General features: G+C 37.1%; 1 protein-coding gene and 6 long non-coding RNA genes across 23 annotated transcripts; 5 read left to right on the plus strand and 2 right to left on the minus strand.

Annotated features, from left to right (window-relative positions):
- Positions 1 to 104513: 104513 nt before the first annotated feature.
- LOC311443516 lies at positions 104514 to 109238 on the plus strand. 2 transcript variants are annotated; one of them, XR_014697305.1, is made up of 4 exons: positions 104514 to 104794; positions 106622 to 106721; positions 108301 to 108342; positions 108476 to 109238. It is a non-coding gene; the product is annotated as an uncharacterized lncRNA (long non-coding RNA). The 2 variants fall into 2 exon arrangements; XR_014697306.1 differs by having other exon boundaries at positions 108480 to 109238.
- A 36631-nt stretch (positions 109239 to 145869) lies between these two features.
- LOC311443519 lies at positions 145870 to 173970 on the plus strand. The gene is made up of 3 exons (XR_014697309.1): positions 145870 to 145995; positions 169964 to 170088; positions 173756 to 173970. It is a non-coding gene; the product is annotated as an uncharacterized lncRNA (long non-coding RNA).
- A 32242-nt stretch (positions 173971 to 206212) lies between these two features.
- LOC311443518 lies at positions 206213 to 218510 on the plus strand. The gene is made up of 5 exons (XR_014697308.1): positions 206213 to 206263; positions 214844 to 215030; positions 217168 to 217294; positions 217855 to 217917; positions 218160 to 218510. It is a non-coding gene; the product is annotated as an uncharacterized lncRNA (long non-coding RNA).
- A 7376-nt stretch (positions 218511 to 225886) lies between these two features.
- Positions 225887 to 344109, plus strand: LOC311443514. Of its 7 annotated transcripts, XR_014697299.1 has the most exons (24): positions 225887 to 226467; positions 237352 to 237547; positions 239819 to 239943; positions 246283 to 246462; positions 253138 to 253267; positions 258948 to 259135; positions 262335 to 262470; positions 262560 to 262751; positions 263550 to 263671; positions 267844 to 267938; positions 271234 to 271392; positions 272139 to 272406; positions 278732 to 278850; positions 280114 to 280175; positions 283823 to 284016; positions 285778 to 285883; positions 287853 to 287904; positions 289043 to 289151; positions 294428 to 294524; positions 309604 to 309732; positions 310299 to 310542; positions 314664 to 314748; positions 324960 to 325102; positions 343926 to 344109. It is a non-coding gene; the product is annotated as an uncharacterized lncRNA (long non-coding RNA). The 7 variants fall into 7 exon arrangements; XR_014697297.1 differs by having other exon boundaries at positions 271974 to 272406; positions 309604 to 310542; XR_014697298.1 differs by having other exon boundaries at positions 309604 to 310542.
- On the minus strand, positions 334893 to 799652 carry CDH11 (cadherin 11). Of its 10 annotated transcripts, XM_084533753.1 has the most exons (19): positions 699616 to 699634; positions 607380 to 607494; positions 578162 to 578262; positions 416914 to 417064; positions 390041 to 390091; positions 387434 to 387526; positions 376424 to 376557; positions 376111 to 376241; positions 355158 to 355552; positions 353545 to 353839; positions 352652 to 352771; positions 352011 to 352178; positions 348889 to 349076; positions 347167 to 347420; positions 346019 to 346155; positions 345684 to 345805; positions 344759 to 344876; positions 338840 to 339091; positions 334893 to 337801 (listed from the first exon to the last, which is right to left on the minus strand). In XM_084533753.1, the coding sequence occupies exons 9-19, from the start codon at positions 355383 to 355385 to the stop codon at positions 337305 to 337307; spliced, it is 2379 nt and encodes a 792-aa protein (XP_084389879.1). In that variant the 5' UTR covers positions 355386 to 355552; positions 376111 to 376241; positions 376424 to 376557; positions 387434 to 387526; positions 390041 to 390091; positions 416914 to 417064; positions 578162 to 578262; positions 607380 to 607494; positions 699616 to 699634; the 3' UTR covers positions 334893 to 337304. The 10 variants fall into 10 exon arrangements, with proteins under 10 accessions (XP_084389879.1, XP_084389878.1, XP_084389883.1 ...); XM_084533752.1 differs by lacking the exon at positions 390041 to 390091; XM_084533757.1 differs by lacking the exon at positions 376424 to 376557.
- LOC311443520 lies at positions 500306 to 502666 on the plus strand. The gene is made up of 3 exons (XR_014697310.1): positions 500306 to 500405; positions 501086 to 501218; positions 502463 to 502666. It is a non-coding gene; the product is annotated as an uncharacterized lncRNA (long non-coding RNA).
- A 6067-nt stretch (positions 799653 to 805719) lies between the features above and the next one.
- LOC311443515 lies at positions 805720 to 847777 on the minus strand. Its single transcript, XR_014697304.1, has 3 exons — positions 847712 to 847777; positions 819367 to 819488; positions 805720 to 807445 (listed from the first exon to the last, which is right to left on the minus strand). It is a non-coding gene; the product is annotated as an uncharacterized lncRNA (long non-coding RNA).
- Between the last annotated feature and the right edge of the window lie 82714 nt (positions 847778 to 930491).

Consider the following 930491-nt stretch of genomic DNA (forward strand, 5'->3'; position numbering starts at 1 on the left):
CTCAAGGTAGAATATAGAAAACTGAACACTGCTACTGTTTAGCCACCTGCTTAGCTTCTAGTAGGTTTATTGGGAAATTTGCACAGGTGGAGAAAAGATCTGACTTCAAATGTGTTGTAGGATACTATAATACCCCTGGTGAAAATAATATTGTGGTAATATATTTTAATGTGTTTTCCCATTATTGTTATATAGCTCTACAGTGAGCTGGATTTCTATTTGGGAAACAAAATGCCTATGCTACTACATTACTGGTGGTTAACCATTAACATTGATAACACAGTTGAACAATGCAAATTTAGTTTATTAAAAGATCAAAGGCAGTATAATATTGGCTAGAATAATCTGTTGTTTTCTATAGTCTATCTTCTGTGTTCCTTTTTTCTTTTTTTCAATGAAATTGATTCTATGAAATAAAGACATTTTCTGTGTACTGTACCAAACCAAATCATATTATGGAAGGCAGAACACAGTTAAATGAAAGTTAAAATAGTCTCAAATGATAAAGAAATGTTTGGATATGAAAAATTTCATGAAATATTGTAAAATAGAAGTTCAGTTGAATTTGCAGAGACGTAGATTCTAGGAGAATGGGGATGGGAAGTAGGGGGGCACATGGAACTCCAGTTGGCAGCATTTTAACAAGTAAAATTATGTTGGAACCAATCAGAATAATGGAACAAACAAAGGGTTGATGGGCAGGTCTCTACTTTGTGATCTTCCATGTACTGTGGCCTTGTTTTATCCTGAGGTTCTGCTGCTGGGAGCTCCTCACTCACAATGACCTCTTTGGAAATGAGCTCTTTTAGAGCACTGATGAGGCCTGTGTGTGGTGTGTGAGCAGCGCGTTGGAAAGCTCTGGGGTTTTGACATGTTGCCAAAATCAAGCTTTATAATTGAAATCACTGATGGGAAATCATGATTCTCTGTAGTTTATATTGTTGCGAGGACATTTGTTGTCGACGGAAGGAAGACACAGACGCTCAATATGAGTGATCAGTGAACTTCGATTTATTGGATAGCTCAGTCGTCTTTTATCTAATTCAATATAATTAGCTCATACATATTGCAAAAGCTAAGCTCATGATTGGTTAGTGCATTTCTCTATTCTATCAGCTAGTTTCCCACCAAAGTAACACAGTTAGTACTTTCCCAGCATACCAACAGATATCATGTTCTTGTACCTGAAACCTCCCTGAAACCTCCCTAAAACCTCCCAGAAACCTCCCAGATTTTACGTACTTTCTCAGACTCATATGAGCTGCGTTCGATACTTTGTTAGCTCGCGACCTCCTAGTTGCTCAACATTCACATGACCTACTTCACTTAACCATTCCTCCACAATTCCCCCGTTTTTATTTTGGGCTATAAACACCTTCTCTGTGAGTTGTTCTAGTTTCCTAGATAAGCAGCTAAAGACTACCCGTGCAGCAATTATAATCAATATAATTATAAGCAAAAGGCGAAGTCCCTCCTTGATTAAGTAAAAAACCCATCCCCCTACATTTCCAAAGACAGATTTAAGCCAATCATCAAACCAATTATTTTGTATCGTAATTTTTTGTGTATGATCCCTTAACCATTTCAATTGATTTTGAATTGATTGCCCATGATCAGAGAGATTAAAGCAACACATTCCTTCTACATCTTCACACCCATGTCCTTGAGCTAATAACAAGAAATCAATAGCGGCCCTATTTTGTAATACAGCATGTCTTATGCTCTCCATATCTTGCGACATTTCAGAAAGAACTTGTGTTGTTACATTTGATTGTTTAACAGCCCAACAAGCAAGCTTATTAATGTTAGTCAAAGCGTGTGCAGTTCCCACACCAGGCACTAAAGAAGCAAAGAATCTTTCTGCTGGACCCCACAGTTCTACAGCATCATTACAGTCAGAACCCAAAGTCTTTAGATCTCGTTTAACTCTTTTGCTCTCTGTCGAGTTCTTCCACGAGTGCAAATCTGGAACGAAAAGTGTGAGTCGTCCTAGGTAACACGGACCCCCAAAAGCACTAGCTGGTATCCCTTGCCATGCACGGTCCCCACAGATTAAAAACATACCAGGTGGTAAAGCTTTGGCCTGACTTTGAAACCAGATTGAATTGGTATCACCTATTCCATACGCCCCAAATGGTACACTAATATTCCCGGTGTTGTTCCATCCACAGTAATGTCCTATGATTTCAGCCTGTACTATGGCAATAAATGAGCTCTCACTAACACAGTACACAGCACACTCACACCCAGAGCACACTTGCACACCCAGAGCACACTTGCACACTCAGAGCACAATTGTACACTCAGAGCACAATTGTACACTCAGAGGCCTCTGGCACATCTCACTCTCAATCATACCACAACCTCAATCATACCACAAGAATATAATTTAGAATGATAAGCAAACAATACGTGCGGCCAATATAATTTAGAATCATAACCAAACAAACAAGTATTGTCTCTCATTGTGTTCCTCCTGAAGTGACTTGCAACACTTTGTTTTAAAACTTTACCCTTACACAAATACTTTCAACACAAAATACCTGGACATTTAAGAATAACACATACAATTATTAACACTCCAGTTAGTATCCCTTTTTCATTGCAAGGTAAACCTCTTATAAAAAGAATGCCAGAGAGAAGCAGCACAGCCGCCGCTGCTTCCATGGTTACGTCAGACAGGCTGCAGGGTCCTGATGTCCGTCCCTCTGCTCTGTGCCGACTCGCCACACGGTGAGGGTCGGCTGCCGTTCGATTCCGCGGAACTCCGAGTGCAGCGCTGCTCGTGGCGGTGACTGAGGGGGGGGGAGGCTCCCATTGCCCCGTAGCCCCCTGAGGCAGCGTTATCGTTCTCACTGAAGGCAGCAGTGGGCAATCCCCAGCTCCAGCACTTCCCGGCAATCCCAGTCGCTCTGTAGCGGTAGCAGTAACTCTCTGCTCAGCCTGATGTATAACTAAGGCGTTAGTGACTGCTCTCCAAGGCTTCAATAATTTTTTAGCAGCCTTATTTTCATCAAACAATTTGTCCCCAAATTTACGCCACTCTGTTTGTTCAAAAACTGTATCAGGATTGATAAAACAACCCTTAGCTACCCCATATGCTAATAATCCTGGTAAATCCTTTTTGCAGTCTATAAGCTGCATGCTCCGCTTTTCTAAAAAGCATTTGAGCAAATCATACGCCGCTTGTCTCTCCATACCTTTATATACGTCGGTACCGTTGCAGCCTTTGCAAAGACCTCGGCGGCGCTTTCCGGCGGGACCCTCTATGGGCTCGTCCCGGGTGCGAGGACTCTCTTTCCGAGCTGCAGGTGCGGGGATTTCAAGTTTTCGTCCCTTTCACCTTTCAGGTCTCGGGTGCGGAGATTCAACAATTTTTAATCCTTTTCACCTCCTGAGCTGCGTTGCAGGACCGGTCCTTGTATTCCGTCCAACCGTGGCTCGCAGGTTCACCGCCAGCGGGGTCCCTGTTCGGGCGCCATTTGTTGCGAGGACATTTGTTGTCGACGGAAGGAAGACACAGACGCTCAATATGAGTGATCAGTGAACTTCGATTTATTGGATAGCTCAGTCGTCTTTTATCTAATTCAATATAATTAGCTCATACATATTGCAAAAGCTAAGCTCATGATTGGTTAGTGCATTTCTCTATTCTATCAGCTAGTTTCCCACCAAAGTAACACAGTTAGTACTTTCCCAGCATACCAACAGATATCATGTTCTTGTACCTGAAACCTCCCTGAAACCTCCCTAAAACCTCCCAGAAACCTCCCAGATTTTACGTACTTTCTCAGACTCATATGAGCTGCGTTCGATACTTTGTTAGCTCGCGACCTCCTAGTTGCTCAACATTCACATGACCTACTTCACTTAACCATTCCTCCACATTATATCTGACAAATCTAAATGGCATTTCATGGGACCAGCAAGAATACATCTGTTCAGTGACCCCCAAACTGCCTTTAAGCCAAATTCCAAAGCTATGTTGGAAACATGGAGTTTTAAAAATCCTAACATGTCAAATCAAGACCAAAAACAATGTGAAATATTAATTTGCTTTCATATGAGTTGCTACTAGGTCTTTGATTCCCACTTTATCTTCATTCTTGTCAGCACATCTGCTATTTTAAGCATCATAGGACAGATCAGTATTGAGAAAAAAACTTTGTGTATTGGAGATGTGTGGTGGTTTTTGTTTGTTTGTTTTGGGGGGTGTGGAATCTTTCTGTTGTATTTCAGGATAGCTGGAGGAAACCCCAGGTCAGAAACGGTGATTTGCAAGCAAGTGCAGAGATGAGTGAAAAAGATGATAAATGCTTTGTTCCTGCCAGGTTTGATGGTAGGACAATGGCCACACAGCAGCAGTGTGAAAGAGAAGGAAGATTAGTGACCAGGCAGACTATTGTATTTGCCTTGGAAGATGAGATACCTGCTGATGAAGTGGAAAAGGGGAGGTCAGGAGAGCTGCTGAAAGAAAGGTTTGAAAATCATGAGGGCAGGACTTAAGCATAACTCTGGAGACCATATTCATCTTCACATGGTTATTTATGAACTCAACAGAGAAGGAAAATTAAATCAATGAAGCAAACAATATGATTCTTGACAATTTTACCTGAGAAATTCTGGGGAGGGGAGAAAGCATCAAAACTGAGCCAAAATCCAGTTGTGTGGGAGAGAAAGGGATGAATCAGATGGCATAGTCTCAGGTGTCAAACTTCAGTGATAATGACAAACAATGATAATGGTACAGTATGAGAGGGAGGAGAAGCTTTGTATTGTTCTGGAATTCACTTCTGTTCATGTTTCAAGTTTATGACAAGATGCACAAGGGCAGCGTACAATATATCTGTACAAATAACCATAATCTTACATCTCTTTCTGCTGTTCATGTATTAATATTTCTCTTATCAAAGCAGTAGAGATATTCTTTCTCTTGAAACCAATATAAGCTTTAATAAGATTGATCTCTGATTAGCAAAAAAAAACCACAAGTCTCATAAATCAATACTACAGGTCCAATCTAGCAGGTTTCATTAGAAATCAATAGGGTTACTGTTTACTTTATAAAAACAACAACAAAAACTGAATGTTCTTGCTTATATAAAATCTTTCATGTTAAAAAGTTTCATGAAAACAGTTGCTTTTATATTAATCAGAAGAAAAATGTAAAAAAGAAAAAAAAAAAAGATTGATTTATTCAGAAGATAAACATATTTCTCTAAAACAAACTCCTTTGAATTTCTCTCAAACTTTTAGTTCAACCTTTGATAGCTACTGTCAATCAACATCCACCATATTGTAGCCAGCCTAGCTGGCAAGCAGTTGTGCTTGCATCTGACACAGATGCTATCCACTTCTATTTGGCTTATGTGAAAGGAATACATTAGACATCTGCTACAACATTTGATTGAAAGCAGTGTTAAACTGCTTTAAAAATATGCTGAAAGCTTTGGTAACATTCTAGGAAGTTAAACTTAGGTCCTCATTGTTCTTACTTTCCTGAATATATTATTAAACAAACCGATTCAGCATAGAAATTTTTTAAAATCTTGAAAAAATTATGTGCTTTATTATTCACTATTGACTAACTAAAGTTTAAATAGTGACTGCATGGTGTAAAATTTCCTTCCTTCCTTCCTTCCTTCCTTAGTTCTTCCTTCTTCTTCTTCTTCTTTCATTCATTTGTTGTCCTCTCATTCTCATTTTTCTCTCAATCTCTTTTTCTCTCTTTCTTTTTCTCATTTTCTTGTTCTCTCTTTCTTTTCTTAAGAGACTCAGTTTAAGCCTTTCACCAGAATTCACTAGTAACACTTTTCTTGGTAAATAAAAGATAGTCAGAGTTAGTTATGTTAGTCTAAGTATGCTAAATGCATAATCCTGTATTTTTCCAGTGATTTCATTTATGATCACTTTTAATCACTGTAAATATTCAGGTGACTTAGTGCATTTACAATCCAGCATATTGGAAGGAACCTGACAGTCCAACCTGACAATTAGTTAGGTTGAAGGAATCGACAGACTTTCACACTGTTAGGGAACATAGACAGTACATAAATCAGAAACTTCAGATGAAAGATTGGCCAGTTTTTAAAGATGACTTTTAGTAATATATTTAGTATAAAAGACCTTTTTGACATCTCAGAAGATAGTTTATTGTTTTCAAGAATTCTAAATGGAAGAAATGAAAGCTAAGATGGGTCCATCATATTTTGAAGAGGTGTTGGAGCTTGCTGCTAGTGTTCTCTGTAGGGGAAGAAAAGTATGAGAAATTTATAGACATGACATACAAAATATTTCTTAGCTTGAATCTGGTCTTTTGATTAATGTAGTCTTTGCAATACTTGCTTTGCACTTAACAAATTCACGTATCCTAACGTATCCTTCTACGTGCCACTATCATGATGCTATTCTATCTGCATACACTGCCTCTGTTTGAATAAGAAGCCTATTTTTATCACCTGCTCTTTTAAACTGTCATAGTCCCAGCAGATTGTCCTGACAGTAACTTCATCTTTTCTTGTTCACTTTTAACTTAGAGAGACAATGCTCTTTCTTCAATTACACAGTCCTCACAGATCATTATGGAATATAGGTGGCCTACAAACACTGAAGCAAGAGGTATTTAGTGCAGTCTTACTTAAATTGTTGTCATAGTTACACAACTACAAAGCAGTTTTGAAAATACTTTGTAAGGAATATTTGCCTTTATGGTTGACTCTCCGTGTGGGTTTTATGTGACTCAAATGTACTGGGGTTTGGGCAGGAGTGATGAGCCCAGAGGTGTGTGTGTTCATTCAGCATGTGAGGTATTAGACTTTTGGCCTGTGCCCAATGGGTTATGTAAGGGTTAGGAAGATATTCATGATATTTTATTGACTAGTAGTTGATGTGCTCCTGGTAGAGAATGGGGGAATGTGTGACTAGGTTCGTTTTGGAATGATTTTTCTTTTTAATTAAAGTGGCAGTAAGTGTTCTTAAACATGCAGTGTTTTCTTTCCTTTATGCAAAAACCTAATTATATACTTCTAGTGAGGATGTTGAGTGAAGAGTACTGAGATAAAATTAAAATAAAATAAAATAAAATAAAATAAAATAAAATAAAATAAAATAAAATAAAATAAAATAAAATAAAATAAAATAAATAAATCTTCAACCTTTAATATTCCATTTCAGTTTGAATCTACAACAAAATATAAATCTTTAAGAGTACATCCAAAAACAACATCAAATAAATATCTGGATACTGCTTAATCTCTCTTCAAACCCTTCATCTGCTGTAGCTATGGACATCACAGAATCACAGAATCACAGAATCACAGAATTTCTAGGTTGGAAGAGACCTCAAGGTCATCGAGTCCAACCTCCAACCTAACGCTAACAGCCCTCCACTAAACCATATCCCTAAGCTCTACATCTAAACGTCTTTTGAAGACTTCCAAGGATGGTGACTCCACCACTTCCCTGGGCAGCCTGTTCCAGTGCCTCACAACCCTTTCAGTGAAGAAGTTCTTCCTAACATCTAGCCTAAAACTCCCCTGGCTCAACTTAAACCCATTCCCCCTCGTCCTGTCACCAGGCACGTGGGAGAACAGGCCAACCCCCACCTCGCTACAGCCTCCCTTGAGGTACCTAAAAAGAGCGATAAGGTCGCCCCTGAGCCTCCTCTTCTCCAGGCTGAACAAGCCCAGCTCCCTCAGCCGCTCCTCGTAGGACTTGTTCTCCAGGCCCCTCACCAGCTTCGTCGCCCTTCTCTGCACCCGCTCAAGCACCTCGATGTCCTTCTTGTAGCGAGGGGCCCAAAACTGAACACAGTACTCGAGGTGCGGCCTCACCAGAGCTGAGTACAGGGGGACGATCACCTCCCTAGCCCTGCTGGTCACGCTGTTCCTAATACAAGCCAGGATGCCGTTGGCCTTCTTGGCCACCTGAGCACACTGCTGGCTCATATTCAGCCGACTGTCCACCATCACTCCCAGGTCCTTCTCTGCCTGGCAGCTTTCCAACCATTCCTCTCCCAGCCTGTAGCTCTGCTTGACATGTTGATACCTGATTCTTGCCCCAGCCCTACTAGGGCACAATTAACATAAATTGTTCAAAAAAAAAAAAAAAAAAACACACCAAATTACAGTGCACTGAATATAGTGTTTGTTCAGCAGTTTAGCCAGTGAAAGAATATTCCTGACTGGAAGTGGAGGGAAACAGAAATAGTGTGCCAAAATAAGGTTATAAAATATGCCATCTTTCATTGACTTGTACTAAAGGTTTTCTCTCCACAAGAGTGAATTGGTTTGAAGCAGTGTTTATGAATATTTGAAGTAATAGTGTATTATTTATATATTAAAACACAGTCCAAATTGTTAAAACAAACAAACAAACAAAAAACTTCCCTATGTTTTCAGGTACCTCCTTAGTGTTTTTTATATTTCAAACAGAATATAATGAAAACATTGGCTTCAAATGAATTTGACTAATCATCTTACTGTATTATTACATTATTTCTTTCTTTTGTAAAATTATCAAATGTTTTATGGAGCATAATAAAATATTACTCTGTACAAAATGAAATATAATATTGCTCTCTACTTAAAGCATTTCTGAAAACTGGACAAGACTCAAACTTTCTGGTATATATGTTTTTACATTAGCAATAGTAACATGGCATTTTGTATTTATAACACTGCAATATGATATACCTAAAAAGTATTGCATATGAGTATATACACACAGGGAACAGGGAAGCTGATTCCATCATATTCTCTTATTTTGGTTCTAGTTTATACATATACAGTGTCATTTTAAAGGCTGCTAAAATAAGAGCCCCAAGTTTTGTATTTTTTTATATAATTCTTTCCTGTATAATACTTTCTTGTATCCCCATTTTTAATGTGTGCTGAGGGATAAAATTAACCAATCATATTGTCCAATTCTGAAGCCATTAAAATGAAATAATAGATATCAATTTAGGCTAGCTGAAGAATTGACAAAGTACCTTCTGTTGTGTATATCTCAGTTAAATTGGGAAGTGATTAAAAACAACAAAAAAAACAAAAAAAACAAAAAAAAAAAAAAAAAAAAAACATAAAAGCACTGAAGCCAAGTGACCCTTTATAGAAATGGCCCCACCCACCCCACTTCAGTCAAGGGATGTTATTGAGGTTTGGCATAAAATGAGAACTGTTTAAAAAAAACCTCTCTCAATTTCATAAATCTCTATAAAATGAAAGCATAACATTAGTTGTGAGAAAAAGCAAAGCTCTTTCAGGATTCTTTACATTACAGAGACTTTTAGAGGAAGGTAAAAAAAAAAATATATATATATATATATATATATATATTTATATATATGAACCTATATGAACCTGTTTTCCAGGTCATAACACAAGTCAGACTGTTGGCCAACTCAAGACCAGTTCCTGAAACAGTGTCAGAGCAGTGTCAGATCAAGAGGGAGGTAAGGAAATACATGTATAGTTTACTTGATGAACAGGTGACTTCTACCTAGGTTAAAATTATGTAGCTGACCTCTGTGCATGTATCACTTTCATTTATAAATTTCTGGCAAATCAAATGATAATAAATTTGCATCTAGTCTGCCAAATACTCCTGACTAAGATATTATACTTATTACCATTTCTGAACCTGTTCCTTCTTTTTTATTTTTTTTTCCTTTTTTTTTTTTTTCAGGGAAAGACATAGTAGAGATAAAAATTTTGTACAGCTTCTACTCTAAAGGAATATGAAAAAATGTTTTAAAAGTTGTTTATTATATTTAATGGGACTGAGAATTCCGGAGAAATTATTAACGGTACTAGTGTATTGAGCTCAGGTTGACCTAAGAACCTCAGAAGGCATTTGGAACTTGAAAGAAAGGCTGACCATGTCTAAATAAGGAAGAATTTGCATGAGAGGAAAGACTCTTAGAATATGTCAATGTTACTTGCCCTTTCAACAAACATTTATAAAATCATATCACACATTTAGTTTGATAATTGGTGTCAGTGCAGAAAAACAGACTCTTCCATACAGTAGCTTTTGTGCCCCCTTTTCCAGTCCCGTTCTTTCTTTACACTTATCTTTGAGGAATCTTTTTGGTGATTTGTTATCCTATCTTTTCTTTGGTGCCAAGGACTGTCAAAAATGCTTTTGACTGTTTCAACGTCACTTAACTAAATTGCCTTTACTCAGCCTATGGGTTTGGAACTAGTATAATCAAGAGGCTTGGTTGTCCCTGAAGTTGCTGTAAGCAAAGTTAATGGTATCACAGTTTGTTTCCTCTTCCTGTTATATTTCTTCTGTATTTAGCATCTTGTGTAAGATACATTGCAGAATTATAAAGCTTATCTTTTGTCCCTGTGGTTCAAGATGGTCCATTTGAATTTAGAGTACGTGCAATATACATAGTTCAGGAAAAAAGGTTTACTGGTATATGGGTAGTATGTGAAGGCAAACCTTATCTTAATTAACATACACTTATAAGATGCTGTATGAGAAGAAAAGATATTTGTAAAGTTACCAGTTCTGATTTTGTAGATAAATTAGAAGAGTGACCTTCTCTTGCCATTAAAATCAGTCATAAAAAAGCTATATTTTAAATGCAGTGCATATTATCCTTTATTAAATATTTGACAGAGACCATGTATTTACTTTTACTATTCTGTTTAACAGTGCTGAGTTATAGGTCAATGTGAAGATTTCCAAGGACAGGGAGACTGTAACTGTTGTTACAGCTGTCTGTTTTAGAGCTTTTTTCCAAGTAGATTATTATTATTTTCAGGAGCATTATTTTTTCTTACCTTGAAGTTTTAATGCTTCTGCTAATCTGTCCCTTTTTGATTTGAAAACCTCTGAGCTGTCCAACAGATGAGACATTTCTGTCAGAATAAACCATTAGAGATTGGCAGCTCATTTCAGTACTCCAAAGTGTGTAGACAGAGTCCTTATTTAGGAGGACAGTTAGTATGAAAAGTTAGTATCTCTTGAAAGCAGAAGTCACACATGTTTAGCTTGAAGTGTGAACTTAAATATACATGATTCTGAAGACAAAACAGTGCCTGGAAACAGAGGAATTGTGCCACTAGGAGATAAAGGCTACATTTTGAGATTGTTTTAATACGACTATTTAAAAAAAATAATAATAATAAATAAAAAAGGCACTAAAATGAAGAGGGGATGTGCAGAAATAGTTAGACATTGCAACTCAGCAAATGTATGATAGGAGGGTTTAAGAAAAATCCTCTGCAAATGGAAATCAGATCTAGTAGAGCATATTAAGAAGAAACAATTTTTACCACCATAGTTAAAAAGCTTGGAATTAGGAAGACCCTCATGGAATTATTTCAGCGAAGTAGTTAATAAGAAATTAAGTATTTCAGACACATGCAGTCTGTGAGAGAGCTGCTGGGTCACTGGGCCTACCAAAGAGTGAAAGGAGCACTTAAGGTGAATAAGGTTTATGCTGAAAAGCTAAGTGATTTGTAACTCTTTTCAAAAAACATAAATTAAAATGTCAGAGGAGGTACTTGAAAAACATTTAGCAGAAATAGAAGAGGTCCAGAGAAGGGTGACTACATAATTACAGACCTGGAATGACTTTGTAAGAGGATAGATTTGGAATGATTACAACCTTTGTGGAGTAAAAAGGAATGAAATAGGACATAAGAAGCATGACAAAATGAATATATATATATTTTTTATTACTCTTACTACTGAGTGTATACTCTTTCATCAAAACATATATTCTGTGGAAGTCACTGCCACAGCTGTAGAATACTCTGGACGTATGATATAATGGCAGTGTTTGTAGTAGATAGAGTCATGGAGAGTTGTACAGTCAAACATAAGGCAGAAACACATCAGTCAGAATAAAGATAAAACCTATACAATGTGGTTTACTTTCAGAGTTTTTAGAAGGTTTCCTGAAACATCTACAAACCTGGATGGAGGAATATGATTCTATGATTATATGAATAGATTAGAAGCAAAACTAGTTCCAACCAATGTGCAAGTTTCCTAAGGGAACCCATAACTCAACATACAAAAAGCTGGCAATTCTATTTCACTTCAGAAAATCACTTTAAGAATGTATATACAATGTAGTTTGTTAATGTTTTCATACACTGGCTTTATAACGTTTTACTATGCACTACCCGTCTGATGCAGTTTTCTACCAAACAACAAAATGAAATGCATACTTCAGCTTTATATACATATTACTTTGCATATCAGTTTATATATATATATGTACACTCACACGTTATTTAAGAAATAGTTGTCATCTGTATGGCCTAGTCTTTACTTTTCTGCTGTTGATTTCCAGTTTGTAGCCGAGTTTCATTAACTCATTTTGCATTCTATTGAAGCCTGAATTCTAGAGGCCAATGCTTGCCTCTTCTATGGAGTACTAGCTAAAATTGATGCAGAAATCTAATCACTTTTGTGAAAAGTCACTCCATGGGAACTTACAGGACTGTAAAATATGGTATACAGAAGCAGTGTGACTCTGCAGAATCTTGTATTTAGAGGAGAAAATACTAATACCTTGATGTTTTTACCTTCTTCAGACATGATTAAATTATTTATGTAAATTTTACCTTGTAGAAATCAAAATATCGTGAAGGCATTCACATAGATTTAGTCCATAAATAGGGCTTTTCCAATCTAGCTTGTGCTCTATAAACCTTTTAGTGTCCTGGTGCAAACAGATTTTGACGATGCAATTAAAGTAAATTATTTATTTTTCTTTAGAGCAAATTGCCTATCATCTATATCCAATATACTTTCTTAATCGATACTTTGGGTAAAATTGCAAATGAAATATAACTAAAATTGAGGAACAGATAAGTAGCTGTTTGGTCAAATGAATTAATTAAAGCACTGCATCTCTGCATTTTAATACAGACAGTTAACTTGCAATAACCTTGATCCTCTTCAGGTCTGCATCCCATGGGAGCCTGAACCCTTATTTATCTCTGGGTATACTTTCTTTACTTTCTGCATGTTATTTATAAGTGCTGTCCTCTTAAGATGGAGCAGTGGGTTGTTTGGTGATATAAATGTGCAATTACAATAATTAGTTTAGTCCTGAGCTGGTGATATGGTTCACTTGATTCACTTGGTGCAGAGGAAGATGTACGTTACAATAAACATTTGCTGTATTCTTTTCTGATATCATGATAAATCAAATAGGAAAGCAGAACAAATGCTAACTGCTCAGAATGTCCTCTCTGCCTGTTTTGAGCATCTGTTTTCACCTTTGAAATTAATATCTCTCCAGATAATTGGGCCAGGATACTTCCCGGTCTTGGTTTTCACTTCAGTACTTTGCATGAACAGTTGTTTGACCAAATAAGATACTAAGACCATAATTGGTTAAAAACAAATAAAAAAAAATGTCTAATGTATCCTTTCTTGATATATTAAAACACTATTGTGTAGCTACAGCACCAGCTATTTTTTGAAGTTATTTTCTTGCCATACATTTTTCTTTTATTACTTAATTCTTTTTTTTTTACTTCTTGCTAATCTTTGTTTCTTTTACCTGATGGGATCTTTTTGTTGTTTCTTCTTTTGGCTTCAGATATGCATTAAACAGCTTGCTTTTTTTTTTTTTTTTTTTTTTTTTTAGTATTGTTTTGAGTAGTTTTAGCACTACTTAAATTCAGCAGGTAGTGTTGTTTGTTTTCTACTTAGTGTTTTGTTTTCTACTTTCTATTTGACATGCTAGCTATTTTTGTCCTTCCTTGCACATAATATGTGTACAGCTTAGTTAATATCTACTTAGCTTTGAATTATTGGAGTCTTAATTGTAAGTATTTTTTTCCAGTTTTATTTAATCTGGCACACAAGGCATTCTTTGCATGCCTTGTAAATGCCTATTATTACAAAAATCAGGCCTAGCTATTAAACAGCTTCTCATAATACAAGAGAAGAAAGGAGACAGCAAATGGTGTAATTCCAGAGGACTCAAAGGAAACACGGCATCGGCATGTCCTGATTTAGCCGATCACTAGTTCAGATAAAGAAATCTGCTTCCTGAAAGACACATCATATTCACTCTGCTTCCCCTTTATTCCTAAACTCATGCACTGTATCCCAGGCTGACTTAGAATCATAGAATCATTAAGGTTGGAAAAGACCTCCAAGATTATCTAGCCCAACTGTCCCCCTAACACCAATATTACCCACTAAACCATGTCCCTAAGTACCACATCCAACCTTTAAACACCTACAGGGACAGTGACTCCACCACCTCCCTAGGCAACCCTAATGTCTAAACAGTCTGACCTAAAGAATCCCGTTTGCTGTGATTTGTCCTTAGCTCTTTTGTTCTGCTTTCACTTTTTTTCTTTTTTCTTTTCTTTTCTTTTCTTTTCTTTTCTTTTCTTTTCTTTTCTTTTCTTTTCTTTTCTTTTCTTTTCTTTTCTTTTCGTTTCGTTTCGTTTCGTTTCGTTTCGTTTCGTTTCGTTTCGTTTCGTTTCGTTTCGTTTCGTTTCGTTTCGTTTCGTTTCGTTTCAACTTGATTACCACTTTGTGTTCTAGTGCTGGTTGTAGTTCTAGTTGTGGTTGTCATCAGTTGGATTGTCTTTGAAGTATCTAAAATACGTATTGTGAACCATGACATGTTCCATATTCTACTAATACAGTATAGAATAAAAAATTAACACACAATGAATGAAAGGAAAATTACATGTTTTGTATGGTTAATAAGCTAAGTATAAAAGCATCCTTACTAAGGACATTGCATTCATTGAGGTAGCAACTAAAAATATTCTGAAGAGGCATGAGCTTATTAATCAAGCAAATATGATTAATCAGCACATAGAAATTTGCTAAATCAAGTAATTATTCTAAATATATATATTATGTTGTAAAAAAATATTAAATAAAAATATATTTATGTTTTAATTTGAGTGTAGATATTTCAGCATCTACCATACTACTAATTCTGGGACATAAATAATCTCAACATAACAAAATGCATTGCAACATCCTTTAGGTGCTCCAGTTTCCATATAGTTTGTGCTTTTCAGTCAAGGGCATAACTTTGTTGCTGGGGGAATTCATGGTGTATGGAGAAAACAGTGATAGATGTATGATTGACTGATTATAAGCATCCCTGAATCAAAGGAACCTTTCCTCTGTGCTTCAGTGAAGTAAGGACCTGCTAAGATTTTAAGTATCTTAGTAATGCTCTGTCAATAGATGTGATGATTTTAGTCCTGTTTTCCATAAGAATGAGTATCTGAACGTGAGCTAAATTTTATCTGTAGCTGTATTTGAATGCTTTCATTAGACTGAGTCAGGAAGATCTGAGATGTAATGTATTAATAAAATAAGATGTTTTCTTTAATAAAATGCCTATTGAAGACTAAATATGTAGAGACATACAAAGACAAAATTTACTCCCAAGGAAGGAAAAACCTTATTTACCTTATTGGCAAATAGGAAATATACATTTGAAATATAAGAAATATATTTATCAGTAAGAAAGAAAAAAAAAAAAAAGTTATAAAATTACTTTGATTCTAGTTAAATATATACATAATGTAGTTATCTAGAGATGCCACTAAGCTGAGACTGGTTCACATTTTTAACACTTAGGCAACAGAGATACAAAGCTGACTAACACTGGTCAATGAATGCAGCTTGTAGAAAGTGAATGCATCGGATGCTGTATTTCCAAAAGTGGTACACAGATAATTATGATAATAATGTAGTTAATGACTTAATTCTACCAGTTTAAAGTGCAGATCTCCAAAGTATGTTTAATCAGGTGAGTTTCTTCATCTCAGAATCCTCAACAAAGAATTGCAGCAGAGAGAAAAGTTTGGAAACTAGAGTCAATTGACAGACAGGTACAGGAGAGATAAATGATTCTTGGTGGCCTTTGTTCTGATTTCCATAGTCCTCTTTCACACACCTTATTGTGCATTCCTAAGATGTTCTAGACATAAATCTTCAACACAGCAAATCTTGGCTTTCCAATGGATAAACAGCATTTTTTTTCTCATCAATTACTACTTACATTATCTTTTTTAATTTTCAACAGATACAGTTTATCTAAGTTTGCTTTATCTGGAAATTACTTAAAAAATTCTCTTGGCTAATCATTTTATAGTTGCTGTTTAATTAGTTTTCATCTGTACAGAGGAAATAGTATTACTTACAGTGTAAGTCACTCTAAGTAAAATTTAGAAAACAAGAGTGTAAGCTTGCAGTATATGTCAAGGTTAGAAAAATTAGAAAATATAATAAATTAGAAAATTTACCACTGAAGAAACTTAAACAGTCTTCCAATGTGCTAATACATACTTACTCACTGGGTTTCTTTACATGCCACTTTCACTTTTTGGTGAATAAAAGACTTCTTAACATACAAAGTTTCAGAATTATTTTCTAGATTCCAATATAGTGTTAACTAGTGGGCTTGTATGAAATACTGAATTTATTGCATTATTTTCATCTTCAGAAGTTGCATTTGGATGCAATTGGGATGATTTGGACCACATCATCCACCTGCTATTTATTAATTATTGTTTGGATGACTGATTTTTTGGTAACACCAAAGGTGTAGCTCTTCAATTCTGGCAGCATCCACAGAATGGTGTCACTGTAATGGGTTTTTGGACAACGTAATCTGCTCTACAGTCATACAGCAATGGTCCGTGCCTTGAGCAATATAGTACATGTACCTAATCCAAGTGCTTCTTGGATAGAAGCATAGTGGAAGTCATATTTGGTTCATGAGATCTAAATAAGTTAATGTAATGCATTTTAGATAACTGCAATTATTAGCTTTTTCCTTTCTTACAGTTACTTTTTGTCAAAAACACATTTCCAATCAGGGATTTTTGTGTCCACATGGTAATAAAACATGGTTGTTCAAGATGAATGGTAACTTTGCCTTAAAAATGAAAGTAAGTATTAACAGAAATATGGAAATCTCTGGACTGCAACAAATGTACTCATTCCTAATCTAAGCTTCCCTTGTCTATAAAATACACCCACATACTAGAAAACATTCATGAAGTGAGAGCTGGAAGGCATCTATAATAATACATATCAGTTGTAAAATGCACTGCAGAGTGAATGCTGTACCCAGCTTTAGCTGCTATCTGAAAGCATTAAGCCTAGCCATAATCTGCATGCTGATGCCAAAGAAATCAGAGAACAACATTTCTCTAAGTCCATTTACAAAATCTGTCATATTAGCTGCTATAAAGATGCTTCAGGTTTTCCCCCTGCAGAACAAACTTGATGTGTACAGCATTTATAGGGAAGTGAGCACTTTTTTCCCTCTTGATTCTCCATAAGGGTTCATAACACATTACATATGTGAATGTAAGCGATGGTCGAAGTTTAAGTGGAGTGCTCTTGAGTAACAATCAGAATTGCTTTTTAGGGTGTATCCAAAGCACACTGGCTCTTAGGGATATTCTCTTCAGCTTCTGGTTGTTTTGTTTTCATCTGCAGTTCTTTTAAAAGTAGCAGAGATGAGTAAGTGGCAATGTGCTACTCGCAGATTAAAAAAATAAAGAAAGAAAAAAAGAAAAGAAAACAACCTGAAGTATTACGTAAGCTAGGAGTGGCACAGCACTTTCTGGCCATTGCTGTTGGAAGTTGATTTTTCCACTATAACATACTGATGCACTTTGCTAATGGGGCTTTGGCAAATTAAGTGCAGAAACACACAATTGAATAAAAAGATACTTACCTTACTCACATATGTTTCTTAGTGATGACAAGTGGTTTTAAGATGGAGATTCATGTCAGGTGCCCACTAAAGAGTTAAGAAACACTACCTTCTCAATATTATGAAATTAAACCATCTGTTCTGCTTAGAAAGTCCGTAAAAGAACTTTTGCTATCTAAACCCAGCATCTGTTGAAATCATACTGTATGTATATAGTTAAATCCAGGGGTTACGAGCGACAGTAGCTGCTCTTTCAGGACATAAATAGATAACAGTTGCTAAGATACCATATGGATTATGGAGCGTGGAAGGGTCTCTCCTACATACTTCCTCTGGCTTTGGTACAGAGATGTAAATTTCACTCATAGTGGAAGGACTGAATAAATCCTTCCTTGATAAATCCTTGCCTAAAATCGGGCCTTTTTGTTTTGTCAAATTCTCTCTCCTGAAGTTCATGTTGCTTGTCTTCTGTATTAGAATATGTCTTTTGTCACTTTCCATCTCCCAATGCAATTGGATTTTCTGTTTGTTACCATGCTCTTTTTCCCCTCTTCCTCTCAGCTTCAGGTTTCTTTTCACTTATTGTACCTGGAATGCATAGATCTGTAGGAGATGAACCATCTAGAAGTGGCATTGTGTTTTTGTTTTAATTTTTATTTTTTAAACTTTCAGTAGCATGTCTTTCTGTAATTTGTGCCACAGTGTTCTGTTCCCAAGGTGTAATTAAGAGCAACACTTCCCCACGTCCTACACATGCTCTCATATTTTCTTCTGACAATTTTGGGAGGTACAATAGCTCTGTTCTCAGGTGCTCTGCCCTCTGAGTGGCTGGTAAAAGGAGATCCCATGAGGCTTGGCTGTTGGAGTGAGAGGAATATCTTAGTATCTTGCTCAGCAGAAAGGGGAGAAAATAGGATCTTTTTTCAGATCTCTCTCTCTGAAGTCACAGTTATTTGGAACCATGTAACCATCACATGTTGGGGAAAAAAAAACCTCAATTTTTACTTCTGACAAAAAATATCTCCCTACTTCAGTGATAATCATTACTAATTAGTTACATATTCCTTTTTCATTTTTTAAGTGGGAAAAAATAAGTCAGATTTACCGCTAACATGAGCGAATTACTTGGACTTTTTGTGCTTAAATGTAAATCTAGTCTTCCTTGCCGGGAACTGGTAGATTAACTTGACCTTGTATCTTGTAGTATGCATTAGTGAATGGCTATTTTGGCCATTTGGTAATCAGTAATGAAAAAAAGGTCAGATTATTCTTGTTCTTCTCTACTTGAAGTTTTTCCAAATAAGAACTTTCCAGAGAAAGAACTGTTTGGTCATAATCTACATTAAAAGTTATGAATATGTGGGTGAGAGAAAGTATGCAAAAGACATTCTTAAAATTCCTTATCACAGTGGTACATCATGCCCAGTTGCTTTCATCAAAATAACATAATCAGCACACTCATCTGAGTAAATACCGACTGTCACAAACTTTCTGTGAAGAAAGTCTTCACTGTGGTGTATTAATTGTCAGGCTCAGTATGAATTCACTGTTCATTTTGGTTTATAATGATTTATGTGCTTCTAATATATAATATATATATTTATAGATTATATATACTATATTAAAATATATTTCAAAACTGTGTTTCAAAAATGTATTTCAAACCTATATTTCAAATGTGCTGAAAAAGGAAAAGTAACAATGTAGTACGATAATGCTGAATCAACTTCTTAGTTCAGCTACTGTTGATATTTCACTGTTGTGAATGATTAATTTTTTTTAAGAATCAGAAACCAGTGGAACTAGCCTTGCCCTCATCTTTTATATTACATGTTAAATAACCTTTTTGAGGATATTTTGTTGGCTAATGTGGCTTCAAGCTAAATGCTTGCATGATGCAAGGTCATCAGTGAGTCATAAGTTAGTGATGCTAGGTATGGAAGTAAAAAAATAATAATAATAATCAACTTCATTTTTTAATGTATTTTTATTTTATTTTTACTACTTTATTTGCTTTTAGTTCCCTAAAGCATTATCTAAGAAGCTTTCATTACTTTCTTCCCCCTTTCTTCTAAAGGAAATGGCCAAAATACTCAGGATGTAGGTTGATCTGGTGTTTTAAATACAGCATTGTGCAAGTTGATATTTTTAATAGGTCGTGATTTATTACTATACTAAAGTAACTTTTCATGATCATGGAAAATGGCTAATTTGTGGTGAAATGGGATCATGGCAAATGGTTTGAATCATCCTAGATTATTCAGACACTGATGTACTTTTAAATCTTAAACAAAAAAAAGGAATAAGGAAAAACTTCATTCCAGTTAAGGTGATTATTAATTTGTAGAACTGAACATTAAAGTTCACTTCAAAAGATATTCTAACATGTTTAATTACAATTCAATTACATTTTCTTAAAGCTCTAATTAGCTTGAATTAAATTAAACATAGATGTTTTTAAGGAAATACAAAGCTCAAATTAAACCTAGCATTAACTAAAACAGCTTAGAAATCTAAATTTAAAAGTTTTGGGGTGAAGTGAATGTATAACCAGGGTCACACAGAGAATACTTTCAGTGTGTGACTGTGAAATTGTAGTTTATCTGCAATGTATTTGCAATATAATTTCCAAAGCTCGCACTTACAATCTCAATAGAGATTGTGGTTGTTAGTGACAGGCACATGCCCTAGATAATTATTTGATTAAAAAAGCCTCTGAAAACCTGAAGCAGTCTCACTAACAAGTGGAGCTTGTCTGAATTATTTTCCTTACTCTAAGTCTGAAGAAAACTCTACCATGCAAGAAAGGAAATTTTAAATAAAGAATAGTCTTTGCACCTAAGGAAAAACTTTCAGGTGAAAATAAATTTTGTAATTTAAGTGATACATTCTTTAGATCTTTTTATCAGTTTGAAACATTTTTCAGTGAAATTAAAACTCCATTTTGTCATTTTTTTTTATTATGACAAAACCAATAATAATAATAATAATAAAACAAACTGTGCTTGGTATTACAGTTAAAGGCATAGTTAGAGACACCAAGCATTTTTTTTAATAGTAATTAAAACATTTGACATTTTGGTTGTAGCACTGGTATTTGTAACTTTTGGAAACAAATGCATTTAAGGCTGTTTTCAAAAGAGAAGGGGATTTGGTCATCTCATTTATGCACTGGCCCATCTGTTCAGAAAAGTACTGTTAAAATGAGATATTTCCTTCCCTGTAATTACTGAATAGGTGCCTGATGATCATGTTCCCCAAGACAATGTCCCCTCACTTTTCTGAGTACTATAGGATGCATTTCACTGAAGGAACTTCACCCTCAGACAAAAGTAGATAAAGCAAACAGTAGAACTAAAGCTCTTGGAAGTAGTGCTACAGTTTTTCAAACTAAGGGGAAATGGCAGCAAGAATAGGGAGAGATGTGCTCCCATACTGCAAGTTTTATCATCAACATGAGTTTTCTATACAATAAATAAGCCTAAAATTCCAGTTGTGTGGCTCTGCCTTATGGTTTTTTATTAACTACTAACTAGATACATGTAGATTCTTGGATTCTTGCACATGAGTAGTAAGCGAAAAATTTTGCTAATGTCTTCAAAGAACATCCATTCATAATTACTGATAGAAGTTGAGGATGGATTACTAAATTAGGTCAACAAAGCTATTAGGGAAAAAAAAAAAAAAAAAAAAAAAAAGGCGACACTAACTATTGGAATGGACCTCAGTCACTTGTGTGATTTTGGCCTTTCTGACTTTCTGTGCCCTCATTCCTCCTGCAGTGTTTTGTTATTTCAGATTTGTTAAGATTAGTGCATGTTAATCCTTACATTTTTGGGTATCTTCACAAGTCTGAGAATATGTTTCTAATCCTTATCTTCTCTAGAAGTATTTGATTATTAAAGTGCTTATTTCAGCAAGACAGTAAAGAGGTGCATTACATTTTGATCATTTATATTTTGCTCATTGTTGAAATAGATACTGACAGTTAATTTTCATATTTAACATGGAATGATAGTCTTAATTATTTTTCCAGCCACCAAAACTATTTCTATAGCACCTGAAGACAGATTATTTAATTCTTCTGATACATCTACTAGTAACGTCAACAACATTGGCAAGTGTGCTAGTTCAAGGGAGAATTAACATCATCTTTGCTTGTCACCTTTTAATTGATACTTTTATGTAATTGTTTTTCTTTCCAGATCAGTTTAAAATACTGATGCTTGAAAATTTTGATTTCTTGGTATATATATATTTTTATATCAAAACCTTTGGAGTCGAATTTGGAGTCAAAACTTAATACGTCACTCAGAAATATCAACAAACTCTGTATTAGTTTAGTTCAGGCACAGAATTGTGTAGCGTAGCAATGGAAAAGACGTTTTAGGTAAGGTAACCTTGTCACTTCCCCTGACAGGGCAGAATGATTATTTACAGCCTAGCTAAGCATTTCCCTGTTTTTTTTTTTTTTATTATTATTATTATTTTTTTAATCTCCTGTAACACTACATTGCTCTTAGTGTGTATTTGTAAGTCTCTCTTCCCCCTCTCCCCCTTCTCCATTGCTCCATTCCTCAGATTTTTATTTTGAAGCTAATAACCTGAAACACCTCTCTGAGTCTTTAATTCCTACCTCAAATATCTTCAGTGTGAATGTTTCCTTATTTTTTTTTTCAAGGTTTCCTACCTGTACTAAACTAAGGAGCAGTTTAAAGGTATAAAAACAAGAGGCAAGGAAATATTAAATTGAACTGATGTTATTTCAACATCGTTTAGTTCATATTCTGTACAGTTTAACTCCATCAGAAATTCAAACTAGTGGTTATCAAATACAATGCATGTCACAAGACTAATTGTTCATTCATTAAAAGTTGGAACTGTTCTGTTAGTTCTTACTAAGCACATTTGAAATTTGAATAACATGCAAAGTACTGTAGTCTTAAAACTCAGTTTGGAATGTTGAAAATGATTTCAATAGCTGAAGCTGTTTATTTTTGAGCACTTTAGTATCAAAGAGTGACTTATATGACAAAGCTTGCAATGCTTTGTCATATTCACAATCCAAACAGCTTTTCCCCAGATCATTTATTCTTAATAAATGCATATTGCATATTTCCAGGAAACACGAAAAGTTTATTTTGGTTTAGAAGAGGAATTTGATGAATTTATAGGAAGCGCAGAGACACATCAAATCAATCACCTGCAGAACTAAAACTTGTTCCATATTGTGCATGCAGATTAAAATGCTGAATTTAGACAGTTGTGCCCCTGGAAATCTAGCTTGAGTGGTTTAAGAAATTAACTTGCATCAGTACTATCACATTATTCAAAAAAAAAAAAAAAAAAAAAAAAAAAAAAAAGGGTAATGAAATTAAAAAAAAAAAAGTAATGAAATGAAAATTCTCAGATAATCTATTTTTTTTTTTACTGTTTTTGTATGTTGAAGAAGAGAAATCAGCTTGCAATAGGCATGTGTAAAATGAATAGAATATTATCTTTCCACTGGAGAAGTGTTTGGATTATTTTTTTAATTCTTCAGGTTTGATTTTACAGCATTATGTTAACATAATGTTAATAGAAATAGCAGAAAGAAAAACAGTACAGCAAGACGAACCATTTACAGTAACTTTATCATCCCAACAAGAAGCTGTAGTTCAAATCTCATTTAGAGTGAAATGTGAGGAGTTTAAATCTGTCCTTAATCATGGATTTGACTTGCTATGAAGAGGGTGAAATCTGTAAAGGACAGAGAGGATGAGTGTATTTGTTGACTTGATTCATATACTGTTTCACTTTCAAGTCTTTAAGTTCAGCAAAGATAATTAGATTTATTAACTATTTAAAAAAATTAAGCCATTTAATGATATTCAGCAGCCTTATAGGGTATAAAATAGCTTAGCTCTCCAAATAGCTTTTGCTGCTAAGTTCCAGTAAAATTCTGAAGGTTAATATCTTTGGTCACCTTACAAAGTGGAAAAGCAGGGAAACCAGATGATTTGTGCAAGATCACCTGCTTATGTCTGACTTCAGGGACATTGACACTGTCTAGCCTATTTTTACTTTGTCTTTTTATGTCTGTGATTATAAAGAGGAAAAGGCTTGGTGTACAAGCTTGAGATGACAGCTAAAAGCAATCACATTCTGCTAGTGTCTTTTCTTGTCCTTAAGCTTTGTTTTGAATTAGGCAGTGCATGTAATATATCAGAAATTAGAAATCGGACACAGCAGTGAAACAGAACATTCTGGGACAGTACTAGCAGCACAGCTTGCTTTTATATATTTTTTTCCCATTTTTTTGGCAAACTTTCAATTTGTCTTTAAAGCCCTGAAAGCCAGGTTTCTGAGCCAAGAAGGAGGACTTGCAGATTGCATGAAATACATCCCAAACTTATGATTTCACCACCTGAGACAAGGTGTGTTGAAGTTGAATAAAATTAGAGCTAAAGAAAATAGCTAATTTTGTAACTGTCATCTTATTCAGATGGAAAAATTGTGTGGAAATAATTTTGAGAGTAAAAAATACCTCTTGTTGCTAAAGACAGCATACTTGCTTTTATATGGAAACAGGCTACTGCACAAGCTCTTATGGTTACTGAGACCATGGCAAAGGACTAGAAATAAAACAAGTTGTAGAAACCCCATTCTTGGAAGGCATTGAAGGTGGCCCTGATTTAAGCATTACTAGCTGGTTTCAGCAGGAAGGTTACACTAGACCTCTCTAGAGATCCCTTCCAATACGTTCTGTGATTCTGTCAAAACTTCAGCAAAACAGATTCCAATGCAAAAGAGAAGCTGTTGAATTAAAATGCAACCAGTGTCCTCTTACTGAGGTGTCACACTTTGCTAAGGCCATAACTGTACAGAAATATTAGAAATTCAAATCTGTGCGTGCAAAGCTAGAGTGAGAAAACTTTTTTGCAAGTAATTCACCTGCTTAAATGTAAGAAAGCAGCAGTATCCAAAAACTGAGAAAGAACATGAAAAGAATGAACTAAGAATCCTGTTCATATAGGAAGAAAAATGAAAAACAATTCAGAAGCTTTTGTGAAGGGGGAAAAACAAACAAACAAACAAACAAACAAAAACTTAGAAGAGGCACCATTTAGCCTGTTAGGATGCTTGTAGTTACAGTACTAGCTCTACCCATTTCTCCTCCCAGAATTCAGAAACATCTGAACTATTATTTAATGTATAGATCAGTTAAAAAACAAACAAACAAACAAACAAACAAAAACAAACAACAAAAGCCCTTAAAGTACCTTAAAGTGTATTTTTATTATCAAATAAAAGGGCCTGAGTCTACACTGAGTAACTGGTTTTCTGTCTTATCTGTTCATAAGAATGTATTTGAAAATTGTATGAGTGTTAAGGATGCTTCAGTAAACCTTGGTTTTAAAGAATAATGGAATTACATTTGATGGTTGTGTGGTTCTGTTTTTGTTGTTGTTTGTTTGTTTTGTATTTTTTTTAACCATGCTTTGTTTCTGATGATTTAGCAAATTCTGTCCAACTGCTACATCTGCAAATGCAATGACTTGAACAACATAAAGCCTTTTCTTTCTGTGTTTTTCACAGGTAGAAAAGTTTTGTTTCTTTTGTTTTCCTTCTTTGTTTGCTTTGAAGATGACACTACAAATAACATGACAAAGCAATACAATTCCAGGCAATATAATGTTGTCTAATTTAAGTTCAACACACCTACGCATACATGTCTAGCTGTATGAGTTTTATTCATAAATTGTTCTTTTTATTCTATATACATTTACCAAGGAAGCATTTACTTAAATCTTAAAAGACCAGACATTTGAAGCTATTACTCTTGAAGGACTATCGTGTCTTTGTGTGTTACAAAGTACACAAATAATGCTGATATTTTTCATGTCAACTTCTACACTGTTAAACCCTCTTTTTTTTTTTTTTCCTGTGATCTAGGATTTCAGCCAATTTTCGAGATTTTGAGATTAACATCCTCCAATATGTTTAGATGTCATGATCATAAATCATAAAAAAGCCCATGTTATCCTCCTGTTTAAGAATTCCAGAAGTGAAAAACATTAGTTTTATTAAATAATGAAACATAACAATTTTTATAGGGCATAAGCGTAAAAAGCTTTCTCATAAACATGCAAAAAAAAACACTTGATTTTTTTTTTTTTTTGTCTCACTTGAAAAGGCTGTAAAGCAGATAAATTAGTCTTAAATGCATTAGATGAAGTGGAATTGTCAACAGACTTACATTGTCTCCGTCATTCTCCTAAGTGATTTTTGTTTGTTTGTTTTTTAGTATACCAGGACATCCTTATTGGTCACTTCATCATCCAAACATTTTTTTCCACTCTTTTAGAACCATGGGATAGTAAAAATAAAATCTGGCAACACTTGGAGAGATCATTAGGTTCCTTCCGTTGCTGAAGAGTAATATTAGTAGCTATGGCAGATTTTTATTTCACAAAAAAAAATAAAAATACATATTGCTTTTAAGAAATTGCATGTTAAAAAAAAAAAAAAAAAAAAAAAAAAAAAAAAAAAGCTTCACTATTGAAGACTCAACACAGTTATATAAGAACAATACCCATATTCAGCTATTCAGATTTTTATGATTTTTTCCCTTCTAAGGTATAGATTTATTCTCCCTTATTGTAATTTATGAACATTAATATTTAAAACTGTGTGAACCCAAAACTCAGGTTTTTACTATCATTTTTTGCAGCTGTTTCCTACATATTTCAAGGTTTTCTTAAAGTCTGATTTCAGTAATTTGTTTCTCTGGATTAACAGATGTACTATTTCAATCTTTCCCAAGATTAATAAATTATTATTTTCTAGACCTCCAGTCATTCTTATTGTCTCCTTTAGATTCTTTCCAGTTGATTAACTACTCTTTTTCACTGGATGTCAAGAATGCTGGATAAAGTAGGAGGATTGCTTCAAATGAGTTGCATAAAATGTTACTGATCTAGTAATTATGGGATAATGTTGATTCTGATTTAGTTTCTTGATTGCTGTAATCCCAGATTTTATTCAATGCCGCTCAGACATTTGTTCCTGATACTCCATATAGCTGATTATTTTACCTAAATCCAGTACTTCACACTTTTCTATGTAATATTGCACCTTACAGGTTTGTGTATTTCTTCAATTTATCAAGATCATCTCATCTTGCCCTCTGAAATGTTTTCCTTCCTATGTCATCTTTTCACATTTTAGGAGTGAATAGTGTATTATTTTTGTTATACTCTTTTCAAGCTCCATGTATCCTTCATTCCGGTGTTTCCAAGTGCTCTTGAAAGTGTGTCCACTACAAGAAGTCACTTGCTAGAGAACTATTCCTTATTTGACAAATGCTCCTACAATTTTGTAATCCTCCATTGATGCGTAGGTGGTGTTTTGCACAGTGGATTCTCTAATGTAGCTTCAAGTAATTGGTAGTCTGTTTCTTTACCAACCAATTTTGGCTCTTCTGTATTCATTAAATTACTCAAAAGTTTTCAGCATTGTGTTTTCAGTGTGAGCACAGTTTCATAAGCTTCAGTCAGCCTTTAACTCTACCACTGGTTTAGCATCTTGCAGAAACATAATTCCTAAAGTATTTTATGATTAATCAGCAAAGTCATAAGGTTCTTTTTTTATGTTTCTAGTGTCAGGTCCTAAAAACTTTCTAGGAAATGTTCCAGTTCTATTCTACATTCTCCATATAAAACAAACAAAACAAACAAACAAACCTAAACTGATGGTTTAGATATGACAAATGAAAATATGTTCCTACATGTGTAAGTACAGCTAAGAATCTTTGTAAGAATCCAGGATAGAATGAAGCTATAAAGAAACAATAGTGTATAAACTCTCACGTTGAATTCTGGTTTATTATGATGACAGTTTTCACTTCTATTCAATTTATTTTGTCACTTATTCATGTGTTAAGCATAATGTTACCTCGAATTTATGAAAATCAAAACAGCTCTCCAGTTAAAATGGACAAAATCTTCTGTTGCGGTAACACATCCAAAAGAGAAAATTATTGCCACTGACACGCTGAATGGGATACGTACTCTTGGGTGGCAGGGGTTGGAGCACACTGAAACAAAGGAGCCGTGCATTAAAAGCTATGTAATACCTCAAGCTCTCCATCTGAGGTTACAAATGAAGCCAAGCTGGGTGAGAGAAACTGCTTTATTTCAGAGGTTCCACAAGACCTTAATGAATCATTGCTGGCCCAACTGCTCAGTCAGCAAGATTGACTATCCACGGATGTTGTTAGGAGTTTTTTTAGATTAGTCAAGAAATTCTATGTTTTGCTGGCTGCCTCATAAAATGGTTAGGGCACCGTCTTTTAAAATGAAATTTTAATATTGACTGCTTGTTTTCTTGTAAGTGGTTACTCATCACCTTAAAGTCCATTGAACTGTCAGATTTTTAGAGTCTGTCCAGACTACAGAGCAAATATTGATCAGGAAAATTGTAGGTATTTTGCTACCAAGACAGTTTAATGGTCATCTGCTTATCTTCTCTTGACTGGAGTAAATTGTAGAGGGCAGTCAGAGACCTATAGATGTCTATGCAGAGTTATTTCCTTATTTTTTGTTAAAATAAGAGGCTTTTTAAAGGACAGTTTGCATGGTCACGCCTGAGAATATTTCATGCTATCCTTGGTAACCTGAGGATAAACCGTAGGTGGGTTGTGTTCTATTAACATTGAAATAAATTTTCAGTTCTCCTGAAGTTTGTAGTATGGAGCTGTATCATACTGCAGATATTCAGGTGGTGTGCTAATTGTTTGGATTAAAATATGTGATGTTCTTTAGGTTTTTAGAATGAGGTGAAACTGGGAAAACTCTCTAAAAGGCAATACTATAGAGGTACAGGAAAGGAGAATACTTTCTTACAGGGAAGAAAAATGCATAGAAATAGACAATAATGGAGCAAGACACAAAACAGTTTAACAACCGTGCAGCTATGGGACGCTGCAGACAAGTGATGTGGGGCAGTGAGGGTGGACATGGCCAAAAGATGATTGTAGGGTGAGGGAGGGTCTGGACTTTGTTTAACCACATTTTACTTCTAGAAATTCAACCATACTTACCAATTCCTGTCTCTGAGCTGTAAGGAGCACAAATGCCACCTGATGAGGAACAGTTAAACCCCTCCTGCAGTTGGTGCTCCACCCAGAGTTGTACACTCAATTTTCCCCTCTCCAAAATCCACAAGGTTACTCAATATTTAAAACCATGTGTATATATAATGACTAGCAGTTGCTTCTCTGCTTTTTGGGGGGAATTAAAAATCCCAGTACCAGACTCCTGCTCAGATCTGAGGCCTGTGTGGCTTCTTATGCTCCCTCACCTTACCTTTCTGCACGTCACTTTTCCTAGATTCATGATCTAGTGCTAGATCGAGTATTTACATAAACATGCCTTAGGCACAATCCCTGACTAAAGGGCCACATAAACCAACAAGACACTGGAAAAGAAGTGTAGGCAATGATTGCTGTGTTTGTGTGTCTTTTATGCTCCCTTAGTCAGCAGCTGGTATGAAGGAAGGTGGCTCTTTCCTGAGGGAAATACTGAGGGCAAGCTGGGGCCTACACGCAGCCTGGAGTGGGGCAAGTGCAAAATGTATGTGTGGGGGGGGGGGGGGGCGGGGGGGAACAGAGTACATGTAAGATGAGCTTTCCCTGGGCACTTGGAAATATTTTCTGCTAACGGAGGAAATCCCTGAGTTACCAGTGTATCCACAGACTGAGCTGCGGGGGCACAGAGTAGAGCTGTAAATAGCCTTCTAGCTGCACTTCCTGAGTTTTCTCTCTGGATGCTCTAGTATATGCCGCCATTTAGCCAGACTTTGTGGAGTTGTAAAGCCTCTTTGTGGGTATGTGTGGAGGGGGGTTGCAGTGTGAAGTGTGGGTGGCCTCCTGTCAGTGGTGGGCCTCCAGGTCCTGTCACAAGCCCCATTACCCAGAGGCGCAGGCAGATGCTGCTAGCTTTTTCAACTTCTCCTTCCGATGTCTTGAGTTTGTTTAAATTAGGACTGTCTGTCACCTGGCCTGGTTCAAATCATAGTTTAGTTCAAAGAATTAACAATTACAGAAAGATGATGAACCATGAGAAATTGTTACCCTTCTAAATATTAAGACCATTGTCTGCATTAGTGTTTTATCTGCAGGTGAGGTGATTTTTCTGCCCTTCTGATAACTTTGGATGGCTTCTGAAGTCCTAGGTTACTAAATAAACTTCTGTTTTCAGTTCTTTTCATGCTGTTGAAGTAGTGCTGGAGTGGAAGCAGGGCTCCCCTCTAATACAGATAGGTTCCTGCCCCGTATCAGCTTCAGTGTTGATGCCTCTGACATGATCTAGCTGAAACCCTGGCCTAGTGCTTACAGATAAGCCTGCTGTCACCAAAGAGTGGTTCTTGTCTGCTAAAATAGATTTTATTTTTATTACCATTAAGACTAATTTGTGGAGGTCTTGTTTCTTCCTGAAACATGAATGTAATTACTTGCAGAGGTGAAAGTGAGGCAGTACAGCCGTCATGTTTTACAATCCCCTGATAGCAACAGGGAGGCCTCTCATGTTGGCACATGAGGTACTGGTATGTGTTGTTGATGCTTCATGCCTCTGAGTCTGTGGAAAGCATTGGACAGCAGTGAAAGAGGTGTTAAACACATCTAAATGTTAAACTTTCAAGAACTTAATGTTATCAGGTCATGGTTTTAAAACTCTCTCGCACTCATCCTCTGGGGCAATTTAGCTCAACTGACCTTTGTATTCTTGTAAAAGCAGCCATTTTGGTCAAACAAGAGGCCTGTTCCATCATTTGCCTAAATGAATATTCATGAAGCCAAGGCTGCAATCCTGACTACGTTCTGGTTAAAAAATGAGTAGAAAACTTACTGAGTTGCTGTGCAGTTGTGTTTACACCGAGCAACTTTTTCTTAATACAGTTAATCTTGCTCCATAAGGCATTCTCTCAGCTGTCTGTAATGCAGCTGAAAACTCCTTTCTGTGAACTGTATTCATGTTTTCTTCTTTAAAGGTCCACCCTTACAGGAAAACTAGAATTAAATACTACAGTAAAATCTTAAAGGGCTCTTCACTGAATGAAAATGTGCTAGCATATTGAACAAATGACAGGAATTAATACAGGTTACCACAGATTTTGTCTTGTTAAAAAATACTGGCATAAAAGCACCAAATAAGGTCTGGTTTAAATCAGATTTTTTAACTGTAGTTTCACAGTGATTAACATCTAGAAATAAATTCCTTTGAAGACTGTTTCTCTGAAAATGCACAATAGCATGTTTAGTAAAAAGTACTGCAGGTGTATTTTTGGTTTTGAAAACATATTAGCTATCTAGTGTAAATACGTAAAACTGAAATTCTTGATTTTTTTTTCCAAATGATTACTTTCTGATTAAACAGTGGTAACATGTTATTTAATAATGAGCTTTAAAAATTATAACTAGAGCAGTTACTGTTTTAAATCCAGTTAAACTTAGCCCATCCTACTTATTACTTGTCAAAAGATAAGGATCGGACAATTCACTAGTAGAATAAAATGCTTGTTAGTGCCTGGATGCCTTTGAAGAAGATGAAATATAAAATAACATGAAAAAGTGAAGCTGTTCTCTGCTTTTCTCTTCCTCCCTTTGACCTCTAGAGGTAACAGACATTTTCACTAACATTTGTAGGACTCTTATTCTGCATAGCCAAACTGAAGCTGAATTAGTACTTGTTTCAGTGGGTCTAGCAATAGGGCATTGACCCATTGGGCTAGGAGTTGAGCAACAGCTTTGTGCTCTTCACAAAAATGGTGGCAGCAAAAAATTGGAGTAGAGTTAGGAAATAATGGGAAGGGATGTGGTAAATATGTGTTTGTAAATGACTTGTAGCATACATTTCTTAAGGAAACTATGTTTGCTGCACCAGGTGGTTTTTGTCCTTGTAACTTCATTCCTGAGACATTGAAGCTAGGGAGGAAAAAAGATTTCACTGTAATAACTGTATTTGAGAATCCTACTGCACAAATAGGGAGTTGTGGGAGTTTATCATCATAAATTCTGTCCCTCTTTTGGAGTTCATCTGAAACCATAATCTAAAAACAAGTCAATGGAAATAAGCAGAGGAGAAAATTTGCTGTTGCACTTGTATAAGTGAGGTCCCTAATATCAACCAAAAGTCGTTAGCTGTGCAGATCACAGAAATCACTACAGATCCATTATTATAGTTTTAGCATGACAGAAGTATACTGACGTCCTAAATGCAGCATCAAATACTTACTGCCATTGCTACTAGGCAACGAAATACTATCCCCCGTGAAGGCATTTAGAAGCTGTTGTAATTGGCATCTTTAACCTCAAAGCATCAGGGTATAAAATGAAACACAGGTCTCCGAAATGAAAAGCTTTCTAATATTTCCTAATGCTTGTGTAGTTGTGCTACAGAAAATGGATTGAATGTTGATACCACCTAGTAATGTCAAAGCACACTTGAGTATATCCAAGAATATACAAAGAGTATATCTGAAAAAAAAAAAAAAAAAGGCTAAGGAAGAGAACAGTCATTAGGAGGCAGTCCTATTTATTTATCTTCCCTGTGTCTTCTAGCATAAAGGAACATGAGTGAACTGTTATCTGGAGTGAATACAGAAAGCTGTGAGTCTGCTTTGAAAGTACTGCTCACTCAGACGGTAAATACTGTTTTAAATTTTGCTTAAGAGTATTTAAGTAATGTTATGAGTTTTAGATTCACCAAGGCTTTTATGTACATATGTACAGTATAAATGCTTTAATCTAGATCTTGCAAAGAAAAAAAGAAAGAAAAAAAAAAAAAAAAAAGAAAACCAACCCTGAGGCTAATATTTCGGTAAAGTATGTCTGGTTTCTGTGTGGCCCTGTATGCTTTTTAATTGACCCATTAATTACCTTCACCTCATGGAGTTTATGTACTGCTGCCTCTCTCTCATGCTCATCTGGTGGCACTGATTCTTCCTTTCCTATGGAGTGGAGATAAGAATATCCTGATGATTCCTGTTCTCAGAACAACATGTGGACTGCAAATGAAGGCTTCTGTTCATTTTCAGATTTTTATTTTTCTTGCCAATTATTTTTGCTTCAAAGATTATTAAAATACAGAATAGTAATTCTAGTTTAGGTATCACATATTATGCTGGGAACAGAGATCTGAAATTGCAGAAGGGTTTGTTCCTATAGCAGATCAGTAACAGAAATAAGATAAATGTTGCTGAAAACAGAATGATGTCTGAGCTGTAATTATGTAGAATAGCAAAGCTACTCTGTGCATTCCAGAAGAAATTAGGTACTTTTATTTGCTTAACTAAAGTGTTAGGTAATATGCAAGCTTGTAAAATATGTTAATGTACTGAAAAGTGGAGGTTAAAACTTAAGGGATGACTATTGTGGCCATATTTTGGGAAGACGTGAGTGCTTTCCATCTACCAACAAGCTATGGTTTCCACAGAAAGGAAGCCTGTGTACATGGTTTGGAGGGAGCCTTCTTAGTTTCTAGTGCGGTCTTTGGAGATGTTTCCGGAGATATGCAATGACATGCACCTTCCTGCAACCTTCAAGGCCAGAAAGACTGGAAAGTTGAAGAGTTGGAATTAGTGAATGAGCTTTTACACCAAGTATCAAAACTTCCTTTTTCCTACTGTATTCTTGCATGGTCAGAGGTAAATCATATTATGCTACCGGGTGGATCATTCTGTCTGCAACCTGTTATTTTATTCAGTTTCATCTTAAGTCAAATTAAATTCACATTTAAATCCACACTTTCTGTTGTGTTCTGCAGTTAAGGTTGTGGGTGTTGTTTCTTCTTAACTGTTACACTTTTTGGAGAATAGAGAAAAGACAATGAAGTATCAGGATATATCTGGGCTAGCCATATATCTCTGGTCTTCTAGGTACTTTTTAAAAAATGTTTAGAAGCACGGAAGTGCAGGTGGATGAAATAGTCCCCTTTATGTCTTAATTTAGCTGTGACCTGACCCTTAACATCCTCTGTGTATCATAATCAACAAGGTTGACAAAGAATAGACAGTAGAAAAATTGTGTCATTGGGCTTTATCTGTTCTATAAAAAGCATCTCTGGTTACAAACAAACAAAAAAAAAATTCCATAGATAAAAGGATAAAAGTGGGTTTAAAGGCAGGTCTGAAGAAGTGAGAATTCGGTCTATAATTGGGAAAGTTATAGCAGAGTAGCTGAAAGTAAATAAAAATAAATAAATTTTAGATATGAATAATACTGAAGGAGTAGAAAAGGAATTACTTAAAACAGAAGCTAGCATAAAGATCTATTTGCAGTTCAAGTACATATAACAGATAATCACGGGTTAACAGGAGCATTGGTTTAGTTCTGTTTTCTCTGTGAATGAACATTTTCTATCAAAAATTAATATAATAAAATACTCCCAAGGAGGATCACTGTTTTTTCCTGTTTTGGAGAAACTCAGTGAACTAACACCAAAACAGTGTCTGAGTTTAATAAATTTATTTACAATTTATTTTTTTAACACAGTGTTTCATCACAGTACTAACATATTATTTGATTTCCCTTCCTGCTGCTGTATGTATAATTGGATGAATAGTGGGGTTATGTATTCAGTGGTTATAGAAAGATTTCTGCAAGATGACTTAAATTCTCAGGAGAGTGAGAGAATGACAAAGATATAAAACGATATTTATTTGAATGATAAATCTTGCTACGGTAGGTTTAAACAGCGCTTAGAGCCAGCACAAACAAGCATGTTCTGTGAATTCCTTTTAAATTGAACAGTATGTTCTTGCAGCCTTCATTGTAGAATTTCTTCCTAAATTACCAGTAATTTTCTCTGCTCTCAGAGTGCTGTATAATCATACATGGTCAAAACATTGTAGTGGAAAGCCTAATAGAAAATGAATTCAACATAACCGTGTCTCCATGAGACCAACACCATAGCAGGGAATTGGGAATGAAAATGGTGAATTTGAGATAGTATTTTGCTGATTTTGGAAGAAGGGAAGTGGCTTACAGTGAACTGAATGGTTTAATGTTTTGAAGGTACCTACCTTTGCCGTAGAGATTAACATCTTAATTTTGTGGCCATCTTCTTATTCGTGTAATATGAAAAGCCAGTTCTGAATAAAGAATGAATTCACATCATCAGGAGACATGTATGCGTGTGTGTGGTGGTGGAGGTGAATTTGCATATAACTTCTGCAGCACTGTCTCCATTTTAAACAGATGATTTCCTAAATAGAAATAGTTCCTGATCAGAAAGCTTCTTTGTAATATATTTGCTGGCTATGAAATGAAAAGGTCATCTCTAAGTCTCTCTTTTGCAATCATCATTATATCTGAGAGAGAGAAAAACATTTATGTATGTTTCTGAGGTTTTTGCTGACCCAAAAAACGGCTAGATTATAACAAGCGATATCTGGAAAAATCACCTATAACAAACCCATAATCTATCAGCATGGCTTTTTTTTTTTTTTTTGTCACATTTCATTTCAAAGGACATCTACTGTGTGTAGAGCCTTCTAATATAGATTTCTTACATAGCTATCACATTTTGTTTTTTTTTCAAATCTAGAATGTCTGAGCTTTAAATATTTTTAATGTAATATTCCTGTTGTGACTTAGTTTTGTTTATAACAGCTGTATTTGAAATGTTTGTCTCATTATACTTTGAGTCTGAAACTTGAAGATATTAATGATTGTTAGTGAGACTAAACAAAAGAAATTGTCTGCAATGATGCTGCAATAGACTCATTTTAGGATGCTTAATTTTCAGTTAAAGACCTGTATCTTCAGCATGTTGAAGGTGATCTAATTAGGGGAACTTTGGCTTTAAGCAGGCTTTGTATTTCATTAAAGGATAAACTGCATTATCCAAGCATTATTTCACCAAATAAGGAGATTAAGGTAACATAGTTAGAAGTAACTCTTTGTTAATTGGGTGTGCTGTTGTTCTCTTAGATGAATCATAAGCTACTGAGGAAAAATCAGAAAATATTTTGCTTTATTAAAATATTAGAAGCTAATATATTCTGCAACTTGGCTGCAGATTCAAACAAGTCCTTCAGAAATCAATGTTTTTTCCTTCTGACTTGTCAAGGTGTCATTAACATGAGAGCAATGATAGCCATGTTGAAGAATATTTTGAGTGCTTTTAGCCAGATAAAAATTCAGTCATTCATATTTTGGTATCCTCTGTGTTTTCCTCTGTCTTTTAATTAAACAGAAAGTCTTGTGCTTTTCTAAAAAACTTTTTTTCTAGAAAAGAAAAAGAAAAAGGAAAACTTTTTTCTAAACTTTTAAATTGTAAAGTTTCAAAGAAAAAAGTAGACGTTTAGATGAGTGAGATTTAAAAAAGGTTTAATAAGCATCTGGTGAGTTATGATTCTACTGGAAAAGTTTTTACTACAGATGTGGAAAATGATACAACGTCTCACAATCTATGAACACAAAGCTGACATAAGTCATCATTGGAAGGATTTCTTTCCTGTACATTCAGTTTGTGTGTGTCTATGACCTGCCAGTTTATCTCTAATCATAAATCCTGGTGCATTTTCACATTTTCTTTGCTTCCCCTAAATAAATCTCCATTAAGTATCTTTATTTCCATTTTAGGCTGATGCACATTATACAGAGCATGTCAGGAGATGTCTCAGATTGCATCACATATTTTGTATATGAATGCTTAACCCTGTCTAGTTCTAAAGTTAGGTCCTAAACATTTAAATTAGTGACATAAGCTCTTTAATGAATTTTCTCCCATTTCAGTGTTGAAGTATGTCCCTAATGTGAAGTTAAATATGGTCTAAACTAGTCTTTAATAAAATAAGGTGCTTTTAAAAATAATTTTTCCAAGTTTTTAGTAAATGTTCTTTCATAATCTCAGGTTCTACAGAGAACAGAAAGTTTATTGACATTCAGGACGTATTTCAGTGAAGTTTTTCAGATAATATATACAAGTTTAGTTTAGAGAAATAAATTAGAAACTCAGAAAGACTTTGCAACCTTTCAAGGTCATTTGTCAATCCTTAGCTTCAACTAATCTTTATTTTGTTTATTTATGCAATTCCTGAGGTTTTAAGTATTTGCAAGTATTCTTTGTCAGGCAGGCATGTACCATACAGTGCCTAAGTGCTAATATGCCTGGTGTGACCATAACAGTGTTAAAGAGAAGCATATTAGAAAGGGCAAATATTGAAGCATTCAAGGTATAAAGCTTGAGAGAATTTATTGGAATAAGTGGGAAGAATATTTTGTATGCAAGGGAAACTTTGAAAATAATTGAGCTTTTTGACCTTGAAAGTAGTCCTGCATGAGGCTGAATTCTTGTATAGATGATATAAAAATAGGAGCATCCAAATATAATACCTACTAGACTGTCTTTTCAAGGAGTAACAAGTAAAGATTTAGGAGATTAATTGTCCTGTCATCTTCTAAAATAATTGATAATTCATGATCTTACATAAAACTCATATGGAAACGGATTAAGATTTGCTCTTGAATGAAGTAAAAGGTTCCTTTTGAACAACTGAAATATTAGTAGTTTTTTCATCTTTTTTAGATAGCATCTAGTTAGTGAGTGGAAAAATAGTAGACTGAATATTTACTGTTCTAACACATTTTAATTGAAGTTGCATCAAACCTGAATATGCTGTATTATTAGTGTTATTTAAATATATGTGACAGTATTTGAATTAGCAGTAGTTCATTTTTTCTACTGACATGTCCTATCTTTGTGACTGATAGTGTATGGAAAATGTTTTAGTATCATTATAGTTTACAGAGATAGGTGTATCTTAAAAATTATTAAAACAGAATTTTCATTGCAGACGTTTTGAAATTACTGTAAAGCAGGACTTTAGGCACAGAATGATGGTATGAAATATGTATCAGAGCTCTTTCATATGCTTTAAGTGTTGACTTTTCTTCCTAAAAAAAACCCACTCACACTGTTCATATTCCAGCATGAAACCACCAGTCTCTAGAGATGCTGGCATTCCAGCACTTGTTGCATTTCTTCCTGATATTGTGTATTGCTCATTTCAAAGCCTGATTTGCTTTTTGTCCACATTTTTGCTGTTCAGCTTTGTTCACTTTTGATGCCAAGTGCTTTTTTTGTGTCTTGTACAAACACCTAACACTGCAGACACAACGTGTAGATTGATACTGATTTGTACAGTGCAATTAGCTATGTAAGAGATGATATGAACGTGAAGCTAAGATTCTCTTTTAATTTTCAATTATGTTAAAAGGTTTACCTGACCCAGACAATTTTTTTTGAAGAGTCAAATAAATTAAAATCAATAGGTATGTGAGAAAAAGCGTCTCCAAAGCACTAACAGTGAGAAAAGTTAAAATATCTCCTAGTAATGAGGAAGGTGATGTAGAATTATATTGATCTTGATTAAGTTTATAAATTTGTGGTGAGAGTTACAGAAATTAGGACCATTATCAAAATGACCCAAACTCTAGGAAAAGAAGTAAAAGATAGAACCATCACTCATCTTTAATAGCAGACAGACAGAAAGACAACAACTTGAGTTTCATTTCCATTAAGCCATACTTCTTTTGAATTTTATTGTAAGCTTTGATATTTTAGCTTCCAATTTATGCCTACAATCTGCAAAATAGTATTGGTTAGTGCTTTTATTAGACTGACTGAGGTGAAACGGTTATTAGTACACTCAAAAGTTCTCTGTAGTGAAGGTAATTCCTAAAATATGTGGACAAAAAAGTTAAAGTACACCGGTCACAATGCTGACAAGGGGCTATCTTCTCAGCTTGATTTTTCTCTTCCATTTTATTAAAGCTATTTCTGAATTACTGCTAGTAAGTTGCTGCTCTGAGCCCACAAAATCTTTCAATAGCTAGTATAAAAAACATTTTTAATAGTTAATGAGCCAGGCTCATGCCATCTTGTTTCTGTATGTACAAAGTTTATTAATATCAGTCATTAGTATTAGTCACTTTTCTGATCATTTCAGATATATAACCTTTATACTGTGGCAATATAATATCTATGTATATCTGCTTATATGAAAGTTTTCTATTTTTTTCTTTGGTGTATAGACATTTAATTAAATTAATATTTAAGAAAGTAGGTTCAGGGTACTAACTCAAAGCATGAATATCACAGAATCACATATAGGTAGTAACAGCATAATTACTTGCTAATTGGTATGTGATTACGTTTACATTTGCCATCACAACTATAAAATTTAATTGCATCTCAAAATAAGGGTGCTACTCCATCATGTTACCTTCTGCTTAACTGAATGGAAAATAAAACTATTTAATTACTTTGAAATATCATCTTCAGATTGTAGACATTTAGGACAGTGGGTTTCTTTGTGTGTGTGTGTGTTTTTTTTTGTTTGTTTGTTTTTTTCCTTGAGGAGGGATTTTATTTTTTTTTAATGGCAAATTATGGAGAAACTATTTCATTCAAAACTAAGTTTGAAGAAAAACCTTAGACTATTGAGAGTCTGAAATTAAGCTCCTAATTGCAGGATATTTCTGAACTCTTTATTGTATACCATCAGACTATTAAGGGTAATATCTTTTACATAATGATAGCAATTTAGTGAACATTTATCATTGAATATTTCAACTTACAATGCTTTAAGCTATACTACTAGTCCAATTTTAGAATCTAAAGATGGTACTTCATAGCCCTAGAGAAACCATTTAAGTTAACCTAAAGGCATAAGGAGGCATAACCTCCTTGGGGAGGTTGCAAAGTGTACATTAAGCATTTTCTGCCTGGGTCCCACTTGTGTTCTCCACCCAAAGAAGCAAGTTGGAAAGGCAGATGATTCTCTAAGGAGATGCCCTCATGCCCCAAAGCTAACCTTCATAGTTGCTTTCAGCTGTAGACTCAAGACTAATGGACATTTGAATTCCAAATACCATCAGGGAATACCTGTTTTGCAAAAATGTAGACAGTAATTTGTACAGTTTATAAGGCTGAAGCTTGGAAATTTTGAAAGCTCTTGAATGCCCGCATGTGGAAATGTTTTTTTTTTCAACACTGAGCTGTGAGAGACATTCAATTGGCACTTAGAAAACTCCTTAAAGTAAAGGCCTAGTCTCAAAAAAAAAAAAAAAAAAAAAAAAAAAAAAAAAAAAAAGTTGATTTGTATTATTATGGTATGTTAAAATGTAAAAATAAGTAACTTGATTTTCATTTTACTTCATTTTACTAAACCCAGTATATAGACTGCCAAGCTAAAACTAGATAACAGATCCTAGAAAAAGCAAAAATGGATTGGGAATAGAGGAGTAACATCTGCTAGATCCAGGAAATTTTGAAGAGGCATGGAATCAGTGCTACTGTTTTACTAATCTTTTAGTCTCCATGATTTGAAGCAAATATGAAAAGAAGAGAAACTTTTACTTTTTCACATATTTAAAATAAGGCACTTACGTCCTGGTACCTGCTTCATTCACCTTCTATTTGAGAATAGGTTTGCTAGAGGGTGTTATGTATTTGATTAATCTTGGTAACTGAAGAAGCATGAAAGAATTAGTACCATGTGTCCTCTTACTTCTGCTTCATCCTTTAGCTCATAAATTATACTTGCAGTACAGTATGTCTGCCATATTGAAACTTGGTGTTTATACAAACTTTATAAATTCTTAGGAATTTCTAAATTGCTCAAAAAAACAGTTCTTTTTATACGTATGTAGTTAAACAACAAACAAATAATTTGTTACAGTTTAAAATATATTCAAAAACTCATTGCCATTAATCTGGATCAGCTTTCATTTAAACAGGATGTGTTACAAGATTTATTTATTTATTGATGTAAAGCTCTTGGCTTGATCAGCCGTAGCAGTGCTTATAAGATATATTGGTTATTTTCGTCTGAGATACCAGGAAGCAATTGTATTTTTCCATCCCAGTGTATTATAGAGAGACATACATCTCATCGTAAAAATCTCCTTCCACTGAAATGAAGGCAGAATAATTTGATGGGTATTGCTGCAAGATATTGAACTGATAACAAAGGCTAACCATATGCTCAATGGTGCTTAAAAAAGGCACAAACTCATTAGTATTTTTGCTGTTGCTGCTGCCAGCGTTGTCAACAAAAATATTATTTCTGTAAATAGTTGCCCTTTTTGTGTACTCTAGTGGCCTGGGAATCAAGTGTGTACAGAAGGATAAAAGAAATGCTAGAAGGGTAGAAACTTATACTAAAGAACTTGAAACAACAGGAGATGCTGAGGTCTTCCAAAGTCTGGACTCCATCCACAAGTGTATGATGTTCCACTGTGGTATCATTACTTTCAATTGCAAACAAGTATTGTAAACAGGTTGATGCACTGCAAACCCCACTGCTGTCAGCATACATTCCAATACAAGATCACTAAACTGTTTGCTCTATCTTCCTAAGTCATTCCCTCTTTCAATTAAATTTACCCTAATTTCTGTCTCCACTGCATCTCTGCATTCATTCAAGGCTCTTCAGACACTTTATTCTTCATTATCTGTAAACACATGGAGACAATTTTTCTCTCTCCCTGTCCCCAACCAGATAAATTGTGTCACGTTGCAAGGTTGCAGCTTCTTTTTATTCTGAGGTAGTTTATGAAAAAGTTGGCTTTATTTTTTACTCATGTTTCCAACAGAAGTTCTCCACATTTAATTTTGATTAAAAGCAATTGAGACATTAGGCTCTAGTATGTCAATTTTTATCACAGTGCATTTTACTGCCCATCTGGGCTCTAAACATGAGTTAAGACCTTGAAATACGTGTAGTGAAACATATATAAAACCTTAATGTCCACTATGAAGTCCTACCCATGTGCAAAAAAGTTACTTTCTAAATCTGATGGTTAATTCAAGCCTAACTGTAGATTTTTTATTTTTATTTATTTATTTATTTTAAAAGATAATAGCTTTGGAAGTTTTCAGCCTTCTTCCGTTTCTGAATCTGTTTCTGAAACACATATTTCTCTCTCATCTGTTCTGACTCACCTCTTTCCAGTCCCTAATGGCTTCCCCCTGACTGCCCTTGAGTTATAGACCATTTCTGAAATACTGTATGACAGCACTTTCTTGCAGTGTTTTCAAAAAAGAAAAATTGGCTGTTTATCTCTCAAAGTCCTGAAAAAGAACTTTTGCTCTTAGCATTTTCACAAGGTAGAAGGGCAAGGTTGGATTCTCATTCCCCAATATCAGATGGGAAGACGGCATAGGGAAAAGTAATATAGATAACTCTTTAATCAAGGTCCCGGTCTTGTAAAACACTAATCTTTTCTTAAGGATACTAAGTATTCTCAGTTCCCACAGAAGGTAGTGTAAATCATGAACACTCCGTGGTATCTTGAAGATCTGAAATTTAATGGTGTTTAGTCCGAACTGGGACAAATATACTGAGCCACATCATATAGAAATCAACACAGCAGGAGGTAGGCAATCTAACTTGGTCCCTTACACTAATAATTATTCACCTTCCACATTTCTTATATGAACAATCATCAGCAGTAGATCTTGTGTATTTTTACTGCTAATTTGCAGAGCCTTTAATAACCTCCATTCTTGTTTGTGAATGGAAATAATTGATTCAGTGCAACCAAATCACTTTTGATCTCTAGATAAGCTAAATATGATGATCTATATAAGTCTACCACTGTGATAAATATTGAACATATACATTTTACTGACTTTGGCACTTGATTTTTTTAATATATATATTAGATTAATATATTAAATTAAATTAATATATTAAATACATTAAATTATTAAATACATTACATTATTTTAATATATATTAGATTTTTAAAAAATATGGACATTAAAAATTGAAATACTATTGTAAGAACAGCTTTGGCAGTGTTATCCTAAATACTTCACCTATGCTTCCTGAATATTTCTGTTTCAAAAAAAAAAAAAAAAAAAAGATTTTGATTTTGTTTATATGTTGAGCCACAGTAATATTATTTAGGAGGTAGTCCTGATCTGCTCTCAGTTCCTCTCAGTCTTGTCTTTCATGTACCATTTGTAGTAAAAATGTAAGGGGAAATCCTTATTTCTTAAACATCTTACTGGGAGGATTGTTCAGAAATATTGTCCCTGAAGGAGGGCACTCAAAATATATGCAAAAAGTCTGCTTTCCTGGTGTTTCTTCTACATGTGCTTTTTAGGATTCCTAGATTATAATTCTGATAACCAACATTTTTCATCATAGGATATTTTGCATGTGGCTAGTGCTAAAACTCACACTCTAGGATTCTGCTAGCCCTGGAATATAATATAATACAAATAGTGGTTTTTTTGAGTTAGCCTTGCCTTCCATGTTATGGCTTTCAATTGCAGTATAGTAAAATTTAGGAGATCTATATTAATTTTATGTAATGGAATGACCCGTAAAGGGATTATCTCTTCCATTCTTCTCTTGAAATTTGACATCACTGGATTACCATAGCCTGTTGGGGGGAAGACATTTCAGAATGAATCATCCAAAGTTTAGACTACTTTAGGTGTTTTATTGTATCCTTTCTCTTGTTTCCTCCCAATTAATTATTTTTTTTCATTAGCAAGTCCTTGACTGAACCATTACAAGCAGAAGAGATGAATGGGCATGTAAATAATGGAGTGATATATACAGAGTGGGTACAGGTGGATTGTTCATAGCAGTTAGTTCTGTTTAATGATGCTCAAGGCAATTCAATGACACAGAAGAAAGCCAGATCCCTTCCTTCGGCTGAACAAAAACAAATACTTTTTTTTTAATATTGATAAAGCACCATGTGTGGTATTTTATCAGTAGTTTCTCATCCCTTCAGCCAAATGCCATAGGCTAGTTCTGTCTGGTGACTGATTCTCTGTATCTCTCAGCTCCTTCTTAAGAAGTTATTAATCAGAGTGGAGAAGGGCAAGCTGTAGTTTACAGAATGAGAGTTAAAGTGGTAAAAGTAAGCTTGGTTAAGGAGAAAAAAAGAATGTGAAGAGGATGAGAAAGCCAATACTTTAGCACCTCCTTGTCAGTGATTCCAAAAAAACTTTGCAGAATCTCATGGTGCTCTGCAAGTTGCATGCTAGAAAACGAAGCGACAGAGAAGAGAATCTTTGGGTATTGGCTAATAATGAAGACTCTACCCAGTCTAAGGCAGAGTCAAAACTAGTTGCTCAATCAGAAAAGTCTGCCAGCACTACTTCTGTGTTTTAATCTATCATTTCTGTATTATCTTTGTACACGAAGATCAACTGAGAAAATAGGTGAGAAAGGGAAGTTGTGAAAAAAGTATGAAATTTAAGCTGAAATCTACTACCTTTTTGTGAGCTGTAAGCTCCTCTTACGTGGCACTGGCAAAAGCAGAGGTCTCTTGCTGCCTTGTATTAAATGTTAAGACAGAACAAATACCACCATCTCATGTACTAATTTCTGTTACAGAGATCCAAGTGATTAAGCCTGCCATTTGAGTTAAGCCAAGTAAAAGTGCATCACTTATGAGGGTGATACATTAACAAAAAAAGTAAGCCTGGATTCTGTCAGCATTCTAGGCTTCCTGTAAGGTTCTACACAAAGTGCTCCTTGTCTTACTGTTCTTTGCTGTAGCACCCAAAGTTTCTAAAGGAGAGAATATAATTTTCTTCAGTAACAAAACACAAGTTTTCTTCAGGAGCTTTGGCTGAAAAAGCACTGCAGTTTTGGGCCTTAGAAAAATTAAGTAATAACTACAAGAGTCATGTCTAACAATGAAAAGACAGGAATATGGAGTAGCTATGCTTCCAGATTATATGAATATCTTTTACTTTTGGTGACCTAGTAAAAATGGAAAACCAGCATTTATAAAATCTAAAATTAAATTTTGAGGACAATATGAAAGTGTTTTCTAAAAGAAAGATACAGATGTGCCTTCCACATACAGTGGAAGACCGTGAGAATATCTTTCCACTGTCTTTGCTTCTCAACATGATATAACTTCATATTTCAGAAGTAAATATTAAAAAAAAAAAAAAAAAAAAAAAAAAAGATATATTGAAGTCTTAGAAATTTTGTTTGGTTTACACCTTCAACAAAAGATTCTTCATCTTTGAGGAGATGCCCATATTTGTTGATTAATTGCTGACCAGATGATTTCTTGCCCTCAAATGTATTACTGGTACTTCATCTGCAACTTGCTGTTTAAGCTTCTATTAAATATTTGAAATGCATCACAAACAACCATAGCCAATGCTTATGCATACATTTTCCAAAATATATCTTTAAGATACTGTATAGTAAATTTAAAGTGGAACAGTAACCATAAAAACTGCATTCTAGTCTGAGTGTGCAGTTGGGTATTTATGACTAAAGCTGTTACTTCTTTAATGCTTGATGTTTATGCTTGGATATGGGAAAAAATAAATAAAAAGGCACCCAGACTATTTGTAATTAATCTAAACATTTCATTTTAGGACTATTATAGCCACTATGTGTATAACGATTATTGTTGATTGAAAAATTCCATAAAAGTATGAATACCTTTGAAATTAATGAATGAACTGGAATAAAATTATTGCTATTTTTATTTCAGTATTCTTGCTACAATCTCAAGTGGGTACTGGCACAGGGGAATACACCTTAACAAAGTGTTTTATGAAGCTTTATTTAAAATACTAGAGAAACAGCTTCTAAATGAAAGCATGTCTATGGACATGCAATCTCTTAGCAGTTACTCTGGACTTTTTTTATAATATTGTCCCTTTAACTCCTTAGATGAGAACCCAACTGCCAAACTATTGTCATAAACCTTTTTCATACCCTAATAAAAGCTTTGTAGATCTAGAAAGAGTGAGTTTCTACCAGGACTATGTTTTTCTTGGTGGAAGGGGAAGGCTGTAGAATTTTTTTAGTTCTTACTTTGTCAAACTCAACAAGCTAAAGAAGGCAAATACAAAGGTAAAGTGACTGAATATAAATTATGAATACACAGATATCAGTGTATTTTTTTCCATTCTGTGGCTTTGTATTTCTTCCATACTGTCAATGTGTCAATGTGTGTCAAAGGTAGTTTATCTTGAAACATAGAATCACTGAATCATTAAGGTTGGAAAAGACTTTCAAGATCATCTGGTCCAAACATCGCCCTACTGCCAATGTCACTCACTAAACCGTGTCTGTAAGCACCAGGTCCAGCCTTTCCTTAAACATCCCCAGGGATGGTGATGCCACCACCTCCCTGGGCAACCCATTCCTGACTACTCTTTCTGAGAAGAAAATTCTCCTAATTTCCAACCTAAACCTCCCTTGGCATAACTTGAGGCCGTTTCCACTAGTTCTATCAGTAGTTAACTGTGAGAAGAGGCCAACCCTCAGCTTCCCACACCTTCCTTTCAGGTTGTTGTAGAGAGCAATAAAGTCTCCCCTGAGCTTCCTCTTCTCCAGACTCAACAACCCCAGTTCCCTCAGTCACTCGTTGTATGACTTGTGTTCCAGGACCTTTTTAACAATGTAATGACAACAGAGATGTCAATGTAGAAAAGAAAAATAGTGCAATTAACTGATATTTGAAAATGTTCAGCTGTTATTGTAAGTTAATTGTATAATAAAATAAAAAATTCTTATCATAGCATAATAACCTAGGAAAGTAATAATCTTTTTTTATTTCTCAACACCATTTCATTAATATACCCTAAAAGCATTTATATCATCATTATTAACTAATCATAAATAATTTTATTTTTTCACTAAACAAATATTAGTTGATTTGAACTTTATTTACTGAAAATAGACCAATGGTATTTTATTTTACTCTATTCTTATGACAACTTTCTTTGAACACTTAGGTGTGTGTTGCCCTTGAAGGTAAACGAATTTCTCACATGGTCTTTCTGACTTAGACATTAGTGTTGCCTGGATACAGCTGGTGCTATTCAAATAGCCTGCTGCAATGCTGTCAGCATAGCCATTTTGTTACATTGATTTATAAGTGCATTATCTATAAAAGCGGCTCAGCCTTCTACATGAACAAAAGATAGGAGCCAATAGAATGTAATTTAGTTAGCTTTTTAGAAGTGTTGTTTTCCCAATGTCTTACAGAAAAGGCAGATAGATATGTTAGAGGAAATGAAGGGTGAATACTAGCAGTATGTACCTTTTAACATTAATGCCCTAGAAGGCATCTTTCAGTATCATTCACCAATTTAAATTCTATAAGTTACAAAATTAAAAATACCAATGGTAATTATCAAATGAGCTTAGAGATGTTGGTATGTTACAGCTAGCATTTTTGCAACACTTCTATAAATTTTCCTAGTCCCTTTTGATATATACTATATTTTTAATCTTTAACGTGATAACACCCTGAGAGCTTTGGAGTTCTACACTCATAGTGCACTCTGCTGTAATAAACTACATCACAAGGACCCAGATTGTCTTTATAGACCGGTTTAATATCTCTGTGAGAGCTGAGAATTGTAACCTTATAAAAAAAAATAATAATTTCATATGTACAAAATATGACTTTTTCAGTTGTTCCACAGTTCAGCTTCTGTACTATAAGGAAAAGTAACCCTCTTAGTAGCGTCACTCTCAGAAATACCAATGAAAGGCTATGTCTGGGGGAACACCTAGAGGAGGAAATGGTGTCATAAGCTGAGCATGCTGCAGGCCTCTGCAGTGAAAAATAAGTCGAAAGTTATAGCGGGAGTCACAGCAAACCTTTCAGCAGTACATAAGAGCTGCACTATACAGTGTTAACCTGGATATTATTAACATATGAAAGACCCTGTTGAAAAGAATTATTGGAGCTGAGAAGCAGATTTTTATAAATGTTGGTGTTTCATGAGTTGTTCTCTGAAGCATCTTGCACTCATCATTGTTTGAGGCAGGATTTTAAAAATACCTTAGTCTGCTTTATAATAGCCTGAATGTAATTAATAATTTACGATTGGATTTCTTAACACAGTGCACACTGTGTTCCATTGCAAATACATCATTATTTACATACCCGACAATAAGCGATTGTAGACCAGGGATGTGGCGTTTAAGCAGACTTGCAGGTATCATAATAGTCAGTTACCACTAGGAATCATTAAGGTATCTCTGAAGTTGTTTTCTGTTCAGGTAAAGAAGATGCTAGCTCTCTACCTAGCCAGCACTTGGTGAGCACATTGGTGATTTTGGATCAGCTCTTCCCCCGGTTTGTACTGAAGAACTGAGGTGCTGAGATCCAGTTGATTCTATAAAATTTTTAAACTGTAATTTTACCAAGAGTTTTTCTTCAATTAAAGAAACTATTTCCTTAATTTATTAAGGGAATAGGCCTTTTAGGGGCAGGTCCTGTTAACAAGTGCTAAGAATCTAGTGTTCACTGGTGTTTCTTGAAATGGCAGCTAGGTATCTGGAACCTTTCTTCAAAAAGAGAAGATTATTCATAATAAGGGTGACTGCTAGCAAAATGGATGAAATTTCAGAGAAGAAGCCTTCCTGCTGGAATATAATTAGAGGTTACTTGAAGAGAGAGCAGGTTAACGCTACTTATTTTATTGAATAGTAGGGACACCTACTACTTAGCAGATGCATGCAGTTTTCCCAACACAGCATCTAATAATGCATCCCACGTTAAGAAAATGGAGATTGTCTGTTCTCATATTGGTCTGGCAAGCTGGCTTCCATTTAGTCATTGTAGCTGACCAGAATAGAACACAGCTGTTCTATGTAGCACAAGAAGATTGGATACAAATGCACATAGTGTATATGTCTTTATTTTAGCATAACATACCACATTTTGTAACTACGTACACTAAATTCTGCACTAAAACCTACTGTACTTGAAAAACAAGCCAGATTTAAATCCTCCATAAACCTCTGCAGGTGAGCAATATGGGGCAGGGGCTTTATTTGTGTTCTGTGTGCTCAGTTCATAGCACAGTGGGACCTTCAACTCCCAGATTGATCATCTAGGTGCTATTTCAATAAAAAAGTAATAATGATAATAATAAAATTAACAGTTATAGTTAGCTGTGACAAGCTGAGTATTTTTTTTCATCTCCAGCTGGTAGGAAATTGCAGTACATATTTTTCTCCAGACACAGTCTTCTACTTAGGCTTTCCATTATGTAGTAAAATATCCCTTCATTTTCTTGCTCACTTTGTCTGTTCATCTGCTTCAATGACCTTACAGATCTGAAACCTTGTAAAGTAGTGAACTAACACTGACAGACATAGGAGGTCAGACACATGTATTTGCTGTAATGAGTGATACTTATATGCTTACATTAGCATCAGTGTTACTTCCAGACTGTTAGATAAACAGGTATCAAGGCTGAGTTTGCAATCATTATTGGAACTGTCTGCATGTCTCTCCTTCTGGCTTTATCACTGCAGAAAATTCAAACAATGTTTACGTTTTTTAAAGTCTGAGTCTTAGATGACAATAAAGCAGGAATTCTCTAGACTTCTTGCTATGATTAAAATGCTTACTTGTCTGACTCCTGATGAGACATGTTGCTGCACAACCACTGTACCAAGTGCTCTGGCTCACAGACTAAGCTGTTATGTATGCTACTGCATGTTCATTTTAGAAAAATGATAGAAACGATATTTTGAGAATTTTATTTTAGCACTCAGACAAGAGGCCAATATTGGCCATCAGCTATAAAGACATATCAAAGGAGGAGCAACTCCTGAGAACTTTAGAAAAGCCATGCCAACAGAGATTAGCAACAATTTATGAAGGAAAGACTACAAGACATGGAACAAGTAATAAATTGTTCATTACTGTTGTATACCACTCAGATTCTAAACATTGGCAACTAAGGGATGTAGCTTGGGTTACATGTGAACCATCATTGTGTATATATATATATACATATATTTATTTATATATATATATATATATATATATTATCTAACACCTTCTTCCATTCATTTATATTGGTTTCTGTGGCTTCTTGTGCCATGATACTCCAGAGCTATATATACTTGACAAAACAACCAAAAAAAAACCAACAAAACAAACAAAAAACCAAACCTCACTTTAAAAAAAATATACTTACTAATTCTATTGTCTGATTTCTAGTTCATATGTTGTAAGAAATATTAAGTAATCTTGAGACTTTTACATATGTTTTATTGACTGTTGTATCCTCTTTCAGTCATTTATTTTCTGAACTGAAGAGGCTTAGTACAACTCTTGTTATGAAATCTTGTATGAAAGCCATACTATAGTAATTATGATTCTTGTCATCATTCTTTGTGTCATGTCTAGTTCTATCATATCCTTTTATGAGTTGGCATGAACTTATTTTTGTGTAGTTTTCAAATCTGATTTTACCATTTTGTAATGTAGAGTTCCACAGATCTGAAGGGGAATAGAATGCCCCCCGTATAGTGTATAAGCTTTCTTGAATGGCACTGACCACTGAAGTGGCATTTTCAGAGAATATCTGTGATTCAAAATCACCTTCCTTTGTATTTATGAGAAATTTACAAGGTATCAGAATGTTAACTTACTCAAGATTATTCCCATGTGTGTTTAATTTTGTCTTCCATTTACATGTCATTCTGTACTGTACATTTTTTCTTCATTGTTCTTTGCAATTAGATTTTGTATTGTTGAATCTATTTTTATCACCCGAAAACACTGTCACCTCACTATTCCTTCCCATGTAATTTCTGAACTTCTATGAAGATTTTCTGGTAATACTCTTTCTTATTCAAAAACGTTAACTTGATGTGGTTTGATAATTCTTCATACTTTAGGACTAAATTTCTCATAAAAATAAATATTAGAATTAGAAATGTGGAATGTAGAAAGGACACTTGAGATAGTAATTCTGAATAAAATGGCACATCTACAGTCAGAAAATTTATAGAAGGAAGGATTTTGACTAAGTTGGTTGCAAAGCAGTCAGTAAAATAATCTTCCATTCAGTGCAAGTTATAGTTTACTGATTACATATAGGGGGATGATTTACTCTGATTTTTCCAAGTCTTCTTTATCTCTTCATCTTGTAGACACTGGAGAAAAAGAAAAAAAAAAAAAAAAAGGCATGACTAGCACACTGTAAGAATAGAAAACAAGGAACATTGTAATTCAAAAATAAAGAAAATAACGTAAAGGTGAGCATAACAAAGCTGCAGTGTATTTTTCTACAGTTAAATGTGAAAAGTTAGCAACAGTTATGTTGCTGTGATGTCCAAGTCAAGATGTAGTCACAAGAAATCAACACTGCAGTTTACTTCAATGAGTTTCCTAGACATATATAGTAATTAAAAACCAAAAACTGTCTCTACCTCCTATATACACCAGTATTTTACTTTATGTTCTCCAGAAATTAAAACAATAATAATAATAAAATAATAAATAAATCTGTATCTGTTAGAGATTTAGTATCTTAATGGTTAATAAGGATACGCTGTAAAATCCAATAGTATCACAATACTATATATTTTCAGAAATATTTACCTCCATGCCAGTAGTGGTAAAAGTAACCATTATAAATGTAGACAATCTGCTTCAGTGTTACCTTAATCCCACTCTGTACCTTTTGTTTTATGTCCTATTTAAACTACATCTAGCATTGTTTCTTCCACAGTCTGAATTCACATTGATAAATCAGAGTGCCTTCTTTCCTTTAAACTTGTGATTCACACAAGTCATTTACCCAACTTAATTACAGGCTTTAGTTGCTTTTTGTGTTCTCTTCTGGCTGTAGTTTAACAGATTCCCACCCCACTCTGCTCATCACTGCACTTCTGTCTGAGGATAGTGGTGTCTTAAATATGGTGTCTGAGCTGCTTTGTGGTCACTCATATTCATATTGGACTTAACAGGCTAAGTTGATTAAAACAGTGTGTCAAGGAGTGATTAAGCAAGGAGTTCAGCTGCCAGAACTGTGAATACACTAAATTCCAGCAGGGAGACTGCAACAAGTAGCTGGGGACAATAACCTCTTCAGTAACATATCTGCAGCCAAAAAAAGGCAGATGTCTCCAACCTAATTCACTCCAAAATCTCCCTTGGTCTATAATAAGTAGTTAAGATATACTTGCTTTTCCTCTGGCCTCTCAGCTTGAACTGAGGTTTCACAAAATACCTGAGTCGCTATCAAGTGTTTTGTTTTGTTGGTGGTGGATTTTTTTTTCAGAACAGTCACTCACATCCTTCCCTGTATCTGGTCTGCTTTTCAGAATCACCTCATTTCACAGTTCTTAATTAGTTGCAAAGCCCTACCACTGTGCGACCTAACCTTCTCGCTTATGTTGCTTTCTTCTCCAGACAACACGTAACAACGGCTCTAATCCCATCTGTGAGCTACCGTCATTTGTGATTTCTTACAGCACCGTGGTTTTTTTTTTTTTTTTTTTTTCCACACTTTGGAGAGAGGTGTTAATTTGTAAATAAAATATATATATATATAAATAAATAAACAGTGAAAGCAACAGGGAGAAGCCAGTGCCAACTATAAAGAAGATCAGGGAATTAGAGAACCAGCTCATCTTGCTGCAGTGCTTGTTGGCTGCATTGATTCGTTGATTGATTCAGTTAGTAGCTCTGACTCCAGAGTCACGTATTACTAACTGGGTTCTTTTAATGTTTTCACTTGGACTGTCCGTGTTTCTTGTTACCAAGTTCATCGATATTACATTACTTGAGGAGGAGGCAGAAATATGGTGTTTTAAGTCATCGTGACCATCTTTGATGAGATCAGCTGAGATCCATTTTACTTGCAACCTCATTTTTGATTGTGAAGTTGGCTAGATGAGAAAAAAAACTCAGTTTTTCTCTTCCTCATTTGATTCTCTGGAGTCTTACAGTTTTGCTGAAACCTCCTTAGCCCAGTTCATCTAACCAATCCAAAAATTGTTTGCAAATCTAACTAATTTTAGGGATTTTGCAGTTTTGAGCAGATCTAGGAGTAGCTAATGTTAGGAAAAGGTCTAATTAACCCAACATAAAGATCACTGTATTGAATTTGATTAATAAAACAAGTGATACCATAGTGTGTGACCCAAAATGCTTTATTAATCCATAATAAATAATCTATTCATAATCCATCACATTCTTGTGTTGTTGCAGGCAGCCTGAGACTGAGGTATGTGTCCATAAGTGAATAATCGAAAGAAGGGTATATAGGAAGTTTAGGAAATTGTGCACATTAAAAACCTAATAGTCCTCCTGACCCTAATAGAAATGCCTAGCTACCTACATTTAGAATTCTACTGTGTTTTGTTTTGTTTTGTTTTTCTCAGTTTATTTTTACTTTCTTGGTATTTAATGTCCTTGATAGCATTTTAACTGAAACATTACATTGGGTTATATCATCTGTGAATAAAGACAGATAGATTTTTTTTTCAAAAAATACATACTTTGTGCTCTTTGTAGCATACTGGTTTTAAACAATAGCTTCACCCATGACAAGGGAAGTACGATGCAGCAGAATGAGTTAAAATCTGAGTTTTGTTCTTACTTCTGTCCCAGATTGCTCAACAGTCATGAAAATCTCCACTTCTCTGTCTGAGCTTTACCATTAACAACACTGTGATTCTGATATTTGTATTCTTTGAAGTGTTTTGAGAACTTCTGTTTAAATGTACTGTGTAAGAGATGCATGTTACCGTCACTATTCTGATTTGACAAATATTCCTTGATGTTGCATATTTAGTTTTATATCCAGAGAGAACAGATTGTTGATTGATTCTGGTGGACTTGGAATTTCTGTTGTTTATGAGATGCGCTCCATGCACCAGAACATTTACTACCTTGTCACAAATGCATCTGTATTGCTGTCTTTTGCTCTTCAAGAAAGAGCAAAAAAAAAAAAAAAAAAAAAAAAAAAAAAAAAGATGCAATTGTGATTGCATTGTCAGGTTGTCAGGTCTCCTGTTATCCTTAAATTCTGTTGGGTTATGTCTGCTTCAGCTGATATATGCCTCAGTGTATGGTGTTCCCATTTTGTAGTCTAATCCTCTATATTTATGCTATGTATTATTTTGTTAATTCTACTAGTAGGTAAAATAGTTAGGATGACCAATGCAGCATTGAAAACTGTTACATTGATATAAGAAAGACATGGACCTATTAAAGCGAGTTCAGAGGAGGGCCACAAGGACCTGGGCTGAGAGATTTGGGGTTGTTCAGCCTGAAGAGCAGGCTCTGGGAGACCTTATAGTGGCTTTCCAGTATCTATGATTTCATTTGCTAGTTTGTTTTATTATTACTGTTACCAACATTGAAAGGAACAGTTAAGACATTATGGGTCATAATGGCATAAATGCAGCAGTAAGAATTTTTATCATATTATCCTTTGACCATTTTATTTGAGTACATAGGTCTTTAACAAATACAGAGCATATAGTATCAGAAGAAAAAAAAAAAAAAACATCTCTAAGCACAGCAGAATGAAAACTTGTTTAAAGACTTCAAGATTCCATTTTCTGGAGTAATTTTATCCGGAAATTAAAAAGAAAACAGATAAAAAAAACCCTCTTGCCAATAGCTAGACAAGCTGGAAATGGAGGATTTAATGAAATAAAAGTAATAATTCTAGATCTGTATTACATACAATTTTAATAAAAGACCATGTTATGGAGAGCCTGAGGCTGCAGCACAGCAGGGGTCTAAGTTTTATATATAAAGAACCCATGTAGTTCTGCAAGACAGGCTGGCTAGTAAAACTGATTCTGATCTCCGCTAAAAGCTTTTTACATTGCACTGTTGTAGTTGTAAGGGGACATAATTACATTTGCATGTATTGTAAGACATCTTTTTCTGAGAACACTTGCTATATATTTATATTTTCATGGAACATAAAGTCCCACCAATATTTCACACAAGTGAGAGGACAGAACAAGAAAAGAAATGCCAAACATTTAAAAAACATTCTCTTTATATAATCAATTTACAGTCCAAATGTGTGCACACATTTTTGCATACAGCTACAGCTCTATCTGTTTGACATGAGAAAGTTCAGCAGCTTTTGATGAATTTTAGTACTTGTGGAAAAAAGCAGAATGTTGCAGAGGCACAATGGGCCTTCTCCATTACAGAACACACTTCAGTATAGAATAAAAAAAAAAAGGTTCCAAAGCCTTAAAAATAACTTTAACTTTCTACATGTATTTGTGAGTTTATTTCCATTTTTAAATATAATTCATAAAATAGAATAGGAAATGTCAGTTCTTCAGTATGTTTAAATTACATGTCACATTTTGCCACACAGGTCTCCTTGATATCCCACTGTGGCTTAAAAGCAGTCTATTACCAAAAAGGAAATCTCTCTAGTCAATATTTTATCTTATTATAAAGATCTTCTGTCTCTTCTGGGTTTACTGAAACTGAAATATGTTTCAGGAATCTTGTTAGACAGAAGTATTATTATTTTACAAAGTTTTATTACTTTGTAAATCAAGATTCAATACACTTGCTTTTCAAATAAATTTTGTAATGTGTATATATGTTCAGAATACCAATAAGATGTGTAAAAATCACAAATCACTTTAAGCAATAAATGGCTTAATTCAGAAAATCGTTTTTCAGAACTGTTTTTAAAATCAACTATTGGCACACTGATTTCCTGCGATACCTGCATATTGACCTATATCTACATATACATGTATATCATACATATCTTTAGTTTCAAGGAAATATTTTTCCCCTTTTCTTTCCCATTTTCAGAAACTATCTCTAATAACAATGTTTTCAACAGTTATATTGCAAATGGTTTACTTGTAATACTTCCTGTATTTTCATTGGTTAGATGTGCAAAAAGTCAGAAAGTCAACTTTATTTACTCTACAAGCTATCCTGCTCTATCACCTTGAGTGATCTAATCTCCCAAGGCAACAATTGGCAAAGAAACACTTTTTCTTCAGAGGGCTTGTTACTCCTACATTAATGATTTCTTAACTCCTTGAAGCTTTTCTGAATATATATGACTTTAAATGTTTGTATGGAATGATTAGGCACGTTCTATATTCATACAAGTGAACAAAATTTGTTAAATTTTATAATATTGAAAAACAGTATAGGAAAATGGGAAAACTTACATCATCAATTAATACTTTTGTCTGAAAAGCCAGAAATATTGTAATTTTTTATGGCAGAGAGTGTGTGATACAAATGAATGAATTGAAATGCACCTTGCAGTCAAAGCTGCCACCAGCTCATTGGAGCAGGTCTTCATTAAAGGTGCCTGGTGTTATCAAAGATATCACTGTATTCATTTGCGTTATGACTTCTAAAAGACCGAGCTAAACATTTAAATATGTCATAACACTTTCAATCTGAAGAATGTATGAAATTAGATCAGGCATATCTGCACTAATGAATTCTACCCCAAAAATTTAGTATTTCCCCAAATAGGGGATTATATATACTGCATCTGGTGTGATGGCAAGAAAAGTTTCAACCTGATGCATAAGCTGTCCTGAAGAATGAGACCGACTTTTGAAAGCCTAAGATGCTGAAAGTAAGTGTATGGTTCATATACTTGAGTAGAGCATTCTTTTTAAAACTTACTGCTGATTGAAGAAGCTTTAATCCTTCTGACTGTGCAGTATCTTGACAAATGAATCTTTTTAATGCTGAATGCCAAGAATAAATTGTTAATGAGACAACAATGGCACTACTTACGTGACTGCTTAAAAAGAAATTTCGGAGAGAAATGTGTGCTGAAGATTCCAGCTTTAGTGCCTGGCTCCCATGAGATAAGAAATCTTCTCTGTTGCCATGTATTTCTTCTGACTACTAGCCTCTAAATGATTTAAACCAGAAGCAGTGATGTTTCTGAAGGGACGCTGTGTACCCTCTTGAATTACACTGAGCAGATGTATGAAAAAAAGGAAGAGTTGCAGTGCTGCAATTTACTAAAACTTAGATCCCTCCTTGTAAATGTTGCTTGCACTACTTTCCACCAGAAAATGAATTAACATGCCCTGCAGTATTAGTCTTACTAAAGCATGTTTATTCAATAATAATCATCAGATTAATAATGTTTTCATTTCTTTCACTTTTTTTATTGCTACAACGCAGGTTATATAATTCATTAGTCATTATTCTGTGTTAGAAAATATGTATAGGTTTGATTTACATAGTCTTTAAGCTGTCATTCTCTGAACTAATTTGTAAAATGAAATAAAATAAAGGTAGAGATGACATTTACAGTTGATTTATAAAATGTAGTAGATTTATAGCTTTGATGAAATCCACTTTGAATAAATGTGATCTTGCACCTACTATGAATGTGGATTTTGCATGAAATACCAAGTGGTAAATTATTCTGTATACCCTGGGCTTTACTATTCAACATAATGATGGCCTTTAAAAAGTAGAACAAGTCAGTAGCCTAAGTAGCAGGGGATCTGCAAAAAGAAATGAAACATAGTTGAGATGACAAATTTTACTTTGGTAGCAGAATATTAGGTATGCTCATGACGAAGAGTGCAACAAGCATTCAGGCTATGCTGTGTGTTTTGGTGAGGTACCTAGCGGTCTTCTGCTATAGGGCAGGATAGCATCTCCTTTCAATGAATTCTCACAGGCTCTGCATGCATTTCATGTACCATTTTTACATGCTTTTTTAACACATCACTGGCCTGAATCAACATTTTTAGGAGTTGTAGTAAAACCAGATATACAGCATAACTGAGAAAATTTTGACTGCACTGTGCATCCAGTGAGTACAAAATATGAAACTTTCTCATGTAGTCAGTTACTATTTGTGCGAAGCACACGTTTAATCCTACAGTCAGGGTTCTCTTAGGACACTGTCTCTCTAACTTTCTCTTGAAAAAGATTTTAAGATTTTGAGCCTTTTACCTTCTCACAGGACTCTGTGGATGATAATGCCTGTGAGCTGCAGGAAACTATCTGCTCTACACAATAAAAAAAAAAAAAATGAATATGACTATTAATCCAGATGTCTGTGTCTACATCCCATCCCTTTCAGCCCTCCAAATTTGACTGTGCAATTGCAGGGCTGAAACCATTATAAGACTCCATTATAAGACATAGTTTAGGTCTTCCATCTAAAGTGAAAAAGGGAGTCCTTTGGCAAAGAAGGGGAAATTATGCCATACTTCAGCCTCCATGCCTTGCTTTTGCTTAATATCTTTTTATGAAGGGCTATGAAAGACTTTCAAAAATACATGCAATTTACTTGAGCTATGTTTTCAAGTACCTAGCTTAAAATTTTGCTTGACAGTTTGAAATATGTTTATATGTATGTTAAAAATCTAGGAGGAAATTACAGAAGATAAGTAAGTGTTAATTTGCTTGAAGGCACTGTAATTTAAATTATTCTTCCTAAAAGAAAGGTAATAAAATTCTATTGTCACAGTAATCTGATGGGAATAAAGGTGGCTGTGACACATTTATTGCCTCTAAAATGACCTTTGTGTCAAACCTTGCACATTGATTAATTTTTATACGCAATAATTTGGTTTTGTTTACTAGTTTACCCAAGAGCTCCACTTATGCTATGTCACTCATTTTCTGTTCTGTTAAGTTAAACTGACAACCGAAGAGTTATTTAAGTTCTGTGTGGTTTTTACCTTTTGAACATAAATATAAAGCAAAACCTGGCAGACTTAAAAAGCTGTGGTAGCAGATGGACTTATCAACATCCCTTTGCCTTTTTTTTCATTTGAACTGTGGCAACAACCATCTAAATTGAGGCTAATTATATACAATATTTCTACATAATTATGTGCTAAAGATTTCTAGTGCCAGAGTCTGTGCAGTTTTGTATGGTTGTCTATAATTTCTTGGTTAAGAGAGTAATTTATTCGCAATGCTAATTGACGATGAACAGATTATTAAAGTTGGATTGTCTGACACTTCTTTTTGTATTCTCTTTCATTTTAAGTAAGATTGGAGCAATTCTAAATAGGAAGCTGGTGCCAGCATTATGAAAGGACGGTGTGTAAAACTGCAGACCTTTTCATACAGTGTTGACTGATAACCCCTGATAAAATTAGAACAGTGCCATAAACATTTTAGTATGCATCATAAAGTTTTTCCATGTATAGCACTAGCCACATGGTATAGCTAGTTTAAGGCTGTAGTTTCAAAAGCAGTCATCAGAAATTATCTTGAATAATAAGTTCTAAGTGTTTTAAAAGATAAAACTAATGAAAGCTACAATGTTATCCATTTATATCTGTTAAGAAATTCTGTTAAGATTTTCTGTGACTTGACCTTTATTTTATGACAAGATATCTGAAAGGTTGATTTGTATGAGTCATAGCTGTAATTATGATGGCGTATGAAAAAAGGGAAGTTAATGGGTTTTCAGACCTATTTTGTTTAAAAAAATAAGGAATTAAGAATACTTTAAAGAACCTTTATACTTCACTATCTAAAACATTTCTTACCAGGTCAGCCACTCTATCAATCTATAGTTTAAAAAGAATGGAAAAATAAAAGCACTATAAAATGTAACTTTCATGAGTATACTGCAAGAATAAGACTCAAGCTCCAACTCAACATGTGTAATTATTTAGGAATATAGTGGAGATCTATAATAACCATATGAATTAAGCATGTTTAGTGTGAAATGTACATACATACATTACTGCTAAAAAAGTTGACATTAATGGGATTTCTGGTTGCCTATTAAAAATTGGCCTGCATTATTCTAATCCTAAAGTACAAAGACCCTTATTCAGTATTTTTGCATGGTATATGATTCCAAGTGTTTGATGGATGAAAGAGCTCTGTTATTATTTATACTATGTTCTTTTCCTCTTGAGAATTCTGGTTTGGATTTTCAAAGGAACCTAAATAAGCTACTCTTTCTTCCACTAAAAGCTTAAGGATTTTATTATTATTTACACTAAAAGACTACAGACTGTCCTTGCAGTAGAAAGGAACATTAATTTATATGTGAATCTTACCCAATAGGTTTTTTATCCTTGTGTTATTTAGGTTCCTTTGAAAAGTCAGCCTAATGCAAGCAATCTTCTTTACACAAAGAGAATTCCCATTAAAGAAGGCAAGGCTGCTGAAATAAACCAGGTCTATTCATGTAGAATCAGATTCTATCTGCCCCTCTAGATTTATAATTTTAGCTCTTGCCTTTGAGGACTAAATGTCTTGCTCTCCTCATTTTCTTCTCAATATACTTAACAGTTAAGCTGGGTTGTTTTGGATTCAAGTACAAAGGAGAAAAGTTGATTTACAGATGAATCAGGATGGTTCTTACCCTCTATTATTGGTAGAAGTCCTTTTGTTTAGTTACATTTATAAGAAAGTTGCAGTTCATTTTCCCATGAACCCCTCCCATTCACTGCAGTCCTGAGATGTGTGGTAGGTCTAATGTCATTCTCACTGTACTTCTATAATCCAGTTATTATGGCTTAGATTCATAATGATGTATGTGGCTTAATAATTCTGAATGTACTAACTCGATTACATTCAGTGAAGAAATTGCTAAAGCAAAGAAAACGTAGGGCAAACATGTTAAAGTGTTACGGTTTGCTTGGCAGCTTGTGAATACTAAAGGACATTTTAAAAAAGAAAAGTAATTAGTTGCATATGTACTAATACAGGCTAAGCAAATTGTCATTAGTAATAGTGGTTTTATTTATGTCAGGATTCCTAAAAGTTTGAAAGCAAGTGTTTGCATTAAGGATATATTTCTGAATAAGAAATTCGGACAATTAATTTCTTAAAGGATTTTTGGATCCTTTTGGGATGACCATATATGTGTGGGGGTATTTACTTTTGTTCATTTTTCAGGAGCCCTGATGTTTAGAGAACTCCTATTATCTATTCATGCTTTGGCTCTGTTTCAGTTTAAACAAGACCAAGAGTTGCAGCAGTGGTTTTTTTATTTTCTAAAATGATTTTGTGAAGTAAATCACTCAAGGCTTGAGGTTTTTTTATACTGTTTTTCATCCCTTAGGGAACCTTTCATACACACTTTATAACTTCCTGAAAATAGGCAGATTATGCACAGAATAAATAGCAGACAGCTGTGAGCTATGAGTCTATAATGCCAGCGAAGGGATTTGGTGATCTCATAAAACAGAAAAGCAAAGTTTGAACGTCTTGAACACTATTCAGACCCTCAAAATGGAATGAGTATTCCATAATGCAACTCAATTTTTATTTGGTATAACATATGGATCTGAGTAAATGATTAATACTGACAGGATGGAGCCCTGTGATCTTACAACACCTCCCATATCATCTTTAGGCTAGTAGCACTAATATTTCCTTTCTATTTTCCCCTTCATTCTCCCTCCTCTTTCACTTGCTCTTCACACTATAGTACTGCTCTCTCATACAGTCTGTAATTTGTTTCCTTCAGATAAATTTCATGTACTGATGCTGACCTGGAGCCAAAACGCCTAACCATACCTATATTAATAGTGCAGGAATAATTTGAATTTCTCCACAAGGTACTTGCCAACAGTCTGGGTTCTAAGGGGGCATGATGCTTACAGATTGAATGCCTCTAGCTTGATCTGAACAAGTGATATAGCTGTATTAATAAACTCTCATGGGATCCAAAGTGCTTTAGAGCATGGTACAGAGATGCCTTCATAGTAATGCTAGACCTAGCTGGTGACAGCTTGCAGTTATTAGCACCAGCTTAGCCCCGTGATGTGGACTAATGCTGGAACCAGAGTTAGTCACATTTTTCTGCTATGCTTCCAACTATCTATAATAGTCAGTCCAATTTTTGGAGTATCAGAGTGTCCTAAGTGTCACTTAAGCAACAAAAATGTTGGAGACACTGTTTCTCAAAAAAGATGCAAAACTAAGCCCTGCCGTGTGTTACATAGTAGTTATAATAAGTCTAGAAATGATAAAAGCTATGTCATGCTGCAGTAATATTTCATTTCCCAAATGTAAATTATTTTACTCTGAATTTCTGTTTGTACCTTCATGTTGTAAACATTTGGGAATGTTAAGAGTTATTGAACAGTTAATAGGTACCATGGAAATGAAGAGACTTATTAGTCTTTTGGAAAAGCTAATAAAGATTTAGATAATAAAAGGCATAAATAAATATTGAATTGTAATTCCCATCAGTTGCAATTCAGACAGGTAGTTACTTGATATGATGTTAAGTAGTGTCTTGGCTGTAATTTGTTATATTGGGTGAGATATTTGATTAGAATTATTTTATGCTTGTAAAACTAAACTGGCTTCTGACTGTGAGAACATATTCACAGAAATGCTGCAACAGTACTTGTCGCTCCAGGTGGGTGCCCCACTTTTCCCTTTCTCCAGTGCCATCACGAATTTCTCTGAATTCTGGTGAATTTTCGCTGACTTCAGCTGGAATTCAAAGACATTTTAAAAATAAAATATTATATTACCTTGTGCATCTAAGTAAATTTATTCTTATTATGGATATGATCTGGAATATCCAGCTGACCTAAACAAAGCCGTATAGGCTTAACTTCAGGCAGAATTATGTTTTCAGGGGAGAACTCAGTAACCTACGGTATTTTTTATGAATCTCAAATTTCAATATAATATGCTACTTTAGGGTAACATTTCATTAGCATTTACAGGTTTTCTATCAAATATTTGCAGTATTGTTTCTCACACAAGAAAATGAACTCCAATCCACTCTTTTGTCTGCTGGTCTCTTGGAAAAAAGACAATTGCTTATTGAACCATTATAGAAAAAAATTGTCTTCTGACAGCTATACAGGGAAATCATGTTCTGCTCTTAAGCCAGTTATAAGTAGTACCAGTTGGAGATTTTCCAATGGAACAGTTTTTTTCATCCCAAAATGCTGATTCTTTGAAACACTTCTGAGTATACATGTTGAATTTGACAAGCAGAATAACAAAGTGCTAGAATCGTGCTTGTCAGGCACGTTTCAGTCAACTGTCTAGTTTATTCAGTAACACTAGTGAGTCTGTGTAAAGTCATGAAACTATTGAGAATTTTCTTAATTTCAGATAATGGCCAACAGATTCCCAGGAGCATATTCTCATTAAAAACTTTTTTGTTTTTGTTTTCTCTCATCATTGCTAAAACAAAACACTGTAGAATTTCATTTTGGCAGTTTAGAGTGATTAGGAGTGATTTCTTTTTATATTTCCATACCCCCAAAAAAACATCACTGAGCAAAAATGTCTTTTCTTGGAAGATGTTTTCATCAATCATGTTACTTTTGAAACTAAATTTATTATGCTTCATCCTTTGAAAAAGATATAATAATCTCCCTAATCCTCTCAAAGAAAACAAGAGTAAGACTGAATTAAAACTAACTTTTACTTTGGAGTTCTTTTTTTGGTCAGGGTATTCTGTGTATCATCTTGTGCTGATGACAACACCAATCACAGTGTTCTCCCAGGTGTCACAAGCTGCTGACCATAACGTGAGTTTCAGAGACCATCATGGTCTTTAGGTTATTAGGTGGATGTTGTACAGATCACAGATGTAGGCATTATGCCTTCAACTTCATTAGCAGAACATGGAAAAGGAGAAGGCTTTAAAAAATTAGTTTATACAAATGGAGATCTAATTCATAAACAGTGTCTTCCACATTCCTATGGCTCAGGTCCAGCGAAGTCAGTGATAGCAACACTCATTCACAGTGAAATAACTTCAGGTTTGCCAGTGAAGGGTAATTCATCAAAATTTTGTTTAGGAAAGGCTTCTTTCATTGTAGGAGATTGAGTTGAGCTCATCCTATAGAACATGTGATTCTGAATCTAGGAACTATTTCTGGATGGGAAGGTGGAAGATCCTTCCAACTTGTTAAGAGTATAGAAAACATTGAGCTACATTAGTTAGACTGTGCCCACATAGAAAATATGAAATTATGATAATCTTCCAGTTACAGTGTATAAAATTATATACTATTTGAGAAACATTGCATTCTCAGCAGGGATTTTAGCAAGTTGGTGGCCAAAAGCTATCTTAATGAGACAGCTTGCTTGAAAAATACGGTAAAAATGGCAAGGGAAATAAATGAACAATTAAGCAAAATGAAACTTGGATGAAAGCATAAAATGAACTTGCACAAGCTGTATCCTGAAGACATTGTTAAACCCCATTTTAAGGGCATGAAGTCAAGAGAATTATAGTTTCTCACAGAACTCTTAGCTGTGTCCTTTTTAGCATCTGTTACCAGGCATTAAAAAACATAGTACACCATGCAAGTTAATTAGATTACCCATAAAATGTTTTGGCACAATTGAGTTATGAGAAGTCTTGATTGAAAAAGAAACATAACAAAATCTACTGCTTAGCTTCACTCTATTCTTTTTCACAAATACAACAGAGCCATCACAGAATGAGGTTCTTGTGTTCTATTAAAACTGTATACAACTTTTGGGCGTATTAAAGAAAAACCATCTGGGCAAGAAATTTGAAACTTAGTAACTGGATTTTGTCTAGGTCAGAATTATGCCTGAACTATGCCTGTTTCTTGCATATATGTATTTTGCATGAGAGAAAGCAGATTAGTTCTGTGGTGGAACTTCTTTATCTTATAATTGTTAAAAATTCATCAGCAAATACACTGCTCAGAACATTAATGTTAAATCTTAAGGCTTTGGAATAACAAACAAAAAAAATTTAAGCTCTACCAGAGGTATTTTTTTGCCTCCCAGTATAATAGTACCATCTTCACTTTTAAGAACACTTGTACCCATGTGTGTATGTATGGAAATTTTCCTTACATAAATTCCACTATGTTCAGGGGCAGATCCAGCATTTCTGCTGATTTCAGTGGATTTCATTTGTCAAGTAATAGCTATTGGCATTGCTTGTTGCATGTAGTAATGATGTCGGTGAGTGAGATGGCAAGTTGGTGTTATATACATAATTGTTTCTATCATTTACATAAAATTCTGTATCAAAATTTGAGTGCATGGTAACACCTTCATTAGACGGGGTGGACCAAAAAATAATGATATAATGTGAAAACAGCTGAGCAGGAAGATATCTTCATTGCAAATTCCTATTGCAAAAAAAAAGTATAAAACATGATTACAAAAATAGAGACTTCAGACACCAAGCCTTCATGACTTCAAAGTATGCTAAAGAAGTGGCAGAGAAAGAAAATATGTATGGTGGTACTCTGAAAATGTTACAAATTAGGACATGCACTGAACCTAAGGAAGATCTGACTGAAGAGCTGTCCTGTTTATAAGTAATGTTACAACACAGAGACATACTTGTACCAGATCTGAATTCTTCCTGCTCTTTCATCATAAAGCAGCAGAATTCTCCGGGCACATGAATTTTATGGTCAGAGATCTTTGATCTGATGAGTACAACATACTAGATGCTAATATTTGAAAAACCCTCTGTATCAGGGAAGTCTGCCAGTAATGAGTTACAGCATAGAATCATAGTAATAGCAGGCATAAAATTTTTTAGTATACCAGTGGAACAGTATGAAATACAGCATACAAATAGGTTTGAAATGGTGGGGTGACAGGTTCCCCATCTGACTTATCTGAACCTGCTCATAGACAAAAATGGCACGCAAAAATTAGAAGTGACTTGTACATTAATATAAGTAACTGGACAACAGAACGTTATTCTGCTTTCTGACAATCTCAGTTGCTGCTTTTTAAACACAGAAAGCCTTTTCCTGCCATCAAAGAAGTTACATTTGTTTTGCAATATCGAGCTGTTTCATAGCACGTTTGATGGCTGCAAGAGAAAGAATATAGAAAAATGAATGAAAGAATAGGAAAACCAGCTACTGAAAAGAGAAATCACAATTAGGGGTAAGTTGGGGGGGGTGGAGGGAGAAATCACACCTTTATGTATCAGTAACGTCTTGCTAAAACCTTGCATTTAAAGAGTTATTTCTTCTTTTAAAGTGCTGTAAATTCAAAGGTGGATGTATTTTTCTAGCCTCTGTATTGCAGTTGGAGAAATTAAAAATCCAAGAAAGATTTCAGTCGCAGTCTTCAAAATGTAGTGAATATGTTTTTTGTTGTTGCTGTTTTTTGTCTGTTTGTTTTTAACTTAGTTTTTGATGTTCCCTGAAGGAATGTTTGATTTCTGTGAGGAGTTTAGATACCAGATTTCAGTTCATAGTGGAGTATGTTTGTTACTTAGTTTCAAAATCCTGGCTATTGTTTAGTGCATCTAAAGGCTTTCCTCAGTATGAGAACGGAAAGCACTCTCAAACAAATGACCCCCAAAAATTGTAGTGTTAAATTTGCTTTGCAGAATTAAATTTGCTATTGCAGAGTTAGTGGACAAAGGGAATTGTAGGGTCTGAATTCATTCTCTAACTCTGCTGTGGTCTGGGAGAGGAGTTTGTACATTCAAAAGTGAAACTTCACATTCTGTTACACTATAGAGAATTACAAACATTAAGATAAAAGGTAAAATCTTCCTTCAAGTCCAATGTGAATCTGTACAGCATATCTATTACATATTCTGTACGTGTCCCAAATACAGAGTTCTTTTCGGAGAAGAGATACAGCTTGGACTTTAAAACTGGAACAAGTACTCATTTGGGACTTACAGAGATATGGAGCAGTAGCTTACTTGAGACACCAGTGGAAGTTCCTTGTTTGAAAAAGCTCAGACTACATGGACACAAATACGTGTTCTGGAGTCAAATCTGAGTGACTGTAAAACCTAGAGAAAACAGTCTTAGGTGATGAAGTGTTTGCTCGGTTTTAAAGATTGACTTAAGCTTGTTTCAGAAACTGTCACCACTTTGACATGTGGTTCTCAGTTTTCATTGAATCATGCATTCTGTTTACAAATATTTATATTTTGATTTTTAATACAGCATTTTGTGAAACCACTGATCTAGGTAACAGAATAGTTGGATAAGTAAGGTTTTTAGCATAATTATTTTGAAATGAATTGCTCAGTGTTAAAAATACATTAAGACAAAAGTCTGAACATGGGATTTATCAATGACTTAATGCATTAATAGTTTGCATTAATGTCATGTCACTTGTGTGTGAAAAACAAAACAAAACAAAAAAACACCTAATTACTAGGACGTAGGGCCTTAGAGTACTACATTCCATAGGTCTTATTAGTTCATCATACACTTTTTCAGAATCTGAATCCTCAATAGCTAACAAAAAAAAAAAAAAAAAAAAAAAAAGGTTAATAAGAAGCACTAGAACTGATAAGGCACTGATATAAAATGCATTATTCAGCTTCACTGTGGATGTGCAATTGAGGGGTAGATGGGCATCTGGTAATGTATTTCTCCACCGTGAGGACCCAGAAATAGAGTCTCATCATTCTCATAGCCAGATTATCTTTAGTGCAATGTATTCACATAATGAATTAAATACATTAGATGCAGCATAAGAATAGCCCTTAAATTTGCTCATCTCAAGTTGAATCTTTTGAATTATTTGTTATTCTCAGTGATACTTTTGTGTCAAAATCTATCAATTTTTTATAATTTCAGGTACATCTATGGTTTGACCTTCAGTACTAGAATGCCTTTGAATATCAGAGTTATAATGCATGTGGCATCATAAAATAAGTGATATTAAATCAAAAAGAGCAGTGCACAATGAAATATATCTCAAATTCCTGAGGGCTATTTATTTAATTATGCATTTTGCTAATGACTTGAAAACAAGTCTGTATCTTTAAAAACCCATCCCAAAACGGCTGAGGTAAATGGTGGTAAGATAGCGATTTTTCATGGGTTTAATTTCGTTAGACAAAAATATATTTCCTTTACACATAGAGTAAGAATGAGAGCAGTTTTGTTTTTAGTAGGTCAGTGATATTAGAATGAAATGCAAATGCACAACTAAACTACATAACACAAATCCTGCTGTTTACTCTCTTGGGCATTACTCTGTGTTTGGTATAATGTTTTTATAACATTTTATGAAGTTTTCCAATTAAATATTAATGTAACTTCTTCAAAGAGAAACAAAGATTTATAACCCTGAAGTGAAAGAGAGTGGATGAGGGAAATGATAGAGCAGTTGGGCAGGAGAATTCTGCATCACTTCTGAACACTCTTTTTAATTTCTTTGAGAGGCTGTACATACCATATAAAACAAAATATGTATATGTATAAGCCATGCTCTAATTGCATGTGGTTCATGATCATATGTGGTAAACTGAGATCTTTCCACTCTTGCAACAAACCGTGTGCTTAATCACTGTTTTATTTTTAAACAATTCAAGATTCCTTTTGATTTCTTACGTTTTAAATATCTTAAGCATTTAGAAAAAAAAAAATGAACAAATAAACTAGAATCTAAAGTTAAGGCAACTAATATATTTTAGTATTTTAAAATTCAATTGAACTTATAATAAATAATTTACTTAAGCAGTGCAAAAAGGAAGTGATAACCACTCTTGCCTTTTGGCAAGAATGGGTATGTGGTATGCCTGATTCATCAGCACTAGACAGCAGTAACTCATGTATATGGAACAGCCTGTAACGTTTTTCAGTTTACTTGAGGGAATGAAAAATGTTTAAGATTCTGCATACTCCCAGATATTCTTCAAGGTTACCAGAAGGTATAAAGACATGTTCTGAACCTCAGGTCAAATTCATAGGAAAAAAAAATGCAGAGAGAAAGATATACTGCGTAAAGTTCTCATGTATTCCTTTGCAAAGAGAGGAAGAGCAGCATTCTGTGATTGTGTCAATGTGCACTTAAATATTTTGCTTTTTCTGCCCTCTTAAATATATCTAGCTAGGAACAATATGTCAGGACAACAAAAGAATTAATCAGCAGAACTGTTGGTTAAGATGCAGCAGTATGAAAAAAGCCTCATCACTGTAGGTCAGACTGAGACATGTGAGACATTCCATGTAGGGAAGTCATAGAGGCTTTGCTAATGAGCAGCACTTCTGTTTGTCATCTTGGTTTTCTTAACATTAATCATTGCTATCTATGTATGCAGAGTTCTGATATTCCACATTTCTTCTGTCAGACACAGGAATGAACACATAAGTAAAATTCTCTTCATTCATAACTATGCATTGCCTGCTCCACCTTCAGGGTAGCAGGTTAAGGGTGAACCCTTGCCTGTCTTGTATCTCTGCAATGATGGTTTACATTGACTTGTTTGATGTTGATCTAGACAGGAATGAGAAGTGGTATTTGCTCCTCAAGGTGTATTACCACAGTGGGATAGAACTAGAACTGATCTAGCACACAACCATCAAATGCATTTAAATGGGCAATTGCTTGTGCCTGAATCAGCCCATTCCCAGAACTTGTAAGAAGAACATAACTATTTCTCCATCCAGTGATTTTTCTATATAGTCTTTAACAATATAGGAAAAGCAAAACTATTAAAGACTTATTAAAGATAAGTCATCATAAAATGGGAAAGTGTTTAAGATAGTGCTTGCCTCAGAACAGAACGACAGGAAGAAAAAGAGCTAGCAATCTGGCAGCTAGTGAAACAAGCAGCAGCAGTTTCTGACACAGTAGAAAAAAAAAAAAAAAATCACTCCTCTGCATTTGCTGAAAAATGTCAGAGAAGCATCAGCCACACCACATGTTAGGGAGTCATGCCCAGATCCAGTCCAAGGCTTGGAATGGAAACAAGATTGCTTCCAGGGATGAAGAGATGGTTCGCTTGTTAGTATCTCTTTAACATTATGACCTTTATCAACAAAGTCCATTATTGTAAAGGTTATTTTTGCTTCTATAGAGGGGGGAAAAATTGGTTGAGCGGCATTGCTGACAGCAAGACTGTCATTTTAAAAATTAGGTTATAATGAATATGAGTTTCAGAAGAAGACTGCAGAGTAGGTCCCATCTGCTTCCCTCTGGACTGCAGCATGAAAGGGAACAGATGGACATGAATTATGCCAAAAATGTCTGGGAGAGGCTAGACAGCTCCATAGTCTTATTCCATGTTATCATCAGCCACTTCTAAGATCCTATTTCCAATATACATCTTACAGTGCACTGCTGCCATTAGGGAAGTGAGGGTAGGGTGGATATGACTGGAAGGAGAAAGAACATAGAATAAATCATCCTACAAATATTCTGTAACATAATAGCTCAGGCTTTTATAAATTGGTGTTAGTTTTTTTACTAATTCCAGTTTTCCCTCTTGTCTTGTCCTCATGCTCACTTGAACCTTCTGAATAGTTATGAGAAAGTCATACCATTTTTTCCTGCATAGCTATGTAAAAGGTAGGTGCTCTGGAATAAAATGTTAACCTGCAAAATCAATTTAATCATGATGTGCCGTCAGGTTAAGATTTTATACTCCCAGACATCTTCTTATGCAAGGCTTTATTATATGCAGTTCTGGAATTGAGTACAATTGCATTGAAAATGGCAAACTTGCAAAGATGTCCCCTCTTAAAAGCCCTTGAAGCACAATTTAATTGCTTGCCAGCCCTGACACAGACAGTCTTAGAAAGTTTACTTATTGTTTCGTTTGTGTTTCTCTAATTAAAAATCATGCTTAGATATTGTGCTTTACATACGTTCAAAAGCTTTATTAGTAAAAGGGATTGTATAGTACTTTACAACACACTACATATATTGGTGTAGTGTAATATTATCGAATATCTATGCCTGAAGTTTAGCCATTGAAATGTAGTTCTGAGCTCTCATTAGAACTCTGCTTCAATTTAAATCTACTTTTCTTTATGGATGATGATTGCTAATGTATTTGAGCTCAGAGAATTTGGGTTTTCTTAACAACTATGGTGATTGCCAGCTATTCCTTTAGGTGTCAGAGGCAGCTTTCCACAGTGGTCACACCTTCTTTTTGAAACCAGGCACTTACTTTTTTGTAATATCATATTATTGTCCATAATATACAAAGAGCAACTCATGCAATCAATTGTTATTATTTTAATGTAACTTTTTCTGTATTTTAAAAACACCACTCTCAGAAATTTCTTGTATCTCTAGTTCTTTTCTGGTTATAAGCATAGCTTTGTGTTAGATTGTTTAGTACCGGTAAGCCTGGCACAATGCTGTTCAGGCTGGGCTTTTTTACCATGTTCTTTGATGTTTGTACTCCAGTTACTGTTTCACTCAATACTTGATTTGAAACTAGCAATTTACACTGCTGGTACTCCTGATTGCAGAGGGAGCAAACTCCTTTTTAGCCACTGCAAACCATGCCTGACATATTAAAAGCTATTCCAGGGCTTCTAAGTATGCTTTTTTCCTTCTGTGTTTGCTTTCTTTTTATCTTTTTATTCAGAATTTCATGGTAGGACTATTTCTCTACATGGTAAAAGACCATCATGACTGTTGCAAAAGAGTAGGAAAATGCCCTCTATCTTCCATTTTGGAAAATAAAAAGACAGTCCTGTCTTTTGACAGAAGTTATGGGTACATACTGTATCAGTAAAACAATATTTTGAGCAGTAATTTATTTGTGAAAAAAGGAGAGAAATTATTGTCGATGTTTCATGTAATGCCCTATTGGACGTTTCACTGTCCATGCTTCCAAAAGCCCATTATAATCTCAGGTGTCTTAGAGAAAGCAAAACTGGAGTTGGGACAGAAGTCTTTAAACACTTAACAAGAAAGGTCTGTGTTCTACATTTCTATATTTGCATATATGAGAAGTAGTTTACTTTCTGAAGAGATCAGTGTTGTATCAGTACACCTTACTATTTGGAAAAAATGTAGGACTATTTTCTAGGAACCAATGGGCAACTACAATCATTAATCAGTGTTTTTGCTCCTTGTCTTCTTTGTGTTGTAAAGTCAATGTTTTACACTTTGGCTGCCTCAAGGTCTACATATACTTCAGGGCTTCATTGAACTAGCAGTACACTAGTGTAAAAAAAAAATAATAATAACCCATTTGGGCTTTTGCCATGAAAAATGTGAAGTCAGTCTTTGAACGTTGACTAAAATCTCATTACTTTGGTGGCAAATGAGGCATGAAACATATTGTCAAAAATATGGAGCCCAAAATATAGTGGCACTAAATATTTTATCTTCATGGAATGTACTACAAAAGGTTTGAACTCTAAATCAGCCAGTGCACTTAGGCACACAGCATCATTCATCAAATGCGAAGTCTTCGTTGCAAAATTTGTCCATAATGGCAGCTTTAATGAAGTTCCATAATTTCTCTCAACCTCAGAAAACTATTATTTCAGCTCTATGAAGGCATAAATCTACCACCAACACTTCAACCCTGGCCTTGCTCAAGGCTTAGGCTATTGATTTTATGGTGAAAATTTCATGGTAATCTTTCATGTTCTTCTCATTGCTGTCTAAATGTTAGATGTGTAATATCAACTTGCTGTTCACAGACATGGGTGATTGGAGGAAAGTGCAATTCCAGAACTGGAACCAAAAAGACTATCTTTGTTATTTGAGACTTCAAAACATGTCAGGAAAAGCTTTCTGAAGTATTCCTGAAGTATCTGCACGTGTGTTCTCTTTCATCTCCATAGCAGAACAGCATTATTTCACTACATGGCTCACCTAACTTAACAGGACAGTTGTATTTATTATGTCAAATATCTGAGAGCTGTGAATCTGGGAAACTTGTAGCATTGGTAGTCAGAGAATGAGATGGCCAACTGATCAATACAAACAATAGTAAAAGAATCATTATCCATGGACAGTGCACTTTGAAGAATAATAGTTGATTTACACAAAGCACCCCTCATCTCTGTAGATAAGTGATAAGGCTTATTTCAGTCATACACATGCAATTGTCAACATACAGCACTTCACAAAAATTTTAGCATCTCACAAGCGTAGTATTGATTTTTCTAAAAAAATTTTTTCACTCTATTGAAATTAGCTATGCTGTAACATGGGAACCAGAAATCAATGTAAAATATGTATGCTTTGGAGAGGGGAAAAATGACATTCTGAACTTCCTGAATGATAATGAATGTACAACACGTAAAGCCATTTTGCTGTCATGATAAGGAAATAATCTCTTTAACTGTCTTGAAATATATGCTTTGCTATTTCTCTGTGCTGTTTGTACTCTTCATGCTGTATAGATAGTTGTCTTCAAACATCATGCATTAAATTTTAAGGGGAAATAGTCCAGATGTCAGGCAAAGTGCTTGCAGACAGCAGAGTGATTTACTAGAAACACAGAATCAACTGCAGATGAATGGAATAAGGGGATTTCAACATAAATAGCAAGTTGCAACTCTGAAGAATGTTTTGTAGGAAAAATTATGAACTTTGGCAGCTGTACACAATGGTTATGGTAAAAGACTTGTTTAATAGTCAAAATAGTTTTAAAAGTTCAATTTATACTTCAATTTATGCTTCATGTCCCATAATTTAAGCAGTACTTAATTAAAAAAAAAAAAAAAATCTGCTTCCATTTTGAATATGGACCAATCTGCAAGCTGTAAATTAGATTAAGCAAGTCATCACAATCTAAGAACAGAACTTGTATTATTTGTGAAACTATAGATTTGTAATGCAATTTGTTATGCTTTTTAAGAACTGGTGTCATCAGAGTGCTAGATTTTTTCCATTTCTCCTTATTTTTGTAAAGACTCAGGATTATCACTTAGTCCATGCCTGTTCTACCAAACAATTGCATATATTCTATAAGAATATACCTCATAAGAGTACCTCATAAGGAGCAGTATTGTTGGGAGTTATTACATTCATTTTCAGAATTGATCATGAAGAAGTCTGCCAAATCTAGCACTTCTTATGTTAGATCACTGGCTAATGGATTTGGTTTCTCCTGCTGTTTTAAGCATTATCACAGAATCATGGAACCATTAAGGCTGGAAAAGGCCCCCAAGATCATCTGGTCCAAACATTGCCCAACTGCCAATGTCACTCACTAAACCATGTCTGTAAGCACCTGGTCCAACCTTTCCTTAAACATCCCCAGGGGTGGTGATGTCACCACCTCCCTGGGCAACTCATTCCAATGCCTGACTACTCTTTCTGAGAAGATATGTCTTGCAATTTCCAATGTAAAGCTCCCCTGGCTCAACTTGAGGCCATTTCCTCTAGTCCTATCACTAGTTATCTGCAAGAAGAGGCTAAACCCCAGCTCCCCACACCTTCCTGTCAGGTAGCTGCAGAGAGCAAAAAGGTCTCCCCTGAGCCTCCTCTCCTCCAGACTCAACAACCCCAGTTCCCTCAGTCATTCATCGTAGGACTTGTGTTCCATACCCTTCACCAGCTTCATAGCCCCTCTCTGGAAACGCCCCAGGGCCTCGACTAATGCATGCTGTCTTCCGCACAGGCAGCAGGCAAACCCCGTTGGTCTTGGAGGTGTGAGGAATAGAAAGAAGTTAGTTTTAGACACAGTTTTCTCACAATCATTTAAAATGTTCCATGTCTACTACCAGAGCACACATAAAATGGCCAATGGCCTGAGAAGGTTGGAAAGGCATAAATGGTGTTGTTGACCCTTCTCCATCCTTCATACCTTCTGTTACCTCTTAGACTGTAAAAGCCCTCAAGAATTAAAATTCCTTTTCTGACATTGGTAGTCTCTGTACTTTACATGTTCACCTCTGCAATAACAATTATTTATTAACTTAAAGCTCAAATCACTGGAAACAAGTTTGTTTGTTTGTTTTGTGTGTGTGTGTTACTGTGGTTTTGTTTTTTTCCTCTCTGCCTTTTTCAAATTCTGAAAAAGTACTTACAATACTTTACCAGGAAATGCATTATTTTGAACTCTGAACAGTTAATTATGAACGTCTGAAAAAATGTACAGGATGAAAGAATTTATGACACAAATAACCTGCTACAAGTCATAGATCAACTTTTGACAAACAGTAACACCTTGTTAAGCCCTAATGTAGCACCAGTTAAATTAGACATCTCAGTAAATGTTAAATGTGCTCAGTTTTCAAACAGCTTACAGTCAGGTCTATTTTTCAGACTAAAACTTTTCAAATATATTTTTCTCTTCCAAGCAATCTAAAGTAACAGTGTAAGGCACATGAATATAAATATTGTATTTAATTATAAGCATAGGCAAGGATATTTGTGTGTATAAGCATAGGCAAGGATCTTTGTGTGATACAAACTTTAACTCTTTTTTAATTTGCTATTATCTCTGCCTAATTAATATAATAAAAAGGTTGTTGCATAAATCACCGTGTGACCCCAGTGCAGTCTTGCTAATATCCCTATATCCAATAGATCTTGTTCTGTAATTCCCCTGGAAGAAGTGGGGCATGTCAGATAAATTAAATGAAAAGAACAGATGTAGATTAAGAGTGATGTAAATTTCAAGCCTGCACTTTTAATTTCACTAAATATTATTTTCCATCTTCATGATCACATTACACTGAAATGTTGGAACTTCAATTTCCTCTACTATTTCATTTAATAAAACCTTTGTCTCATCTGAGTTCTTGAAGAGATGTTAGCTTTAAATCACATTGACTTCACCCTATCCAATTTACATATGCTGAAGAAATAAAAGTCTTTTCAAGAGTTGCCATGGGGCTTCAGAAGCCTCAAAGGAGTATTAAGACCTTGAGTTTAATGTGAACTGCCTCCAACACAAAACACAAATCTTCCCAACAGAATACTAATGGTTTAGTGTACAGTTACATTTTCTGTGCAAGTTTGTAACGTAAATAAACAGTCCACATATAGGGAAAAAAAATAACTAAATTATGTCTGAATGTTTGAATTTAGAAGTATGCCAGCTGGAAATAAAAAATGCTTTCTATAGGCCTGTATTACATAAGAAGTATTATGTGGCTTGACAGATGTACAAAATAGAATACAGGATAGATTAAAGGGGGAATTCAGAGCGGCTCCATTTTTTCTCTAAGGATTGTATACCTGCAGAATAGCATTAGGAGTTTCTCAAAGTCACTGTAAATATATATATAAGACATCTTGCCTTAGATCTATATAAACAAGAATGCTTCCACACTGGATTTACTTTGTTTTACTTGCATGAAAATTTTATATTTATTTTGATTTTTTGAAATCACAGCCTGTTTTTAAAGATCAACAGACTTCACAGCATGGAATAACAAAGTGGGGAAATGTTTTCCTAATATGACCTCAATCTCATCCCTATAATGGATTTCTCATTATAATAATTATATCCCATTAAAATGTCAGAACTGGTTTAAAAGATATCTAAGAAGACATGTCTGTTTGAGCAAACTAGCAGGCAGAAACCTTGATGTTAATTTACTTGGCATCATTAAGGGAAATGGAGAAGTACAGTATATAAAATGAGAATCCTTGTGTGATACAAAATGCAAGCAGATTGACTATATATAGTATTAACACTTAAATAATTGGTCAGTCCTAAGTAATTTGGGAACATTTCCATTACACAAAGAGAAGGTTTGTTTCAAGTGGGGAGCGGGGTGAATGATTCAGACTGAATACTATACGTGACAAATCTAGCCCTGTTTTCTGCTGAGGAATTATCAGCAAGCGGGCAGACTTATATTCATTTGTTTGGGTGAGATTACAAACCCCTGCCTCTTGCTGAGTCCTGTTCCTGGGGTAGTGCTACCTCCAAGAGCAGTTGTTCAGTGTGCATGGGAGCTGCTGAGTTTCACCCTTTGTGAAGAAAGTGTCTGAACTTTTTGGGCCAGAGTCTGACAACCTCTTCACACAAAGAATCAGCTTCTGCCACAAATGATTCCTGTTGTTTCAGTTCAGTAAGCTCATCCTCGTCTGTCTCTTTATTTAGAATGATTTCCATTCCTTGGGTGTTCATGAACAGGGCACTGTGACAGAGTTTCCTGCCCTTTGTTACCCGTTATGTTTTGTGTGCAGTCAGACCCTGATGCAGCAAGTGATCTCAGGATGAAGTGAAAGAAACCCCATAAACTGAATCAGGCACATGAATTTTGCTTTGTTGAATTAGAGCAAAGAACGCTTTTTGACATTTCACTTTCATTACTAATGCTGCTTTATTCTTCACTCAGGTGTTCTTTGGTATAATGTCCTTCAGAGATATAAAGCATTTATAAACACTAAATCAAAGCAAACTGCAATAAACAGAAAGTATAGATTTGTACATGCAGGGATCATCAACAAGACTTTTAATGTGTATGTTAGCTGGTTATATATAAAATTCAAACCCACTTATATAAATTTTTTGTGGTAATATTATAAATAATGGTAGGATGAACAGAGATGAAAACAGTACAATTTCCTATCAATGTCATTCTGGATTCTACATGTATTTTATTAAAAAAATATTCATCCTTACTTGCAACTTAGAGTTCTCACAAAATATCACTACTTCCTATGTATGTGCTATGCAAAGGAAAGTAATTTTAGTTTTAAAATAAATTGCACACAAGATGACTTCCAAAGATTAATTGGTAATAAAGTCAGAACTCATACTTTTATACAGGCAAACATACCATTGACTTAAAGTGAATTTCCCTGAATGAATGGCATGTTGAAACTGCTGGAAGGAAGCCATGCTACAAAGAACTGAATTGAATGGGGTCAGAAACAGTCCCAGAAAGCCCTATTAAGCTTGGAAAACACCCTACTGAATTTCTTGCCAAATGCAGTATTTGCTATCACGTTATATAAAGAGTAGCCTGCTCTCCTTCAGAACTGGCCTATTAGTATTTGCCAGTCTGCAGGGTGCAGACAGTGTAAACAGCATCCTTGATCCATCCATCTTGCACAGGCAAGTCCTGTCCAGGTTGTCCCAGTATTCTGACCATGCTTGATGCTGTTGATGTACACAAAGTGCTCTTTACTGGACCACAGACTTCACTACCAATGTTTTCATCTTGACATACATCTAATACTTTTATGATGGCTTTGGCATTGTACAGTGGTGCATTGTAGGGTGGTAAGTGTGTTTACTGCATTTCATGATGCTGGAAATGTTTTGCCTTCTTAAAATGTTAGATCAAGTTAATAGGCCAAACCTTAGTAAGTAAGGCTAATTACCTTGGTAATTTAGATTGTCCTTGAAAAGGATTGTCAAAAACTAGTTTATTTATGTTACCAGATTAAGGATCCATTTCTATGTCAGATGTTTCAGCTACTGGGAAGTAATCTTTCTCCTGATAAGCACAGAGAGCTGGACACATTTGTTTCTCATTCCTCTGCATATGCTTAAATGAACTTTGAAATTACTCTCAATGAATGGCTTGAATTTGAGATTTTTAACTTAATGTTAAATGTTCTTGTTAATTTTTCAGTTGTGATTGCTAGTTTTTCTAATTAGCTTCAGTTCTGTTCTCTAAAAGATTTGGTTGTTACACCTAAATGGACAACCAATAGGTGGTGACAGCAGTACACTTCTTGATTTAACCTAGTTATGCACAGCTTAGCAGCCTAGGCTTTCTTTTAATGGTATAATTTCTTACAGTGTAAATCTTAGTGATAATAAAATATATTTGCTTTTAAAATTCAGAGGTACTTACATTGGTACAAGTCTGGAATGGCTCAGAATCTATGGTAGTACACATAAAAAATTAGCACAGGAGACTAGAATAATGACAAAAGATTTAAAAGTCTGAAAATAATTATTAGAGAACAAAATCTAGAAAACAAAAGAGACAGTAGCACAACTTTTAAATCAATCATTTTTCCAGCTCAAGATTCTGCATATGCAAAACTCGGATTGGTACTTTTAAATTTACCCATACAAATAAGAAGACACTTCTCTCTATTTAATTAGGAGAATACTGTTGTGAAGCAATGCAATGAAGGTCTGACCATTCACCCTATACGGACTTAGATATATAAATCTTTTGTGAAAATTAAAGATTCATTCTATGTTTAAGATATAATTTAGATCTATGATACTTTACAGGCAGTGTATACTACAACAGTTAACCCCAGCTACTTACCATTTGCCTTACCCAGAGTTAGAATTTTCTCTTAATTTGAGAAATATAACATGATAAAATTGACATGATAAAATCAGTAGTTTCCTTTTCATGTTGGAATCTTTATCTAGAGGTTTGTTAACTAATGAAAAAATTCTGACCTCAGATGAAGTTTGTGGGAATTTTTGCCATGTACTTTAATGACATGCAGTACTAAATTCTTCATTAATAATTCACAGTAGGTCATTTTTCACTACTCAAGTCATTTTTACAGCTCTTTGCTAAGAAGCAAGAGTAACTGTCAAAAAAATGTTTGTATTTTGAAGTGTCAAATTTTAGTTACTTCCATACTTCAGAAGTGGGAAATGTTTTACTGATATACACTCTCAATCCTTTTTTTTTTTTTTTTTTTTCATTTTGAAAATATATAAACACTTTTTTACTGTGAGGGTAACAGAGCACTGGAAGAGGTTGCCCAGAGAGTCTGTGGAGTCTCCCCCGGGGATGTTCAAAACCTACCTGGATCCTGTGCATCAAGCTCTAGGTGATTCTGCTTGGCTAAGGGGTTGGACAAGATGCTCTCCAGAGATCCCTTCTAACCTCAGCCATTCTGTAATTCTGTGAAATGTACATTTTCATGATCATCATGAAATATACAATTTATCACAATCTATAGTGCTGCATGGTTTATTTGAAAATATGAAGAAGTTAAGAGACTCCAGTGATGTCCCATTACTCTGTTTTGCAGAACTCTGCTTACCAGAGAAGAGTAAACACATTTCTCATACTCTAGAGAAGCACATCAAAAATCACAAATAGACATTGTATCTATAGGATGAACACAAGTGTTAACATGGAGCTCTACTTCTCTGTTTGGTCAAAAGGAGCAGCTTCACAGACCTAATGACTCAAACAGAAGAAAAAAAGACAAGGCCATACATAATGCTAAATGCCAAACATCAATCCAGGATTTCAGCAGATAAGAAGCAACATTTCAACTGCTGTAAAATGATTCTGAATACTTATTAAGATTGGAATTAAGCTATGAGATGTGGTATATTACATTTTAACAAGAACTGTGATATTTTAGCTGCTATCATACTGAGGTGTACAGTTATACTGATACAGGAAGAGCATCAAAAACTTTTCCATCAAGGACTGGCACTGGTTAGTCTCAAAATTTCCAGCCTGCATGAAATGAAGTATTTGTTTTGCATCATTTAAAATATTTCATTCCAACTTCAACTTTTTGTATTACAATCAAACTGTTGCATTACAACAAGCCTTATCAAGACACCTAATGCAATTGTTTTCCAAGAAATTTGATTGAATTGATATATTCCTGGAATACTCTGAAAGAGCATGCTCTCCTTTTTATTTTTTTTCTTCAATTTTACATGTTCTAGCTGATTACTTGCTAGAACACAGACTGAATATAGAATAGTTCACTGGGAGCAATGGTTAAAAGCGGAGATGAGAAAAAACAATCTTCCACTGGGGAAAAAAAAAAAAAAAAAAAAAAAAAAAAGGAGCAAAAGAGATACATGAGAAGAAGCCAAGAAACCATATATAAGGATTTTGGAGCTGTTATTAGTAGAATTTCCTGAAATGCATATACTACTCCATTTTGTCATAATTTTCCTGTTCTTGTTTAGATCTGGAGGTTGAAACATACACAGTGGAAATATGTTCCAAGAGGTGTCTCTTTACTGTAATATAAAAGATTTCTTGCTTATGCTTCAAATACAATCTTCTAAGTATCTTTCTCTTTTATCCCAAAGGATGCAATATCTGCCCTTCCGTGTTCAGTATACATAGATCAAAACGTACAATACTATGATATTGATAAATATGAAGAGCCTCCTGTTTATAAGCCACAAATGCAACCTCAATTGTACAATTGAAGCAACACTGCAATTAACGCTGCAGTGCTTCAAGGTTTAGCATGGGTACTTGCCAGATGTTGCTTCTTAATATATTACTGGAGTGTTATTCCTGCTGGCCAGTACATTGTTAATACATCTTGTGAGCAATAATCCCGCCGGCCATTACTGTTTTAATGCATCACTTAGTGTCATTCACTTGATTCATTAAAATAGCAGCAACTACCAGGAACACATTAAAAAGCTTTGAAGTCTGTATGTTTTATTCCAAACAACAGCCCATTTCTTAAAAGAATGATTTGGAGGGAATGGAAGAAAAAGAATATTTTATGAATAAGACTGGATGAACCTAATCCAATACCTGTTGAATGATTTGGAGTCCTTTGACTGACATTAGTAGACATTGAAATTGGATTACATGTATTTATTAAAAGATGTCACAATATTATTTTCGTTAGCCTTTGGAAGACATGTTAAGTGCTAGGGAATGCTGGAAACTGTGATTCTTTTATTTTTAATGAGATAGCAAGAAATTAAGGCTAAAATAGCACCAAAAAAAAAAAAAAAAAAAAAAAAAGTAAGTCAGGTGCTTCTTTATAAATATGTATGGCTGCATAAAGATACACACTTCTATCAATTGCATCTGGATACCTATGTGAGAAAAATTTTGTACACAAAGCTTGCATTCTAAATTGGCAGAAGCATAATCCTTCCGGATTTTATTTTGTTTTTGTGGAATTTTGGGGGCAAATGTATTTTTCAGTAAAATTATTATAAATTGCATGTGTTTATTATCAGTAGGATACTTTGACAAATGAAAAGTCCAAAATTTTAGACAATACTGTTTTTTAAAGATCAATAGCCTATTAATCACATCAGAGCAATTCTCTCAAGTATTCAATTCAATGAGGAGTAGATTATTACAGGCAGATGTAGTAAATTATAGTATGAAATTACATTACAACAGTACCAGGACTGTAAGAATGTTTTGTTTTGGTTTGTTTTTTTTCTTGTTTGTTGGATTGCTTTCACACATGCATGGTTTTCCTGTTATGTGGACGTAGATTTTGGTCTCTGAATCATTTATATTTGTAGATAATCTTACTGTAAAATCTTGCTTAGAAACTGTTAGATATTGGAAGACAGGGGTCTCTGAAGTAACCTGGAGCAAATAGAGTCTCCTTACCTAATGAGTTTAAAACTGGTGTAGTAACATACAAATACAGTGTAAACACAGTTTGGATTAAGAAAATGGGAGTCAACCAGTGCTTGCTAAGGACATTTAAAATAATATTACTTTCAGGAAAAAAGGAGTTGGATAAGATTGTAATTAAAGTTGAACTATCAGAAAACTATACAAACTTGCAAAGGTCAAAATGACTTTTACGAGACCAATGTGTTTTATTGATAGAATCTTTTAGAGATTTCTTAGGTATAAAATTGATTCAGGATCTTAATGTCGTAGCTTAGAAGAAGCCTTCCCAGGAAGGAACTGTGAAAAGGAAAGTAATGAGACTCTACCAGGGATTGATATATTATAAATCATTATGTCTTAACCATGTCTCAGGCAGTGCTTTCCTAACTTTTGAAAATTGTGATTGACTGAAGTGATAGTTAATGTTCCTGCTGCTGACTGAGCATTTAGGAAGCTCATATATAACCTTAAGAGCGAGATTGCACTTTTAAGGCTCTACTCTTCACTGTGCTGATCTCAAGGGAATTTCTGGGTGAGGCTCTGCTTTGTGGGCTTTGCTCAGACATTAACAGGAATATGGTCTTTGCAACCTTAGGTTGCATAGTTGGCATGCTCTCTTTCTCTATTTGTAGACTGATCCATAAGGGGTATCTAAGCTGTCATTTGATCTACTGCCACCTTTCACTTTTCTGAGGAGTGAATTTTACCATCTGGACAAGAATGTGCTGGGACTGCATTTATGCAGAGAGAGAAGAGGATATGGGAAACAGAAGGTCTCTGTGCTCTTTCTGTTCTTGCACATGCACATGTAGGCCAGTGATAGTCTCTCCTTTAACATCAATAATCCAAATAACTGCAATTCTCTCCATGCTCTCACAGAGTTTTTCATATGTAAGGGAAGTAACTGTATCTATAAAGCTGTTGAATAAAAATACAAATAAAGAACTAGTCTGTGCTCAGACTGCATGCATTCACCTGAAATCCTCAGACAGCAAGAGGCTGAATTTTTACAATAATAAACAAGCAAATTGTGTAAGCATTAACTCTGCAGGGAAGAAAACATATGTGAAGTATATTAATAAATGCTGCTAGGACATACTTTTTGAGATATGTTGTCTTCTTCCTGATAGATGCCAGAACTGCTCAGCTTTTTGTTGTGTATTCTCATGCATATATGAAAGTGAATGAGAATTTTCTCATGAGGTAACAAAATATTTGTATTTATACCTTTCATTTTGGGAAACACATTGCCTCCAAATATTAATACATAAGCCTGACAAGTGGTCTTGTTGGTCATGTAGTATAGGTTTTCAAATGACCTGAAGCAGAGAAAGGATGTCCAGTGCAGGGGAGGGGGGGTGGGGGTGAATGGAAATCAATGAATTTAACCTTTCTCCAATAATTTTATTTAAAGAGCAGACATACAATTAGAAATCCTTGAGATTGCATCAAGAATTAGGAAAATGAAGGGATTAGTCATCACCAATAGTTAATTTATCAAATAAATACGGTAGGCAAAGAGCTTAAAATGATACCTGCTACTTACTGAACATATACCTGTAATTTACCCAGTCAGTGAAAGGACTGGGCTAAATAATCTCCAATAGTGATGTATTTCTGTGAGGTGGTAATTCTAAAACACGTAAATATGAAAATGTGAGGTGTCATTCTTTTCATAAGTAAAGTATCTCTGATATCTTGATATAAATACGGATATGTAATGAAAATAGTGCATTTATTGGTCTAGACTGTCTCTTCTCTGTTAACAATTGTGTAAGTTCACCTCTAAAAAACTGCATTACCCTGGTAGCCATTTCTCTGTCTAATGGAAGCATGAGGCAAGACTCAGTTGAGATGGATTGAGTCAAGTGTGTTGAGAGGCTGAGCAAAATTACCCATAACCCAGGAGTCGCTTGTTGGTAATTTTTATGATTCCTAGGAAAATGTGGAAGTGGTGACAAATTGTCTGGCCTTCATGTAGGCTGGAGCAAATATTTAATTTTTAGAATATGGAAAAAAAAATTCTTTTGATCTCAAGGTGTCACTGGTGGTAGCAGATGTCAACAAAGATGTTCCCTGTGGTGAAAAAATAAATTTTAAAAATCGGTCAAATAATTTTTATCTACCTTCATAATTCCAGTGAAACAGAAGCTGTGCTAGAAAATAAGCTTCCTGCATGGCTATGGGTGAACAGGGAGGTCTAAAGCATCTCTGCAGAAAGCAGAGACGCTCTGAAGCCTTAAAGTCTTAAGACTTTCCTCTCAGTCTTACTGCTGACCTTCTCACCACCTTTTCATGAGCAACACCAGCTGCCAATACCATATTTCTCTCTGAACACAGCTAGCCCTCTCCCTAGAGATACATCCTCCAGAAGGATGAGTTCAGAATGATGGACCTCTTTGTGACAGGAAGTGGATGATTCCAGATCTGACCTCCTAATTTTGAGACTGGCACACAGTTCCTCACTAAATCAAAGGATTTTGTTATTCTTTGTTTGTGGATGATAGGAACTTCATGTTCAGTGGACACAACCTGTGGTTTGTTAAGAATATATATGTGTATCATACTGTGTTTTTCCTGCTTTACATTTTAATACCATATCAAGTGTGTAAGTATATACATATCAATATAAAACCTTCCTGTCTAAATATGACTGCATGATTAATGGCTGAAAATAATCTACTGACTAGACAGTGCCTCTCCTATATATTCTAGCTCTGATAATAAATTACTGTTAACATTTTTGCCAAACCAAAATGTGTATTTAAGCCAATGAAGCAGCTCCTGTTAGTGTCCTTTTCTCTTTAACAACAACAACAATTATTGCAATATATTCATCATATACATTCTGCCAATGTATTCTAACAAGGCTAACTGCAAACAGGTCTGATTCCAAAGACCCTTCTAATAAGTAATAAGTTTTGCACCAAGGTGTTTTAGGTTGGATATTAGGAAGAACTTCTTTACTGAGATGGTTGTTAGGCATTGGAATGGGCTGCCCAGGGACCATCCCTGCTCCATCCCTGGAGGTCTTTAAAAGACGTTTAGATGTTGAACTTAGTGATATGGTTTAGTGGAGGACTTGTTAGTGGTAGGTCAGAAGTTGGACTCAATGATCTTGAGGTCTCTTCCAACCTAGACAATTCTGTGATTCTGTAATCCCATTCAGTTCCTTCTGCATAAATGGTATATATTTGATGTATGACCATTTCCATCGACAGTAGTTTTCTGTATCTTCATGTGTTTGGTCACATGAAAATATGCAATATGTTTTAACAATAAATAATTATGTTCTACATAAATACAACTGCCTTTATTATTTTTTTTTTTCCCTGCTGGGATGACAAAAATCTTGTGTACCTCATTAATATGCAGAAAAGACAAACAATGAGTTTTCTCTTTAAAATTAGTAGCGCTACTTCTTTTGTCAAAGTCTCAATTTTATTTCTAGTTCTTAGAACCTGAAGCCGTATAGCCATGGTTCATCATGATCTTATCACTGTATTTTGCAAATATGCAAAATCTTTGATAAACCAGTCAACAATGTACCACTACAGATTTATTTTGCTCTGAACAGTATGTTAGAAACTATTAATTCTTTTTACCTGATTTTTTTAATTAGCCATTTAATTTATGGCTAAGCATATTTTAAGGAAATACAATCTATGGATAACAAGAATGTGATGATTCCTTATCTGAAAAACATTCTAGTTGGTTGGTAATAAATCTTTATTTTCTTACATGTTTATTTAATGTGGATTAATGGTTTATGTCTGACTGAGCTTCACAGACTATTAAAATAAATTTAGTTATAGAAAAACAAGAATTCTACACATTTCTTTTAAACTAGTATGTAAGTTAGAGTAATAGATTCAGGAATGTGTGTTTATAGGATAAGAGAAATAAGTCAATGTGTTTTCTTAAATAGATTCTTATGCACTGTTACATTGCAGAGCCTATTGAGATATTATACCATATATATCATAAAAAGAATATGATGTCTGTAGTATTTATATAGTATGTTTAGTATTTTACAATTCAGTATGCCTATATGATAAGCTAAGAATACTGGTCTGTACAACAAGGTAAAACATTTTACTGAGATTCAGTTTATAAAATCCAAGGGGACACTTATGAATTAACATTTTAAATGAACCCATAAATTGGTTTAGCAAAAATGCTATGGTAATTTATTACCAAAGGTAGACTGTACATGGCATGCACAGTCATAAGGGTAAATAATTCTGTGCTTTCAATCACACAATGTTACTTAAACAGCAGGGTTAAACAATAATGTTTGTTATGATTATGTTTTCATTAACCACCCACTGATAGCCCCAGATGGTTGTTTTTTTTACAAAATCTGAGTCACTACTGTCTGCAGAGATCTGTTGACAAGTGACTAAACCTTTACTTTAGGTATGCCATAAGTACCCATTTTCCCTTGGCAACCATAACCTCTTCATTCTGATGATGTTCTTAATATTTTAATACTCCAGATTTTCACGATCCTGAATTTTTATAGAGATGCTTTATAATGGAAAAATCATGGTGATTTACTTGGTGAGTAAATACTAACCAGAACAGCAAGCTACATAACAAACCTCTAACTTCGTGGTTGGTGGTACTAATTTTAAACCTATTCCACATCATAATAACAGAAAAAGGCTTCTGTAGAACTCAGATTTTAGATTTGCATACCAGCCATTTTACATTCAAAAGAACTGTGAATTCAAAGGACTTTAGCACATGCTTTGCAGCATCACTGCCAAAACCCCCATAACTGTGGATATTTGCTTTTGCAAATTTATGATTTGTGACTCCTTTCTCTTAAGGGCTCAGAATTTCTGAGTTTAAATTAGTTTTGTGTGCAGATGGGTCTCCATACACTCTTGGTATTGTGTGATCGTCATGGTTCACCCAACAGTTCCGCCAGTAGATTTTAAGACTGAAATTCTATATCTGCTACTGGGAGACCTGCTTATAAAAAATCTTGTTTCTCTCAGGTCATCTTCTCCTGAACTCCAAGAAAAAATAAATATTAACTTATTTTAAAATATATCACATGCACAGAGTTGAATAGCTAATTATCATTTTTTTCAGGTGAAGGATAATGTGTAATAAACCAAATTATGCTTATCAAACAACATGTACATTTTCAAAGGCAATGCTGGAGCTTTTTTTTTTTTTAAGCAGTAATATATCTTATGCTTACTGCACTGCAAGGTTGAAGGTCAGTCAGTTTATTAACCCCGAATGACTTTGTAACCATAAAGCGTATTAGAATTATTAATTAATATTGCTATATTACAGTGTGCTCAGTCCTCTTATGTGATTCTAACCTTTGTCATTCCTACTCCTCTGCAGCCCAGTGAGGCTCTTTATGGTAGTTTACAAACCCACATCCCAATAAATAATTAACAAGTACTCAATTTGATTTGCTTTTAAAGAGACGACATTGGGAATGAGTGTGTTGTAAATAGGAATTTCTACATTTGTTTTTTGACTTTAATATGGACTTACCAACTGCCTTCTTTCCTTTTGTTCATCTGTACAGTACAGATGGTAACAGGCCCGTTTTTCAGAGATGTTTCAATGGCCAATTAATTACAATCCTTTGACTGTAAGCTGCTCTATCATTAGTCTCTGGATAAATACTTCACCTGCTGAGTAAAGTACCTGGCATTCTTAGAAGTAGGTGACAGTGGCATCAAAATATTACCTGTAAGAATTATAGTATTTTATCAATTGTCATGCCACTGATACTGTGCATAAATTCTTCCACTGAGGAAAATTACAGTCAGTGATCCCATAAAATTGAAATGCTCTACAACTGTCAGAGGATACCTAAGAACCAATGAATCACTAACAAGTTAAACTAAAGAATTTGTAGTATGCAATGACAGCATTTAAGTCATCTTTCTTAAGTTATGGAGTGTATTCACGCCTCACCTCTAGCGAGTGGAAAGGTAGGTTTGGTAAGATTTTTTGGACTATACGTAGTTTTCATATTTTTAATTCTACTTGTTCCACACCATAATATTTATGTTGTTTGATACCTACAACTGGGGAGATACTATGATAACAAAGTCTAGTAACTTGATACTATTGTTTTACACTTTCATATTGCATCATTTGTTCACATTGCTGCCAATAAAAATATAATTGACAGAAGTTTCACTTTTATGCCTGAGTTTTCTCACATTAGTTATTTAGGCCTGGTAAGCGTTGGTTAATGTTCTGAGGATTACTGCTGTAGTTCATTACTAAGGAAAGTGGTTTGTCATTCCTCCGTTGAACACTTCATCCTAACAAACTATGATATCTAAATAGTATTTTAGTGAGTCTCAGCTGTATGAACCAGGGTTCTTTGTCAGGCAGAGGCCTGATAGGATTTGCTCCTTTGCTCTTCTTCTGGAAAGGTAACTTGCCAAAAGCCTGGTATTTAAAGTTGCCCTTAGTTAAAATTCCAAGACCATAGAAGAGATTAAAATACCTTGGGAAATTCTAGATAAAAGAGAAGAAACAAAATAAAAAATAAAAATAGAAAATAAACCTCAGCCTTGTCCAAAGTTGTTCCAGTCTTATTGAACATAGTCTGGCAGCTTGGACTGGGAGAAGGGGTTGCTGAATTACTCAAACTCCAGACAGCTTTCCCGATGACTTGAGGAATGATTCTTCCTTTTCATCTCTTTTAAAGGTTGGCTTTATTTCTGTTCCTTGAGATACATGAGCTCTTCACTTTACTTTTGAAGACTGATTCATCCTCATAGCTAAAGTCACAAGAGAGACAGCCTTTCTCCTTGCTTTCTAAATACATTTTTTCTCCCCCAAAACAAACATATACAGCAAATAAATAAATAAAATAAATGTTTGTCATTTATCTTTTAGATATAAGTGTAGACTGTCATCATGAACATCTTTCTTTCTTGTTCTTGATTTGGCGAACGAGTATGTTCAGGTTTACCAAAGAAAAGTAGTATGTTTGTTTTCAAGAGTTCTTTGTTCTTTATACAGTGTTTTTGTTATAATCTGGTTTCATGTTTTTATTTTGGATTTCATCATTCTCTAGTTGTATTGACTTCTGTTGTTATTTAACTGTTTATTGTTTATATTAAAAATAATGTACTTGATACTATTCCTATTATTTTAATTGTTTTCCTTTCCTATTTTTACCTTTACTGCAGTGGATTCTTGACCGAAATTACTGTTTTTTATAAATAAAACATTTTTGGACATCCACATTTTGATAAATTGCCAATCATAATTTTCTTTTTTTGTGATTATGTTTATCCCTGTTGTCAGTCTTGCCTGTAATTTTCCTTTGTTTTCTCTCATCAGAGGTTTCTACCATGCAGTCAGATTTAGAGCAGCTCAAATTTCTTTTGATTAATTCTCATATCTTATTGTCTGAAATATCCTGTTTGAAATATTTGGGCTCCCTGAAGATGTGTGTTTTTTTTCCTCATAAGCATACTGGAGTTTGCTATTCAATTAGTTACTGTTTCACCTTACTAACAGTCACCACACTTCAGTGATGTTGTGTTTAAGTGATCAGCTATTTTGGTGCTGTTTGCAGAAGAATTGTAAGGTCATTTGAGTAACTACAAAAATAACTTTCTGATTTGTTGTCCTTAATAACAGTTTTTAATAATTCATGTATTTGTTACACTCTTATTTGTTTTTAAATTTCAAATTGATCTAGGAAATTAATAGTAATATTAGAACAGCCACTACTACTAAATTTCTGTGCTTGTTGTGTTGCCTTGCATAGTTGAATGTAGAGGGGATGTATAATACAGCAGATAATCTTTATGTGGTCTAAGGTCAGTAATTAATCTTAATTTAAATTTTGTCACTATTGCTGTGACATGTAAACTGTGCAACCTGAAGTCTTAATAAAAGTCAGTAAAAAAAAAATACTACATTTCAACAATACACACTAAATCAATGCTATTGATTAGATTATTTGCTAATTAGCTTTTGCAATTTCCATTGGTTATATTTCATAAAAGAGAAACAGTTACAAACAGTATTGCTTTTAAGATGCTTCTCATTGCTAAATTAATATAAGCTCAAGACAGAAAAGTTTTTGAAACGTTATTTTAGCCACTTGTAAGAGCACAAAACTAATTGGTTTTTGCTAATATCAGGGGATTTATTATCACTAGAAATTTCCCTTTTCTTTTTCTGCAATTTTCTTTTTACTCTGTTCCTAATAATTATACCAATGCTGCGCAAGAAGCAGTATCATGTGGTATGGTTTTTACAACAGCTTAGCAGCTGCTGAATTGAAGCTCTCTGAAGGATTTTCGTGCTCAAATCTACAGCCTGTAAACCTTGCCTGATTTTACCTTAAGTTACCTTGACTAGGATTCAGACAGCATTTAACTTTTCTATGAAATAATTTTTAATGTCATTCTAACTGTGACTGTGGATGTCTCCCCAGTTGATAGAGGTAATTCTGTAGCATGATGTGCAGGTAATACCCAAGCAATTCTGGAAAACCCAGTTGAAAGAAAATGAGATCCTGTAAGAACAGAGGCATAGGCCTACATGTATGATTTGTATGATTATCAGTGGTAAAGGTAAATAATTTTATTAATATAATATCACTTCTTATAATAATCTGAAAACTTCAAAGTAAGAAGATTATTTTTAAAAATAGCTAAGAAGTTGCTTACTGACAGAGCTGATGTTTTTCTGAGTCACTGATACAAGAAACCAAGAAGCACATCTCAAGCGTGTGAGGACGTGTAGTGTATATATATATATATGTCGCCCTACTTTGCTGCTTTTGTCTTCACCCAATTGCTAGACGAATGTCTTTAATGTGATGTGCAGTCCTCTGTTCTTAACTCAGTATGCTCCAGTCGTGGCTTTCAGATTTCTTCGCTAGCAAAGGCCAATGCCTAACCCAGTAATTCTTTCCCAAGAGAAAATGATGTTCATATGCTAGCTCTCTCACATACTGGATCTTACCTGGAATAGACACAGAAAACGTTTCACCTAAGAGCTTTTCTCCTCTTTTGTTACCTGGTATACAAAAGTGTAGAATAACCAACTGGTGGAAAGTAATATAAGCATTAAGAATAACCAGGTAACTGAGAACAAGGAATGACCACCTCATAAAAAATAACAGTCCAGATTCGTAAAAACCCTTTGAGTTTACACCTGAGGTTTTTGCTATGTAAATATGGGGGGGGGGGGGAGGAGGTTATTACTATTTTTTTATTTTATTACTTTTGACTTGGCAAGAGGCACATCTCTCTTCTTTCCAGAGTTGCTTGGTCATAATCAGGAACTGAAAAAATCTCCAGCTCCAGTATCATCTTTCATTACTGTTGCCTTCTTTTCTGTTGTTCATAGTCCTTCTGCAAGTTGCACAATACTGTGTTGCTAAAAGATGTTTGTTCTTTAATAACTACCAGAGTTGGCAATACTGTGGTGGATAGACAAGATCTTTGTTCAGTAGATGCGATCCTAAAAGCATTAAAAATACAATAAGAAAATACATGCCATTTTTGGTAGCTCAATACTTCCTCTCAGTACTAGCTACAAGCTAGAAGGGTGAAGGAATTGAAATGAAAAGAATAGCATGATTATAGAGGAGCATGGTTCTGTTCTCCTTAGGTGATGGCTGTGGTTATTTAGTAAAAATATGAAAAGGCAAAGGACAGCAATACAAAGATGATACATACACAGATAATATTTCTTATGATGACTTTGAATTCAGTTAATTGAGGCAATTTAATCCACCTTTTGTTATGATTGTGGACCATAGCAGGGACTCTGATACTTTTCTGGAGATTACCAGAGCTCAGATGTTTTTAGTCCTCAAGATTAACACATAAACTTTAAGTTGATTCGTTTTTCAATTTACAGTATTATGTTATAATCTAAATTCCAGTGGTCTTAAGAGAAGAAAAGAGAAGTTTGTGGGAAACATAGTATTCAATTTAAAAATAAAGTCAAAAAAAAAAAAAAAAAAAAAAAAAAAGTTTTTTTCTCAAGGTAATTCAGCATAAAATGCAATAAAATGACTATGGTAGATAGCAACAGAAATCTTTTTCCATTAGAAACTGCCCTGTTGATATTTTTATATATATATTATATATATATACAATGTATATATTTTCCCATTTTAATACAGTGCATATCTGCACATCATATATAATCATAAATTACATCAATATTGTTGGGATTTTTTGGTATTTTTAATTCATTAATCACAAGTCTCTTTGTAAAGATTTTAATTCTGTTTTATTTCCTAGATCAGAGTTGCTACAAGTGAGGCAGGTTTTACACTCAAATAGAAGGGATTAGCCCTTAGCGTACAAATTAGAAGACCAGCTGTTCACAGTATCCTTTGATTTTCCAGGTGGATTGATCAGGTACTAGTTAGAATTGTATCAGCAAATGGTAGTTTTTTGCTCTGAGACTAGAGTTTCTATCATGTTTTTCTAGTGGTTGTGTTGCATCTCTTGTGTTGATCTCTGCAGTGAGATAAAAGTTGTAAAAAGATAAACAATAGTATTTTTAAATGAAATTGCAGTTCACTGTGAATTTTTAAAATGAAATTTTATCAAAGTTAAAAATAGAAAATAATATTTCTTCTTCTGATTTTTCATACCAGAAGTTTCATACAGATGGGCATTTCTAATTCTGAGCAAAATCAACTTTTGAAATGTTAAAATGTTCAGAAAAATTGAAATATTGAGTTTTAACTAATTTAGTTCTTGGGTTCCCATCCCTCAAACTGTAAACAATTTTGGAAACTGATGTGAGAAATGTGTTTTCTTATTCTTCCTTTCACTTAGGTCTATTTCATTTTCAAGACATTTGCTTTTGACATCTTAATGATACACAGGATGAAATCAAGGCTTCTGGGTTTTGGGGAAAAAAAAAAAAAAAAAGACAACAGGCTAGGTGAAAAGGACAAAAAGTGTATTCATGTCTTCATGCCTAAACAAATGAGTTTTGAATATTAGTGTGGTTTTTAAACATTAATGTCATAGTTCCTGTCTCTGTGGGGATGAGATGAGGGGTACCATTATTGCATCTCTTTTATATTTTGGGTTTACTTAGCTTGTGGATGATGATTATCAATAATAGCAAATGCTTTACTGTTGTGAGCTATATTGGTCTCTTGGCAACTTCCTGGATGAGTGATAGTCAGAGCAACAACACCAGGCTGGATCAGGACATGTTTTTGATGGTGCTTCATGGTGCATCACGTGAAGGAAGAGTCACCTTCCCTGCTCTTCCATTTACTGAAACCTTCCTTGAGGACTGCCTGTTAAGGACAAGGCATTTTTCTATTTTTTTTCCCTCTTCCTGAAAAGTATGGGGGACAATGTGGACATGGTATTGTTAGTCAAGCAAAACTTTCTATATCCTGCAGATTAATATAAGTGAATAAAGTATGTGCAAGGATGCATCTTTGTATGCATTTAATGTTACAGCCTAAGCACCTCCCACCACCAAGAAGATGGTTAAGTGTTTTGCTGAATCAGTGCCCTCTTTGAGAAAAAGAGGAGTGAATATGTGTGAGTGTTTGGCAATGAGACACAGAGAATTTTTAAAAAAAAAGTTTCTCACCAAACTCTGTCTTGACTGTATTAACATAAAATCTTTTATCCTTGTGTTCTACACTGTTATAGTCATAAACTACTGACACCCACCTAGATACTGTCCTTTGACCTGCACATTTGTGACTCTTCTTCTAAATAAAGCTTACCACTCTTTGGGTAAATTGCCAATGAATCTAAATCTGTCCATGTGAGAAACTTTTTCCTTCTAACTCTTTTATAGCGTAGTATAATACATGCTGAACTGTAACAGTTTATCAAAGAGCAAAGATGTCATGAGGTTGTATATTGATTGACAGACAGGAGTTAGGTTAATTTACTGTAACCTTCCTTAAAAAGTTTTTCTGGGTAACTAAAAGCCATTATCGCGCAACTGACCTTTGCCAACAAAATATTAATCTTTCACCAACTCTGTTTTGTTAGTGCATGTATATCAAACCAACTGTTCTCAGAAATGTCAGCAATCTAAAATAAGCATTCAACATGCTGCACATCAGAAACACTACCAAGTGACAAGAGGAGTGTCTTACTGAAGATGCAAAAAAACAAAAGGTTGAAGAAGCTTCCATATGGAGGCAAATTTAATGAGTATCTATAGAGTTTTCCCTCTGCATTTACCAGTTTATTATTCCCAGGTATCCGGTTAATTAAATAGTTCTTACATAAAATCAATAATTAGTTACTACCAAGACAGATGAGGTATTTCAGTATGAGTTATAGCATTTATAGGCTGGTTTTACTGAGCATCCCATGTTCCAGCAGAATAAATTAAAAGGGGAATTAAGATGTGTGTTTTGAGCAAAACCAGGGTGGTTCTGTTTGGTGTATTTTGCCATCTTTGAGTTGGGTGCCAGAAGGGGATTTAAGCATGAACATCTTAAATCACTGTAGCAAAAATGTCAGAGCTCAATAGCTCATATTCCTCAACTGATAATTGGGAAAAAAAAAAAAAAAAAAAAAAAAAAAAAGGTCACATAACAGAAGGAGAACAGAGGCGAGAAATTATGTGTGATTATTAGTATAGCAAACCTGGATTTTATTCTGGAAGGCTGATTTTAGTAAACATACATTAAGCATTAGTCACATGCTCAGTATAGCTATCTATATTGAATCAAGTTGACATAGAGCCTATGGCTCTATTCCTTAAACCTCTCTGAAAAAGATGATGAAAAAACCTCTCAAAGATGACTTAATTGTTGAATGGAATCTTCTCAACTAACAGTCCTTATAGCTTAATTGCCTCAATACAACCCTCAGAAGAGTATGAAATAAAGCTTATCTATTGTGGGAAAAACTAATAAAGTCCCAAGATTAAAATTTTTGTTACCACGAAAAAAATCTGCAGATTAATATATATATATATTTATATAAGGGGCTTAAATTCAGAAACACGTTTGTTTTAACAGCTAGTTTACAAGTACGGTTAACTTCCTTTGCTGTGCATGTGCATAACTAACATCAGCTTGGCAGGTAGGAGCTACACACCACCTTGCATAGTTCAGATAGAAATTTGGCTCTTGATATCTATAAGCCATTATTACTCGTGAACCACTTACCTCCATAAAATAAATAAATATATAAAAGGTGTCTTGCATACAAACTTAAGACATTGCTGCCAGCTATGCAGAGTGTTGTCTGAAGGAAAAAGTCTGTTTTAAAATCATGAAATATACAGTTATTAGGAACATCTTGACATCAAGACCAGTAGAGAGAGATCTTTTGATCCAGGATCAGCAGACTAGATTTAAAACCACATTAAACTTTTATTGTAACATATCCATATTGGAATATATCAAATAGAATGCTCTATGAGTCACTTCAGAAAAGCCAGAATGTATGAAAATGTCATGACTTGCTATTATTTCAAATTTACAAGAAGCTGCTCGGGAAGTGTCACTGTGTACTTTTTATTGTAGGATTTCATGTTTTTGATTTGTTTTGAGTGTGTTTTCCTTTTTATTTTTCTTCCACAATTGCGTTACTTCTGTTTATGAAAAGAAAGAAAAAAAAAAAAAAAAAAAAAAAAAAAAGGATGTGCAGGCAAGGGGGTTATTTCTTCCTTCCAGGAGCACTTGCTGTAGCAAAGGCTGTACAGATCACACTACGGGGCTGGGGCACTGCCATGAGAAAACAAGGAACTGCAGAGGAGGTGAAAAGATTTTCCTGAGGGGAACCAGATGAAACTGCACAAACTTTGCTTTTGTTCTTAGTCTTTGAGTGGAACAAAATGAAGGCTACAAATGAAAGCCTGCAAGCTCACAATAGATAGGGAAGATTGGTGTATGAAAGCCTTTTATTCTTTTTGATATCTCTGGTTGCTCTTGTGTTTTTATTATAATAAAAAGCTAAAGGGTTTATTTTTTTTTTTAGTTAAAGACTCAGAATATTGATTCATCTTTGGTGTAGTAATGATGGAAGTTCTAGATAGTTTCACCTCAAAACTCTGGCCAATTCGGTGTCTTGTCACCAGTGAATACAAAGTCATGCTACACAGTGGCCACAAAGCAAGATTTTTTTTCTGTAAAAGAGGTATCTGGAAAGTTAAGAGGAACAGTTTGAAAGATTATCCTTGAAAGTGAGTTTTCACTGAAAGATAAAACAGATCTGACTATTAATTAATAAGTGTAGCCTATATGTGAAGAAAGTGAAAATAGTTCCAGTGCTCATACATCTAGCTGCACTTTTCATTCCAGTGAGCTACTTCTCATCATGGTCTCTCATCATTCTTATACTTCTGGAATGAAAGGGATTGAAACTAAAAAAAGTAAAGTAACATTTGGGGAAAAGGTTTTATAAGTAGGTGAGCAAGAATGCTAAACTTCATTTTAAAAAATTATTGCATAGCACTTTCACCTGAGTCTGGGGACAACAGGAATGCCTATTACAGAAGCTGGAAGGAACACAACCAAGAAACACATAAAAACCTTGGACAAAACTGCAGGCAAAGAAAGATGATCGTGAATTTCCATAGGTAGTTCCACTCCCCCATTCCTTACTTCTTACTTAAAGAAAACCAAATGAAATTACAAAACAATACTAAATTTGCTGTAGAATTCCAACATTGAGTTGGCATTGTATACATACATATATATATATATATATATATATATATATATTTTTTTTTTTTTTCCCTCAGTGTATTTCTTGCTGTTATAAAAGGGAAAGCTTTGTGCTGGTGAAAAGCTATGGTTAGATTTCAAAGTTGGTGATTTTTACCTGGGCAACCTTAATCATACTTTCACGCGTTTTATTTTATGTTTGGAACAAAATAAGATGCTTAAAAACATAAATGAAAAGACAGAAATGAGCTAATGTTTCTTTAGATTTAAATCAAATTAACTGTCTAAGAACTCCAAGGGTAGATTGGATGGTCTGTCTCTCCTCAGAGAAGCACATGAGCCTTCTCTTTTGGTAATCCAATGCTTTGTATAAGGGAAGAACACTGGAAATGTTCCAAACATCCCAACGAAAGGATTTCAGTTCCACGTTGCATGTCCTGTGCATCGTTCCTCCAGTCTTTTTTCTTTCTTTCTTTCTTCAGGATACTCCTACGTTTCCTCTTATTTCTGTCATTTAATCCTCGTACCTATTAGGAGGCTACTTTCACCTTCTCCTCTTTATTCCCTATGTGAGGACTTGGGAATTGCCAAAAGCATTCTAGGGAGAAAAAATATATTGTACAACATTAGAGATTTCTCTTTTTGGAGAGCTAGTTTCTTAGCAGAGTTGATAATCTTAAATTGAGCACTATGTGAGGACAAATCCAAGATGTATTTAATTTATTTGAGTATATTACATGATGGAAAATGTTGCAACTGTCTGTGTTAGTGTGTTAATGTAAAGATGGATTTATTTAATGAGTTAAATTCATCTAAACATTTTGTATCCTGTTTGTTCTAATATAATTATTATGATAATTTTTGTATGCTTTGCATACAAAAGTATGTACTGAGTACATCCTAAAATGCTAATGACCGCTGTGTCAGCTTTTTATTAAACAGGAAATAAACATGTAAAATCCTGCTACAGCAGCTAATTAGTTTGCTATGCATATCAAAGAAAGTGAGATTGTTTCCTTGTTTTATAATTGAATGTATTTGTATTATTTGCCAAGCTACCATTTCTTGAATAAAGCTCATGACTGGTTGGGGAAAAGAGAGAGACTGCAGTTTTATTAGAAAGACTAGCATCTTTATAATATATTATATTAATATGTTATGTTAATGTGTAATCATTAATATCTTGTCAATACTGGGAAATGTTGTTCAGAGTCTTTCTGTTTACTTTGAATTCTGGTCCTACATCTTTGTTCCAGTTGATGGTTTTGTGATGCATATACTCCTTTTTTTCTAAGTCAAGATGTTTTTTTAAAGACACACTTTGCCCTTGTCCACTCTTTGTACCCTGCTGTTGCCCTGAGATCACCTCTCAATCCACTTACAAATCTGTGAAAGCTTTAAGCTTTATTGTCTTTTAAGCCTTGACATCCTGCAGTTCAAAATCAATTTACTGTCGCTAGATAGAGTTGATAAAATACTACATTTAGTTATTGATGACATCTTATCATTATGTTAGGTGAAATGAAAGACTGATTCACTACTGTATGTCAGATATTGCACAAAAGTTAAGTGACTGGCAGACACTTTACCCGGATCTGAGATATTACCAATTACCCTCATCTTTTTGGTTATACAGGGCAATGGCTGTAAATTTTAAAATCTCCAAAGGGTGATCAGAAACAACCACAGAGTACTTTAAGTGATACATGAATAATCCTAAAGTTGGGATGAGGAGGAGGTAATGAGCTCATTTGGGTTGAAATAAGCTTATTACTATGTCAGTTTGTGACAGTCTCTGACACAATACTTGCCAACAAATAATTTCTGGCTGCCCACCTGCATAGACTTTAAGCAAAGCCCGACTCTAAACGTGGGCTGAGTGACAGCCATTTTCACCTGCATCCATAACTATACATAGTAGTAATCAGGAACAAGCAAAATCTACAGCAGTGCATTAAAAAAAAAAAAAAAAATCCTAAAATATATAAAACCTGAGTGAGATTTTTATAAGAAGAAATGCAGGATGGAATGAAATTGAAGAAGTTGGGGGGGAACAAGGGCTGAAATGTAGTGAAAGAAAAAAAAATAATTAAGAAAAGGGAAGGAGTACAAAATTGAAGCAGTCCACAGCAGTGAGATCAATACTGAAAGCTGTGATTCATTCAAAAACATTCATGATAATAACATGTAAAAGTTATTGTTTTGTCCACAAACCACAAAATCCTCAGAAGAGTGATTTAACTATGACCACTGTATTATGATTACGTCTATGTGTATTTTCAGCAACACTAATAGCATGAGAATATCAAAGTTCAGGTCCTGTGTTTCAATATATGTATTCAAGCAAAGTACATTTTCATAATTCATCTAAAGTTTACTACACAGATGATTTGGTTCTCTGGTATTCAGGATACTGGGAACCTGTGCTGCAGTTCTATTTCTATCCAGGGTCAAAAGTGTTTATCATAATAAATCTAGCAGCATTCATTCATTTGTCAGATGAATTTTGTCATGATCAAACAAACCCATGAGCACTATCTCTATTTGAAAATTTTCCAATATCAAAATATGTCAGTATATAGCATTTTCTACTATTTCCCAACAGTGACACAAAGATAAAAATTAAATTATTCAAACAGCTGACACAAGAGTGTACTAGTGAGGACTATCAAACCAGGCTTCTAAGAAACCTCAGGGAGCAATGATCATGAAAGAAAGAATGAAAGCAAGACTGAAGACACCAAACAGCTTGATCAATCAGTTTTTTACAGATTGTTTACTATCAGTCATTAGATCACATCACTGATTCATAAGCTGTAGCAGAGACCTTACCTTCCTTACATTTTGTTAAATATAGTTTATTATCATTCCATGGACATCAATTTCAAGGATAGTAAATGTTACCCAACTAAACTGGATAAGTTCAATGTTTTCGTAACATGTTACATATTACATGAATCATCAATTTTCACCTGTTACTAACAGCATTTACATTACCATCTGCTTCCAGGATCACGAAATGTGTTTTGTCCTATACATGGTAATTTCATTCTCATCTCTAACAACTAATGAAAAGCAGAAAAACAAACAAAATTGGTATTTGTTTCAAAGCTCTTTGTTCTTGCTTTGCTTATCATATGTTCTTTGTATGTGCAAAATCTCTGTTGACCACAACAGTTATTTAACCATATGCTAAATGGAATTTAGAGTGTGAAATTATTTCTGGATTTTGGCTGTTCAGTGAGCCTATATTATTAGAATAAATAGCTATATCCATCAGTTCATAGGTCCTAAAAAATGAGCTGGTATCTGCAAATGTGGCTCAGTAAATATAAAGTTTCTCTATCATCAGCCATGAGAAAATAATCCTCAAAGGAATAGAATTAACGTTTTCCAGTGGATCTTTGCAGCTCATTGAGTTGAATGACAGAGACCGTCCATTGGAGAAAGCAAAACAGAAAATGAATTAAAAAAAAAAATCAGCCCAAGAATGATTTATATAAAATAATCATATTATAAATATGATTATTCTTTTACCATGACCCCTTTAAAGGTATCACGTACAGTTAAATTAAGAGAAATATTACATTGTCATAGGGTCAAAATGATAAAGAAATAATATACTTGTTGAATTTAAAACCTTACTGGTGTTTTGATTATGAGAATAGCATGATAGTGATATAATAGAACACTCGTGCCCTGTACCAGAACCTCCTGCTGTTAATTCTTTCTTTCCATTCATCACCAATCCCCGCTGGAATTATAGGCCAATTAGTGAAAGCAATAACAGATATATGAATTTTTGACTGCATTGGATGCTTCAAATTAAAAATAATAATAATAATAAACTGTGGCAGAAATATACATAAAAGGCTATGGGGCAATATTACAGTAACTGTTCAGATTACATTGTATATTAAGTGTACGGTGAAAATATCTAGCAACTCTCAAGGTCAATAGCTTCATTATTTAGAAGGCCATCCTTTATGCTTGGGTAGTGCTAAGGAATTTCTCAGTGGAGTCATTGGAAATTTTTCCATTGATGTTTATAGGAGGTCAATGGAGTCAATGTTATTTAGCGACAACTACTGGAATCTAGTGCTTATCAAATGTAATTTTTAGGAAAATACCAGTTTATGGGTTGGGATTTTGCAAGCATAAGTAATCATGGAACAAACTACTGCTCCTGGGACATAAATGCAGTCATCAGCATTCTGTACCCTTCTCTGTGTCTATGCTCTGCATTGAGCATAAAGGATTATGATTCTCATTCTTTCTCTCCCTCTCCCTCTTAAAATATTCTGGTTTGAAAATACTTTTTTTTTTTTTCTTGATATTTTCAGTGACACTCTATTGATTCACAGAGGCATGAATACTGTTTTTTTTCACCTAATACACAATGTGAGAAAGCTTAGCTTAAAGCACCTTCATTTTAGCATGCATGCATAGGTGTTCTTCAGTAGGATTGTGAGAGGAACAGCAGTTAAATTAGAGGAAAATCAAGTTAAAATATTCTGTCATGTGTCATAATTTACAGTGTAAATCTGAAGTGAACTAACCAGTATCCAAAGTTCTCAACGTCTATATTGTTTTCTCACTCTTTGCCTTTTTACTAAAAGCTGCATAGACATTTACAGCTCTGAAGATAAGTACCTCTTAGAAAGATTTAACAGTATTATTATAGCCTCATTATTTATTTAAATCATTAACTTATGCTTTATGTAAATATTTTTATTGTTGCTTTTCACTTTGCAGATATATTTTAAATTTTCTTGCATAAAATCTAAGCTCAAGCACATCTGCAGTCTGCAATGGCATGAGCAAGAGAACATAGACAATTTTAATGAATGGTGCATGCTAACATACTGGAGAAACTCATGTAGCTTGTTGTAGATACTGCTCATTGACACAAATACATATGTTTACGTTCTTACATTTTCATTTGCTGAAATGGATAGTAAAGTGAAATATTTGTTATAGGTGCAGCTCTAGCCATGATACAGGAAGCCAGTTCATATTGATGACCCACTGAAATCAGCAATGGGTCATTGGGATGCTCCTGCTGTGGTAACTGATTGCCAAATCTGAGACTGAAAACTGAAAGTAAAAAAAGGATTTAAAGGTAGGATTTTCTTATAAGCTTTAATTTATTTACTTATTACAATGCAGAGAGAAATAACTTTTTTGCATGTGACACATTCAGATTAATTAGAATTTTGAGTATCATCTTTTACATTTTTCACCAATTTATTTTGTGACTCAGCAGTATCTGCCTAGACTGGGAGCCAGACTCATAAATCAGTTGTTTTAAACATATAAATAAATAAATAAATACATACATACATACATATAAATAGATAGATAGATAGATAGTTCAATCGATCAATCTCCAACACTGAAATCTCTGAGAAAACAGTAGAGGGGAGTAGTTATATATTTTTATTTACAGTATGTGACAGTTTTTATACATCAACAATTAGAAAAGGTTGTTTTGTTGTTGTTGTTGTTGTTGTTGTTTTTAGCTATTACCTATATTCTCTTCCACATATAATATAGAGGGTTTTTTCCATGCAATTCATTTTTTAAATACTTTTATGCTAAACACTGTTATTAATGTTAAACAGAAAATGAACAATTAATAATGACTATGATGAATTTAAGTTTTGTAGTACATTGTTTAAAAGAAACTCATTAAATTAAGAAGGACTTGGCCCCAGACCCAATTATGAAAGATGTGCTACTGATTTTAGTAAAAGCCAAGACACTCAACAAATCACAGGAGTTCTTTGCATATTTCTGGACACACATTCTAGCAATAAAACACAAGAAAACCTATCTGGACTTAGACTTTTTTACTTTCAGTCTGGGCACTTAAGTTTTGGCACTTAATTCTCCTGGTCCTATCCTCGTGTCATTCCAAACAAGAGTTAAGCACTGTAATAGTATCCAGCATGGCCATCAATGGTAGATAGGCAGTCTTAATAACTGAAGTGATGACAAAGACATTGCTTTTTTTTTTTTCTTTTTTTCTTTTTTTTTCTCAATGAGTGCTAAATTCACTGAATGGATTTGAGTGTCACTTGACCATGTAAAAATACTCTCTGGCCTCTGCCAAATTATTATATTTCCAGCTGACAAGGAAGGAAGAACATAAAACAGACCTTCAAAACTACAAAAAAAAAAAAAAAAAAAAAAAAAAAAAAAAAAAAAGAGAGAGAGAGAGAGAGAAACTAAATATATAATTATGGTCCTCTTTTATTTACAGGTTTCTTAAATCTTGGACTGAACATTGCCTGGCATTTTAATACACCCTAAATATAATGCACAGGGTGCCGTAAATAGCATATTAAATATTCCTTTAATAGATTGGAGCTAGAGTGGTTAGAAGTAGGAAATCTCAAACCTTCTTTTATCATGTCCTACATTCCCCTTAGCTGTGTTTCTGTATTTTGGGAGAGCAAAAAGAAAATAAAAAAAAAACAAACAAACAAACAAACAAACAAAACTTCTAATTTTTTATTAGCTTTGGATTCAGGAAAAAAAAAAAAAAAAAAGAAGAATCAAAATAAAATCTCACTTTAAAGTGAGTTTAGCATCCTAACTTGGAGCAAATACTTGTACGTAACACAGTAGGAAGTCTGAGCAGATGAAGCCAGAATATCTGCATCCTTCATCTTTGCTTAAGGTTAGCCTGTTACATTTACTATTCTGTAATATGCCAAATATAAAACTTTTTATTATACTTCTATTGAAATTTCTGGATGTCCTCATAAAAGTCTAAATGTTAAAGGAACAATATTAATAAGTCATTGAGTTCTTTTTGCGTTCACACATATTTCTTGGCAGTAAAAGAATATTACATTGCACCAGCTGTGCAGAACAGAATTTTGATTCTTGTTCTGGGTCAGTTAAAATGTGCATATAACAAAATTTGAGTCTGGCATCTGATGCTAGAACTTAAGTCTTATTATATGCCGAATAGACTTTGAAGTTTTTTGTTTGTTTGTTTTTTAATCTACGACCCTCATTTAGCAAACACAGGGAGACTTCAAATAAAAAGCTGGTCATCTGATTCTCTCTTTCATCTGAATTATATGAAATGATACAGTAATCATATATTCAGATGAACTAATTTTATACAGACAATGTTACTATCATAAAACTTGGTTCATCTATATTTGTCCAATTTCACAGCATGGCTTCCTCACTGGTGAGCTTGCTATTGCTTTTGGGGAGGGTTTTTTTTTTGTGAATTCATAACTAATCTCAACAGTTATCTGGACCTGTATCCATTTTTACTGCGATATACTTTCATTGGGATTACATTTCAGACTGTCATTTTGCATGGCTTTTTTATCATACACAGTAAATATTTGACTGGTATGTCCCTTTTATCAACCTTAAAATGAAATGGCATTTTAAGTGTATATCCTTCAAGGAGGAAGCTTCCTATGAGTAAAACTTCTTTTTACTAAGTTTCATCATTTTAAGGGTTCTGTCCAAATTGTTGTCCCTAAAATTCCTAATAAAGACTTCAGTTCATCTAAGCATATATGAACAATCCCAGTGATCACACTTACACCAAGAGAACTTTCAGTCATGTATTTCAGCAGATTGAAACCAGTGTTGATTTTCTCTGTTTAACTGCTTTGCTGACGCAGGGTTGTAATATCTTAAAATTGCTCAAATCCTTGCTCTCTATGAATGTGATTTCCCTGAATCTAAAATATAACTTTTATTTGCTAGCTCAAGCATTCGTACATAAAATCAGTTCAAGTGCTTTATGTTCAGAATATTTTTCCAGATACGGTTTGGGGGTGTCTGTCATCTAATGTGCCTTAAAAAAAAAAATAAAAATTAAATTGATTCTTTTAAACAATTGCTAATGAAAGTAGGTAAAAGACATGACCATTCATATGGCCTTAAATGTATTATTCTCACATCTTAACAAGGGAATTCTTATGTTGTGGCAATCAAAACATTCTTCATATGCAAATTAATGATTTTTTCCCCTGTTCTTGTGGGAGGCAAGATCATCTCGCTTTCCAATTTAATATTTTAATTATTTCATTTGTATTTATCTTTAAATAGACCTATTCTTGATAACCATAAACCTACATTCTTTATTCATGTCAGTAAATTAAATTCTACAGTGCTTTTTCCTTCATACCTTCTTGTTTATCTTACCCAGTCTTTGTATTTATCAAAACTATACCTTCATTTTTAAAAGTTATGTTGCATGTCTAAAATAGCAAAAACTTTTATGTGCATTTACATATAAACTACTAATAGAGAGTTTTAAAATGGTGAGAATTTAGGTGTTTAAAAATCGTTGAAAGCTGTATTGCCTCTCTTCATCTTTAAGAATGTAAACAACTGGTAATTCTGCCTGTCCGCCATTTGCACAAGCAGGCCACCTTCACTAGAAGTGAGCAGAGCTGCCAGCACCTTTGCAACTAAACTACTGTCCCTTTGTTAAGTTATACTAATGGCAAAAAAGGCTAGAAGTCATTACTTTGTCTTGGTTAGTGTTTATCATTGGGGAATATATGTTGGGCACCCCAGTGCAGTTTTGTTAGTGAGGGCTGTGGAGTGGCCTCTGTGAGGAGACCAGCGGCTGCTTTGTGCTGGATACAGCCGGTTCCAGCCGGTTCCCCAACTGACACAGACGCCACAGCTGAGGCCACCAGCCAAACCGTGAAAACATTTAAGAAGGTGAAAATGTTTCCCAGGTACTGAGGAAAAAAAAGTGAGAAACAGTCAGTCCTGTGAGCACCAAGGGCAGAGGGAGAGGACAGGGAGGAGGTGCTCGGGCCTAGATTCCCATGGGCTCATGATATTTGCCTCACCCATGACTCTGAAAATTAGTATTGTTTTTTCTAGATACAGCCTCCCTTTTGAAATAATTTCCACAGATTGTTTATGTGTTTTAGACATGTTAGTGAGTGATTTTAAGGCTATTTTATTACAAGAGGCTCTGAATCAAATTCCTTAAATATCATACTGATAATTTATCCCTTGCCATTTTGTACGGTGATTATTTGAACATGAAATCTTAAGGAGCTCATGGTAGAAAAGAAGAACAGAGAGTTTTTTTCTTAAATATCCTTATTTGTCAAGTAAGGTTATTCAGCTGGTAGGCCTTTTAGTCATATTTAATGACAGTAATGTTCATCACTTTATGTTAATCAGATTAGATAGGTGTGGTGATGAGTGGAGATCTGAATATAATCAAAATGGATGAACTGCTGTACTTAATGACAAATATGTGCAGAGACAATAGGGAAAACAAAATGTGCTATGAACAAAAAGTTCTGTAAGTTAAATATTAGCAGAAAGGAAAGCCTCATTTTGACCATTTAAGCAGTTTTCTTGAGCTTGTTTTTGAAGATTATATGATACAGACTGTCCAACATAGTGGTGATTTTCAGAGTAGGGTGTCTAAATTAGTATACCTGTACATTTTCCAGTACTACTATAAAGAATCTGTGTGAATATATCTCTTCCATGTAGGCTGGTAAATGTTTAAGTCAATATTGTTTCTAATGTGTAAGACTATGAGGTTGTTGAGCATTCACGCTTCTGGTGAGTGTTCCTGTAACTGCTTCTCATAGCTAAAAGGTTTGGTGCCTGCATAGCTGGACTAGTCACTGATCCTTGTTATTTTTTCTGAAGTGGCTCAGTGTCACAATGCCCAACAAAACAGACCTTGACTTACACAATGAGCTCAACAAAAATCACAGCTGTGGAACACTTGCACCTTTTGCCTCTTTGGAGGAAATGCATATGTTTGGGAATCATGGAAAATAATCCACAATCAACTGATTTCAAAGTAGGTACAGTAGCCACATCATAGTTATAAACACTAGTTGGGGAGGACAAAGAAGCTGCAGCAGCAAGACTGAGTAGTTTTGATTTTCCTATCTGGCACTCACGCAGTCCTCTTTACCTGCTAGTATGCTGTTTTAAATCCCTTGTTACATCTCCTATGAAAGATCCAAAATAACTAACTCCAGGCTATGTGTTTCATTCTCTAGAATTACCAGTTTCTATGGGTCTAGTCTCTTGTTTAATGCTGATCTCCTCCTCAGAACTCTCTGTAGGATTTCAGGACTCTGTACATTACTAGTCAGTCTTTTTTCCAGGCAAAATACTAATATCTTCATTATCTGCTTAGTTTGTAACATTTCTTGATTCATAAAATGTTACTGAATTGTGATAATTTACAGGCATATATCTAAGTAATTGTATCTTTGAACTAAAAAGTTAGAAGTAGAACATACATGTGCATACCTCAGCTGGAGAAATTAACTCATAGGACATAACAAAGATTTTGTCTTGTGAGTTAGAAATGTTTTTCAGAATATATGCTTACAGTTATTATAAAGTGTGCATATCTCTGACACTAGGTAAATTAAGGTAATTATTCTTTCAGTTGTCAATAGTACTGGGAGAGTGCTGATCTACATTGTTTTCTATTCAGCGTTGGTGCTATTATAGTGATCATGGCTTTAAACATTAGTCAGGGAGGGCAAACAATAACAATATCATTTTCACAGCAACGTGTCTGCAGAGCTTGGAAAATATAGTGTGGAAATGGACGTCAGCATAGATAAACTCCATGGCTGCTGATTTTGCTTCACTTCAGTATATTTGAAGGTAATATTTTCTGACATTTATTATATCAGTAGACAGGAAAGGTGGCAGAGACTGATTGATTGAAGAACAAAATTTTGACCATTCTCAGTGACTCTTAAATGAGAAAAGTCCCTGTTTGGAATACACACTGCTTGCCCATTGTGGAAGCCATAGAAAAGAGGTAATTAAATCCAACTCTAGAGAAGAGGTAGAAGTAGAAGAGTGCTTACATTCTCTGCAGCATTTAAACAGGATTTCAGCTCCTGTACTTCCTGGAGCCAAGAGGAATGTCATCTGCCTACTACTGCTGTGTGGAATTCAAGAAAGGTTGTCAGATGCATTGTAAGGTCATCTCCGAATAGGCATAGAACCTTCCTTCACTGTGAAGTGGACAGCTGCATGGGGATTTATTTTTGAAGAATGTAGAATTTTTTTTTAGCATAGCCAGTACTGGGAATATTTATCACATACAGCAAGAAAGGGATGCAAAAAGTTCTACCTTTGTGGTTCCCTCCTCTTCCTTTTTATTTTTAAGGGAAAGTCTTGGTAAGTAATCATTCCAAACTTGCCAGGGGCCATAATGCGTTCATCTAAAGTATTAGAAAAACATGCATATAAGTAGATTAAAATCAGATACCAAGATAGGCTGAAATTGGATGGCTGCAGTTGTTCCCAGCCCAGCTGCCTGCCTTACTCTCCTGAAGAATGACCAGTTTCCGTCATCATATGGGTGTGAGATTATTTAGCATGGATTTTAGTATTTCATGTTTAAAAGGTAAGTAGAAAGGAGTGTTACAGTTACCATTTCAGAATTTGTCAGTGTCAGTATACCTTTTAGTTTGGGGTTATAACGTTAAGGGAGGAAAAAGATGGGAAAAATTTTGGGTTTCTTCGAGTCCTGTTGCTGTCCCCAGTGAGCAGAGCTCAGGGCCTGCCCCTCCGCTTCCATCATGAGTAAGCTGCAGGCCACCATGAGGCCTCCCCTCAAGTCTCCTGTGCTCTGGACTGAACAAACCAAGGGACCTCAGAGGTGGGAAGACATTCCATATGTGCAAGATTTCTCAGGAAAAACAAGCAACCATATCATAATTTCAGTTTGTTATTTGAGGAAACAGAGGCCGTATTTGTTCCCCAGTGATGAATAATGAATAAAAAATGCACACAGGTGTTTTTCAAAGACTGGTTCAGGAACAGGAAGGGAGGATCCTTTCAAATAAGCTGGTAGTTACTGTTCTACTTACATCCATTATGAGAATATTTGTAAAGATGCTTGTTTCACAGGAGTGTTTTCTGGGGCCTTCCTTAATTGTGTACAAGAAAGGTTCACAGGGTATTTCCCAGGGGTGTCTAGTATCCTGCACAAGGAGGATAGAGAGTAAAACAAATTCACTTCTGCAAATGAGGGAAAGATGGGTGAATTGTGCACTCTCTGTGCTGAATCACTTCGCTGGCAGTCATTATTTATCAGCAACATAAAGGTATACAATTAGCAAATGACCACTTTGTTCACTGGAATGCTAGAAGCTAGTATTTAAGATAGCTTCAATTACATAAAGCTAGCAAAAGTTTGTATTACCAATAACTTTTTTTTTTCTTTCAGACTGAGTGACTGAGTGTGAAAAAGCTAGTTGAAGTTTTCTAGGTAATTACTAGTAATTACCTAGTAATTACTAGGTAAATTGTAATTGATATTTATTTATTTATTTATTTATTTAGTAAGACTGTTATTAGGCATAACAATATTTACTCCTACTATACTATTTTATTTTTTCAAGAAAGCTCAGGCAGCCTAATGAAGAAAGCATTTCGTTTTCAACATGATTTTCCCAGTTTGTTAACTAACACGGAGTAAAAAGTAAGCCATGATTGACTTTGAAGGAGTTCAACTTTCACTTGTAAGTAGTTCACAAAATTCTATATCAGTAAATACTTGTCATTGCTCAGGTAAGATTTTGCTAGAGTAAAAGCAAATATTTTTATTCATGTGAACATCTACTAACAGACTGTGGTGATTTGTTAAAGTCAAGTAAGCAAAAGGAACACCTGGAGGAAGACAGTAATGAGGTTTGCATAGAAAACAAATATGATCTAGTTTTTGTCCCTCATATAGTCCTGCATCTGTGCTTCTTTCTTTTATTGAATGCTTTGTATTTTCTGGATGAGTTATTACCCCTGTAATTGATAGGCCAGTTAGTTGCCAATAATCTTGGAACTAACTAGTTGCATTAGGTTGCGGCTGTTGTGTTTGGCCAAAGATGCTGATGTTTGTTCCAGGAGGGCTTTCTATTACTCTAAGGGAAAATGGCAGATACACAACTCCTTTTTATTTATTTATTGTTGTTATTTTTTGGCAAGGCATAAAGGTGTATGGATAGAGGAGGCAGTGAAAACTTTCTTTGAAAAGATTAAAAAAACAAATATTTGCTTCATGTTTCTTACACTTAAAAACAAAAACAAAAACAAACAAAAAAAACACTCTTATACTTACCTCATTATTGAATTTACATATCAACCAATAAAGGGGGAATGTATCAGAAATTGTTTGACTGTGCTGTAGTACGTTCTTATTTTCATCCTTGTTATTTGTGTTGGCTTTTTGGTTGGCTTTTTTCCATGACTATATTCTTGCAGTAGATATAGGCTTGTAAACTGCTTTAATCTTCCCTTCAGGAATAATTTAATCTTGGGGAATATGTTCTCTAACATCTTTCATGACTTTTTAATGTTCTTGGTCAGCCCATGAAATAGAGTTGGCATTTAGAAGATCTTTAAGTTGTTAATTATTGTGTTTCCAGTTCCTCTGTGAATGTAATTTGTATAATATATCACATACCATAAAAAACGCAGAAAACTTATTGTCAAATTAGAACTTTTAATATACCAGTAAATTTTGATGACAATGTTGTAAAAAGAAAAACTTTCCTTTGCAATAGCTTTTCACGTGTGCCTTACTGAGCTGCTTATGGTACAGCTTCAAAAAGAGTAATGCTATGTATCAGCTATAAGTAGCCTAGACTAATCCTTAATAAAGCCTTAATAAAGTGTTCTTTGAGCTACTGTATCTTGACTGTTTGTAATCATGTTCTGTGCACAAAAAAGTAAAAAACATTCAAAATACTTATGACAATATGCTATATTCCTGGACATTCAAACAGTATCACAGCCTGGGGAATGCTGATTGGTTTTGTTCTTTGTGGGTTTTGTTTGTTTGTTTTTAGTTTTTAGGCTTTGTTTTTATTTTTCTAATTAAGAAACATTATCTTTCAGATTTAGTATTGTTTTTTACAGTTACAATATTAATTAGTCTGTCACTGGCAAAAAAAAAAAAAAAAAAAAAAAAAGAGCTTAAATACTATAATGTATACGTGTAATCAAAAGGAATAGGCATACCTACAGATGTGCTCTGTCGTATGGCTATATAGTACTTCAGTCTTCAAATAGTTATGGATCCAATACCTTTCTTTGAAAGGTGAAAGCTATTGATCTGGATCACAGGAAGATTTTGATTTTTGAAACTGGAGTAATCTTGTGTAACTGAAGATGTTCATAAAGCAGCTGTCACTTGAGAAATAGATGTCATTTGAACTAGTCCTTTAGGCTGCCTTTATAGTTGAAAAGTAGGGACTCTTTGTCTTACCCTAAGATACTCACTTCAGGATGACATGAATCATGCTGTAGAAGGTACCTATTTTTCTTCAACTCTACAGCAGTTGAGAAGACTAGCAGAGCTATAGGTGTGTATATCTTGACAGTTAAATCCCAGCTGTAGTGTTTTGGTAGTTTGTAGAACTCAACTTTTCTATTTTACCTGCCTGTGAAATTGGTTTCGTGTGAAGACTAAAATCTCTCAGAAAATAAAGTTATCTCGTTTTTCTAGTCCAGAGTTACCCCAGCCCTCTAGCAGCCTGATCTGTCTGTGGTCCAATAGGAGCACAGAAGGAGCAGAACTGGGAATATGCTATTTCAGAAAGGAAACTAGCTTTCTTGTGGTTGTATTGATCACAGTTGCAAAATATCAGCTCACTGAAGAGGTTTTGCAGGAATGGGAGGGCAAGTTACAACTCAAGTAAAAGAATAGGAGACATAGACCTGAAGAGTTACATCCAGTTATAATGAGCCTAGGAAACTCAATGGAAGAACTATGTCTGAACCTGCATATGTAGAGTAGAATTAAAGAATGAAATGGCTAATGTCTGCTCATGATTTTACATCCTCAAAGCGCTCATTGGGGTGTTCAACCCTCGTCTAAAAATGACTGTAGCGGCTCTGTTTCACAACCTTGGATTATCTGAGTAGCACTAAGGCACTGTAATTGCAACTCTTTAAATTTTCAACACCATGATTTGTTTTAGTTAGGGTTCTCTTTTGAGTACTAAAGTCTTGCATATACATTTTTAATTTCAATTGCTTCATTGAATTGTATTATATACCTACTAAAAATGCAATATAACAAATTATCACAGTTTTGTGCATCAGTTACAGATGCACAAAATATAATTACACATTACCTAGCATTTTCTTTTGCTATAAAATTACTGAACTTGGAGAAAAGTGTTAACAGCAACAGAAAGAAATTTTATGGGGATTTTAACTTTCTGTGTACGTTTTATTTGTTTCTAATAGCTGTAAGTTAATTGCTATTAAATACTGATGTTATAATACTGAGTTTTAGCTTGGAATACATATAAAATAATTTATCCTTAGATGGAGCTCCGATATTTGTACTCAGAGTAATAGTAAACAATGCGTTTCGCAGTGGAAGAGAGGTTAAAATTTGTACAGAATTGTAAGGTTTAAAACCTCTTCCAAAATATTTTCTGTTACAAACATTGGTCTTCAGCCCAAGTCAAGCATTAGGTAGTTGTTATTGCAGACTGGTTTTAGAAAACAAACTACACAGTTTTGGTTTATACAGGATATGCAGCACATGTCTTTGAAACACGTATTTTCATTTCATCTTGGATATAATACCAGAACTACAAGATGAGCTTGATCCAACATGTTAACTCTTTAAATAGCCAAAGAAGAGATGCAAATTAAAATATAACTTTAATGTAAGTAATTTATTAATTTACAATTGCAGATTGTTTGTAGCAGTATAAAAATAAAGACTGTTCAGGTTATGCATTTAATATATACTGCCTGATATTTAACACATTTTATTCTTAAATTTAGGAATTCCGACCTCATCTTGGGAGTAAGACAATGCAGGTGTTTTTCTTCTATTTTTATATGTGAAATAAACAGCAGCACTTGAATATGAAGAGATCTAAAATTTATTTCAAATGTAGCCATATGCAGCTTCAAGTAATTTTTTTTTTTTTTAATCCTAGATCTGGTCAATAATAAATGAGTTTAAGAATTTAAATCAAGACACAGTGGGTTTCTCATGGTACATTATTGATAAAGCACATTTATTGTAACAACATTTTCCAAGGGAAAATACATTATTTGCTGGTGATGTTATTGTAAACTCTTATATAAGGCTCTATTAAGCTTTTCAAAATATTTTTTGTACATTGGAGGAAGTTTTATAAACAGCCTCTAAAATAATTAGATGATATAATGTAACTCATTACCTTAATGAATAGAATATTATTCTTAGAGTAGGTATTCAAATTCACTTTTCTATATTGCTCAAAAATATGTGATGATAATTATGTATTTTGGAATATTACAAATATTTCAATTACATTTTAGAAAATTTAGAAAAATTTCCTTCTTTTCTAATAGCTTATTGAAAATATATATACAGGCAATAAGAACTGCTAGCTAGAAAAACATAAAGGAATTTATTGTAATTTCCCAACATTCCACCACAATTTATAATTCTGAGATATTTTAATCTATTGGGATGGGATTGTTCTGCATTGCTCAGGTCACCTTGTCTTCTGATTTCTACTACTATTGAAATTCAAAAGTAGTTTCAAAACTCCACCCTAGATGTATGAATATTAGCAGATGTATGTTCTTGTGGGGATCCCATATTCTTATAACCTGTACCACTTCTATTTCAAAATATTACAGTCCATCTGCTCACTTGCAGATAATTTCCACTTGTAATTTGTCCAAGGGAATGTGTTAATACATATTTCATGAATAGTGTAATAATCTTGATCTACCCATGCTGCTTGAGCTTTGACAAGGATGGTGTGACCTTGAGTTTAGAGGATAGTGCCAAAAACTGAAGTGGTACCGTCAAAGCAAGTACTTCTAAGAAGATAGTTCAGGCTAGCACCAAAAACTAAAGTGGTACCATCTAAGCAAGTAAATACATCTAAGTACTAAGTAGTGCGCAAATGCTCTCTTGGATGTTTTAACCTTTTCATCCTGAAGCACTTTTTGCTTAAGAATATATATGTGTGTGTGTGTGTATGTATTTAAGTATACACACAAATGTTTTGGGGGACATACAGTTCAGTACACAGTCTTTCAGGAAGGAAGTATTCAGGTTTACTAAGTTTCAACAAAATGCTACTCTAGGAGTAGTTATTCACTGTTAACAGTGTGTTTTATAATTTATATTGGCTTGCATAATGCTGACAATCTAAGCTCTTAACTGAGGGTACAGTTTAAAACTGGAAGTTCATATCTTTGGGAAAAAATCAGGAACACGATGCAAATATATTAATTTGAATGTACCTGTTTCTTGAAGATTGTTATGTGAACTGGAAAAGTCTATAATTAGAAAATAAGAAAAGGATGAACCAAAACATGTTTGCTCCCCTTAACCAGTCTGAAATCAAGGAAGACAACTAGCGTTTCACACCCAGTTCAGGAAAAAAAAAAAAATATATATATATATATATACATATATATATATATTTAATTATGTAATGACAGGCTGTGAAAATTGGGAATCACAATTCTGATTCTGCATAAATTTATGTAAATGAGAAGGCCAAAGACCTGAAGAAAATCATGCAAAACGGTATTTGTGGATATAGGGTTTTTTTAATAGGCCTTTATTTTCTGCATTTGTGGATAAGCAATTAATCTTTTAAATGCCAAGCTTGTTTGGTTGCGCAGCATGATAACTTGTTGCATACATTTTTGCTGTGTGGCAACTGATTGGCTTATACCTGTGCATGCAGAGAGCTAGAGAAAATCTGAAGATCGGGTGAGCAGGTGGCTCCACTGAGGGCTCCAATAATGCTGTCATGATTGAAACCAGTTGGATTGTTTTGCCATCCAGATTTTTTTCCATGCCTTTTTTGTTTGTTTTTCCCTATGGCTTGGATTTTTATACTTATCTGATACTATAAAATGAACTTAAAAAAAAAATAATAATTCATTTTGCTGTTATTGTTCTATTAATCAGTCCAGTAATCTGATGCTTCATATGCAGGTCTGGAGTAACATGGAGTAAGAAAAACCACAGGATCTCACTTATTGGCATTAGAATATTTAAACATTGACAGTAATTTCAGTGTACTTGAAATAACATTCCTCGCTTGTTAATTTTAACTGGAGCTTTGTTTAACAACTTGTTTATACTGATGGATGTTTTAATTCGTTATGGCTGTATATGTGAGGAATGTGGCTAGCAAGAAGAAGAAACATTTTCAGTATTAATCATTTTTCTCAGTATTGGTCAAAATCACAAGTGTTTTCAAATGTCATGTTTATAAGTTATGAACTTATATTTAAAATCCTCTTACTTATATACATGCAACCTTACTGAAGTAAATGGGAACGTTTCTGACTAGCTGGTACTACAGCAGTAGGTGCATTTCCTATCTAAATAGATAAATCTGTGGTTGTTAATATCAAATCATATGTAATTATATTTACAGGGATAATAGGACATGGATGGATAGCTACTAGAGCCTAACAAGTGCGTTAGATTTCAGCATGCTCGGTGATGGTTGCCATGTTAATTAACAACATTAGAAAGGGAATTTTTTGCTACATAGGAAGTCTTCCTGACATGAAGAAGGAAGTTGATTTCAGCCCTGCATTATTAATCAGATCTGCCTACAGCTAAGAAAGTGTCACCTGTGTATATTTTGCTTTCTGCTGTGTGTTGTTGATGAAGATACTGACATACAAAACAGAAGTAATTGGATTTGTGCTAGAAGGCAACGGCAAAAGTAAAAAGCAGTGAATTGGAATGTGCTTTGTGACTGACCTTTGTGAAGAATGCCTTAGGCACCTCCATGTGGTGGCTGTCATTATTAATGGTGACTATAGATTCAAGTTTGTTTAAACAGTCATACACATGAATTGTTTTTGCATGCATCTTATCTGCAATAGATCATACACACAATCTTTGCATGATGGCACGGAGCAATAGCCTGCAGGTTTAGAGAATTATCCAAGGGACCTTTGGCCTCTGTATTCATCATTGCTGTTAGATTTCTTGGAGGTAGAAAATAAAAAAACCAACTTCTTAATGTACTATCCCATGAGTAAGCAATGAACAAGATTAAGACTTGCCACATGAGAAGAATGCACATGAAGAGTGCACTAGATTTTAGCTATTTCTTAGGTTTTGTTTGGGATTGTTCCATAACAAAATGAAGCTGGCCTAGGAACTGCCTTCCCTGGGAGATGGTCCATGGACAACTCACAGTCTGTATTGCTTTCATAAACCTAGTACAGTTTAAATAAAATAGACCTTAAGATTTTGAATAACAACTAAAACTAGAGTTTATGGTAACATCTGCTGTAGTAAAAGTGTGGGAAAATACATTCATATCCATCTTACTGCATCAAGTACCAAATAAATCAGAATAAGATTATTATAACCTTATATTAGATCTAAAGGTTTCTGCTGTGAAGAGAAACTTCTTTTCCTTGATTCAGCTCCTACTTACAGTTCACAGAAACCTCCAAGAACTCTTGTACTCAAGCTGTTCTCAGGTTGTTTCCAAGAGTACATGAGTATCTGAGGGGAAAAAAAAAGAATCTAATCTTTCAGTGAATAAATTTAGTTTTGCATGGAATATCATTGTAAGGCCATTGGTTTTTGTAATGTCTTTGTCAGCCAAAATTGTGATAGTGTCTTATAAGCATATTAATTTTTTATTATTTTTTTTATGAGAGAAGGGTGGAGTAGCAAATTCAAGGAAACTTCTGCACCAAAGAAATTGAATGTTTTAGTGGGATAAGCAGTCCTGAAAAAATTAAAATGAACAGATTTTCTGTATACTTATCATCTTGCAATAAGAATGGATGATAAGTGACAATCAGGATGGGGGGCACTTGTTTGCTGTTTTGATTAAGAAGAAAAAAACTTAAATTATATGGTCAAAACTTTTACTAGTCATTTATGTCCAAACATTTGAGCATCATGTTCTGAGCTCACTGGGAAACGTGAGTGTAAAGGTGATTCGGTACTTAGAAAACCCATGATGTGCCTGGTGCTGTGTAGGAAGTCTGTGTTTACTTCCACTTTCTTTAGAAGTTCAGACAAATATTTATTGTATAGAATTCCTTCTGTGTTCTTACAGTTCTGACAAGAGTAGTATTGTTGAAATGAATTTCATCACAGATAGCATTATTTCTGCCAAAACACAGAAATTGTGATTTAGGCAAGGCCTTCTCTTGCTTTACAATATTAGGTAATATAATAGATCTTTTCAAGTAAAAATGAAGCATTGACTAGACAAGTATATGTTTGGGCATGGAAGGTCACACTATGGAAAGAAATTTATAAGAATAACTTTTCTTATGAGTAGGAACTTGAAGAAAATGGGGGTGTGGGGGAGAGGAAGAATACATAAACACATATAGCCATGTGCACAGTAAAACACATCATTTTGTAGGTGCCTAAAGACAAATCCCAACAGGAAAAGTTGCAGGCTCTCTTTCTTAAAAACCAAACATCATTGAATAAGTGGACTGGTCTATTAGTGTGATATAGTTGCCCAGACCTCAGTGAGATGAGTCAGCTTTTCAGCAAACAGAAGAAGAATGAGAGAAAGGATATTATTTACTGGTGAAAGCAATGCCTGTTGGTTTAGACAGATAAACAAAAGTTAGAAGGACTGCTAATAACCAAAGGAGCAAATGTAATTTAGGCTTTGGGGAAATAAATAAATAAATGAATAATAGATCAGGAAATTGTTTTAAAAGTAAATCTGGTAACAGAATATCTAAGTAGTTTAAACTGTTTAACTCTCAGAAGTGCAGAATAGAAGTCTAATCTCTTTCTCTGGCTGCCACAGTTGAAGATTTATAAGATTTTGCATAAACCTTTTCTGAGTCTCTAAATGCATCTCCATTAGTCAAGGCTATAACATTTGCGGCAGGAGAAAAGTAAATCTCTTTAACAAAGTTTACCAAACTGGGGGCAATGGTTGGTATCTTGCAGGATGTAGTTGTCAGAACAGTGCTTAGAGGCTAAGAGTTGATTTGATCTCCCTCCCTCCCTCTCTTTCTCAGCAGCTATGCTTATAGTAAATATTTGCATTGAAAATTATGAGTTGCATATACTTCAATGTGATACATGCTGTTAAATCTAATAAGTGTAACTTTACTGGGTAGTTTTAAGAGAGAATAGTAAATGAGATTTAAAAAAAAAAAATAAAAATCTGTTCTAGAAATTTTATATTTCTTCTTCAGGTTATTAAAAAAGCAACAGGCACTGAAAGTGAAGTAAGCATTGCATATATTTTTCAGTGCATCAGATAATTCAGACTAAGGTACTATTAAACCTTATTTGTGGTTTTTAGAGTGTTATTATTATCATTTTTCAACTTTTCCTTCACTCTTATATTCTGGGAGAGCTTCTACATATGCACACAACAATTTGCAGCATTATTTCATACATCTCTTTGAATTTATTCACAAAATGAAGTACAGACAGTCATTTGTGAGAATAAAAATGATTGCTATAAAAATGTTGTAGTTCTTTCTGTGCTTATGCCAAAGAAGCTGTTTAGTGTGCTTTTAAAGTAGAATTTGTTTAGCAAGTAAAAATTATTCTAATTTATTTCTTTATTTATTTTTTATAATGCCAATATTAGCATGTTTTGCATGTGCTATGACAGAACTATAGGCAACCATAATAATGTTTCTTTTGGGCTTAGCTTTTGTTTTTACATTGACAATTTTTAGCTGTGGAACCAATACACTTCTAGTGTTCCTGTAGCTTTGTTAAGTAGGTGCAATGCCCAATGGGTACTGAAATGAAGTAATCAATAATAATAGAGACATTCCTCTTTTTTTTTTTTTTGTCACAGCTTACATTTCTCATTAGTATTCTACTAGTAGTTCTGTGAATGATTCCAGCTCCACATCCAAATTCCAATCATTCTTTATGGTTAATTTTGAATAATCTGACAGGTAAATTTCACTTATATAACTTGTAGTGAGAAAATAGAGGAATTCTTCCATCTATAAATCAATTCTATAGAGAATGACCCAGTAATTTTACTTGTCTAATATTAGAGATCCAGTAGATTCTTGTAAATTCAAGTTTGTTTGTTTGTTTTCAGTCGGTGAAAAGTTCAGTTTCACTACTTGTTCAGAGGAGCAACCATTTCTACTGATGTTGTACAAAAAATGTGTGTGACCATAGTCATGCTTAACTTATTTATTTTGTTAGGTAACACCATAATGTACTTAATAAGTAAAGCTAAGTCAAGCATTTCTATATACATCATTGGTCTTTTTATTTCCTATAGGAAAAGGGAAAACTTTCTAGCAAGTGTTCTTAAAAGAGAAACTTAGCACTTTCTTGGTGACGTGTATGGCTTATTTTGAATAACGTGGTAGTCTGTTTATTTGTAAACCTGCTGCAAACATTTTTTAAAGAAAATTGTGGATATTCAAATATTTTGATATATTCATGGCAGTTTTCATCTCCATAGCTAACAAAGTATGCAATGATCCATGATATTTTTACCATAGGTCTACACATGCCTATTTAGTTGCTTTTATTTTATTGCACTGTCAGACTTCTTTTCTGTATCTTGGTCATCAGGGACTTTCTTGAGAAACATGAAACTTATGAAGGCAGCATTTAATTCAAAATTTAACTGTGACTGAAATACCCGAGTAACTAAAAGATGATATTTGATTATAGCTTGTCATAATGGCTTTTGACTGCTGCTTTTTGTTGTCTTAAACGTTTTGTTTTGCAAAGAAGCAAGCTTCTTTGGATGGATACAGATTTTGTGCAGAAGAGTCAAAGGAACTTCAAACCCAGCTAGAACCTGTGTCTTACTACATTATATTTAAGGCTACATTTAGATGTTTATAGATGTTTATATTTATTATCATCTGTATACTGTCAAATTCAGAAATAATTCTGGATTTTCAGGAGAGAGAAATACAGGAATGTAGATAGTCTTATTTTTGCTAGTATTTTTGCTACCTTTTGGAAAGTAGAATAGGTGAGACTTTAGAATGAGACACTGAGTCAAACTGTTTTGAAAGGGCACAGTATGTTTAAGATTAATTTACATTTAATTTATGTTTATTTGCAGATAACCCCATGTACAAAAATAAGGGAATGAAGGTATAAGGTTGTTGGAATATTTTTTCTGCAGATTCTTTAAATACAGATTTTCTTGTATTTCTTATTTTCCACTAATAAAGGAATAAAACTCCTCCTCCAGGAAAAACATTTTAGATCTGACAAGAGCTCATTCTTTCTTTTTTTCTTGTTCTCCCTATTTTGACTTAATACTTTTTTTTTTTTTTAGCTACCAAATTCAGCTTCAGATCATTTGCTGTGCTGCTTACATCCCCTCATAATTGTTCCTGTGTAGATTCTTATTGTCTAGGCTTGGATTTAGAAGAGAAACCTAAATAAAAGAACTTTGGATGGAAAAAGGTCTTTACTAGTCAAACTATGTGCTTTGACAGGAAGGAGACCTAATACTTTTTTCCTTGGTTTGACTTACACTTCTAAGTATTCCTTATTCCACAGAATAAATCAAGGATGGAACAGTGCTACAACAGCTTTTCTTTAGCAGTTGTTTCTCACACATTTAACCCAAAAGTTCATCTGAACAGTTTTTTCAAAGGCTTATCCATCAGCACAACAGTAATAGATAACTTCAAGGTTAAAACAAGGAGGAAGTCTTTTGTTTTAAATTTTAATATTCATCAAAGTGGAGAACTAATGACAGTGAAGACATATATAATGCAGAGAGAAATTGGAAAAGCTTCCTTGCACATATCCATTAATGCACTACTTTATGGCTGTGGAAGAAATTTGTCACAGAAACATTTGTAAAGAGGCAAAAATCTTCACCATTCTTTTATTCTTGTTTCAAATACAGTGGCTCTCTATCTCAATAAATAATCACCCCTGGCAGTTTTTTATAGTGTGGATCAATGTGATTAACACATTACTAGTCTTAGAATGATTACAAATATCACAGAGTGAATACTGCAAGATACTATTTTTTACATGTCTATTCAGAATGTCCAAGGAATTTCTTTGGCTGTTCTTAAAATTCATTTGCATTGGGCTTATGTAGACTTTTGAGCAAGCAAGGATACAGGCCAAGAATGATTGCATGAATAGCAATTTTAGGTAAGCACTGAGAATGGAAATGAAAAGTGAATTTTAAGTTGTAATGAAGAGAGGGGAAAATCAGATATCCTCAGTAGAAACAAGATTATAATTGAAAAAGAGATAGAAATATAATATGAACTAATGCTTAATCAAATAAGCTTACATTTGTAATGTCAGATGTCAAATTCATAAAAAGGACTCTGTAAGGGAAGACCACAAATTGTAAAACATATAGAGAGAAAAATTAGAGAAGTGCTCTAGTCATGAGTATTCTTCTAGTGTGGTGAAATTTGTCACGTAGACTTTCTTTAATTTATTTAGGAATACTTATGAGAGAAGGAAACAGTAAAGACAAATGTTTGTAGACTTGTGTGCATTCAAAACAACCTTTTGGGGAGTAAGTACTCAAGTTAATTTTCTACTTACATTCACTCATATTTGTTTTGTGCTTGGTTTTTGCCAAATACCATAAATTCTCTGTTTCTGGAGACAAAAAATAAAATCATACCTCAGGTATTTGAAGATTATTTTTTTTAATCGGTCATACCTTTAGCATGGTATGATTCCATCAGTATGGAATGATAGCTTTGAGCTGGCTCCATTCAAGAATAGGAAGTCAATCTGAGTGATATTCATTAGGCTTTCAATTTGGACTTGAAGCCAAATTTACAGGATTGTAGCTTGGGTACTTGTATGTGTCACCTTGTCAGAAAATAAAAGCAATATAATCATGAAAAGTATAAATGAGAGGCTCATGCTATTTAAATGATCACATTTATCCTGTTAGCTATGTCATTTTTCTAATCAATTTACTAAATATAGAAGGTTAAGAATTTTTGAATGAGGATCTTCTTTACCTAACCATAATGAAAATGAGGCTTCCACAGTATGTGCGTTTGTATAAAAGTAGGAGCCAGTTAACTGTCTGTAAGTGACAGTGTCTCTTTTTCATTTAATTCTGCTACGTGATTGCAACACTAACTGTTTACCTTAAAATTAAAAATAATCTTGGCCTCAGGTAAGGCTAAACAAGCAGTTTATTGCTAGTCTCTGTAACTGTCTGTACTGTATGTTCTATGTAACTGTAATGTTCTATGAACTTCTTTATGGAATTTGTCTAACACTAAGAGTTGCCACAGAGTTGAGCATCATCTAAATAATAGATTTATTAATATGAAAGCAGAGGAAAAGTCATTTTGCCCAAACTCATTAGTGAATTCTAGCTGCAAAGGCCATCTAAACAGATCATTAATCATAGAATCACAGAATGGTTTTGGATGGAAGGGACTTTAAAGACCACCTGCCACAGGCTGGGACACCTTGCATTAATTAGAACAGGTTGCTCAAAGCTCCATCCAACCTGGCCTTGAACACTTCCAGGGATGGGGCATCCATAACTTCTCTGGACAACCTCTTCCAGTGCTTCATCACCTTCTGAATAAAGAATTTATTACAAATATCCGATCTAAATCTACCCTTTTTTGGTTTAAGACCATTCTCCTCTGTCTTGTCACTACACTCCCTGAGAGAGTTCATCCCCAGCTTTCCTATAGGCTCCCTCTAGGTACTGGAAGGTCTCCCCAGAGCCTTTTCTTCTCCATGCTGAAAAACCCCAACTCCCTCAGCCTTTCTTCATAGGAGAGGTGCTCTAGCCCCCTAATCATCTTCATGACCCTTTTCTGGATTCATTCTAAACTACATTTCTTAATCTTCCACCATCTTCTAAAACTCCCAAACTGTAAAAGTCTTCAAGAAATTAATTTAGACACGATACACTACAGATATACGAATCCCTAAAGATAAAGAGGATGTCAAATAAAAATGGAGGAACTGAATATTATGCAACTTTAAGTGTTGATCTGTACAAAAATCATCTAGCGGAGGGATCTGTTATCATTTCATAAATGGGTTTAATTGAGTCACAAAGTTGCAGACCTACAGTAAGGTAGCAAAGAATATGAGGACAGAAACAATTCAGTGTTCAAAATTATTTTTAAGACTTTTTATTAAACTGTATTTTATCTTATGAGCTAGAATTGAAAGCAAAGTGTTTCTGCAACACTGTTTTTTATAGATAAAATCTGTGGTATCTATTCGTCTATACACATGCCTATGTATATTATTTTTATTTATATCATTATATAAATATAAGATGACAGATTCACTTGAAGTACATTAAGTTTATAGCATTTCACATTCTCATTACAATCACTGTCAAAATAATAGGTTCACATTTCTGTTATTTTCTCATTACAACCTTCAGTGAGATATTGGAATTTTAAAGCCTCGTATATTCAAAGAATTAAGAGAGTATACAATATTGTTGTGACCTTTTCAATATTCTATAAATGGATTACTGAAAATTTTACTTTTCTTCTTTGTTTACTGCTCTTCTCTTCTTTGCTAATTTTGTGGGAGAGGGTTGAAATGGATGACCTTTTCAGTATTTCATGTCTTTATTGGCTACAAGATGGACCAAACTTGCACTGTACTGTACATTTAACAACACAGTTGTTATATCCTTTCATTAAGTCATATAATGTATATACTTTTTGCAGTTATATGAAACTGAAGTAATATCAGAGGCATTCATAGAATGCTATTTTCTTTCAAAAATGTTTCCACCACTGGTGAAATGAAGATCTGTAATACATAATTTTCAAGTCTAACTTTCTGACATTGTAGGTGTTTATGTATGTTTCTGATCAAACCTGTTCTATGTTCTATGGTTGTGTGTGTATTACTTCTGGATACTACTTTCATTTAGTCATTTACTAGTCTACTAGTCTTTTTTTTTTTTTTTTTTTTAAATAATGCTAAAATGAGAATACATATCTTTTATTCAGCAAGGCAGTACTGAGAATAGAAGGGTGATATTTTCTGTTTCAATAATCTTTTAGCGTTAGTGGCTTGGAAACATTTCTGTAAATGTTAAAGGTCTGTTAGCCTTACATCTCTGGAAGAATTGCAGTTAATCTGGTGTGGGTTTTGTTGTTGTTTTTTATTCTAGTGCTGTGCTCGCTAACTGCTACTTCAGCCCAAACTATTTTTTTCAATGCAAAAAGGAGGAGTGAGAAGGGTATTCAGGAGTAGGATACTTTCAGAAAAGGGGCAGAGGGGAGGACTTATAATGTATGCCTAGTCTTAAAAGGAAGCAAGGAAGATTTCAGTCTAAATTTACATTAGTGATGAGAAACTAAGTATGCTTTGTGAACTGCTGCTTTTGGTTACCTTTTGTGGTGTCATGGTCTTTTATATAAATATAATGAGTGTAAAGAAATGAGGTATTAATGATATTGGTGTGTTTCACTACCCCCAAAATAAGGCTTATCTTATTTCTGAATTATTCCTGGTTTGTAATGCTTGAATACTGGTTAAATAAATAAATAAATAGAGATAGTTGACAGTCCAATCCAATTCGGAGGCATTGAAGCATTACTCAAGTAATAGACATGAGACATGGAGACACTAAGGATTTGTCTTACACTTTGGATTCTTTCTTACTTTATGTGCTAATTATGGCATAGAACCAATAATTTAAAATAATTTTACCACACTAATGCCAGAAGGGGCCTGGCATGCCATCAAGGTGAATTTGGTACAGCAGCATGGATGCTATTGAGAAAAGTGGAAAAAACAAAGACTGACACAGCAATGCACTGCCTTTTTTTCTAATGTCTGAGAATAATCCCAGATTTGCTGAAATTAATTACATATATGGCTACTGTGTTTAGTTACTAGAAGCAAGAATAATTATAACAAGCCATGCTGCCAAGCCTGGTTGTTATCAATGTCATTCTAAAATTTTAGCATTTTAGACATGATTTTTAAATGAATTCTACATAGTCCTTAACAATTAAAAAGAGATTTTCCTTATATATAATATATAATTAATATTTATTTTTAATTTTATTATATATAATTAAAGAACCCAGGGTAGGGTAACATGTTTGCTTCTTGAAACCTGTTCTTGCCAGTTGTAGTCTGTGAGATACAACCTTGCACTCAGTAGCTGTATCATTCTTAGAGCTGCCATCAATGCAACTGCTATGTGAAATACCTCATGATCTTTCTGCCACCCATCCAGATAGTGTGAGCTTCCAAAGCTGCTTCAGACACCATTTATGCATACTCAGGGCAGCATTAGCAGACTTTGTGTGTGCAAAATGGTAAATTGGATATTTAGAATGGGCAGCAGTTCTGGGAATTCATCAAGATGACAGATTCTGTTATCTTTCCTGCTGCCAATGGTGAAAACTGTATTTAAACTTTTGAAAACCATTCTCTGGAGCCAAACTTAGGAGTTCCTTTTTGTTAGAACTTTGATACATTTATTTCCAGGCATCACCTGGAATACACACACATGTACACTACAAAAAGTTAAACAGATTCCACATTTTAATACTGATTTTAAAAGACTGTAATTTCATGCATATTCTTAGTGATTTTTTGAGGGCTTAATTGCTATGTCGTGGTAATGCTTATCAGAAAGCACTGAAAAGCTTTAATTACTTTGTACTTCGGTTAGTTATGAATGTATGCAAAATTTAACTATTTCCCCAGAAGCAAATAAAGTCCACATTTATTATGTTACATAAAAGTTATGGAATGATTTAGAATAATTAAGCTAAGGGCTGCCTTACTTGGGATTTAACTCATCTAAATGATGCATAAAATTAATCTTAGAAAATTATTTCACATTAAACTACTATGTGGAAAAGAACCATTAGAATCTTCTCAGAAAGTCTCACTATAGCAAATTCATCTTATGGCAGTAAATTGCAGGTATATTATGTAAAGCAACAGAATAGTAGTGGTCTTAGTTTTTCAAATAAATCCAATCAAATAAAACCGTCAGTGAAAAGAAAGATGGGTTAAGTGTAAAAAGTCAGAATTTAAAAGCACTAAACCAGAATAGCAAAGGAAATATTAGGCAACTTGAATAGAAAGCAGGGAAAATAGAAAGATGCAGGTAATAATAAGAAAAAATAAAAATAAAATAAACACAGCATATTCTCAATACTGCCCTTGATGCATTTACAATCGGGGTTTATTACTACAATAATGTTCAATATCTATTGCCTATTAAAAGCAACTTACATTCCTTCTGACCTGTGTTAGTCGATCCTCACCATTGACTAATGAGGATCAAAAACTGCCTACTTCTCTGAAGGGAATTGAATTACTATCATTGATGAGAATTGCTTCTGTGAGTGAGGTGAGATCAGAGGAATTATTCTATGTGACGAAGCCATGTTAGGAATTCCAGGGTTTACTACTTAAAACAAAGCCACAGTCTAAACATTATGAACAGTTTTATGGATAAGAACATGGAAGATGAAGACTAAATGACAAACATACTGAAAGTTGTCACAGTTGTTAATATTTTATAGAGCCCCAGAAGTGTGATTGCTCCAAAGAATTGATAGGTTTTCTATTCATTACGACTAGATTTTTATTCCTTTTTTTTTTTTTCTTTTTTTTCTAAAGGTAGGTTTATGTGAGGAATGCTGAAACAACTGCAGTTTTCAGTCTAAAATACAGCTCAGAATTATAAAGTATTTGGGGAGACGATGCAAAGAAAAAAAAAAAAGATAGGGGGTGGGGAAGGGAGGCATGAAAAAGCAGAACAGCTGTGCTTGTGAGGGTTGGTCTTTCTGACACTATTTGACAGTTTCTTCAAGGATAAGAAAACAGTTTCTAACCTAAATTGGACACTCTTTTAATTAGCAGATGGAATGAGCCTTGCAATCCGTGAAACAGCTTCCTATAAATCACAAATGTGTATAGATGCAAAATTTCCATCTAACACATTCCTAGTCACTCTAATGCCAAGGTAAGTCAATCAAGTTATAATTGGCTCTAATTAACTTGGCACTCCCACAAGCTGCTTCATTCTTCACCTGAAGCTGGAGTTTCATTCTTGCCTTTGAAAATGCTAAAGAGAGAATTTGCTAGTAGTCTTGACAGAAGAAAGATTGTCTGACAGTATAAAACATAGGAAACAATTGACTAAATCAGAACAAATCTGCATATTTAAATGATCAAGATAGACTATGCAGGACTCACCACTGAACTGAGGGTGACAAAGCTCTGATGTTTCAGAAACTAGCAGCTGAAGGTTTGATAAACTACATAAAGCAAAAGGATCCTAAATATATGCAATTCCATGGTCACAGGAGAGCACTTGCCATCTATTCTTGGCTAAGTACCCTTCTCTTTATGTGGGTGTTGTATCTGCTGTGAGTGATCAACAGGGAGTGCTCTTCCTTTTACTTTCTCAGTGTGTTTGCTTTGTCTGTACAAGAGGAAAATTAAAATTTAAAAAAAAAAAAAAAAAAAGAAAGAAAGAAAAGAGTGAATTTAGGCTAACCCATTTTTTTTGTTTGTTTAAAAATGCAAGGAAAAGCTGTATATGTTGTATCATGTCAGAACTACATTGCGTTAGGAACACAAAAAAGGCTTCTTGGGCATCCAAGATAATTCAAAGATGATGCTTAAGATTTAGATGAGGTTAAGTTCTGCTGTTCTCTGCTATCTGAAAGACAGTACTTTCTTATAATCTCTCATTATCTTCCTGAATAAATTTTTCTGTATTTGCCATGACTCCCTTGGTGTAAAAGAAGAGACAAAATCCATTCCACTGTACAAAGGATAAGCTTAGTCATCATTTCTACATAAGGGAAAATGATGCCTGCTATCCTTCCAGTGAAGTCAAAATTCAGATTTCACTGTCCTTTTTAGTAAAGTAGATGAGTCATCTTCATTTCTGTTAAAATATAAACTACAGCTTGTTAAGCCCAGGCCCTATATATACATCTTTCCTTGATGACAAATAGAGAAAGTTTGGATTTTAAGAAAACTTCAGTTCCAGAGTTGTGCTTTCAGAAATACCTGATTGTATCCCACAGTAACAGTTTTTGAAGGCTTGGGAAATCCTAAACTTTTTTTTTTTTTTTTTTTTTTTTTTTTTTTTTTTTTTTAAGCCCAAGTGATGTCTGGCCAACTCTGGCAACTTGTTCTATCATATGCTGTAAATTTTAATTTCAGAAAATTCAGAGATTTTAATGGAGGAAATCTTTAGGGACATAATGTGTCCTTAGTTCATATCAATGAGAATGATGTATGAAAAAAGGCAAATATTAGTATACTTAACTGTTATGATTTTTTCTAAGTTCATTACTATTTATAAGTAAACAATATTGCAAGCTAACATTATTTATTTAACGAAAGCTTTACAAGAAAAATGTATAAGTCTTTACTGTAACAGCTATATATTGGCAGTAAGGAAAGCTCTGCTTTCTCAGCTGGATACTGGTAATTAATATCTTGCTGTCTAATTAGATTCTTTCCTACTCATTTGAATGTTGATTTCTGAAGCACACGTTCATGTTGCCAGCATGCTCTGTGTTCTAGTAGAACAGAACATCTGGCTGCCCACCAAGTAATGTAATATACGAAGGCAGGCCTTTCTAAGGAGATCTATTTGGTTTGTTATGAACAGAAACTCTTTGAGATGCAAACATTAAATAGAAATGGTATATCATTACCTTCAATACGCAAAGAGATCAAGGTTGCTGTCTGAAAGTTCTGTAGACCTTAGTGGTGCAAAGGCTTATTCTAGCATTTTATTTTAATTGTAATGATGTTAAACTTACATTTTCTGTGGAACTTTAGAGCAAAGCACAGTTCTATTTTGATCTGAGTAATTGGGCTATCTATATAACCAAATGAAAATTCCTAAGAACACATAGCAAAAAATAATGCTTTGTTGGAATATAATTAATTTCAAGAAGAAATTCTCTTAAGGAGCAGATATAAGCCTTACCGTAACTCAAAGAATTAAGTTGGATGCATAAGAGGAAAAGGTATCTACAGGACATAAAAGTATTGTGATTCTTTAGAAACTAGTAGTTTATGTTTCTTCTTGCACTTAGCTGCTACCAGTCTGCAGGATAGCTGTGTCTCAGCACACCAAAGCTCACATGGCCATCTGTCCTTAGACTATGCAGGAGCAGAGAGACAGCCAAAGAAATTTGCCTCATTTCCTGAAGCACCAACACTGGTAATCAGTTCTACCAACCATTCTCTTTATTTTTTCCCCCATTTAGTATATCTATCTTTAATGGAATGGATATTGTTTGAAGACAACCAGTTAATCTGTGTAAATTATTCTCAGTTGTGAGGTGTATGGGCATAATTGCTGGTTTTCAAGGATTTCAGTGGTTTTGAGTATTGCTCATCTAGGTATTTGGGAAGGGAAGCAAGCAATCGGTCCCTTAAAGATCATGAAATTAATTTCAGTGATGCCAAGATAATCTCCTATGTTATATTCTGTCCAGTTTGAGAGGCCAGTAAAGGAAATTTTCAGTCTGATCTAAAGGTGCAGGTTTGTTCCGTAAAAAAGCTTCATCCTCAAGACTGAGGAACTGATCTTAGATGAAGCTTGACAACCCTTCTGAGGATAACGTGCAGACCACGAAAGTGCACTGTACTAAAATTTATTAAAACTACATTTTTTTTAAGAGAAATTGTCCAGTTCACAAAATGCTGTTGTAAATATCACTTTACATAAGCACATTAACGATCAAATATTAGATTACCCTTTTGTGATATTTTCTCAGCTTTAATTTTTATTTAATTGAAACAATATTAGTAGTGCTGTAACATTTAGAAGAATGGCTGTTGTAAGGTCAGGTGCTGTTTATCCAAAAGTACATATTTGTCCAGCAAGCTAATATTTTTAAGACATTGTAATATTAGCTGTATTATATAAATTTTCCCAGAGATTGTCTGGGGTGGGCCTGTAAGGTTTTAAAAAATATTGCAAAGAATGATTACAAATAATTTTTTTTTTTTAATGTAATGGAATTTGCACTGCCATAACATTCACTGATACAGTTTTGTCAGCTTTCTATTTGGAAGACAAGACTTAAACAATATTTCATGTGAACTTAGCTGTTCTGTAAATGTTTTGTGTATCATTTTTCTTTTCCTCATCAAATGGGCAATTCTTATGTAGTTACTGACTTTCCTTGCTTTCTCTTCTGACTGCAGACTGGATGGTCTAGGTGAGACAAAACCAAGAAGTGCTCAGAGTTAATTTCAAAATAACAGTCATTCTGAATACTATTGTCTATAATGATGTAGAATGCAGTGATGATGAAGTATTTCATATGAATCCTCCACATGTAAGAACATGTTGTAACATAAGATAAATACATCAAAGCTGCATTGCATATTTATACCTTACATTTTTTGTACAAAGGATAGACTTCATAAGTGTCACCTTTTTGGCAAACTTACAAAATGAAAAATGGGGCTAGGATGAGTAAGGTAGATAAGCATCCTCAGCTTCGTAAAATCTGCCAAATGAGAAGAATTAGTCAGTGGTCCTCCTGGATCTCCAGCTTGTTATAAAGCTCCTTGTTGAGCTCTTAGGGGATGCTTTCTTTCCTGTCACACTGAAAACACTGTGAAAAATTATTTTTTAATGAAATACTTTTGTACAAAATTATCATAGTTGCAAAAGGATTTATTAGGTTATTTTGATTTTATCTTGACAGTAGATTATTCTTTCTAATTTGTCATCTAGTATAGCCCATTAATCTTCTCATTTTTCTAATCTTTTATTTTAATGTCATATTTTTCAAATCATGTTTATTTTTTCTGTTGTCTATAAACCATTTTTCTCAGACACCTATAAAGAGTATTATGTGATATCAAGGCAGAAGCTATTCTTTATGAATGAACGTAGTAAGATTGATGTAAATCTGGAAGACCCCCTCAGCATTATTTCCATTGTTTGTAATATTAAGGGAACTTTGACCATCTTGTCTTCCCTTTCTTCATCTGGTGCAGGAATACAAAGCATCTTCTGCCCATACAGTGATTCAGAAATTTATTGTTGATATAAACAACTTCTGAGATCCTTTTCTAAATACTCCATCTGAGCTATTATACTAAAACCAGAGGTGGTTCTCTTTTTACAGCCTTCTTAATTAAAACTATTCAATGGAAGTCCTGTAGTAAACATCATGGTGGATTTTCTTCCCTTCCTTAGACTTTCCCTATTCTATGGAATAGTGCCTGGATCACATACGCGTTAATCTATCAAAGTGTATACATCTCACTTTACCTAAGACAGCCCTGAGATTAATCTTGGAGACTTCCACTTACACATTATCTTTGGCTGTAGTGTTATATATAAGGGTGCAATTCACATCAACTGTGGTGCCATTGTGTGGTGAAACTTTCTTTGCATCTTGTTCAGTTCCTCCAAAATGGCTTCTCAGTTGCTTCTCACTTGAAGTCCTTTCATACCATCTCATGCCATCTCTTTTCCTCCTTAATGCAATTTTTTTTTTTTTAGTTCACATAACAGTAGGAATGGATCAGATAGATTTCCTTTCAATATGTATGCAGGAACATGTCTGTATACATCTGTACATGTAATTTTACTGTTTAATCCTTTGTATTATGAAAGGAAAAGCCTACTGCTTTCAAAAGCCTTGTAGAATTATATCAATCCAGTTAAAGCATTGAATTTATCAGACTTCAAGCAGTCCTTTCAGAATACTTTTTATTCCATTTTGTCTCTTCAATTATTCATGAAATCTTGTAGATATGACTTTGCTAGAGCTCCATTAGCTGTTAAGTTGGCTGCTTTTGGTCCCTCCTCCTTGTGGGATATTTTGCTGTGGGATTCCAGTAGAGAATCTATGATAAATGTAGCTTTTAGAAGGACTGTCTTACATATATTTTTCCTTGATTTTAAATAATTCATTTCAAAGTAGATTGGTCTCCTGAGTAAAATGTACATACTTCCTTCAGTACTAGATATTTCTGCTTCCTGCTGAAATGAGCTATTGCATTTTCTTTTAAGTATGTACCAATAATTTTAGTAGAATTAGCTCCTACAGGCACATGCTTAACATATCATAATAACATTTCCTATTCCTCTCAATTCATTTATGCAAAATGAGATGGAGGAGTTTATTTATTTATTTATTTATTTATTTTTACTTCTTTACTCTGCCCACAAGATTATTTATCCCAAGATAAGTTTTAAAGACTGGGAGAAACATGGAAACAACCATTCGTTTATCTTCTATGTAATGCTCCTCTGAAATGATTAATTTCTCTTGAAGTCGGAGTACTTTGAATCTAAGCAACCATTGAGATTTATTTGAAACTTTGATATTGTAATCAAAATTCTCCTCTGAAGGCTGATTTTTCTGATTATAAAATTTCTGCATTGTACTGATTCTTGTAAGACCAAGAAAACCTTGAACTGTGAGATCTGTTTTTATGTTGAAAGGTACTTATTATGTTGTAAGTAATTGTTGAAGACACATTTGTAAATGTTGTTACAACTAAAGGAAATAAAACTTTTTTTTCCCTAGAGGGCAGTTCTTAATTTCTTCTTATCTACAATGGAAAGTATTGATAGACAGTAATGATGAGTAGATACAATCTTCATAACTGATCATCCTAAATATCATGGAAACTGGCAGGATCTAAATGAGTAAGATGGAACCAAGAGGAGACTGTAGAGACCAGGAGACTGGTGTTTAGGGAGTGGAAGGCATAGCTAGTGAAATTCAAGATGTTTCATTGAAATACTAACCAAAAATCATTTGTTATTGAGGTCAAAATTATTTCATCTGACTCTTTAGAATCTGGTTTGTTGGTGAAGGTTATTTTACTTAAGGGTCTTCTCAGGTTTTCATAAAAAAAATGTGGTCTACCAAAAGTTATCTCACACTGAACTTCGAAAGCAGCTTTTTTTGTTTAACATCGAATAGTAGACATTGCAGTAGGAAGAGTTTGTAGAGTTTTATCTCAAAATTTGCAGTACTGCTGAAATAATTAGAAGCAAAATAAGGTCAGATGAAACCTGGTATGGAAAACCATATCTGACCTGGAAGTCCCTCAGTTGAAAGAGGCTGGAGTACACAAAAATGCTAGGGAAGGCATTTCATAAGCATTTCCTGTTCTCATACTCATATTCCCTAGGCACTACTTTTTGGGTATTTTCAGATAAATGGTTCTGTCTCATTCAGTTGGCTGCTCTTATGAATATACTGAAATTTGTCTGGTGCAGTTAAAAAAATAAATAAATTTAATTGTATATCTCTAGACTTAGTAAATTACAAGTCTGTCTTACATCTTCTTGAAATCTATTACTCCATAACCTTTGACTGGAAGCAGCCTCTTGAACAAAACTGAAACTGCAGCAAATCATCTTAAAATTTGAGGTTGAAAGAGAAAGAAAACATGATATTTCGTTGAAAATCATAATGACTGTAATAATCTCCACTCTAATTCCTGTCCCCAAGCCAATAATTATAAGAGAAAGACACTAGTGTTCTATAACTCAGTGTCTTCAACTGTCTGTTTTGATGTAGCAATAAAGCTTTCAAAAGCACTAAAACCAATGCAGTGCAAAAGTAGCTGATTAAGGTTACTGTTAGGGTTAACAACAAAGCCAGGGAGAGAAGAGATCATTTCTGAATTTTTAACAAATAAAGAAGTGATTAAGACTATTTTTCTGCATAGTAAAGCTAAATTTGTCTATAACTACATGCCCAGCTGTGATCAGGGTCTGGCTTATTCCAGATTTGGTGAGTAATAACTTGTAGTAATTTTTTTAAATTCAGATAGAATCTTTTACAGTTGAAGACATTTTCTTCTTTTTGCCTTTAAAATATGAACATAGGAAAGGTATCTATGGAAAAAGATAATATCTACCATTAACAACACAAGGTTTTGGAAATCTTATGAACCTGTGCATGAAAATCTTATGAAATCTTCTGTCTTTTTACTGATGTAATAGGGGCAGATATATGGATATCCCAGTCTTATGTCTCTTTGTTTTCTGGGTCTGCACAAAATTCATGTTCATTGTGCTAAAAATACAATGGGTTCAGTGTATTCAGCCAGCACAGAGCTTTAGCAAACTCTGCACCTGGCAAGTCTCTCCACACCAGCACATAGCATTTCCTGTTCATTTTAGTGGGTAATCCACAAAGTGCTGGGGAGTCTGGTCCCTCTGGTTTACACTCATCTAGTTAAGGGGGATAGAAGGACAGAGGTTTCCCAAAGGTCAGTTCAGAAAGACTGATAGGTTCACTAGAAACTCAGACTGGCAAACTGACTCTGATAACACCAAATGTCTTGCTGTGTGAAATTATGTCATCGAATGTGTGTGAACTTCAAATCACACATTCATATGTGGTATTAAGATTAGTTGGATAATGCATCCTCCTCTATATGAATAAATGTACTGAAAGATGGTTCTTCTCATGCTTTTGACTGGGATAATTTTCTTGATAGAGGCTCATATGATGCTGTGTTTTGGATTTCTGATGAAAATAGCGATGATAATACACTGGTGTTTTTATTTGTTGCTGAGTAGTGCTTACACAGAGTCAAGCGCTGTTCCGTGCTCCAGAGTAAAAGCTGGGGTAAAGAAGGAGAAGGGAGGGACATTTGGAGTGATGGTGTCTATCTTCCCAAGATACCATTATGTATGATGAGCCCTGCTTTACTGGACATGACCAAACACCTGCCTGCTGATGGGAAGCAGCAAATTAATTCCTTGATTTGATTTCCTTGTGCACACAGCTTTTGCTTACCTAGTAAGCTGTCTTTATCTCAACCCATGAATTCTCACACTTTTACCTTTCCTATTCTCACCCACATCCCACCTGGGGAGAGCAAGTCAGTGGCTGGGAAGTGCTGAGCTACCACATTTTATAAATCTTTTTTTTTTTTTTTTTTTTCCAGAACTGACCAGCACTGGTCTCTTACATCATCGTATATTGTTCTTATCTCAGGAAGGTATGCATTATGCTATTGTACTAACAGTATGTATAGATAAAATAAAAAATAATCTGTCTTTGCTTGAGCAAGCATTTGACAAACTAACGTGTTGCAAAGCCCATCTCATCTCTGAAGAAAGTTGTAAAGGCTTTTCTGCGAGTAATTCTACACTGTAAGGAAGTGATTAAGGGTACAATGGATTTTTTTTTTTTTTTTTCTGTCAGGTTTCAGTTGTTACCTCTGTTTGCCTGTCTTTTTAATCCTTTACATTTCTTCCTTCGTTTAGCATGTGAGTTTGTGTGGGAGGAGATATGTTAGTCAGGGAGTTATATCCATGCCTGTTAAGAACAGATTTCACTCAAAATAAATAAAATCAGGTCTCATTGCAGTAGCTGAACTAGAAGAGGTCACTTTCATTTCTGACGTTTATGATTCCATGGCTGTAGCCTTTAATTTGCATGCATTTTATACATCTTTTACATCAGAAGAGGGACCCTATATTTTGGAGTGATAATGCAAAATTTGTTGATGCTTGTAGTTACTTTACCTGTGTTAATAAATACCAGTAACTTAAAATGTTTTGAGGTTACTTATTAACTGGCTAATAATAACACAGAAATTTCCAGGTACCAGTTTGCTGAGTGTTATTTTGATGTAAAAAGTGACATGTGGGAGGATTTCATCTGGTTTTGCTTCTTTTTACTTTTTATTTCAGTGAGATTCAAGCAATAATCATCATTATTGTTGTCATTTGGGTATTTTTAAGAACATGCAATGGCAAATTTATTGATAGAAATAATATGCATACTTGCATAGGTTACATTTTTCAGGGTTAGATTATGAGCCAGTTAGTCCATATAAATCTGTTGTTTTTGTAACATGTACCTTAATCCTTACTGACATGGAAGAAATTAGAATATGGATTTGTTTGTAGTATCTGGGAAATCAAGAACTGGTAATACCTCAATAGAAATGAAAAGATAACAGCATTAACCCCATCTTGAAGGTCACTAGTGTAATTTTTCTCAGAATCTGTGCTATGAGGTATATGTTCAGTTAACGGGGTAAGTGCATACAATCTCCATTAAAACTAAACAGCATTCATTCTTACTGTTAGTGATGTTTTTTTAGTTCATTACTTCTGCATTTCATGGAGTCCTGTTATTTTGCTATTCTTACTCCTTTGCCATGTGTGTATGTATAGGTATGTGTATATATGTATATAAAATACATATGCATAACAGCAATATTCTTGCTGGTAGGGACCAGCTCCTTTTACTAATAGGAAGATATTAAAGGTGAAACTAACACAATGATAATTTACTAGGATGGTTTAAGTGTATAGGCAGGATAAGATTTACAAGCAATTCTAATATTTAGCTGATACAGTTGGTAAAATAACAGAGCGATTGTTTTCAATTTCTATTTAGCTTTGAAATGCTGTTTCCATTTTTGAAGACTATAGCATGTTTTGCTTAATGGTTTATTATGTTTTTGTTGTTTTTTGTTTTTTCTTTTGTAAGGTGTTATGTATCAGTTTGTTCATTTTCGTAATAAATTATATAATAAACTAATTTTCATTTATAAAGAGATTGTGGCTGAGAAGCATGGATGAAGGCAACTTTTTGTCTTCAGAGGAGATTAATCCCTTATTTTTACCTTGCAATTAAGGTAAAAAGTAGTCTTTTTCCTCATTGGCTGTAGTAAGATTTAGGAAAATGTATTCATCTTGCATATAGCTGTGCAAGGTGCTGAGCTTCTGTGGCTTCTTAGAGAAAGGACAGACCTCATTTCAGTGGGTGAGACAGAGATTTCATTCCATGTCTGCTGCTTAACAGTATCTACCTGGTTTTCCTCTGTAGTCAGTGCTGAGTAATTTATGATAGTTTATTCCCTTGGTGAAAGCAGGATAGCTTACCTCCTGTGTTTAACACTCTTCTCACGTACCAGGAACATGCTTGTAAGACTGTGACATGTTCTCCAGCAGAGCTGGAGAAAGCCCCTCTGGCTTCTCCTGGTCCATCTCTTGACCCTTTAAATCACTTCTGCTTCCAGGTACCTTGATGTTTGCCTTTATCTTCCCCTTAGCTCCCTCCTGTGCTGCACAAAATTCCTTTTGGAGTTCTTGCAGGTAATTATTGATCATGTCTTTTCCTCCAAGGTGGTAAATTTAAGAAGCTGTAGGGAGAAACAAAGTACACTTTGTGTGTACAAGACTTAGGAAGTTCTATTAGTTTTTGTTTTTCTGTGAATGCTTCATAGCACAGAGCACTGAGCAAACATGTCCCTTAAGAGAACATACACAAATTAATTGTGTGGTTGCAGTGAACAGAAGAGATTTGCTGGGTCTGTTTTACTTATCACAGTTATTTACCCTATGGGACATAAGTATGGGTCTCATGCTTTAGTATATGTGGTTTAGGCATGTAAAAGTAACTTCCTAAATTTTGAAGATGTATTGTGGAACCGAAGCAATGCTTTGTAGCGTGTCGCTATTTTGCCAAGTATTTTAGTGGAATTTATCTTAGAAACTACGGTTGTAATTATCAAAATACTTGGGATAATAATTAATTTAATATATAGTAATTTCCCAAGATGAAAGATTTCATCCCCGCTTTCCTTTCCACTCACCACCAATTTTTTCAGTCATTTAGCGGGAAACACCAAGGTACGTAGGGTTGTTCTCCTGTTCAGGTCTGCATACTGTATTTTTTTTATTATTTTCTTTACTTTTTTTTTTCTTTTGCTTGCCTGGATGCTATGTCTGACCAGTCCAATCTACTGTGGGTAGCTATGCTTCTTCAGAAAGGGTATGCAGATCAATTAACGTATCAGTCAGCTGCTAGTGGTATCTATACACCTTCTAATGCAAAAATAGTATTAAGAATAGTAATGAAGATGAATTTCTTTAGTATTAAATTGCTCAGTTTTCAATTTTTCAAGTCTGAATATGCCATAACGTATCTGTTAAAAATAAATAAATAAATAAATAAACCTTCATCTGCACAGAAGTGTTAACTGCTAGTTGTTATAACATCTTATTATTTAAAATCTCCATTTTCTCAATGAAAAAGGAAAGAAAACTTCCACTTACCAGGCAGATATCTTCAACCACCTCCTTCTCTTTTTCTTCAAAGTTTCTTATTAAAAGCTTTCTTCATGTGTGAGGTAATTATGTGTATTGGATGGGAGGAAGACTCTGACAGTAAATATTTTAGTTGTTTGCTGGCCCAACGGTGAAGAAAATGAATGGGAAGAGCCCACAGAGCTGTGGAATGATGTCTAGGGCTGGTTGCCTCCTTTGCAGTTTGTCAGACTGTCCCAAAGTCTGACACAGGGGATCACAGGCAGTACTGCAAAACACTGGCAGTGTCTTAATCTGCATCATCGCAGCACTCAGGTCAAGCTCTGAGACTAGCTGATTTTTGTGTTATTGCTTTAGGTTCCTTTCATAGGAAGAAAGTTGAAAAAAACTCTATTCTCCCTTCTCCCCTTTCCTCTTTTCCTAGTACATGAACACAATGTCAAATATCCTTCTGTTTTATCCTTCAACGCAGGTAGTGACAAACTAGAGCCTTTTTAACTAGAACACAAAATAAATAAATATTCTGCACGTCTGACAGTGTTCTTCAAGTGGTTTCCTCATAATTTTTTTCTAATAAATTAATATTGATATATGTGCCTATGAGAGTCCATGCACTCAATTGATAAGTTACCAGCATATGTTTAATAGTCAGTGACTTGTGTGATATATTTAGGGTATTAGCTGCATTATGACAACTCTCTAGATGTCTTTTTGCTAGTACTGAGACAGCAATGGAACAACGGAACTTTTACTTCCATGTAAACATTTCAAGGAACACTGATGTAAAACTTAAATAATGTTAAAACATAGTGGAAGGAATATTTTAAGTTTATTGAGTACTGACTAACTTTTTCTTAATTCCAAGCATTTTTATTTAATGGTAAAAGGGAACAGCTCTGTGTGCACTTTTCTTCAGGTAGCAAAATTCAGAGCAAATTTTGGACATAAATCTTTGTTGATTTTAATGTACCCTAGTATTTTGGTGCATATTCTGTGTATTTAACGTTATTGTTTTTAGGAAAGTACTAGGCATATTTTCAGTAACATGAGATTACTGTGAGTAATTATGAGAAAATAGAAAACATATTTTGATTAAATTTACTCACAACCTTTTTTTCTTAAAAGCCACTAAAGTAGAAGAAATCTTTTTACAGCTTATCTTTATGATACTCTACAGTCACTCTTCTGTTTATAAGGTAGTTTTTTCACAGACCCTTTTTCAGACTATTTCAGATAAACAAGTAAATATTTTATAGAAAACACGATTTTCACTAAACAGCCATATTTGTTTGAAATACAATACAGAAAAATGTTGTAGAGAGGAAAATTAGAAAAGAGAGATTCCAAAGGGTATGTGTGGATATGCACTGTACAAATTTATAACAAAACCATGTACATTTTAAGAGCTGACTCATGTCTACATGATACTAAGCTAAATTACCTGGAGTTTAGTAGCTTGAACATTTAATTCAATAAAATAAATAATGAAAAATTATGTTTTCCAAGCAGACTAAATATGAAAAAAAACGTTTCTTACATTTTAATAAAGAGTAAGGCAAGTTTATAATAACATAATAATGCAGGAATACATTATGATTAATAAAACAAATACTTTATTATTAACAAAAAACATTTGCATAGGTACTGAGACTCTCTCATATGGACTCTGAGAGAAAATTTGTTTACATAATTAAAAAAACAAGAAATGTACATGTGCTAACCTATCTTCTGTCTCTTGTGAATGTGCATCTTTAATTTCCTCCTCTTTCCTCTCTGCCTATCACTTTTTTAATAAGCACTGGTCATTGTGCCTTAGCAGAATTCAATAGTGTCTGTGTGCATGAGGCATAAAGTTGAATACTCTTATTGAATTTGGCATGTGTGAGATGCATTCCAAGGAAATTCAAGAAATATGTCAGGATTGCCTTACAGGCAATCAGGATTGTCTGGATTGTCAGGATTGTCTTATTCTCAGGATAGCTTTTCTCTCTCCCTTGCACCAGCTCGAACACTTGAGCTATCATGACAGGTCAAGGAGGTGAAAAACAAATCACTTTTTTTTCTGATTTTGTTGTGAAAGGGATCAGTGTCCTGAGTCAGCTTAGGAGCACTTAGTGTTATAAATCCTTTCATAGACATGGGACCAAGGCATTTCAACCATGTACAGAAGATATACAGAACTTGAGAATTTACAAACAGCTGAAGTACAAAACAATGAAATGAATATTTCTCAGTTTGCTGAATGACAGATGAGCTTTGATAAGGTTCATCTAATCAAGTTTCTGAGTATGGTACGCCATGAAAGCAAATTAATGCAGAATACCTGCCACTAAATTATTGTCTAAATTTCTCAACTATTTGTTTTGGTTTTATCATTTACCTTATTTTTTTCTCTTTCTCTTTCTCTTTCTCTTTCTCTTTCTCTTTCTCTTTCTCTTTCTCTTTCTCTTTCTCTTTCTCTTTCTCTTTCTCTTTCTCTTTCTCTTTCTCTTTCTCTTTCTCTTTCTCTTTCTCTTTCTCTTTCTCTTTCTCTTTCTCTTTCTCTTTCTCTTTCTCTTTCTCTTTCTCTTTCTCTTTCTCTTTCTTCCTGAAAAAACATCTCTCTTCTCCATCTTTATTAAAAACATTAATATTAAACCTGAGCTCAGAAATGTATTGACAGAGAAATGTAGCTCATTTCCAGTTTCCTCTGTAATGCAGCATTAAATTTTTATTTAGTCTTTTCTTTACTCAAAATATGTTACAAAGCATGCAGTATGCATATGCTTTTGAGGCATTTGTTTAAATTATAAGGAGTACTTTGGAATTCCTCCAGGGGAAAAAAAAAAAAAAAAAAAAAAGCATTATAAACCTTACAACTGTGTTATAATTGTAATGTTTATCTATACTGAATTAATCAAATACATCAACCAATGTAATAAGTACTCTTCTTAAGATTAGCATTCCACAGTAGATATGTAATTACTACATGAAGCATTAATCTTATTAATTGCACAGGTGTATGTATATATAGATTTTTATGTACATCCATCTCTCTATATATAAATTGTATGTGTTTATTAGTTTACAAGTTTGCTTGAGCTTCATATATCAGCAATGATGACATGCATGATATCCTCTGGAGAGCTAATAAAGGGTAGAGATTCAGGAGTGGATACTCTGGAAAAACAACATTGGTCTAGCAGGTTTCCTATCTGTATGCTCTGGAATGGTGTTATATGAGTATGCAACTGGTCCAAAACCTTTTGATTATACTATCCAAAGCAATTCCTAGTTTTTTCTCTCACAGATGAGTATTCAAATTAACTGAATGTCCCTGTAATAACTCCATTTTACTGCAATGTATCTGCAAGCAATCAAAGCTTCACACCTTGGGACTTGAACAGATGCCCTTGCCTGCCTCTAGGAGTTGTTATTAATATCAGGAATGGTTCAATATACCCAGCTTATAGCTAGATGAAATACACTATTCAGGCCCATTCTTACATGAGCTGTGTATGCCTAAGCTTAACTCATATATAAAAATCAGAATAAATTTTATATTGAACAAATCACACTGATGCCTTTCAATTCACCACCAGCAGCACCTCCCCCTCTCCCTCCTCACCCACCCCCCCATCCCCCCCAATAAATAAATAAATTGTTTTCTACATATTTTTTTAGTCAACAGCAGGGTGATTGTTCAGTAAATAGCAGCTTGGCAGTTTATGCTCTCATTCTTTTATGTGCATATACCCATGAAGATTCTTTTCTAAAAAGGCTCACATTTTCCAAAAGGCATGGTCCAGCAAGGTTGATTGATCAACCTTGATAAATCCATCTCAGTGAGTGTCTAAAATTTTAATACAGTAGTTCATAATGTTCTCAGAATGAAACTAAGAAATAGAAAATAGTGCTCATGGCACAAATCTTCAGCAGGCCTTTCATCTTTTCGAACAATTTTTTTGTAATCTCCTACCGCATTCTGCTCAGCTTCCAAGCATTTGGAGTCCTACTGAAGTAAGTATTGAACTATTTTAGACCCTGCAAAGTTCCATCAATGAAAAATGTCTATGACTGGAATCTCTGATTATCTTTCTTCCTTAGTCTTAGCTTCCCATAAATCTATATAATGCAAACTATTTTTAAGCCAACCTGAATATAGCTAACAGTTCTTTATCTGAAGTAGAATCTTGTAGCATTTCTTCCAATTCACCTTTTAATGTTCCCTCTGTGACAACAAATAAGTGGTAATAACCATGAAAACTATATCCAGACTGTAAGAAACAATGCATGTTGTCCTCACATATGTGGTGCCCTGCTTCTGTTCATACAGGAGGTGCAGAAGTATGCATGTCTCATGGAAGAACTAGGATTCATACTTACTCTGTATATGTCTAAATAGAATACTCTGTAGTCTTGAAGCTTTGAAGCTTAAAGCTTGACTTTAGCAGCCTTAAAAAATCTTATGGATTTTTTGTTACTAAAAAAAAAAAAAAAAGAGAGAGAGAGAGAAAAAGTTGCTGTCAGACTGAGATCTAGTGTGCCAAGTTTCAACCTGAAGTAAAATTTTAGATTTCAGTTACAAGTACATAATCCAACTAAAATTTTAACCTGGAATTGTCTCATAATATAATAAGGGAGGGTGGGTGGGGGGGAGGAGGGGAGGAGGGAGGAACAAACAAACGAAAAACACTTAGTATCTTAGCCATAGATAGAGACAGTTTTCTTAAGGTAAGTTTAAAGACTGGCCTTATTTTTGTGCTGCTATATACTTTTCCCTGAAGAAACAGTAATTGTGCCCTAAGGTCAAACAGGTGCAGCACAGATCTATACTCAGTGTGTGCATTTATCTCTCAGACTCTCTCTTCTATTAAATATTTCAGTTCTATCAGATTTGGGGGGTTTATACTAATAATAGGAGCTATTTCCTATGTTTTTAGTTTAGGGAAAGTCTTGTAATAATCCTAGTATTTATGAGAAATGTGAGAAGTAAATGCTGGTTGTGTAAGTATTTTTAGCTTCTGGCTCATTCAGAAGGAGCACTTAATTTTCTCAGTGTGTTATCATTACCCTCAATGAATTGTATGGCTTTGTGGAGAGATGAGAGAAGTCATTACACCAGAATGATTTTGAATCATTGAAACTTTATAGACCATTCCCTCTGCCTTCATCCTCCTTTATAGTATGCAGACAGACAGGGCCACCATAGCACTTAATGGTACAGGTAATACTGTTCCAAGCACTGTAGAAACAAAGTCCAGTCATCTTGATTATGCTTGATGTACTCTTCTGAAATGGTTACCATTGATAATTGGACAAATGGTAAATAGTATTAAAATTGAGGATTATTTGTCCACAGAACTATGAGATCCATGTTCATAGTTCTTAGTAAGGTGGTAAGACTGTGGTGAATGAGGGATTTCAGAATAACTATTAGTTAACTCATAGGATAATTTAGAATAACTCGTAGTTCTATACAGTGTTACTGAGCCAGTAGTGAAAATCGAATTTTTAGGTGTTATCCTAACAAGGGGCAGCTCTTGCACTAAGACTAGCGGGGTAGGTCCCCACTAGCATTGTTTTACTCATGAGCTTTATGCCTTGCACACTGTACAGGGACAGTACATATGCTACCTGCAATCCTGGCACCATTGCACACAAGATGAAGAGCATTAACCTGGAAGTCAATGGATTTTGTGCCTGTGAATTAGTCCTTAGTAAAAACATTAATATTGCCTTTAATTCTAACTACTGGGGGAAGAGAATTTAAATATCAGGTCAACTTGTACTGACTTTCAGCTGACATTGAGCTACTTCTGTAAATCTTATGTATTTTCCCGAAAAGGTTTAGCCCAAGATCAAATTGTTTCTTAATGTGACAAAATTGGTTGCTCTGTTCACCATGTAGCAGCGTAGTCATCTCTGAAGGATTCCAGTGCGCTTCTTGTTGAACTAGAAGGCAAAACTCTTATGATGACTGTGGGAGTAGATACATACCCACAGTCTCTATCTGCAATAAACGTTCCTTGGCATTGGAGAACCTTGACCTAACTGATTTCTGTGGCTCCAAAATACTTAGAGAACTGAAATTCATTTTGAGCAGTACTTCTAATGGTTTGCTATTAATTGAAGTCCATTATTTGATCAAAAACTGAGTAGTTTGGGGGTCAAATAATTCTAATCAGCTCATGCAAAATGAGACTGTGAGAATAATATGTTTTCGTAACTTTGAACTGTACTTGGTAATTCTGAAATTCTGGAGGACCAAATGGCTTATGCGATTGGCAAGGAAAAAATATATATAACATTTCTTTTTCTGTTAGTGCTAAAGATGTGGCTCAAAAAAAAAGCTTTTATTGGTCCAAAAGGTCTTCCCTGTCATCATAGTTGATGGATTATCATCACTGTAAGAGAATTATCTTAGTCCTGTTCCTCCGAAGTCAGTGTTTAAATCACAAAAATATGTAGCTTGAGGCACCTGGCACAATTTCTGGTTGTTTATTTGGGGAAGATGGGGAACTGAATTGGCAAAGAAAGAAACCAAGATCAGCTCCATCTCCATTGTCATGGTATGAAGGATATGGGCACATCTGAGTAAGCTGGCACTGCTCTATTCCATGTTAGTGTCCTACAGGTTAAAAATTGCAGGTCTGTAGCTTTTTCCAAGTAATGAATTCAAGATATTTTGGATATGTGTCTGCCCTAGAGAAAGAGAAGATTGTGTTTATCTCAAATTTCAAGAGATAAGGGAAAAGGCGACACAGTAGTTTGGATTCTCAAAACTGCTGAGTGCCTAACTTTAATTAATTAACTCGAAGTTAGGCAGTTGAATATCACTGGCTTGATCATTGCAAAAAAAAAAAAAAAAAAAAAAAAGGCTCTTCGTAGATCTGTGAATGGTTCTCTTGTGCTTTCTTTTTAAGAGTGTCTTCCATTTTAGCTAAACAACCATGAAGTCTTACTTCCTGCAAGTAACAAGAATAATTTAAAATAGGCTCTAACAGAGCAAAAATAATTCAGTTAGATATACTGGAAATTAAGAAAATACGGAAAAAATACAATTCAGGGATAAAAAAGCTGCATTCCAATTAGCGTAGACTTGCAATTAATAAGCCAACATAAGGGAGTATGAGACATTTTTATGTACAGGCATGTTGCATTGCAAATAAATTAGTGTATAAAAATAAATGGGAAAATAGGAAGAACTTGTATATGCATAGAAAAACATAATTTGAGTGATAATTATTATATGAATGTACCATGTTTTGCCAAACTTGAGCAGGGTATTTTTTTGAAGGTCAACTGGCCTTGTTAGTATTCTGAACACAATACACCTTGCTTTAATAGGTCTAAGCACACTTAACAAATGTGAGCATACATAAAATATTTTAACAAACAGACCATAGGAGCAACTTTTTAGTTGCTTTCTTTCACAAGGTTCGTATTATGTGTTCAGTACTCTGCAGATAGCTCTGAAGAATGTAGACAACTTTAATCCAAAAAGTGGGAGACAGACTAGAGGGGAAATTAAATTGTAAGACTGTTTTAAAACCATCTTATTTTGAAATATTGGGGCAAATTTTTCCTTCATGTTTTCTTCTGCACATTGAAGTAAAGAGAGTCTTCTGTGTTTTCTGAATCTGTCTTGCTGAAAGAAAGATTTAAGCTTATGACTAGTAGTTTTATTTATTATTTTTCATCTTTTTCTTCTTTCACATAAGCTGCTTTCTTTTGAAAAGCCTTAGATTGTTTGCCATACACTTTTGTGAACTGTTCCTATGCCTTTTACCAAATACTGGGATGTTGATTAATGGATTGAACTTCTTCCATTGAATTCAAAACTTACTGGAAATAGAAGATGAAAAGGACAGTTTTACACAAATTAATTCCAGAATGATTATCGATTAGAAATGTTCTTCACTACTTGCTTCATCATTTTATATTCATAATAAGTTGGTTATTCTTGTTCTAGAAAAATAAATATCCATGTTCACAGTTTTGCTAAATGTAACACAGATTTTAACTGTCCTAAGACAATGTTTTCATAGTCATTCCATTATCTATGTAAATTTTTCATATTGAAAACTAATAATACTTATTTACATTAGAAATATTAGTCACTAATTTGATAATGCTTGATAACAAAAGTTACTCTAGATGATAATCATTTTGTTTGCTTCTATTAGCAAATACTGAATGCCATTAGGAGAACCCAAAGCACGACTATAAAAATCCTTTTATATGCTTCCTGTACTGAAGAGGTGTTGTCCCACTAAAAATAGACCTTTGTGTCACTGTAAAAAGTTATGGACTTTGTCTTCTTTGTACATTCAAATTTAATTATTTCAATTATTTGTATATATAATTATTTGTGTATATATATATATAAGCCACTTCTGAGAACTTTGTTCTGTATGCAAACCCTCCATTAAAATCCTTAAAATTAAAAATTGAAATCCTTTTAGCATTGTCACTCTTTAGGAGAGTATGGTAGCCTCAACAAAAAATCAATAACTTTCTGTGAGGCATTGTGGTCAAATAGACTTCCATAGGTCCACTGAACAATGATTTTTACAGATTTTAGGGCTTAGGCAAGATGCAAAATTGGCACATCCAGAAATCACACTGTTTTCTGAAGCTTTTATTGTTTTAAGCACGGACTAACAACAATTCTGTAAGTGTCTGTAAGGTTTGTTAAACCAAAATTTACATTTAGAAGTAATAAATTGCTGACCATAAAATGTCTTGGCATAATATTTATAGATGCTCATTTTTTTCAGACATCATCGCAGTTTCTTAGGAGAAGGTACTGAGCTGTGGAAAACTCTGAGAATTTTCAGTTCTGTTGATCTCGATGTCGTCTTCCATATCTTGTCCTTGCCTAAGAGGCTTGCAGCATGTTCCAGAGCGCATCTGAATCCCAGGTAATTAGTTTATTGCTCCTTGAAAATCTTGGATATTTCCATGTCATTCCTACTTTTCATCAGGATAAAACTGACTTTAAACTTTTCTTTTCAAAGAAAGAGAAAACTTTGGTTTCAATATTTCCCTGCTTTCAGCTCTGCATAATTTAGAAATAGGATAAGTATCCTCCAATGGTGAATACCATATCGGCTATTTGCATATCCCTTTCTTTTCTTTTTTTTGTTCTTTATTGCACCACAGTTAGTCAAATCGTCAGTTTCTGTGAAATCCTGTAGTAAAAAATAAGTTTTACTCTCCCTTTCTTGCTTTTCAATTTTGCAAGGCAGTAGGAAACTGGCAAGTGTACTGGGATTTTTTAAATAAGTTGCACGTATCAAACATTTTACTGTTTTGACATGTGCTGATATTGTCCGCATATATTTTTAATGACAAGTTATGTCAAGCTGCATCTGCTTTAATCTCATGTATTTTGGCAGTTCCTTAACTGGATGACTCTTACTACACCAGGTTGTTATAAAAGCAATTCCTTTCATTTTCTTCTTTAACTGACAAAAACATAAGGGTCTTTACATTTTTAATGACAAACAGGGTTTCTGTATTCAGAAAAAAGAAAAAGAAAGCTTTTTGAAAAAATCAGTGCAGTACACATTTGTATGCTCCTTCTGTCATAACTAAAGAAAAACTGTACAGACAAGGACATGAGTGTAGTTCCTTCAAGGTTTTCTACCCATCACTTGCTTTTGAAAATCTTATCACAATAAACTTGCATGTACTTGACATTAATGGGTGTTCCTCCATGGAAGGAATATCCCTTTACATAAAAGGGATTCTTCCAAATCAAATGAAAAATATATGATCTGAGAAAGAGGTAAATATCAACTAGGAAATGTGCTGTGCTTGTTGCCTCCTGTAAAGGGGGTGAAAACTGACTCTACAGTGCATCTTGATTATTACCCCAAAGAAAAGTTTAAAGTGTACAGAAGGAAGGCTGGATAAATTCTGCAAATCACTGTTCTAAAAGGTTCTTTCTAGATACAGCTTCTTTCCTATATTAATAAGGAAACACAAATTTAAGTCTGTGGTACTTGTTAAAGATAATTAAAGTTTGTTTTCTTTTTGCAAGGCATAATACATGTAGCTTGCATGGAAAATAATCTCAATATAGATTATAGTAATGAACTCAAACTATTGAATCTAACTTTTTTTTTTTTTTTTAGTAAAAAGGTGATGTAAAATGTTTTTTGAATAAAAGGGAATTATTCTAATTTCTGAAAATAAATCCTGTGAAATATGTTCTTTCAATATTTATTACTATGACAGGTTTCACATTCTTTTCATTTGGAAAATTCTTCACTATATATTTTTGTTGAATAATAAAGACTTTTTTGTTTTGTTTTGTTGTGTTTTTTTTTATATAATTTTGATTTTTAGAATATTTTAAGGAAGTAGACATTTGCATTTCTTTAACTTTTTAAATGAGATTGTGAGAGGAGAAGCTAAATCATATTACTCTTTCAACCCTTCCACTGCCAGACTACTGTACTGAAATATTTACTAGCAAGATCTCTCACTTTCTAAAACATTTTTAGCATTGGAAGCAAAAAAAAAAATATATATATATATATAATATATATATATATATATATATATGGATTCATGTATGTGGCAGTCATAATCTCTAGTCATGCAGATAAGCATGTTTCTCCCAAAATGCTTTCTGAATGCACTGATGAACAGAGTTGTATTTCTTCAGTAAGTTACTTTCCTCAGTGCTAAACTATTCTTGACCTCAAATGTAGTCTAATTGAATGCACCAAGCTTGAGTGATTTTTTTTGAACTTGCTCCAGTCCCTGCTGAATTTGACAAGAGGCTGTCCCATCTGCAGACCCAATAATGACATTTTCTTTAATTAGTCCTACACTGTAAAAAAGGATACATCTTATACACCACCTTTGCAGATCATACCCAGCCTTTTGTTGAGGTCATATTAGCCTCTGCTTCTGGGAAAAAAATAATAATAATAATAATAACATGTTATAACTTATTCCTTAGCTATCTGTCTTGTCTGTTTGCCTAAATAAGTAAAAATAGAATTATTTGCTTCTTTCATATTTTAGGTACTTGGTATCTGTAACAGCAGCAATTAGGTAGCAATTATGGCTACTGCCATAAGCATCAGGTAGATGCTGGAATAATTAATTGACTATTATCTCACAGCTGTTATTCAGAGTGACTGCATCCCACATGTAGAAACGGTGTGTTGTTTCCCAGTACGTCCAGAAGCTCCTGGATCCAAAAATCATTGTTCATTGGAATACAAGCATTGTTCAGACGCACATTTCTTGGCTGTTAAAGAGCACAGAAGGGGTATTGGCTATGTCTTTCAGGCATTCTGTGCCAGCTCAGAATCTCCACCTACTTGTGCACTTGTGCATCTCAAGGGGATTGGCTGCTACCCAGAGGCGAACACAATATTGTGTCCATGCATCCAAGCTTTTAGATTTTAGGCCTTACTTCTTGCTCCTGGAAACTGGATAAAAAACAGAATTAAAACTTTTCTGTTTTCCTCATTACAGGCTGGCATGCACCTGAATGCAAATAGCTGATTGTCCTGTTTTGGGGAACTTTGATTTTATTTTATGTCCTCCTATTCTCACAACACCAGTAGCTCTGCAAGCTGATATTTTCATCCTGTAATGTTGTCTCCTCTACTCATCCCTGCGTGCCACTCACTGGCCAAGATAAGTGCAGAATATCTGTTGAAGATTAAGTGTCTGTTCCATTCTGAAATCCCTAAATGTCCCCATAGAAAGAGTGGGGCTCTGATCATCCACCAACCAATGAGTGGCATTAAGGCTGCTCATTCATTCAGTTAACTTTGTACTTCTAACTAATAATTGATTCCAAAGAAGATAAGAACTGCCTGAATGAGATATATACTACTTTTGGTTATAGAAAGGGGATTGGACTAGGGGTCCGTATGTATTCCACATGGACCTTAAAGGTTTTTGTGGTACTCTGTAGCCTGGCAGCCCACTCAAGTGACAGTCTTCCTAACAGTTTGGCTGTTTAAGCTGCAAATTTTCCTTTTGTGTGGCATTTGGTTGCCAATCATTCAACTATGTCTATTTTCAAGAAGAGTAATGTTGGATATTTTATAATATTAACTTTTTTATTTTAAATAAATTTTATAATATTAACATGCTATTTTTAAAACCAAAGACTAAGATAAAGAAGTAACAGCAATTACATTATTTACTAAGTAACTAGACAGCTACTTGTATTATTGTAACTAGTGTGAAGTCAAAAGACAAACAGGTCAGTTTGTTCCCTTTGCCTCTGCTATGTAAAACATGTAATTGCAAACCACCCAGTTCTAGACACAGCCTTCAGTTTCTGTCATCTCTTATTCATTTTTCTATAATAATTTCCCTAATATAGTATTTTTGTATGTGTTATAAATGTCTGTGTAGGGCTTCTCATCTTGCTGTTGGTGCTGAGCTCTTTGTTGTGAGTTGTGATAACCCATATTAATCTGTCTTAAAAACTAACTATAGCAGTCAATCAAATTTACCATCTGCCCATCTGGGAATGTCCATGTCAATTCATGGTTCAGCTTCAGCTGAGTCTGGTTATTATTATAAATTGCTCTTTGTAATCTTTTCTCACTTTCATCTCATACCAGTCCATGCTTAACTTCCATATTCCCGTTCTCCATACAGTGACAACATTCCTTGCCTTCATTAAATTAGTGTCTCCTCTGAATGCTGAATTCAGTGCTTTGTAAATAACTGCCAATGAGTTAGTTCCTTTTTTTGTATCTCCTGATGCCTTAGTGCAAGGATAATCTTAGATTTTTGCAAACCAAAAGAGACTGCACGTAAGTGAACCATAATGTATAAAATCTATCTCATAGTTCTTATCCTCCTCTTAATAGACAGGAAAATGCAATATGCTCCACTAATGTCGTATTAATTGCAACAGAACATCATATCATTACTGATTTTACAATGATGCAAGTAAATATATCAAAATACTGCTTTTGTTAGCATTGTAATTTATTTTAAACACATTTCTTTTGAAAGGAATTGCATGAGAAATCACAGATATTTTAGTATACAAGGTTGCAGCCTTGTAAGGAGGTGCAGTAGTTCACACAGGTTTAATCTAATGTAGTATAATATACATATTTTATATATATTTATATAGTCCTGAGAGTATGTTGAGATCTGAACAGAAATCTGATCATGACACCAGACCGTTTCCCAAGAAGCTTTAGATTCAGGTTGTAGTGAAGACACTGTCAATTTGGTATGTTAGTTACATATATAAAAATCAATGCTGTAGACAAACTGTTTTTTCCTCTCTCTCCAGAGACTAGGGATGAAAATATAAAGATTGTGAGAGTTCACCCCCTCCTTTCCCCTTTCCTTTTGGGGAAAAAAAATATATATATAAATTTTCCAGCTGATCTTTTATACTGTGATATGTAGCCTCAGCTATGTCAAATAATATAGAGTTGCATGATGTAATTATGTGACTTGCATTGAGTTATGTCAATATGACATACCAGACAGGCAACCTGGTTTAAAAGACCTTCTTTCCTGAAAACTGCAGATAGTTTTCTGAGAGTAGAAAGCAGTTGGTAATGGCTGCCCCAGGTAACAGCATAAGGCCTGACATTCTTCAGTATATTTATTATTGATTTGGTGCATGGGTTGGTGAATGCTGTTGATAACAGAAAATTACTTAGGTTAAAGAAAACCTCACATAAGAGTAACATTTCTTGAAGGACCAAGTCAAACTGGATGACTGAATGGTGGTGATGAGATGTTGATAAAGTTAAATGTATAACCGTAATACTTTAACATAGAAGGTAAATATTCTCTTCCAATATGGTTTAACTTTCTAGTACACTGCTGGGTTCAGAATTTGATAAAATTGCTGTGATCTTACTAAAAATGTATCTACATTTCCATATAAATCACACTTCTGCTACTGCTGAAGTTGATGAATTCTCAATAATGGCTCAAAACTAAAAAGAACCAGAAATATTGTTAATAAAAATAGTAGGTGATGCTGAGCATCTTCTAGGAAGCTTTTTGATTTTTCCAGTTGATGTGATTTTGCTATGCAGTTCCCTGTCGCTTGCTTCCATGTCATGTGTTAGCCTCAAAAAGGCTTCCTACTCTGCTGCTGTGTTGTCATTATTGCAGAAGACGAAAGTATTGAGCTCAGACAAGGGGAAAACTAGCAGAAAATGATAGAGATTTTTAACCTACAGTCCACATTTTCATCTTCAACATCTTTTAGAACTTTTAAAGTATGTATAGTGAAAACTTATGCATGGTCTCTAGTAAATGGTTGAGAGAAATTTATTATAAAGAAACCTCAGTGTAGTCTTCCAACAATTTCATGCAAACCAATGATTGTCTTCAGAGTTTATATTCATGGTCATTGATGTGCCTGCAAATGATTGTCAAGGCTGTGCAAATTAAGCACATAAATGTGGCTTATTCTGTGTTTAGTTCTATTAACATTTTTGTGTTGATTGTTAACATAATTTGTTACACAAGAATGAAGATTTGTTGTATTTGATCGTCTCTTTGATTTAGAAATAAAACAAGCAGAAATAATGCTATCCATATACTGTTAACAATGAATAGGACATCACTGATGGCAATGTATTAAGTGATTATACTAAGGAAGCTCAAAATACTATGTACATTAATCTTAAGTTTGTATTTCGGACTGAAATGAAACAAAATGGAGTAAAAGGATTGTTGAATTTCATCTGATCTTATTATAGTAGAAGGTGAGACAAATCAATGTAACAAAGATGTAGAAAGGAAATGGAAAGTGTTGAAAGATAAATGAAGGTATTTCATCTAGCAGTGAATATACGATGACCAAAAAAAATGATCCAATGTAGATGAAAAATAAAGGGTCAGAAAGAGACATCTATAAGGTGTAAAATATCCAGACCAAAGGAGAAGTAGAAAGGTTAAAGAATAAAGACAAATAAGTGTAAAAATACCTGGTAAGAAATACAAAGGTGAAAAATAAAAAGAAAAAGGCTGGAGGTTAGGATAAATAATATATGTTTGAAGTGCCTAAAGGAACAAGATGATGTTGAAGGAGACTGTAAGTAACTGTGAAAATAGTTGAGAAATGCATTTTATGAACATATGACATAAAAAAAATCATACATAAACCAAAATACACTAATAATTTAAAAATCAAGCCTGGGTTTATAACTGAATATGTGCAAATAGGAAAAAATTCATATTTGGCTTTTTTTCTCTAATTTTTTTTCTAATTTTTTTTCAGTCTTTAAGTTCTTCCAGCTGTTAAGGTGGCTGGCATGAGATCTGATTTTTTTAATTCATCCATTCAGCAGAATGACATTCCCAAGAAGAACGAATTGGAACACAGCAGGAATGATCAGGGGTGATGCAGTTGGCAAGTCATTTTGTTTGTTTTATCATTTGCAATGGGTGATTAGTATCAGATGTAAGAAGAAATAACTGCTGAATCAACAAAGATGTAATCAGATTCTTATTTGTAGAACAATTTGTAGTGGGTAAAGGGGTTGCCAGCTTTAATCTTGGCTGTGTTTTAAAGTTCAACTGTTTTGTTTCCCTCTGAAATGGATTAGAGGTGCTCATACGGGTAGCTACCATGCCAGCACCAGGAGACGAGCTTTGTGGCTTTAACTGCTCCAGCTTTTTTTGAAAGCACATCTGACTGTTTTGTACAAAGGTTCAAAAGACATAATTAAGGTATTAAAACATCTGAGGATAACCACAAAGGAGGCAATTTCATATAGAAAGTATTTTAAGTATTTTCTCTTTTTCCTTATTGTTTTGTTCTATCCTTTTAGTGACATGTTGTAAAGTATTTGGAAAATGAATCAGCAAAGTACACTCATTTATTTTTAAATGTGCAGTCAGCTATTTTTTCAGTATTTTTTAATATTTTAAAATATTTGTTAATATTTTTTCAGATTTCAGTAATTCAGGCAACATATGATATTAAGTCACACCTTACAAAATAGTCAGGATAGATTTTCAAAGACAAATAGCTATAAAGCAAAGGTGCGATCCACTCAGTTAAGGCTGGATGTGTGACAGAGAACAGAAATTTCAGTAGAATATATGTATGGGGAAAGTGAGAGAGAGATTTTCAACCCTCAAATTCCACAGATTTAAGCAAACTGCTTGAAATTTCTATATACGACTTTCTCAGAGTTTGTTACTAAACAAAAATATAAATAGTGCTTAGACTGTAAATGCAAGGAACTTTACTTGTTAGGTGCAACTTAATAGTGACTTAGCAACTTAATAGTAATCTAATGTGACATTATATGATAGCTATGAAAAAATCTGTGCTGCATTTTTTGTTTAAATGTTTTATTTACTGCTTTTTTGCAAAAAACATTGATGTAATCCAGGTTGCCAGAATGCTTCCACATTTCTACCTAGTTACTGTGAGTTGTTTGAATTGGAAAAAGAAAAATAGGAGGGAGAATAATATCTTGCAGTACTGAGAATCCTTTTACAGACTGTTTATGATCCATGCCAAAAAAAAAAAAAAAAAAAAAAAAAAAAATAACAGTTCTATTTAATGAAGTTTTACTTTATAATTCATAAATATTTTTTTATGATTTGAGTGGCATAATATGATGGAGAGCTGGAAAAATGGCTAAGATTCCCCATTTGTTACCATGAATGAACATGTTATATTAATAGTTTTTAAGATAAGTGGGCGTTGTTTATTTCTTAAGCCAAGTAGTCTGAAAGCACCAGATTCCCCACTGTAGGCTTTATGGCATGAGATAAAATAAATTAAGGACAGCTTTCATTTGGGGATTTAAGGAATCTTGGGAATCTTTGGTTTTGATTGCTCCTATTTGTTCTTATTAATTAAATTTCACTAGATGGCACTGAACACAACTTTTTTTGCCTCATGCAAATTTTCTGCCTCTGAGATGTTTCAGGATCTCAGACATCTATTTAAAGTCTATGAAAATATATAGTTTATAATAATAATACTGTCATTTTTAGAGAGGCAAGTTTGCATCTTTAAGAGAAGAGAAATGAAGGTTCTTGTAATTCCTTTTTTTTTTTCCCCTTTGTTTTTAACTGCTTAATTTATATGGAACCATCTTTATGCTAAAATAGGCAAAACCATGCAAACCCGTGAGAAAGTATGTTCTTGGAGTTTTCATAGTCTTTGCACTTCATACTGCTTTTCTAGATTTTGATCAAGCTGAGAGTTACTAGATTTTCGTCCTTGTAGCTATAAACCATGTTTCAGACCTTACTCAGAGATAAAGTACTTGATTTCACAAACTGTGGGTTTCATGCTTTGCAGCCTCTACTTGCACAGACTGGCTTTGGCATGATGCATCTTCTAACAAGATGCTGAAAAAAAGACCCTTACAAGGGTGGGGGGGGGGGGGGGAAGTAAATTGCTTCTTTTGTAACTTATAATTGCAGATATGGGTACTTAGATTTTCTAAATCCAATTAGCTAACTTAGAAAATTCAAGTACTTGAGGAGCTGAAATGAGATGTCTGTATCATGTTATGATTATTGCCTAGAAGAAATCACACTAACCTTTCATTTTCCATATAATTATCTTCTTTTAGAATTCACTATAATTGGCAAGAAAACAAGCAGAACGTACCAAAAGTACCATACCTGTACAAGCAGAGAGTTTGTCTTGGTAAGCCAAGACTGCATGCTACTGATGTATGTCTTCCCAGCAACCTATCCAAAACTTTTCTCACCTTTTCTATACATAAACACAAATTTTAAATTTCACTAACTATCCAGTGGGGTGCTTGGAAGCTATATGTACAGCTATGACTTCTGATCTGGGTAGGTTGCTTGAAATTAAAGGAAGCAGATAGGTCATCAACTAGGAGCTTGGTGCTTTCACTATAAAGATACTTATCCCATTGTTCCCCAAGAAGTTAAAAACAACTGATCTTTGACTTCAATTTACTTGGGAGCTATGCCTTCCATAAATGTCAATTGAAAAGATTGAAGAATTAATAGACATAAGAAAAACAACCTCTATTTGCTAGAAGTCTATTCTAACTGAAATAGTGTTGTTAACAGTTTAACTTAAACTTCATCTGCTTATGCCACATCTTATCAGTGAAAGAAAGAATTTTTAGCCATCTCACTTGGGCATGTTTCATTAACAGAATACTCAAAACCCTGTTTAAGTAGAAATCAATACAGATTATGATATTGGATTCATTTGATATAAAATTATATATAAATTGCAGAGGGAATCGGGTCTTCCATTTGAGATAAGGAAAAAAAAAAGAAAACATGACTTTTTGCTCTAGTAAAAGGTAGGCACATTGTTCTGATATTCACAGTTGCTTGATGCATTAGTAGCTTGTTTTGCTTTGAAATCAAATTAATTGTCCTGTGCTATCCCTGTTATATGATCACCAGATAAGTCAGTTTGTTTTGATTACCACTCTGAAGGTAATTAAAAAATAATCATTGTGTCACAAACATAAGTACCCAATCCAGCTGAGTAAGAAGCATAGGAACACATTGAATGATATCTATGTACTTCTGTATCAACATCTGCCAGAGTCCTGCCCTCACCCCATATTTTTTCTGAGCCTCTTAGGTTCTTTTGGTATCCTTAATACAACAGAACTGGGAGTGTGGTGTAGAAAAATAGTAAGAAGTTTCCAGTTCTTTGTAGCTATGAATTTCCACATTTCTTATGTAAGTGTCATAACATACCCAAAATATTTTACAGCTAATATATCAGCTCTATATATCTAGCTCTAATGTATCAGCATCATAATGCCTGCTTTGGGTAGTGGTAACAAAATGCAAAGGACAAGATGACCCCCCCCACTCCCCCCCAAAAAAAAAATAAAAATAGGCAACAGCCAAATAATTCTCTCTTTTCTATCCTGCAAGTGGAATGAACACCTCTAGAAAGTCAGTGAGGACTTTTCCTTATTTTGAAGTATTGCAGAACTACATAGTGTACAGCAAATAAATACATCTCACAGACACTTCCAGCTGACAGTGGTTAGTGATTTGAAAAGACATGGCTAAAGCTCTCTGTGCAACCAGATAAGCTCATTTGACTATGGTGGCATTTTTCCCAATTCCCTGATTAGGTCATTGTTTAATCTACTTTGTGGTATTTTACTGTAACTCCAGCTATAAAATCTGCTGGGAGTGGGCAGTTGTTTGAGCACATGCTGTCCATTGAAAGTCCTTTACAGGCCACTGAAATACAAACTCTAATATGCCTAGATTATTCTCACACACCAAATTTAATTAGGTGATCCGAAGAAAATAATGGAATTACATTATAAAATACAAGTAGATAAATCATTAGTGACCATATGCTGTAGGGAATTGTCCTAAATGGACTGAGAAACCATAGCTGAATAAATTTATTTTTCATTCTTACAAAGAATGACACCGTGTCTCTGAGAGAGTTAAAAACTAAGCGATTAAATAATAATGGAACGTCAAGGAAAGGGGGAAAAGGGAACATTACTGACATAAGGAAGTACTAATTCCACCTCAGCCTGAAATTATCATTCATTCTACACTTTTGAACAGTGAAATTTTAGGGATAAATTGTAAATCTTTAGGGATAAATTGTAAATCTAAGACCTTTCAAATATATCCAGAGGTTGGAAAGCAACTAACAATTACCAGGTGCACAAATTTCCTTGGTTTCTTCTTTTTTCTTTTTCTGTTGTAATACTGTGTAATACACAGAGTATCCTATTTATCTTTGCTTGTGAATATACAGGGGTTGCAAAGCTTATTACATTTGCAAGAGTGCCTTCAGAAATATGACATGGTTTAAATTAACTCTTGATATGAAGGTTTAGTGAAAGAACTGTGTTCTTTTTATTTCAAACTGGACCACTGTTTGTACTACTATTATCACCTGTTAGATGTATTCTTTCCGTCCCTGTATTTCATTACACAGCGACAGAGAAAATCCCGTGTAATTTTAATATGTACTTTTAGTACTTTTAAAACTTCTGTATTTACATGTAGAATGCTTACCAACTAACTCTGTTATGCTAGTTTGTGTTGTCAACGCAAATTTTAGGAAATGTTTTGTCATCTACTTCCAGTGACTTCCTATTACCTCCTGAAACAATTAAGATAGTCTGTTACCCACAACCCCAGTAAAAGTATTAGAATATTTCAAGTCTTTGAATAGTCAAGTAACTTACTAATATGTTTCAGAGAATGCTGTTAGATGAATTATAAGAAATTGGACATATTGCTTTCAGTGACTGGCTCAGAAGGACATTGAGATATAGGCTGACTAAAACAGAAGTTCAAGGAGTTTGTTTCTAAACCACTGTGGGTGTCCACCACTGTAGTTATGCATTTAGAAACTGACTGAATTTTTAAGTTCAACCACCAAATAATTAGTTTGCAAACCTTTCCATCATTTTTTATGTAACAGACAGAATCTGTTTCCAGGGTAGGTTTATAAATATTCTGACAGGGAAGAGATTGGATCCTTTCATCCAGACATAAAAGTAGTAACCATATTCTCTGTTCTTCCCCATATTGTGAGCAAGTGGGTCCTTTCCTGGAGAAAAGACAACTAGTTTACAACCTACCCATTGCTCTCCAGAGGCCATACAGGACACAGGAAAATAGTATCAGTGAAGGTAGCTGCTGCCCTGTCACCAATAAAAATGCTGAGAAGAGGAGTACCAAAGCTTAGAGTCTGTGAAAAATATTCTGGAGATTAAATATTTCTTTGATGTACCTGGCTTCAGGAGCATCCCATGGTCTAGCCGAAGACATAAATCATATAGCTCTAACAAAGTCAAAGATGCAAACTTAACTGCACTGAAAAGGATTCTCTGTCTGATTTAAAGGAATAATATTTAGTGTGGGATTTGAGGAGCAAATTCTAGAGAAAAAAAAAAGAAAAAAAAAATGAAGAACTAAAAAAGAAAGCAGGGCTACAGAAAGCTACCTCCAGATTTCAAACCTAATAAGACTTCAAACATAATAATAAACTTTTGTTTCCTAGGCCAGCAGCATGATTTTGCTAGAGTGCTTTGACACAAGTTTTGTGCAAAGTGTTTTAACACAAGTTTTCTTTAGTAAATGGAAGGTTAATACACCCTCATTCAGACAATCAGTCTTCTAAAACCGAAGTTTCATAAGATTTTCAGTGAAAAATGGAGTTTAAATACGCAATGCTGATATTGACAGCATTGCTGTAAATCGGGGGTGAGAAATGCCTCTGCTTTCCAATAAGCTACACACATTTGGTACCCATCACATTTACAGAAGTATTAGGACTTAATGCTAGTGATGTTTGTGCTGCATGTGAGAGGGATGCTGGTAGAGATGTGGCAAGCTCCAAGAAAATTCTTAACCAAAAATTTTTCTGGTCTGTCTTATTCTCAAGTAAGTCTTTCAGCACACAGAATCATACTGGTATGACTCTTCTAAAATGGATTAAAATACATATCTAAACTGCTTCTGCCAAATTCAGCATACTCCTTGTTCTTGCTCCACTGACCAATCCAATTAAACAAAAGATAGAAGTTTTCATATTGGATCAACAAAAGATAGAAGTTTTCATATTGGATCTGACATGCTCTATGTCTGATTACAGAAATGTTAGCACCTAAGTGGGAGTCTGGAGACAGTATTATTTTTTCTAGAACTGAACTGTAATATGTAGTGTTAACCAGATTGTGACCCACAGAGCAGATGCAATCACCATTTATGCTGATGGAAGCTGCATGATCTAGAAAAAGTCACAAATAACTCTGATTTCATTTGAAATATCACAAGTTGGCAGAGCTGCTTTGCTAATTACTGGTCCATAACTTTGTTGCTCTGGCAGGTTCAAGAGGTGCCAGCACTGGAGAATTCACTCTAGGAAGATTTTCATTGGATAAATTTGATTTGGAAACAGGTTATTATGATTAAATAATGGATAAATATTTGCTCCTACTTACTGAAATGCATTAATGTGTAATCTGGCTTTATTTAATTCATTTATGTCAGAAAATTGATAAATGGTATTTTAGCTACTTTTGGATGCCTGTGAGTGTAAAATTTTGTCCCTTATGAACTCTAAATACAGTGGAACATAATTTTTCATATGATTTCAATGAAATGAACATTTACACCTCTATAGCTTTGCAATATTGTAATATTTAATTAAATGACCGTGGAGTTACATGCATTGTCTATAAAAGCTGAACGTAAACTAGTAACAGAAAGCTACTGGCCCACTGGATGCATTTTCATGTCTGAGGAATACATAAAAGGATCACAGCTTTGCCACAATGCATATTATACTTGAGTCTTATAAGACATCTGACTCAGACCCCCAGGCCTAAAAGGATTAAATTTGTCTCTTTTTTTTGTAGTACTTATAGTACATAAAGAAAAGCTCTTAAGTGTTGTAGCTAGCTGTAGTTCTCTGATTCTGAACCTAGTTTTGAATCCAGCCTACACAGTGCTCCAAAACAGACTAATTTATAAATATTTGCATAAGGAAGAGCAACATTGAACACTCTCTACCTGGTCAGTACTGAAGTAAGGGAGAGATGCTACAACTCTTTTAGTCTCCCCAGAAAATAAAGAAACTTGTTATCTTCTACATTTCTGAGTAAATTTGTAGGATTATTGAACATTGAGGTGACACCAAAGGTGCTCTCCTTTCTTCTGTCTTGCTCTCCACTTTTCTTTTTCTGTATCTGCTGTCCCTTTGAATTGGAAATCATAAATGTATTTTCCCTTTCAGGGTTGTTTTGTAGTTTTTGAAATGTAAGAGAAAAGCAGTAATTGTTTCTGAGTTTCTGAGGACAGTTGTAGACTAGCAGCTTTTCCATAATTCTGGTGATAGTTGAGGACCAGACTTAATGACTCTGTGCAGTTTCATGATCCCTTGGATCGGTTTACTAGAGGTCCTAGAGGTCATTATTACAATGTCCTGTCCTCTTTTTATTATTTTTTTTTCCCTCCATCTAATGCTTCCAAGTTTGTTTGTTTTTTCTCCCTTGTAGGAACCTGTCTAAAATTTGTGTTATGTTCCTTTCCCTAGCAGCTGGGACACAGCAAACATAACCTTTTCTACCTCATGCCCATTAACTTCAGTAGCCAGCTAAAGTTTCTGTGTAGAGGTGTCTTTTGTCAGTCCTATTTTGTGTGGCTTGCAGTTGAGGAAGGAGAAAATTTCCAAAGCAAAATAAACTGAAGGAAGATTACAACCATACATCATTAAAGTTGTCTTCTATCTTCCCTGTGTAACAATCTATTAGAGTAGTTACTAATATCTTTCTCTATACAGTGAAAGATGGGGAAACAGTGACTTGTGCAGCTAACAGTGCTGCAGGTATGTTATTGCCAGCAGTGCAAAAGTTGATCTTTGTCAATATGGAAAAAAAATAATAATCATCAACCTGATTTTTACAGGAAATTTGAACCTGTGAATTTCCATACATCCTAAATTAATTCTGGATTTGATTTTAAATCCTTCATACCATCACAGGAACAGACTCTACTTGCAGTTTCAAAATTACAAAAGGACTAACTGCAGTAAACAACCTTGATATTTTCTCTCTCTCTCTCTCTGTACAACCTTCTAATGACTGTCATTGCTTTAGCTTCAAGAGGTTGTGTGATCTAATTAGGGCAAATTGAATAAGACTGCTTTTATGCTAACGCGTGAGAAAGTTAATTGAAATCAATCCATGTTCAGTGAAAATGCTGGAGACATCACTGATAATTTAAAGCAATTAAAAGATGTTGTCCTGAAGCAAGGCAGAAACATTAAGTCTAAGAGCCTGTTAAAAGAAAACTACCTAAAATATTTAAATGATATTATTCAGTTAAGATGGACTGGGGATAGCTGAAGCAATTAGAAATCATAAAGCATAAAATCAGTCACATGTAATCTTCTTTGAGCTAGCTTAAGCCATTTGTTTTTTTGTAAAATAATAGATCTTTTTAAAAATCCCATTTGTGACATTTTGTGAACAAACGTGTACTAATGATATGAGGCAGTAGGCTTGCAAATCTCCAGTTTTCATTTATGGGCCATTGTGCTTTAAGAAAATAGTAGGTATAGAATTTAAATTCAAATGTATTTTCAAATGTATTTGGATATATCTTTATATTACTTGTTCATAGTACACAAAACTTCATATTCAATGGATGTGAATGTTATAGCTTTTATGAAATTTCTAAACAAAACAGCATAAAGAAGATAAGGGTTTTCACTTCTTATGTCACCATCTCAATCAGTGTACCCATGCAAATCGCTCAGGAGATCAGAATTCAGAGCTTCACAATTCTGCAACATCTTTATTTAGAAGTTTCTTCTACCAGAAGTAATAAGATATAGGATAAAGAATAAAATCCAAAAACACATTTGGAGTATCTGCAAAAGTTAATCTACTTTTTATTTAGCCCCTTGAGCAGACATGATGGACTTGATTGTATTGCCTGCCAGCTCTAGCAGGACTTGTGATGTTCGCTGAGAAAGTTAACTGCAATCACACATGCTGGTAATACTGAACAGACGTGAAATTGTATTAAAGATTAGTTCTATAATATATAATAACCTATACCATAGATGCAGGCTGAAGACAGATAAAATTAATCTGCCAAATACAAGTAGTTATCTTTTATGACCTGTCACAGCTTGTACTTGCATATTTTTTTTTTAATAAATATTTATCTTGACCATTCTTAGCCATGGTTAAACATATGGAGGTTCAAAACAACAGCAGATTATTATATTTTTAATTAAAACAAAATAAAATTAAAAAGGAGGTCCAGCAAGACTATAATTGTGATCACAGCTTTCTTTACTTCTTGTATCAAAAAGGGATCTTCAAATAAGTATTTAAGCTCACTTTTACTTGTTAGAAGTGTGTTCCATTCCCAGTCCCTGATTATCCATCCCTGGTTCAGTTTTTTGTCCTGGTTCCTTAGTACAATTTATAGCATGTCCAGTGGTATTGATCATCTGAACCATGGGCTACATGTCATGTGATGTGTTGCAGTTTTCCTCCCATGGAGGGCATGGTGCATACCTGGCTTTCATCCACACATGCAGAGTAGGCATGGCTAACACACAGCAGAGGTAAGGGTGGATGCTGGAAGCATAGTGCTGGATGCACTATGGTCTTTTGCATAGTGCACCTACAGGCAGTGTGGAAAGACCCCACACATTCATGTGTTTGGATCCCTCAGCATTGGATGAGAACATAATATCTAAAAGATTTTACATTCTTGCTGTGAAATACAGTCTTGGGGTATATATCAGATAATTTCTATTAAATGTGTCAGCTGTGTTTGCATTTGTATTTCTTCTCTTCATGTATACAATTGTTGGGCTGAAATAAATAAGGCCTGTATTTCTACTGCTGGTACTACTGGTGAGCTGCTTTTTTTCCATGAAGTGTTGGCTTCATCTTGTAATCTTGTGAAAGTTAAGAAACTTGAGTTGAAGTATTTTTTTGCCCCTCCCCACCTTTAATAGAGAGTATATTCTCATTCTTTTAACTGCAGAAAATAAGGTTAAACAAACAAACAATTAGTCCCTGAATATTTGGTTCATTCAGGAATTATGAGTCATTATTGAGACTAAGCATCTGATATTTTATGCCTTAATTATAAAACTTTTCATTCTCTGATATTATTTCTGGGGGGGGGAAAATATAAAAAAAAAAAAAAAAAGAACCAACTCTACCCACAAAAAAATACAAATCTCTGGAATTCTGTGCCTATAGCATCTTTTAAAATTCCTGTGTTTTTAAATTTGTACCTCTTTCTAGCTTCAGAAACAAACAAAAATCTGTTTCTAGTCCTAATCTGAGCATAGAAACTTAAACTAAACCAGCATTCTATAAGAGGATTATCTCTGTTCTCTGGACAGAATATACTTTATGAGTTTTGAACAGTATTCAGTTAAGTATCAGTTTAGCTGAACTGGTTTTCCCTTGTCCCTTCCTCTTAGTTATATATATCACCTCTAATAACTTTAGCTTTTATGCACTTGCACATTATGCTACAAACTCACTTTGAAAATGCCATGCCTTATTTCCTCTGCAAGATGTTTAATCAAAAATGACCCACAATTTCAAGCATGAATGCCTAACATCTCGTTATTAACCACTACGTGGGATATTTTAAAACGTTCTAACCTCATCTGGGATGTGGTTACAGAATCCAGGAGGCTACCAGTATTTTACAGTTTAGGTAACCTAACTCTTCTTAACATTTGGTATGAAACAGTATGGCGAAAGATATCCTGGTCTAAATATTTACTGTAGGAACACACCTTTGTTGTACTCTAAGAAAAGCACCAAAAGAAACAACAAGAATTTGTTTATTTAAATTTCCATGGCCAGGATATCTTGTTTGATTGGAATAAGTTTAAGTTTTTACATACTGTGAGTAGATTTTTATATAGAGCAAGATTTTTGCTCTTGATGCGACTTTGATCTAATTTGAAAACTCAAGAAATCAAGAGCCTGCCCAAAGAAGGTCTGGCTTAATTCATTTTCCCTACTTCTTTGACTTCTCAAGGGTTTCACTACAATTACACTTACCAGTTAGTTCTTGAAAATTTCAGACACCTTTCATCACAGACCTTTCACTTCAATTTGAAGAGTACAGTAAGCTCTTGGCAAAATGATACTGTAACGATTGCCTTTTAATTTGTGTAATGTGAACCAAATACAAATATCCAGAGCCAGCCTTTGTAGTCTTGTGTGTTTAGCAAGTCTTACTAGTATGGGAAGAACAACTCTTATTTTTTTAATTTTTTTATTTTAAATAAATTATTTCTTTAATGGAGTAATGCTTGAAAAATTACTAAGGAGAAGCAATGATTGGGGCTAGACAGGTTTTTTTTGCTTTTTTTTTTTTCTCTCTTCTCCCTATAAATCAAAATTTTCAAAGTTATTTAGAGATTGTTTTTCTTTTTGAAAGACTATGCTTTTAAGATTTTTTTTCTAAGAATGTAGATTATAACTCAGTGCTAGAATAATAGAAATTGTATGCAGACTATAAAACTAGTTTTATCTTAGGGTGCCTATGTCTTTGACTCAGTAACAGCAGGAGTCCTACCAGTTACAGGACAACCTGTTGATGTGAATGTGTGAGTGTAAGGGCATGGACATGTTAAACCACTTCTCTAGTTCAGTAACAGTGGTGGCATTTCTGAAGTTTTTTTCAGGAATGGTTAGGCATGAAATGCATCTGGCTTAGATGCTTTGGAAGTTATAAAAATACAGCTGAAACTTCCTTTTCATGATAGCATGAGTTGAGCTGATAAAATGGTGGAAAAGTGTGATGAATTTGGTTTTACTTTTCTTCTGGATGAGGGAATGGGGAATATTGTACAGATAAAATATAAAGCAACAAAATGCAGGATCATTCCTGCCAGCTACAATTTTTTTTTACTCTGTTCTTTAGTACTGGGGTTTTGTAATACTGCTAGCTAACTAATTAAGGCTTCAGTATACAGCGTTCTGCCATGGAAATAATCATGCACATCTGAAGGTCATACTAAATTATGTGGCTCTTAGGTACATAATGTCAAATTCTAACAATGCTATTTCAAGATAATGATATTGTTTAAAAATTGGAATGCACTTACTATGGGAAATAAGAATTTATTCCTGCATGGTAAAAGCAGGTTTCTTTTAAGAAGGTCATTTTTGTTTGTTTCTCTACAGAGACCCTCACTTGCAGAAAAAGTACAGTTGGCTCTCTGAAACTTTGTCATTTATGAGTTGCAAAGTGGGATAGTTTGGTAATATACAGCCTGCAGTGCTCAAATTAAAAAATATATATATAATAAAAAATCTTGTGTGGCTATTGGTTACAGTGCTCTTGCAGCACTTCATCACTACATTTAACGCATCTATACAGCTTTGACATGCAGTGTAAAGCTGCTTGGATGAAATTCAGCTGAGTCATAGCTAAAGTTCATATGATATTTTTGTCTGTACTGGATATTCTTATCTGCACCATTATGCTAAATGGACTACAGAAAGATCTACTGCTGGTATCAGAGTCTTCTTTTCCTTACCTTCTTTTTGTTCTTTAAAAAATATGGTACACGTTTGTGTATTTTGGGCATTTTGCAATGCTTACTGCATTTTAAATGTTACAGTTTCTCTTTCACTCATTTTCAATTGAGCGGATATCACTTCATTATATTGTCCCTACTCTTACTATGTGTGTGAATGTTTTCTTTGTTTTTGTTTTTGTTTTTAATCTCCTGGATCGTATAATTTAAATAATACTGAAAAAAAAATGTTGCTGCACACAGCCTTTGGGATTAAAACTAACTCTACAGCCATCAACACAAATCCCAAGAGAACAGCCTTCATACTTGGTGCTCCATCTATGATCTGTCCCGTGGGCATGCCTCGGGGAATTCTGAGGTCAGCTCTCTTAGGACTATAGGTAGAAAATTGTGCGTCTACATACAGGTTGAGGGAAAATATTAAATACAATGTCCTTATCCATTGTAATCTGATGTCATTTCAGAAGCCAAATCTCTAATTCTTTTACACCGTGTGCTGAATATTTTTGTTCCTGTTAAAAACAATAATATTGTCTTCCTCTTCATAAATATAGTGATTTGAGATTTTTTATGTTTCATCCATTGCTGAAATAGAGACAAAATATTTCCAGTAAGTGTTTTCAGATTGGACATGAATTTGAGCTATGATTTGTGTTTTTGGGGAATTTAGAATACTATTTTTCTTCCAAACTGTATGATGATATGTGGAAAAACTTTTTAAGTAGAATCACAGATGTTTTTAACCTAAATATTATATTATTTTTTAGATTACTAATAAGAACAAAAAGTATATTTGCTGACTACATTTTTTTTTCTATTGCATTTCACTTTACTTTAAATATCACTTCTGTTTGCACTATACTGTTTGTTTTCCTAATGAGTTTTCATGGAGTTTGTCTCTCACCAGCTTTTTTTTTTTTTTTTTTCCTGTGAGATTTAAACAAAGTAAAACCACTTCCTGTGTACATGTTTAAAGGAAAAGCTTCATAAAAGTAATATTGGCATTTATGGTATATGCTAAATCCATCTTTTTTAAGTTTTTGCTGAAAAATCAGAGAATCAAAGAATATCCCGAGTTGGAAGGGACCCATGAGGATCATCAAGTCCGACTCCTGGCACCACACAGGTCTACCCAAAAGTTTAGACCATGTGACTAAGTGCGTAGTCAAATCACTTTTTAAATTCAGACAGGCTTGGTGCAGTGACTAAGTCCCTGGGGAGCCTGCTCCAGTGTGCAACCTATGATACCAATGAACAAAATGATAGCGAATTCAATTATAACATTAGTCAGGTGCTTATGTTTTGCTCATCAAAGTGCTTTCCATGAAAACAAAGCCACATGGAACCAGAATCACCATGGCTGTTTGACTTCTGTTATCTCAAATATCTACCTATTTAAATAAAGTTGCAAGACAGTGCTTGGTTGTGGGAGATAATAACATTAAAAAAATATATATCTTGAAACATTGCTTTAGACAGATTTTTAAATTTAGTCTTTTTTTACTTGACATAAATTCTAGTTGACTTAAATATGCTGCTTTGCACACCGGGCTGTGTGTGAGCGTTCTGAAGTATAACTGACTGATTGATGCCTATGTAGCTTTGGCATATCATGCATAGCCATTCAGTCCCTCTTGGACTGACACAATAATGCCACTTTATATATACAATTAGCTTGCTCTTTTCTCCTGGGATCAAAGTGTTATAGTGCTTCTAAGCATCGTGATTTGTTTTTATGTTATAAAGTTCAATTGGTCTTCACTTGTTGCTAGTTCATGGAGTGTGACCTATACTTTATTTAGAGTTGTCTTCTCACAGTGCTTCAGTAATCACATAAATGAAAGTGAAATATGTTCTGATTTCTTCTGGAGCCTATTAATGAAGAAAATTATTGTATTTTCTTGTGGAATCTTTATGTAACGTACATTCAAATCTGTTACACACCGGTAAAGAGCCTGAAAAGCAGGTGGCATCTTTCATGTGAAAAGTTCCAGCAGTTTGTTCTTGCTTTCTAAAGGGAAAAAATCTAAAGTCATTCTACTCTAGATTAACAAAAGGCCTTTTGCTATCAGTTTGTGTTGCTTTAGAGTTTATTCCTAACAAGCTTTTGTCCTTGCAGTGTATAGTTACTAGCTGTCAGAAACCATTTATGTAGCTTGTGAATTTAATCAATTCAGCGTGTCTGCTGAAAGTAATAAAACATCATTGAAATTCTGTTTTAAGGAACTTAATACACTAACTGCTTCCCATGTAACTACAGACAGCTAAACTGTGAGATATGGACACTATATTGCTAAGCTTTCAAAAAAAAATTGCACTGATATCCTTCGTTGCACTTTAACTTATAGATTAATAGACCTTTAAATTTGAAACCAGCTCATCACCTTGTATTAAATGAAACAAGGCTATTTTGGACTGCTTGTAATAAAGGGTCAAGATATTCTTAAAGGTAGATAAATTCTGGCTGGAACAGAAGAAAATTTCAAAACTTATATTCATGGAAGCCACAAGGTCTCCATCTCTAGGATTTCCTGTTCTATTTATCTCTTGGGCAGCACAGTTTACATACGGATACTTCGTGGTGGTTCTGGTACGCCATAATCTTCCTTTTTAAATTTATGCAGGTGCTAAATCTGAACCTTGCCATAGGCAACCTAGAGGAGTGTCTCAGCTTGTAGATCACTGATCTTGAAAAAACATAAAAAAAAAAAAAAAAAAAAAAAAAAAAAAAAAAAAAGCACATTTCCTTATTATGTTTGGTTTGTTCTTGTTGTTGTTATCACTTTATTAGTTGCATTGTACAGCTCACATCATGACATAATTAGCAAATTCAGTGACCTAAAGAGATGTCAGCTCATTTGTTCATGTACTGGTAGATATGAGTGTTTCTACTCAACAGCCTTAATCGTACAGGCTGGAAATGCCAGAAGGGAAATTCTGGTAAACTCAAAGGCAAGAGGAAATTGTGAATGACCTTATCTTAAAGCTCACATCAGATTTGGAAGAATACCTCCAAAAAACAATGATAGTTAACAAGCATTTGATTCTGAAAAACAGAGATAAAACAAACAAATAAAATCTGGGAGGAGGTACTGACCAAATACCAACAGCATGCCTGTAACATAAGTACTGACTAAAGACCATAACATAAAAAGCTTGCAGGATTTTTTTTTTATGATGGTTTTCCAGTCATTGGTTGAAATTACTTTGGACTGTATAAGGACATAGTTAAAGACGTGTGAGAAGTCATTGTGGCAGCGTCCAGCAAAGGATGCTGACCTTGACACCAATACACACTTTTTAAATGTCAAGAGCATCAGTAGGAATTGAAGTAGAGGCTGAAATACAAAAGGAATGCAAATGTGGGCAATGGAAAGCTATCTGCTTCAAAGTGCAAGTGGCAATCAATAACTTCTTAACTAGGCAAAAGAGAGAAAATAACTCCACATGGTGTTTTGTCAGAGGCTGGAAGACCTAAGGCACTTTCAGAAAGTGAAAACAGTTGCACTCACAGTATGCAGAGATTTGCTAATAATGAGGCAGGGCATTTAAAACCTCTCTGATATGAATTTCTGAAGAACCGAGAATAAAGAAACATTGGAGATGGAACTCAGAGATCACCTTCATCAGCCTTCATCTCTGACTACCTGGAGTGCAAGTTCAGAATAATAGCAGAACCTCTTAGTCTGATTTCAAGACTCTTAGACAAGCACCTTAGGGATAGTGCCTGGGATGGAAAAAGAAGCCACGCAGAGTAAGCCAAAAAGGAATGCTGAGCAAATGCACTTGCCTCAGCCAGATAGATATCCAAATTGATGGCTTTAGCTTTTTGTTTGCTTGTTTGTTTGTTTTGTTGTGGGTTGGTTTTTTTTTTGTTGTTTGCTTGTTTTCCTCAGCTCTTTCAAAGTATGTTGGGAAAAGAAGTCAGATAACATGAACTCATGCCATGAATATTAAGCAGATATATAGGTATACTTGGTCATGTCTCTGTGAGCAATAGACAAAGAGCTTGACTGAAGTATGATCTCAGTAATAGGCAAATTAATTAATCTGTAAAATGGACGTGGACCAAGAAGTGTACGAAAAATTCTAGAACTACCTAGCTCAACATTTCCTTTGTTTGAACGCATCTATCCACACTTGCTTAGTTCAGTCCATAGTTTTGGAATATTTCTGTATTCAGTGTTGATTCTTGGATCCAGAAGATACTTGGGTGTGTGGTTTAATGCTTTCTAGTATACATTAGTTTTTTGTAGGCCTTATGCTATCTCTGAGGTGCAGTGTTTAGATATACTGAAGCTATCAGTGCTTAAAAATCATAGAAACAATAATAATAGTATTTCTGACTTTTCACTAGTAGACTATCACAAGTAGGCCTGTCTGAAATTTTAGGGATTAACTACTATCAAGGTTGCAATCCATTTTATGTTGGTCTGACATAGTGGTCACTCAAAACAGCTGTAAGGCTTATTTATTCCAAAGCCGGAGCTTTTTAGTATTTTCACCAAGACAGTGGATCACATCAGGACTACGTGAGGATATAGTCCTTATATAAGGACTATATAAGGATATAAGGACTGTTGCAAATCACTTTTTTCTAATTTCTATTCTTTTTTGTTTTTGCTTTATTTAACATAAGTATACTGAAATATGTACATCAGGAAAAAAATTAAAAAAAGATTCCTCCTACATTTTGGGATTAGATTAGGTATTCCTCCTAATGAAAGGATGAGAGAATAAACCGCTCTGGTGTGCTATTTAAGAGAAGACAGTCAGACATGACATTGAGGAAATCAGTATAAAAATGGTTTCATATGGGATGGTACTGTTTTACTTTCTTTGTGTTCCAGAGTTTAAAGGAAAGAAAGAACAAAAAGAAAACAGAACTGGAAGGGGATCGATGCCATTTCACAAGATAGGATCAAACTATTGCTGCAGAAAGCTGGAAGAAGCTTGCAGATCGTCTGAATCTTGAGTAAGTTGAAATGCATAGATAAAAAGTAGTATTGCCCATGGTCTTAGAAGTTAGTGAGGCTGCAGTTCTCTTGAGTTCTCAGCTTGAAGCCTTTCACTAAAACATTTAGAAAGCAACATAAAACAAGTAAACAAAAGAAATTGATTTTTTTTTTTCTGCACACAAATGCTGGGTTTAAAGTAAGTCTAACTATAATAACTTCTGAGTATATTGCCTATAACTTAGCCCACCATCTTGATCTTTTGTCTTCATATATGATGTACATCATGTACAGACATTTTCAAGAGGATAGTTTTATGTTTGCGTTTTTTTTTTTTTAGCTCTAATATACATTGCTTTTTATCCAGCTTTATATTTGACTCACCTAGACATTCATATAGATGTAAGAATGTGCTAATTTTTAAGACACCTCATTTAGCTTCATGTTGTGATAATTCATACTGAAATATCAATGGTACTAATAGGTAGGAGACTTCCAACTGAATTCTTTATGAACTTTGCCTGACCTATATAGTGTCTTAGCTTTTCCCTCCGGCTGACATTATGCATGGCTGGATTAGATAACATCACCACACATTGTGATGTTATCCTTGCTTTGTAGCAGAGTGGCAACAGAATTGTTCATATTACTTTTTGACTTGGGAATTTTGTATGTGTGTGTTTTTGTGCCTCTCACATAGAAAAGCGTTGATTAAAGTTGCAGCATTTTGTTTCTTTCAAAAATAGCTCGCTAGATGAAGTAGCCAGTTCCAAATACTGAGGAATAAATTAGGAATGTCCCTCAGACAGTAAAATAGCCTAATTAAATCAAGCTAAACAACATTTAATTAGACTCGTATCTCAAATGAAGGTAAGGGAGGTAATGATATGACTGATTCCTTTCAGGGTAGACTGTGATATCATAGCTGTAAGTTTGAGAATTTTTAACTGTCATATTTTCAAGCCCCTGGAAACATAGTCCACTTTAGAGAGGCCTTGATGTGGGAAGCATAAAAATCAAATGTACTGAGATAATGAGTAGTTTAGGATGCACTTATTCTCCCATCCTAATCTTCATAGATGCAGCTTTAGAATCTTTCTCTTTGCTGCCCAATGCGTTGTTTTCAGGAGTCATTGCTGCCAAACATTTTCTAATATAGCTAAATGAACAGCTCCAAATGATTTATATTTCACGGTGAGTGTTGGGAAAGAGAAAACTCCATGAAAGAGATGAGGACATAATGATATCCGTTTAGACTTCTGAATAAATGAACCAGATTTTGAAGAAGTTACAGTGCCAACTTTCCTCAGCACCAGCTTCTCTTAGTTCTCAAATAGTATTACTGGATAGCTTCATTATATTTTGGATAGGAACCAAAATGACAATATTATTTTCTAAAATAATCTCTCAGGAAAAGGTAGACAAAACACTGTGGAGATTTTGACATGAAAAGAAAACAGAAAGTAAATATTCTAATAGAAATATCTGACAGGCAGTACAGTTTTCAGACATCTTAAATTTGCTGATTATTGTCTCTAAATTCAATCAAAGTGCCAGGTCAGTGCTAATGTTGTTCAAAAATATTCCTCAGAAATTGTTTATTAAAGTTTTATCTCTAATATACCTCCAATTCAACAGCATGAGGAGCTGAATATAGGGCATTTCAATCTGTGTACAACCATAAAATACCAAGAATTTTGAAAGCAGTAATGAAACACCCAACATATTAAATGATCTTGAAGAATTATTATAGCTATTTTATATTTTATCAGGTTTTAATAGCTAAGCAAAGCATTATCTTGTGCAATTGCACACACTGGAATTACATTCGTAAGTGTTTTGTGAGAAACGATGTGATATTGTGGGGAGTAATATAAAATAGATCTGTTTACTTTTTATTTAAATTTGATACCAAACCTCTATGGACAATGTAGTCTTTTTAATTTGAGGTAATACTTGTGTAGTGTAACTCCAAACATACTTTTCTCTGTGAAAGCAGTTACTATAGCAAGGAGTTCCATTATACAGGTTCCATTATACTGCACAGTATAGCCCCAGAGAAAAATGTATCTATATTCAGAGGAATGTGTATCCCTCTGCATAAAAAAGAAAGAGTTTGGATGAACAAGGTAGCCCCAGAATTGAGGATAGATTATACTTTTGTCAGCCCTCTTCTGTGGTTCTTGTTGTTCCCTTCCACTCTTCACGAGTTGGTTTTAGACTAGGAATATTCTAATTTTTCTCACTGTGTGCTGAGGCCAGTGACCTCTGATCTTCTGCTTGGTTGCTGTTGCTTCCTGTCATAGATTTTAAGAGAGATTGCTGCTTTACATTTAACTTTCACTCTCTGGCTGCCTGGTAATGTAGGACTGATCAAGTCATCCCAGAAGACTGGGCAAGATAAATTAGATGCTTAATTTGCACATCAGGAACTGCAGACAGACTAATTTTAAAAGGACATTTTGATAAAGTAAAATAGTACTGTGCACATATTAGTAATTGCCGGTTCCAAAAAATTATTAATGATAGATGAGCTCTGGGCTTTGAATCTTTGCTTAAATTAATGCTTGAAGGGAATGAAATATAGACAACAAAAGTTGCTAGAAAACTTATCATATAATTTTCAACATTAAAACATTTGTAATTTTTATTATTTTTCTGTCACTATCCATAATCTTAACTGCACTATATAAAAACAAATATAAAATAATGTATATGGTACAGATAGTCACATTGTGAACATTCCTCCCCAAACTAGAAGAATATATTTAGAAATCTGAAAACAGAAGTAATATTTGTAAGCTATATAGACTACAAAGGGACTTCATCTCTAAATGAAGTGTTGGCAACTCAGTCCAGTGTGTACCTCTTCCACTGGTCACTGTTAGGACTCCAAAGGCCATTCTTTAACTTATCTTCTGCATTAATCAAATCCCTTCTGCCTTTACATTTGCACAGCTGTACTTTGTAGGGCTTGGAGGGGGTTGTTTTGGTCTAAGGGAATATGGTACATAGCATGGATAATAACAAAACATGTTATCTTGGTAATGATAACCCAACTGTATGTACTAGATTCATAAACCCAGACTGAAATTAAAGCCTACATCTGTCCTTCATATGCAATTAGTTGTTTATATCTGATGACATGCATTCTCCTCTTGGTTTTCATCCTCAGTCATGTACTTTTTACTTGTCTATTTATAAGCTAAATAAGCATGAAAATGGTAGTAATTAATTCAACCAGGCATTGAGATTGAGGTGTTTAAGTGTTGTTTTGGCATTCACCATTTGAACTGGCAGTTGCGTATGGGTTTTCTGGTAGACCTCTGGCATAATACAGGTACCCTGCCATTATTTAGCTACTTATTGCCCCCACTGTCATGCTCCATCATAGCTTCAGTGCACAATACGAAAACAAGGCTTCACATATGTCACCTCTCTCTAAGATTTTTCAGCCTGCTTTACTGTAACACTTCCCAGTACAGCCTGAATGCAGTTGTGCTTAGAGAAGGATATTTGGTGTGACTTTTTGTTCTTGCATTTGGTCTCCTTGATGCACCAAAGTCTTTCTCCCTCTTGATAGACAGATTTTATCTTTCCACATTTCTCCTGAGCAAGCAGAAAACAAAGCAGAACATTAAAAATCTGTGTATTATGCAGGTATTTTCATTGTCTATTGTATTTCAGTTTATCCTCTCCCATATGTAAATACAAAAGGATCAAGGCTGCTTTCTGCAGATCTGCCATCAGACTCTGCTACCAACCACTGCTCCCAAGTTTTTCAAAGACTGTTGCCAAACAGAAAAATGGACTCTGTATGTGTCTGTATCCATGAATGAAATTCAGCTGAGTCTGTTCAGCTCCTCCAATAATCCTTAGGAGAAGTGCTCTTGGACATAGTTTTTTAATGGACGGATTTCTATTTTTTTCTAGATTTTTCTGTTTGCACATTCCATTATACACAACTAAAGACTAAACTTCTGTGTGTACTTATCATCTGATATTTTAATATCAATGGAGATGATAGCCTACCAAACTTTTGCTTACTTTGCATTTTACTTTATTTGTACACATTTCCCATTTATTCATTCTGTTATGAATACAGAAATGTGTGTGTGTGTTTGTAGTGGTGTTACTGGTTTCAAAAACTTCTCAAAACTACCCTGAGAACTCTTTAAACCAGTTTCTTAAGTGGTGTCTCTTGAAATGCTGAGGACGTAAAATATTGGCCATCTACACAGTTGTTGTGCACATTCTTTTCTCTGTTTCACAAACAAACTGTTTTTATGCTTTGCATCTCATTTACACATTGCTGAGAAATGTAACTTGCAAAGGGCAAAGAGTTAGCTGGGGAGCCTACTTCAGAACATTTGCATATTACATGTGTCAGTTTGAATGAATATAAATACATGTGTGATTTTTCAAATAAAGTAATAAAAGTTTGAAAAGAGTAATATGAAAGTAAGTAATTTAAAAGTTTGAACTCATTATATAACTTTCATTTCATAACAAATAATCCTCTATAATTATTCCACTTTGTGTATCACTCAGATACTTCTAGATTTGCACCAGAATTGTGGGCACAAACAAGAACAGCAAAAGCTAGATCCACCCATTAATCCTGTAGAACTTCATGAAAAATGGTGTTTGGACTAGAAAAATTCAACTATATAAGGTTGCTCATTTATATATATTGGTAGCATGTGGCTTCCAGGCATATGCCTTTTTGCCAGTGTTATGATCATGCAGGCTGACTGTGCTGAGCCACTGACTTGCACAAATCCCCAGATGAAATGTGTCCTGGGAAAGAGTGTAAGTTTGAGGAGTCAGCTGGGGTGGAAACAAAGGCCAGTGCCAGCACAAAACCCCTGTATACACCATTAAAACTGTTGCCATTTGAATCTACTTTTTAGCATCTGACTGGGTCCAGTAAGAAATGCTGGTTTTGAAACTAACATTGTCCCAATGTCCCTCTTGATGTCACTCACATCCTGATAGCAAAGCTTAGATAATCACAATTTAGTGGTTTTTGTTTGTTTGTTTGCTTTTCCTCTTGGTTTGCCCTGTCATTTTTTAACTCCCTGATAGTGGTCCTTGATTAATGCTGATATCCAGGGGTAACATTTGTTTCCGTCTTGGACAGAAAGAAGATTCATTTTTACAAGAGACAGTGTCTGTTTGCATCTCCCTTAAATGTAAGAAGGTGCTATAGATATTTCATTACCCTAAGGTAATATCTATAAAGATAAGATATTTCATTACCTTAGGGTAATGAAATATCTATATATATCTTTATATAATGATTGCTCTTGGGCAGAAGCCATTTAAAAATCCCACTGCATACATATGATGTTTAGTATAATAAATGAGGACAAATGCAAAAGAATTGCAATAAATAAACTAAACACAGGAGAATACTGGATTCAGCATATAATTAATAGAAGTACAGTTGCTTACTTATAAATGCTTTGTTCTTTTTACAAATATCTTTGGTGCAAGTTTCTCTCGAAGACTGCAGTCTTCCTAAATTTTCAAATTACCTTTTCTCACTTGGATTTGTGCTATAATTAAATGAATACTTTTATTTCAATAATATTTTAAACTTTATAGCTTCTAAGAACAACAGAACAACTGTAAGAGTTTGTCTGAACATCTTTTTCTAGGACATGTTAGATGAACTGTCAAAATAATGTTTGGAGTCTGCAAGAATTAAACCTCTCCATCATCTCCTTCATCTTTAGTCGTTGTTTATATGATCAACTTCTTCGTATTGTTTATTTTTTGTTTTTCTGTTTTGGTGGTGGTGTTTTTTTGTTGTTGTTTGTTTGTTTTTTTGTTCTCCTCCCTCTCCCCCCCCCCCCTTTGTGCTGAATATTCAGCTCTACACATTATTTTTCACAAATTTCCTACACTTTCAGTCTCCCCCTCTGGTAATCTCTGGCTTAAGGTGGTAAATAGTCAACAGTGAAAGGAGAGAAGCATGTCAGTGAGGAGACAGCACATTGCAAATTAATGTAAATCTTATGGTTTCTCAGCAGTCTTTGAATTTTAGTACTTTTGAATTTACTTGTATCCACAGTTACTCTGACATTCCTTGGAACATGTAATGCAGTGCATTGTTTATGTATTTTTAGACATAATGTCTCTGAGTAGATTCCATGTGACTACACCACTTCAGGTGAAAATATCAGCATTTGCTGGGAGAATGATTTGAGTCATGTATTTTTACAGGATTTACAAATGAAGAAATATTGAAGCTGTAAAATAATTATGTATTCAATTAAGACTGGTTCCATTTTTAAAGTTGTATATGATCTTCAGAATAACAGCCCCTTTGTTGTGGATCAAAACTTTTTTTCCTGGGGAAAAAAAAATAAAAAACATTCGTAGCTCTAAGAACTACACACCTAATTTAAATTCTTTGCTTTTCTGGTCAATGAGATCCGGGTGAAACAGCACATCCCTTGTAAGAGAAAGAAAAAGAAAGAAAAAGCAAAATCCTATTTCTTGCTGCTTTATCGTTATTTCAGAAAGTCATGTCATCATTAAGTATGGTCTACTGGACAGGAGAATATCCAGAATATCCCAGTATTAATCAGTAAACTTGAAGTTGCTGATCCTTTGTGTTTTATTTGGTCATTTCTAAACTAAGGAATATGATTTTGCTATAGCTGATGTTCAATAGAAAATCCAGCCTTAACTAATCAGGATTAGATTTTTAAATTAGCTCAGTACTCACTAGCTTGTGTTTTGTCCATTCTAACAGGAGAAGTTTGATAGTTCTCACGTACAGTTGTTCCTACTAACAACCACGGCAATAGGTTTATGATATTTTTCAGAGAGGATGGGGAAAATTGGCCACTTTTGACATCTTCTTACAGTGTTTTTAAGATCTAGAACACTTTTCAAGATCTCTGTACCAATGCTTCTATAAAAATGTCCTTATATGTCCATCTTCAGAACATAATACCGTCACTGACAGCAGTTTCAGGACCATTCCTTAATCTGTCATAACCAGAAGGGTGGCTACCCTGTGGAAAGACACTGCCAGTTTATTAATCAGCTTGCATTATAAATGTTGCTTCCTACAAGGGCTCATATTATTTTTAACCAATTGTTAACGTTTTATACTTGACTGGTTAGTTACTAAGAAAATGTACTTGATAAGCAGGAAGCTGTCCATTGTGCAAATTTTACAGGGCCCTTCTCATTAAAAGCCACATCTAAAGCGCATTGAAGTTAATAGGGAGCCCATTAGGTTTTCATCAGACCTTAAAGAAAAAAAAAAGAAAAAGGTTTGGCTTTCTACAGAGGTAAATTAATTGAGGGAGGGAAGAAGATGCATAGATCCAATAAACAAAGTGACTTGTGGTGTTTGTCTGCTGAGGTCAATGGCATTGCATGTGTGCTCAACTTAATCCTTGAATTTTAAGTGCAAGAACATTGCAATGCGATGCAATGAGATATTTTGAGCTTTTAACTACAAAAGAGAACATGTTTATTTAGCGTGTTTGTCCAGGGTTTTGCTGAGGCCAGTCTGCAGAGCGTCATTAATAAACTGGCCTCAAGATGGTTTACCCAGAAAATGGGGATTGTCTAGAAATGCGGAAGCTGACTCGTATACTGGTTGCTGGCACTAGAGGCAATGACTGGGGGGAGCAGAAAAATTCAGGGAGACTGGGCTGCCTCAGCTATTCATTGATCTGTATGGGCCCCTTGGGGCCCAACTTTCAGTAGCTGGCATGAGGAAAAGCCTGTGCTGCCAGTATGTTCTATCTTATGCTGCAAGAGAGCAAGCTCCAGTGTGTATAACTGCAAAATTTCTGTAAAAGTAAGGTACACGTTTAGCATAAAATAATATCTGGACTGGGAGTGAAGCAGAGAATATCATTTCAAATATGGAAATTGAGAGACCCCCCCATACCCATTAGCCAGATTTAAAAAATATATATTGTAATTTTTATTTCAGAAAAACAAAAAAATCAGTTTAAAGTGATCAGTGAAGGCGCACAGTACTCTTAGCTCCCACTGAAGTAAGGATTCTTTCATGAAAAATGGTTATTAGGACTTCCAGTTATTCCTAAGGAAGATCTGCATGCATCAGTGAAGTAGGCTTTTTAAATCTGACTTTTCATTTTAGAGTTTTTGGTTTCAGTGTTCACAGCCCATCAAACCAGAAGGCTAAGTTTTGGCTTCCTTTGAGCAAGAGAAGGGGACAGTTCATCTCTCGGCAAGAACTCCACTCAGGAAACCAAATTGCTTTGGCAGCCCTTTGTAGAGAGGAATGAGCCAGATGTCTACATCCAGTGAAGGTAGTATGTGGAACGTGTTTGGGAGGAGCTTTAAAGAGCATTTAGGAATATTGAGAGTCTCAACAGGAGTCTAACAGGACCTAATTACTTCTAAAATTAGTACTGTTCAGGTTCTGATCAGTGCTAGGACTGCAAGGGACTTTTCTAAGATGCTGAAGTATATGGTCCCCAGAAATCAACCTAAGCAGTGGGGTCCCTGCACCCAATAGACCCTGCAAGAAATGGAAAAAAAAAATCAAGTGTGCTATAAAACAAACATTCAGCCCCCTTAAGGAAACTAGAGCATACCACAGGCCTATTCCCCAAATTGCAAATTGAAAGCTGGCTGGATGAGGATCATTACTTCCTCCCCCAGTAAAGAAAACCAATTTGTCACATTTGAATGATTTACAGTGCAGTACTTCCCACATGTCAATATTTGTAAGCAGCATTTTAAAGCAAAACTGAAAAGCCCAGAAGTTCAGTAGCTGAACAAATTTCTCATGTTCATTCATTTACAAAGAATAAACAAAAAAATCATTTCAAAATTTGTATGGTATGGGAAATAAGGGTTAAGTAGGCAGTAAGTGAAAGCAAGCTACAGCCTCCAGCAAATTTGTAATTAGGTAAGTTACAAAAACTTCAATAATGAAAGGTATAATAGAAATTCTGTCAGGTCCTGTACTGCAGAGAGCTTGTGCGCATCATTGTAATAAATTAACAGAGATCTATTTGATTTTTTTCTTTTTTTTTCTAAAAGTGAGAAGCCCCAAGAGTTTTGCATTACTTCATTTAGTGCTTGGTGAGGCTGTTTATATAAGACATTCCCCTACATTTTAAATCACTTATTGCTGCTTTGGCAGTGTCTGTTAGATTCCATTAGATTCATTAGCTCTTCTAAAGAGCATTGCTCTGTGGAAATAGCTGAAACAGCTGCCCTGTGTAATTTTGTTATTGCTTTAATTTACTCAGAATTCTGTTTTAACACTCCAGCTGTCAAATATAAAGAGGAAAAAACAATCAATATAAAAGCCTTTTCTACCTTAGTATTCTTACGTATACAGTTTGTGGGAAGTGTAAGAAAATAAGCAAATGTAGCTTTTTGTTGTTTTCCAAGTGATTTCTTGGAGCTGTTGGAAGTGTAGTGCTTCTTAAAATGCAGTCTTTGGAACAGTACTCTGTGGGCTGAGTTCTCTTCTGCCAAACTACTCTCACACGGTGAAACATCTGTCAGTCTCCAAGTGAAGCTGCATTCTGTCCAGTACCACTTGTTCACTCTTAAGTTTTGGCCAAATAGTGGTCACAAGATCTCAACATGTGCTGCACAAGATTCTTTAAAGCTTTTTAAAGCAGACACATGGGGTATGGTTTCATTGGTCATCTTGGTGAGGCTTCAGAAATATTGCTGAAAATGGGTTAACCCATTTTGTAAATTTCCTTTGATATCTTAACAAAATGCTTCATGTGTAAAAATATGTGTTCTTTTTGCTTACAAGAATACAGATTTCTGTGAGTGCTTACTTTTTATAACTCCAACCAGACCATCTATAGAGAAAATGCAGGAAATGTCCTGTTGTTGTTGAATGCTGATTAGAACTACAAAGTTACAGTACAGGTTATACCAATGACATCTAGTCTGGCAGCAATTCAGACTCTGTATTTCTCATAGAAGCTATGTGATGCTGATTGAATAATATCAACCTTAAATTTGGCTCCTTGTTACAGATAACTTAAAAATACAGCTACAAAAAGACTAAATCCACATCAGAACAGACAATTAGTTTCTTGTCTGTTAAAGAAACAAAACAAAACAAAACAAACAAACTAGCAAAAAAAAAACAGTCAAAATACAGATTTATCTTGCACCTTGTTTCTGCTCCAAAATAAAATTTTTTGCTGAAATGAGGCAATCATCTTTAAGGGAATTTTAAGATGAGTCTTGCTCTATTCCAGGCTTCTGCCTGAAATCTAGGCAAGTAAGCTCTAGCAGTTCAGGGGTGCATTAACTTTCTCCCCAAACTATTTTAAATAGGCTACTAGTAGGAGTCACTGGGGAAGTGAATCCAGAGAATATCTTCAGACAATTAGAACGGTCTGTGGGTAGTTTCTGGAGAGAACATGTGCCTGGTCTTTTTATAAGCTTTACAAGATTATTTAAGGTAAATTGAATATTGGAAACCAATCAGACAGATGTTTCACTTCCAGAGATATCTGGGACAGGTAGTGAGACTTCATGAGACTGACAGTGAGATTATTTTCTTTTATAAATATTTCTTGTCCTGGAATGAAGCATGGAAAAAAAAAATCATGCTGCATGATCTGCATAAATGGAAGAATCTGATTATGTATTTGGAAATTTAAATCTCTTTCAGTGAAACATCTCTAGATGATCTTGTTAAATTGTGCTGCTGTTTGTCCAGCTGCTGAAGATGATTACTGACAGTTAATTGACTAGAGTACATGGAGTGGCTGTATTTTAGAGAAAAAGCAAGCACTGCACAGGAACTGTTGCTTCCTCCGCCTCCTCCACGCCTCTCTACCTTTATGTGTTCCTTTTTTTTCTTCTTTCCTTTTCATGTTTTCAGTGCTCATGCTGTGCTGAATGCTGGTAAGGCAATACTTGATCCAAAAACAAGTGGCCACTTGGTATTTCTTAGAACTTCGAAACATTTCACTTTGGAATACCAGAAATGTATTTGTAGCACTATTCTGTTTCCCTGGTGGGCTTTCAGAATTTTGCAGTCTATCTGGATGTCCTTATCTGTCTCATAGCCTTTTTTCTCATCTGAGTAACAAAATTGGCAATATTGTGCTATGTGATTATATTTATAACATAAATGTTCAAAACCTAAGGTTTTGAAATGAACTGCCCTGGAAAATAAGCACAATACATGTCTACATTAAATGGAACAAAATGATAGATACAACCACTTCATGAATAATCATCTAAAGGTTTGTAACTCTCAAAACACATCAGGGAGTTGTTTGGTTCATATCAAAGCTATATATTAAAGCCTGCACCTGTATTTATTTTGTGTATTTCATAGTGGCATTTTGTTGGTCTCTTCGTGCTGGATGTGACAGTGAATACAAGTGGGCAGCTTCTGATCTATTCGTTGGTATAGCACTCCAGGATCTGGTCCAGTGACTATATTTTCTCTTTTTCCTCTTTTTGTTTTATATTGGAATTTCTTTGTGAATATCTCCACATGCAGTGAGTCATTTTTATTCAGCTCTTTTCTGTCAGCTCTTATCATTTGCTTGTAAAGATATGAGATTATTAATCAATGCTTCTGATGTACCATACTATCTGTGAATATTATTTAGATAGATAACGTGAAAGTGAAAATACCTCTATGAAGTTTGACTATTGATAAAGGAATTCTGAAGTTATGTTAGTGTAAAACTTGAAAGCAAATTACTAAAGTCAAAGCAGTAGTTCAGCATGAAAATTAATACCAAATTCTGAGACGCATTGTGACTGGAGGACAGTAAGTCCAAGTCTAGGCTATTCCGCAGTAAGGAAGAAACAAAATGCCTTGATTTATTAGGCTTTTCAGAATCTCTTACAAAGACAGACCCAGTTATTTTGATATTGTGCATGGCAAATTTCCATAGACTTTTGTGAAAACAGAATTGCTTTCTTTCCAGGAGGCAGACTACCTTGTACTTTCTTGAACAAAGTTACCACTTCAAGCACAACCAGCCAGTTGTTGTGCTTAAAGTTGCTGTCAGTCAGTAATTAAACTGAAAATTCTGGAATGCTGATCTAAAAAGATATTGAAAAGCTCCTATAATAGAAGATATTGGTCTTCCCTTGGAGGGCCTAACTTCCTAATACCATTATCCCTATTACCTGAGTTTCAGTCTATCCATTTTCTGCTTATTTCTTCAAAATTAATTCATGGCCTTTTCAGAATCATTCATGTGTTTTCACATCCCAAGGCCAGTGAATTAAGAATGCTTCTGTTGTGCTTCCTTCTGAATAAACAAAAATTTTCCAAATTATTAAGTTGACTTTAAAAGCTTTTTCTGATATTACAGTGATGCAGCTTACAGGATACACAGAGAGACATTTTACTTCACATCATTAAGAAGTCCTCAAATGTTAAACTTTATATTTCTACTGTCAGCCACAAATGTTTATTTACATCTTCCTCAATAGCTGTCATGTTAGTGACACCCATTTCTTCCTTTTTTCTTTAATTACCTTTCAACATATAGTCTTGAAGATTAAAGGCCACATGCCTTCTTTCAAAGGTCATGCTTAACTGGCAGAGATGTTCATTACAATTTTCTGAAAGTCAACTCACTTGTCTTAGTAGATGAGTAAGTTGTCATAACATAAGTATGCAACACATCTGTAACTAGTATATTTTGTAATTTTCTGCTCTGCAAGTTTCCAGACGTTATCTTTTAATATTACTTTATAGTCAGAAGACTCAATGGGTTCAGAATTAAGGTTAAGGTATTTTTAGCTTGAATAATTCAGAAATTACTAAATTACTATGAACGTAACTCAAGTACATGCATGGATATAAAACTTTTTTTTTTTTTTTATCCTGTTCAGTTGGTTTTAAACAGACTAAATCAAGGCTCTCAGTCTCTGGCTCAAGGCAAAGCCTAGTTTAAGATTCTCTGTTTTGTTGGGTATATAATATTTTTTCCCATGTTGTTTTTTTTATCTCTGTTACTTGCTAACAGCTAAATAAGCAGGCAATGATGCAAAACAAAAGCATGCCACTGAGAATTAACTGCATATGCTATAACATTGTCCAGTCTTTGCTATTAGGATAAACAATTAGAAAATCATGTGGCAGTCTAAATACCGATTTAACCGGTTTCCTCTGAATTGCTGTTGCTGATAATCTCAGTATTCTTTGCAGCATTAGTTAATCACATCCCTTGTTTGCAATAAACTCCTCTAAGATTGTCAAGGGACAAAATGAGTATGGAAATTTAAGATATTTAACACTGTAAGGGTTCACTGGTCTGAATGAGTTAGAGAATTTGGAGAGAGTTAATTATCAATTTATACTTGCTGCAAGCTCATCTATTCCTAGCTCTGTGGGATTCATGAAGTGTTGATCATGGTTTCTTGTCACCATTATACCAACTGGGGGAAAAAAAATAAAACCAGAGAGTTGGTTTTACACATGATGGACTGTGATTGACATTTAGAATCTCCAGGCTTATCATGTTTAGAAAGGAACTCTAAAAAGGAATGCTATCATACCATTGAAGTTGAGTATTAAAAACCTAACAATGCTTTCTTGCGTGATTGGCATATCTTTTAGGTAACAGTGAGGAAATGTATGTTTAAGTAAATTTTTAACTCTTAGAACAACCCTCAGTAGCAATCCATATACATTTTGTTGAAGTTGCGTTGGTTATTTTTAATTAAGTACTAACAGACAATTTGTTGACCTTTTAGGGTCACTGATGTATACCACTCAGGCTGTAAATTTCATTTATATGATGTATTACAATGGTATAATCAAAATTGAAATTGTATATGAATATGTAATTTTTCATAAGCTGAAATAGGGCACTACATTTAAAATTTTATATTGAACTACATTTTGTTAACTTGAATTTCATTTTCAGAACCTTAACTTCATGCATTTTCATGTGGAAATATCATGGGATAGTCTAATTGTACTTTCTGAATCTTGGTGGTTTTAATAATTTATGATCTTCTGGCTTTTTCTTTGAATATTGGTTTAACAAACCCTACATATTTGGGAAGTTTCCATTGTGAAGACAGTGTAAAATTCTTTTCCTAATGTCTCTTGTATGCTATGCTTAATGTCTGCTGCTTCTGGCAGTGAAAAGTATTAAGTATTTTGCAAAAAAAGTATGCCATAGTTTTATGGACTTTTTAGTTTGATCATAAAGGTTCAGATATTATCCAGTCTATGCCATTCAAGCAGTAACTTTAAAATCTGTGTGATAGACTATAATATTGATAATAGTCTCTGTCCTATTAAGAATTTCATTGGGAAGTGCACTGGGATGTGTATATAGGTATATATATACAGACATAATTATTTTATAAAACTGCTTACCAGATGATGTGAATATTTATTCTCTTGTGACTATAGCCAGACATAAACAACAAAAAAAAAAATTACAGAAAAAGGAAGTCCTGAAAATTCAATATTCAAAATACTTGCAATAATTTTATTAATAATCTTTGGGCTAAGAGTCTATACTTTACTACTACTCATCTGTCTGTATGGGAAGCACACTGATGCTTATTTTGTTAAGAATGTTGGTTATGATTTAAACAATTTCTAAAATATTTTGACAGTTTAAATGGGGGCATATGTTTTCATAGCTTTTTTTCTGGATACAGCTGGAAATGGCTTGACAGAGATATTTTACTTCTGTCTTTGCTTAAAATACAGGAATTAGATTTAATTCTTTAGATGGGTTCTTCATAGAGGGTATCACAACTGAGTCCCCTTAAAGATTTAAAACAAACAAACAAAAAAATGTGTTTGATAAGTTAAGCTTCCATTTTTTTGAATTTACAAAAGCTGTAAGACTGATTCTTACAGCATACTTTCAAATGGCTTTTCTGTATGTCAGATGTTCTATTAAATGCTTGATTTGCACAATTATTTTTTCCCAAATGACTTCAGAATTATATAATATAATAATAAACACTAATTCTGATGTTAAATGGTCTCAAACCTGAAAAAATGAAATTCCCCTTGCTCACAAGTATCAAGTAGCATTGTAAGCTACTTTTTTGTTATGCTTCCATAAGAAATGCTGTTATTAAAAAAATAAATAGAAACTTCTGACTTCTGGTTTTGTATGTTTATTGAGGCAAAATGTTCATGTTGTCCAGTTTTTGTACAATAATATATTCATTTCACTTCTGTGATGAAAGAAACGTACATTTAAAATAATCTATTCTGAATCCATTTTCAAGCTGAATGGAATGGAGGGGGAAAAATAAACTGTCAATTTCAAATGTGTCTTATCCTCAATTCATAATAGAATAGGCCTTATTAACCTGTTAGTTTTGTCTGTTCATTTGCTGATAAATAGAAAAAAAAATAAAAAGAAAAAAAAAAAAAGTGTATTTTAGACAAAGAATAGAGAGCCTTCCAAAGATATCCACGAATGTGAATATTTTAGAAGTGTTTGAAGTCCAATTCAGTTCCGCATTGACAGAGTGGTGTATTTTGGAAGGAACATGGCTCCAAAATCACTTCAGAAACATTGTTCAGCTATATTTGCTTTCCAAATACTTGATGACCACCCACATGATATATAATAATCATGCTGTTGTTTGACTTGGAAGAGGAAATATCCTGCCTCCTGGAAACACCTCTTCAGTGGCCAACAGTAATGGCATTGCAGCTGCTTCTCAGACATGTTCAAAGTCCCAAAGACAATTTTCTGGCAGCTTCCTTTAAAAGATATTGCTGTTCTAGGATTCTAGGTATTTGTTAAATAGATCAAAGGAAGGCAATAACCACTTATTAATTATGAGGACATAAGAAATATATGGAGGAAAGTTAGAGATGTGGTTTCTATGTAGCATTTATTCCCAACAATGCAGGAGTTTGAAAAACTAAACTACTTAATGCATAAAAAGTGCTCTAAAAGAAGCACAAATTAATAATTTGGACATATGGTCCTTCTCTTATGCTGAATTCCACTGCTACTCCACAGGCTGTGAGAGATTACTTTGCTGTGGTTATCTCTGGAAAACTTCATAATTTCTTTCCACAGGTTAATGTTTTGGTATATTTATCTTATAGCTCTTGTTCTTAGTAGTAAAAAAATCTATCAGAAATGATGATGGCATAATGATCATTGACAGTGCATTTTCTGCCATGAATATCTAGCTCTTAAAATCTGAAAAAAATATATATATTTTGTTATATTATCCATGGCATTTTAGATGGAAATGACTAAGATCTGTGAACATGGGATATATTTCACTTCTGCCTCACTGCCAATTATCATCATTACATTTATGCTTGTTTTGTTTCTGACTTTTTTTCTTGCTGTTCTGAATGGCTACCGTCATTTGTATGAACTTGAAACCAGTCAACATTTTTTGTCAATCCAACTTGTTTCTTTTCAGTAATCTATTAGATCAATGCTTTGAACTGTTTTGTTGTTGTTTTTTGTTGTTTTTTTTGTTTGTTTTCTTTTACATGCTATATTTATGTGTGTATGTGTTGTTTTTTTCTGAAGCAATTTGAATATTGCACATGAATGGGATTTGGATATTGTACATATTTTTTGAGTTAAGCATTCTCAAAATTGAATAGAATTGTTTTTTTATTGGAAAGATTGAGTTTTAGAGAAAAAAAAAAATGAATGTTTCTTTTTGATATACCTAAAAGATGTGTGGAGGGCAGCTTACCAGAGGACTGTAACTATTTTTGAATAATGATATTTTGGGGGAAAATATCAAGTCTGAAGAAGATAAACCACAAACTAGTTGTCAATTTACATAATCTGAGTGATGCACAGAAGAAAATACACATAGAAACACACAGATGACTATTTTGTAGATTTTTATTTCATCTTTTTAAAGGCAATCTCTTAAATTAGTATTTGAAATATTCATATGATGCTATATATTCTGAATATTCAAGATACTCAAATAGCCCATTCACACATTATTGTGTTTTGTAGTTCATTGAATGTCAGTACTTTGGCATAGAAAATACAGTTCTCATAAAAATTTTGATAGATGCCAGTGGAAAGAAAAAAAAAAAAGACAATTGATACTGAAAGCTGAAGTTTTATTATATGTGACTGTGAAGGAGATTTAAAAGGTAGGTATCAGAAACTTTTTGAACTCTACAAGAAAGATTGTAATTGTGCCTGATTCATTATTCATCAAAGAATCCATGTGAAAAACATTATTGAAGGTAAGTGCATCTAGTCTATAAAAAGTTAAGAATAAAACAGCCATTCTGATAGCTATTGGATAATCTATTACACACCTATATTTATCTGTTCAGACTCTTGATCTTATTTTTCATTTCCAATACACTGTTCTTCAAAGAATCATGAAGTTTCCTCAGGACATTGCAAGATGATGCCTGTAAGACATCATCTTAATTGTTGATGTCTTGATTGTTGAAAATTGTTGATAAATCTAAATCAAATTGTTGAAAATACTGATAAATCTAAACAAATATTTTTAAAAGGCAGTGCAATTGGGAATAGAGAGTAGTTAAATGTTACAGTGATTGCACAGCTAATACTATTCTCATAACACTATGACTGAATATAGATCTTTACCTCCAGTTTATGGTGTTTTCTGTCTTGTGTGTGATAGCACTCAAGGCAGTGAGGGTGAATTGATCATTCCTTTCACAGTGGGTCAAGACACAGATAGGAAGCACCTTGAGTCCCATCTCATAAAGCTTTCATTCACAAATGCTTGGCAGTTGATGATTTATCCAATAAATCAGATCAGATACTTTCATATTACTGTGTGACTAAGTCTTTTGTAATCCATGTGTCATGCTGCTCTTTAATCAGAGCTAATCTGCAATTTTGTATATTTCTAGTTGGATCTGATTTATTTTTTCTGTTATATTTCAATAATTTTTCATTAATTACATAAGGTGGGAAAAATATAGAAAAGGAAGATTTTATACTAGCTAAAGCACAAACCTCTTTGACGGTGTAGAGTCAGGAGATGTAGCAGGATAATGGACAAATGAAATAAGTGTGTGACTAGGTGAAGAACGGCTAATGTGTAATTTATTATTGTTCATAAGGTCAGTTTGCTATGCTGTCTCATGCAATGTTCCCAAATCTGAAAATGTATTGTTGGTAGAGAAGAATTCAAGCTGCCGTGCTTGGATCTAGTTTTTCAAAACCTTATAGTTTGAACTGAACATATCTGGGTTGACCTATGCGAGGAACTAAAGGCACCCACAAAGATAAAAACTTGAAATTCTTGTAGATTCTTGAAATTCTTGTATCTTGTAGATTCACTGATGAAGATAGAATTTAGGTCTGAGATCTATCTTTAGGACATTGTCAGACATGATCTGCTGTTCAAAATTCACTTCCAGGTTACAGAAACCTTCATGAATTATTCTAGAAAAATTGTGTGCTATGTTAGAAATCTGTTAAAAGTAATTCATTAATTTTCACGTGTTTTAAAATCATATGCAAGTCAACCATATAGATAATAATATAAATACTTAATTAGATTTAAACTGTTTCAAGAAAGAGGTCATAAATTAGAAATTATGAAGAGAAATAACACGTATTCTTTAGATAACACTCTTTTTTTCTTGGCAGAAAATTCAACAATTGCAGTCAGCCAAGGGGAGGAAAGCAGACTAAAAAAGGTTGAAAATGCACAAGGTGACATCCAACAAGATGAATTAAAGAAAAAATTTAAAAAAAATATATCAAAATATGCCTTCTTTGATGGTTAGACTGGTATACACAGTACACTGTGTGTTAACCACACAGTTTCTTTTGTTTGTATCATACAGAGCCATGAAAGCCAATTTACTTTTTAAACTAGATCAATTTTCATTCGTAAATGAGATGAGGTAGGGTCACTCATCAGTAAACCTCTGTCAAACAATCTTTTTTTAGAACGTCCAGCTCTGCTCTTTAATGGCACCATTTTGAATTAGACCTTAATGTTATGTCACTTTAAATTAGCAGCTTTAGTTCGAACATAGCCATAAAGAACATTATCCAGCCAGGGTAAACAGTTTTCTATCAAAACAAATCAGTCTAGGTTAGAAATAGCAATGTCACTGACACTTCTGTCTCTTGGTTTTCATTGTTTTACTGGCTAGATCTTTTTCAACTAGGCAAAAGCATTGTTTTAAGCAAAAAGTATGTCTTAATGTTACAAAACTATTGTTATCTATTTAACGCAATATATGCAGAACTGTAAAAACATTGACTTGTTTTGCTTAGCATAATTTTTTTTTCTGTTTTATCCCATCAGTTCAGACTTCTCATAAACCAGGTCTATGCTGTTCCCCTGCCATCAGTGGCTGTTATAATGCTGTGGTCAGTAACCCTAGCCTGAGATAGTACACTCCTTTTTGCCCCAGTGTCATTCAGCTCATCAAGTCACCCTGGGTTCTGACAGGCAGCTCAGTAACACTGTGCCAGATGCCATGTGAGTCACTGAGGCTTTCTTAATGTTGTTGCAGTAAACCTGGTGACATCTTTCTCTTGCCCAAATAGCATCTCTATTTATTTTCAGAGACATCCTAAGATGAATGTGTGTGTACACACATAATCAGATATTGATTTCTGTGCAAAATGTTTGTAATTTACTCATGGGAGAAATAATTTAAAGCAGTTTTCATGGGGATAGTTAATTCTAAGGGATGAGTTATTGGTTTTGGAATTCTGTATCTTTATGTAGTGAAATCCAACTGAGAATGGTAGTGGGTGAGTTATTTGCCAGATGGCAAAATTTCTCAGCCTACTCAAAGATGATTGTTTATGTGCACTTCGTACTACATACTGCAGGAAAAATAATCTGTAGAACCTGCAGTTGGCAACCAGCAGTCAAGGAAAAAATCAGTTGAATTGTCTTTTGTCCCTCTAAACAGTCCCCAGTAAAATGAACAGAGCCTCTCTGACCTGTCTGTTAAACAAATAAGGGTTGCAATCAATGGAAATTAAATGAATGTAATTTTGGACTGAATGTCTATTCCTTAATAAGGCGGAACTATATGGAATAGTGTTGGAATTAAAAATCTGTAGAAGATCTGGTCTGTCCTAAGAAAACAAAATCAATGTGAAAATCTAGTTCTTGACTTTATAATTACCAATTATGGTACTGCCTTGCAGAAGAAGAATGAGCCAGCTGTTACAGCACTAGTCCAGAGCTTCATAGCTCAAATCACTCTGTGCTTTATCACTGACTTGTGAATTGAAAAAATCAGTGACACAAATTGCAGGGGAAGATGTGAACTTGTCAGTTTTTAAATGAAATTATTTTAAACTTTTCCTCCATTTACTTTTGAGCTTTGTGGAAGATATAATAGAAGTTTAAGGAAAAAAAAAAATAGAATGAAAAAATAGGGAAGACAACAAGAAGCAGCAGAAATTGTGTCCATATCTTGGAACTGGTAACAGATCTGGAAGCATGGGGAACTGCAGTGCAGATGCTTACATTATCTGTACAAAGATCAGCTCACACATACAAACAAGGTATTACAGTTGTAGAATACTGTTCTGCTGAGAAACACAACAAGAGTAATTGTATATCAATTCTGACTCTCCTATACTTTCTCCTAGACCTAAGCAAGTAAGAAAAAACACACTGTTCTGTGAAATACTGGGTTCATTTTCAGATTTTCCCACTATCCTGGGGACATCCCAGTGTGCTCCCTTCAGCCCTGTACCTCCTCCTGTCCTCCTGAATTCTCCTATGATTCACTAATTCAATAGATTAAATCCTGCAAGACAGGAGTATTTTATGATTTCTGAAACTGTAATTTATTGTGGCCACATTCAGCAACTCTAATAGTAGGTCTGTTATCATTAAATTTTTGGAATTTGTAAATACTTTCAGAATCTGATCTAAATAAACCTTCAAATGGAAGCATGGTAAAGTCAGAGCCAAAACTGACTTTACTCAGTAATTTTACTCATTACTGATGAAATCCATAATAACCTATTGATTTAACTATGATTGCATTGTGTAACATTGAATTTGGAACAAGTTGTTTGTGATGGGAAACTGAGTCAGCCAGAGCTTTGTGGTGCTTATAAATTGACCTTCTGCCACAGTAAGAACAACTTTTAAAAGAATGAGAGAGAGAGAGAGTAGTAGGTTTAATGACAATATAAGTTTAATTGACTGCAATTGAGAGAAAGCTCAGCATTAATATGTAAGAGACTACAAACAAAATGTTTTTTTAAAAAAAAACAAACAAATACAAAAAGCACACACTCACAAAACAAACAAAAACATTGAATGTGTCCCTTTGCATCTAGCAGGTTGGGACAAGTCATGAAAACTCAGCAGTTTTCTATGCTACAGCAAGCTTGGTCCTACCTACTCTTAAAGATCTCTAAAATACATTTTTTACACAATTAATTTATCAAATGGTTGAAGAAAATAGACCTTCTTTTTACTATCTGATTTTAATAAAAATGATTCCTCTTGAGGTTTGCAATGATAGTCAGGTGAAAAAGAATAGTATTTAATGCATCCTGGAGAGTTTAGAAAAAAGAGAGATACATCACTAAAGTCTGGAAGACTTTCCAGCGATACAAAAAAGATACCACCTTACTTGTCACTGTTTCTAATTAACAACAACCTAACCATCACTGTTTCTAATTAACAGAGGAAAATATAGCACAAAACAGTACAAATAGCAGATGGTTATAAAATGGCATAAAGAAAACATGAGCAGCATGAGACCTGATTTTTCAATAATTCTAATTATACTAAAGACATTGGACAGCAATGCTTTTCTGTTAGTAGAACTGAAGTGACAAATGATGGAGTGAAAAAGAGGAAAAGTTAGAAAAGTCTTTTTACCAATGAACTTTGTGTGCAATATCTTAACATTTTGGAGATCAGATGAATGTTTTTATTAAGGACCTGGGAAGGCTTTAGAGCAATGTTTCTTGCAAGTTTAATATCTCTTGCTATCTTGAATGTTACATTTATATTGGTGCTATGTTTTGCTGTTCTAAACTTAAAAATAGCAATCATTTGAAATGTTAGAAATTGATTAGTCTCTCTCTTTACATTTATTTAATGTATTCGACGTCTGGTATTCATATACTATGGAAAAAAAAATTACTTTTCAACTGCTGTGACTTTTATAATTTTCGCATATATAAGATCCAAGATTCATATTTTTCAGACTACATGGTAAAATGGAAATACAAACTTTGAGAACACATTGGAAACAAGATACCAGCATCTGACACCTTATCCCCAATCTGTGATTTATATGACAAATGTCAACATAAAATAATAGGAAGAATTGTAAGAAACTTTAAGTGATGGAGTTTCATGTGTTTGCAAAGTCTGTTTTCTATAGTAAAGCTGATAATCTGACCATGAATTCTGCTTGGTCAGATGGTTTTAATAGATCAGTCTAATAGCTATTTTTGATGGCTGATATTAAAGCAGTTGGTGGTGTCAGTGCTGTTTTGTGTCATGTAAAACGTTGTTCTAACACTCCAGATGTTGGAAAAAAATCAAAGGATTGGATGGGCATGGGGTTGCTCTAGTTTTTTCAGAGGCTTTTTTGTCATGTTATTAGATCCACAGTAATCTGTTGTCAGAGCAGGTATGTCCATGATTTTATATGCTACATCACTGTTGTGTGTTTATTGCTCCTGTACTCAGAAAAGACATTTTAAAATATATTTTTTTCATAGTTAGAATTACTCTGTGATAATTTGATATGAAGTACTAAAATGCAGCTCCTTTTATGGAAGAACTGATTTTTTGTGTCAGTCTGTGTGCTTTTATTGTTGGACTACTTTCGATTTCTCTTCCTCTGTCTGTACAAACACATATGGAATTCTCAGTAAAAATTCCTTAACATGAAAATAATTATTAGATATTAAATGCAGTAATGCAGTAATGTTTCTTTCAAGGAATCTTGAAAGAAACGTAACTTCTGTTTCTTGAAAGGATAGCAGAAGTTCTCAAGCAAGTAGTTTTTTCTTCTTCTACCCATTAGGGGTGTTTTGTCATAAGAAGTCTGATCAATATTAGACAAATTACAAGAAGAACAGGCTCACACAGATATGCCATATTCATATGGAAATACAAAGTATTTCTGCAGCTTTCCCAAGTTCCAACATGCTTTTAAATAACTCATTTGAGTTATCCCAACACCACCAGCTGCGAGAACAGAACAGATTTTATTCTTCTTGGTGTGTCTTGAACTGGCTTATCTTTGCCTTTAAAACTGTCAAAATATTTTGACAGATGCGGAATCGAGTTCCAGATGTTTCATCATTTTATAGGAGAAAATTACCAGGTTTTTTATTGTCGGAGAAGGTCCATTTCTTCTCTTTCAGTTAAATAATCTTTGCTGCAGTAGATGGAGAAACGTGCTCATTTTTTATTAATTTCAGAGGAAGCTATATTCTGTTTCATATTTACAAGTTCAGGATCTTTCCTAAGTCAGAAAAAATAACTGCTTCCTTTTTTTGTACCATTTCATAAGTATTAATCTAAGCAAACTTCTGTCGATGTGGTTTCTTTCTGCAGTAAGAGACTGTATTCAGGACAGTTCAGTTGCAATTCAAAACAAGAATGGTTGTTTTAAACTGCCTGTTGTCAGGCAATAGAACCTATCAGCAAGAAAACATTGTTGAGCCTGAAAGCAATACACCTGGCTGTGTTTCTCTTCCCATACAATGTTATTACTTTGCACATGATTTCCAGCACAGCCACTGAGGAAAGTATATGAAAAAGCCAGTGAAAAGATGCAATAGTTACTGGTATTATTATTAAGACCAAATCACAGATTTATTAAAAGGCAATTGTATATTAGAGTTGAAGAAAAGGAGTATGGGTGTTGCAATACATGTAATGACATTAATAAGAATGTCTTTAAGGCAAGTCATACAATACAAGATCTTCACATGCATAAATTCATGGGCTTCTTTTATTTTCATCATCTGTTTTAAGCAGGAAAAAAAGAATTCAAATCACCTTAAGTAGAAAGGAAAACAGCAGAGTCAATTAAGAGCCAGTCTAACTATCTCATAAATGGCAATTGCAAACCATAAAGCAAATCAAATTAACTTTTTAAAATGATGAAAGCAGATTATGAACATTATAGTTCATAATTCTCAAGCATGTACTGGGAAGCAACATTAGGTAAGCAGTAGGACAAATTTATGAGCATTTTCTAGGTAGTATGTACCATCATTAACATGATTTTAAAAAGCCTGTGAGCCAACATGTGTTTTTATTATCTCAGTATATGTAGGTTGTGCTTCCCATTAAAACCACAGCAACCCTAGAAAGTGTCATGGTAGCACTGTAAAGGCCACCCTTCATGTAGGCATACTTGTGATTTTGTATTTCCCACCCAGAGTATGTTCACTGCTTCCCAGTGAGTATCAATTGTGTTACATCTAGAAGGCAATCGTAGAATGTCACTGTTTAAGGAAGTCATTTATTTCTAGTTACCCAAGTACTAATGCTATTTGAGAAGCTTAAAAGGTTATACAAAAAGTGTATAATAATTATTTTTAGGAGTATGATTATTATTGGAGTCTGTTATCAGACTGTTTGAAGAGAACTCATTTTGAAAAGAGTTGTCGTAATGTAATCTAAATATTTTCTAAACAAGCTAATTATCATAAGTATATTAAATATACTATATATTTGGTCTCAATCAGGTTTTTCTACCATTTTCTCTATTTGTAAATTGATGACTAGTGGCATTTTCCATAAAATATAGAAAATTGCCCAAACTAATAATGTTACCCATCAGGTACACCCACTCCCTTGATCTCTTTTCTACACCTTCTAAATGTAGAGAAGTTTGATAGTTTGTACCCCTGCACAGTTATCTGTCTTTCTCTCCAAATGCTACAGTACTGGCCCTATAAAGAATGGTAACTTTTTTAATGTGCAATATGTTGAGTAGGTGTTTTGCTGCAGTACTAGCATATTAAACAGCACAGTTCCATTTAAAATAATTAGGATTAATTTTCTCTACCTCTCATGAAAACAAAAAGAAAATTTCTATTACCTGTACAGTGCCAGCTTAAGTATGATAGACGAAAGTCATTACAGTTAATTTAATTTAAACAAATATTAGCCAAGCTTTGCCAATGTGACAAGTGGCTTTCTGTTCACTATTTTTGTGAGTTCAAGTCAAAACACATCTTTCTCCTTAGAAAGAGCTCAGCACTTCTTAAAATGGATGATATATGTAGTAAGAGCATTTATCATCGTGAAAAACCTTGATCTGAGAAATTTACAGATAGTCTTTGAGAGCCGTGCAAGCCAAATCCTAGCCAAAATAAGACAGGTTTTGAAAATGAATGCTGATATTTTTCAGGTATACCTAAGCTATTTATAACAAATGAGATGATTATCTAAGAATTCTATGTAAGAAAATGAATTGTTGAGTTCAGAATTTAATGAAGCTCCATTGAAATAGAAGTATTGAAATAAAGATTGAAGATTTTGATTCTTGTTTAACAGCGATCTATATAGTTCTTACATTGGTTTCCTAATGTAATACACTTGGAATTAAAAAAAAAAAAAAAAAAAAAAAAAACCTTTTGAAAATAAGTTAGGAAGTAGTTGGAGACTTGAATGTATGCATCAATCTTTTAAAACTTCGGAGGTCACTTCTTTCCTTGCCCTTTAAAGTAGGAAAACCTTCTGAAAATCTAAGAAATAGTATGTTGTGGTCAGAGGAGCTGATTAAATAAATATCCATTTACTCTCCCAAGCCATAAGAAAAGAATCTTTGATCTTTTCTGACTCGTTAATAAAAACTTCCTGGCCCCTGATTTGACATCTGGCCACTGATTTTGAAAGCTACCCAAATCTTAATTTTAAAGGACTAGCGGCAATATTTAGTGCCCATGAGCCCAGATTTGCTGTAAATTTCCAAGTAGCACAAAGTGCAAAACATGAACAAGAAATGACAGTATAAATAGATTAGCTAAAAGTGCAAGCTAGACTAATTAATTAATAAACTGGCAGCTTAAAGTTTGAGATTTCAATTACAAAGGTGAGAGAGAAAAGAAATGCTCTCTTTTCCCCATTGTTGTACTAGAGTAGTATCCATTCTACATCAACAACTAAAAATCATTCTTAAATGGAAAAGCTCATCTTTTCATAATTTACATACGGCACTGCTGTGTGTTGTTAAATCTATTAGACTCCCCAATGCCAATTATTTTTTGTGATTTCCTGAATAAAATAGTGTCCCTGAAGCTTGATTTTATTTTATTTTTAGTTATTCTCAGCATTAGGGTTGTTGGGACTGGTGACACTCCCTATGGCTACGTTCCTGGAGAGCAGCCAGCATTAGCTGCACTCGGTCTTCTCACAGTCCACATCTCCCCTTCACCTCCCACCATCCTGTCATTCCTCATTGCAACAACAGAAACAAATCTCCTGTCTGTCACCAACTTCTAGTTTGTCTCCTAATGGTGTTTCTTTTTTGCTGCTCTTGTCTCCTTTCCTGCTGTTTCCTTTATCATTTCCAACTCATTTCTATTCTGCCCTAACTTATTATACTGTTATGTCAGGAGACATAAGATGGCCCTGTTACTCCTAGTTCTACAAGTATTTCTCCATGTTCAGGTGAGATTTGATTTTTCCCAGAAAGGTTGAAATGCATTGTTAGTCTTCTAATTCAGTAGTCACTGGAGAGACACTGAGGTGACTATGCAGAGAATTTTCCTTCAGCTTAATCTCTCTTATTGGAATCAGTTCTTGGAGGAAGAATCAATTCTTACTGAGAATTAGGCTTTTATTGATGCAGAATGAGATTTTGGGGGTGGAAGGAGCAAGGCAGGTATCTGCTGTGAATGATTTATTTATATTCTAGGCTTGATGTATATTTGTAAATACAACAAGCCATTTTTGCCTTGGCTGTCTACTTTTGCCATCTGAGCTTGTGATATATGTACTACATGTGTGCATCTAAAACGTGTCATTTCTGCTTGGTTGTCACAGAAGCTGAATCAATGCACAAAATCCAACAGATGATGCAGCTCCTACAGAAGCAGAAGTTGTTGGGATAATGCTCTTAATTGCTGATCTGTGTGTTGCTTAAACCAGAACTGCCTATTCTGCAGTCCTGCCAAGGAAAGAGGTAGCATCAGCGATGGTATTGTAACTACCATCCTAAAACACACTTGGCAATTATAGAAGCTTATGTTAGAGGATGTATAAATAACCGCCATACGTGTACCGTTAGTACACATATTCTTGTGCTTGTTGCTTATTTGTTGACATAGACACATCTATATTATGTGTTCATTACTACTGCTAAGCTCTACATTCTAAAAGGACAGTTTTCAAAGACTGTGTGTCCTGTTCTTGATTTAGGTAGATGTTAGTAAGAAGGCAATAAGGCAGGTGTATCTTTCAAATATCTGGTGCCATCTGTCCAGTGCAGTTCTCCAACAACACCCCCAGGGGCAAAACATTTTGTAAAAGAGAGGTTTCATACAAAGAAATCACTCAATGAGCAGAATTTACATCTTGTCTTTCCTGGGGAAAAAAAAAAAAAAAAAAAAGTTTTATGTCTATTTTTCAGCCCTCAGCTGCTGTATAGTACTGACTAATACTCAAGGTCAACAACTTTGGATTCAGGATGTTTATCTGATCTTGTGCCAGTCTTCAGTTCTACTACTCTTCTAGAGCTATTGATATTATGATATGACAGCCTTTGTCAGATTTTCTATGTAGACTGTGTTTAAAAAAAAAAAAAAAGAAAAGAAAGAAAAGAAAAGTAAATGTATGTAAAATCTTCCCTCTAGAAGACCTAATCCTGGTGGCAGCTCAAACATTGCTGGGAATCTCAGCAGGCAGGTACAGTACATTGGCCTTTGTGCTGTCATGTGCCTGATATTATTGTCTCTTCTTAGTGCAAGATAAGTGTTTCTACGGGCAGGACTTTACTGAGATGACCCTCAGGAAAGTTGGGGGGGAGGGGGGGCATGGGCACTTCCACTTCCAGTGAAAGAGCCTGACCTGAACTTGAAGCCAAGCAAATGTAGGTGAACCCATTCTCTAGTTTTGCCTTCTTTCATGCTTTCATCCCGTCATGTATAGTTATCTATGATCTGTAGTCATTTAGACTCATCTATGCTGTGTGCCTGTGACTGTGGACCTGAACTTGCACTTCAGCACAAAGTAACATGAGAAAGCAAATTTACTCTTTCACTTGAAGCAAGCTTCAGACCACACTAGGGAGGAAAATCTGTGATGCAAATGGGTTGAGCATTGGCCATCTGATGTTCCCATATCGTGCCCTTGCAGCACCTCCCCCAGAAGGTTTCACAGTGCTTTGGAGACAGAAAACTGAAAGAAGCCTTTTTAACACTAAGTATTGGAAGTTCTGCATCAAAACAAATAAACTTAACTCAGTCAATTTTGTGGGATTTAAGTACAGTAGAAAACTGTTCTCGGTCCCATCATAAGGTCCCATTTTTTTAATTCTGCACAATGCCCTGTACACCTGAAATCAATGTCGTCTTCTGTTGTCTAGCATTTTTCTCTCCTTTTGGAGAGTGATATAAATATTAATAGCTGTAACCATGGATATTCTTTTTTATCTGACATTGCACAAAAGAAGAAAGCTTCTCCAGATCAAATTGACTATTGATCTTGATGTGTCTATTTCTGCAACTACTGTCACCATAATTTCAACCCTGTAACTAAATTATATATATATATTTATTTATATATATATATATATATATATATATATATATATATGAAGCAAGGTAATGTTATTCAAACTCAAGAACAAGAAAAATGCGATTTAAAAAAAATAATAATAATAAACTTTTTTTTTTTTTAATATTATGTAGCAAGGGTTAACCAGAAGGCAAAAATGTTACTACAGGGTAAAAATCATTGTTGAAGTAGTGTCAACCGTTGAATTTATTAAAGTGAAAAATCTATTTACTGTGAGAGGAATGATAGTTCTGTTGGAAACAGAAGCATTAAATGAACAGACGTGAAATGGGAAAATGGTTTGGAAATGAGCACAGGCTTGCACAAGGCCTTACTTTGGTTATTTGCTCTCTACATCCACCATGTATAGTGATTATGCTTTGTTTAATAACAAAGACAAACTGTATTTTAGCACAGCTGTTCTCTTACTTTCATTTTTCTGCAAATAAAGCCATTTAGCAGGTTTTTTCTTGCCACCAGCTCTTCTGGTAAGAAGAAATGATTGCCCCCATACCTTCTCTTTCTTTTCATTCCAAGTCATAATGATCTCTCCTGGATGCTGAATGGATAAAAGCTGGAAGAGAATATTTTTAATGTAACTCTGATTGACCTTTATATTCACCACACTGTCTGGCTTTAATTCTTCTTAGAATTGCATTAACATTTGGTGAATGCATATACAATTATATTTGTATACACAGAATGCTTTGCTATGAACGCTGGTCTTCAATAGAAATGTAACGTTTTTATGCCAGCCATGAGGATTGCAAATCTCTGATTATGGGATTACATTTTCTGCAATCAGGAGTGTTTTGTGACAGAATATTTTTAGTTTCCTTGCATGTTTTGTCTCTTTGCTCTTCATCTGTGAATATGTTCCTTCTCTAAATTTCCTTCTTCACTAGATTTGCAGCACAAAGAATTTATGAATGGGTGAGACATCCATTCATTTCTTTTAGCTGTGTGCATTCAGACTCTGTGGCTCTTCTCGTCCTTTGTAAGAAGAGATTCATTTTCCACTATTGTGAAAATGGAATTAATTCTTGGATTTACGATTTTTAAGCATTTGTTGTTTGAGAGCATAAGCACATAAAACAGTTGTTATGCAAACCGAGTGCATCTGGCTGAATCTTTTTCTTGTAGAAGGACTTCTTCATAAAGTTCTCCCTTTGTTGTTTAGAGACATAACAAAAATTGGGCAGGATTTAATTTTCCAGCAACATAAACAGTTTTAGTTTCAATAATTTTATATTCTTATCCTAAGTTTAAATGGGCAAAAAAAAAGGAGAAAGAAATATAGCACTTCGGGAGGAAGGGACTGACAGAGTGTGGAAACTTTGAACAGGATACTAAGATGTCTGGGTTCAGCCTGTGGCATGTCATTAAGTCATATACTGAATAAATACAGCAGGTTTAGAACTCATGCATTGGCTGAGCTTCATAATTAAGTGCACAGTTTTCTGACACTGTCTCATGAAAGGCATGACAGACCCACAAAGTAATACTGGGCACCTGGAGTGCCTCTGATGCTAGCTGTGGGCTTTGTGTTGCTTTTCTTTTTGAGGTTGTTTGCTTTTCCTGGTAGGAAAATTAACATGAATTTAGTGCTGAAAGGGGAAGTCAGAAACCTGACAAATATTGTTAATAGCTGGATAATGGTTCACTGCAAGTACAGAAAATAGGAGGAAGTAAAAAACAAACAGATAAAACCACCACCAAAACATACAAATATCTTCTTGTTCATAGAGGTCTTTTATCCTAAATAAACAAGGTAAAACATGGATACAGCCCAACCAAGAAGGCCTTGGAGGTGAAAGAGATCTCTTTCTTCTGTAAATTGTCTCACAGAACTGTACATTTTTAGAGAGCACCTGCATCTTTTTCTTCAGCACTCAAAATCTGCTCATGTGACATCTTTGGTTTCCAACATGGCAGCTGGCAGTAATTAGGGAACTTGCAGCTCAGACCTGGTTTATGCTTTAACTGCTGATGGTGTTTGCCCTTCTCAGGCAGGGAATTTGCTCAATGATCATAATCACTTCTGAAATTTTGTTTCTGTTCTTTGAACTCTGAATCCTAACTCCAGCCTCAAGCCCACATGGATTCACAACATGTTCTTTGTAAACAGAAAGTTTGACCTTTATCCTGACCCCAGTCTTAGCTCACCTGTCACTTGAATGAATATATAGATGTTCTCTTATCCTCACACCTCCACATTTGATTTCCCGTGTTTTGCATGTGGTTTTCTGGTGTGCTGGTGCTCATGCGGTTCATTCTTGACCTGTGATGCCACATCTGTTCTCAGCCACCCTGCCTGGTGTTTATGACCACTGTGATGGTAGGTTGATGCCTTGAACTGTCAGGTCACCTGGGTGAGAGACAGGGAGAGATACTTGGATGTACCTGAGATTTTGATCAGACACAGTAACTCCCTGTCTTCTTGTGTTTCCATTTCTAAAAGGAAAATACTTTAAAAGGTGGATTTTTATTTATTTATTTATTTATTTATTTATAAAAAATATATATATTATATACATATAATATAATATTTATTTATTTATTTATTTATTTATTTATTTATTTTTTCACTTAGTCATTACCCAAACAAATGTTCTACTGGAAATGGAAATAGAACAAAGAGGCAACATCTTTGCCAGAAATCTGGTGTGGAGGCAGCAACTGTGACTGCTCTGCAGCACATCCCACATGCTAATTACTGTAATGTTGGTCAAAGTGATGATAGATATTAGGCAAGGTCCAGACAGCATGTAAAAAAAAAAACTATTTTTCACCATTATTTTTCAATATACATTTTTTTTTATGAGTATCTATCATCTTTCCTCATTCTGTTTTGTTAAGGACTTCTGATGAGTTAGTATCTAAGCATCTCAAGAACTAGCGACTGTCTGGTTTTTATTTATTTTCAGGTGGGTTATGGCTTGAATGAGAAAGCTGTATAGTATCAAGGTAGTTTTTGCTGCTTATGAGGGCAGCTCATGTCAATATCCTTATTGCTGGGGTTATTAGAATAAACCTGTCACTATTAAATTTTCTGGTTGAACTGCAGTAAATTAACTATTTTAAAATTATCTCCTAAACGGTACTTTTAACTAAGATTTCCTGGACTTATTCTTCTGAAGAATACCCTTGTTCATATGTGTGTGTGTATATATATATATATATATATATATTCAAGTACCATTATTCAAACGTGAATTATTTAAATGGAGAGAAGTTTTAATATTTAAATCATACAGAAGAAAATATTAATAGGCAGCAGACCTGAAAGATTCAAAACTGTAATACTGACCTCTAGTGACTATAGATCTAAGCAAGTCTTCCAGAACAAGCTTTAATTTGCTGTAAACCTAGTATATTATAGAAATTTAGAATGGTATTATATTATTTATGAGAGAGATTTTTGCTTTGCTGCCTTTTTCATGAAATTCATGATTTGTAGCTAAAACTGGTACCTGGTTAAATGTTCATTTCTTAATAATCCTTTAACATATTTTAATACCTTTATTCTACTGTGAAAGTAATTAAATCTTATTTGAAGCACATCTGAACTTCTTTGCTGTGTGTTTTCTGGCACATAGAACAGAAAATGAGAATACCTCCAAATGACTTTACACTTCATCTCAGACTCTTTATAAGGATTTAATTTTACAGAATGTTATCTCCTGTGATCTTAGTCCTCCAGTAGCTTTTACTGGAAAACTTCTCATGTAACTTTTTAAAATTTATTTTGGGGATAATATTCATAAAAAAAATAAAAAAATAAAAAAATAAAAAATAAAATATTGTCCTTTTAATATCATCATTAAATCACACTGCTGGCACTACATTGGTTTTGAATGATACTGCCTTGAACAGAGTGGACACTCAGAGCACCTAATGCTTAGTCGTAGTGTAATCATAGACAACTTTTACACCTAGCACTGGATGTCAGATATAAATTTAATTTGACTCCCACTATCTATGCGCATAGTGTAAAGTGTCATTTATTACGTAATCATCTTCTAAGTTTTCCGGTATTCTTCCTTTTGCTTACTGCAAAAACTTTACTTACTTAACAGTTAGCTGTATATTTCTTTTTACTGGTATGCACTGAAAGCATCTTTTTGTTGTTGCTAAATATGCAACTGCTGATCTTGTTTATCACACACCATTTGAACTCCACACTGAACACAGTGATTAATTTCCTCTTTAGCATCTTTGTGTCACAACATTTTTGTTGTAACATTTGTAAAGTATTTTGCAGCAGAAGGTAAAACTGATAGCTGCAAGAATTAGTTGTGGAGATTGCAGAATAGGTTTAGAAAACATTGCATTTAGTAAATTTGGACTTTTTTTTTTTTTTTCTTAATCTGCCTACTGGCTCCATAGAGTTTAGTATTTTTGCTTCCAGGCTCCTCTTTGAAATTTAATTTCAACACCTCCAAAATTTCAGAAAACAGGATTTGAAGAGTCAGAGCATGAACAAAAATATCAGATACATTTAACAGATATTCATTATCAATTTATGAATCCTGGCACAACTTCAGTGTTTCTCTTTTATATCTAGCAAACTGCAGCAGAAATAAATAATCTTGAGCATGCAGTATTTTCAGTTGAGACTTGAGATACTCAGAAATTTTTTTCAAATACTTCAGCAATTTTTTACTATTTAGTGAGTTCAAAACATGGTTCTCATTAACCTGAGCAGCAGTTTGTTCATTTCTAGAGTTCATAAGGAAAAAATGCACAGACATCTTTGCTGCTCACATAAAATAATATTGAGGGGGAACCACACATGTGGCTGTATTATAACTGTACACCAAGAAACACCACTCCAAAAGATCAGGCTAACTTCTAGATGTTCTTGTTCAATGGTTGGAAATAGGTCTCCAGATTAATATATATATGGCTACAATTGTACTTTTTTTAGAGTCCTTCTAGACCTTGAAATTAAGGACTGAACCATTCTGCTGATAAAAATTTGGTATTGCATTTATATTGTGTGTATACATACATATATATTTTCCATATATATATATATATATATATACATGTTTCAAAGAGATGCACAAATAATAGTTGTCTTTAAGCTATGTGAGACCATTTTTCTTAGAATTAATATGGCCCAAAAAGGAATAATGACAAGAGAGTTGTCAATTGGAGAGTAACCAGGAGAAAACAATGTGAAAAATTAGAGATTTAAGACATGAACTGTGAGGAAAGCTTCTGAGAACTGGGGGGTGCTTAGTCTAGAGAAATGTAATGAGATAAGTAATTCTGACCTTCAGGCACATAAAGAGGTGCTGCAAGAGGTGTATATGATACAGAGGAAGAGGCACAAACTGAACAAATGAAAAATTAGGTTTGGACACTAAGATAAAATTTTCAGTATTAAGGATAAGTTCTTGGTAAATTAGCATGAAGAGTAAAATGTATTGCCTGGCACACTGACATAGGCAGATCTCCTCCCTAGTCTGTGGCAGGTGTAGAATATGGTCAGCATTACACATTGGCTTTTGCCAATGCAATGTTGTAAATTTCTAGTCCTGAAGCATCCTAAAATGTTATTTTTAAAAATTGTATTTATTCAAGAGTGGACAGCCTCTCATTGTCAACTTCAGTATATCATACCATCATATCTGTATTTTCCTCTCTGTATACAGGGATATGCATGTCTGTGTAATTTTTCCAATGGATAGATAACACATAGATAATATATGTTTGATTTGCTAATGATGATTTTCTAATCATCAGCTGATAAAATATAACCATTTGTCTTAAATTCAATGTTAACTGGTTGGGAGGTTTGGATGTGGTTGTTTAGATGCTTTAGATGCTTTCTTACTGATTTCCTACGTAAGGGACAACAGTAGAACAAAGATACAAACAAAAAGTCAATCATTTTTCTTGGTTCATGGCAATTCAGCTCAGACTCTATCTCCAGAGTTAGACCTTCTGATACAAAATGAAAATTTCTACTCTGTCCACAGAGTTGAGCATTGGTTGTGTTCTGCGAGTTCATCAGTTGCTGCCCCTAACGGGTTTAGGAACTAGGAATGTTTGCTAAGGCCTTGACTGTTTGGTTTACTGCTCTAAATGACATTGATTTTTCTGCAGGATGAAATAAGTCAATTGTTAGTGGTTAAAGATAGAATACACTATAGGCAAAAGTTATTTCATTCTGAGTTTTCAGAGAAATTTTTAGAGCAAGTCAGTATCAAGAATTGGATTTTTATGGCTTCAGGAAAATATGTATTTTAAATGTTGCTCGATGATTTTTCAATGATTACAGAGAAATTTATATTAACAGGCAACATACAAAACAAAGTATCTGAGTCATATTGTGGTCTATAATAAAATAAAACATACCTTTCTTTAAAGCCAAGTGGGCTTTAAATGTCTCTGAAACTACTGATTGAAAAGGCTGATTTAGTCATGCTATAGCAACATTACACAAGCAGTGTTACGAAAGCAATAGCAACTTTTAAAGAGGAAAAGAAATACAAATGCTCTTTAAACCTCATCTCCACCAAGAGAAGTTGAAGTAAAATATAATCCAAATGAAAGGTCTAAACTTAACATTTGTCGTTTTTGGAATAATTCAGTCAGATTTGGAAGATTACGTCATCATATATGTACTTTGTCCTAGTTCTCTAGAGCCAAGAACACAAAGTCTAATATTCAAAGCTCATGAGCTAAGCAGAAAAGAAGCAAAGGAAAATAAGGTGCTTTGTTTCATTTCTCCTCCTGATATAGAAAGTAGGAAAAGCAACTGAATGTATTACTATAAAACAAAAAAGTGAATGTTTGATTTAGATAGTATTTAAATGAAATATCTTAGATTTTTTTTTTCTGTTTCAAAGAAATAATTCAACAGAATTATACAGGGAGACTAAAATATGACTAGTCAGAAAGAAATAGTGTCAGACCACCATAGAAATAAAAATAATAAAATGAAACAAAAATCAGTGAGAAATGTAAGTGAGCAATGTCTATTTGATTTAAAGGAGATGCTACAGGCTACAATATGTGGCCAAAGATTATGATATCTTTGTTCTGTAGTTAATGACATAATTTTCTGAGAAAAGATTGCTCTAATTCTGATATAACCTCATGTCATACAGTTAGGTGGATATACAGCTCCTATTGTGCAGGATGTTTTGTGTTTTTTGTTTCTTTGCTTTATGTTGTTACATGTGTTATGAATAGATTTATTCCTTATTAACCAATTTTCTTTTCAGTCTGGAGGAGATATAGTTTGAAAAATATTTTCAATGAGTCATTTAGATTTAATTTCACTGAGAATTTGAACCATTAGTATATATGCAATATTGCTCCAGGATTTGTTGTTTCTTTCATGTTTGGTTTGACCAATCTGATATTTTTCTTGTTTGCTGAATAGCAGAATTGCCCTTAATGAGTTTTTCTGGTCTTCCTGTCCCTAGATGTTGAAAACTCCAGAGAAAGACTGATTCATGATGATTTCAGTGCCTGGTAGGACAGACATTTTTATTTATTTACTGGTAGATTCTGTATGATTACGTCATTGCTAAATGGAGGCCAGATTATTTGGTCAGTCATGCATGAAAAGAGAAGTTTTTTTTGATTTAATATTTTGGTTAGGGATTATTTTGCAGAGGAAGTTCTTTTGATTGCATGGTAAAGTGTTTTATATCATGGTCTTTGAGGTTACATAGCAGAATTTACTATAATCAGCAAAGTCTTTTTTTTTTCTTCCAATTGGAAAATTATAGTAAAAGCAAGATGGTATTTTCCAAAGGGTAAATCTTTAACAGAAAGTACACTGCTACTTTGGAGAAAAGATATGGAAAAGCATATCTGTTTGAACTTTCTTGAATATATTGAACATTTAAGATTTTCAAAAGCTTAAATCTCAGTTAGTGAACATAATTTTCAATAGTGCTCTAGATCACCCAACCTTTACTGCTGACAAGAATCCTGAAAATTATTTGTAGATTTGTCGTGCAGGCTGTGGAGCCCCGCTGTAAGGTGCTGTGCTCTCACCTTCACCCAAAAATGGTGGTGGCTGAGAGTATGTATTTTAGTGGAATAAATTTTGATCAGTATTTTACTCTTATTTGATTTTGATAGCATTTCTGTGATTTTTCTAGGGGAATAAGATTTAGTATTACTGGTTTATGTCCATAATCCTATTATTGCTATCATAAACCATTAATAAAGCCTTTTTTTTTTGGAATTGTACTAGCAAAAAATATGTGAGAAAGAAGGCTAAAGAAACAAATGAATTGAGTAATTAAAGTGAGTTTCTGAGAATAAAATAACTGTATCATCGTGGAATCCTCAAATAAAGTCTTATCAAAAGTTTTATGGACAAAGTAGATATTAACTGACATTTAGTTCCCAGGCTTTGTTTTTATAACTTCTAACACTAAACCCCATCAAAATTGTAATACAAATTATTAAAGTGTTCCAAGAAATTGAGTTGTAATTATCTAAATTACAGAAACAAACCTACTGTAAAGTATTGTCCTCTGTGCATGCTTTTTTTTTTTTTTTAATAGCATTCTTCCAAAGCACTAGCAAGTGTCACTGCTGATAATAGCACTCCTTCCTACCCCCACACACTCTTTTTTCCCCACTTTTTGCATCTACTCAATCTCTTGAGACAACAGAACTTTGGGGACAATGCAGTTTGGTGCTTCAGACTTGGAAAACTGCACTGGTGGATTTTTATCACTCTTCAATACTATTTACATTATGAATTTAGTAATATAATTCTCAGGGTACATTATAGGTGGTGAAGCTAAGCTTACCAGCTTACAGACTCTGAGGCAGATAATTACACACTGTAAGGCAGAAGCATCTCCTCTTTGGAGAGTGCCAGAGTACCTCTATCACGCAGAGAGGCAAAGAACAAATCCTTCGTGTTCTGCATGTCCTGAATTTGCGGGTAATTGATACAGGTTTATCACTTACTGGTAGAACCTATTTAGAGATCACAACCTCCCTAGACTGGAGTTGAAAAGTACACCATGTTGCTCTCCATTTTAAAATAATAATAATAATAATACTCTTTCTATAAGGTGACATATAGCTCCTGGTGCAAATACATAGATTGGACTGTGGAGGCAGGATCTGGACTACTAAGAAGATACTGTGCAATGATTATTTCAAACTCTGCTTTGCCTGTCTCCATTAGTTTTTTATTTTTCTGCTGCCTGTTAAAGGAAAGCCAGATCTGAAGGTTATATTCACTTACCCAAATGTCAAGTTCTGTGTGAACAACTCAGCTGACATTTTTCTCTATGCTTGGTAAAGAATGATCCGAATGTCTGACAGTAGTGCTATACCAACTGTATCCCACTAGCCATGTTCAGACATGAAAGCTCGATTTGGTCATTGTCTCAGAAAGTTGATAAAGACCTGAAACTGGAAAATGTTAACATAATAGCTTGACATTTTAGTGTGTGTGTGTTTTTTTCTTTTTGTTTTTTTTGTGTTTTTTTTTTCTGTTTGGCCTGGATTGGAAGTGATTTCATGGATTTAAACTAAGGAAAATACACTATTTCTGAAAGATTTAATAGACTACTGCCAATTCAGCCTTTTCTTGCACACTCATCTTTTAGCACTATATAAAGATCCCTATTGACAAGAATTATTGCTTCCAAAAAGTGAGAGGTGATTCTTTCTTTAATGCTCAGAAATTTATGGTGTATCAGATTTCCAAAATGACACAAGTCAGTAGTATCTAATCAGAGAGCTAATCAGCAGCATATAACATTTATATCCAAACATGTAAACTCAAGGCAGAACAGTTGTTAAAACCTATCTCTTTTTTATGTGCATTACTTCACTTCAAGTATTTGATGCTTTGTTGAAAGGAAATTTCTTGGCTAGATGCACCATGTTGCAACTATTATCTTAGGCAGACACCAACAAATACCTCCAAATAATGATATCAGTGGCCTGAAATATGTCAGCTGTCTAGGGAGGCACCTTCAGCTCCCAAGAGATTAATAGAATTTGTGCTGAACTGGAATCATGCTCTGGATCCAAGCCAGATCTGTGGGCATGCACTCCAGAAAAAGTCAGGTGTGTCGGTTTCTCTTGCTCCAACTGGACTAAATGGGGGGGAACACTGAGTGTCTTAATGACTCACTGGCCTAGGACAATGCTGTTACTGGCTGGAATAATAAATAAAAAGGAGTGCAGAAGACAGGAAGGAGACTCATTTCACATGTGGTGCTTTAAAATATAATCAGGGTGTTTCTCTCTCTATTGCAGAGTGTATGCCAGACCAGCACAGATGACGTGTTGTATTTTGTTTAATAGTATATGGACTGAAACTCTTGCCTAGTTAAGGAGCCCTAGAGATTATGCTTCATTTTGTCCCTTCTGTATGGGACTGTATGCCAATTCTCAATCCGATAACAAAACAAAATATTTAAAATGTTTTAAGTTAACTTTTTCACCATTTTCCTCCCAATTTTTTGCAATTCTTTTAGGTTTACTTTAGTTTGTTTTAAAGAAGAAAGTTTTATCCAAAGCATTGAAAAATGTCCTGGAAAAATAAGAAGCTGGTAAACAGAAATCAAGACCAAATGCTGCTTAGCCAAACTCTCATAACAAACTAAGCACTACCTGGGAGAAGTAACGCAACAACACGTCACTCACATTCTTTCTCTCTGAGCTTTATTACTCCTTGACATACCTTGAATGTGCTCTCAGCTTTGTGTGTGGATGCTTTCATATTAGTGGTAAAAGTAGAAGCCAATGACTCTCTGCCTGTCACTCACAGACCATGATAAAATATCACATCATCCCTGGCATGCTGTGCTCCTCTGAGATCTTCCCTTCCTGAGTGAGTGAGGAATAAGGAGCTGCCATTAGCATTTCCATCATTGCTTGTCTTACCCAGGTAGACAAAGCAGCTGGCACCAACTTGAGCTTTTCCGGGCCTTCTTTTTAAATGCTATGGCAGCAAGAAAACATTAGAAATATTGTCAATTACAAGCAATACAGAGTCTTATTGGAGAAGAAAAAAGTTGTTAATGTTACTTTGAATGGAACTGGTCTGTGATGCTGTTGCACGATAGATGACTGGATGAACTGGAGCTCAGGAACCAATTTATTTTAGAGCTCAGAAAAACAAGTCTATAAGAAAAGTTGTTGAATAGAGGTCCGCAGTAAAAAAAAAAAAAAAAAAAAAAAAAAAAAAAAGTAGAAATATTGTGTTCCTCCTATTAACCACTAAAATTGCACTTGGAACAGATTTTGACACTGAATTGAAAGCAGAAATGTGGACAAAACAGTTCTAAATCTTGTTGTTGTTGTTTATGTTTTTTACTGGAAACCTTTAAAGAAAAAAATCCTAGCTTTTTTTTTTTTCTCCATTTGTGAGGCTCACAGGGGAAATCACATCACCCAAGCCATAGGAAGACATGTATTGCTGGGATATGTGAGAGGATATTCAAATCATGACTTTGACAAAACTGATAGTTTAGCAACCTTTTTTTGACATGATCATATTTTGCTGTTTAAAACCTGCTTGTACGTAATTAGATACTCAATTCATATGATTGACAATAGTTATTTGCTTACTTTAAAAAATAAGCAAATAGTTTGACAAGACAAGAAAGGAATGAAACTAATACTTTGTGTCAGTGTTCATGAAAAACAGGCTGTAAACATATAAAGTGTTCAGACAGCTAATATCTATCTGATATATCAACTGAGACTTTTCATTGCAAGTACTATATTTCTGTGCTTCTATTCAGAAATTACCCACATACAATTCAATTTTTGAGTCTTATTTCTTCAGTGAATATTTTAAAGATATGTAACCATACTTTTTACATTTCTGAAAGATTGTTTCTAGCAGTTCCTCTGATTTTCCATGTTTGGTATTTCTTGTTCTTTCTGTAATTTTTGTCCATGCTGTTGAATACTGTTTGCACTTTTCTGTAGCACATGTTAACTATAACTATATATATAATGGTTATTAAATTTATAACTATATATAATAACTATATATTTAAATTTAATATATGGGATACATTTCATGCAGGAAACCCATACAAAATTCAGGGATCAATGCATATGCCTTATCATAGGTTATACATTGGATATCCCATTGATCTGAAACATCAACAAGGATCTGGCATGTATGATGCAGAACTTGTAGAAGATTCATGCCATTTTGGATCAACAGCTTTAGTCTAGGGATATGTCAGGGCATCTGAAATGGCTATCAGCACCTATGTTTAGGGCATTAAACTCAGCCTTGGAGTTTTTCTGAAAGGAAAATGTAAGTGCAAAGGTATGCTTCACTGAACATCACAATGTACAGCAACAGACTTGTATTGTCTCTTAACCAATATAGCACAATTCCTGTTTTGCTCAAGAATTTAAACTATTGAAGAAAAAAAAAAAAAAAAAGCATCAAAACTGTAGTAAAGCCCATTCCTATTGTCCATGCTTTCTTTTCTGCAGATAATTTCACATGTTTATATTAACAGGAATTCATGCCACCATTCTTCTCCAATGTCTTTTGTAGAATTGTATTTTACCCTATTTATTTTATTTTATTTTTTGTATTTTGTGTGCAACCTTGCATTTTTAAAACCCTTGTTTTGGGCTTGAACTGCAGGTTTGACTCAGCCAGTTAAAATGCTCTGCTTAAAATACAAAGAGTACATGAAAGCACAAGTACTTAATTAGGTTGCATTTTTATGAGAAAAGTTCAAGGGATGCATAGCTAAAAGTTTTGTAGACATTAGAAATGGAACAGCACACTTCCTACAGTATGAACAGCCTTTTTTGTACTTATGCTGCTTCAGCACTTTTTGATTAGCTGGTTTAATTTTGCCAACTAAATCTCAACCCTCCAGCTTGCTCTCTGTAGCCACAGGCAGGATCTGATCCGAAACCTTTTTTCTGTCTTTCACTCCAAAACCAGGCAGCTAAAATGCTATTAGAATCTGGTGCCAAAGTCAGGTTACGGAAATTGCTCTCTAATCCACATAATGTTTTAATATACTAGATAAAATAAGAACTAAATGTATTTTCAACAGTTTAGCAGTGATACATGTCTGGAGAGTGAGTATCTTAAAGTTGAAGAGACACCTCCAAGAGAGCTCTTGGGTTTGCTCCCTGCTGAGCTGAGATTCTACTGAGGTTTAGCAGTTTTTGAAGACTCTTTTCATTTCACAGGCATTAGGCTGTATATGTCATGGTAGGCAATATTCCCTTACAGTTCTGAGTGTGCTATAGTATTGCACAGGGGATTAAATTTCTTATTTTCTTTTCTAAAGGATGCAGGTGGATTGCATCATATAGGTACTTTCTCTGGTTTATTATTATTTATATATGGAAAGGTATTTAATATGAAAGAAGGCTATTTAATAGCAATCTAAATAAATGTTGTACTATTTTCAGCATGCATAGTATTACAAGTACTTCACTACGTATTTATTTATTTATTTGCATAAAAACTGTTTCTCAAAATTAGAAAATAAGTTTTCATTCACCTCATACTGAACTAAATATAATTGGTGTCTAAAATACCCAGAGTAAATATTTTAAGTGGGTATATCTTATCTGCTGGCATGTAACACTGCCACTATCTTCACCCTTAGGACTGGGATTTCTATACTGTGTTATATGATAGTGAAGCCTGATACTGTGTTTTGCATAAGAATATGTGGATAAGAGAACAAATTCCCATTGATTTTGAATTGCCTCTGTGATAAAACAGAGAAGTTACAAAAGTTTTTCCTTCAAGAAGGGATATGCTTGCCATCATTTTTCACTATAATTGTGCTTGAAAAATTGCTTTTGTGCTTGTTCTATCTAAGGTGTTTATAATTAATATTCCATAATGTGTAGGAAACCAAAATACCTTTGCTAACAGCTGGATAGTGTGTACCTGAATTTCTGCCATCTGGTCCTACAGTCTTAGGTAATACAGTGGGCTGAACTTACCATAAACTCAATATTCAACTGAAATTAGAGGAAGTAGCAGAGAGGATGAGTGGAAGAGAGAAGGGGGAAAAAAAAAAAATATATATATATATATATATGTATATATATATATATATACAAATAGCAATGTAATTTTATCATTAGCTATTAGTTTAAAATACTTTTCCAAATTTCTGAATACATTAGTTATGTCACGTTTAGTATTAAATAATAATAATAATAATATGTTAATAGATTCAAATGTTAATCAATACTCTATCTTTAGTCCTTTGCCGTTTCCACCCTAGTCACTGAAAATGTGCAAGAACCCTTACCCGTACATCCCCACCTCAGCTTTTATCTAACATGTTTCTGTTGCCTAGATACAACTGGAACACGTGAAAGAATGCTACAGAACTGCTGTCAAGATGGCCATTTTATTACAGTGATTTATAAATGGATTATCTGTGAAAATGGCTCAGCCTTTTATGCAAGCACCCTACAGAGACAGACATAACTCTAATTGGCTGGTCTCAACAACAGGTCTTGCTTTCCTGTAATTTTACAGCAGTAGGCAGATGCTTTACTGCAAATGACAGCAATCTAACCAGGAAGAATTAGCCAATTTCTAGTAGTGTTAACCTCCAAGTGTATTCATGCATTTTTTCCTGTCCTTTGTCTCAGATTCCTTTGTGGTATCCAACCACCCTCAACCCAGAACCATATTTTCTTCCAAATTCTCTTTAACAAGAGGAAGCAATGAGGACCAACAAATAGCCAAGGCAGAAAGAAATTGTTGCAACTGAAAACCATGGGCCAGATCTTTTCTTTCTGCCTTGCAAAACAAATAGTATATTGAAGTCAAAGTTCAGATGGGTCAACATTTGTATTGCAAGCTGTTGCTTGCCTCATAGCACATGTTAGTGTGACTTTTAAATTATTAATCTCTTTTGCAATGCTCAGCCCTTTCTGCAAATTAAAGGAAATCAGCTCAAAACAGTGTGATAAATACTCTCACTTAAATAATTTTTATTTTCTGATTTTTTCCTATAACTGTTTTGTGAGAAATGCAACCAATCTGTTAGACAGCAGAATGAACAGATTAATTCTTCGGATAAAGGATTCTGAAAATTCTCTAGCAGAAAGGAAAAGGCAGTCTTACAGCAAGGAGTGTGTCCATTTTCTTTCTTTCCAGCAAACTCACTGAATAAAAAGTTGATGAAGAAACATTTTCTGATTATAAATGTAGATATGAGGCCACTAATATGACATTTTCCACCACAGATTGAAATTACTATCTATCAAAAGGAAAACAGGATCTAGTGGTTGCAAGTGTCAAAAAGCATGTTTTCTGTTTTTATTTTCTGGCATTCAAGATCTAGGATTATAACAGTTATTTTCTTAGCAGCTTACAGAATTTATGGATTGTAACAATTATAGTGTTAAAAAGCACATCTCCAGATAGCAAAATGCATGTTTTTCTAGTTCTTATATTTAATCTTTGGAAGGGTTTGCAAAAGCTGAAGTTCTTGCAGAACTTGATTTTCATATAAAGAACAGTTATGATAGTGCATTGAGCCCCTTTGTTTATCTGTAACAGCAAAACACAGCATAAGAACACAGGTACAAATAGTAAAAAGTAAATGTCAGACATTAAAATTCTTTAAAAGCTACCACTGAGTAATGTAAGAAAAATATAAATTCTATTGTTATTCTAAAATAAAAAATAAAAAAGCAGCATTTTTAAAATACTTTAGACAAAGAAATGTCTTACTAAAAAATATATTACATCACAGCCTGTTTAAAAAAAAAGTTTAGTCTTGCAGTGTTTTGTTCTAATTCTCACAGCAAAGTAGACTGCACCATTCTAGACTTGCTTTGTATAATTGTGCAGAAAGATTATTTAAGCATTAGGAACTTTAATTATGCAGAAGCTTTACTGAGGGATTTTAAATAAAAGATTTGTGCATATCATATTATAATGAGCAAAGTAAACATGTTTCTTATGGTGTATAAAAAAATACTGAGGACAGGAAAATTTAATCAATATGACAATTTGATCAATCATAACTACACAGTGACCTCTTTTTTTTTCTTCTTCTTCTTTTTTTTTTTCTTTTTTCTCCTTAGATATGTTGGAACAAGAATTTTTAAAATTCTTTTAGCTCCATGTAGGTTTTCAGTCTGTTACAGAGGTTGTCATCTATGTTGTACTGCCTGAGTCTGGGAGTCTGGAGTCCTGAATACAATAGGAATGCTGTGGCAGATCAGTGACCACATCTGTTTCAGCCTGATTCTCCATGGCTTGCACCCCAAGGTAATGTGCCAGCTGTTCTGTTCAAACAGGTGAGACACGTTTGTCAGCAGTTTAAATTTTTTTTTGTTTTTTTTTTTAAAGAAAAGAGCAAGACAAAGTTCTTGAATCTCACCTCTTCTGGAAAAGTTTCGTAAAGGCAGAACCTCGTATGCATCCCATAGGAGTTTTCAGAAAGCCACACCTCTTAAGGTCCTAGCTAAGGCAAGGATTACAAGGATTATTATGGATCACAGATCTGACAAAACTGTACTGCTTATTTTCGTTTTGGGGATCACCATAAAAATGTGATTGTGACTGGAAACAGTCTAGAATCAGATAATCCAAGGCATCAGAGACAAAGAGAGTGTCAACTGTAAACACCTCATAGTTCACATAGCATTCCTGTTAAGCCCCTCTCCTTTGAAGTTTATACATAGAGAGTATCATGCATGTGCTTTAAACCTAATTCAGCAAAGTATTTTTAAATGTTTCTGCACATCTACTTATGGTTTTGTTATACTGAAGTATTATGTGTGAAATCCTGTCTTGATTACTTTGGAGAAAAAAAAAACACATTGTTTTTAATTAGTCTGGGTGTTTAACCATACCTACTAAATGGTGAGAGTTTAAACATACAACTCTACTTTTTGCATATGCCCATCTGAAACTTAATTCTATGTATGTCAAGAATGATTCATTCATATGAATAACCTTAATGAGTTTGTAAGCAACACTCAGTTTAAAATTTTAACCTGTATATTCTAAAAATAAAAATACAATATATGACGTGTGAAGGAGATGTTGTATTATAATCAAACATTTGTTTATACATTGCAATTTAATAAGCACTGACACAATTTGCCATAATGACTTCCAGAGGGTAGTGCTGTGCCACAAATCCATTAATTCTGCAGGAGGAGCAAAGGAGGCACATTGATTTCTTTGTATGCCATGATTATAGCCTAGGAAACTATTTTTGACTAAACTATTAATTAAGTTGTTTCATTTTCATCATTTACAAAGAACAACCCCAGTACTATAGTGTGTTCCTGCTTCTTACAAAACAGTGGGAAAAAAATGCACAGCATTCCCATTTAAGTTATGGGTGATAGACTCACCAAATAAACACACTTCCAGTTTTCCTTCTTCATATTCTCTTTGTTATAAAACTGTATTTTACTGACTGCAAAAGTCAAAGGGAAAAAAAAATATATGTATATATATATATATATGAGGACAGATGATTAGCAGGAAAAGCAGTGAATTAAATCAAAAAGTACTTCAATCATAGCTCTGGCCTAAATTGGAATGAAACACCCTAATTACAAAGAAACACTCTTTTTGCTAAGTGTAGGTTAGTACTGAGTTTTATTTCCAAGCAGAGCTACTCAGAGAAAAATATAAAATGGTGAAATAATAGTAATTTCAGGAGGAAAAGTCTGCTTCTAGTTAGTATCTTGGCTATTTACATAAGCTCTGTCCAAGGGAGGATTAGGAGTAGTCATTCTGTGTTTCTGATTTCTTTTTCTTTTTATTTAGTTTTCCAGTTACTGGAATAACTTGGCAAATAAAACACATGTGTAACATGAGAGTGACTTTTGTCAAGTAATTTATTTTAATATGGGCAAAGATGAGCAGCATTTCTTAACAAATAGCATTTTGACTTTTGTGTGCTGCTGTTACAGAGCACAGTTACTGCAGAAAATTATGGGCTCTGTTAGTCGATTTTCAAAATGACTGTTTTTATTACCCTCATGGATTATAATTTATGGATTAAGCTTAATTACACATAAAGACTTGAATCTCAAGTATCTAATCATTATATTTCAACAACACTAAATATTATAGTTGAAAGCTGAATACCTTTCCTTGAAAACACTATTATTAAGCTATAAGTATCATCATTTCAGCATTTTAGGATTATTTTTTGTCTTTTTAGACTCTATCATAAGAATAGAATCAGTTACGGGCCCTAAATGTGTAAAGGTATATCTATTTTGGGGTAATACTTCACTCCGGTTTGTAGAAGCCTATAGGCACAGCATTGACGAGGTTTGCTACCTCTACCCTAGGTACTAACCTTAGTAGGTACTTACCTTCTTAGTGATTTGTATATCACAGGGAACTCCTTCCAGGACCATTTTCTTTTCTTTTCCAGGAAAATGCTGGTATTGGAAAATTCCTTGTCATCTGCTGACACTGTGAAATATACAAGAGCTGATGGTTGTTTCCTCAGCCGTCATGACCGAGGGCTGAGGGACAGAGGTCAAGCTTGCTCTGGGCATGTAAGTACTTACCTAGTCTTTCTTCTGGGATTACAAATAAGTGGTCAACCTTTCCATAGCTACTGCTGTTCCATATGCCACTGAGCAGTTCATCTCTCACTTCTTTGGAAGTACTTCTTTTTCTTAAGTAATAGAACAAACTATAAAAGAAGTGAATTAGTATAATGCAAATGTAGAAGAAAAAAAAAAAAAAGGCTTCTGGAATAAATATGGCAGTAAACTTTTTTAACAATCATAAGCCTGGTTAACAAAAGAAAAACTATCACATTGTGTCATATTTCCAAAGCATTTTAAAGTGAATCACATCAAAATATAGTCATTACAAAGTGATTTCATGACAGAACCTTAAGGGAAAAGGTTTCTCTTCATGATGTAATTAAATAGCTAATCATTTGCCACTGCAAAATGTATCCAAATTTTATTTCTGTGGCTTTTGCTTTGTTTACAAAAGTGACTTTCTGTTCTTTCCCTCCAAAGAATATAACATTTAGTTTAAAACTAATCTGCCCAATGTACACTAATATTACAGTAGTATCATTTTTCTTTTTTTGCTTTCTCAGGATCTGCTATTTGATGGTTTGCTACACATTAGAACAGAATAACCATATGCCAAACAAATCCAGGTAGGTCTCTGCATTTAATACAATTTGTTTAAGAAAATAAAGTAGATTTAGATCTTTTTTAAAAAGATCAGTCTTAGACAGAGGACTCTTCCCCACTGCCATACTGTGCAAGTGCTTCAACTTGAGGCAGGCATTAGCATATTGGACTCCTTCTGTCACCTTCGACAATTTCACCTCAGGAAAGAGCAAGAGGAATCAGTGGCAGGTTTGGGTTATGATGCTGTTTTTTTTTCTTTTTTCAGTAGTTGATCTACCTCACCTCAGAATTACAGTCTAGCAGCCTTTTTGCTACTGCAGGATTAAAGGCCAATGACAACGTCTTTCATATTTTCATCTCTCCTTCTGAATGAGCATGTTTTAGGTGGTAAGAGCTTGTTGTGCTGAAGATCATACGTGTGTTAGAAGGCTTTTAGGAGGTTTTGTGACTTGCAGTGTGTTTTCAGAAGAGAAACAGAGGTCTGGACCACTTTGTTATAACTAATGCATGTTGCATGATCCCCTCTGTAGAATGTCTCTGACTGCAGTGTCATTTCTTACATAGACAAACATAGGAAGTGTTCTTTAAAATCCCTGTTCAAGCTTTTGTCCACATACATGGATGTTCCTGTGCATGAACATATACGTTTTGACTACTTTCACAAATGGTAGCAGAGGTATAATTGCCCTTGCTCAGTTTGGCTGTCCTCCAAAATGATGCAGAAAGTCACTTCTCCAAATTGTCCTTAACTGAACTATAAAAATATGTCCTGGAACTGGCTGTATAGGACCCATATGTATAGTTTGGCATATATTATTAGTTTTCTGCAGAGGGAGTATATTTCTGCATGTTTGTGGGAGGCATGCACAGGAAGCCATATGAAGAGTTATATTTCTAAGTGTGGGATTACATTTTTGAAAGGAAAACAGCGTGTATGACCAGAATTTGTTTCTACACTTTTGTAAATGACGTAATATTAATGTATACTCTAGACATCAGTGACATATGATCTCAGACAATCTCTGAAAGGGGACATGGGGGAATTACTGATTAGAGAAGCTTGTTTATCTGGGTAGGGATCAAAGGGGCAAAATGTAGTCCATAGCACTCACCATTTTTTAATTATAAACTCCAATTAAGTGATGCAGAATAATCTTCAGCATTCCATCTGGCAGCTACGAGGAGAGAGCTAGAATAGCAGTTAACAACATTAATCAAGGCTTGAAGTAGACAGGTTCAAGTACTGCAGGCTTTGTTTAAAAAAATTAGTAGGGGACAGGCTTAGCCTTTGAATAATGTTCCAAAAACAGTGCATACAGCGCAAGAGCGTGCAACATTAACCCTTTATCCTTTCTTTAACCTTTTGAGTGCTGACATTTTCAGATGGCCAGCATACTGTCATTCACTACTATTTGCTCCTGTCATAAATGGTGTTAATACTGAAGCTTGGGAAACACAGTATTATCACATGTTGTTGAAACACCCACCTCATGCCAAACACTAAGGGCCACTTAAGAAAAAATCCATGAATGTTGTCCACATGTTAAAATGGTTTCAAAAAAAAAAAAACTTACTTCTTTTCAATTATTTTAACAATTGATACTGTAAATCACCAAGCTATTTTTACATGTGATATGCTATATTGGAGACTATACAATATGTATCATTTTCCTTTGTTTCTGTTCAAAAGACAAATAGAAAAATATTTATATTGCCAATGAAAAAAACGTTAACACACTATATATATGGTATGTTCACATATAGAGACACATACATTTATATGTGTACATAGTCAATAGGCATATTGACTACAAGCATAATAATTGGCATAATTAGCATTTAATGCAGAGGAAAATCCTTGCTATCACTGTGCAAGAAGGACTGTATGCTGTTGTCATGGTCTGTGGTCAGTCTTTACCAGTACAAAAGAAACCCCACTACTATTCTGACCTGGCAACACAGAACAGTCATAATAATAGGATAAGTTTACTGAAAGCATTTTTCTAAAGCTTACAAGTAGAGCTACAAAAGGCATTTGTTAGCAACTATCTTGAAAGCTGTAGCATCAATGTATCAGAAATTTTCTATGAATTTGAGTCAATTTTAAGAAATTGTCCCAGTAAAAAGGTCTCCAAAAATCTAAATATATTATGGAATTTTTAATTAGCTTCAAGTTTCACAGATTTAAAAATAATAATTAATAATAATTATAATAATAATAACAACGAAATCAGATGCCTTGACTACTTAGTTCAGTTTAAATATCCAATATTGTTTGGTTATTTTTCTTTCCAACTTAGCATAGAGCTGATGGGAAAAAAATAAAAAAGTGTTTGCACAATTATTTTTAGATAATTTTTAGTTTATACTACAAGTAATTGAAGGATTTTTTTCATCAGAATCTTTGATTGCAAGAAAGGATGAAGGCACAAATCATTGAAGAAAACAGTCAAAAAATATACTGCATTACTTTTATATCTATCTTTAGATATATCTATCTATCCACTGTTGCTTTTGTATGTCCTAGTTCTAACATACACTTTAAATGACTATAGCTAGCATTGGCTTGAATCCTCAGAAATAGAGTTAATGATTTCTGTAAGAACACATATTTCCAAGAAATGCTGAGAAGAAAATCAAATATGTAATAGATATTTGAGTGGATAAACTTTATTGTCACTACAGACTTAATAAGATGTAAAAAATTTGATTTGTGTCACATTAAACCTTTTGAAAGTTTATCCATTTGGAAGCTACGCTAAACATACTTCATACAAATTTCTATCGGAATTTAGTGCAAGAGATTCCCCAGATACAGCGGAAAACAGTACCACGTCCCTTTGGAGGGACTATTTCTTTATTTTTTTGTGACTCCTGCTCTTCTGTAGATGTTTTGGTAAAATCAGATTACTTTCATCTGAATGGCTTATAGATTGAAAGCATTTTGGCCTAGGCCAAACAGCAAGCTTGATCTGAGATTTTTTGAAGTATCTCAAGATTGTCAAAAAACAGCTTTTAGAGGGATACTTAAAAGTGCCAAATGCCTGCCTAGTAAACATCTGAATTAAAGTTATGAATTAAGGCATTGAAAAAATCATTTGAGAAAATTACTTTTTCTGCATTGCTTCCCAGTGTTTGCCTAACCTCTTTGCAGAGTTTTCAACTATGTGTATGACCTCTGCTTTACGGAATATAGTTTCAACATACATGAGTAAAACACAGCCCAAGAGTTGCAGACACATTTTTATCAAAATGCAGTCTGTCTCATCTCTGAAAGTGATGGACTGACAACACAAAGGTATGTGCTTAACTTAAAATTAATTCCCAGAGATCTGTTTCACTATTCTCTTATGCTCGCTGAGAAGTTAGGATTCAATAGGTAGTAGGTAGTAGCTAGAAGTAGGTATTCAATAGTTTTTGCTGTAATGGACAATAACAGGTATTTAAATATCACAGTAAAATATCTAAACTATTTTGGATACGTTATACAAACTATTTGGATACGTTATACAGACAATTTCTATGTTCTGTGCGGGCACATTGGTTAAGACTGGTAAAAGGTATTTGCAGAAGACAGAGAATTGTAAAAAATAAGCTTGAGGTTATTGTCTTATTTGGGCTTCTGAAATAGGAGAATAATTGGATTCATTTAAGCACTGTTAATGCAATGATATAAATTTAATGCTATGTAGTACGTGTTTCTGCAGTTTCTAAAAAAAATAAATACAAAAATAATCTAGCCGTAACTGATTTTCTACTACTACAAAAGAGAGTAAAGGAATAAGACCATTTGGACTTACCGAAATCAATGCAACATATCTGTTGATACTGAAGATTAGGGTCAATAGCGCATTACCTCAAACATCTGGATTTTTGAGAATTGTATGGACTAAAAATAAATAATATTAAGCCCCTGAGGAAATTCCCAGGCAATTAAGGGGATAACTTGATGCCAGAAAAGTATGAAAGTTCAGCTGAGGGTGAAATGTTTCTCTTCAATTCCCTGCTTTCTTCTGACTTTTGGTAAGTGAAATCTTTCATTATTTAAAAACTAAAATAGACAGAAAAAACAGCTCCAGTATTATTGTATTAGGTTTAATGTATATTATATTCCCAAACTACGTATAAGCTTTTGAGTCATTACGATTTTATGAAGTTTGAGTAATTCTTATGACATGGTATAAAGTTAGGCTTTAATTTTTCTAATGAAATACAATCAATGCATTATTCAAAATTATCAGAATGAAATTATGTTTACCGACAGGGTTTCCTTCATTGTTCCTGGTTTCCATTGACCACAGCTAGGCCATGGCAGTAAATCATGCCCGTGCTGAGAAAAAGTATTTGGAGCCTTAGCAGGGTTCATGTTATTTACTCATCTGAGTTGGAAAAAAGCAAAGACACCCATTCTGAGGGAACAGTACAAGCCAGATCCTAATTTTAAAAAGTTCCATCTCAGACGGTAAAAATTTTTGTCCAAGTAACATAACGAGAATAATTTTCAGCACTTTGGGTGAAATTAGGTTTTATAACAGATACATAGATACTGTGAAAGCTAGTCTTATTAGACTGCTATGCCCATTCAGAGGTCACCCTTCTGGTGGTGGGCCATCCACAGGCTGAATCAGCTACAGCTGTACAGGTTTCTGCTTTAACACTTTAATTTCAATTGCCATTGCTGACAAACCAATCTTCTCTTTCAAGTAAACTTAAGTGCAAGTAACCGCTTTCCAAAGATAAAACAGACATTCGAGAAGGAGTGTAGTTTATCTGTGGAAGCACACTTCACTGGTCGTGCGGTACTGGAAGATTTCAGCCCTCCTGGATGACTGCTGTCACCTTCACTAGCACTCAGTTCAATTCCAAAATAAATAAGCGGGGAAGAAAAACGGTTCCAACAGTCATTTTTGGAACTGAATCAAAATAAAAATATGAACTGTGATAGGAAATATATATATATATATATATATATATATATATATATATATATATATATATCCTAAGAAAAACAGCACAATATCTCAGAAATATATAAATAAATAAGAGTTCCTCTACAGTTTGTTTTAAACATTTTTCTACCACCAAATTCTCTAAAGATCAGCAGCAATTCAGTAATTGTTTTTACTTTTACTTTCTTACTTGCCTGGACACACAGGCCAAATCTTTTTATGAGATAGCCATTCAGATGTAACTGTTCCTCATTAAACAATATGGTCATCTGCTTGGGATTACATGCATAAGGCAACAATGTGATTTAACTGAAGGAAGTCAGCTGCCCTGTCTTAGCAACAGAATTCTTAATTTGATGCTTACATGGGGTTTTTCATTAAATTCATTAATCTTCAATAATGTCTCTGTAAAAGAGACAGATAATCCTTAATGAAAAGGTCTTTTCTTAGGATCAGTTAGTTTAAAGGTATTGAGTTTGCATTAAAACAAAGCATGTTTTGAATTACTGTTATCTTCTGATTTGATTTCCCTTTTTTTGTTTGTTTCCCAGGTTAAACTTCACTTTTGCATGCTCTTTACTCCAAATATACATAAGATATTAGTTTAACTTCTTGACATATAGACTTGGTCTCTTCATATTGCTGGAATATTCACTTTACTATGCAGGAGAGAAATAAGCAGGTTCGAATGTGTCCCTTTGACACCAATGCAAAAGCATGCATAGGATGGTTCATCTAAATAGAAGAATTTTAATACATTTCACATAATTAAATTGCTATCCTATAGTTTTTAAATTTATTCTTCTGGATTAGTTGGTTGATATTCTAATTGTTAGTATCACATTCATACTTGTTACTACACGAAAGCTAAATGCCCAGCATAGTATCAAAAACAAATGTGGATGACAACATAGAAAAGGTTTCTGTAGAGCCAGTTGGAGTAGTTCTGTACAGGATCAAGATGGAAACACAGCAAGTAATTTAAATAACTAGACTGATATAGGTTGTATTTTTTCCTCAAGTACTAATGTTGCAATTGTGTGATGAAGACCACAGCAATCAATTCCTGTCAGTAAAATTTAGCTTAATGTTTATCATGGTCAATCCAATAAAATTGCTGTAGATACTTACAATTGAATGTGAGGTTTACAAAATTATTAAAATTATTGGATATGATCCTGTTTTCACTGTAAGGAATAATACCCTAAGGATTTCAGTAAGATAAAATTTACTCATTCTGGAACCAGGCGTATCTTTTGATTAGTTGTCATTCTATCTAAACTGGAGTTAAATAAAATTTAAGATGAAAAATACGTAAAGAAACATGGGGGCATGACTCTATGAAGTTGCTGTAGCTCTTATTGAGTGTAAATACAGTAATTTTCTCTTTTTGTATTGAACCAATATGAGTTTTTGGCTGAATAAACAAATATTGATTCAGCAGTTGCAAAGGAATTTAAGCCCCAGATCACAGTCATAATTTCACTTTTACTTTATATCCATGGATCTATTTCTGATAGATAGTGGAAAAGTCAATTCTTTGATTTAATGTGGTTAGAGTGAATCCTGGGAGAGAGTAATTTGTCTCCAATTTTTCTGCTAAGCAAAGTTTCGTGAAAGAAATGCTAGTTTGTTGAGTCTATTTTCTTCAAAGTACAAACATGATGAAGTACAAACAAAAATGACAAACCTTTACCAAATTATTGCAGATTTCCAAAGCAACTCTATTAAGCTACAGCTATTTAAAAAGTATATGTATATATGTATGTATACGTGCCTATCTCTGCATGTAAGGGTATGTCTCCTTGATTTAATGACTCACTCTCTGCACTCTCTCTAACTCTTCCTGTCAGTGTCTCATCGTTATGCTGAAGATATGTCTGTATTTCTTAAGTTTCTTCCTTCTAGACTGGATGAAAACTAAGATCTAAGGGAAATTAAGATGCAACTTCCTTAACATTTGCTAGTTTAAAATATTTAATAGTAGTTTAAATTAATTGTTTTTGTTTTACTTTACTTTGTGGGTGTTTGTTTGTTTGTTTGTTTTTCCACAAAACGAACATCTGGGAGATGGCAGGGTAGCAGCTAAGCAGCTTTTAAGTAGCAGAGTCCTCAGCCAAGAGGCAATATTGATGGTGAGAGCTATTACTCCATTTTATTTGCAAAGCCAAGCAGGTGAGATCTGACAGACTAGAAGTGATCACATAGTCAAGTAACAGTTGAGAGATGACAATTAGCAGGTAAGTACTAGACTGTTTTTCAGCAAATCCTAATATTCTTCTACCATGGTGCTGGTGTATGCATGAATGACTTCAATGACTACAGCACCATACCAAGCAGCCCAAGCAAATTTAGCTTGCTAATATGTGAAATACTTTGCATTGAGATTAAATGAAAAATAAATTATCAGTACTCTCAACACAGATAGATGGGAAATACTAGGGGGTTAAAAATATGTTCAGTTACTATCCAAAAGATTTGTTTAATTGTATGTTCCTTTAAGGAAATCATCTTACTTGCAAGTGAAACCGAGAAACTACTAAGCTGCCAGTAAAACAGACTCTATAGAAAGACACAGTCATTTAGTACTACACCAAGAATTAACTCAGTTCCATCACCTTAATGCATGTTTCTATTTATTATTTCATTTCTCATCTCCCTACTAAATTTCAGTGTGACCTTTAATGTTCACAGTGTAACTGTGTTATAGGAATCTATACAGAATTAAATAAAATTCTTACCATGAAACAGCAGACTTGCCTACTTAGGAGATGGAGCATTTCTTAGCAAACAGCTAGTCCATAACTAAATTTTGTCCTCAAAATCCTAATATCTTAAAATTACTCTTTAAATATAAACAAATATTTGCAAGGCAGAAATGCCTTACACTTCTGTATTTATATGAAAGTGAATAATGTAGTACAGCCTACTGAAAAGCCAATGTATTTCTTACATATAAATGTTTCAACTATGGAGTAATAAAAACTACATTTAAAATTAGAAATAAATGAAGTTTTAAACTTCAAATATATAGAATGCTCTACCAACTTCTGAAAGAAATTTAGTAGAAATTCTTATGGAGATGGAAAGAAAGAAAATTAAATATAAATTGATACTAGATAACTATTTGAGGGAATGAAAAAGCTGACAAACCATGTGCTTCTTGGTATATAATTACATAAAATGCTCCAGTCTAAGACTAAGGGCAGTGTTAAGGAGATTAACACTGTTCACCTAAAATGTTCAAATGTTCACCTGAAATGTTCACCTAAATGTTCAAATTTCAACAGTTACAAAAAATTTAAATTCATGGTTTTGGCTATAAATGATAAAGACTTGATACAAGGATAGCAGCTGTCTGAATTTGGCAGTAAATGTTCTTCCATTTTCAACATGAATACTGTCTAATGTTAGATAATGCTACAGCACTCAACCCTAATTTCCACACAGTATTAAATATAGATTTATGTGTAGACTGAGAAAGGATGGATTTTGTCTACCTGAAAATGAAGCCAGCATAACTCACTGTGGAGTCTGATCTGTGTCCTAGGTCACTCCATCTGTGTTGCTCAGGCTCAGACTTGGCTGTATGAGAAACCCACCTTTCTGAACAAGCTGCACAAGGTAAATCACAGCTTGGATGTTTTCTATCATTCTGGTTTGTTTGTGGCTAAAATTAATAATCTGACTTTGCAGTGTCAAATGTACCTTAGACATGCTGTGGATGTATAGATCATACTGAGATTATGAAGAGGTGAGAAATTCTGCCTATTTTGGCAGAGTAAGAAGTTAAAAGTTTGTCAAAGACCAAATATAGGTCAAAATCACATGTGCTTTTTGTATGATTCAGTAATAATTCAAACTTTTAATCTTCTGAGAAAAGTTGTTATGTGTACATCTAAAGCATAAATGACTATGAAGCAACAGGGGGTGAGTTCTTTTTTCCAATAGAAGAAAAGCTCTTGCAGGAAAATGCTTAATATACACCAGTCAATAAAAATATATAACTAATTTCTTTATTGAAGAACATCACGGCAATAATCACAGTAATTTCTTTTCCTGTGCCATAATTACTTTTTTAATTAAATGTTCCTATGTGACGATTAGGGTTGATCAAAAGGAACTCTTCCAATTTCAACTTTTTGGAATGAGAAGACCACCTGTAGTTTTTTTGCTGTTTCATAAGAACAGAAGAACTTTATGAAAGTTTAATTTTTAGCATTAATATACCAAAGGCTATGGGCACCCTCTCCCACTAAATCATAATGATTTAGTGAAGTACTCCAAAACAGAAATCAGTTTCTGATTCTGTGTTCATGTGTATTAAATGTGTATCTGAAAGTGGAGGGAAATTGAAGAATATGTCATTCCTAAACTTCCGGTTGAGCACCTGGCACTAAAACTCATGTGGATCAACATTTCTCATATCTTTAAGCAGGTCTTTACCAATTTTTGCAATCAAATAAAAATTTGATGATTATTTTTTTAATATCATCTCATGCTGTTATCCTGTAATGACTGTTATAATGTATTATCTGAACAAGCCAGTGAAGAGAATGGAAGTATATGAAATAGAAAAATGGAGAGCGATCAGAGAGAGACTAAAGAGTTCTCTGGAACTCAATGACAGTAATTTACAAGAAGCTATCACTTATATCTGCAAAGCAGGGTCACCATGAGTAGTGCTTGTACACAACAGAACATAATTTGACAGTTCCAACAGAAGTTCAAATGTAATAGTGTCTTTGATGTTTTTTGTAACTCTGAAAGAAAAACACTTGTATATGGCTGCTATTTTGTCCTACAATATTCTCATAGGTGGTGTGATAAAACTGTTCAAGATATAAAACATGAATGATGCTATTTATAAAGGTTTTTTTTTCCATTGCCTGAGAAGGCTGGTGAAATGAAGATACGCATGCCCACCTCATTAAGAAACATCTGGAGAAAGGGCATAATACTTCAGTTGCCACTTGTGAGTAAAGGCAGATGCACTCCCTGTTTCACAATCTCCTGCTCCTCTCTGCCCACAAGACCCAGACCATATGCTAAGTAACAATCACCATTTCAAATAAATAGCCAAGGAAGGAAAATATCTATCAAAATATCCTGCAACAGCTGCCTGCACAAAGGTTACGTTTCCAATGATTACATTATGCTCACAGACATAGAGATAAAAACACATGGTGTCAGAATACATTGAAATCACTTTGTACATGTGTACCATACACCATGCAGAAAACACTTTGCAAACATGTCTCTGGAAGTGTATAAGACACAATAATAAAAACTTATTTAAAAGATGTGTTTGATGCAAAACTTCTGACCATCAGCATCTGGTCCATCTGTCAGCCATATACTTAAAACCCTTTATACTTAAAACAGCCTGTGGGTTTGCTTACTTTTTTAGTGTATGCATGGCATGAATGGAAGCTCTGTTCATTTGGTTCTTCCAATACTTTTCATATTTCATGAGCTCATTTGCTTAACCCTTTCCTTAATCCTAAAGTATCTCGGCTGGTTTCCAGAGAACTAAATTTAAAAAGTTAGGAATCTACTGGACTGCATTCAAAATATTTTTAAGGTTAAAAGGTGCACTTTATTACAGCAGTAAATAACATGTAAATAATTTAAAAATATTAATTTCTTGTATCACAATTGGAGCAGCAGTAAGTGTATATTATTTTGCAAGAGAGAAAAGAAAATATTTATATTTATCTGTAAGGTGCCATGAATTCTTTGAATCTCAGAGATTTTAAAAGTCTGTAGGACTCAGTGAGTGGGAATACTATATCTGATAGTTTTGCTTTACTTTACATGAAATAAACCTACAAAAGGAAAACAGTTATCAAATAGTGATAAGTAAACAACACATTCAGCTAGTTCTAAAAATAGAAGTTAGCACTGTTGATCCAGAATATCTCATTTCCTTTAACATTATGATATCATTGAGTTCAGCTATAAAGGAAAGTTTGCATGGCATTATGTTGTTCTAAAATAAGCCACTTTGAGCTGGATGCATGGACAAAAATTAGACACATCCCGGCATTTGCTCACTGTATTGAGCACATCTTTATTCACTGTTCACATCAGGTATTTAAGGGGTACCTGGGAGGACTTCTGAATGTGCTGGTGAGTTAAAACTATCTTCAGAAACTGTGATTCAGTAACACTAGGTAGCTTGTTTCATCCTCCTTTGTTTCATCCCCCTTATGTTTTGAGCCCCAAAAGTTACTAGTATGTGGGGGAGTAGGGAGCAGCGCTGGGCCACTCTCTGGTCCATGGGCAGGTGTGTAGAAAGGAGGGTTTTTCTGGAATCAGGAATCAATCAATCCTCAGTTTTTCATTTAATTTGGAGTAGGGTTACTATAGGGTCCGTATATCGGCAGCTGTGACGAGAAAGGTGTCCAGCTAAGCATCCCTTTGAGAAGGGCTGTCCTGTGGCTGAATAGCTGCTGCTTTAGGTCCAGTAAAGTATATGAAACATATCTAATTATAAACAGATAAGCAGCATCACTCATGGTTAATATTAAGCTCATTCTTAAGTGAATTACTAAATCGCAGTCTTTACTCTGAAAAGCAGAAGTCATTAATGAAAGTTTCATAGATGTCTACTGCAAACAACAGCATTTTGTTACCCATTCACTATAGCTGACTTTGACTTTTTATTATGAAGCCTCTATATTTTCAGGAAATGAATAAAGAAGTGAAAAAATTGAAAGCTACCTTTAGGTACCTTTTTATTATTTGCCTCACATATAAATAGAATCTAATCAAGAGATTGTTAAATCACAGAAAAGCAGGTTTCTAGGTATACCCAGTTCTATAAATGATAACAATTAGTTTACAAATAGGATCTAGGGAGCTAATTACAAGAATGATTAGCACATACAATGATTAGCATGATAAATTATTTGGTGATAGAAATATTTTAACTAGCCCAACGTACAACAGGAGAATTCCACAGCCATTTTAGAAAACTAGCATGAGAGAGAACACTGTTCAATGAACAACATATGGTAGAGCATCTAAACTTTCTGCTTTCAGCTGTAGCATAGGTATAAAAACTAGACCTCTTCTTAGTTAAGAAATATCTATTCTTGGTGTGTATGTGGTTGTTTTCTTTTCCCAGCTAAAATCAAATAGTAACCATAAGGATTTTTGTATTCCAACTATAAGAGGCAAATATAGTCACTTTTCTATGACCCGGACTTATTCTTTATATAATTTATTTGAACTCCACTTGATCTTCTACAAAGGTAGTATTAATAATTAATATTATCTATATTATCGTAGCATCTAGACTCCAAGTCATGAATCAGAGTCCCATTTGTGCCATGTATGGGATATGCATCCCATATTACAAGTATCTCCACTTGCAATTATGCGAGTGCTCTCATACTTGAACACGTAGATAGGAAAAATAAGATAAAGTTGTAAGACATAATTTTTTTCAACAATGATCTAATTCCTTTCCTCAAAAGAACCAGAAACAATAAGCCAACATAATGGATGTCTGAAGTTCTCCTTCAGAGATTAGCTTTATTCATATGGAAGTAAAAAATATTTGTTAATAACTGCCTTCTCATGATGGAGTTTTTCTCATGAGGAGGTGCATGTGTGACTTTGCTGGCCAGCTGATGCCATCTGCTGGGGCCTGTCTAAAGAACTGAAGTGACTTACATTGTTTACAATTTCTCAATGGTAACTATCTTAAAGCTAGTTCTGATTAAGACCTTTTTTTTTTTTTTTTTTTTTTTTTGTCTGATTCTCGATTTCTAGGGCAATGAGGTCATGTATAGCAAGACAATAGTCTTAATCATGATATTAGGTTGGTTGGCTTTGTTTTTTGGTGCTGCACTGTTCATTTAGTCAATTTTCAGGTTCCTGAAAATTGCAGGCATCATGAGCAGGATCCAAACTCTGTGAATACAAGGTTTAGGTACTGAACATACTCAAAAACCTTGATTTAAAAGAGCATTAACCCATACTTTCAGTTTTAAACATGTGATTTCTATTTGTTGCAATCCACAAAGTGCTTCATGCATATCAGTATGTTAATTTGCTCAATTGGTATACCAGGTATAACAGAAGAAAGGCGAAACTGCCCACATGAGTTGCTGAACTTGCTTCTGAGTGTCAAGTTAAGTAAATACTTAACTTTAGTAAAGTAAAAGCTTTGGATTTTGTTTAAAAGTGTTGAGCTATCAGAAGGAAGCACCTGCAAACTAGTGGTTTGGATGAGAAGGATCTTCATTTTCACCAAAGTTGGAGAAATTGAGGTTCCACAAGTAACCTATGGGGAAAGGAAGTATGAGGAATGAGTTTGAAAGTGATCAGAGATTCCCATAAGGGCTACAGTAGAGATCCCTTCTGTTGGATGGGTGCGGTGATTCTTTTTCCTCCTTTCAGTTATTTTCTTTCCTAAACTAATTTGACCAATACTCTAGCATAAAGGCTTCTTAGAAAAACAGAAAATAAGGAAGTGAGGAAGGATGCAAATTTTTCTCAACAAAGTTTAGCAATTTCTAAAACAGGTGTGGCATTGCTTTGGATGCAGTATGAAAGAATTGCATAGACTATAGGGGAAAAAAAAAAAAAGGAAAAAAGTTTTTGCTAACATTGATACTTTTTCATTGTGACAACTTTTGTTAATCATACCACTTAATAAATTAGAACTTTTATGTATTATTTGTACAGATAGAGGAGACAGAATAGTTGTAAAAATTTATTTTAAATGTATTCATTCATTTATTTAACAAGGGTCTTCATGTACCAATGAGACAGGGAATTACTACAGATGGAGCTAATGTAACATAGAGATCCAAGAGACAACACTGCTAATAGTCTACAGTGTGAACTGAAATTTTTCAAATGCTGGCTGGTGGGCCTAAGGGCTGCTACCAGTACAGGAGCCACGTTGTGTATTCGGGACAGATGGAGAGAATAACAGTCTACTTAAAAGAGTTAGCCTGTTTTTGCTGTTGTTTAAACAAGGATCTGATCCTTTAAAAAATTCTATACACATGATTTCTTTCAGATATTTGCCTTAAATTAGCCCTGACTAAATCTGATGAGGCAATTGGAAACCCATGATCCCTAGCTGAACCCTGTCCTCTTTGATAGCCTGCACTGATTAAAATTACTTAGATTAGCGCAATTTGCTGAAACACTACCAGGGCGAAATTCCTATAATGACTGCAACAAGAGACTCTTGCATATGCTATATTGAAACCCTATTATTATTATTAGATCCAAACCCATCAAGTTAATGATAAATCTGGATTGTCCTGAATTCTACATGACGCAATAGCAGTGTACTTTAAATGCCACTAAGGGAAAGAAGGAACAATCACTGTGTGATTACTAATTCTTCTTTTCAGACATATTATGATTTTGGTCCTAAACTTTCTGACCACCAATTAATTCCTAGTATCTATTACTGTTTGCCTTATTCATGGATTGTGATGAAATGACAAAGGCCTTTTGTATTATTACAGAAATATCATTTGTAAAATTGTATTTGTCACACACAAACTCTGTTACTGAAGTTTATTTTAAAGTATATGTGTTTAATGTATGAAGTTTGCTGGTGACATTGCCTTTGAAATTTCATTGAAAAATATATATATATATATATATCTGGCTGCCTTGAACCGAAAGAAGCAAGTAACAAGTAGTAGTGTTTGTTGTCTACCAAAATTAGTATAGCTCTGATTGCTCTAATTCTTTAGCCTGATCAGAGAAAACAATAGGATTGTGCATATGTTCTTTCAGGTATTTAATTAATAGGTCTGTGTTGTGCTGTGCTATGTCAGTATTTTAGTAATATTTGTAGTAATATTTCATTCTTGTTCTTTAGTCTTACATCTCTACAAATTTGTCATGCTACTGTGTATGACATTTTGTAACTAGGGCACATGGGTATTCCAACCATGGAGTTTGGGAAAACATATTCCCTTCATTAATTGAAAAGAAGTAAGGCACAGACTTGCAAATGTTTCCATAAAATTTATTTTCCCTGTCTCTATCACAATCCAGCAAGTCACCAAGGCATATGAGAGTTTGAGTATTTGTTTTAGTGCTTTCCCATTGTGAGTGCATGAGACACATTTCTTCAGTCTGTAGTTATTCTAATTTATCAGTAACCAATTTTAATTGCTCCATAGGAATATAAAAGTTTCAAATGTTTTCTGATAAAAGAGAAGATTACAGGACATCATTAATTGCATATTATCATATTTGCTCTGAGATACACAGTAACATGTAGATAAAGCAAGAAGATTTAGTTTTAATGCTGATACAATATGTGATTTGGGTTTGCAGAAAATTATAGTTAGTTAACTATAAATTTCAAGAGAAAAATCAGATTTCTTCTGCTTCTTAGTAAAGGATGGCTGGTGGCATCAGAATGTAAGCATAGAGCAGCCACCAAGAATTTCATATACTAACAAAGCAAGACAGTTTCCAGTTGTGTGTCGATATCTTGGTTCTTTAGGCAGCAGGAGAAGAGTTACTGCTATGCAGCAATAAAAGAAGCAGCAGGTTTGCTTCTAGCCAATAGATAAAGTTAAAAAAAAAAAAAAAAAAAAAAAAAAAAAAAAAAAAAGATAGGTAAAAAGGAAGTTATGTTTGGATTTATAATAAAATCCTGGTGTAGAAAGGACATAATAGATTTCAACATAAAGCTACCAAACGGGTAAGAATGAACTTACTGCTTAGGCTTATAATCAAATGACAGCTATCTTAATTGGCAATATACCAAACTGCACAAGATGTGCAACTTCAAAGTCTGAGAAATGAGGAAAAATAAATAGTCAAGAGGAAATCATAAATTTTATGATGTGAGTAAAATAGATCCAGAATTTCCATTAATTAGAGATAAGTTTAATTGCTTCAAGATGCTTGACTGGCCAATTTCCACATAGCAACTCATTTCTTACCTATTTCACTGTACTTATGATCCTGTTATTAATGGTTTAACATAGTTTTAACATACCATAACAATTTTTTAAATAACTGTGTTTTTTCTTTTTTAATGAAAAGCTGACTGATTTCAGTTTACCCTTATAGGTAAACTGAAGTGTTGTTTATCACAACCAAATAATCAAACCACTCCAAGATGAAATGACCTCCTCTGAACTGTGTGGTTAAAAGGAATTGCTGAAATGTGGCATGTATTAAGTCCTTACAGCATTTAACTCCTCTGTTTCTTCCTGTGGCTATGTAGTTGTTTTTATTTCATGCAGTAGTACTAGGGACTCAAATAGGAGACAGAGACCTACTGTGATAAATGCTTTGCAAATACAAAGCTTGAGATAGCATGTTTCCTGCCATCAGGACCAGATGTCCTGGTTCTCAAAGTGACCAAAGACATAGAAAGGAGTGATATTGGTCCCATAATGATATTGTGCCAAGGATGGTGAGGTAGGGCTGGATTCAGACTTGGTCATGGTCCAAAGCAAAAGGCATTCTCCACCCAATGAGTACCCACAGAATATAGCCAACATCATTTCTCCTTGCATTTTCTGCTTGTGCTTCTGTAAGTTATTTCCAGCCTACACACTTGCAGACCCTTGCTCTGCTTAAATTGTCAGTAGGACTAAGCCTCTGGTTATGCTACACTTCTCCCGCGTACTTTGCTCTTTAGAGCAGGAGTAAATGGCCAACTCACACTTGCACAGGCCTCAGTTTGTGTATAGGCTTTTAGTTTACTACTGCACTGAAACAGTTTGCCTGCACTGTCTGGTTTATTCAGTGTTCAGAGAAGAAAGTTAGACACTTTCAGGGAGTCATTTACCTATAGGTATTACAGGAGGTCCGATCTCATTTCATGACGTAAATCTGGACCAATATTCAAATATATTACATGAAATTTGCATAGATATGTAACTGGGTGTGTTTGTTCCACAGTATCATTGTTTTATCCCTATTCTTAACTACATTATTTTCCAAAATGATACATAGTATAATAATAATAGTCATTCTGACCTTGATGTAACCTCTAATTGTTCTGCAAAAACTAAACTGTTAAAACTAAACCAAAGAAAGTTCTGCACTGTTACAACTGTAAAGCAGCTGAAGCAGAATAACTACATGTAGCCCTTGGTCAAGCTTAGCTACAGCACACCATACCAGCCCAGAACAGATCATATTGTCCTCCCATTCATCTTGATCTCTTGGGGTTATACTGCATAGATTTCTAAATGTACAAGAAACAACCTGAGGCTTAGAGGAAAGAAGAAAGCATAAGTAAGCACCGAGGTGATGGATTTCAAGCAGAACAACTGTTTTGCATAGCTGGTTAGTGAACTTGGCTGATCTTATTTGATAAAAGGTTACAGGTTAATAAGATGAAAACAAGCCATTCCAGGATATACCTTAAACTGCCCCATTTTTAATTTAAAGATTCACATGGTAAAATAAGCACTTAAAAGAGTAATATAATTTCGAATAAGTACAATGCTAAAGGGCATGTTTCTGCATGACTTCCTTTAATAACTACAGTCTGCAGCCTAATTCAGCCTTTCAGATTATTGCAGTGTGAGCACTTTCATTTTTTTTATAGTCATATAGTGTGTGTTATTTTATTCTTGCTATAGTAAAAACATGATTTTTTTGTTGACTTTTTAAATGGTGATCACGTAATTGGAAACAGATGCTAATGTAAGAGGAGGAACATTTTAATTAATACACTTAAGTTGGAAAATATCAGATACCTGAAGAACTGAAGCAGTTTTAAAACAAAGGGTACTTTGTTGTCCATTGTTTAGAATACAGATCACTTTACTGTAATATAACTAATCAAAAGTTAATGAGGCCATTGGAAGGTTTGTGTAATTTAGTTTGTACATAAGATGTCTAACACTGAAAAGAAGAAACAAGTTAAATAAGCTTCAGTTATGATGTTATTTTTTTACCTGAAAATAGTATTGTCTACCTTATTTACCCCTCATTAAAAAGTTTATTATACCCCATATATATTTTTGAGGCACACTTATTTAGTATTGTACGCTATTATATGCTAAGTTAGTATTTCAGTAAGATTCCCTCAGAAAAGTAAAGTGAATATTTTTAGGAATCCTCAGATGTCGATGTGGACTTCACCCAGGAGCATGTACTGTTGGTATGTTTGCAAGAGTAGCCATCTGGGAATCTCTGTTCTTGAAATATGCTTGAGATTCTTGACCATGAGCTGTGGTCAGCATCCGGAATAAAGTTATGAAGGTTTGGTGATCCAGTGGAGTGGGATTCATGTGGCATGAACCTCGCTCTTGCATTCCAAATTATTTAACTTTAAATATTTTTTTTCTTTCTAGGAGAAAAAAAAAAAAAAAAAAAAGATTGTTATTGTTTTGAATTGTTTTCACCTTGTATGAACTTTCATAAAGCTCATATTTTTGTCTGATTTTTTTTAATATTTCTTTTCCACTCTGAACTTATAGAAATAACAACAATATTTTGGTTTAATGTCAGCATTGTATTTACTTCATAAATTATTCCATTAGGCACACCTTTGAAGTGATAACTGAATACTAGTAAAAAGTCTAAAAGTGCAGGACATTTTTATGAAAACCTGGACTTAAATGCAAATAAAGCAACACGTGAAACACTTGTCCAATACCAGAGAGCATTTGCTGACATGGGCACACCTCTGTTTAATTTTATTTGAAATAATGTGGTGTGATTGACAACCTTTGATTAAAAGAAGCAACACTAGAATTGAATGTCTATCTTCTAGCACCACAGGTCAACCCTCAAGAGTAATGTAGTATCTGCTGCAAAAATTGGAGAAATCCATTACATATGACCACTTTCAGTGTATATTTGAGGCAAAATTTCTAGCTACAGTTTTTGCAATTGTCAGCATTTCCCATACATTGTGATCAACTCCACGGTTTTACAGTGTCATGCTGGGGGAGCCTGAATTCACATGGGTCAGTTTTTGAGTGTAAGGATAATGGGCAAGATTCAGATACTTTTGCTTTATCCCAAGATGTAATCTCTAAAAAGTATGCTCTCCATAAAGATATGAAAATGCACAAATGTCATTGTGTGCAATTTTTCCCACGTATGTGTGAAAGGGCGAAATCATCTCTCTCCATGGTGGACTACATTTAAGTAGATGCACCAGCTCCACAGTCACTCCCCTAACCTGAGGAAGGCTGGAGACAAATGAAGGGCCTAGTATAGGATCTCTGTTTGGGAATGAGTGGGCCTAGACATGGCTACATGTTTTGGAATATTTACCACTCTTGTGCTTTGCTCCCTAAATACAACTTAAGGAAAAATTATGCAACTCATAGTTTTCTGCCCCAAAACTGCAGAATGAGTTTTGCACACAGAGCTGGATTTTGGCCCAAAATGAGACATTTTGTGACATATAGCATGACTCCCATTTTCTGTTTGGGGGCTTTGAGCATATCCAAACTCATTCAGTGTTAGCAGTTCTCAGAAAAGCAAGAAACAAAAACACCTGCAGTAAATTGCTGTTTATTCTCCTTTCAGATGTCACACCAGAGAAACTGCAGCTCTTGTGACCTCAATACAAAGTAGTAGGAAACCTCAGTGTTGCTTCTGAACAAAAATTTCATCCTTGACTAAGACATGCCAAATGAGGACGTGAAGCTATGGTGTGTTTCGTAGTTACCAGTATCAAATCACTTACAGGTCAAAGTCTATAGCATCATCAGCATAACAAAAGGTAAATTATTATGCATTGCATATTTTGCAATAATATATATTCCTGTTACTATATACTTGTCGCTGTTACTACATTATTATTCTATGCTTCTCTACAAGTAAATTAAGACAACTCCCTGGAGAGGCAATATTCTCTGCTGGCTTGACCATAGCCAGGACAGTCCTATTCACTCCTGCTCTATGAGCTGATAGATAACATATTTGCACTATGTCATGTCACTGTTCCTACTCACTAGTAGGAAAAGAGAAGGAACAACCTTGGTCTAGAGAAAGGCATCTGAATTGTCCTTATGACACTCCAGATAAATTTCATATTCTGTTTTTTCGTAAGTATGTCAGAGTTTTGTTTGGTTTGTTGGCTGGGTAAGAGATGTTAAAAAAGTGAGAACTATTGGTTATATATATCTGGAGCAGGGATAAGCATTTTGTAACAGTTTTAGCCCTTGCAGTGGTGTTCTTGTAGAGAAGAGCTTTGACTTTTGGAATTAAATAGATATTTTACAAGAAAATGTAAAGCATAAAACTGCACACTGCAGAGTAACTAATGTTACTTCTAATATATTTAAATTTTTGTCTAGCATATTCTGAGTTTATATCTAGATGATGTGTGAAGTCAATTGACATGACATAAAGTATATTAAAGTCACTGTAATGATGCCTGGGACACTTTTTTTCTTTTCTATACACTTTTGAATAATACCCAGGCCACAAAAGACTATGGCATAAATTGTCTAGGAAATGCTTTCTTTTTTTTTTTTTTAATTAATGTGCTCTTGTTATTTGAACTGCTATTCAAGCTGTTTTAATTGCTTTTGAAATTTATAGCATGCATTTAAAAGGCTTTTTTTTTTTTTTGTATTTTTCTGTGGATAGCAGGCTGTACAAAATTATTTCTAATATATTGGTAGAGATTGCACTGATTATCTCTGTACATGATTAGGAATAAAAGAAGTATGAATTGTATGTTTGTGGGAAAAAGTAAATGTTTTATATAAGAAGAACAGACAAAGCAGAAAAAAAGATAAGTGTATAATTATGTTTTTGTTAAGAGGCCATTTCAAAAGGATCTAGTAGATCATAAATGAAATTAATTCATCCAAAGATTCTTTTGGGAAGAATTAAAGAAGAGAAGAGAAGGGAGGGAAAGTGTCATTCACATTTTGTATCAAGGTGAGAAAGAGACATTTTTTCCAACAAATTCCAAACAGTTTGAGATCTGAGAAAAAATAAAGTGCTTTTTGATCTTTGGAATCAAACAGATACATCTCAGCAAAATAGCAGGTAAGCCTGTAACTGCAGAACAGTTATTTTATCTGTTTATTTCCTGTCTCAGCTTCACTGAGGTATAAATTCACATTGTTATGTGGACTCAGAGTAAGATGGGGAAGTAGTATTTCAACTCTGTTTAGCATTAATGAGCCCAAACCGAAGTAATTTGTCCCATCTGAGGCACAGCACTTCAAGAAGGACACATTTGCGCCATTTGAAGAAAGCCCCTAAGACAGCTTCAAAAGATATCAGAGCATACCTTTTGAATAAAAAATAAATGAATTAATGTTGCTTAGCCTCAGGGAAAGAAGACCAAAACCAGGACAGTTTTAGTTTTATTATTCAAAAACTGTTATTGTAAAAGAGAGGGTATATGTTACTCCATTATGTCCATCACGGAGAGGATAAGAATAATGGTATTAACAAGCTAGGCTTAGGTTAGACATAATGAGAAAAAATACTCTAATGGCTGGGTAGGATATCACTGGAATAGAATGCCTCAGGACGTTACAGTCTCCAAATTTAGGAATAGTTAAGAGCAGGGTTGACAAATAGCTACTGGGAATGACATAATTGTGGTTTATTTTGGGGGTTAGAAAAGGATTAGCGTATGTCTTGAGGTCCTTTCCAGACTCTTTTTTTTTAATTCTATGAATTCTCATTTTGGTCCCAGCACTACATGTCTCTCTTGACTGCAGAACTCAAAATGCATTTTAGAGAAAGGAGGGATGAAATGGGAGCCCAGCTTTATTTTATTTGTTATATCCACCAATATTACAGGTCACATTTTCAAGTCTGCTGTCTGAGTTGACACCAGGTGAGCTTCAGTTTTTTGTAATGACAATTGACTGAATTACTGTTATTATTATCACAGAAGAGGAATTCAGCTATTCTGTGGTCCAGTTGCAATGTACTTTGTAACCTCTTAGGCTGTTTAGGTGAAGGTCTGTACGAACAAATAACCAGAGAGTGCTCTTTAAATATTATGATCTTCTATTTACAGGTTAGCCAAGTCTTTCATGAACATATTATCAAGTTCATATTTCACAAATTCTCAAGAGATGTGGGAAAGGCTCACACAGAATGAGGCAATTTGCTCACTGAGACTGAAATACCACTGCAGCTGAGGTAATGTGACAATTCCTTGTTTGGACAAAAAGTATCTACTTGTTCATGATGTAATGAAAAATAACATATTCTGTCATTCAAAACCCTAAACACAATCCAGCTGAGAATTTTGGCAAATTTGGAATGTTTTCCTATGACATCATATGTTTTTTGAAAATATCTGCCATGTAACTGTATCACACCTAGTCCCAGGCAGAACGGAATCACATTTTATTAATATATATTTTAAAATGCCTTCTAATAGTACTGAAGTGTTTTAATACCATTTGTCATGGACTGAAGAAGCAGCTCCTTATTTTTCACTATGGTGTATGGAAAACTATGGTGTGCAGTTTCTGAAAGAGGAAGCGTCATACTGAATTTTAGAACTCCTCACATCCTTCTGCTGTTAGTATTTGCATTGCCTGAAAATGAAGGCTTCAGTGACAATATAATGATTTGGCAAACTATCTCAGCATACCTGAATTAAAATGTTGTAAGAACAGCTCTTGGCAACTCTGTTGAACTATCATAAAGAATTAAATGGCTACAGATATTTTGGTACAGTTCTATATATAGCAGGTGTTTGCATTTGAAAAATGACTTGAACAAAAACACATTTCTCATGCAAGGGAAATTTGTTGAATCAGTTTACTTGGTATGACTTTTGAGCAGCCAATGGGGATATTTGGGTGATGGTTTTTCAGAGGCCTAATAAAATAAAATAAATTGTATGAATTTTACATCAACCAGCACTGATATGTGCTGTGGATATGTCAGTGTTGCTCTATGTTGACAGTTGAGTGCAGCATCGTCCAACATCCTCCCTTCATTGGGTGACTAGTGTCCCTAGCATTTGACATGGCAGATCATTATGTAAATATTGATTCCCTGCATGCGTGAATTTATTTATTTATTTATTTATTTATTTATAACTAAGGACATGTATTTTTCCAGTTAATATTAATTTGGGTGCCCAAGAAGAGAGGTGTGGAAAATATGCTTAGAACAATTAATCTGATTCAAGAATTGAGAAAGAGAGCAGAGAGAAAAATCCATAGCTGAGTATCTGTGCAGCCAGAGCAATAGTCTCCACACCCAGCATTACAAAAGCATTGTAAACTCTTATCTACTGCTGTACCTGTTGCAAAATGAAAACTGATGGAGAGGGTCATGAAATTTCTACTAGTTTTAGATTTATAGCACACTTGACAATAAAAGATGCTGGTTGTAGTATTTATTCTTTTTAACGAGATAGTAGTCAGACCATGAAAGACTCTGTTTGATTTTACTTTCTGTTCTGCAGCATTCAGCTCTTCAGTTTTGCTGCCCATGTGGGCAGAGAAATCACAGTAAATGACTGCTTATTTCACTAATATTTTGAGATTACAGTTGTGTGAGCCTGCCTTATTAAACTGGCATGTTGTTTTTCATCAATTTGTTGGACAAATTGGTTTATAGTTAAAATGTGCAATATGCTAAGCAAAGATTTAAATATTCAACTAGGGTTCTTGTAGTAATTATGGGCATTCAGATTTCTAGTTTAGAAGGTCATCACCATAAATAAATAATTGAAATAGACATTTATTTTTTTGCTTTTAATTCAGAGAATTTAGGGGTGGAGGTATTGCCATTGTATGTATTAATCTAATAATCTGAATTTATAGCTATATACAAATTTTGAAGAACAATCAAAACCTTCTGCCTTTGTGATGCAGAGAAGGAAATATTTGAAGCTTAATGTTACTCAAGAAGTATTGGGTTTTAATTAATAACAGTGTGAACATTTATTCAGATAAGAATGCTACTTTTTCTAATGAAATAAATAAATTAAACTGCATTATGTGAATAATCACAAAGACTTCCTCCTGGACTATGCAAGATAAATATTCATTAAGCAAGATCAACAGTTGCAAGCAGAAGATAAGCATTATCAATATGGAAGGTTCTTTGTGAGAAAGAAGGGTTGTATTGATGGCTTGATGTGACAACTTATAGCACAGTCCTACTGTAAGGAATGACTCTGTAGCAGATTAGCTCCCCAGGTGGATTCAGTTGTATTTGCTTTCATTTGTCATGAAGCTAAACAATTGTTATTTGCTGCTGTTAATCGTGCAAAAGCCAGACAGCTCTGGTAGATGGACAAGGGGTACTTTTCTGACTCATATTATTAATGGAATCACTAATGAAGTTCCACTTGGAGAACTGTTTTGTGCCCACTCTTATCCCAGTGCAAATCCTTGTCAGTAGAGTTGCAGCGACATGATTGACAATGTTTGTGGATGACTGTGGGATTATTTGGAAATAGCTCAAGCAAAATTTGCCAAGGAAGCACCAAGAAGTAGAGTTACTTCTGAGTTACACCTACAGAACTAGAAGAAGAGTTTAGACGTGGATCTGAATCTTGGATTATAAACTCTTCCCCTTACACACACACACACCCACACCCACCCACCCACCCCTTTAGTTAAACTGCTGGTTGAATCTTAAAGGGAATAATCCTCCCCTGAGATAGAGCCTTCTATAGATGAAATAGTATTAAACTGGCTACAGTTCACACAGGTCTTACTTGCATGCAGCCTTGGAGCAGATTACATGCCTGCAAGGGCACAGCAGATGGAAACGGTTGTGTATAAGTACTTTTTGCATTCTCTTTATTTCTATTTAGTGTTTATTTTTAAAATATTCTGGTTTTCTTATTTTTATTGAACAGCATTTGGGAGTAAAATCTTTCTACTTGCTTTGGGGAGGAGTGAGTCAGATTAGGTCTATAATATCTTTTTCAGTGCTCTAGTGACTCAGATCCCATGATGGTGGCTGAGATGTATTATTTTCATCTTTGATATTAAACTTTAATTTTTTACTGTTTGGGACATGTTTATATTGCCAAATTAGAATTAAAATAAGAACAGCATTATAGTGTAAAGTAATTTATTTTAGAGTGGTTGCAATAAAACTCAAATCTGGGGTCTCCAACAAATGCAATTTAGAAATTAGTTTTATGTACATGTATGTCACATCAGTTCCCAGGTTTGTCATTTACATGCCAAAAATTATTGTGTACATGCACCAGGTTTAACCTGAATCTATGGTTGCTTTTACCATCAGTTGTTCTTGTAGTCTTTTAAGTGATTTTCCTTACTTTAAATTCCTTAATTTAGCCTACTTTTCTAGAAGACCTGAAAAGTGTGTAAAACAGCAATCAAAACTCCCCATAGTGGAATTCTGATGAACATTCCCTGTTTTCAGATGATATTAATGTTTATGAAACCAGATTTTCCTAAAAAGCATAATAACTTCAAAGTTTCATGAGGTTGGTCTGTTGGAAACAGTTGCATGGTCTTCAAGAATAAATCTGTAGGACTCAGCAGGAAAAGAAAACACACAAAAAAATGGTAAAGATGAGTAACAAAAAAGTAACCAAACCCCAATAGATCATTATTTAATATAAGATCAAGATAAAAACAAAGAAAGATCAAAATCTAAATTATGTACTTAAAAGAAGTTTAAATAGATTTAGTTATAGAATTATTTCTTCTTGAGTTGGGGAAACAGAGTGATAGAATTATAAAGGAAAGGAATGATGTAAATGAAAACTTTACAAAGACCTTGTAAAAGTTTTCCAAGGTTAAGACAAAAATATTTTTAATTAATATATAATTTAATTTATTTGTATTTGTGTTAAATATCAGATGAGAATGATTACATATGTTTGAAATTCACAAAATGTGTCATAAGAGTTGCTACATATAACTAAAAACATATTTTTAAAGATGCTAGAATAAAAGGAAATGAAATAAAGATACTTTTTAGGATCAGGCACAAATAAATCAAGGACTGAGTTTGGGGATTTTGCAGTTTACTTTGTTGTTGTTACATTGAATAACTGTCCCCATTTTGTAATTAAGCTCCATTTACCTTGAAGACAATTTCTCCTGAAGGGAAGGAAAGATGGAATTTCTTCTAAAAGATTACATCTAGTGGCTTCTGGTTAAAGAAAAATAAAAATAATTATAAATAAATAAATAAATAAACAGTGCCAAAGGCTAAAAGACTTCATTGAAATTCTAAAGAAGAAATCTGCAAAAGCTTGGTGCTTCAGGCTTGTTATCAGGTACCTGCATTTGGGCGACCTGACACTCTATAATTGAAATTCATTACTCGACCTTTAGTCTATAAAAATGGTATGCTGTCATTAGCACTGCCTGCCTGCTATATTCTCTTGTCGCTCCTTAGGCCAGCTTAAACTATCTTGGATGAAATAGCCTATTTCATGTGAGACCCCTGAGTTTGCTGCTGTTCAAAGGTGATTGTGATGTTTAGCAATGCACTGAAGTATAATATAATGGAATGGCAATGAAAGCAGGAAAATAAGTTTCCTTCATTTTTCCTTTATAATTTTGGAATGTTTTTTCATGTTTGTTAGTAGGAATCCCGTGTCATTGCTAATATTTTTAACATTAAATTTTAATTTAACCTTCTAAAGTGCCTTCTAGTACCTTTTAACCTTCTAATCACTTAAAGTAGTTTTCTCCCCCACCTCCCAATCCTGCAGCAATGAGATGGAAGGAGTGTAATTCTTGTCAACTCCTGTACTAAAAACAGGAGCAAAGGTACTGTCCACTTACCATATTCAGATGAATCAGCACATCTGTCTAAACTGGATATTGGATTAAGGATTTCTCCTAAAATCTGGACAAAATTAAACCTGCATTGAGACAATGCTCTTTCACTTGCTTCCTTATTGTCTCTGCCCCATTCTCTTTATCTGGAGAGGAAAAATTTAGTAATTCTGCAGAACCTCTTAACTGAGATTAAAGAAGGCATGAACTGTTTATGGCAGAAAGCATAGTGGGAGGATTTCCAATGCATATATATTCTCTTCAGATTTATTGAGATCATAGAAATTTAAAAGAGTAACACAAATAAATAAAAGACTTCTACAGTGCACATATTAGATTTTCATCCTTAAGTTTAACTCTGACTGGATCTGGCTGAGACCCTAAATTTAAGGCTGTTTTAAGGTCCATTTTGAAAGAGATGTTTGCAGAAATCGGCAGAAATTTGAAAGAATAGCCAACTTCCTACAAGATTTCTGCCATTCAATTTGGGTGATGTATTACAAGATCAACTGCTTACTAACTTCATTTTTCCATTATTTGCAGCAGGAAATGTTATTATATATGGATTTAAGTAATGTGATTACCAGTGAGTGGTAATTTTGAAGTGTCTGTATGAGAACTGCTTGAGGAATTATTGCACTACTGAAATCAAACCGTGATTCAGATTTAAACTTAATCTTACCCTAAGCTATCCTGAATATTATCAACACCTTTCCATCCCTTTGGAAAATAAATGGAGAGGAACAATACATAAAGTAATAGTATGTCCCCTATGTTAAATTTCCTGACAAGCTAAAAGAAGTGATTTTTTTTTTTTTAATATAATGAGAAAAGAAGGATTCAAACGTTTTCATGCATTTTTAAGAAATAGTATTTAAAAAGGCTATTGATCAAATTCAGGAACTATTGGTGTAATGGTCAGATTTTAGTTAATTTCCTGAATAACATGTAACTGGGGACCTACTCTGATGAACATATATCAGCTTGGTATTTCCTCTGTCCATCGTCTGAGTGGTATGGCATCCTGTTGTCTTCTGAACTGCTGCTGTTCTGAGATGATTGATTGAGCTGATGGTTTTAATGTTTTTTCTATGGTAAACATATCAGTTCACTTTTGGTTGCTGTGCTGGTGATTTGTTCCAGTTAACTGTGCTCTCTAAGAGTTGATAAATGACATTTTATTTAGGGTTCAGTTGAGAAATTCACCCAAAAGCTCAGAGTGAGTTAATCTAAAAGAACAGCCAACCCCCAGCAAGGCAAACTGATGCACTCTAGGTCTTTCACTGACAGGCAGCAGTTTCCAGACCACCGATCACTGTGATCATTGTTTGTTTTCTCTTCTTTGTGTTTTGGGTTTTCCCTGTTTTATTTCCTCAGTCACTCCTACAATATCCGAATCTGCCATCCTCTCTCTGTTACTATGGGTTTGCATTGCCTTAGGTGAGATTTGTGTCATGTCCACGAGACCTCCTTTTTCTTCATTTTCTACATCTGCTTGTGGTTCTGGGGTTATACCTGAGTCTCTCCACCTCCTCCTTCCTGAATCCCTGACCACAGTGCACAAACGCCCTGCAGTAGGGCATTCAAGGACTCTGTGTCCCTGCTGATCACTAGCACTGGGATAAGGCGACTAATAGTAAGAAGGTGTTATGAACTTTAAGTATTGAGTCTTCATTTCAGCCCCCAAGTGAAACAAATGTTATGCTTGCCTTCATTTATCCCTGTTGTCTGATTTCAGATTAGGCCAAGAAATAATTCCCCAAGGATCAAAGTCCATGGTGTCAGCTATTCCTCTTTCAGAGAATTTTGAAACTCAGCCTTGCAGAAGATGAACTCCTTCCTTCAAAAATTCCTCAGGTTGCTGTTGCTCACTACATTATTAGAAGTGGTCATTAAAATAAGCGTCTTAGGAGGAAAGGTCTGTAGTGGTTTTTTGTTTTATTTCTGTGAAAAATTTTCTTAGCCATAGATTTTTGCTATATTTCCAGTTGACAGTAGAAAACTTCCATAACATCTGCATCAACACAGAAATGTCTCAAAACTAGTCACTTTAACTTTCAGTAGATTTTATTTCAAATATAGAACAAATTGACAGAGCCAACATTTCTGCAGTCATGTCTTTCTGAATAGAAACTTGAAAACTTTTGGTTTTGTTGATGCTTTTTACAAGGTAAAAAAAAAAAAAAAATCTTTTCTGTTCAGCTGACAAGCTTTGGAACATAATATTGTTGTGTTAATGTTTCAGGTTTCCTGTTAATGTGCATATATTTTAGTAGCAGAGTGATAATTGCTGGGTAGGCTTGCTTCAGAATCACATCTGGGGCCCTTGAACACTGAACACTGCCTGGTGATAAATGTTAGATGATAACAAGAGCAGATAACTGAGTTTATAAATATGCTGCTGTACAATGTATCTGTACAATATATTGCCTTTTTTTTAAAAAAAAATATATTTAGAAAGGTAGTGATTGAAATTATAAACACATTTAAGATACTTGCCTGTTTGGGGTTTGTTTGTTTGTTTTTTAATTCTATAGCTCAAAAATATTTTTGAAAGAACATAAAACTCCTTTTTTCTGTGTGTGAGCATGGGAATATATTTGCTTTATCTAAGAGTCTTAACATTAAACTGTTTACTTCAACAGTTTTGTCTTGACCTGCAGGGAAGTAAAGAGAAAAACCCTGATTTATATTGTTCCAGAGGGATCTTTGAGGGTTGTTAGTTTGGGTAGGTTGGGATTTATTTTTATTTTTTTTTTCTTTTTTGTTAAATATAACAGTTTTGTCACAATACAAGACTTTGATTTGCTACTAGCTGGAATCCCTTTATAAACTTTAAAGGTCCTACATAAATGATGTTAAAGCTTGCTGATGAAAAATGATTTGGACTTTTTATGAGATGGGAATGGATGTGATAGTTTTTTCTGTGATTTCTAAGCTGAGAACACTTGGGTTTGATCTTAGCTCAGAGATAATTTGGGTGGAGCAGATTATCATTTGCTGTCATTTGGGATGGGAAGAACTGCAGTTCAGGTGACACTCTTGAAGAATCTGCCACAATCTGTTAAATCCTGAGTGATTCCTGGAAAAAAAAAAAAAAAAAAAAATCCAAAATTGGTGTAGTCTTTGAATGGGTAGGATGAGCAAGGCAGTCTTTAAAAACCAGAACCTTTCCTTTCTGTCCTTCAGTATTCATTCTATATGTGGGGTAGCATGACTAATCTCATGGGTGAGATCATTAAAAATTGTAATTTTACATATTGCATGAAAAAGAGCATTGAAAAACCAGTGCCAGAAGTTTCAAAAATGTAAAAAATACTAAAGAATATGATCTGATATATATCTATAATGAGACAGGTGTTATTCCTACCATGTAAATCTGCATAGGAAGTACATAGTCCATAATGCTGAAGGAAGGGAGACAGGGTTGAAATCTGCTGTTAGATTACAAAATTTAATACTAAATGGCATATTTTTAAATAGTAACAGTTCCTGTGTTATCTTGGGCATCCATTTACTTCTATTGGCAGTCAAAGTCCTGAGGGTGAGCTTTTAATTTAATGCTTTACATTAAAGAACTATTCTCGTATAGTACATTTGCCTTCTAGCCTCTGCAAATAAATAACAAGTATGCCATACATCATGGTCAAGTGAGTTCCACTGCCAAATGGATAAAACCGCCTCAACCATTTTTTGTAGTACTGGAATAGGAAACATTTATTACATCCATTATAGACAGCAAAGTGATTTAAGAGGCAAAGAGGTGTCATTTATATAATGTTACAATTCTTCTTAACTCTGAGGAATAAAATAAGCAAGGATCCAAACAGGCTCTACATCTATACTGCTACCCACAGAGCTGAACATTGCTATAAACCTAGATGGTCATCTGAAGCTGGATTTTACAGCCAGACATTTCTACAGTTATCTTGTTGCCTGACTTCAATATCCTCAAACTCTATGCTGTTTGAAGCATGATTAGAGATACAATTTCTTGTCCTGCACCTTCCTTCCATTAGAAATTAGAAAACCCTTGACAGTTACAGAAAACTTTTCACTGTATCACTGCAAAATTGTTTGTTTCAGAAACAATAATACTGATACCTGGCCACAGCTGCTTCAGTGAGCATTTATTGTTGTATAACATGCATTGTTGTATTTATGTTGATGCTAGAGAATATTCCCTAATGTGTAACCAAGATGTATTACTAATGGTGTTCACTTTCCTGTTGTCATAGCACCAGTGTGATCTACTCTTTGAACTGGACTCTGCAGAGAGAAAGCCCCAGATCTTTAACTTAAAAATAAAATAAAATAAAAATAAAATAAAATAAAATAAAATAAAATAAAATAAAATAAAATAAACAAGGGAAGTGAATGTTCCAAATGGTAGAGCATGTTCTGATAAGCACATGGGAGAACAGGTTTAGAAGGAGTCTGGAGCTGAGATTAGACTAGAACAGAGATTATACCAAAAAGAACGTGAAATAATTGCTACGGGCATTGATGTGTTTTCTGAATGCACTCATGCATCATCAGAGTTATATGAAAATTGTTCAAGTTGCATGTCTTGCTGACGTTTGGTAGAAATGACCAAGTGATGTGGGGGTGTTACATCTGTTCGTGGTTAAGGATGGCCTGAAGAAGTACATTTTTACTTAATTTCTTGAAGCTGTTTAGACTGATAGCTGCTTCTTCACAACCCACGTTAAAGTCAGAAATCTTACCGTGAAGTGCTTCATGTTTTTTAATGTTGTTGAGTTTTCACTTTGAATTTCACTGCAGGCTTGGAAAATTGCATCCAGTTCTTTGTGTTCTCAGTACAGGGGCCTGTTAAGTCCCTGAACACCAGAAACTTGCTGAATTTCCCTGGGGCTGGTGGTCTTATTACTCGCTATTGCTCATATTAAGGCTCCTGGGAAGCATTTAATTTTTTTTAGCCCTTAAAACTTTCAGAGCTTTGTACTATTATGAAAGGTTTAACTGAACTAAAGTTGTTAGGATAGGGCTTAATTTTGCAAACTTCATCTTTACTGCCTCGTGAGGCTACCTGTGTTTGCCCTTTCATGCATAAAAGTTGAGAGTCTGACATATACACCTGCCAAGACTCCACTATTTCAAATCTGGGGGAAAAGAAGTACCGCATCAGTATGTAAATCAATGTGTCAAAATATTCAGATGTGTCAGTCAACACCTCTCCCTCCTCACATGTTGCATTATCCCTTCCCAGGCTCCTTTCAAAGGATCCCAGAACCTCCTGCTTTAACCACACCCTCTGGGATGGTTGTGGTGCAATTCTCAGCAGTAACTGCCCCACGGTTTGTCCTGTAACCTGAGCAGAAATCTTTTGCTCCTATGGATGCTTTCCTGGTTAGGGAGGAGATTGTTTCCCATTGCCAAGTGGGCCTCTTATCCTCAGTTTGTAGATCTACAGATCTACTTTATAAATCTACTGAGTCTATATTGTGAGGGGTTGGATTGGGTTTAATCCCCCTTGACCTTCTCAATAGCAGCAGAGGTGTCTGTGCAGTAGCACAGGGCCTGCAGCATGAACAGACAATGCTCACAAGACATTGCTGCATGGCCAGAGTTGTTCTAGAGGTACTTTACAAAAAAATGTCCGTATACAATGGAGAATCTAGGCTATCTGGTGGACTCTGCATGCATCGGTAGCAGTGCCAAGGTGTAAATCGGAAGTCTGATGACTTGATAGTCATCAGTGAAAACTCAGGCTCTAAACAGAATTGTGTGCTTCTGTTTGTTCATGTATGCAGAACTTTAATTCAGAGTGTACCTATTCTGACACCAAGTTTTAGTGTAATCTATATAACGCATCTGTCGCACCAGAAGTCTGTTTTCTTACATTGATTTGTAATGTAGATTAATGAAGTTCTCAGTATAGATTTGTCTGTTATGCATCTTTACCTTTTTCCTATAGTAACAGAAATCTATCCCATAATTCCAGCTCAGAGAAGCTGACAAAACTTAGAAAAGCTAACTTTCTGAGTGCTGTACTTGCCGAGCATTCCTCCCTTCCAAGACCAAACTCAAGAACAACAACAACTGAAAAAAAAATATATGCCAGAAGAGTAACTATGAAATGAATCCTTTTTTACTGTACAAAAATTGCAGGAATAGATAGCATTTCTCATTTGATTGTGATCTCTAATCATTCAGTGGATTTGCTTGTCATACAAATGCCCTTGTAACTAATGCTTTAACCTTAGCAGGACTTTCATAAATACTCCCAGTAAAAAACGCAATGGATCAGGTTAATGACTAGTAGAAATCACTTTTAGTTTTCAAAACTACATGTACATAAGTATTCTGATAACTTGTCCCATGTGTGTAGGCCTGCTCTTTTCAATCACAATTTTAATTCAAGAATTCATGTTTAAAAAATTGGGTCCAGGAGGTCTCCAAATTATGAAGTGGGCAATGCTCATTAGATCATCTGCCTTCCTGTGAATGTTAACCCTCCCTTTCTTGTACCTTTGCTGTGTTGTTTGTTCTTTGTTGGTTTGTACGTTTGTTTTTTTATCAACTTCAAAATACGAAAAACAGCTCTCTTTCAAAGCTGTTTCATATCTAAATGCTTTCTTCTTTGTAAGCTTTTCTTTATTTATATTGAAAGCAGTGTGACTAATTTAGAGGTTCCTGGTTGATACAGACAGGGGAAATCATGGATCAGCCATGATTGCTGAAGACAAATTCAGGGTGTTGCTGTGGAACCTGCAGACACCGTTTGCACACATCAGCCCACTGGGTGCTGCTCTTGTCAGTACCTGCAGCGCCCTCAGGCTTCATCTCTCTGAAGCCTGTAATACACTGAGATGAATTTTAGCATGTGGCTGGCAGAGTTAGGATTTCGTACTGTTGTTGTATAAGTGTGCTATCTTGAAGGCACAGATCTGTCTGCTCCAGTGTGTTGTCTTCAGCTTACAATTCTTTAAAAATAATATTTTGGTTTTGTGGAAATCAGTAGAAAACTGTTCAGTTTTCATTCAGGACATTGTACAGGCCTTGTACTAAAAGAGTAACAAATGTAAGTTTTGATAGTTACGTGTTTGATCTGGGGTACTGAAATCATTATTTGCCACCAAAGAATTGAATTCTGCCATTCATTTAGGTAAAATATTGTTCTTCTGGTGTATTCTGAAGCTATTGATAATCTGTTTGTAAATGTCAGAAGAAAAGCTATCCAAAATATAGCCTATTCTAAGCATAGCTGATGCAGCTTGCTAATACCTTTTTTCAGTAATTGTCATTGCAGCATGGAAGTTTCTTAAGAACTAAAATAACTGTGTCTAGTGGTTGCTTTTTAGGTAATACCCGTTTACCTAATATCAGTAATATCCTTTCCCATTTACAATTATTATCTCAAAGACTGATATTTGGGAAGTTGAATTGTTACATGTTTTTTGCTTTGCAAGGACTGGAGGTAGTCAAACATTTTGCCAGGTTTATAGCAGATAAAAGGAACTACCTTTTCCACAGCATGTTGCAGAATTTATTGTCACAAGAGACCGGAGACTGAAAGCATAAATGGGTTCCAAAAAGGGTTTAGCTAAATTTGTTGGTTACTACTAAACCTGGTGATCTACTAGCAAGTGTCAGCACAAGAAGTTCTTAAACTTGTCATCAGAGTTGAGGAATATGCTATGGAAGGACTGGATTCTTGGGGTGCTAAGCTGGAATTCATCTTCTTTTATGCAGATATTCCATAAATGGGTCTCTTACAGTGGGTTTTACTTGTGTGTCATGAACTGAGTAAAATTCTCTGTGTGACAGTACTGTGACGCTAGCAGTAAACCCCATTCCTAAGGTAGCCAGCCCCATGGCAAGTGAAACAATATAATCTTCCAAAGCAGCTTGACAACTGCTTTGACAAGTTTGAGCAGTTTATTTCTTTATGAGTAATGGTTGAGACTGCATCATATGGACAGTTGTCTCCCATATGAAGTGACTCTTGTTTGTGTACAGTCAAAACATGAGAGCTAAAGGTCAAAGGATAAATATTAATTACTATGGCACATTTTTGAAAATTGAATCAATATCTTGTTTGATCAACAGCAATTGTATTCATTGGAGAGCAGGGAGACTTCACACTGTACATAGGATAGCTGCTGGTGGTGGTAAAAAAAAAAAAAAATGCATTTTGATTACTTTTAGGGCTTTAAATTCTGCCCTAACAGGATTTCTAGGCTGAAAAGGAGAAGAAAGCCCATGCTTTTGGTAACCCCAAGAGAAAGGAGTTTGTTAAATCACAGCAACCACTAGGGAGAGGCTGTCTCCTGGGGGACTGACACTGTCCTAGTCCTTCCTAAGCAGTGAGTAGGGGTTGATTGGACTCAATGAAGATAACTCTGGTCTCTGTATAGAACTAAAGTAAACTATTAACAATTTTTAATCGAATGGCAAACCAGTACCATATTAGCTAATAAATTCCCCAAGAATTTAGGGAATTTAATCCATTAATCTTAAATTTCTGCACAGACAGGAAGTCATTGAGATAACGAGTCACCTGAGGCAGTAAGATTCAGTAGAAATCAAACAGCTAATTTTTGTCTGTGCTTGTGAATATTTCTTTTAGGAATCTGCACTCTTTCTCGTGAGAGAAGTCTTATTATTACCTTCTGCACTCCTTTCATGCCAGAATGCTTGAGGAACCACATCTAGGGCTGAGACTGTGCTCTTGCAGGCATTTGTATCTTTTTTTGATGGTGAGTAATTCATGAAGGACATTTCCTAATCCAGACATGTCAAACCATGGGACTAAGTTTTCACCACCTGCTTTAACATATAAAATCTGCAATTATTTGAAGTGTGTTGATGTGCACATTTGTAAAACATGGACTTGGAGCATATTTTAATTAATACTTCATTCAGCGGATTTTTTTACCCAATATATTTTTTTGTTGTTAATTTTATGGTGTTTCTTTTTTATCTACTTCCATTATTGGTTTTCCCACTGGAAGAAACACCCATCTCTTCTCATTTTTTTCCAGTCTACTCTTCAAATAATTGTACCAAATGCAACTTCTTTTTCTCTTGCCCTATTTGGTTTTTGAATTTTCAGGTGTGTACACAACAGCTTACAATCAAATGACTATAAAACGGTGTAGCAGAATGTGCATGTGTGTGTGTGTGTGGTGGGGTGATGTGGTGGAATTCAGGTATACCAGCAGGGAAAAATCAATGTTTATCATGATCTTTTCTCAGTGTGAAATGAACTGAGAAAGGATGTTATGTAGCATGAAATCACGTAGAATGACCTTGAAAGAATTTAGAAGGCAATCATGAGTGCTCTGTCTGAGCTTGCAGATTTATTATAGCACAAAGATGCTCTGAGTTCACCTATTATACTACTAAGCAAACAGAGGATTCATAATGGACATCTGTGTGATTAAAAGCTCAATCCCCAGAGAGTGCTGAACACCTCATAATTTATAAATAGAAAAACCATAACTGAGATGTTAAAGACATTCCTCATGCTTGGAATTAATTACATATTAGGGGAATTTAGAATGTGGTCTCAGTGATGTAGGGAATAATTAAACCCTTGTTAAATCTGTTGTATGTTCTTACTTTTACTTTCTGCATCTGAGTGTTTGTATCTGAATATTTTGGAAACTTTATTTAAGTTCTTATAAGCTGGCTGTGCTCCCAATGATAGTACAGAGCAGTATGTAGTATTCCACTCCATTCTGGAACATTTTCAGACTCCTCAAAAAACTGAAATTGACAGATGTTGCCTGATGGTTTTAAAATGTCTGAATATGCTATAAACAATACTTTCACATTTGAAGAACTAGAAAATCTATTCTCACTCTTGTCATTAGTTTCAAAATAATTCACTAATAATTTGCTTTAGAAGTGCTTCTGCTTCTCAAGGTTCATTCCCGTCACCTAATTTTTAAAAATATTTTTATTAATTTGTGTCAATCTGATGATTTTCAGCTGTCATCATGTTCTGATCTCCTTACGTGGTCTACTCTGGAATTCTTGAATGTTAATTTTTGATCTGCTTCTTAATGTTCTGTACTTATAAAAATCATTTGCTCAATGGACAAACAGTGTGACAGCTGATGCACTGGTTTCCAATATTTTCATAGTGCTCATAGATGGTAATTAACCCACATCTGTCTCAAGCAATGCTAATACTATCATTTAGCATTTTTATCTGTATCTTCATGACCAAAAACTGCTGCAAAATGCAATTCTTTCGACATCATTCACCATTGACTATCAGGTATCACAAACTATTGTAAGTGTTGGAACAGTTTTATAGATAGCTATTTCTTTTCAGAATAAACTTATTAGAAATATTTTGTGTATTTGCAAAACCTTTTGATATCTATAAAAAGCTCTTTCAAAGTGCACCCTTAAATTTGCAGTATTAAGAAGATCTACTTGCAGTGGTAAAGCTTAATTGCATATAGATTCTTTTTTTTTTTTGTGTCAGCTGTAATGATGTTATATGCGTACATTAGAGAAAGTGCATTATTTTCTATTGAACTGTGTGAGTCATAGAATAGGTTTCTCTCTTTTCTCACTAAAGAAAATTTTTACTAATTTTCTTAGGCAACATTGTAGCATTAAGGCTTTGAAAAAAATTTAGCTTTGAACTTTTTTTGTATATTGAGAAAATTAAAAATAAGTGTTTCATTTTTTAAGCTGTGTGCTTTACCCGCAAGTTCATTGCAGAAAAGTGGAAGAATAAAATACCATTCCTTTCACCTGTCAGAGCTGAACATTCTTTGGCTGTTCTTTGTAGTAGGAGGAAAAAATTGTCTCCTACATTTATCTGTAGGATGACAATCTTTTTGGATTTTTTTTTTAAGAGGCCAGATTGAGTCATCCAGACCACATTTTCAGTCACCTACCTTGATGTACTGCATCTAAAAATACTTTGGGAAGTAGTCTGAAGTGGTAGGGATCAAAATTATTGGACTTTTTGAAAATTTGTGCCTAAACACCCACTACAGCGTGTAAGAAGGATCATTCACAGCACTGGCTCACAGAGAGTGTATAAACTGCAGATGACTTAACTGTGTGCTCAGAGTATGGAGTTCTGGTATACAAGGAGAAGCCCCTGAACAAGATTCTCAAGCCATTGCTTTCCTTATAATTGGATTAACTATGGAACCATTACATTTCAGGACTAAATGCAGATCTCTTTTTCTTCTGTGGTGACACACTGTAATTCACACCTGTGTCTGGCTCCATATTTTCTTCTTTTCATTCTGGCTGTTTGGCATAGCAGAATTATGACGTTTCCATTATATTGTCTGTCTTCCACAGCCCCATGATTTCAGTTTAAGTGATTTAGTTTTATATGTCATAGAGATACAGCACTACACAGCTTTTATGCAGATGGAATTTGCTTTACCCATAAGCATCTCTGGTGAAAATTCTTCATAACTTACACATTTCAATTAATGTTTCTGATTACGGATCATAAGAATGTAAAAAGTTTTATATTCTGAACTTGACTGTAATAGCCAACAAGTAATCCTACTTACAGCTCCATTATATTTTTAAAAATTACCTGCCCTCTGTTGTGACACAACTCCCACAGCACAGCAGCATAGACATATAAATAACTATCTTCTAAACTTTCTATCGATGAATATTGTTTTCTGTCATCACAATTGCACCATGAAATATGAAAGTTCAATTTCCTCTTCATTTCCTTTTAATAAAACTTCTGTTCATTTCATTTTTGAGAAGAGATTGGATCTAAATTACTTTGACTTCTTCTGGCCTAACTTTGGTGAATGTTACGAGTGAGAATCTGAAGCCCTTTTAAAACCTAGCAAGGAGATTAAGGGCTGCATTCTGGGGATGGGGGGGTGAAGGGGGTAGGGAGAGCTGCTTACATTCTCATCTCTCTTTCAATACAAGTCTTTTGCATTTAGAAATGACAGTATTGATTCCAGCACTTTGTTACAAGAAGCATAAATATTGTGCCCACAGCTGTAGCTGCTCTTTAAAACTTAACATTTCCAAACAGGAATTTCTTGTTCGAATAGTAGGCAAGGGAGATAGCTGCAGAGGTAAATTTGCCAGATTATTTTTCAGCAAAAGCCATTATACTTTATGGTACTGATGCAGCCTTCCCAAATTTCCATAGATAGCATTCAAAGGGATGGAAACTGCATGACTTTTACCTACCAGTGGCCTGTTAATGATCAAGTTAATGGAATTAAACCAAGGGAAAAAGTAAATTGGCTATGGCAAATGCCAGTTTCACAGGCTGGCTCTCTATGAAAGTTGTATCTTATTTTTTCTGCCCATTTTCTTGGATATAGCATGGATGCTTCTCCTAAAATACAGCCATGCCTGAGAATGTTCAGTTTATATATTAATAGTTTAGGATTGTGGGTCATTGACTCTGTCCACTGAAGTTAGAGCTTTCTGGGCTCGATAACATGTAACAAAACAGCTTAGAAGACTAGCCATTCTCATGACACTGAATGCTTCTTATTGCTCTCTTACAGTAAAGCGCACGCTGAATCCTGTTGAATTTATAGACTTTCTGCTTAAACCTCTCTGACAAAAGCACAGTAATTCTGATTTTTTTTCAAAAATGTGTTGCAACTGTTGGAGGCATAAATAGTAGCAGTTATTTCAGTGTACCTAATTTCATGCACATATGCATCTGAATTAGTGACAGAATACATATACTCAGATTTTTTTTTCACTCTTTTTTGTGAGATGAAAAAACAGTGTGATGCAGGTACTAAATTTCCCAGCCATTCTAGAAGCAATCTTTCATCAATTGGGATGGAATGGTAGGGCTGAAAATGTTTGTCTCTTCGTAATTACTCTTTGGGCAAATCACAGTTTGTAGGATGAATAAACCCAGGCAGAAGTGGTTTTGAATGTACAGAAGTTCAGTATCTGCAGAGACAGTTTTCATGCATGCATCAAGGAGTTTTGTCACTGGAGACCACAGATGCTTTTGAATTGTTTCAGAATGTGAAGCTAAGACTGGTATTTTGTAGATTAACCTACCTTGTGTGTCAATGAGACTGCATCTGAAAGTGATACCAAAAATTATTGCCCACAGCCAATCCATCTACATTTACAATGGTGCACTGCATTACATGTTTAGAATTACGTGTTTGGAATTAATATTCCAACATAGAGATGTGAACACAAGTTTTTGACAGACATTGTTTCCCATTTCCTCCATTACATTGATAATGAGTTTGGATTCTGAAGAATTCATGTAAGACAATATGTTGTCTCCACAACGATGTAATTATAGCTATGTTAAACTATTCAAACAACTCTCTTGTGCACATGAAATCAAACAAGTTTGGAACAATATTTCATCTAACTTCCAGTGTGTAATTGAGAAATGTGCTCTTAATTTCCTTTGTTTTTTGTTGGGAAAATATTGGAAAAAAAAAATCTTCAGACATTCTTAGGTTGGGTGGGGGAAAACAGAAAAGAATCAGGACCTCAGACCTCAATTTCACTTATTATAATAAATCAATTTCATACTAATTTGTGTTTAATCTCCATTGGAAATTTATATTATCCAATCAAGTCCCTCAGGGGAGATCAAGTGTCACATAAAAATTCAACAGGAAATTCATGGAATAAATCAGTAAAAGTACGACACATACATGGAGATTTTAAACCCATCTAAATTCTATTAGAAACCTCTAAATCCTATTTTAGACAGAACAAGAAGGAAGCTTGGGAACTGTAACATCCTTAAGAGGCCCCTCAAAGTGCTAACATACTAATATTTAATCATTTTTAGTCTTTATATATCCAAATTAAGGAATGTAATTGGAGCGAGTATAGCTTTCATCTTATACATTTTCTTCTGACAAGTAGTATTTTATAGAAACAACACTATATCATCATAATCTTCAAATATTTAGCTGATTAAAAATGTATTCTGTACATTGTATGTGACCTTTTAACCTGTTGAATTAAAATTTCTAGTATATGTGACAGGAGATGAGCTTACGTGATTTACAGTGGATCTAGACCTTATTTCTAGAGATATGAGTATGTGTGTATGTCCCCTTTGGAAAAAAGGGAAGCATCAGGAGCATTTTTTCATAAAAAGGAGGAATAAGCAGATAAATGAAAACAGAAAAAACAAAAGCCACCTTCAAGATTAATTAATAAATTCAAGATAATAGGTTCTAAATTTTCTACCTGGAAATGAGAAAAATATGTGGAGTAAAAGTGGATTGTTTCCTCTTCAGTGGTAGTCAAAAAGATAACAGAGCATTAAAAAAAAATTAGGTCTGGTAGGTTTATAAAATCAAGAGTTTATGAAGAAGCAGTAAGAATTTCCAGTTCCAGGGGAAAATTGCTCTGAAGTCATTTGCTGTCCTAACTGCTGCTTTTTTTCTTCTTGACTTCTTGGAGGTTTCTTAAGTGGTGGAAGAAGTATGAAACAAAAGACGGGAGCTTGGAATATTTTTTTAATATTAACAAGTAATGCTCGAAAAACTGGAATGAAAAAATAGCCTTTTGGGACATCTGAGGCTCTGTGTGTGCTCCACATCTGCACTCTTGGGTTGAGACATCCTACATCTTCAACCAATATCTCTGTGGTTAGTATACATGGTAAAGCTGTTCTTCAAAAGTTCAACTGTGGTATAGAAAGAAGATAGAAAAATAAACCAGAAAATCATTTTATCAAACTAATTGCATTTACAAAGGTCCTGTCTTAAAACATCATTTAAATATATATATATAAAATATACATATATGTATATATATAATACATGTTATTATATAGTACTATATTATATATTATACATATTATATACATACATATAATAGGTCAGGTAGTTGGACTTGATGATATTTGAGGGTTCCTTACAGCTGAACTATTCTATTTATACCCCGGAGTTTGAAAAATCAACTTGCAAGTGAGTTTCATTCTCACTTTGGAAGAAGTTGTTACACGGAAGGCTCATTATAACTGACACATTGCTGTTGCCTACATTTCTCTGTCGTTTCCTCAAAATATGAATCACACCTAATCAGAACAGTCATGTGTTTTTTATTACCTTTGGATTGTTTTAGGGAAAGCAACAGATGGTGGTATTTGAGTTGTCCGGATATAGAAAACATGGGCTTGCACCCAACTTGCAGTCTGTCTTTGTATCTTGCTTGCCTTTTTACAGACATAATTCAAAATAATTAGGCAAGCATTTAAGATCCTGCTTAAGTACAAAAGTGGATCAATAATATATGCTTGAAATTAATCATCTGGTTAGTGGCTTTCTGAAGTCAATAATCATATGGATAAGCCCCTACACTTTTGACAGAAGATAAAACTCAATCTACTGCATCTATGTAAATCCTTGTGCACTTAGCACCAGACAGGACTAACACTTTGCATATTTAAGAGAAGAAACTTAAGCTTTTGATAGTTCTACCCCGAGGAAACGAGAGCTGTCTAATTCTCATTTATACACTTTACATTTCCTTTTTTCTCTCTTATTGCTCTTAGTTCCTCCTAAAATAGTTGCATTTTCCAGGAAAGAAAAAAACAGATATTCTTGCTTGTGGAGTAGGAAAATCCGTGCTGAATCAAGTATTCTTATTTTTGGGGAAGCTGCTTTTCTTGTCTGGTTCAGGGTGATTGCATTAATCAAATCTGTTATACAGCAAATGGGTGTAGAGACATGTAGAAATTAAATCTAAATTCTAGTTTATTTTTATGTAGATGAATTGGAACAAGACAAAATTAGGAATGAATGCAAATTAATACTTCCTTTGCTATTGTATTATCTTTTTTTAACAAACTGAGTTGACAGATCAGAATAGTACAATTCAGATTTATTTACACTCTGCTCATTTTTAACTTGGCGATAGAATAAATACAATAAGAGGAGCAAGTTCGTATAAACTACAATTTGAAACACTTATAATATAGCTCCTTTTTTCTTATCTCATGCTGTGAATGAAAGTCTGCCAACAGTGATAAGAAAGCTCTGTTCATCTGAATCTGTTAACACAGTGTTTTAAAAAAAGTATAGCAGCAGCTATACTGTCTGAATTATAGAGTCTAAAGAGTTTTGGTTCAGCACTGATTATATTTCATAAAAATAATCTGTAATGGAGTTCAAGCATTAATAAGATATTCATCCATTAATAAAAATATTTTTTAACTTAGGGGAAAAAAAGGATTTTGTATTTGCTGTGTACTACATTTGTACACTCCAGATTCAGACCATATCATACTTAAAGTAGAGTATGTATCACATTATGCACATAAACACATATGCACCTTAGCAATAAATTAATGACCCTAAGGCTGTCAGGCAGTAATAAATATAGAGTAGATGCTTATGATCAAGAACACATTTTATTAGAACCCAAGAAATGCTATTTGACTCTGACAGAGAACATGTTAAATGGCAATTTTCTTTTTTGTTTGAAAAAAACTTGTTTGTTATTATCACCAAAAATTGACTAATTTGGGATTGACTTTTTTTATTATTATTATTATTCCATTTGATAAGAATAGTAAACCTAAATTTTAAGTCTTTATGCTTCAAGATGATTCTAGATGATTCTGTTGTGCTTGGAGAATACTGTGGAGTGTTATGGTGTACTGGTTATTTCTACAGCTTTATTGTCTGAGAGCCCTTGTTTTGTGCAAGGCTACCAGTGGAGCATATGTTTATTAATATGATGCATTAAGCAAACTAGAGCAGTGATCAAAACTGCTCTTTGTTTGTTTGTTTGAATTACAAGGATTGTAGATGAACATTCTTTTAATTTGCAACAGATGTGCTTACTCTTTTAGAATCATTAACAGGCAGTCTGCTGTAAAATACTTGATCAGTCGGATCTTTTTCTATAGCCATTTGTTTTCTCCAGTGTTAACAATATAACAAAATCACTATGGCATTCCTACAGTGTAGTTTTCTTTTCAGTCATTGGACTGCATACATGTTGAAAAATACATTGCTGAATTTTTATGTGCTTTTAAAGAATGCTTTAAATGACTTTAGCCCCAAATTTGATTAGTTGGTATGACCTTTTTATATATGCAAAAATAGGCTCATAGCTAGAAAATAATTCCTATAATTCCTCCACACTTCCTCTTTTTGTAAACCATAGCCCCTATTTAAGCACATACCTTCAACACAAGAGACAACAAATCATGTGTTACATGAATGAATTCCTATCACCAGAAATTCACTGTGATTTTATGTATGTAAAAATGTTTGATCTTCCTGTATTCATTTTCATTTTGAAAACCATATTCTTGCAGGAGACTCTGTAAATGAGAAAATTTCTAAAATAATCAGCTTGATGTCTTAAAACGTTCTCTCAAGTAGACTACCTTATTTACTTATTAACATGAACCTTAACGTTTCTTTAAGGTCAAGAGACATTTTGTAGACTTTGAGTCCTGAGCTGGAAGAAATTAAAAGGAAAAAAAAAAAAAAAAAACTTTTGCAGCAAAACTACTTTAACATTGGCCATCTTTTCCTCTAAGAAAGCAAGGCAAAATTCCATCGTTCCAACTGTTTTCAAACTGATTCATTAGAAGGACATGCTTTAATTAATTTTAAAAATTTATTCCTTATTTGTTTGGCTATTAAATCCTGGATATTCTGACGTGTGTTGGAAAATGCCCACTTAAAGCTAAAATTAGTTTGAGTTACTCTTTGTTCCATCTGTGTTATGTTTTACTGCCAGAATGGGGGGAAAAAAAGAGGTAGAAGGTTAGGTAGTAGAAGTTCTTATGAAAAGCACTAATTATTAACCGTAGTGGTACGTCAACAGGATGTTCGGCTGCTACTGAGAAGAATTGAATGTTTGGAAAGAACCTCAATCCACCTGTTGTCAGAAACTGCATTATCTGACAGCCTCCTGACTGATCCAAGCTGCGTTGTTCACGTGTCAAGTTGGTAATCGCTATGTAAGCACCTCAGCAGAGTGAAGTCAGTCTTCCTTCAAATATTTATTTAATTGTGCTGCATTCTGAGAGCTTTTTTGTATGTTCTGCAGGTAGAGCTCTGACTAGTGATCACCACTGGGAGTAGAGGTCTTGACATGGCTTATTCTTTGAACTTCTTGAAAGTGGCTATGCAACCTTAGGTGTCCTACAAACCATAGCAAAGCACATGCTGACCTGTGCTTGTTTGCAAGGCCAGGCTGTTGGCAGCACTGTCAGAGCGGCTCTTCTACGCATTCTGCACTGTGAGCGGACATATCCTCTATGTACCCTACAGTCTGGATGTGCTTTCTGGACATAGAACGTAGTCCATGAACTTGGTCCATAGAACTTGGCATGCCACAGCATGTCAATTTTTTTTTTTCAACGACAAAAAAAAAAGGAAGAATAAAACAAAGTTTTTATTTGCTTTTCATAGGTATAGCTCATAAGCTTACATGCAAATCAGAATTAATTTTCTCTTACACCCTGTAGCAAATATACCTAACTAATGCTATTCTTCTCTAACACAGTTTCCAATGTAAGGTGGAATTTGCTTTGCAAAATATAGGGTAATACATTTATATGTCATGTTAGCATTCTTGAAGTTTGAGTTCAACTATTATTATTTTCAGTCTTAATGGTTTTAGTATTATTCCTTGGATTTTGATTTGTTCTTGTTAATTATTAGTTTTGATTTAATATAGTTGGAGGTCCAGCACAGTCCCAGATGTAGAGGGCTATATGCAGTTATGTTATTGTTGGTTATTGTTGATGTATTTAACAAGTCTGACCTAAATAAAATCGCCAGCTCCTCTCTGTGAAATATCTTGAAATCTTTTTCATACCATGTAAATTTGGTTGACTGAAGAACACTTTAGACAAAGTTGTTTGCAGGTAGTCTTAATTGTATTTTCCACAACATTGCATTATGTTTCATTTGGGGGCAGTAGGAAGAGATGGTACTAAAGTTATCCATACTTCGCTTCTTCCTTCAGAATGCTGTGCTAGATATGAAGTTTACAGTTTTTTGTGTCTTTTTGTTGTTTTTCTGCTGTTCACAGGAGTAAGAAAAAGGTTTTGGAAGAACTGGAGGGCTGCTGGTGATAGAGCTCTGGCTGGAACTACATTCCCAGGAAGCTGCAGGGGAGATTTGTCGGGAAAAGATTTTCCTCATTCCAGAAAGGTCAGGATAACTAAGTTGCCACAAGGCATCTACCTGTGCTTTTACCATAAACATGAGTATTTTATGATGGTTTTAATCTATAAAATTGCCTAGGTTTCACTGACTCAGGAAAGAAGCAAGACAATCAGCATATTAAAGCAGTTTTTTTGCTTTGTTAATTCCTATACATTCCTGATAACAGCATTTGTCACAGAAATTGGCAGCATTTCAACATTGACTTTGCAGCTCTTGACAAATACATTCATATTTAAAGTGTTCATTATATACAGCAATTGAAGTATTTTCTTTTTATTTGGGAATAAAGCAGGAAAGCATCCTGCCTTGCTTTTCTTGGCTTGGGACCACAAAGATGCTGTAAAAGCTACTCTGAGGATTGCTCTTTTTTTTTTTTTTTTTTCCAATTTACATCAATGAGTATAATTGGAGAAAACAGGTTAAAGATAAATTTAGCATTCTCAAGGAAATGATTATGTTAAGCCTCTCTAGAAAATGTATTACTTTGTTTGCTCTCATTTTAGATGAATATAACAGCATATTAAATACATTATTCATACACATTCTTAGTGCACATGAAATTTATGTTTCTCCATTACATTGCATTCTGCTTCATTTTTTTTACCCAAGTCTCTGCTATAAAGGTATACTTAATTTCTAACATTGGTAATTTCAGTTGGTGTGATAATCTATTGCATTGTATCATAAAATTTCTATGATCTCTGATGCCTATTAAATATGAACCTGAGTGAATGAAGAATAGCTCTCAGATGATATCATTATCAAGGTACTTACCAGCTGTACTAATATAAAATGTAACATATTCATTGTGGAAAATGTCAAACAAATAACAGTGTTCTGGAAAACTTTTTAACTATTTCTGATTGTTGTAAAGAACTATGACTAAGTGTAGGACTGATGTATACAGTGGCATGAAAATGTTAGAAGGGTCAGTATCGCTTTTTTCTAGAGAGTCATATTATACCACCATGCCTAAATGGTTCTTTCAAAAAGATATATTTCTCCCTATGAAACTTTCCATATGGAGTTAAAAAAAATAAAATTTAAAATAAAATTAAAAAACACTTTTGACATTTGTCTTAAGAGAGCTGGTCAGAACTCCTCTTTTTATGTCCATTGTTGTCAGAATAATATTTTAATAAGAATTTCTTTTAGAATCCCTAAATAATTCCAGTTAATTTCAGTGACAAATTAAGAAAGCATTCTTAAAATGTTGAAAAAATACTGAAAAATATATATCTCAAAGATTGTTTCATAGCAAACACAAAGAAAATGTATTTTTTTATTTAGAAAACTAGATTTAGGCACTAAAAATTGCACAGATTTTTTTTTTCAAAAACAATTAAAAACCCTAATATCTGGTGTCTATGATGCTATCAGCATGTGATATAAAATGTTATATGAATGCATTTTCTCTACATACATGTATTGCATTTACATTGGATTGATGCATATGTTAGGGCTGGATCAATTCTTTTTTTCTAAACATCAGAACTCCCTGCAGAATGCAAAAATCCTTTACTTCAACTAAACTTTTTCTTCAGTAGTCCCACAACTGTAGATTATTATTTTGATAGTATTTTTAATTTCATTCAGTTTCTTCACTTTATGGGTGTAATAATATGGTGAATAAGGCATTTGAGTGTGACCTTAATCTAGTTCATGACTGAACTAGTCTGGCACTGGAAATGTCAGATTAATACAACTCTCCCCTGCAATCACCATCCCTATTTACAGATTTTGTTTAAAGTATAAACCCATTAATTAGTACAACTTACTCAAATTAGTGTCAACACTGTAAGTAACTTTCTAGAAAGAAATCTGTGAGTAAATATATAAAATACAAATATCAGGAAATATTTTGATCTGGAATTTATATTTTCATTTGGGCACTTAGTGTCTCAGCAGTCAATGTGATCTTGTTTCTCTGTGAGTACTGAGCTTGCTCAGCTGCTGCAAAAGGTTGAGGTATCAGAATATACATGGAAGTGCTTACTTTTTATGATGAAAATATTGTCTCTTGGAATCATATAGATGTTAATTATAGTTCACTATGTCACGGTCAACAAATATTGCTGCTGTCATAACCTAGAAATTCTTCACAAGTACTGGGAAATAGGAAGGGAAAAGAGAAATGTGAGTACATTTAGTTTTTACCCACACTATTTGTGTATTTTTGTCGTCTCCTGGTGGTAGGCTCCTGTGCATGAACAGTAGTTGTTACCCTTCCAAGTGCAGCAGTGGTGGTGTCTGGCAATGCAGGAAAGCAATTCGGGGTGCCACGGGGATCTGTGTCTGCCCCACTTTCCTATGACTTTCTTACGACTTTCTTACGGCTGTGTTGTGGGCACCAGAAAAAGAAAAAGCTGATCTGCATAAAAGAAAGCCCTCATTAAAATAGGGTGGGGAAGATTAAAAAAAAAAAAAAAAAAAAAAAAAAAAAAAAAAAAATCTTGAACACATGTGCATGCATATTTGTTGAAATATCTTTCTTTTGAGCTCATTCCAGAGGTTATGTTGTACACATTTTTTCAACTGGATATCGTTCACAAAAAAAATGTCTTCAATTAGTGGTGGTGCAGTGTCTGCTTGTTTTCAGAACAAAAATATTCTCTCTGTTTACACCATAGCTCCCTCAGTGCTGCAGCCCAGTAACACCTACATGCCCCAGCTGAGATCACAGTCTCTTCGTGCTAAACAATGTAAAACCTCTCTGTTTAAAAAATAAAAATTAAAATTGCAAGTCGCTAAAGATTTACAAACAAGATCCTCGGGACAGGCATAAAAAGTCAGAAGGGTATGAAATCATTTTCCAGATGCCACCTGCAGGGGTAGGACAGCTGCAGAGCTCCAGCCCCCTTCTCCCCATGCCAGCCAAGCAGCCTCCAGACTACACTGCCACTTGAGTGTTTCCCTCTGAACAGCAATTGGAAATTGAGAGAACTGTATGCATATACAAAGAGTCAGACTGTACAAGGGGTTATGAGACGGGTTTCTTGCTTTGTTTTAATATCAGATTATAGAAACTAAAAATGTCAAGGAAAAGAATTTGAGGGGAAGTGAATGAAAATAGCAGGAGATCAGAAAGAGAAACTGTTGGACAAGTAAGACACAGTGGAAGGAAATGAAAAGAGGCCTGGAAAATATCTGTACAGTCAGCCCCTGTTTCCAGTGCTCATGCGGGAGTTGAGATTAAAATGCCTAAAACAGAAACAGAATTTTCAGTTTATGATATAGAAAACCACAGGCTGGAGCAATCAGACCAGAACACATCTTTTGTAAGTTAAATTCAAGGCATAGCTCCAGAGCATTCCAGGATAGCCTGTATATTTCTATAACAGTAACAGATTTTTAATAGCTCTTTTGTCAATGCATGAGGGATTGAAGGAATAGGGTTGCAACCAAATCCTTTTTTAAAAGATTCTTAGCAAGCCAGGAAAAGAGTCTTAGAAGGCTTAACTCCTTGGTAGTTCAGATGCTACGTTAGATAAATAGAGGATGAGCTCACCAAGAATCTAGATATACAGAGCATATGTTAATAAAATCTATCATGAAATTCTGCCAAATGTAATTTGGGTGTATTAGAAAGACTACTGAAATTGTAGGACAATGCCAAGCCTAAGGGTTCTTACCTGCCAAAGATTGTATGGGAGGAGGCATTCATCACTGTTGCTTAACTGACCAATGAGAAGGTTGAAAATTGTGGTCAAAAGCTGTCTAAAAATGTTTAGATATATAACATAAAACACAATTCTGCATGCTTGAAACATGTACAAAAAATAAGTAAAATAATAAAAGAAATATAACAGCTTGTAAAGCTATATAATACAGCTTAACACAGATGGCAAAAATCATCTTAAGACAGAAAGAATTCTTAAGGTATTTGTGTTTGCACTTGAGACTATCTGTGAAAAGAGCTAAAAAGTTTACCTGATGAGGTCTTTCTATACATCTCAAGATTAGACACAGAAATTAGACTACCATTAAAATCCTTATGAAGTACGTGAATCTCTAAAGCCCAATTTGGTAAAACCTTGATTTCTTTCTAATGATTCTTATATTAAATGACACAGCCACTGCTTGCCAGGGATCAGTATGAGGAAATGACATTTATTTTTCTGTTGACATAATGAGGATTTGTTTGATCTCTTCTCCAGACATATGACTACTGGACTTGCACGTGAAGTCTTCAAAGAGATTACTCTTAAAAATAAAGGCAGGAGATCATAGGCCAAGTATTTTGAAAATCCAGGTGAGTGACTAGGTATCTGAGGGTAAAAGTAAAAAAGCATAGTTTCAGGCATTTATTCTCACAACAGCTATGTCCTGCACTGAGATTTTTTTGGGTTTTGTTTTCTGTAAGTCTGTGTTTTCTAATATTGATCAACAAGTAGATTCCTGTTTTATCCTGTTTGAATTCAGAAGGGTCATACGTAGGGTAAAATTAAGATACCACTACCTGCTTATCCTTTTAATGTGTTTAAAGTATCCATATGTAAAAAGCAAAACTCTCCTCTATGTACTGACAATACATTTAGGTTAATGTATTCACATCTTAACTTGTAGCCAGATTGGCTGTTTTAAATGATTAAATGTTAAATCTGATATTTACTCTTGGACTGTGCAAAAGTCAAAGGGAACAATTTGTCAGCTCATTCCTATTTTGCTTCTGAAGCCAGTTAACTAATCAGTCTAACAGAACAAGAAGTAAGATAAATGTAGGCCATTCTGTTATGTAGAAAAGTGTACATGAAGATAAATTTTTCACATTTTGCTTCATTTCATCTGCAGTTATCACTGTCATAATTGCTTCTGAACGCTCAAGGTGCTCTTCATATTGCTTCTATGATATGAATGGTTTAAGCTATTTTGGTAGTCTAGTATCTTGCACCACTAAAATTGTCTTTATTCTTTATTTCTGTATTGTATTTTAGTAAAAAAATCCTCAGCCTTTTTACAGCAAAATGAATTTCCTAAACAAACAATAAAGGGTCAAGAGATATGCAAACTAACAGCTTCTGCTGCAAACAAGCTGGCATAAAAGAAATCCTGGGCAAATAAAATCTTGCTACCATTGGTAATATAGTTCCCATTACTTTGTATCAAATAATAATAGTATTAAAAAGTGATAATCTAGGTTCAAACAGCTTGCAGTAATTTCTTTTCCTGCCATGGTTTCTGTTGATAAAGAACTGTTGACTGAGTAACAGTCATCCCCTTTGCTTCGTTGAAAATGTGCAAGAGGGCTGCCATCATTTCTGGTTTGTGAAAGTAATCAGGTATTTCTCATTGCAACTTCATGAACTAAATCATTATATGAAATACTCTCAAAACTATAAACTACTGTATTAAGAATATGAAGAATATGTCCCATTATTTTAAAAATGGAGTAAAGAAAAGTCAGTGTAAAATAGGATCTTGACTGTTTTCATATTGCTGCATCATAGTACATGTCTTTATTGAGAACTCTTCAAAGCTTAAGGAAAATGCCAGGACTTTAAAAAGTCTTCCTCTCTGTTAACACAGTGTGTTTTTCTGACTGAATTAATTATAATGGCATAGTTAGCCACATACGTAGAATTCTCATCAGGGTTTGTAATCTGATTCTATGCAGTGTGATTTTATGATGGATAAGCATCTGAACAAATAAGAAGACCCAAGGTAGCTATATTAAAAATGCTGTAAAAGGTGTATTAGTTTTCTCAGCTAGATTTCTGCAGTGGCAGACTGAGAGATTCTTAAATAGGCACATTCATTTTGGCACCCTGTGCACTTTAAAAGGAATCTGATTATTAAAAAAAAAAAAAAAAATCCATTTTATGCCAAAGTAGTACAGGAGTGGGACTGGATTTCTTTCTTTTACAATTTGTCAGAAATTTATTGCATTGAATTTTCAGGTAGGCCAGCTGCTGTAAAAAACATAGCTGAACAATAAGCTCAGAAAGGTAAATGCATATATGATATTCTTAAAATACTACTGCAAACTGGGTTTAGTTCAGAATTTCCAAACCCACGTCATTTTAGGTTTTTAAGGCCCTGCAGGCCTTTTTAAAAATCCCTATGAGTTTAAACCAATATATTCTGCTGGCAGTAGAGTTCATGCTATTAGCCAAAAATGTGTCGGTCATCAAATATTTTATAGCCACATAATGAATTTCATTAATCATTTATTTTAAATATAAGATTTTTTTCTTAAATAAAAAATTCAGTTCAATTACCAAGTTTCATTCCTTCTTTCATACAGTGAATTTCAGCTTTCTCTCAAGTGTTATCTTTTTCCAGGTCCAACTTGGATTCTGCCATTGCATCCTTTCTACTTCTATAGTTACAATATCCAGTCAAGTCATAAAAGTATTCTTCTGGAAATTTTGACATGATAGGGAGAGTAATTTTTATGGAAAATATTCCGTGATTTACAGTTGTTACTCCTGGGCATTCACATTCTCTACTACATTACTGCAAGTATCTCCAGAGACGTCTGATGGAAGGTCATTATTGATGAAGTATTCATGGAGTCCAGATACCAGAAACTGGTCTAGTGAATTGTCATTTGTTGCCCAAGTTTGATAAACATCATAATGTATGTGAATGCACAGAGACTGAGCTAACTCTTCCATACCACACTGCTTTGTCCACGAAAAGAACTGTTACAGTAATTGTGGTATATACGTATGTAATACTTCTAAGAAAATGAAAAAATATATTTTAAAAATATATTTAATGTATATTTTATATTTATATATATTTATATTTATATATAATATATTTTATATTTAAGGGGGGGGGGGGGCGGGGAGGGAGGGAATTTGCTTTATTTAGAAGTAGCAAGGTGCAGGCCAATACGGCCTGCTTTTCATTTCCCAGGAAATATGTTCCTTTTCAAATAAGTTACATTTCTCTTTTGTGTCCTTTAGCCTACCCCAAGTGGCTTGCAGTATTTATCAACTTTAATCAACATGACTGACAGGAAATCTGATAATAGAGAATAGCTGTCTCCGCTGCTGGGGCAAAATCTTTTGAAATGTCAGTAGTGAATACACTGTATTTACATTTCTTTGGGACTTTCACTCTTAAAAGATTTTCATCTTTTACACCAGAGGGATGAAAGTAAAGGTTATTTAACTATACATCAGAAATTTTATCTGATGACAGTGTGACAAAATATTCCTGCTTTCAGAAGTGCAGAATGCATGCCTCTCATCTCTAGTGTTGTTTCAGTGGTGCAGCAAGTTCATAACTACCATAATAATATCCCAAGCTGTTCATCATCCAATTAATGCCGGTCCTGGAACTTTTTTTTTTTTTTTTTTTTTTTTGGAAAACATTTGGCAAGAATATATTCCAACCTAGCAGATCCTATTTGGTTTCAGTCTGTGAAGTTTAAAGTTTCAGGGAACTGCAAGAATCAATGAATTCTCATTAGGTCCATAGCTAGCACAGTCAAACTGGCATTGTGGTTCCTCTCCTTCATGTCTTCTGCTCTGAGTGTGAGGGTGCTAAACTTAGGGTTCGTGGTTCAGCTAATTGTTGCAGTCACTCTGTTGTAGGAATCTCCTTTTCCTGTGCACTGCCCCAAGGCAGAGCTCTGGATGCACCCAATTTTATGCTTGACAGCACGTTCCACAACTGCTTGGACTGGGAAAGCTGAACTGCCAAATGCAAGAACTTCTGATTTCATCATGTTAAAGAAATGAGAAGAGTACCAAGTGAGTGTTCACCAAATAAGATCGATTTCTGTTATTTTCTACCTACATACATTTTCATTGAATTAAGCCTCCTGTTAGACATTAAGAAATACTACATTCACAGCTGTAATTGCACTAACAAGGTCTTAAAAAAAGAAGAGCCCTCATAAAGAAAAACTGAAACCAAGAGGAATAGCTGGAAGTAGATGGTTTCTCAGTGTGGGATTTCCTAATCTCTGTAGAAGTCCTGTTTGACAACTCCGTTATCATATAGAGCTGATTCCTTGTGGAATCATGTCATAATTCAGAAGCTGTTTTCATTTTAAACTACAAAATATAGTTCTTGTTCCTTGTGGCTACAATTTTTTAGGGTATCAATTAATGAATCTAAAAATTATTTTGGAAAAATTCTGTTAAAAGATTTTTAAAAAACCATGAAAGTTTACATTTTGATGTTGAAAATGCCCTTTAGAAAATAAAAAGTTGAGAATTTTCCACAATATTTCTCAAATGTAAAGTTCATTTTTTCTGACTTGCTTTGAGCTTCAAACTTGGTAACTTTTTTTTTTTTTTTTTTTTTTTTTTTTTTTTTTTTTTTTAAGAAAAATCACTTTAAATTTAACAGGAGAAGAATTAAGCTGCAGAGATTCCATCAAGGCAAACCCACTTTTATGAACATGGAACAGCTAGAAGAAACACCACAGTATACTTATGTCTCAGCAATAATGCATTTAGTTTTTCCCCTTTTCCTCTATCCAATATATTAGTTTCAGATGGATGTCCTATGCCCAGTACTATGCCCAGAAGCAAAGTTTCCAAGGCTGACACATTCATTCTGCTGCCAATCTGATCAGTGCCTGGAGAGGTCTGGCACAGGAGACATGAAGCATCCTTCAGGCGCTGCTGGGAATGTTCCACCAGGGCCATGAGATGGTTGAGAGCTGGCCGTGGGTGCAGGGGACCTGCATGGAGGGACCCCCAGTCATCTGGTGAGTGATGGCTACTGTGAGAGCTCAGGCTGTAGTGGAAACCAAGGTAAGGAATACGCTTTCATCAAAAGCACTTCTCCAGGTTTGTTGTGACAAATGCCTCTGTAACTTTTTAGTATCACGAGTCTGTCTCTTACTTCCTTATATACCCTAATACCTTCACTTTCTTTAAGATAAACTGCATCACTTCAGCAGTTATGTGAAAAGCCCCCCACCTCCAGGTTCTGCTCTGCCTCTTAAAATTGATTGAGCTGCTTATGGAGAGAAACCAGGCCCTTGCACATGAAGTAATAAGAGATGATTCATTAGGGAAATTAAATGAACATGGATTTGCAGCTTGGCAAGAAAAGGCTGTGGCCCCCTCAGCTGCTCTGCGTGAAGCAATCTGGAGTCTTGTGGTGGAGCAGAATTGCTGCCCAGGTTTTGTAAACCAGCAACAAGATTTAACTTCTCCAGAGCTTCTGCACATAGCCAACTCTATTCTGTTTAGTTTATACCAGTGCTTCCATTTTCCACCTCAGCATGCATGTTGTTCAAAAGAAAAAAAGAAGAAAAAAAATGCATATAAGGATGTAATTTTCAAGAATCTTTTTATTATTAAGCAGGCTGTGCACTGACAGCATTCAAACTAGAGCATTCAGGTATGCTGCGATCATTGCATTTTCATGTGTCACTCATACCTCTGAAAGCTCCCACCATCTAGAAGTACCAGTACTCCAAAATAAGCTCCTTGATGACCTCCATATGATAAAAGGCAGAAGGGGGCTGTTACTATAATATAGAAAATTGGAAGCAAAGAGGCAGGCCCTTGCTGATACCTACATGAATGTGTAACCTGTGCTGCTGCTGAATCGTGTTTTACTGATAACCCAGGGATTAGACACACGACAATCCAGTAAATATGGAATGCTGCCAAGTTGCTAGAGTGAGTTATCTAACTGAAGTTGTATGCGCTTTCTCACTGTACAGTCAAAACTGCTCATGTTTGCAGCCCTGATACCTTTCTTTTAGTCCTGCAGCCTGTATAAGTGCATGCAGCATGGATTTATATGTAATAGCTTTTAAGATATCCTTTATTTAATTGGGGTTGTTTGCATTGTGAAAGTAATGGACCTAGTGAGGACCCAGGTAGCAGGAGTCAAAGGCAGAGGCTGTCCCCTTGCTCCAGCCTGGCAGGGAAGAGGCATGTCTGCCATGCACCAAGCAGCGCAGCAGCAAGCCACCTTGGGCTTCCCTGCTGTGCCCAAAAGAAAGTGCTGGCTGTGCTTTCTGGTGTGGACAACATCCTTCTGCAGTGCTGCCAGTGCATGGTGGGGACACAGCTGGGTCTGTGTGTCACCTGTGCATCACACTGGTTCTCACCAGGACTAACAAACTGGGGGTAAACTCCCCTTAGAACCAAACTTTGGTGTCAAGAATAATCCTTATTAGAGTGCTCCTCCATTTTGCTTGTCTGACGTGCAGGTGCACAGGAAAGCTCATAAACAAGCCAGTGTGTGTTGACTGATTGGAAGTTTCTGTGCTGAAAAGGCTGTGTAGCCCAATGCATGGTTTGTTCTTACAAACAGACTATGCAAATTAAAGGAAATCTCTAAGGCCTGTATGTTTCCAGATTATGAGTAGTACAGGGATCTCTCACAAGGAATCTAACACACACACACACAAAATGGAGAATGAAGGAAATTGGCTGGTGAGGTAATTGAGCACACAGGAAGACATCCCATGGCAGCAGAGTGCTGCTTATTGGTGATTGTGACTATCAAGACACTCAGCAGAGTACACCAAATGGAAGAAGTAAGGCTTAAAAATTCTTTGTGGAAACTGCAAGTCTGATCCTTTACAGGTATCAGCTCACAGAGAAAGGCATATTATTGCTTTCAGTGGTAACTCCCACATTAGAAGGCAGAATTAAGAACATCGATGCAGAAAAGAGACTATTCTGATCTGAATAATAAAAAATCAAGTTAGTTTGAAACAAGTGTTTTGATGTATTTTGAGAGGTGCACTGGAAATATATTTACTTAACATAGATTGCATATTTGGAAGTACCAGAGAAATTCACAAAGATTGTGCTGAAACATGTCACAATGAGGCAAATGACAGCATCTTTTCACCGACTCACTACGTATCACCTAGGGAAGAATGTTTTATTTAAGTAGCAGCAATCCAGGGGATGCTGATGACCGAAAAAAAAAAAAAAAAGAAAAGAAAAATGTACTGAGGAAGCAGGAGACAAAAAAAAAAAAGTTAACAAATGTGCTTGAAGGATGAAGATTACAAAGACTGTGCTTCTGCATATGTTAACCATGTCTGCTTAGCAAAAAGAATCCTCTGAACTCTTCTCCCAGGAGGTTAAGTGATGTGCCCAGGCCAAAAGGCACCCCACGTATGGCTTAAGATACTGCTTTCTGTGACTGCTGGCTTCCAGCTTCCTCCTGGAGAATGCCCGTATATGTTCAGGTGATGAAAGAGAGAGCAATCTGGTGCTTATTTTAAAATAGATTTTAGAAGTGTTTAGTCTGCAAATACAGCAAGCATTCTCTTACAGAAAGTCATATGAGGTCCCTAGGAAGTATTTTTGATTGAAGGAGCAAATCTTATAAATAAAAAATAGTTCAGGAAGGAGTTAAAAGGAATGTCAGAAAGCACAGCATTAGGGCCAGTTTTGTTTACTTTATAATTTACTGACCTAAATTTGCCAATGACATAGAAATGGAGACGGAGGATAAAGTAAATACAGAGGAACAGAGCAAATAAATTCAAAATGATCTGGATAGATTCAGCTTAGAGGCTGGATAAGTAGCTTATTCAGCTCAGTTGTACAGAAGTGTGAAGTAATAAGATTAAGAACTAAAAATAATCAAAGAGGATAGAAAAGAGAAAATACAACAAACATCGCAATCCCAGAAGCAGAGCAGAGGAAATCCTTTTCCCTGTTTACGAGGGAGAAGCCGTACCTTGGGGCCATGCAGCCCCACGCAGCAGGAACACCTGCAGCGCTGCACGCCGCGGGGCTGGTGGTTGGGGAGCATTGGGGCCATGGGCAGGGCTGGGCTCAGAGGGGAAACAAGTGCACGGGGAGCAGATTTCTTGCATTTGGTTGCTTCATATGTATATGGCAATAATACCAGTCGGTGGGCTGGGGCTCACCAGGAGGCACACTTGGAACAGCTCTGGCAGTTCCTGCCCCAGATTGCTTTCTGTTGTTGTAGTGGTTTTATTCTCTTTCAGTTCAAATTTCTGGTGTGTTTTTTATCTCCACTCTGTATTTTGGTGCCCAGAACACTATAGTCAGTGTAGTCCCAGCCAAAGCTTACGAGCTTGGTATTAACCAGATTTGTGGTAATTGACCATGTCGCCTTAGAAAATAAATAATAATGATAATGATAATAATAATAATAATATCTTATTATTAAAATTAAAACTTGAGAACAACGCTGAACAAATTTATTTTTAAATTCAGACAACTTGACTTTATCATCATATAGTTAGGAATTTAAAACAATACAACTATAAATAGTTTCTACTCAAGGACAGCACAATGTTAGACATCTTTTCCTAAATCACAAATGATCCTCGACCAAATAATTAAAGACACCATTCTTCTATTCAAAACCACTACTTTTTCTTTAGGAGAAACGGATATTGGTTCTTTTATTGTTTTGGAGAAATTATACTGAGTATTCTCTGTCTAAAGCAGCAAAACAACTCCATAATTGGATTTGTTCAGAGTAATGATAACAAGATTTAAAACACAGTTTCAACACAGGGAAACTTAGTGTAAAAAGACTATTCTATGTTTTCAGCTGTCAACTAAAAGTATATTGAATTTTGCAGATCAAATTCAAATAAAAGTGTTGAGATTAAAAGTGATAAAGCAGCAACAGTGAGATCAGAATCCCTCCAAAAATTAGATTAAATCCTCCTCAGGACCATAAAAAACTTATTATCTTGACATGACTAGATCAATCATTGCAAGACAATTATCTTAACAAGTTGCTCTGATACAGGAATTTCAGACTATATTTTTTCTTCTACTTGGTATGAAAATAGACAGTGTATGGTCCTGGCATTCCTGAGCAGAAACTGAGACAGACATGTCTTGGCTCTCCTGGTGACAAGCAAGCCATAAAGTCTATCTGTAAACATCAATAAAGTCCTCCTTTAAGCAACAAAAGCTTACATTATATTGAACTGTGAAATAAAACAGCATTAAATCTTGTCATTATATAGTTTATTGACTTTAGTATCAACTTAACACTGTTTTTACCTCCTCACTTCTTTAAATCCAAAGTTGTTCTTATGGCAAAAGTACTTTGTTGTGCTTCTGCTATACCTATTATCAGAAAGCTTCTGTGTCTTATCTGGAAGTTCATGCTCATACCATACCTCTAAGGATGACCAGTACTGTACATGTAGAACTGAAAAATGATGTGAGATTGATCACAAAATAAATCGGAGCCAGAGCTAACAAGAGGGGTTCCCAAACTTTTTAGCCTTGCTACTACTGGTAGAAACAGGACATCAGACTGGCCAAGAATATCCATACTCAAAGAGTAAATGCTCACTGCTGATTGAATGGATTTTTTGAGCTTATAAGGACCTAATTGTTCCATATTTTTAATTTGGAAATTCATTTGCTTACATAATTTTATTGTCTCTACTAGATTGTGAAGTGTATTTTCTCCACATTTCATTACTGTGCAATAGTTCTGTGAGCATCTGTTGCTCCTTTGGGGTGGAACTGACCTGGCCTTGAATTAAAAAGTGGCTCACTGCCTATACATGTAGGTTTAATTCCAAGGCAAATCAATGGGGTTCTGTGTTGAAGAAAGGGACAAACATGAGCTTTTGTTTCAGATCTCAAAATACCCTTGGTGCAATCTTAAAAGGTGAGTGCTTCAAATTCTTTCCAAATAAAATCATTTGTATTTTGCACCTTATGAAAGGGATATTAAATCAAGATATTTTTTTCCTTTTTTTTTTTTTTTTTTCTTTTTTGGTTTGTTTTATAAATTATTTCCTAGTGAATGCACTTCCAGTGCTGAGAGCATCTTAAAAATGATGTTGTAGTATGAAACCAGTACAGATGATGTTTGTAAGTACTTCTTATAATATAGAAGCTAATTATGACTCTAAGTGAATAAAACTATCCCTTTGCACAATAAATTAGTTACCTATAGGATAACACTAAGGCAAAGAAGCAATTTCATTACAGCTACAGCATAATACAAATGAAGCCCAGGTAGTTTTTAATGAAAACATTTTTTTTATCAAATATCATATAATTTGGGATACTGTCATATGTAATTAAGATGTTTTCATCTGAGAGACTTCATAATATGAAGTTATACAGTCCTAAAAAATTGGATTTTAGTTAATTTGAACTACTTAACAATGGTGGTACAAGAAGCAATTCTGAAATAAATGGTTTCATAGACCCATGAAGGACAGCCTGTATCAGATAGCCTTACATAAATAATAAGTATAACATTCCATACTGGTTTAATTCCCACACAGTTTTTCAAGTTTTATTAACCCAGACAACTCATAATAATTATGATAAACAGACATTGTCGTCAGAAATCAGCAGAAATTTGATAAGATTAAGTACAGTGCAATACATCTTCCTTGCTCACAGAGTCTGTATTATAAATTACTCCTAGGCTTCAGAATGAGCCACTGTATAATTGAGCAAACCAGATCAATTTTTAAGGATGCTTATTTAAATGCAAAACAGACTTTTTGAGAATGGTAAACTTGATTAAAATCCCTCTTTAAGTGCAAATCACAAACAACAATATCTAGTACTCACAGGCCATAAGCATCCTATTAATAATACAATTTATTGTTCAGATATAATTGTAAGGTCTTAACGACATGGCAGCTGTAATCTACTTTAAAAATTAGAAACGATGAACTCCAGTCTTCTAATGTGGCTGAAACACACAAAACAACTGAGTAACTTGCATTTGGTTACTGAAATACATTGCAGCAGATTAAATAATCAGGCTTTGGGTGTTTGTCACACATCATTTTCTCCACCTTTATTGTGTTGTTCCATAAATTATACTTCCTCTGCTATTGCGTAGATATTGAAACCAGATCCAGAAAAGACTGAACTGGAATTTAGCTATGTCAGCCCTTAATACTTTTAATATTGGTTTAAAGTAGGAGGGAGGGCAATTTTTGTTTATTTTTTTTATAAGTACAGTCGTGCTTTTGCACAGCAAGAGCATTACAGACTTGAGAAGTGTGGACACATATAATTGGATATAAATAGGACAATGCCTATCCCATCTTTTAAACAACACTGAATTAAAAAGATAAAAAATAAAAAAGCATCCACAATCTGTTTTCTTTTATCACAGTACCAAACCCCACCAAACACAAGTTTCTGCTCAGAAAACTTTCCACCAAAACCTGGGGGTGAAGGAAGAGACATTTGGATCTTTGGAAAAATATTAAACTTCAGTGAGAAATAAGCACTGTAAGTGGAACATTTATTTCTTGAATAACGTCTGTTGCTGCAATGTTAATAACCCTTTTTATGACTGATAAACTGCTTATTAGCAGTTCTGTGGTTGTGTAGCTGAATCATGAAAGAATGAGCTTTGAGTTAAACATTTTAATGTAGCTTACATTTCTGCACATGTAAAATTAGGTTTGAGAGTTGACGTTTTCACTCAGAGTTCATTTAGTCTGCACGCAAAATAGGACTGTGTGTTTTAAATGTTTCTGTGGTTCTAGAGTCTGTTTTACCAAAAGTAAATGTATTTCAAGAAATAGGACTGAGCCCAACTCACTGTGCTCTGTGACAGACGTCCAGCTGCAGCAGCTCCCAGCTCCATACCAGGCTGCTGCGGTGTGTGCCTAGTGCTGCTGCAGGGCTGGCTGCAGGCTGGCATGTGCCGTTCCGCTCCTTCCCTGCGAAGGAGGCTGACCCAGCTCTAGCAAAAATAGAAAATCAGGCGTTGGCTGTTCAGAGAAAGTAGATTGACAAATTCTGTCTGCAGCTCTGTTATGGGATTGCTAACCTTGCCTAGGGGATGGGACATTGTGAGGAATGGGTAATAATTTAGTAAATATTAGTAACTATTTAGCCTTGTGGTTAAATGATCTTAAATCACTGTACTTGAGCACACAAAATCTTTTCTTTTGTTCTGGAAACACAGCCTTTGACTTACATCCCCCTATTCCTCACTGTCTCTGGCAGCTCCCCTTGCCACATGTCCTGTTTTATTCTGTGTAGCAATGGATGACAATGGTGGCAATTGGTCATTTATTAGCTTTATTAGTAAAGGTTACGTATACAAATTGTGGGTCAAACACTGCTGAAGAGGCAAGAGTCTACATTTTAAAACACAAGTCATTAAGCTCTCTGCTTCATATTTTGCTTCCACAGTCCATGTATTTTCATATATTAAAGCTGATCACTGCAAAGAAATGTTGGGTAGCTCAGTTATTAATCGGTAAATCAATTCTATCCACATCACAATGTTGCTGCATCACCAGGAATCCTGTCGAGTGTCTCCCTGGAAATGCATGTCTCTGAAAATGCTCTAAATGGCATGCTGATTCCTATCTTAGAGAAATGGGAATCGGAGAGTGCTATCATGCAGTAGCATTCCTCAAAAGCCTGTCATACGAGGCTATCTAGTTGTCCATGTTTTTCTAAGTATGATGTGTCTGTATGTATGCATGTGCACATACAATACACACTATTTTCTGTGTTTTTGTCGATGTTCTTCAGAGTACGTGTTCACCCTGAAGGAAAGGCTGCCATTTGAAAATGCTCTGAAGAATCATTTTGCTGTAAGTGTTTGCTGAATCAATGAATCATTTTGTTTTACAGTAGCACCTAAAATGTGTTTGGCAACATCCAATAAATCCTGGTGTTTGCAGTCTAGAAATAAAAGGAGAGAAGCAGAATAAAATGTCACCTATATTTCAATGTTCTTAGGTTAGCTATAGTGGAAAGAAACTTAGAGGAACAGAAAGTTAACCAATTTCATGCAGCTGGCTCAGTGTACCAAGAACTTACACAAAATTAAAAATAAAAAGAGGGGAGCTGGTAGCAGACCTGTTTTTGAAATTAGAAGAGGCAGATAATGTAAGTAGCAAGGTGAAAATTTATGAAAAGAGCAAAGGAAAGAACTGTAATTTTGGCTTTGATAAGGTAGAATGGAGATATATAGCAGCTGGAGTGACACACTCAAGATAATGTGAAATTTAGCAACCATGTTTCTTCTAGGAGACAAAGATTAATGCAAGTATGCTGGAAAGGGTAGAGAAAGTAAAATTAAAGCATTCAATATATGAGATCCCTGATGAAAGATTTTGGTTAAAAGTACATTAAAAGTAAATTTAATTTCATGCAGATCATAGGATTGCTTTCTAATTTAGAAAGTAACAGCATTGCATACTCAAGTGTATAGTCCACTTCTCTAAGACTGTAAGCTGTTATTAACAGAACAAGTAATTAAATATTTAGATTAGTGCCAGACAGGGATTACAACAGGAAACTTAAAACTAGGACTAGTTTTGACAGTTAAGTGAAAGTTTATTCATCTTTCAGTGAACTTGAGTATGACATCAGATTCTAATATGGTTGGTCTCATGCAAGGTTCAAGGTGTAAACCAAAGTAAGTAATAATATCACTCAACGTACTAAAATGCAATGAAAGTTTGCACCAGGCCATGAAACCACAGAGAAAAGCAAAGCCAGAAAATTCTTCCTTATATGCTTGCAGATAATTTCTAGTGTATGTGTGTTTTATATAACAAATACTTTATTCTGACTCTCACTAACATGATTATCTATCATAGTTTATATTAACCCAGACTTGCCAAGGAATTTTTGGCTATGGTTGCTTAGGATGTTACATTTTTGATTTTAACCTGTTTACTTTAAAATGTCCTTTAAACCATTCACAATATGCAAAATGTGAATATTAAAATATAATGTAAAGAAAAAAATTCTTTCACTAGTTTAGTGAGAAATACTCATTCCAAAAACTTGTTCTTAACTTGTTCCAGAGCAAAAATAAATATATTTTTGCATTTTTTGATGAATCCAATTTTGAAGGAAATGCAACATCAAAAGCTATTTGTAGGTAATATTCCCCATTAAGCTTCTTCTAAGGACAGAGACACGAAAATTCAAAATTAATGCTGAAAAAAGTGTAAAGAAAGAATGAGATGTCAGATTTAATTTAGATTTTCAGGCTATTCTTTGAATTGCAACTCTAATGTAATAGCTCGCATATGAATATATGGCATATATTTCATTCCTTTTGTAATGTTCCATTACAGCACGTAGTTAATTCAGTTATAAAATTCTCTAAGAATCGCATATACATATATTTAGTATTGGTTAAGTATATACTGAGTTTACATAGGTTTACAAATTACAGGTTTAAATGCATTTTTTAGTATATGATTGATATGTATTAGCTATTCCTTTTGATGATTTATAAGCATAACTTTAAAGAGGGTATTTGCCTAGTGCACAGTATATTAAATAACAGGTTATGTAAAGTAAATATTTAGGTTTACTAATTTAAAGCAGTGTGGTTTTGCTCCATATATTTTTATTCTAAAAGTACTGTTAAAATTAGAAGGATTATGTACTCCATTCTCACTGTTTAATAGTTCACAAGTAGTAGATTGAATATTACCATGTATGAGAGAGATTGCAGACCTCTTTTATTGATCTGCTCTCAAAACACACATTGAACGAGTGTGACACAATGAAACAGATCCATTCTCTTCCTGTGTTAGGCAGGGACATGACTTTACGAGATCCTTTTCTACCTTGCCAGCACATGGGATGGAGATACCTCTAGAAATGAAACCTGCTTTAACACACAATTCTAAATTTTGCTTAGGAGAAATATTGGCCATTTGGACAGCATATGAAATATAGGCTTTGTGGATGTGATGGCTCTTCTTCACACCTGGCATGTGATTATCACTGCAGACAAACATACCTTAACTGGTGAAAGCATTCTAGGGCTTACAGGTGGACATGAGTATCAGTCTGACTGGCGGAGCACCCAAACCCTGAATCTGCACTCTTAGGTAAAGAATCGTGGTTCCTGAGGAAGACTCCATTTTTGGTAGGCAGTGTTCATTCACTGCTGGGGTTTCGCTTGCTGGGTTGGTGGCCATGCACTCTACAGACAGTGCTCTGGCAAGTCTCTCCTCCATGCTGGGAGCAGGCGGCATCTGGGCACGAAGGATGTCAGTGCTGCATGGCCCTGTCCCCACATTGCTGGTCCCACCCCACCAGGTCCAGCTCAAGCATCCCCACAGGGTGGCCATCCTGGGGGGGGGGGTCACCAGAGAGTGTACTCAGCCCCAGTCTTGCTTATCTCAATAACCATGCTCTTTGTTGTGGCTTTTTTAGGTTAATAAAAATGAGAATAAAATACAAACTGCCATTTAGAAGAGGGTTCTTGCTGAGTGTCACATCGCCATTTATAAGAACTGAGGCTTTCTCGTCATACTGTTGACAACTGTGAGGCTTGCTGTGGATGATAAAATTTCTAACACTTAATTTGGCTTTAAAGGAAAAAGTTGAGGCCTCATTAAATCATATGGAAAATATAAAAGAAAAACTGAAGGGAGAAGAAAGGCCAGTGACATGGAAATGTGATATCCACAAAAAAGTGCCTAATTACAAGCAGGTTACCCATAGAAATGGCCAAGCTAGACAACTACATATTGTTGGGGTTGTCTGGGGGCTATGCTGGCAACAACTATGTTTGAAGAAGGGCAGTAGTAGGTCTTCTGTTAGCATCCTCTTACTTTAGTGAGATCAGCTATTTTGCTGGTTTTATCCCTGGAAGTCTTCAAAAGACGCTTAGATGTACAGCTTAGGGATATGGTTTAGTGGAGGGCTGTTAGCGTTAGGTTGGAGGTTGGACTCGATGACCTTGAGGTCTCTTCCAACCTAGAAAATTCTGTGATTCTGTGATTCTGTCTACACCTCCATATTTATTTTATTTTATTTTATTTTATTTTATTTTATTTTTGGAAGTGAACATTATCTATACATTTCCCTTTCCATTTTATATAGGAATTTAAGTGGATAAGCATTTGTGGGCTCCTGAAACCCTGATATTTCTAGAGGTTGACTTTCTTTGGTGTTTGGAGTGTGATATAAGAGTCCAACCTTATCTATCAGGGTCTTACGTTGACAGAGCCCAGAAATACTGACAAGAGGCACCTAAATAAATGTAGAAAGTAGATCAAGATATCAGTGAAATGGCAAAATACTTATTTAAAAGCCCACTGGCAAGCTTTTGGGTTGGTGATCTCAGGCAAAACAGAACACAGATGAGTGGATACTCCCATTTTCACACTCCTTTTACATTAGCCCCATAACAATGTCAGTGGATTTGCTTCTCATTTATTTAGCAAAATAACTGATTATTTCACTTTATGTTTCTCTATAGACCCTTACAACAAAGACATCAGAACTGCAACCCAAGGAAAAGCAAACGCAGAGCAGGCATCTGCCCAGGAGTCCTCACTGGGCGGGATCCCCAGCAGCTAGATGCCATTAGAGCCTCTACTCCAGCAGTCACTTTATTAATTGATGTTGGTTTTCCTGTGCAGCATGCACAGATGGCACAAAAGTTGGGGAACGGTAATTATTGGAATAAACCGACCAAATTCATTCTTAACTGAATTTCAGAGCATCCTTATTTTTCTTGTAGCTTATGGAATGTATCAATAATGTATTAATACAGCCATCCATAAAATCCTGCTGTTTGCTTTCCATAAAACAGCAGTGTAGTAAAGAGAGCACTGAAGATGTGGTGGTATTATCTTTATCAGTCTCTAACAATCTGTGCTGCAAGGAGCGTGTTCCATCTTACTGTAATTATTCTAGAACATGCACCTATGCATAAAATGGTGGTATTGGTGCTACTTGCATATATTACCTTAAGTGATTAATTAACCTTATTTCCTTGTTTTTTGGAGTATTGGCAAACTGCATAATAGCACTGGTAATGTAGCGCTTGATCCCACTTCTGCTTAACTTAGTGTCCTCTAGTTTTTGAACATTGCTGAAAGTGTAGAAATACAATTCCTAATCATTCACTTAGCAAGTAGACGTTTAATTAATAGTCTTTATATTTATCAATGTCACTAATCGTGTATTCGATGTCAAATACTCTTCTGTATAATAATTTTGCAAATTACATGAAAACTGTTGAAAATTAAAAATACATCTGTTAAGGTGCTGCTTGAAAATGAGCAAAAGAGAAATCAGCTCCTCCCCCTTCATTGGCGGACACCTAGTTTAATGTACTCACATTATAAGTGTTTTAGGAACTTATTTTTGTTTCAATTACCTTGCATGCCATGAACAAACCATCGTCTATACCACCACAGTGAGTTGGTTTTCCAGTGCATTGCCCAAATCTCAGTCTATTTTGACAGAATTGTGTGCATTTGGGATGGTGCCATAAGGTTGTTTTTACTTCTTTTTAAGCTCAGTGTTGATGATCTGGAAAACTTGTTAGTGTTTACATCATAAGTTGCTCTCTTGCATGTCACATAATTGCTATTAATTGCATTTTTGCAGTAGCTAGTGGGAAAAATACGTGAAAGAGACTAATAAGAACATGGGTACAATGTATATTAATTATAATTTTAATTATTTACTTTTTCAGGTGAGTTTTCTCTTGTATCCTAGAAAGGTAGTAGCTACTTAAAACTAGACTTCTGGTTTATCCTGGTAGTTATAGCCAATTCATGCCTATTAACCATGTGTTATTCCTAACTTTGGAGATTTATATTTTTCTTGTAGGCTTTAATTAGTTTGTAGAATTTTAATGAAAAGTCATTGAAACTCAACTCTATACATAACTGTTATCAACCACCTTATTTTTTAAACAAGCAACTGTTAGTAAATCCTAGAATCCCTACAATAGATGAGATTTGCCTCCTATTAGATACACAGATGTTCCAAGTATTTTAGGAGAAAATAAAAAGCCACTGACTAATCGTTCAAAAGAATGGACTTTGATCTTTTATGCTTTTATCTTATCTGAATACTGGTGAGTATACCAAATCAGATTAAAGGAGGAATGTTGGTCTCTTATCCCTTAGACTTGGTGAAATCTGGGCTTATCTGCTGAGAGTCAGCTATATTTGTGCTTCAAAATCCAAACATCTGTTTTCAGGCAGTGTTTTCTTTTTTTATTAACCTCCATCTCAGCCCAGCATCTGTGCAGTAATTCTGTATCACAATTGCAAAGATTTTAAACATACAACAAATGACAGAGATCAATCTAATAGCAAGGTTATATGGTCACATCTGAATATGGAGGGGAATAACAGACAAAGCAAGAACAGCTTAGTGTGAAATTCAGTTCTGTTCCCTTTTATTTCCCCGCAGGCTCTTTCATTTTTAGTGGAGACATGTCCTTCTGACATCTTCATGAGAAATTGTGGATGCAACTTCATGGTACCACAGACATTCAAGCATTTTTACTTTAAAAACAGTAAGTCATACTAATTCAGGTGAATTAAATGATAAAGAGAGTATTATACTATGGTATCCCACAGGGACATGTACTATCCGTAAAAACAATCTTAATTTTTGTGATTATGTAATACTTATTTCTGAAAGAGAAGACAGAGGTGTCAAAAACCTAAACCAAAGTAGACAATGTTGTTTAATGGCCATTGAAGCCAAAGTAAACATTATAATTATATCCTTTATGGCAGTAACACATAGAATAAGTGCTTGCTTTGTTTATTTATTATTTTGCTCAAAAATTTTACCTTGTATTTCTGCAGATTATCAGTAATGATTAATGATTACATTTTTTTAAAGATTTTTTTCTACAAGTTAAAATAACAAACACATTTACAAGCTCTTCTGTCTTAATATTTTTTAAAAACTATTAAAAATAAAAAGGATATATGCAAAACTATCTGCTTTAATTGCTTGTAGTGTTCAGTATGCCCTTTGTGCATTTTCCAATTGCTACACTGTTAGTAAAGTTAGGGTCACTGTTGTGAGGCTGTAGAAATAATGTTTTAAATGGCTTCACAATATGATGCTGGTATTTTCAGTGTGGGGTTCTAGTTCATGGGAAACATAAGTATTTTTTCAAAACCTCAGATGTTTCAAAACATCACTATGCTTACAGGCAGATCCCTATTTAGGCAACCAGTGTAAATGGTCTGTACGTTGAAAAGTTAATCTTGAAAAACTCCATGAATTTAGGTGTCCCACCTTATGGTGCTGGGTATTATTGATTCAGATTAATAACAATTTACACATCAGGCAGGAAAGACAGTGCCTTCCAGTTACGATCAAATACTTAGTTATTAAAAAATGCCGTGAATCATTCTGAGAACAAAATAAGACAGTTTATTTGTGGAGAAAAAAATTATATCCCAGCAAATATATTCTTTGACTAATAAGATATTCTTTGACTGAATGCTTTCTGTAGTGATTAGCAATATTCTTCATGAAAAGGTATAAATTTTCTTCCAGTCTTGAAATACTATTCCTGGACATTTTATTTATTATCTGAGTATATTGGAAAAAAAAACAACCCACAAGTAAACAGAGCAAAATCGTAAGTATTTATTTTAGCTGAGAAAAAACAACAACAACAACAAAACTCCTTAACTGTTTTCTTGTGTATGTTGCTTTCTTTTTTTTTTTCTTTTTTTTTTTATTTATTATTATTATTCATTGATTTGTGTGTACTAGACCAGAAAATCTCAAACTGATGTCTCTTGGTGACTCACGGCCATTTAAGTTATTGAATGTTATTGGTCAGTTCCCTTGTTTCAAGGTATTAAATCAAAGTAAGGCTGTGGGGCATTCCTGTTCTTTTGGATTGTGCATAAATAAAGAACATACAATACATTTTATACTCTGTACCTATACTGTGCTAACATGCAAAATACTGTCGAATTTGTTGATGCATTTTGAAATAATGTAATTAAAGCAAAACATCCTAATATAAAATATATATATTTAAAAATCATTCAGTCACATAGAGATATTTACCCAGGTTTTTATTCATTTGATGGGGTTTAACAAACAACCTGAAAGTGTCATGAGACCCTGTTAGCAGTATCAGTGCTGTTCCCTGTCCATCACTGGCAGCAGGACTTCAAAACACTTGCAGTGGGATCAGGGTGATTTTCAGATGCTCAGGTGTCACCTGTGAACTGGTAATGGACGTGCCTAAATTCTTAACTGCTTTAAAGGATGCTCCTTATCTCTAAAAGTGCTTGAACAATGCAAGCAGAAATGGCTACTGTGATCGCTGCAGCTCTAGACAGCTTTCTACTGCAATTTTCAAAATTGTTTAAGTAGGAAAGGCTTCATTTTTAATGAACGTCTTGTCAGACAATACACCTGGATGAAGGCAATGTTTTGAGGCACATGATTTTTTGAGGAAAGCAATTGTGACAAAGCTATCTAAAAAGTATTTCTCTCCTCAGCCTCTCCTCTGCACCAGGAGCTCTGGGAATCCCTCACTTGATGTATTTGCAGGTACTGTGTTTCTATAGCTCAGACCAAACCAGTCCAAACAAGCTGTCTCTGGTTCCTATAGGGAATGCAGACTTTCTTATTGCTTCATTTGGGGGATGGACGTGGCAGTGTTGCCTCCGCTGCTATCACTGATCCTCTTTGAAGAGGATTTATTTTGGTTGTTTGTGCCAGTAGGCATGAAAACACTTCACTACGAAGTAGCGAAGGGTAATCTTTACAAAAGATACGTGATTGCTTATCCAGCAGATACAAACACCTATGTGCCAGATCTCCACAGCTGCGGTCAAGATGGACTGAAGTGCTGCTTGTCGTGCACAGCATGCCATATGACAGGGATTTTCTCAAAGGGAAGGAAAAGATTAAAAAAAAAAAAAAAAAAGTATCTGCTTTTTTCCTTTGCATTTTACATAATTTTTATTTACTTGCTTTTCATTAGTTTGCTCCCATCCTACTGAGCATGGGTGACATAACGAGATGTGTCACTCCACCCAGCACTTCAGTATTATTTTTGGTCCATAGTAGAATGAATTTCTCTTGTATTTCAGCTAGCACAGATATAACAAGCACCAGCACATGAAGTCCATGTCTGCAAGTCTTCACTTGAATTTATGAAAAATAGTCAACAATATAATCTTGGCCTCTTTGGACAGCAAAATTTCACCTCAGTGATAATAAGTTACCATAAAATGACTTCTCAGCCATTCAATAAGATTAACGTAAAGGCAGAATGAGTTCTTTACTTCTAAAATTCCAACAATGCATTCATTTTGAGTGGTATTAGAATGGAGCTGTGTACCTTTCCTTTTCATGCCTATTTAAATAAATACCTGAAGAAAAGTCGAGCATTTGAATTGACATATGTGGGTGGAAGGTTTATGGAATGTTTTCACTTGTTTAGATCCTTAGTGTGATTTCAAAAGTATTCCAATAATTTCTGTGGTGTTTAACTAGGGGTGCTTCTGGCAAACTAATACCCATTGCACACAGCACTTCAACCTTCAGGCAGCAGCAGTGTTTAGCAGTGTTTTATGGGTAATTTCTTACTTCTACCTGCTGTTATCAAAACGATCCATTTCTTTAAAGCTGAAGCCATGTCAGATGGTATTGTGTTCACACACCGTTATTTTGTCGTGCTCAGTGACAAGTCCCACCGGTGGAAGATGATGGCCGTGCTGTACTGAAGGCCCCCGCTGCATTTCTAACCACAAGTGAAACTGCACATAGGCTGGTGGCTGTTCTGTCTGCAGGTACGTACAGAGCAGCTCTGAAAAAGCATAGCATATTTGCCAAGCTGAACCTGATGACAGAGTAATGTTGCTTAACTTGCAAGAGAAAGTGCTTTTTGACATTTTTATGCCATATGAGACCTGAAGTCACTGGAACAACTTGCACCATATGTTAATTCTTGTTACATAAGGGTAGAAGAGTATTAAACCCAAAAGCATGTTTGCTGTCCTCACACATAGTTGTAACTGCACGTTGTTCTGGAACTGGAGAAGCAGATAGGGGAGCTGAAGTCTATGGTACCTGTCTAAACCAGCAACCACTGAGCATCCTTGTATAAAGGTGACCAGTGCATAGGACATGTGCACCTTGAAAGAGTGTGAGGAGCCACAAGTTTGATTACAGGTCCCAAACAGAGCACCTCAGGCTGAGCAGTCCGTGGCTGCCTGCAGAACATTGCTGCACTCTCCTCACAGCAGTGGGAGCAGAACAGCACCTGATCTGTATGCTCACGTAACAGTACAGAAAACTGTAGCTCAAATACAAGCATCATTATTCTTGGCAAGGCCAGGAAGGGGACCAGTAAAACCGCTGTATTGGACTTTCGGAGGGCTGACTTTGAGCTGCTCAGGACACTAGTTGGTGGAGTCCCTTGGGAGGCGGTTCTGAAGGGCAGAGGGGTCCAGGAAGGCTGGGCGCTCTTCAAGAGGGAAGTCTTAATGGCGCAGGAACGGTCTGTCCCCATGTGCCCAAAGACGAGCTGGCGGGGAAGAAGACCGGCCTGGCTCAACAGAGAATTGTGGCTTGATCTTAGGAGGAAAAAGAGGGTTTATAAGCTTTGGAAAAGTGGGCAGGCCACTAAGGAGGACTTTAAAGAAGTAGCGAGGCTGTGCAGGGACAAAATTAGGAAGGCCAAAGCTCATCTGGAGCTCAATCTGGCTACTGCCGTTAAAGATAACAAAAAACGTTTCTATAAATACATCAACACAAAAAGGAGGACTAAGGAGAATCTCCATCCTTTACTGGATGCGGGGGGAAACTTAGTTACAAGAGATGAGGAAAAGGCGGAGGTGCTCAATGCCTTCTTTGCCTCAGTCTTTAGCGGCAATACCGGATGTTCTCTGGATACTCAGTACCCTGAGCTGGTGGAAGGGGATGGGGAGCAGGATGTGGCCCTCATTATCCATGAAGAACTGGTTGGTGACCTGCTACGGCACTTAGATGTGCACAAGTCGATGGGGCCGGATGGGATCCACCCAAGGGTACTGAGGGAACTGGCAGAGGAGCTGGCCAAGCCACTGTCCATCATTTATAAGCAGTCCTGGCTATCGGGGGAGGTCCCAATCGACTGGCGGCTAGCAAACGTGACGCCCATCTACAAGAAGGGCCGGAGGGCAGACCCGGGAAACTACAGGCCTGTCAGTTTGACCTCAGTGCCAGGAAAGCTCATGGAGCAGATCCTCCTGAGAGTCATCATGCAGCACTTGCAGGGGAAGCAGGCGATCAGGCCCAGTCAGCATGGCTTTATGAAAGGCAGGTCATGCCTGACGAACCTGATCTCCTTCTATGACAGAGTGACGCGCTGGGTGGATGAGGGAAAGGCTGTGGATGTGGTCTACCTTGACTTCAGCAAGGCTTTTGACACCGTCTCCCACAGCATTCTCCTCAAGAAACTGGCTGCTCTTGGCTTGGACTGGCGCACGCTTCGTTGGGTTAGAAACTGGCTGGATAGCCGGGCCCAAAGAGTTGTGGTGAATGGAGTCAAGTCCAGTTGGAGGCCAGTCACTAGTGGCGTCCCCCAGGGCTCGGTGCTGGGGCCGGTCCTCTTTAATATCTTCATCGATGATCTGGACGAGGGCATCGAGTGCACCCTCAGTAAGTTCGCAGATGACACCAAGTTAGGTGCGTGTGTCGATCTGCTCGAGGGTAGGAAAGCTCTGCAGGAGGATCTGGATAGGCTGCACCGATGGGCTGAGGTCAACTGCATGAAGTTCAACAAGGCCAAGTGCTGGGTCCTGCACCTGGGGCGCAATAACCCCAAGCAGAGCTACAGGCTGGGAGAGGAATGGTTGGAGAGCTGCCAGGCAGAGAAGGACCTGGGAGTGATGGTGGATAGTCGGCTGAATATGAGCCAGCAGTGTGCTCAGGTGGCCAAGAAGGCCAACGGCATCCTGGCTTGTATCAGGAACGGTGTGACCAGCAGAGCTAGGGAGGTGATCGTCCCCCTGTACTCAGCTCTGGTGAGGCCACACCTCGAGTACTGTGTTCAGTTTTGGGCCCCTCGCTACAAGAAGGACATCGAGGTGCTTGAGCGGGTGCAGAGAAGGGCGACAAAGCTGGTGAGGGGCCTGGAGAACAAGTCCTACGAGGAGCGGCTGAGGGAGCTGGGCTTGTTCAGCCTGGAGAAGAGGAGGCTCAGGGGCGACCTTATCGCTCTCTATAGGTACCTCAAGGGAGGCTGTAGCGAGGTGGGGGTTGGCCTGTTCTCCCACGTGCCTGGTGACAGGACGAGGGGGAATGGGCGTAAGTTGAGCCAGGGAAGTTTTAGGTTAGATGTTAGGAAGAACTTCTTCACTGAAAGGGTTGTGAGGCACTGGAACAGGCTGCCCAGGGAAGTGGTGGAGTCACCATCCCTGGAGGTCTTTAAAAGACGTTTAGATGTAGAGCTTAGGGAAATGGTTTAGTGGGGACTGTTAGCGTTAGGTCAGAGGTTGGACTCGATGACCTTGAGGTCTCTTCCAACCTAGAAAATTCTGTGATTCTGTGATTCTGTGATCATTGCATATGTGCACAAAATTTCATTCCTTATATTTAGGAGAAGATCATGTTTTCAAGGATGTAGATTAATGGTTTGACTACAGACCATTTATATTAACACCATCCCTGGCACACACCTCTCATTCCCTTTGTTGTCCTCTGCCCCTCCAAGCAAACACACAGATTACTATTTTTTCAACAATTACATGATTTGCAAATTGAAGTCAAATCTCCAAAAGGTTTGGCAATAGCAAAAACTGTCTTCAGACTATTCAGCAGAAGTACAATGAAGCAATATTCAAAACCAGCTTATGTAATGGCCAGTCTGTGCTTTGTTTGCTTGTTTCTCTCTTCAGACTAGTGGCATTATTTATAAAAGGACAGAAAGATTTGCCCCCAGTGCCATAAAACTTTAATCCACTGCATAAAAGAAACAAAATAATAAAGACAATTGGAAATGTTAAGAGAAATAATGAAAGGAGGAGTTTTTATATTTTAATATGAAAATCACACAAGAGACAGTTTTTCTGCTGCACATTATCTACAGTAGCTTTCATTACTGATATCCAACATCCAATTTGTCATCTCTAATCAGGCATCTTTATTTTATATTTTTTGCATGCTCAGGAACCTTTCCAATTACTCTCACTAGATGAAGAATTTCATGCACTTTAAGACACTTTTCTTATGTGGAGAAGAACAACTTCTCAAACAAGTTTTCCAAAATTATGAAAGCCTCCTGATAGCAGTAATTTTTAAAAAATGACAGTCTAGGTGGAATATTCTTGTCTTTTTTCTTTTCTCTTTAGTCATGTGTTACTTAATGTCTTTTTATTATATTAGAATATTTCATTTCGGAAACTAGCTGCACGTGAAATCCTAGGCTTCTCAAGCTACTTTTACCATTTGGATTCAAAGTGAAGCAATTTTTACTGCATTGTTTCTCCTTTGTTATCTTGTCTTTCCATCAGATTCTCCATTAGCTCAATTATAGGACTGCTACAATTTTTACTGCTACTATTATGTATGCACTATTAAATCATTTGCTATTCTCCAAAACATATTTGTGTATAAAGGTCTAATTCTGAAAGGTTGAAAACTCATCTCAGCATTATCACACTGGTAATCAAAGAAGTAATTGCGCAAAATAATGCAGAATAAGATGCACAGTAATTCAGCTTTAGGGATGCAATCTATTTGTGGTTGTAAAAGATAATATTTGTTTATATGGTTGGTTATTTTTCTTCCTGTGATTACCTTGAGATTTTCAATGTGGAAATAAAGAGAACTTGTAGCATAATGAGATACTGCTGTAAAATTCACATCATATTGGACATCAGGTAATTTAATTGATATGTTTTAATAAATTGTACCTTGGCCAAGTGATGAATATTTGCGCTGTGTGCCAATGAGCTTGATGGAGTCTGTTGGTCAGTCCACAGGGTAGCAGCCAATGAATAACTGCCGCAAATGTCTCCCTAAGCAGAGCAAGCTGGTCCTGGTGCAGGTTCAGCAAACCATGCTTTTCCCCTTGCCGCAGCACTCACCATTTGCAGATGGGTGTGAGGAATCAAAGGAGATTTGAATTGCCTCAGCTTAACCTTTTCTCTCCCATCTGTTACAATTCAGAGTATTCATAGTCATAGTGTTTACCGCTAAAATCTGTCAGGTGTTTCACGCTTTGCAAAAAGCTCTGTACAAACAACTGGGTATGTCATTATCACACAAATATTAATTGCTCTGTTGCGGTACAGACAGACTTATTGATATTTTGGCTCTTCCAATGAAAGACATGAAGTGGGTGGAATTAACTGTTTGTAAGCAGGAAAGCTCCCTATGGGGACAAAATTTCTTAGAGAACTAAGAACCTACTAAACCTGTTTGGGTCAAACTGATACAGGGAAAGAGTGATTCCAGTTATACTCTCTAAGGGAAATTTAATAAATTTTCATCCTACTATGCCTGCACAGTGTATGAATCATTGTAATATTGGGCATGTTGAGGTTGTGGATTTGCAGGATTTAGCCAATTTTCATTGAATAGTTCTTTCATGAATTTACTTATTCTTTTTCAGTTCACAGGTCTTCAGAGTAAGACTCAGCTTACCACATGGAGCAGAAAGCTAATGCTTAGATTTCATTCATGCACTTAAAGTAAAAAAATGTTTACCCTGCATGTTCATACCCCTGTCAGCTTTGAGAGCAGCAAAGAGCAAAAGTTGTAGTTCATTAGCTCATACCTTGTAGCATTATGAAAATTAAAGAACTAACTTCAATAGAATGTAGACATTGTCCCTTACATAGATATAATGTATTGCGTAATACTAAGCTGTTAAATGTAATTCAAGATAATATATCTTTAGCTGTAAGAGGTTGTTTAGACTTGTTATATCATAACAAACAAACAAGGGAACTCTGTCAACCAGTGTATAATGGTTTAACAGCTTATATAAGTTCTAATTATATCATCAAGTAAAACAATACTGTTATAGTTTTTATACATGGAAAAGCAAACATTTGTTCTTTCTTCTGTATGCTTGCAGAGCAATGTGCCCCAACCACTCAGATGCATGTTATTTGAGAAACTGTTGAACCCTAAATTTGCAAGATACTTACATGTTGAAATTGCATCATTTTAAGGTAGGCGAACATGGCTTCCTTAGAGAAATTCTTTTAATTCCATTGCAGAATGAGACACTTTGCAATTTAGCTCTTGTGTTTATAAAAGGCAGAGACAAGTTTTTTCATATGTAAAGATTATAAAACATGCTTGAATTCTGTTCTTGGATATCTATACATTTTTTATTTCTTTTGGTGAACATAATGTGGAAGGTGTATAAATGGTGCATGAGTCTCCAGGAAATGCACTGAAGTCATTTGGGCTCTGTTTCATGAGATTAGTTTAGTCTAATCTCTCTGTTTTACAAAAAACAAGTTGTCTATGGAAGACTTAGGCATGAGGGTCAGTCAAAAATGAATGATTGGAAATAATTGCATGGATGATAATGTATTTGGTAGGATAAAATGTAAATGTAGTTTGTGTACTTACAAAACTGCAGATGTTGCTGCCTCGTATTGCCTGCTCTTGAATCCACACTTCAAGGATGAAATCTGTCCTTTTTTGCCATTGATTTTGGTGGTCTCATAGTTTCTCCAAAGATGAATAGTGTTGGTACAATATGCTGATGTTAAACACTAGTGTCATCACTAAGAGGGTTTGCTCATAAAGGTCAAATAAAAATATGTCAACCCTCTTTGATTAATAATCCATGCTGTTAGTAGATATTGATTACATTTAAGAGCCTGTGGTTAAGAGGCAATTTAAATTATCTTCAAGCAACATTACAGAAAATAAGAAATCAGATTCATTTCAAGGTAGATGCTAACAGGTAACATTGTTGTAAAACCCTAGTCTGAGGAAGGGGAGATAGTTAGAGGAGATTTACCCATTTTGTATAGGCTGACTGCAAGCACTGGTGGAAGAATCATAAAAAAATAATGACCAACCATCTTAATAATACAAAAATAATGACCAACCGTCTTACTCCACCTGTGGTAACAATTATGACAATATGAATATCCAGGAATATTTTGAGCCTTAGTTCAGATCAGAGTGTGGCCCTCAGGTTTTGATATCTGAATGAATAAGTACTCTTGCTTCAAGTACTGTAAGGAAAAAAAAAAAAAACAACAACAAACACACACACAAAACAACAAACAGTAATCCCACACCACCCTATCAAATGCTTTTTCAAAGTTTTTTTTAGGCAAATGTTCTTGAAACAAAAACAAAACAAAACAAACAAACAACAAAAAACATGCTTATTACGCATTTAGGTCCTAAGTATGGTAATAGGTATTTCTCATTCTGCTGTTTATGGACAATAATGATTTGCACTCAACAAATTTTGTGTCACTCATTTAACTGTATCAGTTTCAAAGTTTGTATATAAAAGTTCTTTTGTATAAGATTTGCAGATATATAGCAGATATTGTATAGCACAATTGAGCAGGGAGATCATGGATTTTTGACTGTTTACAAAAGGCAAAGCCGTGCTGTTAAATCAGTTATAAACTATTACCTCCCCATTCTAACCATTTCTATTTGCAATTCCTTGCTAGTAAGTATGTAACTCAAAGGAAAAGCTATAACTGCCCAGATTGCATAGTGGGAAAGTCTTACACACTTTTTAACATTTATTTAATTAACAATTTAACAATAATTTAATTAACATTAGTTGCATAGAGTCATATAAAGTCATCTGCTGTTCTGTCAATGTAGAGAGTTTTGCTGTTTCTGCATAGATGTATATAGCATGTTAAGCTTACAATTGTCTTTTAATGAAGGTGTGAATTTTTCAATGTCTATTTCTATTGCAAATCAAATATTGACTGTGTTACTAGAATTTTTGAAAGCAAATCCAGGTAGTTTTTCCCTTTTTAACCTCATTGTCATATTTCACAATGATAGGATGGATGTATTAGTTCCTGTAATTGGTAATTAAATCCGAGTATGTCAGCAGAGGGACTAAAATGAGTTTAAGAGTATTTGATTTGTTATAGGTTTCTGTGGGTTTTGCTTGTTTTTGTTGATTTTGTTTGTTTGTTGGCTGTTTTGTTTGTTTGTTTTTTGTTAAGCAGGGCTAAAAGTGATCTCAGGCAATAAAACAGCATCGCCTGAGAGTAGCTTTTTGTGTATCTTACTGGAAAGGACAGCTGTCGTGGGAGGTGTATAATCAACCCTGGGAAATCTTGACATACCTTTCAAATAAGCAAGTGTAATATTTGTATGGGTATATTTGAAGACAGATAAGCAGAGAGCTGACATAATTGGATTTGAAAGTTTTCAGAATGTAGACTGAGGATCAGATGCTAAATTTCCAAATTTTACTTATAAAATAAGGCATGTATGTTGGGAAGATGTTAAAAAACAAAGGGAAAAAAAAAAAAAAAAAAAAAACTTACTGGGGAAGAAGAATGAAGCTGTTAAAGGGGAAGTGTAGTCTGTGAACACCACATGTCTGCAGACCATCAACAGACATGCACAGATGATCTGAAATGTGTCACATTCATATGCATATATCACGTCTCATATATGCATGGTATTCTATGGTAGTATATTATATGGTAGCATTGGTTTTGACTATTAAGCAAATAAATGGGGGGTGGAGGGGAGCTATGACAGTACAGTGGTCCTTGTGGTCATAATCAGCTTATTTCTCTAGCTTGAGTTCACCTATTACAAGAGAGTAATTTACATGAGCAGAAGTAGAAAGCTATTGTGCTTCTCTCAGTCTACAACTGAGTGTGGCTGCTACAATTCGTTGCTTTACTTCTGATATTTTGGAGATATGAATACTTTTAAGTAGATGACACTTCTCTAGTATTTTAAGATACCAGATAGTACTGGAGAAAAGGAAATCACACTTTGCATCTTAATTTGATAATAAATGTTCTATCTCACTAAGAGTACTTCCATGACCAAAATCATGCCCTGTAAACTGATTTTATAGATGTAATTTTATTGCAAAAAGCACTATGAAAGCTTCTCAGTGCTATGTAGTTTATTCTTTCACAATAACAATTGAATTCCTATTTACTTTTGTTAAATACCTCAACCAGTAACCATCACACACAAAAAGTTCTCTAATAAAATTTGGGCAACTGTTGAATTCATCTTTGGATTTAACTTGTTTTATAAATTAAATACAAATTTGTCAACATACAAGCTAAACAAAAGAATGTATATAAAATTTGGCCCTGCTGCAGCTGAATATTATTTTTAGAAATGAAAAATAGGGCATTGGTTTGAAAACCAGCAACCAGCAGCTTTTGGAAAGTGTTTTAATTGCAAATAACAAATGGCAGACAGTTTGAAAGTACAGTCACATTCTTATGCCTTCATAAAAAGAGTATAAACTCATGAATTACTTTGTGTTTAATCTCTTAAATATTTCCTGTATCCAGCTAAAAAGACAGTGATTCATGGTGATAATATGATAAGACATTCAATTTCTATTAATTACTTGAACTGTTTTGTGTATTTGTCTCATGAATTAAGCATTTTTTACTCAGATTCTGATTATTTGATCTACCTTTCATTATTAATGTACCATCCAATCAGTCTCTCTCAAAAAAGCAAGACTGATAAACATTTAACATTGAGGAGGTGTATTTATTTATGATTTTTTTAGCATAGAGATAATGAAAGTTCTGACAAATTTCATGTTTCATTGACAAGTTACTTTGAATTTTGAAGATACAAGTATTTAAAACAACAATTTAATCCAAACTGTTTTGGCATGCCAAAGCAAAATGAATCATGCATAAGTATTAATAATGTTTGTAATCTGTCAGTTCTGCTCCGTCTGTTGCTCCACTGATTTAAGTTGGGATAGATTTGATTTGTTTTAATTTTTAAGTATTTCCTTTGCAGTAATGGATCATATCCACATGTACTGATACCTATTCGCTTGCTGTGATCAAAGGTGATTCATAGCACATGACATAATAAAGTCTTGCAGTGATATTTACCTAAGGATACCTTAATAGAGGGTGGTAGATTTTCTTTTTTATATCCATTAACAGAAAAGGCTGCAAATGTGGTATGCAGATTTAACATAAGTAGTAAATCAGATTTTTTTTCCCATGCTGTACTTCTACCTAATTTATTTCCTGATCAAGAGATGATGGTGATGATTTTCTCAACAGATATAGTGTGTTCATAAAATACTATCCCATAATCACACTGCAAAAATATGTGTAAATGTCAACAACATTATGAATGCTCTGACTAATAGAGACCAGATGAATTCCACTGGGAAGAGTTGAAAATGAACCTTCATTTATTATTATTACATTTTATTATTATTATTTTATTTTATTGCATGTAAGTCATTTAAGACAATAATTTAGAAGTTTCTCACAAAATATCACTCCACTTGAGACAACTCACACAAGAAAACATCTCACACAAGAAAAATAACCTTGAAAAGCAGTAGATGACAAGACAACTGGAATTTGACTGAATCATTTAGAAGAGCTAGGTAGCCATTTTGAGATGTCTGATCTTGCAGAATTTTGCAGTATACCAGAAGTTGTATTGTTTCACCAGGCACCGTTATGAATATTAAGCTTCAGAAATTTATTGTGATCATTAGGCCAAGGTTTATTGTTTGTTTTGGGGGGATATTTTCGGAATATGACCATAGCGATTCTTAGGAAACTTGTTCTGTTACCTTATTAGCCACCTATAATCGCTTACACACTCCTATTTTCACCCCTCAGTCTAATATTTGCACAAATGTTAGGACCCAAAGGGGTCCTCTCTTGTGCTCTTCCTCGAGGCTCTGTGCAGAACAGATGCCACCTCTGGCACAAGGGCTGGGGGATGGGAAAGAAGCACTCACACAACCCTTGAGAACTGGCAGCAGAGTGGTTTACTGCTGGTCTTGCAGGTAAGCCTGGGGATGTTTATGGTGTTTGTGGGCTCCAAGCTAATGCTTGGGATGAAGCCCACGTGATGACGAGTAGGGGGCTGGCCAGGCACTCCTGCAACACTGTTTTTGTGCTCAGATAACAGAGAGCAAAGATGCACCGCGGTAGTCCCAGGTCTGTTCTGGCCAAGATGGATTCACTTCCATCAGTTCCTCCACACCTTGTGGTAGATCCACCTCCATGGGCTCCTCAGGGTTGGGCAGAAGGCTAAGCCAGTCCTTACCTGGGACTACCCAAATGGGATGCCTTCTCATTTTAAAGAGGTTTTAAAAGGAATCATTGCAGTATTGAAAAAGTAGGATTATCTGATGATAAATATTTTACATCTCAAAGTACAAACACAAAGATGAAATTCAACTGCTAAGTAACAACCACTAACCTCTAAATCTGCAAAACCTTGTTGATACCAATGTGAAGGACAGGATATTATGCTTCAGCTTAAGTAGTTTTTTTCATGTTATTTGTCTTTTTAGCAAGATGTGTGCTATGAATTCTGCCTAGAGAGTGCACTTTTGGGAGTAGAAGTATCCCATCTGCAGACAAATGCTGATATATCATGTAGATGAATGCTTGTGAAAGTATACTTAAAAGTATATGATGTGAATTTGTTAAATTTAGTTTGTCTCTAGACATGCTATAATACTCTAATAACTGTAAATTATAACATTAGATTGTGGAATAGCCTTTGCTATTAATTTCCAAACTTTCTTCCACAATAGTTTTTTGCTTTGCTATTTTACACTATCCCTCTTCAAATAGTGTAGAATTTTCCCAGATTCTAAATTCTAATTTGTCTTCTTCTCATGTCACCTTCTGTATCAAGTTTTTCAATTTATGTTAAGCACAAAGGTGACAGCAGCTGCAATGTAAATGTCCTAAGTCTTCTTGTCTGAAGACAGTCTGCTAGCAATGTTTAAGGATGACGGTGTTTCATTACATGCCCTTTGAAGCAGCAGAGGTACCACAGAATGGCTGTTACTGAATTTTTTCCTTGATTATTATTTCTACTGCCAGGCTTTTAAACCATACAATATCAGCTTTCTTTTGACTTTGCTTCTTAGTTCCTTCTATGGTAAAGCTTAATACAGTGAACATATGGAGCAGCTGAAAGGCTGCCAAATGTTTAAATGACAAGGTTATAAATATAGAGACAGCATGTTTTTTTTTTTCCCCCTTAATGTATAGTCCTGTTGGTTTGAGCCAAAGCAGACAATAAATCAGAATGTATAACTTGTTTTGCCATTAACTTTATAGATTTATAACACATACTTTAGTACCTTAGTCTAATAGAATGAAACAATCTCACGGAGTTTATGGTACTGTGGGGGAATGCTCAACCACAGCATGGAGGAGACCTGTAATATTCCATTAAAAAGTCTGTTTTACGAAAAGTTCCCAACGAAAGTCACTTAGGTCTAGGGACCCCCCTTCTTCCTCCTGCTTTGATCCTCAGCCATTGGGGTGGCTTCATTCACCTGCTCCTCTGGATGTAGAAGAGGCGCTTTGCCTTTTTTTCTGCAAGTTAGAAAGATGCTCCGTGCACCTGGAAATAGACTTCTTCTCTGCAGCTGTACTCGCTTCTGAGCTGCCAATCCTTCCTTGCTCTCATCTGGTCTTCTCTTGCAGCTACTGTTATTTTCCCATAGCAAGCAAGGAGCCATGACTAATGTCCATTACATTGCTTGGATGCTCAAGTGTTTTGTTTTGGTTGGAACTATATAGTTGTTTGTGTGAGTGCTGGGGAAAGCAAGGCAGCACAAGGTACCTTGCATGGGGAGGAAGAGGGAAAGTGTTTATGAAAACTGTTTTTCTTGTGAAGGTAATTCCAGCATGAGTTATTTAAAATTTAGAAAGCAAAATCTTCTGCATTCTAAGATCCTGTATACATCATCTGCACCTTTGCTTTCTTAATGTACCATGTTATTTTTTGTCATCCAGATTTTGTGGTTATGTTTAATTAGAAACTTGGTGATGTGAAGCTCTTGTATTTTATCAGCAGGATGCATTAGAAGTACGAAAAGTTTAGTGTTTCTGTTTTCTACTAGCAGTAAATGTTTTTCTCAGCCATCCACTACGAGAAGTGAGCTAGTCTACACCAGAAATACAGCTATGACAGAATCAGCACTCCTAAAAATAATAATTTGGATTATTTGCAAACAGATGGCTAGAAACACAAACACTTTATCTTACAATCATCACTTATCCCTTTGGCTGCCAATACTCCACTGCACATGTCTTTGTTGCTCTATGCTAATAATATCAATTGAAAGGACTTGGAATGTCAGCCCCTACCTGCTGCACTCAGGAAGCAAAGTGCCAGCTGGACTATTCGAGGAAAAAAGAATAGCTTTGTGGTTAAAGCATTTGGTTTAGACTCCAGAGATTTGTGTTTGAACCGAGGTTCTGCCATAATTTCCTTTGTGACCTTGAACAAATAACACCCTCCTTGTCTCAGCTGCCCATCTGTTAACAGAGGAATGGTAATTATGATGGTAATGAATTTTGCTTTGTAACAGTTCTTAAGGTTGTAGCCCCTTCATCAAAAGTGTAGCTCAAACCCTAGTCCTGAAGACAGATTCCATCTGAGAACTGGTAGCAGAGGATGAGGCGGTTTCTGTGGTGTCATCCTCTCAGTTACACTGATCGCTAAGTAATGGCAGTAATACAGTAACCTTAAGACTGAGTTCATTTTTCAGAAGCCTCAAACTGGGTATTTCTGCTCTGCCTCTTGTAATGGCCCTTGTACCTCTGCTGCTCTCTGGAGACCCACCTCCATTTGCTTCAGTAGGTCCGTCCCAACCCAGGCTTGGATATTTCTCTTGCAGATCAAGCACTCCATTCTCTCTTTCCTCTGGCCTTTCTTTACTTTCTGTGTGTTTGCAAAGATTGCCTATTTCTGTAGCAGCAACAGTGTACATCACCAAATTAATGTTTCTTAGCCATTTAATGCATCTGAGTGCTTTGGTGTGATGTACAGTCTTTGTTACAGCAAGAGTTGTGTCATGCAATCAGGACATCTTCCATTTATGTATCTAAGTGACTAAAGAACTGTTCTGAGCTAGGTGTTTGCCTGCAGGATTTTAAATAGACTGGAGTTCAATTGGGCTTTGGTTCACAAGTTGGTTAGCACTTCAGGGGAAGCTGTCTGCATGTGTTTGCATCTCCTGAGTTTTGCTTAGAGTTTCAGATTCAACCAAAATTGAAAGCTCAAAGGAGAACCCAGCTTGAACTGCCAGCACAGTCTGACTTGGGATTGGAACTATGCAAAACCTCTATATTTAGTTTGGTTTCAAATAGCTACCATAAATCCTTATGCAGATCCCAGGAGGTGCTTTAAAGTTCACTCAGCACATACCCCAAAAGTACCTTTGAAATATTTGGTAATTTCAGAGTTTTCTGTACTGTCTGCCAGGATTTTAGGTTTATAAGAAAATCTGATATAGGCATTTTTTCCTTTCTTTTTCTCTCTCAAATATTGTACTAAAGCAATACACAAAAAGCAAAGGATGAACATGGCTTGCATCTTTCTTTTAAAGCCATATGTGGAGTGAAACCCTGAGATACTACTTCCCCACTTTCTATTCCTCCTCATGTAACATTTCTCATTGATTCCAGCAATATTTTAAGTAATAACTGACTCTGATCCTGGCATGTAGTCCTTTGGAAGCTTTTGTCTGGAGCTCTTTACAGAAAAGTATCACAAAATAGACTGTGATGTGAATTACCATGGAATGTTTTTCTTGAGCTGGGCTTACCACATACAGAGCTATAGCAAGGCACATACATTACTAAAAATAATAGCCTAAAACTATGCCAGTGTCATTTGTTCATTATTAAGTCTATTACCTCTGAAATGAGGCTGCAGTACGCAGTCCTTTCTTGTTCTGTGCAGAGCAGTTTATTAATGGTCCCTTTGTTTAAGAGGGATGACACAGAGAGCTGAGCGGAAGACTTGAAGCTGCTCAGCAGCTATGAAGCAGCTACTAGGTACTGCTTAATATCCTAAATGACTCCATGCCCATAAATCAGCCAGCTATAAATTATATTTAATGCTGAAAAATAACCACCAACCAAACAGATCTTTAACCTGTAAATGTTAATTCTGTTTGTTAATACTTAGTGGCTCCAGCAGTGCTCTGGGGCTACACAAGTTATTATTCATTCTGGCTCCAGTCCAGCCCTTTTCAGAAAAGCCTCTCCAAGATCTTCTCAGAGCGGGAGCTGCTGTGAGGCACCCACCACTGAGCAGAAGCACAAGCACTGCGGGTCAAAAACCCAGTTCGTATCTCTACTGCTCAAGACGCTGTGCTGTAGAAGTCCTGCAAGTTGTGTGAGCAGGGTAGTTCAAATAATAGGAGTATCAAGTGGAGGCTGAATCAGAGTTGAGCCTCTGCTGGAGCTGCTGGCTGTCAGACAACTTTGCAGGTGCTTGGCCCTGAGATACACTGGCTACACCGCTGGGGCACCAGGGGCCGGTGCAGGTGACACCATGCTGAGCCCCTGTGTGCTCCATCACCTGCCCCCAGTGCAAAGTGGGGCCAGGGCTGAGCACCAGGGAAGGGACTGGGAGGAGCACGGCTGCAGGTGTGGGTGCCCTGAAGTAGCAGGCAGGATGTGATTTCGGACTGAAAGGCTGATAGCAGAAGGTTTCTTCTCTTCTTTCCCTGTTTTATTTAATCCCAGCTGTGGTTTTGGCTTTCTGGGGAAGGGGTAACTTTCCTTTATATGAACAACATGATTTTACCTACTCTAGACTGGAAGCAAGAGAGGACTGTGGCCTGCAGGATGGAGATGAGGGATGGGAGGAGAACATCCCTTTCCAACAGTCCCTCCTTACTGTCCTGGATTGGTGATGTACAAATTGTTCTGCAAATCAAATCCTATATATTTGATGCTCATTCAAATGCTTTATTTTTATTTAAGGCTGTGAGAGTTGAAGTTTCAAAACCTTCAAGCACGTATCATGAGGTGTCTATTTGCCTTTAAAAGTTTACTACTGATTTCCTTAATCTGTGTTGTTCACAATATTTTCAGTTCTAAATCTTCTGCTACCACTCTCCTTGAATAAAACTAATTCTCGCTGTGAACCCTGGTTTCATTTGGTCTTTCTAGGCAATATAAAAACCAAGGAGTGTATAATGAAAAATAATTTTGTACATCAGTAAACTGGCTGGCCATTAAATTTATTTTGCAGGTGATTATATTTTATTATTTTGCCCCTGCATTTCACTAAGCATAAATGTTTGGAAAATAAGTTAGTTAAAAGATGGTGAAAATCTGTTAGAACAGGCAGTGAACTTTGTAACTAAATATTTTATCCACATTTGAAAATTTTGAAAAAGCATAGTTAATACTGCATGTATGTGTGTGAGCACATATCTGTGTGCTCCTTATTCTGATGCTGGTAAAGGTACCACTCTCTTGACAAAACAGACTTTTTCCTATTTCTCCACTAACAAGTCCAAACTATAAAGCTGAAGTTTGCCACTTACTTAGCTGTAAACTTTATTAGCTATACTCTGTGAATGAATTGTCTAGTTTTATCTGTGACAAAAATTAACGCTATATATGCGGTAGAGGAAGAATTTTGTGATAGCTGAAGCTTTTACATTAAATGAGAATCATAAATACCATTACATTTCATTATGTAATATAAAAGGACGTTAAAGTAAAATATTAGTCTCGATGTAAATGTCTGTCCAGCAACAAGGGGAACACATTCATATTTCTCTTTTCTAAAAATATACCTGTTCAAAACATAACACAGTCAAATGAATAATGTAGAAACTGGGCAGACAATAAAATATAAGTAGGAAACAAATGTTAACATTCTACTTATCAACCTCTTACAAGCAGAAGAGAGCATGTAGAATGGTAATTAACACCCACTCATCACATTCTTCTAGAAGATTAAAGAACAGGTCCTAGCCTCAGTACTTACCTCTGCAAATATAATCTCATCAATTAATCTAATTCAGAAGAGAATGGGTTTTGATTTTAGCTCACTTAGCCAGGTTTTTTTCTCATTAGACTGTTTTTCTCTTTTACCACACAAGAATCCATATCGCACTTTGAGGTGAAAATTCCTTGACCTTTAAATTCACTCAGTTAAGTCTCTATAAAAATAGATGAGATATCACAGATGTAGGAATTATAAGAACAGGGTGTATGATGTATGATAAAGCTGATTTTAAGCTCCTGCAGAAATGTATTAATTGCATATAAAAATCTAACCAGGGAAGCAGAGCTTTCCATTTTGGCCCAGAGTGCCATATATCTACATTGCTACTAGTGCTACCATTAGACCAGTAGCTGTTTTCATTGAGAGACCATAACTTGATCTCTTCCTTCTAATGGCAATGTCATGCAACATTGCTTTTAATTCAAATCACTAAAATATATATATTTAATTCATTTTTCAAAATGTGTAAGTTACCTACTAGCATGATTGGTTGCCTAATTTATGAGACATTACTTTCACAACTGGCAGATAAGTATAGATAAAAGTTTTGTCTATATACATGTATATATGAAAGAATTTTTTTTAGCTATTAAGAATATGAATTTTTAAAAAATCCTAAAGAATATGCTTTATTAATACCAAAAATCTTTTTTTGTTTGTTTGTTTGTTTTTGTTGTTGTTTTCCAAGCGTATTTCATTTATAGACTTCAGGCTTGGTGATTTCTGCTACGCTCTGAGACTTTATAAACATAACTGGTTTTATTAGCTGGCAAATCACAGTCCGTTAATACACAGTTCATTTACATCTGGCGACACGTATCCCTGCAAGAATCCTCTCAGTCATGAGCATTTTCGTGGTGTTATCATGCAAGTATTTCCGTGCAGTATCTTGCTAAGAATTTAGCAGATGTAGATATTGTGGTTTTCTTTTTGAATATTTTATGTATGGAGCTGAAATCTGACTTCCAGTGGAGTCTCACAGTAAAAACATCTTAGTAAATCTATTTTGAACTGGAATTGCTGGTTCTTGGCTAGCAGGTATTAGTTGAGAATTGGTAGAAGCACAAGTAACAAGACAGTGAAGGTGATCATTAATGATATTATATATATTTGCTGGAGCAAAAATGAAAATTTCCATTTCCACACCATTAGGAACCTGAAGAAGTATAAAAATGCATTTTGCAATCTTCACTTAGATAAATGATTGCTGCTCTCAAACACTTGAATAGTTATAACAAATGATTACTGGATAGATTCCAGTGTTGGACCATAGCTTCCGGAAAACTGTGATATTTAAATACATAAACACAGATCATAATTGAAGCCATTCTCTATATCCCTTCCACAATTCCTGATAGAAGAGATTCAGTTGAAAATGACTGGAAAATGTAAAATGGAGCTGATACCAAGGTTCCTAATCTCTCTGTTCTGTTAAATTTATAGATGTGCTCAAGTTGATTTATTATTTAAATTTCTTTTCCTAAAAGCAACTGTATCACGGAGCACATGAAATGTAGTCCAAGGTAAATTAAAGTACTTAAACTCAGTAGTTATCATCTGATTATAACTAAGTACATTAGACAGCTCAGTATCCTTGCAAACACTTAATATATTAAGATGATCAGTCATCAGCACAGTTCTCTTCATCTTGCTGCTATTATGAATCACTTTTATAAGAAAATGAGCTCTTGATTTCTATCCAGGTACAGAGAGGAAAAAAAAAAAAAAAAAGAATTGTCAGTGAACTTACTGAATCAGTGGTTATTTCTACAACGTGCAACCTCCTAGAAGCACCTCGCTTCCTATGCTTTCCCATACTGTACATTAAACACTGCTATTGTTATTTAGCACCCAAGCATCTGTATTGCAGAAAACTGCAAAGAGAAAATAGCAAAAATATTATAACAATAAAGCACGGCTTCAGAAACTATAGTTGGAACAGATTTTCTGATTTCGCTCAAGTATGTTTTATACCCACTGAACTTTTCAAAAGGTGGGAGAGCATGCTGGGAACTTCTAGTTTGCTGCTGCAGTTCATACTGTTAGTTGTCAATATAGAAGTATATGTTCTAGAATATAAGAAAAGATACATTTATCAGGGCTCTTTCCTTATCTCCATCAGCTTGATTTTTAGCAACTGAAGAACAGACCTTCTTCTTGGTCTACATTTATTTGAGGAAAAGCACATGCATCATAAATGCTTAAAATAATGTTATAATGAACTGGAAAATTAAAAATGGGAGAGTAGAGACTTGAAGGGCTTGCAATTGAATCTGGCTTCTGAAAAGAATACTTAACATTACAAACAGTATGGGATTCCAGCTTTCTTGGAAGCAACAGAAAAATTACAAAATTGTTGTTTAGCATATAAAAACATGCTATGACATTTGTATTACTTGCCTGAAAATTGCAGTGTACTGTAAACCACTAGATGTGGAAGCTGCGATGAACTGTGTTGATGACACATTAGTTCCAGGTGGAGCTCCAACCTGCTCTGAACTCAGAGTTCTGTTTGCATCGTAGCATCGTAGCATACAGCATATATATGGTTGAAATGAATGTGTTCTTTGTTCAGATAAAGATTATCTTCCATGTTTTCTCAGGGGTTAAGTACAGATTGGGGCATTGAAAGAAAAAGTTTTTTGTTCTTGCACAGCACATTTTTACAGAGTCATAGTAATTGACTGCATTGCTTTCATGTTGTTAAAGTGGTACAATAACAGCCCATACAGCATGAATGAGTTCCCAGATCAGCAAAATACTTGCATTTTTGTTAAACATTAACTACACAAATAATCCCATCTCTAATCATAACATACAAAACCGTACCGAATTACGGCCAAAACCGTCCTCCAATAAAGAAAAATTAAGCTTTGGTGGTGGCTGTTCCTTGTCAGAAATGAGTGACGTGATTACTTCGTGTTAAGAATTAAGGTCATGTTCTACCCATAGCTTATCATGTAGGGGAAAAAAAATGCTTTCTCTCAAAATGGTTTTGAATAACATTTCTATTGTGGGATAGATACATACATGTAGAATACTTCTAGTAGATAGTGTTCTAGAAAGTATGAGGTGATGTATATTTAATTCATCATTTGCACTTTTTTATTTTTTATTTAATAGTCTAATTTTTCTGTTGTTATGCTCAATTTTAAAAATGAAGTTCAATAGCAAATGTATTTTTTTAATTATTTAATAATTGTTTTAGCTCATGGACAGGAGTCGTTGGCTGTGAAGCAGAAAAGACTGTACTGTGTGTCAAGAACAGAATTCCAGTTTTATACAACCTTTTTTATTGTTAGTTAATCAGAGATAAACTTGACTGATCTACATTCTGATATTACAAAAAATATGTATTGCCTTCTTTTTGCCTCTAAGAAAAGACTCAATAAAAGCCATCAGAAAACCTCAAAAAGTAAGTCAGGTTTGCAAGACACAACAGTATATTTACAAGTATGTTATCCATAATTTAAACTTGTCAAAACAGATGAAGGATGTATGTTTTTTTTTGCATTCTCCTTATGTTTTGCATTTGCTAATTGACCGCCAGTCTGTCAAACATCAGTATGAATTAGAACATATTTACATTTCTGAAGGAAAGTTGCCTCAAACTTTCAAGGTCCCAAGATCTTTAGAAATTATTAATTTGTCAGTGTTAACTTATGCTGAATAGCACACTAATAGAATAAAATGCTCATTGTTTTTCAATAACTACAATAGTGTTCATTGCTGCTTTCCTGATGGCTGGAAGCACCTGCAAACAGACAAAAGTGTTTAATTCCTCTTATGTTTTAGAATGCTTCCAGAAAAAGTTCTCTGTGTGCTGCTGTTGAGCTCTCCATCTCTTTTGAGCAAATTCCAATGAAAGCGCTTTGTTAAAGTAATTTCAAGGGGGATATTTTGTAGTTCTTCCATACATAAAAATTATCTTCCCTAAATCAAAGGTATTTGTTCTGTCTGTCAAATCCATAGGTGCAGCACATACTATTGAGAAATCCTCAATTCAGGCTATGAAAGGAATGAGGGGAAACATTGAAAGTGGTGTGTTTTGGTATTATTTTCCAGGAATAAAGAGTATGTGAATGAAATTCCTGCTCCCAGATCTTTACTGATGCCTGATCCAAATGGACAGCACAGCTGGGAATTATCATGGTTCTCTTTGCGTTTCTGCCATGCCCTGTACTATACATTGTGTTCCTATTTCTGTTTTGAAGTCAATAAAAAATGTTTTTAACCGCTATTTCTTTTATATTATTACAGGAGAGGAGAATCATTGTAATAAAAATCTCAGTCAATTTTCACCAGTGAAGACTGAGTCAATCTTCACCACCTTTTCACCAGTGAAGACTACAGAAAACCAGAGTGTCGTGGGGACACTATGTTTTTGGTGTATGTGTTTCCTCCTTCTGCTCACATTGGAGTAAGACGCAGTAACAGGCAAGGAAAAGGGATTAAAATTTCTCCCTTTGACTTTTAGGTACTTGACCAATAGTGGTTTAGCATAAAGAGCTTAAAGTCATTAGAGCTACAAAGGTACTCAGCTTCTTTCTGTCTCTCACATTTCAAGTATGCTCTGAGCATTTCCAGGCTATGGAAACCATTCTGTTTTACTACCAAGCAGACAACATACCCGAGCAGACAACAAGGCCCACTTTTATTTTCCCCCCCAAAGCTAAGCAGTGAGCATTTACCTGACAAGGCTCACCAGTAATCCATGGTGGGGATGCGCAGTGGTTCCTCAGTGAGAAACAACCAACCTTTACTCCCCTGTCCCAGGGGCAGAAGGATAAGAGACACGGGGCCTGGAAGAGCAGCGTCAGCCCATCGATCATGATGGCGAGGGCAGAGCAACGTGCATGCCCTTTCTCACAGCCATGCTTCTCTTTTCTCCCAGGGAGCACCTCTGTGTCCCGGTCAGGCAGATCTCTTGTAATTTACAGATCCTTCTGTCCTAGGTTTGACCCTTTCTTTGAATGGTTGCAAGATGAACATTAATTGCCCAAATGACTACAAGCTAAGAACATCAGATGAATTTAAGCAGTCAGCCATCCGACAAAGAGATTTTCATCAATATTCACAGTACTTAAGAGTGCAACAGAGCAGATATGCAAAGTGATACTGATCTTATTCTGGCAGTTGAGCACACACACTTTCAAGGAAGAGCGGATTCGTCACACCAGCCATGCTTTCTGTCGCAGGGTAAGGATGTACATGCTGATATATGGCATAACCTTTGTAATGGTGCAAACAGTTGCTAAATATAATTTTGTATGGGAAGTTGAAAGACTATAATGCCATTTGCTTACCTTGTTGATTGGAGATAAAATTTAAAGAACAAAATATTTTCAAAGCTGGTCCAGAATACTGGTATTTTTGCTTGTTGACTGTCATTTTGAAGGAATGTATTTTGCATGTAAGACTTGCTCAGTAAAAGAATAAAAAGAAAAAAAAAAGAGAAAGAGAGAACGAGAGAGAGAGAGATGCATAAAACAAGGACAAAGGCTTTACTATTGCATAATATTCTTTTAACCCTCAGACTTGGAGGTATCTTCTTCAAAGAAGTCAGTCTTCTTGTACATGCCACAGGTGAACATATCTCATTAAGTATCTGTTGCTTTGCAAGTCATCAGAAAGAGTAATCAGGAGAGTGGTAGTTGCTGGGGGTCTTTTTTCCCCCACATTTAAAAAAAAAAAAAAATTAAATTCCTTTTGCATTTGAATTGCTTTATATTTGGACCTAGCTGCAAAGGCAACACCATTTCTGTTAAGAAAGAAGCACAGTTTTCCAGATTCTTTAATGTTCCTTGGGTGGATTGCTCAAAGATGTAACACATTTAGTGATGTTCTCAAGTGAGCCTTCAGCAGATTTGAACCTTTTAAGGGTTCACCCTCATCTAGTTAAAAATTAGTGTTTGAATATCTATCAGTATGCAAAACATTCATTTGCTACTAGAGTTAGAGTTCCTTATTATACCAGGAAGAATTTGAGTTTTAATTAGCATTTCCTCTGGTGTACTAAACCCACTGAGATTACTACACTTAGTAAAATTTAATTAACTTGACAAAAGATCCTAATTGTTTTCATGCCACTAGTCCTTAGTGGGACTAAAAATAATACTCTTCAAATTAAGTGTCTACAACCAACCTGCCTTTTGGTTGCCCTATATACATAAAATTGGTTGGCCTACATATTGTAGTTGGTAGAAAGTCTTGCCAACCATGGAATCAAGGTTATTTGCTTAAAGATGGAATACTTTTATTGCAGTGGATAAAGATAAAAGCTTATTAGTCAAGAGGCCTCAGTTAACATTAATTATTCCCACCATCTTATTAAGTTTTGCAAATAGGAGGTTTATTGATTTATGAAGGTGCACAGAATAATCAACAAGATTCATTTAAATCAATTTAATAATATAATATTGGCAAGAGGAAAGAAAGATAAATGTATCAATAAGGTAACTATGAGAAACAATATATGTCTGTATCAGGTGTAGCATGCCTAGGAGAAATTTGGAATTAAAATGAAAATACTTGCAGTCCAAGACTCTTCTTGCAGCTTTACTTCTTTTTCAAACAGAGCTGCTCACATGGTACCAAGCCATAGTACACTTTGAGACACTCATAGAATCATAGAACATCCCAGAATTGGAAGGGAACAATAAGGATCATCGAGTCCAACTCCTGGCACCACACAGGTCTACCCAAAAATTCAGACCACATGACTAAGTGCACAGTCCAAATGCTTTTAAAATTCCGACAGGCTTGGTGCTGTGACTGCTTCCCTGGGGAGCCTGTTCCAGTGCACGACAACCCTCTCTGTTGTCAGAGAACAACAGATCTAGCAGGGCAACTTTCCTAGTTGGCACCCACAGCAACTGCAACAAGAAGTTATCATCAAGATGCTTTAGGAACTTCCTGTATCTGCTCATGTTGGCCGTGTGGTAATCCCAGTTGACATCTGGCAAGTTGAAGTCCCATAAGGACAAGGACAGTTGATCTCAAGGTATCAACATTTGTCACAGTTTCCCATAGGATTCTACTGGACAATATGTCCAGCATACAGCTAAACAAAACCATCATACCATAGGTGAGCAATTGCCTAACAGGCAGGGCTCAAGGAGTTGTGGTAAATGGGGCCACATCAAGATGGCGGACAGTCACTACTGGGGTCCCCGAAAGCTCCATTTTAGGGCCCATCCTCTTCAATGTTTTTATAAACGATTTGGATGTAGGACTAGGAGGTGTTTTCAGCAAATTTGCTGATGACAGTGAACTTGGAGGAGTTGCTGACTCTGAGGGTGGAAAGGCTTTGACTTTTGAGGGTGGATGCCCTTGACTTGGGCCTCCGTCCAAAGATCAGGACAGCTGCATCTTTCACCGAGACCTCTGGCTGAGTAGCCACACTGGTGACTGTAGCTGGAGAGGTCTCAAGAGATGCGGAAGCCATGTTTTTCTGCCTGGTGGACACTATGACCGGGCTCTTCACGAGCAGCTCACAACCACCGTTGGGAAAGTTGGGGAGGAGCGGTGAGGGGCCCTCCCGGTTCGCTCTGCCCGCGCGAAGTGCTGCGCCCCTCCCTGTTCGCCCGCCCTGCTCGCACGCGCTCGTGGTCGCTCGCGCTCCCTAGGGGCTGCCTTTGAACGGCCGGCGGAGCGGGCGCTGCTGGCTCCCCCCGCGCCTCGTCAGCCTCCCTCAGGAGCTGGCGGGCCCTGGCGGCTCCCTCGGCTGCCTCGCGTGGCCTCGGTGAGAGAAAAAGAAGCCCTGCCCGCCTCCATCCCCCGCTCTGCTGCACAATGCGCCAGCCCCGGAGCCGATCGCCTCGGCGAATACTTTTACTCATCTTGAAAGAAATGAGAGCGTGGAAGGCATGAGAAAGCAGACAGTTTGAAGAGTACAGGGGACAGAGTTCAGCCCACGAGGTTCGTTATGGCAGTTTTTAGGCAGAACACAAGTACTGAAGTCCAGAGGATCCTTTGGCTCTGGAAGACTGAGTAAGAGATTTTAAGGAGAAGAGATTAAAGAAAAATATCTTAGATATTCTGTGAAGATTATGGTTTCATCGTGCATCTTTGCATTATAGTTATCAGATAAATTTGTCTAATTTTAATCTCCAAAATAAAAGGAATAGATCAGTTTACAATAATATGAAATCAAATCAATCACCTGTTATTCCTATATTGAGCTTTGTTGAGAATGAATATCCCTGATGTGCTCAGAAATTGCTAGTAATTCAAATATAGTTTTGGCAACGTAATCCCTTGCGTTTCTTCTTTTTTGAAGAAAGGATGTCTTTGGAAAGGTTGAAACTCCATTCCTTCCATAATACAATGCCATTCAGACTAAGGTTTTACTATAGAGAATGCAAGAGAATATTAGCTATGCGTTAATATGCGTCAGGAGGGGGTTCTTCACAGAGAGGGTGGTTGCACACTGGAACAGGCTCCCCAGGGAAGTGGTCACTGCACCTAGCCTGTCTGAATTTAAGAAGAGATTGGACTGTGCACTTAGTCACATGGTCTGAACTTTTGGGTAGACCTGTGTGGTGTCAAGAGTTGGACTTGATGATCCTTAAGGGTCCCTTCCAACTCAGGATATTCTATGATTCTATGATTCTATGATTCTATGATTAAGACCTTATATTACTGGGAGGGGGGAAAAAAGACTGTAAATCAGTCTGCATCTAAAGTCTTCAGCTTCTTTTTCTGCCTAAACATCTGTCTGCTTTATAACATTTGAATACTAAGAAGATTATCTTGGCTGATGATCCAGCCAGAGTGCTGTTAAACACCTCTTTTCTGCTTTCCTTGCCAAGTTCCTCCTTTGTTTCTTTCCCTCTCAATTTAAAACACAAATTGCTCTTACAGGCCTCAGCCTTTCATCAGAAATTATTAATGCCAGCTCAAGATACCCATCTATTCCAGTTATTAAAAATTTCTGAATGTAAATAAACACAAAATATTTTTAATGAGCATTGATAGGTTTTGGCCTAATAAATAAATTTATGATAAAGCTTTCACTCAAAAACACAATGTGTACATGTGTGTCTGATTTATAGAAACATAGAATAATTTAGACAGGCTCCCATTATTTTTTCTTTGCAGATGTAAAATAGCTAAACGTGAAGAATCATCAAAGTTTTAAATTTATTACATAGAAGTCAAAGAAAGCTGGGTTAAAAGGGATACTACAGTTATAGTCCACAAAAGAATCATTACAGAAGACTTCATGCAGTTGGGAGAAATTATCAGATGTTAATTACAATGGTGTTCCTCAAAAAAAAAAAAATTATAATTGATGCATTCTTTGTTTTAATATGCAGGGTTTGCCATTTGAAGACTTTCATATGGAATGGGAATGTTGCTTGATATATGCCAGTAACTCCAGTGAGAAGCACAATATTAAAGGTATATTAAGTTGAACATAACTGCCAACACAGCATATTTGTTAAGAAAGTGGTATCACAAAGGTTTGTGTTGGATAATAAAGGAAAGAAGAAAAATTCTATATGTATATGTACACGTGTGAGGTATATATGCATATTTACATAAGGAATTGTGATCATGGAAAAAGACAGGTCTTCCTTGGACCTTTACTTCCTATAATAGTTGTTACTTCTCAGCCTTAAACAAGCCTTCCCATCGTAATCAAAATATTATGATACAAATTCACATTTATAGGAAAATGGAAATACTGTTCATCTTTGTTCCTGTTGATAATGTATTTAGAATATTAAGTCTTAAGTAAACTGTGGCACCCCTTCCCACCTCTGCCTTTGATTTTGTTTTGCTTGTATGGCTAATGAATCATTGGAAACGTTAGTTAAAACATAGGAACTTTATCTCTCTGATTTAAGAAGCTGTGAATAGCAGCTTGGAATACTCTAGTATGCTTATCATCACTTACTAGAATGCATTGGCTTCTAAAAAGAGTATTTTCAGCAGTTTTTCATGACCTGACCTACCGTTCACCTCAAGTATTTAGGTACTTAATATCTGTAATGAAAAAGAGGGTATTTTATAAAACAATTAATTATGATCCAGTTTTCTGATCCAGCATTTTCACACACCTTTGGAGTTTTACATTATACCATAACAATTTATGCATTTAGAAAATTAAAGCATAATTGAAAATTATAGTGTGTAAAAGCGGTTCTGATTAACATAATGTACAGGCATGTAATAGGAATGTTAAAGACATAAGAAAGAAGAGAAAGTATTTTAAGCCTCTGAAGTTTAACGTGTCTCTATCCAGAATGCTAACCATCAATAATCTAGTAATTTGTGGGAATGCTGAAAATGTTTACAAAATTGTCTCCTAATTATCTTCCACAGAGAACACTGATCATTTCATTTGGATCTAGTCTTGTTCTAATAGTCTATCTTTAATTATGTAGACATATTTATTTTTAAATGGTGTATTTTTTATATATTTTTTAAATTACTTGAAAATTTTAAATGAAAAATTGGTCCTTAAAGTAAAAACTAGTAGATTCAGAATGGCCTTTATGAAGGCCTTAATCCTTTGAAAAGTGAATGCATGCTCAATTTTAAATGAGTCTGATATTCTTAAGTATACTACATATATACTTTTTTTATATATACTACATATATACTACAATATACTTTTCTGTGGCAAATTTAATATTTGACTTGGTCTGACTCAAACAAAAGGATAATTTATCATGGAGTAAGTTATCACTTTATCCTTTTTTGTTTGTTTGTTTTCATGAGGGATATGTCTAGTACAGTTCTACTAAATAATGCAGAAGAGAACATTGCTAGAAAAATCTGAGGTATTGGTTTGGTTTGGATTTTAGGGAGGTAAACAGAAATATTGGTGGGATGAATCTCTGATATTTGTCCATGAAAGACTTTGTATAAGATATTCATAACCACTTTTAAATGTCAGTATCATAAATATTCATCTCCTGTTCCTTCAAATAAAAGCATTTTCAAGAAAAACCTTGAGAGGGTGAGGCCTTAGCAAGAGTTAACATGTCTCTGAAGCTATTCTGAGCTATGTAACTTTTTAAAAAAAGACTAAATATGGAACTAATACTAAAAAATATGGACTAATATTAAAAAAAGAGTAAATATGGAATTTATGTTCCCATGAAGAGCAAACTGGGCCTACTCTCCTTGTTACAATATTGTTATGTTTACCATGCTGTCTATCTGTCTACATGAAAAACAGACTTCTCCAGTGGAATGCTGAAGTTAAAAGATGAGCTCACCAAAATAAGAAAAACACAGATAATGCTCCACTTTACTTGTCACGATTTAAGCTGATCCTACCATTTGCTGTTCCTTAAAAGATACTGACTTCACAACAAGTTCTTGTTGATGCCAGATGGGTAGATCTTTCCCCATAGATAAGCACGCACTGGAACTTCTGCCAAAATAATGTCCGGAATGCTGGAAAAGGGGAGCCTTACAGTAACCAGGTATGAAAACGATCAGGCACTGCAGGGCTGTAGGACATGGAAAACTCACTCAGAACTGCAAAACTACTTCTTGGCTATGAAGAAAGACTGTTAAAATTATTTTATAAACAGATCAAATGTTGTGGAGGGAATTGTAATTTGAATCAAAATAGAAGATAGTGTGCTATGTTCAAAGCAATGATGAGCTTAGCTGAGGAAGCCTGAGTTTATGGCTTTCTTTTCCTCATTATCAGAGATCCCAGAAGGCCCTGGGATGTTGTGATGCCTCAGTACAAACTCTGGTATTTTGTTTCCTGGGTTCACTTAGTGACAGATCAAGGAAGTGTGAGCAAGAAAATTAATGGTACTTATGGAAGCAACTAGTTTATACATTTGATATCTCGCATCTAAATTCATAATTCTAAGTGAAACTAGCCTTTCAGAACAGTTGCCTAGAACATTTATGTAGGGCATAGGCTTCATGCTGGCCTGCAGAGAAGAAAATTGTTACATTCAGTAGTGTTTCTTTGTTTGGCTTATGTAGATCACGTAGCTAAATGCTTTGTATTTTTAGCTGATGAGAAAATACTTTCTCAGTACAATGTGGGTTAGAAAAATCTGTTCTATCAGGAAAAAAGGGTTATGATGACCCATTAAGGAAACTGCTTAAACCCAGCAGTTTCATTTAAACATGTCTTGTTTCTTTAGTTTGTTAATCCCAAACAAGCCCTAGACATTTTTGAACTATGCAACTAATCCTGAGAAAGCTCACGCATGCAAATTGTTGCTTAGAATGGGAATAAAAGATTATGCTGTCAGGTTTTATATCTAGGACATGTAGGACTTCACTTTTTAAATTATAGAAATGTCACTACTCTTCTGCAGTAATGAAGCATACTTTAACCTTGCATAAGTACTGCTTTACTATCATTAAGGTAAATAGAATGAATAATAATAGTGTTATTTGGCCTGGATAAGATGGAAGGCAGGATCTGTAGAAAATGCAGTGCATAAAAACTGAAATTGGCTTGCTTGTTTAAAAACTCTTCAAATGTGTTAGCATCCCAAATGCCATGAAGATCCCATGGGATTTTTTTTAAAAGGTATGAGTCTAAATCTTTCTCCAGCACGTTGTACATTCACACGAGTAGAGGCTGCCTGCTGATGGAAGAGAGCAGGATTGATTTGCTGCTAGAGGTTTCTTTCTCCATTTCTTCTTGCTCTCTATATATAGGTCTCCCAGCCACAAGCTACCAGACGTGGTGGGTACTTACATTCCTTGGGGGAAGAGGAGGAGAGAGTGAGATCATAGGCCTAGATGATATGGCTATAGTAAATTATTCATTATTGTGGTATATATATATATATATATATATCTATATATATGGAATCTGCCTTAAGTGGTACTTCAGCATCATGAAACATGGCAAGTTGTTTCCCTGTTTCTAATAGTCAAATAGACAAAAAGCTTTAGACATCTTGTTTCTTTATTTCACCTTTTTTGTGTTTATACCCCTTTTTTAACTTTATGAACGTGCACCTTATATGAAACAAAAGCAATGTTTTCATATGACAAAGCAATGAAGATGGAATTTACAGAAGGACAGAACTATTCGTCCAAAACACTATGTAAAAAGCATCTTGCATCACATTACTCCTCTCATATAGATTTAAAATATGTATTTCAAAACTTTCCCAGGATCCTAACCCATAAATATTTAATTCTGAGTATTATCATCAATCAGATTAGACAATCTATGAAAGATATTGGTGGTAAAAGCTTCTTGTGCATTTTGCTCTAGACCTCCAAAAGCACTCCAGGTTCACAGAGAGCTTCTAAGGAGTTGATGGCAGAGGGGGGCCACTGATTAATGGCTCCCTGGGACGCTCTGACACCTCTGCCTGGATCAGAGAGATAAGAGGCAGCCAGAGTCTGCCAGAGAGCTGTGCTTTATACAAGTGAGGCAAAGGTTAACAACACTGACGAATTCCTTCAAGAAACGTGAGATACACAGCTTCCTCTGGGGCAGGATAATGGCCTGCAAAGGGGAGTAATAGAGTGAAGGATCGTTTTGTAGTACTCAAGAAAAAAAAAACAAGAGACAAGACAGAAGATGTTAAAGGGTTAGAATAAAAGCAAGAATAAGAATTCATAGCGAAATGAACCTTAAGTTATGTCAAGCTTCTTCTTTTTTTTTTTTTTTCTTTTTTAGTATAGCTTAATTTATCATCTGTAACCGAGAGCTTTTGTCAAGAGGGTCTTGTTTATTCGTTCTTTCACATCATACTTTGCCTTGCTAAATAAAGTGCATTTCTCCGTGGTAGGAGGACTAACACCAACAAACCTAACAGTACCGTCCATACTTAGTTAAAACAATGTTCACACTATAGTGGTGTAAGGAAAATTCAGATAGATTGGCTAAAGGGATATTTGGTTATTTGTGATAATTGGTACAAAACATATATGGTAGAAAGGCAGTTTCCATAGCCCAAGAATATTGCTAGTAGTTCTTACGTGTAAAATACAGTGGGACACAGGAACTTGCAATGGTCAGTAATCTACTTACCCTTTTGGAAGTGTCCAAAATCACATGCTTCACAAGAAAATGGAAAAAAACATTACAGGTTAATTTTATTTCTCCCCAGTCTGTGCTTGAATTCATGGTACAAAACAAATAAATAAGCAGTCTTTTTATAGTCAGTTTCCACTTGAAGTTACTGGAATATTTTTACTTGAATAAAATGTCATCACACAGGTTGCATTCCTGACCAAGCAGAGAGCCTTGTTATTTACAGATCTAACTATTGGTAAATGCCGTGCATAGAAATAAAGGTGGCTTTAAACTTTGCAAATGTCGTTTGGAAAAAAAAAAAAAAAGGCGTAAGACAGCCTTGGGAGAATTCTGTAAACAGGGTTTGATCCAGAGAACCTGGGAATCATTGGAGGGAAAAAAAATAAATTGGCTTTAATGAGCTTTAACTTCGTTTTCAAAGTAGTAAATTTTGACACATTTGGGATTAGTTTGCATTAGCACAAATGAGCCAGGAGCACAATTCTTTGGAATGGGAATTATTTGAAAATGATTGCAAACTGACATCACTGAGTGAGCTTCAGGACTCCCTTTTCAGTGGCAAAGGCAAGGGGCGAAGGTCCATCAGTGCATGACTTGTTTGGAGCATGAACATTACAGCATCTCCTAGATGTGGGTGGGCACAGCCTGGAAATAGTTACCAGAAGCTCCTGACTCCGTGGGTGTTCTGTTATGCAGTGTGCAAACAGTTTCTGCTGGTGGCCTTGGAGAGCTGCAGGTGGAAAAGACTAAATGTCAGATATATACCCCTTAGCACAGGGGTATGTACAAAAGTAAAAATCACTTACGGGAGCTCAAGAAAAAGTGTTTATTTGGACCAAGAATGAGGATTTAGAAAAAATCCTCAAAGAACTTTTATAGGAAGAGACACTTGGAGACGTGTTTTGAGACTATAAGGATATATCTTTTGGTTATGTCAAGTGCATTACCCATGAGATCACACGTAACCCACATGTGTTGTGCTCGATTTCAAAATGCAATGGGAGAGCAACAAAAAATAAACTTGGAGAACAAGACAGTTTCACCCAGAGTTGGTCTTTCAACATAAATTGTGGATTAGTAAATATCAATTTACAGAGACAAATCTTTGTTGCTTGAAGCAACAAACATAAAAATACTGCATTCTTTCGCTAACAGAAAATTAAGTTGTTTATTTAACACTATTGTCACTAACATAAACAAAATGTGGCACAACTGCAAAGAATTGTAGTTCATGTTGCACTTGCTTTCTTTGCTACAATGGCTCTGAGAAGCATCACTGTAATCAGCTATTCCAAAAGCACAAGATTTTAAAGAGGTATTTAAGACAAGGGTGTTTTTTTTTTGGTTTTGTGTTGTTTTGTTTTGTTTGGCAAATGAGTATGAATTTTGCTGCTTATTTAAAAACAAAACCAACAAAAAACAAAAAACTAGATGCCTTGCACAAGTGAAAGGCACCACCTACAGCCTGAGAAATAACGCTTGTAATTCTTTAAGTTTTGAGACACAGACCTAGAAGATGTTCAACATCCCTTTCTTACAGCCTTATGCCTTTAATGTCAAGGTTGTTACAACTGCAAAGCAAATCTGTGAGGGGAGTTTTGAGAGTTTAAAACTCTTAAAAGTGCAGTCTCACTAGGGAGAGAGGTTTGGAAATAAAGGGATAAGCTAATTATTTATAATTAGGTCAGACTGGGTAGGCTGATTGCCATAATTAACACTGCCTAATGACTGTCCTAAGGGATTTTTACTTGGATCTACCAGGTGAAATCTGGTAAGAACGGATATCTATTCTGCTCTGCCGGTGCGAGAGCACTTGGAGCTCCGGCTGAGGCAGCCGGGAGAGCAGGGACGTGCGTGGGAGGCTGGGAGCGTGGCGGGCTCAGCGCCATGCGGGCTGGGAGCTGCAGGGAAATGTAGGTTAGTGTGCTGGAAGGCTGCGCCGGCCGCATTACGGCGAGCGCTCCTGGGAGGGAAGTGTGTGTGTGGGCTGGGGAAACACTCCCGAGGTAGCGGTGAGGGAGCTGGGTGATGCTTATAAGTAGTTAGAGATCTGCACATCAAATGTCAAAGCTGCATCAAAGCTGCAGCATTCTTAATTGGAAAGGAATCTCTGGAAAATAAGGAAGGAGGATTCATGTGGCTCAAATACCTACGGGGACTTCTTGCAGACTGTTAACCAGAGGTACACAGACTGTGCACACAAATATTTCACATAGCAATCATGAGTCATGACGACTTCCCTTCCTATAGTGTCTTGCACCATTAGCTCAGACAAGGTCCTGTGGGATCCCATGCTGAGTCTGCTAGAGGTGGTGCCTGACTGCATAGCGGTCTCCTACAGCTCAGTGTTCTCCTACCTGCCCTTGTCTCCCTGAAGGAACATTTCCTTCCTTCAGACTAGTTGCTCTCTCTGACCTTAGTCTTCTCTACATCATATATAAAATGAAGCTGAATGACAGCCAAGTGAGTGGGTGCAAGAAATAACACACAGCATTAGGCCATTGAAAAGAACTCAGTAGCTCTCTAGGAAAGAACAGCATGCACATCTGGCACAAGCAAAAGTCCTGCCACGGCCCTCACGCACCTTTCCACCTGGGTGTTCTAGATTTCTGCCTACAGCCACGTCTTGGCCTTTGCAAGCAACACTATGACAATAGTCCTCATTGGTACAGCGGGGAATGCTAGCTCAAAGGCTTTGTTGACCAAAGGGTAGCTGCTTGATGAGGAGTAGAAGATGTAAAAACCACTGACACAAACCATTTAGTAGACAATAGGAGACAATGGCAGTGCCTCCATAGTGAAAGGGATGGAGTGGGCTGATTGGTGTTTCCCACCATTTAATACCGCATGTAGCTTAATAAAAAATGCTTTTTCGGCTCCACAGACCTAAAGCTCAAATACTTTTAAGACTTCCAGGTCTTTCATAGTATTCAGCGTTACGGACAGGACAAATATACACAACGGTTTTTCTCTGATTTAAGCAATATCAATGCCTCTCTACTGCATCTTTGGAAATCTGACTGTGGTTTTCAATCTCAAAGTTACAGTGGTTGTCTGAGGTAACAAAATGGTGTGGCTGAAAGATCTGCAAGACCCACAACCAACTAGATGCAGAACCAAAAGGCTAGAACTTTGTTAAAAATGCAGGCACTTGACACTGATGTGCATTTTCAAATCACATATTGCTTTCATTGAAATATTCATGCCCAAGAAAAACTAACACAAAACTTTATAAATATCAAAACATTTCATGTTGACAGGTCTTAAACACATCTCTGTTTTTGATTTGCATTAGTTTTCATTTGGAAGTTTCTCTCAAGTTTATGTAAACTTTCCCTCTGAACCACACAAAAGACTCCTTAAAATACTGAAATGCAAAATGAAGTGTTCATTTCAGATCAAAGTAAATGCTCAGATTTCCTGTTAAGCTCCCAGTCCATTCCTATTCCCTCCAAACCGTCTAAAAACATTGTTCTGATAAATCTGCCTTTTTTTTTTCCAATTCCAAAAGGAACCAGTCAACCAATTATTTCTGAGGTGATTTGAACAGTGAGCCAATGCAGCCCTATGTCATGGTGCTGTGGTTTGATATGGGCACCTAAGACAAGAACAACTTTTTTGAATGTTGTCCATACCGCATCCTTCGCAGCTCCAGTTAGGCACTCAGAAGGGCTTTTTGTCCTTGGCGCTCTGATGGTTGCTCGCCCCATGTTACTGCCAGTGTCTCAGCCATACATTTTTTCAAAGCCCCATGGGACTGGTCTCAATTAGTCCCTTTTTGCCTTCTGCCTGTGTTAAACATTCCCGTTCCCGTTTCCTTCTTGCAAGGGAGGACTGTTGGGGCGCAGAATTTTAATTACTGTGCTAGAGATGACGTTACCATTGACCCAATGGAAAACAATACAGTGTTGTCTTACCATCACAGAGCGTTTTAAAGAGGACCATTGTAACTGCGATTCACAGGTACAGCTGTCAGCCTGGAAATCCCACGCTGACACCAAGGGGTATGTAGCAGCCACTGGAGAAACTGTGAACTAAATGAATGAGTTCTATTGAAACTGGTGCTAAAAGAAAAGACTCATGCACTCTTAACCGGCACAAGATTGTTCATTATAAAAAAATAGTACCTCCACATTTTAAACTAATGATGACTTTTAGGCATGGTGTAATTATAGCACCAGTGGGAACCCATATGTCACTGAGTGCTCAAATGTAAAGGTTGTGCCTACAAAATGAAGCCATATATTCCCATTAATTGAAGCAGTTGATTTCCAGTTACACAATATTAGTTTTAATGGTGAGACTATTAGAAAGACTATGAATTTCTTTTTGCTATTGATCTGTAGTGTTAAGGTGGCACACTTTTAACTGACCAAATTTGGTGAGAGGGTAACATTCATGCCAGCAGAGTTATATATATGGGTGACTCTTACAGTTGCCATCCGTAAGTTAACATTAGAATAACCTTGATGGAATGGTAGTTTTGTCCTGTCAGCGCAGCCTGCGCAGCTAGAGGATAAAGGATTAGCAAAAGAAATTTTGATGAGGGTATTTACTACTAATGACTGACTTCAGAATTGCCTTTTATCTACAGCTTTTCAAAGAACTTTCCATTCATTAAGCCTTTGCAGAATTGGTAAAAGATACAGAAATGCAGATATCTTTGTGCTAAAACAGGCAGTATTACTTTGACAGTGAAGGGCAGCAGTATACACTAAACATTATGTAAAATAGGAATTGCACAATTTTACAGTGATGCTATCTCTTTGTTAATTAGAGTTTGACCAGGACAGGGGAATGGTCCTTCTCCTAAGAAAAATGATGTAGAATAATCAGGAAATAGTGCTCAGGGTTTCTGTTTTATATTATAGCAGAAAGACAGATGCAATTTATGCAGTGATATAAAAAAATTAAATAAACTTAAGAACATAAATGACACCTGTTTTCTTATTGTAATGAAATCTGATTCCCAAAGTGCCAACCCCAAGAGATAAAAAGCAGCATGTCAGGCCTTCTGAAGTGATGAGCTGAAAACACTGAGATTTTAAAAAATAATAAATGCTGGGCCTTTTTTTTTAAGCATTTTGTCAGATTTCCGTTCCTCTGCAACCAAAAGGAATAGAAATCAGAGAGGGGTGGGGGAAGGAGGGGTAGAGAGAAAAAAATAAAAACAAGCTGCATCTATTGAGATGTCCAGTCTAGCGACAGGCTGGAGAGATGGGTATTTGAAGATTGTTACAATGGGGTGATGGTAAAGCAATGCGCTGTTTTTGGTATTATTCTTTCTTTTTAAAACTACAGTAGTTACTGCTATTTAAATAATCAGCTAAGATTTAGTGTGTAAATTTCTGGTTGCTCAAAGTGCCATAGAGTTCAACAGTTGCTATAGGAGCAATGTTTAAAGGATATCAATACAATTAGTAAGTCCTACAAAAACACGTAATTTAATAGCATATAACTGAAGGCTGCCAAAATATACAGTAATCTGTTGGAAATCCAAAGTTATATGCACATGTGTCAGTGTGAGTCAATGATATGTACATTAAAAAGAAGTAGAAACATTTTTGCTTGGAAATTCATCGTGCAACAAGCCTCACAGTATCTCTGAATATTTTTAAAGGGTAAGATGTAAAAGACAACAGACAGGATCACTTTCAGAATCAGCCATGAACTGGTCAAAGGGATACAGGATTTTCGTTTTGCGTCTGTGAGAGCACATCCCTGCAGTGATCAGAAGATTCAGTAAGAATGGGCGTCATCACAGTGAGTAAAACATTGCATCTAATTTGGGCAGCTTCCAGAAAATTTTGTTATTTAGTTCATTTTCTTATTGCTTTATCATTTCAGCTCATTAAACCAGCCAGAAATTAAATGAATGTCAAAAAAATAAAAATAAAAATAAAAATCTGCCACTTAAAAGGCACAGAAGGTTGGATGAGCACAAGAGATGGTACAAGGAGACTGGGGGGCGAACAGCAGGCATGCACTGGAAGGCTTTTAGCAGCTCCCCCAGAACTACCCCAGTGGTTTCTAGAAGGAACCTATGGAAATCTGTTCTTTCATTTTGGGTGGGTGTGAAAACCCCTACTAATTTAGTGTAATGGCCTAGCCATGTCAATTATTATTATAATAAGGTTGTAATAAGAACATAAATGAAGTCTGTTCTAGGTAACATTGCTTGGCAGTGCATAGGAGGTCTTTTTTGTTGCTGTTTCACAGCGCTGTAAAGCTGTAAATTTGTTGATTAAGGAATCACTCTTTAAACAAGAACATGCACTCTTGCTCCCTGGTAGCGTGCGGCAAGCTAGATTTCAGTTTGCAGTGGTCATGCTGGTTAAAATACTTCCATTCTGCAGTGTTAATCTATTCTTTAATAGCCTGGCTCTGGCCATTGAAATTCACTGTAGGATTTTTTTCCACCCAGTTTGATTCACAGCATTTTCAATTATTTAGATAGGAAACAAACAAACAAGCAAACAAAAAATTGCTTAGTTCCACAAGAAGAAGGAAACTTTAAAATAGGTTCATGGAGCACAGCTTCGCTTAAAGGGAGAATCTTGGGAAATGCTTTGAAAAAAGGGCACTTCAGATTTAGGGTTCTTTTGAAGCCTGTACTAGGCACCAACACAACTTTGAAGTCTCTTAAATGCTTCCTTTATATGCTATTGGCACACAGCTCAGTTAAAACACTCAGCTAATTTTTAATCAGAGATATGAAAAAGCATATAATAAGCATGTGGATTTCTCTTATAAGGCTTGTTGGCTATGGAAGTGCTGCTGAAATGGGCAGCTACATTTCTATCACTTGATGTGACTGTCGTAACCACATGGCCACAAACGGTGTGGGTCTTCAGCTGACAGCTGACATCTCTATAGAACATCTGTTAAGAGAATAATGTATTTCCACAGACCTCCTCCCCAGAAAGTAAGAATAAAACGGTATCACAAAGCAATTTCATTATTTTATCTTTACTGACAGAAGAATAAAAAAAAAAAGAAAGAAGTTTAAAAAATGTTTCCAGCAAAACTAGTTCCAGTGTTTTGGTCAGTAGAGGGAAAACAAATACTCAGACAACTGGAAATGGTTGTTGACTAAGTGGACATGAGGAAAACGTGATTGTAACTAATTTACTTTGAGTGTGACACGTATTGTCACTGTTCCCTGACTTCTGAAACTGAGCAACGCAGGTTTGTAAAATGTCTGTGATTTCTTGACATGAGAAAACTTGCTTAAACTCCTTTAAAATAAACAGAAATGTTATTGTGTTGGATAATACTGAGCCCACTCCCATCCTGTTTTAACTCTCATTGTAGCCAACTCTGTGCTCACAGTCATCTGTGGGGGCTGATGCAGAGTCTGGGCAGGGTATGGGGAGGACGGGCGCATTTGTTGCCCAGACTCTTTAAAGAATTTAGCTGCCAAGTACTAACAGGTCTTTTCTGAGCATCTGCAAACTGAGACTTTTTTTTCCCCCTCTGAAGCTTATATGTTTTCTACATTTGGATGGGTTTTCTCAGGGAGAGCTAAGTGTAAATCAGTGACGACATGGTTATCCTCCTGCCAGGTTCCACATCCCTGCTCCAAATCATAGCCATGCTGAAACTTCATAACAAAAGCTGTTGTCAGTATTCTTTTAATCTTGGCTCTGAATTTTCACTGAAACTTTTCAACTCTGCTCCTTTGAAAACTTAACATTTTTGAAAGCACTAACCCAGGGGAAAAAAAAAAAAAAAAGGATGTGTGTGAGTGTGTTTGTGTTTTGGAGGTGGATATCACAGTGTGTAGTTGTGGTGCTGTCTACAGTGTTATTTCGTTAGGACAGTTCAACAGGGTTTTCAAAGGTGTCTTACGCCAATGCAAATGTTTGAAAAATAATTAAACTACTAAATCTTTTTTTAAAAACGCCTATTTATTGTGTAAGCTTTTGACATATGGACTTAAATATCAGTTTCAAAGTCTTCTATTTCACCTATCTCATTACAGAAGTATATGTGACAGTTATAAGAATATAAGGGTTATGTAAAATTGCATCCACTATTTATGTATTATTGTATCCAACACATATGTCCTTTCCATATGGGATGTTCTCACTGTACAGAACATGGTCGGTTCCAAGTATAACTCAACAGAAGCATTCAACCTTTGATTTTAAAACTGTTATCATCTCCACTTCAACAACCCACGTTGAAAGGAAATTCCAGATTGTGGGGGGGAAATGGCTGCCAATCTGAATAAGGAGGAACATCGTCAGATGGCAGGGAAGTATTTGTACTAGTTGTATTAACAGAAGCAGTGACCTTTACACACTCCAAAACAAGCCATATGGGCCTTGGATCACAGCAACCGTTTGTCAAGCAAAACTCCTGAATCATTTCAAGCAGTGTTCAAACACATAAGAAGCCTGAACACAAAATGCTCTTCTAAATGTATTTCTGAAAGAGGGAGTTGCACCAGATTTTTAGGTAACAGCCATTTAAACCTTCAAATCCTAGGACAAATTTTTTGGCATAAATGTTGGCCCATCCATTGTTTGGGATGGAAAGCAGATGGGCTGCATTTTAGAGTTGCAGTAAGACTCCAAATTCAATTCTGTGGCTTGCTCTTAGGAGAGTTAATGAAAGTTGAATAATATGTACTGGCAGCCCCTAAAACCTTCTGTGTTTTCCTTTTTCTTTTCTTTGGCAGGATGAGACTATTCTGCATTAAATTTGCATATGGCCATCTTTTCCCCTAGCATAACTGTAGTGATTCTTCTGGCCTTTTTGTTGATCAGTGTGGTCCCTAAACTTCACAGACTTTTCCCTCATTGCTCAGGCAATCTCAGTGCTCCTTAAACCTCCTACAAGGGAACCAGGAGGACCTGCAGAAGTGAGCAATGATTTAGTATTTAGCCTGTTAATTCATCAAACAGGTGAGTGTGATATTACGCTCCTCCATGACAACAGTGATCTTTAACTGAAATAAATTAAATCTGTACCGTAAATTTTCTTAATGGAAAGTAATACACTGAGTGCTGGATGCTGGTGGCAAAGGTATTAATGGAGTACACAGGGTGGCAAGCAGAATACATTTTAAATGTAATCTGAAGAAGATCAAGCAAGAAAATAGCATCTTTCAGGAAAATAAATAAAAATTTAGAGAGAGAGAGGCCAAATTGTGCATCTTTCTAGTGAGTAGCATGAATAGAGTGTGTGTGTGTGGGGGGGGGGGGGTCTCTGTGTGTGTTGGGGGTGAGACGTATGCAGAACTGCCTGGAGATCTCAAATAGCTGAGGTGTTCATTTGTCAGAAAGTCAAGTCTAATAACACAACTCAAACAATAAAGTCTTCTGAGTTTAAATAATTTCAGGGTTCAAAAATGACAGACAATGACTAATACTGTTGTTTCTGAGAAAGATATAGAAACTCTTTGGCAGATAAATAACTGAATTTGGCCCACTAAGTTCAACAATCTTTTACCTGCTGGACACCCCACTTCAATGCTATTCAGCTGTGAATGAGAAAGCTTTCATGATCTGAGCGCTTAAAGGATGTATGATGCTTTATAGCAGTGCTCTGCTCTGCCCCCCCACAGCTGTGACAGCAGAGGCGTATTAACCCACAGGGCTGACCTGACCACAACACAACTGGAAAGGAGCCCGGCAGAGAGCCAAGGAACATTTTCTGGGGGTCCATCACTATTTCTAAAGATGAGTAGGATTATGAGAGAAAGGGATTCTAAAAGCTGCAAGGTTATATTTGAAGTCAGCAATGGTCTAGATCCTTCAAAATGTCACACTGCCAGGTCTCCTGAATGGGGGCCTTCAATCTGCTGCACCTCAGAACAGCTGTTTGTTTTTTTTTTCAATAGCACAGCTGATGCAAATAGCACAGGTGATACAAAGCAAACCTTTTCCCCACTTTGCCTTGTCTCCCATGCCTGTGCTTTGGTGTCGGGTCTCTGTCATGGCAAAGTGGTGGCTGGAGAATGGAGACCAAGGAGAGCATTGAGAACTGAGCCCCTTTTGTACCTTCATTCATGCTCAGATTAGCTTCATTGTCTTGTAGGCTTCTTTTTCACTTCATATATCACTGCATACCAATCAGCCACAAAATGGTCTGAATCTTTTTTTCCTCCTGCTCTTCGCTATAACACCTTTCAAGACAAATAGTGAAGTAGGGGTTCCCTGCTACCTTGGCTTCAGCACCTCTTCTGCTGCCTCTCCTTTACGTGCATGCTGCCTTCATAGAAATGCTTCTCATCTGCTTCTTGATTCCCAGAACTGAAACAAGGCCTGGGGATTGGGGGTGTTGTGTTTTTTTTTGATGCAGTTGGTCACAGCACATTGCTAATGTGGCAGCTCCAGCTCTGCCCTTGGCACAGCCACACTGCCCCAAGATGGTGCTGCCCGAAGCATCAGTCCCACGTGGGTGCCCTGTGCCAGGGGGAGCCCTGAATCGCTCATCCGTCAGTGAATATTGCAGTTTGTGATGCCCAGGAATATCTCATAAATTTTGCCCTTAGACTCTGCAGCCAACACAAATTGGTAGCAAAGAATGATAAAGCCTGAGGCTTATGAGGAAGGTCACAAGAAAGGACATACTCTGGGCTATAGGAGACAGATTATTACAGTAACCTTCTTGCTGCCAAATAAACAGAACAGCTGACTGTTGCTGAAATTTGGTTCACCTTTTGTACGTGCAATGGGAAGGGGCCACTTCTGCAATGAATCGCTGTCATGTTGCTTCACGCACTGAGCTGGGAGGGTTAGTTTAGGTTCTGAACTTTATAGGTGCACTGGGAGTCTAATGCTCTTTTATTAGTCCAACTCCGTATTGACCTCTATGCAAAAAAAAGCAGGGACTTTCACATTACCTCATAATCCACCAAGGGCAAATAAACATTCAGAAATTCTAGCCTTTCTTTTTCCCAAGTCTCATTAAAACTGTGGTCTCTGTTATTATCATGCAGACATTTTGCACTAGTTTTTTTTATTACAGTCGAGTACAGATGCCTTCTTTATTCTGAAGCACTGTTAATAGCAAAGATTGCTTGCAAAAGTTTCTGATTATCTGCTATGGCTGAGAGCAGTTTACCAGCAATAGTCTCCTTGGAATATGCAGGGTTATGCACAGCTTTTAATTCTTTAAAGAGTTTGGTGATAAGTAGCTTGTTTATACTGTGATCTCACTTGAAAAGCAGCCAGAAGAATTCTGACTGTGCTCATCCACTTCTTTCACCACGGAGCAGCTGGTCCTGAATCACAAACATGAGACAGGTAACGCAAAAGCAATGCCACATATTTATTAGACTTACCCTGTTAGTACCTGGAGGTTTTACTATGCACCATTAAGCACATCAAAAAATGCCTCATATGTGATCTCTAGGTGCTGGTGTGCACGTGTGTTCAGGAAGATGGCTTCTGACCTTGTGTCTCTGCACTTGGATCAAGTTTGATTTTGCAAGTGTGATGGGAAAGGTGAAGGGGGGAACAAGATAGAAATACATCACCTGTTTTGATTTACGTGTTTGAGTAGCTCAATAGTAGGTGCTGACCTGGCTGGCAATTTACAGTATCTCTCAATACAATGAATTCCTGTAGCTTTCTTCTTGCTTTTTCAAAATGTTTTAAAGTACTATGGCTTTATTTATTTCCCTCTTCTATTTTTTCCTCCTTACTACAGTTGCATATTGTTACTTACATGAATGAAACATGCAATCAGTTCTCTTTGGGTGGCCATGACAAAGAAATATGCCATTTTATCAGTTCTTAGTGAGATGCTTAGGTGTTATTGGAGGAATTTTTCTCCATGAAAGGAGTTTTACATGACACCGGGCACTTCAGAGTAGAGTCTGCAGTGCAGTAGCAGTATGTGTAGGCACATAAAGTGCTCATATTCTTTCATTTAACGATGTTCCAACACAGTGTGAGATATTAGCTTCCAGTAGTGAGGGAGCACTTAGATTACAGTAGTGTTACCTCATTATACTTACTATTATGAGTGCTACCATTTATTCACAGTAGTAAACATTGTCCTAAATAGTAAGCATATACAAGATCTAGGCTTTAGAAAATAATACCACAATTATGAGCACTGAACAATTTTGAGAGATTGTGGTTAGTGAAAAACGTTTGCTGGATCATTGTGTAAAGCCACAGAAATAGGCAGTGCTCGGTTGACAGAAACATTTCCCTTTGAAATGTATTTTTTTCCACATAAAATTCAGAAAGAAATTAAATGTCCGAAATTAAATATGACTCATTAGTGACCAAAGCTGCAGAACCTAGGGCAGTCAGCCATTCTGTCTTTACCTCTTCTGAGACTGTTAGCAAGGGTGATTGATAGATGGTTGGATGCTGATGGTTTTTGAAGTGTAGAGTTCTGCTAAATCTGTGAACAAGATATGTCAAACTTCTCGTAATTTTTAAGAGATTTTTGCCAGTCCCCCCAAATGGCTACACTCTTTCTTTCACTGTTCCACTACACTGGGGCCACAAAACATGAAAGAGAGAAAATTACGTTGTATGACTTTTTATAGTTTAATGCATCCACATTTCCATTTTAGAAAGCAAAGAACATAAACAACAGTTTTGCTTATATGTCTGGATAATGTGCAACAGCTCCATAATCAATAATAGAAAATGTTACTGAAAGGCCCAATAGACCTCAAAGAGATAATGTGAATCGGCCATTAACAGTAAGTCATTATAGAACTTATTAAGTGAAGCCTTGGGGCTGTCATAGAGCCTAAAGGTTGACATAAATTTTTCATACACATTGAACTTTGCTAAATGTGCTTGCATTTGATTAATGATGACTTTCTTCAGTACACTAATAAGAAGGAAAATACGAGCTTGGGCGGCAACAGGGAGAGAGCAGCCTCCTGGAAGGAAGGCTGTCTTCAGCAGTAGGGGGGGCAGAGGGGCTTCTAAAGCCATCCTGCCAAGTACAAGTGAGTTTATTACTCCCTGAAAAATTGCTCCTTAGCCCCCCCCCCCCCCCCCCCGATAGGGTACTCAGCACAGCACAGGGACATAGACAGACAGCTTTGCAGTAGTGGAAGAGAATGTTTCATGGCTTTAAAGTAACCCCACCCCCCCAGCCCCATTAGAACCTACATGTACCTCAAAGAACAGTACAGCAGCACTTCATATCTAAAAAGAAGCTCTGTGAGGTGACTGGTATATCTGCAAGGCCTACTAGAGCGGTGAGTTAAGGAGTCATGGAATAACATGAAGTTTAGAAAAGAAGCCACAAACAGTAACAACAAAAGAAGGCCTTCACTTGCAGAAAAGCCTGAGCAACAGCATGTGGATTTGGTCAGTTGAAATAAATATGTTTTTTGCTTGTTGACCACCCCATAATCAAACACCTCTAGACAAGAGGGCTAGGATTTTATTCAGAACTACAAGAGATGTTTTTCAAATGACAATGAATCTCACTTGAGAGGAGGTCCCAGTTGGTTAAAATTGTTCTTGTGACTTCAGTGTTCAATCACACCAGCTCAAACAGTCAAGGATTTTAAACAGCTTTTCCTATCAAATACTGAGATTAATATTAAGTAATGGCAGGCTTGGGCACTACCAGAGCCTGTTGTGCTCTACAAGCTGCACAAAAGTCTACAAAACATCTCCCAGAGCAGGCCCAGAAGCCATTTTGTTCCCTGTGTCAGACTAAGACACCAAGAAGTCCAGCACTGTTGGCTGTTACATGGCCTTTGAGCTGGATCGCCACCAGGAGCCTGGGCACACAACAGAGGTGGCAGGTTTGAAAATCTGCTGAGCAGCCACATACCAGACATTTGAATGAGTTAGGTACAAAATATGTTCTATCCCATTGCCAGCCAGGCTTAAATCAAATTGTCTCGGGTAGTTCCTTGTTTGATTTGAAGCTGAACTCTGTGGTACTTGAATTTTTCCAGGTGGGGCTAGGCAGAACTGGTCAATGCTCCATCTTAGCCCAAATTAATGAAAATAGTAGCAAAGCTCCAGAGAGCTAACTCTAGATATCTAACTAATGTTATCAAGCTCACTTATTTCCTTACACAAGCTATTTATTTATTTATTTATTTATTAATACGGAATGTGATTCTGATGCTGACTGTTCATCTCTGACTACTGTACCCTGTACCTCTGTACTTCAATCACTCACCACAGTGGAAAACTACATAGGGTCTGATTTTTATTTTATTTTTAGATTATTTTTTAAGATTTATTTTTATATTTTTATTTGCTACAGTTTTCAATAAAAAACACATAATTTTGAGAATTCTGATGGAATAAGGACATAAGACATAAAAGAATTCCAAGCTTTTGGGACCCAGAAAACTAAGGCTGCCTTTTTGTGAGCCTGATTTAAATTCCCATTCTTCAGTTTTCCTGTAGGCTTACTGGCAGCAATGCGTAAGATTCAGCATTCTATTTCGTCAGTCAACAGAGTGGAATAAAGAAACATGTAAGTTATTTAAAAGCTTTTCTCATCTGTGGTCATATCAGTTTCTGAGGCATGATTTTGCACAAGATCATGTAAATGTTGGTGGCAAGATTGTACCCCTTGACATGGTATCAAAAGCTACTTGACAAGCAAGAACATGACAGAGGCAATCTAAAAAACCCCAAACAAACCCTCCTCTCCCATATCAGTGTAGGTTTTGAGAGTTCCCTTAGCAACCAGCACTGAACCTGCATACCTAATTGCTTCTTGCTAGTGATGAGAGAAATTGTGTACATTTGTACTGTGGATATATGAGAGATAGGGGACGCGTCAGCCTTGCTCAGATGCAAGTTTTCCTGGTGACAAGCAGCTAGAAAAGGAGGGGACTGTTTTTGCCAATGGGAGCACATACATCTACGTAATGTACTCCATTCGCAAAATAAACATTACTCTTGGTTAACATCTTGATGTCTGTAACTGATGGAATCAGAAGGAATTTTGTTGTTCCCCCTACTCTTCCATCTCAAAATGATGATCCTTAAGCAGGATGTCTGAGAGGGAAAATATGGCCAAAACATTATCTGGATTTGGTAGTGTCCCTTAACTTACCTGCCGCACAGTTGTGCTGATCCTATTAATTACTGTTTGCCTTCAAACCCACTGGAGTTACAGTGAATCTCTCTGTGGCCTTCCATGGATGTGAGGCTTCAGTCCTTCCCTGAGCTCAGGCAGACAGTGAGAGAGATTACCTTAAAGTAGCTCCTGCAAGTAAATCCCTTCCCAGGTCGCTCAGATCCTTGGGAGCACTGCTGCAAACTACAGCCCCAGCCTACAGTCTTCTCTAATTTCTGTTGGGGACTAACCCAGCACTGCTGTGCTGGGCTGATTTTTGCACTCAAATTATAAGCCTGAGACTCCAGCAACCACTGCTGTGAAGTTTAACACAAATAAATGCCCTGTCGTTCTGCCAAAACACACTGTTCATTGGGGTACTGCAGATGATACGTAATGAGTATAATTCCCAGCATTTCAGAGGTAGTGTTGGCTGAGATTAGCAAGACTAACTTAATAAAGCACTATCATAATTGCATATTCACTGGGAAAGGGAAAAATAATCAAATGAAAAAGGACAAAACCAGCAGGGAAAGAAAATTTATTTCCAAGCATCTACGAGAGTGCTACAAACAATAGAGACTAAAACTCAAAGCATTTAAAACTATTAAAAATGTAGTTGACAATGTCCTTCTTAAAAATCAAACATAAAAATGTAGAAAATGCAGTTATTAATTCTAAAACTTGCTCAATAGTGAAACAAAACCAGATAGCATCAATGAGGATGGAGTCCTACAGATGACTTTTTTTTTTTTTAACTTTATTTCCATTTGTTAATTTGTAAATTGATACTCATTTCATTTTTTAATGTTTACTTAAATTTATAATGGAGAAATGTGCAAATCTAGCAAAATATTCTTTGGATTATAAACAGAGAAAAAGATCAACAACCAAAGAAATTTGAACCGAGTTAATAATAAACTATAGAATTATATAGAATGCATACAGCTATAATAAAGTGAAATATTACAATAAACATTGTAGAGCAAATCTGCTGATTTAGCAAACTTTGCCTTATAAAACATAGGGATATAATGGGACAAGTGAATATGTTATGATTATAGAGCTGAAACATCATTCATAATTTTAATGAATTAAATTTTAATCTAACTACACATATGGGGGTCTTCAGAAAAGCAATACACCAACAAATCAGATTTCCTCTCAGATCAAGCAGTTTGGTACTTGACTGCAAATGAAGGACAGGGTCTGTAAAATGAACAGTAGAAAAATGTATATCGCTTCTATTTATTGCCTCTTCCCATATTGCAGCTGCTGATCTCTGACCCTAAACAGCAAACTATATTAAATTTAGCACAACTACAGCTGTACACAGATGCTGAAAATGTTGATGCACGGAACATATTCCAATCCCTTGCTCATTCTGAACTAATATAAAAAAAGTTATAGATCATTTTTCGATTAAAAACATACATTACAAAGAACAACTCTGAAAGCACTCTGTATTTCTGTCATCACAAATTAAAATGTCTTCCTATCAGTGGATGATGCTATTCTAATGCAGTAAACAAAAACAAAAAAATCAAAATAAAAGTAAGTGCCAGAATCTTAATTAATACTCAGGTAAGGTAATTGTCAGGTAGAACAGTCTTTAGGGAAATTATAGCTAAATTGGGTCAGATTTAAGTCTCTAAAACCCGCAGAAGCTTAGCACAGGTATGGAAATCACAAGCCTGGAGTAAACTGTAAACACAGAGTGCTCCTGTCCACTTATAAAGTCATTTCTGAAACCTCTGGAATTCCTAAGATATAAGATAAATGCATATTACATGGGACATATTTAAAAGTATTACACTTAATTTAATCCAGAAAACATAGTCATATTATATGATGATTATTACTGTGTTCTGGGAGCAGCCACAAGCTGTATATAGAGAGGGTACAAAATGTTCACCAGACGTTACATTTTTTTTTAATCTAAAAAACATTTGTAAAATGTACTTGATTTTTAAATAATCACTTAACAAGGCAACAAACCAACTACAAACACATAATAAATAAGGCTATTAAAAGGTCACAACTGTAGTAAATTAGTCAGAACTATAAATGGGACATTAGAAACACTATGTTTTTCCTTATATGCTTAATAACCAGAACAAGAATTAAAAAAGAATCAGTTTATTTCAAAGTCTGCTTCTTATATTGAAGCACATATTAAAGCAACAGTACAATGTTCATAAAATATAAGTGTGATGCTGTAACATTTCTTACATGTCAGAATACTGATATTTGTATGTATACTAAAATAAGAATTTTAAAATTGTACAAATAGATACATTAAAAATGACATAGAAATAGGGCGCCTCCCACTGCAACAAGACAGAGTTTTTATATCTGGCACGTATTAGTTCAAGATGAAAGTATAAGCAAAAAGATTTACAAGAATCAGCAGTAACAAGTTTGATGCTCAAGAGACATAATAATTGTACATTGTACTGTACATACATCATATGGGTTTAAGCTGGCTGAATATTATATATTTCAAGTTTAAAAATGCACTACCATATAGAGTGTCCATAGTTTAAGGCGAAATTACAGCTCAGAACTGTTATCTTTTCTAATTTGTGGAAGCTTCTTTGACATAAAAGATTTAGATGTTCATAACACATAAAAGATTTCCCTTATTTGTAGGTTCACTTTTAGCATTTTCCTTCATTTAAATATTTTGTATTTCTTAAGTGGGTATTTTTCCTCTAGTGAAGTTGGCAGCCAACTTCTATATTTGCCTTTTGCAGGAAAAGGTACTTCACAGTATTTACCACTTTTATGTCCTTTTTTATCAAAGGAATCCTTTCTGTCAAACTTACATGTTTAAATGAGACTTTTCTTGATTTTTAAAAAAATACCTGCTTAAATTTCTTCTGGATTCTTCAGAACATCAGACACAGTTCTTAAGGCCAAATCTTAAACTTTATTGTTAAGAATCATCATCAAAAGTGTCTTTGGAGCCATACAAGTCTGCAAGTTTCTTAAATCGAGGTCCCCAGTTTTGTAGATAGTCGTAGTCCAAATCAGAATCTGTTGTCGCTGACTCTAACGAGCTAAGTGAACCAGCCACTGAGCCTCTTCCTTCATAGCCGTAGATCTGAATAGAGTCATACGGAGGAGCAGTTGGATCATTATCAGCTTCTTGTATTCTTGTGTTGATGAAATCATCAACATCAACACTATTGGGAGCTGGTCGAAGCCCTGGTCTTGGCATATACTGATACTCAGGTTTTATGTCTTTACGAGGAATAAATCCATTGATGCCATCAGGGTTCTGCAAAGTAGCTATGTCAAAAGCTTCAGTATCTTCTTCTCCTCCACCTTCATCATCATAAGTAATAATGTTCTCCCGGACATCTTCTTCTTCAAAAACAATCAGAGGTTCTTTTTTCTGCCTTTTCAGTGTTACAAACAACACTACAATGACTATAGGGAGGGGCGGGGGGAAAAAAAAGCAAGTTAGTCTGTACCTCAAACAGTAGCTGCTTTATAAATAAGATTATTGCCTTCACTGAAATCTCAGCTTTTAAGCAGCAGTTCAGCATGTATTTTTGCTAACATCTGCATTTTTAGAATATCCAGCTAAGCAAAAGCTACGATGTTTGTCCACACGAATTGAGCATTCTGATTTGAGGGTTTCTCATTGGGCTGAAATCCACTGCTCATACTAATTGATCATTAATGCAAGACTTTAATTCAGGAAAAGCATTTGTGGGTCTCTAATGCAGCAGCACTGCCTGAGCTGCCCAATCACATCTCTGCCTGCAGCAAAACAAGGATCAATCTTTACTGTCCCCTGTATGCCCAAAGCTGAACTCTAATTCCATGTTCTGGGCATTTCCATGACAATGGAATTTTTCTGAAGTAACAGATGAAAATACGTGCCTTTGTTGACGTGTTCCTTCTCACTGCAGATTTCTTTAAATTACTTAAAAATACATAATAAAATACTATAAATTACTATGGACAAATTAAAACATTTTATGTAAATATTTTCAAATCATCAGGAAAAGCTTTATAGTGCTTTCTTAAAAGCAGGTCTTCTGAGCCCTTCATTTGTCTTCAACACAAGAGAAGTTAGAGGGAAATAGCTGGCAGGAGCCATTAATCCTGGCTGACCTCAATAAGGAACCTGTCATCCAGGGAAGATCACAAAACTTAAAACTGTATGTCGTGACCTCCTTTAAACAGTGTCCCTGATTAACTGATATTAGGCCACAAAAGGACATTCTCTGAGCACACACAGACAAATTCTCTGGTGCTTTCTATTGCAGTTATCATATATTGTGTTTCAGCCTGCCAGATTAGTGCCACCTGTAAAAATAAATGCTAAGAAATTAAGATTGACTTCTCCATCTTGGAGCCAACGTTTTTTTTTTGCTTTTGGTGTTTTTGTGTTTTTGTTTTGTTTTGTTTTTTAATACAAACAAGTATAGAAGAAAAGTAAGTATAGAACTTTTTTACCTAACAAAATCACAATGCAAGCGAGAATGGCGATTAAAGCTCCCGTGCTCAATCCAGCATTGAGGATGTAGGCTTCGGCATTACAGGAGAGCAAGGAGCCATTGCTGTCGCAGCCGCAGACTCGAATGGTGAGGGTGTTGGTGCTGCTCATAGGGGGGAGTCCACCATCACTTATTACAATGGGAAGAAGGTATAAATCTTGCTTTTGGCGACTAAATCCTTCACGTCTAACAAGAACACTTGCTGTGTTATCTGTTTAAAGAAGGGAGATGGTCATTATCATTTTTTCCTCAAAGTTTTCATCTTAGCAAATATGGAAAAAATATATTTTGCCACAGTGGCCCTGATTATTATTTTTTTTTTTTATTTTTTTAACATTTTAGAATGTAAAAACAACATGAACAAAGTATCACCTTCCTAATGACCCCAAAGCAATTACAGTATTTTGTTTCATCCATACCCCCCCAATTTTAAGGGTGATGAGGGTAACACAAGGAACACAAAAACTGTCTCTCTTGGTTAGTACTTTTTAACATGTATTGTTCTCTTTTCAAAGTATCTTAGCATCCTTCATGTGCAAGTTCACCAATTACTTAAACACCAAAAGGGAATATGCTAACAGTAAACAAAGCAGTGATTATACGACTCATAATGTTTATGTTTATTATAAAACAGACATCATATAAACACTTGAATATTAGATATACCAGCTAAGGCAATGTAACACATTAACCATAAATACTAAACAGTGCATATGTCACCGAAATCCTACCCTGCAAACCGTTATCACGGAAAATGACAATATTTTTTGCACCCCAGCAACTTTCTGGGAAAGTCACAATACTTCAACAACCGTTAGAATAACTGGGCCTTGGTATTGCTTGGTATAAGCAATTTTGAAAATTAAAGCCTGTAGCATAGGGGAAGAAAATGAATCCCCCTATTGACCTATTGCTCTTGGTGTCAGACCTGCAGGAATGGAAAACACCGACATGGCCGGTGTGAATGAGACTCCCACCAAAACACAAATCCAACACTTACTGTGTATTAGCAGATCAGAGCCTCAATGTTCATCTCTTTCAGTAAGATGCACTGAAGCAAGCAGCATTTTGGCAAAACCAGTTTTTCACCCAAACTCCTCCAAACCAGAATTCAGACAGCTCGATCATACATGCACAGGCTGTCGGGACACATTATGAATTATGTGGCCATGTACTGAGTTATGGTGCCTGTCTAACACCATTTCCATTTGTTATCACTGAGCAGTTGCCTGCCTTGGGCTTCCTGGTCCAGGGCATCAAAACCAAGCATCCATCTCAGCACAGAAAGCTGTTTTGGATAGTCCTGGGGCAAAAGCATTTGAAAGGGAAGTGTGTGACGTGAAACACTGGGATGAGATGGCTAGGGCTTCCTGCTCCCAACCTTGACAGACAAAGACAAGGAAGCATGAACAGCATTGCTTTATTTGTGCTTCTTGTTTCTCAGTTCTCAGACTGAATCAAAGTTTATAAAATTGTAAACATCCCGAAGTAAGTAAAACAAAACAACCACATCTGTCGTTTTCAGACCTTCAAAAACTAGTTTATGACGAGAATTTAATTCACACAACCTTTTCTGTTTTAAGAAAGTTCTTTGCTTTTCACTATATAATGAAAAGAAAAAAAGAGAATAGAATGGCCCTTTTATCTACTAACAGAGGGCTATTCTCTTCCATTTTATTGCTGCCTTGGGGTACTGCAAAAGATTAATCATTTTCCTGTTGAAGAGTCAGCATAAATTCAAGAATTTAATAATGCAAACCATAAAACCTCTTTTAATGATCTAATCATTTTCCATGAAAATCTGTGAATAAATTATACCAAAAGTGAAGTGCTCTTGCCTTAATCACCCTTGCAGACAGTACCCCTGATGTAGGAGAAGGTCTGAAACAGTCCCCAGACTTGATGGACACAGATCAATTTATGGGATGAGAAGGATGCTTGTACTAGGGTCCTGTTTATTGAGACTCTCCACACTAGAAAATTTTGCAGATCACACCAGAATAGGATGAATTTTTTTAGGACTGTCTTAGATACATTTGATACATGCAGAATTAATTCACCTCCCAATATCACTTCTGTTTTTTCTATGTGCCCTTTGTCTCCTTTCAAAGTCATTCTACCCCTCTAAATGTTTACATGCAACATTTCCTGAGCTAGGTTTTCTGGCACAATTTTTTGAAAGGATTTTAGTGTTTATCTGATAGTCTTATTTTTGGACTGTAAGTTAATGGGCTCATGATAATTTTATATAAATAGAAGTGTAATATCTGATACCTATTAACCTAACAACAAACACCTGAACAAACATACATTGATACAGCATCAAATTAATCCAAAGGGTTTTCTAAAATGCATTTAATAATTCATTTCATCAACCTGAGAACAAAGATCTGCTCTATTAAATTAGAGTGCAGCAGGACAGACAACTCTTGTGCCAAAATATATGAACATCACTAGAGGACTGAGATACAACTGCCGAGAGACTGTAAAGGCAAACTGGAAGGAAATATAAGCCATATCAAGTATTAGTATATTTAGTTTCTTGGTTACACATTTTTTATATCATATTGCATGTTTCCTGAATTTTGGTAAATATTATTAATAGCTTAAATAGTATTCCTACTAGAAATAAGAAAAGGATGGAAAATTACTCAGTTATTATACAGTGTGGCCAATTATGTTATACTAAAGCTGAATGTGATCCAATGGGTCATTTATCTGGTTTAAGTTGAGGTGATTTCTAAGTTAATATATACATATATTTTTAAAAGTAAAATCCAATCAATATTCCTGGCTAAAAATTAAAAAGGACTAACACGTCATTTAATTTCTTTTCTGTGTATGTTCACTTCTCACATTTAGAAAGAACATAATATCCACAAGAGAAAATAAAACTCTTTTACCTAGATAAAAGATAACATATAATCCTAGCTAATATTCTCATCCTTGCTTTTTCATCATTTTCAAGTCCCAGGAGTATAACTATAATCCAGGTATAATGGCATATTTTTTTTTAAGTCAAGAAACAGAAGTTAAATGTCAATACCAACTTAAAACTATTACTTAACACGTATGGGAACTACTTGACTGGCAGTCTTGAAGAACACAAAGACAGAAAGAAGAAAATATCTGTCTCAACACCATCCAGAAAATACACATGCTCTCATTTTTCCAGCTATTATTGTCACTGATTTTAGTGGACTCATGAACTTAATTTCAGTCTTCATAGAGCTCTGTCTTGCATATTTGAAAACATCACTACACCTCACTTTTGCCAGTGTGGTATGATGCATCCTTGTGCAGCATGCAAAAGCGAGGTGGTTGCAATACTTCCAGCAGTATTGGCTTTGTGCCTGGCCTCCACACAAGGTGAGCCCAAGTAAAGGGCGTTTCAGTTTAGGACAGACAGGGCAGGATTTAAAGCAGGAAATCCATCTGCTAAAAATCCATCTCTCTGTGGTGAAGTGCTATGAGCCTCCGCTGCTCTTTTGAAGCTCTGACTTCAATAGGAGTAAAATTGAACAGAGCCTGGGCAAACACAGTGCTGTTTACTTATGTGGTATAATGTAAGTAAACAGCGCAAAAGTAATTCGGTGTTTTATCACAGCATGTGATAAGCCATTATCTCATGCTTTCTACTGAAGATAGTCTCAGCTGAAAAACTTGGTAACACAGTAGGCTATTAATAGGATGTAGAATGTGATTACTTTTTTGGATTACTGCAATATGTGATTACTTTTAGGAGTTGGTAGAAAGAAACTCTATTAAATGATAATTATAGGACTGTATTCACTTTAAAGTTTTGTAATAGACCCAAACATTGGAGTTTTCATTAACTGTTCTCCACAGTTAATAAAGCCATTTTTCTCTGAAACTAGTAATTCCCTCTGAAAGCAGTGGCATGGTATATAGACTGCTCAGATTTACAAATGAAAAAGAAACTTTAAATGATCATGTAAATTATTTGACTTGCCAACGATAGCACACTGTTTCTGAGAAGTTCTTTATATGGAAGTAAACAGAATTTTAACTCTCTACAATATCATAACTTTTTTTTTTTTAAATGAAACAACACAGAAATAGTTAAATTAGCAACATGACTGCAGTAAGGATTGTACAAAAATGATAGAAAAAACAGGATGTAAACGGATGGATTGCACTACACTATTTATTTTCTAAACAAAAATTTGTACAGGAAGATTCAACCCTTAAATACTGACTTGTTGAAATAACCTTTTCAGATATCTAGGTCCAGTCACTACATTTGATGGACATCATCATTTCTATCACTAAACAGTTTTATCTGGGCTTTGTCATGAGAGAGAGAAAGAGAGAAAGAGAGAAAGATAGAAAGAGAGAGAGAAAGAGAGAATCTGCTGAATATGGAAATGAAAGATTAATCGAATTGGCTGGAGTCAGGCACCATAAGACCATTTGCCGGCAACTGTATCAAAGCATCTCAATTCTGATTTACACATTCTCTGTTAGATTATACAATCTAATCCATTTTCAATTTAGTATGTTGACCAGAAAATATCTTGTAAGGAGAAATTTGACCTCAGGGTCTCAAGCAAAGAATTCATTTCTATTTACTTCTCTCTAAAATACATTCATCAAATTTTCAAAAATGGTGTTTTTCTTACTTCAAAGAGAATAAATATACTCTCTCCACTGGATCCTCTATGAATTGCTTATGTATGTACAAGTGTCAAGTACTAGGCAACAATATTACTTTGATCCTTCAAGAATTATGGAACTTTTGTTTAGGAATTCTGATGATAATTGCCCTCACTTCAGATGTTGATGGCGATAGAAAGCATACCACAACTTAACATTTGAGAGAAAAAAAGTTGTTACTGAAATTATGTATCTGGATTATGTTGCCTTTTGTACTTCTGTCAATCTACAATAAATCATTATTTAAACCAGTTCAACTGAGTTCTACATTTCAGAAAACAGTTGTTTCCTTCACACATTAAAGCTTGCTATTTAAAACCAGTTCTTTAGAAGCTGAAACTGTATTTTTTTTTTTTTTCCCTGTACAGGAAAACAACAAATGAACATTGAACATAAATGCCATACTGATTATCACTAAATAAACAGAATAAATATTTATAATGGCTGAATCTGTATTCCTCCCCCCGCCCCACCCGATTCCTCAACATTTGGTAAGTCAGGTTCAATGATGTTATAATGTTAGAATATCTAATAAATTTTAGCTTTCATCTATGCTTGTTTGTTTTGTTACTAAAATTTCTTACCTCTTATGATGCTCATTCTGACTGCAAGACTGTATTGTATTTCATTAAGAGAAAATTGGCAAAGGGACCGGGATACCCATACACTGCGATATACCCGCCCTGGATTTCTGTTTCACAACAGAAATTTCCTACAAAGGTTTAGTTTCACAGTGACTTCTTTCCACTAGGACCCTAGTCCATGTCTCCTGACATCCAAAAACCAGCAAACAGATTTACGTAAAAAATACAAGCAACATAATAATTTATCCTTCCCTCACTAATTTTAGATTAGGAAGTAGTTTTGTTTAAATCAAGGAGACCTGCTAATTAAATTTACTGAACATTTTTCTCAATGTTTTTTATCCTCTTCCTGGGTGATAAAATGGCAGTGGATTTTCATGTAGGGTATTATGTAATTTTAAATATGTATTCAAGAAAATAAGGTTAATAAGCATTACACTACTCCAAGAACATTCCTGTATTTCAGCTGCATTTTTTCTGCCTTCCTCCCCTAAATCTCTAGAAAACAGGCACTCTGTCAAAATTAATGAAAATGCTGTTGCATGACATTAAGTTGGCCATTAGTTTTCTTTTGTCATTTCTTTGGACACTATTATAGAGGGAACCTTCATACAAACCTCTGTTGTCTCTGAGTGTAAAATTTGGATTATGAATAATTTCAGGTGGTAAACTGAAGATAAATCTTGGTCCATTGGCCGAGTCATCCTTGTCATCAGCACTAATTGTAATAAATTGCTGTAAAAGAAAAGTAGTTTGTAAGCAAACAGCTCCTTCTCTGGATACATCACATATAGACAGCATTCTGAGAAATCATTCGAATACAAAGAATTACAAAGTCAGAGGAAATAGCTGAAAACACCAATATATCTCAACAAATGTATGCAATTATAAACATATTGCAGACTCAAAGCTAGAAAGGCAATCTTTATTTTACATTTAATCAACACAGGATTATAGGTGTAAAAGTATAGATACACCTAGATATACATTCTTATATACAGACCTGTGCTAATGATAACTTAGTAGGCTAAATAACATTTTGCAGAAAATTCAGCAGCTCACAATGTCTCTTCCAAACTGCTACACCAAATCAAAAAGTGCAGGTAGTGTATAGTGCTTTATTTCCACCTGATGCTCTCCCTTTTCCTCGCAGATTGTTCAGGGATAAATCTGTAAACTACACCATACAAGCACTGTACTGTCGTTCTTCTTGTAAGATGCTGAATATTTCTTAATATCCAAACCAAGCTCACAACTGAGAAAGTTGTTCCCAACCAGCTCTGTTGCCCATGTACTGGTGGGTACTTACAGCCAACATCATTCATATTCAATACACAAAGCACTCTATTGCTATCTGTTGATAGCAATACAAAATAAAACCACAGGAAAAGTACACACAGGATGAGTGCTTTAGTCATTTTGTACAAAATTTTAAAATAAATGTTCAGTTGCTGCAATTTATTCAAGCTTTCAACACAGAACTGGGCTAACAACCTACAGTAAGAAATTCAAATGTGGTGAAGGTGGAGCACACAGGCTTACCTGATTGCTTCGAGCATTCTCACAGACAAACGCTTCATAGGCTGCCGCAAATTTGGGGGCATTGTCATTGACATCAACAACCTTAATTGCAACCGGAACTTTGGCTTCCTGGTGTTGTTTGTCTATGGTGTAAACAAAACCAGAATGAAATGGAAGCAGGAGGATCCCTCAAAACTAACAAAATCATAGCAAAAACTGTATTAATTGTATGCAAGTGAGAAAGAAATAGGCTAAGGTATTTCTGTTAGGATTTACTGCAACATACCAATTTGAGTCAATTGGAAGACAACAGAATTTATAAAATTGATAACAAAATAATTCAGTGAAATACTTACGAACTTCAACTGCAAAGACAGAGATATTATGCCAAGCAATTTCTTCCCTATCCAAAGCTTTTATTGTCTTGATGTTGCCATCATCTGCATTAATAGTAAAATATCTTTCAAGGTCAGTGTGACGATCAATTGAATACCTAAAGATTGAAAGTCGGTAATTAGGTAAAAAAAGATTTAGCAGTTTCATGTATCCTTTTTTTTTTTTTAAAAAAAAAACATTATGATTTTTAAATAACTGTAAGCAGTACCCTTAATATTATTTTGAATGTAATGATAAATGGTTCTTTTAAAAGGATGTTCACTAGGTTCAATTCTACATTTAGAAAAAATATTGTCAGGATGCTAGTAGTAAGTGAAAATTGTTGTTCTTTGAAGTCTCTATATTAAAACCCCCTGATTTTTTTTTTTTTTTACATTCTTCTCTTACAAAATACGATTACAATATCTACAGATATATTTATGTTTTTATCTGTTTCATATTAATGACAAAGATCTTTAAAGTCTTCTGATCTTTGGATTATTCAAAATGTTAGTCGATCATACTAGCTTATTAAATATTATCTATTACCTACACATGTCCACAGTTTTATGCACCTCTGATTTTCATCTTTACCATGCAATTCTCCAAAATGTTAACTATACCCATAAAATGGTGTTTTATAATTTAAGTTACACTGTGAACATGACAAAAAAAAAAGTACCCTAATAGAAGACTATCCAATATAACTGCAGAAAGTAGGTGTGTATACGTGGTTTTCAGTAGAAATTAATGCTTTGCATTTATCTATAATAGTCTGTAAGGCACTGTACGGACTCCTATCTTTTGAGAAAAAGATGCTGTGATAATAAAATAAGATATTTTTAAGAAGGATAAGATATAGAATAGAATCTAATTCAGATGTCCTCAGGTATATTTTAGGTAGACACAGCTGTGGTACACTTACAGGACTTTCTGATACAGACTTTGAGAAAAGAGTACCTTATGGAATAAGGCATAAAAGCAATGCTGTATGGTTACACTTAGTAATATTCTATGTAAATTAGGAATCTTACTGTCTGAGGTCTATTATGCTATCTTAATAATTTGTATAACAATACTAAAAGCTTACCATGCTTACAAAGAAACAGCCTGCTCTAATGAAGCATACCTTATAGCACTGTTTGCAGCATCAGGGTCTTTGGCATGTACTTTTCCAACCACAGTGCCAGATGCTGCATTTTCTTGTACTTCAAAAATATAACTTGGTTTTAAAAATACAGGTGGTTCATCAGCATCTTCCACTGTAATCTTCACTGTTACTGTGTCCTTGAATGGTCCATTGCTGATGAACTTCGGATCGATATGTACGTTGGCTGCCTCTACCTTCAGACTGTAGGACTTTTTGGTTTCAAAATCTAAGAGCTGTGAGAAACAAGAAAATAACGTATTCATTCAACAGAGTTAGCAAAACTAGTGTAAAAGCAGTCAACAGTCTCCTAGTATTCAATAACATAAAACAAATGTGAGCATATTTGTCAACAAGCTTGGACTGAAATGTGTGTATTTAAAAACAAAAAGACTGAAATAGAAGGAGCTACATTCTATGTATGGAGCAGCATAAGAAGGCACTCAAAATATCAAGACAAGTCTTTGTCTTGCTCTTTGCTTCCTGCATCTCTCAGGAAATCATCTTTACTGGGGAAATTACCCTGTCCTTTGTGCAGCCTTCCATATAGCACGGAAGAGGAATGGATAGGAAAGGGGTCAGCCTTGGACTATCCATATCTCTTTAGAGATATGGATATGGACAAAGTGAAGTTAATTTTTTTGAAGTAGTAGAGGAAATACAAAGATGGCTTGCAGTTCTTTGATTTCTGTAGTTCTTTCCATCCCTAGATCTCATGTCACTTTACAAAGTGGAGGTGAAATAATGCCAGCTAGGTCCTTTAGAGAGCCTGATCCAAGACACAGCATATCTGCATTGTCATCAACGTGAAATGGCTGCAGTGTTGCAGCATTGGTCACCTCAAAATGATCGTGCCTCTAAATACCTGAGAAACAGGTGCCAACCACAATTCACAAAGTAGGCTAACAACATAAAGTGAATGCAGGCAGTGACAGTATGCCCACATTTTAAAATGCACATGACCTACATTCCCACTTCTAGAACAAGTACAGTAATTGAACCACAGGATAATTTTGATTAGAGGAGATCTTTGGGTCTCCTCCAGAGAGACTGCCCCAATTTACAGAGCAGGGCTAACTTATAAGTTAGGTTGCCCTGGCCTTCTGGTTTGACTTTTGAATATCTCCAAAGGAGATGAATAAAAAGATATGAAGGGCAAAATAATAATGCTTAAATAATATTATATGATTTCTAAATTATAATTTAATAACACTTTTAAAAATCATATTGATGTATGAAATCACCTTAGTGTTTCTGCTGCTTTTGGCATAGCCTGTGACTCCTTCAGAACAGTATTTTGGACAATGCACAGCTGAGGAATTCAAACTATAGGGCATGAGGCTGTTCAGACTGAACATAAAGCAACAGTGAATGTCTGCTACTTATCAGCACTAGGCAAAACTTCATTAACAATGAAGCTGATGGCATTGTATTTTACCGTGACTTTTTATTATGAATTCATTTAGTTTGTGCAATTAATCCACTGTACAGTTTTTATGTAACTCTTCTTGGTTATTTTCTTCCATTCCAATTCAGCTAATGGGGAAATGGAATATTAAGAGTTAATCACAGCTTTAGAAACAAATTAAGTGAAATTGCATTTACTGATATTTTAGCTTAGGTGATAACCCATTACTACCACATACTCTGTCAGAAACAAAGAATACTGCACTTTGGTAGGTTTGAAAGGACAGTACTACTCACCTTCTTAAGCTTTACAACACCTTCCTGAGTCTCATAGTCTGTTGTAATTTCAAACATATCCACTCCATCTCCATCAATGATGCTGTAAGCTACTAAGCCATTTTCTCCAATGTCCGGATCTTTGGCCTTCACCCTTCCTACTTCCTCTCCAGGAACAGCTGCTTCTGACACTGACATCTGGTACACACCTGGCAGGAAAAAAAAAAAAAAAAAAAAAAAAAAAAGACATTTGCCTTAAGTATGCAGTCTGCTCTCCAGTTGTAAATTTACTCATTTAACTTATAAATTCCAACTAACCACAGTAATTTTTTACACTTTGAAATTCCCTGAGGGAATGTTATGGTATAAAGAGCTCTGAGAAGGCATATGTGAAATCTTAAAACACATTGCTAATCTATATAAAATTACCTCTTCATTGATGTTTTACATAACATCTGTATACCTATCTGTTCTGGGAGGGGTTAAAAAGACAGTTGATTAGTCAGAATAAAGAAATTGTTGTGACATCATCAAGGTTATAATTCATATCAAAGGTGTTACTAAAAAAAATGAAGGAAAATTTTTTCATACAACTCACAGTATGACATTCAATTCTATAGTTGTGAAGTGTTTCTGCCAATTTATTCAGTAGCTACAAATTACATAATATGAATTGGATAGACCTGACTGCTGTACTGCCTAAAGAATAAAACTGCTGCTTTATATGACTTTAATTTGGAGTATGAATGCATTGTTGTAGTGATTATAACAGTTCCCCACAACAGAGAATACATATATATACCAATTTGTGTAGGATTCCATACTTAAAAAGGCTTTACCTCATCAAACTTAAAAGGGAAAACCATCCCCACACATCCCATAGTTGTGGTGCCACACATTTCTCTTTGTGTATTAAGGACACTAGAGGAGACCAATACTCTTTCTGGATAAATCTCTTACCAGCAGTTGTCCTTTAGGGACCATTGCTTCCTGGAGCTTCCCAACCTACCACAGCATTCACATAACATAACCTGGTTCTAAACCTACAAATCTATGTCAGCATTTTCTGCCATTTCATCAGTATTAGTACAAACACCAAAACAGCACGAGAAAATAAAATAATCTGATTTATCCTCCTCTCCATAATTGTTCTTTGTTGCTACAGTAGCACTCTAGGAACATCCGGAGACTTACACCAGTCAGGTCTTGGCTCATTACCCATAAAAACAATTGGCACATGTCATGGAAATAGGCCATTAACTCCTGTCACAAAGAATCCAAAATTTAAGCACATAACTCATTAAGGGTTTGAGCAATGAACAAAACAAAAAGAAAAAAAAAAAAAGTAAAAAATTTGCATTTGGCTATTCATATAAACCGGTCAAACCCTGGTTTTGTTACAAAGCACTCCCAAATAAGGTTTTAAAATTAGGGGCAAATGATTAAGTCAAATAACTGATAGCTCACATTTCTGAACACTGATTTAAATATTCTCCCAAAACAGATTTCTTGTTTTTTAAACTCGGTAAAATGACTAGAATTTGCTGAGAAAAATAAGAAAAATACATAATTTGATGGGGTTACTGAGCAAAAATACCATGTAGCGGGGTCCCAGGTTATGACTGGATTAAAAAGATATGGTTGTGAAATGTGTAGAACCTGACTTTTTTTTTTTTTTTTTTTTTTTTTTTAAGGATTTAACACTTTTCTGTTAGAACGGTAGAAAACGCTAACAGATTTTTACATTTACGGACTGGCTATGTCATTTAAGCTCTGGCTTGAGGGTCCAGGAAATTGCAGCATGGGCAGAGAGCCATGTTCACATCCAGGATGCATCAGTGTTGTACGGATGCTCAGAGGGGAAGTAGGGTGGGGTAGGATGGTGCATATGCTGCACTCCAAAACAATCCCATGCAGAGATGAGATGTAGGACAGCTGTGTGGGTCCATTAATATACTTCCCCCAACTGGGAAGACTGAATCTGTTAATGTCATCCCTGACTAATTTTGTACATGAAAAATAAATAGCAAAGGTATTGAAATAGACTTATTTGACCACCAGCAATGTACGTCAACCATCAATTCCAACATGTAATTGTACCAAATTGGTTTTATTGCCATGATAAATATAAAGCATAAGGAACTTCCAGTCATAACTTTTATACTTACTGACATGCATCATTCCCTGAGAGTGTTTAGAGAAGTAAAGGATGAAGCATCAACACTGAAAATGAAAGGCTACGTGTAATTAAAAAATGATGCTCATTCAAGGGTCTGTTAAAGACCCGAAAGGACATAATCAGGAGGTGTTACGCTGTACAACACTTCTGTCAAGGGCCCAAAAAGCAAGACTCTTGGACATAATGTAAGAACTTATGTAAGAACATAAAGTAGATCTCCTTTCCTTTGTTCATCTTCATCAATAAACAAAACGGATTACTGAAAGGCTTGAGGTTAGGCCACTTGGAGACTTCTTTCAAACATGGGTAACCTTTACTGCTTTCTGCTGCACACACACTATAAGAATACAATTTACTGGATCTCTCTCCACAACAGAAGAATCTGTTCCTATATAAAACTTGTGGGAATTTTGGTTTAACCTCCTCCTATTTCCCCACAAAAATTACTTAATATTCTCATGGTCTGAGCAGAGAAGTAAACACACTTTGATTTTTAAATGTCTTTTACATCCACACTGTAATTATGAAAATGGGAAAGGCAGTAAACCAGCTTAGCCCAGAACTGCTGCAGAGGAGGTACGTCTTCTAGTACAGAGTTGCTTGAACTGTCCCAGAAAATGAGACTTCTTTTTCCATTAACAGAGAAGTCCACACTATGTCTCCCTGATCACATCACAGGTATATTTCTAATATAACATGGTCCAATAGTGTTAAAAATGAAGTATAGAGTTAGGAATCTTTGAAATCCAATTTTAACATTAAAAAATGGCTCATTGCAACACAAAGTAAATCACCCAGATACTGAAGTTCTATATGTTATTAGCAAAAATGTGTAAATAATATTTGTCTATTCCTATGTGTGCTGTGATAATCCATCAGTTACTGATTTTTGAAGTTTTGAATGTCTGATGCTATGCAAATATGGGTATTAGTAATATATGTTATTAAGGACTCTGTTACTTACTTTGTGGGAACTTTGGTGGATTGTCATTGACATCTGTAAGTGTAATTGTCACTTTGGTTGTCCCTGAGAGGCCTCCCATGTGTCCTCCCATATCTTTTGCCTGTATTACAACATGATACTCTTCCTTAGCTTCTCTGTCCATATTTGGAAGGGCAGTTCGAATAATTCCTATAAATACAAAGAAAATATGTCACATATGAATTTTCACATGTTCACATCATGAAAAACAGGACAGTGTTTTTTTAACATGCATTAAAATGCAGAAATATTTGCAATAATGTTCCAGATTATCTTTCCTCTATGCTGTGCATGACACTATGCAAGCAAACTAGCCCAGATATTTAGAATAGTTGAGCAAAGAGCTGCACCAGAAAATTACAGTTCAGCACAGAAACTGTTATTTCTATCATACCATATCATACCACAAAAGATAGAAACGTCTTTCTAGTGTAGTGTACCAAGAAGTTCTACCAAATGCCAGGGGAACAACCTGCTAAGCAGCTTAGCTACCATCAAGAGAGAACAAAGGAAGCTTTGCTCAAACACACCAGCACATGTACTGCCTTGGTCAATACATTTAATTCTTCATTTTAATGGATTCCAGTTATGAGGTCCTACTCAAATAAACTGGTCAATAATACCTGTTTGAGCTTCCACCGAGAAGTACGGCTGACCTTCAAGAATACTGTAAACCAGTTTGGCACTGTTCCCATACGTAGGATCATCAGCATCGGAAGCTGTTACCTGAATAACAGATGTACCTAAAGATGGAAAGCAAAGACAGAGGAAATACAAACAGAAGCAAATGTGTCTGTAAGAACCAAGGAGAGATACTTTCAGTACGGCTACATCTTTTTTTTTTTTTTTTTTCCAGGTTTGGTAAATGAAAAAATTCATTTAGCAATTTATACATGACAGAATAAATTTACACAATCCACAAAGATTTGTCACCAAATGTGATGTGGATTAATGTTCTAAACACTGAAGGTATAAAAGTCAGCAGTCACTCTGTATCATTATGCTTTTTTTTTTTTTCCCCTCAACAGTGTATAGCACTATATTCCTTTTGTCATTAGACAGCCAAACAAGTTTTCTTTTTACATTTTCCTCAAAAAGTGTCAGAGAAATCATTGCTGTAGAAATCTCTGTGATAGACACAAGCTCAAACAAGACATAAAAATGGAATAAATAGCGTGGCAATAACTCCCTAGCTTTACTACACAGCTCAGCCAAAGGAATGATCTTGATGTTTACCCCAGAGGATTCACACTCCATAAATTCTAGGGGACCCTCATGCTCCTTCCTAGGAGGAAACAGATGTGTTCTAGGAGCAATCTAAAGACACCTCAACCATGACAGTAGCTGAACAAGTTTTGATTTGGTCAGCAAATTAGATAAATTGACTGAGTCACTGACTGAGCTTGAAGTAAAATTTACCTCCCAAAATTCTAGAGGAATTATGTTAAGCCAAGAAGTACTGACAATGCAACATCCTCAAAAAACAGGGACTAAAAGTGCATTTATGAGTACTCACCTACATTTGATCTCTCTGGCACATTGGCATGGTAGTTCTCATGAAGGAACTCAGGTGGGTTGTCATTTATATCTTGAACTTTAACAATAAATTCAGAGGGTGGTTCCAAAGGTCTATTAGTGTTCCTGTCTACAGCTTGTGCCGTGAGAGTGTACTGAGCTCTCTCCTCCCGGTCCAGTGTCTTTGTTGCATGGATGTTCCCTGATTTGTCATCAATAACAAAAATGATGCCTGCTCCTTCACCTGAGAGAATGTATTTAATGTTTCCATCTCCAGAATCAATATCTGAGTGAAGCTACAAAAAGAGAAACAAATATACTTTCACAAGATAGCATAAATATTATGTGTTTACAAAAAAAAAAAAAAAAAAAAGGAAAAAAACCCATGAAATAAGTATAATTTCACAGTTTTCTAAAATCTTGTCTTACACTAGGCAATGATCCATACACGAGCCCATGTTATGAACATCTGCCCTGCATTTAGACACTGCCTGCATAGAGTTGCATGCTACCACACAGAGTGCAACTGAGACTCGAGCTTTGAGATTTAAGGAAGAAAATACGTGAGAAGATAGTCATAACAGGATCCTTATTTAAATGAAGTTAGAATAAAGAGCTTTACAGAGTTTTTACAAAGATTTTGTACCTTTCACACTAATCAGATTCTGCAAAATGTAGAATTCTGTGTAAAAAAAGTTAATTGACAGATGGGATGTAACAAATGAGCCAATTGCTGATTGACAACAAGCTTTTAATTGCAACTTATTTGTTACAAAAAACGTAACAAGTCCTTACTGAATTATCTTACTTTCACAATTGTACACTTCAGTTTGATGAATGAGGGAAATATTGAGCCAAATTATGGATTTATTGATTTTATGTTTACATCTACAAATTGTATGCTTTTAACCATCTTTCAAACAAGAATACCCAGAATGGTGTTTGGTGTCACCGACCCAGTTCTCCATTCTTCATGTTGGCATTAAGTCAGCACAGTTCAGCTGACTTGTTATAAACTGGTAAATATGCCTTTAAAAAAAAATAAAATAAATATATATATACACATACACACACACACACACAGGTAATCAGTTACTGTTAGATAGTAACAGAAAAAAAGACCAGTCCAGGATGTGTGTATATACATAAGCACACACAGATATATATCTTCTACTATATATATACCTACCCCTTGTATACTTAATTTTACTGATAACTTCAAAATGAAAGGATGAAGAGATATCTTTTGAGCTGTACACTTTTACTGAGCTGCTGGGTTAGACATTACACTTTTAATTACTCATTTTAAAGAGAATGATACTAGATATTCTTGGGACATACTGTTGTTCAAGTCATTGCTATGGTCTTAAATGACAGCTATATACATTCATTCAAACACTGCTGAGGTCAACAAAAAAAAACTTGTATTCACTTAGGTAGTTTTTGATTAGCTCCTTAATTGAACTACAATAACGTGATTAATTTTAGGTAAATAATTAGCTGCTGAAGAAAGAGCTAATGCAACAGAAAAGCAATGGCAGGAAAAAGAACAACTCACAAAATAATAATATTAATTAATGATTATTAATCAGTGAATGAAAAACAAATTCTTACCCTTCCCACTAGTACAGGATCTGGTCCCGTGTACTCTTCTATAACAAAGAACTGATTCCACACCCAGCCTCTTTTTGAACGATGAAGAATCTGTCCTTCTTTTCCTTTTTCATGGTGACCATGAAGTGATGGCCTTGTGTGGTTCAGTTTTTCTGTAGTTATGGCATGGCTGTAATACAGCATGCCCAGGCAGATAAGAGCGGCATGTAAACAATTGTCCTCCTTCATTTTTGGTTATTTTGTAGGCACAGGAGTATTCGAGAATCTACCCCTTCCACCTTGGAAGTCAAAAAGTTTGGGCCACGTAAGAGTTTCAGATAAAATGTTCTGCACATAGGTTGCAACCACACATTGAATGCATCACTTTAATGCTCTGCAGCTTCCCAACTTAATTCCTGAAAGAAAGTAAAATGGACAAAGATGTCAATTCTTTTATGTCTCTGGGGTGCAAAATTTCTTTATCAAGCAAAACAGAATCAGAACTAACTCAGACCGTTTTGAGATAATAAGATTAAAATATAAAAATGATTATGAAATGATTATGAATACGAAGTAACAAGCATAGTTGGTGCTTTGGTACATGTAACTACCGCCTTACAAAATCCTTGGACTTGCTGGTTAGGGCACTCATTTGAAAGTTGAATTATATTCCCTCATGATCCTTCCAAATGGACTTAGCCCAAGATGTGAGATGACTGTAGAAATACCTAATTTATATCTAAGCCTTCTTAGGAGCTTAGATATAAGCCTTAGATATAAGCCGTTAAGCCATAGGTTTAGATATAAGACAGATACCAAGATACTTGCTTATCAAGAGTGGAATATTTCTACACATGCCTGCAAAAAGGCCTTGGATTGACCAATAGATTTTCATGCCAAAAATAAATGCCTGGGGGTTTCAAGGCAGGAGCAGTGGCTGACCGGACTCTGAGGACCTAAATTTTGGACTTAGGTCCTTGAAGTAGCCTTTCCACTCCCCCTGAGGATCAAGTCATCAAATCAAAGAAGCAGCACTGATTGCCAGTTCTTCTGTCTTTGTTCTGGTGATGATAAATGCCATAAACTAACACAAACATATTTAGATACTTTTGATAACATAGCAATTGATGTGGCTATTTACTTCTGTTTTCCCTGTGGCATAAATGACCAGAATTACATGGATTGCTTATTTTCTAATATTTCTAATAATACTAGGTCAGAATTAATATTTGAAGTAGCAATTGAGTAATAGAGTGAAATCTGAACTAATGTCTACAACTCCATCAGTTAACAGTCTATCTTAAAGGCCACTTTGACTTATCACTTGGGTTTCCAACATCAATACTTCAATCTTCACAGAGTAGCTAATTTTTACTAGGTCCCTAGGGTGTTTTGTTTCATTTTTCAGTGTAATTCATTTTATTCTTCTGCCACACACTAATAAAATACTCAATGTTATATTCATACAGGCATATGTATAAATTGCTACCATCTTCTTTAAAACAGAATCATTTTTCATGAGAAATAAGAAGGTACTTGTAGCACAGAAAATGTGAATATAGGGAAAAAGCTTCAACCTACATCACTACCTATAACTCCAGCAACAAATAAACATCTCACTAGTAACCAGCCCACTCATCTTGGGAAGTCTTTCTTAAATCCTGAGCAGTCACGTCTTCCCATCCACGTTCCTTTGCATAGCTATGTAACAACACACTTATTTATAAAACTCTGTATCTCTGTGTTGAGTGTAATTCCTAAATAAGGAAGGAAATATTTGTTCTTCATTTCCTCAAAAAAGCTGCTTTTTTTTTTTTTTGAAAACTGAAATAACTTCATTTATAACACCATAATGACTCCAGTATAGTGAATTAAATCAAAGTTCCACATTTAAATACAAACATAATCTGGCACGAAGTGAGGAATTTCTACATTCTCTTTTCTTAAGCATATTACAGCATTTGGTGTATCCATTTTCATTTTTTACTACTGCTACACGATGCCACATTACAGATGACTCATAACAGCATGGGAGATATGAAAACGAAAATGATCTATTATTTTGGTCAGAAAAATGCTCTCAAACTTCAGTTATTCTGATACATTTGTGTGTGAACTGTGGAGCATTAGGCCTGTATTTTTAAAGCTTATTTTATATCTCTATTTTGTTGAGAGGTAAAAATCAGGTAGGACTTAAAGGACTTGAAAAATGTTATTTAACCTGTTTTAGAAGTGGCTTAAGTATGATAAGTCTTTCAACACTAATTATTGCAATAGCTTTTGATGATAAGAAGATCTAAAAGGAAAGGACATAGGTTTTTTTTTTTTTTCAGTTTTAAATAGAAAAAAAATCAATTTGAAACCCCTAGTATGCAGTATTTACTTACCAAGCTTCCCTACCATTTAACTATCTATTAACCCAAGGGTCTTTTTAAATACAATCCATCAAATTCTGTACTCATCCCACAGATATAAAATCAGCTCTTCTGTCTTGTTTAGGAAACACCTCTGGGTTTACATCATTGTGGTAGGCAAAATATGACCCCACAGCTCTGTTAACTCTTTTGGGTAGTCTGTCTACAGAAATTTAGTGGTGTAACTAAATTATAAATAATAAAAAAGTTACATCACTAAAAATATGTATATATAATTTACATAATACCAGTTCAGTCTGCTTCAAAATTGCATTCAGTTAATCAACGATAGTGCTGCTTCAGAGGTGGTTTGCAAGGGGCTGTCCTTTCAGCCAAATAGCCTTCAGTGCCATGTCCAGCATAGCTAATTATGCTGGACAAGTATACTAGCATGGTATTTGTGCGCAGCAATTACTAGTGGGGTTGTTAAACAGGGTCTTCATGCTCCAAACAGAAGTGAAATAGAAAGACATGCCTAGACAGCTGTGCATTTTATAACCTGCTGCTAAAAAATGTTAAGTAAACTCCTTACATTACTAGATTTTGGATGTGTTTGAAAATTAAACTCTCTGATAATTACTCTTCATTAACATCCCATAATGATCTCAACAATGAAAATAAGTAAACAAATATGACCATTATTCCCAAACTTCTCAATACTGTTATGTAAATCAGTAAACACTTTATAAAGATGCTTAATAATAATGGAAGAGCCAAGCTGACACATACCCTGGTTATTATCAGCTATTCAAGTATGAAGTGCTGGAAACAAAACATTAATCACACATCCATGCTTAATTTACCAATGAGGATTTAAAACAAAAATTGCTTGCTACCTTTTGTTTTTATTCTCTACATAAACATATATAGAGAGGGAGCAATAATGCTACATGTCTTCAGGTTATATCTCATCCTATGAACACTATTTGGGAAAAAAAAAAAATCACTATAGCTCTTATATGGTAATTGCTTCTATTTTGAGTTACATTGTGAAAGGACTCCATGCTAGTAATACCAACCTGGCTCTTAAGTATGTGATCTGCTGCTAGCTAGATAGGTGAGAGCTGCAGGCTGGAAGGTCTGCCCAGCCTCCGCGTGCCCCCCTCTCCTTCACCCTGCCTGCAGTTCATTCTCTCTGTTCCCTTACATAGAGGCTGCCACAGTGGTAAGCCCTATGGCTCCTATCGTCATTAGAAAAGTTAATAATATAAAGCAATATAAAGTTCCACTGAAGTCTGTGAAATAATTAAATTCCTAACAGCTACAGCTTGGCTTTCTGCAAGGTACATTCTTCCTAAAAGGCAAGGTGCACAAGATGCTCTTTAGCTATAGTTAAAATAAACTGCATTAAGAATGAAGTGGTATTATTAAAAAAAAGAAGTCTCTCTTTTTTTTTTTTTTTTCTTTTCTAAAACAATCTACTTGAGGCCTTTCAGATATTTTAATCTGCTGCTGAAAGCTAACAGTTCCCCCCACCCCTTTTTTTTTTTTCAAGCAGAAAATATAGAAGAACAGCTACACAATTTATAAAGCTTTTCCTTTTCTCCCATGGACAGCGCTGAGGGACAAATACCTCATCATCCTCTAAGCATGGAATACAGATCTGAGGCCAGCACTTGCAGCAGCTAGCTGGAATGCTGCTCTGCTCACAGTCCACACACTCTCTGTAGGTAGTGTTTCTTTTCAGACACCGCAAAACATTACACATAGAGGGAACTGTCACAACTATTTGCTGTGACTGTTTCTACACTTTTTTTTAAGTCATAATCTGAGAGAGATCCTCAACATCAGTGTTATTTCTGCACATAGATTTTATTCCTCAGCTACAGCAAACAGAATCTGGGTGGGCATTTTACCAAATTGCAACATCCTGATGTTTTTTCCATTGTTGCTTAGAATTACACAACATGTAATTTTGAAATCCTAGGTTTTCCTTAGAAATCTGTAAAAATCCAGCCCTGCTTCCCACTTCCTTAAGTGGAAGAATGGATACCAGGCTTGAACTAAGAAACACCTTTTCACAAAAGGAGAAATTCCATCAACAGATTTCAATCACATACAAACAAACATTCACAATTTTGGTACCAAATAACAGCTCTATCAGAGTAAAGGAAAAACCATGCAGCACACAAGATTAAATCACATCAGTGGCATACATGGATGCAATGGGACTCCAAAATGCTCCCATGTAAGTTATCAGTTGATGTATGTATGACTGAGATTTTTTAAAACAATATCTAGTCCGCACTCTGAATACCATCATGCATAGGGGGATGTCAAAATGTTTGCATGGAAATAGAGAATTTCTCCCTAAATAGTTGTGAGAAGAAGCTGTCAGGGCACTTCTAGCTATGTGGATAATAGGTCTATGTTTTTTAGTTACAGTTGTTACTTATTTTTGGAAATGCAAAGCTAACAAATTTCAATTTTATCATAAGCAAAGTCTGTTCTGCTACCACTAGAAAATACAAACCACCACCATTCCTAATGGAAATACGCTATGCAACTAATTAAGAACTCATCCATCAACAACCTGAAAAATAATAAAATTATGTCCACAGACTACAGCACAGCATAGAGACGGAGTATTGGCGGCTCCAGCATGCATCGGCTCCACTGCCCTTCTGCATCCTCGCACTGAGACTGCAAAATGCAGAGGGACATCAGAGAGGTGGTGTCACTCTAACAGGCTAATCTGAAAAGTCAGTCTGCTCGACAAAACTTCACACGTAAATTTGAATGACTGCTTATAGATGACTAACAGACAAAAATAAAGAGCCAGCAATGATTATTTTAATGACAAGACCAGTCGCGGAAATGAAGTCTAGCCAATTTTAAATTTCTTTCATTATATTTATAGCAAAAATAATCCCAAACATTCATGCTGACTTCCTGTGTGCTATTAAATGACCATATGCCAAATTATAATAGACTAAACAATTTTTTCTGATTTGTCTAGGCTACAACTTCTGGATGATACATTAAAACAGCAATTGTTCTCAGGAATACACTTGGCAGAAAGCAGTCAAGAGCTCAGTGTAGCAATATAATAACAGATGATTATATTCTGAAATGTTTTGCAAGAGCGTCAAGTAAATATAGCAAACTCCCAGTCCAAATGAGATTTTAGCTGTAATTAGAATTAGCTGAAAAGATGAAAACTTACTTTACAATAATTTTATTGTCAGGTGAAAAAAATGAATAGTTTTTTAATGACAGCATAAATATCGGATCCTAGTAGCTCTGGAGGTCAGAACGCCCAAGCTCTGGGCAGAAGGATGCAGCACCCACACAGCTGGAGGAGGCCCTGCAGCCCACAGCAGGGAGGGACCTGTTGAGGCCAGGCAGTTCCCCAGCTCCTCAGGAACCTCTTGTCCATGCAGGCAGGTGTTGCAAAGCCAGCCTCGATATTTCTCTCCTTTAGGGTCAGGGCCATTCTGAACAGGCTTGGGGCTCATAATCTGTGGCTTAACTTAAATGGTTTGTTATTTCTTCCTTGAATACTACAATCAGGGTCGTGAAAATGAACAGTTCCTATGGAAAGAAGGTAGGAAAGATTTCCAGATCAAATAATCAGTTAAGTCCCACTGAGCTCATACTGGTTAATCTTTAGGGCGCATCCTGAATTTAACTGCTTTGTGAGTTTTTAATAAAACACATGAACTAAGGGATGTGGACTAGTTCAGTGTACATCTGTCCCATACTGATGTGCATTTGTAAATGTATGCGTAGCAGTGTGAATACAGGATTTAGACATGCCATGTATTTTTATCACCTTGTAGAAATGCTCTATTCTAATAACTGATGCCCAAATATTTTCAAGAAATTCGCGTAATTAATATGAAAATATTTTTGAGTGAAGCTAATTCTTGCTGCAGAAAGCTATTCAGCCCTAACCAGTAAGTTTCACGTATCTTTATAACCTAATCTTTGGTTTCAGTTCAATTTTTCCCCTTTTAACAGAACTTTGTTTTCCTCCTTGACTCATTTCAAGAAAATAGCATCTAAACATTTAAAAGTATCCTGGTCCCTTTTGATTATGAAACAAGATAAAATACTTAGCATTTTGTATGTTATTTTTTTCTATTTTAAAAGTAACTTCCATGTTCGACTTAGTTCTATCAATTACTTTCTGATTTTAAACTGCACTGCAGTATAAGATCAATCTCTGAGTATGTTTTTTAGCTTAGATAGACTCATTGCAAACAATTCTTGTGGAAGAGAAGGCATATCTCATTTTATTTACTTGAGATAGTGTTTCACAAAGTATCAGATCTGCTATACAGCCTATCCAGCTTGCATGACACACATGGAAAAAACAGTTCCAAGAACAAGTCCTTCAGTCCTGAAAATTGCCAGAGATTCTAGGTACCCTGAATCTGGACAAGATTAGAATTAAAATTAGAATTACTCTATTTTCACACTGTAAATAGAGTATGCCTGGTTTTTCCTTCCCAGAGCTACCTATATGATGTGCAGAACTGAGAAAGGTGCAACACTGGCACCTCATCATTTCAGCATTCCCAAGGTGTACTTCAAATGGAATGAGCTGAATTAGAGGACAAGACAATATTGGCTTTTTTTTTTTTTTTTTTTTTTAATCTTTCAGCTGCACTACAGTAGTGAAGGGCTTTGTGCATGTTATTCCAATCAAAAAATCATCCGATCAGGAGATGGATTTTCACTTTCTCCAGTGAACCCCTTCTCCCACAGCAGCATCAGGACATAGAGCTCTATTCATATACCAGTAGAGTTCCTTCCCAAAGTGCCAGAATTGTGGCTCTTTCTCATCACATACAAAATAGGAAAATGAAAAACTAAAAGACTCCAAACCCAGCAAACTGACTTTATGAATATGACAAATCCCATGAGACTAGTCATGTATATAATTATCTACTGGCAGTCAAGCATTAAAGGACAATATCCAGTAGTCTAATGTAAAACATTTTGTTTAAATGACAAGAGCTCTGATCTCTGATACAGGAAAAGATTTTCACGCTGTATATGTAACCAGTAAATCTCATTTTTCCCAATGTTTAATTCTAAAACAGACCACCAGCAACTAACTCCCTGTGAGCCCTTCGGAAGCACTGAATCTCTCTTCTTGGTGAAGCATATTTCAGGTCTCACTGGAGCAAACAGCAAATAGCCCTCATCTGAATGCCAATTGATATCAAGTCTTTTGTGTCACTGTGTCAGGCTTTTGAGACAAAAGTAGTCCATAACAGGATTTTTTTTTTTTATCTTTAAAGATATTTGGGAAAACAATTCTGGTAGTTATTCCACTAAATGAGAGCCTCCACCCACCCCCAACACACACTCTTCATATTCCACTGTCTTGCATGGGAGTATGGTGCAATTATAAAGGATTATAACCCAAAGTTGCAGTTTTGCAGAGTTACATGTGTATATATCTAAGTTTATACATCATGTGCAAACAGATGAAACTTCTAGGGGTATCCTGCTATAGCAAGACTCTAGGCCATGGTAAGATTTGTATGTACTAAGTATATAAATAAAATCTTAACAGAACTGGTGATGTTCATCTTTAGCAATAAAAGTTACCTTCAGAAATGCATAGTAAGCTTTGTAGAATCCTATTCTGAGTTCTGTAGAATCCTGTGCATAGAAATCTTAATCCTTTGCAATTTTAAATTATATTTTATAGCACTGTATTGGATTACTGAGATGTTTAAAGCCAATAATCCCCAGCTGCTCCAAAGAATAGTTTCTGAAATGTAGCTATATTTTCCTGTAGCAGCTTTGAGATTCAGTGTTAGGAAGCCATAGACAAAGAACCATAAAATGATGGTTCTTTGAAAATAAAAGTCATTTTGCAAGAAAGAGGAAGAAAAATAACTTCTTTATGTTGTGATATATCCTTCAGTATTCACCTCTGAAACCATCATGGAAGGAAAGTATTTTCACCAGACTTTGATTTAATTTGTACTCATTCAAGAAGAGTGAAATTGCCATTTGGTGTTGCTCATACAAAGCAGTAGAAAGTAGGAAGACAACTTAGTACATTATGAAGTGAATGACATAGAAATAAGCCTGAGAGAGTGATATTAAAAGGCTTGGGAAATGAAAAATGGCTGTAAACAGAGTTTTACATTTACTTGCTGCCCCAGGGAGATCCACTTAAGATAAATGTGACAGAGGCTGTCTGTTTTTAAGCATAAACTCTACAGGAAAACAACTAGCATAAGAAAGGTAGTCTTATTAAAGAACATGGTGATTGATAGAGTCATTTGAAGTAATGACTAAGCTCTTCGTAGAGTTTATTTTAAATAGTAATTGCATTCTCGCGCATCTCAGACAAACTGGAATTCTTATAATTTCTTGTAAACTCAAAGCTGAATATAGCTGCAGCCTATGCCCATGCTAGTTTTAATGTATTTTCCTATTATGTAAGTGGTTATAAATGACACCTCAAGGAGGAAGTAAGTGGCATCTAAAGTCAACTTTCTTCCAACTACTAATACAGTGCTCACATGCTAAGACAACCCTGAATATTTATTTTTCTCTAAGAATTTATAATTAACACTTGTGCTGTGACTGAGGGTCTTTTTGGTTTATGACAAAAATGAGACAGAAAGTCAAGATTAAGGAATGATAACTGAGAACCTAGCAAAAACTAACGACTACAGGCAGGCCTATTCAGCTACCAAACCAAGCCAGAACAAATTCCAGCAAATGATCAATTTCTGTTCTGATCTACAACCTCTTGCTGAAGGGCAAACATCCTCCACGCAATCAGAAATCTAAACTGAATCTGCTGTATTGTACTTACAGCTTCAGCAGTGCTGTTGAAATGCCAGACAATTATAGCATCTTGCGTGGTCTTTATATAACCAACATCAATACGTAACTCTAAGGAGCACAAAAGCTATGGAACGTCTTTCTCTACAATGCATTTTATAGTGCCAAAGCTTTTGGGTTATTCTGGTTGAAGTCCTACTATGTAGTGAAAACAAGTTACCCAATGCAGATATTGCATAGTTTTTGCGTACCCCATGCACAGCATGTGTAATACATTTACCTATATATAGAAGTACCTTAGAATGAGGTTTCCCATACAGTTTTTTTTTTTTTCCTCTCCAGAACAACAATTTAAATTTAAAAATATTTTTCTTCAAATAAAGTGATTCCAGTTTATCGTAGAAATAATTATTTCTGCAAAACATCTGAGTAGGGAATGCACTGCTAAATCTATAATCAATTTCTTCACTGCACAGAGCCTTCCTCTACAAAATGTTTTGCCACTTTGAATATAATTCTACTAGACTACTTGATCCCCTGGTCCCCTTCCATTTGATCTCCCTCAAGTAGGAAGGTTTCTGACAGAAGATCGCACTTCAGAAGCACATGCAAACCACCTTGAAAAGACAGCAGTTTGTTTAAGTCTAGCAACCATTGTGATTCTCATTTAGAGAGGCTCACATAATTAGATTCTCTGTAACACTTATCTTTATAAAACTTGACAAGTTAGTGAATTACCAAGAATCTCTTTCATTTTCAAATACATTTGACAGAGAAAGAAAGGTGAGAGCTAAATTTCTAATCAAATTCCCCTCCTTTTCTCAGCTTTCCTGGAGCTGCAGAGGGATGAGTTCAGATCCTTCAGCCATGCACATGTAAGGTTCTTTCTGATTGCTTGCTTAACTGTTCGAGTTGAGTGCAAATTTCCTCCGTAAAGAGCATAAAAGCCACTTTGAGATATTTTGAATGAACAATTGAATCAATAATTAATTTTTTCATAGGCAGATACTGTCTGTGGAGAGACTATTTTGGCTCAACAGCATGAGGCAATAACAACAGAATACTCAAACCCATTCCTAACGCAGTGTCAATAGCTCTAATAAAAGACACCATCACTGTTTAGGTACCTAATGGGAGGCTAAAGCAGACAAGATCAAAACTGCATATTTAACTGATTACTTAAAATCCATTAAATCACAAGATTATAATTCAAACAATATTTTCATGAGTATTTCCTGGGATGTCTTGTTGTAAGTAGTCACCGTAGAATTTTTGCACTTTAAAAAAACAAACAAACACATGCACAAACAAACAATGCCTTCATTAGATATAACCTTCCCTTTGGCTCCCTGTGCGGTGTGATCTGCTCTGAGCACAAATCAGAGGAGCCATTTGTATATTCACTGTTCTAAGTGATGTGATCCAAAGCTATGAGGACTAAAACATAATTCCCAGTATTATGATAAAAATAAAATAAAATTTGTAAAGGGCAATGAGGTGCTGAGGCGCTGCAATTAGACACTAAGCATATAAATAGATGCTAAGCAAAAAAAGGCTTGCCAGCTTGCAATTAAAATTCGTTTTTCATGCAAGTGATACATGTGCAAAAAAGAGCAAATGATTTTGCATGAACATAATTCATTCCAAGTCAAACCTGTTCAATTTTATATTTCTAACCGATCATACGGAACACTAACAAATCCCAGAGAGTATGGATTGGCCTATTTCTGACCTGTAATTACAGGTGATTGTGACAAACCACTTCATTGCTTTCTTCTGATAAACACCATTAACAAGAGCTGGGAAACAGTGGCTTCCTGCAGTTGGAACGATGCTTGGGGCCTACGCGATAACGCAGAAGAGGCAAGCTTCAAATATCTTGAACCTATAGCTGTTCTTGCATAAAACCACTAGCTGCAGAAGCTGATTTTCCACAGAAAGCTGATCATGGGAAACTGGCAAAAAATGTGCATTTGTTTAATTAGATTAGTGTTATTCATTGCTGAAGCTACGAATCAGCTAGGTTAGATATATTCTGAAAGCACATTACTTGAATATGAAATACTCTACTTTTTTTTTTTTTTTTTTTTTGTCAAATGCACATCTTGACCTTAACAGAGCAATAATCAGGATTTGTGGCATATATTTACAGCTTAGATCAACATTCTTAGATCACTAATGTCCTTGTTAAGCAACAGGACAGTAGGAAAGTACTTGTATGTAAATAAACACATGGCCGGTCAAGTAAAGCTTTAGATTCTGGATCAGTAACAGATAGCTTTCTCTCTAATGGAGACCAGTGATGTGTGACTTAAAAATGAGCTTGAGGAAAAGAAACGGGAAAACAACCTGACACTTGGTAGAATTGCTGGATTGAAAGCAGCATAATTTTGGGATGTAATGACCTTAGTATTAGGCAACTACACATGAAAGAATTCATATTCATGGAAGAAAAATAGAGGCCAATAATAACAACAAAAAGAATTAACATACATGTATACATAAAAAAAAAAAAAAAAAAAAAAAGACTGAAAGCTTCAGTCAAAAGGATAGAATTACACATTTCTTTTCACATTAAGTATACGCTAATGTTCAGCATATTTTGTACCAAAACGTTCTTTTCAAAAAGTTGCCGGGGTGATATCACTATTTCAATCCAACCAATTTCCTTTGAAGTCTCCCATAATGGCAATTAAATAAATTGCTCTTGTAGTACTTATGTTTTTTCTGGAAAGGGAACAGTTAGGGTAAAGAGAGATGAGAGAGTCTGTCACCAAACATAATCTTTCTAACTACATTTGTACATTTATGGGAAAAGTGATGGAATACTTACAAACTCCAGACCTTTCTAGTTTTTTTTTTTTTGTTTGTTTGTTTGTTTTGTTTTGTTTTGTTTTTTTTTTTTTAAAGGAACCGTCTACCTGACAGTTGAAATAAGAAACAAACTAAAATGACTGCTGACAGTCCTGGGAGCGTATATAGAAAGCAAATGGAAGTTATGAGTCAATAGAAAGCTTTTAAAGACCATATGTGTTAAGCCCAAGAGAGAGAGTGTGAACTAGAAGCCCAAATTACTGTCTTAGAAGCAAGTGGACAAGATGAAGGTGACTGAAAGCCTAAGAGTAATGGGTAAGTGTATAGTATAAAATGGCATTCTCCATGCAAGCACAAATACATCATGTTTGTAAGAGCATGAGGCCTTGGAGGCCAGGTTACTATAACTCCATTAAGAAAGTTCCTGCATGGCAATTCACCAGTTCAAACATCTCTAACCTCTGTGAATTTTATCTTATTAGACAGAGAGAAATGAGGCTTTCACGGTTCCAGTGAATTTCCAAATGCATAACAACTCCATTTCATCTGTACTTTTCCTCTTGTTTACAAGTCAGGTTAAAATTGTTAGTTACAGCATTCTGAGTGTGCCATGAATTGAGTTTTGTTTGTTTTTCCTCAGTTAAGTTTCTTACAATTTTTGGTAAAGGGTCTCCTATGTAGAAATCGGCCATATGCCTGCCAAGCAACCTGTGGCATCCACTGATTTAACCATCAGAACAGACTGATGTAACCTCTGCCTTGTTCTCTGCTCTAGTCTGGTATCTCAGCCTTCATAGAATCTGAATACAATACTGGTGCTTGCTGGTTTTGCTTGCATTACAGAGAATCTGCAGTTTTTCCTATAAAAGCCTACATAAAACCCATTCAGTGGATATTTGCTTTTCTTAGCATGTAGTGCTGAACACTTCTATCTTTCTTTTTCCTTTAAATCTCTTTGGTAAATAATGTAAGGTTGAATAAGACTAGCCCACATGGATCAGTATTTGAATTTCTTTATGGTGTTTTTACAATATCACATCCCAGGATGGTGATTTGGTGCTCTTCTACAATGCTAACCCTGTATTTTCTTGCCATATCAAAGAACAAAAGACAATACTTTGAACCCAAAAACTCAAAAGAGGGAGCAAAAAGGAAAAGGAATGATTTGGTACCATTTGTCCTTCACCTACAGCCAAAAATAGTTTCCTGGAAATACAGTGGTCAGAGAGAATAAAGCACCAGACAGGCACCAGCTGGAGAAACTGGATTTGGGGACTCATCCAAGAGCTGGGAACATCTTTCTGAACAGACACTCATATTTCTTGTTCAAATGCAATGGCTGTCAGGGTAAACATTGCCTCAAAAAAAATTAACGTGTTCTTTTAAAGCTATTTCTGCAAATGATGTGGACCCCTTCTGCTTTAAGCTTTAGTAAGTGCTCAGATATAGACCCAAGGAATGATAAATGTGTACTATAAGCAGGGAAGATTCATTATTAAGGTCATATGCAGGCGCTTCTATATTATTTGAAAACAAAGCTATAACTAAACCTAACACATGCTAACATGAATGACTATGTAAAAAATGAAACTAATATATTTTCTGAATGCCTATTTAATAGAGGGGTTTAATTAAATAGTGTAAAAATAATTTTCCATGTGTACCATGAGCTTGTTAAATTTTCAGAACCTTGTAAGCCAGTGAACGTGGTGTTAGCATTGCTTGCAATGTGACAAAGACTGTGTGAAGCTGACAGCACAGGCCTCAGGACTTGTAGGCTTCATCTGGATTTGTTCTGGCCTGCATGGGACTTGGTTTTGTTTAGCTTGCTTGGATATAATGGTTTATCTGAGGACCACCTGACTATTGCCTCATTTGTTCGTTTTTGTTTGTTTGTTTGTTTTGCTTAGTTTTGGATGACTGTGTGATGTAATACCGATGCTGTATGTATATTTTTGTAATTAATACATAACAATAACAAGTAGCTAATTTGTATAGAATGAACTACCTACGACCCTCAAATAAAATGCAGCATAGAGTCACACATGGGATGATATGAGGAGGCTCTGAAGTCCAGGTACAACATGTTAGTGAAGACCCCAGGCTGCTCACTAGGGGTCTGCTACTGGCCACTGAAATAATTTAACCTTGGAAGCTGCCCAAAAGCTATTTTAGGGATAACACAGGGAGCACATAACACAAGACAATATTTGATATACATGTAACACATCATTCACAATAGAACTGGATGCAATATGGAACCAGAGAGCCATGAAAAAAAAAGAAAGAGCAACGTGTAGAGATGTGGAGTGTGTCAGCAAACATAAAAATGACTCCAGGTGGACTCTAGAGTGAGGAAGAGGAAGGAGCCATCATCATACTGCTCTGGGATGCAAGGGCCCTCTGTCCAGCCCAGGCTGAGGACAACTGCCTGAGAGGCAGCTGGCAGCCAGAGTGACACCAGAGGAAGGGTAGATGCTAGGAAGCTTATGTGTATCACTTAACTGTACATAATATTGGACTAATGATTCCTTGTTTAGACTGTGGAGACTTCAAGGATAACAACACATTCTTGGCTTCACATTTAAGTTTTGTTCCTTTGGCCTAAATGAACCACACAAGCATAATAAACTGATGGAGGAATCAAGCAACCTAGTCTGTAACCTGGATGCAGCACACTGCTAACTGCTCACAAAGTAGTTCGCTTGAACAAAAGACAGTATCATCAACTCTATGTGAGCTCACATTAAAGAAAATGGAGCCCATGCTGACAGGAATTAACAGGATGTGGGGAGTAAAAGTTTAACCCAGATAATGACTGGGCCAGCAGAGCACTAACCTCTGTTCAGGAGAGTTGGTTCTGACAGTTTTTAAAAGAACCATTACCATTCCATTCCTTGCTGAGAAGCTTCCCCACTTAAATATTTAACTTATCCTTATATTTGTTAAGCAAAAGCACTTTTAAGCAAATCAAATTGCTGCAGATCTACAAGGAGAAAAAAGGTCATTCCATTTTATGCAAGGTTTCTTGAAAACACAGCTATTGTATTGTACTGTTTATCCTGCAAGCAGCAGAGTAGCAGTAGGCACCGGGTCACTAGCTTTACTGTGAACCAGCACAACACAGTCTTTTCTGAACTTTCCTTGGAGTGAATCACTGTGATTCACCGAAAAGCTGCTCCCTGTGATGAGGCTGTTCTCTCCTGTGTCTTATGCAAGGCAGAGAGGGAGAGAAGACAAAAGCAGTACCTTTGGACATGCAAACAGAAGAACATAATAATGAAGTTTGCAATTAGTATTCGGTCTTGTAATGAAAAGCTCACTAGTGAGTGCTAAATGTCTGTGCAAGCACACACTGCAGCTCATGCATGCTGCCTACAGTGAAAGTTTGAGAACAGCTCTGGAGGTCTAGGGAGAATCTCTTGGTTGGCCAGTTATTTTTGCTTCATTGCTGCAGCTCAGATCAGAAAATGTAGCTTATAGCATGAAACTATGCCAAGATAGCCAGGAGGCCTGTGACCAGCAACCAGACTTTTGAGATTACGTAATTTGTTTTTCTATTTTGAGGGGAGAGAAGGGAGGATGGGAGGCCAAATACCCAAGTTTCTCTTGTAATAATAAGTATAAGCTTGTGAAAGTCCAATGAGATCAGATCCCAGAACCATCGCTTTTCAGTATTTTAGGCTGTTGTTTGTAAAAGGAGATTGTGTTCATAAACTGAACCAGAGAATACCCTAGAGGGTCAGTCCTGTGTTTGATTCCAAACATTATATTGGCTCAGGCTTCCCGTTTTATGGCCTCCCTGTTATCCTGCTGAATTCATTAGAAGGTTGTGGCTACTGGCCAAAAGAAATGGTTAATCCATCCCAGACCCTACATTGTTTGAAATATCTTCTAAGGCAGGAATTTATAGCATTGCTATAATAAAACTCAGATTTCAACATTAAAGTACAAGCTTGTGGTACTTGCCACGCATACCAGAATTATACAGAAAATCTGAACCATGAAACTCTGAGGAAATTAGGAAAATATGCAGTAACATCTAGAAAGAGGCCATTAACATTTAGTTATAAGTTTAAGCAAGAGCTAAATCACAGATGATGCTATACAGGTAGCTACACTGAATCTAAAGAAATGCCACTGAAATATAAGTCTTTTGGTTTTGCCACATAGCGATTTTGGATAGCAATTTTAGACTGGTCTGGGGCACTTACTACCTTAGACAAGAAAAGATGGGAAAGAGTCCTGATTGTGCCCTCACTTGGCCCCTCTGTGCCACTTCTCAGCTCCGAGAAGGTTTGTTTTTTCTTTGATGCATCTGCTTAGTGTGTTCTTGTCTATTCTCTTTCATAATATGTTTGTTATTATGCATTCAAAGAATAATGAAATATGTGCTTTCTATCCCAAAAGAGTGCATATTAATCTTACAGGAATTACAAAGTATTGCTTTTATGGACAAGAAACTGTATTGCTTTTTCCTGTGAAGGAACAGAAGTGTAGACTTAGCCTAAAACCTTGGAACAAACCTTCATTTATGAGACAAGGGAATCATTTTTATTCCACTGCATGAATTCAGTGGGCTGCCACAGGCCAGTCATAATCTGTTATTGTTTCCCTGCAACCTTGTACTATTAATTTTTCTTTTTAATGAACTGTCCAGTCTAGTTTAGCTATGGGAACTATGATGGAGCTGCAATATAAATGGTTTATGCCATGCCTTTGTCAAAAGGCTTTCCCCTAAAGCACTAGAATATAATTGAAAAGCCATTTTAAAACAAAGTAACTGAATGGTTGCAAATGCAGGTTGTCAGGAATAAAGTGGGAAAATCCTATGCATTATATTAGATTTTACCAATCACAACTTGTGTGACTTTATTAGTGTTTATGCAAATTAGTAAAGCCACATAAATTGTATGTTTGCATGGTTATATTAGAAAGTACTCCTGAAAGATACTGAAGCTATTTTTAAGAACTTTTTCTTCAACAGTAACTACCACTGTAGCAATTGGTTTGATTAAATGTCTCAAAATAATTAAATACACTACATTTTGTTTTGCTTTGTGGCATAAAAAAATACGTCCACGTTTGAGACAGTAAATGAGCTTCTGAGTAGCACTGAAGACAGTTTTTGTTACATATGAAACCTTGAATGGCTACGTGCACAGTACTCTTTTTATATATATGTATGTGCGAGATAATTTTTTCTTTTGCTTAGATTTTCTAGTCCTCTGTGTGTATTTTTGTATTGTTATTATGATTATGAAAGACCAAAGAGAGGAACTATAGAGCATTTATAATTAAAGATGACATCAATTTTCTCAATAAACATGCAATGAGTTCATTACATCAGTGATTTGAAGATCAAAATTGTTTCTGAAAAATGTTAATTTAATTTTTGGTTCCCACCTTTAAAATAACTATGGAAATTTTGTCAGAAATTAATTATATAGGAACACATATTGCCCAACTAATATCAAAATACTTGAAGTTGTTTTGACTCATGGGAACTTGGGGTTTTGGTGATTTTTTTAGCCAAGGTATGAACCTTTCCAATGTCTTTTTCTTCTCTTATGGTCAGTCCCCGCCGTTTATATAGTGCAGTCATTCCTTTGCTTAGTAAACCTCTTGCCTCCAGGGAGCCTCCAGAGTTTCCTGTGACATAGCCCAGCCGAGGTGCTTGAGCATACAGGGTTGAGCACACTGTAGCCCAAATAAGGCTGGAATTTCCCAGAAGGCTGGGAAAAGGCAGAGCTAAGTGTTTGACAACTCATTTCTTTTCAGCATTAGAGCAGAAACAAAATTTTTGTCAATAAGACCTGAGCTTCAGTTGTTTTAGAAGCCTTGATGATTTATGACAAAATAATGATTTCTCTTGTATCTGTTTGACCAGAATATACCTCTTATACCATTCTAACAATATTTCCAAAAGTTCTTGGAAATAAGCTCAAGCAAGCCTTCAGGAGCACCAGTAAAGCAGAAGTAACAAATTCAGACTCCAGCTCATTAAGCTGAACATGTGCAATGAGACTGACACAAGCAAATTGTACTTGACATTTCACTCTCTGGCCACAGATGTACTTTGGACCACCACCCCACTAAAATCAAAAACTTTGCACTTGTCTAAGAGCCTATGCCATTTAGACTACCAATATCCACCTACAACGTATGCAATAAGCTAATCCCGCACATATGCTGTTTGTTCTGTGTTGTAGTTTTGTGGGTTGAAGTTGAGATTTCAAAAATTTAGGGCTTAAAACCTATATAAATGGCTACTTGTTCAGAACTGAAGTGAGATGTAACAGACTACAGCAGGCAACTGGAGATGTAACACTTTCTGTTCAGATATGTAGGCCTCATTAAACATGCTAGCATTGTAATAAGACGGTGATTCTATGCAACTGAAAACTAATCTCCTTTCCACATGGCATTTGTGCAGAAACAAAGCAACACAGCAATTTCCTTTCAGTATCTACCCTGTATGCCAGGAACACTGTATTTTTCCTATTACAGGCTAGGTTTACTATGTGACAATTAAAAACAAATATTAAAAAGGGTATTATATATGAAAGAGGCAATTTATACAACACTGAATTTGTATATCCAGCGAGTGAACCTAGGTTTCTCATCCTGTATGAGATAGACTTTTAATTATGGCAGTATTCTTTTTTGGGGTCTTATAAATTGACCCCCATAGATTAAGCATTCATATATAATTGTTTTTCAGAGTAATGTAATTGCAAGAAACTCAATCAAGCCTGCTCTCACTCCCTTCAGAACTTCAGTACATAGACCCCATGCAGCACAGAGAGGAAATCCCTAGTCAGGATAATCCCACTTAAGGAAACTACTGGTCATCTTTGGTGTGACCTAGTAGCCAAGCCTACACCATAGCTCCAGAAGAGCTCAATTGTGTCTTTCTGTCTGTGCTGTTCCTCTTTGTTCCATTAACAATAGTTAAACATGAATATTTACTTTGTCAACTGTTTGATTATCTGGATACTGCAACAGGAAATTTGCATTCCTGAACAGGCACAGCTGGAAACAATTTAAGGAAGAAAGATCCTTCAAAAGAAGATAAGAGAATTTAAGAAGCATATGGATGCCCAGGTTTACATGATAATCAACGAAAGCATGCTTGTTCCTCCTCTTTTGTAAGGAGCCACTTCACACTATAACCAGAGAGAACATCCTACAGTCACTCTGCAGGAAGCTTGCTTTCAGAAATGATTTGCTTAAACTCTGAAATGTAAAAAGGTCTTCCAAATTAGATACAGCAGTTTCTCACATAAGACAGTAAAAAATAAAACAATTTAAAAAATCTTGAGTAGAGATCCAGTCTGCTAAATTCATACTGAGAGTGAGGAGATTTTGTTTAAGGTTATTCATCCAGTCATTTAATTTGTTAAAATTAAATCTGTTTGGAAGTATAGCTCTGAAGTCAAGAACAAGAAGAGTAGAACAAACCCTAAGCCAAACCACTAAGGCAGATATAAGTGCCTGAAGAGGCAAACTGAAACAGTTCAATGAGAAACTACAAGAAGATCCACATAAGAGTGCATGGACAGGAGCCTCAATGAAACTGAAAGCACAACTACTTTAAGGTATTTTTGCTACGTCTTTTTGATGCCCATATGTGACTTGAAACCTAGTCAGGAAGTCTTTGGTCAAACTGAACTATCTTTAATTTCATTCAATTGAAAAGCTGCATGTGAAAAAGAACAGAGCATTGCTTGCAAAATTTGGACCTTGTGTTCAGTGAATGACAGGATATGAATCTCATATGCTGAGCTATTCCTAATGAAGAAGCAAAGGAGCTCACAGATTTCCCAACTAAATTAAATTGAATGCTGTTGATATCACTGTCAAATACACCCTGTTTCATCTTCACAGTAATTGCTGCAGCCTACCTTAACAAGTTGGTAGAGACCATATACGTATATCCTATATAGCTGCTCACAAGGATGCTGTCCCATTTGGCTTCTAGAATTAAGATTATCACCATTTAAGGACATTTCCACTGAAATGAAGCATCTGTCAAGAGTGCACTGAACATGAAAACTGTGAATGAGTCAGCTAGACAAAGAGCTTTAATATCCTGGCTTTGCTCTCTTTATCCAAGGCAATTCAGATGGGATCTTACTTTTGACCATAAAAATTATAATATTTATGTATTTGTTATCTAATACATTTAATGTATTTCCCTGTTAGGTTAAATTAAAAAAGGCATGAATACTTCTGTAGATGGACAATTCTGATATCTGAGGAATCACTGGTTGAAGCAACCGTAACAACTGAAAGTCTCAGAGGGTATGAAAAATTAAAAGCAGCAGAGCAGCAGATATACCTATTTTTAGGTATAGGGTTTCCCATATTGCCCTACTTCCACACTTTCTACAGCCGCCTTCTCTGAAACCCAAGAGTCACCACTGCAATTTTTTTTCTAACCCAAGTCTGAGCATTTCCTTTCATCTCAGAAGTATTGCACAAAATATTAAAGAAGTAAACCAAATGTTGTCTTAATTACTCACTCATGGAGGTGCAGAGTAAGAAAAGTATGAATCTTTTTGACTGATGAAATCAAGTTGCAAGCCTACGTGTTAGAAAATTAGTTACATTTCTGCTTTTCAATGATACATTGCTGTGAGTTTTCAAGAGGTTCTCTGATGTTTTAAACAAGGAATTAGTGTGATTCAAGAATGTACCATTCCAAACCATGCTTTACACACATAGCACGACAGACACTGTCCTACAGCACCAGCTGTCCTGAGCTCAAGACCAATAATAAACTGTATGAAATTGCATGAGATAAACTCGCTAATGGCTCACAAGAGAGACATTAGTCATTGCAGAAATTTTCCCCTATATTGCACAGATATTGGAGATACTGTAGGAACATTGAACATGGAGATACTGTAGGAACAGGAGATGGCTAAACGGAGATGACTTGTTACTCAGAAGATCATACAGTTGGATGTACTACTTACCTTCACCCACTGGAAACTTGTTGCCAATTTATGTAGCATATTCCGCACATTTGAAATGTCACTTAATGACACTGTGACAGCAATGCAGAAGCAAGCTTTCTACTGCCTCTTATCCAGTACTTCAGCTCTGGCTGCAAAGAACGAAAAACTTCATTTGAAATCCAATGCAGTGTCAGTACCATATTAAAAGAAAATTCAAGTCTAGCCTATAAACTATCACAGTAGCCCAAAGAGAGTTTAAAGACTAGCAATTAAATAATACTTACATGCCAAAAACAGAATTAATAAATAGCTTTTACCTTAACAGACTTACTATTGCAAGAATGTTCCCATAACTAAAATGCTGGAGGCCATCTCAATATTCCTTCACATCTTTTTTGTTATCTCCTGAAAAAACAGATTTCTATGGAAAATCTGTTCTGGGAACATTATCCAATACAAGACACACTGCAGGGAAAAAAAAGAGTAACAGCTGCAGATACCATTAGCCAACACAACGTGCTTTGAACATTTCTAAGTGCTCTAAAGGCATACTAGAAAATTAGTATTTTTACCATTATGACAGAGAAGGGAGTAGATTATTTTAGTAAGTGGAACCACCACTACATTAGAGAATATGTATCTGGGATTAGACATGTGAAAAAGAAAATGAGTAAGAGGTGCTTCTGTAAGAAGTTCATCTGTGGTTATTTCAGTGGTCAAATTGTTTGGTAAATGGGATAGTGCACTGTGACATTCCGTATAAAGGGCACAGAAACAAAAATAAACCAGCTAAGTCACTTCTTATGAGTTGAGGTAAGTCTTCTTGCATTTAAACAAAGAGGTTAAGAGTGCTCAAGTTTGAGGGGAGCATGCACTCCTTCATCATTCTAAGTATTTCTGACAATGTTTTCACACAAGTAAAAAAACTACAGCTGATGTGACTGAATGTCAGAGAAACGCTCAGAATTATCTACTGTTATGCACTGTATTTCTGATTCTACTTTATACCTCAATAGACTCTTAAAGGTGTACTGAATGAATCCTATGACTAGGCTTCATTTTAGCCAAGGAAATCAGGCTAGGTTACCCAGGACTTTCAAACTTCCTAATTGGTATTTTTAAAAGGAAGAATTACTGCACAATAGCCTCCACAATTTGTGTTGTTACCACTTAAAAATATACATATGTACATCCAAATCAGTAATTTTTTTTTCGGTATCAGACTATTATAGCTGCCTCATCTATATTGATCCTCCATTCTATACTGCCTTTCTACCCCCATTAAAGCAATCATGATTTACTGGCACAAAAGTAGTTCAGCAGTACAGGGTAAATTCCAAAGTTGCTAGCAAAAGCATTCAGGAGAAATGGATAGGCATTGTCTGAGTATTAGATTTTCAATATTGCAATATTTCACACTTAATCCACCAAAGGAAGACATAAAACCACATGGAAGACATAAAACCACATTGCCAGTTGTGTCTGAAGATATGTTAACTCACTGTTTTAAAAATGTCATACATGTTCATCGAAAAACACATTCCTAGATAGTGAATTTTACTGATAAGCTCAAAGAAATATGGAATGTTCTCTGTGATGACAGTCCCTAATACACAAAGCACTTGGTTTATTAAAATACTCTACATATGCAACATATTTATGCAATTTGCTATGATGTGCATATGGCATCTTAAATATGTTAATTCTGGAAGCAAATTCTTTTTTTTTTTTTTTTTTTTTTCCAATAAAGAACCCTTTTGAACTAATTCACAATTCATCTGAAGGAACGAAAAGAAAGACTACAACTGAATAAACTTCATTTTGATATTTCGCTCAATATCTTTACAGATGACTTCTTTGCAGATGACTTTGCAGTTCAAGGATTCTTTTTGCCCAAGATAATTGAAGTTGCTTAGATATGTATTTCTCAAAATATCCTCTTACACATACCCATGGTCTAATTTTTTTTTCAAGATTTGCTTTTGCTTTTAGAAGCAGCAAATATAGTTGGTAATAGATACTACCACTCTTCAGTATGTCTGTAGTATCTAAAGCTACACTATTAAGCTTTATCCTGTACGTTTACCTGACCACCAGACAGTGAAGTGCCCACATAAATAATAATTTAACTGTCAAATAAAGGCTCCATTTTCCTGCTACACTGCATTTAAACAGACATCAGAGGTTACAAATCAATATTTTTTGTAGTACTAATCATTAGTTGAAGCAAATAAATCTTCATATTAACATCAGGCAAAGAGAGAGAAACTCCTGCAGATATCAATTTTCATGAAAACCATGATTTAAGACTGCTGAATGATTCCATTATTAATACAGCACAAGAAATAGCTTAGCTGGTTAATTCTGATACATAGATACTAGATAATATCCCTTTTACTGTACATTGTTTTTCTTATTTTATGTTATAGCCACAATAACACTAACTACATAACCTTTAAAAAGGGGAGAAAAGGAAAACAACTGCTGTATTTACAGAAGACTGTTTCAAAGGCCAATTATAATTATAAGAAAACTCAAAAAAAAAAAAAAAGGAAAAAAAAAGAGCCATTAAACAGTTCTAATGCTCCAAATAGACTTGACACAGTGGCACTTCAAATCAAATCTTCTAAGAAGATTTTTTTTAATGTAAAATAAGCCATGTCTTCGGAGTCAGTTTATACAAAGTGACAACTTGAACAATTTTTGAAATGTTGCTAGTTAAGAGGGGAAAAAAAAGCCAACCAACCCCATTGTCACTATGGTAATTATTTCACAATGCCTGATGTTAAATGGGCAGTCCTGTGGCCTAAGAAGCAGCTGAATCCTGCATTGTCCTTGCATGATAAAAAGATTTGAGAGCCTGAAAAGCAGAGGAATGGAATCTCACAGCTTCTTAGACTTTGCACTGAAAGGGCCATTGTAACATCATCATAAATCCTGGGCTCCCCAGGCACTTGACAACTAAAGCAGTGGACAATAGAATTCTTGTGTTGAACAAAACACTCCTTGTCTGCCAAAGGGCTTATCTGCTTCATTTACAAATGTCTTTCATTGTACCAAAATAATTCCCTATTAGAAAAACTATTAGGAACAGAACTAAATAAATATTCACAGCTTTGTGGTCTGTTTGGCAAAATGAATGAACTAATACAATCAAGGAGCATGCAAAATATGAGATTTAAATCAAGGAAACCCTAAACAACCTCAGACCTCTCTTTATTTTCCTCTCTTCGTTTTCCCTCTTCCCGATTGCATGGAATTACACTGAATACATATTTGTCTCTATAAAAAGGACTTGGGCTATATCACACAAGAGAAGAAAAATTTTAGAAATCTGCAAAGATCTTGGGTTGGAGTAAAATTGTGTCCAATGTGCTTTTAAAGTTAAGTATTTCCAGATGAGCAATTACAGAAATAAACTTGGGGACATATCTGAGAGTTCACTGAAATAGAGGCAAAATACTTAGAATAATAAAAAGATTAAAGCTGTGGGTTTATAACTACATATGCTTAGGTGCTGAGAGATACAAGGGGCTCAGATTCTGAAACAAAATTGCGGCCACATTACTGCAACTTCTTTTTGCATGAAGCTCAATGAAAATTCTGGCAGTCAACATAAAAGTGAGTGAGAGAGAACAAAATATTCTAGAAATACATATTTGCAACTTTAAAAAGTGTTTCTAACATATTCAGAATTCCATTGCAGTGGATTTTTACATAAACAGTTATTTGATTACAACTCACTAGAAAAGTGCTTATGGAACAACAATTTCCACCCTGCACAATTATTAAGACAAAAACCTACCAATCTGAACTGTTCCTCAAACAATCAACACTGACCATATCCAAAGCAATAAAGTAATCTGTATGGCTAAATCAAAACACAGAGCAGTTGAAACTTCTTGACTGAAATGCTGATCATAAGTTATTATTCAAATCCAAAACAGAAAAAAATGCTTTTACACAGCTCAGGCAAATGGCTGAATATTTTGTTTGTTTGTTTGTTTTACTGTACCTAATAATTACTTGCCTAGCAGACATACAAGTATTTCTAACCTGCATATTAAACAGATATTCAAGTGGGAAAATGAAATATTCAGAATGTATACAATGAAAAACATCAATACTGTTAAAAATACAAGAAAGATTCCAACAGTACGGAAAATAAAAATAAAATAGATTTAAGCTCTCAACCACAAGATGACAGATTTAGGAATACGTGAGCTTTCCATGGTTCTAACATGAATTTGCAGTGCCACACACCACTTAACCTTCAAGACATTTCTAAAAGCACACTGTAAAAGATTTCACCTATGAAAAAAGTAGTTATCAGTACAAAGATCAGAGGAAAGAGGCCTGAATTCAGACCTCCCACATGCCAGCTGAGTATCTCTACTGTTTGGGCTCAGAGCTTCACCATTTTGCCTCTCACATCTCACGCTCTCTCCTCAGTGACTATATCAGATATAGATACCTGTATCTTTAGAACAGTGAGGTTCTGTTTTAACAAAGAATTTAAACCTAACTTCTCATATGCTATTTATTGATTTTCACTGTTGTAAGCTACGCATCACCAGAACTACCCCCCCACTGCCCTGAAGATGCATCACCTGTATAAATATAGTTTGCATAAAGTTATTCTGATCACATGTCAATTCACAATTCTGGAATATGTATTTTAATTTTTCATTTTTAAACAAAATATGTTTCCTGCCAGCTCTTCAGTTCATTCCAGCTCCTACTACATGATACACAGCCACACTGCACTGTGCTATCGCCAGCAGTCTTTGCTTCAGTCTCTTAGTGCAAAACCAGCATTTAGCCCTGCTAGTGAATATATATAAAATATATATACACACATACAAACACACGTGCCTTGACTAGGGAGGAAGTGTCCTTGGCTATGTATAAATTGTTCCTGCAAGCTATTATTTTAGCATCTAAATAAGCTTATGCTCAGATTCTCCCGGAAGGTGATTCAATCTTTTTTCCATTTACTACGGGCAGCTAAGTTTGGTAATGTGAATCCCTATGTGCAACAACCAACACAGCATCCTAGAATACTTCAGGTGGAAAGGGACCTCTGGAGGTCATCTGGTCCAACTCCAGCACTGAAAGCAGTGTTAATTTCAAAGTTACTTTAGATAATTAAAGCTGTCAGTTCATCAGTGTTAATAGCTGCCATTTGCAGCACAACCAAGTGCACTCCATGTGGACATGAATGCTCCAAGGACTTACCATCATAGGCTGAAAGACAGACAAATAAAAAGTCATAGAGTAAAGAAAAGCACCGAATCTAGAAGAATAAAAAGACAATTGTGTATAGTTTGCCTTATAAATATACATACGCATACAATTTCAGGGCCTACAGGCAGGTAAGCACCAATGCCTGACTGACCACGTTTCAGGGTCTATGGGATGTTGGTACAGCTCTGTGTGTGCTCCTAAGCACCCAGAGCCCCCTGTGCCGGGCATCAGCGATGGAGGAGCACACATTTCCTCTCTTACTGGCTTCCTACACCACAACACTTGAACTCTTTAGTTTGTTTCAATTACCTCCTGGTTCTGAGGTGAGAAATTGTTAATACTCACATTTTACAGTATTGAGTTGAGTCCCAGAGATGTTAAGTGTTCAACGCATGATTTGGGTAAGAAGCCTGTCATAAAATGAGGGTTGAAAACATATTTTGTTAACCAAACAGTTGCGCCATCTCCTCTCTCCTCCAGAAGGAAAGAAGGCCCTTACCATGCAGCAGGGACACCTTGTGGTAATGCAGGACATGTGAGGAAAGGACAAACCTCGAGAGCTGCAGAGAAGGCTCCACACAAACAAAGCTCAGTTCAAAGCCAGTAAACAGCCTATTTCTCTTTCTTATGAACCACACCGATTTTATATTCAATTCTCTAGCAAAATATTTTCCCCTGGTGTTCCCTTGCCTGCACCATTGAGCGCAGGCCGACGAAGTTCAGCAGGGTGCCAGGAGCAGGCCGGCCTGCAGGCCGAGGGAAAAGCTGTCCTGAATCCTGTCAGAACTGAAGGCCACAAACGATGGCTGAAATTAGCAAACTAAAAGACAGAAGAGCTGCATGCTCTCATAAGAGACAAAAATACATATTATTGCTTTTCTGAATACTAACAGGCTGCAGACTGAAGCCCAAATCCTGTGTGCCCAAAGCCAAATTAAATAGCAGTAAAAGCAACATTTCACATGGGCTCACAATGAACAAATTAACCCCAATCTAAAAGCTCTTCACAGACCCCATGCACACCCAGGCCCTGTGCTCACCTAATACAATACAACTTCATCAGTTCCTCTCCCGCTTTTGGGTCACAAGTGCCTGAAGGCAGGTGATAGGCCCTTAAGGATAAAGTCTGTATTAATTAGCTTCATGCTGCTCCAGTCCCGTCCTACCCAGGTACTAAGAATACAAGCCGATTGGGAGGCCTGAAGGCAGGTATGTTCTGTCATTTTAAATATCATAAATCAAGCCCTATATTTCCATGTTTCCAACTTCTCTGAATTTCTTCTAAAAATTGAATTTGGAAGAAGAGAATCCACAGCAAGTAGATACATAGTTTTTATCCACACATGCCTATACAGATATACACATAAATAAATCTTAATAAAAACATTTCTTACATCCTCCTCATGCATAAACAAATATTCCTGTGTACCACACTGTGTATGATTTTAATTTCTTGGATTTGGGAAAAAAAGAAAAAGAAAAAAGCACAAGACCTTATATTTGCTGTCTACTAGATTAATTTAAGGATATATTCTTAAAACACCACCATTAAAATGCTCATATATATTCCCTCTTGAACAAGCATATACATTAACAGCCTACAAAACCAGTTACTACCACTGCAAAAAAAAAAAACAAAAAAAAAAAAAAAAAATTGCTCTAAAACCACCTAAGTCATTCTGGAACTAATCTTCCCCCAACAATAGATGTCAGTGCCTACTGGAGTGGGATCCTGTTGTCATGGAAAAATTCTTACGGCAAATTTTCACTACAGATTTTTTGTTTGTTTGTTTCCTCCCATTGGCACATTCACTGGTGTTTTTCTTCCACTACACGCAAATGGCCAGATCCTTCTATAGTAATCAATAGCAAGGCTATAGCATGGGCCATCTTCATAAGCAATTGGTGCTCACTTTATCGCATCTTTCCCCGCTGCCAATTTCAGTAGACTGATTTCTATTTCTTTCCTTTGGCTTTCTTCTGCTCTCTTTTATCAACCTCTTCTAGTGACCTGAAAAGAAAACCTAAAAATCGAGAGCCACTGAAGTATATGCTGAATGCTCCCATTAGTCAAGCTGTAGGGGACACTCAGCACAGGAAAAAAAAAAAATTCAACTAACCTTTCAAAAAAATCTTTATATAAATGTTCAACAAATGTTCCTGCTGGTTCCAGTTCCACTGGAGACACCTGAGAAAAAATAGTTCTGGGACATCAGAGATAACATAAAGGAGAATAGCTCAGAATTCGTCCAAGAGACTCAAGAGAGACACAGTTCTTTGGTCTTAGGGACCATTTTTTTCCTACCTTCTCCCTTTTATTAATAAATAAAGAAAAGAGGAGTTGTTTAAGTCACCACAGAGATCTGACATTTTTGAATATCTGTGTGCCTCATTCAACTCACTGAATACCTCTGTCATCACAGAGTGATACATGATTCATTCTGGGAAGCCTATTGCAAACCCAGCAATAACTCTTCAAACATTTTCAAAGATTTTTAAAAAAGTTTAATTCAGTCTTATTTCTGGACTGAATACACCTCTATTTCCCCTCCCCCCCCATCCTCTTCCCAAACCCCCACTCATCATAGCTTGTCTAAATCTAGGGAGGATGGAGTGAGGGGAAAATGGATAGTAAACTTATTTTAGGTCAACCAAAAGGCATTCACTCTCTTTCCTACTCTTCTTTTCCTCATTTCCTTTTGTACTTTCTCAAAGGACATTACACAGTTGGCTTCTCAATCAATGACAAGGCAATGTCAAACACATTAATTTGTCCATGAAACATTCTTTAAGGGTTGACAAAAGAAAGCTTAAAAAACAAAAAAGACAAAGCTAAACTTAATGATTCTGCGAACAAGCTTCTTTAAATGGTGCATTTCAATTTTCAGTACCGAACAATACTGAACAACCAATATTTTGATACTATTCCCAAAAGCATATAACTTTCAAGAAATGGTAAGTAAAGATACAGTGAGGTATCAATGGGTAAGCACGGAATTCGGAATACAAGCAAGCATTAAGAGAGTTCCATGATGCTTGGTGCACACATTCTGCTCACAACTAATGCAGCTTTACAAAATTGCAGCAATGTTTATGGCAAAGATGATATGTTTTTCCACTGCCTATTATTTTGGGATATTACAGTTCAGAAATTACGATATACTAGTATTTTTCATGCAGTTATTTTGTCTATATTTGGTAACATGCCTATACTGTATTCTGGAGTTGAAATATAAATGCAGATCTGTTTCAGTTGCATCATGTAATGAAGTGCTCACAACACTGAAGTTCACAGTCAAAATTAACCAGAATATTTGACAATATTAATATTTAAGATTTGTCTGCTCTTCATTATGCCTCCCAAATACCACAGAGCTGTTAGTTTTCTGTTGTGTAATTATTACAAGCTATGAGCAAGTGCATTATGAGGTTTCTTCAGAACAATTATTGTGAAATAGAAATATGCATAACTAAATAATAACAGAGCAATTGCTCTCCATATTCAGGAGAAACTGCATGATTAGGAAAGAATTCCTACTGATGTCTATGGAAGTTTTGCCTGATGAATACAGTCCAGTAAAGTAGTAAACTCAGACTAATGAGGGAAGATACACTTAAGAAACAAAGGGTTGATAAAAAGCAGACAAATGAACAACAACAAAAAAAAACACTAGTTGGCTCAAAGCTGAGACACTACATGCACTGTTTTAAATAATGGGAAGTGCTGATCTCTTCTCCCTGGTAACCAATGATACAACATGAGGGAGTGGCACAAAGCTGCAACAGGGGAGAGATTCAGGCGAGGTATCAGGAAAAATGTCTTCACTGTGAGAGTGGCCAAATACTGCAACAGGCTTCCAAGAGATATGGTTGATGTCCCATGGCTGTCAGCGTTCAGGAGGCATTTGGATAATGCCCTCAACAACACGTTTTAACATTTGGTTAGCCCTGGAGTGGTCAGGCAGTTGGATTTAATGGTATTTGTAGGTCTCTTCCAACTGAACCATTCTGTTCTATTCTATTCCTCAGAAACGCACCGACTCTCTAAATTTCAGTTGTTTTCTTTTGGGACTGAGCCAGGAGTGCCCAACGTTAACATAGCCAGACAACATGGAAGACTGTACATGGAAACAACCTAATGCCTAATAAAAGTCAAAGATAACTTTACAATAACAAAAGAAGTCTGTTTGTTAACTGTGCAGAAATGAGGCTTCTCAGCAAATGAATGGAAAGGTCTCTTTGCCAAAAGATTAACTAAAAAAATGTAAGTGGAATAATTTTCATACAGCAGTAACATTTTTCCTTTTCAACTGAATTGGACAGGGACAGAAGAATATTCCAGGCCATAACTTAAGTCTCCTGGGTGGCCTTGGGCAGATTTGCTGGGAGTATCTACACAGTATATTGCTGGCAGATGTGAGTTCCTCTGCCCAAGTTCCAAGCTGAGTTGAATGTGAATAAATGTGGTCAGCACAGCACTGAGCCCAACCCACTAAGTCCTTCTGTGAGGCGAGGCATATGAGCTTGTGATCAGACCTGCTAATTCAGATTTGGCACCATGATAAACATGTTTGCGTAGCTCCAGTGGGCTGAGATTCCATCTGCCAACAATAGACTTTGTCAACATGCCCTCTGCTCCTCAGCTCTATCACTAAACTGGAGATAATAATTAACGTCTGAATCTGGAAACTATATTGTGAAGGTAAGTTACTCACACATTGATCGTTAAGATGCTTTAAAAGCAGAATCATATACCTGCATAATTATCAGTTAAGGTAAACCTTTTTCCCTGTGCATGCTGCAGAACTGAGCCAAAATAAAGCTGTATACATACTTTATGTTCAATTTGGTGAGCTCTCAATTTGTAAAGTATTAATAAATATACTCATGTCTTCATATTACCCTCAGGTTAATGAGATGTATAAGTATTTGACAACTCAACATATCTAAAGAAACTTGTTATTTTGTTTTCAGAGGTGTCAACCTTAGTGAGTTTTATTAAATATGTCACCTAATAGCTTTACCTAAGAGTGTGGACAACTTTGCTTCAACAAGTTGCTGATTCTCCAGTCAATATTCACAGCAATTCTAATTATAAAGTAGTCCTTTTTAACAGATAGCATTCTGCATGCTAAATTGTGGCTGAACACTTCAGAATACTCTTTTGAGAAGTTTCAAATGACAACAATAAACTTCCTTACTCCCTTTTTAAAAAGAAATCTAGTGATTTATTCTGACCATCTCAGACAAAATGTCCAGTGTTTTCACATTATTGTTTACTTATTACTGTAACTGTAGCACACAGAGAAAAGGAGAGGATGAGGAGAAATAGAAGCAAACCACAGAAACTCCACTAAATGTTGGATTTTTCCTTTTATATTTGTGTTTTATTCATGTGCTCTTTTTATGCTTTTAGTTTTCAGGGCACAAGAACCTCACAGGCCACATTTGAGAAAATAAACCTCAACAACCCCCTACATCAATACAGTATAATTTTATAAGTGGTTATATAAATTATCTTCCAAAAACTTTGTGAAGAAATATCTTGTGGTATTGAGAAATACACAATGCTGCAACTCTAAAGGTCAAGATTTCATGGTTTAAAACACTACACATCCATAAGTATGGTACAGTAGACCAAATAAAAATGACCCAAAGTTGCAACTTTCAGAAACAAAACCTGTGCTGTGTTGAATTTATAAATTTAGATGACAGCAGGGAAAACCACATACCTACACAGCATGAGGGCAAAACACCACAAAGCACCACACGCTGCTCTGCCCTTCTCTAGGTATACAATAATCAGCCATTTACCCAAGCCTGGTGCAAGCACAGCCTTTTCAGCCTCTGGAAACACATAAACCTGGAAAGCTGTTCTTTATGTTATACAGATGTTATTAAGTGCCTTAGGAACAGGAAACCGAATTGTATATTATCAGAAATATGAAACAGACAGCTGGAAGTGAAGTGGTTGAGCTGTACATTTTCCCTACAGATTTCTTTGTGCCTGAGTTTCCAGTATTGAAGTTGCCTCATTCCAGCACAGAAAGATCTCAATTAATTAAAAATAATAACTGCAGGAAAGGTTACTTACAGAGAAGAAAATAATTCCAAAGCTTCCAATAAATTCAGGAGCATAACTTCAACTGAAAGTCTTAATTTCATATATCATTAAATCACATTGATTCTGAAAAAAAAACAAACTTGTGATGCTGGGCACTTAAATATTCTCCTCCATAACAGCAAACTCAAACCTCAGAGTTAAATATAATAAACCTGCATGTGCAATGAAACTTCAGTGCAACTGTTCAGTGCCTTTCATCAAATGTCATTTATTTGAATTTCCAAAATCAGAGCCAGTATTTGGTTTGTGCTCTAGAGAGCATATTTTCCCTGAATCTATCCAGGTAGGGAAGTGATTGCTACATGAGCTCTTGTACATACACAAGAAACAGTCGCCTAAAGTTACTGGCCAAACTCAGAAGCAATCTCAAGGGCCATATTCTGCATTGCCCCGTACCTGCATTTGCCAATCTGACACCTGGAAATGGACATGCCTGCTATCCCACAGCCCTGTAGGGGCAAACACGACCCCAGGCTTGCTAAACCCAGTTCTGAGTAGAACAAAGCAACTTGTGAAACAGGAAGACAAGTATAGCTGTCTTGGAAAATAAAAAAAAAAAAGAAAAAAAAAGGAGCCTTAAGAATGAAGCCAGCAAGCTCTGAAGAGCCAGCAGGCTCCCATGTTAGCCATATGCCTTCATATGTCTGTTCTGTGGGAGTGTTACAGCTCCTGCTGTTCCATTCTTCACTTTTTAAAGAAAATGTTACAAGGCCACGAGGACTCACAAACATTTGTTGACATTTCTTCTGGGTCAGCCTTAGGAGGCCTGCAAGAATTTAAACATATGGCAGTATTTAGTTGCATGAGGGAATGGGCTGTTTCAGAGAAAAGCAGTCTTTGGTTGCAAAACAGTTTAAGCCACCATAAAGTGTTGTGTTTTTTTTTTTGGCCAAAATCCAACCTTTTCTCATTATATTTTTACATTATATTTTTTAAAGCAACAGCAGCTTTTCAGCTGAGCTGGTATAGTGAAATATTTCACAACGTTTTCTGCTGTCCTCCACACAGGCAGTATCTTGATCTGGGGTTCCAGATCAGACAGACTTGATGTATGTTTAGACTTGGACAGGGGAAAAAGTGTTTGACTGACCATGGAAATGAAGGCTATTTTCCAAGCTAGTCAAGAGACACAGAACCATGACCATTTTGAAACACAAGATTATTTGAATTGGGTTCTCAGCATGGTTCAGCATCAGTACTTATGCATTTGCAAAGCAGAACAGATTTACAAGGCTTTATCTTGTTATTCAGATGACATTGTTCTAAGTCAGTTGTTAGTAAGTCTACGATAGCTCACTTGTTGCATTCTTTATATAACACTGTATAACACATCGCACACAGGGATCTGAGCTGAGCTTTGTCTCAAACCATAAATAAAGGGCAGCACAATGATAAGCTTACCCAGTAGCAGACCAGAAGCACTCCTGACACAGCCCTACTGACCAAGCTGCAGCACCAGGTGTATAGCACAGCAACACACCTCACAAGCAGAGGAGAAAGCCATGAGCAGACTGGTTTTCCTTCAGCACTTTTTCCCTCAATATCACAGCACACGAAAAGGAGCTGCTGCCACTCTTTCCATTTGCATGAAATTAAATAGGCCACAACCATGCTTATCAATGGTATAGCACTGTACTTAAAATGAGTAATTTCAGCAGTTGAAATGAAAGGTCTTGCATGGAAAAGCAGGGTGCAAGAGACATTCTCTTTTCCAAACCATACAACGGACATGGTTTTTAAAACGTAGATCTGAGCAAGAAATGCTTTTCCTAAAACATTCTGTTAGCATGTCACGTTAGATGTTAACACAGATGAACCAGAAGTCAAATATAAGCCCCTAGCCCTTGGAGCCCTTTGAGGGCGTCAGGAGCACCCTCATGTGTCCCTGCAGCCCTTCTCTGGTTTGAACAACACTTTGAAGCCTAAAAAAGAAGCCAGGTTTATTTTGGTGAAAACAAGTACAATAAATTCATTGAAGAATGACTGCAATAGATAAAGAAATGTTTTTGAAACTATAATGGAAAAGTGAAGTTATCTATTTTTAACAAGTGAATTGCACAAATAAATAAAACAAATCTGGATGAGGAAGTTTAAAAGCTGTATCTAATATGCTTTCTATATGCGCTGTCTTGGTAGGTTACTAGCTGCCAGCAGGCATTGTTGGTTGCATTATCTATGTTGTTAGCCAGAAGAATGAAAGTTACTCATGTGTTATTTTAATACAATCACAGAATGGAAAAGCAGCAAACTCTCTGAAATTTCCAATAAGTCAGAAGACAAAACTTTTGTCATTACAAAACTGAGATCTACTCTTTCTGTAATCAAACCAGAAACACGCACAGACAGTGTGTGGACATATAAATGATTTAAGTAAAATTTCAAGGTCAAGTTACTTTTATCTAACTGCCACACTCTCAGCAAAACTATCATTCAAACTTTGTTAGGGTTATAATTTTTTGAAAAGTGGTCTTTGCAGTCTTTTAGAACCACAGCACATTGCATATCAAAATTTTACAATTTAAAAAAATATATAATTGCTTCCATTAATGTGGTATTTTCTGAAAGCTACCAACTTACATTAATCTTTCATCCAAGATTACATTTTCTTCCAAACTGTTCAGTCATAAACTGCAAGAGACAAACTGAGTTTTAGAATACAGTGTTCAGCCATGATCACAGGCAGGCGAACAAAAATTACTATGAATAAGAACTAGTAACTTCAGAGGAAACAGTAAATTGAACAAATACTGGTTGTTATCATCAGGTAACAAATCTGATGGCTTTGGAATAGGCAGGTCTTGCTGACTTGTGCTCAAGAGCAGAATTTGGCCATGATGGAAGGACCTGAATGTAAAGAAGACAAGTTGCCCAGTAAGAGGAAAGTAATGTCCTCAGTGGAAACCAGCTGCAAATACTTTACTCAAATGCCCAGTTGATGCAGTTTATTAAAATTAACAGTTGAAAACAGTCTAACACAGTAGTGTCCAACCTGGTAGCTGAATTCAAAGCTTAAGAACATGTAAGCCAGATGGATCAAAAGATATATCAGCAGCACAGGAAAAATAACAATACAATGAATAAAAGGGACCGTATGAGTCACTGAAATGTCAGTGATAAAATGTCATCAGGGAGCTGAAGCTATCAGCTTGTAACAATAACTAAGAGGTTAAAAATAAGTTTTATGGATTCAAAGAGTGGCAGGAAGATTTAACTGCAAACTTTTCATTGCCTTCAGTGGCAGGGCTGCAAAGCAATTAAAGCAGGGAATTGGAATGAAATTTTTGTACAAGCACCTGGCATTAAAGTCACCTTCCTGCCAACATTATGATAGAAAGCAAAACACACAGGTCCATTTTTAACTTTAAGACAAACAATGGATTCTTGAGCCTACAAATCAAAGCCTTTTTTCAAGGAAATAATGTAAAAAAAATAAATAAGATGGGTTCAGTACTGGTTCTGTACAAAACATATATAAATACGAAAAATAACAATGTCTGGTATGAAACTGCAAGACTACTGAGTTGAGGAATCCTTTAGGAGTAACAAATTCTTGTAGGATCGCAGCGGTATGCTCAGGGTTTTCTCACACATTCAGGCTGAGAGCAGCGTGCAGTGCAATGCCCAGGTGGGCAGGCTGCTGAGGGTGCTTCAGGGAGCCAGGGAAGCTGCCCTGCACTGGCACAACTGCATGCCCCACGCTGTACTGCAGAACCAGTGCTATTTATCACAGGTTTCACTACGCAAGTCTTTGTCTTACAAAGATCAGCAGTTGTGCCCTTGCACTCCCTTGATACAGTTCTAGCTATCAGCTATATTGAGGAGAATTTAATTCCAACAATCTGAAATCAGCAAAGAGTTTGTGTCTGTATTTAGCTACTTACCACTAGCTATTCATTCTTATTTTACGTGATAAGAAATTTGAAGACACTCTGATACACCCATAAGCAATTATAAAAGCTATGCAAATATTGCCAATGTATCTATAAATATTCATTTCATATTAAATCTTTTTGATCAGTTTCATGCGCTTTCAGATTCTGTTTCTGCAAATATTTCCCTGAATTCGGATAATCAAGCATGTTTGCTGAAACAGCATATTTTAAGTAACTATTCACAGCAGACTTTCAACTTGTAATTGCTAATATTCATGTCAGAAACCTAATTCAAAGAACTACACTTATCCATTTAGGGAACTGAAGTTTATCATATTGCTTGTATATCCTATCAATACAGCTCAAAATGCATCAAATGTGTCACAGAATTTATCAGAATAAAATACGATCCTGATAAAAATACATGTTAGGGGCATTGTGCAAGCAGTATACTGAGATGAGGAAAGCTAGTGATATACGTGTTTCTTGAATATTTTACTGAAATTAACTCATTTTCAATGAATGTATTAGAATATGACTATCACAAGGGGAAGAGTGAGAAGACCCTTATTTAATGAATTATTTGCAACAAATTAAATATCCTTGTGAAAAAAAATACTTTAAAATCTCTACTATATATACACAAAAATTTTCTGTATTAAATGATTTCATAATACCTCATTAATAGATACAATTCTAGAACAAGCAGATGAAAATTAAGTTGATGTGGTTTAATATTATTCTCTTTAGGCCTGATGTAATCCATCTGAAATGAATGGAAGCCAGTAAAATAAATGTTCTTGGCAGCTACTTGCTTGTGCCTTACCATATTATCCATTCTTTTGATGAAATCAGTATTTATTAATGATTTTTTTTTTCACTTTTAAAGCACTGCAACTGTTTCTGAAAGCCACCAAAAGCATACTGTCTTCTGCACAAACATGAAGACAAAAACTTGAAGATCAATTTAAACTCATAACACATAGCCACATTTTCAGCTCCTGCAGTTCTGTATTATTATTTGGTCAATATTTGTATTCCTCTACCAGCTCAGCCTGAGATAGTGCTTCAACTACTTGTAGCAACTCTCATCCAGCAAAGCTACCTCTTTGGCAGGGTTTGCTCTTTTAACACACTCCTCTCAGCTGAACGTGCTCCCATACACTATCATTGTTAACGAGACCATGCCCAATCCCAAATCCCAGAAACAGTTGTACTGTATCAATTCACATTTTTCATTTGTATGAAGGGCTATGAAATATAAAAAGGCCTGGCTAATTCCAGATTATTGTAAAGCTTCTCTAGCTGTTATTTTTCATTTTAACTATTCATAATTAACATCCCAAGATTTTTTAAAGGAAGACTCTCAGTGGCACGATGTGTGCTTACTTCAGCTTCAACTTTTCCTACCATGGCTGATGTACATTGTGAGCCAGATACCACAGAGATATGTAGCTACTGAGAAGTGTCATAATTAAAAATACAAAGCTCGAACACATATGAGATTAAGTGTTACATCCATTTGCTTAATTTTAATTTATAATTAGAAATTATGAGGAAAGGACAATACATTATCATGATTCAATGGCAAATTAGGAGCATCTGTTAGGATAACTGTAATAACCACAGTTAGAATTTCCTATTATCTACGTCCAGTTGAATGCCCAACACTTCTGGATATTGTCAAATCTAAAACAAACTGTAGCCCAATTTTCAGCAATAATTAGCTACAATTAGCAACCTGGTGGCTGCCTCAATCAAAAACATCACAAGCGGGGCTTAGTAGTTCCCACCACTTGGGCTGAAGTACAGATTTGATCAAGATAATTTTCCGGTTATATTAGGTCTAATAAAATATATTGGTTCAAGCAACTCCTATTTTTATTATCCAACAGTATAAATGTCTTTGTTTCACTGAAACAAAAAAACATGATGGAAACTATTCCAAAGACATCTGCTCTCTTCCCAAAGCTCAGTCCCATGAAATTAGGGAAAAGCAGAGAAGCCAAGCACAAGTTCAACTCACCACTAGAATTTTTAAAATATCAAGCAATTCTGACATATTACTAGTACTGCTCTCCGATCCTGGCAAGATATCAGCAGATCGGCGATGCCCGTATTCTTATTTGGAACGATTTGTCTTCCTTCATGACTATTTATTACAACCCCAAATAAATTGGATATAGTTCAAGCCTAATTTCTTCCTAGTCTTGGGAAGGAAGACCTCCAATTCACTAAATAGATATTAACCTTTTCTACTGTCTTGCATAAAGTGCCAGCATGTGTTCAGTAATAACTTCAGTTCAGATTATCCTCAGGTAATTTTTGGCTTGTGATAAAACACCTTGTAACCTTTGTGTTTAACAAGAGCTAAGGATTAACCAGGCTCAGTTGAAAGGAAGATGAGGCTGACTGTATCTCTGAGAGGGACACAACCTTTTCTACATAGCCCAAATGCCATTACTAGCATATCTTCAGTTCAGTTGCTGTGCCAATGTCATTCTCCTTTCATTCTAAACTGAGCTAGATTTATGTGCTTAAAAAGTTGCATATTCTTTTAATTTGTCAAGTTTTTAAATCTTGAATATCTCTCCACCACCTGAATTGCTCACTTTCTTCCTGTTTTGGCCCAACTCACCTTCTTATCCTTAGCTACCGAATACCAACAACATATTTTTCTTAGTTCATAGTTTGTTTGTTTGTTTGTTTTTTCCCCCCAGGTAGGAAAGGTGACCAAAAAAAAATAAAATAAAATTCAAAGCATTCTATTAAACACAGAGGAGTAGCAAAAACATGGAACACATATAACTCAGTCAGGACTCTCACATATACACAAAGAAGAAACCACATCTGCACCTTATTTTCATTAAATCTGACTTCTGGGGAAAGAAGAACAAAGGAGTACGAACAGGAATTCATGCTAAAGGATAATACTAATGGAAGGAATTTGTTCTGTTTGTCAAGCACATTCCTTGACCCGCAGACAAAGGAAAGATTCAGCATCAGCTGATTCTCACCCTCTGTATTTCATTTTGATTTGTACAGTGCCAAATCCCTGTAATATAAACTCACAGATGCATTGCACATCAACCAATAATGGTGAGGAGGAAATAAACCCACAAAGGTTTCCATAGAGAGGAATGATCCTGATATTTGCATCTCACGTCATTTGCATCTTCTCTCTACTTGAACATCTTCCTCAGCATCTCATTTCTCCTTGGTAGCTCCCACACATCTTAAGACAACTCTAACCCGGGATGGCTCTGACCTAAAGAAACACCAGCCAGCTGATTTTGAAAGCACAAGAACTTGGCACCGATAGTTTCTCAGTTATCTGGAATAACGAAGTGCTTTTTGCACAGCAGCAAAATGCAAGAATGCCATGTGTACTGCAGTAATACTAGCTTTCTTGGTGGGCAAGAAGCAACAGAGCTGTACTAATTTAACGGTTTTGTCCTCATGTAACTGCTATTGACGTATCCAAACTGATCTGTAACAAAGAGATTTGAGAGCTTTTTTCCTTTGGTTTCTGTCCTACCTCTCCCTAAACAACCATACCTGCAAGTACAGACTAAGAGAGAAAAACAAAGAAACAAGAAACACCCCAGGTCTGGTGTAGATATTTTTTGTACCTAAAAGCTTATATACAGAAGACTGAAAAACAGCTTAACCACAAGCACTGATAATTGAATCCTACTGCATATGAATAACATGTATGTTCCACCAGCAACGTGTGACATTTCCTAGTTAAGAAGTGCTTCATTTTGATAACAATGTCAGTGTGCATACACAGCAATAACTCCTTCCTCATGTTCTAAACTCCAGGCTGCTGTTGGCCGTATTCAGCCTATGTTTCATCCACAGGTTTTGGGTTTCCTACACAAAGCTTTTATATAACATTTAAGAAAATTCTTCAGACGTTTTAAATTACTTAGACAAAAAATTATTCCTGGTTTGACAGTACGACCTATAGCCCTAAAGGATCTTGTTTTTTAAAACCATGTGCAAACATATTATAAGAGATGGGCAGAGCCATCTGGGGAGGTATAAAGAGATGAATGACCTGGATAAATACCATAAAACAAGTCATTAAAACGATCCACAATGGTAAGAGAAGAACCCACATTTTAAATAAGATTCCTCTAGATTAGAAAATGTGATATTAACCCATGTACTCTATTAATCTTTTTTGTGGGTTTTTATGGGATGTAAAATCCCTTTTCATTGATACCTTCTTGTGTTGGTGATTAGTGTTTCTTTAAAAAATAAGACATAAAAAAAAAAAAAAAAAACTTTAAGAAACAGCAGGAACTTTAGAGATGTCTAAGTTAGTAATGTTGGACTTCCTCTGGCACCCTGAAAACGTGCATTCAGTCTATGTCAGCCAGGGACGTATGGTTTCACTCACAATGGTGTAAGATAAAAACCTGAGAATAGAAATATTTCAGCTGGCAAAGAGGAGTCATTTCTGCTATATGAGTTTTATTCATGAACTGATAAAAGTACTCCTTTGCCAACACATGCTGTGCCTGAAATAAGGATTGTTATTGATATAGATGTCCTAGAATAACTATATTATCAAACACTTTCTACTGCAGAACAAGCCCAAAACCATACCCTCTTTGCTAGGATTTTTCTCTTTAAATTTCTGAACTGAAAAAAAGAAAAAAAAAGAAAAAAAAAAGAAAAACTTAATTTTAGAGTAAAAGGTTTGGAGATATTTAAAGGGTTATAAGGGTTATACATAAAGTTATTTCTTTAAAATATAACATCTTTTACTTTTGAAGCAAATTTATTTTTCTGCTATTGTTCCAGTCTCAAACTAGACACAAATACTAAAGAAATAATTTCAGACCTCTTACCTGTAAAGGCCATTCCTATTCTCTGAATCCATCAGTCAAATCTAGTGGATTTTTCCTAATACTCAGCATGCTAAACAGAAACAGCTACTGCCAATGTTAAATGAAACAGAAAACTCTCCCACTACACACACAGTGCCACGCTCTCCAGAACAGCCCCGATCTGAGGAAAGCCGTACAAGCAGTGATAACGCATTCTGTAGCAGAGACCAGATAAAGCCCTCATTGTAAAGCTGAGCACGATGTGTGGTTGTCTTTGTAGAAGCACCATGGTCTGAAAGCCACTCAGAGAGCTCAGGGGCAGAGTGATAGGTGGGAAAAGACTTGCTGGGCCTCCTAGCCCACTGGCTGCTGCAGCATCACCTGCATCACATTAAGCACCATCAGCCTCTTCAGAGCTGAGCCCTCACCAAGTCCAGCTTTTGGAGCAGTGTCCCCAGTTAAAACATCCATCCCTGGAGCTCTGCAAGGCTGTAGGGGTACAGCCCTGAGCAACCTTGTGTGATCCTGCAGCTGACTCACTTCAAGCAAGAGGCTGGACTAGTATGACTTCCTGACATCTCTTCCACCCTGCATGATGAACTGATCTGTGACACTTACCCATAAAACACATCTGATGTATCGAACCATTATTACCTCTAGAGTATAAATTAAACTGTAGCACTTGCATTTAAAATATAAAAGTGTGCATACATACATATGTCTGTATACAATTACAAATCCCATTCCAACTCCAGGATTTAGACAATATTGCACTTCTCAAAAAAATATCAAAAGAGAAAAATGTGTGTCTGTAAACATCCATACATTCTGTCCTACACAGAAACAAGAGGCAGACAAGAAACAAATCTGGAAACTAGTCTCAATCAAGTCTAACTGATGTGATGTGGGAGCCAGCAATTCATCTCAAGTTCAATCTTCCATCTTATCAAAGTAAACATTTGACTTTGAAAACTCTTACATGACTCATTTGTTAAGAACACTAAGAGATCGAATTAATTTTCCTCTGAATTAAAAAAAATAGATTTTTTTTTTTCTTCAAGGAAAGTATTTTAAATCAGAGCAAGTGTGTTGCTTTATGATTTTCTCTGTTTTAGAATCTGAGAAAGAACTTCCAAGTAGTGAATGCCCTTACTTTTCTGCATGAAGAAGTTCAACTACTAGGTCTATGACTGAAGTAGATGGTTTGCTAACATTATTCTCAAAGAAACTGGAGATAATAAAAACAGTTCAAGAATAAGAAAAAATCTATTGGAAATCTATAGCATAATAGATGGGGAAAATATTTGGAAGAAATTATTAGACTGTATTGATTTAATGTTCTTTCTTTTGAAAGCCTTAACAGTTCCTTGGGAGACTATTACAGCCACAGCTATCTGAATTTTGTTTTGTTCTGTGGCGTCCTCATCACGTTCTTGAGGAATGGTTTGCCACAGAAACAAAATATTTACATTACCTCTATTTTAAATGTGAGGAAAAATAATCAGAAAGGCATTAGTAGTATTGAACTTAAACAATAAGCTGGAAAGCAGCAAGTAACATACAGGGAACACCTTGGGATCTAATAGACTTCAAACAGTTTTCACATTTTTTTTTCCAATGGTAAAGGCAAGACTAAGAATTTCAAGAGGTTGATTAATCAAATGTACACCCGTAGGCTTTCTCAGGCTCTATGAGACTATAACAAATATGTAATATCTAATCTGAAAAAGCACGCGAGTCATTTTATACAGAAAAATAGAGCTCATCTTTAATGACCTGAAGGACATCAAATAAACCGGAATCTGAGTGGACTTAAATTCCACTTTCTATTTCCTTATTTAAAATATCTCTTATATAAAATATCTCTTATATAAAAGATTCTTTCCAGAATCTTTTAAGAACAGCTTTGGTATTCTCCGACTAGAAGATCCCCACTCCAACAGTTTTTCTTCCAAACTGACTTTAGAAGCAACAACTCACCCAAGGATGCTACTGGGGGGAAGTTATTTAAAGACTGCAGTTCAGAAGAACCAGACAGATTTAGTGGGTTCAGTCCAGGTTTAGGTAATCAAAGCCTGTACAGCTGAATGAGTTGGAAGGACTTTAGTAGCTTTATCTTGATCATTCAACAGGAGAAACTCTTCTGACAACCACTTAGGCTCAGTGCCATGTAAATAGTCTGGCATAAGTAATTCAATCCTCTTCACTCCACTTCCTTGCAGTAATCTATGGCCTCTTCAAAAAACTTATAACAATGTTTGCTTCTGAGGATAAGATGCATATTGTGTACCTGGTTTAGCATCCTCCATATCATTTAATACTCCCCAAAATTTGAAGTACGTAATAATGATTGAAGTAAGTGGAATCACAGATTAAAATACTACTACTACTACTACTACTACTACTACTACTACTACTAAGATCCCCGCAATAAATGTGCTCTAAGCTTGAACTGAGTTTTGGAAATCCACTGTACGTGGCACTTTGAATACTTAGACCTGACCTATTAAAATTCAACAGTAAAAATCCTACTGAGTTCAAGGAGTTCAAGAACGTGGAAAGGAAGTCTGTGGTACAAGTATATTTAAAAATGAGCAATAGAGACAAAAGCTAAAAGAAAAGTCCAGACACTAAAAAGATGAAAGGCTAAGCAATATGGGGGTGAAAAGTCAAGAATAAGAATCCATTATCTCTGTCTTTAATGCAAGAGGAATAAAAAGAAATTTTATTTGACAGAGTGCATATGGAACAAAGAAGATCTATGTTCTTCCCAGATCTGGCACTGCTTACTCTATCTTTTATTTCAGTTCTCACAATGGAGCCCATAAACATAGCTTGCTGCAGAATAAAACTTAACATGAAACAGAAATTTTAAGTACACCACCTCCATGATCTTTCCCTTTGCCTATATTTAAACATGTTCATCTATCCTGAAAATTACTGTCCCCTTCCTCATATGTACAGAGATTCCTTTGATACTCAGCTTCAATCCAGAATACATAAAGTTGCTTATCATCTCCGATCACAATGCTATACCCTGCCCAGAATTCACTGATAGCACTTCAGGAAAGAGAAACCAAGACACTGATGTCAGTAATACGTCAGTAAGTAACGTGTGTTAGTCACATCTGGAGTCAAGGTTCCCTTTCCCCAAAACCACTGAGAAATCAGAGCTTCACCAATCAATTATTTGGAAATTTCTCGAAGGAGCAGTGATGCATGTCCTGTATTCAGTGACATAAAGCAAAGCGGAGAGATAATTATCCTGTAAGCACAGAGTCAGTGCAGTGTGAAAAAGGTGCCAAAAATTCCAGTGCTGTCATTAACTGCTGCTGGCTGCTTGTCATCTAAGAGTGGAGGACAGCCCATCATCCTGTGCTGGTAGATGGGGAGATGAGAACATACCTGTACACAGTAGGATATTTATAAAATCTAATCATGCTGGAAAAAAAAATAATAAAATACAGGAGCTGCCTCACAAAGACTTGTAGCACTTATTTCCATTACATGACATTTCATTTTTCCTCTGGAGCCTGCAATGTCATCTTGCTGATCTCTTCCTGATTTAAAACCAACTTCCCAAAAACCTATTAAATACTGAATTTTTCTATAGCACCTGAACTGAAGCAGGATCAAAGAAGGGAAGAACCACTAAATTCCACTAAATTAGTGGAATATTTTGTCTACTTGCAGTCGATCTATTTCCTCTGAAGGCTGTCAACATCAGTATTTCTAACGTTTTTAGAAGTACTAAGAAACAAATTGCCCCTATGCAAAGTGGGTTTGACTGCTAAATAAGAAAGAAGAGAAGCACACAGCCAGACCTTGGTCACTGACTCTGGTCACCTCAGACAGGCAAAGCAGAAATACTTTAGAAAGGCGCACAAAGCAAAATCACATGTAATGCAGCAGATAGGCTGTAACACATATGATAGCAATCTGAGACATGTAACACAGAACTCAAATTTTTAAGTACAATGTGCCCCAAGCCAAGAGCTTGAGAAATCAGGTTTTGCTACTTGTGTTGGTACTGGAAAAAGAACATGTTTGTTACATAAAACCCACAGCTGATACTCTAAAATTCCACGTTACAGATATAGGAAAATAAAGATTGAAAACCAATCCTGGTGAGTCTGATTTGATTGTCTACATCCTGCCCAAACCGCAGCATCTCAGAGAAAGGTGAACCATAGCTGGTTGCCAGCTATCCCTCAGGAGTTTGTAAGGGAAGTGCCTTCTCCTCGCTGTTGGCAGGTTAAATACAGCAATCTTAGGCATTTCTCTAATTGGAATACCTATAGCCTTTTCAAACAGAGCCGAGTTATTGAGTTAATAGGGAATTTGTAACTTTGTTTACAGAAAAAGGTATTCCTTTCTTTTTTTTTTTTTTTTTTTTTGTAGCATCATAGCATTACAATGAATATCTTAATCTATTTCAACTGAAGAATATACATTTTATCCTGTTTTACTCACTGACCAAGTTCTCTACCCAATTCAAGAGACATTTGCTAAACTTCTAAAACAATTTAATTTTATGTGATTTCTCTTTCATCTTTTGAATCAAGTTGTAAAACACATTTTTCTTATTCATAAAAAGTGTCACAAACACAGATTCCAGCTGAAGTCTGATCTACATGACAGCTGCTGAAGCCACACACATAGAAAAACTATATATCAAATTGAATGAAACAGGATATAAATGATAGCACCCTCAGCAGTAGGTGCACTGCTGAACATTGTTCCAGCAGAACTGGTTAAGATATATTGCTTTGACTATTGTATTTTATTCTCATGGCAAGAGCAGATTGAGTGCACTTCTGTTTATACTTCAGCAGCAGGCCGTCTTCTCCTAGAAAGCTCACAGCAACAGGACTAAGCCAACTCTGAGGTGTTATTGCACACAGTGAAACTTCCCAAACCAAACTTGGTAGTTTAATTCATCTGTGTTAGACGTAAACAGAGCTTCACTTGGCTCAGTTAACCTCCAGGTGCAATTCCACAGAGAGGGCACATCCTCACCTGGTATGAACTGCCACTGCACCTAGCTTTTTATATATTTCCATCTTTTCCCTTTACTTCTTGGGCTTTGGAGAACACCCGTTCTCACTTACACAGAAAGGCAGGCTCCCCCCAGATGGCTGGGAGGAGCTCGCTTGCTGGACAGGAACAAAGAGGAGCTTTGGTGACATTTCCAACTGGCATTTTTTCAGCTGATGCTTAATCAACAGCAAGATGTGCTGACGCTTGGAAACATCAGTGTCCAAAACCAGGTGCAGTTCAAACGAGATTTTGATTTGACAGAAATATTCTGCAAAGCTCAGCTCTCACACACTGTGCGTAGAAAGGAAGTCATTTTAAAACTGCAGCGCATTCCCTTGCCCCCTCCTCTACAGCCCGTGTAAGCAGAATGGGTCCACTATATGAATATGAATACTGAGCACATACGTTGTTTATCTCTGAGAATATGACTGGGCAAACAGACAACTGTTCTTACATTACTCGCCCTTGCTACATGCCTCTAGCTGTAAAACCTCCGATTTGATAGCTCCTTGCAGAATTTTAAACAGAATATTCAATGGATATGAAGAAATGGTAGGAAAAAATGCAAAGAAGAAAAAAATGGAAAGAAGGCAAAGCTGTCATTGTCAGCGGAGCTTGACAGGAGAATGAGATGGTAATTTTCAAGGACTGTGCAGCACATACAGTAACTTCTGTTGAAAAACTGAAAGAAAAAAAAAAAAGTGGCCAGTGTTATAGCTTCATAATCACTTTAATGGACCCTTTTATTGGTGAGTTCAGTTGCTAAATGAGTCTCCCCCTTCCTTGGATTTCCTCCCTCTCTCAAAGGTTAACTGACTTTACATTTGTTCGTACACCTTTCTAAATCTACTGAGCTTTACTTGACTGTCTACGTATTAATCTTACAACTTCAGTAACAGTAATGTGAAGTTATTTATAGTATTCAGTCTCATTTTAATGTATGGAGTAGTTTCATCTACATTGGCATCACACTGTTTAGACGTATATTGGCATGTGTTGGATGTTAACAGCTACTATATATAACAAAGTTTAACTCCAGTCTCCTACAGAGATTGAAACTTTCACAAAAGTCGGATTTGTGTCTGTTCCTACACTTACATAACATGAAAATGCAAGTCATCATGCATGTAATACACCCACTTACACTTAGCTTGGCTTAGCATAGACTAAAAGACAATTCACATACAATACACTATGACAATCTTAAACTCTGAACGTCAGATTAAGGATTTAACCATGTTTAAATAAAAATGTTTGTATGAATGTTTCAGTAAAAGACTGAAACAGCTGTCCATACAGCTTCTTACTGGCATGAGTGTTGATATCTAAATATATTCTGCACTTCTGCTATTTGATCAAAGGTAGGTAAGTCTTGCATGACTTGAATTTTTGTACATGCTGGAACATGGAGCATATTTGTTTATACTGTTTCATTATATCATAGCATGGTATAATAAAAATAAATGTATATTCTTGCATTTTAGTCTTGAACATCCTTACTTGGGCAGTAAAAGGGACAAGGGAGCTGTCCGGCACGTGCCATTTATACAAATCTCAGCTAATTGAAAGACCTAAATGACAACTCTTATGCTATGCCTGGATTTGTGACACTCCTTAGAGGAACCTGTGTATCTAAAGCAATGGATGCATTACATTCCTCATTTAATTAGTATTTTCAGCTGCTACAGATGTTACCAAAATCCTCTATTTTTTTCCCTCTATTTACTAAAATATGGTGACCTTCTGTCAAAAATATCTTGTTAAGCAGTTTTATTTTCATAAAACAAAGGTTCACCTTAGCAAGCAGCAGTCAACAATGGAGGTTTATGCTTGCTGCATCTTAATTTCTTAATTGCTTTTTAGTCCCTACCTTAGTTTTGAAAAATTTCAAATCTCAGATTCTATATAAAAACTGTCAATAGACAAACTGAAAGGTATCTTTCCGTTCATATGGAAATGTTTACCTCCAGTATACAACAACAGAACATGCTGCAGTGGGTTTAGAGCAGCATTCTCCTGAAATCAGGACGCACAGTCCAGTCGTCAATGTCTTGCCTTAGCACTTCAGTATGACATTTTATCTACTTATTTGTTTCTATAAGGATCCTTCTCTCTAATAAATGTTCTATGGAACTCCAAGTCTTTTTTAATTGCATTAGCAGGTTTATAGAAAATAAGTTATAACCAAAATTGCAAAGGTGGGGGTGGGGAAAGGAAGAATATTTCAGCAAGATGCAGCCTATTATGTAAATTTGTCACCACATGCCATACATAATGAATAAACCTTGTGCTCTTAACACTTTGATTATAGACTATACAGACAATGCAAATTAAAATTCCTGCTGCTCTATAAATGCAATGAGAGGAAATTATGTAAATTTTAACACATTAGATTGATTTGGTTGAAATGAAACCTGTTCCACTTGATGTTTTAGGGGAAGAGCCACAATTACAATGATTGAGAAAGTGCAGTGTTAATGAAGTGTGTTATTGCTAATCAATTCCTCCTCCTCTGGTAATGGCACAGGCATGTGCACTGTCACTACATCATTCACAGGCAAATGTAACCACTCACACCACAATATAGTTTACATGGCAGAAATTAAAGCTTCCACAAACTCATGCATGCAGTCCTGCTTAGGAACAAAGATTTTGCAGTAGGACTATGATAGACATTCAAGAAGGGTGCATGTGCACATGTGTATATATATATATATATATATATCTGTGCGCATGCGTATACAAAGGTAACACTTTGGCAATACTGCCTGGTTGACTATATTACTGCCTTGAATGCTACCGTAGATTTGTTGTGATACCAACCAAGTAACTTCACTTTGAGCTAACTAATCACCTTTCTATTGGCTGATCTCCTGAAAAATATGGAATGAGACTATCACATGTTAATAATTTGAACATATTTAGTTAATTGACATGAAAAGGAAGGTCTTTCAAGGTTAAAAGAAAGTTTTCCATTCAAGTTGAAGAAACTAAAAATCAGCCTGTTCGCAAAAGTTTCACAGAAACAAGGTAATTCTCCCAGCAACAGAATCACTTGGGAAGTTTGGTAGGAATTTGGAATGTCTTTAGGACTGAGCACTTCATTCTGCAATCTTATTGTAAGGAACTGCAGTGCATGCAGCTGATAGAGCTGTTCTACAGCGTGCCAGTATGCGAAGTAGATTACAACACCTTCACACTAAATTGAGGAGCATGTCACTCCAAGCATCATGTCACCAGTTAAACAAAATACTCTGTGGAGCTCTTCACCAGCATGGCAACAACATAAAGAATATGGCATAAGTTAAACTGTCTTAATTATTTAGTGAGGTAATTAGATTGTTTAAAATAATTTTGCATTTTGCCTTCCTTTTGCTCAACAAAAACCTCCATGGCATTTTTTAAAAGATGCATTTTCCTTTGCAAAAGGATCCACAGTATTAGAAATCTGAGGCACTTCTTATTTCATGGGTAAATATGAGAAGGTGGGATGCATCAACCCATTTTATTTTCTTTCTATTTATATAACTTGCTTATCATTCTCGGAAACATTTGTCACCACATGTAGTGACTGCATTTGTTTCCTGTCTCTACTGACTTGTCTCCCACTACTTTATTTCTGCTCCCTGCTAAGATATAAGGAAGTACTCTGCACAAAGACATCTCACTAGCTTCAAGAGCAGTTTGACATACAGCACTGTTGCAGGTCATGAATATACACACACAGAATCAGGAAAACACAAGCAATGAGAGAGCTTTTATGCAGAAATGATATAGCAGATAAACATACAATTCGAACACCGAGACTGGCACTTACCATGACATATTAGTATGTTATGTTTTGTCCACGAACATGGAAAAAAGAGGGATGCGACCCAGCTGTGAAAGAAAGTCTGGCCAAGGAAAAGACGAAAGTGCAAGCATAAAAATAAAAGGAAAAAAAAAAAAAAAAAAAAAAAAAAAAAAAACACACACAAAGGAATCTTTCCAAGAAATAAAGACACATTTGTTTTTGCAGGCTGAGAATCTGTTCCTGTATCGGTGTGCACATCTCTGCTATGTTTAGCATTTTAAAAATGCCAACTAATTTTTGCCCCATTAATCCTGAACCAACACAACTGCCATCAATGATGAGAAGCACAGGGAGTGCATGGGATTGAGTCCTGCTCCTTCAGACCATAGACATCTGTTGCCACCCTAAAATCCTTCTGCCTTTTGGCTGGGAGTGCTGGAGGAACCAGCTAAGAACTCCCCTCTGCATTAGGGTGCACGGTTTACAGTACATTGTGCCAACTTGAATCTCAAAGCATGATGTGGTCAAGGAGCCACTTAGAGCTTGGTAAACAGAGATTTGCAAAACAAAACATGGAAAGTCATCTAAAATTGAAAAAGAGGAAAAAGAATATCAACTAAGTGAGCTTACAGAAATAGAGCTAAGCATTTCAGCTTGCAAGTTTCAGTACAGATATTTAGTTATATAAAATAAACAAAAAGAATTGCAATGGTAAATATCTCACCCCACAGGAATCAGCTTAATTTTCAGCTCACAAAGCTCCTACAAAACTGAAGCTCTCCACGCTAGCTTTTGCTTGAGTTCTTTGACTTCAGATTGCTTTGTTTATAGGAAAAAACTCTCTTTGATGTTGGAATATTAGAAGGAGTGAAACAATAAATTTCCCATATTCTAATATCCAGACATCCTGAGCTTGTTCAAGGACCCCTTGATTCATGAAGGCAAATAATTAAATTACCTAAGCTTTGATCAAGGAGTTACTGCAGTCCCTTTTTGATGTAGAACGTGGCTGTTTGAAGCTCCAGACAGATAACTAGCCCATATGTTGTTTAACCCTTTTGCTACTAGTAGCAGGTTTTCGCAATGTTTTGGCACTTCACAGTGAACACCACAATATCATTTGGAAATGCTGCTCCAATAGAAAATAATGAATATTGAATCCAATAGGATCTTCATGGAACATTTATTGAAAGGCTAGAACTCCCCCTCTGAAATAAGCTGCGAATATTTTTCAGCCAAGTTAATTTACCTTACTATTACACTTTGGAGGCTGCTCTTCAGAGGGCATATCACTAAGAACTTCTAAAAAACTTCTGAGAACAAGGGGTTTTGCCTTTGTAATATAAGAGTTTTCATCACACTCAGTGCTTTCCAAATATTTCCCCCAAAAGGAGCATGAGTGGGCACACAATCATCTAGCCAGGTGAAAGAACCCTCCTAAAATAGGAAAAACAAATACATAAATTTAAGGTTTTCATTTTTTCCCACCCTCAAATGCAAGCAAGTGGATGAAGTCACCTTTGCCACTAACAAGCAAAAGTCCTGTAAAACTGAAGAGAAACTAGAAACAAGTCCTGATGCTGTCCTCTCAGCTGATTTGTATTTTTGAATGTGATTACTGAGCTAGAAAGAATTCCTCTCCATACATGAGGAATTATGCTCCTCTTCATTCATTCCAGGATTCTTCTGGGACATGGGGAGGTTACTAAAATGGTGTAATTAGAAGGCATAATTAATGTATAGGGATCGCTTAGTCAGTTCCCTATACAGTTTCAACAACATATATACACCTAATTTTAGCAACAGTTCCATGAATTTTATGGAAGTGACTTCACCAGACTGCTGAGAATCATGGAAGAACTGTTTTGCAATAGGACTTTTTCTGTTGTAGTTCATGGCAGAAAGGTGTCTGTCCTTCAAGGCACAGCTGTGAAAAGCATTCCCGTCATTCAGACTGACATCTCAATTCATAAGGATACGGGATTAAGGAGGCATAATGAATATGCCTGGTCTGCTAAAGATAACAGACACATTATTTTGGGGCATGAGGATGTAGACAGAAATTCACGTCTTTACATTTAAAACACTTGGTATGTTATTTAAAACTTGGTATGTTTCTAATTTGTTGGAAAATAAAGCTTGGGGGCTTTTATAAAGCCCAAAGTGGAGATGTGTATAATCAACTAGTATATATGAGAAAGAAAGTTGTGTGTATAAAAATTCATCTTTTTTTTTTTCTTTCCCCTCCCCCCCCCCCCATTAAGTCACTAGAACAGCTTCATATCTGACTTAAAATACTCCTTGTTACATTATGGAAAAGCATGAAAAGGAGGAGCTGCTGATCTCCAATTCAAGAAACAATTAGCATTCATTAACTCAAAGTAATAAAGTGCCTGAGGCATTTATGGGTTAAATATCATCTACTTTTAACCACATGGAAATAGTTAAAACACAAGCTTTTCTGCTGTTTACTTTGAATGATTTCATTTCTAGTAAAAATGGATTTAATTTCCAGATGGGGTATACCTTTGGGCAACAATGTTCTTTTCTTTTCCAGCAGACAAAATGAACAACACCAGAAAAGTCTTTTGTACACATTATTAATTTCATTTACATTGCTTTATTTTCATAATAAAGTTCACGGTATCAATGGCCCGTTTGTCTTTTTTTTTTTTTTTTTTTTTTTAAAGTCCAATTTTTGTAAGGTCTCCCATTATATAGATAGCTTTCAAGAAATAACTTGCCAGTCTTTTATTTCTGCAAGGAAACATCATGAAGTCTAAGTTGTTCCACAGACTGTATATAGCGACCGTCAGAAACAGGACTTAATGGCAGTGAGAACAAAATAGAGATTTGTACCCAGCTCATCAAAATCTGATACACATAGACAATCTGGTTCAAGTCTGCTGCAGAGGATGGCCTACAGAATCTTATGAAGGCAGCAATTACAGCTAGCATACTTTCTGACCTCCTGCTAAACATAAAAGAAGCCAAGGTCATGACAACAAGCAACTGTCAAATCTTGGTAAGTATCAGAGCTGGCACTTTCTCTATAGACTTGATTATTTCAGCCAAACTCATTCCTTGTTCAATTTGATTGGATAATTAAACCAATATTAGCACAATTTCTTACATATGATGGTGTATAGATGGCATTTCTACCACAGTTATGATTAAAAACTGCCTTAGCCATGGAATCCACACCTCCATGCAAGTTCTGCTTAAAATTTAGTAAATGTAATAAACAAAACTAACTTAAATTTCCGTATGAATGTCATTGTTCAATAGCAATGTCAATTGAATAACCTCACGGCTTCCAATACAGTTTCTCTGCTTTATTTTAGGATGACCAGACAAAATTTCAACCAGCAAAGTATAAATGCCAAATATATAGTTTAACTACGTCTGGTCATAGAAGTAATTTTTGAAAGTCTGCTAACAATGAAATTCTGAGGATATTAAATAAAGAGGGCATTTCCATTGCTTTCTCCATGTATTAATACATACTGAAGGGTACAGTAAGGTACCCTCAATGTCAACTCAATGTCATTCAAAATGAATTATAAGATTATAATTTTATAGTTTTACTTCTGATTTGCAGTAAGTGCTTTGATTTCTTTTAAAGACTAGGCCAGCAGCCATCCATTAGGTTGTGACACTGTAGAATCATAGCACATCACTGTACCATGGGGTAAATCTTTGTGTTTCCTTTTTCAATGGAGTTCATTATGTCCTAGTTACACACAATACCTGCATATATAGATAAATGCTCTAATGAGGCTGGTTGGCATTTTCTTTTTTGTAAGGTTGTTTTAATACCACTCAAACAGCACCAATACCACCTCAGACTTTAGTTGGCAATGAAGTAAATATATGGGAAGCCACTGAACATACCAAGAATTTATTATCTAATTGCTCCCAGTAGTTCAGCATTATACCTGCATACAGTTTAAAAAAAAAAAAAAGTAATGTGTGCAGAATGTAACTGGACAATAGCATCTACAAGACCATAGTGAAGGGTTTTATTACATTGCAGACTAGGAATGGGAGGTCCTCATTTAATTCAGGTAGAAGTTACAGTCAAAGGAGAAGGTAAGTGTTGGATTATCTTGACTCACTCAATCAGAGCGGGTCAAATCTTCACATTTGAGGATAAGGAGGGTAGTTGAGTGAAGGTGAAAAATGGGGGAAAAAAAGAACACAAGAAAAGCAGAGTCCACTATACCTAATAAAATGGAAGTGATGGGAGAGCGGGGCAAAGCTGGCGTTGAAAAGTGGGAAACTTTGAAGGTGAGAAGTTCACAGAGTATTAGATTGCATACTGTAAAGGGGGAACGGAAGCTAATAAAATGAGGCATGAGAAATATCATCTAAACATAAACAAAATCAATGAACTCAAGGAGATGATGCAGGAACCTGAGAAACCAGGAACTATGAAATGCCTAGGAGCACAGGTTCAATCTTACCAAGGTCATATAGACATTAACCTTAAAGACTGTGCATGTTTTATTTTAATCCAGATCATGCAGATGCCCTAGTTCGCTATGAGGTCTCCAAATCAACCTTGCACAGATGAACGGAATGTGAACTGCAGTAGAGAATTGGAAACGTAACTGAGGAAGGGACCATCTGAAACTAGCTTCAATACAAGTATATGGCAAAAGACTGCACCATGGAAAATCACATAGAGGAGCATCAAATTTAATATTTGGAACTTGACGACATTTTTACAGTTTATGAACTTTTTTTTTCATATCAATATTGAGAAATCCACAATTTTAAGGACAGAAAGAACTTTAATGACCATCCTAAGTGTGCCCTCCAGTTACTCATCTTGCTACCTAATCAGCCCTTTTGTATGTAAATGCATAAATTGTTTGTATGTAAATGCCAATGCCTGCTACATTTCATTCTTGCTTTAGAAAAAGAAATGCTATGTAAATTACAACCATGCTAAAAAGAATCAAAATGCATACTAATCAGCCATATTCTCTGAGATATACTGGCTATAACTGGAATAGGAACAAATAAAATGGCAACAATCAGCGATGGACAAAGTCTTCTATTTGAATCTGGGCCCCAAATAAAATTATTTGCAACTGCTTTTCAAAATTTTGGAACCTTTTACGTCTGGGAGAAATTGGATTCAAAACTGTGAATGAACGGTAACTTTCACTAACGTGAAATGTTAAAGAACTTCACTGAAATTTCAATTGCAAGCAAACATGCTGAAAGAATGGGAAGGAGAAGCTATCTTTAAAAATATCTGATCGCCGTACACATTGGGTAAAAGTTTGAGCAATTCTTCAGTGACATCAGAGTGGTCATCTGTGTAGTTAGTGATGGTTGGATGCAATATAAAACTGCAAGTTCTGATCACTGTGCTGCACCTTCTGAACTAACCAGGCAGCACTCAACTGTGTTAATATTGGTCATTCCTCAGAGAAAGCCTACAGGCATTTCTGCTCTGACTAGAAAGTAACCTGGACAATGCATTGAAATCTTATCTTGACTGTTAATCTAAAATGAACTGAGTAATACTTAGAGACAGCTAACTACAGTCAATATATGGTTGAGTCTGCTGAAAGGAAAGGCTACTTGTCGGAATCACTGCTCTGAAAAGTACAATATTTTATCTTAAAATGTCAAGTGTGTTTTCTAATGCTAATGAGACCAGTTGCCTTTTTATTGGTTAAATTTGAAGTCCTACACTTACTTCAAGATTTATCTCAGATAAAATTATTAATTTCAAGAATTAGATATAAACTTTCTGAGTGTCATAACTTGTTTTTTTTTTAACCTGTTTCCTTGATTAGAATTCTCTAATAACCCACAAAAATAATTTAAAATATGTAGATGTGAAATGAAAATGGATGTGCATAAAGTGCATGTAAGTTGCAGATATGTACACAAGGGTATGCAACTATGTAGCTCAAAAAAGGATCCAACGATCCTTCTCTGAGAGCTGGTACAGTTACAAGATACCCTGCTCTATACTTAAATTTTTGTTTCTAGTATTCCAATATGAAATGCTGGGCAACTTTGCACAAACTCTGTTTTTTTTTGTTTGCTTTACAATGTCTACATACAAAAGAAAAAAAGGTTAGTTGATAAAAGATGAAAAGAGTCACACAGTTATTCATTCAGCTGCCAAGATCTTTGAGATAATTACTTTAAATCAAGAAGGGACAGACCATTTAAATTTATGACTCAATGCCGACACATGCATGTATTAATAAAACAGTTAGCATTAATGGAAATAGGGTTTAGTCTCCTGATTCAAATAGAGCTATCATTTCTGGTTTATACTGAACTAATGACTTATCTTTGGCAGAATGATATGTATGCATGTATTTAACTATTTAACTTAACCACTGAGACCAATTAATATGTTTCTGAAGTTTTATTTTATTTTAAAATATATATCAGCAGCCTCACTGGGATAAAAATTATGTTGAACCAGAGTTTCTATGGCATCAGTTTAACCTTAAATGTAATGGAATATCTGATGATAACACTGTATAAAATGAAGAATACTAAAACACAGTGCAGAAGAAAGAGCTCTTCAATGTGACTGACATTAAAGAACTTTTTTAGCCTACCAAGCTAGCATAGGCTCTGTATGATTAGGAACTCGTGTGACAAAGAACAGGAGCTGCGAGTGAGTACACCATAAATTTAATTTCTACCCCACTTGCTAGTGTGAAGATAGAAGTGAGGAACAAAGCTGTGCACAACCATCTAAGCCAGGCTGTTTTCAAGCTATGGAGTAGTAATGATGCATGCTGGTAGGGCACGAAAGCTTGCACTAGTAGCCCTGTACAAACCTGGAATGTGAGGGACCTAGATTCTTGGAGCCATCAAGCTCACCATGAAAATTCTGTGACTTGTGTTTTAAAGGGTTATTGAATGTAATTCTTTCTGCTCATCACTCTGGTCTTCGCGTATATGGGCTTGTGTCTCCATGCAATCATTGGGAGTTCAGTGGAAAGTCTCACACCATACCAATACACTTAAATAAAAGATTGCGTGTAATTACTGTCTAGATAGGCATTTCCTACCACTCATATTCATGTATCAAAGTTCTGTTTGACTTTGCCTACTTCAAGACTTCATGATCCACAATTGTATTTTATGTCAGTTTGCCTATAATGTGGCTACTGTCTATCTGTTGATGAACTATTAAAACATTGTTATAATAACAAATTATACTTGGAAACCTATTGCAGCTTTGTTCACCAATCACTCTGGAAAAACCTGGCTCCTCTTTTACATTCAGTTACTTAGTCCTTTTCTTTTAATCCATTTACATTGATTTCTGCTACTCCAACTCTGCCTGCCATTGCATTACAATTAACAATTCTGATGAACCCTTGCTGATTCAGAAGGGAGAGGGCTCTTACTCATTGCCAGACTTCGGTGAAAAAAAGCACAAAACCCTCTTAGAATTTGCTTAAGCCAGCACTTTAAAATTGAAGAACTAAATTATGGTGCATGGAGCCAACAGAGCTCAGTGGGACTGGGATGTCTGAAAGCCACCACACCACCCAAGCAGTTATGGAAGAAGGCCTTCTGCCTTTGTCAAGCAAAATTAGCCCTAACATCTCCTTCCCCAAGGGCACTGCTCAGCAGCAGGGGCTGGCTGCTCCAGATATTCGTCTCTGAATTCCTGCTGGTCTGTGAGGCACTGCTAATGTTCCAGCGATGCGTAATGTTCTGCGGAGGGCCTCAGACATGACTAGCAGCTCTGACTTTTCCACCCACCTTGAGAGCATCTAACAGAATAAAGGATGCTCCCTGCCTCGGAGCACAGCAGAGGACGGGCAGCTAACGGGTCTCAGGCTGCTCTTCACACCACAGTGCTCCTCAGCAAAGTGGTGCTCATTTCCAGTGCTGTAGTTACTAACTCTCTCACCAAGAGTTGCTACTGTAAAATAATTCTTAACTAATATCTAAAATCAGGTGACTGACAGAAAACAGTACAATTAAGGCAACATCTTCCACAATTTTGGCATCAAAATCATGGATAATGATTTCTATTAGACACATTAGCTTCTTTGGTGCCATATCTGTCCAAGTGGATACAATATACTGTAAAACTCTGCCTGCACCCTGTCACGAGTAGGTTATATTTCGTGTACACAGGAATTTGAGTGGTCTGAGTCAAACCCTAGCCTCCTGCCTGATGTGGATGTCTAGGGAAGAATGTGAGTGCAGGAGAGGTGGAAATGAGGCTCTGTTTGACCAGCAGTCACTTAAAATCTACACTGTTATGTACGTCCTTTCTGGTCAGCATGTGCAATGATGGGCTGTAACAATTTCTTTCCTATTCCGAGGTGCTAGAAGATAGTGGGAAATGACTTGGGCTAACGTCCTGCAGTTTGTCTGTTGGGAGCTCTTAGGTAAGATTTTACCTAGGTAAAATTAGGCCACTTTGGCCTCACGTGCCCTTCTATTCAGGATGTCTATATAGGATATCTCAAGCCCCGACAACATTGTTGAAAGCAAAAATTATTGCTTCACCGTATCATTTTTCCCACCTTAAACTCCTCTCGGCATAGCGGGAGCTGCCATCCCCTTTGAGAGAGGCAGCGAGGGGCGGCGAACCCCTCAACAGCCGCGGAGGGGAGCGCGGCCGCTTGCCTCACGCCGAGCCGCCGCCCCCGGGGCCGCGCCTCAGTCCCCGCCGCCGCCAGGCCGCACCCCGGCCCCGCCGCTCAGCGCGCCCCGGAAGGCGGCGGCGAGGCAGCGAAGAGCGGCAGCGCCCCCTGGCGCCCGCCAGGCCCCGCCGCCGAGCCCCGGCCGCGGCCGGAGCCCCCCCGGGTGCCGTGAGGGGCGGTGAGGGGCGAGCGGGCCGGGCACGGCGCGGGGCCGGCCTCCCTCCTGCGCTTCGGCACCCGGAACGCGACGCAGGGCGGCAGCTTCTCCTCACGGACCGTGAAGGAGTATTCCACAATGATCCTTAACCGATAAGGGATAAAGTTTAAAAAATAAAAAATAAAATAACGAAAACCACAACTATGTGACAAAATTACAAGACTTAAGCGTAAACTAAGTCCTCTTGATTCCCATGGACAGAGAACTCCATGGCCATCTCTCCTCTCCTCCCTCTGCTTCCCTAAGCTGGGCCCTAAATTGGGCCCAGCAAAGGGACCGGAAAACTGAAGTGCTGTTTTAAAACAAATGGGTACAGCACAGCAAATTGTAGACAGGTTTTTAGCTTAAAATGCTCATGGGCACTCAGGCACTAAAAAAAAAAAAAAAAAAAAAAAAAAAAAAAAAAAAAAAAAGTAGAAAGTATGTTCCTATGTTCCTAAACTGTTTCAAATTAATTGATTCCAGATGAGACCTCTGTTTCGCTAAACGTCCAGCCCACAAAATGGATTCAAAGTCATTTCAGGGGGCTCACCAAGAAAGGGGAGGCACTACTTTTAAGTTTGGAGTTGCTTTAAATTTCTGTGGCATCTGTGCTGGAAATAACTTCTGAGATTATTGTGGAAATCTCAGCAATAAAAATATTTACCTTATATGTGCTTTCTTTAGTTACAGCATTTGCAGAAAACAACAAAAAAAAATAATCTCAAACTACTGCAACTCTGAACTTGACGTATGTTTCTTACGCTAAATTGAATTAAGTATGTCAAATTTTGTCAAAATGGCGTATTAATTGAAGTTGAAATCATATGATATAATTTAAAGCATTTGATCAGATGAATCACAAAACGGTTCAAATCTTTGTAGTTTCCCCACATTGGTATGCAAAAGAAAATTTAATTTGATTGTTCTGTGTCTCGGTCATCCATTTCCATACATATTTCCTTCTGAAACTGTGCTGATGAATCGCAATGACTTATCTCATCTCTTGATATACTCTATTGTAACAGCTTCTCTGGTAATGAAGTAATCTACTTTTTAGTGATTTTTTTGGATGGACAACACTTGAAATTTTAGCAAAGTTGAAGCTGGTGTAGAGTGGTCTATAAATAGCACATTCTGCCCATGATCATTCCCTGATGTTCTAGTGCAAGGCTGAGGTTTAAAAAAAAAAAAGAAAAAAAAATCCATTTCAGGGCCTAAGAACAAGAATCTGCAGGAGGAAAGGTGCCATTTAGTTAGCATTCTTAAAGAATTTCCAGTTCTTTTACTGAAGATCTAGTTCTTTGTTCAGTAACTTTTTTTTTTTCTTTTCTGTTCTGCAAGAGGAAGAACTGCTTTAGAAGTACAGTCACAAACTTGTTTCCTATAGCGTAGTAGACTAAGAAATATGCTAGAAAAACGTTGTGTGTTAAGGCATGAAGCCCCAAACTAGACCTTCTGCTCTCCATCTCCCTACTGTTCTCACTGTGTATCTCCCAACAACATGATTTGCACTGCTCTGCTATGAAAATGCTGCTTATAAGCAAGCATCTGCAATTCTACTTCCATGTACCTCTATATCTCTCCTTATAAAATCATCCAACGGATTGAGTACAGTCATCGATTTGCGTTTCAAATCTCAGTGGAGAGAACTGAGGCAGATGTCAGATTAATTATTGCAGAACTTCCATATTGAAAGCAAATTCATTTATTGATATAGGGTAGCCAGCATAGAAAAAGGGAACAAAGTCTCTACCTGGAGAAATCACACAGACTTTGGAAACACTGAAGCAAGCGTAAGAGCAAGGGAAGGGGAAAAAAGACAGACGCTCAGTAATGTCTGAGTGTTTGCTTCCCTGCTTCTGGATCTGTTAGTGCTTTCCTCACTCAACAGTTTCATTATGAAAGAGTTAAAAAATATTTAATTTCTTAATAGAGTCTGCACAGTCTGTATCACCATCACAGATGAACAGGAAGAAAGTCTTTCCCAGGGAGTTACTACTCACTGGAATGTGAAAAAGAAATGAGCATTCTGCTTATAAAAGGCCAATTTCTGAATTAGTGACCTCATTTGCTAAAGAGGTTCCTTTGTCACAGATATCTTAGTAGGTAAATACTGTGTTACACAGCCACACTGTCCTTTGTAGCAATGGTACAAAGAAGATCTCCTAGCATATACCGGTTCTCTGCTCAGCAAATGAATATTTAAAAGAGTAGACAATAAAGGGGGACTTCTATAGAAGGTAGAGGCATTTGTATCATGATGTCAGATTGCTATATGTGCTCCCCAGGGACTGCACAGGAAGCACTTTTATTCTAAAACTTAATGGTATTTATGGGGACCCGCAGCCCGATCTATTTTACCTCTCCTGGGGATGTGCTTAAGCACGTATCACCCAAGAGCCTAATGCTTTTTGGACTAGCCTGAATTAGAGACAGATACCATTTTGGTACCTTGTGAATAGTAATGCATTTGAAAGCCAGCAAGCAAATTAAAAAAAAAAAAAAAAAAAAAAAAAAAAAAAAAAAAAAAGATATAAATCAAAGTCTTTCCCTCTTTTATTCCGGATAGAGTACCCTTCATTTCATGCACTCATAATTTCTGCATATCCATTTCATGCCTGGGAGCTACACTGTGAGTAAAAGATTTTCAGTTCGGAGCTTTCAATATCAGCTTATCCGGAGGAACATTTTAAAACGGGCAAACGCTCGCCCTCCCCCTCCCCGCCCCCGGGGGCAAGATGTGAAAATAAAATAAAATAAAATAAAAAATAAAAATAAAAGCCCAACACAACCCAAACCCGAACCCCCAAAGAACCCCAACGTTTGCCTCCCCTCTCCGAGGCCGTCGTGCCCCTCGGGCACCCGCCGGGCTGGCTCCGAGCGCGGCCGGGGGCTGGGGGCGCACCTGCCTGCCCCTTCCCCTGCCCCTGCCCCAGCCCCGCCGCCAAGTTTCGGATGCACGGACAGACAGACGGACAGACAGACAGACGGCCAGCCGCGCAGCCCCCGGCGGCTCCTCCTGCCCCGGCCCCGGCCGCCGCTCACCTGCGCGTCCAGCGGGGCCGGCCGCTGCCCGGGGCCGCTCGGGCGGAGGGCGAGGAGACAAGTCCCATTCACAAGTCGGCGCTGGGCAGACGCGGCGGCATCTTCAGCCTATTACACTCCACTGGCAGCGGCTGCTGAATGAGGCTCCGAGCTAGCGGCAGGAATTAGAAAGAGGGAGGGAGGGAGGGGAAAGGGGAGAGGGAGGGAGAGGGAGCAAGGGGGAGTGAAGCAAGATTAGAGGAAGGGAAAAGCTGGAGGCTGTTGCTTCTTCTCGATTTTCTTCTCCCTCCCCCTCGCCCCCGGAGGAACGCGAACCCCCCGAGCCCGCCCTCCCGCGGGGCGCCGCGTCCCGGCGGGGCGCAGCGGGGGCTGCAGGGGCCGGGCGGGGGGCGCCGAGCCCCGGGCGCTCTTTTTCCCTCCATCCCCGTCCCCACGGCGTCCCCACCCCACGGCTCGGCTCCCCTCGGACACGCAGGCACCCACGCACGTCCACGGGGGACGGGGCCGCCCGCGGTGCTGTGCCAAGGGGGCTGCGGGGAGATGCCCCGGCCCGGCCCTGTCACCGCTCCTCTGCAGGCAGCCCGGGACCACCCCACGGCGGTGGGGTCGCTGTGGGTGGGCCTGAGCCCACAGCAGAGACCAGGGCACGGCTGGGTTTACGCAGCGCTACAGGGCTCTGGTGCCCGTGGGGCTCCCCACAGCCACCCCAATACGCAGACAGAGAAGTCATCTCAGGTGGACAAGCAGCAGGAGCATTTTGTGCTGAATGCGGTTGTGTCGCCTGTCATAACCAGGCATTTCTCTGAAGGGGAAAAAAAAGTTTCCCAAGCATTTCTAGATTTGGAGGATCTTGCTCTGTGTAGCCCACAGCCCGCTGGGCTGCCCTCGAGGCACGGGGCTGACCTCCTCCTCACACACCAGGCCCCACGGCTGCGGCTGCCTCTCACTCCGGCTTCCTCACCTCAAGGACAAGCCCCAGGCACGGTCCCCAAGCACATCCTCTCGGATGGAAGGGAGCTGTGGTGGGCAAACCGCACAAACCCAGCGGCAGCACACTGTGCCCTCCTGCCCTGGCCACACCAGCACGTCAGCCTGCCAAGCCGCACTTAGCCCTCAGCTCCCCCATGGTGGCTGAGGCGTCTCGCCGTACTGGGTACCATCAGCAGAGCAGGGCGGGGAGGGATGCACGGCACAGCCCCTCCAGAATCAGGATGGAAACATCTAGGTACATCTTTGTGAGGATCAGCTGGCCATCCTCAGGCAACCCACCCGTCCGTTCATCCCCCACGCCACAAGGCAGCACTCACGCTGCTCTGCGATCACACCGCGCCTCGGCCCTGAAGAACAAGGCTTTTATATTCTGTGGTTAATTAGCTCTGCCAATAACTCCAGGCAAAGAAAAAAAAAAAAAAAAAAAAAAAAAAAAGAAGAAAAACTGGCACAAAAGCTACCACTGTACAAACAAAGAATTTGGAAGGAGGGAGGCTGATAAACAATGCAAGGAGGCTGGGGCACACCGAACTTAGCCCAGCGAGCAGCGAGCCCTGCCTGGTGTCAGCCCCAGGGAAAGAGCCGCAACCTCCTCCTGCCTGCAGAGCTGGGGGGCTAAGGATTCAAGCTTCAGTTTGCTTTAGAGAGATGCCAGGAGTTCACAATTCAACCCACAGAGGCACCAGGGCCTGCCTTTACTGAGAGGTGGGAGGGCAGGAGGGCTCTGAGGCAGCATGAGGTGCCCAGGCAGCGCCCCACAACCAGGCCCTGGGGCCCGAGCATCTGAGCGCAGTGCCCGCAAGGCGTGAGGAAAGCAGCTGCTGCTGCAGAGAATTTGGAGCTTGGGACAGACAGGGGAAAACAGGGAACATACCAGAAATACCCTGGGCTGAGCTGAAAGTGTGAGGTAACCAGACAGCTAATTAATTGGTACTGAAATACTAAAGGCTTTATTTGGACAGGAAAGCGGCTGTGGTGGTAGGAGAACTAGTTTTAGGGAAGAAGTGGTTTTTGATAGGAAATTTGAAGAGTAATAAATTGCTATCAAGAAATAAAACATGAAAAAAAGAGCATTTGAGAATGTATTTGAGGAACAGTAGCTGAGGAAGGAGGGTAATACACATTAATTTGGAACAGTTCTATCTAGAAATTGTTTTTGGAGAGAAAATATGAGAGGAAAGGAAATGTCTCAAAATAGTTTCATATAGTTCCAGCCCAAACCTATTGACTTTAATGGGTCATCAGTCTCCTGTGATGATAATATGAGAATTACCATTTGTTTTCTTTACGGATACACTGCAGCGAGTACTGCTTAGCACAGCTCTGCTGCTGGGCTGCCAAAATCACCACCTAACTAAAGCCCAGGGCTGGGCAGCTGGCTGAAGAATTTTTCCCTTTTTCCTTTTTCTTACTGGCTTTAGCAGCACAGTGGAGGGGATGACTTTTGTAATTCCCTTTTTTAAACTGCTGAGATCAGGTTTTTTTTTTGGATATAAAGGAAATGTGAAAGCAATTTCAATCTAATTAAGCATATACAATAGGTACCCATAATATTCTCTAGTCAAAGACCGTATTGATCTATAATGAAAGGTTTCATTAATTCCATTTGAGGAGGCTTGTTAACAAATGAGTGTAGTAACATCTGATCTGATGAGTGGCTTGAGTTTCCTCCCTTCCTTCTGCACTAAAATCTTAGCGTAAAGCTAATCAGATTAGCTATTTTTTTCTTTTATTGTCCATCTTCCTATAGGATCTAGAGATGGAAGGTCCTGTCTGCAAACAAAATTAAAACAAAACTCCAACTGAAAGCTATGCTTGCATCTCTGTGCTAAGGCCCAAGTCTGATTACATTAATAATCAGTGTGGAATTCATTTGACCTAACTTAAGCCATTTTAAAGTTAAGTATCTAATAGGCTATCTATACTAACATTTAATGAAAAGAAGTCCCTCTGGGAAGGACCGCTAGCTGGAGATACCACTCTCTATTTACTGAAGGTTCTGAAGACTAGCTGGGACTGGAAACCTACCTACAACCATCTAAAGTAAGATGAGATGAGTCCTATTTATTTATTTTATTAGATACAGAAAATAAGAAATGGTCAAACAAAAATCAGTGTGTAGTGCTGATAAATGAGGACATGTGGCATGTTCCCTTTACTAGAGACTATATTCAGGCAGTTCAAAACAACTCTATCATCATTTCAGCAGAACTTCTGCACAGAGTCCTTGCGCAAGACATGACAGTGGTTCACATCAAGAGAAACATGCAGGGAGGAAGGGTACCCCAAACATCTGCAGAGCTACTCAGCTGAACTTCTAGCAGCTCAGCGCTCACGTGTGCGCTCACAACATGTTAGATGGAGATCTTCACAGACTGCCCCAGTCATACCTTGCCATATCTACCATACACAAAGTCGAGGAAAACAGGATAAACTATTGCAAAGTTCTGCCTTTGCAGACTCTCTCTCCTGGCTGGGGACGCTTCACCTATGAAGCCTTAGGGTAGTTACTACCTTTACTAATGGCATGTTGCAGCCACTGTAAATTCCACATGGACAGTATCAGATTAACCCCAGATTAAAGTGAGAAAGCTTTCTAAATATGGTTGCCACCTCCCTTTAGAAAATGCTAGATGCAAAACAAAAAAGCAGGCCTCAGCTCTCCAGCTGCCATGGAAGTCACAGCTGCTTGAAACCTGGTGGCAACATGGAATCAATGTCAGACATAAATAAAGGAAGTTTATACATATTTTAAACAGTATTTATTTTTGCATATCCATGTATTTAGGTTAAGAACATCTGTGATAACAAATCTATGAAACCTAAAAAAAGGTTTCTTTATCTACTGTGGGCTTACAAAGTTTGAAGTTTGTTAAAATTCTGCTCATTGCTCGATAAGTTAACCCATTTATCATTTGAAAATAAGCCAGCTGATTTGTTTTCAAAGCATCTGAAGGGGTACATGCACTTCTGCTAATTGAATCATTGTTCTAGGAAACATCGCAGCTGAGTTCATGAAATACACATAAGCAGGTGTATCATAAGTTTAAGACTGGATATTTGTACCTGTATGAAAAAGCTTGAACTGTGAACTTCAAACACTGACCTCTGATGAACCTTCCACAGTTCCAAACACTGTATCAACGTCTCATTTACTCAATACCTTGCACACACCTACACAATAAATGTGAAAGAAGACTCCCTTTCCATGTTTTGACCCTGTTTTCTCTAGGCCTTACAGGTCCTTTACCTATATGGCTTCCAAGAGACTCCCTCCCTTCTCTACCTTTAACAGACCTGTAATTTCCTTCACTTTTCTTCTCACCTGGAAAGTATTAGAGATTTAAAAGGCATATTGCTAGCAGCAGGAACTGAGAGTTTAAGAAGAAACAAGAGAGACAGTGAAAGAGAAGGATAGAAGAGAGTCACAATAAAAGATACTCCATAGACTGAACAAAGTTTTTGTTCCAAATGCCCTTCAAGTTCAGTGTCATTTTACTAATAAAACAAAGCCAAATTTGCTTCCTATGTGAAAATGCAAAAGGCAAGCAGGACTGAAGGAGAAAGGGAAAAAAAATTTCTAATGACCTCCAAAAAAGGAAAACTAATGAAAGCCACAGTACCAGCACAGTGAGAACACAAGCGTGCAAAATGAGCGCAACTTAACAGAAGTTTGCATCTTGGGGTGAGGAAACAAAGCTTTTGTTCAATGTAGAACAGACAGTTCAAAACAGCCATTATCTAAAGCTTCTCCCCCACACCTTTTTTTTTTTCCCCCAATAACAAATGTCTTACTTGTGGAAATACTTGAGAACAAAGGCAAAAACATCATGAAAAAATGTTCTAACACAAAATACCAGATACATAAGTTATCTCCACAAAGTTAATAATATACCAGTGTGTTACTTGAAGCACTAAAACCTGGAGATAAAAGGAAATTTTGAAGTGGGAAGAAGCTGAACTATAGAAATACTACAGTCTTATAAATAGTGCTATATATATATATATATATATATATATTCCAGATGTGCAACTGGACCTTCCTCCAAATGCACGAGCTGTACAGACAAATAACCAGCTTGAATCACCTGTTCGAAGTGGTGCCCGGGGCAGCACTCTCAAGAGCAGAATCATCCAGATTTGGGGTTTGGTTATATCCTCTTCCTGTCCAATGCACAAAAAAAACCTTCATTCCTACACCAGAGAAAAACAAAGCTCTTCCCATTAAACTGCTGTTGAAGCCCAGCCTGATGTCATTCAACATTTTAACTCATCTTCATAATGAAGATGAAAATTGTCATCTTCAGTCAAACCCAAGTGGGCAGACATGGGCCACAGGGTAAGAACCTGCCAATCTAGCAAGACAACACAACTGAGTCCAAAATTGTTCAAGCTGCAGTAGGAAAGTCTATTTTTCTCCAGTGTTCAGAGACCTTTTAAGGCTAGGTTTGTTTTTATTTGATTTTTGATGAGGGGAGCTCCTTATTTTATAAAATCTAAGGAAATGGTTTGGCATGTACTGAGCATAGACAATTAGACATTTCTGTCACTGTCTGAGCTTTGGGACCATCTTACGCTGATACAGGATCCTTCAGGATCTTTCGGGGCTATTTTACTCAATTTTAAAAACTGCTGTGATAGGGATGCAGCAGCATTCTGGCCATCATCCCATCTCCTCAGCTCTGTTGTGATGTACTGAAGACCGGGTGGGAATGGATGAGTCAGCTGTTATCTTGAGAATGGGTCTCTCAAGCTTCGGAAATCTCCAGAGGCACCTAAGACAGCCTTTTTTGGGTTACAGAGTCGACCCAATCAAGGATCAAGCCTCAGATGTGTTGTTTTTACAATACTGAAATACATTTTCAAAGAATAGTATTCGTAAAGGCATTAAATGAAAAAATGCTGCATGCATGCTGACCAACGTAGATTTGCAACTATAGACTATTTATAGTTCCAAATCAGCATCGAAAAATTACCGCACAAAAGAATTCAGGAGGGGAGAAAAAGGCCTTAAATGGTAATTCAGACAGACCTCATAAACATTTAAATTTGTCATTGTATTTTCCCAATAGGTTTTCAGAAATATGGATCAGAAAACTGATTTTTTCATTTAGAAAAGGTATTATTTAGTTAGGAACTTGAAGCTCATTTATTTCTGACACTGCACACTAAAAGAGAAAAATGCATTTATATGTGTATATATATATACACACACACCTGTGTGCATGGCACTGTCCACATTGATTGCCAAACAGGATGAGGCCTATAAATAAATTCCTCTAATTTATTCAATTTCTAGTTTTAATGGAGAAAATAGCTTATATAATGCATTAGAAAATAAGTTTGAAAAAAAAATCACTACATCTTACTAGAGAGCATGCACAGCTTGAACACACATCGCTTGATAGTAAAATATAGCATAGCTAAATTGGTCATAATTGCATCTTTTAATTCAATTTCTGGTTATCACTTACTTTGTACAAGATGTGCTGTACGATTAATGATTACCCTTCTTCCAAAACATAAGTAAAAATACAGTCTTCACAATTTTGTGTTTTCTTTCCGTTTTCCTATTTTGTCTAAACAATACACATTTGTGAGAATATACTTCTGCTCTGCTATGAATACTTTTTCCATGTATATTGGATATATCTAACATCAGTTTGCAAATAGTCCAGACTGTGTCCAAGAAGATTTAAGAGAGAATGATGTTCCTGTAATCTCAGCTGCTAACCCTTCTGTACTGACGAACACCAAGCAGTCATGCTTATCTAGCACAAAGATCTTTCTTCATTTAATGCCCGCAGCTTGAGATAGTCAATCTTGCCCAGCATGTGCCTCAAGTATTTCAGATTTTTATTTGTGATTTTTGTGTATGTCCCCTTGCTATTCCAGGTTCTCTGAGTCAGTAGCTACTTATCTATCCATACAAGGCCATAATCAAAGGCATTTTTACACCAGTATATGAATGACCATGTTGCATAGATCCAGGAGATCAATCACTATCACGACTGCAAGAGTTCAGCAAACAATTATAAATTGAGCTGTTGTATACAGGCTAGCAAAATAATGACAAAATGATAAACCTTTAGCCATAAATTCTACTTTAAGCCATATACAACACTGAACCAAGTGATATGCTATCACTGCATTAAAATCTATCTGCTACTGAAAAAAGTAGTGTCATTTCTCTCTAATGAGCTGAAGTGAGTAAAAATGTTATAAAAAGAAATATAGATTTGCTTGACTATTTAAAGTCCACAAGATTATAATTCTTTAATATTGCTTTTATCAGAAGATAAAAATATAACTAGACTTAACAGTTTGTCAGATGAGTCATAACTAAAAACATCAGATGATTCACACAATAATCAATCACAAAACAGGAAAACAATCTTGGTTATTAAACTTGATGAAAAATGAAATGGCACTGCTTTACTATAAACCTGCCATGTGGTTTAAAATTTCATTGATCGCTAAGTGCAAGAGCATACTTTTTTTTTTTTTTTTAACATCCTATGTATAATAAGCTACCATTTTGCTTGAATTCAGATAATTATTTAAAGAGTCTAGTAATATTTTCTCTAAATTTCCCATAAAAAAACAATACTGCACAGCATTTTAGTTCCACGTACAAGTAGGTCAAAGGGTTATAAATCACACAGTGAGAGGTGATAAGAGGCATGAAATTGAAAAATGACAGGTTTTACTTGAGGAAGCTCAGATATACATTTATCTTTAACTAGTGTCTAGATAAATGACCTAACAAACTTCTAAAAAAAAAAAAAAAAAAAGGTTTCCTTTAGACATCTATTAGAAATCAGTACAAACGTTCAGGTTCTGCATGTGGAAGAGCATGAGAAGGGAAGTCTCAACAGGGCATGTCCAATTACTGCAGAAGTTGTGGAAGGCTCTGCATTGACTTTGGTGAGCTTTGGATTAGGCCCACTAGCTTCACAGCATCCACACATGGGACTGAACTAAATGAGCTGCTTTCATGCTTTCAGCAACCAGCAAGTGCTCGTGAGAAGACGTGGTGGCCAGTCAGCCTTCACCTGCCCATCTCAACTCATCTCACATGTCCACTGTGCATCTACACAGTCCAACAGCCACTACAAACATACCACCACTGTTATAGGGATGAGGTCACAGCAAAGGTCATATAAACTAGTGTAAACAATCCTTGTCTTGCTTACATTTTGGATTTCAGTTTCATTTTTGACATTTCCCTAGTTAAAAAATAAGATCTCTGTTCCTGATGTATTCTATAATGACATTACAGATATTGTAATGTAATGACATTATACATATTGTATTCTCCAAAGAGAAATATGGCTTTTTATAATGCATTTTTGTTGCTTGGTCATTTGATGCTTCTAGTTATTTGTTTTGTATGTTTGGTGATGGTTTTTAGTTTTTGAGAAAAAAATAACACAAATCTTTTGTTGATTCAATAGCTGAGATGCCTTACTGTTTACCTTCCATTTTTCAAAATCAGAAGGTAGATTAACACAGATGCTTAAAACATCAAACAATGTCAAGTTTTTCCCAGTGAAATATCATGGTTGCTAACAAATCATGGAAAACATGTTCAAACTACTGCCACACCGTCAAATACAACTAGAAGACATATTCCATAGACATATCCCATCTGAAAATTCAATACATCATCCCATTAATTTAATCAACAAAGGAAGAAAAACTGCCTAATTGGAAAAGAAACTAATGCAAATTTCCCTGTGGACTAGGCCTCTTCAGCCCACATTCATGTTCAGGCTATCCAACACAAAGAAATGCTTCACATAAGCATTTCATACAATTTAACACATCTGAGTAGCTCATTCCTAGGAGTATCAGAGAAAATTACAGATGTTCTGGATCTGCAGAGCCCTTAATCCATGGAAAATGATTTCATTTCCATGAGACACACCTAGAGAAAGCCTCATCTTTCTCCATTTTCCACTGCTGTAGTCTAGGAATGTGCAAGTAGCCCTCACTAAACTGTTTAGCATCTAGATGAACTCATTTCCATGGAAAGCAGTACCTGCAAGCCTCTTCAGTGCAGTAACCTTCACCAGGTTCTCTGTAGGTGCTTTCGGCTTTTAGGGATGTATCTATTATTGTGACTCTCCCTAGCGTTTCTAAGCACCTTCTTGGAAAGTGGTTGTTTTCTCTAGCATTTCAGAAAAAAAGTGAATAACCTCCCCCATTTCTGCCTACTGTATATTCCAACACCAGGCACTGAGACCTGTCCTGAATGGACCAACATTAGTCTAAAACAGAAAAAGCATATGCACAAGATGGTAAAATGAGGCAGTTAGTAGATTTCTCAGATTTTAAAATTCAGGCATTACAGAGGAGTCTCTTCTACCCTTCTGTGAGTAGAGTCTTGGACCTGTCTCTTAAAACTTGATTTTTATGGTGCCATAACATAAGGTACTTATACTGTAGGCCTAGATTTTTTTTTTTTTTTTCTTCCAGCTTGACATTGCAATTTGGTATTGTTTTAAAGTTTTAATTAGATTTACTGTTTGTGATAAATCACAGTATTTGCAAATTTTGGTTCAAGAACACCAGAAACAGAGAATTCAAGAACAATTTTGATAAATAATACCCCCATTTCCCTAAGAGTAACTCATGCTCACACATTTAAAAAAAGATTGGGTCCATGATAGCTTTTCAGTTGTAATAATAAAATTGATAGTAGTGATGGCTCGAAATGTAAAGATTGAAAAATATGTCCAAATGATTGAAGTTCCTGAACATACAGAGAAAAGGAGATGTTTTTCTTTTTTCTTTAATAGCTATAATTCAGATAACTGAATTAATGCTGTTCCTTTACTGTTTCTATATATACTTTGTTGAAAAGTTAACAGACAGAGACTCTATAGAAGAATTGCAAAATAAAGAATTGCAAACAGATGAGGTAAAGAAGCTAGAGTATATAATTGATTAATTATTAATGTAATGATTCTTCAGATCAAGCTCAAATAAATCAGACAGACCTTTTTGGCTAGTAAGGATGAAGAAGCAAGACTACACGATTCATAAACTTTTTCACCTGCTATTTCAATGAACTAAAACAAAGATGCTATGCCAGATTCTATTCTCATGCCATGAATCCAAACTAACACCATTAGCTTACTTAGATTTTTACATTGACTTCAGATGAGTTACTCTGAATTTACATCACCATGAGATCAGGATCAAACTGCTGAGGGGATATTAAAAGGAGATTAAACATGATCTTAAACTGTGATATCCCAGGAGATCCAAGGATTTTCAATTTGCAAGATTTTACAACTGTCTGAGAGCTGGATAAATTTCAAATACAGTTGCTGATAAGAGCATTTGCAGCTGCCAAAAGAACCTGTTTTAAGGACCTGAAAGTTGGCAAAGAAACAGAGTATCATGGAAGACAGTAACAGAACACGCACGTCTGCAAGCAAGCAGAAGGGAAATCCATGGGTATTTGTGAGAGTATGTGTATGTAGCTGGATTCATCCGATTGCAGTTACTGGATAGTCTTACGCTATTCTTTTAAATGCTCATCCAGTAAAACTTTGAGCACAGGTTTAAAGCATGGATATATGTATTTTGATATCAAGGCCCACATCCTTCAAAGTGTCAGCTACCTCATTCTTGTTCACAAGATTGACTTGTACTGAGATCAGCTGAGAAGACATTTCAATATCTTGGTCTGAATTATTTTACTTCTTGCTGAACACAGGACTGGTATTCAGCACTTTCACATCTGAATATTGATTCAAATGGTATACAGAAAGTGCCCCATCTCGCTTGCTTTCATTCATTCATTAAACTGTATTCCATACAGAATTTAATGGAAAAGTTATTTTTGTCTTCTGCACTTAGATCTTTGTAGCTGTTATTTGCAGAGTACTCTAAGAGCATCAGTGAGATGAGTGCAACAATCTCATCTGTAATTCTTGAGGCAGAGGAATTCATTTCATCCAAATTTATTTCTCATCTGGCATAAGAGGACACAATATCCATCTTCTGATGCTCTGAAAGTCATAGGCCCAGTTGATAAATTTTCCTGAATAAATGAGAATCCCAAAGAATTGATTAACAAACAGCAAATTCTGTTCTGGTGCTGATCTATGGATAACAGATTTTGATAAGAGGTTCATGCTACATGCCCAATCCATGTGTACAATTTGTGTCCATTCAATTTGTTTATGCCTGCATGTACAAAATGACTAGTCATAACGTTGAGCAGATAAACATATGCTTTCTGAGTACAATTTTGATGGTTATGTATGCAAAAGTATTGAATAAACCCCCCACAAAGTCGACCAACACTTTTTTGTGTGTCTTTAACCTTGAAAATCAAGTACTGTAAATCATTCTCTTCAGGGATGTGCTGCACTATCTGAAGTGTTAAGGTTTTGAAGATACCAAGAGAACAGTTCTAAATAATCTAAACTACATATAGACCTTCTACATTAAACAAGCATTATATCATAGTCTAATTTGAAGATGTCTCCAAATTCTGTTGCCCTTAAATTTGGATGAGAAAAAAAAATCATAAATAAAGTATCTTCTCTAATTAAGAAGTGATTTTTCAGTATTTAGACAATATGAGGCAACAATGCTTGAATTCACATTTCATATAATTATGTAGCAGCTTTTCTGAAATAAAATGCACATACAGAGTAAAGTAGTTTATTTTCTATTGCCCAGAGCAATTACAGACTGAAATCAGACATCAAGGCTGCAGAGACTGCTATAAAAGACCACATAAAGTATTCAAATCTCAATAAAACTTCATTCTCTTGAAACAAAGTTGTCACTAGGAAATATAATACTGGTATTTTTAATTCATTATTTAAAAACAAAAGAAAACAGAAATTATATACCATGTACTGAAACATGTCCCACATGATGCTTCTAAGTAGTCCATTAAATAAGAAATATTTTTGCAGTATAGTATGTGTAGCTTGAAGTTATATCCCTGGTCTATACGCATTTCACCTCTTTGTCCTAAACCAAATAGCCCTCATAGCACTCAATCTCTGCTATTTGAAGATGCCTTGCAGAGCATTTGGCAGTTCAGCTTTTGAAAAAATCCAATTAAAATGCCAATTAACAAAAATAATATTTCTTTTCAGCACAAAGCACTCAGTACTTTGTCTAATTTGGACCTTAATTCACGTCTTTTATTGTTTGTTTGTTTTTCAGTCATCTACAGATTAGAATATGTATTTTGGTAGTTTAAAACAAACAAACAAACAAACAAAAACTATACAAAAAAAAACACCTTCAAGTGAATCCATTAGTCAAAATATTAAATGGAAGTTTCAACAACAAACAGTTGGTAAATTGCCATTAAATCCAGTGTGCAGGTTTGACTGAGAGGAATTAGGGAAGGAAAGCATTTCAGAAAAGAAAAAAAATTGCTTTCATATATTTTAAACAAAATGTGTTATTTCTAACTGAGGAACAAAATGAAACGTAGCTAAAATTAAATTTTCAAATCTAAATGGCTAAAATCTAGATGTAATGCCTTGTTTGAGCAGAATACAGAATTTAGTTCAATTGTAAAAATAATTTGTGAGTTTCATTTCAATGAGAAAAAGTAAGCGCTTAAACTGTTTCATTCAGCCTACGGAATGGAAAAATTAGCTCTCTGCTCAGTCTAAACTTTTTCTGTAAGAACACCAATAAGTGTTTGTATCAAGTAATAAGATAATGACGTGTACAGCAATATTCCACTAATGTTCACTGGTTTGATAATAAAATATTTTCATGACTTTGTTTGTGCTAATGGATGGGTTCTCATGATAATGTATCCAGTATAAATATATTTTTCTTATTTATATATTCCAGAAAGGAAAAAAGCCAGCATATTTTTATCAATCTTCATACATATTAGATCTGTAAGAGCCAATGAAACATGAAAAGTCAGCAGTTAAAATGTGTAAAAACTAACATTTATAATGATCTGAGTCTGAGCACAAACTTCAACCTATTTATGGTGCAGATTACATGACATCTGATGATTGATGGAGACGGTTAAGTGGAGTTCTATTAATAGCAGTGTGATGTTCAAGATAACAAGGTTATCACACCATTATGCATTTTCTGGATGGAATAACAGGTAAGCCTCATTGGCCATCAAAATATTGTATTGTAATCAAAGTCCTTGAAGGCACATATTTGAAAAACTGTGTATCTACATGACAAAGACAGAGAATTGGATATTCCATTGCTATAAATTTTTACATAACTAGAAAACTATGGGCATGGATAAAACAGGAAATATGTGTTATGTTGCTCATGACTACATAGTATAGTTCTTCCATAGAAAACAAAAGCATTTTGTTGTTTTGTAGTCTTCATATGGCATACTCAGAGAAAGAAAAAAAAAACCACTAATAGATTTGGTCTATGCATCAATATACAAGTTTGCCTTAATTAAAGAAAAAGTTATGCAAAACACAGGAAAGCCATTCAATAGGTTGGTGACCTTTGTTCAGTGCTATATGCTCAAACCAGGACAAAAATAGAAGAGCTGATGGTGGAGACTAAGACTGAGGAAAAAACAAACCAAAAAAATAAAAAATAAAAGAATCACCACCTTAATTTTAGTGCATAGAAGTGGCTTCTTTCTAAAGCTGAAGACCTTGTCTCCAAGACAAGGAGTTTTTCCAATGTAGTTTTGGAAATACATTGAAATACTAAGCAGTGGCAAGTGGAAAGAACTAAAAGCAAACCTAATCAGGTATCTAGCCATACTAGCCTACAGAAAGATGATCCACAGCAAGGAAAAGGAAAGAATAACTCATAATCTAAATTAAAATGAAATATTGTCTAAAAATCAATGGACTTGTCAATATAGTAAAAACTTACATACCGCCTTCTCAACAAACAAAATACTGTAACTCCATCAAATATAAATACAAAAATTCTGTCTCCATAACAAAGCAATTATAATGGGATTTGTCATTCATATCCTTTACAAGGGTGTCGTGAGGCATGATTCATTACGCTCGTGAAGCGCTTTGAAATCCTGAGATGAAAGATGACAAAGAAATGCAAAGTATTATCTTCATAATACAAAGTTGTATTATCATTGTCATCAAACAAAGTGCCTTAGGAAAGGGCACTTTTACACATGAATTAATTTGTGATTTTAACAGCTCCTTTTCCAAAGTAAAGCTTCTGTTACTATTAGGTCCAAACCTGGATGCAGGGAGCGAAACTATCAGGACTATATTCTTGCATTCCCAGCCCCAAGATGTCATTACTATAGAGAAATGCATCTAAATTACAGCTTAGCTCAGTGCAGTCACATTCAGTCTATGTCTGTCAATTCAGCATCTACCTCGGTGACCGGCAGCTGCAGCTCAGGAGTACCTCTCCTCCAGGACGCTTGCACATTAACTGTCTCTTTTGAGTTCATGCAAATGCTGTTCCAGATACTACTGCACAGGGAGGGTGCCAAAGTAAAATATAAATACAGATGCATGTAAAGTAAAAGAAAATGACCTTTTGAGAAGAAGGACCCCTTTTTCTTTGCATTTTGACATGTATTTCCCCCAATTCTCCATCCAAGTGATTTTTTTCAAGCAGTTTAAATTCACAAATAGATTGAATCCCACCAACATTTCCTCATTATTAGCTAAAAATTGAAAAAAAAAAAAAAAAATGCAGTTCCAGGCAGTGGCACAGACACGCTTGGAGAGCTACATCACTAAATCATGGGTCTATGAAGTAGGAGAGATTCTGGTTCCCCATGTCAACACCAACTTATCCACAGTGGTACAGCAGCAGCATTGCTACAGGCAACATCCGCACACAAACATATTTGTGGGGAGCACTGCAGATACTCCCCAGCAGTGAGAGTTCTGACAAACCCCTTCACTAGGCAGGTGTGGGGCTGAGTTATGGCTTTCTCCACTGATGTTTCCTACTGATTAAGTATTAATGATTCTTTACAAGGTTCAGCTGTACCACACTGGTATTGTGTTACTTTTACCCGCTTGTCTAAAAGTGAGCAAATGACATAAAGGTTTAAAAGGTTACAATTTTTATTGATCTGAAAACCCTGATCTGACAGGTGGTTTGTTTTGTTTTTCCATAGGCAGTGTTTTTTGCAGCATTTCTCAGCTGAATAACATTGAAATTAAATTCCTGCTTTGGTTCATTAGAATATTCAGCAAGTTAATACATTTATAAATCATAATTAACTACTCCTTTCTGTTTTGCTTCTCCCCTGAACTGCTCTGTATTTGTTTGTTACTGTTTTGGGGACAGAGAGAAAGTATGCATATAAAAGATTTTGGACCTCTCCTGGATAAAAGAAAATTTTCTTTATTGTGTCTGAAATCTTTTGTCCCTGCTTGGGGAGGATCAACCTGCCATTGTTTTTTCTCCATTTAAACCTAAACCAAGCTACTAAATTCAGCTGTGCTGTCCGGTCTTCACATACCAGGCCTGTTGCAACTTATGTCTATGGCTGTTAAATGCTGGTATTAGTTCACAAAATTGTACTGAACTCAATGGAGTTGTGCCAGTTTTCCTATGCAGAATATTCTGCCCATTATTCTGACATCATACAGAAAAGCTGCAGAAAAGCTGTACCAGACTCCTTGTTTTTATCAAGAAACAGTTTATTTAAATCAAGTGTATTGTATTGTACAACACTTTCAAAAAGGCTTAAAAAGCCAAGGGAGTATAAAGAGTAGATTACTGTATTACTTACAACATGGGGGTGGAATAGCTTCATTTTTATGTAAATTCCTCTAAGGAATGATGGGTTCATTTTGCCTTGATAATGTTCAAGGTAACAGTAATTTTTTTTTTTTGGAAACATCACATCAGATATACAGAAAAGATTTCCATTAGAGTACACTGGAAACTAACATGCTTGTTACTTTTAATAGAATAATAAATAGATGAGTTTGGAAGCAGCTTCTTTTCCTGTAGCTTTTTCTGATGGTTTGGAAAGTAATTATCAGCATTCTCAGCTCTTAGCACAGAATAGTTTGGGGGTAATCAAGGGACACACATGCCGTGTATGCAGGCTGAAAAGGAAGTAACATGGCTATTTATCCTGACCCCAAGCAGCCATCAGAGCAAACTGGACATATACGCTCATCATTCCGAGGAATGATTAGCACAGTGCTAATCCCATCTGCTAAATGATGATCACAGCACTAATCCTGCATACTGACAAGTCCAGGATTTTGCTCCGGGGATAGTTCAGTTTCCCATCTTCGTGCCACAGATATACATGCACTTATCACAGTCTGGCCTCAAACTATGTTTATTTACCTAAGTGTCTTGTTGGTCAAAAGCATATGAACAACAGAAGGCAGCAGATATCAAATCGAATAAAATCAAATAGAACAGAATAATTCATTTGGAAGGAGCCTACAAAGATCATTAAGTCCAACTCCTTGACCACTTAAAGGCCAACCAAAAAACTAAACCATATTATAAATGGCATTACACAAATGCATCTTGAACATTGACAGCCACGGAGCATCAACCACCTTGCCAGGAAACCAAGAGACCAGTGCCTCCCTCTCTTCCTCAGGAAGCTATAGAGAGCAATGAAGTCACCTCTTAACCTCCTTTTCTCCAAACTAGACTGTTATCTCCTGTTCTCCAAACTAGATATTTTTTCTACATTTACAGAACAGTATCCAAATAATGCTTTCTAAAATATGATTTCCAAAAGAAAAAAAAAAAACTAAAACCTTGTAAAATCAACCTACTCTCCCTCCTCTACATTCCACCTCCCAGAAGTCAGGAGACCAAACCACTGCCATTTCAGGAAGCTCTGACTGCGTTGTCCATTTCACTAGTGTTTGTAGTTTGCATCTATATTAGCAGTGCAGAAACAGCAGTCCACTAGTTCTTGGTTTACAAATTACCATGTCTTTAAAGAAAGACCACAGAGAACACAGAGAAGTTAACATTGCCTAAAGTACAATTTACTTTCCACAACTTATCTGGATCATTCCCCTGATTCAGGATAAAGTTTCTTTTTTGTATGCTGCTTTTCTTCAAGTCACCACTATATCTATTTGCATCTATGCCATTGGCAAAGAGAAATATTATGTTTCATTATTTATATGGTGATCTCTGTCCCTTTACAGTTCACAGCTGTAGACTATGAAAAAAATAAAGTGTTGATCCTCCAAGAAAACTTGAAGACATGAAAAACTGTCTGGGAAGCCCAATAAAACAATATAAAATGAAGGAAATGAAACTAAAGGTACAGAAAGAAACTACATATTATTGCTTCTGTTCAAAGCACAGACTGCCTGAAAGAATGCAGTATGAATGTAACATTGGAGTGACCTACAAAAATCATAAACACCCGATGTTTGAGTCGCAAGACAGAAAAATCTAGGTAAGACATCAAGTGCAGTATTAAACAGCAAGGATAATAGCTACAAGGCAATGTACAAAGGTGAAAGAAAAGAGATATTACAAAAGTACTAAAATAAAAAGGTGCTAATTGCCATTCAGATTAAAAGTATGCAATTTTTCAAAGCACTGTAGCTAGCTATACTCTATGTCCTTCCCCCCCAAAACAAACAAACAAACAAAAAAAAACACCACCGAATATTCTAAGTTAATTGTTCTGAAGCTCATTGAATTTGGAAAAACAAAACATGAGAAAGTAGTACACTGTCTTTAATCGTTACATCACCCTTTGTAAGTAATGTCTTAGTGAGTAGGTTAACATGATTATTTGTATCATTTAGCACAACCATCTGGATTAGGAGTCCCCAGGCTTACTTCTTTATAATGCTTGTCATAGCTTAGCTTAAACTATCACATAAAAAGAAAAGTTTGCTTTTTAACTAATTCTTATATTTACTGTTAAAATAAACACATCAGAATTTATTTTTTTATTGAATTGTAGGCATCATGTTCACTTAATCAACAGAAATTTGTAGAAAAAGATACCCTCAGCTGTGCAGGTTCCAGTCAAGGAAATATGGAGCATATGGAAGCTTTGGAGCTCTTCCATACACTTACAGCTCTAATTCAGTGGCAGAAATAACTTCTGAGTCTCAAAAAACACTAGATAGAGTTCATTCTTAGTAGGTCCTTGGGGAACATTTTGGGAACATGTCAGACTGCAGTCCTTTCACTATGGAGAAGGAGTGCCTATACCCAGCCACGCTTTTTGGAAGTGTTCATGCATGTCTTCTGACAGGAGAAGTAGCTCTGTCTTCCTCCAATGATTTAAATGTGATAAGATGTCCATTAAGATAATGCTTAAAGCAAAACATTCCAAAAGATCAAGAACAGCTGAATTTGTGTTCGTGTTGTCAATCCTAAATCACAGGCAGATGCTATTTTCTCAAAATAGTATTAAAAATAATATGGTATGAAATGCAGAAATAAGTATGATTTCCTTCTACCATTTTTTCTCAGTAAGTGTTTCAAAGACTTTGGAATAAAAAGTTATTGTTCTGGACTCTCATGCAGTCATCAATAATCCTCTGTTTCTAACCTTCACTATGCTCTCCATTGCACAAAAGTTGGGATACACCTGACTGTTGCCTTTCATGACCTCATCTACAGGAAATTTTCCTCTTTCAGAGATCCTGCAAGAACTTCACCTCACCTTGAAACATCCATCTCATTTCAGTTGAAATATTTATTCCAGCTTTAGGTACTTATCCATGGATAAAAAATTTCTCTTTGTGTTTCCTCAGCACTGTTGGAAGAGGCCATACCAGGACTTGAATTACCCACAATCTAGGGCAACTGGAAAAGCTGAACCACGTTCGGCCCTCCTCCTCTGAATTTTCTTGTATGAAATAACTTTTGTATTAGTATGAGAATAAACATTGCATGCCCCACAAGTCATGATTAAAGCCTTCTATATCATCTTGAGGGTTTGCAGTCATAAAAGTCTTAGCATTTGCAGATTCCCTAGGGCAAGCCAAAGAAATCCTCAAAGTATGGCAGCGCTCAGGGATTTATATGGACTAAAATACCCAACAGAACTCACTAAAACATACAGTGAAGAAATGTTTGTTCTAGACATTCTTATTAAAATCTCCTGTTAGACTAACTCCATCTGTGACCTACTGATATTGACTTGCTCACTACAACGTCGCAGTATCAACTCAGCCAGTCCAAAACCGTCTAGATATTACACATCCTGTACTACTGCTATAGTGAATGGTGCTTGCACCTTGTAAAATTCACTGGGGAAAACAGTAATGGAAATTTGATGAAAAAAAAAAAAAAAAAAAAACCACCACCACACAACAACAACACTGCCTCTATTTGAAAAGCATTTTACTTTTCCTTGAATGGAGAATACAACATAAAAATAAATTGGATTCAGCACTGTAGATGCGGAACTGTCTGGCTGCTAGAACAGAGAAACAGCTATTGAGATAGCAAGAGATAATTATGGATGATGATGGGACATCTTGTAAAGTCTCATGGGGAAAAAAAATAATTGATCCACACTACTGATAATTCCGCTCCATCTTTTTGTCCCTTCCTCCGCTTCTTTTTCTTCTTTCTTTCTTTCTACATTGCTAATACTCTTATTTAACCTTCAGCTAACCGTTAAAGTAACCACTGAATAGCAGTAATAATTGTGTTAAATCAATGTTGTGGTATATAATCTTCTTGCTTTTTGCATTAATGTCAGGCGGTTTTCTTCTTTTTAATGTCACATTCTTAATGTTACCAGTATGGTAGGAATTTATTTTCTATTATTTACAGTGCTTTCAATTGTTACTGCAAATGTATTTATTATTTCCAAATTTTGAAAAATGTTGCCAGGATTGAAACTAGGCTTAATTTCCTCTTCCTGCCAGCGACTTATTTTTGAACTGGGCATAACTCTAGATCTATCCAGATTTCTGCAATTGTTTAGTCCATTGTATCATTAAACATTAAATAAGAATTACTTAAAAGGCCACAGAATTCTGGCTGATAAGGTGACAGGAAGGTACTAAATAATAGTGGTGCTCATGTAGCAAGAAGTGCAAGCATAAAGAAAAAAAACATACCCAGTTTTCAGTTTTGTTGCAATTCTGTATATACTGTTGTATTATCTATTACCAGTGACTTTCATGATTTAGTTCTGCAGAGTATAAATTTCCTCTTAACAGATTTAGTAAGTATTATGGCTTCTAAGTACTAGCAAAAATCTTGTAAAGCATAAAAAATATTAACATTAACATTTAAAATAAATAGTGCATATAAATGAAACTGTGAAATTAAATAATAATATTTCTGCTGGCTCTATACTTTAAGAAAACATTTGAGTTTCACTCTCAGAAACACTGTTAGGAAATTCATTTAATCTGACTATGCACACTGAAAATAGTAAGGACTGTGGAAGACAAGACAACACAAAGACCTGACTTCAAAAATATTATTTTAACCAGATCCTCTGCAAGAAAGCACTAAAACATGCAAGCTAGACTAATTTTAGCATTTTGATTTGTAGCTAGAACTGCACCAACAAACTATTACTTTGTCTCAGTAATGTCACAGCGACAACAGGAATTTTCACTGACAAATGGCGGACATGCGAGACTGAACGTGATTTTTTCAAACAGTATTAAATTCTTCATTGAATAGAGTTAAAGTAAAAGACAGCAAAGTTATCTGGGGAAATCATAAACGTATGTGACACAAAATGTTGAAATCAGACAAATTCGAAATAGGCATATACTTATAATTGATAACTGAGCATAGTAGTAAGTAAGGAGGATGGTGCCTTTGCTTCTTCCCATCTAGATGTTTTTCTTGTTAAAATATTGTTGCTTCATTCACATCGTAGGGCCCAGTACAGTAAAGGAAAAGGGCAAGATTTATTACACACAAAAGGTCAAACTAGATAATCTAATGGTTCCATCCAATCCTTAAATTAAAAACACTTTTTGATTACTTGCTCTCTAAGCTCTATGCACATCCATGTCTTTATAAATGCCTGAACTACACAAGGAATTTCCTTCATACTGCTCCTCTACTTGTAATTGCTATTGTTCTGCACACTGATTTATTTATTTTTAATGGAAAAGAAACAGGATAGCAGAAAAGGTCTAATATATTTTATTTATTTATTAAATACCAGTTACAGAATGAGTCCCCTTATTGCTTATGATTTCAATGCTAATATTCCATACTAATAAAGCATTGTTTGTGTTGAAACAATGACTGTTGCTAAAATAAACGTTTTAGATCACATTTTGTCATGTTTATGAAAAATATACCATTTTGACTTTTTAAATCCCAAATCTATTTTTTCTGAGGAAAAGGATGCATCCAAGATATGCTGTTAGAATGAATCAAACTAGTATTTGAGTGTCGTCTACAGAAATAACTATGAAATGACTTGCCAAAATTAGTTAATATGGCTTAAATGTGAAGGGAAGAAAGAAATTATGTAATTTTGAAAAGGCAAATTAATTTTGAAATATCTAGTGAAATCTGTATGGCAGACAAATACGTTGAATAATTTATAGGTCCCTTCCATCTCAATTTTTATGATGGGAAAAACTACAGAAAGCAGTATGAAAAGGGCAGAATCCCTTGCACAAATACATGAAATAGATATCCTCCAATGCTTTTTGTATGCAATGAAAATTTGTGCTTTTAGAATGTTTTTCAGTTTTTCTTTAGAGGTAAATATCCATCCAAGAACATGTTGAAACTGAAAATGTCAATTTGAGGGTAATAAAAATGTGTTTTTGATTGGAACTGCACATAATGAAGAAAAAATTGTAGTCAAAATAAAGCAAAACCCACATTACTTTCTTGGGTTGAAGAATCAGATACTTTGTTTCCCTTTTTTTTTAACTTATGAATTTGAAAAATGTTTCCTCGTTAGGATATAATCATGAACATGTGGGAGAAAGATCTAAACTGATGATACTCTCAAAAAGCAATGAAAGAAACAGATTTCCAGAGATAAAATTCTGATTTTGTAATACATACACAGAATTGTAACTATGGAGGAGAAAGAAAACATTGCCAAAACCACCTGTAATCAATCCCCTTTAAAAAGCAAATAGAACAGTTCCAAAGTTCCATATTTAACCCCCAAAATATTTGTCACAATCCCACAAGAAAAAAAGAAAAATAAAACTTCTATCTATATCTACCCAGTTACCTAAAGATTTTTTTTAAAAAAATCTGCTTTGAAAAAGAAAAAAATAAAAATCTTTGTTGGATCTATTATTTGTCAGAAGCACAAGGATCTTAAAACATTTTAAAATTTAATTTACATGGTTTTCACTGACCACATATTTTGTTGTTTAATATAAATGTCAGTAATGAGAAATCTCCCAGAGCATACAGACTCAGTCTTTGTGTTTGGTTCAACATCTAAATAATATCTGATATTTTCTAGGAAAGTGTGATTTACTGCAAGTTTCCAAACAAACCTCTACTGACTAAACACAGATGTCATCTCTAGGTGGGATAAATTACCTTCCACTTAGCACCTGAATCCTGAGTGGAGCAGAAGAAATGATACCATGTAAGTAAAAAAGAACACAAGAAACCAGGGACCAGAACTAAAGGATCTCACCACTGCCATTCGCATTCATTTACCAAATAAGGCCACATTTTATTGCCAAATATCAGCTTCTGGTGGTCTGTACTTGTACAGCTCTATCAGCACTACAGCCCGTAAGTATATGCATTACATTACACAGACTCCAGTATTTTTCTTCATGTTCTTGTCTATAACATAATGAAAGTCATATGCTGACCAACCTTCTTTCGCACGTTTATTGGCTATCAGGATAAATAACTCTAGTCTTCCTTCTCTTCATTCTTTCAGAGCAAACATGGGGTTTTAACAACTAAATCAGATTTGATGAACAGGTGGATATTGGATTTTTCACCCTTCAGTTTTGTTGGGAAAATGTATGAGATACAGCACAAAACCACAACCAGGCATCACATAAAATTTAAGAAGAAAACTGGCTTCAAAGCAGTTGATGTTAAGAATAATGATTCTCTGTTTCTCTACTTGTTCCAGATATTTCTGGAAAATTTCTGAACACGGATAAGATTCTGTGATGGTGCAAATGGAAGTCAGCAAACCTGAGCTAGCTTATTCCAGAAGAAGATGTGCCCTCATAAAACAAACTTCAAAAATCATCTAAAAATGAAAACAGTATGAGGATGAACACAATTCCAAATGTAACTTTACTGATTTAAAAACAAACAATAGTTCTGTTAGAAACTGGCAGCATTCCCAATAATAATATTTAAACAAGGAAAGACAGAATACAATATGCACAGGCACACTCCAACTATTTTAAAATGACATATTACTGTATACTTTATGAGAAAAGTTCAACCAGATTTGTCAAATAACTCAAGGTCCAGCTATTCAAATAATCACCACACATAAAAATTGCCTGTTTTTCATGAGTTCACATTCTGTATAGTTACCGAAAAAGAAGCTCTCATTAGAGGGCTGCCATCTTGTATAGGAGCAGGAACATGGAAGTTTTCCTACACTGTATCTTGTGACGAAGGTTTTAAAAAGACCAATACAATGTCCTGTTGTGACCTGCCTTACACGCTGAGCAGGCTGTGGACAAGCTGATTCCTTCTGTCTGCCCATCCTCAGACGTTATGCCCCTCCAGGAGACAATTTTGCCTACCTAGAACAAAACGCCTGCTCTTGTGAGAAGTCTCTGCAAGGCTACTCACAGACCTGGAAACCACAGGAAGCTGCTGAAGGATCGGAGCAGTTTGTCCCAACAAAAACTTTACCAGCACAAGGTCTGCTAGATTTTACTGCTTGACATTGTTTGAGCCCCAACTCACAGCATAATTGGAAATTTTTACGCTGACACATATTTATAGGGTCTGTCTGATACTTCAAGAGGTACAAGAGTTATGGTTCCACACTGGGCTTTTCAAAGATTTCTTTACCATCAAATAACAAAATGAAACCCATCAGTACAGACCCCGTGGATGAGATTAGACATGTTTTTAGGTCGCAAGCTAAAAGCTTACTAATGCTTACAGGCATTCCTTGTCTAGGAATGTTTGTTAATTTGAACTCCCCTCCCTTGCTGTGTTTCTTTAATCTCCCAACCAGCTGTCTCCCATAAAAAGATATTTCTGTTTTTAGTTACAAATCTGTTTAGAGATAAAACTTGCCCATAAATACACAACTGCATCCATGGTCTTTTTTTGCTGACAGTAGAAAATCAACTCCAAATGAAAAATATTAAACTTCATTTAATAGAAAATGCATTCTACTTGCTCAAAGCATGGCACATGTGTATAGATGCTCTGGATTTTAGGTCTAGCACGACACTGTGAAAGAACTGACTGAAACAGACGTTTTTGTCAGCCTTTCAGGTTTAGAGCTCATCAGAATGGGATAAATGAGCTCTCTCAGCTCATGGCAGTGTTTTTACCTACAAAACTCTTGAACAAATTAAATAGACTCAATGTTAACAACAGAAAACTCCTGCAAATCCCACACCTTTTCTAAAAGCAGCAAAACAGCAGGTTATTTCTGACTTGTTTTGCCTTTGCTTGATTTCTAGATTTTAACTAAATAAATTACATTTATTACCTCATTGTATATTCACTGTAGTTGCATCAATCCAGAGTTCAACATTACTGGGAACAACAGTTTCAAGTATCACTAAGGACTACAAGCCAGAACCTCTAATTCAAATACACACACATTTAGATGTTCTTTAAGCATTTTCACTAGAAAGGTTTTAAGAGCTTTTTAATTTCCCTATGCGCAAACTATAGTCCTCTTAAAGTAACTTCAATCTATTTGTATCAGTTTTGGTTTCCACTAAAATGATTATTGGACTTTTTATCAGAGAGAAGTTGAACTATTTCTCCCTCTAAATTCAAGCTAAATGCTGAGGAGCAACAGTTTGCAGATGCTTAATTTTACTGCTGTAGAAAGTAGCATGTCAGTGATATCAAAAGAGCATTCCACAAAATGCTTCTACTCATCATCCTCACGCCTAAAGGAAACACATGCTGCCCCAAGTCTATCATCCCTGCATTTGTCAACTGCTAATTGAGGTTCTGGAAACTCATCTTGCAGCAACACTTCAGAATTTAGCCAAGCATATCTTGTATAGAGACAAAACATATAATTACTCTGGTATTACTCAGTATATCTTCAGTATTAAATGAATACGTCAAATACATTTTTGTTAATATTTACTTTACTCCTGCTGCAGTTCTGCATACAGTTCTGTGGGAAATGGTTTAAAAATATAATTGCCCAAAATATATGAAAATTAAATTCTACTAGTCTCAAAATATCAAGATTTTATGAACAATGTGCCAAAACTGTGTGTTATATCATAGAGTATAAATATTTACAAATGAATTTATGTATCAGTAGTTCAACATTGTGGGATGTATTCATTCTCCCAAGTGAATTCACATCTGAAGAGACTGCAGTCTGTCAGTTAGTTATTCCACGTAGTTATTTTATCTCAACTCCCTTCCATGGGAGGCCCATGCCATTTAGATCCTGAAGTGATAGGTGCCTTATAAATACCAGGGATAGATAAAGGTGACTGGCAGGAGCTAAAAGGAAGCAGCAAACTGCGTCAAAATGAAGAAATACTTCCTTGGGCTTTACCTCAGGAACACACGTTTCAGACACAGAAACTGCCCTTTGCTTCTGCCCATGCTCATTCACCTTGTATATCAGATTTTCTAACACAGCTGTGCTTCCCCATTTGTTTCAGTGTAATGGGGGCACACTTCCAAGGGGCAGAGCCGGGAGTAGGGAATTTACACTCTGAAGCAGATGTACTATTATCTCAACTTGCAAAGTCTGGGACAAACCTTCAGCCCGCTCTTCCCTCAGCCCAACTTCACATAAGCGATGTGATACCCCATGACTCCATCCCCTCAGGAAGCCTTGGAAAATCTCTGGAGATCTATAGGAAGCTAAGCAGAAAATCAGCGCTAACAATTGTTAAAATGGCATGGAAATTGTACTGCCCGTTACCATCCATCGTGCTCATCCTTACACTGGAGCAGATCCATGTAACTCGCAGTTACTGCGCAACCACAGCAAGATTACTGAGTACAGAAGACACTAATTTAAAAAACAAACAAATGACAAAATGAAGACTTATCCAAAACTTATTCTGAAAGTAATGATAATAATAGCAGTTAACAGAATGGAGCTCCTAAGTTCCCCCTCTATAAATTAATTAAAGAACTTGTAACAGGCAGAATAAATATTGCACACAGGCCTGTGTGGCACAGTTGAAAAATGATCTGACAAACATGATACCTCTAGAGGAATGAGCTAGCAGTTAAACAAGACAGGTTAATACCCTGCTTACATCCACAAGACATTCACAATGCTCCCTTGCAACTGCTGTGACTTGAGACTAAAGGCTTTAACCAATAAAAACTATTAAACCTTGGCAATATAACAATGCCAACCACAACAGGCCACGTGACTACGGATCAATAGGTTGTATTTCCTTTAGAAATCATGTCACAGGGTTTTCAGTCCGAAAATATTTTTTTCTTGCCTTAAAAATGCTGAGAGGAATTTTGAAAAAAGGAAAACAAAGACTCCTAACTTGACTCTCTACATTCGAGGAAAACTGAGGCTGAACTTGCCACACGACGCTTTCTACAAAGCCTTGGGAGGGCTTCTGAGCTAACTTCCCAACTTCCCAACCCTGCCTTTTAGTTCCCGAGAATCTGGTTTTCCCTCTCTCCTTTTGTGAAAAATAGCAAAAGGCTGATCCATATTTACTTCTGAAGGCTGTTGCAAAGCTTCATTTTTGAAGTCTGACATAGATAGGAAGATAACACAGATCCCTGGACACTCCAGATTTGTGATTTTCCAGTTCTACAATCCTTCCTGTCCATGTTATTGCTAAAGGCACGAGGGTGTTATATCTACACAGTCAGTGCATTTATCTTAACCAAACACTTGAGGCCAGCTAGGCAATACCACATTTTGTTTCTTTTTGAGAAAGAACAAAAAATGATATAAAACCATGATGAAACCTTAATTCTTAACTGAATGACCTGTATGACATCAAATTACTCTGGTATTTCAATTCCTTGTGCCTTAATGGGATAGCAGCTTTATCTCTCCCAATGTTAAAGGCCTTGGGAAGTCAGATCGGCAATCAAAGAAATAGAAAAAGCAATACGGAACGTATATAAACTGAGCTGAATATCCTCAAATGTTTTCTCAGCATGTTGGCTGTTACAAGATCAGACACCTGGATAGTAAATTACTGGAGTTTGATTTGTGTAACAGGCATTTTGTGTGTGGTTAGCAAATTAGCAGAAACAATCCAAAAATTCCCCATAGTTACAGGCATCCATGTTCTGTTTTTGAAATGTCATTGCAAGTTTACTTGAGAAGGAGCTTTGAAGGGCAGTTTTCCAGAAACAACTTAAATACATTTTCATGGGTCAATTTCTGGAGAATATTATTGTTTCTATGCTGAATTGTTTGACCTTCATGTTATTAAAATCAAAGTCACGCAAAGCCTTTTATATATAAACTGAAATTAGGAAAATGTCACTTCTTACATTGGTAAGAAAGGCTCAGAAGCATGCACACACACATACACACATTCTGCATTTCAACTCCTAGCCAATTTTATATTTCAGTAAATAAAGGAAAAGGGAAGATTTATGGAAGGAATAGTTTCCATTTCTTTCTCCATGATTTGATTTTTCTCCTTGTTATCCACATATCAGAGAGAAATATATTCAAGTAGAGTAACCACAGGAAGAAAGTTAAAACTTTATCAGATGTAGGAACAAATCTTCTGGACCGCCTACCTGTTTTTTGTTGTTGTTGCTTTTTCTCTGTAGATAGTATATGATTTGTTTGGTTATTGGAGCACTCATTTCAGGCAAACAGGGTAAAGTGTAGTGAAGAATTTCTGCTGCTGAGAGAAAGCATTAGGTTGGAAAGAAGACAGATCACAGGAGAGAAAATCCTCCTCCGTGCTACCTTGCCTCCTTTCCTCCTGAAAGATTTTCTTCTTCCTTGTTTCAAAGTCAATAGATGCAAGAACATAATGACCAATTGACCTTAATGAGTAATAAAAGACGTGCACTGCTTTTTCCTGTCACTAATAAGTACCACTAACTCCTCCTCCTTTAGCATCCTTTCACTCCCTCTTCCACTGCTTCTCTTGCAGTGTAACTAAAGGTTGTCTTTATTAAAGACCGTCTCTGCCCATTACTAGTTTGAAAATCATAAGTCAGCAAACATATTAAAAACATTCTAGTGCTACTGCTTGTTCCACAACTGCAATCATGAACAGGTCAAACGAAATGGCATGGAAAAAGAGAGAGAGAGACCAGAAATAATACTGCAGAAGCCAAAGGTGAAGATAGGAAGCTACTTCTTAATGGCACAAATACTTCATAATGGTTATTTTCCCAGAAAAGCTTAATTTTGCACATATGACTCCTTATCATTAATACAAGCCAAATGATGCATAACTATACACCTCAGTCTTTTTTTCCCAAGACATTTTAAGTATTTATTGATTTGTAAAGGCACCATGACTCCACGCTGTACTGACCTTGGCAAGGGCAGGAAGGCAGTAGGATTAACATTTTCACAAAATGACCTCCAATAGCTATAATGAGCATTACATCACGGGTGTTAAACACCTTGGGAGGGCCTGTGCAATACGCCCTCACACTTCCGACTTCGGATCACTCCTGGGGCACAATACCAAGCTCACCAGTCCAGAACCGCAGTGTCCAGAGGAGGAACACAGCGTAGCAGAGAAGGGGAAAGGCAAAGGAAGAAATGTTCCTTCTTAGAAGGAAGTTTTTGTTTCAGTTGGTTAGATTAACGTCTGAAGCTCAGATAAGGGAGTTTAAAAGCACTCAGAATGCAAACACAAACACATTTACAGACTGCAAAATGAGGAGTGAGAAATGCCCAACATTCCTAATGAGTGCTGGTAAGACTTTTGTGCCCTAACCATCGCATACGTTCAGTCAAAAAGTATTTATCGAAAGATTAAAAAGGAGTTTTAAAATAGATTGTTGGCATTAATTCTGTAGCCTAGGCCCATCAGCCCAAGTTCTACAGTGAGTGCCAAGACTGAGGGCTCAGAGGGAGAGAAAAATGGGAACTAATAAATTCAGCTTTGCTTTTGTAAGGCACCCCCTCCCAGCCTCATGCTGATAAAACCTTTATGCCACTCCATCACATATTCTCTCTCTCTCCCTCAATTTTAATTTGAGTTTTCCCACATCATATGTAGCATATGCAGAATACATGATGGTGCTCTGTATAAAGGTTTCATTAGCACTCATTTGGGATGCAGCATAACTCCCTTATGATTTCACAACATGGAAGTGAGGGAGCCATTCCAAATACCTCCTGCTGAAACATTTATAATGCAACAAGCTATCACCCACTTTCTCTTTCACTCCACATCCACCCTCCACCCACACACCCTGCCTACCCCATTACAAGCTCAATTTTGTTTAGTTTCTAAGACCTAAATAAACAGACCATTGCTGTGTACATGTGCATCCAGTTTCTACGTCTTGTATATCATTGTAAAAACTCTTTTTTTGTGGGGTTTGGGTCAAAATAACTACAATGGCTCAACTTGAAAAACACAAAAAAAGAAACAAAAAAAAAATAACATAAACCACATACATCCCTACCTAAATGCCTTTTCATTGTTTGCTTTTTCTATAGTAAAACCAATAAAAGTCATTGCAAGAATTTAGTTAACATGATATCTTCAACACAATGCACATTCTGAAGAATCTGTTGGAAAAATGTAGAAAGAGTTCCAAAAGAGCAGAAAAGCTAACATTTTAGCAAGATGCAGTAGTGTATCTTTATTTTGCTGGCCATGGAAATTGGATTGAAATGTATATTTATTTTAGCTAATCAGTAAGTAAAAGTCCCAGTGTCTTTTATTACACCTGTCATCGTAAAGTTAGGTACTATACTTAGTCTCTAATTGTACTGGAAAAAAAAAAAAAACTATGTTGGTACGAAAAGCTATTAGAGGGAGTACGTAACTTTTGGGTGGAATGCAGTGTTAATGAGAGCTCATTACTTTACTGTAAATTTTGACATGCTGCATGTTTTTCTCACAGTCCCAGCTCCCTAAGCAAAGTAAGTTTTATTTCTCTAAAAAGGTAAAGTAAAAACATGCTTTCCCTCTATCTCCAACATAAAAAGTAGAATAAAAGGATAAATAAGTTAGTCCCCCATTACTTGAAAATACCCTAATTATGTAGGATAAAGCAATTTATGACTTTCAAAGAAGTGCATTTAGCGACATAATGGATATCTGCTGTCTGTCAAAACAGAAAATAGCAGGGAACTGCCTGTCAAGAGAGCGTGGATCTGCCCCTCCCCAGCACTGGGCTGAGATGTTTCTTGCACTGCTTCACCAGCCAATGCCACAGGACTTGTTTGTTCAGTGTTTACTTTTCAGCTTCACCTACTGCAAGAAGCATGAGGCTTTTACTTCTTCTGATTTCCAAACTAACAATGATAAAAGAACGTAAAGTGTTAATATTAGTTTTTAGATGGCTTCTTAATGACATGATTTATAGATGTTATTTGCAATTCTTAGAAAAATGTACACAGACATCTATATGCTCTGAGTAGCTTTTTAGTTACATGTTCCCTAAGAAGATGGGCCTTTCACTGAGATTCATGTTTAAGCTGAAGCATCTCATATAAAATGTGTGCATTTTCCTTACTCTTTTCCATTTTTCCAGTATTAAATAGCAGTGGAACTAACCAGATTAGCTGTTCCATTCAAATGTCTGACCAATTTACCATATAATAAAGCGGTAAAATTGTAGACAGAACAAGAATTGTATCAATATGAAATTTCCTGATCTTTGTTTTTTAGCTTGTTGTAAGCCCTTACAGTAAATATAAATAACAGCAAGAATAGCATCCATTCTAGGACATACGTTTAGATCAGACTCTGTTTATTCCTTCACTTTCAAATGTCCATACTGCTCGCATGGGCAATGCTGCATTCCCACAGATTACAAATAATTATGTTAGACTTTGTAAAAGGATGCACATCCTTTCTGCATCTGCCAGATGACTAAAGGAAATGATCTCATTGTTACAGCTGTAGCATCACAGTGACACAGGCAAGACTATATCAAGCTGTTAAAAATTCTATTCTTCATCTTACGAACAGACAAGAGATGGTGTTTGAACTGAATCCCAACTTACCATGATATTTCTCTGCCTATTGGTATCCTTAAACATATTTTACAGTCTTCTCCACAGTTAATTAAAAGTGATTTAGTCCATTTCTTTTCTCTTTCAATACTCAATTTAAGGCATTCTTTTGTGTGTAACTCCAGCATAAGTTTGTTTTGAAAACTTAAATTCACCACTCTGTACATTCTAAATTTGGTCTAATTACTGTTGATATCTAGTAGATAATTTACGACACCAAGAAATCCCATCACAGGTGCACATGTACTTCTCTGCTGTACAGAGGTGAAAACAACAGCAGAACCAAGAGCTCTGCTGCATTGTCCTGTAAACCAGAAAGGAGACCACACATTTTCCTGGGTCTGTGTTGCTTGGTGTTCAGCCTCTCTGCCTACATCATGCAGTTCATTTATCTAAAGGATATGCAGCTGAGAAAAAGCTTTAAAGCCTAATACAAGAGGAGTCTAACTCTAATTGGTCTTTTCGGACACTATCTAAAACCAAATAAAGAATGGTAATAATAGCAAACTAAAGGATAGCAAAAAATAATAGCAAACTTCTTCCCATCAGCTTTTGCTCCTATTATTTACTTCTTGTGCCCTTCACTGAGACAATCAAGTAATATTTTTGCTAGTAAATCAAAGGTTTGGTTCCTACTGCCTGTCTTTAGGAGGGAAGCTCTCACTGACATTTTCTAAATTAAAATTCCTTCATTTTATGGGATTCAGGTGATGCTTCAACTCAGTGTCACCTCTGGATACAGGGGTTTTCAACTTGTATGTAAGAATTGCTACTCCAACTATGAAAAAGAGATCTCCAAACAAAAATGAACACAACCTCCCATGAAATGCTTTGAATAAATGAGTTTCCAAAACATTAACAAGAACTATCTTGTTAAGTATCGTACAACTTTGAGACGCTCTTTAAAGTGAGTCCACTGGGTCAGCATGGTGGTGTTCCCTTCAGTGACTCTGCAGGCCTGAAGAGGCACCACAAATTTCACCACCTGTGCTCCAAATTCAAGGCACATTCCTGTCCAATATAAACACAGACAGTTTGTATATAAAACAAATCAAATGACAAACCCTACCAAAACAAAATGCTCCACTGCACACACAATTCTCCCTTAGGGAGAGAATCAGAGAACAAAACACGAGACAGATGTAAGTCATGTTGCTTAATGCACTCCTGGAAGGCACTCGTAAAAAGCCTATTTTAAAAACAGAGTAATTTCCTGTTCCTACTCCTTTTTTCTATGCCACAACAATAACAACTCATTTTGAAATTGAGGATAAAGTCTTGCACAATTACACTAGGCTCATCCCATCTCAGGAACATCAGAACCCAATGCATCCTAAAAAGGTTGAAAGAAAAATCAGGTCAGGAAAACCTGAGAAAAGCCAAAAGAGGTAACCAAGGTCTAGGGCAACCAGGAGGAAGCAACCTGAGGCCTCCAACACCTCACACATTATATTTTGTTAAAAGGGCGATAACATAATTTGAAGGAAATGTTTTGATTATGTTTCTGCACAGACATCTAAGTCCTTATTTCCATAGCCTAGCACACAGTTATGTGAATACTAAATATTTTTAGAACAATTCTGATTTTTGATTTCTATTTTTCACAAATGAGCAGAGACGATAACAAAATGAATGACTAATTTGACTTTAAGACCATTGGCTTAAATGATAAAATACTGTGATGTTTGCATTAGGTATAGTTTGACTCCTAGCTAATGTATTTTTAAAATATCTTACATATACCTTGCATAATAATGAAAATTATTCACTACTACTATGTTCACAAATAATTACATTTTATTTTGGGAACAACATAGTTAATCTAAAAGTCCTGGGACTTTTTTAGACTTACAGAAGGACTTATAGCTCTAACTAAGGGCTGAAACTCCCTTCTGCCCCTTCATAACATGTCAGTCTAGAAGTCAGTTTTGAACACGTTTATCTGATGGGATGAAAAACCAGGTGTGGACTACCATATTGAATGACTGTAGTGCAGCACAGTCAGATTCTGCCCTCATTCTTGGCACAATTTAACTTGTATTTAGCTCCCAGTCTCCGCATTAATAATTGAGCCTTCCCATTAAGAGTTTTTAGAGGAACTCCTACATACTGACGCATTACAGATTTTCAGCCTAAAAAAGGGGAGAAAAAAAATCCCTAGAATAAAAACAATATATAAATCGGCAAAGTTTCTGTTGCTAATTTAACTGACATTAAACATTACTGTACGCCAAGCCTCAAAATACTGCCTGCAAACATATGTGATTATTGAAAATATCACATGGGACCCAGCTATGGCAGAGCTCCAGAAGTCAGCATTTGAGTCAGTATGTTTGGGGTGGGGGTGAAAAGTAAAATCAGTCCACGAGGACCCCTTGTATTTTACCAGTACAATTAGCGTGAGCTAATTATCTAGGGAATGGGTTTCATAATCACGGACTCTGATTCAGAAGACCGTGCATTTATTTGAGCTGCGTTAGTCAACACCAGCTACAGAGCACATTAACATGCAGCGTAACATGCAAAATAAACGATGAGTTCTACCAGCACAGCCAGCGTTAAACAAAAAGCGTAAGCTTTGTCTGTACAAAAAGCTTAAAACACACAGTCTTTCCTAATTGGTATTGCATGCAGGCGTGACATTGCGGTAAACTGTTCTTGACTTAGGAATTAAAAGTCTGTTGGCCAGAAATGTGGAAATTTCTTCAACAAAATGCTCTGTTTTTCTAAAAACTTTAAAAGGCTTCCATTTCCTGTAGAGTAGGTCACAGAAATGGGTGTAAAATGTTGATGTGTTTCTGAGAGCATAAATTGACCAAGCTTAGTAAAAGTAAGGTTTTTAACATGCAGATGACTGTTGGGTTGGTATTGTTAGGGCTTTGTCCCAAACATGCTTTTCAACTTTCCTGATGGCTGTCCTCTGTGTAACCTGGTTTTTGTTTTAATCTGTAAAGAAAGAGATGATTTGCAGGTTGCATCCCTTTCTCTCGCATATATATCTATTCTGTTCTCAAAACAAATATATCAAAACTAAACTTCCATATCATAATGTATTAATCAAGTAAATACAATTATTCACACAAGAACTACGGATTTGTAATTAAATATAATCAGTTGGACACTATTAGTTTTTCCACTGGAATGCGTAATATTCTTGGGGTATGGGATTCCAAAGAAAAAAAAATTATTCTAGGATACTTTTGGACTATTTGTTGAGAGCTTGTTAATGTACTTAACCATCCTGTTCTCCTCAGGTCATCAACGTGACTGGATTTCTTCAGCCAGATGTGTCGGCTTCTAGAGAGAAACTTCTCAGGCCAGGGAAATGAGACAGCACGGAGCACAAACTAAAACCACCAGCTCCAGCCAATCCTAATACAAGCTTTCAGCAGAAAACAATCCTAAAAACCCAACATTCTGAATAGAAAACAGAATTGAAATATATATGCACATATATCCTTGGAATGCTTCCAGAAAGACCCCACTTTAATTTCATAGGCACTAGGAAGATTAGTGACACAATGATTGCTTTGGAGAAGGCCTTTGCAATGAGACCTCATTAAAACAGGCAGGCAGAGGCAATTGTCTGTCATTACTATCAGTGATCACTGCACAGCTGAAAGTGTGAGTTACAGCACTATCAAAAAGGTAAAGACGTCCTTAATCTGTCAATTACAATAAAGAAAATCTTTCCAGCTGCAGTTCTCAAAAACTTGTCAGTTGTCTTCCACCTAACGTCTTTTAGATCACATTAGATATCTCCCTAACACACAGACTCTATTAAATAGAGCCCTGTCCCCAATTACAGCAGACCTTTGCAGTTTGCATCCAGTCCACAAAATGACAGACAACCTCAATCCCACTAAAAATCCAAGAGAGTCCAAAATGCTCAACACCTTGCCTAACCAGGCTATCTGTCACCCAAATGACTGCTTACCCGAGGAGCAGCAAAGCGACACGCGGCTGGATAATGTGCACACCTTTCAAAGGCTATTTTAGGCTCACAAAACTCAACTGCCTTAGCAAGCTCTGCCTCTGGGTAATTCAAACCATTTTACCAGGCTGAGGTTTTTATATTGGTTTTATAAACGTCTTAAGGGATAGAAAAATATCTTCCACTAGCTAGAGACTCACTGAATATGCTATGATGGTATATGGTACACTTAGGCCCAGCTTAAAATAAAAGGGCTATAATTGGTCTCTTGTCCATGTCTAAGGTAAAATAGTGTCTAGGTTTCAAAAAAATGCAGAGCTCAAATCATTCACAGTGAATCTGGAAAGTGCTGAACAATTTTGAAAATGAGCCCAAACATTTTTTGCAGCCTACATATGAATAAGAATCTAACCTGAGGCTGCAGTTCTCTGAAAATCCTACTGCCCTATATTTGCTTTTTTACTACTCATACACATACACAAGAAAAAGAGTGTTCTCTTTCTGGTCTCCATCCTGCTCTTTCCTACTTTCCCCTTACTGGAACCTGAATATGAATGAGTCAGCCTCCCCAGGCCATGAAGTTCAGTAACATTCGTAACTATACAAACCGAGTTCCCCCTTTCCTATCTAAAATGGAGGTACAATCATTTTGCAGAAAAAGAGATAATAAATGCACGGCCCTTATATGAAATATCCACATCCAACATTTGTAGCTCAACATTTAATTACTTAATACTCCATTGGGAAACACATCCTATTCTCTGTTATCCCCCTGTCCCCTATGTTTGCTATTTACTGCTAAAATAAAAGATTAATATCTGCAATAAAGAATCAATAATGTTACAGTTATTACATATTTTCATTCTGTATTTAAAGCAACACCATTCACAGAGGAGTCTGAATGGCTGCTTCAAGTCTTCTGAGATGGGAGTTCCAGAAACTTACATTTTCAATTAGTAATTTCAGCTGAAGAGGCACAATAAGAGAACTGTACAGCTTTTTAAGCTTGCCTGACTATAATTACTTTATAATTCTTAGAAATAAAGATTCGTCTACATGGCAGATGAATTTGCAGCATTCTTGTGTTTCAGAATCTGTCAACGTCTTCTGCATAATCTCTTAAGGACTTTTAAATGCACAGCTTGAGGGGGAACAACACAGCTCTCCAAGCTGCCTGTGTACACAGCAGATTCACCTCTACTTTCAAACAAAAGATGAAAAGCAAACTTCACTTTGCAAAGAATAAACCTCTTTGTCTTAGAGCATTTATCAGAAATGTTCTTAGTTATCAATTTCTGCAAAATTTTTCCACAAACACAAGAACAGTTATTCACGTACATTCTCTTAGACAGACAGAATATCATGAACATGTGATAATTACAGTACATTACTGTCAGCAGCGTAGGGCACAGAAGCATTTGGCAATAGGCATGACCTTATCCTTCTAATATTGGTTACACAAGGCACGTTTCTTCACACTAAATCTTGAATTTGCAACGTTATATAACCTCACTCCTTTTATATTTTCTTCAGCATCTGATGTTGCATCTCAAAAGGCCAGCTTTTTATGTTTGCTTACATAAACTTCATGTTCCTATTTAAGCTGAATTAAGGATGCAAGAGATTACGTATGCACCTTCCTGCTTAGAAATACAAAGGTTCTCATTTCCTTCCCAGTGCTGGGGAAAGTATCCAGCAATTCGGTATGGATTGGAAATGACATTGGATTGAAGTGAAAGGGCAGTTTAAATGACAGAATAATTAAACCAAATACTTCATATCTGAAAATGCAGCAACTTAACGCCAAACTGATCAGAATTTGGAAGCTTTGTCCCATAGCAAATGATCATTTTTCAACACCTTCCCAAGAAGGATAAGAAGGTTAAATGTCAAGTAATTACAGGATCAAACATTAATAACAGAATACCAAATCTGTGATGGAAACAGATGATCTGAAAGTCACTAATTTAAAGGGAACTCCCTCGAATGCAGGAGCCTTCATTAGGCCCCAGTTACACACCTCTGAGCATGTTTTTCCCAGCTAGGCTTAATGTATCACCAAGCACCACTGGTAACGAAGTCCGTTAGGCAAATCACGTGAGCGTCATGATCAATTATAAATCTTGAAGCATGAAGAGTATAAAAAGAAAACACAAATGTTGCACAGCCCTTAAGCAAACTTGTAATTGTATGTTTTTTTCACTACAGCTCAAGATATGTATAATTACCTTTAGACATTTCAAAATTTGAAGTGATGAGCATTGCTGAATACAGATTAGCAAGCAAGAATCACTCTCAAAAAAATAAATAAATTAATTCTACCGTTATAATGAAATGCCCCTAATTACAATAAGAACATTATAGATATTATGTTTGGGATATACGTGATTTTAACAAGGGGCAAGTACACGTGTAAATCTCCACTGATTCCCATGGTACTACTTATTTATCAGCTAAATATTTAAGGGTGAAATTATGTGGTTCAAAATTCTAGAGATAAAGATTTTTAAGGTATCTACAAAGAACTGATACCTTGTACATTATACTGTTTAATATAGTTGCTGATCTCTACCAGAGCCTGCAGGCCACAATTAAAAATAATGATCCAATAACTATTGCATTGAAGGCAATAATATGTAAGTCAGATTAAGGTTTAAAATGCCAGGCAGGATTTTGAGGGGGTTTAAAGGGGAGAAGAGGATGGAAAGTTATATAATAACAGCTGATAAAACAATATTAAAGCTGGAGACAAGTGAACTTCACCAAGCTTGGAGTCTGGGTTCAGGCCTGATAAGCATTCAGAAGTCCAGGGGCTTATCTGGGCTTATCAAAAATAGCCACATCCTCTGGGTCTGCAAAACTGAGCTGTACATCTTGCAAGAGATCTCCGTTTCTGGTTGGAAACTCTTCACAGACAGCATATTTTACTGCATTTTAGCATTTTAATTATCACTCTGACTGGGGCTCAGAAGGCATATGAAAGGAAAAGGAAAATGAGCATGTCATTTTTAGAATCTCCATAAAGATTTCTCAAAGTTCAAATTTTCTGAACAGATAAACAAACGCGACAAAAAGCGCACATCTCAATTTTGGAATTGGATCTGAGATGGAATGCAGGTTTTGTTTCCTTGTTTGTTTTTGTAACTCCATTTATTATCCAGCCCCAGTCAAACTAATGAACCACGAAAAAGGATATTAATTTTAGAACTCACCTAGCATTGTTCTGGGATCTGCTGAAAATACCATCAATAATAGAAAATATATCTAGCGTGAAGGCAGCTTGTCAACAAGACGACTGAGTCCTGAACTCTTAAATTGGTTATTTTAGCTCACGTAAGATCTTATTGACATGGATATATCTGAAACAATCCCCTCAGACGTAGTCATGAGGTTTGGCAAGATCTAAAGCCAAGATAAACTATTGAGCCACATATTTCCAAAGGTCAATATTATTTATTTCCTTCAAGAGAGGAGATGGCGATGAGTGCGAACTTGCTGAAATTGGTGTCCAGGATGCATTACACAAGCTATCCAATGAGGTGGCTTTTTATTTAGCACATCAGATATTCCAGTCAGAAAATTTAGTTGCCATTTGTTAATACTCCAGTTTGTTATTGTAAGGGTTTCTCAAGAATGAAGATGAACAGGGTTTCTAAATCATACCACCTGCTTTTTAAGCAGACTGCCTGTGAAAGCCCTCGGATGTTCTGCTCAGACAGACCCACTGCTCTGCCACCCGACCCCTATGATTACGGAGCTGACCTGGCACCCGCTGCCGGCATGGCCTGCCGCAAGGCAGATTTTCTGTCAAGAGACACATGCTGGTATTTCCAGAATATGGAGACCCTCCCCATTGCTGTCAGTGCTTTGGAAGTTCTTCATCAGATCGTGTTGCTGTTTCCTTTCTTCTGAACGCCCTTCTCCAGGCTTTAGTTCAGAGCGAACAATAACGCAAAGCCTCTGTGCACACCTCACCTTTCCCATCTACTGCCTTGTCTCCACAAGAGAAAAGTATAAACCTTGTGGGTTCACAGTGAGATTTCATTTGGCAGCTGCTTCGGTATTCACTGAAGCTAACCAAAAGTTCCCGTTGACCTCAGCACACTGATTTTTTTATTCTTCAATGTGACAAAGTTTTACAGGCAATGTTACCCGACTCTCTCTTTGTGTTATCAGTATTTTTTTTTAAAGACCCAGGGAAGACTGAGGTGTTACCAATAATTAGTGAGTCTGGCATACTTTGTAATCTCTTACACAGCCTGCAATCTACAGATAACACCCAACTGCAAACCTTTGAACATCACCCAGACTTCACCAGCTTTAATCAGCTCCATGCAAATATCTTCAGGTGTCTGAATACGTTGTGCAGACTGGGCAGATCCCAACACTTACAGCACCTACCCCAAGCCTGGGCTGGTGGGAGTCCAGGACAAAGGGCCTAATCCACTCATAGTGTTCCTAACACTGCCATGCATAAATAATTTTCTTACCACCATATACCACCAACTCCTCTTGGAAATACACAGATGAAAAGCAAAAACTAAGGGAATTTTAAAACACACACGAGGATATTTTAAGGACCAGCACTGCCACGAGCGTTTTGGCAGTATCCCAGTGACCAGTCCCCAGGTATAAAACACACACAGCATTTCAGACCCCCTAATTTTGCAGTACCAATTACCACATTCAGGAAGTTCTGACACTGTCACTTTTGAACGCTTTAGAAACCAGTGAACTGTCTCTGCATTCATGTACAGGTGCTTAAATGTTCCTTCTTTCAGCATTTTTCTGCCAATGAACCTTAGCTGGGACTCTGAGGTCACTCTGGCATGCAACGATAATTCACATAAAATTGTCATTACTCATGTGAAGTAAGACAAATTATCGTACAGAACGGTGCTTTTCACAGGAATCTGAAAGACACACAATATGAGTCAAAATGCCCAATTTACGGCTAATTCTATTCAATTTTCAAGACAAACGATATATTAAGCTAAAAAAAAAAAAGTGAATTTTGTGCACTGGATCTATGAAGATTTACAAACATTGTATTGGTATCAGCTGCAGGTTTTTTTTTTTTTTTTCTTTTCTCTCTCTTTTTTATTTTATTTTTTTAAAAGAAAATTCTTACAGTTATGTTAGAGTAACATTAGGCAATTGCTTTTCCAGTCACTGACAAGCGGTGTTTACCCCTGTAGGAGCCAACAGCGGGGGGGAGGGTTTTTTTTTTGTATTTTTTTCTTTACCACACACACATACGCACACATGTGCATACATGTATTATATGTGTATGCACACATTCATGTATGCACATATACTTAAATTTATGAATGCAGAGATTAAAATCTACCCAATGTAAATAAATAATTTCCCTGGACACCCTGAGCACTGAAAAGCAGAAGCTCTCCACTGAACAGCAGCCAGACAGCGCAAGTAGGCACAATAGCAGCTCCCTCACAGTATTCAGGTAAAGGCTGACCTGTAGACTCTCTTCTATATGAGAGGGAGGTAAATCTGCTTCTATGTTAACTTAATCTTTGGCCTTTCTCAAACAGACATTGTGATTGCTTCACTGTGCTGCATTTTTTCCCATTTAATATCTTTGCAGGAAGAATACTGTTCCAGAAGGACGAAGCTGAAACCACCAAATAGATTTCACGCTGGACTGGACCACCGATTAGATGGAAACTCCAGTCCCAGGGGCACAAGTTTAGCGCTTTATTCATTCTTCTATATCTATTATTTATCAGCAAGGAGAGACTGAAGAAGAGATGGAGAGAAAGCAACATCTTGTAGTTTAATGCAAAGTCTTCATCACTCACATATCGGAGTTGAAAATAAGCTGGAACGAGGGAGTGCGACGTGCTCCGTCCTTTCGTTACCACCCTCACTGGACAGCAGCGTGACATCAGGCTGCTTCTGCCTCCAGGGATTACTTAACTGAAGGACCATGAAAAATGAACGAGTCCCTTCTCAGGGGAGCAAGGGTTACAAGGACACAGCCCAGATCCATTGAAAAAAAAGGACTGGCAAAACTGAACTTTAAAAGACCTGTTAGACAGAAAATGAATCTTGTTTTTACTCTGTCTTAACAAAGCTTTTGTGAAAGAGCAAGCAACAGACAAGAACAAACACAACTTTAAAGCAGACATGCTGGAGGAGGCTGAAGAATACAGCCCGTGTACAGAACAGATGACACGTTGCTATCATTAATATTCAAAGCTTTATTAAAGGAGTAAGCCCCCTATAAAAAAATCCAGGGTCCCATTACCTTCATCTATCTCTCCTGCTTGGCAATAGAAACAGATTGAGTGTTATACTAAACGCAAGTGTGAAATTATTTCACTAGCTGGAGTGAAACTTTCTGCAAGTGTTCCCCTGGTAACTAATCAATTGAACTCCCATGATGACCACAAAGTATCCTTCACATATCCAGGATGCTCATGCTCTTTATGAACATCCTGAATTACACATGGAAGCAAATGGAAACACATCACAGTTCTCCAGCTGGTACAGTATATTCACATCAAACTAATACCACCAAACATATTGGCAGCCTTATTTTGCATCAAGTGAACTTCAAGTAGATTTCCATGTAGAGTGCAGGAAGGTAATTGGACTTCTCCCAACTAAGCCACAGATCCATATGCAGTGGCGAAGATTTAATGGAGGAACTTGTAATTACCTAGCTGCATGCAAATTACAGTACTTTTCTCTCCAGGCTACTGTTGCTGGCTATCTAATCTCAGCCACAGGGCAGATCCATAAATTCTGCACTTCCCTGGTTTCTCTGAGAGGCATCTAACCTTTTTTCACTCCCTTAGCATAGATACTCTTCAAGTAAATCTAGCCCAACAGTCAGACTTGTAGAGTTATCACAAACTGTAACACGCAGACTTCTCTGGATGTGATATTAATTCCAGCTCCTACGGAATACCTCATCTCTTCCATCCCCTGAAGAATTTATTACCCTCCCCATCTGGCTCTAGAAACAGAAAGTGAACTGATTCACTTCCAAAAGAGGTTTTCAGCAATTTTTCAGCATCACAAGGAATTGTGAAAACCCAAGTCTTTCTGGATGTGGACCACAGGAATATGAATTTGTTACCCAGAGGAAGGCTGGCATGTTCACTGCCTAACTAAACAGGACCCACTATGTTTATATAGTTTCTACCGAGGTCTGTGGGCATAACAGCAAAAAAAAGGTAGTTTCCATGTTTCGATCCATATTAATCAATACATTTGACATGATGAGACAATTAATGTACCTTACTCTGTTTTTATTCTTGCTATGACTGTGCAGTTACTCTGCATCTTACACTTTCAAAAATCCCTTGGAGATTTTGCTCCTACATATTAATATTAATAGTTGTCTCTATCTCTTCGGATTCAGACTTTAGGATTCTGTCTTTGGAGCACTATCTTCACATGTAAAAGCCCTATTTCTCCAGCTGCATAAGCACATCTACCGCATGTCAGTTCTTCTCAAGCGATTTAATCAAAAGCACCCTAACTTTATCACTTCTGAAAGAATACCCGATTGCCACTTCTTCTGCCTCCTACCTGCAGGCTGCTGCTGTGTCCAAGGTGAAGCAGCATGGCAGAACACCACAGCACAAGAACCCCCCTGGTTCTCAGCAAGAAAACTGCATCCCTCAACCCACACATCATTTGTCTTTCCTTTTTCTGAATCTGGCGGCAGCCATTTAAATCTTCACCTGTAGGTTAACTGGGCCTCAACTGAATGATTCCAGCCTGACCGAGTGTATGATCCCATTCATTGGTTGTATCCTGGGGGCAAACGGCAGCCTGAACCACCACAGAGTCTGGAAAAGGCAAAATGCTTGGGACAGACGGAATGTTTTCCCCCAGTTTTGTAAAAGACAATAATGTTCTCTTCAGAACAGATCCAGAAAATGTATTCCTTCAGCACAGTGACACCAAGCCAACTAACAGGAGCAGTTTAGCACGTAAATATGTGGCTATGAAAGAATACAGCAACTGTCACATACTTGGTCCCCTGGCTTTCAAAAAAATTAAATCACAGTTGTTATTACGAATTGCAGCATTGTATTTACGATGGGATATTGATCTCAATTTTCTCTCCTTCACGTTGAAATAATGTAATTGCTTACTTCACTATGGGAAATCAGGAGACTCTAAATCCTTTTGAGGAATAGCTGTGAAATCTTTGGTTTTACATAGTATTAATCAGGCCTGGAGTGAAGTGACAGAAAACCAATAGTGGTGTTGTAGAGTAAGGTAGGAAAAACTGAAAACCTTATCAGATTGTCTGCTGTAACACTGGCGGTACGTTTGACCCCAGGTTCAGGGCAGGAGCACAGTACCTGGTAGAAAAGCCATGGGGAAGGCACACAAAGCAAATACCATTTCCCATGGGATCCATCTGCCTTCATTGCCTGTGGAAGGGTGGGAGCACAAAATGCTGCCCACAGCATCGCTTGCTTGAAAATGAGCTTTCCTACTCACAGTCTCAAAGGAAGTAGTGCAGAGGGATGGCCACTGCTCTGCCCTCCAGGCAGGTGCCTCACAGCAGCAGAAGGAAGCCTCTCTCTCGAGAAGTGTGGCAAGGTGATGGGATCTTTCACTGAATCACATTCATACCAGTCTGCATGGTCTCAAAGGCTTTGGTCCTATAATGATGGCAGAGACTGTCCCTTGCCTGCCTCGTCATGCTCCATACCTACCCAGCTTCCCAGAGCTCCACAGGCAGCCAAACCTCCAGTTGCATTCTTATCACCTCACCCAGTGAGGCTTTGTTTCAGAAGATAGTAAATGTACCAAATTTATTACTGCCATTAGCATTTTCACATTGCATTAGCAAACAGTGCTTGCAAGGAGCAGAAAAGTACACGGAATTCATTAAACCCTTCTGGGTCTGGAATACAGGGAAGCAGAAATAATTGATCCTGCAAAGAAGGGAGCAGGAGGTGCTACCAGAGACCCACAGAAATCTCAAACAGGGGGAACAGGAGGGCTGAATTTTTCACAGAGGCATTCAGCTGTGTTGAAGATCACAGGTAGCCTTTGAAATTTTCAAACCAGCAACAAAACTCCAAGGAATTTCTTCTTATGATATGTAGCCCATGCAGTAGAGGTTTTTCGTGCCTTTTAACTAGTTTCTGGAGGAAAGAATTAGTATATGTGCTACGATAGTGTGGTAAGAGAGCTGCAGCACCATCAACAGCTGACGCTGCAGAACAGTTTTCATCATTTATTAAAACTGATCTGAAAATCTTTTGAAAGCTTATTCTGTTCTCATAGATCCAGCTGAGAAGATACTTATAATATTCAATATACATGCTCCTTTGGTCAACTTCTTCCCACACATCCTTGGAGCCATTCCTGCTTCTCTTCAGTGTTTACAGTCTTAAGATTTTTTGCAGATTGTTATCACATCTATTAAGATATAGAATACACAGAACTGCAGGCAAGAAAAACACTGAGCTGACCTTACAGGGGCTCCATATGGCCTCTTGAATGACACAGAAACCACACAGAGTCAGGGGAGTCAAGAAGTTAAAGGGAAAGGAGTACAGGGAAACAACAATTTAGATAACTGTGAACTGCATACTGAAAAGAGTCCTGTTAGAGACAGCAAAGGAGTCATTAATTTCATGGGTCTGAGGAAAGAGCAGAGATAACCAGTGGTCAAGTCAAGAAGCAAGGACTAGCACTTATGAATAAGGCATTCAGTTTGCTTCAAACACAGCTGCTGAACAATAGGCCTAGTGGGTAATTTTGCCTTACAGCCTTATTTGCTAACCCACACTAGATTTGCACACCCCAAAATCTCATGCATTTAAAACAAAGGAAAAAAAGAAAAGAGATAACAAAATAAAGAAATAAACCCCATGTAGAACAGAAATTCCGCAATTTCTGTCCTGAGAATGTATGAAAACATTAACGTTTTCCTGTCCTTTCAGTCCTACAAGCACAAATGACAGAGAATGGGCACTCGGTGAAACTCTGAGCACAGCTTCTTCCCTGAAGCATAAAATCATAACAAATAGGGCTGGAAGAACACACTTTACATGTAAGTGAGCTAGTCCATCTCCCTATCCACGGCAGGAGCAACAATCCCTGCATTATTCCTGGCAGACATTCACCTCATCTCTTTCTGAGAGCCACTAGTGATGGAGATTCCCCAGGGCCAAGGCAGCCTAGCCCAGTGGTTCACCCCCTGTGCCATTCAGGTGTCTTTCCTAGCACTGCATCTCGTTCTGTGCTGCAAGTTTATGTCTGTTGCTTCTTTACGTACTCTGGAGCAGAGCAGCTTCCTGTTTTCCTCACTGCAAGCACCTTTTACAAGCATGAGGGCTGTGAATATCCACTGCACAGCCCAGGAGGAGGTATCTGTAACAGTACTGATACCACCTGCTCAGGGACCGTGTGCTTGGGGGCAGGCAGAAAGAAACCTGTTCCAGCAAAACCTCTGCTCCTATTGAATTTTGAATTTTGTATTTTTCCACGCGTGGTGAGATGGCAGGAAATTCCACAGCAGACAAGACTAAGCACTCATCAATTCCCAGACCTCCCAAAACACCAAGAATAAGACTGAACAGAAACCACTTAACGAAGCAATAAGATGGATCATATAAATAGGGGCACCAGTTGTTCCTTTTGTGGATTTTTCCCATGCTGAGAAAATAGAAAAGTGATGTTTGAAACACAAAGTAAGGGGCGGGATTGTTCTTTGGGGAGAAAGGTTTGTTATGTATCTGTAGATATAATGGGCATTCTCCTCAGGATCTGTATACCCTCTGTGAACTACAGGACTCAATATATCAAGTCTGCAGTCTCCAGGCATACAGCTGTCTTGTAATTCCTATGCCAGGGAGTCTGCTAAGAAATCTGACAGTGATTTTAATAAGTAGGTACCAAGTCCTTCAGTAATCTGTTTGTTCCTTCTTACCTTCAGAAGCCTGGGTACATGATGTGGATGTGGGTCAGCCTCTAGCAGGGTTTTCATGTCATTGTGTGCAGCCCTTTCATACAATTTGCTGCATTTCTGCCCCCTATTTAATAACCCATGTAATTAAGAAATGTACAGAAAGAAGAGTCTCCTGGGTTTAGAATTAGTGAGAGCTGACTGCTTTGTTCATCTGAAATCAAGCTAAAAGCAGCTGTTAGGGGAGACCTCCATACAGAAACACTCCAAGGAGCACAGGGTATAATTCTTTAAAACCAAAATCTTGAGAGCCCGGAAAAAAAAAAAAAAAAAAAAAAAAAAAAGAATTTTCATCATGACTAAAATAACAGGCCTTCAAATTCGGTATTGTACCATTACAAGTAGTGAGCTGAACATCAGCACGTTAACTCCCTCGGCACACTTATTCCTTACTGCAAAATCAAATATCTTCCCAAAGAGAGCACAGACACTCGAGTGCAGGATATTCAGTCTACCATCATACTATTACAGTCCAATCAATATTTTAGTAAATAAGCCTAATCCTTAAACACTGCTGAAACACTGCAGGACCGAGGAAGTTTTTCCTCTATCAAGGAAGGACACTTCAATAGCACATTTTTTAAGACTTCTATATTTTTTAAATCACTCTGTTCACTCCTCTTAGTTTCTGCTTTATACCAGGCCACATTTTAACTCATGTTTCCATAAATGAAAGATGGAAAAGTCTTACATTTTAGGGCTGATTCCCACTCACTAGAATGTAGATGATGGCCCCGTTTTCATATCGATCTTGTGTTAAATTGGCTATACAGTGCTTCTGCAAAATCTTACCCATGATTTTCATGCCCACTATAAGCCACAAGGAGTCTTTAGGCCCAGAACAAAGACAATGGAATAAATAAATTGTTTTCTTAAAATATCTCCATCCTTCTGCACCTAAATGTGCTGATAATTTCCAGCCACATTTCCACCTGCAAAGGTTCTTATAATTACCAAGCACATCAGATAGGTTAGGGTTAAGCCCCATTATGGAGTTAGGAGAGGCCCAGCTGTGCAGAGATGACTTGCTCCTCCACTTGGATGATTAAAATCAGAACGAGAGGTGGGACGATCCTCAGTGTATTTGCATTTCATCTCCCTCCTATCTCTTTGAAAAAGCTTCCAACTGTATATTGAAAATAAAATGGTGATGTCAACCACAAACTTTTGAACTGTTTCATCTTCCTCTATCTCTTTAGCCCTGTTCTCTCCTACAATAGATGCACACCATCCTATTTCCCCATAATTTTTTTCCATTTTCACTCTCACCTTCAAATCTTAATCTCTTTCTCCTGCCTGCCAAAAGGTATTACAGCCATACACCTGATCAACAGATCACATGCATTTGTTCATTTTTATTCTACATCTTAGGCTCTTTTTGTGCATTCCATGCTGAGTGACAAAGATTCTCTCTGGCTTGTGCCACCTCACACATGTATGAGCATCTCTCAGCCCCACTGATCTTGACCCCAACAAATCCTCTGCCTTCCACAATGGCATCCTGCCTTTCTGCCTTTTCCCCATTTCATTCAGCTCTCCAACCACATTTTAACCATCCTCTGCCATCGCTTTTGCATCTCTCTAATGTCAGAATCAGTCCTCATAAAAAATGGCAACAGTGGAGTGTGGAATAGAAAGGAACACCCTTGTCTGAAGCTCCTGTTCTGCCATGAAACATAGGGCCCACTCTAGCCAAGGGTGTTACTTTTTCTCTTCCAAACCATGAATGAGGATGGAGGTAGGCACAAAGACTGTACGTGCAGTGATTTGTCTGCACTGGTGTGTGAGTTGCCTGTGTCCCAGATCCCCAGCTGTGCAGATGGGAGGTGGAAGTGTTTTACCAAGCAGAGGATGCTGAACACTCAGGAACCAGGACCTGGAGATCTGAAGTTAAAAGGGGAAAGAAGAAAGCATGGACAAGAAAGAGGAGACAAATAGGCACACATACAAGCTCCTGCTACCAGAAGGCAGTAGGTGGTTCCCAAAGAAGGGCCTGGTGTGGTGCTGTGCTGGAGGGAGCAAAGCAATGAATTTAGCTGGCTCTGATAGCCCCTGGAGCTGCAGGCAGTGTGGGGAGCAAGGAGGCAGAATGACAAAGATGAGCTTCTACAGGTGCTGAGGTGAGTTCATGGAGGGTTGGACTTGTGCCACAGACAAAAGAAACATCTGGGGAGAAGAAAAGCCTCATCCCGTGCATTTGCTACAGACAGTAGTCACTAGTCTGGTACATAGTCTCAGGGTTTTCAGCTTTTAGGGTGTGTGTTCTTAGACTTTGCTCTGTGTCTATACCTCTAAGAGACAGACTTTTATTTCCGAATGTCACCTCCGGGACATGGAGTTTTAAAGAACACACCTTACACTGCAAGCAATAAAAGTCACCAAAGAGAATAGCAAAATCATGAGAGCTGGCAGCAGGCCAGCACCATATGTTGACAGCACTCCAGCAGCAATGCAGAGGAGCTGCTCAGGGAATTTGTCACCGTGCATTCTGCATTACAGTGGCCACAAAGTAGTTTCCTTTGGATTTAAAGGCCACTTTTGTTAACTGTATTAAATACCAGTTTTACGATGCAGAAGTGACAAAACTGACTGGTTTACGAGCTCCCGACAAGAACCGTTGTCTTCCTATGGAATTGTTTTCTTGGCTGCATATCGCTCCTTGATGGCTGATGCAGCAGCCCTCACCAACACTGCCCCCAATCACTTTCAGCGTATCTGAAGATACCGTATAGGTTGCCCTGAATGTCCTCTGCTCTCCAGGGACATCTGAAAAACAATTACTTCAGGAAAGCTTGGGTCATTTTGGCAGCTTCCCAGCCAAGTGTCCAGCCTTAAGTGTTTCACCAGCAGACCTTCCAAAACGTGATCTCTGCCGCTGCATGGGACCTGTCTAAGCAGTAATGCACGCTTCGTCTCTGAGCATGATCCTTACAATAAGCTAAATGGAGGCTTTCACATTTTAGCAAGTTTCTGCAGGTTTCAGCAGTTTCTCTGCTGAAGTTGGCAAGGAATCCCACAGTGTTTGTAAAGTTTCAGTTTTGCTATGAAATGAAAATTGACATTTCAGCACAACACTAAATTTCAACAATTAGGCTTAAATTGAAGTTCTACTGTATTTCCTAGAATCGAGGTTTTCAAAACATAAAGGAAAGCAATATTATGCTAAATACCAACTCTATCCTCTCTCATGCAATAATCAGTTTGTAATCATGCCATTCACTCTAATGGCTTTGCATACATTTCTTGTTAGAATTTGTCACATGAAAGGCTTACACTGGAAACCAAGCAAGTTGGCTATTTCTCTCTGATTCTAAAGGTATTCAGAAATGTTGGTATTAACTGAAATTTAATTTCATGACTTGAGGACCCAGATAATTTCAATACAAGCAACCAGAGTATGAAGTAACAGAAATATAAATGCAACATACACACAAAGCTCACTCTTCAGGTTGCCATGTCAAATGCTTATACGTTACAAAACGCCATTAAGGCCACCATGTAACGTGACCACCTGTTGTGTCTATACATGCGTGTAACACATGAAGATATAATTTACAATTACATGATCTCACAGGATTTTCCCCACAAGACCCGTGGCTACATTGCCTCAGTGCAATAGGCAACACTTAAGGAACAGCCATTCAGCAGTTTGTTTTCTCGTCACTGCTCCATCGTGGCCTAAATCTCAACTGTTGCTCCCCATTTAAACCTCACCCTGCAGACTATTGCTCTTGAGCCTTCACTACAGTCACTACAGTATTTAGCACTCTCAATGGAAACTTTGAGTCTGTGCAGTTAAAACCTGGGAATTAAAAAAAAAAAAAAAAAAAGGCAACAAAAAATAGTTATTAATGGAAAGCTTCAATTTAGTAGCAAATAGTGCTACTGGGGCAACTGCTAAAAAGTTGAATCACATGGATCCATTTTTTTCTTCCCCAGGCACCTCAAAACCTCAGGTAATATACAAAATTTAAAGACAACCAATTTGTACTATGCTGTTACACTGATTAACCCTACACAGATCAGGACAAAAGAAATACTGCTCTATTCTACAAGAACTCATGACCATGCTATCGTGCCTCAAAGAAAACCAGAAATTGCCGTACAAGTATCTGTGCACGCTGAGGAATGCAACAGAGAACAAAAGGCGAGATCCAAGGAGGAGGGGGAGAGGGGATGCAGAGTGTCTGCACATGCTATAAAACACATGGCTTTTACTGCTGAGCAGCTCTGCGTGCCTGTGCTAGGAAGGCTCGGCAGCCCAGGAAAGTCCTTTGGTTTTGCTTATTTTTGCAGGCAGACAAATAAAATGTTCTGTGCAAACTTAACAAGGTAACAGAGAAAAGCAGCTCCCAGAGTACTGTGGTTACTAAACATGCAGATAGCAAATGGCAGCTTCCCCAGCAACTCCTGGTCAAAAACCAAAGCAGTGATATCCCTGTAATGTCTCCATCCCCAGACTGCAGCACTAGTATTGACACTTCACACAGGCAAGCTGTTCTATCCATGCTGCAAAAAATAAATAAATAAAGAAAGAAAGAAGTCAAATTCAACCCTCTCGGAACACAAAGTTTCCTTGTCTAGAAAATGGTGTATTTTACAAGACATGTTGGAGCACTTCTGCTTTATTCTAAGATATATTCCAACCCTCTGCACATCCTTCCTTCAGTCACAGAAAACTTCCAGACTCCCAGAGAGCTTTAGAGTCTGACATGTCAAAATACTCTCCTGTTTGGGTTTCTAGGGGCTGAGGATGATCCTACAGCTTAGACCGTGTACTGATGGCCTTCTAAAGCTTTTTCAATAACTTTGCAGAGCAGAATCAGCTGCAGGAAACCAAGGATAAAAAATGGCATGTCTATTCCATACAAGCACATATACAAATAAATTAATTTGCTCATCTACACGGACAAGGGACCATGTAAAATTTAGCTGCTTACTTATCGCTATTATAAGGGTCAGACTCTTTTAAGAACAACAGTAAAAAACAAACTACAAACAACTTTAAGCACCATGACCACCAATGGGGAATATGCAGAACAGAGAAAAGAAACCACACAAAAGAAACCACAAATTTCGAAGCACAAGAAAGGCTTCTGAAAACACAGATCTTTTGTATAGTTAACAAACATACAGACTTCTGCACGCTTCAGCATAAAACATAAGCCTCTAAAATGCTTTGGAATCTCCTATAGCTATATTTGTCCAAAAGCAATTACTTGCTCCACTTATTGTAAAGGACATTAGTCCATTTGGGAAGAAACATCTGTAGAAGACTATGAGGAGATGCTAATTCCCACGACATTAGGGACAGTGAGAATGTTTTTATGGTAAACCTGGGAAGAACAAGTACAGGTTACTTGCTTCCTGTGCTTACAAGCAGAGAACCTAGCTCCACAGCCAGCAACGATAATGGAAAGGCTGCAGTGCTCACAGCAGCTCTGGATTAGCATTGCCAAAATTCAGAACTTTTCAGGGCCCAGAAACGAGTTGCCTCAGAGGAATCTAGATTCAGACATCTGTATTTGGACAGCTAACGGCCACTGGCAGTTTCATCTAGGTGTGTGGAAACACAAAGAAGAACAGCATGAAAGAGTACCGTGTACAGCCCCCATCCGCTCCTTCTGGATAACAACCTGCTTGGAAGATGCAGGGCTATTGTATTTATTTTTTCTTGCCATATGCCTTGGGGCAAAAGGTGACAGCATCTGTTTCTGTTTAGATTCCACGTTTATTCTGAGGTTTTGGCTCCTTTCTGATCATGATTCACACAGTAGTTATCTGGTATCTTTTCTCTGTGCTGCTACTTATGCGGGCACAGGAAGAGCCTTGCTTTCCTTCAAAAAGTCAGGCAGGCAGCCCCCGCCATGGACTGCCAATCCGCGGCACCTTTCAAGATGTACTTTACACTGGTTAAATAGAAAGAAATATATCAACATCAAATGATGTTGTTGGAAATATGTTCCCTCTTTCATGTTAATGCATTCAAATAATCTAGCATCTGCTCTATAAATACCGCTTCCTCTTTCCACATCATCTCAGCAAAACATCACTATTTCCATGTGAGGATGAACACTACTGCGGGGAACTTTGTAAAAGGGAATTTTCTGCATTACAGGATCCTGTAAAACAAAGGACACTTTATGCTGCAAAGGGCCAGCCAAAGAATAGGTCTGAGGAATTGCATTCCCCTGACCAGCAGATCTAACAAGATGGCACTGTTTGAATGTGGAACCTTTTTCTTCAGCGTTGTGAAGTTCTTACATTTTACCTGTGGAAAGTATGCATCCCTCCGTTGCTCTGAATTCATCTCGCAGTCAGTCTGATGAGCAGCACAGAGAGAAGTCTCAGATGATGCATCAGTTTGCTTTCCTCTCAAACAGATTAAAAGAGCTATAGAGAGGGAGACGCGAGAACAGAGCCTATGGAACAAAGAAGCAAAGGAAAGAAAACACTTCCAGAGCGAAGATTAAGAGAGAAATGTTGCTGTAATGGAAAAATTAGAAATCATAAGGCAGACAAAAAGACAAAGAAAGGAAAGGTCTGCTTCTGCCATCAAGTTGTGACAATATAAACCACACAGACCAGCTGTGACGCACAAAGAAGCTGCAGAGCTAACACGTCAAGGTTCACCCATTGGCAAAAGGCACTTGACTAATATCAGCCTTACTTTGCCTGAATCACTTCCCTTGCAAAGCACACTCATTTCTTCTGATCGTTTAAGTCCTTTTCTCTTCCTGTTGTTAGCTGCCTCTTCTAATAAGCTAGCATTTCATTTCCACAGCAGTCTGGAAATATTTCATTGTACTACGGCATGCTGCTCTAGGAACTAGGAAGACTTGTGCCTTCCTCTTTTTTTTTTTTTTTTCTTTTTACTCATTGAGGAAGGCCCTGAAGCCATGTTCTCATTAAATCTTTATGGCTTTTTAAAATAGGAGGTTATTGTCCCATATACCTCCTTAATTATGCACCAATCAAAAAGTTTCAAAGAACAGCCCTGCCAGTGACAGCCAGGAGACAACCGAAAGGAAAGAGAAGGGCGTAGAAGGAAGAAACCTGCTTATGAACTAGTGCTTAAGTAACACAGGAACCTACATAAGCATGAGGCTGGCTTAAAACAAGGAGGGACTAAAGGCTCCTGGGGGGAAAAGGTTTTAGGCGTCTATTTTTTGTCAAATTATATTCTAGTTTAGAAGACGTGTATGCTGTTATTTATTGCCTCGGATAGGCTTCATGATATTCATAGAACAAACATATTCAAAACAGACTTTGAAAAACTCTTTACCTTCAGGTGCTCATTTTGAGACGCCTGGAGCTGAAGCATCCAACGGGTGTGGCTTCAGACATAAAGCCATTATGTAATAGTAAAAACTAGGTAATATTAAAATCGCAATATAGAAAACTAGCTAAATTCTGCCACATACTACATACATGAATACCTTTGACTTCAGTGATGATTTAAAAAAAAAAAGAGAGAAGAAATTTGTAAAAATAATACTAATAGCATGATGAGGAAAAAATTTGTCTTGTTCTAAATTACATTTGCATTGATTCACACATACGATCTAGAAGCAGGAGCACTGCTTGTCATGAGTTTTCCTAACGAAGCATTTCGGCAAATGGTGGAAATGCCTAGAAGACGAGCTGTTTCTACCACCTTCCACCCCAGCAGCAGCAAACGCTGCTCACAGTCCCCTGCTGCCAGTTCCAGCATCCCGAGCTGACAACTGAGGATATTGTCGCTCCAAGGTCTCAGGCTTGCCTGACAGAGATCAAGAAAAGAACGACACAAACTCATCCAGTCTTAGATCTGATGGGGAACTCATATCAAGAGTACAGTTTAGATTACGCTACTTAACTTGAAGTTTGAAAGAAGGTTTGCATAGGGAAAACTTCCCTTTGTTCTCCCACAAACGTTCGGGCTGCACCACAACACAAGGGGTAACAGCAAGTGAGGTTTGCGAGTAGCTCAGTGGCTACATCCGAACTTGCAAGCTGGGCTGTCCGAACTCAATGCCGAGCTCTTTGAAATATCGAAATATCACTCTTTTTTTTTTTTTTTTTTTTTAAAGCTGTATTTGAATTTTATGAAATTGCACCCTGGGGCATGAAGTAATGATTCTCTGGGGATTAAATGCTTTTCTAAGCCTAGATGATATTAGAAATAAATTAACATAATTACTCAAAGTTACTTTTTCCTCAAACCATTAGCACTGACACTCAAATTAAGATCACTTTTTGTGCATTTTTACCTATTTAAACAATGTCTGGAGGCACTGTAGGAAGGGTTATCACTGACTACAGCAGTGCCGAACACAAACACTTGTGATATTTTCCAGCATGGAAAAGAAGTGTAAATGTGTAGAGCAGCCCTGGAAATGTAATCAAGCACAGCGAGAAGAAGAACTGATCTGTGCTTCAGCTGCTAAGCCAGGCTCTGGCCCTCTCTGTCCACAGACATGCAGCTCCTGCAGCGCTGCAGCGACAGATGTTTGGCACATGTAATCCTTCATCCTTCTAATCCCAGCTGAGGGTTAGAATTGATGGACCCTGAGCACGTATAAAGCACTTGGAGATACGTAAATTCAGGCCTGAATAAACAGTATCGAATAAACATATTAATAACAATATGGGCTTTACAGTAAGATTAGCTGCTGACACAAATAACATTTATTCACACTACAGGGAGCGATTCTGAAGAAATAACATGGAAGTGTACAGACAAATGTTGCTAAATCAAAAAGGCTTTGCACAAAGCAGCAAAAAAGGAAAAATGATATGACAAGGAAACTGATGATGTTTCTTCTTTTTAACTGCATAACAAAAAATTAAAGAGCTGTAGGAGCTACAGGTGCAAAGTAGAAAATGGGGACAATCAAATCAATGTTTCTTTTCAAATGTTCACATGTAACTTTTTCTAATATGAGACCTGAATAGAGAGGTTGACTGTTCTGTTACGCACAATGGCATAGTTCATAGCTAAAATCAGGTACAATTTCCCTTTGTGGCACAGAATTACCTCTTTAGAAATGTCACAGCAGAAATAGAGCATCTACCTTCTATTTTTCTCAATGTGAATCCATCACTTTTACATCTGAACACATGCTTAAAGTGCTCTACAGTTGTTGTCTAATGTCCAACTACACATGGCGGATGCAAAGCCAAGGCCTCAGTTTCAGCTGGAAGAATCAGACCTGATTTTTGTGAAGTTTGTCCCCCAAGAAATAAATTACCCAAAGGGGTCCCAGCAACTAATATCTATTAGAGTGACATGTAATTCATACAGGATGCTGAAACATGGCCTCTGTATGAGATTTCCACTCACAGACTGCAAAGAAAAAATTAGTAATTTATGGGTGGGCTGAAAGAAAGAGCTGGGACATGGTTGGTGTAGCAGGAACATAACGCATGTGATGGATACGGAGGTGCCGACTGGGCAGAAGGGCCTGGTGCACCTGTAGGTTCAGGGAACCATCTCATTTTTTTGCTTGAAGTGAAAGACAGATGGATTACTTTGACTGCGGGGATTAACCATTGTGCAGGTAAGTATTCAGAGACATCAAAACCCTGAAATTCACCTTGAATTGTGAAATGTGTTCTATTACCTCGTTTAGCAGAGTTGAACGCTGCAACAGCACTGACATAAGGCAGCTGGGCATGCTCAGCTAGGAAGGAACACAGGAGGGTAACCATGGAAAGTGTATATGAAGCTGTATGCTCTCTGCACTTTGTGCTTTAACCTCGCATCTGCCATGCAATATATTCTTCAGATGCAAAGGGTACAGCATTCCTTGCATATATAAAAGGACTAGTGTGGGGTTCAGTGGCAGATCTCTGGACAATGCTTTTCAGTATTTTCACCAAGGCACGGTCCAAGTCTGTAGGTGAAGTTTGACTACTGACTCCACAGAAACAACATCTGAAGTTCTTAATTGCTGTATGGTCCTTTCAAACTCACACCGTTTCCAAAATAAATAAAATAAAATAAAATAAAATAAAATAAAATAAAATAAAATAAAATAAAATAAAATAAAATAAAATAAAATAAAATAAAATAAAATAAAATAAAATAAAATAAAATACATAGTACTCAGTCTTTGGCACACCTTATGTTCAGACAAGTCTGGAAGATGAGTGAGAGCAAATAAAACTTCCCAGATTTTACTGAATATTCCATGCATTTAGCACGAAGCAAGGACTTTTTTCCTTCAGTGGTCCCACAAATACTGACAGTGAGCTCTGCTTATTAATGTGGATGGATAACACACAAGCACAGTACAGTGAACTTACGTTCTCTGCCAGATTTAGCCATGAGTCAGTGGGAGTATTCTTACGACCCAGAAAACTGTTTTTATTGGCTTTTTATTTTTTATTTTTTTTTGTCACAGAAATGTATTGTCTCAGACACATAGGACCTAAAATCTGAGTTTCCCTAGATAATTCCAGTCAACTCAACACCGACAACTTCCAAGATGAACCTGCTGACTTTTACAAAGAGCCAGGAGGCAGTGTCCCGCTGTCTGTCCTTATGATGTGGCCGTTGTCTCAGAATCTCATAAAACCTGGGAGACCAGACCTCAGTTCTACCAGAATCCACATTCAGGCTCATTAAATTTGGTCGTGGCACTGACTACCTCTCTGTTGCAAAAATACAGCTATAAAATGGGAGCAGAAGTCCTTTTCCATTTCTCAGGAACACTGTAGGAAGAAGAGGATGTACAGTAAAAGCTTATCAGACTGTCAGCTGCCTGTGATGAAGACTACACATCTTAGATTGAAAAGGTTCTGCTATTTGATTTGATATTTTGATAGATTAGAGATCTAGTACATCCCTAAGAACACACTTCTGGAAAGAAAACAGGAGCACAAAGGATCTGCAGTTACTGAGAGCTGAGGGCAAAAATCACTCTCATCCCACAAACAAAACCCATCTTCCGATTGCAATGGTGTGGCATAACATGCCTCCTGGTTTGACAGTCAGAACTAGGTCCAGCTGAAATCCTCATTATACATAGAGTGAATTTTCCACAAACTGCCAAAATCTGTCAGAACAGAAGAAACACTTTAGCGCACCCACCATAGCTGGGGGAAAAGATAGCGGGCTGCTTCCAGAGGAAAAAAGTTAAAATAGAGTAGTAAAAACTCTGCTGAACCGCAGTTACGGGGGGATTAGGAGAAGTAGATTCTGCTGGAGTATGACCCAGCACCATGATATTTTTCTTGTCAGAAACCATAATGCAAGGAGTGAAGACACCGAGTTCCAGCGATGTAACAAAAATTGATGCAATTTCAGCTGCGCACAGCACTGCACACACCATCTTAGCTGCTATCCATTTCTGTCTCCAAGAACAGTGGTAAAAAAAAAAAAAAAAAAAAAAAAAAAAGAGAGAAGTAAGATTTTCAGATAGTGGGTTTGTGAGATAGGCTAATGAGATTTTTACATACAGCAAAACGATCTGCTCCTACTCGTGATTAAGTCCAAATTGGCACAGAATGGAGCAGGGCAGCACTTGGCTGGGATGCACATAGAGGGGGACTACTTTTGCAGAGGTGTAGGTTTCTGTAATATTTGCATTCCAAATAGGCAACATAACACACTGCTAAATTACTCTTCCCGTGTCCTCCAGGTCCTAACAGAGGCAGTACAACACACATTTAATGGAAAAGAAACTGAGTGCTTTTATGGAAGGTCTCACGGTTCAGATCAGAGAATGGCAACATTCCTTTGATCTGTGGTATGAACCCTTCCAGTTCCCATCACCACTGCTCCCTTGTCAACTCAATGTATGGCGAAATGAGAATTGTAATCCCTAACTAGCTCCGATACTGCTTTCCTTAAGAAGCTAGCTTTTTGTACAGTTTTTTGCTCGCCCTGTACAAAGGTTACGGGCACAGCAGCAACAGCAGCAAAATACAGCCTGCTCTAAATCTGAGATGCCTGATTAGTTTCCAGAGACCTTTGAACACAGAGTTTCCATGGTGTTTTGATTTTTCGCTCTGCAATTTTATTACTAACCTTCCTTTATCATCCAACAAGCTCATGACAATCTCAACTTTAGAAATAAGCAGAACTACAAAACCTCTAAATGAACCTAGCACTTCACATGGCTAGGTTTCAGGTACAATCCTCATGTAAGCACCTAAAAGTGAAACCCAATAGTCTATTTTTCCCCTTATTTGTTAAGCAATAACACTAATGGTTTGATTTTGAAACTCTTATGCATAATAATGAGCTCTTATAAAAAGCCTCATTTTAACTCAAAATAATGCCTGAGCTTACTAACTTCAGAGGAAGAAACAAGGGAAAACTCAGTGGTAATAGGGACAGTGACAGTACGATTTGTACACAATATTGCACTGCTATCAATTTATAATTTCTTTATGAAATCACAAAGAAATATACATTATCTGCCAGAGAAAAGATAAACAAGACAGAGGTGAAAGTGGGAGATCAGAGGTTACTGAGAAAAGATACTTCAAAGAGATGGGTTCCAAGGCAAGCAGGAGACCTGGGCAGGCCGCCTATTGCACAGGGAAAGGCAAAGCAAGCCTGGAACAACACACGTGCTGGCAGGACTTGAGAAAAGAGCTTGAAAATGCTCTGAAGAAATGTCCAACAGTGACCAGAGTTCTACAAGCATGAGGACTACTAAAGCAGTTTCTTCTACATTTAAATAAGCCAGCAGGGCAGGAGAGGGATCTCCCCCTCAGTGATAACTGACATTGGTGGTTATTGCATGGGGAAGAGATGTGGTCTCATACACACATACCTATTGCAAAACTTGGGTTTCAAATCAGGTTCCAGTTTTTACACCTCATTAAAAACTTCTTAATCACAGGAACCTGCACCTTCTTCTTCTTTTGTTAAATTCTGATGGAAACAGTTTTCCACTTGGTTTCTAGTGAACAAATACATGAATATTTTTCATAGCTTTTTTTTTTTTTTTTTTTTTTTTTTAATGAGCAAAGTATGAAAAGTAAAAAATCTATTTTGCTGGAAATTATAGATCTCAATACTTAATGAGGCCAAATGAATTGTACATGTACTATTTCCAGCATTTAACTTATGTCTTTTGAGAGAATTAGAAGATTTCTACTACATTCCAAATTACAGCATTGCAGCCAGCAGTCAATGCTAGTAACTAAAGTCTAATTTCAAGCAGTTGCTTGCTGTTGTCTATGCCTTTAGCCCTCTGACTGCCCCACTCTGCAGCTGTCAGCTCTCCCATCGTGTGTTCAGAATTGGCCATCAATGCACATACCTGTAAATCTTTACCTCTTTATCTAACACACTCAATCAGGAATAGTTGTGTTACTTCAAAAGACAAAACCAGCACAAACACAACTTTTATTTATTTCACTGTAACCCAACTCCCTCTGTTTACAAAACCTCTTTTTTAATTTCCCCACAGAGTAGGCTCATGGCAATATCCTTCTCACAGGCAAAAAAATATTATTGGGCTCAAGACCGTTAACAACTGTTGTATTGCCTTCCAATTTGCTTCAGTGTATTGCTAGAGATGTGATCCTCAACCAGTCTTATATTACTTTTACACCCTGCTTCATGTTGCAAGCCCAGCAAGTTACTTAAATGACTGCCCAACAGGAAATACACTGGCATTCCCATTGGTGAGCGAACAGCCACCTATTTTATTTATTTATTTACATTTTCCTCTAAGCCCATCGCAGTGTTGGTCGATCAGCTCTGATCAATGCGAAGGTGTCAGTTGAGATGTACGCCCTTTGAAAAGCGGCACTTTGGGGCTTAACAATAATCGGGAGGTCTCCAGCCAACACGTTATTGAGCCTGAAAGCATCAGCCTCAGACCAAATCTGTTTGACCCTTTATTCACATCACTGCAGCAGAACCTTAAAGAGCCTTTTGCAGTAGGAATACTCCCAAATATCACAACTCAGCAGATGTACTCCTTGGTAATTTGATTGTAATCTTCAGCTTTCAAGGTTTTCTTGCACCTTTGTTTGCTGAAAGCTAGGCTGTTACAGGGACACTATGGAGACACCCCACAAGAAAACCCACCACCACCACCAAAAAAAAAAAATCAAACAAAAAAACAGAAATCCCATTAAAAGCATCCTCACACAGTCCTTCAAGCACACCTGCAAAACTTTATATCCTTTCTTTTAATTTTCTCTAGAGACTTTAATTAATCACATATCAGGTCATGAGCCTCGAGAACATTTATGAAAAGAAAGTATTTTCCAGGTGCACAGGCTTTTAGCTGCTCTTTTTGCTTTCAGTACATGTCTTTACTAATACTACTTTGCCCTAGAGCAGAACATATTTGATTCTGCTTAGGTGTAAATCTGTCATGTCATAAGCAGACTCATAGCCTTTCTGAATATCGAGGTTTAGAAAACAAGTTTTATAATTTCACTTTTCTATTTCCTTTAAGATGAAATCACAGACATTCATTCAGTACAGTAAGGTCTAAATGATATGAAAACTCAGAAAACAGATAGCAGGTGATTACTGAGAACCTCCGCTAGATACATCCTTTGCATTATCCCTGTACCTGCATAAAAGAGGATTTGGCCACGGTTACACAGAAATTCTGCTCTAAGCAAGCACTAAGTGTAACCCATCTCCAAAAGCATGCAGAGTAAATTAGTCATCTAAAAGCTCACATTTTGGCATGGGGAAAGGTAAAATGTTACACTGATTTCCCAAGTGTCTAAAAACTAGATCAAGTAATACTAAAATGAAATTGTCAAACTAGTAAATGATTTTCACTGAGATAATCTTTATACTTAGGAAATAAATATTGCAGATGATTTCTAGTGCAGTCCAGCTCTGATGCGCAATGCTCCTTTAACAATTGTTCCCTGTTGTCACATACTCTATTCTCACCCTTTCTAAAGCTACTTGCTTGCAATCAGCCCTTAAGGTGATATTCATGAGGGTCTGGAGAAGATTTGAGATGACAAAATTTATGGTGAGTGGACCAATGAATACATGCAGAACGTTTTGCTGCTATCATCTTTATCCTTCCTTGTACGCTCCATCCTATCTTAAATCAAATTTCCAATGACGCTCATCGCAAGTTGTAGGAAGAGCCCACTTTGAAATGCACATTACCTCCCTGCTCTTCTACACTTCATGATAATCTGCTCCAGGTGGTACAAGAAGTAGAAAACACTAGTGAGTAGCGTAAAACAAGCCTGATTTCTGCATACTTCATGAGGAAAACATTCTTCTTGTCAGGATGGATGCGCTAGAAACAGAGAGCAGCTACTCAGCTAAGCACATCCTTTTCCTTTTTCTCCTTGCATTTGGTCTATTACTCCTCTTTACTATTCTATATCTCAATGCAGGTCCTGAGTCTGGAAGGTTCTGCATTTGGACAGAGGCAGCACTTGGACGTAACCTCCCTGTCAGACAGCAGATGCCTGGTGTGCCCCAGAGCACACACAGCACCCTCCGTGGCAGAGATCTGGGCTGCATGGCAGCGCAGTGACACCTGAGCTGTCCTTTAACCCCTGGTTTTAACAGTTCTCTCTTCGAGATGTAAGCATTTGCTTCACTCTACTGTACCACTTAGGACACTGAAAAAAGTAAGAATATCTTTTTCTCTATATCTCATGATACAATGATACAGCATCAATGTAATGTCCCGGAATCTTTCCAGCTGCAAACATGAATGTCCCGTTTGTGGATATCCACTTCTTGGTGTCCTTCCTGGTACCTGCCATCTGGGAGATACAGTTGGTCCCTGAGTCCATGAAAATAGCATTACAATTTCAGAACAAATGACTTTAGCAACGTCATGGTGGGAACATGACATTCCTAAAATTATACTATCTGTACTAAATAGAGACTGGGCATCACAACCTGAAAGTGAACATTATTTCAACGTCAAAGCAAGCATATACTAAATAGGAAGCTCTCCCCTTAACTCTGCAGTGCTTCTCCACACTTCACTTCTCACAAGATCTCACATGATAATTAGTGATGTTTCGGATTATTGAAGCAGTTCCTAGTCTGCCCTTCTGCCACAAGAGGGAATGACAATCTGAATCACAGGATTATGGAGAAGACAGAGAAAAAACTACTCATTTAAGCCTTCTTCCTTCCTTTCCAGAACACATGCTCACACTGATTACAGACCGCACCTCTATCTAGTTGCATGTTATTTCAGCAACAAGCAAATATTTCATGGCACCAGAGCCTGTTAGAAAGGATTTTTTATTACTTTTTTTTTAAATACTGTACTGTGTCAAATGCCCTCCTACTGCTTAAAAGCGCACCTTATTGCTAAAGCTGTGACTAGTGGTGGAGAGCAGTCACAGCGCCCCAGTTCTCAGCCCGGTGCCCACTCTGCCAAGGCCAAGCACGTCCCCGTGCTTCTTGCACTCAGCGCCGCCCCGTGCAGATCGGGCTGTGGGCACAGCACCCTCCTTACTGAGCGCAGAGTGATTCCCAGGGAAAAACAGGCTGTGCATTTCGGTCAGCTTGAAACAATCAGGGTGGTCATGGTGGCACAGGGCAAAGGAAGGAGGTAGGGCAACATTTTCAGTAGCATTTTCAGCATTTTTTATACTTTGCTAGTTTTCCATCTGTGGTGCAGCACTGAACTAAGAGCTGGAGAGAACAAAGGAGCCTCAGTCCCCAAAAAACAGCAGATGAAAAATTAGTTTCCTTATTTTTTTTTCAGTTTTGATTTTTCCTTAGTCCTGTGTCAGAAAAACCTAACGGGAGAAGCTGATGAGACAGACTGGGGGTGAAGCAATCCTATGCTGAGGAATCAGAGGGTTTACTATGGAATGTGGTACAGCAGCCAAGCTCCATGGCACCAGTTCAGAAAAACAATTATAATCATTCCTAACCCCATCCCTCCTCAGGAAACGACTTAATAAGGTGCTCCTCTTTAAAAATATACTGTGCTCTGGGATGTACGTTTCCTGAATTGCTGACTGCATCTGGAGATAAGATCCATGTGGAATAACACGTCTCACCAGGTCTACGGGAAAAAAAAAAGTTTTTTTGGAAGGTTCAACAAAAATTAGTTATTATTTTTATATTTCTGGCAAAGGAACATAAGAACTGTGATTCGAAGACACCAAGAGAGGTAGCTTGTACAAATGCTTCTCAAACAAAGCCTTCAAAACCAACCACATGTGAACATGCTGGTGTGAGCTGCATGTCCCACCCGGGCTGGCTCCAAACTGTAGTCCCTTTGCTACGCCCTCCCAGCCAGGCCAGTTTCAGTCAGAGCACAATGGCAGCAAACACCTCGATGCCTGGAAGCAGCCCACGAAACCACCTGCAAGAAGAGCACAGCCATGGTACTGCTCAGAGCCATTTGGGACTGAGGTACTGTCCCTATCGCACCGAGCTGCCCAGAAGCACACCACCAAGCAGCCCAAGCCTCTTCAGATCTTTATGAGTTTACTCATAGGTAAATTCACTTCACGTGGTACAGCCTGCGGCTCCATTAGGCTCCATCTCCCTGTGACCACATCTGTAAACAACATGATGGCTCCCAGCCAATTTCATACAATTTCTATTAATTGCAGATTTAGCAACAGAATTCCAGAAAGCCGCAAAACGGTCGGTGCAGTATCATCTGGGGGCCCACTCCATATTTTCAAAACGCACCAGGATTTTTGATGTTCCCTGAGGTACCAACGCTATTTCTACCTTGCCTGGATGCCAGTGCAGCCGGTCACACACTTTACAGGGTCGCCACACTGACAAGGAGCAGAGATATCCAGAGAGAGGTTCCCCTGCACTGGGTACTTCAGAGGAGCGGTGAGGAAAGCCAGAGGAAAGGACTAACACACGGTACCCCACAAAGAGCAAGTTTTGAGGCAGGGGCACAGGTTTTGAGATGCGTTTGAGCTGGTCAGGTCTCAGCAGGCACCAGCCTCCACCTGTGGGGTGCTGTGCCAACAGGAGCACTGTGGTGGGCTCAGCGGGCTGTTCTCTCTCTCTGCCTAATTTTTTCCTGTTTTCACACAGACAGTCTGTCTCCTCTATCCAACAAATCTATCATTTCTAGTAAAAGCAGAAGCACGGAGAATTTATCATGAGAAATGCTCGAGTCAGTTATCAGAAAACTCCTACCAAAAATAAGGGCATGAAACAGCAAAGAAGGAAAGAACACTTGGGGGACGGGTTTTTAAAGGGACTAAGGACCTAACTCCCACCAAAAGAAAACAGGAATGAGGAGCCCAGGCACTTCTGAAAGAACTCTGCCCCTTGTCTTCAGCTGCATAAAGGAAAACGCCGTGGTAGTAGGCTGGTTAGGGCGCTGCATCTAAAAGCACCATGACTCGGTGTCCTTTGATAGCTGAGGATTTTACAAAAGGCTAATCCTACTCCCTCAAATATAAACATTGTTCCTCCCTTTAATATGTGTATCCAAAACTAAGATCAGGCAGAGTACACATGAAAGCCAGTCAAGAATTTGCAGAGGCTACTGCTGGCTGTGTGGGTGGGGTGGGAGCTTTAAGCCAAAGAGAGTCTGGGTTGGAGTACATCATAAAAAAGAAAAGAAAAGGACGGAAAAAGCTGAGAACAACTGCAGCTCAGTGAACAGGCAGAGACAACAGAATACGATTCAGCTAAAAATCCAAAACTCTTGAAAAAGCGTAAAAGTTTCATCAGGCATTGCACTTTCATGAAGTGCAGAATAGTTACAAATTTTAAAACGGCAAGAATAAACATGCATTTTATGGTGTGTTTTTGCTTTTAACTGTAAAACAGAACTTCCGATCTGTCTTCTGCTCTGACACATTTCGAGAACGAGCAAATAAAAGGAGAAAAACGGAAGTCAAAATGAGAAAGAAGGCTGACTTCAGCCTGCAAACTGAGCACTACAAGAGACGGATGTGGTGTGGGCATGAAGTCAAATTGCAGCAGAATAATGAGACAGGATTTTCTTCTGGAAATAAACACTGAAGAAAAAAGTGCAGTTTCTCAAAAAAAAAAAAAAAAGGAAAAAGAAAAAGAAAAGGAAAAACAAAAGGAAAAAAAAAAAAGAAAGAAAAATGGAGAAACGGTACTGAACAGCTACAGGAATGCCCAAAATGAGACATCTCTGTACAAGAAACATAAAAATCCTAATAGCTTTTTATATATTTATAAAGCAAGTGACAGAAAGCCTAACCAGGAAAGTCCCAGTGTTACGTAGGGGAATATTCACACAGCTCCTATTAGCTGTTGTTTTCCCACACTACAGTCTTCAGGGGAATTAACACATTTCCAATTGAGAGAGAGGAAAACAAGACAGTTCGTTTATCTGAGGGAGTGTACCCATCTTATCACAGTATCTGAGCAGATCAAAGTCCCACAACACCCCCATTACTAGCACCAAAAAATGCGGACCATCTAATGAAACTCTTCATTCCCTCATGTAAATTAAATGGTAAATACATTTTCATGGCATCACACCTTTAGCAATGTTTTGCTGCAGTGCTGACACAGTGGCACTGATCCTGAATTAGGGCGATACTCTCACCAGCAAAAGGAAACAATGGGCTGTACAGCCAAGCCTGAGTCCACACCCCCTGCTCAAACCCGTATGACACACTGTGCTAAGAACTAGGCAGTAATGCTTACAATACCTACTCCTGCTTGTCCCCGTGCTTTTCAGTCTGCTCTACTGGACTGTGCCTTGCTTGACATCTTTCATCTGAAAAGGATTCCCTAACTTTTTATTTTCCACATACCATTCATATGTGGCCCTGTGTGCATGTGTGTATGCATGTATACAAACAAGGCCTTCACAACAGTCTGGATTTTCAAGGGATTCTAGGAGTATCAAAGTCACTTTTTAAAATGCCACCTCAGCTTTTCAATCATGTGAGAACTGCCTAAAATGCAACTCAGCCTTTAATGATATCTCCATAAAATATCTCCAAGTAAATTCCATTTTTAATAATAATAATAATAAAGCCCATGGGCTGACCCGCACAACATGACAAAACCAAGTTCGATTTATTCAATTACCTGCTTGTTTGAAAGATTAAAGCAGTTATCAACGCTGTAACACAGAGTTATAATGAACTGCACAGAGGGAGGTTGGACTATACTGACTATACCCGGAAGATACACTCCAACTCCTAGTATTTGATGTTACTCCAACTAAATAGGAATAGCAATAGTTAATTAACTTCTCTGATTCTCTGAAATCTGCAAACCCAGGGATTAAACTTGCAAAGTGCTAGGCATCTTTTGCTCCGAGTGTAGCCAGGACGGAGTCCCAGAAGACCATTAGGTAAATTTGAAGTAATCTTACATAATTAATGGAAAAATCCTGTGACTTTTGGACAGCAGGTGGGTTTATGAAGAGAATCTCATAACACCACCAGAAGCCGGTTGAGAGATTACAAGTGCCATAATCTGCTCTAACAGTCCTTCTTTAACTCCCATGTGCTGAAATTCTAACCAGGGAACGAGATGGAGGTACGTCTTTATGTCTTTTAAATTGTCATTTGATTAAAGGTAAGCAGCTGCATCATCTGATACAATACAGTGCTCATGCTGGGAAGTCACGAATGTAAACTGTGCTCTATTAAACCAGTTAGAAGCTGTTAAAATGGAGAGTGCTGCTGGCACACCTTTTAGAGCAAATGCTAAAATATTCATCATGTGGGCACCTTAAATGAGTCATTTTAAAAAAGATTTATTTTTCAATCTTTCTATAAACAAGAATAAATCAAAACAATTCAGTCTTTCACCCCACTGAGACAAACTAAGTGCAAATGCCGTTTCAAAGTTAATTGGCTCTGAAATATTTAAGTCTGGGGAAAATAATTTTGAATGACAGAACTTTAGCAAAGCATCTATATTTATTTCTATATCCATCATATTCCTTTACATTTGTAGCTCATGAGGCATAAAAATATTTTTAATAGGTTAGCGCAGCTACATGCAAATGCAAGAAAATGTGTTACTCCTCATATGAAATCAGGTTAATATTTGTCCTTATTCTACTGCAGAAATAAAATGCAGAGGTATGAATAAAAGTGAAATGTAAATGGTGTAAGTGTGGCTGGTGACAAAAACTGAAGCTTTGATCTACCGCAATTGAAATGGCTTTATTGAGGCTATACTCGTGCATGCTATAGGAACCAAGTAGCACTGTATAAACTCATCTACGACTTTTGAAGCAACTTTTCTAGTGCTGTTTGCAATTTTTGGCCTTGACTGAAGTCAAATGTTGATCCGCATCATGTAGAATATAATGAATGTGCTTTAAATAAGGTTCTGGTTATGTGGGAGAGGGCAGCCGGGGTGCCATTTGGTTCCCTGAGCACACTGTCACCCCAGCAGCACACCGCACTGGGAGGAGAGCACTCAGCTCTCGCCTGTGCTGAGGGGTCCCCAAGACCTGTCGTGGGCATCCAGAAAGCAAAGCTGCCACATCGGGCCCCCAACACAAAGCTCCTATTCCCCCTGACCCTGCAGACCTGCAGCTGGTAAGCTCAGCCGGGGGGGTTGGCTGGCAGCGGCCGGCCCGTGGAGAGCAATTTGCAGGGCTGTAATATGTACATTGAGTGCTCCAAACACACAGGGAGCACCCTGGGTTCTTTGTTTGCTTAATAAGAGCAGACAGTGAATGGCAGAGAAAATAAGGATAATTCTGCTGATATCTTTCTCTAAATTCTGTCACCTGCATTGCAATGAGCTGCAGACGTTCGTGGCAGCTCTTCCGGACAGCCCGGGATTGTGCCTGTCTGCTCTGTCTCTGGTGGCGGAGACAGGTTTCTTGCCTTCCTCCTTATGCTAATTAGAAGCATGCATGCTCTGCTGACCAGACTATGATTGAATACAAATTCTGCCTACATCCCTTCTATCAATCCCTGCATGCTCTCTTTCTCTCCCTTTTCCCTTCCATCCCCAGTCACAAGATGCTTCAGGCAAAAGGCAAGAGCATTGTAATAAAATGACATCTCCAAACAGAGAGCTTTTTTTTTTTCCAAGGCCCCTGGCTATCTCGGTTTCATTACATTTCTCAGGAGGGGGCATCACTCCCTGACAACTAACATCTGGCCCAAGAGACCTCCTAATTTAAAACAACAAACTAATTATTGTCACCTACTCTTTCCTGTAGCTTTTATCTTTATTTATTTTTTCCTGGAAGAAATATGTCAGCATATTTTTCATTTGAACTACTAATGCTCTGGGTTTTTTTCCCCTTAAGTATGCTTAACTTTCTTCTAAGGGGAGGAAATCCATATTTTATCAATCAGTTTCAATTACCTACTGTATTTCACTCCACAGTGCTGAATTATGAGTTGGAAGAATGTCTTGATTAAAGACCTTACCAACATCTCGATATCAGAGTAACCAATCTTTCTGCCCGCGTGACATGTTATACAGAACACTGGGAACTGACATTATGTTAGATTTTCGTTATTATGATTTCTTTTTAAAGTTTGAGCTATCGGTCTCTTTGTTACAGCATTGATAAAAGCAATAAGGAGCTAGAGGCATTTATTTTAAAAGTGATTTTCTTATTTTTCAGAGTACTGTAGGAGATACCATGCCACTTTAATGTCTGCTTGGCTGTTTTCTACCAGAATAAGCACTACATTCATGACTTTGACATGAGAAGTTGTAACCCTTGTCTTGCCACCAATTTTCCTTGCCTCCATGCTAAGTTATTTACCAAAATTGGTTCTCCAGCTTTCCCATCTTTAAACTGAGGTTCACAGTACTGAACTTACTGGATGCAGTGTCCCTCAGTACTTAGCAAACTGAAAAGATTTAGAAAAAAAAAAATGAGCGTGTTATTACCGCTAGAGACAAATTCCATTACTGTATATAGTAAATACTGACCAAGATTTACCATATAGCTATAGCTGAGAAGGTGCTACATTTGTTTCTAGGGTTTGGTGGGGAAAGATCAGTGCAATCAGAATATAATAATAGAAAATGAAATCAAGGCTCAATTTAAGCTAATACAAGATTTTAATTGATAACCATACTGTAAGAATTTTATTTTTGATCTAGCATAGAGCCATGATCCCATGCCGATTCAATTTCTAGAATACCATGGACACAGAAGCAGCTCAAATTGCTTGATTGTTGGGTATATATTATCTACTCGTAAAATTTCCCATTAATTTGGCAGCTTGGAGGATTCGTTCTTGAGAAGTCATCCATCCCACCCACAAAACTCTGCAAGGACACAGCTCTGGATCACCCTGAGAAAAATACTGTAAGCAGAATCCAAAAATATTCCAGTTAAGGGGAAAAAAAAACAACAAAGGTTCTTTGCCATTTAATCTAAGGATAACTACCATCAACACGAGTTTTAGAAGAAGGAAATAATTATTCTCCATGACAATAAAACACTGACATCATCTCACAAAAATGAGCAGCTGAGCAAAAGAACAGGGAAAGGAGAAGAAAATTAAACCTCGGGCTTCTGAACTTAGTGGGAAAATAAAAGTGAGATTGATCCAGTCTTTTCTGCTCCTGACTACTGTCACCAGAACAGCTATTGATCAGCTCCGCAGTTATGGCTCTGCATAAACCACTGTAGGGTAAGGAAAGGCGTCGCCAGCAAGTTACCATCAGTGTTCGTTAGGGCTGATTTATTTATTTATGGTCACATACCAGAGCTCCTGCCCTTTGATGTAGACCAGAGCTGCTTCTATAAGCAAATGCTTAAAGGCAGACAGAACTAGTAAATACCCAGCCTGAGCTACGTGAAGGCTGAAGGCAGGCAGCAGACTGCGAAGGAAGCCGCTGGACTTCACCTCGTGCACTAATTCGGTACCACAGTGCAGGCTCCTGTCTGCTGCATTTCTACAGCTGAGAACAGGAGGTTTTTGGCAGAAGGAGAATATGTTTTGAAAGATATCCATAATCTAGATAATAAAAGTAAATAAATAAAAAAAAAATCATTTTGTTTGCCTCCGTATTTCCACTACAGAGAAGATAATGAAAGAGCCCCGACTAAATTCTCTCTTTAAAGCACTGAGTTTATTGAAAGTGAGCAGGCTCCTTGCCTGGTGCTTTGTGGGAGAGCAATAAAGGGCTCATTTAAGTTTAAACTGGATGTAGAAGTCTTTAAAATTATTAATATTATTCTTCTTTATGAAGAACAATTTTATCAGCACATTTTTATTCCAATATAAGGTGATTTCACATTCCTCAATGAGGTTGTTTGCAGGTCCCACACACCAGCGGCGCGGGGCTGAGTTACCTGCTGCAGCTGGACTGCCACGCTGTGCTTCTGCATTTCTGCGTCCCTTCAGCAGAACAAGCTCTGCAAAGGAGCCAGCATGGGGGCAAAAAACCTTGGCAGATCGCTCCATCAGTCACAGGGGAGTCAGGCTGTTGGGTGGTTTACAGCAAAATGAGTTTTGGATATGATGGGGAGATAACGAATGTTATTTTAGGCCCAAGAACTTCAGATGCAGGGAATTCAACAGGAATCTGGGGCTGACCACATGCAAGCCAGATGGCAATAATTAAGCCAAGGCTTTCAGGCTCCCTTTGACTTCCATTTAGTGCAGCTGGCTGGAATACCAGTTAATACCAGATAACAAAGGGCGGGCAATGCCTCTCTGTTCAGTCTCCCCACCTTTCATTGTAGAGAGTAGATTTTAGCATGGGTAGACCTAAGAGTTAATGTGACCTTATTTATTGTAATATGGTAGTGAGGACCTTCTTTGCTTGAAGTACCTTAGGCACCCAGCAAGCCTCTGTCCCAAGCTGCAGTTCACGTACCTTCCTTTTCCATCACCTAGTTATGTAGTGACAAGGGTATAACACTCCCGTATCATCCTCATACAGCTCCATGCAGACTTTGGATCCCAGAGAAAGGCAGCCCTGTGCTCACGTCAGGGAACGATCCAGCATTTTAGGGCATGCTCAAATTCAGATGCTGCTGGATATGGTTTCTAAATGCCCCAGGGACTATTTAGGACAAGCAAACCAGATTTCCCTCATGCATATTTGAGGTCTAAGTTGAACTGAAAGGCAAAGTGAAAAAAGACATAATGCAGTTGTTTACTTAAGATGTATGAGTGCAGGAAGTTACTTTATCATGTCCTAGATGGTGACATTGAATTCCCCCGAGTTCTCAGCATGTTTGCCTTGCCTTTGGTCTGTGTGATTTGGATATAAGCTAGTTGTCATTTATAACACATCCACTTATCTAGCACACACCAAAATGATCTTTGACTTTTTTTTTTTCCCTTAGGAGTTTGCTTTTGGCTCCTGACAACATGACCTTGAGAGCAGTCCCAACAAATACATTTAAAATACTTAGTGGCATAAGTTTAAATGGATCCTGACTATAACTCTTGCAAGAGTGCAATTATGCATCTACTGTCGCTTCTTTTTGAAGGAGAACTGTAACGTGGCTGTTACTGATCAAACAGCTCTGAGCTTTGAAATACACCGAAATTCACGTTGTTTATTCTATGCACATAGCTTAAACATTAAGGGACAGACAACATGAATAATATTGGAAAGAAATAAAACCAGAAAATATATCCCAATCAGAGCACTCATACTCCAATCTAGGAGATACCACTAAGAAAATTCAGTAAGGACTGTGGTGCTGCTCATTTTCACTCAAAAGGTGCACGGATACTGGAAGTATGAGAAGTCTTATGATGCAGAGAGGAAGGCAGAAATAACTGCTGAATATTCAAATAACCCAATGCACCCTTTATCTGTCATTTCCTCAGGCCAGATCCCGCAAGGTACTTACCAACCACTCTTTTGGACGACATGTACACCCCAATTTCAAGCTTTATTAAATAGCTCTGAACAGAAAACATAAAACACAGCAATTAATTACCTATTTAATGAACATGGTTATCAGTAAATATGGTATGAAAGCATCATTAAGTGGCACCCTTATTTCTGCATATGTTTTAAAAGGAGGTGAGAAACACTAGCTGGCATTTGAGAATAGTGTTACTTCCAGATTTATGTAGTCTAGGCAAGAAATAGACCACAGAGAAATGCAAAGAGGATGCAACAGCAAGAAAATGAGGAAAAAAATCCATAACATGGAAATCTTTACCATTTCCTACAGCTCTTCAAGTCTCAAGCTTTCAGTTGACTACCATTCATTACATAAGTCCAAACAATTCCTATCACATACTATAAAATAGGTGGTTTAGAATATATGTTTTATAGAGCATATGCTTCAGGGAAAAAAAAAAAAAAAAAAAAAAAAAAAAAAAGATGGTTAAGAACCAGTGAAGAAGAAGGACAGGAAATTACAATATTCATTACCTACATTCTCAGGCTTTTCTGTGGGGGTTTAAGATGTTTTCCACACATATTTACAACATCCACAAGAGGAGTCAGTGCATGCTAGGAGACCAGAGAAGAGGGAAATACTACAGCATCAGGAGGCTATCAGCCTACAAGGGGCACGGAGAGAGTAGATGGACAAGCAAAATGCTGATCCCGAAATGAGAAGCTGTTTTAGTGGTCTCCCTGCAGACAGGATAGGCAAGAAGGAGGGATTTCTGTCTCATCACCTTAGCTAACAACCAGACCATTCATGCCTTACCAATTCAAAATTATCAGCCTTCCCTTTTCTCTCACAATCTCTTACATGAGCAACCTTCACTCTCAGGAGTAATCCTCCTACCTCAAGGAGTACTCACTTGGTACAAGTCTTTACAGGGTGGGATCCTGTGTCATAGAGAAATTCTTCCCACCATTTCACACCCAGGTCCCAATGTGCTCCTGTGATGGGACACTGCCCATTTGGGAGCAAGGCAGCTCATCCCACTAAAATAATTTGTGATAAGCATCCCATAGCATGTTTAAACAACCTCCTCCCATTCTCTAACGAGCTTCTAAAAATAACCTCTTGAGACTGACACATGGGGAAATTATTTTGAACTGTAGCTGATGTGGAAAAATCAGTATTTGAAATTGTGTCATTCAAGAGATTATGGCTATTTAGGCATTAGTTTTTACTAGCATAAAGGAACCTTAAAGTAAAAGGTAGGAACGTGACTGAAAAGTAAGCCAAGTTATGGACTCAGAGCAACCTGAAAATGTGGGTTACTTAAACCTCTGTTTCTTCTGAAAGTTTCATCTTAAGGAAGTTTTATACTTCTTGTCTAAGAATATAGTGGTTGTCAGCAGCAGCAGAATGTACATACCATCTTCTGAAGATCCCTGGTACCATAGACCTGAACGCCTGTAAGCTGTCCCCACCTGCCTCTTCTCTTCTTTTCTTCCTCCCTTGCCTGCATCTTTTAGCTCCCTGAAACTCTGATATTTGGAATCTATGATAATTACTTCAGCCCTGGCTGAAAACAGTGACAGAGACTTTTCTTCCCCTTTGCAGAGAACCAAAGGAGAATGGGATTCTTCGTTCCCTTCCTTGCCCTCTCTTCCCCACCTCCAATCACTGCACTGTCCTTATAAATGCCCCGTTCACACAGGTAATTCAGCACGATGAATTTCCTAAATATTTTTGACCTGGTACTGAAATGTGCTTCCCCAACCGCCTTTTTGTGCTAACCCCCTATCACACCTTTGCTAAATTTCTAGATGTATATATTTTTTGCTTTCTTCCATTTTGCCCTTTCAAATATAACATCTTATGCAACCCCTCCTTTGCAGCCGTCAGTTTTGGTAGGAAATGATTCCCCTGAGAGATTATTCTGCTGTTTGGTGTCACCTGCCCTTGAACCTCCACCTCATGCTCTACATGCTCTGAAATGATCTAAACATCTTTTAAACTACCCTATGAGAATAAAATAAAGAAAAGGACATCTTTCAGGTAGGAACAAGACCTGTCAGGCACGCAATTCACCCCACCTGGCTGAAAACACTTTCAAGAACACTAAAAATGAACTGGTGGCAGAAGCAGAATCACACCTTTCTCTGATGAAGAATGAAGGACATAGAACCAATTAGAAGCTAAAAGGAAAGAAAGCCTGCAATTACCATAAATAAGTGTAGGTTCACCCAAATCCCACATGCTTACCCATTCCCATATGTTTTCAGAGATAAAGTTTCTGCAGAGCACAATACCCATGGTTTTTTGTCACTGAGTTAGAGTTGCAAATAAGAAGCCAAATGCTGAGCTTCTTCCTTGCTATTTGCAATAGCAAATTGCAATTTGCAAAAGGTTTTTTGATAACATTTGGTGTTAATTGAACTTAAAAATGTTAATCTCCCAAATCACTGTGATCTTAAAGACACATGTAAATTATCTCAGCATGTAGGAGAGTAAAAGCTCAGATTGCACTGAACTTCTCAGGATCTAGGTCCTTTCAATATACTGCTGAGGACGTAGGGTGATTTACTGTTCTTGAACTTTTTTGCTTGTGTAAAAATTAACAAAGCAAGCATATGCTATGTTGAACATACACAATTAACAGTTTTAGATGCTAGAAACAAAAATATATATCTTCTAACTAAAACTATAGCAAATCAATTTAGTTTTTTTAAAGGTGGACCAGACTTTCAGTTCCATGTCATTTATCCACAAAAGGGTGGATACTTCATGGTATAGAAACCATCCTCCTTTATGATGTATTAGCCACATAAGGAGATTTAACCACCATAAACATGACATGGAGAAGTCATCAGTCAGTCAGGAGCAGTTTGGATTGATATTCCCAACAGTAAATGAGAGATTTGTTACCAAGAATCTCATCCATTAGAGATTAACCAAGCCTACCTACAACGCAATTAGCACAATTTCACTGCAGTGAAATAACATGGCCTGGTTAGCTGTTTGCCTATTATGAAAACCAGATCATTTTCCTTTTCTGCTAGAGAGAGCAGCACACGCTCTGTTTTTTGCTGAACTCTGCACAGGCTTCCATTCCAGCAGAACTTTATCCTTCTTACCTATTCCTCTTGGTCTGTCCAGCTTCATTTCACTAGCTCTTAATCATCTTCCTCATTAAATATAACATTTGCATCATCATTTGGGAGACCCACATGTATTTTTCCATACTTTTTACACTGTTTTTCATTTGCCATTTCACGACTGTGCTCAAACGTCAACATTTATTTTCCTATACTTCACCACAATCTTACATACCTCAGCATCTTATTACAACGTTTCTACATTCCATCTCCTCCTGTTTGGAACACAAAAAAACCCCACCACATTTCCTACAGGCACTATTGCCTGGCTCTAAAGCTGCATATGCTAGAAAAACAATCCAAATTTAACATATATATAAATATATATATATGCATGTATATAAATATGTTTAAAATAGGTTGGCTTTGCATCAACCTAGGATGGCCCCAACCTGTAACCTCCCCAATCTACCCACAGAAACTGCTGTTTATTCTCATCCCTCACAAATCCACATGAGCACAGCTCTTGATCTAGCCACACTTAATGACACCAGATAATATTTCACTCTCTATATAGCCCTATTAATTCCTGCATGTTCAGACTAAGGTTATAGGAGTGGTCCTTTTATTTTTAAGCTTTATGGGAAAGGTTCAACGTTTTTATGATCTCTGTACTGCTATGTTCACTCCAGATTGCAGGACAGGAGAAGTAATGTCTTCTTTCCAGAGATGATAAAGATAAACAAGTAAATAAATAAAAAATAAAGGTTGAAAATTAGAACCACATAAACTGCAGAAATCTAGAAATCAGATATGATTCGTTCCAGCAAGATATTTTTCTTACATTTATTCTGTAAGAGGATAATATCTGAAATCATCATTAAAGTTTCTGCAGAAATCCAGATTAGATGCATTTATGCAGAGCTTGGCAGATGATCAAGCCTAAAAATCCTTTGAGATTCTGAACATTAAAGCCAGCTACAGTTTTGATAATGGTAAAATATAAAATATATTTTATGTTACAGACATAGTGCAGATTAAATATATTTTAAGATAAATATATTTTTAAATATTGTAGGTTAAACTCTCTTTTTAATAGCAGAAGTGGAACAAAAGCTACTTCAAGTGCTAGTGGGCTATTCACATTGTCTTGTGAAACTGCCACATATCTACCCCCTTGAATCAGGATTATCTTCCTTTTCTTTGAGGGGATGAGAGGCAAAGGCTGCTCTTCAGGCTCTTCCAGTGCCTGGGCAATGTCAGCAGGCATTTGCAGGTATACAGAAAAGGCTCAAAGACATGTTTAATTTAGCTGTGGAAACAAGCTGGCTGTACCCAAATTGTGACACAGGCCAAAGACACGGCAAATTGTTCAGTGCTTGGCTCATCAGATTTGGTAGGGGGGCCTTGGTACTTATATGCTGAGCCCAGTTCTACTAACCATAATTTGTGAAGAAAGATGACAAAGCATAGATGATGAAGCATGAACCCAAGAGCACAGCCTGTAAAGGCAAGGCTTGATTTATCCAGTCTATAAGCACATAAACACACACACACAGACCCACTAATACAGGACAGTTCTAATAAGCACATATAGCAAGAAATTTTCAAATTAAAATTAAGATAAGGCGCACATTTCTTAAGAAAGGTTTGTAGTTAACCACTGGAACAATTTGCAAGGAGTCATAGTGGATCACTAGGAAAAAAATTAAAGAAAACTTGCATGTCTCACATCGTGAGCTCTAGTGCACATTCAGTTCTCCTGCCACATACAAATCTACAGAGGTAGTTCAGCCATTTTTTTCTCATACCATCTTATATCAGGTTGTTAGATTAAATTTAGATCAGCTAACAGTACTTTTCTACAAAGAACATGATCTGAGCGTTACTTCAGGAATTTGATAAAAATAAGCCCACCATATCAATCAAATATTCAAATGTACTTGGTCCAACACTCATTATCTTTGACATAAGTAGCTTCCATTCAGATATATTAATCCTAGGACACTATAAAATCCATACGAAGACAGTAAAATTATGCAAATCATACGATACCATCTGTAGCAGAGTGTGAAGTACAAAAAAAAAAAAAAAAAGAAAAAGAAAAGACCACTTGTATGCTTCAACCAGACCACATATGGGGAACATGAAAAAGCACACATACTGTGCACAGGTATTTCTGTGACTTTAGCCATTATCAGATATAGTTTAAAAAACAAACAAAAAATACACTAGTGTTATAAAGACCTTTGTATCAAAAATAACATGACCACACGCAGAAAAGAAAAGAAAAGGAACAGGCTGCCTACTAAGAAAAGCTTGAATTTTACCCACTGAGAAAACAAACAAACAAACTCAAGAGCTATTAAAATGATGCAGTTCTTTAACTATCCCCTAGGGCATGCTCAGATTTAATGTGGATACCTGACCTAATGTACTCTACAGCATTGCCAGGTTTAAATAGAGCAGCTTTCTGTCTCTGTAAGATGCTGCATGGCAAGAGGTAAGTGAAGGAACCTCACTCGCAAATCAAGGGCTTCTGAGGACATTACGGTAACCAGAAAAGATTGATTTGTCACATCATAAGAAACTCAGTCGTTGTGTGACATATGTCACAAATGTCTACTATTATGTTCCAATAAGCCAAAACACTGCTAGGAAAATACTAGGTTTTAATTGACAGTGAAAAAAAGTTTGACCCAAAGCATTTTCACATACCTCTGAAGCTGGCTCCTAGGGGTGACTAATGCATGTGTGATGCAAACGTTCCCTTACATACCTAGCTGAGGTACCTAACTGAACTGAAACAATCATATCAAAACCTTTCACACGTTGTGTGTTAAGGCCATGCCAAAGTAATTGAGCAAGCTTTAAGAAAAAAAGTCTCAGATTTCTTTAAGTGTGTGCAACCATCAGTTGTATAAACAATTATTCCAGTTGTGTGGGTCCACTTAATGCAAATGTACCTTCAAGAAACCAGCTAAATATGTAATTGGTCTTTTGTACATACAATTACTGTGATGTGTACACTGAAGAAGCTCTCTAAAAGACAGATAGCTAACAGAAATTATAGGAGCAAATATTGTGCAGCAGAGTTTAAAACAGAATCCCGATTTAGAAATCCAAATGCCAATATGAACGTTCAGATACAAAGCAGGTTTATAACCACAATACTCAACTTTAAAAATGGAATCCACTGTGCTATTTAAAATAAAGCAATAAAAGAGTCCTGTATTAATATTCCTTGTTGTCATTTGTATTCTGCTCATTTGTGCAGCTCCATTTCATGTTGGCTTTTTTTCCTGCACATAGACCAAGCTAATATCTTCATGGATTTGTTTATAATAACCTTTAAATCCTTTCCTTGTCATTATGCTGCATAGCTGTTCCACTGTATATACACTCTTTACTTCGGTTCATTGCCTACACATCGATTATTTCGCATTTGTCTATGTTAAACACCGAACAGTATTTTCCACTTACTAGGCCAGCCATTAAAAAAGACCCAAATCTATCTGAATAAAGTCAGTTCCTTATTAGTTATACATTTAATTCTGACAGTATTAGCAAAACATCAATCAAAGTTGGTCACAGGGTTTGATATTTGTCAGAGTAGTGATCACAAAACCAGCCTCCTGCTTGAATATTTTCATCTTCAGTAGTAATATTCATGAAACGGTAATGCTGAAACTGCTGACCGAGTTCTCTGTGCTGACTTTAAAAGACTTCGTGCATCCCATGAGAAAGTGAGACTGAAGTATTCCTGGAGGTACTCAGCTACTCTGCAATGACTCTGCATGCAGCTCTTGTCCTGAGGCACTGCAAAGTGCTAGCTTTCCCTCTTTCATGCTTTAAACGCCCTGGGACAATGGCTTGTTTGTTTTGTTTTCTCCAATATTTGACTCTATCTGCAATAATTAAAATATTAGTAATGGCGGAATTTTGGCCACAAGGAGATAAAAAACCAACATGTCAAAAACCTGTCAGTCTCTGGTAGCGCAGCATACCAGCTCTGTGAGTGCTGGGGGAAGCTGGATTGACTGGTGCATGGATAAAAGTGCACATGAAGCAAATAATGCAGAAATACTGTATCTGAGACATCTGATCATGATATTAAGGTTAAATTTGCCTGCAAAAACACTTTTCTAATCTTTTTTTCTTTTCATAATCCTAAAAGTGACGTGAATAAAGCCTGGTCAGCTCTGTCTATTATTATTATTATTAAGTTAATTGAAGTAAGTTTAAGCTGCAACGCCTTCTGAAACCTATGAGGTAGTTAGCCTGGGTAGAATGTATTAACCACCACTTAAAGACCAGTCTAAACATCTCCCACCTGTTTTCACCTGGGCTTTCAGTATCAACTGGTTGAATTTCACCTTTCACTGGTAAATTCAAGGACAATATTTTTATAGCCTTTCTTCTCTACTTCCACTTTCAGCAATACTAAACGAAAAGGGAGGGCCTATGAGAGAAACAATTTAAAGCCATCATAAGATGCTCTGAACAATCTGAATTTCTGTGGCTGGCCCACATATTTGCTGCAGAGAAGAGGCAGTTATTAGGAGATAAAAGTGCTCACTAAGTGTGCTACCTTCAAGGTTTTCCAGAATACCAGCCCCCATCTGCAAACTGCCCAGGTACGGAGCACGAATATCCGCTCTGCACACACAATGCCCATAAGCACATTTCTTTTCCCATAAGTGTTGGCAGTGTTGCCTCAAAATTCTGAGCAACTTGTGTCCTTTCTCAGCCTTACTTCAACATTACTCTGAATTTTGCCAAATTTGTAACAGCCTTTCCAGTGTTTTTCCTTTCTATTGTGTATTTGTACTGTCAACCACTAACTCTTCCACCTCAGCTGAGCAACTAGAACATGAACTGAGGCAGTTTTCTATCCAATCCTTTCTCTGTTTGAAAGGCAAAAGTAAACAAATGCAGCTGTACTTTTTCAGAGAATTGATTTTTCTTTCTAAAAGAGAAAAATATGTACAAAAAAAAAATACCACCATGAAGTGAAGCAGTGCTGAAATTGTAATTCTAACATTAAAAACTTTATTAGTAAATATTGCCTTCTACCTCTATAAATATTCAAGTCAAACGTCCATCTTAAAGATCCGCCTGCTCTGGGTAATGTGATCATTACAAAGTAATACATCTGCCTTGGCCAGAGTAATAGTGAAAAAAATGCAAAGAAATTTAGGAATCACTCATCTTGAAACACTGGTAATCACTAGTCTGCACCCAGAAGCAATAAGCTATTACACATTTAGTCACAATGATGAAGATTTAGAAAAACAGAAAAAGAGACAGAAAAGTAATAAGACAGTGCAGGTGGATCTAGCATTTATCATTTGCTTTCTGCTGTTTTCATTTCAGTGTCTTGGGCTGTTCCTGCACTATGCAGTGTGCCCTAGCTCCTCCCATTTATCAAAATTTTCATTTTCTATCATTTGCATTCTTGCTTTGGCTTCCCGAATGCTCCCAATTGCCATTTCAGCTCTCAAAAAAACCTCAAGCCCCATCCAGTATTGTTCTACACTAGATATTATTCTTTCCCTTGCTTGCTGCACACCCAGTATGCATTTCTTCAATCCACATTTTAATTTATTAGCAGGGCAGAAAACAGAAGATTTTCCAGCAATGTCAGTACTGCTGGAGCCTGATGACCACTTTATGATGTTCTAACAAGAAATACATACTTTTTAAGGTGAGGAGAACCACAGAGATTTTTTTGGCATCTGGAAGAAGACTGACCACTTACGAACTAAATCGATAGCAATGTTTGACAGAAAGACTTCCACAGTCATAATGAATGTATGGAGTTCCTCCATCAAATGCTACACAGGTTATTTTAAATGATAATGTGGTTTTTGTTGTTGGTTTTTCTAGCTACAGACTCCATCTACAAATTCCACTGCTTGCACCTGCATTGCAGTTTTGAAATGTATTTATCTTCCTGTTCATCAGGGTAAGACAGGGAAATTCTAATACTGTTGTTTTACAACTCAGAAGCTGAAACTGAGAGACAAAGGAACTTGAGAGATTTGCAGTGGGAAGTCTGTGATAGAGAAGACATTTCCTTCTCTTAGGTTTGCACCCTCGCCCTTCCTTTTCTTTGCCCTTGTCTGTCTTAACAAAAATCCTTCTGCTCCTGTTACCATCCTTGCCATTCAGCTACTCAACCTGTGGATGAGGGACCGAGCCCTTGTTTGGAGCTTCAGCACTCCACACTCACCGTGATGCTGCACGAACGAACAGGGTGCAAGCTAACACAAAGGGAATGGCTGACTAAATTCCACTCTGCTCCTGTAGAACCCGATTTCCAAAGCAAGACTCATTTGTATTTTATTTATACTGCCAGCCAGAATGTTTACTGGGAACAGAGGTGGAAGACAGGAATATTTTGCCAGTGATACAGGAAAATAGCAATTTATATTTTACAGCTGATGAATATTCACCCCTAGAGGTTATATGACAGTTGGGTGAGTTTTCTTTCAGGGAAAAACAAAATCAAAAGACAATTCTTCAATCGAAACTATGTTCCCACTGTGAATTACATTCACCTTGTAATACTCAAGAGAAAGCATTTCATTTTTTCAATTAATCTGACCTTTATCAAGAGCTAGCACAGAAGAAACTCTCACGGAGCTAAGCACTTGGAGTCAGAGTAAGAAGCACTGTACATCTGTACACAGTGTACTACACAAACTTATGTTTAAGAGATATTACTGTATACCCCATGAAACTGCTTCTAACTTACAAGGGCGTACACGGTACTTGACCGAACCGTTCACCAGAATCTTTGTGCCCAAAAGCAAATGAGATGCCTTCAAGTGCCAAGGAGAGCACTGTGTAAGCTCCCCCTGGGTGGAACCTGGCCACACTCCTCCATCACGTCCCTCTAGGCAGGACACACGTGGGCCTCAACTCCAGTTGTTCTTCCCCACCAACAGGGATCTGAATTACCAAAGAGCCTGCCTGAGAGCAAAGCCTGCTGTCACTCACCCAGCAGAGCCCTGGCTGGGGAGACAGGCTTGGAACAATCTGCAAAGAGCACGGCTCATTCAGCACCCCTAGCGGTGCCCACACAGCCTAAGCGGTCAGCAGACTTCATCTTTTGCCTCCCTCCGCACTCTCCACAGAACTGGAGGACCGGGAGATCCACAGCATTGAGTTGAGAGCTGTGAAAGTTAAAGAAGCTGCAGACCCAGAAGAAGGGAGGATTACCAGGCTACCATGAAATGAGAAGTGCCCCAAGCTAAAACCCAGCCTCTGTACGCTGTGAGAGCATGCTGATTGCTCTGAGAATACAGAGAGCCATCCTCAGAAAAGAAGGACCAGATACAATTTTCCTTTGTAACCCAACCTTGTGTTACTTTTTACTTAGCCATTTTCAGGTAAAACTTGTCTTTTTCCTTTTTTTTTTTTTTTTCTCTTTTTCTCTTTTTCTTTTTCCCTTTTCCCTCCCTCCCCAGATTCACCACAACGCATTTTTCTCTGCTCTGCTGACACGCAGCAACACAGACATCCGCCTCAGTCATCAACACATTCTCCCCCTGTTTGAAAACCCAATTTCATTCCAAAAATGGCAGATAAAGTCCTAAGTGCTAATTTCACATAATCCCACCTGTATTACTTTGGCAAAGACAAAAGAGGCTGGGTTTCACGATGAGGATTTCATTTTGGAAAATTATGAGAACACAAAGTCTACTCTCATTCACTGAGGGAATGTGCTCTGAAATAACAAATCCTCCTTCCTCCTATGGTCTGACACTATCTATCTGAAAGACAAATAAAGTGATTTTTGAAAGATGAGAAATTTCGCCAGAAATTCAGATTTATTTTTTTTTCCACTAATTTTGAACTGCAACCTGTATAACTGAGAAAAAAAGAGAAAGCCCCGTAGAGAAGCAGGCATGTACTGGAATCAAGTACCCTCACCTGTGAGAAAGCTGGTAAGCAACAGGTCATGCTGCGTGCTTTTTGTGAGTTATTGCCTTCCCCATTCAATCCTACACTACATTTACTTTACCATACATTGAGACTACAGGATTCTGCAGGATCAGCCCCTAACAGCAAATGTATAAAAGTATGTCCAAATGCTGTCAGTACCATAGTTGCCAAGTCTTTTTGGCTAGAAAGCCAAAATTGACTCATAAGTACTGCTATTCCCAGCCAAAAATAAGTGTGTATTGCCTTACATTTTCCTTTCCACATTTCTCATAGACATTTACATTTATATCAACACATAATGAGTAGAGGAAACACAAAGACATTTGAACAGAATTTTCTTTAGCTTGTCAAAAATGCCTTTTTCTCCCTTTTTCCTAACATTAACATTAATTGGAGCTGGGCAAAAATCCTCATGTTAATATGAATAAAAGTAACACTAGTACATTACATTTAATTAGCATCTATACTAAAGATCCTACGCCCCGCAAGCAATTTCCACCCGGGAAATGTTGTCTGACAAGCAAACACAGCCAGCTCTGATGCGGCGTGGGGCAGCTTTTCCAGATGAACAAGAATAAAAGGGAGAGGATGCAAATCCAGCCACAGGGGCAACAACCAGGTAAGTGGGTCAGATTACGACTATCTGGGACAACGGGGCAAACATTGCTTTCCTTATGAAAGCAGCTTTCCCTGTGAATTAAATCAAAACGTTTGTCAAAGATAATTGAAATCATGTTTACTGCACAGATTCATAAATCTGAAATGTAGAGCTCCGCAGACACCATTCGATCCTGGTAGCATCATAATAAATCAAAAGACCAGTAACTTGAAAGCCTTTTGTGCTTTTTAGAATAACCCAAAGATGTATTCACAGCATTTGTTTTTTCTGGCCTCCTTTATTTTCCCCTGTCTTGTGGAATGTGTGCTGCCATCTATATTTGACAGCTAATGCAAAATACAGACAGTCTTACAGATCAGAAAGGCTAAAGTTTCTTCTTGCTCTTCTGTTCCCCTCAGCTCTCTCCAATGCCTCCACCCCCTCCCTGGCTCTTGTTTTCCTCATCTCCATGCTGTTTCATTTATCCTCCCTTCTTCAGTCCCTGCAGTTCCCTGTTGTTCCTCTTTCTCGTCTTTCAGCTCCACCTAGTCTCATTCTAGCTCTTGTATTCTGATCTTCTATTTTCAAAAATACCACATAAGAAGGTACTAAAAAAAAATAATCAAAAGCTCTTGTAAAAGCCGCTGTTTTGTAAAGTACCTAAGCAGACATTGTGCTACTTTTATTTTATGATTTTTTAGGACAAATCCAAGCAGCTGTCCTTTTTCTTCTAACGGGAAGATTTTTAATTTAAAACCTGTCCAAGTTACAAAGCATTATTATTCTATTTTAAAGAACATGGACACTTGCAGCTCTGCTGATGGAAGACGAAAGGTTAGTTCAAATTATAACAACTTTATCGGGGACTCATCACCTTCTAATTAAGCTACACCCATCAGTCACAGCCTTTTTGGTTTGTTTTTTGTTATGGACCTATGGAGCTAATTTTTACTCTGGGTCAAAACATGCTGATTTTACCAGATCACTGTTTAAACCAAGTCTCAGGCAAACCATTCTTTTAAACGCGGCTCCAGCTCGTTTATGCTCTGGGTTTGACTTAGCCCCCTACTCCAGTTCTTGATGAATAATTCAATCTCAGGATCTCCTCCTGGGCTCTTTTGGTAAGAAAAGAGGGCAGAGAAAGTATCCCATCATAGAAGATTTGAAATGGACTTAGCACTGCATTCTCTGCATGAAAGTAAGCACATCTGCATGCCTGGTTTGGAAACAGCACGTGCCAATTAATGGCATTGGCCATTCCCACAGACAACAGCCTGAGCTGTGCATGCGGTCACAGTAACCGGAGAGCAAACTTGCTTGAGAAACCTGGCTAGGCTTACATGCCACCTGAAAGCAAATATTTTCAAAAACATTTGAGTATAAAGTTTTAAAGATGCTTTTTTGATGGCTTTTAAAGTGGTTGCCTCCAAGGATGTGTAAACAATTCTGTTCACCGTCGCTGATTAGCGCTGCACAAGCATCAACCTCAACAGCCACACTGTGGTCTGCAAAAACATTACTTCTTAATTTCTGAGTACCACAAATAATGACCACCTTTGGAGGTGGTCATAGTGCAAGGAGAGAGGGAAGTAATGCTTACAAAATTAAAGTATCCACAGACGTGGAGAAAAATCGCAGTAGTGTGCCCGAGCCTTTTAAAGAGCTTGTGCATACCAGCCCGTATATCACAGCAAAATCTGCAGAGGTTTGAGACAGAAAGAAATAAGCAGCAAAATAAGATTTCAGAGTGTTCTTAAATGGACATTGAAGCTTTCTTAGATATATTGTACAGAATGTTTTGGGCTGTTTTTTCCTCACCATCCTGAAGTAAAGGTTGCTTTTTCCCCGGAGGGGTTGAGGGAAGAAAGTGTGTTAAGGATCATCTACAGCTGTAGAGCTGGCACTAGGTACTGCAGCTCTTTGTGTACTGGCAGCTCACTATGACAACTGATAGCCTGGATGAAGACGAACTGTGTTTCTTCACTGACATTGTCAGACAGCAACGACTTGAGTTTGCACAGACTTCTGCCACTATTTGAGACTGATAAGATTAAAACTGTTGTGATTTTGTTTTGAAGGGAGCTCCTGTGCGAGCGCACTGCATCGTCTCCGGCGCAGAGCTGCGCGCTCCTGGGTACGGTGGAGGAGCGGAGGAGGGTGCGCGGCGGTACAGAGGAGCTGTTGTTCTAAATCTGAACTCAGAAGCAATGTGAAAGCTGGGGATATTATTAACATAATAACCTCTAACGCATAATGTCTGGTGAAATTTCCAAGTGGCCAGGTGAATGGGATGACTGGGTAAAGAAAAGCATGGGTAATGGTATGTAAATTAGGATGTATATTAGCTTAAGAGAACACAGCATGAGAACATCTGAGCGTAACACGATTGGAAAGGTCCTCGTGGCTGCAGAGAGCAGAGATCCTCCACTGAGCACCCACCTCAGCCAGGAGGCCCCCCACCACCCCACCGCTGCCTGCAGGCGGCTGTCCTGCCCCGGCAGCCAGTGCTGCCAGCTGACTGCCTTCATGTCGGGCAGCCCATGGACCATTGCACTTGTCTTTTCCCGAAGAATGAGATCCAAAATTTTGTGAAATGAATAGAACTCCAGAGAAGTCGGCAAGTCTGAATCAATTCATGATTACATACACTGTGAAATGCAGAGCAAGCTGCTCGGGACTGGCTGCAGCAGGCCAATTCCTTTTGCTTCACTATTTCTCATTCCTTTAGCTATGGTGTATAAAACTTCTCCTATTTATCTTTTTCAAAATGGAAAGAAAACAGGACTGGAGGGGACTTCCTGAGTAACCAAGGATGATCTCCCACCAGTGGTGGGAATGATATCATAGAAACCTTTTTATTGCCCCTTAGATCTCCAGGATAAGGACCGATCCTTTTTTCTGAGCAACACTGTGCAACTCAAAAATACACATAAATGCACAAAAAGCCAGAGGTGATCTAAAGATAAATAAATAAATAAATAAGGGAAGGGAGATAAATAATACAGATGGTCCAGGCTACACACTCTGAACACACTGTGACCTATGTCACTTTCTTATAGATTACTCCAAATCTCTTATCTGTCTTTGTGGCTAATGGCCTGGAATAAAATATTCTCACATTCAGGCATAAAGATAACAAGCAATCCCACTGAGAAAATTAGTAGTCATGTCTACAGCTTCTCCTCTGGACTTCCCTGTGTCAGTTCTGCAGGTTTTCTAGGTTTTCCTGTTGTTACAAGCAAGCCTGCTTACAGCTGCCTGTGGAACAGGTGAGCAGCCTGCAGGAAGGCAGGGCTGGGCAGCAGCCTCAGCCGGCCTGTGGATGTCACCCACCCTAAGGAACAACGCGAGGCTGTCAGAGGTGTCCTTTAGCACTTAAATAAATGATGATTAGATCAGGAGCGTTATTGCCGACCTCATCATCACTAAAAACAGGGCATTTGTAACAGGCTGGTTAAATGCCATCTCTCCCTAGAAGACTAAGCAAGGAAAGGATGAAGACCATTACTGCTTTCAGTAACAGAAATAATGCTTCTTGCTTACACGGCTGTAGCTGAGAGTCCGTGTTTGTTCCTATGTGTCTGAGCTTCTTCTGCTAACAATTTATAGCAGGGGTTTTTGTGTGGGTTTGAAACCACTCCCTGTGACAGGAGATGTTCTAGGTAGAACTGCTGCAACTAAGGACCACTACTGAATCAGTAAGATTTCTCTGTATAGTTTACAGAAATCTTTTTTCATGGTTATTTATTTATTAGGTTCCAATACTACATTAGTGCCTAAGAAAACCAAATCCATACTGAATCTATCTCGGTAGACTTTCTTTTACTCAACAAATGGTCTGCGGTAGTTAGAAAAGCTTGTGGATTTCTACAGAATTGAGAAATTGGCTCTGGCAAGCTGCAGTAAAAAATACAGTTTTCTCTGTGTTGATTTTTCAATATTTAGTGTGTATTCAGAATACATCCTCAATGCCATGCTATGCTCTATAGACTTGATATATGATTATACAGCTGTGACTAAGAAATGATGTATGAAATAAAAATCCCTGAACAATGCATTGGGAATACAGACTCTGTGAGCTACCGCATGCGGTAGTAGCTGCTGTTTGTCGCACTCGGAAAGAAGGGAGCCAGCGCATTTCAGTAAGGATCCAAACACCAACTCCATTAAAAACCTTTCAGAATACACAAAGCCCCTCTTTAACGTGCATTATGCATTGTAAAATAAGGCTGAACAAGAAAGCCGTTTGGGATCTTTGTTCGACCTGGGACGCAGGACGCTGGGTATCCATTCTAATCCCTGTAAGGCGGCTCCAAGCCAGCAGCAGCCCAGGCCAAGCCCGGCCCCTCCATCTTGCTCCGCCATTTCTGCCCCTTTGCAGCAGTGATCAAACCAGAGTGACAGTACTCACCTTGTAAGCCCAAAATACAGAGCAATAAGAAATTAATTTTGCTGTGACTGCTGGCACGTTGCTGTGAGTTTTCCAACTTAAGCCGTCACAAGGAAAAGGAAAGAAAAAAAAAAAAAAAAAGAGCAAGCAGCTCTGGCCTCCATCTTCCCAAAGACTGAAATGAAGCCACTGCAGCAGAGCCTGCTCTTTAGGTACCAAAAATATCAGCTTCACCAGTCAACAGCCAACTCGTTTCTCTCAACTGTAGAGAATAAAATATTGAGCTTCTAAAATTTTTCATCGGGTTTTAGTTGGAGGAACCAGAAGAGACATAATTGAAGCTGCTAATGCAAGCTTCAACTTCCTCAAGAAGTTCTCTAAAAGTTGCATGTGTGAGCTTCATACACCTTTCCATGTTGTCAGCACAAAGCTGCCAAGGCCTTGAGACTGTGCTGTTAAAGTCTACCTGCTTCTGCACTACCTGTGTGCTTTTCTTTTTTTTTTTTTTTTTTTTTTTTTTTTAAAACACGCACAGCAATGATTTCCATGCCGGCCTTCAGCTTTGGATTATACATTTCTTTCTGCTGCGGAAAATTCTACTTGCTCCTGTGTGTTTGTAACACCAGTGCAAAAGCCAGAATACTTTTATTTCTGTGCTGCAAGCCAGCCCTCCTGCCTCTGCCCTCCCGCAGGCCCCAGGCGCCACAGCTCCATCCTTCACAGCCCTTTGCATGCTTGTCCAGTGGTGCCCATCACAGAGCACCACTGGCAGCAGGACCACTGGCAGCCCAGGGGGACACACACAAGTAGGTGACGAGTTGGGTCACCAGGAGCCCACCAGGGAGAACGGCTGGAGGTGCCTTGGGCTGGGGGCTGCATGGGGCCGGGCAGGGCTCATGGTGACCCGACAGCTACCGCAGGCACAGGCTTTCTCCATGTCAGCAAAGGAAGAAAATGCTAAAAGTAAGCATTTCCTAATAAGAACAGACTTTAACCACATTGTCATTGCCTTGATGGATGTGATTCTAAAGTATAAACAAATCTAAAAATTAATAGGTATGCCTGCTCTGCAGACAAGAAATTAATTGTGTCCTAGTGGGGCTGGAAGGGCTGGGAGGGAGTAAGCAAATTGCAGCGCTACTGCACGGTCTTCGTACACTGATGGAAATGCAGCTGGATGTTCAGCAGTGATAAAAACACCAAACTTCAGTAACAGCTGCTTTTGTGAATGAAGGGTTTGTATGCAACTGTTCACAGAAAACTAGCACCAGTAGACAGCAGAGGAGGGGACTGTGAAACAGAATTAATTTAGGAGTCTGGTCTGGGTGTGGACATTAAACCAGATTCGCTGATAATCTGCTGTACCAACCCCCCCATAATCCTTCACAGGGTCCCACTGGAAAAGCCCAGTGAGCTGTGCACATCGTACCTAGCAAAGGCTGCATTGGCTCACACTGCAACACGCTACTGCAATTCAGATAGGAACAGGAGAGCCCAATGTCGTTACCATTATTTTAATGAAAGCTTCTCGGGGTGCTGTTCATAAAGAACAGAGCCATAACTAACTCCTCCCAGCACTCTGTACTGGGATCACGGCAGCGATGGCCCAACAGCACGCCGTGCAAAATGAGCCAGCACAGAGCCAGGGAGGTGCTGGTGTGAGCTCTGCCTGTCTGCTCGCCCTCGCCGCTGCCCCCCGTCTTCACCCAAGTCACGGAGCAGACGGACGCATACCTGGTGCTTCAGCAGAGCACTGCCGTCAGACTCCAGCTTTTTGCCTGCAGATTGGCAGGGAAAAACAAAACAATTTTAAAGCTGTCATCTTTTGCTAATGGCGTTCTCTGAGCTCTCACGTAGCTCAGACAAATGGCCAAGATCTCGGCCTTCTTTCTCCATAAAAGATCTATTAATTCCAAATCAGAGTAGACAACACTATTTCTGTGGAGCCATACGAAGGGAGTTTGGCTAACCTTTCTCTTTACAGAGTAACCTCCAGTTCTCGTGCCTCAGTAGCTCCAGGTCCTCTCAGCTATTCCCTTCGAGTTTCTGTAAAAAGATTTACAGCTTCTACCTCTGAACTCTTCCTGAATTCCTCACATCCCCTTGCTCTCGCCGCACAGTGTGGGTCGTGCATGCATACATTTCTAATTTTGCCTTCAGATGTACACCACTAAACTGACAAGAACTTCTTACACACTGACAGCTTCCACTGACACCAACTGGAACTGGGAGCTTGCAGCCAGCTTCGTCCACTGCAGCTGAAAGCAGCCCAGGGCTGCCGACCCCTGCTCTCCTGCCTGCCGGGCCGCCTTCCTTCCTCAGGGGGCACCACGCGCTCTGCTTCGGGCACCCGGTTGCTCGCAGCAATGGGACTCACATTACAGAAGCCGTGACTGGCAATTTTAGTTATTTTTTAAACACTTGTCCATTACAAATTGTGACATTATAATGATAAATTACAAATATTGGTAAAAGGACTGGAAAGAGACCGGTCTTCTTTATTTTATTATTTTAGTATCACTCAGAATTAGGCTCCCTAATTCTGATGAGTTATGGAATAATAGCCATTATTTACTCCATTAGGAAGCTATTACTGCATGCCGTTGTTGAATTCTAATTCCCTAAAAGCTCTAATACAATGTCTGTATGCATGCAGATAGAGCAAGGGTATGTGAAAGAGCAGCACAATATTCAGAAGGAATACTAAATGAAGACACAAAGATGGGCACCCTGTATTTTGGGGCATTTCTAGCCAGCTTCATAGCCTAGCAGTTTGCAAAATAAGAAATCAGAAATTGAAATTCTTATTTCAGTGGTATCAGGATGTACGTGACTGAAAAGTCTTGAATGAAACAGTTCATTAAAACAAATATTTTCTTTTTCAAAATAATAATAATAATTATTTGTGCAGGAAACCTGACCCTGTAATTCTCTGGGAAGACTGTGCATACAATATACAGAACACAATGGCATTCACAATCTAGAAATTATACAGCAAATACTGAGATAAGAAGGAAATAATAATTCACTAGGAGGTTTCAACAGAAATACTGATATATATTTTTAATGAAACATCATGAAATGGCTTGGCATTAGGACCAAGAATTGGCATTCATTGGAACAACAAAGAAATATAAAACAGAACTAAATCAAAATATGCATGGGGTTTGGGAATGCATCTTCGTGATGGGTATGATGTATGAGTGTCAGGCTCAGAAAATACCAAAGTAGTAATGGGAGCTGAGGCTTAAGATTTCTCAGTGTGTCCATTTTGGTTGCAAAAGAGTTTTATGCTTCATTTCAGTCATTATTTAAACATTGTTATTTCTGCAAACATGCCACACTGAGATAAGGTTTCATGCCACACCACATCAAAACGTAGATTGGTGCAGAATGTCAGAAAGTGCCTTTAGTGAGGTAACTGTTTATTAAGCTTGGAGGAATTGAAATTGAAATTCTTGAAGAAAGAGAGGCAGAGGGAGAAGAGGGAGAGAAAGGTTATGTTCTCTTTAATCATGGGATTTGCACAACATCAGTACAGTTATGATCTAAATAAAGTTTCTAGAGTCATCAGGATATTATACTGTACCTGCCTCATTTAATCTAATGGTTTCCATTTAGGTAATTTTCATGCGTTTTAATCTATTTAATGATCACCTTCCCTTGGCTGATTTACTATCTCTGAAGTTATATAGTACTTTATCTGCAAGATTTGGAATTCCAGATGACACCCAGAGAAAGACCTAGAAATTTTAGCAAAGATGCTGTTTTGCATTTTTAACCTGTAACTCATGCTACTTCAGTAATGCAGAAAAACCTGAATATAATTTCAACCTGTGAAAAAAACAATACTTGAGAGATTTACAGAAAATGAACTTGACCTAGATTTTGGTTTATTCCACTCTAAGAGAATCTGTTAAGATTTCAGACCTGGAGAGCACATGAAAACAAGCAGGAAGTGCAATTCAGTACTTGGCAAAGCTGAACCCTTGCTAAATGACCACCTGTCTCCGCAGCAGATTAAGAAGAAAGCCATTCTCTGCTCTTGGTGTTTTGTTTTTTCTGGAGAGGGGAGCATGCTCTAGGTGTGCTAAGCAGCAGCATGTGGACCACCATGTCACTGCTTAGCGCGCTGCCGCTCAGCACAAATGGGTCTCTATCACAGCAGCATAAGCAGTGCCGCCTCCTCATCACAGGCTGGAAATACTTCGGAGGCTCAAGGAGAAAACATCTTCCTCAGCAAAGATTGTCCTTCCTCTCTGGGTGTCCTACAGCTCTGGATGGTCCTGCCCTGGCACAGCAGTATCACCTCACCTCAGACCACCAACCGGCATGCCAAAACACCTTTATCACTCTGAGACACAAAAGTCTTGTCTGAAAACACAAAGTGAGGGAATAGCATTGCACCAGCCATTTTAAAACTAATTAGAATGCAGAGCTGCTATGACTGCCTGTGCAAATGAGGTAATTACAAATGCAAACTACTAATTATGTTCACCTGCTTGTGCAGTTACCCAGTTCTTGTTGGGCAGTTGAAATAATTGTGTGTGCAAATTAGACACCCAGCTGGATGCCGACTTTACACTAGTAATTACGGGCTGAAAGTTGGGTGAGGATTTGAAGAGGTTGTGAGTTATGGTTTTGGTTTTTACAAATGCAGCCCTGGATCTGAATATGATGCACTTTCACAGGTACCTGGAAACGTCAGAGTGGTGCAGGAATCTGAGGGATACAAGGAAATAGCAGGTTTGCAGTTTGTATATACACGGAGCACACTAGGAATGGAAATATTTTGCTAAAATTATGAATGGGAAACAGGGAGAAAGCTATACCACATTGTGAACGTCTGGATAGATTTAGGTATTAGCGGATAACAAGATTGTGAAATTCAGACTATAAAATGTACGATAATTAGAAACTCAGAATGTCGTAAGTCTTACTGTCCAAGAAACACGGTGGTGGGTCTATAGATCTGCACAATATATAGCTCAGATGCCTACAGCACACAGGTTCGAACCTGCTTAGACAGGTGATTTAGAGGACAAGCAGTAAATAAGATATCTGTTCTGTATAGCACATATGCATGGTCAATTATTATTACTATTATTTTATTTTTTTTTTTAGCATGAGCAAAGGCTGTTTTAAGGCTTGTGATAAGGGCACTGGATTTAGCAGCAGCTGAAGCCATTGCTCAGCATTGGTTTGGAGAGACAGGCCTTTTTGATGCTCTCCACCGCATGTACAGACATTGCAGGAGTTCCTCCAAATGCCTGCCTTTATTTAACCATTTGGGGTTTAGAGCTCTTACATGGTAATCTTTGGATATATGAAGTCCAGGTAATCATTCAGAATGCACAAACCACAAATATTTACAGTACTCTAACAACAAAAACACTTCAAGGTGTATACAAAGTTCTCAGTGAGGCTTTGATTACAACTGGAAATAGTCAATCTGGATCATTTCTGGATTATCAGTAATGAAATAGTTCCCTTGTTGAAACAGCAAAAATGTTTCTGTTTTCTTTTAGTTCCTGCCAATGTCTGGTCTCTGACAGCAACAGCAGCTACAGCACATTAATGTTTTACTCTAATGCACTGCAGACAAGGAACTTTAAATAAATGAAAACAACAACAACAGAAAACCAGTGCTAGATCTTTTTCCTTAGGTCAAACCCTAGCATCAGCCAAGGGATGACAACAGAAGTCAGTCTCTCCCAACAGAAAAGTCAACAAAATGCACCTCAGCGTATACCCTAGAAATGCCTAGATTTGGAGGGAGAGAGCAGAGACTTCTGAAAAGGGCCTGCATGGAGGATGAGCAATCGCCTAGCCAATCTTTGAACAGGCAGCAACTGAGCCCCTGTCCATCCATACCACATCCCATCAACAGGTCAGCAATATTTTGCAGTCAACAGCCTCAAATATGGCCAGTTATCTTAGCAGCTTCTTAAAAATTAGTGCTTTCATCAAGACACAAGGTACTACGATAGAGATGCATATTTAAAAACAGGCTTGCAAGCTGGGATTTCGCTCAGCTCTAATGTCTGTTTCATATTCTTTCTCAAACATGCACACCCTCAATCAAATATAATCCATCTCCCTTGAAGATGAGGGGTAGTGCAGAAAATGGCCAAACGCTGGCAGCATGGGTATGTTCATCACAGGCTGCACGCGAACCCTCAGAGCGCTGCTACAGATCTCCCAGAGCTTTGGAAGCACACAGAGAATGCACGATGCGAGTCTTCACCAGCTAGCAGCAGCTTGCTTCTTTCAGAGATCATCTCCAGTGAAAATAAAGTACTCTCAGACATTGCAGGGATCTTTTATTATTCTCTTCTTGCAAGGAAAATGTTATTTAAGTATTCATTTTTGAAACTTAACAAAAACTAAAAGGACTTGATTTATTTTTATGTTCATTACAATAGCAAATAACATACCAATAAAATAATGCTGGGTGATTAGCCCTTTGGTAACTCATTAATAAATTAGTTACACAAGTAGGTAAAAAAATTTTGCGGGGGAAAAAAATAATCTAATTATTCAGAAAATATTTCAACCCACTAGCTCTCAGGGAATTGGTCAGCTTGAAAAATTTTGTTTGTCACCAGAACAGATTTATTCTGAGTCTATGAATTCTTAACAAGGCTGCTTCTCATAATGATTAATGATAATTATCTTTTTAAAGCTTGATCATTTACCTGAGCATTTCCTGTCTATTAGATACCATGAGCAAGTTAAAATACTTCTCACAGTGAAGATCCCTTAACTGTCTCACTGGCTGTGGCAGTCACAATAATTAATCTTGAAAATACGCAAAAGAAAAAAAAAATTAACCACACTCAGAAGTGTTAAATATAGGTGAATGTACAATATCCCCTCATATCTCACATCCTAACAGACAATAAGTTAAAGAGAATGAAAAGGAAAGGAATATTTTCTAACACAAAATCCAAAATGTGTCCCTCGTAGAAACCTCCAAGAGTCCACAGTGCGTGAATCCACACATTGGACATCCACAATAGGAGAGGAAACCACAAACTCAGCTCTACTGTGAACTCATCTCATTCCCACACCCTCTTTTTTTTAATGCAGCAACTCAATCCAACCCAAGAATTGCATAAGCATGTAAGAGAGGAGTGAGCAGTGTTCTTTGTTCCCACCAAAACCATCATTTCTTCAAGAAAAATTGCTCTCAGAGTAAAACTCAAAATTCAAAATTCATTTATCACTGATTTAATTCATTACATTCAGACACTTATCTCTTCCAAATAGTCATGATAATGGCATCAATACAAATACTACCGGGATAGTTATGGGACATGTAGGACTACTGGACAGTACTTATTTCAGACAGCGCAATGTATCTTTGTGCTTTCATTATCCCCAAGCAGGGCTGTTTTGGTTGCAAAGATATCTCAAAAATGTGCTCTATAGTCTTCCCCTCCTTCCCACAAGACTATAATTTTTTTGCGATTTCTTTGGCACGTGACAGCATATTTTGCTGTAGGAAACAAGGTTATGTTTTAATAGTGAAACAAGAGATGTATTCTCATGGAATAAGCCATGTTTTTAGTGGTTTTTTTTTTGGATCTCAGTATTTGAAAGGCCCAGAGAACTATTTGATCTCTGCATTTCCCTGATTTTTTTGGTTGCTTTTTTCAAAGACTGCAGAAGAGATGGAACTAGGAGATGTCTTATTGAATGTAAATAATTTTCAAAGACAGCACTACTGTGCTTACAGTGGTAACTCCCTGAGTGACCGTTCAAGCACAACAACAGGCACATTCACTCATGCCTTTCCAAGATCAATTCTACAATTCTTAATCATCCATCATTCCTTACTGTAGCTGTGCTGTGCTGGACACACACTTCTTCACAGCTTGTATACGTCAAAATCATGCTGAAGCTAATGGTATGGCGTCAGAATCTGAACAGCAAGTTTTTGCACTCCAGTGGGATCAGAGCATAAACAGATGTGGTCCAAGTATTCAGATGGAAGATTTATCCAAGCTAGCTGAGAAAAAACAGGAGCGCTTAGCTTTGGTCATTAAAAACTATATGGAGTGGGATATTTAGTACAGGAATTCCTCAAAATACATTATATCTAAAAGTGGAAAAAGATTATCTAAACGGAAAAATATCCTTCCCATTTAAAAGACTTTCCCTAACAGAGTAGATGTACTTAAGCATTTTAGTTTTTTGAAAGCTGGGCTAATCTTCAGAGTAACTTGTTTCTCAAAGCATTCTTCCAAATGGGAAAGTGTTTTAATTTTACTCTTAAACTGACTGATGAATGCCAGAAAAAGTTGAAGAGATGTGTGAGATTGCCTGCATATATCTCACCGAAAAAAAAGGAAGGACCTGTTAATAGATTTTGCTGTACAATATGACTGCATCTGTGAGACTTACAAAAGGGATAAGCACCCACACTTGTAACTACTAACCTAAAATGAAGCTCACTTAGTTTAATCTAAAATTTAATGGCAAGAACATGGTCATGTTTTGGAGCATGCTTTGAGTTGGGTACAAATTAATTTAAAAGACAGCAAGATCAGGGTATCTCCTTCGTCTGGAAATATTTTCAATAAGGAGAACAGAGGGATTATGTTCCATTCCTTACTCTTAGAAAATGTTAACAGGTAGGTTAGATGATTTAACAAATACTGTTTTAATGAGACATTACTTTAATGCCTGCTGCTGCTAAGGTCATATATGTTCTGTGTGTCTACTGCTCAGATTTCTTACCCAACAAGATTCCTTATCTTTAATGAAGCAGCTACATGAAACTGTCATTTTTTCTTTTGTAATTGTTCTCAACCATGGAAGACCCAGTACCTAATGATCTCTCAGCATTTTTGGAAGTGAAGAAAACTTGTAAGACTACAGGACAAATGACATTCTCAAATACATTAATGTAAACTGGGGGGTAAGAAAGGGAGCAGGAAAACATGGGACAAACTAGCTAAGATTATGAATTCAGTCAGATAAAGAAATATGACCCCACTATTGAACTGAGAAATGACAAATGACATACCTTCAACCGATTGCATCACAGGCAAACCAAAGTACCATCAAGGTTAGGAAGAATTCATCCCTGTCTGATGTAACATGACAGAAACCTCACACTTCCATGCTTAGCAGCTACATGGGAGGGTTCCTTAGGAGGCTGAGCAAAAGGGCAGGTCCTCTACACGACAACAATGACAACACCAGGGTTTAGGCATACTTGGCTGAAACATAGTGGCCTGGGAAATAGTGTCTCCTTGACCTCAGTGTGGTTTGGATGAAGTCCACATATGGCAAAGAAAGGAAGAATGGCACAGCCAATACCACAATAAATTCAGTATAAATTCCTGCTAGAGAATGATTAGTTCTACTTGCTATGTGAAAATAAGAAACTTTGCTGTCTTCCTGTTCTTTAGTATAAAAAAGGCTGACTATAGTCCTCTACAGCTCTAAGAAAGTCCTAAATACAGTAAGATTTTGGAGTCTTGCAGTAAGTAACATTTCAGTAAGAAACGTCTTGCAGTGAGGAAGTGCTAACCATCCAACCGTTTGTTAGATTTGCTCTTTTGTATTTTTTTCTCTCTCAAATATTACTTTTATAAGATTATGCATATTGCATATTTTTAAAGTTCAGTGACTTTCCAGACATTGTTAAACATCTTTCTCAAAATTGTTCTAGAACTCCCTTCATCATATTGACCCACATTCAAAAGCACCTTTACCATATCCTGAGTAATTGAAAATGTCCCTTCAAGCTTCATTTTTTAGAAACAAACACTCCACTCAACTTTAACCTTTTCCCACATCTTTCCCAGGAACTGTTTATGACAAGCAGGGGTTTCCTTTTACTGAAGATCATTTGTCAGAACATAATGGTACTTCACAAAATAGGTAACAGAACTGAAGAATTAAACCAGAATAACACAACCTATCATCCAAATTTTAGAAGAAGAAAAAGAATAGATCTGTTTTCCTGTGCTAAAATAGTAATTCTTATATTGGACGTTGGGTGCCTTCTTACCCATTCCCCCACTTTATTTCCTTAATATGCTGCATTTTTTAAGAGTATAGTGACATAAATAAGCATCTTCAGAGACTCGTGGAAACTGGTAATGGCACAATTCTGCCACGTTATTATGAATTCACAAGGTCTTAGGCCTGCTTGCCCAAAGCCATGCTGGTGTGCTGTATTACCATATAGAAAGAGTTCTGAGAGGGCTTTTTAACCTAATTTTTTTGGAGAGATGAAGGAACAAGTTTACTTTACTGCTCACCTTTTTTGAAAACCCGGACTGGCTTTGCCACTGCTTCCTCCCGTTCCCATTTCATTTGTGCCCCTCCAAAGCCGTAATTTAGCTTTGAGTCCATCCTGATTTTATCCTGATTGCTTCGTTTCTTCCTATTGATTCCACTTTTTTTTTTTTTTTTTTTTTTAACCTCCCTTTCTATTCAGCGGAGGAGCATAGCAGCATGTATTCTTGAGTCTATATATAACATACAGCCTATATATAGACATGCAGATAGACATTGCAGAAAGCAGCCTGTCCCCTTAACGAGCATTACTGCTGAGCATTTGGAATAAATATGACGTAGACCTGAGTGATCTTGGAGTGCTACAGTTAAACAGCTCTTTCCAGGACGAAGCATATATGCTCAGCATACATCTGGCCTAAATAACCCGTTAGCTGTTGAAAGGCTGCTCATGATGGAGCATCAGCACAGCTCTCTCCAGGCAACACGGGCTGTATGAGAAGACTGAAGTAGTTAGCTCTACATTCATGTGAGATCAATTAATCTATAGCTACAGATAGATCAGTCACAGACTTCTTTATCAAGTTACTTGTATTGCATTAAATTGTAGAGGAAATTTACTTTCCTGCAATGATGCTTTTATGACAAATAATGTATTCTTGCAGAATACTAGTTAAAGGTCTGTTCTCACTGCAGTATAGAGTCTTGCTTTTCACAGTAACCCTTGACCCAGGGAAACCTTAAAACGAGTGCTCCCTGACTCTGTAGGCTTAAGGAATGTCCTGGAGCCTTGCCTTGTAACCTGGATGTTGCTTGTTTTAAAGCAGCTCCATGGAAATCATTACTGCAAGTGCTGGAGTACTAGTTGGCCCACTGACTGCACCATTGTGTTCCTCCTTGTTCTGCTCCTCATTAGAAGGGGACCAATTACAAAACAAAGCAATCACTTACAGCAGTGTTTTATACCATTAAAAAGTCTCTCTTGCTTCTGGATAATTCAAGTTGCAACAGCTAATGTAAAGACTTGCTAACAGGCTCCAAGCTTCTAAACACCAGGATAATTGAAACATCTCTCAGCTAATCAGCAGCTTAAATTACTTTTCCACAAGGTGACCTAATAACACGCACTGTCACAACAGCAATATTTCTCAACCCAATATTTGGCCCAAACCCTGAAGTTGGTAAGACCACTGCCGCATGCTGCTGACCATCTTACATTGCTTTTCTCACTCTTCCCCTCGTTTTTTGACTCAACTACCATGCCACCAGACGTGAAAAAGTGTTTAGCAATATCACAGAACAAAACTTGTACCTAACATTTGATTAAAAGTACAGTTTATCATAACTTATTATCAAGGTGCACAATGTCTTTAAATACCATGATAACCATGTTGGATGAATTAGTCTCAGCTTCTTAGTGTAAACATGTCTATAGGCATGCATTTCTAAAAGACATAAGCCCTGTGTGACCCAAAGATGCATCATCTGAATGAGAATAAACAATACTCCAAGCTAAAACTCCATAACAGCATTCCCAAATGCAGATTAGAAGAATGGCAAAGACAGAATGAAGCAACAACACAAAGAAAGAAAGAAAAGGGAAAACTAAACTATAGGTAAGGAGTTTTGGGGCTTGTTTTTATCTCTTTCAACACATGATTCCTTTTAAATAGGATACCTAATTTGCAATATTGAAAGCTGCCTTCAGAAACCGAGAAGAATAACTGAAGAGATTGATGACAAGTATCGAAAATACTCAAAGCAATCCCAAGAGCCCAAGACATCCAATAGTTTGTGATACTTCGATAAGCATCCATTAACATAACAAAGGACTTGTACACATTGATCCTCTCTAATTTTCAAAGGCATACGAATTGCAGTTCAGAGTACTTTGAACTCTACATATTCTTTGTTATTGCAGAATATTAGCCATGGCTATTTTTAAAATAAATCAAGCCAGTCCTAAGTATAAGTGAATGGCATAACACTACCAGTCTTAACAAAACATTCATCCAAAATTAACACTGCCAGATCTGCAAAAACAGCAGTAGCATTAATGATAAACCAAATACTATTCCACAGTTTGTTTGCTCTACTAATGCTTATTTTTATTTTGTTTTCTGAAGAAGGTACCAGAATTTTCATCTAAAGATGCAGTAAATTTATACTGCAGCAGTAATATTCTTGGTATACACCTCACAAATATATTCTAATGACAGTGCAACTTATAAGAAATGTATTGAATTCACCATAAAAGAGCCATATTTATGAATCTGTTTTCAATACAGAATATAAAGGGATTTGTCAAGAAACAGTTGTAATATCAGTGGTGCAGAAAAACTGCAGTGCTATTTGCTGAGCTAGTGCTAGGACCAAGTTAAGGATAGAGCTAGGATTTTTCCACTGCATTGGCTATGACCATCTCAAACTTTCTTTTCTCCACTCCCTCCTCAGCACACAAACCACAGCTTTTTTCCCCATTGTGTTAGCAGTGCTGTTAACATTTTAATCTGAAAAAAGTGAGAAGCAGATATGTGAGCTTTGTAGCCTATGTAACAGATCTTAAAGCTACCCTATCAGAACATAAGTGCTAAAGGGTTTTTTGAAAGTCTATGTGAAGTACAGAGCCAGATTAAACCATCTGATAGAGATTTAGATCACAGTATACAGCTAGCATCTGTGTTTCAATCTGCACAACACTAATGGAAAAAATTCAACATATTTCATTGTAGAATCCCCCGAACAAACCAGAAGATCCAGCTAAATAAAGATTTAAATCCACTCAGTGCATTCACAGCATACTGATGTCATATGCATTTTGACAAAATATAATATATTGAACTCTGAAAAATCTTGGAGTCTATTAATTCATCTTTACAGCAAATCCAGGCTCTAGTTCACCATCCCCATATGTTAACCAATATTTTGAGCATTACTGACAGGTCTTGAAACAAATCTGCTATCCACAAACAAGTAAAACTGATTACTGTTTGTACCAGCACAAACAGTACAGCATTCCTTTATTAGCTGAGTGGAGCAATATTCCTCCAGAGCCTGTTTGCAATTGTCTTGTGAAACTGAACCTCCTCCTCTCCATACAAATCCAGACGCAGACGCACAGCACTGCTCCTACCACCCCTCTGATACAGACAGAGGCTGGCTTTATTTCCTTCATCACCAAATATACCTTGACACACAATATACCTTGACTAAAATCTGAATTATTTAACAACTCATGGTATGATGCTGTGTGAAAAACATGCACAAGCCATCCTCAGCATTTCTCTGACAAAAGCACTGTTGTTGGTTTCAATTTGTGCTCATTAACACAACGTTGAATCGCTTTGTATGTTAACCACTCATGGCAAATCTAACCTTTTGAAATGAGCCAAAACTTTGATCTCACTTAGTTGATGAGCATATTGTATATCTAAGAAAACTCCAAAAAAAAAAAAAGCTATTTCAGGTACTGGTAGTAGCCCATCCGAGGTATGAGGAACAATTTGATTTCTCTGCAGGGAATCTGAGTCTGGTTCTCCACATTTTAGCCTTAGAGAACAAGGATAAAGGAGGTGAAAAAGTAATGAATAAGAAAAAATAAACAGGGAAGGGCTGAAAATTAATTTGTCAGTGTAGGAGAGAGAAAAGCCACACTGTAGAAATTCAGAGAAAAACAACAGAGATTTCAACAGGGACAGAAAAGGAGGTAGGAAAATACTGAAGGTAATAACAGACTGTGGAATAAAGACAAATGTCTTGCGGGCTTGAAACAATAAAGTAATTGTTGAAGACATTTTATAATGCTACAAAACTTAACATAAGGAAAAATACAGAAGCTATAAAAGCAAGAGAAATTGTAACAGGGAGGATAAAGATGAGACAACATAAAGATCAAAGAACATGATGCTTCAAGCAATAGACACCAATGTCAAAGATTTTCCAAGCTCTGAGTAAGTAAGAAAAAAGTTAAAGCTTGTCTTGGAACTGACCCGTGCTCCTCTGAACACTAATAACTTTTTTTTTTTTTTTTTTTTTTAGGTAAGTTTACAGCAATAAGAAACTGTACTGCAAGGTGGAAACCTCTTACATTTTCCTACAGTTTTCAGGTATGAGCAGGTGAAGGCAGCTCTAAAGCCTCCTGAAGTCTATGACTACAGTAGGATGTAGTGGGACTCAAAATGAGCAGCTGTCTTAGGCAAATAAATCAGCTGGTGCTAAGTATCCAACTTTGACACTTAGACCACTCCACTACGTGAGCCAAATTATCTCAATAGAGACCCAAAGGTGACTGCTTCAAAATCATGCTTCTGGGCTGAGCTAAAGCACTGATGTAGGCACACCTTGCGATGGTTCATTTATGAGCCTACAGACCACTGAGGAGGCAAAGTCCATTACACTCAGCTAACTGCACTGAATATTTTTGCCTATACACTCACACACTCTTTCTAGTACAGTACAAAGCCACGTACATTTACAAGATATTCCATTGTAGCTGATTATATTCATTCATAGTGTATAATAGATTTTTTTTTTTAAGGAAAAAAATTCAAAACAGACAGGACTCAGGCAGTGACAGCTGTAAATCTACTCATTTAATCAAATGAAAAGTGCTCCTTTAAAGATTTCTCTGTGACACCATCTTTCAGAAATAAGACCTTGTTACCATTCCTGCAAAAGGTCATCAGGATCTTAATTTCATCTTTAGTTTTACAAAAGAAAAAACCTTCACACGGGAAGAGAAAGGGGCCAGATGAAGTGCCCTGGCATTAAGATAAAATCAGTTTGTACAGTAACTGCTTCTGAAAGTTCGTGCTTCTGAGAGAATATTTTATTGTATAGTATTCCCGTCTACTGTACAAACACTGCCGCCTTCAACGGTTACAAAAGGTTAAAGAAGTGAATTAGTGTGTGCCCAGGAGTTCATGAACTGCGAGGAAGTTGTCTGATCATACACTTTTGCTGAACTTCTGCAAAAAAATCCCTGGTCTTTATTATCTCTATGATGCTATGCATAAGTTAACAACAAAGCTGGTAATGATCTAGTGAACCACCCAATTCCTCTACTAAGCGCCTGGTACCGCGGAGTGAATGCAAACACATCGCATGCAACGTCATGCCTGTTACACTATGCAACACAGACATCAGAACAAAAGGATCTTGATCACGATTAATTCCTCATTTTCTGATAAAAAATACCTGTTTTATTTTGAATTTCACATATTCATCAGAAAAGCATCGCTAGGCAACGCAGCAGGGAACAATGCCTTTTCTACAGAATTTCAAGTGATTCTTTTTTAAACAAACATTCCTGGAAAGAACCTTCTGAAGGGCTGGAGAAACATGAAGTGCCTCAGCCTTGCCTACTTTTTTCTTTCATGTAGCAATCACGTTGTCCTTTGTAGATTTGTCAGAGTCCTACAAGTACACTTGTACACTTTACTCTGTAAAGGCATCCTGTATGAATACCTTTGATGAAACTTAAAATTATACTGCAGTCCCAAAAAAAAAATTATTTTTCTCCCATATACCAAAGAAACTCAGCAGACAGATATATCTTTCCAGATCCATTAAGTTACCTGTTGGACTTAGGAGGAACATTGGGCAGCCTTTGAGATATCACATGATACCTGGCCATATATGATGTCAGTGCTGTGCTGATGATTAATCACACCTGAGTTAGGTTCAATTTCCCTTAAAAGGCAAGCCAAAGACTTTATCAGTTTTAATAATGTTGGCAGACACTCTGGACTGGTATAACAAAGCTGCTGTATCTCTGGTACATGACCTGAATTTGAATGGCTTTCTCTGCAAGAAAGGAACTCAGGCCAAATGATAAGCATATCTGAAATGAAGTCTAAACATCTCTAAAGAAAACAAAAATTCTTGAAACTTCAAGATATTGGAGATAGTTTTGTTTTGTTATTGGAGATCTTGCACAGAGGAACACTACATGTGCAGGCACACAAACTGATATGGCAGGGATTTTTTCAGTCGTGTGCCGAGAGAACTGGTTGCATCCCAAAATATTTGTTTTTCTATTGAGCGCCCATTTTCCTCCCACATTGATTACTGCATAAACTTCCTCTCTCTCCTACTATCCCCTAGCATCAGTCACAGTATTGCATTACTAAATATTAGGAAATAAAAATATCAGTGGATTAAAACCCTTTAGATAATGTGTTTGCTATGTTATCTTGATTAGTCAAAATGCTAATATACATATATAAGCTTTGTTCTCAATTATCCCTTATATTTCCAGCATTTCTTCACCTGCTTCAGGCAATTTTTGGGTATTTTACACTGGAAATAAATCAAAGTGATGACATATACAAAATACTCAGTTGGACTACAGGAAAGCTACATGAAATCCATACTGTTTATGCAACACTGCATAATTTTGCATGTTAAAATTTGCAGTTATTATTATACTTTGATTTTTAGCAGAATTGCTACTACTTCATTATAATTTAACTTTACCTTGCCTTATCTACTGAAAATGTAAGAGATGATTACTTGATTGCATACACAGAAGCACCCATGCAAAATTGTCATAAAGATATCATGTAAGTTAAGAGCTGGGATAAACTGCCCTTACATGTACTGGGCAGACTTGTTAACATGAATTTACAAAGCTGGGGGGGGAACTATCCCAAGTTTCAGCCACAGCTCTGAAGCCTTATTTTATAGAAAATTACCTGGAGGCTCAGCTTATCCAGCTGATATCTTTGTAATGTTTAGTCTTGTGCTGCAGAGGATGACATTTTTCTGTTGACACCAAAATTGTTTTTTTATTAATAACACTCAGGACAGAATAAGGCAGTATGTTCATGGCATTAGTGGATTTTACTTGCAGTTGTGTAAAAGGTTTAGGGTTAATCTGATATTCTTCAGCTCTCCTTCAGCATCTCTTCCCAGAGCATTTATAAAAACAGCAAAATCAGAAACAACAGACCAGCGCAATGGAAGGCCCAACATTCATTTTCTTTGCTCTCCCTACTGCCAAATTATTCAGTGACTGCACATATTTTATATCCCACAACCTCAGCATTCTGGAATGTCTTAAAAACCGTGTCAATTAAGTTGCACTCAGCTGATCTTTTGTTTCAAAACCATATTTAGAAATCTTTCTTCACACTACAGTAATTTGAAACACTTTCAATACACAGGTTTTGACTACAAATGTTTGTATTTGAGCTCCCGGCCTTCTCACTCCCGCTAAGGGCAGATTCTGAAATCTTTTTTCTTCAAATAAATAATATAAATATTTTTTACAGAATTTTAGAGCAGCTCTTATAAAAAGTCTTTTTTTTATTATTTATTATCATCTATGACTACTTGTAGAAGTACTTGATGAGAAACTGACTTTATATTAGAAAAAAAAAAACACATTCCCAAGATAGTATAAAATTCAACAGAAGAACAATTAACAATTCAGAAGAAGTTTATCAGAATCTGGCCTTCTATTAGAAGCCATTGTACTACTGACTTGACGGAGAGCAATGGAGGCACAGTGACTGATTCATTTTGAATGTCATTCCTTTAAAATGCCAGCACTTGAGAACCTCTGGACACTCTCCACTAGTGTAAATCAGCTTAGCTTGGTTAACTTCAGTAGAACTACCGTGATCTAAACCAATTGAAAATCTAGTCCTTTGTGCTGAGCCTTCATTCTCAACAGGGGAAAAAAAAATAATAAAAGGCAGCACTGCACAGCCCAGTAAGTTTTTTGCAGATTCTTGTCCTACTTATTATCTACGAGTGCAGCCTTACTGCTGTTAGCAACAATGAGAACGACAGTACAAACCAGAGTCATGACTTTCCTGCACCATGTTAAAAGCCCCACTCAAAGAGGAGTTTGATGACACAGCAGTGAAATCCCTCTGGCTGGTAGAGACTGTAGTGATTGTTAACACCACTGCATCTCCAGTCATTGCTAATAACAAGTAAAAACCTGCTGGAGGAGACAAGGCCAAAATGGGGCTTTAATCAGGGCTGCTGTCAGGTCTGTATTACTGGAGGCTCCCATGGTACCCAACTCTGTAAAAGATAACATAATGAATTTTTGATGTGAACAGTACTGGAGAAGTGGAAGTAGCATTAAGAATACTCCCTTTAACTACTGGATGCTCCCAGCTCCCCGGTTGTAACCTATATTCAGAGCACAGCCAAGCTACTCCACCTGGAAGCCAGTCTGGGACTTCTTAACCTACAGATACTTCCAGCTCAAGGAAATTTAAGTAAGTCCACTGGAAAAACTAGGTTAATTTACACCTCCAAATGGCATCAGCTAAATGTAACATGCATACGAAGAACAATAAAAACAGAAAACAAAATTAAAGTTGGCTCAGAAACTAACAATAATATTTTGTCAGCTTCCCTTTTGGCATTTAAGCTCGGTGGTTCAGAACTTCAGTCATCCTATGGAATTTTATTTTGTGCTTCTTCATCTGCACACAGATAAATCAGAGACTGCCATGATACTGCTATCAAATATCAAATATTTCATTATTTAAATGAACTTCCTTTATTCATCTTTGTGTAAATAACATTATAATTGTGAGGTGCTTCGTAACTAAAAAAAGTAAGGAAGGATCTGATCCACTTACCAAATAGCTCTTTGCTTTTTGAGTGCAAAAGTGACAGGAATTTGTCCTAACATCAACTTTTCTGCAAATGCCAAAATGTTTTCCAGAAATTAAAGTTCTCAAGTACACTAATTTCAGCTATCATGTTGTTTTACAAATAATCCTAATATATGGCTCAAACTACAAGATTGAGTACAGGATTCATCCAAAATAGGATTTAGCTCAGCTTTTCAGTCCTCCTATTGCCCCTTCACTCCAAAAGAGAGAGAGGAGAAATATCTTTCCAGAACTCATCACGTCATCTTTCCTCACACTACCACAGCAATATTCCTGTCTTCCTTGCTTTTAGGAACTCTGTGGCCTTTTACCTACACCAATTATTGGCTGTAACTTACAGTGAACTAAGCTGAATGTGGCATTTTTAATTCCTTTTCTAATTAACCTATTTGCGTGCATTTCAGTAATTATACAGCTTTGCATACCTAACAAGAAATGTCCCACTGTGCAATGCCAACTGTCCATACATTGCAGTAATCTGTCTTCCCCAGTGACACAGGAGATGATGTTTAGGGAGAGCACAGGAACTCGGCCAGTGCCTGTGGCCACTCCACTCCCCCAGCGCCCACAGTCAATGGATGAAGGCGTCAGGGGGTATGTGGCCGGTCATTCCTGATAGAATCTGTTTTGAATCTCCTGTCCAATAATTCATCTAATCTATTTTCCAAACTGATGACACTCTTCATTTCCCTCCTACAGCTTCATCAAGTACTCCCAAATCTCTTACTGTGGAAGCTGTTCTTTATTCACTTCAGCTCCTGCTTTTGCGACTTTGCAAACTTACCACACTCTCTCTCTCAACCTTCTTCTCTCTAAACTGAAAAGTCCCAGTATTTTCAGCATCTCTTTGTACAGCGAAAGCTTTCCGCCATTGACCTTTTTGCTTGCCCTTGTCTGCTCCATCTCTAACTCCACTGTATCCTTCCTGAGATGCAGAGATCAGAACTGCACAGAGCGCCGCAATGAGAGTGCTCCAGTGTCTTACACACTAGGAAAATAATGCTCTCTCTTGCTCTCAGTACCCTTTCTCAGGATGCTTGACATTTTGTTGGCTTTTTTTGGCTGCCAATGCACTTTGAGTTGACGATTGAAGGAAACTGCCAACAACTCCAAGATCACTTTCCTGAGCTGTAACTGTCAGTTACTAATTCGGCATCATATTATCCCAGTTTGGATTATTTTTTCATACAGTACAGTCACCTACACTAAAGCTCTTTGCCACCTTTTTTTCCCCAATGACACTGTTAGTTTCACAAGATCTTTCTAGAGTTCCTCACCATGAGCAGCGCATTTGACTACCTTAACACTTTACAGTTTGGGGACTCCACACAGATGGTACTCAGCCCTTCTCCTGGTCATTGATGAAGGAATGGATTAAAATTCATTCTTAGCAATGTCCCCTCTGTGACTGATCCTTCATTCCCGATACCCCCCAAACTGGCAACAGAGCATACAGCATACAGCTTTTTATGACTAGGCAGAGTTTATTCCTTACCTAAATTGCCTCTCACCCAGGAGCTGCATGCCCAATTCACCTAAAATTGGCTGCTGCAAACCTGCTCAAAGCGTCTGTGTGTCAGAGAGGAAACTCCACCAGGACCACACTACTGCTAACACCATGTCTGTGCCACGTCACACACTTGGGTCTGTTCACAGGACTAGCAGACTTGAGAACTTGTCTGAGAAAGCATGGCACAAGACAGCCAAGCGCTCCCTGCAAAGTGCTCCAGAGCTTGCCCCAGAGCACTCCAAAGGCCTGGGGCAGCTCAGCAGCCGGGTGTTTGGTCACACAGTCAGAGGGCAGATACGTGCAGAGCAATGAAATCCATTCTCTTTCACTAGGAAAAAACGTTCTATTTATCTATTTGCCAGTCCCCAGCCTGAAATACTAAACAAATAACTTTTCTCACCTTTTTATTGACAAAGCCTTTGATTTTTTCTTTAAATGTTCCACAACACCAATGCAGCTACGTCAGGTGCATGAAGCCTTCACTGCGTATAGCAGGGACAGATGTCAGGAACAGGGAAGATGAACACTGGGAAATGTTTGACACAATGCCAGTGGTATGGATAAGGCTTCGGAAGGAACTTGCACTCCAGAAGCTCCCTCGAGCTGCAGCGGTTGTTTCTTAGCAGCTACGTGTGAAGTGCCGCGCTCCAAAGGGATTTCGGCTCCTTCTGCAGAGCCAAAGCCCACAAAAAAAAAAAAACTGGGAAAGGAGGGTGGGAGGGGAATGAGAGAAAAGAGAAGTGCAGCAGCAATATGCTGTGCTGGTATAGTTTTTCTGCAGTGCAGGCTAACTTCAATGCACGAAGACTTAAAACAGACCACGCTTCTCTCCAACGCCAGACAGGGCAGAGACTAAAAGCCTGGTAGCTGGCAAGATCATGCTTCCCCAAGTACGTTCCCAAAGCAAGGAACAGAAACCAGAGACTGTCTTACTGTGATTCTTGCATCAAATGTTTTACTGTTAATCATTTTGTCTCTTAAGAATCTACCTTTAACTTGACCTCATCTCTGAAATATTTGGTTTGCTATATTGTGAGAGTTTTCCAATACTTTTAAAAAAAAAAAACACAAAAACAAAACTAATGGCTGAAATGCTTAACAGACCGAATACAGTATTTTACCATACTCCAGACTATAGTATGCATAGTGTATTATAGTACGTAGACATTAATATACTTTGTTCTGGACCATCTGAGAAAATGACCATAATGAAAGCATTTTTTGTTTTATTCTTTATACTAAAGAATACTAAACAAAACAAAACAAGTGAGGACCATAAAGGCTTATTCTACTCCTAGTAACCATGGTGCAAAGTCTCATTCTTAACCGGGGAATGGTACATTTCAGTACACTGAAATTTATCTAACATTCTGTGGAGATGGCTACAGAAATAGTCAGGCATAACTCTGGTTTCATCATTTCTGAAAGTGCAATAGTCATAGAAAGAACTGCTGCTAACGAGGTGGTGCTTTGATGCAGATATCCTCCCACCGGTCTGACTGTCCATTATGGCACTGCTTTTACAGCTTGCGAGCTCTGCTTTGTAAGGCTTCCAGCGCCAGCCTGCCACTGCCAGTTTTAATTCTGCGAGACAGGATTATGAATATACTATTGCGAGTTCCTTTCAGGAGGTTACAGGGTGTTGATCTCAGGTCATTCAGCAAAGTAGGACCAAAGGAAGCACCACGAGGGCAACAGTTTCTGCTCACAACTAATTCTACATCAATCCAAATCTTGACCCAAGATCATGAGACCTTATCCCAAGACAGCAACTGTAAAAGTATATTCACAACTCCACTATTAGAAATCAAAACACAAAACAGTTGAGTTACGGTAGTAAGTGGCCAAGCCTGAATGACCTCTTACAGAATGGAACAAAGAATAAAGAGTTGAACCAGTCAGAAGAGAATAAAGACATGGCACTTACATATAAACCACTCTAAGATATGACTGATTTTGCAAATCCTAATTATATTACCAGAAAGTACCAGAAACAAAATAGTTAATGTGAGTTTTCCTAGTAGGTTCAGTGACCATGCTGTTTGGACACCAGCTGAACTAGCTGCACATCAACAGAACTGGCTGAGCTTTTGGTTTTTCTGTTTTAATTTTTTATGCATTTATTTTCAATGACAAGTGAATAAAGGAATCTTTCCAAGTCTGTTTTAGCTTAAGATGAAGCTACCCTTCCGTTTATTCAGTCCTGTCCATATTTCAGACACCAAGGTTGTAATTGGATAGACTATAATGTCGTCTTGCAGATGGAAATCCTTATTAAGACATTTTCATGGAGAGAAAAGATTATTTTGAGAAAAGGTGATTCTTAAGAATCTGTTTGAGCATAACTGCAGGGCTGGACAAACTGATCACAGCCATGTGAACGTCCTCAGAGTGTCACCAGGCCTACCACACCTTGTTCCAAAAGACGCCAGTTGGATTTAGGCATAAGTGTCAAGCGGGAAATAGGGCTCACAGAGAGTAAGGGCAAGAAGAAATATTTTTATATGAGTAACATTGCTGGCAATAGCATGCAGTAATGTGGCTGAGGACATATTAGCAAACAATTAATGTATCTGGTGGCATATGTCAGTGAGACATCACTGAGGAAAAAAATGATTATGCTAAGTAGCGCTAAGGCTCTCTATAGCATGCTAAATTGAAAATACTTTTTATCATGTGACATCAAGCATATGGTACGTTGCTGACTGGTGAATGACAAACTTTGAAAGGTCATTATTACCCTAATGAGAAAACCTGACATAAAGGAATTAATTAGCTTTTAATTTATTTAGTATTAAGAAATAGAAAATAACACAGACTCCAGATGGTAGTTTGCACAGTTTTTAAGGTGGTGGGGAAGAATCTTCTATTTTTTCTGTGTCTTAGTACTTCATTCTAGGATGGCAGGAAGGCAGAAGTTAGACAATTCCATAGCAAATTTCTTATTTGCTATGAGAAAAAAAAAATTGTAATAGACCTACTAGATTAAGGATTTAATCCTGATAGGGTATTAGACTCTTTTACAGACAAAGCGCTCATTCAACATAAGTTATGCCCAGTTCTTTTCCTTTGGCAGCAGCTCATAAGGCTTAAATAAATGTGACTTTCCAAGCCTTGAGTAGATTTCTGACATGCATAAACTCAGTCGTATCTCTTTGCTGAACAATTGAGCAGCTTGGCTACGCTTTCTTTCTGAAATATATATCATTACTATATTGGAAAAATAGTATGATTTTTGAATCTTTAAGTAATTTGAGCACAAAACATTAATCATAATTATACTAATAGAGAGAGAGGAAATATTCTGAATATATTCTATCTAATCAGCATTATCACACACAGCACAGCCCACAGCTGACTCTCATGACCTCTCCAGACACATCATTATGTATCTGAAACACACAGCCTTACCAACACCCTTCCTAACACATCTGAAAATGAGTGCAATCAGACAGAGAAAACTGGATTAGCTGGCTGAGCAAACTCTCCAGCAAAGGAGGCAGATTGATACAGATTTATTAGAAAGAAGTGAAATTCCTAAAAACACAGAATACCACAAAACGTACAGTAAAAACAGTCTGTTTAAACAGTGAAAAAAGGACTGCTTACCTGTAGACTGATAGAGACAAGGGGGACACAAAGACAAATTAAACTATCTAACAGTGCAAGCACTTTGAAACCAGTATTTTCTAAGGCAGTAGCTACAGACACGTACACACAGTCACAGAAGAAAAAAAAAATCTTTTCTCCATTCAAGTCTGCAGCCCCAAAATCAATTATGTTTTTTAAAGCAGTTTTGGATTTTTTTTTTTTTTACATGATTGGGAGGTTGAAGGTTAGGTACAAGGTTTCATAGCTACAACTTCCCCCAAACTTCATTTTGCCATCACAAAGAGCTCAGCTTTGCCTTGGTTCCACTTCTGACTAAAGTGCCTCATGACAGGTTTATAGTATTAATTTCCTCTTCTAGTGCACTCCTTATAAATGTTTTCTTTATAGCATAAATCACATTCCCAGTACTAGATAAGACTCATATAGATCACTACTGGATTTCATACCACAAGCACCCTGTAACAGATTACTGCTCTCCGTTGATTATTCACGACAGACCATAATGACCAGAGCCATTCTAATGCCCAGAGAAATTAAATGGTGAGAAAAGGTAAAGAACTTTAAATTCAATTATTTCTTAGGACCATTACTACCATGGTCACAGGGTTGTCTAAGGGATGTTGCTGGTTTTTGGAAAGAAGTTAATCCTGCTAGTAACAATTGTTTTCCTTCTGTTTCAGTAATGCACTTTCAGATACCTAGATGAGCCTATGGTGTATTTGTTTTTTTTTTTTTTTCAGAATGACTTTATCTCTCGGGCCCTTAGATAAAAGGCACAAGTTCTGTAGATCTGAGAAAAAAATATATCAGCAGAGTCTGAAATCAGTCCACTGTACCTACAAGAGTTTTTCAGTCTGTGCTACTAACAGATTGCTGATTCAAGGTGAACTCACACAAGATGCTCACTCCCCCTTGTCATCAGCATCAGCCCCCAAACAGCCTTGGAGCACCCAGCAGGCCCCGTGGTGGTGCTCAGGGCCATGATTCCCAGGGTGCAGGTAGGCCAGCAGCTGAGCTCCTGCTACGGCCAGCACGCCTGTGCCTTGCGTCTACTCAATCCCTTTACTGGCTCTTTGCTACATTTGCTTCACAAATTTAGCCCTAGTGCATTGACACAAACACAAAAGTTTCTAACGTGCTCAAACACATCTAATTCGAAGAACCCCTTTACCCAAATATATTTTATTTGAGATTGTCTCTACAGAAGTAAAGGCATGTGACTTGGATGAAAACTGTGAGATTTGGTAAAGTAATGGATGTAAACTGAGATTACGGCTGCGCTCGTACAAAAGAGGAATGTCATCGCCTTTGCGCGGAGCAGACCCAGTTCCCTCTCACTGACCTTGGTGTGCCACTTGGAGCCAACAAGGAAAACATAATTAGGTGGAAGGAATTTGTTCAGCCTGCTCTTTCAGCTCCCTAGAAATGCCAAGGAATAGATGGTGCTCTGGGAAGTGTATCTTTTAGTGCTACATTTGCAAATTGTTGTAATTCTTCCCCACACCCTGTTTTCTTTTTCTTCTTTGTGCAAATCCTAATGGATGGGGCCCAAATTCTCCACTGGCGACCTCCTCGAGCAGAATGTCAGGCAGTCCCCACAAGGGCGAGATCCAGCCCAGAGCCTGTTTCCCTGGCAGCAGGGCCAGCAGACGGCACTGCTCGTCATCACTGCCTCGTCACTGCACTTTGAACAGCCCATCAGGAATTCCGTGACCCATAAGCCTACACACATGATCTCCAGGACCTTTTTACTTCTTCCTGAGACATAAATGCAAAGCTTGAATCTTTGTCTAGACCTAACTTTCCCATGTGGCCAAGCAAGCTCCATTTATTCCGACTTTCAGAGGATAAAGCAGGCGTATCAGCCCCAGGCTACAGAATGAAAAGAGCATTACAAAAATATGAAAATAAAATGTTCCATTAAAAAAATAATTTCATTACGATCCAAAAACTATTCCCTGTTTCAAATTCGGCCTAAGATGGTAACGTTTACTTTGCATACCACTCTGCTGAAATGAAAACTTTTATTAATAACATGCTTCTGTTTTTTAAAATTATCATAACAGATGGATTTATAGATCTAAAATAGTAACCAAATTCTAATAATGAAGCCATTTAATATATAACTCAATTTCTGACAAGTTAATATTGGCTTTGAAAGCAGTAGTCCCTGAACTAATATGTTTATATCCCAATATAAGTTGCACGTATGTGCTCCCTTGCTAGCTGCTCATTGTGTTGCCCTGACAGATAAAGCTGTTCTGCACATTTTGCTTCTTGATTCCATTTTGCAAATACATTCTTGAATTATGAAAGAAATTAATGATCAAGATGATCTTAGAACACTTGTAAAATAATAAAAAAAAAAACAAGTGTCCTCTGATTCTTTGAAACAACTGTGGAGTTTGAGAGATGCAAATCTCCATTTCCATATAAATGGAAATACCCATACACACATACCTATGTACATACACACAATGTATTTATAAGATACCCCACAATTTTTCTTCATTGTATTGAACCTTTAGAAATTAAATACATTTATTAATAACCCTTTTGTCTAACTGGATATTCTCAAAACTAAAACTATTTATAGTATGTTCTGTCCCAAAACACTTTTTACTCATATGTTTGCCAAGGACAACACCACCCAGATTCAGGGAATGGCAAGATAGTGGGAAAACAGCAGTGCCAAGCAGATTAGCTTTGCAAAAGTATTTTTCATCATGGAAATGAAAAACAACCATTGTTTTTATTTCCGTAAAACTACAGAAATCGTATACTGAAACTAAAACAAAACTGCTAACAGCTTTACAGCAGAGAGAAAGGACCAAAATCTGCTTTCTGTCTTAGAACTACAACTTTCATTTATTTCAGGGACTACACAGCTGCAGCCAAGCATCACTGTCAGCCCAGTAGGAAAAACAAATCCATTTCTGGGCACGTTCATCTCCTTCCCAATGGTCTCTTACCTGAGCTGCCTTGCAGCTCTCTAAGCTAGGGGATCTCTCACAGAGATAGAAACAGAAAAGTCATTTCAGGGCCTGGTATAGGAAAAATTTAGGGAATTCAGCTGAAAGAGGGACAGACAGTTAAAGAGATTAAGATTGATTTCACAGAATTAATCAGGAGACTTGGGAGGCTGTGTTCAGGATGCTCTTTGTGGAGCACATACACAATTGAGCCTCGTGAACTTTATGAAACAAGGCTTGTGCAGGCGGTATCCCTTCCATGACCAACTACTGTAGTCAAAAACAACAACAAAGCCCCACCAGACTCTTCTTGAATATTGAAGCTTTTTCCAGTTTCTCTGGCTGTGCTGTCTCGGTCTATTCTGAACATTTTCTTTGCCAAGCCCTGAAGATCAGCACGGCACACTGTCACAAGAACATGGGCGATCTGTCAGTCTCAACATTGTCCAACACCACTATCCATTTTAAGCAGTATTTTCAATTGGTCAACCGAATTACTGACAAAGATCCATTTTAATTTGAAGCTTTGAACTTTCACATGACTTACAAATCAAGACATCACAGAAAAAAAATAAATAAAAAATCCATAGAGCGTGATTTCTATCAACTCACTTGCCATATTTGCAGGCACTTCTTGAGCTTGCATGTGATTGTGCTCAGAATTCAGTTCTGGCACAGAACAGCCATTGGAATAAAAATATTTTAAAGGCATTTCTGGAAAAAGTATATTTCAAAATAGAACTACAATGATCATTTTTGTTCCATCTTACATTTCTAGCTCCTTGCTGAAAACGTTTACTATTAATTTTATTTCTATTTTTAAATAATTATAAATGTGTGAAATCAAGAAGAGATATGGATGCATTTCTTTGCAATTATGTACCTAATGATCATTACTAAATTTTAATATCATATTTATAAATATAAGTCTCAACATGTATTTGCAGGACTCAGCTTTTGTTCCTCTCATCTGCCAGAAAAACCTTGGCTCTGAACCAGTGGCTACAATTAGAAGTCGAGACTGGCACAAATAAAAGTGCTCAGAAAAGTCAGGGTGAAAGGCTTGATCCTTCTCCCTTTCACTGCCATATCACAAAGCAATTCCCTTTCACCTGCAGCCTGAATGGACAGGCTAGAAGCACAGAGTGGCATCATCCGCATCAGCCAGCAATAGTTACCTTTCCAAATATTAACTGCTTCAATTTATGTTCAATTTAAAATAATATACTGTCAGGGTGCATTTAATCATCCCATGTTCTGCCACAGGGGTATCTACATGGGCATCAACACCGTTCTCTCCACTGCCAAGGATGACCACACGTGAATAAGTGACATGTGGAAACTTCCAAAGCTGAATCAATGCTTCAGCTGCAGTGAGCCCTGTTTCCTAGATACAAAAGTTTTTAATGTATTGCAAGGCCAGCAATGTCTCTCAATCTTGTCATAGTCCGAAAATAGAGGTGACTGTTGTCAAAGCATAATTTGACTGACACACACATACACGCACAAATATATACAAAAAATAGTACATACACCCACAAAAATTATGCAGTGAAAGCCAAATAATTAAGTTTCTATTCATAGAAATATTGATATATTAATTGATAATGGGTTTAATGGTTTAAAATAATTACTTTTACTTAAAAAAATAAAAATAAAAATAAAAATCCCTAAAAGGCTCATTTTCTGGTATCCTCTTTCCATATATTTCATACGTTTCTCTAGCTTCATGATTACCTAACAAGGCACAGTATTATTGATCTCATATGCTTGGTTGATTTGTAGATTACCATGTACTGAAAAAAAATCTGCTTCTGAGACATTTTGCTTGATCCTGAAAAACATTTCACAAGCCAAACATATTGATTCACATTCTAATAAAAGAGAAATCAGTACTTCTGTTTTGTTTGCTTTCTTCCTTCAAAAAACAGAACCCCAGTCTCTTGGACTGTCTAACAGCACAATTCAGTAAAAACTACCTTATTTAAGGACTTTAGCTCTTCTTTTACCATTTTCAATACTCTTAAGTAACAACCAAAAATTAGAACCAGGGATTAATTATACTTGAAATACACTAAAATATTGCATTTTATTTCACTTTCATTATTTCCCAGATAAGAGATTCCTAAACATCAGAATATACTTTTATAAATATAAAACAGATGGATTAACTTGATTTTAGCTCCTGGAGCACTCAAACATCCAAAAATACATAGCTTTCATTATACATAACAAAGTGCAATGCCGAGGAGATACTTGGGAGTATATGCAAATCACAAGTTCAATACACATGCATCGACTCAGACACAGATTTATGATGCAAACATTTTTCTATGTAAGGAACTATCAAGGTACGGATATTACTGAATGAAGTAAGAGATTGCACAGTGAGCCAAGTAAACCTTGAATCAGATTTTAAAATCTGATTTAGACTATGGCCCTGAAGTGTCAATCAGTGGTGTTCTTCATAACACATCAATACTGATGGCAAGCACAGGAAAGATGCATATAGATTACATGTTCTGAGTGTTTCTTCTTATCTGCATTCACCTCTGTTTTTTTTTTTTGTTTGTTTGTTTTTTTGGTTTTTTTTTGTTTTTGTGGCTGTTGTTGTTGTTTTTGTTTTTTAAATAAAAAACCCTAAAACCTCTAAACTACTTTTTGCATTTTGTCTCCGTTCTAATAATTCAACTCTGAGCTAACATAAAATATCCTTTAAAAAGAGATTTCAGCTTTAAGCATTTAATGCATCACTTTTGCAGCTACAGGAAAAAAAAATCTGCTCTAACAACTTTGAATAGAAAATATTTCTAATATTATAATATCCCATTTACCAATGTATAGTATTCAGTGTTCCAGAATATTCATCTTTAACCTCTGTGAGGTTTTCATTTGGCTGTCAGACTTCACAATGAAATCATTCTGCTTTTAACCATTCATTTTAACCTTTTGTTCTGTAATTCATACTTTACTATTCTGGCTTATCTTTTTCTGTAAATTGAACAAGAGAGCCTTCCATCGCAGCCTTCACTTTCATTTCATCTATGAAAACCAAGATTCTGCTATTGAACAAGCCTCTAGCAAAACTCAGGAGACAGTCAAGCTGTGCTCAGAGGACAAGTATCATGAATTAAACTGTACTATACAAAGAAAAGGTAGTTACACAAAATCCTTTCATCTCTTAATTAGAAAAAAATGTGTCTGATGATGAATTAGAGCAGTTGTATACTCATTAAGAGCCTGCAGTGACCTGATGGCCCAATGAAAATCAACAGCAAAATTTCAGTAAGGTCATGAATTTGCCTCAAATCTTTGCACCCCTCACAAGATACCACATCTGCTTATAAAAATCTGAAGGAAATAAGTTCCAAAAATCTGCCGTTACCTACAGGGCAAAGGGCACTGAAGAAAGAAGATCCAGCAGTCCTGCCTCAATACAATATGTAACCATCCCAAGAACATTTGGGGCCTCCTCATATGTGTTACAGCTGAGCAAGTGGCAATGGTGCCTCCTCCAAGCTGGCCCGGCCAGGTCTGCATCGCTGCCTGGGGCTGCAGCCTTAACTGCTCTGCACTACAGCTGTGCCTGGGAGACGCCACCTCCACGGAGCAGCCCGGCTTTCCCCAGAGCCACCCAGAGGTGTTCCTAATGGCAGCTCAACCTTTGGCAGACATCAGGAGGGGAGCTATGCTCGGCTAGGAGCTCACTTCTTAAAGGCTCCATGACTTTTTCCACTGTCCTTATACACAGAGGCGAATGTTATCCCTAATGAAAACTTTCTTCGCTGATACAATGGCAAAAATTATTTAGGGTTGTTTCTCCTTCCAAACCATTTCTCATTTCATGTAATTTCATTTTTAAGGTATTGCATTTTACATAGTAAAACAAAACAACTTTCAGTATAAAGTACCTCTGAAAGGTGAAAAAAAATGTATTTTCTTGCAGGTTGTAATGAGTACCAATGTGATTCTGTGCATCACTGCTTGAGCTTTCTGGGTTTGAAACGTCACTTTTCTGAGCTCCATGTACACTTGTTCAACATTTGTCAGAAAACGTGTAGGCTTTTAACATCCACGTATTCAAAGGTACTCACACGGTGTGTGTGTTTAGAAACATGTGCTGATTAATGCTAATAAATAAATATCAGTCTGAACAAACTCAAGGTCTTTTTGCACTTAGTAAGTCACAGTTTTTCTGCTAGCTCCTTTATATTCTGTCAGAAGTGTGCAGTTGAAAAATATTTCCCCAAATGTTCTATGTTCTTCCCTTAAAAAAAAAAAAAAAAAAGAGAGAGAGAAAGAAAGAAAGAAAAGCTGCTTTCATGAATGTAAGCTCAGAATATATTAGAAATGTCACATTGACTCTTACAGCCACAGATACAGTTACCAGCAGTTTGATATACGTTGTATATTCCCATGAAGGACTGGAACACTTGAAGGACATTGGGATAGCAATCTACAAATGAGACTGTGTCAGGAATACTGAAGGGTTAATCTACATGAAATGCCAGGTGATAACAACTCTTGGTTGTACTCAGCATATGGAACCTGATTTCACAGGATTGCAGGATTTCCCAAGTACTTTAAAAACAGCTGGAACTGCAGTAATTTTATAATTTCCTCAAATTTAGGGACAGCTGCTTACAACTCAGTTATCTCCTAGCTCATGGCATGTAGCTATGTGATTTGACCATGCTAAGATGTTTCATAATCTTTATTAACTTTTTCCCTGTCTGTCTGCTTATTCAGCTCCTCACACTGTACTGGATAACAAAGCCTTTGTGAGAGCTGGGTTACGTCAGCTTCCAGTGCTGTCTCTCATCAGGTTCAATTCATAACAGCCAAATCACGAGGCTGGACATAAATGAAACCAGTCAAATGGTTCATTGACAATTCCATTGCTTCAGCTAAATAAATCAAAATGTTTAAGAATGTACAGGTCTCCTTTTCCAGGAAGAGAAATATGGAAGAAGCCTTTGCCACCATGGTTAAATGATGGGTATCAGAACTGCTGTTCGTCCAGTGAAAGTGCAGGGAAAGAGGCACGCAGGCAATGGGAACTCTCTGCGCCTGTAACACTCCTGTTGATGCTGTAAAGAGGTTCTCAGTCCCAGCAGGTGTGGGGACATGGCATGGTAAGAGCAAATTACTCAGTAGATAACTGAATGGCAAAGTACTGAAGTGTGTTTTGGGCACTAAACAGCATAAAATTTCTGAATTGCCGTATCTGCCTTCCATACATGCTCTTCTTGGAGGAGAAGAAAATGAGAAGTAAAGGTATATGGATATTACGATAATTGTTTTCCTAAAAACACAGAGTTATTTTTCCTTCTATCATATTTTAGAACTATTTATTTTGTTCAGTGCCACCAACTGCACTCTGATAAGGCAACACCTGCAAAGGATGCACAGCATCTCAAAAGGACAATGCTGAAATGGGTCATGTGGGGACCCACATAAAAAATAAATAGACAAATTTCACAGTATTTTAAAAAGTGGCTACCAACATCACAAATCACTGTCAGCTAAAAAAGACTTCAAGAATGACTTCGGATACACCAGATAAACTTCTTTTAATTACACTTGCAACTTGTCATAATATTGTGAGTGTGTTATGTATCTGAAATCGATGTACCTGCCATAACGCATTAAGAACAACATCCTCAGAGGGAACATCACAACTCTAAGCACTGCATCACCTAATTCTTCAGTGACTCCACAGCATCTGGGTAGATGGGTACACAAACAACAAGAAGACAGGTATGTAAGCATGAAATCTACAAAAGCTATTCATTATGTCTGTGCAGACACAGTAAATACAGCCACAGTAAATCTTAAGGAAATACATGCATCCTAAGCTATAGTCTTTGGTGACTTCAAAGCTGTTTCAGGGATTTTTTTCTCTACTAAAAGCATCACACAGGAACAGAGAAAAACATCTCCCCCCTATCTTCTGTGGGACTGATCCAGTAAACAGACTGAGAATGTTTCTTAGACCAAATAATCACAGGGATGCTCATTTTGTAGTTCTGAATGGGACTTAGGCACTTACATCTCACACTGTCAACACTTTGGAAGTGCTGGGTATGCACAGCAGCAAAGCTTCTACACCTAGGCAGCTTTCTTGGCAAAAAAACACAGACTCCTCCAGAGCTGGGAAGCAACTGAAAGGACACACAAGGGAAAGAGCTGCTCATGGTTTGTAATTTGGCCTTAGATACCTATGAGGGAAACTGTGCTGTGCAATCAAGAAAGCTGGAAAAAAGAACTGAGCAAATTACACTAAGCTAATCTCCATGCTGGGTCAACTAGACTATGACCAATATCCAGGTTAGCCAATTTCAAGCTGACTCGGAAATCTCCCTTCTGCTGTAACTGCATTGTAAACAACCCCTGGAGGCCCCTTGCTTTTGTAGCCTCAGACATGGAATACATAAGCAACAAAATCTCCAGGCAAACGAGGAGCAAGGGTATGGCCAGATTCTATTTTATGTACATATGATTTAAATTTTGCCTTTCAAGTTGGTCCTTTAAAACATCCCTAGACCTTCCAGAATTGTTATCTCAACATTTGAGCAGTGTAAGCAGTACATTGACAATCCATTGTCTAGGCTGTATCAGCAGTTATCTTTAGAAACATCAAAGAATAGTAAATTATCGATTCTGAATTAATTCAAACTCCAGGAGTATGGGGTATTTAGCTACTTGATTTTTATTTTTTTTTTAATTTACTTTCAAAGACGTGCTAAAAGGGACGCAGATGCAAAGGCAGAGAAAGCAGTTCTTTTACGGACTTATTTACACATCACTTTTGAACAAAACAGTGTGTTAGGAAGTAGTTTTGACAATAATATTCACTTAGGTAGCTACTATGTGAACTACAGTAACATCTAGCCTGTTCTAGAAGTCAAGGAAGTCTGAAAGTTTTCAAACCTCTGGCCCGAACGTGACAAGTATTGCAACATTTCTTGCTTCTTGTTCAAGGAAATCTCACTGGAAAATAAACAGCAGAGAAGATAAGCTATTAAGCTGGGCCCCTGATGCTGCTAGTTCTTTCATCAGGTCTTATATCTGTTAACCTTTCATAAATGTCAGTCTGAAAAGGAGTTTCAACTAAACTATATCCCAGTGCCAAAAATTCCCTTACTCATTCTGCTAGACCACAGGCTTCTAACAGCCGCCTTACTCCCACAAAGAACCGAGATATGCAGGAAGAATAAGTAGTACCATGCTGTAGTTTCATCTGCCACAATAAAATTCAGGTTGCAAGTTGTTTTGTCTTTGCAGGTGCAATGTCATAATTGCTGAAATCACACAAGGAACAGACTTTTCACTTAAGCACAAAAGGAAAACGTGGTACTATGAATAACAAAAGCTAGTTCAATCTAAAGTCACTGTCATCTTCTACCATCTCCCAGAATTTTCTTGTTTTTATCCATCTTAGCTAGAACAAACTTAATAAAACTTAAAGTAACAAGTTTGCCCTTGTATGTGATGGACCTCCTGCAGTTACTGTTTTTATTCAATTAGTCTAAGTTATAATTGGAGTTGAAATGCAAAAGGTCTATGAACATTTTCATTATCTATTACAAAGTAAAGATGTTTTTAATGAAGAGTTGTTAACAGTTACCTGCGCTGAGAAATCATCTGCCTCACTTATTATCAGTAAGAATTTTTTAGTGTCTGTGGCCACTGGTAAAACAACCATCATTTACAATCAAGCTTCCGTCCTTTCTCTCTCTTCAGTAAAAAAGGCAATTTTCTTTTCTCCTTTCAGGAAGAGCAGTAACTATGTGTGCTAAAGGCTTTTCTGAACTACTACATCCATACGGTAAAATAACATAAGGGACAACTAAATCACAATCCACATGGAAATGGGTTTACACTCCGCAGTTCATAACTTCATTAACGTCAGACAAGGAGGCAGCTATTCCCCTATAGTAGTGGGAGGAATTAGATATACCTTTTCCTCACTCCTGAATAGTCAATGACCAGACATTTTAAACCTACATTTCTAAGTCACAAGTGAAAGACAAAGCAATCAAATTCCAAAACTGTAGTCAGAGCACACTTTGTTAGAGTACACATATAAGCTTTCTCTAGGTTACCATGTCCATGGCTAGTATAGAGTCCTTTCTAACTTGAAGTACAACAAATGAAACTTAATATTCAAGAAACTCAAAGGATGAAAGGAGTACATGCCTAAAGGTCAACAAGAATATTTCTCTCCGCCACTCCCTACCCTCATACATGTTTTCAAGGATTGAGATATCAGAAATTTTTAAAAATTTATTTTATTTTAGGGTGGATGTATCCATATGGTTTAAATTCAACTCTTTGAGGAGATGCTCAACACCAAAGTAACATATATCTTGTTCATTAAAAAAAAAAAGAAAAGAAAAAAAAGATGGAGTCCATTTATATATCACTCTGGATTTAACACTGCCATTATCTCCTCCCCTGAAACACTGAAGATGTTAGGAAGACAACGGAGGGAACTGCAATGATTTTAAATGGAGATTTAATACCTAACTGTTACCCTGGCCTACTACAGAGTTAATAGCAGGTCTGTACAACTCTGTGCTATTCAGTACCTTAGAGCTGAAATAAAGATGTCTTGATATTTCCTGAACTCCAGCTCCTCAGAACCTTACAGCTTTCATCACAGTTTGAGGATTTTGTTTATTTCATGTAGGTATCATCTGCTCTGAGTTGTTCCCAGAAAATAATATCCACCAGGAAATCATTCCTTGGGCAGCAATTTACCCTAATAACAGTTCTACTTTGCACATTCTTTTTGCTGATCAGGTTTTGCTGTGTTGCTTGAGTGCTACAGTGCCACGAGCAGCAGAGCTCACCTTGAGCACTGAGAAGGGTCTGAAATTGATTTTGTTGGTTATTACAATGGTGGCAGGAGCTGACCTCACGTCCAGCACAGTGCAGTGTAATTTTTGCACACAGTGTTGAATTTGTCCTTGTTATATGGAATTGTACTGCTTTGTAGGAATCAATGACATTTGGAAATGACAGTACTGTGTTATCACAAGAGCAAGCCAGTTTGGTTTCATAACGTGGATGGTTATAGTGTATTACTGCTGCTTATGCAACCTGAGCTTGTCCTTCAACATCCCTGACTCCATGGAGTGACTTGTAATAGTCACAGCCCAGGAATTACTATGAACGTGTGTGTACATGTGGCAGCACATCCCTGAGAAGTGCTAATGAAGTGACTACAGCAGTCCACATTAGGGAGCATGACAGCACATACAAAAAAATGAGGATTCATCAGAGAAAACATAATTATCAGATTTTCTTCCATGTAGGAAAGACCCAAAAGAGCGTTCAAATGCTCAAGCAAAAATGAATAAAAAAATAATAAAATAAAATTTAAAAAATTCATAAAGACTGTTCTATATCTGTAAAACTGAAGACATATCATCCATCTCACCAAAATGCTTTCCCCCTGCTTAAGTTCATCAGAAGAAATTATCTGAGAAACAAAATAATTTGTTTGAGAAAACATAGTGGAGAAAAAACAGATTTCTAGCTAGTGATTAGTATCCTTCAAAAATGTAAAGCATGAAATAGCTCAGAACTTGGTTACAATAGTCAGGCAAAACAGACAGCTTACAGCAATGTATACTGCTATTTCCTAGAGCACAATGCGTAGATGACCAAGGCGTTTCAAAATGGTTTAACCCACTAGTTCACCCCATGTATATGAATAATCAATAAAAAAGATTTTTAAATGACTTCCAGTCTGCCAACTATAACTAAGTACCCTAATAACAATGAGCTCAGTTTAATGTGAACAACAATCTTATGTGGAGTTTCTTAATGGCAGTTAGTAACTATTTTTGCTTGTTTATTTAAATATTCATTTAATTGTTATTTTGTAGTAAGGAAAAATATACTTATTATTACAACATTCTAAATTTGTACTCTTGGTGTTGGCTTTAAACAGAAAAATATATTTTAGTTATGCAAACAGAAGCGGTCACCAAATATCTTGGAAAATACAAAAATGTAAAAGAATGCATTTTTTTTTTCCCCCAAGACTTCAATGCTGAACTCTTTCATACTTCTGGCTCTGTACTTACATTTGATGTTGCGTTGAACTCCAAAACAAAGCCATAGCTCAGCTACAGAAATGTCAGCTTCATTTCGTGAACTGGTACCTGCCAGGCTCCACCTGCCTCTTCTCAGACAGTTACGCCTGGGACCTCCTAGGGCAGGCTGCAAATTGCTCACAAGGCCTGAGGCACACCAGGAATTCCCAGCAGCCCGGTGGGACAGGCTGGGGCAGCCCAAAGTTACCCTCACCTTAGCATTAAAAGCACTGTTTACTGCAGACAGTCACAGCCTATCAAATGGTACCTCTCCCTAAAAAGTTTGCTACTGAAAACTAATTTTTGTAACAGAAGATGAAGCACATAGGCTGACAAGCAGGCAAATCAGGAGGAAGATAACTATCTTGATAAGACCAGGTTATGATAAAAGTGAATGTGGTGCTTAACTCGGCAAGCCTGAGATGTCTGTAGATAGGCAGACAAACAGCACTCTGAGGCCAGGAGTCTTTTTTCATACAGTGAGATAAATATCCATGTATTTGTTCAATACCCTAAATAAATGCAAATGTCAGTAAATATAGATAATCTGTCTCCTCAGAAACGCCAGCAGCTTGCCTTGTACATCCCACATGCCAGCAGTTCCTGAGGGATAACAAAGGAGAAAGAGGATACAATGACTCCTCAGTTCCTCTGAGAGTTCAGAGCGAGAAGATAGCGGTGCGTTAATCACACCCGATTACACACATAAGACCACGCAGTTACGTTCTGCAGGCTTTGTCACACTAGACCATTACACAGTTATTCTTAGTCGCAAATAGTGCCAGCATTTTGACATGTTTAAAAACCTTCTGGCAGGCAAAATTCTTTAAACATTCAGCCTCAGCCTGAATATCTCAGGCTTTACATAGCCTTTGCATTTTTGGTCTCCTCAGATCACATAATCTACAAAACAATAGTTACGCAGGAGTCTTACTGTTGTTTCTAGGTTCACCACCTCTCACAGGGTTCTACAAATACCCATGTGATTTTTAACTTAAGTCAGAAATTTGATACACCGGTTATTCAATTAGTAAGTTGCTCTTTCCTTGCACATTAGCCATTGGGTAGGTATCAGACTGAAATACATTTAATCAAATGGCTCGTGAAAATGGCCAAGCAGAATGTTTCTGTACAGTTCAGTGAGCAAAGAAGTGAAAAGGCAGGAGGAAAAAGATTTATTAAGTTGGACTTTATATACAGAAATAATCATCATAATAGGTACATGCATTGAACTAACTGCTATAATTCTGAATTTGTCTTCCTACACGGCTGCCTCCTCCACACCATCCACCTAATCTTTCCAGGTCACCTTTGAACCATTTTATCAGGGATGGTAGCTGAGTGCAATTTCTTAGCATCAGTGGTATTTTATAGTGTTAATGCTATTACCAGGTGTCTAAAACTAATGATGAGCATCCACTTACGGCTCTAGACCTATTTTTAAAGAATTTTCTGGAAAAATAATCTGCCCGGAGAGGAACTCATGGTGGCTGCTGCTCAAGCTCCAGAGAAGGGCTATGGGACGACCCCTTGGGCCGGACCGAGCCATTTCTCCGTGCTGACCCGCAGGCAGAGAGCACTCTGCATGGCTCTGGAACAAAACAGGAACTTTTTTCAGGATTAAATGCCAGCTTTGAACTGGTTGCTCTCTGCCAGAGGCAAGTTTTCATCTCGGCACAAACACGGGGCGAGGGGGCACACCGCAGCGGGCAGGAGGGAGCCCCTGTTCTCCCGGCTGGTGCCGCACTTCCAGACCTCCTCTCCCCCTTCCATCAGCTGCTAAAACCGCCTCTGTCAGGCAAGATCATCAAAGAGCTCAAAAACGCAAACAACCTACTGTCCTCCTCTTCAACTTCCCCACCAGAGCCGTGCCTCCGTACAAGGAAACCACAAGCGACGCAGTAATTACAGTGAGTTAGCTCCTTGCAGCCACGGCATCCCTGACTTGTGGCTGAAGCCACATCCTCAATTCCCCAGGGGTACTAATGAGGATTAAAAAATAACTATCATCTAAAACAGCTCTAAAGAGCTGCCGCATGCTTGTCATATGCTCAGCCAATATTATTTTCCATTTCCAAAGGCAGCCCTGGTATTTTCTGTGCTCTTCCACCTCTAAAGCTTCAGTGCAAGGAGGAGTTTTCACACCCCTCACAGGGGACAGGCACTGGAACTAATTTATTTTTTTTATTTATTTTTCCAACAGAAGGCAAATCTTCAGATTGCTTCTAAGGAGCCTTTCCCAGGCTACCCAGGACACCTTAGTCTCCTCGACCATGAAATGCAACTGCTCTTTTAAGCAACAAGTGGCATGACAAAATAAATCACTGTAGAAAGGTCAGGACCAGCTGGGAAAAGGAAAATGAGCTTGCGAAGTTGGTCAAGTACATGGGCAGTGGTAATTTCAACCACTGGTGCAACTTTTTACAACTGATGGAGACAGCATCCACACGCTGGGGCAGAGAAGTTAATTTCTTACATTTTTGATGCAATGCACCCAAACAGCAATGTTAGGGTTTCACATAAAACAACACAACTAAGCTAGGAGAACCTTGAGCTTGTGCAGAAACCTCACACATTCGTAATGTTGGAATGGTCATGTAAGTGAGGATCCTGGGAAACAGGCCTTCATATTCATTCCTGTCATCCTCACAAATTTAGAGAGGTTTTTTGTTTGTTTGTTTTTTTGATGTAGTGACACAGATCCTTCCTCCAATAACTACTTCTCACAACTGGCAAGAGAAACCTATCCCCAGATTGGGTGACCTGTCCCTCACAGGACGCCTTTTCCAGGCATCGTATTTCTTTCCTTGTTTTGTATGCACAATTAACATTTTAAAATAATAATTTTAATTTAATCTCAGCAACTTGATGAACTGAGAACAATATTTCTCCCTCCCTGTCTCTGAATACCAGTTTAAGAGCTTTTTGAACTCAGTGTGCCCAAACAATACATTAGATGTGTACAAAGAATAGGATGGAAAGAAGAACATCAAGCCTTGATGGAGAAAGCTATATTCCACTTTTGTAAACTGGAGCTTTTACATAGCTTAGATTAATAGATTTATTTCATTGTTTTCCATTTCAAAAACACAGGACTGGCTTTTATTAAATAATATTACTGGCTTCTCTGGTATAAACACCATGGCAAGAAAACACGAACGCTAAAGAAACTCAGTTGAAATCACTTGTTCAGTAAACACTGACACTTTGTTTGAATTTATTCTTCATCCTGTATACATGTTTTTAATCCTTTGTCTTGGAATCCCATTTTGTTTCCATTTTCCACATTTGTTTTTCATATTGAAATTTGCCAGGAAAAAAAAAAAAAAAGAAAAGAAAAAGATCTGCCAGCTGAAGGAGAATTTATGAGACATGGATGTCCTCACCTAGGCTACACGTTCTTGAGTGGGTGCTTAACTACGAAGCAAGTTCCAGGATTGCAATGGGTTTGCTAAGATATTTATATTTAGGCATGAACAGAAACATATTGCTGAACAGGGGCCATATTTCCTTCTAGACTTTTTAATTGTTCTATTTCTAAAAGTTTTACCACAGCACTGAGAATTTGGTTCCTTCCCTTTGCAACAGATTATAGGTTTTATGACTAACCATAACTTTATATTCACTGGCGCCAAGATATACAGTGCATCAATTTTCTTTCATTTTTTGTTTCTCAAACACTACAGCTAAACACAACACTATAAATATGTGACACGACTAAATGATGAAACAGCAGCTTCCTGCTGAAATTTTAAAGCGAGATAGACATTGTTTTAGCTGAGGAAGCCATTTAGATACCAGCTGTTCCCACTGAAAAGATGTGGCAGCCATCAGCAGAAATAAGAAATGCTCTCTCCATACATATTGAATAGAGTTTTATCTTCCCTTCCATTCTCTTTTGTGTTCTTGCTAGTGAAAAAGACAAAATTCATTTCATTCTCATATTTCTACACGAGCACAAATGTTAAATGAGAGGCATCTATATCTTTGCACCCATATATGCACTTAGGAAGGATCAAAACCAAGAGCTACCAGGCACATCACCCCTGCTCAGCAATAAACTGATGAACAGCGTCAGAGCTGGAACTCAAAGTAAATGGAGAAACTTGTACAGATCTCCCCAAATCACTTTTCCATATTGGTTTGTTTCTAGGTAGCATTTATATTTTGTATTCTAATTAGAAGTAAATAGCATGGTACGTTTCAGATGCCACTGAGTGAAAACCCAGAAAAAATACAGGGAGTTTAGTGACACTTGAAAATAGCCTTTCATTCGCTGCACCTTTGAATGAATATCAACACTAATCAATAGTCACACATTTTAGAGAGCAGAATACAGTTACAAAAATGTTCTAGCATGAAAAATATCATAGACTACACATCGATAAACTTCATATTGCTGTATCTGTTCAGAATATAATTTTGTAATGACCAGGACAAAATTTTTGTTGTGCTTTGCATCCAAAGAGGAGATTATGAAGTTGACATAACTAACATCTCTCCCTGGGGATGCTATAAAAATCATTATATCATATTAAAGATTTTGCTACTTATGCCATAGGCAATCAATTCCAAAAATTTGATTAAAAAAATGTTGCATTAGTGCTGTATTCTCAAGCTGCTTCTTATTAACATTTTATTGTAGCATACTCTAATGACAACCAGTATCAGCTCTCATTATTCTAAATAAAGAGTATAGTCATTTTCTTCTTAATGACTGAAGTGAAATGTGTCCATAGGGACATTTTAGTTTACTCTCTCTTACAGTGTAATATTGTCATTATTAATACTTCTTGAAGAGAACTTGTAGACTAAAATTATCTTTGTAGAGTCACCAGATTTTAATTTTTAAATATGTGTAGTCTGAGTCACATGCAGAATGTTTGATTCCTTCAAATACAGATAACACCAGCCATTCATACAATATAAATTTAGTTCCTTGAAATCTTTCGGTGTGACCTTTCACGTTATGATGCCTGCTATAAAATATATTAAGAAAAAGTAGCAAATTAAGTTTCACATGTGAAGCAATTTACCTGCTTCACAAAATTCAGGTGAAAGAGGTGACATGAGATGATGCTGTGTGATTTGTCCATTGCTATGCTAAGCAGCCCATGAGATATAAAAGAAGGACCATACCAAAAGTTACTCAGACTGCACACTGCATGAGGACAAGAACTTCCATTTTGGTGCGTGCCTGTAAGGTGCTGAAGGCAACAAAACCCAGAAACAACCGGGATGCCTCTGTAATGTGTCAGTATAAACACATGGGCAAAACCAGACTTGGTTACCATTTTTCTATACTTTCATAACAGCGCAAGAGGAATAGCAATCACCTCCTGGTATTAACCAAAGACCAGGTTTTACAACACATTTCAAGCAAACTAGCAGCAGCTATCAAAGGAGCTGACCCAGCCCCCCACCCGCCCACCCAAACCTGCTGCCCTCCTGCGTAGGGCTTGTTCTCTCTCCCTCGCAGCCAGGTCTCTGAGAGGCTGAGGCATCACTTACCCCCTAATGGTTTGATTTTCCAATTAACTGAGTGGCTAAGCTTACTTTTTCAAAGGCACTTTAGAGCCAAAGGATGCAGAGAGATGCCTGGGGGCACAAGGGAGTGTTTAAAGGAGGTTGGCATTAAGCCCAATTGATTTCCAATCTAGACAGGTACCTGCCCAATATCTCTGCATCCAAAATAAATCCCACCACGTACCTATTTCCATCTTGGGTACCTGACTAGCACTAAAAATCTTTTCACTATAAATTTTCATGAAATCGATGCTTGCTCAGGACCTTGGTAAACATCAGTTAAAAGCACACATTTGGAAACTTTAATAGAGACTTATGAGTCTCTGGCCCCCTGTTCAGTTATTGTTCTTGTCCTTTGCTTTTTGCCAGAGCAAAAACTGGTTATTTACGTGATAGGTTACCGGTGCAGTCATTTGCTACTTACAAGGACATACAGGTAGAAACAAACAACTAAAGGCACCCAAATTTCAAAAGCTGCCTTCTCAGCCAGTTGCTTCTCTTTCTGTGTCTAACAGCATTGTCCTCTATCGCCTGCTCTTGGTCAGACACCCAGTGGCCCACGGAAAGCCGCCTTCATCAGCAGCAAAAGCCCTTGTGGCTGCTGGCTCTGGTAGTCCCCAGCTATCTTTCTGCCTTTAGCCACCTCATTTGCTGCCTTCATTAATCCTGACTGACGTGACCGAGCTCTGTCATTCTCTCTGGATTATACATGCTTCATGACAGCTGTTGCCGCCACCACCTATAACAACATCTTTGCTCAAGTCCTCACATATTCTGTACTGAACCCTGCCTGTATGGAGGCACGATTCCTTCTGCTCGTATTTAGATTACATAAAAGCATTGCATTCCCAGAGCAAGCAAACTGAAGTTGTCAGAAAGCACTGTGGACTCTGGCCAGAATACTAAGAGACGACCTCCCTTGCTTCATGCTGTCCCTTGGTCACCAGTAAGTGTCCTGGGTTGTATGTCACCAGTTTATTTGCAGGGGTTGTTTTTTAAGGCTTCTTCCAGAGGTTATTATTGTACTACTACTGCAAAACTAATTAAATTCAACACATAGTTTTATGAAACTCAACAACATACGAAGTTCATCTGCTCCAGTACTGAGGAGGCAATGTAGCATCCTCAAACTAAAGAAGGCTGAGCTGGAAAATCAAAAATGCAAACATTGCATGATAAACAAAAGGGGTCATAAATTGCAAAAAGATGCTACAGGAAGGAGTGTATTATATTTTCTGAGGCCAGATTAAATGTATTTTATTATCAAATATTAGAGCTTTTAAGTATTTAAACCCTAACTAATCTGGGAATATCTATCTGAAGGAAAGCTTCTTTAAAGCCCTGAGCCTACAAGATTAATTTTGACTCCTGTCAACAAAACAAGCATATATTCTCATCAATCACCATATTGTACCACTATAAAACAAACAAAAATTCCCTTTGGCTTTAGAGAAACGTCCACAATTACAGCGTAGAAACCTGTTGCAATTAATGGGCCTCTAACACTTTATACCAGACTCGGTCTTATCCCAGCTGTGCAAACCAATGAGACTCCCAATACTTTCTATGAAGAAGCATTAGGCATCGTGTCTTTGCAGCCCAGCAATTTGAACAGCTTGGTGGCTTCAGGTTTATGTAAATTTTAAAGCTATGCCCATCAGCTGACCAGCTAGATATCTAGAAATCACTGAGTGTGGTGGAAATCACAGTTGGATTCAAAGATCTTTCACTGCTTTTACTCTGTCTGAAATGAGACTCTAATTTGGTTTTAATAAAAACTAATTGAAAGTAATTTAATACCAATTGATTGTTAAGGGGATACATTGCGCAGTTTATCAAGTCTATAGAAATACTGTATAATTAACTCAAAACTGCATAGGCAATAATGTAATTATAATCTTAACAACTTTGAACTGCCAAGCAATGCTTAAACAGTTAATTAAAATTTTAAAAGATAGTGCTATATTACATGTCTATAATGTTAACTGCTAAAAATGCTAATCAATATTTGTTAAGTAATCCAATTAATTGAGTAACCTAATTTCTAGTATCTCCAAAGCTAAATAAATAACTCCATAGATCTGACATACAAGCTGTATAAATATCCAGATATTCTTTGAGATAAATTAATAATCAATTACATATTAAACAATTGCATGTTATTTATTATTGACAGAGGGGCAGCTTGAAAGCAACCAGATTAAGGTTTTTTTGTTTTATCATTTCTCAACATATTGTTCAAATCTTAGTTAATTGATCTGACATCCTATTCCTGAGTACCTTGAGTCAAAAGGTCTTCCTTTTGTTCCCTTTGGTATGCTGAATGTGCAGGTGCAAACTTGGAGTAGCTTTCACATGACCTTCAAAAGCACACGTTAACTGCTGGAGCACACGATTCATCCTTAAAATGAACAGACACAGGGGCCAGCTTTCCAGTGCTGCTGATGTGATGGGAATCCCAGTTGCCCAGGGTCTCTGGGACTTGTCCTTTGACAAGTCTCCATTTTTCACGTCCCAAACCTGTGCCTCCTCACCACCAGAGATCTCTGAGTTACACAAAGGAACCTTCCCAGCACCACAAAAAATTGCAAAAGCTACTTTCAAATTTGCTGCTCATCTATTCCGTGCTGTTAAAATTTCATTACGGAAGAGAAACCATTCCCTTTGTCATTTCTTTGTATAACGATATGTTTTGAGATGGTAATTTATGAATGTTAAAAAGCTTTATCCTAAATGACATACCACCTTGTGTTTGCTAGTGAGCATTGGTAGCTGTTACTGACAGCTATTTTAACACACTTCCAATGAACCATGGTTAAATTACTGAATACTGTTACTGCTTTTGTCTCCCATCACTAAATTCTGTTTGCAACACACTGAATGCAGCTAAAATAACCTCTTTATCTGCTATCCCAATTAGGTACTTGCTCATTATTCCTAGGTCAGCTGTAGATTGAAAACTCACCAGGACAGAGACCATCTCATCAGATATGTTTGTGGCTCTCAGCATACTGCCAATATTTTCAGAAACACACAGTTTCTAAATAGTATTGCACAACTTAGTTTTAATGGATTTGACAAAGCAGCGCATCAGCACGAGAGGGAGTCAGGAGATATTTTGCAGGATCAATTTTTAAATAAATATGTTGTATAGGAGAAACGAAGAGCTGCACGGATAAAGATAGTAACACAGTAAGAGGTGTCATTTTAATTCTGGATTTTAGTTTTACAGTGCTGTTCACCATTCACACACCTCTCTTGAGGCTCATTTATGTCATCACAGCCTTTTCAGGTAAACAAGAACCCACAAATACAGACAGGACTGAAGGGTTAAAGTGCCTGGGATGGCGAGGTCTGCCATCCTGTTACTAGAGCATCACAGCAAGACAGCATGACATTCACAAATGCTCTTTAGCCTTCTATTCATGTTAATTTACTCTTAAACCTCCAAATGAGCTCAGTGCCTGAAACAAGGGTGCCCTAAAGTTTCCATACTATAATTTTATTTGAAAGAAGAATAGCAATAAATAAATAAATAGATTTCTAACCCTTAGGTTTGTTCCAGAGACAATAGATAACTGTAGCACCTGGACTTACTGATTTATTTATTTATATTTAATTTTTAATTGCCCTCCAATGCCCAAGAGGTTAAAAAGTAATTAAGAGTGAGAAATAAAATGAAAAGTAAAAGCATACTGAGGTGCAGCACTTAACATCTCCACAGTACAGGACATTTCAAAGTGTATTGTCCACACTGCATCAGAACCATGGCTCTGTCTTTGACAGGCTGTTCCAAAAACTGTGTGACAGTTTTCATTGTAAGCAAAACTGAAGGACAGGAACTTGATTCCATCATTTCATGGCTGTCAGCTCTCCAGACAGGAAGGTATATTTTAGGACAACACACTTTTCAGCAGCTGCTTGCATGAATAAGAACACACTTCCATCATTAGTCATTTAACCTATATAATGTGACAACAACACTTATTACAGAAGCTTGGAGACTCATGACAGCACCAAGAACTCAGAACTGCTCTTTATATAATTTGCATGTGTTGAGTGCTTCAAGGAGACAATGTATTTGAACATCAATATGTCTTCCTCCTACCCTAATTTACTAGATCAAGCAGTGCTGAGACAATTCATTTCTGAGCCCTCGTGAACCTCGTGAGAAGCTACCACCGCGTCAGGTACCCCACTACAAGCATCCCGCAGCATGTGACTCACAAGGCTATCTCCTTTAAAAAGGAAAGCCAAAAAGGGCACCAATTTCAACACACACCTCAAAAACAATAACTGATTCTCATAAAGATTGAACCAGCCTTATCTATGACATGGGAACTATTCTGATGGTAAGCAATCCATTCCTCAAGCCCACCTTTCCAAGGTCTGTTCTGCAGCAGCTACCATCCAGCCTCCCTTACCCCCCGAGAGCAGCACAGGGCTAACTGGCTTATGGAGAGTTCATCTGTGCCACCGTGCCTCCTAGTTCTCCTCCCCTTGCGCATCTGTGCAGAACAGGAAGGACTCAACTCTAAATGTACACTGAAATCCAATTGTTCTGCTGAAGTCCCAATTATGTGACATGAATACATGAATATACTGTTTGGGTTGATCCTGTCACATAAGAACACTGCAGCTGAAAGAAGTTTTGATGAAGAAACCCTGAGTACAAACTGAATGCTGCAGAATTAAGGTAGCAATTAAAGTTTATAGACTTGTCAGTAGTTACCTTGCCATTTGATAGCATTCACCATGAGTCAATGACAGCCTGATAAATACAGACCAAGCACTTAGAGATTCTCAAGTTTGACAGTCATCAAATAAAGTAACAGAGAAGGCAAGAATTTAAATTTAAGATTGCCACTTAGATTGGTGACATTTTCCAGACTGCTAGCCAAAAAAAAAAAAAAAAAAAGTCTCGAGCAGGTCTGTGCAGGCAAAAAGGTCTGTGCAGGCAAACTTTTAGGTTGGGAAGCAGCATCTCCTTTTAACATCCACAGCTCCTTTGCAATTAATGTTTGCACACAGGACATCTACGTTTGCTTCATTATGTTGGATGGTTAAGCTTCTGATTAAAATGACTGCTTAAAAATAATAAATAAAAAGAAAAAACACTCAAACCCCCACAAAGACTACTTTCAACAAACACAGTAGGTTCACAAAAAGAATCCTTGAGTCTATAGCCAAATTGTTCAAGGCTGACGTCCTCTGTTCACAACATTCAAGCAGGTAAGAGAAGACTTTTAAAGGAACAAATGATACAGAATTAAGGGGCTTTCTTTGGAAGTCAATCAATACCTACATCTGAGTCATGTCTGTGAGAATCAATCAGCGCCAAATATCTGATAAATTTATGTTGTGTCTCAGATACAATTCAAAATATAGTTAGAAGTCTAAATACAATCCACACTGCTTGCCATGTGCTGCATGTTTTTCTGTTTGTTTTCTAGCCACTTATGCCAGAGATGCTGCAGGCCTACCAGAAATTTGTCAACAGCTGATGTATAATTAAAATATTTAATGCAGCATAAATACTCCTCTTTTCTTTTCTCCTCTGGTCCTTAAGTAAAGTGATGAGGAAACCGCTGTTTTTCTTTTGTTGTATACAGATGAACAAGGACTGCTTCCAGCTAATTACTTTTTTAAACAGTGTTGCAACCAGCTTCAGAGACTTCCTCCCCCAAAGCAGAGAGCTGACAGAGTTCAGCAGAACCACCCCAGGTGCTGGTGCAGGGTTCACAGCAGGTCACAGAAGTACAAGCCCAAACCACTACATCAGGCACTTTACAATTCCCTCTGCGGACCACTGATGTCCAGATTATGCACACCCCATCCTTCAGCAATGTCAAAGTTGCAGTCCCAGGTGAATTCCTTCCTCATCTCAACTGTAAAGCAGGAGGAGCAACAGCTGATGAGAAATAACTACCTCGTTTCCAAGCATCAGATCTACTACAGAGGGCATGCAACAAGATCCTACGTTTTGCACACGAACTACCACAGTGAATTCCTGCATTTATAGAAAAATTGAGACAAGTACAAAACCAGAAGGCACGAAAACTAACACTTCATGTTCCTACTACAGCTAGCCCACGTGAGAGCCACCCCAATCAGTACTGTGGCAAAAAAGATTGGAGGTTACAGTCAGAAGCACATTCCAAAATGGGAATCTGCTGGTCTGAACATTATGAGAGTCTGGGCTTCGGTCTTGTGAAGATGTATGACAATTACTTCTCAGGGTTTTGGGGAATCAGGACCGATGGATACATTCTCCACATGGCTCTAGCAACTGGATTTCAGAGGCAGGATCCGAACATAGGTTGCCATGCCCCCAAATGATGCACATTTCCCTTCTACAGGAAAATCCTTCCAGTCTTAACTGGACTGCTTCTGAATGAAGGCCTGCAAAACCAGGATGCCTTTCAAAATATCAATGCCAAGTGCTTTAAAAATAGCTTGCCAAGCTTTTTCATGCCTATGACCATCATATAAAAGAGTAATTTCAAAAAAGAATTCAAGGTTCTTGTGACTTATAGATAGCAATTTTTTTAGGATGGCATAAGAAGAAACATTACAGAAACAGCTATGCAAATACAGTTCATTCAATAAAAATGTAAATAAGATTCATAGAACAGCCTTAGAAACCTTGAAATATTTATTGTAAATGAGAGGGATTAAGTCCTCAAGGTAAGATTTGTTTCTAATGTGTAACTTCAGTATTGTTGGAGCTGCAGTATTTTATTCTATTTATCAAAGCAATAGTTCTCTTATGAGAACTACCTTAACCTAGTCTAGCATCTACTAACTGATACTTTTATTTACCTGTTTAAAGACTTTTGATTGTTGTCATCCTGGTCTGGATTCCAACTAACATGTTACATGTCAAAGCTTAGACTGGCACCAAACTTGCTTGTCATCCCCTGTTTATACTCAGGATCTATATGTAAGGGAAATCTTCCACCTGTTTGCATTACCATTGGGGGAATTTGTCTCATGGCTGAAAACTTTGGGCTGGAGGTTTTGCATTTCTTGAACTGCTTGCTTGCTAAGCCTTTGCCTATTTTGGATTTGCCTTTTACAAGGGCATATGGTGATAGCACCAGGAGTGTTGCTTTTAAACTGAAAGAGGGTAGATTTAGATTAGATATAAGGAAGGAACTCTTTGCTCAGAGGGTGGTGAGGCGCTAGAACAGGTTACGCAGAGGAGCTGTGGATGCCCTATCCCTGCAAGTGCTCAAGGCCGGGCTGGACGGGGCTTTGGGCAGCCTGCTCTGCTGGGAAGTGTCCCTGCCCATGGCAGGAGGCTGGAAATGGGTTATCTTTAGGGTCCCTTCCAACCCAAACCCATTCTGGGATTCTATGGTTCATTACCAGTGTTTTCCAGTATCAATCATTTCAACAAATACATTTGTCCCTTTGGATGCTTGATTTGGCTTGATAGCATCTGACTCTGAAAACCTGACCAAAGCTTTAAAAAAGTCTAAGTAACAATCATACAGCTTCTATTTATTGAGGGGAAAATAAAAAATAAAAAATAATAATAATAATAAAAAAAGCTTACGTGCAATTTTGAATTTCTTTATCTAGAAAGCAGAAAGCAATAGCAATCATTGGAGCCTGTGACATACTGAAAACAAAACATGCTTTACAACAACAGCAAAATTTAAATGGCATACTAATTGTACGTCCAATGATCAAACAGTGGAATTGTATTTGTATACTTCTGTCTAAGAAAAGAAGCTGGTGATTTTAGGAAATATATGTTGAGTGGGTGAGGTTTTTCTGAATTCATTTTTAATAACACTGTTTCAATAACACTATCTGACATGGAACTCAACAGTGCTTTCTACTAAAGATTTGTCTGAAAAAGAAATTGATAATATGCCTTCTAATTTCAAAGATTCACTGGAGATTTGGGAAAAAGCAAAGAATAGATAGAAGAATTGTAAGAAAGAGATGAGGTGGGCCCTACACAACAGATAAATGCACTTTGGGAAAATTTCTCAGCTACAGCAAAAATTTTCTACTTTTTATTCTCAAAATATATTGTGGATAGATGCAAGTAAGCAGTAAGACATATTAATAAGGTATATTATGAAAAAATATTGTAGATTCATAATAATTTGTAATTAATGTCAACAAATAGGTGTACATTCAGTAGGATAAACTAAGGAAGAGATGAAATTGTTATGACCTTCATTTCCTAAATCTTACCAACCTATTCAGATATGCAGCTGTAAAAGCCCTCTTATGCAACAAAACCTTAGGATCTATACAAAGCTCAAAGTCATTGTAGTACTGCAAACGCAGGAGCCATGTGCTGACGAACTCAAGTTTGGAAATCACTCTTGTAGCACATCTCCACACCAGTTCAAGTCTATTTCTAATAGTAGTGGGTAAGCAAGGGAAGAGAGAATTGCAATCATCAATCCCAGAAAAGAAAAAGACTTGAATCAGAACTTCAGTATCAGCAGGAGACAGAAAATGCTGCAACCTAGAAGCTATGTTTCTCAGATGGTAATGAGAGACCTTAGAGACTTCAGATACATGAAGCTTGAAGGCTGAGTCAAAAATAACCTGAAGCTTGCTATTAGCTGCATCGCCGTAAACTGCTGGCCACCCAATTCAGCGTTTGTGGGGTGGCTTTGCAAAAACATGTAGTACTGAGACCAAATTATTCTGCTTTGTTTCCCCAGAACTGCACTGCAATTAATTACGCTTTTTAGTCCAGATGCAATGCAAGCATAAAGACTGTAGTAGAAAAGGCACAGAAACTTTAAAATAATTATAGCAGTAGTACTGTTTATATATAGCACATATACTGTACGCTATATTATATATAGTCAAGTTAATGTTTTTTATTATTTTTAGAAATGGTGTTTTCTGGAGAAGTATTAGCTACATAAAATTAAAAGTAATTATTAACATGTACAGGAAAATTAGATAGAACTTTGTAACCTATGAATAGCTGCCAGTCCCAAATCTCTTCTTGCAAAAGTGGTAATACATTAGGTTTCAGTGTTAATACATTAGGTTTCATTAATACAAATGCTTCAGATAAGCTTTTCTTATATTCCTTGTATAAGAAACTCTCAATTTGCATTTGTTTCTCAGCTTCCTTGCTCAGAGTATAAACAAGGTAGTTAATTCAGGGGAAAAAAAAATAAAATAAAAGTTTGTATCACAGTGACTTCGGACCACCTTCTTCAATTGCAGCACTTCTCCTAGTGCCACTAGTAATTCAGCCCAGCTCAGTTCAATTCAGAAAATACATTACAGAAGGAAACACTAAAAATAATTTAAGCTCATTCTCTCAAATCTATTTCATAAAAAGTTGATCACTAGGTGCCTATCAGATTACATTTAGCTAGATGTATGTACTTTTTAGTTTAAAAAAAAGTTCATCATGGACTGCAAGTGACATGGACCTGCACAAGCTACACAGCTGTACAGTCTTCTGCACAGCCTACAGCCCTGGCCCAGTGTCACCCGCCAGCAGAGTGGCAACCAACCAACAGGGGAATCAGAAGCTGGAGTAAAACAGAGACCCAGCCAGCTCCTCAGACCCAATCATTTCTAAACTGTCTATTGTTGGGGAGACTGTTGTCCCATTTCCCACCTGTCAGAAGCTCAAGGCTGCACTGGCAAAGGTAACCCTGCACCTGACAAAACAGCTGGCACAGCCGCAGGCACAGAGGGAAGCCGGGGCTGGATTCTCATCTGGTGCAAGGCTGCACGCTTCGGTCAGCTCTCCACAAGTCTTGACAGTCTGTAGCAGCTGAAATGCTGGACCACGCTCCAAGAAAAGTGTAATTCAGATTTATGAGAAGACATTTAGTATCCAATATAATTGATTACCTACTGTAATGTGAACAGAACCTAATTTGTACTAATGAACCCTATGCATAATACAGCAAAGCATTTAATAATATGGGGACCACAAAATGCCAAGCCAGATGTCATTGGTGGTGATAACAATTTTCCCAGATGGCTACGTTTCCTCTCAGTTTTTGTCGCCTTCAGGTTTGAGAAGACGGCATTTAATGCAGGAGAGAGATCTGATATTCTACATCTATTAGTTTTGTGCCATCACAGTCTGTGTACTCTACCAACACACTATTCTATTACCGTTATTGTTATAGTATGGAAATGCTTGTCTGCTCTGGCAAATTTTGATAAATGTAACATCAGATTAAAAATAATATAACCACACAAGCAGAATCTAATCAAGATTGAAGCTAACATCTCTTCAGGTCTTTTACAGAAGAAAAACAAGATTAAGACTCTAAAACTTGAAATATTCAGTTATGGAATTGGTGTGGAAATGAAACAACACACATGCATTATACCAATAAAAACATGTTTTGCCAGGAAAAAAAAGAAATGTATTTTTAAATTTATTCCATTCATTCACTTGATGCTCTTTTTACTTCCTAGGACCAGTGATAAAATTAATAAGCCATAGATTCCTTCATGCAAAACAGCAATCAGCATGAGGACTAACTGTGAATTGCATGCATTTGTAATAGGAATACTTCTTTGTATCCTATTTGTTAAAATTACAAAGCATTTTGCTAAATGTCAGGATGTACTGTAATAGGAAACAGAATTGCTCAAACTATAAAATGAAAAGCTGAAATTCAGCATTATTCGCCAGAATGCAAATCTAGATTCAAGTCAGTAAGAGCCTGTAACACAGATCAGAGTTGTTATTTTGGTGGGTTCATTACCAAACACTAACTTGCTAAAACAATTATTGTTACAGATTATCTTGCATACATTCTTTCCTGTATATCCTGTATCATTGTGAGCAAAAATCATACAAAGAAGGTTGTAAATAGATATTCTCCTGATTTTGCACACTTCATTGAATTATAAAACTAAAACGTAAAGGAAAAACTGTAGAACTGGGTAGCAGATGAGGCATTGCTGTTAATGAAGAAAAGACAAGTATTTAAATTGAGAAGGCATCTTGGTATTTTCTATGCAAGCTGAATAGGAGAACATAATAGGAAAATAAAGCAGCTATCAGACAAGATAAATAGGAATACATCAACAGGGACTGTGCAGAATTAGAATGGCGCAGCAAGAAAAGCAAAGTCTTTAGAAGAATATACTAAAATTTTTACTTTGCATTATAATGTCATCTTCGAAACAGATGGCAAAATGCCACTAGAACAGGAAGATGTCAAAAAAATAATAGTGTCAGCAGCTATATAAAGAGCTAAAAGATGCTTCAGACTACCTTGTATTTGTAAGGCCATGCTCTACAAAGTCTTAAAATAATTTCATCTATGCAAGCAAAAGAAGCAAAGCAACTGCAAACTCTTGCCTAGCCCACCAGTCACTTTTAAAAACAGAATCTGGGTTCAGAATCAACCCAGATCCAGAAAACTATGCTATAATGAAGCAGCATTGCCATAGTTCCTTACAAAGATGCACAGGTCAACACATTCTTAGAGTCATTAGATTTGTTGTGACTAATTAGGAATTAGTAGAAAGAGGTAGCAGGGACTGATTCACGTAAATGTGCTTTAAACATTAAGGCCACCATCAGTACTATTAATACATCCTGTGTGATCCCTAACGTTTGAATACAAACTGTAACTTGGGTCTATCAGCACACAGGGATTCATAATGCTTTAAAAAAGACAATTTATACAGCATCGTAAGTTTCAAATCATTAAAAGGCCTTCCTTAAGTTTCTAGGTAAGTCCCAGATGTTTGCTTTGCAAAGCATCGTCCTTAGCAGCATGTATTGTGGAATTCACTTCTGTTAACGGGGGACACAGAAGGAAGAAAAAGATATGACAGGAAGGGGAAATTGCAAGAGCAGGCAGCTACATATGGTAAAGGAGTACTGATTATTTAGACTACATTTTAAAAGAGGACAGACTGAAGAAATTCAGGCAGAGAAAGAGGAAAAAAAGATGGAGAAAGGACAGAGGGAAAGCTCCCAAAGCTTATCCTGCCTGGCACATCAAGGCTGTGCTGCCAGATGCCAAGCTAGTTGCAGAGGCTGATTCTGAGAGGCCGCAGGAATAAAGCTGCTCCGTCTCCTCACTCCTACAGCCAGGGTATGTCTCGGAGAAATCCCATACAGCACTGAACTGTAGCCAGATACAATCTAAGTTCATGCATTTCTCTTTTTCTGCTTATTGTTTGTAACTTTGGTTCCAGCTGTGTACAATTAAGAGCTTAACCAGGGCTTTCTCAGAAACATTCATGTTCAGGCTTGAGCTGTCTTTAAAATTAACTGGATCTCTAGTATGACAAAACTCAAAAAAACCCAACTGTTTTAAATTGAGTTGCACATGCATCAAGAAAGTCTTTGGTTCTCCCGCTTGTCTGGCATTGCTGGAGTTTAATAAGTTGTGGCACATGTTTGACTGCGTGCCAGGAGATGTACCAAAGACTGGTGTCATGGGCTCAGTGCTGGCTGCAGAGATACGGAAAGGGCAACCCACAGCATCAGTCACAGGCATTGCCTGCACTTTGTGTATGGTAAGAAAACAATACAGTCTCATAAAAGGTAAAGGAGGTAAAAAAAAAATAAATAAAAAAGAAAAATCAGACCAACAGTAAAATGAATTTACTTCATTTGCCAATATTTTGCCTTTTTTTTTTTTTTTGTATTTGCATAATTATGTGTTTTGTATTTAAACCAGCTATACACTCTTAATTCCTAGTTGCCTTCAGAAGGATGGATGTCTCAAACTGTAGGGGAATCTGCCAAAATAAAGGAAGAAGTGATATTTGCTGACTGTAGCAAATAGTATTTTCTGATAAATGACACAGTTGAACTCTCTAACTTAACCGTTTTTCCATTTATGATATGAAGGCTGTTAGATCATTTGGGTAATAAAATACAGATTGTTGACTGAATCAGTTATTTTACGGATATAACACAGTGAGAACATATATTTCAATTTATTCTCAAAAGCTGTAAAAGCAGCCATAAAGCAATCAGAAAGCAGGTAAAGAACGACTCTTATGGCAGGGTAAATGAATGATAATTAGGCAACAAAACAGGAAGCAAGAGTAGCTGGAAAGCTTTGTTTCCCTGTGCCATCAAGTCTATAGGTTTGAAAATCCTGCTGACAATACTGAAGATTTTGAGCAATTATTAGCAATAACATATTGCCAAAATTGGTATATTTTTCTCATTTAAACCAATCATTACATCTAGTAATGACTCATCAAGGCAATAAATATTGGGGGAGGAGAGGTAATACTATGCTAAAGCAAAAACAGGTCTTTTGAGTTTAAGATCTCTAAATTATCTATTTAAAGCAAAGTTTCCATAATAGGTAGGAAATGAGAACACAAGACATTTCAAATAGTCATAAAATAGAGAAGTCACTCAAGGAGATATTGACAGTTCAGTCTAGAGCTAGTTTGCTGCAAGACATTTAAGACCCTTTGCACAAGAGCTGATTTAGCAACTGCTGTATTATATATGTAGTGCGACAGGATGGAGTCTTCTCCTAATTCCTGCACTAAATGCATTCATTGTGAATTCATATTCATCTGCACTAAACGTATTCTTAACAGCTCCCATCTGTTCTTGTGCTAACACTTTGTCTTGGTTTACCTAGGTCTTTTCTCCTTCCAGCAAGGAGGAGGCAGCAGCACGTGCTGGTCTGGCACTGACTTGAGCCTAAGACAACAGGAACCTCTCCCGTTCCTCTCCTTTGGCAACGAGAGAGAGGCTGGCAGGTGGGGTTGTCCTGAGCTATCTGCTATGCTCTACATCCTCGGGATTTTCCTGTAGTCTGGGGTATCAGCTCTTCGTCATCTCAATATCGATCAACCCAGTGCATTGTGCTGGGGGTAAACCCACAGCCATATTACTGTATGACTTTCTTCAAGATTTTTTCTAAACTTATTGCAAACTGCTGTAGTCAGACTACTCGTTTGGGGTCACAGGCTTGAATTAGATGCTACAATTGCTGTTTTCTGGTGATGTTCTAGTATAGTCAACTCAATAGTTGCACTGAAAACCTTTGCTACTGGGTATGCATGAAAGCAAACTTCTGCATCAGCTCTTTCAGAGGGATTCTCCCACTCAGCAGATTGCTCTAGTTGTGGAGTTTCACTACTGTCTTAGATAATTTTACCACAACTAAAGTATTAAAGCCTAAAGTAATTTATTTCTTTTTAATAAAAAGTAATTTATTGCAGCATCCTTCCTTATTAACTTATTAAAAAAGACAAACTCAAAGGTAAATGTATTTTCAGAGTGTTTCTAACAGCCAAGGCCACAGAGGTGGAAAAACACAGAGACCTTTCATTTTGTAATTCAGCCACAATGTTGTACAATATATTTAAGGTGTTGTAGCTGGGTATAGAAGGCATTCTAGGGAACAAAAGCTTTTGAAAAAGTAATTTGCACTGTATTTCACAATATAATGAAGACATTTATTTGTGTTGATGTCTTCAACACCACAGAACATGTCTTACACAATTGCATCCAACCCCTCCATCCTCACCTTTTTTCTTTTCGCCCCCTCCCCCCTTTTTTTTTTTGAATAAAGGGCAATAACTTCTTCTACACAGTTTGTATGGGTTTATTCTGCCTCTGACATTTGTGAATCTGTATCAAACAAACAAAATTAGAAATTCTTGCATCACTACCATCAAGACATTGGGCAAACAACTTTAATATATGTTTTACTCAAGATAGCGTTGACCCCCACCTGCCCTGCAAGTCAGTCAGACACTGAAGTCAGCACAGCTGGAGAAACCAAGGATGTGGTTTCCTTCACAAAAGAGAAAGGAATGTTCTGGCAGGGCTGTCATCTCTGCACTACATTGGCTCTTCCCCTGCACAATATTAGCTAACAAGTCAGAAATTTGACAGAGCATGTATATAAAATTGTTTAAAACTGGCATCTCTGATGTGCCTGCTTACTGATAATTTATTATTCCTAATGACCACCCTAAGACCCTACAGAAATACAGACTTCACAGTTTTAGTGTGATGCTTTTATGAATGACATGTCATTTCAGAGCAGATGAATTTGAAAACATCTCAGCACCAGACAGGATTGCAACGTTATATAGTTCATAGCTTCAGCGTCCCAGGTGGAGAAAAAAGCTTGATTTGCATCTCAATTTCCTTCTGTTGTAAAAGGAGTTGTGCCAGCATGTTTCATTCTCCTGCTAAGGTCCTTTAGTGCCACACAATTGTTTCAGCTGAATTATCTGAGGTCCCCTCTTAGTAAAGCTCCGCAGACATACATGGGGTTCTGTAGCTGTCTCACAAAAGCTACTCATTCTGCTAAGCAGGAATGATTCCTCTGTACAGGCACCACTCACTTTTCAAGGCATCTGGTGGCACAAGAACTGGAATTTGAGTAGAGGGAATATCTCAGGTACTAGCTAAAGACAAAGATTTGAAAAGTGTGTGTGAGCACTGAATGATGTAGGAATGAAGAAAGTGATGTAGAGCTAGGGACAGTCAAAAAACACGCATCTTTTTTAGCCTATTTGGCACAAAGAATGGGACCAATGAATTATACAGAGTGCCTAATAGTGACATTCAGATGAACAAAACCTGGAAGAGGTGATATAGAGAGACGATACTACCAAATTAGGATCCAATTATTAAACCATAGACAAAGGAATAAGAACAAAAAATATGGGGAAAAAATTCTTGATCAGTAAAGTAGCTCAAACCATTACTGTCAAGGACAGTAAAGGAACGAATGAAAGACCTGTGTGATGAAGTCTTAGAGGAAGGATAGAAAAAACTGGTAGGAGAACGTAGTTCTCAGCCATCTGAGAGAGGTGCCAATTTGAATGGAGTGGTTTTTGGAAGAGGAATAAAAAAGGCAGAGCACAATACAGACATATTCATCTTCTAAAACCAATATGGAAATTATAGCTAAGCTTCCCTTCCCTTTACTTTCGTTTTAAGGAACTTATTTTTCATTACCCTGCCTTAACAAAATTCACTGTTCATATACTGAAAACATAAGATGGAGCTGTAAGAAGGCCGAGTCTCTAGCATACATGGCATTTAATCATTTTATTTTTTGACACCGTAAACTTCATTATATCACCATATAATCTCATCTAGTGTCACTGTGTATTACAGCTTCTTCGCTCAATAAAAGAATTGTCTAAGTCAACACTGCATGAATGATCTTTATGAATTTATGCTGAATAGCCCAAAATGAGGTACTGCTGCTCCTTGTTCACCTCTTAATTATCCATGGTGCTGCATTAATAGAGCTTCAGCCTGTTGATGCCTCCATCACCTTCTAGGAACACATGGATACTGCTTTCCCTATGTATTTGGTATAATCCTCTTTCAATAATGTAATTGTTTTAATTTCTCAAATTTAACTAATTGAATAGATCCTATTCCTTCTATTGCTCATCACTGTTATATGTCCAGAAAGTGAGTTCATAAGAAAATTCATACAGAAATATAAATTCGAAAGGACCCACTGCTTGACAGATAATCTTTGCCACACAGCAAACTACCCACTTATCACACAGTTACCATGCACTCAGCCAGAATATAGCATAATTTAACACTATAGTAGCTTCTCAGAAGGTAGCATCCAGAGCCGACTCTGAATATGATAATACATACTAGAAACAACCAGTGAGAAAAATAGAATTTCATAAACAGAACAATTGCTCCAAACTTCCTCTCCACAGCAACCTAGTTTCATCATTTATGTCCAAGTTGTTTTGCACAATGTATCCATATTTATGACATCTATTTCCATTTAAAAGTTAGATCTATTTGATCTTCTCTAGATAAAATTCTGAGCAACCTGATCTAACTTTGAGGCTAGACTCCTGTGATCAACAGGCTGGACAGATACGACATGCAGAAGTAGCCTGCAATGAGAAGCATTCTATGATATGCCAGATAAAATAAATAAATTCACCATAATTCCAATTCTATACACATAGTATCCATGATATATGTTAATCTTACCTTGTAAGATTAGTTTTAAAAAAGACCTCACAGCCTATCTAATCAGTGTTGCACATTTCAAATTAAAAAAAAAATAATAAAAAAAAATCAATCCATCTATTTTAATTATAATCATTACAAATGTTTCTGAGTAAAGTACATTTTAACTTTTGTTTAATTGTAAGACACGGCTAATTGCCAGAATTTTTTCCACTGTACTTATACTCTGTGGAGTACTAAAGGAACATAAGACAGCGAAAACAAAACAGACTCTAGATGTGTTTAATTTGCACATAATATTTTCATGGTGTTACGCTAGATGAATTTAGCATAAAAACAGAGTTGGAGGGCTCGTGCACTCATGCAATAAGGCACAGGAAATTGCTTTTAACTAGCTCTCCACTTTCCAAACAAAAGTAATTCCCAAGCTGAGTTTTTAATCTGCTGTCCATCACCTGTTTCCTTGAAGTTTTAATGTGTCACAAGCAAGAGTGTAATAGATAATCACTGACTTGGAGCTCATTCCTCTCCCAGCCTTTATAAAGCATTGCCAATAATAAGTAGTGAAACACATATAATAAGTAGTGAAACACACAGATTGTGGTATCGATCCTCCTCTCATGATGGATCAAAAACATCTCTCTTCTACTTATATAATCTTTTCATTTGGGATGCTCTCAAATCCATTTTTGTATGTTCCTTTGGTGACTTCACCGAAAAGCCAAAAACAGAGAAAAAATGTTACTTCAATAATACCCCTGGTAATACTTTTTCAAAAGTTTGCATTCATTGTGACTTCTTTACATAGAAGATTGGTAAACACAGAAGTCATCTACATACAGCAGCGATGTTATTGCTGTAGCACCCCTTTAATACCAGGTATCCAAGAGCAACTGCAAATACTTCAGTTCTTTCCAACTTCCCTCCACAATTCCCCCTGAAAGTGAACTTGGCTGTATATTGTGACGGGAGTCAAAGGAAAATACCTGTATCACTCTGACAAATGACTTATAATAAACACATATACACAAAATATATAAGTATAAATAAAAATATGCATACACATGTGATTACAATAGTCGGTCATTTTAAGTACACAGCACCTTAAATAAGGCCAGATTAGCAAAAAACTTTTGAAGAACATTATTAATATGCAGTATTTGAGGTAAAACAAACAGTAAGAAATTACTACTTCTAGCTAGTATTTGCCTGTGAATTCTCAAATGAGACTGTTGAGCTACTGACTGCAATGGGAAAGTCATTGTTTAAGCTATCAACAATAACAAGGAAATGGTGTCAGTGTACACCAAACTTAAAAAGGTTTTTTTATTAGTGAGATATTGAACAACCTACTGTTAGCATATTCATCATTGATCAGGAAAAGCATGTATACTAGTATGACATAGCTTGCCAACAAAGCAATGCTTGTGCTCTTTATATTAAAATTAGGACATTATTTAAATTTGCGTATTAGGTCTTTTTATTATTATTACAATTAAGACAATCACCTCACTGAAGAGCTGCAAGAAGAAATACAACTTCACAATACAATGGCAGGTGAAAAATAATGTAAATAAAAACAGACTTATTGCTTTGTGAAGGACTAGCTTCTAACTTTGCACAAAAAGTGATGGACCTAACACATTGTGGAAAAAAGACAAGAGCCTGAACTCATCATTTTAGTAGCTGCCATAGTGTCACGCATTACACTAAGAATTATTAGGAAAGGAACAGGGAACAAAACACAGAGCATCCTTAAATTTCTAACCGTGGTGTACATGCATCTCAAACAGTGCACGTAGCTTAGGTCATGCACACTCAAAAAGATAAAGTAAAAGAGCAGAGTGCAGAAGAATTCAGAACAATGAATGTGATCACAGGGATGGCATGGCTTTCATGGAAGGAAAACTACATGCAGTAATTTTGGAAAACAAGTGGCTGAGAGGAAATACGATAGAGGTCTATAAAACGATGAGTAGTATGGAGATAGTGAATAGGCAATGATTTTTCATTATTTGCCATTATTCAAGACATAAGTGGTATAAAATGAAATTATGAGCAAGCAGTTCAAAACAACTAAGAAGAAGGACTTTTTCTTCACAACTCATAATTAAATCATACAGCTCATTACCCCAGCACGACGCTTCTGCCAAGAGTATAAATTTTTTCAAAAGGAATTAGATAAATTCCTGGAGGGACTGTCCATCTTCAAAGCTCAAGAAGCAACTACTCTGTGTATTACTAGAGCTGAGAATATAAGAAGGCCCAATCTGCAGACACATCTGTAGATGTACTGCGTCCTGTCATCTGCTGCTGTCCACACTGGTGACAGGATGCTGTGCTGCACCAGGGTTAACCCACTGATGCACATCTTATGTTCTCCACTAGTAATCCTACAATCGCATGGCAGGCCTTCCAGTCTCTTATCTTATAAAAAAGTAGGACAGGAAAAGTAGGCAAGCTTTACGGTGATATGATTGATTTCTAGGACTCAAACTTAGATTGTCCTAGATACACAGAAGATACGATTTTTCACCTGGAGTTTCCACCTTTCCAAAAAATACAACGCTCCCAACCTGCTAGGATATGGAATTTCCTTCAGCAGATTTAGGGTGATTTCAAGTTTGCAAGGAGTTTGGGATTTAACCTAAAACTTTTAAAGTTTAACTGAAATATCTTTCTATTAAGTATCTTAAATATAATGCAAAGGCTGTGGCAATCTGAATGAAACACTTTGTAAAAAATAAATAAGGGTTGCAAAGGCAAGAAAAAACACTATTCTCATTTTAGGAGAGTACATAAAAAACATTTTTTAAAACCAATTTTTTAGGTTATCTAGCAAAACTGAAAAACCCCTCATTAGTAGGAATCAGATGATACTTGAGGAAAAAATGTTCAACTTGAAAGTACAATAACTCCATCCTCCATTAAGCCAAAATACTATTAGCCACTCAATTTTACCACATTGAGCTTCATGGAGATACGTCCCCTAAAAGATTCTCTCCACTTGCAACGGGACCATTCCTGTTCCAGTCAGGACTACAGACACAGACCACCTATGCACTGATATGAGAAAACCCAACAGTACAAGACCATAAAGTACTCTGCTACGGTTACAGACTATAAGCCTAGATGGCAGAGATATCAATCTCAAGACATACCAGTGCAGGATGAAGCTGATGGATCTATAACCAATAATATTTCACTCAGCCTTAGCTCCTGCTGCCGCTGCTGCCCTGAGAATCTCCTCCCAGAACATCAGCTGCAGGAACACCGTGCATCTAAAGAGGCACTACTGAATCACAAGTACATCAGCTACAAGGGATGGCTGACTGGGCTGTCAGCTTCTGCCATTTGATTGAATGGAAAAGGGAAAAAAAAATGGTAATAAAAAAAAGGAAATAAAAAGTGTTTGCTTTAACGTGGTCTCTGGGTCCCTGTAGCGCTTTTCTTAAGAGGCTTTTATTCTGATGACCTATTTATTGATAGCAAATCTTGGGAGCTCTGGAAATGTAGATTAATTCTGAGAATTCTCTGCCTCAGATTTCTTGTTCTATTTTCACTTCCTTCCCCCCCACACTTCTAGTCAACTACTTTGGTGTTTCTGTCAATGACAAAAAGATTAAAGTAAGCTAGAGTGCCTATTTTCCAAACTCACTTTGATACAAGATGATAGTAAGTACTCCCAGAAAGAGAAATCTACCAGATTGATTAATTAATGTACTCATTCATTAAGTGACTGACTTCCAACAAAGAAAAGAATTATACTATCCTCATGTACTGATATTCCCTGCAGTTAGCCTGCTGTCAAGGATATTCAGCAAGGTTAAGAAAAGATGCATAAAACACAGTTAACATCTACCCAAAACTAAGGCTAAGAATAATAAGATAAAAAAACAACAACAAAACAATAAATTCACTGATTCCCAATAGACTCTTTAATTCTTTAGTATCTAACACTCTAAAACGCCCTCTAATAGCTTTGTTGCTTCTTATGTTAGCTCAACATTAGCGCCGTATTAAATTCACACATGGTAACTGCCCTGATGGGGTATTAAGGAAGAAAAATGCATAGAAAGTCTAATTAGGCATATAAAAATAATTTCCTATGCGCTTTTATGATCAAACAACACAGTATAAAACAAATATTTAAAACTTATCTTAAAACATAGCTACCCTGATAAGCATAATTTGGAAATCTTTAATGAATTCACCTCAATTAGCCTTTAATTAAATAGCTCATTAAAAACTGATTTGATTATTGCTCCTGAAGAAATCCTTGTTCAACTGTTACGATAGAATAGGAAGTAAATGAAGGTAAGCTTAAACATGTTTTGGAACAGTCTGAAAGTCATAGTGTTGGGGGGAAAAAACCCTCAACTTCTTATAACATCCAACACAAGATAAACTGAAAACATGACAGATAAGCCTGAGAAAAAGTAGGGGTTGGTTTGGTTTGTTTTAAATCTATTCAGAAAGAAAACAGAACTAGCAATGAACTAATCCATCTCGAGTATGTCAGCTCTCTTCAAAACCACTTAACCACCAATCTGTTGTAGCCTATACTTTCAGAAAAAACAACTGTTAATTTTAACGTCTCTTTTCAGTGGAAACACTATCTTACAAATTCCCATGCACACAAATACAGACCTACAGAGAGATTCCAAAGAGCAAATGCGTTCAAGGCTGCTTGGAGAATACTCCATAACAATAAATGTTACTTATGCACGGGAGTAGTGCTCTAGTAGCTAGCGTGGCTTAATGACCCAGGAAGGGAAAGTTTAGTGCAGAGGAATATTTTTTTTTTTTTTAATTAAACTAACCGATGTGATCGATGTTATTAAAAAAAAAAAAAAACAAAAAAAAAAACAACCACTAATTGCCTATGTATTCCTTCAGTTGATCTAACAAAATATTTTTTTCCTCTATGAACTTCATTTCAAACGCAGATCAATGCTTTACTATGTTTCAGGTCAAGTTAACGTGAAAACTTTGGGTAGTTCTAAGTGAGACACAATCAAGACCCAGAGAGAAGAACGCAGAAGAGTAGGGACAGGCTGGAGGCAGGAAAGATAAAAAGTAAAGCCAGACCTTTATATGCTATTTTAATAAGCATACAGCATGGAAGCACTTTTTTTTTTCCCCACTGGGAAGAAAACTAAGGCAAGAACAAGACTGTCATATTGGCACAGTTCTGTGTCAAGAATGATGTTTTGCTGTATTACCTGGACAGGCCACTGAACAGTAGGACTTGAAATTGTCTAAATCGAAGCCACATTCTGTCATTCATGTATGTTACAAAATGTACAGAGCCAACAAAATCACTCTCCAACCATAGAAAAATACTTAGGAGCATTTTTTGCCTGTAAGCTCCTGTACGCTAGCCTTAGGCAGGGCCTTTACTTCCCACTGTGCAGGTTTGCTCCTCCAGAAAGGTCAGGAAGAGACTAGCCTCAAAAAAAAAAAAAAAAAGACAAAAAAAAAAAAAAAAAAAAGACAGCAACTCAGAAGATGCTTCAAGTGCATGAAAAGGTAGCATTATTAGCATATAAATCCAATACAATGCAAGAGTAAACACTAATAATATAGTTGCAAATATTAATAATTTAAATCCAATAGAACAAGCGTTTCAAGAAGGCATACATATGTTATGAACACCGCTAATTTAGTTGTCTAAAAATACATTTTTAAAATATTTTGTTTCGTTCCATCAATGATTAATACATATGGATAGACACTTAACAACTTATTCATATGGAAATAAGTGGTGACCCCTCTGAGCAATCAATAACTTTTAACCAAGAGCCGCACTTTCTCCTCCGTATATCAGAATTCGCAAGGGCTCTCCACAGGCTCTCAGAGACTAGGGAAACAAATGTATTATAGTAACTATCAAAGACCGTTAAGAACAAACATATCACCTCTGACTCAGAAAATCCATGGATCCTAGCAGGCTCACGAAAAACCTGAGGAAGTGCCAATGCATTACTCTCGCACTATTTCCTACAACCGTCCTGATCACTGCAGAGAGATGTACTGGTGTGAAACGTTCCTTTTGTGGGTTGGAGGAAAAACTAATCCAAAATACTGTATGTGAGCAAAGAAAAATCAAAGCAATTAACTGAAAACATGCACTGCTTCAAGACTGACTGAGTGCTACAGAGCAGACAAACCCACCCCACATGAGGGGTTCAGCACACCGCCCCACGTATCTGTGGCATGCACAGGAACCATTCCCACCACTCCGGCCCAGTGCCCCACTGGGACCATCTTGATCACGTGCTGCTCACATGAAAGACATTCACACATACAGCCTTTACCATTTCATTCCACAAGCAGTGAGCTGTAACATCCTCAGGAAGCACCTTCCCTCTCTTCTCCTGCAGGCCAAGACTGGCAGAACCAACAGATCTCACTGCTGCAAAGCTCACCCCGCCTGTCTTTCCCCCTTGCACTGCTCACAAAGCTCATCTCGCCTGTCTTTCCCCCTCTCCCTTTCCACTGCCCTCAGGGCACGTCCAAGAGCTTGCACAAGGGCCTGCAGGCAGCACCATTTCACAGCAATTCAGCCTCTACTCCGCAACAGTCTTGCAGAGCGTGCTTTTTGGGGGGCTGAGGAGTAGGACATCTCTTTATAACACTTTCTATATATTTGATGTTTTCCTCTCTTAAAAGACCTTCAGGAAAGCATGCCAGCAACTTATACTGTAAATAGGAAAGGCAGCAGATTATTAGTATTAGAAAATTACCTGCTGCCTGGGTAGGCTTGACACAGTAAGATGCAAAGTTCAGACAGCTATTCACAGGACTTGATGATGGGATTGAGCTCAGTCATTCAGACAGAGGCACCGATTTCTTTACTTTCTGATCACTTCACAAATCACATTACCATAAATCACTGAAATTTCATCAACAATGAAGCACTTTATGAAAAGAAATACAAAGCAGAGGACAGTCAAGCTGATTCTAATGAATATTTCTTTTTCCAGTAATAAAAAACTTAGATTGCAACATGCCCTTCACTGAGTGCACTTCAGAGAGAGGAGACGAGGCTGAACACCATCACCATTGGGTACAACAACCATCTTCAAAACTGTGTACCTGCTTAATGAGTGATTTTAATTCATATTTCATTCTACTTGCAGTTCTGAAGAACTGAAGTCATCTGTGCTGATGGCAAATTCATGCTGAGAGGCTTTTTGACACCCCCCTCCCCCCCCACTCAAAACAATAAAAGATTAAACAGATTGGGAAAAAAAAAATCATAGCAGGGAAATGACTTTAAGAAGAAAAATGGAGGGGCAAAGGAATATTCTTGACTCTTCTGTGCCATAGGACGATATACAGCAGCCTTATTTTGTGACCTTAACAGTGAATGAGCAAGATGACAATCAAAATATCTGATAAAGCAGAGAAAGGCGTGGATCAATAAGCAGACACTAAGAGAGAATCTATATTAACCTTAGGAACTGAGACAAAACCTCTATCTACAGCTCTCCAAACACAAATCTAAGGGAGAAAATAGGTAGAAAACACAGTAAGTTTCCACTACCCTTAAATTTGCCATATTTTTTCTTTTTATAATCCTGTTAAATAAATACTAAGTTTTTAAAATATTGTAAATCGATAAATTTAATTTATCACTTTCTTTTCACACAATGCAGTCAATAAAACACATCTTCTGCTCTGTTTACGTAGTGCAACCATTTGACTCCACCACTACCCTCAAAAACATCTTTTTCTGTCAGAATTTTGTCCATGAGGATTTTGGATACTTTAACCTTGTATCCAGGTGTTTTATATCCTGAACAGAAATGGTAGCTTCTGCAAGAGAAGATGCTTTCACGATTATATTTCACTCTAATCTGTTTTGTGCTTGAGGCCATGCCCAGAATAGGAGGTGGTATGGGGTGAGGGGTTATTGGGATGGTAGGGTTGTACCTGTAAGGTTGGAGAAAGCAGGCAGGAGAAAAAATAAAATAAAAAAGGAGAAAAAGAAAAAAAGGAACATGTGTCTGGCCAGGGTGGGATTTGGAAGGTTATCACATCACACTGAGGGGACACAGGCCTGGGGCAGAACTGCTGATGCAATTTTCCTTCTGCTTTCTCTTTTTAGCCTGTGATACACAGAATCTCTAAAAACCCTCCACTATATAAAGCCTATTTGCTTTATGTGGGTACCCTGTTATGGTTCTGGATTAACAGCCTATACCTATTTAGCAGCACAATTAGCACAGGTCTTGGGCACTGTCTTCCTTAGAAGCCAGTTCTTCTTTGAGGGGGAAGTTAACAAGGGGCAGGAGACAGCAGACAGGAGACAGTCTAAGTAGGAGCTGTGCTCATCATTAATAACAAGTAGTGAGCATTTTAGGAGGAGACATATAACTGGACTGGGAACTCACCAAAGGTTACGAGTTCTCCTGCGCTTTCTGATAATATACTGCACATACAGCTCAAGAAGTGACCTAAGTGACACAAAATATAATTTGATGGATAGAAGGGAACATATAAGATGTGTGCTCCATGGTTGTAAGTCTCTTGTTATAGAGAAATTGTGCATAATCTGCCTATTATCACCACTTCTCTCTGTTTAGAGAAGGAAAAAAGAAAAAAGAAAAAAAAAAAAAAAGGAAAAAGAACGAACGAAAGAAAAATGTAGCTTTCCATTTATGCCTGGTAAGGGCATGATCCAAGATGTCCAGACTTCATTATCCCAAAACTATTTAAAAAGTAACTTGAGAAATCTTGTGTGTGTTTCTAGATAGGTGACAGTTTCCAAAATGCAAATAAAGTGAACTGGATTTCTCTGAACAAGTGTGAAGGATTCTTGTACTGACTTGTGCCATTCTTTCAGCGGTTTCAGAACCCACACCAAACCTTGCCTCCACCAGCGCTCTGAACGTGATGCCTGAGAGCAATTTCCTTTTCCACCTCATTCTCATTTCCCATCTTATCTTTTTGGCCCTGAATCTTCATAACACTGAATAAAAAGGACCTCATTTGAGCAGTTCTGGATGAATTTAGCTTAAGTGTTGAAATTTTCTTCTATGATTTTTGCTCAGCCATGCTTTTTGTTGTTTCTAATCTTCATGTGATTCAAAAGAAACATGCAGAAGCATCCCATAATTATGATTCCTGATGATCATCCAAATTAAACTGTACCGATAATATTTTTGTCTCATCATATAAACTGAAGCTGTCTCACAGGGTGAAAATGGTGACGTTTCATTGACATGAGGAAAGGTTTCTTATATTTGAACTCAGTGTTTGGTCACACATTTCTCAGAGCAGTGCAGCTAAGCCTGTACTGGTTTTTATGAAGCTTATATACATGAGGCAGTTGCCATTTTGTGAAGCAAAAAAATCAATACAATGTGGAACAGAGACTTGCACATTCTCTAGTTATTGAGTTATACCTCCCCTCTTTTCTGCTTCTTTTAAAAATTGCTCTCACTTGCACCATAATATTCTTCAAGACACAAAAAATTATATTCCTTGTCCCCAAAGTTCTGTTTAGTAGTAAACACCTGCAATAGCTCTTCATTTTTGAAGAAAATATAGTGCCTGACACATCTTGGTTAAAATATGTCATGATCAAAGATTAAGTCCTCATCATGAAATGGCAGTTCTTTGTAAGATGCTTAAGAGGATAAAACTTTTGTGTGACAGATGTCACAATAAAACAAAGTAAAAGTGTAGGATCCAGGAAAATATAACAGTCTTGTATTCTTCTCCTCAGTGATGATAAATAGGGGGGAGGAAAGGGAAATAACTTATATGCATTTATCTTGACACATCAGTTCTGGTGAATACAACACTTTAAGCAGCCAAAATTTTAAAAAATAATAATAATAAAATAAAATCTTATCAGGCCTGCATCAAGTGGATTTGTCAATGTTTAGTTGAGTTATATAACAAATTACTGTTGCATATTAATACATCTCTTGAGATTTATTTGTGTATCTGTGAGCCTCAAGAAGTGAAATATTTTACTCTCAGCATCATTCAAGTCATGGCATAACAATGCTGCTTTTGCTGCACTTCACCATCTCCAACTTTGAATGTCTAACACTGCATTGATATTTTTCATACCAACACAGTAAAGCTACTGAAATTAAAAACAAGGTGAGGAATTAGAACAAAATGGATAAGCCTGGAGGGCAAAAACTGTGCCACACCTACAGGAAGCACGTTGGAAGGAGTACTTCATTCCAGAAAGGCAGGGCATTCCTTAAATCTTATATCCCAGCTTCTTGCCAAATGCTCAGAAGTGCCTAGAAGACCTAGCAAACAGCATGGTTTTGTTTTTCCTCCCTAGCCTTCTGCGTGGTCAAAAGCCTTTATGGACCTACCAGAGCCCCACACATTAGCTGCCATCACCTGATCACAGCCTCGGGAGGGTTCTCTGCCCTGTCACTGCCCAACCACCAAAGCTCCCTTCTCTCCTCTCCCCTTCTCTCTCCTGCAGCAGGACCAGATGCTCAGAGGAGTGAGGGCTGCACTGCTCAGCCAGACACCTTTGCTATTTTCAGAGTCTGTCTTAAAAGGGTACCGAGGCCAAGCAAGTTTAGAGAGATGGAAACAGAACAGGTGTTTGGTGGGCAAGCAGATGGCTGTGATACGGCCATTAGACAAACCTGGGCCAGGCAGTTCTGCCGGACTTCAAGTACTCGGTTCTGCTTTGTTGATGTGCAAGTGAAAGCTTCAACCATAAATTAACCAAGTCTGTTTCTAATTCACAAAATTAAAGTTACACAAATATTAGCTAAGTCTATGCATACAGGTTATAATACCAGTGTGAAAGCAACGAAAAATTATAATACTAATTTCCTAAAGTATATACTTTAAAACCTCTCTTACATATCCAGTAACACCAACGAAAACACGTGATTTCAGTGTAATACTTCAGAAACACCGGTTCCTGACATTTTAAAGCCTGACTTGTTCTCCTTTCACTTTTCCAGGATTACATTTTAGAGTATTTTTATATCTCTGCCCCTACAACGGAAGCACTGGCTTTCTCCCCATTTTGCAGAAAGAGGCAAGATGCTCTTTCATGAGACAAAACATACCCGGAGCTTTCTCCCACGCACAGCATCATGAAAACATGCTACCTTATTCAGCAGATTTCTCACCACCCAGTATTTAGTCTGTTTATCAGAAAAATACAAAGACAGTAAGTTTTTGCCATCATTGCTATCGTCTATACAGGAACAACGAAGACAGAGGAAATGTGTTAATTTATTGACACAGACAAATCAACAGCTGGGAAGAAGCAGCCTCCTAGAAACCCTGCCATGCCTCTCCCCAGCCCTGAGCTCTGAGCCAGACACTCCTGAAGCCAACTTTTGCATGAAGGCTTTTACAGGCAGCCTGCTGCGTCTTTAACGTTTGACTTTTTAAATAAAAACTACCTGGCACAGATTAGCAAAGTTCCTATATTCATCTCATAGCGAACCAGACAGATGCAGAGAGATATCTTTCTTGGGAAAACCCAAAGAAAGCCTGTTCATTCACAAAGAACCATTACATTTTTGTGCCCTCTACCTAGCAGACGCGTTAACTGCATAACTAAACAATTCTTCTCCAAAGGTATTTTTCCTGCAGTCAGATGAAACATTTAGAGGCATTTATTGTATGAATGTGTACAAGGTTCCAGCAAGGGAGAGAACCTGACCCCAGTCCTTTAAACCTAACTCAAGATAACACGGTCTTTTGTCACTAAAGAATTAGAGACACTTACATGCACTGCACATACAGGACTTCATTTGCACTTCTGTACCTCATGACATAAACACAAGGTGACTTTTCCACTTAGTGAACTTACCTTTCTTCTTGTGTTCAGTAGCCATGTGTGCACGAGAGGATTTCAGGAGGATTACTTAAGGAATAGGGGATGAGGCAGAGTGACTAACGTCAGAGGAACTTGCTCCTCCAGGGATCACATAGCAGCTACATGACAGACTGCTCCACTGAAGTATATCAGCCTATAAAATGTCTAGTACGTCCTACAACAGCACGATCAGCTTTAGCTGGAGATCTAGAATAGATCCACTTGAGAAGACCAAAGACAACTGGGAACTCCCAGTTCCTGCTGCATCAGTTACTTGGTTACTCTCCTGAAAAACAGTGCTGAGCCGAAGCTCAGGCCTCACAGAATTTGCACTGCTTGTAATCATGAAGAACATACTTCTAGGGACAGCTCTACCAGAAATTCTAGCTTTTGAAGATAGATCTACTAGCAAGTATTAAAGGCCAGGTGTATGCTTTAAAACACCATACCAAAAAGCAGGAGAGAGGCAATATTCACTTTCTGTCCTACTGACTGCAGACTTGTTTTCATACACCTAAGATCAATTATATGTATTTCTCTCTCCTCATTCCTAGTCCAAGAGAGTGGCCAGTGAACTTGTCAAGTGCTGGGACTATATAACTGAATACTGTGAACAGGATTTGCTACCCTATGAGACACTTAAAATCATGTCATCTACAGGTGGGCAGCTTGAAAACAGATCCAAGCACACCTCATATTTGGGAAGAAAAATATCTAGTCTTTACACTGTGAGATTCAGTTCATCCATTACAGTATAATATTAATAATACAACACTGTTAAAACATGCACAAAAATCTGTCAATCCACCACTGAAATGTACAAACACAGCCTGCATTTATCTACAGTTTAGGATAGGAAAAGAAAAAATCATTTGTCTCTCAATCTGAAGGGCAAGTTTTTAAGTCAGAATTTATTAAGATAATGCTTCTGCTAAAGTTATTGTAATCATAAATATACAAAGTTGCTTGCTTTTCAATAAAAAGGAAAAAAAAAAAAAACACACACAAAAAAAAACAAAACTTTAGCCTTAGTAAATAACTCGCTTTTTTATTACAAATCAAGCATTTTTCAGCAGTTGAACAACTTCCCATCACCCCCATCAGATCTTTCTTGTATTTCGAATGCCACAAAATGCAGCTTTGGTCAACTTTGCAGTGATTTACACACAACATTTCGTTTCTGGATGTGCATTATTCCTGGTGCTTATCTGATGCAAGGTAGATATCCAATAGCTCTTCCCTTTCCAAATATTGCTGGTGATTAACTGAAGGATTAGATTTCTGGTTCTGTAATGGCTTGTTTTTAAAACCTTTGAATGTTCAGACCCCATGCTTAGAGCATGGTTTTACTTGCTAGTAAACAGATGTTATAAGGGAACATTGACAACTCAAGGACTGGACTGACTTTTAAAATATTAATGGAGCATTAATGGAGACATTTCCCTGGGCACAGCCGAATTACAGTTTTCATAGAATTCTATAGATTGGAAAATAAATCCCCAACACTATGTGCACCTTTAATTTCAGCCAAATGCAGAGCAGCCTTAGAGCTCCCAGTGTTTGCCCAGCTCCTGCAAAACAGGGCTCAACAGACTATTAAAAGCCTTGCCATTATTATTACCCTTCACTGGAATTTGTCTCATAAATTGGGCCAGGAGGTCTCAAGAATCATTTTGCCAGCACAGTAACATTTCTTTGTCTTGTAGAGGTGCTTTCAGTGCATTCTTATCCCAGCTACATGAGCAAGGAGTAAAACAGATCAGCCCTTGGCCCGCTGTTTGACAATTTGCTGGAATGACTTTCATCAGTGCCACAAGTACAGCACAGACTCCATCCAGCAGTTAGGGTTTCAGAACAAGGCTCTCTTAATTTGTGTCTCATTTCAAGAAACAGACAATTTCAATTTAGCAAAAGGAAAAGGTCTTCATAAAATTAACTGAAGTAATAAACCATTCATTATCCAGTGACGAGTTTTTCAACTTCTTACCTTTAATTTCACCAGTTTTCCAAACCAGGCAAAACTTTCCACTCTCTGAAGCAGGCTGCTTTGTCTCCTCTTGTGGGCGATGAAAAGCACGCTCAGAGCTCCTAGAAGATTTTACAAGAAAATACAGTTCAGTGGAATTACAGTTTATAACACTTTCTGATATTTTACATTAAAAAAGGTAAGAGATCTCCTTCAAATCTGGGACAACCTTATGTAAATCAGGAGGGTTTCCTTGCAATCTAAGCTATGTGAATTTACAGTCACAGGCAGGATCACGATTCTGATTTGAAATATAGTTGCCAATGTGCAAAACTAGCTTTGTCATTATTAGTGCGAAAGCAAAAATTACAAGATCTACTCACAAATATTTTTAAACATATCACAAAACAATACAAACATGGTTTAATAAACAATAAACAAATATTTGAAACAGCGCACGCTTTCCTCCCTGGGGAAGAATTTAAGATGATTATTTCAGAGATGATCCTGTTTATGGAAGTTCTGGAAGTTAGATGTAAATAATACAGAGCAACCAATAGAAAGGAAAATACGTTTTTCTGTAAAGAACATGCACAAACTTGTTTATGATATAAATAAATAAATAAAAACCAAAGCAATCTTGGTGAATTATATATAACACTATATGTAAAATGGAATGAAAAACATGAATCAACGTTTAATAAGCCTCAGATATCTTTCACAGAACAGCTGATAAATATTCTCTTCTCCTTCCCTCCCACAAAAGCACTAGGCTCCAAGTGAGTAAAATATTTTTAGACACTTGGTGGTTCAAATCAAAGTCTCCTGAAAGGTTCTCTTATGTCTCCTCTGTTTCCTGTACTTTACATTTCATGCAGCACAACAACAACAAGAAAATGACCTCTGTTATTTCAGCTGGTAAGAATTTAACAGCCTTGCTGTAAATTCTGTGAGACCTTTGACAAAGAGTGGTTAATGACTGTGGCATGCTAAAGGAAAGATTAGTTTCCCAAAGTCTCTATCATTACTAATAATAAATAAATAAATATATTAACAAATATCACAGTCACACAGTAGCTAACAACCAAAATAAGTCTGAGTGAATAAGAATCCAGCAGAGTTTTCATTAAGTTTAAACCCAAACCTGGGATCAAATCACATCACATACAAAGTATGACAAATTTGGGTCCAATCCAGCAGAAAACATCTCTAACCTCCTTGACTACGGAGAAAGAGCCACGCAGAGGAGAGGCTTTAGCTGCATTTGTCAAGGTGTGGGCCCACAGAGCAGCCACAAGCTGTGGGGCAGACTGGGTACCAGAAGGGATAAAGTTCTCCGAAATCCTGACTCACTCCCACCCAAAGCCAGATCCCTAGCATGAAGCAAAAGTTATATTGCTAGTGCCACCAGTGTCCAGAAAACACAAAGGACTGCTTTACGTACTTCCTCTAAACTTCTAATTAAGAACCATGACCTAACATATTTGCTAGGTATTTTTTGTACAAATTTTTGTTACATTCAGTTTTCCCACTTAATGAAGTCACTGAAAATTCTCAGTTATAGCCTTTAAATAATATATTAATAGTTCTTCTGGATCTCCAGTGTCAAGGCTACCAGAGTCTCTTTGGACCACACAGCTGGCTTGAGTTGCTGCAGCTGTTGGATGAAGGTCAGTTATAATTTATTCTTACTTAAAAGCTACAAAAATCAAGGAAAGCAAACTATAACATCATTTTCCAGAAAAGCATTATAGCCCAGTAACCTACAGAGACAGGAGAAAATGTAACTCCCTCTCAGGTAATTTGGGATTTGAAAGGGAGTGTGGACATAATTCTGATGACACTTATCTTCAGGTTTTTAAATGGAACTTGATAATAGAGTAAAACTTTCTGTGATGTGATAGCAAAAGAGAAGGGCAGCAGACCTCATAACCTCCCTTCCCCCAGAATACTCCCGTTCTCTGGGTCTGAATTTTCACCCATCATCTTTAACCGGTCACTCTAGAAATAGCCTAGAAATAGGCCTCCAAATCAATTTCTGGCAAGAAAAGCAAACCCAACCACCTACCGAATGGAAAAGGCTGCATTTTGGAAATCCCCTTATAATCCATCTCATCAATCGATAAAATCGTATTTTGAACTACCAGCGGCAGGAAGTCAAACAAGGGTTACAGCTCCTTATGGCTAAATTAATCCATTCAAAATTCTATTCTATGATTTAAACCAAGCATAACTAATGACTTAAAACCTCCAGCAAATTTAAATACTCTGATTTAGTTCTGAGGCCAAAGTATAGAGAACAAAAAGTACAGTATTTTCAAAGCTACACCAAAGATTTTCTCACTCAATGTTTTAATAACGTGTACATACACACCTGTAATGAGAGCCAAAAAATCATGCATGCAAAAAATCTGAAAGCCACAAAGAGATGTTTCTGCTGCAATAACTTATCCTGAGAAGTTTCACACAACTTCAGCTTCGTAGTTTTGATGGAAATAATTCTAACTAATGAAAATTGAGGCACAGAAAACACGAACACAATATACAAGAAGGGTATCGAGGGATGACAACGGGTGAGATTAACCTCATTAATTTCAGTGATGTGTTTTTAAAGTGCTGTATTGTAAAAATATCCCATGCCATAACCAAATGACAGTGGCAGCACCCCACGGTCAGCTGAGCTGCGGCTGCTTGGCCACAGGACCTGAAGCCAGGCTTGGGAGCAGCTGCACTCGAGCTGCGACTCAACCAGCTGGCTCCTCTGGCCACAGCAGAAGAAAAGGAAGAAAAAGGGAGGAAAATAAATCCACAGTGGCTTCTTACATTTATTTTGACTGCCAAAATTGTCATCTTCCCAGTGTTTAAAGCAGACAGGTCTCCAAATACTACCAAATGGTGCAATACCTTCTAAAAATTGCCAAGTACAAGAAAATGTCTTTCAGACTAAATAAAGTCAGTAATGACAAACACATGAAGCAAAACTTTGTAGAGTAATATAGTGATTAAATCTGAGTACTGTGCTTAGCTTTCCAGATAACTCTGGTGCCAGACACAGTGTGGTTGGCATCCTTACGACTGTAGGCTCTGAAAATAATTTCCTTTGAAAAAGGCTCCTATTCTCCATCTACGAAGCAAGACGATCCCCTTTTCCCTCTTGCTCCTAGAGCAGGGGACCGTCCCTGGCAGGGCCCTGTGTGGCACACGCTTGTACAGTCACACACCGTGTTTGCAAAAGGAGAACCAGAGCATGCACATTTAAACTAACGCTTGCTAGTTACACAAACACATTGGCTATGTAACAATATATACTTACAGGAAATAATATATATTTCATAACACAATGTTAACAACTCCCTACAAGAAGGCTTTCCAAATTATCAGACAAAGGAACCATATTCAGAGATGGCAAAAATAAACTTGAAGTCACTAAGGTGAAGAACAGTGAAATCTGACAGGCTTTTTTTTTTTTTTTTTGTCTGTCTTCATTGTCATTCAGCTGTTAAGACTTGCACAGAAAATCTTCCAGGAGTTACGAAGCAGAGCTCCCCTAACCTTTCTCTGTAGTCTGTACTGATGTGACCCAGAAGTTCCAGCAGGAAACAACTCTGCTTTTACCCGAGGAGAGTCATAATTGAACATAACTTGAACTTCCCAAGTTTCTGCCAAAATACCTGGAAGTTTATCTTAAAAAACACTCTGAACTGTATAGAGTGCTTTCAAAGATGTGTAGACTTAAATACAAAAGGGATCTTTGCTCCTAAAAAAAAAAAAGAGAGAGAGAGAAAGAGAAACAGGAGAAACAGTACAGCAAACTGTCTTTCAGTCCAGGCATTTTCTGTGTGCAGGAATCCTGAGAAGCCCCAGAAAGATCACACACATCCCAACACAGAGAAAAAGCACTATGTGTCTTTTCAAAAGGATACGGTCTCTCTTTTTCTTGGCAGCAGCCTATGTTCATGAGCAGGACAGAAGTTACTCAGAAGTTATTGAGGAACTGAAGACTCATATTTGATAAGGATCCAGACACTCAGTATGTGTCATTGCTTAAGCAACAGCAGAGGAAAGAATGGCAATCTAAAAAAGGCACTGTCTTAACAAATGCTTATAGAGAAACATTACACTGCCGAGGAGGAGAACACAAAAAGATGAAATGCATTAATTATTTAGGTAAATGAACAGTTACTAAAAAGAAACACAAAATGTCAATTAATTCCAGAAGCATTTCTATTCTTTTAGCCACTTTATTTTTAGGCTACAGCATTACTTCTTGTATGAAGCAGAAGCCATTTGTCAGTGCAAATAATGCGCGATTAAGTGAGCAGTCCAAAACTGCAGCGTGTAACTGTGAAATACAAAGTTTGAATTTAGCAGCATAAACTCCCTCCACTTATTAACATTTGTCAGGCTCTTTTTTTTCTTTTTTTTCTTTTTTTTTTTTTAATGTTTTCCTCTGTGTTGGTGTATGAGTATATACACAGATGTATATTTTTTTCATTGACTCACGATGACTAAATAGAACTCTCTACGACCTATGCACATATAATAGACACAGCTTGGACCAGAAAACACCGACTTATGGGTCTGTTAACATATACCTTCCTCATTAAAGATGAAAACATTAACGACGAGGCCAAACAAAAATCCTGTGCCAGCCTAGCACATGCCAGTAATTTAGAAGGAACATAGCAAAAATCCCATTGAGCTACTGCACAAAAAATCCAGCACCTTCAAACGAGTTTCTGTATATCCTGAGTCACGCAGTACTATGCGGTAACTTGCGAGGAATATAACCAAGATGAAAGAAAAGCAGAGTAGAAGTGCTACTGCAGCAATTAAGCCATTTGATGATTTACTGCATATCTATCTACAAGTCATGCAACAGGCTGTTTACTATGTATACATGCTTGGAAAAATCCCTAAATTACCAAGACCAAATGTTCTGCTTGCGTAAATTTGTGTAACTTCATGAATCTGCACGCAGATATCAATACAATCCATTTTTGATTCCTCAGTAAATTAGCTTAAAATGTAGTCTTCAAAGGATGTGGATGACTTGTACGTTCCCTTGGCTGTAAAAATGAGCGATATAGCATATGTGCATGCAAAGCACTTCTCCGTGAAAGGGGCTCTTTGTTTTGTGACGATAAAATGATTAATGGTCATGGAACTGTGATGCGGATCACTACCAGTGACTTGGGACATGTTTTAAATCAGTAAGAAAGTTGTTCACACTTTTAACACAATAGTGTAAATCAGGGCTGTTTTTCAAAAGCTCTTTTCTAAGCTTGCGTGCATCAGAACAACCCCTGGGACTGGCTAGGCTCTTAAGTTTAACAGCAGCGCTGTATGATTTAGCCTAATAAAATTAGGGTTACAGTCTATTGGGAGATTTGCGTACTATAAAGGAACAGAAACAACTACAAATTTCAGTAGAAATTACGCACAATTTCCTGTAATCCTATGATAATTACACAGGTAAGTGATAAAACTCGTGCAACAAATAGATAGCATTTTAAGAGTTCGTATTTCTCTTAACTAGTACACTGAAAAGGTACGCTGCTTACCAACTAGTTCTAGACTCTTGTTGATCTCCACTCATACTTTACCCAATGTCTTCTCCCCTGCTTAAAAATAGAACCCCATTGTAATTGCGATGTAAAAATGAGGTGAATAAAAACACTGGCAAGCAACAACCCAAGACCTGTTTTTCAGCAACTCTGTAAATGTCACCAATAAGCTTTCTTAGGGAGTGGCCTCCAGTCAGCCCCCTGCCTGGCTCCCAGTTCTGCAACACCAGCTTTAACTTCTTCAGTTTTCCAAATCATTAATGCAAGGCAAGACTCCACAGCAATTCCACACAGGAACCTGTCCGTAGGCTGAAGGATAACCCGCACGTGGCAAGACCCAAGAACTTGCGCTCCTCGGCCTGCAGCAGGAGGTGCAGGTGGGTGCAGGCTCCCACCTTGGCAAGAAAGAAAGGACAAGGCAGAGCTCGTGGTTTTACTCAGCATCCACCCGCATCTGGATCTTGAAAGGAAAAAGCCTCAGAGCACAAGATAAGGTGAAACGTGTAAAATGCACTTTTCTATCAGCAGCCCCGTGTTCTGCTGTGAGAGATTTATCTGGTCTGAAGATTAGATGGCAGGTCTGGAGATCTACCTGCCGCGGTTCTGTGTGACACCAGCACGCAGAGTATGGAGCAACGGGTTGGGGTTCTGGCCCAGCCCCAGGGCCCCCAGCTTCACAACCAAAATGTAGTTTTGCTCCCGTAGCAGCCCCAGCTGCTAGCAGAGACCAGCCCTCGTCTTCACACATGCCGCCACCGGAGCACCAGGGCCTCCTCCCAGGCTGAAAGCAGTCACAGAACAATTCCCAGCCTCCAATTACATTAATAACCTACTAGCTGGCTTTGCTCTGAGGAACATAACTCTTCTTTATTGCCTGTAGTTCGGAAAGCTCTTCGGGTCTGGCAGAAGCAAGTATGAGGTCAGACAACCAGGTTTCTATCTGGCTCAGCTATGTGGAAGCTCCTAGCCAGGCTGCTGGTTTGGAGCTATAGCTGCTTACCCCTTTTACAGCCCCAAGGCCAACCTCACAAAGGTTGCTTTAAGGAGGCATTTGCTGGACTGCAGATGGCAAAGCACTTCTCTTGCAGTACCTTTTCATGTCCTCCTATGGAGATGGTTCTGAGCTAGGAAATATCATGAAACAAAGAACGAGTCCTGCTGTTGATTAAATAGTGGGGATTTAACTAGTAGGAAGTTTGCACATCTGTTTCTTTGTCTCTGCTTTTGCTGCTTGTACTATTGCAGAGATTATGCACTGTGTGAGTCACATTATAACTTCTAATATTAACAGCCTGATTTCCCACATTTGTTTTCTCCAGAAGCACGAATTACAAAAGATTTCTCCTTCCCCCTCACTTTTGAGAGCAATTAAAAACAAACTATTTAACAAATCCCTAACTGCCAAAAAGTGTTCAAATCAGATCTTTTATTTTCCTGGACTTCTTGCGTTTGACTTGGAACGGAACCAATTGGCTTTTGGATCTCTCTTCAAAAAGGCACTTCTAACTAACATTTCAATGTATAGAAAACAGCAAAACAAGAAAATTTATATTTTATGGTATGCCTTTAACTAGCAAGACGGATTTCCAAAGACGTATTTCTCCACCAGGTATTGTTTGGATATATTTCAAACATCATGTTACCAGACTCTAAAAGATAGATGGAGGCATGCTAATATCATTTTTTCCTCATTATTCAAAATAAACATCGATGCAGAGGCAGCAAAGAAAAGAGAATGCAAGGGAAGGGGAAAAAATAATCATTCGCTCTCTATTTCTTAATAGCCTGGATAAGATGGATTTGTATGTTTTGGCTTTCGGTAGCAGAAATAGAATTGCTATATAAATGTCAGTTGGAGCAGAAAGACCCGACAAGTCGGGGCCCAGCCCCCCCACCTCATTCTGATCATTGCCAGAGCCGCCTGCTTCCAAACACCGCCTGCAGAATGGTTTCATTGTGAACGGGAAAGGGGCTCACTTTTCCAATGGAAACACTGTTATCTTGCAACAGCTGGTTATAGTTAACTACAGCCATACTTAAAACCTTTAAAGTCTGCTTCTTGTTTAGTCTTGTATGTATGGGAAAGGCTTTGGGGGAGATTTAACCCATTATGGTCCATCAGGACAGCACCAGGCAGTCGAATCAAGAGCCGGAAAAGGCACCACACTTGAGAGGGCAGGGCGCTAACCAAACCCTGTGAATAAAAACTCTTCCTTTCCATTTGCCTTGCTCAGCAGTTAAAAACTAATGAAAGGTTAAAATTTCTAGAGCTAAGTCAGCAGAAGCCTATCCAAAAGCATTTATACAATCCTAAAAATATACAGCATAGAGCATTTTGATACCAAACTGTGGGAACTGGAGAAAGAAAAGAGAAATAAGTCATCACCCCCACCCCTTTAAAATAAGAGGCTGACTTCTCAGGTTTTCTTTCCTTTTGATTTCAAACTATTCCAGACCAATAACAATTACTGGTTAGAATGCTTTCATGCTAAGATACTTTTTTCCCCCCTTTTGCCAGCATGATTTCTCTCCTGTTGTTCCTTACAAATCTCAACAGAGAATATCACTCAAACCATTCCACGCCATTTGGCTGGATTATAAGAACACACAGAAGGAGGTGGGGAACGCTTTCTGTAATTAAGATGTGCTGCCAGTAATGGGACACAACAAAGGGAACCAGGACAGAAGAAATGCTTACATGCACACAGCTGTACCTGCAACTTTAACTGACAGTATGAACGCTTCATTCACCTCATTGCCACAAACAAGTCGTGTGCTTTTCAGCAGGGTTGAGCACAGCTACGACACTGGATTTTTCCATGACCCTAATTCAGGGTTAGAAGACCCAGTGTTTTGTGGTATTTCACATGGTGCAAGTTGCTCAGTAAGTATTCAGCACATCTAACTTCAGCCTCTAGCAGCTTTTGGCAACTTTTGGGAATGACACATGACACTTGATGACTCTGCTTCCAGCACAACCTCTACAATTACATACAGATGGGAAGGAACAAGAGGTTTAGCATGATGTCGTTGTTTCCAAGCCACCTCTCTACATATTCATAAGTTACACTTTTCAAATGATGTATTTTTATCAAGGAGACCTTGTGTGGCATGATATGCCTAAGAATTTAAGCACATTCCTTTTACTGTAATAATTTACAAGTGATTTTGAGCATACAGTTAAAAACAAAGTTACATTTGTTAAGCTTACAGACTCACGATATGACATGTAAGGAAAACTCTCGGATTAAGTCTAGCAGTTTTATTTCTAATTCTTTAATTACAATGTTCAACCCATCTATGATGTTCTTAAGTAGTCCCTCCCCACTACAGCTGTCAGGCAACGTGGTACAGATCATTTTGATTAGTTTAGACCAAGCTTCTAGGCTATACTTCTGCCTCGCTCTCTAGAAAAGCTCTGTGCTACAATTAGCAAGGTTTACGAGCTGACCCTGTTGTTGTTTTTCAGGTTCAAAACTATCTTGGGCCATTTTGAATCACACGCTCCCAGAGAGTTATTTAATGGGTCAGTGAACTTCTCTGAACGCTTAAAAACCCCCTTTTTGTTGTTTGAAAGTCTTCTTTTGGCAACCTGGGACTTGCCAAGAATAAAATTCTCGGGTTATAAGATTTTTAGAACCAACTAAGCTGCGAGCAGACCGGCTGCACGCACCCATCGCACCACAGTGGTGAGAACGCTGAGGATGTAAGACACCATACAGTAGACTGCCGAGCTGACGTGAACTGTAGCATCCCAGCCATCTGCTCAACAAGTATGTTACACTTTGTGTTGCCAAAATAATCCTAAGTGGGATACGTATGCCTCTAGAAGTGTGATGCAAAAGAGCACTGAGCTTTTCAACTTTCCGGTGTCTTTAGTTGTAGCTGAGCACACTTTAAGCTCAAACCCCAAGTTTTAAAATGAGATTTTCCACTATTTACCCTTTTTGACAATAGAAATTCTCAAGGCACAAAAATGCATGTGCACTTTTGAGCCACCTCTAGACAGGGAGAGAAATACATGCTTGTCTTGGAAGTTGAAACAGTACCACAGTACCACAACCTGGTATCAGGTGTCCAGTGCCAATTATCATTGATGCAGAACATAGAAAAACGTGTATGAACACATACTAACAACTTTTGCCTTCAGAACAGATTTTTTACTTTTTATGTCATCACTAAAAACCATGGCAGAAATGGCTGAAAAAAAGTAGCAATCTCTTCAATCCAGAACACAACTCTGAGCACAGGACAGCTGTCTGGGCAGTTGCAGAGTTATGAACTATAACCAACCAAACAGACCTTCCTTTCTTTCCTACACTCCTTTGTTCTTGGGTTGCCCTAATTCAGGAGTCCATTTATGTTCAACTGTTTCCTTGATTTGGTATCAACTGAAATTCTTCTAGATAAAGGAATTAGGGACTTTATTCAATACTTAGGCAAAGCTGAAGAAAGTGACTTCATATCCAAGAATCAACACTAACACTTAAACAGCTGAGTCAAGAGAATAGCACAAGTAAGCCAAGACTATGCTGGAGCACGGACTTTTAAAGCTAAGGATAAAAAAGCACAGTAGATTATTATTATTTATTTTTGTAAAATAATGGTTGCATTAGACAGAGATGAACTTTTTCTGAGTACAGTGAGAACAAATTGAAGAATTGGCCTTCTGCATGACAACGTGCTGAAATACATCACAAACCCAGAATACATGCAACTGAATTGTTCCCAGAAATTTCTTCCCAGAAGATAATAGGAAGGCTGTAAGACAGAGGTTTTCCTTTGGTTTTACTTGGAGTAGTCAGATGCCAGGCTGCCCAGCTGGCAAGTTCAACTACCAATTTATTTTCATGAGGCTTCATACACTAAGGACACATACAATCAATTAATTGCAGGTCTGAATGTCCTCTGAAGTCAATGGGAAGGTATCTGCTGACTTGGCTGAGTTTTACAACTGATCCTTAAATTCCACTGCTTTGGAAAATGAATGCTGTTTATCAGGCAGGACACATTTTTAGTTTGAAAATGTTGTTTTCATAACTACATAATTCTGTAACATATACATAGAAAAAGATGCAAAATAATTAATGTTACATTTCAAACATGAGATTCATTTTTAGAAAGCATTTTGTACTGTGCTTACTGAAATTATACTCCAACTTTTTGCATTGTAAATGTGCCAAATGACCATGCTCTGTTTTACTTCACATACACAAATCAGACTAACCCAGCTTCTTCAACCTTTCTACCATGGTTACACGTATTAGAAAAAAAGTTGCTGCACATAGAAGAAACTGATAGCAATCTCCACAGTCAGCAGGTTACACGATAATGTCCAGAGAACTGTTCTTACAATCCTGCAATGCAAAGTTTATAGACAGCTTGAAATCAAAACTGAAAATGTGCCTGAGACAATGTAAGAAGGAATTTCTCTATGAAGCCAGCACACTGGAGCGGAGGCTAGGAGCCATTTACTAAGCAAGGAAAACTTTTTTTTTTTTTTCCCTATTTAAGTAAACTAAATCAATCACATTATTTATGTGATAAGCCACTTTAAAAAAAAAAAAAAATCACACCAAACAACGACACCCTGTTGCATCAGTGAATATCCAAGGCAGGTATACTGACATTAGCATAGATTTAAACAAGGCTTACACTAACATATCTGTAAGAAGAGAAACAGCTCAAAGCGTTTGCTGATTAACTGCCTCTCTACTCACTCACGCATCTTTTTTGTTTCTCCTTAATCACAGAGTGATGTGGGTTGGAAAAATGTAGATTGCATCATTCTCCACCACACGCAAAGAGCCTGGAGAGCCTGAAACATTTTTAAGACACACAAAAAAGATTTTTGCAGTGCTTAAAGCAGATGGCATTTGAAACCAGGAAGACAAATTATATCATTCGGAAATAATACATTAATTAGTAATTAGATTAAGACTTACATTTTGGTAAAACTTACGGTAACATTGTAAGACGTAATCACAATCTTCCCTTCCACATAAGGAATTAAGTGCATTACTCTCCAATCGCTGAAAATAAATTTTGCAATAAAGTTCAAGGAAAAAAGCTGTCAGAGCTCTAGGACTGCGGCAAGGGTGCCTGCAGCGGCCAGCTCTTAACTGCTCGGAGCACTCTAAAGGAACGGTGACAATCCCTAGAGACCAAGAACACAGAGTGGCCTTGCAGACATCCCAGTTCCTGAGAGAGGAAGCCAATTCAAGAGGAAAAGAGAATAGGGAACAGTTACCTTTCACACACAGCTGGAAATAAAGATTACAGTAAATACCTGATCTGCAGGTAAGTATGATTCAACAGCTGGGACACATCTATGTTTGTGTGACCATATCGCAATGCAAGGTCAAATACTGGTATTGCAAAGAAGGGGCAACACTCAGGATCTCATAATAGCTTTAAGAGACAGTGTTTTCACAGAATCACAGAATTTTCTAGGTTGGAAGAGACCTCAAGGTCATCGAGTCCAACCTCCAACCTAACGCTAACAGCCCTCCACTAAACCATATCCCTAAGCTCTACATCTAAACGTCTTTTGAAGACTTCCAAGGATGGTGACTCCACCACTTCCCTGGGCAGCCTGTTCCAGTGCCTCACAACCCTTTCAGTGAAGAAGTTCTTCCTAACATCTAGCCTAAAACTCCCCTGGCTCAACTTAAACCCATTCCCCCTCGTCCTGTCACCAGGCACGTGGGAGAACAGGCCAACCCCCACCTCGCTACAGCCTCCCTTGAGGTACCTATAAAGAGCGATAAGGTCGCCCCTGATCCTCCTCTTCTCCAGGCTGAACAAGCCCAGCTCCCTCAGCCGCTCCTCGTAGGACTTGTTCTCCAGGCCCCTCACCAGCTTTGTCGCCCTTCTCTGCACCCGCTCAAGCACTTCCATGTCCTTCTTGTCCTTCTTTTGTTGCTATTCTAATAAATGGTTATAAAAGCATGTATTTTTATGGCCAGTTTCATCACTCATCTCATTTGTCTCATACTTCCTTACTGATGTGAAAGAATTGTATATCCTACTATAAACAGTAGGAAAGATCAATATGGAGTCTGAAAAATCCCAAAAGCTTCACTTTGTGTAATACTTCTGTACAAGAAATTTAGCAAGCTGCATCTGAGCTTTTGACAAGATTTTAGCCTGCTTTTATCCTTACATACCTATTTCTATTAGTGGATAATCTGAAAATGTATTGATTGAACCCTTTCACAATACAAATGGACAGAAGTTGTTATAACAGGGGAAGTGCTTTGAATGGAGACAGCAACTGTGCTTCGTAAACAACCAAACTGAAGCCAGGCAGTCACCTTTCTTGAGGATGAAAGTCCCACATACGATAGTGGCAGCAAGCCTCAATCCTGTTTCAGTTCATGTGTGCTCTCTCCCCTATAAACCACTGACATTTATCATCAGCTGAATTTAAACCGCCCTTGTTATCAGACAGTCATAATGTCTTTGAAAGGCTTTCTTTGCTGCTCCGTGTTGCCACCCCCACACACCTCCCAGTTCAGACGTGAAGCTGCTGCACCTCACCAGCAGCCCCATGCCTGGCTTGCGTGAGCACTGGCCTGTGGCTGGGAGTGCTGCTTCCCAATTGCTCACACCAAACAAAAAGCCATTTTTTCCCTTTACTAACCCAGACTTCTAACAGAATTCATTTAAATTACTTTGTAAAATGTAATCAGCTTGGTAATAGGTCACTTAAAGAAATATGATTCTGCTTTCAGGTTCTCTTTCCATTATGCTAATGCCAGACTAAGGTCCATGAATATTGTTAGACCACACTTTTATTTCTGCAACACTGTGCAGTAGGGCGTTAAAGAAAGTGTCAGTTAATACTGTGAATGTGGGGAAGTTACAAAACTAAAAATGCACTTTTAATAATATAATAATAATCAAAATGCCGGTCATGACTCTAGACTACAAGAAGTTATTAGAGCAGCATCAAACTGCTCACCAAAGCTTTACTTTTTTCTTCTCTCTGCTCCTGGTGGCTTGATTTATTTTTATTATTTTTTTTTTATTTTTAAATGGACCTGAAATTTCTTCTCAAGTTTGCTTTTAAGAAATTGAACTTAGTTATGCTCCAGGTCTCCAAATAAGTAACACTCAAATTACCGAAAAAAAAAGTTATCCATTAACTTCAAATTCTCACTGACAAACGTAGTCCATTTCTTCTTCAAATAAAACATTTGCTTAAACTTCCTATCTATATATCGCAATCTGACAGTGACGCAACAATTCTGCGAGCATAGGTTGACTCCCATCCAGGGCTACTTCAGGAAGATGCAGTTGTTCAGTCACTTATGTTTATGTCATGGTTATTAACTTATAAAAAAGATAAGCACTAGGAAACAGCTTCAATTGAGGGAAGCCCACTAATGTTTCTAACATTATTGAATTATCAAAAACTGGGAGACATGCCGACATAAGAAACATGTCTCCAAATCAAATGTGCCTATTTTGTTCATTATACACAGGTATCTGGAGTCCCAAAGAAGGTCAGAATAGCCTAATGAATTGTGATGTATTCTTCTGGGATTTAACTACTCAGAAGTAGTAAAAATATCAATTAATATTTTCAGGGCTGATTGTATGTGCTGTCCCTTTGCTCCCTTACTGGCCTAGAGCAATCTGAAGACAAGATGAAATTCCCAAGTTAGGAAGAGGGATGGAACATATTAATAATAAGGTCAAGATTAGAACAGGAAGAAAGTAGTGCACAGAGAGCTTGAAAATAAAAATTAAAAAAAAAACAACAAACAAACACAACCACACCACAAATCAACCACCATTATTTATTGAAGAGAACAACTGACCACTGAGATAAGGTTACAGAACTCTGATTTGCTGCATAAGATGCTGAATTGTAAAGAGGTACACAAAGATTTAAGTCTCTTATAAGTTATCAAGATATCAAGAAAGAAAATTATACAGGCAGTCTGTGGCATCTTAAAAATTTCTCTTGGAGACAGAAATATATTTAAATAGAATGGCACCAGCTGTATCCTAATGTGACAAAGTGAGAAGTTGAAACAGGAAAAAAAAAAAAAAAAAAAAAAAGTAAAAAAGCAAGTCAACTTCACATTTAGTTTGACTGCAACAGTTTCTAAACTAAATGCATACAGAGAGGGGATGAAGCCCCTGGGTAAGTTCAGATTTCAGAGTAAGTATTCTTACTACATCTTATGAAGGAGCTCATCTCCCAGAAGAGAGACCTACCCCAGAAACTTGATAGCTGCCTGCTGTGTCTTCCCAGAGAGTTCTCCAGCATGGAGGTCTTCAGAACATGCCCTCCCTTTCAGCTGCACGATTCAGCAACAAACCGAAACACACAGCACTCAGACAGTCTTTGATGGTCTATTGAGCTGAATGCCTGGAAAACTGCTGCTGTTCAGGTTATATTCTATGACTAAAACGGCCCACGCATACAACCTACAAGCAACCCTCCCGATCAAGACCAATATTCTGACTTCAGTGCATCAGAAGAACATGAAAAATGTTGTATGTCACTGTCACCTGCTATACTCCTACCAGCCGGAGCTGATTTTGTCTGCTTTCGTTATTCCAGACTGAGAAAACACTAACTTAGGGGTACACCAAAAAACAAACAAACAAACAAAAAAAAAAAAAAAAAAAAACCACAACAGTGCTGTGTATCAAAAATTGATACAGCATGCTGGTTTTTTGAGCATCCACAGAACCATAAAAATAACTAATGAATGACACTACTGAAAAAGACCACGCCTTGTGCACTGCAAGTCATTCATTCTTGCTTGAAAAAAACACCAAGTGATTGTTTGAGGCCAGACAAGGTGGGTGTAACAAACACTCCAGTTCCACCCCAGCAGCACACCAGCTCCTGAGACTGGTGGTCTTATCTGGAACCTGCCTTCTTCCCTTGGAGATAATGAGTCATCTGATTTTGATGGAGTACACGAATGTGTCAGTCTTCTGAAAAAAATTAAAAAGTATACCCACAAATGCTTTAGCCTGGCTTCTGCAAGTTCTCAGGGGTGCTTCCTATACTACACCTGTAGAGACCAACACTTCTAGGAAGGACATGAAAACTACTTCCCCCCCACCCCCACCCCCGAGTTATCATGATCTCTAACGAGGACTCATCAAGCAATGAATCTACTAAACATATAATCAAGGCAATCTCCTATAATAAAATCCCAGAAGACAAACATACTAGCCAGACTATTAAAAATAAATTTTGCTTGGGCTCCCTTTCATAACTGCTGATTTGCTTATATGATAAACTCTTCCTTGTCAACAACACTGAGAACCAATTATAAACACGACCACTAAATGTTTCACCCCAATACAGAATCACAGAATCACAGAATTTTCTAGGTTGGAAGAGACCTCAAGGTCATCGAGTCCAACCTCTGACCTAACGCTAACAGCCCTCCACTAAACCATATCCCTAAGCTCTACATCTAAACGTCTTTTGAAGACTTCCAAGGATGGTGACTCCACCACTTCCCTGGGCAGCCTGTTCCAATGTCTAACAACCCTTTCAGTGAAGAAGTTCTTCCTAACATCTAGCCTAAAACTCCCCTGGCTCAACTTAAGCCCATTCCCCCTCGTCCTGTCACCAGGCACGTGGGAGAACAGGCCAACCCCCACCTCGCTACAGCCTCCCTTGAGGTACCTATAGAGAGCGATAAGGTCGCCCCTGAGCCTCCTTTTCTCCAGGCTGAACAAGCCCAGCTCCCTCAGCCGCTCCTCGTAGGACTTGTTCTCCAGGCCCCTCACCAGCTTCGTCGCCCTTCTCTGCACCCGCTCAAGCACCTCGATGTCCTTCTTGTAGCGAGGGGCCCAAAACTGAACACAGTACTCGAGGTGCGGCCTCACCAGAGCTGAGTACAGGGGGATGATCACCTCCCTAGCCCTGCTGGTCACACCGTTCCTGATACAAGCCAGGATGCCGTTGGCCTTCTTGGCCACCTGAGCACACTGCTGGCTCATATTCAGCCGACTGTCCACCATCACTCCCAGGTCCTTCTCTGCCTGGCAGCTTTCCAACCATTCCTCTCCCAGCCTGTAGCTCTGCTTGGGGTTATTGCGCCCCAGGTGCAGGACCCGGCACTTGGCCTTGTTAAACTTCATGCAGTTGACCTCAGCCCATCGGTCCAGCCTATCCAGATCCTCCTGCAGAGCTTTCCTACCCTCAAGCAATACTTAGCAATTATTTTTTAAGCCACCCCATAAATTTGCAGTTGTCCATGCAGATGGACGGATCATGCCAAGTTGTCTCCAAGATAAAGTGGCAGAACAGATAGCAAAGACTCCATGTGTTGTTGTTGTTTTGAGAAAATTACTAAAACTCTTATTATGCAATTAAAGAGTAATTGATATTACAAAGATGCAAAGAGGAGTAAAAGGGTAGCTTTAGGTTAGAGACACTGATTCATTGACAGAAGAGTGTTCCTCTGCAAGTGTTTGAAAATTTTCATGGTACTACATTTCCTGAAGAACATATGGGGGTTTTTACAGGTTATTTATTTTAAATGAATTTACTGTTTATAGATATGGTCTGACAGGTTTCTGACAATAGTCCTTCAGCTTAATACATAGTCAATAACAATCTATCTTACCAAAACATATTTTACTCTTCTCTATCCATCCTTCTAGAAATAACTGCAGTCAGATTTTGATTACAGAGAAACTTTTTTTGTCCTGAAATCTCTGGAAGCTCTCAACTAATTAGCATTTATGTAAGCCTGTCTTGTTTCTGTAAATGATTTACAGATGTGCTCTGATTGTTCTTTAGTACCTGACGTATTTCCTTCTACCCGACCATATTTAATACATGTACATAAAGACATGAAATTATATCAGAAGGAATATGACTCAGCTATCAACCTTGTCACACACTGTAACACTGAAATTTTTGCTCCATTCTGCATTGGTTAATTATGTTTTTTTCTAATGGATGTATTTTGAGACTAATGAACAAAAAAGATCTATTTTTCATGCAGCGTGACAGCAATTATCATTAGATCTAACAAACAGTTGTTAACAACAGGAGAATTAGAGGTTTATAGGATATGCTGTTTTCAAATGAGCGTCTGTTGTAGCTTTGTATTTAAAAGGTTCCTCACTTCAAAAAACATTGTAGTCATCCTTTTGAATCCATATCATTCCTTCCTATTAAAAAAATGCAGAACATTGCGGTCCTGTCTTAAGGTAGCACGCAACTTCCTGGCTAACATAGGTAGCCAAAGATCTTGGCAGATGTGACCCTTCAAAACAATGAAAGGCTTAAAAGAAACCATCCTAAAAGCAGATCTGATGGTTGTGGGCAGATGTAACATCAGCCACTGTCTCTTAATGCTGAAGGATCAATGTAGTCAGAACTAGTCAAGAAAGTCTCAAAGTCTAAAAAGATACAGGTGGAAGGAAAAAAACAACACAACAACAACAAAAAACACAACTTCTGTAGGCAAGTTGTCTTTGGCATCATAAAGAAACCATTCATATTCTTATGTACCTTGTACCTACATCCATAAAGCCCAAATGAACATTGCAAAGAACAAAAGTGTGTGTTTTTTTTTTTTTTTTTTCTTGCTGGCACCAGCACCGATATTGACAGCCTGCGAACTTGAGTTTCCCAAGGTGATGCTACGGTTGCTACCACGACTTTGGTTGCTCTACCAAGACTGTTGTTAGCAGGTCTAAAACCAATGTAAAGGCTGTAGCCAAGTCCCTAGATTCGGAACTGCTGAGCAGAATTCAAACATTTCAGACCAGAAAAATGTCCGATTTCAAATCTCCTTTAATCTATTCTACAATTCTGATCATCCAAATTACATTTGTTGCAGACTGCCAGAGATAAGTGTTTCTATACCCAATACCTGCGTTTCCAAAACCCAAAACAAAGCCTTACAGCATTTTATTTTTTTTTGAACCACAGAGGAGTGTGTTTCAGAATTACATCTTTTTTTTTTTTAAACCCAAATCTGTCATCACTACACCACCTCTGCCAAAAAAAAGTAATACAGTTTCTGTAGTGAAAATGATTTCTACAGCACAAACCTCTACTACATTTCATATAACAGTTCATAGACTCAAGATTGAAGACATCTAGGTTGAAGTATCCTGTGCTAGGTTGGTGCCACCTTACATTCAATAATTGCTGTTCTACAGGTGCACATCACGTTGGTGAAAACAGCCATATTTTGTAATGCGCATTTAACACGGTACATTTACCAAGGTATCTCCCCCCGTCTTTCTGAAACAAGAAGCCCTGACTACTAGGAAAGAATCACCAGCATTCAAAGTTGGTGACTTATGTTATGGTAACAACAGCCACAGCGCACACAGGAGCAACTATCCAGACCCAACAACAAGCAGCTATGAACACGGCTCGCTAATGAAGCTGCGTACCTGTTGTTGCCTACACAGCAACTGGAAATAACATAATCTGAAGTTATACCTACTGTCTCAAATACATATTTATGAATGAAAGTTAAAAAAATAATACATCATCAGTTTTTAAGTGGTTTTATACCAATTACTTATCCCATTAGGTTCTGGTAATTTGTAACAAGCTGTCATATCATTAACACAAGAAGTCAATAATTGCTGTCACTACATTTTCAACCCTCTGCTTACAACCTTCTCCTCTTCAGCAGGAGACACGATTAATGAAGCTTTCACGCAGGCAGTATATATGTACTTTATCTTTCTGCAAATACTAAGATCATAGTACATGTTAAATTTTCTTTACTTTGCATCCACTACAGAAAGAACCAGGATGTGTATACATGGGAAGTTATTTCATTTCACAGTATAATGGGAAAAGATAATAAGAATCAAGTGCTTGCCAAGATCCTTTTAAATTAGCATTTTCTTCATATATCTGTTTTCTGTCAAAACAAACCTTCCTTCAAAAAAAAAAAAAAAAAAAAAAAAAGCTAGCTCTCTTCACTGTAGAAATAACCTTCACAATGCAAATCAATTCACTTTTCCAACCTTGCAAACAAATGCTTCCAGAAGCAACAAATATAGCAAGAATCTTATTGCCAGCTTTCCTGCTCCTTGCAGTGAGCTGGAGGCTTCGTCTCCTACAACTCTAAATAGCTGGAACAAAACCATCAGAAACAACGCAGCTAGCCAACATCGAGTGCTTTTGAAAGCCAAGGTGGCATTGGTTTTCTAGCTCAAATCACTCAATGGTTACTTTTAAATGAACAGAAAAATTACAAAAGTCAAAGCTTCTTGTTGTTTTACTATCCCAGCAAGAAAAGGAAAGAGATTCACAGAATTTACAAAAAAAATAGAGAGCTAAATAAATACTGAGCTTTTCTTGCTACAGCACTCTGCTACTATTCTTTCAGAAGCTGAATTTATAACAGTTAGTCAGAGGCGGTTGAACTGATAGACAGGTCTGTTTTTCACAAAGCTGTTATTACTTTTTTTTTTTTTTTGGGGGGGGGGGGATATCTTTTGTTATGAAATTTAATAGATTCATTGCTCCAATGGAATAATGCACTACTTCCAATTTAAAATTCTTATAGTAAATTAATAACCTTGCCATAAACCAACCGATATCAGTGCTCTGAACAAACTTCAAGACATGACACTTCAGAACAAGTACTTTACAGATTATTTTGCTCATTAGACTAAATTCAGAGTCCTTTGTTGCAAAGGACTTAGGTGCAGAAAAAAGAACCAAGTCCATCACCGGCATGAACTACACTGTCAACACGAAGTACAAGGTGGAAACATACATGCTCATATACTACACAAACTATCTGACTACGTTTTTATGCAACAGTAAAGGTCAGCTCAAAGCCAACATAGTTCTAATAATTTCTAGTTGTTAGGTTCCTTCTTCCCTGGGTCACGTAACATTCAGAAACACTTCATACATGCAACACATTTATTAAATGCACATTATGTCTTACCACTGCAGATACCCAGCATAAGCAATTTCTATTTTAAGTTTAAAAGAGACTCTTATCATGCAGGTGCTTGTTAAATGTAGATGTTTGGAGGAAAACCTATATTTATACACCTATATTTTGTACCTGGCTTGACTGTTCTTTCTTCAGAGACCTTCTACTAAGTTTTCTTTGAAGTTTGTAAGAAATTCTCATCTTACCTGGTGTAATAAAAGAAAAATTAAACACAGAATTAGCAGTTCAAAATGTCTGAGAGCCCAAATTGTATGCATATATTTAGAGGGAGAGAAAGTTTGCAGATGCATCACGGAATCCTTTCCTAAAGCATGAATTATAGTATCTTCAATTTGAGGATTTCTGGCACAGACTTTATAAATAAATCCAATTTACATTCTAAAAGTATGTTATTAGACCATTCAAAATACCTATGACACTTCTGCAGTCATATTAATGAAATACTCATGGGACTGTGCTTTGTTACGTTGATTTCTGCAGAGAAAATCCTACATGAATGCATAACAAATACTTTCTCACACAGAAGAAATACAAAAAAGGAATGCTTATTAAATTCAGAGAGTGTTTTACTCATTTGCTTTCAAAACCATCTTCTGAACATTTGTATTTAGATCAGTAATGTTTTATATCCTGCTGTGAATAAAATCTGTATGCTATTGTTTATCCAGAGGTAATTTTCAAAAACTTTTGATCATTGTTGCAAGAGACTTTGAGTAGCCCTGACAAAAGCCTGCTGTAGGGTTGTAAGGATGGCACAGCACACTGGGAGGACAGAAGAACGGCACTGATACACTGCAAGGTTTAAATTCGACCTCAGACCTTTGTCAAAACTGAGACTTAGCTTTGCTCCTGGACAACAAGCCAAGCATACTTACAGGTCAAAAAACTGCTCAGCCTGATTCATCTTGCAAAGCACAGTAGTAAAATGTTCCCTCCCGCTAAGATCCATGAAGCAGAGCAGCAAACAGAAAGAGAAGCCCCAGCTGGTCTGCCTACACCCTGGTGCAGGTGGAGGATTTCAAACAACTCTATTTCCAAACAGAAATTGCAGCTTAATCTGATGTTTGAGGCACATGCTTACATACAACTGTAGAGGAGTGGTTACTGCTGACCACACAGATGTGAGTGAGATACAAACAAACGCTCAGCACTGGAGGACACACACAGCACTGCGTGGTGTGTTCACACACTGCTAGCCAATAAAACAAGCACGCAGTGCTTGCTCGCCACTTACCATTCTCTAAGCGGAGCACACCGGGCCCTCCAACTCCGGCTGGCAGCCAGCGTAGCTGCTGCACAAAGCCTCCTTCACAAACTGCAAGTAGACCTGGGTCAGCTGCTGGTCTAAAACTTGCTCCCTGGTCAAAATTTGGCCCTGTGTTTTCACAGAGAACTGCACATGGAAATGTGTTCATAACCTGGTTCTCATCATATTTTCTAATTGCCTTTCCCTCTCCTGGTCTAAGATGGAGACGAATATATATATATATTTTATATATATATATATATATATATATATATATATATATATATATAAAATTTATAAATATATATATTCAAGGTAATTTAGAATCACCTACATATCAGATGTCTATGTACATCTGTAGCTATCTGCTTTCTCTCTTGGGCAATTAAAAAGAAAGTAACATGATCTGTCAGGTATTGACTGTGGGTTTGTTAGAAGAAAATTAATAAATGAACGATATTTTAAACAAATTATATCACAATTAGTTAGACAATTTTGATTCCCACAGCAGGTCTGACACATATACAACAAAGGTCTGCTTTCATACTGGAGGGAGAAGTACCTTCGCCAATGTTACCAGCTTTGTGCAGACCACGTGCTGGCTTTCAATTCAAAGTATATGCAAAGAAGTTGGATGCAATGTGTTCAATTTTTAATTTAAAAAATAGCATTTCTAAACTTCTTTGCAGTGCCTACAAGAAGAATAGCACATGAAAAATTCAGTAGGCATGAAAGAAACACTGAGCATCACAAACTGTTCCCCGCCCCACCAGTTCTTTGGGGCTCCCAGCAGCGTTTCAGCAAGGGACTGTCTTCATTCCCTGCCAGACGCCCAGGATTAGCACGTCCACCTACGCATTGCACTTCACACCACAAATGCAGTGCCACAGGATTTTGTTTTGCTTTTTAGGTTTACAAAGCAAAACAGCATTAACCTTTGTACTTACCAATTAATATAATCTGATACGAAATATCCCTCAAACTCAAGCTGCCTGTTATTCTTCCCCAAACATCCACCACAGCCATACTTTTGAAGCCACCTCAGAAGATACTATGTTATGTTTGTGAGGATGTTTTTTTTTTTTTTTTGTTTTGTTTTTTTAAATATAATAACCACAATAACCATGCCTACGCAAAAAGAAGAAATTACTTTGCCAAGTAGAGGTAAAATAGTCATGTCAGAAGTTTGATAGAGAGGAACACTTAATTCTGTACACAGGGCACAGCAATAATGAAAGCCCACATTTCCTGTGCAGAATGATAGCTTCCTTTAATACAACCCAGCTCTAGTTTTTAATAGGAAACTGTAATAGTTGTTAACCTCTAGGTCATCTTACATACATAGAATCCATAAACGGCCTTCTAAAATAATAAAATCATGCCTGAACAGGATGCATACTCAACATATGCAATAGTCTGATATAAAATAAAACTTCTACTTAAAAAAAGACTTTATTACACTCTGCTATTAATTACTTAGTAAATGTATATATTTAATATTTCACTTTAGGGCAACAAAACTCAAAACCTAAGAGATCATTTGAGAGGGGCGTTTCCTTCCACTTCTTTTAGGTGAAATCTACTTATTGAAAGAAACAGATTTGCTTTTTCTTTCCTCTTTAGAACTGTTTCCCTTTTAGATATCTCATGCAGGAAGCTTGTGAAAAGTCACAGTATGTGAATTATCTTGAAAAGAGACTGTCATCTTACATTTATGGAAAAGGAATAAATCTCAAGCTTAAATAGAACTGGAATAATAACTTCCTTTATATTCTTTCAGCGTAGCCTTAACAGCAAACACAAATCATCCCAGTGATATTTAAAAAAATCAGACTGAAATAAAGGTGTATATGGTGCAGACATTTTCTAAGTAGAGAGACTTGCACTGTTCTGTGAAAATGTGATTAACTGAGTTCAACAAGTGAGCAAAGAGTCAGTTAAATAAATACAGCTTTCCCTCCAAGTAATACTTGCTCAACTAGACTATTTACTCCATGTCTGAAGTTGCTATTTTTATGCCCCCAGGGATCGATGTGACCATGACGGGGTGAAGGCACTAGCCTTGCAGCACAAGCACAGCAAGTAGGGGTCCAGAATAATTCAGGGCTTGACATCTATTAAGGATGCCTTTATAAGAAACACCATATTAAGCACTTCTCCAAGCCTACACCAAAAGGAATCCAATGGGCAGAACACTGCTTCATTGCTGTCCAGGACAGAACTACGCTTAACTTTGTGGAGTCAGTGCCGAAGGACGGACCCTTTACAAGTGTCCATGGCTTTTGAAGAATCAGGGCTCCCAAGGCTTCTTCAAGCACGAAAAACTCCAGGACAGGCTAAGTACTGAGCGAGTGACACCACTATGGATCAGTACTTTCTGCTGCTTTTCCAGAAAAACACTGTTACTGCAGTTTAGGAAGCACAACAATTACAGAGCAAATACTTGTTTTGACACTGCTGTCAGGAGCAAATCTTCATCACCGGGAAACCAAAGAGTTTTACCATAAACAAAAACAGAAATGATCGGATATCTGCTCGCCAGTGAGGTCTCCCTGGTCCCTTGGGCTGAGCATGGCCTCTGGACAGGTCTCCTGTCACTGGTCATTGGGGATAAAAGGGAGACAACACGAACTCTCTCAACTGATGTCTCTTTTGTAGTCATACTAGCAAGACTTTTGGCCCTTATAACGTTAGAGCTGTTGCTTCCAAAATAACGTAGCTATTGCAGATACAAAAGAATTGACAAATAGTTGCTAAATGAACTTGATTCAACACTTTATAATACTGCAGTAAGGGCTGAACAAAAAATAAACCGAATGCTCATTCTGGAGTGCTGTTTAGTACCACAAGCTCTTTCTGATATACACATAACCAAAAGTCACCAGGTAACTTAAAAAATATGCCATCCTCAAGTCATCCTACAGTAATGGGATTTTACATACAGCACAAATTCTTTAAAATGCCATTTTTAAAGTATTTTCAAGTGAACACTTACTGCCACTTTAAAGATTACACATGGAAGTGTTCTCACTCAGTGATTTCCCATGCACAGAGAGAATTTGCATTGCTTCAGGTGATTTCCACTTTGAAGAACTTTTAAATCACAGAGGAGCTGTCCCTTACAAAGATTTTTACATCTTTGGGTAACTGCTTTCCCTTTGAGAGTTCTCTTGTTATTGTGTAATTCCCCTTTTGAAGATTTGCATATTGATGAAGAAGCGCCTTTGAAGATTTCCACATTGCTGGGATGGAAGCAACTCTTTGAAAAAATGTTCACATCATGGAAGATCTACCTTCAGAATAGTGTGCATCAACAGGGTATTACCCTCCTGACAAAAAGTTTCATTGCTGTATTAATTCAGCAAGATAACTTTTCTGTTTTTGCACATAAATCTCTCACTTTGTAAAGCTCTTGGAAAATACATTATAAATAGCATAGCTCTTTTTGTCTCCAAAAGTTACAACCAGAATTATCAAATAGGAAGCAAAGCTGACAAAAAACTCACAAACTTTTACATGCAAAAACAAGTAACCCATCTTTCACAACTGCATTGCAAGATAGGAAACATCTCATGAGAAAGACAGAAGCCCAACCACCTGTTGGTGTTACATAGGTTAGGAACCTGAGCGTTTGTGCTCTGGTCCTTCAGGACATCAGCATCCATCACATCTGTTCAAGGCTGCCTTAAAATCACGAAGTTTTATCTATATATATACCTTTTACTTATGCAAACTCATTCTATAACCATCAGATTTTAGCATAAACGCAACAAAATAATTGATCAGCTTGACTGAATAAATAGCACCTGAAACACTGCTTACATGATATTCTATATTTCTAGTTGAGCCTGAGTATCCGCTTCCACAATGAAGGACAGAAGAAACACATTTTTCAGTACTTCAAAATTTAGCTAATATTCTACGCATAGTAGTTAGATATGCCAGTTAGTTTTACATGCAGGCAAATAGAACATTTCCTCATTTAAGAAACTTATTTTTTCCTTTTAACTGTTGAAGAATTCTGAAGCATTCATTTAGGAAAGCCTAACAAAATTCCCAAGAAACTACAAAAAGATCAATTCTTCCCACAAAGAACATTGTGGTACAATGTGAATGCATTATACAGTATCAAGTTGGTGATGCTTGAAATAAAGCAAGTCAAGGTAGCAACAGGAGAATCCTCTGAAGAACATTTCATGATGTCAGAAAAGCCCAGCTGATGTCAGAGGGTCATAATTTCAAAGCCTTCTAAAAAAAGTTGAGGTTTTCATTACAACAAATTAGGTGCTTGTATCATTAAATGTTGTTCAATGAGAACCTACAAGCAGTTTACCTGTGCTTCCACATCTCCTGAAGCAGCAAAGAGCACTTCAGTGTAATAGAAGAGAAATGACTCCCCTGAGATTTCCTGCTGGGTTATTGCTAGAAATTATTGGAAAAAGATGTTATATTTCTATAACATCTGACAGGCTAAAGTTGTTGTGTGTGTGTGTGTGTTGTAGGTGTTTTTTTTTAAAAAAGGAACAAGATATAAAATTATTAGAACTATTTTTGTAAACGAGCAATATCATTCCTAGAGTTATCCAAATTCTACCACTGGCATTGTGAGTGGGGAGAAGGGAGGAGAGCATACTAGTGCAGGACTGAAGAAGGGAGGTAGCATTGGAGGGGGAATATCTTCAGTAGGAAAAGGTGAGACTGGAGAAGTTTCATCTATTGGCTGTAGAAAATGAGGATCATGATGTCAACTGCAGCAAATATATTAGGCAGGTTTTTCCACAGTGACTTTCCATAAATCATCATAAGGTGTGAGTAAATTAATTGCTGTGGAAAATAACATTATTTTCATATGAGTGGTTATGAGATCACTTTGGTACCGTAAACACGAGCTTTGCAGTCAAAGAATAATTTCCTGAAGGCTTCCTATTGGAATGCAAAGGAAGTCATTCTAACAGAGCAAGGGAGGGAGAGAGACTTAGAGAAACGAGCATTAACAATCTTCATTCATTAGCAGGAAGCTGTTAATGGTTTGTGGTGATTAATCATATTAAATAACTATTGACCAGCCTCAGTTAAAAACTATTTAGTGTCCTGTTCCAGAAAGTTCTAAGTGGGTACTTCATCTATTCTCAAATGAAACATTTTATTTGTTTTTATGCAGCATATTTGACCATTAAGCCTGGGACCTGAACTTAGTATTATCATGCCAAACACATGCAAATTTGGTTAACTACCATTATTTGAAGACTTTCTTTCCACTACCACCACTCACAAGCTTGACTTTTTCTCTTTGGTGTATGTCAGAGATGTTTGCTAATGTGTTTTAGTCTCTTTTCCCTTCCCTAACAAAACTTAAACACTTACTTTCTCCCACCCAGTCAAATACAAACTATTATTGCTAGTTCAGCAACGTGTTACATACATCACCATTCGTGGCACTTCTCGTACTTCAGATCAAACCAATCCTTCCAGAAATAGCTTGCTTTTCAATAAACTTTCATTGCATTGTGACCTCTGAGGATAGTGAGCACATCTCATTTCCTTAAAGTAACAAGGATGTTTCTAGCATTAAATACCAGAGCCTTAAAACTTTACTAGTTCACACTCTAAACATTACTTCAGTGTTTAAATTGCAATTGCTAAAGTGACTGCCCCCTCACAGATGATCATGATGAGATCTTACAGCTCTTGATTGCTATTAGTCACCCTTACCTTGGCAGAATGCATCACTTGCATCAGGTGTCAGAGAGCCTTCCTTAAGTAAAACTAAAACTTCACGCATCCCAGTAATGTTTGCAGTGGTATAGCTTTTTTTTTTTTTTTTTGGGGGGTGGGGTGGGGTGGGGCAGAACATTTAAGATGCTTCATATTTAACAGTAAACATGCAAACACTAGGACAGATTTCACCTTCCCAAAGAAAGGTCCTGATTTCATATATATTGACAGGAGTCCCTGCTACAGATAGACTGCACTGACTATCCCTGTCCCAACTAATAATATCATCCTCTGCACAAAGTGGAAAGCAAGCAACTGGCTTCTGTCATACGGTTCAGGAGAACAACAGCCCTTCCCACTTCATAATCCCACTCCCATCAGACCATGCATACTGGAGACGTCTATTCTCTTCTTTTTTCTTTTTCATTTTTTTTTTGAAAGAAATTTTTTTTTAAAAAATTAAAAAAAAAAAAAAAAAACATCATTATGCCCTTGATACTTTCAAACATCTTTGTATATGCATGTGTGATGAGAGATATTACGGATTTATCAGCTGGGTGTTTTGGTTTAGGTATTGCAGAAGAATTTCATGTGTTTCATATGAAAAACACATGGAAATATTTTATGATTTGTTGTCCTACCTATGTCTGGAAATTTTGTCGTAACTTTCATAGCGTTCCTCTGATACTCAGTGCTGTTATGACATAACCAAAACTTAGGGTGCATTTTCCTCAGTTTGGAGTGAAACATTTTCCAGAACATTTCTTAGGGTCACAGTGAAACTTACAACAGAATGGAGGATTCGCTGTGAGCCAACTGCCCCATTGCCAAGAATAAGAAAAACTGAAGTTTCTCACATTTGTGTCTATCCTGAAACAAGCAAGTGAACTGGTAGTATGCAATATCCTCTATTATAACTGTAGAAGTTATGGAAGTTAGACTATGAGAAGCTGGTAAGTCTGTATTATGCTCTGCAGAAACACTTTTCTCCTGAAACTGAAATATCTTTTGGCTCTTTTATTTGACTAAAGAAACCCAAACAAGTGTATAAAAGACTTCAGTTCCAACAGGTGTTCAAGTGAGCAAGCTGAAATCAAGCACGAACTTTGCAAGGCCTACCCCTTCACTTGCTAATAAAAAAAAAGTTCAGTATATATTTATACTTAATTGTTTTCACCTTGCTCCCTTGTCCTTACTCTTTAAGCAATATAATGAAATGCAAGTAATTAAGTATTTACATACCCACCTCCTCTCCATTCTCCATACAACTACAATAACAGGATAAAAGAGATTGTCAGGAATACTTGCATATTCAGTTTTTACAGAGCCTACATACCAGTATGAAACTAAAATATTTGAACTTAAATTTGAATTTTGTGCTGGCAATTCACACAAATTATGGGACTTCAGTTTGAGTTTGTTTAGGTGATGGAGAATGGCATCTAACCTTTCAAGCCTCCTATTTTGAGACAAAATCATTCTGAAAAGATGGCCAAAGCAATCAATTGCCTCTTTGCCTGAAAAGAAGGTTATTTACATTACTTGGGACTGAGGCACAGCTTAAGAAACTATTACAGAATGGTATCTTGATTTTAAATTAAATGTCAAACACAGTTATACAGTGTTGAAGTACCCTCAGCTGCCTGGCAAAAGTGTAACATACTGCATGAGAAATATACGGAGATAAGATAGAAAGAATAAACAACGAAGCAGGAAACCCTAACTATAGAGAGAACGATCTCAACATGGGCACAGAGAAGTATTGCTACCTGGCTCACTCTGGTGTCCTGCAGCGATGTGCTCTGTCTGGTTCCAGAAGGCCTACGCGGGCGGGGAGGCAGCGAGGGCCTGCACTCAGGGGAGTTTGCAGGAGGGCAGAAAGACCTACAAACATAAGGAAGAAGCTTTGAATTTGTGTTACAAAACGATTAATTAAAAAAATAGAAAAAATAATTTGCATGTAACACCTAAATTTACCCAATCCACTCCAACATCTAAAAATTTTCTGTCACAAATATGCTTCTCCAGAAGTACGAGCATAGTCTTTAGAAGCCAAAATTACATGATGCCTTTTCACAAAGTTACTGCTGGACTAAGCTCACTTCCTTTGAGGTAGTTAGATGTTAAACTCCCTCTTAGCCCCTCACCAGCCAGCCTCTCACCCCTACCGGGTGCCCACGGCAGGGTACCGGCAGCGGAGGAGCTGCTGAGTGACCGCCATGAGGAGAGGCCGGCAACTGCCCCAGGCCGGATGCAGCCAGCTGCAGGCAGCCCTGTGACGGACCCACTGCAGGACACAGCTCAGCCCACCTGCAAAGCTGGCAGCACACCTCTGTGAAAGAATACTTCAGAAAATACATAAATCTTCCCCAAGTCAAGTCTGTTTTGCCCTGACTTTATCTTGACGCATGAACATTTCCTACTCCTTTCCTCCTCTAGTCCTGCTAAGGAAAGGGAGCAAGAGGGCAGCCGGATGGCCTTCTGGCACTCAGGCAAGGTTCGCCCACCACACGGACACAGGCAGACATCTAACATCATGTAGCTCACCTGAAATATTATATACACACAATAGTCTTTTTATATTTCCAGCCAAGTAACCAATTTGCTGGACCACATTACTCTGGTATAATGTAGGCTGTAAAACACCACAAGATAGCGATTTGATACAACAGGCTACAGGCTGGATATATTTGGACTCCAAGTAATGCCACCATGTTTTGGACACCAACCATGAAAGAAACCACAGTTCTTCCATTACCACAGAAAGCTCAGATACCACTTCTGCCCAGCAGGAATTGGCGTATTTGGCTCTGTGATGGCATTTAGAGCTTCTACGCTTTCTTATTTCTTTTTGTACATATGTACTGATAAGTGATCATGAAAATTCAAACAATATTCAACAGCACATTCTCATGACGGCCTGGCTGTACAGTTTATGCTGTCTGAAGATGACGTATAATAATTTTATACGAAGATAATCTTAATAGAAAGTGATACTAAAAGAAAGGAAAAAAACAATGTCATTCTGCTGTCTTGTTTCAGTGAGTGAAATGGAGGATTTAATCTACATACCAAATAAAAATGAAAGTTTCAGGTGGTCGTGACTGATCTACGCAAATTTCATAGTCTCAAGAGTCAACAAAGCAGTTTAAATTTTGAAGCATATGGCTTTTACAGCTTCAGTTAATTTGGGTCTTTTTACTATGAAAACATTTAAAACACCTGTCATTTTTAAACTTATGAAGTTATTATCAAGTTCAGCTAACAACAGAATATTGCATTTTACTGAAATAATTAGTAGCCAATTTTCTCAAAAGTTTTTTTTTTTTTTTTTTTTTTTTTTTTTTTTTTTTAAGAACTTGACAACAGGTCCTTTAATCTTCATAAACTCTTTTGGAATCCAATATTGACAATTTCATTTCCAAAAGTCACAGATGACAACCTAATGAAACCTCACCTTTGTCTGACAAATTACTGCTAATGCCATGAAAACATTCAACCAGATGCTGATCTGCTGCTTATTCAACCACTATAGTTTCTAATTAGAATGAATATTTTTATAAGCCTGAGTTATCCAGTTTTCTGAAGGAAAGCTAATAACAGAGATGCTAACTCTTACAACCCTGACTCCACTTACGTCAAACTGAGAAACAAGATCACAGTGCTAAGCAAGACTTTATTTGGTAATGTTTCCTGCTCACATCGTAAGGGTCTATTCTTATTTCTGTGACTGCACTGCCATTGACTTTATTATAATCACTTCTAATCTACTACTAGACTTACAGTGACACAGAATCTCAACTGTTATTGATGTTTGATGAGTACATTTGTCCTTCTCTGTTTTCTATGGCTCACGTCTGTAGCCATAAATTAATCTCATATAATTTTTACTGTATAATATACTACTTGATGTAATTGAAAGAACTGCATGAATCAGATTTACAAAGTGTATTTCTAGCCCTTATAAAACATTATAAAACCATTATCACAGCAGTCTTGAGCTTTTAGAAAATGCTCACAAACAGAAACTTTTCCACAAACCTCCACTAGCATTGCAAAACCAGAAGAGAATCTTGATATTCAATGAGATTTGGATGCACTATGGTGCAGGTATTCCAGATGATCTTTAGAGACATATGTATAAAAAAAATAATATGACATTCATTGTAAATACAATGGAAGAAAGTATTACTAGATACCAGACTAAAGAGAGTTAAAGTCAACAGCATATTGACTTCCTACTCACCAGAAGGTTTATTTTCCTACTGTACACCAAGAAGGACAAGCCCTGGAATAGATCCCAAGCACCTTCTGAGAAACATTTAATTGAATATCTACTTCTGATACAATGGAAGAGTATTGTTGATAATAAAGAGATAGAGAGACACTAAACATAGATATTTGTACAGACTTTCAAGATCTAAAAGCATTATTTTAAAAACTAAACAAAGTATTAAAATCAAGCAAATACATGTGAAAGCCAAGTTATCTTCAATCTGAAATGCTGCCAGGAAACCTTCTGAGTTTCTTTTAACAACATATGATGTTCACCCTCTTGGTGAGAAGGAATCATTTCTGTAGGAAAACTGATGCATCAGGTTTTCATTACAAGGGATCATAGGAGGCATTGTATAAATATTTCAGCATCAAAATACTTTAAAATTGTTATTGAAGAACCTGGGATAAACTGGACCACACTACTGGACTTGCCTTTTTTTTTTTTTCCAGATTAACAATAAAATTGTTTGCTATTTAAAGAGACTAAAAAAAAAAAAAAAAAAGCCATTCCAAAAGAAGTTATTGCTTGTTCCTAATCAAGTTCTGTTTCATGTTATTATACAGTATTGCATAATATTGCAGGGTTGGCTTCATTCCATTTGTTCTATTACTCTTTAGCTCTGAAATTCTCCTATAGTGTCATTTTTCAGCCATTGTACACCTCAAGTATGCAGTGAGTACACAGAAAATCTCTTCATTTCCCCATTCTCTCCCCAGCAAGTGAAGAGATGTAACAAACTTACCACACTCCACACCTACTTTAAAGGAGGCTGTAGTGAGGTGGGGGCTGGCCTATTTTCCCACATGCCTGGTGACAGGACAAGGAGGAATGGGCTAAAGTTGTGCCAGGGGAGGTTTAGGTTGGGTATTATGAAGAACTTTACGGAAAGGGTTGTTAGGCATTGGAATGGGCTGCCCAGGGAAGTGGTTGAGTCACCATCCCTGGAGGTCTTTAAAAGATATTTAGTGACATGTTAATGATATGGTTTAGTGGAGGACTTGTTAGTGTTAGGTCAGAGGTTGGACTAGATGGTCTTGGAGTTCTCTTCCAATTTAGATGATTCTGTGATTCTGTGAAACTGCTCTGAAAAAATGAAATGCTGCAAGACTGCAGCATAAATCCAAATATGGTGTCTGCTTTCTCTTATTTTTTTATTTTTTATTTTTTTTTTTAAGGAAGAAAAGGAAAAGGAAAAAGAAAGAAAAACAGAAAAAAGTCAATATAATGATTTTCCTTGAAGCAAATAGAGCCCAGCCAGTTAGGGGATAAAGACTTTACCCTTTTTAAGTTAAAACCATTCAACTACTCCTTCCCTAATAACTTCTGGATACTGCAGTGACTTATATATATTTATACACTTAATCCTACATTATCCAACAGGCTTGGATAAAGCTAGCATTATTTTGCAAGGAAACACAGGCTTCTTCTTAAAGAGGCACTGTGGTAAACAAGATCAATAACTTCTAATTTCTTACAAGTCCAAGTGACAGCGCACATTACAGTCAGACACTATTTACATGAGAAGCGATGAACGAAACCACGATGACTCCAGATATGAAAATGGTCTTGTCATTGAAATGCACATCCACTGTGCATTTACAATGGAATGTAAACATGTATCCTGTTAGCCTTACCTCTGATGACTTCATCTACCAAGAAAAAAAAAAAAAAGATAAAAAGACATAAAAATGCATAATTTCAGGAAATTGCAAAAACAGTTCAAGCCTAAATGTACAGCCATAAAGGAAAGTTCTTTATTCTTTCCCCTATAAGTTTGTAGTGAATTAAAGCTTTTCCTTACTCAAAAGACAACATTTTATAGCTTTAGTACTTAGCTGTATATTTTAAAATGCAGTGCACAGACTGGTCTGAGTCTGCAAGAAAGTTATTTTGTTGTATGAGGAAGTTCACAAGGTTTATTTTTTCCCCTCTTTAGGAGATCACAAAACCACATGCCACATGTAAACAAAGAAACCCACAATATTTATTCTGCCCCAAGGATGTCTTTTCTAGACAGTAAAAAGAGAGAGCCTCTGGTTTAAAAACTAAAAAAAAAAAAAAAAGCTTAGATTTGGTAAGGATATACTCAGGTGTTGCCGGTAGTAGATTACACAACGAGAAGGTGTAGAAGAGAGGTTCCTACAAAAAGAGATTTGACAATGAAATTAAGTAGGGATTTAATTATTCTTATAACTTTTGTTTAACATACTTTAATACCATAGGGTGAAGAAACTTGTGCTGAGAAGGCTTCTTCCTAATGATGCTCCTCTAGAGAGAATCAAAACCAGCTTATAACTGTTCTGGTATAAATAAATTTAAAGCTAGATTGACTACACGCAGGTACATCATACATTCAGAAGTTGCCACTACCGCCCATGTAATTTTTGAAATTATTTTACTATTGATCCATTGGTCAATAAAAACATCTTTACTATGCATTTTCTGCCTGAAAATACAAGCCACTTGGCAACCATAGCATGTTTGGAAGTAAGCAATTAGCAACCAAGAACAGGTACAATGTCTATAATCAATTTTTTTTTTTTTTACTTGTTTGTTTTATTTAGATGTTCTTAAGGAGGCAGGGTTTTGTTTGTTTTGCATTTAATTTACAACCTGCTGGTTCATTAAAGACTTAGCCTTTGATTATAAGGACCCTGTTCCTCCTATCACTGCTATCCCTGCTTTCCATCATAACACAAGTCTGGATATCACTTTTGAAAAAGTACAGCTACCATAAGAACCAATTGCAATTTTCAAGCTGAAAATAGGTGTATACTACTTTCAGTAGGCAGCTGGCATTTCATTATTTAGGGATGACATATCATTACAGTGTTACATCTAGAGGTTAAAATTCTAGCATGCTGCTGAAAATTTTAAGTGGTATACTGAAAAGCCACTATCATTATTTATAATGGCTTTCCCAGCTGCAAAGTGTGGTGGATGGCACAAATTAAATGTTTGCTGGGAGAAAACCTTCTCTAATAATAACAAAGTTAACAGCAAACTATAGATGGTAAGCCAAAAAAACTAATTGAAGTATAACCAAAAATGAGTCTGGGAGGTACATACCCTTTACTGCCACTCGGAAGTAATTCAACAGACTATCCATAAGAACAAGTAGGAAATTTCTCATTTCTGAGCAATCCCCATGGAAAAAATACTTCATAATATGTAGTGTCATTTATAAGCTATATTCTTCCAATTGCATTTTTCTTATGGGGGTACAAACTTAATTGCCTTTTAGTTCTCAGCACGATCATTTGAAACTTAGCCCTTTGCAGAATGGCATAGTGAAAATTCCTGTGCAAGGAATACAAACAACCATTCCTTATAATCAACACACACAGCATGAACACTGCTGGACAAAGATGCTATAATAAAAGTGTGCAAGAACATACGACTTACAGGAGACAACAGCAGAGTGCTGCCCCTGTCAAGGGAAGGCAGGCCAGAGTTTTATTTGTGGGCTGAGCAATGATACACAACATGTCCAGCTCAGCAGAAAATAACACTTACATGATGCATAAAGCCTGCATTGTAGCTGTGCACACTGCAATGTGATGAAACTTAGGGACATTTTTTACCCTGGAAAGTGCGGATAAGCAATGACCTCATTTTCACTCCCAAAATAGGGTTTACATGGACCCATCTGCAAACATATTAGTTTCAAAATGGCAGGTAAAAAAAATTTCCCTGTCTTCCTCTAGATACGTGACTCTCTTCTTGAAATGAAAGAGAAAATAATGATCTGGAGTATCTTAACATGCTGAATAGCCAATACAATCCTGACTGGACCAAACATTAGCACTTATTTCTTTCTTACAGAGGATGATCAATGTAAACACTTCTAACAAACATCTTCAAGGAATAATATATTGGATAGAGGTTACCTGTTCCAACACTATATCCTGCTGACAGGGAAGATTAAAAATAATAATAGTAATAGTAATTTGTGGATGTATGGCCAAAAAAAAAAATCAACTTCTTCCCTTGACATTCTGCTCCAATATTTTTTCTTACTAATTGCTCAACATTTAAGTATCCTTAAGTACACTGTAAAATCAGACTGTTCTATTTTAGCAATCAGCTCGTTTGACATCAGAAAACCACACATGTTCTAGGGAAACATCAAGCATATTTTGACACACACACAGCCACAAAAAATGGTTCTGCCACTTGTTTACAGAGCAAGCGACGGTATTATTTCAAAGTTCTAGAAGAAGCGATAGACAGCTGGTAGCCTCCAGGAAGCATGCAGTCTTACAAGCAGTACAGCATTTTGGCGCTCTGTTCCAAGCTGTGGACAAGGCTGCCACCTCACTGATAGCACTGATCAACTCCAGGAACTATTCAAACCTTGCATCACACCGTAACTCACAGCCCCTTAGCTAGGGACACACATCATTTGAGATACTCGCCTTTGTTTGTAAATTCTTCTCTGTTAAATCAGCAATGCTGTGTTTTTCCTATGCTCCACTTAGCATTACGCCAGCATGGCAGGGAGCTGATTCTTGTTCCTTCAGTGGACAGGTGGCGTGAAGCTGCAGCTCAGAGCACAGAGACAACGCAGCCCCTGGAGCTGCCCTGCAGAGTACCCCCAGCTCCGCACAGACACCTAACTCTGGGACTGCAGCCCTCCCTGGGGGAGGGATTGAAAAGGGCAAGGGAATCCAGTAACTTCTGAACTTTTAGAACTCTAAACTTTTAAAACATTTAAGACAAACAAGTATCAGAATTTCAAAAATAAAATAAAAAAGTATTTAAATATATATCTTAAAATATATAAAGAGAAAAGAAAAATAGAGGACTTACAGTGGAGTTTTAAAGTTAGATTTATGACTTTCCCCACTCAGAAAAAAAATAATGATTATTATGTCATTGTAAAGCAGAACAGAACTTTTCTTTCTTGAGCACCCCCTGGACTGTTCGGTATAGCTGGAGCAACACTGCCATTGACTCACAGCCTTTCACAGAACAGCTGCACCCGAGGCCTTTGATTCTACACATGCAAATAGATCCCGAATCTCCATACAGCACATCTGTCTCAGCTAGAGTACACGTGAAGTACTGTGCAGAACAAGTACTTCTGAACTTGGTTTGGTAAAACATGAATTCAGTTTCTTTACATTAAAAACAGTAGAGCTTCTTTCTAATTTCTTGAAACAAAGCCATTTGTGTTCCACAGGTTCTTGTGAAAGGTGGTAACCAAAAACGTAAACACCTGAGCACATTTACATCACTCCACCAAGAGATGTGAGAAGGAATATTGTATTTTCCAGAAAGCTCACGGATGCACTTGACTATATACCTTTTTAAAATTATTTTATTTTTTTTTTAAACACAAAAGTTGAATAAAATTGTACCTGAACTTTTCCACATGCCAACCCACCTAAATAACTAATAAAGATCATGACAGTACTTAGTCCTTCAAGTGGGACATCTTTTCAAGTTTGTAAGCTATGGTAGCTTTTTCGATTCAAAAGTACTTGCAGATAGGAAACGATTTTCAAAGGCCATTATCAGAGCACCTAAATGGGACAGATTTTAAACATGCTCAGCAGTCAACAGGTCTTGTTTACAACACACAACACTAAAGGAGCATCGAGATATTATGAAAATATTTTGAAAGTTTTCTAGATCCTTATGTTGGGACCATTCTTTTTCCTTTGCATCAGCCTGCCCTTTTAGTTCTTTAGCATCTGAGCTGTTTCTTTTAGCACTGGTTTCTCCTTAGATGCTTTTGTCATGAAACTTCTGTCAGCTTGAAGTCATCTGTGAGCCAGAGAAAAGGAATTTAGGTTCACATATTGTGGTTTTGTCACATGTTTTGATATTCTTTCAGCCTTCAGTGCATCCTTAACACTTCACAGATATTCACTGGCTTCTCCCCAGAATGATCTCCTGGACCTACCATGTAGCTAAACAAACTGATGTACTTCATAGATCATGTTTGGTGCCATTACCCTCAGGCAGGCAACACTGACAAAGAAACAAGCTCTTGGGGTTGTTGTGTTTTTGTTTTATGAGGTAGTACGACGCAGCTCGGCTGAGATACTAGTTGGAGCAACACAACAGATTATGAGAAACAAGACAAGATCAGAATAAAAGGCTTTGAGATATTGACAATCTCTCCATCAACCTTGCTGCAACTCTTCTTTATAAGACGCCTCAGCAAGCTACAGCTATAGTTCCATTTTCCCTTTCTTTTTTGTTGTCCACACATGCCTACATGCTCTGTAGTATATCCAGTGCTGCATCAAGTTCTGCCTAAGCCTTAGAGAGATGTGGTGATGAAAGAAAACACAGAAAACTGAAGTTCGTAAATTGTAAATCAAACCAGTTAGGAAATATGAATAAAACATACATATATATTCAGAGTTGAAAGGGCACATCTGCGTTGATAACATTATCATATTTTTGCATCATTTACGTAGAGAATTTCTAACCAGAAGTAGGTGATACATAAAATGTTAATGTGGGGTACAACATATCTTACAATCAGTAATTAAAACATATTTTTAACCATTACTACCAGTGAGCTAAGAACACTCCTGAGACATCCACCAGCCTGCATTCAGCAATTACTTTTAGTACCTAAATGGTATCCAAATAATCTTTGTCTCCAAAGTCTTCTCCAAAGCATATAGATGGTGGAAAAAAACAAAAAACACACACCTACACACAAGATCAGGTGCCTCATGAGAAAGCAACACTTAAGCATAGCTGAATAGTATTTAGATATCCTCTTTTAACCACACTCCTGAAATTAAGAAAATACTATGTATTTGCAGCCACCAGTAGAGAATTTGCTCTGAAAATGCTTTGATGTTTTTGTCATCTTCTTCCTACTTTAAATGATTGCTCTCTAAGGTGTTCATTGCTTCTAAGTTTCTCAATCATTAAAAGCATAGTTTAGGAAATACAGATTTTTGAAAGGAAAGTTAAATCTTCCAGCAAGAATAATTCTCAAACAGTCTAAAATGATCCAGAGTAACAGTGATTTTGAGAAATATGTTCCCTCCACTTGCCCGTCATATCATAAGGAATGGGAACGAAAAAGGGTAAATCCAAAAACTAAAAGCATTAGGTAACATACACTCAGACTGTTAATGCATACAGCATTCAATTAGGAATGTAAAAATCTCTAACCATTTCCTGACAATTTTCAATTTTTTGTTTCTTTAATCCTTACAAGCAAAATTAATATTTTCTGAGGTTAATTTAATTTTGCCAGAACATCAAGCCAGACAACGCCTTTGTCTTTACTAAGAGCTCCACACGACTTTTTAGGAGCACAATGCGCACTGCTGCATTTATAGCATAAACTGGGAGACTGGAAAACAAATTCAGGCCTAAAGCCCTATTGCAGCTTGCTCTGAGCACAATTGTGGGCAGGAAAGGCCTCGAGTCAGTAATGAATCCTTTCCTGGAGATCATTCTGCAGCACTTCTCATTTACTAGATTGTGATATTTAATGCATTCTTTCATCTACACTTGCAGGTGTCACAGCAAAAGCACCATTAACTGCTAAAATTCATTTCTACAATTCTTAAAACAAAATAACTTGCCATGCTACGTGACTTGAGCTACAAGAACACATTCCATGTTTTGGGAAGATAGTAAGATGGGCTGATACTTCTACTCTTTAGTTATTTAGAGTACATACAAAGCTGGCTTATCTTTCTGTTTGTTTTAATCACAGCACTCAAGGGAAGACTTACCTAAGATCCTGAATCGTCAGTTAGCACCCACACTACCCAACTCAGCTCAGACAAGGATTTACCCATTTGAATGTTCTCTCAAGGGACTGTTCCTCAGAACCACATAACCTGCACATGTACTTCAGTCTCTACTATTGACCATTTACTTAAAACATTTGGTACTTTCTCCTGTTTCCAAGATCAAGCTGCAGCACATACCACTGTTTTGCCCGCTCTCCTGCCTGGTACTGCATCTGCAGCTTCCAAAACTATTTCATGTGACAAGCAGTTAACAATATGCTTCACAATTTCTTCATTGTTTCAGAGCAGATACGGGAATTTAAGATGGGAAGTGTTAATGTAACCATATTTTCCTGTGGCTACATAGCTATTCAGATCAGAAACAGTATGGAAGATCCAAGACAGCAGGATGAAGATGGTTGAGCAATCAATACTGACACACAGCCTATAATTCAAATTCTCACCCAGGTGGATTACTAACGTGTACTTCTCCATCTTTTACTTTCAGAAATCTTCACTTCATTTGAAACACCACAATAAGTGAAGTCATTGCAATAAATGAGCCCGGAAAGGTTTAGGATTAGAGTTTATAAGAGTTTGCTACTTAGAGCAAATGCAAAATGCCCTGGTCAAAGGGAAGCAGAGATACACAGGTTAAGCTTTCCTCATTACTCCACTTCATACCACATGTGCTGAGCCCAGAGATTGCTGCAGTAATGTAGTATCAATGAGTACTGCTGACGTATGCATAGAAACCTCTAATAATATGATACAAGGAGAAAGTTGGAGGTTTTAGACCTTTCTAGAAAAGATGAAAACTTTTTCAGATAAAACATTGTAAATCATCTTTACTGATGCTACACAGAGAAACCAATACCTTCAGAACAGTCATTTCTCAGATTTTCAGAAGTTCTCTGGTCTAATTTTGTATTTGAATATTATCACCAAAGTGAAGATATTAACTTATATTATATAAACTATAAACATAAAGATATAAACTATCGTGTCAGATACTGGAAGACTCCAGTATCTGACATGCTAAATTGTACTGTGGATTTGTCCAAGTATGTAAAACCTGACCTTCTTCAGACTGTCTCTGATCCCCATAAAGCTTTCATAAAAGACCATCTTCCTTCTGTCAAGAGACTTAACTCCCTAGTTTATTCCTAGAGTAGAAAAATCCAATGTATGTGAAGTAAAATGCTATGAAAAATATCTTACTGCCTACATAGTAGAATAATTTCCTACAACAGGAAAAAAAAAAAAAAAACAAAAAAAAAAACAACAACATTTATCTGTTTAAAATCTTCATTTTACAAATTTACATGTGTTTTCAAAGCTTTTAGGCAAAACACAGACTAATTACAATTGATTAAAACAGATACATGTGTGCTCATTTTTCCAGAAAGTATCAAACTAAAATTATCTTGACTCCAAAAAAGGATCTTTACTCCAGTATAGAAACAAATGGAATTCCTGCTAACAATAGCTCAGGAATGAGCCATTAAAATTAAAAAAGTTTTGTTTATGTGCTCCTACGCATAACTTTGAACACAGCAGAAGAAAAAAAAACAAAAAACAAAAAAAACGGAACACTTTCTAAATCTAAATTTCATTTTAAAAATGACTTGGACCAAATTTTTATTTTTTTTTTTTCTATGTAAACACAAGGCAAGATTTCCAGATTTTAACAAGTAAGTATTTCAGCTTGAAATTACTAAAATAATTAGCGTTCGTATAATTGTGAAAGAAAAAGTAGTCACAAAAATAACACATTAAAATAAAAATAAAGTTTCATTAAAAAATATAAATGAAAAGAAAGTTGTCTACTTTCTAGCTAAAATAAAAATTCAGCCTATCCTTCAAAAGAAGGATTTTCAGCATACTTGCCAGCTATAATCAAAAGGTTTCACATCAAAATTCATTAAAATGTGTACACTTTGGTTACTTGGCCCTTCTTCCAACCAAAACTCAGTATCATTTCTTAAATAATAAAATCAGATTGCACTGTTGTAGCAGCAAGGCACTGAGTCCTACCTATCTGCATTCGTGGAACAATGATTATGGAGCGGTAAAATACAAAAAGCAACCAAGATGAAGGTTTTACACCTGATAAATAGGATAGTGAAAATTTATGGTAAGCTAATAAATAAAACCATATGCAGAATACTATAAAATCTAATAAGGGTAACTGCTTTTCATTCTTGTAAAAACAACCAGCTACTTTGATGTATGTTTCAGACACCATCCACCACCTTGTCTAACCTGCTTAAAATAATAAGTCAACAGTTTATCAGTCTCAGTTGAAAAAAGTTGTATATAAAAGCTGTCAGGAAATAAGTAAAAACATTTTAGCAGCATCTTTTAGAAAAAAAATAGGCATGTTTATGAATTATAACACTGGAAATCAACAGTTTTAAAGGCAGGCATGAATTTACACACCTGTCTGTTGGGTAAAATTACTTGTCTGATACAACTGCATTTTTGGAGAGCAGCTCTTGCACATCACATACACACCAAGTAGGATGCAGCCCTGCACAGATCGCACAGCCCAAGACACATAGGGCTTCTTATCCTTAGCTAGTAATAAATCACATGCAGGCTATAGGGCTTTCCTCAGTGCCCACTTTTTTTTTTTTTTTTTAAAGAAAAAAAAAAAAAAAAGCTTTAAACTGCATGCCTCCTTCAGCACAACCCTGGAAATGTTTTTACCAGTTCCAGCCACACATTTCCAAGCACACTACTGGTTCCCATTACCACATTTTTTTCAAGGAACGCAAAAATAGAAACTCGTTCTTTCATTAGCAATATCCTCCTCTCTAAGATTGGTTCTGTTTTTCTTTTAAACTCCTAGTCCCACTTGTTCATCAACAGCTCCAAGTATAAGTCTTGAATATCTTATATGTAGAAAAACAGAGCCAAAAGAGTCTGGAAATAAATAAATCATAGTATGCTAGAGCTGGGAAAATTTCCCTAAAATGAAATAGAAATCCCTAGTGTAGGGAATCAAACAGTCTTCAGAGCACATCTGCTCATATCCAACCTCTGCAAGCCATACCAGTGTAATTCCAAAGAAGAGTTTTCTCGAGCTACTCAGTTTAACTTCTCTTAGTAAGTAAGATGTCCTAGAGCATGGGAATCTGCAATTCCAAAGGGAGTAATAAAAAGGGGAGATGGGAAGGGAAATAAAAAATCAGTTACATACATTATATTTTGTAAATCTCATAACCTGGGTTTTATTTGCTAAAAATGGAAAGCTGAAGCTGCCTTTGAGACTGTTATAAAAATATAATGTATCAGTTTCCCTTGGCTCTCTTGTTCATTAAAGTTTTCTTTTTCTCCCTCTCCTTTAAGGAAACTGCCCTGCTGCAAAGGGCATTAGAAATAAGGATTGTATTTCAACTGAAGACAGAGTGAACAAAAAAGCTTTCCTAATTATGTTGCTGATTACTTGAACAGTCCTCCATTTGACAATACAATTATAGTGAAAGAGAAGAGAATGTCTTCATTACACTGGAAAGAGGAGAAAGTGGTGTGGGTTTTTTTCTGCTTTAAAATTTATGGACTATGAGCTGGACATATAAACTTCACTTGAACTCCAAAAGGTCAGATAAACTTTCTAAAAATACCATTTTTTCCCTTGCACAAATATCTGTGCTACATAATTCATACTTTATGTTCTTTCCAGTAGCTCCTTCACCTACCAGGGACAAGCTAACCTCAAAGCCTAGCAGTAACAGTGTGTTACAGCCTCTCTTACTGGTTCTACTTCAATTCCTGCTCTACTCTATTTCTATTACACAAAAGTCAGCAAAAAGTCATAGTGATTCTGACACATCTGGCAGTGCCAGAGATGCAATATAACTCAATATCATAGAAATAATTAGCTTTAAAAAAGGGGAGGGGTGGTGGTGTGGTGTGTTAAACTACCAGAGCAAGCCCTGTCTGCAGAAGGCAATGCCATAGAGTGACAATGCTAAGGGCAGAGTGGCAATGACGGCTATGCTGGAAGTCATCATCTTCCTAGGTTTAACCTTCTAAGTAGTTTAAACAATCATTCTTCAACCACTTTTTAACATGGTTTTCCAAATGCGTGGCTCAGGAAGGCTGCACGTCAGTCCCTCCCTTTCCTGATGGCGGTGGAAAACCCCAGCTGGCTTCAGTTACGAAGCTAACTGGGTTCAGCTGGCTGTCAAGCACACCAAGCTGGCTACAGACAGGACTCAGGACCCCACTCTTGAACTGATATCATCCCCAGACGCTTTCCAGTGTCTGGCTACATTTGGGTACATTCCTGGGAGCTGAGCATGAGACAAGAATAGCTGTGTTTTGAATACCGAATGGGAAATGGGGAAAGGTTAGCAGGAAACAGCAGTTTCCCTGTAGGACCAAGTACTGCTCTTCTAGTGCAGAACAGCTCTTAACTGACAGCACTCTGTATTAAGCCACAGTCATCAGCTCAGTTACTTTTGTGAGTTTGAGGTTTATCTGGTTTCATGGAGCATGAAGTTGCTCTCCTTACACAGAAAGTCCATTTGCTCTGTGTCACGTAGGCCTGCTCCACCAAGGCACAAACGGATTTTCTTCACAGCTCCCCTCCCAGCTGCAGTCACGGTCAGGGCCCAGGTGTAGGAACCCCAACAGCACCCCAACCCCATGCCTTGCAACCCAGCCATCCTCCTGGGCTTCCTAGAGAAACTTGTTCCTTTTAGCTCCCTCAGTCCCACTAACCATGCTACATGATGCAAAGGAAACAGAAAAAGAGAGCACAACTCAGATAGTCGAAAGCACCTTATTCATTGAAAGCTGACTTAAACTTTGATTTGAACCAGCAACAGACCCACCCTTAACAAAGCAGCTACCTAAACATACCATTCACATGTTTAATTATGTCTATTCCACACTAATTCATTTGATTATTTCAAGATGAAGAAAGCTCAACAATTAGCTGCCATTTAACAACTGGAATTAAGTTAATAGTATTTTACAAATAATGGCACATATGAGTAGTGGGACTCAGGTACAATTAAAGTTGCTCATTATAGAGCACTGCGAGCTTGTTTACTGTAACTGCAGTAGGTAATTTTTCCCTTCTGCTTTAAAAAATAAAAAGCCTCATTTACACCATCCCCAATGGTTCAATTTCAACCACAGTTTTTAAGGGCAAGGTTTTGAGGAAGAAAGCAAGAATTGTGCTAGTAGTCATATAACTCATTACAGGAATAACCTGAGCATCTCTCTGTAACAGGATAGGCACGTTTCCACTGTAATTGCTATCTACAGCACAAATAATCTTGCTTCAGGAAAATATCATTTGGATTTCGCTTTCTATGTTGGGCCTAAATTTATCAAGAAAAGAAAGCTCAAGTTCCACTGTCTAGCCCTCTTAAGTAGCTCAAAGCAGTAAATGCAAGTATCTCAGCCCTACAGCCGAGAAACTTCTCGAGTTGCACTCCATTACACAGCATCCCTTATATATCCCTACATTATCCTCTTATGTATACAAGCATATATATATATATAATCAAAAGATACATACACATATAAGTACATTACCATATTAGAGAGCAGGGAAAGACATTTTTATTTCTTAAGAAATAACTCCTAGAACAACCTACCTGCTCCTGTTCAACCCCTTATTCATGAGCAAGCCTCCACAAGAGCAGCCACAAAGCTCTTTTAACAAGCACACCCCTTCCCACCAGGTGTGCCTCATAATACCAGCAGCTGCTCTCACCCTCCCTTCACTTGTAAGGTAGTGGGAAAGAGGGGACAGGTAGCAATCCTTGCTGACTTCAACAGGATTAAATGCAAAAATCCAAATTTTAAGTTCTAAAAAAATCTAAGCTACTTTCCGCACTGAGGAGGACCTCAAATTCTGTCTGACAGTTTTACACTGACATTTTATTAGTCAATACCTTACAAATTTATTCTAAAAAAAATTTATTGTGCTAAGCAAGATCCCACGCTTAAATTCAATGGCATTTCTCTGCCCACAGCCTGACTTGGCATGATCACTACTCCTCAGTTGCCCATTCTCTTGAGCCAACAAAGCAAGGAAGTGACATTTAATAGAATACCTCATCAGATTATGTGTTGAGCTCTTTGTAGCAGTGAGAGAATGGGAGCCTGGAAAAAAACTGGAACATCCATTACATTTTAAATATTTCAAAGGCATTCTACAATTTATCATGCTTCAAAAGTTTTTGACACATATTTCAGTGCCATTTTGCAGGTTCTTATTTGTAAAATTACCTATACATTTTGTCATGATCCTCTTACAATAAACTAAAATATAACTGATTTTTTTTAACTGAATGAACAAATATGATCTGAAATTATTTTAGAGAATTCTGAAGTTCATCAGGAAATACGAAGTACACTTCCTCCGTAGTTGACTCTTCAAGCTCAAGCTTGCTAATGGGTTGCACAAATCTGCTCTGTTTTCAGCACTTACCAAGATGAGTTTAAATCCATACCATTTCCTATGTGAATGAATATGAACAAATGTTTGCAAGATGAGGCTTTACAGCTTCCTGTTTTCAAATGGAAATGTCATCTTCTTTTGGTTTTTAATTCTTTCAAATATTCAAATTGTAAATTCAAATGGTAAAGATATATAGCACATGAAATACACAGTAATGCAGTGGGTAGTTGAGATTTTACCGGATCTCATTTGGCCGAGCTCCATAATTCAGATAGTTACATAAGAAAAAAATGATTAGATAGATTTTCATCAAAATAACAATAAATAACCTATTTCATTTTATGGAAATTTGTATGTAAGCAGCTTACAGTTTATTCCTATTATTATTAGTTGAATATATTCTAAGCATATTTATTCCTACAAACCCTTTATTTCCTTCACTAAGTTTTATTATTTCCAACATAAGAAACGCTATCTGCAGAAACATAGGTCACAGAATCAAGTCCTGGATATACCAGACATCACCATGAACTTCAGATTTACTTTTTCTGAGAGCTCACTGCTAGATAACAGTCAGGAACTCCACAAAAATCTCCTGCCAATCCAACAGATTTCAAAACTACAGACAGGCAGCGATAAAAGCCCTAAGAGAGGTGAAAAATTCCATCTCCTCAAAACATACTGATGTTTACATAAAACCGAACATGTTTGCCAGAAAGTTAATATAAATAGGCACTAAAAGCATGTATATTTTACTCCCAGGCAAATGACCCCAGAATCAGCAGTGGCAGCCCCTAAGGGTGAGAGTGCAGGCAGAAATCCCCAGGCTGAATCATGGCCTTTTCTTTGTTCTGCTTTCAGCACCGGGAAATTAGGTGCTGGGAATGTTTGGTGGCTCTTGGACCACAAGTGGGAGGTGGGCGAGGCGCGATGGAGCAGCTTTATGGTTGTTTTATGCACTCCTTGCTGCCCTGTGAACTGCGAGGGCCCTGCTGAACCCTTGGTCCCCTTCAGGCCCGTTCCTGGGAATCAACACTGCAAGAGCCATTGAGGCTTTGGATTTCTCAACTTACTGCTGCACTGCGGGATACTGAAGTGGCTGGTGACTAGTAATATTACAGTTCTTGTAAAGCCCCCTCCCCCAGATGAGGAGAAATCTGGTTTACATTACAGCGTGCCTTCTAACCCCGGCGCATTCCTCGCCCACAGAGCTGCCTCCTCCCGGCGCTCCCGTCTGCGCGGCCGGGGCCAGGAAGCTCCTTACACGGCCCTAATACGTTCAAGGCTGCGAGCTCAGCCCAACCGCTTGTGTGTGAATCATAGGCAAACTTTTGAACTGTGTGTTTCTCATTGGAGCTCACACCTGCTATTTGTTTAGCTATGGATGATACTGACTGAATTCGAACAGAAGAAAAACACTTCTCCTTTGAAGATGCTGGTGTAATTTATTTGGCTATTTCTGGCCAGTTCCTGAGGAACATGATACATGTCTGAAGGATTTAAATAAGCTTGTTCCAGTTTATATTATTTTCCATTATGAAGTATGGCACACAATGAAAAGGATTTCCAATGTATTATGCTAGAAAAAGCAGCCTCCTGTGCTAACGCCACCAGTCAGTAGGGGCCGTTAGCAGCCCTGCCACTGGAACTGAAAGGATGGGGTTATAAATGTTCCCAAAATATCTCACTAAAGATATTAACATCCATAAATTATGCCTACTCTTTCAATGCCAGCAGTAGGTCTGGTTGAGGTTCTCTGTCGCTGCTAGCCCAGCAAATTTACCTACAGACTGTGCTATTGGAGCCATTCACAAAAAGACATCTGCCAGTAAAATCTGAGGTGTTGTGAGTTCTGAATCTCTAAATGTTGTGAATTTGCAGTCTTCTGCAGAAAAAAAAAAAAAAAAAAAAAAAAAAAAAAAGAAGCTGGATGAGAATGAAGATACTTCCAACATGGAAGTTCCATACATCAGCTATGTTCTTGCAAGCGGTTTCAAAAGGTGAAAATCCTGGTGATAAAATTAACCATCAAAAGATAAAAAACACATATATTTGCCCTTCAATATTTTCAAATACCTCTGAACAGCTACGTTGACAGATAAATCTCTAAACAGAGTGCCAGCTCTTCTTTCTGCATGAGTGTGTGGAAAGGGTATTCAAAAAAAAATAACCAAAACCAATGGATCAAACACATATACAAACAGGCCCAGCTTCAGAACACAATTTTTTAATGGAAGTAAATTCGCAGAAAAAAAATAAAACAAAATAAAATAAAATCTTCAAAGACCTCACTAATTTTGGATGCAGACTTCAAGTGTTTCCCCTGGGAACTGGCACAGAGAATCCCTGCAGCTTTGTAGCGCGTCCCATTGACAAAGGTAGCACTTCAGCAGGAAAATCTCTTGTGTTTATATTACAAGTAGGTCAGAGAGGCACATATTTTTACTAACTTTCTTCTGGGTATTTAAAAGTGGTCTTCCATTAGCATTTAGGGAAGATTTCTCTACTTTGAAAATAATTAATTTTTATTAAGTTTGACATCCACGATCAGAGAAATCTCTTTTATAGGCTTAAGATACTGATGTATGGTTACATTTCTGTAGAAGATAAACCGATAAAAACTAAGGAAATTATTTACTGCAAACTCTGCTTTCACAAAACTCACTACTGGTTGAAATGATTAGTCAGTAGTGTCTTTTCTCACATATGAATGGCAAAAGATACAAAGTCTAGAGCATTCTGTTTGGGGTCAAATGTAGATTGTATATTTCAATTCCTTTTATTAATTGCTTTGTTATGAAATTCACCCTAAGAAAATACTTTCTTTATCAGTTGACTCCAATTTAGTATCAAATCCACTCATCATTATTTTGTGTGTGTGTGTTTGTGGTTTTTTTTTTTTTTTTATTTAAATTTCTCTTTTGTCTGGACCAAGTTATTTCTAATTTATTGCTGTGTATCATTTGCAACAGGATCCTTCAAGTTTCCTCTCTTAATTCATGACACCTGGTTTCTGTTATTTTTAAGACAGACAAGGACACTAGGGCATTCACTCCACACATTGTAAAAACAACCCTTTAAAAGGGTGGCAGACACATGCATATAAACAGAAACAACCCCCTCTATGTTCCTGAAAACTTGAGAGTTCATTAGAGTTGGAGCAGCATTCCGGCTTCATATGGAAGAGGCTTTTTTATTGTTCAGCTCTGTGGTAAGATGTCACAACTGAACAGGGCTACCTCGTGCATACAGAACAAATTCATTCCAGTTGAGCTCAGGAGGCCAGGCAGGGCCTGCAGGCCTCCCTCCGCAGCTGGGAGCCATCACTGCCCCCGGCACTGATGCCTCAGGACTGAGAGAGCTTCATCATGTGCAGGGAATTCGAAACCCCACTGAAATTAGCAGGAGTACTCAGTTCGTCTGTGATTTTAAGGTGAAAGTTTAAAAGGCTTAAAAGTATTTAATGATTCTATGATTCTATTTCAAACAAATATTGGGATTGATAATGTCCTTTGTTTTACATTTTTGACCTATTCATGGTAATGTCACATAACCAGTCCAAAGGATTGACCTGAGTCTATGCAAGGAAAGCCAAGTTCCAGCACAGAAAGAGCTGTTAGGTTAAACATACGAAAAATATTTAATGTCTTGTCCAATATTACACATCTCTCTTTTTTTTTTTTTTTCTTTTTAATTTTAAAGCACTCTGTAGTTCATCTTTAGCTCATTTTAATTTGTTAGTGTATTAAAATTAGTGAGAGGAAAGTTGCCTAGCTGGTACACTATTCCCCATCCACCGACGGCCATTTTGCAATGTAACACAATTCCGCCTGAATTTTAAAAATGAACAATGCCAGAAGGCATGCAATAACATTATGAATGTGTGTGGTTTTTGTCTGACAACAATAAACAGAGAAGCCTGTCATGGGCAGATAGAACATTTTGAAAAATTGAAGACATCTAATTACAGTGTTATAGACTTTGAAGAATTATTATAACAAAATACTCTGTGGCAATAAATCATACTTTGCTCACATACACAAAACCCTATTGAACCTCAATAAGTAATATGAAACACTATTGTACAAAAATCTGAAGTTACAGATTTAATATTTTCAGCTGTGTATTTACAACTGGTCACGTAACGTTGTTCTGTTGCACCATGAACATCTTTCCAAGGCTTCTACATTCTTTTGCTGACTTTACCCTAGAGCAGCACTGCCTGCATAGCAAGGTAGTAACAACAAAAATACATGATTTCAAGGTCATTTGTTTTCTCTTTTTAGTAATTCTTAAGTAACTCAGACTAAGTAGGATCACTAATGCTAGACTGCTTTTCTTTAGGGAGGTCCTTAGGAAAAGCCTTGAAGAAGGGAAAGTAATATGTGATTCAGATATAAGAGCGTACAGGATTTGACAGTTAGGTCCGTTACTTTATTTCTCTACATGACCATGGTTTTACCCATTCCTTACAATGTGCTGAGCTCCTATTATTAAAATGCACTGTCATGTTCTGAGAATCTTAATCTCATTTCATGAGCACTACAGCATAGATATAGTATCACTTGTATTAATTTTCCCTTCAATAGTCAGTCACTACCTAAAACATATGGCCATTATTTTCACAGAAAATAATCAAAGGAGACAGAATTTGAAATTCTCGTTTAGGTATTTAAGAACTTGAAAGTGTGTTTTAACTTCAAAGATGATTAGTAGGCCCATTGACTTCAGCGAGTGACTGAAAAATCAAACTGGCTATATCAGGGATCAAGTTTTAGAAGCCAATTTTCAAAATAGTGTTCTTCAGAGAGCAATACACTTGTATTAAAATGGCAATTTGGACAATAGCCAAAGCCTCAGCTATTCTAAGTTCCATGAAAACGTTCATTTATGCAAATCTCCAATAGCTTCAGTGCAGGGATGCAAAATTATATTAGCAGCAAAGAAGTGCTAGATATAACTTAAGACTTGCACCGTTACTATGTTATCCAGCATGCTTCCCTTAAAATTCTTAAGCAACGGGTGATACTACCTGCATCCATAGTATGGGACTGGACTGCTGATACAAAGACTTTGAAAAGCAAAGAGATGCAGATGACCACTGAAGATATTTTACAAGCCCAACCAATTTCCTGTACATGTACTTATTTCTGCACAAGAAGTATCGTATTGTATAAAAGTATACTTAGACCCCTTCAAAACATGGGTTACGCAGTAAAAAAAAAAAAAAAAAAAAAAAAAAAAAAAAAAGGATCCGTGAGTCTGCCATTTTAGAACTGCTACGAGACATACTACGAAAGGCATAGGCATAAAGAGAAAACTTCAATGATAATAATAATTCATTTTTCCTTTAAAGCCCTCAAAACAACATTGCTGGCAACATTCTGCAGAATATATACTGGAATAATAAAAATAAAATTTATGATTCACAGAATAGACAATCTCAAAAATTTGTTGTGATTTGAAGAACTGAATTCATGACTCATTAAACACTCTGATTTTCACAAACTGTTCATCACCCATACACTGAAAATCGAGCTGCTAAAAGAATTTTAAAGATTTTTCTGAAAACCCAAAGTACCCAAACTCACAGGTGACTTGAGAAACTATGTGACATAAAAATACCATATAGAATCTGTATTTTTTTTATTATTATTATTCCTTTGCCACTAGTAAAACTTGAAAGAGTACTAGGTGCATTCAGCAAACAAACTGAAGATCAGAATTCATTATAGAACTAGAAGTGGCTAAACAATTTACTCATTGAATTTTGCCCTCTTCCCTGAAACTAACTATTCACAAAGAGATTTTAATATCAAGATAGCTTTCATTATTCATATTGTTCTCTAAATCATTTATAAAAACTTATTTCAGCAAAGGTTTTTTAATGACATAGTTGCTATGTAAATGTTCAATTCATTGCAAACTTCACATGGGCTTTTTAGACTTCCTAATTGGCAGTTTGAAAATTTTAGTGGGAAAATGAAAGGAATGAAAAAAACTGGAAAAGTCTCCTATGAACCCTAAATTTTCCCCCTCAAAATCTACAATATTTCATCTTTGGCTGTCAAATTTTTGCCAAGCGCAATTGTGTACATATGAAATAAATAATAATGTACATAAATCATGTACATTTATGAAATAAAAATAAATAATAAAACATACAGTTTTGCAATCGTGGTCTATCTTTGAGTCCAGAGGGCTGGTAGGATAAGCCCTTTGCAGTCAGTATTCACTGGAGCAAACTCAGGTCCAAAAACTAGTGCTGAAACCTGGAGTATGCAAAGTGATCTCGTGATGTGACGTCAATATTTGTGTTAGGATGAAAAAGAAAGCCACAGAAACCATACAACTCTGAACAACTCTGAGACAAGACTATAAGCAATGAAAAGTTTGAAGGAACTTGAGCTTTTGAAAGGATCTCCAACAAATGAAAAAGAAGCAATGAAGAGATTGTAATAAAGAGAAATTTGAGAAGAATTGTTTTAACTTGACCTCATGAATTAAACAAGATAGCAAACTACAAAGGGAAGAAACAGTAGCATTTTGAAGAAGTCATGAATTGCATGAAAAACAAACAAACAAACAAACAACAACAACAAAAAATAACAGCTTTATGATAAGAAGAATCTGAAGAATTCTTATGAAACCCGAAGTTCTACATGTAGAATTAACCTCCATCACCTCTCTTCTGTAAGAGTTCACACAAAAGGCATCCATTGTCACTGACTTGAACGAAAACGAAGAAAGAAACCTATGCAGATCTCTACTTATCCAGCCAAGCTGCAGAGAAGCCATCACAATGCGCCTCCAAATTAAAATGGAATTATGCAGATTAAATGCTTCCTTTCAAACTGAGATGACATAAAAGTACCAGAAGGTTGAAATAAATCAGTAGGCTAAGGTTGGCTCCAGTGCCTGAGACATACAGTGCAGAAACCTCTGCTTCAGCCCAGGAATACTAACTTTGAAAGTAAGGGGATTATGACCTGCACAAGGCTGTATGTTTTTAAGGCAGAGGGAATATTTTGACCTTAAAACACAGAGCAAATCAGTTCTTCCATTGTCTTTAATGCAGACAGTATAGAACAAAGTATCTCAATTTCTGCTGCAAGTAGGATTATTATTATAGAAAAGGTTCAAGAACAGAGTCCTCAGGTTGTGTGTGTGCTGGAAAAACAAATAATCAAGTGAGAGTGGAAGTGACCCAGTGCTTTACTCCCGGAAAATGTAAATAAATTATTTCATTTTTGCAAGGATCAGATTTAAAAATTATTTTTCATATTAAAAAAAAAAACAAATGAACAAAACAAAACATAGCCCTATGTTTAGAAAGGTTTGGTATTCAACAGTTTGACAATTTCAAATGACAAAGAAATATTTTCTCTGGCATGATGCTGAATCTGTGTGAGATGATGACCCATATGGTATTTGACATATATGCCTGAAGATCTTGATTTAGCCAAGAATGCTACAAAGAATATTTATGCACTTCTCTTATAAGCAGAACGGTAAAATACACTGTTTTCTTTTCCCTATATAAAATGATAGCTGCTGATGGGTGGGATAACATAAAACTGAGCCCTCACAGAGGAGGTGCTCAGTGCAGACATTCTCTTCTACAGACACAGAAAAATATCTGTTTGTTTTGCTGTTTTCATTTCCCAGAACAAAATATTTGTGAGATGTTTGTGTTGGTTTCTAAATAGCTTACAAAGTCCAAGCCTTGAAGGTTTCCAAATGGAACAGCGAAGTTTGTCAGTGATATTAACATTTGGTTTACTTTTCTTCTAAATTCTTTTTTGTGTGTGTGTCCTAAAACAACATTTGGAGAGAAAGAGTACAATGCTTGTGGTTTGGGTTTTGTGTGTGTGTGTTTGAATACCAAATTCTTTCAGAAATAGGGTAAGATCAGACACAACTACAGAAAATATCCAGCTTGTTCCAGAATCAGCCAGAACTATCAAAATAATTGCAGTCACTGGATGATAATCTGCTTTTGGTCCAGCATGTGAAAGAAAGCATCAAGTGTTTCATATTCAACAGCACTATTAAAACAAAAATCAGCCAATGACCCCAAGATGTATAATACATTTAACCATACAAACCTGTATCTCCTAAGGACTTCTGAAGTGGCTCAGAGATCACACTGAACTCTGAGAGAAAAGGCCTGTAAATGGTTGTTTGGGTTTTGTTAGATAACCCTTGCCACTGTCATTTCAGATTTTCATGGCTGTGATTCAGCAGAAGAAACTGAAAGGATATTAAACAGACAAAGAGTAATGAGAAACCCAAATGTCAAGTGTTTTCTTTGAATTTAGGAAGACACAATGGATTTACCTACCATGAGCCTGACTTGAACCAAGTTAAGTTTTTTAGCATCCAGAACATCCTGTGGTAAGAAGCTCAGCACAAATTAACTAACTACACATAGTGTGAACAAGTGCCTGTTTGCTCCAGTCCTTTTCTAACTTTTTTTCCTATTTCCTGTTCATAAAAAGCACTGAGCAATTGATCTCTGTACCGTGCAATCTATGGGACTCCTTCTCATTTGCCTCCTCAGCACCCCTTCTCTTCTCTAGGCTGGAGTGCCCTGGCCTACATAATTGTTCACAGTCCATAAGCCATCTCATGCTTTTGATCCCTGTTGCCTTTTCCTGACCCTTTTCCAATTCCGTGATATCTTCTTTGATGTGGCAGAACCACACGCAGTATTCAAGACGCAGATGCATCACAGACTTATACAGCTGTGTTTATAACAGATTTATACAGTCTGTTCCTTTCTCAATACTTCCTAATATCTGATTTTCTTTTTACCTATTACTGTAGATTAAGCTAACACTTTTCTTAAGCTTTAATTTCTAGCTCTAGTTTTCCTAGAACTACCTTATTACTGAGTTGTATTGGTCAATGTTATCCATTCATTCTTTCATATACACAAGTTTTACTCCTGCTTATCATATTTATCTGCATTTAATTTTGTGTTATTTCAAAGCCAAGTCACAGAGGAACTTCTAAGGTCTTCCTGTAACTCTTTGAAGCCAGCCCTTGTTAAGCAGTAGTAAGGATCTACCAGGATTTAGCAAAGACTTGAAAGGGTTTTAACAAAAAGGTTCAAAATGGTAGCTGTTACAGCTAACTTAAAAATCGGAATAACAGAGATTAATAAAGATAGTTTAAGGATGTTCACTTTAGGGAAAAAGTCAGTTTATGCATGGAAATACAGGAAAAAACATTTACCTTGCTTGCATTCCCTGGAGTTGTTCTTACATTTGTTAAGGTAGAAAAAGTCACTAGTGAACTAATACACTGTTTATTGAATTGCTTTTGGGGGGCTTGGTTTTTCACCCTAGTTTTACAGTGACCACCCCTTTCAGTTTATGTCCTTGTTACAAAACTGTTAAAGATACTACAGGTACTTTAAGTTATTTATGATAAAACAAAAAATAAAACAACCCCCATACCCTTAGGTTAAGGCAGATTCCAAAGTTTAAAAACTAACACACTTCACAAAGAAGCAGCAAGCAATTCCCGTTACTAACTCTGGATCAGCTTTAAGAACAACCTACCAAGACTCAGCAGAAAATCCCAGAGCATTTATGAAGAAAGCAAACGTCATTCTTATGAGAAATTACTATGACTTTTTTTCTGCAAGACTGCTAAATTTAAAATGAATAAACAAAGAATATATACTGCTTATGATGACTGGAGCGGTAGCACAGCACTCTTTCAGAAACACACATCTAACTATGTTTTAAAGATTTTTTCTATTTATCTTCACCACAGAACTTGGTTTTTAACATTCACACCACCAGCACCAAAGCAGCTGTCTTGTGTTCACATCAGGAAATTTTCCACTGACTAAGGAGAGTCAAATTCAAGCACAGCCATGCATTGTGTAACAAACATTTAATTTTGGCTTTCAGAAGAGGTATGTTTATCAAATACCACGTTGCAATAAAATCTACCTTCCTACCTAGTTACTGGTGTTTCATATGTTATATTCCTTGAGCCAACACAATGCAATCAAAGGATATTAACGTTGTAACATGACTAATTTAATAAGCCATGCCTGCCATCAGCATTGCTAGGGAACACTGACATTACATGGCTTGAGTCAAGGGAAGGTTTGCAGAGAACTCTCCTGAGGTGTGTTTGGATGTATTCCAGATGATTGTATCTGACATTTTCCCAGATATAGTTTATTTAATGAAATATCTCCTATATGGTCAAGCAGGTAAAAATATGTTGATGCAGTTAGAGGAATGGAAAATGGAGAAATCTTTTTATAGCAAAATTTATCTAGAAACATATGTCATACTGAAATAGAACAGAGTTTTCTTCAGACAGTGGGCACAGTTCTGCTTTCATTAAACAGACAGAAACTAAACATCTCTAGCTAAAATTGAGATAATTGTCTCATGCAGCATACCTTCTCACTGGAGTCTTCAGGCTGGCAAAAATGTGACCAATAACCAGGCATCAAGGTGTATTTGGACTAAAAAGATTAGTATATTTTGCAACCTTAAATAATGTTGCTAGATTGATAAAGGTGGAAAATGTAGAGTCAAAACCACTTGTGAACAATCTGGCACCATCAGAACTGTTTAAAAGGATACTAATGACAAATGTTTTCATTAGTTAAATTAGTCAAACGTACCAAGGACATCTTATGCATGATTTTGTTGCCGATAACCAAACAGCAGTTTGACTGACAACCTCTTACTAAATTAAGCAAGTAAAAAAAACAACACACAAAAGACAGCCTCTGAGGGCAATAAAGATGACTGTCTGATATAGGAGAGAGAGAAGAAAAAAAAAAAACACTCAAAAACAAATAAGACAGCTGAGAGTCCAGAGAGAGACTGTATGTCCTTAACACTGACCTTTGAAAGGAAATAACTTTGTATTTTATGTGTGTATGTATGTAAATCAGTCTCCTCCATTTTTTTAGTTGTATGTAACTGCTCTTAAACATACACTGTAAAGCAGTCAGTTATTGTGTTTGCTGCATGATCCCAGGTCACATAAGAGGCAGGAAAGAAGTTCACCAGGCCTGCTCCTTAGCAAGGGAAGAAGTGAAAAGGAAAGGAAAGCAGCCAGAGCTTTCACCCCAAACGCTGTCTGACTGACTCAGGCTGCGGCACTGGTACAGGGTTAGTATCTGCTTCCTGCGCCAGCCAAAGAGCTGAGCAGCACAGTTTTTCAGGGGACTCTTCCGGGAACAAGACCGTGTGGTTCCCTCCCATAACAAAGGTAAAGAGGCAGAAACTCAACATAAAATCCTCATTTCATCAAGACCTTAATAGGAGCCAAGATTCTAGTTCCAGGTGGACAGGTAGGTACTAAAGCATAGGATGAAGAAATGATTTCTTCATTATCTTTTTTTAAGTGAGTATGTCTATATGTAAACACACAAGTACACTACAAATATATATACACAAGTAAATATATTAAGTACAATATGCAAATCACTAATCCACAGATCTTTAGAAATACATAAAATAATAAAAATCATTCACATATTGTTTATCCAATTTAATTTTAGTAAGTTTCTCCTACAGAATTTTTGCTTTTTCCTATGAGAAAAACAGAAATGAGGTTACTGCAATGCTGTGACTGTAGTGCCTGAACCGCCCTGCTGGGCTATTACAGCATAGATTTGCCAATTAAGAAGAGCAGTTTAAAAGTTCTTAAAAAGATTGCACTATTAACAGTATAGTGAGAATGGATTAATTTTGTACTATTTTCTCTCCTCATTAAACTGTTTATTAAACAGTCACTTTCTGTACATGATCTTGTACAATAAAAAGTCATCACAATTCTAATTAGGAATATATGTGAGAAATTGTGACAGTATTTCTGGTATACTTGATAATGTAACTGTTCCATCTTATCATGATCAGAGCGCACAAGTGCTCTTCACCAAGAAACCACTATCAGTTTAATCGTTCTGAAGTTACAGAACATCACTTCAGCCCACAGAAAAATATCTGTCTTGACTCTGAGTGCAGACAGTCTGGATAAGATATCAGAGGTACCTGAACAGAACAGTGTAGCAGCAGTGTTTACAATGGCTGCGACAAGAGCTAGCAGTAATTCTAGCTCATACATCAAACCTATATGCAATATGCTAAGAAATCAGGAATTTTCTGTAATCCCCTCAGGAGTGCTTGGAAATTACTCTTCTGCAGCTCTGAGCTGAGTTATTTTAGATATATACAAGTATACATTGAATAATTATTTGTTCCAAACACTAAAATCCACAAAAAATGACCTACTCTTAGGAAAAACTTTAAATGGACATGGGTGCATGAGCAACTGTGTTGTCAAAGAAAACCAAGTAATCAAAGGTGCTGAAATTCTAAGTAAAATTTAAAAACAAACAAACACCACGCACACACACAAAAACCATCAGGAGGGCACATGCTGCCATAATACATTTTACCTTTGCAATGAAAAAAACAGCTGTACCCATTGACAAATCTTTTTCTTTGCAGAGTAACAAAGAAAGATTACACCAATTGTGTTACCTTGTTTTGCTACCTAATTCAGTCACACTGAGCTTATTTTGGTAGGTTTTAAGATGTTATAAATTTCACATTCCCTACAACCTACCTTCAGAAAAAATAGCCTTGCCATTGGCAAACACTGACCACTGCAAGTGTTCAAAGCAACTCATCTCAACATCTTCATGAACATCTTTTGAGGAGTAAACTGATTAAAGTCTTTATATCACCCGAATTGCGTTTAATAGGTCCCTACCTTTCAAAAGCTTGCCTGAATGTTAGTGATGCACAAAGTTTTGGGGGGTTAATTAGGCTGATCATTAGCTATTCTACATGATCTGTAGACACAGATTTGCTTTTCAGACACAGTTGCTTCAGCAGTTACGAAGTGTGTGTTCCGAATGCTAAGGTGTCTAGATAAGAGCTGCAATTAATGGGACAGATTTGTACTGCAACACTTGGCTGATACCTACTTCATGATCTATCATCTACATCAGCTAATAGCAACACAGACAAATTATAACTCTGAGTTGTGTGCGCAGCATTTGGTGGGCAATCTTATCTCTTACTCTATTGTTTGATCATATGCGCTACTGTTAAATCTGTCTAATAATCAGACAATTCCCTTTTTTTCTTTTAATCTTCTCATTAGTTACACTCGGTGATGTAGTTAATGCATATAAAAATAAAGTGCTGCCTACTGGTAACTTCAGTTATAGGCTATTACACCTCTAAGACCACATTTACCCGGCTGGAATTTTTCTTCTACCAGAATATCAGGACTTCAGCCATTTGCCCAGGATTACCAAGTGGAAAATCACTGCAGAGAAACTCTCAAAAAAAGGCACAGTAAGAGGGCCACGTCCAGAAAGCAATATATTATACAGATAAGGTGTAACTCCAGACTACATCAGTCCTGTGTAGAACACACAGGTTTTCTGGCAATCCCAGACAGAAGTTCGGGAGACTCCCCTACTGCATACCGAGCAATGTGGTATCTGTACCAGTACAGGTGGCACGTCAGGCACATGTGACAGCTGTCACATTAGCCTGTCAGTCCTTTCAAACACACCTGAATTGAGGGCTGATGAAAAACTCTGAATTGAGCATGTTGAAGACAATGCAGCTACTCAGCAGCGTGTAGGGATTCTGGGAATGCAGCTGCCTGTGTACTTTAGACCCCTTATTGGAAGACAATCTTCTAATAATCCATATCCATTCATTCAACACCACGCTGCCTGCAACACAACTTAGTTTTCCAAAGAACATGCAGCAGGAAGGAGGCTGAAAGAACACCCCTATCCTGTATGTTGCCAAATCACCAAGTGATGGCAACTCACAAATTTACTGTGAACACAAGAGACTAAAAATACCCAGTCTTACTGTGCAATTGTCTGGCTATTTTTTATAAGGAAAAATTTACACCTACACTAAAATAAAACAGTATCAGACATAAATAGTGACGGAGCAGCTGTCTAGATGAGATCAAGAAGCAACTCCACAACCAATGTTTTACCCTTTTTTGGAGATGAATTTGCCCTAAACTTTTAGCAGCTGAGTAGGCTTTACCTGTATCTTATTTATGCATACTTCCTGAGGCCACCACACCAAGGCAGATCTATTCTTATCAAGTGGTATTTTTGGTTGCAAATAGGGAAAGGAACATATTCTTTTCCCGACCACCACTTGTCTGACAGAAGTCTTCACGGCACTTGTCCCCACTTCCTCCAGACCCTTTCCCTCATTCCTGCTCCTGGCCCTGATGACCTAAGCCCTAATCCTGACTCCAGATGCTAGTTCTTACAGCAGTTTAGGTTCACCTCACGAGTCTAAACTTCACTGAGAATAAATAACAATATTCAAAGAATCAGCACAGGAGGTACAAGCCAAGAGTAGTTCAAAAAACAGTAACAACGCTGATTACAGCAACTGCTGTGAACCCAGACACGAAGAATTCAGGACCTCAGAAAGATATCTGACTGCAATCCTACAACCACAGAATATCCAGAGTTGGAAGGGACCCGCAAGGATCATCGAGTCCAACTGCTGGCTCTTCACAGGACCACCCAAAATCAAACCATACATCTTACTGCATTGTCCATTTGCTTCTTAAACTCTCACAGGCTCGATGCTGTGACCACTGCCCTACGGAGCCTGTGCCAGTGCCCAAGTAAGTGTGATAAGACCTAGCTGCATGTAGGCATATACATTTCTTCCATGTGATTAGGAATTTCTTCAACATAAATGCAAATACACCTTTACGAGAAAGACTACTTCATAACCAGAATTACTTGATTTTGCTTTGCTGCAATCAAACAGTATGAAATTATTTTTAAAATGTCAGAGTAAAAAAATCAAGCCAGAAACTTGTGTGCTGGGCATTGCATACATACGTTCAACACCTTTTTGCCTATTCAAGCTTAACTGAAAAGTGATCAAGTTCTTGTTGCCATCATAAAATCACTCTTACAGCTTTAAATAAAACGGTTGATTTCAGTAGCCTGTAAATGAAACTAGCAATTTCCCACAGAATGAAGCCATAGATGTGACAATTTTCTCTACATCTCAAAAGCTTATTGATATAAAGTCGTAGGAAGAAATTTTGAACTCTGATAAGACACTACTTGCTAAATACAGAAGCTAAACTCACATGAAATACAGTTCTTTCTCAGAAAAAGTTGAACTTGAGGACTGAAATTTCACTGTGCCCTTGTAAATAGCATGATGATAAGTTTTAAGAAGCAAAATATTTGTTTGAAACTAAATAATTTTAAGAAAATTTCAAAACTATTTTTAACCGCTGAAACAACAACTGGAACATCATTGTATGTGATGAAGTTAACTTCAAATATTACAATCCGAATTAGGTCTACGTGGACGCAGAACATTGATTAATACACTGAATACACAAGAAGGTGATGGGTGGCTGGATGGTATGGTTAAATTCCTCAGACAGATAGCCTCCAAACAATTATTATTATGATTATTATTACTGTTTTAAACGTGATTACAAAGCCATTTTCATGATTGCTGGAACATTTGATTTTACAATCAATTTTACATGCCAGGAAGTTTCATTCAGCTTGTTCCACCCAAAGAGATTTCCTTAATAATATTTTTTCTGTTTGCAGTGTAGATAAAATTGAAAAAAAAAAATAAAATGAAAAATTGAAAGAAAAAAAAGTAACCAAGTGGAACTGCAGACTGTGCACAAACTTTATTTGAGCCAAACAACAACTGTTAGCAGATTAACAGGTGACTGAAGATCCTATATCCTCTTGCACTGTGTGATACAAAGGAAATACTAACAGATGCTCTTTCAGATTTAAATTCTATAAACATTGTGTTAAGACATATCAGATAAAGCACCATGGGCTTCACTACATGTAATTGTCCTTCTTAAAGGACACAAACTTTGTTAATGGTTGCATAAGACACTTGGAAAAAAGGAATTTTGTGCAACTGACAGTGTCCACAGGCTTCAAATATGTATTCAGTCCTTAACTGCCATTGGAAACTTCCAGAGGTTGTTTTAATTTTGAATTCCTGCTGTCTCCTTTCTGGGACATTTTTGAAGAGTATCATGTTCTCACTATTCATAATAAAAGGAAAAGTACCTAGAATCTTAGAAATTTATTTTAGATCCTGCAACCTCTCTTTCTGCTTCACATATAATCATTTTAACTGAAGTAGTGTAAAACATTAATTTTACATGAACATAAGCTTCTTGTACTGATACAAGTTACTATATCCCAATATAAATACTCAGTGGACTAATGGCATTGGCAGATGTTACTATTATTGTTACTGATAACTAAAGTTATCGCTTTGCTGGAGCTTAAAAACACATTTTTAAAGAATTAGGCAAGAAATGACATCACACCATGCATGAATCAGCTTTTCATGAGACACGTTTTAGTATTCAGTGATTTGTCACTCTGCAAGAGGCATGTTCTCATGAGCTACTCATCAAAACTTCTTAGAAGTGTTCTGATTCAAACCACATAGATGTGTAAGTTAAATGCCTACCATTTAGAAGCAGAAAGCGTTAGCATGAGGCATTAACAGACTGTTAAAAAAAATAAAATAAAAATAAAAAAGGCCAAAACATTTTTATCCTCATGTTGCCGCATGCTCAGATCTGTGATCTCCCTGATACTTCCAGGCTTCCCTACCTGTTTTCATGACTTGGGTCACTGCAAGGCCTTGAAAACTGTCCAATTCTTGCACTGTTTCCATACAAAGTTACACCCTGCTGTGACACTGCTACTCACTCCACATAAATCAACCAAAGGCTTTGCTTGACAGAAGCTCAGATCATCTTGTCTTCTACAGTAATTTTTATTAGCACTACCTGTACCTGTGGGCAAGCGAAAGAGTATGGCTGTACTCAGATGCCCTATTTATTGCTTAGTGCACTTTGCCTAGAGAACATGAGCTTGCTGCACTTCTTGCTTCCTTGTCCTCAGTGTATAAAAGGATGAACTTTCTATATCTGACACATGCCTGCTCTGCCAGAATGAAAAATCTGCAGTGGCAGGCCAAATACCTTTGCCAAGGATAAATAAGAGTTGGTTATGTTCCTGCCACATCTGAGAGCTGCTGAAAGAGACATCGCTTCTACCCTTTTCACACCCTTTATTTAATTCTCTGTAACCTCCCTTAGCACCCTCCCTTATCTCTGAAATATTTGCTGCTACAAAAAGTTAAATAGTCATTCTTGTTTTTTGTTTGTTTGCTTGTTTTTGTTGTTGTTGTTGTTTGTTTTTTGTTCCCCCCTTCCCCCTCCCCCCCCCCCCCCCATGCTTTCAATAGCTTTGGTGGTGAACAGTCAGCACAGCAAGTCTTTAGAAACCTACAGTACTGTCTCACAAGTAACAAAGGCACACATTCACCTTGGCTCTGCTTTTCTTTCATGCACAGGTTTTGTTTCTGCATCCAGGCCATATGAATTTGAAGGAAAAAATACAGCTCCATCGTATTTAAAGTTGGCAGCACTTACTGACATACTGGGTTCACTGCTAGGGATAACCACTGCAGCCGTGTGGGGCAGCGTTACCTCCTGTGTGTCTGTTACCTCCTTTGGGCAGTACTTCTTAGACTGAGAAGCACTATCCATACTAATATCAGTAATGCTTTTTTGTATTTAAAGTACTGCACTTGTATTTCCTCAGCCATTAGTAGCAGTTGTGGAAATGTCTTGGGACTCCAAGACACTTCACAGCCCCAGCGCAGTTCATATCAAACAGCTGCATAGGCAGAAGTAGTAGTTCCTGATTTAAACAGCTTAAGTATTTTCCTTAGCCAAACAGGGATCCGCAAGTTGGATGGGGTTTCGCTGAAAATACTTGTCTCACAACAGAGCAGATATAAACATATGTTGTTTGTCTGCAGCTAATTTATACTTTTCACTTCTGTAATGTTCTTGGTTCCCACTGGGGTAGGAGCAGCCGGGGAAAAGTTAAATCATAATCACATGAGTAAATTATCAGTGACACCTAAAAGCAGTTGCAAACTGCCTTATCATTGCAATTAAACTGGGAACTCAGCTGGTTTATGTCTGTATTAGTCAAGCAGTACCAATCAGCAAATTATTACAGAGGCAAACACCATAAATCTTCATTGACTAACAACGATGAGGAATTTCCTGCAACTTCCTCTAATTGATCCTTACCCTGGGCTTCTCGTACCCTCCTGACAGGAGGCACAGCGCTGCAATGGCACAGTCCATGCTTGTGTATTTTCCCACTGCTATCTCTTTTAATGTCAACACACAGACAGAACCCAACATGTACATAAAACATTAATAGTAATTATTTCCAAGAAATGCCCAACACCTTTACAGTGCTGATCAATACAGGTTTACAAAGCTTATCCACCGAGACTGAAAAGCGCTGGTCAAACGTGTTACGGGAAGACAGTAAAATACTATTAATCCAGGTTCAGATGCCTGCCGTTCGAAAAACACACACCATGTGATAGGAAGAACGACTAACCATATTTAACACAGCTTAACACTAGTTCTTAGCACATTTTTAGCAACGTTTGATGGTACAGTCTCTGGTGGGAATTTGTTCAGACTTCTCAAAATAGTTTCGGACAGCATGAAATTATACATCGGAATAGGAAGCTATAACGTGATCCACCACAGTTCGTTGTATCAGAAGATTTATCAGAATATCTAGTGCTGAAATGGTGAGTCTGCCCTTACTCACAAGGCACCTAATAATATAATATAATATTTAATTAAAAAAAAAGTACATACTATTCATAGGGTTAGGTTTGTTTACCAAATATGCATTTTCAAAGGCTCTTACTAGGGACAAGTAATTCCCAACACTCCTACTATAGCCTGATACATAATGTATAAGGTTATAGAAAATGTGTATTCATGAGACTTGTTTGGCTTTTGTCAAAAAAGAACTGTGAAAAATTATGATGGAACAATTTTCATTTCTGACACATTGTTTTTATAGTTCATTCATGACTGGGAATTGAGGGGTTTAGAATTTTGTCTGCTGCAGATGTCACGGAGAGGAGAGGAGCTACAGAGCTTCTTATTTGGTGCTTTGTTGCTGACAGTGACAGGAGACCTAAAGGAAATACTTCTCTTGACATTAAACATGATGAGTAAATCCCTAGGCTACTCTCCAACTTCGCTGCATTAGAAAAGCCACTGCGCGAGGCATTTGGGAGCACAGAAAAACAAGGATGTTTTATAACCCAAACTGGCCTGTGGCAAAAAACTTTGAGTTTCAATACAGGACCCTGGCATTGTTTATAATAATAAAAACTGAAAATCTAGGTAAAACCTCATAAATCTTAGTAAACTGTCAGACAAAAGAAATATTTTGGTTTTGGATAAAACTTCTGTTTAATTGCTTCCAATACACACATTGACTCTTTTGACTATATTTCATAGACTCCTTCCTCCAGACATTTTTTTCTGAGGTTGTAACTGCCAGTGTGACAAATTCAGTGCCAATTAGGGAAACCAGAATCTTAAAAATAAATAAATAAATAAATCCAACTCCTCCATTACAAGAAGAAAAAAAAAAACAGAGACCCTATTTAAATTCACAGCTGCACTTAGTTGTCAGGTAACTCAATTAACTTTGATCCCTTTGGGAGGATAAAAGTTCTGGAGAACAGCAACAGCACAGGAAACCTTTCAGGTTGCCTTTCTGCCTGAGCCATCCATGCACATAGCGGATCTCATGTACGTATCCACATATATATCCTTCCCCCCTAGGATTTATAGAGATCGCAGTAACCAGATACAATACATTTGCCTAGAAGATGGAAATATCCCTCCCTTCATCTTTAAATGTATGGCATAACTCCAATATTTATTACTGTAATTATTTTCTTTACTCCACCTATTTATTTTTATTTCAGCATGTGAAAAACATTCCCACCAAGCTCCAGTGCTACAGGCGAGTTGCATGAAGCACAGAACAGAGGGTTTTGTTCACGCAGAGCACCCCACTCAGCCAAATCCCCCTGCAGAATGCTAGTCAGCATCCAGCCTCAGTCTTACCTTTCCTGTTCCACTGAAATCACAGCTGGCTCTGACACGTGATCCAAAGGCCCCAGACTTGTATCCTTCTGCCTGTCCTGATGAAAAAGAGCATGCTGTGTAGGGACTGCTTGGCTTGGTCTCAAAACACTGGTACTAGACCAAACATACATTACTCTTTGGTGTGGCAAAACCCATTTGCCTTCCTCTTGTTTGTAGCAGGAGACACTACGGACTGCAGAGCACCAAGATACTGCTGATCAAATACTCAAACAAGCCAGGCAACAGCAGAAGCACCAGACATTCCTAGGTCTGTACACCTAAAATCGTACTTACTGTGCTCAGTCAGAGCAGCAGCTCTGCTCCATGACTGCAGACACCATCACTCTCCCTTCAGACAAATCCTTGCTTCCCAAACACACTGGATTTTGTGCATGCGCTGTGTAGTTAATTTATATAGGCTTTGCATATATACACAAAATTCACTAAACTGCTGTCCACTACTACCCTGTGTACCTCAACAAACTCTGCATGTACACAGAACAACCATGTCCATTTTCAGCAGTTCTTTGGCTAAGTCTAAAAACAAACAAACAAACAAAAAAGTTGCTTAGCTCGTGTGTCCTCTTGCAGTAGGCATTCCTCTTCCTAGATAAAAATACATTTAACATATGAAACAAGATATTTTACATAGCATTCCAAATAAAATTTCATCAGTACCTTTTGCACGAGCATCAACTCTCTCTCTTGGAAACACCAACCACAAGAGGGCTTGCCAGTCCGATCTTCCTGGCCACAGCCATCGTGCATCCAACCAGCACACCCAACTGCTCCACCTCCGTCCCTTCCCCTGAAGCACTCCATGCAAAGCAGAAATTCTGTTGTTCTATTACAAGTGCACAACCCTGCTAATTTTATTGTTAATTTGGTCCCAATAATCATTACTTGCCAGACAAGCAGCTCCTCCCACACAATGCTCCAATTCTCCTCTCTGTTATGACTTCTGTTTTGTCATCACCAGTTCTCTTGGCCACACTCCCACTTGAAGAAGACATTTGTGTGATCCTCAAACCTTTCTTTCCAGAACTGTGCGACCACTCTCCTTTTCTGCAGACGATTATCCCTGGCTCATGCTCTCAGCTACCTCCTCACCAGTTCCCTGTTTCACAATCCATCACCTTAAATCCCATTTTTCCATAGAGCACACCAGATCAGCTTTTTAGACCTACACAAATCAGAATTTTACATCTAGAAACCATCTACCTTACCTAAGAGATAGATGTCTAGCTTAAATTGGTTTTCATTGCTTTTTATGCCACTTTCCTTTATCTCCATTTTCTCCCCACTAATTGCAGATTCTTCAGTGTTTTTTCTTTAACATCATGCAGTTGTCCAATCCCTCTGATACGGTATATTAAATTCTCCAGCTTCTTATTTTACATGACATATGGCAATATCTATATCTTTATACGCAGTACTACTAAATCTTTCACTTTGCTGTTCAAGTTCTATATTATCTACCACCCTCCCTGCTGGAAGCACAGAAGAATACCCAGTTTGTTTTCTCTTGCTTTTTTCTTTGCCTGCCTCTTGCCAAAGCAAATCCCTGCCTGATTACAGCTAGGAGAAAACACATTTCAGGATTCAGTTTCCTAGACAGATAAAGAAACACCTTATAAACACCTTTCTAGAATCAAACGGCAATACCCACTATTACAGTCTCTCTTAAAACATGGATCTAAAGAGCAATACATATATTTGCTTCCTTACGTTTTCACAGAACATTATCTTTCATTTCAAGTTGAGAGGTTAATAAAGGAGGACTGGTTTTTCTTGCACTTCTCATGGCTGAGGGGGGTCTTTTTATCTCTGAATTTTTAAAACGTGAAAGAAACAAAGCAATGCAAGAACTTTGAGACAGATTACTGTGCCATTTTTTGCCCATCTGCTGCTTCAGGCACTGAGATATTTATAAAGCAAGAAACAAAACTGAAAATATTAAGTTTCAAGAGAGCAGTGACAAAGCATACGAACTATTTCTATAACAGGCGTGGTTCACGAGGCATAAATATATTGACTCTTAATTAAATGGAAATCTAGAGATTCAAAGACACCCTAATTAAAAGTTCAACATAAATATTACAATTATTAGCCTTCACAAGAAATAGGCAATAAACTCAGGTGTTACATATATGCATGCTAAATGGCTAGATTTGTTTTTCCTTCACAAGGCCAAGTACAGAATCTTACAAAAAAAATACATGGAAACATTCTGGTCTGCACAACTGAGACTTGCTTTATTTCTTTAATCTTTCAGGAATTAACTTTTAAATTAAATACTTCAGAAAATTTTTAAAGCTTTGCTTTGTTAGAAGCAGAGAAGAAAAGTAACCACTATTCTACTGCCATTTTCCATGTTCTAAGCTCATATTTTCAATATATGTGGATAGTTAATATACGATCATTTAATTCCTTTAAATTTGAATACAAGTGTTTAAAACGTGCCTTCCTCAATGACCATTTCATTTTATAGCCTCCAACCTCTGTTACTTTACTTTCTGCTGGCAATCTCTGATTCTCCTACTGATTCTCTCAATACCCTTTTCATATTCAATAACTTGAAATTTTACAACCAGCTTTTCATCAAGTTTAAAGGCCATTCCTTTTTTATTTTTCAAGACTTCATAGGCCTACATTATTCCTGTAAGCAAGACATGATACAAAGCTACAGATATAACCTGTGTAGAAATCCAGTAGCATCCAGATTACTTGCCTCTCTCTAAAATAACTCGTTTTCTTCTATCTTATCAATTGTTTTGATCTCCAGTTAAAACCCAAGTAGGAGAGCATTCTGACAAATTTCAGCAACGATTGCACTGCTAATTGCAGAGGTCAAAACCATAAACCTCAAATTACTGCTCTTTCATTGGCTGTGGTGGAGCACAAGGAATCAGCAGCAGCTCGCAGTCTGGCAAATAAAACAGACATTTTCATTTAGAAATACATCTGAACCGTTCCTGAAAGTCTTATGTTATTATATACATATATTATCAGTTTTTATGTGCATATATGCACACGTATTTTTCAAGACTTCAGATTATTACTTGCCAAAGTAGTATATCATTACTGGAGGGATGCAAATGTCATTTATAACATTGGCCAGTTTTGCTCTAGAACAGAAAGTAAGTGCATTAGGGAACAGGGAGCTACATAAAAGCAACATAAAGCTATTACCGCACTTTCTATCATCACTCTCAGCTGTCTCTGATAGTCTGTGACATCTGCGACATCTGTGATGTAGCCTGGAAAAATTCCCCATGTCCCTTTTTAACTTGATGGCTTTTTTTTTTTTTCCAGTGAACATTATTAAGTACGAAAAAAAAATCCAGAAACAAGCCTGACACAACATTAATTGAAGCCTAGTGATTTATGTTTGTTTTCTTTCCATCCAGACCAATTCAATACCATTCTGAATCTTTTATGATGCTTGTTATAGCCCTTACACCTGATTTATTTCACATACTATCTTCTGAATCATCCCAAATGCAGATGTATTTATTTTAAAGTATTTTGCAGAGATTTGTTTTCCCCTTTCTTTAAAGGGTATGTAAGCATCCTCTTGAATTATTTTTTGCGGCAGTGTGTCATGACTTCTGCTATGACAGAATTCAGGTTAATCTTTATCTGCCCACATGATAGTTACGGGAGAAAGTACAAAGCATCTCCTCTTTCTCCCACTTAGGAAGACTGGGGGGATGCACAAACTACCTTGGCACTCCAGTGGAGCACGGCTAGAAAACAAGAACTAAGTGAAGACCAAGGACAGAGGAGTCTCTGGAGATGATGTGATAGCAGACATGTTCTTACATCTGAATCAGAAGAATGTTACAAATCATTTCAAGATCTGTTTGTATTACACTTTCTGAAACATCCCTCCCAAAACACAGGTAAGGAGATGTTCATGGATAACTGATTTATTTCTTTTTCTTTTTTCTTTTTTTCCCCATAGGCAATTCTAAAAGAATGAGAGGTTATTTCTCAAGAGTAGAAGAAAAAAATGCACCAAACTATTTCACTAATTCCAAAGTCAAACTACCACCTTTGATGAGTGTCTTGTTAAATTTCTTTATGGTTGTTTAAGTAAAGTACACGTAAAAAACTTTCAAACAGAAAAAACAGTTGCAAGTTCTCAAAAACATGCTTCCCCCAGCATAAACAGTCTCATCATAGTAAGACTAGGAATTAAGAAGCATTTCTTGCATTAGTTTGGTGCTTCCAAGGACACAGGTTGTCTACTTTAGAGCTGCTTATTCAAGAAGCAAGGATTTTTGTTTTGTTTTGTTTTTTAACATTTTCTCCATTTTGCCATAAGAACTCTATAATACAAAGCTAAAGCATGGCTTACTATGCTAGTACTAACAGCAGAAGAAACAACATGAGGAAACCCATGAACATAAAATAAATTAGAACCATGTTTGATTTCTATTGCGTTCTTGTGTAGACAAGGTAAAAATTACCAACTTTAGTCCTTATATAACCTAAAAAAACCCACCTGACAATATGATTACATGATCACAAAACTAGTCCTAATGCAGTGCTAACAGGATCCTTAGTAATCAACATTCAGAAGGAGCAGCCCCAGGATGGCTTAGAGCAGTACCGCTCTGGTTTGTGCTGCTACACCTGACCATGGGATCTGATCCGAAGCACCCTGCGCACACAAGCTGGCTCCGTGGCACAAGCCTACATGGCAGTACCCTAAAATAAGAACAGCAGAAACAATCCAAAAGACTGGTCACAGGTCAGTAGCAAGAAGTTCAAAATCCTGCACTTTGGCACCAGCAGTTAACTGCACAAACCCAGAAAGAGGAAAAAGCACTTGGACAGCAGTGCTGCAGCAGTGAATATGGGGTGATAGCACAGGAACAAAATCGTGATGCTGCTGTCAAAGCCTAGGCAGTAGGAGCAGACGTAACCCCAGCGTTGCTCTTGCCCAGCACCCGCAAGGTCTCAGCTGGAATATCATGATCAGTTTCTGACATCACCAACCAAATACAAGAAATACAATGAGGATTATCTACATAATTTGGAAGAAGTGATGCATGTATTTATTACTATTCTAATCAGAAATTAGTGTTAAGATTATTTCTCACAGTAGACTGAACTGTTGCTATGAAATGTGGAAAGGAATGCCCGTTACTGCTACGTTTCAGAACACAACAATTTTTTTAAATGATAGGCTTTCAACAACACGCTTGGCATTTCAGACATTTAATGCACTGGACAAGTGGAAAAGCCAAAAAGCGTAACAGAATGCCCAGTACTTTGCAAAATGCCTGAAAATGTTAGTGATTTCATAAAACATAGTTTCCCAATGTCACTAATGTATGTGGACACACAGGTAGTACACTGCAATGCAAAGTTAGATTAAAATTTCCTGTGCTGAACAAAAATGTATTCTCCTTCCCCCACAAAAGGATTATAATCAAAAGATAATCAGAGAATGAAACTGTTATGTTAGTAAGATTTCGCAAAGATGCTTCTCACACCTATAATAAGGAAAAACAGCTGGAGAGAGAAGACAGGAAGCAGAAATTCTAAAACATCCAGAGCTCCTTTTGTTCCTTTTTGTAAACCCTCTGCGTTCTTTCAGGCCATCTTTGTCTACATTAATTCAAGTAATTTAAGTATATCTGAGTATTTCTTCTTCCTAAACTTTGAAGTTTTTCGTACGACATGTCCTATCATCACGAGTCATGAAATGCAATCAGCAAAGCAGTGTTGGTGGCTCAGATGTTGAACACTCCACAGCATTAGCTTTCATGGATACAGGGTTCAAACAATTTAAGTGTACTGTGTTTTTTTTGCACGCCCACATTTTGCTCCTGCAATCCCTTCCAGAAAAAGCAAAACAGTGCATGACATCATCTCTGAACTTTCTAATACTTTTTGGTAGGAAAGGTGAGCAGATATCTCCATAGCCTTCAAAGACATAATTAAGATGAATGACCTGCACTCTCAGCTTGTACAGTGGGTGCAGGCACATGCTTCCACAGCTCCCAAAGATGTTTTCATATGTAGCTACTAGCAGACAGACTGGGAGAGTAAAAGTAGTAATAATTAAAAATAATTTATAAGATTTTCAAATACAAATGCAAACCAATCCATATAAAAGAAACAGTGCCCCTTTTGTTTTCCTCATCAGAATAATGTATTTTCACATTATGCCTCCAAACTATACACAGTTGGTGTGTAAAATATACTGAATATAACCATGGAACATGTAGTTCGCGATAAAAACCATCTTAGGTGTAAATTAGCTCAATATTTATCTCATCTAATATGCAAATTAAGTCAATGTATTCTCATTAACATCAGCTCCATTTCCTTTAAGCTAAACTAAATCTTCAGCCAATGCAGGAAAAAAAGTATATCTGTAGTTCTCTTTGAAGCTAATGAGGGTGTGATTAGCCTCCCGCTTTGTTATGAAGTGGCACGCTCAGGAGAACTTACCCTGAATAAAGCACAGCGTAAAGCTACACAACCCCAAACCAGACAGGCTTAGTATGGAACCATAGCATTAATAAAATACCACTCAAGAAAGGGTAAATTCCAGATAGCTTCTGAAATTTAAATGTGCAATAAAACAGAAAAGCGTTTTCTCCAGGCATGTATTTAACAGCAGCAGATATGACACAGACCTTACTGACAATCTGGAAGGCAGCAAGAGGATTTTTCAGGAGATAGTACATCTTATAAGCTCAGAAATATATCACTTACTGCAAACCAGTGCATCTGCTGGGTGGAATCTATGTTAGTATCAACTTGGTTGAGAAGCATTTTGTTTTCTGTTTAGGATGGAAGAACAACATAAAAAAAATAAAACTGTGCTTCTAATGGATGGTACTGCCCCCCCAGCCTCTAAAGATTAATGCGATGACTTTGTTGCTCTGCTAAAGAGGACAACATAATGTTATTTATTAAACCACTTTTAATCCATCATTGTCCATACCAATTGTTTCTGATTAGCAGTTTGAATTCTTGCACACACTACCTATATTCAGCTGAAGCAATGGCTTCCAGCAGCCTGAGGGGACTGCAAGGTAGAAAATGTTGCAATTCAGGATTGTTCTTAATTTCCATATGTTGCTAAGCACTTCGAGTGTCACCAGCATGGTGAATTGAGAGCAAATAAAAATATGCAGAGAAAGCAGAGGTCACGCTACAAAATAAAGAGAAGAAAGTTGTTCACTGAAGCAAAGGGAAGATCCCCTTCTCAACCAGCACCTCCACAGAGATTTGACTGTAGCAAATCGGACAGCAGAGAGGCCCACAACCGCATCAAATGCCACAGATACAGGCAATGGCTGGGTAAAGACAGAGGCCGGGGCTTCTGCTACTGCGCTGCACCTCAGCCCAGGGAGGCAGAGAGCAGGGCAGCTGTTTTCCAAATTGTGCAAACCCATAGACTTGAAAAGCCTTCAATGGAGCTCCAGCAGTTCGGCAAACAGCTGGTCCCAAGATCAAGTTTGTGTCAGGACATACCCTAGAACCTGGTGCGTTCAGCACCAGAGCTGGATCCACCATCCCGGTGAGAGACGCAGACATCCTGTAACTTACTGGATCTCCCTTTAAATTTCAGTTTTAAACAGCAATGAAGCCAACCAGCCTGCACTGCAGTGCCACTGACTAGTCTGACCTCCTCCAGCTCCTGCCCCGAGGGCTCAGGGCAGCCTCGGGAGTGCACCCTGCCACCAGTCCAGCTTCTTTGGCCGACGCAGAGCACAAGGAGGCTTGGTGGGACCCCTCTGCCAGCAGAACACTGCAGCTCCCTCTGACCATGGATCTTTTCACCCCTGCTCCGTATCAGAAACGACTGTGACGCAACTGGGCAAAACAACCATGCAGCCAGCTCCTCTGTTCTTTGAAAGTTATCTTCCTAACTTCATACCTTGCATTGCCTATTTTTTTATTTTTTTTTTAAATCATTCAAGACAGGTTTGAAGTTCGGGTCCTGGGTTCATTCACAGCCCTCATCTCTTCCAGTGGTGAGAAACTAAGAAAACTTGTGCACAAGAAATGGATCTGGCCAGCCTGTTTCAGACTGTCCGTGCAGCAACAGTACCTTCTACATCCTTCAGCGTGAGATTTAACCAGAGCTAGATTTTGCTAGTCTCCTAAGAACAAGACAAGTTAAATTCCCCCAATCCAACCTGTTCAGGTCGCTCCAACGCATACCAAGGAGGAGCCCAAACGTCATGCCGAGGACTAGCACTTGCTGTTGCTTAAGGCGCTGTCAGGACCATGAGTAGCAGAAACAACAAGGCCTAATAAAAAGCCACACACAGCTTTAAAGCCAGCAGAGTACTAGCATTTTAAAAACCTGACAGTGCTTTCATGGTTTATAAATCCATTTTGTTTTATTTTGCTTCATCTTATTTGTGGCAGACTCATGTAAAAATTCTTTTCAACTCTAATGTTTTCCCTTTGCAGTATAATCTTGGAGAAAAAAAAAAAAAAATCACTGTTCACATTACTGAAAAGACATCTAGGTTGTTTTATAGTCTCCAGCACCTGGGAAAAAAATAACAATTGAGTGAAATGACATTTTGGGTAGAACATGAAGGCAATCTCTAAATGAGATTTGAACTCTTAGGCAGCTTTATCATGCTCTGATACTAATCTAGATCAGATCTCAACTTCCAAGAGTGATGTGAATTCAGAGCTCGGGCCATTTTCCAATTAAAACAAGGTAAAGGGCTGTTTTTTTCCAGGTAACTGGAGAATACATGCAGGTCCTGACCCTCCAAGTTAAGCTTTTAACTAGAAACCTCCATTCAGATCTGTTTCTTTCAATGCACTTACTCCAAGTCCTCCTTCATCCCCCCACCTCTGTAATGCTCAGGGCTCCTTCAGGATCACCAGTCCCTTCCCCATTGCTCTCGGAGCTGGGGCTTCGTCCCTGAGGCCTTATTGCCTCTGGTATCATCATTGTCACAAGTGCTTTGCCAGGCACCTTTCTCAGACATGGCAGGTTGGTTAGCAATGCCTAATGTTTTCCTACTCTCTGACACTGTAGAAAACAGGCTATTACACTGCCGCAGTGTCTCCCAGTAACCTTCTGGGAGCTCAGCAGCTCCACCCAACCCCCAGTCACCACCCAGCCAGGCAGTCCTCTGACCAGGAGCGTGCTATCTTTCCATCTTTGTTCCTGAGAAATAACACATGCTCACATGAAAACATCACCTTTTTCTACCTTGCTTTAGCATCTGGAAACTCATGAAAGTTTAAAGCCAACCCTATTTGGAGAGGGAGCCTATTATTTGGCTGGGCCACTACTTTCAATTAACAGCCCTGTATTAGAAGATCTGAGCATTGAAAACACAGATGAGCTGAACATAAGAAGCCAACAATGCTTATTTTCTGGAAGATGAAACCTGGCCACATTAACACCAGCATACGGAACTGCTAGAGGGCAAGCAGTTACCTAAACAACCTGACACAGAAGTTTGGAAGCAACAGGAACGTACGCTGTGGTGTCCTGGGGACTAATGACAGTATGAAAGACAAGCCCAACCATGAGGTTTTTCAGTTCACCACAGTTCAAAAAAAGAAAAAAAAAAAAATATTAGATTTCTTGAGGTAACTGAAATTTTGAAAGCTCTTTTTGTTCCATTGTCAAAGGAAAAGCTGGAAATTTGTCCATCTCACAAAGCCACACATCTGTTCTCTCACATTTTCATAGTGCCCAACTGCATTTGATCTGTGAACTTTGCAGAAGCCAATATCCCAGTACAAATGGCACTTCTATTTGAAGAAAATGATCACAAAGTAGAAATTTACTGGAGAGGCATAACAACCACCCAGTGCTGTTCCACTCTCTGCTTATGTGGTACACAACAGTTAGAGTTAGAAAGAGCAGCAGAAGAGCATTTATTTCACTTATATCCCCTTGTAGCACATGAAGCTACACCATTAAGCAACAAGATGGAAACAGATGCAAAACATCTAGAACATCTAGATACAAAACCTACTCAGAGATCCTCATTCAGGCATCAGTCTCCACTGTGCTGAAAACGAGCACCCCTACCCAGTTCGGGCACCCCTGGAAGCCCCGGCTGTGCCAGAGATCATGCACTGCCCTCAGGGGGCGCGGTATTTCGCTCTGCGATTCTGCCGTCTTTCCAAAGTGTCTATTTCCAGAAGCACAACTTCTAATGTACTTTGGAGATGATATTTTTTAATATTAAAATCATCACCTCTGAGTAGCAACATGCAAGTAGGAAGATTCTTTATATAAAAACAGATTTTTTTGACAGGCATGATGGAAATCAGCACTTGCTATGTGTATAACATTATGTATTCTAGCATTAAAGAAGCCCAGACCAGCAAGCATTTGTATACACACAATCACACTTGGTTTGTAATAATGACAGGTAAACAATGGAGACCTCCCTTTCCCTGCTCACAGAAATCGCAGGTATTGCAGAAGACAACATCTCTCTTGAATTCTTTTTCTTTGTAGAACGACTGGAATAATGGCTTGCAAGAAATAGACTGATCAAGCTATTTGCCTACAAACAAGATTTTCCTATATAATAAACAGAACAGTCTCCCGTGCCCAGGCATCACCCTATTAAATGTGACATGAAACACAACCAATAAACAATTAAGCCTCTGATTAAAATAAAGTAAAATAAAACAAAATAAAATAAAATTTTAAGAACCACAGTCAATCAGTTATGAGTATTACCTAGTAATTACTGAATGTTCAGCATATTAAAAAAATTAAAGTAGAATTGCAAGGAGAAAAAAATCTGTTTAGAAAGGGTATGAATAAGGAATTTCTTAGATCTTGTGCAATCTGTATGTTGTATCCCATGTAGTTCATTCCTATATAAGCATTTGCTGCTTGGCTAACCTGATGACACACTGCATGTTAAGATTTACATGATGGAAGTGTCAAGTTATTCACGTCTCCAAAATCCTTGCTCAAAGAATGGTCTTTACAGCAGTCAACATTTCAGTGCGTAACAATATTTTTCAATATTGAAAGCGGTTCATTTCTTATTAATTGTTCCTGTCACAATACCACCAACAGCACTGACATGTTTTCCCGAATAAACACTGTTTGACAGACAGGCTAGAGATATTTTAAATACTCCCTCACTGTTGGTCACAAAGTCATTTCTCATAAAAAGCTGTAAGCCACCACTTATTAGATGTTTCTAGGAATTCACACTAGCAAGGTTCAGTGTCTAGAATTTATTTCAATGAGGCAGAACACGCGGAGAAATCTTCACTGCTGAGTGCCCACATGATAGTTAATGCATCGTGTCACTCACGGCAGCCAACTTGTATTCCGCTGTTCTGGAAAGGGGTTCCAGCAGCTGGTAGATCAAGGAGTACGGATATCTACAAGCTGTTGGGTGGAAAAAAAATCATACCGATATGTGCACTTTGTACTGCAAGAAAACTGATGAAGCAATGCATTGTGCCATTGCATAATATGCTTGTTCAACCTACAGAACAGATTTAATAACAACGCACCTTTGACTTCTATTATTAGATATCATACATTAAGAAACCTTAAGCCAAGCAAGGCTATTTGGATCTGCTTATGATATATTAATACAAAACCTCCCCCCATGCACACACAATCGCTCTCTATCCTTCCATACTTCTATAGCCAAAAGGTAAAATAAATTCAAAGATACAAAAATACGATACACAGAGTCAAGCCAATTTAGTATGTTGCCTGCCATGTTCCACAACTAAAAACCATGGCTTAAGAAAGGTAAAAGCATCAGCCACAAAAGAATTTCATGTAAGAGGGTCTATGTGCACGACTTGAATACTACATAAATTATTTCTGTATAAAGAATCTTGGTTATTTTCAGGAAGACAGATTCTTTTCTTTCAGTCATTGAAGTGAATGCAGGGCATCAACAACCGCTATTGTACATCCACGGTAACGGACACTATGTACTAGTAAGCTACAACATAAGTGAATTGATTTCAGCTGTATCTGAAACATAACTATCAATATGCCACATAATTATCTAAATCACATTACCAAAATCAATAAAGAAAGAACAGCAACTTTTAGACAAAATACATATACACACACCACACAGTGAGACATTCTTTCATCTGAGGGTGTGACCTAATTAATTCAGTTTTAATGACAGAAAATATTTCCTCTAAGAAAAAAACATCTTTGCAAAATAAGATGTTGTTAGACTTTGTATTCCTGCTAGCTGGCACAAAAATGACCCATAAAGGCTGCTGGATTTTCAGTGCTGCCATGAAGAGTCAACATCCACTCTATTGACTAAATGTTTTTGCCTTAATTTTATTTATTGATCCTGGTATCCAAAGGTTATGATGCTATGTACAGCATATGTAAAGTACAGTCTTCCTTAGTGCTATTTCTGCACACTACTGTGAAGCAGAACTAATACATTTAACTGATAAATACATCAAAGGGAGCATGTCTAAAGCAATAAGCATCTCCTGTGGTGGTGATGTTTATGCACTACAGGAGATGTTCTGCTGAGTACGTATGTCCCTTTGATGCAGTTATCATTATTATAATGAAAGCATTAGTTGATTTTATTGCTTTTTAAACACCACTGTTGTCCACCATAGCACCATTAAATGTAGCTATGTTCATTAATAAAGAGAAGTGAACAGAGAGGTTTTCATTTAGGTCTGGATGATTGTTAGTAGAATGGCTACCACAGCATAAATCCCTTTCTTTTTCCTCACGGTCTCCTTGTTTTAAGGTTGCCACTGGGAACCAACCTACTTGTGCTTATATGGAGATTCATATTTAACTTAAATCAGGAGACTGACCATGAAAGTTCTTGCAATTCTGGAAGATTCACAGAACTGGATTAATCAGCTTACTACAGAAACTCATTCTGGATTCAATCTTTTATCTCTCTGAAAGAATTCCCATAAAATTTCCACTTCTGATTATTAAAGCTCACCATAAATACAAGCCTTGTAACCGGCTTCTGATTAACCAAAGATAAACACTGAATGTTGCAAAATAGCCTTACCACAATAATATATGCAGTAAGTATGTGTACCCAAAAACACATGCTCATGCATAACATTTTGTCATCAAGTATTTATGCATAGACTTCTAAAATTCCAGTGCTATGCTCATAATCAGGAGTTTCACCTTCAGCAGAAAGAAATTTTAACCTAGAAAGCATGTTTTTCTCCTGCAATTGATCCCTAACTTTTTCTTAGTGTAAAAGTCCCAAATGGTAGCATGAGCAACCTTCTAATTCTGGAATGAACACCAGATCCTCTGACCTCAAGGATCCTAATAAACTGAATATTCAGTAATGGAACAGTTTGTTCAGCAGCTGAATATCCAACCAAGGAAGTTTAAGAGCCAAAGACTAGATAAAGCCATCCTTGGCCTGGTCTAGTGTTTGCAACGGTTCCCTTTCAAGCCAGAGATCTCCAGAGGACCTACTGTGTCTCTGTGCTAAAGGTGTAACAGCTCTCTGGTGCTACCTTCTTTAATGAAAAAAAGATTTTAATGTGTGTAATGGTGTAAGTTGGCTTCAAAGGATGCTCTAAGATTGTCTTGATTGTTTTAGTTTTGTTGGTTTGTTAGTTTTGTTGGTATTTTTTTTTTAATAAGCATGTTAAAAATTAAAAAAGGGTGATCTGCAGGACCAATGCGACACAGGAAAAGACACAAGTGCAGAATTAAGGAAATCCACCCAAAAAGATGCCATGAGCATCTTCCAAAAAAACTTTTTGAAACCATTTCTTGGAGAGGTCAGCTTTGCAGAGGCAACTATAGTTTTAATGTATCTCTACAGAGATAAATGCAATAGAGATAGCATAAGACGGTTTTGGCAAAAACAATGCTATCCATCACAGAAGTTTGGAAATTACCTTTGTTAGGTTAGAAACAAGCTAGAGTTATAATTAATACTTACTGTTGGAAATTGGTAATCGACTGCAGCATGAACATAAGCTTAATTCACTTCCACAGAGAAGTTTCAAATGTTTAGCATTGCAAAGCAGAGCACCTGAAAACAGTATGTAAAAAACTTTTTTTACCCTCAAAGGAATTAAAAGCACCCAACAGTCAATATAATCATCCTGATGTACCTGCCAAAGTGAATTTACGATCATGTTTTGTAAAAGAAATTTATATGGATAGTAACACAAATAACTTCATATTTACAGTGAGATAATTGACAAAGGCACAAAGAATTCTGAGTATTTTTAGATTAGATATTCTATGTTAAAGAACTGGGAGGGAGGGCTAATGCAGTCCAGGCAATATCCGTACAAACCTAGCTTCAAGACATTTTATTCTCCTTTTGTGTGTTCCTGAGAAGCTAATCAGGGGTTTCTTATTACAGTCAATTACAAAAGTGCTGCTCTAGATGGTTAGTTTTCAAGTAAAGTTTGCCAGAAATTCTCTAGGCAGCTTCTAAGTGCTCTGGAAATGGGAAGTGTCAGAAACACATCAAGTGCCAATATCACATGCTTCCTTGCTGCATGTTTTAAACAAACGTCACCACCTGATATTTGCCAGAAAATCTCGGGTCAGTTATGGTGTATCAATCCAGTACCTAACCCACCTGTTTTCCATTAAGCTATTTCTTGGTGAACACAAAATATCTCATGAAATATATGGGAATTTGAAAAGTCTGTTTTATTTAGAAAACTAGCTGAATAGTAACTCCGTTACTGAGTCTTCCAAAAAAAAAAAAAGTATCCAACTAATTGCAATTGCCATGATTTCTGTCCTGCAGATGAAGGAAGCATCAGAGAAAACTGCACTAATCCATGGATCCAGTGAAATGCTACCAGAGACAGTGGCTATTCAGTGAATTAAAACATGGTGTTGGAAAAGAAAGATGTCAAATTAAGCTGCAAATTAGAGTCAAAACAGGGCAAGGTCAGCAATGCAGAATGTAGAAGTCTATTGTTTTGGTCAGGTTCCAGGCTTGCCCAGGTTTTGCAGACTGGTCACAGAGTGCCCTGAGGTCTCATGAGATGCAGGAGTTAGATGAATAGGCGGACGAGAAATATATGGTCCTAACGATCCCTGTAAGAAAATACTGCAGCACTATCCATCATGCTCAGACTGCTGAATCAACACAGAAGGAATTCTTACTCAGTGCAGGGCAGGACCTCCACTATTGCTCAGTAGCAACCTCTGCCAGGGGTGCAGGGCATGGTGCCAACCACAACGTGTGAAGGAGCAAAGGGGGAGATATAAAAGCGCTGGGCACGCTTTGAGCCACCATGATGTCTCTCACACTTCAATCTGGGACTTAATCCAAGTTATTTAAAAACTTGACAGAAGAATGGGGCAGTTCAGCTTGTATGTGATATGCTATATATCTCCCCACATCGCTCAGTGTCATGAAGAAAAAATTGTGTAAGTGAAGGAATGTGAATTTTCCTTCTTTAGTATTTCAGCTGCTCAGTGGGTTTTACACATAAGACCCAAAGAAGAGTATCTAAGGTAAGCCCAGTTAAGAACTCCACAGAAAAGGAATTCTATCCATGATAAGAAGCCTAGTTGCTTCCATCAAAATATTTCAGAGTAATATGCTGGTTTTAACCACATTTCTATCAAAAAATATTTTTCTGCTCCATACTGGAATTTTCAGCAAAAAAAAAATAATCATCCCAGTGCTACAGGTGTTAAGCTCCAGCCCAGGAGCAGGGCAGGTCTCAAGGCCCACTGGCTGTGAGCACAGGCAGGCCAGCTTAAAGAGCGCCACACTGGCATACTTGCACAGAAATCTCTGCCGGGAGCTCTGTGGGCTTGTGCAATGCTGCACGTAAAAACCCATGGCAGGATGTGGTTGCACAATTGAAGTAATACTTGCTGGCTGCTTTGTTGTGGTTGCTTTAATACATTAATCTTCTCCAGCCAACTGTGTCTTGCATTATCAATCTTTCATTAACATATCCCCTTTTTTTCTGAATTTTTTTTTTTAATACAAGGATTAGTGCAGCTGTGTCTCATCAGACCTCTTGTGTCTTTTTCTGGGACTTTGTAAGGGACCCTGATTAAAGACTGCCTCAGCTGCTGTTCTCTTCTGCATTTTTCCTTCCATGTTGCCACTGAATATTAAGAATCTTATTGTTCCCTTTTGTAATTATGTTAGCACTCAGGCACTTTAAAGAAAAAAATAAAATGCATTCTTTACTGAATGCTTTTTTCCACCACTCCTCCCCCTACCCTGCTCCCCTACTTTTAAATGAAAACCAATTGAAAATGCAGCAGCATGTCTGCAGAAAGCCTCAGCAGAGGATGTGGTTCTGGGTTCTCTGTTCACATCTGCTGGTCTCAGTGTTTTCATAGATTAATCTTCCCTAATTGAGTTGTACATTTTAAAAGAGCTTCCATCCAGAAAAAAAAAAAAAAAAGGCACACCTTTTGCTGTGGTGTCTTTTATGTCTGCAGATGCAAGAGAACATAAGCATTCAATTCTGAACAAGTTTTAAGATAAAAACATTTAGTTTCCTCTGATGAATAAAACAATTGGCCAGTTAGATAAAATACACCTTGAGAAGAAGCCATCTAAAAAGGTCCAAAATTTTTCCTATTCTGTTGCAGTCAGATTTTTAATGTAAATTTTGACTTACAGGCTTCACCTGCTTGCTACAATTATGTAACAGGAAGGTGCTGAAGGTATATTAGACTCTTTGAAACTTATTAACTTTCTGGACTTTTCCTTTTTTTTTAATTGGTACTTTCATAATGAAGTACCCCTCCAAACTGAGCGATTTTATGCAGTGCGGTTTTTAAAAGCCTCCAAAGCACTGCAGTTTAGGGATCTTTTTCCATCACTATCTACAGACCATCTGAACAGTACTTCAGAGCTCCGAAACAAAACTTCCCTTTTTTGTAAGTAACTATTAGCAGCATGTGGATATTTTAGTTCAATGTCATTACAGAATGCCTTACAATTATAGCAAAGAAAATTAGAAGATATATTTGTAATACAAACTGCTAACTACTTTCAGCTGGCAACACCACGTCCTTGCATGAAAATTATGCTATTATATTCTATGACTGTGCATGAAATGTATAGATCATGGCTGCTGTAAGAGACAAAAAGCAGAGGAAAAAACATATAAAAATTATTTGAGTTGCTACAGGAAATGCAGCTAACATTTGCTTTCTTTGATCTTTTTGTCTCTCTACAGCAAGGTAGGATGCAAAATTATACTTAGCCTTTGCAGATATTCCTGTTTGTCCAGCCTCTCTCAGGTGATTCCTAGAAAGACATTTTAATGTAAAATAAAATAAAATAAGAACAAGAGATAATATCAAGAGGGATGAAAACAGGGTTAATTTTCACTGTAGGGATAAGAACACGTTAGTGTCAGCGAGCATTTAACAGTGCACCTGGTCCTATACAGAAATACCAATTCCACAGAATTCTATCCAGGAATTCTAACAATTAAGTAGGATCACATTTTGAATGGAAGGCAGTAAACAGATTTTCAACTGCTCCAACAGCTGATGTATAATGTCTTACTGGCTACTTTCTTCCACCATTGTGGCCAGATTATATCCTCACATGTGAGAAACGTATAAATGAATTTTCGATGAAGATGTATACAGCCTTAAGTGTGGAAAGTGAGCAGCCTTCTCCATGTGGAAATTATTTGCTCTTTCAAGATATACCAAAAACAGCCCTACAACAATTTGGCAGCTATTTCGAACAAGATGATGATTTACACACTTGTTCTTTTCTTATCAGGTTAAAGCAAATCTTTAGTATATGAAATTTGTTTTGGAGATCTCTCCTATTCTCATGCCAAACAAGAAATTTTATTTGTAAATGAACATTGGTGTGCCATTATTATTAAACAGCAAAAGAAACCCTCAAGAAAACAAGAAAGTGCATTAACTAGGAGAGAATATGGCAGCTGTGATATTCTGTGCAATTCTGCAAATAATGAGCCAAGAGCAAATTGGAAAAAAAATTGCTGGAAAATGGTTTTATTCACTTGCATCCCTTTCACATTCTGCCTCTGTAAGTACACCCTGCTTTATATTTCTCTTCGTTTTCCACTGAATAATTACTTTATGGACCACCTACTGCCCTTCGTGTCAGAGGGAGTTGTGTGCACAAATTGAAGACAACGTATGGCTCTTCATATCTACAGTTATTTTTTCCAACTGCATAAGAAGCTATTTTCTAGACTTTGCTATAAATTCATGGGAAAAAAAAAGAACACTGAAATTTACTATCTTGTCCTGAGATACCCATGAAATGTATGATAGTTTTTACAATTCATAAAGTAAAATAAGGATGATTTACAGCATTCTGCAATGGCCGATGACAACCAAGGACATTTGCACCACACTGTTCTTGTACAATTGGCCATAAAAAATGCTGAGAGTCATCATTTACCAGCCTACCTTGCAGGTCCTCCCAGGCAAGGAATCAAGCCACCCCAGCATCCCTGTGGCTGTGGGAGCTGTCCCTGGGAGGAGAAGATGGGTTTTAATCTCAGCAGCTGTTAGTATTCCTGTATCTCACAACTTAAGAACTAGCACACTTTTCAGAAGTCAGGTGTTTACCTCCTGCTCTCTCTGTGCTTCTAAACGCTACCACAGCTTGGCCAAAGTTGCAGCTACATCTGCAGTTTTAGGGTTTTCCTCAGATTACCCAAGAAAAGATTCAGAACCTAAGTAGTGCTGTCACACTATCACTGGTAAATTCAGATTCACTGCCAGGTTCAAGAGAAGAGACCCTATTAGGAGAAGGAACTGCTTAACAGTCCAATATACTCCCAGACATGTCACAAGGGATTTTAAAATTATTACATCTACCGCCTTCTCAAAGCTGTATTTCTTTCCTGACATTAGAACGAAGCATCTACTATTTTACCAAAGAAATAATATGTATGAGGGCATATGACAACAATTATTTATCTTTTATTAGATCTGAACTATCATAATAGGGCACGGTCACATTATTTATATGATCAGAGGAATAAACTGTGTTTCTATGATGCTACCTCCAGCGCTATATAAGCCACAGATACTGCTTTCCTGGCATTTCTCCATCTTACTCCTGGTAGCTGGGAGACTAATCCAACCAGAGACTGAGCTCTATTTATCCTCTTCTTCCCATACAGGGCTGTGATGTGAAAGGGTAACACAGCAACACCAACTTTTTAAAGCATTTGCAAACCAACCTTCCCATAGCAGCAAAAGACGACAGCTACAAGGTGTTGCTCCTGCTTTGTGAGGGATTCCCCTGGAGCAGGGCTGCTTCTCAGGGTAACCTGGAGGGGCAACCACTCCTGCATTAGGCAGATTATTTTTTGTTAGCTGTTCAGTAGATACACCACCTTCTTACCGCATTATGTTCTCTGCTGGGCCTTACAAGCACCAGCTGACATCTGTAGCCACCCTTTCTAAAATGTTTTTTATTTTTTTTACTTCCATAATGTCTTCAGGGCCCCACCCTTTTTTTTAGGTAGCTATTTCCAACCTTGTAAGAATATTCTGCACTTCAACTCCTTAAATTCTTTTTTGAAGTTTTGCTTCAGACATACCACAAAATCATCACAATTATCTGATAGTAATTTACAAAGCCAGCAGCAAACCCATGCCTCAAGAACTCTATTCACTACACCACCTCAATATGGTTGAATTTTCAACCAGCAAAAGAAAGCCAAAGAAACTCCCTGCTGAGAACGACAGACAGGTCTTCCTCACACGGGAAGGTGGAAGACACAGTAACAGGAAGGTACGGTTGGAATTAGAGCTCAGTCTCTCAACCTCACTAAGTGAAGCAACAATTCTTTTTGTTCATTGTCTTCCTTAGCTCAAGGAAGGGAAGACCAACCTCATGAATGATACTTTAGAATTTATCTTAAGTGAGATTACCACGATGGCACATTCCCCACACATATAAAATGACCGCATTGTTACAGATGTGAAGCCCTGAATAGCCATATTCTGGTCTTAACTCTTCTATAGACAAAGTGAGCTACCCAACAGATCTCCTCTTTTTCTCCATCTGTACACACCCCCCCTCCTCAATTAAATTAAATGCTTTCACTTGAAAGACTCAAAAATTAAGCAATGCAAGGGTTAAAGAGCTAATATTTTACTGAGCTTTGAAAACAATGTCTGACAATCTAATGCTCTCTTTCCTCGACAGATGGCTTAAAAGAAATCTGGGAAGCCTTACCCATGGAAAAAATTACTAGCCTTAAGAACAATTCATATAACAGCTATCTGAACACATGGCTGCCTTTCAACACTTATGCTTAAACTAGGAACAGGATTCAAAAGCCAACATCCTCTAGAAAGTTTTCTCCTTGCAGTGATCCCACATTACATCTTTCTTCTCCCTCTCCTCAACTGCAGCCCTGTCATACTAATTACCAAGCTGTTATTTAAGTGACTACAATAAAACCAACATCTCTATTACTTTAAAACGGAGTAATACTTTAACATTTTATAAAGATTAAAAACTAACTAATGTGAACAAATAGTCTCAAAATATTAGGATTGCTAGCAGATTAGATAATCTCTTTTAAACAAAATCTACTTGGGCAAAAGCATAAGAATGCCTCCACTCAATATGCTCAAAAAAGTCAACCTTTCGCAATGCCTTGAAATTAACATTTAATTCAAAATTCAAAATGAAATTCAAGTATATATTTAAATAGAGTTATAGCACTATAAACAGCACAAAAAAAATCCATTTAATCTACATGATTCAATGCTAAACAAAATTCTTTTTTCAATATCTCAGATCTATAAAACAATAAAATGAATGGTAGTTTGCCCAGTGATAGAGCATTTGGGCAGGTATTTTCAGTGACCCAAGCCTTATCCTCTTACTGCCTTACTCTTAAATTTTGCCAGTCTTTCAGTCACTGCCCTGTGCCCACTCCCCAGGCACGGTGCAACCTTTCCCTTCCATCTCATGTCCCACACCCCCTATCAATACTTAAATCCCCTTAAAATGACAGTTACAAAGCCATTGTATTTGCATTAAAAATTAACTGCTGTCTTTCCCTAACTGGTCTGCTGATGTTGGATGGCCATTTGAGTGAGAATCATCTTCTTCAAGTCATCAAAATATATATAACACATGGTGACCGTTCCTGTAAATAACAATCGGTGTCTTCAAGAAATCCACCATTGTTCTGGCAAGAGCATCTAGAGACAGTACTGATAAGGGGTCAGGGCTGTGCCAGAGGCAGTTCACTACAATCTGTTAAAATCATGGCTCGTTGCTGCTCCTAATGGCCCCAGCAAGTCTCTGTACACACTCCTCTCTGCACTTTTGGCTCAGAGGGCTCCTCATGCCGCAGGCTCCATGCTTGTTTTCCAGCCTTGGTGAGTTCCTGAAGCCCCAGGAGTGTGCAGCAGCCTCTTCATCCACGACCTCTGGAGGACTCTGAAGTTCACCTGGCCTCTGTCCAGCTGCATCAGAAGTCAAGTATGTGTCCCTGGTTGACCGTGCTGACCTCAGGGAAGGCACAGCCCATGCAAAGGAGAGGCCAAGCTGCTGCCAGGTGGCCTCTGGACCCACCCCACCTGCCACGCAGCCCAAAACCCAGCATCACCATAAACGGAGTAGGACAGACAGGCAGTTCTCCACCCCCATCTGCTAGTTCACTTCCAGCCTATTCACCTATTATCATTGGGATGAAGCTAGTGTACTTGATTTTATATTTCTCCCCTCCTCACCTCTTGTTTTCATGTTTTTGCCCTAAAGTGTTGGTATCATTTAGACACTCACACCAAATCCCAACTTCTTAAAGACTACCTAAAGTGGTCTGTAGCTGTGCACATCACAATGACTTGTAAGGCAGAGCATCTGGGGGGTATCAGCTAAATGCTTACAAGAAAGATGAAAATCTTCAGTTTCCTTTAGGAAAAGGAATATTAAGGCACAAGATAGAAGACCTCCATGAGAGCTTATATATGTGTCTGCCTGCAAATGAATGAAATGATGATAAAATACCTTTAGTGGCTGCTTTACTCCCCCTAGAGCCCTTTCTGATGTGCCAGAAAAATAGGAGATTCCTTTTCTAAACTGTGCTGTTCCCTGGCAAGGCTAATAATAAACTCTGTAGCAGGTGCTGATTATTATAATAAATGACATGAAATGATGCATGTAGTATAGAGGAGACCTGTCAGTATTACCTGTATTGGAAATACTGTTCCTTCTTTCAATGTTCTGAAGCAAAAACAATTCCCATTGCCCAGGAGATCATCTTACTGCATTAGCTTCCTTTATCTGTGCTTATTCCCATCTTTTCCTCCCTTCCTCCCCCCCAACATATCAATATGCACTGCCACCTTCTTCTTTTCAATATCCTAAATTCCCAAAAGTTTGGTCTGAGCCTAATTTATTTTAATTCCCAAGCATCACTCTCAGCCAGCAGATAACAAGCCAAGGGAGTTGCTGCCTAGAAGCTGAAGGACAGAAAAACCCTCCATCAAGCCACGCTGTACACAGAGCACAGAATGACAGTTAAATATGCATTGTAAATAGACTTTTTCCCTTCTGCTACCCCTGCACAGGATGATAAAAACCATCAAGGAATGAGTGGACTAGAAATATGTAGTTAACTGTACCGTGGGACATCTCTTACAAAAAGCTATCCAGGCAACATTCTTCCATGATAATCAGTAGCACAAACAAAGGTTTGGCTGCCATACCACCCCCTTGTTTTATTCAAAGTCAAGGTCCATTTTTCTGTTTAGACCTTCAATATTTGGCTTGCGGTGTTTCTGAGTGGCTTGAGAACACAAAACAACTTCTCAGAAACATAGTAAATGTTCTAAGACTAATCTCTGTTGACAATTGGTTTGTCAAAGAGTGCCAGAAAACACATAGTTCTTGGTACCTAACTAAGGTACCAAGAGTCCTGTGAATGCCTGCTCTGTTGGTAATTCCCATAAGTCTGATGACATGGGCAGATGCAAGATGTCATGGTCTCAGCAGAACGAGCAGTGCCTCTGGGAGCGGGCAGTTGGGGATCTATAGGTTTTGTCTCTTTACAGGTTTTCTAATGGGGAAAAAAAAAAAAAAAAATCTAACAACTCAACCAGCTACATCACCATCAGCCTTTGAAGGAAAAACAGCATAAGCACTGCTTGTTCTGTGTTCTCCTGTGATGATCCTTTATCAGAAAATCATTCATTGTTATTTTGATATTTACAATTGAAAAAAGAATAAAAGGCCAACATCATAAAGAGAACAATGGCATCAAGAAAGGGCTGACCAGCATTAAAACTGAATCCCTGATTTAATTACATGTGAGGCTTATCAAAATGAATTGTCACTTGTTCCCAACATTACTATTTCTTAAGAGAGCCATGAACAAAAACAAGGGGAAAAAAATCTGGTTTGTCAGCTCTGTACATCCAAGAAACAGAAAACAGGCACTACTGTGGGGACCTCTAACAATAAATACTTAATACCAGAGGGAAAAATGGAGACATACAAATTCAGAGAATAAACAATCCACTGCCCTTAGGTTATTCCCATAACTGCTCCGTATTCAGAAAAATATTTCTGCCCTCTGACATGTGGATTAAATCAGTAAGAATCCCTGAAGTGTAAAACAGGGTATTCACTGCTAATCTCACCGAGATGGACATACAACATGACATCACTAATCTATGGTGGAAACAAAGCAACCGCTATATTAAGCAACTGAAGGAATGCAATCATTTATTTAGCAGACATGGACTTCTAATAAATTGAAAGCCAAACTCTACTTAATGGGTTTAGCGTGACCTTCCAAAAAAAAAAAAAAAAACAACAACAAAAAAAACAAAGTTGCTTGAGAGGACTGGTCTATTGAGCACATTTCCTTATAGCTAAAAATTTGTAAATCACTGGGAAGGCAGAAAAATAAAACTGCTATGCGAAGTCAAGGTATCAAATTCTCTTGTACAACTAAACACATTGTATTTTATGTTTATGTGACATACTTAATTTCTCTTAGTCTTATCAGGAGCCTACAAAAATCTTTTCATTAAATCAATGCTGTATGTCTCCTTTAGTATGATGTGCCTGATTAAAATGCCATGATGCATATATTTTTTTTTCTTTTCCTTAGAGGCCTAATCCCATAATACTTTATAAAGGTCTTATTATGTAGAGATTGAGCTCTTTTTTCCCCAAACCATTCATCTTATTCAGTTTGATTAGGGTCACAGGGCCAGGCTCATCCCTGGTCTAATTCCACTGTAGTCAAAAGAGCTACACCACTGATCACACCAGACCACATAAGCAAACATTTGGTGCCCTACATTTGGCTATACAAAAGGGTAATGTTGTATTTATTCAGTTTGCAGTCTGAACCATACTTTGATATATCATTCCAGATGCTAATGAGATGAACAACCATTTACAAGAATAGATACTACAAGTAGACCAAGCTACTCAAACTGACTCCCTAGTCTTCATACTTTGGGCAAATACTTCCAACCATTTGAATAAATACTTTGGATATGATGTGCTACTTAGGCTCTCAGAGTGGAAAAATCTCATACAACCTATTTTAATCTATTTTGGGTCTCAGTGACTAGAACTTCCCTGTCTGCTTAAGAACCAGCATTCACCAGTATCATCTGAAAGATCCTTATCTTCCTACCACCTGTACAGTACCTTGAAAGTAAATTACAACTAGCTAAAATTGTCTTGTTCTACATGTACCAAACTCTATTAAATGTTGTTTGAAACAATGTCATTTAAGGACAAAAAAACACTGAACTCTGAAAGATCACAGATTTTTTTATCTTCCTGCCCAAGAGATTCCAACAGTCCTAAGTTCTGCCTTGTTCAACAAGCGTGCGTTGTACACAGGGGCTGCACCAAGTAACCCAGAACTCTTACTCATTTGGAAGAAAAACGAAGAAATGGAAAGGAAACCCCTTTAAGGGAAAGGAGGCTAAGAAAACTGCCTCGGAGCCCTCTGTTTCTGAACTGCAAATATTTACAATTTTTATCTCATCATATAAAACTTGGACTTGGAGATCTATTCTATTTATTATCCACTTTCAGGCGGTCGATAGTCCCCATTCATTTCACATTCTTCACGTTTACTGCTTTCTCATTCTGTTAATAATAAAAAGGTGCCACAGATAATTAAAAACAAACTCAGTCCCAGCATTCATTAAGGAGGAAAATATGATCTTCTGAAAAGCTGTCACATGTAATAAAGCAGTGTTATCTGCCTAGAGTTAGTGATTTCAAATGGATAAGTCCAGAGAAAGAAATCCACCAAAACGCAGTTAAATTAATTGCTGTTTTACAAGGGGGAGCTTAAAAATGCAGTAATTAATTGACCTACTGTTTGAAACAATTTCCCTATAGTTAACAATCACTCCTGCAAGAAATGAAAAGACAGCTTTCTTTCATTTGAAAGAAAGGCTAATGAAATCAGTGCAAACTAGCATTGCCTATCTTTCTGGTATATATGAAGGGTAGAGTAGAAAAATAAGAAACATCCGTGGGATGGGATAAACCATGCAACTTTGCTGCAGCTAATAGCATTATTTCAAATGACGATGGGGATTCTCCCAGCACCCTGACATTTTGAATATTTAGCCCTATGTCTATAGTTACCTGGGTAGAGAACAGTATAATTTAAAATTGAAAAAGTCATTTGAGTGTTAGAGACTCGGAAAAATGTATGGGTTTTATTCACTGTAAGAACATCTCACTTGTTCTAAACTCTGAATTTGCATGTTTATTCCTGAAAATACATATAGGTATCTGCAAACACTGCCACTACTGCTTGTGCAACATACAAAGCTTTCAGGCACAGCATAAACATAGACCTGCTAGGATTTGAAAGGAGAAAGTCATCATCATGCAACTCCAGCAGACAGAAGACAAATTCACCTAAGAGAAGTGAACATTTCCTTGGCAGACCAAATTTATGCATCTGCTTAGTGATTTTATTCTTTAGATGAACTCTACCACCTTACTGTGGATGGAAGTTGTGCTTATCAGCCCACTGTCCCTAGCGCTCCACTGGCAGCTCCGGAGTGCATTTAGGACTGGAATAAACACAGACAGAAATTCTGATTTTGAACCAGCCTTGACAGAAAACTTACGAGATATGGGTTTTGCACAAGGCCGCCTGTTTTAGACAAGAAAGTATGAGAAGACTAACATTTGTTGTTACAGAAAAGCAAGTATGGGAAGACTAACATTTGTTTAGTGTGATTTTTCTTACAGTTTATAAGCACCTCAGGATTTAAGATCAAAAGTAGACCCCAGTGAAGAATGCAAATTTCACATCTGTTAGAAAAATGCCAAGTGTGAACAGCTTATAAATTTTGCCTAAGTTCTCCAAAAGCTGTGGTTTTCTCCTTTAGAGATGGCCCTAACTCCGTACACAAGTAGATATACATTAAAAAAACATTGTTTCTACAAGGCTTTTTAAAGCTGTAGAGTAAGGATTTTTATAATAATCTGATTGAGTGGTTAAGAAAGATTAATGTATTGTATATTATTTAGTAATTTAATTGCATTAAGTTAAATAGTATTGGCCTATTAATATTAGAGATAATAAAATACTTTTCAAATAAATGCAATTTGATTTTGGTGGATATTTGGTGTTATTTTCTTGTTATTCAAGTCAACAAATATGCACAAAAAAGTTAAGAGAAATGCCAGTATGCTATAATTATAATCATAAATTTAAATATTCTATTAGTTGTTCTCTTCTTCCACACACAGTATAAATCCAAAAAATTATGTCAATGGGTTTTACTTCAACAGATTTATTAAAATATGTAGATAGCAGTTAATGTCTTTTGGTGGGAAATAACTGGTACATGCACTACCGGATCAGATCCTTTAATCAAACAAAAAACATCAGAGATTCTTCCAGCTAAGGATTAATTGTGCCAACTTAAGTCAGACAAAATATATTTTGGCATTGCTTCTGACAGATGAAAATAAAACAAACATTAGGGATCAGCTTGCAGCTAACAATATGCAAAATTAAAGAATATAAAAATTTTAAACTTTTATGGGAGTGCTGATTAGCTTTTGTTCTGAAAGCTGCATAGAACAGATTTTGCTGTTAATCTTGTTACACTTCCACTTAGCAAACAGAAACAAGGATCCTTAAAAACCCTGCTATTCAAACAAGATAATAGACACTGAATGAATACTATGTATTAGTGGCCTATGCAAAAAAAAAAAAAAAAAAAAAGCCTTTTTTTGTATTGAACAGAAGTAAAACAGTAAAAAGCTCAAATTATCTCTGAAGTCATGTATGACCATAAGCTGATTATAATAAAGTATACAGCCCATGCATTTTTCATTTGAAGGTTAAATTCTCAATTAATTTTTCAGCATGTTGCCATCTCCACCGAGCGTGGTTGCTAATTGCAGTAAAACAATAGCTTTCACCGGCTGAATTTGCACATTGCATTCAAGGCGCTGTCAGAGAGCTAATAGGCTCAAGAGTACTGAAAGCCCAGACCAGAATTATTGCAGAAAATCAAAATCCAAACATCAAGCAGTTTTCAGATATTTTAATTTCTCACAGTTAAAAAAAATAATAAAAATTGCTATTCTTGATTACTTTTACTCCAAATTTTTCAGACTCACTAACGTACTTTTTTCATGTAAGGAAAAGATTTCAGTAGCTGACATCCTAAATGTTCTTCAGTTACATGCACGAAGAACAGGCAAAATGGATGTGGACATATTTTAAAGTTTAGTATTTGAGTCTTGTATGGAAACAATATGCTTCAAAATATAGTTTATTGTTAAATGAGAATTAATTAGTACCCTAATAATGAAGAGAATTTCAGGATATACTTTGCTTTATTAAAAAACATTTCTTGGAATTTTGTATGGCTCTTAATGACTGTGTAAAAGAGAGCTAACTGTATACATGTCACTTAGCCCTCCATTTCCTCAATGCCTCAGAAGAAAGTAGGCACAGTAGCCACCTATTCCTCCTTTCATAAAGTGTTTAGGCAACATGGATTCCAAACTGCTTATCTTGTGTCAGTCTCATCCACCCTCCAAAAAACACCATGAAAAATATTTTAAACTGAGAAGAAAATTAAGAACATGTGCAAGTTCCACTTTTGTTCATTTAAGAACTAAGCTCACATTTAGCTGAAGGCTCACTCTTAGAAAATTTACACATATACACCTCCATATTATGCATGCATTGTCCTAACTTGTAAAATCACTCAAGAAATACAATTTTAACAATAAGCCAACAAATCACAAAGCTGTTTTCTTTTCTTTGTTCTCATTAAACTTAAATAGATCTACAGGGCATGACGGCCAACACTTTGTTTCAGACAAGAACAATTCTCAGGTATGATACTTCATGTTTTTCCTCATCAGGAATGGAACCTTGACATGAATTGAGAGGGAAGAGTCCTGTGTTCCAAGAGACTGAAAGAGCACATTTTATTGAATGAAATATAACAATAGTTCATCTGAAGTACTATTTTTGGTCATTTCTACTACAAGATGTTGGTTTTCCATTTGAGCTCCAGACTGCTGGAACTGGAGTCCATGCAGCACCATCCTTTCTAGGAGAAGAGCACCAAAAGCATAATCTCAGTCCATGGCTGCACTATTTTCTGTCAAGTTTGTACATGATATATACGTTCCCAACATATAATGGTGCAGTATAATGTTTTCTTGAGACTCAGATTGACTTGAGTAACTCATGACTATACCATAAGTAATGTTGCCATCTTTTATTTACCTCTAAACTACACCATCTCATCGTAATCTGCAGTCTTAACACGCATATAACTTGTCAGTTTACGCACAGCACACAATTGCCTTTGACAGGCAAATAAAATGTCATTACTGTTTTCATTAGCACCATCGTTCACCCTCTCCTTTCCATCATAAATGAGCAAATTTTGGGTTTGAATTGTTACACTTCCACACCAATTTTTCTAACACTGTTTATTTAAAAAATTCAAGTACCTTAAAAAATATCTAGATTATCTGCTAGAGACTCTCTCTCCTTCTAACCCTACATTTTGCTTAGGGTAGAAGCAGCTCCTGAACATGAGAACTTCACTACATCGCATATCCCTCTCAGTGTTTTTGCCAAACTGGTCTAAATGTATTGGTTCATAAATGACAAACTAGTAACATTTGTGTGAAAGTAGCTTTGAAATAGATGTAACTTCTAAGAATAAAGATTGAGACAGGACAAATTCTGATGGAAGCCTTCTGCTCCAGGTTTGAGCCCTGAAGAAAGGAAAGATTTTGTGTCTGCTCACCAGAGCACCTGAGATCAATGGTTATTTAACTATCGCTCAGAAATATAAGTAGATAAAATAGAGAAACTAAGATACTGAATGCCTTCACTTAAGGCTGATCAAAACTGAAATCATTACCTGAGTAAAGATGTAGACACACTCTCTTGTCTTGCAGTTCATTGCTCCATCCCATAGAGTCCCTGAAAAAGGTGCTTATCCAGCTCCAAGCCAAATCAGCCAAATATCCACAAAGATTAATCTCAGCTACTGCACTTCAGAATCACCAGCAGATGCAAAGAAATTACAGAAGAAAGAGTAATAACAGAAACTAGTACTGGGCTGTTAATTAACATAGGCTCCCTCTACTTCAGCTATATGTTTTTGCAGGTTTGTTCTTCTAGTTTCCTTACATTTAGACAACGTGGGTCAAATTCCATTGCTAACTCCCCAGTGTTAATGAGAAAAGACATTTGCGCTTTTTTGGAAGCTGACATACTTATTATCCTCTCATACTCTCTTTACTCAAATACACTGAGGAGGCAAAAAATCATGAGTACAAAAGAGTTCAGATTGGAAAAATCTACAAGATAAGAAAACTCTAAGATTGCAAAGCAGTAAACAGTAGAAAAAATAAAAGCAGTATCATGTCAGCTAGGCTTTATGTCCAAAGGTAGATTCTAACTTTGGATTTTGCACCACTTAAAGTCAGAGCTTGCTTTTATAACCTACCCGCTTTTGTGTATAGCTATGGAAGGGCTCCTCTATGTCACGCCATTAATCCTATAACCCTTAAAACATTTCTTTGTTTAAAACTATGAAGAAAGACCTTCACTCAAGCACAGTTGCAATCAATGGAGAAAACATTAATCACTTGAGAAGTAGTGTTTTGAGACTCATGAAATTGAAATGAATCACAATATAAAAAATGCAATTATTTTTAAGGGCTTTGTTTTGTTAACATTCAGTCATTCAATCTGCTCTTTACGTCTGTGTTCTTCAGGGGGAGAAGTGTTTAACTGGTGTTTTGGTGCTCAGTGCATGCTCCTTCCGTCCCCGGGCCTGCCTCCCTCGACGCTGCACTGCAGGCTGCCTCAGGCACGCCTTACGAAAACCATCACAAGAAATATTGCGGCCCTAACAACATCATGACAGTGATCTCCTTCCAACTGTTACCTTTCAATCCAGAACCTCCGTTCAATCCTGCACTCAAATAAGCCTGAATTTCCCTGTGCCATGACACAATGATTATCTTTTATGGCTTCTGTTTGTTTGCTTTAAAAGGTTCTGCTGTCAGAGGCTGACTACAAGACAAATTCAGCTCTGAAATAAGTAATGAATTTACTTGCTAAGTATTTATGACCTATTAGCTTTGAACAGCCTGTTTATCTGATAGGTATGATCCCACAAGAAACTTAATAAATTAGTGTGCAGAGAAATGTTTCAGTGAACCAGGTCACTAATACAATCTGGGAAACAAAAATAAAAGCTAGCTGATGATTTCAGCACATCCTCTTCCCCGGTAAAGAGCGTTTGGGCTAGGTAGAAAATCAAGATGCACGCATTGACTTGCTGGCTGCTTGACCTACCTACCACATGTGATATCAGACAAACGTATTGAAGACTCGCCTTTGACAAATGCAAGGTTATCAGAGCTACAAAAATGCATCTCCCCGACAGACGTAGTTGAAAACTGTTTTCAGAAATTGACATTTTTATTTTTAAAGTTTTACTTGTGGTAAATTACAGCAAGTTCTACACAAACTGGGTAATCAATTCTTTTGAATAAATTATCGGTCTACATTCCAGTAAGTCACTAACCGGATAGCAAGGTAGACCACGAAACGTGTTGTTTTCCATTGCAGAAATATCAGGTTCTAGCCAGAAAAGAGCATTTCAGTTTTATTTTGCAACAATAACTTTGTTCGCAAAAGAAGATTACTGACAGGCTGGGTTTCCTCACCAAGAACAGTTGTGTGCATACCTGATGGGGCTGTGCTTTCCTTTTAAGCAATAGCAAGGCTCTGGGTTCACTTCCAGGTGGCAGAAGATCTCCCTGAGATTCTTCACAAGAAGGGATTTCAATGGACAGAACCTGTCCCTACTTAATACGAAGGGAGCCTTGCCATGAAAGCACAGAACAAGTACTCCTGCCCACAAGTAGCTATGGACAGGCCCTACAGCACTAGTGCATCTCAATATCTCTTTCAGAAACAGTCCCATTAATATCTTTGAGACACACCACATGAACAATAAACTCTACTTGTGCTAAATGATTACGGTCTATTTCCTAATAAAGAAAAATAGCTCTATCAGAAGAAATACCTAGATTGCAGACATAGATTGAGTGAGTGATGCCCTCAGCCGGAGGCACTAAAGCCTGCTATACAGCACAGTGGTAACAAATTAAAAATACAATGACTCTAGCTACAGGTAGCCAAACGCAGGCATGTCTCATCGGAAACCTGAGATTTCAAAGAAGGCTAATCCATCAGAGAGCTGTAGTAATTGCCTATTTTAAAAATAAATAAATAAAATCAGCCACAAAATGAACTTTGACCTTCTTGGTTGTTGCAAGGAAAAGAATGGGGAATTATGTGACATATCTACAACCCCCCACCACAGTTTGTGCTTGGAGTACGTCACTGAAGATGCATCCTTTGGTTTTGAAAGTCCTGGAACAACTGTTTCAACATTTTTTGACTCTGCTCCAGTGTCAATCTTTGTTTGCCCTGTGATATGAAAGACATGGTAACATCCTGACCATCATCATGCAGACAGAAGGCTGTGGTTCCACTGCTGCAGGCAAGTAGAAAGGGTGCACAGCGCAAGCTGCACGTGGGAAAGAAGCACAAGACAAAGAAAACCATGGGTTGTTCTAACAGAGTCAGCTGTCTTCACAGTCGCTCCCTCTCTGAAGTAGGAAAGGAGTAAAATAAAGTAGCAAAAAGTAAAATAAATATGTTGCTCTTCTTACACATATGGCTACCCACAGACCTGGGATAATGTAAATGCTTCACGAAGTTGAAGGTCTTTAGAGTAAGACAAAAATCTCACCAGATGTCAGCAAGAAAGTTGTGTCACCACCAAGACGAGAAATTGCCTTACCACTGAGGCCACAAGTGGTGGTGAAATTTTTGTTTTTGTTATTGCTTTTTCTCACTACATGTCTTAAGACTGATTGTTTGAAAATAAATGCACAGAGCTTAAATTTTATAGCCAAAAAGGTAGGCTAACATAAATAATGACCTCACTGAGAATAAGTTAAATGGCATTTCAAGGTTTTGAGGAAATCTCTTGCCATGCATGTATGCCTATAAAGCTCATTTACCCAAAGAACACAGATGCGGACATTTCAGTGAGAAGAGAGAGATGCGTACTGTTTTGTTATTTCTATTCCTGGCAGTGCCTATATTTATCCTCTACTAGAAAACAAATCAAACTAAAATAAACTGAATCCTAGAGCCCTTTCTCATACTGATCTTGTCTGTAAAACTTGTTCACCAATTCAGACTTCAGTATGCTGATTCAAAACTTTCCTCACTGAACACACACCATTTCGTGGTACAGAAATTTGACTGCAAAGAAAATAAATTTGACTGTGAACTCCAAATACAAGGCACTGTTCTGCCAGAGCTGTTTTCAACTGCTGTTTTTTAATTCCATTAATCAATATATTTAGACTTATGTTCTCCAGAAGACAAATTCACACATGCATGCATTCATATAAGGATTTTTTGTTAGACACCATTTGTTAGAGATCTAAGAAATATTTGCAAAATAATGTGTTTGTCCCTCAGTTTTTGATTAAAAGAAAATAAAAGCCCATTTTTTCCTCTTTGTTTTATATATACTTGGTATCCTGAGGCTATACTGCAGAACCGTTCCTTTTATTCAACGGGCTAATATAAAGAAATCAAAGTTTTTACTCTTTTGCCATCAGAGCTTACAAATGCATTATAAATGACCGTGTGACATTGCTGCAAGCCTGCACTTTCTGATTTCATTTACACACCAAGAAGCCCCACATGCTAAAGAACATCACAGCTAACTAGAGGCCAACAATAGTCACTGAACTGAAAGTTTATAGCTTGCTAATTATTTCCAAGTGACATTTAACAGAAATAATTTGTTTGCCTATTTTTGTCTCATTAGCAATATGTGTAATTTCAATTAGGTTAATTAACCAAGTTCCACCAACCAGTTAATCTCACTTATTTATTCCCTGCAAATTTTCCTTCTTTTCAAAAAAGTCAAACAAAGCTTTTTGTTTGGAGTAAGTTTGGTGGTAATGGAGGAGGGGCTTTAGACGGTGGGTTGGAACAATTTTTATCTTTTATTTTTTATTAAACACAGTGATTTGATAAAGCTTGGTGGTGGCAATCCAGTGTAGCAGTCATCAAATAAGAAATGCAATTGAGAAGAAAGAAAAGGAAAAAGTCGTCACAAGGTGTAAATAGAAAAAATCCACAGGGGAAGAAATGATGCAAGGGGATCACTGGTGAGAGAAAATTTGATCATGGTGTGCTTCGCTGTGTGAAGGATGCTGTTTCTTAGATAAGCTGCAAACTAAAGTTTAGCAAGACATTTTGTTTACAAGCAGACTGAGGGCAATGTGGAACATGCAGCACAAATAATATTTCAGCTCAGACTTAAGAATCTTTCATCTGTTTCCATTTTTCTCTACATAATTGATAGATAGCTGTATTGTCCTCTGGATTTGTTAGTCAAAGTCTTATCTTGCAAGAATTACTTAATGCATGAGAATACACCAAAGATCAGTCAGACAAGCAGCAACAGGCTTATTTTGTCTGCAAGTTTTCAACCTCAACTAAAAACAGAAATAAACATCTCACTGTTTTCTGTAAATGCTTAATAAGAAATGCAGACAGAATATATCAATTAAAAGAATTAAAAGTATCTACTCATTAACTAAGTAATTAAGAAGGTTGTTAGTTTTTTTTGTTGTTGTTTGTTTTTTTTTTTTTCAGACTAATACCTAATACAACTTGGCTTTGTATAAACTTTATCAGAGCTACATTCAAATATGGATTTGGACAGAAAAGTCTTTTTTTTTTTTTTTTTTTTTCCTATGATGTCCAGACAGCAGGAGTTTGTTTATTGTGAAGTCTCGCTTTCATACTGGAAACCCTAACACGTATCTGACAATCATGCAATTTACGCAGGTTAATAACCAAAAGAAAAATAGCCTATTCACTGCTCTAGGTGAGTGCACAAAACTTTGGCTAAGACACAGGCCCTATGTACCAGAACAACTCACCTGACTGAAGATACTGTCAGAGTGAAGTACTTCAACTGCTCAGTGAGTCGATCTCACAATACACCCATTTCTGTACAGCTTTGCTAAGAGCTTTACTCCAATGAATCTAAACCAAAATTTTACTTTTCTACAACGATGTTAAAACAAAGAAGTATTTCTTTGGCTTGTTCCTTTCATATCTAACAATTTTTCTACACAAGATATTCAACTGGACTGGAATTTTAGTAGCCATTTACATGAAATCAACTTACTACAGTTAAGTCACAGAATCACAGAATTTCTAGGTTGGAAGAGACCTCAAGATCATCGAGTCCAACCTCTGACCTAACGCTAACAGTCCCCACTAAACCATATCCCTAAGCTCTACATCTAAGCGTCTTTTAAAGACCTCCAGGGATGGTGACTCCACCACTTCCCTGGGCAGCCTGTTCCAGTGCCTCACAACCCTTTCAGTGAAGAAGTTCTTCCTAACATCTAGCCTAAAACTCCCCTGGCTCAACTTAAACCCATTCCCCCTCGTCCTGTCACCAGGCACGTGGGAGAACAGGCCAACCCCCACCTCGCTACAGCCTCCCTTGAGGTACCTAAAAAGAGCGATAAGGTCGCCCCTGAGCCTCCTCTTCTCCAGGCTGAACAAGCCCAGCTCCCTCAGCCGCTCCTCGTAGGACTTGTTCTCCAGGCCCCTCACCAGCTTTGTCGCCCTTCTCTGGACCCGCTCAAGCACCTCGATGTCCTTCTTGTAGCGAGGTCTTCAAAAAGCTCTAGGAATACATGACATATTTATTCCTACTTGAACAGAGCTAAGTGCTGTTCTCAGTTCTAGTTGCCATTTTCACAGTAGCCAGGTGAATTTGGGTACCATGTGAATGAATTATATTCTACTCAACAATAAACCATCAGGCCAGCGTTCCACTATTTTTTCTTGCACTTTCGATCCTTCTCTAACTTGGATAACTTCCAGTGAAGACTCTAATTTCCTTTCAGACTTTACAAAAACATAGTAAGAATATTCTACCACAGCAGCTCCTGAGGTTTTTGAAAACATTATTAGGATGAAAGGAATATCCAGGTTTTTATCACCTAATCTTTAAGCATAACAGTATTATGGGTATAACTATGCTATCTTGATGTTATTTTCTTGATGTAATTTGCTACAGAAAGTCAGCATGTTTGTGGCCATACCTGGAAATACAAACTAAAGCATACTCTGGCTGGTTCAGATAATCAGAAACATGGAATTTAAATTTCTGAGGAAATAAAAGTTTTAAAGCTTTGGTGAAGGGGGTTTATTCAGGAAAGTGGCAGTCTTTTACATGTGTTCTCATTACTCTGTACTCCTCTTAACAGAAAAGGATGTTAGTATGCAATACTTTCTTTGGGATCCATTCCAAATTGACAATATCAAGTAACTCAGGTTGGTGCAAAACTGTAGCCTCAAGGATTATCTCAAAAGATTTGATTGAAGTTCAGTTTTCTAGAGAAACTTTTTAGCACAACAGGCCGAGAATCAAATACAAGCCAGCCTTATTTTTAACTTCTCTCACCTTGAGTTTCACCATGCCTCTAATAGTCTAGCATTAAATGGCCTACAGAGTAGGAATAGTAACCTTTTTATGCTGTTTCCTAATAACCCCCTGTTACAGCCCCAAAAATGGAAGTGTTTGATTTCATGCCACTGTATCTTTGTTGAGCTTTCTCAAGCACGACATACTGCAGCATATTACTGGAATACCAACATACTTATTTAAATGATGCAGTAAATTCCAGGATTTTTCCATTATGCTTTATTGAAAGTATCTTAGAAGGTTTTTTGATTTGTTTTCTCTTTGTCTTCGTTTCAGTACACTTTAATGTTCTTACGTGACTGCTGTGGCTATTATATCCTACAATGAATTAGTGCATTGTACTGCACTTCCATAACTGCAGACCAGCCATTTAATAAATAAATAATATGCCAACACTTACTAAAATGTAACTACACATTTCATCAACAAAAAAAATTAAGTACAATGAAAAATAAAGAAAAGCTATCCGAGACTACCTACTTGAACTGCTGAATGCAGCAAGCAAGCACAAGATTAAAAACGGATCTCTAAGTACATGACTGTCAAAGCAGGGCGTTACAGCTTAAAGGATACATTGCGACTTAGCTTTTTTTTTATTACTAATGAATTATAAATAAATACAAATCATAAAAGCAGTATGTGCTAACAGTATTCTCTTCTGAAAACATATCCAAAATTGGATAACTTATTCGTTTCACAGCCTTCCTAACCTAGAATAAAAATCCTCACACTATGTATAAGGGGACATTTATTCCTTATGCTCACACTGAGTAGGAAATGGTGAAATCACTGTTATATCAGGTCCTAGATGGTATTCACTATGTGCTAACTGGATGTTATGCAGGGATTTGTCTGTTTTCTTTTTAATGTCCTGGCTTTGCAGGATGGCCAGATGTCTGATTACAGTGCTGGACACAGATCCTGCTTCCGATGCATTCACAGCAACCAGTCTTCCTGACCTATAGACAGGGTAATCACTCATGGCTAAGTGCACAGGAAATATATGTGTACCGAACTAGTTGATGTAGTCCTGTGTCTTAGCTCTGCTAAACATCTCATCCAAGGTTGAGTTAAACCTTTACAAAATGATTGTTGCAACCAATATTCGTGGGCGGATAAGCAGACATACAAACAGAAGCATACAAACAAGACAATGTTTATCCTCAGCTGAAAACTTCCAAGAGTATTTTAACACCTACTTTAGCTACAGAGTTAAACGTTATTTTCATTTCTCCTCCTTCCATTCATGCTTTACCAGCCTCTCTTCAACATCAGAAAAATATCTTAGCAGTACTTTCTATTGAGACTAAGTCGACTCATCACAGATAAACCTGCTCACTTAACTTCGATGATACCAGATCTCTGTAATCAACATATAAACATTGATTGGCATTTAGCAAGTTGTTTAAAAATTGCATATGAATAGCACTTAATACAAAATATTTCCCAAACCTAAGTCACTATACACTCATCCATTTTTTCCTCTTGTTGCAAAATCATATTTATAGCTGGTAACAAATACCCCAAGCAGAGATGCTCTTCAAGATGCCTTTTCTTTTTTTCCTTTTTTTTTTTTATTTATTTTTTTTTTTTATTTGATAGTCCTTTCAGTTAAAACTTCTTCAGTGGAATTGTTCATATAATAGGAATTTTAATTAATCTAATTATGAAATATATTTCAATTGAATGGCAGCTGGGCAAAGTAGCTTTGAGTTGTAGTTACATGTTAGTTGTTAAAGGTTTCCAATAAGGCTTAAAACTTTCCCATTAACTAGTGGTTCCTACTCAAACTTCAGAAAAATGCTAAATGATTGTAACAATGTGAAATAAAAGCATCCTCACGAAAAAAAATACACAAAAGCAGTCATTTTCAATAGCACTATTCTGTAGAAACCTCACAGTACTCATCAACAACATTTTAAGAGCTCATTGAAATAATAAAGTGGTTACAGTAATTTCCATTAGAAGGTTTATAAATAATATCTGCTGTTTGGTACCTTAAGAGAGCACAACCATGTAATAATTGATATGTCAGTACATCTTCCTTGTGCAAGTTTCTATTTCTAAACACAGACACCTGTCTTACTGTCAGAGATGGAAATTGTGCATTCTTTCTTCTACCTCAGCATTTGAGCTGTAGACCAAAATGCTGCTTGCTTTTCTTATTCAGTTGTGCTTCCAAATTAAATAAGGCCATATACAAGAATCAGAGTATTTCATAAAGTTACTTCTGTAAAGTGCAGTATCATAAAGAATGAGAACACATACACATCCCTCCTGGTTTATTTGTGTTAACTTTCTCATTTTGAATCAAATGAAACCTAAAAAGAGAGGGGAACAAACAAGGCAAAGTATAACTTCTAAAACTAAGCTCTTCTAACAGTATAATAAGAAGTCATTAAGTATCTATTCTATCACATTCATTGTTATAAAAAAAAAAAAAAAAAAAAAAAGGCTCTTTATTATGCTGAAATGTATACTTACAAAGCATTTCAGTTACATAATGAGATCTTTTGTGAACAATTTGAAGGCTGACATTCTGGGCAAAAATAAGAGTTTTTCAATATTGGTGTCCCTAGCTGTTTTACTGATACTTCTTATCTTAATGCTAGCAGATACTCTCCTTCAGAGCCCCTAGAATAGAGTACAAAAACTTACTGTTTATGCAACAGACAATAATTGTTTTCTCTCAAATACACAAACCTTTAGCTCAGGTTATAGGCAAAGAAGCTGTGCTGATTTGTTTGGTTTTAATTCCATAAAACAGACTTGAATTACTTCCCAGTACCAGTCCTTCAGTACAGTAGACCAGTATCTTTCTCTACCTGAATAACTGGTGACAATTTTTCCAGTGAGAATACATTGACCTTCATCCTCCTCGTCTCTCCTACATTGATACAAAGTACCAGGTACTATGGTTTATTACCAATGAGCTTATGGATTCCTTTCTTCCCAATACAAAACTCAAATTAGATTCATCAGAGAGTATGTTGAAGGAAAGCAGTGGGATTTCTTACTGTGAAAAACAGGTCTGACAGAATTCTTCTTCAGTCTCAGATATGCTGAGCAGATAAAGGGCACTTTGGTCACCGAAAACTGCCAAGTTCAATTTATTTGTTATTTTTTAATATGCCAAAATAAAGTACTGTGTAGTTTTCCAGTACCTAATCAAAGTCCAATATATTTGCGAGGAAGAATAGGGAAGGAAGGGAAAGAGGATTCATTGCTTAATAGAGTGTGCTGCCATGGTATGAGCCCTGTTAAGTCACATTAAGAATGAGATCTTACATGATTGGTGTCCTAACCAAAATTTCAGAATAGTATTTAGAAGCGAACATTGACAGAAATATAATACAAAGATCACACAGGTATGTATTTTTTGCCCATGTCCCCTGCCAGCATTATTACTGTACTTCATAGGCCTATTCTCCGAATGTCATTCATAACAGGAAAGGTCATAACAGAAGAATTTCTCGTAACCCAGCATACTTCTGGCTAGGCCAGGCTTCAAGTTTTGTTAAATCAGTTCTATCAAGTAGACAAAAAACTCTTCTAAATCATCCTTATGGAAATTTCCCATGTAAGAAAGAGTTTTTCAATTGAAGTAAATTGTTAACAATAGAAGTGGTCAGAAATAGATGTTTCCCACCTCGAAAACAGAACAATGCACCAACAAAAACTGGAGAAAAAAGAAACTAACCCACAGATTTTGGCAGAAAATTGCTGATTCAATGACAGACAAAAAGCACTGGTAAACAAGGAGATACTTCAGATTGCTCCTTGATGCTAAGCAATAGCAAAGCACTCAGTTTGGGCTGCATCGCTACCTCAGACCTGGGTCTGTACAAGGTTTGCTTACAGGTACCTGCACACACATTTACACACCTTCAGCTATATTCAATTCACCCTTTACAATACATTGAACTTCCACATGCTTCAAGCCTTCCAGCAGGACTGCAAGGAATCACAGTGCCAGTGTTCACACACACCATCGCAGCCTGAAACTTGCAAAAATACCATCCCCTTAAAAAAAAAAAATAATAAAATACTTAGAGCTGAGTTTTACTTCAGTCCCATTACTCTGGATGCATCCTAAGAACTGATACTTCCTGCTTCACGCTGACATTTTTCCAAAGCAAGTGGTTGCACAAAGAATATCCATGAAAACAAAAAGAAGGATTATAACAGACATGGATATATCCAGGTCTGAACAAATTTTAATTAGTCCGATAGCTCTCTATAAAGCACAACTGAAATGTTAGGGCTATCAATGAAATTATACTCCGGCTTTTTATGAAATATACACTATTTTCTCATCCTCCAAGCTAATTAGGCTGATGGTTAGGACTGCAAAATACAGCTGCTTTCTTGACACCTCTAAGTTCAGCTAACACTGAACTCCATTTTGTTGAACCTTTTCCACGTTTGGTTCAATGGCAACAGACTGCAAACAGAAAAATACCCACTTTAATTAACTTTTACTCCTTTCCAGGGGGTGTTAAAAGAAAACCAAGAGCTATTACAGAGACAAAGTGAATGAGCCTTCCAGGCAGTGAAGGCTATTACATTCAATTGTTTGGCAACACTTCTATTCAAGACTAACAATTTCAGAGACTTATGTTCTTAATAGAGCAGACTCAAACTCTTCTGATGAACAATTTTCCATCAGAAACCGCTGATTTTCTGGATCAAAACATGCTACGGGAATGTGTTTATTCCACTAAAACTTCTGATGGAAACCAGGCAGGCCAGCTAGAGGGCTGCTGGATTGGCTCGGCCGCCTGCCTGCCGCAGCCAGGCTGGCAGCAGAGGCGGCAGGCTGGCTGCCCACCGCCTCCGCTGCCCGGGCAGCCTGGCCCCCTCCTCTCGGGGTCATGCAGATCACGCGCTGTAATCGTATCTAGTATGGAAACCGTCAACATTTGGAGGAGCAAGACAAAATATTTCAAGCTTCCTAAAAATTATTATTCCAGTAAGGTTAGCAGGAAAAAACTGTAGTTTTCAGTTTTTGTTTTCAGAAAAAAAGTTTAGAAATTCTCGTGTAAGTAATGTCTGTGGTCCTGCTCCAATTCAAAACCATAAAAACCAAGTCACTCATCAGGCTTTCTGCAGAACAGGAGCTCCAGGTTTGGAGCGTATTGAGCTATACACAAGCAACTGCTTTCAAAAAGGAGAAGCCATAACCAACTGAAGTATTTCTATGATAACAGGCAAAGTTAGAAGACAGTTATCGCCTTCACTTTTCCAACAACATAAGGAATTTTTTTAGTGTGAAAAAACTTAAGGGTTTATGAAAAGGGTTTTTCTTTTCTTGCTCATTCTGAAGTGATATATTAAAAAAGACTGAATTGTTATCTTTATAACTACCACAGGTTGTGCTGGCAGGACTTGAAGGCCACATGTTCAGAGTAGGCAGTTGACATACCTTTTTTTTTTTTTTTTTTTTTCCCCCTAACAACCCCCAGGAGCACCCAGGCTGTTTGTTCACATGACCACAAGTGAGCATGTGGCAACCAAATGCAAGCATCCGTTGTACAACATACACAAGCCCAATGAACCTTCTGATAAGTGACCTTTCCAAACCATTTTTTGCAGGAGTTACATTCAGGACATCCTACCACATGTGCCACTCCAAGCTGACATGACTGGAAAATGCATCCTGTAGTCACAGAATGTGCACAGCTAGGATGCAGACTACATGCTCAGTATAGACACCCCTACAGTCTGCTAGAAGGCTAGGTATCAAGCACGTTTAACTTAATATACTTTAATCATAACAGCAGGAGCAAATTTCTACACCCCAAAATCCTGGCCACATTTAAAGTACAATAATCACAAATTTAATTCCTGAAGACCTCATAGAACTTTTCCCTAGAATAACTGCATTTAAAAATTCAAATGACAAAATAAACCATTATTGCTTACTAATTTTCTCTGAAAGTCTACATTTTGTTCACGTATTTTTATGGTGCTGAGCCATGCAGCTATAGAGGTTTTAAACTTTTTTTTTTTTTTTTTTTTTTTGCATAAGATCTATTTCAGCTTTATTACATTGTATAGGCAAGAGCCACGAAGAAACTGAACGGAACCAACAGGATTCACAGACATGAAGCCTGGGACACCTTGCGCCATTGGGGGAATATTTCTGCCAGAAACACCTTTTAGTAGTTTGATACTGCCATTAGTCATCTCCACAAACATTAAGCAGCAGTAGCAGAAGCACACATTTAAAGAACTAAGAGTTGCCTTCAAAATGACAAAAATCTGTTTTTCCCTCACATGTGCTAGAAGTACGGGAGTTGAGTGCTTTGCCTTCCTCAGAAAACCCTTGATTCCATAATCTTTAGAAATCAATGCTATCAATGTTCATGTTTAAAAATAACCTTGCATTTACCACAGCTAGCGTTTTTACTCCCTGCGTTGCAAACACTATATATAGTATGCACGAACCCACATTGGAAAGTAAAGGTGACACAAGCACAGTGACACAAACAGGACATATAGATTAGGGAGTATTTATAGACTGCAAAAAATATTTTGCCAATATTGCTTGATCTACCAGGCAAGGACAAAACTTTTTTTTTTCAGGGCATACCACATACGGAGATTGACTGAAATATATTCTACACCATAGTACCCAAACCCCATTGGAAAGTCAACTATATCACTAATACGATGGTTTTGCCACGTGTCATTGTATCGGGCTTATGTGGCAAGGTTTTGGTCACAGGGGGGCTACATGAGTGGCCTCTGTGAGCAGAGCCCAGCAATTGCCCCATATCAGATCAGAGCCAACTCCAGAAGGGACTCTGGCTTCTTTGCAATAGGCAATACATTGAGTGAATCTCCCTGTACTTAGTCTGTTTTGCCTGTGACAGTAACTGCCAAGTGATCTCCCTGTCCTTGTCTCAACCCGTAGCTTTATTTTTCATCATGGTTTCTTCCCTTGCTCTTTTGAGTAGGGGGAGTGAGAGCAACGTGTGGTGGAGCTGAGCTACAAGTTGGTGTGAAACCATCACAGTCACACACCCAGGCAGATCTGAAGTAGCAGAGAGAAAATACCCATTTAAAAATACTAATATTGCCAGAAGTGTTGGTGATTGACACGGGGAATATTCACGCAGTGCAACTTAAAGCCCTATAAATTACAACAGAAAACTCCTAAATTAGGTGTTTTAAACCTGCAGGTAAAAAGATAAATACTTTTCTCATGTAGCACCTTTCTCTGAGTCAATATTGAGTCAAGCTTCCTACCACAACTATAATACCTTTAATAAAATAAAGCTAACTCCAGAGTTAATCACAGTCAGGCTTTCGGAACCTTAAGAATAAATGTTGTGAACATTTCAAATATCAAGAGATTCTATAAAATTGAATTTGTACTCATTTTACTTCACTTAGTTAACCTTGATTTCCCAATGTGAACTGATGCGTAACATCACTGTGCACTACTCGACAGCTCCCACTAGGCGCGAAAACCAACTCCCACTTCACTGTTCTCCGTTCATATGGCAGGGCAGTGGGGTGCTCCGCGCATTTCACCTCACCACCCAGGCATATGGACCTCCAATATGGCAAATATCCGATCCACCCCAGCAGAGAAGCTTCAGAGGGTGCTCCGAAATCCCACCACAGCCGCCCTGCCCAAGCAGACAAAGAACAAGTTTTGCTCAGGAACCTAAAAACTGGCCCAGTTGTTCTGAAAAACTCCAAGAAACACATTCCATTGCTAATGCTTTGTAAACTAAGTTGTACCAAGGTTACAGAGCCAAATCCCAATCTCTGAGTGGGAAGTTTGGTTTTGCTCCTAACCACTACAGTAGAGAAGGTATGACACAGAAGATGAGTGCCCTCTCACTGCTGAAGTCTAGATAAGGCAAACGTAGCATTTTTCCAGAATAATACAATGCCAAATCCTCCTCTCTTCATTCACTTGAGTAAAGTCTCATCAGTGGGTATATTTTGTAACAACCGAAAGCAGAATTTACCCAGAGGTACCTTCCTTCAAAAGCTATTTAGCTATTAAGTTTTTTGGTTTTTATTTCCTCCTTCCATATGCTTAAAAGTTTGTGCTTTTCCAACACATTTCCAAGCATAAGTAGTCTTTGACAGTTAATTTTGTTGAAGAAAGTGATAACTTAATTGCTCGAGTTAGCTGAAAGACTACATCATGTGCTGTTTCAGCGTGTTTTTATTTCTACTCTGGTACAGCATTAGTTAAAGTGTTAAAGAGCATATAACTGTTGGGCATGACATAAAGGAAACAAAATCAATGAGATTTACCACCCAAGGCAGTCCGCGAGGCAGTGCCAGTTATCTGAACTGAGACAATGGAGTTTTGTGATTAGAATTTTACTGATTAAGCTGCACAGGGAGCTCTTGTGGGTTTCTGTCTTTTCTTAATCCAATATAAGTTTTACTGGCTCATTACTGCCAATTAGGAAAGACTTTACTTTAAAAATTTATTGAATGCTGATGATGAACAACACAAACTCTTATGAAGTGCAGTATTAATTAGATGTCAGACTCTGAGTAAACTCAGATAATGAATAACAAGCGTAAATACTCAAGGTTTCCATAAACTGCATTATAGCATCATAGATGCAACACAACACTTCACTTATGATTGAGGAAGCCTTTTATTTAAGCCCACAGTTTCGGGGCTATTTCCTGGAAATATTTTGGTATGAAGCAAGGAGCACGTGAGGCACTCGAGGAGGTTTTACTGCACTACAGGAACCATTCACTTCTTAAAAGCAACCCCTAAGCAAACCCACTCCAAGAGGGGTGAACAGAACCGAGTGCTGTTGTGGTCTAAGTGAACTCATTAAGTCTTTTCAGACCAAGGTCCTAAAAAGGTTATTGCAGAACAACAAACACGACTGGTACTAATAAGGATCCCTATGGGGGCTGGAAACAACACAGAGGTCCACAACCAAAGAAGCAGAGAGCTTTCCTTCTTCCACCTGCCCCTAGGGAACTCCTCTTGCCATGGCTTATGCCACACCTGATCCATAGTCAGATGACACCATCAGTCCTTAGGACTCAAACACTTGGAGTTATAAATTATTTTAGTTTTCTTCCTGTGCTGGGCTACTCTCAAGCGTGAAAGTGAAATTTGGCATCCTTTGGATAACATTCTTAGATGTGGCTGAATTAGTGTCCCCCAGGTTTTTTCTGACACACTATGTTTTTCTGATTTTAGGTAGCTTATATCCACTCTCATAATTCAAAATGCATTCACTTAAAAAAACCCACACACACCACTTGTACCTTAAAATGACTTAAAAGCATTCTTCTTCTATACTCACCCAAAGAAGCTTTACCAGTAGTATTGTTTGTTTTTTTTTTTTTTTTGTAATGATTTTGTTTCCATGGTTGGTTGTTTGTAAAAGGAGCTCAACACAAAAAAGACTGATACAGTTATGACTAAGTATATAAATACACAAAGCTACTAATTAAGTAGCAGAAGCATTAAGAACAGTAAACTCGTCTCGCATCCAGCATTTAAAGTACACAGGTTTAGACTATGATAGACGCTGAAGTGCATTACATATGGAGAACTTCTGTGTTCATTCTTCTGGCTTTTAACACCTACAAATGCTCAGCCCTCGCACGGAATTTTTTTATTCATCCACTAAACCACACATTTGGCATATCAGACTGGATTATATTACTATGTAACATACAGTAATAAAAACAATTAACCAGTTAGGTCCTAGCTAAGTGGAGAAATTTTTTTCTTCCACCCAAACACCAGTTAATTCCTCTACACCTTTCTACTCCACAGCCTTCAAAATGTCCCGTTCAGCAAAATTGCTTAGGCACTTCCTGATAAACCATTTTTCCACAGGCCAAAAAAAAAAAAAAAAAAAATCAATTTTGAAAAAAGCAGCTATCACAGAAACGTATTTATGGACACCACTTCCATCTGTAAAATTCTTCAGGCTCAAAGGGAATTTCTAGTCAAAAGTCAAAGCCCAAAATAACCAGCAACCCAGCAGGCAGGTTATGATATCACCATGCTTCCCAGCAGGAATTAGAATCAGCATGTCTAACATTTGAAGCATACGTCTCAATCAGTGGGCTTATTGACTTTCTGGGGCTTTCTCTACCTGCCTTTTCACTGACAAATGAAATTAAAGGTTTATTTTATCTTGATGTAGAATAAAAACAATTTAGAAAGTTAGCAGAAATCTTGTTTTACAGCCACCTAGTATTCATTGAATTAAATGCTAACAGGATGGTGCAAATATTGCTTATCATCTATGTATGTTTTTTTTTTTTTTTAAATGTTAACTCTTTTTATGCAACCATTGAGCAGTTCCTTCATGTTTCTACCAAAGGAATACTATTTGAAGTGTTTTAAAAATTCACCAAATATATTCACATTTTTGTTAAGATATAGGTCCAATCAAAAATGTGTGTATATACATATGATCTGTACACGCATTCCCAAATGCTTATTGGGAAAAAAAAGTTCTATCTTAGAGAAGTAGTCCTAATAAGATTAACAAACAAGAAGTGTATGTATAAGGGCCCTTTACAAAATCAAATCCTTGTACTGTTCTGTGGTAAGGAGCTTCTTTCCTCTCTACGGTATCATCCTCTGAATATTAGTGACAAGTAATATAAAGTTTCCTGGCTAGGGTAAAGTGTTTTTTGAAAACAAGCCACAATTTATAATAACATTAAGCATAGTTTTAGAGTGTATATGGAGTACAAATGCAAATGGGGATCTTTCTACTGTCACATATTTCAGTTTGTAGCACCATCTCATGAATTTGCCATATAATACAACCACTGTGTGTTAATGAAAACGAGGCAGTGGAAGCTCATACGTCTCTTATTTGCGTTCTATCATTAAACCAAGTATCAGCATTTGTAAAATCTCCAGAAGCACAGCTACTTAGGTATATTTATTATCAAGTAGTGTTATCTATTCTATAATTTAACACTGAAGCTAGCTTTCTAATGGTAAGCCCCATTTTAGAGGTTGCCTCCTCCACCATAGGTTCCTCTAAAAAGCAATCTGTTTCTTTAAATGTCATGTGCCACATCACAATCAGGATAAGAATTTTCCTGTCCAGCTTAAAAAAAAAAAAAAAAAAAAAAAAAGGAAAAGACATTTAAATACCCCTACTTAAAGATCTCTCTTGTATGTAAAACACTCTAAATAGCCTGTACAACTGTATTTGTGTATACACATCATTATACACAATTGCAGTCCTTCTGATAGGTCCATCAGGTCACCAAGGAAAAGACTTCCTAATACTGGAGCATTAACAGAAATCAGGAGCTGAACAAAACAGGCTGTAAAGAACGGGTATTGCACTGACCTCAAATCCAAGGTAATGGGGAAAGCCTGGTTATCTTTATGACCTTTATTATCATTTTCATCACTATTTCGTTTTCCTTCTCTTTATAGCAAGAACTTCTTTTTTTCATCCATGCATATAGCTGGAAATTCAAAAAGTACGTCAGAAATAATCTCCTAACATTATCTATAGGAACATCCAAGCTCTAGCTGCAGCAGTCCCCACCCATCCTTTCCATTCCATGAAACTTGTCCTCAAAGGCCCATCCAGGCTGTAAATAGCAAAAGCAGTATCATCCTCCAAACCAATTTTATCTCCAAGGCTTTCCATAGCTCCCTACCTACTTTTTGCCTAATGCACATCCTGTGTCAAACAAGTGATTCAATTTATAATTCCTATGACATATGAAAACATTTGTTGTTAAATCAGTGTTGGATTTACATTTCTAAGGAGTTTTATATTAAAAAGAAAAAAAAAATTATCCTTTAAACTCGTATCAATTTATTCTCCATGCATTTTGAGTTAATTTCTGGCCTAGCTAATTTTGTCAAACCATTTTATATGGCAGTGACCTCACTTTTACCATTTGATTCTCTGAGAATACTCTGAGAAGATGCTATAGAGATACATGTAAAAATGTGATCTCATTTAAGTCACTAGAATTAGGGGCAGTGGACCTTATCTAGTACTTTTCAACAACACAACACTGCTCTCACTGTTTCAATCTCCTTTTATATAAATATATAAGTATATATATATATATATATATATGTAAAATAATACTACTAACCTCAAAGAGGACAACCTTTACAATGTAATTCTCAGATTTAGGAACATCTAAATTAAGAACATAGCAAGTGACGAAGGTTCATCCTTCCTTATTGCAGCGTGTTATTATGTGCAGCTTCGCAGAAAAAATAACTGTAAGTAAGAACTATAAGGAAGACCCAGACTACACTCCACTTGTTTCTGACTGTGCATTCCCTCTAATGTCTCTAGGATTCCATAAATTTATCCTAATAATGAACTTGCCAGTGAGCCTGTCTGCAGATTCTAGAAAGCTACACATCACAACTCCTCCGCAGCATCTTTACTTTTGTCTGTTGTTTTGCTGTTCGTCTTGACATGTACGTGCTCCTAAAAAATTATTTCCAGACCATTAAATGGTGGGTACATCACTCTCCATAAGATCTTGTGTCAAGTTCCAGATTTCTGCAGACCTAATAAGATCTTTTACCCACTGATGCTGAAAGCACTGCAACAGTAATCATGAGAAATGATGCAAATAACTGCTGTGCCCAACCATTGCTTAGAACTGTAGATGCCTACCTTACCATCAAGTCTCAAATACTGAAAGAACATACAGAAAAAAAATACACATATATAAAAATAGCAACATGATAAAGGTAGTAATTTTTCAGTGATGAAACGGTATGAAAGTATTAAAGAGATTTATATATTTTTTTTCTTTGTGGCTAGGTTATGTATATTCACATTTAATAAACTTTAAAAAGCAAACGGTTGAAGAACTAAATAATTTTAAAAGACCAGTATTCAATTGCACAATAGAAGAAGTTGTAAGATCTTTGGATATGCTCAAATTGCAGCAGAGTACTGCTGATTCCTTGATCACCCTGGTGTAGACTGGTCATCTGACATAGGAAACTGCTCATTGACATGGTAATTTTTTTTAGATAATTATAGCATGGGTTACCAAGATCTTACATATGCTGTGTGAAATAAATCCCTGTCTTGACAGATGGGCTGCAGACTGCTCTCTTTTGAAGCTGAAACGGCTGTTTCTGGAATCCTGCTGGAGACAGCTTTGCCCTCTGCCAAGACAGCGGTGCAGCAACGCGGCTCAAAGCACCGCGTGGGCAGTGCAGGACCGCAGCACCAGCTTCCATTTCAGGAGGGCAAACAGAAGTGGGGAGGAAGGACAGACACGTTTGGGACCAAAAATTAAAATAGCTCTACAGAGCAGAAAAAAAAAAAAAACAAATATCAACCTCAAGGCCTGCTCTTCCTTAACTAGACAGTTCTCCAGTCTAACTATGCTCGTTGCACTTGAGCTCCCACTGAAATCAACAGTTAAGATGAAAAGTATGGGAAACAGAAAGTTTCTTGGGTAAAAAAAAAAAAATAATAAATAAAAATGTAGAAAGTCTCTTTTGTAGCCTGCTACAAAAAAAAAAAAAAAGTGGGGAAAGTGAATGTGAAAGAAGCAGTTTACTGATTCCTCAAGATACTGCTGATGAATTTTTTATGAATAAATTTTGAGTTTATTCTGTGTGCTGTAGAACCCTCCCTAACACTCTCTTTTTAAGAAACGGGAAAATAGAATATTACTAGTTCCCAAGAATTTAAATTATATAAAGGGACCTCTTTCACTTCCAAGTTTTACAAACCCATATCATCTTTGGAACAAAAACTCAGATTTCATACCACTCCTTCGCATTTATATTGTCAGATGAACCATGGCATTAGGCTTAAAAGCTAAGCTAGACAACAGTACTGCTCCAAAGGCTGCATAGCAAACAAGAAAAAACAATTAAACTTTCTATGTTTACAAGTGAGGATCTGCTGTAAATAACCATGTCAAGTAGATCTTGCTGTGGGAAGATGAGATCAGAATGCCGATAAATGACTGAAAAGGAAGGAATAGTGATCAGCAACAGACTACAGAAGGCTTGAAGTATTCCCCCCCCCCATCTTGGTATTACTCTGATGTGACAACGAATGTGTGTATTTTCTTAAATGTGTGTCAACCACTTTTAAAAACTTATTCTCTGGAATGAAATCATAACTTAAGACAACCTGAATATATTATCTAATACCTCATACCATTCTCAAAGAAATGCTTCTGCAGTTCTCCCTCCAGACATTCTTGATGTTACCTTCTTGAGACAACTTGATCAGCAGAAGAAACCACCATCAGAAGGCAGCAATTAAATTGCTGATAGCAGCACTTGCAATACAGAACTACTTTTAAGAAAAGCAGGGTTGAACCAACAGATGCTGTCCTTTTGAACTCTGGCTCTTGAACTACTAAAGCCTAATTCTTTCAAGCTCTTCCTTCACCAAAAAGACAAACGAACACCACCCACGCAAAATACTTCTGTGCTCATTTGAATCTCAAAAGCATGTTGTCATTCTTCAAATGAACTTTACATCTTCAGTATGTGACAACTGTACATCCCCGATGAAATGGTCTAAGCAACAAGCTGTACCTGCATTCCAACAGAAAGCAGAGCTGCAGGATGCAATGAGCGCCAGACCTAAAGCACTCTATTTCCATTTCTTCCCTACATCATCTCTTTACAGCGCAGAAATATTGTCTCATTTGCCCTTGAGGAGATAAATTAAGAAATGCTGCTACACAACTCTCTCATTAAACAATTACATAGATTCTCATTTCAAAGGACATTTTAAAACCATTCTCCCTTACAAAACATTAGCATATGCTTTTTAAGTGCTCCTGAAATAAAATTTGTATCACTACAGTCACAGCGTTAGTCTGTCTATAGCAGCTAGTATCAGCTGCCTTGTTTTTAGGACTTGAATCAGAATATCCTTGCTTTGAGTGTTTTCTCTCTGGGGTATAAAATTTTACCTCTCAGTCCTCCTGAAAATTAGAAGGCAATCTAAAAACATCCTCCCCTCCTGTTTCTCATCTAAGTACCCTTTTCACCATCCTTCCCTTCCAGAAATAAAGTCAGAAGTCAGTAAAGATGTAAACAAAATTCCTTGTTTCTTTTCAAGAAACACAGTTAGATTTTTAAACAACTTTCTGAAGTTCTATTACTTTTATTATGTTTAATAAAAGGAATGGCTGAGCAGAACAAAATGAAGAAATTACATAAGCGCATTATAATTGTTCCAACCTCCAATTAATACATCTTGCAATGTTACTGCATCTTCGCATGTGCAGCTCCTGACCTTGACACCTGCACAACCACCAGTCACACTGTTTGAGCTACCACCTCTGTGCGCAGGCAACAACTTGTGCTGAGCTAAATCAGCTGAGCAGTGCTGCATTGATAATCATTCTGTTCTTAAAATTACACAGTGTTTCTTGCTCTCAGTATACAACTGGATTGATTAAATAAAGGTATTCATATTCATAATATTAGTGTAACAAGGCAGGGATAAAAAACAGACCCTTGCATATTTTTAGACCAACCTCTATTCAATTGAAACTCATAATGGCTCATGTTGACTTGAATTAAACTTCCACTTCCCCCATAAGCTCTGGTTAGGAGAGGTTTTATTTTCATATGTTTAAGAATCCTGCACTTATAATTGCTTTAAAAACATCCATAAACAGGCTTAATTTCAGAGAGTCAAAAGAAAACAAGAGCATATTATTTACCACAGTTCAGCAATAAATGGAGATAAGAGCAGATTCTGCTTATATTAATTTAGGATTCTAAAAATTCTATAAAAAAACATGATACTCATTTGAAACAGGCAATTTCCCTTGGGTTTTGTGCCAGACTTCAGTCAGAAGTGGGCCTGCTACAATGAAAATCAGGAAAAAATGGTACTATTTCATTGTTTTTTTCCCAAAATAGCCTTATTATAAATACCATCATCTAATTAATGAACATCTGAAATATTTGAACACTACCACATTGATACATACAGTCCCTGGAATACCAAGGCTTAGGCTCAAACATATTGGCACAGCAACAGGTGAAAGCGTTTGCCAAAACAAGGCATACTTTGGAGAACATTACAAATTGCAGAATAAGACAACCTACATCCAGGTCTATTCAAACCTCAGCCAACGTTAGAAAATTTGCAGTTCTCCACAGAACTGCACACACACACACAAGGCCAGAAGTAGTAAGGATTCTATTACACTTCATAGGTACCGACTTGGATATACCAAATACACCGTTGTTTAATGACACTGATCTCAATGCAACATTCTACAGTTGTTCCACAAACACAAAAAAAGTGAGACCTGGTACAGAGTAAACAACTGGTCATCTTGGTGTGAATTTAAAGTAAGTAAATCTTTGCTTTTTCTAATCTGGTTTCATTTATTATTTTGCTGTTGAAAAACTCAAGTTTTCATCTCTATAATTTTAGTCCAGATGGATTGCAGGCTCAGATAACAACATAAAACTGGTTAATCAACTTTCATGCCATATTTATGCCGCAACAGGGAGATTTTACTGTTGCCTGCAGTTTAGCAGTGCATACTGTGGAATACAGCCAGTGTTTTATGTATCCTTAAAATCACAAGCTGCAGCCCATTTTGCTGTTAGTGACCCTAAACCTGCCACTAACAACAATCTCTCGTCTTTGCTGAACAGCGATTCAGTTAAATTTAATTCAAAAATCGCAATCCTGTTCCAGCAAGTAGAATTCTATTTCACTTACGAATTTTATGAATTCTCAGTCTTACTGGTTAAACTGGGCTCTCCGACACAAGATAAAGTCAAAAAATATTCACTTCCTATTTAGCTTGTTATGGCATCGCTGCCTGCATTCTTAATGCAAGTTTTTGGCTGTATAATATATTTCTTTTACAGGAACGACATTGTAACTGTAGCTGTGATTATCATATTTTGACAATAGTACTGCTTTGGGTTTACTGGCATTACTTCCCCCAGTATGCTGAGGAACTTGGATGGAAAAACTTGTTGAAAGCTGGTATGGCATTCTGTGTTTTATAAATCACTTGTGAACATTTATGGCAGCAAGTAACTTAGTAATTAAAATCAAATTCTATGGCTTGTTCAGAAAAGTCAAGACAGATAACAGTGGCTATTTGAACCACACTAATTACATATAGCTTGCAATTAACATTATTACTCATCAATTATAATGTATAATGCATCTTGCCTAACCACATGAGCAAGTAGTAAAAGAAGAGGGAATTAATCATCTTCCAGCAACTGGCCTCCCTGCATCACCATCACTTTAGCAATGGAACCAAACGAGTTCACCTACAACTTTAAGGCATTATCAGTAAGTAGACTTCAATCAATGCATTCCATTAAGATTTGCCCTCAATGTCTTATTTCACCTATACTTGAAATTCAACATTAACCTGTCCCACATGGTTTTATTTTGTTTATTTCATGTAGTGTAATACCAATCAAGTGCTTATGATAAAATATTTGAAGGTTTAAATGTCACACAGAAAACAGTTCCATCACAAAACAAAAACACACCAAAACTGACCTGGTGTTAAAACTTCCAGTACACAAAAAATGAAAGAATTGCACTACCAAATGGACAATACACTTTATGCCAAATAACTTCGTCTTTACAAAAACATAAAAATGCTTTCAAATTAAAAGCAGCTGCTAGGTATCTTTCTTTCTTTTTTTTTTTTTTTTTCTTTTAGTCAATGACTTGTTTTTACAACCTTCTCTGGCATCAGAATACAGAAAAGATTGAAAAAATTTCAAAGGCAGGTTGTTTCATTACCTTGAATTACAGTAACAACTGATACCTGTCAGTAGACACTCATTTTCATCTAGTATGAAGCACTCTGCCACTCCCAGTGATAAAAAATTAAAAATATAATATGAAATTATAATATGGGAAGCTATAAATTCATCAGTGGAGCAGGACGAAGTATTATCTGTTGGCACACTGCGTTTAATGGATTTTAAGGAGAATGGAAAAGCACAAAACCTACAACTACAGAAGAGTGTGTGAGAGAATTTGAATTGACTCAAAAAAATGTGAAAATCACAGTGAGTTCAAGTAGCAGTAGTTTAACAGAATACAACTGGTCAATACAAGAAGTATTTTCTCAAACAGTTATGACCTACTTTAATCATATGGCTATGAAATTTGAGAGGAATACATCTCTGTCTTCAAAACTGCCAAAATCCCTTCCTACAATACCGCTCCCTGAAGTTTCCGTTTCCAGCTTTTTTCCTTCCGCTAGGAATCACTTACACTGAGCACTTTACAGCCAGCCAAGGCCAAGTCACAGTCTCTCAGTAGCTAACCTGGAATTCACAGTATTTTATTGACACAACTAGTTTTGGTCTCTGAGCTTTCAAAGAAGCTGTACTTACCTATACCAAAACAGTTATTTCCATGCACTCCACTACTTGTTTTATTACGTTCTCGTCAATATTCAAGTACAATTCAATTAATTGCCAATAATATCTATAAAAAATGAGTCTAACTGGAAAAAATCTTATTACTGAGTAAACTACAATTCAAGCAGTATAAATAAAAAGCTGCTTTAAGTTTATTATCGCATTAGCCACCACAAGCAATATCTAACAGTTCTCTAAAATGGTAAAACTATCCTGACTTCCAAAAGCCATTCCACGCTGTTTTTGTTCTTTCTATAACAATGCACTCAAAGGCACAACAACTATTAGCAACATATCTGGGACTCAGTAGCGTAAAATGCCATACCACCTTTGTGGGAGGACAGGTACGTAGTGCAGGCACAGACCCGGCTTCAATAAAATGCAGAAATACTCAGGTTGGCTGGGTGCCAATAACATAAAGAAGGTACACGACTTGCAACTCCTTCGTAAGTTAAATAAGCATGGGAAAAACATCAGCTCCTTGCTGACGTGCCCGCCCTGTTACTGGTACTCACATTGATGCGGTGTTTATAACTGCTATGCTGCGGTCACCTTTAGGACTGTAATATAACTTCCAAATACTCAGAGGCAAGCAAAAGCTACCGCCAACTTCAAAAGGATGGAATTAGTGTTTATTTAATCAAGGAGAAAGGTCTGCTCTGCAGACTATTGTACTGAACCCAGAGGTGATTTGTTCAAAACCATCTAAAATACTGCAGATAGGAGGCTGAAAAAATAGCTGTGATGTCCTCTTTTTAACAGTGACCTCAGAAAAGTAAAAGAAATTCTAGGAACAGTGAAACTTCAGCATGATTTTGTGTTTGGTTAATGACCAAAACAAGAATAATGATCATGTATTAATTATTAAAAGAAGTAATGTTTTAATTTGAGTGATGATGGCAGAACAAGTAAAACAGTATTTTCTCATAAAGCTGTACTTTTCTTTCAGGGAGCAATAAGGCTATACCAATACAGGTAATTCCCCTTCTGAACAGGAACAAGACTAACAAACAATTTCTCAAAACTCTGACCTACCTCACCTGTCGTTACTCCACCGCTTTGATGTATTACTGTCTCTGCTATTGTCTTTTTCTGTTTTTCTTTGTTGGCATCCTACGTTTCTCTTTTCACTTTTCTTCCTTTTTTTTTTTAAAAAAAAAAAAAAAAAAAAGTATCTCAGCCTTCTATAATGGAAAAGTAATATTTCAGATTACACACTAGTTACTTATTATTCTTTTTTTCTTATCTGTTGAGATATTTTGCTCTTTTGCACTGGAGATGCTTCATCTATACAAACCCAGCACACAACTCTAATCCTAACAACTCCCTAATAGTTATTAGCACACCCCTGTTAAATTTGGTGGATTAATTGTAGTTCATTAAGAATTCACCCTCAACACCAAAAAAAAAAACAACTAAGTAGATACAGCCTATTTCTGTGAAAGCGAAGAAACATCAAATTTATGAGCAAAATGGATTCCAAGGAGAGCAATCTTCAATGGTGAGGAGCAGTATTTCCAAGACAGGAATCTGCAGAATAGTTCAGCTTTCAGTACAGAGGCATCCTTGCTGACAGTAAATAAAAATAAATACATAAATAAAGATCAGTAGAAATGGATCGATAAAACATGAAAACAACAGAAAACTGTCATATCCACAAGATATATCCACAAGATTTAGTGTAATAAGCCATCTTCCTTCTGCTAAAAATCTCTTCTCTAGCACTAGAATAATAAAACGTTTTTTAATAGTGGTGTTGTGTATATTTTAAACTCATTTAAATGTTGTCTTTTCTTTAGTTTTCTACTATTTCAGCTGAGATATCTCTGTAATCGTGGAGTACAATATACTCTGCTTACCTGAATGGTAAGGGAAAGTTACAGAGCTTACTAAATCATGCATACATCCAAGGAGCTCTTGATTGTACAAAATGAAAAGAATTAATACTGTAATTTTACAGTGGTTTCTCCAGTAATTCTTAATCAGCCTCATAGTATATAACTAGAGCTACCACAAAATTAAAGCCTTAACTCATATACCCAGGCTCCATTATGATAATTACTCAAGTGCCCAGATAAGCAGTATTCAGGGTTGTTTCCCATCTTCCTGTCTGAGAAGACAATCTATCCACGGAAGTAGCAAAACAAGGCAGAAATTTAAAGTTTTCTAAGTATGGTTCTTATACTTTATATCAACATTATATAAAGACAAACAATACTACAGGTACAGCTTCTTCAAACAACCTCTGAGAGTCCAGATATGAAACATCTTCAATTGAAATCATAGATTCTGCTACAGGTTCAAACTAGATTCAGATATGTTTATTACCATTTATAAGTCCAGAAGCATACTAATGTGACACCAAGTTCCTTCTTCTGAGCCCCAAAAATGATACCACTGTGCCTAGAGTAGAACCTTGATGCAGTGACCACAGACCTCCAAACAGCAGTGCCATTCAGTTAAACAGGTTGAGCAGCTCACACCATAAGCAGAATTACAACCAGAAACCGACACGAGCCTCCCCAGTGCTGAGGATTAACCGCAACATTTTGGGTGTTTGATAAATCAGGGGAATACTTTTTTAAAGATCTCATCAGAATGGGAGTTAGTTGCTTAAGATCAAGAAGGGTACCATGGGAATCACAGAAGCACATAAACATGAAACTTTGAAAAGTCTCTTGAAATCCCATGTCCCTCTAGACACTAGCTAATTTATTTTGGGATACAATAAAGTAATTATTTCCCAAAGAGATTCAAACTAGTCAGAAGTTTGTTTGTTTGTTTGTTTCCAAAGCAATGGTAACTGGTAACAATAATGGAAGTATCAAAACCCTTTTAGTAAATATCAGGATAATTGTAGGGTGCATAATATTCACATTCAACTTCCATCAATCCCCCAGCTCTAAGACCAAATACAATGGACTACACAGTCACTTGAGTAGTTAGTTCAGTTTTTCCTGCTGAACATTCCATTATTTTATGCAATATTTATTGTATTTGATAATTACTGAGAAACAAGTTACTAGTGGAAATATCTTTCTTTTACTATTTGATTTGTAACTGATTTCTAGCTCTTGTATAACATAAACCAGCTGCAAAAGGATCCCAGCAGAACTGCATGCTGTCAGAGGTCCTCATGCAATCTTTTCATAGATTGAATATTGATAACTCAGATTTTAACTATTTAATGTCAAAAGTGGCTTCAATGAAATGTTTAGATCAGTAGTTCAAACAAAACTTTAGCTAACAGGTAAATCTCACTGTAGCCTGGGTCCACCACAAGGGCTCTCATGACCCTGAAGAAATGCCATGCAAGATCATGGATGTTTGCCAGAACACACTCTTTATCCTAGAAGCTCAGCATATCGTCATGGAGTGGGTTTTCCTCCCCCCCGCCCCCCCCCCCCTTTTTATTATTTTTTTTAATTTCCTTCTCTTTATGTGCTTATATCCGCAGAAGGGCCTCAGCATCTTGCAGACATCCCAGGCGCCAGTTTCTTCAGAACAATCAGCTTGTGATAATCCCTGAGTTAACTTTCCCTGATATGGTTTGGAGTCAATAAGTACAATATTTCTTTCACCCTTTTAATCAACCTTTTAATCAATCAGTTCAACTAGAAATATCAGCCTGCACCCTTGCTTCACTGCAAAGCGATGAAACTTTCCAGGGGGGTTCAGACCTAGAGCTTGTAACTGCTTCTCCATTACTGCTCAGGGCCCTTCCGTCAATTATTTTCCTCCTGGTACCATAGAGAGTTCAGCTTCAGATTCAAGAAATACAAGAGCAGTCCCTGCATCCTTATTACCCCAACTAAAGACTCAGGCAGCTACAGAATTTAAATAATGCCCATTGATTAATTTGGACATTCCCAACCCTTAGCAGCTATGGAGAATCAGTGGAAGTTAGGAGATCGACATTTTTTGAAGTATTTACATCAGACCCCAGTGGCCTCCTGCTGCTCCTGCCCCATGAGCCAGATGGAGGCACTCACAGCACAAACCCTTCTCTCCTGGTTGAATGCATTCATTTCTCACAGAAGCGGACACGAACTCCAGTGTTGATCATAACACCACACCAACCCGCACTCACAGCTCAGACTGTGGGAGATGAATTCTCTAAACATATGGTGTAAGGAGGCTGCAATTCAGCCTGAAAACCTCCCGCATCTTCTTAAAAGAATGAGGGATACAAAGCTTTCTAAGGAGTCATACGAGGTGCTTCCTCAGATACTGCACTGAAGAGTGGCACAGTCCACAGTTGACATACTGTGCAATTAACAGCCACGTACAAATTTCAGTTGCACACTCCTAAAGAACCCAAAAAGCTTTGCATAAACTATAAGCATAGTCTCTTCTCACAAAGAAGCTAAGATTTAAGAGATGGGGCAGTGAGGAAGCATAAAGGAATTCTTCTTTCACTAGAAGCAAGCTATTTTAAGTAGTGTCACCAAGATTCAACCACAGAAATTTAATCTTATAAATGTTTTTGAATATTAGGCTTGTAGCTCCCTACTTGAGTATGGATTTTCTTTTATCCTGGTGGTTATTGATCATGGTAGCACTCATGATGCTAAGAACACAACAATGCTTGGGGGCAGGTCTGTTTGGTAGCTAGGATCTATTATGAAGTACATTAAAAATATGTATGTGTAGAGGAGTCATACAGAGGTTCTACATCCCAATACCAGAACCATACAGAACACTATTTGTTTCAGAAGGATCAGTCAATGAACAAAGGTTGAAATACTGAACTCCATAGAGCTTCCAGTATACCTGAAACCTCAAATCACTACATAAAATAATGCATGTAACCAAAACTCAGTCTTTCATTACATTGCATACATATGCAGGACTTTTGTAGAATTTCTTTATTCAGAACACTGTTCAGTAACTTAAAGGACTTCAGAAATGAACCAATAAAAGGGCTGTTTAGTATGAAATGAGCAGCATTTTCAGAAGTAGTCTTTTTTTTTTTTTTTTTTTATTATTAGCTATGAAGCAAATAAGATTATTGGCTTTGTGTTCTTACAAAATACACACAACTGCACATGAATGTAAAAATCATGCCTCCATTCCACACATTTACAAACCCACTAGCATTTGCAAATATATTTGCAAATTTGGATATTTGAAAATAGAGTGTTACCATAAATTATCTGGAAACTAGTTTTAGGAGCACCTAGTTGTCCAGGTTTTTGTGTTTTTAACAGTAGTCACATTTATTACAGAAACATACCTTTGCGATAGAATGCAGCTCATGTGGCACTCCTGATAATTCTGTAATAGAAATCAGCTGCTATGATTTCCTGCAGAACACATGATTCACTCTGGATCAAAACCAACTTAAATACTTTCTGCTTTCAGTTAGAAGTTACAGATTTCTCTGGCACAAGATGTTAAAATTGATTGGTAGATTGTTTTACTGCACTTTTAACCCTTCTACACAAACCAAATAACCCAGAAAACTCAAGATGCCACCTAAAACCTTGGTCAAATCTATTAAAAGAAAATAAGACCGTAGGCAAAGGATTTTTCATAGCTAAGATTACACTTCATAGAAGGTCCAAACCTTAACAGTTGTGGTCTTTCATAAATTGTAAAAATGTATACTAAAAAAAATTAACAAGCAATCAGATATGGAGAGATTATTTCATTCAGCCAAAAGCTAAAAGACAAAACTTAATTATTTGGCAAGGAACGCACTTCATTTTCACCTTATGGTATGAATTTTATTTAAAAAAATAAACTAAGAATCATATTCACCAGATTCTTTTTTGAAAGCAGCATAAAATCTTTACAGTTTTTCCTAAGAAATACTTTACTTCACCAGTCAGACACAATATTTTGCATTCAACCCAAGGAACTTGCACACCCATCCTTGCAAACTGTTCCCAACTCAAAACCCAGTTTAAAAGTTGGGACCTGCTCCTCCAATTCTCAGAAAGAAATATGCATAAGGTTCCCTGAAGCCTTCAAAATCAGTCCCTGTCATTTCAGGGTCAGCGAAGCTTTTTGCAAGACTCTGAAATATTACTACCATGTTACAGATTAGAAAACAAAGTCATCAAATAGATTTGGAGATGTGAGTCCATAGAAGGGAAAAAAAAAAGGAAATGAGATTTCTACTACCCAACCCACCTCTATCTAACATTGTGGTTTTGATTTATGGTTTTGTTTTTACTCATCATCACTAAAACTTCCTTCATAGCAAATAACTGCATATTTCTGTGCAATGGAATGCATGTGTGATCCATATCTTTCCCGAGTTTTCATCTACTAAGGACTTATCCCCCCATACTGAAAACAGCTAGCACAAAGAAGAATTACTTAATTTTTCACCTAGAAGCTTTTTTTTTTTTTTTTTTCCCCCAACATCAAGCTTTTGGACTTGACCAGGCAACAGAAACATGCAAGGAAACATGGATTTTCACTCACTTCTGACTGACAAATTTTAAACATGCAATTTCAATTTTGTGAAAATTTCTCCAAAATATTATTAGCAAAATTCCATAAACGCAATATAAACTAATCCAATAGCAAGTAAGCTCTCTTTGAAAATAGGTTTGGAATTGGCATGCTCTTGACACAGTCTGGAATTGCCAAATTCAACACAGAAAAACACAACACACTTCTAAAATTAGCAGAAGTGACAAAAGGTGGTCTCGAAATTAAGTTTTAAAGAACTTGGGAGTGAGACTGAGCAGTGCTTTGCCTTTGTGAAAATAAACAGGAATGGGACTTAAGGCCACTTCAGAAATTTCCACAGAAAGACAAGCTTCTTGGCAGCCAGAAGAGGGAGCCAAGGATCTGGCCTAGATTCTCCAAAACCTCAGAAGAGGAGTTGCTCAGAAGATGAAGTTACATGGTAAGATTGCTCACATCATGGCTGAAAATCACTGAGAAGCTTGAAATGCTTTCAAAGTTGGTTTAATTCACACGGATGGATTTCCAGCACGGGTATTAACATCACCTTAGCTGGAAGCAATACTACATTGCTATTGACTTTTCTCTATCTAAACAAAGCAGTATGAGAGTTTGGTAGGCACAGCAGTTGATGCCTTATTGTCAGAAGTCTGATTGTTTGTTGGTGCTGGTCCTCAGCCATAAGCTATATGACAAGAAAAGATCTGCTGGCAAGAAAAACTAAAATCCTAAAGCTTTTTTTTTTTTTTTTAAGCGGGGGTAGACACTTCACATATATGACTCTTCCATATACAGGAAATCAGATTACTTTCAAAGGCCTGTTTGAATGTTCCATCTGTTAGAAATAAGCTACCAAGACAGAAAAAAAAGTCAGAAACAAAAACATTATAACCTTATTTTTCAAATACTTATAAACATTGATTTTTGACCTGTACTTAAAAACAATGTTAAAAAAAAAAAAAAGTGTTTTAGGAAACATGTTAGATACTAATAGGCATTGCTGTTTTAATTACATGTGTCTGTGTAGGCTATACAGCCACAACGGCGGCCATGACATGACGACATACATATCCAAATGTCTAGACTAAGACATTTTAGTTGTGCAACTCAAATATAATTTCTCCTCCTGTCTCAAAAAAAAAAAAAAAAAGACCTCTGTTTATGCCACTAACATCAAAATTATTTGTAAGCCATATTACTTGCCCAGAAATAGCCACATAAGAAAGTAGGTACACATTTTTAGAAAAGAGCTTCTAGAAGCTTTATCTTAACATTTCCTCACATCATTTGATATGCTTGGCTGGACCTCCAAGTAAAAATAAATTACCATTTTAAGTTTGAAGGTGTATTTTTGTAGTGGATAAAAATTCATGCATCTTTTTATTTGATAACTGCTTCAGGCTTTCTTTTTAGGCAGCTTCAAAAGGGGGAATACGTATATATGTTTTTTTTTTTTGACGCTGAGCTGCCTTTTGAAGCTGGACAAATATGAGTTACAATGTGCTCTAAGGGAAACAAAAAAGGAGCACATTAAAAACCTACCACTTGTATGAAGAAAATAAGTCCTGAAATAGGCATTTCCACAACAAATTTATCACTATCAGACTTGTAAAATATTATTAAGTTTACTGGAAAAGTTAAAAACATACCACCTTTCAAGTTTAAATATTGGTATGCCAAATATCTAAGGCATTATTATTACTTAGTGACTTATGAAGCCTGTTTAGTCATTGATTTTATGCACAGAAAAATGAGTACTTCATTAGGAATTAGCAGAATTACTAAGCTACCTAATTTGAAAATGTCTGCCTACAATCCTGAACCTGGTTCAGAACGTGCTTCTGCACATGTTTACTCATCTTTGCCTCCAGAAGACATTTGGTAATGGCAGTGGCAACACCATTTATTTAGCTCCGAGAATCACTATTTTGTTACTTGTGTGATTCTTCAATGTAGTGGTTATATCAACACAGCTCCTGTTCTGTTCCTACCTCATGGGTATAAATACCTACAAATACCTAATAATACCTATAAATACCTAAATACTGACAGACTGGTAGTTTTTGAATTTCAGAAGATACTATTCCAGCATTTGAAAAAGGTAGGCAGGTCTGTTTTACCTGGGACTCACACTCAAAGTATTAAGGTCTGTGAGGAGTAAAACAGGAGAAAGTCTGAAAGGCTGGATAACCAGTAAGGAAGATAGAAAATAGATATCATTTACGTAAGTGAAAAAAATAATTCCAAAATCATTTCATGCAACACTACTTGTAATCACAATTAATAAGAATATTTTGCTTTCTCAGCAGAACAGGTAGAAATTTATTACATTGTTTTTCAGAAGCAGACCTTCGATTTTACATCAAACACTTGTTTGACATCAGGAAGAGCTGTTTCTTCCAGTTTCAAAAAAAAAATAAAATGCACAAAATAAAAAAAGCTGCTATAAGCACTCAAGATTGTTTTTTGGTTTAAGTATTGTTCGAGACTTGTCCCTGATTTAAGGAACTTGAAATTCAAGCTCTCCAGAGCAATCCCTAATAGATAGCATAGATGTCTCACAGCTGTAGCAAGGAGACTCACCTGTAACAATCTACACAATAGGACATCACCCATTTGTTAGGCTAAATGGCACACTTAGTTTCATCTGCTTACTGGTGGCATGTTTCTGGGAAAACACGAGTAGGGCACAGGCTCTTCCCAGAGTATTGCTTTCTGCACAGCTGATGTGCAACAGCCACGCAGTGCAGGACAGACCCGTGCAGGTCTCCCATTGCTGCTATATCCATCCTGCACATCTAACAGCAATTACAAACCCCACAATTTAGACAGATTAAAAAAAAAAAAAAAAAAAGATTCGCAACCACATCATTTAAAAGCTAAATAATACCTTTGTAATTGCCATGTTTCAACACTCAAGAAAATAAGCTGCCTTCAAGAGCATCACCTGACAGAAGCTGCAATCTACAAGCTCCAGTGAAAAAATATGGTTTTTCGTGGTCAAGATGTCTGACCCTGTTATATCTCAGCTGTCAATACCACACAAGGAGCTTATATAATTAGGCTCAAACAAATTCTTTGATCTAGCAGGGAATCTCCATATTACTTTCTCATCATCTTTACCGGTTGTAGACGACCTTTTTGAGCTTCCCTAATAACCATTTATGAAATACAGTAACATGCAACCAAAACTGTATAAACATTTGCTAAAACAACTGAAGGTCTGGCCAAATGAAAATCCCAAAGCTGCAGTCATTGAATACCTGAGCGGGCATCATAAACCCAGAATCAATTCTGTATGCTGGGTTGTGCAAATAAGCTCAGAACAAATAAAATCCTCTGAAATTGAGAGATTCAAAGTAAATGAGGCCTCTGAATAACACCACAGTAGTTTAATGTTCTGATTTTATAAATGCTGAATAGCATGAGGAAAAAAAAAAAAAAAAAAACTTGCTCCAGACTAATACATTATCCCAGGAGTAATGAAACAGAACTGACAGAAGTGAAAGAAAGTCATTCTATATTTTCCAAAACACATATTGCTCTTTTCTTGTTAAAACAAAATAAAACTGTTTTCCAGCAAAAAGCCAGTTGCATATAACCATATTTTAGTAAGGCTGAACCAGGACTAAATATTGATAGGACCCCTAAACCTAAAAAATCACGAAGAACTGTTAAAAGGTATCTGAAACTTATAAATTAATTTTACTAGGCTCAATAAAATTCTCAGCTCTATAGTTCAGTCATTTAGGGCCTACTCCACACAAGTTCATTACAGATTTCTATTGACTTCTGTGAACTTTGATATAAGTGCTCAGATTTTTGTAGCTACAAGAAGAAATCATCCCAGTTTTCACAGGTGAAAATTATAGCAACAATTAGAAAAAATAAAATTAAGTGCCTAATGTATCCTTTTATGACATAAATAACAACTTAAAAGGTTAATCCAGTATCACCACGCAGAGAGCTGTTGAATGAGACTTCCTCTAGGCTGATGAGGGTGAAGAGCACCGTGGCTGTGCCAGGACTTGCCCCTCAGTGCTGGGGAGGATGACAGTGTCACATTATAGGACAAACTTCATTTCCTTGGCTCGGAAAGCACAGAACTCCTCTTATTGGATATATTACCTTGGTAATGATATGTCTACATAAGCTATTTTAACATCTTTAGTATGTATACAGAATTTCACAAACATGGTTACCCTTACGCTAGCTCATTTTCTACAGCTGCATTTGTACAGACGTTAAGCAGTACTGCTCTCAATACTGATCCCGGAGCGGTATCACTAGTAGCTGCTCTCCAGTTGGACTTAGCACCACTCATCACTCACCAAGCCTGTCAGTCCAAACAACTTTATCAGTCTCATCAGCCACTTGTCCTGTTCACTTCTCCCCACTTGCACTATAAGGATTCAGACAGATCTTGTCAATGACCTTGACTTCAGCAAGACATCCATTGCTCTCCACCTGCCCACACAACCAGTGATCCTGTCAAAGGGGTCAGGAATACTTCCATCCTTCACTAGGTGATTCTCTTGGTTGGAAAAATCAAAAACTTCAAAACCAGGATAACTCAAAATCATCCAGTCCAATTTTGCCTCATTAAGTCCATACCAGCTGTTCCAAATCGCCCTCTTGTACTTGATAACAATACCAGTTTTCTTAGACTTCTCCTTTTGTTACCAATGCACTTGTAGAAAGCATTATGGTTTTCTTTCACAAACCATGTTGCATTTCCAGCTTTGAAATTCCTATCCTGACCCCTGCATGCGCAAGCAAGGTCTCTATATTCCTCCTAGGTAACTCATCACTGCTTTTATTTTCTGTTTATTCCCTTGTATTTGAGCTTAATCCAGAGTTCCTTACTTATCCATACTGTCTTTCTGCCATACTTGCTTGACTTTCTAAACACTGCAATAGACTCGCTTGTGCTTTGAGGAGGTCATCTTTGAATATTAAACCAGCTGTCCTGTGCCCCTTTGCCCTCCAGGGCAGTCTTCCATTTCAGTCTGCCAAGAGAATCCCTGAATAAACCAAAATCTGCTTTCCCAAAATCCAAGCTTGTGACCTTACTTTTAATTTCTCTTACTTGCCTCTCTAAGGATATTAAATGCCATGGTCTCGTTGTTACTTCAGAAAAGGATGCCCTTTCTCTTTATATATTTGAGAACCTTTGTTCTGGGGGAAGAGATTCAGCTGAACATCTCCCCTGCTCATCCATCTAAATAAACTGTCTTCAACACAATTTAGAAGTCCCCTGCTTGCGGCCCCACTTATTGTGCTTCCAACAGGTTTGGGGGCAGCTGAATTCTCCCCTGGGTACTGCAGCCTGTGCCTTCCCTACGTATTGAACATGGAAGGTTATTTCACTTGCCCTGACACTGCATCACAGTGTCTATCAGCAACAGCACCAACGTAACCACTTTCAAAAGCCACAGTGCTACCACCTTGTCCCATTTGTCTCCACAACCCTGCTACCCACTAGAGGGAATACTACTACATACACTTTCCTAAGAGTTACAGATGGTCCTACCACCAGGAAAGAGCTGATCAGCACAGGAAAGTAGAGAATTAATATAATGCATTTATTTTCTATTGGCATTGACTGCTTATCTTCCTGCTTTAGTTATTAGAGAATAATTATTGTCTGATATAAGACGCTATGACTAAAAGCCTGATTAAAGTACCTTCTCATTAGCTTGACCCTGTAACTCATACCCACATGGAATTACACAAGTTATCCTATTTCACTGCAGTTACAAGAAATTTGACAACAATTCTGGAAAATAAATACTGCAGGAAATCGCAGCCTTTGCTTTTAGAAGCAAAACAAATGCCATTTGCTCATTATTTTTTGAACAGCATAAACAAGAGACGCGTGTGCCACATGATCCTTGTCTTTCTTTTCAGCTCAAGAAATTAAGATTTTTTTCACCCCTCTTCTCTCATCTCTTTAGGTTATCGTGACTTTCTCCTCCTTCATGCTTCAGCAGTGGAACTGAATGCTGATGAGACAAAAGTAGGTGCAGCACTAGGCAGTCACTTGTAGCCTGATTCCCTGAAGAAGTACACACCCTGCTCAGGCTATTTTAAGTGACAGGTAGGCCAGACTACCCAACTGCTGTGAGTTTCATTTGTATCAGCTGGGCTGATCAGGTCATTCTGTCAGTCTTATGCACTGATTAATATAGAAACATGACTGATTCTGAGGGACTGGTAAGTGCTATGTAAAAATTTGACCAATATTGCCTAAACATTTCATCTTTGTGAAGAGGTAACGGTGGTTACAGCTAAACCCCACTCAAATTCCCTGTTTATGAGGAACAGAAATCTTACCTTGAGAAAAAAAAAAGTTTTTCAACTACCTTTACTTGAAAGCTCTACAAATAGCTGTGAAATATTTTCAAGTTCCTTATACAAGGATGTAGGTGCACTACTAGCAGGGTTTTTTTTAAGCTTTCAAATATATGATAATATTGGACAGATCATCATCATACCAACCTAATGCAGCAACTCAGTTTATGGATGAAGATTCAATAGATGGTAAACATTACAACTTTAAGTCAGATCCAGCTTTCTCACCAAAACAACATTACCTTGATTTTAAAAGGTCCCTGGACCACTCACATAAAGCTGATAAAACTGGTAGAGATTTGCAAAAGAAAAAATGAAGTTAACAACTTAAAATCTCTGGGACAAGATTAAAAAGGTAATGCAGCACCTGGATCCAAATAGCCAATCAGTAAAATGCATCTCATTACATAATGTTAAATACAGAGGATAAAACACTTTTTTCATTTTCTCCCCAGACAATGGCATTAATATTTGGACACAGACACAAAGCTCCCATGGCAATGAACTAAAAATGCAAGGATTCCTTTTGGAGCCATTTTAATTGTGTTACCTTACAGACAAGTTTATGCAATTTCAGTTAGAGTAAAATGGCTTGATCTCCAAAACTGTTATTTCCAACAAAATGAAATATAAATACATGAAACGTTAAGGGTTTTGTTGTTTCCTCTTTCCTGTAATCCCTCTTCCCTCAGCCCTCCAGGTTGTGTACCAGAAGGGAGAGTAAGCTTGGGAACCACTTCGAACACATCTTCTGCAATGAAGCTGAGAAACTGTTTTAGGCCAAATGATTGAAATGGGCTCTCTTCAGTCTGCCAATCAGGTCAAGAGTGTTTTTATGCACTTCAGGGAGAACCTCAGGTCTTGTGGCAAGTTAGAGTTGGGAGCAATGCAGGTTCTTTCAGTTCTTACCTTCCTCAGGTCACTGACACGTTTCACAGCTAGGAAGCAGCCAGGATGTCATCACCACACTCACAGTACAACAAAACCAAATGAATGTTGTTCTGGTGGCAATAATGGGTGGGTAGACAAATGGATGAAAGGGTAAAAGTAAGCAGTACACCAAGGGGGACACAAACCATAAACCATACAGTAGCGCAACTCCTCATTTCACAGTACTAGCACTCCAAGTCATGGTATTTACATGGGCTCTCAATTCTGCCTTTCCATGGCTGACAGACTGAAATGGAATAAAAAGCCTTCTGCAAAAGAGCAAAGCCCTCAAAAATCATACTATGCTGCAAGATAAAAAATGACCATGTGCTGCTCAGCACATCATGTGATTTATTAGGAATTCTCAATTTTGCAAAAAGCAATCTTCTATGGATGCAGGTGATGATCCACAATTGGAAATAATTCTTGAAATTTTAGGATGAACTAAATCCACCTATCGCAACTTGATTCGGGGAAAAAAAAAAGAAAAAAAAAAAGAAAAAAAAAAAACACGTTAAAACCTTTTTACCAGGGTACAGTGAAACGGTGTGTATGATCAATAGCACTTTCTTTTTAGAATGAATAGCTTTAGATGTATCCTGTAGCGTACCTCCAGGATTTAACTTTCCACACAGCTCCAAGTGAGTCAAGTCTCAGAAATAATAGCTAGCTCAGAAAAGGGAATAAATAAAAGACATTTGTTAGATTTGTGGAAGAAGAATTTAGTGACATTTGTTAAGTGTCCCATACAGAGTTTGGAAAAATAAGGAAAAAAGGACACTGCTAGTATGAGACAGTGAAAGTCAGGTCAGCCACTGAAGTTCTGCCAGATAGTTCCCTGTGAATTAAAAGTTGCACCTTAATTAAACTGTGTTCTTTCCACCCGACCTTCTTCCCATGAGTCTTTGACAGGAGGGTATTTGTTTGCCTCTAATCTTGAACCTAGGCCTGAAGTAGCTCAGGATTCTTCAACTACACTGCACATCTCTTCAGTATTTACTGTGTCTTTATCAGAAGATAGCTGAACATTTTAATCTCCGTTTTCAGAATTGTATAGCTGCTAAAAACATCTTTCAAAATGATGACATTGTTTAACAGCTTGCATGAGCATTAGTAGGTTAAAATTACAAAAAGGAGCTTCAAGAAAATCTATTTTAATTAACACTGATTAAAATTTAAGACCTGAAACAAGAGCATGAATATGAATTACGATTCATATGCAGAAGAATTGTCCTTTGCCAAGTACAAATAACATACACAAAAAAAAACTATTCGAGAGTAACATATCACACCTTAGCTATTATGCAAAGTTAAGGATGTAAAAGTAACCTTTTTTTAGTTTATTATGCCTGCCTAATTCAATTAAATGAGAACAAAACTAAGATGAGGATTACATTTTCAAAGGCATTTAGCATCATTAACAGTGTCTGATGGAGAGATTTTTTTTTTTCTGAAGAGAAAACAGGAGCATGGCCTTTCAAACTTTCTATTTTTTAAAGCAAAAAGAATAGTACTTAGTGAAAACCCTTACAGCTAAATTTTAAACCACAGTGTATGAATACCATTGATAATAAATTAATTCTGTATGGCACCTGGTTTATCCAATGGTATTAACTTACATTGCCAAAATAAAAATTACACAGCATAAAGACTTCCACTGCAACCCTCCAGCAGTGCCACAATTTCTTTGAGCTTTCTGTTGTTGATGCTGCTGCTACTGGAGCAACAGCAACAAAGAAGCCTACTTTTCCAGTGATATATTCTCAGAAGAACTACAGAAAGAAGTCCAGATTTACATTAATTAAGGTCAAACTTCAAGCCTTTACAGATACAAGGGGCAATGATCTTAAAACACAGGGAAGCAAGCGCACAATAAGGTATAACGTACACACAGCAAGCTAGCTACTCCACCCTGCAGGCACTCCCAAAGAGAGCCAACACACTTCAATTTGTGCTCCAAGGTGAGACATCTAAATCATCACTTCTAGGAACAAGAAGTATGTGCAAGGAGCAGGCTCACAAAGCATGCCCGAAAGAAAGCCTGAGATCAGAGCACTGAAATAGAGCTGTACTGATGTCTGTCTGCAAGCAACTGAAACTTTTTGTGCCAGTCTCCAAGCACCTCTCCTCCAAGCATCTTGAGCCAGTCACACAAAGTTCTGAAATAAACCCAAACAAGCAATGTAACTTGTACTGTAGATGAAAGAGTTGACAAAGACTCTAGACAAAAAAAAAAAAAAAAAAAAAAAAGGATAGCTTTCTTAATCTCTACCCTTATAAACTAAGCTAGCTGCAAGTCTGAAATGAAAACATCTTTATTTATACCATCTTTTTTTTTTTTCTTGTGGGCTTATCACATTCTGTAGATCATCTATGCGCATATCTTGTTAACGGTACCCAGCACATCATCTACAGGCAGCTTTTCTGAGTGTCAGCTTCTGCACATGCACAACACTAGCTCTCCCTCTGCTTTTATTATACTCAACAGCTTAATTTTTACCGTGTTTCCTATTTGTAAAAATTTCCTGTAGAAACCAGATTTATAACCCAGCCATTTCAAATTCACATTTACATTTCCATTCCTAGAGACAGAGAAACTAATAAGGATAAAACTACTTCCTTTTCCTTATTTGCTCATCTCAATCTTCATATTGATGCTCAATTCCTGTGGAGTAGGTTGTATATTATGCAATAGCTACGTGTATTTGATAATACTGTAAACAATCCATAAAATCCTTAAAATTTGGTCAGGCAATTCTGTTCTTCAGAAGGTTCAAAACCAGGCTGGTGCCCCCACCAACTGAGAAAAAAAAATAAATGAATATGTATTGCTATCTTGCCCCACTTACATTACAAGCTAATGAATGTTTTCATATTATTTCTTATGAAAATACAATAAAAGCAATAAAAAAAATTTTCCTTCCTTTTGATTCTCTTACAAATATTCAGCTGACATGTCTTTTTAGACTTGCCAGGTATTTCTCATTATAGGAATCGCTACTACAATTTCATTACCACTGATAATGAAAATCCATTACAAACTGTGTATTCCAGTTAGGATGCCTGACAGCACACAGAAACAGCCTGGCTAGACACAGTATATGCAACCTAGACTTCAGGAAGATGATGTTGTTGGCTGCCTGAAGAGCACTGCTCTGTATTGTCCCACTCCCCCTTCCCACACCCCCGTCCCTGTCCTTTACTCCTCATTCACTGTAGGCATTTGTCTGCTGAGAAAATAGAGGCTGACAGGGAAGGTCATTGTGACCAATTGTAAGTCTCAGCATACAAATGTGCCTTTTAGCTGTTGGCTCCACAAACGGTGACCGTGTCATATTATTGATAAATCCTTGAAAAGACTCTAATGTATCTTCATTTCAGGAAACAACTGCCTTCAAGGTTGCTCTGAGAAAATAAGCAGCCAGAATGCTGAAGAATTCTCGAAGTTGGCATTCTCCTGAAGATTAAAAGATAATAACACTTCTATTAGAATCACTCTGCTACGCTGTATTGATCTCATCAGGGAGGCCACTGCAGGTCTAATATGAACAGAGCAGTTTTAGAATTAATCACAGGGGTTTTTATTACGGTTCATAGGGCTCCTCATTCAAATGGCATCGTTTGCAATATTTATGGCCTAGATTGGTTGCCATTATTAAGTGCAAGTGTGCCACATGGTGTCTGGCCTGCTGTGTTAAAACACAAAGTCATTCTTCAAAAGTAAATCTTATCTAAACTATGCACAAAAAGCCAATTACTTTTTGATTTACATTTTAATTTCACATTCAGCTTTCCCCTTATATAGAAAAACCTTACTTAATCTTTGTTTTGGATTAACTAGCACAGGCATACAAGGTACCCTTCGTAGTTTTAAGTAGACAGTTAGAGCATATTAATGCACTCTGCTCAGAAATATATATTTGGTCAATGATAAGCTACAATTTCTCCCTCAGAGAAGCAAATGAACAGGTGGAAAAAAAACAGCATCATGGAAAAGTAGAGCCTCCACCAATCTTCAAGATAAAACTAACTCGTTAAGACTCCCAATGCAGACCGTACCTTTGGAAATGTAGTGTTCATTGTCATGGCAAGCCTTCACTAACCAGTTCCCATAATAATGGTACAACTGTTTAATTTCCATACCCCTTTCTTTCCTCTCTCCAAAGATCTTCTTTGCCACATCATCTACATTCAATTATATTATTCCCATCTACCAAAACTGAATTAGATTTCATTGCCACAGCACGATAAGAAGTTTAAACTCAAAGGCCAATGACTATATGCATCCCTGATATTAAGTTAACAAACTGCTTGAAGGCCTGGGAAAACATGTGTGTCACTTTTGTGGCCTTTTTTCCTTCAAAAGTCAGTAAGAATCTTGAAGAGCATTCTCCTTTTCCTCACTGAATGCCAAGATGGTCAAGTGAGCTCCAGGAGCCCGCAAGCACACTAAACAAACAATTAAGGCCTATCAAGCACACTCAATTCGTTTTTACATTTATACCTCTATGATGGGGCTAAGCTGACTTACTGTCACGTTCGTAAAATCATCCCTCACAAAAACAATAGTAACAGTGCCACGAACAGCAGCAGCAGCAGTCAGAGCCCATAGGGGTTTGTTGCTGTTGGCAGGGAAAGGGTGCTGGTTTTGTCACTGGCTCTAGGTCTTCTCCAGCACAAGTAACCTCCTCACATTAAGGCAAGGACAAAATAGCACTCAGCTGTGTGGAAACCACACAAGTTAGCGGCCTTTGCCTAAGTTTCCATGACTGGCAAAGGAGCTCTGCAAAGATACAGTTATAACAAAAGGTGAAACACTTCAAAACACCTCTCTTACCACCACAGCTTCTCCAGGATGAATAATTCTGATGCTTCAGCAACTGACTGGCCCACTAAGGACACAGGGAACAGCCACAAGCAGCAGAAACGGCTCCACCATCCTTCACACCGTGACCAGCTCCTGCCAGGGCCCTGAGTGCCCCCAGCCCATGGTGCGGCTGCAGGAGCGTTGTGGGTGCCCCGTCCTGCTCCCCACCTCCCCTCAGCCCCTGCCGTCACCTCCCCTGGGCCCGGCTCCCCCAGGCCTGCCAGCAGCCCAGCGCTGTGGGCACAGCACCCCCAGCCCAGCCGCGCTGCTCCCCAGCCAGGGCCCTTTGGCCTGACAATGCAGCTGGGCTCCAAGGCCTGACTTCCACACACAGCAGCAGTGAATATGGTGCTTGGGTGAAGAAACATAGCAGGAAAAGCGAGAACCTGCTTTGTTATGTCTCTGCATCATCAAAGTGAAGAAGCAGGCCTGTCCTTGGGACCACATAACTAATCAACGTATCTTGTTTATGAAAATGTGTTACCAGATGCAAACTTAGGCTAAACCAAATGATAATTTTTGTATTATATACAAACACAGGCCCTCCTCTGTCATGGTTTTGGCTGGGATAGCTCAAATTCCTTGGTTTGCTTTGTTTGTGCATACAGCTTCTGCTTTACCTAGTAAGCAGTCTGTTATCTCAACCCGTGGGTTCCTGCACTTTTACCTTTCCTATTCTCCCCATCCCACCTGGGGATGTGAGTGAGAAGCTGGGAGGTGCTGAGGTGCCTGCCAGGTTAAACCACAACATCCTCAAACTGAATTGTTGTTTTTCCATATAAGCATATCCACAGCATCATCTGATTTTCCTCTCTGAAGGGCTTTACCTCTAACTTTTATTTACTAACCAGTAATCTGACTGCAAACATCCAGTGTTTGGGCTAGTTTCACTCTGAATGTAAGCTTTATTGCAGAACATACCCCCAAAGAAATTCTGCCTCAATGCTTTCATTGCATTCTGGTCACTCTTGACTGTGCAGCAAAAACAGGTTTGGAAGTCGTTGGCAAGGCTCGGCTCTTCTCCCCAACAGCACTGTGTTTCACTAACAACCATTAGCGTTAACTGAATGAGTAGAACTGGCATAGGAGGTTTTAAACCTTTACCACAATTTCCCTGAAAAAACATCTGTTGTTCAGAAAGGTTTTCAATATCCCCAATGAAGTACACTGCTAGTTTTTGTGCTAAAACTCAGATTCTATTAACTTTTTAGTGTATTTTACACAAGACAGCTGCACTGACCTTTGCAAGGCTGTCTGATGAATCTACACACTAATTCCCCATTAAAACTAATCATTAACCTATCATAAAATGAATCGGAATTGCTTGTCTAAATATCTGTTGACTTTAAAATCCCTCATATTTTCTTAGCTCTATTTGCAATAAAACCTTTATTATGACATTTGTTTAATTTGAGGGACTAATTGCATGTTAAAAACATACCTAAATCCTTTGAAGGATTAAAAAACATTTAAAGAATAATTGTATTTATCTCTTTAGTCAATGCAGAAAAACAGGTATGCTCCATGCTTGTTTTCACTAAAAGCACAGTGGTACAGAGCAGTATTATGAAATAAATAATGGATTAGCTAATACCTCCCAACCTTGCTAGAGCTGCAAGGAATATACGGTTATAAGCCCTCAATTCTGTAGACAAAACCAAAGCCAGGTTGTGCTGAGACATCCACTTTCTTGTCCCAACCTATTGACAGTATTCCCTACCTCCATCAACTCCTTCCAGGATTCTGCTATAAATCATCTCCACATACTTTGGGATTCTTCTAGCCTAAATGACATGAGAAAAAGTAACCTCTTTGACTTCTACAGCAGCATCATAACACTTGCATGCACACACTTACCGTCATCTTTCACCTATACTGACCTACTCATAACCTTCAGAAATGACTTGCATTGTAAACAGCTCTCTTGGTGGCTACCAGCAAATATATTGGTAAAAACTCATCTGAACTACAGCCTCATGGCCAATGACAGTGAATCACAGCACACAACTAAAGCTCTTGGTTTCTGCTTTTTATGTTTTCTACACTTACTGCTTATTAGCATCCTTGTTTACCACTAAACTTAATAGCCAATCATATAGCACATGATCTCCTACATTTGAGAAAACCGAAACTGCACTTGGAACACAGATCTGAACCTCTGTCCTCTCATGACATCCTAGGGCATGGACTTATGCTCTCATTCTGATGGTGGGGAGGGGTGGGGGAGTGAGGGGGTGGAAAGCATTGGTTTGGTATTTTGGACTAAATATCTTCTCTGCAATAGAACTTCTTAAATTAAGTATGTGGATCACCCCACCATCTTATGTGTTCTTCCTTACTGGCTACACTCCTGAAATAGCATATTGACTAACATTTTCACTCTGTGACGGATTCAAACCTAGGTCTCCTGGAGTGAGAGATTAGGAAGTTAATCCACTCTGAAACCTTGCTGCAAGATATTAATGCTTTAAAAAACAAAAGTGATGGATGATTATTATTCAGGTCAAATAAGATCAGTGTTAAGAAGAGCTAGCCATTTTCTAGTTCCAACCATCAGCATATGAACAAAGAAGCTCTTCAAACTTTTGCAGATAGTGACCAGCACCATTAATTCTACTTGTTAGCTCATAACAAAGCAGGCACCAACAGCCTATTAATACAGACAAGCTGTGACACATCACCAAGTACGAATGCCAATCTCTAATAGTAAGAGCTAGTCTTCCTATACTGCATATTTGCTCAGGAGTCTTTATTATTGTACAAACATTAAAGATAAGCTCTAGGGATGTGTATGTGTGTATATATGTACACACACTTTTTTTTAATGAAATCTGAATCTTTGCCAGAAAAAGGAAGACATACTTAGTAGCCTGACCCAAGTAATATAATGCTATAGAACCAAAGCATGTTTCTCTTGCAGTAGTCAAGCACTTACAAAACGGTCCTTTCAACCTGCATACTTAATAGAGAAGGTTCTTGCAATGCAAATCAACCAAGCATGCTTTTTTTCTTGTTTGCAGATGTTATTGCAGTCTCTGTACTGTAGAATGCTTAGGGTTGCAAAAAGGTCTAAAACTGTAACTTACTATTTCTAGATAACTTATTTTTTCCATCCATTCCATACAATATTTTCAGAACCTAAAAACAATAGAAAAAAGCATGCCACTATACAATAAGCCCCATGGAAGAATAAAGTAACATTAAGAAGAGAGACATCCATTTCACCTGAGAACAAACAGTTGTTTTTCCTGGGATGTCGTTTATAGGTAAAACAGCGTAACTTCTGAATAATCACTAAGGCATCTCTTCAAAAGGCTTTTTTAATTACTCATTGTCCTGTCATATATAGGAGACCTAGAAACTGCAAGGTACAGTTTGAGTAAATCCATATAGCTCTTTAAAACCATCAACTGAAAATTACTTCTAATCAGAAGTTAACGGGCAAGTCCAATCTCATGGACACATCTTTATTTTACTGTCACTGAAAGAAGGAATTGAAGCATCAGTAACTGTTAAAACACAGCAGATAAACACAGCTTCCCCAGCATCGAGATAGCCAAAGCCAACCCAAGTTGCTGAAGTCCCAGTGCAGCCATGACTCACAGTAAGTCTACAGGTAACAGCATCGTTCCAAGGGGAATTACTAGCAGCAGAGTGATTTTTAACTCAGAGTGCATCCGAGGTGTGTCCAACTCTCAGCAAAGCTTGTTAGCTCAGGCATTGTGGCAGAATAACAGAGTCCAGATCCAACCTGAGACACAAAAACTCAGAACAAATATTCCCAGGCCTTCAGGTTTTGTAACTGCTCCAGAAGCGAGCCCGGGTGTGCTCACTGTTACCAAACATGTTCCTGTCACTCTGGAGATGTAACAGGGAAATGGTTTGAGTTCTGTAAATAGCACAAAGTTTCAAAGTATTAGAGCTCTCTGATCCTAGATGCTGTCAAAACATATAATGAAAAGGCAAGGATGAGCTGATCTGCAGAAACATGCTTAGAGACACATGTATTTGCCAATGCAAAGATGAGATATTTTACCCAAGACAGCATTAGCTACAAGCCAGCTCTGTAGCTCGGGCCTGCAGCACAGCAGCTGGGAAGCCAGGGAGCTCTCTGAACAGCAGCACCATGTCCTAACGCAGCTCTGTCCAGCCCGGTGACTTCCCACGCTGCCACCTCATCACCTGTCCCTCATGGGTGTCCTTCAAAGTCCCATCACTGGAACTGTTTGGCAAAACACAAATGCCACCACCACATGCCAAGCATAAAAATCCCTGGAGTTAAGGTTAAATTTCAATATGGATTTAACACCCAATTTCTTTCCTGTAATATTATTTCAAGGAAAATACTGAATATTGCAATAGAGAGCATCACATGCATACTGCACTCTTCCATTACTTATTGAGCTTTGATTTCGTTGCAATAAAAAAAAAAAAACACAATCAAACAAAACTGTGGACTTCAAAGGCAATGGCCAAAACTTTAGACATACTTAGAAAATGAAGAAATCCCCAGAATAAGTTGTCGCCAGCCAAATGATGATGCATCATTTCAGAAAAAAAATAGTTTTAAACTGTCAGTGATCTACTTATTATATGCTTCAGTAATTCCTTGAACAGTGGAAAGCCATGCATGACTACATAATGTATAAGAAGCAGATGATATACAGACTTCCTCGTGATGGAATCTGATTGCTGGTTTCTGTAAATATGAAAATATATTCCTGTGATAAAAGCAAAGGCAAAACGTGACAGCAAGGGTGTGTTTTTTTTTTTTTTTTTTTTTTTTTTTTTTTTTTTTTTTTTTAAGACAGTGAGAGAAGTCTGGACTGTGGCTTGAGTGGAAGAATGAACTAATGCCTCAATTCCCTGTAGTTCAAGTCTCGTTATACATTTCTGTCTTCTAACTCCCGTTCAGGGTTTTAATATGGCAAAGATTCACTGGGAATACATGGACAGAGATTGATTTTCATTTTCCTACTGGGAAATGTTTACAAAAAGGTAAGTTCTTCTGCAGTACTGTACGTTGACATTTCCCCTAATTATTTCTGATTCCCCTTGCCCTCATCAAGTCCCTGTGATCTTCATCTAGGGACCACATCTAAAATCCTCATCTTCTTAATCTTTTAGATCAAAGAGTGGGCTGAATACACCCAAAGTCAAATTATGGGATAAACTATTTTCAAAGCTAAAATCATAAATAATAGGTAGGAAGTGTGTAGGAGGGTGAGGTTACACAGCACCTTTCACCTGAAGAATGTAAGACTTTCTCTATGCATATTATTCCCTGTTCACAGAGCTGTCACTGAAGTGTGAAGACCACCTGAATTAGCTTATATATAACAAGTCAGCTTTAGAAGGTGGATCAGAGACGGGCAGGAGGGTAGTTACACATTATCTACTTCGCCAACTCACAGAAAAAAATCATATCAATTCCTTTTAACACAAGACTCACCACTTCGGCTTAGAAATCAGATGCTCTTTCTTTTAGGCTGACAGCCTGTCCTCTTTCCAATGAAAAAAAAAAAATAAAGAAAAATGTAGACAGTTATTTTAATGCTTATGAAACCCTTCCACAGCTCCCATGCTCAGAATCAGCTAGGAAAATCCAGGTTACTGCAGTGCCGTAACCATGATACCTTCCCTATGGCCCATCAAACTGAACGCGCTGCAGTATCAGTGGGACACTTCTGGTAAGAGCATAGACAGCTCTGCTCTAGCTGCTCAGTGCCTTCCGACCTCTCTCCAGCATGGTCCACAGACAATGCAGGTGTGCCAAGGAGGTTCCCCTCAGTTAAGGCCACTAAACCCACAGTGTTCATGATGCTGAACACCTCATATCCAAGCTAAACAGTAAGATGTTACTACACCAAATCAGCACTCAGTCATGCACAAACTGATAGTCCCCACTACCTGTAGATGTGTTTAGCAGAAATACTGTAGCCCAGGTTTCATGCTGCTGCTGTAGTTATTACCCATTCTTCATATGCTTCCCAATTCACTTGCAGCCTAACCCCATTTCTGAAATCAATTACCATAACCTAACACACAATTTTGAAATTACTTGAGATGGTGAATTTGTTATACTCCATCTACACCCCCTGACAACAGTACCACATCACTTAATTTCAGCCACCCATATTTCTCTGGTATATTGAAAAGAATTCACAGAAGAAATTCTGTGCCTATTCAGTGCCTAGCTGCATATGTCAAATTATCAACTGCCAATTCATACTGGTTGAATTCCTTTCATCAATGATAATGAATCACTTCTGTTAGCATATGGCTACACACCATGTGTCTGACTATACTTTTGCCCTCTGAAAAATTATCTGAAGAACTATTTACTGAAATTTTAGATATGGAAAATTCAACATTAAGAATTATTGATGCCCACCGTTATCTGTTTGCATACACAAACTGCAGGCTGGGCAGTGAATGTTCACATAGCAGCAGTGGATTAGTATTTTTAAACTATTTCTATTATTGATTTAACCACTTGAAGCTGCTGGAAGCAGAGTTCCTGTCACAGCTGTTAATGCAGAAAGCATTAAGGAAAATCCCTACTGTGAAGGTGTGCAAAAATGTTCACACATAAAATGGTGAGATTTCACTTTTCATCAGCATCACGTACAACTGAAAATCCCCATTTTTATTCAGCTCGGCTAGATAAGAAACATGAAAGAGGAAAAGCTACTATTTTCTTTTTCCCATTTGCTCTAGTCTTGTCTAAAGACCAGATCCTGCAACCTACCCAAACCGAGTACGATTTCTTTTCCCTCAAGTTGTTCCATTAATGCTAATGCAGCCACTTGCAGAGCAGGGCTATTCAAAGAGAGAAAGGGTATCAGTGTAGCTCTGCGTGATCACAAATCCATTAACAAGATCCTTAAAAACGAGGAAAGTAGCTTTGCCAGAAGTTGGAAAGGACCAGGCCCTGCAAAACAGTTACAAGAGCTGGTGGCTAATGCAGAGAGCAAAGTAGTTTCTGAATCAAGTTAAATTAAAAATTAGTATGTGACTCAGGTTAATGGTATGAATCAAGAAAAAAAAAAAATCAGTTTTAAATTGTTTTATCAGCATCTTAAAATTCATTCTGATTGAGGCTGTATGGGGAATCAGCCTACAAGCTCCTCCAGAATAGTGCCATGCTTATTTTATCTTATTTTGAATACTCCCTCTCTTGATTAGCTCTTCTAAAGTAACTCCTGTGTAGACAAGCTCTTACAAGGTTCATGAAGGAAACACTTGAGATAATACGATGATTTTCAAATTCACTTATGGGCATTACACCCTTCGCTTACTTTTCATATTAGCACATCTCTATTCTGAGTGATTATTTCATTGATGCAAACAAAAATTAACATATTACTGCCATGAATCAACTTCATTCATTGCCTTGACAACACTGCACTTCAGTTGCGCAAAATAGTTGAAAACTAAAAACTACAAAAATTGGTAATTTGGGCAAAAAGTTCCAAAGCATAAGCAAGAGACCAAAGCATCAGAAAAGCTGAACACACACCATTCACCACACAAATCCAGCCATATTTCATTTATGCAAATTCAGAAAACAAGCAACTTCTCATATGCAAGTACAAAAAAGTGCCCTACAACTACTTCAAAATATCTCTGCACACTGAACACCGACGTGCACACGTGCACTTGTTAGCACAGGAGTCGTGTGCTTAACGGTTTCAACCAGTTCACCCACATCCAGGCATTCGTAGCCCTGATTGCTTTATATGACATGCAAAGAATCAGGATTCACATTGAAATGAGGGACATTTCATCACCTACAGATTTTAACAACACTAGGAAAAACACCAGGGAAACAAAAACAACATGCCTTACTAAACATTACCATTCCGTTCTGGTCATATATACAACCATTCTATTACAAATGGTTCACTGCTATGCCACCAGCGTGCCTTTCAAAGACCCACTTGGCCTGTGGGTCCAGGTGATGCTTTTAATTCCATATCTGGCAGAGCAGTGAATCCGAGCAGGATGGCTTTCTACTTGAAATAAAAACAAAGAAATAGAAACGAAAGGACAGAAAAAAAAATAGCCAGGGTATGAATGAGATACTTGCAAAACTTTGGCTACTAATTAGGGAATTTGTTATGCAGAACTTTGGTATCTAGAGTTCCAAAATCCAAGGCTACAGTGCCAGTTAGAACTGCCTGTTTGCATGCAATATTTCAATAGTGCTAATCAGAAAATACTGCTTCTGAAAAGCAGTATGCCCTAGATTTATAGCACAGGAGAGAGATAGCATACCCGCTGAACCCATTGCTCTACGGGTATGCCACTGTTTGACAGTCCTATGGTTGATTATACTCATTTTCTACTTCAGCAAGCAGCAAAATTTTATGAGATCCACCCCCATGGATGTTTGTTCCCTGACACAATCTGGTCTACAGTTACAAAAGTTGCTAAATATGATTATTGCCTGAGAAGAAAGGAGAAAAATACAACAACCAAATATGCTAATCCTATAATTCCTTCTTTTAACCCCTCAAAAATAATGTCAATGTTGGGCACTGTCATTCAAATCCCACAAACTCTATAAAAAGAAACAAACTGCTTAATTAATTTAATAAGTAGAAAACCCATTTATACTTGAAGCTAGCACATGGATGATACTGCTTTCTATCCTTCTCAAACAGTAGCAGGCTTCTTGTTTTCTTGTTTTAAGTAAACCTGTTTGTAATTACCTAGCTGTCAGACAGCTGCACAGGTGTAGAGGGACAGAACTACTCCTTTCTGGTGCAACCTGAAGCTTAGTACTTGCAATAACCAATACCTATTAATATACAAAATACAGAATTCTTGCTGCAATTCCTTCATTCACTGTTTCTGCGTAAAATGTTTCTGAACTGCCTGGTCTTATCTTGTAAACAAAATTATTCTCCTCCTTTGCTTCTCTGTCCCTCGGCATGATTGAGCTGAAGCACAGCACTGTCCCCTCTGCCAGCCGCCAACCCTGTCCCCAGTTACTTTTGATAAATTTGTGGCATTTAATGCCCTACATACAGCAGGTGTATGTCAGTGATCATTCTCCCTGCTGCATTAAATGGCATCCTTTCATTAGCAAACATTGCCAAACATAGCAGCACTCTGACAACTTCTCATTTCAAAGCATATTAAAGGGTTACATCTTCGACCAGTTTTACTGTTATAGATTTAGATTGAATCTGCCTCAATAGCGTTGTCCCATTCTGGGCTGATGACGAAACCTGAGCTATCCATATGCTTAATTGTGCTCATAAATGGAGCTCTTAACAGTTTGTGGTAGCAATGGTGTTACAGTTGCTGTTTATGGAATTGTTCCCTAATTCCCTTTTTTTTTGTAAGCAGAAATATTTTTTCCTAGGACTTGCACACAGTCTGATGGAGAACGATATTTTTCATTAAATGTACTTGGCCTGTAAACAGTAGCAGAAGGGAAACGGAAGGCAACTGAGAAATAATAGAATGAGGTAAAAAAAAAAAAAAAAAAAAATGTTAACTGTATACCCAGGCTGAGAAGTCACCCTTGATATTTCAGACATATCAAGTTCCACCTAAGGAGCAGCAAGTTATGGAGCAACCACGGAAGCAGCCTGGGCACACAGTAACCTCCTTGGGTAACCAAATATCACGTGCCAAGAGCCCTGCCGGGGCACAGCACCACTGCCTGACCTGGGAAGGTGGTGGGAGGCACCAGATCAAGGTTCCTTTCCCAAAAGGAAAGGAACCAGCTCCACACATTGGTATCAAAGTCCTATCAGCAAGGGAAGGATGCATTTCTGAGATTTCATGAAGCAACATGACATGGCAGATGCCATGATCTTCGTTCACAAACTGCTTTTTAAGGTTAATTACCCACATCTGAGATTATTTAATGGGGAAATACACAAATCCACTGAGTACCAAAACTTTCAGAACATATACTTGTCTTTGGTGTTGTTCTTTAAGACATTTAGCATAATGGAAATCTCCATTGACTGGTTGCTTGCTGCTTTCTCATCTCTGCCCCAGTGTACACACGATCTGTAATAATACCTACAAAAAGTTTTAAATCAGCTTTTTGACCAATGCTTTGAAATTACATTCCCATTTCAAACACAACTCCAATCATTCTGAAATGGCAACAAAGATTCATTAAATAATAGAACTGATGATTCACTTAAGCTAAACCAGGATGCTAACTGGAAAGTTTTGTTTTGTTTCAGGAAGACATGCTCAGAAGAGATTATTTCTAATCAACCAAAAGTGAGCATGACTGGGAGGCTTAAAACACTTGATATTATGTCTGGATGCAGAATTCAAGACTCTTGAAAAGCAATCCTCCAATCAAATTTTAACTCATTTTTTTCAGTGAAAATGCTGCTTGCAAAACCAGTAGAAATTAAGATGGAAAAACAAACAAAAAAGCCTTTCTTTCTTCTCAGCTGTATATACTAGCCCACTACTCCTCCCACTATATTAATAAAGAATGTTATCAATTTGGAGATAAATACGTTCCTTTCAGATGATTTTAAACATTAATGATTTTTGGAGGCGAGATCACTTGAGACTATGTCCTGCGACATACCAGTTACATATCTCGCAGTACCACTTATCAAGAGGAGGCTGGCCATACTTTGCAAGTATAAAGAGTAATGTTAGCAAAACTCTCTTCTCTGCTATACTGCAGCACAGCTGACAGAAAGGTTATCTGATATTTGCAAACTGGTTAAAGCCCCTCATCCTGTCACTGCAACTGTGAACTGTCAAAAGGATATAATGATAAGTAGACCTTCCATATGCCACAGGGAAAGTATTTTAATCATTTATAATCTGGTCAATGGGGTTTAAAAGCACTCAGACATGCATTAAAATGTGTCTGAGACTGGAGCTTGGAGTCAATTTTCAATTGATTTTGTCTAGCAAATGCTGCTTAAGTAAGAACCTCAGAGTTTCCTTTCCCCACCCCCTTCCTCCTCCAGAAGGCAAAAGCTTAATTAGGAGAATATCATTTTGCTTTACATGCCTCCAATTACAATATTTCAATAATTTTTACCATACTTGTAATAACTTAGAATTTAATCTATGAAGAGCTAAGAATTATGTAATACAGTTCAGCATTTAGATCACAAAACACCAAGTGTCATCATCTCACCTAAGTCAATTTCACCTTGCTATTTTAACTCTTTTACTGAAACAGAACAAGTTAGGGAGAGTCAATTTCACAACTTTTATATATGTAACAACAACAACAAAAAAAGAATGACCACAGCCTGAAAGATGGAAGTCTTATTGATTTTGCTCTTTTTCCACAGGAGTGTGATATCAACTCTCGTTGCAATTATTTTGCATTACTAATCAGCTTATTACAAGCCAGTAGAACAATGTTAGCTTATTGTACAAGACACTTGTGGTTCATTTGCCAATATCAATAACATTTCACAACATAACAGGTAATTTATTTTTGGTCATTTAGGACACCTAGAGAGGGTTGTCTGCATATCTGCTTTATTGATAACAATATCGCTACCAGGGATGATAAAATCATGTCGCACATGAAGAAACAACACAAACAAAGGAAATGCTTTTTTGACTAGAAATGCCTTTTGGACTATAAACTAAACAACAACTAGCAAGGCAACTAGAATTATCCAAGTAAAGGTGCTTAAATTGAATAGGTTTCCAAGTAGTAGCTTGGTTTTAATAGTAACACTAGACATCTCAATACCAGGTCCATAATATTCCAGACTCCGGCACTGCCACTGCAATTGTTACCCAATAGGAATAGCAAGACTGTTAGCAATAAAAATATGACTTAGGACTCGGCAAGAGCCACCTGATACAGGACCCTGCAAGAGCCACAAAATTTTCAGAGCTTTAAGTGACAGGAGTAGTGTCTTAGGAAGGTTGGACAAATGTACGTTTTCTTTGTAAATTCATAATCCATACTCTGCAGTTGGGTTTTGGAGCTTCACACATACTTCAAATACACTGACAGTTTTTAGTTCGTTTTCTTGAGATATTGTTTTCTCCACAACAAAGTACGCTACTGTTTGGAGGACAAATAAGAAAAAATGGTGTATTGGATTCCTGTTTATTTCTAGATATCATTAAACCAGTTATTGAACAAAATACCTTTTAAAGGATGTCTGAAATATCTTAAAACTGCTCATCCTGAAAAAATGCCTCCTGAAATTTCTTTCAAGTAATAGCACAGAGTATGAAATGTACTAACGACAAATAATCCGCTGCATACATCTTACTAAAAATAAAGCATATTTTTTAGTGTACACTCCTCAATATATCAGTTATGAGTGTAGGGGTTTTTAGCACGAGGTTCACATTTAGAATTTTCAAAGAGAATTATACTGAGGTATTAAAGTTGACAATAAAACTTTATCTCCGTTCTCTTCCATGCACACTGAATCTCTCAAATACCTGATTTTTTATATCTATATAAATAGATAATTTGTTTTTCTTCAGCATTTCTCATTTTGTTCACAGTATGGCTAACTACCTTTGGAGAAGCAATTATTCTATATTACTACCCCTTATTGTCTATTCAGGTTTTTACTTATTCCAGTATACTCAGATTTGCTTTGTAAATGCAACGTCCTCATCACTGTAACACTTAAGTTTTCCAAATTATTTAGCTTCTCAACAACACTAAGCCAGGAAGGTGGTAATACAGTTAATAAACATATAAAAATACAGAGATTAAAATAAACATGAATAAAATAAATTTGAAATATAGCAAGTCTCAAATTTCTACTGCAAAGAACCGGGACATAAACAGCTTTCAAGAAAAGCCAACAGTACCTATTTAAAACAAACAAACAAACAAATACAGTCTATTTTCCCAGCTTTGTCCTAAAAATGTCTGCAGCCATTCAGCTCAAGTTTTCCAGAGTAGTTCAATCCTTCAATCTAGAGCCTATTCCCAAACTGATGGAGACAGATACTTATTGTAGGAATTATATACTGCCCCAGTAAGGGGCATATTGTTGCACTCATCCCCCAACCTCTGCGTAGGCTACATATTACTGTAGATTAGGTTCCTTTGCGCAAGATTAGCTGAATGTCCATGGGTTTCAGCATTCACATAAAACAAAACATAACGTTTATTGTTGGAAGTTTAGTTGACACTAAAATGATATTGTTGTTTTACATTTCTTCCACCTCTTATTTTTATTTTGTGTTTACAAACATTTACTTTATTTAAGCAATCTGCTTGAATGAGATGTGTTCTGAGGTAAATCTTCAATTTTCCATCAGCCTAAATAATTAGGATGCCAAAACCACTTACCCATGGTCAAAAGAAGCACTCCAACTCTTAAAACGAGATATAAACAAAACCTTTTTAGTCTAGCACATTACTACCATGGTCTTCAGACAAACCCACTAAATATAAAAGCTAAAAAATAATGCTTATCACCAGATTTCTGGTCATGTACCTGCCGTTATGAAGACATACTATTATTGTGCCATGTAAGACCAACTTTGTATTTTACAATATATTGATATATTTTAATATGGTGAGATTATCTGCTAGATATCATCCTTATTAGGTATTAGGCAGCGTATTTATCATACTTAAATGCTTCACAGTTACCAACCCCGAGTGTATTTTTATCAATATATACAAGTGATAAGAAATAGAGAGTACAGCAGAAATTCAATTGAGAACCAACATTACCATCCATTCCAGAGTTTCTAATATTTTTATCCATTGTGAAAGATGATTTGCCCTGAAATGAAATGTTTATCTTGGATAGTCTACCTCACAGCAGTAGCCCTTCTGAACACTCCTTGAAAATACTTTCAGATTTTATCTTGCTCTCATTCCTCCTCCTTCCTTCCCGTTAGATTCTAGGCAGCAATATTTGTTATTCCTTTTCCATGCTTGGTATGGATAGACTGCAGATGTGAAGAATCCGGTTCTGTATATTATACCATGCAAGAAGCACCCTGATGTTTTCCAACACTGAACTCGATTCAGCACAGCAGTACCCAATACACTAGCTAAAATACCACTGCTTAACCAAGAAAGGAAAGTAGGACTACAGTAATAGTTATATTTAAACTTGCTTATGCTCAATATGCAGAGACAGAGGCATTCAACAAACAATTTAAGGAAGCCACGTGTAATATTATCTCATTAGCTTCCTTTTAAGCTATAGACAGCACTTTCATCTTTGCACAGAATTTCAACATTAAAAAAGAAAAAAACTACTGCATGAAAAAATATCTTCCCAAGACTGTTTGCATTGTTGTGAGGGATGGAAACATTACATTTATGGTGTAAATAGAGCTATTCACTAAACACAGCTAGGAACACCCACACTTATCAACTATGCCAAAAAAGGTGTGTTTTGGTGTTTGTTTTTTTCCAGACAGATTTTCATAGTAAGTGATAGATTTGCAGTTTTCATGTTTTATTGACTATCTTGGACCTGCTTTCTCTCACTGTCTCCTTTGCATGGTAAACCTTGAAGTACACCTCTATGATTTTAGAAGGCACAGGGCATGCAAGCAATGCACGAGAGGGCAATCCTCACTCATCTTGCCACTTAAACCTAAATACACCAAGATCCTGTTTGTATTATCTACCTTAGGTCTTTATATTCAGCACCATAGCAAGAAAATAAAGAGAGATAAGAAACTGAACCAACCACACACATATGCAAAATCTCATTTTAACTTGACCACAGTACATCAACTGGAAAGTCAAAGTTGGTCAGATGCAATGCTAACCAGGCAGCTCTCACCACAGCCACAATAACTGATACTCTTCAGACCAGTCTAAAATTGCATTACATGGCCAAAAATCGTATTTTTCTATAATCAAAATAAAGACTGAAGTCTAAACGCAACAATCAGCCTCCCTGGGCAGTGGTATTTACCTTTGCTGTGTAAGCACACAGTAGCCTGTCTTATAATGAAAAGGAGAAATAGATCTTGTACTGAGTGATTTCTACATGCCAATTCAATTTCAGATAAATTATAATGTCACAGTAACCATACCAACCCGGTGCAGTAGCGTTGTCAGCATAGCTTATGTCAAAAGTGCAGGCCCTGCCTACCTTTGCACAGCCAATTAGTATCAACACTCCCTTTTGTGAGAGTTTCATATAGACAAGGACAATTGAGCTGACACTTCCCAAAACATTCAGCCAGCCTATCCCTAAGTTTCTCTTGAAAGAAATAAAATTGTCATGGGACAAGAAAGTCCTCGGAGAACGGAAATAAAGTGACGCATTTTCCCAGTGAAAGGGAGAGCGCTGCAGCAATCTGGGCTAGTCAGCAACGCTTGCAATGAAACAGAAAGGAGGACTGGTTAGTTAAAAGACTTCAAGAGAAGCCAAGAAGTTACCAAGGGTAGCACACACAAACTGTGGAAAGCCCTCCCAATGCCTAGTGGCTGTACAATGAAGCATCATGAAATACACACTAAGTGAGGGGAAAAAATTACATGTAAAATTTGAATTCACTGTAAGTATTACTAAGTAAGCACTTGGGGTTAAAACAGATCCACTCACTGTTCCACAGCAATGGCAGACAAACCGAAACTTGGAAATTATAACAAAAAAGTACTAAATATCCACCACATATAGTCAAACCCTAAATACTGTTTGCAGTTTTGCTCCCTTGTCTCTAGAATCTAAACCACAGACTTAACATACACACAAACAGGTGCAGAGAAAGGCATAAAAACCATGGAACAATTTCAGTGTGAGGAACAGCTATATGTGTACGTATGTATGTGTGGGCATGTGCACATACATGTATGTGCATATACACACAAATTAAAGACACTCCTGACTACAAGGCAGATAACTGAAGAAGGATGTGACAGATCTACACCTTCAGACCAGGTACAGTTCTACAGTCATCAACAGATCCATCCCTGCAAATGAAAAGCAAGTGGTAGCAGAAGAAAGTTCAGTACAGTCACCATTAACAAAAATACTTTTTTTGTTTTGTTTTGGTTTTTGTTTTTTTGTTTTAAACACACCAAGTACAGTGGCGTATTCTGCCACTGGGTTCCACTAATGCTCAAAATACATGTTAAACTTCCTGCACTGCAATGTGTGTTTAACAGTCTTTAACAGATTTTTCTATATTTAATGTGTTTGTTTATTTAAGGTCACAGCACAGGTGTCCAGGAGGACATTGTGTGGAATTATCACCACACCTCTGCCTCGCTCATACTCCTCCATGAGCACCCACTACCAAAGAGTACCAAAGTCTTTGGTATAAAAGTTGGAGTTTAAATTCATGCTGCCATTATTGTTTCTCCTTAAAGCATTGTGATAATTCAAGAAAACCACTTCATATGATTAAACATGGTTTCGCGTCCCATATTCTGTTTTTATTTACATTTCATATATTCATATATCTGTGCGGGTAGGGCTGCCCACTTCTTACCCAAATAAAGCAGCAAAATGGAAGGTCTAAAGCAATTAGTCAAGCTACACTGCCAGTACTTCAATTAACCATCTGTTCAAAGGTATACAAGACCAGAGTGTTTTTGAGACATAAAAGGCAGCTCTCATTTCTGCAATATCTACCCTCAGTTTGGAAAGGTTACATATGCTGCTGGTTTGAAATCAAATGCAAAAAGGGCACTAATGTCACTATGTTATGTCACACAAAGGCATAATTCTGTCATAGGTTTCCTTTAGAACAGGAGGAGGCGTATATTGTTTTTCACAGAGTGAAAACTTACACAAACACTTAAAAACAACGTGGGAAAGTCCACTCAAAGAAGTTTCAAGAATACATTGTGTAAACTAACATGTAAATGTAAAGTGCAAGACAATAGACTTAGCAATATTTCACCATGGCACAAAAAATTTCTTCTTGATTGAAGAAATTTGACCCTTTCTTTCTGGTTCAAGTACAGCTTTTAATTTGGATAGAAAGAAAAAACGAGGGGCAGGAGATTGGTTTTTTGTCTCCTCAAAATCAGACCTAAAACATGACTACATCCAGCATCCAATTCTAGAATTGTTTTCATAGTACATCGCTGACATTTATATATGCCAAGACTGAACATGCTCATTATGACTGTTTATTAGACAAAAGGCTACTAGTAGAATGATAATTAATCTGTTGGCATTGATTGAAATTCTTGATGAAATGAAGCATGAGCTGTTGAAAAATAATTGAATGTAATCAAAATCCATGAATCATCCATAGAAGGCGCTTTTATTAAACCTGAATTCATAACGAAGATGTTTTGTCTAAGTTTGTGGTTTTTTTTTCTCCTTTCTCTTTGGATCCTCTGCTGTTGAATAGAAAAGCCAGATGTTCCTACAGCAAACCTGAGAAGAATAGACATCAATCAAATATCCCATGTAACAGTGGCAATAATGGAATGAGCTTTGATATGTGACTTATTAAGTAACTCAAATTTTATAAAAAGGACAAAACAAAACATATTTACATATTTGGCATGATAGTTTAGGAAAAGCAAGAGGAAAAAATAGCGGCCTTCAAAAGAGTTGACCAAAATAAGTTTTCATTCTATTCTAACATAAAAATCTGAAGTTAGCTTAGTATATATGTAGGTATCCCTTCTCAATACTATTTTTTGTGATGTAACATCACAATTTCAAAACACTGACTGAAGAAATCCTTTGTACACAGAAATAAAGGAAGCTTTATTTTGTTTTTAAATCCATCATTGACTAAACAGTGAGTGATACAGCCAAGTTGAGTAATGTTTCTAATATTAAACTATTTCATGATAAAATAGTCTACATTTGTATTTAAGAACTGGAATTCAGTTCAATTATAGTCTCATTTTCTGAAGATAACAATTAAGTAATTTTATATAAATCCTGCTTTCAGAAGTCACAAGTAATAATTAGTGCAACCATTATATTAATAGAATTTGCTTACACTGACTGATATTTGAGTAAACGCGAACTTTGTCCTAACAGAAGTTAAAACACTTTTATTAGAGGAAAAATTGTGACCAGTTAATCCTAAACATTAAACAAGAATTGATCTTTAATCATATAACTTCATATTAAGGTAAAAAGCTGTGTTTTAAGAAAATTTCAATAGCAATTTTATTTTCTGTTCACTATCTAAAATTAAAATCTTTACGAAAATCAAATACTTGGTTTAAATGTGTGATTAATACTACGACGATCTGAAAAAAAATTATATATAAAGGTACTGATTTATCTGTTAAATCCTAGAAACATGGATCAGGGTATTTGAAGTACACAGTATTTCCATTTCAGTGATTCATATATATCAGAAAATCTTTCTTACGGCCTTCTCACGTCCACAGATAGCAGACCGTAGTTTAGCAAGTCATAAGATGTTTTTCTTCAAAGAGCATGTAGTTGCAGCACAAAATTGCAGATTGGACTAACAATAAGCAATGACTAAAAATACCTTTCTACTTCTACATGTCCTGTCTTTTGGATGAAAAATACCTTCTTTACACAACACACTAGCACCCAAGTTCACTATGGCTAGTGCTATCCATTTCTTTAATTATCTCCCTTACCATGACTAGCCAAAACAGTAAGGCTAGGTGCTGCTGCATAACCTCTGAACTCTACAATCATTAGTTTAGTATCCAATGCAAACAACAATGCGAAGTACTGTCCTAGTTCTGCTGGAAAACAAAACAAAACCTTTGCAAACATCCCTACAAAAAGAATATGGTTATTCTAAAGTCTAGAGGCAGGGAGCAGAGGGAGGACAGGGGGACACCACCACACCATTGAGCACAATGTTTCTCTAGCAGGTTATTCCTTTTTCTTATAGGATATCAGCATTGCTGTAAATGAGATTCATCACAGATGTGGTAAATAATACAACCACGAGTAAGGTAAGCTGGTTGCACTGCCCAATTTAGAGCCTCCATTTTCGTTCCAGTACTGTTTTCCTGTGTTAGTACTTATTACAGAAGTCCTAAGCTCAGATGTTACACAGGAAACAAGAAAACCTGTCCCATGCTTTAACATTACAATCAACACAAACAACGCAATAAAGCCCTAAATTAAAAAGCTGAACTCTACCAAGGTGAGATAAACCACAATGTAAACTATTACTAAACCAACTGAAAAAGCTTTTAAAGCAAAATCTTTTTTTTTTTTTTTTTTTTTTTTTTTTTTTAATTACTTCTGTGTTGCTCAGCTATGTACCCTCTTGTGTACCTTCTGTATCCTGACACAGCTATAAAGCTTTAAATCACACAGAATCACACAGAATTTTCTAGGTTGGAAGAGACCTCAAGGTCATCGAGTCCAACCTCCAACCTAACGCTAACAGCCCTCCACTAAACCATATCCCTAAGCTCTACATCTAAACGTCTTTTGAAGACTTCCAGGGATGGTGACTCCACCACTTCCCTGGGCAGCCTGTTCCAGTGCCTCACAACCCTTTCTGTAAAGAAGTTCTTCCTAACATCTAACCTAAAACTCCCCTGGCTCAACTTAAACCCATTCCCCCTCGTCCTGTCACCAGGCACGTGGGAGAACAGGCCAACCCCCACCTCGCTACAGCCTCCCTTGAGGTACCTAAAAAGAGCGATAAGGTCGCCCCTGAGCCTCCTCTTCTCCAGGCTGAACAAGCCCAGCTCCCTCAGCCGCTCCTCGTAGGACTTGTTCTCCAGGCCCCTCACCAGCTTCGTCGCCCTTCTCTGCACCCGCTCAAGCACCTCGATGTCCTTCTTGTAGCGAGGGGCCCAAAACTGAACACAGTACTCGAGGTGCGGCCTCACCAGAGCTGAGTACAGGGGGACGATCACCTCCCTAGCCCTGCTGGTCACGCTGTTCCTAATACAAGCCAGGATGCCGTTGGCCTTCTTGGCCACCTGAGCACACTGCTGGCTCATATTCAGCCGACTGTCCACCATCACTCCCAGGTCCTTCTCTGCCTGGCAGCTTTCCAACCATTCCTCTCCCAGCCTGTAGCTCTGCTTGGGGTTATTGCGCCCCAGGTGCAGGAAATAGACAATATTACCATCGTGACATGATTCTAACAGGGAACTCTAAAGTATCTACATACCTAAATGCTACCCTCATAAAACTTAACTGAGGAATTAGGACTTGTCGGCGGAGATTTTCAATACCTGCAACTTTCACCAGAGAAAAACTGATTAAATCAGATTGAGATCCGAGTAAGGGAGATTTGAGGAAAAACTATACTGCTTTTGTAGCATTACCAAAAAAGCCACAACGGCAGCAGAACTACTGTAGCAGTTGCTGAAATTTTCCTGTCATTAGGTTATTTAGAAATTTCTCAGAACAGAATGATATGACACTTTGACAGAGTATCTCCAGTAAGAAGATAGCATGTGATGAGCACAGGCACACAGCCTGCATATTACCGATAAAGACAATACCAATGCAAACTCTAATAATAATGTCTTATAGAATTTTATCAAATACACTTTGTTTCTATGCATTATTTATCCACACATACATTTCAGCAAAAGCAGCCTCAATCTAATTAACTGAAACTTTCCTATGGTTGTTAGAGATCATATACACATACACTGTTTTATTTTATATTCCATCTTTGTATCATCACAGGCATCCAATAATTATCAGTTCAGCTATTTAAAGTAAATAAATAGCAAATAAAGGCTTAATTTACATATTTATATCAACAACTAAATTTCTCTTACAGAAGTCTGAGTAATGTACAGCTCTTTCTGGTTCTTTCCCTGCTATTACTTCTGAACCAGTGCGCTTAAGATTGAGTGTTCTACAGTGTTACAAAACACAAGATAGTTCAGAAATTAAAAATTTAACTTTTTGAAGAGGCAGCTATAACTAGAAGTCATGCGCATTTAATGAAAGCCCCCATTAAGTTCTTTTAATATGACAAAAGCAATTATTCCTTTTCTTCCTCATCAGTGATATTCCCTTTACTTCCACACACTGCATAAAAAAAAACAAAGCACTCCAGTCTTGTAAGCAGGTAGGAAAAAAAGTCCTTACAAGCAATCTCACTACAGCCCTAATGGTCCCTCTGAAACTCCATTGCTTCGCCCCCTCACATTCTCTTCCTACCCCACCACAGGTAAAAGTCTCTCCTCTGGGAGGACCTGCAATAATTTGGGCACAACAGAAATGCCTGACCTCTGTTTGCTTCAGCAGATTTGTTCATGTCTGGCTGCATGGCAGGGAAAGGAGGCAACACTGACTGAGCTTAAGGAACAGTTCTTGTATAATTAGAACTAGAAATTGCATCAAGAACAGACAAAAGAATTACGTATTTATTGGTTTGGAAGGACCCATACTAAACACAACATTAAGTCGCATATGCATTATGTTCAGAACTAGAATCTGACTTCATATAGCACCACTGTGCATTACCCTAGATCCTGCAGTTGCCTTACGCTGTGCTAGAAAGAGTGAGGAAATCTGTGGCTATTGCTGCTTAGGTGATATTGTAAGGCAGGTGAGCACAGGAGAAAAGCAGGGAGCCAGTATTCCTGCAGGTATGGCAGAGACAGAGCTCAAGTGATTATAAAAAGGCAAAAGCTAGCACAGGGGAAACAGAGCTGCACTACGTACTAGGCAGAGCAAAGAGACGAGGCCTGAAACAGGCAGGAATTTTATTTGCTGCAGGTTATGTTAGAAGCACATGTGTAAGCTTTAACTGCGAGCCACAAGAGTTCGATTTCTGTGTGCATGTAGTTTCTCAATAGTATCATAGGTGGGTTAATTTTAGGAAAACAGATTGTGGAGAGCTAAAGATTTAAAAACCCACTGGTGTGAGATGACTACCACTCACTGACTCTTCATAATGTCTGCACGTATGGAAGTATTTTGCGTTTATTCCAAGTGTTTCCCTCCCCACAGACATACTGCCTTTACTTAATCTTGCTCATTTTGCTTTCCACTCAACTTTTCTGTACCCTCCACAACTGGCCTCCCAGTATATAGTCTCATTTTTTCCCCTTGTTTCCTGAGGCTTCTCTAAAATGGTGCAGTGCACAGCCCAGGACAAAGTGCTATTCTCATTACGTCTGTGCCAGCCTGATGAGAGTACTGCAGACTGACTGGGGCTGCTCTAACATCACACAGAGCCTTCTGGCCCTAATACCAGAAAGGCACCATATTACCTATTTCTCTCCAAATAGGAGGCAAATTTAGTGTTCCAACTTATCAAGGCTTACAGTCCTATCTAGCCCCCTCTGCTTTCACATAAACCTGAGCCGTATTGTAATGCTGCAGCTTCCTCAGAGAGCAGCTATGACCCAACTGCAGCTTCCATTTTCACACTTCCAAAGAAGTAAATGTCAGAATATTATGTACAGCTCTCCATCACCAGTGGCATACATGAACCGTGCTACTTGTCTTTTAGACAGTATCTACAAAAAGCAGGAAAGGAAGTTTTTCTTCGCCAGTTTGAGGCGCAGAGCAGCACATAACATTGCTCACTTGCAAAAATATCCCCCTGTGTTTGCTGGAGAGCATCCTGCTCAGAAACACCTCAGCTGCTTACAGGATACTATACCCCCATGCAAAACATGGACTTCTGCCGCTGATGGTTATGAGTGTATCCTCAGTAAGCCTTGCCTGCTCTTCCCACAGATCTGCTGCACAAGCACCCATGGGCACCACAGAGGTCCTGACGCCGTGCTCAGAGCGGTTACAAAGCCCTGGAGCTTTTGAGGCAGGGAATCTGCCTCAAACCAGCACAGAGGGGCTGCTGAGGGAAAGGAGCCCTTGCTACTGCTGAAGATATTAGATTCTGCCTTCTGCTTTGTTCTAGTGAGGATTTAGTACCATCATTACAGGTTTCTTACATACTGGGAAAGAAGATTGTTTTACAGAGCCAATTATGATCATATTAAAAAAGGAGGGAGGAGGAACACAGAAAAGCATCCCCTGCTTTCAGCTGTTTGGTACATAACAAACAGTACTTTTATTTAAGTAAGGTCAGGAGACAGTATGATACTAGCCTGAGCAACGTCAATGGGGTTCTCTGTCTTCTCCTTTATTTTAAAAGGCCAGAAATGGAAAATAGTTTCCTTGCAGCCAATGAACTCTAAATCAGAAAATTAAAAAACACATGGTCAATACTACTCATTCAGCTATGCATTTGTCTCAAAAAAAAAAAAAAAAGTGGAGAATTTATTCCTGACAATGACAAATCAGTCAAAGTCAAAGCCCTGATTTTGAACTTCTTTCCTTTACTAATACATGCATATTGTAGTGTAAATTCCACATTTTTTGTGGTAGTAGTCCTGCTCCCAGCAAAGCAATGGGAGCTGCAATATTAAGCTTGCTGCTTGCTCATCAATTTTCATGTCAGTCTCACTGGCAAGTAGCCCAGTCGCAAAAGAGATGCTATTGTAATTAATACATCTATACCCAAAACAATATTGACTATTTAATTATTAAATAACTTATTTCTAACTAGATATTTTCAACCAGTTGGCCTGACAGAGCTGAAAGAACTCTTTTGTGCACAAGCTTGCTCAATAATGAAAAGTCGCTTCCTCTCAAATAACTTCAGTTTGAGTGTTTTAAGCTGTCTCACTTTTTGTTTTAAGCATCTCACTTTTTGTCCCTCCCAAGTAATTTTCAGTCTGGGATCCAGGCATGGAATCAGCATGGAAAGGGAAATTTTTAAGCATCTAAAGCATTCCTTAGACTTCCTTATCTCCTGCTACCTGTCCAACAGCCAGAGGATCCTTCTCACACTTCTGATAGACATACAAGGCCACTGACTACAGAGCACCCTTGCTACGTAGAACAGGATAGACAGTCAGGGACTAAAAGCAATTCCCCGGAACAATTTAGCTCTGTGGCAAAAACTTAGGCTAGAATGCCCCTGTAGTATCCACAGCCTTATTTCTTCAGTGTGTTCAAGCATCAAATTAGTTCGACCTATCCAGGCAGTCATCACCTGTGACAATAAAACTGGTGAATGGGTTCAGCACATGAAGTTGTTCTGATGCAAATAATTCAACCAAGTGGCCACTTCTTCAAAAAAAAAGCTATGTCACTTCAACACATTGCCCTATTACCACAGCGTCTCACTTATTCTAATATTAATCTAGAAGAGACTCAGCATTTTGGTTTTCTTTGGATTGAGAAATACCAGACACTAGCTCAGCTTCCAAACCCTTCTGGGTGGTTTTTCAGCAACAGCTCAATGTCTGCAGATTGCAGCGTTTTAACAATCCTTACTCAGCTCTGTTGCAGTGACAACCAGAGTATGAAATAAAAGCTTTAGATAGTCTTATTGGCACATACATTATACCTATTACATTTGCAAAGACTTCAACTTATCTAAAACTGTCAACTTCTGCTTTTTGAGTCATTGTGTATTCTGCTGTGCACGACTCTATGCAGTTAGGCAGTGTCAGACATGCAACATCAATTCTAAATAAACAGGAGGTCACAAAGCTCACATTCTCAAAGCTATTATAGAAATTGCAGGCTTCATCCAATCTCAAATCCCAGCGCTCACTTAAAAGCTCTAACCATATAATTAAATGTAGGTCAGCTTAAAAGTGGACAATTCTTTTCAGGCTTTATACTACGCTCTTCAGTAAAGTCTTCGGCAATTCTGTTCTTTTATCTTGGAGGACTGACAGATCATTGTCAAAGCCAGGGTCTTCCTGGTAAAAAGTTTTAACACAGAAAAAGGTACAACAGTGTAGGAGGAGATACTTAAAAAGGGAATAAATCTCTAGCCTGCTTTCTTCAAAGCCAGAATTCTTCCCTTGTCTAAGACATACTGAGGACAATTGTAACCCAGGGTAACTCTGCTATCGTCTAATGGCCTTGCACCAATGAATATTTTGACCCAAACTGTCTGAGACATGCCTGGAAAAATAACCTTCTATTTTCCTCACAGTCCTGCTACACAGAGGGAAATCTTTCTTGTCACTCCCTGCAGCTCTCATATCTTAAGTCTTGTCTAGAAATTCGCCCCTGGCTTTCTTCACCCTTACTACCCATTTTTCATAAGAGCAGGCCAGGTTAGGTTGTCCTTTGCTCCAATGGATTTTATCCGGATATATACCAGTGTAAGCGTTAGAAGAACCTGGCCTTGGTTTTTGCAGTCCTGCTATGGGTCTTTTTCTAATCAGAACTAAGAGAAACTATGATAATAAATCAAGTGTCTGACTTGGCAGATGTATGCTTAGACAGGTTTTCCACTTTACTGCCTTTCTTTTTTAAGCTAAGTAACAGAAAAATATACTCAAATTATTTTTCTTAAAGAAAAACTCTTCAGAGGAGATGAAGAGGTATTGGAGAGTGGGATAGGGAAGAAGAATAATGAAGCCCTTATATAAATGCAGAAGCCCGCTCTGGAAAGGAAGTATTGTCATGTAGCTTTACAAAGCATAAACCAGCTTGTTTTCAACTCTGACCATATTCTTACATCTATATTCATCTCAGTGGAACTTGGCTCACTGAGGCTTTTGTTCACTTAACACAATTAAATCTATTCTATAGGATAAAGAGAATAGTATTAAATTTGCTATACCTCTATGTATGAATTTAAGTATGTTTAATATTGTTAGCTATTACAGTATTTAAATTGTTTCAGTATGAAAATAATGTACTCATTTCAACTTCCTTTCAAAATAACCCATACTCTCTCCTATCTTTCAAAGAAATAGGTAATGCATTCTTAGTATTAAGTAATCACAGATACCCATTAACAAGCTATTCTGTAAGACATCTAAGCATTTTCACCTTTTGTAGTGAAATCAATTCACAGTTTAATTACTGAAGATTAAAGACTACCTGATCTAGCTGTAATTTTTTTCGGTCCGTACAAACCAGTGATACACTGTACCATTAAAAAAAGAATCCAAATAAAGGCAATACTAAGAAACATTCCAAGCAAAAACATCTAAAAGGACCACCAAAGAACTCATACTTCAACAAGTTTTATACTTCAGATGCTTTATCACTTGCATCTTGTGCCCAGTTTTGCAATGACACATATCAAGGAAAAAAAAAAAGCCACCAAAACCACCAAGGCCCTTTTACTAGAGATTTTTCCATTTCCGCAAGGAATTTCTGAGCAGTGTCATTATCCAAAACCTTTAAAGACATAAAAGAAGATAATTCGAGATAAATGAGCTCTAACCAAGACTAACCAAAAAAAAAATTATGGGTTTAAGCATTTCTTCCTCACCCTTTCTTTACTTCCCTTGTTGTGGTCTGCTCAGGTATGCTTTTATAGAACATAGCTCTCCTTTCTACATGCTAACAGTACTGAAGTAAAGTTTCTGCTTTCGATCTAGTATTACTACAATGATTAACCCATGACTTCTCTGTTACTCCATTAACAAATCCTAAGCTGTATTCTTCATGTTTATCAGCATGACACAGATCTGACATAATTACTAGGATGATTTAATATAGATTCAGACAGACCAGCTTAACCTGATACAGATTTTTGACACAAACACCTCTTATGTAAATACCTAAGACCTTTAAAAAGTTGCTTTCCACGTTCCTGTTCAGAACTTCCCAGAAGGGAAAGTTACGTATACAAGTGTGCGTAGGTATACAAGCACCACGCATCTCGTTCTCATCATAGTACAACAATCTGGATCAATCCATATACAGATCTGTGTGTTCGCAACAGGCACTCCTTTCCAGTGTTCCTGGGTATCAAGCTGCTATCACCAGACAAATCCTCTATCAGAGTACATGACTGTTAGTAGCAGCAGTAGTAGCAGCAGTATAAACACACAAATGCAAGGATGCGTTTGTCAAATGCAAGGATGAAATGTCAATAAAAGGTGAAACTATCCTTCCATGATGGCAAGTCTCAAAAACTTCTGTTATTTTAGGAGTTGATTCCACCCCTTCTCCCACTGCCCCAGACCTCCTTTTTTGTATTAATAGTAAAATACCATATGGAGCTCTCAGAGATGACAAACTTTAGGTACAGCCAGATGCACTGTGCAGCCAGTGCCATGGGTAGGGTACCTGAAGCAGCACACCTTGCCTCCCGTCTGCTATGAAGCTGGCGCATTTGATGCAGGTCTTCAAAAATGCCTCCTGCTGCCCTCAGGGGATAAAAGATCAATTGCTGGCTCTTGAAAAGAGTTAAAATTCTCTACCCCACTTGCCCAGAATACTGAAGACACAGCTAGCATTCTATCCATTGCCCATATAATCCCTTTCATCCCTCCTTTCCTCAGTCACATGTTGAAATAAAAGAATTAAGCTCTCGTTTATTTCTATCTATGTTGATTCCCAACTGGAGAGAAGCTGCTGCTTTCTTCTCCTTAGACAACTAAAGTTGTACATAATTAAAGTCAATCCCAGCCAGCCCTTTTTTGAGAGAAGTGCATGAATATTAACATGAAAGACATATTACACCAAGCTCCAATTCTCCTGCTTGAATGGGCTCCCACTATATGAATAAATGAGAGCAGGTCTGCCAAAAACAGAGCTAGAATGCCAATTCAGTCTTTCCAGAGCAAAGCAATTATTTATGCTATTACACAACAAATATTTAAATAGTGAGAGCAACATAGGTCAAAAATATTAATGCTAAATCAGTGTTCTTTTTACTCCTCCATCACGAATTATAAAAACACATATATAAAATGATACTATCTATACACTTCAGTAAGCACAGCTGTGTACAACAAATCCTTAATAAAGAAAGCACAGTCCTTTTTTAATGAAGCAGTGAAACAAGTTAAAACCATCACCATTTCTTCCAAGTTGTTGCTGCCACTGGAAACGTACATGATGAAAAACTTTCCCTGTGCTGTTTGTAAACACTGAACTTGAATTTCAAAGTTAGGCACTAATCCATGGAAACAAATCAATGCAGAACACAAAAATACTTGTGACCTATCCAAACATCACACGAGTAGCATGTCTTCCCAACTGATATAACATGATTCACAGACTTACACGAAAACTGTCTCTCACGAGGGATATGGGTAACAACTTCAAATACTCATAGTATTGCTACCCATGCCTTCAATTCTATCCTTAAACACCCAAAGGTACTGTGGAAGTCTCTGAACACCACGTGTTTGTGAATTTAAGTTAGCTGAAAGCTGGGTCACTAGCAAGCCAGAGCTAATGGCAGGTATTCATCTTACTTCTGAGCCCCAGAGCTTTAATAGCAGGGGATGTATATCACTAAGAATTGCTAATTTGGGAATTTCTTTTCTTTTCTTGTTCCTTCACTATCCTTCATCAAACATCTTTGGATAAAGACATATCCTTCATGTCAGAATTTAAAATCTGTTTCAACACAGAGCTGAAATTATAACAAGTGCAGTAAATTAAAGACTTAGATTGTAAAACAGAAGGGAAAACCTCAACACTCAGTAGTGCAATCTACATCTCCTTTCAGTGCGTCTGCCCCCACTTCCTCTTTAAAAAAAGAAAAAGAAGAGGAGGGAACAGAATCTACTACATTCTTTCATGCTTCTTCTATTTACAGAGTAACGCTCATCTCTTTAGACTCATCCCTTTGGCATTCTCCTTGGGACACATTGCATCCTGACAAGAAGGTAGAAAGCTCATTAGTAAAATATTCTGATTTGCAGGAAGAAAGAGCTACATACATAAAAACAATGCTGATCTACCTCTGTAATCTAGCAAAGAAATAAGCTTCAAGGAATCTCTGAACCAGAGTAATAACGGTAAATTAAAGTTAGAAAATGGATTTAGTAACTTATTTTTTCCACAGAACTCATATTCTATTCAAAGATACAGTGGCTTTTTTCTTTAAACTATTAAAATCTTGCGGATGACAACTCTTTCCTCAAGTCTGGCCCTCATGATCAGATGGAGTTATGTATTCCTCTGCCTGCTGCTACTGCCTTCTGTCTTAGAATCTTAGAACTACCGGGAACTTGATAATAATAGAAAACTGGTTTAGCACTAAGGCTTTACAGTAGAAAAAATAAATCACCATTAGGCAGACATAAACAAATCAAGCTTTGCTGTGGCATTAACTAGTGTGCCTGCCTACTAATTTGCAATCAAATTTTAAGTAGTCTCACTGGGCCTTTTGCAGGGCACTAGAGTTTTTTTTTCCATGTACACATCACGTAGGCTGTATGCCTGAGCCTGCTAGACAGCGCTTGCTTCTCTTTCAAGAAGCTCAGGATTATTATTATTTATTTTTTTTACTGCTAACACATATTAGGAAGTGAATTATGAGTACATTCCCAGAACCCACACCATATCCACATCAAGGTGGCATTAAAGCCAGCAACAAAGCAAGATAAAGAGATGGCTGCGGTTCTCCTAGCAGAAGGGCATTGTGCAATCCCTCCACATAGATTCAATTCAGTTGGATGTGAGCTGCATTAAAAATGTCCAATTCAACCTGAAATCCACTGAAAAAAGAAACAATACTGATGGTGTACAAACCAATGAGTGGTTTACATCACATGTATATAGACACGTACACCAGATACAATGGGTGCTACCCACATTATTGCTTTGTATACTTAAGATCGGTTCAAAGGGGAGACATCTTATTTGACATAGTCCCTGTTTTTGTATATTTGATCAGCTTGAATTTCTTTAGGGTAATTGATCACTATTAACAGGGCAGGTCAATGATAACTTAGGTTAGATACCAAAAGTGGGGAGCCTGTATAAGAATGGTAAACTGCCACTCACAGGAGCCTCCCAGGGAAGGAAAATACTACAGAAATCCTGTGGACCAAAGAAAGAAGCCATTGTAAAAGGCACAAAGGGTAAAGACTATTTACCTACATATGCCTTATTTTAATCCATTTCAGTACATCTCTGAAAATTTGATGGTCTACATCAATTTCTCTCACTTAGAATCTGAGCCATTTTACTATGTGTGTGTTTTGTTGTTTGTTTTTGTTTGTTTGTTTGTTGGTTTTTGTTTTTTTTTTTTTACATCATGGGAAAAAAGTCTACAATTCCATACCTTAAAGTCCTGATAAAGTTGGGGTTCAATCATTACACAGAAGTTTAGTGGTTTTTTTTTTTTTATAATTTCTCTCTTTTTTTTTTTTTAATAAATGCCAAGCTGAAATGAGCACAAGATACATTTAAGAAAAAAGTTCAATAAAATAAGCTTCATGTTCAGTTCTGAGGGATTCCATTGATCATTAACAATAATGACCATTAACAGAATCACAAATTAATTTTTCAGTCTAGCAAAGACAGTTATTGATGTAATTGCAACGGCTGTTTGAAGAGCAGAGAACACAAGTCTAGCTACAAATTGTTAGTGTTGGAAGGAGGAGGAAAAGGAAGATACCTGATATCCAACTGAGAGGAATTTCCATTTTTATTAAAAAAAAAAAAAAAAGATTCACCAAACAATCTGTTACAAGCATTAATAAACCACAAGATGGCCAGAAATAAGTTCACTGTTATAAGCACAGAATGCAAGAATGACATTTTAAAATAACCAGCAGTAAATAAACAAAGTCATCAGGAATAATAATTGTGTGTTGTTTTTTTATCCTCCAAATTATAAAAATATTTTTAAAAAAGAAACTGAAGACTCTGTGTTGATATTGAAGACCTCAGCGTTACTGAGGCTTCTGTTTAGATGATGTCTGGGACACAACTATGGATGCCATACATTGGGAACTTTTTTTTTTTTTTTTTTTTTAAAAAAAAGCCCAAGTATTTCCACACAACTTATTATTTCAGATGTATGCCACTATGGCCCTACTGAACTGTAATTTGTATGTATGAAATCTCAGTCCAACACAAAAACCTTCATAGGTACTGCTATCATTGGACCCTTACTACTGCAAAACCCCCCAAAATAATACTTCTGAATAGTATTGCACGCTCCAAACCATTCACCTTCAACATCAAACAACAGCCTGACACTACCTAGGGCAATAAGAAAGATTGGGAAGTAAAGGAAACACTATTTTATTTCTGATTGTAAAGAGGAAGTTTAACTGAATATTCAGTATAAGAGAGACACTAAAAATAGAATAACCTGCAGTATTTAGCATTAAGTACCAAGTCTGTCACTTTATGTGACTTACCATTCTTGTTTCCAGGTGACCAGCATAACTGACATTTTTCCATTTCTCTAATGTCAAGTCTGTAATGTTTAAATAACTTACGAAATATAATACTCAACATTTTCAAATTCTACGTTATCAGTGTAAAGGGAAAGTAATGTCTGTGTCATTGATAACCTTGTATGCCGTACAAAGGTAAGGCATCTAGTGTTGTTGCTTTTTCCACTCATTTGATAAGTTAAAATTGCAGCCACTGATCATCAGATTTCCAGAAGTATTTATCACATCACTAACAACCAGCTCAAGTAAAAAAACAAGTTTTAGACACATTAACACTACAAACCTGTTTCTAGTGGGGTCAGCTCTGCTGTCTTTTGCTGCAGAATGGCGCAGCTCAGCTTTTATTCATGCTACATTCCTCCCAAATGAACCCTATTCTTCACTGACACATCACCAGGTAAGCCAAGAGCCCATTTTCACCTCCAAAACCTGCACTTCCAGTCCCAAAAGCAAAGACTATGCAAACACTCTTCCTACCACAAATATAATGTTTGCTCCTCAAGTTCCTGATGTCAGTAGTCAGACTTGAATCTTCTGGTTTATACTTCAGCTACTCAGGTGAACACAGACACAGTTCATTAGATGCACCAGACTGATCGGCACCACCCTTTTTTCCCATACCATAGTAAGAAAGGTTCCTTTACAAACCAATAAACATCTTCACCCACTTTTCCGGGTGAAAAATACCTGGAGTGCCATCTGCGCTGAAGGTTGTTTTCCTATACCTATGCCATCAGGCAGCTGTAAGTAGTTTATGGTTCATTTTCCCTCGCCTTATCTCAAGCAACCTGAAGCAAGCATCTTGCTGGAAGAGAACGCAGATGGCCAGGACAATAGGAGGAAAAAAAGAAAAAACTCAATATTGTTTTTTCATTTCCTCCTAAAGAATTCTCATTTAAGCTTCACACAGAGGGAAAAGTTTGTTGAGGGCTACAGTAGCAAAGTTTTTCACAACATCCAGCAGCTTATTCTCTAAGTCAGCAACAAGCCTGAAGACTTGGAAAATTTGCTCTCTCTTGCATGCAAACAGGATCCAGTCCTAAGCAGGGCTGAGCACACCAAACTCCTGAAGACTGCAAACTGCAACTGAGAACAGTTGTCATTCTTCCACCCTTCCCTCCCCCTTCTAAATACCATGTTCTTTAAGTTTTGTTTTCTTGCTCATCTATTTTCATATGAACTCTCTTTTCTACACTGTTCGTCATTCAATACCAATTAAGCTTTCTAACAACCTGATAACAGATAGCTGTTTCTAAATCTGTTTCAAAACTTGGTAAAGGGTATTGGGAGTGGCAGGGGGACTATTCAGAATATTAGCTAATACTTACCAGATTCACAGGAAAAAAAAATTGTCAACAGAACTGAAGATGTTACGAGTTCCAAGAACGCCATCACTGTGATTTTATTCAAGGCAAGAAGATGGAACTGTTCTTCACACATGGAAGCAAAGTTTCTAGTCACGTAAAGAAAATTCACTTCTTCATTTTTAGAGAGTGACTGCTGGATGTTCACAATACTTACTTGAACCTGTGCTGCAATTCCCAGCAACGTTACGATGCATTCAAGAAGTCATTCATTATAAAGGTAAGTCCATCACATGACAACTGTTAAGTTGCAAAGAAATGGCATAATTTCACTACTGTCTATGAGAATATAGAGCAGTGACATACATGTGTTAGCTCCAGTACCCTGCATAGCCACTAAACCTATTCCACATACAGCTCACAGACTATTTCCTGCTGTCTGCTTTATGTTATCTCCCCACTTCCCTGCAAAAAAATACCTGGCTTTTTCCATTCTGAGAAATATCCCCCCACTCCTAGTTTTTACTCATAATAGAAGCCCACACAGCATATAAAGTATTTCAGAGAACTGGCAGGTTTCACACCATGTTGCTTTTTCTTCTGGGTTCCATGATTATGCTGACTGGAGCATACAGGAGTATTTAAACTTTTGTTACTATTCCTCTACAATTCACTTGGCAGTAAGATCAGAAAAGCATTTAGAAGATAAAAACCCTAATAATAGCCTCTTCCTTTGAGTCTACAGTCACCTGTGAAAGTCCTCCACCTTTACTCCTCCCTGCACATCTCAAACTGTGCCATCTGTTTCAGAGTAGAAAAATATGTATAGGAAGGAAGTCCCATGCAGCGTAAAACGTGACAGATACAATTCCTTTTTCTCCTCATTCCCCTTCTACCAACTGAATGTAGCTGGGTAGGTGTCTTAAAGCTGCAAACATATCAGGAAAAATAATTAGCTAGTGCTGTTCACACATGTTGAGTACAACTACTTTCACATCAAAGTTTTATTTCTGTCTAACAAAAGAAGTTGAACAAACATATCTAGCAAAAGCATCTTCTCACAGTCTGCCTCTGAATACCTGAATGCTGCATTATGAAATCTTTACTGCACGGTGATCTTAGTGACACCAATGACTAATTGCCACTGAGATGAAAGAATATAATGCGACACTTCATTTCAGCATACCAAAAAATGCATTTTAGGAAGAGTGGTAGGAAAAAGTGCACCTTGAAACAACATGCTAGAAACTAAGTACTCTTCTCCTGGCAACATAAGGTAAACAACAATGAAAGCTGAATTTGAACATAACTTAAAAGGGGAGTCAAAAATTATTAAAGTAATTATTAGTACTAAAATAAATAGAAAAGCTATTTTGTCTGTTTCAGAGGTCAAGCTGTTCTGTTCTCTGATGAAGTTAAACTACTGTCATTTTATTAGCTAGTGACCTAACACAGCTTTAGTACCTGTAGTAGGTTAAAAGAGATTTTTGAAATACACTATATGGCCAGCCTGTGCGGATGTGCAGACTCCAGGCATGTTCAGATCAACAGAGCAAGCCTTTGTCTGAAGCCTGTTTTTATTACTTAAACTGTTCAAATTTACAAACACACAGTAAATACTCACTAAGCAAAAATAAAGGATCTCTGCATTTGCAAAGAAGTCTTCCCCAGGCTCTCCAGGTTCTACATGACAAGTTACATTTACTGCATGGCTGTATACAATCATTCAGTTTCCCAAACTTTTGCTTTTCTGTAATTTCTGTATTTATATATTTCTATATATGTATTTCTATATTTATATATTTCTATTCCTCTAATGCCTGTAATTTCACAACATGCATGTCAGTTATAAATTCCTTCATGAAGGCTTTCTACAGAATCAGGATCCTCTACAATATGCACAGGAGCGCACATCTACTCCACTTTACTGCATCCAGTCTAGCCAGGGGGAGACTTTATGGCTTTATAATGGCCTTAAAAGAAAAGAAGGTGACAAACTGCCAGTAGAAGCCAAAAAAAAAAAAAAAAAAGTCAAATGAGTAAGATAATCTCCTCAGGAATTAAAAAAAAAAAAAAAAACAAAAAACAAAAAACTCCCCCAAAATTGGTAGATGTTCAACATCACAGCAGGTAGTGTGGAAGCCAGCTCAGCAAACAATAAAGACACTGGAAACAAAAGCCTCCTGTCCCATAGCAAAAAAGCTGCCTATCCCCATTTGAGTTGGGTTGAGTTACATTTTCAACACTAAATGGCAAAGCACATTTTAACACATAAGCCAAAACTTACTGCTTTCAGCTGCAGTGACTAAAGAGCTGGATGTGCTGGAGAAGGCGGTATAATGGCAATCGGGATGGATGCAGACAGCAGCTCCTCTCCAAAGTGTGCAATAACGCAGAGTTTTAAAGTCACTAGAGAAATAAAACGGGGCATAGTCTTGAAGAGCCAGCACTGCTGCTGAACCCCAAAAGCTCAAGAAAGTTTCCGCGGCCCAGCAGCTGTGGAGGCCATTTATCTTACTGCAGCGAGTCTCAGGGGAGCGCGTCTAATATAAGTCCGTGAAGTTAACACCATTAGAAGATACATTTCCTTGATGATTAAAAATTAAATACACAAGTATTTCAAAGCTTTTGAAATAACTTAGAACTAATGAAGGACTAATTGCTTCACTACATGTCTTCTTATAATGATGTACAAAAACATTGTGTCAACTGTCTTATGTCAACTTCTGCATCACTTAATTACATGTTTGCCAGTCATCCATAGTCACAATTAAAACATGAGTATTCTCATAATTAGTTTTCTGTTTTAGAGGAAAAGACAAGTGAAGGAAGTGTGAAAGATCCGTTGACTTTTTTTTTTGTTATTGAAGCTGACACAATAATTACAGCCATGTTTGAAATTAGTTCCTTGGCTAGCTGGCTAATGGTAGTTACGTTGCTGAGGCTCAGTTCACCATTACTACACTCTGGTTTTCAGTAAATGGAAATCCACTAATTTCAATTGGCTTTCTTATTTTCAACTATCATGAGAAATGAACTGTCATAAAAGAAAAGTGTATTTGCTACCCCTTTTTTCATGGAAATAAATATAGGACTGAAAGTATCTTAATGTTGCCTTTTTTTTTTTTTTTTAAATACTTTACTTACAGGAAAAAGTTTGTATACAGCAAACATGAAGTCTATGCGTAGCAATGGCACAAATTTGAGACAAAATTAGTGGGCAAATCCCATGTAAACACTTGCACAGAACTGAGTTTCTTATACAAATATTTAAGAAAGCTTTAAAGCAATTTTTGGCAAAGTGAACACACAACCACCACAACAGCCCTAATCCCAGATGCTCCCCAAATACACATGAGCAGTTGCAAAAAAAGACTAGGGTGTAAGAACTATAGTTGCTGCTCTCTTGCTCCAAACTACAACCACACATGCTTCAGCAAGGCTAGGAAATCAAGTTGACCCAGCATCAGGCTGACACTACAGAGACAAGGAATACCAGGAGGTGTTTCAGACATAGTGAAGAGATGGTGTAAGACAGCATCTGAGGCTTCCAGGTGTTCCCTCCCAGACTTGCACAGAATGAAAGCCTTGCAGGAACAACATGGAACGAAAACCACTACTGCAAGTTTGTGCTCTCTCTCATTGTGTATCTATGGCTTCAAACACATTTTTCTCTAAAATATCTTATTCTAAGATTTCTGTTCAACTCTACAAAGAGAGGTAAAGAACAGAACTGAAGTCAGTTAACTGAAATCAAGCCACACAAAATTAGCAAGAAAACTCCAGACAGTGGAAGAGGTCTGGGCACGTGCAGGTCCTGTAGTTTCACCCTGAGAGGTGCACATGACAAACAGCATACCCCAAAGCAAGCAGTGGATATGCTCAAAAGTTAGAAGTTCTAACGAATCTCGAAAGTTTGAGAAAGCAGTACTAATTAGACCAAGCTATTCCTTACGCTGCTGAGGCTTGCTTTTAGAACAGATTACCTGTACCAACTGGGGAATACTACAAGTAGTCACATTTCTTGTCAGCCACCCACACAGCCCAGGCAAATGCCATAATAACTGACCGTCCCCTGCACCAAAACATACAAGAACCAAACGCCCCATACACCAGTGACAGCAAGCTCTCTAAAGTGCTGCTGATCACAGCAATACACAGAGAAGGTTGTGGGTTTGAGAGGAATGGAAACAAGGATCTTGGGTATCAAAAATAACCAACACAACACTACTTTGATATGTTTGAAACAAAATCATGGAATTTTAATGCTGTCTTTTGGAAAACTCGAAGTAAAGTTCAACCAAAAGTACAATTCCAAACAGAAAATTCATTTCAATGGTAAAGCAAATTCAGGAGGACTTCAGCTGTCTAACACAAATATTCTTGCCTTTGCTATCTTGAAATATGACTACAACACCTCTCAAAATTCAGTTTCCATACATTTGGACAAAATCTATGAAATTGCCTAACAAAAACCCCACTCTGAAATATGCCCACACAGCACTACTTGGAAGTTTAAAACAAAAAGAGCAAGGACTTGATCCAGTCCCACCAGGCACCAGAACACCGGAGCCTCCAGCATCTCCATCATAGGCAGGATTTACAGGAAAACCCAACAAGTCTGTCTCCTGGTTGTCCCCACGCTGCTGCAAGCAGAAGGAGTAGAGCACAAACCCACAGCCCTAACCTCTCCCAGAGCATGCAGCCACACAACAGGCATCAGTCACATCAGCCACGGGTGAGGGCTCCTTCACCCCCTGCCACTTGACATGCATCGCTCTGGAGCTACACCTACCACTCGTGATATGCAGCGGCAGGTCAGCCAAGCACAGCTCTACTTTCAGTGCAGACAGATCTAAATGAAATACTTTTTCTAACAGCCTTGAATGCATCCTAACCTTCTGGGGGTCAAGATGAGTGCAGCCGTACCTCTCTTGAAGGAGTCGCAGGGGCACCTCATTTCAGAATGCCTCCTTGCATCTTCAGAGCTTTTACAGATCACTCAAACTTCTTGAGAGCTGATCCTTTTTAACTGCCATTTAATTCCCCTGAATGAACTTGAAATATGATGGACATGAAAAGGAATAGTAAATTACAGGACATGCTATTGCCGGAAGGGCAATGCACTCACAGAATCCTGCTGTGTATGCGCTTCTCTTGCACATCTGAGCTTGAATGGGGGCAGCCTGCCCCAGACAGGACACACTGAGCAGGGACAGCCCACCCTGCTCCCTAACTCCGTGCTCTCGGGGTACTGGAATACACCAGCACCACCTTTCACAGGAAAGGGGCACTCCTTCCTTTCCAAGGCCACAGGAGACACTGCCTTCTGTGATGAGGGCTTCCACCTCCTAACTAGCCCTGGCAGCGGAGAACTCTCCATACATCTCCAACCATGCCTAACTCTAAGGCAATAAGCATTAGCAAGCCGCTACGCTTTTGCGCACATGCCCCAAACCACAAACACGCCTGATGTCAGAACTGCATGGAGAAGGGGACTAGGACACAGAGAGAAAACAAAATGCAACAGAGCCCCATTTCTGCTACCTGGAGAGCTGCAACATGGGTGCAAAAGACATGATAAGCAGTGCCCAGGAGTTTGGGCAAGCGTTCCCTATCTTCTCGCAAAGGGAGGAGATGGTGGCTTCAACCCTCCTGCAAAATGACAAACCATGCTACCAGTGGGATACAGACCTTCCTGTCTAATGGCATTTCTGTCCTTCTAGATTGTAATCAGTAGCTGCTGTCACTATGAGATAAATAGCTACACTGCTCAAATTCAAGTAGTATCCAGAGCTCTACATTAAATACCAATAATGTTTATAAATTAGTTTCAACAGATTACATTTTCCTCAGAGCTGTTAGGAAGCTCCAGACCTAGAAAACCTATACAAAGTGATGTATCAGTAATTTCAGTATGACAAAGCTTAAAGGACCATGGCAGTATTTCAATGTTGTGTTTATGGACAGAAAGAGTTAACCTATTCCTATTTTGACTGATCCTTAAGTAAAAATGGAGCTATTTCCAACAACAGTCAAGGAAATTTTCAGCTGATGAAGACTATATCTTCTGTTTCATTCCATGTGGACAAGAAGGTCCTGATGCACACTGCTATTTCCTCAGCCTTCCCAAAAGCCCTCTAGCCACTTTAAAGCAGATAAGTAGTCCCACTGATATCAAAAGATTATTAAACTTATGCATAACTGTTGGCATGTTTAAGTGCTGAGACTGTGGACTCTTCTGAAATATAAATGAACTTAAAGTGATAACTAGCACCATGAGAAAAAGAGGAAAGTAGCAAGAGCATTTCAAGATGAGGGAAGAAAAGTTTTGACAGTTTTGATAGTCTCAATTTGAAAGTGACATCAGCTTAATCAAAAACCATTTTTTTTTTCAAGTATGTTACATACATATAACTGCAACTTATTTATGGTAACATTTGAAAAAGTTTCCCAGCTAATTATCATAGGGCAAAAAGTACAAAAGAGAACCTCCCTGTAGGTGTATGCAGCAATTGAAGTTTACACAGAAAAAAAGTCACAGTTTAGGCTAAAAATCTAGTTTGACATTTTAACCTATTCCTATTTTGTATCAGAAAGCAATTTATTGACATTTCCACATCAACTTGTGGACATAAGTTCTGTTGGACTGTAAGACTTAATCTACATGCAGATCACTCTTTAAGACACAGTGTTATTCCCCTACCTGAAGCACACAAGCTGCTCAGCAGGTGTTTTCTGATGATGCTGAATTTGGAACTCAAAAAAGGCCAAGCAACACCAGGTGAGGGGAAAATCCCTGGCATGGGTGGCTGAAAGCTCTACACACATGCCACAGCAAGTTTAGACACTTCCATTCCTCAATCTGCCCTTGGTGGTCAATGCCTAGTTTACATCAAAGTTTTTAAGTCAGAAAAATAATTAGAAAACCTGTTTTCAGTTCCTCCTTTCTCCGTGTATTTAGTAAGCTTTTCTGGGAAAAAAAAAAAAAAAAAAAAAAAAAAAAAGGATTAAAAAACCTTAGAAGGTTTAAACACTAAGCTTTGCCTCTGTGTAAAGCTACAAACTATTCATTTTACCTTAAAACATGATGCATATTCACTGTGAGGGTGCAGTATATCGATCACTCAAACACACTCTTTGCAACTTTGAAATGAAGTCACTTAGATTGCTTTTAGACAAGTACATTATTTCTGTAGGTATGTTCCTAAATTAAATGCTATTTCAACTTACGTATGAAATACTACTTGCAAGTGAAAGAGCTAAAGTGATTTTCTCTTCTGTTTTGCTTACATCTTCCTTCTCACATGATGTTATTAGCAGCCCCAACCAGGAGCAGCCCAAATCCACCCATTCCATGCACCAGTAGGACACCACAGGGCCAGGCACACACCACAGACCCTCAGGAGAGAGATTCATACTTGCTACAGCCAGCAAGGCAGCATATTGGGGCAGCTCAGTTCTTACAGAAGTGAATTTAGTAAAATGCTTTGAAGTGCAATCTGACAGCTGCTTAAAACCACTTCTTGCAAACAAAAAAGAAACACAGTTTAGATGTCTATAAGAGCGCAGCCATCCCAGCCCTGTCTACAGTTTGTACTTGTCACACAGCCAGGGCAGGGGGTGGATGGGGTTAAGTCCCTGAGGGAGCACAAGCTGTCCTCCTTTTGGTTTTGCTACTGAGAACAGGACAACCTAGAACCAAATTTCAGATAAAAGACGCTAGTGACGGTTCTCTACTGAAAAGAAGTATGTAAATATCAAAGCCAAAGTGTAAAGACTGAGTCATCTCTAACAAGAACACACACTCTTGGCTCTCATTTATAACACTGTAGTGATGTTGATGTTTATGCCATTAAGAGGAGAAGTCTGATCCAAGAAGTTTCAAAAACAACAGCAAACAACAATAAATTTCCTTGTGGCTACCACTGGCTTAGGTCAGTAGCAGGTACAACAGAAGCACCACACTTCATATGGCTCAAGATGACTGACAGCATTTTAAGCTCCACATCATCCAATTCTGCTCAGAGCTTAGGCTACATGTCAGAACTGGAATGGTTTCCAGTAGCTTGTAATGCCAGGACGCCCACAGCTGCTGCTCATGTGAAAGTGAAGCTAGGACTAGAATTAAGAGAATCATTCACTGCGTAGCCTGGGAAATAAACTATGTTAAACTGACATGCAATATTTCCACTAGCAAATTTTCTTGCACTGAACTACTACTGCTCAGTAAGTTAAGTTTTAACACCACTATACCCAGGAATTAAGTAAGGCACAAACATACTGGGAGAGATTTAATAAACTGAGCAGCAAACACATCCCAAACAATAATGCAGTCCACCAATGAAGTAGATGTTGAGAAAGGGAGAAAAAATTAGCCATATGAAGTCATGCATAAGATTAATCAGATGAGTTGTGAGGAAATAGATCTGTAAGATAGAGCAACTACCCTACTTTGAAATCGTAAAAGCCAACATGAGTTGTCTCAGCTGTCAATGAGTCCTTTCACATGAACACCACTATACGGGCAACATAATTTTACCTGTATTTTTTCTTCTGAGACATTTCAAAGGTTTGGTTTCAAAGATTCATTTGCTGTTAAAATACAATGTGATGACAAAGACTAATACGCAACAAAATAATCCACTTTTTTCTCTATTGTGACTGAGTAATACACACACCTCAAAGTGGGGTAGTGAACTCCCTCCACATCCCCCCCCCAAAAAAGTAGCAACCCCCCCCAAAAAAGACCTGCAGTTTTTTGCGTGTTCATTTATATACCTGATTGTATTTGCTGTCACTGCCCACCCCCAAGGAATATCCGGTCCCTAATGGTCAGAATTACCATCTACAAGTAAAAGTACTCACTGTGTTACGGGATACAGCATCAAGAAGTTGCAAGCGTTAAATGATTTCTGTTTGTTTGCTGCTATCAAAACCAAAAGCTCATCAATAAGTATATCAGTTCCATTTTGGCAAGACTTAGCCTACATTCAAAGTTGCCACACACCCCAGTACCCACTGATGTTGATTGAAATCTTTGCATTGTTCAGGCAAACAGTATTGCACGTTTTTACCAAACAGGTTCTTTTTGAATTGACCCTAGGAAATAAGATGTGTAATCCCTCATGGACATGAGGCACCCATTGTATTTTTTATAAGAACATTGCTCTCTATTCTTTTTGATATCTGATAACATCCATCCAGATCAAAAACGTGGATTTTTAGCTGTCCTAATTTCATTTGCTATCTTAAACATGAACAATAGGATGTGTGTAAAATGTATGCCTGCAAGCCTGCTTACCAGTAAGTACCACCAGTTATAAATCAACAGGCTTCTAATTTTGTCCTTTATTTCTGCAAACAACTCAGGCATAGGTCTTCTGATTTATGTAGCATCTTCATGTTTCCTCACGATGCTGCTACACTTGCACAGGGAACACAGCTCAAACCAATTACTAAGTCAAAAAGAAGAGGGCTACTATTAGGCCATAATTTTAAGAGATGCATGGCCCTGCTCTTAAGCAAATCAGAATGTACCCTCCTCCGTGTGCCCACGCTGGTGTTCTGGCACTGTCTTCAATAGAAAATTAACCCCAAGAATAATACATAACTGCAACTCTGCGTTGTTTCTCATTCCAGTAATTAAGCTTCATCCTTCCCCTGAATAAATAACAATATTCTGAAAAGTTGAATACTAAATTAAAAGTGTAATTAACACAACTGTTTAGGTTTACCAAGCACAGCTAACACTATGTGAACAATCCTAGTTTACTTGGCTAACAAATCATCCTTTCATCTGGAAGTCACAATTGTTTCAGGAATGGCCCAAATTTAATAAAGCCCCCATGTGACATAATTGTGCACCCTCCAATGCAATTTCTTAACCTTTCTGAAGTGCAAAATTTGACTCTAAGATGGTTATTCAGCAATTAAAATAACTCTAAAATAGCTATCATAACATAATGTCTACAAGGAAGCAAATAAAGGCTACAGGGGCAACCTAAGTTCTTTCCACTAAGAGAGTCTGTAAGGTTGGCAAAGCTTTTTTTTTTTTTTTTTTTAACCTTGCTATCAAGGGAGTTTTCCTAATATGTATTTAGAGTTTGCAAAATACCTACAGTAAAGCTATCTTCTACAACACCAATGAAAGACAAGACTCTAAATTATTTGCATGCTGCTGTATTCTGCAGACACACACTGGGAGAAGAGAGCAGGTCACATAGCCCCAAGCACCAGCTTCATTTTCAGGTGAGTGCTCTGGATCAAAACACCCCAAAGACGCTGGAACATACCATGCTGACGCTCGCACACGCTGATCCACTACGCCAGTTCAGAGATGTGCAACTGAAAAAGCAGACCACCCATCTAGCTGCTGCCTCTGAGGAGGCGGAAGCCTAATTACTGGAAGCCTTGTTTCCAGAGCTTCTTAAAAGCATTTGAAGCCCCCTTCAGCAACTGAAAAGGAGATACTTCGAGCCTGGCAAGAGACGACAACAACAAGGACAATCTGTGATTCCTGTTCTGCGAGCTCATGTGGGGACATACGGTTACACAGGGAGCTTCTTTACTCCTCCAAATTCCCTTTCGCAGATGACAGTTTGGGGAACGGCAAGGGAGCTGCTACTCGCGCTCGTGCACAGATGGATGAGAAAAGGACACAGCCGACATCCCATACAGCAAGCTGAATGAGGAGTTAAGCACAGCCAAGTACAGGCTTTATGGTGTTTACTCCCTCCTGGTAAGGGAAAATAGCTGAATTTTAATCCTCAGGCTGAAAATAGCTGAGTGTAATTGAACATTCAACGGCAGCACCACCAAATAGCTGCCAGGCCTCAGCCTCTCCTCAGCCACGCGTTGCGCTTCCCTCACTGCACCACACGGAGACGGGCTGAGTGAAACGATCCACCAGGAAATGACTCAAGGACGTCCATCAGGATTTATTTCTCCAACCAGGCTTTAAGCCCCAACCCTGCTTACTTCTGAGCCAGGGGAACGTGATACTGCTTGACCAGTCATGGCGGCAGGCACAACCACTGCCTGCCTGACACCATGAGGCAGCTGAGGTGCAGCAGGATGGGCCCAGGCCCTCCTGGGGCAGCAGGACCAGGGGCTCGCTGCAGCACCTCAGCCCTTCAGGTACCAAGGGCATGGGGTCACTGCTCCTGCAGGGCCCATTTGATGCACAACTACTGCACAACAGAGAAAGTAAACAGAAAGACCAAGCTATAGCCTTAAGATCAAGGGGTACGCATGCTGATAGGTGCCAACAGAAAGTAGCTGTCCTCTAGATGTTTCCTATGTTCTAAGCCCAGCTATTGCCGTCCAGGTGTTTTTCATGAGGTTCTGGTAAACTTGCACAGCATTATGAACAGTCCTTCAACAGTATTTCTAGAAGAATGCAACCCTGTTGGTTTGGTTTCTTCCCCCACTCACAACAACCCTGGTCCAAATCCTTGGATTACAGTTGGCTTTCACATGTGCTTTTAGACCTCACTTTTATTAAAGCCAAAGCATCCCACAGCAGTCACAAACAAAATATCTTGAAGAACAGCTCTAAATTTGGGTGCTCTTTTAATGTACTTCTATTTAGCATCAAAAAGTCGGTTCACTTTTTTGTAAAATGGTATAACATCATTTATGTAAGAGCTACATAAATCACACAGTAAAGTTTTAAGAATTGTAATATGACCATCTTACAGATGTGAAAATGAAACTAGTTTCTTAATTCACCTCTTTTTTATTATTATTATAGAAACTGTTGCAGAAAGTACCTTCTCTTTTGGCAGTTCTGTTCTTGGTGTTCTGCCTGCCAACCACATGCAGATTGGTCTAGTGTTATAACGCTGGTATTTGCACTAGTGCAAGCAAATGGCAAAATAGGACCCAGCAGCTGCTTTTGCTTTCGTTCCTATGCAAATGAAAGTTAAGAGCTCAGCTTCTTGTTCCATCACAGAACCCAGTCAGTCTTTTCAAGGTAAAACTGCCTTCAGCTGGCACAAGTCCCAGTGTCTTATTGTGGCTTTATGGGGCTTTTCACTGCTACAGCTGTCAAATTAGTGACAGTTCAGTATGGCTTGTTGATGTGTGCACTCAAAAAACTACGAGCAAGGCTGAGACCATCTGATCTCATTTTTACTTCTTATACTGTTCTGAACTGTCATACTAGATGTGCTTCTTTCTAGCACTTCAGGGTAGTGAGAACTCCACAGTGGGTCTAAGAGGTTCAAGATAAGTTCATTAAGCCAATTTGTTAATCATCTCCATGAATCCATTTCTTATGAGACTTGGTGTAATAGATTTTATAAAACCTTAATGAAAATCTAATTAGAGCCAAAGGTCTTAAAGCTTTTTTTCCCCCCTCCCCTCCCTTTTTCCTTTTAATTAGGAAGTGATAGGAAGGAAAACAGAAAGCCTAAAGCTTCTAGTGCAAAATTCATACTCTGAGTATCTGTCTATACTGGAGAGGTGACCTTAATAATAATTTTCCCCCACTGTAACTACGCTAGAGAAAGTAACAAAGAACCTTTAGAATAAACTACAAATTATCGTTATTTCTTTCATATGTATGAACATCCTCAGACAATGTAAAGCTCTTGATGTGTATATACTGATATTCTACCATGTGAACAGTTGTAAATGAAAATACTAGAGCAGTCTGTTGCCCCCATCTGTATGAAAAAAATAGCTTTTTCAGCAAGTTTTAATGATGGAGAAAAGTTTGTCTACTAAGCAGACTCTCCAAAAAAATATCCAAATTTGTATTTAAAATACAAATATACTAATCTTAAGTATGAGGAAATGGAGAACTGCATGCCACTACACCTCTCCTAAACAGTATGCAAGATGTCAAAGATGTTGAGGGACTAAAATAATTAAATCAATTTGTACTATGATTCAGTAGAAACAAATGACAAATAGTTTCAGCTGAGAAGAACAAACAAACGTACCAACAGGGAACCAAATCCTGAGGTCTTTGTTCCATCTTAATCTGGCAACTCCCACTGTGATCAACTGACTTTGCTTGAGGATGCGACAAGTTTAAATTGAACAAGGCCACTAGGATTTTCCTCATGAATAGATTCTGTACAGGAGCATCACGGAGACGGAGCTGTATGTCATATTGGATAATACACTGAATACAAGTTAACAATAAAATGCTGTCACATAAAAAATGAATGCTATTTAGGTCACAGCACTAAGTACGTAAAATAAGCATGATTACCCAGTCCCATTAGATCTCAATCAGAGCGCATGTGTTTTGGAGCAGCTCGCTTTGGAGATGGACAGATCAGAGGGAGTTCAGAGAAAAGCATCTAAGATGATAAAAGGTTTGGAAAATAAAAACTGTACTCGGAGAATACACTACATTAAGAAAGCTTTAGAAAGACAGTAAATGGAAATAGTAAGGAAGCCAATGCAACAAAGTTGTCAAGATTCGACTAGTTAAAGTCATTTCCTAAACCATTTCTAGCATTAAGAAATCACTGCCTTGCAGCAAAAATACATAATGCTGATAGTATTAATCCACGGCCCAAACTTCCAGAGTTCAGTGGCAAACATAGATTAAGGCAGTGTTAATATCCTCCATCCTATCCAGCCAACCCATAATATAGATCACATAATGCAATGTTTTGCCAGAAATAATTTTTCCAGAAATAACACTACAGAATCCCACAGGTAGTAAATTAGAGCCTACAAGCTTCACTTCACCTTCTGCCACACTACCCAGGTTTATTTATTTCTTTATTTTAAGACTTACAATACCTCAGGCATTTAAAACCTCCTTTGAGCATGTTTATGAAAGCCCAGCACGAACAGACCTATTATGGTAGAAAAATGAGTACTGGAGAAACAGCCTTGCATTTACACTTCGGCTCAGTCTGTTCAGCTCATCAAAAAGAAGCGACTTGGTGTGCTTCAGCGTCCTCCCTGTGCAGTGCAGCACTGCCATTAACCCAAGTCCAGCTCCAACCCGCCTACCTACACAAACTGCACAGCCATGCCAGCAAAGTATTGCATCTGAACTAATTAAACACAAGAGGAGGAGGGAGGAACAGAAAAGAGACTAATTAGATGAGGAGGAACATTCCTCTGACATGTCAATACTGTTTCCTGGACTTGCACTAATCTTTCTGCTGAGAGATGTGCTGCACACTGAAATAGTAGAAGTTTCTTTCCCAAGAATAAGATGCTGCGCAATAAGAAAGCTCTCTCTTGAGATGAAAAGAAACAAACAGGATACTGAATCCAAACAAAAGAAAATCAAACTTAATTAAGATGTAGATTTTAAAGAACAAGGGCAAGCAACTGTCTGAGCAAACTGCCAAAAAAAATGATTAGAAGACTTCAAGATATATTGTTTCAGGTAGAGATGCAAACTCAAGACAAATATCCAGCGGAGCAAAACAGCAATAACTTCTGGACTAAGTCATAGAGATCATAATAGATTTTCTACACCCTTCTGGCCTTAACACTTACTAACCTAAATTAAAAGTGGTTGGTACTGTACTGCAGGTCTAGAAAATATATGATCTTTTTTACGTTGACTGCAATCATGGGTAAAGTGACATACTGCTTTTTAAGTGCCCTTTCAACTGAACACAGGAATACAACTTCGTGTGGGAGGAAAATTGAGAACACTGCAATATGCAAGATAGGAATAAACAGCAGCTGTCTACTCGTACACAGAGCCCTTCACCAAATTATAGCACAGGATACCAGGCTGCCCCCTTGCCTTGCTGTAATTTGCTTTCTGCGCGTGGTAGCGTGAAATGAGGAGGTGCTGGGGGACACAATGTTGGCAGTGCACAGGAAAAGCACTTATTTCCTAGGTGTGGATGAAAAGCTTTATTATTTATACAGAAGTGATGACACAGAAGGCATTGTGATAATAAAAAACTATTTTAGGATACGCGCAACCCAAACCAAACTGCACTATGACCACACTCATTACATCCTCTGCTACTTTACTGGATTTTGAGTGGCTGAAGTTCATTACACCTTCTCTTAGCATTTTGGAAAGTATTCTCTGCTTATTTGTGCAGACTTCTATTGGCACCCACAGTGGGACTTTCATTTGCCATGCTAAATTCGTCTGCCTGTCAGGTAGCTTTTTGGTCACCAAGCCACAGAAGCGAAAGGCAGAGCACCTACATAAAATAAAAATCTTGCCTTTCTGCTTAGGTTAGGCCAGGGCTGCTGCAGGAACATGGAGCCCCAAGGCCCATACCCTCACTTTACTACATGAGGTAAGGAAATGCAGTTTTTCCCTGTTTGATTTGTTTCAAACAGATGGCTGTGCTATGAAAAGAGCAGAACAAACGGTTTTGTTTTAGTAAGTAGTGTTTCTTTAACCCGTATTCATGAGCACAGAAGTCAGGAAAGAGCATCTAGCCGGATTGCTTCTCCCATGCTAATCATTCATGTTATTCCTCATTCTATTTCTGGGTTCCGTATTTAGAAGAAATATACTGTTATTCTGATTTGTCTTCTGGAGTAGCTTTGGGAAAATGTCCAAGTATTTTGTGGCAATATCTTGTATCCACAAAGGTACAATTCAGAGTATCTGCATCTTGATTTACACCTACAGCATGACAGGCATGAAATGCGTACCTGATGTTCCTGAGTGATTGAGTGACAGAAGTTGTCCAAGTTTTAAGATGGAAAACAATACTCATTAAAAGGAAATAGACACTGAAAATTGTTGCTTGATCCTGTTTATGCAGCATGCAAGATCAGGATTAACACAATTTTAATACTAAATCCTATCTAGGCCTGCTAGCTGCCGTCAGTCCTACAGTACATACGCCCAGTGAAACTGTTCTCAATGTCAGTAAAGACTTTTTTTAACCAAGAAGCAGGTGTTGCTTTCCATAGGGATGCAAATCAGTAATTTTATAGTTCTTTTAACATTTCAAGTGTAAAAACAAAAGGTTGAATCCAAGGAGACAACTATGTCATTTTTACCACTGAATTCAAACATTGCTATTATCAATATTCATAATTCCTTTCTTGTAGGAAATGTAACTGAAATCCAGTCCTCTGACATAGCTTGCAAGACCAATCACGTCTCCTTTAGACTAATGTACAGTACATACTGATATATTACGTATATATTAAACACAGTCAGTTTAGCAGACTAGGGAATCTGCACTTCTCCCTAAGCAAGCTGCCTCATTGTAAGAAATGTAAGCTTCAGGGTTAAACCTAACCATCAAAAGTAATTCAGTTCTCTCACACAGGAGCTATTTGATTTAGGAATATAAACAGACAGATTTAGGTATATGATTTTAGGTACAGACATCAGACTTCTGGAATCTGCATTTTCACCCTGCTTGTCTCCAGTCCAGGAAGCAGACAAGCTTCCAGCTGGCACACCTCGTCTGCACCAGCACCACCATGGAGGGCTCAATGGGCACTCTGCGTCACATTTCATCAAGACGCTGGCTTTGAGGTTGGCCACACAAACCTACCTGCTCACTGCCTGCCGTACATCATGACTGTTGCCTGTAAAACACAAAGTCTGTTTCTGACAATGCTATTTCTATATCACTTTTGATCTATGGCCTGTTAAAGTTTCAAAAGAATGACTTTCCTTATAGATAATCCTATAAGACATCTTGTAACAGCTGGCATTCCTGGGTTTGTTAAAAAGTTTATAAAGCAAAATAGAGTAAAAAAAAAAAAAAAATCAATACTGAAATGGCATTTTAAAAGTGAAGGTAAGGAAATTTGGCTTTGATCTTAAAATGATTACCGCTTTCTTAAAAAAGAAAGATTCCTTATTTTTTGCATTTATGTCAAACACGAAGACAAGACCCAGAATGTGCATCCAGGCTTCTCTAGGATTCAGATATGCAGCTTAGATTTGTGCTTGCCTTTGCCAGCAGGGTACATTTTTATTTTAATAAATACCTCATCTATGTGCATTCCTGCATAATGGATAGTTTTCCTTGTTTTGATTACTTATGTTTAGTCTTCTGCAAATTGCCAAATACACACACAGGGCCTACACAAACTGATCCACAGACTGATGGAAACTGAAATCTCAGTTAAAGTGTGGGAAAAAGACTGCTTAAATTTTTCCCCAAGATAAAAAAATAATTCTCAACTTTACTTTTTGATAATATATCTACTTCTGCAACAGTTTCATTATGACTTTAGAAATTCAGCAACAGAAAGGCAAAGGGCCAGCTAATCAACATTTCTGCTGTTTACAACAGGGTGTGATGTTACTTCTGGGAATGGTTATCAGTTGCTACTTTATTAAGTTATTTTAAAGGATACCTGCTGGCACAGTATCTGTCCATTATTCACAACATATTTTAAGTAACATTATGAATATTGCAGTAGTTTTTCATCATGTTTCAGAAGTTTCCTGAAGAGATCTTTTGATAAGTTCCATATACTTTGTAGCATACCTTGCAAATCCTAAGTATACCTTTAGAAATAGCCCAGAAGTAACACAACTTTTCAAAGAAATAAGAACACTGATTAAAAAATATGCATCTTTACAGGGGCTCCATGAAATGCTTTTTATACAACAGGGACCATATCCTCCATGGGTCAGATAGGATGCTACAAGTTTGACATGAGTTTCTGAAACTCAATGCATCCAACTTGAAATTAATTTAATAACAGGGGAAAACACAAAGCAAGTAAGCCAAGAAAGATGCGTTACACAGTTTTACTTAGCTTGTGCTGTTTGTGATGTTATCAATACAGCACAAGAGCAAAGGAGATGTATTAAAGCACTGCAAAGGCAGAAAAGCAGAAAACTACATGGACAACAGCAGTGAAAGCTAGATTTGGGCATGTAATGGGTGCCATTTTCACCTTGTTTTATCTATATTCAACTACATTTTTAAATAAAGCCCCCAAATTCTCCCAAAGTCTTTTGCTAGTTTTCTATTTTGTTGCATCTAAAAGAACTGCCAGCAGTCTGGTTAGCAACAACATCAGCAACTAACACTGAGTTCTTGGTGGCATTCACTCTGTTACTTGACAGGTTTAGCTAATTTTGCTTTATTAAGATCCTGTTATCTGCATAACAAGATTAGGACCTCATTTTATCTAATTTATCATTTATTTCTTAATCTTCAGGCCAGCTGTTGCAGTTTCATGGCAGATAATTCATTGGTCTTTGTGTTGTCTAACAAATCAGCTTTGGACACCATTCAACCATTGCAGCAAAGACTGCTCAAGCTTTAACAGTGTCAGATCTGTTGCACCAGCAGAGAATAACCAGATAAAAGGGAGAAACCTGCCTAATGTCTCTGTGCCACTTTGATCCAGACAGAGAATGGACGACATGCATCTCTGCAGACTCCTCTCTGGGATGCTTTGAAGCACACCTACTCTTTTAAACAGATTCGCTTAATTAGGTGAAACACTACCCCTTATGAGAAATTTCTTTTGAAAGCAGGAGGAACCCCTCCCTCAGACTCTCAGCTGTAGTGACTGTGCCAGGCTAGTAGGCTCTTATAAGCTCTGCAATGCTGGTTTCGTTATTTTTTTCTGAACACACTGATTGGGCTCTGTATCTGAAGATGCAATCCATGGGGAGCTAAGGAATGTAAAATAACTGGGAAAAATGAAGTAAGTGAAAAGTAGATGGAACAAATGTCCTAGGCATTATATTCTATGTTAAGAATTATCACAGATTCTTACTTTTAATGAGGACACCACCTGTTTTGACAAAAACTTGAAAAGCAGGAGAGATTGTGGAATGCCATATCCATCCAGTCACAATTTCTTTTGAGATTAGATCTGAAAAGAGTGTCAGAGAATTAATCTGTAGTCCCACCAGACACACAGGAAGAAGTAGTCTGTACAGATGAGAGAATGCACATGAACAGGTAGGTATCCAATAAGCTTAAGTGCTAGCATCTTTCCTGGGAGTTTTGGACCAGAGAACCCACAGTGATGCAGCAGATAAAGAGCCTACCTGAGAACTGCTAGGAGAATTCTAGAAGATACAAGTTATTTACACACCATCCGTAAATATGGTGTAAAAATGTTACTGCCATCTTAATCAACCTGGTCAAGATGTTTTCCAGAGCAACCATTAGAACTAGCAATGGAGCACCACACGAGAGAAGTGCTGAGCTAATTTCTCCTTTTGCCATGCATCTCGTAGCTGGCTAGATAGCCACGTGCAGTTACGGCCCTTGGGTGCTCTGCAGCTCCTTCCCTCCCAGCAGGTCCCCAGCTTGCTCCTGCCCCAGCCTCTTGGTCTGTCCTGTGCTCAGCCCCTTCTGCAGCTTCTTGCACACACTGCAATTCCCCCAGGGAAGACTGACCCACTTGTAAACCAGGCTCACAAAGGGACACCTAAAACCCCGTAACTTATAGACAATCTTAGGAAGACTTGGACAGGAGAGCTGATAAGTGTACAACACATTTCTTAACGAAGACAACACTGACCAAGTGACCCGTTCCCATTTCCAGGGTACAGCTTCCCTGTGAGGCGGGTAGCACGCAGCTCCAGCAGGGCCCTCCTGCACGGGGCTGCTGGTCCTTGTACGGGATTTACGCCTGAGAGACTGAGGTGCTGCTGACTGGTTCTGGTGCTTGGTAGGCATGACAACTTCTCTTGTGATTAATTCTGACAATAATTTAGTTTTAGGATCCTCTGACATAAAAGTCTTGGCTGCTACAATATTAAACAAGAGATAAATCCAAGGAAATGTATGTGCTACATTTTTTTCTTTTAAATCTTCATAATATTGCTAGATTAAGATCTCAATTCAGAAAGCACTGACATTTGGAAGCATTACAGTTTTTGTCAGAACACAGCACAAGTACTTTATGGTTCCTAGGACCAATTTTGGATAACCACGTACTGTGTTTTCTGATCCAATTTCTCCCAACAGAAAACTCAGGCCCTAATTTTACAGCTGCTTTGCAGTTTAAGCAGAATCCCAGAATGGAATTAGCTGTAACCATTGAGACCCAAGACCTTTTTCACCGAGCACCACCCTTGTGTGTCTGTGCCCATCCTCTTAGGTATTGTCATTTCAAAATTCAGAGCTGGCCATATACAGCTTTCTACCTGCCACAGAGACCTCCTGCTCAAGACATAGGGAAATGATAGCCACAATTAATTCAGTGCAAGTTACGTTACAGGCATCAGTGCAGACACAGGTTCAGCTGTGCAACAGCCAAAGATCACTCTAGATACTGACTTGTTTTCACCTTGCTATTAGAATTTTTCCCTATATACATTATCATTATAACCACCAGGTGTAACGCTGCCTTTCCTCCCTCTGCATGCTGACATTTGGAACTCAACTTTTAAACTCAAGAAAGGTGATCAGTGGTGGGGAGAAGACACTGGGCGCTGAAAACAAGGATGAGAATTACTGACTGGAAACGTTATAAATGAAGAGTAAATAAATACCAGTCTGTCCTACTGGAAGCCAGATGAAAACATAGTTGTTCAAGGCAGATTCCAGGTGGCACAAACACACTGGCAGAACTCAGCTAGCCTCAAAATACCCAAAATCTTTGATGCATATTCTTAGGCTGAAGAGGTTCAGGACATCACTAATATCTACCCATCTCTACTGTCATAGATAGTCCAGCATAAAGTCCTGGGGAAATTAAGGAAGCAGATGCACTAGGGAAGATGTGTAACTGCCATCCCTGCAAAGAGGTAACCTTCAGGGAGTGACAGAGCTGGTAAATGGATGTGGGTGTTTTAAGTCACATCTGAGACTTCAGAGGAGATACCCATTACAAACCAAGGTGACAGCCCCCACATCAGGCACAGCACAATCAACAGGGGAAGTGTTGGTAATCACACTTCACCTTCCCCTCCTGGTACTTTCCAAATCAGCTGGCCAACGTCAAACAATCTAACAATACACATGCTAACAAGAGATACTTATAAACACCTCATCTTCCAACATTCTACATGGTGAAGACAAAGACCTGGCTTAACTATTTTCTGCTCTATGAAGGCTATTGTTTGGAAATCATAAGTGTAGAGAAAGGTTCATTAGAAAAAATGCTGAGACAGAAATACCTCAATGAGAAAATGTCTAGTTTATATCCCTTAGTTTAGAGATAAGAAATCAGATAAGTAAGGGGTCTTTTCCTACAAATAATCATCTACTTTTCTTCTGCAAAAACAAACAATGCTATTCACACTTGACATTTGTATATCTTAAGAGGTACTACAGATGAGCTGATTTATTGTGATGCAATTGACCCTTTTTCAAGAACAATTAAATTTCTTCCTTTACACACTAACAGAAGTATGAACTGCTGTCAAAACATGCTACCCCAAACATAGTCCCTAAATAGCTCTTCCAGCTGCATTCAGGCTTCGACAGGACTGGACATTCCAACTACAGACCATCACTAATGTAGTTGTCCAAAGGGCAGAAGAGTGCCATCGAGCCTTGGTTACCCTGCATTCTGAACCTTCCTTCCCTTCCTCATAGCTAAAATTGGAGGCACAATAGGGATTAAAAAAACATTACTTTGATCTCAGTGCAACTACTGAAGTAGGATAATTCTTATGTATTCTGGGAAAGTAAAAGCAGCTCCATTTGAAAACAGAAATGAACAGAACCAGTAATTGCTAACTACCTGCTTTCTGCCAGACATCCCCCTAAGGCGCAAGTTACTCACATCGCATATTTGTGCTTGTCTACATTGACTCCTGTTGTGCCACCAGCACTCAGGGCACAGCAAGTGACAATGGTGTCACCTGTAGGAAGACTGTGCTGCCAACATTTAGAAAGGCACTGAATCCCATGAACAAAACAAATGAAGGTGAAAAAAACACTTAAGTAATCACGAACACTCCCTTGAAAAGACAGAACAATAATTATATGCTATAACTGTATGAAAAATAGGATCATTACAGCAAGCCATTACCTATGCATTTAAACCTTCTACTGCCTGAAGAGCACATGAATGGAACAGGTCATGCCATTGTTTTCAGCAAAACTAGATATTTAAAATTAAATAACATCCAGCTTTTTGTTATAATCTAATACCTTTGCATCCAGAGCGAAGAAGAAGACTATTTAGACAAGTGAATTACAGTTCGGTGATAAAGGAAGATCACCTCAGATGAAAGCCAGCAAAATAAAGAGGAAACACGTCAAGGCAGGAGAAAGACAGAAAACCTTTAATACAAATGTAGTGGTGCTCGCTCTGCTCAAGGTTTGTCTTGCTTGCAGAGCTATGCCATGAAGTTACCCGCTGGAGTTCTTCAGTTCTTAAATCCCCTCCAGCCAGTGTTTGGCTACAGGACTCAAGTCATGGAACAGCAGTGTAACATTGGCTCTTGGGTTTTGCTCAGTTTTCCTAAGAAACGTGGGTGGAATCAGCCACGAAGTGAAAATACAAGGATAAAATTGCCTTCCTCACCCCTTCCCCCCTATAGATTACATCCTTTACATCCTTTTTTGAGATAGTTAGCCTGAAGATAAAATGTTAAGCTGTTCAGCTGTACTTTCAAGTGTCCATAATTGTTAAAATTAAAAGACTGGAAAAGAAAATAAGGTCACTTTATGCCTTTGCACAAACAGAGCTTGCAATAAACATTGCAAGCTGGCTTGAAGTCTGCAGAGGTGAGGCAATCCACATTATTCTAAAGTGATGGGCTAAGGGCTTTCCAGGCAATAACACTGAGCTTCTGTAATGTTTTCCTAACTAGAGCTAAAAACTTCTTGTAAGAAAGCCAGTGTCAAAAACCTCTTGCAGCAGTAACCTCACCCCCATTCAGGTGGCCAACAATAGTACAAGAAGAATACTGCTAGGGTGGATGTTCTGCGGGTTTTGTTGTTGTTTGTTGTTGTTGTTGTTGTTGTTGTTTTTTGTTTGTTTGTTTGTTTGGGGGGAGGGGATTTTATTTATTGGCTATTTGTTTCAATTGATAGACGAATCCTTTCACAATCATCCTACACCCTTTGGAGCAGAGCTGGATTGCAGCAGTCAGTTTACCCACTAACATTAAACAGCCACAAAACCAGACACCAAGTAATGTTCCACCAGCAACAACAGGATTAGCACCGCCATGGCACACCCTGTGGGCTCAGCAACATCTCAGTTACGCAGGTGAAAGCATTGCTATGGGTTCTTAGCATAAACATTTCTATTAGAAAACATAGATAATGTATCAAGTTGGATTTCTGTTCAAGTATATATAATCCCAGTTAGTCATCAAGGAATAGATTATGACCTTACACGCAAAATAAATTGTGTTCATCTGCTCTTAATGAAGCACAGGCATCTTTGCACTCTTTCCATGTCACATAGTGCTGTGGGGCACTTTGTTGAATGCTGGTAAAGGTTGGCCAGTTAAAATTCATCTTGTTCTTCATTTCATAATTCTGGTCAAGCATTTTTTAGATTTTATTCTGAATGAATGAATGAAGTTTCTGCTTACCACGCCTTCTCGTACAGAATGGGGTAGCAAACCTTTTCATACAAGCAGATGAGGACAGACAAATTGCATGGCAGGGGCTTCACTCTCCTGTATTATATGGGGGGAGTTATTCAGCAGGGACACTTTACTGCTAATGAGGAATCTTTTTACTAAGACCTAACAAAAAACTTCTGTTGCCTTAATCATGAACTTCTGGCAGTTCTTAACTATCAGAAAACTGGAGACACAGCACATAAATGAAGCAGAAAAAATCTCAAATACCATGAACATTTCTATAGATTAAACAGAGAGCCACAATATTTTATACCTGATATTTTTTACATTTCCTGGCAGGATCCTTTTTCAGAGCGCAGACACTTTTACTTTCTCTTCCCACTGCTTCCAGACGTTGTTTTCCCCTGGTTCTCAACTCCTCTGTCTTCTTCACAACTGCAGCTTAACTACACAAACCAATTAATGTGAATCCACTGTGCTTCCACCTACTGCTCAAAGCACAGCGTTAGACATGAGGGACTTGCTCAGTGCTATACAGAGATTCCCATTACAACACACTAAAATGCATAACTGCTACTCCAAAGACAGTTAAGGTTTCTAAACAACATAGTTACCTACATCATTAACCAAGCATTTAACTAAGAATAACAGCACCTGGGGTAACAGTTCACACAGCATCTTTCAACTGTCAAGGACAAAACTGGGTATATGTCACTGAGCCTCAGCTTTAGCCCAGGGAATTACGTGTATACAAACACATTTTTGACAATTAAATTATAACTTGGTAACTAGACCTGCAAATATTGTACATGGGGTCAGCAAAGAACAAAATTCTACTTCTCTGTATTGTTGTTAAAACACTCGCAGGCAACTCAGCAGTTGCCTCTGATGTTATCTCACCTGTCCCTAAAGGGCAAAAAATTCGGATATCAATAGCATAATGCTTTAATATGGCATCATCTATATATAACATGCCTTCATTCTTGGATATTAGACAGACCTGCCTTAGCTTCTCAAACTGTGGAGTGCCTTAGCTGGGCCAGACAGAGCAGCTAGACTGCCTGATCCGAGCCTGGATGTGTTGGTGCACTTCCAGGCACAAGGTAGTTCTCAAGCACTCAAATTTGGATTCCTTAAACACAAGCCAACAGCGTGTTTTTGAACTGTTACTGGACTAAAAAGCAGCTGCTAAAAATCTAGTATTTCAATATGCAGTGACATGATATTGCTATGCCTGAATCATGAGAAACAAAGTCAATAATAATGAATAACAGGAGGCTTCACGTGGTTACACCAGTTGGGTGAAGATCAAATGCCTGGAAGCATATCCCCATTTGCTCACGGGGTGAGCATTTCCTATCCACCTGCTGGTAGAGACTGACCAGAAGAACTTGCTCACCTCACAAGTTACTCCTGCAGTTACTCTTTATCTTTGCTATTTTAGAAACATGTCAGTTTTTTTGACAAAAAAAACCCACACCACCACAACTATCACTAAACCATGCGGCACTTGACATAGAATGATAGTTCAAAAAACCCACACACACCACGCAACTACACAAGGGCCTGACCTTGCAACTGACAGCTGGCTTCTGCACGCCTCCGTACCCAAAGAGCAGCAGGAACAGCAGCTCCTCCAGCTCTCTGCACCAAGGACTGACTGACCGCTTACTGACACCTTGCAGAGGTGTGCTGGCACATAGAGACGTCCGAAGCAGCTTTTTGCAGGCAAGGCTTAGGCATCACCAGGGTTAACAGCTATGGTAGAGAGATCTTCTGAGGTCTGACAAGCGTTTGCAGGAATTATGGCGCTGACTTTTCCTACCCACTTACATCACAGACATCTGTTTAGTTGGAGACTTGTGGCTTCATGATTTTTTATTATTCCAAATGCATTCAAAAATAGGATAATTGACATTTTACATTGTAACTATTCACCAGTTTGACATTACAATGCATTTTAATTATCATGAGTACTTAAAGCTTGGGATTTGAAGAAAGAGCTACGTCGTATTAAAGTAAATAACTGTCATGTTTTGGTTCAAATTCAGACACCAATAGACATGTGTAGCTTTGTTCTGTGCTGACATGTCAACAATACTAGTTAAGAGGATGGTACCAAATCAGTATTTTTGAAGATGCTTGCACCAAAGTAGAAAGCCAGGTTCAATAGTGTTAAAAAAAAAAAAAAAAAAAAAAAGACATTAAGTGTAGTATTGCTCCATACTGAGTACTGCTAACCTTCACCTGAACAGAGTCAACAAGTAAGCACAACTTCATCCAATTTCCAGTTAGTCACTGCTGAAGTGAGACTGGGGTTGTGGCATGGCCATATAGGGCTTCATAGGGCTACACTGCAGTGAAGCAGGAAGGAATGCAAACTAAATGCTTGACTCGCAGAATGTTCACATCTCACCTTCAAGTTGACTCAGTCCTTTGGTGAAATCCAGGTATATGCTTCAGAGATTATTTTGGATTCTACTCATGGATAGTGCAATTCCACTCCGGATGGGTTGTATTCCCCCCTCTTAACAATTTATGAGCACAAATCCACCTTCTGCTTACTAAGCTTGACTAATTCATGGTCTGCAACAAACAATTTTTAAAGATAACTTGATAACTATGCCAATTAAACATCATAGGAGAAAGGCATATATGCTCTCATTTACTGTTCATTATTTAAAGTGAAAAAATAGACTTAAAACTCTTAGAATATAAATTTTAAATAGCAATATCAATGAATTTTTTATTTTATTTATTTTTTTTTTTTAGGAGTGTGTTGCAGTATTATTAGGTTTCTCTCTCATGAAATTGTAACAACATACTAGAGTTAAATTACGAAGCTAAGGAAAGAGAAACATCTATAGTGGATGTACAGTTTTCCGCACAAACCTTATTACATCCAACAAATTCAGATATAAATTAGACGGTTAGCACGTTATTAGAAGATGCAAATGAGTAAATATAACTAAACAAACACCAACTGTACCCTGAACAAAACAAGGGAGAAAGAGAGACGTGGTTCCTTTTCAATTAGGTCTGCATGCTTGTAAGGAGACCAAAATGCCATTCTGCCTGATACATACTGTCTGCAAAATGAACCAAGCTGTCACCTACCACACGTGAAGTGCCAACTTCTCTTTCACCTTGCAAGCTGCAGATGGAGCCCAGGTACCCACCCCACCAGCTGCACAGCCACGCCAGACCCTTACAACAGGGCACTCTTACAGCACACGCTTAGTTTGGGAACAACTCACCACCTAAATACATTTTGACGCTGGACTTATAGAAAATCATTCTGAAGAGAAATAATTCTCTAACAAAGAATTCTCCTGTGAGAAGCAGACTGTGAGAGAGCAAGTCAGGAGTGTCTAAAGCAGAAGCAGCATCTCAGCGCGAACAGCCACACACCTCTTCCACAAGTTGAGTAACAGCACGTGCTGTCAGTTACCTGTTGTATATCTTCTGCAAATTCCTTGCATTATCCAAGCTCAATATATTATAGCCAAGTAGCAGCAATGCTGTGATTACCAAAGCTGCAGATGTTCATACTGGATATTTTCCTCTAATCACCAATTCCCCCACAGTAGTAATTCCAGTTGTGAACTATCCATTATCATTAAGAAATGGTAAAAAGATCTCTGCATTAGGAAAAGCAAATAGAAAGGTCCCAGGTACGTTTCCCTACCTTTTCTGTTACAATAACAATTTATTATCCAATGACAACCTTAATGCTGCAACTTCCAACAGTCCTGGCTCTTCACTTTCCACTCCAAACTCCGGGTTTACTGTCCCTGAGCCCAGTTTGTTACCTTCAAGACTGCAGAACAGCTTCAGACTTGTTATTATCCATTCCGCTACCAACTTTGTTCAATAAGAGTGCAAATCACTTGCAGGCAGAAAGGTTGGCTGAGCACAAGATAAAACATGTTCTCTGAGGCTAACTGATTATGGTCTGAAGATACTGTTAATGAGTATCTGACTCTCTGTCCATTGGGTATACTTTAAACATGTTTGCTTCTACCTCTTTCTTAAAATGACTAAAAAAAAAAAATCACAGTGTCAGTTAAACGCTTCAGTACTGCACTGAGGGGTGCTGCAGAAGCCCTCAAGGAAAAAGAAATTTGGGAATTGAGAGAGGGATTTTTGTGCAGCAGCTCTGCAATTCCTTGGTTTGGCAGTTTGCAAGGAAAGGGAAGTTAGCTAACAATATCAACATATCCTAACAGAATAATCAGAATAATCACACAACCTTACTGTCAAATCATTTACAAAGTAATAATGGAAAGCTAATCCTGGGGATGGAAAACAGGTTGGGTGCTTTCTCGTGATCAATGACAACCCACACATGTAAGAATTAGCCAGACAACAGCCAGAGATAATTTGGAGCACTGCAAAGGGAGCTACTCGGCCAACCTCAGCACCGGGTGACAGCAGGGCTGTTCCCAAACCAGTGCTCATTTTCCCTTCTTCCTCCAACCAGTACAAGCACTTGCTCACTGGTGCTACCAGCACGCTCATCAGCAGCGGGGTAAAGCACCACCGGTACCACAGCAAATGCCTCACAGTCAGGCCAGAAATCAGACGATGGTTGATATGTAAAATGGGAGAGTTTGTATCAGTGATACCAGAGTTACTTCTTAACACTTAGAAATACTGAGCCCCCTGTTTGGGGCTATGTATTTTTGTTTACTTTCATGTTATACCACAAGCTCACAATTCCCGTGGACATGATGAAGCGGTAAGTCAGCCATCTGTTGTTCACGTTCACCATGATGGTGCTGATCTTCCTTCAGGAAAGACTTCTCTTTAACACCCAGTTCCTTATGAGTGAAACGTAACCCTAAACCACCAATGGAAGTTTATCACTGCTTTTAATTCAATGGTCTACTAACCACTGGTAGTTTTCTTTTATGTACACCTTGAAGTATAGATTTAATGGAACACCACCCTCCAATTAAGCATTTGCTAAAGCTTCCTCTGCAGTCTCCTGTCTCGCCGAGGCAGCCCCTGAGCAGGCTGTACAACACAGCCTCAGAGGCTTCTGGCACCACAAAGATGCAGTCCTTTTTTGTCACGCTATTTTTCACCGGTTTGTTTGCATCACTCCATAATGCAACTCTGGAGAGAGTTAGCTAAATTAACCATCATAACATTATAGATAACTCACGGAAATGCAACATACTGCCTTCTTTTAAATTAGAATGTTATTTAAAAATTAATTGGGTTATCATAGTGACACTGTGCACTGAGTAATTGAGTGAAAATTGCTATTATATGGAGACTGCCATCAGTACATAATTAGTATACTAGCAGCCCCTACTTAAGGCATGAATCCTCTGTCCACCCAAACGTTGGGGTCACGGGGTTGAAGTGGCCTCTAAAAACCGAGGCAGAGCTTCTCTGCTGGCTTTCGTCCATGCTGCACAACAGGAGCCTGCCTGGGGCAGCAGCCAGAAATAGCGAGTGGGGAGGGCAAGAAAGCTGCAGCAGCCCCAGAGGAGCAGCAGCCGAGCTGGTGGGTGAGTTCCGGGTGCCCTCGGGGCCAAGGCCCATGGGGTCCCAGCTCTGCAGCTGGTCCTGCCCTGGGGGGCTGCCAGCACTGCCTCCCCCAGCTGCCCACAGACAGCTCTGCCCCAATAGCACCAGCTCCTTGCTGAAGCCCTTGGCCTTTAGCTTTCCATCTTCATGCCTGCCCTACGGTATTTTAAAAGCCATTTCTTATTTTGAAATACCATTAATTCCAAAAGTTTCAAGTCCCAAATGAGGATGAAACCACATCGTTTAATCTGAGCATTTTTGTTTTACAGAATATCTTCCTAGCCAGCAAGGAATTTTCAATGCATCTAGCTCAAAGTAATGCAGCTCTCCCTCATTCCAGGGTAGGACAAATCTCCAAGGTATTTAGATATTTCAGCAAAGCTAGTATTTGCTGGTACTGATCTGGAAGTCATTTTTGAGATGCTTGAACTCCTTGGTCTACATAACTGCATATGGAACATTAAATGAACTATCCCTCATCCCACTAAAAACCTATCAGTTGTCTTCTCCAATTCAACTCCTCCAAAATTCAGTTTAAAATCACCAATGTTCTTAATAGAAGGAGAACTAGACGCTGGAAAACATGCTAGTACGTCCCAGGCTCTGCTGGACACATCAGAACCCCACAGAAACCAAACCATTTCATTAACATATCCTTATTCTCCAATTATTTGCGTATTTACAAAGAGCATCTTCAATGTTACTTCACTGTATCCTGCCCATGCCAAACCAAAATCTTGCCCGTCTCAGAACAAAGCCACAAAGTAATTTCATCACCCTTAAGCCAGGGAAAACAAAGTAGAGTGATTTTCCACAAGAAGAAAAAAGCTAATAGATTTTGGACCATACATCACCTCTCTTAATGCCAAAAAAGCAACACCCTTAGATCACCAACCCATTTATTAAGAGCACTATCAAATTAAATATCAGCACATAAACATTCATTCCCAAAGCATTTCTTTTTTTCCTTCTCCAGGTTGGCACAGCAGATTAAGCACAAACTCACTTACTTTGTTATTCTATCAATATAGCAATTATTACACACAGCAGGAATTTAATCATTCTTGATATACTCCGGCTGTTCAGACCGCTCGTTGGGCAAACTCGTGTCTCTGCTGCACATCAAGATGACGTCCTGTTACTGCCTTCCATGGACTGGCCACTGGCTCCGAAGCAGCCACTCCCCCAACCCCATGCACGGACACCAGCAGCCCCAAACCCACAGGCCCGGTGAACTCAGAGCAAACAGCAGCAGGAGGGACAGGAGTTACTGCTAACACAGCCCTGCAGTGAGTTAATTCTTGAGAGGCATGGCGTGGCACAAGTGTCCCATTTTCATCTCCCCGCCCCAACGTCTGCAAACAGACCATTGGAACAGTTTCAGTCTAAATGAAGAATTCCCTATGTGGCTGCAAACACTGAAATAAGAAAAAAATTAAAAAGGTAACCCAGAAAAGTGATCAACTTCCACCACGATTGATCCTTCATCACACGGAAATAAGTGACAGGAGTGACAAACAGGGTAATTCTTACCTGAAGCATTTATCTACACTGAATTTCTCTTTAGTATCACAAAGCCAAGTTCTCTAACTAACGACTACATAAACTCAACTCAGAACTGAGGGTCTGGCACAAATCTTTCCCATGGGAAAGAGATCAGAAGTAGGAAAAAACACCACGAGGTTTTAAATACAAAACCTTCATTTTTCAGTGGTTTAAATTGACTCTAGTGAAGAGCTTTAATAACTGTATAGCAGAATCAGTGTCAGAAAACTCTGCTCAAATGAAACCTGAGCAGTTCTCATCTTTTTTACTTGGAAGCTTACTGCAGTACACTAGTTCTTCTGGAAATACCTCCTCCTTATTTCTATTATCCTACAGGTATGATTAGAACAGTACTACATGAAGTGTTAGCGTAACCAGAGAAGGACAGCATCTGCAAAGTGCTAGTGCAAAACACAAACACACACAGGAGTCCTGCAGCAGCCTGCTCTGCTTTAACACTGCAGTAATTAAACCAACATATGAAGGCTGCTCTAGAGCATCAGTTAATTGATTATAGATATCTTTTCAAAATGAGCTTTAGAGTCTGTAATGCATTTTATAATAACTGGAAAACGTTAAGGTACCTATCTGGCAGCAATATGCATATATAGGTATGTGCATACGAAGATCTTCCTAAGTGTATTATTACAGCTCCTGTTTATAGAACAGGAGACATGTGGACTGTAATAAAAGGTAAAATAATGGAAAGCCACGTGCAAATCAAGATTCGTTCCTCTTTATGCATTTCCAAAAGGTACATCGTTAGTGTATCAACAATCATCCATCTATGAACACTTAAAAACACACATACATAATCAGTAACAATTTGTGCAAATTCTGGAGTCACCCTCCTGAGTGCATCCCTCTTCTGTAACTATGCCTTGGGGCCATGATAATCAGCATAAGCAGCAGTGAACAGATTTAAGGGCTTTCATCTTGAAGCTGATTGTATTCTTCCACTTATGTACAGTACATGGGCCTGTCTCAGCCTATGCTGGAATGCTACTGCACAGCATTTCCACAGAACTCAAATCAGACCATTCCCCTCACTTCCAAGCAAGCCTTCTGGAAAGGTATCCAAGAGCAAAGGACATAGTTGAATTATTTTACTCCCCATGTTTCCCCAAAGGCTGCTCCGAGGCCATATTTGAACAATCCTTCCACTACACAGGTAGTAGTGCTGGAAAAAAAAAAAAAAACAAACAAAAAAAAACCAAGCTACTGCACAGTAATTTATAATAACTCACTTATGAGTCCATCAACTTAATCTTCATTACAATCTATTACTACAAAGATTTCTACAGTATGACAGAAGATTTACTGAGTATAAAGATTTGCCTGAAGGCTGAATGTAATCAGAGATGGGACAGAATAAAAACACAACTAGCTTGTTAGCACTGCTATATAGGAACATATGAACAACTCTTAATGATGGCGAAGCTCAGGGGAAAAGATGGAGTTCTCCTCACTAGCTTTTCTCAGGAAGTCAAGACCTTGCCACATTCAATACAGCCCTCCCAGTGATATTCTCACTGATTTGAGAAAAGACATCTGGTTTAGCCTATGGAAAGTTTTTATTCTTTAACACCTGTTTTTTTGCGAAGTAGCGTTTAAAATGGTTAATCGAGGAAATACAAGGACCAAGCTTTGAAACTAAAAAAAATAAATTAATTAATCTTTCAGTAAAAACACCCCTCAAAACCCAGCCATAACAACTGAGATATAAACACGATGATCCAAAAAGCTAACACTTCTGTGAAGCTAGACCATCTCCTTTCCATTCCACACGTATCTATGTTCCTTTACAACTGACCAAACCAGGTAAAAACAGCAAAGAACAGAAAAGCACCTAGTTGACAGATTAAAGACTCTGGTCCAAAGCAGCACACTACTTTCATCTCCAGTGCCTGAGGACCTATGGTTCTGTGGGATCTGAACATTATTCTCATAGCCTCTTTGTGTCTTGTCAAGTAGAGTAGAATGCATTTTGTAGCCCATATTGTATTTGCAGCATGAATTGTCTGCTGGCATTAACTAAAGTGACTTAAAAATGAGGAATTACTGGCACATGGCACGCCAGAGCAAATCCTGGTATTTACAAATACCTGGTAAATGCCATTTGCTCTTGCAAAGTAGTTGGGTCATGGATTTCTGTAATTCAACAACTCAGCTAAATGCAACATTAATAAACTGCCGATAAGGACAAAGATCAATGATTCTGCTAGCCTGCTCTAATAGTTCGTGGCCCCCAGAAGGGAAGGCTCATCTTCTCCATCCCTTGTGACAGATCACCCTCCTGGTACCCTCTGCTCTGGCAGAGTAGCTGTAGTGACAAAGCTCATTTTCCATACAGGCTGCTGGCTGGTTAGTTATTTATAAAGTCACTGCTGTGCCTATAGTAGTCTGGTACCATAGAGAGAATTTCACTAACCAAAGTACTTTTCACTATGTACAAAATAGGCCGATATATTAACACTTGTGGTTACCCACTTACATGCAAATAGATTTTTCATTAGCTCTAGATCTCTCAAATCCTGCTCTCCCTTCTCCCCAGTTTATTCCATTGATTTCTTCTTCCATGCCATCTCCTGCTTCCTCAGCATGAGCTATTTCACATGGAGACATTAGGACTGTCAGTTCACACATCTGATCCACAGCTTTCTTCTTTAAAGCACTCAGCACGTTCCCCAACTTTTTTACTCTCCTAATGTGCACACACTGTAGGTCCCCACCTCAGGGACAGGCAGGGATTGTGTCCTTCACTGCAATTTATACCTGCCCTCAAGCTTAGTTTATTGCCCAGCCCCCTCCAAACTTCTCTTGCCACGGACTAAGCATTTCTCGAAACACATGATCTCATTCCTATCTGTCAGCCTAGGCTGCCTTCTGCTTAAGACATATGGAGAGGCATTCTTCCTCCTTGAGGGGTGACCAAGCAGACAAGGTCTCCAGTGCAAACTCTTCAGAGGAAAATGCTAAGAATGGTTCTGAATAAGCTCTGGGGAGACTCATAAGTGGATAAAACCGTAAAGGCACAGACAAAAGCATTTCTCTCCACTGATCCAAACAATGTTTACTGAGGCTGATGATTGATATTGCTCTTTAAAATGATTTTTTATCATCATTTTTTTTGCTAACGAAGCCAGCCTGTTGAAGTGGTGAAAGGACAGTTGCTCAGGGCTGACGACTTCCTCCCGGCTCACAGTTGGAACATGTCTCCTCCGGGTATACAACCAAAGATATCCAGAGTTCAAGAATTCTGCTGCTTTGCCAGCAAACCGATCCAGCCAGCTGCTAATCCGTTCTTCGAGATACCATGGTCACATAAGATAACATTCAGAATTAGAAGATTTCAACCACTTTTTCCCTCCACCTCACAAATAAAAGTAAACGAGATCAAGTATTTCCTCTCATATTTTCACCACATTTGTCATGTTTCAGGTCTGCTTCTTGTCTGAATCATTAAAGTGCCCTGATGCACAACGGATTAAGTATTTATTTGAATAGTTCACTTTTCCTCTAAATTGAGAAAGTGATTTCAGTTTTTTAATCTGTTCACAGAAAAACATTTAAAGAAGTAAACATCCTATTTACTGTGCAAATACGTATTTTCAGTGTTGGCCAACTTCACTAAAAATATTTATAAAAAAATGCCTGTAGTCAAAGACAACAGTTAAGAAATTTTTCGATTTTTTGTTTTAAAAAGACAGAAACTGCTTCAGACTCTGTGGAAATAAGCAATTGCTCGAACAAGTCAGCACCAGATCAGCCAGCCAGGTATTTTCAACTGCTCCACTGCAAAAAAAGCCCCTGCCAGAGTGGGCAGGCCCCTCTTGGGCTGTAAGCACTCTGGAGAAGCGAGGAGCAGCTCTCACACTGTGTTCATCTGCTGCCTAGAAAGAGGAGACCCGGGTAGCAGACTGCCTTGCTGCTATTCTAATACTGTACTAACAGTACTTGTCTGGCAGAGTCTGTCTTAAGAAACAATACACAAATATTTGCTTAGATACTGTTTATTTCAGCATGAAGGATGCTGGCCAAACATTTCCCTTATGTTATTTTTATGCCCCAGGGCAGTCTCAGATGGGGATTGATGTCATCTACTTGACATATTTGCTGTAAAATAAAATATGTTTATTTTTCATCTAGTAAATCCAGCATGAGGAAACCAGAGAGGCTGAACTTAGCACTTTCTGCTGTGGCCAGCACATCCTGCTCTGACTACCCTTCACGTCCAGTTCTGCCCTGCAGCCTCGCCACAGCTTACAGATCCACATTCATGATTTCTGAAGTGGCTGGAGCCTAACTTAGAAGCCTGTCACCTTGGGCTCCCAGCCTACGTGGAGAAATTGTCATCTCCAACTGGCAGTTCAACCCACAGGCACTGCTAACAGCCTTATTTCTTCCCACCATTTCCAGAGTAAGTGGAGTCCTTATTTTCGAAGGTTACATAGGTGCTTAAGGTTAGCCAAACTAAGTCCATGAAACAAGCCCAAGCACAGTGCTAGATAAGCCAACATTGTATCTGCTGTGATGACAAAGAATTCTGTGACACTGTGTTAAAATATTCCTCTGCATAAACCCATAGGAATAATTACAGGAATCACTGGCTAAAGATCCAATTTCCCCTTTTATAATCCTCATTTAAGGTAAATCTCTTGTTAAAACTTACTCCTTTCTAATCCTATACTTCCCAGTTAATTGCATTATCCCTGCTGACAGTATTCAGCTGGTGCCCCTCCTGGGCTGAGGACAGCCCCAAGCCCTCACACCCCTGCACTGGCAGGGGAAATCCTGGTGCACTGCAGTGCAGGGCTTCCCTGCAGGCCAACGTCCAGCTCAGATGGACGGCTGCAGGAGACAGGCTCCACACATGGACAAGTGCTATTTCCAAAAACATAACATCAAAATGCATCTTGTAACAAATGATAGGTACAGTTCAAGCCTCACAATTACATCTGCGTCTGCTCAGTGGTGTTTGCCAACAGTATATCATCAATACCTCATTGCTGACTCCAGCAGTTGTTTCTGCTGTAGAAGTGTCTTCGTGTGTCAGGTTGTCCTCGTACCTGAAAGTATGGATGAGAACCAATCTGCTCCCCTCTTCTCAAATAGGAAGTAAAACGAATTACAAGTCCATTACGATACAAGCTACCTATTTGAAAAAGTCAGAATTTTTAAGTGTAGTAGAATTTTTAAGTGTAGCTGAAAGCTGTGAATTTAATTTTAGAGATTACTAAAATACTGAAAAAAACATTTGTAAATGTGATTACTAAGACAGACAGAACCCTGGAACTGAGAAATGGAGGAAACTTTTCCTGATAACCTGAATAATGATCTGTCCACACTATAAGTAGAAAATAAAACTCCTGGATGACAAATGAGGCTCACAGGCATGCAGGGCTGCTTCTCATGCGACTGTCTAAATAGGCAAGGCAGACTACATAATGCATAACCAATGCAGAGGCAGAAAGGATACTCCTTACAAAACAGATTCAGTACTTATTGCTGTCATAACATTCTTCAAAGTGGATATCAGGATAGAGTTGCTAGTTTTAATACCGTTCTTTACATGGAAATAATTCTTTTACTTCCCAAATATGCTGCTTTTTATTTCTCCTTTTGGGCTAGTTAATGGGCAGCCTGGAAACGTCTTCTGTACAAGAAGAGTACAGAAAAGATTCCCTAACTTGATGAGAAGAAATGAAAAAGGTTTTGTACAGGAAATGAATAAATGTATTGTGACACAAGGGAGACCAATTGTTACCTGATAAATCAGCATGAAAAAAGCAAAAAGGTTATACAACCTAAACACAACATCAGAACACAGAGCCATCCTAAAGAACGTAAGACTGAACTAGTTTATTGGGAAGGTGGGGGGGGGGGGGGGAGGGGCAAAGTCCAAAATCTACCCCATAGTAACTGCAGAGGTTGTTTTACAGGCTCAGACAAGTGAAATGCAGACATACACACAAAGGAGCACACCAATGAAACAAGAGACGCTTACATTTGAGAATGTATCAAGGCAGTGCATTAACTAAATCGTAGCCTTTGCCGTAACCATACCCAGATACAAGGTGAAAGTGATTTAGTTTCTCAGAGCCCGTGGTTGATCATAATATATGGGTTCAGAGCACCCTGCAAATCCAAGGCATTTCCTTAAAGGACACCATCACATCCATACAAGGCTGCACAGCTTTTGTTTAACTTCACTTCTGTGTTTTAGATCCCTTGTTTGTCAGTCATAAAAGTTACCCATGTAACCATAAATCACAGTTAATGCAGCAATTTCCCCAACATCAGACGGGTTTCATTATATCTACAGGTTTTTTGTAAATACATAGCGGAAGAGATGATGCTCCAGTCTTTTTTCAAATGCCTAACAAATCAAGTACACTGAACCACATTAATTACTCCGCAAGCTGTACAGGAATATCACAGAAAGGCATTTTTATGAGATATGATTATTATTAAAACATAACCATATGCACGCTAATTATAACTCTTCATTAGAGGACATTTAGAATACTTTTCCTCCAGACCACAGAACAATTATCAGGGGAAAACGCTTCATTGTTTTTCTAGTCTGCTCCACACTAGTGCTGGGGTTACCTTTATTTGTTGTCAGAGGCAAGCGCTGTTTTCTCTAATGGATTGGCATTTCCAGGTCAGCTGAGGTCGATCTGCGCCAGCAACATTTTGGGGCTGTTCCTGCGTTATGTAATCAACCCCAGGCTGGCTCAGCCTGGAGCCATTTAGAGCCGAGACGGAATTTAGCTGACTTGAAGGGAGAAGAAAGCAAGCTTGCAGAAAGATTTCAATAAATGATAAACTTGCACTTGCTAAATGCCTAACACTTCTAAATCAATTAGAGCAGGGCAGAGATGAAACAATACATTATGTCTGCTAGCAAACAGTTTGAAACTTGTTTTCCAACACTTAACTTCCTTTTTTTTCCTCCTTTTATTACTGCATTTGGAATAATATTTGCTTCCTCACTACTGAGCTGCCCAAGCCCAGGGCAGGCACATTAAGTCACATGAATAGCTTCAACAGGAGGCCACCTCTCTGAGTGCAAACAAGCTTTAAAGTCCACTCAGGCTGTGAGCAAAGCTTGCTTACCTTCTTCCCAGCTTCCATTTCATGCATTCATTTCATTTCCAAGCAGAAACTCTAAAGGAGTGGGTAACGGACTCATAAGGCCATACGCTTAATTGAAGCATGCCACAAAGTTCCAGAGATCCTCCAAGCAATGTCACCTCTTCACAGATCTTCCCGATACCCTCTGCTCTTGCAGGGGCCAGGGTCACTGCAGAGCCAGCCAGGGAATCCTTCGCTCCCCTGGAAGGGTGGTTTGCCAACATGTGGCTGTTAAATAGAGATGGTTTCCATTTTTTGGTACAGCCTGAACTTCTACCAATGCCTATTTCAAATTTTACTACAGCCAAAGAGGGAAAATGTTTTCCTTCTCTTAAAAAAAAATCCTCAAGAAGCTGGAAATAATGGTTTTCCTACCTTTATTTTTACACAACAGACAAGACTTTAGACAAGACTTCAGGCTGACAACTCTTAGTATATGTTGTTTTGATGCTGTGTCAAGCACAGCCATTCCCTCAAACAGCCTATTTCTACACAGTTTCCTCTCATTTCTTGAAATAAGCATTGTAAAATCCGATTTTTAACTTCTGTTCAAAGTAGTGATGGGCCACATATCTTTATTCAAATGCATCGCCGTTTCTTTCTTAGTCTAAGAACAAGTTCCTGAGAACAGATGTTGATTTCTGCTTACTTTGAGAGAGGAGTCAAGGAATTAATAACTTGAGCCATAAAGACATTTAGGTCCATATAAAAACTACACTCCAGAAAAAGATAAAAGCCTCTTCTTCGTAATACCAAAAAAAAAAAAAAAAAAAAAAAAAAAGCATTTTCAGTAACATTCTTTTCCCCACTAAGCCCCCCCCTTCAAACATACAGTTAAATATTTGTGTGCAAAATCTAGAGCCCTAAATCCTGTATACACTAAACCAGACCTCTCAATCAAATAGCATTTGAGTGTTGATAGAAATTTAACCCAGCCTAGTGAAGACTCGCATTATTCATTCTCTATATAATTCTGCAAGGTAGCTTCCATTCCCCAAAGTAAACATCTCAGATATGCATAAAGCCTTGCTCAATGATTATCATGTACATACAGCATACTATTGCCTCCCTAGAGCTTCTGACCAATGCTTCCTTATCTCATAAGAGGCCCATAAGGAGCACAAATATTCCTCTAGAAACCAGGTGTTTAAAACTCTTCAGAGTGTTTAAAACTCCTCAACAGCTACCACAAAAGTAAGAATAAAGCAAACAAAAGATCAGCTGTTAGAGTGGTAAAATATATGATTAGTCATGCTTTACATATCACTGATGTGAATTTGCTACCAATGAGATACTGCAGAAAGCAGTAAATGCAATCTAAATGCTACTGACCTAACTTCAGGCTGACACGACCAAAACAAATTTTTAGATTTTGGTGGCTACAGTAAAACACACTTTCCTTCAGCATGCAAGGTGAACCCCAACATGTTTGCAGGGTTACCAAGGTGGGAGATGCAGGAAAGAAAGCATCCTACCATTGAGGAGCACTGTGTGTTTGGAGACATCCTTCAGGATCTAGTAATAGATAGTCACAGCACATAGCAAGGTACTGGCACACACCTCTCCTGCTTTGCAGCACTGGAAGCACACTGAACTCACGCTGTATGTACTGAAATCAGTCAGGGGTTTTGGACTACAGCCGGATTATCTCTAGTACAAGTCCTTGCATCCTGATACAAAAGACAAAGGGAGCTGTGGTGCTTGTAACTCTAACTGCGCTAACAAACCAAGTACTACCTCATGCTTCCCTGGTGATAAACATGATGCACCTTGGCGCAACACCAAGATTTGCACATAGGAGCACAAGGACCCAAACTGCCAGGGACCCTCAGGTAATGGAGAACCGTCACTATGTGCTTCATCTCCAGGCAACAAGGGCAAGTCCCTTTAAAAAAGGAAATTAAAATGCTTGCTACAAGTAATTCAAAATTATAGGCCAACTCTAAGAAAAGAATAAGGTTAATCAGTATGACTTGCTCAGAATTTGTTATTAGTAGCTGCATTTTAAAGTTATGTTTAAACATCTGAACAGAAAAAAAAATACTAGTGCTGAGATTAAGACGTGAGATTAAAGGTACAGCTCGTAGGGCAAGCATAAAAGACTTATCGCATAGTTTTTCTGGAGGAAAGAAGTGCAAGAATGTAAGGTTAAGAAAGTAAATGAACACGAGTTAAAAAGCTACTAGTGTTTTGCCTTGGACAAGTCTGCTTCAATTAAATGCCAGGCTAAAACTTTATCAGCACTGAACATGTGCAGAATCCCACTGAAGACAATAGGACGCAGTTATATTTTCAAGTGTTTGTTAGATCAGGGCCTTACCTCCCCAGGGCAAAGTGTTTGCTCAGCACTCTGACTGCTTTCTGCTGGGGAAGATACGACGTCTTTGCTTTACTGCAGCCACCACAGTCTTTTATATCATTAAGCTTCTACAAGTCTGCTCTCACAAGCTTTCTGCACCATCCAACACACATGCTGTCATCTCCGTTGACCCAACTTGGGTTTTAATCAGTACCTTCCCAATAAATTAGTTATTTTTAAATGAGGTGTAATGTTTTCAGTCCTGGACAAGCATGCATGACAAATATTGTTTTGTATCCTCAGCTTAATCTGATACCTAGAAGTATGCATCACACTAAATCAATGAAGCTAAGGCAAGATAACCAGCTGAAAGCCTGGCTTACATGCAGATTATGAAAAGAGCACTTAAACATAATTTACCCATTCCTCTCCACTCCTCCCTCCCCCCATTTCATTTTAAATACAGGAGCGAACTGCATTTCCACAGCAAGCTTACTGAATAAAATGTTTTCTCTGAAACATTAGAGAAATAAACACACTATAGCATCTTAGAAGAGTTACAGCAGTAGGACAGCTGGCAGACTTCAACTGCATGACCCAGGCAAAACCTTAAGATACTGTCATGTACACTGTACCCTGGAGATTTCATAAATTTCTGAATTATTGCATTCTTGTGTTTTTCCTGTCTCCTTTGTGCCAGCACTGGCATGTGCATTAAGAAAAAACAAAGTCAGAAGCCTGAAAAAGATTGCAGTCCAAAAGAAAGAAAAATCCTCAGTTGTAGAGGATATGAATGGATTCCGGAGAAGTATTATAACAGAGCCTGGAAAGAAGTGGGAAAGCTTCTCAATACCCATTTTTGTTCTAAAATATGGATATCTGCTGCCACAAAAGTTTCTCAGTTAATTCAGCAAACAAGTAAGGCATCACAGGAGGAAAAAAAGAAAACTTTTTTGTGCGTGTCAACCAAGAACTCTCTTCCAAGGGAAAAATGAGTTTGCGATTAAAGCTCTGGATGGGGACCCTGGAGATTTCAGTTTAGTTCTTGTCTCTCTCACAGACCCTTAGGCATGTCCTCAGGCAAGATGCTACCCTACCTTTTCAATGGAAACAATATTTTCCAGTCTCTCACCCCCCGTCGTCTTCATTCCTGCAGTAGACCCCTAAGGACAGAGAGCACTCACACACAGCAGCACTTGGCATGAACATTTCCTGGTCTAGCTTGGGGCACCAGCTCAGCAGCAGTAGAGAAATCTGCCATCCTAATGGTGATATCTACCAGAGCATCTTCATTCCACCAAACAAAACCTTGAGGCAGAACTGAAAGTCTTCCAGTTACATGAAAAACACACATGGTGTACACACACCATTTCGTTGGCGACTCCTCTTGATAAACAACTCCTGATAAAAGCTTTGTTGTAGGAGAAAGACTCAGGAAGGTGGACTGCTTATCAAAAGACTGCCTCTAAGCATGCAGAGAACCAAGCTCAAGTCTGAAAAATATATGACTTACCTTACTCATGTAGCGGCCTCATTAGTCATGGTCACTAAAGATTTTCAATAATACTAAGAAAAAAAATTAAGAGAGTTGAATTTCAAGCAAGACTGTACACCATGATAGTTGCACTATTAATCTGATTCAACAAGAGTGTTAATTTGGACCTGACATCTTGTATCCATCGCTCAAAAGCGGTGACCATTACTATAAGAAACAACACCTCTACTCCAAGTTAAAATTCCAGCAGACTGCCCTGGAATAATTTGCTTCACTGTTTGTTAAAAATGGGGGTTTGCACAAAAGAGCATTTAATGTACGAGGATCTTCAGTATCTAGGATCTGTCACACATGAAGCGCAGGATGACAGCAATTTAATACATTTGTCCAAGACTCTTGTCACATTAGCCACGTACCCAATTTACTTAATTGTTTAAAACAGCATTAAGGAAGCAGAAGTAAAGTCCCCAGAAATAAAACCTATATTACTCTTTAACTGCCCAGTTTTCTCCTATCATACGGTCTAAACACAGAATGCTATGATGTTATTTATTTTACTGCTATTGAAAAGAAATTAAGTCTCTTAAGTCAAATGCAAGAAAGCATACTAAAAGTATCTTTAAAGCTTCAAAAACAGATGACTGTTTTTATTAAGTGTCTTGCTCTGAAGTTATATTATGTCAAAGAGCCTGTATAAGGCTTGACAGATGCACAGTAATATTTCAGTGCTTAAACAGGAATTTCACTGTTAAGAACAAAAATATAGAGAGACTGTATCTTCATATATTATATAAATACACATTTGTGTAACTCCATAACATGTTAAATTTATTTTGGCAATATAAGACTAAGTTTTCCGTCCATACCAGTCATCTTTCCATTAGCAAGTCTGAATTCACAAATTCAATCAAAAGCCAAAGCTGGAACTTAATTCAAGCATTATCGAGAAGCTCTGGGGTCATTTAATGTAATGTGTACATACAACTAAGAGTATTTTGTTAGCCATTCAGAGTAAAAGCATTAGACGATGATTCATCAGTTTTCCATTACGAAGTAAATTTAATATCCTATGTATAGAACATATTATAAAATTTTCTAATATCACTGCAATTGCCCTAGAAAAACTTGAAGGTAAAAGGATGCTCTTACATCATAGATTTACTTGACTATTTTTTAGATTTGCATTACATAACATGAAGCCAAATATTTTTGCAAATTTGTAACAGTAAGAAATACTTAGCAACCCTCACATTTCGAATTTGTGAAAGGGAATGAGCTTTGAAATCCTAAAAACCTCTATACAATAGAATTTTGTGTCTCCATATAGCTCATTATATATATTTGTTCATATTCTCGGCATCTGAGTGGAACAGCTGTGTTTTTATTAGAATAGCTTAAAAGCATTTTTATGGCAAATATACATACTAAAGGCTGTCAAGATGCTGCTTTGAGTCACACAGCACCTTTTTGCAGAGGTGCTGTTAGGTTTAATTTATAGCCTTTAAACTGCACTAAAAGAAAAATGAAGTAATCTATTACTATATTTAAAAGCTAATGATTACACGGTATTTTGAAAAAAATACATACCTGTCCCATGGGAGTCCTAAAACCTAACAAAAAAGCCTCATTCAGAAGCCTGAGTTCACACAAGAGCAATACAGAGACCCCAAGCAGAAATGTGCTTTCTGAAAGCTTTTTATGAGCCAGTGTCCCGATACCAGAGCTGAGAAAATGTTTTAGAGGAATTTTACACACACACACACTCCCCCCATTTCATATTTTGACCCTTCAAGGTGCTGTTTGAAGCTTATGTTTTGGGTTTCTGGTTACTTCTCCTGCAAGCGCCGTGCTTGGCAGAAGGCTGGGGAGAAAGGGGCGCAGACAGCAGACACGGAGCAGTCCCCACCAAGAGCTGCAGCCGGCTTCGCTGGGATCAAACGGGTAGAAGGGGAGAAGATTGCTGAGCAAATAGTGGCTGCAGCTGCTTTGACATGGAAACTGCCTCTGAGTTTCACACTGATTTGAGTAAATCTGGAATATTCTTTTCCACCTCAAAATATTAAGCAGCATCTTTTTTTTTCCTCCTCTACTAGTGAGCTTTCAATTAAGAGAGATCATTTCCCCTCCGCTCTCCCTTCCACTCCAAATCCTCCTCATGTGTGTGCACGCACGCACACACCCTCTCCCCCTGCCTCGATCTTACTCGAATTTTGAAAATGTTCCAAAATTATGGAGACTGTGTCTGGGATTTTATTTTGAAAGTCACTGTAGCCAAGAAATCACTGAACTCTTTCCACAGAGGTACTGCAGAAAAGTTTGTCAAAGGCCACGTTTTTGGAGGAGAAACACTTCCATAACTTCTAACTCCATCACTTCAGAAAATTCCAAGTAGTGTGATGACAAGTTCGGTCAGAAGCTGAAAATAGGTTTGGCAACAAAATACAGCGTGAAGAGTAGACCAGAAAGCTTATCTATCCCTCTTTGCTTCCACACATTTTGTGCCTCAGCTCTTGCCCCGAACTTCAGCAACCCAACCATGCAGCCCCAGAGCTGGCGTAACTGTAAGTCTCTCATCACCCACATATGTTCCGCCCCCCAAAGAAGACACAGATGTAGGTGTTGTGTTTTTTGTTGTTGTTGTTGTTGTTTGTTTTAAATTGTGACAGATCATCTTCATAAGTACAATTCTGAAACAATTTGAAACTTCTAAGTTTAGGAAATTAAGGACTTGAAACTAACACCTATGACAATGTGCATTTGCCATGCTTCTTGAAGTGTAAGCTGCAAATTAATAGTGAGAATCACCTCAGAGAAAGGATAAAATATCCCAGACTTCCTATAACTTTCTTGTATCCCATGCTGGAGGAAAGGAACAAATTCTAAGACATGCCACATTCACTGCCCCTTCCCTCTGAACTGGACCTTATTGTTCTCACTGATAAGGAGCCTCTGGCCCAGCCAGCCACCAACAGATTTACACAAGCAAATTCAAGGAAGTTCTACAGGAATTGTCACATTCAGTTTTGCCTCAAGCAACGGGAAAAAAACAAAAACAACAAAAACACAAGATCCTTTTACTGCAAGGCCTGGTGATATTTCAGATGACTTTTCTTATGGGATTCTTTAGTACTAGTTTTTAGGTAGCTCAAGGTCAGCCTAATTACCTGGAATACATCACTGCTTTGCCTTTTTACCATCTTTAATTCTGTTCAATGCTTGCACTAATATTAACTCCAGATGAATGCAAGAAGTCATTAATTACTTGTTATTATTCACAAGAGAAGTTAGTATTTTGTTAAGGACCAAAACAATAGGCAGTTACACAGATCAGGACACCAACATGTGTCCTGTGCTGACCCACTGTAAGCTAATGGCATAGTTTCCTCCAGAATTAGCACCAAGCCCAGAACAAGTGCAGCCTGCAAGTCAGCCCCAAAGCAGCTGCTCTGGTTGAAAGCATTCTGTTCTGATTTCCCAGTTAATCTTCATTTTAAGTAATCAGGTAGAGATGTATTTTTTGATTTTTATACATACTCCTGCTTCAAAAACAACAACCAACCAATATACTGCATTCCAGGAATTAGGCTGCTATTAGAAGAAAGAACTCAATTTAGAATAGCAATTTAAGCTTATTAATAAAAGCCTCTGTGCATACATAAATGAACACAAAAGTAGTGGTTTAAAAAGAGATCCATCAGTTAGTTACAGTATTGATCTATGATCAGCTACTTTTATTTTTTTTCCTCCAAATCAATTGAAATATATTAAGCCAGCCTATTGTAAAATACATGAAGCAAGATACTGCAACCTAGAAACTGCCCAGAGAGAAAAAAAAAAAAAAAAAAAGTAAATAACATCTGGCAATTAGGTGTTGCACTAACATAAAGAGACTCGAGGCTGTATATTGTAACTGAAGCATTTTAAAACACCTGAATCCAGAGCCCTATAGACTCCTCAGCATTTAAACAAATAAGAGAAAGATGCCATTCATTACGTCTTTCTTAGACCTTTCTTCTTTAAACAACAAGCTCCCCAATCAATGATCTATTGCAGATCTATCAATGATCTATTATCTGCATGCCAGAGATCTCAACTAACTAAAGCACCACCTACAGCGTAGGAATTTTAGTATCAGTGATAAAAATAATATCTGGCACATGCAGAACTGGAGAAAGAAGTTCTAGTATTTGCGATGCCATTCCTTGCAGACTGCATGTACCCCAGTACACCAGAATAAAATCTACAGTATGAGGTAGTACTGAGAATCCCAAGAAGAACCACTCCCCCCGCACACTCTGAATGGCTTTTCCATGAGCCACAAGGGGTCACAACGCACACGGCCAAGGTGAGCAGGTGCAGAGCAGGGCAGCTCCAGGCTCCCACCAGCACATCCTCGAGCCCAGCTCCACTTGTCCCCCCTCAGCTTCTGGTACAGGGGACACTGGGTTCATAAAGGCAGTGCCTCCTGATATGGGGGAGAAGTGACCTCAGCCTCCTTTGCATGTAACATACCAAGCATATTGTCTGTCAGATCCACACAATTCACAGTTTTGACAAGAGACAAATGCCTCACAGGCTTGCCAAATGGCCCTGACACCTCAAACTTCGATAGCAAATTAGTGTTCATGAAAGTTGCAGCTAGTTCCATTCCACACGAAAGACCGTATTTCAAAAAGAATTTTTTTCTAAACCAGAATGAAAGTCCTACGCACTGAGGACTCCCCATCCCATGCAGCAAATACCAACGGAGGGATGGGTTAACCCCAAGAGCTACAAGGCTCACAGCTGCAGAGCTTCACAAAAGGGATTTTCAGGCAGGAACAGAGAAATTGAGACACCTCGGCATCGAAGACAGCACATCAGCTTTCCCCTGGCTCTAAGTGAGGGCGGGGGAGACTCATACACTTGTTAAGCACATAAAGGTCAAATAAAAATGCGTATTTTAAGGTTGCCATCAGACCTGACCTTTGCCGCTCACATGAGACTTCAGGAAAGAACATTTTCTCTAAAATATTGAGAGAGCAGGCCTTAAACACAGAAATATCACTGCATTTTTGCAAAGACCAATTACTATGTATAAGTCCAGTGAGGAGAGCACAGATTTTCGTCACAAGAATTGCAGTCTGCCTGTGACAAGCTGTCTGTTCTGCAACAGGACGAGTGCAGCCCTGTCACACACACCTCTGCCACCTCAAATACTGGTGGCACCACCACTGGGGCAGCGACAGCCACCCTGCTGGACCTGCTGGCTAACTTACCAGCAGCTGCCAGGAGACCACCACAAGGCTCTGCTACAAGAACTAAATTTCAGTCATTATCTGCAGTGAATAACAAGTTGATCAGTGACACCTGTAACAGCTATGATCACCCTCCTGTTGTTCTGGTAAACGGAGCCTGAGGAGCACTTGCATTCCATCTTCAAAGCCTTGTCCTACAGAGAAGAATTTCAGGGCACGTAAGCAATCCATACAGATCCGCTGGTTCCAAGTCCTGCGCTCATCAGCCTGTGGTGCACACAGCGGTGATGTTACCAGCTGCCTAGGAAGACGCTCAGTGAAGATAATGGCAGTCACCTCATTTGCACATCAGTACTTTGTACCTGTCTTTGAGAACTCTGTACTTCACCAAAAAATAGGTCAAACTACAAAAATCACTATATTCTTCATTAGCAATAAGCTAATTTAATAAAAGACATGAACAATTGTAGTGACAAAAGTGTACAGCAAATAGGCAAAAAAGTGTGTTGCACCAGGGAAGTCAGTCACGCACGCCCAGTTGCCTAGTCCAGCAACACTTGCAGGGAACAGTTGCAGCAAAGCCTTGATTATCATTATCTGTGTCAGCATGTCAACGGAAAGAACTTTCTACTTTCCAACCACTTTTTGAGATTAGCCTTTTTTCTTAAGTGTTCCACTAATTGTTTCTTCTTCACTTGCATCAGCAGGAGACCCAATTATAGCTCTATCTTCAATTTGCAATAACCTCCTTTTTAAATAGCATAAGTCACCTTTTCACCTTTTATTACAGAGATAGCATAGCGGTCTGATAGAGAAATAGTGCAAATCCTAAATTCCATTTTTCAGAAATAGGATTTTTATAATTGTTGGTCACTTTCTGTGATTTAATTTAAATCGCATTTACATCCTAATATGACCTAGAAGAAACTATTTCACAGTCATAGTTTTCTGTATGTAGTTCTAGTTTTTAACATCGTCTAAAATACCTCCTATTGTTACTGATTAAAACCCTCACTTAAAAAAAAAAAAAAAAAAAAAAAGACTGGAAGAAAAATGACTATTTGGACAAGTTTACTACCAAAATCTCAGTGTCACTAAATCTGTTGTCATTCATTGAAAGTTGTTTTTATTTATTTTTATTTTTTTAAAGTTAATAAGTAGGCTATCTATCCTTGTACATGTAGACTGTTAACCTTGAACGCTGCTGCATGAGGCTGACTGATATGTATTGGATACACAGAGCTAAACAAACCAGGACAGTATTTAGTTGGAGCAAGCTCCCAAGAAGCTATTAGTTGTGATTTCAAGATGACAGTTCTCACTTCTATTGCATAATTGCATTTGCCAGGTGGAAGCAAAGTTCAACAAAATAAACAACAGTTCAGACCGGCAATTTCTGGAACGACATACACAGTCTACTTTAAATGTATTTGAGGAGCAATGACAATAAATCAAAAGGAATGTCCTCATACATACTGGGAACCCAAATCACCAGAAAACCATTCAGCTTTCACTTTGAAAGCAATCTTATCATCAGCTAGTAACACAACAAATGTTTTAAAATAGCATATGTAAGCTGAGTTTTAGAGGTGTGTTAACAATAATTAATATATTATTGAAAACCTGAAGAGTTTTGGAAGCTTGGAAGAAAAATAAGCCTTACTGAACTCCACCAAGCAAAAATTCTTTCAACTCAAGATAAAAAAGCCACTGTACTCACTGGAGAAAAGGAAGGTTAAAAAGGGATATGACTGAAATCTTTAAGATGCCAGAGGAACTAGTGGGATAGTGCTCCTCTTGCTTTTCAGAGGCCAAACACTTTGAAATAGCAGTAAACACTAAAAGATCACTAGCAAGGCTGGTGCTTCTCCACCAAAGTAAACAAGTTGATACCTGCAGATAATTTGGCTCCAAAATGGGCGACTCATTTCTAAAAGCAGCACATTATTTTAAACTATTGATGAAAAACAGAAAGAATTTTTCATAGCTATAATTTAAATTTTCTTATAAAAGGCATACAGTAGTCCTAGTTTCCCCTTTTTGCCTTTGAATGGTATACTCTTGACTGCCTGAAGTCTTGACTCTGCTGCTAGCAGCAAGAGTTTGAGTCCAAGGGACCAGTTAGAAACTGTTCACAGAACACAACCTATTGTCCCAAGCTCTGCTTTCCCATTTCTGAGGGGCTGGGACCTTTTCTGCAATTCAGTCTTCTTGCAGCTCAGAAACAAGAAACACTTCCTGCACTTCTCTGAAACATTTCTACAGACTCTACTATCAAAAAGCTTCATTGCCAGAATCACACGAGGAGTGCACCCCATAGACAAAGAAACAACCCCAAATTTTAGTTTCATGTTCTAATAACAATTTTAAACCACTACATTTGGTGAATCCCACTTAGAGGGGGAGAGCTGCTTTTTAAGATGCCCTATTCTGCAACACTTACCTGGGCTTTCTTCTTCTGTTCCCGGCCAAACTAGGTCAATATGCACCAGAACTTGGTAAGGAAGGTTTGGAAACTACATGTTTCTCTGATCACTAGTGGGCAGCAATTGCCAGACATTTCCACACCATTCACATTCATTGAAACAAACCTTTCAGGCTCCCTGCTGACTCAGACAAGCACCACAGCTCCAGAAACAACCCCTTATTTTTCCTCGGGGAAGGCAAAACATAGGAGTGTTTTATCTCAGTACTGTGCTGTATCCATTCTCCCCTCTTTGAAGAGCTTTATTTGTATGTGTTACATGAAGTTAAATACTATTGGAAATACACTAACAGTACATATTTCTTGTTGCAACTGAATCACCTGTAGTTGGCTATGGGATATGGAAGCACAAAATGAGATTTAAGAACACTGTGGATGAGAATCACTTTCACTGCATGATGAACCAAAATACACCCTATATTCCAACTTGAAAACAACTATGTTACTGCTGGTCTCCACACAATTAATAAATAACACTCACCACACAATGACATGAAGACAGAAAGGGTTAGCACAGTGAAAGCAGCGCGAGTGGCAGCAGTGTGACAGGGTCTGTCCTCCTGTCCAGAACGCACACAAAGCCATCAAGGAGTGCAAAGGGAAAAAAAAAAAAAAAAAAAAAAAAAAAGGCTTCTAGGCTATGGTGACACGCTGATTGACTGGCACAGCGCACGCACAGTGAATCACAACATGGGTTATAAAACACTGAGATCCAGGCCTGCTCCATGTCTCCAGGTATTCTCTAGAATAGCACTCCTGATGTAGCTACTGCTGCCACATATCTAAATTAACGCCTGAAGTGACAAGGAGCGCAGTTACTACTGACAGCAAGGCTTTTGTTTACAAGTTCCCAGCCCAGCTTCAGGCAAGAACAAAACCCATTTTCCTTACCTTCAGGTAAGCTGAAGTTGCCAGCAGCAGCACCCACACCAGCAGCAACCCCACACACCCCTCAGCAGGCCCTGAGGTAACGAGGCCCGGCCCACTGCTGGCACAGAGGGAGTCCGGGCAGCCCACAGGCCAGGACACAAAACAGAGGCTGTACAAAGGCAAAGAGCACCTGCAAATACCCTCATTTAAGGGCTACCACAGGTGCAGTAAACCAGGTTTCATGACCTCTAGGAAGGATCCAGTTTTGCATAACTGACAGATAACACAGGTCATGGCAAGCTGAAATCACAAGGACGTGGGTGGAAGTGTGAGCCCAGCTTTATTTGTATGTGGAAGAGAGACGCCAAGCTGACTAAAACATGACATTAATACAAAATACAACAGGTTTGGGATTACTGTCACACCCACAGCACTTGTAGTGCAAATCAAAGCCCAGCTGGGGTTTGCCTAGCTCCCACACTAGGGTGGTGGCAGCAGCTGGGCTGGGGCCTTCCCCATGCTCACGGTGACTACCACCTCTCCTTGGGCTCTTCTGTGTTAAACCCAGCCACAGCAAAACCCCCTCCTCCAGAGAGCTCTGAGATGGGGGTGAAGCAGGCAATACAACAAACCACCTGGTACCCCAGGTGCTTGCCCTCATCCTCTGGGTAAAGGGGCTTACTCCATCATCCCTTGATCAAATAAAACCCTGCACCAATGTTTGAGCTGAAAAATCCAACCCACCAGTCTGAAGAAACTGCCTTGGAGTTGCTCCAAAGCCATGGTCCTTCTCACAAGACTGTGGGCCTCTCCTGCAGGAGGGGACAGACACAGAACCTTTGTGGCCTCACAGACTTCCCAACTACCCCAACACTGCTGCTGGAGTGTACAAGTAACAGCAGTATGCTCTTTTGCTTTTATTATGAATTCCAAAAACCTAAGTGTCAAAGAAATTACAATATTTAGAAGGCTGAGTTTCTTTTTACTTTAGTCAAATTATTTGCTGAATTTCAAACAGTTCCACTGATGCCATCAATCTATTCTGAGCCTGTAGTCTTTTGGTGAAATAATTTTGAATCTCAAGTCAGGAGAAACATGTTCCAACTAATACATACTCCTGTCTACAGCATACCACTCAAATAAATAATAATAAGATAGTGTATATGCTAGCGCATATTTGGTTACTTACAGGTAGTGTATTCTGAACTGTACATGTACATAAGACAGACAGCACATTGCTAGTAGCCAGTGGAGAATCCCTCTCAGTCCAAAAGTCTGCATTTTCAGAGAAGAGCATCCCTGAGCCATTCCTATCAATGTAATCTGGCAGTAGGGACAACGGTGAATGCAGCACATTTTCACAAGCTTTGACACAGGCAGCTGCTCCTATAGCTCTGGTGGGGGCTCAGCACATCTGAAACAAACAAAGTTGGTATTATGCAATCATTAAGTAGTGGATACTTTCAGGAGCTAGTGACAGCATTGTGGTACATACAACAAACAGATTGAAAGAGGTGCAAAATGTGCTGAGCCTAAATAAAATACTGTGTACAGCACAGAATTATGGCTAACTATAGATGATGAGTTATGGAGCCAGGTAAGTGCATGAGGTATTAATGTGTGATTCACTTTTGATATGTCAAAACAGAGTTTCAGCCAAGGAAATTTCGTTCATGCACTTTCTAGAGAACTGCATCAGACCAGATATGCCTGTGGTGTTGTGATTTATTTCCAAAGCTCCCTGCACCATTCTGGTAATTTCTGTTTCTCCTCAGGGAGCATTTTCACATGAGATCTCCTCAGAAGACTGGGTTGCACAGCGCTCCCATTTTCCCACTTCAGAAATTTGGTAAGAAATGTTTGAGCAAACACACTCTTTATTGTGCACCACAACTAGTACCCCAGCATAAGCTACATGTTGGGATGAATTCACATGGCTCATTTCCTTGGTGCACACAAGAGAATCTCTATTGCTGCATGACATGACAAGGCACGTGCACAGCCAGGAGGATTTCAGCACAGAATATGCCGGAACAAGGGACTTGCTGAAAATCCAGAAACTACCAGCAAACCCTGTTCTTTTCAACTTTTTCACTTTATATATAAATGGAGCTCCATTATATCCCCAGGCCTTATTTATCAGTCTTCAAAACCACTATCCCAGGGTGTTTATCTATTGCTTTAAATGGCCAGCACATCCAAAACGCCAGCAGGCAGTAGCTACAGAATGCTGCCAAACATGCACACACACACAACGTATAAACAAAAAAAACAGGTCTACAAGATGAAATCCTAACCATGATGGTGTCACTCTTTCATTCTTTATCTGAAATTTAGCAGGTGTACAATCCTCTGTTGTGTCTTTTTTTTCTTAACAGGTGGAAAATGTCATCTTGTCACGAGAGATACAATGTAAAACACTCTATTGCTCCATTACAGTGGTTTATATATCTTGATGTTGATCACCTAACAATGAGATACAATAGCTTTTTATGTTCTCTGAACCATAATTTAGTTTGTCAGCTACTGGAAAATATATTTCAATGTTGCACCCTGCAAACATGTAAAAATATCAAATGCATTGTATTGTTAATAATATGGTTGTAAGTCATTCATGGCAATTAAACTTGCATTACAATTAAATCTCTTCTGACCATAATGATGTTCCTGTTATGCCATTTTATTACTGCACAGTGAAAAGTACAAATAAACATATACCCTGCAAGAAAATGTAACGAGCAATACTTGCTTGTTTTAAATGCTTTTATACATTGTCCCTAGGAAATGTAAACTGGCTTGGGAATAGCCATGATATAAAGATTTCACACACAAAAAAAAATTCTTTTTTTTCCCTGTTTATTTTTGTCATTGACCAGTATGCCCGCTGATTTCCAGTTATATTCCAGTACTAGATATTTTATCTGTTTTGAGCCTTGGTGGTAAATTTTAACTGTCACTTCCCAGTTGAGAATCAATGAAATAGTAGTGCTACCAGAATAACATAACTGATTGCCCATCCACACCTAGCAACATTACTAGCAACACTACTTTGCTACGCTAAATCCTGTTGGCTTTACCTTAATAATCTGTTCTTTTTCTTTAACATAACTTGTTGTCTATGCTACCAAAAAGCAGGAAATGGGAAAAGAAAAAAAAAAAAAAAAAAAAGAAAAAAAGAAAAAAAGAAGCCAACGAGATTTTAACACTAAAGCTCCTTTTCAAGGGGTAACACAAAGAAAACAATTCATTCCACTGGACCTAATACCAAGCATTTATTTCCAATAGTTCTGGTACTGGGTATGCAGAAATGTCTGGCTAGCTTGCATTTGAGAAGGAGCAAACGTTACTTTTTGAAGACCTAAAACCAATTATTTTGTTTTGTACTGGAGTTCTAATGCACTTTAACCCCCTGTTCTAGAAAGATGAATTCAAACCAAAATAAGCAGAGACAAGGAATACCAGAATGATGGAGGAGCTATTGTAGAAAATAAAACCTTTGGCATGCTTAGTCTTCGCAAATCTAGGGCTAAGAGAATATTATTTATAGAGGGCAGTCATATCTGACTGAAAACATGAAACCAAACCCTCCAAATACTATAAAGATGGAGCTGGAGTCAGTTATGAAAGGAGCTAAGATGTGGCTGCTAGTTATTGCCAACAAGTAGAGTTGTTGCCCCGCAAGGTTTGTTGTACTTCAGTATTTGTTCCCTGCCACGATAGTGGAGACCTGAGTGAAGAAGAGGTCATGGTGGCTAACAGAGGGAATTGAGCTAGAGTGCAGTTTGGAGGTGAGCTGCCTCTGCAGGACAAAAGCTAGATGATGTCTTACTGCTCAGGTGTACACTTCGAACAAAATGTTCTTCTCTTTCCTAAATTGCATTAATTACCCAGTCTTGCCTTGCAGGGAACATTAGATAGTCATTAAAGCACAGTGGTAGGAACCATAAGGTTGGATTCTCTCTTAACTCTTTCAGAGCTTTATTGTTTTTGTGGGGTGTATATTTTTCCCCTCTAATCTACATCATTACCACTAGAAACAGTATTTTGTTGTCTCTCACAAGGGAGATAACAGATAAATGATGGATTATTGAAATTACTTTTCAAAAATTCTCTAGACACCTATCTACATCTGTAGATCTCTAAATGCATTTAATATCTGGCCTTAAAGTCCTCCAGGTTGGTAAAGTGTGGCTACGCAAGTGCTGCAGAGTTGTGAAGTATTATCTTAGTTATTAAGTATACTGGTTTCCTTGGATACAAGTCAGGCTAAATCATTTATTTTTTTTTCCCTATATGTTAATAGGCTTTTGCAAATTAATTAAGGAAGGAATTGGACATACTAAGAGAATTACTTGAATGATGCCTGAAGGATTACTACTTTTTTAACTTCATTTGCTTGAAAAAAAATGAGAGTGGGCACAATTGTCAGGTTGTGTATCTGAGTCTTTATAATGTTTAAAAAAAAAAAAAAGTCTTTTGTGTTGTACACAGGGAGGGAGAGTCACCAGAGAGCTTTTCAGCATTCCATGTTATTCCTGTTGCTAAGGAAACTTTCCTTCATCTGCGCTCAGTAAGGCATCCTCAGTAATTCCTCCACAGAAGGACAGCATTACAGATCAGTGTCAGAAAAATCAGCTAACAATAAACCAGAAAACTAGTCACTGAAAAGTTTTAACAGGAGAGTTCCTGATTTCTTTTACGAAGCCCAGAATAACATGCAGTAGGGAAGAGCCTGGAGGAACTACAGCAAGCCTGTATGATTCCTCGTCTTGACAGAATTTTCCTCAAGAGGCAAAATATAAACAAACAAGAACAAAGCTAATCATTTGGCTTGGACTTTGTAGCCATTTCCCATTAGCTTATGTCCTGTACCTGCTCAACTGTACTTTCTAAAAGACAAAAGAAAAACCTCCCTCTCATAAAGACTAGTACAGCTTTACTATCATCTCTATTTAAGACACTTTAAAGGTAGCAGGAAATAATGGTATAATCAAAATTCCTGTATTCTCTAGTAGATTTCACTATCTGTTGCATGTGCTCGTTTTCAATCTATTACACACACCACTATGGTTTAACCACTGCTCACAAAACAAAGTACCACTTATTGTGAGAAAGAGAGTGGAATTTTCTTATATGTGACTAGGTGAGAGCCTGCTCTCTAACTTACATAGTAAGATTTTTTTATTCTTTTCCAGCGAACGTTTACTTGCTTTCATTATGTAAGTCTTGAAATACAAGCTAGCAGCTCCTTAGTATGAACCAAATATAAAAACATTGCATTTCTGGGGGGACTTTGGAGTCGTGATCCTGCCACGCTCCATTACATAGTAAGGATGAAGTACGTGTGTCTCTTCCTACATAAACAAGATCTGCCATGGTGGTGGAGACCAGCACTGTCTAGCTAACCTCCTTTCTCCAGCAGCATTTTACTACTGCTACATCAAGAAGAGTGCGAGAAATGGGGCTTGAACAGTGTGACTCTTTCCTGACATACTTTCCAGAGAAGGCAGCTTCCAGCAACCACCAGTTAGAAAGGATTAAACCTATTGCTTTACCCTGTCCATTTTGTCTAACATTCATTAATGACCTTATGCTCCGTGCTTTTGTTTAATTGCTTTTTAAAGCCATTTGCACTTTTGCCTAGTGTTAAAATATGCATATTGGTCCCAGTAGTGTTGCTCTCATAGAAAATGTGATACAGGGGACACTAGACCAAATTTTAATTTCCTATACACTTATGTATCGTAAAAATGAGTGAAAGGAAAGAATATGAAACTTTTCTTCCCTGAAGGGATGTAGTGGCTGCCTTACACTATGCCACCTCTAGTATTCTCTTAGAAAATGCTACGTCTCCTGAAAAGGAGACAAACCTTTGTATGCTTTACCAGCACTTTATGCCGTGTCTCTGCTCTATTAGAATTTCTAGTCGCACTTCCACCATATTTGGTAAAGAGTGTATTTACAGAGCTAGTTTTAGTTTTTCTCTTTGCAGCCACTTCTTTTGGCATACAATTCTTACCTGCTTCAGGACTGAGATCAATGAAGTTTCATCAGCAATACATTTTCTTTCTTTCTTTACTCACAAAGTAACCCAACAGTATTCATCCCAGCAGATAAGCAACTCTACTGCAGGCAGAACTGGTTTCACATCCTGATTTAGATGTGGACTTACCTGATGCAACTTAGAAAAAGGCATAAAAGAGACCTTTCCAGTAGCATACTTTCTGAAAAGATTTTACTTTATAAAATGGATCTTGATAATATTAATTTCCTATTCTAATGATTCTTTTTTCCAGGATCACAATGTTTTCTATTGTATCATGTTGTAAAGCTACAGAGAACAGCTTCTTTTTCCATTACATATGTGAATATGAGTGATTCGTATACATACCATGCACTGAAATATACGTATCCAGATATTGCATTAACATCAACATCTGTACCTTGCCTTACAACTATACGCAGTTCATATATGTATAATTCCTAAGTGTATGTATATTTTGTATATATAGCTTAGTAAATATTTCAGTCCAAACCTTTTCATTTTTTTGTTGGGTTTTTCTTTCATGCAAATGATGATTTCAAGCCATAAGAATTTTCTTTCTTGTTCCTTCTTCATCTCCTGGAAGACAATCCATGAAACATCTTCAGCACCATTGTGTGACCTTCTACACCAGCCTGTCAAACATGACCACAATGTTCCTTCTCTGGAACCTGCCAAAACAAGTCTTAGCTGTGGTATACATGCAGGTGCTTATATATAAAAGCTGTGTGGTGCAATACAGCAAACCTGTAAGCAATTCCCTCTTTCCAACACACTGAGAACCTCAAAGGGATACCATTTCTTTTCAGATGGCTTAGGTTTTGCTCACAAGACCTCAGCTTTCATCTTGGTTAGCAGTGAATCTGAAGGAATGGAAAACACTGAAGTATTGTGGTATGTCTGGAATATGAAAGATGCATTCTGTGTTGCTTCTTTGATGTTTCATGAAAGAAAACTGAAAGAATACAAATGCAATATCATTAAAACACTTTGCTAATCCAGCAGAAATTGAGAGGCTTGGGCATTATAAATTTTTGCTTAATACTCCTTCAAACTATGATTTGTAATTTGTTGAGGAAAATGTCTTGAATAGTGGCTTTCAAAATGAGAAAAAATTCTAAAATTTCTTGAGTGAAATATGGAGGACCATTTCTAAACCACCATTTTGAAATACTTCGAAGTGACAGTTGCTGGTTAGAGAACAAAAAGCCAAATGGTATGGTTGGGATATACAAAAAACAGAAGATAATGATGCATGAAATAAATGGAGAAGAATTGAGGAAAATACTGGAAAGTGGAAGTGCAGAAAACAGTTTGACCCACCAGTGAGCTTAGTCCTATTTCTATGGAAATGAGCTCATTACTGCTAATTTTTTTAAGCTCCTAGTTGATTCGTGAAGTGCTTTTTGAATTCCGATAAGAGCTTCATGAATCACTGAAAAAAACATTTGAACAAAATATCCAGAGTCAAATCATTATCAACTCCCATAGATTAATCAGCTTGTCTGAGCACTTTATGTAACAGAGCATGCACTAGGAGAGAGCCTGCTTTCTCCCCTGGTACAGTAAGTCTATAGCATTTCATTCTGCAAAGAAAAGGGATCATACTTCTGAAATCTAATTCTGGATGGTTACTCCATCCAAGAGTCTGTATTAAATAGGAAAGACATCTTTGATTTTTTCCCCTGCTGTTTCCATGTTTGATCTGTTTTAAAAATCAGCATCATGAGAATTGGCCATAGAATCACTTCTCATTCTTCAGAAATAAGAGCATCTGTGGTATTCATACAAATGGTGCTTTCACATTTGTAACCAAGTCAGCATTGGCTGTAGGCACTCCTAAGCAGAAAAGGGAAATGCCTGAGGGCCAAAACATTGGTTCTTCTTAAACCTTCAGGATTCTGAAATACAAAATCAAATAAAGAAATGCATTTAAATAGCAAGTGAGCTTTATTTATTTTATAAAAAACAGCAATTTTTCAGATTGCCTATAGACATGAACAGAGTACATGTCTGTGATACCCTGGATTTTTAACTGAACAATGCTGACTGACTTTGCATGTTATACAAAAATCATCTACACTGAACACCTTTTTACTAATTCTCTAAACACTTCAAAAAGAATGCCATGGGCAATTTCTGTGACTCTCTGCTAATTTACCTTGTACTAATTTTCAAGGTATGTGTAGGTCACTAGCATCCTCCAGCATGCATCTTGTAACAGTGCACTTGCTGGAAATTGCATGAAATAAATCTAATCCTATTGCATGTTAAGCGCACAGTCTCACTTTTCCAACACTATTCACGTTTAAAATGGCTTTGTATCTCATACTTAAAAACATGACACACAGAACAAATAACCAGCCCTCACTAGATACGCCCAAGCCTTGTTGTCATGCAGAAGGGCATTCTTTAAACAGTTACAGAATTACCCATTAGTAATTGCAAAGAATGATTAAGTGACATTTGAAGTGACGAGTATTTGGATTGGTGTTTAAAAAATGTTATATAAAGATGGATGGACAGATACACAAACCTTTCTGCAGTTCTGACAGACCTTAAAAGATTTTCTTTATAGGACTAACAAAGGGCTGAGATATATTTCATGATAAATTACATGAGGAATTGCACTGGTGTAAATAAGGAATAATTTGGCATATATGTATTGAACTGGTACAGATTTATATTGATTTTTATATAATTCTGAATCCAATATTAATTTTGGAAGTTGGTTATAAAGTTATAAAGCATTATGTTATTCAGCTGATAACATTATTAATAACACAAAGAAAGTAGTTTCATTGTATATATTCCCATATATTTGGGAAGTTTGTGAGACAACAAAGCTGCTTTGTTAAAATACTTCCAAGGTTTTATTTTCACATCACACACTTCTACACTTCTCAGGGCACCAGAAGCATAAAGAAATAAGCATCTGAAGAAAAACAAAGACAGAGGATTGATGTGGAAAAAGAAAATATCAAAAGCTATTTCCCTTAGCTGTGAACTGTTATGACAAAGTTGTAGAGGTGAACACAACTTTGGAGGGAAAGTTTGTGTGCTCTGCTTATGTAGCACACTCTGAAGGTCCAAAAGCACTCTGCTATTTCTGAGACCTTACACTCCCAGGTTTTTTAATTGCATCTTGATTTTTCACATTACTGATGTCTCCTATTTTCCTCAAGGGAAATCTATGGTGTAGAATGGAAGAACAATTTTATATTTCATATTATTTAGTATTTTCTCTTTGTTATTTATTTCCACTTACAATTGGGAATTATACTTCTTATTCAATTCTGAATTCAAGATGATCAACCCCCCATTAAAACTAAATTAAAATATAATAGTATATGTATTGTATACAGATTAACAAAGATGAAGCTCCCTTATGCTGGATATAAGTCAGACCTAGACCAATAGGTAGTTAACATTCAAAAAAATTTAAAGATAGGCAAAGCACTAGAAGAGGACAAAAAAAAAAAAAAAAAAAAGTATTTTGTTAGTATTGCCAATCAAAGTAAAAAACCAAAACTTACTTTTCCTTTGATTTATTTATATGGAGCTATACGGTGTTATATGGAGCTATGGACACTAAGAGGATGTGAAGACAAAAATTCACTAGGTGAACACTGAAATTATTGGAAATAGAGGGAGATCCTAGGGAAGAGGTGGAGAGTTGAGAAAGAAATACTCAACAGAAGACTGCTGGTAGCACTAGCAAGCAAGGAAAAAGGAGAATAGCCAGAGCAAAACAAAAAGTATTGCTGATATATCTCAGATCAGGCTATGCTCTCTCTTTCCAACTCTACCCTCTTTCACAGCTGTGCTTCCTAGCTCCAGACAGACATCCCCATCTGTGCAAAGTTCAGTTGAAAGTTTGATTTACAGATTGCACAAATGCTGTTTCAGGGACAAAGGTCACCTTTCAAAGTAATTTATAGTTCCTTTCCTTACTGAAGTTAAATTTAAGCTCTTTTCTCTAATTTTGTTTTAAGGCTAAGAATTACTTAATGCATAAAATTCTAGTTTTGCAGCTTTGTAAAAGACATCAGGCTCACCCATTACTATGGAAATATAGCTCACTTCTGCTAAAGAAATTTCACCAACAGAAATCTCCTTTACAAAATCCCTCTCGGCACAATGCAGTAATGGAAGGACAGGATCTAAACACTCTTTGCAATACCAAAGCCTTTTTTCCCCCAGGAATTTAAGTAGCTATACTTCATTCTCTTATTTGCCTGCACTTTTCCACCAGTAATTTGTATTACTTTGCCTTTTTCAACAAACCATCATTTTGTTGGGTGGGCATCCTATTTTTCATTTGGTTTCAGTATTTTAAGAATACTAAATTGTCAAAAAAAACATTAAAAACAAAAACATATATATTTTTTTTTTCCTAGTTGAAGTAATCATACAAAAATGTGCATGGTTCATAATTCTGTGTCCCTCTTTCTCTGCAGGCTAGAATCTGTACAGAAGGCAAGCTCACGTGGGAGGTAACCTAAGCTTAGGCCAAACAAACTATAAAGCTGGCAGTGACACCAGTTGAGACTGAAATTCTCACTTATCTTCCAACAGCAGCACTTAATTTCCTTGAAGAGGGAACAAAATTGCCATAATGCAGATGTCCAAACCCACTCGTTCTTGATGGCAACAAGTATTCTCTAGTATTCCTGTTTATCAGTGAACATCTAGCTAGCCTCATGGCACTAGTTTTGCTTATTTAGAGCTTCTAGGTGACATTAAGAGACTGATGCAAGCAGACTGAATAGCTTCTTAATACCCCTCTTCTAGCTAAGCAAGCATTTCAGAGACACTTCATAGTAATGCTCAGAGTCACGATACCTGAATAAGGCAGTATCTGTGTAAAAATGTGGTTTGTGCTATGCACGCGTGTTTGATAGCTTTGCCATCAGATTTCTGTAAAGGAGTTTTGGTTACCGCTAAGAATCATTTTAAAAAGAATGTCTATACTACATTAATGTGCCATCCCGCCCCCCCCCCAAAAAAAAAAAAAAAAAAAAAAGACAACAAATAAACAAACAACAGAGATACGAGATGCTTATTTCCACTGTTAGACAAGAAAACACTACTTATCTATGGATAAAGAGCATAAAGAGCAGCTGCAATGCTTAATCCATCCACAACATTCAAGTCTACTACATGTTACACAGTAAACCAGAAACTCTTTATTAAAAGAAATATTTACAGAGATGCCTCAACGCTGTTTCCTTGCTGTGGGTATGCATTGTATTATTCTTCCTTCCTCAGTCCTATTTTTTCCCCTAGGATAGACATATTCATGTTTACATTTCAAAAATCATACACCAATCCATGGCAAGTCAATATAAAAACACCAGGAAAGTGATACTATTGATCTGAATACACAGGCCTGATAAACCCAGTGCCCTGAGTGACTGCAAAGATTAAGCATGCCAGTACTTAAGAGTTTTTCCTTTTAATTGAACTGTGCCTTCTTTATCCTCAGGAACAAAATAAACAAAGAAATTACAACAAAAAAGCAAATCAACCTTGCCTTGTCAGTCTATGTGCTCTTTCCTTTTGTGGATTAAAAAGCTCTACTGTAGTATATTGACACTTCTTAAACAAGCATGGTGAATTAAGAGCATTTACTCAAAACCTTTTTTTTTTCCCTGTAATTCTAATTAACAGTACTTTCATCTAGAAAATTTTAAACATATGTTTTACTTTTCATCATATTAATTTTGACAGACCTCCTTTATCAGTACTTTAATTACCAGCAGGTAAGGGAGGCAAAGTGAGTATGACATGCTATTACTTCTGCTTGATTTGAAGTCTGCTAGAGAGACTCTCTCTCAACTCATAGCTGAAATTGTCTTATCTCATACATTCCCAGGATTACTGTTTCATGTAAATGTCATTTTTGCTGTCCAAAACATTAAAAAAGCCCACACCACTGCAATGTAACTACTGTCTCTTTCTGAGAGACATGAGGGAAGCTGTATGCTTTTGATCAAAGACAAGATCCCGACTTCAAAGCAACACTTCATCTGTAAATATATTACACAGTACTCCTAGTAAAGAAATGGGGACTCCTTGATTTCAAATAACCTAAGGCTAAGATTGTGAGATTTGCCTGCATTCTCAGAGTTTTAATCTTACTGCTCTGAATACGTACAGAAAATTAGACAAAAAGATATTACAGACTCTGGGTTCTCATCTCTTCTTATTTATCTAAGTCTTACAGCTGTAGTCTGATACTTCATTGAAAGAAGACCTGACTTACCCCAGACTGAGAAATGAATGCAGAAAAACTACGAATTTCAGAGGCATCAGAGATTTTTTACAAAACCTAAGTCTCCCTTCCACCGACAGAAAGCAGTTGCTATGTACCTGCAGATGCTCTACCACTAATTTGATTGGAATCTTCTAATGATTTCCTTTATCACCAGTGGATACGTTTTCATAATTCCTTTCATTGCCACAGTACAGAAAAGTGAAACAGAATTCCAGGTTATCTTCAGTGGCTTCATCCACTCAAAGACAGTTGGGAAAGGACATTAGGTTATCACATAATATGCTAATCAGCATGGACCAGGATGGTATCAGATCATACAAATAACATTAGCTATTTAAGAGCTGACTCCAGCGCTTATATTTTCACATACAATGAATGTGCATGGATGGGTCAGTTTTACCATCAGCTGACGCTATCATCAACAGAGCAAGTGTGCAGGTATCACTTTCATCTTCACGCATGGTCAACAGGAAACAGCCTAAGACACTGAAATCTGTGCCACTTTTCAGTAAAAACTTTTCTTCTCCAGCACAAAAAATAATTATAACTTGGTGATCTAGGTGTATATTATAAATCACGCTATTAATTTTATCGTATCTTTTGTTTAAAACAAAAAATCTAATAGCTGAAATAAATTTTGTTTTACAGGAGTGAATATTACATTTTCTAGAGAACTGTAAAAGTTGTTACTTCTAATTAGGAATTAAAACCTCTTGAAAGCTCAAGACTGTTAAATAAGCTGAAAGAAGCCTTTGTTTCTCCCTTATCTACTGCCAGGTTGTGCACCTTCCCATTTTCGCTAAATGTATTTGTTGCTGTAAACAGACAGCAAAAAGAGCTCAGAGCTCCTCTGGATTTGAAAGGGTTCGTTTCCTCCTGGGTGTCCACACCAGCATTTTCACTACTGAGCAAAGTATACTCAGTCAGAAATTCAGCATTGCTGCTCCTATTCTCCTTCCTTCTCATACTGCTTTTAAAATGTTATTGTATCCCAGCCAAGAGACCTAAGGTGAATTTGGTCCAAAGAAGGTGGTTCCCATGTACCAGCACCACTAATCTAAAGCAAAACTTTCCTCGAGGTGAAGATGCAGATTGTAGGGCAGCTATCTTGTGTTAGAAGTCTGAAGGAGACTAACAGCCACAGAACAAGACAACACAACACAAGTCAACGAGCTCTACAACATTTATATAAAATGTGAACCTACAAAGATGTTCTTAATTTACACAGAACCAGATCGGACACTTTCCTGGACTCATGCTGCAAAGACCTGACAGCCACTATTTGTGCCGTTAGCACAGAAGGCGTACACCTCAGTATGCTTGGTTGCATTCTGCCATCTCTGTGCTACTGTCTTGCAGTGAAACTCCCACAACTTCTTGACAGGTGAAAAATTAAACAGTATAGCAGGCATAAAGGGAATTTGCAGTTTGTACAAGCTGAGACTTAACTGAAAAGCTAAAGGCATACCTGGAAACACTTTTAAAATATATAAAATTCATGAATACTTTTCAGTTTGCAGCTGAGACATAAATATGTGTAATGAGCATGTAGCAGACATCTCACCTCTCCAGCATGGATATATATCTGCTGCTTCACTCTCCCTTGGAAGCAGAGTGATTTAATGTGCTTTACTTTGTAAGTCGCCCTCACGCAAAATAAATTTGATTTCTGCTGCAATCAAAAGAATTTAAACAAAATCACCTATCAGCTCTCTCTAGGTTGATTTATCCAAAAGTCCACTGCAGTCTTTATTTTCAATATAAAGAAATTAAACAATGTTTATTTGAGACAATCTTTATGATTCTCTCTGAAGGATTGGTGTGAAGACCAGTCCTAGACAGCCACATCTTTCCTATGCATCTTATATCCTGAGCCTATGGTTATATCTAATGTTCTGTGAATAAGTCACTTTCTCAGTTACGCTAATTTGTGCCTGTCTGACTTCTAAGAGGAAAGGTCTGGAAAGCAAACACAGGATATGGAGCTCTCCGTGTCCCCCACCGTTCTTCCACCATGCCACAGTCAGAAATTTCTAAATGCATCAGCCTCCAAGTAAACAAGGAAAAAGAGTGGCAATGGGCTATGAAGCAAAATCAGTTTTTAAACAATATATTTTTAATTCTAAACCTATAGTTGAAGTTTTAAGTAAGTGCTCAGGCAAATTTGTAGGCCCAGCCTTGGTGATCATTCAGCTATAGCATGGAATTGCAGAGGTGCTAGACATTCTTAATTTCTCTTCCCTTGTACTGCAGCTCAGGGCTTCATGTATTACATATAAAGCATGAAAATCATTGCAAAGCACATCCTTTGCTCAAAAAAATGTGTTTTTGACTCACCCTACTTTTACACAATAGTCATAGCATCTAAGTTCCTGCTACTTACTTTTGTTGTATGATTTATTATACAATGGATCTGAATGTTTTCCATGAAAGAGAAATTGGAAATCATATTTCTTAATTCAGATGTGCACCTTCATTTGTATAAGCAGGACCTTCACTCATTAACTCAGTGTAGCCTGCTCATGTGACCATGATTTTTCACTAGTCATTAGCAAAGAAAATTCTTTTGCCATTTGCATTACTAAACAAATTATTTCTTTAACTCTATTCACATCACGCTTCTAATTTTAAACGGCATTTCTAATACATCTTAAACAGGTATGTTGAAAATTTAAAAATTTTCTCCTATTTGAAACCCTACAACTTTCAAAACTACCTGAACTGAGCAGATCCTATTGTTGTTTGTTGCCAAATTTTCAGAAAAACTTGTAACAAGGAGCTAAGAAGATACTGAGTAAACATTTCACAGCACGATCTCAATTACAGCAAACTTACAAGTTCAGAATGAACCATCACATGTTTTGCTTCAGAATGAGGTGGACTTACCTATCCAGACAGATTCTGTTGTGCAAGTAACCAGAGGAGGTCAGAACCCGACTCTAAAATAAAGAACCTGAACTTGAAATCTTGAACTGGGACTTCCATGATCTGGTGTCTGATATTGAATTCTGAAATAGATAACATCACGATCAAGGAAAAGCTAAGGGCCTCAGACTTGTAGAATTCTCCACCTCTGAAGTCTGCGAAAACATCTAGGATCTGCACAAACTAGAGCCTGAAAAGAATTCCATGAAGCCTGAAGTCAGTCAACTCTGTTTCAGTCAGAAAACTCAAGAAGCCAGCTTATTTGTTTTGCTTTTATTTCAGTATCTCTTCTTCTAAATGTTCCTCCCACAAAATACTTTATAATTCTAGGCAATGTTGAAAATCATAATGAAAATCTTTCCAAAATAAACTTTCCCCAGAATACGTCTATCAAAGTTTGGGATCCCTCCTTTGAAAACAGACACTACCTCGGAAATATGAGGTCACTGACTTGTTTCCTAATTGAACATCTGAGAATCAGGTTTCCATTGCCAGGAACTTTATACCAGTGAAGTAATTTTCCCCACCTCTCCAACACCTCATAACCCACCTCACTGTAACCAAGAAATAAGAAGGTACCTGACGTTTTCCACAAGTATTCTGAATCTGCTTTCATATAATATTTTACCCCCATTTTGGGTAACAATTTAGCTTAATTGTGCCAAATTATCAGCAGACCATCTTTTGCTTGAAAACATTTTCTTCTCTCTACTGTCATTTTTACAGGCAGCTCAGCAAATAATTTTATGCTACTGCAGTCACACAAGGCAGATTCTAATATTGATCTGAATTTTTCCCTTGAATATGATTTGCATTCTTAGCCTGATCTATTTTTTTTTTCCTCCCATAGAACATGATTTACATTCTTATGTCTGGCTGCTTCATTTTAAAGCCATCTTGAGAAAGTCTCTTTCTAATCATCCTTCTGAATTCATATGGGAATAACTCTTCGTACCAATGCTTAGGAGAGGAAAACCTCAAATAAATTGACGCTATTCTTGCAGACTATAATGACTGGAAACTGTATTTGTTGATGGAAATTAGAGACTTTTTTATAGCTTACTAATAATCTAGCTCTGGGACAGCTAATTACTAAGGATTGTCATGTCTGAATACTGAGGAAATGCACTGAATCTTCCAGCTGGTCTAAGCAGGAAGAAAAACCACTACCAAGATCAGCCTAAGGCCACCATTGTGCCCTACTAGTTGCCAGCGTAAGAACTTGCTTTGCATAAAGCAAAGGAGATATATTTTCCTCAGATTAAACATAGGTGGGTTGGGGAAAATGAATTTCCCCGTAAGCATGGCCTATTTCTCCTTGCCTTTGCTACTCATTGCAGATGTGTCAGATGGGACACACTTGTTCATGGGTCTGAACGTGCCTTCTCTCCCAGGAGCCTGCTGGGCACTCTCTGTACTTGCTTACGTGGCTAGCTCCTCCTTCCTGAGACACGGAATTGCACCATTCAGCTGACACAAACCACTGTATGCTTTAACGAAATGAACGGGGAACTAATAAAAATTGGGGTGTTTAAGTCTCATTAATTTTGCCCAAAAGTACACATGGGGAAAAGGATCAAAGATGTTGTAAACCCAATATAACATTTGACACATTAAGTGTTCCTCCTCTTTGGCAGAGGAACCCCCAAACCCAGAAGTAACCTAAATAATCCACTTTTATTGCAGAATGTGCCCTTAACCACAAAATGCAGCATATGCATTTAGGAAGGATTTCCTAATAAAATGCAGATAAATCCGGGCATTTACAGGACAATTATTTTTGCCATGAAAAAAATCATTATAGAATGCAAAGCGTTCAGGATTTAGTCCATCACTAGAATTAATTGGCTGATCTTACACAGCATTTTAATCTACAAATTAAACGTTTGAACTAAATCACATTTACCTGAACCATATTTTATCAGGCTTTGCAACTTCTTAGGCTTTGTATTTGCCCAAACAGAGCTGAACCCCAAAGTTAATAGTTTAATCACCTTATGCCTGTACTTCACAGTAAGTTAAGAAATGCAGAAAACTTTAGAGGTTGATTCAGATCTTTGGTAAGATAAAACACCCTCCAGAGAGGCCTGAACTGCCTTCTGGAGGTGTCTGTCTCTTCATTGATTATATATTAAAAGGATGATGAGGAGGTTCCCAAACTGTGCAGTCAGAAGGGACGTATCTGTGCCTGAGCATTCTTGGTCCTTTGCCAAAGTGGGCCTTTTCATCTATAACATACTTTACATCACCACTTCATTAATGTTCACATCAATATGCTCAGAGGTTGTGGCAAAGTCTTTGCTGAGACGAGAGAAACCAATGAGCACTGTCACAGTATATTCAATGGAGTTTGCCTCTTCCTTTGTAAAAGCACAGAAAGAAATGTGCAAGAATTTGGCTACAACTACGCTACGAAATATTTCTGATTGTTTTATACATGCAATTTTTCATTATTGCTGTTCACATTATTTATCTATTTCCTTGTTACTATTATGCTTTTAGACCCCTGTCTTGCTTATGGAAGTCTTCGTATTTTGGAGGCACATTAATTTCCTTTCTGTTCTTCCAGAGCAGTTTCTTGGTGTCCTTCAAGCTGCTGTAGCCCTTTAGTTTGTGCATTTGGTTCCTGGTTCTGTGCTACCTCTTAGTGGTTAGAGGTCATAGAGATTTCTTTTATTTTATTTCATATTTTAAGATGCTTGCTTTCCCCATTATTTTAAGGCGTTAAATAATTATGCTCTTCTTCTACATATCATGAGACAATTAATGGGCTGATTTTCTACAAAGGTCAGTCCTTTGAACTGTGTGGTAGGATCATGGGAATAGAAATGAGGCACATTAGCTATCCTGATTTCTCAGTCTCAAGAAACTACATATTTCTGAAAAATCTTTCAACTTAATCAGATTAGCAGAGGGACTTAATCCTCTAAAATACTGATTGCTCCTCAGTGCTTCTTTTTTATACTCTGTACTGCTGCATTAGTGTCTTTCACATTCAGCAACCTTCTTTGCCTAATAGCACTCTCAAATAATTCTTTCCTGTGTTTTGTATTTTATCAATGAAAATACTACAGAACAGGGAAGACCAGGAACCTAAACAAGCACTTTTAAAAATAACCAAAAATCCTACCATAAACAGGCAAGCTATGGAATCAATTTGTTACTGACATAAATTTAGTATCATCCAAAGTCATATTTTTATTTATACCTGTATCATGTAAATAGTTTTTACTTGGCATTGATATGAAAGGTTTATTCATTAACAGCTTCTATCAGCTATTTCACTTCCTTTACAAATCTTTGGAAGATGTGTATGCGTTTTACAGTTATGCTCGTTCGTTCATTGAGTGAATTCATGTCATTTCATACATGATATTATGTAATATATATATTTACATATATATATATATATTTCTTTATATACATAAAGAAAGAAAAATATAGAATACTAAAAGGAAGATGACAAGTCCAGCAGCTAGTTACTTTAACCTAACAATGTAACATTGCAGTTTGTACTGTGTTTGGTTTGTTAGGAAATCTAGGGACTCTAAAAAATTTTTAGTCCATGAATTTGGTAGTCTCAATCATCAACAAAATGCTTTGTCAATAATTAAAATGTCGTGAGTCTTATGGCAGTTCTAAAAACAACATCAAAAGTAAAGCAACAGTTGATAACTGAGATTGCAATTAAACCAGACAAAAAACAACCCTTTTCAAGACCAGCATAACTATATGGACACTAAGAGCCCTTAATTTTATATGACATACATGTATGCATGATGTACATGTATGTATGAACGGAGGATGGGGCCTAAGGCCTAACAACTAAGAAAACAACATTCAGAAAAGGCTTTTGAGTACTCAAAAACCTACTCCACCTTGTTGGCTCACTCTTTAGTGCAGCCTGCCTGTATTCATTACTCCCACAATGAGTCAAACAGAAAGAAACAGAAGAAAAGTTGCACCTCTACACAAATGTGAAAATCTCTTCTACCTGTGGGAGCAAGGAGCTTTGGAGAAATGTGAAGTAATGTGCAGAAGATGATCAGTGAATCATAACTTTTGCAGTGTGACAGCAGCAACTGTGTGCAAGTGTCTACGTATTATACAATGTGACTCTGTGAGCAGCCCCAGGGCAGACTAGAAACTGTCAGTTTAAAGACTGAATTATCTTCTTAAGGCAAATACGTAACTGCTGTTAATATCAGGATTTTCACAAGTACACCAGGAGAAAAAGGGGTTGACTTGAGAAGGGAGGTGTGAAAGATAAGGCACAGGGTTAGCTATAAGATATGCAGTGATAATTTTGTTTTTGCAAAAAGAGAGGACAGAAGAGTTCGGAATTACTAGATTAGAAGACATTTAACAATCTTCAAAGTAGGATAGAAGAGAGTACATTAGAGGATGCCTTCAGTATGAAAAATAAATTAGCTATGACACATGAAATGGTTAAAGACACTGAAAATAAGCCATGTTAATTTGGAAAAAGCTATGAACAGGGGATGTATTCACTAAAATTATATCGCTCTGCTCCAGTACTAGCAAATGTGAATCACAGAATCATAGAACATGCTTCTGGGAGAGGCAGTTAGATGTGTCACAGCTTCAAATACTTACCTTTTAGTGTTTGGCTTGCTGCTTTCTTGCCTTCTCAGTGCAGAGCTTGCTTCTTTGTACACATCAGTCGCAGTGCAACCTGTTCTGGTTCTATTCTTGAATTTCATTCATATGTCCCCAGCCTAAGAAGAAGAGGATGTTAATTAGACAAGAATATCAGTCTAGTACATGAGGTCAAGCAAGGACTGCATATAGGCTAGTGTGACCAGAGAAAGACAAAAGGAAAGCAACATTTCTGATCTGAAGGATCTTTCTAAAATCTCAAGAAACTGAACGGATACTGGGGGAGCTTATAGCTGCGCTGCAATATTATACTAATGAATGCCTTAAAAAATACACAACACAAGAAATAGGCATAGAGACTGTGCAACAAAATGTTAAAATGTTCTCCAAACAAGCCCTGCAATCATGAATACAGAGCAACAGAGAATTTCATATTTAGACTTATTCAAGTTTTCTGAGTCACAAATTAGCACTTTTAAGAGCTTATCTTTTTCCCAATTGACTTTAATCAAGTGTTTCAGAAGCTGGAAAATGTTTTAAGTGAATAGAGCTCTTAAGCAGAGAGCCTAGGGAACAGAATAGCAGCTATTTTGTACTCTCTTTCAATGTTTTTGATTTGTTTTTTTTTCTTTGTTCTTGCGTTTTTATGGTTTTCAACACAAGTGAAGCACCACAGCTGTAGGTTTCACAAATGAAAGAGAGGTACAGGCACAAAGAGACCCTTGGGGGGACAAGTTCAAGCAAAAATTCAAAATAATTTTCTTGACAGTGTCAAGCTGATGATCTTTTAAGTGCTCACTTTGCTATGATCTCTAATACACTTCATGTAGACATGAGACTGATACTCTCTAAATGACAGAATCCCTTTGTTTTCCAATATATTTAAATAATACCTCAGCCAATAAATAAATAAATAAATAAATAAAAACCCTTAATAATGCAGGCCTTCAAAGGGCTTCAGCTAAATGAATTCAGGCATCCTGGCTGACTTTTAAGGCAAATGGTCTTGGAGAATTTGATGAAAGCTTCTCATGAAGGCTACACGTGTATGGAAATGCAGCAGGCAAATCTTGAAAAATATTGCATCATTAAAGGTTGGACCTGGTGCTTAGGGGCATGGTTTAGTGGGTGACATTGGCAGTAGGGGTGATGAGTGCACTAGATGATCTTGAAAGTCTTTTCCAACCTTAATGATTCTGTGATTCTATGATGCAATTGCAGGCTCACGAAGCATTTGTTCCAATTACCAAGTACACTGAATTGTACCTAAACATTCTCTTCAACATACTGTCATTCAGTCTTTCCCATGGTGCCTAACACACCACAGTGTATTTAATTATTTAATTATTAATTTGCACACATCTGCTTACTCTTCCTCCATCACCTGGAGTAAAACACTGCTGCCTGCCTTGCCTTTGTTTCAGAGCTGCAAGCCCAGCCTAGATGAAGATCTGAAGCATCTTTCTCACTTCTGTATGTAAGCTTACATATCTCTGCCATGAACTCTAACAAATTTAATTAAAATCAGCAAACAATGGAAAATTAATGCTTGCTATTGATACACACTGTGAGAGCTTTCAGCCTACTGCTTGCTTAGTACAATGCTACATTAGGATCCTTTAAACTGAACAAAGGCGATGGGAGCCAGCCTAGACATGGATAGAATGGCTCTGAAAAACTGCTCACGGGCTTCACTGTGTGTTTCTGCTGGTATCATGACAGCCCTTGCTCTCACTCTTGAAAATGTGCTTCCTCAGAACAACAGAAGTGAGTGGAGATCTGGGCTGTACCACGATGCAGATGCTCTCTTGCTTCAGCTGCCTTATTGCAGAGTGCTCCCGAGCCCAGCCTTGTGCATCACATGTGCAGGAAGCCAGGTTACCCAGAGACCCAATGCTCACCAAAGGCAATCGACATGGTTTTCAGAAGCTCTCAGAAGCGTAATACATGCAGCTGGAGTCTGTCACTTAAGTTAAACAGACAGTTACAGTTCAGCACGAGACGAGGCCATTTGCCATGCGTGTGCGCACACTCGGGGCATGTAATATCTTTCAGCATTTAGCATGACAGGTCAGCTCTGGTTGATCAAACTCCTGAACCAAACTCCCTCTGCTCAGATGATGTTTTGCCTGACCAAATTATTCAGGATTTTGCTGCAGTCTGTCTCCCACAAAAGCATAAAGCCTTAGTCTGTCTCCCACAAAATGTAACCTTAGATATAAGGTTACCTCACGCTTCTGCTCATTTTTGTGCCACTGAAGCATTACCAGAAAATAACTCCTAAAATGAGGAACCAATAGTGAAAAATCATTATTATTACAAAACATCTTTGTCTTCTAAAACCGTACCTGTAAAGCTACATTTGAAAAGGTTACTTTCTCAAAAAAACATATAATGTATTTCATTAAATCGAGAGAATAAAATTAGGTACCAGAGCTGACAAGACTAATGACAATGCTGTTCAGTGCAGTCCCAGTGCCCAATGGAGATTAGGTTATCAGAGCACCAACACCAACTTGAGGAATGTCTCTTGAAGTCCTTATGATTTAACAATTAATAGGAGGATTTGTTTGATAGCTAGATGCAGCCAGATAAAAAGGACATTCAGTTCCAATTACCCATTATTTTGACTATAACAGATTAACAGCATGCTTTGAAGCATTTTATATCCAAACCTGTATAATTGGAAGTGAAAAAATTCAATTCACCAACTTCACTACATTTTAAAAAGAATACTCAGTTCCCTTTTAATAACAAATGTGCAAATATTCCTGACTTTGAACTGAAAGGATGAAAGATACAAGTCAAAACCTGGGAACCAGTGATGATCATTTTCTATTTTAACAATTCTAATACTTACACAATATTTTTATGATGGTTTGCAAATATTTTTTATTGCCCTCACTGGTATACATTAAATTAGTTCACAAATGTTCATCCCGCTGAAACTAGTAACAAACATCTTGTTTCTTTTTTGAGAGCTCATCTTTATTAATTGGGTCTCTTAATCCTGACCCTCTTAATTGTTAACAGCAAAGGAATGAAGAGACCTGGAACTGTGTCTGATGTGAATTACAGCTACTGAATTTGCTCTGATTTCATTATAAGATTTATTTTTGTGTTGAGGCACAATATTATTTTTTCCTACCTGTACTTCCCATTGAATGCGGAACGCTTCTCTCACTCCTTTCTCTAAAAATCTGCCTCAAATTCACCCCAACTTGTTTTTGGAAACTTTCCCATTTCAGAAAATTCAGAATGGTTTGGATGTTTCTATTGTACATTTCTCTTAAAATGCTGTTATGACTATTATTATTTAGAAAAATACACAGCTCTTAATATTATAATAATTGATGTATTGTACAATTTAGTTAGACCAGGGAAAGCTGATTTTCCATGGCACTCAACAGAAGCTGCATTTTCTTTTTTTTTCACAGACAGACCTTTAAAATTACTTTGGTGAATGACTATGTGCTTTTTAGGAGAAAGAAAATGATCTGTTCATTTGTAGGGGACACTTTTCATAAACATTCTGACTACGTGATGATACAAAGCTGCATATAAATTAGCGTGGGCTGAAAATGATGTCCTATCTGGCAAGTAGTAGTGGATCTGGAGTTACACAATATTTTCAATTTTAGGAATTGGTTCCCATTAAAATATCTTTTTAATTACCTTGGTATTTACCATCTTGTTAGCTACATTTGTATTTTTCTGATCTAGTCACAACAGCTATACATTTCCTTCAAAAGATAAAAGTTGTCCTCTTTTTATAAATTTGTTTGCATCAGGTTTGAAACCTTACAGAAAACATCAAATATGCCAACAGTTGACAGTAAAATCAGAAGTAGTGGTTTTAAATATATATTCTAAAATAATCAAAAGGGTTCTTTGATGCCTACCTCAATAATTGCTTACTATGTTTTACCCTTATAAAAATGTGTCTTTGCTTTACAGATGAAATGAAAACTCTTAAAAGATGTTTTAAATGAATAATTCAAACAATGATTGACAATATAATTGTTTATATTTTTCACATTAGCGTATTCACTTTATTCCTTCAATTTATAAAACAAGTTATCATTCTCTGTGATATTTATAAAAGTTGAATAAATAAAAGAAACTTTGTAAAGATGTAATTTTTTTTTACACTGTATTTGCTAATCTGCTCCCATTATTTTAGTTCTTTGAGAACTTCTGGTACCACTTGCATGCCACGTTTGGCGGGATTTGAGCTATAGTAAGAAAATACATAAACATTGGCAATTAAATTGCCTTATCAATTTTCTGCAGCTTATTAAGTTGTTTTATTGTAAAGGAAGATTAGTGTCTTCAGACGAAATAGGAAAATACCTAAGCAGGAGTCCATGCATTAAAGCTGTGATATCTTGTACAAACCCACCTCCTGAATGAATTCTTAAAGAGACACAACTAAATTAACATGGGAATGTAGGGAAGTAAAATGAAGTAACAAGCTGAACAAACAAAAATGAAAATATTAAGATGGAATTGGAACATCTTTCATATGTGCAGAAGAATCTCTTAGGGAATGAACTATGCATCTTGCGATGCAAAAATCTTATACAGAAATCATAATAAATACAGAAAAAATGGACAGCCAAAAAGCTACAAATAGATTACAAACCCACTAAGAATAAAAGTATGTTTGGGGAGAAAAAAAAATTATATATATATATATATATATATATATATATATATATATATATATAATTTTTTTATATATGTAAGAACAAAACAAACAGTAGCAAAGGAGCAGCTACAAAGACAGCAAATGGAGACCACGACCCAGAATTACGGTTTACAAGGACAAAAAGGACTTTGAAGTTACGAGCTTGGCAGCAGCAGCAGAAGGGACAGCTCATATAAAAAAGGGAACATGGAGGGAGTTGCTTTCATGTCAGCATAAGCAGCCTCTCCCTTTATCCTTATTTCCCTGTACTGCATTAATGGCCAAGGACCAAATCCCATTCAGAGTAAAGGGCAGTTCCCAAGCTGAAGATGCAGCATACAGCTCCCATCATGTACTTCTCACAAGGCCATAGGACTAAAGCCTTTCCTGACATAACGTCTTAAATTACATTTTGAGTCTGTAAATACTCTAACTTCCCCAAAGCCATCCCAGTGCAAGACTAGATTTGAGAAATGCACTGGCTAGATCAGCTAGCGGGTATGTGAACCATTACAGGCATCTAACACAAAGATGTGAGGTTATGAATTCGTGCTATTCAGAACACAAAATGAGATTCAAATTTGACCACAGTAATCACTAAGTGGAAATTTGAATTAGACAAATATCTATGAAAGACTTTTGACAGTAGTTTTTAACTCAATATTCACAGAAGTGATACTTCCTTAAATTTCTGAATATACTTTTTCGAAGCATAAGTTCAGCTTGGAGAAGCAGAGCCTGAGAAAATCAACTAGTTAGCTAGTGTTAGACAAAGCCATACATCATGGCTGTGAAGAAGTTGAATGAACAGTTGAGTTTCAGCAGATCAATTCTGATTAAATTTTAGAGAGAGGAAAAAAAAAAAAAAAAGCACTGCAAAAATTCTCCTGGGATCAATGCCACCTTCCCAGTTTTCAGCCAGACAGTTATGTTTAAAAATATTTTGTTCAGAATTCAGGCATCTGCTTTGCTCTGTGTTTATTTTGCAGGTTTGTGGTAGAGGGAGTGGCAATGGTTGAGGTCTGTTGTGTACAATTCTTGGCTGCCTCTGTCTTCTTTGCTTTTAATTTATTAACTTATGTGACTGATTGAGAAAGACATGTAAAAATTTGCTAAGATGTAATTGTGATTTGAACTAATATTAAGTACGTGCTTAACTATTTAATGGGATGAAAGCAACAGTCACTCTACTATTTGCTTGTTTACTTACACTTGTGCTGAACTCAGTTCATCACTTTAAAAAATACATACAAAACTTTGTTAATTCAATTAAGGAGCTGAAAGCACGCAGTAAGGCGAGACAAAACATCATCCACAAAGTAAGTGACTTTTTTTTCTTTCATTGCAGCAACACACCAAAGCAAAAGGACGCATGACCAAAGGGTGGTTATCATTTCCAGTACCACTGCATTCTGGGGAAAAGCTTTATCATGTGTTGAGTTCAGACAGAAAGTAAGTTCAAAGGGCAGAAGGTTGCTTAAATTGATCTCTAACTACTAACACAGGAAAGGAGGAATGTACTGGAGAAAGGAAGAAGTCAAAACAAATCTAAATCAGAGGGATTTATATGCTGGTAGCAAACTAAGCTGCCTTAAAACCTTGGCTAGTAAGGGTATTAATATAAACGCATATTGTTCTGGTGGGGAGGAACATGTTCCTCTCTCTAAAGCGAAGAACTTCACAGCATTTATGTGCTCTGCTGCTCTCATAAATGATACTTTATGGCATCGATTCTGTCAACACTGTTCCTAATCCTGACATTTGCTGACATTTTCCATTTTGTAAAATAAAAAGAGTTTAAAATTTCTGGCTTTGACCTTGACATAATGAACTGATGGATCACAGCAAAGAAATTGAGATAGTATCATCAAATTTGTTCCAATCCCTCCTTTTGGTGCTATCAAAACTGCAGATTAAATTATAGTTTTTATTAGAGATGCCTGGAAAATGTATATTCTTTAGTATGGCATGGGGGTGTTGTAGAGGAAACACATACAAATGTGTCATCTAATACTGAGACAGAAGTCCAAATGTAAAGTAATTCAGGGAAAGTTTCCAGAAGAAAATGCTTTTAGAGTCAAACAACTAGGTGTTTGGGATTTTCTTTTTGGCTTGCCCAATTTAACAACATTGCTACAATCTAAATGAATATCCAATTTAAGATCTAGAGAGCTTCCTTTGGTGTTATGAATAAAAGCAAGTTGTTATGCTGTCTCCTGGATAGGCAAGAGCTTGGCACTTTGAATACTGAGAACTTGTTTATTGCTAAACTAAGTCTCATGTTAGCTTTGATGTGTCAGATCAAGTCCTGTGTTGCCAGCAATCAGTGTGATCCAGGGCAAGTCACCAGAGTGCTTATGCAGATAACGCTCCCCACCGAAAATTAATAATCCAGTTAGGTAGAATTTGGAATAAAATGCAGAGGTATTAAAATGCATATAGTACTTCGAAGTGTCTACTCCGTGTGATTCAGGGGCTAATCAAGCCTGGTGATAGCCAAAAGGCAGACAGAAAGCAGTTCCTTTTCCCTCCTTTAATCCCCCTCTTACCAGTAAAAGCACATCATAAATAGCGCAGAGCCATACAAAAACTTTAAAAGAAACCACGAAATGTGCAGATGTGATGCAGACACTTGTTTCTGCCTTCTATTAGTTAAAACAAATGTCAATGCTTGTATTGCAAGGCCTGTGATGAATCAGATGAACTGGGTTGATGGCATCATTCATGTAATGCCTACACGCACCCCTTCTTTGGACAATTTCAAGGGTGAAGTGCATATGAATTGAGAATGGGAAATAAGTTTTCTAATTTGCTTGTAATACAGTTTCTTCACTGTATTACTACCCATTCTCCTCTTGTTCTGTCTTTCCTCCCTCATCTGTGAAAGATCATCTCAGAAGAGGTTTTTGTACTGAAATTTAAGCTTCTATTATTTTTAACATATATTGCCTTCACATATTACACAGACTGAGGAGAACAATCGTGGCCAACACCCTGACAGAGCTAACATGCAGTCAGTCTGTCTCCAACCATCCAGAATTAATATAAGGTGAGGAATGTCAGCTGTGTTTGGAGTAGCATCCTTCCAAACAGTATGACAAGCAGTCAGTAACTGACAGCACAATTTATTCCTTCAAGGCAACACAGGGAGCCACAGCAATGGTCAGTGAGAAACCATCATCCTGTAGGATCTGTATAGTGTTTGGTAGCCTACCTTACACATAAATTGGTCATGAGCCATGATTCATCAGAGTAACTTGAAAATGGTTTTGCAGGGATGCCACTGGACTCATACGTCACCTAGAAAGGGCCCTCCTGAATTGCTGTGGCCAAGCTATTACGAATACCAATTCCCAGTGAGTTTCTACAGGAAATAGAGGGAATGCTGAAGGTGAAAAGAACTGAAGGACAGGGGATAGAGAGGGGAAGAACTGAGTGGCAGATGGAAAAAAAAAGGGTGGGGGGAGACTAGAGACTGAAAGGTAGGAAGGAGCTAGGAAAAACAGAGGTTAGCAGAGACAGGGAACTAGTAAGGATCATGCTGGGAATAAGAAGACTAAAAAGGTTTAAAGATTGTTACTGTCATTTTAGCCTTTCAAGTTCCTCCATGTGTTTCTCCCGTATCAAAATCTAATTTGAAAGATCAAATCTTGGCTTGGTAACACCAAACTTTCTTTGCTTCTGCGTAAAACTACTTGCCTCTTTCATTAATTGTAGATAGATTGATGTTTACAGATGCTGCAAGTGCAAACAAAGCTTTACCCAGCTTGGTTAAGGCTTCTTCTGTCAGTCCCTGTCATCTGCTCATGCCAGAAGGGTGAAGGGAGGGCTCTTCACCTCAGCGTGAGCCAAAGCTCACAGAGCTGAAGGTTGGCAAAGGGTCTAAACAGTTGAAAGAGGCATCTGCTTTTTACCACAAAAATGACCATAACTTTTTTGATAGATAATCCAGACTGAGATTATCTGTAAATTTCTTTCATGAAGAAATCTATAGAATTGAAAAACTGAAACATGACAATGATCTCAGAGGCATTTGTCCACTCTCCCACATCTTCAGGCAAGCCCAAGGACAAGTCTGCAAAAGACTGACAGCGCTGGTTTCAATGTTCCTTATCCTCAGCATGATCCATATTGGCAGTTTTAACTTAAATCTACTGCTTTGTCTTCCGAAGAGGGACAAGTGCTTTAAATAAATCTTCTCTTCCTGTGATCTGTGTTAGCACTTCATTTTCTCTAAACTGAGTGAAGAATTTATCCTGATTTAACAGACATCGGGGAGACACGGCAGTAACAGCACTGGTCATGAGATCTTCAGGACTGCTCCAGAATAGCTTGCAGCAAATGTCTTGGGTCAGCAGTTTAAGCTACATTCAGAACAGAACAAAGATAAATTCCTCCATGTTGTATACTAGCATCTTTGTGTCTCAGTCAAATCTTATTGGAGTCAGAGAAAATGACCTGGGCTGGACCTTTTGCCTGTCAAATAAGGCTGCTTTCCCACACTTCACAAGCATCATGTTTCTTTCTGGTTGCTTGATAGCAACCAGTAAGAGAAATTTGAGGAAGAGAACTCAAGACAGATATGTCTACCTGCATTTTCTTGGCTGGCTCGGATAGGAAAAACAGTTCTTTAGAGTCATCAGAGTCCATTAGTAAAAACATAATATCCAGTGCAATGAAAATTCCTGAGAACTGCTTCTCTTAAAAACGTACTCTAAGTAAAAATTGAAATCGATGTCCCACAAAGAAAGAGAGAAATACATGACTACATCACAAAGATGAAGAAGAAAACTACACTGTGCTGTGAAGAGCTATGTCAGTGGGAAAAGGCTGTTTGCTTATTTTTATTTTCCCTCTAAAATTGCAACTGTCGTGTAAACTCTTTAGTATAAAGATCAGAGCTAGTCACTAAAGTGCTAGTCAGAAATGCCAGGCACTGCAGAAATCAGAATTTTAATTTGAGTTTTGAATAGAATGAAGCCTTAACATAGCTCTCAAGCTATTTAAATATGGAAAAAATTAGCTGAATGAATAAAAGAAAATAACACAGCTGGTGACTATTTAAAAAGGAAGAGCTAGACCGAGTTTTTGAAAGTTCAAACAGGGACATTCAGAAATAAGTTCTTATAAACTATGCAAAATCAGATGTTGTACAAATAAACAACTGTATATCTATTCATCTCTTCAGATCAAGGCTTTGACAATAATTAATCGTAATGAAGGTTTCTCCAAGAAAACTCAAAAATATTTAACTCTGAAAAAGCCTACACATGTTTGGTTAAGTTCATATATATGTGTGTATACATATATATATATTTATACACACACATTTGAAAGCAATTTAGTGCAAAGTACTTCTAGAAGCATCTCTTCTTTCTGTACATTATTTATCTTCACTGAATTATTTTGTAGCATCTGGAAAGACTAATTTAGGCAAAAAAAATTTCCAGCTAAAACTAACATCCAATTTTTTTTTTTTAATAGTTTTTTGGACTCCAGCAACATAATAGCTACTCACAGAGTATACACAGACTGCTCCACCCTCATGCAGGGCTGACTTGCAGCAGCTGTCCAACATATGTCTCTCAAGTAGTTTATTTTGCCATCAGAGCATTACAAAATGTAAAGTTTTTCCATACTGCAGGCAAAAGACTTAAGTGGGTCAGGATCAGCATATTAACCTGAGCTCCTTCGCATCCTGCACACTAACAATTCTACCTCCCCAAAGAAATGCATTCCTTCTTGTACAGAATCCCAGCATTGTTCAGCAGAATTTATCTGCCAAAAACAACGCATCTAACTTTTAAAAAGGGAGAGAGAAAAGAAAAAAGGGGGTATACTAAACTCAGGAGCTGCGCAGATGAAAATCTCCAAGTTGTTCATGCACTGATAAAACTGAAAGGCCCACTGATATTTGCGTGTCTCGCCCATCTGTACAGCCCTACTAACTGACCTCTTTCCCACTACTGCTAAGCGTATGGATAATGCACTGCCTTTTGTTCTAGTAATGTGCATAGTAGTTCCCTTTGCTTCATATTTTTACAGCTTGCATAGGTTCACTTATTTTGATGTCAAAGTCTCTCCTGCAAACCATCCATTTATTTTCACAGCAAACCCTTTGGGGCTTAGCCTGGGTTTTCTGATAAAAACAACTTTTTAAAGAATATTTTCCTTTCCTGAATTTTCCACTTACTCCTTTACAAGATACCATGGCCCCACAAAAACCTTTAGCAGTAAATACCTGGGCTAAGCCTACTCTAGATCAGCTAGATGAGGAATGGAGGAAAAACAAGACTGCTAAAGCTTCCACTTCTGCCCCAACAGAGAAGCAGCACAGCCATGCCCTTTCCTGGGATAGGATCTTGCTGGTCCTTGGTCCAGCAATGAATCAGGACCATGCTCGTTGCCTGTCAGCCAAGGACAGCCACAGGGAAAAAGCAGTCCTTTGGGAATCACTTTCTGTTATTGTGGCTGGAGGTCATATCTCATCTTGAAAATGTTAACTCATTTCTTCTTTAACAAAGAAGGGGCACATTACTCAGGAGCCTCTGACACGATACTGGAGGTCTATCCAGCCTTCCATTCACCTTCCATTTAATGCACGATTGCTTTTTCATTTCTTTTTTGAAACCTGTTCACATTCTGAATTCCACATTGGTTGTATTTATCATTGCTGGAGTTTTTAAACCTAGTCAACAGGTAGAATTTTCCAAGATATCACAGCTTTAAAAGCCCAGGTTGCTGTTTTAGACTCTTTCCTACAGTATTGAGTCTAATCATTTCCAGTACCACTGAACAACTTAATAGGCTGCAAAAACTTGATAAGACAATGTAATTGCCAGCTTTTATGTATATTCTTAAAATAGCTACATTCCTCGTAGAGGTTGTACAGGATATAAGTGTTAGCCGAAACAATTAAAGAACTGAAACAATAGAAGCAGATTAGAGAATTATAACATGCAAAAACTATTAAAAATTCCAAACAAAACGTCCTTATTCCTTGCCTTGCATAAATAACAATTTTAGATACTGGAACAAATTACTCAAAACCAAAAAATCTGGTTCACTATGAATAATGAAGATAATATATACCAGTGCTACAAGAAAAATAGGTATAAAGCATCTTGTATCAGTTCAGGTAACTGAAGCTCCTGAAACATTGAACTTTATCTTAAACATTTCAGGTATTCAAGCCAGTGGAAAAATACAATCATTTATGTGTTCCAAATAGTGGTGTCCAACACACAACCAGTTAGAAACTCCCAAAAGCAAAAAATCAGCTCCCGTAAATAATTATGTAACTATGAAAACAAATGGGATTCAAGAACTACATTTTTCCTCTAACCTTGACTTCTATCAATAAAGTACATTTTATTCTGTGTATCTCTTGATCACACTTTAATATATGCTTTTTAACAACATTGACAGGAAGCAATATAGGTTAACTGTTCTATTATGCATCATATTAAAAAGACAGCAAGGTTTTTCAGGGGGAAAGAAATGGTAAAATAAAAGAGTTTGTAATAAAGTGATTTGGAAGAGACTAAATTAATCTTACATTCCAATCAATCTGCAAATGAAAAGATACTTGACTCAATCTGTCAGAAAAGTCAGACAGGTACCTGATCAACTCAATGGAAATCCTTTTATAAACTCAAGCTATGATGAATACTGTAACCTTACTTGAAGAAACGGCATGCCTTATCCTCACAGGCATGGTAATAGGGATGAATTTTCAAGTCTGAATAACCTGATCAAGGCATTTCTTTATTTCATGAAAGAAATGACTCCATTAAGTGTTTAATCAAACAGCACTGTTCTATTAAATGATGAGACCTCTAAAACAATGATCTTGAGAGCTCCCCATGATGGAAAATTTCCAGATTATATGACTAGAGGAATCCTGAATATCTGCTCAGTGTAATAAGTCTGCATAAGGAGAAAAATAATCAAATTAGAAGGAGATTTCCTATCGGTATTTCTGCTGACTTCCTGTAACACAAGTTTATGCTGTTGGGATAATCAACGTGAAAGATACACAGGTAAGCACAGCAAAGGCAAAGCAGACCAAATTACTTTACAGCTCTATCTTTGCTCACCTGAAAGACCAGGTCAACTTTAAACTTTTCCAGTACATTTGGTAATCAGATACTTCATTACCTTCTGCCTCCATATGCTACATTACAGAAAAGCAATAGGGTAGTCTAATACGTTAAGGATGTTTAGATCTTATTTCAGTAACATCCAGAAGCTGCAAACCAGCTGCTGCTTAGAAGTCAGTACGACATTACTACAGTCATAGGTAGGGCTCAGCTCTAGCCACGCTAGCTTTTTTTCTCAAGTTCAGGTACTGATGAAATCTATTAAAAAGCATCATGAAAACCAGCAGTCTAGCTGCCTATCTCATCCAAATCCCAAATGGGCTTTCCAGTCTATGCTTTGCTCAGTGATCTTGCAGTTACTATGGTGCTGAATCCCAAGCACTTCCATTTTCTCAGGTTGCTGTACTCAGCCCCTCCTGTAGCTACGCTACAAAGTGGGGCAGTGTGACAACAGGGGGCTTCACCATTTTCCCCTCTAATGGCATTCTTCCTCTGCAGGAGGGGAAAGCTGGCCCCGAGCCCTCATGAAGGGTGCGCGTACTGCAGTGGGTGCTGCCTCTTGCACAGGTGGCAGCCTACCCATCAGCCAGCACTGAACACAGAGCCGCCACACTGAGCTGGTTTCCTCCAGCATAGACGTGCTTCGTTCTGGTGTTCCCTTCATATGTTGACAGCTCCACATTTAGATGGAAGCTGTGCAAAAGACTGCACGCAAGCACAGGAAGCTGGCAGTAAAATGCAGAAGGACATAAAAAAAAAAATGGTACAGGGGTAGACTTTAAGGTAAAAGTTGAGGGCATCCTTTCCCACCGTGAATGAGAATGTATCACTCCATATTAAATACACATGCTAAAACATACAACTTGTTTGGGAATCAGACCTCGCAGACAGTTCACGCATTTTAGTAGAAGATGCTCACTGATGCCAGGACAAGGTTTTGCCTTAGTCATGTTGAACAATAAGGTTAACAGCCCGATGAAAATAATGTTTTGTCAGCTGATGTCAATCCCTTGGCTTAGCTTATATTGGAAATTGGGTGAAGAGGGTATTCTAGGGAAATACCACATTCACTCAATATTAGGAGGTCCTGGAAGCTCCCTGAGAAAGGCAAGAACGCGAGCACCTGCTGTGCTTTTCCTGAAAACTTGTCATTTGCCACATGGAAAAAAAGAGACAGACAGAGGGAGGGGAGGTGTTGAGTCCTAGCGTGGGTAGTTGTGTTGCTGACATTTAGCAACAGTAGGCTGACTTTCACTGCTGAAAGTGAGCCAGAAAGGCTCAGAAGAAAGTTTGCAGTATCTGAGAAATACTGAAAGAGAGAAACTAAAATATTAGGCAGAACAACACAGCAGTTGGTATTTAAATGACAAGCAGATACCAAGTGTGGAACAAGGTAACTATGGGAACTTCCTCCAATTGCTAAGAGGTGACTGCAGTTCAAGGGCATGGTCTGCTGTTCAGTACTTTTATGGAAGTTTGTAAACCAGGTTCTCAGCTTGTGGGCTGACTTGGCCCTAAGCGAACCCATCTTGATTTACACCAGCCAAGAATGTGGCCTTAGCACATTATTAGATTCATGGAGATAAAGGATATATGTCATGGTGTTAGAAATAAGTCAGCTTATAACAGTTAAAATGAATAAATAAATCCAATTTCAGAGCAGCTCCTGATCTCTGGAGGGTATTATAACATAGCGACAGTGATTATGATAGCAAGTAATGATAAAACATGCCAGCAGATACAAAAAATATGTCTGAGACCACAGAACAAAAAAAAATCTGACATTTAAGATCCACCAATCCATTTTGATATTGTCTATTCACATCTAAACAGCTGCTTTGGGAAACAATGATACAGGAAGGGCCTCTCAGTCTATGAATATGTGACACAAACTGATTCAATATTGTCATGAGCAACTTTTCAGTTCCAGTACTGAAGTTTTTATTATCACTGCTGGAAAGCCATGCTTACCAGAACCATTCTGTTGCCCATCACTTAAAATAGAGCCTTACAGATATTTTTTACATTAAAACACATTACCATTGTTCAAATAAGGCTTAATTTACAAAAGCTAGTAGCTTTGGGTACAGCCTAAAGGAGTTGTACTTTTCTTGGTTTGATCTAGGTTGACTTGCCATGATAATTTTGTTTTCTTTCTTTCTTTCAGTTTTGTGTACACTTTTAAATTCTTTGTTCATGTGGACTCTGTTCTGATGCATGAGCAGAGGTTTCTGAAAAATGTCAAAGATAACTTGGTCAGGAAAACATGAGAAAATCTGAGATTCTGGTAGCCACATCATCCTTGGCTGAAAGGATGCTGCTAGATAAAAACTGGAAAGATAACGTATTTTTTTTCAAATTTAGCTAGTGAGAAAACACATAAACGTGATGATTCTAGTAATTATAAAACAGGTAAGTGGTTCCTCTGAATAATAATAACAACAATAAAATGCAAAAGAAAAAACTATGAAAATTTTAAAGAAAGGCACACACTAACTTCAATAACATACACCTCTACTGCCTAGAGTCTATGGCTTTCTCCCTTCCCAGTAAGTTTTGGGATCTTTCCTGTTGAATAGGGGCCATTGTCACAAGAATTCTGCATTAATATTCTCCCCATAAAGGCACAACTGTTCTAACAGAGAGCTGGCAGCAGAATAACTCTTATCTGCAAAAAAGAATATCATTATGGGCACCAATAAGAAAGAAGTAGATGGAAGGATGCTGAAGAAAGAACCGAAAACCGCTACACGAAGATAAATTATTTACACAGAATTCCATCTAGGAGCACAAAAATCTTTTTTAAAGTCACATTCTTTTAAGCCATAATTTCAGAATAGAAACAAAGAGGTGCTGAAAGATAAATGATAGTCTTAAAACTACACACAGTGCACTTAGCAAAATAAGGGAAGAGTAAGGAATATGAACAGTATACAAAATGCTAAAAGTAACGAACAGGAAGATATATCTAAGCCATATTCATTGGCATTAGTTTTTGTTTAACAAATGTACAATTGATCTTTTATCATAAGCTCGTCACATTTAGTCCAAGCTCTATCTGGGGAGTTAGTTGTGTATGTGCCAACTTTCATAAGTGAGACATGGTTATTAGGCTTTTAAATAAAATATGTGAAGCTCAGAAAATGGTTGATATCACTTGTGCATTTTAATTGAATTACTGGGGTAAAAAAAGGTATTTTTATCACATCGCATCTTAATAGAGCCTCTGGATTAAATGCTAATTAATTTGCCACCAAAATTTGCTGTTAATCAGTTGCATGTCAGGATACATTCTGAGTGACATTTAAATTATAAAGTATAGTGGGATTATCTCCACTCTTGCAAATTACCTCTTTATAAAAGTCAAAGTAAACATTATGCACTCACTAGAGATATCATTATTCTCCTGTTTACTCTCTGTATGATTCTTTGGATTATAGGTTGTCTCAGTCTATAGATATAACACTTAGATCAATTTGGAAAAAAAGGAGTTGCATGTTTTAAGGCTGACCGTTGAAGATACAGCCTCCAATGACCAACCTCATTAACCATTGTCTCATCAGGTTTGTGTGCAGCTGACAATCTTTCTCCACAGTAAAGACTAAATTGAACCTTCCACAGAGCACTGAAAATGCTGACGACTCCATCAGAAGTACACTGGCCCTGACTCATTATCTGTAGTTTAAAAACTACAGGAAAGAGATGTATGAGTAGAAGCTCATTTTCTATCTTACCTTTGTATGAAAAATGCCCATCAACTAAAGAGTTCAATTGAAGGAAGGTAAAGGAAAACAAGGCAGACAAACGGATGGATGAAGCAATTAAAAGAAGTAATGGATGAAGTATCTGTAACAGTATCACAAATAGCTACCATCATTTTATATTAAAAAAAATAATAGAAAGTTCATTTGATACATAAGCAAATCATTTTGTTGAAAGACGAAAAACTGGGACAAGAAAGGAGAGTATTAGTTCTAGCCTTCCTCATGTTTGAACAGTCTATTACTATTTTATAAAAATTATAATTGAAGTGTCAGCTCCTTTATGTAGTGTAAACTAAGGAAGGAGCCTTTATAATGGGACTCTGAATCATCAGACTGATATATTTTTTAAAGCCATTCGGTGAGACTCAGTGTGTATCATATACACCACCATATCTCACAGACACATCCTACTAAAGCGGGACATTGGCAGAAGAGATGAAGAAGATCTTCAGAACAAAATTCTAAATTTGTTAAAGCACAGAATTAATAAATTAATTAATTAATAATTAATAAAATACTAATTTCTTTTGAAATGGATAGGGTCCAGTGGTCTCAAATTTAGTCTAAAATCTAAATTAAAAAATAATAATAATAAAAAAAAAAAGAGAAGAATCTTGAGAAATGTCTCTCAAAACCTTGACTAATCCTGATTTTTTTGACACAATGAAAAAGAAAACAATGGCAGAGTATTTGTTCTCAATTACAGTTTTGGTCTCATAGTCACACTTTCCAATGATTTTGAACTTGGTCGCTAATCTAAAACCTACAACTGACTAAGTATAGATTTAGGGGTATAGTCAAGTGCAATTCATAAGGGAAAGGAAAATGTCTCTAGAATAGAAGAAAAAAAAAAAAAAAGCAAAACTGCCTGAGCATCCATGTACGTAAGAAACATTTTTTCATTTACCACTGCAACTGTTATTTATGTTAAACTGCTCCCAGATGGAGAAAAAATATCAAGTATGGAGGAAAGCATGTTGTATGCAGGGTCTTTTCCCTGTCCTTACCCAATTCAAGTAATCCTCACACAACCCACAGAGACCCAACCACTTGGATTTTGTGAAAAGGGTTCTTGTGGAGTAGACTCACCTTATTCCTTCTCTTTTGGCTCCACCATCATCGCTCAGCAGAAAGAAGTAATTGTCCTTATACATAGGTGGGAGAGTGAAATAGTTACCAAGGAAACAGGCTTAGTTTGACAGAGATTTGGAAACCCAAACCCAGCTGGAGATGGGAAATCTGAGTATCCTCCCCCAGAAAGCATTTGAAAACTAGATGCAATCTGGCAGCAATTAAAACACAGTTAACTCTTACCATTCTTCCCTTTGAAATTCATCTTTCATTTTATTTATCTACTTTTTAAAACATTCTCTCCTTTGGCTAACCAGATTCCAGTAGAACAGCAACAAACAATCCTGTAGGCCAACATCTAGAAAGGACACACAGATCTGATTTTCTAAGTTTAGAAGGAAGATTAGTCCTCTGTATTCAGGTGAGGAGAGTCCATGTTGTGCCCCTAGGAACACACGTGGGACTCTCACTTACATGAAATTCAATCAACATAAGTAAGACCAGATTTTCTCCTAAAGCTGGAACTCAGTCCAGAGTTCAGTACAGTACAGACATGCCATTGATTAGTTGGAGAGATGTTTTAAAAAGGATTAAAGGTGGCAGGATAGATCCTGAGCTGGTGTAAATCAGTGGCAGTCCCATTGATTTACTCCTGGCCAGAGGACAGCTAGTCTAATTTACACAAGCTAAGAATTTCAGGCCATTGCATTTGAAGATGCAGGCAGCAGAAAACAATACTGCACAGAGATGTATCAGCGGAATGTAAATATAACAACAAAACAAGGACGGGGAAGAACTGTTTTGAGGTGAAAAGTCCAAGAGTTAATGGCCTAGAGCTAGACACAAGAATATCCACCACAGACAGTAAAGGTGCATTTGAAAAGATGGACTTAGCAGAGTCTTTTCCTCGGAGAAAGGACAAACAAGTAACATCTCCAGGTGCTTTCCCTGGAAAGTTAGATTTCAATCTGAATATTGTCTTAACTTAAATTACTTAAAAGTGATGATAATTTTGTTTCATGTGTGATGTATTTGTTTTACTAATCCATGACTACAATTTTACCTTTACAGAAGAACTGCAGACTGCCCCCTGCTTTTTGCACTTATATGAAAAATATATACCAGAAAATTATGGAATTTTTCTTCAGTCAAGAATCTATGGATTCTTATCATAATGAGCTATGTGGAAGAGACTTAATGAAAATCCTCAGAAAAGCCATTGTTACAAATGAATAATGAGCACTTTTCACGGCTTAATTTTTTCTCCATACTTCAGAAAAAAGAGGTACTGCAATGAGGGAAAAATGGAGTTTTAGCTTAGGTGCACAGAAACATTCCCAGCTGAATTCATGAATAGTCTTTCCAAATCATTTTAAATGCCACAATTCTACATTTCAGATACTAGATTTCATTTATAAGGGCTTCTAAGCTAAAACCTTCATGAAAACAAAAACCAAATTACAATCATGGCAAAGTGAATTAAATTTAATTATTTTAACAGCTGCAATTGTGTCGAAAATGAACTCTAGCTAAGCCTTCAGGGATTTTGGTAAGATATTATCAAGGTTGTTGAAAATGAAAGTTGTTAGTAACCTGAGTTCACTGAAGGATGAGTGTTCCATTTTCCATCTCATGGGGATGCTCAAGCCGTGTGCAGGGCAAGTTCATCCTCTCACACAGCCCTGACCAACCCTCACCATCGCAGGGGGAAAGCAGGCACAGTCTGGCCTGAGCTGACATGGGCAGACTTCACCGGCTGATTATGCTCAAAGGTCCGAAGACCTTCCCAACAGCCAGATAGAGCACCACGTGCTCTCTCTGCCACCATGACCTACCACATGCAATGTATTCATCCCCATTTCCTTAGAGAGCTATTTCAACTGGAATAAGTTCCGTGGAGGTGCCCTGCTGTAACAGTGAGAAATCTTTCTCCTTGAAAAAAATAAATAAATAAATAACTAAATAAATAACTAAATAAATAAATAAATAAATAAAGATCACACCAAATCTGAGTCTTCTATGATGCATAACCCACCTGGGAAGCTTTGGTGGAAGCTTTTTTTCTCCCCCCCTTCCTCTGCAAGTTCTGCTAGAAGTCCAAACACTCTAGCTCTGACTAAATGCTTATCTAGACTCTAGTTATCTAAGATACATAAATTTCCTCCTTATGAGCATGGGGTTTGGAAAGAATATTAATCAGTTAATTAATTGGCTGTTGCCCAATTCTGTGACTATTTTAAAAGGAAATTGAAGATATGCATGCAAAACTAGACATTCTCTATGAAGACCTTGCATGGGGAATCATGAACCAGTACAAGCGATTCTCTTGCTTGTCTTGCCAAAATAATTACAAACATAATAGCTTTTCTGGGTGAATAAAGAATATTATTTGATAAGTTCTAGTAGACCTTTCATTTCAAGTTGAAAAAATTTATCATATATTCTTGAATTAAATTTCCAATGCCCCCTCGTATTTTTAAGTTAAGAATGTACAAGCAAGCACCGATCAGTTATATGTGTCAAAACAGAAAATTATGATAGTGCAAATCAAAGAGAATGATGAAACTGAAGTATTCAAAATTATAAATTGGACTGAAACTTTTGCAAGGGCTATATTGCTCTTGTATCTACATATTTACACACAGCATTTTTCTATTATTTCTTCTCTTGTATTCTAGAGGATGGTCTGAGTAGTCAGCAACACCACAAACATTACTTACGAACCTGATAAAGCCAAGTATCAGGCAGAGTATAGTTGTGCTGAAACTCTTATTTAGACTGTTCAGCAGTAAGTAAAGGTGGGGGGCAGGCAGTAGAACTGATCTGCACTCCCAGTGCTCATCTGCCCATTAGCTCCTCATCCACACAGTGCTGGTGGATTCCAGGAATGGGAAGAAGGAACCTATAATATAGAGACCAGTAGCTGTTCACTGCATGTTCAGTGGCAAAGCCTAAACTGTGGCTTGATCTTCTACTTGATCTTCCTCTATTCAATTATTGGCTTAAATTATTTCCTTTCTTGACAGTTATTAGTCTGAGTCACATAAGTAGTTAAGATTTTTTTCATATCTCTGTAAAGCTATCTATTCATACATATTCTTATATAATTAATACATTCCTACAGGCTGGCTTGATAAGTATAGAAGCCATTTTCTTTCTTTTTTTTCTTTTTTTCTTTTTTTTTTTTTTCCCTCTCCTCAGCCGCCCCAAAAGCGTGGCTTATCTTTTTCCTAGTCCAATTTAGAATATAGTCTGTGGGCTTTGCTAGCAGGAAGAGAATTTTAAAAGGGTTAACTCAACAACTGGAAAAGAGGACTGGAAGAATAAGGACAACATTAAAATAAAAAAGGTCTCTGTAGAAGACTACACACAGAATATTGTACTTCCTTAGACTGAAGCCAGCTTTCATATACAGTCTAGTAAGTGAATCACATACAAATAATATACTTGGCCCTGTTCCTAAATGGCAGAGCAATAGCCAACCTATTCCTACGTTTAGTTCTGCATAACTTTCACAGAGGTCATTGTTCCTGGTTAGTCATTTCTCTCCCTTGGTGACATTTTTTTTAATGAAATGAAAAATTGCAAGGAATTTGGTTTCTGATTGACCCAAAATGGTTTTATTCTTCTCCCTGCAAACCAGTAAAGAGGTCTAGTCACAGTGCTATAGAAAGTCTTCCATGAGATGTCAACAGACAGCTTTCCATGTATGGCACAAACTGGGACTTGTTAAACAACCAGGGTAACACTTCCACTTTATCTCAAACTAATAAGTGTTTCACTCTCCTTATTTAGCCATGTTTTCTGACAAGAGTATAATTTGAAGCTGCAATCTGAGCTATAATTTGATACATCAACTGTAAATTTTCTTGTTTTTCCCTAAGTCAGACGGTTAATACTATTTACAGTAATGTCATTGTCTGGCATCGATATGCAGTAATATAACACCATGTCACGTAGTTTGACACATTTTAAATTAAAACTGAGCAGATAGTCCTTTCCCATACCAAGTTCCACTATCGTTAATCAGCCACATATTGTTCCTGAAATTTAATTGTTTTTAAAACTGTGATGTTAATTCAGAGACTTACAGGTGGAGATTGCCAGCTGGCAAGCACTAGATGAGAAATGACATTGACCTTCAAGCGTGTGTATCTGCTTCAGCCCTTTGGGAGATCACCTTTTTCAGATGGAAAACTAAAAATCCCACTCTTTACTGGGAATGGTTACAAAAATCATACTAAAATGCTTTACTTTAATATGGCTTCACCTGCTCTGCAGAAGTGAGGAAGAGTTCACAGCTATACAGGCCCACCATGAAGAACCCTATTAACCTTCCACCTGCCCAAGTCAGCCTTCCCAGCATCCTTACATGAAATACACCAGAGCTGCTACCATACATAGATGCACTTCCTTGGTATGGTCTAGCTGATGAGGGATGGGGTATTGCTGGGTTCATTTCTACAGGCTACATTTCTCAACTGTAGATTCTTCTGGGATAACTGGAAGGATCTCTGTGTCCCCAGTGATGTATCTTGGGCTGCTTCTAATCTTTTTCTGGAAGATACAAGAAGCCTGTGCAAGGAAGTCTCTTCTGCAAAATCAAAGAGACCAGAAATAACAGCTTGTATCCAGCAAAGCCAAGAATTATGGCAGCTGGTCTGGATCATGCACCATTACAAAAAGATCAAAAATACTCTTCACATTTCAATATGATCCTGATAATAGGTTACAAAATAAGACTTCTACGTTTGTTGCCTAAAGCTAGACTAAGATGCTTTATGCTACCTTTTGCCTAAACAGACTGTGGGACCTTGCTTCTTTCCTTGGAAAATCTGTCACTTTCTGACTATGGGACCTTCATAAATAGAAAGGGACAATTGCTGACCTAGATGACAAGATTAACATTGCTAATCTCTTATGTACTGGCAGAAGTTTTGGAATTAGAAGAGGAACTTCATCCCAAATCAACTGCTGATCATTAAGATTTTCAAAAACTAAACGTTCTAGGGTACAAACTTACTAAAAAGGTGTGAGAACCAATATTTCATACTTAATTTGAGGTCAGAGATAGAGACAAAATATTTATTACTATTTGATCTAGCTTTCTGATAGGGACAAGACTTGATTAGCATCCAAGCGTAAAATAGGTATCATCCTCAGATCAAGTAAAAACTACTATACAATTATAAATTTAATAAAAATCTACTGAGACCTAAAATTATGCACTGCTACGGTCAAACAGGAAAGACCCTCACTTAAAGAAACAGGGTCAATTCATTTATTCAAGTTGGAAATGTGCCTACCATTGCAGTATTAAGTAGGAAATAATTTGTACTCAGGCAATAGCTTCTAGAACTTACCAGCATTCTGTAGCAAGCAACTCATTTTCAGGTTTCCATTCAGTCCCATTTGTTATACAGTCTTAAGAAAAATATTAATCTTTGGTTAAAATATTTGTTATTGTATCACATATCGTGTCGGAAGTTTAACATTCTTGAACCAGAGAGAAGAAATTAGAAACATCTTGAGGAGAGCATTCTTGTTATCAATCATGTCATCTTGAACATGTTTAGAAGCTTGCTGCTGGCGCCAGGAATGGATGTTTTATTCAAAAGAATGTATTTAAAGAAAATGACAGCACTTTTCAATTCAACTTTTCTAAAACAAGAAATCCTTCAAGTCTTCCAAGCCATGTGGATTTCAACATTCCAGTGATTAAGACTATTTTCAATTATACATGCTTTTTCCATTATTTTTTCATAGCTTTAGGGTAGATTTTCAACACTCTAAATGAAGAATTAAGACACGCAAATCACTCATGACTATTAATGGAAATTGCACAGACGGTGGAAGAACTGGTACAGAACAAGAAAAACCAACACAAACCATCAAAAACTTGAGCAAAGCCTGTCATGAACTTTGCAGAATGGATAGACCTTTCCTGTTGTTTCCCATCTTGCCAAACTGCATGCTTCCAACTTCTAATTAAGAAGGAGAAAATGTCAAACAGCCATAAGAAGATTGGAGATGGTGAGATGACAACAGTTTCATGTACCCAGGATTTTCAGAAAGCTCTCTTCTGGATTACATAAACACAAAGATGGATAACCCGTGGAGTTTACACTCAATAGAGCTTCTGGGTAAACAGTGGTGGGGTCTCCACTTGTAAGAGGGGACAGATACTGCTGTTTCCATGTTTATCACTGTTGCCATTTGAAAAAAAAAAAGTACGATTAAACAAAGAAAGAATATACAACACACTTATCTATTGTAAATTGTATGTATTGTAACTTGAAACTCACTTCATTACACTCCTCTCTTGCCTCAGCAATGTCCTTGTCTCCAGGAAGTAATCCAATTTCATCAATATAATTTCAGAAACAATATAACTAAAACATTCATTAAACCAAACAGATTTCAGCCTTACATTTGTTGATTTTCAGGCTGAGAAGAAAGAGGCCATTGTCCTTTTTCTTCTCCCCCCCCCCCCAAATGACAACTGTAGATAGATTCCAAGAGTGAAAAGGCTCGTGAAGAAGGCTTATGCAGAATGGTTGAAGTAAGCCCAAAACTCACTGCTGTACTTTCTCCCCCCAGCTCATTTATTTTTAAGTACGACCAATGATGTTTGATTTTGTTGCACCAGTTGTTTTCTCACAGTATTATAAATGGACTTTGAGGAACGCTAACTATGTTCTCGTGGTTAGCAAACATGGAATTCAGGGTCATCTCTCATGCAATAAGCATCTAATCCAGATATTTTGAATTATGATATAGGATTGTGAATCTCTTACTCTTCACATAAACACTTGTTTGTTATACATACTTTCAACAACAACACATTATTTTCAAATAATATGGTTTTGCCCTCAAGCACGTGTGTACAGTTTGAAAAGTTACAAGCTGTTTTTTGTGACCCAAATGATTCTGCTTTTGTATATATTCAGCTAACAAAATATAAAGTACAATTATTTGGTTTAAGCTGAAGAAATGTATCGTTAAGTACTACACAAACATCATTCTTCATTATACTGTCAGAATTTCCTTGAAATGAATTTCATCACAGTACGATTTGAACCATCCAGCAGAATAATATTAAAGCAATAAACTATGTGAAAGTATACGTTACGGTACACTTGATAGATAAGTTGGACAACCTGAAAAGTTATTGCCATGTTCTCCATTTAGTATCACAATAACTAACTGCAACTCGTAACATTAGCTATTCTGCTGTTTTCTCATTTTTATGGCTCACTGGAAAAATAAAGCTGTCTGCTGTCATTTCAGATGTTTTTGGGTGGTTGTTACATAGATGAAGACTAAAATATGTATCTCATATATATACACAATACCATCATTTTTACAACCCAGAGACTTTTTAAATTAAATGACGATTCTTGCTTGAGAGCTAGTTTCTGAATCAAAGCTGGAACAGCAAAATGGTGAACAAATGGAAAGTCTGCAGCTAGAAGTTATGACTCATACTTTCTTAAAAAATGGATGCATATGTTTCATGATTTACTTCTCTGAAGTTTTCTGTTCTCTGGAATTTCCTTAATTTTTGTACTATTTCTTATTGGCATGTTTTATTCATCTTCAATCACAAAAATATAGTATTTGAAAACCATATGAAAGCTGTGTGCTTTGCAACACACCTTTATGGACAAAAAAAGTATTTCAAAAATACTGCCAATGCATCTTAAAACACATTACTTTGCTTGCACATTGTGATTCCCACTTTTTACTGGGAGAAAGTGAGCGACCCCTGTCTGCCAAAGTATCCAGCTTCCTAGCCACTCTTCCACAGGAAATGCAGACCTGGAAAGATCATGGGAGCAAGCAGCTGGAACACTGATTGTTACAGGGATGACTCGGGGAAGTGCAGAACAGTTTCTGACTTCACAAAATTAAATTTATCTTACAGCTATAAAAGGTGAATTTAAAACAGGTGTCACAGACAACAGCACTGCTCACCAGGAATGTGAAGATTCAGTTAACTTGGGTCATATGAGAAAAAAGAAAAAAAACGAAAAAAAAAAACAACTTTAAAGCAGTCTGTTTTCATACAAGGTGTTTCTAAAAAGCTGACCAGTGTTTACTTGGCACTGTTTCCTGGCTTATAAAGATATTTACATGAATCACAAATAATTTATGGCTGTAAGTACAGGGAACTCACTAACATAAGTGTTCACCTACCTTGCTAGAACTGTAAATGTTTACAAGAACTGCAAAGACGACATCTGCTAAGCCTAGCACATTGGTAGTTCAGTGGAACAGTTTAAAAATTTATACTTACTGGAATTTCTAGTTGATGTTCTTAGTATGTTCTTTACTGGGTTGATTTGTGCTCTTATTTGAGAATTAGGAATATATGTATTTTATGACATAAGGTCTACTGTCTAAGTAAAGTCTTGATAATCACTAAAGGAATCTAGATAATATCTTAGCACACACATCTGCTCTTTCCCTTGACACCTCTTGGAGTAAGGCTGGCAAAGGAGGTAACTGAAGCAGTCTCATGTCTTTGTAACTCTTCTGGAGCATAAGCTACAGTTACACTGCAAGTGAACTCTCATTGCATCATATAGTCTCAAAATGAACAGTAATCTCTATTTTTACTTAGGAGAAAACAGACTGTGTATCTCATCTGTTCAGCTATATTTTATTCCCAGCTGCTTTTTATGTTCTTGTTTCAGACAAAAAGATACTGGAATCTTTTAAGTGCCTCAGAGAGCCCATTTTGTCAACTCCTCTGAAAAGGCAGCTTTCAAAACCCGTGCACTAAAGGGCTAACCTGCATTATGGAGGACACACAACAGCTCTTAGGTCTGTGCACTAGCTCCACATTGACATATTTAAAAAAAAATATATATATATATATATATATACACACATATAAACCATAGATCATGACTATAAATCTCTGAGCATATGACAACATGCAAATTACAAAACATACAGGAGCAGAGCTGGGCCAATAAGTGTATACTGGCTTGAACATATAAGCTGACCTCAAACAAGATGAGCCAACAGTAACTTAGAAGTATACCTAAAGCAAGATGTCAGCTGATGTAAGACAGCCAGTAATGATCTGTTTTGGCATGGGTTTATAAAAGCAGTCTATTATGACAGAGGTCTTTGAAAAATTGCACATTGCCACCTTCTCAAAATTTTCCTTTACTATGACAAAAATGTCACTACAGGCTATTTTCAACATCATAATTCATACGCACCATCTAAAGGCTCCTCCTATTATTTATTCTGGATTTTAAGATTAAATCTACAAAAACAGATTAAAAAAATCCACTACCACCACCAAACAGTCAGATGCCAGAAAAACAACTACATTTTGTAGAAGATCAGCCCCCATTCAGGATTAAAGCAAACAAGTTTTGAGCTCCTAGCTGATACTTTTAATTGGATTTTAGAAATCTTCATTTGGATGCCTACAAAGGAGCAAAAATCATGCAGTTCCAGTTACCCAAATATCCAGCTTAAGGCCCCCTTTGTAAGTGTTGGTTTAAACATGGTATTTGACTCAAAATTGAGCTCCTTTGGAAGAGCTGAAAAAACTCTTCCCAATTTCTGCCCTCTCTACCATAATATATGCTCTACCACAGCAGTAGTAATTGAGAATTACCTACCTTTTCTTTATACAAACACATCCACATCAAACACTTCCCAGCTAGAAGAGATATGTTTATACGCTGTGCCACGGTATCATGATACACCTAAACAATACTGTGAAACATTTACCTTGAAAGTAGTTTTACAGATCAGCTTGAAAAAGAAGGCGTTCTTATTTTGTCAAACTATTTCTGTCTTCAGTCAGCCTTACTCAGAGGCTACAAATAAATATACTATTTCTAGTATGCAAAGTTTTACCTAGGAACCCCCAACCGAAGCTGAACAGCACTTCTGAGGGGAAAGGGACAGTATAAAATAAAAGGATTCGAACTATTCAAGGTTTCCTTGGTAATACTGTCTTCAACATGGATGAATTTTTGTATAGTTAGTGTTACATGTGGAAAACAATTACTACTTACAAACACTAACAGAGCCAGGATGCACAGAAGCTGGTTAATTGTCAGCCTAGCAGTCAGGAACCAAATCAAGCTTAGGAACATCGAGTACCAGAAGAGTAAAACAGAAAACAAATTGCGGTTCTGTATTACTAAAAAACCTGCTTTCCCTCAACAAAAGCTCTCTTACTAAAAAACACTTGCTTATCTGCAATATCACTTTCATTCAGTTCTGGAGTACCATAACAGGTGGGGTCCCAGCAGCCACACAGGCATGTTATGATCATTGGCAACTATTAACCGTATGCTAATAAATGATCTTATGAAGTAAGGTATAATTATTCATATTGCACAAGTTCATGATGATAGCTCACAAGTATTTCAGATAAACAAAAAATTGGAAAAAAAAATCATATTTTGAGGAACACCATGAAGGAACAGGATCATGTAACATCTAAGCAAAAGAATTCCAAGCTTGTTTTAAGATCAGAATGTTGTCATTTTTGCTTAGTTCAGAATAGTCTCTGGATAAGCCACACAGAACTTTTTTTTAATACCTTAACAAGAAGGCACCATTCTATGTAAGTATATAACAAGCACATTAAGACAAAATAAGACAGTTATTTTAAAAATAAACCAGCTATCAATCATGCAAGCAGCTAATTTCACTTCCCGTGTTCATTTACTTACGGGCCTTCATATCTTTATTTAATATTAACCATACAGCTGCTGACTCCCAAATAAGTACAAGCTGACTGTGCCAGGTGAAAGCATTTTCAGGTCTGCTTACTTTGGCTTGGCTGTTACATTCAAGCACACACCTGGTTGGAGGTAAGTAATTTGTTTAACATGGTTCAAGCTTTATCAAACGTTTCAGATTTTTATTTCCTATAGGTCTTTTATCAAATAAATATTTATGGTTTTCTGAACAGCTGAGTGTCAGTGCTTATAAATATGTGGTCCCATTGCTCATACATTCTTGTACATTTTGGTTATTACTTCTGTTGTCAACTATTTAAGGTGAGTTGCTTGGGTTTTACTGTGCATTTTGTAAATGCTTAATGCTTCACAGACGAGTGATGCTAGTATCCTAAAAATCAACAAAATCAACTCAGACTTGACTATAAATAACACACAGAGTATGGAAGATACACCACCTTTTCTGCTGAGAGTCCAGCTCTTGCTATCCCTCTGCTTCCTCACACCACACAGTGTGTACACGTTACGATTTCGGGAGCATCCAAGATCCACTGGCCACACTGAGCTCTGCCAAGATAACCTAGGGCACAAACATAATAAAGTATTTCCTGTATTATGCAGCCAAATCCTACAGGTTGCATAAAAAAGATGCAACTTTCTTTTGATTTGAAAAGGACCGGCAACTTTTCCAAATTCCAAGCAGTCTTGGCTGCAGCACACATACAAATAGGACTTGCAGTGAAGGTACATGTTTCATGCGCTGAGTCTCTGGTAAAGCAGAGGTACTGATTAGCACTATGTGCAGGGCCTCCAAAATATTTAGGACAGGTGCACAATCAGCTGAGCACATATCTCTAGTAAAATACTTGTCACAAGAGTTTAGGAAAGTTGTCGTTACTTCAAGTTAGAGTCATCATGGGACTCATCTAATGACTGCTGAAGTCAATAGAAACACAGGCCAAGGGCAAGGGACACTGGCTTCATTAAGACTCCCAGTCAATCTTAAAAGATACTCCAAAGATTCTTCTGCAGTCTTTTATAGCCTTTGTTCAAATACGTATTTAGTCAATAAATTAGGCTGTCAAGTTGCAATCCTTTAGAACAATCAGTTCTTTTTCAAATGAATGATACAGCAATTTCTTAAAGGCAATTCATACTTGCTTTTATCTCTTGCTACAAGAAGACAAGCCATCAATAAAATTAGCTAATTGGAATAAAGGAAGTTAGATATCATTTTTCAGTACTTCTCTCTCTAAAGAAAACACCCTGGAAAAAAAATGGTATCCCATATCTTCCTTTTCCTTCAATTTGTTTTTTTCCTTATTACCTTTAAATGAAATCTACCAGGACAAACTTAATGATGATTATAATTAATAATCTGGAAAAATGATACAGCCAAACAGATTTGTGAATGATCACGTGCCCAGTTCAAAATGTGGTATAGTGTAAACTGTACTGCATCAGATAGGATCATCCAGATATTATGTAATAAATCCCTGAGGATCTAGAAAATAGTTGAAATTCTGCTTGCAGTAGCCATAAAGTGTTTGAAATCCTGTCATGAAACAAAAACACATACAAAAGAAAAAACACCTACAACTAATTTCTTGTTATTCAAAAAGATAAAAATAAAAAAGCAACACAATATTAAGAAACATATTTAATCTTAAATAAAGCATTTTACTTCTGAGCTATTCATAATCTTAGAGACTATCAGTGTAAGGCACAGTCTGCATTTCAACAAATAGAGAAGGAAGTTGGCTGATCAGTTCTGATAAACACTAAAATGAAAATGAAGTAAATCCTTCCCATGAAGACAAACTGAAAGCAAGCTAATAACTGGAAGTATTGTAATATAAGCCTTGAAATCCAAAAGTGAGCCCAAGTAATATAGAAAACCTTATGGGAATAAGGAATATTAATCCCCAAACCATCTATAGGCTCAGTAAGGACCTGATTTACATCTTTGCTAAAACCGTTGTTTTCTACAGAACATTACAGGATTAGCTTCAGATGGAATTTCTCCTGGTGAGATATATCATGGCATTGTATGAGCATAGAAAACACTTTTTAATATTATAAAACAAAAAACTTTTTTTCGGTCTACATGCCCACTTGTAAATTTAATCTCTTTTATGTTTCTCACAAAAGTGTGCCTCCTTTCAGGGCAGCCTAGCTGAATTCCAACTTACACATGTGTTTATTGAAAGAAATACAGGAATAACAACTGTTCTTTTGTCTCTGTGAGAAAAGGCTGCCTAGAGCCAATTATTGTTTATCATTCCAGATACACATTTTATGATCACTGTGTTAAACAAAAAAAAATGTTTAAGAGAAAGGAGCCAATTTAATATCTTGAAGTCCAAACCACACAGGAAAGGATCCCTTACTTCTATTTTATGTTGCTCAGTCTAATTGTTAGGTTTTATTAATTTTGCATGCTAAGCTGGAAACATTAGGCACAGGTTTCTCCTTGGGAGAGCAGCAAAGCTAAAAACAGCACAAGCACCAGAGGAAACTGTGTTTATAATTGCTCTGTTTCTTAGTTGGACTTCAGCTCAACTTGGGTGGCAGAATGACATGGAGAGAAAAAGCTCACTTTGATTTGGAAAAGGTTGTTTGCAGGTGTCAAAACAAAGTCTACCAGGAAACCAAGGGAAAAATTAAATGCTGTGAGCCATTATTGCAGGTGTGCTCTAGTGAAAATTATTGTCCTTTTGTTTTTGCTTCTGTAACTATGCTGTGCAGTTGAGGCCAAATGTTGGAAGAAATATGAAATACTGTAAGCTTACAGTTAAACTCAAATTTAAATTTCTTGATCCAAAATAGGTTAGAAATTATTCATCCTTCTCACTAAAGACAGGAATACAATGCAGGCCAATAAAAAATGAGCACTGAGGACTGACCATGCAAGAAGAGGCATTTCTGACGCTGCATGGGTCTAACTTACAGCATTTAATGAACAGCCACCTTAGAGGCTGTCTGCAAGCAGTTAGTGTGCATTGGCAACACATCTCCCCATGCAGAAGAAAACACTTCTGCTATGCTCCGAGGGGCACATCAGCGGCTGCACCTGCTGAAGCCATCCCCTGGCAAGCAGGCACCAGGCGCGTGCTGGCTCCCTGGCCCCAGCACTGCTCAGCCAGGTTCTCAAACTGCCAGGGAAGACCCCGGGCTTACTGGAGGTGGTCTCCATTTAATCCTGCTCAAATCTGGGCATAGGTTTGGGACAGACTGACTCCTGCTCTGGTTTCATCTAGAGGCCATATCGGAACATGGGAAAAAAAGACATCTGCAGATTTTTTTGAGGATGTTGGCTGGAAAAGTAATCATTCCTACCACTCCACAGCTAGGCTCTGGATTAGGATAGAGACTACCTTTTCCTGGTTCTTATACATGCATGTTTGATTACAACACAGATTTTATCTGGGGAGAAAAAAGGTCTGCTGGAATTGGGATTTGGAGACCTTCGTGCAATCAGATTGATATGGATTCAAAATGATTAAATGATGAATGATGGAAGTGCTACTTTGCTTCCTTCAGAGCCTTACTTCTTGTTAAATATCATCATCTAGTAGATCTACTTCGGGGTTACTGAGAAGGCAAGTGACAGTGTAGAAGGTTCATAAAAAATGTAAGGTAATACCATTGGTAGCTAGACACTGTGTTACCAGTTTGGGAACAAATAAAACCCCTCCAACAACCACCAAACTTTTCCTGACAGAAGATTATCAGCAGAAATGAAAGAGAGAAACAGAGAGAACAGAAGGATGAAGGGGCAAGACGAGAGCATTCTTGGTATGAATTAATATGGATGTCCAAGTTCCTGCAACAGTGATATACTGCAAATAGGGCTGCATGCTAAATGGGACTCTCTCAACAACAGAGATTTATTAGTCCCTGTGCTGCATTGTGTGCTGTTGGAAGCTATTAATTCTCTAGGAAAATCTGGGAGCATCCATGTCTTTTATGAGAGAAGTGCCCAAGCCCTATGCAAAGTCTAGGCTCTAAGAAGTGCTTCTGGAAAGTGGAAAAAAAGATGAACTCTGCAAAACAAGCTAAGCTGACCAAGACAAGACACTTCTTCTTACAAGGACAATTCAAAGAAATTGAGGGTGTAGGGTATATCCAGTCTATTTAGTCTACACTGATAAAGAGTGAAAAGAAAGGGCAGGTGGGAGTTGAATGTGCCAACGGTGAAAATGTTTCCAGTTTAAAAAGTGTATGCCTGTAACCCAAGGTTGATAAGGGCATGTGGATGTTCTCAAGAATAGAGGTCTTTGTTTCCTCTAGAGTGATATACTTTATTTCTACACGTTTATTAGAAGTGGTCCAAATGTCATAAGAAAAAACGTTAATTTCACGTTGTTTCTCTGGCTGAAGGTTGCCATACTTACAATACACTTTGCCTCAGTAAAGTTCGGGTATCACATGGATGATTTTATGCTGAACTGGCTTCCATAACACCTCACTGTGGATTATAATTAAAAAATATACACAGGCTTCTGTTCCTGAAATATAGAAGATACACTGAATACACTGAGCAATCATTCAAAAAAAAAAAAAAAAAAAAAGATTAAATACAAATAGACTTCAATAAAATGAAGCATGAGACTTGAATCCACAGGTTCAGAGTTGAATTAAGTTTTAAGTTAGGGTTGTCTTTCTGTGTTTGCTTAGCTCAAGATATTTAATTCAGCGCAACACACACTGACTCTCCAGAGGTATTCATAACAGTAAATTACTTTAGTTGTCTATAATGCTGTAACTGGAGGAGTTGATATATCACAGGCATCCCTAAACGCCCTTCCCTAAAGTACACAAAAACTGGAAATCTACTGTCAGCTTCCTTATCTACACCAAAGCCATTGAACTAGCCCAATTCCATTAGGTCTAAACTGATAGTTTTAATTCAAAGTACATTTTTATAACCTTATTTATAATAAGAATAAAACAAAATGGTCAGAAAAATAGAAAATTAATTTCTACAACCTACTCTTTCTTAAACTAGAAAGAAAATTGGAACAATCAAGGAGTATAAAAGAGTTTCATATCTTTTCTGAACAAAAAAACACATCAGTGACCAGCAGCCATAATTCTAAAGCAATGCAAAAACCTACAACTGCCTTTGAAAGACAACAAAACTTGTGCACACACTAGTTAAAAGTTTTACTTACTGTTGATGTAACAGGGCAAAAATCAAGGTAATCCCCATTACCAGGGCAATTTTCTTCATTAAACCTGCATACCTGTAATTACACAATTTCTTTATATTAACAGGGAGTTTTACATCATATTTTCTACATATCCAGATATCATTAGGACAGGTGTTAATGGATTACTGCTTTCCAAGCCGAGTTATCATTTACCTGATGGTGAGTTGACATGTGATTTCTAGTTGAAAGGAACCCTAAATTATTAATAGTGTAGCTGGGCACTCAGATGGGTACCACCTCAGTGCTGTTATGGTAGCCATGAGGAGCACCACAGCTTACTTTTAATGTTCCATCTTTCAACACTTTCACTGATATATTGGAAATCAATATCAATAACCTCAGAAAACAAAGTATTTTTTGGATTACACTGATACTCTATCATTCCATTATAAAAACTTTTTACCTTGCACCTATATTAGAAACATAATGCATTCTGCCCCAATATTGAGACAACTTGAGACACCTCTCACTTAGAAAGTATTTTTGCTATAATAGCTTTTTGTCATGCAGCACACCAAAGAAAATGATCTACAACAATCGAACCACAGTTACGACAGGTGGACAACCTGTGGCATATTAAAAACTGTAGTTGAAATGGCTTTAAAATTTATAGCTTAATTATAAAAACACAATTTAAAGCTCGTAACAGGGAAGCAGAGGCAGGCACTTTGAAGTTCCTTTCAGTTCAGCAAAATTTACTTCAATTAAGACTGCAGAAATAAGCTATAAAGAAAGTTCAGCAATACTTTGAGGTCTACTTTATGTCCACCACCTTTATGTATATTTTTACTCATGGCAACTGCCATGAAACTCTAATAGCTCTCTACAGCCGTCCAGGCGGCTGGGTAGCCATTGCCTGGATATAATGGTAGGAGGACGGCATTCACTGGGGTTTCATTGGTACTCCAGTCACACAACAGAGTTGTGGCTATGCCATGATCCGGCCCTTGTGTTAGAAACAGAACAAAAAGCCTTAACCCTTACACTTCAAGTTCTTTTATACCAAATGCTCCACTAAACACTACAAAAAATATCATCATTATTTGTGCAATTTTCATGCAAATGCACAGCATAAAAATGAAAGCAAGCCAGCATCATGTCCCAAGACCTAGTTCCCACTGGAGCCTATACTATTACCAGAAAACACCTCTGAAAATAGAGCAGCCATGATTCCTGTCTTTCCATAATGCTCAGGCAAGTTAAAGCACTGCATAAAACTGTAGGTTTCAAACACCCTCACAGTTAGAAAATATTAGAAGTGAAATATCAACATTTTCTAAATGCATTTCTAGCATTTCTTAAAAGCAGTTGAGTGCCTTGGTTTATGGAGCAGAACTCCATCATTAGTTGGAAAATCCTCTCATCACTAATAGAACCGACCTTATGAAGGTTTATACACAATGTTGCTTTGTTCCTGAGGCATCACAGTTGCTACCAACAGTAGCATCTCAGGACACCAGTATTTGGATGACAGTGCTTACAATGTTACTGAAACGGGCTCTTTTTGCTCAGGAGTAAGTACATGTACAAGAAGAGATGTGGAGTGCAGGAATTAACACAGGTAAGCTTTTAGTCCAGGGCTGTACAGAAGATAGCACACTGCTTGCAGGGAAGAGAAAAGGGGAAACGGAAATATTTTTACTATATTATCTGGTTGTTACTTTTTTAAGTTTTTATTTGGTTGCAATTTCAGAAATATAATTAACAGTCCCCAGGCAAAACTGAAGAGGTGGAATACTAATGGAAATTTTAATCTTCTGCATAAAAATCAAACGCATTTGAATACCCTATATACACATATATCCATTATTTAACACTTGAGACCAATTCAAATGTACTATTTTCTTACCAACTAGGTCTCCATTTCTTTCTACAGTAAAATCATTTTAGCAATTCCGTTTCTATGCCCACCTTCCCTTTTGAGAGACATTATATTGCTAAGTGTCATGTTTGTAGAGGTAAGAATAGTAATCTTAAACCTCTGGGTTTGATTTGTGATGAGTATGGGGCAGGTGGGATATTTCTATCTTAGATTTATTTATTTAGGTTATGGTCCTTACAAGAAAAGTAAAAACATTTTGGAATCTTCATATGAAAGTTCATGCTGCCTCAGGAGAGCTACTTTACCTTTTTTTTTTTTTTTTTCTTCTAAGGAGTGCGATAGGATTATTACAACACTGCAATGTTTTCCAGTTACGTTTTACCTTGTCTAGTACAAATGTTCTGGGGAAAAAAAAAAATAAATCAAATATTCTGTGATGTGGTGAATAAATCAGTGATTCACAGATTTTCTGGTATTTTCCCTTGCTCGTCTCCAGTCATACCCTTTATTTTTGGAGGATATGTAGTATGATATAACAGCCTGTGCATGAGAAGGGAGCTCTCCTCTAAATTCCACAGCCCACGATGTGATTTGGGTCTAAGCTATATACATGTAAATATATATACATGCATTTTTATATATACTTCATATATTAGCCAGACACATTTAAGCTGATTGCCCTACAGAAAAGTCATCAATTACAACTAGGGCAATACCCATTTAATAGCTGAAAAATGTACCACTGACCGTTTATCCTTCATTTCAGGTTTAAGGTAAGTGTCAAGACTGGCACTGACACCCATCATAGAAGTGGGGGAACGAGAGGCAGAGAAGATTAAAAAAGAAAAAAAAAAAAAAAGGCAAAACGAAACAGGAAAAATGAAGGATAAAAATAGAATATATATATATAAAAAAAAAAAAGAAATGGGAAGTATAACAACTTCACCGCAGGTGTGAATTGCTGTTCCTTGGTGTTACATCTCAGTAAACAGAATAAATGCTTGTTGTTGTGTGACTGCTTTCCAATCAGTGAGAGCAACGTGCTGTGACTAGTAATGGGTCATCTTTCGGCCTTTCTTTCTATGGGAAAAACACAATGATAATGATAATGGGAGACCTGGACTGAAGAAAGGATGAAGACTGGTCCACGAATTCAGTCAGGAAAGTCTCTAAGTTTTTAAGTTACAATCATTGTTACAGTTCAGAGTGGGTTTTGCCTAACATGTTTGTAAAAAACACTATGGCATTAATTAACCATTTGTCCACACCCTTCCTTCTTAAGCAGAAGCACTATGCTTAGCATTCCCAGGACAGTACTACTTAGGTTGTCATTTATATTGTAATGTAATAAAATCTTAGAAGAAACAGTGTGTTTCCTGACAAGGACATGCTAGAGGATCTCATTTAATGGTATGTTCAGGTGCTCTATGCTTTCTGTAACTGTGCAATTTAGCAAAAAGGCATTTAAATAGATCAAACCAGCGCAAGCACTTAAACACTCAAAAAAACATAATATGCACTAACAGTATGAAACATCAGCTACAGTAACAAACATTGCAGAAGGCCTGGTTCCATCATCTTGCCCACCACAGATGAGTTTCACAGTCAGTATTTTTTATTTCTAGTAATGCAGTGTATATTACTCTTCCTAGCGCAAGGCCACTTCTTTGACTGTGGAGAGCTGCATCATTGCCTAGAGTGGTTCATACCAGCTTAGGATGCCAACAGGTGATGGGAATTCACAAAACAGAATAACAGTTTGGTTTTTGATTCCAGCAGGAGCCAACCCTGAGGATTCATCAGACTGAACAGGGATCAAGGGAAATAGGTTTTATTTGAACATTGAACAGTTATGACCTGTGCTATCACTTGCCATTTCTGATCTGGCCAGAGAGTCCTCACCCCCATTTTTAAACTATTTAAAGTGGACGTTTAGTTTCTTCTATTAGAAAATAAAAAAAAAAAAAAATCCAGTGAGAACGGAGCTCTGAATGATACTGAATCAATGGCAAGTACTCAAATTATTTGTTATACATCAGCATGACAATCAAAAGAAATAGGAATTTCATTCTAGTGATCTCACTAAATCCTGATCTTTGTTGCAATATTCACTTTGTGATTTTAGGGCTGCAATATTCAACTTAATATTTTATTGTTAAGTTTTGAAGTCTTTCCTGTAGATGATACACTGTAGCCATTCCTTGAGGCATATAGAAAAGTTGGCAATCAGTAGTCTGCTGGTGTATGACAGTATTTCTTATCCCCCAATCAGTATTGTTTTACCATTGCTCTGTGTTATGCTTCCACATTTTGTTTCTCTGTATCTGTAAAGGTAGACATGAAAACAAGTGCTATTTTTCCATCATGGCAACTTACAGCCTCAGGTTGCCACCTTAGAGAGAGAAATTGGATGTAAATAATGTCATTTAATGTACCAAATAACATTTATACGCAGTAAAATCCTCCCTTCAGATACTAACTGCCTACTCTCTTTTATAGGCTAACACTTAGCAATTAAGCCACTGAACATCTGGGCTTCTGATCGCTCAGTAATCATTTAAATCAAAAAGAGGATCTACTGAATGCCTCTATGGGTCATAGTGTGGAAGAAAAGCCCAAAGCAAAATATCTGTGGCATGTACAGAAGGGCACATTCTGAAAACAGCTGATGCCTCTTATTCAAAATTTACTAAAGCAGTGTGGGAAGCTGAGAATCCTGATGATTTATGTGGATAAATAACTTAGTGAGATGCAAAGGTTTGCACATCTTTATTACAATAAAACAACACCTGGTGCCCTTTTGTTACCATCTGCATGTTCAAGATAATTTGGTCAGCATTATTGGCTTGGAAGATAGCCAACAAGTCAAATTATTCACTAAATGGTGTGTACGAACTGAGGAATTACAAGCAGGTTTTGAAGTATGTTAAAAACAAATTTTTACAACATGTTGCTCTCACTAACAGATAAATGGCAGGAAGAACTGAAGGTACTCTTTGACGTACCTGGCTAAACCAAGATTCCTACAGGAGAGAAAGAGGACATTGCAGTCAACACTTGTCCCTTATGACTGAATAATCTGTTTGTGAAGCATGTCTATCCCAGGAAGATCTGCACGTCCACACTTAAGATTACTAGCCACTTCAGAAAGACAGAGGGAAACAAAATAAAAATAAGTACAAATACTAATACTAAAAATTCTAATTAAAAAAACATTTTCTCATGAAGTTTGATAGAGCCAAAATCCATTCCCAGACCTTTACCATATGGAGACACCACGAAAGAAGCATAGGGGGTTACAGAAATGATAGTAGTGGAGGATAAGCACTACTCCAAATTCTCATGGAAACTTCTCCTGCACTTTATGTTAGGAGTAAGCTTGCTAGAACTGAGGGAATTAAATAGTACACCAGGGAGTTACTTGTACTAAACAATTTTTCATCAGATATTGTGAAAGCTATACTTTCTAATGAATGCATGTCAATTGCTTGTTTACTCAGACATAGATCTTAATCTAATATGGAAGCTCCTTAGCACACAAAATTCCACCTATTTGGACCAGACAGATGGGAGTTAGGCATTTTTGTCCCTCAGCAACTGTCATAGTCAGAAGCTGGGAGTGATTGTATTTGTGACCAAAAAACACCATCCACAGGCACAACACGATTCTGTACCTCTTCCTTATGATGCTGCTTATTGCATCTTTCAGCAATTTACCACATTTTCATTGAAATCAAATGTAAAATGGTTGAAAGAGTCCATGAAATGTCATTAAATACATTATACTTGATTGGATCTATATATATTTTTATCAACTAGTCCAAGGACAAATCTGGAAATGTACAGAGGTGGGGTGTCCACTCTAGGATGTGGCTTCTAGCTTGTGGTTGTGTTCTCCCTTTTCCCCTACAAGTAAGTTAAGTAGCTGTGGAGTAGTTCAGACCCTTTCACAATCCAGCCACAGACAAGCCAGTTTCTAGCCTGTGGCAGACATTACAGTATCTGTAAAATTGACTTACCTTTTCTAAACACTATTTTTCATGAATTACTGCCCCATCTGCTTCAAAATGCATTGACCTGAAACATGAGATACAAGTTAGTAGCCTAGAAGCAATGTTTCATGTTGATATAAAACACAGTGTAGCGACGCTATTTTCGAGTACAGAAAACCAAAAAATCATAATTTGGGTTTCCTTCATGAGCTCTTCCAGCAATCTCTTCATAATAAGAAGTGCATTTATATATTCAAAATCTAGTCCTGTAGTTCAAAACTTAGTGTTGCCTTATCTCCTGAACTATTTAAATATAAAAGATTTCTAATGTGAAAATTGGCCTCTGTGAGTAAAATACTACCAACACTAGATTTTTTTTTCAGAATTGCTGAAAATCCTACTAAAAAGGAGAGAACACTGCAGTATCTGCCTTTCAGAACACATCTTAGTTCTACAAACTTGGACTAAGAAAGTACCTTATAGTTAAAAAAAAAAATCAGCCTTCCTGTATTTTTTGGAAAAAAAAAAAAAAAAAAAAAGGTTACTTACAGTAACTTAATCTTAAATACTAACAAAATGAGACATAAGAACAGAATTCTTGGATATCTTGGGGATAATTTGCTTGCATGGAATTATTTTAATATTCTAACAGGAAGAGGGAATGGAAGGAAGAAAAAGAGAATTGTTTCCTTATTATTAAAGCATGGCTCCACTGCCCAGATGGAGGGTGTAATTGAGCAAATCCACAGTTAGCATCATTGTAAGTGGGCTTGTTTACACCAGCTGAGGATTGGTACAATAAATAATACATATGAAAGACTCAGATACTGTTGGACTATTTAAATTTCAGTGAAATTTTTTCTTTAGATTTCTGAAAAATATAGAGTGGAAACAAAAGAGGCACAGTCTTTTTGTTGCCATGATGTTCTGCATAGGAAACTTGTCTCTCTTCCAGTAGCTCCACAGGAATTATATGAAAAAATGCTCAGATCTCTGATCTTCCTTGTTCATTTTCATGAGAACAGACAATGTTGGGGAAACTTGCCAAACACAGAGTTAGCATTTCCTCTTTTTTGTTGTTTTGTTTTGTTTTACCCTTTGAAATAAGGGGCAATCTCAGGCAGTGTTCCCCATCCAACGTTGTTAAATCACACTGCTAAATATGGGTTGTGCGAGTTTCCAGCACTGCCCTGATCCTACTGTGCACGGCACCCACAGGCACTGGCACTGCTTGAAAATTAAGTTCTTTAAGCCAGATTAAGGGAAATTTACAAACTGGAATTCACACAACATCAAAGAATATGATTTAGACAACACTAGTCTCTAAACAATTATAAATCCTAATGTGAAATATACATGCTGAGGAAGAGTTCTCAAACTTAAGCAGCTTCAAAAATTGCTCATACAGCACTGCCAGATGCATAAGCAAGATTCAGTAGTTGTAACTCAGTCACCTAGGTACAGAAAACTGTTGGTATGGATTCACTTGAGGTTAACTGGGAAGTCTAGACTCCAGCTTTAGATTATTGAAAGATGTGAAATCTACATTGGGACTGGAAAGGACAAATTTATAATTCTATTTTAATGTTCTCCCAAATTAATTTATCACATAGCAGTTTCTAAAATCATAGATACTGTTCAAGACATTTTAAATGCTTTTTAACTGGTCATGCACTGTGCTTTTTTAAATAACCTTTGGAAAATCTCAGTGGCTTAATATTTTCACACGAACAACAGTAAAAACTGCGGCTACTTTTTCTTCCTATGGGTGCTTACACCTGAAGGTTAACTTCACCAGATTTTGTCATTTGGTTTATTGACAGGTCTGGCATGACATAATTAAAAGCTTGGGTGATTCGCTGTAGTTTAACATTATCAGAACCAGTCCTACGCAAGAGTTGGGAGCACCCTTTATTAACATAACAATGACCACGACAACAGCCTGTAAGATGAAGATGAGCTGAGAATATGAATGAAGACTTACAAATAATTTTTTTTATATATAAAAAGTGTTTGCATCTTGAAAGCATAAAATATTTGTCAGATGGCATAGCAAGCACTTCTCAAAACTGACCGTACCTAATAGAGATTTCCACTTTACTCTTAAAAACAAAACAAAACAAAATGGACATTTTCATCCTAAAGTGTCAGCTGATACTCTCAGCCCTACTAGCACTTCATTGGTATCAGCAGGGTTTCTGGCTACCACAAGGATTATTTATGGAGATCTTGATGAAATAGGCCCAGGAATCCTAAACCCATTTACTCACAAAAGTAAAGATAAGCCTGTACTCATTGGCACAGTATTTACCCATAAGACAAGAAGCTGAAGATGTGTTTACAGGTTCAAAACCTGTAAACACCTACCTCCTGTTCATAACTAGTAAAAACACTGTATTTTTTTTCTATTTTAAAATGATAATACAATTCATAAACATAAGACTTACATTATAGAACAATGAATCTCTGGTGTCACACTAATTAAAAAGCTAGTATTACATTACTTCCTCAAGGGCTCATTTTATAATTTTTAGGATTATAGCACATTGATTAATTTATACAAGTTTTTAATCCCCTAGTATTTAATGAAGTCTAGGAACTTGGGAACGTGTGTATAATTTAGATTTGTATAATTTTATTACATAGGAGAAAAGTTGAACTGGTCATGTACTACTTCATGTAGAAAAGTGTCTGAGCACACCAGTTCAACCATCAGCCTATTAACCATTTGCAATGAAACATTTGAGTCTAAATTAATTCTAGGGTTATTAGATTATTTTTCAGCTTGCTAAGGACTCCAACAAGCATTGCTTGTCTTATGTGCTTGTCAACTGCCTTTTAATTAGCTACTGTGTAACAACTGAGCACAGTGGGAAACTAATATCTGTTCAAGTTATCTTCCATATCATTTAGAGCGCCTTGAAAATGACATTGTCATTATCCCATACAGCCTCAGATTTACCCATTTTGGCACATCAAGTTAAAATAGCATGATGCAAATAGAGGTTCATAAATGCACTGCAACTAAACACAAGGGGAACAAGCAAAATGAGCTGTTGAAGAAAAAATCTTCTACTGAGATAAAATTCTGAGCTGGGCTTTGGACTAGTTCATTTTTATAGCCTCCAATATGCAGCTTGGTCACCTCTAAACCCACCTACAAATCACAGGCTCACACACAAAAGATTTACTTTTTTAAAAATCTTCCATATAAAGTGTAAGAATTCCCAAAAGCTGGAGTTTTGGGAAACATAACCATAAAATCTAAAGCCAAGCCAAGCCTTACAACTTCTTCATGGGGCAACAAGACAAAGAGAAAAAATTCCCAGGCACTGAATCTTACTGGGCTTTACAGTAGGTCAGGGGCTAACTCAGCTCAGCGTGTTAATCAAGGGAAACAGGAAATTTCTGGACGTTTGGAGTATATTTTCTGGTCCAGTGATGCCTACAAAGAAATATTGCAGTCTCCAGCACTCTCCAAAGCATGGATGTAAAGAAAGGAGACTGCTTATTTAAAGTAATGAGATAAGATTATTATGGGGGTGGAGGAGGGCACACAGCTCTATTTATAATGGCACTTCCAGACTCCAAAGTATTTTCACTTATGTGAGAAACACATGAGAATGAAAGTTTCATTCTTCTGTTTTCTTCACAGAAGACCCTATCTGAGAAAATTACTGAGACTTTTCTCACACTTTGGATGTTCCAAGCTGTGAGAAATAAGAAAGAGAAAAAAAGAAAAATAGGAAATGAAAGGAATAAACTTGCACTGTCACAAGTACAAGTTGAGCTGACCGGGAAATCTTCTCAAATTTCAGATTTATGAACAATCCCGTAGCGATATGTTGTACAGATTGTTGTTTTTTTTGTCATGTGTTGGTTTTATAAAGTGTCCTCTATTTTCTCTTTCTCTTTAATATGGAATTACTACATTTACATGATAATAAGGAATTCTAAAAAGACACATGAATGTTAGTTAAGTAATAACTGGAATTATTAAGCACTTCAGTCTGCACTCTGAGAATTCAGGATTTGCATTCTCCTTCACATCACTTTTCTATCTGGCAGCATCTCAACACTGCCTTCACCAACTAAACATGGCAGCTGTCTAGATGGGTATTGACAAAGACATTTTCTGTTGTATTTATGTTTTCCAGACAAGTGAGCTAGCATGATATAAAACACTACTTAACACCTTGCCCAGATACAACTTAACACTGTTTTTACTCAGGAGAATACCTACATTAATACAGGAACAGCTCCTACGTTGGTGAAGGTGGTACGTTGTCTCTACGTGATAAAAGATGTTCCAAAACCTAATAATTAACTCGAGTTAGCAGACTATTTAAAGAAAATTCCTTTCTGTTACTAATTTTAAAAGATCTAACACCAACAGTAATGCTAAAAATTACTTTAGTGCCAGAAAGTACTCAGCCGTAAACCATTTGTCACTTCTTGTAGAGGAAGCACCTTTATATTATTAAGTACCTAGGTTTATTTCCATGCGTAGTGTAGTACTAGGCAGGGAGGTAATTACACAGCAGGGAGAAACGTGTCTGTGAAGGCAGTGGGAAGAAAAGGCCTTATTTGTTTCAACTTCCCACAATTATATTCATTTTCTAAATGTCTTTGAAAATCTTCCTGACCTGTCATGCTTCCACCTCAGACAGCTGAAAATGATGAGGGTATGAGTAAGAGTCATGCTTTCCTTTGACAGTGAGGTGCACAGTGTAAAGACAATGACAATTTTCAGTTCAATGTCTCGGGGAGCTGAGATACAGTACATGTGGTAGTGAAACAAGGCTTCACCGTAACAGCTTTTACTTGCTCTTTACAACTTCAAACTTTCAATATTTAAATACTTTAAAAATTAAATTCTCCATACATTTCCTTTTTGTTTTTTGAATTTAAAATGGAAAATAATTACTTGTAAAATGGAAGATGAGGAAGTGATACCTGAGCAATGCTGTAAAGCCTTTCATCACCTCTATGAATTTGTGGAAAATTATCTGTTTCTGTGGTGCAATTTAGCAAATTAAATATATGGAATATATGCTGTATGGAGATTGCAGAAGCTCTCAGATTAATATATATATATATATATATTTGGTATTATTCTTTCGGTTTTCATTACAAATATTGTGCATCCTTTTGTAGTGCTACATGACATTCTCAGCATCGCCCTAACTCACTATTCACATATTATCTTTTTGCTACCTCTTGTTGTTCAGCTATGTCCAGTTCACCCCAAATACACAGCACAGTATCTGTCACACATCCTGTTCAAAAGTGCTGTGCAACAGTGCCATTCATTCCACACATGCCATCACTGTAGGATCACTTACTGAATTGCGTGGCTCTATGTCCATACTGCAGTACTGGCATGTTCATCAGGCTGAACTAGGGAACCATTTCCTTAACTGTATGGAACATTACAGGAGCTGACAATTTCTTTGCTTTAATATGTTTTACTTCTATTGTAACACCTATATAAGGGTAAGTGATGCTGGCTGTGATGTTTAGCCAAGACTGCCGAGATACTTTCTGTCATAAAACCTTGCTTTAGCTGCTTATAGGTTTCTACACTTTAATTGCTCAGACTGACATTTTCCATTCCAGGCTGATGTCTGCCTCGGGCTGATTTGATTTGATTTGATTTGATTTTTGGTTAAGTTTCAGCAAAAAATAATTCTGCTTTTTCAGAGAATAATATAGTGGAGAATACATTGTTCTTACACTGGTAATTTTTGCCATTTTATTGAGCAATTGTAGTATTCTATACTTTATTCTATGCTTTAGAATAGTGACTTAATGTTTTATTTCAAGTAAATGTATGAAGAAGCTGGAAAATGTGTCCAAATTTAGAAAACTTAAGAGTTTGGTGGGAATTTCAGATAGAACGCTTCAAAATGACTGAATTGCTCATGCTGCAAATTGAAGCATTCAGAAGTCAGGAGTGGCAGAACTAAGGAATAAGCAGCAGCTTTCCCCTGATTCTGATTACATGTCATATAGCCTTGTATTTCATAATTTAGAAGCACAGGTGACTGAATTAAGGTTGCATATCTTGCATTTCCTAAGTTTTGAGGGTTTTGTGTTGGTTGTTTTCTTGCAAACTACCTCATTCTTTTTAACAGCAGTTGATTTTGTTCTGTAGTTTGCAATAAAATAGAGCGGAATGCAACATCTGCTTACTTCAAAATACAAATCAAGGATTCTCTACCTAAACTCTGTTGAAAGCACATAAAGGTCTCATGCTAAAAAAAAAAAATCTAAATCAGACACTTGATCAAACAAGCTATTGTTGGGGTGGATTGCCTGGGAGGGCTTGTATAGCTGAGTTTAGTAACATCAGGGATCCTGTCTGAAAGACGTGTTCAGCAGGAGGATCTCTAAATGATTTATGAACAGCTGAATCAATAAGCAACCACTGGCGTTGAAAATGTCTTTTGAAGTAAGGTATCCCAGTCTGCCTCTACAGTGCCTGTCTAGAGTCCAAAATAAGGAAGCAGGTTGAAGATTAACATCTCAACAGGCTTTTGAGGAGTAGGATTTCCTAAGGAAATCTTTCTTAGTCATTTAACTGCTACTTGCCCCACAGACAAAGGTTCTGTCAGAAGAAAATTGAAGAAAATGTCATGATATAAGCTATGGGATTTCTGTAGCACTGGTGATACAGGAGTTTCCAGTGTGCAGCTGAGAAGTGTTGGTTACTGCCTGTATAGATGCAAACAGGATTTATTTTCAAGAGGAAAATGTCAGTGTTTTGTAATGCTTGGATTCTGCATCATGCATAATCTTTTGCTTAGGTTCTGAATAATGAATTTTTAACAGCAACAACAAACTTTAAAAATATTAGAAAAACAAGAGAACTTCCTTTCCTGTTTCACATTTAGAAATGCCACAGCTGTTGGCTGTGAACTTCAGGGGCTCTTTGGCTGTCCTTGATGCACAGGAGCAAGCTGACAGAGGACTTTCCCTACAACAGCGCAAGTGCAAATTGATGGAAACCCAAGGCTTTGTTGCTTGCTTCTGAGAACAAGAAAATCTGACACTCCCAGCTTGAGTTAGGGGGTCCAAGAGCTGCTGGGTTCACTGTCACAAAGCATTAAACTCAATATGAAGACAGAGCTCTTCAGCATGCAAGATTCCTCATATAAAAGTAGGATCAGGCTCCCAGGCTTCTGGGCTACCAACCTTAGGACTAATAGCCTGCAGCAACCATTATTATAATCTTACTCCACAGTTGTAAGTTCTGAGAAAGAAGATGGGAATATCTATAAAAGCACATTTCCATCCAAAACATGGAACCGAAGTCAGAAATTCTGACTCTTGATGTTCCCCTGCTAAGAACACCCGTAAAATCTGCTACCAGAAGTTGTATCATCACTCCACTCCCAGGAGTGACAGAATAGCAGCCTTACTGTACTAGCAAATGTGTCATTCATCCATGGTTTCAACCCATAAACTGTGACAGACAACCTTCTAATCATTTTCCGAGAGAAAAACTTTGCTGAATGAAAACTCCTGACCCAACTATAATAATTATGTTCAAAGCCATGAGAAGTGCCAGGTACCTGGATGGACTTTAAAAGTACTGAACTTCACTGACTATCAATTCACAGATTAAAGATTTTCTCTTTTTTTTTCTTCTTTTTAGGGGGAGATAACACCAGACATCTGGCTGAATTTTAACATTTCTTAGAAAGGGACTTGACAAGACAACAGATTCACAGTTAATGAATTCAAAGCTTCATGAATATATAACAGCTCTAGCTTTGCGAAAACGAATGTTACCTCCAGAGAGCTAAGCCACAGAGCAGTGATGCTGTATTTTGTCAGGAAGGCTACCCAGCTATGTCACCATAAAGAATCAGCTGATTTCCTTTGGGATTGCCAGTGGTTCAGAACAGCTATATCTAGTTAGGATAAAACACACCAAAAATGTAAACAAATAACATAAAGCTGATTATCTTCCCTTTCAATGAAGTTTCAAGTTCCTCATGACATATCAGTGATGGATGCAGACTTCTTTAAAGACCCTGTGGCAAGAATTATAGCACAGAGTGTAAGAGAAAGGAAAAGCTTATTAGAGCTTACACAGGAAAAAAAATTGGCACACGAAGAAGGGGTCTCCAAGTCTATGTCTGAACAAACTATTCCACATGGCAAATGAATCACTGAAAAGCAGAAGAGCTTTTTGATGCCAGCAAGTATTCTTGCTTTCAATGTACTAGAATCTGGAAACAATAGGAAATAAACCAGAAGATCTTAAAATGTCACAAATAATGTAGGCATATGTTGTAATTAGGCTGCATGAATACAGCAAAAAGTTACCATAAATATTCACTCTGATATTTATAGACACTTGCTATGGTCACACTGACTCACCTTGCCACGAGCATTCAATAGACTGGGACAAATATTTGTAGAAAGCAATTTACAGCCATGGAAACAAAACTCCATCTGCCTGGGTATCTTCCCTGAACTGTTTGCAGAGCCAGTCATTGTAAAGAATCAGTGCAACAATATACAATATGACACAGACATCTCACTCCTGGCTACACACCCCACAAGCAGTGAGAGAGCGCGACCCAACTGCGCATTGCCACCATTTGCATCTGTGTTCAGGCAAGTGCCAAAGCCTACTGGGACATTGCCATTAGGAAATATTGCTGGAAAAATAAATTAAAACAAATGTTGCAAATGAGTAGATATGGCAAATACAGATTTTAATATCTGCGCTTCACGGAAATGACAATAATACTACAGCACGACAGAGGTTAGGATCACCAGATCTCATGGCATTTTTGACACACCTCTTTCCCCTTTCAGAACACAGAAAATGCTAAGTGAGTTACTTGCAATATTACTTCTAAATGCCTTTCCTTGAACTATCATATATAGAGGAAACTTATTTCACTATATGCTGGACAACAGTGGGTTACAAAGGGACTGAAGGGAGACCATACACTGATGCCCTGTCCCAAGATTTTTAAGCTCTGTATGCACACATCACTTCACAATGAAAAATAAAACAGGTGCTGTCAACAAGACTATGTTAGAGGAAATCAGATAGGAAAGCATGAGTAATTACCTCACTAAATCAAGTAATCTCTTTAATCTTAAAAGGAAATTTCGAACCTGTCTTTTAGCAAGCTTTATTTCAGTTTCTATACCCAATTTAGGTGTAAAAATGTTTGGTTTCATTTTTAAGAAATCCATAGCAGGGCTGAACTTTGAAGACCGTGTCTTGTTGGGTGTGAAGAAATTATTTAAGACAAATTATAGTGCTGTCACACTCATACCTCATAGTTTAAAATAAATCTTGTCATCTAATTATACAAGAGCTTGAGTTTGTTCAACAAATTTCTCAGAGGTATTTGTGTGGCACTACATTTCCCTTCACCTCTGATTATAGCCTATCATTTCAGTCTTTTCCCTCTATAGCTTTCTATGTCTTATTGTGCTGTATAACAGGTTGCATTTATCACATCTCTTCAGCTGTGCTAAAGCAGATAAAACCATGAAGTCTCAGCACAGTTCTTGGCAGTTCACAATTAAAGAAATATTTTAAAACAAAAGTGCCCCAGAAGGGGATTTCTGCTCCCAAGCTAAGAACTACAACTGTAGAAAAGTGGGTCTCTGGAAACAGTTTTGATGTCCCACCCACAGGTCTACTGAGAGAATTAAGGGAAAGGGAAAATTCCCCATGTGTCTTAATTCCCATGTTATCTTCTCAAAGTGTCAGGACAATCTTGACTACAGTCAGCCAAGTCAAGATAATTATTTCAAGGAAAAGTAGTCTTCAAAAGAGTCTGTCCCCTTCTTGCTTATCGTTGAAGTTGGATAAACTGTGAGTTGTTCTAGAGTAGTCTTTATTAAGGTGACAAGAAGGATCAAGAAATGCCTACACCAAAAAAAAAAAAAAAAAAAAGAAGAAGAAAAAAAAAGGTTAAGTAACTGCTCCCTAGGAAGTGCTTAACCAAGTTGATTTTACATCAGTGAAAGAATTCCATCAATTGATACATTAGTCTAAAAAATACAATAACCAACCTCCATAGGAAATGCAAATCACTTCAGAAAGTGTCTGGAGTAAGTAACTAGGCCTGATTTTGAAAGACGACGTCTCATCTTACAGATGTTATTTAGTGTAAAACAAGAATGATACTTATTGTTTAATCACCTGATCATAATTATCTGGCTTCTTAGTTAATCATAACTGCAAGTAATTGTGGACATACGGTTGCACATCCAAAACTGGAAAGCTGCATAAAGCCCATCTTAAAATGGGTCAATTAGTGTGCTCCAGTCCGTATCTTGTCAGGCCCCTGGACAAGGATTTTCTAGTTCTCCAATCAATCTAACATTACATACCTCATGAGATCAAACTCTTCCCCAGTGGTGGTGAAGGAGATATTGTATCATAGCTTGGTTCATGTGCTCACTAATTAAAGCTACCTTACCAAATGCCTCAGTGTTAAGCTGTGGTTGACATTAGCAAGCTGCTAAATTAAATTTTGATGCAGTTTTGAGGCCTCCCCTCAAAACTCAAGTGCAAATGTGCCTATTTCATTAAGTAATTAGGATCACTGGAGGGAAATAGCTATTTTAAAAGGGCAATTGTATTTGCTTAATTTTTTTCCTTAACCTATTCTGACTGTTTGTTTTTTTTTTCTCTCCAGTGGAAGAATTGTGGCTGCCCTATCACTTCTTTCAGACAATTATAACACATTCCTATTATTAGACATATTCCACAGGAATCAAAGTTATGATATCACAGCATTCAACAATATCATTGCTGAATTCTGCAGTTCACTTTGTCAGAAATAAACTGACTAGCTTTTTTGTTGTGAGCTGAAGGCTTCCAATATTGAAATTTAAATTAAAAAAAATGGGAAGAATAGAGGATAAGACAATCTCATCTGTCTACAGTTTAACTCCATCAAAATCATCAGCTTTTCCATTCTTTCTATTATTCAGAACTTAATTCAAGATCTTTTAAAACAACACCTTTATTACAACATGACTTCAGATTCAGAGGTTCAAAATTCAGACTTCACTTATCATAGTAATCATTAGAGCCACACCTTAGCAATAAAATCAGCAAATAAAATCAGAAGCAGCCAGCCTTAACTACTAGTTCAGGAACTTTGATTGAAAGTAAAAAATAATAAAGGAAAAGAATTACAAGCATATTTTCAATAATCAATCATTCATCAGCAAAATTCTTGCTTTTTAAAGAATTTCCACTGAATTTCCATCTTCATCTTTTTAAGAAGTGAGAGTCCAGCTAATGACTTCATTTCAGAATGACAAAGATTTGTCTTTTCACATTCTAGTCTATGCCCCTCCAAGAGACTTTCATGTTTTTGTTGGTGATGATGAAAGAAGCTGTTTACTTGTGACAAGAAAAATCTTACTGATGGAAAGTGAGAGAGCTTTTTTTGTTTGTTTCTTGATTAAATCAATGAAACCCAAAATGTGCCAGTTTCACTTTCCATTTTGAAACACACTGGACAGCTGCAGGGCAGAATGTTATTCCTTCATTATTCTCTCTATTAGTCTTCAAATAATGCTATTTGGGATCAATGATCACCTCAGACATGCTAATATAAACACAATTTGTTTCCATAATAATTGGCATGCAGCTACTTAGCGCATTATAAACGGCAGTATAAATTAATCACAGATTCATACACTGGCTATGTGCTCTGCAATTTGTCTTTGCAGAGTTACTACTGTCAGATCAAGTTTTCATCTATTCTTAATTTTAAGCATTTAATTACATTAGTATTCACACTATAAAACACACAAAGAGGTCTCAATTACCATTGCCCTTCATGAGATGAATTAATTTAAGTAATAAATCCACTCTGCTATACCAAGTAGCATGCAAAGGTTCACTGTTCAGCTTATGGACTGTCTGGTGTTTTCTTTCTGTCCATATGAAATATCTTTACTGTATTCTTACTGAAGTGTACAAAATGTCCATTTGTCATTGTGCTTTTCATTTGCTTTTGAGTTGGAGGAATAACCCCTCATCTGTTAGTTTATTTAAATGTCACCGAACCTTTATGGGTATGCTGCCCCATAAGTAATGGTACATATTCTGTAAATCAAACTTGTAAAAATATCTCTGGCTTTCACAGTCTGGTAGATTACCCTTAAAATGAACCTTTTCTCAAATTATTGCCCTCTGTGTTCCAGCACATTTAACTTACAGAAACTGTAACCACAGTGGAAAAAAGCAAAGGAAACAACAGAACAGATTCAGCATTAGTGAATTTTGCAGATGGATCTTTGACCTTAAAAAACTGATTAGGAGTTGCTCTGGTACATGAGAAACATCCCTCTGTGACTCATGACTCTAACTGTGGAAAATGTTCACTGATGATGCTCAGATTAGCAGGAATTTCATGAGGTCTGAGTCGAAGAGCCCAGTCCAGACTGGGCACTTTGTCCTTCTCCTCACTGCTGTTCTTTTCGTTGAGTTACTGCACATTCCCATGCATTGACTAATAACGTATGGATTAACCACCTGCAATTTTCACGAGCTGCAAGACCATGTTAACACTACTCTGCATATAATGTTTGCCACTGTTCATCTGCCTGTGCATCAGGAGATGCTTTCATCTTGCACAAAGCGCGCCTTGCCCACCAACTTCCTCCCTTTCCCTCAGAAGATGTATTTGCCAGCTGCCAAACTTTGGGTGAACTTCTCTAAGTGACTATATCTAGGAACCCTTTTTATTCTTAAACACACCTCAACCTGCCTATTCTCAAGCAAAAGTACCTCGTGATGTCTCCTCCCATAACAATGCCTGCTGGCCTACGCCGGCAGGGCCCATGGCCCACTGCTCACCGTGTCAACCCAGGCTCTAGGGATGCTGCCCTGTGTGAAGGGACTGATGGAATTACATCTAAGTTACAGAAGGGAGATAAAAATAAGGTTCCTACTCTTGCATGAGAATGAAGAAGAGATGCTTTTCTAAAGGTAAGAGGGAAAAGTTGTGCAAGACAAAATAGAATTGGTGAAATGGATGATGGAATGTATTATGGAGTGCAAAGAAAGGGTAGAGCATGGAGCTAGCAATACAGTAGGATAACTTCATGTACTGGTAGAGAAGCCAAGAGACAGCACTAGCAGATAGTGGATGAGAAGAGTAAGAGGATATGAAAGGATTATGAGTTCAAAGCTAGCTTACAGTAGCTTAGTCTCCATGCTCAAGATACAGATAGAAATAGTGAACACAGGTGGCTCAAAAGAGAGCTTTCCATCCAGGTTACAAAAGTGCACTTGTCAGGTACCACAGAAATGTAGAACAAGTATTTCCTCTTGACTTCCTTGCGCAACTCATAAAAGAGATTATCCAATGAATAGAAAGGCTTGTTCATCAACAGGTCTATTCTGCATCACAGACAACAGGCAAATAATACTCCAAAGCATGTCTAAGAAAGAGGAGAGTAAAGTCATCAACATGCTGCTAGAAATGTTGCTCTTTGAATGGCAGTGCCATGGCTAAGAGTGAGAGGGCTGCTGAGCCAGGGCAGGTCCTTAAATGAGAAGTGCGACAGCTTTTCTCCTTGTCTTAGCAGAGGTAAGAACATAATTTTCAGCAGGGTCCCTGCTCACTATACATGAGATGTTTTCTCAGTACCATGCAGTCAATCCAAGTTCCTTCATATGAAATGTATTTAAGGAAGATTTTTAATGGTGCCCTTAAAAACAGCTCTACTACTTTGAACTCATACACATCTTGTTTCTTCCAAAATCCTTCTAAGCAGCTATTCTGTCTCTACCCTCCTGAGTAACATGAACAGATTTGCTATTAAGCAAGGTAATTCATTTCTTCTCCAAATCAGACATAGACCTGAACTTACATATACCTTATGTAGTCAGTCAATAAAGAGAGAATATCGTAAGCCAGATTCGTATTCTGTGAACCAACTTCATATTCTGCCAACAAAAGGATTCACTCTCTCTACACTCGCAACTGGCAGTGTTTAAGAAAGGCAGGTTCCTTTAGATGTATAAAGTAAAGTTATAATCATCTCCAACCTCAGTACCAAAATCCCTTTAAAAATGTAGAAGTGGTTCCTGAAACACTCTGGTACTCTTTATAAGCTTCAACAACTTCCAACCTAAGCAAATGAGAAATTTAAACAGTAACAAAACCAGCTCACAAACAAAGTAGCCTAGAAATATGTCTACAACTATCTAATTTTTAGAACTGTACTATTTCTCCATTTCCCATTGTTCAGATGCCCTAGCCAACCAAAAGAACAATACAAAAAGCAAGTATCCTCTAGCTATAAACTCCAGCCGTGGTAAAGTCCTAAAAAGAAAGTATGTATACTAATTTGCTCTCCATAAAGTCACTAATTATATTGGGAAAAAAAACTGTAACACATTGATTTTTTTCTTCTGCCCTTGGGGAAGAAGTTTGTATATAATTATCAGTTCCCTAACTCTTTACTTGCCCTTTTGTTTTAATAATGAAAGAAATTCTTTCATCTGTCTGCAAAATAGTATTGCACTGAGACAGGCTGGAGGAAATATGAAACCCAGCGACAGTTCAGGGCTCTGGAGAAAACAAGCAATATTTATTCCTAACCTCTTACTGACCTATCACTGGCCTTAGACAAACAAGTTAAACATTCAATTAGTAGAAAAGAAATGAACGTGCTGTTTATTAATTTGGAAGAGAAGATGCAATGTTGTGCATATTAATTCACTTAATATGCCACACAGCATCTGAACTTCTGGTAGATAAATCCTTTCCAGTTTCAGATACTCAGTCCTAAGAGGCAACTTGGTAGCAAAATGTCTCGCACATGGGTCTTTGCATATTTGCATTACATAGAAGAAATTTGGAATTAATGATTTCGTATTTTCAATATGTCTTGAACCTTGTTTATTTATCACAGATCGAAGCTGCCTAACTCCTTGATATCTATTCATTGTAACTTGTTTTCCATCCCATACCTACTCCCTCATTCCCTGCTCTTTCCTTTGATCTTTAACTTCTATCTCGCTTCTGATTTACATCTGTATTTACAACCACAGTCTTCTAACCCCATTACAAAAAAGCCTCTTCGGTTCAACTGCCTATCAAGCTGCCTATCACACTACTCTCCTACCCTCAGGATACCCAAGTATGCTGCCTTGCAGCAGCTTCTCCACCCCTCCACTTGCTCACGCCCTTCTATCGGTGCAAACACCACCAGCACTCCTCACCTTCCTTCCTCTCTCTTGTGACAGGCTGGTATCATTGCAGGGTCCATGCAGTCTGGATGGGTGGACTGCAGTGGAAGTGAAACCAGGCTAGATCACTGGGCTCAAAGCACAGCGGTCACTGTTCTGAAGCCCAGGTGGCAGCTGGTTAGCAGTGGCATTGCACAATGCTCTGATACTACTTACCATCTTCATCTAGAAAGAAAAACAAACATCACCTCGTCGTTCTTCCTCCTGTCCACTGCAAGACTAGAAATACAATCTCAATGCATTCTATACGTACTGAAAAAAAAATATATATACACATTTTCACTCTGAAGAGTAGAATAGACTAAAAATTCTCTAACTGCAGTGTAAGTTCCTCAGCTTTCTAGCAGTAGTGTTTCACTACTGCTCAATAAAATACAGCTATTGCTGATTTATTATTCTATTGTTTGACCTTGAGAATATCTGATCACCACGCATCAACGCTGCCTGTAAAAAATCCTCTTCCAATCTGTTGTGCACTATTGCAGATAAGAACTTAAAACTTAGTCTAGTTAATTAGATGTAAGAAAGAATGGGACATAGAAATCTGAACTCAATATTATTCATTTCTGGAGACAAAGAGGTCAAATGTGCAGTACACTGGAGAGCTTATACAGCTTTTCTGGGTATTTATTCAATACAGTTAGTCTGAAGCTTCAATTGGTAGGCAGCAATGTCCCATTTCAATAATGTGCTAGAAACCGTAGGTACTTCTGGAATTATGCCACAATTTACATTGACAAAGGAAGTTTTAACACAAATAGCTCTGTCCCACAGCTGGAATCCCAAGTATCTGTCAGTATGAAATCTCTCTTGAGAGGGAAGCTGAATAACAATATATGTTTCTTCCCTTGGCCTCCAAATGGAATTAAGAAAAAAAATAGTTAAAATACATTCATATCTTGTCTAGCTGGTAGCTGGTATTTGAAGTATTACATTTGTTTTCATGCAAACAAGATGTACTACAGGTAGAATAGTCCTGGTGCCTTATTTCACAACACTTTCTTAGTTTCCCATGTTCAAAAAGAGTTCAAGACCTATACTCATGAATGATAAACAAAATCAGATTCATTCTATTAGTCTTTGGATAAAATCCATTAGGATTCATTCCATCAGGAAAGTAAGGAAGTGTAGAAATCTGACTCCAAGAAAGCACATACATTCATGTATTGCCATGAACATTTTTCACAGCAAATGTAGAATCTTTTTACAACAACTGACAAATAATAAAACTTTCTGTGTTCTTTCTTACTGTATATAGATGTTCTCTATATTTGTGATCATGCATATTTCATGGCATCACACAGTTATGAATACTGGGCTATCTGTTTCAAAAAGATGCATCTGATCTTCTTAGTCATAAATTGTCAAAACTGTTTCGTCTTCTCCCAAGGCCTTACTTTTTGTTCAGATTTTTAAACTGCAGAACAGCATTTTACCAGACTCCCAGCTGCATGTTTCATCCTAGTGTTTTGATATGCAGCCATATATTTCATTCCTTTGTGGCTAATTCACATTTCCCTTAGGAAGAAGGTCTGAGGACCTTTTTTATTTTATTTTTTTATTTTTTTTTTGAGAATAGATCGTATTAACTAAATTTGTATTTTTCTCCAGAAGACAAAGAAGTCTGCAAGTAGTTTTGTGTGCATGGTTATTGTTAAGACCATTTTTCTTGTAAAGTTCTATTGTTGCAGAAAAGTTGAGTAGTCTTGGCTAAAATTTAGAGACAATACAGAAACCTGCTGCTTTACTCAGAGCTGTAATAGTATACATTAGCTGGTGAGGAGGTTTGCAGAGTGTCTGTAACAAAGGGCAGCAACACGGAACTTCAGGAGATCTAAATCTGGAACATCTCAACTTGACATTTCATTTGTTTGTATAAATCACTGTGGAAGATGGTTGAGCACTCAAGTTAAAGCAACACTTAGATTATCACATTCTGAAATCATGAGTAAGAGTAATCAAATTGTCTAAACAATGTGAAGCTGTCTTATTTGCTGCTTTCCTAAAGTAATTATAGTGCTGAGTTGGTAATTTTCTCAATGTAGTAACTTCATGAGCAACAGTAAACTTTCTCCATAATACGAACATAAAGGGAAGGACAATAGGTATTTTGAAATAAAATCTATTTGGAAGAGTACTTATTTGCTGTCTGTATTAACAACTTTTATTTTTAGAAGTCTGTCTATACAGAACAATTTGGAACAAACAGTCAAACTTCAAAATGTGAAATGGGCGCTTTTTGCTTACTGTTTTGCTTTCAATTTGGTTTTGGGGGTTTCACTGCCACACTGATGAGTCAATGAGGCTACTTCTGGGTGTAAGAACAAGAGCTGGAGTGCATAGCAATCACTACATGGAAATATCTGCTGGATAGCAATGTTTATAGTCCAGGAATTCTTAAAAAGAGTTTTCAGAATAACTTTGGTTACATTTGGGCACTTTCTCTGGAAATCTAACCCTTGGAACTACTGAAAACATTGGGGAGAAGGGTAGAAAAGAAAACTGACCTGTGCAGCTGTTCTTCTTGGCTAGCTGGGCTACAAACGATGTCAAAGAAGACAGCCTACATCCAAGCACTAAAACACAAGGACATGATTATTGTCAGAGTATTTTATCGCTACCTCTTATCTTGCACAGACAAAATTGCAGCTTGGGAAAATAAGATGGGAGGAAGCAGGAAAGATGAAGCTAGTTTTGCCTTATGGCAAAATTGACTTTAGTGAAAATTCATTTTTGTCTATGTGACACAAAGAAATAAGGAATAAATAGAAAGTTCAGGGTTTCACAGCTTGGCTGTAGATGAAACACATCTTGTACAGCCATGGAACTATACTGGAATAAGTGCCACTGGGAAAATTAATAACAGGAACAAGTGATCGCGTGAGCAATAGAACTAGTGAACCTTGTTTTTTATAGATTTAAATTGCGTGCTTGGATTCTCTGGTGTTTTATAAAGCAGAACCCTTGCCTGACTGTCTAAAGCACTGCCTGTCTGGCCTTTCCCTCCACAGTGGTATTAAATAGGCTTCTGTACTAGTCCTTGCATATATTCATGACTTCTTTGCTATTTTTGGAATCTTATTATTTTATTAAATTCAGTTCAAGTTAGCCAACTGGACGGACAACACTCCAAATGTTCCATATTCTCTCTGTCCCATACTCAGAGTGATAATTTGTATGATTTGACTGAAAGAGGCAAGACTAAAAAACACCCTTCGTGTTTTCCCATGCTACCACAATTGAAAGGAGCTTCCACAAACATCTGCCCAAGTAATGCATCATCCTCCTTCAAAAGTTGCTTTAACATTCCTCTTCTCTGTGATGCTGACATAAAAACTGACAATGATTAGTTTGCTAGTGTCCTAAGATCGTTGCTTATCTCACAGACCAAAAGTGCCCCATTTTTTCTTGTAGTTTTCAGTTTGTCTGTCTGTCCATTGCCTCATCTTAGTTGGATTTAGACTGCTTTGAGACAGAGATCACCCTTTTCCCATTTGTTTCAGCAGCAAGAACAAATCATCAGTGTTTATGACCAGGATATCTGAACACTGTATTAATGCAATTAATAGATAATAATTACATTAAGAAATAATAATTGATCAGGATACTTGTGAGAATCATATAGTATTCATCAATCTGACATGCTGTCGTTGATAAGAGACTGCTGGTTGTTCTAATGCATTGAATGAAATATTATTCACATGACAAACAAATCTGTCAGTTGGTTTTACTGGACAGCCCAAATTCTAACAGTGTTTATCCAAAGCAAACCCCTGCGTTAAGCTGGCAGATTCATTATTTTTCATATTAATATTTGTACCAACTTGAGAGTTACTACCAAACCATTCTAGGCCTTTTGGATTGATGATTGCACTTTGATTTATGGCTCATCACCAGGACATTATTCACTAGGCCTTGGTAACTCATTTATATTGGTCAGCATGTGCATTTGACTTGGCAGAATCATTATCCGCATTATCACCAGAACTCACAAATAGATCTCTGCCTTTGCTCTGGAATTGGTATTGGCTTTGAAATCACTAAACACTACTCAATCCGTTCCCCCTCGGAGCTATGCCTTGCTGCTCATGTTGCACTGTAATCACTTAGTATCTAAAGTCCCTCACGTCCTTTTTATACATCCTATCTATGAACAACATTATTTTTTTTACATCTGTTCTACATTACCTGATATTTGAGATGTTATATTTGCGCTTAAAATGTCCAACAGTAAAAGAAGAAACCTTGACATCACTAACTTCTTCCAAAACATTTATCTTTATTTATATCCAACTAAAATTCTATCGTACCTTTTGGGCAAATTGTATTTTTGCATTGTTTTATACAGACCACCACAATCTATGAGCACACAGTTGCTCAGACCTCTCCAAATCAGAATAAAAATACCAGTTCTGAAAATCAAAATTGTCACAATTCAGAACACTTGAGTTCTATTCCACCCTGTGATGGTTTTGGTTTCCATACACATGAACACTTCATACAGGCAAATGCTGAAATGAAGAGGGAAGAGAAGAAGATGAAGCCTGTCCCTCTTCTGCTATTTAATGGGTTGTCTAAATCCTTTAGACCACAGGAAAGAACCAGGTATTTTATAAACAGGGACTCATAGGCATAAATATTTCATGTTTATGCATTTAATCAGACAACATAATAAATGTTATCTTTTAAGCAGTTGGAAGCAAGAAATAATTGGGCAAACTTTTATTTTCCTTTCAGGCATTATTCACATTCTGTTATCAAGGTTATTCAGTGCTTAAACAGAAATATAAACAGTAAAGATTTGAGAGATCATGTAAGAAATTACCTTCAGCTGAACAACTAATTCTAAGTCCTTGTTTGCACAACCAGAATGGTCACATTTCTTTTTCTTTAGTCCTTTGTCCTGCTGCTCTTTCAGTGATACAAAAAAGGAGAGAGGGGGATGAGAGCCAAGTTCATTATTAGTAATTCTGAATGTCACAAGATCATTTCAAAAATTCAGATCATCACATCATCACTTCAGCTTCTAGAAACTCATTTATTTCTGACCTGTTTTGCATTTCTGACCTGTTTTGCTATTTATGTAAAAAAGATGAATACTGTTACCTTAGCTGCCACTGCTTCTGTTTATCTGTGCATAATATATACCTCAGTTTGAATTTATTATCATAAACCCTGGGATTATAAAGATTTTGTTTCATGTGATAAGTTTGCACCCATATATTTTTATTTATGATGCAAATTAAACTATACAGGGACTTAACTAAACTACACATATATTTTCATGAAATAACCATGGCAACTGAACATACTCCATGCTGAACATAACCATGTCTTGAACATCATCTCCCACCAGAACTTCTTTAGCTAACTCAAACATTACCAAGACATTTACAGTCTGCAAATAAACTATATATCATGGTAGCATATATTCTTGAAATTCTAATATAGAAAATTGTAAAAGCTAGTTTCATATAGCAATCATATGGGTACATAAACATTTCTTCCAACATGTTTAAGAATCAGGCCTTACCACGATAACAGCTCACTCTAAAATAAAGATACCCCTAAACTACAGTGATGAGATTTATAGAATGTCTGTGTTGTTTCTCACTAGTACAAATCAAAAACACCAGACTTACAATATGATGGTCTCACCAAATGTTATAAAATAAAAAATGAAATACATGTCAGACGTTGTTTACTCCTCTTATTGAGAGAACTGTCATTGAAATTATTAATTTAGATTTCATATGTCCAACTCTTCTAATTATTTTACTAGTGACTGCTAGGAGAGTCCATCTAATGCTATTAAGATTAAAAAGATGTATTCATCAGAGAGCTCTTTAGCAGCAAACTAAATTAGCCATGCAAGACAAAAGCCCTGCTAATTTTTGGAAAATTGTAACACTGGAAAGTAATTACTTTTTTTTTGTTCTTGTTTGTTTGTTTGTTTTTAATAATGTTGATATAAACAGTCCTGACTATAACTGACTAGAGTAACTCATTTTGCTTTTTTGTTTTGTTTTGGTTTTGTTTTTTTGGGTGGCATTCAAGACAGGCTCAGAAACAAAACTTCTCACAATAACGATAAAAATTCCTATTTTAATACCTTAATGGGAACCTGTTTTATTATAAGACTGAAAGGGCTTTTCTCTTGCACAAGGTTATGTCCTTATATCTGGCAAAACCAAAAGAGAATTGTTTTTCAGCAGACTGAGCCATTAAGATGAAAATCCCATCTTTTGAACAAGGCTGATACCTAATCTTTATCACTGTATTGATTGATCTGGGTTGTGAGACTTACCTGTATCCAGCTTAGCTGCCTGGCAGACAAAAAAGGAAAGAAGGGAGAAATCTATGTCAATCAATTTGTTTTTAAAAAAAATCATCTGAAATTAACTACTAAAACACTATATTTTAGTTGTCTAGAGAGGTACAAATGATGAAAAGTTAATTTTAGGAACTAACAGGAAAGGAAATGCCAGAATTGTCAAGTTAGTTGTCTTTATTAGTCCCCAGCACAGCACTTCACACCCTCAGGATATAGGAGCCTCGGACCAATTTCTATGACAAGGTGATCAGCTAGAGAACCGGTATATGTGATAAAAACAGGGGAGTGGGGAAAAACTGTCTCTTCCTATGTGCGTTTCAGCCTGAAGCCTCCTATTATCTTAACACTATGTAAGCCTTTGAGAAACAGCCAGCTAGACTACTTTGGTAATTAGCTGAAAAGACAAAGGGGAAAGGTCAATTAGCGTAGCAGGCAAAGGCTAATTGCCAATTCATCGCTGGGAGACCAACTGGGAAAAGTTAGAGCCAGTGGCTGGTCGTAAGTGATCCTCCAAAGTTTGTGAGAGAACTTAGCACAAGGAGGAAGAAAGGAACGGGAATTATGGCTGGGTTTCTTTTTTCCTACTTGTAGAGTTAAGTTACCCTGGGAGTTGAAGAAAGAGCATTACTCATTTGGAAGGATTATTTTAAAATGAGACAGATTCACAGCTCAAACCGATCATATGACAATTCCTTTCTGTGCCTGAGGAGACTGAATCCTGAATGCCTGAGGAGAGTTTGCACCTTCACTAAAGTGTGCTTTAATGAAAATCATCATTTTTGTTAGTATAAGGAATTATAATCTTTCAATTTTTTCTTAGGCATTTACTGGAACAGAAACTATAAACTGAGTATCCCACCTCTTAGGTGAGAACTCTTACTATATACCTGCACAACTGTTTCTCTGGATCCATACATACCCAAGTGGCCCATGCAAAGCAGATCTGGTTGTACATGAGGAAAAGTTAGCTGAAATGGCATGGGAAGCGTGTCTCATTACTCCGCTTGTTTATTTATACTGAAACTGTTTCAAGAGTGGAGCTTAAGAGCACTGAAAGCCAACATCTTGTACAGTCTAGTAGGTTAAGCAATAAACATCAGAATGCCCTACGTGCTGACTCATTGGATTTTTCCCTTAACATCTTCCCTTCAACATCTTTTTCCCAGCTGTACTTACTTGGCAGGCTCAAGTAATCTAAAACAATAACTGATTTTTCTAGGAATTTGATATTCAATGCATTTAAACTTACTTTGCTCCACTATACACCATATATCACTTTGTGTAGTTTTTAAATGTTTAACTTGCCTGTTAGGCCTCCTCAGCAGCACGGTGGAGTCTTCTTCACAAGAAAACATTCATCTATCAAGGATTATGCTGTGTGTATACCCAGGAAAGAGGGCGTTATCAGCTGAAGATCTCTCTGCTTGGTTTTCTGTTTTTGTAAAGGCTTCACTTTTGTGGTTTTGTGCCAAGATTGGGTATCTCTGTTGGCATCATCACAAACAGCATTCCTTTTCCTGCTGAAGAAGTAGAAAATGTTTTAATGGAGAAGTTTGGTCACTAAAGTTTTCCATGTACAGTGTAAAGAATAAATTATATATATAACTATTGTAGTTTAAATTGATCATTGAGCTTCTATGTCTTCAGTTTTGGCCACTGAAAGTTTTGATCAGTTCAACATGAACAGAATCACAAAATGGCAGAGGTTGGAAAAGACCTCCAGAGTTAACAGGAAGGAAGAAACGTGCCATAAGACTTTCGAAATTTTCCCCTTTCCTTCTTTTACGGTGCGATTAGCAAAGTTCAGTGCCTCCAAAGTGGCATGAAGGTGTTTAATGTCAGAGCTTAATAATACAGCATACATTAAAAGTATAAATACAACATTCTTGCAGCTTAGAGAAAACATTTGCTGAAGACAAATTACAAGTATGTAGCTGTATCACCTCATGTTTTGCTGGATATAAAATGACCCTTTAAAGCCGCCTGACATTCTCCTCGAAGCTGAGGATTGAGGCTATGACCTTTTCAAAGCCTTCCAAAGAGCTTCACAATCAACTAACTCTCAAAGAGAAAGTTTCAATAGAAGCAAAAGACTTTTTTGATAATCGTGGAAGCATGGCTGCCCTGCCTCATGAAAAGCAGAAAATAAATCAGTTCTTGCTATGTGAAAAACAAACAGTTTGTGAACAAACTATGTGAAAAACAGCTATTGGTGCCAACTGAGTTGAGAAGAATCATTTTGTAATTTGAATGCAATCTCCTAAAAAAGGAAATTTTGATTATATGTAAAATAAAATAAAATAAAATAAAATAAAATAAAATAAAATAAAATAAAATAAAATACCGTGAAGTGTCCAGGGAGGCTATGGTGTCTCTACCCCTAGAGATACTGAAACATGACTGGAGAAGTCCTGAACAAACTTATCCAGTTAGACTCACTACGAGTAAGACCTACCTCCCAACCAAAATTATTCTATGAAACCACCAACTGAACTTAGCATCCCTCCTTGTCTGTATTTGCAATGCTAGGAAAGGGGAAGAATGCTCATTAACAGTTGAGCTGCCTCAGGATAGTAAATGGTAGTAAAGGAATCTATCAAAAATAGGATTTTGAAAAGGATAGGGCAGGATAGGGCAGACCAGATCTCTAATCTGAAAACTGACACTACAGATGTCATCTGTCAAAAAAGGGAGGAGTTTCCACCTGAGTGAAAATAGCCAATTTGACTACTATTATATCCTAGTACAGATATAAAATAAAGGCTATCAATCTCCAGAGTAATGGATAGCTTCGATGACATATTCAGACTCCCATTGTACCATCTTTGGAAGCATTTATAGAAAGTTTTAATTGCTATCAGCACAACACCAGGAATACATTAATATCACCCCTGAAGAAAAAGGCAACAGAGGAAAGAAACTGAGCACAGATCTTTTTAGGATGGTTTTGTAGCAGGGAAATTTATGGCTCTTTGCTGCTCAAGCTCATCCCAAAAACACGATGAACTTATCTATTCTAAATATGTAACATACAGCTACACCCATTTATTGTGTTACTGCATCTATTGAATAAGGAAAAAAAGTTAATACATGCTGCCAGTTAAACACATGAACATGTTCATGCTCTTACATATTTAAACTTCTTCCTTATGTTTATCATCACTATTGGGTAAAGCTCTGCCTGAAACCAGAGCCCTGCAATGGGCAGAAGGGAACCAGATCTTCCTAAACAAGAGCTGTTGTAGGCCTTCGGCACTGAAGCTACAAAGTTGCTTCAGTGCTTTAGAAGTCATTCCTGTGGACCACTTGCTTAAATATAGAAATAAACCACTTCTCAGGAAGAAATGAAACAATCCATTTAGTAAAAGAAAAAATTCAGAAAATAAACTTATGCAATCACACAGCAAAGAATCTGGAAGATCATGATGTGAGTATCAGTTCTCCTTCTGTTTATTTTCTTTCCCTTTCTGAGATCTCTTTTCCTCTACCAAAGACTTTTCTCCATTCCTTAGTATGCATCAGACAAAGCCTTAGATCCCTAGGCTTTAACAGAGAAGCCACAGTCTCATTTTTCCATTAACAATATTGTTTTTGTTTTTGTCAGCCCTTCGGTGCTGAAGATGCCAGACCAGAGCCATTTGTTTTTGCAAACTCATTTGCGGCGGCCCAGACCAGCCCACGAGGCACAGCGTGCGGCGTGTGCATGCTAATGGCCTTCTGCAGGTACACTGCTGTGGCTGCCATCGGTGGCAATGCCATTTCAGAATCCCCTTCTTTTACCCTCTACCATTGTCCATCAAAGCGGTTCATTCTGTGCCATGACACTGACTGTCAGCCTGCCTGGTTTGTCAGAGATGCGGCCAGCAGTCCCCTCAGCAACATTTCTTGTGCTACCATCCTAGGGGGGCCTCTCCTCCTTGCCTCCCTGATGGCTGCCAACTCCAATTTCTCTTCCTCGTGCAGGCTGTGTATGTAAAGTTTCTTCCCTCACTTTTTTAGAAGAGATGTACTTTTATCAATAGGATATTGTCATTAGTCTTACTATCTATCTGTACCCAAGTGTAATTTCCCCAGGTAGGAACCATTTTCCAGCTGGGGACTGCTGGAATATGGCACATTGTAGCTGCTCTTGCACACCCAGAGGTCCCTCCTGATGTTGACAGTGGAAGTAGATTATTACGGTGCCGTTCCCACTGCCAGCAGCAGACAGCACAGACTCAGCATACTCTACGTGCACTTCTTTTTCTTGGCATTGCTAATTGTGAAAGGGAGCTGATTAAGCAGACAGTTTTGCTCTCTGTCAGTTCAGCCCTTCACATACAGGGAGAATGGCAAAGCAAGCACCAATTCACATACTTCATAATGATTTCACAATCACCGTCTTCTAGAAAGAGAATTGTAGCTATTCAGAAAAAAACAGCCATAGTAATTGCTGCTCAGTGACAAAGCTATGGAAAATTCCTCTACAAATGACCATTTTCACCCTGTGAGTAGCTGCAGTGGTGTTCAAGGCAGCGCAGTGCCCATCGCCTGGGCAGGCAGGGGCAGTGAGCTCTTGATTCAGCTCAGACGTACTGCTCACACTGAGCTTTGAAGATTGACAGCTTCCACAACTGAAAAATGCTTGTCATAAAAACATCTTAGAGGTCTAACCAAGCAAAACCATTGAAAATCAAAACTTAATAAGAAAAGATTTGTGTGAGGAAAGAATTTGAAAAGAGAGTCTAAAAGGGATTCTGTGTTTACTAATGGTTCTTGTTTTATTTCCCTGTTTAAATAATCTTCTTTCTGTTTTCCAAAAACAGTTTTTCAAGAAAGATTTTAAGATGGGACTGCTCCCATGGAGCAAATTATCGTTATTTCTAGGGTGAAGCTTTGCAGACAAACAGGAGGGAAAACACAGATCTCGGCAGCACTGCACAGGATATGAGTGTAAAAGTGCATGGCTTCCCTGCAGAACATCCAGAGCTCTCCTGTGACTCACAGACACTGAAAAAGAGTAGACTGAACTCCTGGAGAAGGTTATTTGAATCACGCAATCCCTGTTCCCAGTTCTGTGATCAATGGGGACTAACAGGAATGACTCAGGTAGGGTCAGGAGGGTTACCAGGTCTGGGGTATTTCATGACAATCAATTCCTTGCTGGTAAACCCATTGCGAGACAACAGAAGTATTCTGTGGTTTCTCTTCCCACCTAACCACAGGTCCTATTCTGACTCTCCCCAGACTGCTTCGCCTTCTGCTAAGAAGAAGAGTTTTTCCATCTTGCACAGCAGTGGTTGAAATGGTCTCATACAAGTGTAAAGGCAGGGCTAGAGAGTTTGAAATGTCTGCCGAGGTCTTTAGGACTGGTCTGGTCCTTACAGAACCACCCTTAAGACCTACTAGCTCTCTTCATTTGCATGTACAATCACTGGAACCAGATTTAATTGGAGTAAGGAAAAAAGAAGAGGAAACTCTCAAAAGGTTTTGAAAGCACACGGTTTCTTTTTCTTTCTATTTCCTTTTTTTTTTTTTTTTTTTTTTTTGGTTCCCCAGAGTTTAGCAGTATGAGAAGAAACTTCTGTAAACCAGTGAGAAATGTGGCAGATTCAGTCACAAACAAACCTTTTTTTTCTTTTTAAACTTATGAAAGTTGTATAAACAAGAAGTCTTTGAGCTACTTGCTGGCACTGAAACCTGGGACATTCATCCCTAAATCGCAAACTCTCAAACTGCCAGAGAGCAGAAATGCCATCCTGCAGAGACTGTCAGACACAGAGGGGAGTGAGAATTTCCCCTCACCTAAGTTTCCAGTACCCCAGACCAGCTCCTTTAAGGATGCATGCATATCTCTATATTGCAGTCTGCACTTTAAATACACCCTAAAGGCAAATTTAATCTCTTTGATTTAGCTTTCCCTCAATAATTTAGTCACACACATCCTTACGCAGCACATCCACTCACTCACACACATAAACAAACAAATGAAGGAATGAAAACCTATGAATTAATCAAGCCATTTCCCCGAAGACTCTGAAAGAAGCAAGCAAGAGAAATTGTAAATGATATTTCTGTTTGTGAGGCAGCTGGATTTTATCATGATGGGGCCATCCAAACATATAAATATCTGAGATGAGAAGGAAGAAGATGAAATGAAATGGATGGAAACATTTGTGCTGTCAGTGAGATGAAAGAATAAAGTTGTGGGTGCAACAGAAAATGATTCTTTAAATTAGGCCCATATCCTCAGCATCATATTTAATATCCTTTCCACTAACCTGCCCAGAAACTCTTCTTGATATTCTCAGACTTGAACCTAAGCTTCTCTCCTCTACAGTCACAGAGCTTCAATACCTAAGAAATGTGCTACACCCAACAGTTAAATAATGCAGGAGGCAGCAGCCTAAGGTAACGTTAGTACTTGTATTTCATTTCTTATTTGGCAGCACTGCCCACTTGAACATTAACATAGCTATTTACTGACCATTAAAACGGTTACATATATTTTAATGATAAGCCTGTGACTCCAAATCGAATGTATAAAAAAGACATTCATTTCTATTGTATCTATGAGCAACTTACTCCCAGAATGAAGCTCCAGGCAGTTACTGCATTTAAGCACAATAGGATTCTGATTCTTTAACTTGGGACTGTCTCAGATTATCAATATTCTCTAAACAGTTATTTTCTGCCTCCTACACTTTTAAATTACAGGTACACAATGATTGTTTAAAACAAGCAAACAGGAGAATTGTTTTTCTAGTAAAGTATTTCCTGAAGAAAGAGCAGTAATCATTTCAAATTATTCCCAGGAAGTTAAATAACAGGGAAAGAGAAAAGAGAAAAGAAGAGAAAAAAAAAAAAAAAAAAAAAAAAAAAAAAAAGAGAGAAAAGAAAAGAAAAAAGAAAAAAGAGAAAAAGGAAAAGGGAAAAGGGAAATTCCCTAAGAAACTTTGCAAACTGCAAAATTCACAAAATATCTCAAAATAACTGATATGGGAAAAAAAAAATCCCACAGAATTACAGCAGTTTTGTAAACAATGGTGAGTGTGAAACAGACAATGAATGGCAGATGGCATATGCTTTGGAGCTGAAGAAAATGATTTTTTGACCAAAGCAATTAAAGACTTCCAGCAACAGAAACAGATAGACGCTTCATCAGAAGGACAGATTTCTCTTTGTAGGTAGGCAGAAGACATATTTTCAAAACTGGCATCCGAATGGGGTATAAATTTGAGTGAGCCTTCTGAAGGAGCTAATATTTTGATGTCCACTGACCACCCATTATTTAATGTAGAAATACGTTTACACATTTATTCAGTTTCTGCCTACTGAAAACAAACAAAACAAAAAAAAACAACGGCAACAAACAAGCATGAGGGATTTATCACAATTTACAAATAGCCACAAAATATTTAGTCTAAAATTGTACTGGTTATTTGTCTATGAAACAACATGCAAACCAAGAGCCAAGGTACCCTAACATCTCCATTAATTTTATTCTGCTTCTACAGGACTACAGAAGAGAGCAAAGGTAGGAGTGCTCTGCATCAAAATGGTCAGAATTTTGATTATGGAAATACAACAAAGTGCTAACAATCAGGAGGTAAGTTCAAACCTTTAAAAAAAGATAACGTTCACTTATCTCTTTATGGCATGTGCCTTTTTTATCTCTTCACAGTCCTTTCCCTCTGTGATCTGCAGAAGCGATCTTTTCACCCTGTTAAATCATCTTTATCAAGAGTCTTGAATGCAATAACCTGTTTGGCACATTACTGATCTTTTAGGATTTGTATTTAATATATTGTGTTCTTTTTTTTTTCCCTAGTAGGTTACTCCAGAGCTCAGAACTGTTGGATTGCTGATTGATTTCACAGCTATTCTGGGCTGTTTCCATCGGTGTGACTCTCCAGTTGCAAAATGAATACAAAACTTCCAAAAAGTAAGAAGATAGAAGGAAAAATCCCTCTTCCTCCTCTCTCTCTCATACATATACAGAGTTTATTTAATTAAGCATACATTATTTCAGATGGAAAATACCTCAGCTTTCTACATAGTTTTTATAAAAGAATTCTGCACATATCAGATGAAACATCAGATAAATGACTTTAAATCCTCTCTCTGTCCGTAATCCATTTTGTTACAAGGGTACAGGGCAAGTTTTGTCCACTATTTGTGGAATGAAGACTGTCTACCAAGCCCTTAAAGCAAGCTGAACTGTTAGGAAGTATAAAAACAATGCTAAAAACCGTAGTGGTGGTAGAGTACACCCTTGAAAAGTAAACTTTCCCCTTCTGTAGTATTGTGGTTTTATATATGCAGTTACCAGGAAAAGATGTCCCCATTTTCATTAATGCCTTAGCTACTTTACAAGTCTCCTCTCCTCTTGATTTGATTCAAATTTAGAAAAAAAAAAAAAGAAGAATCTCCTGTCAGCCTGGGACTTGCACAGCAGAGCTCCAGAAGAGGCAGTGTCCAGCGTCCCATTCCTCTCAATCTCCACGCTGCTCACTATAAGCAGAGCTAAGGAGGGTTACTGTGGTTTTAGTTAGAGTGAAGGGCATTCCCCTGATGAATACAAGAATCAATACCTCTCTGGGTGAGATGAATAGCTGGTTCTCTGCAAAAACAAGACCTCAGACTGCAAACAGTTACTCAAAATTGCTACTGGCTGTTTCCATCAGGAATATTTTCTTGTTATTTTTAAACACTCATTGGCAGTTAAAAAATCAAAAACATCAAAGTATTTTTCATTTGGATTCTTACACAGAAGAAATAGGTACTGGCTTTTAATAAAACATTAATTTTCACCAGAAACTTGATTATGTTTTCAAGCTATTAGTATGAAACATCTAAAATAAAGAATATATAAACAGACAAGCTACATAGCTATATATACCTTCATATACATATTTATCTATACTGATACATAGACAGGCAGCTCTTTGTCTAATGGCACCTTTATCCTTCAACCTCTTAAGCCCATGACTAATTTTAAGTATGGGACCTAGTGACTCTATGTCTTTCCAAGACTGTTGCATAAACCATTATCACATAGACATCTGATCAAGGAAGAGGAATGCGGTAGCTGCTACTCAGCAGGCCATTCTCTGAAGCTTTGCTTTTGTAGTGCTTGGCCTCCACTTCCATCCATACACCCTCATAACCCTCATAACTCAATGTACATTCAGCTTGCCCACCTACCTACAACATCATTGCTCCTCAGGCATCCGTCAGTCAATAGCAAACCTGCCTGCTGCCCAGTATCCCTGTGTAATTCTTACATTTTTTCTGATCAAACATGATTTCTACCTCTCCCTTCTTTATAGCACTGATTTTGAATGACAGTATTATTTGGAAGACTTGATGGTCAGCTGAGCATGTTTCTTTATGCTATCACAGCACACTCATTTGTTTCCAGTTAACAAAGACACTGGATAATAACACATTGCACAAAATCTCCCAGTACAATATGATTGTCACAAGCCATTGCAAGAGAAGCAATTCCTCACAGAGCAGCAACTCCCCATGGCTTGCATGTACGAAACCCTCCACTGGAGGGAATCAGTTCTGTGCTTGTGATAGCAAACTTTATGCTGGCCAAGAGAGACATACTTGTAGACCTCTATAATTACTGTTATTATTGACATTAACAGAAAACCTACTGTAAATTTAGCTGTAGTGAATTAAGGATCATTTTAAGATAAAGTCTGCTTCACTGCAGATGGATTAAGTGAAGAGTTAACTGAAAAATCAGGTATACAAAATAACTGCTATAAAAGCATTTTTGTTACTGTCACTAGTTCCCAAATTCAAAAAAGCTTGGAGAAAAAAAAAAAAAAAAGAAAGAAAGAAAAAAAGAAAACAAACAAACCTAAACAAGCCTATTAAAACAAGAATTTCTGAAGAAATCCACATATTTAGGTGGAAAGAAGCAAAGGGATATTGGGAATAAAAGCATATTTCTAACACTTCAACTATTTTTCTGCATTAAATTTGCTCACTGCTACAGGCAAGATGGGGAGCCTCTACACCTGAAAAGAAAGGTGGTCACAAACTTTGACTCTACAAACGAGCACTCCAGAGCCACACAGCTCTGCAGCCACCCAGCCCATTTGTAGGAACAGGGCTCAACCTCATAAAAGACACCTCAAGGTCTTGGTAGCTCCGCTACGGCAGCTTTAACTCTGTGGAGCACTGGTTGAGGCTGATCCCTGAGCTGCCTCCATCACCCACTGACCAACAGTAACACCCTGATGTTTAGCAGCTCTCAAAAATTGTAAGTTACTTAGCATGTATGTAATAAGTCCTTCTAGGCACTGGGGACATGTTGCCCTCATCACAGCCTCATAATGCCACTGAAATGAATGTGCGTACCTGGGGCCTGGGGACTTAACCTGACCCCATGTGTGGAATACAAAAGCAGGAGGGAGGCCAAAACCCACACACTGATGAATAGTCTCATTGACTTCAATAAATACACTGGTATGAAAAGAAATACTAAGAATTTGGCTCAATATAAGGAATTTCCATCCAATATACTAGGTTTTCCTGTTCTCTTACAATAAAAAGCACTCTGGATTTCCTTAATATTTATGATAGTATAAACAAAGGCTCAACAGCTTGCCTGAAAAAAATGAATTCTTTATCTTTACATCCACAATGCTATAAACTAGGCCTTTTCTTTATTCATAGACAGGCTTCCTATGTGATTAATTAATAGCATTAAGGAATAGAACTTTGGTATTTTTACCATTTTTTGTGTCATGTTCTACAGTGAACTGTAGGGTGGTAATACGAGAATAATTTAGAGATAAATTAGCATAATAATTAGAAGCCTAAAAGTCTTTATAGTGTTTTTAATATTTATGCTTGATAAATATTGCTCTATTTGTCAGTTTATGCAGTATAAAGTGAAAGTTAATGTAAGAAGGTTATTAGCATAAAATTAGCATAATGAGTAAAAAGCAAAACACAAAGGTAATCAAAAATAACAGAGGTTGTTTCCCATTGCCTCTCTCAAAGGACATACTTTACACCCAAAAATCTGTGTTATGGAAAACAAATTTCATTTAAATTAATTATGAGGTTCTATTATAACTGTGAAAAATGGGTATCTTTTAACAGTTCTTCCAGAAAGTGCTTTTTTTGTCTCCCTCAAACTTCTTTCACACAGTCTAGCCACTCAAAGAATGAGATCATTCTGGTCACAATGCTTAGGAAAACTGAATTTTAAAGAAGGACATTTGTCCAAACTAGCAAGACAACTTAGCCCTGGTGACACAAGGATGTCTCTGTATGAAACCAAAGAGACAGAGCATGAATTCGTACCTTTAGATACTAATGAAGAATAGTAAACAGCAACAGGCAAATGACAGTAATATCTTCACGAGCAGAATGATTAGCCAATAATTATGTCTGGATTTCTAAAGTTATATGTCAATGTAACATTTAGCTGCACACTTCAAAGTTCGGGAAGCACACCTCTGATACCAGATACCTGACATTTATTTTTGCTGACTCGTACGGCTTCCTAGTGATACTCGAATCTCTCTTTTCAATCTCCTTCAGTTACAGTTTCCAAAAGTTTGTCCTGTACTAGTGAAACTCACGGCTTTGTAACAACTTCTCCAAGACAAGGGCAGTGACCCAGCTGAGGTGAGAGCTGATGGAGGTCACTGAGAATGGAAAGGCTCCAAACCATTCCTTAAGCTCCTCTGCTGCGACCTGCATCGGGTTTATGAGGGAAAATGAGACCAGCTAAACCTGGCTAAAAGGGGTTTCAAAACTATTAAGCCATTATTCCTTGGGGAAAAAAAAAAAAAAAAAAAAAAAAAAGGTAAGAAGCAGTTAAGCTCCTTCCTGATATCACAAGCTGAAATGGCAAACATCTGAACATCTGTCCAGAATATACAGCGATACTCAGAATTAAGGAAGAGCATCACTTGGATGTGCTTTGAGATTTGTGAAAGATAAAAAGAAGAGAGAAGCTGTGCACACAGACAATTTCAGGCCCGCACAATTCGTTTCCTAAGGATGCAGGTAGCTTGAACTCGCTCTGGTACAGTGGTGCTAGCCCTACACCCTCTCTTCCTCAGCCCTGTCTCCTGAGAGAAACAGAGGAGTACTCAATGGGAATCACTATAACGGCTTTGTGATATTTGGAGATTTCTCAAAGCATTCTGGCAATAAATGCTTATTCCACTTTTTTTTTTTTTCTGATGCCTTATGAAATTATTATTGACACAAACACATGGTTGTATAAAACACTGCTCTGAGGATATGCCCACTTGCTGCTCACTGTATGCACACACAAAAGACCGCTACAGACACAGCAAGCAAGCCATGTTTGAACCCTCTGTGACTTCACCCATCATCTTCCACAACTCCATCCTTCCTCTTGCTTAAAAGTATCAACTTCCAGCACTCACCTAGAGCTGAAAAGTCAGCAGCCCTCTTTGAGGAGAATACAGGTATAACAAGGTGCATTTGCACAGGTTATTTTTTTTTTCTAGCTGAAAAAAAAATTATCACCTTGTTGACATTTCTGCTCTACTTGGTGAGAGGAGTCCAGGTTCAAAAGTCTCTCAGAAAGCCAGATCTCCTTGGCAACATACATAGTAAAACACAGCTTGGGATTATTGCTTTTTCCTAATACTATTATTTTTATGGTGCCCACTACGGTATTAGTCATCAGAAGGCAATTCTTGGTTTATGCTGAAAATTTATGATCCTTTTTACTCCACGGTACTTGTAAGATATACTAATTACCAGTGTAAGGATTTGTGGAAGAGATCTGGAAATAATAGAAATAAGCCTTTTAACAGGCACAGTAATTATGCATACACAACAGATGCTAATAACAATTTTCACTTCTGTGGAAAAATGATTGAGGTTTAAAAGTACAGTAACAAAGAGGCGTAAGAAATGTACAAAGAGGCGTATATACATGAGACAATGTATGTGTGATCACAATTGCTAATTTAAAAAGAACTTTCACACTGGAATAATCTCAAAACCATCTCCTCGACAGCAATCTGTTTGCCTTTCATGGTGTTTTTTTCCCACTTCCAGTTACCCCTGTTCTGCTATTTACAAAAGTTATTTCAATCTCTATGTCAGTTTTCTGTCATACATACGCCAGGCCAGGTGTAAAACCAAAGCCTTGAATATTTGTTTTCTAATACATCTCCTACAACCTTTCAGAATGCTCTAAATATTTGTTTCTAGCATCCTGGTAAAGTGAGGTAATTGAATATTAATTTATTTTTTAACAGCTTCATATAAAGTGTTGGTTTTCATTTAGCATCCCAAACCACTGTGTGCTGCTTAATTACAGAGCAGAAGTGGTTGTATGTATATCATTAATATGTACACAGACTCCTATAAAAACATACATGTACATATACAGAACAAGAGCCAAGTCTTCCAACTGCCACCAAACTCAGTGTTTAATACAATGAGTGACTGAATTAAAGTTCATAAGTTCATAGCTCCAGTTGTGTTCGTGGTAACTTCTGTTAAGTCCAAGAAACTGTTCATTAAGATAACTGAAGTTCTGAGCCCTCTCACCCATCAGTCAGTCTTTCTTCTGAGCACTTACCAATTATTGCTGAATAGACTGTGACATAACCCATTAACTCAGCACACGTTTGCCAGAAGTTATAGGTGCTTGGAGATCCCCGGAAATGAAAGGTGACATATAAATCAAAGGCATCGTCATCATTTGATGCTCCTGAAGTCTGCACTGCAGTTACCTTAATCATTAAGGGTTGATAACACAGTCATTTGCATTGGAAGTCAGGACTACAATTTAATTCCGAGATCAAAAAGGGATGTGAACTGGCCAGTGAGGTGATGAATCTGACATTAAAGCGGAGACCCTGGCAAGGGATCCCAGAGACAGAAGTATTTATGAACCTGTCCTTTAGAACAAAGCAGAGAGTAATAAACCTGTTAAAGATATTTTCAAATCAAACTATTTCTTCCCCAAATGTCCACACAAAAAAATAGCTCAGCAAATTCCACGGCACTATGGAAGAAAGATTTACCCTTCTGCATGCAGTATTTTTTGAGAATGCTGCACGCCTCCTCTTCACACAATAAGCCACAGAAGCTACTGAAATCAGAATGACTCAGTCCATGCTGCATTTAAGTGTGCTAGGTGTTTTGTCAATTATTTAACGAAACAGTGGGTATGTCAGCATGACAGAATATGAGAGTTAGTTTTAAAATAAGCACTGCTAGCAACGTAGCTGTGGTAGTTCTGAATTTACTATGACCTAGCCTCTTGATAATTTTTTTTGGTTTCTTAGATGAAATTTACAACTAAAGTGAATTCTCCATGGCTGCCCTGGCATTATGGATTAGGTTCTCCGGCACAAAGCTGACACATGCATGCACAATGCTACAATCCAGATGTCACTTCATGATAGAACTGCACAACCATTTCAGGAGTGCTGTGCTCAGTCTCACCTCTTGTGCCATCCCTAGGTTCTACACTTGTGGTCTAACCCTGGGAGGGCAGATGAAGCCCCTGAGTGTTCTCATGTTGCAACTTTCCCACCATCTAGTGGCTGAAGAGGTACAGATAACAAAAACTTAGAAGTCCAGTACATCATGGAATATTTTTTTTTCCTTTTGGCATTAGTAAGGCTTGTTTTTTGAGGATCAAACAAGACTGCATTACAGCTGCCATTTTCTCCCTCACTATCTAAGCTTTCATGTTAAATATATATATACTATATATACATCTATATAACATAACATTTCCAGTGGACTGGACCCTAGAATATACCCTTTCAGTGATATTTGCCAGCAAAGGAAAACATGAGTATACCCCCAGTGGGGTGTATCTGCCTCAACAACTCACAATACTTCAAATCCAGGAATTGGTACCCAAATCTGACTGTTACACTCAAGAAAGAGAGGATAAACATCACAGCAGGTAGATCATTATAGAAATACGTCAGTTTGACAGCACCTTGGGAGATGTGAGGGCAGGTCTGAGTGTCTCACCATCTGCCGGGCCCTCCCCTGCTCGCTCAGACTCTCGGACAGCACGCGGGCAGGCTGGCAGCTATGGCTTTCTGCAGGGTTTCCTGACAACATAGCCAGAGATATTTATGGACTTAAAAGTTCAGTACTGCTCAGTACTTTAAGAAATGTGTTCTAGAGATGTCAAAAAGGATGTTTTTAACAGATAGCAAATACTTGCAAATACTTGCTTTATATATATATATCCTTCAAATAAGTGCCCTAAATCTGTTCTGTGAGTGTATACAGAGACTGGATATTAGCATTTCTGGTATTTACTGAGATTAATTTGGAGACTATTTACAGAAAGGAATAAAAAAGACACTGATCTGGCTTTCTGTTGTTCTCTGGCAAACCTAGGAAGAACAACACATGAAGTGCTTGGTCATAATCTTTTCTGTGACAAATTTTTGCAGGACTTAAAAAGTACAAAAAATAATGTTTTTCCACAAATGTTTTAGTAGTTTGCAATCTAGAGAAGAGCCAGTATGAGTAAATATCCCCTTTCCTTTATATTTCCAAGAAAACAGCATCACACTACCAGCTCTCAGCTGCATCCTTGTGGTGGAAGAAGCTGTGCAAGAATACATGTTTCACAGGCAGTAGCACCTGGAAAGTGCTCAGCCCAAGAAGTGTTACTGGCTGGCTGGGACTGCTCAGGAAGGCAAGGCAGTGTTACACATCACATGTGCCTGCTGCTACATAAACCTTACCCACGTTTAAAAAAACCTTTTGAATTGGTTTTAAAGTTCTACTTGAATTTACTTCTTCCTATAGGTAAAACATTTAATGACCGTGACTGTAAAAAAGCAAAAGTTTTCTGAACTCTGAAGGATACAACTGTATCTCCAGTCTAAAGCATAGCAGGTAAAATTGTATAGTGTTCTTTAAATATGTATCACATCTGTTTAGGAAAAATTCTATTTTATCTTTATCTATTTTCAATAATTCTATTTTAAGGATATTCCTCTGCCTGCCACCATAGGTATTCTGGGCATCACTTTCAAACATAACACAAGATCCTACTTTGGTACTTGAATACAGAAGGGCATTTAATGTCCACTTCAGAAGCACTTCTCAGGAGTTTGAGCTGTTACAGAATCCCTCAGTAGAAGTCATGGGGCTGTTTCCTGTGGTCAAGCCTAATATCGAACAACTGTGATTAAATATCTGCCTGTCCCTTTCTCCTGCAGATTTTTTCCAAGTCTGTAGTGTCACTTGTCTGCCTTGTCAATGGAATCACTTGTACTTTTAATTTCCTGCTTTTAAATTCTCCAAACGTCAGTGCCTACCCTTACATTCAACTGCCTGTGTGTGGATACCAGCTCCTCCGACCCGTATTTCTCCAAAGCCTTACATCCATCAGTGACACTTCCCCGTACTTGAGTCTCTTCTTTCGCTGCAAAGCTCTACACTAACATTTCTCTGACAGTTGTTTTGACATAAACCCCAGCACAAATGTGAGAATTGGGCAAGGAAACACATTCAGTTTCTTACAGATATGAGAGAAGAAGAGAACAGGCAAACAAAGTCCTTCATTTAGGGTGATGAGGGCCACTTTTAGTGCTATTTTGACTTATTTGCAATGAAAGTTTTTAAGCGATCTCCTCTCATAGGTGAGGGCATGTAAGGAAAAGGAGTATCAAAAATTACTGTAAATTAAATATTATTGATAACAGACAGAAGGCAATCTCCCATGGATGGATCTTGGTATCTCACACGTTCACCATAACGTGAACACGTCTTAAAGCAAAAATAACTCAGGATATCCAACCCTTCTGTAGCTATAGGCTGCCACAGAAATATAACTGAAAAATTCCACAAAACTACTAAAATCATTGAAACAACAATGCTTTGAGGTACCTATTGAGAACCTAGATAAGCTTTTTTTTTTTTTTTTTACCGCTTTCAGTTGTGTATTTGTTTGCTTCTGTTTGGAGTTAGGGCACTGGCTGGCGATGCATGGCAGGGAGCGGCGTGCCTCAGAGACCTCGCACAGCCTCAAGAGGCTGCTGCCAAGTGAAGCCCGCACGCCTGATGTGGTGGGGAGCAGGACCCTGGTGCTCGGGGACCTCGGCACTGCTCCCACTGGCAGTCGCTGAACACGCTGCAGGGCCGTGGCCGTGCTCCAAACAGGGCAGTCACATTTGTCCTTTGAGTACCACAGGATTAGCATGAGGCAGCTGCCTTCCAAAAGCCAAAAATCCGCAGGGGGCACTAAGGAAGGGACCATCTTGGCTGACATATATGGAAAATTATCTTAAATATTATGGCTTTAAGCTTATAAATTGTTTGCTTTCCTTCGCCAATCCCAAACAAAATACCCCATTGGCAGCTTGTTCAGAAAAGGCCCCACTTTGTGCTTTTCTTCTCTTTCCTACTACAGGTGGTTTTGTCACTGGGGCTGAGAAAAAAAACACCTGATCTAGAACCATCCAGTATTGAAAACCTGCAGAAAGCACAGAGGTGAGCACTCACAACAAGGAACTCCTCACCTGGGAAGCTGCCGTGGGATTTACCCCCCCATCTCCACACCCTCCCGTTTCCAAAACAGCAGAAGCCAGTTGTGAACTGCTTTGTAACTCATGTTCTTGTCAGCAGACTAAGAATTATTCAGCAGTATTCACTGATTTTAAACAATGAATAAAGAACCTCGCAAGTTGCTGCAGATAGTTCGCAAACAAAAAAGTGGCAGAGCACATTTAAATTATTCATCCCAAATTATTTTGCTAAATCTAATATAGAGTACCTATACATATGGGAGGGAAAGAGAGAACATTAACAGCTTTTAGACATATTTTGGAAATGTTCATGCCAATTGTATATAATTTTCGAGGTTAATGGCTTTTTGATACAAAATAACGGAACTCCCATTTATTGTACATATCCTAGTTGCGAAACCTGTTTCATTTGCATAATCATAAATTGCAGTTGAGCAATCCTCAGCATGTGGTTATTCATTTGATGAAAATGTAAATTTCAATTTTATTTTTGTTCGATTGCATACACACTGCATTTTCTGAATATGAGAAAAAGCATTTTAATTTAACCAGTGAATTCAGCTCATTACAACCTACTAAGAACACTGAGTAGCTCAGAATTTTATAACAAAGTGCATTTTTAAGCAATGATTTACAATTAACTTATCATTTTATTTTAGGTTTTAACACCTAGAAAATTAGTCACCATGTTTGCTATTATCCAAAATTTCCCTTTAGAATGTAAGATTACTCCATCATCTTGGATAGAAAATTAGTGTAGTAATGTTCAAAAGAAAGGCACTCGATTAAACAAAACAACCCAAAAATAAAAACCAAAACAATGCAAGGGAGACATTCCAAGCTAACATTGAACAAAATGTCAGAAATAAAATGGCTTGTGCTCCGGACCTAAAAGAGAATCTGATGTAAAAATGAATACTTGAATCAACTCATCTGCCTACACACACCGAGAACCCAGAGCTGGCTGTGATGGAAGGGTAGCTAAGTAAGTCATTTTTAGCTGTAAATTGGATATATTACAGAAGCACTCCTGAGAGACAAGGGTCATAAAATGTCTTGTAAAAATTTTGCATACAAACCTGCTTTAAAAACCTTAAATTACCTCTTTTAAAGTCTAGACACTTGGAAATAGTAAGAAAAATGGAAGAAATGGTACTGGTGTCCTGTGTCCTTCAGTGAAGGTACAAGTCTCCATTACTGATGCCAGTGTTCATTGCAGTGACCGAGCCAGTGCAGTGACTGCCATAGTGCAGGTAGTGGCAGCTCACGCACTGTCAGAGCACAGGATTTTCCAGGCTACAGACGAGAGCAACAGGTGGAGATTGATCCTCAGAGGGACCATTTAGTTGACTGAAAATAATTTGCTCGGATATTCTAACTACTACTTCTAATTAAGCCAAGTCCGTGATCTTTATAGAAGAGGAGTAAAGCTTAGAAAGAAGAACAAGACAAAGCATTTTGAGATAATATAAGTAAAATTTCTACTGAAGCAACTTTGGACTTAATTAAAAACGTATTTGATAATCACAGTAATGGGCTTCATTTTAATAAATTATTTTTATTGCAGATTGCATATCTTACAAGATTAACCTGGGTTCCATTGCTCTTCAGAGGTAGCACTAGTGTAAGTAATTAAACTTCACAATTTGATAAAATCTAGTTTTATAATTCTATGGCTGCTTTGCTTCCTCCAGCCATTCTTTCTCCCCCACCAAAACCCAGGTGTCTTCCTGTGTGGTGTCTAGCTGCAGGCATCGCTTTCCTCCGACTTTAGAGTAGGTTATCGGCAGAAACAGTGAACTATACCACAGCCTTATAGTTGTTGCTTGCCACCCAGAAATCCTGACTGGATGGAAAAAGAGCATTTAGGACACTCATCCAGAATGACATCCCACAGCTCAGTCGGGCAAATAATTGGAACATGCAGAAATACCAGAAATGTTTAGTGCCCATGCAAAGTTCCACTCCACTGCAATAAAGGTCGCTCAGTGCGTGTGCAGTAAACCTTATCTGCTCGTTATACACAAGACCTGCTGTAACACAGCATATGTTCAAAGCATTCTGGGCACACAGAATGTGCTGTGTGTGTGCTCCATCTGTGATCCACGTGTATGGCCAATGCAGCAGGAGAATGTCGGACTTCCTATGCACGCTTCGCAAGGCAAAGGTCATCACTAAACTAAGACAGTACAAGGCAACTGTAGTCGTTGTTGTATCTGGCCTGATAACGACTGACACGAATGAGCTGGGATACTTGGATTCCAGCGTGTGCGATAAGCCAATACTCATAATGGGCCCGAGCGTCCCTGCCAACTGGTGCAACAGCTGGCTTGGAGGAATGAAAAGCATTCAGAAAAGGAGAGTGAAATATGTATTTTGTTCTGCCTTCAGTCCAAAACTGAGGAGATTCACAGTCATAAAATCTTGTGATAGCTCATGGCTTCCTTTGGGCAACATATTGCTGAATTTCATTTCCCTGGTCAAACTTATGAAATTCTGAGGTATTTACTGTATTTCAGGTAAAACCAGTGCATTTTTACTACTGCTGTACAATATAAATACCGATTATACATTTTCTGGGTAGAAAAAGTATTTTCTTCTTTTCAGAAGTGATAGTTCCAAGCAGAATGCAATCTATTTAGAAAGTCAAAGCCATCACTGAACTTGTCTACAGTTTATATATATATATGTAAATATATATATATTTAGCTACAAGATTCAAAATCCTAATCTACTATGCAGCATGGTGAGTTCACTTATTTTCTAACCACCTAAAGTAAACTGAGAATATACATTAGATATGCAGCGGGCAAATTTCTAGAAAGTGGAATCCCTCCTAGAAAAGACAGCTTAACAGCTCAGCCAGCTGGCATTTCTCTCAAATGATTTGGCACAGTACCTATGCTGGCTAATTTTCATGGCCCTGGTTGAGATCTTTGCTGGGTACTCTCCAGGCTGCTGCGGGGGACTGCAGGGCTCCCCTCCATCACCGCAGTCCCTGGCTCTCAAAACCATGGCACACTTTTGGGCAGTGTCCCTTCAGAAGAGCCACGCACTGTCAAGAATTGAATGCCTTCAGACAAAGGTGGCGCTGGCACCATACTAAGCAGGTAAACTGATTGGCACCTAAAAGTAGTGATTTTCTATGCTCCACACCATGTTATCTTGCAGAGAGTAGAATTGCTAAATTTCACAGAGAACAGGTGAAATAAAAGGAATAGTTCATAAAACCTACTAACCTATCACTTTGGAGGACAGCATGGTCTGGCAGACTGAATTAAGAGAAATGAGCTCAGCTCCTTACATTCTAGCTCTAAGCATCTCCTTGCTTAAGACAACTCAATTAATCTGTGTATGTCACAGTTCCTCCTGTGTATGAAATGACAGTATTATTACTCTGGACAAGATGGCCCAACATAAAAAGAGAAAATGAAAACCATATAAAAATAATGTAACATTGCTGATGTCAATGCCAAAAACGAAACAAACAAAAACATTTCTCTTGGTGTTTGCATTAGCAGCTTCCACTCTAACTAGGGGATTAAACAACACACTGTAGGAGTAATTCAACCAGTGGTTCAATAACTTAATTAAGCAAACATGTTTAGTGCTTAAGTTTTTCCATCCCATGAAATAAACAAACATTTCCAAGCCAGCAAAGGCTCCCATGAGCCAAACTGAGAACAAGTCATGCCATTGTTTCCACCCCCTCCTGCTGGACCACACCCTCTCGCACCATGCCCCGAAGGCAATGTTTTTGCTCCATATGTCGCTGGGTTTAAGCCATCCTGTTTGCTTGCATGGCACTATTTGTATCAAATCTGGTTTTCAATCTACTGCATGATAATGACAAAAACAAAGCACAAAACTGACCATAAATTGCTGCATTTCTGACAAACCTCTCTAGGAAATTTAGCGTGTGTAGCTAAAACTGCAAACTGAGGGCTGCCTGAAAAAAGGAAATGAAAAGAGTAAGGCTGGCCCTTTCTCCAAGAAGTTTAAAACTAAAAAAGATAGAAATAGGAAATGGGGGAAATTCTATTCCAGTTTTACTAGTTTGAGTCCAGATCAAATAGAGGACCAGGGTACACAATTTATTCCTAATTGAAAGGCAGATCCTCAGCTGGTACAAAATGCAGCTCTGCCAGATGAGCAGATCCAACTGATGATGTAGCCCTGAGTGTTCATATATCCTCTCAAATGCTGCCGGCAAAGTCATTACACACACACCAGAAAACCAAAAGTAGTGAATTACCAATGACACAGAATACAAAATCCCATGTACTGCATCACCTACATGCTTTTGTCTTTGAGTGCAAAGTCAGGCACAGGCTCTGCCATTTACAGTTCCAATTTCCTCCCTGCAAAGCTCTAAAAACGTTCTAGGCTTCTAACAGTCCTTGTTAGCCACATCTTGAAATATCACAGGTATAAATTTCACCATTACTTTCTGCTACACTCTGAAATAAATAGAAAAGCTTGTTTAAAATAGGAATTAAATTATCGCAACAAGCCTACTTTTTAAATTTAATAAAGAGTATTCCGGTGATTATTACCTCAAAGAATTTGAGGTAATAATTTTTATGCCACAAGACTACGATGGTAGTACTAGCACAATTCAGCATTAGTTACAAGGCAAGCAAGTGCAATTATTCAAATGTGACCTATTTTTATCTTACACACAGTTTTTCAATTTTGAGTTCTGCCTTTATTGAAATGAGAATGAACTTTTTATAAGATTTAAAGATAATATGCTAAGACCATGGAGACAAACATATTCCCTACAGCAGCTCATGTTTCTCACTACAATAGCACATAAAATACAGCTAACCTTTATTGGCAAATCTAAGATGTTTGGAGAACCAGGGCTTCCTTTAATATACCGGTATCTTTCATCCCTGAAGGAAGAACATACATTGAATTTGGTCACATAGCCTAGAAGCATCAACCAGGAAAAAAAAAAAGTAATAGAAGATGCAACTGGCAAAATAATTTTAATGAAGCTGTTTCACCTTTACCCTAATGTAAAAATGTGAGGCTCTTGAATAACCATCTGGATTTACATACTGTGAGTCAGAATATAATTATGTGACCTATTCACTGCTTCAGAGTCTAATCAATCGCAACATTCTCATGAATCACACATTTCAAGCCACACTCATCTCATCTGCAAAAGCAGCATCACTAGGTAGCACAGACAATCAAGGGTGGACACGGTAAACTTCATGTTTGGGTTAGGACTGCATGAGAATCTTTTACAATGCAAGTCAGTCCAAAATGCTCACGACTCAGGCTCTTAAATTTAGTCATCACTTTAAGGGCATAACATAAAGGGCACTTAGATGCTTCAGTGCCATACAATGTATGGATTCCAAGGCACCTTCATAAAGAAAAATATTTTGCATTAAAGTCAATAATAATAAAAAAGTAAGAGATGAGAAGGACAAAATACAAGAAATATCCAGAAACAATGGCTGTCATATTTGAGAAATGCAAAATCTAAAGGGTTGTATGCAAGAGGATTTAGGTTTTCTAAGTTACTGGAAGAAGTATCTGAAGACCTTTCGAGGCTAACCAGAAGCAGCAGATACTAATGATCTATGAAAAAAAAAAAATAAAAAATAATTTAAAAAAAAAATCAGTGCATTTAAAACAACTTTTCTGTGAGCTCATCTCAGAGACCTGATTTCAGAACTGTTGGGCTCCAAAACGGGATAAGTCAAGCTTCCAGCCAAAGAAATATGACTGAGCAGAAATTCATGCAAGGATCATTTGGCAGGCATTAAAATAAGCCTATGGACAGATTCATAATACTTACCATAAGCAGCAAAGTTACATATTCCAACTTCTGTAAAGCAGACTTCTGGCCCCCAGCTGAAGTCACATGTTGCTGTTCCTTTGACTGAAATGAGTACAGTGATATCCTGAAAAAGCAGGTATTTTTGTATCTAAATTCAGAACCTCTAAGAAGGATCTGACTCATGATGGAGACTAGTTCTCTAGCTGCTCATACTTGGCTTTGAGATGTACATTTTTTCTCACATTTTACAGAATTTGTGAGCAAAAGCAGAATTATATATTAAGGTACAGAATCTCCAGGGTTGCTTTTTTTTTTTTTTTGATAGACATTTGAAGCTTCTCTAAAATCTTCCCTTGGCTTCTGACACTTAAATTCCATACATGTGTAGCAGTTCTAGGCACAACACTAGACAGTCTCAAACACTGTTGTCAAACTCTCCAAAGACTGATGGATAATCTCAGCATGGTCATATATAGACCGTAACTCCCTACAGGAAACTTTGAAAGGCCGTTCAGTTTTTCTAATTCCATACAAACCAGTCTGTATACAAAGTTGCCCCTGAAGTCAACAACAGTCAGAAGTGCCTGAGCAAAGACAAAGGTTTGGATGTTAATTGTGTATTGTTAGAAAGAAACAAATGGACTAAACTATAGAAACCTCAAGTTTCTAATTAGCGAGGCTACAAGGCTGCTAGAAGAAAACAACCAAACGCAGGGTCTGTAAAATAACACCACGTTTCTTCCAGCGCTTCATATTCTCAATGGGCCTGATCCAAGGGGCCTTAATCAGAAAACATTTCACAGACTTCAGGCATGTTGTTATGCAGCGAACTGTGATTTGTTTCATTAATCCAGAAAAATTCTAACTACCCACACAACACCCTTTGATAATCCCAAAACACAGCAACAAAGGAGAATGTTTACTACTATCTAGCGAGCCGTAGATAATATAGCTCATCATCAAACTTCTTTCCACCAGCAGCAGTAGAAACCCACAATATCCCTTGAATCCTCCACAAATATCAGACTTCTAAGTATAGCGATAACAGAATCATGTTAGTACCTGTGCAAATAAAATAACAAATGTACTAAATAAGGATTACAAAACATGGTGACCAAAAACCTTGTGTATTTTGACACTCAGCACAGAACAATTCTGAGTCCAAATAAGTGCTCTTCATATGTTGCAGGGGCAACTGTAGGGGCAAAAGCAGTATCACCGATGGGTCCACAGAGAGAGCTGGGCTTCAATGCTTAGCTCCTCGGCTGCTGGGCCCAACCATACTATGCCCCAGGTGGTGCAATATACCTTCTCCTATCTGAAGCAAAGCTTCATTCCTACGATGGACAAATTATTGTTGTGTGTATGAACTATTTTCTTATGCAACACTTAACATTAAGAATGTTTCTGCTCTGTAGCATTTAGCAAGACTCTTGAAGTACAGACTAATTATGACTGACAGGCTGATTTAAGTAAGAAGTGGTTGCAAATCAGTTTATCATAACAAAAATATTATGCTGCATTCTGAGCATTTAGCACTGTGCCAGTTATCTTCATAACCTGTACCTTTACAATATTTTTGCTGAACTATCTCTGCAAAGCTGTTCATACTAACTTATATCATTCTCTGAGATGTAAATGCATTTCAGAAGAAGCCTGTCTTAGAAACAAAGCAAACTCTACCACATAAGCAATTCTTTCCCTTCTAATTTATTTCATATGCATAAATGTAACTTCTAAATCTGGTTCAATTAATTTTATACACTACAGTGAATATGAACTTAAATAAATAGTGTTATACTCTTTCAGCATGGAGAAATACATGCATGGAGAATAAGCAGTCTGTCTGAAGAAGGATGCGAGTTCTCAAGCAGACCACTCTGCTGGTGTACAGCATGTGTCACAAATCTTCAGTTCATTAAGGAAACCAAACACAGGAATGGTTCTCTGCAAGCAAGTCAACAAACAGAGTTTGAGTTTTGTAACCTGTGAACTGTAAAAACATTGCAAGTGAGTATAGACACAGCTGAGCCAATATATTGTAACATCAGTCAATTATCTTTACTCAGGACAGTAACACAGGAGATGATGACTCCAGCTATGTAATATGTGAGGAGAAGACAGCAATGTACTTTAGCTTAGGTTCCTGTCTTTCAAGGCTCTTAGCCTTAAATGGCAAATTATGGAAGGGAATGCAGGGAAGACACTCTGTTAATATTTCTTTAAAGCTACAAGTATATTTAGGTAGTGTGTGCTTACATCTCTCTTGCATTTACATCTCATGAATGCTCTAAGAAATAAATCTGCCAACTGAATGTCTGCAGAAACTGCGAATTTTAATACTGGAATACTTGCAAAAGTGAGTTTGTAACTCAGAAAGACCAGATATTAATGATGGAAATCAAAGTATAAGTTTTATAGTCACCAAGCTATGGAACAGCGAGCACGTGACTTTTAAGTTCAATCAAAAGTGCGGGTGCAATTCAATTTAGGTAGACCAAACACCTGTAACTGATTTCTTCTGCATTTAATCTGCAGATACAGATTAAGATTTGTTAGTTGGCACAATTCAGAGAAAAGTAAAAAGTATATATTAGTTGCTGAAAATTTGTAAGCAGAAAAAGTGCTGGAAGAGAATAACAGTCACTCTGAATTACAGATTTCTCTAGAGCATCTCCTAGGGAGATGCATTTCTGGATACATAAAGTGCAAGTTTGTTTAATAAAATGAAATGTGCTAGAATACAGAACCCTGTATTCACAAAACAGGCCTCTTCCGACGATGCCTAGGTGGTTGGACGTTTATTCTAAACTAACTTGCTGTAAACTAGCACAAAGTATAGCTTTATTAAAGTTAAGTCTGGCTCTGGTATTTTTCAACCGTGCATGATACAAATGTTTTCTGCAGGAGCTAGTTCTGAATGATTACATTGGGCATCTCCAATGCTGACAGATCCTTAGAAGATTCAATAAAATAGACTCACTCCAGACTCACCCATCTTCTGTAATCACTGGGAAAAAAAAAAAAAAAAAACAGCGTGCTTTTCCTATTACAACTTAAAAAAAAATAAAAAACCACATCTTTTCAAGTGGAAATTAAAGTACATATTATTTAATAGGACATGAGATATCACTATATATTTATGTGTATGTGCAGGAAATATATATATATATTGATCTTCATTAACTATTTACTAGAATTGTTTGTTTTCTGATACCATACAGAATACCTCCATTAATAGTGAAGAACAGACAACTCTGATACAGAACTCAATTTATAAATATCACTGAAGGCACTGGCCTCTAGTGAGCGAGGTAGTAGACAGTGACCTAAAATGTGGATTTAATTCTAAACTGTACTAACCTGCCACATGAGCAAAGGGGAATTGCTTCCCTCTTCTGCACCACGCACTTGCCCAGCCCATTAGGATGGGACACCACAGGAGGGCAGCAACTGCTGAACTTGCCACAAAAGCCTCCAACGCTGTTAGACCCTTTAGATTACACTACTACAGTGAGAGTAATCAGATAAGAAACACGGTGAATGTAAATCCGATTCCATCATCAAAATATATCTCCATCAAGAAAACACAGAAATGCAACATACTTTATTGTAAGAATCTTTGTGATAACCATAGGCAGAGTCTGACCACATTAAGTAAATCAGTGTGTCGATACACAGTGTGCTTTGGAACAATTGACTCAATCCATGTCACCAGGCATCAAATGGTGGTACATGTAGTTCCTTACACCAGAGGAAGGACACACAGTGGAGTTTCTCAACTCCAAGAGAAACATTTCTGACCTAATGCATTAGAGAGTTAGCTAGTGGACTCAAAAAGTTGCCTGCAGGGCTTCCTGAATGGCAGTTCCGTACCTCTGAGGCGCTTTCAACTTGTATCCTGTTTAAGTGGCCATATAGTTTTTTGTCAAAATGCTAAAATACTCTAATTTGTCCCACATAAGTAGACTCCAGACTTTTGTAGTATTAGTTAATCCACTCACTGTAACCAAAACCACTGCTATCTGTGCTTTATTCTTTCTAAAAGTACACATTTTAATCTGAAATAGAAAGTGTGATCCAAGCAATGTCATACTGACCACAGAGAGCTTTCTATAAAACCCAAAAGAAATCTATTTCTACAAGTTCCTTCTATGTAAAATCTAAGTTTTGGAAAACATTACAGTTAGAAGGTTGCACATAAGCTTATGAATTTGGCATTCCCTTCCCCCCCCCCCCCCCCCCCCGTTATTCTTTATCATTATTCTTTATCATTAATGACATTTACATTACATTAATGAAGGCTGAGTAGGGGAAGAGGTGTCCCTTTTGTTCGTTGTTTCTCATCTGAAGTTTTAATTATAGCTTCACAACTCCACAACTGATTACTATGAAGTAGTAGTAATGATTGCAAGCCCAGGAGAGGAGTAGCAGCAGGAAACACTGCATACAAATATTCTGTTATTTTGCAGTATCCAAAATATTTTTGATTTAACAAGCAAAGACAGAGAAGAAGTACATATGTCAAGTAATCTGAATTTACAAAACTTTCCATGAAATGCAAATGCTCTTAGAGATGAAAGAGTTTTCATTAGGTGACACATAGCACTGCGAAAATAGTGGATATACAATGTTTCTCAAACTAGAATCAACAAAGTATTCTGCAAACTACTTTTCTGTTAGAAATCCTCAGAAACTCCAACAAACTGCACTCCAGGCATGGCACACTGTAAGTCACTAACACTGTAATTAGCGGCTTTATAGCACAGTGTGACTACGGTCCTCAGCTGTGAGGTAATTAAATAAAACCTTTCTAATATTACTCTCACAAATATTAATACAGAAAGTGGATGTATTCGTTTTCAAGAGAACACAGATTTAGCTTGGCATGGAAACACTGTGGGGAAAAAAAAAGAAAAAAAAAATCATTTATTTTTGGTACCAAAACAGAGAGGTCACAGCATAAGACAAAACATACCTGAGGAATACATGTTTTTTGATAAAATTTGATTGTCATCTTCTTTGCCTCTCTGCTCATACCATCGTGTCTCCTGAGCTGCATCCCCACCCAGGTTGAGGAACTGAGCAAGGTTAAAGATCTGTCTCTGCTTTTTAGGTCAGGCAGTTTTTAAAACCAGCAGCCCAGTCCAGGCCTTGCCTCGCGTAACACAGGGGAGAGGCAGAGTTGAGCTGAGAGGCTGGAGGACAAGGACATGGATGAGAACGACCAGAGTACTGCCCTGGGCACGGGCAATGCTGTGCCCACTGCCCTGCTGCAGTCTGGGACTCACACAAGCCCCCTCCCCGCAGGCCTCGCTACTCTGCCAGCTGCCCCCGGCAGCTACTCTGCCCCAAAACGGCTGCATTTTGGGCAAGTGCAGACAGCACACCCTGCACATCAGACACGAGAAGAGAAGATATTACTGTGGCCAAGGCACCGGGCTGACCTCAGGATGTCTACACTGAAGCTCTCCAGCTGCTGTAGACTTCTGGGTCCATTTTAGGTCTGACAACCAGGCTCTCCACATCTCATCTTCCTGAGGGATGCTGGCCATCGCAGGAACTGCCTCTCAGTGGCAGGCACGCTCCTGTCCTCCTTGCAGTGCCTCTCACAGCAGGTCCTCTGCGCACTGCTGTAGCGGAATAGCAATAAGGATCCTCTTCAAGTGGCACTCGCACGTACATGGAGCTCAGGGTGAACATGACGGACAGCTATACACAAGTGAGGATTAGAAATTAAAAGAGTAGGAGAGACAAACTACCTGCAAGCAGCTGATAATACTGCAGGGGAACAGTAGGAATAAAACACTGCAGAGAAGTTGTCAACTTCCCTCTTTCTCTGTGGTGGGATTAGTAGAAAAGGTTAGACTATACATTATCCAAGAGTCATTCTAATGATGTATCACTCAGAGGTTTTCATAAAATTAATCTCTCAATAATAAGACATAATACAGGTTTCATGCATACTAGGTAATTAAAGAGCTTGATGAATAGATGAAAGAGTGAGTGTTCTGGATCCTTAAACAAATCACAGCTTTAAATTTCATTAATTTTAAATTTACTCCAAGACCTAATTTAAAATTGGCAAAGCTTCCCTACCATTGAAACCACAAATCATTAAATACAAGTGGATTGTATTATTTATTGTTGTCTCAGGCCAATAAAATACATCAACTTACAATATTGGGATGACTAAAATATGACAAAAACTCTACAATATTAAAAATAGTTTGAAAAATTCACTGTAGCTCTTGGTCTAAAATTTAAACAAGAGAATTGGTTCACAGAAACTTTCTTGGCCTTTTCATTTTCTGTCCTATGCCTAGGGCTATCGCACTGAAAGGCTTGTAATAATTTAACCATCATCTGCTAGAGCTTTGAGAGAGCAGAAAAAGAGAGAGAGTACTGATTCCATCTAGTTTTTAGGCAACAAAAAAACATGCAAGGCATTTACTAAAGTCTGCAGAGGATATCTGAGTGTGTACAGCACTCTGAAATAACCACAACCTCAGTGAAACTAACACTGCTGAAAGCAGTTCTTCAAGGCTGCAAATTGTAATCAAAGTAAAAATTGTAAAATGCAAACAGGGAAAACCAGAAGAGTACAATAATGACTCATAGCTAGGAAACCAGTGACTTAACCTATGTACTTTACTATGAAATTTGGGGGGTGGGGAGCACCTCATAAGTGATAACGAAGTTATCTCAGAACATGGTGTGGCAATTAACCGTCCAGGGCAGATCAAGTGGGTTTGGTTCCTCAGGCAGGTGCACTCAGCTAACAGCCTGACAGCCCCGAAACATGCCATCCCAGCTCTCATACCACCCCATCCCACCTCCTGTTCTTGCTCCACTGCCAGTGGAGCCCAAGTAGCTCACTACGTCAAGGAGCATGTCATTCAGCAGCAGTGGGCTCCCAGAGTGGCTCAGCAACATTTGCTACCCCATCCCACCAAACTTCCCCTCATCCTGCCGCACATGCACAACCCCACAAGCATCAGTGCAATTTTTGCTCTACTGAAGGCACATCGTTGGACCACTTACATGTAGACCTGATCTTCAGAAATACAGGACTGACTAAAATCTGCCCTGGTGCTTCTTGGAACTTAAGTCCAATGATCTTCATTAGGACTGTTCCTTCTGAGGCAAACTGCTGTTTCTCCTACAAATGCCTGAAGAGAACTGCTCTATAAATGCATGCATATAACAGGAGAGTATATATATATACGTATGTATGTATAACGTAAACTCGCCCTGTGCTAGAGTCCTGTATGTAACGTGCTTTCAGGTTCTGTACACTTCTTTCCAGGTCTATGGTCTTTATTTATCATTCTCAGATACTGGCTTTTTCTATCTTTGCTTTTCTTCAGTAAGTCACCAAGGAAAGCGAACAATTTTCCTAGTCTTTTCCTTATTCTCTTATGTAAACCTACATGGGTAAGATTAACTGTCTACATAACCCTCTCACTCATGCAAATGCAGCAGATGAAGGGAGAAGAGCAAAAAGAGTCTTTTCAGAAGTAGTCACTGCTGGTGAAGAGCCAGCTTATACACTTTCTATTGCTCTGCTAACAATGAGAAGCTCGAATAATCAGTTTGCTGGAGTTGCACTGAAAAAACCTTTCTGGCTTTCATCACTGACAGCATCCCTTACTCAATGACAATTCCCCTACTTATTTAACAATTTCTCTAAGCTGCAAGACTGAAGAAGCTTAGCAAGGAAACTTTAGTGCATCACGATGCTTTGGTGACCACCACTATGTGAATGTCACTCCTGTCCAGCAGCTCCTTGCCTTGAAGTGATCTTGGCCAGGGCAATTCTATATCCTATAACTGAAATAAAACAGAATGTCTTCCCAATACTAAGAATAGTTCAAAACAAACATTTAGACTGCCGAAGGGATCAAGAGACACTAAAAAAAAAAACAAAAAAACACTGATAAACAAGTAGACTGAGACTCTGATGCTCATGAAACAGACTTACTGCTGAAGCAGCAGAAGCTGCAGATAATCCAAGAATACACAAAAAAGGTTATGTGTAAGGTATGATGCTAGTAAAAAGGAAAAAAAAATAGCAAAGATGAATTGAAAAACACAGTCCAAGGATCATCAATTAAAATGTTGAAAATTTAATTGTTTTATGACACCTGACCTGAAAGGCATTAATAGGGACTTTAAACAAGTACTCCCTAAGATCCATGCTATTAGAAACCCAAAAACCTGAAAGAAAAGCACAATGCTGCTATTTTGTCCTCTAAGGAAAATTTCACATGTCACACATTAATGAAGAGAATACTTGTTGTGTTTTTTTTCCAAAGGAAACATCATCTGGAAGAGCTAAATGTATTCTCTCACTCTCCTAATGGAACAATCACATTCTTTCAGATTGTAAGCTATTCAAGGAATGTACCTTTTAATATGTATCTTATCTAGCTAACACACTGTTGATACTAGGTGAATAATAATCCAATTTAATTAATGACAAGGGCCAAACGTTTGGGCATAGAAAAATTTAAATGTTATTTTTAGAGCTTTCTAAATGGTCATTATATGACAGCCAAATGTTCGTGCAATCTCGTAAGGTTTGCAATTAAGAAATTTTTGCTGCTGTAGGTGATAAAATTACCTTTAGTAATATCAATATGGGTTTTAAAAGCCAAAAGTCTAAATTCCACTACTCTTTCCCATCATGCATTTACAAGAAGTCACGAAATATCTATAAAAATTAAATGAAATGAGATCTTCTGTCTTAGGAATGAGATCTGTTTTAGGATTTGTCTTAGGATATATCATGTGTAGCTACCCAAGAAAAAAGCAACAAAAAAATTTGCAGAAGAATTACCTTGCTATTATTTCTGGTTCTCTGAGATTCTGGCTCGACTGGAAAGAAGAAGCTTGGCGACATGTGGGCCCTGTCTAGAGACTGTCAAGATCTGAGTAAAGAAGAATCAGTGTGCACCCCACTGTCTGCATTGCTTAAAGAGAAATATCACTTGCACCACTACTGCAGTGTGTCTCATATTCACATCTGACACCAAGTTAGAGGGTCAGGGTTCTCTGAGGAGACATGGTGAGGTAGAGGATATGTGACAGTCACAGAGGGGAACATCACATTACACATAAGACACCATGAAACAATACTGTTGTGTATATTATTCGTACTGTATTGAAATTCATGGAGTTAATCTTCCATATGTATTTTCACGAGGTCCATTATTCTTGTTCAAAGAATGAATCATTTCATCAAAAGACCGAAGTCTGAAAAAAAATGCATCTTTAACTGTCTGATGAAACCTAATTCTACGTTTTTATCCTCTCTGACCCAGTTCACGAAATTGCATGCACAACCAAGCATCAGATCTAGACTGTTCCTAGATTACAGCTGGTTGCCTTGGACTGAACCCGGACAACAACATGGTAATAATGGCAGACTGAAACAGGCAGCTGAAAAGATTTTATCTGTGTTTTGATGGAAAAGTACATCTTTTTTCCTCAGTTCAAAGCCTATATTAGATCTTCACAGCTGTCCCTAAGTGCCCCAGTATCAGTTCTACTGAAGATTGATTTTTATCCTTCTGAGTTTGATGAGAAAGGGAAGACCTTTGCTTTCCAATAATGAGACCTGTATCATGCCTTTTACTTTCACAAATAGGACTTATCTTAAAAGTTTTAGCTTTGGATTATCACTGGAATTGCATACACCAATGCTGTTGTTGAGTGTGTTCTCTAGAAGTTTCTAAGTTGCACTTAAATAGTTGTATTGATTTTTAAAGGTCTCAGCCTGGCTGAGATATCACCTATTTTGCTACGTAATGAGTTAGCAGATACTGTTAAGAGAGGCCCATTATACAGTTAATCTTCTTTCTCAAGTAGTTGTTAAATTGTTAACCAGCATGCAGTAGTCACATGTGGATGCTTATTATTCTACCAACAAATACTGTATTTCATTCTGGTTTGCTTGGTATGAACAGTTCACAGCATATCCTTTGTCACTTAATTTCCTGTGTATATTGTGAACACTTTGGAAAGCTCGGCAGGGAGCATCAGAGAAACCTAAAGAAAGAATGTAGAACATTAATCAAATTACTCTATTAGACACCATTACATGCCTTCAAGTTGGAACTAGTATGTACTGATTTTTACAGCTTTCTTTTTATCACATCGGAAGAGATCAAAATAACTTATTAGGTCAATTCATCCTTTCTGCTGCCCTCGCTGACTGTGCAGGAAAATGCGTAATTTGAAAGGCAATGTGGAAGGGGGCTATGCCCAGACACCACAGGGAAGGACGGGCAGGGAAGCGCTGTCGTGGTGCTCGTTCTGCATCTTGCCTCCTCCACTCTCTGCGGGGAGGCCGTGTTCATGTTCCCCTGGTAGCTGGATGTGGTACATGAACGTGCCATGTACCCCTCACATACACCACTTTCACTTAGGCGAAGTCCTGTCCCTTCATTTCTTCTGCTGGCTTTCTCCACCTTGTGTGTTGCATTTGTGTGGGGAGGTGAGGTCAGCAGGTGTGGAACTGGGTGGCCTTTTTAAGGCAGACAATGCATTTTCAGTTGCCACAGCATCAAAGAGTTTCTTTAAGGGCCCATTTAGACAGCTAGCAAAAGAGGGACTGTGTTGGAGGAAACATACCAACAAGCCCTTTTACCCCTTCAAAAGAAGAAAAGTGTATTTGAAAAGTCCTCTGCTGGGAAAAATTGTTTAGTAAATTATATATCTTTCGACAAATAAATTAGGCAGTTTCAAAATTTACAGTTAATCTGGGATGCAGTCAATAATTTCCTACTCACAGTCTACATCAACTTCACTTTAGGAGGTCCTGTAAATTTTTACATTCATTGAAAACTATTAAAATATTTTATGAAATCAAATCTCTGCTTTTGCCTTTGCATTTTTGTGCTCATATCACTGCACATTAACTAAATACGTCAGGACTTTCCAAAAATCAATATGAAGAAGAACACTGTCAGTGCAAAGAGATAAAAAAAAAAAAAATGTGCATTAGAAAGGAAAAAATGAAAGCCCTTCACAGCATATTGCGAACATAAAATTTATGTAAATATTCATTGCAAATTCATGCAAATGGTGTGCATTGGTGTTTCCCAGAGATCAGCACTGCATTTGTCTACTGGTTAAAATGACTTACAGTCAAGAAATGAACAAAATTTACCAATAATAAGAAAAAATATTTTTGTTTTGAAAAACTAATGTACTACAGTTTCTTCCTATATTCACCTTACTACAGAAGCAAACAGAATTCATCAGACGATCTGTAATACCAGCCTTTGGAGGCAGTAGGGAGCGTGGGATGGAGCAAAGAGTAGAAACGAGTTAAAGAAGATGTTTTAAAATAAGGAATATTTGCCATGGAAGAGACAGCAGCAGAAGATCAGAAAGAGACGTGTTTGATTTAAAGGTACCAAAGGAAAACATAAGGCTAAGGTGCTAAAACCTGAGCACATGGCTTGAAAATGCCCTGATTTTCCTAAGTAATAAATACCTCTTGACATCATGTTGACATATTGACATCACCTCTGTGCTCCTGGCTTTGAAAGCAACAACACTTACCAAAAAGACTAAGACACAAGGTTTTAGAGGAAACTGCAATTTAAATTCTTGGCCAAAAACCCAATGAAATAAATGTATAAAAAGAGTCTCCAGCCTGTGACTTTGTGAGGTCAGAGTCCATGTGCATGACGCTTCATGAGAGTGAATATATCTTTGGCAGTTCACTGAAAGAATTGGCAATGAATAATTTCAACTGACATGTATAGTGCTTTCTGTCAACGAGTTATTTGCAAACAGGCTATAAATTCCATTAATTTGTTCATTATTTGTGATCCTTTAGCAATTACCTTGTACAAATAAATTTAAACTTACAATTAGTTGCTAAGAATGCTTGTTGTTTATTACATGTTACTGAAGCAACATGTCTGGCTTTCTAATAAGCATGAATTTTTGAATAATTGCAATCTCCCAAAATTCAGCTTTCCAAAGTGCTTCCTTCTTCTGCATTTACCTTACTGCTACTGATAGGGACAAATGCTAATTCATTTTAGCCAGAAAAATATTCTTAAGAATAGATTGTTACAACAGAAAATTAAATTATAATTGCTTTGTGAATTCACTCAGTATGTAAAATGTCCTAGGTTAGGTTTGCAGATGATATACCTGAACACCACTGACCAATGCAGAAAGAATTTACGGCTTTGAAAGAACAGGCTTGCTTTTCTCACAAAGTCTGACTTATTTGTTTGTTTTTTTTTCCACCTCCTTCCAAGATAGGAAGCACTATTTCTGGTTTGAGTAATATAACACTGTAAAATCAAAGTTACAGCAAATGACTTTCATGATTTTTTTGTTTTTCCATCATACTTCCAATACAGAGAAACAAACAAATAAACCAGATAGATCCCTGAATGAGATCGCATGCTGGACAGAACTATTTTATTGCCCATAATGCTAAGTTAAGTTAGCTATGGTCACCTTGGACCCTAAGAATGCTAATCAATCACAGCCCATATGCAATTTACAGTGTGCTAATACCAGACATCTGTTTTTACAGCATACACTCTAGAAGGGAGCAATGAGCAGTGTCACTCCGTAGCTGAGTTGAGTCCACCCTACTAATGCCACCAGAGCTCCTTCTTCCAGTACTGTAGAGGTTCATACATTGTACTTCACAAACATTATTGGTTACTTTTCTGTTGGACTGATTAAAACAAGAAAACACATCTATACTGTCATTTCTCCATTCTAGAAGTTCTGACTGCTTAAGAAAAATCTCGAGTAGAATGATTGCCAAAACTCACTGAACTGTCATAGTATCAGTCAATGTCTATAGCTAGAGGAGGACTGGAAACTGCTACCAAGATTCGAAGGTGTCTTTTATGGAAGCCTAAAATACAAGTACCGATAAGGCAACTTAAGTCCAACACCTGTGTTCCAGCAAGAGTCTGGTACTAATTATACTCTTGATTCAAGGAATGATTTGACTTCATCAAAACCACATATTCCAGCCTTCCAAGTGTGACTAACTTCAAACAAAATTAAAAGGTTTTGGTGCATGGGGCCTTACTGTATTTCCGAACCAGAGAAAACAGAGGGTGAACAAATTGCAAAGACCATCAACAAGCAGGGCCCTATTGTGTTGACTTGTTTCTGTCTCACACAGGGTCATCTCTGCACATCATTGCATCAGTTTAAAGGCTGTTCTACCTAACCACAAGCTTTAATAGGCAAAAGGAATTTTTAATTGCTGAAAAAAATATAAATAAAAAAATCTGTTTCACGACAAACTTTTGGGAAGAAATTACATGGGTTATGTGCTCTGATTATTTACCAGAATGTATTGGCAAAGCAGTGACCACAGAGCACTAGAAATGCACATTCTTTAAAAGATTTTTGGGAACAGCAAAAATGAAAGAAAGAATCCAACCCAATCCAAAGAAACACAGAAGCACCCGAGACCTTATTTTTATGCAGAAATGATCACAAATGATGAACTTTGAAAGGTTACAATGATTCTTTTTGGTCTCCTGTGCTATACAAACCTGAGGGACCTTTGCTCACAGTTTACAGTGCATGCTCAATGGATATAATCAAGCCACTGGGTATTTATGCTTCTACTGTGTTAAACGTCTTCCTTAAATATATCCCAAACCAAATTCTCTTAACATAGCACTTCTAAAATAAATATCACATTGTTCTGAATGCAAAGAATATATTTTTGTAGTCCTGTTGGCACATAATGGACCAAGAGTTTATTTTCCTAGATGCCAGTGCCCTCGGGGAATGAACCTTCCACACTGCTCTTAACCTTTTCCCGAAGAAATACAATTGCACTTGTGAAGTACAGCACTATGTGACAGCTGTGAATGAAACCATAATTCTGTTTATTAGATATTACTTACACTATCGAAATGAGAATTGTGATTTCTAGAGGGACTATGAAGATCACAAACCAGGCATTTATTTGGACATTTTTACTACATCTTCTTTTATGAGTCTTTATCAAATCAAAGCTGCAAAAAGGAAAATAGGATAATGTTTTGTATTTCTTCTCTCAGTACTAACTTTTATGATTAGATATTAGACAATGACACATGCTGATACACATTTTGCCACTGGGATATAATAGATATGGTATATAGTCAAAGCTACAGATAATAAGCTGTTAACCTCATAAACATTTTTACTAAAATGGCTTCATATTTTTTTAGTATATGGTGAATGCAAACAATTTGGTTTTGCCCTTTAAAGCAATGTTTACAGCTTTTTACTTCAACAGCTCTGCTCGTTTAAGCTCTGGGGCAGAAAAATTACATTTGGCTTAAAACTCTCTAAGGGAAGAATATGGCTTTCACCTGTTTATATTTGAAAAAATATATATATTACTTTATAATGTTTTAATGTCTCTTGCTTAAAACTTGAATGAGTCAATACCGACAGAAGTTTACAGTACTGGGTACCAATTCCTCTATCTGTCCAAAAGGTAGAGTAAAAAGGAAAGGATTCTGTTAAGAGTAAAGAAACTTACAGCACCCACTGGAGGAATGGAGAAGTGCAGATGCTAATGTGTCATAATAGATTAAAAAGGTTGGGTAAGCAAACCACCTCCCAGGAAGTGCAAATGGAAGCCTTGCATCTAAATGTATCTCAGGGCTTAATCTAAACCCTCAGCGCTGCTGGGTACAGTTGTTAAAGATGGAGATCATCCAACTAATAATGAGGTGTTCTGAGATTAACTATGAACTGAATGACAAGATATTCCTTTAAGGGACAGAGAGAAGCAGAGTTCAACATCTGAATGATCAGCAACATTACTATGAGTTATATATTCACTATTATTCCAACCTTTTGCTATAGTGATACCTGGTACCTTTTGTTGAAGAATTTATTTGTTGTATAATGAAGATGCATTTACTTCAAAAGCAGATAATGTTCTGTTTTGCCTTTTTATTATTAACTTGTCAAAAGAAAAGATATGATAATAATAAAATGACAAAATAGCATGTTAATTGTTGAAATACATGGGATGTATAATACATCAGGGAATGGTAATTAATTATATGGCTGATATACATAATGTCAGTTATTCATTACTACTCTCAAACACTCACAATTATCCATATTTAAAAATATTGGTGATCATATAAATAGGCTTAATTATAATAAGAATGGATTCTAAGATTAAAAAAAAGGTAAATAGGCAACTCCAGACCTAGGTAAGGGAACAGACTTCTGTGAGGCAAAAAAAAGGTCTGATGGGCTTTCATTAAACTCATATATTATTTTTCTGCCAGTTTCTACAGTCCATTTGTAGTATAACTGGTGAAGTTTTTAATTGAATTTCACTGATGACTGTTCATTTTATTTCCAAGGTTCATCACATAGCTTCTCCTTCACTTGATCTAACTCAGAACTTTCCCTGAAGCTTGTATTTTAAATATGAAAATTTGTGATATTCAGATACGCTGTATAGCACAATATAAAAATGAAAAAATACTCACATTACATTTTACCATAAAATCCAGTTCAATCCTCCATGTTATCTTTAAGGCTTTACTTTTACTTGTGAGATATATCAAGCTTCAAACAGCTTATTTTCTAGATTAACTATGGCAGCACAGCACACTTAATTTTTAATTATATTTCTGCAATTGATTTACAAATTAGTGTTTAAAATGTGTACTTTGCCTTTTTAAAGTATGCTTTTATTTTAGAATTTGCACGCAGATAATAAAGTTCTTTAAACTAAACTACTAGTAAGGAAGCCCATTTTGCAATACAAACAGACCCTATTCTTAAGCCTCTGACTCAGGTGAAACTCCTGCGGGAAGACAAGATGGGAAACAAAAACTCTGCTCTTAAATGCCCCAAATATTACAAGCCAGCACAGACCAGAAGGCAAAGTTGAAGCAAAATTTTACATACTGCAGTAGAATAGCCCCTTGCTAGGAAGATTAAATAATTAGTGCCGATGTATTTAACACATCATAATTACATACCTATAACATATGCCACTTCAGTAATGATCTCATTGGATAATTAAAAAGTAACAGCAACTTTATACTTTTTATTGCAACTGGCTTGGAGGGGGGGTGGTTTATAAGCAAACTGCTCATTTAAATCAGGCATTGTGCCTTTCCAAATATGTATGCAAATTTATTCACCAGGGAGCAAGATTGTGTGTCCAGTGCCAGACTTTCAGTTTTGGCATCTATGCCTCCACTGCTCCTGTTTGAAAAAATTCTGTATAAAATATTTAATTCTCAGAAAACATCATTTTAATTACTCTTGAAAGACTTATCCAGCTATTAAATGATCCAGGGTTAACCGAAGGGCTACTGCTATAAAACCATTTAAACAGACCATGGTGATTTTATCAAATTTCACAGCTGTTCCTGCAGCAAATGCAGTTTCTCAGAACACAAGATTTCTAGTTAATCTGTTAACAGCAATTTTGGAGTAAATCTGCATCAAAGGAGAGATTGCTACACAGGAATTGCCTGACTGGATTAGACCCACAGTTAGCCCCGTCCAGAAACCTGTCTGGACGAGCCAGCGCCAGATGTTCCCATGAAAATAAATACATAAACATGATATATACGAATGTAATTTTGCCTACAGAAGGTCATTCTGCTTGAATGCTAAGGCATGAAGTTTTGTTCTTCTCCAATATACTTTTATTAGCATTGCATCTTGCAAAATTCTTCCTCAATATAGAAGTATCCCATCATACTTTGAACCTAAGATTCTTGTCTCAAACAGTGACGGAACCTATGGCTCAGTAGCATGGAATGAAGATGTATATGTCTGTATTCATTCAAGATTTTTTTGTATTTCTATTCTGTTGCTCTTTTACTAGGAGGTAACTGAATCCTTGGCTATTTTAAAGGCTTTCATCTTGCTCACCTTATTCTTCACCCCAGCACAGTGAACAGTCTCAGTCACTTCAATTTCTCTCCATGTAAGAGATTGTTCCTGTGTCTGATCTCATTCTCAACACCCTTAACTTCTAGCTGAGGAAGCCACAAGACACCTCCTTAGGAAATCCATACCAGGAGAACAACAGAGATAAGCCCATTTATTTTAGCTCTGGAACCACAGCTCAGTTAAACCACTTTTTAGCTTTACCTCAGATGCTGAATTCATGCTGTCTTACAGACTGAATCCAAAGAAGAGTGTGGATCTTCCAGGCAAATGGTGTGGAAATGGCTCATTTCTGTGCTCCTCTAGGGTGGTCTGACACAACTCCTTTTGCATCGTTCTCAGCTAAGGTATCCTTCAAGTCTAAGGCAATGAGCTCAGTCCTGTATCCACAGGATATAATAGTAATAACAACATCAAAAACCAACAACCACCACCATGATAATAATTATTGCAACAATCCTAATAATTATTATTAATTAATATTTTTAGCCTTTTCAGCTCAGTATACTCAAGATAAAGAAGACAGCTATTGCTCACCAGAGCTTTACTTTCTTAGCATGCTGTCAGGGCATGCGTTACATACTGCAGAGCCAGGAATGGACGTCGCATGCAAGACCTACTGGAATCCTGCTGATGCATTATCTTGGTCAGAAGGGGGTATTTTTTTTTTCAATTAATGCCAACAAAGCCCATTTTCCTGGAGTAGGACCCTGGATCCAAAAATACTGTGAAAAGTGTGTGGGCTTTGTCCTCAGGTTTCATCACATTTGAGGAGGAAGCCTATGGTGAAATAAAATTCACAAAGTATAAATGATCACTCATAGAAAATATGGAGCAACCAAATCCAGGTAGAAATAATCCTTGGGGTTCCCAATCCTTGGGCTTAACTCTAGTGACAAACCCAATCACTCCTGGACAATATATTGATAATAAAAGAAAATACTAAACAGCACCATGTCAACATCTGTCACCTTTCTAAGCCTGCAGACCTAGCAGAAATTAACAGTGAACTTGGTTCATGGGTTTTATATTCCCAAGCCCTGTATCTCACCTCAGCTATCATAAAAAACACAGGTTTAATTTTACACTAAAAGAGCAGACAAACCATCAGACCATACTGATCCTGTTCTTAACTCTCCAGGCCTGCAGAGTACAGCAATAAATTTAGTTTGCAAAGCTTTTATACTTTGTCCTCCTTTTATACTCGTCCTCCATCTAACTGTGAAGGCCTTAAGATCCAGCAATACATTAGTCTCCTGAAATTACCTCAGAAACAGGTAACGTAAAGCAAAGTCTTTACCGGATTCTTCCAGGTCCTCAAAACTAGGGAGATAGCAGGTATTAACAGTGAGCTCTGCTTTATGTTCTCTCTTACAGTAAAAACAGCTACAAATTTCCAGATTAACATAGCCTCTCTTCATTTCGTTACCTTCTTAGACCATGCCAGTCCATTAGACAGACAGTTTCTTTTGTTCGTGTTTAACCTCAGCCAAATATTTTTGACACACAGATTCCAAGTGTAGGCCTAAAACTGTGGCTAACAGGCATACACATCTAATCACAGAATGGTTTGGGTTGGAAGGGACCTAAAAGACCATCTAATTCCAACCCCCACCCTGTTAACAAATATGCTTCTAATGTTAGGAAACTTTTCAGGTAAGTTACAAACATGTAAGAAAGGAAAGTAGTCTAAGACATGATTTTGACCTCTGAAATAGGAAAATAGGCATTGATATGATGTGTTTGGACAACTCTCTGAGACATATGGCTTTATTTAGGAGTGATCCAGTGTGGAGCCAGGAGTTGGACTCGATGATCCTCGTGGGTCCCTTCCAACTCAGGATATTCTATGATTCTATGATTCTATGATTTTTTTCCCTTTACGTCGCTTGTATTTTGTTGCTTCCTACTGCACAACCATATGCTTAGCAAACTTACAAATAAACTCAACAGGTCAGCAATTAGACCACTATATGCAAATAGCTGTACAACAAGGTTTACAGCCAAAGAAGCACAACTGAAGATCTGTTTTGCCTGAACTGCAGTGAGAAAGACACTCTGGATTTCCTCATTGCTTCCAGACAAACCTCTTAACCAGGGGCTCTGATGAGCAGAGTAATTGCCTGGGTAATTATGACTCTAGTTACCCACACCTTATCCATGTTGTGCTAAATAAGCCTCTGCCTTTTCAGACAAGCTTCTGTCTGATCTTCTGTGAACCTGAAGGGTTATGTCTGAACTCCTAACTGGCGATTACAGTAGGTATGATGTCAAAACCTTCTGTCAAATTACTGTATGAACTGGATGGTCCAGATTCCTGAGCTGTCGGTGTTTTATCAAACTGCTGCATTTCCTCTAGTCGTGCATGATAATGCCAAAAGCCACTGTGACAAAAAATACATTTTGAACAAAGGCTAAACAACATAAAGGCTTTTACTTTACAGATGGCAGTTAGAACTCAGCAGATGGTGAAAGAAATCCCACAGGATGCTCTTCTCTCCCTCTCTTTCTCTTCTTTTCCCTCCCCAAACATGTATATGAGTGCATGTGCATGCACACAGAACCACTAACTAAGTGCCTTGATGAAATACCCAAAAGGCTTTGACAGGAGCAGTATCTATCCTTTGAACAACCTCGCTGACCATTTTCAGAAGAGAAAAGATCCAAACAGTGGCTGGGTACCAGAGAGGGAATCAGGCAGCCCGTGCCTGTTCATGGCTTTGCCACTAGCCTAAGAAATATCCTTGGACAGGCACTTCTCCTTTGTTCCTTTTTCTTTCCTTCCCACACTCTATCCTCTTTATTTTTATTCTAAAATCCTCAGGGAGGAGAATCTTTCTGTCTCTGACTGCTCAGCCTTGAAACACCTTGTACCATGTTGGTGCACTTCAATCCAACTCGTTTCACAGAAAGCATTAGAGAGACAGCAAACTGTAGTATTTTCCACATTTCACAGAAATGAATATAAAGCTCTCAGTGAAATTTCCCTCCCTGACAGAGGGAAAAAATATGGCCAAGGTTAGACCATACAGAATCTACAATCCTCTTTTTGCATGAGATCCTTTAAAAAGGCAGGGGACAAATCAAAGGTGGCAAAGAGCCACACGAACAGGCACAATTGTCTCCAGCTCCCTTGGCCATGGGGTAACCCTACATGGCAGTGCACTGCTCCTTATAGCTAGGTATCATTTTGCATTTGCATCTTGGGATTTTTGCCATATTACATTCATGTTTAACACTAATGCAAATGAATCCAGAACCACTATGCATGAAGTCTTTATAGTTGCCCCCTTCAATCCTACCTGCTGTAGAAATGTCACTTATATAGAAAGGAGCAGCAGCTCAGCAGCACAGAGCAGCACCAGGCACCAATTCAGGGCTAGCAACTCCAAGCTCACCTGAAACTGCAGGAGGGAATTCCCGTCGGCAGTACTTACCAACACCAAACTCTCACCTGCATTCTTCAACTAGCCTTTCACTCATGAAAGAAAGCCCCCAGCATCTTTAATGATAAACAATCAGCAATTCTCTTTTCCTTGTAGTACACGAGAACCCCCTAAAAGGCAGCATGTGATTGCATGTCACTGTATTGTTTAGTATTTATACAACCCTACCATGAGCTGAACAACCAACTGCACACTCCACAGCAGCACATTCCCTGGCAGCCTACCCTCCTGGAACAAACTGACTCATTTGAACTTGTCATTATGATCACACTGCAACCCCACACTGTTTCTGCGTAAGACCCAAGGCAGCACTCATCTGTAAAGCACTGCACTGCCTCCAGAAATATAAAGTACTCACATAAAATGCCTCTCCTTCATTTACCTTCAAGGGGGTGTATGGTAGCTTGCTTTAATTGCTTTAAATTTTCCGTCTGCTGTAGATTCTGATACATATTTGTGATGATCTCCGTAGGAGCGAGTTTTACATACAAGAAGCTGTGCAAACTTGGCCCTCTGCAAATGGGAACTCACTTGTTTGGGCAGGTCGATCCAGTGTTACATGAAGCCATCATGGACATAAGTGGTACAACACAGAAGAGACAGCTAAGTGGCACTTGCCAATACTTCTAGAGATGCCAGTAAAATCTGAAGTTGGTAACATATCTGAATGGACTACAGCAAGGGGAGCAGAGTGACAAGTTTAGCTGTTCTCAAATTACTAAATCACTGAACAGATGGACTGCCTTGATGTGAACCTACTACAGCCTTTCCAAAATAAGGAGTATCAGACATATGCATAGAAAATTGTACATATAAAAGTGTACTCAGCTATCTTGACGCTTACAATTTTGGCAACTCATTGGCAAATCTGTTGTTTAACCAGAGAGAAAAGTGATTTTTTTTCCTTACTTTCATGGCAACCTGGTTGTCCGTAACAGAGATGACTTCAGGTAGAAGAAAGCCATTATGGACGTCCATGAGTACAGCATGTTACAGGCTGAGAACCCATGCCAAACACTGTCTACCTCCCCAACTCAGGAAAACACTTCAAATGACCATACGCACAGTGTAGATGTAGGAGGTGTTCAAGCTTGGACAGTACAGGAAACCACATTTCTGGTATTTCCTATATTTTGAGGGTAGGACTGTGACCTTTATAAGGCTTTTGTGATATATTACTATGGCTGTGGGTGTGTACTGCATTTACAAAAGCCATCTGAGGCATCTGAATTCTGACATTGTCTGGAATTTGAAACTACTCAGAGCTCAGATCCGGGAGATTTATTTGGGCTCATTTCTAGTTAAAACACTCTGAGCTGAGGTCGTATGATTCCACGGGATAAGGGCAGTTTCTAAATCAAACCACTGCAGTATTACTAATAGATTGCTCCATCTTTCTGTCAGGAGCTTTTTTGTTTTTCCTGCCTCAATTGGAAAAAAAAAAAAAAAAAAGAGCTGATCCTTCAGGCCTCTGAGCCAGGTGAACAAGTTACATTAAACCCCTGTTTAAAATAGCTGTGCTGGCTTCAACACTGTTTCAGGAAGAATCTTACCAAAATAAGAGGCTTGTATCGCAGAAAAGATCTTACAGTACTCTACATTAATTAAAGATAAGGTTGATATCATTACAGAGATAGACATTGTTATCTTTCCCCCTAATGTTATCAAGGCTGCTTTTATGCCTACAGATGAACACTTCCAGACAAAGATATTTTTGAAAATCTGCCATTGTGTTTGAAAGCAGCTGCTAAATGGAATTACAAAGTTTCACAGGGAAGTGCATTTTCAGGTCTGATCCACAGCTCATTGAAGTCAAAGAAGGCATGTAGAATCGTACTTAACTGTCTCCAGTCTGGAAAGTTAAATTTGTAGCAAATGCATTTACAATATTAAATATATAGTGAGTTTCTTTCATTTTGTTGGCTGTTAAACAAATGTTCAAAGAAGACTTTCAAGAATCTACCTGGGTTATGCTTTACAATAAGCCATTACTGGGCAATGGAGAAAAAAAAATGGCAATGGCTGGGAAGGCTTCAGTTGCTACCAAAATTTCAAACTATAGAGTGCTGAAAGCACTGAGAGCTCAGGATGCTTTTTTTCTTTCTTTCTTTTTTTTTTTTTTTTGTACAGGACCAAACTCAGAACAGGCTCCCCAGGGAAGTGGTCACTGCACCGAGCCTGTCTGAATTTAAGAAGAGATTGGACTGTGAACTTAGGCACATGGTCTGAACTTTTGGGTAGACCTGTGCGGTGTCAAGAGTTGGACTTGATGATCCTTAAGGGTCCCTTCCAACTCAGGATATTCTATGATTCTATGAAACTCAAACAATGAATTTTTTGAGGTGTACCCTGACTTAAGTTAGTACCAGTATCTGCAGATGCAATCCAACTCTGTTCCAAGTGAGACGTTTATACACAATAGCAAAGATTTACCTAACATTATGGAGAAACTTAAGCAAAGGAGTATTTAAAGTATGTGAGAAGGAGTTGGTGTTGGCTTAGCCGAACTCCTGTTAACATGTTTTTTTTATTATTTGAAACCTAATACCTAGTCAATCTCAATACATGCAGCAGGATGCTAACTTGTGCATGCACTGTAGCATGTTTTGTTGAGGTGCATTTATGAGGAAGATGAAAAGGATTTTTGTAGCTGACATTATGAAACATCAAAACAGAGCAAGGAATCCTCCCTAAAATACAGAACTCAACCCTGTCAGGAGACAGAATTGTCAAAAAGATGACTGGTGAAAACCAGATGCTGCTTACGTTGAACTTTACATATTTACGAATGAATTCAGTTCTACTTTATTTTGTTCGGTTCTTTTGTAACAAGGCAAGAGTTCTCTAAGTCCCTAACTACATACTTGGTAAGTACAGAGCAGTGAGTGAATCTCTACATACTTCTTCATTCAGCTGAGGAAAATTTAAAGCTACTGTTTGAGTTATTACTTAAGTGTACTAGAGCAATAACAATGGATTAAGCTACTTTCTCTCTCAAAACTCAAAAACTGCATTTTCCCATATAGGTCAGACAGCTTGTTAGGCGACGTCTAACAGACATCTGTTTTTCTTCCCCTTCCATGTTCAGGCAAGCAGCTGACATACCACCTTCTGCTTCCAGGGCTTAAGGGAAATCTGAAGAAAGAAGTACCACCTGATTTCCCCATTTAAATCCTCAATATCCTTTTGTTTGGTAAATTCCAATCAAAAGTTTGAGTCAGTTCATCCCAATTGAGGTTTGCAAGTGGACTGGGAAAAAAGTTTCACAGCAAGAGGAGTTGTATCTTGAGAGATATGTTACCATGGTTGCTACAGCATGTTCCTGGATCAAAGTGATCCTTTGCTCACAGAATGCCCTGGCAGTGAGAGCCCTCATCCAAGGTAAAAACCAGCAAGCTCCATCAGAGTCTATGGAAAAACTCAAAACAGCACAGAGGTGTCCGTGCCAGGAACTAGGCTGAAGAAAGCAAGCTCTGGGCAGATGAGCCACTGTAATTCCAAAATACAAAAATCCTTCCAGCTGTATTTTCAGAAATACTCGGCCCGTATCAGCGAGCATGTTTCCAATGGATTGTGCTCAACATTTAGTGAAGTTTTCCAAGCAGTACAAGTTTGGTAAAATACTAAGGAACACACTTTATGAGAAGAGTCAGATAACCATAGTTCTGATGCGTTCTTTGCTGGCTGAGAAAGAATTCAACGCTAACGTTTAAAATGAAAGGTGAAATACAGCAGAAACTTGTGGAATTGCAGGCAGATTTTTTTTATACTTACGTGCTTTGTGATGCAGCTTGTTTTTTTTCAACAGTATCTGGCCAGGAAGAAATACCGAGACACTTCTAAAATTCTCCAGAGACATCTGTTTCTACCTCTAACCTGAAAGTCTGCTTTTTAAGGTTCCCATCATCCTGTGAAAAAAGGAGTCATGAGAAAGTGTAACAACCTGAATATTCAGTATCCCAGAAGTATTTCTACAGTAGTGCATGCCACATAATAAGAGCACCACAACAGCCGTTTGTATGCTTAACTATGCTGCAAATGGACATGGGTTGATCCTTGCAGCTTGGAATGCAACCCTGAAACCTTTTATTGAGATAAAATTAAAAGACAGCCTAGAAAGCTACAGCACAGTAGATGAAAGCAACATATATTGTTTCCACTGACCTCCTTGGAATGCGTATTTATTACCTGTAGCCGTTTATGCACATGTAGATGTACGTTTGCATCCACAGAGAATCAGGAACAAGACTTACGCCATGCACAGAGGCCAGGAGCTGACACTATTCACCTATGGATTTGGTGAGCTGTTGTTTGTGCTCTCAATCTCTTTTCTAAGATTTTTAAAAACTGCAAGAGTCAGAGAGGTTAAAACTATTTTTTAAAGCAGTAAGTTCTTCACAATTTCCTTCAAAATCAGGAGGAAACTGTTACAAGTGTTATATCGTTTCTTATATTGAACTCTAAAAACAAAATGTAAAAGTGCTCTTCGGCAAATTTAGGTCTGCTTTATGGGACACTCTTTTATAACCATATCAGTTTCAGAGCCACACACAGGATCAGCACAGTATTAATGACCAGGTGTGCCTCCTGTTAATTAGCATTCCTTGCTTACCTTTCCCTATTAGAACAGCTACAGCCACATGCTGCATCTTTCAAGGAAAGGTGCAGAGGAGAGAAGGGGGAACCACCCCAATACTACATTACTCGTTAAGAGATGCATCTTTTCCTACAGCCTCTCTGGCATCCTCTCCCAGTATCTTTTCAACAGTGTTGCTTGGGAAAGATGAAAGCAGACATCAGAACCCAAACTGGGGCAGAGAAAGCCTACAGAACTCAAGAGGAGTGGTGATATTAGCACTGATCATCTCCTGATACTTTTGATCTCTGAAAGCTTCAAGAAGGAAACATCCACTTCCCCTACATTCAGGCCCTGCACTCTGAGCTGCATCCTTACCTCAAAACTAAAATATTTACCTGGTATCCAGGTGAAAGATCTGGTGGTAGGAGCTTGGACAAAATCCCATGTGCCTATATGCACAGACGTGTGTGCCGTTGCCTGCTCGGACCTCTTCCTGCTTCACCTGCAACTCCTTGGACTGCAGAGCACTATCCATGCTCAGGCTGCAGGGGAGACCTTACCAACATGCCCTGTCTCTCCTCCACATCAGTGGGAATCTTCCGCTAATCGAGGACTTCTGGGACAGGGAAGGCAATAGGATTAGCTGGGCTGCGGCTCTTTGGCAATTAAAGGTTTTCAAGTGTCAACAGCAATCTGCAAATATCGGATTGTTTTCCCCCTGCATGGCTTCACTGCAGCTTTCTGTGTTTAAGAAGTTACACATTTTGAAAAGCTCACCTGTAAGAAAGGCAAATGTCTCACATACAATGATTTTGATTTTGTGACAACCGACTCCTGAAAATAGTGTATTTATTCAAGGAGTTTAAGCACAGCAGTCCCGGTTGTTGACTCTCCTCATGAAAATATTGATTCTAAGCTCCCTAGCTTATAATGTTTTGATCCACATTCTGGGCCTATTGATTTACCTTTGATACTTCAATCAAACTGTTGTTTATATCAACAGCAAATGCATCTGATCTCTCCAAAATAATTAGATTAATCACAGGAGAATCTACGGAAGCCTTGTTTTGATTATGTCTCTATGCTCTCCTGAGGAAAGCAGGTAAATATGAAAATGTAAAAAAGAGACAGTTGTTAGCCTCTTCCTTCTAGCATCTTTGAAATGCTTTTAGTCCCAGTTTTCCTTTTATGATATAAGACTTTTACAAGATTGCAGACTTGCAGCGTGTGTAGTTATGATTTCCTCAGTGGCTGACATTTTGCAACACATAATGATTGAGCCAATCTGAGCAGAACTATCATTACACAATTTATTGTTCCCCAAAGCATTATTTGTTATAGAAACTATTAGACCAATGAGTTACATTTTAGAGAATTTTTATTAGAATTATTTTAAACTCCAAGGAAATTAATCTCTTCCTTCCTCATCTCCCGGTCCCAGATTTCCATTTTGCAAAGCAAAGAAAAAATATTCAAGTGCAAGAGAGATGGGGGTGGTAAGTACTTTTCCTGAAATGCTCAGTGTATTTCCTTGCATAAAAAGCAAGTAAAGACCCCAGGATTTTACTTGTAAGGATGAAATTTTCCTTAATTTGCACCACAGAAACAGCTCAGTTGCCAATGAGAATTCTGTGTGATTGCTGAGCCCAGCTGCAAAAAGAATAGTGGATGCAATACCACAGCTCAAAAATATATTTTTATTTGATGAATGAATTGCTAAAAAAAAAAAAAAAAAAAAAAAAGCGCACTATTTTTTTTTCCATTCTGGAAACAATGACTTTGTATAATAATTCTATTGTTCAATCATCACTACAGTGTCTACTGGAACCATGCCCAGAAGGACTAACATTTTGT

Source organism: Aythya ferina (assembly GCF_964211825.1).
Source record: "Aythya ferina genome assembly, chromosome: 12".
Taxonomy (NCBI): domain Eukaryota; kingdom Metazoa; phylum Chordata; class Aves; order Anseriformes; family Anatidae; genus Aythya; species Aythya ferina.

Excerpts from the sequence above, each read along its gene's own strand:
- CDH11 (XM_084533758.1), bottom strand. The coding sequence starts at position 355,385 with ATGAAGGAGGACAATTGTTTACATGCCGCTCTTATCTGCCTGGGCATG. Across the intron at positions 353,840-355,157 it reads ATCCTGTACTAGTGGGAAGG|CTTCACTCAGATATTGATTC; the intron begins GTAAGAATTTGT and ends CTCTTTTTGTAG. Across the intron at positions 352,179-352,651 it reads CTCGGTGGAAGCTCAAACAG|GAATTATTCGAACTGCCCTT; the intron begins GTATTATTGACC and ends TTGTATTTATAG.